The sequence below is a fragment of the Elephas maximus genome, chromosome 20, assembly GCF_024166365.1.
Source record: "Elephas maximus indicus isolate mEleMax1 chromosome 20, mEleMax1 primary haplotype, whole genome shotgun sequence".
In the NCBI taxonomy this organism is placed as follows: domain Eukaryota; kingdom Metazoa; phylum Chordata; class Mammalia; order Proboscidea; family Elephantidae; genus Elephas; species Elephas maximus.
Window position 1 is genome coordinate 70,750,601 of NC_064838.1, and position 1,153,433 is coordinate 71,904,033.

Genomic DNA, 1,153,433 nt, shown 5'->3' on the forward strand with positions numbered 1-1,153,433 from the left:
GTAGCCAATGAAGGGTTAGGTTAAGGTGTCTTATGATCTGCTTTACACTTTTAAAGAATTAACTCTGGAATGCAACTGAGCCAAAATGACAGCAGCTGAGAACGAATCTGGCAGTAAGAGCTTTAAAACTGATTGCTAAGCTCAAAACTAATAGAGATTAACACCTGCTTGAAGAATGAACAAATTAACACGAAGAATTAATAAACAGTGGAACCAAGGATGAGTCAAAACAGGGGGTGAATTATAGCCCATAGAAACTCACCCTATAACCATTTGTGACCTTGCAGACAGAACTCAGGCCCACTGACCACTCCTGTTCTGGATACCAGCCAGCCTGTGCTGGTTATTTCAGAAAGAGTGCACTTTATGATTGATCTTAATCCTCCTACCTTCCGTAGAAGTAAATCATCACAACGTTTTACTCGGAGGAGGAGAGATGGTAAATGATCTCTCTAAACATCCCCTTTAAATGTCTTTTGATGAAGGCAGATTTCCAAGCACACACACTCAAGTGGGAATTAAATGATGGTAAACAAATACCCCACTTCTGCCTGCGAGATCTCTGAGGTATCTGTCGCCACTGAACAAAGGTTGTAACCACAGATAAGATCTCTGCCCTCAGCCCTCCCTCCACATCCAACTAACTATAATCAAAAGTCAGAACTTGACCAGGTTAAAGTATGAGATCGTGTTGGTCTCTTCCAGTTGAGTTTTCATGCACCTTCTTTTCCTTTCTGGGCCTTGCTTTTTCACTCTCGACTTGAGTGGGTTCTCCTGATTTGCAAATTTCCTTACAGATTCTGTCTACATTGCAAGCTTCTTTGATCTATAGCTCAGTCAGAGCCAGGATCTGTATTTCTAATATCTAGTACAGGCTGCCTTCCTGTTGACGTTAATCTTCTGCCTTTGCCAGGTCTAGACAATAGGAGTTGGAGAGTGTTAATCTCAAGATTCACCAGACACCAAGTCATAAATCTGCCTGGGTGTAGAGACTTGTGACATTTTCTATTTGCTCTTAAGAAGACTCTAGGCTCTGTTTGATCCTCCATCGCCTATGCCCTAAAAGATTGAATTACCCACAACGTTGAAATGCAGTTCCTTCAGAATATCTAACACTCAGCAAAGCTGAGAAGGAGAAAAAAAGCACCATCCGTTTACTTCAGAAATGGAGTCAGGAAACCCAAGAGGAGACATTGTGTAGAGACATGGTATTTAGCTGTCTTGAGATGTTTCATTTTCCAATAGAGTAAAACAAGAGAGACATTGCTCATATAGTCATGTTCCCTAGTGGAGCGTCACTGAGATTGCTCTAATTGCAGTGTCCATGGGGGCTTTTTGTTGTGGTGGTTTTGGTATTTGGTTTTTTTAATCTGTTAGGGTGAAAATTTTCAATTAGGACTCAAAACATAAGGTGTTTACAAGAGAATACTATCAATAAGATGGTTATCTGCAGTCCATTTTCACAAAATCTGGTTGTAAAATAGTAAACCCGAAAAGTTTCCTGTGTACAAAATGAAGGATTAGGCCATTGTGCCTGCAAAACCAAAAGCATCATTATATCTCGTCTTGAAGAACAACTGATAAATGATGTCCCTTGCAAAGTAGCTTCATATTTTTCTTTTGACTTTTGTTTCCAGTGAGATTACTGGACTGTCAACGTGTGTGGTCACAGACTTGGAGATCGTTCTCTCTCTCTTTCTTACTCTCTGGCAAAGAAATCCTGGACATAATAAATTACTCTTGTTAACCCTTTCTACTTGTTCTATCTTTAAGAGAATAACTATCTTAGGATGCTGATCCCATGGACATGCTGATTACTTTGAGCTTCCAGTTCTAACGTTTTGTAATTAGCAGGCAATTTTCTCTCAATTAAAGAAATTCTTTCTTGCACCTCTAAAGACAGAACCTGGGCTCCTTTGTACTCCTGGGCTCATCCATATACTGATGTCACTTGAGTGAACACCCCAGTGGGTACAGAAAGCAATGTTTCATGTTCCAAGAATGAATGGGGTGTGGCTTCTTGGAGGTCTGTGTTTAGAAGGATTCTGAATCAATATCCTGCTTTAACAGGAAGCGTGCCAAGATCATCAGGTCTGACTTCCATAGGCACAGAAAGGTACGTAGGGACAAAAGGTACCTGTTTACAATCTATCCACTAGCATGAGTTTTCTAGTGTCAAACTTTTATTGAATGAGTCACTTTGCCCTATCACTTACAAGACTCTCCTAACAAAAGATTTTTCTCCATTTTTTTCAGCTTACCTCCACATCATGGAATAGATCCTGGACAGTCACTTCAACCTCAATTTACCTGATGTGTTTGATGCTTTGTGCTCCAGGTTCCAGGCCAGTTTTGTTAGTAATTTGTGTTAAAGTTAGCCAGAGTGAGAATGTCATAATGAATTATACCTCCAGGATAATAAATTTATATTTTATCTCAAGTTTCAAACTTTAAAGGGCAAGAGGAACAAACTTTCCCACACACGTATGGAAGCACACAGTTTTGTAACTCATAGCATCATACCAAAATGGCCAGTCCCACCTTATTTTATCAGCCCTGAAAATGGATTCTGACTTTTTCTTTGCTCCTGAAAGCAGTGCTTACCAGTCTTTAGCCTTTAGGACCTTTAGATTCAGGTCCTAAAAGGAGAGAGATTTCAACATATGCAGAGAATGGACTACGGCCTTGAAAGCACCCAGAAAAAATCTGGGTTGCAATTTGTACTACAGTGTAATTTGCTGCTGAAGTAAAAGAGCTGAACAGAAGATTTCAAAGGGCAGCTTGAGAAGACAAAGTAAAATATTATAATGAATTGTACAAAGACCTGGAGTTAGAAAGCCAAAAGGGAAGAACACACTTGGCATTTCTCAAGCTGAAAGAACTGAAGAAAAAATTTAAGCCACAAGTTGCAATATTGAAGAATTCTATGGGCAAAATATTGAATGACACAGGAAGCATCAAAAGCAGATGGAAGGAATACACAGTCACTGCACCAAAAAGAATTGGTCGATGTTCAACCATTTCAGGAGGTAGCATATGATCAAGAACTGATGGTATTGAAGGAAGAAGTCCAAGCTGCACTGAAGGCATTGGAGAAAAACAAAGCCCCAGGAATTGGTGGAATACCAATGGAGATGTTTCAACAACAGATGCAGCGCTGGAGGTGCTCATTCGTCTATGCCAAGAGATTTGGAAGACAGCTACCTGGCCAACCAACTGGAAGAGATCCATATTTGTGCCCATTCCCAGGAAAGGTGATCCAACCGAATGTGGAAATTATCCAACAATACCGTTAATATCACATGCAAGTAAAATTTTGCTGAGGATCATTAAAAAGCAGTTGCAGCAGTACATCAACAGGGAACTGCCAGAAATTCAAGCCTGATTCAGAAGAGGGCATGGAAGGGATATCATTGATGATGTCAGATGGATCTTGGCTGAAAGCAGAGAATATCAGAATGATGTTCACCTGTGTTTTACTGGCTATGCAAAGGCATTCGACTGTGTGGATCATAACGAATTATGGATAACATTATGAAGAATGGGAATGCCAGAACACTAAATTGTGGTGGAGCCCGTGGCACAGTAGTTAAGAGCTCCGCTGCTAACAAAAATGTGGGCAGTTGGGATCCATTAGCATCAGCAGCTCCTTGGAAACTCTATGTGACAGTTCTACTCTGTCATATAGGGGTGCTGTGAATCGGAATCGACTCGATGGCAATGGGTTTTTTGCTTGTTTGTTTACTTGTGCTCATGTGAAACCTGTACATAGACCATGAGGCAGTCATTCAAACAGAGCAAAGGGATACTGCACAGTTTAAAATCAAGAAAGGTGTGTGTCAGGGCTGCAGCTTTCCACCACATTTATTTAATCTGTATGCTGAACAAACAACCCAAGAACCTGGACTATATGAAGAAGAATGTAGCATCAGGATTGGTAGAAGATTCATTAACTATCTGCATTACGCAGATGACACAACCTTGCTTGCTGAAAGTGAAGAGGACTTGAAGCACTTACTGACAAGGATCAGGGACTATAGCCTTCAGTAAAGACTACAATTCAATATAAAGAAAACAAAAATCCTCACAACTGGACCAATAAGCAACGTCATGATAAATGGAGTAAAGATTGACCCTGTAAATAATTTCATTTACTTGAATCCACAACCAACATCCACGGACTCAGCAGTCAGGAAATCAAATGACGTATTGCTTTGGGAAAATCTGCTGCAAAAGACATCTTTATAGTGTTAAAAAGTAAAGATGTCAGTTTGAGGACTAAGGTGCGCTTGACCCAAGCCATGATATTTTCAATTGCCTCCTATGCTTATGAAAGCTGGACAATGAATAAGAAAGACCAAAGAAGAATGGATAGCTTTGAATTATGGTGTTGGTGAAGAACATTGAATATATGGTGGTCTGCCAGAAGAACGAACAAGACTGCCTTTGAAGAAATACAGCCAGAGTGCTCCTTGGAAGTGAGGGTAGCAAGACTTCATCTCATATACTTTGGACATGTTATCAGGAGGTACCAGTCCCTGAAGAAGGACATCATGCTTGGTAAAGTAGAGGGTCAATGAAAAAGAGGAAGACCCTTAATGAGATGGATTGACACAGTGGCTGCAACAATGGGCTCAAACATAAAAATGACTGTGAGAATGGCACAGGACCGGGCAGTGTTTCATTCTGTTGTACACAGGGTTGCTATGAGCTGAAACCAACTCTGCGGCACCTAACAACACAACTTGCTGATTAAAACTAGCTCAACATTCCACATTAAATACTCATGTGGATTTCAATTTTTTAAAAAAAAAATTGGTAACCAAGAAACACAGCATTAAAAACAAACATCCTATCCAAAAAAAAAAAAAAACCTGCTGGGAGGAAGGGAAAATAATCACATGCGACAAATACATATTTGAAGTCAGTGCTGTAAATCATGAAACAGATTAATTATCCAGAAACATACAAAATTGTCCTCTAAATTGTTCTCCAAATGTACCAGCTCTCCACTGATTCATTACTAAATTATTTTTCCGGTGAGTGAATTTTCTTCAGACACTTGTTGAGCTGGGAGGCATTGGCACTGATGAAATGCTTTATGAAAGGAGAAAGGTAGTATCTACACAGCCCTGAATCAACTCGATATATAGTTGAAAAATTTTTTTGCATTTTTCTCTTTGTGCAAGCTAATGGTTATCAGCCATTTTGCAACATCTTTTTTATTCTGAAATGAAAATTCACAGAAAATGTAATCTGTTGTTGTTGGGTGCCGTTGAGTTGAGTTCTAGTCATAGTGACCCCACGAGACAGGGTTGAACTGTCCCATAGGGTTTCCTAGGCTGTAATCTTTATAGGACCAGATCTCCAGGTCTTCCTTCCACGGAGCGGCTGAGCAGGTTTGAACTGCCAACCTTTTGGCTAACAGCTTAGTGTTTCACCATTGTACCACCAGGGCTCCTAAGATAACCTACCAACATATAAACAAACAAACCCTAGCTATAATATAAAGGGAGAAAAAAAGACAGTAATTTATTATACTACACCAGGCATTTTAATATTACCATGCTTGGGTGCTACGTTAAAAGTCATAATAAAACAGATGATTTCTTCTGCACACAGGAGCACAAAAAACTACAAATAATCCTTGGAGCAACCAAAATTGCACCACAAGTTTCCACACAACTCCTAGAGGAAAGTGATTTCACTGAGACTTGCTGTTTCCATAACACTAAGAGATTGGTTTGATCGTCTGTTTGTTTGTTTTCTGGTTTGATTCATTATTGCACTGGCCAGTAGTGTAATAGCCATTGATAAGATCTTGAGGCCAAAATCCCATCTCGTTTCTAAGGACAATTCTCTAAAAGTACAATTCTAATGAACAGAGCTCAGAAACTTGGTCAGCCCGACAGCCTGCCACATAATTGTGCCTATAGAGCAAAATGGCAGAACTAAGGAAAAGAGAAAGTCTATACCAGACATTCTGAGATTTGTCTTTTAGCAAGAAATTATGATGTTAAACTCTGATGCTCATAAGTTGGGTCTCTGAAACTCCAAAAGACATCTTCCTTGTGATTCTTAGTCTGGGGAGAGGTTTACCAGTGCCCCAAAAAGGACAGTATCATTCTTGAGTTTCCACAATGATTTTATTCCTCACTAGAGAGAAGAATATTTGAACTTCTCTGTATCTTGCCTGAGAGATGGGGGTTGTGGGGTAGAAATGCTCTCACCTGTTTTGAAAGGGGTTGAGTGAGTTCTGTTCCTGGGCTTTGCTAGACTTAATGCTGAAACAATGGGCTCAAACACAGCAACAATTGTGAGGATGATGCAGGACCCGGCAGTGTTTCGTTCTGTCGTACCTAAGGCCACTATGAGTCCAAACTGACTCAATAGCACCTAACAATACCAGGCTTAATACTACCAAGAGAGAGGGATAAATTACTCTCTCTGGGTTGTTCTTAGTTTAAGCTGCAATAAAAATCATTTTGACTTTCCCTTCAGTGAATCACAAGGATAAAACAAGAAAAGCCAAAGCACTCCAAAATCAACCCTGTGTTCCCTTCTTAGAGTTGTAAACCTGTGATGAGATCTCATAATTGCTAATGGTATCTGTTATGGATTGAATTGTGTCCCCCCAAAATGTGTATTAATTTTGCTAGGCCATGATTCCCAGTATTGAGTGATTGTCCTCCATTTTGTGATCTGAGGTAATTACGCTGTGTGTTGTAAATCCTAAACTCTATGATGTCAATGAGGCAGGATTAGAGGCAGTTATGTTAATGAGGCGGGACTCAATCTACAGGATTAGGTTGTATCTTGAGTCAATCTCTTTTGAGATATAAAAGAGAGAAGGAAGCACAGAGGAAAAAGACCTCCTACCACAAAGAAAGAAGAGCCAAGAGTGAAGCATGTCCTTTGGACCCAGGATTCCTGACCTGAGAAACTCCTAGATTCAGGGGAATATTGACGACAGTGACCTACCTCCAGAGCTGACAGAAAGAGAAAGCCTTCCCCTGAAGCTGGCACCCTGAGTTCGGGCTTCTAGCCTCCCGACCGTAAGAGATTACATTTCTAGTTGTTAAAGCCATTTACTTGTGGCATTCTGTTATAGCAGCAGTAGGTGACTAAGACAGTAACCCAAGTTCTATACTTTCATCACAGGAAGGGCAGGGCATAGACCCACATGTGTGATGCCAGAACCCAAGGATCACATGAAGCATTTGTCTTAGCAGATAGTGTGTATTTTATCCTTCTATGCATATAAATATAAAACACTTAAGTAACACTTCTAAACCCCAGTGTTTTCATGCGTGTCACAAAGTAGTGCATGCGTTCGTTATTACAAAACATTATATTTATCTAAATTTATGTGGCAGTCCATTCTTCAGTGTGACTTGTCCAGTTGTATGTTGATGTTCATAACCCGGGGCTGCCTGTGGGGTCATTTTTCTTCTCTTCTAAACTGTATTCTAAAATGCTCTGTTGCTGGTAGAGGCTTTTCTCTTTAATTTTCTCTTCTCTGGGATGCCGGTTCAAGCTATTCATGTGTTTAAAAGTGTTCATTCAGTTGGTAATCAATATCATTATTAATAGTAAATTTAAAAGCTATGTTGTTCTGAGTATTTACTAGATACCAGACATTGTGTTCCACATGCATGATTTGTCCACCATAGTACTCTCAGAGCAAGATACTATTTTTGATAGATGAAGAAACTGTACCTCAGATAGCTTAAGTGACTTGCTCAAGGTCACACAGCTATAAGTGACAGAACAGGCCCTTGAGCCTGTATTTATCTGTCTCCACAGTCTACACTCTTAACTGCTGTTTAATACTGTCTTTCAGATTAGAAGCTATACTGAATGTGTTGATGCAATGATTGGTCAGCTTCCATGTAACTGAATTACATAAATGAATGGGATTGAATTCCACATGTAATCACTCAGAGCCCCTGTCTTCCTAATAGCTCAGTAAGCATGAACATGCTGCGGATTCCATCCATACAGCATTCCTGAGAAGTAGGGATAGGCTGGGGTCGTTACCACCTTAGCCGAGCGTCACCAGATGACTGGATCATAATAAAAGCTTAGAAGGAAAATAAGTCCTCTGACTCCTGGGCCGGTGCTCCGACCAGTAGGTCAAGAGATATTTATCCAGGGCACAAACCGTTCTTCCATGAAGTTCAGTGGTTCTTGGCATCATTAGCTCAGCAACTTCATGGCTTCCTAGGAATGTTAGGCAATGAAGTTAACCTTGAAAGAAAGAAGCAAATCCTGTAAGGGAAAAGTGTGGCAGTTTTTCCATGGCAATGAATCAAGTCAGAGTTAATGGGTAGGTACCACCATAGTCAGAATGGGTATCCAGTTGTCCCTTTTCAAGTCCTGGTCACAGAGTCCTGGTTCTTGTTGTTTTGGAGAGCAGAGGAATAAAATATTGGGGTTTCATTTTGTCCTCAGGACAGGGTTATTTATCCCACACCTGCTCCCCAGTTATTCAAAAGAGGTTCTTAGTCTGTCACTACCACTGAATCAGGCAAGTGACACGTGGAGCTGGGAACAGCAGACAACAAAGGCAGGAGATGATAATCACATGCACCAACTGCCCTGTAAACAGCCTCTCATCCAATAACAAAGGTCTTAATTTTAGAGTGTTGAGGAAATACTATCTTTGCTGGTGAAGGAAGTATAACTTCTTTGTGGACAAGAGATCCCTGCAAATCACTGCTTTCTCTTTGTAAGAGAAAACCATTGCCGTCAAGTCAATTTCAACTCATAGTGACCCTATAGGACAGAGTAGGACTGCTCCATAGGGTTCTCAAGGAGCGGCTGGTGGATTTGAACTGCTGACTTTCTGGTTAGCAGCCTGAGCTCTTAACCACTGTACCCTCTGGTAGACCTTTTCAAAAAAGGAAATCAGCTTCAACATGGAATAATGTCACTACGCTAAGCTCAGATCTAAGATTTGTAAATGGAGGTTGGCAGGGCAAACCACAAGGTCTGTCATCAAACAAAATACAAACATATTCACTTCTGGTCACCAGTTCAGAATCAAGGCAGTCTGCGCTGATAGTTGGGAGGTTAGAGGATCACCTTGGTAACTGTTATGAGTGTGGGGTGCAGGTATAATGAATCTGGCATCCCCTTGGACATTGATTTGAGATTTATCTTCTGGCATTTGCATGTTAGAGGAAGTCATGTGCAGTTAAGGCAGAGTATGAGAGGACCAATCTCAGAAAACCACCAACAACGGGGCCTTTACCTTCGTCACACCTTTGGCCTGTCCAAAGAGGAGGCTGCCCACCCGTATAACCCAATGGTCATACCTCTGCCAGTGATCTTTCACAGGCAACAATCTGACATGACACAGTTTAAATGTCACTTCTTCAAAAAGGCCTTCTTTAACCATTAATCTGAAACAGCCATTCAGCATTATTTTCTTCATGGTGCTTATCACTAAGTGATCTTTCTTTTCTTCTTGTTTATTACCTTTTTCTCCACAATAGAATGTAAACTCCATGAGAAATGGGATTGGCGTTTGTAGATAACTTGTAGATAGTAGACAACTATTGGACCAGCTAGGGTGAGGTTTATGCGCTTGTCATGGTAAATCCAAACTAAACAGTGGCTTAAAGAAAATAAAAACTTTTTTTCTCTCTCTTGTGAAAGAAGTCGGAGGTAAGCAGTCCAGGGCTGATAAAGTAGCTCCAAGACAGTCAAGGAGACAGGCTTCTTCTGTATTTCTACTCTGCTATCCTCAAAACAAAGGGGTCCTCCTGGTGAAAACACTTAGGAGCTCAGTTGCTAACTGTTAAGGACTGGATTATGTCCCTCCAAAATATGGGTTATAAATCCTAATCTCTACGCCTGTGGTTATAACTCCATTTGGGAATGGGTTGCATGTTAATGATGTAGGATTAGTGTAGGGTGTATCTTGAGTCAATCTTTTTTGAGATATAAAAGAGATTAGTCAAGCAAGCAGAGAAGAGATTGGGTAAGATAGATGCCAAAACACGTGGAGATCTCCAAGGAACCAGGAAGCAGAAGCTCCAGAGCTAACAGAGAGAGAAAGCCTTCCCCTAGAGCTGGCTCTCTGAATTCAGACATCTAGTCTCCTAAACTGTAAGAGAATAAATTTCTGCTTGTTAAAATCCCCACTTGTGGTATTTCTGTTATAGCAGTACTAGATAACTAAGACCCATCCAGACATTTCGCAGGGGAAAGACCTGACAAGCTGCTTCCATAAAGGTTACAGCCAAGAAAACCTTATGGTGCAGTTCTACTTTGTCACATGGGGTCTCTATGAATCGGAACTGACAACAACAACAATCCTCAATATAATGCTTTCGTCTTGTGGCCCAGATGTGGCGTGATTTTCAAAATCAGCATGAAAGAAGATGAAGTGAAAAGACGCAAGGCTTCTTCCTTTAGATATACTTCTATTTACATCTCATTGGCCTAAACCTAGTCACATGGTCGTATCTTCTGCAAGGGAGGCTGAGAAATGTAGTTTCTATTGTTAAGGGAAAGGAGCCTTGGTGGTACAGTGGTTAAGCACTCGGCTGATAACTGAAGGTCAGTAGTTCAAGTCCACCAGCTGCTCCATGGGAGAAAGATGTGGCAGTCTACTTCTGTAAAGGTTACAACCTTGGAAACCCTATGGGGCAGTTCTACTCAGTCCTACAGGGTCACTATAAGTTGGAATCGACTTCACAGCAACTGGTTTGGGTTTTTTTATTGTTAAGGAAAGAGTTCCTGGGCAGTGCAGAAGGCTAAGCACTGGCCTCCTAACCAGAAGTTTGGCAGTTCAAAGCTACCCAGAGGCGCCTCAGAAGAGAGATCTGCCAAACTACTTCTGAAAGGTCACAGCCATGAAAACCCTACGGAACACAGCTCTACTCTGATACACATGGGGTCATCATTAGTCAGAATGGACCTAACAGCAACTGTTTTTGTTGTTGTTGCTAAGAAAGGAAGAGAAAATGGGTACCAAAGTGAAATTAGCAGTCTCAGACATGTCTTTCTTACTTGCTGCTCTATGCCTAGTGCCTGGCCAATGCTTGGCATGTAATACAGTTTCAAGAAATGCCTGCTGAGTGAAAATGAGTGAGTATTTTTTGCAGTCAATGACCTATCATTACTTGTAGGATAAAGACCCAAATCCTTAAGATGGCCTACAAAGATTTTCATAACCTGAATCCTTCCCACTTCCATAGCCTCATTCCGTTCTCCCATGTCCCCTCCCTCTTCCAGTTCCAGCTATGCTGACTTCCCTTGGCTCCTGGAACACTCCAGGATCTCTCCAGGTCAGTACAATGCCACCTCCTCTGCCTGAGATGTTCTCCCTACTGCTTTCATCTAGGTTTCTCTTACTTTTATCTTTTTCCTTTTTTTTTATCAGCAATTCCTAGAAAAGCATCTGGGATATAGGAGATGCTCAGTAACAATTTCTTGACTAATGGACTTAAACATGCACATCCTTGAAATCAGCCATTGAAAACCCTATGGAGCACAGTTCTACTCTGACATGCATGGGGCCATGCGTTAGAATCGACTCAATGGCAACTGGAAAAAAAATTGTTGGCTGTCTGTCATACTCACGGAATAAAGAGCCTGTAGGGCATGGATTTTGTCGGTTTCATTCCCTGCTGTATTCCCAGAGCCCAGCAGAGCATATGGCACATAGTGGGTGCTTCATAGTTATCTCTTGACTATGGATGGGTGCTCACTTTGTGTGAGCTGCTATATCAAGCTTTCAGTGAATCAGTTTAAACCACCATTCCTTGTTCACATGAAGGTAATGTTCTAAGAGAGACACATGGACATCAGTGCACACTCAGGAAAAGACTGTGCAATTGCATTTGACTGAAGTAAACGTATTTAATGAGCACCTACTTTGTGCTAAATGAATAAAAGTCTCAACCCTCATGGAGTTCACAGTGTAATGAGGAATATGGGTTGCTAATCATCTTACAGTATCTATTTTCCACTTTTTCCCTTTAATAATAGAATCCTTCCCAACCCAAAGTGTTAGCAGAGTACATACTTGCCTTGCTAAACCAAAAATTAAACCCACTGCTGTCGAGTTGAACCAACTCATAGCGAGCCCATACAACAGAGTAGAACTGCCCTATAGGATTCCAAAGGCTGTAAATCTTTACAGAAGCAGACTGCCACATCTCTCTCCCACAGAGCAGCAGGTGGGTTCAAACTGCTTAACCTCTGCACCACCAGGGCTCCTTTATCTTATCACAATAATAAGGTGTCAAGATGGAAATTGTTCATCACCTAAATTACCTCTACATCACCAGAAAGCACAGTAATAGTCAAAGTTTCTCGTAGCCTTTCAACGATTCTTTAATTTTTTCCTACGGAATATTGAGGGAGTCTTAACTACCTCCTGAACCAAGTGTCTGACTCCTCTGTTCATTTTGGCAAAACCCTTGGAACATTCACTCATTCTTCCTCTATGTTTTGCCTTCATGCCTGACTTAATTTCATCCACTGCCTATTTACTCTAAGTGAAGCAAGAGGGGTCTCACCAAGTGTGTACTGTTGAATTCCTGTAAGTCACCTGGGCATACAATGGTCTTCCAAGGAGGTGGCCTTGAGGACTTAGTGCTTAACTTTGTGTCTGCAGGGTGGGGCATGGAATACTTCAGAGAATAGCTTTGTACAATTCCACATGAAAGGAAAAAAGGAATCTGTTCATTTCTATAACATGACGTGAGATTCAAGAAATAGATTACTCACTCTGTATGCCCCATCTTTCATGGGATCCTGTTGAGGAGTTGTGCTAAATCTCAGCAACCAAGGATGTGGGGCACCTGCCTTGATGGGGTCCGTGTATATATGACATGTGTGGCATGTTGTGATGCAGGCTGTATTTCACTTTGTCTACAATAAACCATTTACAAGAAGAATCTTCACAAACCACTGATTTGTTGGGCATATAGCAAACTCAACCCTGTAATAATTTTTTAAAACTCTCATGGGAATCTAATTATAATTTAAATGATTATGAGGGAATGAGCTGTTTGTACAAGTTTGGTATGTCTACCTTTAAAAGAAGAGAGATGCCACCTAAATGGTAGGATATTTAATTTCTTAAATTAGCACATCCACTTGGTTTCTAACCAGGGTCACGGCCCGTGACATGCCCAGCTCCTAATCCTCACCATTGTGCATTTCATCTCAAAACAAAATCCCAGGGACTATAACTTCTTATACTTTTCTCGAGATAGCTGGTGAAGTTGTAGGCAGGATTTACTAAATTGATAGGAACTACCTAATTTTTTTTTTTTTTTTTACCTACCTATTTGGAGGGAGCCTGTATCCTCCCTGTAGTAGATTATCTGCAGATTTCCTCCCTCAGACCAGGATTGGCCTGTGACTCACACTGACCAATAAAATCCAGCAGAGGTGATGCTATGTAGCTTCTGGGTCTGCACCTTGAGAGACCTGGAAGTTCCTGGTTTTGCTTTTTGGGGATCCAACCACCATGTAAAGAAGCTTGGGCTATTTTTTTTTTTTTTTTTAATAATTTTATTGTGAAAGTTTACAAATCAGGTCAGTCTCTCACACCAAAACCCATATATACCTTGCTACACACTCCCAATTACTCTCCCCCTAATGAGACAGCCTGCTCTCTCCCTCCACTCCCTCTTTTCGTGTCCTTTTCACCAGCTTCTAACCCCCTCCACCCTCTCATCTCCTCTCCAGGCAGGAGATGCCAACATAGTCTCAAGTAGGGCATGTTTTTGAATGATAAGTAACCACATGGAGAGACACAAAGAGAAGACCAGTCTCCTGGTGTTCTAGCCACCCAAGAGGAGACCCAGACATTCAATTGAGGCCATTTTGGGTCGTCTCGCTCCAGTCAAGCCACCCAGCTAATACCACACAGAGCACAGATGAGCCATCCATGCTGACCCCTTGTCAACTTGCAGAATTTTGAGCAACTAACTGGTTGTCATTGTGGAAGCCACTGAGTTGTTGGGTGGTTTATAATATAAGAATAACCATGGGTAAATAAAACAGATGAGGAAACTGAGGCACAAAAGACCACAGGGCTAGTTCAGAAGGAAAGCTGGGATTTTAATTCAGATAACCTGATATCAGAAGCCACGCCTTGAACCACTACGCTATACTGGACTGTTTGGATATAAACAAAGAACAAAGCGGAATAAGGAGGCAGGTCAAAACCACAGTCTAAGAGAAGAGTACAAATAAAGGAAGGGAAAGAAGGGAAGAAGGACAAAAAACAAAGCCAAAAAAAGATCAGGCCACAGACCTGAGTTAATGGAATCAAGAAAAGTATACAGGAAACAGTATGCTTTTCACATGTATTTTTGTCCTTTAAGTCCTGCCTGAGCCAGGACACATATTTACCTTGATCTTCATAGACGTGTACTGTCCCTTAGGAATCCCTTAGAAAAGGCAGCAGGTAAGAGCTGGAACTCTGAATTAGGAATCTCAAAGCTCAACCCCAGTCCTTTAAGTTGTGTGCTCTTGTCATATCATTAATATTTCTGAGCCTCTGTCCATCATCTGTAAAATGAACACAATAATTTGATCTATCTCCTAATTTTTTGTAAGGATTGTTGTTGTTGTTGTTAGGTGCCATCGAGTTGGTTCCAACTCATAGCAACCCTATGCACAACAGAACGAAACACGGCCCGGTCCTGCGCCATCCTTACAATCGTTGTTATGCTTGAGCCTGTTGTCGCAGCCACTGTGTCGATCCACCTCATTGAGGGTCTTCCTCTTTTCCACTGACCCTCTACTTTGCCAGGCATGAGGTCCTTCTCCAGGGACTGATCCCTCCTGACAACATGCCCTTTGTAAGGATTAAATCAGATAATATAGGCACAGTGCTGGGTTCATAGTCAAATCTCAATAAATGGAAGTTATTATTTTGATAGAAACCTACCTTCTTATGTTTTTAGCAGTGTATTTTGTTTGGATTGGTTTCAAACCATCCCAATTCTATCGCCAAATCCATGTGCAGCGCCAGCCACACCTGATATAGGCTAATCCCTTCTTATACACATACTGCAAAACTGCCATGCTCGTTTGGTCTATAGGTTCGGAAAAGTCTATTTTAAGTCCCCAACTAATTGCCAAATCTGAAACCTCCCTCTCCATCCAAGGAATCTCATTTTGCCTCTCCTGCCATGTTAAACAGTAAATAAATTACTCCCTGATCAAGGCAAAAGCTCTTTCAAAAGATCCTTCCCTTTTCTTTCTTATCATCAATCTTTGTTGCTAGCCAGGTCATTTCTTTTTTTTTTTATGACATGTAAGCGCTCGGCTCCAATGGGCTTCTGATATGGTCTGTTCTCTCTTAGCCTGTTATGCTCCAGTCCTCCCTTTCTTTTCCTGTTATCTCAAATTCCCAGACCACCAGAATGATACCAGCAAGCTGACAACTCACTTGGCTGCCAGACCTCTCGAAAGTGCTCATTAATTCTACTGGATCAAGACGGGTAACAAGGCATACCAGTGGATGCAATTCCTTTCCCTTGCTTTTCATTTTCCAGGCAAGATGCCTGCACCTTGGAGAGGCTGTGATGTATTGGTTTTCACCCTCACTCATTCCAGCACGCATACAGAAAGGACGAGAATCCCAGCTCTCTTGATTAATGTAGCAATCCACTCCAAGACAGCCTTCTTGTTTTGCTCCTCATCACTCCGTCTTAAAGAAACATTTGCCTGTGACATGCAATATTGGTGGCTGCCACATTTCAATCGGGGCCTATTCTTTCCAGGAGTTTCCTCAGACTCAACTTGGAGCTTCAGCCTCTGAGCTGGGGTGTGTTGAAAACCATCTCTCACCTTTAGTTCCACCATAAATTTTACATTTTCACCTTCTCCTTGAGATATCATTGGAAATCCGACTTCTGGAAGAAACACAGAACATAATGTAAGAGAACCTGGTCCAACCCAGCGATGACAACTCACATTTTCAATAAGGAGAAACAACTCCTGCAGCATAAAGAATCAGTGGTTTCTACCAAAACTGCTGGTAGCTACTTTCAGAGCGTTACCATAGAGACAGAACAGACATCAAGATAGGAAAGGGGACTGAAGTCCAATGACATTTGCTCACTCTCCAAAAACTTGAAAAACAACATATGAAAAAGACATATCAAAGGTCTCTTAACAAAGCTATTTTCCTTAAGTAGATGAGAGAGATGGAGCTGCAGATAAAGCTAACCCAACCCTGTCAGCTATTAGGGAAACACAGGGAGCTGAAGGTACCAGAAAGTATGAAGATGAGATTTTTGTTTCAAAGCCATTTTTCCTTTTTTTTCCCACAAAATATACAAAAATTAGAGAGTAGATCATGAGAAGAGGGAGTCAGGAAAAGGTTTTGTTTGTTCACTGAGTATCAGATACAGTCAAGCCATAAAAACGTGAGCTCCTTCCTTTCTTTGGAATCTGAAAGCATAAAGAGTGGGAGGGGCAAAGAGGGGCTAGAAATCTTTTATCGGCAGCTTAATTCTCAAGAGACTCCCCTTGCAGGGATTCTCAGGTCTGCCTCCACTCCCTTTCCACTGGCCAAACCACACGTCAATCCTTCCTCACACATGACGTTTTGTTGCCTTGAGAACATTGTTCATATCCCTCTCTTTCCACTGCTTTCTCTAGCACTGAAAATCCTATTTGTCCTATGTCATTGTTATGGTTAAGTGTTGCCGAGTCGATTCCAGCTTATAGTGACCCCATGAGACAGAGTAGAACTGGCCCACAGGGTTTTCAGAGCTGTAATCTTCAGAGAAGCAGATCGCCAGGCCTTTCTCCTCTGGAGCCACTGGGTGGGTTAGGACTGATGACCTTTCGGTTAACAGCCAGGCACTTAACCGGAGCGCCACCAGGACTCCATTTGTCCTATGTAGCCAGTTCAAATACAATTAGTATCTCCTTGAAGTCTTCTCAGGTGCACCTACCTGCAATTTTTTGCTCCTTCTTTGGGATCTCCTCCTTTTCCTTCTCCTCCTCTTCCTCCGCATCACCATCATCATCTTCATCATAAACAAGCAAACAAAAAACCAACAAACTTGTTGCCATCAAGTCAATTTCAACTCATAGCAACCCTACAGGAAAGAATAGAAATAGCCCATAGAGGTTCCAAGGAATGGCTGGTAGATATGAACTGCCGACCTTTTGGTTAATAGCCAAGCTCTTAACCACGGAGCCACCAGTTATCACTTATTGAATGCAGGTGTTTATTGTTTTCTTTGTGTGCAGTTAATTCGGCAAACATTAAGACGGTATTTGTCATGTGCTAATTACTACCTGCTTGTTTGTGGAGGGGGTGGTGGTTATGAAGGATAAGGAGAAATAAAACTCTTGCTGTCAAAAAACATCTATCAAAATGTCAACATCATCACATAAAAAAAAAAAATGTAACCAGATTTTACTGTGTGCTGGGTCCTATGCTCATGGCCTTACCCGCGATATCTTATTTAATCATCATCAGTCTCAATGGCAGAGATTTACTGACCACTGAAAATCCAGGAATTCTCCCACATTTCTTTGCCCTCTCACAGAAGGGCAGGACTCTGTGACTAGTTCTGACAAATGGGCTGTGAGCAGGAGTGACATGAGCACCTTCCAGGCTGAAGCGTAAACCCTGAATTAAGAGCAGGAGAATAATGACTCCCTCCTTCTCCTCAGCTCTCTCTTCCTCTCCTGGGGGCCATGCATTGAGATGGCAATATCATGAGACTGAGATGAGGCGGTTCACCGCTCAGTCACTGAGGGGGTGGTGGTTGCCCCTGGGAGTCACCTGACTCACAGCCGATTTTGTATAAGTAAAAAATAAACTTTTGTTGTATTAAGTGCCTGAGTTTGGGAGGCTTTTTGTTGTTCTTGTTGTTTTTAGCACAGCATGGCCTATTCAAACCACACATACTTAAGAGCTAGGTGCTCTTATTATTCTCATTTCTAAATTAAAAAACTGACATACGAGGAGTGAACTGATTTGTACAAGGTGAGAAAAGAACCACATTGCCTCATTTGCATGATCTGATCAGAATGAGACCAAAATATCCAGCTGGAAATATGTAAAAATAACCAATAAACTGATTGATTACTGAGAGAAAGTGACATCTAATACGGAGGCTGATTTGACTGTTAAACTAAGTCTAAATGACACCAAAAAAAAAAAAATCATGGTGGAAGGGTGAACTGGAATCTTTCACAGAGACACATTCATTCACTAGGTTTCTCTCTCACCTTTTTTTTTTTTTTTGTCTTTAATTATTGGGCCATTTGCTTGTGTTCTATGCAAATATTATCTAGCTCTATATATTTTTTTATATATTGTATAAGTCTAGTGAAACTATTAAATTCTTGATATAAGGATACACATTACTGATATATTCATTCAATCATTCATTCGGCAAATATTTTTTAATATGCCAATCACTCTGATAGCCAGAGTGTCCTTGATAATAAAAAGAGAGGCATGGGCTCTACTCTCAAGGAGCTTAACGTCTAGTGGGGAAGCGAGAAGGTGACCAGATAAAGATATGAATGGGTAAATAACTGAAGACAGTGAACAATGCACTGAAGAAAAGGAATGTGGTTCCATGAGAATATGTGACCAGAAATCTTACATGGGCTGGCAGTCAGGAGAGAGTTGTTTGCGGCCAGGTTAGGGCAATCTTGTGCAGCAGACCACTCTGGAGGTCAGTTCAGGTCTGTCTGCTCCTCCTTCCAATCAGCACTGAGGTCTGCTGACTGAGACTGTTGTGTGCTAGGAAGCAGGCATCTTGAGTGGAGCCAACATTCTGGGGGGAGGGGGTGCTGATAGCAACAAGGCAGATGTTGCTGATGGTCTGTTCAGAGTGTGACAGCCTGTCAGTAACTAAATTATCTCCCCCCAAAATATATAGCACCTAAAGTAGTTTTTTTTTTTTTAAGTAGTTATAATTCCATTTGGGAATGAATTTTCTTTGTTATGTTAATGAGGCAGTATTAGTATAGGGCGTGTCTTAAGTCAATCTCTTTTGAGATATAAAAGAGCAGATTAAGAGATCAGAGAAGCAGGCAGAGATGAGGGCAGAGAGATGCCGTGTTACATGAAATCACCATGATCACCAAGGAATAGAAGCTGAAAAGAGACAAAGACTTTTCCCCAGAACCAACAGAGAGAAAAAGCCTTCCCCGAGAGCCAGCACCCTGAATTCAGACATCTAGCCTCCTAAACTGTCAGAAAATAAATTCCTGTTTGTTAAAGCTACCCATTTGTGGTATTTCTGTTATAGCAGCATTAGATAACTAAGACAAGCCACTCCTCTGCCTGGTAACTGTCAACTACTGGACTGATACAAACTCCTAAAGAAGGTTCCCTACAGTGGGGCTAGGAGGTGGGTCACCTAAGTGGAGACTGCTCCCCCCCCCACCACAGGGCCACTGGGTCTCTGAAAACAACAAGGCAGAGCTCTTGAAGGTCCTTCTGGGGAGTGCCAGCCCCTCCTCCTCCTGAAACAGCAGAAAGTCTGCCTGTGCTCCCCCTGAATGCCAGCTCGGATATAATCAGCCCCCCCAGAGCAGGGAAGGAAACCTCTGGCAAAATCAGAGGACGACATCCGGCCCTGAAGAAGTCTTGCTATGTGTGAGTTTTCCAGTGTAAAATGTAGTCGCAGAAACAGAGAAGGTAAAAGAGTAATAACCAGAGAGAGAGAGGACTGTGCCCCTTGGTAGACAGATAGATTAGTGTACAATATCTCAGCTGAGTGGCAGTGCCTGCCAGTGGACAGGTTACCCACAGCATGCTCTCTGGTGTGTTTGGGAGACGTTAAATTTGAAAACCGAGATCTGGAACTTTGGAATTCAAATTAAACCAGGAAGAGAGAAGGAGCTAACAAAGCAGGAGAGGAAACAGTAACCAAAGCCCGAAGGCACTGCCCACCTAAGAGTTTTTTTTTTGCAGAAATTAGTACAGGCTAACACCCAAATACTGGGGAGAACTGATAAAGTTATCATCCTCGAAAATTTCAGTGCCCCAACAAAAAGATCACAAGACATGCCAAGAAAAGAGGGATGATAGCCCATTGAAATGAACATGATGAAAGAAGTGAAGACACATCTGAGGAAGACTAAAAAATGAAAAGAATGGAAAACTATGACATAACAATGCTAAACATAATTAAAGACTTAAAGAAAAATGTAGACAAAGATCTAAAAGGAGTAAGGAAAACATGCCAGAACAAAATGAGAATCTAGAAAAAGAGATGAAAAAACAGAATTATTGCAACTGAAAGGGACAATAACTGAAAGGAGAAACAATGTAGATATGTAACAATCCATTTAATCAGGCAGGAGAAAGAATCATCAAATTAGAGCATAAGACAGTTGAAATTACAGAGGCTGAAGAGCAACAAGAGCAGAAGCTCAAGAAAGCTGAGCACAGTTTAATGGAATTATGGGATAACATCAAGATACCTAATATATACATCAAGGGAATTCCAGAAGGAGATGAGAGACAAAAAGGGATAGAAAGAATATTTGAAGAAATAATGACAGAAAGTTTCCCCAGTCCGACAAAGGACATGAATCTACATATCCTAAAAGCTCAAAGAATCCCAAACAGGATAAACCCAGAGAGATCCACACCAAGAAACATCATAGTCAAACTCTCAAAAAGTAAGGATAAAGAGAGAACCCTGTGAGCAGTGAGAGAGAAGCAAATAGTCCATACAAAGGATCCCCAATAAAATTAAGCGTTGACTTCTCCTCAGAAATATTGGAGCCCAGAAGGCAACGGAATGATATATTTAAAATGCTGGGGGTGGAGGAGGAGGGGAAAACTGTCAACCAAGAATACTGTACCCAGTGAAACCGTCCTTCAGGAATGAGGGTAAAATTAAAATACCTGCAGACAAACAGAAGCTGAGAGAATTCATATCCACCAGACTAGCTCTACAGAAAATACTAATTGGTATTCTGCAGATGGGAGGGAAAAGACACTAGAAAGTAATTCAAAGCCATACATAAAAAATTCCTTAAAAAGGGAATTGCATGGATATGTACAAACACCCAAAAAAAAAGTCCATTGCCATTGAGTCAGTTCCAACTCATAGCAACCCTATAGAACAGAGTGGAACTGCCCTATAGGGTTTCCAAGGCTGTAATCTTTACAGAAGCAGACTGACACATCTTTCTCCTGCAGAGTGGCTGGTGGGTTCAAACTGCCAACCTTCAGTTAGAAGCCAAGAGCTTAGCCACTGTGTCGCCAGGGCTCCTGGAGGAAGGAACAGGGTTTTACTTCTTATAGAGTTGTGAGTTTTGATTTATGGTGATGGAAAAATTGCACTGATCAAGGGTAGAGTTACATAGGTGATTAATGTAATTGCTGTCAATAAGTGGTACACCTATAAAAAGTTGAATTGGAAAAAGTTGTCTGATAGATATATTTACAACAACTATAAAAAGAAGGAAAAAAAACAGCTGCTGAGGTTCCTTATGTACAACCAAACACCACCATGGGATTTGGTTCATTGGTTTGGAGGCTTAGGGTCATGGCTTCATGGGACTTGCCAGTTAACTGGCCTAATAACGTGTTTACTGCTACTGTTCAACCTCCTAGTTTGCTGCATAGTGCCCAGGGTCTTAAAAGATGCAAGTGGCTGGCCATCCAAGGCACAACAACTGGTGTCCGCTTGCCTGAAGCAACAGAGGAAGAAGGAGAACCACGAATAGGAGGAAGAGATGAAATGTGTGGCTAATTGCCTCCATGAGCAACTGCTGCCTTTGCCATGAGACCAGAATAACTGGACGGTGCCCAGCAATGTCTGCCTTGAGCATTATGTTCTTTTAAGATCTATCTATATGGAACCAAGTTGACAACAGAAACTAGAAAGATTATATATGAAACTGAGGGGGTAGTGATTTTACATTAATGGGGGAGAAAAAACTCTGAAAAGAGGGCTGAGAATGGTTGCACAACTTGAAGAATATAACCAATGTTACCGAATTATACATGTAGAAATTGTTGAATTGGGGTGTGTTCTGCTGTTTATATTCTCAACAAAAACACAATGTTACACCAATTGACTGGACAGACCTTGGGCATCTTCTTTTGTTGCTGTCTTTTCAGTACCTGAGAAATATTTCAAAAGCCATGCCTGTTTCTGTGTATAGTTTGGGATGTGGCTAATGTAGAATTGAGAATGGGTGTAGCCTCAAATCCTTCTTTATTTGCCTTTTCATGTCCTGTGTTTTCCTAGATGATATGCCACATGCAGGAAAACATAGTGGAAGACTTGGATCAGATGAACCCAGACTCTATCAGAAGAAGACATGGGCAGAAAAGAAGAACCCAAGACACCACTGTGAGAACAATCAGGTAAGAGATGTTTAGAAGGAACCTGACTTTCCTGATACCAGAGGCGTGGGGTGTTTGAGGTTTCAGCCTCTGCAATCCTGGGGAGGAGGTGGACACTGGGAACATGAGCACCATGCAGATGGCAAACATTATTCCCTAACTTGTGAGGAGGTACCAATGTCAAGCTACTGATCTGGAGGTGAGCAAAAGTACATTTTTTCTTTCATACTTCCAAAGAAATAACCAAGTCTGAGAAATCTGGAAATGACTGGAAGTTAAACAAAATATGTTGAAAGTCTCACTGGTCTTTGGCTTAACTCTGAATCAGTCAATAAACGTAAGGGCACAAGAGGGCTCTAAGAACAAAGACTGTAACTCTGCATTGACAGTGGAAAAAACGATGGGGGCATAGAGGGAGTAGGCCAAGTGTCCCATAATCACACAGCTGGAGACTGCAGAGCAGAACCCAGAGCTGGGCATTCTGCTGCTCAGCTCTCTCTCCACACCCCCGCTGTTTCTTTCCCTCTCTCCTGAACCACCCACCCTGCAATACCAGGTTATCTTTGGGAGTCTTAAAAACCAAGGTGAGTGCAAAGTCATGGTGGCTTCTGCTACCACCTTTCCCTGCCTTCTTATGAACTTGCAGGGAGGGCTATGCTCTGCCACCAGCTAAAAGCTTCAGTCTGTGGAGGAAATGGCTTTACCCTGGCCATAGCCTCCATTCTTCCTTTGCTTAGCAAGTTTCCCAGAAAAAGAGGAGAGAAGGGAGGACACCAAACCACTGCTCTTGCTCTCCTCATTTTAGACATGAGAAAACCAAGGTATGGAGGGACTCAAGCATTCTCAGGATTCAAACCCAGATCTCCTTTCCCAATTTCATAAGCTTTCCAATATACTGCTCTGATTCTAGAAAATCTCAGTATTTATCCAAGAATGCAGATAAATCTCTAATCCTTACAAAACAAAATAGTTTCCCATTCAGATAATTCATAAACAAGAGGACCACATAAACAGTTTAGTATATGATTGTTGTCAAGGTTGCCACCAAATCAGGTCTGACTCATGGCAACCGTATATATAATAGAATGAAACACTGCCTAGTCATGTGCCATCTTAGTGATCATTGATCTGTTTGAGTCTGTTGTTGTGCCTATTGTGCCAAGCCATCTCAATGAGAGTTTCCCTCATTTTCTTTGGCCCTTCATTTTACCAAACATGATGCCCTTTTTTAGCTATTGGTTTTTCCTGATGTGTCCCAAGCAAGACAGCAAGATAAAAGCATCCATATGGGTTCCCTTGGCCTCAGGCTGCAACTCCAGCCCCCTGTGTGACCTTGGTAAGTTACTTCCTTCTCTTTGTCTCCATTTTAACAACAACAAAGCAGAGATGACAATAGTAGTCACTCACGGTTTGAGGTCTTGAAGATTAAATAAGGTGATGCACGTAGCACAGACAGCATATAGCACATACTAAGGACTCAAGTAATACTGTCATCACCATTATTATTAATTTTTCAAGGCAGATTTAAACACAAGGAGAGAAAGAACAAGGGAATAATTCACGAACTTTCTAGGAGTCTCAAAAACTGATCTCCTATTTACGAATACTACAACAAAACAGCAGGTGAAATAGCTCTAGATCTGTGCTGCCCAGCAAGGTAGGTACTTGACACATGTGACTATTTAGATTTGAATTAATAAAAATGAAAACTTCAGTCCTCAAGCACACTGGCCACATTTCCAAGGCTCAGTAGGCACACGTGGCTAGTGGCCAAAGTTCTATTACAAAGCAGTGTCACTACTCTTGTTGCTTTAGGGTATAAGGTAGAGACTTTCCTGAGATGGGGCCAAGACGCAAAGGATATGTTATTTTCCTTCCAGCTTACATCAGTAAATGGATAATTTAAAAAACCACTGTATCAGCACTAAACATAAAAGTCAGTTCTTACCAAAATTCCAAATAGAAGGCATGAATTTTTTTTGTCTACAGTTGGAGATAGCATTGTTGTTGTTGTTGTTGGGTGCCTTCAAGTCAGTTTCAACTCATAGTGACCCTATGCACAACAGAACGAAACACTGCCCAGTCCTGTGCCATCTTCACAACCGTTGCTACACTTGAGCCCATTGTTGCAGCCACCGTGTCAATCATCTCATTGAGGGTCTTCCTCTTCTTCTCTGACCCTCTACTTTACCAAGCATGATGTCTTTCTCCAGGGATGGATCCCTGATACTATGTCTGAAGTATGCTTCTCAGGAGCGTTCTGGCTGTACTTCTTCCAAGACAGATTTGTTCATTCTTTTGGCAGTCCATGATCACCAACACCACAATTGAAAGGCATCAATTCTTCTTCAATCTTCCTTATTCACTGTCCCACTTTCACATGCATATGGGCCACTGAAAACACCATTGCTTGGGTCAAGCACACCTCAGTCTTCAAGGTGACATCTTTACTTTCTACCACTTTAAAGAGGTCTTTTGCAGCAGATTTGTCCAATGCAACACATTATTTGAATTCTTGACTGCTGCTTCCAAGGGTATTGTTTGTGGATCCAAGTAAAATGAAATTTGTGACAACTTCAATCTTTTCTCTGTTTATCATGATGTTGCTCATTGGTTCAGTTGTGAGGATTTTTATTTTCTTTATGTTGAGGTGCAATCCATAATGAAGGCTATGGTCTTTGATCTTCATTAGTAAGTGCTTCAAGTCCTCTTCAATTTCAGCAAGCAAGGTTGTGTCATCTGCATAACCCAGGTTGTTAATGAGTCTTCCTCCAATCCTGATGCCCCATTCTTCTTCATATAGTCCAGTTTCTCGGATTATTTGCTCAGCGACGACTGAATAAGTATAGTGAAAGGATACAACCCTGACACACACCTTTCCTGACTTTAAACCATGTGGTATCCCCTTGCTCTGTTCGAAAGGCTGTCTCTTGATCCATGTACAGATTCCTCATGAACGCAATTAAGTGCTCCAGAATTCCCATTCTCTGCAATGTTTTCCATAATTTGTTATGATCCACAAAGCTGAACACCTTTTCATAGTCAATAAAACACAGGTAAACATCTTTCTGGTATTCTCTGCTTACAGCCAGGATTCATCTGACATCAGCAATGATATCCCTGGTTCCACATCCTCTTCTAAATCCAGCTTGAATTTCTGGCAGTTCCCTGTCGATATACTGCTGCAGCCGCTTTTAAACAATCTTCAGCAAAATTTTGCTTACTTATTGTGCTTGCAACAAAGGGTACACCCTCTATGGCTTTACACACTGTGGAGACACAAACGAGTGCAGCATCAACAACGGAGGCTGTCACCAAGTCTGTGTATAGGCAGCTATGAATACCAATGTCACTTTGGGCACAAACTCCACTGGAATAAAAAGGACAGTGTGGAAGTGAAGGGGCTCCTGCCCAACAGGACTCCCCACGTGTCCCTGCATTGCAATAACAGTGGTGGAAGAAAGGAGTGCTTCCTAAGATGTCACTCTGGCATTCACCTCTCTTCAGGACTGCAAGAGGCCTACTCTGTCATCTGCGGGGCTCCCTCTCCTCTCAGGAGCAAACAGCAAAAAGCAAATGACTCTGCTTTCAAGGGATGTCACCACCATCAGGACTAGGGTAACCTTTAAGCTAAATGAAGGCAAGTGTAGTTTGAAAAAGGCTGAGCTGTTTCCTGAGGGTGTGCGACCAGTACTACCAGAGACGCACAGTTCAGTAAAAGAGAGCTTCCACTACACAAACCTTGCATGCAGCTCTGGCAAGCAAGTCCCAGGAGTCCCTGGCTGACCAAGCACCACTAAGGATATATGTATCACTGATGAGTTTGAGCTTGAAACTAACCAAAAGGATGTAACAGCTTCTTGTGATCTAAGCTGCATTGTAAAGTGAACACAGAAGCGACTCTGAAAAGCCATCCGCACACTCCGGAAAGCTGCCCACAGGGAGCAATTTCACCTCCAACTATCAGGCATTTGATAGGGAACATCTGAACGCTGAGCAGAGTCCCATGGAGTGGGTCAGGGCGATGTGGAAAACCAGTGTGTCAGTTGCAGGGCTGGGACATATTATGATGGAGCTCAAGAACACTGGATTTTATGTCCAAATGGAGCTTTCCAAAATGAGAAAGGACGAATCACATGTGAACCATGCCCAAGACCAGAAAATCCTGGGGCCCTGAAGACTCCAGAAACTTGGAACGTGTCTGAATGTGGAGGCCTGTGCCAACCCGGTGAATATTCCATGGATGGATTTGCTCTCTGCCGGCTCTGTCCCCTGGGAACATTCCAGCCTGAAGCTGACCACATTTCCTGCTTCCCCTGTGGAGGAGGCCTCCCTACCGAATACCTAGGAGCTACTTTCTTCCAGGACTGTGCAGCCAGAGTTCAGTGTTCCCCTGGACGTGCCTACAACACCACAACTGACTGGTGTATCTGTTGCCCAGAAGGAACATACCAGCCTGAATTTGGAAAAAATAATTGTGTTTCCTGCCCAGGAAATACTATGACCGACTTCAATGGCTCCACGAACTTAACCCGATGTAAAAACAGAAGATGTGGAGGGGAGCTGAGAGATTTCACTGGCTACGCTGAATCCCCAAACTACCCAGGCAATTTCCTAGCCAACACTGAGTGTATGTGGACCATCAACCCACCCCTCAAGCACCGCTTCTTGATTGTGGTCCCTAAGATCTTCCTGCCCATAAAGGATGACTGTGGAGACTACCTGGTGATGCGGAAAACCTCTTCCTCTAATTGCGTGACAACATATGAAATCTGCCAGACCTATGAGCACCCCATCGCCTTCACCTCCAGGTCAAAGAATCTGTAGATTCGGTTCAAGTCCAACAAAGGGAACAATGCCAGAGGGTTCCAGGTGCCATACGTGATGTACAATGAGGACTACCAGGAACTCACTGAAGACATTGCTCAAGATGGCAGGCTCTATGCATCTGATAATCATCAGGAAATACTTAAGGATAAGAAACTGATCAAGGCTCTGGTTGATGTCCTGGCCCACTCCCAGAACTATTTCAAGTACACAGCCCAAGTGTCTCTAGAGATGTTTCCAAGGTCCTTCATCCGATTGTTAAGTTCCAAAGTGTCCAGGTTTTTGAGGCCTTATAAACAACAGCCACACGCCATTCAGTACAAATATTCCACCAGGGGGCTTGGTGGGACAGCGCTGTCTGCCTCTGCATGCCAGCACACAGTTGGATAGTGCAGCCTCCAGTATTAGTCACTCACTAGAGTTCAATTTTTATAGATAATACAGATTTTTGGTAAATTTTTTTTTAAATTGCTTGCATGTGATATTGATACTGTTCAATAATTTCTGCATTCATTTGGATCACCTTTCTTGAAAACAGGAATAAATATGATTTCTTCTTGTCTTCAGCCAGGTAGCTGTCTTCAAATTCTTGGAGATATTAGAAGTCATGAAATGGAGTGTGTATTAATCACGTGAATGAATACGGTATGAATAGCTTCCTTAGCAATAGCCACAGAAATTAAAAGAGCTTTGAATTTTAGAAACAAGAATTGGTACAAACACATGTAAACTGAACCTCAAACTCACTCCAGTTCAAGAGAGGCCATTCTGGTGTAACAAATTGACCACACAAATACATCTGTAAGGTTTAGCACCTGGGATGGATTAAAAACCACATGGGGGGAGGCGGGGCCAAGATGGCGGACTAGGTGGACGCTACCACGGATCCCTCTTGCAACAAAGACTCGGAAAAACAAGGGAATCGATCACATACATAACAATCCACGAACTCTGAACAACAAGCACAGACTTAGAGATGGAAAACAAACAAATACGGGCAGACAGCGACTGTTCTCAGAACCAGGAGCCAGCGTACCAGCTCTCAGATCCCTCCCCCACCCTCCCCAGGCGGCCCCATTAACATCCGAATACCCGGAGCCAGAGGGAGAATTCAGATAGGGATCTGACTGCATTTTTTTTTAGCCGACTACCTGGAAAATCTAGTTTCCCAGTGATGGCTCGGAGACAGCAGTCCATATCAAACCACTTAAAGAAGCAGACCATGACAGCTTCTCCAACCCCCCAAACAAAAGAATCAAAATCTTTCCCAAATGAAGATACAATCCTGAAATTATCAGATACAGAATATAAAAAACTAATTTACAGAATGCTTAAAGATATCACAAATGAAATTAGGATAAATGCAGAAAAAGCTAAGGAACACACTGATAAAACTGTTGAAGAACTCAAAAAGATTATTCAAGAACATAGTGGAAAAATTAACAAGTTGCAAGAATCCATAGAGAGACAGCATGTAGAAATCCAAAAGATTAACAATAAAATTACAGAATTTGACAACACAATAGAAAGTCAGAGGAGCAGACTCGAGCAATTAGAATGTAGACTGGGACTTCTGGAGGACCAGGGAAACAACACCAACATAGCTGAAAAAAAATCAGATAAAAGAATTTAAAAAAATGAAGAAACCCTAAGAATCATGTGGGACTCTATCAAGAAGGATAACTTGCGAGTGATTGGAGTCCCAGAACAGTGAGGGGGGACAGAAAACACAGAGAAAATAGTTGAAGAAATCCTGACACAAAACTTCCCTGACATCATGAAAGACGAAAGGATATCTATCCAAGATGCTCATCGAACCCCATTTAAGATTGATCCAAAAAGAAAAACACCAAGACATATTATCATCAAACTCGCCAAAACCAAAGACAAACAGAAAATTTTAAAAGCAGCCAGGGAGAAAAGAAAGGTTTCCTTCAAGGGAGAATCAATAAGAATAAGTTCAGATTACTCAGCAGAAACCATGCAGGCAAGAAGGGAATGGGACGACGTATACAGAGCACTGAACGAGAAAAACTGCCAACCAAGGATCATATATCCAGCAAAACTCTCTCTGAAATACGAAGGAGAAATTAAGATATTTACAGATAAACACAAGTTTAGAGAATTTGCAAAAACTAAACCAAGACTGCAAGAAATGCTAAAGGAGATTGTTTGGCCGGATGACCAATAATATCAGGTACCAGCACAATACAAGGTCACAAAACAGAACGTCCTGATATCAACGCAACTCAAATAGGGAAAGCACAAAAACAAACAAATTAAGACTAATTCTAAAAAATAAATAAATAAACAAAATAATACACACAACAGAAAATCATGGAAATCAATAGATAAACGATCACAATAATCAAAAAGAGGGACTAAATATAGGAGGCATTGAACTGCCAGATGGAGAGTGATACAAGGCGATATAGAAGGATACAAGTTAGGTTTTTACTTAGAAAAATAGGGGTAAATAAAAAGGTAACCACAAAAAGGAATATCAATTCCATAACTCAAGAAAAAAGCCAAGAAAAACGTAACGACTCAATAAACACAAAGTTAAACATTATGAAAATGAGGATCTCACAAGCTACTAAGAAAAACGTCTCAGCACAAAAAAGCATGAGGAAAAATGAAATGGCCAACAACACACATGAAAAGGCATCAAAATGACAGCACTAAAAACTTATTTATCTATAATTACGCTGAATGTAAATGGACTAAATGCACCAATAAAGAGACAGAGAGTCACGGACTGGATAAAAAAACACGATCCATCTATATACTGCCTACAAGAGACACACCTTAGACTTAGAGACACAAACAAACTAAAACTCAAAGGATGGAAAAAAAATATATCAAGCAAACAATAAGCAAAAAAGAAGAGGAGTAGCAATATTAATTTCTGACAAAATAGACTTTAGACTTAAATCCACCACGAAGGATAAAGAAGGACACTATATAATGATAAAAGGGACAATTGATCAGGAAGACATAACCATATTAAATATTTACGCACCTAATGACAGGGCTGCAAGATACATAAATCAAATTTTAACAGAATTGAAAAGTGAGATAGACACCTCCACATATATAGTAGGAGACCTCAACACACCACTTTCGGAGAAGGACAGGACATCCAGTAAGAAGCTCAATAGAGACACGGAAGACCTACTTACAACAATCAACCAACTTGACCTCATTGACTTATACAGAACTCTCCACCCAACTGCTGCAAAATATACTTTCTTTTCTAGTGCACATGGAACATTCTCTAGAATAGACCACATATTAGGTCATAAAACAAATCTTTCCAGAATCCAAAACATCGAAATATTACAAAGCATCTTCTCAGACCACAAGGCAATGAAGCTAGAAATCAATAACAGAAAAACTAGGGAAAAGAAATCAAATACTTGGAAAATGAACAATACCCTCCTGAAAAAAGACTGGGTTATAGAAGACATCAAGGAGGGAATAAGGAAATTCTTAGAACACAACGAGAATGAAAATACTTCCTATCAAAACCTCTGGGACACAGCAAAAGCAGTGCTCAGAGGCCAATTTATATCGATAAATGCACACATACAAAAAGAAGAAAGAGCCAAAATCAGAGAACTGTCCCGACAACTTGAACAAATAGAAAATGAGCAACAAAAGAACCCATCAGGCACCAGAAGAAAACAAATAATAAAAATTAGAGCTGAACTAAATGAATTAGAGAACAGAAAAACAATTGAAAGAATTAACAAAGCCAAAAGCTGGTTCTTTGAAAAAATTAACAAAATTGATAAACCACTGGCTAGACTGACTAAAGAAAAACAGGAAAGGAAACAAATAACCCAAATAAGAAATGAGAAGGACCACATCACAACAGAACCAAATGAAATCAAAAGAATCATATCAGATTACTACATAAAATTGTACTCTAACAAATTTGAAAACCTAGAAGAAATGGATAAATTCTTGGAACAATACTACCTACCTAAACTAACACATTCAGAAGTAGAACAACTAAATAGACCCATAACAAAAAAAGAGATTGAAACGGTAATCAAAAAACTTCCAACAAAAAAAAGTCCTGGCCCAGATGGCTTCACTGCACAGTTCTACCAAACTTTCAGAGAAGACTTAACACCATTACTATTGAAGGTATTTCAAAGTATAGAAAAAGACGGAATACTACCCAACTCATTCTATGAAGCTACCATCTCCCTGATACCAAAACCAGGTAAAGACATTACAAAAAAAGAAAATTTTAGACCTATATCCCTCATGAACATAGATGCAAAAATCCTCAACAAAATTCTAGCCAATAGAATCCAACAACACATCAAAAAAATAATTCACCCTGATCAAGTGGGATTTATACCAGGTATGCAAGGCTGGTTTAATATCAGAAAAACCATTAATGTAATCCATCACATAAATAAAACAAAAGATAAAAACCACATGATCTTATCAATAGATGCAGAAAAGGCATTTGACAAAGTTCAACACCCACTTATGATAAAAACTCTAACCAAAATAGGAATTGAAGGAAAATTCCTCAACATAATAAAGGGAATCTATGCAAAGCCGACAGCCAATATCACTCTAAATGGAGAGAACCTGAAAGCATTTCCCTTGAGAACGGGAACCAGACAAGGATGCCCTTTATCACCGCTCTTATTCAACATCGTACTTGAAGTCCTAGCCAGGGCAATTAGGCTAGACAAAGAAATAAAGGGTATCCAGATTGGTAAGGAGGAAGTAAAGCTATCACTATTTGCAGATGACATAATCGTATACATGGAAAACCCTAAGGAATCCTCCAGAAAACTACTGAAACTAATAGAAGAGTTTGGAAGAGTCTCAGGTTATAAAATAAACATACAAAAATCACTTGGATTCCTCTACATCAACAAAAAGAACACCGAACAGGAAATAACCAAATCAATACCATTCGCAGTAGCCCCCAAGAAGATAAAATACTTAGGAATAAATCTTACCAAGGATGTAAAAGACCTATACAAAGAAAACTATAAAACTCTGCTACAAGAAATTCAAAAGGACATACTTAAGTGGAAAAACATACTCTGCTCATGGATAGGAAGACTTAACATAGTAAAAATGTCTATTCTACCAAAAGCCATTTATACATACAATGCACTTCCAATCCAAATACCAATGTCATACTTTAAGGGGATAGAGAAACAAATCACTAATTTCATATGGAAAGGAAAGAACCCCCGGATAAGCAAAACATTACTGAAAAAGAAGAAGAAAGTGGGAGGCCTCACCCTACCTGATTTCAGAACCTATTATATAGCTACAGTAGTCAAAACAGCCTGGTACTGGTACTGGTACAACAACAGGCACATAGACCAATGGAACAGAATTGAGAATCCAGATATAAATCCATCCACGTATGAGCAGCTGATATTTGACAAAGGACCAGTGTCAGTCAATTGGGCAAATAATAGTCTTTTTAACAAATGGTGCTGGCATACCTGGATATCCATTTGCAAAAGAATGAAACAGGACCCATACCTCACACCATGCACAAAAACTAACTCCAAGTGGATCAAAGACCTAAACATAAAGACTAAAACGATAAAAATCATGGAAGAAAAAATAGGATCTACCCTAGGAGCCCTAATACAGGGCATAAACAGAATACAAAACATTACCAAAAATGATGAAGAGAAACCAGATAACTGGGAGCTCCTAAAAATCAAACACCTATGCTCATCTAAAGACTTCACCAAAAGAGTAAAAAGACCACCTACAGACTGGGAAAGAATATTCAGCTATGACATCTCAGACCAGCGCCTGATCTCTAAAATCTACACGGTTCTGTCAAAACTCAGCCACAAAAAGACAAACAACCCAATCAAGAAGTGGGCAAAGGATATGAACACACATTTCACTAAGGAAGATATTCAGGCAGCCAACAGATACATGAGAAAATGCTCTCGATCATTAGCCATTAGAGAAATGCAAATTAAAACTACGATGAGATTCCATCTCACACCAACTAGACTGGCATTAATTCAAAAAACACAAAATAATAAATGTTGGAGAGGCTGCGGAGAGATTGGAACTCTCATACACTGCTGGTGGGATTGTAAAATGGTACTACCACTTTGGAAATCCATCTGGCGTTATCTTAAATGGTTAGAAATAGAACTACCATACAACCCAGAAATCCCACTCCTCGGAATATACCCTAAAGATACAAGAGCCTTCACACAAACAGATATATGCACACCCATGTTTATTGCAGCTCTGTTTACAATAGCAAAAAGCTGGAAGCAACCAAGATGTCCATCAATGGACGAATGGGTAAATAAATTGTGGTATATTCATACAATGGAATACTACGCATCGATAAAGAACAGTGACGAATCTCTGAAACATTTCATAACATGGAGGAATCTGGAAGGCATTATGCTGAGCGAAATGAGTCAGTTGCAAAAGGACAAATATTGTATAAGACCACTATTATAAGATCTTGAGAAATAGAAAAAACGGAAAAGAACACATACTTTTGTGGTTACAAAGGGGGGAGGGAGGGAGGGAGGGAGGGAGGGAGGGAGATGGCTTTTTATTGATCAATCTGTAGATAAGAACTGCTTTGGGTGAAGGGAAAGACAACACTCAAAACAAGGAAGGTCAGCCTAATTGGACTGGATTAAAAGTAAAGAGGTTTTCGGGATAAAATGAAAGCTTCAAAGGTCAGCGGAGCAGGGGCTGGGGTCTGGGGAACTTGGTTTGAGGGGACTTCTAAGTCAATGGGCAAAACAATTCTATTATGAAAACACTCTGCATCCCACTTTGAATTGTGGCGCCTGGGGTCCTAAATGCCGACAGGCGGCCATCTAAAATACATTAATTGGTCTCAACCCACCTGGAGCAAAGGCAAAGGAAGAACACCAAGGTCACACGACAACTAAGAACCCAAGAGACAGAAAGGGCCATATGAACCAGAGACCTACATTATCCTGAGACCAGAAGAACTAGTTGGTGCCCAGCCACAGTCGATGTCTGTCCTGTCGGGGAGCACAACAGACAACTCCTGAGGGAGCAGGAGACCAGTGGGATACAGACCCCAAATTCTCACTAAAAGACCACACCTAATGGTATGATTGCGACTAGAAGAATCCCAGAGACAATGCTCCCCAGAACTTCTGATGGCACAGGACAGGAACCATCCCCGAAGACAAATCATCAGGCATGAAAAGGACTGGTTAGTGGGGGGGAGAGAGATGCTGATGAAGAGTGAGCTAATTAAATCAGGTGGACATGGGAGAGTGTGTAGGCAACTCTTGACTGGAGGGGGGATGGGAAGATAGAGAGAAAGGGAAGATGGCAAAATTGGCACGAAACGAGAGACTGTAAGGGCTGACTCAATAGGGGGAGAGCAAGTGGGAGAAGGGAGTAAGATGTATGTAAACCTACATGTGACAGACTGATTGGAATGGTAAATGTTCACTTGAAGCTTAATAAAAATTAAAAAAAAAAAAAAACCACATGGGGGACTGTAGGCAAAGCAGAGAAAATACAATAATAAGTAAAAGAATAGAAATCAAAATGACTGTCTATTTTACAAGTCTCCAGTTAGATGCCATCTAGAATGCTTTGTTCACTGTAATTGGCCTATCAAGAAGACAGTATGCAGTGAACATCTCCAGAGCCCATGATATCCCTAATTTTGATAAAATTTCTGGAAGAGAGAGAGTATAATAAGCTAGTCACTCCTTTTTCAATCAGGAGGGGGATATCACAGCTCAAGAAAAAGCAAATCAAAACAGAGAAATAAAGCTCAGTTTCCTACTAAGCAAAGATGAAAATCAAAAGGATAATCTGATTTTTGGAAGAGAACCAAAAACTCCAAAAAAACCATCTATCCCCAAGCAAGGTGAGCAGTAGTGTCAGGTGGTGTTGAGCACAGGAGTAGATAAAATGAAACTCAAGTCCCACTAAGCCATATGTCAGTTTGTCATACTGTAGTTGGTTGCATGTTGCCATGATGCTGGAAGTTATGTCACCTGTATTTCAAATACCAGTAGGGTCATACGTGGTAGCAGGTTTCAGACTAGAAGAAAGGCCTGGAGACATACTTTCGAAAATTAGCCAATGAAAACCTATAGATCACAACAGAACACTGTCTGACTTACTTGCTTTGGACACATCATCAAGAGGGATCAATCACTAGGGAAAGACATCACATGTGGTGAAGTAGAGGGCCAACGAGGGCCAGCGAGATCCTTGGTGAGATGGATTGGCATGATAGCCTCAACGATGAACTCAAACATGCTGGTAATTGTAAGGACGACACAGGACCAGGCCAAGTTTTTCTGTTGTACATAAGGTTGCCACGAGTCAAAGTTGACTCGATGGCAGCTAACAGGCCCTTTAGGACAAGACAAAAGCCTGACAAACAGGAGTGATAATGTATATACTTGTATTTGAAGTACAGGCAGTCCCCAGGTTATGAACGAGATCTGTCCCTAAGTCTGTCTTTAAGTGAAGTTTGTAGGTAAGCTAGAACAGATATATGTGGTTCTCACTTAGCATCGGTTACTCAAATGTTTGCCTTAGTATATAGTATATATTTTACCTTTCTATACATATAAAGGGAACACCGGTGGCGTAGTGGTTAAAAGGTTAGCAGCTTGAATTCTCCAGGTGCTCCTTGGAAACCCCATGGGACAGTTCTACTCTGTCTTCTAGGGTCACCCTGAGTCGGAATCAACTCAACGGCCACGGGTTTGGTTTCGGTTTGGTTTCATACATATAAAACACTTAAGAAACACTTCCAAATTGTGCACTGATCTCATGAGCACCACAAAGTAGCCGGTGCATTCGTTATTATGAGCCATTTTATGTATTTCACTCAAATTCTTAATATAATAATCTTTATGGCAGTCTGTTCTTCAGTTTGAGTTGTTCGTAAGTCAGACTTTCATAACCTGGGGACTGACCATAAACCCAAGGGATTAGGAAGGAAGCCCAGTAGCCTCATCCTGTCCATCCAGGCCTTATTTCACAGCACAACCCACCATCAAATGAGTTCTTGCGAACAGATAGAGAGAACCATCTGTGGTGCCTGCAACAGTTATCCCAACAAGACTTCTCTCGCCTCAGGATATGATCACATCTCGTCAGTCATTTGTACATCAATGTTTATGGACTCTCTGGATTATTTTCCTTTTGTCTCGTAAATTTCAGTATGGGAAGTGGGGCAGTCTGGGGAGCATGCCCCAATAAATTTCTTTCTGACACCACCATCTATAGAGTCCTCTCCCTGAATAGGAAAAAAAAAAAAGATTAATGGAAGAGAGAATACACAAAGGGAGAGGTCAGAGAAAGAACACCTGAAGAAAGGCCTTTCTTCAGGAGGAGGAGCCATCTCAATACAAATTCACCGTTGCCTCCAGAAAACTCAGAGAGAAAGCACAGTGATTTCAACATCATGGAAACCCATCCAAGTCTTCACATTTCTTTCCTGTGACGCCTGCCTGACACTTGGGGAGGCACACTCACCCTGTTTGTTGGAAGGGTTTCTGCACATGGCAAGATGGCCCCACGTCAGAGGTCTGGTGCAGGTCAGGATAGTGCAACTCTTTGAAATGTTTGTGAAATCACACCCTGAACTGGTCCTAACCAAACCAAAAAACCAAACTCAGTGCCGTGAGTTGATTCCAACTCAAAGCGACCCTAGAGGACAGAGTAGAACTGCCCCGTAGAGTTTCCAAGGAATGCCTGACGGATTCGAACTGCCGACCCTTTGGTTTGCAGCCATAGCCCTTAACCACTGAGCCACCAGGGTCCTACAACCTTTATATTGCACAGAGTCGTCATACCCTGCCTATTTCCACTTTTAAGACATACAAGCAATGCATTCCGTGACTATTTCTGAATACCCCCTTGCTGTATAAAAAACGGTTTTTTCCTCTGAGTATGAGGTTCCACGCTGTTCAGTCAAGTAGGAAACATATGCTTTAAGATGGCTGTATGAGTGTTGCAAGGTAGTGACCAAGGTTTAGAGGCCAAATTCAATAACGAAGGCTGAGGTTAGCAAAAGGTTAGAATGCCTCCAAAGACAGTAAAACTTCCTAATAGGAATTCTAGGAACACTGAACAGTCCAATAACCAATCAGATAGAGGCTGCTGTTTTCAATGGCATGTTGGTGATAAGATCAGAGGTACCCAGCAGTTTATCATAAGAGAGATCCCAGGTTTCAATCAGCCTGGGCAGGCTGGGAAGACTCTGAACAAAATGGATTGACACAGTGGCTGCAACAATGGACTCAAGCATAACAATGATTTTGAGGATGGCGCAGGACTGTGCAGTGTTTCATTCTGTTGTACATAAGGTCACTATGAGTCAGAAGTGACTTGATGGCACCTAACAACAGCAACAAGATGTGGCTTTGTCCTACAGATGGGGTAAGTCCTCTAGTTTGTCATACTCACCTTTCCATATTGTCTTTACCTGACAATTTCTCTCATTTATATTTCCTATCAGGACTGCAGAAAATATTTGAGTAAGTGGGCCCTGTTTAGAGGAAAGGAAAAATTATAGAAGAAAGGATCCTGAACAGAAGCAAAATAAAGGGATTCTAGTTCTAGCTGTGGGACTGATTTATTTTTTATATTTACATTTATTTTTCAAATGTGAATCCAGGCTAGATAATATCTAAAGTTGTTTAACTTTTTAACTCAGGCAGTGAACTGAAGCAATAGGTTTGATGACACAGCAGTTAGAAATAAGCTTGCCTAGGACCAGTTCTCCATGTCCACTCCACGACAAAGAGAAGAACTGGCTTGCACCATCTTGATGGGGCATCCCACCAGTATTGGAGCATGAGAGGCAGCTCCCAATATTGCTACTCATTGACATATTCAGTGTACTCCTCAGGTGAGAGGGAGTAGCTCTTCTGTTCACTCTGCAATGTTCTAAGTTTCTGTTTCATCTTGGTATTCATAGGTGACCATTCTTTTGCTTTTTATTTACTCATGCATACACATACAAATACATTAACTTATTCAATAAATGTGGATGAAGCTCTGGGTACTCGTGCCAGACACTGAGATATAAATCTGCAAAGGTAGAAGAGGGGGCAAGTAGGGAACTAAAGCATACTTCCTGGGATGGATGCCATCACAGCAAAGGTCACTTGTAATCCTTGAAGGTCACTGGTAGTCAGCCATGGATGACTGATGAATCCCTTTCCTGGGACACCTAGCAACTCTTCAAGAAAATCACTATTGTTTTCGTTGTTAGATGCCACCAAGTTGGTTCTGACCATATGTACGACAGAATGAAACACTGCCTGGTCCTGCGCCATCATCACAATCGTTGTTATGCTTGAGCCTATTGTTGTAGTCACTGTGTCAGTTCATCTCCTTGAGGCTCTTCTTCTTTTTCACTGATCTCCTACTTTACCAGGCATAATGTCCCTCTCCAGGGACTGTTCCTTCCTGACAACATGTCCAAAGTATGTGAGACATAGTCTCCTACCCTTGCTTCTAAGGACCAATCTGGCTATATTTCTCCCAAGAGAGATTTGTTCATTCTTTTGGCAGTCCATGGTATATTCAATATTCTTCACTAACACCATAATTCAAAGGCATCAATTCTGCTTTGGTCCTCCTTATTCATTGTCTAGCTTTCACATGCATATGGGGCGATTGATAACACCATGACTTGGGTCAGGGGCACCTTAGTTTTTAATTGTGGGTCCAAGTAAAATGAAATCCTTGACAATTTCAATAGTTTCTCCATTTATCATGATTTTGCTTATTGGTCCAGTTGTGAGGACTTTTGTTTTCTTTATGTTCAAGTGTAATCCATACTGAAGGCTGTGGTCTTTGATCTTCATTAGTAAGTGCTTCAAGTCCTCTTCACTTTCAGCAAGCAAGGTTGTGTCATCTGCATATCACAGGTTGTTAATGAGTCTTCCTCCAATCCTGTTGCCCCTTTATTCTTCATATAGTTCAGCTTCTCGGATTACTTGCTCGGCATACAGATTGAGCAAGTATGGTGAAAGGATATAACCCTGACACATATTTTTCCTGACTTTTTTTTTAAACCGTACAGTATTCCCTTGTTCTGTTCAAAGAACTGCCCTTGATTTAAGCACAGGTTCCTCATGTTCTGGGATTCCCATTCCTCAAAATGTTATCCATAATTTGTTATGATCCACACAGTCAAATGCCTTTGCATAGTCAATAACATACAGGTAAACATCTTTCTTGTATTCTCTGCTTTCAGCCAGGATCCATCTGACATCAGCAATGATACCCCTCTTTCCACCTCCTCATCTGAATCTGGCTTGAATTTCTGTCAGTTCCTTGTTCATGTACTGCTGCAGCCACTTTTGAATGATCTTCGGCTACATTTTACTTGTATGTGATATTAATGATATTGCTTGATAAACTCTGCATTTGGAGGGATCACCTTTCTTTGGAATGAGCACAAATGTGGAGCTCTTCCGGTCAGTTGGCCAGGTAGCTGTCTTCCAAATTTCTTGGCATAGACAAGTGAGTACCTCCAGCTCTGCTTCCATTTGTTGAAACATCTCATTTGGTATTCTCTTAATTCCTGGAGCCTTATTTTTTGCCAATGCCTTCAGTGCAGCTTGGACCTCTTCCTTCAGTACCATCAGTTCCTGATCACATGTTACCTCCTGAAATGGTTGACCATCAACCAAGTCTTTTTGGCACAGTGATTGTGTGTATTCCTTCTATCTTCTTTCAATGCTTCCTGCGTTGTATAATATTTTCCCCATAGAATCCTTCAATATTGCAACTCCAGTTTTGAATTTTTTCGTCAGTTCTTTCAGCTTGAGAGATGCTGAGCATGTTCTTTCCTTTTGGTATTCTAACTCCAGGTCTTTGCACATGTCATTATAATACTTTACTTTGTCTTCTCAAGCCTCCTTTTGAAATCTTCTGTTCAGCTGTTTTACTTCACCATTTGTTCAGTTTGCTTTAGATATGCAATGTTCAAGAGCAATTTTCAGAGTCTCTTCTAATACCCGTTTTGGTCCTTTCTTTTTTTTGAGTCTTTTTAGTGACCTTTTGCTTTCTTCATGTATGATGTCCTTGATGTTATTCCACATCTTGTCTGGTCTTCGGTCATTAGTGTTCAATGCATCAACTCTATTCTTGAGATGGTCTCTAAATTTGGGTGGGATACACTCAAGGTTGTGCTTTGGCTCTTGTGGACTTGTCTAATTTTCTTCAGCTTCAACTTGAACTTGTACATGAGCAATTAATGGACTGTTCTGCAGCTGGCCCCTGGACTTGTTCTAACTGATGATATTGAACTTTTCCATCATCTCTTTCCACAGATATTGTCGATTTGATTCCTGTGTATACCATCTGGCCAGGTCCATGTGTATAGTCACCATTTATGTTGTTGAAAAAAGGTATTTGCAATGAAGAAGTCGTTGGTCTTGCAAAATTCTATCATGGAATCTCTGGCATCATTTCTATCACCAAGGACATATTTTCCAACTACTGATCCTTCTTCTTTGTTTTCAACTTTTTCATTCCAATCCTCAGTAGTTATCAATACATCCTCACTGCACACTCGATCGATTTCAAACTGGCAGAAGTTTGTAAAAATCTTCAATTTCTTCATCTTTGGCCTTAGTGATTGGTGTGTAAATCTGAATAATAGTCATATTGACTGGTCTTCCTCCTCAAGGTGTTATTCCTGGCATAGTAGACCATATGATTGTCCTATTCAAAATGACGAATAGCAGTCCATTTCAACTCAGCAATGCCTAGTATATGATGTTTATGCATTCCATTTCATTTCTGATGATTTCTAATCTTCCTGGGTTCATATTTTGTACATTCCACATTCCATTTATTAATGGACTTTTGCAGCTGAATTTCTTCTCATTTGGAGTCATGCCACATCAGCAAGAGAAGGTCACAAAACTTGGCTTTATCCACATCATTAAGGTCGACTCTACTTTGAAAAGGCAGCTCTTCCCCGGTTTCTTTTGAGTGCCTTCCAGCCTGAGAGGATCATCTTCTGGCATTGTATTGATAATGTTCCACGGCTATTCTTAAGGTTTTCCCTGGCTAATTCTTTTCAGAAGTAACCACCAGGTCCTTCTTCCTAGTCTGTCTTAGTCTGGAAGCTCAGCTGAAACCTGTCTGCCATGGGTGACCCTGCTGTTATTTGAACACCAGTGACGTAGCTTCCGGAGTCACAGCAACACTCAAGCCCCCACAGTAGGACAAACTGACAGATGCGTGGGGGAAGAAAATGACTAGTGCTTCACTAAATATTGAGGGTCTGAAGTTCCTGATTTTGTGGAAGTGAGCAGTGTGTTGAGCGTTCTCACCCAGTGCTTCTTCGTCTCAGGGCCAGCTCACCAAGCACCTCCTAAGCAGTGCCCAGGCACCACCAAATCCCTGCTTCCCAAAGCCATGGGCTTCAGGCTCTTTTCTCTATGCTTTTCTTCCAAGGATTAGCCTTTCAACTATCAACCATTCCCCAAATTCTATTTTCTCTGTTTGCCCATCAGAAAACCCCCTGGCACAGTTAAGCAGTGGCTACAAACCAAACGTTTGGCAGCTTGGATCCACCCAGAGGCACCTCAGAAAAAATGGCTGGTGATCTACTTCTGAAAGATCTCAGCTGTTGAAAATCCTATGGAGCACCGTTCTACTCTTACATTCATGAGGTTGCCATTAGTCAGAATCTACTTGATGGCAACTGGTAGTTTTTGGTTCAGTTAAAGGAGAATCCAAATTCTTAAAAAAAAAAAAAAAAGTTAGGAAGGAAAAATTTGGTTGCCATTTCCTTGAGGAAGACACCTCCTTCCTAAGCGGACAAGATCACCTCTTCCAAAGCACCACCACCACCACCAACAGACTTTCCATATTAAAACAGGTTGAAAATTTACTTCCAAAAGTACAAATTGTATTTGTACTCTGTATGCAACTCCACACTCTGGCTAAGCTAATTGATGTTGGAGAAAATATTACCTTTTTTTTTTTTTCTTTTTTTAAGTTCTTTATCTTGCCAAAGCCCAGTGAAATGTTTAACATGGGCCAACAAAAACTTCCTCATAGATTAGCCTGAGTTCACAAGCCAGGGACAATCAGAGGGGTAAAGTGATACCTTGAATTCAGATACATCTGAGTCCCAGTTCAGATCCCAATATAGATCTGTGACAGTGGGATATGCTTGGGCAAGTTACTTAGCTTCTGGAAGTCTCCATTACGTAAACCAGAGAACAGGAGTGATAACGCCAGCCTACTCCAAGTAGCCCTCAGCAATTCACCAGAGCTGACGCACAGACAAGCACTCAGCACAGTGCGTAGCCCAGGGCAGTGGCACAATGAATAACGTTAGTGCATTGGCAAGGAAAGGCAGCAGTTAAAACAAGGAGAATGGCTCCCACTTACCGAATCAATTTTTTACCAGAGCACCTCGAGAGAGCAAAGCTTCACATGTTGGCACAAACTATGTTTAAAAAAAAATTGAGGGGAAAAGGGACCAAGAGAATTCTTCAAAAATCTCAGTTGTTAAACAACATTGATTGATTTGGAAAATCTATGTTAAGTAACTACTTCATGAGGCACCTTCCATGTAGGAGACCCAGGTTGATCTCTCAGCCAATGTTCCTCATGAGCAGCTACCTCCTGCCTGTCATTGGAGGCTTGTGTGCTTCTCTGATGCTGAACAGGTTTTGGCAGAGCTTCTAGACTAATGCAGACTAGGAAGAAAGGCCTGGCAATCTAATTTTGACAATCAGCCAATGAAAACCCTATGGATCTCAATGGTGTACTCCACAACTGATCACAGGGATGGCACAGGATGAGGCATTATTTCATCCCATCGTGTATGGGGTCTTCATCTGTCGCGGGCTGACTAATGGCAGCTAACAACAACTAAAACTTTATGTCAGATGAGGCTAAGTACTATGGGTATAATGGTGAAAAGATTTAATTAGTTTCTGCTTTCATGGAGCTATGGAGGAGAGGTAGGTACATAAATGATATTAAATTACGATACCTGCTCAGGAAAGTACAGAATACTCTGGAAGCCTATACCTAGCTAAGCCCCCAATGTGAAAAGAAGTTTTCTCAGAGACAGGGCCATCCTGCTGAGATTACCTCACAAGGAGGAACGGGCAAGGTGAAAGCAGTAGTGGGAAACAACAGGCACAAAGATCTGGAGGTGAAGTGGACAGCGTCCTCTGAAAGAAGTCGATGAGGTCATAGAATGCAAAGGCGAAATGGACAAGGGGCAAGGCTAGGGGCTCAGGCCAGTCTAGCCAAGTGGCACTGGTCAGCCGTTCTCAGGAGTGGAAGGTTGATCCCAAGTACAATGGAAGCTCTTGGGAAGATGTCAGCAGAAGAGAGACTTGTCTTTGGATAATGGGACTATGGAAGATCTTTTTCCCACTAATTTTCTGATTTTTTAAAGCTCTATAATAAGCAAGTACTATTTATATAATTAACAAAAATATAAACCTTTCACTTTCAATAGAAATATTTTTTTTATATATATAATAGGTCCGATTTTCAGGTGAAAGTTTACACAGCAGATTTGTTTCCGGTTTGACGGTCTGTACATGAAGTGTTCCATGACACTGGTAGCATTCCCCTCAACATCTCAGCACTCTCCCCATTTCTGCCCTGTGGTCCCCGTTTCCTTTCATCTGGATTTTCTACCCCTTCCTGCCTTTTCATCTTTGCTTTTGGGCAAATGTTGTCCTTTTGATCTTGCGTAATTAATTGTTCTTAGGAACACCTTCCTCTCGGGTGTTATTGCTTATTTTATGGGCCTGTCTATTGTTTGACTGAAAGATGGTCTTCAGGAATGGTTTCAGTTCCAGGTCAGAAGGGTGTCTTAGGGGCGTAGTCTTGGAGGTTCCTCCACCTTCTGTCAGACCAGTAAGTCTGGCTTTTTTGTGAATTTGATTTCTTCTTCTACATTTTTCTTCCACTCTGTCTGGGACCCTCTATTGTGATTCCAGTCATAGCAGTCAGTAGTGGTAGCCAGGCTAAGGGCCCTTTTTGGGGGAGAAGGGTCAGTGATCTAAACATCCTTAGCATTCTCAAGAAAACAAATCCATAATTAAAAAAAGGGAAAGGGGGAAGTGCCACGCCTCTGACTCAATGCGTCTGTAGGGTCCCAGACTAGAGCCAAGAGGCTCGTTTCAGCTGAGATGCAGCCTAGGCTCTAGAGCCCTCAGCATGATATTCTCAGAGGTCACCACCCTGAAGATGCCAGAGAGAACACCCAGAAGGAGACTTAGTGACTTCCTAAGGGGTTTTCAAATATTTTCAAGGAAAACTTTTTTCCTTTTCCAAATTAAATCTTAAACCTGAAATAGGTAAAAGATAACGTGCAGGTTTCACAGGGAGGGAAGCAGGGTAGGGGAATCCCAACCGTGATGACTTGGCCTCCTCCATTTCCTACAGTGAATCCCTCCCCCAGAAATTGAGGGTTCCTCAGGGGAGTCCGAAATGCACTGACTGAAGAAACAGAGCCAACAGAGGTGTCAGCATTGGAAAGGGTTTGCACATGGAAATGGGTTAGTGCAGAGCAAGGACAAGAACCCAAGTCCCCTAGCAGCCTGTCCTGCACTCCTTCTGGCTTCTCCCACCTACAATAACCACCAGGCGCCATCAAGTCATTCCAACTCGTGACGACCCCATGTGTGTCAGAGTAGAACTGTGCTCCACAGGGTTTTCGATGGTGAGTTTTCCGAAGTAAATCCCCAGGAGTTTCTTCCAAGGCACCACTGGGTGGACTCAGTAGCTGAGTGCATTAAATGTTTGCACCACCTAGGGTCTCTTTTTTAAAAAAAAAAAATGCCAGAAATTGGTTTTTCAAGTCAAAGAACAAGTGACAGCTGGAGCAGGACATGTCTTTATGGCCCTCTCCACCTCTTCTCCCAGAGCCCAGTCAAGTCTGCAGGAGGAGATCATGCTCTATTCTGAAGATGATCTCCCAAGCAGTTCTGCACATTGGTTTGGATTCTGTCATAAATTGAATTGTGTACCCCAAAACTGTGTGTCAACTTGGCCAGGCCATGATTCCCAGTATTGTATGATTGTCCACCATTTTGTCATCTGATGTCATTTTCCCATGTGTTATAAAGCCTACCTCTCTGATGTTAATGAAGCAGGATTAGAGGCAGTTATGTTAATGAGGCAGGACTCAAACTTACAAGATTAGGTTGTATCTTGATCCAGTCTCTTTTGAGATTTAAAAGAGAGAAGCGAGCAGAGAGACAGGGGGCCCACCTACCACCAAGAATGAAGAATCAGAAGGGGAGTGTGGCCTTTGGACTCAGGGTCCCTGTGCTGAGAAGCTCCTAGACCAGGGGTAGATTTTTGACAAAGACCTTCCCCTGGAGCCTACAGAGACAGGAAGCTTTCCCCTGGAGCTTGCACCCTGAATTTGGACTCCTAGCTTTCTAGACTGGGAGAGAATAAATTCCTCTTTGTTAAAGCCATCCATTTGTGGCATTTCTGTTACAGCATCACCAGATAACTAAGACAGATTCCAACACATAGAGCTTAACAGCAACAACAACAAAAGGGGGTCTTACTGGCTCATGTAAGAGGCAAGACAGATCAGTCATTCCTAGCATGGTTAGATCTCAAAGAACTCTCTTTTTCACCATCTCTTGGTTCCACTTTTATCTGAATTGCTTCATTTATACGGCAGATTTTTTCCACCTAGTGTCAAAAGTGGCCACTGACAACTCTAAGTTTTTCAGCATCTAAGATCCCAGTAGACTTAAGAGCAACTCTAACCTGATAATTCTAGCAAAAGTCTTCAGGAAGGTTTTGACTGGCTTGACTTGATTGACAGGTGCCCATCCCAGAACCGATCTCTGTGCTGAGGGGAAAGATCATATCTGGATTTGCCCAACCTCAGTCCTAAATCCACCAAAGTAGAAGCATCCACATCAAAGGAGGGAAAAAAAAAAAAAAAAAAAAAGCAGTGGGAGTGGTTAACAGGTGGGTCTCTAAACAGAGACTTGGGCTGCTGTTCTCTAAGGAAGGGGGAAAGGATGCTTGCCCAGGCAATGAGACAAAGATACAATATTTCATGTCTATATTTTTTATAACATGTTATTTCCTACTTGCTGAAAGTGGGACATTTGTGGAAAAGGGCCCAATAACTAATGGTTGCCACTGAGTCAGTTTCAACTCATAGCGACCCTGTAGGACAGAATAAAACTGCTTCGTACGGTTTCCAAGGCTGTAATCTTTACGGAAGCAGATTGCCACATCTTTCCCCCATGGAGCAGCTGGGGGGGTTGAGCCACCGACCTTTTGGTTAGCAGCTGAGTGCTTAACCATTGCACCACCAGGGCTTCTGTGGAAAAGGGCATCCTCAGAGATACACATGACACGGCTTTTCACTGATGTGAACAAGCGAATATTGCTTACAATCCTAACTGAACCAGGTGCCAACAAACTAGTGATGTCAGCTAGAACTGAAGTGAAATGAAATCAGCTAAATTAAAGGATTTGCATGTTTAACTTACAGTCAGATGGGTCTCAAACCATTTCCGAAAATGCAAACAAGAATCTTGCTACTCTGAGGAGCAGTGGTGGTTTAGTGGTAGAATTCTTGCTTTCCATGTGGGAGACCCGGGCTCAATTCCTGGCCAAGGCATGTCATCTGCAGCCACCACCCTGCTGTCATTGGAGGCTTGCGTGTTGCTGTGATGCTGAACAGGTTTCAGCGAAGCTTGCAGATTGAGGTTGACTATGAAGAAAGGCCTGGTGATCTACATTAGAAAATCAGCCAGTGAAAACTCTCTGGAGCCTAACAGTTTGAGCCACAAGCAATCACAGAGATGATGCAGCACCAGGCAACGCTGGGACGATGTTTCCTTCCTTGTGCGCGAGGCACTATGCGTCAGGGCCTACTTGACAGCAGCGAACAACAACGGCAAAATCCTGATGCTGCATTTATTCCTTTTCTCCACAACATGTAACTGTAGGAAGAAGGAATACATGGATGCATAGTAATATGTTTATTCTACCCACCTTTGTAATAAATAAAAGCGTTCAAAAGTTCCAAACGTGATACAAAATTTTTAACACCGAATTTTAAGGATTTTTACAAAGATTACCAGTGAACAATGTTGCGTATGTCTACGATTAGAACAGAATTAACAGATATTTTTTAGAAAGAGTATCCTAATTTCAAAGAAGAGAAAAATACTCAGCATCTGCCTTCTCCTTCCCTGGCCCAAGGGCATGCAGAATAAGGTCAAATGTATATTTCGGAGCTATAGCCTTTCAAAGTTTCTACTCCTTAGGTTTCCAAAATAGCTCTCAAGTTTCTTCAAAGGTTTATTCACAAAACAGAGCTAAAATGTAATGAGAAAAGGCTGAAAGAAAAGCTCTAACCCAGTGACATCAGGTGGCGTTTGAGAAGCTCTTTAATGACAGAGCTGAAACTGACGTCTGTTAGCACCTTCTTAACGTCCTCTGGAAAATGCACTGAATCCCTTTCGCTCTTGGCATTTGACAAGAATGGATTCTCCAGGTCGAGCAAGTGTTAGATGCCTTAAACATAAGCCATGGAGTGGCTCTAAGACAGGAAAAACAAAACAAAAAAGCCAAAAAGAAGCTCAGTTGTCTTTTCTCTGCTTGTCGTGCCCTGAAGGGAAGGATGACGAAATCCAAGCAGGCTAAATGGCTGCACAAGTGAAACGTGGGTAAGGTCAGCCTAGGACAAGAGAAGGACATCTGTTAATGTTCAGAGATGGTAACATTTAGAAACACTGCTGGTCACTTTTTCCCCCCAGATGTAAACATTATCCTTCCGATTTAACAATAGGAACCAAGCCTCATGCCACATGTAACATGGCAGCACAGCCATCCCACGCCTTTGCTAGGAAGAGTCCATTTTAAATGGTGAGAAAAGCTTCTTTACCATGACGGTGGAATACAGCAGAGTAAAAAGTACATATGGAAAGTAAACTCAGGGACTGGATGGCCTGAGGTGTAAAATTATTAAACCTAGTCACTTGGCAAAAACTTGATTTTCTCTTGGATTACTCCTTCTAGAAAGATCAGTCCAAGATATCCAGTGTGTTTCTTTTACCTATAATAAAACACGTATTCTGAGAGAATATCATGGAATACAGTGGAGGTTTGTATATCCGCCCCGTGTCCTCTAATGTGTGCTTTTTTAGCACACATTTACTGAATGCCTAACGCAAGCCAGACACTGGGAGCACAAAACGTAAGCACAAAAATGAGGAAAATTTCACAGGCAGGTGGCTTAGGGATACAAACCTAGACACACACAAAAAATTATTACAATCCATGTAACTATTGAAAACAGAGAATCAGCCAAGAAAGGGAGGCTAATCTCAGCAGGCAAGAGTGGCGTTATTAGGGAAGGTTTACTGGATAAGGGATCTTTGACCTTTGAGAGCTAAGAACTCTCCAGGTGGAAAGTGGTGTTGAGTGGAGAGGACAGAACAAAGAGCGAGGAGTGTCTTCTAGACTGGAGAAGACAAGTGATCTTCATCTCAAATCCCACCTCTAATTGTCAGGACTATTTGCTTGAAGTGTGGCGATGGAAATGGCTGTGAGGCTGTGTGGCAGACGTTACTGAAATAATCCCTCAGCTCATCCCTGATTCACTTGTGTCCTCAGTGGGCAATTCTTTTACACGCTGACAGCTTCCCATTTCACCTGCCACCTGCCACTTTCTGCTTTTCTGGTTGAGGATTTTCTCTGGTTCTTTGAGAGCCCAAGGGCAAGGCAGCTTGAAAGTATTGAAGACTTAATGCCTCCATGGGCAAACTTCACCCAATGAGGAATGGAAATCAGTGGCTAAATATACAAATTTCCCCAACTCTTTGATGAGACAATTCTGAGGTGCATCTTAAACAGCCCTCGAAGGCTCCCCAGCAGGACTGAGCCCCCATCGCCTACAGTAACCTACGCATGAACCTGCTCTTTATTGGCTTATCTCTTCCCTGGCTCATTTTCCTTACTCCCTCATTTATGTTTCCTGGGATCACCTTCCAGATATAATGTATTAGTTATCAGCTGCTGTGTAACAAATTGTCCCAAACCTCAACAGTTTAAAACAACAATAAACATTAATCATCTCAGGTCAGGAAGTTCAGAGCAATTTCCGTGGGTGGTTCTGGCCCAGGGTTTCTCATGAGATGGCAGTCATTTGAAGGCATAATTGGGGACTAGAAGTTTCACTTTCAACACGGCTCATTAAGATGGCTGTCAAGTTGGTCTGGCTGTTGGCAGGAGGCCTCAGTTCCTCAACTCGGGGCTGCTTGAGCATCCTCATGATATGGCAGCTGGCTTCCCCCAGAGCAAGTGATCCAAGAGAGATCCAGGCAGTGGTTACAATGTCTTCTATGACTTAGTCTCCGAAGTCACACGCTGTCACTTCTGCAGTATTCTACTGGTCAGACAGACCAGTCTCATGTAATATGGGCAGGACTACATGAGGACATGGCCACACAGGGAGGCTAGGATTACTGGGGGCCTTCCTGGATATTGGCTATCACACTCTATCTTAGGGTTTGGTAGGAAAGTTTGACTATTATTAATAAAAAGTTCTATTAGTGATGTCAACCTTGAATGGGACATGGGAGTGCTGTCATGCTTGCATGCTGGGGATCTATTATCCTGCGATTCCTGGCCTTAATCCCCCAAACTTTCAGAGATTAAGTAGATTCTAACCAAAGTCTGAAAACTTAGACATAATTGTTCCAAAACTAAGCGCACCCCAGTTTCCTACCAATTTATTCCTCTTTTGATACTTTCCATGTGATTTGGTAACATTTTCAGATCTTCCAGTTGTTTATGACAATGCTAGACTACTTCAGTCACTATTACATGAACACAATTCTAAAGACAAGGTTGCTTCTAGTTTGTAACTTACATGCATTCTTTGACAAAAACCAGTCACTAGGAAATGGGAACAGAAAATCCAAATTACCCTTCGAGATTACCATATTCATAGCCACATGGGAATTCCACAGTACAAATCAGATCTAAAAAAACAAGTTCTGCCCCAGATTCCTTAAAGTCTGTAAATGATAGCAGATAATTCAGTTTGCAGATGATAGTTCAAAGCCTGCTTCAGTCCTCTAGTGACAAACCTAAGATAAATATGTCGAAGTAGAACAATTGTCAAATGCCTAAAAGAGGTTTGGGGCCAGGGGAGGGGAGAGGCAGGGGTTATGCTTCATCTATGTTTTGTCCTCTCCCTGAAATAGCCTGTCGATCTGTGAAATGAATAATATCCTTTGTTTGCCCCAATGAACATTAAAATTGCGTTCCAGTTTCACAATTATATTTCCTCAGATACTGCCTTGGTTGCATGAACATCATATAAACATATAAGACTTAAGTTAGTAAACACAAATTAAAATCAAACATTTATTTATATGAACACCTAAAAACTAAAATCTTGAAACACAAACTGTCGAGATTTCTTACGAGACCTCTCTTTTTAATGATGCACGTGATTATTTCTAACAGCAATTTAAAGCACCTCGGTGGGAATTATCTACTCATAATATATCTTGTGAGTCCAAGAGGAAGGGAATAGAATAAACATTAAATAAACAGAGATGCTTACAGGGATAGGAACAGACCAGACAAACAAGAAATGTAACAATCGTTCAAGTTTAAAGCCCTCTCCATTACAAAAGGCTCAACTTCTGTGTTGACTATCATCTTTTATTATGACACCAGCTAGAGGAGTTTGAGTTTTTCCTTTTCAAGGAGACACCATAATCCTTTTAATCATTCTCCAACCCAAGAAAAAAAAAAAAAATGCTTAAACTCTGATTGGTATAGGCTTTACTCAGGATGCCAGGAAAAGAGATTTTAATTAATTTAATCACAGTGAAATCTCACAATCTAAAATAAATACCAGTACCAGGCATAAAAACTCTTAACTCTTGAAGGTGATCAGTAGAGAGAGCCAGGCTGAGGGTTAAGGATCTAAGAAAAGCCTTGTTCAAGAGCAGGATCGTCAGGCCTGGATAAGGCCTTCTCTGTGCAAATTCAAGATGGGTGTAAAATGACCAAAGCATGTTGGCTGTACCCATGGGTGTACCCCATCTCCATACGGTGTCTATGTAGAAATCTGTTTTGTTCTTCCAGTTTTTGATGTTGCCTCCATTTTATGTATGCTAATATGTGTTTGCTATGTAGCAAAATAGTTGACTCTTTTTTAAAATATAAGCTATAAAGTACTGAGTTCTGCTGAGTCGTTCATCCACAGAAGGCCTGAGAATATTAATTGGGAACAGCTGGGCCAATGCTGCCTTTTTCTTTTTCATCTTTATTGAGATATAGTTCACATACTATATAATTTGTCCTTTTAAAGTGTTTTTTTAGTATATTCACAAAGTCATCTACCCCTCACCACTATCTAATTGCAGAACACTTTCATGACCCCGAAAAGAAACCCCATACCCATTAGCAGTCACTTCCCACTTCCTCCTCTATGTGTCTAAACTTTGCATATTCTGGACACTTTGTATACATGCAGTGCTATAGTATGTAGCCTTTCGTGTCTGGCTTCTTTCACTTAGCATAATGTTTCAAGTGTCATTCATGTTGTAGCATGTAGCAGTACTTCATTCCTTTTTATGGCTGACTAATTTTTTTTTTTTTTTTTAATATTCCTTCATATGGATATACCACATTGTTTATTCATTCATCAATTGATGGACATTTGGGTTGTTTCCACTTTGGGGCTATTATGAATAATGCTGCTACAAATATTCATTTAAAAGATTTGTGTGGACATGTGTTTTCAATTCTCTAGGGTATATATCTAGTTTTAGAATTGCTGGATTATATAGAAGGATTGATATTTGGAAAATATGGCCTCGGTGATAAAAATGACGTTGAAGATCCCATGGTTGAATTTAGCAAGACCAATGACTTCTTCATTGTAAACACCTTTTTTCACCAACATAAACGGCAACCATACACATGGACCTCACCGGATGAAATACACAGGAATCAAGTTGACTACACCTACGGAAAGAGACAATGGAAAAGCTCAAGGTCATCAATCAGAACAAGGCCAGGGGCTGACCCCAATCAGACCATCAATTACTCATGTGCAACTTCAAGATGAAACTGAAGAAAACTAGAACAAGTCCACGAGAGCCAGTATATCCCACCTGAATTTAGAAACCATCTCAAGAATAGATTTGACGCGTTGTACACTAACGTCCGAAGACAAGACGAGTTGTGGAATGACATCAAGGACATCATACATGAAGAAAGCAAGAGGTCATTAAAAAAACAGGAGAGAAAGAAAAGACCTAAGTGGGTGTCAGAACAGACTCTGAAACTTGCTCTTGAAAATTGAGTAGATAAAGCTAAAGGAAAAATGATGAAGTAAAATAGCTGAACAGAAGGTTTCAAAGGGTGGCTTGAGAAGACAAAGTAAAGTATTATGATGACATGTACAAAAACCTGGAGATAGACAACCAAAAGGAAAGAACACACTCAGCATTTCTCAAGTTGAAAGAACTGAAGAAAAAATTCAAGCCTCAAGTTGCAATACTGAAGGATTCTATGGGAAAAATATTAAACAACACAGGAAGCATCAAAAGAGGATGGAAAGAATACACAGAGTCACTATACCAAAAAGAACCAACGAACATTCAACCATTTCAGGAGGTAACACATGATCAGGAAAGGTACTGAAGGAAGAAGTCCAAGCTGCACTGAAGGCATTGTCAAAAAAAAAAAAAAAAAGCTCCAGGAATTGACGTAATACCAATTGAGATGTTTTAACAATCAAATGCAGCGCTGGAAGTGCTCGCTCATCTACGCCAATAAATTTGGAAGACAGGTACCTGGCCAACCTACTGGAAGAGATCCATATTTATGCCTATTCCCAAGAAAGGTGATTCAACTGAATGTGGAAATTATTGAACAATATCATTAATATCACATGTAAGCAAAACTTTGCTGAAGGTCATTCAGAAAATTGACTGCAGCAGTATATCGACAGGAAACTGCCAGAAAATTCAAGCTGGATTTTAAAAAGGTTGTGGAACCAGGGATATCATTGCTGATGTCAGGTAGGTCCTGGCTGAAAGCAGAGGATACCAGAAAGATGTTTACTTGTGTTTTATTGGCTATGCTAATGCATTTGACTGTGTGAATCATAACAAATTATGGATAACATTGTAGAGAATGGGAATTCTGGAATACTTAATTGTGTTCATGAGGAATCTGTACGTGGATCAAAAGGCAGCTGTTCGAACAGAACAAAGGGATACCACATGGTCAGGAAAAGTGTGTGTCAGGGTTGTATCCTTTTACCATACCTATTCAATCTGTATGCCGAGCAAATAATCCAAGAAGCTGGACAATGTGAAGAAGAATGGGGCATCAGAATTGAAGGAAACTCATTAACAACCTGTGTTATGCAGAGGACACAAACTTGCTTGCTGAAAGTGAAGAGGTCTTGAAGCACTTACTGGTGAAGATCAAAGACCACAGCCTTCAGTAGGGATTACGCCTCAACATAAAGAAAACAAAAATCCTTACAACTGGACCAATAAGCAACGTCATAATAAAATGGAGAAAAGATTGAGATTGTCAAAGATTTCATTTTACTTGGATACACAATCAACACCCATGGAAACAACAGTCAAGAAATCAAAAGACTCATTGCATTGGGCAACTCGGCTGCAAAAAACCTCTTTAAAGTGTTGAAAAGCAAAGATGTCACCTTGAGGACTAAGGTGCGCCTGACCCAAGCTATGGTATTTTCAATCGCCTCATATAATGTGAAAGCTGGACAATGAATAAGGAAAACTGAAGAAGAATTGATGCCTTTGAATGGCAGTGCTGGTGAAGAATATTGAATATACCACGGACTGCCAAAAGAATGAAAAATCTGTCTTGGAGGAAGTACAAACGAAATGCTACTTAGAAGCAAGGATGGCAAGACTACATCTCACATACTTTGGACATGTTTTCAGGAGGGATCAGTCCCTGGAGAAGGATATCATGCTTGGTAAAGCAAAGGGTCAACACAAAAGAGGAAGGCCCTCAACGAGATGGATCGACACCGTGGCTGCAACAAGTGGCTCAAGCATAACAACGATTGTGGAGGTGGCACAGGACCAAGCAGTATTTCGTTTTGTTGTGCATGGGATCATCAAGATCAGGGCAACAGCATCTAACAACAACAACAGAGATATTTAATTTTTGAGGAACTACTGTCATGGATTGAATTATACCCCCCCCCCCAAAATTGTACCAGCTTGGTTAGGCCATGTGTGGTTGTCCTCCATTTTGTGATTTTCCTATGTGCTATAAATCATAATCTTTCCCTATGGTTAAAAGGTTTAGGTTGGGACTATACCACCACCCTTACCCAGGTCACCTCCCTGATCCAAGGCAAAGGGATTTTCCCTGGGGTGTGCCCTGCACCACCTTTTATCTCTCAAGAGATAAAAGGAAAGGGAAGCCAGCAGAGAGTTTAGGACCTCGTACCGCCAAGAAAGCAGCATCAGGAGCAGAATAGGTCCTTTAGACACAGGGTTCCTGTGCCTGAGAAGCTCCTTGACCAAGGAAAGTTTGAGGACAAGAAATCTTCCTCCAGAGAAGACAGAGAGAGAAAGTCTTCCCCGGAGCCAACGCCCTGAATTTGGACTTGTAACCTACTAGACTGTGAGAAAATAAGTTTCTCTTTGTTAAAGCCATCCACCTGTGGTATTTCTGTTATGACAGCACTCGATGACTAAGACAACTGTTTTTCATTCCCACCAGCAATGTATAAGGGTTTTGATTTCTCCACATCCTCATCAACACTTGTTATTGTCTGTCTTTTTTATTATAGCCATCCTAAACTCATTGCCATCGAGTCGATTCTGAATCATGACAACCCTACAGGACAGAGTAGACCTGCCCCACAGGGTTTCCAAGGAGCTGCTGGTGGATTCAAACTGCTGACCTTCTGGTTAGCACTAGAACACTTAACCACTGCGCCACCAGGGCTCCATAGCCATTCTAGTAGATGTGAAATTGTATCTTATGGTTTTGATTTGCATTCCCCTAATGACTAATCATATGAGGATCTTTTCATGTTTACTGGCTATTTCTATATTTTTTCGGAGAACTGTCTATTCAAATCTTTTGCCCATTTTTAAAATTGAGTTGTCTTTTCACAATGGAAAGATTAGTCCAAAGAACTAATGGACCACAGCTACCACAGCCTCCACCAAACTGAGTCCAGCACAACTAGATGGTGCCAGGCTACCACCACCGACTGCCCTGACAGAGATCACAGTAGAGGGCCCCAGACAGAGCTGGAGAAAAATGTAGAACAAAATTCTAACTCACACACACACAAAAAAAGACTTACTGGTCTAACAGAGACTGGAGAAACTTCGAGAGTATAGCCCCGGAATACCCTCCTAACTCAGCACTAAATTCACTCCTGAGGTTCACCCTTCAGCCAAAGATTAGACAGGCCCATAAAACAAAAAGAGACTAAATGGGCACACCAGCACAGGGGCAAGGATGAGAAGAAGCCAGGAGGCGACAGGAAAGCTGGTAATGGGGAACCCAAGATTGAGAAGCGGAGAGTGTTGACATGTGGTGGGGGTCACAACCAATGTCACAAAACAATATGGGTATGAATTATTTAATGAGAAGCTAGTTTGTTCTGTAAACTGTCATCTAAATTATATACATATATATATATAAAAAATACTAAAATTGGGTTGTCTTTTTATTGAGATTGTCAAGGACTTCATTTTACTCGGATCCACGATCAAGAAGAGTTCTTTACCTATTCTGGATCCTGGGCCCTTATCAGATATATGATTTTCAAATATTTTGCCCATTCTCTAGATTTTCTTTTTATATTAATGATGGTGTCCTATGAAGCATAAAATTTTAATTGTGATGATATCCAATTTATTGATTTTTTCTTTTGTTGCTTGTACTTCAGCATCATATCTAAGAAATTATTCCTAATTTGAAATTACAAAGATTTAGTTTTAGTTCTTACATTTCAGTCAATGGTGCATTTTGAGTTAAATTTTGTATACGGTGTGATAAGAATGCAACTTCATTCTATAGCATGTCCCAGCACCATTTATTGAAAAGACTATTCTTTCTTCCAGTGAGTTGTCTTGACATCCTTATCAAAAATTGATTGAACAGCCACAGTAGTCAAAACAGTCTGCTACTGGTACAACAGATACATAGACCAATGGAACAGAATTGAGAATCCAAACATAAATCCATCCCCATATGAGCTTTTTTTTTTTTTATATATATGAGCAGTTGATATTTGACAAAGGCCCCAAAGCAGTTAAATGGGGGAAAAGACAGCATTTTTAACAAATGATGCTGGCATAACTGGATATCCATCTGCAAAAAAAATGAAACAAGATCCATACCTCACTCCATGCACAAAAACGAGCTCAAAATGGATCAAAGACCTAAATATAAAATCTGAAACAATAAAGACCATGGAAGAAAAAATAGGGACAAAGTTAGGAGCCCTAATACATGGCATAAACAGTATACAAAACATTACTAACAATGCAGAAGAGAAACTAGATAACTGGAAGATCCTAAAAATCAAACACCTATGCTCATCCAAAGACTTCACCAAAAGAGTAAAAAGATTACCTACAGACTGGGGAAAAGTTTTTAGCTATGACATTTCTGATCAGTGCCTGGTATCTAAAATCTACATGATACTGCAAAAACTCAACTGCAAAAAGACAAATAACCCAATTAAAAAATGGGCAAAAGATATGAACAGGCACTTTACTAAAGGACACATTCAGGTGGCTAACAAATACATGAGGAAATGCTCATGATCATTAGCCATTAGAGAAACGCAAATCAAAACTAAAATGAGATTTCATCTCACTCCATCAAGGCTGGCATTAATCCAAAAAACACAAAACAATAAATGTTGGAGAGGCTGTGGAGAGACTAGAACACTTCTACACTGCTGGTGGGAATGTCAAATGGTACAACCACTTTGGAAATCAATTTGGCACTTCCTTAAAAAGCTAGAAATAGAACTGCCATATGATCCAGCAATCCCATTCCTTGGAATATACCCTAGAGAAATAATAGCCTTTACACAAACAGATATATGCACAGCCATGTTCATTGCAGCACTATTTACAAAAGCAAAAAGATGGAAGCAACCAAGATGCCCATCAACGGATGAATGGATAAATAAATTATGGTATATTCACACAATGGAATACTACGCATCGATAAAGAACAGTGACGAATCTGTGAAACATTTCATAACATGGAGGAATCTGGAAGGCATTATGCTGAGTGAAATTAGTCAGATGCAAAATATTGTATAAGACCACTATTATAAGAACTCAAGAAATAGTTTAAACAGAGAAGAAAATATTCTTTGATGCTTACGAGAGCGGGGAGGGAGGGAGGGTGGGAAAGGCGTATTCACTAATTAGTTGGTAGATAAGAACTCCTTAGGTGAAGGGAAAGACAACACACAATACAGGAGAGGTCAGCACAACTGGACTAAACCAAAAGCAAAGAAGTTCTGGAATAAACTGAATGCTCTGAAGGCCAGCGTAGCAGGGGCAGGGGTTTGGGGACCATGGTTTCAGGGGACATCTAAGTCTATTGGCATAATAAAATCTATTAAGAAAACATTCTGCATCCCACCTTGGAGAGAGGCATCTGGGGTCTTAAACGCTAGGAGGCGGCCATCTAAGATTCATCAATTGGCCTCAACCCACCTGGATCAAGGGAGAATGAAGAACACCAAGGACTCAAAGTAATTAATGAGCCCAAGAGACAGAAAGGGCCACATAAACCAGAGACTACATCATCCTGAGACCAGAAGAGCTAGATGGTGCCCAGCTACAATTGATGACTCCCCTGCCAGGGAACACAACAGAGAAGTCCTGAGGGAGCAGGAGAGCAGTGGGAGGCAGGCCCCAAATTCTCGTAAAAAGACTAGACTTAATGGTCTGACTGAGGCTAGAAGGATGCTGGTGGTCATGGCCCCCAGACCTTCTGTTGGCCCAGGACAGGAACCATTTCGAAAGCCAACTCTTCAGACATGGATTGGACTGGACAATGGGGTGGAGAGGGATGCTAGTGAGGAGTGAGCTTCTTGGATCAGGTGGACACTTGAGACTATGTTGGCATCTCCTGCCTGGAGGGGAGATGAGAGGGTAGAGGGGGTTAGAAGCTGGCGAAATGGACTCCAACAGAAAGAGTAGAGGGAGGGAGCAGGCTGTGTCATTGGGGGAGAGCAATTGTGAGTATGTAGCAAGGTTAATGGGGTTTTTTAGCAAGGTGTATGGAGCAAGGTGTATATAAGTTTTTGTGTGAGAGACGACTTGATTTGTAAACTTTCACTTAAAAAAAAAATTTAAAGCACAATAAAAATTAAGAAAAAGAAAAAATCAATTGACCGTAAATGTTAGGATTTATTTTGTGGCTCTCATCTATTCATATGTATATCCCTATGTCGGTAACACATTATTTGGATTACTGTAGCTTTGTAGTAAGATTTGAAATCAGGCAGTCTCAGTTCTCCAAATTTGCTCTTCTTTTTCAAGATTGTTTTAGTTATTCTGGGTCCCTCGCATATCCGTATGAATTTCCAAATCAGCTTGTCCATTTCTGCAAAAAAAAAAAAAGAAAGCTGGAGTTTTGAAAGGGTTTACATGGAGTCTGTAGATTAATTTAGGGAGCATTGCCATCTTAACAATATTGTCTTCTAATGAATGAACGTGTGATGTCTTTCTATTTATTTAGGTCTTCTTCAGCTTCAATCAGTGATGTTTTGTAATTTTCAGTGTACAAGTCTTACGCTTCTTTGAATCAACTTATTCCTAAGTATTTTATTCTTTTTTTATGCTATTGTACTATTGTAAATGGAATTGCTTTATCAATTTTATTTTCAATTTTTTTATTGCTGGTGTATACGAATTCAATTGATTTCTGTGTATTGATCTTGTATCCTGCAACGTTACTGAATTTGTTTTTTTGCTCTAATTTTTGTGTGTGTGAATTCCTTAGGATTTTATATACAGAAGATCATGTCATCTGTGAATTGTCTGTAGTTTTATTTCTTTTTTTCGAATTTGGATGCCTTTCATTTATTTTTCTTGCATGGTTGCTCCAACTAGAAATCCACTACAATGTTGAATAGAAGTGACAAGAGTGGATATTCTTGTCTGTTCCAGATCTTAGAGAGGAAGCATTCTGTCTTCCACAATTAACCATGATGTTACCTTTGGGTTGTTTGGAAGATGCCCTTTATAGGGTTAAGGGAGTTTTTTTTCTGTTCCTAGTTTGTTGACTGTTTTTATTATATGAGGGCATTGTATTTTGTCCAACACTTTTTCTGTATCTATGGAGATGGTCATGTCATTTTTGTCCTTTATTTTATTAATTTTGTGCATTACAATGTTGCATTCACAGGATAAATCTCACTTGGTTGTGATGTATAATTCTTTTTGTATGTTGCTAGACTCGGTTTTCTAGTTTTTTTTTTTTTAACTGTGACGGCTTTACCTGCTTTTAGCATCAAGATAATACTGGCCTTATAGGATGAGTTGGAAAGTGTGCCCTCTTTTATTTTTTAGAAGCATTTAAGAAAGATTTGTGCTAACTCTTCTTTAAAAGTTTGATAGACCTCACCACTGAAGCCATCTGATCTACAGTCTTTTTGAGGCAAGGAAGTTTTTGATTATCAATTCCAACTCTTTAGGTGTTACAGGTCTATTTAGATTTTCTATTTATTCTTGAGCCAGTTTGGTGTGTATGTGTGTGCATGTGTGTGTTTCTAGGAATTTTTCCATTTCACTAAGTTATCTAATTTATTGACATACAATTGTTCATAGTTCCTTATAATTCTTTTTATTTCTGTATGGTCAATGGTTTGCCTCCTCTTTCATTCCTGATTTCAGTAATTTGAGTGTTCTGTCTTATTTTTCATGGTCAGTTTGTCAATTCTGATGATCTTTTCAAGGAACCAACTTTTGGTTTTATTGGCACTCTCTATTGTTATTATATATTTCAGTTATTTCCACTCCAGCCTTTATTATTACCTTCCTTCTGCATTCTTTGTGTTCAGTTTGCTCTTGTTTTTCCAGTTCTTTAAAGTATAAGGTTAGCTTACTGATTGGAGACCTTTCTTCTTTTTAAATACAGGTGTTTACAGCTACAAAATTCCCTGTCAGCAATGCTTTAGCTGGATTCCGTAAGTTTGGTACGTGCACTTTCATTTTCATTCATCTCAAAGTATTTTCTAATTTCCTTTGTGATTTCTTTTTTTCAATCATTATTTAGGAATGTGTTATTTGATTTCAAAATTTTTTTATTTCCTAAATTTTCTTCTAGTATGAATTTCAATTCATTATAGTTAGAGGATACATTTTGCGTAATTTCAATCTTTTTAAGTTTATCGAGATTTGTTTTATAGTCTAACATATGGTATACCCTGGCGAATCTTCCATGTATACTTGAGAGGAATGTGTATTATGCTGTTGTGTAAAATGTTCTATAGATGTTTGTTTGGACTATTAATTTACAGTGCTTTTCAAATCTTCTTTTTCCTCGTTGATCTTCTGCCTAGTGGTTCTATTCATTATTGAAAGAGGAGTATCGAAGTCTTTGACAAATTGTTGAATTGTCTGTTTCTTCCTTCAATTCTGTCAGGTTTTGCTCCAGGTATTTTGGGACTCTGTTGTCAGGTGCATATATGATTTACTTATTGATTGACTCTTATCATTAAAAGTGTCCTTTTTGTCTCTAGTAACAATTTATATTTTGTCTTATATAAATATTGCCACCCTAGCTTTTTGAGGGTTGCTGTTTGCATGGTATATCTTTTCCCATACTTTTACATTCTATGTATTTGTGTCTTCGAATCTCTTATGGACAGCATATAGTTGGATCATTTCTTTTATGTACATTCTTCCAATCTTTGCCTTTTGACTTTAGTGTTCAATCTATTTACATTTAATATGATTATTGATAAGTTAGTATTTACATCTATTTTGCTACTTGTTCTCTGTATGTCTTATGTATTTTGTATTCCTCAATACACTCACTACTGCTTTCTTTTATGTTGAATAGGTATTTTCTAGTATATCATTTGGAGTCCCTTGATGTTAGTGCTGCAACTGCTTTCGAATGATCTTCAGTAAAATTTTACTTGTGTATGATATTAATGATATTGTTTGATAATTTTCGCCTTCTGTTGGATCACCTTTCTTTGGAATGGGTACAAATATGGATCTCTTCCATTGAGTTGATCAGGTAGCTGTCTTCCAAATTTCTTGGCATAGATGATTGAGTACTTCCAGTGCTGCATCCGATTATTGAAACATCTCAGTTGGTATTCCATCAATTCCTGGAGCTTTGGTTTTCTCCAATGCCTTCAGCACAGCTTGGACCTCTTCCTTCAGTACCATCAGATCTTGATCCTATGCTACCCCTTGGAATGGTTGAACGTTGACTAATTCTTTTTGGTAAAATGACTCTGTGTATTCTTTCCATCTTCTTTTGATGCTTACTGTGTCATTTAATATTTTCCCCTAGAATCCTTCAATATTGCAATTCCAGGACTGAATTTTTTCTCCATTTCTTTCAGCTTGAGAAATGCCAAGCATGTTCTTCCCTTTTGGTTTTCTAACTCCAAATCTTTGCATATTTCGTTAAAATATTTTACCTTGTCTTCTTGAGCAAGCCTTTGAAATCTTTGTTCAGCTCTTTTACTTCATCATTTCTTCCTTTTGCTTTAGGTACTAGATGTTCAAGAGCAAGCTTCAGAGTCTCTTCTGACATCCATTTTGGTCTTTTCTTTCTTTCCTGTCTTTTTAATGATATCTTGCTTTCCTCATATATGATATCCTTGATGTCATTCCACAACTCATCTGATCTTCAGTCATTAGCGTTCAATGCATCAAATCTATTCTTGAGATCGTCTCTAAACTCAGGTGAGATATACTCAGGGTTGTACATTGGCTCTCATGGATGTGTTCTGATCTTCTTCAACTTCAGTTTGAACTTGCAGAGTAGTAATTGATGGTCTGTTCTGCAGTCAGCCACTGCCCTTGTCCTCTCTGATGATATTGAGTTTTTCTATCATCTCTTTCCACAAATGTAGTCAGTTTGATTCCTGTGTATTCCATCAGGTGAGGGCCACATGTGTGGTCACCATTTATGCTGTTGAAAAAAGGTATTTGCAATGAAGAAGTCGTTGGTCTTGCAAAATTCTGTCATGAGATCTCCGGCATCATTTCTATCACCAAGGCCGTAATTTCCAACTACCAATCCTCCTTTGTTTTCCATTCCAATCACCAGTACTTATTAATGCATCTTGAATGCATGTTTCATCAATTTCAGGCTGCAGAAGTTAGTAAAAATCTTTAATTTCTTCATTTTTGGCCTTAGTGGTTGGTGCACAAATTTGAATAATAGTCATACTAACTGGTCTTCCTTGTAGGTGTATGAATATTATCCTATCACTGACAGCCTTGTACTTCAGGATAGATCTTGAAATGTTCTTTTTGACAATGAATGCAATGCTGTTCCTCTTCAATTTGTCATTCCCAGCGTAATAAACCATGTGATTGTCCTATTCAAAATGGCCAATACCAGTCTATTTCAGCTCACTAATGCCTAGAATATTGGTATTTATGCATTCCATTTCATTTTTGATTACTTCCAGTTTTCCTAAATTCACACTTAGTACATTTCATGTTCTGATTAGTAATGGATGTTTGCAGCTTTTTCTTCTTATTTTGAGTCATGCCACATCAGCAAAGAAAGGTGATCCAACAGAATGCAGAAAGTATTGAGCAACATCATTAATATCACACGCAAGTAAAATTTTGCTGAAGATCATTCAGAAGGGTTGCAGCAGTACATTAACAGGGAACTGCCAGAAATTCAAGCCAGATTCAGAAGAGGATGTGGACCAAGGGATACCAAGGAGTATCATTGCTGATGTTAGACAGATCATGGCTGAAAGCAGAGATTGTTTACTTGTGTGGTTTTTACCCACTGTGCAAAGGCATTCGACTGTGTGGATCATAACAAATTGTGGATAACATTATGAAGAATTAGAATTCTAGAACACTTAATTGTGCTCATGAGGAATCTGTACATAGACCAAGAGGCAGTCATTCAAACAAAACTAGGGGATACTGTGTGGTTTAAAGTCAAGAAAGGTGTCTGTCAGGGTTGTATCCTTTCACCATGCTTTTTCAAACTGTTTTTTTTATGCTGAGTACATAATCCAAGAAGCCGAACTATATGAAGAAGAATGCGGCAATAGGGTTGGAGGAAGACTCATTAATAACCTGCATTATGCAGATGACACAACTTTGCTTGCTGAAAGTGAAGAGGACGTGAAGCACTTACTGATGAAGATCAAAGACAGCAGCCATCGGTATGGATTACACCTCAACATAAATAAAACAAAAATCCTTACAACTGGACCAATAAGCAACATCAACATCATGACAAATGGGGAAAAGATTGAAGTCATCAAGGATTTCATTTTACCTGGATCTAGAGTCAACACCTATTGATGCAGCAGTCAAGAAATCAAAAGACTCATTGCATTAGGCAAACCTGCTGCAAAAGATCTCTTTGAAGTGTGAAAAAGCAAAGATATCACTTTAAGGGCTAAGGTGTACCTGACCCAAGCCAGCCATTTTCAATTGCTTTATATGCATGCAAATGCTAGACAATGAATAAAGAAGACCGAAGAAGAACTGATGCCTTTGAATTATGGTATTGGTGAATTATGTTGAATGTACCATGGACTGCCAGAAGAAGGAACAAATATGTCTTGGAAGAAGTATAATCAGAATGCTCCTCAGAAGCAAGGATTGGGAGAATTCATCTCACGTGCTTCGGACACCGTTATCAGGAGGGGTCAGTCCCTGGAGAAGGACCTCATGCTTGGTAAAAGAGAGGGTCGACAACAAAGAAGAAGACTCTCAAGGAGATGGATTGACACAGTGGCTGCAACAATGGGCTCAAGCATAAGAATGATCATGAGGATGGTGCAGGACCAGGCAGAGTTTCACTCTGTTGCACATAGAGTCACTATCAGTTGGAACTGAGTGGGTGGCATCTAACAACAACAATAAGAGTTCACATTAATACCATTTACTTTCATTAGTTTAAAAATTTTTGCTCCAATATAATTGTTACCTCCTTCCTCTTGTACCATTATTGCCATACAAATTAAACATGTAAACATTATAACCCTTAATACAGTTTTATAATTATTGATTGATTTTTTTAATCAGGTAAGAGAAGAAGAGAGTTACAAAAAATATATATATATACTCCTTTTTATATTTACCTATGTAGTTTTTTCATGTAGTTACATTTACTGGTATTCTTTATTTCTTCATGTGATTTAAGTTACTCTCTAACGTGCTTTCGTTTCAGCCTGAAAGATTCCCTGCTGTATTTATTATAGGGTAGATGTGCTAGCAATGAATTCTCTTTCCTTTCATTTACTTGGGAATATCTTAATTACCCCGTCAATTTTGAAAGACAGTTTTGCTGGATATAGAACTCTTGGTTGATAACTTTTTTCCTTCAACACCTTTAACATGTCATTCCACACCTCTGATCTACATGGTTTTCAGTGAGAAGTCAGCTGTTAATCTTACTGAGGATTAATCTCATCCCTTGTATACGACGAGTCTCTGTTATCCAGCTATTTTCAAGATTCCCTCTTTGCCTTTGCCTTTGTAATTTAACTATTATGTGTCAAGATATAGATCTCTTTGAGTTTATTTTACTTGGTGTTCATTGGTCTTCTTGGATACACAGATTACAGTTTTTCATCAAATTTGGGAACTCCTCAGCCATTATGCCTTCAAATATTTTTTCTGCCCATTTCTCTTTCTTCTTCTGAAACTCCCATTATGCGAATTTTGGTATGCCTTATCATGTTGCACAGGCCTCTGAGGTTCTTTTCATTTTTCTTAAATCTTTTTTCTTTCTGTTCCTTAATCTGAATAATCTTAATTGACCTCTCTTAAAATTTGCTGATTATTTCTTCTGCCAGTTCAAATTTGCTGTTGAGTACCTCTAGTGAATTCTTTATTTCAGGTAATGTACTTTTCAGCAACAAAACTTCTGAATTTTTCAATACAATTTCTACTTAGTTATTGGCAATCTCTATTTGGCCAGAGGTCATTCTCATTTTTTCCTTTAATTGTTTAGACATAATTTTCTTTAATTCTTTAAACATATCTGTAACAGCTGATTTAAAGTCAGTGTCTAGTAAGTGCAATGTCTGGGCTTCTTCAGGAACACTTTTTATTGGCTGCTTTTTTTTTTTTTTTTTCCTGTGTATGAACTGTATTTCCCTGCCTTTGTAGGCCTTGTAATTTTTGTTGAAAACTGGTTATTTTAAATAATATTATGTGGCAAATCTGGAGAGCAGATTTCCTCCCCTCCTCAGGGTTTGTTGTCGATGCTGTTCTTTATTGTTGCGATTGTTTCTATAGGGTCGGGATCGAGCTATGAGTCGGGATCGACTCGACAGCACTGGGTTTTGGTTTTTATTGTTACTAGTACTACCGCTGCTGCTGTTATGTATTACTTAGTGGCTTTCTTGGACTAATTCTATAAAGCCTTTGCTCTTTGTCATGTATGGCCACTGAAATTTCTGCTTAGTCGATCAGCTGATTGGACAGATATTTCTTTCAATGTCTTGAACCAGTATTTCTCCATCCTTTGCCAAGGGACTCTGTTTAAATGCTGAGGTACATCTTCAATGCTCTGACAGACAGTTTACAACTCTGCCTAAGTCTTCACTTCCTTCTTGTGCAGAGGTGAGAGATTAGGGCCTTATCAAGTCTTTCTTGGGCATGCTCACAGCCCTGCAAATGTGCATGACCCTCTGCAAATGTGTGTGATACCCAGAATATGTCCAAGCCTTTCAAAGCTTCCAGTGGACCTCCCATTCCCCAGTTTTTCCTCTTAAGTTTTTTGCCAGCCTCTTCTTAGTCCCTTTCTGGTAATGTCACTTATGGTAGCTCGGATGTTAAAACAATTGCAAATGATTATTTTCAGCAAATATCCTGGGAATAGTACCGTTCACACAAAGCAAGCTTTGGGTGAGGTCAAATCCAAACAAATATTTAGAATGAGGCTTTTCAGAAAGCTGCCAGACGGACCAAATAGTGACAGCTCTTTGAGACTGGGGCTTTTGGAGAACTCCAAGCCTATTTTTCACCTTCCAGTGATTGCAAAGCTGCCGTTTTTCACAGCTATCAAAGTTACTAGGTTTTGGTTTTTACGGCTGGGGGAGGGGATGGAATTAGACCAAGTCAAACTGCCATAAATCTCATTCTTACCAAGATTCAGCCATTTTCTTGAATAAACACTCACCAGAATGTTGCAAGCCTTTAGGTGACTTCCAGAGTTCCAAAAAATTTGATAACCACAGGGTTTTTTTTTCCCCCAGTGTTCTCTTTTATAAAGGAGTGGGTTTTCAGTGGTCCTTACTCCACCATGCCAGAGGATGAATGGGGTTCCTACACCAGAATTCTGAAAAGAGGAATCAAAGATAAGACTTCAGTCAGTTTCCTTGGGGGAAAAAAAAGCGTATTTAATAGGAAATGGAAAGGTGGAGTAGTTGTCAATTCTAAAAAATAATAAAGAAAAATTAATGTTCCAATTAACCTAAGCTATAGGATTTTTGGAAACCCTGGTGGCGTAGTGGTTAAGTGTTACTGCTGCTAACCAAAAGGTCGGCAGTTTGAATCCACCAGGCACTCCTTGGAAACCCTATGGGGCAGTTCTAATCTGTCCTTCAGGATCGCTATGAGTCAGAATCAACTTGACGGTAGTGGGTGGGTACAGGGGTTTTTGTTTGTTTATTGGTTTAAGTGACACAGCAAGCATTTGTACTAATAAGTTTTTTTTTCCTTTGCTTGCTATTAATTCAGAACCAAATAAAATTGTCAAATGACATATTCACTATACTAAGCGTGTGAGTCCCTAGTTATATTTTATCATGGTATACACGGGTCAGAGTGAGGAGAGATGATTCTCTATTTTTGCTACTTTTTCCACCCCCAAAGGATGTCTCAACTGTTGTGGCACCAAAGTGAGCCATGTTGCGGCAGCTACTAAAGAGTAGACAAGGTGCTGAGAAAAATTAAACTCTTTTAAACTTGCCTAAAAGCTTAACCCTTTACTGTGATAGAAACATTTTAGGGTTGCCTCAAAATTTTTTGGCACGAGGCAAAAAAAAAAAAAAAAAAAAAATCCCACTGCTAGTACCTGTATGTATAATATTGCAGACCACATTCTGGATTTTGTAAGGAACAAGACTTTTTTTTTCAAGGATTGTCCTTGATATACAATTTTCGATGTTTGTGTGGAATCTAAACACTTGTGGAAAGAACTATATGCAATAGCAACATTTCAATATAATTACTATATTGCATGATGCATTACACAGCAGCTGATGGCCCCCTTCCCAGGTTGATTGGTGATGTCAGTGGAAAGCAGTAGAAGTTATTCCCCTTCAGATATCTCCAAATGGTAGCACTTTCTCTTTCTGTGTTTATGGTCCAGGCACCCTACCCAACAGCTGCTTCAGTGTGATGCGAGCAAACCAAGATTCTCAACTTAGATGTGGGCTAGCTTTGAGGCTGAATAAAGGTGTCCTACGTTCCTTTTTTGATTCAGCTAATTGCTGAATGACATTTTAATAAGCAACCAAGGTAGGACGGGCCCTCTATTTATGTTAAAATCATCCCCGAGCTGCAGACAAGAATTTTGACTATAGAATCCACCAGGAATGCCCCAATACCAAGGCTGGAGAAAAACAAAACACCCTGATCACTGCATATTTTTAAATCCATAAACACGGGATAGCAAAATTTCCTCACCTTCCTATAAAAAAAAAAAGTCAATTCCAAAAGCTAGAACAAGGGTAATTTCCTACATACTGTTAAATCCTAGTTAGAAATTTCAGTTTGAAGATTCTGACAATTCTTTACTTTCATTTTATCTGCACCAACATTTTAGAGGGTTGTTTGTGATCTTCCAGCAAACCAGTTTCAAGAAAGGCCCTTTCATCTTCCAAATGGCTTTGGGGCATCTTTCTCAGTACCAGGAACATAGCCATCCATTTCATAAATGAGGCCAAATGATGATATTACTTGGCCTTCCTTTCACAAACATCCTTCCTACCCAGGAGAAAGTAGTGAAAGTTTCAGTGGCATCCTAGGCCTACGAATTGTCTCTGTAAATCTTCCCACACAAGGAAATCGAAACATGTTTTCAGGAAGTCAGAGAGTTGCTCTATATACTAATAAGCCGAGTGCAGTCAGGAAAAGTCTTGTCTGAGGAACTACTTGTGTGACAAGTATTTTATTATACTTATTAGTTATTACAGTCCCTTGACCTGCTTTCCTACCAAAAGCTTGAATTCTGAGAGAGGGCAATTTTCCTCCAAGACAGGCAAAGCACTCCTTGGCCAATGTGACCCTAAGCAAACCATCTAAGTTTCATTAGCTTTAATCTCCTTACACACAAATGGGAATAACAGTAGCTATCCCAAGGGACTGTGCTGAGGCATAAGTTATTGATATGAAATGCCTACCCCAGTGCCAGTTTCCACATTAAATGCCTGCTCCAAGTGCCAGGTCCAGTAAATAGTAGCTCTGATCATGACAAGGATTAGATTGATGATGGTGGGGATTGATGATGGTAAGGAAGGTGATTAGCTGAAATTTAGCTCAGAAATCCCCTAGTGTTCTGATCATCTCTCTTCTTTCCACCTTAAAATATTCATTCCTCAGCATGCAAAAAGTTCAGACCCTTCCATAGAGAAAGAGAATATCAACAGTTTAATAAGTTGAAAGGTCTGCAGTTTAAGGAGGACTGGAAGGAAACAACGAATAAACTGCTCAGCAGGGTGAAATCAGGTGCTGGAGCTTCTATCCAGACAAACTTTCTGTGGGTAGCCGGGGAGAAGAGTGAACGAGACAAAGCAAAAAGTGGAAGAGACAGAGCCCAGTTCAAAGTCCACCTGAATAGATGGTCTTTGTGAAGCCGGTTCTTGGAAATCACTACAAGGAGCACTGTGGTTGGAAGAGCTGGGCTGGGTGATTACACAGAACAAGGTAAAGCAGCCTTCCTCCTCCCGCTCATAATTGTGTGGACTGATTTGGTTATTCAGTTTAACTCCTCAGTTAATTAAGGTATTTCTTCCCTGCACTAGGGCTACCCTACTTATCAGATGATAATAAAACTCACTTGAAAACCAAGGAGGAGCATTTAATTCTAATTCAGGTGGAAAAGTACATTCAGAGACATTGTGAGGAAAAGTAAGATCTCAACTTCTAAGATCTAAATCCCAAGGTTTTTGTGATGGAAGAATGGTAGCTTTCCTTTCCGATTGATTTCAAAGATGAAGGTATTGATGCTTAAAATGTTTTCGTTCCGATTAGTTAATATAACCAAAACCAAACCCAAACCCGTTGCCGTCCAGTCAATTTTGACTCATAGTGACCCTACTGGACAGAGTAGAACTGCCCCATAGGGTTTCCAAGGAGAGCCTGGTGGATTCAAACTGCCGACCTTATGGTTAGCAGCTGAGCTCTTAATCACTATGCCACCGTGGTTTCCGTTAGTTAATATAAGGAGGGCTAATCTGGTGTGGAAGCCCTGGCAGCATAGTGGTTAAGAGCTACAGCTGCTCACCAAAAGGTTGAAAGTTTGAATCCACCAGACGCTCCTTGGAAACCTTATGGGGCAGTTCTACTTCGTCCTATAGGGTCGCTATGAGTTGGAATCAACTCATTGGCAGTGGTTAATCGGATGTAGGAGGAATCATACAGAAGTTGAAGTCTGAAGCTTGGATTCAGATTCAACCTCTGCCACCAATGAGCTGTGCTACCTTGAAAAAGTAATTTAAATTCTTCAAGCTCAGTTCTCTCACTTATAAAATGAGTTTGACCAAAAATGCCTAAAAGTAACTTTTAGTTCTAAGTTATTTTCTTTTGTCTATGTTCATGTTTAAATCTTTACACATGCTTATGAAAAAATGCAGGTAGGTCAAGAAGACAGCAGAAGCTCCCACCCACTCCCCACAAGTCCCACAGCTCAGAGATAACTATAACCAGCAGCTTGCATTCGTTCATACGCATGGGATACAGACCTACTTATTCCCCCAAAAACCTGATTCTACTCTACAGGCTGCTGTGCAACCATTTTTTGTTCTCAGTTATACTTCATGAGCTTCTTTTCAAGTAAGTCTGAATAAATCTACTTCATCCTTTTTTAAATACAACATAACATTACATTGCATGAAGTGCCATGGTTTCTTTAATTTTCCATCTACTGAAAATTTAGGTTGTTCCAATCTTTGTTTTTAGCTGGTATAAGTAAGGCAGCAATGAACATTCTTGGACAAATATTCGTACGCCCTTAGGGTCATATGTCTGCTGACAACGTTATTTATAGAATGCGTCCAAGGAACTGATATGGATTCTTCTTTCCAAGATCATATTTTTTGTCTAAAAATATGTAGAGAGCTTTAGTAAGTGATTGCAAACGTCATCTCTCTCTCGCTCTCTCTTTTCTTCAGAAATAAAGATGCAAATATAATGACATTTTAGTAAAAATTTAACAGAAGCCCACACTAAAGCCTGCACAGGCATTTTCAGGAAGGGTTGTTTAATATCATCAATAATGGGATGCAGTTTAACCTGTCAAGTCCCTCAGAATCTTAAAGAAATATTTAGAAATTGATGAATGGGAATAATCACCAAGTAATGGCTTCTTCTTTTTTTTTTTTAATGGCCTAGCAGGGGAAAGGGAGGTGCTAATTATCTGTAGCTCAGCTGAGAAGAAAAATCTCCTTTTTGACTGACACAACTGAGCAAAGAGAATGATTTAACTTCAAAGCCAAATTAAAAAATTAACTACTCACTGTAATTTAGAAGTAAAGATTGACAGTTTGCTACAAAAGTTAATCTCCTGATTCATGTTCTAGGCGTTGACTCAGTGGAATACCACCACCTGTAGTATTACCCACGAGCTAATGAAATTTGCTAGTGAAGAGTTCACAACTTCCTGCATTTAAGAACAAAGGTCCCTAAAAAATGAAATGTAACTTTAGTTGTTTATGCCCCTTTCAACTCGAAAACTGCATGATACATCAAGTCAACAAAATGTGGTCATTCAAACTAAGATAGGACTAGAACAATAGGAAAGATCCGCAGAAATAGCCTTGACAAAAATGATTCCGTATGTAAAGGCCACATCCTGGAAGAAATGCTCAGTGTGTAGAGACAGTCTCACCACAGAGCCATAATCTACGGAAGCAATCTAGAAATTGCTTCACTTGCTTAGCTTAGCTTAACTACAACTTTGTCTCTCAAGAAAACAGGTGCCGAGCACGCGTGCAAAAGGTAGCCACATCTGCCAGATGACCTTCTCTCAGAAGCCACCGTGATATCCAACCCACTGGTGGGATTCGAACAGGCAGAGTTAGGGAACTGTGCAAGTGCCACATCCCATAATGAGTGATGCCAACAGTCCCAGAGCCCTCTGCCACAAACGCCATCTTGGCCGAGGGCTGTGCACACACCGCATTTCCATAGCCACACCAATTCCCTGAAAACCCCCGCCTTTTCTCAGAAAGTGCATGCATGAAGAAAGGCCACTTAACATAACCTAGTACATAAAAGCAGTAACCTCCCTGACTCAAGAGAGTCAGTCTTTTGGAGAGACTTAATCCCTCAGCTGACTCCTTTTGCTTGGCTCAAACGAAATAAAGCTTGCTGAAGATAAAGTTTGTCTTTCGTGTGTATTCTTACTGGGGAAAAGACAAGGCCCTTTTGTGTCAGATTGGCTATTGGCAAAAAACTAGTAAAATTTACTACAAAGAAAAGGGAGACTCTGATGGAGGGCATCACAGGTGGAGTATCAAGTTGAAGACAAGAAAGTAGGCCACCATCTTGTTTTCTTTCAACAACACATTTTTCCATCAATGCTCATTTACCTTACACATGTTCTATTTTTGTGTGTGTGACCACCTTCATCAGAAAATGAGGCCTATTTTTGAGATGTGAGGGAAGATTTTCAAATTAATAATTATTTCTGCATCAAAATTTTGTGAAAGGAAAAAGAAAACTGTGATCAGAAAAATTTCAAACACAAATCTTTGAATCAGCACAATATATACTTCTGTTTTGTTAAGAAAATTCTCTCACATGGGGGCAAAATGTTTCCAAGAACTCTTCTAGCCTAGCCAATTAGTCACCCCAACCAGTGTGTTCTTTCTCTGTAACTGTATCATCGTGAACTTCTAGGATGCGGTGAATCAAAGAACTGCAGGCTGATAATTTTGAAAAAATTGCAGTCTTTATGGCCCTGAAATTACTTACATTAATGTACTCTGAAGGAAATCTATGATGAGGCCGTATAACAAGTAACTGAAACATTTCCTAATATTATATTTAATCCTTACTTTCTCAGTGTTATGCTTGTAAACCAAAAGTATTCTGTAGGTTTCTAAGATACTCAGTGTTTCAGAACTATTTCTGTTAGTGTGAAATTTCCAGCATAGAGAAGCTGGTATATCTTCTACAAACTTCACAGAAATGCTTGTTTTAGACAGTAATATTTCGCTTAGAAATGTGCTGTTGAAGGAGTTGGATTCCACAAAGTGCCTGCGTCAGGGAGAACTCTAGTCTGGAAGTCTGTGGCTACCTCCCTGACTTCCATTTCCTCATATTTTACACCCTAGTTTTCTTTGCCCCTTCCATAACGGCGGTGGGGTAATGTTCACCATCTCCACAGCTCCAGGCGTGGGCGTGTGATTTAGGCCTGACCAATCACACACCTGGAACCATAGTGATTAGTTCAAGGATGAACAAAGAAGCCCAATCCAGGCTGACCAGAGCCAATGAGTCTCAAAGCTAAAATCCTGTTTTGGAAGAAAGAAACTTTGTTTCCATGAGGATTGCTTTTCATTGATCTGTCTTTCCTTATTATGCTTTTTGGTCTCTTTGCCCATTTTCTGAAAGAATTTGCAAAATGAAATCTACCTCAAACTTGAATATAAACACTTCTACCTTTTTGTTTTGTTTAGCTTTGATCATCTCCTCCTTCCCCCCTTGGCCCCCAACCAGTTGCTGGACTTTTGTTGTTGTTGTTGTTGTTGTTGTTGTTATTCTAGTGGCCTCCTCTCCCCATGTCTTATTATTTTAGAACCACAGTATCCAGCAACCACCCAAAGACTAGGAAAAGAATTTACTTCAGAGGGATCAGGATCTCGGCACCATGTGGAACTCAGTTGAAGAGTTTCTCGTGTGTTCTTTACAAAAACAACAAAATGAAAAATTTAAAAACTACAATCAAAAAGCAGTCAACCCGGCACTTCTTACTTTTTTTTCTTGAAGCTTGGCTAGGCATTCTGCAGAACAAAGCCATTTATTGGCAGCGTGAGTACTATCTCTTGCGTGGGACTGAAAACGCAACTTGAACTGACTTAAAGAAATAAAAGCTATTAGCTCTTCTGTCAGAAATGCCCAGGGCGGAGTGGGCTTCAGGTACAACTGGATTCAGAATTCAAATTATGCCATCAGGACTCAGTTTCACCAAGACTCAAGAAAAAGCATATGCAAACTTTTCATTACGCTTTATTGGCATTCATTCATTCATTTATTTATCCGTGTTTCCCTCTACATAGTTGTTTTATGCTTAGAGGTACATTAGTGAGCATGACATCCCTCGGATGGTGGCCTCAAATCCTCAAAGTCTCTATGACTTTCCAACTCATCTCTCCAGTTTAACAAATTTAATCACTATGTCCTAATTCCAAAAAACCAGGAGACAGGTTCTGTCTCTCCCCAGTCCAATCAGTTATGGCTGGAGAGGGAGCCATAAAAGTTGCCTCTTCTGGGCTGTAAAACAGATTCTCTCAGGAGGGAGAGGGGCAGAAAAAGGAATAACGACCCTCTCAAACCATACCATTCCTACCACACACACACGCACATGCACACACACACACTCATACATTTTAAAGCCATTAAAGTCTTCCTACTTGCCAACCTAGTCTCCCAGATGGCATGGAAATGCAGAAGAAACTGGCTAACTCTCTCCAGTCAGGCTGGGAAGAATTCCCACTTCCATCCTCTCCCATGTACTCACAAAGTGCAAATTTCCTCACAGACTCCTGAGGTAGGGTCAGTAAATCTCTCTGAATGCCCTAAATGCAGAGAAGGCAGGTGAAACTCTTAGCCAGCGCTAGCTTAATTTCTGACTGGAGTCAAGTACACCAGATATAATGAGTCAATTCTTGGCTCCACCAATTATTGGTTATGTCACCTTGGGCAAGTCACTCAACTTCTTTTTGCCACATTTTCTTTGACTGTAAATATAACCCTCATGATCTTTGTGGCTCCTCCTCTGTAATATCACATGTCATGATTTTCCCCACTGGGCCTATTTGGTGGTACTCCCTTACACTTAAACCCCTGTTAACACTCTTAAGTTTTCTACTACCCAAAACCCCAACCAAACCCATCACCATCAAGCTGATTTCGACTCATAGCGACCCTATAAGACAGAGTAGAACTGCCCCATAAGTTTCCAATGAGCAGCTGGTAGATTCAAACTGTCAACCTTCTGGTTAGCAGCCGAGCTCTTAACCACTGTGCTGCCAGGGCTCCTGCGGCCCAGTAGCCCCCAAATGATTACATTGTAGTATCCAAAAAACATCAGAGGGAAAACACAAATCCGAGTTCTCAACCCAGCTCTGACCCCAGTCATTGTGTGGCCTTGAGAAGGCACTGAACTCTTGGGTCTCTGGGTTGTCACCTGTAAGAGAGGTGGAATTGTGTCCATCTTTCCTTCCCACTCTATTCTGAGAACACCGTGTAAGTGTAACAGTTGCTTTAAAACTGGGCTTGAGACCACGTAAACGTCACCGTCATGGAAAAACTAAGACGACTTTGTTAATTTAGGGAAGCGCCAGGATGCTGTCAAATATGGAATCCACTTGTATAAATGTGCTAGAGAAGAGAACTTAAAGGGAGCACCTCCTTGCGACTCTCTGAGGTAATATCTTCATTACGATGCCCTGGCCCAGCACAGAAAAAGGGAGACTATGCAAAGCATTTGTCCTTGTGATGTGTTGCTGCTATTCCGTGGGTCTGTATTTTTTTCCCTCCTCTGTTTCTATTTATTGGTTAACAACTAATAGTCTCCTTCACCCAGCAGCAAGGCCCATTTGTGGTTTATAAAATGGATTCCAAAGCAATCTTTGTTTTTTTCAAGGCAGAAAAATTGGCTTGCTGTACCTTATGGCCTTCTGGATTCTGAAGGAGGCTTAACTTGAGCAGAACATAATGTCCTGTGGAAGGAGCAGAGAAGTCCCTGGGTTGCCACAGCGATATAGCCGCAGCACACCAGGAAATATGCTTTCGTTCAACAATCATTTTTAAGTCACTGCCTAGGCTCACCACAGAGGCAAACGCCACCGTCAGCGTTTTCTCTGGCCAGTGCCTGGGTGTAAGTACATTTCCCACAGCATCAAACACAAGTCTACAGAGACTCCATCCTCAAAGCATCCCATCAAAGGAACAAGCGGGAGATGCCTAGCTTCATAATTGAACTAATTTTGAGTATGTGTCCTGTTTTGTGAACCTAATTGTATCTTCCATATAAAAAACAAGAAGCCAGTTTGAGAGGCAAAATTCATATGTGGGTATGAACGGGTATGACATCTGACACTGGAAAAAGAATGGGAAGAGGTGAAAAAGCAATTTGTGAGCACTTACTACTGGTAAAGCTTTAAAGCCAATGTCAAATTAAATCCATACAAGAACCCTAGGGGGTCAGCTTTCCTACTTGTTTTACAGGTTTGGGAAGCAACTTGCCCAAAGTCACTTAGCTAGTAAGTAGCTGAGCTGAGATCCAAACCCATGTCTGTTTGGCTTCAAAACGTTTGCTTTCATCCTTACCCCCTGTTATGGACTGAATTGTGTCCCCCCAAGAAATGTATTGTAAATCCTAACCCCCATACCTACTTGTATTCCCACTTGGGAATGGTTTCTCTTTGTTATGTTAGTGAGGCAGTATTAGTGTAGGGTTTGTTTTAAGTCAATCTCTTTTGAGATATAAAAAGAGCAAGCTGAGCAAGCAACCAAGCGAGATGGGGAAACACAAAGGCCACACCACGTGAAGACCACCCAGGAACCTTGCCCCAGAGGCGGCAGAGAAAGTCTTCTAGAGCCGGCACCCTGAATTCGGACTTCTAGCCTCCTAAACTGTGAGAAAATACGTTTGTTTTTTAAAGCCACCCACGTGTGGCACTTCTCTACCGCAGCACTCTATGACAGAGACACCCCCCAACACTACTGGACGTAACTGGGGAGTCTGTGCCTCATTGTCTACTTTAGATTCCCATCGACCCTGTTACATGACGTTCCCTGCGCGGGGAACAGAGCTTCTTTCTGTAGCATTTCAAATGCCCCGGAAAGAAAAATTCTTCTCTAAAAGGAACTCTTGAGGGAATTTTCACATCTTGATGATTGGAAAGGCAGAATTCGCTCTGCATTCAGAACAAACAGCTCCCCCTACAGGTTTTGCTGTGTCCGCTTCCCCAGCTTTGGCAAAGGACGCGGAGAAGCCCCAGGTCAGGGGCCAGAAGGCGGAGCGCTGCGCAGCCGGCCTCATTGATGGGCATGGTTATTAGTTCATCTGCTTGGGAAGGATCCGCGTGTGCTAGTCGGGGCGAGGGACATCCCTTTAACATCCCGCCCGCCCCCACTTTATTCAGTGACTGCACAACCAACAGAATTCATCCGTAATCGCAGGGAGCTTCGTGCTGATTCTGACTGGGTCAAGGCTGGCGTGAAAGCGTGCTTTCCGGAGGCCCAATTCCCTCCTGACTTGCAGTGCGCAAGCTGGCAAAGGCAGACCCGGTCAGCCTTCCAAGAGCTGAGATTCCTCTGTGACATCACTGGTTCCCGCTGGCCTGCCTTCTCCGGTCTGTCTGGAACCCTGCACAGCTGTGCGTCAGCGGCACCTTGGGGACTCAGCACCAACGTGTTCTCCCATGGGCCTTCAACGAGGGCACGCCACTGATGACGCAAGGACCGGTGGGAACTTTTCCAGCGTGTGAGGGACACCCCGTGAGCCTGGGAACCTCAAGAACTTCAGCTGTCGTTTGCTCTCACCATTGCCCCTTCCAACAACAAGCTGTCTCCACGCCCCCGCCTTCCCATTTGATTCCCTCTCATAGAGAATATCCCAAGGAATTTGAAGGGATGGGCGGGGAGAGAAATCCTTCCTGGAGTCCATGCAAAACAGACCTAAATGGTTAAATGAAGTAAAACCAAACCCACTACCATCCAATCAATTCCGACTCATAGCGACTCTGTCCCCAGCCCTCCAGAACTGACAGACAGTGTCCCCACCCCTCCAGAACTGACAGTGTTAAGGATATCTAAATAAGGTGTGGCTGAAAAGTATTCTGTTTATAGAACACATTTATAGAAATAGTAATCGCTACCATGTACTGCGGTGAGTTCTTTAGGAGGGCTAGCCACTGTGTTAACAATTTTACATGTAATACAGTAAAATCTGGGAAAGCTAGAATCTGTGTAAGGCAGAAACCTGTCAAAGAAGGAAAACTCAAATATTTTCCACTAAAACAAGCGATAGGAGAGTGGTAATACTGTACCCTGTCAAAGACAGAAAAGTTGAGAGACCTGGAAAAACAAGGCAGTCCCGTCCAGTTGCGGCTCTCACAGGTTTCACTGTATCTCATTTAATCCTGAAATCGAGCTTATGAAGTCAGTTCTACTAGTAGATCCGTTTTACAGAGAAGTTAAATAATTTCACCAAGGTCATACAGGCATCGAGGTGTAGAACATAAAATTGAATCCAGTCTGCATGATTCCAAAATCCACGTTTTTTAACAAAATAGCTTTGTCAAACAAAAATGCAAGTTGTTAAGTAGCTATTTACAGTTTTTTAGTGAATAGTATAATCAGATCATAGGGCTGGTCCTGAAAAAACTGAGATTCTAAAACACAAGCATGCTTTCCCAGTAAGGTTGCTCCTTGGGTCCATAAACTGTCACCTCCATGACTGGATGTTTTGGTTAATGCATATAAGATGATTTGTGCATTTTAAGCATCTCGACAAATGCCATTTTATTGGATTCTCCCAGCAAGCCTGTGAGAAACACAGGGAAGGAACCATCATTCCCACTTTCTAAATAAAGCAACTGAGGCTTCAAGAGGTTAAGTACATGGCCAACGTTGCATAATTTAAAAAGACACATCTCCTGACTCTCAGTTCACAGCTTTTTCTATTTCCCTGAGTTGTCTGTCTTAGAGACAGATGATAACTTCAATTGTTTTATCTTCCCCTGTAGCAAAGCCTGCCCTCACAGATGTCCTTTCCTTCAGACCTTCCTCCCTCTATTTGGATTAAAGATATAATTGTCCTTACACTAGGATACATCTGTGCACCCGGGTACAGGTTAAGTGAGCTGTTTGCACAAATCTTCCCTGCTGGCCCATATTTGATGAGTGGCTTCTTCAGATACCAGCACAGTTTTTCCTGACCAGCTCTAAGTGATGACCAATGAGGAGAACCACATTCAGGAAGGAGGAGTGGGAGTCTGGCAGATAAACATTTGGGATGATATTGCCTAAAGTAACAGAAAATTGCTCTCGTCAAGTAGCTTCCTTCAAGCCATGATTAGCTCTCCCTTGTCAATGGTGTCAATGAAAAGCCCTTTAAATTTTTCCTAGGTCTTGTTTGGATTACGACAACCAACCCTTATAGTAATATATGTGACTCTGGCTTACCTGTCCAACCTCTTCTCCGGTCACTCTTCCTCAGTTTTTGTGTTCCAAGTTTTCTGGCCCTTTTTCTGGTTATCGCAGTCCCCATGCTGCCTGTCCCCTCTGTGTCTGCATCCTGTCCTGTTTACCCACTGTACACGATTTCCCTTCACAGGATCTCTGACAGTAACTCTCCAGCCTCGGTCTCCACATACCCAGGAACAGCCTGGCAAGACAGAAATGCCCTCAATACACCCATCGGATTATCATTCACCAGTTGAGTACCAATCAGCTCATGTAACTTGGACCCTGGAGTCACCAAGACCTGGGTCCAAATCCCATTATATTATGTACTAGAGGTGTGAGCTCTATCTCAAAGCCTCAGTTTCCTCATCTGAGAAATGGGAGGTCTCATAGAATTGTAGCAATTAAATGTAAACAAGTATAGAGTGGTTTAAACAGTGCCTTACACATCTTAACTAACCTGTAGCTAACCCATAACCGTCGAGTTAACTCTGATTCATAGCCACTCTATAGGACAGAGGAGAACTGCCCCGTAGAGTTTCCAAGGAGCGCCTGGTGCATCTGAACTGCTGACCTTTTGGTTAGCAGCTATAGCGCTTAACCACCACGCCACCAGGGCTTCTGCCTTACACATAACAAGAGCTTAATAAATATTAGTTACCATCACTGGCACCGTCATAACTTCCATTTCCTTGGTTAAACATCCCTACTTGCTTCAATCAATGCATATTAGTATTACGTATTTAGAAGTTAGCTAACGTTTATCAAGCCTCCGCAGGACGTAAAACCCAGGATCTTCTTATCAAGACAGGAAAGGCCCTAGATCATGGTTAGAGTCCCCAGCCCTGCTGCCAGGTTTGTGGAAAGTTCACTTACCAGGATCCCAAGTTCACAGCTACCCCTCCCACTAAGCCATGCCCGTGCCTTGTGCCCACGCATGCGCACTAAAGAATAAATTCATTTCCCTGGTCAGTTGCCTTTAGAAATAAATGTCTAATCCATGCTTCAGTTTATACTACATTCGTTCTATAGGTATATAGGGAATAGAAGGGAGATGATGGGCTAAGACCAGGAATAGCCGAACAAGGACTTTCTTTTTATCAGAAAGATAAAGGAGAAGGAAAAAAATAAAAACAATAAATAGCAAGAAAAAATCTGTCGTAGTGCTGTCATTTGTGTCTCAGGTTCACAGTAAAAAATCAATATGGTCTTTGTCTTTTCTTTCAAGAATTCAAATACTTCCTACTTCAAAGCATATCATCTGCTTAGTTACTGCCTTTCTCAAAGACACAAAATGAGACATGTTAATTTGTGCAGCATGAACTGAACTTCTGAAAGAAATGTATGAAGAGTGTATTCAAGGAGAAACTATGAATGGTGATGCAGTAAAGCATGCCACCTGCTTTGATGATGGGTGTCGTAAAGCATGCCGCCTGCTTTGATGATGGGTGTCGTAAAGCATGCCGCCTGCTTTGATGATGGGTGCCATCCCACTGGGCTGGGTGCGGGTGGATAGATTCCACGCTATTTCATCATCCTGGTGTTGACAGCCTGCAGACTGTGCCAGATGGATGGTTAAAAAGCATCGTATTTTCTCTGTACACACAGCCTCTTCTAACTATGAAGAAGTGCTTAGAATAAGCAACTGATAAAAACTGGGGACCTGTATTTTTTTTTTTTTTACCCAAATGCTGTATAGTAGCTGCAATGATGAAACAGATAAGAGGGAAAAAAAAGATCAGTCTTTACAGCATAGTTTTAGGCAATTCAAAATCAAATCACTATTCAAAGAACCAATTCATCTTGCCTCATCACCTCAGGAAGGCAGATGACTAATGACAAAAAGTAGAAATTAATTTCTCAGTCCCCACTTGCTTTTTGATTCCCACTTCCTTCTCATACCATCAGGCTCCCCATTGAGTCCTGCACTAAGCAGAGTGGTGCCCGTGGGAAAGTTGACAGCAATGCCTCTCACTCCGTGACCTCCCTCACTCCATGACCTCCCTCACTCCATGACCTCCCTCGCAGCCATCTCCATCTTCCTGCCCCCAGCACTCGGAACATTGCTAGTTAATTCAGCAGGAATTATTTGGTTACAAATTACAGAAACCAAGCTTAAATTACTTAAGCTAACCTGGAATTACTGGCTCAAATAAAGGGGAAATTGAGGGGTGAGCTGGCCTCAGAGAGCTCAGTAACATAGATAACGTTTTACCACCTTCCACCATCTCCTGGCTCTGACTCTGTTGTCCTCCTTCTTTTCTGAAGATTGGCTTCTTCCTTATGTCCAGGTTGGGGGCTGCAGTGGTAAAAAAGTGTGAATTCAGACAACTTCAGGCTTTCACCATCCCTGCTTAGGAACACCAGAGCTTCTCTATTCCATCCTCTCTCTGTACAAAATCACAGGGAAGGCATCTGATTGGCCTGTGTCGGGTCATGTGTTCATCTCTGTGGGCATAGATATGGGTTACTTTAGTCGTCCAGGACTACTTTCTGTGCCCATTCGTGTAGATACAGGGCTGTGACCTGTGATTGGCAGCTCCTCAGAACCACATGGAGTGGAAGAGGAATGGTTCCTAGAATTGGGTGTTTGTTGTTCTGAGAAGGTCAGTAGTAATGCTAGGAAGACAAAAATAACCAGTCTTTATTTCCAGGATACTCACATTCTCTGACTTTTATGGGTTTAATTGTGCCCTTCCAAAATATGTATCAACTTGGCTAGCCATGATGCCCGGTATTGTGTGATTGTCCAGCATTTTGTCATCTGATGTGATTTTCTATGTGTTGTAAATCCTACCTCTATGGTGTTAATGAGGCAGGATTAGAGGCAGTTATGTTAATAAGGCAGGACTCAATCTACAAGATTAGATTGTGTCTTTAGTCAATCTCTTTTGAGATATAAAAGAGAGAAGTGAGCAGGGAGACAGGGGACTTCATTACTACCAAGGAAGAAGAGCCAGGAGTGTGCATCTTTTGGACCCGGGGTTCCTGGGCTGAAAAGAAGCTCCTAGACCGGGGAAGACTGATGACAAGGAGTTTTCCCCAGGGCTGGCAAAAAGAGAAAGCCTTCCCCTGGAGCTGGTGCCCTGAATTCAGACTTCTCATCTACTGGACTGAGAGAACAAACCTGTTTGTCGGAGCCTCGCTTGTACTGTTTCTGGTACAGCAGCACTAGATAACTAAGACACTGACGATCCTTCACTTTGACCCATGACCTCTGCTCCCCATTAATTTTTCCCTGTAATCACCCTTTTTGAGAGGCCTTTTTGATCCCATCTTAAAGTCCCACACTATCTCCTTGTCATATTTAAAGGAATTCAGTCCCGCAGCCACAAATAAATAAAACCTAATGTAAATGGAAAAAAAAATTTTTTTTTAATATAAATGGTTCACACAGTCTAAAGCCTTTGCATAGTCAATAAAACATAGATAAACAGCTTTCTAGTATTCTCTGCTATCAGGCTAGATATTCCTCATTCCATGTTCTCTCCTGAGTCCGGCTTGAATTTCTGGTAGTTTCCTGTCAATGTACTGGCTGCAACTGCTTCTGAGGAATTATATTCAACATAATTTTACTTACGTGTCATATTAATGATATCGCCTGATAATTTCCACATTCTGTTGGATCACCTTTCTTTGGAATAGGCACATATACGGACTATGTAAAGGCATTTGACTGTCTGGATCATAACAAATTATGGATAGCCTTGTGAAGAATGGGGATTCCGGAATATTTAATTGTGCTCATGCAGAATGTACATAGACCAAGACACAGTTGTTTGGACAGAACAAGAGCATACTGCATGGTTTAAAATCAGGAAAGGTAAGTGTCAGGATTATATCCTTTCACCATACTTAATCAATCTGTATTCTGAGCAAATAATCTGAGAAGCTGGACTATATGAAGAAGAATGCGGCATCAGGATTGAAGGAAGACTCATTTAACAACCTACGTTATGCAGATGAAACAACCTTGCTTGCTGAAAGTGAAGAGAACTTGAAGCACTTACTAATGAAGTTCAAAGAGCACAGCCTTCAGTATGGATTACACCTCAACATAAAGAAAACAAAAATCCTCACAACTAGACCAATAAACAACATCATGATAAATGGAGAAAGTATTGAAGTTGTCAAGGATTTTATTTTACTTGGATCCACAATAAACACCTATGGAAGCAGCAGTCAAGAAATCAAACAACGTATTGCTTAGGACAAATCTTCTGCAAAAGACCTCTTTAAAAAGCAAAGATGTCACCTTGAGGACTAAGGTGCACCTAACAAAAGCCATGGTATTTTCAATCAATTCATATGCATGTTAAAGCTGGACAATGACTAAGAGGAAGAATTGATGCCTTTGAATTACGGTGTTGGCGAAGAATACCGACTATACCATGGACTGCCGGAAGAACGAACAGATCTGTCTTGGAAGAAGTACAACCAGAATGCTCCTTAGAAGCGAGCGTGAAGAAACTTCATCACACATACTTTGGACATGTTATCAGGAGGGACCAGTCTCTGGAGAAGGACATCATGCTTGGTAAAGCAGAGGGTCAGTGAAAAAGAGGAAGACGCTCAATGAGATGAATTGACATAGTGGCTGCAAAAACAGGATCAAACGTGGCAGTGATTGTGAGGATGGTGCAGGAATGGGCAGTGTTTCGTTCTGTTGTACATAGGGTCAGAACAGACTTGATGGCACCTAACAACAACTACAACATAAACAGTTACTACGCTCTGATAAGAAAAACTACTAACTTAATAATTACTCTCACGACATTTAAAAAAATTTTCTACTACCCAAGCATTCCCTTTTTCTCAAACTTCAAGATGCATGAAGGCTGCTCCCAAAGTCAATCACCTGCCGTGCTCTATCGCCAGCAGTTGCTCACCAAACCTGTCCCACTTTTTAGTTTCCTGAGTAGTTCTATTATTTTTGTCTTGATATTGGCTTACTAGAGGAATTAAATAGCAACTGTAGAGCTGAGCACTTAACAGTGATTGTAATAAAGACCAAGAAGCTGGTCATCAATGCAGAACTCTCTTTGATGGAGCAGGAGAAAAGATGGAACCAAGCTTGCAAAATCAAGTTTTTCCTTAGCAGTAAGGAGTGAAACGGCCTGTTGATGTATTTTCCCTTCTACACCACTATTCATTTGACAACAGCCATTCAGTTCACAGATTCATTCATAACAAGGCAGAGTTATCCAAAGCATGTAGCATGGACTATGTTCACACGAGATGCTACATAATAAAACGGTTTAGTGATCAAACAAGTTTGGGAAATGCTTCATATCAGATAAACCTCTATTTGTAATTTACAATATGTACATTAAGGACTCTGGAAAGGCCTTTGGTAAATAAATATGGTTGGCTTGTGTTTCCTGGCATTTCAGGAACCAACCTGTTGATAAAACTCTCCAAGTTAACCATGTATTAATAGCATTTGGTAAGTACTTTGAGAATTGTTAATAGTTGATGATAATGCCATCCTGGAAGACTGTTTTATCCTTTCACAAGGGCCACTCAAACAAAAAAAGCTCTAATGGTAGACATTTTTGGCATGCAGCAAGGCAGTGGTAGTGCTAGGAAGCAGGACCTTCCAATATGCAGTCTTCTACTGCCTCTGTTTGGCTTGGAATTGTTCCCCATACACCGCTGCTGAGTTATAAGGCACCATGGGCCCCATTGGAAGGTCTCCTACTACATCCTGTTTAGTGTTTTTGTGGCTCCCATTGTACCTTCAGACTAGGTAGTAGTTTCCCACAAAAGGGACCAGGTGCTATTTATCAGTGTTTCAGGGGCTTTTTACAGGCTCCTCCCCTTATTGATCCTCTTGAATCTGCTTCCTCCTTCTTGTTATTTCTTACTGAGGGCCTTTCGTTCAAGACTGAATTTCCATCTTTCTGCCTAGCCCATTAGATTTGATGTTTTGCTCCAGAGGTCCAGTTCCAACATCACATCTGCCGTCATACCACAAAACTACAGGCCAACCTCACTTTATTAAACTCAGCTCCCAGAATTCCAGCTCAGGGCTGAGTTTCTAACCCACCACTTGTTTACAAGGGAAAAAAAGAAATTCCTCTGCTTTTAAATGTCTCATAAAAATTTACCTCTTTCTTTTATCAAATTTAGTCCTTCCTATTTGCATCATAATTACGAGTATAGGTGACCTAAATCCTGTTCCCATGCCCTCTGATACCCCAAGCTTCTTGAGGACCAAATCTATTTCTGTTTTTCTCTGTATCTTCCACAGTCCCCGGGTAAGTGTTTTGCGTGTAGTAAGCTCTCAACAAAATGTTTAATAAGTCAATGAGTATCAGTTTGTCGTACTGTGGGGGCTTGCGTGTTGCTGTGATGCTGGAAGCTATGCCGCTGGTATTCAGATACCAACAGGGCTACCCATGGAGGACAGGTTTCAGCTGAGCTTCCAGACTAGGACAGACTAGGAAGAAGGACCCAGCAGTCTGCTTCTGAAAAGAATTAGCCAGTGAAAACCTTATAAATAGCAGCGGAACATTGTCTGACATAGTGCTGGAAAATGAGCCCCCCAGGTTGGAAGGCACTGAAGAAACGACTGGGGAAGAGCTGCCTCCTCAAAGTAGAGTCAACTTTTATGACGTGAAAGTGAAGAGGACTTGAAGCACTTAGTAATGAAGATCAACAGCCACAGCCTTCAGTATGGACTGTATCTCAACATAAAGAAAACACAACTGGACCAGTGAGCAACATCATGATAAACGGAGAAAATATTGAAGTTGTCAAGGATTTCATCTTACTTGGATCCACAATCAACACCCATGGAAGCAGCAGTTAAGAAATCAAAAGACGTGTTGCATTGGGTAAATCTGCTGCAAAGGACCTCTTTAAAGTGTTGAAGGGCAAAGATGTCACCTTGAAGACTAAGGTGCGCCTGACCCAAGCCAAGGTATTTTCAATCACATCATATGCGTGTGAAAGCTGGACAATGAATAAGGAAGGCCGAAGAAGAATTGATGTCTTTGAATTGTGGTATTGGCGAAGAATATTGAATATACCATGGACTACCAAAAGAACAAACAAATCTGTCTCAGAAGAAGTACAACCAAAATGCTCCTTAGAAGAAAGGATGGCAAGGCTGGGCCCTACCTACTTTGGACATGTTACCAGGAGAGATCAGTCCCTGGAGAAGGACATCATGCTTGGCAGAGTACAGGGTCAATGGAAAAAGAGGAAGACTCTCAATGAGGTGGATTGACACAGTGGCTGCAACAATGAGCTCAAGCATAACAATGATTCTAAGGATGGCTCAGGACCAGGCAGTGTTTCATTCTGTTGTGCATGGGGTCACTATGAGTCGGAACGGAGTAGACAGCACCTAACAACAACAACAAGCACTCAACGAAATGTTTACTGAGTCAATGAGTGATCTTATATAGAATATAGAGTATGCTTTTGGGAACCAGGAGATAAGACACCGTATTTATAAAGTCAATGTATAAGAGCAAAATAACATGGCATTTTTGTTAATTTAGAATTCCCTAGTTTGGAACCTATGTTTATTCCCAGAGGTCAGTGATTTGCTTCCCTCTCCCCTCACCCTGGGACATCTGACAATGTCTAGAAGCATATTTCTGTCAGTTTGTCACACTGTGGTGGCTTGTGTGCTGCTATAATACCAGATAGTTTTGAGCAAAGCTTCCAGACTAAGACAGACTAGGAAGCTTTCTCTAGTGATTTACTTCTGAATATTAGCCAATGAAAACCCTATGGATCACAGAACATTTTCTGAGACTTTGAATCGCTTACTTTGGACATGTCATCAGGAGAGGCTGATCACAGAAGAAGGGCAGACCAATGATCATAAAGACTACACAGGATATGTATATATATACACACATATATATAGGGTCATCATGAGTCAGGGCCGACTCGGTAATAACTAACGACACCAAAAACAGAAACATATTTGGAAGTCACAACTGGGTGGGGAAGTGGGGAGCTACTAATATCTAGCAGGTAGAAGCCAGGGATGCTGCTAAACATCTTATAATGCACAGGAAAGCCCCCAGAACAAAGGATTATGCAACTTAAAATGTCAACAGTGCAGCTGTTGGGAAACCCTGCCATAAAGGTTGTCCCAAAGTTCACCTTTACACTGCCCAATAAGGAATACTTGGTAAAGAAAACTTTCAAGTGCTTAAATTCACCTGGTTTGCTTTTGCTTTTATCAAAGAATGGTCTTCATATTGTTATTATTCCACTCTATAATCACCTAGAATGTTTTGCTCATGTTATGTGTTCAACCAGTTGGTGAACTGAATTGGATATATGCTTTCTCTTCCTACTGATGCTTTTGCCTATATTACAGGGTAGTAGCTAAATTTAATTCCCTAGTCATAGGAGAAATATTTACCACAAACAATAACATTCCAGCAGTTTGAATCTCTAACTCCCAGAACGGTTTCTATAAAAGAACTGGTAAGCACGAATGTTCAGCTAGTATTTAAAGGCCCAATTGCTCATAAGCCAGACAGCACGTGCAGAAATTACCGTTTTCTTTTTTTTTTTCACTTGACGACTGCTGTTTTTATCTTGACACATCCACTTAAAAATTATTTCTGACAAGAATCTTAACAGCTTTAAATCAGCCTAATTAAGCGCAACACATTTTTGCTAGAAAAGTGCTTGAACTGATACAGTATTGTACAGTTCACTTTTTGAATCAAGTTACAGAGTACATTAGTAAATGCCAAAAACACCTTCACTGACGTAAGTCCTCCTATCAAAGGAAAACATTTCTAGCATTCTTCTGGAAGTTGCTCACTCCAAAGTTATAGTTGGAAAAAAAATGCTTAGAGTTTTTCTGCAGTATGTCTGTACCATGACTTCAAATATTACATTATGTGGAGGTGGTAGACAGCTTCTGACAGGGCCACCAAAGATCTCCACCTCCTGGTATCCCCACCCTTGTGTAATCCCCTTCCCTTGAACATGGCCAGGACCTAGTGACTCGATTCTATCAAAGAGAATACAGCAAAGGTGATGGGAGGTCATTTCTACAATCAGGTTACAGAAGTCTGCAGCTTCTGTCTGCCAGTTCTCTCTCAGTTGCTGGCACTCTCTTGCCCTCTTGCTTGCTTGCTGCCATGTTGGGAGCTGCCCTAAGCAGGAGCTCAGGAATCCACAGAGGGTGGCTCTAGTCAACAGCTCATGAGGAACTGAGACTCATTCCAACAGCCTACCAGGACCTGAATCATGCCAACCATCTTGCAAGTAAACTTGGAAGGGAGTCCTCAGTCAAGCCTTGAGATGGTTGTAATCTTGCAAGAGACCCTGAGCCACAGGACCCAGCTAAGTTGCACCTGGATTCCTGACCCACAGAATCTGTAAGATAATAAATGTGTATTTGTTTTCAGGAGTCCCTGGGTTGTACAGTTAATGTACTCAGCTGCAAACCGAAACGCTAGTGATTCCAGTCCATCCAGAGGCACCTCAGAAGAGAAGCCTGGCTATATACTTCCAAAAAATCAGCCACTGAAAACCCTGTGGAGCACGTTCTACTCTGAAACAAATGAGGTCGCCGTGAATCAGAATTGACTCAATAACAACTAGTTTTAGGTACTCATTTTAAGTGGCTAAATTTCGGGGTAGTTTGTTGTGCAGCAATAAATAATCAAAACAGGGTGTCACTCCAAGTCTTTATCTCTGATTTTATCTCTTCATCATGTGTCAGGTCCAAATTTCTGTTCCTTAACAGAAACCGTTGTGCTCTAAAACTGAACTCCTCATCCCCTCGCCCCCATGCCGGGACTTCTTCTGGACTTCTCTATTTTTCAAAAATGTGAGCCGTTCCGTCTTTTTCCCCTTCCCCAAAGCCTAAATGAATGGAAAGAGAAATGCAATCCCAGCCATCTGGGTCCAGTGCATTGGCGTTAACGTCTCCATTTTCTGCCTTCACAATCCTTCACGTAGGTCTCGTCCCCTCAACTTGTTCCTCCTTCTTTCGCAAAGTTCCTCACATTGTTCCCTTTCTTCTTATTGTTTCCTGATGTCAGAACTCTGTAACTGTCCAAAAACGATTTCTGCTCCAATCCATTTTGTACATACCAAAGTCAGGTTATAGCCAGAAAACCACATTTTCTCATTTTAAATGAAGATTTTGCCTAAAAGCCTATAGAACGCTCATTCGTGTTAGAAAATGACAATTTGACCATGACAATTCAATCTGACACAGTGCATCTGAGTGCCAGTTTCTGTCCCTTTTTGTGAAAACTTGACTTCTAAGTTTCAGTTTTTCCAAGTCTTAGAGCGAAATAAAACAACACAGCCAATTTGATACAGTGCACCTGTCAGCTCTTTTTTGTACTAAGGCTGTTGTTGCAGGTCAAATCTCTGGGCAGTGGACTCTGAGACGGAGATTATGAGCCTGAGAGAAGTTTACTAGGGAGCCATTCAAGATTATCAGCTGTGAGGGGAGGGAAGAATCAGGACTGGGCAGAGGGAGAAGTTGGGTGAAGATGCAATCACAGCAAAGGTCTCGGTCTTACTTGTGATCGCATCCTTATTCATAAGAGCCTAAAACTAGAAACAATCCAAATGTCCGTCAAGACAGTGAATAAATAAATGGTGGTGTACTCAGACAAGGGATAATATGGAGTAATAAAAAAGAACAAACTACTGTGAAGCTCAACAACTTGGATGAATTTCACAGATATAATACTGACCAAAAGAAATGAGACACCAAAAAGCAATTATTGCATGATTCCATTTCTATGAAGTTCAAGAATTGGTAAAACTAATCCACGGTGATGAATGTCAGAATAGCGGTTTCCTCTTAAGGGAAGGGAATAGTGACTGGGAAGGGGCCTGAGGTAACCCTCTGGGGCAGAAAATGTTCCATATCTTGACCTTGGTGGTGGTTATATGGGTGCACATGTATGTTAAAATTCCTCAGACTGTACATTGAATATTTGTTCATGATACTGTAGGCATGTTATCTGTTTTTATAAGAGAGAAAAATAAGGGTCGGCCTAAACAAAACAAGTATTACAAAGGGTAATGTGTCTACCTTCCTCGGCCAACCCGAGAAAACTGTGGTCTATTGTAGAAATAAGTTTTCCCATCGTATAGCTACATGTAAGGAACCCTGGCAACACCGATGGCTAAGCGCTCAGCTGCTAACTGAAGGTTGGCCTTTCGAACTCACCCAGTGGGTCCATGGGAGAAAGACGTGGCAGTCTGCTTGCATAAATATTACGGCCTAGGAAACCCTATGGGGCTGCTCTATTCTGTCATATGGGGTCACTGTGAGTTGAAATCGACACGAGAGCACTCAACAACAGCATGGCTAGATGTTTACATCTACGCAGGAGGTGTTGGATGAATGCGCTAATACAGAGGAACCACACCACTGTATCAACCCTAGTGATCTCTGGCCGTTGTAATTGCAGCTTAATTTTTATTTTATTTTCTCTGTTTTTTGCCTATTTGATTTTCATTGATTTGTGTGTGTGTGTGTAAGAGGAAGAGTGATTTTTCTTTAAAAAATGCACTTCCACTCATCAAAAAATGGGTTAAAAGAGAAAGGCAATGCTGAAGGTGAGGTTCAGCAGCAGTCACTTAGAGTGTTTGCTAAACAGCGTGGTTAAAGAGAGCATCTTTCTCAGGACTGATGTGAGAGTGAAGGTCACCGTAGAAAGCCGATGGAGAAAAGGCGCCACGTTAAAAAAGAGCTGGAAATGTCCCAACATGGAGGCCTGTCTGGCTGATGATAAATTCATATGGGAATGTCCTATTTGAAGGAATGCAGGAAAACTGCTGACAGTCAGATAGGGACTTCTGGCCAGCAGCAGGCAAAGACCGAGGGGCCCTCACAACATGGCTCTAATTTCCCAGGAGGCCAAGAGAGAGCCTGCTGCTCTGACAAAGACAGGCCCTTCCCGTGGTGGCAGCCACTGATGCTGCACAGGGAACAGGCTAGAGAGAGGGGAAGTGAGAGAGCCTTTCTGACACCAGAGTACCGATGTCAGCCATGTTGCCTGGGAATACGGAGAGTAAGCCACACTGACAGGTAAATCAAGAAGGGTGTGAATTCATCAGTTCACACAGACTCCAGCCCCTCTGACTCAGTGTCTGCTGAAATCATCTCACAATCATCAGACTGTCCCCAAGGCCCCAGTGGTGAGGCATCATGTTTTCTGCCAGTGCATTTCGGGATCACGGATCCCCAGGAGCAGCTGGAAGAACACAGACATGCCAATGAAGAGTTTTTACAATAGGAGGAAAAATATTCTCCCTCACACAAAGAATTTTGAAAGCTCACAAAAATAAAAAGTTTAATTTCTTTACCACTGAGCAGAAGTAAAATAATAATAAAAACAATTTACGGATTTATACTTGGAATAGAAAGATATGGTGCTAGTTGTGAGAGATGCCATTTGCTTTCTGGAAGCAAAAATTGCCTTGTGATTTAAAAAAACAAAAAACACCAGTGCCGGCTGTGTGACCTCGAGCTGTTTACCTCTTGGTGCCTTGGCATCCTTGTGTGTAAGTGGGGAGAATGGTAATACCCATCACACAGGCTGCTGTGAGGAGTAAACAGGAACAGCGTATGTTGTGTGCACTCAGTGCAGTGCCTGGCACCTACAGGCACCATGACCAATACGTCACATGATACATACCGATGTCGTCCTCATCAGCAATTCTCACTATAGCCTCTGCCTAGATTTCATTTCAGCTTCATTCCAGGCATAAAGACTTCTTCCCACGCCTCCTGCTATAGGCTTTTCTTTCTGAAACAGAGTCTAGCCTTATAAAAATATATATATTTGACAAGGGCTAGCCCAAGGCAGGAGCCCTAGTGGTCCAGTGATTAAGTGCTATGGCTGCCAACCAAAAGGTTGGCAGCTTGAATCCACCAACCACTCCTTGGAAACCCTATGGGGCAGTTCTACTCTATCCTATAGGGTCTCCATGAGTTGGAATCGACTCAATGGCAACGGGTTTTGGAGCCGAAGATAACTGACACAGGAAGATCACAGTGGTGTAACACACTGCTAACCCAGATAGACAGGAGCCTTGTGAAGACAGAATTACGTAAAGTCTGCTTCTCTGGTCTTCTCACTGTGGTGACATCACAGTCATGACTTGTAAAGTCTAGTGTGATCCACCATATTAAGCACCCACATGTGAGAACACCCAGATGTGTTCTTTAATTACAAACTTGACAGTCTCATAGAAAACGATCGGATCCATCCATATTCTATAAAATCAGTAATAAAAGACATGTAGTCTCTAGTCCCTCCTCACTGAGGAATTGGTGAAAACCTTTAAACAATGAAGTTGAACAAGCAGTTCTCACACTACAACTGGTAAAGAGAAATTTCTTCCTTTCTGTATCATCATAGCTAAAGGGGTAGACTGTGCTGTCAGACCGCCTGGGGTTCTAAACCCAGCTCCAATACCTACCACATGTGTGACTTTGGTGTGTTTTTAACATTTCTTTGCCTAAATTTATCAACAGCAACTAGGATTAATAATAATACCCCTCTCAGAAGGTTGTGGTAAGCATTAAATAAATTTATTATCAGGAGGCACCAGTCTCTGGAGAAGGAGATCATTCTTGGTAAAGTAGAGGGTCAGCAAAAAAGAGCAAGACCCTCAACAAGATGGATTGACACAGCTGGCTACAACCGTGGGTTCAAACATAGCAATGACTGTGAAATGGCACGGGACTGGGCAGCATTTCCTTCTGTTGTGCCCAGGGTGGCTGTAAGTCAGAACTGACTCGACAGTACCTAACAGCAACAACAACACCTATAATAAGGTAAAGCACTTAGTGCCTGGCACGCAGGAGGTAAATCTTCAGTTATTTTTATTAATTAATTTTTGATCAATGGATTTTTTTAATTAATTTTTATTTATATTCACTGTAGAAATTTCAAAAAATACAGATAATTAAAAGGGGGAGAAATTTAAATTTTCTGTTATCTAGTCTCTCAGAAATAATCATGATTTGTTAACATTCTCAGCTGCTAACTGAAAATTTGGAGGTTTGAGTTTACCCAGAGGTGTCTCAAAAGAAAGGCCTGGCAATTTACTGCTGAAAAATAAGCCACTGAAAACCCATGGAGCACAGTTGCACTCTGATGCATAGGGGGTCGCCATGAAGCAGGATAATAGCGACTCGACTGGATGGCAACTGTATTGTTATTTTCTGTAAGAGAAAAGGCTATTACACAACTGGCGTTAGGAAACCAATTGTGAGCAGATTTATAGGTATTGGATGAAAGGAGAGAGGTTAGTCTTTTGAAAGTAGCAGAGAAACTTCTTTCTGACTGTAAAAGAAGGCATGAAGGGAGAGAAGGGAGGAGGAGCTGGACAGGAAGCTGAAGGAAGGGAAGAAGGAGAGGAGAGAGGGAGGGAGACAGTGCTCAGTGCTATGTTAACGTGAAGTGGCATAAAGGTGTGTCCTTCGTTTTATTTGGATGGAATAATAATGGTGTATTAACTTCTCAACAAAAATGTGTGCTAGCAGATCTAGAAGTAGAGAATGTGATGAAAGTAGACATACTTACTGTAGTTAATTCAATTCCATCACAGTCTCCAAGAAGAGTTGTTATCTGCTGTTGTGATATTTTCAGCTGGCCTGACTCACGTACATTTATATACATTTGTCACTTGACAATGTAAAAAGAGAATGACGACAGGCCTGTTACCACTATGGAGATTTATAATCCAGGCTTCATTGCATAGACTGGTATTGATGTGTTTATTCTGACTGTTAACAATGAACATGTAATAGCCCAAAGTGCCAGAAACTATGGAGTGAGGCTATCTGTGTCTTAACACGTTCCGTGGACATCGTGATCCTCCCATAAGTTGGTTTTTTTCTTCCATAAAATATAAGTCATTTCGAACTGTGTTACAATGTTTAATTTCTTTGGGATTTTGAGGTTGCCATTGCCATACCCTAAGAAATTAGTTTGAAATAATTGGAAGTTAATAGGGAAAGAAATTATTCATGCCACATATTGCTTAAAATGTAAAAATCATCAATTTCATGGCATGTGATCTTTCACATGGAGAACAAGTTTTTGCTCTGCCTTTCTAAATGTATGACTTTGAGGATTAAAACAAACAAGAAAAACAGGAAGGAGCTTCCCCCCAAGCATCACTCATCTAGTCCTTATCAGAGCACACTTTTCTACGTATTTGTCACAAGACTTTATCTTTTTCTTTAGGCTTAAGTTTTATTTACCCTCTAAAGGTTCTAATCAGTCCACTCTACCTCATATTGAATTCATTCACTTTCCACCTTCTCTGTGATCACCTTGGTTGCGGCCCTCTGCTTTCCTGCCTGGATGACTGGAGCAGCTGCCACTCTGTCCCTTCACCGATGCTCCTGCTCCCTCCACCCATCCCTACTCAGTACCTGGAGTGTTTACTTCCATTGGAAAGTTGGATCATGCCACTCCCTGTATTAGCCAACGAATGAATTGAATGAAAGAATGACTCATACAGGGAGAAGCAGCAATTGTAATAATAATATCTTCATGTATATATATGAAAGTGCTATATAATAATAATACTTTATATTATATGTAATAATAATATTACTATCACAATTGCAGCTTCACCTCCTATGGGGATATATATATCTATATCAATAGCATTTGTTTATATCCTCAAACCAGCACATTGATGAGGGCGGGTAGGAATTACTATTATTATTTCCTTTTTACACATGAAGACACTGAGACCCAGGCAGTGGGGTAGTCTCTCAGGGTTGTAAGGCTAGTTTAGGGGTAGGTGGAGCCAAGATTCTAACCTGAATTTCTGAATTCCTTGTTGTGTGCTCTTCCCATGGCAGTTGGTTGCCTCTGCCTTTCCCCACCTGAACACACACACACACAAACATACAAACACAAACACATACACACACAGAAACCAATTCAAGTGAAATCTAGGGTGCCTAATTTGTTTTAAACCAAAGCTAAAAGCTACTTACGTTTTTTCATCTTCAGACAGAGAGAAGCTATTGCTTGAACATCTGTGATAGCAGAAATGTATAAGTGGGAGATTATTCCGCTTCCCGAGATACAACCAATCATGCTGTCCCCAGGACCACCCAAAAAGCAACTCCCAGTCTCCCAACATGCACCCAACTCAAATTATCAGGAAAGTCACTGAGATAAGGAATCCATGATCTCCTTCCTGAAAAGACGCCTCAAATTAACGTTCAGTTGAGCGTGTCTGCAAAATGGGAAAGATTACAATGCTCTTGACACTTCTCTTCCTTTCAAGCAAGTTATTGAGTGAGCAGAGCTCTTTATAAGCCGTTTTCCTGCAGCCCTCAGAAGCTTACAGTGTGATGAAAGGGCACCCTGACTAGGCAGGGCAGGGGAGACTACAGCTGAGGAAGGAGGCTGGAGAAAAGTTAACAAAAAATAAGAAGGAAAGAATCATGAATCATCTTCACACGAAAATGCATCAGCAAGACAAGTTCACTGTGGCATCTTATTTCACATGGACCATCTTCATCTCCTTTCTCGCCCAGGACAAGAGAGGCACATCCTCTAGAGAAGGCAGGTAAGTGCCTGAGGCTCCCTCAGTTTACCATGCTGTCTCACGTGGCTCCTCTGTTAACAACCTCTGCTCAGCCTTCAGCTTCCAGCTCAATTGTCCTCCTGAAGCGAGCCTTCTCTAACCATGTTCCCTCCCCAGTCTAGACCTGGTTCTTCCTCTTGGTTGTTGTTTTTTGTTGCCATAGAGTCAATCTCAACTAATGGTGACCCCATGTGAGCAGACTAGAACTGCTTCATAGGGTTTTCAGGGCTGTGACCTTTAGGAAGCAGATCACTAGGCCCGTCTTCAGAGGTGCCTCTGGGTGAGTTCGAACCATCAGACTTTTGACCAGAAATCAAGCATTTACCCTTTTGCACCACCTAGGGACTCCTTTCTTTCCTTTAGAGGGCTTAAATATGTTTCTAAATGTTTCTGAGTATGCAGTCATTCCGTAGGATTCATTGATTGTGCCTGGCTTTTGCATCAGACTCTGAATTCCTGGATGGCAGAGCTTTTGGATATTTTAAAGCTCATCATGACATCCGCAGCATGTAACATAGTACCTAGCATATAAAAGACAAAAAAACTGGTGTTGAATGAGTGGATCAATGAATGAGTGCATGCATGAATGAATGAACGAACAGCTTGGGGTGCCATTTGTCTATTCTCTACAACACAGGCTACAAAATACCAATAGGTCCAAGAAGGTACCATAAACGTGTGAATTATGCTAGGGGTTCGTAAAGAAGTAGTGAAGATAACATTAAACTTTTTAAAACCGCTGCCCACTATTTTGCAGCTTTTAATTTAGGCCTTTGAGGAGATTGTTCCAGGAAGTTCCTCCCCAAATCCCACCTACTTAAAAAGGCTGCCTTCAGAGAGGAAGCAGGTACTGACAGGCCACCATGCTCTCTCCTCCTAAGATCTCTGCTTCCAGAATGCAAGTTCTCTTCACAGGGAAGAGAGAGTACGTATAAACTCCAAGCCCAGCAAGGAGCTGTCTCAAAACCCAGAAGCCCCGTACTGGAATTCCCACAACCACTTGTGATTCTGACTCATTCCAAAAGCTGAAATGACTAAAGGAGGTTTAAAAATTAAACACATGGTATAATCTCAGCAATTCATTTGTTCAATTAAAAAAAAAAAAAACAGTTTAACTTTGTAACAATAGTATGAACACAAAAACATTTCCTGGGAGCAAAAGGAGAATTGTGGCTTTGAATTTCTGCCTTTTATCTTCATGGGAAAAGTTTACAAGCTGAAAAAAATGTTTCTTTTATGGTAAACTCACAGGACCTTGGCTGTTGCTACCTCACAACCTCAACTGTTTTGTGCTGATGTGTGCCTTGGCCACACAGAAATGTTCAAACGAAAAATCAAGGTCAATTTTACTTCTTTCTTGTTTTTTTTTTTTAATCTCTGAAGTGACCTCAATATATTCTAGGTTTCCATGTGATTTTGGTAGATGTTTACCATTACAAATCTCTGCTTTTCTTTAACTGCAGACCACCTGATTCCGATTTTCCCTTGCCATAAATCTGAATTATTACTACATTTTATCTAGGATTCACAACAGATGAGCTCTGAGCCAAGGAAAATACAATGAGAGGAGAGAAAAGACAAAATTATTGGGCCGTAGCTACACAGAAGATGAGACAATTTAGATAGGAAATAAGGGGGAAAGACAGACCCAATCTGGGGTGCAAGTGGGGGGACCTATCTAACTAACTTACATTGGGGGAAATCATTTTCTTGATAAAACTATAGAAACAGCTGCATTCACCTGTAGTATTTTTGTAACTCAGAAAGAAGGAAGATGTCTTCGCATTATGTCAACTATATTTTTATGCCCAGGTATCAAGGATTTTTTTCCCCTGCTGTCTGTATACTTCCTGGTAGCAAAAGACAATAAAATTTTCAATTACCTTTTATTTTCAATGAAAGGTAATAATATTTTCAATGTTAAATCCACTAACTCCTAGATTACTGACTCAAACATTGCATTTTTTTCCCCAGAAATAACCAGACATTTTCTGCTAGCCTTGCAAAAGGATTTCATGAAAACCAATGACCGCTCAAACCTGAACCTAGCCCATTCAAACATTCTAGAGAACGTACAGGTGACATCATTGACGAAGTGACTTCAGTTGTAAAAGGTACACTAAAATTAATGATTAGAAGCAGAAGAGCAATCTATACTACCATACAAAATATGTAAATAGGAAGCTTAATTAATCATGTATGCATAATACCTGGTGGTGTAGTGGTTAAGAGCTACAGCTGCTAAACAAAAGGTTGGCAGTTCGAATCCACCAGGCGCTCCTTGGAAATCCTTTGGGGCAGTTCCACTCTGTCCTACAGGGCTGCTATGAGTCGGAATCGACTTGATGGCAGCAGGTTTTTTGGTTTCGTCATACCTATTGCTTGCCGTCTTGTTGATGTTGACTCATGGCAACCCCACGCGTGTCGGAGTAGACTGTGCTCTGTAAGGTTTTCAGTGGCTGATTTGGGGGAGGAACTTGCCAGGCCTCTCTTTAGAGGTCCTCTGGATGAACTTGAACCTCCAGCCTTTTGGTTAGCAGTCGAGCACATTAACTATTTGCATCACCAAGGGATCCCACGTATTATGCCCACCTGATGTCAAACAATTTACCTAAAAGCCATATTTTAAAGCAGCTGTCTTCGTCTTAGCTGCTTGGTACCTAATTTCTATGGGGTTCTGATACTATAAAACTTTTCAAATATACATTATTGTCTTATTTTCAAAATCTCTTAGTAGAAAGTCAAGCAAGAATGATATTTACTACCTTGTCTTACCTCACCTGTCATGAGAAAAGCAACTGATAAAACTTTCAGCTTTTAATCAAAACCAAAACTTCATTTCCAAAAATCTCTAGAACACAGGTTTCAGAAAACTTAGAAAAACATTCACCTCAACGGTCATTTTTATTTTTGTTGTTGATTTTGCAAATGGTTTGTCCCTTTTGTATTAAATACTCATTTGATCATGAGGAAGAGAAATTCATTGAATCTTGCTTCAAGGGAAGGGGGTATACAAAAACATACCATGATACTCAAGAGCAGGAAATAGTTCAGGAGTGGTGGAACCCAAGAAGTAGAAAACCATTAGGAACCAAGAGAGCCAGTATCTGGATCTCTTGATGTGTCTACATCTCTGTGCTTCCATCTTGGTAGACCAGCTGTCTCTGGCACTCTAGGCAACATGGTACAAACTGTCCACTCCTGCATCTCTCAGAATTGTGTGGCCCCCATTCAAATGATGAGACAGACTACATTTCCTTACTCTGTAGTTCCAGATGGAATTCAGTTGGCTCAACTCAGTGGACTATCAAGTGTCCACTTCCAGGCCCATCAGCTTCGGGCAGAGAGAAAAGTTCTCACAGTAGGGCAATCAGGTACCACTCAAGCAGATTACATATATGTGTTTCCTATGACCTCACAATTCCACTTCAGGGAAAATTTCACAGAGGCTCATAAAGGAACATGTATGCGCATGTTTTTTGTACACTTTTTGTGGTGGCTGTAAGTTGAGAGTTCATTCCTGGGAGAGAAGGTTAGGTACAAGGTAGTGGATGTGCATCACAGAGCCTTAGGCGACAGGTAGAAGCGAACAGGTAGATGCATCTGTAGCCCCATGGGGATGATTATTGAGTGTCTGCCACACACTGTGTGTGATGCTTCATTTTATGCAGAAACTTGGTTAGGCTATGGTGCCCAGTAAGCTGGTCAAACACTAGTTAAGACGCTGGTATGAAGTAGTTACATGTGATTAAATCAGTGGCCTTAACAAAAGTGGATTACCTTCTAAAATGTTGCTGGGCCTCACCCAATCAGGAAGGCCTTAAGAGCAAAATGGGAGTTTTCTCCAGGGAGTATTCTGACTCCAAAGTATAAATAGACACTTGCCAGAATTCCTCCACTCTTCCTGTCACCTGACTATGAATTTAGAGACATAAGCCCGTCAGTGCCTAGAGAACAGATGGTTATTTTCAAACCTGAAGATATAATGGAACTGGCAGTGCTGGACTTAGGACTGGTGCCTGTGACTTCTTTCCTCCAATTTCTCCCATTTGGAATGGGCATGTCTACCCTGTGCCTGTCCCACCATTATACTTTGGAGGCAGATAACTTGTATCCTAGGTTTCACAGGTTCACAGATAGAGAGGAATTTTGTCCCAGGATGGCCCATACACAGAGCCTCACCCACATCTAATTTCAGTGATCCAGAAGGTGAGATTTTGGACTTGGAGTATATGCTGGATTGAGTTAAGACTTTTGGGGATGCTGGGGTGGGGCGAATATATTTTGCATATAAAATATAGGAAGGACATAAATTTTAGTGGGCCAAATGGTGGAATGTTCTGGATTGAGCTGTTTCCACCCCAAAAAAGATGTTGAAGTCCTAACCTCCTATATGTGAATGGGACCCTGTGTGAGAATATAGTTTTTCTGTTGTTGTGTAAACCAGGTCATACCAGAGTAGGGTGGATCTTAAACCTAGTCCCTTCTGAGTAGTCCTTTATAAAAAGGGAAAACAGAGGGACACACACACAGGGGAAGACAGATGCCATGTGATCATGAAAGCAGATGTACCTACAAGCCTAGGAACACCAAGGATTGCTAGCAGCTACTAGAAGGACTGTCCCATAGAACTGATGCCATGAATCTAGACTTCTAGCCCCCGGAAATATGAGAAAATAAATTTCTGTTCTGCAAAGCCACCAACTTGTTTGTTTTGTTTTGTTTCTTCTTGTTGTTGTGGCAGCCCTAGATAACTAAGACACTATGTAAGCCTCATATGGGGCCAACTATAGGGCTGCTATGAGTTGGCATTGACTCGACGGCAACGGGTAATGGGTAGAGGTCCCAGAGAGGAGGGCTACAACAGGATGTGAGACACATGATTGATCCTTGTTCACAACATCCGTTGAAGGAGGTGCTCTTGGACTAGAGTATAGCCAGACATATCAGAGTTGTGCTCCAGGAGAGGGACACAGCCCTTTTTATAGGGCTCATGGGGCAACACAGCAAGTGCTTGTTGCTTTGGTGCCATGCCTCGGTTCCGGCTGTTCAGAGATTAGCATGCCATGCAGATGCAACTCGAGAAACTTTTGGGAAATTGGAGTTGTATGCAGCTTCTTTTGCTGGAGAGGGGACGAACCCCCAATCTCAGTCAGCTCATTATAGTTAACTGGAAGAGAACCATTGCATCATTCAGTTGCCATTCTATTTGTCTTTGTAAATTTTAAAAGCATAGTGCTTAGTGAAAAAAAATGTAGAAAATAGGAAAATGATCTATAAAATCATAAGTAATATCATTGCTATAAATGCGAATGGGGCATGTGTGGATAAAAGGGAGTGAATGGTGAACAAACAGAACAAAAGAGGACTTTGCATGCATGAGACAATGATGATGATGTGGCAGCAACTGAGAAGTACTATTGACTGAAGCCTTTCTGCCACAGCTCCAACAACAACAAAAATAAACACATTTAAAAATTGTAATAATAAAAGAAAATATGGCTGTAGTTTCTGAAGGGCTGGGGGGGAGGTCTCAGTCTGATAAGTCAGCCTCAAAGCTGCAATCCTACTCCTCACTTATCAACTTTCTTGTTATCCAACACTTAGCATTTATGAGAATAGTAAAAAAAAATCTGCTATCTGACTATATTGCACATTAATGACATAATCTGACAGTAACGAATGCTGAGATACAAAGTGAGAGTGACATTGGCTGTGATGGTTACAGGTATGTGTCAACTTGGCTGGGCCATGATTCTCAGTGGTTTGGCAGTTACATAACAATGTAATTTGACAGATATGTAATGATGTATTCATTCTCCATTTTGTAATCTGATGTGGTCATCCTCCATTTTCACATAAAGCCAATTTTCATATAACAACCTGGTCTTTGGAACCTAGCCATGTCAATAGGTGAAGAGCAGGAGTATAGGAAAACTTGTCACTAACCATTTGTATAAACATTACTAATTCTGAACCAGTAATGAAAGTTATTTTACACTGAAACTGGAATGACCTTTAAATAACAGCCCATCTTTGCCATCAGGGCATTTTACACTTCCCAGCGGACCGCTAGGAAAGAAGATTAACTTTTCTTCTTTTCTTCGAAAGCAGTAGTGATGGTGAGATTAAATATCCTCTTGACCTCAAAAATCACATAAATAACAGTTCAGCAACGTAATGCTTCATAGTTGTCAAGGAAAATCTCGTCCACAAGCACTTAAGCATTTGTAGAGAAAGTCTTTGGCAAATGTTTTAATAAATCACTATAGCTTGGAAATGTGTCTGAAAGCACACGGCATAAATTGATTTTTAACCTTATCTGAAAGTCTCGCAAGCATTCAATATCTGTAAGAACATATCTATTTCAATTTTCATCACTTTCTCAGATCAACTTGAAATTAGTCAAATGTGGACTAATATCAAAGAGCGCCTTTGAGTAATGTGGAGCAGAGCAAATTCCTTAAGTCGGAGGACAATTACACGTGGATATTTAAGTATAAGCTTTGAATTATACACCAAGTTATATTTCCAACTTTTGCCCTGTATAAACAAGCCAGGACTGCTAGAAGGAAGGTTTCAGTGAAAAAATAAATGGTGACTGAAGCCAAGCTGGGAATGGAAGAGCAGCTGAAAAGGGCTGTTCTTTTCCCTGGAACTTCTGGAGCTCCCAGGAAAGGAGCTCATTGGGTCTGCAGGCAAGAGGCCCCCAGCCACCAACAGTCAAGAAGAAGGTCACGAGTTTAATAACCCGTAATGTCATCATGACCCCTCACTTGCGTCTCAGGCTCCACATTTATAGTTTGGTTGTTATGTGACCTGTGGGAGTTTATTGAGAGCCATTAATTCTCATTAAAATACTCTTTTTTTTTTTTTTTTAAAGCTCCAAGATTTTTATAGTTCATCTCTAGAATTCCTACAAAGGGCACTATGTTTATAAAACATCTCAACACTCAAAAACATGGCCAAACCAGGCAAGGTTAGGAGTTGGGTAATGCTTGTTTTTGCATCCAAACCCATTAGCCTTTTGTCCAGTGCTGCTGTGGTGTTACACCCAACAAGACAGCCAGTCATACATCCTGCGCTCTCAGTCCCTGAATACTCTCAACTGCTCTCATCTCTCCCTCAGCTTCCTCTTTAGGGTTTTTCTAGGAGACTGCTGGTAATAGGGTGAATTAACAACACATAAGAGGCAGTAAGTGCCATTGTCTTAATGCCAATATTCTCAAAGTCACGGGCATATCAACGAAAAGATCTGGTAATAAATAACATGGCTTCTGATATATCAATGCCCATGACACATTGTTAAATAGTTTGACGTCACCCTGCATGAAGCTCTCATTCAAGCTACGTATACCATCCCTTCTCTGCCCTACCAGTTTCTCTGTCCTCCTATCCCAACCCAAGATTTCATCTCATGAATCAATGCCAAAACAAGTCACTGTGACCGATGAAGGCATGTGATAATCTGCAGGTGTTTCAAAGCAGAAAGCAATATACAAGGACTAGAGCTTAAATTGTGACTGCAATGGTTCTCAACCCTGGTTGCACATTAGAAAATTATGTGGTAAGATTTTTAAAATATATGGATGCCCAGGTCTGATCCCCAGGCCAATTAAACTATATTTCTTGTTGGACATTGCCTGGCATGAATTTTTTTTAAAGTCTCTCCAAGTGATTCTAATATGCGGCCAAGGTTGATACCCACTGTGATACCCTTTCCAGAAAGAATACCACATCTGGGCTTTACTTAGGGTCTACAATGCTTCAAAAATTTTTTCAAAAGAATTTTCAAGTGAAATTTTTATGGAAGAATTTCAGGTACTCTAGCTGAGTTGGCCACCACCCATCTATCAGTTTGTCATATTGTGGTGGTTTGTGTGTTGCTGTGATGCTAGAAGCCATGCCACTGGTATTTCAAACCCATGGTGGACAGGTTTCAGCAGAGCTTCCAGACTAGGAAGAAAGACCTGGCAATCTCCCACCAAAAATCAGCCAATGAAAACCTTCTGGATCACAACAGAATATGGTACAACTGGCTTCAAACATGCCAACAATTGTGAAGATGGCACAGGACCAGTCAATGATTCGTTCTGTTAAACATAGGGTCCCCATGAGTTGCAGCTGACTCGGCAGCAGTTTACAACAACAAGAACTGAGTGGGAGAAATATTTTGGGTCAGTTTGTTCTTCTATCTAGGCATGGGATGCCAGCTTGTGTCTTAAATTCCCTATTTGTTTAACCTACAGGGAAATCAGGCTGAAGACTGGTGAGAGATGCTCTCATGCCTGCCGGTGTAAGTCTGATGAGAACCTTCTCTTGGCGGTCATGTTCATGCGTGAAAAAAGTGAAATCCATGGCACTACTCTGCTGAACACTAGAATCCAAAACACACAAAAAGGCAAAACCTATACCCTTAAGACTCTCTGCCTCTTCATGCTTGATTTACCCAACTTAAGTTTAGTGCATGCTGGCATTTCTATATCAAATGGTTTTTCCTTCCATCTTACATTTTCAAGTCCTCTGAGAAGTCCAACATTAAATTGGCCACACAATAGAAGAGCTGGGAGAAGCAGACTCCCTTCCCCCCTTCTTTTGTTAGCATGATTGTTTTTGATTAAGTCAAGTCCGAAATGAAAACCATGGGGGCCTTACGTCACAGACATCCATCATAAGCCATGTTGAAGGCATTCTCAGAATCCTATTAGAAGCCCTACAACTCCTGTGAATGCACAGAAATTTGCTTGGAAATTTTGACATCCCAGGAATATCTCTGGGGAACCAGGCTGGGGGTGGAGGAACAAGCGAGGGTTATTAGGTGAAATGGCTCAAGATTAATGTTTCCCTAAAATAGCAATTTTTTTAATTAGAATTTTTCCAAAATGATATCACCAGAATAACCAAGTGACTGTTTCATTTGTTATGGGTTCGGCATTTCTCCTCTCAGTTGCTTTTGTTTGTAATTGTATTTTCTGTATTGATTTTTATGGTTCTATGTCAAACATCGTAACCACACATAAAGCCAAAGTTTTAGCCACAGTGGATGGTGGCCAAGGAGATCTTTATTTGACAGAAACTGCTGTATATTTTCCTAACCACCTGCTATAAAAATAATAAATGCCACAATCACTCATTTGGCTTAGCACAGATGCTTACTGACCTTGCCTGTTGAAAGGCTTAGCTTAGGGAGACTAGCTAGCTCGAGCTTCTTCACACAACTATCACTTATTCAGTGCTTTCTATGTGTCAGGCATAGGAGCTCTCGTGGTACAATGGGTAAGCCTTGGCTGCTAACCGAAATGTTGATGGTTCAAACCCACCAACAGTTCTATGGGAGAAAGATGTGGCGGTCTGCTTCCATAAAGATTACAGCCTCGGAAACCTTATGGGACAGTTCTACTCTGTCCTATGGGGTCACTAGAAGCTGAAATCGGCTCGATGACAATGGGTTTGGTGGTTTTGGTATGGGTCAGGCATAGGGCTGTGTGTTTTAAATCCATTTCTTGTTTAACCTCTTCATTTTACAAAGGAAAAAACTGAGTTCAGGGCAGTCAAGCCACTTGTTCAAGGCCACACAGCTACCATGCAGCAGATCCAGAGAACAGAATTCCAGTTCCTTCCTCCAAAGCCTGTTAGCTCTCCATGAACAACTTTATATGACCTAGTGAGGCAAAGGCTATCAAACACCATCCAAAAGCAAATGCATACCATTTTCAGCCCTGAATCCTTGCCAGGCCACCTTGAAGGACACTATTTTGGGGAACAGGGTGGCAGGTCATTACTGTAGAGCAAGGTTTCTCAACCTCAGCACCATTGACATTTGGGCCAGGATAATTCTTTGTTGTAGATGGCCGTGCTGTACATTGTAGGATGTTTAGCAGATCCCTGGTCCCTACCCTCTATGACAGTAGCAACTCCCCTCAAAAAAACAAAAATGTCTGTCAAATGTACCCTGGGGGCTACAAGTCATCCCTGGCTGAGAACCAGTGACACAGGCTACAATGAGAATGAACCGGAAGCAGTTGTCGCCGAGTTGATTCTGACTCATGGCAACCCCGTGTGTGTCAGAGTAGAACTGTGCTCCTCAGGGTTTTCAATGCTGACTTTTCAGGAGCAGATCACCAAGCTTTTCTTCTTAGGTATCTCTGGGTAGGCGCAAACCTCCAGCCTTCAGTTAGCAGCTGAGTGCATTAACATTTGCACCATCCGGGGACTCCGACAAGAATGGAGACCCCCTGAAATTGTGCAAGGGCCATAGCCCTGCTCCATGTCATCCCAAAAGGTCTAAATGCAAATCAGGACCCAAGTAGAGTGAGTCAGACCAGAGATGAGTGGATGGCACAGGGAGAACAGAGGGCTTTGAGACTCCCTAAAGCATCGTGCATCCATTAGATTGATGAAATTGGTGTCTGGGCTGCCCACACGTCAGTGAATCATCACTACTTTACAGACAGCCCAGTTCACATTCCTCTAAGGAGTCACCCAATTGGCGCAATGCCTGGTTTATGTCGCACTCCAAGAGATCCATTATCCGCTCTGTGCCGGGGTCTGCATCTCCCTCCTTTCAAAGGGAGAACAAAAATGGAGGCAGAAATAGAGTTGGCAAAGGTGAAGTTTTGAGATCAATGTGCAAAGTCTCGCTGCTAGTCTGGTTTCCTTCACGGCTGTACGTGAGATAATTTCTGTTCTACAAAATTTTCCTGTATCGTATAGTCCAAGGGCTTTTATGCAAATCATTGGCATCCCCAAGAAAACTAGGTAAAATAAGCCACTAAAGGCAGTTCTTTAAATCTTGGAACATTAAGGCTCAAGTTAGAATTCAGACCCTGAGAAGCTCCTTGTAAGACATTTTAACCTGAGCACCAGGCCACATTAACAAAACACAGTAACCATGACACAGATTACATTTGTTGTTCTTGGCATGATGATTTTCTTATACCCCAAATGTTGGTCCCGGTAGACTTGCAGTTAAGGTGATACCCAGGGTGCATGCAAACCACTTCTTTAACTGTTGATAACAAGTCGAGAGGGAGCGGGGACCGGAGTGTTCTAGGACTCCAAGGAAATTTTCTCCAGAGAGACTCTCTCACAAATCCATCTGTAATTCATTCTTTCTCAAGTAGGCTCAAGGCAGTGGGCCCTTCAGGATTACACACAACATCGAAAAACTTCCTAGTCTGGTCTTTTCAGGGTCTTCCCATCACTGGGTGTCACAGGAGATGCAGACCCTTGTTGTCATGGCAACAAGATGCTACTGAGTAGGCACTGACACCACTGGAGGCTTGGAAATGATATTCATACCACATGGACATTTCCACCTGGGCACTTTGGGGTCCCAAACCAAACCAGTCCTATTGTGTCCTTGATAGAAACAGCTCCAGGGGTTTTCCCTCGTGTGAGCTAGAGCCTGGACACAAGCTTGGCTTGGAAAGCTCTCTCTGTCACTGAGCAGAGTGGACAGAATGAGTTATTTCAGGCAGAAGAGCCTCCTTTGAACTCAGGGCCTCTCTGCCCTGCCAGATGACTCAGAGGATAATCTGATTTTTCCTCCTCCTTGTTAATCTTCTTTCTGATGTGCAGCCATGTGTATGTCTCGCAAACATCTTTACAAGTAGGAAATCAAGGAAAGTAAAAAATAAATCAGTCCATTCTCCTGCCCCTTGAAACATTCTTCTGTTAAGTAAGAGTCATGGAACCAAAAAAAAAAAAAAAACTTTGGCTGAAATAGGCACTTTGGAAACTTGCAGCTCCTCCTTGTTCAGGATCGTGCCATTCTTTTTATTAATAGCTGTGAATGGCAGTGGGTTTGGTTTTTGGTTTGGGTGGACTGGCAAGTCCTCACCCTTGTGCCTAGTGACGTGGCTAGTATATGAGGAGCAATCACTGTACTTGTAAAGCAGAAAAATCCCAGGCCCAGTGTGGACAGTCTTGTCAGAGTGTGGTCGTCAACGGAACACAGCCCAAAAACCCAGAGGGAATTCAGAATGCTCGAACTCTTTACCCGGTCACCCAAAGAAAGACCAAAGGAGGCACCCTCTAAGTGGCCCCTCAGTTTCCTCCCTTTATCCCCCGTAGCCCAACTTCACACAGCAACCAGCATGATGGAATGGAAATTAGGCCAGGTCACCCCTCTGTTTAGAATCCTCCATCTTGCTCAGTAACATCTGAAGTGCTTTCTATCAGGGCTCCATGATCTGGCCCACAGTCTGTTTCATCTACCTTCTCCCTCTTGGTAACTCCAGTCCAGCCCTCTGACTTTCTTGTTTTTCTTTAATGCTCAAAGCCAGCTTCTGCCCTTATCTCCTTCAAATGTCTATTTATCAAGAAGGCCTTTACAGATCAGCCCATAGAACCTTCTCCCAGCCCCCTGAACACAGATTACTCTTCATCTCCCTTACCCTTACTCTGTTGTTGTTGTTAACCTAACTCTCTTTGCCCTTCTGAAAGGTAAGGTCCATCAGAGCATGGACTTCATCAGCCAGCTGGTTCAGGAAGGCTCACTGAGAAGGTGACATGTGAGCAGAGACTTCAGTGACCCCGAGTGACAAGGGATTGAGCGGGAAGAAGAGAGACCCTGTCAGAAGGAGAGAAGTACAAAGGCCCTGAGACAGGACCAGACTTAGCAATTCTGAGAAATAAGTGGGGAAAAAAAAACTTCTACAATTTTATAGTAATTTTAAGATGTTGTTTTGTTTTATTTCCGGGGCGGCGGAAGCGGGGGGAGTCTCTTTCAGATGCTGTTTATTATATTTGGTAGAGTTATACAATGCTTTTGTATTCTCACCGGTTTGCAAATTCTCTGCTCTTGTTCTCTGTAAGAAGATATGTGGGGTCAATAAGTATTTTGTGAAAGATAGTCATCTGGGGAAAAGGAAGCCTAGCCTGCTAATTTACCCTCTTCCAGCCTCCAGGGAGATTCTTATCTGGACTTAAAATGTTTTCTGTCAGTGTAAATCCATTTCTAACCTTTCTTAAGATTGGGGATTATACAAATGACCAATACCAAAAAGACTGGTTGCAGTGGGGTCACTAGTGGGGTGTGGGGGGTACAGACTGCACCGAGTGACACTGTCAGAGGGGGTGACACCAAAATGACTCTCTATAAAATTTCTGTGCAGTGTTTCAGCAGAAATTTATTTTTTTTAACATTCATTAATTTATTCTTTTTTTAATTAATTTTTATAGTGCTTTAAGTGAAAGTTTACCAATCAGGTCAGTCTCTCATACAAAAATTTACATACACCGTCCTAATTGCTCTCTGTCCAATGAGATGCACAGTTATTCCCTCCACTCTCTCTCCTCCTGTCCATTGGGGTAACTTCTGGACCCCTCTGTCCTCTCATCCCCCCTCCAGAAAGGAGATGCCAACATAGTCTTATGTGTCCACTTGCTATGAGTTGGCATCAACTTGACGGCAGTGGGTGGTTTTTGATCCCAAAAGCTCATTCTTCACCAGTATCTTTTTCCATCCCCTATTCCAGTCCAATCCCTGTTTGAAGAGTTGGCTTTGGGAATGGTTGCTGCCCTGGGCTAACAGAAGGTCTGGGGACCATGGCCTCTGAGGTCCCTCCAGACCCAGTCAGACCATTAAGTCTGGTCTTTTTATGAGAATTTGGGGTCTGCATCCCACTGCTCTCCTGCTCCCTCAGGGTTTCTCTGTTGAGTTCCCCCATCAGGGCAGTCATTGGTTGTGGCTGGGCACCACCTAGTTCTTCTGATCTCAGACTGATGTAATCTCTGGTTTATGTGGTCCTTTCTGTCTCTTAGGCTCATAATTACCTTGTATCTTTGGTGAGAAATTTACTATTTTTATAAAAATATCCTTGTAGTTAGTTATAACAACGAAAACATTTTTCGTAAGACCAGCTTACATATATCTATATACTTACAAGGCTAAATATACTTACAAGGCTAAGACTCCATGCTAATTTACTTTTTGAACATTCTAATTCGCTTCAGTCAGAGCTGCCATTATTACCCAATTACAGTGGCATTTGAATCACGTGGTTTCGTCAACACAGGCTACAAGCACGTGCTGTTGCTTTCGTTGCTGCCAATGTTTTTATAGTCACTAATTTTGTCAAGTTTTCTGATGTTTTAGCTATAATACTGTGGTAAGTGGTGTTTATGAGCCTGTATCAATAACTTTTTTGACAATGAGGTAATAGCTAAAGGAAAAGAAGGAGTGATATATGAGAATTACAATTTACAAGAAGCATTAGAACAAAAAACATTACTAAGAATTCTGCATGTTCTGGTATGGGAGGAGGTCCGTGGGAGGCGTGACACCGTGAGTTACCATGCTAGGTGACACCAACCCTGGTGATACCACTGGTTTACAGAGAAAACAGGCTAAGGTCTAATTCTCTGGCTTTCTTGCCAAAACAACAAAAAAAGACAACACAGAGGCCTTTCCTGGAAGAGGCTGAGTGTTAATTCATAGTTACTTTGAGTCTCTGCATTACTGTACTCATTTTCTTTTACTAGGGAAAGATAGGTTTAGAGTTTTTGTGACTGTTTAAAGTACAGTGGAGATACACACACCAAAGCTTAGCTTGGAGCAAGGAATTATCTACCAGGTAAAACCTTTACAGTACATGGGATAATTTAGGCCAGGCATTTGTAATTCCACTATGCCAAAAGATCCAGGTTGGCCTTGTCTTTGAGAAGTTTTGACCTCTCAGTGTACCTCTGAATAAGGAGCCACAGGGGATACCAGGCGCACACGTCCCCCAGCGTATGGGAAAGGGTAACTTAATCCGCTACCTTTCTCACAGATGTTTGTATTGTAATTTCATTTTGCTGAAACCTTATAAAACATCTGCTATGAGCCAGGCTTTCAATTCACTTATTAAACATGTCCTATTTCAGTGATTCTCAATAGGGTGAACACATTAGAGTTAGATTGTAGTATGGGGGTGTAAGCAGCTTGAAAAAATATTTGTAATAATCATTGGTTTCAGGATAGAAACTATAGCTATAAAAGCCCAACCAAAACCATCTTGGCTGGTGTTCATATGCCAGCTGACCCAAGACCCTGAGCTCTGTCAATTCTGTTTCTTCTCTTTGTCCCTCTACCCTAAAAGGTCACAGCCTTGAAAACCCAATGGAGCAGTTCTACTCTGCACACTTGGGGTCGTCATGTGTCAGACTCGACTTTACCTCCATAGCAGCTAACAACAGCAGCAACAATGCTAGGGGTGGTAAGCACATCCTGCCGTCGCTTCTGTGGGGTTCCCTCGGTGACTCCTGTCGGCCCTCAGACTCTCTTCCATTACCTGTGTGACCAATTCTCTGTATTATGGCCCCTCTACTATTTTTTTTTTTACTTTAAATACATAGAGTGACTGATGTTTTTCTGGTTGGATCCTGATTGATACAGAGACCATACATAACATTTCCAAGGTCATGATTAAAAGAATTAGAGCTGGTAGTGAAGCTCAAGTCTGTTCGCATCCACAGGCCACACCCTTTCCACTTTATCTTGCTGCTTGGGTAAGTTAACTCATTCTACTTACATTTATTGAGCTCCCACTGTGTGCCAGGCACCACACTAGCAAGTGGATAAATATGGTTCTGAAAGCAAAGGCTTACTGATGACAAGGACCTCAGAGGTGACCTTAGTTTGGATCCTATGCTTACACATGAAAGATGTTAAGAGGATTTTGTTCCTGAGTCAGCACGGTTCATTGCCCTCCCTGCATTCATGACCACATACATCACAGGGCAGCTCAGACACTGAGGGTATGTCTCCACAGCCTTCAAAGTCCAAGAAATGAATCACAAGAATCATTTAATTTTAGGAATTTACAGTGCCCATTTACTATAACATCAGGAGAGGTGAGTGTGCTAAGAGATGATCAGAAATGTATCTGAACTCCATGGCTCTCACCACCCTAATTCACACATACATCCTGCCTGAGTCCCCCAAGCCATCCACAGCCACTCCTCCTATCTGCAACCCCATGCAGATACACTGCCTGGAGTCTGGCCTGAACACCTAAAGTTTGTCATAAAATCCACGTGTTATTATCTCTTGTTCCTATAGCTAGTGACACCCAAGTGGCACCGTGAAATCCATCTTGCTTTTCCTCTTCTGCCTGTAGTTTACCAATAGGGGAACGAGAGTATCATGAAACCCATCTTATATTCTCCCATCTCTTCCCGTACCTTATCAGCAGGGGAAGAATGGAAGCATATGACAGTGATAAAGAGGCAACAGAAACTTATTGAGAGACTGGGCATGTCTGATTTTAGGATCGTGAGGTTTAGGCACACCTAGAATCTGGTGAGATATACACATATATAATAGGGCTTTTGTTTCAGGTGTGTGGAGCTGAGCATGTCAGATCTTAAGGTTTATGGGTCTTAGGCATGTGCACTTGAATATATCAATCCCTGTGCTTACATAGCCCAACAAAGAAACTGAGGCACAAAGATAAAATATAACTTGTCGGAAGTCATACTCCAAGTTTGTTCCAAATGGAGTTGATGTGACCAGTCACTGAAATTCTTCTCAGGCAGAAAAGGACAGCTGCTTTGCTTGATTTTCGTTACTAAACAATTTCCTTGTCTACATGCACACACACACACAGATACACACACACAACGGTAAATTTAGAAACCCTTGGGAAAGATACTACAAATAATGGCATGAAAGAATATCAGACAAACTCATAAAGCGAAATGAAATTCTACTTCTTGAATATCTTTCTTCAGTAAAAATGCAGATTCACACAAGAAAGAGAATCCGTGAAGATATCCAGAATCCTCTTTATGCAGAGAAAATACACTTTCTCATAACTGAGTAGGTACTATCCCCATTTCACCGTGAGGATCACTGAAGTCAATAAACAAATATGTATATATATATATATAAATTGTGAGCATTAAGTCACATTTCATTGGGATTTGGAGTATGGATTAAAAAGTAAATTAAAAATTTTGTCTATTCTAGAAATTAAAAACCTCAGTCCTCAGGTTTAATGACTTTAGCACCTTCCTCTGTCAAATGCAACTGAGTTTCAGTCAACCCTTGATATCTCTTGGGAATGATTCTCAACTAAATACTGGCTTAGAAATATAAAAAGAATTTCTTTTAATTCTCATGTGATGATCTTAAAATATATCCACAAATTTTTGATGCTCCTCTCATCAAAAGGTGTAATTTCATTTCACTTCCCTTGAGTATGGCTCACTTCCAACAAAGGAAAAGTGGTGGAAGTGATGCTATGCAACTTCTGGTGCTAGGGCCATAAAAAGTGCCTTGCCCTCTCCCTCTCCCTCCCCCTCCCCCTCTAGCTCTATCTCTATCTCGATGTGGACCTCTGGAGTCCTGAGCCACCATGTAAGAAGTCTGGCCACCCTATAACTGCCTTGCTGGTGAGACCATGTGAAGAAACCACATAGAGAGAGAAGCACAGGGAATTCCAGCTGTTTGAGTCTTTCCAGCCCAGGGAAGTCATAACACAGAAGTTACAACCCTCTCGGTGTAAACGAAGACTGGCCTTAGACTCATCCAAGTTATTCAGGTCATTCTCACCTGACCCCCCTGTTTAAGAATATAAGCGCATGTGGATGGGTCTGTAGGAACAACAGCTAGAGTCCAGAGTGAATTTTGTGAAAGGGGAAGAACATCCCAAAGACGGCTGCTTATCAGAAGCCATTGAGTCCCCCTTATTTCAAAAAAAAAAAAAAAAATTGTTCCTGCTTCTTTCTAACCACTAATTATTTCATAAAATCCTGTTTGGCTCTTGTAAACATGCTCCTCCAGCTAAATGAATCCATGAAACAAAATAGGCAGCCTCAGGACAGCTCATGGGTAACCTTTAAGAAAGGTCTATCATCATTTGGATTTGGCACAAGGGAAAGAATGAAATCATCCACATAAAAATTATTGAATGCAGAATTTTAAAAGAAGCTTCAGAATCTACGGTGCTTTATTCTAAAAATGGTTTTGCTTTTTATAAAGCAGTGTCTATAGAAGGAGCTCCTGTTTATCATTTTTTGGTTACTCTTCTCCCCACATACAGGGGCACATTCCAGGTTTTGCATTTTTGCTATTTATTCTTGAGTAAGTGCCTCCATCTTTCCATCTGTGTGAAGGGCAGCATTAGCTTGCCCCTGGAAAACACTAGGCACTAGCCAAAGGCCTGACGATCTCGTGTGTGTGTGCGTGTGTATGCGCGTGTGTGTGTGCGTGTGTGTGTGCGTATGCGTGCAAACAGAAATGCGGCAACATGGTTGCTTCTAGCATTAAGAGAATTTCCGAGCTTCATTCAAGTTGTGTATGTGTCAAATTCACTCAAAAAGAACACAGAAGATTTTCCCTTCCACCCAAAAAATAAAAGCAAGATAGGAAAGAGAAGGGCCTCCTCCCTGTCATCTCATTCAACGTTGTCCATGAAATGTATCTCATATGAGCAGGTGGCTGCACTGGTTACAGCAGCTCTCAGGTCTTATGGTTACAGCAGTGACACCACAGGCACTCTTTTCCAGGAATTACAAGACAGAAATTGTCCTTGAAATGCTTGCTTAAATACAATTAAATGTAGTTATGACAGGGGATACAATAGCCAAAAGCTTCTATTATTGGTCTTAATTGTCAGATCTTCCTTCTCAGACAGGAGGGCCCCCTCTTCTCTGCCTGTCCAGAACATTCCACTCTTCTTTCCTGTACTCTGACCCCCTGCCTTAATAGATGGTTCTTAGTTATGAACTACTGCCAACTTACTGCCTAGATTCAAATTATTCTTAGCAATTTTACCCAAAGCTTCAGAGTAGTCATTGTGGTTATTTCCAAAAATTCATTCTATTCTACCCCTACTAGGAAGTAGACACATGGTTTGGGAAGATGGGCCTACCCCCAGCACCCCCACTTCAGATGAATTGTATTGATACTTTCCAATCTTTTGTTTTTCATGGGGGGCAACTCGGTGGCAAAAAGCACAGGTTTTGGCATCATAAAACCTGAGTTCTAATCCTAGTTCTGCCTCTTACCCATTCTGGACTTCATTTTCTTCACATCTACAGTGGAAATAACAATGGTACCCATCTTAGGCATGTTGCAAAGTTTAAATAAAACAGTCTATGTAAAATGATTTTAACAGTGCATATAGTAGGCATTCAAAATATGGAATAACTTTGGAATACAGTAGGACTCAATACAAGGCAGTAAACATCATTGTCTTGGTTATCTGTTGCTGCCCTAACAGAAATACCATGAGTGAGGGGATTTATCAAACAGAAATTTATTTTCTCACAGTTAGGAAGCTAGAAGTTCAAATTCAGTGCACCGGCTTTAGGAGAAGGCTTTCTTTCCCTGACCTCTCTTGGGGAAGGTCCTTGTCTCTTCAGCTTCTATTCCTTGGCTCCTTGGTGATCTTTACATGGCGTGGCATCTATATCTTCCCTTATCTCATCTTGTTCACTTACTTGTTTAATCTCTCTTACACCCTACACTAGCACTGCCTCATCAACATAACAAAGAAAACCCATTCCCAAATGGGATTATAACCACAAGTTTATGGGTTAGAATTTACAACATATATTTGGGGTGGGGGGGCACAATTCAATCCATAACAATCTTACTATTGGTGTTTCAGAGCAAAGTGGGACCATAGTTGTGGAAAGAGTGAGTCTTTGTGTCCAGAAACCAAAAGAAGAATTCTGAGAGTAACAGGCTTGAGGCTTTCAATGGGAGTGTAGAAGCTGGATGGGAAAGAGAGAGCTTTAATGGATTAAATGGGCAAGAAAGAGACGCCATACAAACAATCAAATAGATGGGCAAGTGGTTTGTGTGGTTGGTGGCTGGAGTGGTACTGAGAAAGGAAAGACCAAGCTTGTGGGCCTATTGAGTTATTCTCCCAACTTCTGGGGATCTGATAAGGCCAAAACAAAGTCCTGTAGTCATAGCAACTTAAAGAGTGGCTAATGCAATGCTCTCATTTTAAAGATGGAGAAATGGAGGTCCAGCAAGGTGAACTGGCCTGCCCAAGGTCACACACTGGTTCATAGTAGGAGTCATGATGTAATAAAGATCTTCTGACAACAAAGACAGCATGTGTTACCCATCAACCATGCATTCAACTAGCTAGATTATAATACTATCAAGGGGCCCTGGTGGTGCAATGGTTAAGTGCTCAGCTGCTAACCAAAAGTTTGTTAGTTTGAACTCACCCAGCAGCTTTGCAGGAGAAAGACCTGGCGATCTGTTCTCATAAAGATTATATCCTAGAAAACTCTATGGGCAGCTCTACTGTATCACATGGGGTCACCATGAGTCAAAATCAACTTGAGAGCACCTAACAACAACAACATAATGCTGTCATAAAAGTGTTCAAGGTACTATGACCAGCAAGTCAACTTTACACGTAAGCAAGCCACAGTTAAGCTTTTTCTATGGAGAAGGTAAAAGTGGTAGGTGCCACAAGTTCCTTTCTGTCAGTGAGAAGGATAGAAAGCAATTATTATTATGTTCAAATTTCCAAACCACTGAATCATCACGTAGAATGTACTTACATTAGGGCATCAGAATACTCATAAAACAGAGTGAAGAATGGAATACAAACTGGATGCAGGCAGAGTGGGAAAGACTGGGACTTTTAAATGGTTAAAACAATGGTCCTAGATAAACCAGAAGAACTAGACTGTGCTTTCACAGTCTCAGTTTTACCCCTTTGACCTTTACAACTGTCACCAGATCTGAGATTCAAAGACTTACATTTCAACTCTTCCACTGATTAGCTGTAGGACTGTGGCTAGTTACTTAAGCTCTCAGGGCTCCAGATTCTGCTTCTATAAACAGGAGATAATAACATCTGACTCACAGCGTTGTTTTTATGAGGCATTAGAGAGAAATTGTTGACAATGTCCAGCATAGTGCCTGGTCTATGGTGCTTGGCACTGTCTCTCTCCCAATCCAGGTATATCCAAAGATACTCATTTTCTGCAAAAGTATAATTTTCTGTTATGAAACGGGTCTTTCCTAATTGAGCTCGTGTTTTGTTTTGTTTTGCTTTGTTTTGTTTTAATGATTTTTCCAAATTAAATAGAGACCAAGGAGCTGGTTTAGATTACCGGGTCACCGCAAAATAGCTCAGACTGTAGATATGACCTACTTTTAAGCTGTCACAGCATAATTGGGAGTATTTTCTTTGTCCTGGGAACGAGACAATGCTCCATGCCTCTTCTCCTCTGCTTTGTGGGTCATATCAACCAAGGGAGCCACTATGACTGTGCTGAGGTATTGGTCTATGCTTGGGAGCTTCCCTCACTCTGGCCTTCCCCAGTTTGCTTAATATACTGTCCAATATTATTGAAATTTCCTGTACTTAAAGTCAGGGCTCCAAACAAGGTCACCATAAGTGCATTTCTGATGCTACTGATACAGCCTCTAATGCCATCTGTTGGTGATGGGTAGAGTTCATATGCTTTTGTTCTAGTGCATACCTTCGTTGAATTCTATAACAGTTTGTGGTATATTGTCTCCAAAGATGGCTGATAACTTGCCTTACAAGAAATACTAGAGGTAGTTCTTTAGGCTGAAAGCAAATAACCTCAGATGATAATTCAAATTCACGCAAATAAACCAAAGAACACTTGTAAAAGTAATTGAGTGATTATGAATGCATACTTCTTCTCCTTTGTAACTGATTTTAAAAGCAATTTCACAAAAAAAGTATTAAATTGTATTTTTAAGCCTATAGTGTATAGAAATGTAATATATTTGACAATAACAGCATAAACGAGGCTGATGGGAGCAAAACTGTATTAGTGTAAGGAAATGACCCAGATGGTAACTCAAATCCATAAGAACAAATGAAGAGAACCAGAAATGGTAAATAAGAAGATTAATATAATGAACTCTGTAAATGTACACATGTTCACTTTTCTTGTCTTGGATTTTTTTAGTAGTCATAAAGTTATATAAAGCAATGATTATAATAATGTATTATAGGGTTTGTGATATATGTCCATGCAGTATGTATAACAATTATACATCAAAAGGGGAAAGAAATAATAGAGCTATCTAGGTACAATGTTTCTATATTTCACTGTCATTGAATTTGTGTAAATCTAGAGCAGATTCTGATGAGTTAAAATGTACGTGGTAAGCCCTAACGCAATCATTAAGAAAATAATTTCAGAAAATACAGAGAAAGGATCATTAAAGGAATTAAAATGCTACTGTAGAAAATATTCAATACAAGATGAAGCAGTAAAGGAGAAATGGAAGAACAAAGAGACGTGACACATACAGACAACAGAAATAAATGGCAGACATAAATCCAACTCTAATAATAATAATAATATTATAATATTAACTATAAATAGATTAAACAATCTGGTAAAAAGAGAAATTATCATGCTGGATAAATAAAATCAAGATCCAACTATATTCTGTCTATAGGAGACACACTCTAGATTCAAAGACACAAATAGGTTGAAAGAAAATGGACGGAGAAAGATATATCATGCAAACATCAACCATAAGAAAGTGGCTATACTAATATTAGACAAAATATACTTTAAAACAAAAAATGTTCCTAGAGATAGAGTCACTTTATAATGACAAAAAGGTCAAGCCATCAGAGAGATGTAACAGTTATAATCATATATGTACGCACCTTACAACAAAGTCCCAAGATACGTAAAGCAAAACTGACAGAATTGAAGAAATATATAATTCAACAACAATAGTTGAAGATTTCAATATTCAAACTTCAATATTCCACTTTCTTTAATGGATAGAACAACCAGGCAGAAGATCAACAATGAAACTGAAGACTTGAACAACACTACAGACCAAATAGACCTAACAGACATCTATAGAACACTCCATCCATAACAGCAGAATGCACAAACTTCTCAAGGGTACATATAATGTTCTCCAGAAAAGACCATATGCCAGATCATAAAACAAGCCTCAACAAATTTAAAAGCACATGTAATCTTACAAAATATATCCATTAGAATTAGAAATCAATAACAGAAATTTTAGAAACTCACAAATATGTGGAAATTAAATAACACAGTCTTAAATAATCAATGAGTCAAAGAAGAAATCACAAGAGAAATTGGAAAAAATTTTGCAACAAATGAAAATGATGACATAACACATCAAAACTTGCATGATGCAGCTAAAGCAGTGCTTAGAGGGAAATTCATAGCCATAAATAACTACACTTAAAAAAAAAAGATTTCAAATGAATAGCCTGTCCTCCTACCTTAAGACACTGGGAAAAGAAGAGTAAACTAAACCCAAAGAAAACAGAAGGAAGTAAATAATAAAGCTTAGAGCACAAATTAATGAAATAGGAAAACAATAGAGAAAATCAACAAAAGATGGATATCAGTAAGTCACCCCTACCCCATACACACATGCGGCTCCTCCCACAAAGAGCTGGAGTTTACTTCCCTTTTCTTTGCATCTGGGCTGTCATTATGACTTGCACTGACCAATCAAATATGGCAGAAATGACACTTAAAGAGGTTGTCATGCAATATAAGTCAGGCTATCCTGCTGTGAGAAAGGTTCTATGGTGAGACCCTGGAGAATGAGAGGACACGATGTGGAGAAAAAAATGCTTCCTAACCATCAGCCAGCACTGAAACTTCAGACATGTGAGACAGGTCTTCATAAGCCCTCCATCCCAGCCCAGCCACCAGCTGAATGTGGCTTCATTAGGGATCTCAGCCTACTCCACCAAAGAACCACTCAGTCAACTCACGGAATTTTAAGAAGTAACACATGGTTGTGTTATAGTTTTAGGTTGAAAGTTCATAAGCAAATTTCTAGTGTAGTAAATGTTGACTGAATCTTAATTCCATTCACCTATAATACTGAAGATGGAAGGTCCCTGGTCTTCTGGTCCAGTAGTCTTCAATCTCCAATAGATGAAAGTAAAGTTTTTGTGATTGAAGTAAAGCTGCTGGCGGAGAGGCACCTAGAAACGCACCTGTTTTGCTTCTTTAATTACCCTCCAGAGGTTTTTGAATACCACCTCTAGAATATTTTAAATAACCAAACCATTCATAATACCATTTGAAGACCCATGATTTAGATCAATACCGTGATTTTGCAGATGAGGCACAGAAGGAGAAAGGGAGCTGCCCAAGTTGTTTAAAAAGATATTGGCTAAGCTGGAATCAAAGTCAGGTCTTCTGACTGTGATGAAATATTTCATCCTCAATACAGTGTTTTTCTCAAAACTGGTTCATTTTCTGCTCTCTACTTAGGCCACTTCTCTTACAGGCCAGATAGAGTATAGCAGTTGAAACACAGACTCTGAAGCAAGACTCCCTTACTAAATTACTAGCTATGATAAATTGGACAAGATACTTAACCTTTCTATAGGGTCTCTATGAGTTGGAATTGACTTGACACCAACGGGCATGTATGTATGTATGCCTCAGAAACATTTTCTGTGAAATACTGTATTTTACGTTAACAGTGCACACCTTCTGCCCTCCCCTGTGATGTATTTTTATAAGCGTGCTATGCTCATTTTTTTTACAGCACTATGTGGAAGAGTACTGGCGTGGTGACACTTGTAAGGATGCCTCATGGGGAAGGGCGCAGCCAGCAAAAAAATGCAGAAGGTGCACATTATTTGTGTAAATGTACAGTAATAGTATTTATCTCATAAGGTTATTTGAAGGTTAAGTGAGTTAAATTATAAAATGTGCTTCAAAAGGACAGAAGCACAGATAGGCATGTACTATTACATATTGCTATTATGCATCTCAGACCAGACCATATTTTAGGTATCTTTATAAGTCATCTCAATTTTTTCTGGAGTATTAAATCAATTCCTTTCCATGAGACCTTTCAAATCACATTATAGGTATCAATCTCCCCCTACTAAAATATGAGACTTAAGGGATAAACTGTGTTTTATTCATCTTATATTCCCAGAGCATACTGTAGGCTTAAGCAAACAGTAGGTATTCAACAAACATTTCCAGATAAATGAATGAATACAAAAAACTGCCTTTTATAGCAGGCACAGAAGCCCACTTGCTCTTAGCTCATGTCACGTTTGTCTGATCAATACTCTGTCAATGTCTGGTGGCTAAACTATAGTTACAAAAAAGGAAAGAAAGATTGAAAGTTAATTACATTAGTGATGAATCACTTATCAAAGCATCCATAACTGCCTTGTCATTCTTTACTTACCACCTGTCAACTTAATTTTCCCAAAATTTTTAATCACACCACAGAAGAATCAATTCAAGTTTCCAAAGCTAGTCACTACAGTATAAGCTGTCTTCAGGCCGAAGGTGCTTAAAAACTATCGTGGCATGTTTTAGAGAAACATGAATAGCTCTTAAGACTCATGCACTCTCAAAACCAAAGAGCCAGAGAGAAGCCAGAGACAAATAACCCTCAGTCATTCTTCCTTAACTTGATGGCTGTGGAATTGGCTTGGTGAGTGCTTGATGTATGTAACTGTGTTACCTATTCTTAGTAGCTTGTACAGTAGTCTTCCAATTTAAGCACATTTGCTGAAATGGTGCAAACCGGAAGACAAGAGGTATATCCAGAATAATCAGCATATATTTCCAGGGGATAATGAGGGTCAATCGCTACAATTTCAGCAGAAATAATCTTTTAATTATTTTAATTAATAACAATAACGATAAGTAATTTTCCAACTAGCAAGAGTAAAATCATTCGACACTTAGAATTGACACATATGCTCAGTCAGGATTACAGGCTCAGTTTTTTAGCTGCTTGAGTATCAAGTAGTTCTCCTGACTCTTCAAGGAAATGAGCCTGAGGATTTTGAAAATTTGGTTCATAATGAGTCACGAATTCTAGAGTCTCAGAAGGGCAGAGCTAAGGAAATCACATAGATTCAATCTTCTTACATGAGATTGATACCCACAGAAATGGCAGTATGTCCAAGATACACTGCCAAGTAGAAAACAACAAGTTGCTAAACAGTAGGTATAATATCAAGTTTCTGTAAAAAAGAATAACCACAAAAATAAAAATAAATATAAAATATATATTCTGGAAAGTATGTATTCTAGAAAATAAATAGGAAATGTGTATTCTGGAAAAATCCAGAAGAGTGTGCATTAGAATAGTAACAGTTATTATTTCTGAGAGAATGTAGTTAGGTAGTAATTATAAAAACAGCACCAATTTTCTCCCTCCCTTTTTTTTTTATACAACTACTACTTGCAATGTAATTTTGCAGCTCCTCCCGCCATGATATGAAGTTAGTTTCTCTTCTCCTTGAATCTGTGCTGGTCTGGTGACTCACTCTGGCCAAAAGAAGCAGCAGGAGTAAATGTATATCAGCTGTACAAACTTGGCCTCAAAAGGCTTCCACTTGCTCTCACGGCGCTGCTCAGTGAACTAAGCGGCTAACCTGGGGGATAAGAGAGCCAAGCCCAGCCACTCCCATCACTCTACATCAGCCAACCACCAACTGGTATGCTGACTGGGGGCTGACTGGTCTAGGGTGGCATCGTTTACAAACCTGCTTAGTTGTCTCTCTCTCTTTAATATTTTATTGCATTTTAGGTGAAAATTAACATAGCAAATTCGGTTCCCACTTAACAGTTTTTATGTAAATTGTTCCGGGACATTGGTTACACTTTTCACAATGTGTCAGCGTTCTCATTACTTCCATTCTGTTTGATCTGTTTCCATTGATCTGTCTTCCCTTTCCCTCCTTGGCTTCTCATCTTTGCTTTTGGGTGAATGTTAACCACTTGGTCTGTGTCATTACTTTAAATAAATTATTTTCAGGGGTTCATTTCTAAACTGAGAAAAAAAAATCCTGAATTTAAAACCAGTCAAGATAAGAGTCTGCTGTGCCTGTGCTATTATGAGAATAAGAGTAATAAGTTATGCCTGCCTATTAAAATGTGATCTAGAAGCAGATTGTACTCTTTTTTAAATGTATTAACTATGCTAAGAATTTACACTAAAGCCATCTAGGTATCTTCCGCTCCCTTCCCCTCACAATTACCTGTAGATTCTCCACATCCCTAAATCCAGGTGAACAGTTGCTGCTCTATCAGCAGAGATCTCCCCACTAACCTTACGGCAGGTAACACATTCGTCACATTTCACCCAGGGAATGTCCCGCAAAAAAGGCCCAGTGGGGATCAGACGGGCGAAAAGAACAGGCAGCAAGAGCTGGAACATTCTGGCAATTATCCAAGGTGTATACAGAGGGACAGAGCTTTAGGAATCCCCTTTGGCTTTTGAAGGATCCCTGGTGGTGCTGCGGTCAAGAATTAGGCTGCTAACCAAAAAATTGGCAGTTCGAATCCACCAGCCACTCCTTGGAAACCATATGGGGCAGTTCCACCCTGTCCTACAGGGTTGCTATGAGTTGGAATTGACTCGACAGCAACAGGTTTGAGTTTTTTTGATTTCGGCTTTTGAAAGGAAAAAAATCACCCTTATTGTTTCATAGAATTAAATATTTAAACCTAATTATTAGTAAAAAAAAAAAAAAAAGGGTAAACAATATTGATTTACATTAGTAGTTCCCAGATTTAACTGTGCATAATAATTACCTGGGGCTTATTAAAAATTCAGATTTCCAGGCCTTTCCCTAAAGAAAAAACTACTAAATCAGGCTCTTGAGGGGCAGGGGAGGAAGCCAGAGAATTTGTATTTGAAAAAGCGCCCCAGGTGATTCTGATGCAACCTGTGGAAAATCACTGTCTCAAAACAGAACTGAAAATCTCAGTTGATACCCTGTTATTTGATCTGTTTGATGGCCAACAAATTATCTTGATGAAATAAAGTGAGTTTCTCCTTCCAAGCCAACTAGAATACATTAAAAATTAACATTGGGTTCAGCTATAACCTAGGCCAATGGTTTGCAGATATCTCCCTATCAAACCATGAGGCTCTGATAACTGATCCTCTATACACATCCCAGAAATCTCTAAAATGTCCTTAGCAGACCATTAGTGCATCTGGTAAACGAGATATAACAGAGTTATCACCCTGATGATATTTTTCCAGCCAAGGGCAAACAAAACTGACATTTTAATTGGTCTAAATAGCTTTAGGATTGGAAGATACACCATGTTGGATTGACATTTTAAAATACTAAAAATAGGTCAAGGAACCTCATCCACTTCTCTCTTCTCATGAATTCCTAGCTGGGTACCTGTCTGCTGGACAAGCAGAAGACTAATTCTTTCCTTAAGAAACTCACAATGTGATGAGGAGGGGAAAAACTATTCCAAAGAAAAAGAAGAGAAGAATACAAGACACTGCATAATCAAGATCTAGATTGGGAGGGAAGGACCGTAAGTACCAAAGGTTTTAGTGAAGAGAAAAGCTATCTGAAATTTGGTTGATATAATTACATTAGCCTTGCAGATAGTGACTTGCCTGCAGTTGAGCATGATTCTCATGATCTCTATTTTAAATGTCTTATTATGATACTATTTCTGGGGGATGGATGGATTAGCCATTTACACTGGCTGATGTATTTGGGAAACTTTTCTGAAAGCCCCATTTAAACCATAAATCAGTCAGAACCCTGAACATAAAATGTATTTAAAGAAGCAATTATGTCCACACTCTCCTTCTGCCTGTAGTAAGAACATTTTTCCATATCAAAAATATTTATCTACAACATTTTTAACAGCATTCTATCATATGAATCTGCCATCATCTATTTGACCAATTCCTCACTGTAAGGCATTTAGATTTTTTCATAGATTGTTATTATATAAAACACTATGATGAACACCAAAAAGATAAATATTTTCCCCAGCATTGAGTACATTCTCAGGATAAGTTTTTCAACGTGATATTTGGGGGCCAAATGTGTGCTTCTGATACATATACTGCCAAGTACTCTCCAGCCCCAGTCCAGACTAGAACCATTTGCCTGAGCTCTTTGCTTGAGAGGAGTAAGTATAAGGCAAATATCTTCTCTAAATAATATGGGTCTTCCGTCCCAACACAAATTACTGTGCTAAAGGCATTATTGAGCTGAAGACCCCCTTCCCATCACAGGTGAGATTGGAGAAGGCCAAAGAAGTGAATGGCAGGGAAAAAACGAGCTGGGCACACTTCCGTCATTGATTCCATGAACATGTATTAAGCACCTAGTGTGTGTCAGGTGAAGTCCATGTTCTGAGTCCACCCAAAAAAACTCAGTTATTGAATACCATCTGGAGCACAGTTCTACTCTGACACATGCGGCGTCTCCATGAGTCAGAACTGACTCGACAGCAAGTGGTGATATATTGTGTCAGACTCGGTGTTTGATGTCACCAATTCAAACTTTACTACCTGGTGTTTTGAACACAGATAATCACGGACCCTGGAAGATAATCCCCAAGGAGTGAGATATGTCCTGTGTGACAGTCATGTGCAGAGTGCCCTGAGAATGCAAAGGGCAGGTGACGGGCTTATCCAGAGGGTCAGAGTCACAGGTCATAGAGAAAGTCACCTACTCTGAGCCGAATGGAACAGTAGAAGTTCACCAGGTAAACAAGTGGGCAGGGCAAGGACATTACAGTCAGAGAGAACAGGTGTGCAATGGCTCAGAGGCCTGTGCAAGAATGGCGTGGTCCAGCGAATGTCAAGTAAATCACAGCTACGAGACAGAGAGCATGGCCCAGCTACAGAGAAGGAAACGTGGCCCAGATCAGACCCCAAAGACACCTAAGTACCATGTTAAGGAACCTAGATTTTATACTGCAGGGCACCAAAGGATTTTTTTTTTTTTTTGAGCTGAGTGTAAGCCCACATCACTCCTAAGCCCATGCTTTCAACCTCTGCAAACATTTTGTTTAAGCAACCCAGATGGACCATGTCTTCAACAAAAAAAGAAAATGCTACATCCTGGCAAAAGCTATCATCAGCTTAAAACAGGGTTTTCCCAGAGCCAATGCTTCAGCAGGAGTCCTAGGATCATTAAGCACAGAGTGACCCTGGCATGTTATGATTCCACCTGTTGGAAAAGAAAAATCTCCGTCTTGAAAGGCTACTTTCGAAAAAGGCTCTTCACTAATGTAATAGGCTTATAGGACCATCTGCAACTGAGTATCACCGCCGGGCAGTGTGTCTAAGGCTGGTGATGAATAGCCTTTCTCACCATGGTCTTGTAACTCCCACCAAATGACTGGATGGGACTATGCAAATGAGGTTCTTGTGGCCCACCAAGGGGATTGGATAGCTTGCTAATAATACAAATAAGGTTCATGGAACTCCTGTAGGGGTGTGACCATACAAATAAGGTGTATGGAACTCTAACAAGGGGATTGGTCAGTTTTGCTATCCTGCTAGGCTTAAAATGAGCTATTCCAGAGGCAAACAGGGGAGGGAGAGGTACCTCATTACCACCAAGAAAGAAGAGCTAGTAGAGCATGTCCTTTGGATCCGGGATCCCTGTGCTGAGAACCTCCTAGACCCAGGAGACCGAGCAAAAGACACCTGTAACACTGGAGATGGTGAGAGACAGAGAGAAGCAGCAGCAGAGAAACAGTGGCAGCAGAGGCACCAGAACCAGGAGACAATGTTGTGGGCATCCAGGCCCATGAAGCAAGATAGCTGAGTGCCTTCAGGCAGGAGGCTTCCTGGCAGGGCGGGGTGCCTCAGAGCACTTGATGGAGCTACGCTTGTCAATCTACAGAGTGAGAGAGCTGAGCACCTTCAGGCCAAGGTTTACTGGCAGAGTGGGGTGCCTCTGGGCACATATTGGTGGAGCTAACACTTGCCCAAGCAGGGCAGAGGCTGAGCCAGCCAAAGTGGCCCAAGAGGCCGAGGACCAGGAAGAGGCCTGCCTGTTGGCATAGCCAAGAAGCTGTCCTGACCAAAGAACTATATCCTGCATCATTTCTGCTCTTGAATTTTAACCCGTACTCCCCTAATAAACCCTATAATCCTGAGTACTGTCTGAGTTCTGTGTGGCCATTCCAACGAATTACTGAAAGCAGCAGAGGAGTAGAGTACCATGGGACAAATGACTGTTGGGTTGGAGAGAGGAGGAACATCTGCCCTCCGCTTCATAGGAATCATCCTTAGGCTGATTCTCCTTCCCCCCTGTGAAGTTAGAAGAGGTCAGACACCCCTGCCATGCCATTTGTGCAGTGACATAACTGAATCAGGTTGTACTGTCCACTCAGAGGAGTATGGTTCACGTAGGCAAGAGTGATTCACTGAACTGACTTTGGCAACCTGTGAAGACTTTATTCCAGGCTCCCAGCTGAGAAAAACATACTTACGTCTTGCCTGCAGAGCTCTCCGGGCATGAAATCAGCTCTGCAATTGTGTGATGCATCCAGCAACCATTCACTGCTGTCAATATTCAGACTTCCCCTGGATGTCAATGAGATGCTATCGGCAATGCCTTTGCATGCAACCCAGTACTGGCCAATAGCCAAGGAGGCTCCACTGGGCAGTTATAGCTTTGACATAGTAAGAAATAGAATCAGTGCCAAGAGGCTTGGTTTTCAAGACTATAATCTTTCAGGAGGAATAAAAGCAGGATTCCAAGAGGAAGAACACATAGCAGCCATCCTCCCTCATGGTCAGCCATATAAGCTATAAGGCCCAGCCTTGTGTATAGTGGGGGTGTATCGAATGTGCAGTGGTATTCTTAGGTTGGAGGAGATGGGATAGTGTTACACATGCCTTACTACCTCCCTCCCTTCTCTAATCTTGTTACTTGTTGTGGAGTTGGCTGACTCACAGCGAAATGTTATCCAGTCCTGTGCCATTTTCATGATCCTCCAACCTAGGGGGCTCATCTATACCAGACAATATTCTGTTGTGATTCACAGGGTTTTCACTGGCTAATTTTGGAGAGTAGATTGCCAGGCCTTTCTCCCTAGTCTGTCTTAGCCTGGAAGCTCCACTGAAACCTGTCTACCATGGGTGACCCTACAGGTATTTGAAATACCAGTGACATAACTTCCAACATCACAGCAACAAACAAGCCACCATAACACAACAAACTCACAGACTCTCTAACCTGATTGCCTAGATAATATTAATGCTAATCACGAGCCCTAACCTTCTTCCCCTCACTACGTGCCAGACACTGTGTGGAATTAGCCTAATTTGTAAAGCCCCCTTCTGAAGTGGGGACTACTATGATTCCTATTTGGCAAGTGAAGTTTTAAGTAACTTGCCCAAGATCACCTAAGTAGTCTGGGGCTGTGCCAAGGTTTATGCAAAGCCCTGTAACCTAAGCAACCAGACTCTCACCTCAAGTGGCTAAACTCAGTTCTGCTCTCGAAGGTCATTGCTGAATTACTATTTGTTCAGAAGGGGTGATATCAAGCCATATTGCCTTCCCAGTTTTTTCCCTCATAGCATTTACCACAATCTGATCATATTTTACTTACTTTGCTCTCTTATTATTGTTCTGTTTTCCCCTATGGCCACCACTATCTCACCAGCACTTAAAACCATGCCTAGAATGTACACATGTTCATCAAATTTACTGAATGAACATTTTGTCATTAGTAACCTGATTTTAATTAGGTATATAGGCCATGAGCTTCTCAGAGGTAGTGACCATTTTTCACTTATTTCCATGCCATAAATGTGCATGCAATTAATGTTGCTGCCCTGTGGTGAAATTTTAATAGCAGCCACCTGGAGAGACAGACCCGAGTACATTCACTCATTGACTATGTGCCTTTGAGAAAGAAGGCCATTTAACCTCTCTGTGCTACAGCTGCTTCATCTGTAAAATGGCACGATTGCCAAAAGGGTTAAATGACAAAACGCCAGGCACGCAGTCGCTTCCTAATAATGCCAATTCCCCCCTTGAATGGACAGATAAATGAATGAATGACTTTGCTGTACATAACATGACTGTGAGGTGAGTTTTTTATGGGACAGGAAAGGAGGTCTAGAGAACGCCAGATGAGTAGGAGAGATGAAGCAGTAATTCTGATGATCAAAAGGGCCACTTACCGAGCTCAACACTTACCTTAGAGGGTTGAGAGTGAGGCAGGCAGTGGTGGGGAAAGGAGTGTAAATAAGGAGGATAGAGTTGCAGTTAGAAATGGAAGTATTGATCCTAAAATGTGCCTGCAACACATCTTCGCCCAAATTAAGTGACGCTACATAAGTAACATGTCTGGCTCATGGCCTAACATCAAGTCAGCACGTAATAAATGGTAACCACCACTAGACCCAAAGACAACATTATTATTACCGTTTTCTATCAAATCAGAGTCTCCGCAGGAACAAATCTCCTCATCCACTGTAATCCCATTATCTTCCTTTTCTAAAGGAAGCTACTTCCAGAAGGAAGCCCACTCAACCCTGCCAAAACGCTATGTTTCAAAGATTATCAAATGCCTCCCTTGCAGTTATTCCCCTAAATTATTTTTATACTGATCTTAATTAATTTTAATGTTGCTTTCTAAAAATATGTATATTTTAATTAAACAATAAATACATATTAGGGAAAGGAGAGAAATAAAACATATAAGCAAAAATATAAAAAAACATAATATGTAATTGCAATCTTTTATTGTTTAATATTTAGGTAACTGGCAATATGTTACCATCATAAACAATACAAATCTTATCATCTTTGTCTATAAACCTTTGTTCATATCCTTTATTATTACATTAGGACATATTTTTGAAGCAGAATCAAGAAGCCCAGTTTTGGTTGTAAGCTTAACCGTGAAGTTCTAGGTGTAAACCCCAGGTTGAAATTTAGTTTGTCCCTGAGGGAAATGGCTTGCTAAATGCTGAAATTTTGCCCTTTCTGACTTACATCTAATGTCCCCTGAGACTTAGTCAGCTCAGGGGCGTCTCAAAGGTAACATTTCAAAACGGTATTTGGGAAACTCGCCTAATGAAAATGCCTGAGGACTGCATTTTCAATACTGCAGATTTTGTCCCCAGGGTTTCCCTGCATAGCTGCCTCTAGGTCTGAGGTCTGAAATGCCAGCGGGAATTGGGATCTCTCTACTGAGTATAAAAGTTTCCTCACTCAAGAGCACTCAAGCTACTATTTTAGGTACCTTTTGCACTGCTTGCATCCTGGAAAATTTTATCACTTTACCATCAACAAAAACAAACTAGTTTAGGTTGCAGTGATTATAGAGAGAGTATCCGTATGGAAAGAAACCAGACCTGAGCCAACCAATCATACTTATTATAACAAAAATATTTTCTCTAAAAGCAAGGTGAAAATTAGAAAGAAAATCAATAATCTTTAGTGGGAAGGAAGAGACATAGAAGAGCATTGTGAGACTTGACGTTGGAAAACCTCACCTCTGTCTACCAAGTCGGCGTGACTGCTGATGGATGAATTCTCTACAAGCTGAAAATAAGATGAGCATTCCAAAGGCCTTAAATCAGTTTTGTTATAAGGGCTCTGAATCATGTGTGCTGCATTCAAATTACTTATGAGAAAGGAGACACGGACAGCCGCCTTGGAACTTGAGTAAAGTGTTTTCAAACTTGGCTCCTGCGAGAAATTGCACAGCGCAATTGCCATGGTATCTCCAGGTTTGTGGCCCAAAATGGACCTTTAGCTCAAGAATTCAACTGCTTTGTGTTATTTCAAGGCTTTTGTCTGTCCCAAAATGGAAAGCAGTTCAACCACATGGCAAAATGAGATTCAAGTTGTTATTTTCTTGTTTAATGCATTTGGTCAGTTAAAATATTTATCAAGTGATTTTTTTAAAGATACTTATGTGGAAAACCTAAAGCTAAAAATATGCTAAAGATGGTAACCTAATTTTTTTTTAATGGGCAGAAGACTTGAGCAGGCATTTCACAAAAGAGGAAAACCAAATGGCCAATAAATATTTGAAAAGATGCACAACATTGCTAATCATCATGGAAATGAAAACTAAAACCACAATGAAACACCACTACAAATCCACCAAAATTGTTAAATAAAGAAGCTCAATTGGAGTGTTTTCAGAATAGACAGGGAAAAGTGGAGGCAGAGGAGGAGGTGGTAGAGGCAGATAAAGGGAGACAGCTTCCAGAGGAGCAAAGGAAGGAATGGCAGTGGGAGAAGAAGAGGAAGGAGCTGTAACAATGGGTATATGGGCAACAAGAACAACAGAAGCAGGGGGGTCATCTGAAGGTTTAGACAGACATTGCAATTTTTCTATTAGTTCACCTTGTCTAGACACTGTATCTCACAGGGAAGCAAAACTATTTTCTTTCTGTCTTTTAGAGCCTTCTTGGTGCCAATCAAGAAAGGCTTGCCAATACCTTTCTCCTAATTCTAGAAACTTTGGATTCCAATTGGCTGCACAGGAAAATAAAGTTTTTATTTCAAAATACCCCATAGAGGCCACCGGTTTTCAAGACTTCCTGCATGAAATCATGCCAATGTTTCAGATATAACGTGCTCCTGGAATCATAACGGACCACCATGAAAGCATCTGTATTTCCAAGGGGAGGATCCCAACACTCTTTGGAACTGGCATTACCATAACACCAAAGACACCTGCACATAAATCAGAGGCGTAGAAGCTGAATGCATCTCCAAAAGGAAAAGAGAAAAACAGACCAGTCTTACAACTTTTTTTCAAAAAATATCCACTGGATGGTACCCACAATTAATTAGTCACTTTACAAATTCAAAACAACACACACCAACAATTAGCAAGGCTGCCACACTATGTTCAAGAAATGAACAGGAAAAAAAAAAAAAAAGCAGAGACCAATTCCTCAGAAAACCTCTGCACGAAAGAGTTCAGGTTCTTTCCAAGAAGCACTTACCTTCAAATTGTGGCATCCAAAGCCTCAGAGAAATGGAAAAATAGCACAAATGGCCTTTAAGTTTGGTGTCAGAAACTCGATTCCATTCCTTTGGTCTGCTGTGGAAGGGCTGTTTTCAGAATCCTGGATGAGCCCCCAAATTTTTGTAAAGAATGAAATCACTCAGTCTTTGAAATAAGAGTAGGAGGGTTTATTCAGTTAAAAAAAAAAAAAAAAAGAAGAAGAAGAAGAAAGATAAGTTACACTTGAATGCAGAGATATACCAGTTCACATAAGCGAAAACTGATGACTACAGCGAGAGCCTCTAACAGGAACAGATACAGTCCAAGGAACAAAGAAATTATAATACATTCTTTTGATTGGTTAATCTTTCATTAAGGTCACAAGAAGGATGGGTTAGGAGATGGGAAATGGACTTCTATTGGATAATTGGGTACAGAGGCTCACAGTGATTGATTTCAGGGACTAATTACACTGGTTTTCAATCATAGTCACATATCCTTCAGTTGGGGTCATAAAAACATCACTGGTTGAAGTTAAGTAGCTCTAACCAGATGTTTCAGGGATTTGTGATAGCCATTCAGTACTAGTACCTCATTTCCCAGAAACAGCTTGTTAAAACAAAACACTTTCAAGTTGTCTGGAAAACTTTAGCTAAGGCTAGTTCCAGGACCCTTTCAAAACAATTTGTTTATTACATCCTTGTCATGAAGAAACATTTCTTAGGCCCACTTTATTAAAAAGACACCTGTGTCAATATTTCCTTCCTTAGAGTATATTTCTTTTACATCTTGGCTTGATCACAGAGTGAAACTCCCTCAGTTCCCATGATTAAAAAAAAAAAAATTACTAGCAATTAAATAGCCAAATTTCAGCCCCCTGTGAAAAGTCTCTGTTGGTTCTGCTGAGAGCAGCTAGGCAAATAAAAACTCCTGGGCACGCATGCAAAAGGATTGGTTTAATTCAACAAAAGCTGAGTTTAATTCAATCATTTCGTCCTGGTCAAAAGGCTTCATGAACTTCTCCTTTACAATTATAATCCCCATTATATAGAGTAGGACACTGAGGCTCAGAGTGTCTAATTATCATACCCAAGTCACACAGTTTTTCCACTGTCGAGTCAAGATTTAAACCCAGGCATGCCAACTCTAAATCATGAGCTTCACCTGTCTGCTCTACTAGCTGCGGCATACACAAGCTTTGATTTACACAAGTAAGTTCAAATATCTGAGTTGTCAATTTCTAACTTGATGGGACCTTTAGCAAGTTACTTACCTACCTGAGTCACCCTTCCCTTATTTATAAAAATGAGTTTACCAATGGTAGCTATTTCATGATTTTATTGTGAGGGTTAAGAGAATAAGACAGTGTGGCAAAAGTTCTTGCACAGAGCCTGGCATATAGATATATTTAATAAATATTATAATAAACTGAAACATTGACCCATCAAAGCAGATTTCTGAAAGAAAAATGTATTAAGTGTCATTTATATTATTTGGAAAGTGTTTAAGAATGAGCCAAGTAACGAAGTCATTTGGTAAGTATTTAAATACAGAGTTACTGATGAGGTCAATTTGTCCCCAGTCATCCTCAAATTATCATTTTATAAATGGCTGATTGAGAGTCTTCTGTTCTGGGAAGTAAGCATCTCCTCTAGTAAATTTTTCTCTGATCTCTCTCTCTCCGAGGTATAATCTTCTGATCTCCTTGAAGCCTCCCGATAAGATTTAAAATGAGAGATGATGTTATCACATCATACTGAAATATTTGGCACAGTGTGTGGAAGAAGAAAGAACTTCCTGAGATCATCCCATCTGGTGCTTTTCAATTTTTAATGTGCACACAAATCATCTGAGGATCTTGGTATAATGCAGCTTCTGATTCAGCCAGTCTGGGGTGAATCCTGAGATTCTACGTTTCTAAAATGCCTCCAGGCAATGTGATGGTGCTACTCTGTGAACCACACTTTGAGTAGCACAGCAATACATCCCTGGTGCTAGGATATCCCTATACATTGGAATCACTTTTAAAAATACTGATTCCTGGTCCTCATCCTGAGAGATTCTGATTTCACAAGTGTATAGTGCAGTTTGATCATTGAGTGTTTTTGTTGTTAGTAGTTATATGTACAAGACTTCCAAGTGCAATGGGAACACATTTTTTATTGGAGTATTTACAGAACATGAGTACACAGCAGTTCTTGCTAGCTCAACAGTTGTTTGGGTGGTGGGACCAGTTCTGGAGCTTCCTACTCCACAGTCTTCTGTGAAATCACCACTCACCAAACAACCAAAACCAAACCAGCTGCCACAGACTCATGGCAACCCACACGTGTTTCACCACTCACATTCTATACTTTTAACACCTACCCAACTTCTTTAAATATACCTTTCCCTCATGTGTGCCAACTATGTGTTAAGCACTTTCCCATGCAATTTCTCATTCGTTCACTTCCGTAATTTTATCATCTAGTTAAGATTACAATCTCCATTTATAGATGGCAGAGTAGGAAGCTCCAGATCAAAATATTTATTATAATAAATACCTTACTAAGTATTTAATATGTACTAAGTACTCTCCTCCTAGGATATCCATATATTTTCATTTGGCTCTTACTACAATCTTTTGTTGTAGGTATTATTATACCCATTTTACATGCGACACTCAAAAACTTTAGTGACCGTCCAAGCTAACACTGATAGTGAAATAATAACACAAAGCTGGAATTCAAATGCAAGTCCATCTGATGGCAAAGTTTGACGAAGTGTGTTTTTTTGTTTTTAACAACATTATTGAGGTATAATGACACAAAATAAACTGCACGTATTTTTATATTTTCATTTTGTTTTGGTAAAATAATAAAAAATTTGCTGTTTTAATAATTTTCAAGTGTATTGGGTTTATACAATATTTGTCCTTCTGTGACTGGCTTATTTCACTGAACACAATGTTCTCAATGTCCATCCTTCATTCCTTTCTATGGCTGAATAATAGTCTATTATATGGATATATGACATTTTCTTTATCCATTCCTCTGTTGATGGACACTTGGGTTGTTTCTACCTTTTGACTATTGTGATTAATGCTGCAGTGAACACTGGTGTACAAGTTTCTGCTTGGATCCCTGCTTTCAAGTCTTTTGAGTACATACCTAGGAACGGAATTGCTGGGTCAGATGATAGTTCTGTGTTTAACTTTTTGAGGAATCATAACTGGCCATATTTAAAGGTTATGCTTCGATAAAATTTGAAATATGTTTAGTTCTGTAAAACTATCACTACGATTTTAAAAAATGACTATATCCATTTCCCCCAAAAGCTTTCTCATGTCCCTTTGTTGTCCCTCCCTCACTCTCTCAAATCCGTCCCCAGGCAACCACTGCTCTGTCCATCACTGTACCTTAGTTTACGTTTTCTAGAGTTTTATAGAAATGGAACTATACAATATGTACGCTTTTTGGCTTCTTTCTTTCACTCATCATATTGAGTTTAGAGGTGCATCCATGTTGCTAGGTGTATCAATGGTCCATATTTTTATTGCTGAGTAATATTCTATCGTATGGATATATCACATTTTGTTTATCCATTTACCTGTTGGTGGACATTTGGATTATTTCCAGTTTGGGTTTATTACAAATACAGCTACAATGAGCACTCATCGTGTGAGCATATTCTTTCATTTTTCTTGGGTGTATAACTAGGACTGAGATTTCTGGGTCATATGGTAATTCTATGTTTAACTTTTTTGAAGAATGGCTAGACCAGTTTCCAAAGTGGCTATACCAACTTACATTCTTACCAGCACTGCACGAGAGTTCTAGTTGCTGCACATCCTCAACAACACTCAGTATGGTCAGTCTCTGTAATGTTAGCAATTCTAATGAATGTGTAGCCATATCTTATTGTGCCTTTAATTTGCATTTCCCTAATGACTAATGAGGAAACCCTGGTGGCATAGTGGTTAAGTGCTACAGCTGCTAACCTAAAGGTTGGCAGTTCAGATCCGCCAGGCACTCCTTGGAAACTCTATGGGGCAGTTCTACTCTGTCCTATAGGGTTGCTGTGAGTCGGAATTGACTCAACGGCACGGGTTAATGACTAGGGCAGTTAAGCATCTTTTTGTGTGTTTATTTGAAATGCACACTTTTATGTTTAACATCACTCTTTCTCAAATATCACGTGATCCTTTTTAGATGAAAAAATGTATAGTCATACCAATCCTCAAAATTTGCTTAAATAACTTTTATAATGATATTTATTTATATTATATTACAAGATGCATACCAACATAAAAGTTGGCAAATATTTCATTTACTTATAAACTTTATATAACTATAAAAAATAAAGAATTGAATCCAAACAAAATTCACACTAATTTAAATGATAACATGAGACAATGATGTTTGCTGACCCTAAGTCACCACTTGCAATTTTGTTTGAGTTGTTCATATAGGGCCTTCCCTTGGCAGAACTTCATAATTTATGAGTAAGATCTGTCTTCACTCTTGAATCTTTAGCTTGTGACAACCAAAGTAGTTCTTCGCTCCACCACAGTCGTAAACACAAATGCAAATGTGGGCCCTGACATTGTGTGGCAGTACTTCATTATAAGGAGAACCAGGTGATCCAGAACATACGTATATATTGTTTGGGTTAGATTTCCATCAAAATGAAAACATAATATTAAAACACCCTCACAGCAAACAAGTAATCCACCAAAGACAGGGCTATGAATTCCAGGCTTTGGCACACACCGTTAGGAAAGCTCTACTCTGTGATATGTTGAGTGCTATCTTTACCTGACCACACACTCCCCCTGTCTCCTACATCCAATACCCTGCACTGTCTCACAGTGCTAATGACTTTTCCAACAATTTACATTTGGTAAAGTCCTTCCAAGTACATTGTATAACTTGATTCATCCCATCAAAACCCTACACAGAAGGTAGAGCCCTAAAATATAGGTGAAGAAATTGACAACCCTAAGTGACCCTACCTATACTCACAGAACAGAGCCTGGTAGAGTCAAGACTCAGACCAGAACGTCCCAGTCCAAGTCAAGCTTCTTTTTCCTACATTACATGACTTCCATGGCATTTTTAAAAGGAAGAAACATTCTGGAAAACATACAAACCTGGGACTTTTTAAATAGCTCTTCTTATGATCAAACAACCGAATGTTTTCCACCCATTTCATTCCCACTAATCCAAAACAGACCCAGTGCCCTTTCCCTATAATTCATGTCTATTTTTCTTTGGTTATCTCTTTGGCCTCTTCAATGGGCATCACAAGGCCCTGGGCACACAATGCATATGACACAAGCCAGCAGCTACTGTCCACCATCTAAAATCAGAAGCCCCTTTCTCCTTCTTTCCCACAGACAAGACTTTTGCCTTTTTATAATCACACTAGCTTTTAGCATCCCCAGCATATTCACAAATGTCTTGAAGGACACCACATTTCTTTTCCAGGTGGAATGTTTCAAATAAAGGTCTAAAAACAACTACAAAAAAACCAAGGCATCTGCCATTCATTCAGCCTTTATTTCAAGCCAGGCACTCTGCTGAGGGCTCACACACGCCTCATCTCCATGCTGCAAGCCTAGGAGGCAGATGCTATCGTGCTCCCACTTTGCAGATAGTAAGAGAAGTTTAGAGAGTTTAAGTAACTTTCCCACTGTCACACAGCTAATGACTAGTGGAACCAAGAGGTCAAACCCTGGTTTTTTCAGTGCCAATTAACTCATGCATTTAATAGTTATGTTACAGTAACTCTGAGAAGTTGTCCCTGATGGCACCACCACCACCACTGTAGGGAATAGCACCTTCCTCTGAAAAATTATAAACTTTTAAGTACGTGTCTTTTACACTTCTTAATACTTGTGACCTTGCACTAACTTTATTTGTGAGTTCTGTGTGCTTCTTAATGGCAAAATTTGCACCCAACTCTCCTTTGGAGTCTCACACACGGCTTAGCACACTGCCTTACCGTGATTAGTTTTCTGTAAATGCCTATCTTTTTTGGGGGCTGGCTATCTGGCTGGAGGATGAATGGATGGATGGATGGGTGGAGGGAGGGAGGGAGTGCTGGATGGATGGATGGATGGATGGATGGATGGATGGATGGATGGATGGATGGATGGATGGATGGATGGATGCATTGATGGGTGGGTGGGTGGGTGGATGAAGATGATCCTGTTGCTTTTGTCTTCCCAGCATCCTTATTTCTGAAACTGACACCCAGCACCCACCACAATACAAAAAAGCAGGTATTATATAAGTGGTTCATTCATGGTATGCCCTCCCTTCCCTGGTCACATGGGTTAGATTAGTCTCTAATTTTCCTGCAACAGCAATTGATCCTGAATGGGTGGGTGATTCAGTCAAACTCTTTTCCCATAATCATATATAGACATTGGTAGAGAGAAGTGCCTCTTACCGCTGGAACAGCTTGACTAGGACAGTGTGACTCTGAAATGATCAGAGCTCTTTTTTTTTTTTTTAACCTTGTGGAGAGAGTCTCCGTGCAGGATGAGGGAAACAGAGGCCTGACAGTATTATTTGAACACCTGGATTCAGCCATGCCTGAAGCATGAACCCCACCATACTTCCCAGTTAAGTGATCCATGTCTGGCTTATAATCGTTTGGATATTGGCCACTTTCAGCTCCAAGTATCCTGAAAAATACAAGAAAACAAAGCCCTAGATGATGGTAATGTTTTTATTATAAAGTATAACTCTTTGTACTGTTGCAAAATTGGTGATGGGGTGAAAGCAGTGTGAGAAGGGTAGACATGATATCTGAGCTTTACGCAATCTGTCATTATCCACATACAAATGTCATTGAACACACCTAAGGCATCATGGAACTCACATGGTTCCTCTTACACATTTAAAAACTATTTTCTCACCTAAACGAAGCTGACTTCAGGAAAGGCTTGATCCACAGACTCAAACAATATCACCAAGGACCGGTTCCTCTCTGTCTCTTCAATCTCCTTCATACATTGCTGTCTTTGGGGGCCCTTGGCACCCCAAGGTTTCTCTTCTTGGGTACAAAATGGCTGCAGCAGTTCCAGAATCACTTCTTCAAACCAAACCATACAGAGAAAGAAGAGTCTCTTTTGGTAGGTCCCACAAGAGAGCTTAGTAATGGTCAGGTTGTCAATTCCCCACTATTACGTGACTGAAAATGGAGAAGCAATTTTCTCCCAAAGCAAAATTCATGTGTTTACCACAAAGAGAGGGCAGGCTATAGAGGGGGAGATAGATATAAATGACAGATACAGAGATACAACGTATATATAGAAGGAGCCTGGGTGGCACAAGCAGTTCGCAAGGGCTGCTAGCCTAAAAATTGGCAGTTCAAGCCCATCCAATGGCTCCCCAGAAGAAAGACCTGGTGAACTGCTTCTGTAAATATTACAGCCAAAAAAACCCTATGGAGCAGTTCCGGTCTGTAACAAACGGGGTTGACGCAAGCTGGGGGTTGACCTGACGGCGGCTAATGACAACAGTGCCTGTAATGGATACACACAGCAATAAGAGGAGGGACGGAGAGGCTGGAGAGCACAAACAATTCGCCGCTGTTGAATCTAGGTACGGAATAACAATGGAATGCTCTGCATCATTTTTCAAAAATTCTGTTTGTGTGTAATTTTCATAATAAAAAATGGGTAGAAATAAAAACATGTGGTCATGGGTCCTGTTCATCAGTATTTTCAGCTCTCTGCCTTCCAGGCACATGATGGGCTTACACTTCCCAGCCTCTTTAATTTAGATGTGGACAACAAACCTTGCTTTGGACTACGAGACACGAGCTAACGTCACTTCCGGAAGAAGCTGTCTAGGCCTACTTGTGATTCTCAGTATTTCCTTCCCACTGCTGCAGTGATCAAGGAAGCACACGTTGAAGAGGAACCTCCCTCAACCTGAGTCTCTGAGAGACTAGTTCAGAAGAGCCCCCAGACTAGCCACGATGGACATGCATATAAACAAGAAATAAGTCTTTCTTGTTATGCACTACTACGATTTTGAGGTTGTTTATTACAGCAGCAAAGCCTAGATCATCCTGACTGATATAGCATAGATGTTGTGCGGAACAAACAGAAAAACAAACAGTCCACTCTCCAAATAAGGTGAAGCTTTAATCATTGAGTTTCAACTTGTAGAGAATTCTCAAATAAGAGCTTCTAAATCACATACTCAGAGCAAGTTAAAAATACTGATTTTTTGTTGTTTCAAATGATTAATTAAATTGTGACCCAGCACCAGGCATAACCTGTGCACTCTTTTAAGACATTTGTGTTGTTAAATATTATTGGGGTAACTATTCCAACTGCTGTGTTTCTTTCTTTCTTAATCGCCAAGAATATATCCCAGAATGGAATTGGAGCAACTGGAAAAAATCTTTTTAAAAACACTAGAATCTGTTCCAGTGGTGTCATTAGGGGGTGCAGAGGTGCAGATTGCTCCCCTTGACACTGTTAGAGGGGGTGACATCAAAACGACCCTCTACTGTCTGCAGCAGCAGCGGTGGGGGGTGAGTTGGAACTTCTGGAGAACGGTCCACCAAGGCAGTGACGTCACTAGGGTTAGTGTTTCCCATCACCCTGTGTGGTAACTCGTCACATGTGCACACACACCCCCGCCCCATCACCCGCCAGCCAGGGTGCAGGCGGAGGGGCTGAGGCACCCGGCATTGGGCGGAAAGGAGGGTCTCTGCCTTGGCCAATGGGAGAGGAAAAGGGAGAAGCTGCGGGGAGCCAGGGTGGTGGGGCCAGGCAGGGCTGAGAGGGCAGGGAGCACAGGGCAGCGCTGGGCCCTGTGGGGGGTGGGGCTGGGCCGTTCTGCCCAATGAGGGACGGGGGGGTGGGTTCGCCAGCCTGCCGGCCCATGGGGTGGGGGATAGTGACACTGTGAGTTACCACACTGGGTGGCACCCCCCCATTAGCCCATTGCCTGGTGATTCTGCAGCTGGCAAGAGCAGTCAGTAGGCTGTAAGGCAGATGGCTGCCATTAAATCTAACTGAGAGGCAAAGAAGGGAAAGTGTATCTGGTCCTTAGTAAGTTTCCACCGAGAAGTTGTAGTAGGTGAGTAGAGTGAGTTCATCAGCAATACAAACCAGAGAAATAAATGACTTCTCCCCACCACTTGGAGGAACTCTTTCTTAGCCACTCAAAGCCCTTTGCATCAACTCCACAAACATGACCTGATGTGGCAAGTGGCACTTGCTAGACCACTACTGGATTTTTTAAAAGTAGCTCAAGTGACCTCTCCAAAGAGGAATCATTTAAAAGTGGGAAAGTCACCTGGAGTCCAAACTCGACCTAGAAAAAATTTTCTCTGAGAACAGAGAAAGAATAGGCAGATAGGGTAGAGGATAGCCTGTATTTTTTGGAAGAAAAGGATTATCGGGGGAATTTTTGGTCAATGATGGCTCCATGTTAGCTATGGCTGTCACCCACCCTTGAGGCCCCACCACCATGTAACCCCTCTGCTAGTGCCTCAGCAGGTCTGCCTGAAACCTTCAACATGTATCTGAACTGACTTAGCAGCTGTAGGATTTGGGCTGTTGTTGTTGTTAGCTGCTGTCAAGTCAGCCCCGGACTCACGGTAACCCCAAGCACATCAGAACAAAATGCCGTCTGGTCCTGTGCCATCCCCATGATCGGTTATAGACTGGACCATTGTGATCAATAGGGTGTTCATTGGCTGAGTCTCAGAAGTAGATCACCAGGCCTTTCTTTCTAGTCCATCACAGTCTAGAAGCTCCACTGAAACCTGTTCAGCATCCCAGCAGCACCCATTCCCCACGGACAGACAGGGGTGGCTGCACGTGAGATGCACAGGCAAGAAGTCGAACCTGGGTCTCCTGTGTAGAAGGCGAGAATTCTGCCAATGAACCATCACTGCCAGTTACCTAAACTCTCTAAACCCCGGTTTCCCCATCTATAAAACAGCAATAAGATTGTTGTAAAAATTAAATGAAATCAAAAGTTACAGTACTTAGCAGGCCTGGCACAATGTTTAGCTGTTATAATAGTGATTTTTACAGCTTCCTTGGAAGGATCTTGTGTGTCTTTATGTGTGCTGGCTGGCTTTCCCTTTATAACTTTTCAAGGGTTCAAGCCATTATTTTCTTTCCCCTTTAATTCAAGGACATTAAGTTATGTGCCAGGCGCTGTCCTTAAGGACCGGTGACAATGACGAATGCAGCAGAGTGCTTGCCCTCAATATCTAATACACAGGGTGTAATGCGATCGATGCTAAAAAGGGCCCTATCCCCACAGAGGAGGGTCTCCTAAGTCCACCTGGGTTTGGGTAGTCCCACCCTGAGCCGGTGATATCTGAGTGGCGTCCTCTCGCCAGGCCCAGCCCAATGCCCAGCAGGACCTGCAAATGCTCTTCTCTAGATGTCAGGAAACCAACGCAAAACTCTACCCAGGTGAACGTGCTGTTAAAAACTGCATAGAACTGATAGGGAAGGGGTACAAAGAATGTACAGTTAATTACTTACAATTGTTGCTACAATTATTTATCTATATCTCCTGCTAGAATACAAGTTTCATGAGGGTAGTAATTGTGTTTGTTTATTGCTGTTTCCCCAATAGTGACCACCATAGACACTCAATAAGTCCTTGCTGAATGAAGGAATGAATATAAATGAACAAAGAACAACAACAACAAAAGCTGGCCTAAAGACAAAATCGCTAGAAGCCAGGGGTCAATCCCAGGCTCTCAGGCATTTGGACTGGAGGCTTGAGATAGGCATGTTTCCATGGTTTTCTTGCTTATGTACGGAATGCATTCATACAAAAAAACAGAAGGATTTTACTCCCGTGGATGTTTTCTCATTTCATGCTTATGTTACAAAGCTTCATTTTTTAGTCCCCCTGCAACTCAAATTGGGATTTTTGCTTCAGTAATACCTGTACATTATATTAGTGTGACCACACATCTTGAGTTGGCTGGGACAGCCCTAGTTTATGCCTGTTATCCCAGCGTGATTATTGATAGCTTTACCTTTTACTCTTAAAAGTATCCCAGTTTGAATGAGAAATTATATTATACAATGCTCTAATTTTAGTAAATCTCTAAAAATTTTTTAAAGTTTTTTTGATGTTGAAAGTACCTTAAATTTTAAGAGAAGTTGAATTCATTTTCAATGTCATTCATATCATAGATTGGCAGTCACAGTGTGTTAAAATTATTTACCATTTACTGAAGAGTAATTATGTACTAGGTATTATGGTAGGGGCTTTCCCCATTTTATTTCCTATATAAACTTTATCGTTTCATTTTGGGCCAGTTTTTACAGAGTTGGGAAAGTGAAACCTAAAACAGGAAGCGGCTTGTTGAGGAATCATTAAGGGGTAAGGGAGAAGTATGGCAGGGAGTGAAGTTAGGGCTTCCAGGAGAGAATGGAGAAGATACCAGAAGAAGAAGGAGAGGTGGGTGAGCAGGGGTAAAGTCAAGTCAATGAAGCTTACTTGATCCAAGGCCAACCATACTCCTTGGTTTGCAGCGTGCAGAAGCTGGAGCACTGATGCTTCCCGCATTTGGAGATTGATTCAAAGGTTCAGCTTCCCAGATGCTTAAGTGAAGCCTTGAAATTTACTGGCCCTAGAGACTGCTGTACAAACCCTCCCTTTTTCTTGGGCCTTGTGCTATCTCCCTAGAGCTGGGAGCAATGTCGAATTACACAGATAAACAAGATTTCTAAAATCCAAGGGTCATTAAAAATGTATTCTATAGTGGTCACACCCTGCAAAATCCCTGATATGGTTCAGTTGCTGAGGACTAATTTTCCATCTCTTCTTGGAGTCTACTGGTTAACATCATGAAGAGTGTTCAGTGAATCTAAGCATTGAGGGATGGGATTCCATGTCTCTTGTATCATTCTTGTTCTCACTGCCACTAGCACAGAAGCTCATTTCCAACATTATGATTAATCTAATCCCTCCAGGTTTCCACAACCAACTATTCACATCTTCCTGAGGTTTAATTTAACGTAACACTGCCCTCTTGTGCCTCACCACACAAGGGGCCTTTTTGGGGAAAGATTTACTTTTAATTAAAAATAAAATTATAATTTCAGCACCCTACTGAACATTAGAAGTCCTGGTGGTGCAGTGGTTAAGAGCTCAGCTGCTAACCAAAAGGTTAGCAGTTCGAATCCACCACCTGCTCCTTGGACAGAGTATAGGGCACTTCTACGCTGTCCTATAGGGTCACTATGAGAGTTGGAATCGACTCCGCACCAATGAGTTTGGTTTTTTGGTTTTATTGAACATCAAGCTTGGGGGAAGGGGTATACTTCGTGTTTCTGTTCCTTCATTATTTATCCAAGTCTTTTCTTACCTTGGCTTCCATCATTGGTAACCACTGGCCAAAGAAATCAACTCTAAGGGCTGACTTCAACGTGAATCCACATGTGAATATTCTAAAGGAGCATATGGACAGAAATAGCAAACAATGAATCCAGGCTGCAGAAGAATGAGGAGTGCAGGAGAAACTGAGTAAGAAATCAGGAAATGAAAAGAAAGTTATGAAGTAGACTGGCTTAGTGATTTCAATAGACTTGGTTAATGGGAAGAATAATCAGAAAGAGCCCCTTAATTGCTTTTCTGCTGAGTTCCTTTTCACATCTCCATGTTTGCAGAGATTAATTAGAAGTTTCAATCACAACCAAAAACTTAATTCAGTAGGACAGGTCAGAGAATTCACAAAAATGGTGGCATGATCTGGAGACTTCTGAGGAGTGGTTCTCATAAAATAAACGGCCAGTGGTTCTGGTTTAGTAACAATTATTTGTAAAAGAATAAGTAATGTAAGGGCAGAACCCAACATCAAATACAAATTGCCTCTGTTTGAGCTTTACACCTAGCTCAAAAATTGGGTTTTAGTATTTTTCTCTTGATTAGCCACTACTCAGCCTTCTAGGACAAAAACGTTAGGTAAAAAATGATCCACAAAACCTTAAGTCACTGAAGCTGAAGTGACCTCTAAGCCAAGCTGACCTCTAAGGTGAGACAATAAAGACAGACTTCATAAGCTACGTCTCTGGAGGCATGATTCTTACTCTCCCAAGGACAGAGCTCCAAGAACTGTTCCATTTCAGTTTGGTTTCCTACATCCAGCATCCACCTCTGTGATTACCTCAGAAGATGGACACTCCAGCCAGTGATGGCTATCTAGGACTGGGTATGAGTATGAGGTGGCTGAAATGGTCAGTGTGCTTTCTTCCTCTCCCTTAGTCATCCCCTCTTAAACCATACCTTGCTTTCTGACGAGATCCTTTTACAAAGTCCAGAAGCTTTAGCTTTGCACAAGGCTCTGGACATTCTGATGTCTTGGACTACCAAGAAGCCCTCTTCACCTTTATCTTCTATTCCCTTTAAAAAAAAAAAAGAAAAGGAGAAGAAAGAATTGTGCCCCCTACTGGCCTGTTTATACAAATCCCTGAAGGTTCCAGTTCCTCTTTGTTCCCTGACAGAGAAGCACAAAGTTCCCAGAAAGGGTACTATAGGTTCATCTTACCTACTCTGACAGGTGAGGACAGATTTCCCCAAGAAGTTTCATTCTCCCTGAGGAAGTGAAACCCAGATGGTGGGTCGAGGAAGAGGAAAGAAGGAGAGGAAAATCATTTCTGACAGAAGGCACAGCATGAGTGAAAATTAGAATGAGGTGGAAGGATTTAAAAGCTAGTTAAGAGCAAATAAGTAAGAGGGGACAATGTCACAGGATGATATTGAGAAGGTCCATTCTGTGCCATTTTTCAGGAGAGACTAAGAACGTCTATCACATTTATGTGATCAGGCTCTTCTTTTTTGATCCTCACTATCTCCTTTTTTTAGGCACACAAAGTTCTGCATACTGCAACTCTCTCCACCATCAAAGCCGCAGCTCAGCCACATAGCTGATAAGCTCGGACTCATGGAGAAGAAGGTGACTGTAAAAGTTTGGGGAGGTGGCAGTCATTTCTGAGGCCTCGGTAGACTGCAGGGCCAGAGCCAGACGTCCTGAGCTCAATCCCCAAGGTCCAGTCTGAGCTTCAGTTTCCTTATTTGTAAAGTGAAAACATTGACAGTACCTTTCTCACAAGGCTTTTGTGAGAGGCAGTAAGACCACAAAAGTAAAGCACTTAGTACAGTGCCTAGGAAACCTTAGCTATTAGAATCAATTTTAAGCTCATTTGCATTTTGATCACGGGGCAAACAAAGGTTTAGGCAGAAGGAATAAATCTTGGTGGCATGCTCTTTGTTCATGTTGGAGTCGTGTGCACATCTCCCACCTTGGCACATTGAAAGGCCAGGTTTACTACCTCACGGAGCAAAGCAGGACACATGGTATAAGCCAAGTAGGCTGCCTCAGACAGAAATGACGGTATTTAGCTTGGAGGAGGCATTGGAAGTGTTTCTTTATTCCTTCTGACTTGGCTTGTATTTTCTGATCTTTTGCTAAAATGCTTTTTGCAGTGAGAAAAGCAGATGTGTTTTTTAATTTTTAAACTAAAAATAAACCCACTTCAGTTCAGTTCAGTTCAGTTCAGTGGCCTTGAACATTCACGATCCTTTAAGATTTTTTTTTTGGGGGGGGGTAAGTTTTGTAAGGCCTTTGGACTTTTATTTTATTTATTTATTTTTTGACTATGAACAGGTAGAACAAGTTTCAGGTCTCACGTTGTGGGGAGGAACAATTTTTTTTTTTAATTTTTATTGTGCTTTAAGTGAAAGTTTACAGATCAAGTCAGTCTCTCACACAAAAACCCATATGCACCTTCCTACACACTCCCAATTACTCTCCCCCTAATGACACAGCCTGATCTCTCCCTCCACTCTCTCTTTTCGTGTCGTTCTCACCAGCTTCTAACCCCCTCCACCCTCTCATCTCCCCTCCAGGCAGGAGATACCAACATAGTCTCAAGAGTCCACCTGATCCAAGAAGCTCACTCCTCACCAGCATCCCTCTCCAACCCATTGCCCAGTCCAATCCATGTCTGAAGAGTTGGCTTCGGGAATCGTTCCTGTCCAGGGCCAACAGAAGGTCTGGGGGGCAAGACCACCGGGTTGCTTCCAGTCTCAGTCAGACCATTAAGTCTGGCCTTCTGAGAATTTGGGGTCTGCATCCCACTGCTCTCCTGCTCCCTCAGGGGTTCTCTGTTGTGTTCCCCGTCAGGGCAGTCATCGGTTGTAGCCAGGCACCATCTAGTTCTTCTGGTCTCAGGATGATGTAGTCTCTGGTTCATGTGGCCCTTTCTGTCTCTTGGGCTCGTAATCACGTTGTGTCCTTGGTGCTCTTCATTCTCCTTTGATCCAGGTGGGTTGAGACCAATTGATGCATCTTGGATGGCTCCTTGCTAGTGTTTAAGACCCCAGATGCCACTTTTCAAAGTGGGATGCAGAATGTTTTGTTAATAGATTTTATTATGCCGATTGACTTAGATGTCCCCTGAAACCATGGTCCCCAGACCCCTGCCCCTGCTACGCTGGCCTTCGAAGCATTTAGTTTATTCAGGAAATTTCTTTGCTTTTGGTTTAGTCCAATTGTGCTGACCTCACCTGTATTGTGTGCAGTCTTCCCCTTCACCTAAAGTAGTTCTTATCTACTAGCTAATTAGTGAATACCCCTCTCCCACCCTCCCTCCCTCTCCCTTCTCGTAACCACAAAAGAATGTTTTCTTCTCAGTTTAAACTATTTCTCAAGTTCTTATAATAGTGGTCTTATATAATATTTGTCCTTTTGCAACTGACTAATTTCACTCAGAGTAATGCCTTCCAGGTTCCTCCATGTTATGAAATGTTTCACAGATTCCTCACTGTTCTTTATCGATGCGTAGTATTCCCTTGTGTGAATATACCATAATTTATTTATCCATTCATCCGATGATGGGCACCTTGGTTGCTTCCATGTTTTTGGTATTGTAAACAGTGCTGCAATAAACATGGGTGTGCATGTATGTTTAAGATTTTTTAAAGCAAATTTTGGATGTTAAAATCATTTTGCTCCTTTTATTATATATTACAGACTTTTTTTTTTGCAGCAGTATCTATTACTATTAAATGTGGGGTGATAATCATATACATCCAATAAATATTTACCTATTATGTGTATAGCGCTGATGTAGACAGCATACAAGTGTTGGGGCGTAAGAGGGGATGGAAGAGGGGGCAGAGACTGATGAGATACAGAGCTTCAAATCCAGGCAAGAAGAGGAGGAAAATCATCACAAGGTGAGAAAGGGTCAGCACCACGAGACAGGCAGGGACCAGTGGCTGCTGGCCTTCATTGTGGGTATAGATGCCTTTATCCTATCCCTGGAGATCCTGATCCCACTGTTCTGGAGTGAGGCCCTGAGTATTTGTGTTCTTTTCAAGGGTCACCAGATGATTCTAATGTGTGGTCAAGGTTAAGAACTACTGGTATAGCTAATCAGGTGTGAGGATTCAGAAAAGTATGAAGGTATTGGAAAGAACGAGAGGGCAGCTTCCTAGAAGAGGTGTCATTTTATATGTGTGTTGTTGTAAAGTTAATGCTAATATGACATATAACACATGTAATGTCATCACATACCCAGAGATGGATAACCACACAATTACTGGTCACTCTTAACTAAAGAACTAGATAGACATGCTAACTATCCAATGTAAGATATTGGAGATACTGAAGAACAATAACTACACTCAAATATACAAACAAGCATTTGATATTCTGTCAAACAAGAGTAAAAGACCACTTGATGGAAAACAGATTCTAGAATCATTGGAATTAGTACAAACATGTAGTTCTAGAACTACAAAATGGTAAAATAAAAAAAAATCACATCCTGTTGTTATTGGGAATGTTACCTTCAGTCTTTCATTAGAGAATAGTAAAAGGGGTAGGTGACTGATGTGACCATAACAACAATACTGACTAAACGCACATTTTCCTCCTTGAATATCCCAAAGTGAACAAAGGAAGAGGGAGCTCTGATTGCTTCTGTAAGGCGTCTGCTTTGCTGAAGGGCACAAGAAACGCTGAAAGAGGCAGTCCTAACTCTGCCATCAAAAAGACTATATTTTCATCAATTGATTGCCTCCTGAATTTCCAAAAAGCAGCATCAACATGAACCTTCTAAAGGTTGCAAGAAAGAATCTAGTTCCTAATCTCGGGAGTGTAAGAAATGCTATGTATCCTTATCTATTTGAATGAAATTCAGTCTTGATCCAAGTGCCCTGCTTTCTATGGGGTCAGGAAATTCTCAAGTCATTATTTGTTCTCCTCCCATCCCAGGGTTGTGCCAAGGTCCCTCTGGTCTTTCAATTCCTTGAGTCTTCTGATGGTGACTTTTATGACTGCAGAGGTGGTGGTGGAGCTCCAGGCTTTGCCATGCAGAACCACAGGGCCAAATTCTCACACCTCACCCTTCATTTTGGTTTTGCCACAGAAAAAGCAAGCATACCTGGCATGCTGATTTCAATTTTCTTTGCCATTTATTTCCATATATATAGAGAGAGAGAGGATGAATGAGTCAAGGGCAGATCAATCTTTCATTCTAGGCCCATGTAGACATTTTACTTAAATTCTTAGGAGTTTTTAAAACAAAGTTTAGCTAAATGCTTGGCAAAGAACCCCAACAAAGTCGCTATGTGCACTCATTAAAGCCTCACAGTGGCATCAATTGGCTCAAACACGGGGCTCTTCCTCCTTCCCGGGAAGGGTACTGAGCCCTCTATAAAAAAAGAAAAGAAAAGAAACCCGATGTCGTCGAGTCGATTCCGACTCATAGCAACCCTATAGAATAGAGTAGAACTGCACCATAAGGTTTCCAAGGAGCAGCTGGTGGATTTGAACTGCTGACCTTTTAGTTAGCAGTAGGCCACTGTGCCACCAGCACTCCTAGCCACCTGTCCTGGCCTCCAAACATCCTAGAAAGGTGACAATATAATCTGCTCTTCAAAAGACTTTTTGAGAGTATTTCTTCCACAGTAGCATGTGCTCTTTTATTCACCTTATTGTCCTTCACAAAGCACATCTCGGTTTCCACCAACACAAACTAAAATTGCAGCAGCAAGAACTGTTAGATTTCATCAAGCACTTTCTATAATCCACGGCTACCACCAATCTGTCAATCTTTCCCACTGTGGTGGCTTCTGTGTTACTACGATGCTGGAAGCTCTGTCACCAGTATTTCAAATACCAGCAGGGTCACTCATGGTAGAAAGGATTCAACATAGCTTCCAGATTAAGACAGGCTAGGAAGAAAAACCTGGTGATATGCTTCCAAAAATTAGCCAATGAAAACCCTATGGATCACAACAGACTACTGTCTGATACTGTGCTGGAAGATGAGCCCCCGAGGTTGGAAGTCACTCAAAATATACCACTGCCCTAGCAACAGACTCAAACATACCGATGGTCACAAAGATGGTGCAGGATCGGGCAATGTTTTGTTCTATTGTACATGGGTCATCATGAATCAGAGTCAACTTGAAGGCAGCTAACAACAATAACCTGATCCCAGGACCCTGCTAATCACTTTTATATTAAATATCTCTTATAAGCTGTACAATGTATGCTATAGATGAGGTTAGATTAGCTAGACAAAGTCAAATAGCTTGAAAGTAGAACGGAACTTGGAATCCAGTACTGCCTGATTCCAGAGACCATGCTCTTAATCTCTACATCACAGTGCCTCTCAGGATGTGTGAGCTGGTAACCCATTGGCACACCACCCAAAGCCTTTGGGAAATTTGTTTGGGTAGGCCTTTGGATTTGTCACCAGAAGGGAAAAAGTCAATACGTGTTTTGTGGTTAGCAAATGGTACATTAAACTAACCAAAGAATTCCACAAATTCTACAGCCTCCCCCAGCCTCAAGGTATTTTTCCTAGTGTGACTCACAATTCCCAGAAGGATAATGTCTTCAGGGTAAAAATCCATTGAAGTCTATGGCTGTTATCTTGTTACCCAAATTGCTGCTGAGGCTCCCCCTCCGTCTGAAATTTAGCTTAACTTGGCTAAAACCCACAATTACACTGCCCTCGCAATGATTCCTGACACTTAGCAGTTTCTTCTCTATTTCCAGTTCTTATATTTGTTCTGTTTCATGCCTCGTCAACCCAAATGAGAAATTCAGCCCTTACCAGTTTCTACAATAACATTCTGAGAGTGAAGAAGAATTTGTTGGAGGACAGAGGATCGAGAGAGGGTCACATCAGAGCACCGGCTGTCCTCACTGACTGGCCCCCAGAATGCCAGCTTCATCTTTCCCAATTATGCAGAAAAACACACCAGACAATGCTGCTTGGATTCCAGGCCACATTTCTCTCTCTTGCTTCCTAATAGAACTCTGATGCATTTAGGGATACATCTGTACAAGCAACTATGTGCTTCAGAAGAGACACTTGCTCTCTAGCTCCAAGGGTAGGCTTGACTGTCACAAAGAGGAATGTCATCCCCCTTCTGTGATTGATACAGAAAGCAGCATGTGATCCAATCCTGGCCAATAAGATATGAGAGAAGGTTTGCTAAGGGTCCTCTGGGAAAATTTCCTCATTCATAGGAGACAGCCAAAAAAAAAAATTGTTTCTTGTCTTTCCTTAGTCATACCTGAAACTACTACCATCTTCTTACTGCCAGAGGAAAGATGGTGACTTTGAGGATGATCAAAAACCAAAACCAAACCCAGTGCCATCGAGTCGATTCCAACTCATAGCAACCATATAGGACAGAGTAGAACTGCCCCATAGAGTTTCCAAAGAGCGCCTGGTGGATTCGAACTGCTGACCCTTTAGTTAGCAGCCGTAGCACTGAACCACTACGCCACCAGGGTTTCCTTGAGGATGACAAAGCAGAAAAAATAAATAAATAAAAACTCGTGAGACAGAAATAATATACTGAGCTCACCAAAAAAAAAAAAAAACCAGTTTCCCATTGAGTCAATTCCAACTCATGGCAACCCCATGTGTGTCAAAGGTGAACTGCACGCCATAGGGTTTTCAATGGCTGCTATCTTTCAGAAGATTGCCAGACCATTCTTCTGAGGCGCCCATGGCTGGACTTGAACCTCCAGCCTTTTTGGTTAATAGCTGAGCACTTAACCATTTGTGCCACCCAGAGCTCTCCAAACCCATTTGAATTCCCTCTTAGGCACACAATAAACCACTGTTAGCAGCCTTCTCTGAAATTAGGTAGTGTCATATAGTTGAGTCCTAACCAATTGTGGATGGAACTGATGTTGATAGCTTCTAGCTCTGGCCTCTGAAATGTCCTATTTGATCTTCCACATTCTTGTTTTTTCTCCCTCTGCTAGCTAGATCATACTAGGGTGACTTTGAAGCCATGTTGAAAATGGCGGGGCTACAGCATGGAAAGAACTGAGGTCCCTGGATGTAGTAGAGGCTGCCATTCCCACTGAATACTTACATGAATAAGCAGTAATGTTGTATTATGTTAAGCCACTGAGATCTCAGGACTAATATGTTAGAGCACAAAGCATTACTTATGCTGATTAATACAACCAAATTCCATGAGTGCTGAATCAACTGACCCTGAAGACCTTATACTTCTAGACTTCCTCTTATGAGATTAACATTTTCTTTAATCTTTAAGCCCATTAGGGGTAGGGTGTTTTGTTACTTTTAGCCCAAAGAAAAACTGGTTGTGGTTGAGTCAATTCCAACTCACGGCGACCCTATAGGTGACACAGTGATTAAGAGCTATGGCTGCTAGCCCAAAGTTTGGCAATTCGAATCCACCAGTTGCTCCTTGGAAACCCTACGGGGCAGTTCTACTCTGTCCTGTAGGGTCACCATGAGTCAGAATCCACTCAATGGCAATGGGCTTGGATTTTATCTTTGTTTTTAGCCCTAATAATAACTCATCTCTCTACAGTTCCTATTTTTTATAAATAAACTCATCAAGATGTTCACAGAACAAAGGCTAGGATCTGTTGAAGAAGTTTATTGATGTATATAAGAATTTTTTAACACTCTTTAAGGATGGTCTGCTTTTTAATCCTCACCATGTAATTTTCTGCCTCTTATTGGCAAGATCTGCTTCTGTACTTATTTCTGCCTGATTGGTCCAATTAGTTCACCTAATCAGCACCTTCTTCCAGCTAGCCAGGAAACACACAGCAATGTGGTTTTAGCACAAGGCATTCTGGAATATCTCTCTAGACTGATCCACTGGTCACAACTCCTTGAGCAGGTCCCTTAGATCTAGCAATAAATTAGGTTTTTTCCTGAGTCTGACCTTTTCTGCCCTTGGTTCAATAGCTTCCTGTTAAGAGGAGGGTCTTTAAGTGATGGTACCCTCCTTTCTTTGTCTCTCACATTTATCCACCCCTAGATGAATTTTTTTTTTTAGATGAATTAGATGAAAGGCCACAGACCCAGCCTTTCTCCCTAATGCAAGTTTTCTTTCTTCTGTTCAGCCTGGTGGCCCCATTATCTCATTTGGAATTGGTGCATCAAGGGACCCAACCCCACCCCAAGGATTGCTAGGCTCCTTAATTGGTCCTCATGTAGCTCCCATGGGGCACTGGGTACACTAGAAAGTTACAGGACATGTAGAAAGGAAACAAAATATTCCCAACAAACAGCATCTACAGCATTATAGCTCTTATGGAAAGCATCTAGATATTCTCCCTCTTTAGGGTAGTTTCCCTTATGAATTATGATTTCTGAGCTCCAAAGCATTTCCTGAAACTCTTCTTCTTTACTCTCTTCCCACATTAGAGCTCACCACTTCCTCTTTTATGAACCTCATGGTACCTATTGTCTTCTGACGTGCTTATTGAGGTAGCAGGGTAGAGAGGTTAGGAGCTTGGACTCTAGAGCCTGACTTGCTCGGCTTGATTCCTAGTCCTACCATTTCAACTAGTGTCTATGTAACCTTGAACAAAGTAACCTCTCTGGGCCTCAGTTTCCTCATCTGTATAAGGGGATAATAATAATAATATCGACTTCATAGGATAATGTGAAAATTAATTGAGGAAATACACTTAATATGATTAGAAAAAAAAAAAATTTTAAAGCCTGCCTGAAACACAGTAAATGCTCACCATATATTCATGTAGCTATTTCTATATCTGTTGTACTTTCCTTTATTTTCATAAGCTCCTTGAGGTCAGAAACAAGGTCTCATCCATCTTTGTATCCCAGTGCTCAGGCCTCAGTAGATGCTTAGTTCATGTTTGATGAATGAATAAATGAATGAATGAAGAATAAGTACTAAATGAATTTCGAGGTGTGTCTAGTGTGTCTGTGGCCAATTAACTAACTATAAAAAAAATTTTTTTTTCTAGTGTGTCTGTGGCCAATTAACTAATTATTTAGAGGCTGTCCCACTGTAAACCACAGCTTTACTGTCATGGATTGAATTATGTCCCCCAAAAAATGTGTGTATCTGCTTGATTTGGCCATGGTTCCCAGTATTGTGTGGTTGTCCTCCATTTTGTGATTGTAATTTTATGTTGAGAGGGTTAGGGTGGGATTGTAACACCACCCTTACTCAGGCCACCTCCCTGATCCAAGGTAAAGGGAGTTTCCCCAGGGTGTGGCCTGTACCGCCTTTTATCTCTCAAGAGATAAAAGGAAAGGGAAGCAAGCAGAGAGTTGGAGACCTCATACCACCAAGAAGAAAGAACCAGGAGCAGAGCACATCCTTTAGACCTGGGGTCCCTGCGTGAAGAAGCTCCTCATCCAGGGGAACATTGATGAGAAGGCCGACAGAGAGAGAAAGCCTTCCCCTGGAGCCGACGTCCTGAATTTGGATTTGTAACCTACTAGACTGTGAGAAAATTAATTTCTCTTTGTTAAAGGCATCCACTTGTGGTATTTCTATTATGGCAGCACTAGATGACTAAGACATTTACATAGAGAATTCCACTCTTTGCCATGTCATAACTCGAACAAAGCTCTGGGTTTTTCTGCATTTTTTTATGAGCTTTCTCGGCTGCTAACCAAAAGGTCAGCAGTTCAAATCCACCAGCTGCTCCTTGGAAACCCTATGAGGGAGTTCTGTTCTATTCTGTAGGGTCACTATAAGCTGGAATTGACTCCCCAGCAATGGTTTTGGTTTTTGGTTTTGTTTAATCCAAACACAAGCAAGTGGTTGCATAAATTACAACCATACTATAAGGCCACTGAAGAGATGAGTTAGCTCTCTCATCCTTATAAGGAAGGATGTTTGAAATAAGCTGTTAAATGATGAAAATCAGATTATAAAACTGTATTATAGTATGCTCATTTTGGTAAAATATACATTTTATATATATAAATATCTAGGCCTGTGGTTTTCACCTGTAGCTGCACATTGGAGCTTAAAAAATGATCCATGCTTAGGTCCACTGCAGATCCCTTGAATCAGAATGTCCAAGGGTGGGATGCAGGCATTGGTATTCCTTAAAAGCTCCCCCCAAGAAATTCTAAAGATATAAACCAATATGTTATCAGTGGCTATCTGCCTGGGGAGACAGCTGGAGTTTTTATTTTCTTCTCTTTTTTTTTTTTTTTTAACTATAAACATGTATTGCTTTTGTGATAAGAGAAAAAAACCTACATAGAGTCATAGCAGAAGGAGGGGGTAGTCTAGGTAATTGTTCACACTGGCTGGCACCATTGTCAGGAGGGAGAGAGGTGCCCTTTCCCACTGCGCTGTTTAAACCATGATTCCATGAGGACTTGCAGGAGGAGGTGGGACAGGAACACACCATTGTACCACAGATCATTGCCAACCAGTGGAGAGATAATTAAAGGATAAGCGGGCCGGCACCAAGACACTGGACTCACTTTTGAAGTTTGTTAACCTTCTTATTAGGCAAAGCCCGAGTTTAACTATCAACTGACATTAGACCTTCACCAAAAGAAGACAAGGTGTTCACACAAGTCCTCTGACAGTCTGGAAAGTTGTCTGCCGATAAGGCAGATGCTGATCTCTACAATTCAGACAAACAAATCCAATCCTACCTGATGCACAAGGAGCCCTAGTGGTGCAATGGTTAACTGCTCAGCTGCTAACCAAAACGTCAGTGATCTGAACTCACCCAGCGACTCAGAGGGAGAAAAGACCTGGTGATCCACTTCTGCAAAGTTCACAGCCTAGGAAACCCTATAGGCAGGTCTACTCCGTCAGGTTGGGTGGCTATGAGTCAGAATTTTGACTCAACAGCACATAACAACATCTGACACACAGAATTTCAAAATAATTTCTAAGCATCTCTAGAGCACAGGATAACGATAGATTTGGGCAGTTACGTAAGTATCATATCTTTACACAAATAATGCACCTTCTCCGTTTGTTTGCCAACTGCCCCCTCACCCCATGAGATATTTTTGTAAGTGTCACTATGCCATTTTCTTTTTACATGTTGCTGTAAAAAAAATTAGCATAGAGTGCTTAGGAAAATACCTCACGGGGGGTGGGGCGCAATTGGAAAACATAGAAGGTATGTGTTATTTTCATAAAAATTCGGTAGTAATGCAGGTAGGAGGATCTGAGAAGGCCCATGAGATCTGCGGGGCCTGGGACAAGGGTAGAAATGGAGGCCTATATACTAGATCTCTATGTAAAAGTTTTAAATCAAGCAAACAAACTGTTAACTAAAACATTTTCTGTCTCCCTTCCCTGATAAATGTCCCTTCCATAAAGACAAAATGGAAAATGTATGTAAATCCATGGTTTGCACATGACCAAAAATCAATGGAATGTCAAAGGTGATTGAATTTAAATATTATGGCACAAGTCTGGTTGTTCTACAGACGGGCCAGCAATCTTTGGATGAATAGTAAAATAAAGACATATACTCATAAGTTATTGTGTATCTCTTCCATAAACTTTATTTTGCTTGCCATCATCTCAGGAGAAACACTAATCCTTTTGTGAAAATCAAGATGTCAGGAAGGATTATTTTCTTTAAATATCTCCTTCAGAAAATGTTCAATGAGAAATGGGGTATTCACACACCCTCAAAGTATCTTACCACCAAAACATTATTTATTACAAAGGGAAAAGAAAGTAACTTAAGTGGAGAAACTTAGAAGACGCTAAAATGGATAAAATGCACCAAACACAATGCCTGGGGAACATGGTGGCCTTACTGACTAGTCTGAGTCAGTGTCAACCACTGACTGAACTGTTTCCTCACAGAGGAAAAAACAAGGTCTGTTTTCAGAAGAAACAGGAGGATGTGGTGCTACGTAAACAAAAATAACAGATGTAGTGGACTTTGCAGAGTGGGTCATGCCTCTCCATTCTGACCCCCTTGTAGCACGCTCTACTGGATCCTAGAGGCTGGAAAGGTAAAAAACTACACATCCCGGCTTCCTTAAGCTCAGGCTCTGCAGGTGAGCCAGCTGCTGCCAGCTAATACACTCATCTCTGCAAAGTTTAGCAGCTTGTGTTGTTCATTCTGGAAAGTGCATTCTTGGAATCACTTGGTGAGCTCCTTATGGATGGCCTCTGGCTTAATCAGCAGCGAGAAATAGCATGTGGGCATCTAATTTGATAAAGGTCATGGCTGAGGCAACGTAGTCTTGGAGCCAACAGTTGTGGTGGCTTTCTGATCGCTGCAGAGGTAGCAGCTCCTTTAAGAAACCAATTCTGCAATGTAGTTTTCGAGCCATTCCACAGAAGCCCAGGTTAGAGCCTGTTCCTCTAGCCCTTAAAATGATTTTTCAAACCCTAAATCCCCCTATATTTAATTCCTTTCTATTTAAATCAAGCAGAATATTTTCTGTTACCTGCAACTGAACCCTGATCAATATGGTTATCCACTATAGTTTCTGAACAACACTCTATAGATAAAAACTTCGTCTAAATTCTTTACATAAATGACCTCTAGCCCATTGCTGTCAAATCTATTTCAACTCATAGCGACCCTATAGGACAGAGTAGGACTGCCCCGTAGGGTTACCAAGGCTGTGATCTTTATAGAAGCAGGCTGTCACGTCTTTCTCCCAAAGGACAAACTGAAGTTTATTCTCTCACAGTCCAGTAAGCTGGAAGTCTGAATTCAGGGCGTCAGCTCAAGGTGAAGGCTTTCTCTCTCTGTCGGCTCTGGAGGAAGGTCCTCATCATCAGTCTTCCCTTGGTCTGGGAGCATCTCAGCTCTGGAACCTCAGGGCCAAAGGACGCGCTCTGTTCTTGAGAGATAAGAGGTGGTTCAGGCCACACCGTAGGGAAACTCCCTTTATATTAGATCAGGGATGTGACCTGGTAAGGGTGTTACAATCCCACCCTAATCCTTTTAACATAAAATTACAATCACAAAATGGAGGACCACCACAGAACACTGGGAATCACGGCCTAACTGAGTTGATACATGCATTTTGGGGAGGACATAATTCGATACATGACAGCAAGGTAGAAAAGAATTATTTGTGGTGAAAACAATTTCCCCTCAATGAATAAAAATAAAAATAAGGAGGAGGTTGAATTCAAACATGTTTTACAAAGAATTTAAAATTTTTAAATATAAGGAATTTTATTATCTTTTGTATTTTTTTTAAATAATTTTTATTGTGCTTTAGGTGAAAGTTGACAAATCAAGTCAGTCTGTCACACAAAAACCCATATATACCCTGCTACACACTCCCAATTACTCTCCCTCTAAAGAGACAGTCCGCTCTCTCCCTCGACTCTCTTATCTCTTGTATTTTTTGCTTTGCCATTTTGCAAGGAATGTTCCTGCAGAGGAATTTACGCCTACTTTTAATACTCATCCTGAGTCAAATCTGGTCTAAGCCTGGATCTCTTAACAGTCGCTTGAGAAATTATTTGTTCCTGTCACAATGCTGAAGGATAACAATCTCAGAGCTTAAAACAATGTGGGTGCTGAGAAATCATAAAAGAGCACTAAGGGAAGCCCCGGAGTTTCTGGTTTTGCTTTATGGACAAGATTTTTCACTCTGTTTTACAAGAAATACAGTCCTTCAAGGCTGTTCCTCTGGGAAGCAGATTCATTACTGCTGAGAAATCAGAGAGTGAGGTTCCCATGAAACGCTAAGGGCTGCCATGTTGATTGTATTTATTAAGCAACCAAGGATAAAATATTAGTTGTGATGTTTCAGAAATCACACAAACTGATACATAGAAGGTAATAACTTTTCACAAGTGAAGGGGGCGCTAGGGAAGCTGGTCATCAGAGTTGCATAGAAAAAAGAGAGTTGTTACTTGTTGTTAATGAGAGGCCCTGTAAATTACTGACAGGGAAGTGATATACACAGCACAAGACATACTCAAAGGACTAGCAAATTAAAAGTCGTATAATATGAACATAAAAATCTAGGACTTTAAGGGCTAGTTGTTCCATATGGATGTCTATAATAGAAAAAATAAATTCCCACAAAAGTGAGATAAAGTGAGTTCTATACCCAGTTTTGTCACCTACTAGTTGTATGAGTTTGGGCACATTTCACAATTTCTCTAAACCACAGTTTAAAAAACCAAACCCATTGCCGTTGAGTAGATTCCATCTCATAGCAACCCTACAGGACAGAGTAGACCTGCCCCCACAGGGTTTCCAAGGCTATAATCTTTCCTGAAGCAGACTGCCACATCTTTCTCCCACAGAGTGGCTGTTGGTTCAAACTACCGACCCTTCAGTTAGCAGCTGAGCACTTAACCACTGCACCACTGTGGCTCCTTAAACCTGAGTTTACTCATTTCTAAAATGAGGTTAATAATGGTTACCGTTCTCACAGGGCAGAGTTGCATATAAAGAGCTTGGCCTAGAGTAACAGATCAGTATTGTGATGGCTGATATCATCAGATTGTTATCAAATTTTGCTTGCTATGAAATCCAAAGTGCAGATGACAAAATGAGATGGTCCCCATAAAAACTATATGTTAGCCAAAGAGAAAGGACATACAGTGTTTTAAGACAGGTTTAGGGCATTATGATAAAACATCTTTAAATCAAAATCCACTGCTTCAGAACAAGTGACGTTAGGGAAAAGGGCTCACTGATGTTTCCCTTTGAACTCTTGATGAAAAGGAGAATTTGCTTAAGCACATAAAATAGTGAGAACCAGATTATAGAGGCTGAACACGACCGACATCAATAGAATTGTGCGTTTGTGTGCCTGGTTTCAGTATGCAAAGGTGAGTCGGCTGTCAGCCTTGTTTAAGAGAATAAGCTATATTCAACAACATGATCGACATCAATAGAATTGTGCATTTGTGTGCCTGGTTTCAGTATGCAAAGGTGAGTTGGCTGTCAGCCTTGTTTAAGAGAATAAGCTATATTCAACAAACTTGCAGGGAGCTCTTTGTATAAGCAACTTTTTGGGTTCTCTCCAGTTTGTCTGATATTTCCTTCTTCGCATCCTTAGTGGAGTCCTCTACATCCACTCACTTCTTAGTTTTTAAGGTTCTTAAGAACCCTAGTGGCTTGCTGTAGTAGATAAGATATACAGGTCAGGTCTCTTTCACTTGCACATGGCAGGACCTCAACTTGATTTGGCTTAAGCAGAAAGAGGTAATATTGGTAATATTGTTCAGGTAACTGAAAAAGCCAAGGGGTACATGGGCTTCAGCACAGTGGAATCCCATGCTTGGATGATATCCATCAAGAATCTGCTTTTTTGTCCTGTCCCAATTCATTTGCCTAGATGCTGGCTGGCTTTCTTCATGGTAGCAAGTTGGCCACCAGACACTGATTTGCTTAGCAGCACCAACAGGGAGAGAGTTTCTTTCCTCGGTACTTCCATCATATGTCTTGGAGCTAACTCTTACTTGACTGACATGGATTCTGTGGCCATCACTACACCAAATACTGGGTCAAGAGGGCAAAGGATACATCTTAGCCAAACCTAGATTCCATGCCCATCCCCAGTAAAGGAAGTGAGCATCAGCCACACTCAAATTATCGGTTTGGGAGTGATAAAGATGTGTTCTGTTAGCAGAGAGATTCTGTGAAGACAAAATAATGGTTATTAAGCACACCACGTCTTCCCTAGTGAGGCCCCAGCCTCTTCTTCCATCCCTCTGGATACTTTCTGCCAGCGAAGCCACCCCTCCACTGCTTCACAAAGATAGTCTCACTCATCCTGTAAGATTCAGCTCAGGAATTACTTCCTCCAGGATTTCCTCCATATCTACTCCCACAGCTAGACTGGATCAGGAGCCCAGGGTCCTACGGTTCCCTCTGTCACTGCACTTACATGTTTATGAGCTAGTCTCCATTCCTAGACTAAAATCCTTAAGCACCAAACCCAAATCCATTGTCATCGAGTCAAATTTCTACTCAAAGTGACTCTATAGGACAAAGTAGAATTGCCCCATGGGGCTTCCAAGGCTGTAGATCTTTACAAAAGCAGACTGCCACATCTTTCTCCCGCAGAGCGGCTGGTGGGTTCTAACCAACAACCTTTGGGTTCACAGCCAAGAGCTTAATCACAGGGACTATCTGACTCAACTTCATACCTACCAAAATTAGCTCAGTGCCTGGCATACAGTAGGCGCTCAGTTAACCTTTGCTAAGTGAATGAACTGATGAAGTGTAAGGTCAGGTTCCAAACATTTGCACATTTGCACACATATATACACGCAAAAAACCAAAAACTTTGCCGTCAAGTAGATTCCAACTCATAACAACCCTATAGGACAGAGTAGAACTGCCCCATAGAGTTTCCAAGGAGTGCCTGGTGAATTCGAACTGCCGGCCTTTTGGTTAGCAGCCATAGCTCTTAAGAACTACACCACCACGTTTTCTACACACACAAAAGTGATATTCAAAGTAGTTAACAACTTGAAAGTTAACAGACCAGTCAGAATGGCCGCAGACTGTAGCATTGGGGCAGGGACCTGGAGGGACTCTCCAAGGGTGAAGTGCTGCCATTTCAGCTGCCACATAAGGGAGGGAGGGGGACTTTGAGATGGCTCAATGATGATGCTAGTCTCAGAGTTGCTTGCTCCTCTTTTAAGCAGTCTAGTCAGGGCCAGATCACTCAGTAAGCAAGGTAAGCACAGGCTTACTTGTGTTTACTCACTAGTCTGTAGTGACCAATTTCCCATGGGAATCTAGAGGATAGCAAGAGGGGTGCTCAGGGTAGCAGCTTTTTACCAAGTGCTATGAAAATATTCCAATAATTCCTCAGCTTATAGAACCCTGGCGGCATAGTGGTTAAGAGCTCGGCAACTAACCAAAATGTCAGCAGTCCGAATAAGCCAAGCTGCTCCTTGGAAACCCTGTAGGGCAGTTCTACTCCTCAGCTGATAGTGGTACTTGTGCATGCTTGGTAATTAACATCTATGTCAGTGCCTGCCTTATGGTGACTCCATGTGCAAAGGAACAAAACGCTGCTCAGTGCTGTGCCGTCCACATGAGCTGTTGCAGATTGGCCAGCTGTGATCCAAATGGTTTTCATTGGCTGATTTTCAGAAGTAGATGACCAGTCCTTTCTCCCTATATATGTGTTTGTGTATACTTTTATGTACAATATATTAAATATACACATGCATGCATGAAATATAAGATTTATATCAATTTGCCTTTTACACATTCTGTAATCCAAAAACTTTCACCACTATCCTGGCAGATTCCCGGGAAATGTACCTTTGCCTGGAAAGATACAGTAACTCCTTTTCCCATTATTCTCTCTGTCAAAGAAGCATCTGCCTGGCTTCAGTTCCCAAAGCTGTAACAGTCTCAGAAAGATCCCTTGGAGGTGGCTCAAAGATGATGCTGGTCTCAGAGATGCTTGCTCCTCTTTTAAGCAGTCTAATAAGGGCCAGATTACCCAGTAAGCAAGGTAAGCACAGATATGGTGAAACCCGTATGAAATTGGTAACTACAGATTACTTAGTAAGCACAAATAAACCCTTGCTTACTGGATCACCTGTCCCCTTTGGAGATTATAAATCTGAAAGGAGGCTTTGATTCTGTAGGAAGGTGCTGTGGAGTTGGGAGAGAGACAGATGCCAGCCATACCTAGAAGCAGAATCTTCGATGTGATGAAATTTTTCATGAGAGAGGACCTGTTAAGCAAGGTAAGCACCGTGATTACCTTGCCTATTGGATAATCTGCCCTTGAGCCTAGTCATACTCATATCCTTCCCCCAAACTCCCATTCATATCCCAAGAGGGGTCAAGACTCTTCACTGAAAAAATGAAGCAAACATGAGCTGTAAGTGATCCCAAGGCAGCCAGAATTGGAGAAATTTTCAGAGAAGCTAATTTTGCATTCACAAAGGAGGCAGCAGTTGTCAGGTCCTGCCAGTGGGTGAATATAAAACATATAATTCTTTCAGAATGGGATATGCAAATTAAATCAATTAAATCCTGGCTGTGCTTGGCCACCCCGACGTGCACACTCACCACTGCAGTTATTGAAATGGCACTAAAGGAGTCTTCAGTTCGGGGTGATAAGCTGGGTCTGAGATAATCAACAGGCAATTCATCCATTAACAGGACTGAGTAGGAAGAGCTGATTCTAAATCATTTGAGAATCCAACATTGCTGGGAGAGAGGCTAGTCATATGGTGCTGATAATCGAAAAGGAACTTCGTTTTTCAGTTCTATTGACAAGAGCAACAACTCCCTCAGGAGCGGAGCAGATTTTTCTCTGAACACCAAGCAACACAAGTGTGAGGAAGAGCAGTACTGAGACCCTGACTAGCAGGAGCAGAAGTGAATGAAATTGCAGAGTAAAACTGGGCCAACAGCTAGAAGTCAAGCCAGAAAATGGCTCTGCCACACACCAGTACCTCAAAACAGAAACCTGAGTGTCACTCTGGATTCATCCCATGCTACCAAAACCTCTCCACTAGCCAATTCATCACTAAGTCCTCTCTTTTTCCTCCTCAATTTACTCTTAATCCATCAGCCTACCTTGACCTCCACTGGCACCATCACCGTATACCAAGCCATTATTACATCTCCTCTGGACTTTTGCAATTGCCTCCATACTGGCTTACCAGATTCCATTTTTGTTCTCACCCGATCCATTCTTGTAGAACTCATAGCAGTCTTTTATAAAAAGAAATCTGATCATGTCACTCTTTGTCTTAAAATCCCTGGATCGCTTTTGTGTCATGATCCAGTTGGCCAAGCAAAACGAGATCCTTCTTGCCTCTCTAACTGTGTCTGGGTACCCACTCCCCCCACTCCTTTCCCACTCACTAATTCTAGGCACATCGGGTGGCTTTTAGTTCCTCAAAGATACCAACCTCTTTCCTCCCTCAGAGTATTTCCAATGCAGTGCCCCTTGCCTGAAACATTCTTCCCTACTCCCTGTAACCTCACCTGTAGCCTCGATGTATGGCTGGCTCCTTATGGTCTTCCTGGTCTCACCCTAAATGTGACCTCCTCAATGATTCATTCTCTGACCGCCCTACCCAAACAGCATCACCTCCCTGTTAAAGAACCCAACTTGTCTACACTGCAACATTATCTCCCCCAAAAGAAAGCTGGATATCTTTTTCTAACATTACCGCATTTTCCTCCTTAGCTTTTTTCAAGAAACCAAGAGAAAGAAACCCAGTTTTTACCCTGGCCATCTCAAGCCTATCAATGCTTCCATGGAAGCAATGAGGGATTAAATACTTGGAGATCTGCTCCTGCTGGGATCCATTTCCTCTATCAGCAGGCATGCTCCAAAAGGGGACCCACTTGAGCTTGTTTGCCTTCAATCCAGTCAACAAGGCGAAGCAATTTAGCCTCACATTTAGTACCACTTGCTTTGCTAAGTACATTCTGACAGAGTTTTAAAGGCCTAACCAAGGGAGCACTCTATCTACATATAAGTTGATTGGTTGAGAACGTCGATTCCCCCACTAGAGACACCTCACTATTATTACACAATTTATTAAGCCATCAAAGGTTTCAACACCCCAAACATGCTGTCACTAATACTTAAGCTACCCTACTGTCTCTCACCCTTCTCTTCCACTTCTTGAAATGAATTCTGGGGGCTGATGCCTCTGGGCATCTTCTCCCAGAGCCACTGGCATCCCCATTTTATCTTATGATTTACACACACTCTTTAGCTTTGACCTCTGGATTATCCAAGGAAGTCTTGATGGAAGTGTCCCCAAGTCTTAAACAACTTCTGTACTTCTGTATTCCCCCATCTTAGCCCTGTGAATGCCTTTATATGTATCAGCTTCCCTTTTTTTCTAAGCTGATTAGCCTAACTGACTTAATCAGATCCATCTCCTGCAAACTCACACATTTTTGCAAATATGGGTGCTGCCTCCCCACCAAATGTAGTCCATCAAGTTGTTAATTTTGTGCAGTTACGCTTAAATGTATTTTTTAAAACAGAAGCTTACCTTTTTTTTTTTCTTTTAAACTTTTCTGGGGTTAAAGAAGCAAAATTTGAGGGAAGGGGGATAATCACCATCCTATTATTAACTCTGTGGTAACCAGCTGAAAAGATACCTTCTTCATACCAATATTAGTATAGATAATAAGCACTATTTTAGAATTTAATTTCTCCTCTTTCCACTTTCTCTTTTGCCTTTTATTCACATTATCAGTACCTGGTTCCAAGGAACCAAAATCAACTCCCAATATCTGGAGATAAATTGAAGTTTCTTGGAAAGAAATCAGAGACTTATACAATCAACCAGAGATTCAAGAAGCAGGACTGGAAAATGTTAAGGACTCATAGGATACTGGGAAGCTGGATTTCGGGAATATTTTGGCCAGTTACTAGTGCAACAACCTCAACAGACAACCATGCTATAAAGCAGAAAGAGTGATATCAGAAACTGTCTAGCTTCAGGGGAAAGAGTGACCAGGATCAGCCCAAAGCTGATCCCTATGAGGGGAGGTGAGACGTATCTCCACTCCAAACTTTTTACCAGTTCTGACACCAGTCGTCCCTCCCACGGCACTCTCTGCTTCTCTGCTGGGTTCAATAATGCATTGCAGTTGCCACACAGAACTCGCAGATCATACTTACAGTTAAGCGGCTTATTAAGGAAGTAACAGGGTACAACTCAGGATCGAGATCAACAGACTGCAACTCAGGATCAGGATCAGGAAGTCTGTAGGCAAAGTTTCTCTTCTTCGGTGCAGGACAGCTCTCTCAGCTCCTCTTGGCCATGCTGGACTTTCTCTCTCTCAGAACAGGCCTCCTCTGGCCCCCTGAGGACAGGCTCTTCTGGGCCACCTCAGGACAGGCTTCTGTTGGCCCTGCCAGCTGTCATCACTGACTCTGCTGCAGGGCCCCTTCTGGGCCTGTCACCATCTTCAGTGTTACAGCCCTAGACCCTGTTACAGCTCTTTTAGGAAGTTCCTTGCCTCCTCTCTCTCTCTCTGTTTTTTCTCTCTTCTTTCTTCCTTCTGCTTCTTCCCGCTACTCCTCTTTCTGCTTCTTTCTGTCTGAAAAAACCTCTGTGGGGCTGGCTGTATATATATATATATATACAGCCAGCCCCATATATACATATACACATACACATACACATACACATACACATACACATACACATACACATACACATACACATACACATACACATACACATACACATACACATACACATACACATACACATACACATACACATACACATACACATACACATACACATACACATACACATACACATACACATACATATACATATACATATACACACATATGTCTGTGTGTATACAAAACACACACACAAAACTCCTTGTCAGTTTCAAGGCATGGCCTCTACCAGTGGGGGCCGCAAACAAACCAATCCCCTTCAGTAGGTCACAGACCCTTCATTTGCATAGTAGGCTCACCTCATTGACCCATCCCTGCAAAGTACATACCAATCACAGAGCAGGCTGCAGCCCAGGACTAGACAAAAAGTATAAAACCAAGTTGTTTACAGCTTACCCAGGAAATGTCGACCAACCTGGACTAAAGTGACAAACCCTCTAGGGTAGAAAACTAGGGCAAAGCTATCTCCTTAGGGCTTAGGGGGGAAATCTCTCAGCTGTTTTTTCCAAAGAACCAAGGCAAGAGGCCACAAAAAGGAACTCATTTCACCGCACATGCCTACTGTTGTTACTGCCATAAATGAATGCTGTTGGCACTTCTTTGTGTCATCTGCTCAAGATTCAAAGTCCTTGGTGAGAGGACACAATGGGCTGAGCCTGGTTCACGTGCACATGCCCTAGGTGCCAGGCAACACAGAGAAGGGAAGCCAGCCCCTGGAGGGGTGCCATGGTGCACCGCCTGGATCCCCTTTTGGGACCCAGGCACTCCTTCCTCCAGCTGCTGGGGGTGCTGCCTGCAGACAGCTCACAGCTGAATTCCCCCAGCTGCTGAGAGTGCTGCCTGCAAGCTGAATTCCTCCCCAGGAATTGCCCTTCATCAAGGCTATGTCCTCTACTGAGGACAGCTTCCTTCCAGGACCTGGTTAACACAGGCATACAAAGCTCTGGCCCCCAACCTGAGACATCTCTGAAGGACTTTCCCAGCCTCAGAGCTCTTTATGGGGTTGGCTGAGGTCTCCTTGAAACTACACCACAGTTCAACTTCTCTTTCTGTTCAATCCTGCTTCCGTCACTCCCTTACAGGTATTGTTCCTAAGGGTACTCCCCAGGGGAACACCTACAGGCAAATGTCTGTCTCAGGGTCTGTTTCCAACCTAGAACAGCCCCCTTCAGTTCCTCAAAAAGAACTACAGGAGAATCTGACCGAATTATGATAGGGCTTGAATATGAAAAAAACAAATAAAATGTAAAAGTGCTTGCATTTCCAAACACTTTCCCATATTAGGGTCAGACATTGACAAATAAATAGCTCTCAATTTATGTTGTTGTTATTTGCTGTCGAGTCAGTTTCAAATCATAGCGACCCTATGCACAACAGAGCTAAACACTACCCAGTCCTGCACCATCCTCACAATGATTGTTATGCTTTTGTACTTTGAGTGCTTCCAACCTGCGGGACTCATCTTCCAGCAATATATCATCCACTGTCCCAATGCTATCCGTAAGGTTTTCACTGGCCAATTTTTTCAGAAGTACACTGCCAGGTCCTTCTTCCTACTCTGTCTTAGTTTGGAAGCTCAGCTGAAACCTGTCCACCAAGGGTGACCCTGCTGGTATTTGAAATACCAGTAGCAAAGCTTCCAGTATCACAGCAACACAGCAAGCCACCACAGTACTACAAACTGACAGTTTCAATTTACAGTTCTATTTCAAAAATTCCTATCATGCCAGGTTAGTTTCCTTATTTCACTTATGCCCTCCCTCCCCTATTATTTCTAACCTAACTCCTTTTTTTTAATAATTTTTATTGTGCCTTAAGTGAAAGTTTACAAATCAAGTCAGTCTCTCACATAAAAACTTATATACACCTTGCTACATACTCCCAATTACTCTCCCCCTTAATGAGACAGCCCGCTCTCTCCCTCCACTCTCTCTTTTCATGTCCATTTTGCCAGCTTCTAACACCCTCCACCCTCTCATCTCCCCTCCAGGCAGGAGATGCCAACATAGTCTCAAGTTTCCACCTGATCCAACAAGCTCACTCCTCACCAGCATCCCTCTCCAACTCATTGTCCACTCCAATCCATGTCTGAAGAGTTGGCTTCAGGAATGGTTCCTGTCCTCGGCCAGCAGAAGGTCTGGGGGCCATGACCACTGGGGTCCTTCCAGTCTCAGTCAGACCATTAAGTTTGGTCTTTTATGAGAATCTGGGGTCTGCATCCCACTGCTCTCCTGCTCCCTCAGGGGTTCTCTATTGTGTTCCCTGTCAGGGCAGTCATCGGTTGTAGTCAGGCACCATCTAGTTCTTCTGGTCTCAGGATGATGTAGTCTCTGGTTCATGTGGCTCTTTCTGTCTCTTGGGCTCATAATTACCTTGTGTCCTTGGTGTTCTTCATTCTCCTTTGATCCACGTGGGTTGAGATCAATTGATGCATCTTAGATGGCTGCTTGCTGGTGTTTTAGACCCCAGATGCCACTCTTCAAAGTGGGATGCAGAATTCTAACCCAATTCCTTTTATTATGCCTGTATTTAAATCTCTCTCTCCCTCTCTTTCCTTCTCTCCCTTATCTATCTAAAGAGCGAGATGCCAGAAGCAATTTTACTTCTGTCTTCATACTGTTCTTCCTTCCTGGAATTCTTTCTCCTTTTCTCTAACTGTATAAATCCTACCTAGTAGGGATTAAAAAAAAAAAAATTTTTTTTTTTTTTTTAGTAGGGATTAGATTACGAAGGATGGGAATTCCAAAACACTAAATGTGCTCGTGGGAAACCTGTACATAAACCAAGAGGCAGCCCGTCCACAGAACAAGGGGATACTGCGTGGTTTAAAATCGGGAAAGGTGTGCATCAGGGTTTTATCTTTTCACTATAATTATTCAATCTGTATGCTGAGCAAATAATCTGAGAAGCTGAACTATATGAAGAAGAATGAGGCATCAGGATTGGAGGAGGGCTCACTAACAACCTGTGATATGCAGATGACACAACCTTGCTCACTGAAAGCAAAGAGGACTTGAAGCACTTACTGATGAAGATCAAAGACTACAGCCTTCAGTATGGGTTATACCTCAGCCTAAAAGCAAACAGACAAAACCTGTTGCCGTCAGTCTATTCTGACTCACAGCGACACTGTAGGACAGAGTAGAGCTTCCCCATACGGTTTCCAAGGAGCAGCTGGTGGATTCGAACTGCTGACCTTTTGATTTGCAGCCGCATCTCTGAACCACTGTGAACAAAAATCCTCACAACGCTACCAATGAGCAACATCGTGATAAGATGAGAAAATATTGACATTATCAAGGATTTCATTTTACTTGGATCAATAATCAACACCCATGGAAGCAGCAGTCAAGAAATCAAATGATGTATTGCGTTAAGCAAATCTGCTGCAAAAGACCTCTTCAAAGTGTTAAAAAGCAAATATGTCACTTTGAGTACTAAGGTGTGCCTGACCCAAGCCATGATATTTTCAATCAATTCTTAAACATTTGAAAGCTGGACAATGAATAAGGAAGACTAAAGAATATTAATGCCTTTGACGAAGAATATTGAATATACCATGGTCTGCCAGAAGAATGAACAAATCTGTCTTGGAAGAAGTACAGCCAGAATGCTCCTTAGAAGCGAGGATGGTAAGACTTCATCTCAAACACTTTGGACAAGTTATCTGGAGGGACATCATACTTGGTAAAGTCGAGGGTCAAAGAAAAAGAGGAAGACCCTTGACAAGATGGATTGACACAGGGGTTTCAACGACTATGAGGATGGAGCAGGACGAGGCAGCGTTCCATTCTGTTGTACATAGGGTCGCTATGGGCCAGCACCAACTCCACAGCACCGAACAACAATAACAACATTCTTATTTATAAAACCAGTCCCTCACATTTGAAAAGCACTTGAATAGTTCAGAGTACTTAAGCATAATGTAATGGATTTGATCTCACAAAATTACCATGAGGAAACATCACAGCTATTATTATTTTCATCTTACAGTTAGGGAGCCCTCTCTTGGAGAGGTTAGATAACTCATCCAGATTCATTCATACCTTCTCCATCATGTCCTTTGAGAATATGCCAAGTGACTTTGACCCTTCTCTAAGCTGCTGGAGCAGTTACAGCTGGAACGCTAAGCTTGGTTCACAGCATCAAGTACTGTTCTCCTCGTATTTCTTGCAAGGGTGTGTTCTGTTTCTGTCCAGCACACCCACCCTCCAATCCACCTCTATTCTGCCCCAGGCTAGATACGCACTCCCTGAGGGTCAGGACCCTACTCATACTCTGGTGTCCAGCATGGTAAAAATTTAGAGACCCAGGACCCAGTCCTGAGTTTGGCACCCCTTTGCTGGTTGACCTTGAACAAGTTATTTAACCTTTCTGAGCCTTTGATTTCTCTAAAAGGAGGAAGGCCTACTTTGCAAAATTATTTTGAGGATTAAATGAAATAAGGCTTTTGGAAAAGCTTCTATTACCTGTCCCCCATTGCTGTCGAGTCAATTCTAACTCACAGAGATAGAGTAGCCACTTAATAGGGTTCCTTTTTCATTGACACAGTGCTAGGCACATCACGGCCATTTTCAGAAACATTTATAAATTTACTATTAAGAGAAATGATGAGCATGCTCATAGTAGGAAGAAGAGGTATGTATTTAGCTTGAAAACAATTGCTAAAATATTTTGTGTGTATCACATGTAAGTCAAAATACAAATGTCAGTCAAGTCATCTTTTACAAAACACTATCTAATCCCTTTGCCTTTCCCCCTAAAATGTATCTAAAAAATGACCCACATTCAGAGCTCTGTTATCGCTACAGTCCATGAATACATATTGCATTTTAGATGTTACGGAAACAGCATTTTCATAGCCAAACGCAATTCTCGTTCTAAGGATGTGATAACTTCAGCCCAGAATAAGTGGCTATACCAAGTCTCACAGCAGAAAAGTAGCAGAGGAGCTAAAATTGAGTTTTGGTGAATTTGGAACCTGTGTCTTTTCCTACAGTGCACAAATGGGCCATGTCACTTCATAACCAGGTTATCTTTCTCTCAGACCCATGTTGAAAACTCTGGGTTATGAATCAAAACAGATGGGATTAGTGTTAATCTCATTTCAGCAAAAGTTTAAAGTCATCTGGCTGACAGAAATAGAAATCTACTCAAGCCAAAAAAACCAAACCCATTGCCAACCAGTCGACTATCGACTCATAGAAACCCTACAGAACAGAGTAGAACTGCCCCACCAGGTTTTCAAGGAGTGGCTGGTGGATTCACACTGCTGACTTTTTGGTCAGCAGCCGAGTTCTCAACCACTGAACCACCAGGGCTGTCTTAAAGAAAAGGAGAGTTGTTTTAAAGAAGCAGGCGTATCTTACGTAATCACAAGGCTCTTGAGAAACTGAGAATGAGAAAGCAGCTATTTTTTCTGCCTCATTCTTTTCTGTTCTTTGGTACCACATTGTCTCCTTGTCTTTCACTTTTGCTTCTCTCCCCACGTGTGCACATTCTGCTTCCACTCTCAAACCCAGCTTTCATCTGTATCTTCATACCCATGATTGAAACACAGCTGCTGAGACTCCTTACACTGCTTCCCGGTTCCAATGCCACCATACCAAACACCATACCCTTATGTCCCGATTCCAAATTCCCAACTGAGAACATCTGACTGGCTGAGCCTAGTCAATGAGGGGTACAATTATGTAAATAAATATGGCTGCAGGGTTTCACTTTGTGTGTGCAGAGGGATCCTTTCTCAGAAAAGGGGCAGCCGAAAAGGTAGCTATTATATGTCAAAATGACTGCCTTGCCTCAATTGTGTATCTTCTATAAACATCTCAATGACGGTGTATTAGTTTCCTAGGTCAGCTGTAACAAAATAACACAAAGTGGGTGGCTTATAAGAATAGAAATGTATTATCTCACATTTATCAAGGCTAGAAGTCCAAATCAACGTGTCAGCTATGCGCGCCATACTCCCTCTGAAGTCTCTATAGGAAAATCCTTTTCTTGTCTCTCCCAGCTTCTGGTAGCCTCAGGCATTCTTTGGTTTGCAGCTGCAGCATCACTCCAAGCTTGCCTCTGTTTTCGTATGACTGTCTTCCCTCTTTTTGTGTCTCTTCTCCTCTTTTAGAAGGACACCACTCAGATTGGATAGAATCCACCTTCCTCCAGTATGACTTCACATTAAGTTAGCTGATAATATCTTCAAAGATCCTATTTCCAAACAAGGTGACAGTCACAGGTACTGGGGGTGAGGGCTTCAATATATCTTTTCGGGGACACAGTTCAATCTGTAACAGATGATCATCTCCATTTATGCATTATGACAATCCATCTAAAGTCGTTGGGATGTGCCACTCAGATTTCCCTTCAAGAGACGCTCTACTGCAGGGAGTAAAGTTAGCCATCCTCTTCAGCTGTGGGTGCCTCAGGATCTACCTCAGTTTTCGAACCAAGGCCACCCCATCCCCAAGCAGACCCCAGCCAGCAACATGTATACAGCTCCCAGCTTTGGACATTGGAGCTCTCTTTGGGTTAACTGTGGCTTTCTCAGAGCTACGATGCAGCCAGAGGCTCTTTCTCCTTCCTTTCTCCTCTTTTTTCACAGGTCTCAGGCCTAATTCATGGTCTGAAACCTTCTCTGCCTACTCCTTCATCTTTCATAGGCATTACTCCCAATAAATATTTTGCACTTCTAACTCCATCCTTGGAACCTACTTCCCAAGGAACCTAATTGACATAAATAGCTAAAACTGTACACAAACAAGTACCCCACACATGTATACAGAAAAAGGTATACATGTGCATGCGTGTTCATGGTTAAGAACACTACATGAAGAAGCCCCTCTGAAAACTGACCTACCTCCCCTGACAGTCTTAGTTCTCTGTTCCCATTTCATTTTGTATTCCTTCGTTACAACACTCAGCATGCTGTGTCACAGTTGTTTACAAGTTCATTGTCCCACTGTGAATATGCTCCTTGGAAGTTAAGGGCATGCCCTTATTTCTGTATCCTCAACACCTGTCAGAGTGCCTGGCAGGTAGGACATGCTAAGTAAATACTTGAAGATGGAAAGAAGAAATGAAAGGTAGGAGGGAGAGAGGTAAGAAGGAAAGGCTAAAGGACAAGAACCATTTTTGGTATATCTCAGTATACAGCCGATGTTCAAAAATGCTCATGCACAGACTGGTTGTCTGTGCCTTCGTGCAAGCTGCCAACAGTTAACAAGTATATATTGAGTTTTTACTGTGTGCCAGATGGGGAGATAATGTCTGACTTGGGCATGTGGTCTCTGTCCTGATTACTAAAACACAGAGGCAATTGATTCTATCTTCATCAGTTGTTGTACATGTTTTCCCGGGCACCATGCAGTCAACGAAGTGTCGTGTGCACAGTGCGGATTCTTACAAATGTGAGGAGAGCGAGGATGACAGCTTGGAAAAGTGGACATTTAAGTTACGACTGTTCTCCCAAGATGGTGCGGGAAAACATTCCCAGTAATGACTCATTAGTCATTTCAGGTACAGCCTGAGCTTTCTCTTCACTAATTATGTTGACCTTTCTAGAGGCAAAGATTTACACTGTGAATATATTATCTGTTTCAAAAATCATCTGTTTGTAAATGAAACGGTGCTCTGGTGCCTAGGGAGGTTTGCAGACCGGTGACACAAGCTTTCCTTCCATTTGGAAGATTTTTCCACATTTAACTGATTTAAGGCTTTAAAAGCAATTGCCCCAACTATTTCAAAACCCTGGGACTTTTCTTCAAGAACAAATACTACTAAATATAAGCTGATTTTAGCTCCATCTTTTTTAAAAATTTTGTTTTGCTGACTCATCCTTGCTTTGGGTAGATTTTCAAGTGCCAGAGTGGAGTGACCAGTAAGCGACGAAGATTGCTTCAGTTCAGTGTCCCTTAGCAACCATAATTTCACTTTCCTGTTGCCATAACAACTATAGCATGAACATCAAGGTCATCAAGCCCACTAAGCCTCTTTCAGGAGGCAGAGTCTCTCATTCTTTCCAAGCTTCTCTTCTCTGTTTGTTCTCATGGGAGGTCTTTTATAGAAAACGAGATTTGCTTCTCCCTTCTTCCACTCCACATTACTTTAGAAAGCAATCTATTTAAATAAACAAGATAATCCATAATAAAGTGGAATCAAAGAGCTTACCTCACAGATTGCTAGAGTTGCCATATTCTGACATTTAAACTGTGCTACATCTTTAAATTGTTCTGTTTTGAAAGAACAGACAGAGAATACAGCAGTAAGGCTTTTGAAATTCTGAGTCTTGGGTTCCAGAATGACATGCGTCATTGTTCTTAGTACTCCCTTTTGTCCTCCAGCTCATAGTTTCTGGAAGAAGAGGGGAAGGCTGAACTTGATGATCTTTAAGGTCCTTTCAGTTTTCCATTCTGTGACTCTACATTTCAACAGATGACATTTTGCAAGTGTTTGCTGTTAAGTGGTAAACTGAAGCTAGTCCCAGCAGAGGAAGGCTTGTCCAGCTCTCAGAAAACAATCATCTTCCCAGAACAAAGGCATCAGACCCTCTCAGCCTGAGATTTTGTGCTCATTCCTATGTGAGCATGGTAGTGTTGGCTCTCCAGAAATGGTGCATCACCATGAATAACTATGAAGCAGGAAAGTTCCCCTATTTTTTGTTCTCTTAGGAATTACAAATAGTTGGCATTAAAAATGGCTCTTTGCCTCCACTCTCGCTCAAGTTCAGAGGAATTAGCTGCATGTCAGCACTTAGAGATAGTATAATTTCATAGTTCTAATTAAGGCACACAAATCTCCCAGTAAAGCTGGCTAATCTTTGGACTGAAAAGAAGGATCTACTTAGGCTGCCTACAAGAATAAGTGATCCTTAGCACATTCTGGAGTGCCTGAGAGGTGCAAATTGTTAACAAGCTTGGCTGCTAACCAAAAGGTTGGAGCTTTGAATCTACTCAGAGGTGCCTTGGAAAAAAGACCTGGTGATCCACTTTCAAAAAATTAGCCATTGATGTCTGGGGTTTAAACGCTAGCAAGCAGCCATCTAAGGTGCATTAATTGGTCTCAACCCACCTGGAGCAAAGGAGAATGAAGGACACCAAAGACTCAAGGTCATCATGAGCCCAAGAGGCAGAAAGGGCCACATAAACCAGCGATTACATTAGCTTGAGACCAGAAGAACTAGACGGTGTCTGGCTACAACTGATGACTACCCTGACAGGGAACACAACAGAGAGCCCCTGACGGAGCAGGAGAGCAGTGGGATGCAGACCCCAAATTCTCATCAAAAGATCAGACTTAATGGTCTGACTGAGACTAGAAGGACCCCGGAGGTCATGGCCCCCAGACCTTCTCTTAGCCCAAGACAGGAACCATTCCCAAAGCCAGCTCTTCAGACAGGGATTGGACTGGACTATGGGATAGTAAATGATACTGGGGAAGAATGAATTTCTTGGATCAAGTAGACACATGAGACTATGTTGGAATCTCCTGTCTGAAGGAGAGATGAGCAGGTAGAGGGGGTTAGAAGCTGGTGAAATGGACATGAAAAGAGATAGTGGAGGGAAGGACTGTGCTGTCTCATTGGGGGAGAGCAATTAGGAGTATATAGCAAGGTGTTTATAAATTTTGTATGAGAGTCTGACTTGATATGAAAACTTTCACTTAAAGCACAGTAAAAAAAAAAAAAAAAGGATTCAAACAACAACAACAAATCAGCCATTGAAAACCCCACAGAGAATAGTTCTACTCTGACACACATGGGGTCACCATGGGTAAGAGTCAAGTAGATGGCAACTGTGTATTTTCTGTTCATTTTTTTAGTATATAAACTCTACTGGTCAAGTTGTCATTAATCTCAACCACCTTCTGAAATTCTGGATTGTTGATAACTGAGAGAAACAAGACTGAGAGATGGAGAAAGGTGGATTTTGACCCTCACAAAGCACCCGTTCCTGAAGCTACTCCTGAATTTTCAGTTATGTGACTCAGTAATTCCCTTTCACAGTTTCAGCCATGTTGATTGAGCTGGATTTTTGTCCACGTTTGTTGATCATAAATATAAGGAAGATAAATCTACACATCTTTTAGCAAATATCTACTGTGCACCTATCATGTGTCTACAATAGGCACTGGGGATACTGTAATGTGTGAAAACAGACGTAGAGTGTGCCATTAATCAAGTAAACACACAAAGAAATAGCACTGAAAAACTAATGGATGCTAAGAAGGAAGGCATACGTGCTATGACGCTGTAAAAAAAGGCCCATCTGACCACTCTCCAGTTGCAAAAGGAGATTGTTAAACTTGTGAATGTAAAGGAGAATTTTGGTATTAGAAAGCAACAAGGGGCTGTTTCCAGGAGAGGCCAAGGGAAGTGAGAAGCGGATCAAAACAGTGAAATAAGGCAGTTTCATCCCAATTTTACTTGAGTATCTCTCTTTTTGGAGCCCTGGTGGCACAGTGGTTAAGAGCTCAGCTGCTAATCAAAAGATCTAGGTTTGAATCCACCAGGAGCTCCTTGGAAGCCCTACGGGGCAGTTCTACTCTGTCCTCTAGGGTCGTTATGAGTTGGTACCAACTCGACAGCAATGGGTTTTTTTTTTTTTTTTCCTTCTGGTATCTCTCTTTTCAAGGTTTATCAGCATAGACCTTAAATATAATTGAGAATAAGAAAATTTTAAAGTCTTACAGAGCAGAGAACACATTCTAAATGCAGAAAGAAGACATCCCAAAGAGAAAACCCTTAGTGAACCCAAACCTGTTCAGCTTGCTTCCAGAGAAGGATTCTGTAAGCATCTGTGTGGCCAGCATTGGGTTGGACCCTGAGGGAGGCCAAAGGAGAGCCACACAATGCCATTACTGCCCTTAAGATGCTCACACCATTTGTCAGAAGAAACAACGAGAGTAGCCAGTCTACCCAAGCAGTCAGTCTAAACAATGAGAGAGTCAGAGGTATGTGAAACAGAAAAATCGTGTTCAAGGACAGTGATTCTCAGAGAGGAAGGAGGTGCATAATATTTGGAAAAGCATTCAGTATCATTCTTTGAAAAAAGAAAAATAAAGCTTTATTAAATAAATTTTAGGCTGGTTCAGATACACAACGGACAGTGAAAAGTACTGAGGGGACCTGGGTTATTAAAAGGAGCAGTTCAGGGGAGGCACACAGTAATAGAAGGGTGCACTGTTAGGTACTAGGGCTTTGGGGTCAGATAGACAAAGGTTCCAATCCTAGCATGGCCACTCACTAGCCAATTCCACTTCTCTGAGCGTCAGACCCGCCTTTTAAACAATACCAAAAAACCAAACCTGTTGCCATCGAGGCCAGCTGTTTGTGTTATCCAGAAACCTCCTTTTAAACAATAGAGATAATAACAACACCTGTTTTAGGGAGTAGTAGTGACAACAAGGAAGTGGTTAACACTCTTGGCTGCTAACCAGAAGGTCAGAGGCTCGAGTGCACCCAGAGGTACCCTGAAAGAAAGGCCTAGTGATCTACTTCTGAAAAATCAGCCATCAAATACCCGATGGAGCACACTTCCACTCTGACACACATGGGACAGCATGAGTCCGAGTCGGCCCGATGGCAACTGGGTTGTGACGGCAGTATGAGATAATAACTGGAAAAAACTTTGTGTTGCGTGGTACACTGTAAACAGTAACTTTTAGCTATTATCATTAGGATCATTGTTCTAGGTTCTGAAGGATTGGCAGGGTATGGATAAGAAAAAAAATTTTTTTTTTTTATGGATAGATTTGACTATTAAGTGATCACGTTGTCATAATTGCTTATAAAAAAAAAAAAAAAAACATTGCTGTCAAGTCCATTCAGACTAACAGAGACATTATAAGACAGAGTAGAACTGCCCCATAGAGTTTCCAAGGAGTGGCTGGTGGATTTGAACTGCCAACCTTTTGGTTAGAAGCTGATCTCTTAAACACTTTGCCATGTATTGATTGCCTGCCAGGCATTATGCTGGGCTCTTCTCATGTTAATCCTTACCCTTAGAGTAGTGGGTAGGAATACTGCTATTAACGCCATTTAACAAATGATAGCACTGAGGTAGAGAGAAGTTAAATTTCATGCAGCTGAGAAGTAGCAAAGCAAAGATTAATGCTAGACAGTCTGACTCAAAGTCACCACACTTTACTGCTATGTTATGCTGCTTGAGACAGGTGGCTCACAGATGGGTACTGTCCCTGGATGTGAGTCCAAGGGGGCAACAGGGGAGGCACAGAATGACATTTCAAGGTGCCACAAATATAAAAGGTGCCTAAGTGAGGCAGATGGACAAGAAGGGGGAAGGTGTTTCTGCTGAAGCATCACCACTATCAAGGTCTATTCACCTTGAAGTTGGGAGGGAGAAGAAATATAAAGATTGCCCCTGGGGGCTTAAATTGGGAGGGAGGTGCAATTTAAAGATTGCCCCTGGGGACTCAAGTTGGGGAGAGGCTCAAATTAGAGGTTGTCGCTGGGCACTTATTACCCTCACTAAGCCCCTGGAACGTTCTCCTTGAGATTCAGGAATGAAAGGTCCAGTCGTGGCTCCTGCCTCTTGTGCAGGCTCAGAGGAGGGGAGCTAACTGCTTAAGTGGTCTTGTTGTATGCTTGGCACAGGTTCACTACAATAAGTAAAAGTTCCATTTGATTTTCTGGGAACATTTAGAATGGACTTTGCTGTCAGCAGGCAGCCTAGCCAAGATGGAAGTTGTTCCCTATAGCCTATGAAAACCCCCAGAGCTGAGGGTCCTATGCTTGGGGCTGTAAGCTCAGTCCAAATTTGAAGCTATGGCTTGCACCATATGATCCCAGCAACTCATTAAAGATGTGTGGTACCCAAACCCATAGATTAATAACTGAGACAGACATACCCAACAGAGTCCTGTGTCAATGGGCACCGAGTAAGTGGTTCACCTGGGTCAGAAATTTATATGCAGTGGAACCACTCAGCTGCTAAATGCTTTCTCCTCCTTTTCTAATGTGATATCCCAGCACTCCTCGCTGCCACCTGCAGCAGCAATAAACCTTGTTTAGACAAGTGTTTGAAGCACGTTGTTCACACAACAATGGAAAGAGAGACACCGAGCAAAAACTCCGTGCTTTGATTGATGTGTGGCACAGCCTAAGGTGACATATCATAAAATATTTAGTTGAAACAATGCACTTAGCTGGTGCTCTTAAGCATATATAAACACTAACATCTTCCCAACAATTTTCTCATTATCCAATAGTGGTTTTTCTATCCTACTGTTTTCACTCCATCTTTCCTGATAGAGTACTTTTTGCGACTGCCTCCCTGACTTCCATATGTTTTTAATATAGATTTTTAACTCTATTCAAGATAGATAGATTTTAGCACTATTCAAGAAGTCTAAGGGCAATGCCCTTTAAAATCTGAAATAACTTATTTTCTCCACAAGGAATGTTTTGAGGGTAAGCAATGCTATTTTGGTGGCAATTTACTTCAATCTGTGAGATAGCCTTTTTTTAAGATGTTTGTGGATGAGAGTCTTCTAGCTCCACCACCCACCCCACTCCCTGTCCTGGAATCCATATTTACAACCAATTCTTAGCATGTTAAATACTCCATCCTTGAATTTCAGATCAAAAACCAAACCATCATAAGCAGCTGAACTGGGGGGAAATCTAAGATTTTTCTATCCATATTTCTGGTTTCTCTCCATAAATGTGTTACATGTAAGTATGTGCTGTTATTCATGTGTTCTAAAACATACTTTTGTGCCATTGGGGAAATATATTCTCTTCTAGCACAAATCCATACAAATCTGTCTTGGAAGAAGTGCGGCCAGAATGCTCTTAGAAGTGAGGAGGGCAAAACTTCAACTCACATGCCTTGAACACGTTAACAGGAGGGACAAATCCCTGGAGAAGGACATCATGCTTGGTAGAGGGTCAGTGAAAAAGAGGAAGACTTTCGATGAGATGGATTGACACAACAGCTACAACAATGGGCTCAAACACGGCAATGATTGTGAGGGTGTCACAGGATGACACCTAACTACAACAACAATATTGTCTTCTAGTAAGTTATTTCCATGCTTTTCCAATCTATTCCTGGCCTCCACTTCTCTTGGTTAATGATGCGTTCAAGGTTCACTTTGCAGAGTCTTTAATTCTCAGTGCCCCAGCGATTAAACACATTTAAGCAACAAACATATATTGAGCATGCCCTTTGTAAGAAGACACAGACCCTACTTACAAAGAGATAAAATCATAGTAAGGCATGCACCTCAGTGTTCCTTCATCCTTGCAACTGGATCAGCGCTCCCTTGATGGGAATCACCAGATCATCACTTTAGTATCCTTGTTTTCCAAGAAGTTGTGGCAACTTCTGGGGGTTTGTTATTGTTTGTTTGTTTGGGTTGTTTAAATCCAACAATGCCTGAGTTGCAAATAAAGTTGGTCACTGGTGTTAAAACTGGAACAACAAAAGGAAAAGAGAGCTTCGCAGATCACTGTTGGAGGTTTCCTGTACTTCCTCCCTCCTCTTTCTCAACATTTGGAGACTTACATCGTTCTGGGAAGCAGACTCCACCCCAATCTCTAGCAGTGGAGCATATGACCTCAGGTGAGCCCATTAGTGCATTCCATGTTGGTCACAGTGACTGGTTCAGGAGTACTGTATTAGAAAGGGGATAGGTTTGGCTATGAATGGCATATAGACCCATTATTAAAATTAACAGTAGCATAAACAAGATCAAAGTTTGCTTCTCTATGACATAAAATGCAAGCTGGTATGATGGCTCTGTTCTGTGGAGTCATCAGGGGCCCAAGCCCTTTCTATCCTGTTGCTCTTCCATTCCAATAGTGCTGTTCTTCTCTGCACAGTTTCAAGATTGCTTACAACTGGGAGAGCTCCTGTGTTCCCTCCTCTTCACTTTAAGGGCAAAACACTAAAATTGTACACAATACTTTTTCTTATCTCTCATTGGCTAACACACAGTCACATGGTACATCTGATAGCAAGGAAAGATGGAAAATACAGCTTTTATTCAGGCATATATGTGTCCAGCTAAAATTCTATTCTATTAAAATTCTATTGCCCCTCCAGTACAAGGGGGGAATAGGTATTAGGGGTCAACCAGCAGCCTCCTCCCAGCATGTGATCTAAACTGCTCTAGAACTTTGTGATTCAATCTGCAGTCCAGGAAAACAGCATGCTCTTCTTCTGGATGCGTGGTTTGCAAAGGAGAACTTGAGTAGCTTTATCCACTTTTGCAATCTTAGGGAAATCTTAGGGTGAAACTCACCCACGGAAGAGGGCAGAACCAAGCAGATCCCAGAGAAAAGTATCTGGATAGTTGATGACATCCTAAGCTTCTCAATCAAACCATGTCTGTAGCTTTCTCTATTTCTGGACTTTGCACTTATGTGAGCCAGTTGATTCTCCTTATTTTCTGAGGCAGTTTGAATTGGGACTTTCTTATTTTCAATCAAAACACCCTAAGATATAGACTGAGAAAGGCACAAAGAAAAAGATGGAGAGACAGAGACAGTGAGATAATACAGAAAGGTACCAGATAGCCAATCACTCAAAATCTAGACAAAGTCATTTTCAGAGACACAAAGAGTGTAAACTATTTAAAACTGAGCATTTGAATATTAATAAAAGTAGGGAATAACCCAAATATCACCAAAAACTCTTAGAACAAAGAAGAGATAGCAAAAAATAGCTTATATTGACCAGCCAAGAAGTGTAATGTTTTAAATAATTCTTTCCGAAGCTGCTAGCTTGGATTGAACTCTGCAACATCACACTCTCCCCTACCTCCTCTCATGGAAAAGAGTTTGCTGGGTGAGATAATGCCCTAAATATAAGAGCCTCATTAGATTAGCAATAATTCAAGATCAAAGCCTTGGTTAGATGTCCCTGGCCTTTATTTTTTCAACAAATTCTACTGTGGTGGTCAAAGTGAGGCCTTGAAACTAGCTTTATAATCTTGCAAGTATGTAGCCTAAGGCTCTATCGACTTTTAGCCCTGAGGACAAGACCAAGCAATTATGACCCTTCTGGCCTTTATTTTTCCTAAGATCATCATCGGGAAGTTATTAAGCAAAATTTACAGGATAAATGCAGATGAAATAGGCATAACTTCTAGGAAACTACAAAAGGAGTTTGTTTTTTCTATAACATAACCCAAAGGTTGAGTAAAAAAGTAGTTTAAGAGATGAGGGAAAAAATGAAGTGGAAGATTGTACTTTGCAGTCACAAGGAAATTATAGGTAAGTTGGAATTAGAATTCAGATCTACTTATCTTAATAGACATCCCACCCAAAATTTCTTCTTCTTTTTTTTTAACTTCCGTACTAAGAAGACATGTACAGTAAAGGTAGGTACTGACTAAAGTATGACTTAAAATTGGTATTCTCCTATTGCAAAATGTCATTCAGATTCAATAACAATGGCTTATTAGGTACCTTTCTCAGGCTAGGCACTCTAGTAGATATTTTCATATATGAGAGAAATAGGGGATGGAAGAAAATTGTTAAAAGTGCATGTTATGGATCAGAATATTCATTCATTCTACAAATATTGATTGTCCGTACTATGTTCTACGATGCCTCAACAGACTTCCCATTACACCTAGTTGGCTAAAACTGCGTCTAAGGCTATCCTAGTGCAAGAGCAGGTGGCAAAGACATGGCTTAAACCAGTAGTGATTCACTCTCAGGCCTAGACATACTACTGCCCAAATAAAACCTGGGTCTGTGTCTTTCCTAGGCAATTGATAGTTTCTGCCAGTCATGGGTTCGCCTGAGGAGAAGTACCCACAGAGCATGGCCTTTTCTTCCATGCTCATCAGGTAAAATTTATCCAAACTAACACACTTTCATAATAACTGGAAAGAATTACCATAATTGACTAGCTTCCAGTTCAGAAATAAAAAATTGCAAAAGAGTCACTGGACAAATGCTCACATTTTCATTGGAAAAATCTAACCTTGCTTATACTATTTCTCAGAGGCAGATGGAGAAATCTGGCTTCATCTTGCTGAAGACTCTTAAGGAACACTAACCAATAAACCACTTGGTAGTTCCACCACAGTGAACCCTCACTCCCCCGACACGCTGCTAACCTTACTTCACTTGCCACAGGTCTGCACTGCCCGGTGCTTTCCTCTGTGTTGATTCAGAATACCACCTCAGGCTCTAGGGGTTAGCACCAAACGTTCTTGCAATTCCAAACCAAGATATCAGGTACATCAACACTTAGCACAGAATTAGTCAATTTTCTTCATTATTTTTCAAATTTTATGTTCTTCTAACAATTTTCCATTCTTCATGGAGCCAGGGAGACTAGTGAAAAATTTTTCAAAAGCTAACAAAAGTGTGAGACAGGCTTGAAAAACAATAAATCTTCTGCTCAGAATGATCCAAATGAAAGCACAGTACAGAGGACACTTTAAGATAATCCAGGGAAAGCAGTTAGACTGAAATATTCCTCCCAGCACCACAGGTTTGGGTGGTAGGCATGGGGTTGACTAAAAAACATGGTATTTTGTCTGGATGTGCTTTCCAAATAGCTCCACTTTATCATGTGATGAGTATGTGAGAGGTGCAACAATGTATACTTCACACTCACCCCAATCTATGTGGTAAGCACTGTTGTCACCATGTCACACTGAGGAAAGTGGAAATCAGAAGCTCTAACGTGACTTTGTCTTGGTCATGTACAGAGAAAACCATAGACCCAGGATTTAAATTTTGGATCTATATGGCTCCTTCCACTAAAGTGTGTGTGTGTGTGTGTGTGTGTGTGTGTGTTTTCCATTCACAACCATACACACACACATACACGCACACACAAACACACACACACACACACAAGAACACAGTGCCTGCATTTATATTCTCCAGTCCTATCCACTTCCCAGAATATTGCACTGTCCTTCAGCTGTGCCCTAAGTAATACTTCAGAGCCTTCAAAACACAGCAACTTACTCCAGCACCTCCACCCTCTCACCAAAAATCTCATTTTTTAGAAACACTCACACACAAACATAGGCTATTTGGGACTTTATAGTATGTAGTAAAACATTAAAAGGTAAAAGAAATGATTGAAACAGACATAAATTGAAAAAAACAAAAAGAATTAAATTGCTGATGCTACAAATGTTTAGAAGCCCACAATCTGGAGACAGAGAAGTTCACTGAAATTTTAGATAGATATGGGAAATCAAAGAGATGGAAATCATAAGGAGAAAATTATTCTGCCTTTTAAAAGTGAGGGAGCAAGAGGGGAAAAGAGCAGCACAAGCAAGGGAAGTCATTATAGTAAGGTACACTTAGTTTCAGAAGAAGTTCTTTGATAACCAGAGCACACCACATTATAAAGTTAGAGATCTAATATTCACGGGTCCATTACAGACAGGATCTTTGCCATGCTGGAAATAATTGAAAAACAGAGGTACACAACTGACCACTTTATGGCTTCTTTGATTTTTCCAGATTGTTTGAAGAGTTGAATTCTGAAAAGGATTTGAAAACAAGGCATACCAACACTGACCAGCTAACTGCCAGTGAAGAAGAATGAATTACTCTGCAATTATATCAAAGGTGAAAGAGGTTCCAGGGAACAATTCTAACAAAAAATGGACTGACGTGGGATAAAAGCTTGATTGGTGACAGCCCTGACTATTAGGATTTTGAGCCTGAGTTCAAAGGGAGGACAAGAGCAACTTTATGTTTGACAATCTGTAGACAAGGTTACCAAGTATATGACAACTTATTTAGATATGACATTTCATTTCATATATATGTTCTTTATACACACACACACACACACACAAATGCTGTCAGATTTGTTTACTGTGATTTTTACCTGAATTTGCCCTTATATTTTGCATCCAAGTCATGATTTTAGCCATAGTCCAATGACAGATAAATTTATGATAAAGCAGCATAGATGGACTCATTCTTCTGGAGTTGAGGCAGTTGGTCACCTTATGGAACTCATTAATCCCAAAAGTTGATAGAGTCTGGAAATAGAGATAGATTGCAAACAGGTTTTGATAATTCTTGGAAGACAGATCATAATGGGTTATTTAAAAAAAGAGGTACAACAATTACCTATTGAGCCTGTGTCAGGGTCGACAGATAAAATACAGAACACCCAATTAAGTTGGAGTTTCAGATAAACAATGAATATTTTATTTTAATTGTATTCCATGCAATATTTGGGATATACTTAGACTAAGAAAAAAGTATGTGTTCTGTATCTGAAATTTAAATTCCATTGGGCGTCTCGGTTTGTTTTTAAGTTTGTTTGTTTGCTTGCTTATTTATTTTTGACAACTCTGGCAACCCTGGTCTCTGTTGGTGTAGAGCCCCAACTCATATGGGCTTAGTTTTTTGTTTGGTAAGGAAGGCAAAAATTCTCTGTCTTAAAAATTACGATGGAATAGGTCTTAAGTCACTCAAAGTTAAATCTACTGGATTTTATTGTACTGTCTCTCAATGCCCCACACATCTCTCAGTATGTAGTACTGTGGGGGCTTGCATGTTACTGTGATACTGGAAGCTATGCCACCGGTATTTCAAATATCAAAAGGGTCACCTATGGTGGACAGATTTCAGCTGAGCTTCCAGAATAAGACAATACAGAGAAGTACCTGGCAGTCCACTTCTGAAAATATTGGCCAACGAAAACCCTATGAATAGCAGTGGAACATTGTCTGACATAGTGCCAGAAGATTAGCCCCTCAGGTTGGAAGGCACTCAAAATATGACTGGGAAAGATGTGCTTCCTCAAAGTAGAGTTGATCTTAATGACATGGATGGAGTCAAGCTTTCAGGGCCTTCATTTGCTGATGTGGCATGACTCGAAGTGAGAAGAAACAGCTGAAAATATGTTAATAATTGGAATGTGGAATGTACTAAGTATGAATCTAGGAAAATTGGAAGTCATCAAAAATGAAATGCAGTATATAAAGATCTATATCCTAGGCATTAGTGAGCGGAAATGGACTGGTATTGGCCATTTTGAATCAGTCAATAATATGGTCTACTATGCCAGAAATGACAAATTGAAGAGGAATGGCATTGCAATCATCATCCAAAAGAGTATTTCAAGATCTATTCTGAAGTACAACGCTGTCAGTAATAGGATAAGATCCATATGGCTAAAAGGAAGACCAGTTAATACGACTATAATTCAAATTTATGCACCAACCACTAAAGCCAAAAGTAAAGAAATTGAAGATTTTTACCAACTTCTGCTGTCTGAAATTGATCAAATATGCGATCAGGATGCATTGATAATTACTGGTGATAGGAATGCAAAAGGTGGAAACAAAGAAGAAGGCGTAGTAATTGGAAAATAATGGACTTGGTGACAGAAATGATGCCAGAGATGGCATGATAGAATTTTGCAAGACCAACAAATTCTTCATTGCAAATACCCTTGTTCGACAACATAAACTGCGACTCTACACATGGACCTTGCCAGATGGAATACACAGGAATCAAATTGACTACATCTGTGGGAAAAGATGACAGAAAGGCTCAATATCATCAATCAGAACAAGCCCAGGGGCCGACTGCAGAACAGACCATCAATTGCACATATGCAAGTTCAAGTTGGAGCTGAAGAAAATTAGAACAAGTTCACGAGAGCCAAAGTATGACTTTGAGTACAGCGCATCTGAAGTTAGAGACCATCTCTACAATATATTTGACACATTGAATGCTAATAACCAAAGACCAGGCGAGTTGTGAAATGACATCAAGGACATCATACATGAAGAAAACGAGAGGTCCTTAAAAAAATAGGAAAGAAAGAAAAAAACCGAAACGAATGTCAGAAGAGACTCTGAAGCTTGTTCTTGAGTGTTGAGTAGCTAAAGCGAAAGGAAGAATTGAAGAAGTAAAAGAGCTAAACAGAAGATTTCAAAGGGCAGCTTAAGAAGACAAACTAAAGTATTATAATGAAATGTGCAAAGACCTGGAGATAGAAAACCAAAAGGGAAGAACATGCTCAGCATTTCTCAAGCTGAAAGAACTGAAGAAAAAATTCAAGCCTCGAGTTGCAATACTGAAGGATTCCATGGGGAAACTATTAAATGACAGAGAAAGCATCAAAACAAGATGGAAGGAATACTCAGTCATTATACCAAAAAGAATTGGTCGACATTCAACCATTCAAGAGGCAGCATATGACTGAGAACTGATGGTACTGAAGGAAGAAGTCCAAGCTGTACTGAAGGCACTGGTGAAAAACAAGCCTCCAGGAATCGATGTAATACAAATTGAGATGTTTCAACAAATGGATGCAGCACTGGAAGTGCTCACCTGTCTATGCCAAGAAATTTGGAAGAGAGTTATCTGGTCAACCGACTGGAAGAGATCCTTATTTATGCCTATTCCCAAGAAAGGTGATCCAACCAAATGCAGAAATTATCGAACAATATCATTAATATCACGTGGAAGCAAAATTTTGCTGAAGGACATTCAGAAGAGGCTGCAGCAGTATATCAGCAGAGAACTGCCAGAAATTCAAGCCAGATTTAGAAGAGTATGTGGACCCAGGGATACCATTGCTGATGTCAGATGCATCCTGGCTGAAAGTAGAGAATGCTTACCTGTGTTTTATTGACTGTGTAAAGGCATTCGGCTGCATTGATCGTAACAAATTATGGATAACATTGTAGAGAATGGCAATTCTGGAACCCTTAATTGTGCTCATAAGGAATCTGTACATGGATCAAGAGGCAGTCGTTCAAAGAGAACAAGGGGATACTACATGGCCTACAGTCACAAAAGGTGTGTGTCAGGGTTGTATCCTTTCACCATACTTATTTAATCTGTGTGCTGAGAAAATAATCTGAGAAGCTGGACTATATGAAGAAGAATGGGGCATCAGGATTGGAAGAAGACTCTTTAACAACCTCTGTTATGCAGATGACACAACCTTGCTTGCTGAAAGTGAAGACAACTTGAAGCACTTAATGCTGAAGTTCAAAGGCCACAACCTTCAGTATGGATTACACCTCAACATAAAGAAAACAAAAATTCTCACAACTAGGCCAATAAACAACATCATGATAAATGGAGAAAGTATTGAAATTGTCAAGGATTTTTTGTCAAGGATCCATTTTACTTGGATCCACAATCAACACTCATGGAAGTAGCAGTCAAGAAGTCAAAAGACGCATTGCATTGGGCAAATCTGCTGCAAAAGACCTCTTTAAAGTGTTGAAAAGCAAAAATGTCACCTTGAAGACTAAGGTGCACCTGATCCAAGCCATGGTGTTTTTAATCACCTCATGTGAATTTGAAAGCTGGACAATGAATAAGGAAGACCAAAGAAGAATTGAAGCCTTTGAATTGAGGCATTGGGGAAGAATATTGAGTATACCAGGGACTGCCAAAAGAATGAACAAATCTGTCTTGGAAGAAGTACAACCAGAATGCTCCTTAGAAGCAGGGATGGAGAGACTGCATCTCACATACGTTGGACAGGTTATCAGGAGGGAGCAGTCTCTGGACATCATGCTTGGTAAAGTAGAGGGTCAGCAAAAAAAGAGGAAGATCCTCACTAAGATGGTTTGACACAGTGGCTACAATAATGGGCTCAAGCATAGCAACAATTGTGAGGACGGCGCAGGACTGGGCGGTGTTTTGTTCTGTTTGTGCATAGGGTCAGTATGAGTTGGAGCTGACTTGATGGCACCTAACAACAACCTATTATTCTCTCTTAACTTACTAATTTTAGATATTATCTACAGGTTTCATGTTACTTCTGAACCAATCCATACACTATGATCATACCTTCTTCTTTGGATAGTCCTTCATTTTTCGTGGAGTCAATCATTGTCCTGCTTTTTGTTCTTTTAATTTTCTCAAGTTTCTAAGTACAAATTGTCAATGTTTTCCAAATGCTGCAATATCACTACCGCACACTTATGAATAATATTTTCCATCTTGTTTTTTTCTTCCTCAACAACCTCCCTTCCAGGGCTTTCCAACCACTTTCCTCCATTCTGGGCTCCTTTCTAGGCCTGCTATTCAAGTCACATTCTGGGTATTTTCCTTTGCAGTTCTATCTTGGAGCATCTGCTCCTGAATTTCACTCTTGCTTTGTTGTTGTTTACTCCATTGTTTATTAGAGCACATCCTCCAGAACCCTCCTAGGGAAAGCTGCCCTGAAAGTAAATATTTTGAGTGCTTGCAAGTATGACGAAGTCGTTTGTCTATTCTTGACTGATAGATTGAGTAGAACCATAGCTTGAAAATCATTCCTATTCAGAATTCTGTTGCCCCATTGGTTCTAGTTTCCAGTATTGCTGATGATGAGAAATTTGATGCCATCTTGAGTCTTGTTACTCTGTACGTGACTTATTTTTTTCTCTCTCAAAACTTTTAGAACTTATGCTTCATCTTTGGGGTTCTGAACGTCATGATGATGTGTTCTGATGTGGGTCTGACCCCATCCATCAGACTGTGTGCTCATGGATCCATTTTGTTCTGGAACTCAACCACCTTCACTTTCAAACAGTTTTCTTTATTAATTCGTATTTTTCTTCCTTGCCTTTTCTCTAGTTTTGCTCTCTGAAACTTCTATTATTTGCATCCTGGATCTCTTGAAATCATTCTTAAATTTTCTCACATTTTCTGTCTTGTCCTTAGTCCATAGTCGTCCTTTCTAAAAAGTGAGGTACACTAAAGTAAAATTGGAGGCTCTGTATGCATGAATGGGATTGACTAATGGGAGAATTTCACTTCACGGTGGTGACACAGTAAGCTGGCATTTTTATTTCATGGTTTACCCAGTATCAAGGGAGCTCTGTTGATGCAATGGTGAAGCACTCATCTGCTAATAAACCCACCAGCCACTCCATGGAAGAAAAGACTTGGCAATTTGCTCCCACAAAGATTACATCCCAGGAAACCCTATGGAGCAGTTCTATTCTGTCCTACGTGGTCGCTATGGGTTGGAATCGACTTGATGGCACACAGCAACAACACCAAATGTCGGACTCGTGTGGTCTTTTTTCCCTATGGTACCCAATGGTTCAGTTTATTCAGGAAAATTCCTCAAGTATTCTGCCTGGGAGGAGTAGGACTAGCTGTTGGAATTGAGAAAGCAGGATGGGGAAGGAGGTAGGGTCCATACTTTCGATCAATTCTCCTAGTTTCATCCCCATACCTCCCACCACACAGCCTTGTTGTCACCCCAGTATGACTGTGCCTGGTGTCCCTAAGTCTGGACCCTTAATGTTCAGTCTTTCCAGAAAATAAATATCTGGTCTTTTGTCAGAGGTGTATGTGGGAGGGTAGTCTACGGGCTAAGCAAGGTGGAGCAGGGAACCTGGGGTCTAATAGCTGTAAATGTATTTTCTTTCAACTAGTTTCCATTTCTTTCACCCCATTTATCACTCCTGCCTTCTGTGGTAACTTGTTGGATGAGTGTAGAATAAATCAAGGAGGCAATTACTTTTTTAGGGCTGAGTGTATACCAGGTACTTTAGCTGACTTAAGAGGGTACAATTTCTGAGGTTTGAGGTTACCTTCAACCATGTCTTCTCCTCAAATGTTGCTTTGTGAATAGATAATAAGAGTGAATCAAAATGTCCTACCATATATACTGTGAAAAGGAAGAGGCAGCATCTTCCAATATTCTATCGTTGCTGCACTGCAATTGTAGAACAGGTATAAGGGTGAAGATGCAGCAATAGGCAGAGTTTGTTGTTGTTGTCAGGTGCCCTCGAGTTGGTTCCCGCTCATACCGACCCTGTGTACCACAGAACAAAACACTGCTTGTTCCCGCACCATCCTCACAATCATTGTTATGCTTGAGCCCATTGTTGCAGCCACTGTGTCAATCCATTTTGTTGACGGTCTTCCTCATTTTCGCTGACCCTCTACTTTACCAAGCATGATGTCCAGGGACTGCTCCCTCCTGATAACCTGTCCAACATATATGAGATGTAGTCTCTCCATCCCTGCTTCTAAGGAGCATCCTGGTTGTACTTCTTCCAAGACAGATTTGTTCATTCTTTTGGCAGTCCCTGGTGTATTCAATATTCTTCCCCAGCTCTGCAATTCAAAGGCTTCAATTCTTCTTTGGTTTTCCTTATTCATTGTCCAGCTTTCAAATGCATGAGGTGATTGAAAACACCATGGCCTAGGTCAGGTGCACCTTAGTTCTCAAGGTGACATCTTTGCTTTGTAACACTTTAAAGAGGTTTTTTGCAGCAGATTTGCCCAATGCAATGCATCTTTTGATTTCTTGACTGCTACTTCCATGAGTGTTGATTGTGGATCCAAGTAAAATGAAATCCTTGACAACATCAATCTTTTCTCCATTTATTATGATGTTGCTTATTGGTCTAGTTGTAAAGATTTTTGTTTTCTTTATGTTGAGGAGTAATCCATACTGAAGCCTGTGGTTTTTGATCTTCATCAGTAAGCGCTTCAAGTTGTCTTCACTTTCAGCAAGCAAGGTTGTGTCATCTGCATAATGAAGGTTGTTAAAGAGTCTTCCTCCAATCCTGATGCCCCATTCTTCTTCATATAGTCCAGCTTCTCAGATTATTTGCTCAGCATACAGATTGAATAAAAACCAAACCCAGTGCTGTCGAGTCAATTCCAACTCATAGCAACCGTATAGGACAGAGTAGAACTGCCCGATAGAGTTTCCAAGGAGCACCTGGTGGATTCGAACTGCCAACTTCTTGGTTAGCATCTGTAGCGCTTAACCTCTATGCCACCAGGGTTTCCACAAATTGAATAAGTGTAGTGAAAGGATACAACCCTGACACACACCTTTCCTGACTTTAAACCATGCAGTATTCCCTTGTTCTATTTGAACAACTGCCTCTTGATCCATGTGCAGATTTCTAATGAGCACAATTCAGTATTCTGGAATTCTCATTCTTCGCAATGTTATCCATAATTTGTTATGATCCCCACAGTCAAATGCCTTTGCATAGTCAATAAAACACAGGTAAACATTCTCTGCTTTCAGCCAGGATCCATCTGACATCAGCAATGATCTCTTTGGTTCCATGTTCTCTTCTGAATATGGCCTGAATTTCTGATAGAGTTTAGAAACCCCTAAATAGGCAGAGATGCAAAACTAGTTGGGAAATTATATTGTTTACTGGACTACAGCTAAGAAGAATGGAGTGGGGTTGGGGGGGGTGGGCAGGAGGAAGGCTACCAGGTTCAAGACTCTGGCAGTTAAGAACATGGGATTTGGTGTGCCAGGGACCTGAGTTTAAGTCTTCTTACCACCTATTGCTCCAGTTTCAATCAAACACTGACTCCTCCACTGTTGTTCTGAATCTCCCTTTTGCTTGTACTTTTCCATATGGTGTCAGGCCATTTGGACACCATCTAATGCCTTCACTCCATGAAGGACCCCAGCCAACAAATAAGATATGAGTTCCTCTACAGATCGTTTAAAAGGAGGTAACGGGTAGTGTGAGAGAGGGTCAGAGTAGAGGGAGGGAAAATACGCTTAAGAGAAATTCACTTCATTTGGATTTTGGCCATCCAAGGATTTTTTTTTTTTTTCTTCTAATTCCTCTGTAACAGCCATTGGTCTTTAGTATGTCTCTAGCCAATTTCCTGGCTAGCTTTCTTTCTTCCAGGGTCGCCTCTGTCCTCTTTTCACAGCTGCTTGTGAGAACTCTATAGTTCTTATTTTATTATAAGCAGATTTTAGTTCTCTTGGTTTCAATTTTCTACCTATGGACCCATGTAAAGTCTATTATTTTATTGGTAAATTTCCTATTAATGCATTTTGCTAAACAAAATGTTAGTGAATTCAGAGAGAAATGTTACCACCTTTTCTAAATGACAGATATGGTTGTACATGTTTTATTAATTTTTGAATGAGATATTAACTTGAGCTGTAAACTTCACCTGAAGCACAATAAATTTTTTTAAAGTGTCATAGCAGATGTGAAAAAGAAAAAATTAAATTTCCATAAATTAAAAATAAAATAACCATATTTAAAAATTAATGTGCATATTGAAAACAGGTCAGATGAAAAGGGGTAAGTGAACTGGAGGACAGAGTAGAAGCAGCTTATACAGGATGCAGCACACAGAACTAATAATTGGAAAAGAAAAAGAGACTTAGAAAAAAAGAGAATAGCGTGATAAAGCCTAAAAGACACTTAAAATTTTTAATAAAGAGGTGAAAAATATAATGGAACAAAGGCAATATTTGAAGAGCAAATAAAGAGTTTCCCAAAACTGGTGAAAGATATGAATCCATAGGTTCAAAAAGCCAAATGACTCCCAAACAGGGCATTTAAAAAGAAATTCTTACCTAGATATATCAGAGTGAAATTGCATGAAGCTAAAAGAAAAATTTGAAAGCAAGCCAGTTTTTTTAAAAAAGAATGAAGTGGTACCTTACAGCAGTTAGACTGCCACCTGACTTCTCAACAGTAACGATCAAAGACAGTGGATGGTGAATTCATATACTCAATGTATTAATTCCAAATAACTGCCTAGAATGCTATACACACACATGCACAAATATTTGAAGAATAAGAGTGAAATAAAGACATTTTTAAACAAAAGCTAAGACACCCCCCAAAAAATCAAAATTTAAAAGATGGACTTCAGGCAAAATACTGGTGACTCCAGATGGAAGATGCCCGAGCAAAAAGGGATAGAGAAAAAAGGATGTGCAAACGAGCAACAACAACAACAAAAAAGCCTGAACTACCTTTCTTGGAAATTCTGAAAACAATTTAAAATTCTTGAAATGAATTCAGAGCAATAACAAAACAATAATTTCAAGCAATGGAGACTTGTGTAGTTTATTTGGGGCTTATAAGGTCCAATGATAGAACTTTTAAGACAGTTTTTTAAAGCTTTGCACGGAAAGAAGGGAAGGGTTAAAATACAAGTTTTGAGAGTTCAAGAAAGGCATCTACACTTTCCTTAACCTTTGCATTCTCTTTAATTTTGTTCTAGCATGTATTGTCCTTTAACCGATAACACCCGTCTTCCACTAGAATACTCTGATTTTGCTGTTGTAATAAGGATTTCAATTCCATCACTGTCGTGTCACTTCCAACACACAGTGACTCTTTAGGACAGAGTGGAACTACCCCATCAGGTTTCCAAGAAGCAGCTGTTGGATTTGAACTGCCGACATTTTGGTTAGCAGCTAAGCTCTTAAGGATTTCAATAGAAACATTACAAATAATTAAAGATGCATAAACCGTTTTCTGCAAATTGGTCATGTTTTCTCAAAGTTTGTTTAGAATTTAAGACTTAACTTTTATAAACCTAAATCAGATCATGTCACTTCCTAGCTCAAAATCCTCCAAAATAAATCCCATGCTTTTAACCACGTCCTATAAGAACATGGTCTGGCTCCTGCCTATGCATATGGCTTCATCCCCCAACCACTGGCCGCTTCCCTCACTATCCAGACACACAGCCCTATCATTTCCGTTGTTCAAACACGCCAAGTGAGTGTGATCCTGCTTGAGGACCTTTGTCCATGATTTTTCTTCAGACAGCACTGTTTGTCTCCTGCTCTCAGTACGACTAGCTTTTCCTCAGCTTTCAGGTCTCATTTTAATGTCATCTCCTCAGAGACACTTTCCCTGGCCATCCCGTCTAAAGCAGCCTCCCCCTCCGGTCACGATCCCATCAGGATGTTCATTTCCTTTATGCAGTCATCGTCATCCCAAAATATCATCATCATTTGTTTACTAGAGTTTTGTTTGTCCCTCTCCCATGGAATGTAAGCTAAGCTACGTGACTAAGGTACTTTTTGTACTTTTAGGTCCTAGCACCATGCCTGGCTCATAATAGGTTTTCAATAAATATTTGTTGGATATTCTTAAAACTGAAAGCGCTCACTAGGATGGCCAAGATTTAAAAAACAAAAAAAAACTGAAAATAACAAGTGTTGGCGAGGATATGGGGAAATTGGAACCCTTACTCATAGATGGTTGGAATGCAAAATTGTACAGTTGTTGTGGCTAAGAGTGTGGCAGTTCCTCAGAAAAGCTAAAAATATAACTACCATAAATATATATATATATATGATCCAGCAATTCCATTTCTAGTTTTCTACCCAAAATATTTGAAAGCAGAGATTCAAACACAGACTTGTACACTGATGTTCATTGCAGCACTATTCACAATAGCCAAAAGGTGGAAACAAATGCCCATCAACAGATGAATAGATAAACAAAATGTGGTACATACATACAGTGGAATACCACTCAGCCAGTAGGAGAACTGAAGTCTTGACACATGCTACAATATGGATGAAGCTGAAAGACATGCTGAGTGAAATAAGTCAATCACAAAAGGGCAGCTATTGTATGACCTCACGTATATAAAAAGACAAGAAAAAGCAAATGTATAGAGGAAAAAATGTCTTGGTGGTTATCAGGAATGGGAAGAAAAGAGAAAGAAGGGGATTTAACAGTGATGGAAAAATCACATTGCTTAAGGATAGGGTTGTACAGCCAATTATTGTAATTGCAGTCAATTTTGTACACTTGTAAAAAATTGAAATGACAGAAGTTTTGTGATAGATACAGTTACAGCAATGACCAAAAAAAAGAGTAGCTACTGAGTCTGCTTATGTAGAACCAAAAATCTCACTGAATTTTGTTCTTTGGTTTGGAGGTTTAGGACCACAATTTCATGGGATACCCCGATTAATTGGCCGAATAACATGTTCATTGCTTCTGTTCTACCTCCACGCTTGCAAGCAGTCATTCAAGAAACAAGAATTGGTCTCTGTTTGCCTGCAATAATAGAGGAAGAAGGAGAATCAGGAATAGAAAAAGGATACAGAATGTGTGGCTAATTGCCTCTATGAACAACCGCCTCCTTTGCTGTGAGACCAGGAGAACGGGATGGATCCTGGCTACCATTACTGAACATTTTGATCAAAGTCCCTATAGAAGAGTGCTGATCAAAAGGGGGAAAATGTAGAACAGAATTTCAAAATCTAATGGACTTCAGACTTCCTGAGCCATGAAGTTTGTATGAACCCCTGAAACTACTGCCCTGAGGTAGTATTTAAACCTTAAACCAAAAACATTCCCTAAATCTTCCTAAAACCAAACAATAGTTTAGCCTAACTAGTTAAAAAAAAAAAAAAAAGTCTGCCTTGAGCTTTATGCTTGTTTAAGAACTGTCTATATGGGATCAAATTGACAACAGAAACTTGAAAGATTAGATAGGTACCTTAGGAGGCAGTGAATTTACGATAATGGGGAAGGAATAACTCAGAAAAAGAGGTGAGAATGGTTGCACAACTCGAAGAGTGTAACCAATGTCACTAAATGGTACATGTAGTAACTATTGAATTGGTGTATTTGTTGCTGTGTATATTCTCACCAACGACAAAATAACAATAAAAAAAAAACTGAAGACACAATTGTGTTACTGATGAGATGATTGTCTGACTTCAGAATTGAGCCTAGCGGACAAGAATCATCTTAGGTGAAGGGAGGGACAACACAAAATACAGGGAAGTCAGCAGCTGGGTCAAAGCAAAAGCTAGCAAGTTTTCTGAATACAACCTAACACTTCTAGGGGCAGAGTAGCAGAGGCAGGGGTCTGGGGACCATGGTTTCAGGGGGCATCTCGGTCAATTGGCACAACAAATTTTATAAAAAAAAATGTTCTGCATCCCACTGTGGTGAATAGTGTCTGAGGTCTTAAAAGTTTGTGAGTGGTCATCTAAGATCCATCAATAGGCCCCAACCCGCTTGGAGCACAGAAGAATGAAGAACATCAAAGACACAAGGAAAATATTAGCCAAAGAGACAAAAGGGTCACATAAACCAGAGATTCTATCAGCATGAGACCAGAAGAACTAGATGGTGCCCAGCTACCACCAATGACCACCCTGACAGGGAACACAACAGACAGCCTGGAACGGAGCAGGAGAAAAGTGCAGGGGAGAACTCAAATTCATGTAAAATACAAGACTAAATGGTCCAATGAAGACTGGAGGAGCCCCTGAAACAATGGCCCCCGGGCCCTCTGTTTATCCAAAACTAAAATCATTCCCTAAGCACACTCTTCAGACAAAGATTAGACTGGACTGTAAAACATAAAATAATACCTGTGAAGAACGTCCTTCTAAGTTCAATCAGATGCACGATCAGCTCCTGTCCAGAGGTGGGATGAGAAGGCAGGAAAAGACAGGAACTGGTTGAATGGACACAAGAAACCCGGGATGGAAAGGGGGAGTGTGCTGTCACATTGTAGGGATTGCAACTAGTGTCACATAACAATGTGTGTATAAATTTTTGTATGAGAAATTGACTTGAGCTGTAAACTTTCATCTACAGCACAATAAAAAAAAAAAAAAAAAGAAAGAGCCAGCTGTCTTGGAATAGGACTTGAAGAGGATCCTGTAAAAGGAGCATCAATTTCAATGGCCTCAAGTAGAAAAACAGACTTGATATACAGATATTTACTGAGAACTTACTAAGTTCTAGTTACTGTGCTAAGCATCAGAGTTACAAAAAATATGTCATCACATGTTGTTGTTAGGAAGGAAGACACAGAGTCATTATGCCAAAAAGAATTAGTCTATATTCAACCATTTCTAGAAGTGGCATGTGATCAGGAACCGATGGTACTGAAGGAGGAAGTCCAAGCTGCTCGCTGTGAAGGCTCCAGGAACTGAAGGAATGTCAATCACAAAATGTTATCACATATAAATTGGTTTTTGTTTTTGTTTTTTTTTAAGAAAAAGAGTTTCAAAAGGGTTTTGAAAGAGCAAGGCAGAACTGAGTTCAATATGAACCCTTTGTCTTAGTCACCTAGTGCTGCTATAACAGAAATACCACAAGTGGATGGTTTTAACAAAGAGAAATTTATTTTTCACAGTAAAGTAGCTAAAAGTCCAAATTCAGGCTGTTAGCTCCAGAGGAAGGCTTTCTCTCTCTGTTGGCTCTGGAGGAAGTTCCTTGTCCCCAGTCTTCCCCTTGGTGAGGAGCATCTCAGGCGCAGGGACCCCAGGTCCAAACGACACATTCTGCTCCTGGTAATGCTTTCCTGTTGGTGCGAGGTCCCCAACTCTCTGCTTACTTCCCTTTCCTTTTATCTCTTGAGAGTTAAAAGGTGATGCAGGCCACACCCCAGGGAAACTCCCTTTGTATTGGATCAGGGATGTGACCTGAACAAGAGTGTTACATCCCACCCTAATCCTTTTAACCACAGGCAGAGATTATGATTTATAACACATAAACCCAAACCCAGTGCTGTCGAGTCGATTCTGACTCATGGCACATAGGAAAATGACAAAATGGAGGATAACCACACATGGCCTAACCAAGTTGACACATATTTTGGGGGGACATAATCCATTATACCCTTTTACCTGGTTGCTATGCAAATGTAGATGATTTAGGAAACCTCTATGAGACTCATTTTCTCTATTTGTAAAAAGGAGGTGATAGACTTCACCGTACAGGGTTATGAGAATCCAGAGGCAATGCATGTAAACCAATAGCAGTGTGTAGGACATATAGTAGATGATCAGTGAATGTAAGTATGCTTGGTTGCCTCATTAACTTGAAACATTTTGGGCACTGGATTTGAGAAACTTTCATATAATATTTAATTTCAAGTTGATTTTGAATCCTCATGTCTAAAGTCAATGACGTCCTAAAACCTATCTTTTGTGTTTGACATAGTTACCTGAGGACTTCGACTTGCTTATTTTAGATGTGTCAGCAGGAAAGACCAATCACAAGACAAGGTGGTAACATAGAGGGACAATGAAAACAAGGAAAACCCTCAAGGAGATGGATAAACACAATAGCCACAGTAATGGTCTCAAACATACCAAAGATCATGAAGACGGCACAAGACCAGGCAACATTTCACGCTGTTATACGTGGGGTCACCATGAGTTGGAGCTAACTTGATGGCAGCTAACAACCACCTAACGATTTGCAGAGAACATTACTAGAGCCTTCCAATATCTACCCATCTATTTAACAGAATGCCAAATTTCCAGCAGTAATATGCTTGATAGTAATATGCTGTGCTTGACCTCTCAGACTCCCAGAAGCCAGGGGTGCCAATGAGGTATAAACCATACCTCTGCCTGAGGCTCCCTAAAAGCCCCTTCTGCCCTTTGCCCTCCCATCTCCTTCCTGCCTGAAACACAGACACAACTTCTAGGTGTACGACAGCTGACTTGTGAGCGTGAGAACTACGCCACACAAAAATGCAACAACAGAGGATAGAGAGAGCCTGGGCCCTTTATGCCACCTCTGGGCTGCCATGCCAGCCATTACTGCCTATGCCCAGACTACTTCTTGCATGAGACAAACAGACTTCTTACTCATTTAAGTTTTGTAGGGAATTTTTGTTGCAGTCAGATATATTCCTGACTGGTCTAGCCCACCTCATGGTCACAGGTAAAAGAAAATTCAAGACTTCCTTTAAGTATAAGCTTTTTTATGAGGGGTCCCTGCCCCCTTCCATTTTACATTTAGACAGTCCACAGTGAAGGTAATGGAACGTGAACATAGTTAAAGGATTTAAGACTCATCATGGGAATTAGACTACTATGGCCTAAAATATTAACTAGCTCTCAAAGAATAGCTATAGCAACAGTTTTGGAAATAGGGGGAGAAAACACTGGCAGGCCCTTCCCCAAGGAATCCTCAGTAATTGCTCCCAAAGGAACTTTGAAAATCTCTGGTGCCCTCACCCAGTAAATGAGACATGAGCCACAGATTCTGCCACTGGCTCTGAGAGACAAACAGAACCATGTACCTCATCAGCATTACAAAGCTTTTATGATGGGAAATTCAGCATTCTTTTTGATCATTTTCCTTGTTCCTTTTGAATTTGTGTATAATGAGCATGTAAAACACAAACTTATTTATACATTAAAAATGGTTCCATGAGCCCAAAGGAAAGGTCTTAGTTTACATATGACTTGCACTCATTCATGTACTTGTTGGATAAATTATTGAATGTGTTCTAAGAGTCAGACTGTGAGGACACAAACCAGGCAATTTTTTTTTTGTTCTAAGGAGCACTTTTCTCATGATTTATAGTTTATTTATAGGCTTATCTATTATTGACTGAAAGGTGATATACTGGAATGGTGTCACTTCCAAGTCAGAAGGGTGTCCAAGGGCCATAGTCTCAGGGATTCCTCCAGTCTCCCTCAGACCAGTAAATCTGGTCTTTTTTATGAATTTGAATTTTGTTCTACATTATTATTGCTTTATTTTTCCAACTCTAGCCGGTACCTTCTATTGTGATCCTGGTCAGGGCAATCGGTAGTGGTAGCTTGGTACCATCTAGTTTTTCTGGCCTCAGGCTGGTAGAGGCTGTGGTTCCTGTGGTCCATTAGTCCTTTGGACTAATTGTGTCCTTGACGCTTTAATTTTCTTCACTCTCCTTTGCTCCAGATGGAAAGAGACCAACAGTTGTATCTCAGATGGCCACGCACAAGCCTTTAAAACCCCAGACACTACTCACCAAAGTAGGAAATAGAACACTTTCTTTATGAACTATGTTATGCTAATTAACGTAGATGTCTCCTCAGTGTGTGATCCTCAGCCTTCAAGCCCTGTAACTCAGTTCCGTGAGGCGTTTAGTTTTGTCTAGGCTGTTTCTGTGACTGTGCCCCCTGTGTGCTCTGCTAGGTATATCAATGCTCATTTGAATATGTATGTAGAAATATCCACAGCCAAATCTACATATGCATGTGGGCGTATTCCCATATGCCCTCCCACACCTGTTCAGCATACATATCTACCTGTGTATCCACTCATAAATTATTGTTTGTTATTACTGTTGTTGCAGGATTGTGTATGTTATAGTATTTATCTTTGTTGCCTTTTACTCTTCTGTATGTCTCGGTATCTTCTCTTGGTCATGTTGTGCTGACTTGCCCCATATTGTGTACTGGCCAGGCACTTTTTAAAGAGGTCTAAGGAGTTGGTCCTGTCCACTAAGAGTTAATAATCTAATATTAACACTGATATTTATGCAAATACTTCATGGAGCAGAATAAAAGAATTAATCCAAATATCCTTGAACAGTGAAGTGTTCATGTCACAAACTACCTTAGCATTGATGTTAATGTTTGCAAATAAGAATAACCAGAAACGTAATGAAATGTGTTCTCACGTATCCATCCCATCCCAGTCAAGCTGAGTGACCCTGGGCAAGTTGCTGAGCCTCTGTGATCCTCACTCTCCACATGAAGAAAGTGGGAATACTAACGTAGGATTCTTTGATGATGAAATGAGGTAATGCTTGTAATGCACATTGCACAGCACCCAGCACAGAGTAAACAGGTTAAGTCTACAATATTTGACAATTGCCCAGACAATATTAACCCCACTGGTAAAGTAAAGGGATTCATACTAAAGGTATTGCCTAAGTCATCTAGTGCTGCCATAACAGAAGTACCACAAGTGGAGAGCTTTAACAAAGAGAAATTTATTTTCTCACAGTCAAGTAGGTTACAAGTCCAAATTCAGGGCACCGGCTCCAGGGGAAGGCTTTCTCTCTCTTTTGGCTCTGGAGGAAGGTCCTTGTCCTCAAACTTCCCCTGGTAGAGGACCTTCTCAGGCACAGGGACCCAGGGTCCAAAGGACATACTCTGCTCCTGGTGCTGCTTTCTTGGTGGTATGAGGTCCCCAAGGCTCTGCTTGCTTCCCTTTCCTTTCATCTCTTGAGAGATAAAAGGTGGTGCAGGCCACACCTCAGGGAAACTCCCTTTACATTGGATCAGGGATGAGACCTGGGTAAGGGCAATGTTACAATCCCACACTAATGCTCTTTAACATAAAATTACAATCACAAAATGGAGGACAACCACAGAATACTGGGAATCACGGCCTAACCAAGTTGATTGATACAGGCCTTTTTGTGGGGACATAATTCAATCCATGACAGGTATGTTTGATTTTCACAGGTTTACCTTTCTTCTACCAAAGAGGGCTCTAAACTGTCACTAGTAGCTCAGCTCATCAAGGCAAAGTGTTTTAAGTAAATAGTATGGGGACTAAATAGAAACCAAATTAAGGACTCGACAGCAATAGGTTTTTTGGTTTTAAGTACTCTTATCAGTAATAAAATTAGGTAGTCTGTTTATGTTATCAATGATTGGTCTTCTGAAATTCCTTGGTCGCTTCACTTTCTCCTTAAGGTGAGCAATTCTATATTGGTAAAGATGTTTTCTAGGTCCTTCTTTTAATGTATTCATATTTCTCTTTAACATAACACTACTTTGGCCCATTTGTTCATTCATTCATTAAAAATATTTATTGAACACTTATTAAGAGCCAGGAGAGACATTGTTCCTAATCGCAGGTGACTTAGTCATGGCTGCTGTCCCACCCAGGGTCCAAAATGTCTCCCCCAATTGTTTCATACCATGCACTTTTCTGCCCATTCATTGTAAAATTTTGTTTCTTAAAGATGACAAATATCATTAGTGCCTACAAAACTCCCACTTCTATTTATAGAAAACACTTCATCAAGATAATTTTGATTTCCATTCCTATTCTTTCATCCACAATTTCTCAAGTTAATGGATCCCAAGATGGACAGAGTGTTGATGTTTAATTTCGGTGGTTAGAAAACTGTTCTTGTCAAGGTTTGATTGAACAATAAGTCATTCCCCCGACACAAATGAGGTCCTGCTGAAATGTAACGATGACACATGAAAAGAAGTCTTTCTAGCAAATTATTTAGAGTTTTCACCAGCTCAGCAGGTTGGAGAACATATGTTTATCAGGGGCATATGCACTAACACCTGTGCTACCATTTTTCCAAGCAAGATTTGAAAGTCCAAGTACCTCAACATTACAAGACAGTAAAAGTACTGAACAGTCTCTGTATGAATTACAGCAATTTACTGCATGGGAACCAGTGGGTATCTTTTCTGCACATCGAAAGATGGTGCCACCAAATTTCCCAGCTCTCTCTTAACATTAATGCCAGCCCTGGCTGCTACCCTGTGAAAGACTATTACCGTCTTCTTACATGACGTTTTCTACCTTATGTATCATTTGAAGAGGAGGCATTCAGAAAAGCCTTAGCAAATTTCTGGGAAGAGTTCAAAGCATGTTTTGTTTTAGATGTTCATTCTCTCATTCACGGAGAGGTGAGGTAAACACATTTCCAAAAGCTCAGCAAAACTTTGTCACAAGTTCAACAAAATCTCAGGGAAAGCTGAGGGTTCTGGGAGAGGTATCAATTCCTTCCTGCCCAGCAGCACTGTCCCTGACAGTTGGGTGACAAGTGGTGTTGCAAGGTCTATACTGACATACTTTCTGGCTGCCTAATTCACATCCAGGAAGCAACTTACCCCCAGGGCCTTGAATCTTTGCTTAATCACCAACCAGCCCCTTCACAGTCCTAGCAGGATGATCAAGCGCATCACTGACTCCCCATGGCAGGTAGGAACGCTCCTGGATGCTTGCTGGCTTGGAAATTCTCTTCCTGTCTCTTACATTTGTCTGTTTGTCTGTCTCCCTAACGATCTGACTGATTGGATCTCGGTCTCTGTGCCTACCTATATCTCCATTTCTTCCTCCCTCCCTGACACTGACCTGGGTCACTATGTTTTAGCCTCTGTCTCTGTCTCTGTCTGTTTGTATGTTTTTCTGTCTCTGCTCCTCCCTATGCATCTCTGCCTGTCTCTCATGTATATACGGGCATGGTCACACAAACTGCCGATGGCATTATTTTACCTTCACTTTTAACACCAGTAGACTGTTAACTTGTTTCCCACACCATTACAATGGAAACTTCTGCATGATAAGCAAATTCCCATGCAGACAAATTACAAACATTTGTAGAAAACAAGATTCTAATAGAAGCAAAAGGCCATTCTTCATTCTTCTCTACACCCAGGATTTGACAAGCAGACCCCATACATGTGAGGAAGGGTCCTTCTCATCACTTAGACCACTGGTTCAAGTATCTCTAGACAGACCCTCAAAGCCATACGCACACCCATAATCGGGTACAGACTGAATAAGTTATAGATTTTATATTTGAATTTACTGGTATTTTAAAATATACATAGTTCAAGGATTTTTTAATCTAGAATCTACAGACGTCCACGAACCCTGTGAATTTTATATAAAAGATTATCTGCATATGGTTATAAGCATTTTCCGGATAAATGTTCTTTCCTCAAGATTCCCAGAGGGATTCCTTACCTCCCTTTCTCTCTCTCTGACACACACACAAACACACACGCACATTTAAAACATTGCACACAGCAATGTGTTTGTCATCTTTAAAAAATGATAAATTCGTTGTAAAGATTTTACTTGCGGTCGGTACATAGCTTAGGAATCAAGGGACACTAATAGTCACACATCTACCATCATATGGAAGTTCAAAAACATTTTGACGATGAAAACAGTGCAAATCACTGCCTTAGAAACTTATAAATTCCACCCACAGGCAACTTTTTCATTTGGCACTGCGGTTATTTTTCAATCTTCTTTAAAATATTTGAGGACTATTTCTGATATAGTCCAAATGAACTCTTTCCTGGTGCATTTTTACTTTCCTGAATATTTCCACAAGAATCTTTTCTATTCTAACATAGCTCTTTAAACAGACACTCATAGAGGAGCACAGACATGATGCATTTAGCAAGCAGTGATTCTGTTCTCTACAGTTAGTCTCACAGAGGAGCTAGAGAAAACAGGGAAAGGTTATCTATTGTCTGGCAGGATGAGTTTGTGTGTTTGGTTTCAACAACACCCAAAATAGCTATAGAAAATGGTCAAGGATACTTCAATATAGATGCTTCATTTTAAATGCAATTCTCATTTCATTTCTAAAATGCTTTCAAAAAGAAACTATTGCTTGGAAAATGAGTGTCTGAACAGAGAGTTGAAAGCAAAAATGGGTTTGTTAGCAGGAATATTGGCTTCAGGAAGTGTTATGGATTGAATCGTGTGCCAACTTGGCTAGGCTGCGATTTCCAGTGTTCTGTGACTGTCCACCATTTTGTCATCTGATGTGATTTTCCTATGTGTTGTAAATCCTACCTCTGTGATGTTAATGAGGCAGCATTAGAGGCAGTTATGTTAATCTGCAAGATTAGGTTGTATCTTGAGTCAATTTCTTTTCAGATATAAAAGAGAGAAGTAGAGATGGGGGAAATGTAGTACAAAATAAAACATTTTGCTAGGAAAATGTATACATAAAATCCGTGTGTCACAGAGAGTTGAATCAGAAAGTACAAACTGGTCATTTGGAGCTCACCCAGACTGGATAGCCCCAAGTTCAAATATGTTGCGAGTCTCTGGGTCAGGGCTCAGTCAATGGCAAAGCCACTGTACCACTCCCATGGGTAGTAATCCCACCGCACAACACAGCACCTCTGTCTCTCAGTAAGTACACACAGATCTGCCATCCTCAAAACACCCTCTCTGTTTCCCTTATGCCCTAAATATCATCCTCTAACCTCTGTGTATTCTTCAAACAAGGTTCCTAGCCTCAGGAACTCAGTCCCCACTTCCCCAACACGTAGTTGGTGAGGGTGATCTATCAGAATGGCTTGGTGCCCAAGCTTTAGAGCCAGACAGTCTGGTTTCAACTCCAGACCGTTAACCAGTTGCCATCAAGTTGATTCTGACTCATGGCAACTCCATATGTGTCAGAGTAGAACTGCACTCCATAGGATATTCAGTGGCTGATTTTTTGGAAGTAGACCATGAGGACTTCCTCCTGAGGTAACTCTGGGTGGAACCTTCTAACCTTTTGGTTAACAACGAAGCATGTTAACCATTTTCACCCCCCAGGCATTTCAGAAGCCTGTATTACCCTTTAAACTGGATGATAATGTCCCAGGATTGGGAATGTGCAGGTTGAGCCTAGTGTTTACACTTTACAAGTCTTTTAAGTTCTCTGAGCCTCCATTCCTTTTGAAGCCTTAGCATCCAGTTAACACACATAAAGAGCTTAGAACAATGTCTACCCATAGAAATGAATCTTTTAGTTATAATGTTGCCTTCAATCCCAATTTTCCTTCTACTCACGGAGAAAAAATAAAATGAAGGACATTCAACATCTTACTCCTGAGGGTAAAATAATCAAAATTTCTAGAGCAAAGCTATCCAATAGCAGCACTTTCTTGTGATGACGGAAACGTTCTCTACCTGAACTTCCAGTATGGTAGCCACTAGCTGGACAATGCATAAGGGAGACTGAAGAATTGATGCCTTTGAATTACGATGTTCGCAAAGAATATTGAATATACTGTGAACTGCCAGAAGAACGATCAAATCTGTCTTGAAAGAAGTACAGCCAGAATGTTCCTTAGAAGTGTGGATGGCAAAACTTCGTCCCATGTATTTTGGACACGTTATCAGGAGTGACCAGTTCCTGGAGAAGGACATCATGCTGGGTAAAGTAGAGGGTCAGCAAAAAAGAGAAAGGTCCTCAAGGAGACGGATTGACACAATGGCTGCAACCGTGGGCCCAAACATAGCAACGATTGTGAAGATGGCACAGGACAGGGCAGCGTTTCCGTCTCTTGTACACAGGGTCGCTGTGAGCCAGGAGCAAGTCAACAGCACCTAACAACAACAACATGCCAACTGTCTGGAACAGAGAGCTCAGACTCTGCAGGCAAAAAGGCCTGGGTTTGGATTCAGGCTCTGTCACTTTTCAGCTGGGTGACTTAGAGCTCATCAGTTTGCTGCTTGTTTACTCAGCTGCAATGTGAGTGCTTACCCCAGAAAGTTCTGTTGAGGATTACCAGTACCGGTCTTCACTGCTACTGAGTCAGTTCTGACTCGTGGTGACCCCATGTATGTCACAGTAGAACCATGCTCCTTAGAGTTTTCAATGGCTGATTTTTGGGAAGTTTGCTAATTTTAACTTGAACAATTCTAACAGGAAGATATTAGGCAGCATACTAGATCTGGCAAGAGAACTCTATTTCCAGAATTATCAGAAAACTAGGCACCGTAGGTGAGAAGTAAGGCCGAGCAGTTTCAGGTATTGAATCAGATAAACACTCCGGGGAGACAGCAACGTCTTCCTCATAAGCCAGAGTTCTGCCACCCTGTATATTGCCGATCATTTCAGTAGCAGATTATATGCATTTCATATATGAATTTAAGTTGAATTTTCCTTATATTTTAAAGTTTCTTACCTTCTTTGGATCAAAGGTAATTCACACTAATGAAATAATTTAAATTAAGCTGTTTAAACAAAGTCAATCCGGCGCGAAGGATGAGACGTGAACTCAACCCACCCCGTGTGTGTCAGGGCAGAGCTGCGCCCCACAGGGTTTTCAGTGGCTGATTTTTTGGAAGTAGATTGCCAGGACTTTCTTCTGAGGATCCTCTGGGTGAACTTGAACCTCCAACCTTTTGGTTAGCAGCTAAGCGTGTTAACTGTTTGCACCACCAAGCGATTCCATTACTAACTAGAAAAAGCTATTTCACCCCTCTGAGTTCCAGTTTTCTCACTTGTAAAATGAGGTAGTAATACCTGTTTCAAATACTGTCGTGTTGATTAGACAAAATGATGTCCGTAATGCTCATACTACCATATTGCAAGAGCTCAAAAAGCCAGCAGCAGTATGAATACCTGTGGCTGTGTCGTTGTTACATAAAGCCTTCCCGTATCCCCACCACAAGGCCTTCCACAACTCTTTCCTGGGTGGAAGGCGCTCTCCCTTTGTCATGAAATGCTCACCCAGAGTCTCTCTTGGGGCTGCTGATGGACGAGGGGAAGACAGTCCTCTAACAATGCAGACAGCACACTAACAAAGCTCAAGGGAAGAGCCACAACAGAACTGAGGGCCACAGAAAACCACGGAGAAAGCTGTTGTGATGAAGTTTAAAGCTTTCTGCAAAAAACGATGCATGGTTTTCTGCTTCTCATTTAAGTTTCACTGTGGCTGGAAGAAACGATGCCACTTTTTCTCAGTTGTCTTTGTAATCAACAAGTCAGATTCACACAGGAAATTCAACAGGGACATGAATAGCATGGTAAACACTTCAAAATATTACTGCAATGGAGTTTGAATGGGAGAAGAAATGTTGATTGTAAACCCACCTTAACAGAATGAGCATGGTATAGTGAAAAAGAAAACTAAACAAAAAAACCTCCCTCTGTAAGAACAGGCTAAGGACTATAACAGACCGTAAAGTATGTAATAGCTCAAACACATTAGAGGTTTATTTCCTGCTTGTATAACAGTTCCAGGTGGGTAAACAGGTGGCCTGTGGTCATTTGGGGACCCAGGCTGGTGGAGGCTCTATTATCTTTAACACACAGCTTCCGAGGTGGCCTGGGGGTGTCTCCATTTGGCCAGATGAGAAGGGCCTGGAGGAATGTATGTGGAGGTTTATGGGCCATGCTGAAATGGTACACATGGCTCTGCCCACATCCTGTTGGCTAGCATCCAGCTCCTGGCGTAGCTTCCTAAGCTGCTATAACAAATTTCCATTAGCTGGGTAGCTTAAAACAACAGAGAGTTATTCTCTCACTGTTCTGGAGGCTAAAAATCTGAAATCAAGGTGTTGGTAGGGCCCTGATCTTGAAGGATGCTCTAGGGAAGGATCCTTCCTTGTCTCTTCCTACCTTCTGGTGGTTACTGGTAATCCTTGGTGCACTTTTGGCTATAGCTGCATCATTCCTATCTTGGCCTCCATCTTCACATAGGCTTCTTCCCTCTGTGTGTCTGCTTTCTGCGTCTAAATCTCCCCCTTCTCTTATAAAGACACCAGTCTTTGGATTTAGGACCCACCCACAGCCAGTACAAAGGGAAGAATATATGAACATTGGTGTGCAGGCAACAATCTCTTTCACAGGACCCTAGATTTTGATTCAAGAGCTATGACTTCTAGACCTAGCTATAGAAAAAATAACTTCTCTAAATCAAAATGAGAGGCGTGTTTCTGTAAAATTCAGGCAGGGAGTATATGAAAGTCTCCTGGAAGAATTTCTCAAACTACACAGACCCCTCTGGCCCTACCCACCCAGGGAGATTCCAGTGTGGCCCACAGGAGTGTAACGCTGGTTGAGAGTGACTGGAGTTGGGCTCCCATCACTGATGGGAGTATATGACATCATAGGTGTATTGAAGCAGAAATAAACTGGTACTAGGAGATCTCTAAGCTTCTCTCTAGCTCTGACTTTCAACAATCAATATCTATACATATAAAAACAACGCTGAAGTCTGCCCCTTAACAAGATACCAGTTCCTGCAGAGAGTGCCAATGCTGTGGTTTTGCTTGTTCAGCACGTTCTTCCTCTGTCTTCCAATGACAGACACAAAATTCTGAAGCCAACACTAAACACAGAACTCAGGTACGGAGAGAGAGATCCCTGCTGGCCTTGTTTAGATCCCGGATTCATAAGCTGCCCAGGCTTCCCAGTGTCAGGCGGCAATAGATGTTCTTACTTGTATTGTATCGAGTAGGATTTCTGTTATTAGAGGACTCCCCAAGACTATTTCCTGATACACCAAGATTCGAAACTAACCCCTGAGGTCACCTTATAGCTAAATAATAAATTGGCTCAAAAAATAATGAATATCACCCGCAAATACTGTGCTCCTTTAAAAAATCACGTACTTGAGACCAAACAGTCAAATATTGCTTTGAAACAAAGATAAGACTTTAAGGAGGCAGGGAAACTGGATTAACAAAAATGGAACAACCAGAATGGAAATAATGAGACAGTTCACACATTGTGAAGAACGTAACCAATGTCACTGAACAACTTGTGTAGAAATTATTGAATGGGAACTGAAACCGCTGTGTAAACCTTCACCAAAAACATGTTGAAAAAAAAATATATATATATATTTTTAAATCTCATTCTGAGGAAAAAATTGAAACCCACAGAGGTTCAGAGATTTAGCCTGGGTTGCACAGTTTGTAAACAGTGAAAACAGAATTTGAAGCCATGTCTTACTCCAAAGTTTGAATTCTTTCCACTGTGTGATCTCCTGCCTCATGTTCAATATATACTACTTCCTTGAAACACTAATTGCTTAGTCACTTTCTTCTGGGCTTGAGTAATTAAAACTTTGCAGCCAACAACCACTGTTCAAATGTGATTCAAGGAGCTCCAGGGCTTCTCTCAAATTGAAGACCTCAGTGGGATTATGGAGAAGGAACAAAAGCAGCCTGTCTCTTAAGAAAAAGGCAGTTCAGGCTCGGAGAAGCTGGAGGCAGGCTAGTCTGCAGGGTAGTTTCCCAGCTGGAGCCAAGGGAAGCCAAGGTTGACAGGAAGTCCCAAATGAGAAACTGAAGTGCTCATCAGCACACCCAGAGGGCTGCCAAGAAATTAATTCATTAAGTAGCAAGCCTCCGTGCAGTGAAACGCACACTTTTGATACAAAGTCAGAAAGGCAAGCTCACAGCCAGAAGTCGGGGAACCTTCTTCAGAGGAGGGAGCGTTTTTCCTCAATTCTGCAATCTTAAGGGTGTCCAGTGGGGGGCTCCCTTTGACAACCAGCCCTCCCCAGTCAAGATCAAGATCCTGGTAATAAAAAAAAAAAAAAAGTAATGCTGACTGTTTATTCAGCAGGAGGAATGAAGAGTGAATGAGTGTGTGTGTGTGTGTGTGTGACAGGGCAGGGGGAGTGGGCGTACAATGGAGGGAAATGTGTGATTCGGCAAAGCTAAATAATGCCTGCTGTTAACATACGAAATGCCAAGTCTTGGAAAAATAAAATTTAAAGTCATTCTTTAAGGTACAAAAAAGTCAAGAAGGAAAATAAATGACTTTTTTTTTTTTAATTAAGCTCATTGCTTTAGTAAGACCAAAGGACCCAGAAATTCGTGCTGTCTTTAAATCAGGATAATCATTTCAAGGCTTTCTCTGTTATTGCCAAGTTGGTGCTGAAGGAGACTAGTATTTTTGTCTGGGCGGGAAAAGCTACAGAGAACTAGAGGTTAAAAAAAACAAAACAAGCAATTAATCCAATACCGACAGCAGGGTTTGCTGATATACTGGCAGCTCGTGTCCGGTAGGGCTTCTGGCTGCCTGGCATCTCCACCTCACTTATATTCACCACGTTTGGATTAGGAAGGGTAGTGAGAGTAGTAGAAGGTATAAGCACTTGTCGAGGGATTAGAAGAGCTGAGCTTTAATGGATCTAAAATTTCTACATAGGAAGGACTTGTGTGTTATGTGGGGGGAGGGGGCAGGGAGGATAGAAAGCTGGAAGAGAAAAGATCAGAAAAATGTCTCCCAGCTGCACTTGCATAACCAGCACAGAGCTTTTACTCAGATTGTGTGCATACTTGCAGTGGCTTGAAGGGGCCGATAGACAAATGGGAGGCATTTCTTCTTACAGGTTGTGTGTGATGTTTGGCAAGTTATTTAACCTCTCCAAGGGTCAAGACCTGTTTAAAGTCTTCCTCCAATCTTGATGCCCTGTTCTTCTTCATACAGTCCAGCTGCTCGGATTATTTGCTTAGCATACAGATTGAATATGTATGGTGAAAGGATACAACCCTGATGCACACCTTTCCTGACTTTAAACCACACAGTATCTCCTTGTTCTGTTCAAATGACTGCCTCTTGATCTATGTTACAGGCTCCTCAGGAGCACAATTAAGTGTTCTGGAATTCCCGTTCTTCGAAATGTTATCCATAATCCGTTATGATCCACAGAGTTGAATGCTTTTGCATAGTCAATAAAACACAGGTAAACATTCTTCTGGTATTCTCTGCTTTCAGCCAGGATCCATCTGATATCAGCAATGATAGCCCTGGTTCCACGTCCTCTTCTGAATTGGGCCTGAATTTCTGGCCATTCCCTGTAGATACACTGCTGCAGCTATTTTTGAATGATCTTCAGCAAAATTTTACTTGCGTGTGATATTAATGATATTATTCAGTAATTTTCTTCAAGGTGAAAGAACTGAAGAAAAAATCAAGTCTTGAGTTGCAATAAAAAAAAAAAGCAATAGTGAAGGAAATATTAAATAACACAGGAAGCATCAAAAGAAGATGGAAGGAATACACAGTCATTATACTAAAAAGAACTGGTCAATGTTCAACCATATCAGGAGGTAGAACATGTATCAGGAACTGATGGTACTAAAGGAAGAAGTCCAAGCTGTACTGAAGGTAATGGTGAAAAACAAGGCTCCAGAAGTTGACAGAAGAGGTGGGGCCAAGATGGCGGAATAGACAGACACTTCCTGCTAGCCCTCTTTACAACGAAGACCAGAAAAAACAAGTGAAATAAGTACATTATGACAAGCTAGGAGCCCTGAACATCAAAGGCAAGCTTAGAAAATGAACAGAGGGGCAGGGGGAGGAAGAGACCATTCACAAGCGGAGAGGAGTTACCAGACCTGAATCACGGGGAGCCCTCAGGCACCACTCCCAGAGCTGTGGCGGCGGCGGGCTGGTACTAGCGTTGGGCTGCAGTTTCCTCAGGGAGAAGCAGCCAGCCACACAGCCTACTCACACTTCCGGATCCAGAGAAGAACGGCGCTCTCGGCAAAAGCTAAGTACTTGAGTATATTTAACCATGTCCCCCCACCCCCAAGCCAGCTTCAGCGGCTGAATTCCCTGGGCCTGAGATAGGCCCTGTTGAGCACCTAGAGCCATCCTCCTGGCCTTGGAGAAGGAATAAAATCGCAATTGGGGGGAAAGATAATTTGCCAGCTCCACTAACTTGGGGAGCTCAGGACAGAAGCGGCTCCTGTCCGGGCATAAACGGTCCGTGGACTTTGAGTACCTTTCCCCTCTGTGTGAATCTGTGTTGGCCTATTTCAGGAGAACAGGCCCTTGCTGGCAGACTCCAACCGTTTCAGCTGTGTGGTGGAGAGGTGGGTGTTTGATGTTTGACACCACTTTGCCTATTAAACAGGGTCCTCATCTATCTACCTCAGGGCCTAATGACTGGTGGCTCCACTCAGGTCACCCACCCACCCGTGACAGGGGTCCAAGGATAACTGATACCTCTCAGTCCTTACAACCAAAAACAATGGGTGCCCATCTGCAGAACCCACCCACCTGTATGCTCTAGGGAAAAGGGACGTGCTTTCCTCAGAGGCACTTCAGGGACGATTCTCAGCCCCCTTCCTTGTTCACAGCGTGACCTCCTGCTGCAACCAGATACCGGTACCTACACCAATCACCCCCACACCTCTAAGACTATAGGACAGGGCCTGTACCACACACTTGATGAGCAGCTACCTGGACACCTGAGCTGAATCCATACAAGAAAAGTGAATGGACTCCTAGACTGATACACCTGATAACAGCTCTAGCCATCTAGTGACAGGACGTCAGAACTTCAAAGGTGAAAAAAATCAAGCTAGCTCACTCAAGCAACCCATTTGGGCAAATCAAAACAAAACAAAGCAAGGAATTGATGGAATATCAATTGAGATGTTTCCACAAATGGGCGCAGCACTGGAAGCACTCACTCCTCTATGCCAAGAAATTTGGAAGAAAGCTTCCTGGCCAACTGACTGGAAGGGATCCATATTTACGCCTATCCCAAGAAAGGTGATCCAACCGAATGTGGAAATTATCAAATAATATCATTAATATCAGGAAACCCTGGTGACGTAGTGGTTAAGTGCTACGGCTGCTAACCAAAGGGTCAGCAGTTTGAATCTGCCAGGTGCTGCTTGGAAACTCTATGTGGCAGTTCTACTCGGTCCTATAGGGTCGCTATGAGTCGGAATCGACTCAACGGCACTGGGTTTGGTTTGGGTTTTTTTTTTTTTTATCACTAATATCACAAGAAGCTTGGGTGGAGGAGCCAATAATGCTTTTGTGGATGTATGGCTTTGATGTGGTTCTCCAACGTTCTGGTGGGGAGTTAGCAAGGCCCAACATATAGCAAGGACCCAATCAAGGAAGGAGGAAAAACTGACACTCCTGGACAATCACAGCTTAAAAATTATTTCCTTTACAAAGCTTGTCAACTGTTCATTTAAATTATGCATTTCTCTCATGGGTTTCAGTTAAAACAACTTGGAGAAGGAAATTTCAGCTATGTCATTCTCCCATCCATACCTCTTTTTTCTCATTGTCATCGGGCTAATATAAGATAGGTGATAAGATGAATCGTCTGAGGGTGTGAGAGCCGTCATTCCTGAGAAGCCTGGTTAATCTTCATGACTCTTCCTGTTTATTTATTAGACAATGAATCACTGGCAGAGTTAATTGGAACCAATCTCTTTACCATATTTTCCTCTACCATTCTTTATGTTCCAAAAAAAAAAGTTGCACTACAGAGAGAAGGATTACAGACTCTGAGCTGTTGACTACAGAGAAAAGTGATTTTCAAGGAGTTTAACGGTGGCATTTATATTTAGAACAAGTTGAGCTCTCTGTTGTTGAGTGGTGGAATTGTCATTGGCCATTAATTAAATAAATCCCTGCTGTTTCTCGCTGTGGGGCACGCTGTATGCATGTATCCACGTGAAAAGCACCTCCATCCCAAATAGGTACCCGCCGCTTGGAGCACCTGCCCCTGGGACTTCAGGTTTTCACTTCTTATTAGAAACCGTTGTTTTCTCTGCCCTTTCAGTCTTAATACATATGGCATATCTCTTCCAATTATAGCATAAAGATTTCTCTGTGAACCTTAGTGTTTGATTCTCTGGGACAATGGTCAGCAAACTTTTTCTGTAAAGGGCAAGGTAGTAAATATTTTAGACTTCGGGGGCCTTTGAAGTGCAAAAAGCAGCCATGTGGTTGTTAGTTGCCATTGCTTCAGTCCCTGACTCATGGCGATCCCATGCCCAGTCCTGTGCCATCCCCATGGTCAGTTGCAGATCAGACCATTGTGATTCGTAGGGTTTTCACGGGCTGATGTTTGGAAGTAGATCGCTAGGACCTTTTCTCCTAGTCTGTCAGCATCATAGCAACATGCAAGCATCCACTGAGAGACAGGTGGTAGCTGTGCATGAGGTGAATTGATTGGGAGTCAAACCAGGCCTCCCACAAAGAAGGCAAGAATTCTACCACTGAGCCACCACTGCCTTCCTTAAAGCAGTCACAGACAATATGGAAACAAATGTGTTCCAATAAAACTTTATTCACAAAAACTAGCTGTGTGTGGAATTTGGCTCGCGGGCCATCGTTTGCCAACCCTTGCTCTGGAGGATTAATCTCTTTCAGATGCCACCTAAGTCCCTGAAGAGTGGCATTCATGTATACAAGATAGCCCATGTTAAGTCAGTCATTTAGAATATGGCTTCCAGATCTGGTGAAAACCTATAGTAACATGTATAGATAGAACTATATTATCTCTTCCTTTAAGTTTTATGTCAGGGACTTAAGCATTTGCAATTCCAATCAAAGAAATATTTGGTAGTGATATCAGCTATATCTACCTATTACTGCAATAATGCCACATAAAAAATCACTCCAAAACATAGTAACTTAAAACAACAACCATTTATCATTTCTCCCAAGTCTATCGGTCAGCTGGGTGGTTCTGCTGATCTGGATCTTGTTTGCTGATCTTGGCTGGGCTTACTCACGTGTCTGTGGTCATCTGACAGGTTGGCCAGGGGCTAGGAAGTCTCAGACGACCTTGAGTAGAATGACTTGGTTCTGCTCCATGTGGTCTCTCATCCCTCAGCCGATTGGCCAGGGCTGGTTCCGCTGGCATGGCTGGGTCGAAGGGTGAAATGTGCAAGGCCTCTTGAGGCCTAGGCTCAGAACTCACACTGTCATTTCCACCACTTTCTATTGGCTAAAGCAAGTCACAAGGCTAGCCCTGCTCAAAGTGAAATGGAACCACCAGGTTTCAGGGCAAAAGGAATGAATACAGGGAGGCTTTTAATCGGAACCATCAATGCAATCAGCCTACCACCATAGTTGCTCCAATAGCAGCTCATTCCTGGTGCACTTCCTCAGGACTGGAACACCCCACAGTGTCACTCACGCAGGGGGAAGGTGGAAGAAACTGATTGGTTCAGATTCTTTGAAAATCTATATCCCAATATATCAAGTTTTTAAAATAGCTGAAAAGATAGCACTGATTATTTTCCTCTATTTAACCGTGCTTAAGAAAAGTGCCTTATAATTTAATGAGTGACAGCCATAGGATATACTTCTCCCCAAAAGTTAACACTTAACAGAGACAAGAAATCTTGTCAAGTAAAATGGTGGCACTGAAATATTTTGATTAGATGAGCCATGAGTTTTTGACAATAGTTAGCCTGTAAGAAAAACAAAAGCAAGCCTGTCAGGAAACAGAATCACAGACCACCGTGCTCCAGTGTTCGCCCAGACGGTCCTCCTGTGGGCGTGTGATGCTTACTGTTTGGCCACTTGAGTGGTTTGTACACCAGGAAAGCACATCAACATGTTTCAGTTCTTTTGTAGCAAGCACCATGGAGATTGTGTTCATTAGAACTCTTGGGTCGCAAGTAACAGAAACCAACTCAAGTTAGCATTAAAAAAAAAATTTACAACGGGGCAGGCTGTCTCTCAGAGCTCATGGACAGTGATGTAGCTGAGCTTCAGAAGGAAGGAAAGAGGCTGGGAAGCTGTCAGGATCAAGACAATACTTTCTTTTTCTCATCTTTGCCTTCTTATTTCTCTCTCTCTCTGAAGACCAGCTTTTTTTGACTACTTAGCCCATGTGGAAAATACATGGTAAAAATGCTCCACTGTTCCTATGCTTTATTTTTCTCAGCTCTGAATCTCTAGGCCATCCTTTGCGGGCAAAAACAAACAAAAAATCAGTTGCCATCCAATCAGTTCCAAATCATACTGACCTCACAGTGTCAGAATAAAACTGCTCCATCGGGCTTTCAGTGCCTCATTCTTTCTGGAAGCAGATCATCCAGGCCTTTCTTCTAAGGTGCTTCTGGGTGGACTTGGACCTCCAACCACTGGGTTAGCAAGCTGAGCATGTTAACCCTTAGCATTACCAGGGACCCATTAGTTATTAAAAAAAAATGCAAATCAAAACTACTAGTGTCTTAGTGGGGGAGCCCCCAGATGCAGACCCAGAGTCAAGAATTTGAGCACATGTGACTTCTCTGGAAGGCCACCCTGGTCCTAGGAAATACTAATACGTAAGTGAGGAATTTAGAGAACGGAAGAACCACTAGTGATACGTTTAATAATCAAATTACCACTGTGGGCAATTGGTGCTTAATTTCTGGTGGGGAACACTGAGAAACAGTGAATATCAGACAACAGGAGGGGTGAAGGAGCTGAGGTGTTCACATGTCAAAGCTTTTCAATCACGGATTGAGGGCTGTGGGTGTTTAATTCCCTGGCACTGCCAGTCTGCCACTTACATGGGCATTGAAGTTCAGATTCTGGCAGCTGGACGTCCTGCTGATGCGCACGGAATTAGTTGCCATAGTCAGCAAGGGTGGGGTGTGATGAGACAGGGAGGGGCTCCCTAGGCAGATAAGTGACAGGCTATGACCTGCTTTTTAAAAGGCTTGCTCTGACAGGGGATCGAATGCCGAGACAGTAAGATCAGTTAGTGGCTGTTATATTAGTCCAGGTGCTGGTGCTGGTGTTCGAAGGAGCATTGGTGGTAGAAATGGAGAGACGTGGCTGGCTGCAAGGAAGAGTCCACAGGAGTTACTGATGGATTAAGCTTGAGAGAAAGTAGTGACAAAGGATGACCACAAGGCGAGTTTGTTTTTGTTAGTTTGCTGTTTTTTTGTTTCGCCTTGAATGGATAGGATTTGGCTAGGAAGGGGGAATGCATTCCAGGACAATGAAATAGCAGAAACCAAGACTCAGGGTGTCCTCTCTTCTAAGACTGGCGGGGCGGATTATCCAATAGCAAGGAAAGCTATTTTTTTTTTTTTTTTAAGGAAAGCTTGGTGCTTACCTTACCTACCAGACCACTACCCACATGAACTGTTCACTACATATCAGTAAGTAAGCACAAGTAAGCTCATGCTTTGTTGACCTACTAGATCATTACCCATGTGAACTGTTCACTATGTATCAGTAAGTAAGCACAAGTAAGCTTGTGCTTACCTTGCTTACTGGATCATCCACCCCTGTCAGTGACTGTGAATTCAAAAAGAGGCTTTGATTCTATGGAGAGGTGCTATGGGTTTGGGAGAGAGAAAGACACCAGACATACCTAGACACAGAATATTTGATGTGGGGAAAAAATGTAAAATTGTTTACCATAGATGATTTGGTAAGCAAGGTAAGCACTGTGCTTACCTTGCCTACTGGATAATTTGCCCCTGATGCCTGGGGGCTCTGGTGATGGAATGTTAGGTTGGGGTCTGATTCTGAGGGACACACATGCCTTTACTTTTTGCAGTAAAAGTGCCATGACTGGATCTGTATTTTGGCAATCTGTAGAAATTGGATAGTCAGAGGAAAGAGTGTAAAGGCAAGGGGGCCCGGTTACAAAGTTAACATAATCTGTCGAGAGTGATCAGGGCCGACTTGGGGCAGGGGCATCAGCGAAGCAGTGAGGAGGAAAGATCTGAGGGGCAGTTTGGGATTGCAGAGGCAGTATCATTGGGACTGGTGATCTATCGGATGTGGAAGTGGAAGAAAAAGAAACAGGTCCAAGAAGGCTCCGAAACGTACCACTGCACTGATGAGGAGGATGCTGAAGCTCTTTGCTGAGCTAAGGGACAAAAGCAGAGAGGAGTCCAAAGAGAGATCACTTTGGTAGGGTTAAAATGCAGGAGGCCAAGTTCATTTGAATTTCAGATAAATGACAATGACGCTTTTGATATAAATATGTCCCATGCAATATCTGGGACATGTTTATACTAAAACAGGAATTATTGCTTTGCTGAGATTCAAATGTAAGTTGGCCTTCTGTTTGTTTGCTAAATATGGCAACCCTAGTCTTTGGACATGCTGAGTGTGAGGTGTTTGTGGGGCACAGGGAGCAGACAGAGATGCAGGTCTTTAACTGAGGGGAAGGCCATCAGTTATCCAGTGCTGCTACAACAGAAATACCACAAGTGAATGTGTTTAACAAACAGAAAGTTATTCTCTCACAGTTCAGGAGGCTAGAAGTTCAAATTCAGGCTCAGGGTCAGAAGGGGTCAGTGTGGAAGCCCAATTGCAGGGGCTGAAGAGTGTATCAGAGGTGGGCACGGTGGTCTCACCAAATGACATGTTGGTTGTTGTCATTGTTGTTGTGTGCCATCGAGTCTATTCTCACACTTCATGACCCCCTGTGACAGAATTTAACTGCCCCCTAGTGTTTCCTAGGCTGTAATCTTTACAGAGCAGATCACCAGGCCTTTTCTCCCACAGAGCCGCTGATGGGTTGAAATCACCAACCTTTCGGTTAGCAGCCGAGCATTTAATCACTGCACCACCAGGGATCCTTGACATGCTATTATCTCTAGGCAAATCCTTTAACTCCTGTCTCTTTTTCTTTACCTAAAAACAGAGAAAATGCCACCTTCCCAACTAGACTCCTCAGATGATGACCATCAGATGGAAAAAACGGGCAGTGAAGTTTCTTTGAGCTTCAGGTTATGGAAAAAATGCAACATGAACTTTGGAATAATCCATCCCACCACCGTCATTTTCCGGCTGTGGTCGTGACAAGGAGTGTCCGTGTACCTCGGTTACCTTTTCTGTAATTGGAGATAATTGTACCTACCTCAATAGGTGTGGTGAAGATTCATGGAGGATGGAGCCCCCAAGACTGCAAGACACAATGTAGGTGCTTCTGGGGGTGAAATCCTTTTCACTTTTTCCAAACTACAAAAAACCAAATGCTTTGATATCAAGTCGCTCCAACTCATGGCAACCCCATGTGTTGTAGAGTAGAACCTCTCCATAGGGTTTTCTTGGCTGTAATCTTTATGGAAGCAGATCACCCGGCCTTTCGTCTGTGGTGCCTCCAGCTGGGTGGGTTTGAACTGCCAACCTTTAGATTGGTAGTTGAGCACAAACCACTTGAGCCACTCGGGGACCCCGAAATACAAAGGGCTGCGCAAATACAAGATGGTGACAGTGATGACCATGGTGATGGTTACAAAGGAAAGAAGAAGCAAACTCCAAAGAAGTTAAAAGATACGGTCTGCACATTTCTGAAAATAAAGATTTCCCTAACGCAGGTTGTGCTTCACTCAGGAGATTTTAGCCAAGTCTCACAATAATACTTCCATCTTTGCAGGAGAAAGAGAGGAGAGGAGAAAATGAATGAATATGAATGAAAGAATACACCATTTCTCTAATTTACTTATGAGTGTTTCAAAGGTAATACCATTGCTACTAAGGGATTTTAATTTCCCTTGGGAATATTTTCCTCCTCACCTCACTATCAAAAGAGAATCTGAAAACAATCATCACAAACGAGGTTTGCATTTTTCTACTTCTGGCCACTGAGGTATATTCCAACATCTTCTTCCCAGCCTACTTCACAGGCAAGTGAGAAGACAGGCAGAACCAAAGCCACCAGAAAGCGCTAAAAAATGCCTGATCTGTCTAATTACAATATTAGCACTCAGAGTGAGCTTTATGTTTTCAAAGCATCTTACAGATGTTAACTCATTAATCTTTGTAACACCTTGTGAGGCATGTATTATTATTTAACTCAAGGTGAAGCTTCAATTGGGAGCTAAAATTTAAATCAAGGTGAATTAATAAATCGAAGTAACCCAACTGAATATATAACTAACTTAGGATGGCTATAGATGTCACAAGCTCCTCTCCAAGAATCCTGCCCAAGACTGAGAAATGTCAGTCTGCTTTAGCACCCACCACAAAAGAATGCAAGGAAATTGTTTGCTTACCAAGATACTCACTGTTTCAAAGAAACATTCAAATCAGCAATTTTGATGGAGTGTGCACTTATCTAAAATTGCATCTTCTGCAAAATTAAGATGTCAATATTCTTTCTAATTATTTCTCCAACAGCAAACAAACCAAAAAAAAGCATTGCTGAAGAGTCAATTCCAACTCTTAGCAACCCTGTGGGACAGAAGAGAACTAACTGCTCCATAGGGTTTCCTAGGCTGTAATCTTCACGGAAGCACACTGCCCTGTCTTTCTCCCTTGGATCCAGGGCTGATAGATTTGAATCACACACCTTTTGGTTAGTGCTTAACAACTGAGCCACCAGGGATCTGACTGCAGGGCCCCAGCAATTCTCCAACACCTGGCTCAGAACTTGGTTTCTCAGCTTCAACACTGTTGACATTTGGCTGGATAATTCTTTGTTGTGGGGGGCACACAGAGGGTTCTTTAAAAAATGCACAGAAGGTGAAGGTTGATCTTTAGCGACTTGATGTAAACCCCCCTGGACACCGCAGTCTGGGAAGAGGCTGGGAATTCAGCTGGGCGTGTCTGCCTGTGGCCTGGAGCTTTTTCAGCTTTCCAAAGTTTCCAACTGGCAATACTAATTTTCAAGGAAGGCCAGCAGCCCACACAGGACATTTCTGGCCTTGCCTGCCTCCTACTTCGCATCTCAAATGCCAGATTCTCCCACTTTCTGGCTTAGCAGGGAGAGAAGCTGAAAACTCCGTGGGCTAGTGAGAATGAGTAATTAGAGATCAGTATTTTAAAAATCAATTTCCTTCCCCATCTCCATTCCTTCTCCTTTGCTCCTCTCCCCCTTTCCCTTCCCCACAGAAGAAATCTTGATCTCTTTTAGATGAAGGCGACAAAGTCATGCTCTACTTACGCTGAAAATAAGCAAACAAAAAACTAAAAAAAATCTGTCCTTGTGCAAAGTTAAAAGCTTTGATATAAAGTGTAGTATATCTGCGATATTGTTGTGTCGATTCCAACTCATTGCGATGCTATAGGGCAGGGTAGAGCTGCCCCATAGGGTTTTCTAGGCTGTAATCTTTATGGGCGCAGATCCCCAGGTCTTTTTTTCCACAGATCTGCTGGGTGGGTTCAAACCTCTGACCTAAACTACTGCACCACCACAGCTCCATAGTATATCTATAAACCAATCCAAACCTGTTGCCGTCGAGTCAATTCTAACTTATAGCAACCCTATAGGACAGAGTAGGGCTGCCTCATAGGGTTTCCAAGAAGCAGTTGGTGAATTGGAACTGCCAACCTTCTGGTTAGCAGCCAAGCTTTTAACCACTGCACAGCCAGTGCTCCAATATATCTATCCTACTGAATAATAATCAGTTTTAAAAAAGAACAAGAATACTCACTGCCCAGATAAGCTCTCTAAGAAGTGTTAAGGGGGAGAAAACAAATAACTATGGCCAACAATACGTATGTTATCATGAGCCTGTGCTTTTGAACCTGATGACAAAAATGATACACGTACATGTCTGCTTTTACGCGTGTGCACAGTGAGAGGGAAATGGCTACGACAAATGAGCTCCACCTTGACAACCAGCTCTAGGAGAAGACTGGGAATTTAGATTGAGGTCAAGAGGAACTTTTCCTTATATGCTATTTGAATTATGTAACAAAGCTAATGTAGCATGTATTACTTGCATAACAAAAACAAATCACAACTTTTTTTTAAGCTTCCCAGGGGATTCCAATGTGTAGTCAAAGAGAGTAGCGGGCATGAGGTGCTGGGTAACTCTTATCTGATGGTAAAAAGGTCCCTTAGCCTGTAAGCACTTTGCTAAAAACAGCTGTTCCCAAGGAAAACATGAGAATTCTCAGTAACATCAGTGTCATCAGAAATCAGAAAGAACTAGGAGTCACAAGTAACATGATTTATCCTTTCAAAATTATGTAAACCGAGTCACTCCAGGGTACAAAATAGTGTGTATAAGGCTGTTCACTGCAGCATGTTTTTGTGATAGCAACTGTGTGTCCACAGTGGACTAGTTCAGAATATGCAGCTACAGAGGCAGCAGAATACTTACTGAGCAGCTACTATGGCCTGTACTATGACTATGTTCCTGTTCTAAAAAGTAGTGGGAATTCATCAGAGTTCAGATCAAAGATTGCTGCCTTCTGGAAGCTTGCATTCTAGACAAAGCCAGCCAATTTCTGAAACCCAGTGCAAAGAGAAAATGTGGGGTTCTTTGTTCAAAATTTACTAAAACTTCAAGATGGTTCATTAAACCAACCATGGTGTCATTCTAAGGTGGGGGGGGTGTCCTGTGTGGCTGTACAGGTTGCGCACTCTGATTCTGGAGAAGGAAGGCCAGCAATAAACAACAAAGAGATAAGTACCTAAATTATACAGCTTGTTAGAAGGTGGTATGCTCTATGGAAGGAAAACAAGTAGAGCAAAGAAGGGAAATCTGGCTGCCACTTTAAATAGGATGCTCTGGGCAGGAGTCCTTGAAGAAGGAGATCTGAGCAAAGACTTGAATGGAGTGAGGAAGTCAGCCACAAGGGCGTCTGGGGACAAGGCATTGCAGGCAGTGGGAACAGCTACTTGGCATGAGATTGGGTGTGTACCTGGGATGGGGAATGGGAAGAATCCGTGAGCAAGGCTGGAGAGAAAAGGAGAGGCTGGATCACATAGGGCCTTAAGCTCATTGTAAGGACTTTGACCTTTAACTTGACATTTCAAAAGGATGGTTCTGGCCGCTGTGTGAAGAAGTCTGCAGGTGGCAAGGGTAAAGTCAGGGAGCAGTGAGGAAGCTACTGCAGTAATCCAGGAGAGGGGAAGAGAGAAGAACAAATGGATAGAGAATGAGAACAAATGTGTATTGGAGTGTATATATATTCTCCCAACATGGAAAAATGTCCACGATATATAAGACAAAGGAGCACTCCATGAAATAGTGTTTTATGGTGTGTTTTTTGTGCATAAAAACAAGCCACTAAACTATAAATACACACACACATATTTAGATCTATGTAGAAAAAGATCAGAAATGTCATGTACCAAGCTAACAATAATTACTTCTGGATATTGGGATTGACAGGTGATAAGGAAGAATTTCACTTCTTATTTCATATTCTCCGGAAATGTCTGAATAGTTTATTATAAGTATGCATTAGTTTTGTAAAAACAACAACAAAAACACCCCAAACAACAAAAAAACACACTGCTTTTCAAGATGGGTCATCACAGGACTGGCTCCTCTTCCAACGTTCAAGCGTGGGGGATGCCTGACAAAGACTGGATGATACTTCACTGAGCGTCTACAGCTTGAGGGAGATGCAGTCAACCACAAAAAGAACACAAAGCAGGATTGCAAGGTTTGAAACCAGTATCTAAAAAAAAGTGTAGTGAGGTGGCAATTTGTAAACCTGGAGAAAACTTCCTCTAACACAAGAAACCAAGTGACAGTGTTCTGCACTCTGATAAAAGGTATGGCTGAGGAAGTAGAAGGGTTTTAGTTGGAAAGAAAATTCATTCTTTAATAAGTGATGGTACACACAGGAGCCCCTGGGCAGCACAAAAGGTTAAGCGCTTGACTACTAGCCAAAAGGGTGGTGGTTTGAACTCATACAGAGATGCCTTGGAAGAAAGGCCTGGAAAACTGCTTCTGCAAGGTCACAGCCTTGGAAACCCTATGGAGCAGTTCTACTCTGCACACATGTGGTTGCCATGAGTCAGAATTAGCCCATGGGAATTAACAGTACACGTGGGCATGGGGACTTTTCAACTAGGAGATAACACTGCCTTATCAGGATGGTTTCTGTAATGATGGCTGCTGCCACCCAGCACTGGTTACCTAGCCAGGGACTCACTCCTGCCTTTCACCAACGTGAACTCCATGTTCCCGTCAGGTGAGTTTTTTCAAGCGTCCAGAGCTGTTCGCTGCCTCCCTCTGCCAGTACACAGGCACAAAGTTCACTAGGTCCCTGTTGAAACCCTTCAGTGGCCTCCTGTTACTCCAAGTCTAAAATCCCCAATGAGGCCACCCCCCTCTGCAGTTCCTTCTGGTTTTGGAACCCCTCCCTGATCACATTCAGGTCTTTGCACTTGCAGTTACCTCAGCCTGTTGTTGTTAGGTGCCCTTGGGTTGATTTTCAACTCATAGTGACCTCATGTGACAGAGTATAACTGCCCCACAGGGTTTTCTAGGCTATAATCTTTACGGGAACAGATTGCCAGGTCTTTCTCCTGCAGAGCCACTGGGTGGCTTGGAATAGTGGGTTAGCAATTAACTCCTCTTTCTTCTGACCTCAGCTTAACTATAACCTTCCCCAACCTGGTTAAATGCCCTACTAATCACGATTCGGACCCCGTGCCTCTGCTTGGTATCTGTGGTTTATGTCTTCCCTCACCAAGTTCTAAACTTTCGAAGCCAGGAATCAAGTATTCCTACCCGCCATGTACCTGGCATAGAGATGGCCTTCATTAACAGGTGTGGAAAGAAAAATTTAGTAAATGGCCTTGCCTATTAGACATGTAGGGATTAGCTGCCTTTCCGAGCTACTCTATGATCCAGTGAGATCAAAGAAGAGAATTTATCCTGAGGATAAATTTACATAAAAGAACAGTGCTTATTGGTGTAGTGTTTAGAGTTCCAGGCTGTGTCTACCATGTCACTGAGGGACGATGACAGTGAAGACTTTTAAGGCAGGTGTGACTGTGATAAAAGGTAAGCAGTAAATGCAATACTTGAGCATTCACTGTGTAATAGATTGGTTGATAAAACCTTGCTTAAACCCATGTGCTCTCAAAGAGATTTTGTTTCTTTGGCTCCAGCGATCACCTAATGAACTGAAACTGGCATTACTCCTGCATCTGACAATGACTGGAATGCATGGACACGGGCTTACCAGACTCTCAAAGTGGAAGTAGCCAAAAATTTTCCATAGAAAGACCCATCCCCGGAAAAACACCCTAAAATATTGTACTCGAAAGAGCCCACTTTTGTTGATTCCCTTCTTGTGAGGACATGTACTCCAAAAGCACTAGGAGCTTACCATGCTGAACACTCACGATGTGGATGGTTGCCTGATTACAAGAAAGATCACTTGGAGGGACCTGAATGGGCTCTTCCTTTCCCAATTAATGCAGATCCTCAAAGGTAGTCTTGGATTGCCCAACAGCAGGACAAATCCTGACCACCATAACTGAGTCTCCTCACGTTCATTTTAGTGTGGCTGTTTATGGCAGGCAAAGAACTCGTGTGATAGAAGGCTTTTGGTTGAACTTCAAGTTTTGGTTGAGCCAGGGACTATTTCTGGATGCCATCTTTTACAAGAGATGCCAGGGGAGTGAGCAGTGCCCATAATCACCATGCTGGTGACAAATAAAGCAAACACCGAAGAGGAAGGCCTAATATTCAACACAATATCTTTTTGAACGTCCAGGAGCTTAGATTCTGTAGGAAAACCCCAACCCCTAAGAAATACTAAAAGAACAATCCAAAAACTATGTAAAGGGAATGTGAATGCCGTAACAGACTACAGGATCAACACAAACACATACTAAATTACTCACTGGTTAACCTTTTATCCAGAATGACTTTGCAGTATGTCTAACTCCACCCACATATCTAGCCTCAAAAGTTATGCTTTGAGACTATTTTTGCCTCAATTTTCATAGCACAGCATTTTGGCTCCATATTTCACAACAATGGTAAAGTATAATTATGAAGAAGTATGGGCCACACTGTTCGCTAATTTTATAATTAAAACAGAAGGCTTTCTTCTCATCTTAATGGACTGAAAAAATATTTATTTTCTTCATATGGATTGGAAAATAAGCCAAGACAATGAAAAATGCAGACTACCCACTGCCACGCAGCTAATCCTCTGTCCACAATGTTGTGTCATTTACTGAACACTTTTCTGATTGCCGGCGGGGGGAGGATGCTGAGCATTTTGCATTTATTCGCGTTAGCTTTATGAGGTAAACCCCTTAAAAGGAAGAAACTGAGGCATAACGAGAGGTTAAGGAAGTTGCCCCCAAGATTAGCGGTAGAAACGATGAAGCACTTGACTTGGCAGAATTTGCTTTTGAGTACCAGGGTTCTATATTATTATTTTCTCAAACTTTCAATGTGCATACGAATTACCTGAGAATCTTCTTAAACGCACATTCTGGTTCAGTAGATCTGGAGTGGGGCCTGAGATTCTGAATTTTTAACAAGCTTCTCAGTGGTGCTGAATCAGCTGTTCCAGAGACTATACTCTGAGTAGGGAGATACCATGCTACTGCAAGGAGCTGTGGTGGTGCAGTGGTTAAGCACTCAGATGCTAACCAAAAGGTTGGCGGTTCAAATCCACCAGCCACTCCACAGGAGAAAGATGTGGCAGACTGCTTCTGTAAAGATTTACAGCCTTGAAAACCCTATGGGGCAGTTCTACTCTGTCCTATAGGGTCGCTGTGAGTCAGAATCGACTCGCCAGAAATGGGATACTCCCGCAAAGCCAAATGCCAAGCTCCTTCTTTTTCAACAGAATGGTGTGATATTTTGAGTTGGAGTCAGGAGCCCTTAATTGATTACTTGACCCTGATACATTTGAGACAATATGGAGACAAGAAAGATATAAATCCAGAAGCAAGAGTGGTTATGGAATGCATACATTTCCATGTATTTTTACAGTAAAAATGCATTAAAAAATCTTTCACAAAAGAAACTTAAAAAATACAAGTAGGGTGTTGAGTTCTCCCCCAACATTCTTTCAGGCATCAACTGTGTCATGGGGGGAGGGGAATCCCTAAATAGTTTGATTGAATCATACAAAATACTCATCCGTCATCTCTCATCAAGACATTTACATGAGGTGGGGGTTAGGGAAAGTCGGCTCACAAGGATCAGTCTCCAATGTAAGGTTACAGTAGTTCTGAGAAAGCTCAATCCTTCTGCTTAATGCAGAGTCCCTGTACAGTACAGTATTTCCAAGACAAAACTTTTAAGTGTGGGATTCAGGTGAAATCACCACACTAAGTCTTCACAGACCGAGACACGCCCAGGTGAGTAGCACATAGATTTTAAAATGTCAGATATCATCTCTCACAACACGTAAGACAGCATGATGTCAGCTTCAGGATGCATTCCAAAATTCACCTTGATTTCCTTTGTTTAAAAGCATGGACCACAGTTGAGCGCATCAGTCAGGTACAGATTTCGCTAGAAACAGAGCGATCCTAGCACTGCTGCCTCAGGAATAAAATCTCCAGGTCGGCTCTTAAGCAGCTGATAGCAAAGGACGCCGTCACCCAGCTGCACTCCTCCTCGGCCTTACCACTCACTACAGCTCAACGTGCGTTTCACATGGAAAACTTTATTTGATGATAAAAATCTCAGCCAGACTTTTTCCTCCTCTTTAGCTACAGAATGTGTATATTGTGTCTGCTCCAGGAAAGGAACTTGTTCTGTGAATGTCCACACAACTATAGTTACTCATTCTAATATTATGGATAAAACCATACGTCAAATAAAGCTATGAGCAATGTAATATTTATATATGCATAGTGTTTTACAAAAAGATTGGCCCACATACCGCTTTTCATCAACACAGAAAGAGCATTAAGTCCATAGCACACTGCAAAAAATGATGAGTAAAGAACAGAGAATGCAAACGAAAGCTTAATAATTCACAAGCAAGCTTACCATGGAGGAAATGATTGCTCAAAGCAACTAAAGCTTTACAGAATTACTTATATAGTCTCCCACTTTAAAACAGCTTTACATACCTGATGTAGTTTACATTACAATAGATCCCCATGAACCAATTTGTTTCATACTCAGAAATATAAACACATATCACATTCCTCACAGCTAAATTTTTATCATAAATTCTCTTTTATACAAGAAAAAAAGGCAACAGTTGATTTTTTTTTTTCTCCAAATAGGCTCTATTAATTGCAATTTTTAAACTGTACACAAGAGTGGCTGGTTTTCTGTTTTTTTTTTTTTTTTTGCCCCCCCCCCCCTTTTTTTTACAGTACCACAGGAACAACAGTGATTGACTTGCAAAGCTTTGTATCTGTGCGGAAAATGCAAAACAGTACTACAGAAATACACAAAGCATGGTAAGCAGCAGTTTGCTGTAGTGGTCCAACAGGTACAAGCAAACGTTTTGGCTCAGCTAGGCAGTAGTCCATTTAAACCACATCCTGGGGCTGCAGCAGACCCAACCATACCTCCTGCGAGATCATAAAAGAGTGGGTCATTGAATGAAAAAGAAAACTCTTTGTGTTTTGCTCTTTTGTCCAAAGTCGCAAAGGACAGGGTCATGAGGGCAGAGGTTTCCCAACCAGATCTAGAATCACTGGGATGGCTTCCTTCCTTCCCCATCAATCATCCTGGATCCTTTTCTTATGATTTCAAAGTGAAATCAGCCTTTCTAAGAATGAGCACTTCCAGCCCTCACTTCTTTAAATATCAACAGAGAGGTTCCTTCCACCAAGGCTCGTTCCCTCATCCCCAGTTTGGCAAAGGACAACCACTGGCTTATGATAAACAGGAGATGCATCCCCTCCATATAGGCATGTTGTCTCCTGTTCCTCTGCTATCCAGCATCAAATCACACAAGACAACACAGAAGGTGATTTTGTTCATTCCTTCTGGTGGCTGAGCAAAGCCATGATGGCACTGCCTTAAGGAGATCTTATCAGACGTTGGTGATGCCAAACAAGCCTGACCATCGGTGCTTGGGCTGTTTGGGTAATGGCGGCCAACCTTTTTGCCTCTGTGTCTTTCTTGGGCCAGGGAGAGTATAAACTGTTTTCTGAACCAACAATAAGTCAAGAAAATAAATTTTCTTTGTGCTGTGTAGCTTTTCTATAAACAGCCTTCGTTTGCAATAGTGGTCTCCTCAAACAGTTTGCTCAACCCTCATCCATCCCACAGAGTCCTAAGCTTTTACCAATATAACTCTGCCTTTTTGATCTTTTAAGAAAAACTTCCTTACTACAGTATAAGCACTAAATCGCTACAGAAGTCTATATCAAATTAAACTTAATCAGTGATTTCCCTTACTAAGAGAAAATTACTAACAGCCCCATTTAACCAGGGGAGAAAAAAAAATTGCCCAAAAAAAGGGAACAATTTGTCAATTCTACAGTTTTGGGTTAGCATTTGGCAAATAATTTCCAAAAAAGTATCCATTTAAAAATACTTTCTTTAATATTATACATCAGGCACAACATTTTTCATATATTTGTTTTTCTTATAATATTTCAAATGCATAAAATGTTGCTATTCATAGGATCCTCAGGTGTCGGGTGCTTTATCAGGTAAGAAACTAAATAATTTCAGGTTTGTGACCTTCCTCTAAAAACCTTTGACACAGTAAAGGTTGGAATGTGACTCAGCATCTTAGATGCTGAGGTCAGTGCTACATTCTTTGTAAGGTCGCCGTCTCTGCTCTGGGGGATGTCTGGAACTCCTGCTGGCATCCTGTTTCAGACTCGCCTCTTCCCTCTCTCGGTGGCTGACTTTGTCCTCTCTGTTCCTCTTCTCCAGTGACCGCTCTCTCCTTCTCTCCGGAGACTGTGCTCGCCTCCGGTCGGTGGACTTCGCTCTCCTTTCAGGGGAGCCGGCTCTCCTTCGCTCTGGAGACCTTCTCTGATCCAAGAGTCTTTCCAGAGACCTTCTCCGACTGCTGGGCGAGCTGTCTCTCTTGCGGGTCGGTGACCGTTCCCGCCTCCTCTCAGGAGAAACCTCTCTTCTCTTCTCATGCTTCTCCCTCCTTTCCAAAGTATTGTCAGCACTCCGGATACCTTCCCGCCGCTTCTCTGGAGACCTCCGCTTGGGTCCATTGGCCACCACCCGCTCTGGCGGTGTTTCTCTTCGTCCCTCTCGTGCCCGGTCCTTGGGTCGGCATGCCCCAGTGTCGGGCTTTTTAGAAGTTCCATTCCACGTGTGGTGTTCACTGGGCTGTCTGCTATGTTCTCTGCTGCCTTTTGGGTCTTTGACGTGTGCCCGCTTTTCCCCAAGTTGTAATGATTGGTGAAGATCAGGTGGATAACTGGACTCCAATGATGGATGCTGCCGGCGGTCGGATGGCCCGGTTCTCATTTCCGGAACACCTTGGGGACCGGTGGGGGGGCCGTGCCGGTCGCTGCTGGGGTCTGCAAGGAGAATAAATGAAAGCCACAGTTTGGTATGAAGGACCTTCAGCTCCTGGCACCAATCCCACACTTGAGATCCCATTAGTCACAACAAACAAACAGCTATTAAAGCAGTCAGAACTGAAGCCGGCTGAATCTTGGTTAATTTAAGAACTGAAACTAGTTAGGGTAATAAACTAGTACTTATGGTTTTCAGCATCTAACCTATTCTCTACACTAGACATAGATCATTAAAGAACTTAAAGCCAGTCATAATTTTAGTCTTTAAAGGCACAACCCAAATAATCTGTCTAGAAGTACCAAAACTTCCCACCTTAACTATCTTTTGTTCTTTCCCCACACCCCAACCCTCTTCCCCTAATGCCCCCATTCCCCAGCCTCACTTAAGAAAATATTCTTCCCTTTAAAGAATATTTGTTTGGATTTGCTTAAAAATAATCTGGGATATCGGGCTGAAGGGGCACAAGTGAACTTTCTGGAGGAATGGAAAAGTCTGTACCTGGATCTTGGAAATACCATATCTATATAACCGGGTATCTATAGAGGTAAGTAATTCTCATTATTCTGTATTCAGGATTTCACTGAATTAAAAAATAATCCAGGGTGGTGAGTAAAGGGGATTACAAAGGTGAGACAAAGCCAGAAGCTGGTGATTCAGTGCCACGTATATGAGGATCCATTGAACAGTCTAAGTTTAGAAATAAAGAACCGCTTTTAAAATTTGGAGTCCCCTAATAGATAAGAATTTTTAATAGATAAAAAGGATCTAATAAATAAAAAAGAGGCTGTCAGGTACACACAGCCTCAGATAAAACCTTTATAGGCACTTTTCTTTATAATGTACAAGTCAGCCATAATTACATGCACAAGCTATGGAGTTAACTGGACTGCTTCTTTTATCATCAAGATACTTAAAGATTTAAAAGCAGGGCAGCCCATGGGCGTTCCCATTTATTATTACTAAACTGTATGAAATGACGCTGAAAATATTTCAGGTGGCATCCTGGGTTTAGTCCTCTTTTCGAAGCAGGACTGCTTTGCTGCAACTAAACCCATCACACACAATATACTATTCCAGGCAAGGGACCAGGACAAGATCACTGCCATGTGGATGGGGCCGGTGTGACAGTCAGAGATCTGTGGGTGCCCTTTAAGGAGCTTTCATGAGACGACAAGGTCAACTTCAAACAATGTTTCATGACTGAACACCTAGTGTGGGTTTTAACCGAAGCAGGGATGTACCCTAGAGTGGGGGCTGGTAAACTTTTGTAAAGGGCCATATAACAAACATTTTAGGCTCTGTGGGACATATAATCTGTCGCAACTACTCAACTCTGCCACTGGAGTGAAAGCTGCCTTGCACAGTGCATGATGAAATGGGCATAGCTGTGTGCCAATAAAACTTGACTTACAAAAACAGGCTGTGAACACAATTTGGCCCATGGGCTGTAGTTTGCAGACCAGCCAGCAGATCTCATCTTCCTATCTGGCAAAGCCCTCTCAACCTAGATGAGAGCTCTGTGATATGAGGGTCTTTCTTTCTAAATACTGGGTAGGCAACTAGAATGAACATAAACAGATTGTTAAAAAGCCATTTTAAGGTTTAAGTGAGGGCGAGTGCTTAGACCACTACCATAAACCTAACCTTGGGATCCTTACACCTACTTTTAAGACACAAGAGAGCAAGACGTTCAGCAGGGCAGCGGTGTACTTACAATTCAAAGAAGGCAGGGCACTCAGAGTGAACTGGCAAACATATCAAAATAGAGCTAAGCAGAAGCAATGAGGACATGAGGCCACAGCACAGAAACACCTAGTATTGATCGAGCTACAAACCGTAGTTTGATTATGGCCCATAAGGTAGAAGCAAGCCTCCCCGAGCTTTTCATTTCGCAAACATGCAGCGATATTAGGAGGTATCATCGCTGTGGAAGGGAGGGCCCAGCACCGAGAACAGTCAGAGAGAGAGAGAAAGAGAGAAAGAGAGAAAGTTGAACGTTTAGATTCCCTATAACAAAGAGGAAAGAAAAAAAAAATCTACATTTGTTAACATAGGGCAAAGAGAGTTTATTTGTCCCGTCAGACAGTCTAAGGCAACACTCAAATAAGGCTGCAGAGACCGCAGTGAGAACAGTGACGTTCAGACAGCCACCAGTGACTTGAGAACCCAGACAACGGATGAACCCATTTTTTTTTTTTTTTCGAACGACTGGAACAATGACAGGCTGGCATAGAGAGCATTAACAATAAACAACAGAAGAACAAAGTTCCCTCCCTCCCTCCCCCAAAAGACCGCGGCAGTTAAATTAAGTACAAAAAACTCGTTACAAAAATAGCCTCACAGAGAAGCAGGTTCCAATCAAGTCAGAAAAATATTGGAACTTAACATGTTATAACCCATTTGTGAACTCTAATCAATAGAATTAGAGAGATTAGTCCAAATGATACATGGAAACTTTACAGCAGCACAACCCTGGCTTGTTCAGCCCTTCTTGGAAAACTGCGTATTTATTAAATGATCTTTATTTTTAGCCCAAAGAACATTTGTTAGTGTTGGATTTCCATCCTCAGTGCAACAGACATAGGTTTTGAGAAGGTACACAGGTTACTGACGATGACTCTCCAATGAAATGTTACGTCCAACAGAAGCATAGGGAAGACAAAAAGAAGACAGCGTTACACAGGCTCAGAGCATCAGCACACCTATCAGTCAGAGGGTTGGACAATACACAGGCTCAGAGCATCAACACACCTATCGGTCGGAGGGTTAGACAATGTTACACAGGCTCAGAGCATCAACACAACTATCGGTCACAGGTTTAGACAATGTTACACAGGCTCAGAGCATTAACACACCCATTGGTCGGAGGTTTAGTACATCTTGTTGTCACAATTATTTCCTCGGTGGTTGTCCATGTCTAAAGGGGCCTCAGCTGATACCCCCATTCCACCTTGGAGCCCTTGTACTTTGCACCTGTATGCATGTCCAACACCTGGGAAGGTTGCCCTTCCAAGGGGCTATCTTTCTCCTTGAGATGCTTCTGAATGAAGCATCCCATCAAGTCCAAAAATGCAACTGGGAATCATGCAGGATGCTTTCAGAAAATAGGGTGATAACAGATAAATCCCTAAGAAAGGGGACCAACATATATGGGGGCCATTCAATCACAGTTTCTATAGAAACTTTCGTAGACCTTTGGTTGGGGAAAAAAAGCCCTACATCTAGGGCATAGCTTTTTTTTTTTTTTTTTTTTTCTGTTTTAAACAAGAATCTCAAATAAATAGGACAGTTATTATACAATATTTTTCCATCAGAACACTAAGCTATGTAAAGATCATTGCCATTTACTCAAATCATGTCTATAGATAGGACAAAGGAATTCTAAGTATATCCTGGCTTTCCTCACAGGAAAGGTATAGTAACATGTTTCCCTCATGATGAGCACTGGGAATCTATTTATTTCATCCTTTATCATTTAAAAACATATGGCTAATATGTCAACAGGTTTGTTGTCTGTCTGTTTTACAGTAGGGCTCAGGTGGTCTGATTTGGGGTAAGGGACCAGTCAGGGGCCATAGACAAGAGTTGTATACAGAGCATAAAGGAGGTGAGCAAAGCCCCAAATCATCTCATAGTTTCACACCTCTTAAGTAATGACATCAAGTAACCAAAAAAGAAATAAAAAATTTGTGCCTCAACATATCACTCAGGAAACCTGCTTTCCTGCTTCTTAAAAGGAGTAGAGTCATTTGTGCTAACAATTGGATCTCAGAAACAGTTTGGCACAGTTCAAACGAACATTCCTTCGCTCCTGGTCGGACTAGACAAAATGTTCTCTCTGATTATCAGAAAGGGGGCTGTAAAGACCTTGTCTTAGGCCATGCCCCAGTCCATGTAAGCAAGCAAAAGGATGAAATGCGTAGAGATTTCAGGGCAAGCGAGGCAAACAGTCACATGGTGTGAAAGGCTGGTAAGACACTGGTGAAAAGGGGAAAAAGAAAGAATCTCCTGCTGCCGTTCTGGAGACAAATTCATGGGGTCATGCCAGGGAAGGAAGGAACATTTTCATAGTTTGACCCACCATATTCTGGCACCGAGCCATCTCCCCGCTTCAGAAGCAGACGTACTCTGCGGCCACCATTCTTAATCAGTTCTATAGCCCGAGAATGCTTCATGTTCTTGGTAGTCTCGCCGTTGATCTCCAGAATTTCATCACCAATCTGCCCGAGTAGGAGTGAACAAAGCAAGAAGGTCACAGAAGGTTTTCACCAGCTCTTAAGGTCCTTTAAGATTTAAATTATTTCATTTATTGAATTAACAAATATTTATTGAGTATCTATTATGTTCCAGAAAAACTTCTATTGTTTAGGATACTCAATCAAAAACAAAAAAAAACAAGAAACACAAAATTCTCTTCCCCCATGGAGACTGAATTCTAATGAGGGAAAGACAATTGACAAGAAAAATACATGTAGGTAGTGATAAAAATAAGGGAAAAAATAAAGCAGTAAGAGGAATATTAATTCTTAAGGGAAGGAGGATGTGATAGGAGCTTCTAAGATGACTCCTGATGATCCCTGACTCCTTGAATTCATGGCCTTGTGAAATCTTATCCCTTTGAATATGAGCCTAGTGACTTGCTTCTAAAACTAGAATATGGTACACATGACGGGATGTCAGTTCAGAAATGAAGTTACAAAATTATGTTGGCTTCTGTCTTACTTGCCCTCTTTTGCTATCTCACTTGTTTGCGCTGATGGAAACCAGTTGTGGACTGCCCTATGGAGGCACAGGATAAGGAAATGAGGGATCCTGCTAACCACCACAGGAGGGAGCTTAGAAGCCAATCCTCCCCAGTTGAACCTTCATATGAGACCACAGCTCCAGCTGACAGATTGACTGTGGCATTTAGCCACTGTTCTAGGCACTAGAGATAAAAGAGTGAGCAAGACAGGCCAGATCTCTGCTCTCAAGGAGCTTATATTCTAGAAGGTAGAAGAGAAAAATCCCTGGCCTTGCAGTCAAAAAGCCTTGAATTTCAGTCCTACCACCACCTGGGCTCCTATTTATATAAGGGGATGATAGAAGTACCCACGCCTTCTGAGACGTGGGGATCAAATCTGATAATACATAAAACATGTAAATTATAAAGTTATTACAAAATATCATGATAATGGTATTTCCTTAAGCCAGAATTTTGTTTTAAGTGATTAAAGGCAAGGGAAAGCATATGCCATGTGTTTGAGATGTAAACAAAAGGAATTTATACTATCATGTATCTTTCTGTGTACAAAAGGAATTTATTCTATCGTATATCTTTCTGTATACAGGCACAAAGTATTTTGGGAAGGATATCCAAGAAAGTGATACACTTATGTACCATTTTTCACTGTTTAATTTCTTAAACTACATTCATGGTCTACTTTCTCAGTTAAAAAAACTAGCTAAAAAAAGTCAGGAGAAACTTAAAAACCAAGACTATGCCTTAAATACAAATACTTAAACTCTCTACACTTTTGATCTTTTTTTATTTTTATTTTTTCCTCTTTCCTCTCAGTCCTAATTTCATTCACTTTTTCCTTTCTTGGCCTGTCCTGATTTTTTTTTAATTTTCTTAATTGTCCTCTATGTCTATGTCTTAATCTACATGACCTATCTATAATGAGTAGATCATTTATTTTTTCCTTAATAATCTAAGCTGCCCATAAGAGAGAAACATTCATATACCACAACGGAGATTAGACATCTGAACAGAGCAGAGTGGATTTTTGGTATTTAAAATCTGCAACTTTAACTGCTATAGAGCAACCCTGACTAACCATGCCATTGGGCTACTGGCCCTTTCCTAAGGCAGAGTCAACTTGCTCTTTCTGAGGCTAGATTAGGATAGCTAGTGACGATCTAGAGAATGGACAGGGCTCACCACCCAGCATCTATGGGGTCATGTGGCTTTCCTGCTTTCTGGGTGGTACAAATGGTTCCACACTTGGTTGCTAACCAAAGGTTAGAGGTTCCACCCAGAGGCGCCTCGGAAGAAAGGCCTGATGATCTACTTGCAAAAAATCACCCAATGAAAACCCTATGGACCATAGTTCTACTCTGACACACATGGGGCTATCATGGGTCAAAATAGATTCAATGGCAACAGGTTTAACTGGTAAGCATCCTGGGGTATACAGGGATTCCTGTGAAGTGACATGTCTGCCTCAGACTAAGCACAAATACCAAGGAAATGGGATGCAGAAAACACCTACTTTAACAAGTTTATAAATGAGTTTAATCCTTCATTCAATCCCAAAGAGGGGAAAGGGCTTACCTAACTTTAGCAGCTACAACTACGGTGTTTTAGGTGAGAAATACATACACTAGGGTGGGAGTCATGCATTGTGAACATCTTGAAAGCTGTAGAAAATGTAATTTTCATGAATACAGAGGCTCTAGCCATGTATGCCAAGAAGTCTTTAAAGATGATTTATTTAATCTACTCCAGACTTGTCTTCCTACTTACCCTCATCTTTCCACACCTTTCCGCAGGACCATCCTCTGCTAACCGCAGAACATAGAGGTCCATGTTATACTCTCGGCCTCCTCGAAGACTAAAGCCAAATCCCTTGGCTCCTCTTTCCAGTTCTACAGTGTAAAAATCTTGCTCCTATTTAAAGAAATTAAATGGAATCACACTGGGAGAAGTCATATCCACACACATTTCTCTCCATCTCTACCCAAACATTCTCTATTATGCTGAGTTGGGAAAATGGCACAATCTCTATCCCTCTCTTGGTGATTCTCAGTGAGGATGCAACAGGCATCTGGGGCAGGACAATTCTTCATTACATGATACCATCCCACACACCCTGAGCGCTCAGCCTCCTGCCTCATGCCTATCATCAGGACACCAACAACCATATCACCTCCACATCTAAGGAGGGCTCCCCTCCTGGTCAAGAATCAGGAACACACTACTAACTGCTCTCAGAACACCGGTAAAAAAAACCTAAACTTTTCCTCACCCAGTATTTCCCATATTTGTTTTACTTGCTATTATTTGAACACCACCCATTACTATCCTGAGGGACAAGTATTTAGCTTAAGGGTCTCACTTGAAATTCATAAGGCTAAGAAACACCTCATCAAAAAGCCATTTTCTTGGCATAAATATACTTATAAATTTTACAAGTAGCTTTGCCCTTTCTCTGATCATCAGTTCTTGCGACAGTTTTTCATTTCGTTTTTTTTTTCCCCCTAGGAAAGGGTATCTAGGAATATTTTTCAATCGTAGTAATATAAAATGTCATTTCCTAGACAACCAAATATGAGCACATATTTGGCAAATCACCTTACAAAAGGTTATTTATTTTAATTGAGGGTGCCTTTAAAAAATATCTCGTAAAAATAACTTCAGAAAGGTGGAAGGAAACTTGTAAGTAAACTGATAAAGAGAAGCAGCCCTCACCTGTGTTGCCTGGGGTGCTTTGAACTCAAACTGACATTCCTGCTTTGGTTTGGTGGTGTTCCTGTCAAAGTGAGAAAAATAAATATAAAGAGCAACCCATGAGGAAACTGAGACCAAAACAAGAATAAGCATCGTCATGCCAGGAGCTGCCTTTTCCCTTGAAACTAAGGAAAGGAACCAGAGCCGTGTCTGACCTTGTGTCCTGGGTCCCTTGCTGAGAAGGCGTGTGTGTGGTGGTGATGGTGGCGATCTTCTCTGCATTGGTCAGCAAGGTAGCATTTGAGGACTCTGCAGGGTGCAACAGAGCATAAAGAAATGAAGGCCCTAGAGAAGATACCGTCAAAGGAAGTAGGCAGAAGCCAGTATCGAATGGCAAATTTAGCAGCCCCGTAACCATCTCAAACTGTTCTGGCTTGAGTTTCGAAGCAATTAGGAATTTAAAGAACCATTCTAAGACCGTCTACAATGTGGGCCATGGCTACCCCCCTACTCTCCTCCCACTCTGACAGCCCCATGGACGAAATAAAGAGTTTGGCAAACAAAATGCTATTCTAATACTGTCACCAAGGTGGGTGTTGCTCACTCTGCCCTTGACACTTAAAAATGACAGCTCTATGAAAACATGGCACTACACCAGAATTATCTTCCAGAATTTTATTAGCTGGTAATAAATGTCTCTGCTAACATTTCCTGCAATTTATCAGCAGTATTTTTTTTTTTTTTTAGTGGGTCTGCTTGATTTCCTCATGTGACTATTAAACCACGAAGTGTACTAACGTCTTGGTGAACACACACAATACCCACTCTTTTCCCCATCGCTTCGCTTTTAATAAAGCACAACTGAAAATGTGGCCCTCGTGGAAGGTCTCATCTAGCATCGTTCATGAAACAGTAATTTAAAACTTGTATCAGTCAGAGCCAGAGTCTGTAAATATAAGCCATATAAATCATAAAGCTGCCCTAATGTAATGAATATGATCATATTCTTATGGAAACTGACTTTCTTCTCCACTAACCACATCCATAAGCAACTTCATTAATCTCTTCAAGTGTGGAGACCCAGAACCTGAGAACACTCATGTGGGTGCCTAAAGGCTGCACACCGACATGCATATATTAAAATTTAATCATGCATATAGCAATGTATATACTATTTTACAAATTACTTCTCCATTAAGATCAAGACAGGTAGTTACCAACTATAAGCAAGTTGCCTTTTAATATTTATTTTTAGGCTGACCGACTTAGGCATGACTTGCCATGCATTTTTCTAGCCAAGAAAACACTAAGTGTGGTGGATAAAAAAAAAAAAATGCCCGTTTAATTCATAGAAGTCTAGAAGTTTCCAGGATTCACAGTAGGTGCTCCAGTGTTTGTCGAATACGTATAACTACTCATGCTATACGACAAGGTTTCTACAGGAAAAGTATGGTATGCCTGGAATATATCTCTCTACACTGTTGTTCGGGGACAGAAGACATCCCTCAAATCCCAACTACTTATGGTCTATCTTACATTTTAATTTCTTAAGGATACTATTCAGCTTGGCTTTGGCCTCCTGCTATTTTGTTTTCATCACACATACTGGTTAAAAGCATGGGCTTGAGATTCAGACCCAGGTTCAAATCCTCTTTTACCCACTTATTAACTACGTGCCTTATTTTCCTCATCTGATAAGAGGGGATGATGACAGTAACTGCCTTCCCATGGGCAAAAGTATCTGACATGGTCAGTACAGTGCCTGACATACAGCAAGCACTCAGTACGCGTTTACTGCTGCTCCTGCCTTTACTGCTACTACAACTTCGTACTTCTCACTGTGGGAACTTAAGTTATACGTAAGCTATCTGCAAAAGGAGCAAGTTGAAATACGATTTTAACAGTTTATATTCCAGCCATAGAAGCCCATGATTCTTACAGCTAAACCCCGAGATTAAATAAAATAATAATGTAACCAGACCAAGTGAATTTTTATGTAAATCTTATTCTTGCTTTAGGGCGATGTTTCTCCAATCTGTCTTACTAAACCTTTCTATGAATTCTGAGGGAAACGAAACCTGTGGTCACTTAAGTTTGGAAAATCATGGGTGGCACAAAGGTAAAGGTTTTTTGTGTGTCTGTGTTTGGTTTTTCCTGAGAGACTTTCCAGCACCTTTAATATTCCACTGTGCTTCGTGACCCTCCAAGTAAAGGTGGTGGTGTTTCTTAAGCTTATTGGGAGGCAGTTTAGCAAAACTGTAATCTTCTGGAGTCAGACCATCTAGCTTTGCATCCCAGGCTAAACTCTCTGTGCCTCAGTTTCCTCATCTGCACACTGGGGATAACAGAAGTATCTAAGAGAATTGTTGCAAGGATCACCTGAGAAGAAAGTACTTGAGGTAGTGCCTGGCACATAAAAACTGCTCAAAAAATGATTAGCATATTTGGAGCCTTGGTGGTGCAGCGATTAAGAGCTCAGCTGCTAACCAAAAGGTCAACAGTCTGAATCCACCATCTGTTCCTTGGAAACCCTATGGGGCAGTTCTACTCTGTCCTCTTGGGTCACTATGAGTTGGAATCAACACAACGGTGACAGGTTAAATTTATTATACTATTCAATACTAAGGAAACCCTGGTGGTGTAGTCATTAAGTGCTATGGCTGCTAACCAAAAGGTTGGCGGTTGGAATCTACTAGGTGCTCCTTGAAAACTCTATGGGGCAGTTCTACTCTGTCCTCTTGGGTCGCTATGAGTCGGAATCAACTCAAAGGCAACAGGTTAGTATATATTTATTACACTATTCAATATTAAAAACACATTATTAGTGAAGTGGTGGTGCAACGGTTAAGGGCTTGGCTAGGAACCCAAAGGTCAGTGCTTTGAACCTACCAGTGGATTCTCGGGGAAAAAAGGATCTGCTGATCCACTCCAGTAACATTTACAGCCTAAGAAACCCTATAGGGCAGTTCTACTCAGTCATACAGGGTCACTCTGAGTCAGAATTGACTTGATGACACCCAACAAAAACAATATAATATTGGGAGGGGGGGAACACCTTTTCAGAGCCTTTGGAAGGATACAAACCCCTTCAAATCACCCCCATTCCAGGGCAGTAAAATGGCAGAGCCAAGGTAATAAATACAAGTGCTGTTTCCTAAAGGATCCCCACTGCATCAGCACAAAGGACAAACTGGCTCATGGCCTGTCGCTGTGACACCAGAGCTTTCACAAACACACGCGTCGGTCCTTTGACACATTTCACATTGCACGCTGTAATTACATTTATGGAGACTCTCTGGGAAATCACAAGATCGTTCAGGCCATGGGGAAATCATAATCAGGATACCAAAAAGGAGGTTTCCTGGTAATTAAAGGTGATTGCAATTACTGAGCTGTGCAGAGGCTCCCTTCAGAGTTCTGGTGTGCTGTTAGCAGCCAGCGTTTTCTAGGCAGATGGGATCCCATTCTCAAACAATTTTTATAATTCTGCAGCTCTCATGATTTATAACAGATAATCACTCAACACACATATAAACAGAATTCCTTTATTAATATTCCTCATACCCTTCATTTGTTATTTCTGCCATTTACATTTCTGTGCAAATCTTTTTTGAGTTGAAGCTCAACTTCAAACACTTTTAGTAACATTCAATGTGAAAATATCTATTTGGGCTCACTGAATTTTCTTCCTTTCATTCTTTTCCTCAATTTACAAGCTGTCACCATGTACTGGTCACTTACAGTGTGCCAAGCACTGCACTAAGTGTATTACTACAGGCATCACCTCATTTATTTCCTATAACTCAATGATCCAGGTGCACTTATTATGCCTATTTTACAGATGGGGACACTGAGGCTATGTAGCATGTGCAGCGTCATGCAGGGAGCAACTGGAGGTGCTGGGAATTAACCCAGGGCCTGTCTGACTCCATAACCTGCACAGTTAACTTTTATTCTATTTATATGGCAATTATGTGATGGTATCAAGGAAATCATACATAATCGGTATATTTCTTTAAAATAAGCAATGCCTTTATTAAACTGCATAAACGCCACTAATTTTATTAAGCAGTATCATAGATGAATTCCCATTGCCACTGAGTCAATTCCAACTCATAGCGACCCTCTAGGGCATTGTGCCACCTGGGCTCCATAGGGTGCGGATACAAATTTACGGTATGGGTTTCATCTCTATTTTTTAAAAAAGTTAGAGAGCATTTCAGCAGATAGAATCTTGGTTTGATTCTAACCGAAGATTTAAAAGTTCATTAAAATCATTATAACTTTATTGGTATTATGAAAGCGTCCTGAAAATCTAGGATGTGCTAAAAATTATTCTGGTGCTCTGAAAATGGCCCATGAAGTCTAGAAGTCAAAGCAGGGGATTTTGGATTTTAATTAATTTATTAGATTTAATCTATTAATTTAATGCTTTCATAATATCAATAAAGTTATACTGATTTTAATGAACTTTTAAGTCTTCAATTAGAATCAAACCTAGACTGTATCTGCTGAAATACTCTGTAGCTTTTTTAAAAATAGAGATGAAACCCATTATCACAAATTTATAGCCTTATCCCAAAGTAAAAATTGCCCATATAATAGAAAAAACATAGAAGGAGGGCCTGAAATAAAATAAGAGCCTGTCCCTGTGCCTTCCAGCAGCAGTATTATTATCTTCAGGGGTTTGGATGTATTTGACTTTTAAAACCCGAGGACATATGGACAGATTGCATATTTTTAGTATAATTCCAGAAATCACCCTACATACTTTTATAAGAGTGTTTATATCTAGTTTAGCACTCCCCAAGGAATCAAGAAGGACATTTTCCACAGCAATTGTGTATCAAGAAGAGCACAGTCTTGCTCTCGAGTCACTGTCACAGTGCTGGTCTAAACTGGGGCACTGACTTCTCTGACCGTAGCTTCGAACATGGGTTTCAATGTATCCCCATGACAAGCGATTATAATTCTAAACTCATTCCTGTGTTAACATCCTTAGCCTCCCTTACAGAATCCACGTTATGAAGCCAAGCAAATCAACAAAGGCTAGAGTCATCATCCCTTTCATAGGTATTTCAACGCGTAAACACATATGTAATAAATATTTGAAGGAAGGCTTTGAAATCTGAATCCATGAATATTTGAAAGGTTTTGGGAGACTTTTAAAATGTGTACGGCTGTGGTCCCGTTTCTTGTGATCAAGTGTAAGCTAGTCATCATGTCTGGAGAGCCGTCTATGAAGATTTTTAAACTTACACTATTCTATGCCTTTGCTAAGGAAACAATCAGCAATATTTGTACTGACAAGCCCTATTTCCTATATAAGAAAAAAAAATACCTTAAATCAGAGTGATGTGCAGTACAACTTAAATATTAATCTAAATAATATATTCTTAAGCTCATAAATATTTTCATTATCTTGAACTTGATTCAACCTGATGGTTCCACATTAGCCTGGCCCAGTCAGGATCTGCCCTGTCTAATCGAATTCTCACTCACGCCCAGTCTTCATAGGGCATTTCTACATAATACAAGGGCAGGAGGCGTGTGTCGTTCGACATGTCAGCTCTTAAGTTCAAGTACATTCTGCTGTTCTCTGGACTTTTCCGGGCTGCCATTGTATATCTACTATGCTTAGCCTTTGTCTCAGAGGAGAAAAAGCTTAGCCTCCCCCACAACCAACCTAGTGAAAACAGAGATGGTAAGGATTCCCCTGACCATGGCTTGTCTCTGATCTATAAGACAAGCCTTCTAAGAACACCATAAGACTAAGTGAAGGGGAGCCATGCTGTGGAGATTTTGCTAGAGGGGGCTGGCAGAGACCAGAGCTGAGAGAGATGGGGGAAGCTGAGTGAGGGAAACCGAAGGCCGCGATAAGTTGGGAGAAAGAACAAGGAGACCCATGACAGGGAATAAAATCAGGCACAATGAGCTAGATAAAGAAGTGGATTCAGAGTGGGTTCTGAGTACTGCCCAAACCGGAGTGCATCTCTGTAAAGCACCTCCCAGGTGTTCGGGGGCCGTAATCCTGGGCAAGATGGCTTTCTGAGAGCTCCACAACCACCCTGAGTTATAAACCTCCATCTCCTCGTGAGTATCATGAAACAAACTTTTGGGCTAGTTGATGAGCTAAATGTTAGACTGAAATATCTGAGGCCAAAGGTCTCCTAACAGTAAGAGTACCTCCCTTTAACCATGTCAAACCCCTTCTCAGGGATGCAGTTGATCCACACTGATTTTCTCTTCATCAAACACCAATGACCACGCTTTGCGCTCTAGGTGTTTGCAAAATCCTCCTGGACCACTTTGGCATCGCTCCAGAAATCTAACTCCCCCATCTCAACTCTCATTTCCAAGTCAGCAATTTTCTGTGTGGTACAAACGGTTACATGCTAGGACACTAACTCCAAGGTCGGAGGTTGGAGTTCATTCAGAGGCACCTCGGAAGAAAGGTCTGGCAATCTACTTCCGAAAAATCAGCCATTGGAAACTCTATGCGGCACAGCTCTACTGTGACACGTGCGGACTGGCCATGAGTCAGAGTCGACTGGACCGCAACTGTGTTTTGTTTTGAAAAGATGAGCATCACACGTTCATCCTCTGCCAGATGGAACTTCCTCCACCTGGCCTCTGAAACGCATCAAGTAACTGGTGAGAAGGTTTTATTATCATGGCAACCAATTCCTGAGATACTTGGAATGAAATCATATCCTCAGCAGACTACGCGCTGCCTTAAAAAATATCAATCTTTAACCATACTGTACCAACTTTAAGGTTCACTTTCTTCTGACCAAGGTAAAAAAAAAAAAACACCGTTGCTGCGGAGTTGATTCTGACTCAGAGCGACCTTATAGGACAGAGTAGAACTGTCCCATAGGGTCTCCTAGGTTGTAATCTTTATGGAAGCAGACTACCACATCTTTCTTCCTCGGAGCAGCTGGTGGGTTAGAACCACTGACCTTTTCGTTAGCAGCTGAGTGCTTAACCACTGTGCCAACAAAGGATATGTCTATCTGAATTTTGCCTTTTTTTAAAAAAGTATTTTAGTTAAAATAAATACGCCTTTTTATTGCCAACTGCCATGGGAATATCTACTCAGCATCATGGTGTAAGTTGCTCCTTTTTATTTTCCTTAATTTCAAATTCTTTTCCTAAGCCTTTCCTTCAAGGAGTTCCCCCCTTCCTCCCTCCCTCCGTCCCTCCCTTCCTTGCTTCATTTTCACATTCCCATTTCCATATTAATACTGACCAATGTTATACTTTCATGTTATAGATCCAGTAAGCAATCCCTGTGCCCAGTTGTTTTGGGTTAGTCCATGGCACGTGGGTAAACGCATCTAAATTTATAAACCACATTTGGCTTTCTTGACTGTATCTCATTTTATTTTTCCGGCTTCCTTCATCTCTTCCATTAGAAACCTATGTTCTATCATCTTGTGATCACTTTCCTAAATTGTTATAGCACTTCAGAGTGGTGAATTGGTGGAATGGACTCCAAGCAGATGGTAAATTACTAACCATGCATTTGACACACGGTGAAGTAGACCACCATGCAAGGAGCTATTTTTTCCTCCACATTTGGAATGGGGTATTTTTAGTACACAGAAAGTGTCTATTTTTGGAACCAACAAATTTCAAATATTTATTGTTTTGGGTTTACTTTTTCCAGAAAGGTACAGATGATACCACTCAAATTTTAAACTATACAGGCCACTTTCTAACGATAAGTATTTAAAGATATTCATTTCTGGTAAATTACTTTCAGATAAAATGACCGATTTACTTAACCTACAGATCTATGGTATGGAACTTTTATCATAGTATAGTCATAAACCACATTTTCCTCTTAAGAAATAGTCACTGTCTTTCAGAAGATGTATTTTATTTTATAACGTGTATGGGAAGGATAAAAAAATCAAAACATTTTGGGACAAGTTTCAATTTCCTTCCAAGGACAAAATCTGCTTAGAATAAAGTCAACGTTCAGGAATTAATCCTCTAAAGAATCTACAGTTACTGACATTAGTGTACCATCCTCATTTTTATTAGATATGGATTATAAAATACGTGATGGTGTTTTGTGCCACACAATTCTTTGCTGTGGGGGATTGTCCTGGCAATGCAGGTGCTTCAGATGCATTCCTGGCCTCTACCCACTAGATGCCAGTAGATTGCCAAATGTCCCCTGGGGGCCAAAAATCACCCCCAGTTGAGAACCAAGGGTGGAATGGAAACAAATATTTGAACTTAACCAATTGAATGAACCAACAAAAAGAACAAAGACAGTTCAGTGTAAATATAACCTATCAAAAATATAGAGATTTAATTCTTTCTTCAACCACGTCTAAAAGTCGGGGGCAAATCAATTCAGCACAAACCCTAAGATTCTTCCTTTAAATTGAAAACAGACAACAAAAACTTTGATACATTCACTTCTTCTGAAACAAACACAGTATCACTTCCATGATGTCATGTGGCTTTTGTGATGTCACCATATCATACAGTTAAATGTCAGTGACTGTTGAGAAAAAAAAAATCATTAATGATATCCAGAGGTCTTTACCACCTGTATGAAAATTATCACAGAGCCTTAAAGGCTCGGGCACCAAAACCAAACTCAATTGGGGAAAAAAATAATAAAAATTATTATTATTTTTTTAGCTGAAGATTTTTTTAAACTTTGCCTTCTGTAGCAAGACAGGGTCACAGATGCAGAGGAAGAAATAAGAGGGTGAGGTGTGGTTTAGCAACAATGGCACACATTTGTTGGATGGGTATGTTCAGTTAGGGATGGATAAGGCTGCCTCTAAATTAACATTATTCAATTACATGAACACTACTGAGAGAGAGAGAGGGGAAGAGAAAGAGGAGGAGAGAGATAAGTGGTATACTTTACCATCCCCAGGAATGATGCGGAGGGTAACTGTGTTTCCCGCTTCCTTGATTAAGTTGACAATGTCTGAATGGGATTTGTTGGTGATGGAACATCCATTTACAGCCAAGATCCGGTCTCCCACTTTCAGCTTGCCACAGCGGTCAGCAGGGCTCCCCTCAATAATCCGACCTATTTTGTGAGGCATAGCTACACATGCATTGCCTGCTTTGGTATTGAGTTTAATTTTTTTTTTTTTTAAGTTATATGGGAGTATAGTGAAGGGAGGAGAAAAAAGGTTGAAAAGGGAAAGAGAAGGTTAAGTGTTAATTAATTAAAGCATTAAGCAAATGTTATTAAAGGAGCGTCTGTGCCGAGGTCAACATTGGCAATATGAGGGATCAGGGTATCCATGTAAGAAGCTATCGCCCTGAAATTGTAGTTCATTGCTGCAGTCCTTTCCTAATTTAAAACCAGGGAAAATCCCAGCTTCCTTCCTTAAATCAATTACAAAATTCAGGATATTTAGCAACTTCAAAGACTCGCAAGAGTCCAAAAATAACTTGCTGTTGGCTTATATGGGGACTGCAAATGAGAAACCAAGAGTTGAGATGGATGCTTTTATGCATTCTGTATTCATGCCATTTCATTTTTGCCAGCTGTTGTTTAAGCTTCTGCCAATGTTTTGCTCTTTCTCCATTTAGAAATATAATCACTGGGCATCTGGTGAGGCGAAGGGTCAGCTAGCACCAAAAATTCAATCTGAAAACAGCTAATGGACAAACACTTAGACTTTCTGCCTTCTACCCAGAATAATGAAAGCTTAAAAAAAAAAAAAAAAAGGCATAATTACAAGAGATGAGCCAAGAAAGCACCCAACCTTGATGCCTATTTTTCCCTTTATGATCTTAGTTCAATCAGCCTATCTTGTGTGCTTTCAGTGTAGGGCCCAACTGGTCCATTAGCTCCGAAATCATCCTCCTTCCTCACAAAAACCCCTCAAAGGAGTGTGAAAATCTAGCGCCTACACAGACTGAGGACACTGATCCAAAGCGAGGTTCAAATCACTCCTCACTCCTTTTCCTTTATCCACCTCCACCTCCTTTCTCATTTTAAAGGCTGCAGATCTACAACACTGAAAACTGGGAGAAGTGCTTTCGAAGAGGAAGGTTTATTGTGCACTTTGAGTTGGTTCATGTCACAACACAAGAGCATTGCTATTTTTAGAGAGAGGTGGAAAACTGGCTTTGAGACCTGACGTGGAGTTTCTAGCTAATTGTATACTGAGTTTCAAAGCTCCTTATGCATATTTTCCTATTTTGAGAATTTGTCTCTCTGGGGACTGTGAAGGTAGTTAAGCAGTTGAGCCTCCTTTTGGAAAAGGTGCCAAAAGTAATAGGGGGGACACTGAAAGTAACTGAGTAGGCTATTCCATCACAATTTGGACTCTGAAGATAAACGCATAGGACAATGCACTGTAATTCCTTTACATTTCAACAGATTTTCACGAGTTTATATCATTGGTTGTAATGCCAAGATCAAAGAAGAGAAAAAAAAAGTGGGAGAATTAGGCAGTCTATTGAAATCCAATAGACAGGTATGGTAGAAAGCTTCCATGCTCAAGTTCAAGGTCTTGAGCAAGTTTATCCCATCTCCAAGGACAACTTGCATGAGAAAACGTAGAGAAGAGCAGGTGTGAGGTAGCTCTGCATAGCTCAGAAGTCTCATGCAAAGTATTAGACAAAGTTGAATGTGTTCAGTGTAAGAGCCAAAGGAAAACAAAGACCAAATTGTGAGTGAAGACATTCAACATTCATCGTATAACACAAGCCTGCCACTTGACACACGGCTATTTTTCTCTAGAAAGTGAAACTCTGAATTCTGGAATTCTGAGAACATCACAGGGGACTTGGGGACAGTCAAACTGTAGTTTTAAAGAAAATATCTTGAGATTTCTTTTCTCCCTCTTCCCCTTTGCTTTTAAATTAAACAGAAAAGCATCAGAAATTAATTAATTAAAAAAAAAAAAAATCTTGGCTCAGAGACAGATCATTCACCCATGACATGCCATGATAACTTTATTCATTAATGTAGCTCACAAAAGCACTGTTAGTAACCGGCATTTGTTACTGCAGCCACACTTGCATAGACCTGGCTGACTCTCCCAACGAACAAAACTTAAGGGGAAATGGCTTTAGGAGGAAGCAACGTACCAAGACTAAACGGAGGCACAGGAGTTCCACTGGATAAGAACGCCAAAGGGATACAGCACCTTGCTGATCCTAGCTTTCCGACCTGGACCACTGGCCATCATGCTCCACGTGGATAAGTCATTTCGGGGTGGAGCTGAGTTAATTTCAAAGCCTACATGGCCTTTCCCCTCTCCCATCATATTGCGTATTAGTTAACATATGTGCTTGGGGGACAGCAAACAACTTCTTATCTAATCAGGGAGGAAGCTCATTTTTGGAGTACATATCTATCCTCCATTCTAACAGAAAATAGATTCACAGATCGCTAGTGGCTGGAATCATCTAGGTTCCTGTTTGTCTTTGCTAGCGCACCAGCAGGGGTTGGTTACCCTTCTGAGACGGTGACCCTTGTCTTTGCCCATACTCTGCTAGAAGCCCCATCACCTGGCTGAAGCGGGAAATCCTCCCCGCTAGAATTTAAGGGCAGCAAAGACAAATGGCTCTTAACTCAGATTTTCACCAAACAATGGTAAAAACGTTATTTAAAATTGGAAAAAAAAAATCAGATGCAAATAGGGCAGAGGAACGACACAGACGAGGTGGGAAGCATTTTGTGTGACATTTTTACTCTGATGCCTCTATTTTCATAGGCATTTTTTTTTTTTACAGCCATAGTCTCCTTTTAAAAACTCTGAGGCCTTCTCAGGCCATGGCTATTAAGGACATCCCACCCTCTGAAAAGTCTTCTTCTGGCAAAAATTTCTGACACTCTTCACAGTCTCGGGGTGACTACTCGAACTCCAAACGCCCAGGTATGTGTGAAGTTGTCTGTTTAACACACATTCCGAATGGTAGTTGACACGTTACATACACACGCACACATCCTCCCAAAAAATCCAAGCTTCAAGAAGGAAGAATCTACCAGGTAAACCCCACCCCAGTTAAGACTTTAATTACCTAGAGCAAAAAGCGTCAAAGCATTTCTGCTAGTGAGGTTTGGCCTCTTTCTCCTGCAATAGAACACTCCCCTGGCATCGCATGGACCGTGGGGAAACCCTTGTCAACACTCACCAAAAGTCGTGCCTGCTTCAGGCCTGCTCACGGAAGACACGATGACGAAGCCGAAGCCCTCGTTCTCCCCACGGCGGATGTCCACGTCATAGGGCTGCACCACGGTGCTCACCAGGCCGCTGCCACCGCCCCCGCCGCTGCCGATGCCACTGGTGCTGCCACTCCCCGAGCTCACGGTGTTGAGAGAATTCTGGCTTCCCTGCGGGGTGCGCTTCTCTTCAATCAGGGAGGCCGGCTGGTTGCTGCTGTGATGAGACGACGCTGGTGACGGCACCTCGTTCTCTGCTTTGGGGGCTGTACGAGAGGAGTTGCATCTACATTAGACCGCTTCACAACACGGTGCTCCTCCACCCCTTCCTTCCTCCCTCAACTTCACAACATGCAAGAAATCAAAGATTAACTGGGTAATCTGGCCTCTCAGAACTAGGGTATAGAAATTTAAAAGAGCTTCTCTTGATAAGTATTTACTATTCAATATCCACTAACACTGATCCTGCATAAACATAAAAAAGGATTCTCAAACCCTGTATAATTTACAGCACGCTGTGTATCAGCATTCACACTCAGATTGAAGTTTGCAGCAGGATCAGCCCACACTGCAATATCTCCCAATGCACAAATCAAAGGATAACTTGTACTAAGTGTAGGTGTGGGGCACACAGATGACAACCACCTCCTTTGCTTCATAGGTAGAAATTTAACTGCACATTCATAGTGTTATTACCCTCAAGCTGTATTTTTGCTTGGCTTCCCAAAAGTTTTGCTTTTACTTTTCCATCAGGCAAGACTGTAAGTTGACTGTACGTTAAGGCCGCCATATTGTAGAATTTGTGACAACAGTGTCTGTCAGAGGTATACTGGGGTTCTCTTCCTAGCTTCCAGACGTCAATAATCTACTCTGATCACACACCTCAATAGTTAGCCTACTTCAGAATTTAGTCACCACACCCGTTTTACTACTTTGTTAGCTGATAGGTTAAAGCACTCCTAAATAACAACAGTAGATGGGACCAACTTATGTTTTCATGCCAAAAGCAAAATATGTCTCCAGGTTTTAGATAAGATTACATTTATTCCTGAGAGCTTTTGCCTTCATAGATTTAACATACCTTGAAAACACTACTAAGAACAAAAATCATTTAACATTTTAAAAATAAATCTGATGGTTATGAGAGTGGGGAGGGAGGAAGGGAGGAGGGGGGAGGGATAGGGATTGTCATTAATTAGATAGTAGATAAGTTTTATTTTAGGTGAAGGGAAAGACAACACACAATACAGGAGAGGTCAACACAACTGGACTAAACCAAAAGCAAAGAACTTTGAATAAACTGAACGCTTCAAAGGCCAGCGAAGCAGGGGTTTGGGGACCATGGTTTCAGGGGACGTCGAAGTCAACTGGCATAATAAAATTTATTAAAAAAACATTCTGCATCCCCCTTTGGAGAGTGGCGTCGGGGGTCTTAAACTCTAGCAAGCGGCCATCTAAGATGCATCAATTGGTCTCAGCCTACCTGTAGCAAGGAAGAATGAAAAATACCAAAGACACAAGGTAATTTATGAGCCTAAGAGACAGAAAGGACCACATAAACCAGAGACTACATCAGCCTGAGACCAGAAGAACTAGATGGTGCCTGGCCACAGCCGATGACTGCCCTGACAGGGAACACAACAGAGAACCCCTGAGGGAGCAGGAGAGCAGTGGGATGCAGACCCCAAATTCTCGTAAAAAGATCAGATTTAATGATCAGACTGGGACTAGAAGAACCCCAGAGGTCATGGTGCCCAGACCTTCTGTTAGCCCAAGACAGTAACCATTCCCGGGGCCAACTCTTCAGATAGGGGTTGGACTGGAATATGGGATAGAAAATGATACTTGTGAAGAACGGGCTTCTTGGCTCAAGTAGACACATGAGACTGTGTTGGCATCTCCTGTCTGGAGGGGAGATGAGAGGGCAGAGGGGGCCAGAAGCTGCCCGAATGGACAAGAGGTGAGAGAGTGGAGGGAAGGAGTATACTGTCTCATTAGGGGGAAAGCAATTAGGAGTGTATAGCAAGGTGTGTATAAATTTTTGTATGAGAGACTGACTTGATTTGTAAACTTTCACTTAAAGCACAATAAAAGTTAATGAGAAAAAAAAAAGAATCTGAAACAAAATCATCACTACCCTACTCTTACTTAGGCCAGGGAAGTGACATGGTTTTCATCTCGTCTGATAAACCAGTTCCAACTGACTGCTATTGGCTGCATGGAATACTATGTTGAGAAGGATTCTGAGGCCATAAATGGGCTAGTCTTCTAGAAGCCTTTGCTGAACATGCATGAATGACACATTAAAGTACTTTTGAACGACGGTAGTTTTGCATGGTTTGAGAGAAGCAAACCATCTGGAAATTCTGAACTTGATCACATTAGCAAACACTTGCTAAAACAGATGCTTGAGGAGGCAGACACGGGAAGGGGGGCCTTTTCTGTGCAGAAACTGACAATGCACCATCTGATGGAATGAATGAAAAACATACCAGCAAACACCACTTTACGCCGTACTGTGAGATTGACGTGGCCTTGCTTGGCAGCCTGTTGCATAAGCTGGACCACAAGCTGGTGTGACTTTCCAATTACTGGTGTCCCATCGACACAGATTAATTCGTCTCCAGACCTCAGGCGGCCGTCCGTGTCAGCAGCACCCAGTGGTACAATGTGACCAATATAAATCTGTTGAGGAATTGGACAATGGATGAAACATCGCCCTCTTGGTTTACTACTACAACCGTGACCTTCGCATCTCCCAGAACAATTCAATTCATTCGTTCATGCCTGCATACATGCCTCAAACATTTACTGAGCGCCCACTGTGTCCCAGGCATTTTGCTGGGTGCCACAGGGTTTATCTGTGGTCTGTCGATGACCCATTCTTTCTGTGACTCCGTTGCCGATATAAATCGCTTTATCAGTTGCTGTTGTCATCTCTGACTCACGGTGACCCTTGTGCGTCAGAAAAGAACTGTGTTCCATCGGGTTCTCAGCAGCTGAGTTTTGGAAGTAGATCAGCAGATCTTTCTTCTCAGGTATCTCAGGTGGACTCAAACCTCCAACCTTCTGGCTAACAGTTTGTGCCACCAGGGGATCCATTAATCACTTTATCAAAAAGACCAAACCCACCGCTGTCAACTTGTCTCTGACTCTTAGTGACCCTATAGTACAGAGTAGAACTGCCCCATAAGGTTTTCAAGGTTGTACGTTTTTACAGAAGCAGACTGTCACATCTTTCCCCTGTGAAGTGGCTGGTGGGTTTGAACCTCTGACCTTTTATGTAGCAGCCAAGTGCTTTAACAACTTTGCCATGAGGGCTCCTTGTCAATCACTTTACTCCCTGTTTTTCACCTTTCCTATCTAAATAAGAACTCTCCTTTCATAAAACTCTGCTAATGAGTAGTAACAGCAATAACTACTTTAAGGGCCCGGCACTATGCCTAAAAAATAGGGAATTCGCAATAAATATTGTTAAATGAATGAATGAACCAAAGTGAAGTCTGGCTTGACTCTGCATTTCTGCAGTCTTCTAGCACTTGTACGTAGAGCAGACTTTAGTATCTTCCTGTTGTATTATTCACCACCCACCGAACTTTACTAAAATATTTGTGCTTTCCTCGCCTTCCCAGTAGATAATAATGATACAGCTACCATTACTTGGCATGTATAATTTACAAAGAACCTCGACAGTGGTTAAGAATAAGGGCTCTGAAGTCAACCAGCTTTCCAGCCCCTCCGTTTACTAGCTCTGCGATCTTGGGCAAGTTAATCAACCTTTCTGTGTCTGTTTTTTCATTTGACACAAGGGGATAAATTCATGAATTTGATGGATAAATGTTAAAAGCTTTTAGTATGGTGTCAGGCATACAATAAGCACTCAATAAATAATATCAGGTGCTGCTGAGCTGATTTTCCACTCACAGTGACCCTATGTGTTACAGAGTAGAACTACCCCATCAGGTCTTCTAGGCTATAATCTTTACGCAGAAGGAACCCTGGTGGCACAGTGGTTAAGCACTCAGCTGCAGTTCAAACCCACCAGCTGCTCTGCAGGAGAAAAATGTGGCAGTCTGCTTCCATAAAGATTACAGCCTTGGAAACCCTATGGGGCAATTTTACTCTGACATATAGGGTTGCTGTGAGTCAGAATCAACTTGACAGCACACAACAACAATACCAGCAACAACCTGTACGGAAGCAGATCACCAGGTCTTTCTCCCTTAGAGCTGCTGGGTGGGTTCAAACTGCTAACCTTTCAGTTAGCAGCTGAGTGCTTCACCATTCCATGGCCAGGGCTACTTCAATAAGTAACAGTTATTATTACGAAGGAATTAGCAATACTTATTTTTAGTTCTCTTTTCTCCTTTCAAAAGAATCCTGCAATGCTATGTTACACTTACTCTAAACCTGAGGAAGCTGAGGCCAGGGAGGTTACACATCTGGGAAGACAACGCATGTCTCCTGACTCCTGTCCAGTGTTCTTTCTCCACTTTTGTAAAGACAGTGTTCCTACTTTATCTGCTCTCTCACAACGTCTTGTAAAGTGTTCTCTGTGTGACAGCTGATCAGTTTAAGAAGCCAACTGAATGCTGCCAGATTTAACAGGAGGATTAGGCCAATGTTTCATTTATTGATGCCTATTCCTTTTTTTTATTCCTCTTTTTAGGAGTCCTTGGGTAGCAGAAATGGTTAAGCGCTCAACTACTAAACAAAAGGCAGTGGTTTGAGTCCACCCAGAGGAGCCTTAGAAGAAAGGCCTGGCAATTTGCTTCTGAAAGGTCACAGTTGTGAGAACCCTACAGAGTGCAGTTCTACTCTGCAAAACAGAGTCACCATGACCATGACTCGAAATCAAGTTGATGGCGACTGGTTATTCCGATTTTCTTCTTTGTTTCCATCTTTCCTTGATGGGGATTCCAGATGCTGCAGCTGCCATTTTTTACAAACACTAATATAAGCTTTTTAGAAAGGATCTAGTCTCTTCCTCCTCAAGACAAAAAGAACTCAACAAAATCTAATGAGCAACCCACACTCTGCTCAAGGTGAAGGACTCAGTGTTGTGCCTCCCCAAAACCAAACCAGTTGCTGTCAAGTCAATTCTGACTCACAGTGACCCTACAGGACACAGCAGAGCAGCCCCACAGGGTTTCTAAGGCTGTAAATCTTTACAGAAGCGGACTGCCACACCTTTCTCCCACAGAGGGCTGGTGGGCTTGAACTGCCGACCTTTCTGTTAGCAGCTGAGTACTTAACCACTGTGACACCAGGGCTCCTTGTGTTGCACTCAGCAGGACTGAAATCTTGGTGATTTGTCACTACTGCCAATTTACTTTGAAATCTCAGAAAACAGCATGGAGGAGAAAGGCAGACAGAAGACTCACAGGCTCCCCTGGTTCATTTCCACCCAGAATCCTAAATCCGAATCCAGTTTCTTTCCTCCATAGGAAGATGTCCTGTTCCTGGTAATCTGGAACTGCAGAGGGGGGACAGGAAGAGAGAGGTTATTTCTCTGATAAAAGGAACCATGCCCCTAAGGTAAAGAGGACCAATACTGATGGTGGCCCAGCAAATGAAAGCTTTCTAAGGTGGGTGAAGTAACGGGTGACACCAGGTGAAAGCAGGCCGTGGGAATAGTCACTGAGCCCTTTCTTTTTTCCAAAGGACTAATCACTGTTTGATAATTCCTAATCAAGCCAAAGCTAGTATCTTCAACTAAGCTGGAAGTCAGCTTTGACCACTCCCCTTAGTATTGTTGAAAGGGGCATTAAGTAAAAACAATACGTGCTGTAACACCAAGGTGTAAGCACTTCCAAGAAGACAGCTCATGCTAAGTCAGAGTAACTTCTGAGGCAGAAGTGGTTCTAAGGATTTAGAAGCCCTATTAAATCACTTTTTCTCCCTAAAGTAATTAAGACCAGTAATGTCAATATTTGAACTGACAGTTTTTGCCAAATAAAGTTACTTTCTACTATCCTAGTATTTTCAAATTTACAAAGCTAAATACGATTTTAGTACTATTACCAAAAAATTGCCTTCCTTATCCTTAAAATCAATGATGATGACAAAAGAGCTCTGTACTGACAGACCCTATCTGATCGTCAGGAACTACTTTACTCCAGAATTTGCCTATAATCTTCCAACACTGCAATTATTAATTTATTATCCAACAACTTGATATATTACTTTTAATACTCAGTAATGTTCCAGGTCTTTAAAATAAAAATCTCATTTTGTTAAAGAAAAGTAATTTTCATAAGAAAACGTTTAATGTACACGAAATTGTTCTACATGCCACTTTAGTACTTAACTAGGGTAATAAAAAAGGGTTATTCCTATTTAATTCTTATTTAATCTTATAATGTATACATAGTGTGCTTTATGGTCTATAAAATGACATAGCTTTTATCTAAAGATAAAAAATAAAATTTTATTGCAGGGAGTCCCAAAGGGGATTTTCAAATTCTTTTCTGCACACTTTCTGGTTTATTTAACTGGGTCCAGTCTGAAGGAGCGTGTAGGTCCGTGAATTACATTCTTCTCCAATTTTGTACAATGGGACAGGGAAAGGGAGGTGGCTGTTTAGACTTCTAGTGAGCAATGTCCTTTTTAGTGACTCACTCATGAGTTTTTTTTTTTTTTTCATGAGTTTAAAGTGCACAGGGAATGAACAGACCAAGAGAGAAGAAAGGACATGAAGATGTGAGTGCTAGTCAGAGATGTCTGAATCTGTTATTTTTCTTGAGCTATCTTAAGACCACGGCTTGAAACGGATTCTTTTTATCCAATGCACCCTTATTATAATTGCTGAGGCTAAGCTGCGAAACGTCATGGAACATGGAGCTAAGCTGTATCAAAGAACTCCCATAAACCCAATTTGAGAATAATATTTTCTTGTGCATGCTAAAGTAACAATATTTTATTTCTGTTCAAGTAGCTTGTTAAAAGGTATTTGCTATAATAACCTCATCGCAACAACAATTAAATCAGGCTATGTCTCCAGCTTTAGTTTACTTGAACAGGAGGGTCAGTACCAAGACAGTCCACGAGTGCTTTCCAGTCATTGCTAGGTTCCTGGCAAAGTCTGCCTTACGTCTTCCTAATGTGTGGCATTTCTGTCAACAACAAAACAGCCTCTATAAAGACCTCCAGTCCAGACCCGTTTTGCTCAGCATCATTTAACACAGCAACATTTGCCCATCCTACAGGGACACAAAATGTAGCAAGTTCCTGCCTAAATTGCTCCTTTAGGTGTAAATTCTCATGGTATGGGTGGCTGTGGCTGAGAAACTTAGGCTTATCACACAGTTTAGTCCGTAAGAAAAAAATATTTGTTTCTGTCTAAGATTCAGTCGAAGAATGCCAATTTATTGAAAGAGCTTGTCTGTTGAAAAGATGCCCAATGACACCAAAGATGTTAAAGACACGAATGACTAGTCACAAACACAGGTACAAACACAATACACCACCACACAGGCACATCACAAAGAAAGCCTTCTGGTTTTAACAATAACACTCTTCTACCAACTAAGTGCCATTTACCCAAATAAATAACTTTGGCCTATTTCAGTACTGGGACATATTATGGGATTAGAGAATTTCTCTCTTCTGTTACCTCTGATACCTCTTCTTCACAGAGGCATTGAGGTTTCTCAACTGCATCCCCCCAAAATGTTTGTTCTCTTCATTTCAGGCAAATTTTATACAGAGTTAAGTTTTTAGGAGGCAGCAGTATAGAGCCACCTTTCTGATTTTTTTTTTTTTTTTTTGAGGCTACATCAAATAAAGCTAAGAAAATCTTGCCCGATTGTCTTCATTTTTAAGCCCTTGTGTAGGGAACAGTCTCAGCAGCTAATCTCCTTTAGGTAACAACAACGCTAACGGACAAGCAGTCAAAAGACTTCCTTTGATGATTAGAAGGAATGGAAACATCATTGTTTGAAGAGAAACCTGGTGACTCCATTACTACAGATGCACAACCCATTTCCAAACTTGGCAAAGATGTGCACAGTACTTCTATTTCATCTTGTCTTTGGTCTACTCTTGGTCAATAAGAGTGCCAAGGCGTTTTTACTCGTGGCACTTGTCTTTCCCTCCTCCCATTCCTGGGTATCTCCCCAGCCCCCCAGACCCGTGGGAACATTGAACAGGAGGAGTGATGATGGATAAATAAAACTTTTCAGTGCATTCTTACTCTGACATTCTCCAAAGTTCGTGGAATTGATTTCTCTCTCTCTCTCACCCTTGCTCAATCCCGATGCAGGCGAAGGTGACATAGCTGGAATATCAATTTCGTAATTTTGCAAAGTGTAATGTATGTGCTTCCTCTTAGTTCACTTTAATCTAGTTTTGACTGATAAGAAACGTGCAGTTTAGTGTTCACAGTAAAGGTCATGGCTGCTGTGGATTCTGAAAGACGATAGTTCGACTTTCTGAAATTTTCTTTTATTCATTTTTTTTTTTTTTTGGTCAAAAGCCTAGAATTTACAACTGTATTGTACCATGAGAATTTCATAAAACTACAATTACCATCTTAGACTCTTAATTTTACCCTAAACTACATATTCTCGTATGACTTTGTTTTAGTCATGTCATGAGCTTTAGAAGGTTTCTCTAAACACTTATTTCCTTTTAAAAAAATTAAATACTTTTGTCAGTGTTACATTACTGCATTTATTGAACAGTATCAAGTTTCAGATGAAATTCACACTTGTACTGAGACTCGTTCTGGTGAATTCTAGGCAGTTCAAACCAGAACAGTTTTATATTTATAGACACACAAATCATCAGATCTGTCCAAAATCTGAACACACAAATAGGAACTGTCATCACAGCCCTTTAAATCTAGATGCACGCCCCAGCTCCTTACACCCGCTGTGATAAAGGAGCAAATACACCAATTCCAAGTTTGTAAGCGTGTCCCTCCCGAAGATGACAGGTTTACAATACTGGTTCATAAGACATCTCTGAATTTTTTTTTTCTCTCCAAACTATTGTGTGAGCAGGCAAAGTTTCAACAGCAAGCTTCATAATTGCTTTTGCAGTAAACACTAGTGGCTACTGGCTGATTTTCTCCAACATCAACGTCCTTTTTAAAGACATGCACAATTGGTATGTTATCCAGAGAAAAGACAGAACAGGCAACATGGCTTTTAGAGAATGTCAACACTTGCCCTTGTTTTTAATCAAACATTTAAGCCCTTCAAAGGGATTCATTAACACATCTGCAATTCAGATTGATTCATTTTGTCACTGCTGTTTTGACAAATGGCCATATCAAGAATATAGTATTTTTCAGACCATGTGGACCATGTGAAAGAATCTGATCAGAGATTGTGTTAATCTTCACATTTCCTTTAACAATAAAATAAAATATAAAAAGAAATACTTTCAATAAAAAGGGGATAACACGGCACAGTTAAGGTGTTGTTGCTGGTTTCAATTCTCCTATTTTACCTGCACTACTCTGCTGATTTTAATATGTCTGGGGGATGGCAGGGGGGGCTATGGTATCAAATTTAACAAGAGTACAACACTATTTTTTTCCAAAACACATGCTACAAACCAACCTAAGGGAATGGCAGAAACTGATCTGCAGATAAAGCAAACTGCTGATTAAAAAACAAGACTGATGTCGGTTCATGTGTAGGTACCATGAAAAACAGAAAATCTGTGACAGACACTGAATAGTTAGCACTGGGAGAAAGTCTCATTATCATCCTCATTTAGTATAGTGAGGAAGAAATCCATGTGAATCTTAAGATCCATTAGGCTGCTACTATCACTCGATGATGGAGCCTCCAATCTCATTTGTGCTGCTACTTCCTATCCCTTAGAAACGGAAGAAAAGTGAAGAACAAAACTGTTACCCTTCCAAAGATGTGGGTCTGGCTGCCACCTGAGCAAGTACAGTGCTTAAAGCAGTTGGCTATGGCAAGTTCACATATTTTTTCTTTTTTTTCTGGTAAAAACCTTTTTTAAAAAATTGGATTAAACACAAAATTCTTAAGAAATTTTGTTTAAATCAGGACGAATATGGCATTTGAGCTGGAGCCTCCTATTGAAAAGATGCGTTAAAATTTTCTGTCCATCCGTGTGCTCCTGCCAGCAGCTCAGAACACCAATTATCTTATCACAAAAAGATCCATCCATGGACAGCTCAGTCATAAGTGTGTACCGTATTGGGAAAGGCAGGGGTGCCATCAATAAAACAGTATCTCAATATCAACCCACGTTGGGCCATTGACTGGAGGACCCACATGGTTGGAGAGAAGTATGAAGTGAGTGTGAAAATATTCCTCTTGGAAAACATTTGTTCAATGAAATCTCTACTATTAGTGAGAAGGCCCAGGGAGGACACGCCCCCAGGTTTACGCTCAACATGTACTACTTAGGAGAGCTGCTCCCCATGGAACTTCATTTCCTGTGGCCTGGCCTCAGGGAGACTCTAGGTGTGTCCTACCCCAGGAACTAAAAAAAGCCGTTCACATATTTGGCTTTTGTCCACATAGTGAACCCTTAGCCAAAATGGCCTATTTAATTCTGCTTACTGTTATAGTAAAAGGACAGTGGTATTTTTCCCCTGAGGAAGAGAAGGACACAGGGACCTTTGAGTATCTTCTAGTATTTGGTAATCAGCTTGCCTCTAGGTTTGCCTCCTGGCTCCTAATTTGCCTTTCACCGAGTAGTATGGCTGACTTTCCTTCTCAGACAGGATATTGTCCTCACTTGCCTGTTTCTTTTGGGTCACAGAGAAGCTGAAGTCTTTCAATGCATGCTTTGGCCAGCAAAGGAATTGTGTCATAGCCAAGACCGAGTGGGTGGGTAAGGGGCTGAAGAGCCTCACACACCTCACACAGCCTCTTACCGTGACTTCTCACGGGGCTTTGCCTGAGGTGTAACTACAGCTGTGACTACAAAGGAAACCTATGCTGAGGGGTGGAGGTGATAGGAAAAAGATTCTTTTCTCTCCTCTAGGTTCTCTCAGGTCCTTCAGCAAACCCGCCCCCTCCCTCACTACACATTCTCTCCTTGACCTTACGCCAAAAAGAGAAAGCGAGGTGAATTACTTCATAGTCACCTCAGCCTCACAAAACACGCTCACGGGAAATAAAAGGCCAGTTTGTATCACCTGAAATTAACGCATTTTAACACCTTCCATTGGTAAGATATTATGGAATATTATGTTATACAAGCCAAGAAGTTACAGACTACAGAGAACACCTTCACTAGCCCTTATTTACAGAAAAGGGAAAGCCAAAGGAACACACTTAACAACTGTATAAATAATTAAAGCACAAACCACTTACTGTTTGTTTTTTCTTTCTCAGGGGGCTGTTAGAAAGGCTGATAATGGTAAAAAAAATTACCACTATTGGTAAAATCAAGAGACCACTAAGAAAGCATGTAAGTCTCTCTCATTACCTCTGCAATCCAAACCAATCATATTTACGTTCTATTGTGTATCAGAGCTGCTCCACAATACATGAAGTCAGAGCGTGTCACAGTCTCCACTTCTTTTAACTGAATGGGAAAATGAATACATTTTTATCCAGGCCATTTATTTGATGACCATCCATTTCTACCCCCACTCCACAATGAAGACATAACAGACCCTCTGTGAATAGCCATGAGACTCTACTGGTGGCTGAGAAGCTTTCGCCATTCACCCTAATTTACCTATACCTAGTTTACAAGCTAGAAATCTTCTATCTTTAATAAACCTGAGAGAAAGTTCAAAGCCTGGGGAGTGATCTGGAGAGGGCAGGAGCCAGAGTGCTACTCACGTCGGTTTTCATACATACTCCTGGACTGGGCCCAGATTTTAAACGGATCTGGTTTTTTCTGCCCAGAGTTGTCGGTCTGATCTGGAGCCGCGGCCTCTGCAGGTGGGTACTCAGTAAGCACCTGTGTGCCGTGGCTTGGGGATGCCGTGTGCAGGCTTCGGTGGCTGCAAACACTGTGCTGAGAACTATTCTGGCTGTCTTTTCTTTCCAGTGGTTGCTGCAATTAAGTGAGTGAAAGGGGCAAAAAGAGACAGTTATTATTGGTTCTCTGAGTGGGTGTTTTCCACCAGCTTGTCTTTGTTCAGCATTTCTGCACACACGTACATAAATACATCAACAACATTTTGGCTTCCATCTTTCTCCAGCTAGTGCTGAATGCAGATAAATCCCCAGGTGATTGGCAGACAGAGCAATGGGCGGGCCAGATGGAAGACAGAATCACAAACCACACAGCTCTCTAAGCTGTGGCAAGAAACATCCAATTTTGTCACAGGTTCTTGGCTAAGCCACTAGACTCATTTATTACAAGATGTATCAGCTTTAACATCTTTTTAAAAAAAATATGTGACACAAAATACCATGAGTGGTTTAAATATAAATTTATAATATCCAGAAGAAATATAATCAGTGCTAAAAATCTCCTTCCTTCTCCATGTCTTGCATCCTTTAATAATATGGCACCCAACACCTCCTTATGGATTTTCCATCAGTTTTTCCAGACTATGAGAACCTCAAGGACAAGGATCAGATTATTTAAAAATCATGCCTTGAACTATATGTTCATTGGCATCTATAAGTATATAAATATTTTATGAATAGCATGTGTAATTCTTACCTAATCAATTTTATAGGCATGAAATTTCATTCTTGAACTCCTGACACTACTCTTGGCCAAAAACCAAGGTCAAACTTTATATATGGGTTGAACAGGTCAAATGTCTTAGATTTTCAGCTTGTCCTAAGTCCAAGTAGTGTTCAAAGAAGAGTTTTGTTTAAATTTCAATAGTGAGCAATTTCATGTTCATTAAAACCTGTCCAACAAGGACCCCTCCTATTTTATGAAATGTTCTTTGCTTGAATGGGGACAGACTGGAGGGCAAAACCTACTGAGAAATAAGATACTTTTAGTTCTTATTTTTTCCAATAACAGACGAATCCCAGGGTTTAGGTTCACCCATTAAAAAAAAAATAACAAAAGCATGCTACTCAATCCTGGGACCCTGCCTCCCGCGTAACAGACGCCATATCATTCTACTTCTCAGCTTTAAAAGCATTGTAAAGGGGTAGGGGGCAGAAAGGGCATCTCTCTCCCCTCTTACGGATCCCTACAGTTTATGTTTTCAAAGTAGTTTATAATTGACCTAGATGGTTCCGTTTCCCCGAAGTTTTTACAGCACCAGAATCTTCCACCAGGCCCTACAATCAATCCTATCAATACAGTTCTTCTTCATTCTCTCCCCATGTATACGCCATCTTCCATCTTGCTGGAAACTCCCAAGGTCTCTTTCATTTAACTTCTCAGGTCTTCTCACTTTCTCTCCATCCAGTCCTTGTTTTGAACTAAGTATCTGAAGAAAGGCCAGGGTGGACAAAAACTTCACTTTCCCTGGACTGTCAGAGGTTACAGTGTGAATACAGGTCTTGGAAGGATTTGAAGTAGAGGAAAATGTTTCATGGGTTTAATGGGGACAGGACAAATATTTAAAATCACACTTGGTGTACCTGTGGGGAAAACTGGAGGATCTGACCCTAAGTCAGCACAGAGGTCTTGGTAAAACTGCACAAGAGGCTTAATTCACTCAGGCTCAAGGGTCAGTATACCCTGGTGAAGATGCTGGGAAAACACACTGATTTTTTTGGCGGGGGGAGGGGTGGTGAGGATAAACATCACCGATAACCTCGTATCATCAGAATTCTTGAAAAACTGTCTTTTGAGGATGGGCTCAGCTAGACCTGGTTGGGTTAGCATTCCAAAGACATGGAACAAAATCTGCTAAGCTACCTTCTAACAGTGTCCTTCCCACAAGACTAAATTCAGCCTTCAGGGCCAGGTTTCTGCCTCCAGAAGGGCAACGGCTGCCCTCTTGCTTCCCCTGGAGATATGCTGAAGATTTTCAGAGCCAGGAAATGTTAATAACAGATACAAACCCCGTTCTCTTTTGCATGTACATGGGAATTTGTTATTCTAGTCCATGTGGTCTTAGAATGGGTCTCAATCATGAAAGAGCATGTACACTATCAGCCTATTCTTGGTGTATACAAGCACACCAAGTAGGATTATAAATTTTTCCTACTCTTATCTTTATACTCCTGATTGCCTACGTTTTATATTTATAATGCACATAGAACGCTATTTTCATTTTGAAATGAACCTTCGTAAATAGAATTAATGGAGACCATTACTCTCTATTTTTGGATTTTGTTAGTGTTTTATTTTTGTTCAACTTTCAAGGGGGAAAAAAGATATCTCAAGTGTAAAAGCAAATAACTCAGTAAATAAAAGACCTCTGAGTTTGCCCTGAGAGTTGCATGCCTGCCTTCAAATGCCCACCCTCTTTTGGTTCCTCAAATGAGTAGCAGATGCCAGGTTCAGAGTCAGCTGGTCAGTTAAAGCAAGAATCCAGCTGTTGGAGCCCAGCTCAGTAATCCTTCATGTTGAGACGACTGTCCACAAAACCTCATCCAGGGACTGTAGTGAGCTGCACCGCAGAATTACCTGAAGGACATGGTCACACTCTTCATCCTTTTGTGAGGTTACACTGCGGCTCCTGTCCCATTGTCCCCAAAGTAGGGAGGGCATGTGTACATGCCTCCTCCTGGGCTGTTGCCCCTGACAACCAACTTCAACCTTTTCCATTCAATTCCTTTTCCTGAACTGGAAAAAAATACCTTTCTGACAACCCTGCCCAACTGAGAGTCTAACCAAAGAGCTGGACCTTTCTCTCACAAAAAATGCACGTGTTTTCCACACACACACACCATGTGTACACCATGCACACACATGAACATACGCGCACACACAGATTCCGCATGTGGTGAAATGAGTTTCTAAGGCCCTTCAGATGTCTTTCCCTTAGAGCCATCTCAAACATGGAGGGTCTGGACTCCTTAGGTTTACTGAGGAGAAGGCTCCACCACAGAGTGTACACACAAAGTCTACTGGGAATGCTTGGGCCACTTTTCAAATTACAACACTCCCCTGCTCCCTGGCCCAAATAAACAACTCATTTAGGTTCAATTTAACACAAAATGATAGACACAATCTGGAATGAGCTTGGCAAAACTGCCTCTCAGTCAAACTGCATCTCTGTTTCCCTTTTAAATGCCATCAAATTTCATCCCTGAATTGTGGAAAATAAAAGTAAAACAGCATTCTGAGAACGTACTCTAAAAACTACACCACCATTGAACTATCACTAAGTGGCATGTTCTAACCCACACTGATGGACTAAACACACAACATCTGGAAGCTTCTTGGATTTCTCGCCTAAGAAGATTTACCCTCACTTTATGTTTCTTCTCAAGTTCAATTGTAAAAACTTCTTAATTTGAAGATACACTCTGTATTTAATATCTTGTTTGCACTCTGGGTTTTTTGAAGCTGCACTGTGTCTGGAAAAGTTCAAAATATGCCTTTTATTTTCTGTAGGCATGCTAATTAGCTATGATGCCCTTTATTTGGTTAGAGCCCACAGCTGTCCAGGAGAAAAGCAGTGTTAATATACCGTTCAAATTAAAGTCAACTTGTCCATATCTTTGGGAGTCTGGTTGACCTCCCAGAAGACTTGGGGCAGGAGAACAAGTTCATTCTGAGCTAGTTACAGCACAGGGTCAGATCTGCAACTAACGTGACTGCCTTTCGCCTCATTTTTCTAGGGGAGAAACTTGCCCAAAGACAAGTATTCACGGGAAAAGATACACTTTCAAGTCTCTTAAAGCTAACCCGATGCAAACTAAGAATATGAAGAGTGAGACACCTACCACACCTATGACAGAATGTCCAGAGTAGGCCCTCCTGAGTGACTACCTGCAATAGATGTATTCACTCATCCAATAAATACTTATTGATCACCTCCTATGTGCCAGCTTCTGAGGGGTACAATGGATATGTATTTATACTTGACTGTGTATCTAGGTGTGTGTGTGCGCATGTTGATAGATAATAACCAAATAATCTTGACAGATGGATCTATTACAATGTTCTCTATAGAGGTGGTAAGGAAAGATCTCTGGAAAAACATTCCATTCACATCACAAAGAAATAGCATCTGCTAAGTCTCCAAGGCCAAGATGAGCTTGGAATGTTTGAAGAACAGAAAGAAGGCTGGTATGGTACAGCAAGGGAGTGGGGAGACCTGTGAGGAACTTGTGGGCCACTGTAAGGAGCTTGAGTTTCCTTCTAAGCTCAGGGTGGGGGTGAGGGTGGAGGGATCCATTAATGGACTTAAAGCAGGGACATGTCATGGTCTTACTTCCAGGGAGTTTCTTTTGGCTACTGGGGGGTGAGTAAATGGGAGGGGAGAGAAGTGAAAGCAGAGAGACCAGTCAGGAAAGAGTCTCTTGGTGCAGTCCAGGTGAGACACCAGAGTGATTTACACCAGGAGGGGTAGTATTGATGATGGAGAGGTACAGTGAAATCAAAAGACATTCTGGTACGAGAGTCAGCAGGGGAGAGGAAGAGAATGAGGACATTAGAGAAACAAGGCTGTCGACCTCCCAGGTTTCCAGCTTCAGCACTGGATGGAAACAGATGCCATATACGAAAATGGACAGTTCCAGTGCTAACTGGTGTCACTACACTGATATTTTTGAAGCAAGCCTTTCACCTCTGAATCTCAAATCAGAGCCAACCAGGGAAGGGAAATGGGCCTGATTTTGAAAATTCCATAAAGGTCCTCGGTCACACTAGCCATGAATGTGTGTCACAAGACCTTTCAAAATAAAAGTATACCATCTTCCCTAGAACGGATGGTTTCCTTACAGCTGCTGGGCCAGGGAGATAGGGGAAATGCAATGGTTTTTCTAAATGAAAATGGGGGAAAAAATCAGCTCATCAGTAATTCACAGAATGTTTTAGAAATGGAGGTACTCATAAAGTGAACTGAAAATATCTGCTCACAAGAGCAAATGAATACAGAGGGTACTTAGGAGCTTAAATGATGAAAAGAATTCATGTGGCCTAAAAATGACAAATTGATCCATTTTAAAGCAAAATTATTTACAGTTCATTTATCTGCCAAGACCGAAGGCTACTGCAGCGATTTACATGGACAACAGAAAAAACTCCAAGTGCTGATGAGGTGTTAGGCCAACGTCATTAAAGGCTGTGTGGAAATTAGGGACTGAACTCCGAGCCAAAGCACCGGACGGTCTCTCTTTTTGTCTCTCTCTTTCATCATTTATGGGTCTAAGTCAAATGATTTCTACCAGAAAGGCAGGCAAGAGGGATTAATGGAGAAGAAAAGGAAAGCATTCACTGGATATGAAAATGAATTTTAGTTCACAGTAAATGTTTTAAAGAAATCTAAAACAATCACAAAGTCTATTTTCTAGAGCCCCAAAGAGTCAAGGACATAAGTTGTGGAGGTGAGAGGCAAGAAGACTTGTTTAACCAGTAACCAACTGCCAACATATCAACTCCAACTCATGGCTAACCCATGTGTGTCACAGTAGAGCTGTTCTCCATAGGGTTTTCACCTATGAGTTTTAGGAGGTAGGTTGCCAGGTTTTTCTTCTGAGGTGCCTCTGGGTGGACTGGAATCACCAAACTTGGGGTTAGCAGCCGAGTGCGTTAACTGTACCGTCCAGAGGTTTGCTCAAGAAGTTCCTGTCTACTTCGCTCACTGCTGCTCCTTATAGCCTGTAGGAACTTTGCCTGGTTCCACTACTGCCCTGGTGGTCATTTGAGCAGCTTAGGGGAAAGGAAGGAATAGGGGCCCTGAAACAACCGGAGAGTATGAGAGAGAGGCAAGGTACACAAAGCCTGATGACTCAGGTCGGGGTCACTTCCTGTGCACACTAGGGCTTTGTGTTTCTCCCTAACTTCTCTTGACAATTGGTTTTGGGCAGTTTCCTCAGCATCTCTTCCAGGGGTGACGGACAGAGACAGGAGAATGGAAACCTGTCATTATCGTTACCTTTTACCTGGCTGCGTTTGCTACAAAGGGGTTGTTAAAGAGAATGCCTTGCACAGCACTTGATGTCCCCTATGTGACAATGCCACATGAGAAGTTCTTTAGCAACTGGGAAAATTTTGTCTCCTTTCTGAATATGGCATGTTTTCTTTGATCTGACAGCATTACTAAGTAAATAATGTGATCTCCTAAATTGCCCAGGCTGCTGGGAAACTCCGAAGAATGCCATAGCTCAATCAGAGCCATCTAACTCAGTCTTGGGTCTTTTTTTTTTTTTTTTTAAATAATTTTTATTGTGCTTTAAGTGAAAGTTTACAATCAAGTCAGTCTTTCACATATAAACTTATATATACCTTACTACATACTCCCATTTACCCTCCCTCTAATGAGTTAGCCCGCTCCCTCCTTCCAGTCTCTCCTTTCGTGACCATTTTGCCAGTTTCTAACCCTCTCTACCCTCCCATCTCCCCTCTAGACAGGAGATGCCAACATAGTCTCAAGTGTCCACCTGATATAAGTAGCTCACTCCTCATCAGCATCTCTCTCCAACCTAATATCCAGTCCAATCCATGTCTGATGAGTTGTCTTCGGGAATGGTTCCTGTCCTGGGCCAACAGAAGGTTTGGGGACCATGACCACCGGGATTCTTCTAGTCTCAGTCAGACCATTAAGTCTGGTCTTTTTATGAGAATTTGGGGTCTGCATCCCACTGTTCTCCTGCTCCCTTGGGGGTTCTCTGCTGTGCTCCCTGTCAGGGCCAGTATTGGGTCTTTTTTATGGCTCTGTATGACTTGGGTTATTGTCATTAAGAGCCAAATGATTTTCATTATGCTTGTACTTGGTTCTATATTATATTTCTGTTTTGTTAACTCTTAAGAGTATATGCTCACCAGACCCATGAGGTGAGGGCCTGTACCGATCTGCCCTCCTTCTGGTTGTTGTCTGTCTCTCCCCATTTCCAGGAGGGCAGGAATGTTTTCTGTTTCAGTTCATGTTGCATGCTGGCACTGGGTCTGGCACATAGAAGGTACTCAATAATACTTGTTGATGGAATTAATGAACATTGTGCTGATCTGTGACAGCTGATACTTTCCCTAAAGGAGCAATCAATAAATTTTTCGTAAGCTCCAAGACGAAAGGCACTGTGACCCTTTTATTTATTATAGTATTTCCAGTACCTCACCCTGAATCTGAAACATAGTAAGTTCTCAGTATCAGTTTGCTGAATAAATGGATGAATAGATAGATAGATGGGTGATTGATGAATGCATGGATGGACAAACGGATGAAGGAATGGATGGATAGACAGATGCATGATGGGTGGATGGACAGATGGATTGATGGATGAAGGAACAGTTGGGAAATGAACTAATAGAAGAACAGGTAGACACTGACTTAAAATGAAGGGTTTGGTATGACATTTAGTATTTTAAATTCTCACACACAAGATACTTGGGTGTGACGTACATTGAGATTCTCAGTTAAATAAGTTTCCAGTCTGGACAATTAAGTCGGGCCATGGAATTAAGTTTCCCAGAGAGGTCTAAAACCTGACGCAAATATGCCTTATTTCTATCTCTGCTGTTTGACAGAAAAATCCCTGACGCTATGGAAGCCCAAGTATTAAACTAATAAGATGTTATTGAGATACTGCTATTGTCCTCAACAAGTATATAAACCACAAATTCAACATTTAAACTAAATCTGCAAGGTGAAATTGCTTATTAAGAGTAAGCTGTGGAGACTATCCAGGAAAGGACACCAGATAAAAGAGATGAGTCCTTCTGTTCTAGTAAAACCCAACTGCTTAATTATTGAAAACGTTACCAAAAAAAAAAAAGGCATGATGACAAAAGGAAGCTGTCAGTCACATAAGCCAACACTGTCAGGAGCCACTAAGAAAGAAAGAAAAGAGCATGGTCCCTGGGTAAAGAGACAGCATACTCACAGGGCTCTTGGTAAATCTAAGCATGTCACATATCACAACCAGGCACAATCCGCGTGCATTTAATTACGCAGACTGTATAACTGACCCCAACTGTCATTATGGGAATGGCTTTCTAGAGCCATGGTATCCAGCTTCCCCATGGAGAGATCCAACCCTACCAGAAAAATCCCATCATCATCTGTTTCTCTGGCAGGAAGTCATCAAAATTCAAATTGAGAAAAGGAAACAGCTTTCAACCCACCTGTACGGAGCTCCCACTGATCACAGATGAAAGAACGCTCTACTGGCAAAGCAGGCTTTGGCTGATATTCCCCAAGTTTTGTACAGCAACTGCCAGGGTGTGCCCGCAATGCTGTGAAAACCATCATCCCTATCCTGGCACGGAATCGAGCAAGGAGAAGCCCCAGGCTGGGTTGGGGGCTTGTTCTTGTCTAACCCAGCCACAACTCTCTCTTAGCTTGTGGTAATTAAGAGCCAGCAGGCTGTGGGCAAAGCAGTTGAGAGAGCTTTTTTCCTAGGAATGCGGCCTGAGTAATTGACCTGCTGCTTGCTAATGACAGGGCTTCTACAAAAATAAACAGTCATGGGGAGTTCTTTGAACCGACTTGGTGAATGCAGGCTCCGTGCCTTTTTGATCCCCCCTTTTTTTTTTAGTTCAGCAGGTAATTCCAAAACACTTTTAGGGCCAAAGAGATGCAAATGAACCTACAGAAATTCTTCTGCACCTTAAGTTTAAGTGGGATGTAAAACAAAAAGAACACCTTGCCACCTGATGTCATGCTACCCTTGCAAAGCTCCTACTTCTCCCCCAGTAGGTTCCTAGTAGACTTTATTCCACATGGGGTGTGTGAAATGAGCGTTAACATGACACATCTGGGGAGGCGAATAGGACAGGAGGGCTCAGACCAATCCAAGCTCAGAAGACACAGCTTCCAGGTTTGCTTCTGTTCTTCTGAAGGCTGAATGGGTTTCTCTGACCCAGGGATGAGTGTGTGTGCACGTGTATTCACACACACACACACACACGTACGTGTCGGCATCTCTGTGGTTCCAGTGTGGGCAGCAACCAGTACTTTTCTGCCTGGACATTAACACACACTGACAAGAGAAGCAGCCCCGAAGTCACACGTCCCAACCACCAGGGTGTTATGACACTGGCATCACATTATTGCCGGCTTTTCTCTTTGGGGAACTTAGGAGTAGGGCTTCGCGATGCAGGGAGCACCCCCTCACATCCCCTTGGTAAAACTTCTGAATCTCACTGCCAGGCTTGGAGACAGGTGGAAGGAAATCAGCTGCGGTGCCATCAGCTGCAAAGTTTTAAGGTTCTCCTTTCCCGGGTGGCAGAAAGCTGCATGTTTTCCCTTCCCCCAAATCTTCTCAGTCCCATGGAAACACTTCCGTTATCCTAATGTTAATGAATTGGCAAGCCCCTTGCACCCGATCGATTTTACAGGCACCCATCCAAGTGCCAGATTTTGAGTTTTTGACTAGCATTTCAATGTGCTGTCAGCGCCCGGGAGCAGAAGCCCACAGTACCTAGCAAAACACCACAACCTCTAAGCTATTAGCTAACACTTCAGCTAGGTAATGCATCTTCAGGGAAACCAGATTAGAAAGGACAGCAAAACATTGATTTTTTTTTTTTTTTTTTAAAGAATCCTATACCTGCAGCATGCTGCTAGAGCCAGCAAAACAACAAAGGACATTTCCACAGCAAGGAAACGTCTTCTTAATGCCGAGGCTATGAACGCTGTTCCACCTTGAGCATGGCCATATATCCGAGGCAGTGAAATTCTTCCTTAAAACCACAGGCTTGTTCTTTTGTAAATAATTCCTCATCCTGTGGCTAAGAACGTTCAGGGAATGGCATTGCTACCCAGGAAGAAGGTGGAGCTGTTTTTTTTTCTTTTCCCTTCCTCCCAAAAGAAACAATGGCATTTGTATCAAGTTAAAACAGCTACGAAACTCATCCCTTACAAGAGTTGAGAAGCGTTTATACAAAGAAGATCTCAACATGCATTTTTTATCCTGACTCCCATAGCCTGCCCACAAATCACTAGACAGTTAAAAAGACAAGCCCAAATATCTTCCATACCAAACAGACTCCTCAGAACTTAATAAAATGAGCCTCCGCTCCTGTCTCCCCATCCACTCTCAAACATATTCAGTGAAGTCGAGCCAGACAGCATCCCCTTCCACCATCCACCCCTGGAAACAAGCCCCAAGAAATGGACAAGTCCTTACCGACTTTGGGCTCTTCTTTGGAACTGGCAGCCCTGGAAAAATGCAACAAGGAGGGGAGGGGGGAAGATATCATTAGCATAGAAATGTTACCTTTTCCTTAAAGAACAATCCCCAGGTGTTTCACAGCCACCTAGCCATCTGCAGAGTTATGTCAGATTTCTCCCCAGCATCGGAGTTACCAGGCTGTTCATATCGAATCAAAGCAGTGGGAGGAGGAGAGGAGAGGCAGGAGTTATCTGCATTAGCTATGCTGACTTGTACTGCAGCAGCCTGGAGGCTGGGAAAAGAAATTCACAGACCTCAGCGGCCTGGGAAATTGAACACTTGGACAGAATCTCAAATGCTCTTCTGGATTAAGAGAGACTTAACTTACAGGGGCACTAGTTTTTTTTTTTTTAACTTACAATTAAAAAAAAAAAAAATTCCAGGATATTTCCTTTCCACACGGTCCACTTGTCAATGCAAGCAGACCAACCAGGACAGTGGAAGGGGTATATATTTAGTTTCAAAGGAGGACATGGTTAAAATTTGTTTTGTTTTGGTTTTTTTTGCCTTCTTTATTTTTTTTATCTGCCTTTCAGGAGAGGAAACACATTCTTTATTCGGATGGGCTGAACACCAAAACAGAGACAGATGCTCTTTTGCCAGCACAGAAAGATAAAACATGAACACAAATCCAAGTTGGTCTGAGATTCCTCTGGCTCACGGCACACCTCTCTATGGCTGTCAGTTATCCAAGCAATCTCCTATCCAGCTGGTTGGGAAGGAATGGAGCTTGGATGAGCCCCACCAGGGAAAAGCATGTAGTACGCCAGTGAAGGAAAGAAATTTCACGGAGCTGAGAAGAAAATGACAATCATGGAGAAAGACAAAGGTGGAGGGAAGAAAGGTGGTCATGGAACCTAGCTGGCTCTTCCAGAACCCTGCATGTGGCGGAGGACTCGATCTGGAAGAGACTCTGATCTCCTCACGCCAGGGGAGTCAGCTGCAATTAGGGGAAGACTTCCAGGAAACCTACGTCCAGAGGAGTGTAGGAAAGGGAGGCTGGAAAGGGAAACAAAACAACACATTTGTGTTTCTAAAGTAATAGTTTCTGCAAGGTGCCTCCCCGCCTTTTTTTTGGTTTGAGAAGGGTTAGAATGCAAACTGCAGATTCCGTCTGTATGAAGCACAAGAGGTACATTTGGGATCTGATCATTTTTGCACTGGAAATGTCAACCTTTTTTAGAAAATGATGCCTGTGTGGCATGATGATAGCAACTCTTTTGGAAGCGACTTGTGAAACTATGAGCCATGCTAAGTTCAGCACCAGTAATCAAGAAAACCTAAGTGAGCGAGGAAGGAGGGGACAGAGGAAGGAGGGAGCCACCAGGATGACCACTGCTAACGTGCCCACTGCAAGTGGCATGATGAGAATTACTCATCCTAAAAGGCATTTGGGGCACTCTTCTGGCAGGGCGCATCATACCACCAAAATGAGGTCACTAAGGTCTGTCAGGGAGGCTCTCAGACTTCAGTGTGCACAAGGAACACTTGGCTGCTTGTTGAGAATGCAGAATCCCAGGCCCCACCCTTGGAGGCCCAGGAATCTGCAGTATTAACAGATATTCCCAGAGATTCCGATGCAGGGGCTCTAATCACCATACTTAAGGAAACTGGCCAACTCTGATAGGCAACCTTTAGCCTGTCACCTCAGAGCCCTCTATGCCTCAGTTGGAGCCCTGGTGGCTCAGTGGCTAAGAGCTTGCCTGTTAACTAAAAGGTTGACAGTTCAAATCTACCAGCTGCTCCTTGGAAACCCTATAGGGCAGTTCTACTCTGTCCTACAGGGTCGCTATGAGTCGGAATCAACTTGACGGCAAGGGGTTTGGTTTGGGGTTTATGCCTCCATTCCTTCATTTATAATATAATAAGGCTCACTTCCTAAAATTGTTAGGACAGTTACTTGAGATAAAATGTTTACAAGCCTCGTACCTGTCACCCGCAGGCACTCAAATGTCTACCCCTTTCACCTTCCTTTGCTAATTCAGATCATTTAGAGAAGGAACAGCTATGGTTATCTTGTTCCACCTAGAGAAAATCGTTTGCTAAGTATATTAAAATATAAAAAAGACTAGGAAATTTTACCTGTGGATAAGAATAAGTGATCCAACTTGGATATGTCATTATTCTTAAGAAATAATTATTAGGTGTTTTTATTTGTTCATTAATAAAATTACCTTAAGGAATTTTATCAAGTTATATTAGCGTGGGTCACTGTACAACACTTGAGAATTATATAATATTACATCTTTAAATTCAGATTTTCCCTAATTAATATTGACCTTCTGAGTTAATTTGAATATATAAGTTTCACTGATTTTAGCTTTATTGGCAATGGCTCTGCCCAAGATTGTGATGACCTTCTACAAAAATTTAGAAAGAATGCCCAACTAGGCAGGAGTCATGGAAAATGGTTTCAATTGGTCTGCTACTAGTCACTTGTATTCTCTGGGCTGGTCTTAAATTTCCTGTCTCTTAGGATTTTTACACATAAGATAAAGGGCACTTTCATTTTCTCTGACAGAGAAAACAGTTGCACGCACGCTCACCGGTGCACAGACAAGGGTGTTCATGGCAGTATTCTCGGCATACAGAAAACTGGAAACCACTGAAAAAAAGCTGTGGGACAGCCAACCTACAGAGCAGTCTGCAGGGGTTAAAAGGAATGAGCTATTCCTACAGAGAACAACATGGATGGTCATGCCATGGCGTGACAGGTACAGTAGGGTACAGGTGTTAAACACGCTCACATACAGACTCTTCCTTCCATGTGTATGTACACACCAAACAGAAAACAGATTATGGGGGTGCAGATGGGGGGTTGAGGCAGGGACCGGACAGACTAGTTTAAGAAGACTTTAGCTTCATCTAGAATTCCTTTTAAAGACCATATTCACATCTCACTAAGGCAAAAAAAAAAAAAAACTAAAAATAAGTATTAATTAACGGTCCTTCCACTGTTAACTATACAAAACTAATCAGTTTGAAGAACACAGGGGTAAGTAATTATGCCATCTATGCTGTTTCCTCTGAGGACGTAGTCCATGGAATATCCCAAAATGGTCCAGCTGAAGCAACATAACAAGTAGCATTTGACAACAAAGAAAATCACACATATATTTTAATTTAAAGAGGAATTTGTTCCTCTTTGTTACCTAGCTGCCTAAAACCTTAGTTTCAAAACCCAAACCAAACCAAACCCGTCACCATCAAGTCGATTCCGACTCATAGCAACCCTAGAGGACAGAGTAGAACTGCCCCGTTGGGTTTCCAAGGGTGTAATCTTTATGGAAGCAGACTGCCACATCTTTCTCCTGAGGAGCAGCTGGTGAGTTTGAATCACCAACATTTTGGTTAGCAGTCGAGCACTTAACCACTGCACCACTAGGACTCCTCTAATTTTAAAAAACCACACCTTTAACAGGAGCAAAAAAATGAGTTATGACCATAACAAATTAATATTTAAATAGTCAAAATCAAGAGATTCCATTTGATTGCTTACAAAAAAAAAAAAAAAAGAAGATTTGCTTTAGGTCCATATGGTCATTAAATCTTAAAATCTAATAAATATGAATGCCAGAACAAACCTCCATTTTACAATTTATAATTTATTTTAGCCAAAACTATTCAGAAGGACTGAAAACAGCTGGGAGACCTAATGGAAAACACTCGAAAGGTCATGGTTTGGCAGAATTCTCCAAGACCTGAAATCACAGGATACGTACAGCTCTTGTCCAGCTAGAGGTGAGGGCAGACCATCTAGTGCCAGATGCGTTACAGGAATCAGCAGTACCCCACACTTCACGGCATGTTGGTGGTTTCTCCATAGCACAAATGCTCACTTTGAGTGCCCTGTGGCGGCAGGAAGCTTGAGTTGTGTAAACTGTGCCACTTACTACATAGAAGGCTCATGGGCGGAATCAGCACCTATCTTTATGGGCTCATTTGATCCATTCAGAGCAAGGAAGGGGACTGATCAGAAGAGGCAGAAGACACTGTCTGCTCCTAGAGCCTAACCCAAAACCCGTTGCCGTTGAGTCAATTCTGACTCATAGCGACCCTATAGGACAGAGTAGGACTGTCCCATATGGTTTCCAAGAAGCACCTGGTAGATTCAAACTGCCAACCTTTTGGTTAGCAGCCGTAGCTCTTAACCACTATGCTACCAGGGTCTCCTCTTAGAGCCTAGAAGGCAGCAAATGCCACTTCAAAGAGGTCTCAGAAAACTTTTATGGGGAAGTGCAGCTTCAAAGTGTAAGCCAAAGTGCAATCAACAGGGGCGAGAGAGGCCTGAGACACGAATCTCTGAAGTTTCCCATGAAAAGAGCGTCCCTTTGGAGGAAACAAATGGCGAATTCTCTTTTACTGGCTGAAACCTAACCAATTAACTTGAGGACAAAGAACCTTTTTCCCTTTAAATATTAAGGCCATAAACTATCCTACTAATATGGTCTCATATAACTAAATGGCAGAATATTATTTTTGGCAAAATTTGCACCAAAATAATTTATATGGGAAAAGTAAAAATATAACAGAACACGTGTACATTTGAAAAGAAAGACTATAAGGTAATATACCAACACAGCGTTTTCTTTGGCTAGTAAGACCAGGGGTGACTCTATTATCTACTTTAGTATCTTCTACAACAAGAAAAGCTTTATTTATTTATAAATACACACACACACATTGTCTTAGTCATCTAGTGCTGCCATAACAGAAATACCACAAGTGGATGGCTTTAATAAAGAGCAATTAATTTTCTCATAGTCTAGTAGGTTGCAAGTCCAAATTCAGGGTGTCAGCTCTGGGCGAAAGCTTTCTCTTTTGGCTCTGGAGGAAGGTCATTGTCTTCAATCTTTCCCTGATCGAGCAACTTCTCAGGCACAGGGACCTCATGTCCAAAGGACACACTCTGTTCCTGGTGCTGCTTTCTTGGTGGTATGAGGTCCCCAACTCTCTGCTTGCTTCCCTTTCCTTTTATCTCTTGAGAGATAAAAAGTGGTGCAGGCCACACCCCAGGGAAACTCCCTTTACCTTGGGGATCAGGGAAGTGACCTGAGTAAAGCTGATGTTACAGTCCCACCCTAATCCTCTCAACAGAAAATTATAATCACAAAATGGAGGACAACCACACAATACTGGGAATCATGGCCTAACCAAGTGGACATATATTTTTGGGGGGACACAATTCAATCCATGACATATATACACACAGAGACCACAATAAAATCTAAACTGCTTTTCCAAGTAAGATGAATGTAGCAAATTTCAGAGCCTTTTATTGCACATTTAAATTTCCAGAGCCCTCACCAACCTCTACATTCTCTAAGAATTGCCTCTTTTTTTTCCAAACTGAATGTATACATGTAAAGTCTCTTTAAGCATCCTGTTGAGATTAAGACTTGTGCTTGTCCTTCTAACTAAACAGAAGCAGAAGGAGTAGGATCTCTCAGCTAGGCTGTCAGGGAAGCCAAACCGAAGCCAAGCACTGCATCTCAGCACTGGGATGAATAAACCCTGAGTTGCCGGGAAACAGACTGGACATGTCTGTACCAAACGTCCCCCAGGTTTAAAGGAAGTGAGAGAGCCAACCAAACTCACTAACTGAAAGAATCAAGAAAAACGCAAAGGGCTTTGAAAGGATAAACCCTAAAGTTATTGTCGTATACAAAGTGGATCTACAAATAAATGTTATGTCATAGGTTTTAATTTTTTTATTATGATAATAGAATATTCTGGATTCCTTCTCAGTATCCTCCCAAATGGTATGTCGCTAATCCACAAGACCTTGAACATAACGGATTCTTTTGAGATTTGTAAAGCAAAATGGTGCATTAAAAACTTTACTGGAGCTGGGTCAAGTAACACAACTTGAGAGAGGCAGGGTACTGTGATAGGTAGGTGGGTAGGCAGATAGGTAATTAGTTAGATAGATAATTAGACTGACAGATACACACAGAGAGAGGGCTAGCTGGTTAGTGGGGATGACTAAAAGGAGATGTCTGTAAGAACTTGGTCAGGGGCTAGTCTTAGATACCAAAAAGAATGCTAGTACTTCTGAACGCATTTCAATCTCAGACCCCATTAACTTTCTCTATTATTCCAAAATATATGAATACATAAACCTAAATGAAGGGCCCTAAAATTTTAGCTAACTTTGATAGGGTAATCACGTTTTTAGGAATTTGTAAAAAAGATAATCAGAAATTGCTGAGAAGATTTATATTAAAAGATGCTCAAGACATTGCTAAAGAGGCTAAAAATTGGAAACAATCTGAACTTCCAGGAACAAAGGACTGAGTAAATAGGTTACAGCAATAAGATGAAACATTACAAAGACATTAAAAGTGAGTGAATGGAAGAATATTTAGTGGTGTGGGGAAAAAAGTAATGATGTGAGACATGAATAGTAGGATACAAACTGCACATAGTATATATTCATACCCACAACTCGTCTGTCAGTTTGTTGTCCTGTGGTGGCTTATGTGTTGCTGTGATGCTGGAAGCTATGCCACAGGTATTTCAAAAACCAGCAGGGTCACCCATGGTGGATAGGTTTCAGTGGAGCTTCTAGACTAAAACTGACTAGGAAAAAGGACCTGGAGGTCTTACTTCTGAAAAAATTGTCCACTGAAAACCTTATGAATAACAGCAGATCATTGTCTGATATAGTGCCAGAAGATAATCCCCCTCAGGTTGGGAAGTCCTCAAAATATAACGAGGAAGAGCTGCCTCCTCAAAGTAGAATTGACCTGAATGATGTGGAAGGAATAAAGCTTTCTGGATCTTCTTTTGCTGATAGGGCATGACTCAAAATGAGAAGAAACAGCTGCAAACATTTATTAATAATTAGAACATGGAATGTACAAAGTATGAATCTGGGAAAATTGGGAGTCGCCAAAAATGAAATGGAATGCATAAAGGCTGATATCCCAGGCATTAATGAGCTGAAATTGACTGATATTGGTCATTTTGAATCAGATAATTATATGGTCTACTATGCTGGGAATGACAAATTGAAGAGGAAAGGTGTGGCATTCATCATCAAAAAGAACATTTCAAGATCTATCCTGAAGTACAACACTGTGATTATGATGATATCTATACACCTACAAGGAAGACAAGTTAATACAACTATTACTCAAATTTACACACTAACCACTAAGGTCAAAGATGAGGAAACTGAAGATTTTTACCAATATCTGTAGTCTGAAACTGATCGAACATGCAATCAAGATGCATTGTTAATTACTGATAATTGGAATGAGAAAGTTGGAAACAAAGAAGAAGGATCTGCAGTTGGAAAATATAGCCTTGGTGATAAAAACGACACCAGAGATAACATGAAAGAATTTTGCAAGACCAACAACTTCTTCATTGCAAATACCTTTTTCAACAACATAAACAGCAACTATACATGGGGACCTCACCAGATAGAAAACGGAGAAATCTAATTGACTACATCTATGGAAAGAGACGAGGGAAAAGCTTAATATTATCAGTCAGAACAAGGTCAGGGGCTGACTTCGGGACAGACCATCAATTGCTCATATGCAAGTTCAAGTTGAAACTGAAGAAAATTAAAACAAGTTCAGGAGAACCAAAATATGAAGTTGAGTATATCACGTACATTGCACCTGGATCTGGAGACCATCTTGAGGACAGATTTGATGCACTGAACACTAATGACTGAAGACCAGAAAAGTTGTGGGATGGCATCAAGGACATCACACTAGAAGAAAGCAAAAGGTCCTTGAAAAGCCAGGAAAGAAAGAAAAGACCAAAATTGATGAAATACCAATTGAGATGTTTCAACAAACAGATGGAATGCTGGAAGCACTCACTCATCTATGCCAAGAATTTTGGAAGACAGCTTCCTGGCCAACCAACTGGAAGAGATCCATATTTGTGCCAGTCCAAAGAAAGATGATCCAGAAAAAAAAAAAAAAAAAATGTGGAAATTATCAAACAATATCATTAACATCGCAAGCAAGTAAAATTTTGTTGAAGATAATTCAAAAGCAGTTACAGCACTATATCGGCAGTGAACTACCAGAAATTCAAACCAGATTTCAGAAGAGGACTGGAAAAAGGGGTATCACTGTTGATGTCAGATGAATCCTGGCTAAAAGCAGAGAATACTAGGAAGATGTTTACCTGTGTTTTATCAACTATGCAAAGACATTTGACTGTGTGGATCATAACAAATTATGGGTAACATTGTGAAGGATGAGAATTCCAGAACGCTTAATTGTGCTCATGTGGAACCTGTACATAGATCAAGAGGCAGCCATTTGAACAAAACAAGGGGATACTGAGTGGTTTAAAATCAGGAAAGATGTATGTGAGGGTTGTATCAATTTACCATACTTATTACACCTGTATACTGAGCAAATAATTCGAGGAGCTGGACTATACGAAGAGGAATGTGGCATCAGGATTGGAGGAAGACTCATTAACAACCTGTGATATGCAGATGACACAACCTTGCTTGCTACAAGTGAAAAGGACTTGAAGCACTTACTGATAAAGATCAAAGATTACAGCCTTTAGCACTAATTACACCTTAACATAAAGAAAACAAAAATCCTCACAAGTGTACCAATAAGCAATACCACGGCAAACGGAGAAGATACTGAAGTTGTCAAGGATTTTATTTTACTTGAATCCACAATCAACACTCATGGAAGCAGCAGTTAAGAAATCAAACGATATATTGCATTGGGCAAATCTGCGGCAAAAGACCTCTTCAAAGTGTTTAAAAGCAAAGGTGTCACCTTGAAAACTAAGGTGCACCTTAGTGCCATGGTACTTTCAATTGCCCCAGACGTATGCTAAAGCTGGGCAATAAATAAGGAAGACTGAAGAATTGACGCCTTTGAATTATGGTGTTGTCAAAGAATATTGAATATACCACAGACTGCCAGAAGAATGAACAAATCTGTGTTGGAAGAAATACAGCCAGAATGCTCCTAAGAAGTGAGGGTGTCAAGACTTTGTCTCACATTGTTGGACATGTTATCAGCAGGGACCAGTCTCTGGAGAAGGACAACATGCTTGGTAAAGCAGAGGGTCAGCAAAAAAGAGCAAGACCCTCAACGAGATGGACTGACACAGTGGCTGCAACAATGGGCTCAAACGTAGCAATGATTTTGAGGATGGGGCAGGAGCAGGCAGTGTTTTGTTCTGATGTACAAAGGGTCACTATGAGTGGAACTGACTCAATGGCACCTAACAACAACATATATTCATATACACATTTTACACCCAAAGACTAGAAGGAAGCATTTTAAAATAGTGTTTCTGAAAATTGGGATTGATGGGTAATTCACATTTTTTTTTCAGTATTATGCAAGTTTTCTACATTTTACAAATAAGCTATACTCACAAAAGTCAGGAAATCCAATGAGGTACTGCATTGGGCAAATCTGCTTCAAAAGACCTCTTTTTTAAAATTTTTATTGTGCTTTAAGTGAAAGCTTACAAATCAAGTCAGTCTCTCATATAAAAATTTATACACACCTTGCTGTATGTTCCTAATTGCTCTCCCCCTAATGAGACAGTACACTCCTTCCCTCCACTCTCTTTGCGTGTCCATTCAGCCAGCTTCTGATCCCCTCTGCCCTCCTATTTCCCCTCCAGACAGGAGGTGTCAACACAGTCTCATGTGTCTACTTGATCCAAGGAGCTCAGTCTTCACCAGCATCATTTTTTATCCCAGTGTCCAGTCCAATACATGTCTGAAGAGTTGGCTTTGAGAATGGTTCCTGTGTTGGGTTAACAGAAGGTCTGGGGACCATCACGGCTGGGGTCCTTCTAGTCTCAGTCAGACCATTAAGTCTGGTCTTTTTACGAGACTTTGGGGTCTGGATCCCGCTGCTCTCCTGCTCGCTCAGGGGTTCTCTGTTGTGTTCCCTGTCAGGGCAGTCATCGGCTGTGGCCAGGCACCATCCAGTTCTTCTGGTCTCAGGCTGATGTAGTCTTCCATTTATGTGGCCCTTTCTGTCTCTTGGGCTCATAATTACCTTGTGTCTTTGGTGTTCTTCATTCTCCTTTGCTCCAGGTGGGTTGAGAACAACTGATGCATCTTAGATGGCCACTTGCTATTGTTTAAGAATCCAGACACCACTCTCCAAAATGGGAAGCAGAACATTATCGTAATAGATTTTATTATGCCAATTGACTTAGATGTCCCCTGAAACCATTGTCCCCAAACCCCGGCCCCTGCTTCGCTGGCCTTTGAAGCATTCAGTTTATTCGGTAAACTTCTTTGCTTTTGGTTTAGTCCAGTTGTGCTAACTTCTCCTGTACTGTGTGTTGTCTTTCCCTTCACCTAAAATAGTTCTTATCTACTACATAATTAATGAAAACTGCTCTCCCTCCCTGCCTCCCTCCCCCCTCTCGTAACCATCAAAGAATATTTTCTTCTCTGTTTAAACTATTTCTCGAGTTCTTATGATAGTGGTCTTATACAATATTTGTCCTTTTACAACTAATTTCACTCAGCATCATACCTTCCAGATTCCTTCATGTTATGAAATGTTTCATGGATTCATCATTGTTCTTCATCTATGTGTAGTATTCCATTGTGTGAATACACCGTAATTTATTTATTTATTCATCCACTGACAGGCACCTTGGTTGCTGCCATCTTTTTGCTATAATAAACAGTGCTGCAATAAACATGGGTGTGCATATATCTTTCATGTAAAGGCTCTTATTTCTCTAGGACATATTCCAAGGAGTGGGATTGCTAGATTGTATGGTAGTTCTAACTCTATGGTGCAGTTCTACTCTGTCCTATAGGGTCACACGAATCAGAATTGACTCGATGGCACTGGGTGGGTATGGTAGTTCTATTTCTAGCTTTTTAAGGAAGCACCAAATCGATTTCCAAAGTGGTTGTACCGTTTTACATTCCCACCCGCAGGAAAAAGTGTTTCAGTCTCTCCATAACCACTCCAACATTTATTACTTTGTGTTTTTTGGATTAATGCCAGCCTTGTTAGAGTGAGATGGAATCTCATGGTAGTTTTGATTTGCATTTCTCTAATGGCTAATGATCGTGAGCATTTCCTCGTGTGTCTGTTCGCTGCCTGAATGTCTTCTTTAGTGAAGTGCCTGTTCATATCTTTTGCCCATTTTTTAATTTGGTTGTTTGTCTTTTTGTAGTTGAGTTTTTCCAGTATCATGTAGATTTTAAAGAGATCAGGCGCTGATTGGAAATGCCAGAGCTAAAAACTTTTTCCCAGTCTGTAGGTAATCTTTTTACTGTTTTGGTGAAGTCTTTGGTTGAGCGTAGGTGTTTGATTTTTAGGAGCTCCCAGTTATCTAGTTTCTCTTCTGCACGTTAGCAATGTTTTGTATACTGTTTATGCCATGTATTAGGGCTCCTAGCATTGTCCCTATTTTTTCTTCCATGATCTTTATCATTTCAGATTTTATATTTAGGTCTTTGATCCATTTTGAGTTAGTTTTTGTGCATGGAGTGAGGTATGGGCCTTGTTTCATTTTTTTGCAGATGGATATCCAGTTATGCCAGCACGATTTGTTAAAAAGACTGTAAAAGACCTCTTTAAAGTGTTAAAAAGCAAAGATGTCACTTTGAGGACTAAGTGCTCCTAACCCAATTGTGATATTTTTCAATTACTTCATATGCATGTGAATGCTGGACAATGAATAAGGAAGATCGAAGAAGAACTGATGCCTTTGAATTATGGTGTTGGTGAAGAATATTGAACATACTATGTCCTGCCAGAACGAACAAGTCTGTCTTGGAAGAAACACAGCCAAAGTGCTCCTTGGAAGCGATGACAGTAAGACTTCATCTCATGTACTTTGGACATGTAATCAGGAGGGCTCAGTCCCTGGAGAAGGACATCATGTTTGGTAAAATTGAGGGTCAGTGAAAAAGAGGAAGACCTTTGACAAGATGGACTGATACAGTGGCTGCAACAATGGGCTCAAGCATAACAATGATCATGAGTATGGCACAGGACTGAGTGGTGTTTCATTCTGTTGTACATAGGGTTGTTGTGAGTAGAATTGACTCAACGGCAGCTAACAACAACAGTAACAAATAGCTAAGCATTATTAAACATTGCAGCCAACATTTAGTGTTTGGACAACGGTATGTACCTACTGGCTTTAATGTAGTACTGGACTGAAAAAACAATTTGTCCTAGCTCCCTCTTGGCTCAATGACTGCCTTTCCTACCTAAGTGCCTGTGCTACTAAATTACTGGGCTATCACCTTGATTGAGGATGGGATAAAACGTGGTTAGAGTCTCTCTCAAGTAAAATTGCACTGAAGCACACAATTTTGAATATAATTTCATTGGGCATCTGAACACTTGAACAGAGACTCTGAGCAGCTTATTCTACTGGGGCCTCTGATCCTCAGGTTCAATCTCCTTTGTCCAGGTACATGGTGCTAGAAGCAATTCCTAGGATGAGATTCTTTCGGCGGAGTTTTTACCTCCGATCAGGGCAGCGTATAAAATCCTGCATCTGCAGACGCAGATAGGTCAGTGGGAAGGATCAAGCAGGTCAGAAAGGGAAAAGTTTACTGCTTGCTTCTCTCTCTTCTTTGTTAGGGCTAAAGGACACATCTAAAAAATAACTATGGGGAGAGGAACTGCATTAAAGAACACACCAAAACACTGATATTTATTAGCAGAAATGTTGCTGCATGAAAAAATAAAACAGCCTGTTAGGTAATGCTTTTGGAGGGCTATTGGGTAGCATAAGGAGCCTTTGTGGTGCAAGGGTTAAGTGCTTGGCTGCTAACCTAAAGGCTGGCAGTTCAAATTCACCCATTGGCTCCATGGAAGAAAGACCTGGCAATCTGTTCCTGTAAAGGTTACAGCCTAGAAAACCCTATGGGGGTAGTTCTACTCTGTCATGTGGGGTTGCTACGAGTCAAAATCAACTCGACAGAACCTAACAACAACAACAATGGGGTAGAAGAGGTCGAATCAAGACAGTAAAAGATTGTGAACTTACAGACGTGGAGAAGTGTAGAAAAGAGAACGTGAGAATAATCTGTGATCTCCCTGGCAAGGCAGAATTGATGGGCTTTTTGGCTATAAACTGGCAGCTCTAAACAATTAACATTGATGGTCAGTAACCCTTCTGAAAACACCTTCTGCACCATTCCCCGCCAACTAATGTTTTGTTCTGCTTACTTAATACAGAATACATAAACCACGAAATCAATTTGCGTGGCCCTCTTCTTAGTGATAAATGCTAAGGACAGTCCAAAGAACAGAAAAAAGGAGGTACCGCCAGCCTTAACATGTTGCACTGAGGGCAGGAAGGAAAAGAGGGAAAACTCTGCTGAAAGCGTGGAGTCCCTGGGTGGTGTGTAAACGGTTATGAGCTCAGCTGCTAACTGAAAGGCTGGTGGTTCAAGTCCACCACAGGCACCTTGGAAGAAAGGCCCGACAATCTATTTCCAAAAAATCACCATTAAAAACCCTATGGAGCACGCTTCTACTCTGACACACCTTGGGTTCACCATGATCAGTTGACGCCATGGCAACCGGCTTTTAAGTGCTGAGGGCCTATTACATGCCCGAAGTGCATGAAATAAAGCAATGAACAAGACCAACAAGGCCCTGCTCTCACGGTGCGCACATTCTATGGGGAAAATGATCATAAACAACTTAATAACTGCAGAGAGCGATGGCTACTGTGATGAAAATGAAGCAGGGCAGTGGAACAGGCTGTGCCTTGGACACACAGCTACTTTATCCCGGGTAGACAAGCAAGTCTTTCTTGAGGAGACGGTATCTGAGTTAAGACATGAATCATGAGAAGGAACCAGCCGTGTCCAGGGGTGTATCTAGGACATGGCAGGTAGGGGCACGAGCCCTGGGTACCGCTTTGGGGGGGAGGGGCACCAATGAGCAGTTTCTATTGGCCATGGTAGTTTCCATCACCAGCTGTGAGAGATCTTTCAGCAATTTAACATTAATTGCCATAGGCCTGTTTTCCGTAGCTAGGTCTCGGCACCTAACTACTCATTCACGCAGACTTACTGAGCACTGCCTTACACCCAGCGAAGCGTCACTGCAGACACAGAGGGAAGATGTGATCCTGCCCTGGAGGAGCTCACAGTCTCTTAGAAGAGAAAGAAGCAAACCAACAGTCACAATTCAGTGTGGTCAGCGCTCAGTGCCACGGCAGAAGGAAGCAACATTGCTTTTGGGAGCATGGAAAAAAGGGACTGGATCCAGTATGAAGAGGGGGCAGAGAGGATGAGCTGAACGCTGAAGGAAGACCAGCATTTAATTATGGGGCTGGGACAGGGGTGGAAACAACATGCAATGATTGAGACTTGGTTGAATAATTATGACTTTTTTTTTAAGGTTTATTTAAATTTTTTAAAGCTACTGCAGTGTGCCAGCATAAGCTCAAGGCCAGCTTTAAACCAGAGTACATTGCCACTTCCAGTGAAGGACCTTACAATCACTATATATCACAAAATTGAATCCATATAACAAAATGAAAAATAGTCCTAGTTTGGACATGTTTGATTTTTTTCCCCCTCCTTCTCTTCTCTGGCCAGGTACCACCTCATCGACCTTGCTGTGTAATTTTTCAATGCAAATACGATACCATCTGCCAAGAGCAGGAGCATCAGACCCAATGTCTCCACAAAGATGAAGATATTCTTCCCTTTGGGGATCTAATAATGGTCATTGTGAAATATTGTGGTCGTCAAAATTTAAAGCAATGGTTGGACTTCAGATGTCTGGAGTAAGTATCTCCCAGTGGTATGTCAGCTGGCATTTTGTTAAGAAGATTAAGAATATAGTTGTGCAAGTTTTACAGCTAGAGAGAAGCCTGCTTTAATTACACAGTACATACAGCCTAATAAATACGCGCTGAGGAGAAACAGACACCTTGCAAGGCTGGTGATTGTTAATGGTTTACAGAGCCTTTCACCTCAAAGTCATAAGCCTTGCACTGGCACAGGTGAGGAGACCTCAAGTTATTAACAGCTGGAGCTGCTCAAAGACCTAGGTAAAATGGATAAATTGTCTTCATCCAATACCTGAAAAATAAATGGTCACTTCAGAAAAGGTGTCCTTGAAACGGCAAGGATGGTCCTATTATTGTTGACTCTCAAAATATGTGAAGTACGTGGAGTTGAAAATTTGGATTCCCTTCTCATTTTTTTTTTAAATGGGAACAAGGCCAAATGTATAAATACCTAACAAGTCTGAGAGTCTCCTGTTGACATATTTATTCCTTATGACTGCTGAATTAAGTATTAGTATCATCCCTATTTACAGAGAAAAAAACTGAGGCATCGATGGTTAAATAACATGGCCAAGGTCACACGGTCAGGTGGGTAGCCAAAAGGAGGCTGACTTGGTCTGATGCCAAAACTGCTTTTAAACCAGGGCTTCAAACTCCTGCTGAGAATCGCATTTCTAAGTTCCCAGGAAGTTATAAGTAAGAATTACCTGGGGATCTCGTTAAAACGTAGATTCGGATTCAGTACATCTGGGGTGGAAATACAAATCTCAGCAGGGATCTTGTTAGAAATGCAAATTCTCAGCAGGGGTTCAAACTGGAATGAACCAGTTCGCAGCCCCCTTTTAAACACGAAACTGTACAATTTCATTCAAAGGTGCTGAATCCATTTTGGATTATAGCCCGTTATGAAGGGATGAAGACTGTAGTTGTTATTACTACAAAATGCATTCACAGAAAAGTTTACACATAGCTTCACGGAGTACACAGGCCTCCGCACCAATAGGTCAACGGGTCCTGGTATCTTGGGCCCATAGCTGTGATGCGATTTTAGGAAAAGGGTTTCCTTTCTACACATAGCAAGGGAGTCTATGCACAGTCATCAAGTTCTTAACATGTTCCCCGATATTTTACTCCAAGTCACACAACCTAAATCTTTTACCATTCAAGGCTACACAGCCAAAAATATAACAAGAATAGTGTCTGATTCGTGGCAATGAAGCGAGTCCTTAAAGTTGTACGACTAACATGTTGGCTGGCTACCAAACCCTGGGGTGTAGTTTCAGGAGTGAGTAAGAGCTTTCTCTAACTTGCAAACGCATTCTGACACTATCTGATAACAGATTTTTTTTTTTTTTAATTGGGTAGGGAAAAGATGGAATGAGTCAGAAGTTGTGTGAGTTACGCTGTCTTCTCTCCCGAGGAGAGAAGAAAAAGAGCTGTCAACTTAAAAAAAGACCACTGATTTGTCATGATGCACCACGAGATTAATCTTTTTTCTCCAGGGAGTATTACAACCTAGACCTACTTTTTAAGAGTGGAATTAAGCCAGGTTCTCAGATGGCTCCAGGAAAGCTTCCTAACTCTATGTGGATCGAAAACATTCATAATTACGGTGTTTAGGCCTAAGATCCCACCCTCAGTCTATAAACGCTTCCACATCTGAGGAAGGCTCCTTACTGCTAAGCTTGACTTTCCTATCACGCGTACTTCAAATTGGAACTGCTTTTTGTACAAATGTTTAAGAGTTGGCTCTCTACCCATTCCTCTTATCAAAAGTTCACAGAGGTCCTCCAGGGACAGAAGTGACTATATATATGGCCTGGAGGCTCCAAGGCAGCTCCTCTAGAGTAGAAACCTTGAGTTCTAACTGCATAGGATATATGGGGTGGGAGTGGGGGTGCTTAAAAGAATAGCTTAAAATAGCTGAAAGAAAAACATTGATAAGGATTCCTTTTCTGGGTTGGAAAAACTCTATGCTGTGTGAGCCCTTACTTCAAGGTCGCTGGCCCCAAAAGAAAACCTATTACTATGACTGGTGCCAAGAAGTTTCTAGGTCAAAAAAATGCATGGATGCCAGGATGCTTTTCTTCAAGATACTGACTTTTAGGTTGATACTTATCCTGGCTGCTTATTTTTAGCAATGTAAGTTAGGCACAGGACCACGAAAGAGAACCAAGTAAGTATTCTGAATTTCATCCTTATGGGATATCAATCTCTTGAAACCCAGGGCCCTTTTGGAGGCTTACTTCTCCTATCACCTATATCTCCACCTATATCCCAAATCCATCCACGTCCATCTCCACTGCCACCACCTTCTCTAGCCTAGATGATTTTAAGAGCCCCAAAACTGGTCTTCTGGCTTCCTCTTTGTCCCCTTTAATCCATTATCCACACAGAGACCAGGAACATCTTTCTATAGCATAAATCAAAACTATAAGGTCTCCTGGCCGAAGGCCGCAGTGGCTTCCCAACATGGTTTCAATGAAATCCAAATTCTTTTCTGGGTGTCACAAAGCCCTCCTTGATCTAACCCTGACAACTCCTGAACCTCATTCTTACTCTTCGTTCCCTCTCTGTCCACTCCAGCCAGGCTGGCGTTCTCTGGTTCTCTACTTTCATTCCTACCGGCATTTTCACTGGCTGGCCCCGCACTGTGCTGCGAACCTATGAGTGGCTGGCTCCTTCTCAGCACTCAGGACTCTCCTCAAATGTCACTTCTTCCAGGAACCCATCCCTGATCAGCAGATCTAAAGTGGCCCTTTTAGTCACACTTGATTCACATTGCTCCGTTTCTTTGTTTCTAGAGTCCCTATCGCTCTCTAAAATTACCTTATTTGTTTACTTTTTTACTGTCTCTTTTCCCAGACCTGGTCTATCTTATCACTCTGTCCTCAGCCCTAGAATGAGATCTGGTCCCCAGTTCAGTAAATGTCTCTGGAGTGAATGTGTGACTGTGCAGAGCTTATGAGGAGTTTATATCGTAAGTGCTGCAGGAAGAGCTGATGAGGTAAAGGGGAGGGCTGTTTGTCCTTTTTTATCACCATCATCGCCAAACGGTGATTATTCAACAGCTCTTGATCCTTGGTCAGCTCCTTGATTTATTGGTGAGCTTCCAGCTTGGCTCAGCTCACAGCTGCCTCCCTTGGAGCAGAGAGCAGGCTCCACCATGCCACCTTGTGTTTCTATTTCCTACACAGCTGATGGGCTCTCATCTCAGAAGGAGCAGAGAGCTCAAAGAGAAACCAAAGCCCTGCAAGCTCTCGGCCCCAGAAAATGAATATGTTCTCAGGGACTCTCTGAGAATCTACCTAATACTCCAGTTAAGGAGATCTTCATACCTTTCCTTATAAAAGCAACGTTTACAACAACACTGAGTTAAAAGGCCCTCCCTGCTTCATCCTTCCTCACAAAAAGCCAACAAACAACGAAGAAAAAGAATATTTCAGGTCATTTTCCTCAGGCAAATCCATGGATCTCTTAAGCAGTTTTAACAGCCATATGAAACCCAAAACCCCATTGCTATCGAGTCGATTCTGACTCATAGTGACCCTATAGGGCAGAGAAGAACTGTCACACAGAGTTTCCAAGGTGTGACAACTGCATTCCTGTCATAATGTACTTTTTGAAAAACGGGGGGGAAACTTCCATCTTGCTCCATAAGGGTGAATATTACTTGGCCATTTCAATTAACTTTATTACTGAACTGCTTAACTGCAACTGAGGCCACCCCTGGCACCATATCAAACTTTACTCCAATATCTTAAATTTAGAGAATCCTAAATTTAGAGGTCATGGTTAACAACGGCAAGGCGGTCCAACTTTGGAGTCCTTTGGCACTGCGTTATTCAAGTGTCTGGCAGTCAGACCTATAAGCCATTTACAGAAGGGTCAGGTTTTTCCAAAGAGCAAAGGATACACACTGAGCGGCCCTATGTATCTCACAGCCCTACATATCTCCCACGGAGATATTAAACGTCTTCACAGCCCTACATATCTCCCACGGAGATATTAAACGTCTTCACAACCCTCTCGGCGAGACAGTATCTGAGCTGGTCTAAGTGATCACATGAATTAACGAGGAAAGAACGCTTTTCCTTGACTCGGTCATTTCCATTGAACTGCTGCCCCCACACAGTGGTGGGAAGCTGAGAAGCTTCTGCTTTGTTCAGCTACTAGATTTCAGGTTTTAGCGAGTCAATATTCATTTGCCACCTGGATTTACTTTAAGCCAAACAGGAATCAGTTTCATTCACACTACCCGAACAGGACAAATCTCAATTAGAAATAACTTTTTTAGGTCAAGGACATTTAAGATGCAAGGGAAAAATTCAAGAACTGAGAAGCCTTTTAATGAAACATTTTAGGTGGGAACAAGATGTATACACTAGGGGCTGTCTTAGAGTACATTGTATTTATGGCATGAGGGAGTGGGTAAAAAAAAAAAATTAACATTGGAAATGAAATACATGCTGACCCAGTAAGAGTTTAAAATGAGGAAGAGACTCAACAAGCTTCTCACTATGGAGATCAAATCCCAGGATCCTTTTAGTGACGCCCTGTTTGAATTTGACTGTTTCCTGTTTTTTTTAATCTCCATAAACGAGGCTTAGAGTCAGCACATATGTAAATCTTAATGCAAGCAAGCACATTAAAAAAAGAAAAATTTTTGGAAATGAATGTTTAAAAGCTGTCATAAAATTTCTGAGACTTCTTTTTGTATAAGAAATCAGCCATGGCTATTTTGGGGTGCCCCCATGCCCAATGAATGTGCATGGTTCACCCAATTTTCCCTTGCTTCTGGATTTAAAATTCCCAATAACTTATAAAGGACAGGAGAATTTCATCAAAGAGTCTGACCAATAAATGCTGTATTGTGCAAGGGCAACATATAGGAAACTGAGGAATCCGTTACAGTCCTTGAATCTGATCTTGGCTTCTCCCTAAATAAGAGACTGTGGAAGTAATGGCAAAAAGAAGGGAGTTCCCCCTGCCCTTCCCATGGTTTGGACTCCAGATTCCCCATTCACACGCAGCAATTCAGGGCGTCCTCTTGATTCCCTGTACTCTCCCAACCTCCTGTGGGCCTCTTCTACTGCAAAGATATCTGGATCTTAGATTTTCCAAAGAAGCAAACTGCCAAAACAGATTTGGGCAATTGATAACAAGTTGCCTATTTCTTATCTTGCAAAGTGAGAACACTGAAAAAGAGGACACACGGGGGTGTCAGGAGTTGAAATACACTAGAAGGCAACTGGTGATGTTTCTCCTTTTTTTTTTTTTTTTAAATCATTTTATAAGCAAAAGGATATTTTAGCACACACACAAAAGAAAAGATAATCTATAAAGGAGAGTCCTTCGTACTGGAAAAATTTCACTCCATGAAAAATTAAGTCTGGCCTGATATTTCTCATTTCAGTGTTAACCAGAAAAACATTACCAGGGACCAACAAGAACTACCTCCTGCTATCTCTTCCCTCGAGGCTCTTCCTTTTGGTTTTCCCTTATCTTTTCTCTACCCTAAACAAACCAAAAGTACTGAACACAATAGGCCAAACTCAGCATCTCCTCTCCCTCCTTTCTCTTAAACTCCATCCAATCCCACAGAGAAGGTGGCTAGAGAGCAAGAAACCCTCCATCAGGACAGAGCAAGCCCTCGTCTCATCCCATCCTCACTGCAGTGCTGAGGTGGGCACAGTTGTACCCATATTCCAGATGAGAACATGGTGGCTCAGAGAGACTGCCCAAGGCTGGCCCCAGGCTGCACTGCAAGAAAAAAAAAAAATTTTTTTTTTTTTTTTCAAACCAGGATTAAAGGGAGATGGTTACAACTGGTCAAGTAGCAACTTCTGTGACTGAGCAGATACGGAAGTGACAACTAAGGAGAAATGGGGAAGTCTCACATTAAATTTCTTCCATTCAAATTCGACAAAAACAATCTATAAACTGATTTCATATGCTCATTAAAAGATTAATAGAACACAGCATTTCCAATTAAAAAAAACAAGATGCCTGTCAAAGGGGTTAAAGTACTGGTTCTCCATCAGGGTGATTTTATTCCCCAGGGGACACCAGGCCATGCCTGAAGATATCATAGCCTGTCTTGTCACAATGGCAGTGGGCCGGGGGGGAAAAGGGTGCTCCTGCATCTAGCCCCTAGAGGCCAGGAACTTAACATCTTACAATGCAAGGGGCAGCTCCCCACAACAAAGAATTACCTGGTCCATAATATCAATAGTGCTATGACAGAGAAGCCCTGGGTTAAGAAATAGACTTCTCCCTCCATTCACCATGATGTGAGTGAAAGCTGCCCAGGTGGCTTCACAGGGGAGCACAAGCTGTATTAACTGTGTCCTGTTAAGTCATGGGCGGCACTATTGTTTTTCTAAAGCAATCTTTTACTACTTTAATAAGTGGTATCTAAGACAAAATTAACTACAGAGAACATGAGCCATTTTTAAATTTAGAAGCAACAAAAATATCTAATAGAGCATAGACCTAATTCTGACAATCTCCAAATGCTTAAAAAAGGCTGGTTTGTCAAAAGCAAAGAGGTTTCCTGAGTAAACTGAATGCTTCGAAGCCCAGCATAGCAGGGGTGGGGATTTGGGGACCATGGTTTCAGGGGACATCTATGTCAATTGGCATAATAAAATCTATTAAGAAAACATTCTGCATCCCACTTTGGAGAGTGGCCTCTGGGGTCTTAAACACTTGCAAGTGGCCATCTATGATGCATCAATTGGTCTCAACCCACCCGGAGCAAAGGAGAATGAACACCAAGGACACAGGGTAATTACGAGCCCAAGAGACAGAAAGGGCCACATAAACCAGAGACTACATCAGCCTGAGACCAGAAGAACTACGTGGTGCCCGGCCATAACCGATGACTGCCCTGACAGGGAACACAACAGAGAACCCCTGAGGGAGCAGGAGAGCAGTGGGATGCAGATTCCAAATTCTTGTAAAAAGACCAGACTTAATGGTCTGACTGAGACTAGAAGGACCCTGGTGGCCATGGCCCCCAGACCTTCTGTTGGCCCAGGACAGGAACCATTCCCAAAGCCAGCTCTTCAGACAGGGATTGGACTGGACAATGGGAGAGAAAAAGATGCTGGTGAAGACTGAGCTCCTTGGATCAAGTAGACACTTGAGACTGTGTTGGCATCTCATATCTGGAGGGGCGATGAGAGGGCAGAGGGGATTGGAGGCTGACAGAATGGACATGAAATGAGAGAATGGAGTGAAGGAGTGGGCTGTCTCACTGGGGGAGAGCAATTAAGAGTACATAAAGAAATATATAGCAAGGTGTATATAAATTTTTGTATGAGAGACTAACTCAATTTGTAATATTTCATTTAAAGCACAATAAAAGTTAAAAAAAAAAAGACTGGTTTTTGTTTATGCAACTACAGGAAAACTTTTTAAACACAGATTTTTTTAACATGGGTTTTCATATGAATTGTCAAATAAAAGTGTAATACAGCTCAGGTTGCTAAATAAGGTGAGTTGGTAGTTGGCACCAGGAAAATAAAGGGGTTCCCTCTATTATGGCAGGAGAGGTTGGCGGTATTAGTGGTTCAGAGGCAGAATTCTTCCCTCCCACGTGGGAGTGACCCTGGCTGGAATCTGGGCCAAAGCCCCTCATGTGCAGCCACCACCCATGTGTCAATGGAGGCCTTCGTGTGGTGTAATTGCCAAACAGATTCTGGCGGAGTGTCTAGACTAAAACAGACTAAGGAGAAAGGCCTACCTATCTACTCGGCCAGTGCAAACCCTATGGATCACAATAGTCTGATCTGCCACCAATCGTGGGAATGGCACAGAACTGGACAGTGTTTGTTCCATTGTGCACGGGGTCTCCATGAGTCAGGGGCCCACTGGATGGCAGCTAACTAAAACATTATTGTGGAGTCTTGTAACTGTCCCATGTTGCAGCTTCCTAGCTATTATGACTATCACTCTATGAACAACTTTGCCTCAAATATTAAAGTCACAAAAATGGTAAATAAGAATTTTTCATGGCAAAGATAATATACTAAACGAGATTTCTAGAAAAAGAATTAAGGACAAGAAAACTGGGAGGATATAATTAATCTCACTGTATTGCAGGTGTTTGCTTGCATGCCATTTGTCTATGAGAGATTAGCACAGCACTGCTGTTCACTGAGTGAACGAAAGAACGAACAGATTTATTACATACGGTGGAGGGAATAAAACGTAGAAAACTTTAGAAATACAGAAAGACTATTAAGAAGGAGCTTGAAATAAATTCAGGTAACGACGTGGCACAAAAAGTATATTCCATGTCGCCAGTGGAAACATAATCCTCCAAGGGACCACGTGCTATTTTTAAAGATGTTAAAGATTCTGCCGTCAAGGTTTCTTAACTGAAAAGATTATGTTCACAAATAGGGGGCCTGATTAACACATGAGCAGGAAGAAAAGCAGCAAATACCAGTCAAGCAGAAGTTGGGGGATGTTTTTAAATCTGTAGGTGACAACACAAAAAAACACAGGCTTCCTAAGCACCATGGCAAATATTTAAGTCCAGGTGGTGATAAAGAACATGTGATTTAATTCGAGGGCAATGAAGGAAGGTGGAAAAATATTAGACAGGGCAAACTCCTTGCCTCAGAGAGCAGTTCTGAAACTGTTCAGCAACAGTTCAGAACTGAGAAACACTCAGAATAGAGGGTAGGAAGGAACCCCTTACAATAAACAGAAACTCAATAGAGAAAGGTCTGAAAACTAGTCTAAGAGGAGGCAGAACTACGGCGATATTCCTCATAGAAGAGGACTTGATATGGGAGGTGCCATCCAAAGATGTGGATAGGAAAGAAATTAATTTTCATATGGAACCAAAGGAAAGGTAGACATCAAACTCCAGAGGTAAGACAAAAATGCCTGAAGATATACCTTTTCTTTAAAAAAAGTATATATAAAATATATGTATATATAGATATTATATATATGCATATATACACATATTTACATATAAATAAATTAAACCCAAAACAAGGAAAAGTAGCCTGTTCCAGGAATTCTGAAATGCTGATGGTGAAAAGAAATGCATAGGAAGCAGGCCTACAGCAAGACTGTACACATCAATGTACTATATGGCTGCCTCCCTTCCTGCCTTCACACATGCAGTGTTGGCTCAAAGACAGCTGCATGCTGGGGACACCAGGCCAGATGTAGGTAAAAGGGAATGGCAGACCCGTGGCAAACTGGAATTACTGTCACCAGCTAAATTCATTCAAATTTAAAAATATTTTAAAAAGAGATTACTAAAATGCGCATGGATGGGCCGATATTGCCCAGGGACCACCAATTTGCAGTTCCAAACACTTCTTGCACTTCAAAGTGAGGCTCTAGTCCAGTGGTCCTAACCTGGGGGTGACCCTGCCCCCTCCTCCCGGGACATTTCGTAATGTCTAGAGATGTTCTGGATTTTCACAATTGGGGCAGTGCTACTGGCATCTAGTGGGCAGAGGCCAAGGATGCTGTTAAATATTCCACCAGGCTAACAAGAGTCTCCTACAACAAAGGACTCTCCAGCCCAACATGTTGACAGTGTTGAGACTAAGAAACCCTACTCTAGCTTCATGTCTTTCAAAAAGGCTCCGTTGTCACCCCTCATCCTCCCTGATCTACCTCTTGTCCAAATCTGTACTGCACAGAGTCAGAGCACATTTTACTGCTGGTATACCTCACGTAGTAGTCTTGCATCTGTAGCTAGGTTCTGCGTATGGTTTCCTCTCTCCTTATCCCACAGCTGTGCACAAAGAATGTCCTCAATCCTTGATTAAGATCAGCAATGGGTCAATGAGGAAGAGGCTATCACAAATATTATTAGAACTGTAAAATTAAATAGAAAAACAAACAAAAATCCTACAGCATAACCTGAATTGATTTTACCAACTACAAACCTCATATATATACTGCAATGGCTTACTTTTAGGAGAAAAAAGACTCTTCAAACCCAGTCCCATTTTCTGGATATTCTACATTTACTGACCCAAAGGTCAACTCCTGCTCTCCTTCATTTGCTGGATTCTCTTTCCTCTCGCCTTTTTGAAGACTTCACTCCTGCAGAGATTTCCCTTTCTACTCCGTATCCTCAGTTCCTGCCTCTCTTCTGAGTCATTCCTATCAGCACATAAGAACACCGCAGTGCTCTCATCTGAAAACAAAACAAACCCTCTCCTGTGATTACACACCCCTCTCCGCTAGGACCTCTTTTCTCGGATCCACTTTAGAGCAAAATCTCTTGACTTGTCTGAATTCCCATCCAACCTCCTCCGCTGACCACCCACTCCAGGTGGACTATGTTTGTAGCACTTCACAGGCCTTGCTCTCAAGGAGGTAACCAGTGCCACACACAATGTTCCTATCCTCTTGGCGGCCCCAGTCTTGCTAGAATCTCCTTGAAATGCCTTCTTCTCTTGGATTCCGTGACACCATATTTTCCTGTGCTTTCTCTATTCACACTGGTTGCTCCATCTTGGTCTTCTTTACGGGCACCTCCTCCCAAGCCCGACCTCTGAAGAGGGGGTCTTGGGTTCTGTCTTGACCCCTTCTCTTCTCTGTCATGCTCTTTCCCTAATGAAGCTCATTCAGCTCCATGGCTCTAAATACCATCTATATCTGTGTCTTACAAACTTTTGTGAATATCGTCTATGGTAAGAAATAGATTTTATACTATTTTCTTACACATACATATGTGTGTGTGTGTAAATATTTCATGAAGTATCTATCTTTACCTAGTAGAACACACTCTGATATTTTCTATTCTATGCCAAGAATAACACTGGTTGAAGTCTATTATGTTGATTTCATGGCCTAGTAATAGTTCATAGCCTACAATGTGTCAGACACTGGTTGGCAGGACAATGACCTGCAATGTTTCTCTCCTGCTCTAACCATGCCACTGGACAGACACTGGACTCCAAACAACTACATTTCTGCTCCACCTAGATGTCAAACAGGCATTTCACAACCATCGTGTTTAAGAAGGAACCCAAGATTCCACAGCCCAAGTTTGACCCACTCCCACTCCAGACTCTAAATCTTAGCAAATGACTCCTGCCTACCCAACTGCCCAGGCCAAAAATCCATGGATCACCTCTGGTGCCTCCCTTTTCTTTTCCCTCTTCAGTAGGCATCAGCAAACCATAGCCCATGGGCAGGCCACGTGAGGCTTTCTTGGAACACAACCCATCCATTTGTTTACATCTTGTTGGCTGGAGTAGTGGTGAGACTGTATGGCTCCTAAAACCTAAAGTATTTACTGTCTGGCCCTTTATAACCCCTGCTCTATAGTCAATCTACCAAGTCCTGTTGATTCAAAAAAAAAAAACACATCTCAAATTCACCTACGTCCTCTCCACCTTCACTGTTACCATTCTGGTACAAACTGCCAACATCCTTGCTCAGACCACTGCAATAGTCCGTAAAAGTCTCCCCCCACCCTCACTCCTGCTCCCCTAAAACATATTCTCCACATATACGCCAGAGGGCTTGTTTAAAACTGTTAATGGGATCTTGTTCCTTCACAGCTTTAAACTGAGTATCACACCCTCCCACTCCCTACCATTCTTCAGTCCATCTCTTTTTGGGGGCCTTTGCACTGTTTCTTCTCCCTAGAATACTTTCCCTTCACACTGTGCTTCCCTTCTCGGGGCTCACTCATGTTTTATTGCCTAATCTAAGCAGCTTTCTCACCCCGATCCTGCTCACTCCTGGCTTTATTTCTTCCTAGCCCTTCTCTCTGGCTGTTATGTTTTCCTTCATCTGTTTATTCCTGCCTTTCTTTTCTTCCTCGAGAATAAAAGCTTCATGAGATCAGGAGTCTTATCTGTTCATTTACATTTGATTCTGCTCAATTTCCAGTGCCCAGACAATGCCTCATGGGAGAAACATGTGGCAATCTGCTTCCGTAAAGATTTACAGCCTTGGAAACCCTATGGGCAGTTCTACTCTGTTCTATAGGCTCACTATAAGAACTGACTTGCTGGCAATGGGTTTGGTTTGTTTTCAGACAACACCTAAGGAGCAATGGTTAAGTGCTCAGTTGCTAATCAAAAGGTTGGTGGTTTGAACTTACCCAGAGGCTGAGTGGGAGAAAGACCTGTTGATCTGGTTCCATGAAGAGTGCAGCTTAGAAAACCCTATGAGGCAGTTTTATACTGTCACACGGGGTTGTTATGAGTTGAAAACCAACTTGATGGCACCTAACAACAATAGACAATGCCTGGCACATGACATTAATTAATGAATTTGTCCCCCAAAATGGGAAAACAAAGCATCTTTTTAACATTCAAATTCAGGGAGGGCTGTAAGTAGAATCCCAGGATAGTAATTCTACAGCTGATAGCCATGTCAATAATTCTAACTATAAATATCTACACTCTTCCAGAAAGGTGAAAGGGATATCACAACTCCTTAACGGGAATTATAAATCGCACACACATTTATAATAAATAACGCACAAAAACAAGTTACTCAGTGTATTTTTTTTCAAAGAGGATGAGACATTGGCTTGCAGAATTAAAGTAGGAGTTTTAGGTGTGCCAACCACTTTGTACTATGAATATAACTTAGGAATAAAACTCAAGTCCTCCGATCAAGTCTAAAACTGCATATAAATGTTAAAATAAATAAGTGAAGTCTGCTTTGGCTTAAAAGTTATAAGACCAAAAATCCATAAAGATGCTGAAAGTGACTAGTAATTTTTATGTGTTACATAACAAAATACAGAATCAAAATAGAGAGACTTTTTTATATTTATCTCATCTCTTGCTGTAACTCATCTCATATATAAGTGGGGTCTAACATTCTATAAAGAACTGTCAAATAAAATCCTTGATAACTTTAAACCATGACAGTAAACCAAAAGAGCAACTTAAACTTGCATTGCATTAGTAATAAAGGCCAGAAGTCTCCTTAATAAGCAAATGCAAATGCCATCCTGTTTTGGCGCCATGGAAGTGCAAGGAAGTTTGCTAATTCTAACTTGAACAGCTTCTAAGAGCTAGGAAGATACGAGGCAGCCATACTAGATCTGGAAGAAGCGCAGCCAGAATGCTCCTTAGAAGAGAGGATGGCAAGACTTTTTCTCACATACTTTGGATGTGTTATCAGGAGAAGGACATCATGCTTGGTAAAGTGGAGGGTCAGCAAAAAAGAGGAAGACCCTCAACGAGATGGACTGACATAGTGGATGCAACAATGGGCTCAAACATGGCAAGGACTGTGAGGATGGCGCAGGACTGGGCAGTGTTTCATTCCGTAGTACACAGGGCAGCTATGAGTTGGAATTGAGCTGAGAGCACCTAACAACAACAAGCCACATGTGGCTAAAGAACACTTGAAATGTGGCCACTTGAACTGAGGAACTAAATTTTACATTTTCTTTAATTTTCACAGCCACATGTGGCTAGTAGCTACTGTACTGGACATTTGAAAACATGCTTAATGGAACCAACGTGATTCACTGACTTGATGGAAAAACTGACGTGCTGATCAATGCGTGTGCTTGGCACCTACACCAGCCTGGAACTGAGAGCTCAGACTCTACAGGCAGAAAGGCCTGGGTTTGGATTCAGGCTCTATCACTTTTTAGTTGTGTAACTTAGAATTCACCAATTCACTGCTTGTTTCCTCAGCTGCAATGTGAGTGCTTACCTCACAAAGTTCTGTTGAGGATTACAGGTACCAGTATCCACTGCTATTAAGTCAATTCTGACTCGTGGTGACCCCGTGTATGTCACAGTGAACTGTGCTCCATAGGCTTTTCAATGGCTGGTTTTTCGGAAGTAGATTGCCAGGACTTTCTTCTGGGGCACTCCTGGGAGAACTCAGGTCTCCAACCGTTCTGTTAGCAGCTAAACACATTAACCACGCGAACCACCTAGGGCTTCCTCTTGAGGATTAGTGTTTATGGAAACAAAAGGCCTGGCAGTGGATAATTCTTTCATTCAATATATATGATTTTTAAAAAAATACTTACAATGTGCCTGGCACTATTTCAGGTGATGGGGACAGTGTAGTGAACAAGAATGGAGATCACACGTATGTGCAAGTTCGAGGGGGAAGAGCGCCGGAGTAGAAAGAGAAAATGCCGGATAGCATCTTACTCTCCGTGGAGCGGTGGGAGCAGGCTTCTGTGCAGAGGCCTGCGGGACGGCAGGGAGGAAGCCTGTGGCTAGCTGGAAAGAAAGATGCAGACAGAGGGAAAGCAAGTGTGTGAGCTGCCACAGGGCTTCGGAGTTTACTCTGAATGACGAGAAGATATTCTGAAGCGAGGAGGGACTTGATCCAATTGACTTGAAATGGTTCCAGCCGCCGTGTGGAGAATGTGCTGTAGGAAGCAGGGGGTCCTGTGGGGAGGCCAGGTGCCACATGATGGATGGCAGAGGCTGTGGGATTAGCCCAACCCTGGGAAATCTTTGAAGGTAGAGCTGATGGTGTTTGCTGACGTAAATATACAGGACTCCACCACTATCTGGACATCACTCTGCAAGCAACCTGAATTCCCATTTAGGAGGCCCTGCAGCTCAGCTGGAGATATTCTGGCAGTCAAACACAAAAGCGGTACAATTTGCAATTCTTTCTCCTGTCTAAGACCAAAGGGCAAAGGGCAGGGAGGCACCTGATTGCTGGCATAATCCTTTGGTGCACAGCTCACTGCAGTTCTAATTATGATGGTTTTGCATCATTTCAGAAGGACACACACACACACACACACACACACAGAAGAGCTAGTCCTAATAAGGAGCTCAGATGGTGAGATTCGACACTCCTTTTCCTGTTTGGATCAATGACCATGTAATGAACTAAATATCAGTAAATTTTGATGAGAATTAAGTGGAATCAATTTGTCCATGGACTTCAGATGTTATTCATTTCTTTAAGTATAAGAATCACCCCTAAACAGAGTATTGGAGCAGTATGTTGTCTATAACGCAAGAGGCTGTTTAGGATACTGGTTAAGAGCGCAGTCTCTGGAGCCAGATCTCCTGGGTTCAAATCCTAGCTTTGCCACTAACAAGCTATGTGATTTTGGGGTAAATCATAGAACCTCTATGTGCCTCAGCTTTCTCTTCTTTAAAATGGATTCAATATTGTACCTACCTCAGAGAGTTCTTATGAATTAGAATATGCAAAATGTTTAGAACCATGCCTGACAAATGTTTCTTTTTACTACAAGTGGTTTAAGTAAGGAGTCTTACACATGCTTCCCCAACCAAACCAGAAGTTTTCTCTTTGTTTTGTAATAACCAAATTTGGCAGTGGAGCTGACATCTAAGACACAAAGTATTCCTTCAATTTTTTTCCCTAATGCAGGAGCCAACCATCACCTCCCTCATTTCACAGAAGATCCCACTCAGAGTCACAGTGTGAACTGGTGGCTTTTCAATGTGGTCACCAGAACGGGGTGCTGAAAAGTTTACTTCACGTATGTGTGGATGTCAGTGCGCCCACATGCATGTTGCTCAGCACCCTGGTAACATGCCCAGCACACAGTAAGTACACAGCAAACGACAGTAGTAACGTTATCACTTCTATCATCATCACCACCATCATTTCCATAACTAATTTTGTTTTTTAGTATCTCTTGATCATCCTTCTAAAGTTATGAAGTATAATCATAAAGCTGTATGACTAATTTCTACCGTGACCTGCGGATTGATTTTCATTTATTCAGCTGGTATTTACTGAGACCTTACCATGTGTCAGGCTTCCTGTGAGGTGCCAGGATGCAAGAGTGGAAGTCAGACCGGTGCCTGCCCTCCAGGGACTCTGACATTCCATTACTTTACATCCAGATCACGTTGCTTAATGACAGGACACAAGCAGTCATATAGCTCGTACAAGCTGGAAAACAAAACATCGCTTCTCCTACTGCTGTGATCGGCAAAAGCTACTGGGAGGCTGTGCTCAAAATGAGCATCTCTGATACAAGTCCTGCTTTCCATCCTCCTCTCCCAAAGGAGAAGAATGTGGTATTTGGGAACTGAAATCTGTTGCTTATAAAGTAGGCTTTAACAGAAGAACATTACTAAGCATTGAGAATGATTTTTTTGTTTTTTAGTTTTATAAGCTTATTTTTCCCCCAACTTACATGCCATAGAATCAAAACTAGAAGAAACCACAGGGGCCAGAGCCTAACTTTGGCTGCAAGTCAAAACTGTACATTGGAATCACCAATGGATCTACTTAAAAAAAACACAATGCCTGGACACAACACACTGAGGTTAAGACTCTCTGTTGGTCCAGGGTTTGGTTCTGTGGTTTGATTTTTTTTTTTTTTTTAATAAAAAGCCATCCACCCAATTGCTTCTGATGTTTGGCAGTAGTAAAAATCCATTCACTTACCGTGTGACTATTCTGTGTCAGGAACAAATGCTACCTTTTCTACATCTCTCTCTCTGTTCCATTCTCTCACACACAGAGAAGTTCAGAATTATTATTCCCCTTTTTTCAGATGCTAGTAAGCAACTTGCCTAAAGTCACAAAGCCAGTACGTAAAGGAAGAAGCTGGGATCCAAACTTGCATGGGTCTGGCTCCAAAATCCTGCGGTCTTTCCTTTACCCAACAATGCAGTCATTCTCCAAATAAAATTAGAGACATAAAGATTATCTAGTTCAAAATACTCTCTCTCTTTTTTTTTTTTTGGATTAAGAAATGAGCCTCAAGGCAGGAGTAGCATCTTGCTCAAGAAAACACAGTAACTAAAGAGGAGACTTTAGGCTAGAGACAGCTCCTGACACCCCAGGCGAGCTCTCTTCTTACGTTCTTTCTCTCAAAGGCAAACACAGACTCTCCACTTCCACAAGGCATCACCAAACTTCTCTGGAAACATGCTTTTCTGACCCAACACAAAGTTACCTCTTAAAGAGTGTCACCCCTCCTAACAACTGTGAATGAGCCAGACATACAAAACATTTTACACAGAGGGTGCAGGTTACTAGAACAGAATCCCCTTTTAAAGTGAAAAATCTTTGTGACAAATCAAATATCTTTTTTAAATTCAAAAACAAAAACTGTGTATTTAGTAATCACTTTCTAGCTTGATTTTTCAAGCACCTCAAAGAAGCCTCTCGGCTTACATTATTGTCAAGTAAAATGCTTTTCAATGCAAATGCTATGTTAAAAAATAAAAACATAAAAAGGTCTCCCCTGACTGGACAGCAGAGGGAGGAGGAGGACAGGACCCATAATGGAAAGACGGGAGCCAGGCTCAGAGGGAAGGTGCTGCCTTTTAGAGAGCTGTGAGTGGTGGACCAGAAGGCAGGAAGATGTTCACAGAGAGGAAGCTTGTAAACAGATCAGTCATGGTCCCAGCTGCCTGGGTGTTTGGATGGACAACCCCAGTAACTCCAAGCCTGACCCAGGAAATTGTTCTATTCCCTGAAATTTACCAATGATACTTCAACCTCTGTTTGGTTTCCAGGTAGGGGGAAAAAAAAAGAGAAAGAGACTAAAAATACTAAAGATGAAATGTCCCAGGTCTAGACAAGAACAAATGTCAAAAATGAGCTCGGGATATTAAGAACGAAAATGGATGCTGCAAACGTAGCCAGTTCTGCCCTAAAGTGGAAAAGACCTCTTTGAAGCAAAAAAAGTCTCATCCTTGAGACATGAATTCCTGAGAATCACCAACGGTGCAGATTTAGTGAGTTTATCAATCTGCTTATGAGGAGTTATGACAGAGATGAGATTCATTAAAAAGAATCAGTGAAATGGCCATTTACTTCCTCATTTAACGTGGCTGCTGTTTTTGTTCCTTCATCAAACCTTCTCATTATACTCCCACCACACAGGAGGGATGATTAAAAGTCAGCCCCAATTTCAATAACTAATGTATGGCAGAAACAAATATATTTATATGCTTTTGAGAAAGACTAATAGTGGCTGGTGCTAGACTACCAACTGCAGACGCACGAACTTTCCATCCTCTACATCAATCAAACACAAGGCATATGGTGTATTATAGAGACTGCCGATGTAGGGTGATTTTAAATTACTCAGGTTCTGGAATAAACTATGTAGATGTTGACTAATATGCCAATATATTCTGGATCGCCCCCTATTAATTCAATGCTATAAAATGTAATGGCATTAACAAAAAGAATTGAGAGAAGACAAACACACTTAAAATCTAGGGGTGTTGTTGTTAGCTGCTGTTGAGTTGGCCCCCAACTCATGGCAACCCCATGCATAAGGGATCACAACACCGCCAGGTTCCGGACCACCACCAGGATCAGTTGCTGATCTGACTACTGTGAACCACAGGGTTTTCACTGGCTGGTTCTCAGAAGTAGATCGCCAGGCCTTTCTTCCTAGTCCATCTTAGTGGAGAAGCCTGTTCCGTATCATAACAACACACAAGTCTCCGCTGACAGCTGGGCGGTGCTGTGCATGGCGCACTGGCTGAGAACCAGATCCGGGTCTCCCGCGTGGAAAGTGAGGGTTCTACCACTGAACCAGCACCGCCTCCGAAAATCAAAGGGTATGTTTCTGTAACTGGCTGTTTGCAAATCCATTACAATACGGTCTCAGTAATTATTTTAAGTCAGGTTGTCATGAGGCTTGCTTTATTTTGTGGTCCCCTTAAAAGTGAAGGCAATGAAATAGAGAAACTCCTCACATTGGTAACAGAAACACAGGAGCAAATATATGAGGGAGGAGAGCAGGGTAACTGTCAGGTAAGACTGAGGCAATCAGAGAAGCCCCTGTTGTACTAAGAACTATTGAAAAGTTTCCAAGATGTTGGCCACAGAAATCAGCAATTATACAAAAACCGGAGCTATTTAGACTTCAGTAGGTAGAGCAGACCACCAGAGTGTATGCCCCATTGTGGGCTGGGGTATCCTGACCTCACAGGAAGTAGTCCAGATCAGGTAAGAGTAGACTGCAGCTGTGAAAGCACTCTGTGTCTGTAAGAACAGGCATCATCATCGCTTTTATGCTCAGGTCACTTCCCACTACATCTCCGTCACTGTTCAAAAAACAATGATCTGTGCAGTCAGGGGTCCAGGGACAAGAACAATTTTCAAAATCCTACTCTTAGAATAACATTTTTAAGAATAAAATCTGCACGATGCCTTTTATAACTGTTCAAGAAGGGTTGAGTGAGAATTTCGCTTCACAATGACTGTTGCTCTGTATTTTGGCTTTCCTTCCAATGGCCCTAACCATTTTGATAGCAGAAGATGTAGCTTCATGAGAGCATGAAAACACGGCTGCCATAACATAAATTAGTTCTTCTGCTGCAATGGAACCAAGAAGACATAAAAGTCTGGTTCCTTATCTCTTTACAGATGGCTAAAATATGCTGTGCATGAAACAAATTATGTTGGTATAAGAACTGGAGATCCAACCTATCTCAGGCCCATTGTGTGAGACGATCAGTCAAGATTAGTCACAAGCATGTATCCAGGTGCAAGACATTTCCACACTGTGGAAAACATTTCTCAGTATGTGACCCTGGGGGTTCCAGTGGGGCAGGAGTTGGGGAGAAGGAAAAAAGCCTAATGTTTTAAGATTTAGAACATCCCCATTCTCTGGAGATCTTTAAGGGCTTCGTTAAAATGTGAGAACGTTGAGGTATGTTTTTAATGTGATTGGTGGGGCTGTTGCTCCTGCAAAGGATAAATAACCACATGCCCATTCATTCATTCATTCACTCATTCATTTGCTCATTCAATACCTCTTCATTCATGAATACCTAGCAGGAGTCAGGTATTGTGCTAGATGCTGGGATACAGCTGTCCACAGGCAGACATGGACTCTGGCTTTATGGAACTTATATTCTAGTGGAAGAGAGAGAGAAAATAAATAAGGGCACAAAAGAATGACTTGCGATAATAATGACTATGATAAAGGCTACAAAGAAATGCAGTGAAGTGGTAGACACAAAATGGAGGTATCAGGGTAGAGACCAAATGGAGGTCTTGGGGGCTACTTTAGATAAAGTGATTTGAGAAGCCCTCTCTCAGAAGGAGACCTAGATGAGACGAGCCAGCCAAGGGACGAGCCAGGGAAAGGGCATTCCAGGCAGAGGGAACAGGAAGTGCAAAGGCACTTAGACAGGGAAAGGCTGGGAGCGTTGAAGGAACAGAAAAGAGGCCCCTGTGGCTACTGCATAATAAGGAGGAAGAGGAGTGTGAAATGAGTTTGCAGAAGTGGCTGGGACTCATTTTGCAGGCCAAGTTCCGGAGACTGAATGTATAAACCAATGCTCCGATCTAAAGAGACTAGCATTTGGAGAAACCAGAAGGCTTCTTAGATGCACTTCTAAGTATTTGCATTAAAAATGATCTCAAAAGAACAGACATAAGATACGCCCTAAGCAGCCACCTGAAATCAGTGAGATAAACAAGGGATTTTGAGTTAAAAACCAAAGAACAAAACCTACATACCTCCTCTTTGCACCAACAGCGTGACCTCACTTCCCTTTGGACATTCGATCAGCATATCCACTACCTGGTTGTGAGTGAGAGCTTGCACGTTCTTCTTATTAACTTCCACTATAAGATCCCCTTCTTTCAGGCCTCGGCACCTTGGACTGTCAACAATCTGTTTCACTCTTTGGCCGCCACCACCAGGACTGTCTGCGATAGTAAAACCAAAGCCCATTGGCCCTTTGACTATATGAACAGTTATAAGTTCCGGCTGAGTGGCTATGGAGGAAGCCAAAGAGACAGTATCATTGGGGTAACCATGGGAACCACTTGAAGCCACATCAGCGGGGCTGCTGGGCCTGGCATCCTTCACACTGTTGACTTTGCCTGTTTTGCTGCTGTGGCTGGCTGGCGAATCATAGGTCTCTTGCCCATTCACAATTATTGGTTCTTTATCCAAAATGGCCACGGAGGTCACCAAACTTGTATTGGGGTCATCTGGGTCAAAAGGCAATGGATAACCTCGGCAGAGCTCAAGGTCCACACTGGCACCAATGGGAATGGACTGGAAGATTTTCACAACTTGAGCGTGCGTGTGTCCCAAAACGCAGGCGTCATTCACACTGACGATGACGTCCCCTGAAAAAGGTAAGAGTTTGGGGTTAAAAAAAACAGCACCCAGCCCAGTTAAATCAATACTATAATGTTGTGTTCTGCCCACACAAAGGTGAACTGAAACTGAATTTGGAGGTGGGCGCAAAGAGACTGCTTCTGTTATTATTTTGACTGCTAATAAGGCATTCTTTTAGCATCTAGTGTCTTCCCTGCTAGTGAGAATACGATAATCACTGAGAGAACACTGAGGCTTTCTTCTAAAAAATTCTCACTGCAGAAACTCAGCTTCAGAATTCATTTATTCAAATGAATCTATATTTTTAGTAAATTACTACTTTACTGTATTCAGTGGCATCCTAACAGCCCCCCAAGGCTCAGGTGGTTTCAAAGACTTTAATCTTTACAAGGGTATGAAAGTATGTAATGGGGGGATCTGGCTCATTCTCAAGATTTTTAAAGGACACGTAGAACCCCATGAAATCACGATGTTATTTGGTCCTGTCTGGGTCCTGAGTATAAATCACACCACTCAGAACATGTTGGGGTTTACTTTACTTGGTCTCTGTACCTGTTTCCATCTTGCCGTCCAATGCGGCAGGCCCATCTAGGACCAAGCTCTTGATCTGGAGAAACTCGTCTGGTTCATCCCCTCCAACAACTGTGAAGCCAAAGCCACGACTGCTTTTCCGCAGTTTCGTGTGAATGAACTTGCCTTTTAACTCAGAACGGTTTCGTGTAAAAAAGGGTTTGCCTAGAGTAAAGCAAAAAAGCAGAAGAAATGTCACCATGAGCGAAAAAGTGAATTAAAAAAGATGCAGAATGCAGATAACTCTTCAGGCTTATACACTAGGGCATCTGGGCATATGCATGTCTTATGGAAGCTCTATTTATTTATTTTTATTCTACTTTAGATGAAGGTGTACAGAACAAACCAGCTTCTCATTTAGTAGTTAGTACACATATTGTTTGATGTTGGTTAACAACACCATGACATGTCAACACTCTCCCTTTTTGACCTTGGGTTCCCCATCACCAGCTTCCCTGTCCCCTCCTGCCTTCTCATCCTTGACCCTGGGCTGGTGTACCTCTTTAGTCTTGTTTTGTTTTATGGGCCTGTCCAATCTTTGGATGAAGGGTGAACCTCAAGGGTGGCTTCATTACTGAGCTAAATAGGGTGCCCAGGGGGCCACACTCTTGGGGTTTCTCTAGTCAGGCCAGTATGTCTGGTCTTTTTTGTGAGTTAGAATTTTGTTCTACATTTTTCTCCAGCTCCGTCCAGAGCTATTGTGATCCCTATCAGAGCAGTCAGTGGTAGCCAGGCACCATCTAGTTGTTCTAGGCTCGGTCTGGTGGAGGCCATGGTAGATGTGGTCCATTAGTCCTCTGACTAATCTTGCCCTTATATCTTTAGTGTTCTTTATCCTCCCTTGCTGCTAAAGGGGTGAGACCAGTGGAGTATCTTAGATGGCCACTCACAGGCTTTTAAGACCCCAGCCGCTACTCACCGAAGTAGAATGTAGAACAATTTCTTTATAAACTATGTTATGCCAACTGACCTAGATGTTCCGCAAGACCATGGTCCCCACAGCCCTCAGCCCAACAATTTGGTCCCTCAGGGAGTTTGAATGTGCCTATGGAGCTTTCATGATAAGAAGTTCTCTTGATTTCACAATAAGGATGTTCCTAGGCCATTCTTGGAGTCCCTGCGTGGTATAAAGGATTAAGTGCTCAGCAGCTGAGTGCCCAGAGGCACCTCAACAGAAAGGTCTGGTGATGTGCTTAGAAAAAAATCAGCCATTGGAAACCCTGTGGAGCACAGGTCAGCTCTGACGAGATCGCCGTGAGTCGGAATCAGCTTGAAGGCGACTGGTGACTGGGAGGTCACTTTGGCAGAGGGGAAGGATACTGTGTATCTGTAGCGTGTCAGATGGAAGGTCCAACAAAAGACACAAGAGAAGGAGGAAATAGGTCTCAACTGCCTGACACACTTCCTTGGTTTCTGTTAACAACAATTGAGCTGCATGGGGTTCTTCACAGAAAACGGACTAGGTCTCCGTGTTTGTTTACAACACGGCTCCTGATGTGCGGCCTTGGGCTTGGCTTCTGCTTGTGAAACCAATGGGTACAAACACTTTTGCTTTAGATCAAACAGAAACTCACTTTAAAAATGCACAGATAATACCAGGAATCCTATTGTGGCAGAATAATTCCATAAAAAATATACAATTGCTACGTTAAAAATTAAAATAATCATTACTTTTTTTTTTTACTAAATCGTGAATTCAACTGATTTTCACTACTAATTTGAGAAAGTCCAGGCATGTCCACTGCTAAAACTTATTGTTTAAGAAAAGCTAAGGACATATGGCTCAGGATATTAGAAAAAAAACAAACTAAACTAAATAATTACTAACAAGAGCCATGCTGCTCCAAATTCAGCTGTATTATTTAAAATAAATTGATAGATATATAGCTAAGTTACTTCCAAACCATGTAACCTAAGGTTTTATTTAGCTTTCTTTGATACATTCACAAAAACTATCTGGACACTGAGCAAAAAGTTTTATTTTGAGCTTGCCATTTCTCTGTAATTGAGATACTCAGTGTAATTTCTCTGGTTATGCCAAACAGTGGACACAATTCCATCTCAGACTCTTTCATTTCTCCTAATTTTACTTCCTCTTACCTGCCCTTGCCACAGTTTTCCCTATCTGCCCCTTTTCTTTGTTACAAAAAATGTTATCAAGAAGAAAAGAAAAGAAAAAATTTAAAAAGCAGAAACAATTCCCAATCCCCACAGTACTAGGAGCCTGGCACCCAGGAAGGAGAGTTATTTTGGGTTAGTTATATCTAAAGGCTTAAAAGGTCTCTGGGCACACATACAATTTTTAATTGCATATTTTAAAAGTTTCCGTCTCCTGAAAAGGCTATTTTAAACTGTCTGCACTCACAGTCTGCTCACTAAAACCTCCAGTGCAATCTGGAAGCTTGTAGGAGGCTTTTCATACCACAGCCCAGTCAGTGTGGCTAACAGAGGCAACACCTAGTGGAGATCCATCAGGAGCTTCCTCCGCCGAGGCACCAGTCAGACAGAAAATGGAGGACAGGGGAGATAACCCCCTAAATTTACTTTCAGGGTGGGGGTGTGAATGGTCTATGCTCTTGAGGCGGAGGTTGGTGAGTAGCTCAGGGAGCTAGAAGGGAAATACGCCCAGTAAAGCAGACACATAAGTGGTTGTCATTGGCTCAGTGAGCCCCACTCTGACAATCTTAATAAAAACTGCAAAACCTACCCCCCCAACATTCCCAGCTCCCACTTCCTGCTACACTCTTCCTACCACTGGTTTGGCTTTCGACTTACTGCCCGCCCCCATTGCATGGAAGGCATGCTCAGGCATGCACACACGCCAGCAGAAGGAAAGCCCTTGAGGTTGGGGATTTTTGCTTGTATATCTAGTGCCGAGAATACTACCAGTCCTTGGTGGTGCAAACGGTTAACACGTTCAGCTGTAATCAAAAGGTTGACAGTTTGAGTCCACCCAGAAGTGCCTTGGAAGACAGGCCTGGAGATCAACTTATGAAAAACCAGCCACTGAAAACCCAACGGAGCACAGCTCTCCTCACACACTTGTGGTTGCCGTGAGTCGGATTCGCCTTGATGGCAACTGGTATGGTATGGTATGGCACAGCACTACCAAGAACACTTATGAGCTCCAAAATTTTTTGTTGAATGAATAAATGAACGAACAAGTACACAAAAATAAAATTTAACATGTCTCTGGGAAGGCTGAAAAGATGGGGTTGGGTGTTTGAGCTTTTTATCCTATTCGTGGGCAAAGCTGCAATATGTGAAAATGTGCCTGGCAGTTTATCTGAATGAGGTGGTTTTTAAAAAAGGTCCATTAGCATATTCTGTACTTAGAATGTTTTCAGCTTAATACAGACATGAGCAGAGCTTTGAAATTACACCACTGATCCCCTTTTTCGACACTTAACTAGGGAAGGAAGATCAAAGGGCTTCACATTTATGCACATTTTATTACTTTTTATATGTGGGTGGGTCAGTAGGTAATATAGCTTTTGGAAAGAAATGTTTTTCTCACCCCAAGAGGTGGAATTTGAAGCTCTCTGCTGCAGCCCTGTGGTACATGTAATTTTTAAAGCAATTCTAAATTCTCTGTTGAACAAGTCACCAATTTTAAGACTTGGTTATATATGAGAATGACTTGGGTAGCTTATTAAAATGTGTGCCTACCCTAGACTCACTGAGTCAGGATTTTCTGGGCCTTGGCTCAAAAACCTGCACTTGAACAAGCCCCCAGGCCCTTTTTCCCTGGAAAGGCAGAACCATTCTTAGCACCAGGGTTTGCATACCTTAGACCTGTGCTGTTCGACAGCATTTTCTGCAATGATAGAAATGCTCCATACCTGTGCTGCCCAACACGGCTGCGCCTAGCCACAGGTGGCTGCCGAGTGCTGAAAGTCAGGTCAGTGTGACTATGGAACTAAATTATTAACTTTATTTCATTTTAACTAATTTAAATTGCCACACACAGCAAATGACTTCTGTATTAAATGGCACAGGCTATGCCATGAGGTGTCTCACCAAAAAAATAAATAAACAGGTTTTAGCCCAAAGCTTAACTATTTCTAATGACAACTGATTGGGGTTCAAATCTGGACTCTGCTACTTGCTTGCTGTGCGGCCTTGGGCAAGGCATTGAGCCTTTCTCTGCTGAGGGTATCATGTGCAAACTGGATGTAATGACGGTACCTACCTCACATGAGAGTTGTAAGGAATAACCATGACAAGTAATATAAGCAAACTTCTTAGGGAAGTGCCTGGCACACACACACACAAAAAAAGCACACAATAGGAACTCAATAAATATGAGTTGTTATTATTTTGTTGATGATGATAGAGTTGTGGAGAAGGGGTGGCTGTGAAGAGTATTCTTCAAGTATAAGCATGAAGCTGGAAAGTTTGTTTTGTTTGTAACTATCCTCATACAAGCACATTTCTTTAAACAATCCCTTGCTGAGACTAGAAACGTGCTCTTGATCAGGGGAGAGCTTGGTTAAGCTGTGAATTTAGCAGAATTAGTATCAGACCATCTAACGAAGTTACCTACACAGCTCCATCCTGATAGTGTTATCAGGAGGCTAAATTATAACACTTAACTAGCAGGCAGGTAACCAAGAGTCGTAACCAATGAAGCTAACATACAAGTTGATACTTTCACAGTTGCAGCTTAGAGTCAGAGGGTATGAATTTAACTGGCTTCTTTGGCGTGAGTTATATCCATCGATTAAAACTGTATCTGAAAGACGAGGACCAGCATGGAGACTATACACTAGAAGGGCTCTAAGAATAAGTGAGTAGACCCCAAGGAAAGTTCAGTGAGTTTAAACTTTCACACTCCAGTATGAGACCCAAGAGGGCTAAAGAAAAAAAACAAATAAAAACGCCTACAAGAAAAGAAAATTAAGACTCTGAGACGAAGTTCCTAATACAGACAAATATCTCTAAACCCTTCAGTCACTTGGTGCACTAAGCATAGGGTGCCCAGAATCTAACTTTTAAAGATTTAATTTATTTCATATCTAAGGCAATTCTTTAAGGGAAGCTTGATGCTAACTATGATGCATGTATGTCTGTATGTAAGTAACACATATATTGTTTCACTCAACAATAATTTCAGCACAAACTAGATATCAAGGGAGGATGAATGGCAGTTAAAAAAACAATCTCCTGCCTCCATGGGATTTAAAGTCTAATGAGGGAAATACTGTTATAAAACCCACCCAGAACCCAGTTCCGTTGAGTCGCTTCCGGCTCATAGAGACCCTATAGGACAGAGTAGAACTGCCCCATAGAGTTTCCAAGGAGCGCCTGGCAGATTTGAACTGCTGACCCTTTGGTTTGCAGCCGTAGCACTTAACCACTACGCCATCAGGGTTTCTGTTACATAACTAAACACACAGATAAACACTAATTGTAAACTGTGCTAAATTCTATAGATGAGAGCTACAGGATGGTAAAAGTGCAGAGAACAGGAGAATCTAGCAACGATGACAGGTAAGGAAAATCCTCTCTGATATTTAAGCTGGGACTTGAGACAAGTTTTTTTGTTAAGTGCCATCCAGCCGATTTTGATTCATAACAACCCCATTTGACAGATCAGAACTGCCCCCATAAGGTGTTCTAGGCTGTAATCTTTACAGGAGCAAACTGCAAGATCTTTCTCTCACGGAGCCACTGGGTAAGTTCGAACTGTTAGCCTTATGTTATCAGCCAAGCACTCAATTGTTGCACCACCAGGACTCCTTTGAGACAAGTAAGAGTTAGCAAAGTAAAGAGTGAGAGAAAGACAGCTGCAGACAGGCAGAGGGAACAGAATATGCTAAGGCTCTGAAGCCGTCCACAGCTTTGCTGGCTCAAGGAACTGAAAAAGGCTGGTGTGGCCAACTTACCATGATCAAGGGGGAAGATGAGATGGGGCTGCAGAGGGAATTTTATATTTAAAAAATCTTGAGGAGGCCATACCATGCTGACATTAACTAGTACGTAATCATCTACTCTGTTCTATCCTTATTAAAACCATTATCGCCATAAAAAGTGTCCCAACTCAGAAGAAACTATTTTACATAAATTGACATTAATACAACTAATCTTATGACAGTATCTGCTAGAGCGATACATTTTTTTCTTTTGAAAATTATAACAGAGGAATAAAAATATAGAACAGAATTATGCTATTTGTCTTTTTATGTCTACTACAACTATACCTCTTAAACACTGTAAGGAGCAAGACAAACTTTAGAGACTTTTCAGTGGTTCTTTACCACAAACATACTCCAACTCTATCAAATCAAACATGATACTCTTGTACTTTTCTTATTAAAAAGAAAAAACCAACACAAAAACAGAACAAAAGCTTTTCTTAACATTTAAGAGTAATGAGGTCTGAAAGTAGCAAGATTCTGGAACTTCCAATTTTCAGAAACAAGTTTCTATAGGGGCTCATACTATTAGGGAATGAAAATAAGTTAGATATACTGAAACATCTTAAAACACATAAATACCAAGATCCGTGTCAAGAAGAGGGAATGAGAAGTTAGAATACAATAATATCAAACCATTTACATTCACAGAGAAATCACCAAAAAACAATCACATTGACTAGAATCTTAAAGTATCTAATTCTGACTTTTATGTTTTTTTTCTTTTTATTACTGTACTTTAGATGAAGGTTTACAGAACAAACCAGCTTCTCATTAAACAACTAGTACATGTATCGTTTTGTGACATTGGTTACCAACCCACAACATGTCAAAAATCTCCCTACTCAGACTTGGGTTCCCTATTACCAGCTTTCTTGTCTCCTCCTGCCTTTTAGTCCTTGCCCCTGGGCTGATGTCTTGTTTTGTTTTATGGGGCTATCTAATATTTGGCTGAAGGTGAACCTCAGGAGTGACTTCATTACTGAGCTAAAAGGGTATCTGGGGGCCATACTCTCGGGGTTTCTCCAGTCTCTGGTCTTTTTTTGTGAGTTAGAATTTTGTTCCACATTTTTTCTCCAGCTCTGTCCAGGACTCTAATTCTGACTTTTAAAAGCATCTTATTTAATACTATGTTAAATATTTTCAGTTTCTAAATCAGTGATTTACAACCCAGGAATGATTTTGCCCCCCAGGGGACATTTGGCAATGTCTGAAGACATGTTTGGTTGCCACAAGTGATGTGGGACTGGGGGAGCGGAGGCCAGAGATGTTACTACCAAAAAAAAAAAAATCCTGTTGCCATTGAATTGGTTCCAACTCATTGGTTCCAATTCATAGCCACCCTATAGGACAGAGTAGAACTGCCCAGCAGGTGGATTTGAATCACCAACCTTCTGGTTAGCAGCCATAGCTCTTAACCACTGCACTACCAGGGCTCCTAAATGCCCTAAAAATGCACAGGACAACCCGCAACAGAGAATGATCCAGTCCAAAATGTCAACAGTGCTGAGGTTAAGAAACACTGGTTGTTAACAAGTAGTTGAAGAAATTTATTCAAAAAAGTTTCTAATTTTTCTTGACAAGTCTGATTAATAATGGATTTATATTTATTTTCATTATTCATATATTTCACTATCAGAGGAATGACTTGGGAGTTACAAGAGTCCACTTTAAAAAAAAAATTAGATTTTTGAAGCTAAAACCATAATGCAATTATAAAAAACACTTTACCCTGAAGTGGAGCTTCTCTGGCTGGCTCCAGATTGCTTGGGGGGTGGCTTGGAATAACAGGAGGCACAAGGGCTGAGTGGTCTTCTGTCCATTCTACAAGAAAGAGGAGAAAGTTTCTGTCAAATGGCTGGTTGACTTACTCAGGATTCACTTTCCTAATAATAAACCCAAACCAATAAAACCTGGGGCAGACAGCTTAGATGAAAAGAAAATTGTTATCTAACCGCACTCTATGTTTAGGAGATCAAGACCTTGATCTCTCTTTCTCTCTCTCTCTTTGGTCCAAGACCTTTGGGAAAAGAAATATGATGGAACCAATAAAAGTCCCAGGTCTCTCTAGCTGGAGAGTCCACAGTGAGACCAAATAAGAAACATCAAGAAAGATAGAAAATCCACTAAGGCCATCCCTAAAAGAGAGAAATGTCTCTAATGCAATGGACTGCTGAAGCCCGTTTGGTTTAGGGAGGATTTCAGCATTTTTCCAAGGTGCTATTTGCTATCATCTCAAGTGAAATCCAAATGGGACCCATTACTGATACTCTTGGGTCCTAAGTGTGGCTGGCCTTATTCATCGCAGAGGCCCATAAATGAATTGCAGTGAGTGACCCTTGAGATTTACCCCCGAATCACTTTCCGTTTCACCTAACTAGACTCAACTGCACACTCCCATTCTCCCAACTGCACTTTCTAACTTTACCAAGTTTCACAAGCTCAGGAAAAATACAAAAAGTTGAAAGAAAAAAATAGAAAAGAGATCAAGGTAGAGAGAACAACTTTCCAAACTTAGGCAAATGTGTGTACACACACACACACACACACTCAAATATACTGTCTACAGTAGTGCTTGGCAAACTAGGGTCCCCTGAGCCAAATCTGTTTCACTGCCTATTTTTATATAACCTATGAGCCAAGAATGGTTTTTTACATTTTTGAAAGATTTAAAAAATTAAAAAGAATAACATTTTGTGACACATGCCAATTACATGAAATTCAAATTTCAGTGTTCATAAAAAAAGTTTTATTGGAAAATGGCCATGCCCATTTTTTTCACATTTTGCCTTTGGCTGCTTCCCGGCTACAAGGAGTAGTTGTGTCAGAGACTATGTTGCCTGCAAAGCCTAAAATATTTATTACCTGTCCCTTCACAGGAAAGGTTTGCTGACCCCTGGTCTAAGATCTAAATTTATGATATCCAGTTCTATAATAATAAAAGGAGAGGTGTCTCATCTGATAGTCACATATTAACCCTGTTTATATTGGGAGTGGAGGGTACTAAGCCTATATTTTAAAAGACCACAATGAAAAACTGGGAAAAACCTAAGCATGTATTAATAAGTGGGTAAATAAAGCTGAGACATTCATAAAATAGAACATCTTGCAGCCATTAAAAATTATAAAGTAAATCTATATTAACCACATGGAAAGATGCATAAGACAGATATTTTAAGTTAGAAAAACAGGTCACAAAACAACATGTATAGTATTATCTTATTTTTGTTGAAATACATGTATTTGTTATCCCTAGGAAATTTCTGCACCTTATCACTGAGAATGGGACGGGACAAACAGGAAGAACGTAACATTCCACAATCCTGAACCGTTCATATTTTTTTATGAAGGGGGTGAATTAATTTGTAAGTCTGAACAAGTGCTCGAAATCACCAGCTCTTCCTGACCCATCATGTAAGGCTCCTAAAGCTGAAATTTGTTTTGAGCCCAGAAACTCCACTTGGAATAAGAGTGCTAAAGGTGGTTTGGACTTACATCCCAGCTGTTGTGCAAATGCTGCTGGGAAGGGGATTCTCTCCTCACCAGAACATTCTCCAGTCTAACCACAGAGACGATATTTAAATCTCCGCTTTCTAAACTGAAGTGGGCTCCCCCACTGTAGCCGTTCTGGGTTTTGGAGGGCTCTAGCAGAGGCTCTGCCTTCCTCCCCTCAATGCCACCCATCAGCCTGTGCATCATCAAGGCTGCTTCTGACCTGACCACATCGGGGTGTCAGCACCCAGGCTTTGCCCTGAGCTCCTCCGCCCAGAGCCCCAGAGAACACCACACCTGGGAGCCGACCTTCTGGCTGCGGCTGCGGCTGCGGTTGCTGCTGCTCAAGCTGTCTCTTCCGTTTGGCTTCCAGCACGGGGTTCTCATATTGTGTCTTCCTGTTGATGTGGCTGGAGGAGAAGGCAAACGGGATTCAGTTAGGAAACACTTCATCCCAGAAGCAAAATGCCAGGCAAGCCAAGTCCTGTGACTAGAAATGAACAAGCAGGTGGTCTCCAATGTTTACCATCTTCTGTCAAATGTGCAGTTGGGGAAAGAAAATTTAAAATTAATAGCTTCCACAGACCCACTGGAGCCTTGGTGGTGCAGTGGTTAAGAGCTGAACTTCTAACCAAAGGGTTGGCAGTTCGAAACCGCCAGCTGCTCCTTGGAAGCCCTGTAGGGTAGTTCTGCTCTGTCCTATGGCGCTTGGTTTTTTGGTATACACTAACTGCTTACTGTAGCAGTCACTGTGCTGTTTTGCATGCATTGTATCTTAAAATCCTCAATAAATGCCATGAGGCAGGTCCTGTTCTGGTTCATGTACTATGGATAAGGAAAGTACATTTCAGTTAGGCAGTAACTCATCAACACATCGCAGCTAGTGAGCAGTGAATGGGCAGTAACTCATCAACATAGCGCAGCTAGTGAGCAGTGAATGGGCAGTAACTCACCAACACATCGCAGCTAGTGACCAGTGAACCTGCAGTAACTCATCAACATAGTGCAACTAGTGAGCAGTGAATGGGCAATAACTCATCAACATAGCACAGCTAGTGAGCAGTGAACCTGCAGTAACTCATCAACACAGTGCAGCTAGTGAGCAGTGAACAGGCAGTAACTCATCAACACAGCACAGCCAGTGAGCAGTGAATGGGCAGTAACTCATCAACACAGCGCAGCTAGTGAGCAGTGAACGGGCAGTAACTCACCAACACATCGCAGCTAGTGAGCAGTGAACAGGCAGTAACTCATCAACATTGTGCAGCTAGTGGGCAGTGAATGGGCCGTAACGCATCAACACACCATAGCTAGTGAGCAGTGAATGGGCAGTAACTCACCAACAAATCGCAGCTAGTGAGCAGTCAACCTGTAGTAACTCACCAACAAATCGCAGCTAGTGAGCAGTGAATGGGCAGTAACTCATCAACACACCGCAGCTAGTGAGCAGTGAACAGGCAGTAACTCATCAACATTGTGCAGCTAGTGGGCAGTGAATGGGCCGTAACTCATCAACACACCGTAGCTAGTGAGCAGTGAATGGGCAGTAACTCACCAACAAATCGCAGCTAGTGAGCAGTCAACCTGTAGTAACTCACCAACAAATCGCAGCTGGTGAGCAGTGAATGGGCAGTAACTCATCAACATTATGCAGCAAGTGGGCAGTGAATGGGCCGTAACTCATCAACACACCGTAGCTAGTGAGCAGTGAATGGGCAGTAACTCATCAAGATTGTACAGCTAGTGAGCACTGAATGGGCAGTAACTCACCAACACAGCGCAGCTAGTGAGCAGTGAACCTGCAGTAACTCACCAACACATTGCAGCTAGTGAGCAGTGAACCTGCAGTAACTCACCAACGTAGTGCAGCTAGTGAGCAGTGAACCTGCAGTAACTCACCAACACATCGCAGCTAGTGAGCAGTGAACCTGCAGTAACTCACCAACATAGTGCAGCTAGTGAGCAGTGAACCTGCAGTAACTCACCAACATAGTGCAGCTAGTGAGAAGTGAACCTGCAGTAACTCACCAACACATCGCAGCTAGTGAGCAGTGAACCTGCAGTAACTCACCAACATAGTGCAGCTAGTGAGCAGTGAACCTGCAGTAACTCATCAACACATCGCAGCTAGTGAGCAGTGAACCTTCAGTAACTCATCAACATAGTGCAGCTAGTGAGCAGTGAACCTGCAGTAACTCACCAACACATCGCAGCTAGTGAGCAATGAACCTGCAGTAACTCATCAACACATCGCAGCTAGTGAGCAGTGAACCTGCAGTAACTCACAAACATAGTGCAGCTAGTGAGCAGTGAACCTGCAGTAACTCACAAACATAGTGCAGCTAGTGAGCAGTGAACCTGCAGTAACTCACCAACACATCGCAGCTAGTGACCAGTGAACCTGCAGTAACTCATCAACACATCGCAGCTAGTGAGCAGTGAACCTGCAGTAACTCATCAACACATCGCAGCTAGTGAGCAGTGAACCTGCAGTAACTCACCAACACATTGCAGCTAGTGAGCAGTGAACGGGCAGTAACTCACCAACATAGCGCAGCTAGTGAGCAGTGAACTGCAGTAACTCATCAACACATCGCAGCTAGTGAGCAGTGAACCTGCAGTAACTCACCAACACATTGCAGCTAGTGAGCAGTGAACGGGCAGTAACTCACCAACATAGCGCAGCTAGTGACCAGTGAACTGCAGTAACTCATCAACATAGTGCAGCTAGTGAGCAGTGAACGGGCAGTAACTCAACAACATTGTGTAGCTAGTGAGCAGTGAACGGGCATGCAAGCTCAGTCTGCCTGCTTTCACATTCCAGGATTTTAGCCACTGGCTTTCTCACAGTGTTCAAGGTTTCACCTGATAGAGGAAGTTTTTAATTTAGTAAAAGTGGATCACAGAATTGTTGAAAAATGAGATGAAAGCAGAGATGTGACACTGTCTGTAACACAGAATTTCAGAACTGAGTAACTTCCTGCGATAGGTCCCCAGAGGCATGAGCATTCACCCAAACAATTAAAGGAGGATCCCACCAACATCCGTCAGCAGTTTTCATCAACAGATGTATAAAACCAAAAACCCACTGCTGTTAAATTGATTCCGACTCATAGCTACCCTATAGGACAGAGTAGAGCTGCCCCGTAGAGTTTCCAAGGAGTGCCTGACGGATTCGAACTGCCGACCGCTTGGTTAACAGCCATAGCACCTAACCACTAAGCCACCAGGGTTTCCCAACAGATGTATAGGCAGAATTAAAATAGAGGCCTTAGGCAGAAAGGCTCCTGACAAAGCTAACTTAAGGAGATGTGATGTGTTCAAAGTGACAAAAATCTAGGTACATTTTTAGATGGCCCCAAAACTAAGTCCATAGTGTAAAAAAACACACATACACAGTAAAACCTGCAAAAGCTGGAATGTGTGTAAGGCAGAAACCTGTCAGAGGAGGAAAACGCAAATATTTTCCACTAACAGAGTGATAGAAAAGCGGCAAGACTGCACCTTGTTAAAGGTGGAAAGCTTGGCAAGACCCGGAGAAACCAGGCGGTCCATTGAGTTCCGGCCTCACAGGTTTCACTGTATATTTTATACCCACACTTTACACAAACATATTGTCATGGATTGAATTGTGTCCCTCCAAAAATATGTTTATCAACTTGGTGAGGCCATGATTCCCAGTATTCTGTGGTTGTCCTCCATTCTGTGATTGCAATTTTATATTGAGAGGATTAGGGTAGGATTGTAACACCAGCCTTACTCAGGTCACCTCCCTGATCCAAGATAAAGGGAGTTTCTCTGGGGTGTGGCCCGCACCACCTTTTATCTCTCAAGAGATAAAAGGAAAGGGAAGCAAGCAGAGAGTTGGGGACCTCATACCACCAAGAAAGCAGCACCAGGAGCAGAGTGCATCCTTGGGACACAGGGTCCCTGTGCCTGAGAAGCTCCTCGACCAGAGGAAGATTGAGGACAAGGACCTTCCTCCAGAGCCGACAGAGAGAGAAAGCCTTCCCCTGGGGCCGATGCCCTGAATTCAGACTTGTAACCTACTAGACTGTGGGAAAATAAATTTCTCTTTGTTAAAGCCATCCACTTATGGTATTTCTGTTATGGCACCACTAGATGACTAAGACACATATGTACACACAAATATACACATACTCATATCTATAATGAATTAAAATAAAATCAAAATTATACTTTGTTAGAAGCTTGGGAATATACTTACTATGTGATTATTTAAAACTTTAAATATTTTTAAAGCCACATGAAAAAATAAAGGCAGGTTTGTAAAACAGCTTGGATAGACTGACTACCCTTACTGCTTATTACAGCCTACTCTTTTATTTCCTAACTCTTGCAGGCAATTCCACTCTAAGAAATAGCCTAACATCAAAAGGTGTGAGGATCTGAAAAGACAAGAGGAAGAAGCAGAAAGTAAGAGAATGGTTCTCCCTCAAACCTCAAACCATGTCTCTTCACCTATCAGAGCTGTCATTCCTTGTTGCTCTTCCCTCCTGATGCACAAACCAGTTGAGGGAGAACCCAAAATGAGTCCCAGATAGGCAGAAACCCCTCTGTGGGCACGCTATGGGAATTTGCTTTATGAAGGTCAGAGAAATGACCAAGCCAGCCTCTCTGATGCCCCAATCACCAATCCTTCTTGTTAGGTAAAGACGAGGCAAGGTCAGTATTGGGCAAGGACCCCTGCTATGTTGAATTCATAATTTTTTGCAATACGATGCTGAGCACTTTATGGGCTGACATTGTCACATCATACATTGATATCACCAGGGTATCAAACAAACGACTTTCCATTGCCAGCAGTGGGGGGCAGAGGAAGCAGGCCAGTTATCTTCATTGTAGCAGGTGTGATTATGACTATAGAACATTTATATGGCACCTGTTTCTTTCAAAGGACATTTTATTGGTTATTTCCCATCTTTCTCACAGGAAATGATATAAAGCATATTTTTCAATGTGTTCTCTCTTGGATTTTTAAATTTTCTTCTAGTATCACTCCATCAATAGATGGTTGCTGCAGTTGGCTGCCGTCGAGTTGGCCCCTGACTCACAGCAACCTCATGAACAATGGAGAGCAAATGGTGAGATCCAGGGTTACCGACGGCTGATTTTCAGATCACTAGGGCTTTCTTGCTGGTTTGTCTTAGTCTGTTCAGCATCATAGCAACACACAAGCCTCCACTGAGAGATGGGTGGTGGCTACACATGAGGCACATTGGCTGGGAATTGAACCCAGGTCTGCCACATGGAAGGTGAGGATTCTACCACGGAACCCCCATAAAATCAATATTACATTATTATTGTTATTTAGTGTTGGTATCTTACAGCGAAGGCAGCATAAATGTACATAATTACAGAGAAGGTTCACACTAAAATGCAGAGTGTCCATAGCTACTTACTCTACATAGTAGATACCATAGACAGGGTCTTCAATCTTTTCCCATCCAGCAGGCAGTTCTGAAAAATAAAAGAATATTTAGAACAAGAAGTATATTTTGTTCAAGGGCCTGTGGATTTTTGACAACCAACTTAGGAAAGAAAGACTCACTAAAAAAAAAAAAAAAAAAAAGCCTTATATCCAAATAAAAGTGTGTATCCTAACAACAACAACAACAGTGTTATTGAGCCAAATAGTGTTTCCCTAAAAAAAAAACCCAGTGCCGTTGAGTCGATTCCGACTCATAGCGACCCTATAGGACAGAGTAGAACTGCCCCATAGTGTTTCCCTAGTGAAAAGCAATTCTTCGTCTACCGATACTTTACGTAAGGAAGTAAAACTTAATGAAGTGCAGCCCAAGATGCTTTCATTCTAAGTCAGCTATTAAACTGTTTTAATGGAAATACAGTCAAAATTTGCCTTGAATGCCTAGTTTCTATTTTAAATATTTACAGTTTCTCATTTTGTTTCTTGATTGCCTTACCAAACAAGCAAAAAGTGGGTGAAATTTAATGTTTCCTTTCATTTTTAATACAATAGTGCTGTTCTGCTCTCCATGGAATAAGTGAAATTTGCATCTTATTTTGCCCTTGCTCCTCGTAAATAAAAACGTCCATGTGCAGGTGGGTTTTGAATTGCATGTGTCCATCACTAGTTGCTGTATCCGGACAGGCCTATCTTCCCCAGCACTTTACCAGGAGAGCAGTGCTCATGCGGGCAGATTGGCTTCCTTTAAATGTGGCGTAAGAATAGCACTGGGGGATGTATGTGCCGTTTTGAAAACTCAGACGTGCTCTATTGAATTTTATTTCATAAGGCTTCTTATCACAGATTGGAGCTTAATTAGCTAGGTAACAGTGAGTTCTGTTACAACAATAACCAGTATCGTAAAGCCCATTGAGCCAGATTACTGTAGCTGGTGAAAGAAGCCAACAGGACATGTTTGGTGTCATTAAGCCCTCCTTTCAGGCACAGCAGCAATTACTTAGCTTAATCTATAAGCCACCCTTACACACCTGGAGTTAAGGCAAACTTGGACAACACCACATTTCAAAGCCAACCATCATTCCTAGAAGAAGCCAGCAAGCCCAGCTCGACTGGGATGCTACAACCACTCACTTACTTTAAAATTAGTTTTGTTTTGTTTTTTTAAATCAAGGAATTACGCGGTCACTATTTTCAAACAGTGACCATTTTATCAGAACACAGAACTTACACCACATGCCACACACAGTTCCAGGATGAAATGGAGGCACGTGCGTGCACACAAACACGCAGACTAATTACTCAAAGTTCATGTTTTGTTCAGATTTGGCTGCACATCAAGAGATGTTAATTTCATGGTTTTTGCTCTACATGTTACTTCTTTACAAACAAAAAGACAGGTTTTCCTCCTTCTAATTTTTTAAACACTTAGCAGGTTTTAAAGAAGTCTTTGAATTCTGGGAAACATAAGGTACTAAAACACAAGACAGGTCCAATCTGTAGATGTTGATACAACTTGACATTTTTATACCCTGAGTCTTGGGGACTGATGCAAATCAAATGCCTGGAAACAGTTTCCCCTTAAAAAGCTGGAAATTACCATTTAAATGAAAACGAACCAAGAAAATATTTCCAAAGAGTAGGAAATCTAATATTGAAAAAATCCAAATTGGTGCACAGCTCTCCATGTGTTCTGGCATGGGGTGAGAGTGGGTGAATTTGCGGGGGCCACCTCATGTTTAATGGAACCTGATCCTCTTCAAAATTTGCAATCTATATATTTAGCCTGATTATCTTTAGATGAAATAGGGGAAATATTGAGAATTCAACTTGCTTAATAAGTAATTTAAAAAAAACAGTTATTGAGCGACACTGGGACATAAGGATAACTTAGGGGTCATCGTCGAAGGAGACGGCTGAGTCACCTCGTGGTCAATGCTTGGATGTGGGAGCATGGAGGGTGCAGGAAGGTTAGACCCCTCTCATCTTTTCTTCTGTTTTGTAGTCAACAAGCTACACTCATGGCGTTGACAAATGGAGCTGGTCACCTGATATTCCTGAAAACATAAACTTAAACACCTCCATCTTCTGAAAGAGATTAGTAAACTCCAGAAATTTTCCAGTTTTTCAAGTTAAAACTCATTTTAAATTGAAAAGATAGATTTCTCACTTCGAATGTGATGATTATCTTAATAATAGGAATTAGTCTCCTAAAGCTTAAAATAGAAATGGGTCATCAATTTAAAAATGGAAGATGTTTGTCCTAGAATTTGCCATTCGTTTGGTTCTAAAATAAGCTGAAAGTGGGAGAAAATATTTAAGCCCAGAAAATAATTACATTAACATTTTGTTTACTAAAAAACTTTGAAGAGCCACCCTCCATGTCTAGACAACAGACAAGAATGTCAGAGAGATCACAGGCGACCAGAACCCTTTTGGGGGCTGCCAGGATTGGGATTGAGCCTTCACTCTACTGCTTCACTGCTCTGTGCCACTGGGTCTCTGAACCACATCTTCCACCTGGGTTTACCTCAAAGGCCGACTGTGGATGAGATGAAGACGCTTGTAAGACACTTAGCACAGCACCCGGCATATAGGAAGTGTTCAAGAAATGGCAACTCTTTTAAGAAAGCAAAAGGAATAGAACAGATTTACATGGCCTGCATGCTTACTATTCCTGCCTCCAAAAATCTTATGCTGTATGATTCTGTCACTACAGAAGCAAAAAGTGAGTAGGCAAATGTTCTCAGTTCTTTTCAAAAGAGATTTGTCAGCACACAAAGCAGTAGTCACTCACAAAATCAGAGATGAATTTCAAAATGGTGACTTAGTTTTGGTTGTGAGGGGAACTCTTTTCCTGTGTCTACCTCCCCTCATTGGTGTCACCACACAAATATTCTATAATTCCAAAAGAAGGCTCTGCAAGTGCTTCTCGATTCCGGATGGTATCTGCAGAGGGTGTGAGAAATTCTGCAAACCAAAAGTGCATAACGGAGCTACTGACCCCGCTCAAACAACAGAGTTCAGGAATGACAGCTCTATAATCAAATGACCTGTGTCCAATGTCCAAGCCAACCGCTCACACCTCTCAGAGGCAGATTATCTGGAATCGCATTGTTCATAGAAAACCTGACAGCTGCTATTGTCTGAAATTAGGACCCTCTTATTAAGGAAACGGGCAGTGAGCGTGTCAATAAGGTCTGGAGCAAATGCAACAGAAAACAGAGTGTGTGTCTGCGGGAGCCACTCTTTCCACAGTGGACGTGTGTAAGCAAAAATCAAGGGTTCTATCTCTACCCTACCTACAAGGGCACATCTGGACTATTTTCATAGCAGAGAACACATTCCTCCCTAGCCTCTATTAGAGGAATAAGGGAGCATAAGGAAGTACTGAAATTCCAAGAAGAGGCAATTAATTAATAAATAATAAAACTGGTAATCACAGTAACATGTACTGATCACAGGAAAGAAAGACACTCATTGAATCTCCTCATAAGCACCATGGGAGACACCGTTTTAGCCCCTCTCTCCGGTGGCGTAGTGGGTAAGTGTTATGGCTGCTAGCCAAAAGGTGGGCAGTTCAAGTCCAGCAGGTGCTACTTGGAAACTCTATGGGGCAGTTCTACTCTGTCCTATAGGGTCGCTATGAGTTGGAATCGACTCGACAGCAGTGGGTTTTTGGTTTGGTTTACAAATAAGGAAAGCGAAGCTAAGAGACGTTGCATAACCTGCCAAAGGGCTAGTAAGTGGGGAAGCCAGGATTTGAACCCAGGCAACCTGATACGACCTCAGAGACAACTCCACCACTCACCAAACCATACCTGGAAAAGTGGCTATGGTATTGAGAAGGGTAGCCATTAAAACTCATTTTTTAGAGCCTTTAACAGCATAGGAATGTTCCGACAGTATAACTGTTGCATGGAAAACAGTACAGATGCTTCTTTCTCTAAAATTTCAACATCTGCACTTCACAAGGCTGTGTCCCTGAGCAGAGCTGTGTTATCTCCACTGTTCACCTACAGCAGCCACAGGGTCACTCGCACATATTATCCAGGTATCAAGAGTGGTTTAAATTGGTTCAACAAAATGATTAACGCACTTATTTTTTTTCTCTGGAAAACCTAATTGTGTTTATTTGAATTACTTACCTAATATCACTGAGTTGATAGATTCTTTTCTGATAAATTAGGTTCAAATTGTGCTATTATAGAGTTAACCGAAGTCATTCTTACCACAATGACCGCAATGAAAACTTATTAAATATCTTTAAAAATGGATAAATCAATAGTTATCGACAATTATGCTGGCATATCCATCAATTTCAATAGGATATGTCCCAAACATTAAGAAAAACAGAGCTAAATTCTGTCATATCCTAACTCTAGTCAACCGTGATTACTTACATAAAAATAAATGAAAACAATAATCTATATTAAAATACATTTACATTTTCAGTTCTTAAGGCAATTTCAAAAATGCGAGGCAGATTCAATAATCTTAGGACAGTTCTGTTCATACAGATGATGTTCTATTTCATGTAAATACTCTGGTCAATTTTCCATTAGCCAAGGCCTTCATCTGCGATTCAACTGAACCTCATGTTTCCCCATCTAGCCCTCAGTGGAAGCATCAGATGGAATGCAAATGAATTTTAATATTGCTCCAAGTTGAACATAAAATGTCTAACTTAGCAGGAAACATAATTCAATATATTCCAGTAGGAGAGATAAGAGAGTTTGGCATTATCTGGTAATATAAATTATTTCTGAGCTACAACAGTCAGAGCGGCCAAGACTTGATTTACATTAATACACACACCCCACCGAAAAGGTGCACACAAACACAGCACCTGATTCTCAAGCCAGTCACAGGGTGGCAAGGTCAACATGTGGTACACGGGACTTAGAAACATCCTACTAAGACTGAGTAACTATTGAACTAATCACTGGAATGATTTTATTGCTGCTACTCCTACAACAATCCTTCATTTAGTCTTGTGAGATTTTGTTTGTTTGTTTTCCTTTGCTTTTCTCGTATGACTCATGTAGATGAGCATCAATACAACAAATAAAAAAATAAGATCTGGATGGGTTATGGGAAAGGTGAAGGGACACAGCAAGCACCTCCTCCACTCTTAGCCAGCCCTCATTTCCTAAGACTGCCTCTCGCCCGTTCACTAACCCTCTTCTAGTCTCAACTCACTTTTTCTTGTAGACACAATTTATTACAACTCTGTGTGGTGCCTGCTGTCAGACACATCGGTTGTACGACTAACCTTTTGTGGACAGGCTGGAATGAAAATCATAATTGGAGAAGTACAAACTACAGAAATAGAAGATTAAACAATTTACGGGAGACAAGTCCATGCAGAGCAGGGCATGCAGCAACTGGGAGGTTTACCTAGTTCACTGTCCAGCTCCTCCGTGTGTACCCCTTCTTCTCCAAAGGAATAGCAGGAATGAGACAGAAAAGAGAGAGACACGTTCAGACACCAGCACCAGGAAAGAAACTTGCCTCAGAAACAAAGCAGCAAACACATCACTTCATTTTGTCCTTACCTGCATTGTGGCTTATTTCACTGGTTTGGCTAGTAAACTTGTGACCTCAGCGTAAATCACAAAACAGTAACAGCTTCTATTGGCAGAATAATTATATGGCTCATTTCCTTGCATGTCAAAAGAGGGTTTGATTGGTTGTAAAAGATGACAAATACCTTTGTGGTTTCAATGTTCTGAAGTGGAAAGTCACTTATTACAGACCTTATTTCAAGCAAACAAAGCTGTTAGGCCTTTCAGTATTAGTCCTTTCAGTCCTTCAATAATCCTCTAGTCAGTGAGGTAGTTACACTCACAATTAAAGTGTTACTTAACTTTTAAGTAATACTGCTGCCTGGAGAATGGAAAACCCACTGCCATCGAGTTGATTTCGGCTCATAGCGACCCTATCGGACAGAGTAGGACTGCCCCACAGGGTTTCCAAGGAGCGGCTGGTAGATTCGAACCGTCGACCTTTTGGTTAGCAGCCAAGCTCTTAACCACTGCACCACCAGGGCTCCTGCTGGAAGCTGCACTTCAACGTCTCAAAAGGAGCTAGAAAGATGAGTTTATGTCATGATGGTATTCATCAAGGCCAAAATTTCAGTGGAGGCTTCCCTGAAGGAGTCATAGAGGAGGAGTTTGCTGACTTTGTGTTTGCATATAAGATTTTTAAGTGAAACAGCTGAGAAATACTAGAACGAGAACGTTCTCAATAATTTTAGTGAGCAAAGCAAGTCAAGATTCTTTCCATTCTCGACCTCCTTCCACTGTCAGTAAGACATTACACTATTACTTAGAAGAGAACACAGGACTGGACACAGTAACTCATTTCATACAGCAAGTTTCCCCACTGCAGAGCAGGTGGCTGTCACCGCCACTGGGAGCTCCACAAACACATGGATCAGGTCTGTCTTCACTGCAGTATATCGAGTGTCCACTGTGTGCCTGGTACGTGGTAAGTACTCACTAAATTTTTCTCAAATGAAGGACAGAATGAATGAATCAGTAAGTTGTTGCTTTCAGTAACCAGCATGGCCGTACACACTCTGTAAATCCTGCATTTAAATATTATCCAATTACAAATAATAAGTTTTGACGCTGGCACTATTTCTTAAAAGGGCAATCTGATTTGCACAAAATCTTTCATGAAAATGCTCATTTCAGTATTATCTAATAATCTTCTGGGGAATTTGTTTATTTCTTCAATAATTATTCATTGAGACCTACTATGTACCAGCATTGTGGTAGGTGACAGATATAAAAACGAGCAAAATCAGACATATCTCTATCCTTTTGGAAAAAGGAAGAAGTCCAAAACTCACATAAATAAACCCAAAATTAAAACTGCAATATATTCACTAGATTAAGATATATAATAAAAGGATCTGATCACATCTGAAGGCAAGGTAGCGGAAAAAGTCCCTGAGCCATGATATGAAGGATATGTAAGATATATCCAAAAGTCTTGGAGAAAAATAAGTAAAATGTAAGCTCTACAAGAGCAGGGCTTTTGTCTGCTGTATTCACTGATGCATGTGAAGTGTGTAGACATGTTCCACACAAAGACGTGATTCAATAACTAATTGTGAAATGTAAGAGTATTCTAACAAGAGGGAACCACGTACCTGTCCTGAAGCAGGAACTAGGGGGGTTGAAGGGCAGAGAGAGAAGGGGAGAAAGTAAGACAGGCCAAACCACACAGGGCTTGGAGAACCAACTTACAGACTTGGCTTTTAGTCTGAGCAGATGAAAGAGCCACTGAACAGGGTTTATGGGGGTGGTCAGTGATAACATAATCATATTTACATTTAAAAACAATTGCTTGGCTGTACTGTAAAAATGACAGTGGGCAAGAGTCCAGGCAGGAGAGAAGTATGATCTGGACTAGGATGATAAAGGTCTTGAGGAAGAGGTGACTGGATTTTGGAGATATTTAGGAGGTAAAATGAACTCAGCTGTTGATGGTTAGAAACGGGTTTGAAGAAAGGTGATGGATCAAAGGGGATTCTTAGTATGCATGAATTTACCCTCAACTGAGATAGGGAACGCTTAGAATCAGATGGGGGCTGGGAATCATTAGTTTGGTATGAGTTAGATTCAGTTGGAGGCATCTTTGAGACAACCAGTTGGTGTTACCAACCAGACATTAAAATATCGGTCTGGAGATCAAAGGCAAGGTTAAAGGCTTCTTATCAAACCAGACACCTAACAATGACAAAGGAGTTCTAAACTGAAGACTCAAATCCAAACTAGCTCCTCACTTTCTTCAGATGGGAAATAGGAAATGGAAAATCTTCACAGTAATTAGGTATGCTGGTTACATTGTCACATTACAAGTGTATATGACATACAAAGAGGAGACAGACACACAAGAGCAATATGGTGACCAATAATGTTATTCTATTTCGTATTATGATATAAAAAATAACAAAAGACAGCTTCGTTTAACTGGCATCATGAAATGGAGGCATGTGAACTGCTACTTGTCACAGAAATATAGACTGGTTTATATTGATATCGCTTACGCATAGGGACACAATACATATGATTTCTCATAGACACAGAATATAGAAATGCTTATGTTAAATGGATAATTACTAAACTAACTGCATTTGGTATGACTGCATACTTGTTCCAAAGGAATAACATTAACACAAATGACAAGAATTCTAAGAATTAAAAATTACTAGATTTGGTAACAAAAACCTCCAGTAATTCTACTCAATACTTTTTCTCCATTCACAGTTTTTCTCAGTAAAAGCTACTGTAGTCTTCTATTATCTATAAAATTATATCAACAGACACTTCCGTACATTCTCAGTATAATAGATATTGACAGTGAAGACCCTACGGTGATAAGAGTGCCTAAATTGCCTTCAAGAATCATTAGGCATCAAATAAAGATTACATTTTATTCTGTGAAGTTTCATGGTTGGCTATATTTTAGCTATGTTCTGATTCTTTGAAAATTGGTCATTTATGTATTACATATTAAACAGAATATTTCAATAATCAGGATAGTCCATTAACACCTGTCATGGATTGAACTGTATCCCCCCGGAATATGTGTAAACTTGGCTAGGCCATGATTCCCAGTATTGTGTGGTTGTCCTCCATTTTGTGATCTGATTATCCTCCATTTTATGATATGTTGTCAATTCTAACCTCTATGCCTGTAGTTATGGTCCATCATGTTAATAAGGCAGGATTAGGTCTTGTTAACGAGGATTAGGGTGGGATGCAACACCCTTACTCAGGTCACAGCCCCAATCCTTTGTAAGGGGAGTTTCCCTGGGATGTAGCCTGCATCACTTTTTATCTTACAAGAGATAAAAGGAGAGAGAACAAGGAAAGAGAGAGAGACAAGAAAGAAGAGCTGGGAGCGGGGTGCATCCTTTGGACCCGGGGCCCTGCACTGAGAACCTCCTAGACCCAGGGGAAGACGGATACCAAGACACATGTAGATCTCCAAGAAATGTCAGGCCCACAGATGTTGAAAGGAGACAAGGACCTTCTCCCAGTCAAAAGAGAGAGAGAAACCCTTCCCCTAGAGCCAGCACCCTGAATTCAGACTTTCAGCCTCCTAAACTGTGAGCGAATAAATTTCTGTTTGCTAAATCCATCCACTTGTGGTACGTCTGTTATAGCAGCACTAGACAACTAAGACACCCCCTAAGAATGCAAAATAACAGAGATGACCACACCCGTTCCATTCCTTCTTGAGAATCAAGACCGAACAACTAAAATAAAACAAGTTTCTCAGTCATGCCTCCTAACTCAGCAGAATTTGTATTTCCACGTAATGTCACTCAGATAAAAATGACCATGCAACTCTATGCTTATTTACTGTAACTTTCAAACCATTTACAATGAAAAGATCTTGGAGCACAGTTTCAACAGTATTACATTTTAAATTACTGCCTTGCATTTTCAAACTAATCTCCAGTTTATATGTGCAACAATTCTGCACCATAGGATAAATTAATAAAGTTTTGTTATCTTGCAGTAAAATATGTATTCAATAATTATACTACTAATTCAAATGCCAGAATTGAATAATGAGCAGGAAAGTAAACCATTTCCCTTTTAATTTGTCTATGTAAAATAAGTAATTTCTGTAGAACTTGGAATAGATTTCACTGCACTGAAAAGGTACTTTTTTTTTTTTCCATTTTGGGGAAGTAATTAGAAACTTCAATGCTTTGAAATAAACTTTTTCAATAGGAACTCTTACAGCCAGTTAAATTTTTTCCAAGATTAAGTGGGGATGGGCTGTGGACAACACCTCAGCCTCTTTCTTGGAAAAATACACATTTCAGATATTTAAGTTATTATTGTTGTGAGGTCCCACTGAGTCCATTTTGATTTATAGCGATTCCATACGACAGAGTAGAATTACCCCATAGGGTTTCCTAGACTGTAATCTTTATGGGAGCAGATTGCCAGGTCTTTCTCCCTTGGAGCCACTGGATGGGTTCAAACCACCAACCTTTCGGGTAGCAGCTGAACAGTTTCTTCACCAGGGCTCCTTAGATGTTTAGGATATACTCTAAATTATACAGAGATTCCCATACAAGTCAGGATCTGTTCCCACTACCCCAGACTGGGAAAATCACAGAGTTATGAAATATGCAGAGTTCAAGAAGAGCTCTTGATTTTTTCCCTAAGATGTACATAACATAGGGTTAGGGTTCCTTAAGTGTAAGTGACCAGAGCTTTTTGGGTTTTTTTAGGGAACTTCTAGAGTCTTCTCCGAATTCCTGAAGAAGGTTTTATCTTCACTGGAACAGTTTCCGACTGTGCTAAAGTTGTTTCTCATGGAGATTTTTATTTGTTCCTGCCTTTACGTACACATGAACTGTTCTTTTGAAAACAATTCTACAGACTTCTTGCCTTCTTCTGTAAACCACAGCATATTTACTAGAAACTGAATTACATTTTTTAAAAACATTGTTAAAACCTGGTCAACCTTGCCACAAACTCTTTAAAATTTGCACATGTGAACAAACCCATACTCATCAAACCCCCGATTTTCCTAGTTTCTTACCATCGTCTTCACACTCCTCCAGAGGCTTCTGCTGCTTGTTCAGGCACCGAGGATCTAGCCAAGATGTTGTTTTAGTGTTATGGCTGCAAACCAAGAACAAAACAAGAAATTTGCTGGGGGGAAAAAAAAAAGCCCAAAGACAGAAGAACTACACACTCTTCCACATTTGCTCCTCAAGCAAAGCCAATATGCTTTCCAACAGCAGACACAAAGCAGAAGGGAACCTGAGCTTGGAATGAGAAAAGCACTTGGGGAGGATCTTAGCTCAGCTCTTGACCTACCTAAGATAGTCATTCAGTTGCTGAAAGCTCAAAACGTAATATTAACTTTATTTTTGTATAGTGAGTTCCAAATGATACCCCTTGTCCATACTGTGGAAAAAAAAGGGTCTTCAAATTTGCTGAGAAACTCCAATTCTAATTTGTCTATGACTTACATCCTGGATGCTGGGATTCACAATGGAGGCTGCTATTACACTCATTATATCATATAAGAATTCTCACGACAGTGTGAAACTACCTCAATTCACGCAAGTGACTCAAAGCTACTAACATATATCATTAATCACAGTGTCCTAAATTAGGCCTTAGACATAGTGCAGACAACCCAAAATTACCTATAGTAAATAGGACCTGGGCCAAGAAAAAGCCTGGAGAAGCAATGTCATTCATCTGCCTTCTGGTAGATGAAATGTTTCAATAGACACTCGGGTCACTGAAGGCTTGAAAGTATACAGAAACATTCCCATGAATATTGCCCTTCAGTCATGTTAGAAATGTCACGAGAATGACTGGAAGAATTCAGCTTCTGTGCTCCCTGAAGTCGGTCAAGGCACTGGGACAAAGTTCTGCTTGAGTCCCCAGTCCGCTCTGCACAAGCTAAGTGGGCGGGGCAAGGAAGTAAGAGTCAAGTAGTTCTGGCTACAAGCCAGAAATGAAAAACCAAGAAATTTGTTTGGGGAAAAAAAAAAAATTTTTTTTTTGAGGTTTAGGTAGTTGTTAGTTACTGTTGAGTTGATTCCAGTTCATGGCAGCCCCATGTGGTGAACCCATGCAAGCAAGGTACGAACTGGCTGACATCAAGCAAGGTACTCAGGGGCTCACCTGTGCTCATTTACTAACTTGTAGCGAACAAAACGGGTGTAACTGTTCACTGCAGATTAGTAAGTACGCACATGTAAGGTGTGAGTGCCTTGCTTACTGGGTAATCCGGCCCTGGCTGTGACCCTTCAGAAGCAGACTGCCAGGCCTGCCTTCAGAGGCAGCTTTGGGTGGGTTTGAACTGCCAACCTTTTGGCTACTGGAGCACTTAACAGTTTGCATCACCCAGGGGCTCCTGAAGTTTAGGGAGTAACCTAGTTTTTTTTTTTTTTTTAAAGTTTTAAGTTTATGTTATAAATATGAGAAAAAAATATATTTATTTTAGATTCAAATCTTATTTACTGTTAATGAAAAATATCACTTAGATGAAAAACAGAATGGGCAAATGTATATACATGTTATCTCAACTGTGTTAAAAGGAAAAAAAGCTAAACAGTAACAACCACCACCACCACTCCTACTTCCTGGTGCCTGTACTTCTACCAAGACCTGTTTTAAGTATTTTATACATAAATTACAATTTATTTAATCCTTATAATAATCTATGAGGGAATTTAGTATTAAAATTATTACTCTCCATTTGCCAGATGAGAACACTGAGGATGGAAAAATTTGCCAAATGACCCTCTCTGATAAATCACAGAACTTGGAATCAAACCAAGGGATTCTATGGTTTGGTCCTACGGTCTGCCCTACTTCTAGTAAAATGGTCCTTGCTGGAAGGGAGAATTATACATAATTAAAAAAACAAAACGTTTTGAGATAATTGTAGATTCACATGCAGTTATAAGAACCAGTACAGCGAGAGTACACACACACCAGTGGTACCCACTGCCACCGAGTTGATCCGGAAAAACAGCAAACCTATTAGGGTTGCTATGAGTCGGAATCGACTTGATGGCACTGGGTTTGGTTTTTCGGTTTTATAAGAAAGAGAAGAACTGCCCCACAGGGTTTCTAAGTCTGTAACCTTTATGGAAGCAGGCTACCACATCTCTCTCCCTCAGAGTGGCTGGTGGGTTCGAACCATCAACCTTTGGGTTAGCACCTGAGTGCTTAATCACTGTGCCACCAGGCCTCCTTCCACCAATGGTAACATCTTATAAAACTTTAGCACACTATTACAACAAGGAAATTGATATCGTAAAGATACAGAGCATTTCCTTCACGAGGATCCCTCACGTTGCCCCTTTATAGCTGCACACAGTGTCCCTTCTAAGCTCCCCCACCTCTCTCCTTAAACCCTGCGGACCACTAATTGGTTCTCCACTTTTATCATTTCACAGTACGTAACCCTTGGGGAATGGCATGAGATTTATCCAGGTTGTTGCATATATCAATAATTAGTTCTTTTTACTGATGAGTAATAGTCCATGGTATGAATGTACCACTGTTTAGTCACTGAAGGACATCTGTGTTGTTTCCAGTTTGGGAGATACTATGAATAAAATCTGTTACAAACATTCAGGTACAGATTTTTGGACCAACATAAGCGTTCACTTCTCTGGAATAAATGATCAAATGTGCAAATACCAGGTTGTGTGATAGCTGAATGTTTAGTTTGTTTTTGTTTAACATTTGCCATTTTAACCATTTACATGTTCAGCTTTTTAAGAAATAGCCAAACTGTTCTCTAGAATGTACCATTTTACATTCCACCAGCAATGCATGAGTGATTCAATTCTTCTGCAGCCTCACCATCAGCTCGTGTTGTCACAATTTTTAGCCCTTCTGATAGGTGTGTAGTAACATCTCATTTTGGTTTTAATCTGCATTTCTCTAATGGCTAATAATGTTGAACATCTTTGCATTTCTGGGACAAAATTCTGCTTCAGTCCCCAATCCGTTCTCGACAAGCTAAGTGGGTGGAGCAAGGAACTACAAGTCAAGTAGCTCTGGCTACAAAACAGGAAAAAAAAATTTGTTTGGAAAAAATTTAGGGGAAGTGAACATAAGTGTTCACTTCTCTGGGATAAATGATTTTACCATCTATATATCCTCTTTAGTGAACTGTTTGTTCATGTCTTTTGTTCATTTTCTAATTGAATGGTTTGGTTTTTAAGCTCTGTTAATTTTCCCCCAATTTTCGCTCTGTTGTTCAGATTGAGTAATTTCTATTTTCTATCTTCAAGTTCATTGATTGTTTTCTCTGTCCCTTCTATTCTGCTGTTGAACCCATCCACTGAGCTTTTTACTTCAATTATTCTATTTCTCAGTTTAAAATTGTCCTCTTTTTTTTTTAATCTTCTATCTCCTTGCTGAGACTTTCTGTTTTTTCCTGAAACTTTCTATTTGTCATGTTTCAAGCATGTTTGTAATTGTTCATTGAGCACTTTTATGATGGCTCCTCTAAAGTCTTTGCCAGAAAATTCTAACATCTCTGTCATCCTGGTGTTGGCATCTATTGTTTTTGTTCATTCACTTGGAAACTTCCCAGTTCTTTGCATTAGGTTATGGGACTCCAGACCTTATTTAAACCTTTCATGTTAGCTGTCCTCCTTGGACATTCCTGTGGCAGGGTAAAGGGGAGTGCTGCCTTATTGCTGCCGGGTGGGGGTAAAGTCCAGGGTCCTCACTCAGCCTCTGTGGAGCTTCTTTGAGGTTCAAACAATCACAGGAACTCTAGGTCATTTATCTCAGTCTTCCTAGGTAGATTCTCAAAGAGGGTGTTCTAAGACCCAAGCCTTTCCCTTATATCCATGTCTTTAGGAAACATACATTTTTAGCTTTTTTTTTTCTCATTATAATATATATGCTTAGTATAAAATATGAAAACTACAAAGAAATGTATAATGTGGTTAGAAAGTAAATTCCTTACTTAACTCAAGCCCAACTGCTAAGATATACTTCCAGATTTTTTCCATATGCAGAACTGTATCTACATAGTCACAGAAACAAACATACACATGTAATACACACCACATGTGTGTATGTTGTTGTTAGGTGCCATAGACTCACATCAACCTTATGTATAAGAGAATGAAAAGTTGCCTGGTCCTGTGCCATCCTCACAATTATTGCTATGCTTGAGCCCACTGTTGCATCCACTGTGTCAATCCATCTCATTGAGGGTCTCCTCTTTCTTTGTTGACCTTCTACTTTACCTAACATGATGTTTTTTTCCAGCAATTGGTCCCTTCTGATGACATGCCCAAAGTAACTGAGACAAAGTCTTGCCATCCTCACCTTTAAGAGGCACTCTAAGCTGTACTTCCTTCAAGATTTGTTCATGCTTCTAGTTAAAAAAAAAAAAAAACCCAGGGCCATCAAGTTGATTCTGACTCATAGCAACCCTATAGGACAGAGTAGAACCGCCCCATAGAGTTTCCAAGGAGCGCCTGGCAGATTCGAACTGCCAGCTTCTAGTAGTCCATGGTATAGTCAATATTCTTCACCAACATCACAATCTGAATGCCTCAGTTCTTCAGTCTTCCACTTTTACTGTCCAGCTTTCACATAAGGCTGTTATGGATTCAATTGTTTCTACCAAAAATGTGTATCAACTTGGGTAGGCCATGATTTCCAGTATTCTGTGGTTGTTCACCATTTTATGATCTGATGTGATGTAAATCCTAACCTTTATGATGTTAATGAGGCAGGATTAGAGGCAGTAATGTTAATGATTTGGTTGTATTTTGAGTCAATCTCTTTTGAGACATAAAAAAGAGAATCAAGCAGAGAGGAGAGGGACCTCATGCCACCAAAAATGAAGAACCAGGAGGGGAGCGTGTCCTTTGGACCCAAGGTCCCTGTGCTGAGAAGCTCCTAGACCAGGGGAAGATTGATGAGCAGGACACTCCCCCAGAGCCAACAAAGACAGAAGCCTTCCCCCGGAGCTGGTACCCTGACTTCGGACTTAGAGCCTCCTAGACTGAGATGATAAATTTCTGTTTGTTAAAGCCATCCACTTGTGGTCTTTCTGTTATAGCAGCACAACATAACTAAGATAGAGGCAATTGAAAATACCATGGATTGGATCAGGTGCACCTTAGTCCTCAAAGTGACATCTTCATTTTTTAACACTTTAAAGAGGTCTTTTGCAGCAGATTTGTCTGTCAAATGCAATACGTCATTTGATTTCTTGAGTGCTGCTTCCATGGGTGTTGATTGTTGATCCAAGAAGAATGAAATCCTTCAGAACTTCAATTTCTTCCTCATTTATCATAAAGTTTTTTACTAGTCCAGTTGTAAGGATTTTAGTTTTCTATATGTTCAGATGTAATCCATACTAAAGGCTGTACTTTCATCGGGAAGTGCTCCAAGCTGTCTTCACACACATGTGTACAATACACATATTTTACAAAATTAAGGTAATATATATTATTCTGCAATGCGCCCCCCCATTTTGTTGTTCACTTAAAAGTACATCTTCAACTTCAATCTACGTCAGTGATAAATTTAACTATACTTTGCTTTTTTTCCCAGCTTAATTGGCCTTGTTCATTTTCTTTTTTAGTGGTGCATAAAATAACTGTTACTCAATGGTGGATAACAGAGCCAAAGTACAGGATTTTGAAAACTGACTATTGTTGGTTAGGAAGATCACACATCTTAGACTTACTGGAATGGATTATATGTATTTTTTCTTTTTCCTTTTCAGTGAAGATTACTTATTAAATGCTCAGCTATAAAGAATTTAAGTTTCATATTTTTGAAAAACTTTTCACATCTCTATAGCCTCTAACTTCAACCCACGTCTCGCACCAGGTACAAAAATTATCTTAAAATGAATCATAGACCTAGGTATAAAACTATAAAACTTGTAAAAGAAAACATAGCATAAAATTTTTATGACCTTGGTTTAGGCAAAATTTCTTAGCTACTATACCAAAATCATAATCAATAAAACAGAAAATTAACAAACTAGACTTCTTCAAAATTAAGCATTTCTGCTCTTCAAAAGACACAGGACAATGAAAAGAAAAGACTTGGAGAAAATGTTTGCAAATCACATATATGATAAAGAATTATATCCAGAGTAGATAAAGAACTCTTAAGTTTCTTCATCATCAGAAAAAGAAAAATGAACACAATTAAAAAAAAAATGAGCAAAGGATTTATTTTCAACGGCTAAATATATTCTGTACATGTTACACCGTAATTTATGCCACAATTTAGCTGTCTAATCCTTTAGCAAAATTATTCATGTTATACTTCTTCACGTTCTTAGATTCAATGATTAGGATGATATGGCTAATTACCTTTTTTTGTGCTAAGCATGTTAAACCATGTGAGAGAATACCCTCAGTGTGTGATCAAACCTTTTGGATTTAATTTGTATCTGTAGCTGCTGGAGGGAGGGATGGAAGGGGAAAGAAGGAAAGGGCAAGATTCAAGTAGAAATAATAGTGTACTTTACTCTATAAAATAGACTTCTCCATTTTCCGTATAGGCCATCTCCCAGTTTTCAGGTAGAGGACCTAAATTATCCTCTGCAGAAAGAGGTAGGTATTGAGGGAACTTCTGAGAAGGGTCCGTGATGGGAGCAGCAACGATGTCACTATTCACAGGCAGTAGTGTTGTCTCTTGGAGCGTGTGCTCGTCTTGGTCACCAGAATCGGCTGTTCAGTCACATGCGGGAGAGGAAGAGAAAGGGGGAAAAAAGTTATTCATTGATCACACTCCAAACTTGGTGAAGTACACTGTTGTTGTTGCTAGGTGCCACAGAGTCGATTTCGACTAATGGCGACCCCCGGTGACAGAGTAACAGTGCCCCATAGGGTTTCGCAGGCTGTAATCTTTATGGGAGCAGATCACCACGTCTTTCCTCCCTCAGAGTCGATGGGTGGGTTTGAACCACCAACCTTTTGGTTAGCAGCTGAGTGCTTGACCACCATGCCACCAGGACTCCCTGGTGAAGTACACCACTGTACCTATAATTCTTAAAAGTCCTCATCCTTTCTTAATTGCCAGCCATTGACTATGACTTCTGTTTCATTTAGATGGATGTTCCTTTGATAGAAAGCCTTAAAATAACTGATCCAATTTATTTTACATAAGAAGAATGAGGAGAGAAACACACTCAAAAATGCATTATTCAATCTAAGATGCATCAGTTGGTCTCAACCCACCTGGAGCAAAGGAAAATGAAGAACACCAAGGTCACCCGACAACTAAGAACCCAAGAGACAGAAAGGGCCACTTGAACCAGAGACCTACATCATCCTGAGACCAGAAGAACTAGTTGGTGCCCGGCCACAACCGATGACTGCCCTGACAGGGAGCACAACAGAGAACTCCTGAGGGAGCAGGAGATCAGTGGGATGCAGACCCCAAATTCTCATAAAAAGACCATACTTAATGGTCTGACTGAGACTAGAGGAATCCCGGCGGCCATGGTCCCCAGACCTTCTGTTGGCACAGGACAGGAACCATCCCTGAAGACAACTCATCAGACATGAAAGGGACTGGTCAGTGGGTGGGAGAGAGATGCTGATGAAGAGTGAGCTAATTATATCAGGTGGACACTTGAGATTGTGTTGGCATCTCTTGTCTGGAGGGGGGATGGGAGGATAGAGAGAGAGGGAAGCTGGCAAAATTGTCACGAAAGGAGAGACTGAAAGGGCTGACTCAATAAGGGGAGAGCAAGCGGGAGTACGGAGAAAGATGTATGTAAACTTATATGTGACAGACTGATCGGATTTGTAAACGTTCACTTGAAGCTTAATAAAAGTTAATAAAAAAAAAGAAAAAAAAATGCATTATTCACACTCTTGGAAATGTCAAAGAAGAAACGATTTCATGACTCAAGCCCTAAAGTCTTTAATTAAGAAGACCATCAAAACACACACCTGAGTGGGACTCTCATTCTGTAGGCTTTGTTTTGTTTTATGACTGAGAAGCCTTCTGGGGGTAAGAAAAAAGTCCATGATGAAAACACAAAGTGGCATTATTTTCCATTTTTGCATATATTATTTAAAATATTTTCAGTAGTAGACACTGACAAAGATCAAAGGCTTACAATTTGTGCTGCAGAGTGTACATAAGTTTAGAATATGGAGACAGCTACCCCAGTGAGTCAGATTCAAGCCTCTTCTGGAAAAGTGAAGAGAATGTTCCTGTGAAAACCAAGACAGTAACCCCAGAACAGTACCGTGTGGGCAAACTGACTTGGCTTGGATTTTAAGAGAGGGCTCTAAGTACCTGAGTCTGTGTGCCTTCTTATTAACTAGAAACATCAAGCGGTGACGTCATCAAAGTATCCACAAATGGCACTGTTGACATTCGGCTGAATTTTTGTAGAGGCCGATGATATTAAATGTCAATCTCCATGGGGCTTTAAAACATAATAATTAGGGGATGTAGTTACTTCCTGTCTCCCTAAGTAATTCTCCTGAAGACATTTCTTATTTACTGAAAGCAAACTGAAGAATAATAAAAGGTCATTTTCAAACCTTTCTCTGATAAGTAGCTCCCAGTGACACACAGAAGACTGAAGGTAATCCAGAAGTTCCTGGAGGGTGTGCTGAGCCGACCAGAAAACCACCTCCACCCAAACCCACTACCTCTGAGGAGGTTCTCCGTGGTCTCTCCTGCCCTGAACTCTTTCCCTCTACTTCTGGTACCACCAACTCAGATGTCCTTCCAGGTCCATGTGGTCCAGAAGCGGACTGACTCAAACCCACTCCTGCCTACTGGATGGGCCCATGTCACACTTGGGAATACTCTATCACTCTTGCCTTTGAGATTCATTCAGGAATGGGCACATGACCGATGCAAATAAATCAATGTCAGTCCTGGAAGTTTTGCTGGAACTATCAAGCAAGAGGAGCCCTGTTGGCGTAGCGGTTAAGAGCTTGGCTCCTAACCAAAAGGTCGGCAGTTCAAATCCACCAGCCATTCCTTGGAAACCCTATGAGGCTGTTCTACTCTGTCCTGTAGGGTCCCTATGAGTCGGAACCGAATTGACAGCACCTAACAACAACGATATGAAGCAAGAGATGACTCCTTAATGCTGGGGTTCCTAAGTCGACAAGTTCTCATGCTATAGGTGCTTGTGGCCATGGTGACACAGCTTGACAAGACCTGTCTGAGAATTAGGCCCACACAAAGGAAAGCAGAGACTAAAGAGGGTGAAAGTTGCCCAATCAGATTGAGCCTCTGGCTTCTTCAGTTGCCTGATCTCCCAAATTTGCTTAATCAATTTGAGTTGGTTTTAGAACTAGTATCCAGGCATCCTGATTAATAAAACAGCTGTAAGTCTGAAGGAAACAAAAGGAAATTAGGCCAACACGAAGGAGAGAAACATTTTGAAATTACTAACCAATAATAAAATAAATCAAAAGTGGGCAATAATTAACAGATTGACCCTAATTCTCTGGGAGCCAACAGGTACTGGTTGTTGGCATATCTTTGGAAGCTACAGCTTTTTACACTGAAGCATATCTAAGAATCGCCAGAAGAGGTTGTTAAATTTTTGCTTCCTACTCCAGAGATGGTTTGCTCCAGAAATTAGATTTGTGGTATAGTTACAAATTATACATTTTTAAAGCAACAGGTGATGGAGATTCAAGTGGTACAAGAACCACACTTTGAGGATGAACACATAAGCAGTTCTCAGAAAAACTCAAAGAAAAAAATAAGGTGGGAAATTATGTTAAAATGTCCTAGTTTCTGTTCGGGTTTACTCTCCTCTGGGCTTGTCTCTGCTATGTGCCAGAATCACTAGAGCCTTTGGCTTTTAAGGAGGGGTGCTGTCTGGCAGCCAAAAGGCCTCTGTGGTACTGCCTCAGAGTAAAAACTCCTAAGTCCACCAACACCAGGCCAGAGACACAAGTGAGGTGTGTGTAGAGGGAGCCCTGAAGGGCGGCACCCAGTCTGAAGGTAGCAGGGTCAGAGCCAGACAATGAGCGTCCTGGAGAAAAGGGGACTCAGGGTTGCCAGATCTCCAATTTTTCAAGAGTGGGTGGGAATCTGTATTTTTATGCAAAAACCTTCCAAGTTTCTGATTTTAATTCCTTTAAAAAAGAATGCAGTGAGGCACAAGCAATAAGCGAAATGTAGGGGTTACAGAAAGCAATGACTCTGGAGCCAGACAGCCTGATTTGGAATCTTGGCTTTACCATTTACTAACTGAGGCAACTTAGGTAGCCTCTGTGCATCTTATTTTCCTCATCTGTAAAGTGGGAGCAGTAACAGCACTGACCTCATAGGACTGTGGGGAAGATTAAATGGGTTACTTTACGCAAAGCACTCCGAACAGTATCTAGCCACAGGAAGCACGATTTAAGTATTAATCCTCATCATTACCATCATCAAAATCAATACTGTTAATATTTGTCTACAGGCCAGATCCAGTTCCCAGGATGCCAATTTGTTTCAAATGAGCAGAAAAAGAATAATTTTTGACATCAGACATCAGATTAAATCATAGTTTTGTCTCTTTCTAACTGTGCGACTTTGGAAGGGACATTACCATTCTGAGCATCAGTTTCCTCATCTGTACAATGGGTACAACGCCATGAAAACTACGTGAGATAGTACACGCAAAGCGTTTAGAAAAGTGCCTGGTAGGTGCTCAATACCAGTATCTGGTCCTGGAATACAACTGCCCAAGGTCAGCAATTGTCTTTATATGATCCCTAAGAGCCAGCAAAGGGCCAGGGCAACAGTAGACATGCAATAGTTTTGTTTTAAAATTTTAGTAAACCATTTTAATAGAAGCTGGGTGTAAAGAAAAAGTGTAGTGGTAATGGTGGGCCACTACAAACGAAATGAGAGACAGCCTCAGTTTAACTTTTAGTGTATACAATTCATGATTTAAAAAAAAAAATCAGTGTACTGAAAGCTTGACTATGTTAAAGGCAGATGAGCTCAGTGGGAAGGTTTCAGAGTAGTTTTAATTTCCTGGAGAAAAAAATCCCTCCAGCAACTGGGCCTCATTTTAAATTATCCAAATACTTGTTTTTATTTTAAGTGCCTTCCATGTTTTCTTTCCAGTCAAGAGAACCTTAGTCAATCCCACTCTATGAAGGGAAACAGAAAGTCTGAAAAGGAAAGGCCGATGTAGACACGGGGCAGCCTCAAGAACTCACAGCCACAGTCCCGGCTTTGGCTCCGACATATGCTCTCAATGTCAGTAACTTTTGCATTTAATTTACTAAACACTTGGGAGCACTGCTGTCCCCTTCTTACTAAAGGCTGCCAGCGAATCCAAGGAAGACAGGTGGTATGGAATCCCAGCAGGCAGACTGGACAGGCGGACGGAAAGCCTGGTTCTGCCATGTCTAATGCTGGACTGCACTGTGCTCTTTTAACCTCCCCGTCCCTCAGTGTGGTCATCTGCAAAATGGAGAAGGTAATATCTACCTTGCTTATCTTTCAAGATTTCCAGAAGATTTAGCAAATACACTGTGAACAGTAGATAAACATGAACAAGTCTATTCGCAGTAAACCAGAAGCTTCCAAGCGTTTACACACACTCTTGGGCATTTTTTTTTTTTCTTAATTTTTATTGTGCTTTAAATGAAAGTTTACAAATCAAGTCAGTCTCTCATACAAAAATTTATATACACCTTGCTATATACTCCTAGGTGCTCTCCCCCCTAATGAAACAGCACACTCCTTCTCTCCACCCTGTATTCTCCATGTCCATTCAGCCAGCTTCTGGCTCCCTCTTCCCTCTCATCTCCCCTCCAGACAGGAGCTGACCACATAGTCTCATGTGTCTACTTGATCCAAGAAGCTCACTCCTCACCAGTATCATTTTCTATCTTATAGTCCAGTCCAATCCCTGTCTGAAGAGTCGGCTTTGGGAATGGTTAGTGTCTTGGCCTAATAGAAGGTCTGGGGACCATGATCTCCTGGGTCCTTCTAGTCTCAGTCAGACCATTAAGTCTGGTCTTTTTACCAGAATTTGAGGTCTGCATCCCACTGCTCTCCTGCTCCCTTTGGGGTTCTCTGCTGTGTTCCCTGTCAGGGCAGTCATCGGTTATAGTCGGGCACCATCTAGTTTCTTGGGAACTTTTGGTGGTGACCTTAAGAACATAAGCTCATGACAAAAAAAAAAAAAATTCCAAAGCTTATTTTAACTTACACATGCTTACAGATTCATGTGTGTCCCTCACCGGTACAGAGCCAGTTAAAATCTTTGAGGTTTCATAGAACTGAAGAACTTGACTTAAAATACAAACAGCATAGCAGATGAACACACAGGTTCTGGAGTCAGACTTTCTGGGTTGAAATTACAGTTTTGAATCACTGGCTTTGTGATATTGGACCACCCTTAGCAAAGTGCCTGCCACATAGTCAGCACGTGAGAAACATCAGCTCTTATAATAATTATCATCTCTTGACATTCCAAAGTAATGCTTTATCACTGTCTACCAACACAAAGATATCTGCAAACCAATGCTCAACAATAGGGGGCTGCTGGAAAAGAAGACTTAAAACCCAATTAAATAACATTTTGGTATCTCTTGGAGGCAGTAATGGGTAAAATGGCTACTTTTCAGGGGTGGGAGTTTGTTATGTATTAACCAAGTTGTCTATAATAAACAAGATGTTTTTACAAAAGCGTTTCGGTAACTGTACTGTGAGTGTTCTTTTTCAAGGGCTCCTCTGAGGTCCAAATTTGGGTGCAATTTGTAGAAGACCGTGTTTTATGTCCAACAGTCAGTCCTATGGTGAGTATCTGGGGTGGCTGCTCATTGCATAGTCTGCCTCAATCATCAGCTGGAGGAAGGACGTATGGGCCACCTCCCCAGGATGTTGCTGGCCATTAGCCCCCTTCTCCCTGGCCTGCAGGCTTTCCCAATGTTACTTAGGCACCTCCTTCAAAGGACCCCATCAAAAGGCAGCTAAGACAGTAGCAACAGCATGTCATTAAAAAAATTCCATTAAATATTTTCAGTGGCTTCATACTATTTCTACATTTGGATGCTCATGCCTTTATCATAAATGGTCCCATTAGGGACCAAGACCTCATTAAGACACTCGGTGCTGAACGTGCCTGGTGGATCTGTACTTAAAGTGATTCAGAGTGCAAAATGCTTTCTTTGACACAGCCAGTTTCACACACATATCAGAGCCCACCTGGGTCAATCATCTGAAAAAGTCAGGATGGGTTAGAGTATGGCAGGTTGTCAGGTGTTACAGCTGCAGTTTTGTAAGTGAAAAAAGTGAGGGGGCGTTTAGTTGGCATACTCCTTACATACTAAGGATGTCCCATCACACGTAGATCTCAAGGACAGTCCTCTCTCAGTGCATCCTATCAGCTTTCTAGGTGGTACGATAGGAGCCTGAAGAAGAACATCAGGTACCTCCTGGCTTTCTGTTTTCTGCAGATACTGTTGATCAGACTGATTTTAGCCAATAGTGGCTGGACCCGTAAGTGTTTCCTTGATGCCAGGATCTAAAGTGGGAACTTCAGGTCTTCTGAGGCATGGCTTGTAGAGACAGAGATTTATAGCAGTTAGAAACAGGAACGGCATCAAGTAACAGTCAACAGCCTCTACTCTGTTCTTGCTTTCCAACAAGAAATCCACTTAATACAGAAGAACAGATAAGGTACATGTGCTTCTTGGGGACCATCCAGTTGGCTTGGCAGAACTCTTCCACCACATGCTGCCCCCAAGGCCTTCTGTTTCTGTGCCCACATCTATGTTCTGGGCCACATTATAATCTGCTATCCTTATTTATTGAAAAGTCTAAACAGTAAAGAATTACCTATTTTTCAAAAGAAATGGTGCACATTTTTTCTTAATCAGCATTCATTTCACCGAGGATGACATGAATGAAATATTCCTAAGTGAATAAAATCAGCTGATTTTTCTAAATAATATGAAAAATAATGGAGAATTTCTTTCAGATATTGCAATTACAGGTCAGCTACTGGCCTAACTAAAAAAAGGAAATTTTTTATGGAATCAAATTCTTAGAGGTGGGAGAGGGAACTCAGAAACAAACCCACCCTGGCCAGTCACTTTACAGATGAGTGAGGTTAGGTATCAAGACAGCTACCAACAACCAGCCAGAAGAACAAATCAGATCTTCTCCTCGCTTACCTTGTGCTTTTTGCAGAAGGTTTGGGGTTACTTCTATGCCAATAAAGTTATCAAAAGAAATTTTTATTGTCATCTTCAAGAATTTTGGGTTTCTGGGTTAACAAAAGAAAGAAAACCTCTAACAGGTCCATAAAAGCCATGGGTGGCATCCAAACAATACAAGCCTTTTCCTAGTTATTTTATTTGACTTCATAGCACAGCGGGAAGGAGCCCTGATGGCACAGTGGTTAAAGGACTCGGCTGCTAACTGAAAGGTTGGCAGTTTGAACCCACCAGCCTCTCCGCAGAAGAAAGACGTGGCATCTGCTTCTGTAAAGATTACAGCCTTGGGAACCCTCCATAGGGTCCTACTCTGTCCTACAGTACAGTTCTACTTTGCCCTATACGGTCTCTGTGAGTTGGAATCGACAGCAATGAGCTTAGCACAGGGGGAAAATACTGAGTCCACTAATCTCCCACTTACTGGGGCCCAGGCTAATGAAGTCCAGATTGAAGTGTGCTGATGTGAGAGAAGGCCAGGAGAACAGAGTAGATCTCATATGCTGAGAATGGCCATAGCTGTAACTTGGTAACATGGGAGGACATGTTTAACCATAGGAATAACAGAAGAAGCAAGATGTTTTTCTAACTCACCACATTACAGACTAGGGTTGTTCATATCTTATGCAGTTGTTACATTTTGAGTGACTACATAAGGTCAGGTGCTCATACAGCGAAAAGCATTCTTGAACAGCAGACCTTCATGGCCCTAACCAGGGAACATACCCTATAGCCCCTGTGAATGGTGCCCCTGGAGGTGTACGACACATGGTTTGTGTGGCATTACCCAGAGGCCTCATCCTTGAGGATCCCTTCATAAAGTGAATATGTTTGGGTAGATAGATAGCACACTCAGTAACATATACTATATATAATACAGAATACCTCTTAAGAGACAGTAACACAGTATTTGTTACTTTCCCATTTCTTCCCACTTTAGGACACACAGTGAAGTGTACCTAAGTTAACTGAACACATGACATATTTCCACTGCATCTCCAATTACAAGGCATGAGATAAAAAGATGCTGCTAACTACCCACATGGTATCAACTGACATTAAGTTGTTAAATTATAATGATTCTCTTTGTAAGAAATCAGTCATAATCACGGAGCTGTTTCAAGGCCAAAAAAAAAAAAAATGAACAAAATGTATCTACATATCTATACCCGTATCTACCTACCTACCTATAAAATCCCATTTTGGAGAGAAATAAATGATGCTGATTATTTTTGACGCCCTTCTGCAAACACACTACCCCTCCCACCCTCTTTAAGATATTTGGATGAAGTTAAAACACGGTTGCGAAGAAGCAAGAAAAATCAGCCAGGGAAAGGACCACCTTGACCCCAAGCATTGTGTGGTCAGAGTACTAGTTTTGGTGAACTGACAGAATTCTCTTGAGAACAGCAGCCATCTCATCCTACCTCTTTATCAAGGCTCACCTCCCCCGCCCCCCCCACACCTGCTGTCCCCAGGTCTGCTGAGAGGACGTGGTCTGCCCTTTACCTGTAAAGCTACTGTTCATTTCAGGAGCGTCATCCTCCTCCTCGTTCTCCACAGGGACTACGCCAGCATTGTGCATGTCATTGTAAGACTTGGTTCGTTTCGGGGCTGACTGCTTGGAGCCAGACTGAAGGCTTTGCGAGGCATCCGTCCTGGTCACTTTCCCACTGACTGGCTGGCTAGGAGGTCTGGGTGTCCCATAATAGTTTCCTAGGTGATGGGGAGACACATTCGCATGTTTCAAAAAAAAAAAAAAAGTGCTTTTTTTTTTTCAAGACTTCAAAACCAGATCTCTTAGCACATTAAAAAAAAAAAAACTAGAAAACCAGAACAAACTGTATTCCATTTCTGGAATGCATTAGAAAACATGTCTTTCTTACCCAGCTAGACAGTGAATTCAGAGGCAGAGGGAAAGCTGTATTGTTTTGCTGCAAGGCCTACTACCAGGGCCAAAAAACAAAGGGTCAGTGCTAAATAGCAACATTTCATCCTCATTACATTTGAATTTCAGTCGGTCACATTTTTACATATACGTACTGGCATAATGCTGAATCTGATTCAGAGAGAGCCCACAGAAAATAAATTCATGACTGCCAGCACCTTTACAGGACTAAAACATTGAGGTCACCTTCCCTCAATAAGGGGTCTTCAAGAGGGAGCCAGGGCAGTACTAAAGAAGGAGGACAGAGAACACCACGTGGCACCACTTCAACTGGATGGCAGGCTTGGCTCCCAGGGTGAGCAGGGGTGACCACAAACCTTTGTCAAGTTTTTTTTTTTTTTTAAGATCTATGTTACCTTTATTTATTTATTTATTTCAATAATTTTTATTGTACTTTAAGTGAAAGTTTACAAATCAAGTCAGTCTCTCACACAAAAAACCATACACTTGCTATGCACTCCCAATTCCTCTCCCCCTAATTGCACTCCCAATTCCTCTCCCCCTAATGAGACAGCCTGCTCTCTCCCTCCACGATCTCTTTTCATGTCCATTTCGTCAGCTTCTAACTCCCTCCACCCTCTCATCTCCCCTCCAGGCAGGAGATGCCAACATAGTCTCAAGTGTCCAGCAGATCCAAGAAGCTCACTCCTCACCAGCATCCCTCTCCAACCCACTGTCCAGTCCAATCCATGTCTGAAGAGCTGGCTTTGGGAATGGTTCCTGTCCTGGGCCAACAGAAGGTCTGGGGGCCATGGCCACCGGGGTCCTTCTAGTCTCAGTCAGACCATTAAGTCTGGTCTTTTTACAAGAATTTGGGGTCTGCATCCCCCTGCTCTCCTGCTCCCTCAGGGGTTCTCTGTTGTGTTTCCTGTCAGGGCAGTCATTGGTTGTAGCAGGGCACCATCTAGTTCTTCTGGTCTCAGGATAATGTAGCCTCTGGTTTATGTGGCCCTTTCTGTCTCTTGGGCTTGTAATTACCTGTGTCCTTGGTGTTCTTCATTCTCCTTTGATCCAGGTGGGTTGAGACCAATTCATGCATCTTAGATGGCTGCTTGTGAGCGTTTAAGACCCCAGATGCCACTCTTCAAAGTGGGATGCAGAATGTTTTCTTAATAGATTTTTTTATGCCAGTTGACTTAGATGTCCCCTGAAACCATGGTCCCCAGACCCCTGCCCCTGCTATGCTGGCCTTCGGAGCATTCAGTTTATTCAGGAAACTTCTTTGCTTTTAGTTTAGTCCAATTGTGTTGACCTCCCTTGTATTGTGTGCTGTCTTTCCCTTCACCTAAAGTAGTTCTCATCTACTATCTAATTAGTGAATACCCTCTCCCACCATCCCTCCCCTCCCCGCCTCGTAACCACAAAAGAATGTTTTCTTCTCCGTTTAAACTATTTCTCAAGTTCTTATAATAGTGGTCTTATATAATATTTATCCTTTTGCAACTGACTAATTTCACTCAGCATAATGCCTTCCAGGTTCCTCCATGTTATGAAATGTTTCACTGATTCCTCACTGTTCTTTATCGATGCGTAGTATTCCATTGTGTGAATATACCATAACTTATTTATCCATTCATCCGTTGAGGGGCACCTTGGTTGCTTCCACCTTTTTGCTGTTGTAAACAGTGCTGCAGTAAACATGGGTGTGCATATATCTGTTCGTGTAAAGGCTCTTAGTTCTCTACGCTATGTTCCAAGGAGTGGGATCATTTGTCAAGTTTTGACGGAAAACTCTGTGTCAGTGGTGGCACCCCTTATGGCTCACTATTTTAGGACTGCCTGCTTTTCACTTGCAGCCACTTTTTCTCCAAGTTTGGTTCCGGTCTCACTACAGCGTGCAAGGTGAGTGTGGATGGTACATGGATGGATATTTGCATTTTAATTTTTTGTTTTAGTAGATATGATGTGTATATTTTTAATGTGCACTAGAAAAATCCATTTAGTAAATTATGGTAACAATAAATTTCCTTTTAAAAATTAAATTACAAAGTAATGCTTTAAAAAATTGACATTTTAAAAAGGAAGCTTTATATCAATAAGAAATCAATCAACTGAATAAATAATAGCGAAAGTAGCGATCAGAGTTTTCTTCTGAAAACTTTAGTAAAAAGGGAGCTATTTTAAAGAAAACATTAAATAATGACATTATATTCAGATCTGAACAAAATCATGAAAATAGTTCATGAATGATCACAGCTCGAAAACAGCTCATAACCAACAATATTCAGTGACTACATAGAAACAAATGAACAAATGCCAACCTTATGACGTAATTGATCCATTCACAATTTGGTCTGTTAGAGTAAGGCCAGGAGCAAAAGAAATGAGCCTAAGCCTGTCAACAAATCTTAAGCAGGTTTGTAAATCTACGCTAAATAAAGCAGAACTTGCAAAGAATAATAAATTCTGTATACGCTATTTCTTCTCAAGGGATCCCACCACACTGTCTAATCTCTGTACACAATTACATAAAATACTCATTTCATTATACAAGCAGAGGAGCAAAGAGAGACAATAATATATTATAAATTCACAGTACTGTATTATCATAAAGTTTAAATAATGCAACTTTTTTGAAAGCCAAAAAAAATCAAACCCATTGCCGTCAACTCGATTCTGACTCACAGTGACCCTACAGCACGGAGTAGAACTGCCCCATAGGGTTTCCAAGGAGTGGCTGGTGGATTTGAACTGCTGACCTTTCGGTTAGTCGCTGAGAGCCTTAACAACTGCACCACCAGGGCTCCTTTAAAGCCTTTAGCCCTCACTAAAGTCTGGCACTACAGTGAGGCTTAGGAAATGTTACTTAATGTTGATGTGGTATGTTTCTAATCTTTAGAATGAGGCTGATGCCACCTTGTTGGGAACAGTAGTGAGATATGTGTCTGAAGTACCTACTACATAGCTGGTAGCTTCTGTTGGTTGGCCCCCAACTCATAGCAACCTCATGTGTTACAGACAGAACTGCCCCACAGGGTTTTTTGGCTGTAATCTTTATGGAAGCAGATCGCCATGAGCCGCTGGGGTGGGTTCAAACTGCCAACCTCACGCACTCCTGTTTGCCAGTCAACCCACCGCCTCCACCCAGCCTGTTTCACCTTCTTAGGCAACCCGCATGGCCCTCACGCATTTGAACTCATGGCTCCTAGCTGTCTGAATGGAGTCCCTGGGTGGTGCAAACAGTTAAAGTCCTTGGCTGGTAAACAAAAGGTAGGAGGTCTAAGTCCACCCAGAGGTGCCTTGGAAGAAAGGCCTGGTGATCTACTTCCAAAAAACCAGCCATTGAAAACCCTAGAGAGCACGGTTCTACTCTGACACCCATGGGGTTGCCATGAGTCAGAGTCAATTCGATGGCAACTAGTTACCTCTGCAGAGTGCTGCGCCCACCTGATCGACAGTTTCGACTACAGTCACAAACAAGCGAAGTCTAGCCACGGCGGAAACACAGCCTTTAGAGAGAGTATGCACTGTGCACTCCAGACTCGACGTGAAGGGTCTCTGTATCACTCAATGGTATTAAATAAAAATCATTTGAAGAATTATAAATGACTGAAAATTAATTTGGGTTATCACTTGGAGGACGGCAGTTTCTATGAGACACAAGCCTGCCTGCTCCACAGGCTCCACGTTCCCTGAGGTGGCTGGGCTCTCTCCCAAGTGGTAATGTGTGTGTCTCTGCTGCTATTTTCAGAACTGGCCCTACAATAAAACTCAACAGGAATGATGGCTAGGGAGCGAAGGGGAGGGCAGAGGAAGACGTCAGAGGAAATCACTGCTGGCTTTAATTAACAGGCATAATCTTTGGCCACTACCAAGCCAAAGAAAATATTTTCTGGCACACATTTAAAAATTAATGGGGACTGCGAATCAATTTTTAGAGCTTTATAAAATATTTGAGGACCATAACCAGAAAAATGTTTACCTGTGTTTTATTAACTACGCAAAGGCATTCAACTGTGTGGATCATAACAAATTATGGATAACATTTTGAAGAACAGGAATTCCAGAACACTTCATAGTGCTCATGAGGAACCTGTACATAGATCAAGAGGCAGTCATTTGAACAGAACAACGGGATAGTGGAGAGTTTAAAATCAGAAAAGGTTTGAGTCAGGGTTGTATCCTTTCACCACACTTATTTACTCTCTATGCTGAGCAAATAATCCAAGAAGCTGGACTGTATGAAGGAGAATGTGGCATCAGGATTGGAGGACGACTTATTAACAGCCTGTGATATGCAGATGATACAACCTTGCTTGCTGAAATTGAAGGGGACTTGAAGCACTTGCTGATGAAGGTCAAAGACGATAGCCTTCAATATGGATTATACCTCAATATAAAGTAAACAGAAATTCTCACAACTGGACCAAGAAGCAACATCATGATAAACGGAGAAACGACTGAAATTGTCAAGATTTCATTTTACTTGGATCCATAATCAACGCCCACGGAAGTAGCAGTTAAGAAACCAAATGACACATTGCATTGGGCAAATCTGCTACAAAAGACCTCTCTAAAGTGTTAAAAAGCAAGGATGTCACTTTGAAGACTAAGGTGTGCCTGCCTCAAGCCATGGTATTTTCAGTCGCATCGTATGTGTGTGAAAGCTGGACAATGAATAAGGAAGACTGAAGAAGAACTGACACCTTTGAATTGTGATGTTGGCAAAGGATATTGAATATACCATGGACTGCCAAAAGCACAAACAAATCTGTCTTAGAGGAAGTACAGCCAGAATACTCATTAGTTGGTGTCGTTCATAAAGCTCCATCACTTTCTTTTCACCCTTCCTTTTCTTACCTGCTCTAGCCTCCAAGAATATGATTTGTATGCAGACAAGGACAATAAGCCAGGGCCCTATAATCAGATGTTTGCCCTTGACAGCGCCATTTGGCTTAGAATATAAGACCAAAAAGGGCAACGCCAGTTAATAATTATGTGACTGTAAGCAAGGTAAGTGAACCTTTCTCTCCAACCTCAGTTCCCACGGGAAAAAGTGAAGATAATAACAGTACGCACTTAAGAGGGTATTTGTGAAGATTAAATTAGATAATGTATATAAAATAGAGTGACCACTGTGCTTGGCACAATGATAACATATAATAAATGCTAACATTCTCAAATCATGCCCGATGTTGTGGGCAGATAGTAGCTCTAAAATGCAAAAGAGTATATCATTATCAGAATACATGTTCAAAGAACAACATCAACAAAAAGCTACCTTTATTGTGTACCTACAATGTGTCAAGACTCGTACATTCACTTACTTTAATCTTTATAACAATCCCATGGAAAAATACATCAATATTCTCATTTTCAGATAAAGAAATACAGACTCATACAATAAGTGATCATTGGGTTGAAAGAGATTTGCATGTCTCCAATATCTATGCTCTTAACTCCAGGAATCTTCAGGGATCCCTGGGTGGGAATTAAGCAAAATTTCCCTCTGCCCAACCTCCTTATCTTCGTAAGTAGAGAATGTTCTGTGGCAGGTTTTGCCAACAGGGCTTATCACAACGGAAGGCTTCCAGGGTCTCATTTTCCTCAGTGACAAACAAGAACTCTCTGCTTTATCTCTGTGTCCCCCAAAAGTATACCCTTGGCAGCTGCTTTTCTGCAGACCTTCTAGGAAGCAAAACAATAACACTGAATGCTGATATTCTCCTTCCTAATTAACACACAGAAATATGCAGCCCATAACTCCACTGCACTGCACTTCCATGCTGGGGGAAACCTTCTCATGCTCAGAGTATATAATCAGCCTCTTCTACCCAGAGGCATCTGTAAAACAGGCATGTCTGAAACCACCCCCACTGGATAGCTCATGGCTTGTAAACTCTCTCCTAGAGAAGTCCCAAGGGCTGGCTGAGGCAGCAACCTATCCTGCTGGGTGAAAATGTCAATAGAAAAAAACAAAAAAGGGAGGTAGATGGTTCAGCTGATTTATTTCAAGCATCATATCAGATAAATTAGCTCAGTACCACTGTTAGGAAATGGGGTCAAGGAGGAAAGATGCCTTATTCTTGTCTTCTTAGTCTTGCTTGCAATGATGTTGATTCTGTCCAGTGACAAGATGAGGAGTTGGTTCAAATGGCCAAGCTGTGATCAGTTACAAGCTCTGCTAACAACTTCTACACATCGTGAAGGAGAAAGTCAGGCTCCTTAAATAGCCAGGAAGGAGTATACAAAACTGTAAGCATCAAACCTGAGGGGGTGGGAAATATCAGGATGAAGCCCCTGTCCCCCTTCAAAACCTGGTCTTACTGGTCCTGTTCCATTGTTTCTTGTCTTAGCAAAAGGTACGAGCATCTATTTGATTATGTAAGGCAAACACCAGGAGTTACCCAAAGAGGATTATCATCATCTGCCTCTTTTACCTTCTCACAATAGTCAATTTGTTGTTGTTAGCTGCAGCTGAAATATTCTGATTCATGGTGACCCCGTGTGTGTCAGAGAAGAACTGTGCTCCACAGGGTTTTCAGTGGCTGATTATTCAGAAGTAGATCACCAGGCCTTTCTTCTGAGGTGCCTCTAGGTAGACTCAAATCTCTGACCTTTCAGTTAGCAGCTGAGCATGTTAACCATTTACACCACCAGCTTTTAAGTTTGCATGCTTTTACAACACCATGCACTGTGCAACAAACTAGGAGGTAGAACAGAAGCACTAAACACATCATTAGGCCAATTAACTGGGATATTCCATGGAACCCTGACCCTGAACCTCCAAACCAAGGAACCAAATCCCATGAGGTATTTGGTTGTGTATAAGCAACCTCAGCAGCTACTCATTTTTTTTGTCATTTTAATAAATATATCTGTCTTAGTTATCTAGTACTGCTATAACAGAAATACTACAAGTAGATGGCTTTAACAAAGAGGAATTTATTTTCTTACAGTCTAGGAGGCTAGAAGTCCAAGCTTGCTCCAGGGCAAGTCTTTCTCTCTCTGTTGGTTCTTGGAGAAGGTTCTTGTCATCTATCTTCCCGTGGTCTAGGAGTTTCTCAGTACAGGGACCCCAGGTCCAAAGAATATGATATTCTCTTGGCTCTTGTTTCTTGGTGGTATGAGGTCCCTGTGTCCCTCTGCTCACTTCTTTTAATCTCAAAAGAGATTGACTTAAAACACAACCTAATCTTGCAGATTGAGTCTTGCCTCATTAACATAACTGCCTCTAACCCCACCTCATTAATATCATAGAGACAGGATTTACAACACAGTATATCACATCAGATGACAAAATGATGGACAACCATACAACACTGGGAGTCATGGACTAGCCAGGTTGACAGATATTTTGGGGGGACACAATTCAATCCAGGACAATATCTATCACACAACTTTGCAATTCGACTTTTTATAGGTGTACAACTTATTGACAGCAATTAAGTTGACTGGCTGTGGGTAAGAGGCATCTTACCAGGCTCTGTTCCTCACTCCTTGTAGCATATCAGACCAGCCTCTCTCTGGAACAGTTCCATCATCTAAAGAAATGAGCTCCACTGCATTTCCAGCTCTAAAATCCTACAATCCTGCACTTCTACTTTCCTAACAAATATAGGGGCTGAAAGAAAATTCTAGTGGGTCTTAAAATTTTATCGGCTCAGTACACTTGTCTGTCTTATCACAACGTCACTGAATATGTGCACAGAAGATCATTACTCCTCAGTAGTAATATCCTCTTTTCGAGGATTTAAAATTATGCATTTTTAAGAGAGCTTGACACTTAAAGATGTGCTTAGCTTTCTAAGTCAAACAGGTCCTCATCTTTAAATTCAGAAGCCTTTATTTTAGAACTGCACTGTAAAAATAGGGCAGCCACCAGCCTTACATGACTATTTAAATTTAATTACATTTTATTAAAATCCACTTTCTAAGTCACAAAAGCCACATGTGGCCGCCATACTGGAAAGCTCAAAACACCAAACATCTGTCACTGAAGAAAGCTCTATTGGACAAAAAGGAAAAAAAAAAAAAAAAACCTATTGCCATGAGTCTCTTCTGACTCATGACAACCTCATGTGTGAAAGAGAAGAAATGTCTCATAGGGTTTTCTAGGCTGTAATCTTAACAGAAGCAAGTCGTCAGGCCTTTCTTCCACTGGCAATTTGAACCAACAACCTTTAGGTTAGTAGCTCAGTGCTGTCATGGATTTTATTGTTGTTGTCGTTAGGTGCCATGGAGTCGGTTCTGACTCATAGCGACCCTATGCACAACAGAATGAAACACTGCCCAGTCCTGAGCCATCCTTACAATCGTTGTTATGCTTGAGCTCATAGTTGCAGCCACTGTGTCAATCCACCTTGTTGAGGGTCTTCCTCTTTTCCGCTGACCCTGTACTCTGCCAAGCACGATGTCCTTCCCCAGGGACTGATCCCTCCTGACAACATGTTCAAAGTATGTAAGACGCAGTCTCGCCATCCTTGCTTCTAAGGAGCATTCTGGTTATACTTCTTCTAAGACAGATGTGTTCATTCTTCTGGCAGTCCATGGTATATTCGATATTCTTCACCAACATCACAATTCAGAGGCGTCAATTCTTCTTCGATCCTCCTTATTCATTGTCCAGCTTTCACATGTATATGATGCGATTGAAAATACCATAGCTTGGGTCAGGCGGACCTTAGTCTTCAAGGTGACATCTTTGCTCTTCAACACTTTGAAGGGTTCCTTTGCAGCAGATTTACCCAATGCATTGGGTCGTTTGATTTCTTGACTGCTGCTTCCATGGCTGTTGATTGTGGATCCAAGTAAAATGAAATGCTGGACAACTTCAATCTTTTCTCCATTTATCATGATGTTGCTCATTGGTCTAGTTGTGAGGATTTTTGTTTCCTTTATGTTGAGGTGCAATCCATACTGAAGGCTGTGGTCTTTGATCTGCACCAGTAAGTGCTTCACATCCTCTTCACTTTCAGCAAGCAAGGTTGTGTCATCTGCATAACGCAGGTTGTTAATGAGTCTTCCTCCAATCCTGATGCCCTGCTCTTGTTCACATGGATGGATTTTATTATGTCCTCCTAAAAAGTGTGTGTCAATTTGGCTGGGCCATGCTTCCTGGTATTATGTGTGATTTTCCTACATGTTGTAAATCCTGCCTCTATGATTTTAATGAGGGAGGGTGGGTGGCAGTTGTATTCGTGAGGCAGGACTCAATCTATAAGATTGGATTGTGTTTTGAGGCAATCTCTTGAGATATAAAAGAGAGAAGCGAGCAGAGAGACAACGAGACCTCATATCACCAAGAAAGTAGTGCTGGGAGCAGAGCACCTCCTTTGGACCCAAGGTCCCTGCTTGAAGGAGCTCCTAGTCTGGGGAAACACTGATGAGAAGGCCAACAGAGAGAGACCCTTTCCCTGGAGCGGATGCCCTGAATTTGGACTTTTAGCCTACTTTAATGTGAGAAAATAAACTTCTCTTTGTTAAAGCCATCCACTTGTGGCATTTCTGTTACAGCAGCACTAGATGACTAAGACAAGTGCAAACCATCTTCGTCACCTAAGGACCTACTGGACAGTGCAGCTCTACAGGAAACAGGACATGGTTCTTTGCCCCTCCCTCTCTACACACCATCCTTCTGACCACCAGTTGGTTCACCACTTTCACTCTCTCTAGATTAAAGCCTCATGGCCTGTGTTGACTTCTAAACTGAAACCCACTCTCCAAGTCTCTCACTTGTCCTGATGTAATCTTCTGAAACCTTCATTTCAGATGTCACCTCCTCAAGGAAGCCTCCCTGATGCTAGGTTAGATGTACCACCCTTGCTACGTGCTTCAGAACATTCTGAATTTCCCCTTTCAGAATACTCATCACTTCCCTTGAAATTGTGTAAATTTAATATGCTTTACAAGGTTGAGGGGCTGCAGAGTGTAGGCTCCTGAGCCAGACAGCCTGGGTTTGTATCCTACTCTTTTTCTGGCTCCCCTCATAAACTTGGGAAAGTCAATTGGCATTTTTGGCCCTAATATTCTTCTTCTGTAAAATGGGGATAAGGATTACCCACCTCACAGGCGATTAAATGAGTTGGTGCGTGTAATGTACTTTGAAGAGTTCTCAGCACAAAATATAGACTGCATAAGTGTTAGCACAAATAAGTAACTAATAAAAGCATAAGCATCTTCAAAGAGACATCTTTCAGTCTTCTGCCCTGTACATTACACCCCATGCCTCAGGACGTCAGACCCAAAGTAAATGCTCTATAGATACTTGTTGAAATGAACTATGTATTCGTAGAAGAGCTTGCTTTAAAATTACCCTATACATATACTTGTAACAGTATCCTGAGATGTTTGTATGAAGATGCTTATTACAACACCACTATTTATAATACCACCAGAAAAGGTAGGTGAGGGACATCTTAAATGTCCATCAACAGGGAATTAGTAAAATAAACTATGTATATTCATACACCAGCATACTGTACAGCATTTATAAAAAATGAGGTAGAACCATACAGGGTGATGTGGAAAGGTCTCCTAGATACCCTAAGTGGGAAGAGGAAGTGTGATGGTTAAGGCTGTGTGTCAACTTGGCTGGGCCATGATTCTCAGTGGTTTGGCAGTTATGTAATGATGGTAAAGTAGAGGGTCAGTGAAAAAGAGGAGGACCCTCAACGAGATGGATTGACACAGTGGCCTCAACAATGGGCTCAAGCATAACAATGATGGTTACGATGGCATAGGACCAGGCAGTGTTTCTGTTCTGCATACATTGGCTAGCAGTCGTCGGAATCGACTCAACAGTACCTAACAACAACAACGATGTAGTCGTCCCCCCTTTTGTGATATAATATAATCACCTCTGGGTTGTGATCTGATGTGATCAGCCAATCAGTTGTAAAGGGAGTTTCCTTGGGGGTGTGGATTGTATCCAATACATATGGAGCATTCTGGCAAAGCTTGTTGGCTTTTGCTCACTCCGGATCCTGTGTTGGCTTGTCATCATCTGACCTCCAGTTCTTGAGAGTTCAGTTAACAGCCTGCTGTACTGCCTGCTGATCTTGGGATTTGTTGGCCTCTGCAGCATGTGAGCCAGCAGCCTGCCATCTTACCTGCCAATCTTGGATTCACTAACTTCTGCAGGCTGTGGGCCAGCAGCATACCGTCTGACCAGCCGATCTCAGATTCATTAGCCCCTGCAGCTATATTAACCAGGAGTAGCCTCCAGCCTGATGCCTGACGGACTTGGGACTTGTGTGAGCCATGTCCTTAAGATAAATCTCTCTCCCTCTATATACACACATATACATACTTCACTGGTTCTGCTTCTTTAGGGAACCCAGGCTAAGACAGCAAGAATAGAGTAAAATAAATAACAATACATTTGTATGTACCATTTATATATAAGTTATCTGAACATTTGCACTAGAACCTTTAACAATGGTTACCTGTGGGGAGGAGGGCAGGTAATGCTTTTTGTTGCTCTCAAATGCGGCTGAGTCGGTTCCAACTCATAGAGACCCTACGGACAACAGAACAAAACACTGCTTGGTCCTGTGCCATCCTCACAATTGTTGCTGTTTCAGCCACTATATCAAACCATCTCATTGAGCGTCTTTCCCTTTTTTGCTGACCCTCTACTGTGCCAAGCATGATGTCCTTCTCCAGGGAATGGTCCTTCCTGATAACATATCCAAAGTATGTGATACAAAGTCTTGCTATCCTCACTTCTAACAAGCATTCTGGCTGTACTTCCTCCAAGACAGATTTGTTCATTCTTCTGGCAGTCCATGGTACACGGCATATTCAATGTCCTCCTCCAACACCATAATTCAAATGCTTCAATTCTTCTTCAGTCTTCCTTACTCATTGTCCAGCTTCGGCAAGCATATGAGGTGATTGAAAATACCATGGGTTGGGTCAGGCACACTTTAGTCCTCAAAGTGATATCTTTGCCTTTTAATACTTTAAAGAGGTCTTTTGCAGCAGACTCCCCCAGTGCTTCACGTTGTTTGGTTTCTTGACTGCTGCTTCCATGGGCATTGCTTGTGGATCCAAGTAAAATGAAATCCTTGATGGCTTCAATCCTTCATGTTTATCATGATGTTGCTCATTGGTCTAGTTGTGAGGATTTTTGTTTTCCTTATGTTGAGATGTGATCCATACTGAAGGCAACTTTCACTTAGCCTTAGCTATTTTTTAGTTCTTTATTATCATAATTATTTCATTATACAGTTATTATTTTTATTTAGAATTTAAAAATGCATCTTGCTTTTAACAGTGTTCTGTGTTGCTATGGTAGACTTTTCCTCTCTGGAACCAGAAGAGGTAGAGATAGAAATTCAAGGAGGAAAAAAGAATCAGTAAGTGGGAAGTAAATAAAGATATTTTGCTGGCAAATCTGCTTCACTGGCTAGTGGAAGGGGGAGGGAATGTACTAGGGTGGCAATTTTCAGAGCAGCCTTGTGTGTAAACATGAGCTAATGCCAATTGAGAGCATACAGGTGTCAGACACTGAGCAAGCCCTTTCTAATTACTGTCTCATCTAATCCTACCTGTGAGGAAGGCACTATTATTATCCTCTTTTCACTGAAGGGAAAATGGAGACATGGAGCATTAAGTAACTTGCCCAAGGGCACACAGCTCAGTAAATGGAGGGGCTGGGATTCCAGCTCTGGCAGGGCTACTGCATACGCTGCTTGATAGGTTAGCATCCCACAAACAGCAGCCACCATAATGGGGCTAATTCAGGGAAGGCAAAGACAGAGGAAGCAGCACTGGTAACACAGGGGTTAAGTGCTTGGCTGCTAACAGAAAGGTTCAGAGGTTCAAACCCACCAGCCACTCTGCAGGAGAAAGATGTGGCAGTTTGCTTAGGAAACCCTATGAGGCAGTTCTACTCTGTCCTATAGGGTTGCTGTAAGTTGGAGTGGAGCCCAAGGCAAGAAGCTTTTTTTAAAGACAGAGGAAGCTCTTGAAAGATCTATTCAGCCTAATTCCTGTGATGGTACGTGGCATTTAATAAAAATTCCATTTTGCCTTCAGGTTATTAGAGTCAACAGAATATCTACTCCAATCGGTTCCAGAAAATTATGAGTGGTCTCATATGGTAGGCAAATTATACCACTGAAAGGTCAAAGGCTGAAGAACATTTATAGTCCAACGGGTGAAAACAGAATGGATGAATCCTGGGCATAAGAAAATTTCAACTCCAGAATAACTAAGCGACATTCACAGCAACAGTTTTTAAATAAGAAAAGCAGACATTTTCTGAAACTGTTTCTCTCTCATTGCACACTGGGAAGCCAGGTTAAAGTACTAAGGGGCCATTTCCCACACCTCACTAGTTATACCCAGGATTTTCTTCTGCAGTTTTCAAGAAAGAGTATGGATATGAAAGTCAAACAGAGGCAGGTAAAACCTTGAAAAAGTCACTTAAATGCTACAGGGCCTCTGCAACCTCACGTAAAAATTGGGTGATAGTAACAGCTACATGTTACGACAATGAAATCAAATGACAAAACTAAGTGACACCACCTATGCCATCTTGCTTGTCGCATAAACAACTCAGTAAAAGAAGTTTATTTTCCTTTTTTCCAGACAAATCATTGTCTAAGTCACATGCTTTTCCTTTTTGATCCAATATTCTTTCCCTTGCACAACCATTTCCACACCTAACTCCTCCAAATCTGTAAGCGGATGGTGTTTCTATTAGGGGACTCAAGCTCCCCAAATGGGCATGATGACTGATTTCTGATAAAGACAGCTCACTTCTGCTAACCGCAGATAATTCTCACTTGCTCTATTCTCTGTCACTTGAATTTTCAATTACCTTCACATCTACAAGATAACATATTGAAGAAGCTCTGGGTACATCCACTCAGTCCCCCTTCCTTTCCTCACCCAACTCCTAGGTATTCTCAGATCCTCTCCCAGCCCACAACCACCCAATGACATCTGAATACTCCCAGGGAACTAAGCCAACTGGTAACTAACAACACACAAAGGAAATATTGCCTCTTGAATTTTATTCAGGAGCTCACAATCAGGAATTTGATTAACATCTAACCACTACTGAGTTTAAATTCACAATCTGTAAACGAGTAATAGGTACAAAGATAACGCTCCTTAAAGAATATCACCCGTGAGTACTGTGCTCCTTTAAAAAAAATCTATGTAAGACCAAATGGTCAACAATTACCTTAAAACAAAGATGAGAATATAAGGGGGGAGGGAAACAAGATTAATGGAAATGGAAAAAACAGAACAGAAATAATGAGAATGTTCACGCATTACAAAGAACGTAACCCGTGTCAATGAACAATTTGTGTAGAAATTGTTGAATAGGAACCTAAACTGCTGATAAACCTTCACGATAAAATACGCAATAAAATATATTTAAAAAAGATAACACTCCTCCTTTTCCCCCTTCCCAGGAATAGCAAAACCAGACACAGTATATTTAAGGTTCACGATCATAACCTGACTATTGGCCACTGCCTGTAACAGGGACTACTATCACATCAAAACTAAAATGCCCCTAATAAAACAATAGTCTATTTTGTATCTACTTTTAATTTTAAGTTTAATCTATAAAATGTCCCTGCGATTGTCCAACGATTCCACATTTTAAGGGTCCACAAAACAGATGTTGTTTTTGTTAGGTGCCATTGCGTCAGTTTTTACTCATAGTGACACAATGTGACAGAATGGAACTGCCCCATAGGATTTCCTAGGCTGGCATCTTTATGGAAGCAGATTGGCAGGTTTTTCTCCCGCTGAGGCCCTGGATGGATTTGAACTGCCAACCTTTTGGTTAGCAGCCACCAGGGCTCCTTCCACAAAACAGATAATGTAGTAATCTGACCAAGTTAATAATCTGAGAGAGAGAGAGAAAGCGAAGGCTCTGAAGACAATGAGAAGCAGTGGCAGAGAAACAATGGCAGGAGAGACCAGCAGGAGACAGTCCACAGACTGAAAAAGCTGAGTGGCTCAGTAGGAGGCTTGCTGGCCGAGGAGGGTGCCTCCAAGCACTTGGTGGAGCTAGGCTTGCGGGAGCTAGAGCTGGGGCTTTCAGGTAGAGGCTTACTAGTCAGGGCACTTACCAGCAGAGCTAAAAGAGCCTTGTAACATCTGCCTAAGCAGGGCAGAGGCCAAGGGGCCAAAGAGAGGCGTGTCTCAAGCACGGCTGAGAAGAAGCTGTCCTGATGGAAGAACCGTATCCTGAGCATTCCTGAACCTAAATTGTAACCTGTTACTTCCCTAATAAACCCCGTAATCTGACTGTGAGTTCTGTGTGGCCATTGCAATGAATTATTGAACTCATCAGAGAAGTAGAGAGTGCCATGGGAAGTATGGCTGGTGTCAGAATTGGTAAAGATGGCCGAGAGAGGAGGCACGTCTGACCTCTGCCTCAAAGGAATCAGCCTTGGGCTGTTGATCTTGATTCTCCTTCCCCCTTGTGAACGTAGGGGAGGTCAGACAATGCTCCCATGCCATTTTTGCACTTAGCCATCACATCTGGGGGAATCTCATCTTATAGATACATTGTCACCCACATGAAATGATGTTTGTCTATGTTATTCAATGCACCAATGTTTTGTAATATCAAAAATTGAGAATGACCCGAATGTTTATCAAGAGAAAACTAGTTAAATAAATATTGGTACATCCATACAAAGGATTATATAACCATTATTTTTTTAAAGAAGGAGCTCTCTATTACTGAAATGTAAAGACCTCTTAGAAAAAAAAAGAGTTAGGCACCAAACAGTGTGTATTGTATACCATTTTTTGTGTACAACAGGGAAGAAATAAGAACACACACACACATATATACACATACACAGTGGTCTTGTCTGCATTTACATAAAGAAATCTCAGAACGGCATATAAGAACCTCCTAAGACTTGTTGTAGTACTGGGGCAAGGAGAATTGGGAAATTGGGCACGTGGGAAACAGGGGTACGAGGAAGGTAAGTTATTGAATACCTTTGAAATATTCATGAACCGTGTGAATGTATATATTAAAAGCCCGATTAGTGGTAAAAATGTCACTCTATTCCTTCATGATTAAAACAACTCTATGAAGTCATATTTTGTGATTAACCATGACTATTTCTTCTCTTCTAACACCATACATGCCTATATTTAAGAACAAAAACATTTAAATCAATAAATTAAAGGAGAAAATTCCTGTAAAATATGTATGTGTATTTAAAGACCTCCACAAAACCTTATTCCATATATTTTGTTATTATTAATCATATTCAGGTTATCTGCAGTCTCCTACAATTGTTTAGGCCTCCCTCGTCCACAAAGCATTCTTGCCTAGGTGGCTCTGGGCCCTCTCAAGCGGCCAGGAGAGAGACACCATCAACACTGCCGAGGGACGAGCTCACCTTCGTAGGTGCCGACTTCCAGGAGAGTTCCGCTCTGTTCCAGGTCCAAGAACTCCTTCACAGTCAGAAAGTTATAATCCACACCAGGCACTTCTCCCTCTCTTGGAGATCGGGTTGTGCCTACAGCAGAAAAGACAAAGGCACAAAACACCATCAGTCAAGGAAAGTGGGAAGTTCACATCCAGGTGTAATTATAATAACCTATTTTTTTTTTTATTCAGTAAGCTGGACCACCCAAGACTCTGTCGGCTCCTCTGTTCAGACAGGGATCCAGTAAAGGCAACTTCTTTCTAACACACAACATTACCCTTTCCACCCTCCACTGTCTGGGATCCCCAAACAGGAAAAAGAGAAAACCTCGCACAACTAGGTAGCCAGGGAATGTTTTTGTCATTTTTGAAAATGTACTGACCAAAAAAGGTGAAATGGATTTTATGCAGACAACAGCCACAATCAGCAGCTTTCAGGACTCCAAACCAAGAAAAAAAAAAACCCAAACCCGTTGCCGTCGAGTCGATTCTGACTCATAGCTACCCTACGGGACAGAGAAGAACTGCCCCATAGAGTTTCCAAGGAGCGCCTGGTAGATTTCAACTGCTGACTTTTTGGTTAGCAGCCATAGCACTTAACCACTGTGCCACCAGGGTTTTAGGACTCTAGTAAACACTAAACACTAAAAGGTAACCCACCTTAAACTCAGAGCCTAAGGGGTTTATAATGTTATCACAGGCCTCAACATTCTTGTGTTCCTCAACACATCAAGCAAGTCCCAATGTAAAAAGCCCTTTGAAGAAAATGACACAAACTGCAGAAACGCATCACTACAGAAAGGCAACTGCCCTGATCTGTGGTTGAACATCTCCCAGGAATGGAAATGCTGCTCTTGTCCATGTAATTAATACGTTTGGGAAAAAGAGCCCACCCCTAAGTTCTCACTAGAGAGAAAATGAATTGCATTTGCTGGAAAATTCTTCCCCTGAATTAATCTGGCCATCTTCCGGACTCCTCTGACCTCTAGAGTATTTAACTCACCCAGCTCAGGTACTCTGGCAAATGGGTTCTGCCATTTATAGAAATGGAGAACACTGGGGGAAATGCTATTGGGAGGAAAAGAAAAAAAAAGAGTTCACTTTTGGGTATGTTAAATTTGAGATGGCTTTAAAAAAAAAAAAAATTTTTTTTTTTTTTTTTTTTATTAGACACCCAGAGCCCTGGTGGCACAGTGGTTAACAGTTCAGCTGCTAATCAAAAGGTCAGCAGTTCGAATCCACCAGGTGCTCCTTGGAAACCCTATAGAGCAGTTCTATTCTATCCTATAGGGTCTCTATAGGGTCACTGTGAGTCAGAATCAACTCGACAGCAACAGGTTTGGTTTTTGGTTTTGGTATTAGACATCTGGTGAAGACTGGGCTACGTGAGTCTGAAGGTCAGAGCAGAGTTTGGGACATAAACTTGAAAGTAATCAGTGACCCACTGGTATTTCAAGGCTGGAGACAAATAATTGAGGTAAGAGTATAGAGAAAGAACCTAGGAGGTCTGATTGAACACTAAACTGCTCCAAATATTAGAAACTGGGAAGAGAAGGAAGATCCTCAAAGAAGACAGGAAGCAGCAGCCCTCCAGGAGCAGAGGAGGGTGTGAGTCCCGGAGCTAAGTAAGAAAAGCTGTTCAGATGGCTCCTTGTAAAACGCAAACAACCTACATCATATTGAGAAATTCCAGTGTGGTGCAAGATCAGAATCTCCTGGAAGCTTGCTGGAAAAGGATCTGTCCTAAATACGTTCTATATGGCATTCCCTCATATTCAGTCTTCATAACAAAACTCCACTAACTTAAGCCATTAGGGAGCCCTGGTGGCACAGTGGGCCCCTGAATCTTGATTTCCTGAGAGGATTCAAGAGAATCGAGAGCTTCAAAAATGCTACATTCGAGAGGGAAAAAAATGGAACCAGGAGATAATATTTTCCTTCAAAATAAATATGCTGAGATTGGCCTTTGAGAGGCAGGGGAAGGGGGTGCATGGGTGGCCAAGTCTCCACCCACAAAACCTTCAGGGTTTATTACCCAGACAAAACCTTTCCATGCTGCAGGCTAGCAGAAGGTTTACTTCTAGTTACCCTCTGAGCAACCCGCCCTGGGTCTGGGCCAACAAGACCAGGCCCCATTCAGCAACACTGGGGAGAAAAGGGTCAGGGGAGGGGACCCCGCCTCCTCTTTTCTTGTTGCAGAATAACGGGCTGCCGGCTGGACACACGCCTGGCAGATGGCATTTCAAAGGGTTTTCAGGAGCCATCTGGGGTGGGTACAATTATTACAAACCACGCTTCTAACAAAGCCAGAAGGGTTACTTCCTGATAGGAGAGGAGTAAAACAAATTCTATCTTGTTTCTCAGGGACAGCATGTTAAAAAAATCACCAGGCTGACAAACTGGGTTTCCTGCAGCCTACAACACTGCCTTCTGCTTGTCTGGCTGGAAATCGGGCCAACAACCTCTTGCAGCTTTAAGCCAATAAACACAGAGCCCCTCCTCCCTGCAAAATAAAGAGACCATCAAACACCAGGAAAAGATAGCAGCTTTCACTTATAGAACGCTTATTTATGTCTCAGACAAGGTGTCACGTGCTTAACCAATACTATTATATTTAATCTTCATACAAAAAAACTTGGAAATAAGGATCATTATTATACTTATTTTATTGATGAGGATGCTAAGACTAAGAGAAGTAAAATAACCTGTCCAGGGTCACATACCAAGTATCTTGGGCAGAGCAATGATTTGAACCCAGACAGTCTGATTTTGGCATCCCGCATTCTAAACTATCTTGTCCAAAAGAACATTACACGACAATGAAAATGCTTCATATATCCATGCTATCCAACATGGTAGCTACTAGCCACATGTGGCTATTGAGCACCGTTCGAAAAGTGGCTAATGTGACTGAAGAATTAAATTTAAAACTTTACTTAATTTTAACTACTTTAAATTTAAATAGTCACAAGTGGCTTTTGGCTACCAGATTGGCTAGTGTAGCTCTAGGCTAGGAGGGTATTTGAATGCCTGTGTTACCCTACATCTCGTAGAGTTTCCCAGAGTACTTCTGGCTCTCAATACAACACCCAGAAACATATTTACATAAAACAGCAAAACATAATTATTCATACAGGAAAATCTTCCTTTTAAAAATTAATATATTTTTGGAAAATGATCTATTTAAACTATATGTTTTGTCATAAAAATTCTGTTTGGTTCTTGTAGGCTGGGGTCTCTTGGATAAAGACTCCTTAGAAATTTGTGGAAGTATGGTTTGTGCGTGTGTGGAGGGGGGGAACACAAGAAAAACCAAGGCCAAACAAAAACCATCTCTCCAAACAAAAAATGAGTGCCTATGAATACAGGAAAGATCAACTACAACATGGCAGATGCATTCTCAAGTCAATTTTTTAACCATGTCAACAACAATCAATTAGATCTACCTTATAGTAGTTTCCAGAAGGAATGCTTGTGATATGAAGTTAAGTGACACAAACAGGTTACGGTAAAATATGTAAAATATCACTGCATTTTATTTAAAAAAATAAAGCTGCCATATATATCCTGCATATTTTATGTGCATATATGTATCCACAGAGTTAAATACGTGGCACAGCACTAAGCCATTAACAGCGGTAATCTCAGAAGTGTGGCCTTGGAAATAGGAAGAGAGAAAATGATTTTTTAAATACCTCTCATGCTCTGAAGAGTACAAAATATTTAAAAAATCCTGAAAGGCCTGATTCTTGGGCATTCTACTCAAATTTTTTCAATATTAACTCAGTCCTCCCCCCAAAATGCAAAAAATCACAAACTCAAACTGAATCACCGAACTAACACATTTAAAGGTTTCTGATCTCATAGAAAGCCAGCATTAACATCAACAGGACTTGCTTTTAGATGTGATGAGGAACATACCACAAACAAAGCTGAGAAGGTGATACTATTTTTCCACCTGATTTTGCTTTTGTAAACCTCAAACTGTTCAAACACTCAGAGTTCTTTTTAAGTGTTAAAGGACCTGCCAGATTTGCACCACAGTAGCAAATACTATCAACCTTTCTGTCACCAGGCCATAACTTAACTAATTAACTCGAGCTCTGTCCCACTAACTGTCTCAGTATGAAATAGTAATGTCCAAAAAGCTCGTCCAGTAATGGCTGAGTGACGACTTGCTTCTTACACACATTCTATGGTTCATAAACTTTTAGTGTGCCTGGCTTGAGTGACCCTTGCTAAAGAAATCACAAAGTGACCTTCCTTATCATCAAACTCTACAAATCACAGACACAGAAAGGAAAATGGACTTGGAGCTCATTTGGTCCCTCTTCTTATTATAGAAATTCTCTTGAAACATCCAGCTGAGGCGGCAAAAAACAAACACAAAAACCTGGTGGTGAAACACTTTTAAGCCGATGCCCACTGTTGTGTGCTCTCAGCGCCACCAGGTTTCGAGACAAGCATCTAAGTTGAGATCTCTCAGCAACTGTCCAAATGATCTCAAAACCCGATTGTTAGTAGGGGAATCATTACAGCACCACGTCTTAAAATTAAATTGTTAAGACCCAATGATATCACCTGCTGTTAAATTAATCTGGAACCCGCATACTGTAATCTAACAATACGACTTCAAAAAATTAGTCACCTCAACTGCCTCCTTGTTAAGGAAAGATTATTATTTTCTGTAATAAAGCAATTGTTTATACTGCTTGAAATTGGTTAGATATACAGAAAAGCCTCACACAGCTCATTCTTCAGTTGATGGAGACGGAGCACAGTAGAATGTGTTGTTTCTCCAAATTCAGTCAGTTACCTACCACTGCCGCAAGTTTTGCCATTGTACAATTTTGCCAGGAGTACTATTTACTCAACATTTTTTTTCAAATCAGCCTGCTTTTAAAAAACAACTGAAACGTTGTTGTTGTTGTTAGGTGCTGTCGAGTCTGTTCAGACTCACAGCAACCCTATGTACAATGGAATGAAACACTGCCCAGTCCTGTGGCGCCATCCTCACAATCATTGTTATGCTCCAGCCCATTGTTTCAGCCACTGTGTCAACCCATCTTGTTGTCAGTCTTCCTCTTTTTCGCTTACCCTCTGTTTTACCCAGCATGATATCCTTCTCCAGTGACTGCTCCCTCCTAATAACATGTCCAAAGTATGTGAGATGTAGTCTCACCATCCTTGCTTCTAAGGAGCATTCTGGCTGTACTTCTTCCAAGACGAATTTCTTCCTTCTTTTGGCAGTCCATGGTATATTCAATATTCTTCATCAACACCACAATTCAAAGGCTTCAATTCTTCTCTGGTCTTCCTTATTCACTGTCCAGGTTTCACATACATATGAGGTGATTGAAAACACCATGGCTTGGGTCAGAAGCACCTTAGACTTCAAGGTGACATCTTTGCTTTTCAGCACTTTAAAGAGGTCTTTTGCAGAAGATTTGCCCAATGCAATGTATCTTTTGATTTCTGGACTGCTGCTTCCATGGGTGTTGATGGTGGATCCAAGAAAAATGAAGCCCTTGACAACTTCAAACTTTTCTCCGTTTATCATGTTTACTGGTCCAGTTGTGAGGATTTTGTTTTCTTTATGTTGAGGTGTAATTCATACTGAAGGCTGTGGTCTTTGATTTTCATCAGTAAGTGCTTCAAGTCCCCTTCACTTTCAGCAAGCAAGGTTGTGTCATCTGCATAACGCAGGTTGTTAATGAGTCTTCCTCCAATCCTGATGCCCCGTTCTTCTTCATACAGTCCAGGTTCTCAGATTATTTGTTCAGCATACAGATTGAATAAGTATGGTGAAAGGATACGACCCTGACGCACACCTTTCCTGACTTTAAACCACACGGCATCCCCTTGTTCTATTCTAACAACTGCCTCTTGATCTATATGTTCAGGTTCCTCATGAGCACAACAAAGTGTTCTGGAGTTCCAGTCTTCAAAATGTCATCCATAAATTGTTATGATCTATACAGTCAAATGTTTTTGCATAGTCAATAAAACACAGGTAAACATCTTTGTGATATTCTCTCTTTCAGCAAGGATCCATCTGACATCAGCAACGATATCCCCAGTTCCATGTACTTTTCTGAATCTGACTTGAATTTCTGGCAGTTTCCTGCCGATATACTACTGCAGCTGCTTTGAATGATCTTTAACAAAATTGTACTTCCGTACGGTATTAATGATATTGTTCAATAATTTCCACATTTAGTTGGATCACCTTTCTTGGGAATAGGCATAAATATGGATCCCTTCCAGTAGGCTGGCCAGGTAGCTATCTTCCAAATTTCTCGGCATAGATGAATGAGCACTTCCAGCGCTGCATACATTTGTTGAAACATCTCAGTTGGTATTCGGCCAATTCCTGGAGCCTTGTTTTTTGCCATTGCCTTCAATGCAGCTCAGATTTCTTCCTTCGGTACCATCAGTTCCCGATCATATGCTACCTACTGAAATGGCTGAACGTCAACCAATTCCTTTTGGTATGGTGACTCTGTGTATTCCTTCCATCATCTTCTAATGCTTCCTGCATCACTGTATATTTTCCCAGTAGAATCCTTCAGTATTACAGGTCGAGGCTTAAATTTTTTCTTGAGTTCTTTCAACTTGAGGAATGCAGAGTGTGTTCTTCCCTTTTGGATTTCCATCTTCAGGTCTTTGCAGGTGTCATTATAATACTTTGTCTTCTAGAACTACTTTTTGGAATCTTTTATTCAGCTCTTTTACTTCAATATTTCTTCCTTTTGCTTTAGCTATTTGACGTTCAAGAGCAAGTTTCAGAATCTCTTCTGACATCCATTTCGGTCTTTTCTTTCTTTCCTGTTTTTTTTAATGACCTCTTGCTTTCTTCACGTATGATGTCCTTGATGTCATTCTACAACTAGTCTAGTCTTCAGTCATTAGTGTTCAAGGCATCAAATCTATTCTTGAGATGGTCTCTAAATTCAGGTAGGGTATGCTCATGGTCATACTTTGGCTGTCACGGACTTGGTCTAATTTTCTTCAGTTTCAACTTGAACTTGCATATGAATAACTGATGGTCTGGTCCACAGTCCTTGGTCTTGTTCTGACTGATGATATTGAGCTTTTCCATAGTCTCTTTCCACAAATGTAGTCGATTTGATTCCTGTGTATCCCATCTAGTGAAGTCTACGTGTACAGACACAGTTTGTGTTGGTGAAAAAAAGATATTTGCAGTGAAGAAGCCATTGGTCTTGCAAACTTCTATCATATGATCTCTGGAATCGTTTCTACCATCAAGGCCGTATTTCCCAACTACCAATCCTTCTTCCCAACTTTTGCATTCCAATCACCAGTAATTATCAATGCATCCTGATTGTGGTGGTGGTTAAACAACTCTATGTATTTGTCAAAACCCATAGAGCTGTATACCACATAGAATGAATTTTCCTGCTTATAAACTTTTCTAGGATGAAGCATTTAGCATTACCTCAAATGGAGAATCAGTTTCATCTGTCATAAATAGAACCCATAACTTTAAAGATAAATGCAACAAAAATAAAACAAAACAATTTCAATTTATACAGAGTCTAAGGCTCAGAGCTTAAGGTTTGCATCCTCTTATTACAAAGAGAAAGTAACAAGCATTAGAAAGGCGTTAGAGACCTATTAGCACCAACTTGAGACTTCCTCCTTAATGTAATTATAATGATTGCTCACATTTGGATCGGAAGCCTAAGCAGCATCTAAAGCTCTGCCTGAATACATCTCATATCTGCCTCAAATCATCTTGAGATCTAGTTCATCTACAAGCACTAGGCCTATCACAACCGGGAAACCTCAGCACAAGTGTTAGGAGCCTGAGTGTCGAAGTCTCCAAAACCTAATCTCAAAGTCCAGCTCTATCACCTTATTCTCTGAAGAATTTAGGTTGTTAAACATCTCTGGGTCTCAGTTTGGCTACCTGTACAATGGAAATAACTAAAAATATCTACATCACAGGGTTCTGTATGAACACTGAACAAGACAATACTTATGAAACACTTTTCACAGAGTCTAGTATGTAATAAGCATCCAAAACAAATAAGTAGTTGATATCGAGCTGAATCTGATTTGGCTAGCTTGAAACTGGGATGTGAATTTCAACAACACGGTTGAAGATATGCTTAAGGAGAATAATCTCAATCTAGACACGTGACACAGTATTTCATATTCATGCAAAATATCATTGAAGCCAAACATGCATCCTTCACTGGATTCCGGCCTTCGATTAAGGCAACTTCCTTTGCCAAGAGTTTACCTGCCTATTTCCTGCGTCAATTCTCTCAGTGCTAGGAGTTTACCTGCCTATTTGCTATTTCAACCCTCTCAGTTTAAAAATAAACATGGAAGGAATGTCTGTCCTACAGCTAAGCAACCTTCCTGTTCTTAACCAGAGGAGAAAGTTCAGACACTTTGCCTCCGATTCTTGAATGCACTTGTCCTGTACTCACCAACCCAGAAATGCAAACCTCACTGCATGAGCCACTGTGATCGTTTTTCTCCCGAGCCAGACCAGTCACCGAGAAGGATGTCAGTCTCCTTATTCTCAAAACTGAGATACAGAAATAATATACCTGCAAATGCTGACCATAGCCTAATGTGTTTTGTAGACTTGAGAAATGCCTGACTTTCACGATGCCTTAACCCCAGCAGCAGGCACCCAAATGTGAGGTCATTAAAATGTATATGTTTATCTTCCTGTTGTGTTTTTTGAAATTAAAAAGCACTCACTTTTTTTTTTTATTGTGGTAAAATATATACATCACAAAACATTTGCTATGTTAACCACTTTTTAAAAAATTTATTGTGCTTTAGGTGAAAGTCTACACCACCAATTAGTTTCTCTTTCAAAAATTTATACACAAATTGTTTTGTGAAATTGGTTGCAATCTCCACAGTGCATCAGCATGCTCCCCCTTTCCCTTTCCACTCCAGTTTTCCTGTCCCTTCCTGTGATCTATCTTTGTTTTTGGGCAGGTGTTGCCTACTTGGTCTCGTATACATGATTGAACTAAGAAGCATGTTCCTCACGTGTGTTTGCTTCATAGGCCTGTCTAATCTTTGGCTAAAAGGTGGACTTGGGAATGGCTTCCGTTCTGAGTTAACAGGGTGTCCAGGGACCATAGTCCCACTGACCGTTTCTATGTGCACAATTCAGTGACATTAATTACACTCACCACGTTCTGCGACCATCTCTGCTATCCATTTCCAAACCTTTTCCATCACCCTAAACAGAAACTCGGCGCTCATTCAGCAACAACTTCCCATCCCGACCCTGCCCCCACACCTGGTAATCACTAACGAGTTTTTTTGTTTCTATGTACATGTATATTCTACATATTTCACGTAAGTGGAATCAGACAATATTTGCCCTTTTGTGACTGACTTATTTCACTCAGCATAATGTTTTCAAGGTTCATCCACATTGTAGCACATGTCAAAATTTCATTTTTCTTTATGGATGAATAATATTTCTTTGTAAGTATATCACATTTTATTTATCCATTCATCTTTTGACGGACGCTTCAGTTGTTTCCACCTTTTAGCCATTGAGAATAATGGCACAATGAACATCGGTGTACAAGTATTTGAGTTTCTGCTTTCATTTCTTTTGGGTAGTGGAATTTTGGGTTATATGGTAATTCTATGTTTAATATTTTGAGGAACCACCAAACTATTTCCCACAGCAGCTGCACCATTTTACAATCCCATCAGTAATGGATGAGGGTTCCAATTTCTCCACATTTTCACCAACACGTGCTATTTTCCATTTTTTGGGGGGGGGGAATAGCCATCCTAGTATGAGTGAAAAGGACACACTGAAGTTTTCGCATAACTAGATAACATTAGCTATCCACAAAGACCTGAGAAGAGAAGATGAAAAGTCCTTTTTTTGGTAAGAGAATATGAATATGTTTAAAACTAGTCCACCTGGCTTCTCGCTTGTGTCCTTACGAACCTATATACCTTGGGAAAGAGGACTTAGGCGGATTTTCTATGACCTTGATATACATCAGAAACAAACAGAAAACATTAAATGGAAGAGAAAGAAGGGCTAGAAACAGAAGAAGCACAAGGCTAAGGTCGTAAGATATGATTTTGCAAGTATGTCCTGATAAGGAACAGAAGGGAAAAACAAAAAAACAACCAAACTCGTTGCTGTGGAGTCAATTCCAATTCATAGCGGCCCTGCAGGACAGAGCAGAACTTCACAGATCACAGCATCCAGACACCTGGCTAAGGCTGAAGGTCTTTGGAACTGCCACTCTGGCCAGTGCTTTCTATTGCATGCGTTCATCCCTCCTGCTTCTAGCGGTTATTCTAAAGTGCCTACTATGTACGTGCCAGACACTGTGTAGGATGATGGGGATGAGCAAGACAGAAATAGGCCCTGCCCTCAGAAAGCTTAGAGTTTTGTGGGGAAGATAAAAACAAGTAATCATAATAATGGACAATAAGTGATAAGGAGGATAAACCAGAGAACACTGTGGGTGCGCCTATCAAAGGGACCTAACTATGAGAAAATCCAGTGGTATGTGAGAGAACCAGACAGTGCAGTTGAGTAGATTCTAACTCATGGTGACCCCATGTATTGAGAAGTACAACTGCCCTCCATGGGGTTTTTAAGGCTGTGGTCTTTTGGAAGCAGATTGCCAGGCCTTTCTTCTGAGGCACACTGGGTGGGACTGAACAGCCAACTTTTCAGTTAGTAGCTGAGGGCTTTACCATTTGCACCACCCAGCACTCCCTAAGTGAGAGAAGAGGGTATTAAAGAAGCAGAAGAAATTCCAACGTGAGGAGAGGTGAGTTGGAGAAGGTGGTCACGGTGCTGTGGAAAGGGGTGAAAGAAATTCTGTGGCTCCGACCACTTGGTGGGGCGGTTAGAAAAAGAGAGAGCAGATGGGGAGTGGTGAAACGCATGATACTGGTGGCCCCAGATGTGACAGCTCTGTGAACTCGGAATGGTCCCAGGAACGAATATGCCTTAAACTATCAATGTCACACACAAAAGACACACATGCACGTCCGTAAACACACACACACCAGATGTGTTGTGCCTCCGCCAGAACAAAGCTGAGAAGGTAAGGTCCTTGTCTTCAAAGAGCCTGGAATCTGAGTGGGCCTGTGTCCAATCTAATTTGATACCTCATTATAAATAGGAAAGCCAGTAAATGGACTTGACTGACATCATCCCTATAGAACATTACAAAATAACCAGGACTAAAGAAAGGCAGCCTCATCCTAGCAGGGACAGAGCCAGTCTTGAAGTTGCTGATGAGTTATTCAATGCCACATGCATGGTGAGGCACAAATTACCATTCATTCTCTCATTCTCTCCACAAAGAAGCCCTCAGAGGGAAGAAGGTCACAGAGGGCATCACAAATCCATGTTCTAGAGGAGCAGACTTTTGACTAATTGGGCATTGCCTCTTTCTGAACCTCCCAACCATGATAACAAAGGTCAGAAACAGGACCCTTATCTTCCTATCCTGAATCCTAACAGAATACTCAGTAATTAATTATAACATGAATGGAATATTGCTGAGCTGCTGAACAGCAGATGTGTGAAGGTGATTATTTCACAGCAGCTAAAACTCGTGTGCTTGGGATCAGAAGACCCTCTCATGTCCCATCTTGTATATAAGAACATTGTGTCATGGAGGCACAAGGATCTCATTAATAGATCACACCTAAGCACTTGAAATAAATAAGGACTTGACATTTATTCCATTTTACTCAAGCTTTGGAGGAGTAGCCTAAATATCAAATGTGGGAAGCATTCCATCTGATATTCATGATCCCATTTCTAGCTCTTCTCTCTATGGCTGCAACTTGGGAGAGAGAGAAAGGAGGAGAAGATTTGAGTGCCAGGTCAAAGAATAAACACAGTTCAACAGAAACTGTCCAAATTACCAACACGTCCTTTTTCTGGAGGTCAGCTAACCTTAGTTATTAGAAGTATGAACACTTTATTTTTCACAGAGATTGACACTTGGGCAAGAAAAAAATGTAAACCCTGCAGACTTCCAAGAGAATAATATTATGATACAAAAAGAGGGTATATTCCCCTATGGAAGCCTTTGGCAATGGGATGGCTACCAACACTAAACAAAGGCAACAGCTCAAAAAGAAGGGGCTGGTGTAAGAAGAATTAGGTTCTAGTTCCAGCTCTGCCACTAAAGTAATTATACAAATGACCCTGGACAATTCCTTTTTATGCACTCAGAGTCCTTATCTGTAAAACTCCAAGGATAACGGCTGCCCTAACTGTATCACAGAATCATTCTGACACACAAGTCAATTCACACAAAGTCCCTGCAAATCTAAAGCATTTAAAAATGTTCGTAAAAAAATATCCGTATTTAGGCCAACATTTATACATTACATGTACTGTTTCATTTAATCCTCGCAACAACCCTACAGACTAGGTTTTATTGTTACCATCACTTAACAGACAAGAACATGTGCACAGAGAGATTGCGTGCAACTTGCCAAAAACTGCACAGCTGGCAAGTGGCAGAGCCAGGATTTGAACCCAGGTTTTTATTGCCACAGAGCAGAGAAAGTTGCTGTCCACAAAAGAGGCACTGGAGTAAGGGTGACGGGTCAAACCAGTTGGTGGGGGAGTTCCTAGGCAGTGCAAACGGTTTATGTGCTCGACTGCCAACCAATAGGTGGGAGGTTCAAGCCCACCCAGAGGCATCTTAGGAGAAAGATCTGGTGATCCACTTCCAAAAAAGCTGCCATTGAAAACCCTATGGCTACTCTGATATACCTGGGGTTGCCACAAATCAGAGTTGACTTGACAGCAACTGGTTTGGTTACTTAAGGTTGAGTAAAACTTAATTGCCCTCATCAAAGAAAGGGAATGGGGCTGGAACTGATGGAATTGGGGGAGGATAAAGAATGCTGATAAAACCTTCTCCCCACCACTTCCCTGATGCAAAACACAAGCTCTTAGGAGCTATACTTTACCGCCTCTTAACCAGAAAAATGAGGCCAGAATCCACTCGGATGGAAAGTCAAGTAATAACTTGAACCTGAATATTAACCATTGTTTCTCATTTTCTTGGGGGGAGGGAACTTTGGCACACATAACTCATGGAAACCCTGAATTCATTAGAAACAGGAAAGTGAAAATTCTCAAGTTGTCATGGTCGATTTCAAAGAACATTAAAAGCATTCAGGAAAGAAAGTATAAGAATCTTCAACACTAGATATACGCTTATCACAAATCAACTTTTAGGGCACAACCAAGATGGCGGAGTAGACAGACGCATCTGTCCAGCCCTCTTTACAACAAAGACCGCAAAAAAAAGTGAAAAGAGTATCTTTGTGACTTAGACAATAAACTGACGGGCAGGGGGAGGAAGAGACCATTCAGAAGCCGAGAGGAGTTGCTGGACCTGAATTGTGGGGAGCCCTCAGGCACCATTCCTGGAGCGGCGGTGGCGACACCGACGGGCTGGTTCTAGTGTTCGGCCACAGTTTCCTCAGAGAGAAGCAGCCAGCCACGCAGCCCACTCACACCTCCGAACCTGAGCAGCCCCACACTCTCCGCAAAAGCTAAGTACTTGCATATATTTTTCCACGCCCCCCCCAACCCAGGTTCAGCAGCTGACTCCCCAGGCCTGAGATAGACCCTGGTGAGCACCTGGAGCCATCCTCCCGGCCTTGGGGAAGGAAAAAAATTCCAACTGGGGGGAAAACATAATTTGCTGCCTCCATTAACTGGGGGAGCTCAGGACAGAAGCTGCTCCTGTCCAGGAATAAACTGTCCATGGACCTTGAGCACATTTCCCTTCTGCATGGACCTGTGTGGGCCTATTTTGGGAGAATAGGCCCTTGTTGGCAAACTCCAAATATTTCAGTGGTGCGGTGGAGTAGTGGGTGTTTGACATTTGACATTGCTTTGCCTATTAAACAAGGTCCTCACCTACCACAACAGGGACCTAAGGACTGGTGGTTCCACGTGGGTCGCCCAGCCACCCACAACAGGAGCCCAGGGATAACTGGTACCTCCCAGTCCTTACAACAAAATCTTTGGGTGCCCATGGTCCCTCTGCAGAGCCCAGCCACAAGCAAGCTCTAGGGAACAGAGACGCGTTTTACTTAGAAACACTTGGGGGTCGGTTCTCAGCCCCCTGCCTTGTTCAGAGCATGACCCCCTGCTGAAATCTGATACCAGTATATACGCCAACCAACCCTGCCCCTGTAAGACTGTAGGGCAGAGCCTGTACCACACACTTGATGATCAGCTACCTGGAAACCTGAGCTGAATTCATACAAGAAAACTGAATAGATTTCTAGACTGATATACCTCATAACAGCTCTAGCCAGCTGGGGGCAGGACACCAGAGCTCCAAAGGTGAACATATAATCAAGCTAGCTCACTCAAGCAACCCATAGGGGTATACCAAAACAAAACAAAGCAAGCAGCTATGAGACAGAAATCAAGCATAAACTAATACAATAACTTATAGGTGGCTCGGAGACAACAGTCAATACCAAGTCACATAAAGAAACAGGCCATGATCACCTCAAAAGGCTCTCAAAACAAAGAATCCAGGGATCTTATAGGTGAAAGTGCATTTCTAGAATTACCAGAGGCAGAATACAAAAGTTTAATACAAAGAACCCTTCAAGACATCAGGAAGGAAATGAGGCAATACGCAGAACAAGCCAAGGAACACACAGATAAAGCAACTGAAGAAATCAGAAAGATTATTCAGGAACATAATGAAAAGTTTAATAAGCTGGAAAAATCCATAGTCAGAGAGCAATCAGAAATTCAGAAGATTAACAATAAAATTACAGAATTAGATAACTCAGTAGAAAGTCAGAGGAGCAGAACTGAGCAAGTAGAAGCTAGAATTTCTGAACTCGAAGATAAATCACTTTGCACTAATATATTGAAGAAAAATCAGATAAAAGAATTAAAAACAATGAAGAAACCTTAAGAATCATGTGGGACTCTATCAAGAGAAATAAGCTACAAGTGATTGGAGTACCAGAACAGGGAGGGATAACAGAAAACAGAGAAAATCGTTGAAGATTTGTTGGCAGAAAACTTCCCTGATATTGTGAAAGATGAGAAGATATCTATCCAAGATGCTCATCGAACTCCACATAAGGTAGATCTTAAAAGAAAGTCATGAAGACATATTATAATCAAGCTTGCCAAAACCAAAGATAAGGAGGCAATTATAAGAGCAGCGAGTGATAAAAGAAAAGTCACCTACAATGGAGATCCAATAAGAATAAGCTCAGACTACTCGGCAGAAAAAATGCAGGTAAGAAGGCAATGGGATGACATATTTAAAAAATTGAAGGAAAAAAATTGCCTGCCAAGAATCATATATCCATCAAAACTGTCTCTGAAATACGAAAGTGAAATTAAGACATTTCCAGATAAACACAAGTTGAGGGAATTCGCAAAAACCAAACCAAAACTACAAGAGATACTAAAAGAAGTTCTTTGGTTAGAAAATCAATAATATCAGGTATCGGCCCAAGCCTAGAACAATGGGCAGAGCAACCAGAAGTCAACCCAGAAAGGGACATCAAAAAAAAAAAAAGCCCAACACAGGGTAACAGAGATGTTATTATATAAGTGAAGACAACATTAAAATAATAAAGAGGGACTAAGAAATGTAATCATTCACCTTCAATATGGAGAGGAAGATATGGCGCTACAAAGAAATAACAGGTAGTTATACATTTTTTTTTTTTTTTGTATACATTTAGAAAAATAAGGGCAAATAACAAGATAACCACAAAGGAGACAACTATCCTGCTCATCAAAATAAAATACAAGGGCAAAACACAGACTCAGCAGAAAGAAAATCAACAACAAGCATGAGGAAAGGACAATATATAAAGAAAATCTACTCAGCACATAAAATCAAGTGGGAAAAAGAAGTAGTCAACACACACAAAAAAAGACATCAAAATCATAGCACTAAATTCATACCTATCCATAATTACCCTGAATGTAAATGGACTAAATGCACCAATAAAGAGACAGAAAGTGGCAGAATGGATTAAAAAACAAGATCCGTCTATATGCTGCCTACAAGAGACTCACCTTAGACTTAGAGACACAGACAAACTAAAACTCAAAGGATGAAAAAAAGTGTATCAAGCAAACAACAATCAAAAAAGAGCAGAAGTGGCAATATTAATTTCTGACAAAATAGACTTTAAAGTTAAATCCATCAGAAAGGATAAGGAAGGACACTATACAATGATTAAAGGGACAATACACCAAGAAGATATAACCATATTAAATATATATGCACCCAATGACAGGGCTGCAGGATACATAAAACAAACTCTATCAGCATTGAAAAGTGAGATAGACAGCTCCACAATAATAGTAGCAAACTTCAACACACCACTTTCGGTGAAGAACAGGACATCCAGAAAGAAGCTCAATAAGGACATGGAAGATCTAAATGCCACAATCAACCACCTTGACCTCGTAGACATATACAGAACACTACACCCAACTATACTTTCTTTTCTAGTGCACGTGGAACATTCTCTAGAATAGACCACATATTAGGTCATAAAGCAAGCCTTAGCAGAATCCAAAACACTGAAATATTACAAAGCATCTTCTCTGACCATAAGGCCATAAAAGTGGAAATCAATAACAGGAAAAGCAGGGAAAAGAAATCAAACACTTGGAAACTGAACAATACCCTGTTCAAAAAAGACTGGATTATAGAAGACGTTAAGGATGGAATAAAGAAATTCATAGAATCCAATCAGAATGAAAACACTTCCTATCAGAACCTTTGGGACACAGCAAAAGTGGTGCTCAGAGGCCAATTTACATCAATAAATGCACACATCCAAAAAGAAGGGCCAAAATCAAAGAACTATCCCTACAACTTGAACGAATAGAAAGAGAGCAATGAAAGAAACCCACAGGCACCAGAAGAAAACAAATAATAAAAATTAGAGCTGAACTAAATGAAAGAGAAAACAGAAAAACAGTTCAAAGAATTAACAAGACCAAAAGCTAGTTTTTTGAAAAACTCAACGAAATTGATAAACCATTGGCCAAACTGACAAAAGAAAAACAGGAGAGGAAGCAAATAACCCAAATAAGAAATGAGATGGGCACTATTACAACAGACCCAACTGAAATTAAAAGAATCTTATCAAAATACTATGAAAAACTATACTCAAACAAATTTGAAAACCTAGAAGAAATGGATGAATTCCTAGAAAAACACTACCTACCTAAACTAACACAAACAGGTAGAACAACTAAATAGACCCATAACAAAAGAAGAGATTGAAAACGTAATCAAAAAACTCCCAACAAAAGAAAGCCCTGGTCTGGAAGGCTTCACTGCAGAGTTCTACCAAACTTTCAGAGAAGAGTTAACACCACTATGACTAAAGGTATTTCAGAGCATAGAAAAGGATGGAATACTACCAAATTCATTCTATGAAGCCACCATATCCCTGATACCAAAACCAGGTAAACACACCACAAAAATGTAGATGCAAAAATCCTCAACAAAATTCTAGCCAATAGAATTCAACAACATATCAAAACAATAGTTCACCATGACCAAGTGGGATTTATACCAGGTATGCACGGATGGTTCAACATTAGAAAAACAATTAATGTAATCCACCACATAAATAAAACAAAAGACAAGAATCACATGTTTTTTATCAAGTGATGCAGAAAAGGCATTTGACAAAGTTCAACATCCATTCATGATAAAAACTTTGGGCAAAATAGGAATAGAAGGGAAATTTCTCAACATAATAAAGAGCATTTATACAAAGCCAATAGCCAACATCACTCTAAAAGGAGAGAGCCTGAAAACATTCCCGTTGAGATCAGGAACCAGACAAGAATGCCCTTTATCACCACTCTTATTCAACACTGTGCTGGAAGTCCTAGTCAGAGCAACTACGCTACATGAAGAAATAAAGGGCATCCAGATTGGCAAGGAAGAAGTAAAAGTATTTCTATTTGCAGATGACATGATCCTATACACAGAAAACCCTAAGGAATCCTCCAGAAAACTACTGAAACTAATAGCAGAGTTCAGCAGAGTATCAGGATACAAGAGAAACATACAAAAATCAGTTGGATTCCTCTATACCAACAAAAAGAACATCGAAGAGGAAATCACCAAATCAATGCCATTTACAGGTGCCCCCAAGAAGATAAAATACTTAGGAATAAATCTTACCAGAGATGTAAAAGACTTATACAAAGAAAACTACAGTACACTTCTGCAAAAAACCAAAAGAGACTTACATAAGTGGAAGAACATACCTTGCTCATGGATAGGAAGATTTAACGTTAAAAAAATGTCTATTCTACCAAAAGCGATCTATACATTTAATCGAATTCCAATACAAATCCCAACGACATTCTTGAATGAGATGGAGAAACAAATCACTAATTTCATATGGAAGGGAAAGAGGCCCCAGATAAATAAGGCATTACTGAAAAAGAAAAACAAAGCGGGAGGCCTTACTTTACCTGATTTTAGAACCTATTATACCACCACAGTAGTCAAAACAGCCTGGTACTGGTACAACAACAGATACATGGACCAATGAAACAGAATTGAGAATCCAGACATAAATCCATCCACATATGAGCAGTTGATATTTGACAAAGGCCCCAAACCAGTTAAATGGGGAAAAGACAGTCTTTTTAACAAATGGTGCTGGCATAACTGAATATCCATCTGCAAAAAAATGAAACAAGACCCATACCTCACTCCATGCACAAAAACTAACTCCAAATGGATCAAAGACCTAAATATAAAATCTAAAACAATAAAGATCATAGAAGAAAAAATAGGGACAACGTTAGGAGCCTGAATACATGGCATAAACCGTATAAAAAACATTACAAAGAACATAGAAGAAAAACTAAATAACTGGGAGCACCTAAAAATCAAACATCTATGCTCATCCAAAGACTTCACCAAAAGAGTAAAAAGACTAACCTACAGACTGGGAGAAAAGTTTTTAGCCATTTCTGATCAGCACCTGATCTCTAAAATCTACATGATACTGCAAAAACTCAATTGCAAAAAGACAAATAACCCAATTAAAAATGGGCAAAAGATATGAACAGACAGTTCACTAAAGAAGACATTCAGCTAGCTAACAGATATATGAGGAAATGTTCACGATCATTAGCCATTAGACAAATGCAGATCAAAACTACAATGAGATTTCATCTCACTCCAACAAGGCTGGCATTAATCCAAAAACCACAAAAGATTAAATGTTGGAGAGGCTGTGGAGAGATTGGAACACTTCTACACTGCTGTTGGGAATGTCAAATGGTACAACCACTTTGGAAATCGATTTGGCACTTCCTTAAAAAGCTGGTAATAGAACTACCATAGGATCCAGCAATCCCACTCCTTGGAATATATCCTAGAGAAATAAGAGCCTTTACACGAACAGATATATGCACATCCATGTTTACTGAAGCACTGTTTACAATAGCAAAAAGATGGAAGCAACCAAGGTGCCCATCTATTTATTTATCCATGAACAGATAAATAAATTATGGTATATTCACACAATGGAATACTACACATCGATAAAGAACAGTGAGGAATCTGTGAAACATTTCATAACATGGAGGAATCTGGAAGGCATTATGCTGAGTGAAATTAGTCAGTTGCAAAAGGACAAATATTGTATAAGATCACTATTATAAGAACTTGAGAAATAGTTTAAACTGAGAATAAAACATTCTTTTGTGGTTAGAAGAGGGGGAGGGAGGAAGGGTGGGAGAGGAGCATTCGCTAATTAGATAGTAGATAAGAACTACTTTAGGTGAAGGGAAAGACAGCACTCAATACAGGGGAGGTCAGTGCAATTGGACTAAACCAGAAGCAAAGAAGTTTCCTGAATAAACTGAATGCTTCGAAGGCCAGTGTAGCAGGGGCTGGGGTCTGGAAACCATGGTTTCAGGGGACATCTAAGTCAACTGGCATAATAAAATCTATTAAGAAAACATTCTGTATCCCACTTTGAAGAGTGGTATCTGGGGTCTTAAACGCTAGCAAACAGCCATCTAAGGTGCATCAGTTGGTCTTAACTCACCGGGATCAAAGGAGAATGAAGAACACCAAGGACACAAGGCGTTTACCAGCTCAAGAGACAGAAGGGGCCACATGAACCAGAGACTACATCATCCTGAGACCAGAAGAACTAGATGGTGCCCAGCTACAACCGATGACTGCTCTGACAGGGAACACAACAGAGAACCCCTGAGGGAGCAGGAGAGCAGTGAGATGCAGACCCCAAATTCTCAGAAGACCAGACTTAATGGTCTGACTGAGACTGGAAGTACCCCGGTGGTCATGGCCCCAGACCTTCTGTTGGCCCAGGACAGGAACCATTCCCGAAGCCAACTCTTCAGACATGGATTGGACTGGACAGTGGGTTGGAGAGGGATGCTGGTGAGGAGTGAGCTTCTTGGATCAGGTGGACACTTGAGACTATGTTGGCATCTCCTGCCTGGAGGGCAGATGAGGGGGGGGCAGTTAGAAGCTGGCGAAAAGGACATGAAAACAGAGAGTGCAGGGAGAGAGCGGGCTGTCCCATTAGGGTGAGAGTAATTGGGAGTGTGTAGCAAGGTGTATATGGGTTTTTGTGTGAGAGACTGACTTGATTTGTAAACTTGCACTTAAAGCACAATAAAAATTATATAAAAAAAAAAACCTTCATTAAAAAAAAAAGCTAACACCTATCCCTAAGAAAATGACTATTTACAATAATACAATGTCGGATTTTGAAGACCTTGGTTCACTAATTCCATGTTACCGTATTATTCTTCACACGATCAATTCCTTCTAATTAAATGAACATAATACTTATTTGGTGAACAAATACTGAATCCACATGGATATAAGAAAAAAGGTGTGTCTGTTGATTAAATAATGGTTTTCAACTGACCTGAAGTCTGATGCTCCTTCAAGTCTTCACAACTGTACTGCCAAATATGCATCAACACGTGAATTTTATTTCAGCGCCCACCAAGTATACACGCTGCCATGTCCCCAGGTGGCACAGATGGTTAATCACTCAACTACTAGACAAAAGTTTGGAGGTTTCAACCCACCCAGAGGCACCTTGGAAGACAGGCCTGGAAATCTGCTTGTGGAAGGTCACAGCCTTTAAAGCATAAAACACAACAGTGGGAACAGTAAAATTTCTACCCAAACATCAGCACGGTGCTGACTGATTACCATGTGAACAGCATAAAAACGAAAAATTTCTTCCCATTTTTTAAAATGTGTTTTTTCCCCCACTTTTTCATACCAGTATGCACCCTGGAGAGGCTTTAGGTTTGGCACCAAATACTTCAGCATTCAAAAAGTGTCTTACGTGCAAAAGACAGAGGAAAGGGCACTTGAACGTCTCTTAAGGGTGGGGTTCCAGGCAACTGAATTTACTCTGGGGGCCCTGCTGCTGTTCATGAGCCACATAGGTTTTTCCCCCCACCAATGATGACATCAGCAGCTTCCCAGGAAACTGAATTACAGCCTTGACTTTTTCTCCCCTGGGACAGTCCATAACCTTATGTAATGCTCACCAATTATCTCTGTAACTACAAGTACAATTCAAAAAAGTATGGACTTGGAGCAACTGTAAAATGAACCAGACCCAGCTGATTAACTGTTATTGCCCTCGTTTAGACAAGTTCATTTCTCGACGAGCAATTATATCCTCACATTATTTACTGCTTCTCCTGCCCCAGCTACACCCCATCTTATTTTACAGACTACATTTTCTAAATAGACGAGCCACATTACTTATTATTTTCAATCTGACTGTTACACCAAATTACGTAGCTTTTAGAGGTAAAATGGAAAAAAAAAACAAAAAACTACCAGTGCTTCTAGACATCTGTTTGGAAAATGTAGACCGTGAGCAAGAGAAGGTTGTACTGACGTGATACACCAAAATTCTGATCTTTACCCACGCTGACGTTTTAAAAAAAGTATTTCATTAGAATAGTATATACAGTATTAAAGGTATTATTAGAAAATTCGTGACTAGTATGGTTTTTTTTTTTTAATTTTATTGTGGTAAAGTATATAACAAAACATTCGCCATCTTAACTATTTTTAAGTGTATAATGCGGTGACGTTAATTACACTCACATTTTGCAACAACACCGTCTATTTCTTAATCTTTTTAATAACTCTGAACAGAAACTGTACCCCTTAAGCTTTAAGTTCCCACTCTCCCCTTCCCTCAGCCCATGGTAACTTTCCATCTACTTTGGTCTCTCTGCATTCGCCCATTCTAGATTATTTCATGTAAGTGGGATCATATACTATCTGCCCTTCTAAAAAAAAAAAAAAAAAATTTTTTAACACCGGCCTTATTTCACTCAGCAAAATGTTTTAGGGTTTATTCATGTCGTAGCATGTATTCTTTTTACGGCTGAATAATACCCCATTGTATGGATAGACCACATCGTATTTATCCTTCATTTGTTGATGAACGTGTGGGTTGTGTCCACTTTTTGGCTATTGTGAATAATGCTGCAATGAACACTGGCGTACATGAGGCCGTTTGAGTTTTTCCTTAGAAGTCTTTTGGGATATAAGTAGACAGTGTTTAAAAAATAAAATCAAGCCAAAATCTTTATCATACGGAAAGAAAGAAAAAAAAAAAACCCAGTGCCGTCGAGTCGATTCCAACTCATAGCGACCCTATAGGACAGAGTAGAACCGCCCCATAGAGTTTCCAAGGAGCGCCTGGTGGATTTGAACTGCCGACCCTTGGGTTAGCAGCTGTAGCACTTAACCACTATGCCACCAGGATTTAAAATCTTTAATATAAGTTATGTTAAATAATTATTACATAAGGACAATAGATTAGTCTATACCTTCTAATAAAAGCTGGTCCTTTTCAAACAAGCCTTATTTCTGAGATGTCGGGTGAGTGCACTGATGTCTTAAACGTCTACACAGCTTTCACCTACAGGATTCTCATAATAACCCTTGCTATCTGTACAAACCAGACCTAATGCACGTCCAGGTAAAGGTTATGTCAATAAGTCTTTATCAGAGGTAGAAACTTTAATATCAGTTCATTGAAAGGTAATGCCATCTTAGTTGTGACATCTGAATAACCTAAAAAACTGACCATTTTTGTTTGGTTTCACATATATAAGTGTCATATCACACAATGCTTACAGGTTCTCACTCTTGGGTGTCATCTAATTTATCATCCCTGTCAACAGCGCCTGCTGATCAAGGGCAGAGAGAGGGTAGTGGGAATCTCTTTTCCCTCCATGTGGCACTGGGGTATGACTGCCATTAGTGTCCTGTCAGCAGGTGAGGATCTGGTGATGTGATGGATGGTCCTGCAGCTTTTACAAGTAGTTTTCAAGAGATACCTGCCTTTTAACCTATTTACCTAGCAGTAACTGGCTCATCTTCTGGGAAACCCATATATTTGCCCAGAGGGGAGCAAAGTATGAAGGTCTTTAACAAATCCAGAAGCTACTGCCACAGCCTTCCACAGGCTTGGCTTTCCAAAGTAGACAAAAGGCATTTATTTACATGAGCCAGCTGGGAATCAGACAGTTTCTCCTAATCTCAACATGAAATACAAGTTACATCCGAAAGGGGAAATAAGGGATTAAAGCTAGTAACTTCACAGTTAGCCACTTACAAAAATTTTTTAACCTAGGGAAATAAGAAATGAGACATCTAAGAGAAAAGAAGTGGTTCTTTAAACCCTTAAATGAACACCAACTAATGGCAATTAATGATATTTAAACCAAAATAAAGATTAATGTCAAATACAAAATTCACAAAATAGGGCTCAATCAAAAGTTTAGTAGAAGTGGCTAACTTTAAAATTAACAGAGTTGATCTCTCATTTCTTTTTTCAGCAAAGGTGTCACCTTGAGGTCTAAGGAATGCCTGACCCAAGCCATGATATTTTCAATCACCTCATATCCATGTGGAAGCTGGACAATGAATAAGGAAGACCAAAGAAGAACTGATGCCTTTGAATTATGGTGTTGGCGAAGAACATTGAATATACCATGGACTTCCAGAAGAACGAACAAATCTGTTTTGGAAGAAGTATAGTCACAATTCTGCCTAGAAGCAAGGACGGTGAGACTCCATCTCACATACTTTGAACATGTTATCAGGAGGGACCAGTCCCTGGAGAAGGATATCATGCTTGGTAAAGCACAGGGTCAGTGAAAAAGAGAAAGACCTTCAACAAGATGGATTGACACAGTGGCTACAACACTGGACTCAAGCTAAAAAGGACTGTGAGAACGGCGCAGGTCTGGGCAGTGTTTTGTTCTGTTGTACACAGGGTCTTTATGAGTTGGAACTGACTCGACAGCACCTAACAACAACAATAATCTCTTATTTCGATCTCCTGGGATCATCAGCTAAATTATCAGCCAGCAGAGTTGTCATTTACCACTGCAGGCTTCAATCAACATTCAATAACCATGGTCAAACAGTTTCCAGGGAAACCACCTATTTTTCACAGCCATATTAGCGTGCCCGGTTATGCAAATACTAAAAATGAGAATGAGAAAACATTGCAAAGTATATGGAAGAAAGCATAACTGGCAACGTACATTTCCAAAATGAGCTCCTGCATGTGGGGTCAAGGGACTGGAATAACAAATTATCAAAAGCAATTTCATGCTTAGGTTTCAAGCCCTGACTCATTGAATATGTAAAATAATAACCATAATAAAGAGCAAAAATAATAGCAGGTTTTGAATGAATACTAGCACTCTACTATTACCACCACTGTCACCACCAAATGTTTATTAAGCACTTACTATATGCCAGCCCTGTGTTACATGGGTGGTTCAATGGTAGAATTCTTGCTTTCCATACAGGAGACCCAGGTTCAGTTCCTGGCCAACATACCTGTTGCACAGCTATGAGGCTGAACAGGTTTCAGTGGAGCTTCCAGACTAAGATGGACTAGGAAAAAAAGCCTAGCAATCTACTTCCGAATATCAGCCAATAAAAACCTTATGCATCGTGATGGAAAAGTGTCTGATCAGTAACTGATCATGGGAAGTCACTGGTGGGTTTTCAGCAGAGGAATGTCATGATCTGATTTAGATTTTAAACAGATCACTCTGTCTACTGGGTTGAGAACAAACTCGATGTTGGGCTACAGTAGAAAGAAGGAGAAGAGTTAGGAGAATATTACAGTAATCAAAGTAACACGTTACACCATAAATTCCTCCCACCAAGACATGGACTCCAGTTCTCTTCCCCTTGAATCTGAATCTATGTTGGCTTTAGTGACTTGCTTGACCAACAAAATATGGCAGAAGGGATGCTGGTGTTACTTCTAAGACTAGGCCAGAGAATTCTTGCAGCTTCTGCTCTAGTCTCTTGGAACACTCACTCTTGGTACTTAACCACCCTACTAGGAGGAAGCTGGAGAGATGCATGTGGAGAGGAACTGAAGCTCCCACCTGTCAGTCCCAGGTAAGCACCCAATCAAGAGCCAGCACCAACACTGCAGTCACAGGAGTCAGTCATGTTAGCGTGCGCTCTTGAGCTCCAGCTGAACCACCCCAGTTTACTTCCTAAGGAATAGACACAAGCCATTCTCACTGACCCCTAGCCAAGCTTCAGATTCATGAACAGAATAAGCGACTGTTGTTTTAAGCCACACAATTTTGGAGTGGTTTGTTACACAGTAAAAGATAACTGAATCAGAATTCATGGTTGCTTGGACCAGCTATGAAGGAGAAGATAAGTTCCAAGGACTTATTTGGGAGACAACATGTTATAATGGTTAAGAACTTAGGCTTCAAAGTCAGAAAATCTGTATCTGAACTCAGCTACAATCCCTTAATGGCGGCAGTGATGGTTTAGTGGTAGAATTCTCGCCTTCCATGTGGGAGACCTGATTTTGACTCCCAGCCAACACACCTCACACGCACAGCCACCATCTGTCTCTCAGTGGAGGCTTGTGTGTTGCTGTGATGTTGAACAGGTTTCAGCAGAGCTTCCAGACTAAGATGGATGAGGAAGACAGGCCTGGCCATCTACTTCTGAAGAATCAACCAATGAAAACCCTATGGATCAAAATGGTCTGATTTCATTGTGTATGGTGTTCACCATGAATCGGGAGCCAACTCAAAGGCATGTAACAACGACATACTACTTAACGGGCAATGCTTAACTGAACTTAACTGATTTTTTCTGGACCTGAGTTCCCTTATCTGTAATGGAAATAAAAATAGAGCCTAGTTCCTTGAGATATCATGAGGTTACATTAAGATAATGTATATAAAATGTTCTGCCCAATATCTGACACATAATGATTGCTCTAAAAAAAGAGGTATTAACATAATTCATTCTTCACCTTTTTAAAGATAGCACCGTACCACGGAACATCCTCAAATGGAAGCTTCCTGATTCCAACTACATTAAGAGCCCAGATGCATAGAGTTAGTCCCAAGAGAATCAAGGGCTACAGTTGACTAGCCATCGTCTAAGCATCAGTAGCATTTTATTAAGATGTCATATTATTTGCCAAACTGCCTTTCAGAAGCCTCTTCTGACTGGTGGAGCATGGCAAAAAGGAGAAAGAGCTAAACAGTACTAACTCTCAGCATAATACCTTTTCAAAATTTCAAAACCATCACTTCGATTTTGGCAAGTATATTAGCCAACTCAGGAGAGATCAAACTCTTATGACACCAAGTCACGAGATTCTGTAAATTCACAAAGGAAGGAGCATGAGTTTACTAACTATTCTTTCTAAAATCTTGCTGCTGATAATTAGTGTTAACCCCATTATAAAACCACATATGTGATATCTACCACAGGGAGTGAAGAAGACTTTAAGCAGAAGGATCATTTTACCACTTATTAACCCGAGCTTAAAAAAAAAAAAAAATTTTTTTTTTTTTTTTGGATAACAGATCACTGCTCGAGATACTCACGTCCCATTTTCCTTTTAGAATGGAGATTACAGTGAATAGAGAGCCAATTTTAAAAGTAAAAGTCTTTCTGTTGCCTTTAGCCAAAAGAAATAAAATTCTGACCTAACAGCTATAGCGAAACAGAGAAACCTACTGCCATATATCTCTATATCAAACAACCAGCCTTCAAGATACATCGCTGGGAAGGCCATCGGAAATGAATGTTGCTAAAAAAAAGTACCAATAGCCCGCAATTTAGGAGCAAGTACAACAGATGTTTAAAGAGTTGGTTTAATAAATATTTAAATATGTCTGCCAACATGCCATTAGTTTGTGAAATATAGACTTCAGAAAATATTGACTTGAGGTCTGTATTACTTAAGGAGTAAATACACAATACAATGAATATTCATGGACAATGAAAATTAACTATTTTAATATAAATATGCATACCCAGTCCCTGAGTGACTTAGCCTCCTATTCGGTGGTTGTTAGATTATGATAAATGCCATAGCCCTTATCATATGTTAATGAGTAATTTAAGGCACAAGAGCTTTATGAGGAGTCAAGTTTTCGACTTAAACCAGAAAATGCCAAAATGCATTAGGAAGTCATTACAGGCTATCAGAAAACTTCTCATTTTACAAAGAAGCCACCACTTATTTGCTGAAGCATAAACCAAAATTGTGTTATTTAAAAAGCTTATAATGTCTTTTAATCTTACCGCTTAATTCGACAGGGCTTAATGTATCTGAGATATGTTCCTCTATCATTTCCATCCATTATTCTTCTTTTAGCAACATAAGCTTAAGGTAGCAATGGGTTCTCAACCATCTTTATTGCTACAGAGAGGCAACATGAAAGAGGTAACTAGGACACGATCACAGAGGAAGAAATAAGCCAAAAGATTTCATCACTCCTTCACTCTCGCAACGGCCTTCACCAACAGCCATGTTTTCTCCATGCACATGGTCTGTGAAATGTTCTCAGCAATAAAGAGATCTGGGTCAAATAATTTTGGAAAGCACTGGGTTCAACCCAATTAAACAGAGCTCTTTACTGCATGACTTCTCAAAAGTCTTCAATGGACCGACACTCACTCAGAGCTGCATTTACCCAACTTGCACCGCGCTGGGATTTTCACAGGGCAAGCGTTCTTCGACACACACTGAGAACCACCGACACGGGCTGGTGAAGCTAGAGTATCACTTTCCTAATCACATAAGTAACTTGCTCATGGTTATAGAAGAATCAGTATCAAGAATTACTTTTCTTATTTTCTCTTCCAAATAAAACCAAGTTTAGGACAAAATTTCACTTAATGATTTACCAAACAGGACATATCTTCTAGACCCAGGGACGGAGGTGGGGACAATAAATACAAATCTAATTACATCATTCACCAGTTTAAAGTCCTTCAATGGCTTTCCAAAGCCTACAAAGTAACACCCAAAGTCTGTAGACATTTTGAGTATTTTCCATGACCTGTTCCTGACTTCCTCTCCATTCATCTCTGACAGCACTTAGAACACCAATTCTGGCACTCCTGGCTCCCCAGCCTTCCTTCCAAGTAAATGCTCCAAAAGCAGAGCAGTCCTGTCTAATTTCCTTGAATGTGGCATGTGGCATGACCGAACCTGCAGACCTTACACCTGTTATCCCTCTACCAGAACACCTACCTGCCACCAATTCCTGCTGCAGCAGCAGTAGGGGTACTTCCGCACATTCTTTTGGCTGTACGCTGAACTTTGACATCAATTCCTCCAGGAAACCTTGCCTGAGACACAGAAGCTGGGCTGAGTTTTCATAGCATCCACTCCTTTCACACATTACATGGACTTACCTCTCTCCACGTGATTACCTGTTTACTTGTCTCCTCAACCAGCATGCATATTAGCTCATAACAGTCACTTAAATTGTTGAATCAATGCATGCTCACCATTTCATCTTGAGAGTATTACACTTTACTTCAGTTGTTAGAAATGTTTGCTGAAACAATGCTCTAGTCAACACCACTATGAAGGTCCAAGAAAGGGTTAGAGTGGAGTCATTACATTGTTGTTAGTTGCTGTCAATTCAACTCTGACTCGCTGTGACCCCATGTACAACAGAATGAAACTTTACACAGTCCTGCACTGTCCTCATGACCATGGTATGCTCAAGTCCATTGTTGTGACCATTGTGTATTTTGAGTATCTTCCAACCTAGGGGCTTCATCCTCAGCCGCTATATCAGACAATGTTCTATAGTGATCTATAGGCTTTTCACTGCCTGAAATCTGTCCACAAGAGGTCGCCCTGCTAGTATTTGTATAGCTTCCAGCCTTACACACAAGCCACAAATTAAGACAGTATCAAGGAAAATCTTAACTTTATACAACTGTTTACCTTATGTACTTGAAAACTGACCCATATGTAAGATAGGACTCAACTGCATAGGCATTCTAAGAAAGAATTCTCAGTGCCAGCAAGAACTGGAAATAGTGGCGAGAACTGAATGAAATGCAACATAAATTAGCCAAAGGGGTTAAAATATCCCTTCCATAATTTTGTATCACTCAAGAAAATAAGCATAAATATTTCTGAAGTACAAGTCCTGGAAGACCACACTATAAAAAATCTACAGTATTCTATTTCTCCTGACCAACAGAAATTCAAATTTAAAGATTATACAAAGCATAGACCTCAAGTCTCTACAACGCCTGTTACATAGCAGATGCTTTTAGAAAGGGAAGAAGGAAATGAGAAAGGGAGGGGAGGCAAGGAAGAAAGAAGGTATAAAAAGGGAGGGAGGAAAGGAAACAGGAAAAGAGGGAGCGAAGGAAGGAAAGTTGGTTCTGGTCTATGGGAAAGATTTGTTATTTCATAGCAACTTTCCACAACTAAATTTTTAACCTATATTCTCAAATCACAAAGCACAGTATACAATGGAAACAGATAATACTGCTCAATGGAAAATATCTGGCATGCTCTCCCTGGAAACAATGGTATCTCTTAAAGGTCCCATAAAGGGGAAAAAAGTGGCACAGGCAAGACATAAATGTTAATTTCTAATGAGAAAACTGTCATGAGAGTCGTAAGCAATAACGCAGAGAGAGCTCCTGTGCACTATGCTCAGCCATCACAGGACTTATTATCAATGGTAGTCTCTCATTCTATTGCTCTATCTTTGCTGACAGAAAAGCCATAGGCTGATAGGATGGATTGTCTTTCATCAGAATCCCAAAGCAAACACTGAGATGTATCAGAGCATCCTTGAAGGCACAGTTATTTATGCCAGAACTGAACGGAACCAGGTAAAACAGGGGTTTATAAAAGCTGGCTACCAAGGCAGAGCCAAGATGGTGGAATAGACAGACGCTTCCAGTGAGCCCTCTTTACAACAAAGACCCGAAAAAAACAAGTGAAATGAGTATATTTGTGACAAGCTGGGAGCCCTGAGCATCAAAGGCAAGCTTAGACAACGAACTGAGGGGCAAGGAGAGGAAGAGATCCTTCAGAAGTGGAGAGGAATTACCGGACCTGAATCACGGGGAGCCCTCAGACACCATTCCTGGAGCGGCCGCGGCAGAGGGAGCCAGCTGGTTCTAGCGATCGGTCGCAGTTTCCTCAGGGAAAAACAGCCAGCCACACAGCCTACTCACACCTCTGGAACCTGAGGAGAACGGCGCTCTGGGCAAAAGCTAAGTACTTGCGTATATTTGACTGTGCCCACCACCCCCACCCCCAAGCCGCTTCAGTGGCTGAATTCCTGGGCCTGAGATAGATCCTGGTGAGCATGTAGAGCCATCCTCCCGGACATAGAGAAGGAAAAAATTTGCAACTGGGGGAAAAAGATAATTTGCTAGCTCCATTAACTGGGGGAGCTCAGGAGAGAAGCGGCTCCTGTCCAGGCATAAACCGTCCGTGAACCTTGAGCACCTTTCCCTTCTGCATGGACATGTGTGGGCCTATTTCATGAGAATAAGCCTTTGTTGGCAAACTCCAACCATTTCAGTGGTGTGGTGGAGAGGTGGGTGTTTGACGTTTGACATTGCTTTGCCTATTAAACAAGGTCCTCACCTACACCCATCAGGGAACTAAGGACTGGTAGCTCCACTCAGATCACCCAGCCACCCGCGACAAGGGTCCAAAGACAACTGGTACCTCCCAGTTCTTATAACCAAAAACTTTGGGTGCCCAGGGTCCCTCTGCAGAACCCACCCACCAGCACGATCTAGGGAACAGAGATGAGTTTTCCTCAGAAACACTTGGGGGTCGGTTCTCAGCCCCCTGCCTTGTTCAGAGCATGACCCCCTGCTGAAATCAGATACTGGTATATACACCAATCACCCCTGCCCCTCTAAGACTGTAAGACAAAGCCTGTACCACACACTTGATGATCAGCTACCTGGAAACCTAAGCTGAATTCATACAAGAAAACTGAATGGACTCCTAGATTGACACACCTGATAACAGCTCTAGCCAGCTGGTGACAGCACACCAGAGCTCCAAAGGCAAAAATAATCAAGCTAGCTCACTCAAGCAACCCATAAGGGTATACCAAAATAAAACAAAGCAAGGAGCTATGACACAGTAAGCAAGCATAAACTAATACAATAACTTATAGATGGCTCGGAGACAACAGTCAATAATAAGTCACATAAAGAAACAGGCCATGATCACCTCAAAAGGCTCTCAAAACAAAGAATCCAGGGATCTTCTAGACGAAAGTGCATTCCTGGAATTACCAGATGCAGAATACAAAAGTTTAATATACAGAACCCTTCAAGACATCAGGAAGGAAATGAGGCAATACGCAGAACAAGCCAAGGAACACACAGATAAAGCAACTGAAGAAATCGGAAAGAGTATTCAGGAATATAATGAAAAGTTTAATAAGCTGGAAAAACCCATAGTCAGAGAGCAATCAGAAATTCAGAAGATTAACAATAAAATTACAGAAGTAGACAACTCAATAGAAAGTCAGAGGAGCAGAACTGAGCAAGTAAAAAAAAAAAATTAGTGGAAGCTAGAATTTCTGAACTCAAAGATAAATCACTTAACACTAATATATTTGGAGAAAAATCAGATAAAAGAATAAAAAAAAATAAATAAGAAACCTTAAGAATCATGTGGGACTCTATCAAGAGAAATAAACTACGAGTGATTGGAGTACCAGAACAGGGAGGGATAACAGCAAATACAGAGAAAATTGTCGAAGATTTGCTGGCAGAAAACTTCCCTGATATTGTGAAAGATGAGAAGATATCTATCCAAGATGCTCATTGAGCTCCACATAAGGTAGATCTTAAAAGAAAGTCACAAAGACATATTATAATCAAGCTTGCCAAAACCAAAGATAAAGACAGAATTATAAGAGCAGTGAAGGATAAAGGAAAAGTCACCTACAACGGAGAGCCAGTAAGAATCAACTCAGACTACTCCGCAGAAACCATGCAGGCAAAAGGCAACGGGATGACATATTTAAAAAATCGAAGGAAAAAAATTGCCTGCCAAGAATCATATATCCATCAAAACTGTCTCTTAAATATGAAGGGGAAATTAAGAAATTTCCATATAAACACAAGTTGAAGGAATTTGTAAAAACCAAACCAAAACTACAAGAAATACTAAAGGGAGTTCTTTGGTTAGGAAATCAATAATATCAGGTATCAGCCCAAGACTAGAACACTGGGCAGAGCTACCAGAAGTCAACCCAGACAGGAAAATCCAAAAAAAAAAAAAAAAACAAAGCAAGATTATACAAAAAAAAAAAAAAGCTCAAAACAGGGTAGCAGTCATGTTATTACATAAAAGAAGACAACATTAAAATAATAAAGAGAGACTAAGAAATGTAATCATACACATTCCATATGGAGAGGAAGATACGGCGATACAAACAAATAAAAGTTAGTTTTAAATTTAGAAAAATAGGGGTAAATAATAAGGTAATCACAAGGAGACAAACTATCCTACTCATAGAAACAAAATACAAGGGAAAAATACAGACTCAGTAGAAACAAAATCAACAACAACAAATATGAGGAAAGGACAATAAATAAAGAAAATCTACTCAGCACATAAAATCAAGTGGGAAAAAGAAACTGTCAACAACACACAAAAAAAGACATCAAAATGACAACACTAAATTCATACCTATCCATAACTACCCTGAATGCAAACGGACTAAATGCACCAATAAAGAGACAGAGCCTAAACTAACACAAACAGAGGCAGAACAAGTACACAGACCCATAACAAAAGAAGAGATTGAAAAGGTAATCAAAAAACTCCTAACAAAAAAAAGCCCTGGTCTGGAAGGCTTCACTGCAGAGTTCTACCAAACTTTCAGAGAAGAGTTAACACCACTACTACTAAAGATATTTCAGAGCACAGAAAAGGACGGAATACTACCAAACTCAGTCTATGTAGCCACCATATCCCTGATACCAAAACCAGGTAAAGACACCACAAGAAAATTATAGGCCTATATCCCTCACGAATGTAGATGCGAAAATCCTCAACAAAATTCTAGCCAATGGAATTCAACAGCATATCAAAAAAAATAACTCACCATGACCAAGTGGGATTCATACCAGGTATGCATGGATGGTTCAACATTAGAAAAACAATGTCATCCACCACATAAATAAAACAAAAGACAAGAATCACATGATTTTATCAAGTGATGCAGAAAAGGCATTTGACAAAGTTCAACATCGATTCATGATAAAAACTCTCAGCAAAATAAGAATAGAAGGAAAATTCCTCAACATAAGAAAATGCATTTATACAAAGCCAACAGCCAACATCATCCTAAATGGAGACAGCCTGAAAGCATTTCCCTTGAGAAGGGGAACCAGACAAGGATCCCCTTTATCAATGCCCTTATTCAACACTGTGCTGGAAGTCCTAGTCAGAGCAATTACGCTACATAAAGAAATAAAGGGCATCCAGATTGGCAAGGAAGAAGTAAAAGTATCTCTATTTGCAGATGACATGATCTTATATACAGAAAACCCTAAGGAATCCTCCAGAAAACTACTGAAACTAATAGAACAGTTGAGCAGAGTATCGGGATACAAGATAAACATACAAAAGTCAGCTGAATTCCTCTATACCAGCAAAAAGAACATCAAAGAGGAAAACACCAAATCAATGCCATTTACAGTAGCCCCCAAGAAGATAAAATACTTAGGAATAAATCTTACCAGAGATGTAAAAGACTTATACAAAGAAAACTGCAGTACACTTCTACAAGAAACCAAATGAGACTTACATAAGTGGAAGAACATACCTTGCTTGTGGATAGGAAGACATAACATTATAAAAATGTCTATTCTACCAAAACCAATCTATACATTTAATGCAATTCCAATCAAAATCCCAAGGATATTCTTTAAAGAGATGGAGAAACAAATCAGCAACTTCATATGGAAGGGAAATATGCCCCAGATGAATAAGACATTACTGAAAAAGAAGAACAAAGTGGGAGGCCTTACTTTACCTGATTTTATTCTACCGCCACAGTAGTCAAAACAGCCTGGTACTGGTACAACAACAGATACACGGACCAACGGAACAAAATTGAGAATCCAGACATAAATCCATCCACATATGAGCGGTTGATATTTGACCAAGTCCCCAAAACAGATAAATGGGGAAAAGATAGTCTTCTTAACAAATGGTGCTGGCATAACTGGATATCCATCTGCAAAAAAATGAAACAAGACCCATACCTCACTCCATGCACAAAAACTAACTCAAAATGGATCAAAGACCTAAATATGAAATCGAAAGCAATAAAGATCATGGAAGAAAAAATAGGGACAACGTTAGGAGTCTGAATACATGGCATAAACAGTATAGAAAACATTATAAGGTATGTAGAAGAAAAAATAGATAACTGGGAGCTCCTAAAAATCAATTTTTTCTATGCTCATCCATAGACTTCACCAAAAGAGTAAAAATACTACCTACAGACTGGGAGAAAAGTTTTTAGCTATGACATTTCCGATCAGCATCTGATCTCTAAAGTCTACATGATACTGCAAAAAATCCACTGCAAAAAGGCAAATAACCCAATTAAAAATGGGCAAAAGATATGAATAGACACTTCACTAAAGAAGACATTCGGGTAGCTAACAGATACATGAGGAAATCATTAGCCATTAGAGAAATGCAGATCAAAACTACAATGAGATTTCATCTCACTCCAACAAGGCTGGCATTAATCCAAAAAAACACAAAAGAATAAATGTTGGAGAGGCTGTGGAGAGATTGGAACACTTATACTCTTCTGTTGGGAATGTCAAATGGTACAACCACTTTGGAAATCGATTTGGCACTTCCTTAAAAAGCTAGAAATAGAACTACCATACGATCCAGCAATCCCACTCCTTGGAATATATCCTAGAGAAATAAGAGCCTTTACACGAACAGATATATGCACATCCATGTTTACTGAAGCACTGTTTACAATAGCAAAAAGATGGAAGCAACCAAGGTGCCCCTCAATGGATGAATGGATAAATAAATTATGGTATATTCACACAATGGAATACTACGCATCGATAAAGAACAGTGAGGAATCTGTGAAACATTTCATAACATGGAGGAACCTGGAAGGCATTATGCTGAGTGAAATTAGTCAGTTGCAAAAGGACAAATATTGTATAAAACCACTATTATAAGAACTTGAGAAATAGTTTCAACTGAGAAGAAAACATTCTTTTGTGGTTATGAGAGGGGGAGGGAGGGAGGGTGGGAGAGGGGCATTCACTAATTAGATAGTAGATAAGAACTACTTTAGGTGAAGGGAAAGACAGCACACAATACAGTGGAGGTCAGCGCAATTGGACTAAGCCAAAAGCAAAGAAGTTTCTGGAATAAACGGAATGCTTCGAAGGCCAGCGTAGCAGGGGCAGGGGTCTGGGAACCATGGTTTCAGGGGACATCTAAGTCAATTGGCATAATAAAATCTATTAAGGAAACCTCTTGAATCCCACTTTGAAGAGTGGCATCTGGGGTCTTAAACGCTATCGAGCAGCCATAGAAGATGCATCAATCAGTTGGCCTCAACCCACCTGGATCAAAGGACAATGAAGAACACTGAGGACACAAGGCGATTATGAGCCCAAGAGACAGAGGGGGCCACATGAACCAGAGACTACATCATCCTGAGACCAAAAGAACTAGATGGTGCCTGGCTACAACCGATGACTGCCCTGACAGGGAACACAACAGAGAACCCGAGGGAGCAGAAGAGCAGTGGCATGCAGACCCCAAATTCTCAGAAGACCAAACTTAATGGTCTGACTGAGACTGGAAGGATCCTGGTGGTCATGGCCCCCAGACCTGTTGGCCCAGGACAGGAACCATTCCCAAAGCCAACTCTTCAGACATGGATTGGACTGGACAATGGGTTGGAGAGGGATGCTGGTGAGGAGTCAGCTTCTTGGATCAGGTGGACACTTGAAACTATGTTGGCATCTCCTGCCTGGAGAGGAGATGAGAGGGTGGAGGGGGTTAGAAGCTGGGGAAATGGACACGAAAAGAGAGTGGAGGGAGAGAGCAGGGTGTCTCATAGAGGGGAGAATAACTGGGAGTGTGCAGCAGGGTGTGCATGGCTTTTTGTGTGAGAGACTGACTTGATTTGTAAACTTTAACTTAAAGCACACAAAAAAATTTTTTTTAATAAAAATAAAAGTAAAAAAAAAAACTGACTACCACCTGCGTGTCAGTTTGTCATATTGTGGTGGCTTGCACGTTACTGTGATACTGAAAGTCATGCCACTGGTATCTCAAATTCCAGCAAGGTCACCCATAGTGGACAGGTTTCGGTGGAGCCTCCAGACTAATATTTTAGTCTATTGACTAGGAAGAAGGGTCTGGCAATTTACTTCTAAAAATTAACCAATGAAAACTCCACAGATCATAACAAAATATTGTCTGATATAGTACTAGAGGATGACACCCTCTAAGTTCAAAGGCACTCAAAATACGCAGCGGTCAAAACAGTGGGCGCGAGCATACCAATGATCATGAAGATGATGCAGAACCCGGCAACGTTCTGCCCTGCTATACATGGAATCGCCGTGAATCAGAGCCAACTAACCAGCATCTAACAACAACAGCAACATAAAAACTAAACAATCACAACCCACTCTACAAAATATCCATACTTCTCAGTCTCCTGCATTGGCATACCAGTGTGGACACAGTAATATCCAGGCGTGTATTCCTTACTGCAGAACCAAGACACTGAGTTAAACGAGATTGTGACAGGTGAATATTTGATAAATTAGGCCACACAGAATTCCTTGTGGTCACTCACATTCTCTCTCTCTCTCTCAGCTCCATGGGGTTATCTCTGGAGGTCAGGGCTCATCTACAATGCTCTGGCCATGATCCAGAAAAATGTAATAGAAAAATTGGCAAAACTCCTATCCCAACCCGCTAATAATCTGCAAACATGCCATTCAGGTCAAGCACTCGAGAGCAACGGTCTTGAAGGAGCAGCCTCACATTGGTCTTCCAAAATGATTACTTTAAAATTTTAAAACAGAGGTCCATTTATGCTGTTTGGTAGAGAGGGTTTTCCTCTCCCCTCAGCTTCACCCCCATCATACTTTTAAATACCTACTTGGAGCTGCAACCCCAGACTCAAATTTAAACATTCTTATCTCCCTATGGAAATCCTAGCAGCGTAGTGGTTAAGTGCTACAGCTGCTAATCAAAGGGTCGGCAGTTCGAATCTGCCAGGTGCTCCTTGGAAACTCTATGGGGGCAGTTCTACTCTGCTCTATAGGGTCCCTGTGAGTCGGAATTGACTGGACAGCACTGGGTTTGGCTTTTGGTTTCATCTCCCTATAATGAGGCTGTGGTCCCTTTTCAGCTGACCACCATCAATCAGCAAGTTCCCCAGATGCTGCCATCCCTCCACCCTGAAGTCAAAGCAGCCTCATGTGTGGAGAACTTTTCTCTGAGGAGTCCACCTTCTCCAAGGGCCAGAATACCTTCATCAAACCTGCAGCTCCACTCTACGCTCTTCTCACAAACTGTATCAACCTTCAGTACTTGTTTTTTCCTTTTCTCCCTTAGAGTATCTATGATCAAGTATAGTATCTGTTGTTCTGAGGCAACTGGCCGAGAAACAAAGGACTAACCTCTGCAATGATTTTTAAATCTCTAGAATTAAGAGAAACTCACAACACCCAAATATTTCAGTTTCACAAAAGGATCAGCAGTACTCAGCGAAATGTAAATGCTATGTTTAGAATACTGACTTTTCAAGTCCACTAAAGCAGATTCCAGAAATGTAAAATAAGATGACATCTTTACTTTCAATGTGTACTACTCTCTGGAAAAAGCCTCTGTGCTGCATTCTATTACATCTGAGATTAATATTATGGGTTATTCCCATTACGGCTACAGAGAGCTCTGCATTGTAAAAAATTATGAAGAAATAAAAGAAGAACAATCAACTTGTCACTAATATAGCTGTTGTTGTCAGGTGCTACTAAGTCAATTCCTAGTCATAGCCATCCTATGTACAACAGAACGAAACTGCCCAGTCCTGTGCCATCCTCACAATACTTGCTATGTTTGAGCCCACTGTTACAGCCACTGCATCAGTCCATCACATTGAGGGTCTTTCTCTTTTTTGCTGACCCTCTACCAAGCATGATATCCTTCTCCAGGGACGAGTCCCTCTTGATAACATGTCCAAAGTACATGAGATGAAGTCTCACCATCCTTGCTTCTAAAGAGCATTCTATTCTGGCTGTACTTCTTCCAAAACAGGCCTGTTTGTTCTTCTGGCAGTCCATAGTATACTTAATATTCTTCGCCAACACCATAACTCAAAGGCATAACTCTTCGGTCTTCCTTATTCATTGTTCAGCTTTCCCATGCATATGAGGTGATTGAAAACACCGTAGTATAGGTCAGGTGCACCTTAGTCCTTAAAGTGGTATCTTTGCTTGTCAATACTTTAAAGAGGTCTTTTGCAGCAGATTTGCCCAATGCGATGCTTCATTTGATTTCTTGACTGCTGCTTCTGTGGGTGTTGATTGTGGATCCAAGTAAAATGAAATCCTTTACAACGTCAATCTTTTCTCTGTTTATCATGATGTTGCTTATTGGTCCAGTTGTAAGGATTTTTGTTCTCTCTCTTTTTTTTTTATGTTGAGGTGTAGTCCACACTGAAGGCTGTAGTCTTTGATCTTTATCAGTAAGTGATTTAAGTCCTCTTCAGTTTCTATAAGCAAGGTTGTGTCATCTGTGTATCGTAGGTTGTTAATGAGTTTTCCTCCATTCCTGATGCCATGTTTTTCCTCATACAGTCCAGATTTTTGGACTGTTTGCTCAGCATACAGATTGAATAAGTATGGTAAAAGGATACAACCATGACATATACCTTTTCTGATTTTAAACCCCTCAGTATCCCCTCACTCTGTTCAAATGACTGCCTGTTGGTATATGTACAGGTTCTACATGAGCACAATTAAATGTTCTGGAATTCCCACTCTTCACAATGTTATTCATAATTTGTTAGGATCCACACAGTGAAATGTCTTTGCATTGTCAATAAAACACAGGTAAACATCTTTGTCATATTCTCTGCTTTTAGCCAAGATCCATCTGACATTAGCAACGATATCTCTTGTTCCATGTCCTCTTCTGAATCTGGCTTGAATTTTTGGCAGTTCCTTGTTGATGTACTGATGCAATCATTTTTGAACTATCTTCAGCTAAATTTTACTTGCATGTGGTATTAATGATATTGCTTGATAATTTCTGCCTTATGTTGGATCACCTTTCTACTAATATGGTAAAATGTATCTAATTCTTAACATCCTCACGCTCAGTGGTGAGAGTCTACTTATTCATTACGTAGATATTTCCTGAGCACATATGCGTTCAATCACCAGGCCCCACATGAGGGATCCAAGCAGATATCGTACCTGACCTTACCACACTTACTTTTCTGAGAAGACAGCGAATCACCAAAAAAAAAAAAAAACCTTGCTGTAGGTTCCAACTCATGGCAACCCCATGTGTGCCAGAGTAGAACTGTGCTCCACAGGGTTTTCAATGGCTGATTTTTTGGAAGTAAATCACCAGGACTTCTTTCTTAGGTGCCTCTGGATGGAATCAAACCTCCAATCTTTCGGCTAACAGCCTAGCGTGTTAACCATTTGCACCACTCAGGGACTCCACACTGAATCCAAGAGGGGGAGAAATTACAGAGTTAGAAAATGTGTACAGGAAAAAGGCTTCCTAATCTTTGCAAAAACAACAAAGAACCTTTCCTTAAATATAATTAGTTTTTAAAATAAGTAGTCTTTCATTCTCCATTTCCATCACAATTTATACTACTTGAATTCAATCTACAAGTGAGTAATATTTATTGTGCTTTTCCACTCCAGTGACAGAATGGGATATTTGATCGTTTCTTTTCATTGTCCTTTTTTCTTCTCTCCTAGAAGTTCAGTTCACTGTGATGGTGTTGTTGACATCTTTGCTATTGTTTGCCACAATGGCTGCTCAAATTAAGGTAACTTGGGAAGCTATTGCCCATAAAACAAATGGGGCATCACTGAAATGGCTACTTCTTGCTTGTACACCATTTCAAATTTCACAAAGTCAGGGAGATGGGTCCCAGGAGCATACCTCTAGTAAAAGCTCCAGCTCTTACTAGCAACGTATGTTATACAATAATTATGCTACCAAGCTGTCCAGAATTCCTTATCCGCATGCAAATTAGTTCATATGTGCTGCAGCTGCCGTTATGACAGTATTAAAACAAGAATTTGATGATGAAACCATAGTCTTTATGGAATTACAGTTCAATTACTCTAATAACACACTGAACATACCTGCAATTGAGGACCAACTAGAAAGCCAAATCCCCCTCATATGCCCAGACCCTGTCTCTTACCTACCTCCTCATCTCTTTAAATAAATACTACAACAACCAAGAGAGAGAATTTCTACACTCCATTTTACAGACCAGACTCTTTGAAATCATCATTGGAGTCTCCCTCAACTGACAGTATGGGTAATTGGGTGATTAAATATTCCCACAATTCTCTAAAGGTTAAAAAATTAAAAGGCCATCAAAACCACAGCTGTTGGCTCCAAACTTGGCCATCAATCACTAACATTAAATCCTGGGACCTTCAAGGGCCACCAGCAGTTAAGAGCGAGAACAGAGGGGAAAAATCAATTCCTTAATTCCAGACCTAAAATATGTGTACAATAAGAACATAGGCTTTAAACAATTTAGAATGGCCGTTATATTTTAGGAAGGCTAGTATTCGCACAAACTCTCCTCTTCCTCTACTGCTTTTCTAGATCTCTCAAACAGCCATCTGAAATAGTTGTTTTTAGGCTAAAATTGCACACCAGCAGCCCCCTTTCTGGATGCTAAGTCTCAGCCACCAGTCCTGACCTTGCCACTGCTGACTGAGCTTGGAATGTCATGCCAAGGACACTCTATGGCTAGATGATATTCCATTGTATGGACAGATCAGAGTTTGTTTGTCTACTAATTGGCTGACAGACATCTGGACTGTTTCTATAAGCTATTGTTGAATACCTGATATGGCTAGACAATATTCCATTGTATGGATAGATCACAATTTGTTTGTCTACTAATTGGTTGACAGGCATCTGGACTGTTTCTATAAGTTATTGTTTGAAAACCTGTTCAATTCTTTTGGGTATATACCCGGGAGTGAAATAATTTTTGAATATTGATAAGCACATACACACACATACATAATACATAAATAGATACATACATAAAACAAATACATATAAACATACACATTACACATACATAATATACACATACATGTAATAGATACAGTAGACATATACATACACACATAAACAAAGGAGCTAAGTTTTAATTTTACTGTTATTGTGGCAAAAATAATGCATATAACAAAAAGTGTGCCATTTTAACAATTTTTAAGTGTATTCAATAACATTAATTACTTTTACCACCAAAAACCAGAAAAAAAACCAAATCCAGTGCCGTCGAGTCAATTCTGACTCATAGCAACCCAATAGGACAGAGTAGAACTGCCCCATAGAGTTTCCAAGGAGCACGTGGTGGACTCGAACTGCCAACCCTTTCATTAGCAGCTGTAGCACTTAACCACTACACTACGTTTTACCACCAGGTTATGGAAATTACAGTCATATGGCCAGTGGGGATTCCAATACTGGGTTACCATTACCAAAATCCATTTCAAAACTTTTACGTCACCCTAAACAGAAACTCAGTGCCCCTTCATCATAACCACCATTCTCTCCTCTCCCGGTACCCACTAACAAACCTTTGTCTCTACGCATTTGCCCCGTCTAGATATTTAATATAAGTGGGGTCATACACTGTTGACCCTTTCGTGTCTGACTTATTTCACTAAAAATAATGTCACGGCACCTGTCATAATTTCATTTCTCCTAATGGCTGGATAATATTTCATTGTCAGGATAGACCATATTTTATCTGTTCAGCTGCTGATAGACAGTTGGATTGTTTCTACCTTTTGGCTATTGTGAATAACACTGCAGTGAACACTGGCGCAAAATCATCTGTTTAAGTCCATGCTTTCAAGTCTCTTGGTTGTATACCTAGGAGTGGAATGGCTGGGTCACGTGGTAACTCTATGTTTAACTTTTTGAGGAACCACAAAACTGTTTTCAACAGTGGCTGCTCCACTTGACGTTCCCACCAGCAACACACCAGTGTTCCAATTTCTCTAAATCCTCATCAACACTTTTTATTTTTTGTTTTTCTGATAACAGCCATGCTAGTGGGCGGAAGTAAGACATGGCAGTACTAAGCCTTTGTTAAGGAGATCTGGTGGTGCAGCAGTTAAAGCACTTGGCTGCTAACTGAAAGGTTAGCCGTTTGAACCCCACCAGCCACTCCACGGGAGAACGATGTGGCAGTCCAGTTCTGTAAAGATCACAGCCTTGGAAACACTATGGGGCCATTCTACCCAGTCCTCTAGGGTCACTGAGTCAGAATCAACTCCATGGCAGTGGGTTTGGTTTGTTTAGAGGCCTCTGCTGTAGTGGTTTGGTTAAGGCTTTTCCTCCTCCGTTTTCCATTACTAGCTGACCTTGGATCCCCTCCCACCTTCACATCTGTCATCTCTTAAATGACTTAAAGAGTTCTTCATACCCCATCAACTTATGTATCATACATACATACATCACAGCGTCTTGCTCATGTTAGATGTTCAGTAAACATTCGCTGAACAAATGAACGAGTGAATGAGTGAAGCAGTATCGTGCATACAGCAAAGACATGGTGAGTACCTGTGGCAGAGTCAGCTCCATAATCACATCCAAGGTCACCCTTTAGTTTTCAGGGTGCTATACTGAACGTTACTTACTAAATGCCTGTCACCAATTTCACCTATGTTACCAAATATTGACCTTGATTTCTCTCTTCCATTACAAAACTCCTTCAGATGGTACAAAACACTGGTTAAAAACACAGGTTCGGAGACACACAGCCTAGTGTTGGAATTCCCACTGGCCAGATGACTATTTGCAATTTCATAAGTATCTATTTGCCCCTCTGAAAAACAAGGACAATAATATCCACCCTCTGGCTTGCTGTGCAAGATGAATGACATAATCCACATGAAGCGCTTAACAACGTGTCTGGCTGATAGGTAGTGCTCAATCAATGGCAGTGCTTACCATTAATTAAATGGGTTCCAAATATGAACTAAATTTCACTTCTTCCATTAAACTCTCTCAGAGCACACAAAAATCTCTGGGAAAATCAATTCAGCTGCTCCAATCCAGATCCATGGCTTTATATCAATATACTGATGAATCTCAAATTTATATTTCCAGCTAGGGTTGCTAGTTGAGCACCAGGCTTGCCTATTATCCAACTGCCTACGTGAAATTTCCACTTAAACATCTGTTTGAATTAATATGGCATATAAGTAAGATACTGTCATTTTGGGAAGCATGGTAAAGGTTACTATTTCTATAATTTCATATCAGATTTTAAAGAAGCCCTGGTGGCACAATGGTTAAGCGCTGGCTGTCAGCCAAGAGATTGGCAGTTCAAACACACCCAGGGGCTTCCTGGGAGAAAGACCTGGCGATCTGCTTCTGTAAAGATTCCAGTATAGAAAACCCTATAGGGCAGTTCTACTCTGTCACATTGGGTTGCTATGAATTGAAAATTGACTCTTCGGCATACAACAACATCGGACTTAAACTATTTAAAATAATAATAATAAAATTATCACGGCCCAAACAGAATGGCTATAGGTTTACTCTCCAGCTCAAAGTTCCCTCCTTATCTCAATAAATGGCATGTCTTTTACCCAATCGGAGCCCTGGTGGTGCAGTGGTTAAAAGCTATAGCTGCTAACCAAAAGGTCAGCAGTTCAAATCCACTAGCCGCTCCTTGGACACCCTCTAGGACCCTCTGTCCTACAGGGTTGCTATGAGTCGCAACCGACTGTACAGCAACAGGTTAGTTTTAGTCAGTCTACCCAATCGCTCAGGCGAATCGCTTAGGCATCACTCTCAGGGGGCACAAGCAGTGTTAAGATCAAAAGCGCTGTAGGCAGATTATCTCGGTTTGAATCATGGTACCTCTAGTTTCCACTTGAATGACTCTGGGCATGTTACTTGAGCAATTTCCTCATCTGTAAGTTGCAAATAATAAATAGCATTTACAACACAGAGTTATTATGAGGACTCAGTCAATGAACTGGAATGCTTCAAATGGTGCTCAGAATATTTCAAGTGCTCAGTAAATATTAGCTATTAGTAGTAGTAGTAATTCTTTGCCTTATACCCACATCCAGTACGTATCTAACACCTGCCCACTTCTCACTCCACCAACTGCCTACAACTCTAGGACAACCCACCATCACCACCTCTTCCCGTAAACTCCCACATCCTCCTATCACATCTGTTTCCACTCTTGCCCCGTCTTTGGAATTTCCATAGTAGCCAGAGTGAGCGTTCTAAAACCTAAATCAAATCACCTCAGTCTCTACTCCAATGGTTTCCATTCAATGATCCAGTGGTTTTCCAATGATAGAAAAAAATAATAATTAGCGATCTAAAAAGTCCTACATGGTCTTGCCCCTCTCTGATCTCACGCCACTCCACTCTCACCTTTCACTGATCTCCATTCACAGTGGCCTTGAACATGTCACGCTACTGTGCTTGTTGTTTGTGGCAGCAACTGCTACTTGATCTTCAACATCCACCCTCTCACTTTTCTCTAGTCAAAGAACTCAGAGTCACGTGGTGTCCTGGAATAGAGGCTACCTTGCAGCTAGAGGGAGTTCCTGGATGGTACAAATGGCTAATGTACTTGGCTGCTAACCCGAAGGTCGGAGGTTGGAGTCAATGGAGAGGTGCCTCAGAAGAAAGGCCTGGTGATCTGCTCCTGAAGAATCAGCTATTAAACCCACGGAGCGCAGTTCTACGGTGACACACGTGGGGTTGCCATGAGTAGGAATCAACTCAGCAACGACTGGTTCACAGCTAGATATAGCCAGGTGACTAAGTCCTGGCCAGTGGGATCAGAGCAGAAACACTGTGCTGTGATTTTCTGGAAAAGACCTTAAATAGAGAAGGCACGTCTCTCTTCGGCTCTTTCTAGGTCAGACTAGCTGCAAGGCAGACATGGTGGCTTGAACAACCACTCTGGAGTATGAAGTTGGAACACACAAAGCGGTAAGACAGCCAAAGCTGTGGAAGGCAGAGAAATAACACAGGAGTCAGGATCCAGCTGATCATTAAACTGAATTATCAGCTCTAAATTACTTACCTTTCAATTGCTAATGAGAGAGAAACACAGAATGCATGCCTATCAGGGTTAAGCTACTCTGAGTCCTCTCCCTGTCTTTACAGCATTCAAGTCTTCCCTCACATGGCGCCATCTTAGGGAACCTTCTCTGAACACCCTGGTTAACTGGACCTTTCTTCTCTCCCCCTTCTCTCTACTACATGGCTCTATGATTTCTTCTTTGTAGTATTGCTAGTACAAGAATCACCTCATCTATTTACTTCTTTAACGCTTGTCACCTTTCACCCAAAAGTAAGCTTTTTGGGGTTCCCTACATCCCCCAGCAGTTGAAACATTGCTTATGTTTCAGAAGGAATGCAATTTATATTTTTTAATGGGCTAAATTTTGATATTTGTGAATGGCCCACTTTTGTGTTTCCTCCAAATACTGGGTGGCTTTCTTTCTTACCAAATATTAGCAGATTTAATTCAGTTCAACATTTACTGAGTACTACTGGGTTTTTTTTTTTTACTGGGTAGAGGAGGAATCCCTGGTGGCATAGTTTGTTAAGTGCTACATCTGCTACCCAAAAGGTCAGCAGTTCAAATCCACCAGGTGCTCCTTGGAAACTCTATAGGGCAGCTCTACTCTGTCCTATAGGGTCACTATGAGTCAGAATTGACTTGATGGCAGTGGGTTTACTGGGTGGAGGTGGTTAATGCACTTGGCCACTAACTAAAAGGTTGGCAGTTCAAGTCTCAGAAGAAAGGCCTGGCAATCTACTTCTGAAAAATCAGCCAGTGAAAACCACACAGAGCATAGTCCTACTCTGACACACATGTGCTGCCATTATTTCAAACCAACTTGAAGAGAACGGGTACTGGGTGGAGACACTGTGGTAGACCCTGGAGATACAAAGATAAATGAGACAGGTCGCTGCCCTCAGAGACTTCCTAGTGTAACAACAGTGCATTCCGTATCTCTCAGCACCGCACTGAACCCTCAAGGGGTAAATAATAGGCTGGTGTTAACTTCTGCTCTGTATATACTTAGAAAAAAGCTCAGACTTCACCCATTATTTTCATTTTTAGAATCAGTTTTGAAACACACTGCAACCATTACTTCAGTGTTTTAACTATCACAAAATATGGACATCTTCCAAAGTACAGTTTCAAAATGTCATTAAACACACAATTATTGAAGAATCCTGTCATTGCACCATCCTTCCCTCAAAATCACTTTCCAGAATTCAAATGCTTTGACTATCTCCTGAGAATAACAATGAGCAGGATTCTACCAACATCACACAGAAAGCGAGATACACAGGCCAAATATCTTCCCCCCCGCCCCCACCCACCAGGAGTCAGCTTTTAAAGGATCTTCTCCATTAAAACATTCTCTGTGCATGTGAATAAAAAATGTGGTTAAGATTCTCCCCTGGTCTAACTCTACTTAAGGTGGAAACCTTGAAAATTACACTTGCAAAGTACAGTGAAATCATTGCATATATTACACCCACCAATGCCAAATTCCACACTCCTACCTAAGCGCACTTGTGAAAGCTTGTGTCACTTGTGTGAACTCTAGACTTGGAGTGTTTTATGAAAAGCACAATCACTAGTATCCCTAATTCCAAACTATGCACGCCAGGGAAGTGAGTTTAAAAGCAGAATCTAGTATTCATGTCAGATGCTATTTCAAAGTTGTAAGGCATTGCTGGATAAGAGTGTAGGATCTGGGAAGAGAAAGACCAGAGTCTGAAACTGGCCTGAGCCAAGGGACTTAGGGCAACTACTCCAAATCTCAGTTTTCTGAGAGCTGAGGTCAAACAAACGAGACCAGGAAATGTGACCGTAGTGCCTGGCATTCAGTAAGCGCTCAGTAAATGCTCACTGTGGTGTCAGTGATGATGAGAATGACTCAGGATTCGAACCTAGATCTCACTGACTCCTTAACTCTGGCTCCTTTTTTTGTCATTCACGCTCATCAATCTAGAACGTCCAGAGGAGGCTTCGCTGCTGATTTTTAAGGTGCAAAGGCTGCACAGCCCCGAGGGGGTGGGTTGGTTAAACCCCATCGCTATGGCAAGTAGGTTGTGCAGTAGAAAAGACAGGGAGTGAATGGAGAGGACGTGCCAATTCTGCATGTGGGGACAAGGCACCATATGGCCCTGCAATTAGGGAGGAAGAAGATTGCTAACGGCAAAAAACAAACAAACAAAAAAAAACTACCCTGCAAAATGCAATCCACTGGTAGGAGAAGTCAGCCCAGGCCAGCTCCTTCTGTGTTGTTCCAGTTCCCCAAGAGGTTTTACTGTCACTCCTCACCATGAATTTGAAAAGGATTTGGAAGATGAAAAGGAAGTCTGATGAGAGTGGATATGTCTGATATCAGGTCATTAAAACAATTTTCCCCTTTCAGAAAAGCCTGGCGCCTGAACACCTCTTCAAAGGGAAGTTCTGCTTCAAGAGAAAATCATTGTTAACTTTGGAGAAGCTTAACAACCTCACCCCCTACTCTGTAAACGGCAGGTGAGTTAGGTGTGATGCCTTGTCTCTTCCAGCTCTGAAATTGGAGGATTCTGAAACGGTAAGCTTCTGACTACAGCCACCCAGCCCAGAGACAGCAATGGGGAGAAGAGGAACTCGGCCATGTAGATTCAATCCTACCAATCCCTACGAGTGAGGTTTGTGTTCAAGGAAAAAGGGGAACACTACTGAAACAGTATCTATAAAGATGTGTTAGAACCCCAGCTGAATTTCTACACGTATACAGGTATGCGTCACTAAAAGGCAGAGAACAGACATGGCAGTCTGTTAAATCCAGAAAGTAACACAAATGTTCAGTTACGTTCTCTTTCAATGGAATGAAACTATCAATGACATTCAGCTACAATCATTCATTCAACTGGAAGCTATTTTTATGCAACTGACTAAGGGGGATGAGTCAAAGAAAAAAGCTAAGGCTTCTATTCGGCAAAATTAAAATTTCTTAAAATAGAGATCAGTTAGGTAATCTCTATCTTAATTTATGACACCTCCACCAAAACCCAGGGCCCTTTTTTTTTTTTTGACAGCTTATAGTCAAAACCACCCTCAACCGCTGCTGCTTTGGTGAAGTGGCAGCTGAGGAAGCTGGCCGTGAACAGACAGTACACATTTAGGACAACACGTCTTTGCTCTCTCAACATGGTCCTCGTTTCTCTGTCTGGCAAACTCTTGTTGCCACTGCAAAGCCTGTTTTCCTGTGGAAGCAATCCCTAATACCTACAGGCAGAAACAGCCACTCCCTCTGGTGTACTCTTTCCATTTTGGCCATGATTCTCTTATGGCATTTGTGGCTCTGGGTTACTGCTGTTTATTCATGTGTCTCTCACCCTGCTGGACAGGCCCTACTCAAAAGCTCTTGTCTTATTCATCTTTGTCTTTTCAGAGCTTAATGTCTAATAAGCATTTACGTGAAGGAGGAAAGGATGAAAAGGAGGCAGGGAAGAAGGATGGGTCCTGGACAAGAGTCTCCAGGGTCTGGAGATACCTTCTACTAAAAGCAAAAATTAGTTTGGGTTTCAAGTATTTCCAAAAGAAACTTCCAACATTTTGCCACTGAAGAATCACTAGATTACTAAGTGAAAGCAAAGAAGCTAAACTAACAGTCAAATTAGGATTCCTTGCTCTCCTCAAAAGGAGCCCCGGTGGTACAGCGGTTAAAGTGCTCAGCAGCGAACTGAAAGGTTGGTGGTACAAACCCACCAGCTGCTCTGTGGGAGGAAAACGTGACAGACAGTCTGCCTCTGTAAAGATTTACAGCCTCAGAAGCCCTATAGGGCAGCTCTGCTCTGTCCTACAGGGTTGCTATGAATCAGAATCTACTACAGGGTAGTGGGTTTGGTTTTGGGGGCTCTCCCTCAAACCTCTGAAAAGTATACATTTAAAGAGACAGAGAAACGTAATGATCTTTTCAATGTAATCATAATTGTGTTCCCCCCTGCCTTTTCCCCTAACATAGTAGGTTCCTGGCTTCTAGCATTTTCTACACAGGGAGTTTTCAGGAAACCTGTATTGGATAATATGAATGCAAAAAGAAATGACTTGTTAGTGAAATATGATTTTTTAAAAAAACCAATTCAATAAAACCAAACCCATTGCCATAGAGTTGATTCTGACTCATAGCGACCCTACAGGACAAAGTAGAATTGCCCCCTAGAGCTTCCAAGGGGCAGCTGGTGGATTCGAACTGCTGACCTTTAGATTAGGAGCCGAGCTCTTAACCACTGCACCACCAGGACGCCTTTAAAAAAAAAAAGAAGTCCTGGAAACACTGCTGCTACTTACTTTCCCTTTGGGATTTCTACAAAAAGGGTAATAAGCTCGTTTGCAAAAGTTTTGGAGGAAAAATGAATAAAAAAGGAAGAAACCTGAAGGCAGCATTACTGGAAATCAGGAAAGCAATAGCTTCCAGGTCTCCAAATTCTCAAAATCCACAGCGAAGAATAATGCTTTAACTATAAGGTACACCCGACACCTTCAGTGTGGTGATGAAACACTGCTGACCTTTCTTTTTTTCTCTCTCTCTTACTAAAAAAATTCCTCTTGTGTAGTAAGCATTTTCAGGGGCGGGGGGTGGGGGGACATATGTCCAGAAAGCCCCTATAGGTAGATTCATACCGAGCTAGGCTAGGTTTAACTGTAATATTGCCAAAGCTCTCAGAAATCTGGAAAATAAAACATTAGGACGATCAAAACAAGGATGTAATTGAGCTGAAAAATCAATTACAGCCTCAATGTAATTCTCTTCTGTCAGTAAGACCTGCCAGACGCTGAGCTATGGTATTACCCTGGGTATACTAAGATTCGTGGAACCCTGGTGGTGTAGTGGTTAACAGCTTGGTTGCTAACTAAAAGGTTGGCAGTTCGAATCTACCAGCCACTCACTGGAAACCCTATGGGGCAGTTCTACTCTGTCCTATAGGGTCACTATGAGTCAGAACCAACTCCACGGCACACAACACCACCAAGATTGCTGTTGGAGCCAGACAGTTGTAAAGAGCAGCAGTCAGAGCCACAGCGGACATTCTCTCTATTTAGTCCTCCATATTTCTTTTTTCCTGATACAGGACGCACAACCGACTACCACCACACAGATAACACTCTTCTCCACAGTATTGCCAACGGGCTATCTGAAACAGATAATCCACTCTTGAGAGAGCAAGAACAAGAAGAAGCACCAAGATGCCTGTGTCCTTTTAACCTGTATCCACATTTGTGATCATGGGCCAAGGCATATGTGCTCCATAATGGGGGTGGAAGGAAACATGTTAAATAACTCTTGGGGCACAAGGCAGATCAAAAGCAGAGCAAGCCTTCTTCCCATGTTATTTCTTACACAAAGGGAGCTGGCTGCCTTTTCACGTTAGCCCACAGAGTACAACTAGTTAGCATATGAAGAGAGGCCGTGCTGTACCCACTTTCTGGAAACAAAAGCAGTCTGTCAGAGTGTACAGTTTACATACCAACGGTTTCTATTTAACCTTTCACCAGTAGTTTTCCCTTAAGTGCTCTTTGCTTCTTAGCCTCAGGGGCCTAGGGAAGGACTGGCCCTAAAAAAACTAGGCTCCTTAAATTTAGTCCTGACCAAAAAGTCTGAAGGGGCAGTGCAGCAAAATAAGGGAGAGGGGAGAGTTGAGGGGCTTTTGAACAAAATCTAGAATTGAGTATCAGCTCTGCCTCTTAGGAACTATTGTGAACTTCACGGAAGTAATACAGCCTTTTTCTTGGTACCCTCACATCCTACCCTAATTAAAAAAGACATAATAGTTATCTCGTAAGATCAGGTAGGAATATTAAATAACCCTGAGATGGGCTCCAAGGGAGTCGCATATCACGCCCAGAGACAGCTTGGTCTTAGAGGTTCGGTAATATCTAAGCAGGGATGATTATTCTGGGTTAACTACCACACGAACAGGAGAAAGACAAATTCTTTATAGTTTCGTTTCTGCACCACTCTTTCCTCTCTATCCCCTCACTTGGCCCTATCTTACCTCACAGCATATATCACTTTCTGACATTTTACGTTTATTTTGTACTTATTTTCTGTCTCTGAGCTCCACAGTGTAAGGCTTGTTTGAGCTTACTTATACCTTTAACGCCTAAAATAAAACCAGTGCTGCTGAGTGGACTCCAACTCATGGCGACCCCATGTGTGCATGTCAGAGAACTGTGCTCCACAGGGTTTTCAGTGGCTGGGTTTTCAGAAGTAGGCTGCTAGGCTTTTCTTCTGAGGTGCCCCGGGTGGACTTGAACCTCCAACTGTGCAGTCAGCAGCCAAGTACACTACCATTTGTACCACCCAAGGACTCCTGTGCTTAAAACAGCACAAATCTTTACTAGACGGCATACTCTACAAAGCTGGGTCCTGAGAAAGGGGTAAAGGATTAACCAGGCTCTTCCCCTGAAGAGGCATCAGCATAATACAGTTCACAGAGTTTGGGCTGCAGCCTCAACGCACAGGAGTTTCCTCTCCTCTGTGACACTAACCCCACTCGTGCTGCATAAGCAGCAATGTTGGTGAGATGTAACAGCCAGTCTGCCCAGCAAGGGAAGAAGAAGGCAGCTGTGCAGACAGCAGCAGCCAGGACTTCAGGGCTCCCTGCGGTGAGCAACCCTGATCCCCAACTGTTACTCAACTGCCACATGGTGGAGTTGCAAAAAACCGTTTGGGAAAAATAATTAGGCAAGGCATACCAAGAACTTTTCAGAAAATATGTATTTTTTCTAGGAAAATCTCTCCTAAGGAAATCAACAGAAATCTGAACATACATTAAAACATGAAAATGTTTATCAATTATTGGAAAATGAAATTTATAATTTTTTTGTTAAGATAAATTTAAGATAATTAATAAACAACTTCCTGTTTCTTAAATATTGAAGATAAAAACATGTATTTGAGGAAAATCTGGTATTCATGGTATGTTAGGTGATAAAAGTAGGATACAAAACTATGCATAAAGGGACATCCCAATTATCTATGCTGTGTGTGTGTAGATACAGATATATACGCACAGAAAATGACCAGAGGAAATATATCAGAATGTTCACACGGTTATTTCAAGATTACAAAATTGCTGGTACTTTTCTAACTTGGCCATTCTTCACAAATCGTTAAATAAAAAAGCTTAACACCCATATCAACATACTGTAACTTAAAAAAACAAACAAACCTCGAGAATTGAGGGAAAAAAATGGGTAAAAGTGAAGTGGGATAATGTTGGCAAGTTATTTTTAATGGTTTAGCCAAAACAGAACATAACAACAGAGATGAATATGGCATAATGCTAACATTTGTGGCATATCTGACACTAAAAAGATGACATTTTAAAAATGTACATACATTGATGAATACATCTTGCTCTTTGGAGACCACCTCCCTAACGGACCTATTTACAAGAGGTAAAAATTCTGAAAGTGTAGAATGCTTCTCAAAGACCAGAAAGTATCCATCTTGAAGCAAAAATTGCTTACTTTGGGACTTGCCTTTATTGCTACAAATTATCATTTCTTAGGTGACTCATACTCGAGACATCCATTCATCCTAAAATGTCTACGGAGTTCCTGAAAAGGACCCAACACTGTGTGAGACGTCAGAGGTCCATGAAGACTGTGCCAATGGATTACCAATGGATTATTGTCTATCTGATGGGTGATTACACAGGCAGGATGACGCACCATTCAACATATAGGGATTTCCACCTAGTAGAGTGCCCTGCCTCAAAGAAAAAAAACATGCTTATCATCCCATGAGAGGGTTACAGGAACTTTACCACAGCATGGAAATCAAACAAATAAAAAATAAGGTCAAACTCAGCGGAACCTGGTCCTCTGAACTTTCTTTGTTTTTAGTTAGTACATGCACACACTGGGATATAGTAGAAAACAAAAACCCAAATAATCCTGCTATCTTTACCTCTCCAGTGTCTCCCCAAAGACAACCAATCTTGTGCATATACACATACACACGCGCATATACACCCTTCTAAAAACAAAGGGCAACTAACTGCAGATGCTGTCAGTACCCTGCTTTATTTTACTTAACATAGCTTCGGGATTCCAACATTCAATTATTGTTCAGCAACTACTATGCAGCAACGAAGCATTGGTGGTCGAATGGCAGAATTCTTGCCTTCCACGTGGGAGGCCTGGATTCCACTCCTGGCCAACATATCTCATGTGCAGCCACCACCCACCTGTCAGTGGAGGCTCACACATTGCTGTGATGCTGAACAGGTTTCAGGGAGTTTCCAGGCTAAAACGGACTAGGAAGAAAGGCCTGCCGATCTACTTCTGAATACCAGCCAATGAAAACCCTATAAATCACAACACTGTGATCCACAACCAATCATGGGATGGCACAGGATCAGACAGCATGTCTTTCCATTGTGCATGAGCTGGGGCTGACTCAAGGCAGCTGACAACAACTACAAGCACTGTCTTAAGAGTGCTGAAGGAAGATGAAAACAGGAAAAATTCCGGCCCTCGTGGGGTTGATATCCCAGGGTTCCTTCCATATCAGCATGTAAGCAGTTTCTTTCAAAAAAACAAAAACTCATTGCTGCCAAGTTGATTCTGACTCATAGCGACCCTACAGGACAGAGTAGAACTGCCCCATAGGGTATCCAAGGAGCGCCTGGTGGATTCAAACTGCCGACCTTTTGGTTAGCAGCCGTAGCTCTTAGCCACTACACCACCGGGGTTTCCATTCTTTCAATAGCTGCATCTTATCCATTCTAGCGTAAGCATACGCTACAATTCATTTAACCAGTCATTTCTTAAAGAACATTTAGGCAGTTTTCTAATTAACATTCTGTTTTCTAATATAAATATTAATCTTACAGCACCACTTTTATTTATAAACAAATATTTTGGTCAAACCCTAAACAGCTATTTTCCATCTGTCAATCTACATCAACAGTGTATTTTGAATATATTTTATTCAATGACATTTTCACTTACCAGCATCTAGAAAACCACATCAAGGAAGATACTCATCCTAGAATTGTTTAACTAAGTTAACATTCCCGTTGATTATTTGTAACAGTTTAGCTGAATATGTTACAGTTTTTAAAAGCCTATGAAAAAAGTCCATGTCATAGACAATCCTTTTTTTTTTTTTTTTTTCCTCCTGCACATGCGACTGTTAGGTGTGGTGCTAATTCTTCCAGCTGGTTTTCAGACAGTTTTAAAATTAACTTTGAAGTTTCCCTAACCCTTAAAAGAGTGATTGCTTTGCCAAGAGAAACAGAGCTGTTTCTGAACAAGCCAGATTTCACTAAATGCTTATAATTTTAAATGTAGACATTTTGCACTCTATGTGTATACACACGGATGTAGACGAATGTGTGTGTGCACACTCTTTAAGCTAACCTTTGTACAGGCACTACAATGGAAAGAAGCCCAGCGGCTAAAGCCAAACCATTATTAAACAAATCCAGATATTAAAGGACAAAAAACACCCAATATAGGGGCCTATGCTGATTCACAAAATAACAATCACAACAGCAACATTTCTTGAGCACTTACTATGTGCCTGGCCCTGTGTTGACTGTTTTAACTGTATCTTATCGTTTAGTTGCTGAACAACCTACTTTACAGATGTGAAAACTGAGGAAGAGAGGTTTAGGTATTTTGCCAGGCTCACTCTGACCCTAAGTGCTAGAACTGGATGCAAACAGACAGCCTGTGCTCTAAAATGCACAACTGTGATAACACTGTGCTACTCTGACTGCAACGGGCATCTGGTCACGCCTGTTTGTAAGCACAGATTATATGCCAGGCATTTCATATCTACTACTCCAGGACATGAGTCCCTAGGTGGTGAACATGGTTAACACGTCTGGCTGTTAAACCCACAGGTGCCCTGGAAGAAAGCCCTGGAGATCAACTTCCAAAAACTCAGCCACTGGAGATCTTACAGAGCACAGCTCTACTCTGACACACACGAGGTCGCTCAAAGTTGGCATTGACTTGACAGCAGCTGGTTTTACCCTATAACATACCATGCAGGATCTAGAGAGGTGACCTGACACATTATGTACTCATAGCTACCTGACTCCACAGCTAGGTGCGCAGGGTATCCCACAATCATGAAGCCATCAAGAAGTTTTACTGCCAATCTTCTGCACAAAGTCAAGGAAGGGTTAAAAGCGCAAGCTCTAGAGTTAAACTGCTTGGATTCAAATCCATGGATGAATTATTTAATCTCCCTGTGCTTTTGTCTGTTTAATCTGTTAACTGGGGATGATAATCTCAGGTGGTTGCGTTCAGGAGGATGAAAGAGCTGGGAACAGTGTCTGGCCCGTGCTTAGGCATGCCCTAAGGCTCACTGTTACCACTGCACTGTCCACTTTAACCCCATATCAAAACTACAACCTCATGTTCCCAGTTCACACACGTATGCCACCACCAAAAGACTGCAGGGCCAGGGCAGGGGCTGAAACACCACAGAAAGGCCAGCCATGAAGCTTCATTGATAGGGGAAAATTAAGAACAGAGTTGAACTGAGGAATAACTGGAATAATGGTGGAACTCCAAAATTCCCCCACGAACTCTTCAAAAAAGGTCTCTAATAAGGTCCCCACCCAGACTGGAATCCATACAGCCCACTAATGTGGCTTCACGGGTCCACTCACGCACTCAGGCATGATTGCCACAAAGTGGCATTTTCTGTGAGTGGGCAGAAAAAAGGAGCTATGGAAACCAGAGCCACAGGCAATTTGGGGGCACCCCAGGTGAAACAACAGCTGGCACAGCCTCCTGACAACCTTCTGCCTACGGATCAGGAATCCCCATCAGGAAGGGGCCTGGATGCAGCTGGCAGAGAGCAGGCCAAGAAGGTCCAGAGTACCCCGCCATCATTGTCCTTGTGTTGGGGGCCTCCAGGGATAGGGCTGGGGGAGAAAGATGGCTCTACAATAGTGTTCTCACAAAAGGGCCTCCCGGGTTCCATTTCCTCTTCACTTTCTCCAGCAGATCCCAGCTTTATGCAAACAGCACTCTTATACAGACTACTGTAAGGGTGGGGAGGGGAGGAAGGGGCGAGCCAACAGTTCATTAGGTGGCAGCAGGCCAGTGAAGTGGGGACAGCGGGAATGGGAGGCAGCTAGGCGGAAGGGAGCTCTTACTCACTGGGGCCAAAGTAAACCTTCCTCTAACGGACCCCGATCGTGAGCGGAGGGAACCTGGTGGACGGTGACTGCTCGAGTCTCCTGCCACCTGCCCCCACGCCGCGGCGAGCCTGGCGGACGGGCCTGCCGCTCAGCTGGGAGGGCCTAGATGCTTGCCCAGAAAACATGGCTGGCTGGAGCATCCGCGATGGGCACGCCGTGCGCGGCAGCATTCGGAGAGGGATGCACCCGCGCCCGCCGGCTGGGGGAGGTCGTAGGTGGGGACCTTGAACGCTTAGGCTGGAGGCAAGTGCAGTGCGATCCAGCTGCTCCCTGGCAGGGCTTCTTCCTTCCTTCCCTCTTTCTTTTCCTCCTCCTTCCCTGCTTTCCTTTTCCCCTCTTCCCCATCTCTGCCCAGCCTCCTTTCTTCTTCCCTGACCCCTCCTCTCCCCTCCTCCCGCTGTCACTTCCAAGCCCAAGGACAAAACCTGCCGGCCCGCCCGCAGTTACCTGCGAGCCCCGGAGCGGCCTCGAGGTCCGCCTTGGTCACTGCCGGAGCCCAGGCGCGCACTCAGCCGCGCGTCTCATCCCCACGCGTCTAAGCGGTCCCAGCGGCAGCTGCTCCTTTTATGGGGCCGGCAGGCAGGAAGATCAGCCCAGGCGTCCCCGGCCCACTCGGCCGGCAGCAGCGTCAATGCGCGCTATTCACTCTCCCCAGCCTCTGCTGGGTACCCCCCAACCCCCGGACTGAGCGGCCTCCTGCCCGCCCACCCACATCCACATGGCCTTGGGCAGGGGTGGGGGTGGGAGGATAAACAGGGCTTTCAGGGCACCCACTGGGGGAAGGGTCACGTGGTCCTGGTCCAGGGTAGCCAGGGAAATACAAGCCCACTAAGAGTTGCCAAAACCTTGGAAATAGCTGTGGCATTCAGTGTGGTGATAGGGGCCGTGGGCTGGTGTCCAAGGCTTGCAAAGCGTCCTCTTAGCAACATGAAGGAATAAGCTGAAATTTCCACCATCATCATTATACTTATTTAAAAAACAAACAAACCTGCTGTCCAGTTGATTCCGACACATAGCGACCCTATAAACCCACTGTCGTCGGGTCAATTCCGACTCATAGCGACCCTATAGGACAGAGTAGAACTGCCCCATAGTTTCCAAGGAGCGCCTGGTGGATTCAAACTGCCAACCTCTTGGTTAGCAGCTGTAGCACTTAACCACTACGCCACCAGGGTTTCCATAGAACAGGGTGGATTCAAACTGCTGACCTTTTAGTGGCTCTTAACCACTGCAGGACAAGGGCTCCACACTTATAACAACAATTAATAAATAGTTTTTTTTTTTTTTTTTACTATTTTGTTACTCGATAGCACTATTTATTTTATCCCACCACCCACCTATCAGTTTGTCTTACTGAGGTGGCTTGCCTGTCGCTACGATGCTGGAAGCTATGCCACCAGTAGTATTTCGAATGTCAGCAGGGCTACCTATAATGGACAGGTTTCAGTGGAGCTTCCAGACTAAGACAGAATAGGAAAAAAGGCCTGGAGATCTACTTCCAAAAATTAGTCAATGAAAACCCTATGAATCACAGCAGAATATTTTCCGCCATAGTGCTGGAAGGTGTGTCCTCTGGGTTAGAAGGCACTCAAAATATACCATGGCCACAACAGTGAACTTGGTATACCAATGACACAGGGCTGGGCAATGTTTTGTTATGTTATACGTAAGGTCACTACGAGTTGGATTCAACTCAATGGTAACTACACCGCCACCACCATTTTACTAAGTGATTATTATTAGCCAAATATATTCTTTCCTGTTACAGATCATTTTAAAAGCACTATGTTATTTCAGTCCACCACCCTCAATTTATTTAATACAAATCTGATATTTTCACTCGTCTTGGTGAAAACCTATATTGGCTCTCATCCATAATATAAAGTCTAACCCCCTTAGCTTCCCACACAAGGCTGGTAAAACTCTATCCTCACCCTACTCTCCAGGCTCAAAACTGATACACCTTACCCTCACTCAGCCCTAGAAAGAGGTAACCACTGTTTTCCCTTTTGAGGATGAGAAAGATGGGGCTCGGAGAGGTTAGGTAACTGCCCAAGGTCACTCAGCTAAGAAATGCTGAAGCTGGATCTATGTCCCAGGTCAGTTCAGGTCCAAAGTTCTGGCCCTTGGTCTCCACATGCTCCTTTGTCAACTTCCAAGGCCAAGGGGGTGTGTCCTTTTGCTCTTTGGAAGGTATTTCACCTCTTCGTTAGCAAGGATAAAACCTGAAAAACACTGGACTCACTAGACCAAGACAAAAAGTCCCAGAAAGCCCCTCCAAACCTGTCCCTTCAGGCTAGCTGTTCCTCTTGTTTCATATACAATATCAGTTCCAATTTCAGGTGGACTACAGCAATAGTGAGTAGAGCATTTCATGGGAAATAATCAGTGTGACTAAGTTGGAACTGGCCCCCAGCCTGCTCACATCACTGCATGTGATAGCAAATTATCTCCCAAAGAGGAAGCCAAAAAGCAATTATTTGATATACTTTACATAATATTAAAATGATTTTTCCATATGAATTACAGAAGCAGGTAACAACAGGATCCACACTATGGGTCTGAAGCAGGCCAAGTGTATTAACCAAAAGAGTGAGTAGCATTAAATCTAGTCACGTCTTTTTTTTTTTTAAACAGCTACAGGGAAGGATTTGACAACATGAGTGTCTCCCAAAGCAAATGTGATACAATCTCCCTAACGGCAGCACATTAGAGAATGAGATAAGCCTGGTTCTGGTAAAATGCAGAAAAGGAATGTCTAAGTTGGTGACTCCAAAAAGGGGGGAGGTGGGAGATAATTTCTGTTGGAGTGAAAGTGGTTTTCAATTTTGAATGATCATATTAGGTCATTCAGGGTGTGGAACGGAGTGTCTGCAGCACACTGCCTTCCTGCAGATAAGCTCCTCAAAGGCTGAGTGACAGGAGGCAGAAAGCCTGTAATTAGAAGCCCTGAAGCACCCACCCTCTCAGAAGAAGAGGACAGGCATGCAGGCTGCCCAGGTGATGGGCGGGGGAGGGGAGAGGGGCAGGGAGAGTGGTGTGTGTGTGTGAGAGTGTGTGAGATAGAATGTGTGTGTGTGCGTGAGAGTGAGAATGTGTGTGTATGTGTGAGAGAATGTGTGTGACAGAATGTGTGTGTGAGAGAATGTGTGTGAGACAGAATGTGTGTGTGTGCGTGAGAGAATGTGTATGTGTGTGTGAGAGAATGTGTGTGACAGAATGTGTGTGTGTATATAAGAGTGTGCATGTGAGAATGTGTGTGAGACAGAATGTGTGTGTGCGTGAGAGAATGTGTGTGTGTGAGACAATGTGTGTGTGTACATAAGTGTGTATGTGAGAATGTGTGTGAGACAGAATGTGTGTGTGTGAGACAGAATGTGTGTGTGTGAGACAGAATGTGTGTGTGAGAGAATGTGTATGTGTGTGTGAGAGAATGTGTGTGTAAGAGAATTGTGTGAGACAGAATGTGTGTGTACATAAGAGTGTGTATGTGAGAGAGAAATGTGTGAGAATGTGTGTGAGACAGAATGTGTGTGTGTACATGAGTGTGTGAGAGAATGTGTGTGAGACAGAGTGTGTGTGAGAATGTGTGTGAGACAGAATGTGTGTATGTGTACATAAGAGGGTGTATGTGAGAGAGAATGTGTGAGACACAATGTGTGTGAGAGAATGTGCGGAGACAGAACGTGTGTGTGAGCGAATGTGTGTGTGAGAGAAAGAATGTGTGTGTGTGTGAGAGTGTGTGTGTGAGACAGAAAATGTTCATGTGTATGAGACAAAGAGAATGTATGTGTGTGAGAGAGATATGATGGGGAATGGGGGGTGTTGTCAGTCTGTGTCTATTTCTCAACGTTACCATCTAACTTCTTGATGGGGGCGGGGGGAAAAGGGGAGAGGAAGAGAGAGAGAGAGAACGTGTGCGAGAGAGAGAGAGATGGTGAGGGTGGGAGGGTGTTCTCTGTCTCTCCCCAGGTCGCCATCTAACTTCTTGGGCACAGACTACGCCAAGCCTTAGGTTGTGCTAAGCTTCAGGGGGTGGGAAACGGAGAATTAAAAGCAAAGGGAAACAAAAAAGCCACTTAACAGGATTCTAAAGAATATGATTTAGAGAAAGAGATATTTGAACCCACATCCAAAAGAAGCTTGTGTGTTTCCCTTTGGGTGGGAGAGTGGCTGATCCTCTGAAGCAGCCAGCAAAATTCCACACCACTCTCAGATCATGAGCTCCACGACGGGTCCGTTTCATTTGCACTTCTGGTGGATTTTCTTAGAAGCCCTCTCAATGCTGTGGGTAAATCCCACCAGGAGCAAGAAAATGAGGACTCTGCGATGATGTCACCATTCTTTTGTCTATCTCCACTCATATATATTAAAATAGGCTTCCTTTGAGCAAGTCTAGCTGTTCTTGGGCCCTGATCCTCTGAATTGCTTACGGTGGGAATAGCCTGTGAAAATAATGAAATTTTCATCTGCGTGAAGGGAAGAACTTGGTAAATCCAACATAATTCTGTAGTCACTCCGATTCTTGATATGTATAACCATATCCAACACATGCCAAGATGTATGTGTTATACCTTGGTAAGGGTTATGAGATGAATCCACACGTTTGTGTAATATACTGGCCAACTTGTATCTCCCGTTCACAAGTGTAAATGGAAAATTTCTTCAGGAGAGGGAACTTGGGGGTTTCCCTGATATGAGCCAGGCAGAATTCACTCAAGGTAGGTTCAGTCTCCACCTCAAACATAAACAGCTGCTCTTGATACTCAGTTTAAATTAAAAAAAAAAAAAAAAAGGAGAGGGGAAGAAAAAAGACGCTTTCATTATATTTCATTCATTTGCATCATCACCGCTGCATTTCGACCAACAGAACTGGGGTTTTATTTGAGCCCCTCAAATGAATGGAAAAATTAAGTCCAATTTAATCCCTCTATCAGCCACACATGGTATAACAATATTAAGTCATTCATTTGGAGTTTGAATAGCTAGAGGCAGCTTCTACAGCAGACTCAACTGGCCACCCAGAACTTACTGTCTCTGTGGTAGGTATGAGTCTTGTCCTACATTTTGGTGATTGGTGTTTATTTTTCTTTTTGTTTAACTGTGCACATTATGGCCCTAACATCAAACAGAATACTTCAGTTTGACTTTGACTTTTTTTTTGTCTTAACATATAACATACTTTCCCCTTTATTCATCTGACACATATTTTTTGAGTGCTTCCTACGGTTGTATTGTTCTAGGCACTGAGGATATAACAGGCGACAAACGGCTCTGCTTTATGGTAATTATATACTTTAGCCTAACTCAAATGCTAATGTCAACATCAGAAAATACACAGAGTTGACCCTCGATTATTAACCCCAATGTTGTTGTTGTTGTTGTTAGCTGCCACTGAGTTGGCCCCTGACTCACAGTCACTCCATACACAGGAAAACGAAACACAGCCCAGCCCTGCGTCATACCCATGTTCAGTTGTGGATTGGACCATTGTGATTGATCTGTAGGGTTTTCACTGGCTGATTTTCAGAAGTAGATTGCCAGGCCTTTTTTCCTAGTCTGTCTTAGTCTGGAAGCTCTGCTGAAACCTATTCTGCATCATAGCAACACACCAGCCTCCACTGATAGACATGTGACAGCTGTGCACGAGGTGCATTGGCCAGGAATTGAACCCAGATCTCTCCCATGGAAGATGGGAGTTCTACCACTAAAACACCAGTGCCTCATGTCCACACTATCATTGTAGAAACAGAGAAATGGGAAGGTTAAACATTTTGTACAGAGTACTCGGCCAGAATAAGGTAGATCTGGGATATTAATGCTGGCAGTATGGCTCCAGAGACCATGATCTTAACCCCAATGCTCTAGGGCCCGAACTAACCCTAATAGTGGGGCAGTATAACAGGAAATTCAAGTGAATGAATAAGTCCACACATTTTTTCCTTGGTTTTTGGATATGCTGTATTTTTTCTATTTACTTCCTAACTGGATTTTAATACGGTTAAGGTTATAAGGGGAAAGAAACCCAGGTGGCACAGTGGTTAAGTGCTATGTCTGCTAACCAAATCGTTGGCAGTTCGAATCCGCCAGGCACTCCTTGGGAACTCTATGGGGCAGTTCTACTCTGTTCTATAGGGTCGCTATGAGTCGGATTCGACTCGACGGCACTGGATTTGTTTTTTTTTTTTGGTTTGGTTTAAGGTTATAAAGAGCCCTAAGAACCCCTGGTTAAGCGCTTGCTTGCTGACCAAAAGGTCGATGATTCAAACTTACCAGCTGCTCCAAAGGAGAAAAGACCTGGCAATCTACCTAGGAAACCACACGGGGCAGTTCTACTTTGTCACATGGGGTTGCTATGAGTCGGAATCGATCTGACAGCACCCAACAAGATTATCAGGGATGAACAATGTTTAGGCCTTGGACTTTGGAGTCTGACTGTCCTGTCCGGAATATATACTCAGTCTTCACTCACTTCCCAACCTTGGGCAAGTTACTCAATTTCACTAATTCTCAGTTTCCTCTGTTTTTTTTTTTTTTTTTTTGCACTTTGTATTCTTTAATAGGGATAATAAAAATATTTCCTTCAAGGTAACCCACTGCCATCAAGTCAATTCTAATTCATAGCAAACCCATAAGGTTTCTAAGGCTATAAATCTCCACAGAAACAGATTGCCACATCTTCCTCCTGAGGAGCCACTGTTGCTTTCAAACTGCCAACTTCTCGGTTAGCAGTCGATCACTTTAACCGATATGCCATCAGGCCTCCTTCAAGGTACTGTTGTAAAATTAAATGACATAATATAGGCAAATCAGCCTATGGCAGTGCTTCTCAACCTTTTCTTCATTATCCCTCCCTCCCCAAGGAGCCCTTTTAGATTTTTTTCCTAATTGACCCCCCCCAATGAAATTTTAATATCATAGGTACCTTTTATGTCTGTTTAGGTATTATATATACTTATCTGTGCTTTATATATACAACCTAGAATGGGTGCACTGAGCTTGCTAAATCTTACTTAGCAAGTGTAACAGTAATAATAAGTAAATAAGATAAAGGTAAGACTGTTGTTCCCAGATTGGAGAAGAGCAGGAGAAATGCAGTAAAAAGACAGCAAGGGGCACATCAGTTCTGACACCCAGGAGTAAAAGCTCAGCTCCACCCACACAGCAGGCAACATCTGGAGTCTGGGGTTCAGCCCAAATCAAGATCTTTGTGCTGATGGAAAAAAGGCAAAATCCTAAGTTGCAGGGCAGCCGGTCAAGGGTGATTACAACCCACCATCATCAGCTAAGGCTATCACTTATGCACGCAAAGAGGAACCAAGCCAGGGACAACACCAGCTGCTCTAGAACAGATACTTTGGGGCACAGATCTTGCTTGAAAAATCCTCTTTCCATCCCTCTCTCTGCCCAAGTTTCACCCCTCCATCGAGCTCACCTAAAGTCCTACACACTTCCTTCATAGAGTCTTTTCCAGTACAAAGAACCCTCAGTCATCAGACAAACCCATATTGAGAGACAGTCTACAAGACAACCAACCCCAACTGACCAGTGCTCTCCAAAACTGTCAAAGTCACGAAAGACAAGAAAAGACTGAGGAACTGTAAAAGACTGGAAGAGACACGATGACTAATTACAACATGAGGTCCTAGATTAGGTCCTGTAAAAGGACATTAGTGGAAACACTGGTGAAATCCAAATAAAGCATATAGTTAATAGTATTGTGTCATTGTTAATTTCCTGGTTTTGATCATTGTACCATGGTTACGTAGGGTACTAATATAAGGAGAAAGTGGTGCAAGGGGTTAAGTGCTCGGCTACTAACCAAAAGGCTGGCAGGTTGAACCCACCAAGCAGCTCCGCAGGAGAAAGACCTGGCAATCTGCTCCCATAAACATTACAGCCTAGAAAACCCTATGGCGCAGTTCCACTCTGCCACATGGGGTCACTAGGAGTCAGAAGAGACTCCGTGGCACCCAACAACATTAGCAAAGCTCAGTGGAGGAAACAGAGGAACTCTCCATACTATTTTTACAATTTTCTTGAAGTCTAAAAGTATTTTGAAATATAAAGTTAGAAAAAACTAAAAAACCCACGGTGATTTGCTTATTCATCCCTTCAACAACTGTGTCCTCAGGGTCTACCCCATGCTAGGTCCTTTCAGCAGCAAAGAAAAAAAGACGAAAATCCCTAACACTATGGGATCATCATATTCTAGGGATTTCTCTCTTCAGAAAAGCTACGAAGGCTTTTTTTTTTTCTCATTCAAAAATGTATACATGTATTGTTTTATGACATTAGTCTGCAATGTCCACAAGGTGACAGCACACTACCCTTTTCCTGTGTCCGTTCAACCAGTTCCTGTCCCTTCCTGCCTTCTCATCCTGCTTTTGGACAGAACCTGCCCATTTGGTCTCATGTATCTGATTGAACTAAGAAGCACATTCCTCACAAGTATTATTTTTTGTTTTATAGTCCTGTCTAATCTCTGTCTGAAGAGTGGGCTTCAGGAATGGTTTCACAGTTCTGGGTTAACAGTGTGTCTGGGGGCCATAGTTCCAGGGTTCCTCCAGTCTCTGTCAGACCATTAAGTCTGGTCTTTTTATATGAATTTGAGTTCAGTTCTACATTTCTCTCCTACTCTGTCTGGGACTCTCTGTTGTGTTTCCTGTCAGGGTGGTCACTGGTGGTAGATGGGCACCATCTAGTTCTTCTGGTCTCAGGCTAGTGGAGTCTCTGGTTCATTTGGTCCTTTAGTCCTTTAGGCTAGTACTTTCCTTGCGCCTTTGGTGTTCTTCATTCTCCTTTGCTCCAAGTGGAATGGGACCAACTGATGCATCTTAGATGGCTGCCTGCAAGCTTTTAAGACCCTAGATGCCACTCACCAAAGTGGTATGTAGAACATTTTCTTTATAAACTATGTTGTACCAATTAACCTAGATGTCCCCCGAAACCACGGTCCCTAGGCTTCATTTTTTTTTTTTAATATCCTGTCAACTATTGCCACATCACATCCATATATCCTTGTCATATCTCCACAAAAGGGGGTATAAATTGCTTATGGGCAGGGTATAGCTCTTGTTTTCTGCCTTTTACTTGGGGGGATCAGTAGGACAGGAGAGCTCCTACGTCCATTGCCTGGCACGTAGCAGTTGTTCTATGTAGAACAGTGCTTGGTACATAGTAGATCTTTCACAGGTGAGGGAAGGTGCCATTTAAGAAAATATGGACACCCTGCACAGTATGGCACAAAGTAGGTATTCAATTAATATGTTTCTTGCCTAGAATGCAAAAACGATCAGTGTTGGTCTCCTTGGGCTTTCCAATCCTGTAATTTTAGGACATGTCATACTTCATTAACAATGAAGAGAGAATAAGAGAGCAAGAGAGTTGGTTAGCTAGTTAATTAGTTACTTAGTTTTGGAAGTAGTGGGAAGGAAGAATAGAGAACTTAACATATCCTAATGAAGCCTAACAGTTCAAAAAATAAATTAAGCTAGAATTTAAAAGATTCCTTCAGCTTGTTTAAAAGACAAGAATGATAATCAAAAGACACACACCAAGAATTACCACTCATACTCTGCCAGATTTTAGCTACTCACATATAAATTAAAACAAAACCTGCCATACGGCTTTTAAAACGCTGGGTGCTTTTACAAATCAGAGTGGAATTACGCTTTTCTTGGCAAACACTTCCCGCTCCTCCCCAGATTTGAACCACCCGATGCATTTACTCACTGCATGCAATGATACCTCTAATTTCGGGGTCACTTCTGTAATAGATTCCATAAACCTGGCCCTCTTCCAGGGTTGTTTATATCAATGAATGTCATCTCCATCCATCCTATTCTAGAAGCCTTAGAAGGTATCCTGGACAACTTCTTAACTCAATTCTGACAAATTTCCCTCTGTGATATATTTAAAGTCCATCCACTACTCTCTCCATCACCAATGCCTTTGTTTACCATGATCTTTTGCCTAGATGAATGTAATAGCTTTCAAGCTGGCTTCCCTATCTATAATCCATTCTGCTAACAGCAGAGAGACCTTAATGAAAAGAAATAAAGAAAAGTAAATCCGATTATGTCATTCCCCAGCTTAAGTCTCCAAAGAACAAAATCCTTAATTTGACCTAAAATGACATGTTTGCTCTGGCCCCTTCCAACCTCTTCAGCAATATCTCTGAGCATATGATTCCAGGTTCCTTTTACTCTATCCAACTGGACTTCAATCCAGTGTTTCAAAACATACCATGCTCTGGTTACCCAAGAAATGATCCCTACCAACATCACCCCTCACTCCACCTATTCATCCTTCATATCTCAGCTTGAACAGCATCTTCTCTGAAAAGCCCTCCATCAATCTCTCAAATTGGTGGAGGTGTGGTGATGACCTCTAAGATGGCCCTTAATGACCCCCAACTCCTGGGTATTTCTGACTATTGTGTAGTGTTCACCCACAGTGTACCAGCGTTGATCTGTGTGACCAATACAATACAGCAGAAGTGATGATATGTCACCTACAAGAGTAAGTTATAAAAGACACTGTCACTTACATCTTGGTCGTGCACATTCTCTCTCCTTCTTGGACCATTTGCTCTGGGAAAGCCAGCTGCCATGTTGTGAGCTGCCCTACAGAGAGGTTCACATAGGGAGGAAGTGAAGCCTCCTACCAACAGCCACCATAGTGAGCTTGGAAGCAGATCTTCAGCCTCGGTTAAGCCTCCAGATGATAGCAGCTCCAACCAGCAGCTTGACTGCATCTTCTCCAGAGACTTTGAGCCAGAACCACTAGCTACATTGCTCCTGGATTCCTGACCCTCAGAAACTGTGTGAGAAGTATGTTTTTTAAGTTGCTAAGTTTGGGGGGAGGAGCCCTGGCGGTACAATAGTTAAGTGCTCAGCTGCTAACAGAAAGTGTGGTGGTTCAAACCTACCCAGTGGCTCTGTGGGAGAAAGACCTGGCGATCTGTTCCTGTGAACATTACAGGCAAGAAAACCCTATGGGGTAGTTCTGCTCTGTTACATGGGGTTACTGTGAGTTGGAATCGACTCAATAGCACGTAACAAGCTTGGGGATAATTTGCTATACAGCAACAGGTAATTAATGCACTTGGCTAGATGCTCTGTTCACCCTCTCACAGAACCTTGTTACTCTCCACCCTTGTGCTTATTTCAACTGGTAATTACGTATTTGTGAACTGAATTGATGAATTTCTGCTTCCTCATCGGTTTTGTTTCACCATAGTATTTCCGAGAACTTTGTGCCCAGCACAGAGTGGGTCCACAAAACATGAGGAGATTGAATTAACTGTCCTAGTCTTACAGCTGGATGACTTTCCTCCAGTAACTGAATCACCTCACTAAATTTCCTTTTGGTAGGGAGTGACCGTATGTACTGAGAGCCCTAAAATTAGTCAGGAAATAATGTGAGATCTCTGTGCAGACAAACCCCCCAACCACAGACTTCTCCACCATTAATGTCACTCTGCAGCACAACTTCAGTGAGGAACACCTGGTGCCAAACTGCCTCCCACCGAAGAGCTGGTTAATAACAATAAATGAGCCTCTGACCCAGGTCTGGCCAGATTGCAGTCTCCTTCCTGTCAGCTTGCAGATCTATGAAGTCCAGGGCACTAACAGGCTCTCTCACCCTTGAAGGATAGTAACCATTTTTTCTCCATGTTAAGTATAGCGTCTTCCTGAGTACTAGATGTGGATGCTATCAATGCCCAAACAGGGGGCCAGATACCCCTATTTGGGTCTAAATGTCTTCATTTTTAACTTGCTGATTTTTGTTCCTCAGAAGTGATGGGCCCTTTGTTAGTCTCCTCTGTAGTGTTATGACGGCTGGTCACAAATGGAATAACTTTTTAAGTAAAATACAGCCAGTAGTACCAGAGAGAGATTTGATAGGCCATCAACACACATGCTTAATCAAAGCTGTTGATAGATACCATTTTCTCTTTGCATCATTCCCTCTTAGCCATTTCCCCAAATTCAAGCCTTGTGATTTAAGAAAGCCTGTGTTTCACTTCCAAGAAACACATGAGTTTGGCTAACCTTTCCAATGGGCTTTCCTGAATATAAATTTTGAACTAGAGTGCCTATTTTAAAAAACACAGATTTAGGACTCCATTGAAGATCTACTGAGTCAGAATTTCTAGAAGGGTAGCCTGGGAATCCTTATTTTAAACAATCCAAGAAACCGACTACATTAACAAGGCATAAAAGCTCATATGTGATCTAAAATCACTTCCACTGTAATGGACTATGATGATTTCTTTTTTCCTCCTATCAACAACATTTCACTATTTGGCAAAGCTCTGAGTTATAGAAAAGAGGCCATTTTATTAAAGTATTTGGAAAGTGGGTTTTTCCCTCCATATTTGCACTCTCTCCCTTATCCTCAGTACCAGAGCACCCAGTTAGATATTATGGATATTCTAGAATATCTATGGCTGGGACAAATGAAGTAAGGACTCTGGCAGGACAAAGGTGGAGGATACCAGCAAAGATTCCAGGCTTCAGGAACAATCCGTAAACTCAGAAAAATAAAAAAGCCCTACAAATCTACATATTTTTACGAAGAAAAAACCACCACCTTGGACACAAGACAATTGTCAAAACCCAAAGGACTGTACAAGACAGAATGAACCCTAATATAAACTATGGGTTTAGTTAATAAAACTGCATCAATATTGGTTCAATTGCAATAAATGTACCAAACTAATGCAAGATGTTAACAAACGAGAAACAGTGTGCAGAGTGGAGAAAGGGTATACGGGAAAAATCTGTACTTTCTGAACAATTTTTCTATACTGCTAATCTATACATCATGAGTGCCAAATGGTTAATGCATTCGGTTACTAACAAAAAGGCTGGAGGTACGAGTCTACACAGAGGTGCCTTAGAAGAAAGGCCTGCCAACCTACTTCCAAAAAATCGGCCATTGAAAACCCTATGGAGCACAGTTCTACTCTGACACATGTGGGATTGCCATGAGTTGAAATCAACTTGATGGCAGTTGGTATGGTACTGGTAAAACTGCCCTAAAAATAAAGTCTATTAAAAACAAAACAAAAATTATCTCACATACACGCAGAAAAATCCAAACTCAAGAAGCAAAATTCAATGAAGTGTGTTTTAACCAGAGGTCAAAGGACCCAGGGGAGTTTGGGAACAAGCTCAAGGATGCTCTTTATCCCCTGAAGTCACAGGCAGACTTGAGAATATGCCCTCATGGGCACTGTTTGGGAGAGGAGGTTGATGGCTTTCATCCCATGATTAAAGACATCTGAGACCCCTGTAAGTTTTGAAATTAAGCTCAAGATTCCTCTAGAAAAGACCCAAGAATCCTAGGATGTTCAAGCTGGAAGGCACTTTAGAAACAATCTAGGCCCTCTCTCTCATTTTATACTTGAGAAAACCAAAACAGAGGTGTGATGTTTGCTACTCCCACTTGAAATCAAATCCCCATTGCTCACGTTTTAAATCAAGCCACTCGTCTTAAACCTTTACTCATAAATTTAGATACATGTACTCAGTTAACCAAACCAAAGCTGTGCAGGTATACCCACTGCAACCCTAACAAACCTACAATTCACATATTTAACATATTTTCTACAAAAATAAAGTCATAAGGAGGGTGGCCCAAGATGGCAGCTTAGTTACACACACCGTAATGGGTCCCTGCACCCAAGACCCAAGAAATCAAGCCAAACAGAAGCAGGTAACAACCCAGGAATCCTGAATATTAAAAAAATAAAAAGAAGGTTTAAGAACTGAACCAAACATGACTGGAAGGAAAAGCGAGTGAGAGCAGCCAAAGAGGAATAACAGAATACAGAGGTTCAGCCAGCTGTCCTGGCCCAAGGTGGTCATCTCAGGACAAGGCCAGCACTGACCCCCATTAAGAAAACAGCAAGGCAACTTCACAACTTTCCCAAAAGGGACAGAAAAACTCTACAGACATACACCGAAAGAAGCAGAGGCAGGGAGGGAGCCAGGATCCAGAGCCAGAGATACTCAGGAGCTGCGGCCCTTGACCTCAGGGGTGAGTGGCACCCATGAGGCGGTGGGCCCCAGAGGGTCAGCAGAAGGTCTCCCGCCCAATGGTTCCAGGCAGCCACCCCTCCTTTCACCTGAGGGGACAGGTCCAGCTCACTGGGTGCTTCAAACGGTTAATGTGCTTGGCCGCTAACCCAAAGGTTGGAGGTTCTACTCAGAGTTGCCTTGGAAGAAAGCCCTGAAGATCCACTTCTGAAAATCAGCCACTGAAAACCCTATTGAGCAGTTCTACACCGTTACACATGGCGCTGCCATGAGTCAAAGTCTACTCAACGGCAACTTGCTATTGAATCCTTACTGGTATCAGACCACTAGGCCGAGCCTTTATATTCACATTCATTATCATGGTGGTAAGCCTCTACAGTCATCATAAACATACACGTGCTAGTTCATTATCTTCTTGCCTACCAAGGCATGTACTAGTTAGGCCTGGCACTCCAGGAGTACTTAATAAATGCAGCTTCCAGCAACAGCATATGTAATAACAAGGAAGCACTCAGGCAGCTGGAAGCTGGCTCCTGGGGAAGAAGACACTGCTCCTCGCCCCACTAGCCAAATGGGCAACCCAACTCCTGCACTAACTCTCTCCACTGCTCCACTCCTATCAAAGCTGCCCTCCTGACTAGGTCAGGAAAAAGCATTTGGAGTGGGGTACAGGGCTGGCAAGTGACGTCAGGAATCCTGGACCAGCTTCCCCACTTCAGATAAGGCTACAAAAATAGATCACAAATCTCTTAAGGGTGGAAGGAAAAAAAAAAAAAGGTAGAACAAATCTATTTTAAAGAGTCTTTCCTTCCTTTTATGATTACAAAACACTTCACCAGTGCCCTAATTTTGACATTTCCAGTGCTATCTTCTGCCCTGCTTTTGGCCTCCTTCCACATCTAATTCTGATTTTTCCTTGTTCGCTGAATAGATCTGGTCAAGGCAAAGAGACAATTAGATGGTAAAAGAATAAATGAGATTTATTAAAAAAAAAAAAAAAACCTTATAAATAACTCCCTGCAGATATCTTGAAATAACTGTGGACAAAGAATTGTCATCCAATTTACAATACTAACAAAAACAACACCACTGAAAAAATAAATAAAAATAGCGAGCATGCAACAGCTATTCCTAAAACCCCTGGGAAATGAAAAATAGGCACTGTATCTTCTCGTGTTCAATAGCAACCTAAAGATTTATTTCCTTAACATTGTAATGGCCTAACAGTATTTTAACCTGTAGCCGGGGTCTCTAGCAGAGGGACTACTTCTCAAAAATGCTTTTAAACGGCACCATTAGTGTTTTATCATTATTCAATACCTGTGAGAGATTAAGTTTGCTGGTTCCTTGTTGCCAACCAGCTCACCAATGGTAGAACACAACATGTCTCCAAAGGCTTTAGACCGGGTAAGACAACTACTTTGACGTAGAGATGAGCCAGCGGTTTCCAAGTCCAGAGTACTGGCACCCCAGAGAAATGTAAAAACAACAGGCCTCAGTCAACGCCAGCTGAACTGCTGAGAAATACTGAGAATGGTCTAGTTTTTCCCAAACCTGGGTACTCAAGCCGGTACCAACACAAGCCTGGGTGCACACATGCACACACATGCAACATACGCTTCAGCAAGTAATTCACTGGAGGGTTAGCACATCTCCAGCAACAAATGATCAAAAGGAAAAAAACATGATGATTAAAGACATCTTTTCCCATTTCTTTTCCTCATTATCTACACCAATGCCTATATTATCAGGCTAACTCCAATAGGGAATACATAAATATTTTTATCAATGGCTTGTCCCTTCCTGTTAATTTTATTTTTTAATTTTTATTGTGCTTTAAGTGGAAGTTTACAAATCAAGTCAGTCTCTCACACAAAAATTTATATACACCTTGCTATATACTCTTAGTGGATCACCCCCTAATGAGACAGCACACTCCTCCTCTCCACTCTCTATTTTCGTGTCCATTCAGCCAGCTTCTGACCCCCTCTACCCTCTCATCTCCCCTCCCCAAGACGGGAGCTCCCCATATAGTCTCATGTGTCTACTTGACCCAAGAAGCTCATTCCTTACCAGTATCATTTTCTACCTCATAGTCCAGCCCAATCCCTGTCTGAAGAGTTGGCTTCGGGAATGGTTCCTGTCTTGGACCAACAGAAAGTCTGGGGACCATGACCTCCAGGGTCCTCCTAGTCTCAGTCAGACATTAAGTCTGTTCTATTTATAAGAACTTGAGGTCTGCATCCCACTGCTCTCCTGTTTCTTCAGGGGTTCTCTGTTGTGTTCCCTGTCAGGACAGTCATCGGTTGTAGCTGGGCACCATCTAGTTCTTCTGGTCTCAGGCTGATGTAGTCTCCGGTTTATGTGGCCCTTTCTGTCTCTTGGGCTCATAACCTCGTGTCTTTGGTGTTCTTCATTCTCCTTTGCTCCAGGTGAGTTGAGACCAATTGATGCATGTTATATGGCCACTTACTAGCATTTAAGACCCCAGACACCACTCTCCACAGTGGGATGCAGAATGTTTTCTTAGTAGATTTTATTATTCTTTCTGTCAATTCTTAATATGTAGCCATATCTAACACTTTATAATTAGAGAACACATAGGAACATTCACGGCCAACAAATTATTTCACAAGAGTTTATGACTAGTGAGAAAATATGGTGCACTGGCTGTTTGCATTCACAGTTGTTAGGGTGGTGTTTGGGTTGGTTTGTTGTCTCAGATCCTCACCTCTCCAGCTCGACGGTGGGGTTCAGTTTGGGCAATGCCAACTTAAGAAACACTTCTGGAACAACCCACATGCCCACAAGGAGGGCAGAATGCAGATGAGTGAATCCCTTTTACACAATAGACTCTGAGGGAGCCCTCACCACCTACGTGGCAGCTAATATTAACTGGCAGAGAAAAAATGCCACAACATTTTAAGTAGAAAAAAAGGATAAAAGGTAAATCTGGTTAATAGAGGTGCACATGTTACATATTCCATCTACTGCATTACTTACTCACAGAAAAGAAGAAAAGACATCAACATCGGAGCAGTGACAGCGACTGAACAGTGGGACTTGAGGTGATATTTATTTCCCCCATTTTACTGTTTGGTATTTTCTTTCCACAATGAACACAAAAATTTACGTGATAGTTACATTAACTGCAAATTATAGCAAAAACAAAAAGCTTACCAATAACCAGCGAAAATTTGTTTCCAAAAGTCACTTAAGGCTTTGGCTGAAAAGACTCAGGTCAGTTTTCCAAGTCAGTGTTATTGGGGTTTTGTTTGTTTTGGTATGCGGACCGTATATGCTTGTGATCAAGAGTTTAGGGGCATGTAGCAAAAAGCAACCCAAAGTATGATGCAGATATTTTTGATTACCAGTGCTTCTTTAAAAGCAGACAAAATTGGCATGGCCTCTGAGGTGTCAGAAGAGGTCCAGGATGCTTACTGGCTTTTGAAGTCCTAGAGTGAAATGTGCAAAAGGGGCAATGCAAAATGTGGCAAAGTTTTAGGAATATTAATGAGAACTTTATGAAGGTTATCTATGAGCTCTATGTCAACTATGAAGGTAATGTCAGAAATTGAGATTTAAGATCACCGTTGCTCCCCACTCCCTCCACACCCACCCCGATCCTATGGCACATACTTAGAAAAAGGGAATCGTACCCCGCAAAGTCAATCAGGCAGGCAAGACTGATGGATAAAGGCCAGGAGATGCCTCTACTATTGAAGTTCCACTAAAAAAAGCACAGGTGGAAACCCACCGCCACTGTGTCCCTACCCATTTCATGAAATTAAGTTATTGATTTAAAAAGGAGGGTGAGGATAGTAGGAGTTGGAGCGTGAGGAGGAGGAAGAAGACAAGGAAAAGCAGGAAGCAGTCTTCATATGTTGCTGTAACACAGCCTACTGGCAAGTTACGTTTACATTTAATTTAGGGTAAACATGACTCTAGCAAATCCTTTTAGCAGGTGAATGTTTCCTTCAAAGGGATGTCGGGATAAAAATCCTCACATCAGCCTCCACGTCAACATAACACAAAGACCTTTAAAAGCATCCTTGTAACGGGATCTACTCACCACAGAAAGGACACAACCAGAGGGGCAACTTACGTGAAAGCCTACCGAAGAAAAGGCCAAACGTCCACCTTCAGACCAGGGTGCTTTTTGGTCATGAAGCAAAAATTGTTTTCCCACCTCATTACCCTAGTTCATATCACAAGCTTTGCAGCAATGAAAATGAAATAATTCTTGACAGGAAAAACACACACTATTTTTTTTCTTTGGGTTGTTCAGGGGAGCTTAGAAAAGCCTTGTTATATCCATCCGAGCCATCTGGGTGATTCCTTGTTAAGGTTTGCCAGGTAAATTCTTAGCCATAATCAAATCAGGACACATAACAGGGTCAATTTTGTGAAGCGCTGAGTCATGGAGTCACTGCACATGAGCAGAGAGCTCTGACTTGATTACACTGGGGCCCAGTTCAGGGTGGCTGAGTTGCAGACAGATTTAATTTCTGTAGCAATGTACTAGATGACAGGGACTATACTCAGCTCTGAAATGTATGCGTTCATTCTGCACCTGGACAGGGCCTGCTTTGGGCAAAGCCTCATGTAAGGCGCTACAGGTTGGCTCCAAGCGGGGAGGACCACTGCCAAGCTTGCTATAGGGTTTTAGCCATGCTGAGTATCAAATACACGTCCAGTCCATGGACTACTACCTCCCTTGCCATGAGACCAGAAGAAATGGATGGTACCCAGCTACCTACCATTACTCAATGGGACCAAAAGATGGATCTTGATCAAAAGGATAAAAATTGTGGAACAGAACTTCAAATTCTTATTGGAAACCAGACTTACTGGACACATTGAGACTGGAAGAACCCCAAATCTATTGCCTGGAAACACCTTTGAACCTTGAGCTGAAACTACCCCATGAAGTCATCTTTAATCAAATTAACAACTTAGCTCAATAAATAATGTCTGCCTTAAGCATTTGTGTGCTATTGAAGAATTACCTATATGTGATTGAAATGACAACAGTAATTCTAAAGCACAAATGAGAACTTTAAAGGGCAGAGAGTAAAAGTTAATGGTGGTGAAACAACAGGGGCACAGATAGGGAGAACGGTGACACAACGTGAAGTATGTAACCGTCAATGAACTGTACGTGTAAAAATTGTTGAATGGGTGTATGTTTGCTGGGTGTAGTTTCAACCCTCCTAAAGAAAGAACATATGTATATACATACACATACACACAAGGTGTTGTGAAAGGTCTCTGATAATGCTCCATAAATTTCACCTACAGAATTAGCTGAGCCTTTAAGTGAGGCCTGTCCCCTGGTGTGATTTCCAGGGTTTTCAACCTCTGTATTCCCAAGGTTACCTTAACCTTTAGCAATGAGTTAATAATAACGTCCAATAGTAATTTTATTAACCATATGGGACAGCCGACAAAAAATGGCAGCCAGTGTGCTAAAAACAACCAATCTAGAAATTTTTAGTTTGGCTTTCAATGAATTAAAATTCTTTTTTTAAATTAGTTTCTGATATTTAAAAATTGAGATACATTACCTGCCCCCACCCAAAAAAAAAAAAAAAAAAATTTCAGATTTCCACCTTGTCTTAAAAATTTGAGAAGATTTGGCACCACTGGGCCTGCACTGCTGCCTGGCAATGGTTGGCTGGATCAGAGTAGCGATGTCCCTTTTATGTGTTCCATTTCTCTGAAGTCCCTAAAACCAAAACCAAATGCCATCAAGTTGATTCTGTCTCATGGAGACCCCACGTGTGTTGGAGTAGAACTAGGCTCCATAGGGTCTTCAGTAGCTGATTTATTGGAATTAGATCATCAGGCCTTTCTTCCGAGGTGCCTCTGGGTAGATTCGAACCTCCAACCTTTTGTACACCCAGAGTCTCCACAAAGTCCCTACCATCTACCAATGTCAATCTGCACAACACTTTCCATTTATTGATACCAGGAGTTCCTAAGAGGGGCTGTGTATGCGCTTATGTGTATGAATTATGACTCTTAGGTCCCAGTTCTAGCCAGAGCACCTTATCAGTACCTGTAAGAGCTGCATGCTCCCAGGGTAGAAAACCACATGCTACTGGGACCAGGGGTGTCTGATTTATGGATACATGAAGCTTAGAACTAGATGGGTGGAATAAGAGATCTAGGTTATGCAATAATGATAACTAAGACAGGATTCACTAAATATGAAAACATTGAGCTTTCATGGACTGATGACACTCATTCTCACTTCAGGGATGAATGCAGCCCTCCACTCTCCTAATGCTGGAAGGCCCATCTCTGAGCACAGGTTCCGGACCTTCCTCTGTCTTGAGCCCTCATACCAGAGCCAGATCATACCGATGGCCTCTATGGCCACTGGCAAAACAGAAATCGCCTTCCTGCAAGGTAACTAACAGGCTGTCACTGACACCCTCTAGAGATGACGTCCCATAGCCTTATACTCTACCACAGGGAATATGTGTGTGGTGAGTATCAGTAGGAAGATTCTGTTTATGCAGATTAATTTTATGCTCGACAATCTTTTCACGTATTGAACAGTTCTATAATATATGGAAATAACTTGAAAAGTCTACCTCTGGTCAGTTTCCATATTATTTTAAATCTAAATTATACTATACCTAATTAATTTTATATCTGCCAGAAGAATGAACAAATCCATCATGGAAGAAGTACAGTCAGAGTACTCACTGAAAGCAAGGATGGCGAGACTTCGTCTCACATACTTTGGACATGTTATCAGGAGGGACCAGTCCCTGGAGAAGAACATCATGCTTGGTAAAGTAGAGGGTCAGTGAAAAAGAGGAAGACCTTCAACAAGATGGACTGACACAGTGTCTCCAAGGGTGACCTCAAGAATAACAATGATCATGAGGATGGCACAGGGCAGGGCAGTGTTTCATTCTGTTGCACACAGGGTCACTATGACTCAGAATGGACTCAACAGCACCTAACAACAACAACAATTAAGGGTAGTAAATGGAAAGTGGTTTGTTGTAGGTCTTAGACTTGACAGGAGAGTGCTTCCTCCCCCCACCGCCAGGAAGCATTAAGAAAATGTGTGGGTACGATTTGGTTATTATGTGATGGGTAGAAGGTGCTACTATCATTTAACATAGGGGCAGAGGTGCTAAATGATCTCTGGTAATGAAAACAGTGTTACACGACAAAGAACTGCCCCATCCAAATGGCCAATATGGCTCTCAATTTACACAAAATAAAACAAAACATTTATGTTGACTACCTGGCACCTGTAGGCCCTTTAGTATGTCTCCTTGGATACAGATCTAGTGCACTGATGTCAAAGTACTTGGTTTGGAGTTCCCAGGGAAGACTGCAAATACGTCCTTCCTGGGTCAGTGTCCACATCTGTAAAGTGAGGCCAGAGACCCGTGCCCACCTTTAAAGTTTTCTGGATGTTTGCGTAAAGCATGGACATCAAAGTGCTTTTCAAACCGTTAAACAGAGTGTACCTTTAAAAGATTACTAAAAAAAAAAAAAAAATCCCATTTACGAAAATTAATATATGTTCATTGTGGAAATCATAAAATGCAGACAAGTAAAAAAAAAAAAATCACTCCACAACTCACAAATAACCATGCTCATTATTTTGGTTTATATTTCCACAGGTTTTGTTTGTTTGTTTGCTTGTTTGTTCAATTCTTTAAGATTAAAAATGGTCAAGAAAACCTTGTCTGGTCAATGCTGGCTCTTAAACTACTTTTACTGAAATACGCAGTTCGGAACAAAGCAAGGTAGCAGTTACACCATTTAAAGGAAGGCAAGAAGCAATACCTTCAACACCTAAGTGAGCTCTTTTCGTTTTGACAATATTTTTTAAAGTATAGAAGTTTAATCAGCTTAGATTCAAGACAGTACATGAAAGAAAAAATTGTGCATTGGTTAAAAATTAAAAAGTTGCTCTAAAAAATATATATGAAACATTAGGACTTTTTTTTTTTTTAATTTTTAAGGCTTATAAACTAAATCAAACATGCTGAAATATTTACAGAGGAAATTACATGATGCCCAGGATTTGGTTCAACATAATCAGTGGCAGGGCAAGGGGGCTGGGATGGAGATACAGATGAAAGAAGACTGGCCAAGAGTTGGTAATTGTTGAAGCTGGGTGATTAGTAAATTTAGATTTGTTATACCACTCTTTCTACTTTTTGTAGAAAAAAAAATCAACTTAAAAACAGAATAATAAACACTTATACACTGCTGGTGGGGATGTAAAATGGTATAACCACTTTGGAAATCAATTTGGCGCTTCCTTAAAAAGCTAGAAATAGAACTACCATACAATCTAGCAATCCCATTCCTTGGAATATATCCTAGAGAAATAAGAGCCTTTACATGAACAGATATATGCACACCCATGTTTACTGCAGCACTGTTTACAATAGCAAAAAGATGGAAGCAACCAAGGTGCCCATCAATGGATGAATGGATAAATTATGGTATATTCACACAATGGAATAGTATGTATCCATAAGGAACAATCATGAGTCTGTGAAACACTTCATAATATGGAGGAATCTGGAAGGCATTATGTTGAGTGAAATTAGTCAGCTGCAAAAGTACAAATATTGCATAAGACCACTATCATAAGAACTAAAGAGTTTAAACAGAGAAGGAAATATTCTTTGATGGTTACGAGAGGGGAGGGAGGAAGGATGGGAAAGAGGTATTCACTAACTAGATAGTAGGTAAGAACTACTTTAGGTGACGGGAAAGACAACACGATACAGGCGAGGTCAGCACAACTGGACTAAACCAAAAGCAAAGGAATTTCTGGAATAAACTGAATGCTTCAAAGCCCAGCATAGCAGGAGTGGGGGTTTGGGGACCATGGTTTCAGGGGTCATCTAAGTCAATTGGCATAATAAAATACACTAAGAAAACATTCTGCATCCCACCTTGGAGGGAGGCTTCTGGGGTCTTAAACGCTAGCAAGCAGCCATCTAAGATGCATCAATTGGTCTCAACCCACGTGGAACAAAGGAGAATGAAGAACACCAAGGACACAAGGTAATTATGAGCCCAAGAGACAGAAAGGGCCACATAAACCAGAGACTACATCAGTCTGAGACCAGAAGAGCTAGATGGTACCCAGCTACAACCGATGACTGCCCTGACAGGGACCACAACAGAGAACCCCTGAGGGAGCAGGAGAACAGTGGGACGCAGACCCCAAATTCTCAGAAGACCAGACTTAATGGTCTGACTGAGACTAGAAGGACCCTGGTGATCATGGCCCCCAGACCTTCTGTTGGCCCAGGACAGGAACCATTCCCAAAGCCAACTCTTCAGACAGGGATTGGACTGGACAATGGGTTGGAGAGGGATGCTGGTAAGGAGTGAGCTTCTTGGATCAGGTGGACGCTTGAGACTATGTTGGCAACTCCTGCCTGGTGGGGAGGTGAGAGGGAAGAGGAGGTTAGAAGCTGGCGAAATGGGCACGAAAAGAGAGAGTGGAGGGAGGGAGAGGATTGTCTCATTGGGGGAGAGCAATTGGAAGTATGTAGCAAGGTGTATATAAGTTTTTGTGTGAGAGACTGACTTAATTTGTAAACTTTCACCTAAAGCACAATAAAAATTAAAAAAAAAAGAATAAGCCAAGAATATAGAGATTAAACAACTAATTTTCCCACTACCCTACCCACTCCATTTCTAGTTGTCTGGTTGTCTGAGGCTTCTCTAAACCCAATGGTTCAAAGAAACTACTAGGGAAAAAAAGAGAAAAAAGAAGAAGCAAGCAAATCAAACCGTCAACTATTTAGTATCACATCCAATTTTGCCAATTTCATCTGTAGAAAAATGGATTTAAATAAGTAAAAAAAACTACGACAAATCAGATGCATTTACTAATTTTATTACCTCGTGAGAACAAAAAGGTCACCTCTTTTTCCAGAAACCAATAAACCAGTTTATTTTTTATTGTTTTCATTAAAATTTTAAACGTGAATATGTTCCGGGGAAATGAAAAACCCAAATGCACCTGCCCACATTAGTGGATTAATTGCTTGCAAAATTTCATTTAAAAAATTCCAGTGGTTGAAACTAATGGTGTTTTCTTCCCCTTTACTCACTGTATGAGAATTATTTCTTGTAACTTCCTATCAAGGAAGTATGAATATATGAGTTTTCCTTAAACTTCATATTATGGAAACTGTAGAAGAAAATAAGTGTTCATTAAAAGGTTTCTAAAATCATGAACACATGGTATAGGGTTACTTATAAGAAAATCCAGTTGATCTCTTAGGCAAAACTTGAGAGAAGTTTACTAAACAGACCTTTCCACATTGACTCATGGCAAACCCATGTGTCAGAACAGAGCTGAGCTCCATAGCGTTTTCTTCAATAGGTGGTTTTTCAGAATTAGATCACCAGGCCTTTGTCTGAGGCCTTTGGTTGGGCTCAACCCTGCAACCTTCCAGTTAGCAGCTGAGCACATTAACTATTACCCAGTAAGTGTACCTTTCAAAAGCAAGTGATAATTATTAAATTTCACCATGGTTTTACCAAGAAAAATAAATAGATAACCAACCAACTTCTTTAAGTAATTCTCAGGGTTCTTTGTTCAAAGAATGTAGCAAATGGTATCTGGATTTCAAAAAAACATTCAGTAGGGTTTCCTATGATATCCTTGGTAAAGGATGAGTCATGGGTACTGATGAACCACACCCAATGGGTCAGCTTTGAGAGATGTCACAAGTCTACATATTTGACTTTGTCCCAGTCAATGATTTTTAAATGCCTGAAATGAAAATACAATGGCATGCTTATCAAAAATAGTTATAAATGAGTGCTAATAATTTGATGCACAAAGGGAAGATTTAAAGTCATTTTGTCAGTTTGGACAAATATTCTCAACTTCACAAGAAAAGGTATATTTTAAAAGTCCTAGAGTCACTATGAGTAGGAATTGACTCAATGGCAATGGGTTTGGTTTGTTTTCTTTTTGATTCTCTGGGTGGGGAAAAGCAAAAATATATGGTGCATATGGACAAATGAAAAAAAAATTGAGAGTAAAAGATAAAAGAGGGTTATCCTTTAACAAAGAAGTAATGTAAAAAACAAGGAAGGTACTATTCCTATTTAATTTCAACTAACAATAAGACTATGGCAGATCAGAGTAGCTTATAAATTGTTAAGCACTTACTATATGCCAGGCACCATCCTCGATACTTTGTAAGTGTTGTCTCATCATGGACACTAGTATTACCTCATTTTTATGGATAAGTAAATTAAGACCTAATCAAGAATCAATTAAGAGTTTAAAGAATGGTCCAAGATCATGTATCTTCAAGTGGCCAGAGATGGATTTGAATCCCAGGCAAAGACAGCAGCTAATACAAAACCCCAGAAGCAGGGAAGAAGCTCAGGGTGCTGAAGGGAGAGAAAGAAAGCCAATCTTACTAGAGCAATGTGTGTGGTACAAAATGAGGGGAAGCAGAGTGACTATCTAGAGAGTGGTTGCTGTCGACTCCAGTGGAAGAAAGAAATTTCTGTCCAACAAAGAGTGCATCACAAAGTCATGGAAATCTATCCTTCAAAGTAGTTAGGCATAGGCAAGCAGTTACTTATCAAACTTGGACACAGGCATTGAGCATAAAGTTGAACTAGAGTCCTGGAAGTTTCTTTGATCCTGTAAGTAGTAACAGTAGCAACAGTGGCAGGAGAAATTCCCATTTATTGAAATGTACTATATGTGACTTTCCTTATATTGTCCATTATACTTATACAATCTTACCCAATAGGTTTTATTATGTCCATTTCTCCATTTTAAACATAATGAACCCAAGAATCCAGAACAAATCAATTACAGCCACCCACCCCCCATCAGAGATAGCACTTGTGTACCTCCCAGCCAATTGTCCCACCCCACCCCCGCTGGGGAGAGCACCTGTGTGCCTCCCAGCTGACCGCCCTGCTCCTCTCGATACAGACAGCACCTCAGCACCCCCCAGATGCCCATCTTGCTCCTTGCCTGTTGACCATCCACCAGGTGAGCAAAAGTGAGCATTCGCATATTACCAAATAGCGCCCACCCAGTATGCTCTCAGCCATCTCACACGTGCCGCAAACGGCGATGAGGGCTTGCCTTGCCTGCTGCTGCCCTGTCCCAATGGGGGCAGGAAGTGAATACCCTTATGCTGCCAGGTGAGTGATCACTGAAGCACGCCTGACCATCCACACTGATAAATCAAAACAAAACAAAAAAATCATAAGTAAATAATACCTTAATAATGAAAACAGCAGACAATATAAAGAAAGAACACAAGGTGGTTCAACCAAAAGACCAAACAGAAGGGGAGGGAAATCCTCCTGAGGAAGAGACGGTAATGGAGCCGCCTGGTGAGGAATTCCAAAGGCTTACACACAGGGTCCTCAAAGAGACCAAGGAAAACACAGACGAAACCCTGGAAGAATTCAGGAAAAAAATACAAGAACAAAATGACAAATTAAATAGACAATTAGAAATCACACAAAAACAGCAACTAGAAATCCAGAGAATCAACAATAAATATCAGAAATAGATTACTCAATGATTACTCGATTAAGGACAGAGAATTAGAACTGAAATAATGGAAGAAAGAATTAGTGAAATAGAGGACAAATCCCTTGATACCAATTTGTTTGAGGAACGATCAGAAAAAAAGAGGATAAAATAAATGAAGGAACCCTAAGTGTTATGTGGGACACTATGAAGAGGGATACTTTATGCAAGATGGAAATCCCAGGACAGGAATCGACCCCCCCGCAAAAAAAAAAAAAACAGAACTTTTTAATATTTGCTGGAAGAAAACTTACCCAATATCATGAAAGAAGAGAATATTTCCATCCAAGTAGCTCAACAAAGTTCATACGGAACAGATCCCAAGAGAGAGTCACCAAGATATATCATAATAAAACATTCCAAGTCCAAAGATAAAGAATTCTGAAAGCAACTTGGGAAAAAGGAAATACCACCTGCAAAGGGATTCCAATAAAACTAAACTCTCTTTTCCTGGAAGAGACCATGCAGGCAAGAAGGAAGTGGGCTGATATATATAACTCCTTGAAATTTAAGAACTGCCAAATGAGAATCACATACCCAGCAAAATTGTCTCTCAAAGAGGATGACAAAATTAGGACATTCCAAGAAAAACAGAAATTAGGAGAATTTGTAAAAATCATACCATCCTTACAAGAAATATTAAAGGGACTCCTTCAGATAGATAACAAATAGCAGAAGACAACAACATGAGTGCAAGCCATATGACTGTATTGCCAAGATGACAACCCAGACAGAGAAGTATCAAAAGTAAAACAAAGCTATATAACTGAAAACAGGAAACCAGAAATGTCAATCTGAAATCAACAACTTCAAAACGAAAAGGGGAAATAAATGGTATAGTAACAGAATTCACATATGGAGATGAAGTCAAGGCAATATCTAAAAATTACAGACTGTTTTATACTTAGGATGACAAAGGTAAACCTCACAATAACCACAAAGAAAATTAACAAACCTATCCACCAAAATAAAGAAGAAAAAAATAAAAAAGACTCAGTAAACAGAAAATTGACAAAAATGAAGGAAACGAAAAGACAATCCATGAACAAATAGAACTCGGCACAAAAAACTAAGCAGAACAAAGAAATTGTCAACACCAAACACACACAAAAGCATAACAAAAGGACAACAGTAAATTCATATCTGTTGATAATCATACTGAATGTAAACAGGTTAAATGCATCAGTCAAGAGACACAGTGGCAGAATGGATTAAAAAAAAATCAGTATGTTGCCTACAAGAGACATGCCTTAGACACAAAGATATAAAGAAGTTAAAAATCAAAGACTGGAAAAAAACATACATATATAACCAAAAACCAAACCAAACCCAGTTCCTTTGAGTTATATATATCTCAAGCAAATAACCAAAAAAGACCAGGAGTGGCAACGTTAATCTCTGATAAAACAGACCTTAAATCAAGCTCTGTCGTAAAAGATGAGGAAGGACAATATATAATGATTAAGGGATCAATTCACCAAGAGGACATAACCTTAATAAATATCTACATACAAAAGTACAGAGCTCTTAAACACATAAAATAAAAGTAGACAGTTCTACAATAATGTTAGGAAACTTTAACATGCCACTTTTGACGATGGACAGAACAATTAGGAAGAAACTCAACAAAGATACATAAGACATAAACAACACAATCAACCAAGGTGACCTTATATACAGAGCACTCCACCCAACGAGTGTAGCACAGTACTCATTCTTCTCCAGTGTGCATGGCTTATTCTCTAGATTAGACCATATCCTAGGCCACAAAGCAGGCCTGAATAAATTTTAAAAATATCAAAATAATACAAAGTATCTTCCCAGATCATAATGATATAGAATTAGAAACCAAAAAGAGAGAGAACAAGGGGAAAAAATCAAATAAGTAGACACTGAACAATGCCATGCATAAAAAAAAAAAACTGGGTAATAGAATAAATTAGAGACAAAATAAAAGAATAGCTAGAATCAAATGAAAATACAATATACCAAAACTTTTGGGACAGAGTATAAGTAGTGCTCAGATGCCAATTCATAGCAATAAACGCACCAATCAAAAAAGAACAAAAGGTCAAAATCAATACAATAACCCTACAACTGTAAAAAATAGAAAAAGAGCAGCAAAAAAAACTCATAGCTGCCAGAAGAAAGGAAATAATAAAGAGTACAACAGAAATAAATGAAACAGAAAACAGAAAAACAACTCAAACAATAAACAAAAAGTAAAGATCGTTCTTTGAAAGGATCAACAAAATCGATAAACTACTGACCAAACTGACAAAAGAAAAGAAGCAAATAAACCAAATAAGAAATGAGACGCCCAACATCACAACAGAAACAACTGAAATAAAAAGGGTCATAACAGGATACTACACAAAGTTATACTTCAACAAATTTGAAAACCTAGAGGTTCCCCCACGTGTCTGCCAATTTCTCATACTGTGGTGGCTTGCGTGTTGCTGTGATGCTGGAAGCTATGCCACCAGTATTCAGATACCAGCAGGGTCACCCATGGAGGGCAGGTTTCAGCTGAGCTTCCAGACTCAGACAGACTAGGAAGAAGGACCCAGCAGTCTACTTCTGGAAAGTATTAGTCAGTGAAAACCTTATGAACAGCAGCAGAACATTGTCTGATATAGTGCTGGAAGATGAGCCTCCCAGGTTGAGAGACACTCAAAAGATGACTGGGGAAGAGCTGCCTCCTCAAAGTAGACCAATAGAGTTGACCTTAATGACATGAACGGACCCAAGCTTTCGGAACATTCATTTGCTAATGTGGCACGACTTCAGATGAGAAGAAACAGCTGCAAACATCCATTAATAATCGGAACCTAGAATGTACAAAGTATGAATCTAGGAAAATTAGAAATTGTCAAAAATGAAATGGAACACATAAACATCAATATCTTAGGCATTAGTGAACTGAAATAGACTGATATTGGCCATTTTGAATTGGACAATCATGTAGTCTACTATGCTGGGAATGACAACTTGAAAAGGAATGATGTTGCACTCATCGTCAAAACAAACTTTTCAAGATCTATCTTGAAGTACAATGCTGTCAGTGATAGGATATTCACACGCATACAAGGAAGACCAGTTAACATGACTATTATTCAAATATACGCACCAACCACTAGGGCCAAAGATGAAGAAATAGAAGATTTTTATCAGTTGCTGCAGTCTGAAATTAATCGAACATGCCATCATGGCGCATTGATAATTACTGCTGATTTTAACGCGAAAGTTGGAAACACAGAAGAAGGATCAGTACTTGGAAAATATGGCCTTGGTGACAGAAACAGTGCTGGAGATCAAATGATAGAAATGTGCAAGACAAATGACTTCTTCATGGCAAATACCTTCTTTCACCAACATAAATTTTTTTTTTTTTTTTTTATACACATGGACCTTGCCAGATGAAGCACATCAAAATCAAATTGACTACATCTGTGGAAAGAGACGATGGAAAAGCTCAATATCATCAGTCAGAACAAGGCCAGGGGCCGACTGTGGAACAGACCATCAATTGCTCATACGCAAATTCAAACTGAAACTGAAGAAAATCAGAGCAAGTCCCTGAGACCCAAAATATGACCTTGAGTATATCCCACCTGAATTTAGAGACCATCTCAAGAACAGATTTGACTCACTGAACACTTGTAACTGAAGACCGGACAAGTTGTGGAATGACACCAAGGACATCATACTTGAAGAAAGCAAGAGGTCATTGAAAAGACAGGAAAGAAAGAAAAGACCAAGATGGATGTCAGAGGAGACTCTGCAACTTGCTCTCGAACGTCCAGCAGCTAAAGCAAAAGGAAGAATTGAGGAAGTAAAAGAACTGAATAGAAAATTTCAAAGGATGGCTCAAGAAGACAAAGGAAAGTATTATAATGATACGTGCAAAGAGCTGGAAATGGAAAACCAAAAGGGAAGAACACGCTCACCATTTCTCGAGCTGAAAGAACTGAATCAAAAATTCAAGCCTCGAGTTGCAATAGTGAAGGATTCTATGGGGAAAATATTAAATGATGCAGGAACGATCAAAAGAAGATGGAAGGAATACACAGAGTCATTATACCAAAAAGAATTAGTCAATGTTCAACCATTTCAAGAGGTAGCATATGATCAGGAACCGATGGCACTGAAGGGAGAAGTCCAAGCTGCTCTGAAGGCATTGCCAAAAAACAAGGCTCCTGGAATTGATGGAATATCAATAGAGATGTTTCAACAAATGGATGCAGTGCTGGAGGTGCTCACTCGTCTATGCCAAGAAATATGGAAGACAGCTTCCTGGCCAACTAACTGGAAGAGATCCATATTTATGCCTATTCCCAAGAAAGGTGATCCAACCGAATGTGTAAATTAAAGAACAATATCGTTAATATCACACACAAGCAAAATTTTGCTGAAGATCATTCAAAAACGGCTGCAGCAGTATATCGACAGGGAACTACCAGAAATTCAGACCAGTTTCAGAAGAGGACGTGGAACCAGGGATATCATTGCTGATGTCAGATGGATCCTGGCTGAAAGCAGAGAATACCAGAAGGATGTTTACCTGTGTTTTATTGACTATGCAAAGGCATTTGACTATGTGCATCATAACAAATTATGAATAACGTTGTAAAGAATGGGAATTCCAGAACACTTAATTGTGCTCATGAGGAACTGGAGAAAACATTGAAGTTGTCAAGGATTTCATTTTACTTGGATCCACAATCAACAGCCATGGAAGCAGCAGTCAAGAAATCAAAAGACTCATTGCATTGGGCAAATCTGCTGCAAAGAACCTCTTTAAAGTGTTGAAGAACAAAGATGTCACCCTGAAGACTAAGGTGCACCTGACCAAAGCCATGGTATTTTCAATCTCATCATATGCATGTGAAAGCTGGACAATGAATAAGGAAGACCGAAGAAGAACTGATGTCTTTGAATTGCGGTGTTGGCAAAGAATATTGAATATACCGTGGACTGCCAGAAGAACGAACAAATCTGTCTTGGAAGAAGTAAAACCAGAATGCTCCTTAGAAGCAAGGATGGCGAGACTGCATCTTATATACTTTGGACACGTTGTTGGGAGGGATCAGTCTCTGAAGAAGGACATCATGCTTGGCAGGGTACAGGGTCAGCGAAAAAGAGGAAGACCCTCAATGAGGTGGATTGACACAGTAGCTGCAACAATGGGCTCAGGCATAACAACGATTGTGAGGATGGTGCAGGACTGGGCAGTGTTTCGTTCTGTTGTGCATAGGTTTGCTAAGAGTCAGAACCGACTTGACAGCACCCAACAACAAGAGGTTCCTGGAAACACACAAATTTCTAGAAACACACTACCTACCTAAACTAACACAAACTGAGGTAGGAAATCTGAACAGACCCATAACAAATGAAGAAATTGAAGAGGTCATAAAAAAAGACTAACAACAACAAAAAGCCCTGGCCTGGACAGTTTCACTGGAGAATTCTACCAAACATTCAGAGAAGAGTTGACACCAATGCTACTCAAAGTATTACAGAACACATAAGAGAAAGGAATATTCCCATATGCATTTTATGAAGCCAGCATAGCCCTGATGCCAAAGCCAGGCAAACACACCACTAACAAAGAAAATATACTAATATCCCTCATTAACACTGACACAAAAATTCTCAACAAAATTCTAGCCAGTAGAATCCAAGAGCATATAGAAATTAATACATCATGGCCAAGTGGAATTCATACCAGCCATGCAAGCATGGTTCAACATTAGAAAATCAATCAGTGTAATCCACCACATAAATAAAACAAAGGAAAAGAATCACATGATCATCTCAATAAATGCAGACAGGCACTTGATAAAGTCCAACACATATTTACAACACACAGGACAATAGCAGATGACAAAATGGTAGACAATCACACAATACTGGGAATCATGGCATAGCCAAGTTGACAGATATTTTGGGGACAAAATTCAATCCATGACACAAACCAAGAGCCAACATTATTCTCAATGGAGAGAGACTGAAAGCATTTCCACCAAGAGTGGGAACCAGATAAGGATGATCTTTATCACCATTCTAATTCAAAATTGTACTGGAAGTCTTAGCTATAGCAATAAGGCAAGAAAGGAAAATTAAAGCTACCCAAATTGGCAAAGAAGTAAAACTTCCCTATTCACACATGATATAATCCTATACATAGAAAATCCCAGAGAAATCACAAGAAAGTTACTGGAACTAATAGAAAGATTCAGCAAAGTGGCAGGGTACAAGATCAACATACAAAAATCAGTTGGATTCCTCTACACTAATAAACAGAGTTCTGAAAAGGAAATCAGGAAAACAATACCATTTATGATAACCCCCCAAAAGATAAAATACTTTGGAAAAAATCTAACTAGGGATGTAAAAGACTTACACAATGAAAACTACAAAAACACTACTCAAGAAACCAAGAAAAACATACCACGCTCATGGATAGAAAGGCTTGACATTGTGAAAATGTCAGTACTATCCAAAGCAATTTATAGATACAATGTAATCCCGATCCAAAATCCAACAATATTTTTTAATGAGATGGAAAAACTAATCACCAACTTTATATGGAAGGGAAAGAGCCCCTGGATAAATAAAATACTACCGAAAAAGAAAAACAAAAATAAGAGGCCTCACACTACCTGATCTCAGAGCCTACGATACAGTTACGGTAGTCAAAACAGCCTAGTACTGATACAATGACACATAGACTAATGGGACAAAATTGGGAATCCAGAAATAAATCCATCCACCTATGGACACTTGATCTTTGACAAAGGGTTTAAGTTCATTAAATGTTCATTCAACAAATAGTGCTAGTAAACATGGACATCCATTTGCAGAAAAATGAAACAGGATCCCTACCTCACCCCATACACAAAAACTCACTCAAAATGAATCAAAGACCCCTGCAAAAATGGCACTGTTCAAAAATTCAGAAAACAATAAATGCTGGCTGAGGTAGTGGGGAGACTGGAACTCTCATACACTGCTGACAGGAATGTAAAATGGTACAGCCACTATGGAAACAATGTGGGCTTCCTCCGAAAGCTGAAAATAGAAACACCGTATGATCCAGCAACCCCACATAGGCGCATTCATGTTCAGTGCAGAGTCATTCATCATAGCAAAAAGATGGTATTGTGGATTGAGTTATGGCCCCCCACAAATGTGTGTATCAACTTGGTTAGGCCACGATTCCCAGTATTGTGTGGTTGTCCTCCATTTTGTGATTGTAATTTTACGTTTAGAGGATTAGGGTGGGATTGTAACACCACCCTTACTCAGGTCACCTCCCTGATCGAAGGTAAAGGCAGTTCCCCTGGGGTGTGGCCTGCACTACCTTTTATCTTTCAAGAGATAAAAGGGAAGCAAACTGAGAGTTGGGGACCTCACACCACCAAGAATGCGGCACCAGGAGCAGAGCACATCCTCAACCATGGGAAGATTGAGGACAAAGACCTCCCTCCAGAGCGGACAGAGTGAGAAAGCCTTCCCCTGGAGCTAATGCCCTGAATTTGGACTTGTAACCTACTAGACTGTGAGATAATACATTTTTCTTTGTTACAACCATCCACTTGTGGTGTTTCTGTTATAGAAGCACTAGATAACTAAGACAGATGGCAACAACCTAAGTGCCCATTAATAGAGGAATGTATAAACTGTAGTACCTACACACAATGAAATAATACACAACGATAAAGAACAACGATGAATATGCAAAACATCGCACAACACAGATGAATCTGGGGGCATTATGCTGTGTGAAATAAGTCAATCACAAAAGCACAAATATTGTATGAGACCACTATTATAAAGTAACAACAAAATAACCTTTCTGACTTGGGTTAGGTGAAAAATTTTTGGATATGACACCAAATGCAAATTGCTAACTTGGACTATATCAAAATTAAAACTTTTCTTTTTCAAACAATACTGTTAAGGGGATGAAAACAAAAGCCATCAATTGAGAGAAAACATTTGCTAATCATGTATCTGATAAAGGACTTACATCCAGAATGTAAAGAATTCTTAATACTCAATAAGAAGGTAAAACACCTCAAAAAAATGTAGTAAAAGATTTGTATAAAGACATCATCAAAGAAGATATATGCATGAAAAGACTCCACATCATCAGTCATTATGGAAATAAAAATTAAAACCTCAATGAGATATCACTATACACTAAAAAGGGCTACAATAAAGACTGGCCAAATCAATCGTCGGTGAAAATGCAGAGGAACTGGAGCTCTCATACGCTGCTAGTGGGAATGTGAAAAAGGATAGCCACTCTGGAAAAGTTTGGATGTTTCTTAGTTGGAATAACCACACGAGTCAGTTGTATTTACCCAAGAGAAATAAAAGCATACGTCCATACAAAGACTTACACACAAATGTTCACAGCAGCTTGCTTTATAACTGCCCAAACTGTAAACAACCCTAATGGCCATCGACAGGTGAATGAATACACAACCGTCTATCCATACAATGAGATACTCAGCAATAAAAAGGAATTATTTCTATACGCTAGAACGTCAATGGATTCCAAAACAATTAGCTACGAAATAAAGCCAGGAGCTTCCTTGTCAAAACAAAAAAAGAGTACATACTGTATTATTCCATTCATGTACAATTCTAGGAAAATTAACCTAATGTATAGCGACAGAAAGCATATAATTCATTGTCTGGGGACTGGAGGGGGGCATGTCTGGAAGGGTGCGAGGAAGCAACTACAAAGGGAACCTTTGGGGGTTAATAACCCACTACCATCGAGTGAATTCAGACTTAGCGCAGAACAACTCCATAGGGTTTCCAAGAAGCAGCTGGTGGATTCGACCTTCTGACCTTTTGGGTAGCAGGCGAGCTCTTAGCCGCTGTGTCCCCAGGTCTCACAGATATATGTTAATTTTCTTGATTGTAGTGATACTTCCATGGGTATACGCATATGTCAAAACTTATCAAATTATATATTTTAAACAACTGGGTGGTGCAAATGGATTGAGCGTGGCTGGTAATCAAAAGGCTGACAATTCGCCAGAAGCGAACCAAGGAAGAAGAGGCCCAGAGATCTGCTTCTGTAAAGAGTACAGCCAAGAAAACCCTATGGAACAGTTAACTCATAACACATGAGGTCACCATGAGTCGGAATCGACTCGATGGCACAAGACAACAATAGTTTACTACGCGTCATAAGATATACATCTAATTCTATTTGTTTTTCTAATTTCTTTTCGTACCTATACGCATATACAGATGATTTTACAAAACTATATTTTCAAATACTGAACATTTTAACAAAATGTTTTTGTTTTATGCTTGCTTCTCCCTCCCCCCAACTCTACCATCTATTAAGTAACAAATATTAATAACCTGGGCAACGACGATTCTTAAGAATCCTAACATTGGCCCTCTGAAATCCAGCTTAGGGCACTAGGACAACTGTGTCACAATGTGTACCAAACTAGCATGAAATTAGTAACAATGCATGGCCAATCCCACGCAGACATTGCTAATCAGCTGCTGCACTCTTACTCCTTGGGCCTGGAAGGGAACTCAGATAAAGGATAATAGCTTGGAGCTAGTTCAAAAGGAGGTCTAGATGATTCAGCTGATTGAGGTAGGTAAATACTTTTCCATCCTCATCTTTTTTGCCTGGCTTTCTCTGTACCATTCTATTCCTTCCGCTAAAATCAAGAAAAAATGGGTTTTGTATTTATGCCTACATTTAGTCTTGCATTTAAATTTGCTTACATAATGCCTTCTGTAAGAACCAATTTAGGACTCATGTTTTCCAGGAAGCCTCCTATTGACTAAGCCAAACTCAAAATAAGCTTGACTTTCTCTGAATCCGTTCAGAATTATATACCACGTTAGACCAGCCACACTTAGTTTACATGTTGTTAGGGTTGTTCTCTAAGCCTCATCTTTCTCACCTATAAAACAGTAAAACTGAATACTTACATTGCAGAGTTGTTGTGAGGATTAGAGATGATGTATGGCTACCACTGGGATATAAGCCCCATGAATACAGGCATTTTGTCTGTTTGGGGTATCACTGTAACCTTAACACCCAGAATAGTGCCTCAAAGGTGTTTAATAAATAGCTATTAAATACACGGATATGTAAATAGCCTTTCACATACTGTCTTGGATTGAATAGTGCCCCCTCAAAAATACGTGTCAATTTAGCTAAGCCGTGATTCCCGGTATTATGTGGTTGTCCTCCATTTTGTGATCTGATATAATTTTCCTATGTGTTGTAAATCCTAATCTCTGCCTGTGGTTAATGAAGCAAGATTAGGTTATGCTAAAGAGGATTAGGGTGGGATACAACACCCTTACTCAGGTCACAGCCCTAATCCAATGTAAGGGGAATTTCCCTGAGATTATGGCCTACATCACCTTTTATCTTTTAAGAGAGAAAAGGAGAGAGAGGCAAGCAGAGAGATTGTGACCTCATATCACCAAGAAAGAAGAGCCGGGAGCACAGCGCATCCTCTGGACCTGAGATCTCTGCACTGAGAAGACTGATGACAAGGAGTTTCCGTCAAAACTGGTGGAGAGAGAAAACCTTCCTCTGGAGCTGGTACACTGAATTTGGACTTCCAGACTCCCAAAATGTGAGAGAATAAATTTCCGGTTCTTAAAGCCATCCACTTGTGGTATTTCTATTATAGCAGCACTAGATAACTAAGAAACACATCTTGGCACATCAAAATGAGCTCGATTCATGCATCCGGAAGACAGGCACTCTACGTGCTACTTTTGTCCTCTGGAACCATATTTTACTCAGGGGTTCCAAATTTACAAGTCAAGGCAAATATCATAAGGAGGGCCAGGACTAGGGTAAGAAGTAGGATACTTCTGCCTTGGTTGCAAAATTTAAGAGGGTACCAAAAAACTCAGTAAAGAAATAATACTTTTATGCAATATTTTTAAAAATCAAAATTAACACAAAAAATTCATGATGAACAAAACATGAAAGTTTTAAATAAAGATAGGATCAGTAACAGTGTCATGCTGAGCCATACTGGAGCCTGAGGCAAAAGGATAAATCAGTAACGCCAACCCTGTCTTTATTAAAAATTAATTTTGTTTTTTAAAAATATTGCTTTGAAGTATTTTTTATCTTGACGACTGAGTTTTTGGCAACCCCTTAAATTCTGTGCCCAAGGCAAGTACCTCATTCACTGCACCTAACCCTGGATATGCATAACAGTCAAAACTGCCCTTGAAAATCTCCTTAAACTGGCCGTGAAATACAGTACTCTAAATAAATCAGCACATGCAGTTTGTCTCCAATGTTGGAACAGCTCACCTTTTCTCCAGATGAGCCCTGGAAGCAGAAGTTGAGCCGTGTTACATACAAAACGTGTTTTTAACAGGGCTTCGAACTGGTTCCTTCAGATTCAAACACCTGCTGAGAAATTATATTTCCACCCCAGATATACTAAATCAGAATGTACGTTTTAACAAGATCCCCAGAAGATTTTTGTGTATAAATTTTGAGAACCACTACTCTACTAGTGGTTCTCAGAATTGTTCCCCAATCAGCAGTATTAGCATCACCAGGGAACTTTCCAGAAATACAAATTTTCAGCAGGGGTTCGAACTGGAATGAACCGGTTGGGAGCCCTGGTTTTTAAACACCAGAGTCGCAGTCAGCTCAGTGAGATGCTGATACTGTGGGAGACTCCTGGGAACTGAAAACAGCAGAATCAAGTCTCCCCTCTCACCCATACTCCAGGACACACCCTTGGCAGGTGAATTTCCCTACGCTACTTCATATGTCCATGTGCATTCTTGGTTCTTGTTTGTACTCTCTCCCTCTTAATCACTCTCTCCCTCTCCTTTCTTCATGTTCTTGTCTCTCTCTCCTCCCCTGGCCCCTTCTATCTCTGTCTGTCTGTCTGTCTGTCTCTCCCTCTCACTCTCACATACACACAAACATTCACATACACATTTGACTTATGTGACTTGAAGGCATAAGTAACGTCCTGTACTGGAAACACATACCACCTGCCCTAGGCCATACCCAACATGCCTGCTTGTTGACCAGATGATTGGTTCTGACTGTTCTCAGGAGACTAGGCTTCCACAAATCGCTAGTGATTTCCAAAGGCCACCAAGACAAAGGCAGCTCTGGCAGCAGGCTATGTATTCCTTTCACTTTCGCTAAGTACTCAGACCATGTTGCTTCCCACAAATTCACAGTTTTATCCTGAGATGAAATCGCACCATTTCTGCCAGGAATCATACACAGAAACATGGTTCTGTTTTGTCTCCGGACATACTATATTTGATAAAATTAGACGGAAGTCACCATACCAACATTTTCTCAGAAGAACCAAGGGGAGAATAAAAAAAAAAAAAATCAACCAGCTACAAGATCCAGTATAAAGAGGGCATGAGAAAACTTTTTTGCAGGTTCCAAGTCTTGAGTCCTATTCCTCTTTGTGCCCAGTGGTGGCATCCAGCCAGTCACTGACTAATGTAAGAGTTGAATGCCAAGACCATTAAACGTATTTATACCTACACGGAGAGGCAGTCATCGGGAGAATGAAACCTCCCTGGTCCAAGTCTCTCAGTGAGAACTCATATTCCCTGAAAGATATCCTAAATCGACTCCATTTTGGGGGTCACTGATACAAAACACGGACTTGGCACTAAGCCCCCATGGCAGAAGGGAGGTTGGGTAATTACATTCACTTGAATATTCACGAGGTGCACATTCCTGAAATTCACATTAGGCATTGTCCAGCCCACCCACCACTGAGCAAACCCTGGCATCACAGAGTGTCAGATTCACCAGTATATCCCAAATATTTTCTAGATGAGGTAACAGAGGCTCAGCAAGGCCAGGTGACATATTGAGGGTCACATTGACAGCAGGTGGCACCCTGAAAAGACGTCCACCCAAGCTTTTGCCCAGGAACCACCATGTGTTCTGCTCCCTGTGGGGGGACCATTTGAGGATCTTGGACAAGGCTGGCACATGTCAGCCTCATGTAGGCCCACCCCATGAGTTCCCACTTCCCATTCCACAGGTATGTCTTCTCATAGAAATGGCTTCAGAAATGCAGCTAGGTGTCCCAGGGGCACAAATGCCCACTCCTAGAACCTCTGAGAACGTACAGAGAGAGACAGGGATGGACAGTGATTCACAGAGTTCACTCAATACCAATATATTAAAAAAAAAAAAAAAAAGCAAAGTAAATTAGACAAGTTCACTTGCATTCTTTCCTCATTAATGAATGTGTCTTTTTTCTGACAATAAAACTAGAGTGATCTTGCAAGACTATTAGCTACTTGAGGGCAAAGGGCTTTTTCTCTTTCACTGCTCTACCCCAGTCTGGGTCTGAATCTAATGCTGAATAAACATTTCCTGAATAAATGGAGAAAAAAGAAAGATATGTAGGTTTATTGAGAAAATCTTGAAAATATGGAAAAATATTTAGAACGAAGAGAAACTCTTCCATCACTCACAACTCAGATAGTGACTTTGCCATTTTAGTACGTTCTTTTCAGACTGTGTTCTGTACACATATACTTTTTCAACATAATTTGAAATCAGAGTGGAGAGAGAATTTTACAGCCTACTTTTTTTTTTTCCAACTAACAACATACCTTGCCTTTAATTTTAACTTCTTCAGTTCTCTCATCTTTAACTCAACTACACTGACAGCTAAAGGTACCAAAAAAAAAAAAAGGTACCAGAAATAAGTAAATCTATACACAGTGACCCAAAATCAAACACTAAAAGTCCTCCCTCAAGTTAAACAACGCTGGTGGTATAAAAGTGAACCTGCTGAACCAGTTCTTCTTACTCCAAACACAGGTCATTTTATCAAAAAGCAACACAAGAAAACTCCAGAATCATTACAGCTATATTGAACTTTGTACTATTCCCAGAAAAGAAATATATCTTTCCACCAAAGTAAGAAAAAATAAATGACCTTGAGGACTATGAAATAGACAGCAGCAGACAACAATCCTGGGTATCAAGTTCCTTAAGCACCTCTGAATCCTAAAGATTGACAAGTGACTCCTATGAAAGTCACAGATTTTGTTTCAAACAGTGTCTTTGACAGTGTATGGTTTCTGTAAATTAACGTATGCCTTTCGATTCAGCAGACTTCCCCATCCATATATCTGTTTGGATATCTAATAGCCACTTAGACTCCACGTGTCCACAAGTAAACGACAGTCTTTCTCCCTTCAAACCTGCTCCACCTGTAACCTGTCCCATCTCAGCAAATGTACGCCATCCTTCCTTTTGGCTCAGGGCAAATCCATGTTAAACTTTTCTCCTCTCTTCCTCTCAGAACTCCCTTCAAATCTCTACCTTCAGACTCTGACCACGGATCCAGAATCTGACCACCTCCTACTCACCCTGCAAGCATCCACCACTGCTAACCTGAATAACTTGCTGAATCTCCTAATTAGTCTTCCCACTTCTAATCTTGTCTCCCTACAATCTAATCTTCAAAGATCATTCAGAATCATCCTTTAAAAATGTTAAGTCAACAAAGGGGCAGCACGAGGGGGGTCTCTGGAGTGATGGAATGACTCTATATCTCGATTATGGTGGTAGTTACATGACTATGCATTTGTTAAAAGTCACAGAATTGTAAACCAAAAAGAGGAAATTTTACTGCATGTAAAAATAAAAGTTAAATCAGCCCACAGGACTCCTCTGCTCAAAAGTCTGTATGTAAACGCTGAAACTCTCACATGACTTGATTACCCATGACGTCTCTGACTTCACCCTCTATACTCCATCCCCTTCTCTCACTTCAGTCCAGCTCACTGCCCCTGTAACAAGGTAGGCATGTTCCTGCCTCAGTGGCTTTGCACTGGCTGTTCCTTCCACCTAGATATTTGCAAGGTTAACACCCTCCCCTCCAACTCCTATTCAATGTCATCTTCCCAGTGACTCCCTACTGAAAGCTGCCACCCATCCCCCGCCCCCCCATCAGTATTCTACTACCCCTAATCTCAACTACTTTTCCGTCTCCTTTCTTAGGATGTATCAGTTTCCAGAACAGCATGTAACTTCCTTATTATGTTTCCTGGTCACTGTCCGATGCCCTCTTCCCACCCACAGCTGGAATCTAAGCTCCTTGAGAACAACAATCTTTCTTCTCTTCTTCCGTCCCCAGCACATAGAAAAGTGCATGGAATATAGTAAGGTGTTTAATAAGTATCTGTTGAGTAAGTAATAAATGAGCATGCACAGATGGTGTCTCCGATACGTGAGGCACTGCACACTAGCCACTACAGAATATTCAAAATGTGAAATGATAATTACCATGTTAAATAAATGGGTTGGACTATATAATCGCCAAGTCCCTTCTAGCTCAGAAATTCACTCCAAGTGAATGTTTTTATTATAGGCTCCTTACCACCAGAAGTAAGCTCAATAAAGGCAGGGATGTTAGGCTATTCTGCCTACTGCTGCATCCTCTGCCTTAGGGCAATGCGCAGCACACAGGGGCTCTCCACACTTAGTGAGTGAGCTCCCTGTTGACAAGGAACAATGCTCTTGTTTGCTTCTGCCTTTCCGATTCTAGCCCGCACAGCATTAGGCACACAGGAGAGGCCCTGCCTCATCTCCTAATAGAGGGCAGTGGAGGCTCAGAGGTAGAACTCTCGTCCCTCATGCAAGAGACCTGAATTCAATTCCCACCCAGGGGACCTCAAGCACAGCCACCACCCATCTGCCAGGGGAGGCTTGCGTGTTGCTATGATGCCAAATAGATTTCGGCAGAGCTCCCAGAATAAAACAGACTAGGAGAAGAGGCCTTGTGATCTCTTCCCGAAAACCAGCCAATGAAAACCCTATGGATCACAGTGGTCCGATCGCATTGTGCATGGGACCCCCATGCGTGAGAGGCCAATGCCACAGAAGCTAACAACAGGAAGTCTCCTAATAGCCAGCTCAAACCTCACAGTTGACTGCAGGACTTACAGGCCTCCTTCAGTATTCTCAGGAATATTAGCAAAAAGGATAATTTTACAGACGCTGCATGAGCACTTAGCTTCAGCTGGTAGCCCTTTGGAATTCCTATTAGGTGCATCACTTCAAAGAGAGGCTCACTGATACTGAGGAACATGCAATTTTGAGCACGAAAACGAGGTCAGATAAGACTCCTGTGGAAAGTAAGCATCTCCAGAGAAATTGCTTGGATTTTCCATTGCATCATGACCTTGTTACCTCATTTCTCTGTCTTGAACTTCACACCAAAAGCTGACGTAAGCCCAAATATCACTGAAAACACTTCAGCCATCATCTACCCCAAATTCCCCTGACCTGCCATGACTCTTGAAAACTTTGCTTCCATAAATATGAGTTTTCCAAAGATGGGTAAGCCCCATCAGAAAATGCACGAGGCCATGAGATGTAACTTAAATTCTAAAACCTTTAGAATTACGGGCACCATTGCCGCACTGTCCAATCAAGGTATAATGTAAACCACATTACATACGCAGCATTTTAAAATACACACATTACCTTAAGGAGAGATAAAAAGAAATAGTGAAATCAACTTAGTAACGTACTTAATTTAACCAGATACATCCAAACTATCATCATTTCGACATGAAATCAATATAAATTATTAGTGAGGCATTTTACTTTCTTTTATCATACTATGCTTTCAATCTCTGGTGTCTATTTCAAACTGGCTGTGTATCTCAATTCAGATTCACCACACTTGGTATGCTCAGTCCCACGTGGCTACTGGCTACCCTCCTAGACAGAGGAGGTCTAAATATTAAGTACCTTCTCTTTGGGGATGCTATTGTTGCTCTCATATTCATACTATTTAAAGATCATGTAAGTGATTTCCAAACATACTCTAACCTGTAATATGTCTTTCACTATCCTCGGCTCCAAAATATGCTTCTGCAAGGCAGTTAAACAGGGCAACATTTCAGTGGGAAAGGGCTGCTAAATATGACACAGCTAGCTTGTCTCTGTTATTCACAGATAACGTGTGTTTTCTCAGGCAACAAACCAGTTCATAACTGAGACTTTCCCTCCCCTCCATATTTACTGAATCAGAATCTACGGTTTAACAAGATCCCCAGGTGATTCTCATGTACAATAAATTTTGAGAACCACTGATCTAGTAGTGGTTCTCATAACTGGTCCCTAACCAACACCGTTAGCATCACCTGGAACTTGTTAGAAATTCAAGTTCTCAGCAGGGGTTCAAATCTAAGGAACTAGTTGGAAGCCCTGCTAAGGATACATTCAGGTTAGGTGGTAATTCACCAGGTTTCACTCTTTTTGAAAATCCATACCAAGAAAAGTTCTGTCATTTTCTCCTTGAAAGTGAGACTATTGCTTCTACTAGCCTCTGAAAGGTGAAATGGATCCCCAGAATATGAAAGGCAGTTCAATCTGGAGAAATTTCCACAGTGACAGTGGTGTGAAGTTTGTAGCTGGATGGAACATAAAATAATTATTACATGGCAGAGCATCTAGACTCTGACATTCTCTATCCCCATTACATTACTCATGGCCTCAAAAAGCTACTTTTGCAAGAGAAAGCAAACTGGCTTAAAGTTAACTTTCTCCTTTTGGTTGGTTCAAGTACTGCTCAGCCTACAGAATGAGGTATTCCGGCCTAGTTCTAACAGTTGACCCAGCAGACACCAGCTGGAGCATGGTTTTCAGGAGGCCGATGCTGAAATTGGTCAGGCTCTGAAAGTACCCTGCCAAGTCAGCAATTTCTCAAAAACTGGGTCAGGTTATATGAACTTGAATACTGTATCTACCAGCTTGGCTTCTGGAAGAAGGGAAAGACCAGCCTACAAAACAGCCACTACCCTAGAAGCAGCCAAGAAACCACTAGCAGCCAATTCGATAGAACTGAATGATAAGCAGTCTTCGGCAGAGTTGGGACACCGTTGATTTACTGTGCAATTACTTGCAGAAACCACACTCATCTGGAAGAGAAACCTAAGAATGAGTCACAGGTCAGGGCCTTCTTGGTCTTTAGAAAAGAAGAGAGAAGAAGGAGAGTACATCACATCCCTCGTCCTCATGCCTTCGCCCTCCCTTAAATAAATGTGAAGTGTGTAGACAAGATATCAATTACTACAACACTAAAATAATGGGAAAATATAACAAAGGTACAACTTAAGAAACGCTCCTAGATTCAGGACGGTGCTCAACAAAACTACGTGATATTCTTGGTGAGGAAGGCATAAGCAGTACTCATTTGTTCATTCATTCATTCAAGTAATTCATTCAATCATTTCTTATGCCAGGTACTATGCTAGACAGTGATACTACAAAGGTAAACTAAACCCATCAAGGACATACCTTCATGGACCTTACATTTCCATTGTGGGGAAGATCCCGTAAACCTAACCAAACCCGTTGCCATCAAGCCAATCCCAACTCATAGCCATCCTACAGGACAGAGTAGAACTGCCCTGTAGGGTTTCCAAGGCTGTGATCTTTAAAGAGGCAGAGTGTCACATCTTTCTCTCACTGAGTGGCTGGTGTGTTCAAACCACTGACCTTTCACTTAGCATCTGAGCACTTTAACCACTGTGCCATTAGAGTTCCTTGTGGGGAAGCCAGACATGGCTAAATAAATTCACTTAAGTTCTGGGGTGGTACAAATAGTTAACACACTTGGCTGCTAACTGAAAGGCTGGAGGTTCAAGTCCGCTCAGAGACATCCTGGAAGAAAGGCCTCATGCTCTACTTTCAAAAAATCAGCCACTGAAATCCCTACGGACTGCAGTTTTGCTCTGACTCACATGCGGTCGCCAGGAGTTGGAGTCACCTCAACAGCAACTGGAACTGGAAGTCAATATTTGCCAGTACAAATATTGATAATAGTTGTACTAACAGCTATCTTTTGGTAGATGTCTACTGTGTGTCAGGCTTTACCAAGGTACCCACTCAGTCCTCACAAATCAGCAATTATGCATTGTTAAAACCATCTCACAGATGAAGTAACGCCTTACAGAGGTCAAATGATCTGCCAAGGTCAAAAGGGCAGTTACATGACTATATGCATTTGTCAAAACTCAAGAGAACTATATGCCAAAAAGAGTGCATTTTAAGTAAATTTAAAAAGTGAATAAAAACAATATTCACTCCAAAAAACTTGCGCTTTTGACATCGGAAATTAAATGCTTCCCAAGAAAACATAAAAATACTTAAAACACACTGATATTAGAGCCATTCCAAACTAAAAGAAATTATCTTAAAGACAAAATGACGGAGCACACGTATTTTCAAACTGGCAAGGTAACAGACTTTGTTTTTTTTAAAAAACACCTTCTCACTGGTTGGCAAGTGGAACAAGTCACTCCAACACCTTCACTCCGAATGCTGGAAAATGCAAACATGGCACAGGGGACCTTCTGGGATTCAGGAGGCAGGTTTTTCCCCAGCCTGTACTAAGCCCCAAAACCTGCTGTAGACAACGTGTGCCTTTACAGAAAGGAAAAACCGCCATGAAGCTGCAATCTTCTAAAGGCTTGCTGGTTTCCCATTAAGGGCGACAAAGCATAAGAAAAACCTGGTCTACTGCCCTAGGAGTTTCCATCTCGCTGGGTAAGTGCTTTGCTATCAAGGTCACGGTTAAAGCCTTTTTGGCATGTCCCCAATACAATACTGCTGGGCCCAAAAATCTTTCCTTTCCTTGCTGCTTTTTTGGCTGTCACTTGAAGACTAATCATGCCCCCCCGCCCCACTTTTGTGCATTACATATGATGACACAAGGAAACTAAACAGAAGCATGCAATACCAGTAGATTGACAAAGTGTATGGCAAGCCCTGGAGGAGCTTACCTTGGCAGTTTTGGGGAGCAATATATCTGGATCTCAATTCTCCAGCACACATTTGGTTCTTTTCCTGGGGCTCTGAGCCTATTCTCTGGCTTTCCTTAGAGGCTCCTTTCCTGAACAGTCCAAAAGCTTTGGCTCATCTGCCTACCAAAGGCTCACTAAAAACCCATATTACAAGCAATTCAAAGCTTGAAATGAAAATTGATGCTTTCAACTCCTGTAACGATAAAAGCAGTAAGCTGCCAGAGACTTCGTGTTCCTTCATTTTCCGTGTCAGTTTTCAAGAACACAGATACCAGTATGTTATATGAGATAAGAACTTGGATTGGGGTGAAACATTCCTCCCTAAACTTGACCCCATTAAGACAGAGCTTTTGCATTAAAGACAAGTCTTAATAATAAAAAGAAAAATGTAACCTTCAGGATCGACACTCACCAAAGTAAAGATGACAAGCAACTCCCCCTTTGCAAAAGGCACATTACTACAATGGCTTACTGTGCTCTTCATTTGAATCAAATCATCGTGCAACCTGGATGGCACAGATGAAAGCTACTGGTGAGACGGGCAGTTCAAATTCCATCTCCATGTAGTTAAAACATTTGTAAAATGAGAAAGTTAAGGAGAATAAAATCTCTGAGTTCTCTTGCAATATTATACACTAGAGTTATAGGAAGTAGACAAGTATAAGGGGCGATGCCTTGTCTTCCTCTACTGAAATGTAAGTTCTATGAGGACAAGAATGGTTAATCATTGCACCCTTGGTTCCTCACAGACTGCCTGGCGTGTACAATGTACTCAACAAATGTTTGTTGAATGAATGGATAGATAAATGATAGTAGAGCAGGACACATTGGCCTTGCTCCCTTCTTTGACTATCAGGTTCTGTAATTAAGAAATAAATATTTATAATCTACAATGTGATCACGGTAGACTTGATAGGCACGCAAAAATGTATAAGGCAGTGAACTTACCCTTGAACATATATATATTCTAGATAGGTAAGTAAGAAACCTTTGCCTGAAAAGACAACCATGCAGGCAGTAAAGAGTTTCTGGTGATGCTATATAAAGTTTCAGGGCAGGAATTGCTCTAATATAGGTGAGTTTTAAGCATTTTTACATTTCTTTGAAAGGTGTTTAATCTCTAATGTTAAAAGCACATATTTTGGACTGAATATTGTTTGTATTCACTTTTTAAATTTACTTACAGTAAGACTGAGTCTTTTTGGCATACAGTTCTCTGAGTTTTGACAAATGCATACAGTCATGTAACTACCACTTCACTCAAGACACGGAAAAGTTCCATCACCCTCCAGTTTTTTATTTTTTTTTCTGCTGCCCCTTTGTAATCAACCTCTTTCCCCACTCTCAGGCAACTACCGATCTGTTTTCTGTTCCTAACAATTTTGCCTTTTCCTGAATGTCATGTGAATGGAATGATACAGTATGAAGTTTTTGGGTTTAGCTTCTTTCACTTAGTAAAGTGGCTTTAAGGTACATCCTTGTTGTTGCATGTATCAGTAGTGTGTTCCACAGTGTTGCTGGGTATTATTTCAGTATTCGAGAGTACACAGCATGGGGTGGGGGTGGTCCCGAAGAAAGTGGGCATGATGCTGAGCCTTCAATGGTCAACAAGGATTATAACTGGGGGAGATGGGAATTCATTTCCCCGTTATTAGGATGGGGCACTGAATACAAGTACCTTAACAAGATACTATGGCAACAGGTCCACACTTAAGCGAACACCCACTTATGCCACTCCTAGGTTCATATATACAACATGCTGCAGGACATCTATACTCAGATGCCCGGTGACATTCCAGTACACCTGGTGACTTTCCAATCTACCTGGTCTCCCTCCCCCAGCATATGAGCATCATCCTGGACTCCTGCCTCTCTCTTACACCTCCTGTCCCATTTCTCGTTAAATCCTTTAAGCTCCCTCTCCTAAATTTTTTTTTTTAAATCTCCCTCTCACCTTTTCTGCCCTAACTTAGGCTTTCCCTTTGGCCATAGCCTCCTTATTGATTCCCCTGCATTAATTTCATCTTCTAAATCAAAGGTTGGAAACTTTTTCTGTAAAGGGCCAGATAGTAAATAGTTTAGGCCTTGGAGGCCATAGGTGTCTGTCACAACTCCTCAATACCAACACTGAAGCAGCCATAGACAAATGAGTGGGCTGTGTTCCAATAAAACTTTATTTACAAAAACAGATGGTGGGCAGAACTTGGCCCAAGGATCTCAGTTTACTGTTCCTGATTTCGATGATTTCCAGAGAGGTTTAAAAAAAAAAAAAAAAGACTAATAGTCTCCTGCCTGAGCTCTTCCAAGATGCTTACTGTTCTCAGGATAAGTTCCAGGGCCCTTGGCAGAGAATACAAGGGCCTTCACATCCCTCCACCCCCATGCCTCACAACTCTTTTGATTGCACATGCTTGGAACCTCTTTCTGAAATGCCTCTATATAGGTCCATCTGGCAAACTCCTATCTCTTCAAAACCCACCACCAGTGTCTCCTCTTCCATGAAATCGTCTCTGACGTGAATTCTACATGAAGTCATGCTAGCCTCCCTAAGCACCTTTACATACGTCTTTGACACTGGTCTGTCACTGGTCATATCGTGTCTCCCACTGCCACCAACTCCTCTGGACCCTCTCTTTGAAGGTAAAGATTGCATCTTATGCATTTTTGTAACCTCAGGACCTAGCATAATATCTGGCAGTTAGCGGAAGCATAGCAAATATTTGATTAACTAGTTAAAAATCCTAAAAAATACAACTTGATCCTCATTCAACCTTGTACAACTTTAAAGAAATCTGAATTCACTCAACATTCAAACTACCTTGGTTGTGCCAACTATTTTAATCCAACACTTGCTACTAAACGTTGTCCAAATGTCAGGATGAGCTGTTCTTTCTGAAGATGATATAACTCAAAATTTCCCCTTTTAAAGGAGATGTACTTTAAAATAGCTAGGTACTTAGCAGTCTCCCCATTAGTCTTTAATTATCTGCTTGAACAATGCTGAATATGTTACATTCTCTTACAGAGAGCTAAGTCCTCAATCAATTAGCTTGCCCTACCTCAAATGACTTGCTTTGCCATTGTGCCCGCAGCAGGCAAACTCTTACACGGAAAATTCCTAAGTCTTCCAGCAGCTAGACAGCCTCTGAGACCAGAGGACATGAACCTGTGGTACGACTACAAAACATGCAAAAAGAACAAGTGTGTCAGAGACATGGCTTTAAGAGACCACTGATATTCAGTTTTGGCAAAGATGTAGGGAAATGAGTTATTTGGTATATATTGATTATACACCTCTTTTAGGAAACCCTGGTGACTTAGTGGTTAAGTGCTACGGATGCTAACCAAAGGGTCAGCAGATTGAATCTGCTGGGCGCTCCTTGGAAACTCTATGGGGCAGTTCTACTCTACCTCTTTTAGAAGGGCAATTTACAACTACTTTGTAATCTTACACTCTTTAACCTAGGAATGCCAATTTTCAGGAGTTTAGCGCTTGGCTGCTAACCAAAAGGTCAGCAGTTCAAATCCACCAGCTGCTCCTAGGAAACCCTGTGGAGCAGTTCTACTCTGTCCTATAGGGTTGCTATGAGTTGAAATTGACTTGACAGCAATGGGTTTGGGGCTGAAACCTATAGAAAGACTCACAATTGGGCCCAAAGCTATAGGTGCAAGGATCTTTTCAGCGTTGTTTCTAACAATCAACAACTGGAGGCAACCTAGATGCCCATCAATGGGGAAATGATGACCTAAAGCATGGCACAGCAATTTTCTCCGTCAACTACATACTCTTCCATCCACTGCCTTCCTCACAACCCACTTGCGTGCCTAATAAAACCAAAAAAGCAAACCTGTTGCCGTTGAGTCAATTCTAACTCATAGTAACGCTATAGGACAGAGACGTGCCCCACAGGGCTTCCAAGGAGCAGCTGGTAGATTAGAACTGCTGACCATTTGGTTAGCAGCCGAGTGCTTAACCGCTGCACCACCAGGGCTCCTGAATGCCTAATAGATATCTCAAACTCAGTATGTTCAAAACTAACGTCCTGTCCTTACACCAAAACAGGATCCAATCCCACCTTTCCTCGTCCAAAAAATGGTAACTCCATCCTTTCAGTGGTTCAGGTAAAAGAACAAAAACCAAAACACGCCCCTGGAGTCACCCCTCATGCCTCTCTTTCTCTTATATCCTTTATCCAGCCCATCAGGAAATCCTGTTAAGTCTATTTTTAAAAAATCCAGCTACTTCCTACACTTCTACTACCACCACTCTGGTCTGCCCACCGTCATCTCACACCAGGATCACAACAGCTTTCTGACCATGCTCTCTTCTTTCTCTTCTTCCACCCCCCCACACCAAAAGCTAAAGTGGGTCTTTTCAAATGTTAACTAAGAGCATTTATTATTCTGCTCAGGCTCTGCAACGGCTCCCATTTCACTCTGAGGAAAGCGGTTAAAATGATCTAAAGCGCTCACATGGTTTGTCTGCTCTCCCTTACACTCTGACCCCTCCTTCCACAGTTCACCCCCCTGAATTCTTTATTCCAGCCACTTTGCCCTCCTTCCTGTTCCTCAGCAAAGTAGTTCACTCCTGCCTGCACTGGATTCACCCAGATACGCATATGGTTCCTTCCCTCTCATCTCCAAGGTTCTGCTTGAATGTTACTTTCCCAGTGAGGTCTACTCTGACAACCCTATTTAAAATTGCAACATGTCCCACCTCTACTCTTAACTCTGTTAGGGACTGAATTGTGTTCTCTAAAAGCTATGTTGAAATGCTAACACCCAATACCTGTGACTGTGACCTTGTTTGGAAATAGGGTTGTTGAAGAATTTATCAGTTAGGTTAACATGAGGTCATACTGGAGTAGAGTGTGTTCTCATCCTATATGGCTGGTATTCTTGTAAGAGAAGGCAGACAGACAGGAGACAAGGGAAGAACACCAAGTGACACTACAGTTGCAAACCGAGGAACACGTGGAACAGCTACCAGAAGATAGGGAGCAGCTACCAGGCAACTGGAGAGAGGCATGGAACAGATTCTCTCTCAGGGCCAACCTCCACAACTGTGAGACAATAAAGTTTCTGTTTTTATGAGCCACATAGTTTGTAGTATTTTGTTATGGTAGTTTTAGAAAATTAATAAAGCCCAGTTGTCATTGAGACAATTCCAACTCATGGTGACCCCATGTGTGTCACAGTAGAACTGTGCTCTATAGGGTTTTCAGTTGTTGATTTTTTGGAAGTAGATCACCAAGCCTTTCTTCCAAAGTGCTCTGGGTGGACTCAAATCTCCAACCTTTCAATTAGCAGTCAAGCATGTTAAACATTTGCACCACTCAGGGACTCCTAGAAAATTAATACAACCCCCCTTACTCTGCCCTGCTTCCCTCTTCCTACACCCCCACACACTTGCAACCTCCTAATATACTAAATAATTTACTGATTTACTACACCTGCAGTTTATTGTCTATCTCGCCTGACTAGAGCACAAACCTTATAAGGGATCTTTATCCGTTTTGGTGGATAATGTATCCTAAGCATCCAGAACAGTTCCTGGCACATAAAAGTTCCTCAATAAATATTTGCTGAATGCATAAATATATTGTTGTGAAGACTAAATGAGCCAGCCCAAGCACAATGCCTGGCACACAGTCATCTAATAAATGTAGGTTCTCAGTGTTATTAGAAAGAATGAAGTAGGCATGTATGCATCAATGGGGAAAGCTGTCCAGCTGTAACGCAAATAAGAAAAAGCAAGCTAAACAAGTGTGCAAAAGACACGTCACTGCAGCATTATTAACGACTAGGAAAAACTAGAAACAACTTTAACCTGATCTTCAGGGATAATGTTAAATAGATTATACCAGTCTTCCTCCTGTACTCTGGGACACCAGGTAGTTGTTTCCAAGAATTAGGTAAGAATATTTTTATTGGCACATTAAGATGTCTACTTCAGGTTAAAAATGACTTACTGACTGTATAGGATATACAGTATGATACCATTTTCCTTGAAAGAAAAAAAAAAAGGATAAAGGGTATGTACGTGATATGTGTGTAAATGCAGAAAGGCTTGGAGGGAAACACCAATCTCCCCCCCTCCCATATTTTATATATATATATTTTTTAACTTTTGTGGTTGAACTGAGGAAAGAGTGAGTACTGTCTAATTGTATCGTTCCATTGTGTTTGACTTTTTTTCAAGCAATCAACTTCAGTTTTGTCAACCACAATAATTTTTAGAAACAAACTTCTTAAAGCTGAAAGATTTCATTTAACTCATAATTTTCTAGCCTTATGCCCCATTCCCTAATCTTAATAGAACTAAATTAACATGGGTTCTAATATGAGTGCCGGGAAGACAGGGCTTTGTTTTGTTCACTATTGTATCCCCAGTGCCTAAAAGTGCTTGACACATAGTAGGTGCTCAAATATTTCCAGTCAGTTAGCAGCAACGGATCAACTCCTGGTGAAAGTGTACGTAATGAACTAAATGGTCTAAAATAAAAAATAGAAAAGGTCTCCACAAATTGGAGTGTTAAGCCAAAGGAGTTAAATATTTTATTATTTTGCTTCCATTGCAGCTCTCTATCTATAATCTTCATATATATTTTTAAAGCAACTCTCTTTGGCTTTGTGCCACAATTTAATCAGAAAATTATGGCACTTACTGTCTTCCAGGCAAGTAATTTCATATAGTTGTTGTCAGATTTGTAGATTCCCACTCATCTAATCTTTACTGCAGCAAAGAAGTACACTCGGCGTGATAATTCAGAGCCAAGGCCCACTAGAGTGTGAAATGTACTGGGAAATGGACAATGTATAACTAGGAGGATGGAAAAAACCTTTAAGGTCAATTAAACACTGAGCAGAGTTCTAAAGGCTTTTTGATTTCTGGTTTGTGGAAAAGAACATATATTGTTAAATACAAGGGAACATATGTTTTCTTTATCTGTTTTGAAAACATTTTTCATGAAGTTGTACTTTTTGCTCCATTTTGGTAAAAGCAACTCCACTTCGTAACAATGACTGGTCAAAGTTCTTGATTCACCCATTCATTCAAGTGCTTACCGAACACATAATATGTGTTAAGCACTGTGTGCAGAACTGGGATACAGAAAGACCTTTGTGAACAACAGTATGAAGCTTTACAAGATACAGTTAAGTGAACTATGCTGTTTTGCTACCCCTTCTGGTCTTTATCTACAAACATTAAAATTTATAAACCTCTACTTTCATGAAGTATTCAATCTAGTGATTCGTTTTCCAACCCAAGTTGTTATTGGTTGCCATCAAGTTCACTCTGACTTATGGCAACCTCATATGTAACAGAAGGAAACACCACCCAGTCAAGCCCAAGACCTTCCCTTTACTCTCATGTTTAAGATCTCCTCAAACATCTCAGAAAAAGTTAGGCAGTATCTTCCCCATTCCATTTTTATTCTTGAATCTGGCAGCCTATTGGAACTTCAAGGAATGTCACTCTCATTGGAGGAAGGAATAAAAATCAGCAACAGCAGCTCAAGGACTGTATTTGAAAAAAGATCCAGACACATAGCTGCCATTCAGTCATCAATTCACTAGAATATCTGGGAACAAACCGTTTAAGTGCCATTTCTATCAATATGGGACCAAATGTCAGATGGGCTTACCAATTAAAATGGCACATCACACTATTCAGAGGCTTCATTTGGGCACAATTTCCCTGGCTGTGGGCACCCCAAATGAATCACACAGATATGCTGGAGGCTGACAACAAGCAGAAACTTGTCACTAGACCTGGAAGGACTTCCTTGCATTCAGTTTTCTAACACGTCAAAAGTCTCAGAGTCATCGCTGAGAGCAGACCGGCTGTCAGACGCAGCCATCAGCAGTTAAGAATTAATGGCTGGCATTGTTGCCTTTTCTTCCCTCCAGACTTCTCAAAAATTGCTCTGACAGTTTTCTGGTGCCAGAGGGTGTCAGTGTGGCTGCAAGGAATGTGCTTACGTTCAAATATTTGGGTTTGATTATCAACAAAAGAAATACTTTATAAAAAAAAAAGACAAAACAAACATGCTGAGAAAATGGTGATTACCAAACAAACAAGATTTTGCCATGAAAAATATAGCTTCAAAGAAAAAAAAATTTGAGGTGTTTTGACAGGGAGGATCTTTTTGATTTAGCTTTGTCTCGTACTATCATCTCTATATTTGGTTTTAACTTTAGAAACCCTTCTACCTGTAGTTTCGGGGGTCTCCCAAATTCTCTTCCCTATAACCCATTAAAAAAAAAAAAAACCCGTTGCCCACCACCAGGGTTTCTCTTCCTATAGCCACTCTAATAAGTCAACATCATCAAAATACAGGGGTCTATACATACTTATTGGAATCATTAAATAGGCAATCTTACTTTGTAGCATACCGCACACTTTATATGACACAGCTTAGGTAGGATCAAACAGAAATTACAATTCAATTTTTCAATAACTGGTGTCAATCATGGTGTTTGGCTTCTTTGTGAATCTGGAGATCTCATTTTCTCTCTCTCCCTTTTCTACCCCCACCCATATGCCCGAGTGAATGGAAAACATGGGGGAGAAGAAGGGGTACCTCCTGGAAATCTCTGCTGAATGTCTTCCTACTATCAGCCATTAGCCATTATTTCCTCGGTGCCTTGAATTCGTAGGCATGGTTTCTGTTCTTATACACAAAAACGCCAAAGATCTACAGTTGTCTGTCACAAAAACTGTCCTAGTACAACAGAAATACATACTAGTTCAAAGAGGTCTTTTCTGTTAATGAAACCCACATGAAACTGTTCTCTGCAAGCTCTTCAATAATGTGGGTTCAATGGATCGGTAGCTCTAGGGGACACACCATGGGCCACATCACAAATTACCTCTTCTGGTATAGGGTCGCTATGAGTCGGAATTGACTGACGGCACTGGGTTTGTTTTTTTTTTTTTTTTTGGCCACAGTTAACTTAAAAGGCATTGAAGCTCTAGTGTCCCCTGGGGGAGGTCCCATAATAAGCACAGCCACCCATGCTTTCGCTCAGCAAGCACCAGCAGGTAAGCCTCAGGTCTAAAGGTAGTAACAGATGGATTTAAGAGACATATTTAAGAAAAAAAGAACAACAGACCAACTCCACATCTCTCTACTACCAACAAAACAAATCTAACACGTCAAAATCCTAACTTTTTTTTAAACAGTGCCAAAGAAATACAACTTGAAACATACAACCTCAGAAACAAGCTGCACAGGGATGCAGCCACACAGGGATACAACCGGCAACCTTCAGGATTTTAACTCAGTGTGGTGGTATGATTAGAGAGCACTGTCCTCAAAGGGGGCCAGTCCTTCTGCCCCATCCCCTTTCCCACAGCTGAGAGGAAAGGCAAGGCAGACTGCTTCTGCTTGCTCAGTTGGGAAATGTAGGAATCAATCTCTGCTGATACCATTAATCTGCTAAAGCTTTCAACAGCACTAAAACTCACTGGTGAGAGATGAGCTGCACCTTGTTGACGAGTTACAGTGCAAGTGAAATCACGAAAAGAATCTGAGAGTACATTCAATCAATACGGGCTTCCAAAGTTATCATAAAACACCAATTTTCAGAAGGTATTATCCTCAGAGATGATGAAGCAAGCTTTATTCAACTTAGAAACCCATTTGTTTTCCCAGAACCAGAAAGACAACATGCTATGTATTATGTGGACTGCCGTGTATATACGTGGGTTTGTATACATTGTCCACAAGCCCATGCTTAAATATTTTTCATATAAAAAGTCACAATGTCCTCATGCAAGAGCTTCCAGTTTTATCTGAATCCGCAACATATGTCTGAGCCTTTGGAAAGAACTGAATACTTGTTCAGCAACAAACAAACAATGACAGCAACAAAACCCAGCAAGGATTACATGACCAGTACACTCATAAATTGTCTCCTAAATGATTCTCAAACCACAGAGACTTGACCATGTAAACTACAGGAGGGGAAAAGGGCACTCACTATACCTCCCATCCCTAAAAATAAGCTACACATACCCTCAAATAATCCGGCTGAGGCAAAATCCCATCCTTTATGTGTGAGGCAAAGTCCATATACCAACACTGTGGACAAGACAGCTTCCTTGCACACTCCACTGCCTTCTGGTACCCAGGCCAGCCAGATTTAGGACTCTGATGGAGGAAGGGAGGAAGAGCCCTACTAACTCTTTAAAAATCCCAGGGCCTTCCTGCTTGGCCCACTCAGGTACAAGCGCCAGAAATACAAGCGCCAGAAAGCGAGAATAGCCACTCAGCTCCCAAGCACTCAACAAGCCAGACTCTAGGTTCCTCTATTTTCAGGATGCCCACAAACATGCATAGCTTACCTAGACAAGACAGTGCTCTGATACATGTATGTTATTTCCCAGGAACCAAACTTAAAAAGCCTTCTGCATTTACATTCTCCTTTTTAAAAATGGGGAAGGGGGCTGGGGGGGGGGGGTGGGAGGGGGGAGAACCACAGCTCTTTCCGTCTTTATTTCCCCGGAGCTCGCAAAGCCCCCCAAAGTGCAAAGGCATTTGCCCACCGCGCCCGGGAGAAGCAGCGTGGCTCTCCCCCGCCTTCCCCAGCCCGGGCGCTGGAATAATGCAGCAGTCGCGGCAGCATACATGTACCAACACCTGCTGGAGCCTATTAATATGCACAGAGACCTACCGATTTCCCCCTCCCTCCCCCTCCCCGGCCCTCCCTCCCCCTCCCCGGCCCTCCCTCCCCCTCCCCGGCCCTCCCTCCGCACTGAGCAGGCTTTCATTCCCTCCAGAACCATCGTCAGGAACTCATTTCCCCGGCCCCCTCCCCCCCCCCGCCCCCGGTCCCCATTCAGCAGAGCCCCCCGCTTCCCGCTCCCCGCTCCCCGCTCCGAAGGCCCGGGCTGACGAGCACGCTTTGGAATGCACTTCATTAAAATGTAGCTGCCCGACTCCAACCTGCAATGCGGAGGAGGCGATCCGAGCGCGCGCCACACTTCCTCCAGCATCCCCTTCAAAAGCCCCATTGTCCGCCAGGCATCTGCTCCCAAGCCGGCCTCTCCCTACCCGCAGACCCCAGCCTTCCTCTCCTCCCCTCCTCCTCCCACCCCGCTCGGCCAAACGGGCCTGCCGGGCGCCTTCGAACGCAGCCCCAGCCATCTGGCCCTCCCGAGCTGGCCCGGTTTCCCCCCGCCCCTCCTCCCCGGTACGCACACCACACACAGCATCTTCACCTCCAGGGATGTTTCCACAACCCAGGCGCAAACCTCCGGCGGCACGGCGCCGCTGCCGCCGCCCGCCTGTCCCCAGGCTTCCTCCAGCGGCGGAAGGTTGGAAGCCAGAGGTGGGCAGGGTGGCGGGGGTGGGGGGTGTGGCAAGGGTTGGATCATGGACCACTGGTACTTGCCTGGAAACCCCAGCCCGATCGCCAAGATTAATCCTTCCCTTTGTGAGTCTCACAGAGCCTCCCACCACGCTGGTTCTCGGCTCTGCAGCGGCTGGAAAGCGAGGCGGGGTCGGGGGGGGGGAGTGGGATCCGAACCCCTTGCTAGGCGAGCTGGGGCCGCCTCGGCCACCTGACCACCGAGCGGTTTTGCGAGGGAAGAAGGCGCTGGCAGCCGGAGCAGCTGACGGTGCGGGAAGGAGAGAAGATGCCCAGGCTTGTGCCTTTTATATTACTGGCGACATTTCTAACACATGACAACAATTTCCATCTGTATTTAAGCCGGGAGTGTGAAAAAAGAGCATTACATCACAGCGCCCGGGTTCCTAGAGGCTGCCGGATATCTAGGCCAGGGGGAGCCGAGCGAGGCGCACGGGGACCGCGTGTCGGGTCGCATCGCCGGCGTGGCCCTGGGGAGAGCCCCTGCCCAGGGAAAGGCGGGAAATCGGGTCCTCCCATTTGTGAGCTGTTGGAAGCTGGGTGGATGGCTGTGTCAGGGAGTGGGCAGGAGGGCGACCCTCGTGTTTTGGTTAGGGGTGTGACGCCGACTTCCCAAAAGCAAGAAGCAGAAGGCTTCCAAGTCCCTTCTGGTAGGACTGACTTCTACCTATTCCCCAACTCTAGTGGAAATTTCAAAGATAATAACTCTTACGTTTGAAGTAATTATTTTTCTTGAAAATAAAGGTGTGATGGAGAGGCTTAGAAGATGAATTTGAAGAATCAGCTCTCAAGGAATGGACACCAGAATTAAGGGCGGAATCCGGTTCAGAATCAGGCCGTTTCTTTAGGGCTTATCTCTGCCATTCAGACTCACTGCTATCTCCATTCTCTCTCTTATGAGTCCTTTTCCCCTCCCATCCCTTTAATGAGAAAACTTTATTAGGGACTTCTCGCTTTGGAAGGTTAAGTGTTCTCTATTGTTGAATGGTCACTCTTGCTATTGACTGAACCCACTCCCTGCAGCAGACAGAGATGCCCCCAGACTGTCTGCCTTTCCCTGTCCCAGGTATTCCACAGGCCTGTGCAAGCTTCCTTCAAGAATTAACTTCAGTAAGTCAAACAGGAGGAGATAAAGAAGCTAGAAGGTGCTCTGAGGTAAAGAAAGGAAGAAAACAGGGGAAGGGAGAAAAGGAAGCAAGGGGTTTTTCTCTTCTTGGGGGTGGAGAAGGGGTGTTGGGAGGGGACGGGCAAGACAGAACCTAGATTCAAAATGGCACAGAGGTCCAGATCTCAAGTGATGGCAAGGCAGTCTTAAGGATAAGGGGGGGGTGCGCAGTGACAGGGCAGCGGCGACACTTAAGTAACACGGTAACAGATCTTATTCCTTCACATTTGCTATTCGGCAAACAGTCACTGTGTGCACATATATCTCACAGTCTATTCCCTGAACAATCCGGGGCGGCAGGAGGACTACAGGCTTAGTCCTTGTTCTTGCGGTCAACTCACATGGTTAAATGACTTGATTCTAGAGTCACACTCACTGGGCTGCAACCCTCTCTCTCCAAATTCCAGTTGTGTGTCTGCAGAGAAAGTAACTTGCCAGGTCTGTACCTGCTTCCTTCCCCATATGTAAAAATGGAACAAAGACTGCCTGTTTGTTGGAGAATAATACATACGAAGTACCTGGCACAGTTCATGACACATAAAAGGTGCTAACTAAATGTCATCTGTTATTCGTATCATTAATATGACTTGACTTCCATGTAAGCAGTCTCAACAATGAAAGCACCCGTCCTCTACTTCTGAGGGGACCTGCAAACTAGAAGAGCACCAAGGGCTTCAACTGGAGAAATGAAGACACCAGGACCCTGAACATCACTTGCCTGTCAGAACAAGATGCCTTGGAAGACAGCCCGCCTACACCAGCCTTTTAAGAGGGCTCTACGTTTGCTTCATTCGTGTTTCACATCTACTTTTAGGAAGGTAAAAAGGCCTTGAGAGCTGAATGCAAATTATAAGCTTACGTTTTTTGGTTTGAGAGAAACAATAAAACTTGAGAATGGTTTCTTTATCAACCAAGTACAGGTGAGCATTTACATCATTTCCTCTCTCATCATCATTAAAAAAAAAAGGCAGATTCTACATAAAACTTTCAGGTCTTTAGCCACAACCTAATGCTGAAATATGGAATATGTATTTTATTAGTTTTCCACAAGAAAATGATTGTACAGTACAAATTAAATTGCTCTTTCACTGCATAGACACTTCACTGAAGGGAGCAAAAATACAAAAGCTATTCTCTTTATGCAAGAAAGAAGGGAACTTTTATTCAATAAGTATTCAAGGGTGTAGCTTTCCAAGCTTCAATACGGGTAGATAAAATAGCCTTCATTTGGTTTGGAAATATCCCTAACAATAACAAATTATTTTCAGAGCTCCAAAAGATCAGGTTTCTTTATGTACAAATGAAGCACAAGGAAGAGTTTCCATGAAAATCTACTCAGTTTTTATCAGAGATTACACACCCATCTCAAAATTCGAAGCTTTTGGAGCATGTGTGGTCCCCAGCATAAAGCACAAAAGGTGCTTAACTGCATTTCTTCTGAAGTTTCTTTTGTTACATACACAAAATTAAAATGAATGGGGTCTGCGCTAGCCTTTCTTCTTGAGCGCCCAGCTTCTAGAACTCAAGGTCAAGCTAAGCAGTGTCTCAAGGGCACAAAGTTCAGGGACAGTTAAGTGTAGGCACTTAATTACTAGCAATTTTTAACAAAAAACAGTGACAAAAGGCCCAAGGATTTCCCTTACTAGACATGTTCAGGACAATTAGAGATGATTAGGAATCAAACCAGTCAAATGTGGAAAAAGGGCTCACCAAGAAGGTAGTGGAGCATAGGGTTAGGAATGTGGGACCTGGGACCAGACTAGCTGGGTTCAAAACCCACTTTCATTCCCGTTATTACTGTTAGCTGCTCTTGAGTAGGCCTCAACTCATGGCCACCCCATGTACAACAGACCAAAATGCTGCCTGGTCCTGCATCATGCTCATGATCTACTGTGGATCAGACCATTGTGAACTATTTCATTGGCTGACTTTCAGAAGTAGGTTACCAGAACTTTCTAGTCCATCTTAGTCTGGAAGCTCCACTGAAACCCATTCGGCAACACAGCAACAAGCAAGCTTCCACTGACAGATGGGTACTGGCTGCTCCTGAGGTGCATGGGCCAGAAATCAAACCTAGGTCTCCCGGAAGGTGAGAATTCCACCACTGACTAAAACGCCGTAAAAAGAGAAATCAACAGTAAAAAAAAGAAAGTAATAATATTTGTGAAATGTACCCAAATCCCTACACAGAGGATACTTTATATTCTTAAATGTATTTATTAAAGAATAAAAGAGAAGAAAGTATAAAAATTAAAATGAAATACACTCATAAAGAGTAGAAAGTTAAAAAAAATGTTGCTGGGAACAACATGCAAAAAAATGAAGTTGGAATGGTACCTCACACTGTGTCCAAAATTAACTCAAAATGGATCATAGATCTAAGTGTAAGAACTAAAATTATATAACTTTTGGAAGAAAATATAAAAATACATCCTTATAACCTTGGTATAGACAATGGCTTCTTAGCCATGACAATCAAAAGCACATAAGCAACAAACAAGAGGGGCCGGGGGGGAGCTAAAGGAGACTACGTTAAACAAGCTTTCCGCTGCTGGGGGTGACGTGTATCTGGATGGTAGACACTTGTCGTTTTGGGTCATGGGAAAGGTAATGCCAAACGTGGGTGAAGTGTGCACAGCTTGACTATAATGTCAGTAAGAAGTACACAAGAATAAGAATACGGGATGTTTCTGGCAAATGCTATAACATATACAATTTTATAACAACAGCAACAACCACCAAAAATATATGTGTGGTTACATATGTAGGTATTTACGCATATATGTAGATAGGCAGGTTTTTTATGTATATATGTGTGCATGTACAGGTGTATCCACATCATGTGTACGTACATGTGTATGTGTACATGCATATATATAATAAAGCACACGGGGCACAGTTACAGGTACTTCTTAGACATAACCAAACACCTCCCAGGAGTGGTTTAATGGGTTTCAAAGGCTTAGGACCATAGTCTTGTGGGACAACTCAGTCAATTGGCACAATTTAGTTCATAAAGTTTATGTTCTACATCCTCGTTTGATGAGACACGTCTGGGGCCTTAAAAGCTTGTGAGTGGGCATCTAAGATACAACTACTGGTCTCTACTTGTCTGGAGTAAAAGAGAAGGAAATCGAAGACACTGGTCTACAGGACTAATAGCCTACATGAACCACAGCCTCATCTACCCTGAGACCAGAAGAACTAGATGGTGACAAGCTACCACTACTGACCATTCTGATCAGGGCCACAAAATTGGATCCTGATAGAATGGGAGAAAAATGTAGACCAGAACTCAAATTCTTAAAAAGTACAGACTTACTGGATCCTTGAGACTATCACCCTGAGATACCCTTTGATTTTTGAAGCAAAAATACTCCTGGAGGTCACCTAAATAACAGATAGGCTCATAAAATAAAGAAAACCACTGTGAGTACTGTGCTCCTTTAAAAAATTATATGAGATCAAATGGGCAACATTACTCTAAAGCAAAGATGAGAAGGTAAGGGGAGCAAGGAAACTAGATTACTGGAAAGGGAACAACTAGAATGGAAATAATAACAATGTTGACAAATTGTGAAAAATGTAACCAATGTTACGGAACAATTTGTATAGAAGTTGTTAAATGAGAACCTAATTTGCTGTGTAAACTTTCATCAAAAACACAATAAAGTATTATTAAAAACTCTTCTGCTCTAAATGATACCACCAAGAAAGTGAAAAGACAACCTACAGGATAAGAAAAAAAAAGAAAAAACCAAACCCACTGCCGTTGAGTCAATTCCAACTCATAGCAACCCTACAGGACAGAGTAGAACTGCCCCATAGAGTTTCCAAGGAGCACCTGGTGGATTTGAACTGCCGACCTGTTGGTTAACAGCCATAGCACTTAACCACTATGCTACCAGGGTTTCCAACCTACAGAATGGGAGAGAATATTTGCAAATCCTGTATATGATAAGGAACTTGTATCTGAAATATATAAATAAACCTTACTACTCAGTAACTTAAAGACAAATGGCAATTAAAAAATGACAAAAGTAAAAAATGGGCAAAGGATCTCAACAGACATTTCTCCAAAGAAGATACACAAGAGGCCAATGGGCATATGAGAAGATGCTCAACATAATTAGGAAATAAAAATCACAACCACAATGAGACACCGCTTCACACCTACCAGGATGGCTGTAATCAAACAGGCAAATGTTGGTGAGAATGTGGAGAAATCAGAATCTTCATACATGGAGATACAGCTATTTTGGTTATACATAGGGCTATCATAGGTCCAGCAATTCTACTCCTAGGTGTATACTCTAAAGAAATGAGAGCATGTATCTACACAAAATCTTGTACACAAATGTTCATAGCAGCATTATTTGCACGAGCCAAAAGGTGGAAACAACTCAAATGTTTATGCATGAATAACTGTGTGTGGCATATCCATTCACTGGAATTTATTATTCTGCAGTAAAAAGGAATAAGGTACTGATACATGCTACAACATAGATGAACCTTGAAAACATTACGCTAGCAAAAAAAGCCAGACACAAAAGGCTATATAGCATACGATCCCATTTACATGAGATGTCCAGCACAGGCAGATTCACAGGAACAGAAAATGGATTAGTGGTTATCTAGAACTGGGAGTGTTGAGGGAGAGGGGCGAATGGCTGCTAACCAGCACGAGGTTTCCTTAGGGCTGAGGCTGTTCTAAAATTAGATTGTGGAGGTGGTTGCACAAACCTGTGAACACACTAAAAACACTGAACCGTACACTTCAAGTAGGTGAATTGTATGGTATGTGAATTATATCTCAATAAAGCTCTCTAAAAAATATAGAAGGAAGGAATAATGAAAATTACAGATTGAAAGCTATTTAACAAAGAGAAAAGGCTCTCTATGAATGGACTAGTAAAAATGCAAACGATATTTTGGTAAATATAACCTGGGGGGTGAGGGGAGGATAAATCATAAATAATCAACTTTAGGAATAAAAGACGAAGCATTACAAATAAAGAGATTTATGTTCATGTATAAGAGAACATCACGTACCAGCTAACTGGAAAGTCTACATAGATAATTTTCTAGGATAATACATTAATGAGGCTGTCTCAAGAAGCAATAGAAAACTTGAGTGGGACAATGACTGTGACTAAAGTGAAATGGAAGTACACCGTCTCTCCCCTTCCCAGCTTCTGCAAGGAAAAATATGCACCAGGTCACCACGTTTTAGGGACCGATTTTCCTGACCCTTCAAAGAAGGGTTTATGCAAACTCAAACACTCACACTCTCTCTACTATATATTTTCTATGAGTTCATATATATTTATGAATGATTAGAAAAATATCTCAAAGAAAAATTTTAAAATGATGATAAAATAAAAAAAATAAAATTAAAAAAAATTTTTTTTTATTTTATGGTTACCTCTGGGGAAGACAGAAAACAGCATAGGTATGGGATAGTAAAAGGGGTCACTGAACTCATTTTTTAATTAAAAATATATATTTTTTTATTTAATAAAAAATTAATTTGACAATTATGTGCAATAAAAAATAAGGTATTTATCAGAAACGGATTACAGTTCCTGTCTGGTTGACTGAGCCACGAAGGGAAGGTAGGAAGAAGGCACCATCGCCATCTAGTGGCAGTTTGTTCTAATTGCAGGCAAAATCTCTAAGGAGCTAACCCCAAAACTACTCACTGCCGCTAAGGAACTACTAAAAAAAAAAAAAAAAAAAAAGGAACTAAAGCCTCCTAAATGCCAGACTCTCGGCTGTAAAAATAAATTCAAAGCAGAAGTAACAGAAAGGAACAGCCTCATTGTTTGTGTAATACCAAAATTTCTTTAGTTCTAAGGTGTCTTTAATTATAAGATAAACCTTTGAATTAACAGCTTTTCAGGAAAAAAACGAGCAAGAAAACCTATGGCATTAAAAATGCACATCGGTTGAAAGGTGCAGCCATTGTTCAAAACACATCCAGATGCAGGAAAAAAGTGTGCATCTGAGAACAAAGAAATAATGGTGTTATGTGACAAAGGGGCCACTGATAAAAATAAGACATGAATACTTCTCCAGTCATAATTGAACCAGTGCTATTTGGATTCTGGAGAAAAGCTGTGTCTGGATAATGGTGTTTAGTCAGTTTTTGACATTAATTTATAATAATTATTAAAATAATAACAAATATTGTTGGGGGAAGGGTCAGGAAACAAAAATGCCTCAATATACCTGGTGTTTTTTAAATTGACAAAGTAGCCTGAATATAAAATCAGCATATACCAGAAAAATGACATTGGTGTTGCTTTTGGGTTTTTCCCTGGGTTACAGAATATGACAACTTTCCTATTATGTCAAAGGCAAATGAGAAGTCACTTCACACTAATTTTATAGACCCAAAGAACCAAAACAAAACAAAATTCCAAACCCACTGCCATTGAGTCAATGTAGGGTTTTCTTCACTGTAGTCTTTATGGAAGCAGATCATCAGGGCTTTCTTCCATGGCACCATTGCATGGGTTTGAGCTTAAAGGGTTTGTGCCACCCAGGGATCTTATATACCCATAAAACAAAACAAAACAAAACCCGCTGCCATCAAGTCAATTCCAACTCATAGTGACCCTATAGGATACAGTAGAACTGCCCCCAAAGAGTTTCCAAAGAGTGCCTGGTGGACTCAAGCTGCAGATTTTTTGATTAACAGCTGTAGCTCTTAACCACTAAGCCACCAGGGTTTCCCTATATTCCCATAAAGATTAGTATTTTCCTTATAATAATCTTTTATTTCCACCATTTAAAAAAATTCCAGCTTGAGATGCTGTTTTCCAGCTGGATTTTAATGTGAATTGCCACAAAAGTGTGAGGAAATGCCCCCCCACACACACACACACTTTGAAGAAACAACTCCATTAATAATACTCTGGCTTTTGTGAGTGAATTGGGAAACCAAAGAGCAAATGGGGAATGAACAGAATTCCCACGACTATAAATTTCAACAAGAAATGGAAACAGAATAGACATGGTACTTTTACTTCAAGTGCCACTATCTAACATTACGTCCCTCCAAGGTGCTAACACAACTACCTTCTTGGATGATGCTCAAATAAGTGTTTAAATAGGTTTTCCAAGAAAATACCGAAGAAACAAGCTTCCAGTTGTTATGTCAGAAAATGGTTTGTGAAATATGCAACTTAAGATACTTAATGAGAGAAGAATCATTCTGCAATGGGTATATCAAAGATCAAAGTTCCAGGAACTTTGAAATTTTATTACACAAGGGATATTGTCAAGACTGCCTCTTTAAATTTGTACGAAAACACCTCACAAATGGCTATTTTATAAGATCACATCCCTCCATCCTTAAAACTGTGCAACCTGCATTGAACTTACACTGTCATCTTGGTGGCTTTGAGCTGTGACTCCCGCTGGCTTCAGCACACACATCAGGACTCCCAACAGCGTGTTCACCACGTGCATGACAGGACATTTTACCTGTGGAACTTTACCCTGCATTCACACACCAGTCAAAAAAAAAGGGGCTCCTAAATAAATCCGTCACAGTGAACAAGTGAAGGGTGCGCGAAATGCAGATTGGACGTTTGCCAGTGAGTGTGACACGAAAAGCAACTGCACTTCCTGGGGACCACACGCCACCATAGAATGTGCCCGTCTTCCCGCAGACACACAGAGACTCAGAGCCTGAGGGTCGGCCTCACAAGAGAAATTAACTCTTACAGGCAGCCCGACCCTTTTAGGGGTGCCTGTTTTTGTCCACCCTTAGGATGTGCTTAAAGGCTGGCAGTGGATCAGAGTTGATGGCAGGGGGAGAACAAATAGGTCTACACTATTAAACGAACCATTTTTATGCTCCAGTTGGGGTAACTCGGGCTCAGTGGCGAGTTAGTTACACAGCGGACTCATCCCAACTGCTCTAGCACACATGGAGCATTTTGGCAGCAGCATTACTGAGGCCCAACACTGAAATAAAGGCCATTTCCACGCACGGCACAGAGGTGAGGCCCAGCAAATCCTACTGCAAAGCAGGGTACCCCCCAAAAAGCAGGGTAGTTACATTTAAAACACTCCTGTCTCCTCCTGACTGCTTCATTCAACCCTGCCCACTAAATAATTATCGCTGAAATTAACAGGGAGTATGCATTTCTGTTATCACGTACATGGGTGTGTTTCGTAATCTGAGCACCTACTATGTGCCAGATCCTCTGCTGGTACTTCCCGTGGGTTATATGGATAATATTATCATCCCGATTTTACACATTAGGAAATCCTAGATCACAAAGCCAGAGGACGGAGGGGTTGTGAGCCAAACACAGATCTGCCCGTATTCAAAGTCTATGTTTGCTCAACAACCTCAACACTGTGCCCCTAACTAACTGCCTTGAAAGCTGAAGGAGGCTGTTTCTCCTGGCAGGTTCCCTTGAAATGCAGACTCTGGCACACAGACGTGGATGTTTAAGTGCTTTCAATAGCTGCCTAAGAGATTATGACTTGTTTTCCGTTATTAGTTTTTTCTACATATTTTGGAAATATATTTATCCATCTCAGTAATATAGCTCATTGTAAGTTGGTTTGGGATGCCCAAGCCACCCTCAACATACACACACCTAGTATACAAATGGAGGCCCCAGAACAGTGCTTCACAGTCAGGTAGGCTGAGACCTACATTGCCTCCTCCCAGGAAAAAGTTTCTTCTATCCTTTCTGACCTTCGTCTTTCCCGCTGCAGGTCCCGTTGCTCCTCGAGATAAGCTGTGACCTCTGCCCCAAAGCAGCTTTCCACTGAGCCTGGCAACGGCAAAGGCAGACAAAGTCTCTGCCAACAGAGGGTGCACCTTCGTCACCTTCAGCGTCATCAACACCATCACTACGGCCTCCATCAATCACAGCAGGCGCCATACACGAAGAGTTTCCAGGAGGCCAGGCACTGCGCTACGTCTCACAGCAACCCTTTCAGGCAGGTCCTGTTACCCCCATTTTGCAAATGAGGAAACTGAGTCTCCAAGAAGCTAACTGACAAGGGGGGAAAAGGAAATAAAAGGCAAACCCCCGGTTCTCTTCCTCCATGCTCCCTACCACTCCACATGGCAGGTCCAATTCCTCCGTGCTCCCTACCACTCCACACGGCAGGTGCAAAAAAACAAAACCCATTGCTGTTGAGTTGATTCTGACCCCTAGCAACCCCGTAGGACACAGCAGAACTGCCCCAGAGGGTTTCCAAGGCTGTACTCTTTACGAAAGTAGGCTGCCACATCTTCCTCCCGTGAAGCAGCTGGTGAGTTCGAACCACGGACCTTACAGTTAGTAGCTGAGTGCTTAACCACTGTGCCTTACACAGGGCAGGCAGATTTCTTTAATTGGATCCTATGTCTCCAGTTTACCCTCTCTTTTTTCTCTTATTCTCTCCTTCACAGAAACTCACTTATGGTTCTCATTTGTCCCAAGTGCAAGGACAAAATTCTTGGAAAAATTGATATGATCTCTCATGTTCCTTTATTAACAGATGAGTCACTTTAGCCTGATGTGAGTGCAAAGAACTGCTAAGTACTATGTGTATGACCACTGAGCTTCCTTTTGTACAAGAATAAAGAAAGAAAGAGGACATAAGGAAAGAGAAGAAAGAAAAACATGCTGGAAAATCTTAACGGGCTGTTTAATTGATACAACAGATTTTTTAAAAATTTAGATATTTACCGGTGCCTTCTTTATGCTTAGGCTTGTGCTTAGTGATCAACTTATCACGCCTCCTTTAATTCCCAATACAACTGATAAAGCAGATATTATTAGCTCATTCTATAGATGAAGCAGAGTCCCTGGGGGGAGGGGAGGGTGTAAACAGTTAAGGTGCTTGGAAGAAATGCCTGGCAATTTAATTCCAAAAAATCAGCCATTGAAAACCCTAAGGAGCACAGTTCTACTCTGAAACACACAGGGTCACCAAGAGTCAGAATCAACTTGACAGCAGCTGGATTTATAGGTCAAGCTCTAAAATGTTAGGCAATCTGCCCAAGCACAGCTAATAAGCAGCAGAGTCAAAATTTAAAACCCCATCCTTTCTAGAAATCAGAAATTCAACCCAATGAAAAAGAAAAATGAGCAAAAGACATAAATAGGCACTTCACAAAGAGGATATCCACACAGACAATAAGCATTTGAAATGATGCTCAATATCATTCTACATCAGGAAAATGTGAATTAATATCATAATGAGATACCATCACACATCCACCAGGATGACTAAAATCAAAGACACTGACAATTCCAACGTTGGTAAGGATGAGGAACAACTGGAGCTCTCGGAGTATTGTTGGGCATGCACAATGGTACCACCACCTTGGAAAACCGTTTGGCAATATCTATTATAGCTAAACATACACTTACACTATGACCCAGCAATGCTGCCCCTATGCAGGAACTGAGTACATGTTTCTACTTGTATGAGAATGTCCTTGGCAATACCCCAAAACCGGAGACAATTCAAATCAACAAAAGAATGGATACACAGATGATGGTATATTCATACAACAAAATACTACACAGTAATAAAAATAAATGAACTATTGTAAACATGTAAACAACATGGATGAGACTCACAGAGTTAATGTTAGCCAAAGAAGTCAGAAAAAAAGAATAAATGCTGTATGATTCGATTTATATGTAATTCAAAATCTGACAAAATTAATCTAGCGAGAAAACAGAATCATGGTTACTTGTGGGAAGGAAGGGAAGTATTCCGTGGGAGAAGATAAAAGGGAGCCCGATGGTACGCTCCAAGTGTTCTATATATTGAACTGGCTAGCGGTTAAACCAACTAATCAGTCCTTTTCTCTCCTTCTTTCCACCACAGATTGGTGCTTTCTTTCTCTTCTTGCAGACTCTGGCAGTATAGATACTGCGGCGGTTATGAACAGTTACTGGAGTTAGGCATACTTTGGGTTCTAACAAAGGCTTTTTTTTTTTTTTTTTCTAAATTAAGGTATAAAATGCATATAGCAAATTATACAAATCTCAAAGGTACAGCTTGATGAATTTATATATACATATATATGTGCATATACATATATACACATGAAGGAAGGAGGGAGGGAGAAGATGGGGGAAGGAAGGAAGGAGGGACAGAGAGGGGAAGGGAGAAGGTTGATGAGCCATGCCAAGTCAGACCCCCGAAGTACACAATGTGAATTCAGAACAAAACAGCAAGTAATATTTCAACAAGCTGTTTTTTCCTCTACTCCATGTTCCTTAAGAGATACTATATTTTTTGTAGTTATATCTGACAGTACATTTTTCAATCTGTAAATTATCTACACCTATAGTGGACTGGGAAACCCTGGTGGCATAGTGGTTAAGAGCTATGGCTGCTAACCAAAAGGTCGGCACTTCGAATCCACCAAGCTCTCCTTGGAAACTCTATGGGGGCAGTTCTACTCTGTTCTATAGGGTCGCTATGAGTTGAATTCAACTAGACGGCCGTGGGTTTGGTTTTTCTGGGTTATAGTGAACTAAGAAGGTACAAAACTCCTTTACAGGATGCCAGACTGCAGTGGATTTGCAGGGTGTGTCTAATCCTATAGTAAAGTAATGCAGAAGCCGAATGTCCTCCTTTGGGGTGGGGGTAGGGGTTAGTACTGAACGGTAAACATGAAACTCAATCAAACCTGTATTGGCCATAACATCCTCTCTACTGTGACAAAAAACATCTGTTCCCAGGGTTAGTGAGGGTCACACAGCCAATGCTGGCAGAACTTGGGCAGAACTTCAGTCAGCCTGATGGCCTCATATCATCTCTCATTTTCAAGTCATATCATGCACATAAAGAACAATTTATCTGCAACTCAGAGGGTGTTATTATATTTTTAATTAAAATTCCAGTGAAAAGGATGTGGCTTTTCCCCTTAAATCATTAACTAAATGAAATTTGAGACTACGTAAAACCATTTAGAGATGAAAATCAGGAAATGTATCAAATCAAAGGATAATGAAAGCTAAGAATACAGAAATTCCATCTCTAAAAATCATGTAATATCTGCTTGTAATGATCTTACGAGACAGGAGAAAAATGCCAAGTTCATTTATGGTCAGCAACTACGATTAGAAAGCCAAAACAATAAATCTTTTACAGGTCAGTAGCTTACTGACCTTCAAAATGATTTCTAGTGTAACCAAGTTTTGTCTCACTTTTCAAAGCAAAGGTCTTAAGACAACAATCATACAGCCCCTACTTCTAGTAGGCTGGTGATAGGAGCAGATAAGCCCTAATGTCAAATGTGGCACCCTCAGAAGAAATGGTCCAAGGAATAAAGAGCTCCCCTTCTGACAAGAGGAGTGATGGGAAATACAATGAGAAGGCTGAGCCCTCGTAACGGACTGGGCTTCTTGCAGGACCCCTCTGGCTTCCTTAGTCCTTGGAGACCTCTTACCCTCTTAGGTGTCTTCCTCTAATAAGCAGCCAAGCCTTGGTCCAAAAGGAGTCATCCCATAGCATCCTACACCTATAAAAGGTGGGCAAGGAAGAGTTGGGGCAGAAGGGCCATGTGTCCTAGGCCTCCTATCCACACAGGGTCTCAAATTTAGGCTTTTATTGTTTTCTGCAAATTAAGTTCTATCCGCAGCTACAGATGACACATTAAAAGGAATGAAAGAGATTCAAATGTGTGGCCTACCACCAGGCTATACTGCTTCTAGTATACTTTGAATTAATGTTTTATACATCCTGCAATCAGTGAATAGCACTATATTGAATTGCTGTGTGTATGTTAAAAGCATTAAGTAAGTACAAACATTAAAAACATGTCTCGACTTTTGTTATACCTTTTCTTTCTTTTTAATATATTGGGAGGCTCAAAAACTCAAGTGGCCCAGGTACATTATCTTGGGCCTGGGTCTGAAAGATTAGAATACTGAATAAGTGGACTATACCCCTAATAAACAGATTCCTTTCTAAAGAGAAAATAGGCCTAGATATGGTAAGTGGAACCACTTGCCCACCGTCACACAACTAGATGTTTCCTGAATTCTCCCTGAAAAAGAAGATTCAATGCTGATCTGTTTTTTGCCTCTTCACGGGTATTTATTTCAATTCCTATGTCATACTGGTAAAGAGCCCTGGTGGCGCAAGGGTTAGTGCTCAACAGCTAACTGAAAGGTTGGTGGTTCAAACATATATAGAACGCTCCACCCAACAGTAGCAAAATATACATTCTTTTCCAATGCACATGGAATGTTCTCCAGAATAGACCACATCTTAGGCCACAAAGAAACCCTTAACAAAATCTAAAACACTGAGATAATGCAAAGCATCTCCTGTGATCATAATGTCACAAAGGTAGAAATTAATAACAAGAAGAGCAAAGAAAAAAAAAAAAAGGAAACTGAATAACACCTTGCTTAAAAAATTTTTTTTTTTTTTTTTAAAAACCACTGGGTAATAGAAGATATCAAAGATGGAATAGAAAATTCCTAGAATCAAATGAGAATGAAAATAAATCACACCAAAACCTTCGGGACACAGCAAATGCAGAGCTCAGAGGTCAATTTATAGTAATACGTGCACGAATTAAAAAAGAAGAAAGGCATAAAATCAAAACATTAGCTACACAACTCAAACAAACAGAAAGAGAACAGCAAAAGAAGCCCATAGCCACTGGAAGAAAGAAAATAATAAAGATCAGAGCAGAAATAAATAGAACAACAATAGAAAGAATCAACAACACCAAAACTAGGTTTTTTGGAAAGGATCAACAAAAGTGACAAACCACTTACCAAAATGATAAAAGAAAAACAGGAGAGGAAGCAAATAACCCAAATAAGAAATTAAATGGAGGACATTACAATAGACCCAACTGAAATAAAAAGGATCATAACAGAGTACTATGAAAAACTGTACTCCATCAAATTTGAAAACCCAGAGGAAATGGACAAATTTCTAGAAACACATTCCTTACTAAACTAACACAAACTGAGGTAGGAAATCTGAACAGGTCCATAACAAGAGATTAAAAAGTTAATTAAAAAAAAAAAAACTCACAACAAAAAAAATTCCTGGCCCAGACAGCTTCACTGGAGAATTCTACCAAACTTCAGAGAAGAGCTCACACTAGTGATACTCAAACTATTTCAGAACATAGAAAAGGAAGGGCTACTTCTGAATTGATTCTATAAAGCCAGCATAACCCTGAAACCAAAACCAGGCAAAGACATCATTAAAAAAGAAAATTACAGAACAATATCTCTCATGAACATAGATGCAAAAATTCTCAACAAAATTCTGCCCAGTAGAATTCAGCATAATTTAAAAAAAAAAAAAAACACAACCAAGTGGGATGCATACCAGATATGCAAAGATGGTTTGATATTAGAAAATCAATCAGTGTAATCCACCACATAAATAAAACAAAAGAATCACATGATCATCTCAATCGCTACAGAAAAGGCATTTGATAAAGTCCAACACTCCTTTCTGAAAAAAACTCTCAATAAAATAGGCATAGAAGGGAAATTCCTCAACATAATAAACGGTATCCATACAAAATCAACAGCCAACATCATTCTCAATGGAGAGAGGCTGAAAACATTTCCCTTGAGAACAGGAAAAAGACAAGGATGCCCTTTATCACCATTCCATTGTGCTGAAAGTCCTAGCTAGAACAATAAGGCAAGAAAAAGAAATAAAGGGCATCCAAATTGGTAAGGAAGAAGTAAAACTATCGCTATTCACAGATGATATGATACCATACACAGAGAACCTGAAAGACTCCACAAGAAAACTACTGGAGCTAATAGAAAGATTCAGCCAAGTAGTAGGATACAAGATAAACACACAAAAATTAGTTGGATTCCAATACACCAAAACAGAGAACTATAAAAAGAGATCAGGAAAGCAATACCATTTATAATAGCCCCTAAAAAAAAAAAATAAAATACTTAGGAATAAATCTAACTAGAGATGTAAAAGATCTACACAAAGAAAACTACAAAACACTACTGCAAGAAAACAAAAGAGACCTAGTCAAGTGGAAAAATACACAAAGCTCATGGATAGGAAGACTCAATGTTGCGAAAACGTCAATTCTACCCAAAGCGATCTACAGAGATACAATGCAATCTTGATCCAAATACCAACAGCATTCTTTAACAAGATGGAAAAACTAATCAATAACTTTATATGGAAAGGAAAGAGGCCCCAGATAAGTAAACCATTACTGAAGAAGAAAAAAGTAGGAGGCCTCACACTACCTGACCTCAGAACCTACTATGTAACTACAGTAGTCAAAACAGCCTGGCACTAGTACAATGACAGATACACTGACCAATGGAACAGAATTGAGAACCCAAATGTAAATCCATCTACCTACAGCCACCTGATCTTTGACAAAGGCCCAAAGCCCATTAAAAATATTAGCTGGGGGAAAAGACAGTCTTTTTAACAAATGGTGCTGGCAAAACTGGATGACCATCTGCAAAAAAATGAAAAAGGACCCATACTTTACATCATACACAAGAAGTAATTCAAAATGGATCAAAGACCTAATATAAAACCAAAAACTGTGAAGATCATGGAAGAAAATATGGGGTCTATGCTAAGGGCCCAAATATACTGTATAAACAGGATATAAACCGTAACTGACAATACACAAACACCAGAAGATAAGCTAGATAACTGGGATCTTCTAAAAATGAAATACTATGCTTATCGAAATACTTCACCAAACAGTAAAAAGAGAACCTACAAACAGGTGGGAAAAAAATTGGCTCTGACATATCTGACAAAGCTCTAATCTCTAAAATCTATAGGGAAATCCAACACCTCTACAATAAAAAGATAAATAATCTAATTAAAAATAGATTTAAAATTAGAAAGCTAGAAATAGAAATAAATACCATACAACCCAGCAACTCCACTCCCAGGAATACATCCTAGAGAATTAAGAGCCATCACATGAATAGACATACGCACGCCCATGTTCAATGCAGCATTATTCAAAATAGCAAAAAGATGGAAGCAGCTTAAGTGCCCATCAACAGATAAATGGATAAACAAACTATGGTACATACACACACTGGAATACTACACAAGGATAAAGAACAATGATGAATCTGTGAAACATCGCAAAACATGGATGAATCTGGAGGGCACTATGCTGAGAGAAATAATTAAAAAAAAAATCAAATACTGTATGAGACCACTATTATAAAAAGTCATGAAAAGGTCTACGTAGATAAAGAAACAGTCTTTGATGGTTAAGAAGGAGGGGAGAGGTGGGGAGGGAAAAGCACTAACTAGACAATAGGTAAGTGGTAACTTTGTTGAAGGGTAAGACAGTACACAATACTGGGGAAGTCAGTACAACTTGACCAAGATAAAGTCATAGAAGCTTCACAGACACAGCCAAATTTCCTAAGGAACCAAGTTACTGAGCTGAGGGCTGGGGATCATGGTCTCGAGGACATTTAACTCAATTGGCATAACATAGTTTATAAAGAAAATGTTCTACATCCTACTTTGATGAGTAGTGTCTGGGGTCTTAAAAGCTTGTGAGCAGCCATCTAAAATATGTCTACTGGTCTCACCCAGACTGGAGCAAGGGAGAATGAAGAAAACCAAAGGCACGAGGAAAAAATTAGTCCAAACGACTAATGGACCACAACTGCCGCAGCCTCCACCAGACTGAGTATGGAACTAGTTGGTGCCTGGTTACCACTGTTGACTGCTCTGTCAGGGATCACAATAGACGGTCTCCAACAGAGTGGGAGAAGAATGTAGAAGAAAATTGAAACTCACAAAAAAAGACCAGACTTCCTGATCTAACAGAAACCGGAGAAACCCCGAGATAATGACCCCAGGACACGCTTTTAACTCAGTACTAAAGTCACTCCTGAGGTTTACCCTTCGGCCAAAGATTAAGCAAGCCTATAGAACAATCAGTAATACCTGTAGTTCAACCATGTATACGAGACTGAATGGGCACACCGGACCAGGAACAAGAACAAGATGGCTGGAGGGAATAGGAAAGCTGGACGAACGGAAATGGGGAAACCGAGGTCGAAAACAGGAGAGTGTTGACACGTTGTGGGGATGGCAACTAATGTTCCAAAAACAATACGTGTATCAATAGCTTAATGAGAAACCAATCTGCTCTGTAAACATTCACATAAAGCCCAATTTAAAAAGGAAAGAAAGCAGAGATCTTGGAGCCACACTGTATTAGACTTCTGGTGATCAAGCATCTTGTTGGCTATCACTCCCACCGGAGCATGGCACCACCTCAACTTCTCTAGAAAGTATGATGTCAGACATGTACCTCCAAAATGAATGGCAATTTGGTTTTCATTCATCTTTCATCTTTATGGCTCTCATCTTCCAAGTTTTATATTTAGCTGATTATCTGCTGCTGGAACTCAGCCACTGCATAAAGGCCATACAGTTCAGGTGCTACCCAGCACCAAGGGCACTCACTGGTCACATAGATTTCAAAGTTAATAGTGTCCCCTGGAGTTGTGAGGCGTAGCAGCCTTGATAGGATCTAACAATAAGAAGTAATTGTATTACAATAACAACAGAGGCCCCCACAAGAAAGAAATAACTTTAATGTCTGATTCTTTTCTATTTTTGTTTGTGTTTATATTCTCTAGAACGATAAATAACAGGCAGTATAAGAGTGAAAGTTGTAGTTTTACACTGCCTAGCTCTACCACTTGTTAGCTGTGAAATCCTAATCAAGTTGTTTAACCTCTCTATTCTTCAGTTTCCTTAAATGTGGAGAATAATCCCATCTGCATTACAGGACCATTGTAAGGGTTAAATAAATTACAATGTTGTTATAGAATAAAATCCAGCATGTGGCAAGTACTCAGTACCTGTTAATAATAATTATTATCTCTATTACACTTTTATATTTATCTGGGATCCTATTTGGAGGGGCCCTGGTGACGTAACAGTTAAGCGCTTGACTGCTAACTGAAAGGTCTGCAGTTAGAGCCCACCAGCTGCTCCAGGGAAGAAAGATGGGACAGTTCTACTCTGTCCTGTAGGGTCACTATGAGTTGGCATCGACATGACGGCAACAGGTTCAGTTTATTTTAGAATCCTATTAGCAGATTCTTAGGAGTTATTTAAAATTGTTCTTCCTAATTTACTTTATAAACAGAGTTATGTATGTGTATCTCCATGAGTCAGAACAGACTCAATGGCAACTAACGACAACGGCAATCAGAATGCAACTTGGTAATAATCCTCACCTGGACCTTAGCCACTCAACGGCACTGGGTTTTTGGCACTGGGTTTGGACCTTAGCATAAATGCACAATCCATTACAGAAGTCAGAAAATTTTTCATACATATTAACACAACTGATATGATTTCTTTAAAAATATATTGCACTACAATCTTGACTTAAATGATTCTTGAGAGACTAAAATATGTTAAACCTTCTCTTAAAATAAATAATAGATGGTAAGGATACTGTGAAAAGTTTCATGTACCTTCATATATCGCTATGAAAATTGCTTTATAATTGCAACAAATCTTGATGGAAAATGTCAGCTAAAATTATAAAGCAATTAAATGAATTAACTTGGCGGCCAGATAGATATATTAGTACCCTACGCCCAGCCAAAGACCCATCCATGTGTTATGAAGAGGAGATTCTTTTTAAAATCCAATATGGTAATTTTAGAAATGGTCTTTAGGGTGACTGTTGTTAGCTTCTGCTGAATCAGCTTCTGACACATGGGATCCCATCCACAACAGGATGGGACCGTTTGGATCCATATGGTTTTCACTGGCTGCTTTTTCAGAAGTAGGTCACCAGGCCTTTCTTCCTACTCCATCTTAGTCTAGAAGCCTTGCTGAAGCCTGTTTAGCACCACAGCAACATGAAAGGCTCCGCTGGCAGACAGGTTGTGGCTGTGCATGAGGTTATTGGTGGGGAATCAAACAGGGTCTCCTGAATCCCTTAAGGTGACTATATCCAGAGATATAAACCAAGAGCTTAGGTTCTGCAGGCAGTCAGAACTGGGTTTGCATCTGGTTTCCATCACTTGTTAGTTGTGTGTCCTTGGACAAGTCACCTGTCTAAGCATCTAAGCTCTCTACACCTCAACTGCTGCATTCATAATAAAGAGGCAATAACGTTACCCGTCTCAAGGTTACCAAAAAAACCAAACCCAGTGCCGTCAAGTCGATTCCGACTCATAGCGACCCTACAAGACAGAGTAGAACTGCCCCATAGAGTTTCCAAAGAGCACCTGGTGGATTCAAACTGCTGACCCTTTGGTTAGCAGCCATAGCACTTAACCACTATTCCACCAGGGTTTCCGTCACAAGGTTAGAGAGAACTAAAAGAGATAAAGCTTGCAAATCACTTAGCATTGTGCCTGAACCAACTTTCTACCTGATTACTGATAGATATTAAGTGGTGAGGTCCAGCCTAATATGTTTTCATAAGAAGATTATAAATTATATAAATTCTAATTAAACTTAATATAAACTCCTATGGCTTTTTCTGTTTCTGCACCAAAAGAATCCTTAGAGTAAGGGACATAAGCCAAACCATGTTTGTTTGAATCTACTAATAGACACACATATAAATCAAGTCCAGTGTTGAGATTTTTAAGTATGTAATTTTTTTTTTCTTTCTTTCTCCAATATGACTCCATCCACTCAGCAAATATACAATGGCAATTAGGGTTAACAACATGTAATAAGAAATACAAAGAAAAAGAACATTGGGGAATTAGCTGATGCTGGAAATATTCAGAGAATGTGCTGTTTCAAGCATGCCTATTATTGGCTAAATCATCTAATTATTAATCTTCACTATGTTCTTGCCTAGCATCTAGTGTTGAGATGTTATTCAGCAAATGCGTGAAAATCTTTTTTTTCAAACTGAGCTTGTTTAAAAAAAAGAATCTTCATATAGATAAGGCTCAAGGCCTGAAGGCAATTTAAAAACAGAAAAGGGAGAATGCTGGGCTTGAGAAATCATGTTAGAAAGGGTAGGAGAAAGGAGTATTAAAGCAAGGAGATTGACTTCAACAGAAGACCTACAGAATCACATGCTTACTGTTGGTGCTTATGTAATTTTCATAGGCCTCCATAAAAGTAATGAGAAAATGGAGGCTCAGAAAGCCTGAGTTACAACCTACTGGCCTCTAAAGCCTATCATACCGGAAAGCCCACCACACCTGAAAGTTCCAGATTCAACTTATCCATGTCAAGCACCTGTGACACAGACATAGACAGGAAATGAGTCCCAGTGCACTTAGCTGAACAGGCTCCTGAATGTGGCATGAGAGTAATATAATGACCTTTCTGACAATGCTCTTTTTTAGTATATATGCCATTTTGCTAAACTAAACTAGCAAAAATACGGTAGCACTAAAATGCTATGGTTTGAGCTAAAGACTTTGGAAAATATCAGACTGGATTCAAACCCACCTCTGTAACTTAAGCACAGGACCTTGACCTTGAAAAAGGTCTCACTTTCTTCATCTGAAAAGTAGATATAATAGTTCACACTTGGAAAAAAAATTATTGAGAAGATTAAAAGGAAATGATGCAAGAAATGTACCTAGCAGAGTTCCTGGCACACTGAGGACACTTTTAAATCATGCAGCCTGATGTCAGGCGAGTGACTCCCCTGTCTGCTCCTCCTCTTCCTCTTGTGTATAACAGAGATGACTATGATGACACCTACCATCAGTACCATCAGGAGAATTAATGAAATGATGCCTGTAAAACACTGAGGCTCTCGACTGGCACAGAGTGAGCATTTATAAAATGACTGTCATGGATTGAATTGTGGGCCCTCCCCCGCAAAGTATCTGTCAACTTGGCTAGGTCATGATTCCCAGTGCTGTATGACTGCCTACCATTTTGTCATCTGATATGATTTCCCTATGTGTCGTAAATCCTATCACTATGATGTAATGAGATGGATTAGTGGCAGTTATACTGATGAGATCTACAAGATTAGATAGAGTCTTAAGCCAATGTCTTTCGAGATATAAAAGAGAGAAGCAAGCAGAGAGACGGGGGACCTCATATCACCAAGAAAGCAGTGCTGTGAACAGAGAGCATCTTTTGGACCCAGGGTTCCTGCATGGTGAAGCTCCTAGTCCAGGGGAAAATCGATGAGAAGGACCTTCCTCCAGAGCTTAAAGAGAAAGAAGGCCTTCCCCTGGAGCTGACACCCTGACTTGGGACTTCTAGCCTACTAAAAAAAAGTGTGAGAAAATGAGTTTCTCTTTGTTAAAGCCATCTACTTGTGGTATCTCTGTTATCACAGAACTAGATGACCAAGACGGAATTTGGTACCAGGAGTGGGGTGCTGCTCCAATAGATACTTAAAACGTGGAAGCGGTTTTGAAACTGTGAATGAACAGAAGACTCTGAAGCAAGTGAGAAAAAACCATTAACACCAGAGATGGTAAGAAACAGCAGCAGAGGACCAGCAGCAGCAGAGGATCGGCAGCAACAGAACCAGGAGACCAGTGTGGCATGGCACTGGAGCCAACCCATGGAGCAAGAGAATTGAGTGCCTTCGTGCAGGAGGCTTCCTGGTGGAGCAGGGTGCCTCTGGATACTTAATCAGTGGAGCCAGGCTTGCAGACCCACGGAGAAAGAGAGTTGAGTGCTTTCAGGCTGAAGTTTACTGGTGGAGTAGGGTGCCTGCAGGCATTTATCAGTAGTGCTACAGAGCTTTGGAACACTTGCCCCAGGAGGGCAGACGCAGGTGTGAGGCCCAAGGGGCCAAGAGGCCAAGGAGCCAGGAAGCAGAAGCTCAAGAGACAAGGAACACAGCAAGCTAAACTGCCTCAGTCTCAAAAGGTATGGCCTCAACCTCTGGGAGTTTCAAAGGGTGGAGCCATGGCCTCTGGTATTTCTAAGGGTGGAGTCACCACTCATATGGACTAGGAGAATGGTGGACTTAAAGCCAAGGGAGCAGAGCAGCTGTGCCAGTGGGCCTGGAAGGCAAAGTTGAAGCCCAGGGCTGAGGGGCCTCCACTCAGAATCCAGAGAATGTGGCCAATACCTAGAGTTTGGAGGGCAGGGCCATTGTGTAAATTGTCTCAGAAAACAGAGGATTATTTTCAAACCCTTGAGGGCTAATGCAATATGTTCTGCTGACTTGCTTGGTGCCTGTTATGCCTTCTTTCCCTCTGATTTCTCCCACTTGTAATAGAAATGTCTAGCTTGTGCCTGTTCTGCCATTGTACTCCTGTAAGCAGATAGCCTGTGTTTTACATTTCACAGATGAAGAGGAATTTTTGGATTTTGGACTTGGAGTTAAGAGTTTTGCTATGATAGGGTGAATATATTTTGCATGTTGCAAGGATATGATTTTGGGGGGACCAAAGGGTGGAATATCATGGATTGAATTGTGCCCCTCCAAACTATTTGTCAACTTGGCTAGGTCATGATTCCCAGTATTGTATGACTGTCTACCATTTTGTCATCTGATGTGATTTCCCGGTGTGTCGTAAATCCTATCACTATGATGTAATGGGATGGATTAGTGGCAGTTATACTGATGAGACCTACAAGATTAGATAGTGTCTTAAGCCAATGTCTTTTGAGATATAAAAGAGAGAAGCAAGCAGAGAGACGGGGGGACCTCGTACTACCAAGAAAGCAGTACCGTGGGCAGAGTGCATCCTTTGAACCCAGGGTTCCTGCATGGAGAAGCTCCTAGTCCAGGGGAAGATTGATGAGAAGGACCTTCCTCCAGAGCCGACAGAGAGAGGAAGCCTTCCCCTGGAGCTGACACCCTGAATTTGGACTTCTAGCTTACTAGAGTGTGAGAAAATAAATTTCTCTTTGTTAAAGCCATATACTTATGGTATTTCTGTTATCGCTGCACTAGATGACCAAGACAATGACCACTGGCCATCTGGTGTAGAACTGAGAATTCCAGAGCAGACTCTGCAGCTTAATAAACAAAACAAAATCAGTCTAACTAACCTCTAAGGAGAAAAAAAAAGATAAAATACACTACATGGAAAACAAAGAGGAAAATAAGAAAGCAGAGTGTCAACAGAAGTCACTGACATGAACTAGAACAAAAAATGCTTTGTAACGAATGGCATCAAAAGGCTTGTTAACAAATCATCTCAAAATTAAACTTATCACCCACTCCCAGGCAGATCTGGAAACTGTAAGTTTTTCCCGTAGGACCTGACCCAAATAAAGCTGACAGCTTGCAGGACCAGTAAAAGCATGCCTCTTTGGGAGTCGGCAGAGGCCCAGGAAGAGGAAGAATTGTCAAAATTCAGAAATGTGCAGGTCCTTCTCACAGACTCACTGATGGCATGATTCTCTTCTCCTCTGGCAAGGAGACGTAAGGTGTTTTGGGTTGTCTAGAAGATGGGGGGTGCTTCTGGCATTTATCAGGTGGTGCCAGAGACTCAGAAATTTCTTCAGTGAGAGGGAAAGTCCAGATTAAAAATCGTCCCACTTTCCTACAATCTTTCAATGGCCCACCAGACATTCATGTGGATAAAAACTCGGTTATGATTACCTGAGCCCAGATTATAACTCTAAATTATACCTGAACTAAAATTATTTTTTTCTAATGTGATGACTTTAATTTTGGCACAAAACTCCATGCTGGACCATTATGTCACTCTGTGAAACACAAATCAATCTCACCCAATACATGGTAAAATAAGAAACCACGTATGAGAAGTGACATGGTGAGCAGAGGAGAAAATCCCTGTGACCCAGGCAATCTTGTGTTTATGGAGTATTTTCTACATGTATAGCACTGTGCTAAGCATTATAAAAACACAAAAGCAAATTAAACCCATAATAAATCGTCTCTACTCATGATCTGCTTTGTTGCCAGAACATTCCATTTTATATATAATATCATATAATATATAAAATATATTATAATAATACAATACAATATAATATAAATAGTATATTAAACTGGAACACATTTAAAATCATTTAGTAAAATATACATATTATGTAGGATGGGGAACTCTATACCACAGTATAAACCATTTACTCTTTTGTCTTAATTCTTGGCTTCCTAGAGGACAGTCCCAACAGGAAGCCAATGCAGAACAAGTAAGGTTGATGGAAAAGAAAGGAAAGGTTAGCTGTAGGTATTAAGGGGTGGGTCAAAGGGTGGGAGGGCTTCTCAGAACACTGAAGTCCCATAGTGGGGAGGTCCTCACCAGCAAGGAACACATGGAAAAATCTAAAAATGATAGGTAGAAGGGAAGGAGAGAAAAAAATTTGAGAACTGATAGAAAAGTAATAAAGACAAATACTGACTGAATTATAAAAAACAGGCAGGGCCTGAATTGAAATGCTCCATAGTCTATGTGAAAAAGCCAGAGTTAGAGATGATATATAAGTATCATGGCAGAGTACCTGGTACATAACAGGAATCCCCAAAAGTGAACACTATTACTATTGTTACTAGTCACAAATTTTGCCACAGGATAGGCCTCATAAAAGGAGCTCTGGAGGCACAGTGGTTAAAGCACTCAGCTGCTAACTGAACGGTTGGCAGTTTGAACCCACCAGCTGCACCACGGGAGAAAGATGTAGCAGTCTGCTTCCATAAAGGTTACAGCCTTGGAAACCCTATGGGGCAGTTCTACTCTGTCCTACAGGGTCATTAGGAATCAGAATCGACTCTACAGCAACGGGTTAGGACTTGTAAAGGGTAAAACAATCCTTTAAACAGCACTTACCTTGGCTTAGAGTACGAGGGCACTCTCAATAGTGAGAAAGTTTCCAGTGACCTTTTTCCTGGTCAGGCCTGCGGATGCTTGTAGAATGGTCTTGTTCATGAATTATAGCTTGAAGCCCTCTACTAGTATACAACACAACCTGAATGCAGGAATGCACACACCAGGAGAGAAGCTATTTTCCAACCAACATCCAGTTCTTTACCCTGGCCTCTCAATGATAAAGAGGTCTAGTTCATGTCACCAGCTCTAATTGTTAAATACCACGGCAGAATGCACTGATTCTAGGCAAGTAGTTCTGGAACTAACTATGCTTCAGAGAAACTAACAGGTTCAAAGACTACCAAGCAATTTATGTCCCTGATGCCACATTTACTTTCAAATAATAAACAATGCCAACTGGTATCAGGTGCTAACTTGCTTGTTTGAATATGGCACCTCTACAGATAAAGACTACAGAATCACTTATGTTTACCAGTCAAAAACTGTCTTAGATCAAATATTTTTAGTCCCTTTATAAACTCCTTTCAGTCAACAATCAATGGTTCTTATACCTGTTACAATGGTCTCAGCATCAGGAAGGGCCTTGATAAACAAAGTGTTAAGCTACGAACAAAACCGACTTACCCTTTCCCTCTTTCAGGTGATCTTTGCTTGAAAAGAAAGGCGAGTTCCTTAGAGTTGAGCCCAGAGAAGTGAGAAGGAGTGGGAGGGGTGCTGTTCAGCATTCTAGAGAACCAGTAGGACTGGATGAGCTGTATCTCATTGTGACAGCAGCAGTATAATAAATGACAAGCCCTGTCAGGTAACACATTTATCTTCACAGGAAAAGCAGCCATTCCAAAGCAAGAATCTCTGATGTTGTCACATCAGCTAGGACAAGAAGTCATAAAGCAGGATGGCTATCAATATAGGAGGTACAGCAATATCTAGATGGCAATTAGGAGGTGCTGTGAATGGGCACTGGAGCTCCAAGCTCACTGGAGCCTTGACTTTTTATCAGGGCTTCTAACTGGTTCAAACTGGTTCAGTCATGGCTGACAAAGCAAAACTGGAAAAGATCTGAATTTTTTAAATTTAGGTGATCTGAAACCACAACTGGGATGGGAAAAATTATGGGTCAAACCCCTGAAATGGGAGATTCAGAAGAGGCATAGTGAGCCCTTTCAGGAGCCTGATCCATGAGATTGGATTATTGCCGCAACTGGGGAGAGTGACACACATTCAAAGTGGCACGGTCGGCCGCCATCTTTGAGCAGGGGGTCCCTGTTTCTGACTGTACAAAATCCGAAGGGCAAGAGATTTGGTTGCTATGCAATGCATACTCTGCCCTTGTTTTCTAATAAGGAGATTAAGTTGCTAGCCGGGCTTTGACCCATAATTTTTCTCATTCAGATTATGGTTCACCAAGTTCTAAAAATTTGGTTTGTTCAGTGTGACTTCCATTGCCATGACTGAATCGGAAAAAACCGGTTTGAAGCCTTTCTTTTTCCCTCTGGGCTTTGGTTACTAGGCAAGTAATCAGTGAAACTTTGTCAGTCATCTATGACCCTTTTCAGAGCTCATTCTTCCCCGCTGCCTTTTATTCTGAGAGCGTTATGGCAAAAGCAGCTCTGCTGCTTCTCCCAAATGCTAAGTAACCAAGAAAAAAATGATAAAAATAAAAAGCATCCTTTACTTCTGTTATTCATTCATTCATTTAAAAAATATTTACCCCATGTTTCTACAGTCCAAGCACGAAGCTAGGGAGGTGCTGTTGCTATCCATAAGGTTTCCATTCAATACTTTGTAGAAGTCATCAGCAAAGACTTGTTGTTGTTAGGTGCCGTTGAGTCGCTTCCAAATCATAGCGACCCTATGCTCAACAGAACAAAACACTGCCTGGTCCTGTGCAAAGACTAGTCCCTACAAAAGGACATCATGTTTGGCAAAGTAGAGGGTCACAGAAAGTGAGGGAAACCCTCAATAAGATGGACTGACACAACAGTCCACAACGATGGATTCAAACATACTAACAATCATGAAGATGGCATAGGAGCAGACAGTGTTTCATTCTGTAGTAAGTAAGATCCCTATAAACTGGTTCCAACTTGAAAGCACCTAACAACAACAAGCTGGGTGTAGGCTGGTAACTAAGGCACCCTACCTCAGAAAACTTCAATTCTAGTAGGATAGACGGACACACAGCATGCAACTACAATCAGGTGTGGTAAGTGCTTGAAGAAGGCTATAGAGGGTGGCTGTGAGGGCAGCAAGAAGCCAACAGGTCCAGTCCATGGAGACATGGTGGGCTTCGTGAAAGAAGTGACAGATAGGCCAACACTTGAAAGAAGTTTGAGAAATGGTCAGATGAAAAGCTAGGGAAATAGGAGGAGGAAATAATGTGCACCCAGTGACAAGAAGGCACGTGTGTGTTTAGGAATGGAATGAAGGTGTATGGCTGAAGCATGGAGGTGGAATGGGGCATGTGAACAGCATTTGAGCTGATGGAGACAGTATTATCCAGATGGTACTCAGGAATGTGGGAAGTGAGCAACACTGATGACCTTCACACACATTTCAAATCTGTTCATTTAAAAGGGGTTTTCCACAGGAACACTAAGAAGAGGTCTAATAAAAAATAAGATAAACTTAGATATCATAAGACAATTGTCTTAGCTATCTAGTACTACTATAACAGAAATACCACAAGTAGGCAGCTTTAATGATCAAAAATTTATTTTCTCACAGTAAACTGATTAGAAGAGGTTAGAAGTCTGAACTCAGGGTGCCAGCTCTAGGGGAAGGCTCTCTCTCTTGTCTCTCTTCTGCTTCTGTTCCTAGTTCCTTGGCGATCATGTGGTGTGTATCTTCCCCTCTGTGCTTGCTTGCTCGCTTAATCTGCTTTTTTATATCTTAAAAGAGATTGACTTAAGATACACCCTACACTAATACTGCCTCATTACTATAACAAAGAAAATCCATTCCCAAATGAGATCATAACCACAGGTGTAGAATTTAGAACTTACAACATATATTTTTGGGGGACACGATTCATTCCATAACAAGAATTATGCATTGATTTAAAAATAATTGAATGATCATTAAGCATTTACTAAGATTCTATTCTGTGTATCAGTGAGTACATACCACTTGTAAGTCAGACGGAAGATACTTTTTTTAAGGTATGATGGCTTACATTGCCCCCACTCTCAGGACATAAAGCGCCATGATTTTAGAGTTAATACCATAAATTCAACAACCACTTCTTTATTACTCCAATCATGATATCATTCATTACATCCAACTGGTTTCACCATGCAGGTGCTACTCATTAGCTGTGTCACCTGAGGGAAGCTATTTAACCTCTCTAGCTTCTGCTTCCTTTCATGAGACCCATCTCATGGGGTTGCTGTGAGTATTTGGTGGGACAATGAGTGAGGTAGAATTACTATTTCCATTTTACTGAACAGTAAACTGAGACCCAGCAAGGTTAAGTGATGCTCCAGGCCATACAGCTCATAGAACGTGCTGACACTTTCAACTAGGGCTTCTGACTCATTCTGCATCTAGTTCTCCTTTCTGTCAGCAATTTTTTGGGGTGGTGATTTCTGATAGTATATATAATTAACTTCTAATGAAAATGACCTTTTTCATACTGTGGAAATAATAAGTTTTTGAATAAAGGAAAAAAAAGGAGAATAATAATAGCTAGCAGAAATAGCAGTGGATGAACACTTTAAATAGGAGAATTGTATAGCATACGGATTTTATCTCAATTATGCTGTTTAAAGAACTTTAAAAATACAAAAAAATTAAAATAGCACTGGATGAGGAGTAATGTGGCATTTAGAAGTGGTATGACTTTGAGGAAGTTTAATTTTATTGCTTCTTATCTATAAAATAGAGATGCTATTACTCGCATTGCCTTTCTCAGGGAATTTGGATACAAGTGAATCTTAAATGATAAAGTCCACTATGAGCCACACAAAGCTCTACCACGTTAATGCTGACACTAAAAAGGGCTTGAGGATAAAGAGGCCTCATTTTTTCATTTCTTTCTAACGGTACACAAAACCAGTGCCATCAAGTTGATTCCGACACATAGAGACCCTATAGGGCAGAGTAGAACTGCCCCATAGAGTTTCCAAGGAGCGCCTGGTGGATTCGAACTGCCGACCCTTTGGTTAGTAGCTGTAGCACTTGACCACTATGCCACCAGAGTTTCCACAGTACACAAGCCTCCGAAAATGTACAGGAAAAAAATCCACCCCCCTTCGCGAGCACCTGCTCATGAGGTCATCCATTCTCAGAATACTGTAGTCACTAAAACGTCAGCAGCAGAAGTTCTGGAACACACGGATGACGCGAGCTTGTCTCCCTGCGGCACCCCTACAACACCGTCAGGAAGATCCGTTCTCCAAATCCAGGACTTCCCAATTCATCAGCACCACAGGCTGGTCCAGAGCTCTGCTTTACCAGGCACATGGGCTGAAGTATCGACATAAACACAAATGTGCCCAGAACAGTCCAGGCTTATAACAGAATCCCAAGTCACCCCTGGTCTACTCACATTCAAAGACATACGTACTACACCAGTCTCGGAAACAGACCGCTGCTGAATTTCCTTCACACTTTATGAAGGAAATGTAAAATGTAATGTTACCTGTTTTCTCTTTCAGAAGGGAGACAATTTCCCCTTTCCAAATTCCTGATTTACTCATTTTACAGAAATGAAATATTAATAGCCAAGAGCTGTATACAAGCAAAGACAAAACATGATTTTCCACTGCTTTTTAAAAAGACTTAGGTCATTTTTGCCCCATTCCTACAGAGTGGTAAGCTTAAAATCAAGCCATTTAGCTCACAGTCAGGTCCAATGAATCAGTGGAAAAATCAGTGGGAACGCATCCTGAAGCGTAACCATGGTAACACCACAGATGCGTCAAGAAATGGTGTGCTCAATGGCTTTTCCCCATTTCTTAAATTGGAATCTAAGTAGGGAAAAAATTACACAGAGAACAATCATGATTCTGCAATTACTGAATTCTGCAAAATTGCATTCGACCTGCTGTACTGTAACTTCAGAGGCAGCTATGGTACAGCTATGGGAACAGCCCTCGGTGGCTTGGGAGTAAAAGACACCTGGATCTGCCACTTACCTGTTGGAACTCGGTCTTCCTAAGACTGTTTCCTCATCTGTACAAGGGATGCTACAAACCCCAACATCAAAGGGTTATTATAAGATTAAAGCGTGGCAGTATGGCAGAGGAAGGGCAATGATGGAATCAGGAGACCTGAAGCCCTGGTCATCTTTAGCTTCATTGTGTGTGTGTGTGTGTTTTCTTTTTCTTTTCTTTCACTTAATTTATTGCCTTGGTTTCTTGCCCTATAAAAACCGAATGATAATCTCTGCCCCGCAAATTGATTAGAATTAGGAATTACTATTAATGTCAATACAAAGAATCATTATTAGGATTATAATTTATAGGCTGAGGGCCATAAATTCACATTAATACATTATCACATCGTTTTATCTGTCAAATGTGGCTCTGCCACTCAGCAGAAAGAGGGAGTCCTGCAATAAAGCTCTTCTCTCTGAGCCTCAGTTTCTTCATCAGTAAAACAGAGGGTAAGGGCTACTGTAGAATCTGATCTCCAGGGGCCTCAGTCTGGACTTAGATTCTAAATCCTCGTAAATCTATGGTATGCCTTAGATTAATTCTGCTTATTAAACTGCAGTAGTATCAGAATACATTAGCACTCTAGCACACCACTTGCAAAATATAATTTTCATAAAGAAAATCATTTGTAGCAAACCAATCATAGGAATAAGCAACGTACCTTGTACTTCAAATTGTTCTTTTTACCTTTTGCTGGTTAAAATATGGAAACCCTGCTGGCGTAGTGGTTAAGTGCTACGACTGCTAACCAAAGGGTCGGCAGTTCGAATCTGCCAGGCGCTCCTTGGAAACTCTATGGGGCAGTTCTACCCTGGCCTATAGGGTCACTATGAGTCAGAATCAACTTGACGGCACCGGGTTTGGTTTTTTGGTTTGGTTGAAATGTATATGTATACATTTCCAAAGAAATATTTCAAACTTTGATGAACTGAGTAATAGAGAGGAGAAAAGAAAACTTCCAAGTAATAAAATTACAGTCACTTTTTCTCCTTATTTTTGAATGAAATTAAATAACTGAATGTCTTTCCCTTCCTCCTCCTCCCCCCATCCTTCCTTCTGCACAAAAACTCTAGGGGGCCATCAGGGACCCACTGGTCCACAGAGAACAGTCTGAAGGCTTCCAGCCTGGTTGTTGTGGTTGTTAGTTGCCGCTGAGTTGATTCCGACTCATGGCAACCCCATGTGTAGAGTAGAACTACTCCACAGGGTTTTCAAGGCTGTGACCTTTCAAAGGCAGATCACCAGGCCTGTCTTCTGAAGTACCTCTGGGTGGGTTTAAACTGCCAACCTTTCAGCTAGTAGTCAAGTGCTTAACTGTGCTACCCAGGGACTCCCTCTGGCCTGGACATTCCATTAATAACAATGACAGCCAGCATTTCTGGAGGACTGCTCCATGCCAAAAACCCACAGCTGTGGAGTTGATTCTGACTCACAGGGACCTACAGGACAGGTAGAACTGCCCCACAGGGTTGCCAAGGCTGTAAATCTTTACAGAAGCAGACCGCCGCATTTAGCTCCAATACCCCATGCCAGCACCTTACGAAATGTCTGTGTCTCATCCCATTTACTCCTCATTACAGTTCTGTGAAGTTAGTATTATGATAGCCTTTTTGTTTATGTGGAAACTGGGTTTTTCAAAGGATAAACAGTCCGCCCAGCATTGCAAACTGGTAAGTGGCAGAGCTGGGTCTGAGCCCTAGGCAGGCTCAAAAGTCCGTGTGATTCACCAGGAAGGTACTGTATGTCCCAGAGTCTATTATGATTCACTAGACTTATCAAGTCGTTAAGTGCTCCCAAACCAGCTGTTGAGCCTCTTCCTTTTTCTGACTTCTCCCACACCCAACCAGCACTGAGATGCCAAAGACGGGCTACTTACAAGGCACAGCATGGCGGTAAAGGTTATCCCTTATGGTCTGCTGGAGCTCATGATCAGGAGATCCTTTCTGGAAGCGTTGATTGAGAAAATGTCGTAGGTCCTTGTTCAGCCTGCCTCCTGCAGGAAACATAAAAGACAACATGTCAACAATAGGGCTTCCTAGATACTGGGCTGCCTGGGAGCAGTGTGCAGGAAGCCACACAAAGCAAATGAAGTCAACCACCCTCAGTCATTTTGAGCACTGACTTTAGGTCTTCCTCTGCAGCGGACGAAGCAAGCAGGGATGTAATAAAGATAAAACAACCTTGAAATGGCATTAACTTGAGGGTCCAATCTCACATAACACTAGATGGCTAAAATAACAAAGAATTTAAACTAGGCTGTTACATTTAAAATATGTGCTATAGACACTCACACACACTATTAGTGAGAGAGGAAATGGCTAGAACCTTAAAGAGGATAGTCTAGCAATAGCTATCAAATTATAAAGTGTTCTAAGACCAGGGATTCGTTGGTAGGAATTTACCCTATTGATATACTTGCCAAAAAAAAAAAAAGAAGTCTGCCAAAATCTCCAGTATTGTTTATTGCAGAATTTTTATAACAAGTGAACAAAAATAAAAACAAAACAAAAAAAAAACCTGGAAACAGCCAAAAGGGATCAATAAAGAAAAGCATAGTTCATCCATAGAATGACCACTCTGCATAAAGCAGATATGATGTGCTGGTATTGTGGGAAATGTATGGACTAGTTCATACTGTCTGATCCTTTGTGGAAAGACCGTGTATTAATGGAAGGAATCATAAGAAAATTTTAACAGTGATTTCCTTTTTAGGGAGAAGGGTTTGGCCTTGGGAAATATGGGAGGAGACTTTACTCTTCATTATGTAGACAGATCGATAGACAGAGATAGAGATTATAGATCTTATTCTGAATCAATTTTCAAACACCAATATAAGTTGCTTTTTATTTATTCTTGTTTTTTAAGCAATCGTAATCTGGGAGGAGGGAGTCCGTGTTTACTTCTTTATAACTCTCTAGGGTCACTATAAGTCAGAATCGACTCGATGGCAACGGGTCTGGTTTTAGTTTTTTAATACTTAATAGAAGGATCCCCAGTGGCGCAATAGTTAAGTGCTCGCTTGCTAACCAACAGGTCGGTGGGTTGTGGTACTCTGCTTCCATAAAGATTACAGCCTTGGAAACCTTATGGGGCAGTTCTACCCTGTCCTATTGGGTCGCTGTGAGTTGAAATTCGACTCGATGGCAATAGGTTTGGTTTTTTGGATACTTAACAGAAGTAAAAACATTATATTCTTATAAAATGTGTATAGAAAGAAGCTAACAAACCTTTTTTCTTCTAAATCATAAACACAAATGACAGTCCACAGGATCCACAGAAGGTTTGTAGATCAACCTAGCTAACATTCACTTTTAATGGAGAAAGTCCCTTCAGCTACAGCTAAGAATAGCAAGGCTAAGACTGTCCTTCCATTTTTAGACAGGGTAAAAATAAGGTAAGAGCATTTCGAGCCTTACAGAAACAATGCAGCAATCCAGCAACCAAATGACTCACAAAATCCATGTTTTTAGATGATGTCATAGGTTGAACTGTCCCCCCAAAATACGTGTCAACTTGGTTAGGTCATGATTTCAAGTATTGTGTGGTAGTCCTCCATTTTGTGATTGATGTAATTTTCCTATATGTTGTAAATCCTCATCTCTGCCTGTGGTTAACCAGGCAAGACTGGATAATGTTGAAGAGGGTTAGGGTGGGATGTAACACCCTTGCTCAGGTCATATCCCTGATTCAATGTACAGAGAGTTTCCCTGGGGTATGGCCTGTACTACCTTTTATCTTACAAGAGATAGAAGGAAAGGGAAGTGAGTAGAGAGTTGGGGACCTCAGACCACCAAGAAAGCAGCACCAGGAACACAGTGCATCCTTTGGACCCGGGGTCTCTGCACCTGAGAAGCTCCTTGACCAGGGTAAGACTGATGACAAGGACCTTCCTCCAGGGCCTACAGAGAGAGAAAGGCTTCCCGTGGAGCTGATGCCCTAGACTTGGACTTCTAGTCTACTAGACTGTGAGAGCATAAACTTCTCTGTTAAAGCCATCCACTTGTGGTATTTCTGTTATAGCAGCACTAGATGACTAAGACAGATGATAACTTCCCCTTGGTCAAAAAGGGTAAATTGTGAGGATGACAGTGATGGTTAAGATGGTGCTGATTCCTACACGGGGCAGGAAACTACTGACCTTTGTTTTAATATCATGTTCAAAATAAGATTTCCTGCTACAGCTGCTCATTACAGAATAGACTAACGAAACCCAGTTTGAACTATCTTAATTCAGTTGTATTACATCTAAGGTCTCAAGTGGCCAGAAGGAAAATACATATATTCAAGTTGGTCTTAAGTCAATCAATAAAAATTCAACTATTTGTCAAATACTTTTTGAATGAAGATAAATACCCACCCACCCCCAGTTAGCCTCCCCCCAAAAAAGTGGGCACAAAGTTTGAATAGACGATTTACAAAAAATATAAATGATTGACTATTACATTAAAAGATGTTCAATATCATTAGTCATCAGAGAAACGCAAATTAAACAATGAGATTCCAGTACATACCACCTAGAATGGCAAAAGTTAAAAAGACCAACAATATCAAGTGTTGGCAAGGTTGTAGAGCAGCATGAAATCTTATAAATTGCTAGTGGCCCTATGAAATGTTTCATCCTTCTGGGAAAACAAACAACAGTATCTTACAGAGTTAAACCTTCACTTACCAAGTGACCAAACAATTGGACTCAACAAACCACTAAGCACAAGACTACTAGCTGAAAAGTTGGCAGTCTGAACACCCAGTGGCACCTCAGAAGACAGGCCTGGTGATCTGCTTCCAAAAGGTCATAGCCTTGAAAACCCTATAGAGCCATTCTCCTCTACACACGTGCAGTCACCATGAGTCTGAATCAACTTGATGGCAACTAACAACAACAACAACAAATGCTTATGTTAAAAAAAAAAAATACGGCCACAAAAAGACTCAAAGATGAATATTCACAGCAACTTTATTCATAATACCCAAAATCTGGAAACAATCCAACAGGTGAATGGGTAAGGGAACTGTGGTATATTGAAACAGTGGGAAGATACACAACAGTGAAAAGGAACCAACTATTAACACACGCAATAATACTGATAAATCTCAAACACATAATGCCGACCAAAAGAAACCAGACACAAAAGAGAACGTACTGTATGGTTTCATTTACATAAAGTTACAAGACAGGCTGTGGTGCAGTGAATTGTGTTAATATGGCCCTTCTAGCCATGGGCTTGTGACTCCCACAAAATGATTGGGTGGCATTATGCAAATAAATTGCTTGTGGCCCACAAAGCGAATTTGACAGTTTTGCTAATGCAATCAAGGTACATGGAACCCTTGCGGGGGTGGGACCATGGAAATAATAACATGGAACCCTCGTAGGGAATTGGTCAGTTTTGCCATCCCACCAGGCTTACAAAAAGCAATACCAGAAAGAGGGTTGGGGGAACCTCACTACCATCAAGTTGAAGAGCTGGGAGTAAGCACATCCTTTGGACCCTGGGTCCCTGCGTTGAGAACCTCCTAGGCTCCCTAGATTCAGGAGACTGAGAGAAGGAGCTGTAACTCTGAAAACAGTGAAAAACAGCGTGGCAGCAGGGAAAAGCGGTGGGAAGCACAGCAGAGTCCGGCAGCAGTGAAACGGTGGCAGCAAAACCAGGAGACCAGCAGGAGACTGCACGAGACTGAGCAGTCCGCTTCCCAGCCCATGGTGGCTACAGTGGGTGTGCTGACACACAGAGCAAGACTTCTGAGTACGTTCAGGCAGGAAGCTTGCTGGTGGGATGGGGTGCCTCCAGGCACCTAGTGGCAGAGCTCAAGAGCTTTGTAACACTTGGCCATGCAGGGCAGAGGGCAGGCCGAGGGCCAAGAGAGAGGCCTCCTTCAGAGCGTGGCTGAGGAAAAAATTGTCCTGAATGAAGAGCTATATCCTGAGCTGTTCCTATTACTTCTAAGTTGATCCTGAACTGTAACCTGTTACTTCTCTAATAAAGTCTATAATCATGAATATGGCCGGTGAGTTCTGTGTGGCCACTGCAATGAATTATCGAACCCTGAAGAGAAGTAAGGAGTGTTGTAGGAAGGATAGCTGGTGTCAGACCTGGTAAAAAGGTTAGAGAATGGAGGTAAGTCTGACCCCCACCGTGTAGGAATCAGCCATGGGCTGATGCTGATCTTGATTTTCTCTCCTTCCCCTGAAGTTAGACCAGGAGGTCTGACACCATGGCACCATTTTTACACAGACTAAACTTACTTATAGTTCAGAAAGCAGATCAGGGTTCTGCTGAGGGCTGAGGGTGAGCAGAGGCCAACTGCAATGGGCCACAAGAAATAAGATCTGTGGATTGTACCAATGTTGATTTCTGGGTTTTGAAATTGGACAATAATTATATAAGGTGTTACCATTGGTGGAAACTGCACTAAGGGAACGTGAGACCTCTCTGTACTATTTTTATAGCTTCCTATGCATCTATAATAACTTCAAAATCAAAAGGCTTTCAAAGGGGCAAGGGGAAAGCACAGGTAAACTTTCTGAGGAAGATGCCAATATACCTTGATTGTGGTAGTGCTAACAGTGTTCAAAGATTTCTCCCAAATATATGGAACTGTCTTCATGAAATAGGTATATGTTCTTATATGCAAACTGTACTGCAGTAAAGTTGATTTCAAAAGTTTATATATTATTGAGAGATTACTATGTTTCAGGCACTGTTCTAGTTGCTTAGTTCTTAATTTTCCACAAAGAATGCTGAAAGAAAAATAAAGTCTTGGTAATTAAGACAGATGGGATCTGTGAACCTCACTTTTCTCATCTGTGAAAAGGGAACACCGATATGATAGCAGCTGTGTCACAGCATTGTCCTGAGGATTAAATGAGATGACACATGTGACATGCTTGGGACAACGCTTGCCAAAGAGAAAGCACTCAATGAAAAATGGACACTATCATTAATATCATTATGTAGAACATACAAATGTTGAAGTGAGTGGGAACAGAACTAAGATCAGTCTAAACATGGTCTTTTACTCTTTTTTAAAATGCACATTTTGAAGAAGAGTAAACACAAAATTTATCCTACTGGCATAGAAATAGTGAGGAGCAAAATACAGGCAGATTAAAGATATACCTAGTACCTACTTGTACGAAAAATGTGTGGAGATACGTAAATTGGAAACAAACATCTAGTGCATGCCTAGTATATAATATTTTCATGGATGAGAAAAGTGCTGACGCTAAAATTTGAAAACGAAACCAACTGGTACATCGTTGATATATGATGCTCAGATCTGCTAACTATACCTCTAAGTACACCCACTCCTCACTTATTGACATGGTCAGGTTCCAAAGACCAGGTTGTTACGTGAAAATCAGTGTTACATGAAAATGGAGAATGACTACATCATTACATAACTGCCAAATCACATCATTATGTAACTGCCAAATCACTGAGAATCATGGCCCAGCCAAGGTGACACATAACCTTAACCATCACAGCCAGTGTTGCTCTTGCCTTGACTTCAGCATTCATTACTGCTAGATGTACAAGGTTACTGTACAAAATAGTCAGATAGTAGATTTTTTACTGTTGTCGTGAATGTGAAATGTCAGATCACAAGATGGTCGATAAATGAGGGGTAGGGTATAAGGTACTCTGGAATTTGACTAAAAAGATAACAATGTTTACCAACAACATTCTCATTGCCTAGAAATGTAGGGTTTTATATTCCTCTTAGGAGACCACAGTTCTAGACATTAAGAAGACACTGACACTTGGAAAACAGCTTGGCAGTTCTTCAAAAAGTTAAACAGAGTTACCATATGATTCAGCAATCCCACTTGTAAGTAGACACCCGAAAGAATTGGAAGTCGGGAGGCAAACAGATACACCACTGTTCCTTGCGGCACTACTCATAATAGCCAAAAGGTAGAAACAACCTAAATGTCCATCAACAGATGAATCAATCAACAAAATGGGATACATACATGCAATGGGATATTACTCAGCCATAGAGAGAAATGAAGTCCTGATGCACGCCACATCATGAAGAACCTAGAAAACATCATGCTGAGTGAAATAAGTTAGTCACAAAAGGACAAATACTGTCTGATTCCACTTATATGAAGTATCTAGAATAGGCAAGGGTACAGAGACCAGCATTTGTTAGTCGTTACCAGGGGCGGGTGGAAGGAAGAGGCAAAGGATGACTCATTCCTTAGGGAATACTAAGCTGCTGAAGGAAAAATCTGGGAACAGACACGGGTGATGGATGAACAACACAATGAACATAAATAATGTCACTAACCTGTACAGGTGAGGGCTGTTAAAATGGCAAATGTTTTCTTACATAGATATATACCACAATAAAAAAAAAAAAAAAAAAGACAGTGACAGTTATTATTTGAGTCACGAGCAGCAAAGTTGTCTGTGGGTCCACAGCAAAAAATCCGAAGAAGATTCTGGACATATAATCTCTTCAGTCCAAAAATGCCATGTTGTCGTTGTTAGGTGCCGTCCAGCCGGTTCTGACTCATAGCAATCCTATGCACAACAGAAGGAAACAGCACTCGGTCTTGCGCCATCCTCACAGTCCTTGTCATGCTTGAGTTCATGGTTGCAGCCATCGTTTAAATATGCCCCAGGCTCACACAGCCTTGTGGATCACATACGGTAACTGTCAAGGTAAACCAGGGCACGCAGATTGCAGAGCATTCTTAAGATACAGACACTCTTTGTCTACTCTTGAGCTTTACGTTAAGTCCAGCCAGGCTAGCTACAGTTTACGACCCTCAAACCAGAAGTCCTCTCTACCGCGGATGTGTAAAAGGGCAGGGTTAACCATACTGCCGCTTAACATTTACTCTGTCTGTGTTGCCAGACACCTGTGAGCGAAATGCCCCAACCTTCGCATTCCATTAAGAATACTGTGATTTTGGGCATCTAATCTCAAATTAATTGCCAATTATCCAGGGAACACTTCTATAAATCTGCTAATTGTCAAGGGCAGTGAGCCAATGAAATACTAAAATTGCAAGAGAGATGGTCTGTTGTATCATCTTCACCTTCTTTGAAATTCAGGACTTGTTTTGTAAATGGGAAAAAGAACATAGGTCAGGATTATGTGGAACTTTTTTCAAGAAGAGTTCGGAGTTTATTTTAAGACAATTTTATAATTCAAATGGGGCATAGAATTTTTCCCAGGATTTGTCTTCATTTTATATATATATATATATATATATTTTTAATTCAACACCGATGCTTCGAACACTTGCTTTTCTAAGGCAGCAGGAACTATTTAGATTGTTCCTTCTTCCTGAGCTCAAAGAAAATCTGGAGCTCCCTGTTTCTACCTATTAAATCTACTGATTTTGTTTTTCCATTTCAATTTTTTACAGGTGTACAACTTATTGACAGCAATTACAATAACTGGCTATATAACCCTACCCTGAATGCAATTTATCCATCACCATTAACCCCCCTTTCCCCTTCCCTCCCACCCCTGGTAACCACTAATAAACCTTGGTCTCTATATATTTGACTTTTCTTGTCTTTTTATATAACTGAAGTCATATAATATTTGTCCTTTTGTGATTGGACCTTTGCCCATTTTATGATTGGGCTATTTGTCTTTTTGTTGTTGTCAAAGTTTTATATATATTTTAGTTATTAGATTCTTATCAGATATATGTCTCTGAAGATAAGTCTCCCAGTCGGTAGCTTGTCTTTTTACTTTTTTGGTAAAGTCTTTTGATGAACAACAGTTTTTAATTTTTACGGGGTCCCATTCATTTATTTTGTCTTTTGTTGTTTGGGTTTTTGTTATTATATTAGATAATCCATTGTTGAAAATTCAGCCTGACAGTGTTGCCCCTGCTTGGTCTTGTAAGAATTTTATGGTTTTAGTTTTCACATTAAGGTCCTTAAAACTGAAACCACAAAATGGTCCTTAATCCATTTTGGGAAACCCTGGTGGTGCAGTGGTTAAGAGCTATGGGTGCTAACCAAAAGGTCAGCAGCTGGAATCCACCAGGTGCTCTTTGGAAGCCCTATGGGGCGGTTCTACTCTGTCCTATAGGGTCGCTATGAGACGGAATCGGCTTGATGGCAACAGGGTAATCCACTTTGAATTTGTTTTTGTGTATGGTGTGAGGCATGGATTCTGTTTCATTTTTCTGCATGTGGAAATCCAATTTTTCCAGCCCCATTTATTGAAGAGGCTCTTCTTTCCCCTTGAATGGACTTAGGACCTTTGTCAAAAATCAGTTGACCATAGATGTGTGGATTTATTTCTGGACTCTCAATTCTATTCTATGGGCTATGTGTCTATTGTTACATAGTACCAGGCTGTTTTGACTACTGTATCTTCAAAGTATGCTTTATAAATCAGGAAGTGAGAGTCCTCCTACTTTGTTTTTCTCTTTCAACACTGTTTTAGCTATTTGGGGCCTCTTGCCATTCCATATAAAGTTGAGGATTAGTTTTTCTATTTTTGTAAAGAAGGCTGTTGGAATTTTGATTGAGATTACATTGAATCTATAGATTGCTTTGGGTAGTATTGACATCTCAGCAATATTAAGTCTTCCAATCTATGAACATGGGACAAATTTCCATTTATTTAAGTCATCTTTAATTTCTTTCAGCAGTATTTTATAGTTTTCTTTGTATAAATCCTTCATATTCCTTAGATGCGATTGTAAATGGGATTGTTTCCCTAATTTCCCTTTCTGATTTTTCATTGCTGGTGTATAGAAGCCCAACTGATTTTTGTTTGTTGACCTTATACCTTGCAACTTTGCTAAATTCTTCTATTAGCTCTAGAAGTTTTCCTGTGGACACACTACATATAGGATCACATCATACGCGAACAGAGTTCAATTTATATTTTTATATTTTATCTCTATATAGAAAGGAGCCCTGGTGGCACAGTGGTTAAAGTGCTCAGCTGCGAACCAAAAGGTCAGTGGTTCAAACCCATCAGCCATTCCGTGGGAGAAAGTTGTGGCAGTCCATTTCCATAAAGATTACAACCTTGGAAACCCTATGGGGCAGCTCTACCCTGTCCTGTTGGGTCCCTATGAGTCAGAATCAGATCAATGGCAATGTGTTTGTTCGTTTTAATCTAGGTATCTGGAATTCTGTATCTTAAATTTACAAAATGTACCCCTCCTTTTTTCATTCATATTATATTATAGAAATTTAACCACGCTTAGAAAATAAGCTATTTCCAGTTTTTTTCCCACTACAAATACTGCTATAAATGTCTTTGTAAGATCCCCTTCCCCCTTTTTACAAGTGTGTGCAATTTTTCCTCTAGACTATTTAAACCTAGAAGTAGACATACGCATCTTCAACTTATATAAAAAAAAAAATAAAAACCCACTGCTGTTGATTCTGACTCCTAAAGACCCTACAGGACAGAGTAGAACTGGCCCACAGGGTTTCCAAGGTTGTAATCTTTACAGAGGCAGATTTCCACATCTTTCTCTTGCAAAGCCGCTGGTGGGTGAGAACCACCGACGTTCTGGTTAGCAGCCAAGTGCTTAACCGCTGTGACACCAGGGCTCCTTCAACTTATCTAAAACCAAAAAACCAAACCTACTGCTGTCGAGTTGATTCTGACTCGTAGCGACCCTATAGGACAGAGTAAAACTGCCCCATAGGGTTTCCAAGCAGCAACTGGTAGATTTGAACTGCTGACCTTTTTCGTTAGCAGCCGAACGCTTAACCACTGAGCCATCAGGGACACTGCAGGACCATCCTCAGGTTTGATGATTCACTGTAAGGGGCTCACGGGACTTGGCACATAGCCTTACTCACAGCTATGATTTATCACAATAAAAGGAAAAATCAGCAAAGGGAAAAGGCACATGGGGTGAAGTCCAGAGAAGACCACGCACAAGCCTCTGAGAGTCTGCCCCACAGGGGTCACAGGAGGAGCTTAGTTTTCCCAGGAAGAAGTTGTAACAAAAAATGGCCCAGGGAAGCTCATCAGACACTCAGGGCCCAGAGTTTGTACGGGTCTGGTCACGTAGGCAGCCTCTTTCTGGCATGCACCGGAACTCCACACTCTCCGAAGAAAAGCATAAAACACACTACTTGCAGTTTGCATAGTGAGCCCCTCTTATCAGTTCTGGGAATGGGGGAAACCCTCCTGGAATCCAAACTCCCTGACGTCAGCCAAGGGCCAATCTTGTGAGCAGGACTTTCAAAGACCGGCAGTCAGGCCCGCTGTGTTAACACTCTTCTGCACAGTCTACCTTTTAAAGCTCTTCCCAACCTAATAAAGATAAAATGGCATACTGGTGTTACATTAATTTATACTTACTGATCACCAATAGCTTGCGCTTTCCATCATATTTTTTTTTAATTGTCTTTTATGTTTTCTTCTTCTATGACTTGCCTCTTTGCTTAAATGGGTTGTCTTGTTATTCTTGATAAGATGATGTTCTTTATATATTCTGGATATAAATACTTTATCAATTATATATGTGGCAAAATTTTCTCATCTTTATGTAAACATGAAATGATTCCCTAAACATAATCAAGTTGTGTGGTTTCTCCACTTTTCCTCTCACATGCCAGATAGTTTTCTGCCGACTCAACCAGAAGCATCATGTTCAAGGTGATGGATTATGCGAGAACTCTGCTTATTCTAATCTGTATCTCCAAGGATATAGATACTAAGGGAGAATGCGAGTCTACAGAAATAAATCTGATGGTCAAAAAACTAGGTGTTCAAAGAGAACACTTCTGAGTACTCAGCTCATTCGTTTCTAAACAAGAAGGCAAAACTCAGCTCCCTGCCTGTGTCAAACGTGCTTCAGAGCACCCACATCCAGGAGGCCACTGAACAGAGCTTCGATACAATCAGAACTCAGAAATCATTGTATTTCAAATTGTCAGTGCTAAGGAAAACTTGCATAAGGATCTTTAATCATACTTTTAAGCGATTCTGTTTTAGTGCACAGTTTCTTCAAGGGATGATTATTGTTGTAGGAAAGGTACATTTATTAAGGCAATAAAAACGGTTTATACTGCAGCAGAGCTATTCCAGCAGAAAAACGTGTGTCAGGTCAGCACTTTAGATTCATAAAGGATAAGTTTTAAACACACACCCCAAATTATAAACTGAAATACAAAACGAACTAGTTTTATAGTTTAACTAGTCTAACTGGTTTAACTAGTCTCTCAAACTTACAATCTGAAATATATTTAAATAAGCTTTATCCAAAAAGATGCTTGCTATTTTTTGCTTTCTAATACATTTTTTCACCTTTTTTTAATCTGGTAAAATACACATAAAAAATATTTGCCTTTAACCATTTTCACAAGTACAACTGGTGACATTAATTGCAGTCACCATGTTTGCAGCCATTACCACCAACTCTTTCCAAATTATTCCACCATCTTTAGCGGAAACTCAGGGTCCCCAAGGACTAACTCTTGCTTCTCTCCTCCCAGCCACTCTGGTAACCACTGATGGACTCTGGTCTCTACACACTTGCCTATTCTAGATAGTTCACGCAAGTGGGATCATAAAATGTTTGTACTTCTGTGTCTGATTTACTTCACTCAGCATAATGTTTTCAAGGTTCATCCATGTCGTAGCATGTGTCAGAACGTCACTTCTCTTTATGGTTGAACATCTAATACATTTTTCCTAACATTTTTCTTATTGTAAAACAAAAATTAAAAATACTCAAAAGTACAATAAAAAAAATTGAAATCACCTATAACTTCACTTTGGCATGATTAAAAAATTTTGGTACTTGTCTTAGTTATCTAGTGCTGCTATAGCAGGAATACCACAAGTGGGTAGCTTTAACAAACAAATTTATTTTCTCACAGTTTAGGAGGCTCAAAATTCCAATTCAGGGTGCCAGCCTAGAGAAAGGCTTTCTCTCTCTGTCAGCTCTGGGGGAAGGTCCTTGTCTCATCTCACCTTCTGTTTCTCGGTTCCTTGGCGATCTTTATGTAGCGTGGCACCTGTCTTCCCCCATCTCTGCTTGCTTGCTTGCTTGCATTTAATCTGCTCTTTTATCTCAAAAGGGATTGATTTAAGATATACCCTACACTAGTACTGCCTCGTTAACATAATAAAACCCATTCCCAAATGGTATTAGGTTAGGATTTACAACCTGTATCTTGGGGGGACAAAATCCAATCCATTGCAGTATTGTGTGACCCGTGTATACACAGACATATATAAATAGATCAACATTTATAATACACTTATATATTTAGGGGGATTCATTCGCTCACTCATTAAATATTTATTAAGTTCCTACAGCCAGATACTCTGTGAGCTCTGAGGATACAGCAATGACTCTACAGAGCCCCAGAGCAGGGAGTGACAGGTGTGTTTTAGGTAGGATGGAGAGGGATAGCCTCTGGGCAGAGGCAATTGTTTAGATGAGAGCTAGAGGGTGACAAGGTGGTAGTCAGCTTTGCAAAGGTTCTGAAATAGAAAAGAGTGAATAAGTTCACATGGGTTTCACCACATCTTTTTATTTTATCTTTGGATGTGGTGAAATCCGTGTGCAATTATTCACTACAGATTAGTAAGTAAGCACCTTGCTGATTGGATAATCTGCCCCTGTCTCACAGGCCATGATAAGGAGTTTGCATTTTCTTTTAAGTGCAGTAGGAATCCACTGAAGGGACTGCAATCATGGGGGTGGAAAGAGCTGGTCTAAATTTTGAGATTAATTTTGCAGCTGTGCTGAGCATGGTTTACAGGGGTCAAGAGTAGAAGCGAGGGGGTTGGGAAGACACCAGTGGAGCTGATCACAGGAGGCCTGAAGTGCCTGCCTGGTAAGAGGGGAAGGAGGGGGAGGATAGGGGATAGAATTTAAAGCTGGAACTGATAGAGTTTGCCAGTGTAATGCAGGAAGACGCCAACTGCAATAAAAAAAAAAAAAAAAAACTGCAAAGGAAGAAAAAAATGGGTTCCAACATTTAGGTTGACGTGATGATGAACAGGTTTCAGCAGAACAGTCTCATGACATACTTACTAAATACGAGGTATGTAGAATCAAATATCTAACTTTTCTCAAGAATAATTCATAAGCATTGGCAATATTTTACTAGTGTTCAGAAACATTTTCAAAAGTAACATATCATTTTATCTCACAACCTATTTAACTATTCCCAACTATTAAGCATAGAAATTGCTTCCACCGTGATTATCCTCATTGTCCAAAATCTATCTGTCTTCCTGGTTATTTTCTTGGGATCCTTGAAGAAGAAAATCTGGGATAAAAATGTTTAAGGCTCTTGAAATAATTTCCCCCCAAAAGATTACATCGGCTTCCCTACATTCAGCTTCATTTTAAATGGTTCGAAAATAGATATATGGGTTCATTACAGTATTATCAGTTTCATGTTAATAGAGACTACCTCCTTAAAAGAAAAAAAAAAAAAACTTACTATTCTAACAGCATTGTAATGAAAACCCTTAAACATAATTTGTTGCTGAAATTTCCTAGAAGTGGAATTACTAGATTAATGAGCACGAGCATTATTTTACAGGTTCTTGATAAGTACTGACAAATTGTTTTCGACAAAGGTTGCAACAGTTTCTACCAAAGTCTGGAAGAAGTTCAACATCACTCATCTGACAATGCATTACAGTGAGAATGATTTTTCCCTCTTAATTTTGTGATTTTTTTTTTCCACCAACAACTCAAACAAATGCAAAAAATGTATTAGAGATGGAAAAAGCAACAGATAGAAATATCATGTTTCTCTTCATTTTGAGAAACTGCTAGTTCCAGTGAGAAAATTCATCAGGGGAATGGTCTGGTGAGGAATAACGACTAGTTTCCATTATCATATGTATTTAGGTGAAAACGAAACAAAACCACATATCTAATAAAAGCACAAATTGGGAACACTCAATTTGCCGATTCCTTACAGAAGTACTTCCAACATCCTCCATTCCCTACAAACGACATTAAGCACTGGCTGAGATAAACTTTTTGTGTAAGGGCCGAGGGCCAGATAGCACATATTTTCAGCTTTGGGAGAACATACAGTCTCCTCCAACTCCTCACCTCTCCCTTGTAGTGGAAAACAGTGGAAACATAGGCAACATGTAAACACGTAAACAAGGTGTATTCCAATAAAATTTTAATTACGAAAACGGGCAGAAGATTGGGCCCAATGGCTGTGTTTTGCTGACCCCTGGTCTAGTTGGCCCTGCACTCCAGGTGAGCAATTCTCCTAAAGCAATTCTTGGGGGTAGAAATGAGGAACTTTCGTTGTCTCCCAGGTTAGTCTAAGCCAGTGCTTCTCAAAGTATGGTCCCTAGACCAACAATGAAATTACCCTCAAACTTGTTTGAATTGTAAATTCTTAGGCTTCACCCTCAGTCCCAATTGCTGTCAAGTCGACTCTGTCTCATGTGACTCCATGTGAGTCAGAGTAGAACTGTGCTCCATAGGGTTTTCAAGGGCTGATTTTTCAGAAGAAGATCGCTAGGTCTTTCTTTGGGTGGACTCAAACCTCCAACCTTTCGGTTAGCAGTCGAACACATTAACCATTTGCAACACCCAGGAGCTCCCATACTTGAAAAGCCTTCCCGTTTTTACTAGACAACTTTCCTAGTCCCCTGACAGTCTTTGTGTCTCTCAAAACACAGGTGATGGTGACTGATTCCCTTGTTAAAGCAAGCTCTGAATAAATGAAAACAAACAAAAAGTCAGATGCCTTCAAGTCAGTTCCAACTCACAGCAATCCCATGTGTGTCAGAATGGAACTGTGCTCCATAAAGTTTCCAATGGCCCATTTTTTTAGAAGTAGATCATAAGGCCTTTCTTCCAAGGCACCTCTGAGTGGACTCCAACTTCGAGCACATTACCTGTTTGCGCCACCCAGCTACTCTAGGCTTCGCCCAGACCTACTGAATTAAAAACTCTGAGGGTGGAGCTCAGCAGTCTGTTTTAATAAGCCCTCCAGGTGATTCTAACACATGAGAGAATCACTGGTCTAAGCCACCCAGTGCCCCCTAGGACAATACACAGGATAGGCACTGAGAATGAGCCCACCTCCCTATTTCTCACAAACGTTCCCCTTTTTCTGCAAACCTCCTGTGCTGCTTCCTCAATACTGAGCTCGTAGCAGTGCACCACTCATGACTCTAGGCAGGTGGGACCTGGTATGACAGGCAAAGACTGAATCCATGACCCAAGCCATGGTGTTTTCAATCACCTTATACTCAGGAGAAAGCTGGACAATGAACATGCAAGACCAAAGAAGAACTGATGCCTTTGAATTATGGTGTTGGCAAAGAATCCTGAAAATTCCATGGACTGCCAAAAGAAGGAAACCCTGGTCGCGTAGTGATTAGATGCTACACCTGCTAACCAAGAGGTCAGCACTTCGAATCCGCCAGGTGCTCCTTGGAAACTCTATGCAGCAGTTCTACTCTGTGCTACAGGGTCACTATGAGTCGGAATCCACTCGGCAGCAGTGGGTTTTTTTTTTTTTTTTTTCCAAAAGAACAAACAAATCTGTCTTGGAAGAAGTACAGCCAGAATGCTCCTTAGAAGCAAGGATGGCGAAGTTATGTCTCACGTACTTTGGATTTGTTATCATGAGGGATCAGTCCCTGGAGAAGCACATCATGCTTGGTAAAACAGAGGATCATCAAAAAAGAAGAAGACCTTCAATGAGATGGATTGACACAGTGGCTGCAACAATGGGCTCCAGCATAACAACGATTGTGAGGATGGCACAGGACTAGGCAGCGTTTCATTCTGTTGTTCATATTGTCGCTATGAGTCGGAACCAACTCAACGGCACCTGACAAAAACAAAGAGCAGCACAGAGACTATTGTTCTCTCAGTCATACTTCTGTAAAACCTTTAAAAAATTTTTTTTAAAGTGAGGTGAGTCTGTGATGTGAACCAGAGGCTGCGGGACAGATTTACTGACGCTCATGCAGCTCTAGAAACTACGATTTAGGTTTAACTCCCCAGATGGACAAGCATGAAACACTTTGCTAGCACTTCAGGAAATCTATTTTACTATTATTTCCTACCTGCTTTTTCCTCTGTTCTTTTTCTCCTGGTGAATCTTCTCAAAACACATTCCATCCCAAAGTGAGAAAAAATTTGAATTAAATATGGAAAGAAAAATAAGCTTAGGTTTCAATTCCATCTCTATTTTTCATTATTTACAGATTTTTGTGTTTCTTGTATTTGTTCCAGTTAAACTAGGATAGTAGAATAACATCTGTACAGAAAAGTGTAAAGGAGAAAGACAACGGTCACCTATCGGCAAATAAAGGAGAAGCAGAAAGCCAACGGTCACCTATTGGCAAATAAAGGAGAAGCAGAAAGCCAACGGTCACCTATCGGCAAATAAAGGAGAAGCAGAAAGCCAACGGCCACCTATTGGCAAAGCAAAACAGCTGAGGTGAGCTTACATCTACCCGAAACCCAGGACTTTCGAGTCGATTCCGACCCGTAGTGACTCTATAGGACAGAGCAGAACTGCCCCATGGTTTTCTCGGAGGGCCTGGTGGATTCAAACTGCCGACCTTTTGGTTAGCAGCTGTAGCTCTTAACCACCGTGCCAGCAGGGTTTCCGAGCTTATATCTAGCCCTAATAAATTAATAACTGTCTGACTTCACCAAAAGCTGAAGTCAGAAGTCTCTACACGCAGAACCTTGAGTGGAATCTGAAGACATGCATGTCTGTGACTGTCAAGAAGACACTAAATTCTTGGAAAGAATCTACTGGAATCTACGAGAACTCTGCTTAGCTGGTCTGCTGTATTCAAGTGAGAAAAGCCAAAATTTACCGAGCACTTTCCATATACTGGGGCCCTGGTGGTGCAGTAGTTAAGTTGCTAACCAAAAGGTTGGCAGTTTGAATCCACCAGCCACTCCTTGGAAACCCAGCGGGGCAGTTCTACTCTGTCCTCTAGGGTCGCTTTGAGTCGGAATTGACTCAATGGCAACAGGTTTCCACATGCCAGGCACAGTGCTAACTAATCACTTAATAGACATCATCTTTTTGAATCCTCTCTCCAACCCAATGAGGTTGATTTTTTTCCAGTCCCATTTTAGAGAATACTAAAGTTCAGATACTGCCCCACTGCCCATTTGGTAAGGGTCGGAGGTGGGACTCATTCCCAGGTCAGTCTAACTACCTGTGTTCTTGAACAGTGAGGGACCCTGTGATAGGTTCATAGTAAGAATGATGATAAGTACAAATTAGGAGTACAGTTTAAAGAAAGACAAAGAAAACATATATTCTTTCTATATTCAAGTTCATATACTTGCAACAGTTTTTAAAACAGTTTCTGCCTTTGGAAAGTCTTCCAAAAGCACAACTGGTATTTGGGGAGCTTATTGATGTGATAAACATCCCTACAGAGTGTACTTCTATCAGTGGCATTGGTTAAGAGCACTGGGTCTCAACACAGATTTTATTTGTTCAGCATTCACCAGCTGTGTGGCCTTGGGCAAGTTGCTGAACCTCTCTGAGCATCAGTTCCCTAATCTAAAATGTGGGGACAATGGTAATATCTGCCCAAAAGGGTTGCTGTGAGTTCAATATGGTCCTGCATTAATACAGTGTCTAGTACATACTAACCCATTGCTGTTGAGTCAATTCCAACTCATAGCAACCCTATAGGACAGGGTAGAACTGCCCCATAGGGTTTCCAAGGAGCAGGTGGTGGACTCGAACGGCCAACCTTATGGTTTGCAGCCGAATGGTTAACCACTGTGCCACCAGGGCTCCAACACATACTAAATGCTCAGTAAATTGTTTTCTCAACAGGTGTTATCACACTGTAATGTCTACGCTTGACTGGATCCTGAATTAAAACAACAGCGACACTATATACAATTTTGGTTCATTTGGGAAAATGCTGAGTACAGACTGGAAGTTTGATGATGTTACTGAGATGTGGTAATGGTATCATGGCATGCAAAAAGTGTCTTTGTTTTGGGGTAATGCTTGCTTATTTGGAATGAAGTGTCATGATAGCTACAGCTTACTTTCAGATAATTTGGCAAAATGGAAATATGTGCAAATATAGAGAGATGGAGTGGTATGTTAAGATATAAACAGCTGGTGACTTGGTGATGGGGGCATATGTTATGGTGTTCTTTCAATTTTACTATGGGTTTGAAATTTTTCAAAATAAAAGAAAGATAAAAAATATTATTTTACTAAAGAAGTTACACTCATCATACCACTAGGAAAACACCTGTGAGTCTGAACACAAAAACAGACGACTTCCCATCTAAACTGCCACATTGTAAGTTGTCCCAGTAGCCCTCTCAATGCCTACCATATGAAGAAACCATGAGCTGAATGGTACTAGCTTCCAGAGAACACTCAGCCTGGGGACAAGCAAGGTTCCCTCCCAGAAACCAGCACCCAGGACTGTGCTGGCAAATAAAATATTTTTAACGTTTTTATGCAAATACAAACTGAGATCCATCGGCATTCCATAGCCTTGAACATCCACAGTAATTAACGCAGCTGTTCCCCTACCCTCCCAGCCCCACCACAATTAATTTTCTCAGACAGCCATGGATAATCTAGGTGGCAAACCCTATTCTTATGTGGTCCGATATCATTTGCACAACAGTAGGCTGGGGCCTGAGCTCTAGAAGCTCTGACCTATGTTGGGAAGTCTCACAGACTTGCATGCCGCTTTAACTTCTGTTAGATTATCGTCTGCAAATAGAAATAATTTTACTTTTTCCTTGCCAATCTGGAAGCCCTTTATTTCTTTGTCTAACCTAATTGCTCTGGCTGGGACCTCCAGCACAATGTTGGATAAGAGCAGTGATAAAGGGCATCCTTGTAACTTCTGTTAGATTGTGAGAACAGAGACCACCAATGATACCCACATCATTTGATGGGTTTGAAATTGGTGAGACCATTTCCCAACAGCAGAGCATCCTTGTGAGTCTGTTCTTGGCACAGCACCTCTCTTTAAATATGTTTCAAAGCCAAACACAAGAGTCACAAGCAATTGCCCTGGTTCCAGACCAATAAGAATGGAAAGAAAAATATCTCAGGTATCAGGGAGAGATTCTAGAGCAGAGGCTGGCAAATATTTTCTATAAGGACAGATGCTAAATATTTTAAACTTTATAGTCCATAAAGATGTAGGCTGCAACTACTTAACTTGGCTTTTTTAAAGCAGGAATGCAGCTATAGACAATATGTAAACAATTGTGTATGACTGTGTTACAATAAACCTTTATTTACAGAAACAGGCAGCTGGCTGGATCTGGCCTGCAGTCTATAGTTTGCTGACCCCTGTTGTAGAGGATTGTGTGTCTCTCAAAAACTTCCTGCATTTTTCTAAAATTGCCAGTGGTAAGCATATCTGTCGGCTCTGAGGGGGCTTTCACAAAAAAAAACACACAAGAAGAAACACAACAGGTTAAAAATACCCTGACCCTACCCCCATAGAAAGCAGAAGAGTTTGACATATTTTAAGCCCTGGGTCATCTTCAGAGAAATTTATTGAATGATCCCCGGGTCTCAATCTCCAGTTTATATCACTATAAAAAAAAAAAAAATTTATGCAGAACAGAAAATCTCTTATCATTATAAATACACATTTCCCTTCAATGATGAAATTCTGATGCTGTGAACATTATCTCATTCAATCCTCAGAAAACCCAGGGAAAAGGAGGCGTTTTTCCCTCTTTAAAACTGATGAAGAAATTCAGGCTTCCAGTGCTGAAGTGATGAGATGCAAGTTTAGAACCCCAGGTCTTCTAACTTCAAAATTCATCTCTCTCTCCCTTCACCTTTGTGCCTCTGAGGAAGGTATCTGACAATGAAGAGTGAAACTTTGTTTTGTTAAAACCATACAGATATTTTTAAAAAATACCAAGGTCCTGGAAATCAAAGGAAAACTTAAGAACCTGTTACAGCCCAGAGGAGGCTAGAGGGAGACAACTATGCAATGTGTACTCTGCGTCGGCTCAAAGAATGGAAAAGGAACACTGGAGGAAAAACTGGCAAAAGCCCAGTTAAAGTTTGGAGTTTCATTAATAATAACGTACAAAAGTTAACTTCTTACTTTTGACAAATGTACCATGGTTATGCAAGATGTTAAGAATAGGAAAAACTGGGTAAAGGATATGTAAGAACTCTCTGTACTATCGGTACAGTTTTTTTTTTTAAATAAAATATTCCAAAATAGACTTTAAAAAACATAAGTAGTTGTTGTGTGCCATCAAATCCATTCCAACTCATAGGACCCTACGGGACAGAGAAGAACTGCCCCATAGGTTTTCTAGGCTGTAATGTTTACAGCAGCAGATGGCTAGGTTCTTCCTCCCTCAGAGCCACTGGTGGGTTTGAACCACTGACCTTTTGGTTAGCAGCCAAGTTCTTAATCATTGTGCCACCAAGGCTCCTCGTAAAATATATAGTGAGACTATATACTAGCTTTATATCTTTATATATGTACTGAGCATCTGTTGTGTGGATGTGGCTGTGTGCGGAGTTTTCGATTTATTTTACACACTGAAGACCCATTAAGTTTAGAATTTTTGTAGAGATTCATTTCTGTGGACTGACCACAGCCTTGTTTTTAGAGAGTGTAGCATATAACACAGATGGCTGAAGAATATTCAGGGAGGGAGTTCTTACTTCATAGGCTGCCTCCCCAGATAATTCCAGGACGGTTACAATTTTCACACTCTGCTATTTTCTTTCCATCCCACTGTAGTCATCCAGCTGCTACTCAAAAGTGATTACAAATAATGGGGCTATAAAAGACATTTAATAATTAGGGCACTCACTGGCCAGATGCCAACCTCGAAAATGGAAGGTGATTTATGCAAAGCAACTACATCACATCTGCCAGCCTGGCTTCCCCTCTGATGGGCTCTTGGGTCACAGACAGAACTGCTCTTAACGGCCATTATTTCCCTAGAGAGTAAACCAGCAAGCCCAAGTGCCATAGCTTTTTGAGTTTCACATACAAGGAGAGGAGAACAAACCCAAGAAACCTGTTTTCTGTCTTGTCATTTCACATAGCAAAGAACAGGAGGAAAAGCACAGAAAGTAATAAACTAGATCAGGTCAAAGTCCTGGCCTTTGTCATAGAATGTGAACGATCAAAATAAAATTTGAAGACAAAAGAATTCAGGCCTTAGCTGAACAAATCTCAGGCCTTCAACACAAGCGACTTCAACAGACACAAGCCTCAGCCTATTGCCTGCAACAGCAAGTGCTGCTCAGCAGGGACATCACTGGCATCTCGGGCAGGGGAATTCCTTGTTGTTGTGTGTTTTCTTCCGAATCTCTGGGCACTGTGCACCCCTATTCTTAGCAGCTCCCTACTAAATGCCCCAAGTTCTCCCCACTCACTGTGATGATGCTTAATGGGGCAGTTCCACCAGGTTGGTAGACAAATGGATCGAATCACAACAAGGAACAGTTGCTCCTTAACTGTTCCTGAACATATACATTGGATTGCCTTTCTTTTATCTTTTACACCCTAGAGTGTGTATATATATATATACACACACACACACACACACATACATATACATATACATATATGTGTCTGTCAGTTTGTCGTACTGTGGGGGCTCGAGTGTTGCTGCGATGCCACCAGTATTCAGATACCAGCAGGGTCACCCATGGAGGACAGGTTTCAGCTGAGCTTCCAGGCTAAGACAGAGTACGAAGAAGGACCCGGCAGTCTACTTGTGAAAAGCATTAGCCCGTGAAAACATTATGAATAGCAGCAGAACATCGTCTGATATAGTGCTGGAAGATGAGCCCCCCAGGTCGGAAGGCACTCAAAAGACAGCTGGAGAAGAGCTGCCTCCTCAAAGTAGAGTCGGCCCTTAATAATGTCGATGGCGTCAATCTTTGGGACCTTCCTTTGCTGATGTGGCATGACTCCAAATGAGAAGAAAGAGCTGCAAACATCGATTAATAATCAGAACCTGGAATATACGAAGTAAATCTAGGAAAATTGGAAATCATCAAAAATGAAATGGAACGCATAAACATTGATATCCTAGACATTAGTGAGCTGAAATGGACTGGTATTGGCCATTTTGAATTGGACAATCATATAGTCTACTATGCTGGGAATGACAACTTGAAGGGGAACAGTGTTGCATTCATCGTCAAAAAGAACATTTCAAGATCTATCCGGAAGTACAATGCTGTCAGTGATAGGATAATATCCATACGCCTACAAGGAAGATCAGTTAATACGACTATTATTCAAATTTAGACAGCAACCACTAGGGCCAAAGGTGAAGAAATAGAAAATTTTTATCACCTGCTGCAGTCTGAAATTGATCGAACATGCAATCAGTATGCACTGATAATTACTGGTGATTGGAATGCAAAAGTTGGAAACAAAGAAGAAGGATCAGTAGTTGGAAAATATGGCCTTGGTGATAGAAATGATGCCGGAGATTGAATGATAGAATTTTGCAAGACCAACGGCTTCTCACTGCAAATGCCTTCTTTCACCAACATAAATGGCAACTATACACATGGACCTCACCAGATGGAACACACAGTAATCAAATTGACTATATCTGTGGAAAGCGACAATGGAAAAGCTCAATATCATCAGTCAGAACAAGGCCAGGCTCCAGCTGTGGAACAGACCATCAACTGCTCCTATGCAAGCTCAAGATAAAACTGAAGAAAATCAGAGCAAGTCCGCGAGACCCAAAATATGACTTTGAGTATATCCCACCTGAATTTAGAGACCATCTCAAGAATAGATTTGACACACAGAACACTAGTGACCGAGGACCAGACGAGTTGTGGAATGACATCAAGGACATCATACATGAAGAAAGCAAGAGCCCACTGAAAAGACAGGAAAGAAAGAAAAGACCAAGATGGATGTCAGAGGAAACTGAAACTTGCCCGTGAACGTCGAGCAGCTAAAGCAAAAGGAAGAAATGATGAAGTAAAAGAATTGAACAGAAGATTTCAAAGGGTAGCTCTCAAAGACAAAATAAAGTATTATAATGACACCTGCAAAGAAGCGGAGATAGAAAATCAAAACAGAAGAACACACTTGACGTTTCTCAAGCTGAAAGAAATGAGAAAAAAATTCAAGCCTCAAGTTGCAATAGTGAAGGATTCCATGGGGAAAATACTAAACAACATAGGAAGTATCAAAAGAAGACGGAAGGAATACACAGAGTCATTATACCAAAAAGAATTAGTTGATGTTCAACCATTTCAAGAGGTAGCATATGATCAGGAATCAACGGTACTAAAGGAAGAACTCCAAGCTGCTCTGAAGGCACTGGCGAAAAACAGAGCTCCAGGAATTGACAGAATATCGATTGAGATGTTTCAACAAACAGATGCAGCACTGGGGGTGCTCACTCGTTTATGCCAAGAAATATGGAAGACAGCTACCTGACCAATTGACTGGAAGAGATCCATGTTTATGCCTATTCCCAAGAAAGGTGATCCAACCAGATGTGGAAATTATAGAACAATATTGTTAATATCACATGCAAGCAAAATTTTGCTGAAGATCATTCAGAAACGAATGGCTGCAGCAGTATATCGACAGGGAACTGCCAGAAATTCAGGCCGGTTTCAGAAGAGGATGTGGAACCAGGGATATCATTGAAGATGTCAGATGGATCCTGGCTGAAAGCAGAGAATACCAGAAGGATGTTTACCTGTGTTTTATTGACTATGCAAAGGCATTCGACTGTGTGCATCATAACAAACTATGGATAACACTGCGAAGAATGGGAATTCCAGAACACTCAATTGTGCTCATGAGGAACCTTTACATAGATCAAGAGGCAGTTGTTCAGACAGAACAAGGGGACACTGATTGCTTTAAAGGCAGGAAAGGTGTGTGTCAGGGTTGTATTCTTTCACCATACCTATTCAATCTGTATGCTGAGCAAATAACCCGAGAAGCTGGACTCTATGAAGAGGAACGGGGCATCAGGATTGGAGGAAGACTCATTAACAACCTGCGTTATGCAGATGATACAATCTTGCTTGCCGAAAGTGAAGAGGATATGAAGCACTTACTAATGAAGATCAAAGACCACAGCCTTCAGTATGGATTGCACCTCAACATAAAGAAAATAAAAATCCTCACAACTGGATCAAAGAGCAACATCATGATAAATGTAGAAAAGATTGAAGTTGTCAAGGATTTCATTTTACTTGGATCCACAATCAACAGCCACAGAAGCAGCAGTCAAGAAATCAAAAGACTCATTGCATTGGGTAAATCTGCTGCAAAGGACCTCTTTAAAGTGTTGAAGAACAAAGATGTCACCTTGAAGACTAATGTGTGCCTGACCCAAGCCATGGTATTTCCAATTGTATTGTATGCATGTGAAAGCTGGACAATGAATAAGGAAGACCGAAGAAGAACTGATGCCTTTGAATTGTGGTGTTGGCAAAGAACATTGAATATCCATGGACTGCCAGAAGAAAGAACAAATCTCTCTTGGAAGAAGTGCAGCGAGAATGCTCCTTAGAAGCAAGGATGGTGAGACTGCATCTTACATATTTTGGACACGTTGTCAGGAGGGATCATTCCCTGGAGAAGGACATCATGCCTGGCAAAGTACAGGGTCAGCAGAAAAGGGGAAGACCCTCAATGAGGTGGTGTGGATTGACACAGTGGCTACAACAATGAGCTCAAGCATAAGAACGATTTTAAGGATGGCGCAGGACCGGGCAGTGTTTCGTTCTGTTTTGCACAGGGTCACTATGAGTTGGAACTGACTCAATAGCACCTAACAACAACAACATATACATATATATATACACACACATACATACATACATACACATGTATGGATATATAGGAGAGGTGGTTCTATTACTGCTGAAATTGTTTTGTATGAATATACATACACATCTTTTATTATAGGGCTACTGACCAAGAAGCTGGAATCATAGGTTTGAGACATTATAGCCATTGGCTCAATAGAGGTCTTCTCTGACAAGTCTATCTAAAGAAGTCCCTCCCCCATCAGTGTCTATCCTGTTGTTTTGGTTCACTGTGTTCATAACCGTTAATCATTCTTTGGAATTACCTTAATTTCCTCGTTCTTGTTTATTATCTGTCATGCTTCATAAGAGCTGAGACCCCAGCGGGCTTATGCACAGCTCTGGTTCCAAGCCTAGAAGAGAGGCTGACATAGACTTAATGACTGAATGAATGAATGAATGAAGTATGACAATATACTACTAATTAAAACAACCCCAGTGGCAGCCAAGCCAGAACAAGGTGGACCTGTTTCTATCCTGACTTTCCATTGCCACCTCTGTGTTCTTGGACAAGTGCTTTAGTTTTTCTGGGTCTCAGGTTCCTCATCAGTAAAATGGGCATGATACTACCTACCTCCCAGGGCTGTCACGAGAAATATATGAGCATACGTAATATAATTCTCCGTAAGTGTTAGTGCCTTCCCTCCCACCATCTGACTTGAAAGTAACACATTTTGAAAGTATCTTCCACTGAAATCTATTTGTTCCACAAGGAAGCAATTTTTTTTTTTTTTTTTTTAAGATTTATGATTAGGACTTAATGTATAAAACAAACATGTTAAACAGGTCAGCCTTTCCATACCGTCAGACTGCAAGCTAATCAAGACCTATGGATTATTACCAGACTGCGTTCACACACCCACTCCTGCTTTTGGTACACTGCATGGCTGAGGGTATGCAAGCAAAGGACAGGATTTCTAGGTTTGTGTGAGCTGTCAGGACAGTGCAGAGTGCCAACGCCACGAGTCAGGGAATCTGGTATTCATTTTTTATTTTATGCACTATATATATATATATATATATATATAATATCGTTTATTTGTTACTTTAACTTACATTCCCCTGATGACTAATGATGTTGAGTACCCTGTCATGTGCTTATGGAAGTATCTAGTCCTTTTGTAACTGGTTGGTGTCTGTCAGGTTGATCCCAACTCATAGCGAGCCCTGGTGACGCAGTGGTTCAGCACTCAGCTGCGAACCAAAAGATCAGCAGCTCAAACCCACCAGCCACTTGGCAGGCAAAAGATGCAGCAGTTCTACTCTGTCTCATAGGGTCAGTCTCTATGAGCTGGAATCAACTCAACAGCAGTGGGTCAGTCTTTTATGAAGTTCCTACTCAAATTGTACTTGCCCATTTTTATTACGTTGTCTTCTTAACATTGACTTGTTAAGTCTGGAAGCTCTGCCGAAACCTGATCAGCATCATGGGAACACACAAACCACCACTGACAGGTGGGTGGTAGCTGTGCTTGAGGTGCATTGGTCAGGAACCGAAACTGTGTTTCCTGCGTGGAAGGTAAGAATTCCACCACTGTATTATCACTGCGCCCTCTATGAAAATACAGAAGGGGTCAAATACTTGTCAGATGAACAGACTGCAACATGTCAACACCTAAACTTCTGGGAACTCATGACATCTTTTTCTTTGCTTGATTTCAGAGCAGTCTTTATAAGAGGGATGCGTATCTTTAAATAATTATACTGACTTTAAATAAGTTTTTTGCAGGGTGGAAACCCCAGGCTGTGAAAAATTCCACCGCCTCAAGCAGCTTGCTTGGTGCTTCCCGTAGCGTTACATTAAAATCATGGTTCCTCCATCCCCGAAGCCAGCTCGTCAGACATGGATTGGACTGGACAATGGGTTGGAGAGGGATGGTGGTGAGGCATGAGCTACTTGGTTCAGGTGGACGCTTGAGACGATGTTGGCATCTCCTGCCTGGAGGGGAGATGGGAGGGTAGAGGGGCTTAGAAGCTGGTGAAATGGACTTGAAAAGAGAGTGGAGGGAGGGAGCACACTGTCTCGTGGGGGGTGGGGAGTAATTGGGAATATGTAGCAAGTTGTGTATAAGTTTTTATGCGAGAGACTGGCCTGATTTGTAAACTTTCACTTAAAGCACAATAAAAATTATTTAAAAAAAAAAATCGTGGTTCCTTTACTTGGCACGCCCCCATAGCTTTACATTAAAATCCTGATGCTCTCTCCTTAACTGCTGCCCAAAACTAGAGGAAATTGGCGGAAATCAGTCTAGGGGCCATGCTGACATTCAGGATAACCTTTTAGCTCATTAAGTACTTCATACATAGTAACTTCTCCATCTCTGAGTGGAGTTTAACCACCATGTTCTGAACAAACAATGTGTGAAGTTATATGTAAACTCCGTTGCGCCTGCATAGTATGATTAAGAATATTCCTGATGTAACTTGTATGAATTTTCTGCTTGTAAACCCTTAAGAGTAACCCCCCCCCCTTGCCCTCTTTGAGCAGTTGGCAGCAGCAGCCCTGACCGTTCCTTTCCTTGCACAACAAAATAAAGATGCCTTTCTACCTCCCACCTCCATCTCTTGTTTATTGGCTGAGATGAGTCCTGCTGAGCAGAATCTTGGGTTTCCACCCAGCAACAAGTTTTACAAGGCATTTGGAGACCAGCCCACACCCTAGGAAGATCCCAACTCACAACTGAGAGTTCCTGCTTTACAATAAGCCTATATTTAAAAGAAAAAAGATTAAGTGACAACAATTGAGAGTTACAGTGAGAACACAAAGGCACTGTTCTTAGGATGTGGAGGGCTCTAATGGCAGGGACCACCAGGCTTACTTAGAAGTTAAGTGATTAACTGGATGTTACATTGAAGGTCTGAACCTTGCTAAACTTAGAATCACCTGGGACATAACTAAAATAATACCAATGCCTGGGTTCCCATCTCAAACCAATTAAATCAGAATGGAGGCAGGGGCAGGGACTAGGAAATGCAAATATTTTTATCTTCCCTGGTGATTCTTATGTGCAATCAGGGTTCTAAGCCTAGCCTACTTCTCAGATCCTGAATTCAGAGTGCTTCAGTAATTGTCAGAATACTTACACAGAACCTTCTGTTTATAGAGTGCCTCACAGGGTCCCCTAAGATAAAGTACCCTTAGCTTCAAAGAAGAAATATAAGACTCTGAGCCAGGCACAGGGTGGGACAGGAGAGGAGAACATCAAGGAAAAAAGGAAGTAAAAAAAAAAAAAAATTCTAAGACCCTCTTAGAATCACAGCCCTGCCAATTGAAATTCGGTTTCTGCCTGCTCTGAACAGGGAAGAGAACTCAAATGAGCTGGGTAGAAAATTCACCTCAAAGGATCTGGGGACTTCAAGTGACCTGGGCTTTGATGTTTCTCACTGTGGTTCAGTCACATTTTTCACTTCACACCAATTCCTGAGAAAAATCATTAAGTCACTTAGATTTGGTTTGAAAAACACACATTAAATGTAAAGAGTGGGATAGGAATTGGGGGACCAAAGTTTCTGCCTGGCTACAATGGATGACAAAGAGCAAGGTGAGAAAGGGCATGTTGAGAGCACCAATGTAGGGTTTTCCCACGCGGAAATAATAATAATGAGGTCTTCAGAGTGGCACAGGCTGACTTGTGAAGCTATGAATAAAGCACCAATACATTTATAGAGAACAAGAGAAGATGAAAGAACCAAGTAATAAAAGGCTCCCCAAAGTCAAACACAACTTAAATGTGGCTGCTGTGAATTGGGTAATTGTTCCGTTGATGTACGCTACTATCCTATACTCTAACAATGAAGCATGTGTTGCCCTAAATGCACAAGATTTCTTCAAGCACCAACACCAAACAATGCTCACAGCAGCTCCCGTATCCTGATCAAGCCCTCCACTGCTCACAGGAACAATCGATTTCCTTTAATGAGCTATTAGTCCGCCAATGGTCAAAGAAACAGGCACTATGACAATTTTGCCCTCTTTCCAAAAGACTCACAGAAAATGAAAAGGCTTCAACCATTTTCCATCCACAAACTAAAAATATTCAAGCTTAGCAGAAAATCGCACTCTTCATCCAGATACCAAAATTTTGCATGACGTGCTTTTATGTTGACTAACCTAGACATTGACATTATCTATAGCCTTAATACGTAGGCTCTGTTCATACATACTGAAGTCACAATCGTATCTGCAAAGTTCAAGGAAAGTCAATTTATGAAAATAAATCAGTTACACTCTCCTTCCTTTTTCTTGATAAAAGAAGACTAGCTTAACATTTGCTTTCTCCCCATACTTAGAAAGATTCTGGAAAGAGAAAACGCAGTGAAACCAGCTTGAGCAGAAAATATCTAAAAAAGAAGTCTCATATAGATAAAAGAATAACAATGAAAAAAATAAAAGCTCCATGTCTCATTGGGTAGGTATTACCTGCCTGGAAATTAAATCACACGTCACACTGTCTCTGGAGGAGGCTTCTGTTCCAAAACCAGGGTCTAATGTTTGAGTAGTGCAAGCCAGATCAGCTTGATGAAGCAGAAGGCTCCGCTAGGCTTTAGCAGAACAAGCCCTAACATAATGCGCCGAGGAACACGTTTGACAAAACAGAAGTAGAAAAATATTTTCAAAATCAGTTCTTGGCTTAAATATAGCATTTGGCACCTCAAGCAAACACAGAGATGAAGAGCTAATTTGCTGGTGCCATGTGACCCTCTTAGCGGCAGGAGGCCAGATGGTGGGGTTTGTCACTCACTTCCCAGCACTTCACCCTCTCTACTCTTCCATTGGTGACCTCCCAGCTCAGGGTCTCTGAGAAGAGCTGGAAAGCAAGGAACTGGATGAATGTATATAGCTAGTTTTCTTAGTAATTATTACATCCTTTAAAACTATTCTACTAAAAAATACCTCATACCAACTCAGCAGCTCTCATTGTGTTCTTGATTATACAGCTGAGTCAATGTCTGGATGGTGTCTATAAAAGGGAAAGGGGCATAACATCCTCTTCCAGGAAAACAGATAATGGATATTTCCCTGTTCCTATTCAAATTTCCCTATTCATTGAGCACAATTAAGACCCTGGATATTTTATGTAAAACAAACGAAAAGACTGAAAAATGGAGAGATGAAGACAGCCAGACCAGCTAGGAACCGTGGGAAGGGCCTCAACATGGAGGTGAGTTGTGCGGATTTTCTTTTTGCCTCATATATTCCAGAGTTGGAGCTGAAGAAATCAGCAACCTACAAATGCCAGTGGATGCAGACTGAAAACCCGCCCAACAAAAGTCAGCTCTCTCTGCCAAAGGACCAGGAAAGGGGCAACTTAGGAACACAGAAAACTTTTAGATAATAACCACTCTAGTCTAGCCAGACACCATGGGGTTGGAGGGGGGTGGGGAGAGACGCCAAAAACCTATGGTTCCACCGCCATACAAGCTTGCAATAGACAAGTGGGGAGCCTAGAATTCCACCTTACTAAACTATAATGGGGTACCCCGACCTTCCCTTCCCCTCACTGGGGTGGTGTCACAGAAGACTGAGTAGGGATCCAGAACTTTCATCCATAGTGGGCTGTAACGAATCCCCTCTAGAAACCACCTGGGAAGCCAAAACTCTTATCCTACCCAATAGTAAATAAGGACTCACTCTTGACATTGAGGGTGAATGGAGGAAGACTGGGTACCTGGACTTCTACGCCCACCTGGCAGTAACAAGGTGGCACTCCCCACTGCCCCCTGCCAGAGCAGTGTCAGAAAAAGCCATCTAAAATAGAAGGTTTAAATAAGATTCAAAGTCTCATAATACCCCAAATGTCCTGATTTTAATTAAAAAATCACTCATCATACCAAGACCCTCCCCAAAATCTCAACTTGAATGACAAAAGACAATCAGTAGATGCCAACGTCAAGATGACAGAGAGGTTAGAATTACCTGACAAGAATTTTAAAGCACTCATTATTAAGATGCTTCAAATGAACAATTATGAACACATTTAAACAAATGAAAAAATAAATCATCAGCAAACAAACAGTAGGTATAAAGAAGAAATGAACAGAAAGTTTAGAAGCGAAACATATAACCAATAAAATAAAAAACTCAATGGATGGACTGAATATCACAATGGAGGAGACAGAGGGATGATTCAACGAGGTTGAAAATAGAACATCAGAAATTACCCAGTCTAAGAAACAGAGAGAAAATAGACTGGAAAACATGAACAAGTTAAAAAATGAAACAACCCAAATGTCCATCAGCAGATGAATGAATAAACAAATTGGGTATATCCATACAATGGAAGATTACTTAGTCTTAAAAAGGAATGAAGTTCTGATAAATGCTAGAACATGGATGAACTTCTAAAACATTACACTAAGTGAAAGAAGCCAGGCACCAAAGGTCACATATATGATTGTCTTTATATAAAGTATCCAGAACAGTTAATTCATAGAAACAGAAAGCAGAGTGGTGGTTGCCAGGGACTGCAAGGAAGGGAAATGGGGAGTAACGGCTTAATGGGCATGGAGTTTTATTTTGGAGTGATAAAAATGGTTTGGAACTGTATATGGGAGGTGGTTGTACAACATTATGATTGTACTAAATGTCACTGAATGGCTTACTTTAAAATGGTTAATTTTATGTTATATGAATTTAACTCCAATTAGATAGATAGGTGATAGACAGACAGATATACACACACAGATAGAGACATAGTCTCAGCAACCTGTGGCACCATAAGGAAAGATCTAATATCGTGTCATTGGAGTCTAGAAGAAGAGGAAAAAAGAGAACAACGTTGAAACCTTACTTGAAGAAATAAATGACTGAAAATTTTCCAAATTTGGCAAAAGATATAAACTTAGAATTCAAGATGAGTGAACCCAGAATAGGATAAATCAAAAACAAATCCATACAAAAACATTAAATTTCTGAAAATTAAAGGAAAAAAAAAAAAGTAATCCTGAAAGCAGTGGGAGAAAGGACATCCTACCTACAGGGGAAAAGAAAATGAATGACAGAGGATTTTTCATCAGAAACCATGGAGCTGAAGGGGGGGAGCATTTTTCAAGTGTTGAAAGAAGAGAACTGTCAACACAGACTTCTATATCCAGTGAAACTATCCTTCAGAAATGAAGATATTCTCAGATGAAGGAAAATTAAGAGAATTTGTCAACAGCTGACATACCCTACAAGACTGGCTAAAGAAGTTCTCATAACAAGAAAGAAATATAAAAGTAGGGATTTTGGAAGGAAGAAATACACTGTGAAGAGTAAAAACTATGGGTAAACACAAATCATTTTCCTTCTTTTCAGCTTTCAAAATTAATTTTGAAGGTCAAATGAAAACACAATGTAACACTGTCTGGTGTATTTCTAAATGTACGTGAAGGAAACATTTAAGACAATCATAAATAGAGGCAAAGGGACATAAAAGAAGGTGAAGTCTCTACATTTCACTTGAACCAATAAATGACAATATCAGTAGACTTTGATGAGATGTATAGTACATTAAACACTTAAACAAGCTATAAAAAGAGATACACTCAAAAACATTAGAAATAAAAATAGAATGCTAAAAATGTTCAAGTAACACACAGGAAGATGGAAAAAAAGAAAGCAAATGAATAAGAAAAAGAAAATAAAAAATAAAATGATGGACTTAAGCACTACCATGTCAATAATTCCATTAAATGTAAATGATCCAAATATATCAATGGCAAAATCGGTTGGCTGAGTGAACTAAAAAACATAACCCAGCTCTATGCTATCTTCATGAACGCACTTCAAATATAACGCTATAGACAAGTTGAAAGCGAAAGTATAAAAAGTGATACATCATGCAAATACGAATCCAAAAGAAAGCAGAAATGCTGTACTAATATCGGATAAAATAAACATCTGAGAAAGAGAGAGACATTATGTAATGATAAACTGGTCAATTCAACAAGAAAACATAGTGATCCTGAACGTGCATCACCAAATAGCAAAGCTAGAAAACATGTGAAGTAAAAATTGACAGAACTGAAAAAAGAACTAGACAAATCCACAATTATAGCTGAAGACTTCAATACCTCTCTCTCGTCAATTGATAAAAACTAGACAGAATCACAACAAGAGGTTTAAAAAAAAAAAAAAAAAAAAAACTCTCAACAACACCATCAACCAACAGGACATAATAGACTTCTATAGAACACTCCACCTAACAACAGCATAATACACATTCAAGTGTCCATAGAACATATACTATACCCTAAGGTCCAATAAGCAACATCATGATAAATGGAGAAAAGACTGAAGTTTTCAAGGATTTCATTTCATCTTACTTGGATCCACAATCAATGCCCACAGAAGCAGCAGTCAAGAAATCAAACAACATACAGCATTGGACAAATATGCTGCAAAAGACCTCTTTAAAGTGGGACAGCCTAAATGCTCCTTAGAAGCATGGATGGCAAGACTACGTCTCACATACTTTGGACATGTTATCAGGAGCGACCAGTCCATGGAGAAGGACATCATGCTCAGTAAAGTGAGAGTCAGCGAAAAAGAGGAAGACCCTTGACAAGATGGACTGACACAGTGGTTGCAACAATGGGCTCAAACACAGCAACAATTGTGAGGATGGTGCAGGACCAGGCTATGTTTCGTTCTGTTGTACACAGGGTCGCTATGAGTAGGAGCTGACTCAGCAGCACCTAACAACAGCAACAACAATATCTTATTTCTCTTTTCAGATGTTAAAACAAAACAAAAAAAGTCTTATATAAGACTTGAGCCTTTGCAAACGAAAATGGTCTTCTTTAAGGAAGTACATCGAAGTGCACAGGACCATGGCCTCTGGAGGCAGATTATAAGAGTCTGAATCCCTGGATGTCACATTACTTCTCTATGCCTCCTTTCCTCATCTCAAATGGGGACAGTTATTGTACCTAGCAAAGATCAAATGAGTCAATATGTAGGTAAAGTGCTTGCAACAGTATCTGGCACATGACATTACGCAAGTACTGGTTGGTATCACAGTTCTTGTTACTATTATTAAAGCATTCCAGAAACTCGACATTGCACTTATGTTTCATTTTGTTCCTGTACCCAGTTCTCTGGCTTTAGAACAGGATCAGCAGACTATTGCTCATGTGCCCAATCCCCCCTGCAGCCCAATTTTGTAAACAAAGTTATACTGAAACACACCATTACCCATTCCTTTTTGTACAGTCTATGTCAGCTTTTGACCTACAGTGGCAGAGTAGAGCCGTACGGAACGAAACACATGGCCCACAAAGCTAAAAACATTCACTATCTGGTCCTATACAGAAAATGTTTAACAATCTCTGCTTTAGGATAAACTGGAGACTACAGAATCTTGAAGATCCCTGCTTAGACTCGTGGTCTGCAAACTTTTTTGTTTGCATACTGTATCAGTTTTTTTTTTAAGACATTTTATATCCATATTTATATATTTATGAATTATGTCACTGTGAGTCAGAATCAAATCTACAGGACACCTCCACCACCACCGTGTAAGCAATGGTAGGACTTTTCATAAAGCCTTCACAAAAGTAAACATTTTGAAAGAATTTTGTAAAAAAATTAACAGAAATCAAAATTCTAATACTATTTTCCTACAACCTAAAAGACATATCTCACTCTAGACACCTTGATCTAAACTCTTACTATTCAACATGTTAGTCATGTAGCAGCCATATCAGCACCCCTGGAAACTTGTTGGGAATGCAGATTCTCAGGTCTTCGTGAATTGGAATCACATTGAAACAATGCTCCTAGGTGATGAGAACGCAGTTAGAGTCTGAGAGGCACTGATACAAACTACAACACAGCTTTTACTACTTATCATAGCAATGACTCTGTACTAACATGGAAAACATTTATGAAATCTAGGTATGTAAAATAAGCAGGATACAAATTTGAATATGCATGTTGTTAGTGTGATTTTGTGTGTGTGTGTGTGTATATAGTCAAAGCCTGGATGGAAACATAAAACATAAAAATAGCTGTTTTAGGGTAGTGGGATTGCAAATTGCTCTCCCCATCTCCTGCCCCACTTTGTTCCCAGTACCTCTTACAATTCTGCTATTTTTTATTCCATGACAATTTTTTAAGGCCAATATAGGCTTACCCAGGGACCATTATCTGCCTTTTTTGCTCACTGCTCTCCTAGAATCACTAGTAATCTGGTGGCATGCAACCCCACACGGTAGGCTTATTCAGGCTCATTAACAACCAGGCAGCCTTGGTTTTAGCCAGTTCAACCACCCGCAAGAACAACAAAGCAAATTAGTAGTCCAGGGGATACTCTTGAAGGACACCCAAAGCAGATCAAACACTCTCTGGAAGTAAGGCCCAAGCAGCCAATTTAGTCAATATTCCTTACAGGTCCAAAGTCCCGGTCTCCATTTGCCTGAGGATGCTGACCCAGCAGCCAGTGCCCCAGGTATATCCAGCACCCTCGTTGTGATGATGGTTGACTTGTGCTGTCAAGTCAATTCTGAGTCATGGCAACCTTGTGTTGTAGAGTAGAGCCGTTCCACAGGGTTTTCTTGGCTGTAATCTTATGGAAGCATGTTGCCAGGTCTTTTCTTCCACAGCACTGCTGGGTGAGTTCAAACTGCCAACTTTTCAGTTACCAATCAAGTGCAAACCATTTGTACCACCTAGGGACCTTGTGATGCTGGTTACCTATCTACATTGAGAGCTTCTCCTGGACATTGGGGCACGTGTGTGTGAATAATAAGCCTACTTTTTCAACCACTAAGAATCCATATCCACCAATGAAACTAAATCACTGCTCATCAGTCAGTCGACTATTAAATTCCTTGCTTCCTTCTCTTTCTCACTGCAGGCAGGCATCCCAGGCATACCGTCCTTGCAAACAGCAAGAAGAAAACACCACCAGATTTTCAGAGAATCCAAGAGATAATCTTTATCACATATGTGAAAGCAACAATATGCTTCAATACGCTTCGTTCGACTCCAAAATCAATTTTTCAAATGATTTTCACTAAATGCCAACTTTTCTCCCCCTTCATCTAAAGTGGCTATATTTTAGACCAAGTTTTCATGTTTAGACAATGTAGCACTCCAGTTCAAACATGTTCCAGGAATATTTATGTGTAAACATCTAGAAACCTACCTTCTTCAGCTACTGAGAGGGGAGGAAAAAAAACTGAATCAAACACTAGTTAGATGAACAGAGCAATATCTACTTTCAAACTTCAATAATTATTTCTATACGTGTCGTCTAAAATGAAAACTAAGCAAGAAGTAATTAAAAGGAGTTTTATTACTATTTCTATACGCAAGTATGAAGTTATTATTTAAATATTTTTAAACTCTGCACACGAAGGGGTAAATAATTCAATGCTCTTTTAAGAAAATCTATTTTCACCCCTAAAGTATGTTGTCACTTGCCTTTATTTAAATGTTTCAAGAGGGAAGTGGGATACATAATCATTCAAAGTGAGTAACAGGGAAATAACTCTACATCACTGGAAAAAAATAAAATATTATTTTAATTCAAGGTTTCTCAACATTGCCACTCTTGGCATTTGGGGCCAGACAATTCTTTGTTACAGGGACCTGTCCTGTGCTTTCCAGGGTGTTTAGCAGCATCCCTGTCCTCCACAAAGTGGGATCCAGTACTCTTCCCCACCCACCAGTAGTGACAACCAAACACATCTCTAGACCTTGTCAAATGTCTCCCGGGGGACAAATCTTCCTCATTTGAGAACCACTGCTTAAAGTTCAGGAATAGGGCAGTCTAGTTGAATCCATAGATGTAACTGAACTCTTTCCTGGCCCTCCATGGGGTTACTATCCCACTACGGTGACTGTTACCCATTCAACTTCCCATGATCACATTTTAGGAATCACTAGAGTATTGGTAGATGTCACGCAAGGCCAAGAAGAGGCCTACAGCTTTGACAGATGGCATTAACTGTCACAAGTTTTCAAGAGACTGAAAGTATAATTCTGACAAGTAAGCCAATGACAGAACTACTAGAGGGAACATCTGAGAAAACATCACAATGCCCAAAACTGAGCAAACAGGTTATAGACCTGGCCTAAAAACCCACTGCCATCAAGTCAGTTCTAACTCACAGAGACCCTATCAGACAGAGTTGAACTGCCCCATAGGGTTTCTAAGGATGTAATCTTTATGGGAGCGGATTGCCAGGTCTTTTCTCCCACAGAGCAATTGATGGGTTCGAACCATTGACCTTCCAATTAGCAGCCAAGCACTTGACCACTGTACCACCAGGGCTCCTGGCCTAGGTAACTATAAAAATATAACCTCCTATTATCCTAAATTGCTGGGCTCCAGGGCATTTGAATAGTCAGGTGACGTCCACCAAGATAGCTTATCAAGTATGCATCTAGAAGTCACTTGTGATTTCAAAAAAACCTCAGTGGGGTAAGCAGCCCTTAGGTTATTTGTCGTTTCTTTCCCAAAGGAAGTCTGCATTAAACTCAAAACTACCTCCTGGAATCTCATGAATGGACCCACTTCTCATCACACCTTTCATTGCTGAACTACTACAGAAGCTTCTGAACCAGTCACCTAGCTTGCAATTTGGGTCTCTTCCACCTGATATCAAAGTAAATTTTTAAAAGCAGAAATATGATTACAGTTCCCCAGCTAGTATTCCTCCATGGGCTTTCCAATGCCCTTAGAAAAAAGTCCAAACACCTGCAAGCTTCTGTGTTATCCAATTTAGTGTAAAAGGGGGTGAGGGGTACACAAGAAACTATGTCACTTTTAACAAAATCACCCCTTACGCAGCGTTTGATGTCAAAGCAGTTTAGGAAGCCAAAATCAAACTTACACCCAAAAATTTCTTAACCTCTCAGGACGTGGACTTTTGGAAGCTCAAAAGCCAAGAATCCAGCTCTCTTGTTTCTCTTTGCATCTTCCTTTCCCTGGGACAGTGAGAAGGAACCACAACAAAGTCTGCTTAAATCTAGCAGTGGTAGGGGTCAGGCAAAGACCAGGTGTGATGAAAGGGATTTCACTTTCTTTTTGTGAAATGTTTTAGTTACATGGATGGAGTCTAAGTGCACTTACGTGTTTCCAGTATATAAAACACAACTCCAACTATGTTCAAACTATGTATACATACACGTTCTATTTCCATGTGGGTGGAGGGGGTGTTTCCCACAGAGATGTATGCAAGGCAAGTGAACCAGAAAAAATACAGCCGTATGTTAACAGGGATCCCTCCGGATGGTGAGAGTAGAGCTGACTAAGGTGACTCTTGATACTTCCATATATTTTCCACTGTTGATAATGGAATGAGAAAAAAAAAAAAAACCTCTAAAAAGTTACTTTTTTCTAAGTCTCTATATATGAGACCTAGAACAGAAGGCAACAGCAGCATCAAACTGTTTCAGAACGGAAGGTTTACCACTCGCCCTTACTCTTCTAAGCTGCAGATGTTTGTGACATGGAATAGAAACATCATTTGGTGCTTTCACAAGTTATCCCCCAAACTAATCATCCTACAGTTGTAACGCACAGAGACACGCACAATAGAGGGCATTGGAAATTCAGCATCATCACTAGTTTCTATTAATATTAAAAGCTTCAAGTCCACATCTTCATTCAACAGAAACTACTGAGTCCTTTCCTTTGTGCTAATGGCACATGAGCAGTGACTGTATTTTTTGCATTGAACAATGTCTTTTTATATCATATATGATTATATACCCACTTACCAAATTTTATTTGCTCTCTCCTAGTTACCCAAAGGGAACCCTGGTGGCACAGTGGTTAAGTGCTATGGCTGCTAATCAAAAAGGCTGGCAGTTTGAATCCACTAGGCACTCCTTAGAAACTCTCCGGGGCAGTTCTACTCTGTCCTGTTGGGTTGCTATGAGTCAGAATCAAGTCGACTGGAACCAGTTTGTATGGTTTTTTTTTTCTGGTTAGTTACCCAATAACCACAGTATAAATATTGGTTATAGGAATAAAGGCCTGGCAATCTACTTCCAAAAAAATCAGCCAGTGAAAACCCTATGGAACACAACTGTTGGGTCCTGTTGTGCATGGGGTGGCCGTGATTTGGGGACTGACTTGAGGCAGCTAACAAGCAAGGGCGTGACATAAATGTGTGTGGGGAACAGGCTGTCTCTTTCTGCCCACTGTATTTCCTTCCGTAGGTTTCCAAGGGCTGGGCCTCAAGTGTAGGAATACCAGGTACACTGACTTCATTACCAGGCTGCTTCAGAAATGCAAAATTTTAAGCATAGATTCCATATGCAGCCATTACATATATGTATTTTGCAACTGTCAAATAATGGAAATTTGAACACAAAAATACCTCTTGCCATCATCTTATTTCATTCGTATCAATTTCAAAAAGTTAAAACAGTCTCCCACCTTAGAACACCAAGCCCAGCTACAATCATCACAGGGGTCTTTATAAAAACCCACCCACTGCCATCAGCCCCTTATTACACACAGTGCATTTTCCTGCCAGTGTGTGTGTTTGCGGGGAGGGGTCTCATTCTATAATTCAGCTCCCCACATTCTAGCAATATGACGGCTGGGAGTACAAACTGGGGGGCGGGGGGGTGGGGAACAAGCATCTCACCACCTGCAGTCCCAGATGGCACTGGAAGACACTTCAATGTAACCCACAAAGGCTTAAAAACAGATAAAGTAAATGCACTAATTAAAAGGAAAAAAAAAACTACATCCAGTCACACACAGTTATGGTACAGATTATTACATAACAGTCAACTGCGACTTCTAAAATATAACTGAATCAAACACAGCAAAACACAGATAAGGAAAAAAAGAGCTGTTCTATTCCTCCTTCCACTGATGGTACAGTGGGATTCATATAGATTTATTAATTCAAATAGTTTTTCCATTTTGCTCACTTTGACACGCAGAGGAGAATTTTCGGGATGTCCTCACCATTACCATTATGGCTACTATTTATTGCTGGACTGTGCTGAGTGCTTCCACACATTATTTAATTCAATCCTCTCCACTCTCTAAAGAGGGAACTATGGTAACCCGTGTCTTAGAAGTGAGAACCTGAACACAGACAAGGGGAGAAACCTGCCCAAATCCATACAGCTTAGTAAAAGGTAGAAACTGAATTTGAACTTAGGCAGTTGAATTCTAGCATCCAGGCTTCCATACTCTGTGTGAAGAGTCATGCTATTTAACAAAGATTTAATCATCTTACATTTTCTTTTGAGCCTCTTCTCAAAGCTTGGCTACCCCTTGAGTTTACTGACAACCCAGAAAGTTCTTGTGCCAAAGATGTAGTGCTGTCTGCCCATGAAGGTGTGGGTTTCCCGTTAACCATTCCAGATTGCAGCTTTCCAACAGAAATATAATCCTCTAATGTCATTAAGTCTCCATCAGGAAAGAGTAATAAAGTTTAAAAAATGCTAAATTTAAGAAAAAAAAAGTTTTCCTCAATCTCACCACGGAAATTCCAGCCCATATGTTGAAAAAATTCATTGTTTTTAAAAGTTGGAAAATGTCCGTCCATTGCTAGGCTCTTTGCACCTGATGCATTTTACATCTCTTAAACCACATGGGACACCGATGTCACAAGCCTCTGCTCAACTTGTGTTTTCCACCTGGCCTCCCTAAAGGCTTAATAGTGGAAATGAGGTGTAGTCTGATGTCAGTTTCCCAAGTGTGGTTCAGATTCAAAGGGAACCAAATCCTTTATTCCAAACCATCATTAACCCCAGGGCAATGTATATCTTTGAAGCACTTTTCAATTTAAAATCTTATATGTTTGAAATATAGGGAATATAAAAGAGGCTGATGGGATTAAGATAACCCTGAAGAACAAAGGACATTTGAATCTCTTAGGACAAACTTCCTTTCCAGAAAACAACAACAAGAAGGAAGGGCCATCTAGGAAAGATGGAAATAAGAGTGTATCTGTCGTGCTCTACAGAAAACATAGATCATCATGAGATATCAAAAAGGGACACACAGTGGCAAACATGATGACAAAGAGAATAAGGATAATGATATCAATTAAAAAAAAAACCCACTGCCATTGAGTCGATTCTGACCCATAGTGACCCCACAGGACAAGCAGAACTGCCGCATAGGGTTTCCAAGGAGCAGCTGGTGGATTTGAACTGCCGACCTTTTCGTTAGCAGCCATAGCTCTTAACCACTGTGCCTCCAGGGCTCCAATGATATCAACAGCTAATACTTACAGAGCACTTACCATGTGTCAAGGATGGGGCTAAGAATTTTATATACATTCCTACATTGAATTTCCACAACATCGTTAGTAAGTACTACTATTAGCCCCAGTTTAAAGATGAGCAAACAGAGACAGGCTCAATATCTTGCCCAAGGTAACACAGTAAACGGTGGAGCTGGGATTCAAACTCCAGAGCCTGTGCTATGCCACTGCCTCCCAGGTAGAACAAACCATGGACTTTGCCACCGATCTCAGAAGAAGAGGTTTAATGATGAAAAGAACGATTTATACTAAGAGGGTGGAATGATATGACAGTTGGTTAAAATTAACTGATTTTGTTTTTTGGTTCAAAATCACCTAAAACGTTTCCTTCAGGCTGTAGAGAATCGTACAGTTCTCTTTACAAATAGCAGTCTTGACTTTTAATAAGAACATGATGGACTACATATCAATATGCCATGGCTGAAAAGAAGGTTCCCGTTCGCTATTCATTTAAAACCCAGTGATCCAGTAAAATGCTTTATTTTAACAATCAAGTTTAACTTTTAAAAGATTTTTGGCTACTCTGTTCACCAACACAGTCTATAAGCACCAATAATGTTGCTTACTAGCAAGCGAATTAAGACACCGAACAAATGAATTTTGTAAGCTAACCCTTCTCAAATATTCACATATATCCACATCACCTAGGAACATGGTTAGAATCCAGATTCTAATTTAGTAAGACTAGGGTGAAGCCAGGAGGCCCTGGGTGGTGGAAATGGTTAAGCACTCAACTACTTAACAGAAGTTAGTGGTTTGAATCCACCCAGCAGCACCTCAGGAGACAGGCCTGGCGATCTGCTTCCAAAAGGTCACAGCCTCGAAAACCCTATAGAGCAGTTCCACTCCGCACACATGGGGTTGCCATGAGTCAGAATCGACGTGAAGGCAATGAATAACAACAACAGAGAGGGGCCCGAGGTCCGCCTTTCTAACAAGCTCCCAGGTGATGCCAACACTGCTGGTCCATGTAAGGGAAGGCACTTTGAGTGGCAAAGCTATCAGGCACAAGTCATCTCTTTTGTTAAAAAAACCCAGTTCTGAATTTTTCATCAGCTCAGAAGCCCCTTTTCGCTCCTCTACTTCAGAGAAGTGTCTGTCCAATGCCCAAACCAAAAGAAAATAAAAATCCACCCTGCAAAGCATACAGTTTTGCTAGGTCTACAACTGAGAGATTCTTCCCTATACTTGGCTACACCCAGTAAACACTAGAACTTGTATCCACACCTCCTGTCCTTAGAGATGCCTGGTAATTGCTTTTTTTTACATGCTACGAGACATCATTTATGTTTTGCTGTTGTTGTGTGCAGTAGAGCTGATTCTGACTCAGAATGACCCCGTGTGACAAAGCAGAACTGCCCCATAGGGTTTCCTAGGCTGTAATCTTTACGGAAACAGACTGCCAGGTCTTTTACCCTACAGAGCCACTGGGTGGGTTCAAACCGCCAAAGTTCTGATTAGCAGCAAGGTGTTTAATGATTACATCACCAGGGTTCCTTATTCTTTACATACATATCTAATCTAATCCCAACAACTGCAAGTAGGTTCCTTTTTTTTTCCCTTATTTTGTAGAAGAGGAAAATGAAGCTCAGCTAGATTAAATAATTGGCCCAAGGTCACCCAGTTAGGAAGTAGAGTCTGTCTGACTCACAAATTCATGCTCTTAACAACCATGTGATGGTGTACAATTACCCTAGATCCTCCAATTCCACCTCTGGAGAAAAGGGCACCACATCAGCCCTGTGTCACAGCGATGGTGGTCCCAGGTTCTACGTTTCTCATCCCCCAAATTCCAGAATGAATGAATGTCGAAGGGACCAGGGTCCCAGGTTTTGGCTGAGCTCTCTCCTTGTTCTGGATGGAGTCTGAGGGTTATAGCCTGCCCAGAATAATACTGAAGAGACCCAAATTATAAGTTGACCACATAGAAATCACTCAACTATTCAATTTAACTTGTATTTACAAAATGACTCCACTATGCCAGTTGTTACATGTGGACAAATATAAAAAAAAAAAAAAGAGAGAGAGAGAAGGCGTAGTTTCAGCCTCTAAGGAAACCTGATATTTTTGGTGAGGTAAGACTTGACTGAGTCACTGATACATTCAGTCCACAAACATTGCCTGAGTGACGGTCTCACGTCCTGAGGGCTCTGAGATCCGAGGGGGAAGATATTGGACACAGGTTTTGTCTTCTCTGAGCTTAGAGCCAAGCACTGGAGACAGACGTTAAGTGCATAATTACGTAAATAATTACAACTGTGGTGAGCACCATGAGGGCCAAGTGCAAGATGTTCTAGGAAACGTGGCCTTGTCCAGGGACATGACCCAGAGCACTCAGACAAGTTGGAATAAATACTCAAACACCCATTCTCACTGCCCTCACCTTTTTATTTTTGGTCTAGCCATACATTTGAAAAGGAACCCTGGTAGTGCAATGGTTAAGTGCTTGACTACTAACTGAAAGGTGGGCACTTCGAACGCGCTGGCCATTCCACAGGAGAAAAGACCTGGCGATCTGCTCCCATAAAGATTACAGCCTAGAAAACCCTATGGGGCAGTCCTACTCTGTCCTATAGGGTTACTGTGAGTCAGCATCGACTTTACAGCACACAGCAACAACACACATTCAAAGTGCCTGTCCCCTGACAACTCTGACATCAATACACCCATTGGGAACAAAGAATATTACTATTTTTTGAAAAAGTTTCCAGATCTTTTTAGGAGAAAATGGGCCAGATTTCTGCCCTAATATGATTTCTTCAGACCACGGTTAAAATTTAGAAAGCTGGAGGGTCAGAAAGTGTTCTGCCATCTATCTTCTAATAATTCTTTTCACCTTCAGATTAAGCAAATTTTGCTACAACGAAACAAGATGAACAGGGAACATCTTCTCCATGGGAGGCCTCAAGGTCTAGCCTTCTATATATAACAAGCTGTTATAACATGCTGGAACCATCTACAGGATGCCAAAGGACCAATTATAACTCGAATCTTAATTCTGGGAATAAGATCAGCAGGGAGGAAAGCACCAGGTCCAAACAAAATACGCTCATCAGACTGTCACCTCACAGATGCATCAAACAAAACCATAAAGCACACCCAGGACTCCAACATAAATACTCATTTTCTGAAGTAAATTAGGCACCCTTCAGGACACAGACCATCCTTCCTGACATCAGTTTCCATAAAACATAAAACAAATTGAAAAGCCCAAATACCTATACTTAGGCATCTTTGCCCACCGGCTAGTTTGCAACTAGGTTAATCATGGGTGTACATCCCCCAGAGGGCAGAACCAGCCTTTTTTGGATCCCCAGTCTAGAAACCAGAATGAGCTGGGAGAAAACAAAATGTCAAACGATACGTCCATTAGCATATGTAAATTACAGAAGAAATTATTTCCTGTCAACAAAATGAATTCTGTATGTTGTTTGGGAAATGGCATCTTACTAAACACACAAGTCATTTTCATAATTAAACAAGGACAAATTCAGAGGAGAAAAGCCAACTAAAATGACATCTTGGTTTTCAGACAAAAGCTTGAAATTAATGTTCAAAAATACATGGTCCAAAATAAACCACAGCAACACACCAATAATCAACAGGCCCTGATGCATAATGGTTAAAACTGGGCTCACGGTCAAGACATCTGAGTCAGAATCCTGGCTCTGCCCCTACCAAGCTGGGAGACCTTGAGCTATTACTTCTCATGGCCCAGCATGAGCTTCCTCATTTGAAAAATGGGGATGAAGGACAGACCTGCACTGATGTGAAGCAGGTAAAGTTCACGGCCTGGGTCCTGGCACTAATACTACCTGTTACTACTATTCTTTTAAACACCATCTTTGTATTTCTTGATTATTGCCATGAGAGGGCAGGTCCACTGATTTAAACGCTAAATTTACCAACAACCCTACTAACAAATTCAGGAGAAAAGCTGGCCAGGAATAAAGCAAAAGTTGAATTAAAGAAAAAAAATCAGAAAACTGGGTACATCCCTCTCCCTGTATGAACACATGACCCATCTGGTACACTGAGACAAAAACCGTTTACATGTAACATGCAAATGAGCAGCCTGCCCGGATTCCTGGGAAAAGAACCCATCTAAATTAAAGATCAGCAAACTTTTTCTGTAAAGGCCAAACAGTAATTATTGTAGGCTTTGTGCACCACACAGGCTCTGTAGCAACTGAGAAACTCAGCAGTGTAGGGTGAGAGCAGCCAGGCAATGTGTAAATGAATGGGCATGGCTGGTGCCAACAAAACTTTATGAAAACAGGTGTATTTTACCAGTCCCTAGTCTAAAAGAAAGGAGTCCCAGTGGCGCAGTGGTTAAAAGCTCAGCGGCTGACTGAAAGGGTGGTTTGAACCCACCGGCGGCTCCTCATGAGAAGGATGTGGCAGTCTGCTCCCATAAAGATTATAAATTTGGAAACTCTATGGGGCAGTTCTACTCTGTAGTGTTGCTATAAGTTGGAATCAACTCTGTGGCCATGGGTTTTGGTAATCTAAAAGAGTCAGAGAGGGTGTCTTAGGCTGGGTTCTCTACAGAAGCAAAACCAGTAAAGCATATAAATTTTTATAGAGAGAGAAAGAGATTTATATCAAGGAAATGCTCTGCAGTTTTCAGAGGCTGCAACATTCCAAGTCTGTGGGGCATGAAAGAGGCTTCTCCAGATTCATGTAGCCAAAAGGGCTGGGGAACCCAAGACCAGCAGGCTGGACGGCAGGGCTATTGCTCACAGGTGGTAAAGATCAACAGATCTCAAGATCAGCAGGCAAGACCGCAGGTAAGCTGCTAGCTCAAGTCCCAAGATCCAGAGATCAGAAGAACAGGAGCCAGCTGGGGGATCCAGAACCAGCAAAAGCGCCGTCAGGAAGCACAGGAAGGACTAGGCCGCCCAGTGGGGAGAGATGAAGGCTGAGGGGGCAGCAAGCTGCCATAGGCTCACCCCCGCTGGTACTACTCAACAGATCCCATCATGGGGGTGATTACGTATCAAATCTCCACAAGGAAGTGATCACAACATCACACGACTGCCAAAACCCTGAGAATCATGGCCTAGCCAAGTTGACACACAATCTTAACCATCACAGAGTGTTAGTACAGGAAATATGCTTTTATTTGTTATCTTTCTAACCATTGGTTCTGTCCACATCCTAAGATTCCACCTGAGCTAAGAGGCAGGGGATGCATAGAGGTGGGCTGCCACGTGGGGCACCACAGAACCCGTTGCAAACGAGGGGCACCCCAGTGCCTAGCACACAATGCAAGCTACATAAGTGTACCCATAACATTTCCTTTCTTTAAGAAAGGATAGGAGGGGACCAAGTGAGACTGAAGCAGAGATACAGCTATGATGTTAAGATAGCAAAATGTAAAACTCTGGGAAGTCTGCAATGTGGGAATTCAAGCATCAGTTACCTGTGCTTTTCCAAAGCCTTGGGGTGAAGGACCAGCATTTAAATTTCCAATCTGCTACAGACCAATGCATTTGTATATATCATGGAAATGGCCTGGCAACACAAATTACTACAAAAGTATCTCATCTCTTATTCTTGCTTTTTGGTACTTAGCACTCTGGCCGACTGGAAGTCTGTAGCTTGGCACCAGTCCATGGGCCATGCTTTGAGCACTGCTTATATTATTTTCTGTTTTTTCCTTGTTTGTAATATGGTGCAATTAACTTTTTAAAATAATAAAAATAACAAAATCAGAAGTGAGGAGATAAGTCAAAAACTGAAACTCCAAAATTGGAGGTCATGAAGCCAGTCTACGGAGATGTCAAATCAAAAGGCTGAGGGTACATTCCTTCATTCAATAGCTATCTATTGAGGGGCCACTAGATAGCCATTCCTGTGTCAGGGTTCAAGACAATGAGCAACTCACAGTGCCGGTCCTCAGGGAGGTTAAGGATTTCTTACTTTCAGCATTATTGACATTTTGGGCCAATAATTCTTCATTGTGGAAAATGTCTTGTACGTTTTTTCTTGTCATTGAGTAGACGCCAACTCATGGCGACTCCATGTGTGTCAGAGTAGAGCTGTTCCCCACAGGGTTTTCAATGGCTGACTTTTTTTTTTTTTTAATAATTTTTATTGTGCTTTAAGTGAAAGTTTACAAATCAAGTCAGTCTCACACAAAAACCCATATACACCTTGCTACGCACTCCCAATTACTCTCCCCCTAGTGACACAGCCTGCTCTCTCCCTCCACTCTCTCTTTTCATGTCCTTTTCACCAGCTTCTAACCCCCTCCACCCTCTCATCTCCCCTCCAGGCAGGAGATGCCAATATAGTCTCAAGTGTTCACCTGATTCAAGAAGCTCACTCCTCACCAGCATCCTTCTCCAACCCATTGTCCAGTCCAATCCATGCCTGAAGAGTTGGCCTCGGGAACGGTTCCTGTCCTGGGGCAACAGAAGGTCTGGGGGCCATAACCACCGGGGTCCTTCCAGTCTCAGTCAGACCATTAAGTCCGGTCTTATAAGAATTTGGGGTCTGCATGCCACTGCTCTCCTGCTCCCTCAGGAGTTCTCTGTTGTGTCCCCTGTCAGGGCAGTCATCGGTTGTAGCTGGGCACCATCTAGTTCTTCTGGTCTCAGGATGATGTAGTTGCTGGTTCATGTGGCCCTTTCTGTCTTTTGGGCTTGTAATTCAATGGCTGATTTTTAAGAACTGATTGCCAGGCCTTTCTTCTGAGGTGCCTCTGGGTAGACTTAAACCTCCAACCTTTCAGTTAGCAGCCAAGTGTGTTAACAGTTTGCACCACCCAGGAACTCCGTCTTGTACACAGTAGAATGTTTAGTCACATACCTAGCCTCTACCCATTAGATACCAGTAGCACTGCCCTCCAGTTCTGACAACCAAAAATATCTGGAGACATTGCCAGCTATCCTTGGTGATAAAGGCAAGGGCTGGGCAAGATCACCCCATTGAGAACCGCCAGCAAAAGAGTATGGGTTTCAAGAATTGCAATATGCCAAGTGCTGCAAAAGGGACCCCAAAATGTTAAAATCTAATAGAAAAATATGTCCATTAGGAAATTCAAATCCATACTAAGTGATAGTTACGATCATTAAACAAATAGCAGGCTACTTTCACACTGTTCCATGACACTGCAACAGCTCCCAACTGCATCAGGCTTAGAGCTGACCAAGTCCCGTATGGTATGTCAGGGAATACTCACAACAGACCGCCAATTTTTACAGCATGCATTGCAGGGAGGAGAAAACAGAGACACAGGGAAATCAGGCCATTTATGTAAGGTGGCCCAGGCGAATGTTATATCCAGGTTTCCTATTCTCAAGTCTAACATCATTACCACCACCAGTAACAGAGTCATGTTTATGGAGCACGTATATGTATAAGCTATTGTTCTAAGACCTTTCTCTCATTTAATGTTCATGACAACACTATGAGGCAGCATCTGTTTTTGCCTCATTTAACGGAAAAGAAAAGTAAAAAAAAGCCTGAGGCACAGAGAAAGTAACTAACTTGTCCAATGCCACCCCACTGTTAATGGTGGTGGGGATCTGAACTGAGCAAAACCAGGGGTTCCCCAGTCTGGCTTCACGAGGAGAAACACCTGGAACACTGTTAGAAAATCCGTATCTCTGGGCTTCACCCCAAAGCTTTTAAATTAAAAGTTCCAGCAGTGGGGTCTAGAAATCCGGAAGTTTTTAAAGCACCACAGACCTGTGCGTATAAAGCACTGTGATCCACCACCCTCTCTAGGGAAGCTTAACTCCATCCTTGCTTTCAGCATCAACCCGCACTTACACTGCAAGGTATACAAAGCGCCTACAATCAGTTATCCAGGGCTCGTGTTGTAAAGATGTCCGCCCCACGTCGTTGCCTCTAGGCAAAGCTTTCCCTAAATCATTAAGAAAAAAAAAAATTCAAACACTGTCCATATGATCATCCAGAAAGGAGCCTCATCCAAAATTTTAGGCAGAGGTCCACACGCCTTTCCGTTCTAACCCTGGTTACACTGACTCTGGTGTTGACAGACACAGAGTGACTGCCAACAATTCTAATTTCCTACCTCTTACAACTTTCCATTTGTGTGTCTGTTTACCTTGTACCGTTAGACTGGACTGGCGCAGTGGTTAAGAGCCTGGCTATTAACCAAAAGGTTGGCAATTTGAATCCACCAGCCACTCCTTGGAAACCCCATGGGGTAGTTCTACTCTGTCCTACAGGGTCTCTATGAGTCAGAATCAACTCAAAGAAACGGGTTTGGTTCCTTATTATGCTGGAACTAGAACCCTGTACAAATAACATTAAAAGACAGAGACACCTTGGTGACTACAGCTAGTGACTTGAAAATGTACTTTCTCAAGAGAAGGAACATCTGCTCCTGCTCAGGGTGGATCTTAGAGCCAGCTCTGAGTATCCAACAATTTTTTCTCTAATACAGGGTTTCCCAGGGGTGGTTTTCTGCTGCACACAAGTCACATAAAATACTTTGAGAGGAAAGGACTCTGTGGCAAACAAGCGTGGAAGTGCTGGCTCTTGTAAAACCTTGTAGACACTCAGTCCAGCGTTAGCGCAGCAAAGGCTCTGAGAAGTCCTGGAGGGAAGAGGGGAAGGAAACCAGACTAAAATATGCTTAAATGAACAGTTCCCAGACTTATTTGATCATGAATTTCTTTTAAACACCTATAAATCTCAAGGAAAAATGTTGAGAAATGTTGTTTCAATATCTTGGTGGCAGAGGCCACAGAGAAAGATGAAACCACCCACCTCAAATGGCCCTGTCAAAGCTCTGATGCTGGTCTTGGTCCTCGGTTCTTCCTTGCCCTCAGTTACAGGAAGGTCCATCACATTCAGTCACACAGACAGCTTAGGCCCCCCAGAAACTCAACAGCTGCACCTTGTGCTGTGTGGCCACAGCCAAAGTCCACCAGTAAGAGACAAGTAGTGGGCTTCCCTACCCTTTCTCCTGGACAATATCCATCTGCACTAGAAGACAGGACCCAGATTAGCCATTTAGGGAGGCCCTGAATGATGCAGTCAATGTGCTTGGCTGCCATTATGGATTGAATTGTGCCCCCCACCCCCCGCCAAATATGTGTTGGAATCCTAACCCCTATACTTGTGGATGTAATCCTATTTGGGAATAGGGTTTTTTGCTGCTGTTGTTGTTAGGTTAATGAGGCCATATTAGTGGAGGATGTGTCTTAAAATCATTTTTGGGGTATAAAAAAGATTAGGCACAGAAGCGAGCACAGTGGAGAAAGAGACGTCACACCACATGAAGAGCCCCAAGAAACCGAGGAAGAGAAGCTGAAAAGAGACAAGGACTCTTCCAGAGCCAACAAGACAAAGGCTTCCCCTAGAGCCGGTGCTCCGAATTCTGACTTCTAGCCCCTAACTCTGAGAAAATAAACTTCTGTTCATTTAAAGCTACCTACTTGTGGTATTTCTGTTATAGCAGAACTAAGAAACTAAGACAGCTGCTAACCAGAAGGTTGGAGGTTGGAGTCCCCTCAGAGGCTTCTCAGGAGAAAGGCCTGGTGATCTGCTTCCCCCCAAAATCAGCCACTGAAAACCCTGGGGAACACGGTTCTACTCTGGCACACATGGGGCTGCCAGGTCAGAATGGACTTGACAGCCACAGGTAAGCCTTTTAAAAATACCTGCAATTACCCAGTGGGAAAAACGAGCATGAAACAAGAACATTCTCACATAAGAAAACAGCAGTGTCCTGTCCTCCGCAGGGACTGAAAATGGCATTTATCTACCTAGAATCAGAGCAGGGGGAAAATCTTCAAATTAAGACATTTTCATTTTCAAAATGCCTTTATTTTTATTGTCTGGTGACATTCGGAAGCCTTCGTGGAGAAAGCAGCAACAGGAAAAGCCTTGACGGGTGACACAAAGATGGCTAAGTGAGGCTGGGGTGTGTGGGTGTGTGATGCGTGGGCTAGGATGGAGGGCAAGGTTTGAGGAACGTAGTTTAAACAGAAGGAGCAAACACAATGCCGTGAAGAGTCTGGGTCATCAGAATTCCACAGTGGCCAATTCCTGGGAGAAAAGTAGCCAGAAGTAAAACTTAATTACATTTCCCGAGGCCATCGGAGGCATTTGTGTCAGGAGTGTGCCGTGTGCTGGGCGCAGGAAGGGGAGAGACGGGCTGCATGTGTGGGAGAAAAGAGACAGAGCCAGGAGGAACCACTGCCCTCTCTGGAATATGCTGGACTGTTAAAGAGTTTCTTCAATTCTGCCATCTGCATTTGGCATCGCAATGAGATAGTAAAGGAGATTTTAATCAAGTTTAGCAATGCACCAAGAGCTTTTTCCCTCTGTGACTTCTTAGGGGAAAAAAGTTGGATTTTGCTGAGAGACAATAGTATAACAATACTGAAATGCATGAACTTTGAACCCAAGCTGCATGAGGTCCCCATCCCAACTCTGGCACTTACCAGAGTCTGACCGTGGGTTTGCTGCTTACATTCTGTGCCTCAATTTTCTCATCTGTAAAATGCGGATGGTACATCTACCTCAAAAGGGCTGATGAGAGGTTTAAATGAGATACTACACCTAAGGCACTAAGCACAGTGCCTGGCACACAAGTGCTATGAGACAGTGGTATACTGGAGCCAGCCTGGACTAGTTCATGAGAGTCAAATACTAGCATCCCTTCCCAACTCCAGGTGCAGCTACACCAGTCATCCCCCTGCCTCCGCCCGGAGCCAGAGTCAGTTGATTTTCACCCGCACAGCACCTTCTATGTGTTTGCCTTTGCTATTATTATTGTCATTATCAGGATGCTTGGATGTGACTCAAGCAGAGACTGGGTCATGGGCATTCCTGGCTTTTATACAGGTTACATGAAAGCTTAGACGTTGCCCACAAAACCATCGACCCCTCAGCAAATGTTTATGGAGTGTCAACACTGTGTCTGGCACCAGCCTGGTAATATGGGCTACAAGAGAAGGGTAACAGAGGTCCTTGCCTGGAAGGAGTTTACAATCTAAGTACCATTTTTATAAAGGTAATGCTGTGAGTAAGTTCCACAGTCGCTCCACATCTCCTTCCCCACCACCACTTACTCACTTTTCATGGGGTTAAAGAAGGAGCAAGTGACGAGCACTTTCTTTGAGACCATTTTTAGGACCACTGGAGCCTACCTGGAGTCAGTACGTGGTGTAAGTGGTTAACACGCTCATTGCTAACAAAAGGCTGGAAGTTCGAGTCCACCCAGAGACACCTCAGAAGAAAGACCTGGAAATCTATTCCCCCAAAAATCAGCCATTGAAAACCCTACAGAGCACAGTTCTACTCTGACACACATGGGGTTGCCATGAGTTGAAGTCAACTCTCCAGGAACTGGTTTTCTGGAGCTTTTCTACCTTTACTTCTTCCCGAGAAATCTCAACTACATCTGCAGTTAGTGTGGATGAACAGGGCCAGTGGGCCCAGGGCCTGAATACTTGCTACTCGTCACTCCTAAGAGACAGACGTGGAAAACAGGGGCTGCAGAGGGTGCACACGCAACACACACACAACCACATCCACGTTTTAGGCCAATAAAAATCAACAGGCGTGTTCAACACCTCGAATGTGCCAAATTGCTTTTTGTTGCTGACTATCTTTGGAGGCTATATTTTACTGTTTTTAGCTATGTCTCATCCTGTTGTATCATCACTAAAAGTCATGCAGTGTGATGATAATGAACTATAAGACCTAATGATTATTGGAAATTTATTACGTGCATTTTTCTGGGCACTTTAAATATCTCTACCTAATTCCTCCTCATCACGACCTTGTGAGGTACCTTGTTATATCCCCATTCTACAGAGCGGAAAACCGAATTTAGAGAAATGAAGTAACTTGCCCAAGGTCACAGAGCTGGTAAGTGGTGGAGTTAAGACTCGACCCCAGGTTTGGCAGAGTCTGGAGCCTGCGTTACTGATCACCATAAACCAGGTGTTTCCCAACTTCAGCACTAATGGTGTTTTGGGCTGGATAATTCTTTGCTGTTCATTGCTATGCAATGTAGGATGCTCAGCAGCATCCCTGGTTTTGTCACACTAGATGACAGTAGCGACCTTGGCTTGTGACTATCAAAAATATCTCCAGACAATCCAAATGTCCCCTGGGGGCCAGAATCACAACTGGTTTCAGAACCACTTCTGTAAATTAAGAGAAACAGAGTAGAAGAACTGCTATATCTGGCAAAATATTAGAGGAGGGGGGATTTTAAAAAAATAGGATTAAAAATGCATAAACCTGGCCCTACCACTGACCCAGAGAATTAGAATTTCTAAAGGAACAGCCCAGAAGAAACTATTAGTGTTGGCATCTGCTACCAATTAGTGATGTCATCGCAGGAAAGGTACTTGCCCTCTCCGTGCCTCAATTAACAAAGAGAGTGAGCAGAACTGGACTGCGTTAGACCTTCCACAGCTAACGATCCAACGCTGGGGAAATCACCCAGTTCCCCACTGTTTCACTCCTTGACAGATTTCCTTCCCACACTGCACACAGTGGTCCAAAGTCCCAAAAGTAAAAGTTTTGTACAATTTCACTCTTCAGATAACTATAAGGAATCTGGCTGAACCCAGACTCCTTTGACAGGAATACAATCTATTTGTGGTAGACGTAAAAACAGTGCAGAATCGTTGGTAGAAAAAAACTGGTTTCCGCATCACATCTGAGGGAGTTAAAAATTTAATCCCAAATTAGATATGCATTTTCCATTATGCAAAGTGGTTTCTATATCCCCAAGAAGGGGGAAAAAATTCCCCAAACCAGTATTACGATAAACTGTGTTCACTTGAAATCTTTGACTCCAGACGACACTGGGGAATTTTTCACACTTTGAGATTTACAGAATGTTTTCATGTCATTTGTGTGGTAAAAGGCAAAAGAAAAAAGCAGAGATTACCTACATCATAGATGTATAGGGTTTAGTCTGAAAATCTGGGCTCCTGTCCTCAGCCCCACAGAATTCATTCCATAGCAAGAAAGTATTTTAGAGAATCAGTCATTGCTCTACCTGTGTGTGCTAGTTCAGCCCAGAGTGGGAAAATTCCTGATCTACCAAGAGCATAAAAGAAGCTGTTCTCCTTTGCATTTACCCATTTATGGATAATCTGTAGGTTATGTTCCCATGTTCAGAGACAGAATGAAAATGGTTACATGTAAAAGTGCCTGGAGCTGTCACAGTAAAATGAGAATAACCATTCTTCAGCTAAGAGGGAGGAAATCCCTACCATAATGTTGAATGGATGGGTGTCCGTGAACACCCACGGGAAAGGGTGAGATTTCCTGGACTGTGATACCATGATACAGCCAGTCATCTTCTACCCAGAAAATGCATGTTGTCAGCCCATCAAGAGATGTCAGAGGCCGCTAAGTCAATTACCAGGCACTGATCTCACAGGAAACATACTTGTCACTGTAATGTGAATCCATTCTTTTAAAACATATACTACCAGCACACTCTATCAAGGGCAAGCCCTTCCCAGTACTAAAGTGTGAACAAAGAATTATTCTAATTCTTTACTGAGTATGGAATATGGAAAAAGAATCAATCTTAAATGATGCCATCAGGTCATGATCAAGCATAATATACTGCTCTCTTCTATCTCGGCTTCTCAATTTATGCGTTGGATAGGTTCTTCAAAGGTGAATGTTAAAGAATATTGTTCCCAAAACCCAGAAGGGCGGCACATAAACAACCACGCCCGCCACCTGCTGGTTGAAGGCGAGCTGACGCACTTCTGCTCTGGCTTACACATTTCTTTGCTCACCTGTGTCTTAAGTTCCTTGACTGAGGTTTTATGCATGGTGGAGAATCCTTACACTATTCCAAAGGGAGTAACCCAGAAGCTCTAAACATTTCTCCTAATGTGCCCCTTACGTCACCGTACAGTGAATGAAGTCCCTCCAGCGATCTGAAGAGAAAGCCCAAATTTCCTGATCTCTCATATTTTTTCTTAAAATTCCATGAGAATTTTGTGCTGTGCACACACCAGCATAATCCAAGTCCACTTTTTTACAAAAATACTTAAAATTATTTACAGCTCAAATGCTTAGGTTTTATCACCAAATATTCAGGTTAAGCTGATGACTCTTTTCAGTGTACCACACAGTCCCTGGTTTCATGTATGTACCCATGGACAACCTCCAGAGATACTCTTGCCCCAGTTCAAGAAAAACAAGCTTGAATTCAAGCCCAGCTCTGCTGTGGTCTTCTGTGTGCGCATGCTGAGCCTCAGTTTCCTTACCTGTAAGGTAAAGACTGCAAGATGGCACTTTGGCCACACCAACACAGAGAAGCCCATCACATCTTGATCGGCATGAAGTCCTCTCAGTTAGGGTTCTTGCAGACATGAAAAGAATTCAAACCCTCAAATATGTTTTGAAGTACAAAACCAGTCCTAGCTACAAACAGCCATTCTGTGATCATGGACAGCCCCAATGCCAAGAGAAGCCTATGAAACTCCACATGTGAGGATCGTATTTTCAGGCAAGGGCCCAGGTGTTAGAGTCCGTGCATCTTTCTCTCTTTCTCACACAATTCAGCTTTTTTGAGTTTCCAGCACCAATTTCCAAGGCTTTACTTTCTCAGACAATTGCAACACAGCCTTTCCCGTAGAGTCACCACCAAAAATGTTCAGTGCCTCCTTCTCCTTTTCAGTATTCCCACGTCAGCTGGGCTCCAGGTGCTCTGGGTTTGAAGGTTGCCCACCACACAGCCTGCTGTGTGATTCAGCTCCTGCTACACCTCCCAGTCGCATCAGTAGTCTAAATCTGTACTACAGCAAAAGCTTCAGGCAATTAATCAGTTACAAATCAAATATTAAAAACGAGGATTAATCTCATCAGTGTTTAATGTTAATAAATAAACTTCCAGCTTCCTGAAGACACTGTAAAGTGCATTCCAAATTTGCTTTTGGTCCTGGTTCGTGATACAGAGAGGAGAAGGGAAAGCTCCACTGATATTCTAAGGCCGCGCTACCCAAGTATTCAAGCAGCTGGCGTTACTGTATCTCGTAAGATGAAAGAATCCAAAAATAAAGGGGAGAGACATTCAGACCTGATGCTCTCTGGTCTCTCTAATGAAACTTCCACTACACATTTGGTCTCAATCACAGCGTGTGGGCATCGAGAATCACAAGGCCAAATAAAGACAAAATCACAGCATTCATTTACACGTGCCACGAAAGGATGAACGAAAACTCCATATGTTTGGAGTGTGAAGTATAATTTAAAAGAGCAATATATGGGCCTTAAAAACAGAACCCCCGTGGCCTCTAAACTTCAAGGAATGTAGAAGACATTTGCTTAGAATAAATCAATTTGGAAAACTGCCGTCATCAGTTTGGAAGTAATTTCTGCCAATGTGTTAAGGGCTATTTAAAAAGAGGAGTGAAAAGTGTCGGAAAAATATGACTTAAGAGTTTTCTTAGCAGTACATTACAGAACACGCGTAAAGTTACTTATTAAGGGGCTTATAAAAAGTGTGCAAAGATAAACTCATATGAACTCTTACATAAAATGGCAGCACATTGAATTCAACAGTACATTAAAAACAAAAATAAATAAATAAAAACGCACCACTGACCAAGTAGGGCTTAATCATAAAATTCAAGAAGTGTCCAACAGGACAATCTACTAAGGTAGTTCATTACAATGGTCCCGTAACCAGAGCCGTCGAGTCGATTCCGACTCACAGCGACCCTACAGGACAGGGTAGAACCGCCCCACAGAGTTTCCAAAGAGCACCTGGCGGATTCGAGCTGCAGGCCCTTTGGTTAGCAGCCATTGCACTTAACCACCACGCCACCAGGGTTTCCATTACAATGGTAGAGCATCACTTAAAAAAAAAAGCTGCCATCAAGTTGATCCTGGCTCGTGGTGGCTCCATGTATGTCGGAGAAGAACTGCGTTCCATAGGGTTTTTGGTGGCTGATTTTTCAGAAGTACACTGCCAGCCCTTTCTTCTGAGGCACCTCTGGGTGGATTCGAATTAACCATTTGCACCAACCAGGGACTCTACAGCATCAAACACATCTCTGTCTTATAAATTTCAACTACAAAAGGTGAGTTAAAAACAAAACAAAAGAAAATAACAACAATAAAAAAACAGAGAACAAGTATCTTTGATAAAAGATGGCTCCATAACATAAGTCAACCACTTCTTTTGGGTTCAACCAAAGAAACAATGATCTATTCCAATGCTGGAGGGGACTCTGGCTGAGCTGAACTCACTGAAAATGTGAAAGCAGAAATGGGATGACTTAATGGATTTTCAAAAGTGATTATGGCGGTGCTCAATTTTCGCTTTATTTGATGACTTTAAACTTAAATACCCTCTGCATAGCAAGAGTTGGAGGAGAAGGCAGCATGGTTACCTCAGCATATAGCATAAAAACACTTCATCAAACTGAGTACATGTTCTTGACAAGCTTTTAGGAAGGCCCGAGAATGTCTGCAGCGTTGTTTTTAACAGTGAGAAGTTTAAAACAGCCCAAATGTACATCTACACGAGAACAGTTACAAAACTGCAGTGTAACCATTCAGAGAAAATTCTACATAGTCCTTACAAAGAATGAGACTTATACAATCATGCCCAATAATGACAAGGAAAGATACAAACTAAAGCACAAAATGGAAATTCTAATTGCATTTTTATAAAAGCCATGACATTTCACCTAAAGCACAACAGTAAACAAATAAAAGCCATGACATTTCGCCTAAAGCACAATAGTAAATATGACCTTGAGTATATCGCACCTGAACTTAGAGACCATCTCAAGAATAGATTTGATGCATTGAACACCAGTGACCGAAGACCAGACAACTTGTGGAATGACATCAAGGACATCATACATGAAGAAAGCAAGAGGTCATTGAAAAGACAGGAAAGAAAGAAAAGACCAAGATGGATGTCAGAGGGGACTCTGAAACTTGCTCTTGAGCATCGAGCAGCTAAAGCAAAAGGAAGAATTGAGGAAGTAAAAGAACTGAACAGAAGATTTCAAAGGGCCTCTGGAGAAAACAAAGTATTATAATGATATGTGCAAAGAGCTGGAAATGGAAAACCAAAAGGGAAGAACACACTCAGTATTTCTCAAGCTGAAAGAACTAAAGAAAAAATTCAAGCCTCGAGTTGCAAAAGTGAAGGATTCCATGGGGAAAATATGAAACATGGCAGGAAGCATCAAAAGACGATGGAAGAAATACATAGAGTCATACCAAAAAGAATTACTCGATATTCAACCATTTCAGGAGGTGGCATATGATCAGGAACCAATGGTACTGAAGGAAGAAGTCCAAGCTGCTCTGAAGGCATTGGTGAAAAACAAGGCTCCAGGAATCGATGGAATATCAATTGAGATGTTTCAACAAACAGATGCAGCACTGGAGGTGCTCGCTTGTCTATGCCGAGAAATATGGAAGACAGCTTCCTGGCCAACTGACTGGAAGAGATCCATATTTATGCCTATTCCCAAGAAAGGTGATCCAACCAGATGTGGAAATTACAGAACAATATCATTAATATCACACGCAAGCAAAATTTTGCTGAAGATCATTCAAAAACGGCTGCAGCAGTATTTCGACAAGGAACTGCCAGAAATTCAGGCTGGTTTCAGAAGAGGATATGGAACCAGGGATATTGTTGCTCATGTCAGATGGATCCTGGCTGAAAGCAGAGAATACCAGAAGGATGTTTACCTGTGTTTTATTGACTATGCAAAGGCATTCGACTGTGTGCATCATAACAAACTATGGATAACACTGCGAAGAATGGGAATTCCAGAACACTTAATTGTGCTCTTGAGGAACCTGTACATAGATCAAGAGGCAGTTGTTCAGACAGAACAAGGGGATACTGATTGGTTTAAAGTCAGGAAAGGTGTGCATCAGGGTTGTATTCTTTCACCATACCTATTTAATCTGTATGCTGAACAAATAATACGAGAAGCTGGACTATATGAAGAAGAATGCGGCATCAGGATTGGAGGAAGACTCATTAACAACCTGCACTATGCAGATGACACAACCTTGCTTGCTGAAAGTGAAGAGGACTTGAAGCACTTACTAATAAAGATCAAAGACCACAGCCTTCAGTACGGATTACACCTCAACATAAAGAAAACAAAAATCCTCACAAATGGACTAATGAGCTACATCGTGATAAACGTAGAACAGACTGAAGTTGCCAAGGATTTCATTTTACTTGGATCCACAATCAACAGCCGTGGAAGCAGCAGTCAAGAAATCAAAAGACGCATTGCACTGGGCAAATCTGCTGCAAAGTACCTCTTTGAAGTGTTGAAGAGCAAAGATGTCACCCTGAAGAATAAGCTGCGCCTGATCCAAGCCATGGTATTTTCAATCACATCATATGCATGTCCAAGCTGGACAATGAATAAGGAAGACAGAAGAAGAGTCGACGCCTTTGAACCGTGGTGTTGGCGAAGAATATTGAATATACCATGGACTGCCAAAAGAACGAACAAACCTGTCTTGGAAGTGCAGCCAGGATGCTCCTCAGAGGCAAGGATGGCGAGACTGTGTCTTATATACTTTGGACATGTTGTCAGGAGGGATCAGTCCCTGGAGAAGGACATCATGCTTGGCAGAGTACAGCGTCAGCAGAAAAGAGGAAGACTCTTAACAAGGTGGAATGACACAGTGGCTGCAACAATGAGCTCAAGCATAACAACGATTGTACGGAAGGCACAGGACCGGGCAGTGTTTCGTTCTGTTGTGCATAGGGTCGCCATGAGTCAGAACCAACTCGACAGCACCTAACAACAACAACATGACATTTCACCTAAAGCACAATAGTAAATAAATAAAAGCCATGACATTTCACCTAAAGCACAATAAAACCAACCAAACCCAGTGCCGTTGAGTCGATTCCGACTCATAGCGACCCTATAGGACAGAGCAGAACTGCCCCATAGAGTTTCCAAGGAGCGCCTGGCGGATTCGAACTGCCAACCTTTTGGTTAGCAGCTATAGTGCTTAATCACTATGCCACCAGGGTTTCCTAAAGCACAATAGTAAATACATAAAAGCCATGACATTTCACCTACAGCACAATAACTCAGCCTGGGACCCTATGGGGCAGTTCTTCCCGGTCCTATAGAGTTGCAATGAGTCTGAATCAACTCGATGGCAGTGGGTTTGGTTTTGGTTTAAGAGAAAAAAGAAAGATAGGATTTCCTGGGAAAAGGAAAACTATTCCTTCATTAAAACAATATATCCTCTGGGGAGAAAACTGGAAAATGAGACCACCATGGGTGGGCATGAGGAACTGGAAAAAGGAACCAGTCACAACAAGTGGCCTGGCCCTAGAATGGCTAAAACAATCTTAACAAAAAAGAATAAAGTGAAAGAATCACTCAACCCAACACTAAAAAAAAAAAAAAAAAACCATTAATGTTGAGTCAGTTCTGACTCGTGATGACTCCTTTTGTTACAGAGCAGACCTGCTCCACACGGTCTTCATGGCTGCAATCTTTATGGAAGCAGATCACCAGGCCTTTCTTCCTTTAGATTAGGAGTTGAAGGCAAACCATTGGCACCAATGAGTGGATCTCTTATCCAATATCAAGGCTAGTTATATGGGAGCCCTGGAGGGACAGTGGTTAAGAGCTCAGCTGCTAACCACAAGGTCAGCAGTTTGCATCCAACAGCCACTTCTTGGAAATCCTATGGGGCAATTCTACTCTGTCCTATAGGGTCACTATGAGTTGGAACTGACTTGACAGCAAAGGGTTCGGTTTTGTTTTATGGTATACAGCTATAGTATTCAAGACAGTGGGTCATGGTAGAGAGACAGGTACATAAATCACTGGAACAGAACACAGAAATCAAAAATAGACCCGACAAATATGCTAAACTGATTTTCGACAAAAGTGTACAAGTAATTCAATGGACAAGAGATACTCTTTTCAACAACTGGTTCTGGAAAAATTCCATAGCCCACCCCTCCCCCCCCAAAAATGAACCTCAACCTAAACTTCACATAAAAACTTACTCCAAATAAATAAAAAATTTACTCAAATAAATCACAGGCTTAAATGTAAAATGCAAAACTATAAAACTTTTAAAAAAACAAAAACAAGAGAAAATCTTCAGGGTCTAGGGCTAGAAAAGAGTTCTTAGGCTTGACATCAAACGCATTATCCATAAAAGGAAAAAAAAATGATAAATTAGGCCTAATCAAAATGTAAACTCTTTGCTCTGTGAAAGGAGCCCTGGCGGCACAGTGGTTAAGAGCTCGACTGCTAATCCGAAGATCGGCAGTTTGAATTCACCAGCTGCTCCTTGGAAACCTTAAGGGGTAGTTCTACTCCGTCCTAAACGTTCACTGTGAGTCAGAATCAACTCGACAGCAACAGGTTTGTTGCGAAACCCATGCGAAGAGGATAAAAAGACAAGCTACAGAGTGGAAGAAGACATTTGCACAGCCCACAGTCAACGAAGAACTATTATTTAGAACATATAAAGAGCTCTCAAATTTAAATATTAAAAACAAAGAACCCAAGTAGAAAATGGGCAAAAGACATGAACAGACATTGACTAAGGAGAATCTGCTGGTGGCAGATAAGCACCTGAAAAGATGTTCATCATCATCAACCATTAGGAAAAGGCAAATTTAAACCACAATGAGATAGCACTACACACTCATCAGAATGGCTAAAATAAAAATGGTAACAACAACAAATGCTGACGAGGATGCCTAAAAACTGGGTCCATTTTACACAGCTGGTGGGAATGTACCACAGGACAGCCACTCAGGAAACAAGTTTGGCAGTTTCTAATAAAACTATACATGCAATTACTATGCCATCCAGCAATTGTACTTTTGTGCATTTATCTCAAAGGAATAAAACCTTACGTTAAAAAAGAAATGCTGTATATGAATGTTCATAGCAGATTTATTTATAATAGCCCAAAACTAGAATCAGCCAAGGTGTCCTGAATTCAGCAGGTGAGTGGTTAAACAAACTGAGGTATATACATATCCATAAAAAGGAACATATTACCGATACTTGCAACAAATTGGCTAAATCTCCAGAAAATTAACCAAAACCGAAAACCAAACCCCTTGTTGTCATGTCAATTCTGACTTGCAGTGACTCTATAGAACAGAGTAGAACCCCCATATGGTTTCCAAGGCTGTAATCTTTGCAGAAGCAGACTGCCACATCCTCCTCCCATGGAGCGGCTGGTGGGGTCGAACTACCACCCTTTCGATTAGCAGCCGAGCTCTTAACCACTGTGCCACCAAGGATCCTTATATTATGCTACAGTTTTGCAAAATGTTACCACATAGCAAAGTGCACAAAGGATCTCACTGCGTTTTTTCTTAAAACTGCATGTATCTAAGTGAAGATTTCAATTAATAAAAAAATAAGTGCTAAAAAATGACCATCATTATGATGCGTATTTTATAACAAGTGAAAATGGAAGCATATAAAACTAATGGAACTATTACAATTTTTAAAAAATGTGTGTATTCCTGTTTTTAAAAAAAAGATAGGAAATATTTGCTAAGTGGTTGTCATTTCTGGTGGTGGTAGTATGCGTATTCTTATTTGCATTATTTATTTCTCAATTTTTTCTTTATTTTTCAGCTTTCTATAATGAATTATTGCTTTTATACTATAGTGTTATTAAAAATGCTTAATAAGAAAAAAATTGTACATATTTCATATCAAGCACAATGTCAGAGAACATAGCTTGTCTACAGGTTAAAATATTATTTTAGTTAAGAAACCATTTGAAGCAACAATGTTGCATTTAGAAGTGGTAATCTCTTGAATGTACGTAAATACATTTTATGATGCTACTAATAAAACTCACTCTACATAGTCTAGTTTCGTGCAGTCAATCCCATATTTTCCATTTTACAAACGATAAGGCTTTCAGTAGAAATAGAAGGTGCAGACACAGAACCTGAGAGGACTGTGCACCTCTGAGGAATTGCTCTCCAGGCTTTCCAGTGTTGGAAGCATGCCAACGGCATCGGGAACGCAGAGGTACTGGCAAGGGTGGAAGCTGAACTGGAAAATCATAATTCAGTCTGTGGTTACTAGGAAGTTACACTCATTTTTCCCCCAAATTATCTCCATTTGCTTCAGATTGTTCACAGACCTCCATTTAACACTCTCTTGCAACATGGTGTAAAACAAATCTGTCAGCTGCAAATCTGGCCATAGCAACTTTTCCCCAATTAGTAGGCTAACAAAGTGAACAGCAGAGGGAACACCTCCAAAAAGCACGTGCACTTCTGCTGCCACGCACTGTGCTGCGCCGCACTGCTGCCGAGGAGGTCTCCTTCTTTCGGATCAACTGGATTTTCTCTGAGCCCCGGCTGGTGGGACAATTTGCCTAAAAACACTATGGGAGTCCCTGGGTGGTACAAATGACTAATGTGCTCGACTGATAACCAACAGGCTGGAGGTTCAAGTCTACTCAGAGGCGCCTTAGAGGAAAGAGCTAGTGATCTGCTTCCAAAAACACCAGCCAGTGGCGCAGTCCTGCTTTGACACACGTGGGGTCACCATGAGTGCCATCATGCCTGTGACCCTCTCTGTGGCCCCTCCCAGCTATTGGCCTCTGGGTCCGGGAGTTCTTAGCAGACAGTACCGCCCCCTGTGGGCATCTGGAGATCTGTGGAGGCGCGTTCTGAATGCAGAGAGGGAGTGAGTTGTCACGGCAACTGGACAGCAAAGCTGGGACTTGGAGGGCAGGGGCAACTGGACAGCAAAGCTGGGACTTGGAGGGCAGGGTCTCTCGAGGTCTAGTGCGGCATCACAGTCATGCTCTGACGGACATGTAAGTTAAATACAAGTATCTGAGCCTAGAGCCCTGGTGGTGCAGTGGTTAAGAGTTCAGGCTGCTAACCAAAAGGCTGGGAGTTCAAATCCGCCAGCTGTTCCTTGGACACCCTATGGTGCAGTTTCCTAGGGGATCCTCAGTTTCAATGGGTTTGGTTATTTGGTTTATCTGAGCCTGGAACCTTCCTTCCTTTCACATATAAATGTGATTTTTTTTTCCAATTTTTCTAAGGTACACCACATGCAAATGTGTAAATTGAGGGGAAAGTGTTACTTTGGTTTGTATGGAAATCTACCAAGTATTGTTTCCCACTTCAAAAAAAATCATATCACCAACAGTAAAGTTGCTTAAAGTTTTCAGTAGCTAACTCAAAGCACCTACCACAGTCCGTTTTATAGCTGATGTATTACACACATGGGGTCGCCGTGTGTTAGAGCCAACTTGATGGCAACTGGTTAGTTGGTCCTAACAGAAGGCCTGAGAGTTTAAATTTCAACTAGTAACAATGTTGCTCTTTGGCTTGTAAATTCAAAACATGATTCTTCATAAGTCAGCACTTAAATAATAAACAGTGAATTTCCTACTATCTTAGTAATGGTCATTTGGTTAGCAATTGCATACAAATACATCTAATGTTTTAAATATTTTTTAAGTCAAACTTTATATTCCATGGATCTACTTATAAATATACCTGAACGGCCACATCTAATCTCATCGTAACGTTGTGATTCTTTCAGGTAGCAGCTCCGATAATTAGGAGGAATTCACAAATTAACAAATGACTGTAAAACGTGGTATAAGAAACCCTCTAAGGATAGACATGAATGTCTAACAGCCCCTCATCCAGAAATTTCACAAAATATCTTTACCTGCAGCTGTTTCTTTAATTGCTTCTAATGAAGACGATGCATGTGTTAATTGAATATTAAGTGTAAATGTGAGTGCTTATAATACACAGCACAGCTCTTCAGATCAACAAAGCGCTCTTGTCGCCCCAGCCCCAGAGAACCAGGAAGGCTAGGATTCCACAATCGCTCAGTCAACACCCTGGGGCGACAAACATTATGCCCACAATAAGGCTTAAGAACAGTTTACATATCAGCTGCCATGGAGTTGATTCCAATTCATGGTGACTCTGTGTCAGAGTAGAACTCTGCTCTACAGGGTTTTCAACGGCTGTTTAGAAGATCACCAGCCCTTTCTTCCAAGGCACTTTTGGGTGGACTTGAACCTCCAACCTTTCAGTTAGCAGCCGACAGTATTAACCATTTGCAGCACTCAGGGACTCCTTACGTAAATGGAGTAACTGCACTGACTGCTAGCCTTGGACTCAGCAGTATACGTAGTTTTAACAACAGCCCCCAGTTACTTATAAACGAAGAAACTGAGGTTCAGATAGATAAAGAAACTAATCTAAAATTGTACAATTCACAAGAACAAAGTCAGAACTTGAATCCACGTAGCTTTGAAGCAAAGCTCATTTTTTTTTCTATCACACATATGGCTCCCTTGACTTTCCAAGACAGCCCCAAAATAAAGGCACTTTTACTTTATGGTTGAGAAAGACGTGACGAGGAAGGGCTTGAATAAAAGCTTCATTTGCCAAGGAGTGGTCTCTGGTGGACCCAGACTTTTACCTTTTTTCTTCATTGATGCTCTGATTCACGGCTGTAAATTTATAACAAAAAGATACATGAACCACAGACAGCCAATGTGAGCAAAAGAATAAAATACAGGGGGGAACATTAAGAACTAGCTGCACTGGTAGCTGTGATAAAATTTTAATTTGAATATTTTCTAAGACTAGATTTCTGCTTATCAAGCACTATGCAAATCATATGCAAATCCCACACAAGGCTTGCATATATTCCCCAGGTCCTTTTTTTTTCCTCCCTTTCCCCAGGATGTGGCCCTTGGGAAAATGCGTGTAGAAACAATGGGGCTCTGATTGGCCTCCTGGCTCAGGGCTCCGGAAGGAACACTTGCCCTAGGGGAGACGACAGATCTGAGGGAGGTTTGGATCAGTCAGTATTCGGTACTTATGTTCACCAGCCCGCTGGCCTCCTGAAATGGTACCGCTAAATCCAAATGTCGAGAAGAATTTATATGCATATATTTTTAACGTGTCAGCTTAAAAGGCCCCAGCCTAGTTACAGGCAGACCTTTGCTACTCTGCTTCTTTAAAGATCAATGCACAAACCCAATAAGCCACCTCTTAGATGTTTTTTTTTTTTTTTTTAGACGTAGTCTTTAGCAGAAAGTGTTTCTATAGGTGAACCCAGTGCCTCTGAAATGAGGGCGATGATGGAAGCTAAGGGAGTCAATCCAACAGGCCTTTGGGCACTGCTGTAATTTGTCACAGGCAATGTACAGGCTACCTGGGAGTCTGACATGGCACAGGTGAGACACACAGCAGCAAGGTGCCAATTTTAGAACAGGCATGCAGAACTGGGGACAGAAGTTGTAACCGGTCTTATTAGCTTCCTCTGGCTTCCTAGGATCACCAGGCCCTCTCCCACCCTGGCCTTCCCACTCTCTGACTGTGACCCTTGGTGGAGCAGATGATCTGCACCAAATGGTGGTTCACACCAACCCAGCTTCACCATGGAAGAAAGGCCTGGCAATCTGCTTCCAAAAAGATTACATCCAAGAAAACCTGATGGAGTCCAAATCTGTAACACATGGGGTCGCTATGAGTTGGAATGGGCTCCACGGCAACAGGTGTGGTAATCTTTTTTCCTCACCTCTTTGCATCCTTCAGAGCTCATCTTAAACGTCGCTTCCTCTGAGAGAACTTCCCTCGCTAAGGAAGGTGACCCGGTTATTTTCTCTCAGAGTGCTTCCACCGTCAGTACTGGCTTGATTCATTTTACTTATTTATCTCTTCCAGAACCTAAACTCCTGGAACGCAGCGGCCTTGTGGGTCTTGGCAATCACGGTATCTCTGAAGCCTAACCTCAGTGCTTAATGAATGTGTGTTAAAGAAAGAAAGACAGAAACAGCTCTTGCACATTTTGTTTTTGCTCCTAAAGCTTAGGCGCAACATATGGTGGTGAGAATCTTTCTTCTTTAGATCTCTGAGATCCAAGACTGCTTCCCTGCTGAGAGTGATGGAAAGTACCTGCCTTTGCGGGATGCTTTCCAGCAGAATCTGGAGCAGATCCATTGAGGGGACTGGCCAGGAGAGGCGGTCGGGCCTCCAAGTTCAGGAGCGCCACACTTCACTGGACGATCTGCTGGTGTCACGGGGTGATGAGTCTCTGCAAAGTGCACTGGCAGGAGGTGGCTAGCTTTCAGCCCTTGCTGCTCTACATGTCGCACGGCTAACTACTGAACCAGAAGATGAGCAATCTGACAACTGCTCCGATGTGGGGTGAGCGTAACTACAGCAACAAACACCACCGGGACATTCACTGGGCCCAGGGGTGGGGAGCAAGTGAGGACCCTTAATGGGTGATTCAATTATATTCAAATGCTAGCAAGACTATCCTGGACAATTTTTCTCACTGATTAGAACAGAGACACAATTAGAAGCTGGCTAAGAAAATTTAAATACACTCTGCACCCTCTCTCATTTCCTTGGATGCAGAGCCCTTGGGTGACCAGGCTTCAATCACCATCTCCATGCTGATGAGTCTCCCCTGAAACCCTACTCCTGATCTCCCCCATAAACCCCACTACCTCCTGGACACTGCCACTTGGGTATCTTGCAGGCGGCTCAAACTCAAAATGTGCAAACTTTGCCTGAGGTCATACCAACAGAAAACAACACCCAGATAAAAAAAAAAAAACAGTTGCCATAGAGTGTATTCAGGCTCCTGGCGGCTCTATGCATTGCTAGTGGAGTGCTTAAATGTTTATGCCACCCAGGGACTCTATTTCAGGTGTAGACAGCACCAGGTGTAGACCGCAGTGTCTGCCTCCTCCCTCCTCTCTGGTGGGGAGCCTGTGGGGAAGGGGGAGGAGCGTGGGCCTGCACTGATTTGCTTGGTAAATGAACCTCTAGGAAATGAGTTCTAGATCCGAAATGGCAGTGCAGACTGTCAATAAAATGCTACCCAATCTCCCATTAACCCAGGGAATTGTTAACATCAGTGTTAGATGGGGATTTCTTGACACAGATGGGCTTAAAGTTGTGCCTGGAATTTAGTGTCTGTTTTTTGGTGGGGCGGGGGGGGGGGAGCTGGTACCATCTGAACAGTCGTTTATTGCTTACTTTACATTTTAACGGTTTCAGTTAATGAAGTATCTTCCAGCACAGGGGACAAGGGGGGTAGAAAGGAGAGGAGGGGTCACGGCTCCACTGTTCTCTTGATAACCCTCACAGGAAAAGACGATGTCTTGAGCAGTCCAGTTGGCTCTTGGCTTTCCTCATCTCTTCAGTGTTTCAGTTCACCAACATGAACAGGCTGAGTTGACCCCATCCCCACCACCCCCGAACAGAGCTGTGTTGTCTTAGGAGACACCTCATTTGCAGTTTGTTTCCAAGCTTCAACTCTTTCCAATTTTCTGAGACACAGTTGCTAGCAAGTGAGCACCAGTCCCAGGTACCAACACAGTAGACTTGCCAGGGGACAACCCTCCACTCTTCCCAACATGAGCTCAAATCAAACCGGCTGTCCTATACGGCCTAATTTCTCCTGCCCTTGGTTTTCTCTGATTCTGATGATCTCTCTGCAGAGAGATTACTTTGAATTGGATTTTTTTTTTTTTCTCTCATTTGCCTTGGCACTAGGGACTTGCACATTTTACTTGAGCAAGTGGGGCTTCTGTGGTTTTTAAAGTTGGGAACTCTACCGTGGGTCACTTCAGTGTCCTTTTTCAACATTTTAACCAGTTCTTGAGGATTTCTGTGCATCTGAGTGCGTGGCCATGGAAGGATGCATTGTTTTACAAAATGGCACAGGCAGCCCTCCAACGCCAGTGCCTGTAGAAACGCCCCTGCAGTCAGCCAGGCCCTGGGTGCACACATGGTTTACGCTCGGCTACTAACCAAATGGTCGGTGGTTTGAATCCACCCAGTGGGGCTGCAGAAGAAAGCCCTATCCATTTGCTTCTGCAAAAGTACTGCCAAGAAAACCCTATGGAGCAGTTCTACTCTATAACATGGGGTCACCACCACGAGTCAGAATCGAATGGACAGAGCTGATTTTCTTAAGGGCAGCTAGGAATTCCCAGAGGGTACAAGTGGTTAACTTGCTCACAGCTAACTGAAAGGCCAGAGGTTTGAGTCCACCCAGGGGCACCTCAGAAGAAAGGCTTGGTGACGGACTTCTGAAAAAATCAGCACCGAAAACCCTACAGAGCACAGTTCTGATACACATGGGGTCGCCATGACTTGGAATTAACAGCAAACAGTGCTGATACGGTCAGCTGAACCTTCCTCCTTCCTGGTCACTCACTGAGACTATCTCACCCCATTTTGGGTGGTTGTACACAGTGAGCTGTTTCTTATATCTATCTCCTGCTAATCCCTATTTTCCTGCCAAAGTCAAAACACGGCTTCCTACCGCTGCACGAACTCCTCGGTGGCTCCCCAAATCCCTAATCAATTAAAAATGGCTCTGCCTGGCTGAAATTTAGAAGACCTTTGCAGAAGTTAAGGATCAGTCACAATTCATCTTATATTACTTTTACACAGAGGGTAAGCACGACTCTGATGCAAAGAACATCAGGAGATTTTATGAAAATTTTCATTTTTGTCATTTTAAGTCAAGCTATTTTCTTATCAAGTCTATTTGAAATAAGTAAAAACTATTTCTAAGCCTATATATGGATAATAAAGTATTATTTTAAGTAATTTAATGCTTTCAGAATGGGTTAGCTTAACTGGATATTTTTTCTGCCTTCTATAGCGCTGGGTTTAGTTTTTTTTTTTTTTTTTGGTATATCTCACAAAGCAGTTAGTATTCAGTGGCAGATAGAAGCCGGCTATGAGATGCTTTTGATATGTACCAGAGAGTGTCTTAGTAAGCCCTAAAAGGAGTAATATTTGAGAAAAATGAATACCATCAATACACCTAATCCCTTAAAAAGTAACTGTACAAGGTACAAAGCCAGTCTAAATAACCTTTGATGATGATGCTTCTTCATCACATAGGGGGCAGCTTACAACTGCAGCCGACAATTGTAGAAACCCCAGTTTATGGCCTTGGGTAATTACCAAAAGCTAAATTATAACAGATCTTAGACATCGTCACACTCTCCTAGATGATGAGACCTTAATTCACCCTCCCAGTGTGGAAAGGAATTTCTAAAACAAGTGATTTTACTGAATGTTGAGCTCACAGATAGGTGGCAAAAACAAAAACAAAACCGGTTGTCCTCAACTCAATTCCAGCTCATGGTGACCCCATGGGGGGCAAAACATCAAAGTTATACATCAGACAGGGCTGATGTATAGGTTTGGAACTATCTGACTTCTCAAAAGAGAATCTAATGGGATATTGGCATTCATATTCTTATTTATTAACAAAGGAAAATTCTTTTTTTTTATTGTTGTAAATAATATACATAACGTTTTTTGCCAATCCAAAGTCTTTCGCATGGACAATTTAGTGATACCAATTATATTAATTGTGCTGTGTAACCATCACTAATAACTGTTGCCAAATTTTTTATCACCACAAGCAGAAACTCACTGCTTAACAAAGGACAATTCTTTTGGTGAAGAGACAGCTCCTTTTCTGTAATATATTTCTGTGATTAAAATATAGTTTAGTATAAAGCCCTACCTTGAACCCACAAGTAACAAATCCTTCTCTAAAAGCTCACGTTTTTCCAAATTTTGCATCTATATGCCTTTCAAGCATTTTCTATTCAACAGTTCAGCAAGTCCAAACTAGATTCCCTAATTAATTTGTTTCTAATAAAATCAATTCAGTGAAAATATTAGCACTTTTGTTGTTTTATTGGGAAAGCCATTCATAGATGGTACACAAACCAGTTTGAATTTCATTTTGCTTTGCAGATGGGATTTAAAACAAAACAATCTTAACTTTATCAAATCAATGCTTCTGAATGAAAGGACCAAAATTTATATTTTCCAAAAAATACTCTCAAATAGCAAACTGTGGCAACTGTTGATATCAATAATCAAAATCTGGGCAGAACTTTTAAAGACCTCATTGGAATAGTTAACATCTGTTCCAGAAAGAACAGGGAATCACACCACAGTTCCTGATTCCCTGAAATCAACCCAGCTCCATTCACAGATTCGACAAATGCACACTGTCCATCTCTCAGGTGCCAAGTACAGTGCCGCCAATGGGGATGCCAGCAAACATGAGCCAAGATTAGATGGATACCAAGGTCCAATGCAGCGCTGTTCACTACAGCCAGGGCTGGTGGCGGGGGGGCGGTCCATTACTGATGAATGGATGAACCTAGTGGTATACGCATATGGCGGAATATTACTTGGCCATAAGAGAAATGAATGCTGAAAACCTCATGCTGAGTCAAACACATCCGTCACAAAAGGACAAACACGGTACACTCTCGCTTATATGAAATTATCTAGAAAAGGCAAAAGCATGGAGGCCAAAGTCCATCAGTGGCTACCAAAGGTGGGAGACAGGATAAAGGAGGAGTCGTGGTTTAGGAAGCACCGAGTGTCTGTTTATGGTGATGGGAAATCTGGCACCAAATATTGGCTGTACTGAAAACACAATTAATGTAATTGGCGTCACTGAATTGTACACAACAGTCACCAGCTCAACATTTTCTGTTATATATATATTTACAACAAAGAAGGAGCCAAGGTCCCCTTTCTAAATAAGCTCCCAATCTGGTGGAAGAACCAGGACTACAACAGAATCTGCCAGTGATAATGACAGAGGAGGATTTGGGATGTCAGGAGGGAATATTCTGGGATAGTCTGGGGTGGAGGGAAAGGTGAGGAGGACCCAGCACATGAGGGGAAGGGACAGGGATTCAGGGAGGGAGGAGAAACGCAGAGGTACAGAGGCAGAGAGAGTGTGACGTGTACGAGGCCTTTCTGTTGGCTACACTGAAGTGAGTGGTGGAGTGGAGAGGTGTGAGACAGAAATAAAGAAGCAGGCAGGAGCCAGATACCACAGGGCCCAATACCATAGGGCCATGGTAACAAGTTTCTGCATCATATGTTAACTGCAACGGGAAGACGCTGAAGGCATTTATTCAGGATGTTCAATTTGCTTTAAATCCACTCCTATAATTCTATTTTTGCAAGGCATAAACAAAAAATTTCCATACCATAACCACATGTGGATTTCATTTATCATTTCAAGTGAACCACCGTCTCAGCACGGCAGCAGGAGCAACTAAACACTTGGCAGAGGATTTGGGGGATGACAGCTCATTGATCAAACATGAATGAATTTGCTGCAGTTACTGTAGATGGGACAGAACTTCTATCCCCAAAGTCTGACCAAACCTCAGTCACAGGCAACTTTTCTTCAGTGCTAACCGACAGGGCTCCTAGGCATAACTTACAAACTAAATCTGCCATTTCACACTTCCCAAATTATTTCATTACTCTTATGCTTCAGGGTTGATGGTATGCCACATGGATAATTTTGTTAATAATCAAAATATGCAATCAAGATGGCAAAGTCATCCCTGGGGAGGGGGGCGGTTATTAGGCCACAAAGATAAAAGACATTTTACCAGTCACGGATTTCAAACTTTCCTCTCAAGTTTCTTTCTCAGTAAAGCCTTTCAACTACATCGATAGCTGAACCAGAGGAAAGCAAACCAATAAAATATTGACAATTAGGAAGCCTTTAAAAACCCCAAAGTCATGGCCATGCTATTTTAACCTGGACTGTGACTGAGTGAAGAATATAGAATTGAATAGATACAGAAGAGTTAAGCATCATTTGATAGAGCATCAGTGTATACAAAGAAAAAAAACGCATTTCATCCTCAGAAAGTATGGAATTGGGCATAGTTCTTCATATGATCATTTTACCAAAATAATCAACACTACAAATGTAACCTACTTTCTCTAAGTCAAAAAATAATTTTTAGAAGCAGCCTAACAAAACAAATGCCTCCTTCACAATTAAACTTTTTCCAACCTGAGATTTAAGATTGCTCCCAAAATTTACAGCTGAGAGCCGACTTGCTTTTTACTCCTTTAAAAAAAATCGATGGTAAAGTTTGGCAACAGATATGGGTGATAGTGGCACAACACGATTAATGTAATCAATGTCACTGAATTGTACACGTAAAAAAAAATGCTGAATTTGCAAATGTTGTGTTACATATATTTTACTGAAATAATAAAAAAAAAAATCCTATTTAAATATAGAAATGGTTTGAAAAACAAAAAAGGAAACTCAATAAAAAGAAGACAGCGAGGGCCAGGAGATGAGGAAAGTCAGCTTTCCGTGGGATAAGTGTCCTCTGCCCAAAAGAAATGGTTAAAAAAAAAAAAACAAGGAATGAAAGTCAATAAAAAGACAGTGAGGGCCAGGAGACGAAGAAAGCTGGCTTTCTGTGAGATAAGCATCCTTTGCCCACTTGCAATTGAAAGTGAAGAGCCTGGGAAAAGCCCTTCTGTCTATATGGAGAGATGATGCTCTCAGGCTCACAACATGATTGTTCTCTGATGGAGACGAGGCCTTACCACAGATGGAGCAGAGACTAGATGAAAAGGTTTATCTTCTTAAAACTGACTTTGTGAAGGAAGTGTTCAATCAATTTTTTTTTTCATTAGGGCCTAGGTAAACAGTAAGATGGACAAGTGGGTTATTGGTAGCGGGAAGTGCAGGGGAGGTAGGAAGAAAAGAAGATAGAGTGAGAAAAGAGGAAGGCAGGGAACAAAGATGGAAGGCAGAAGAAAATGGAGAAGAGAGAAAGAGGAAAAATGGAAAGAAGCCACCATTTCATTTCTTCTTGCAGCTTCCAAAGAGACCTGATCATTCTTCTCAATTAGCCCCTTCCTAACTGTTTCTTCTTCCCCAACAAGTTTCAGGGTATCTGGGTGGGTGAAGGACATGAGGAGCAAGGAGGAAGGATAAACCCAGCCCAGTAGGGAAGAATAATCGCCAACTCTATCTCCCAGAAAGATGTTTACCTGTGTTTTATTGACTATGCAAAGGCATTTGACTTTGTGGATCATAACAAATTATGACTAAAACTGCGGACACTTAATTGTGCTCATGCAGAACCTGAACACAGATCAAGAGGCAGTCATTTGAACAAAACAAGGGGATACCGTGTGGTTTAAAATCAGGAAACATGTGCATCGGGGTTGTATCCTTTCATCATATTTATTCACTCTGTATGCTGAGTAAATAATCCAAGAAGCTGGAAGAAGAACAGGGCACAGGATTGGAGGAAGACTCATTAAAAACCTGTGTTATGCAGGTGACACAACCTTGCTTGCTCAAAGTGAAGATGACTTGAAGCACTTACTGATGAAGATCAAAGACCACAGGATTCTGTACGGATTACGTCTCAACAAAAACAAAACAAAAATCCTCACAACTAGGCCAATAAGCAATATCATGATAAACAGAGAAAAGACTGAAGTTGTCAAGGATTTCATTTTATTTGGATCCATAACCAACACCTATGGAAGCAGCAGTCAAGGAATCAAAAGACGTGTGACATTGGGCAGATCTGCGGCGAAAGGCCTATTTAGAGCGTTGAAAAGCAAAAAACGTCACCTCGAAGACTAAGGTGTGCCTGACCTAAGCCACATTGCCTCATACGCATGTGAAAGCTGGGTGATGAATAAGGAAAACTGAAGAATATTTGATGCCTTTGATTTGTGGTGTTGGTGAAGAATACTGAATATACAATGGACTGCCAAAAGAACGAACAAATCTGTCTTGGAAGAAGTACAGTCAGAATGCTCTTTAGAAGCAAGGATGGCAAGACTATATCTCACACACTTTGGACATGTTATCAGGAGGGATCAGTCCCTGGAGAAGGACATCATGCTTGGTAAAACAGCAGGTCAGCAAAAAAGAGGATGGCTTTCAATGAGATGGACTGATACAGTGGCTGCAACCATGGGCTCAGGCATAACAATTTTGCGGATGGCCCAGGACTGGGCAGTGTCCTATTCTGTTGTACATAGGGTCCCTATGGGTTAGAGCTAATTCGATGGCACCTAACAACAACATCTCCCAATGTTCTAGAGGTTCTGCGGCCTGGGAGGGGGAAATCTGAGGTTTCATCAAGGTTAACAAATAGTTCTACTTTTACTAGGCCCCAAATGATGGGACAGACCCTCACATTTCAGCTTTGGCATGATAGACACTAAACTTGAAACTAATTGGACATTTTCAAATAAAGATAGGTAGATAGACAGACAGAAAAAATATGGAAGGAGACCTAGTGGGGCAACAGTTAAGCACTCAGCTGCTAATGAAACGTTGGCAGTTTGAGCTCATCCAGAAGCTCCACGAGAGAAAAGACCTAGCCATCTGCTTCCATAAAGATTACAGCCCAGGAAACCCTATGGGGCAGTTCTGCTGTGTCACACGGGGTCGCTATCAGTTGGAATGACTTGACAGCATCTAACGACAACAACAATTATATGTCTGGGTGTGTATGTGTGTGTCGACTGTCAGACATGTTGGAAGCCTTCAGTTATATATACAACTTATCCTGGTCCCTTTTTGGTGACAGAAATGTGCTCTACGTTCACATCACTACCTCCTTTTTTTTTTTCCAAGTATGAAAAGGACAAAAACACATGCAGCCTGACACATTCCTTAAATGAATCTCCGAAGAACAGTTAGTGATGTGCCAGAAATGAAAACCCTCTGTCTCTTTTCTTCCAGTCCAATGCTTAGCACACTGGATTACAGAGCCCTCAAAAGTTTTAAGAAAACTTATTTTTGAAACCAAGTCTTTTGTCATGTCTCTGTCTTTGAATGTGTGTGGATTCACCCACCTCTACGGAGACTTCTCTCTCCATCTTTAAGGGTCACTGATCCAGGTTGAAGGATAAAATATATAAACCTCTTTTAGAAACATCAGAAATGAGTTTTAGGGAAAACAAAAGATGAAAAATTAGAGACAGAGGAAAAGCATCGGCAATCTTGTGCCATTCTTTTGCCAGCATGAGCTTTTAGCAAAACCAGCCTTAATATCTGCCATTCAGTGGAGATGTGTTTAAACACACCGATGCCAATTTTGCCACTTTAATCAGTAGTTAAGAAAGACTGCTCATCCCACATGTTCCATTTGACAGGTTAGAAATTCAAAGATGGGCGTTTGTCAAGCAATTTGAACAGACTCTGAATAACTCTACTTTACTTATGGTACATGTTTCTATGTTAATTGAAACATAAACCATAACTGATGTAAATCAGGTCAGACTTGATATATTCCTGAGTATCTCCTATGATAAATTATGAGGAATAACTGTGTCCCCAACCAGGGACAATCGATGTTCACCCCAAAAGCCCAATTGAGAAAATACTGAACTCTGCCACATAAATGTCAAGGTCTTTGACTTTTGAAAATGCTCTTTTGTACAATACTTTGTCATTAGAGAAAATGATAAGAGGCTTACTCCTCAAGACTTCACAAGCCTTTTGATGCTTGGTTTGGAAAAGTAAGATGCCACAGGGTGGCAGAATGGAAGGGAATCCATTAAGGCATAATTTAAAAGACTTAGGCTTAAATTGGGTAAACTTGAAAGATTCTTGATTTTGGATATCATACTGAAGAGCCCTTCACAAGTGCAAAGAAGTAGTTGGTTGAGATTTTTCCCCTTATAGTTTTAGAGCACTTATTAAAAAAAAACTAAACCATTTGCCATCAAGTCAATTTTGACTCATGGCAGGCCCATGTGTGTCAGAGTAGAGCTATGCTGATTTTTCAAAAGTAGATCACCAGTCCTACCTTTCAAGGTATCTCTGGGTGGACTCAAACTGCCAACTTTTTGGTCAGTAGTCAAGAGCTTAAGTGTTTGTTTCACCCAGACTCTTAGAGGGCTTAAAGTTTCCTACATTTTTTCTTAACACTATTATCTCTTTTAAAGCTCCCACAACCATTAGGTAGAAAAGTAGATACAGGCAATTATTCTCATCTCACTTACAAAGAAACTGATTTTCAGAAAGACTAATTTGCTCAAAATCACTCAACTCATCAATGGTAGAAGCAAAGCTTGGGCCAATGTCTTCTAATTTCCAGTTCAGTGATTTTCAGCCATGTACCTCCTAACAGTTCCATCTTGAAAATGTTCTTCCACAGTATCAATGGACACAGACTTTCTTGGGGTCCCACCTTCCTGCCATCTAAATGTTCCTTTTTTCTCTTTGCTCACTTTTCATGCTCTATCCCCCCCAACTATGGATCTTTGCCTACTGCCCTTTCCTTTTTCTACTCATTCGCTAGATGTTCCCATTCATTTTCATGCCCTCCTTATGGGTGATTCCCAAATCTATTGGTCCCAATCTATATCCTAAACTCTAGTGCCACATGTTCATATGACAAATATTTACCAAATGCCAACTACATTCTACGTACAGTGTTAGGTTTCAGGGATGAAGCTATGAACAAGAGAATAAAAGTTACTGCTTGCTTCCTAGCAGTCTAGCAGGGCAAGAACAATTATTACTGAGAAATGATTACTATGAACTCTATAATGTCATGATAATTGAAAGTAACAGGTGCTTTATGAACGTATGAAAACCTGTTGCCATCAAGTTGATTCAAATATGAGTGATTGTATTAGGCTTGGTTCTCTAGAGAAGCAAAACCAGCTAAGGAAGGAAAAATGGGAGGGAGGGAGGGAGGGAGGAGAGGGAGCAACAATTACGAAGTCATACTTGCACCTAACATGATACAACTAACACAGATGCAACTAAAAATGCACTAGCCCCATTTACATCTTATATAAGTGAAGAAAACAAAAATATTTGATGCACACAAAGAAGAAATGCTGACAACAATTACAGTCTTTGTTTCTGTAACTGGTCACATGGTTGTAACTGGTATTTAGAACTACCTTCTTCTACTACCCATTCTGTATTCCCTTCACCCTCAGCAAGCAGCTCAGCTGCTTGTGGTTCTTTGCCTAGTAGGATGACCCAAACCTTCATTCCTGAAGGGTCTGGGCCATTAGTAGTCATGTTGGAATTGGGTTGCTGTAGTCTCCTATTAACTTTAATCACAGGGCACAGCAATACTAAGAGATACCCTAAGGGATCTCCTGTATTCCAGACATACTCTTTAGCCTCCATTATGCAACAACAATCCAATTACTCCTTGGCAGGCAGGGTCAATCACATCAGCCAATATGGGAACTTCCTTCTTTGCCCGTTGATCCAGAGGCATGAAGAGCCCGAAGTGGCAGGGTGGCATCCTTAGCTCCCAGTTCAATGGAATCATTGTTGTGTCTCCTATTGGAAGCACTTCTCCCTTTGGAACTAAGACGTCTAGACCTGCAGAGCATAGGGTCACAGGGAAAGGAAGCAAACACTTTGGGAGTGGGTCACACAGTATAATAGTGAGTGGTGCCACTCCCATCTCCACCCCTTGATTCCTAGAACCCTGAATCATGGCTATGGGAGAAACAGCGCCATATACTGGACACTCATTTGGAGCATATACAGCCTCCTGGAGAACACTGCCCCAACCCTGCCAAGTGTTGCCACCTAGCTGGTATTGTAACTGTGCTGCTTCAGGATAATGGGAAACATGGTAATACCAGTGAATTTCATGAGCACAGGCCCACTGTCGTACCCCATTTGCTGTGAGGATCCAAGGTGATGCTGTGTGGGATACCATGACGGTGGATAAAGCATTGTGTGAGTCCATGGGTGGTAGTTTTGGCAAAGGCACTGGGTACGGGGAAGGCAAATCTGTATTCAGAGTAAGTGTCTATCCTAGTAAGAACGAAACACTGCCTTCTCCCTAATGGAAGTGGTCTAATACAATCAGCCTGCCACCAGGTTGCTGGTTCATTGTCTTAAGGAAAGGACTCGTGTTGATCTCTGCTGCTGGTACACTGGGACTCAGCACCGGTGGTAGCCAAGCTGGCCTTGGTGAGTGGAAATCTGTGCTGCTGACCCCACGCATTGTCTCCAAGGCCACTTTGTTCCCGGGCCCTTGGGTCAATGATGGAAGTGGCTTAAGAAAGCGGATAACTGGTTTCCACAGAATGCATCATCCCGACCACTTTGTTAAATCATTCTCTGCTAAGGTCACCCTTTAGCGAGCATTCACATGAGACTCAAATATCTTCCCTCTCTGACCCATTCAGAGAGGTCTATCCACAAACTCCTTCCCATACATCCTTGTCACCAATTTTCCAGTCAAGTTTCTTCCAATTTCCTGAACCATCCAGCCAAACCACTGGCCACAGTCTATGCATCAGAATATATAATACCACATCTAGCCATTTCTCTTTCCAAGCAAAGAGAAGAACCAGGTGCACAGCTCAAAGCTCTCTGCCCACTGGGAGGATTTTCCTTCACCATTGTCACTCAGGGAGGTCCCAAAAAGGGGCTGCAGTGCTGCTGCTGTCCACTTTCAAGTGGTGCCTGCATATCGTGTGGAACCATCTGTAAAGCAGGCACGAGTTTTCTTTTCCTCGGTCAACTGATCATCAAGGTCCCTGTGGACTAAATTATGGCATAGGGCTGGAGAGCTGCTATACCTCTGAGGTAGGACAGTGAAGGTGTATTCCTGGCATTGCCAGCTGAAGGCAAACTGCTTCTGGTGGTCCTTCAAAACCAAAATTGAGAAGAAGGCACTGGCCAGATCGATAGCTACATACCAGGTACCAGGACATATATTAATTTCCTCAAGCAATGAAACCACATCTGGAACAGCAGCTGCAATTGAACTCACCATCTGGTTAAGTTTATGATAATTCACTGTCATTCTCCAAAATCCATCTTTTTTTTGTACAGGCCAAATAGGCAAGCTGAATAGGGATGTGGTAGGAATCACCACCCCTGCATCCTTCAAGTCCTTGATGTTAGCAGTAATCTCTGCAGTCCCTCCAGGAATGCGGTATTGCTTCTGGTTTACTACTGGCCTAGGTAGGGGCAGTTCTAATGGCTCCCCACTTGGCTTTTCTTACCATAACAGCCTTTACCACTAGTCAGGGATCCAAAGTGGGGGTTCTGCCAGTTGCTATCTGTGCATTCTGGAACTGGAGAAATAACTACAGGATGGGTACAGGGACCCACCGGATCCATGTGAGATGAACCTGAACTAAGACTCCATTAATAATTTGACCTCCATACAACCCTACGTGGGTCACAGCCACATTTCAGGTCTCCCGGAATAGTGTCAGTTCAGAGCCAGTATCCAGTAATTCAATACTGCCATCTCACATCATGGATTAGGACCATGAGGCTAATCCTACTGGAAACAGAGTCATCAGCACCTTTAAGACTAATCAGACTTGAGAGCCAAACATGAGACTCTTGGGTCAGAGGCAAAGGGCTTTATTACTCACAGCAGCAACCAGTATGAGCGTCATGTTTGAGTCAGTTCCCCAATACCTCCCCCAAGTCCAAGGAGTGATGTGAAGGGGGCCAGGTAGATGCTGCACACACTGGGTTTCTATTACAGCCGAAGAGCCCTGAGCCTGGGAAATCTGCCTCTTTAATGGCAGACCCGTGGCTGGCAGTTGCGCCAATGATGTAGTTTGGCAGTTATGTAAAGAACATATACCAAACGAAACTAAACCCGTTACTGTTGAATCGATTCAGACTCATAGCAACCCTTTAGGACAGAGTAGAACTGTCCCAAAGGGTTTCTAAGGATTGGTTTGCGGATATGAACTGCTGTATAGCCAGGATCAAAAAGATAATGACTTCCAGAGAAAGTGAAGTTAAAGTTTAGAAACTAGACTTCTTTGGCTATATTTTTTAGATTTTGCTTTGAATGCTTTTAAATATTTTATTTAAACATAAAATTAAATTTTAAAAGCAATCCCTAAAAACAGTCTATTCCAAATGATTTAACACTCAGTTAAATCCCCTATTCTAGACTGTCAAAGCACGTACTTACTCTTCATGGTCCTTATCATATTGAAATTTCCTTTTATTTGTATGGCTTCAGATTGAAGTCTATCCCCAGGCTATAAACTACATGAGGACAAAAAGAAGATGTGTGTCTCCAAAGTACCCAGCACACAGTAAGTACCTGTGGTGATCTAGAAACATGGTGTGATAATTCTTCAGTCCTCGTCCTACTGAAACGTGGGGCCTATGTCCCATTCTCTTAAATCTGAGCTCTTTGACAACTTGACCAATAGAACATGGTGGAAGTGATGCTGTGCCAGTTTTCAGGCCTTAAGAGAATGGCAACTTCCACTTCCTCTGTCCTGGACACTCAGTCTTGGCACTCAGCCACTAAGCTGTGAGGAAGGCCGGGCCACATGGAGAGGCTGACAGTCCCAGCTGAGGTCCCAGCCAAAGGCCGCCATCAACTGCAAGGCATGATGGAAGCCTTCAGAACGAATGCAGCTACAGCTACCATCTGACTGCAACCACACGAGACCCCAAACAAGAACAACCCTCTGAACCATGAGAGATAATACTGAAAATGCTTTCTGAAATATTTCTGTAAATTTCGTCCACAGGAGCTTTGGGATGGCTTTTGGGACCTTAGCAGGTGAGCATCTACCTTCATTCTCTCACTAGGAAGCTCTAAACTAAATCTGCATTCAGAAAAGTTACAGAAGCAGTCCTGCTGTTAACTCTTGGAGGCAAATCTCTCAAAAATGCAATTAGGAAAGAAAGCCCTCCACACAAGATGGTTTTTCAGGACCCATTTCTCCCAGTTACAGGTCAGTTTTGGTCCACCGTCATTTGCAACAGACTCTACTGCTCGTGGTCGTAGAGGATTCTGGGTGCCCCACTGATGCAACATCACCCTGTCTTCTGTTTCCTTTCCCTGCCACACAGGCCCCATCAAAGCTGCTCCCATCACCATGGAAACAAGCCAGTGAAGAAACTCACCATTCTTGGTCAAATGCTTTGTGCTGTCACCCACAGGGAGCTCTAGAAAGAAAACCTTGTATTTTAGTTTAAAAAAAAAAAAGGTTATTTCAGACTTGAGGAGCACTCACTGTTTTCTCCTTATCAAGCTGCAGCAGAGATTAAAAAAAATAAAATAAATGAAACTCCAAAATGATACCAAGTGCCTACCTTGTGAGACCTACCAAAACAAGTCAGATAGAATCCAAATCTCCAAGGGTCTGTGAGCAGTGGGCTGATTCTACCACTAAGAAGAGCAAGGATTAACAATATAGTTAAGTACAAGGCTTACGAGCCAGAGAGACCTCAGTTCAAGTTCTGGCTCCACCACTTAGTGTCTGGGCATTCATTTATTTATTCATTCAGCAAATACTTCTTCCAGCACCTACTAGGTCACACATAGGCACTTTGATAAGTAAGCACTGAAAAAGCTTCTGGGTGTAAAACAGACACTCCATTGTCGTCAAGTCGATTTAACTGCCCCATAGGGTTTCCAAGACTGTAATCTTTACAGATGCAGACCACCACATCTTCCTCCTGCAGGACAGCTGGGGGGGGGGGTGGCGGTGAACCACTGACATTTTGGTTAGCAGCCAAATGCTTAACAACTGCACCACTAGGGCTCCTTCAAAATAGATACAGCCCCCAAACACTTATCCCATGCCTACCATACATCATCAGGCACTAATCTAATTGCTGGGAAAACAAAGGTGAACAAAATAAAGTCTCTAACTTTAAAGAGCATTCATTCTCATGCTAAAGACAGAGAAAAAAATTAAAACTAAATGACATATTGTTGGAAGGTCCTTGAAAGATACACAGAGGAGGATGAGACAGAAAATAAGGGAAGGAGCCTCACTCCAGGAGAGCGGTCAGAGACCGCAATATTGTTTAAAACTCTTTACGTCTCAGTTTTCCCATCGATAAAACAGGCATCCTGCTCAACGGGGTTGTCGGCAATGGAAAATAACACATGTAAAAGCACGCGTGCAGTGTGTGGCCTGCAGTGACATTCAGTGAACGTAGCAAGAGTTATTATTAGTATAACACAGGATGTTACCTTGGGTGACCTCTGGGAGAGGGAATCTGCCCTGGCCGGAGCCCTGGTTGTCCCTGCACTTTCTTACTAAGTATGCAAAAAATGCCAGGCCCTGACTACTTGCAGTGAGCAAGCAGGAAGGTGACATAAGTCTCCCTCCAGGGCAAAGAGCAGGTCTGCCATTAAAGAGGCAGATTTCCCAGGCTCAGGGTTTCTCAGCGGTAATGCAAACCCACTGTGTGTGCAGCACCCACCTGGGCCCCTTCACATCACTCCTTGGACTGGGGGAGGTAACGGAGAACTGACCAAACATGATGCTCACACTGCTTGTAATAAAGCCCTCTGCCTCTGACCCAAGAGTCTTACATTTGTCTTCTATCAACCTCTATGAAACAGCAATAGGCTAATTTACTAGCTTGTGTTGCTGTTCTCAGATGCTGTTCAGGTGGCCCCTGATTCATGGCAACCCCACAACAATAGGAAGAACACTGCCTGATCCTCACCATCCCCAAGCTCGCTCGTGGAGCAGACCATCTGCTTCATAGGGTGTTGACTGGCTAATTTTCAGACGTAGGTCATCACCCTTTCTTCCTAATCCATCTTAGTCTGAAAGCCCCACTGAAGTCTGCTCAGGATCGTGACAACACACGAGCCTCCACTGAGGTGCGCTGGCTGGGAATTGAACCAGGTCTGCTGCAGTGAAGGCAAGAATTCCCCCACTCACCCAAGTAGGGTAAAACGCCAGATACTGACAATATCCCTCAAGAATCACCACGGATCCTTACCTTAGTCTTCTATAAATAAATCAAGTCTTCAGTCACTTCCTCCTAGACAGTTGTCTCTTCTAATGATAGCTCCTAGGCACACACATACACACACCCCTAAAACATCCCAAGTTTCTGTTTACCATTGCCACTGAGTCTTGCAGTTTTTTCTGTTCCTCACCACTGGAGAAATATTACAGGTATTTATAATTATGTTCTGCTCTCCCAGAAACTCAGGAAGTGCAGAGGCCAGGGAGCCAGCTTTAGAACCAGCACACAGGATAGTGACAGAACAGTAAGATGGCGAGAGACAGAGGGAGACACAGCCAAAGAATCACCAGAACAAAGAAGGTGGCGTCTGAAATAAGGTATAGTCCATAGATTACCTTTCAAAACGGAGACCAAACTAGAAGAAAAATGATCTCAGACAGTTAAGTTTTAGTCAGCAATGCTTTGCAAAAAGGCGTTTAGTCAAGGGCATACCACTTTTATCAGATAACAAAAACGGTGTGCAGCACAGCCATCTTCTGTATCCCAAGTAAAAAAAAAAAAAAACACAGGCAGCAGTAATAATTCTTGCAGGGTTACAAAGGTTTTCTTGGTTCCCTTATAGCATTTTCTTACTTCTCCCAAGGCCTTTTTTTTTTTTTTAAAGAGCAAAGGTGTAAGTTGAATTTGCTAACTCTTGTTATGTAAGCCGAAAGCTCACAACTTGAAATACATTTTTAATTAAGTATACTGCTGGGAGTTTGGGAATCCCAATTGGCCTGGCTCCATCTATCTCATCTGGACGGCAAAGCAACACTACTTTCCTCTTTGACTTCCCCTTACTTCTAGGGATCATGTGTACATTACAGGGAATGAAATGGCAGGTACAAACACACACACACAAACCAAATTCCCACACACACTTTGTTTGTTTAAAAAAGAAAAAACTTGGGGGAGAGGAAGATTTATCACTTCTCTCAGGCACTAGCCATGCGGTTAAATTATTTCACGTCAAAGATAATTGCATCAATGAAATATTTATGTGCGCTCATTATAGGAAAACACTCGGTTTTATAACCAAGACTTTGTGCTGCTATTTAAGTTGAGCTGATAGAATTCGCTGTGTTTTAGATTTGTGAATTTGGTCAGCTGAAGCCGGGGCCACTGCCCATCCCATGAGATGCCCCTCTGAGCTCCCAGAAGTGCTAGAAGCATCTTTGTCAAGTAGAGCTTTCAAGACGTTCCATGTTCCAACTGAACATATGTAAGATTCAGGTCTCTTGTTCACTAAGACCTCTGAAAACAAAAAATTGGATTCCAGAAGTGCATTTACTGAATTAAATCATCAGGCCTCCCTTGGACTGTTTTAAAGGTTTCCTCTCATCTTCATCTTTGGGGCCGACATATCAGTCACTCTGTACCTAGAAGTGAGGGCCTCCATCAGACAAAGCACTCTAGCCTGAGAATCTGGGGTAATTTCTGCAGAGCCAAGAGAAGTCATAAGGACAGCAGGATAGGCTATGGGCCAGCGAACCATAAATCCCAAAAGGGTTTGTGTAATCCTCCTGTTAGAAAACCTACAGGACCCAGAACACACTGAGCTGAGATCATGAATGCATTTCATGTAGAATAACTCCTCTGAGAAGGAACATAATAATCAATTCTTCTCCACCAGGACTGATTTATCAGTCACTTATCTCAATGTGTAATGCACAAAAAAATGAAGACAAGGGGAGAGCAGCAATTAGGCCAGCGAAAAACAGACCATCTTATTTCACAGAGTGGTAGGAACAGCGGGAAACTGCAATTCGTTCCTTGTTACCTGACTCTGAAATCCAAGCTCTTTAAAATCGCTTAATTGCTTATCTTTGCAGGAGATGTTTGCTTGTTTCTCTTCATTCTCTCCCCAGAGCCCTACTTAGCAATTTAGTGGTAGAATTTCTAATAACGCTGCTTCTTCTTCTTGGGACCCAAGATGAAGGGGAAGAATAAATCCTGCATCCAGTGAGCACGTGCCAGGTGCCCACTGTGTGCCAGGATTTCTGTTAGGGACTGGGGGTTCGAAAAAACCTGATTCTATGAACTGTAGGAAGGTGTAGAAAGAGGTTTCCCACACTATGTCTCAAACATTTTACTGTTAACTCTCGTCTGCAGTAACTGAAAGTCAAGTCAAGCTTATTGTTTTCTGCCTTCAAGTTGGTTCCAACTCATTGAGACCCCATGTGACTAAGTAATACTGCCCCATAGTGTTTTCTTGGCTGCAACCTTTATGACCGAGATGGCCACTTCTTTCTCCCATGGAGCCACTGGGTGGGTTCAAGCTGCTAATCTTTTGGTTAGTGGCAAAGTGCTTAACCACTGTGCTACCGGGACTCCTTCCAAGTCAAGCTAGCTCAAGCCAAAAAAAAAAAAAAAAAGAACGAAATTTATTGGTGCATGCCGTAAGCAGAATAATGGCTCCTCAAAGGTGCCCACATCTTAATCCTTGGAACTTATCAATATGTTACTTTTCATGGTGTGATGGTTAATTTTATATAACACCTGGGCTAGGCTACGGTGCCCAGTGTTTGGTCAAACACTAGTCTAGATGTTGCTGTGAAGGTACTTTGTAGAAGTGATTAACATTTGCAATCAGCTGACTTGAAGTAGTTTATCCTCAATAATGAGGGTGGGCCTCATTCAATCAGTTGAAGGCCTTAACAGAAAAAACTGAAGCTTCACAGACAGAAGGAATTCTGCCCCAAGACTGTACACAGATATCCTGGCGGAGTTTCTAGCCAGCTACCTGGCCTGCTGATTTGGGGTTGCCAGCTCCCATAATCACACGAGCCAATTCAGTAAAATCACTTTTTCTCTTAGTCTTTGTGTGTGTCTGTGCCTGTCATTTGTTAGCTGCTGTCAATTCCGACTCACGGTGATCTCATTTGGTATAGAACAGCTCCACAGGATTTTCTTGGTTTTTTAATCTTAACAGAGGCAGATTCCCAGGCCTTTTCTTCCACGATTCCATGGGGGGGCAGGGAGCAGGGAACTCGAACTGATAATCTTTAGGTTAGCAGTCAAGTGCAAACTATTTGCGCCACCTAGGGACCAAATATGTATGTACGTGTGTGTATCTGGATATACGTGTGTATACGTATGTGTGTGTATGTATATGCATGTATGTGTGTATACATATATATGTGTGCACGTGTGTGTGTATATAGTTCTGTTCTGTTTCTCTGGAGAACCCCAACTAATACACATGGCCAAAGGGTACTTCACAGAGGTGATTAAGTAAAACAAAAAAACCAAACCCACTGGCATCGAGTCAATCCCACATCACAACCAGGACAGTCTCCCCAGGGCTCCTCATGATTAAGGGAAGGACCTTAAAATGGGGAGACTATCCTAGATCACCTGGATGGATCCTATCTAATCGCATCATCCTTAGAAGAAGAGAACCTTTCCTGGCGTCAGACAAGTCATGTGGAGACAGAAACAGAGCCGTGAAGACAGCAATGACAGAACCCTGCTACAGTACAAATAACTGCAGAGTCAAGGGGTTGTCTTTAAGCCCAGTTAGACCCGGTTGCTTCACCAATGCTTCTCAACTGGGGGCAATTTTGCCCCTTGGGGGACATTTGGCGATGTCTGGAGACATTTTTGGTTGTCACAACTGGGGAGATACTGCTGGCATCTGGTGGGTTGGGGCCAGGGATGCTCCTGAACCTTCTATAAGGCACATGACAGCCCCCACAACAAAGAACTGCCCAGCCTAAAATGGCTATAGAACTGTCTTGAACAATATAATCAGGAAATTGGCCCTATTCTCTCTCAGACAAGATGTCTTCACATGGCACCAATATGGCTGCAAGTGGCTTCAAGCCCACAATTTTTAATCCCAGAAATCTCTTTTGGAAACTCTATGGTGCAGTTCTACTCTGTTCTGTAGGGTCGCTATGAGTCGGAATTGACTCGATAGCTATGGGTTTTTGGTTTTTTGGGTGGTCCAGTCACAGTGGCTATAAGAACAGAGTGCTATCATGATTGGTCAAGGCTGGTCACATGCCCTCCCCTTGGGCCAAAAGCTGCAGGCCATACAAACCATAATGAAATAACAGAGGGTAAAAAAGGACACAATCTAAGAAAGATTTTTTTTTAAGTGCCAGCCACTCTAGTAGATTCTGTCTAACCAAGTGGATAAAGAGTTATTTTTGAGGAGTTTTCTGAACATTGCATACCAGTACCTTCCATGATCAAGTCTCTGAACCTCCAAGCCACACTCAGGATTCTGAATTGGTCTGTGAACCTAACTCCTGAGCAAGGTACATTCCAAGAGGTCACAACAACATACAATTCACAGTCTCTGCTGCCTGTGGTTAACATGACACCACAATGGTCAATGCAGACTTGATTTTAAGAAAGTCAGTACGCAGGAAGCTTTACAGTACTGCCAGGAGCATTCTGGCTTGCTCCAAGCGACAGCTTCCTGTCTCAGATGATAACTTGATGCAGTTCTCTTCACAGTGCATGTTTCTAGAACAAGATGGAGATGGACTATTCTTTGATCAATCATTTCAATTGACAGGAAAAAGAGAAATGACCTCAATGCTCCAGTCCAAAGCCTGCAATGTTGTGTCTTTGCTTTATCTTTTCAAATCTCCTTTTCCTATAGCACTTTTTTCTCTGCAAAACACAGACACTACTCACCCAAGTAGAATGTAAAACATTTTCTTTATAAACTATGTTATGCCAATTGAGCTACATGTTCCCAGAGACTATGGGCCTCACAGCCCTCAGCCCAGCAATTCAGTTCCTCATGGAGTTTGGATGTTATCTTTGGAGCTTCCATGACTTTGCGTTGCACAAGTTGCGCTGGGTTCCCTGGTATTGTGTACTGTCTTACCCTTCACCAAAGTTATCACTTATCTATTGTCTAGTTAGTGTTTTTCCAACTCCATCCCTCCCATCCCTTGTAACCATCAAAGGTTATTTATCTGTGTAAACCTTTTCATGAGTTTTTATAGTAGTTTTTATATTTGTCCTTTTGTGATTGACTTATTTCACTCAGCATAATGCCCTCCAGATTCACCCATGTTATGAGATGCTTCACAGATTCATCATTTTTCTATATCATTGCATAGTACTCCATTGTGTGTAGGTACTGGAGTTTGTGTATCCACTCATCTGCTGATGGGCATCTAGGTTGTTTCCATCTTTTTGCTATTGTGAATAATGCTACAACGAACATAGGTGTGCATGTGTCTGTGTCAGGGCTCTTATTTCTCTAGGACATATTCCTAGGAGCGGGATTGCTGGATCATATGGTATTTCAATCTCCAGCTTTCTCAGGAAGCACCATAACATTTTCCAAAATGGTTGTATCATTTTGCATTCCCACCAGCAGCGCATAAGAGCTCTGGTCTCCCCACGGCCTCTCCAACCTTTGTTATTTCCTGCTTTTTTGATTTGTGCCAGTAATGCTGCGGTGGGATGGGATCTTATTGTGTTTTGGTTTGCATTTCTCTAATGGCTAGTGCTCGAGAGCATTTCCTCGTGTGTCTGTTGGCTGCTCAAATGTCTTCTTTGGTGAAATGCCTGTTCACTTCTTTTGCCCATTTTTTAAATTAGGTCATTTGTCTCTTTGTTGTAGAGGTGTTGGATTTTCTTGTTGATTTTAGAGATTAGACCTTGTTTGATTTGTAATAGCCAAAAATTGTTTCCAGTCTGTAGGTTCTCTTTTTACTCTTTTAGTGAAATCTTTTGATGAACTTAAGTGTTTAATTTTTAGAAGATCCTAATTAGTTCATCTTCTGGAGTTTCTGTGTTGGTGGTTATGGTTTATACCCTGTTAATGTCATGTATTAGGGCCTCTAGTGTTGATCCTATTTTTTCTTCTCTGAACGTTATAGTTTTGGATTTTATACTTAGGTCTTTGGTCCATTTTGAATTAGTTTTTGTATATGATGTGAGGTAAGGGTCCTGTTTAATTTTTTTTTAGATGGACATTCAGTTTTGCCAGTACCATTTGTTAAAAAGGCTGTCTTTTCCCCTTTTGATGGACTTTGGGCCCTTGTCAAAGATCAGGTGACCGTAAGTGGATGGATTTACATCTGGGTTCTCAATTCTGTTCCATTGGTCAACGTATCTGTCGTTGTACCAGTACTAGGCTGTTTTGACTACTGGAGCTGTATAGTAGGTTCTGAGGTCAGGTAGTGCAAATCCACCTACTTTATTCTTCTTCTTCAATAGTGTTCTACTTATCCAGGGCTTCTTGCCTTTCCATATAAAGTTAATGATTAGTTTTTCCATTTCTTTAAAGAACGTTGTTGGTATTTGGATTGAGATTGCATTGTGTTATGTAAATTGCTTTGGGTAAAATTGCCATTTTTACAATATTGATTCTGCCTATCCATGAGCATGGTGTATTTTTCCATTTATGTAGATCTCTTTTGGTTTCTTGCAATAGTGTTTTGTAGTTTTCTTTGTATAGGTATTTTACATCTCTGGTTAGATTTATTCCTAAGTTTTTTTTTTTTAGGGGCTATTATAAATGGTATTGTTTTCCTGATTTCCTTTTCATCGTTCTTTTTACTAGTACACAGGATTCAAACTGATTTTTGTAAGTTTATTTTGTCCCGCTACTCTGCTGAATCTTCCTATTAGTTCCAGTAGTTTTCTTGTGGAGTCTTCTGGGTTTTTTACGTACAGTATCATATCATCTGTAAATAGGGAAAGTTTAACTTCTTCATTACCAATTTGGATGCCCCTTATTTGTTTCTTGCCTTATTGCTCTAGCTAGGACTTCCAGCACAATGTTAAACAGAAGTGATGATAAAGGGCATCCTTGCCTTGTTCCTGTTCTCAAGAAACAAATCAAAACATTTATTTTCAGCCTCTCTCCATTAAGAATGATGTTGGCTGTTGCTTTTGCATAGACGCCCTTTATTATGTTGAGAAATTTCCCTTCTATATCTATTTTATTGAGAGTTTTTATCAGGAATGGGTGTTGGACTTTGTCAAAAGCCCTTTCTGCATCAATTGAGATGATCATGTGATTCTTTTCTTTCATTTTATTTATGTGGTGGTTACACTGATTTTCTAATGTCGAACCATCTTTGCATACCTGGTATGAATCCCACTTGGTTGTGGTGAATTTTTTTTTTTAATATATGATTCTGAATTCTATTGGCTACAGTTTTGTTGACAATTTTTTCATCTATATTCATAAATGATATTGGTCTGTAATTTTCTTTTTTTGTGATGTCTTTGCCTGGTTTTGATATCAGGGTTATGCTGGCTTCGTAGAATTAATTTGGAAGTATTCCTTCCCTTTCCGTGTTCTGAAATAGTTTGAGTAGTGCTCGTGTAAACTCTTTGAACATTTGGTAGAATTCTCCAGTGAAGCAGTCTGGATCAAGGCTTTTTTTTTTTTTTTTTTTTAACTTTTCAATCTCTTTTCTTGTTATGGGTATGTTCAGATTTTCAACATCATTTTGTGTTAGTCTGGGTAGACAGTGTGTTTCTAGGACTTTGTCCATTTCCTATAGGTTTTCAAATTTGTTGCAGTATAGTTTTTCATAATACTCTGTTATGATCCTTTTTATTTCAGTTGAGTCTGTTGTAATGTCCTCCACCTCATTTCTTATTTGGGTTATTTGAGTCCTCTCCTGTTTTTTCTTTTGTCTGTTTGGCCAGTGGTTTGACCATTTGGTTAATCCTTTCAAAGAACCAACTTTTGGTTTTGGTGATTCTTTCTCTTGGTTTTCTATTCTCTATTTCTGCTCTGATCTTTATTATTTCCTTTCTTCTGGTGGCTGTGGGCTTTTTTTGCTGTTCTCTATTTTGTTGAGCTGTGTAGCTAATGTTTTGATTTTGTCCCTTTCTTCTTTTTTGATATGTGCATCTATTGCTATAAATTGACTTCTGAGGACTGTTTTTGCTGTGTCCCAAAAGTTTTGGTATGATGTGATTTCATTCTTATTTGATTCTAGGAATTTTTTTTTTATTCCATCTCAGATTTCTTCTATTACCCAGTGGTTTTTAAGCAGGGTGTTATTCAGTTTCCATGAAATCGCTTTTTTTTTTCCCCTTGCTCTTCCTGTCGTTAATTTCTACCTTGATGGTTTTGTGGTCAGAGAAGATGCTTTGTATTATCTCAATGTTTTGGATTTTTTGAGGGGTGCTCGGTGGCCTAAGATGTGGTCTATTCTGGAGAACGTTCCATGTGCATTGGAAAAGAATGTGTACTTTGCAGCTGTTGGGTGGAGTGTTCTATATATGTCTGTGAGGTCAGGTTGGCTGATTGTGCCCTTTAGCTCTTCTGTATCTTTGCTGAGTTTCTTTCGAGATGTTCTGTCCTTTACCAAGAGTGGTGTGTTGAAGTCTCCTACTATTATTGTGGAACTGTCAATTTCTCTTTTCAGTGCTGTTAGAGTTTGCTTTATGTATTTTGGAGCCGTGTCATTGGGTGCATAGATGTTTATTATGATTACGTCTTCATGATGGATTGTCCCTTTAATAATTACATAGTGCCCTTCTTTGTCAAAAAGGCATTTTATAAATATATATTTTTAACCAATATGTTATATATTTTTAAGGAGTGCTGGTGGCACAATAGTGAACTGCTGGGCTGCTATAACTGAAAGGTCAAGGGTTGGAACCTACCCAGAGACTCCATGGGAGAAAAGACCTGGCAATCTGCAATGTCAAGTTACTATTCTGATAGGCAAAACTAAATGCAGCCTCCTAATTTTCTACACTTTACTTGATCTTTGTTAAGAGTTCTCAATCCTACCCTCAGCTGAGTATATTAATTTATGGTGAATAGTATCTCAGTCTCTTTCGGTTTCAAAGAGGTTGAAGGTTTCACCCCTGGGTAAATATCTCAGTCTCTTCTGGTTTCAAAGAGTTGAAGGTTTCATCCCTGGGTGAAGCTATCACAACGGAAGTTCCACAAAAGCAGGAATTTGTTAGTTTTGTTCAGTGCTGTACCCCAATATCTAAAGCAATTCCTGGCTCAGGGTAAGTGCTCAATAAATACGTTTTAAAATGAAAAAATCCACCTCTTTCATGTGAATGCAAGTCCTTCAAATTCACCCCCCACCCGAGCTTTTCCTCCTATCCCTGCCTATCCCCCAAAAGATATCCAGGTATTCAGAAGATTTGGGTTATCTTGTGAAAGTGGTGAGAGGGGGATCCATGCTGGTCACTGGATCTTCTGCTCTCGGCTGCAAAGCACCTTCTCTGCCAGGGTACCCAGTATTCCACTGGCATCTGACACTAAGTCTGCACTTGATGAGTTGGCTCTGTTCTCAGGCTCACATTGAGCCCCACATCCTCTTTTCCCAACTTAGCCCTACCTTCTTCTTCTTGTTGTTAGTTGCCATCGAATCAGCTCCAACTCATGGTGACTCAGCATACAACACAACAAAATGTTGCCCATAGTTGTGCCATCCTCATGATTGTTGGTATGCTTAAGTCCATTGTTGCAGCCACTGTGTACTCTAAGTACCTTCCAACCTGGGGGGCTCATCTTCCAGCACTACATCAGACAATATTCTATTGTGATCCACAGGGTTTTCATTGGCAAATTTTCAAAAGTAGAATGCCAGGCCTTTCTTCCTAGTCTGTCTTAGGCTGGAAGTGCCACTGAAATCTCTCCACCATGGGTGACCCTGCTAGTATTTGAATTACTGGTGGCATAGCTTCCAGCATCACAGCAACACACAAGCCACCACAGTATGACAAATTGGCAGGTGGTGAAGTCTTACCTTACCCATTGCTGTCAAGTCAATTCCAACTCATAGCAACCCTATAGGACAGAGTAGAACTGCCCCATAGAGTCTCCAAGGCTGTAATCTTTATAGGAGCAGATTGCCATATCTTTCTCCCATGGAATAGCTGGTGGATTCAAATGGCTAGTCTTTCAGTTAGCAGCTTGGGCACTTAACTACTGCACCACCAGGGCTCCTTTAAGTCCTACCTTAACTCCTTCAATTTCTGATGAACCAATCCAAGCCTTAGTCTCATCCTTCATCCAGCCCCTAATGGAGACTATCTAGCCTGCATTACTGAAGTGTTGCCTCTCACTCACCAAGGTGTTCCCCATCGCAAGCCCACTGGCTCTCTGCACATCCCCCCAAGGGACACACAAAGATTCCCTTTCACATCAGGTAGGAGCCAGGGGAGCTCCAGGCAGGGTAACTCTCTCCCTAAGCCAGCAAGCTGCTAGTCTTATTGTGTTACGGCCAACCTGTACTGGCATGGGGCTACTCAGAATGGTCGCCTTCCTACAGTTCCAGGGGGTAGTGAGACCAAGACCCTATTGCTTTTAGTTATTAGGTCCACAAGCCCCCCTTCCCTCCTAGCACACACGTAGGAACTCTGGTTTTAGGGAGAGGCCAGCACACACAGACATACGGACTCACTTCCCTCCCCTTCCATCTTCCTCCTCCTCCTTCCCACACTCCACTAGGCCAGATGAGTTGGGCTCTACCTCATTTCTCCTCTTACCATATAATTTATCATCCAAACAGGGATGCTTTTGAGAGTGAAAGGGGCACTACTGAAAATAAGGCCAGGACAATATGTGTGAAGGGGGGGCAGGGAGGGGCTGTCCCAGGCAGGCTGGTAAGCATGGCCACCCTAGTGAGACGAACCCTGACATTGAAGTCCACTGGGCCTGGTTCTTGATATGCTGATGGCAGCTTAAGAAATTTAGAAAATCTTATTTTGGTAGATGAAAGTTGAGCACTGATTCTTTCCTTGCTGGCCTTCCTGCTTCAAGAATCCTAATTCTTTGAGGCAAAGGGAGGCCTCTGGATGATCAGAAGAAGGTCACATAGTCAGAAATATAAAAAAGTATATTAACATATCTTAAAAGTACTACCCATCCTTCTTGTTATGCTAAACAACATAGCAATGAACAGCCATGGAATTAAATCATTGCACATTTTCTGAGTTATCTCCTTATGACTTTCCTTAGCGGTGGAGGGACAAAAGTCTTAAAAATTACTGAAGAGGCATCCTTCTTGCTTTCCAAAGCTTGTGATGAAAACATTATGCTCGACTTCTACTACACAACTCGTAATTCCCTACTCATCCAATGTTTCGAACTCTGAACTTTTTGCCTATGCTGCTGCTTCCTCCTGGAATGCCCTTCTACCTTCTCACTCTTCCTTTAAAACTCTTGCCCTCCACAGGGAAGCCTTCCCTGACTTCACCTTACCCTCAACCTCCTACTTATGTCAGGTGCTCCCTCCATGGTACTCCCATAAGTTATAACATATTGGGAGTTAACGTTGCCACAAAGCCCAGAGTTCTGCCCATGGGTTAGGAACTGAATCAACCAATTTGTTCAACGATCTTGTGATGCAGACAGAGTGAGCCATTTTGCAGATCAGGAAACTTAACCTAGTAAGTCATGATACGACTGACTATTCTAACCAAGATTTACTCGTTATTGTCTACCTTTCACAACCATCACTTGTTACTCTGAGTGAATTCCAACTCATGGTGACCTCATGCGTGTCACAGTAGAACTGTGCTCCACAGGGTTTCCTTCTCTTTTTTTTTCTTTTGAACATTTTATCATGTTTTAGGTAAAGCTTACACAAGTTAGTTTCCCATTCAACAATTCATAGACAAATTGTTCTGTGACATTGGTTGCTACCCCCACAATGTGTCAGCACTCTCTGTCTCCATTCTGCCTGCCCTGTTTCCATCCATCTAATCTCCCTGCCCCTCCTTGCCTTCTCATCTTTGCTTTTGGGCAAATGTTGCCTATTTGGTCTCATATAGTTGATTGTTGTAAAGAGCACATTCCTCACAAGTGTTACCGTGTATTTTATAGGCTAATTTCTTACTTGGCTAAAAGGTGGCCTCCTGAAGTAGCTTCAGTTTCACGTTAAAAGGGTGTCTTAGGGTGACAGTCTCGGGGGTTCCTCTAGTCTCCATCTGGTATTTTTCATGAATTTGAGTTTTGCTCTACATTTTTCTCCCATTCTAACCAGGACCTTCTATTCTGTCCCTGGTCAGAGTGGTCAGAAGTGGTAGCCAGGCACCATCTAGTTCTTCTGGTCTCAGGCTAGAGAAGGCTGTGGCCGGTGTGGGCCAATAGTCCTGTGGACTAGTTGTTTCCTTGAGTCTTTGGTTTCCTTCATTCTCTTTTGCTCCAGATAGGAAAAAACCAATAGTTGTATCTTAGATGGCCTTTATGACCCCAGATGCTACTCACCAAACTAGCATGTAGAATACTATCTTTATAAACTCTGTTATGCCAACTGACCTAAATGTCCCCCCAAGACTATGGTCCTGAGTCTTCAAACCCAGTAACTCAGTCCTACGAGGTATCTGGATACATACAGGAAGTTTGCCTAACTGTAGCCCCTGTGTGCTCTATTATATATATGAACACAAATGCAGGATATACACATATGTATATACAAACACCCACAACCATTCCTGTATATGCACGTGTGTGCTCCCATACACTTTCCCACGCCTCTATAGCAGACATATCTACCTATGTAACCACTCACAAAAGTTTGGTTATTACTGTTGTTGCAGAATTGCATTACCTTATTATAGCACTTACTGTAGTTGTCCTTTATTCTTTTGTATCTCTCCGTGTCTTCATTTACCTTGGTCACGTTGTGCTGACTTCCCCCATATTGTGTGTTGCCCTTCCCTTCACCAAAATTAACACACGTCTATTATCTAGCAAGTGATTCTTCCTCCCTGCCCCTCCCATCCCTGGTAACCATCAAAGTACGTTGCTTCCTGTGTGTAAACCTATTCTGAATTTTTTATAAACGTGGTATCACGTAATATTTGTCCTCTTCTGATTGACTTATTTCACTCAGCATAATGTCCTCCAGGTTCATCCATGTTATGTTTCGTAGACTCATCATTATTCTTTATTTTGGGGTAGTATTCCGCTGTATGTATGTACCGCGTTTTGTTTATCTGCTCATCCACTGACAAACATTTAGGTTGTCTCCATCTTTTTGCTATTGTAAATAACGCTGCAATGAACACGGGTGTGCATATCTCTATTTGTGTCACAGCTCTTGTTTCTCTAGGATATATACCTAAGAGTGGGATTGCTGGATCATATGGTATTTCTATTTCCAGCTTTTTAAGGAAGCACCATACCATTTTCCCATAGTGGTTGTACCATTTTACACAGTGTGTGGTTGGAACCAAAACTCACTGTGGCACCATATATATACCATTGGGAGGAAACGTCCCCATATGTGTGTGTGTGTGTGCTGTGTGTGTGGTGTGTGTGGGCGGCATGTGACGTGTGTGTGGTGTGTGTGTGCGTGTGCACGTGTGGTGTGTGTGTGGTGTGGTGAGTATGGTATGTATGCATGTGTGCGTATGTGGTGTGTGGTGTATGTATGTATGTGGTGTGTGTGGTGTTTGGTGTATGTATGTATGTGGTGTGTGTGCGCGCGTGTGTGTGTGTGTGTATATAAAACAAAGAGCTACGTCACCAAAAAGCTTTCATACTGGGCCTTTCATTCAGAACACCCAGAATCTGGAAGGTGTGAAGAGTTCTCTACCTGAAGATGGCTCCAAAAGAGAGATGGGCATCTCCAGATGGTAGAAACAATAGCAGGGGGCATATCTTGGCATCCTCGGCATCCAGGAGTAGCTCTCAAATCTCTTTGAGGAACAGTTCTCAAGGTTTCAGGATCCCTTTACCAAAAAACCAAACCCGTTGCCATTGAATGAACTCCAACTCATGGCGACCCCAAGTGTGTCAGTGTAGAACTGTGCTCCACAGGGTTTTCAACTTCTGAAGTGCCTCTGGGTGAATCAGAACAGCCAATCTTTCAGTTAGTAGTCTAGCACAAATATTTGTGCCACCCAGGGACCTTCAGGACCCCTTTATACTCTTGAGAATTATTTTTTTCAGGGCTCTTCTCTGCTCAGTGTTTTTCATGAAGGTACCTGGGTTCTACAGAGATTACATTTATAACGTGCACAGTAACTACAGCAAGATAGATAGCAGCCTGTGATCTGTGGCTCTTCAGCTCACACATCCTCTGTAAACTGTACTTTTTCATTAACGTTAGGAAGTTAGCCACAGCAAAAAAGAAGACAACAAAATTAGTAATTCTGACACGTAAAATACGCATCATAATCACAGTTTTGGTGGAGAACCTAAGCTAAAGTGAGAGCGATGGAATCGTAATCACAAAGGAGGGCCTCATTACAGCCTCGAGTATTTACTCTCTGGTGCCAGAAACTTGGTGTGAAAATTAGTGTGATTTTGGATTAGAAAAAGAGAATTTGTGAGGTGTTCCTGTAAACATACATATGTGAAAGAAAAAAAAAAAAATCCCATCACTTCCAGCTTCATTTTACACCACTTTTTCTTTTACTGCTTCAGTTTCCAAGGAACACCTGGTAGATTTGAACTGCTGACCTTTTGGTTAGCAGCTGTAGCTCTTAACCATTACACCACAAGGTAGTGACATTTATTTTGTCTAGGACACTCATTCTTAACAACCTTCTTTTGTACCTTAACTTAAAGGAAAAAAAAAAAGAACTTCAGGATAAAACTTTTTAACTAAACACTATTCTTCTAGTAGAACTCAAGTGAATTGGAACTAATCATTTCTAAAACAGTAAGGCTTTACCTTGATTCCGAATCAATACCCTAAGATATCTCCTCATAAAATGAAAACTAACTATTTAATAACTGTTGAGATTAAAAACAAATGAGGTGGAGTAAACCCTGATTAACTCTGACCCTACTAAATCATATTTCGTAAAAATTTAGACCTGGGATAACATAAACTTGTGTTCTTTGTCCATTAAAAAAAATTCTGTTCCACAAACTAGCAATTAAAGAATAAGATGGGAGGAGGGCAGTCTTCACTGGAAGAAAACAAGCTACATAGAAATAAATTTCTACAGAACCAACACACTAATTACAGACTGCTTATCTACTCATCGTAGCAGGCCGCCTAAAGATCTCTATTATACTACGTTAGCCTACTTTGACGTTGCCTGAACCTGTGTATTAGTAAACAAACTGTATTTACTTGAAAGTATTTCCTAGTTGGAGAGTTTCAATGATTCTAATTGGTCTTACAATACACTTAGTATAAAAGTTTGAGGATGGCCCATATTACATGAAATAAGCATCTATTAACATTCTGGGGTACCACTGCACAACAGACAACATAAAACAAACATTTTATACAGTCACTTGTAGATTTAGTTTTATCTGGATTGATAAGTGGATTAACCTCCAGCCAAAGGGTTTAGAAATGATGCTGGATCTCAGCGAGGAGTGGTCAGTAACCTTGCTTCACCTAAATACTACAGTCACTGCCCAGCAAGGCCAGATTCCTTGAGCAAAGCTGTGCTTGCCCTCTCTGGAGCCCATCTTTAAGCTTCCCCACCACTAACAAGAGGGAACTCTGCCTCCTGACCTTCTCAGCTGCTCTGGGAATCCAGCCATCACCACTGCCTCCTGAGAGAGCCTCTGAACCAGTCTACCGTAAATACAGTCCTGCAGTCTAAGCAGCAGACTGGACTAGACCTTCAAACAAGTGGTTAACAATAAAGACGACAACACAGAAATCTCAACGTAACGAAACCCTACCACCTCTGATCTACACTTACCCAGTGGCACACAATGATGTGATTCAACAAGGAGTGCCGGATTATTTTCTCTGTTCCCAGACCCCTTTGGGTATCATGTTCAATTAAAAATTAAAACTTGGCCTCATATACCAAGGGTCTAATTACATTTCTCACTATTTGTCTTTCTTTGCAGGCCAAATGAAAATAGTATTTATAGAAGAGCAGATTGAGACAAAACATACTGCTGTCTTTTCATCTAGTTGAATATCTCCACTATATAACTTGCCTTTTGGTGGTGTATCACTTAGGAATGCTCTTGGCTGCATGTAAGAGAACCCTGAATAACAGTGGCTTGAGTAATTAGAGCTTTATTTTTCTCCAGACATCTGGAGGAAGGTGGACCCTGGGGTTGATTCAGCTATTCAACAATGCTCTCAAGATTACAGCTCCATCCATCTATGCCACACTCCTCAGCATGTTACTTTTCTTCTTCAAGCCTGTCCCCTCACTGTTACAAAACGGCTGCTGTGTTTCCAAGGACCAGACCCTAACTCAAAGCAAGAGACAGAAGCAAAAGGATTTATCTTCATCGATGTCTGTCATTTTTATTCAGGAAGGAAATCCACTCATTTCCTTCTCCTCGCGTCTCATCGGCCAGGCTGGGTCACCTCTAGACTGGGAGTGTGGGGCCAACCTTGTTTTTCCCTCTCAAAAATGGGAGCTAGTTATGTGCCCTGAGACATGTCTTGTGCCTGATCTGGTTGGCCATGGGCTTTCAGTTCCTCCTCTGAGCCCGGACTGCACTCTGGCAGAAAGGAGACCTGGCTACGATCAATTACTGCTGAAGCAAAATGGGCTGACTGTGACTGGCTTAGACCAACCATGACTCATCAAGTATGACTGGGGACTGGCTGCTTTCCCTGAAATCAAGTAGTTTTGCTGGCTAAACACAAAACCAGGATTCTGTGAGAAGGCAGAAGGGGAGGACAGTTGCTGGGTAGGCAATGGGCAGTACTGTCTACCCCAAGTATTATATAGAGTTGAAGGATCTGTGAATAAACAAACCAATGGGCAGTACTGTCTACCCCAAGTATTATACAGAGTGGAAGGGCCACTGAGAGAGAGAAGTAACAGCATGGCTTCTGTCTCCTGTAAAGCTCGAGGGACGCTGAAATGTCAGGGGTCTAGAGCACGCAAACCTCCTCTACTCGGATTTGTTTACGGGATGAATCAAGTCACCTCTGGAAATACATTCCTGCCCTAAAATTAAGTAAGTGAATCAAAGGTAACTAAAGTGAAACAAGGCATTTTTACTGGTTCCCTTGGAGGACGATTTAAATGTCCATTTTAAACTTCCAATCTATAACTCCTGGTAATTTAATGAGAAGTGATGTAAAAAAAAAAAAAAAAGTATGACTTAGAAATACTCTTATGGAGAAAACTCTCCACACAGAGTCTTACAGATCTAGAGCAACTATGGGGATGTTTGTTTGCCAATCAGACCCACATAAAATCATTTCCACGTTATGGCTAAATACAGCCCACCTGGTAACATCTGGCTACAGTCTAGCGAAAACTGAATTCTGTTGTTGTTGTTAGCTGCCCTCAGTAGAACTGCCCCATAGGGTTTCCAAGGAGCAGTTGGTGGATTTGAATTCTAGCAACATATAAAGAAATTTACACTACCATGCATAAATTAGCAATTTTTAGTGTTTAAATAGTAAATAGTGCCTCTTGAAATTCAGCCAATAAACAAATTGCATATTTATGCTCAGGATTCAAGAACTGATGTCAAGGTGAGCATTGAATGTTGAGAGTAGCCAGAACCGAACGTAAGGTGCAGACTCCATTCGTGGCGGTTATTCTAAGCACAGGGCAGAATAAGTCTTTAATTTTAGAACCTGTCAAATGTAATACTACTGTTGTTGGTGATTACTTGGATTTCAGGTATAATATTAAGTTGATGTAAAAATGTCACAATTAAACAATTCCACAATTTAAGTATTGTAAAAAAATCTTCCCCTTTAAATAAGATTGCTTCCTGGTAGAAAAGATTCATGTAAATCAGTTAAGGAAATCAGCTCTTGCTAACCTGTTCGGAGGAGCCCTGATAGCCCGATGGTTAAGCGCTCGGCTGCTAACGAAAAGGTTGGGACCTAGGACTCACCAGCTGCCTTGCAGGAGAAAGACAGTCCCACCCTGTCCTGAGTCAGAATCGACTCGACGGCAACAGGTTTTTTGGTAACCTGTTCAGGGAGTCGCTGGTGGTACAAATGATTAACGAGCTTGGCTGCTAACTGAAAGGCTGAAGATTGGAGTCCACCCAGAGGTGTCTCAGAGATCAACTTCTGAAAAATCGGCCACTGAAGACCCTACGGAGCACAGTTCCGCTCTGATACACGTGGAGTCACCATGAGTCAGTCAGCTCAAAGGCAACTGGTCTGTAACCTGTTCAGGAATCAAATGAATTCAGTCTTGGCCAAAAAAAGAAGAGGCCACAAACCTAGGAAAGACAAGAGACTCCAGGGAAGAGGAAAAGCTCCTGCCTCTCTTTTTCATGTTTCCTGCTAGATTTACAAGCCAGTTGTTTGGCACTTAGTAGCCAAACAGAACACACAGGCAGGCTGGGTTTGGCCAGCTGCTACCTCTGATTTAAAAGACAGATAAACATGAGGGTACTTTGTGTACACACACACACACACACACACACACACACACACGTGTCCAGGTGATTGTGGGATTCCCAAAGATACTGATAAGCACGACCAACCTTCCTCCCGCACCTTCCAAGAGCTCCTTGTACTCTGAGGACCTGTGAGGAAGAAGCAGTTTCCGGACTTAGACGAGCCAGCATTCCTGCTCTTACAGACCCTCCAACAGCAAGTTGCTCTCTACTGCCCTCTAGAGGATCTCCATATTACAGCAGGAAAAGAAGAAATCAGACTGCTAAGGCTTTCACACCACCTCCTACTTATTATCCACTTATTTCCAATGATATAGAAAACAAGAATGAAAACTTTATTTAAAATGACAGAGGGTTTGCATATAATACATAGAAGTCTTTTGAGGCCATGCGAAAACCTTACCACAGATTGTATATCACAATTAAGCAATTAACCCACACCTGCATCCCCCCACCGCCAGGTCTGGCCCACTTTGGGAGTTTACACGCCCACAACCTGAAGGTGTTAGATTCTCTAAGAGCATGTGTTCTCTAAGAAGTCTCTTTAAGTTCTAAAATGCTATGACTCAGTGATTCTCGAACTCCCTGATCAGAAACTCACATGAGAGAAATCAGCCAGGTTTAAGTGGAAGGTGTGGTGAGGACTGTGCAAAACTGCAGGTCTCACCTCATTAAAGGTAGGGCATCTACTTAGTTCTGCTGATTACACGTGCCTAGAGCTCCAGATGGCCTGGTTTCTTTTAAAGAAAAGCTAGAAAAATAATTTTATGTAAAATCTCCTACTTTAGATGCTAAAATTACTTCCAAACACAATATTGAGGGGAAAAAAAGATCCCATGACAATAGATTGGATCTCGCCACCAGAACAGACATCTTTGCTTTGCTAGGATCATCTGGGGACAGCAACTGCAAATAGAAAAACCGGAGAAGGAAGCTCATCCATCTCTCCTACAATGAGATTCATCCTATCAAAAAACATCTGCTTCATAGGAACAGATGTAGCCGATGTAGTCATTTGAAAACTGCTTAAATCTTTAGCCAGTCCCTTCCTTGGGTGTTTCATCTTCATTTTGAAACAAAGTGGCTTTATATGGCATATTACGGCATACATACATACATACAATAGCCAACAGTCTGGGCTATTTCTTCTCCTGTCTGCTCAGAGCAAAAGCTCAGAAGCCACATAGTCGGACGGACATGCCCAGGGGGCAGATGGAGGCAGTGAAGCAGTCTGGAGGAGACCACGCTGCTACAGCTGTTACTAGTGCTCTCCCAGCCAGGGGCGATACAGGGCTGTGGTTTAATATAGACGTTCCTGCCTTAATTCCACGTGTTACTTGTCTCCACCGTGGGGCTGATGTAAACTCCAATCTGCTTCTCCTGTCGGCACAATGGCCCTCCCTTACATCCACTTATTTTTTTCAAAAAGAAGTGCATACTCTCCATCCATTTTCTCTGTGGCTGATAGACCAAAGGCTGGAGAATAGATTTAGCAAATGAGAACAAACTGGCAGGGTGACAACTCGTTTTCATTTGTAGGTTGAATACATTGTCCTATCTATATAACCTTTGCAGCAGATTTGCCCAATGCAAATCTTGAAGAGATTTGTTGTTGAAGAGCAAGGATGTCACCCTGAGGACTAAGGTGCGTCTGACCCAAGCTATGGTATTTTCAGTCGCATCATATGCATGTGAAAGCTGGACAATGAATAAGGAAGACTGAAGAAGAGTTGATGCCTTTGACTTGTGGCGCTGGCGAAGAATATTGAATATACCATGGACTGCCAGAAGGACAAACACATCTGTCTCAGAAGAAGTGCGGCCAGAATGCTCCTTAGAGGCAAGGATGGCGAGACTGCGTCTTACATACTTTGGACATGTTGTCAGGAGGGATCAGTCCCTGGAGAAGGACATCATGCTTGGCAGAGTACAGGGTCAGCGGAAAACAGGAAGACCCTCAATGAGGTGGATTGACACAGTGGCTGCAACAATGAGCTCAAGCATAACAACGATTGTGAAGATGGCGCAGGACCGGGCAGTGTTTCGTTCTGTTGTGCATAGGGTCGCTATGAGTCGGAAGTGACTCGGCGGCACCTAACAACAACAACAACAACAATCTCTATAACCTTTATTATCATCGGTCAAATCTCTATCTCATCAGCATTGAAAATTCCTTAGTGACGGTTCCTAACTCAAACAGAGCTAGTCCCTGGGCTACCAACGTTAGACTTACGTACAGCCCATACTTCCGAACCAACCCCAGTAAAATCTATTATATTAAAAATTTAATGGTTCATATTAACAAATAGTGCTACTTTGCAACACACATCAAAACATCATTATTACTGTATTATGTTAAAGATGGTTTAGTGTATCTGAAGTGTTTCTTTAATGTTTTTTTATGCACAGAAAGGTACACTATATATTATATACTAAGACAAACATCTGACTAACTGACATTAGATATGAACCATACTTAACTGTTCCGACTTATATATAAATTTGGTTTAAAGACTGATTTAGGGACAAAACTTGTTCTTAATCCAGGGACTGCCTACATGACCGTTGAAGATTCCTGGAGGAAGCAGAATTCCTAAAATGTAATAAAAGGATCCAATACACTTGAATGTATTTATGCATTCATTAGAAATTCTAAATCCCCAAGGGGGTTGGCTATCATATGGATCAACAGTGCTATTAAAGAAAGGAGAAAAAACAAATTCTAAAATCATCCTACTGATCATTGCAATTCATATGAATGCTTTCTCTATATGTTAAAAATGTATGTATCGGACAAATATTGTATAAGACCACTATTATGAGAACTTGAGAAATAGTTCAAACTGAAAAGAAAACATTCTTTTGTGGTTACAAGGGGGGGGAGGGAAGGGGTGGAAGGGCGTATTCACTAGATAGTAGATAAAAACTACTTTAGGTGAAGGGAAAGACAGCACACAATACAGGGGAGGTCAGCACAATTGGACTAGACTAAAAGTAAAGAAGTTTCCTGAATAAACTGAATGCTTCGAAGGCCAGTGTAGCAGGGGTCCGGGGACCATGGTTTCAGGGGACATCTAAGTCAACTGGAATAATAAAATCTATTAACAAAACATTCTGCATCCCACTTTGAAGAGTGGTGTCTGGGGTCTTAAACGCTAGCAAGCAGCCATCTAAGATGCATCAATTGGTCTCAACCCACCTGGATCAAAGGAGAATGAAGAACACCCAGGACACAAGGTGATTACGAGCCCGAGAGACAGAAAGGGCCACATGAACCAGTGACTACATCATCCTGAGGCCAGAAGAACTAGATGGTGCCCGGCTACAACCGATGACTGCCCTGACAGGGAACACAACAGAGAACTCCTGAGGGAGCAGGAGAGCAGTGGCATGCAGACCCCAAATTCTCAGAACACCAGACTTAATGGTCTGACTGAGGCTGGAAGGACCCGGGTGGTCATGGCCCCTAGACCTTCTGTTGCCCCAGGACAGGAACCATTCCCAAAGCCCACTCTTCAGACATGGATTGGACTGGACAATGGGTTGGAGAAGGATGCTGGTGAGGAGCGAGCTTCTTGGATCAGGTGGACACTTGAGACTATGTTGGCATCTCCTACCTGGAGGGGAGATGAGAGCGTGGAGGGGGTTAGAAGCTGGTGAAAAGGACACGAAAACAGAGAGTGGAGGGAGAGAGCAGACTAGGGGGAGAGTAATTGGGAGTGTGTAGCAAGGTGTATATGGGTTTTTGTGTGAGAGACTGACTTGATTTGTAAACCTTCACTTAAAGCAAAATAAAAATTATTTTTAAAAAATGTATGTATCTGTACATATAAGTTATTTTAAAATCTGGCAAATCCCTTATTGATTATTTAGTAATAAATGATTCCTGAAAGACATAAAAATCTAACTATCTATGGATGTCACTTACCCTCCAAGGATTTCTTCAGATATCGATCGGAATTGTGCTATACTCCTAGCATTTAATTTTTTCCATGAAAATGAGAGAATGAGAGCCACACAGACTACTTTGTTTAAAATTTCACTTTATCGATTGCTGCCTGCAAGTGTTCTAAGAATAGGCAAATAGAAGCAGAATGTATGTATTATTTTGGTCTCTCATTTTAAACACGGATAAAGCCCAATTTAAAAAATAAAATAAGAACAGCAGGCCAGTAGAAAATATAAATGTCAGAAATTATTCCAAAGTGTCTGCAATGTAGTGAGAGCAAGGTAGGGCCATTAGGAAGTTTGGGATCAGGGAGATTCCCTGAGGACAGCATAAATCACAGTAATCAGTAATATTGTCAAGGGGTCATGGGTAATCTCTGAAGAGCCCCCTGATGGTCATTGAGTTTGGTATCCACAGCTGTTGCTGGTATAAAAATGCAACCTCCAAACTTTAGGATAGCAGATGAGTGGTGATTACTGTCAACAGCCTACTGAAGAAAAAAGCAAGCAACATGTGCTGACCAATGAGGCTCACAATTAAAGATCCCTCCTCTGCTAGTTCTTGTTTACACCAAAAGGAATGAGACATTTCAATATAATTATTTTAACAATGATAGCTGCTGTGATCCAATACACGTTTAGAATGTGCCAGGCACTGTGCCAAGCATTTTACAGGCGGCATGACAACAGTCATATCGCAAGGATGGCGAAGACTGCGTCTTACATACTTTGGACACACTGTCAGGAGGGATTAGTCCCTGGAGAAAGACTTTGTGTGGTAAAATACAGGGTCAGTGGAAAAGAGGAAGGCCCTCAACAAGATGGATTCACACAGTGGGTGCAACAAAGGACTCAAGCGTAACAACAATTGCAAGCATGGCACAGGACCAGGCACTGTTTTGCTCTGTGGTACATAGGGTTGCTATGAGTTGGAACCGACTCAATGGTACCTAACAACAACATGACAATAAATGCTCAAAAGGCCTTTGTTAAGACTGTTCTCAACTCCAGTCAGATTTCGTGGCGGTCCATGAAGATCAGATGAACTGACCCAGGTTACACCTCCAGTAAGTGGCCGAGCTACAACCTGAGCCTGCATCTTTACTTCCAAAGCCATTCTTCTTACTTAAGGAACTCCAACGATTTAAAACCTCCAGACCAAGAATTTTCAGGAATAACATTGATATATATATACATTTAAATATTTTATTGTGATTTAGGTGAGAGTTTACATAGCAAGTTAGGTCCCCACTTAACAATTTTTATACAACCTGTTCCATGACTTGGTTACACTTTTCACACGTGTCAACATTCTCATTATTTCCATTCTGTTTGTTCTGTTTCCATTAATCTTCCTTCCTTGTCCCTCCTTAGCTTCTCATCTTTTGGGGTAAATGTTGACTGTTTGGTCTTATATAGTTGATTACTTATGGGAGCACATTATTCATGAGTGATATTGTTTATTTTATAAGCCAACCCATTATTTTTTTATTATTATTATTGTGATTTCGGTGAAAGTTTACAGCTCAAATTAGTTTCCTATTCAAATATTTATACACAAATTGTTGTGACACTGGTTGCAATCCCCACAATGTGTCAGCACTCTCCCTTTTCCACCCCGGGTTTCCTGTGTCCATTCTTACAGTCTTCCTGTCCCTTCCTGCCTTCTCGTCTTTGCTTTTGGCAGCTGTTGCCCATTTGGTCTCATATACTTTATTGATCTAAGAAGCATATTCCTCACATGGGTTGTTTGTTTTATAGATCTGTCTAGTCTTCGGCTGAAAGGTAAACTTCAGGAGTGGCTTCAGTTCTAAGTTAGAAGGGTGTCTGGGGGCCATAGTCTCAAGAGTTCCTCCAGTCTCTGTCAGATCAGGAAGCCTGGCCTTTTCTTTATGAATTTGAATTTGTTCTACGTTTTTCTCCCACTCTGTCTGGAACCATCTATTGTGATCCCTGTCACAGCAGTCTGTAGTGGTATCCGGGCACCATCTAGTTCTTCTGGGCTCAGGCTGGTGGAGGCTGTGGTTCATGTGCTTCATTAGTTCTTTGAATTAATATTGTCCTTATATCTTTGGTTTTCTTCATTCTCCTTTGTTCCATTACAGGATAGAACCAATAGATGTATCTTAGATGGCCGTTCACAAGCTTTAAGACCCTAGATGCTACTCACAAAAGCAGGATGTAGAACATTTTCTTTGTGAACTATGTTATCCCAATTGACCTAAATGTCCCCCCAGACTATGGTCCTCAGACCCAGTAACTTAGTCCCTTTAAGGTGTTCAAATGTGTCTAGGAAGCTTCTATGGCTTTGCCTTGGTCAAGTTGTGCTGACTTTTCCTATATTGTGTGTTGTCCTTCCCTTCACCAAAGTTAACACTTGTTTACTATCTAGTTAGTGATTTCCCCTCTCCACCCTGCCCCTCTCTCGTAACCATCAAAGATTGTTTCTGTCTGTGTGTAAAGCTTTTCTTGAGTGTTTATAATAGTGGCCTCATACAATATTTGTCCTCTTCTGATTGGCTTATTTCACTAAGCATAATCAATCTATTATTTTGATGAAAAGTGACCAATGGAAACGGTTTCAGTTCCAAGTTCAAAGGGTATCTCGAGGCAATAGTCTCCGGGGTTTCTCTAGTCTCTATTGGTCCGGAAAGTCTGGCCATTTTTAGGAATTTGAGCTTTGTTCTACATTTGTCTCCCATTCTAACTGGGACCTTCTATTGAGTCTCTGGTCATACCAGTCAGTAGTGGTAGCTGAGCACCATCTAGTTCTTCTGGTCTCAGGCTAGAAGAGGCTACGATTCTCACCGACCATGAGACTATTTTCTCCATTCCATGGACTAATTTCTTCCTTGAGTCTTTGGTTTCCTTCTGCCTCCTTTGTTCCTGACAGGAAGAGACTCATAGTTGTAACTCAGAAGGCTGCTTGAAAGCTTTTAAGACCCCAGATGCTACTCACCAATCTAGGATGTAGAACATTATCTTTATTAACTATATTATGCCAATTGACCTAGGTGTCACCCAAGACTAAGGTCCTGAGCCTTCAAAGCCAATTACTTAGTCCCACAACATGGCTGGATATGTCTAGAAAATTTCCTTAACTGTGCCCCCATGTGCTCTATTATATATATGGATGTATATGCAGCACACATAACCATGTATGTATGTACGCCTGCCAAGTACACTTGTACGTGCAAACTCCTATACTCATATATGCACACTTGTCTACCTGTGTATATATACCATATATATTTTTTATTGTTGTTGCAAAATTGTCTCCTATAGTATTTACTGAAATTGTTTCTTATTTTCATGTACTTCTTAGTGTCTTCAATACTGATATTACTTAAAATGAATTCAGAGAGGACATGGTTCGCCACCCATCCCCCATTCTCTACTCCTATCATTCGTCTCTCCTATGATTTTAAATGGATCTCACCGCAAGAGGACTTCAAGTAGTTCATTCAATCTCAAATCCTTACGAAAAGTTCCTAGGAAGAGCAGAAGCTCACCTGTCTGTAATCTGCCTGTGGTGGTTTTTTAGATCAATGGAGCTCCAGATGACAAAAACAGAGCTTCAGTTTAATAGAAGACTATTGATTTCAATGACAATTTCATTCACCAAATGTTCCAGACACTTATGTGCCCGCCATCCAGAACTGATAATGATCGCTAAGAGTGTCACACTTGCTTCAAGCCTTTTGCAATGAACACATGTATGAATTAATAAATTAATAAATGAATGAATGAATTAGTAAATAGATCCGTGTCTTCCTCCATCCCCTCCCCCCCCAAAATAAAAGCAGCTTAGTTGGGTAAGGAAAAAGTGAATCTTTGACAAGAATTCATCTATGCACCAAGTATGCTTTGTTGTTGTTTTTAGGTGCTGTAGAATCTATTCCAATTCATAGCGACCCTATAGGGCAGAGCAGAACTGCCCATAGTGTTTCCTAGGATGCAAACTTTATGGAAGCAGATCACCAGGCCTTTTCTCCCAAAGATCCGCTGGGTGGGTTCAAATCACCGACCTTTTGGTTAGCTGTCAAGTGCTTAACCACTGTACCTCCAGGACTCCTGGTAGTATGTTTTGAGAACCCAACAATATGCCAGCCACTGACAACCCAACAGGGAACAAGTCAACTGTACAACAACTGCTCCCATATGCGTAAGCAGAGAGTATTACAGGAACACGTCAAAGGGGCGTATAACCTTATTCAGAAGCACCAAAGTACCTGCCTTCAGAGACCCCAACATGAAATGCCTACAAGGCCAGCAGGTCACATCACTGAGCCAAGGGTCCTGAACACCTCATTTAAGGGCTTCAGCCTTGCCTCACTCCCAATCACTCACCGTCATGTGTCACCAAGCCTAACGCTTCTGAGAGGCCAGGAATGAAGATTCTACTTGGGTAGGTGGTCACGTTAGCTCACAAAGGCCCTGGTAAGTCAGGTTAAATCAGAACCAATAAAAGGTTTTAAATAAGGAATGAGATCATCAGATTCCATGTCACTAACACCACTGTGGCTACATGTGGCAAATGGGTTGGAAGGGCTGAAGGTAGAAGCTTGAAGATTCACTTAACCAGTTACTGAGAACCCACTCCCCCACACGTAACATTAGCCCGTGAAACCAGCCTCATTGGGCCTCCAAAAAATAGATTCTGCATTTCCTTACAATTTTCTAACTTAAAAAGAAAAGATCACTCTAAGTGACTAGTGTTTTCAAAAGTTCTCCAGTTTTCTTTCCCCCTTGTGCCAATGGCTTTAGGCCACATCTTCTCACCACTCTATCAAAGTGTTTAAACCACAGATTTGCAGGGAAACCAGCACTCACCACATCGATACTCTCCAAGAAGACTTATAACTGCTTTCATGAATGAGCATATCCAAAGCCTTTGATAGGGATGTACACTCAGTACACACAGGTACTCCCACATGCATGCACATGCACACACACACATAGAGACAGAGAGAGAAAACCAGCAACCCATATTCATATTTCAGCCAGGAGGAACCATGGATCACTAGGAGTGTCTTTCAGGTTTTTATGACAAACAACTGGACTGATAATATTTTCTAAATTTCAGACATTGTGTAAGTACCTTACATTCATTCCACTATTTAATTCTTCCATGAAGCTCAGGAGACAAGTACAATCATTATTCCTATCTTACAGATGCAGGGACCAATGTTTAGAGAGGTTAAAGAACTTGCCAATAATAAAATCTGTTAAAAAAACATACTGCATCCCACTTTGGAGAGTGGCATCTGGGGTCTTAAACACTAGCAAGTGGCCATCTAAGATACATCAATGGGTCTCAACCTACCTGGAGCAAAGGAGAATGAAGAACACCAAGGACACAAGGTAATTATGAGCCGAAGAGACAGAAAGGACCACATAAACCAGAGACTGCGTCAGTCTGAGACCAGAAGAGCTGGGTGGTGTCTGGCTACAACCAATGACTGCCCTGACGGGGGCGCAACGGAGAGCCTCTGAGGGAGCAGGAGAGCAGTGGGATGCAGACCCCAAATTCTCGTAAAGAGACCAGACTTAATGGTTTGACTGAGACTAGAAGGACCTGGGAGGTTATGGCCCCCAGACCTTCTGTTAGCCCAAGACAGGAACCATTCCAAAGCCAACTCTTCAGACAGGGATTGGACTGGACTGTGGGATAGAAGATGATACTGGTGAAGAATGTGCTTCTTGGATCAAGTAGACACATGAGGCTATGTGGGCAGCTCCTGTCTGAAGGGGAGATGAGAGGGCAGAGGGGGTCAGAAGCTGGCTGAATGGACACAAAAATAGAGAAGACAGAAGGAGTGTGCCATCTCATTAGGGGGAGAGCAACTAGGAGTATATAAAAACCCACTGCTGTTGAGTCGATTCCAACTCATAGCGACCCTATAGGACAGAGTGGAGCTGCCCCATAGAGTTTCCAAGGAGTGCCTGGCGGATTCAAACTGCCGATCCTTTGGTTAGCAGCTGTAGCACTTAACCACTACGCCACCAGTGTTTCCAGGAGTAAGTGTAAAAAAAAAAAAAAAGTGTATAGCCAGGTGTATTTAAATTTTTGTATGAGAGACTGACTTGATTTGTAAACTTTCACTTAAAGCACACACACAAAAAAATTACTTAAATAGGTTGATGAATCCACTTAAAAACATAAAAAAAAGAACTTGCCAAAGGTCACACACCCAGTGAATTAAGATGGTGGGATCTGAACCTAGAAAGCTGGGATCCAAGCTATTTTGGTCATCTAGTGCTTTCATAACAGAAACACCACAAGTGGATGGCTTTAGCAAAGTGAAATTTATTTTCCCACAGTCTAGTAGGTTACAAGTCCAAATTCAGGGTGTCGGCTCCAGGGGAAGGCTTTCTCTCTCTGTTGGCCTTCTCATCAGTCTTCCCCTGGCCAAGGAGCTTCTCAGGTACAGGGACCCCGGGTCCAAAGGACACACTCTGCTGCTATTGCTGCTTTCCTGGTGGTATGAGGTCCCCCAATCTCTGCTTGCTTCCCTTTCATCTCCTGAGAGATAAAAGATGGTGTAGGCCACACCCCAGGGAAACTGCCTTTACCTGGGACCAGGGAGGTGACCTAAGTAAGAGTGGTATTACAATCCCACCCTAATCCTCTCAACATAAAATTACAATCACAAAATGGAGGACAACCACACAATACGGGGAATTATGGCCTAACCAAGCTGATACACAAATTTTTGGGGGAACATAATTCAATCCATGACACAAGCCCTGTGTTTCAACCTGCCACATTCCCTGCCTCTTCCACGGAAGGTGTGATGAAGGGAGGTGTGATGGCAGTGACAAGGCAGACGTGTGGGAATGCAATCTAGTTGTAGGACCAAGCACTCGCTTCCTGTTGACTGTCACTACAGCAACGTATGTTCAGGGACTCAGGAGAGCCTCAGAGGCAGTGAGGGGAAGGGATGGAAACCTTAATAATGTTAATTACTTAGCAGCAATTAAGAAACCATCTACTCTCAGCTATTACCAACATACATTCTGAAAACTTCAGTAAACCTGTACTTCTGAAAAACCTCTGCTTTGAGTCACTAAAAGTCAGGGTGTGAAGGAATCTTTAATGGCATAGGAAAATGTTAGGAATATATTGATAAGAAAAAAAAAATCAGTTACAAAGTATGTGATCCTATTTTGGGGTGCACAGATCCACATACGCTAGAAAGAATACACAAATATGCTCGAAGCCGTTATCTCTGAGTTACTTTCTTCCTTTCTTCATGCTTTTCTGTCTTTTCTAAGTGTTCTACAGTTACTGCTTTTGTAATAGGGGAAAAAAGTTTTAATGGCAGCTCTAGGTGCATACTGATGAGTTTGAGACCATCTGGGGTGCTTCTGAAATGCAAATTTTGAGCTCCTTCAGTAAGGATGCAAACAAAATCAAAAACTGTGATTACAACCAGACAAATCTTATACTCCTGATCAACCTTGGAGCCCACAGGTGTACCAAAATAAAAGAGGTCACTACCTTTGCTTTATTTATTAAGCTACATTTGATGAGTTGAAGTAAAAAGCACTTGTCATGGGCATCTTTGGTCACTGTGCTGATATTTAAAATTTGCAAAAGAACTTAAAAGCATACTATCTTCCTTGCAGCTGCAATTTGAAGAGGCTTAAATACGTGCTGGGAAGGCTCTTTTCCCACTGTCTCCGGACTCAGCCAAAGCTGACGGTGTTATTGCTGAGAACACACCTAAGAATCACTCCATGTCACAGAAATCAAAGGACATGTTTCATTTATGAATGATATTTATTACCCATAGGCAGAAAGATCTTCCCAAGGAGCTTCACTCTAGAAAAACCAACACACATAGAAACCTCATCCAAGCCGCAGGCAGTTAAGTCCCATGACCTACTTCAAGCACATTCTCATTCAACAGATATTTATTAAGTGCCAGACCCTGTACTAGGCATAGAACAATAGACACAGGCTAGAGGAGGTGCCACCTTGACAGAGTGGGACATTCACAATCTACTGAGATAAAGTCTGGAAAACAGATTACCAGATCACATTACATGGCTTCTGATATCCTTTGCTCATTATGTATCATGAAGCCCAGAAGTGTTGTCATTTAAATAAACACATATTTAAAGCAAGATGCCTTAAAATTCCCAATATGTACACTTTACCAAGTGCAAACAGAACAGAGCCTACTTCCGTTGTTAAAAATTCCGTTGTTGCATATAAAAATCAGAAACAGCAGCAGCAGGGGCATTACTTATAGAGCACTTGTACCAGGTACCACGTCAAATATTTTATATCATTATCTGACTGAATTTTAAGAGATGATTCTCACAATTCCTGTGCTCGTGTTCTGAGACACTGCATTCATTTTTTCCTTTTACAAAAATTCAAGAATCACTGTTGTTGGAAGCCATATGCCTACACTCCAGAGCAGGCTTCTCATTTCAATAAATCCTTTTATACAGAACAAGTAAGGCCTTGGGAGACTGATGCATCAGGGTGTGACTTGTGGGTCCACCATGGATTTGTCATGTGGGCTTTGGCAAGTTCCATGGTCTCTTAGCCTCTATGTCCTCATCCATGAAATGAAGACCCCAGTCTCTTTATCCAGAGCTCCACAGAGATTTAAATAAGATGTGTGTGTGTGCCTGTCTATGTGTGTGTGGGTGGAGGGGGAGAGGTGAATACGAGTGTGCATGTGTGTGTGTGCGTGTCCACTGCACAATACCTGAACACGGTCTTACTCAAGACATCACCTACGACCACAGGTTTCTTGCACTCTCAACCTTTTACTAAATTCCATTTAATCAAATGTATCCTAAGACTCATTATTTGAGTTCACTGGATTCTGCTGAATTGGTAAATTTCTCTATCCCTGAGTCTGTGAAAATCTATAGCTTTTGTCACACAGTCAATCAGAATGTAGAAAACAGGCTTAAGAAGCTGCTATTAATTGAAGAAACCTGCTGATTGGCAATATGTTTGGGAAATCATTATAAACAAATTCTGAAACATCTGCCCACATATAAGTTTGAAAACAGATCTGAAAATTAGCTTTTGAGGAAAGGGGAAGATGGGAGGCTGGGTAAAGTAAGTCCTATTTTATAAATCAATGTAAAAAAGATCCTATATGCTTTCTATATGTACAGTCAATCGTGCATACTCCTGGATATACGCAGGCATACAAACATTATTCCCATCCTATCATTGTTGTTGTCAGTTGCCACCAAGTCAATTCCATCTCATAGAGACCCCATGTGTGCAGAGTAGAACCGCTCCATATGGTTTTTAAGGCCATGCCCTTTCGGAAACAGATCACCAGGCTTGTCTTTCAAGGTGTCTCTGGTGGGTTTGAACCACCAACCTTTTGGCTAGTAAATGAGCATTTAACCATTTGCAGCACCATGGACTCCAACCTGTTGTTCCCACTCTGTTTTTCTCAAAGTCACACTTTAAAATAAACAAGGGTATCTTACCCCCAGGGTGATAATATTTATTTCAATATTCATTCATTCACTCAACTCATTATCAAGCTTCTACTATGTGCATGTCCCTGTTGTTACTATGTTGTTGTCAGGTGCCATCGAGTCAGTTCCAACTCACAGTGACCCTATGTACCAAAGAAGGAAACACTGCCTGGTCCTGTGCCATCCTCACAATCGTTGTTATGCTTCAGCCCATTGTTGCAGCCACTGAGTCAATCCATCTCGTTGAGGGCCTTCCCCTTTTTTGGTGACCTCCAGCTTTACCAAGCATGATATCCTTCTCCAGGAACTGATCCCTCCTGATAACATGTCCAAAGTATGTGAGATGCAGTCTTGCCATTCTTGCCTCTAAGGAGCATTCTGGTTGTACTTCCTCCAAGACAGGTCTGTTTCTTCTTTTGGCAATCTATGGTATATTCAATATTCTTCGCCAACACCACAATTCAAAGGCATCAATTCTTCTTTGGTCTTCCTTATTCATTGTCCAGCTTTCAAATGCACATGAGGTGATGGAAAACACCATGGCTTGGGTCAGACACACCTTAGTCTTCAAGGTGACATCTTTGCTTTTCAACACTTCAAAGAGGTATTCTGCAGCACATTTGCCCAATGCAACGTGTCTTTTGATTTCTTGACTGCTGCTTCCATGGGTGTGGATTGTGGATCCAACTAAAATGAAATCCTTGACAACTTGAGTCTTTTCTCAGTTGATCATGATGTTTATTGGCCCAGCTGTGATCATTTTTGTTTTCTTCATGTTGAGGTGCAATCCATACTGAAGGCTGTGGTCTTTGATCTTCATCAGTAAGTGCTTCAAGTCCTCTTCACTTTCAGCAGGCAAGATTGCGTCATCTGTGTAACACAGGTTGTTAATGTATCTTCCTCCAATCTTGATGCCACGTTCTTCACGTAGTCCGGCATCTCAGATTATTTGCTCAGCATACAGATTGAATAAGTATAGTGAAAGGATACAACCCTGATGCATACCTTTCCTGACTTTAAACCACATAATATTCCCTGGTTCTGTCTGAACGACTGCCTCTGGATTTGTGTACAGGTTCCTCATGAGAACAATTAAGTGTTCTGGAATTCCCATTCTTCGCAAGGTTATCCATAATTTGTTATGATCCACACAGTCGAACACCTTTGTACAGTCAATAAAACACAGGTAAACATCCTTCCGGTATTCTCTGCTTTCAGACAGGATCCATCTAACATCAGCAATGATATCCCTGGTTCCACATTCTCTTCTGAATCTAGCTTGAGTTTCTGGCAGTTTCCCGTTGATATACTGCTGCAGCTGCTTTTGAATGATTTTTAGCAAAATTTTACTTGCGTGAGATATTAATGATATTGTTCGATAATTTCCGCATTCAGCTGGATCGCCTTTCTCGGAAATAGGCACAAATATGGGTCTCTTCCAGTTGGTTGGCCAGGTAGCTGTCTTCCAAATTTATTGGCATAGATGAGTAAACATCTCCAGTGTTGTATTCACTTGTTGAAACATCTCAATTGATATTTAGTCAATTCCTGGAGCCTTGTTTTCTGCCAGTGCCTTCAGTGCAGCTTGGACTTCTTTCTTCAGTACCATCAATTTCTGATCATATGCTACCTCCTGAAATGGTTGAACATCGACCAATTCTTTTTGGCATAATGACTCAGTATATTCCTTCCATCTTCTATTGATGCTTTCTGTGTGGTTTAATATTTTCCCCATAGGATCCTTCACTATTGCAGCTCGAGGCTTGAATTTTTTCTTCAGTTCTTACAGCCTGAAAAATGCTGAGTGTGTACTTCCCTTTTGGTTTTCTATCTTTAGCTCTTTGCACATGTCATAATACTTTGTCTTCTCGAGCCAGCCTCTGAAATCTTCTGTTCAACTCTTTTAGTTCATCATTTCTTCCTTTTCCTTTAGCTACTTGACGTTCAAGAGCAAGTTTCAGAGTCTCCTCTGACATCCACCTTGGTCTTTTCTTTCTTTCCTGTCTTTTCAGTGACCTCTTGCTTTCTTCATGGATGATGTCCTTGATGTCATTCCACAACTCATCTGGTCTTCGGTCATTAGTGTTCAATGCGTCATATCTATTCTTCAGGTGGTCTCTAAATTCAGGTGGGATATACTCAAGGTCACACTTTGGCTCTTGTGGACTTGTTCTTCTTTTCTTCAGCTTCAACTTGAACTTGCTTATGAGCAATTGATGGTCTGATCCGTAATCGGCCCCTGGCCTAGTTCTGGCTGATGATTTTGAGCTTGTCCCTTGTCTCTTTCCATAGATGCTGTAGATTTGATTCCTGTGTATTCCATCTGGTGAGGTCCACGTGTATAGTCGTCATTTACGTTGGTGAAAAAAGGTATCTGCAATGAAGTTGTTGATCTTGCAAAATTCTATCATTTGATCTCCGGCATTGTTTCTATCACGAAGGCCATTATTTTCCAACTACTGATCCTTCTTCTTTGTTTCCAACTTTCACATTTCAATCACCAGTAATTATCAATGCATCCTGATCGCATGTTCAATCAATTTCAGAGTGTGGAAGTTGGTAAAAATCTTCCATTTTTTTCATCTTTGGCCTTTGAGGTTGGTCATAAATTTGAACAATAGTCATATTAACTGGTCTTCCCTGTGAGCATATGATTATTATCCAATCACAGAGAGCACTGTACTTCAGGACAGATCTTGAAATGTTCTTTTTGATGATGAATGCAACGCCATTCCTCTTCAAGTTGTCATTTCCAGCATGTCCCTAGGTGGTGCAAACGGTTAATGCACTCTGCTGCTGATCAAAAAGTCGGAGGCTGGATTCCATCCAGAGGTATCTTGGAACAAAGTCCTGGCAATCTCCTTCTGAAAAATCAGCCACTGAAAATCTTATGGAGCACAATTATACTCTGAGACTGACGGGGTTGCCAGGAGTTGAAATCAGCTGAATGGCTGGTAACTGGTTTTGGTACTAGGTGCCTGGTATTGTACAAGGAGGGCATCATCTAGAAGATTCCTAAGAGTTAGTCCACCCACTTCTTCATATTTTACCATCCTCCTACTAAATCACCTAAGAAAAATGTCTCTCAAGCATTCCAGTCTCTTCCAATCTTAAAAGACTAAAAACACTCCTACTAGTCTTATTAACGCCTTTGTTAAATGTTTGCTATGTTTTTTGTATATTAATTTTCTTGTGTTGGTTCTCTTATCTTGAATGGGATACATTTTACCTCAGGAGAAAAACATCTGGGGAGAAATAATTTACACGTAAGGAAGATGCATATTCACTAAGACACTGTCATTGTGCATGGGCTTTGTCCTATTTAAAAAAAAAAATGAAATTTCACACTCCTTCAGGAGAATTCTAACAAGGGGTTGCACTTAAGGTTTTTTTTTTTTCAATGACTCTTCCAAATTCTGGAAACTGTTCATTTTCTTACAAATCAGTTTTCAGGAGAGGCACAAAACATCTTGGGTGTCCACTGACAGAGAAAGGAGAGTTAACTTTGCAAAATGCTTGCAATAGTCTGTTCATGACTAGATTATACTCAGACAGTTTTCAGGTATAAGGAGTACAGCCCCCTGTTCCAAGAAAAAGTAGAGGCCCTATATTTAGAATTTTAGGCCTAGAAGAACTTGTTAGAATCTACAGGCCATCTGGTCCCATGGCTTCCAATATACCCCTCATAGAACAGTTTGCACATGTCAGATCAGGAGACTCTTCTGTTGATGATGGTCCCACCTCACTCAGAGGGCCCAGAAGAGTGGCTGACAGGTAGTAAGTACCTGAATGAATGAAACGGAAAGGCCAGCATAAATAGGAATTGGCTGAGAAAGATCATGGTGGCACTTAGTCTTTAATGAATGTGAACAGAATGAAATCTTGTGCAGCTGACAGGTTTCAAAGGTATTGAAAATGCTTATGAAAGAATGTTGAATTACAGAAAGTAAGATGTAGAATTTATTGTACTATATGATCTTAACTTCTTTAATAAAAAAGACTGTCAAAAATATGTTACAAAAATGTAAGGAAAATGTGACAGTGTTAATAGTGAAATCTCTGAGATGTGGGATTACAGGTGGATGACATTTATAAAAAAATATTTTTGTATATTTGCTAATTTTTTACAATGGAAGTATTATAGAGTTGACCCTCATTATTCACAGGTTCCATATTGGCCAATTTGCTCCCTCACTACAATTTATTTCTAGTCCTCTCGTGGTCATTCATGGACTTGCTCAAAGAGGCAAAAAATTTGAGACACCTGATGAGCACATTCTCAGCTGAGGTCAAACAAGGTGACACTCTACTATCTTGACTCAGCTCTCATACTGTAAGCAAGTGTCCTTTTCATGGTCTAGTTAGTGCACATTTTTAGTAATTTTGTGCTTTTTGTTGGTGACTTCACTGTTTAAAACGGCCCCACACGTGTGCTGAAGTGCTGTCTGATGTCCCTAAGTGCAAGAAGGCTGCGATGTGCCTTACAGAGAAAATATGTATGTTAGATAAGCTTCATTCAGGCATGAGTTATGGTGCTGTGGGCCATGAGCTCAATGTTAATGAATCAACACTATATATTAAATAAGGTGTCTTTAAACAGAACATGCATAAAACAAGGCTATGATTTAATCGGCTGATGAAAATGTGACCAGAATCTCACTGGAACCTAACCCTGTATTTCCCCTAATTCAGTGTTTGCAGCAGGTTTATAGAACACAAAAAACACAAAGATAAGAATTGACTGTACATAGGAAATCAGAAGGCTTTGTGTTTTAAATAATGAGTAAGATGCAGTTAAGCAGAAGAGAGAAGAGAGGGTACCCTAAGCAGGAGGAATGGCACAGGCAATGGTCAGCGTGTGGACTGTAACAGGTACAGTGTTTCCAGAATGCCATTGGGAGTGGTACTAGTGGTCAGGGCAGTACGTAATAAGCTTAACAGAGGACATGTTTAAATATAAGTCTGAGAAAAATGTAGAACACAACTACAAATTCTTAAGGATTCCAAACTTACTGAACTCACTGACACTGGAGGAACCCATAAAACTACTGCTCTGAGATATTCTTTAAAACTTTAACCAAAACTATCCCCTGAAGACATCTTTCAACTAAACAACAGTTTAGCTCGATTGGTAAGGAACATATACCTTGAGTACCACACTGCCTTAAAAGATGACATATATGAGATCAAGCTGACCACAGTAAATCTACAGTCTAAATGAGAAGACTAGGGGAGCAGTGAGTATAAGTTAACAGTGATGAAACAATTATAGAAATAACGAGATTGTGGACACAAAGTGAAGAAGGTAACCAATGTCCCTGAACTGTAGGCACAGAAATTGCAAATGGATGCATTTTTGCTCTGAATATTTTCAACAAAATAAGTACTATTAATTAAAATAAACAAATAAATAAAAATCCAAACATCTTGCAAAACTCTTACCTCAAAAATCCAGTCCACTGACAAAAACACAGAGTATATTACTCACAATTGGAAGCCCTAATTTTGCAGGCAAGCACATTTTGTATGATTTGGCAGGTTACAAACAAACACGAGAAGACAGCATCTGTCCAGCCCCTTAGGAAGGGAACAGGCAGAACCAAACGTAATTCCTTACCTGAAAGACATAAACACAGAATACATATTAAAATTCAACTGGCATAATTTTATGTCTTTCTTAATAGTTTAAGCCACATGTTTAATCAATTTTTTCTTCTTCTCATGGCAGGCTGGCAATGCCAGGTGGATACTGAATTCTTAATTCAATGCACATTTTTCCCTGATTCAAGATCATTTTTGACGTAGATGTTCTTATTTAGGGTGTACACGTGATAAACACTCCTAATGCAAATGGATGACTCAGTATTGACAGCAATTATTAACAGTGCAATTACACAATTCCAGGACAACACTATCACATAATCAAATGAACCCTCAATTTCCACTCAAAATCCTATCCAATCCCTGAAGCCAGGATCACCAGTTGAATATCCATCCACTCATTCAGCACAACACCTGTTGAGCACAAACTACATCTACAGATGATACACAGGGAAGAAAAAAAAAAAAAGTGATTCCAGCCACGGAGGACTTTAGAATCCAGCACAGAATTAAACTATGCTCCTGTTTCCTCCTTCTTTTATGGTCTATTGCCCAGTAAATAATTATATTCATTCCCACTTCTTCTGCCTAGTCAATCATGAATTCAATAAATATTTTCAGAGCACTTCTCTTTCCTAGGAATGCGTAATACAGCATTGAGCAGAGTCCAAACCCCTACACTTGGGGAATTTACAGGCTAGCAGCGAATACAGATATTCCAGTACAATCAATGCTGATGGGTAGGTAGAAAAGGGGGATCTAACCTAGTCCGGGGAACCCCTGGGTGACACAAATGGTTATGCACTCAGACTCTAATTGAAAAGTTAGCAGTTCGAATCCACCTAGAGGCACCTTGGGAGAAAGGTCTGGCAGTCTACTTACAAAAGATCACAGCCATTGAAAACTCTAAGGAACGCAGTTCTACTCTGAAATACATGCGGTCACCATGAGGGGGAAACAACTCAACGGCAACTGCTTTAGTTTTTTTGGCAACCTAGTGTGAAGTCAAAGAAGGTCTTCTTGTCTAGACACACCTAAACTGAGACCTAAAGCATAAACAGGAGTTAAAGGAAGTCTCATTTAAGTATATGGAAGTGATTCTCAAAGTATGGCCAGGGGGCCTCTGAGGATGCCCAGAAGGATCCACAAAGTCAAAACTATTTTCATAATATTACTAAGATGTTACATGGTCTTTTTGCTCTCATTTTTTCATGAGTATACAGTGGCATTTTCCAGAGGCTACATGACTGATGATATCACAACAGACTGAAGGCAGAAGCAGTTACGGGAATCCACCTGCCTTCTGTTAAGACAGAACTCAGAGAGACTGGCAAAAATGTACAGCAATGCCACTCACTCTCCTCATTTAATATTTTGTTTTTGAAAATATTTCATAAAAGTATTATATACGTTAACATGTATCGAGTATGTTGTTATTTTAAAATAAATTAATTTTCCTCTAATTCCACAGAGGTTGCAACAATGGACATCAAGGATTCTGAAGATGGCACAGGACTGGGCAACATTTCATTCTGTTGCACATGGGGTCGCCAAGAGTCAGAGCCAACTCAACAATGTCCAGTAACAACTTAAATTCAAATTGGTGACACAATGAGAGACAGGGTCAGAAAGGCTGCAGTGCCACAAATGAGGGAAGCCCAGCCTCCATGGAGGCAAAGGCTATGGGCTAAGGGCTGGCAGAGCAGGGGCTGGTGGGCTGGGACACATGCCACGAATTACAACCAGAGGCCAGCAGGCGAACACTAGAACAAGAAGGGCAGGTAAAGGTGAAAATGATGGCTGGGGACCACAAAGCCACCACCCTGTCATTCTGCTCAGTGTGCTGATGGAGGAGGAAACAGGAATCGGGAGAACGTGAAGGAGTTCAAAATGGAGGTACATGTGTAATGAAGGGGCTAGGAAAAGAGGCTCTTAAAAAGGTGATGGAGGAACTGGGGCTCATAGATATGGAGATGAGAGAGAGATATTTAATACTGTTGTTTAAGTAGAGGCCCATTCCTCGCTAAGAAAAAAATCTGCCATTAATCATATTGACAAAGTAAAGACTAACAAATTCACCAATTAGAGAATGATTTTATAAAGTTTATAACAGACCTCACAACATGGTTCCTCTAAATTATGATGGATTTATTTAATAAATATGGTTTCTACACATTTTAGAAATGTATGCAATGTAATTAGTGACTTTGAGAATCAGAATTCATTCAAAATGTGCTGTGTCAAGCAGAATTTCCCCAAAGGTGGTCAATGACTAGCCTGCGTCCCTCTCACTTGAGGGTCTTGTGAAAATGCTCATTCCGAGGCCCAGTCCCAAACTTTCACCTCAGAATCTTCAGATGCAAGGAGTCTGCGTTTTTCATGAGCTCCCCAAAGTCACTTTATGTACACTGAAGTTTGGAAACCACCAAAGAAAACCAAGCAGACCTTGAAGGAAGATAGAAGGGTTCTTACGTATCCAACTGCTTTCAACCAACACAAGAAATAAAGTACTGCTTCATGTTTTTGTAGCAAAAGAAAGCATTTTACAATGATAAGGATCATTAGATACTGAAATGAGTTACAAAAGAGGCTTGTAAAAACCTCTGAATCTTCTGTTGTATAAGATGCAGTGGGCAAGTTATTTATCCTCTCTAGCCTCAGTTTCCTCATCTTCAAAATGGGGATTAAAAACCATTTCCTAAATTTGTTTTGAAGACTGATCCAGCTAATATACTTGCTGTGTACACAGTGGCTGGCACACAGAAACTGCCCAGTGGGTATAAGTTGTAATTATTCACAAATATACCCGTTTCACTTGTTTTTTCAGGTCTTTGTTATAAAGAGGGCTCCACGGAAGTGCCTGTCTATTCTGCCACCTTGGCTCCGCCTGAGTTGTAATTATTCAGATAGAACATCTGGTCATAACGGCATAACCAGCTTTGCCATCAGAAGAGGAGATCAGAGCCAAAGTCTTTTCGTGCCCTTAAAATTCATTACTCTAGCTCAGAGACTGAAATAAATGTAAGTGTCCATCAGATGACAGCTTCAAACGAAGGAAGAAACAAACTGCCCTGCCCACTGCCAGGCAGCGGAGCATTGAGAGAGAGAGGGAGAGAGAGAGAAAAGACAGATGTTTGGGGCATCCGAACCAGGCTGAAGCGTTGGTTCTGTGCACAGGCAGCTTCAAAGAGCAAATAGTGTCTCCCTTTATCTACACTGAAGTCTCTTCAGTCTAAGATTATGATGTCACACTGACCTTCAGAGAAAAGGGCACAGTTCCACACGGCTGTGATAAACTGCTTTCCGAAAAACACTTCCCAGACGCTGGCAGTGCTCCTTACGGAAAGGACAAGATGATGATCATGTCATTTTAGTAGTGGCCTTAGGAAAGGGAGAGATGACAAACGCAGTTTCCAAATGTCACTGAAAAAGGGCCTTTGCAGGAATCACTGAGTCAAACACAGATGGTGTGTGTGCAAGGATCTATGTGTGTTTATGCGGCATATTGATATACATATGGTGTATCTGTGTGTGCATGTGTGTGAGCGTATTTGTTGTTGTTGGTTGCCATTAAGTCGGTTCCAACTCATGGCAACCCCATGTGTGCAGAGCAGAATGGCTCTGTAGGGTTTTTCAAGGGTGTGACTTTCTGGCAGCAGATCACCAGACCTGTCTTCTGAGGTGCCCCTGGGTGGGTTCAAATCATCAAACTTTTGGCTAGTAGTTGAACGCTTAAACATTTGTGTCATCCAAGGATGTATATATCGGTACATAAATTATACACATATATTCATTAATATATAAATGAAAATACATAAAAATTCTATACTCAAGACCATGTAACATTTTTATAGTTACAAAAAAGATCAGCAATATTTAAAATCAAAAGACCTTGTTTTTTACCAATCTTTAATAATTTTCTTTTTAATTCTGTTTAGTCTTTTACAAATACAGAATTCCTTCTGGAAAAATTTTAAAATGTATTTCCATCTTTAAGACCTGAATTCAAAACTGGTTCTTTCATTTACTTGAGTATGATCTTATGCAACTCTCACTCTCCCGGAGCTTTCATTTTCTCCGTCCACAGAATGTATGAAGTGCTGATCTAAGTCTGTTGTGAGGAGTAAATGAAATAATGTATAGGAAAGTGCTCAGAGATGGAAATAAGTCACATAAATGTAATGGTTTATTTTTTATGTGGTTTATTACAGTCAAAATTAGTAACAATACAAAATGCTTGCTCTCCAATTTTTTTTTAATTTCTCCACAAATTTTTAGAAATGATCTTGTCAAGTTACAACTGAAACCCCACAGGTACAATTCCTAAGCACGCACAACTAAGTTATGGAGGCATAGTGTCATGCAGGCATCTGTCTATTTCGGGTTGAGGACAAGGCCTTGATGTGTGCCAGTGTCTACAAAAGAGAAGTGAGGAGAAAAAGTACAAGCTTGTACGATAGCAATTAGAACAAAAATGGTAGAAACTGATGCAAGAAAATCAGCAGAATTCAATATATCCTAAATTAAAAGGGAAAGATTATAAAAAAGCACTTGCAAATACACAGATGCTCAACTGAGTTCGTGAGGCCTAATCTGGACCACGTGTCTAAGCTGTAATTCATCGGAATCTGTGACATCACAGTTACATTGCCACCGTCACCTGACAAGTAAAACCAAAGGAAAATACTAATATGAAGCACTGTCACATGTTATTAACCCACTGAATCTTCATAAAAACCCTAGGAACTAGGCATGATTACTATCCCCATTTTATTGTCTTAACTTTCCTCAATTTTTTTTATTATCCCCACTTTATTTTTGAAATAACTAATAAACTAGAAAAATAGAGTAATTTATACAAAGCTATACAGCTGGCAAGTCTCAGAGACCAAGCAGATAGTCTCCTAAGGCCATTCTTTTAACCACCACACAAAAATCCATGGGAGTAATATCCAGGAGAGGGGAAGAAAAGAAAAATTTAAATTCCAGGAAAAGCCCAGGAGCCCAGAATTTGAGAACCACCCAAGCCCAATCTCACAGACCTGGGAAATGCCAATTTGGAATACAGGCATTGGATGCAGACAATTTCTGAATAGACATAAAGTCTAACTGAATGGTTAATTAATTTGCCCATCACATCAGTTATTACCACACAATATTTTTCATTGATTTTAGGAATATTCCTCCCATAGAATTTTCTTTCCTCCTACCCTTTTTACTATTTACTTGAAATCTATCACATGTTGGATATTGCTATAATACAAAAGCTATTTACCAATTACTTTAAAGCATAAAAAGTAAAAGTCACAAAGAAATCCAAGCTGCATTGAAGGCACTGGAGAAAAACAAGGCTCCAGAAATTGACAGAATAACAACTGAGATGTTTCGACAAATGGATGCAATGCTAGAAGCGCTCACTCATCTATCCCAAGAAATTTGGAAGACAGCTATCTGGCCAACCGACTGGAAGAGATCCATATTTGTGTCCATTCCAAAGAAAGGTGATCAAAAAAAATGTGGAAATTCTTGAACAATACCATTAATATCAGACACAAGTAAAATATTGCTGACAATAACTCAAAAAATGGTTGCAGCAGTACACAGACAGGGAACTACCAGAAATTCAGGCCAGACTGAAAAGGGGACATGGGACCAGGAATATCATTGCTGATGTGAGATGGATCCTGTGTGCTGAGCAAATAATCCAAGATGCTGAACTATATGAAGGACACGGCACAAGGATTGGGGGAAAACTCAAAACAACCTGCACCACGCTGATGACACAACCTTGCTTGTTGAAAGTGAGGAGGACTCAAAGCACTTACTAATAAAGATCAAAGACTACAGCCTTCAGTATGCATTACATCTCAACATAAAGAAAACAAAAATCCTCACACCTAGGTCAATAAGCAACATCATAATAAACAGAGAAAATACTGAAGTTGCCAAGATTTGATTTCATTTTACTTGGATCCATAATCAACCCCCATGGAAGCAGCAGTCAAGAAATCAGATGACGTACTGCATTGGGCAAATCTGCCACAAAAGACCTCTGTAAAGCGTTGAGAAGCAGAGACGTCACCTTGAAGACTAAGGTGCACCTGACCCAAGCCATGGTATTTTCAATCGCCTCATATACATGCAAAATGTGGACAATGAATAAGGAAGATCGAAGAAGAAATGATGCCTCTGAATTATGGTGCTGGTGAATGCTGAATGCACCATCGACTGCCAAAAGAATGAACAAATCTGTCTGGAAGAAGTACAGCCAGAATGCTCCTTAAAAGCAAGGATGGCGAGACTATATCTCACCTACTTTGGACATGTTATTGGGAGCAATCGACACCCTGAATAAGGACATCATGCTTGGTAGAGGGTCAGGGAAAAAGAGGAAGACTCTCAGTGAGACGGAATGACACAGCGGCTTCAACAATGGGCTCAAACACACCAACAATTGTGAGGATGGCGCAGGAATGGGCACTGCTTCGTTCTATTGTAAATAGGGTCACTGTGAGTCGGAATCAGCTTGACAGCGCCTAACAACAACTCGCTGTTAAGAGACCGATGTTGATAACCACCACAGAGAGTAAATCAACCAAATATACCAGGATCTGATGTAAAAACAATGGTGCATTAAAAATTAATTTCCACCCTCACTGACCCACAACAGGGAACTGAGTGCTGAAGCTCCCCCCAGACCACCTAGCCTCCTGCCTTTGGGGTCTAAGGAGGGTGACACCTACCAATCTGTAGAGGTACTTGCATTGGGGGCCTAAGGTACAGCTGCAGAGCCCACCCACCAAGGTGCTTTAGGAATAGAGACACGCCTACCTCACTCACACTTGGGGGAAGCCTGTCAGCATCCTGCCCCACCCTGGAGTGTGAACCCCAGCTGCTACTAGAATCTAGTGCACACAACTATCACCACTACCTCTCTAGGTGGATAGGTGACAGTCTGCATCACACACTTGATGACCCAAAATCAGATTCTACTCAAGAATAGTGAATGGACTCAGGCATATATATCTGGTAACATCCCAAACCAGCTGGTAATAGGTCATAAGTGAGTCAAGGGCTACAACAATCAAGACAGCGCAATCTAGTAGCCTATCTACGTATATTGAAGGAAAAAAAAAAGATAAGACTCAGTGAGCAAATATAGAATAAATCACTACAATATCTTAGTGATGGCTTGGAGACAGCAGTCGATATCAAACCACATAAAGAAGCAGACCATGACTGTTTCCACAACCCCCCAAACTAAAGAATCAAAATCTTTCCCAAATGAAGATACAATCCTGGAATTGCCAGGTACAGAATACAAAAAACTAATTTACAGAATGCTTCAAGACATCAGGGATGACCTCAGAAATGAAATAAGGCAAACTACACAAAAAGCCAAGGAGCACACTGATGAAGCAGTTGAAGAACTCAAAAAGATTATTCAAGAACATAGTGGAAAAATTAATAAGTTGCAAGAATCCATAGAGAGACAGCATTCAGAAATCCAAAAGATTAACAATAAAATTACAGAATTAGACAACGCAATAGGAAGTCAGAGGAGCAGACTCAAGCAATTAGAATGCAGAGTGGGGGATCTGGAGGATCAGGGAATTAACACCAATATAGCTGAAAAAAAATCAGATAAAAGAATTTTAAAAAATGAAGAAACCCTAAGAATCATGTGGGACTCTATCAAGAAGGATAACTTGCGTGTGATTGGAGTCCCAGAACAGGGAGGGATAACAGAAAACACAGAGAGAATAGTTCAAGATCTGCTGGCAGAAAACTTCCCTGACATCATGAAAGACGAAAGGATATCTATCCAAGATGCTCATCGAACCCCATTTAAGATTGATCCAAAAAGAAAAACACCAAGACATATTATCATCAAACTTGCCAAAACCAAAGATAAAGAGAAAATTTTAAAAGCAGCCAGGGATAAAAGAAAGGTCTCCTACAAGGGAGAATCAATAAGAATAAGTTCAGACTGCTCAGCAGAAACCATGCAGGCAAGAAGGCAATGGGATGACATATACAGAGCACTGAAGGAGAAAAACTGCCAGCCAAGGATCATTTATGCAGCAAAACTCTCTCTGAAACACGAAGGCGAAATTAAGATCTTTACAGATAAACACAAGCCTAGAGAATTTGCAAAAACCAAACCAAAGCTACAAGAAATACTAAAGGATATTGTTTGGTCAGGAAACCAATAATATCAGATACCAGCACAACACAAGGTCACGGAACAGAGCGGCCTGATATCAACGCAAATAGGGAAATCACAAAAACAAATTAAGATTAATTTTTTTAAAAAATGCTCAAAACGGGGAATCATTGAAGTCAATATGTAAAAGATCACAATAATGAAAAAGAGGGACTAAATACAGGTGGTACAGAACTGCCATATGGAGAGGGATACAAGGCGATATAGGACAATACAAGTTAGGTTTTTACTTAGAAAAATAGGGGTAAATAATAAGGTAACCACAAAGAGGTATAACAACTCCATAACTCAAAATAAAAACCAAGAAAAACGTAACGACTCAGCAAACATAAAGTCAAATACTATGAAAATGAGGAACACACAATTTACAAAGAAAAATGTCTCAGCACAAAAAAGTAAGTGGAAAAATGAAACTGTCAACACATATAAAAAGGCATCAAAATGACAACACTTAACACATACGTATCTATAATTACGCTGAATGTAAATGGACTAAACGCACCTATAAAGAAACAGAGAGTCTCAGACTGGATAAAGAAACACGATCCATCTATATGCTGCCTACAAGAGACACCTTAGACTTAGAGACACAAACAAACTAAAACTCAAAGGATGGAAAAAAATATATCAAGCAAACAATAAGCAAAAAAGAAGAGGAGTAGCAATATTAATTTCTGACAAAATAGACTTTAAACTTAAATCCACCACAAAGGATAAAGAAGGACACTACATAATGATAAAAGGGACAATTGACCAGGAAGATATAACCATATTAAATATTTATGCACCCAATGACGGGGCTGCAAGGAACATAAAACAAATTTTAACAGAACTGAAAAGTGAGATAGACACCTCCACAATTATATTAGAAGACTTCAACACACCACTTTTGGAGGACAGGACATCTAGTAAGAAGCTCAATAGAGACACGGAAGACCTAATTACTACAATCAACCAACTTGACCTCAATGACTTATGCAGAACTCTCCACCCAACTGCTGCAAAGTATACTTTTTTATAGCACACATGAGACATTCTCTAGAATAGACCACATATTAGGTCATAAAACAAACCTTTGCAGAATCCAAAACATCAAAATGTTACAAAGCATCTTCTCAGACCATAAGGCCATACAAGTGGAAATCAATAACAGAAAAAGTAGGGAAAAGAAATCCAATACTTGGAAACTGAACAATACCCTGCTGAAAAATGACTGGGTTATAGAAGGCATTAAGGATGGAATAAAGAAATTCATAGAATGCAATGAGAATGAAAATACTTCCTATCAAAACCTCTGGAACACAGCAAAAGCAGAGCTCAGAGGCCAATTCGTATCGATAAATGCACACATACAAAAAGAAGAAAGAGCCAAAATCACAGAACTCTCCCTACAACTTGAACAAATACAAAGTGAGCAACAAAAGAATTCATCAGGCAGCAGAAGAAAACAAATAATAAAATTAGAGCAGAACTAAATGAATTAGAGAACAGAAAAAAAATTGAAAGAATTAACAAAGCCAAAAGCCGGTGCTTTGAAAAAATTAACAAAATTGATAAACCATTGGCCAGACTAAAGAAATACAGGAAAGGAAACAAATAACCCGAATAAAAAACGAGATGGGCCACATCACAACAGACCCAACTGAAATTAAAACAATCATATCCTGAGACCAGAAGAACTAGTTGTCCGGATCCATTTCATACTCTCTGCCTTATATCTGTGGTGTCCAATATTGGCATAATCATCCAAGTACGTGGGAGCTTTTTTGAAATAAAAATCACAATTTTGCATAGAGTGGCGAGGAAGCAAGAAACAGGTGTAGGCAGTATTAGAATTTGTTTCTTCTAGATGGTCTGTGATGGATTCCAGTGCCAGGTTGTACGGCTTTACATATAAACATATAAACCAAAAAAAAAAAAAACCCAGTTGCATCGAGTCGATTTTAACTCATAGCGACCCTACAGAACAGAGTGGAACTGTCCCATAGGGTTTCCAAGAAGTGCCCGGTGGATTCGAACTGTGGACCCTTTGGTTAGCAGCTGTAGCCTTTAACTACTACACCACCAGGGTTTCCCTATAAACACATAAAATAAATAACTCTTCTAAGAAAATGTAAGTAAGGCCCAATGACACAACTAAAAAATATTTACGATCTATAGGAAGGCTAGCACAATGCTTTAACGGTCTCTCATGTGAATAATGAAATTAACTTACCTAGAATCAAGTAACAGCAAAGCTATTATGCAGAGTTATCATAATTTTTCAAATGAAATCTCATTAACCTGATGCCAACTCATTTCAGATAGTACCAAGTCGAGAGAACTATAATCCCTGAGGCAACTATATGCATTATTATGCTGTAATGCAAACACTGAATAATCTGAACCAGGATAATTCAAAATCTGTCATTTCTGATATTTGCATTTCAAGTTGATATGGTTTTACAATTATCACTTTTCCACTAAACTTGTGAATAAGCTCTCCCATTGAATCTTCGTAAGAATTTCAATTTTCATAATGAAAGATTCCAAAGATACTATAAATCTGGGAACAACTATACGATGTTGATGAAGTTAAAATAGTTCATGTGTGGTGGTTCATGTATTCTTTCTTTTTCCCAACTTAGTTTCTTCCCTGATCCCTCTACTCCACTTGCTGAAAAGAAAAGAGATAATCTGATGTGGTTTTCCACTAGTGGACCCTTGAGAGAAAAGGGGTTCAAATGCAGGCTGCATTCCACTGGGGGAATAGGACTTACTGGGAAGAAATTGTGTGCATTTTGTGCAGCATGCATAAAGAACTTAAGTGGTGGTGCATGATGGTGGGATGAAGGCAAAGGAGCTAAAGATAAGCCAGAAATCTGTAGTAAGAATTGTCAAATATTCAGTAAATTTGAACTCCCTTAAAAAGTTCTCAAGAACGAGAGTAGTTCTTAAGCCAAGACAGTGGGTTAGTCACACACACCATAACATTCCCCTGCACTAAAAACCAAAAAAAAGCAAGCAAAACAGAAGTAGGTAACAATCCTGGAACCCTAAAAATCAAAATAGAAAGTCTAAGAACCAAATACGACACCAAATGAAAGGAAAAAATAAGTGAAAACAGTGAAAGAGGAGTAACAAAATGGAGAAGCTCAGCCAACTGTCCTGGCCTGACACAGACATCTTAGGACAAAGCCAGCAGAAACCCTGGATGAAGTAAACAGGAACAGACATTCATAACTTTCACAAAAGGGGCAGAGAAACTCTACACACGCACACACAAAAAGTAGCAGAGGCAGGGAGGGAGCCAGGATCCAGAGCTGGTGACACTCAGGAGCTGTGGCCCCTGATCTCAGGGGTAAGTGGCATGCATGATGTGGTGGACCTGCAGAGTGCTGGTGGGAGGTCTCTCACCCAACCAGTCCCCAGGCAGCCTCCCGCCTTGCACTCGAGAAGGCAAAGGTCCCATTCGCTGGCTGCAGCAGATGCAAGATGCCCCAACACATGCGTATCCCCCACTCTGCCACACATACCACCCCCAACTGGCAAGAGGTGATGACCATGCCCCCACCCGCCTGCCACACCCACCACACTGGCCATTCTACCTGCAAAGAGAGCACCACTTTCTTCCTGCACCACCAAACCAAAGACAAATGGAGACCAAAGCCCAACCAACCCATCTTCAGCTGCCCCGCAAGACCAATAAACAGAGACCTTAGCTCCCAAACCTACCAGCAGCCCTACTCACACGAAGACAAGAGCACCTCAGCACAGTCAATCCAGCAACCAGAGCACCCCACCAGCCACACCTGCCTTGAATCATCAAAAGAAAACAAAAAAGCAGGACCCAGCAAACAATTATACAATTAAAAAATAAATACGATAATCCCTTAATGCCCAGAAGACAACTGACAATAGCAAACCACCTAAAGATGCAGGGCAACATGGCTCCAATAAGCGACCAAAATAAAGAACCAGAATCCTCCCTGAGGAAGAAAAGCTAATGGATCTTCCTGATAAGGAATTAAAAAGGCTTATGTATGGGGCCCTTAAATGAATCAAGGAAAATATAGACAGAACTATGGAAAACACAGACAAAATCAAGTAAAACACAACCAAACACTAGCAGAATTCAGGAAAATAATACAAGAACAAATGACAAAACAGACAACTGGAAACCATACAAAACCAGCAGCTAGAAATCCAGAAGCTTAACAATAAAATTTCTGAAATAGACAACTCATGGAAAGACATAAAAGTAAAACTGAAACAATGGAAGACAGGATCAGAGAAATAGAAGACAAGTCCCTTGACAGTAATCTGTTCAAGGAACAATTAAAAAAAAAAAAAATGAATAAAGTCTAAGAGTTACGTGGGACACCACAAAGATGACTTATGCATGATCGGAATTCTAGAAAGGGAGGAGTTGAACAACAACAACAACAAAAACTAGAGAATTGTTGAAGATTTGCTGGCAGAAACACTCCCTAATATCATGAAAGACTAGACGATAACGGTCTTAGTCATCTAGTGCTGCTATAACAGAAATACCACAAGTGGGTGACTTTAACAAAGAGAATTTTATTCTCTCACAGTTGAGTAGGCTACAAGTCCAAATTCAGGGCACCAACTCCAGGGGAAGGCTTTCTCTGTCTGTGGGCTCTGGAGGAAGGTCCTTGTGATGCATCAGTCTTCCCTTGGTCTGGGAGCATCTCAGCGCAGGAACCTCAGGTTCCAAAGGATGCTCTCTGCTCCTGGCACTGCTTTTTTGGTGGTATGAGGTTCCCAACTCTCTGCTTGCCTCCTTTTCCTTTTATCTCTTGAGAGATAAAAGGTAGTGCAAGCCATATCCCAGGGAAACTCCCTTTATACTGGATCAGGGAGGTGACCTGATTAAGGCTGGTGCTACAATCCCACCTTAATCCTCTCAACATAAAATTACAATCACAAAATGGAGGAGAGTCACACAATACTGACAATCATGGCCCAGCCAAATTGATACACACATTTTTGGGGGGACATGATTCAATCCATGACAATAACCATCCAAGAAACACAGAGAACCCCATACAGGACAGATCCCAAAAGAAGAACACTGAGACATATCACAAGCAAACTTTCCAAAACTAAGGACAAAAAAAATAATTCTGAAAGCAGCTCAGGAAAAACAAAAGATCACCTACAAAGGGGCATCAGTAAGACTAAGCTCTGATTACTTGGCAGAAACCTTGCAGGCAAGAAGGCAACAGGAAAACATATATAAAATCTTGAAAGAAAAAAAAAAAAACTGCCAACCAAGAAATATATATCCAGAAAAATTATCCTTCGAATGTGATGGCAAAATGAGGAAATATGGAGATAAACAGAAAATAAGGGAACTTGTAAAAAGCAGATCAATTTTACAAGAAATGTTACAGGGAGTCTTTTGGACAGAAAACTAACAGCACCAGACAACAACCTGAAATTAAAACACACAACAATATCAGCAAGGTATCAATCCAGATAAAGAGCTCTCAAAAATAAAGCTAAAAAATGGAAAACAGAGAATGAGAGATTTCAATCAGTAACCGACAACCTCTTCAAAACATAAAGGGGGGTTTAAAGGGTATAGGTTTAGAACTTCCATATGGAGAAGAAGTCAAGATGATATCAAGAAAGAAATTACTGCTTTAAACTTAGGAAGATAAAAGTAAATTTCAGGGAAACCACAAAGAAAGTTAACAAACGTACTTATTGAAATATAAAAAAAGAAAACCATAAAGACTCAGTACACACAAAACCAACAACAATGAAGGAAATGAAAACACAAGCCACAATCCCCCCCCCCCAAAAAAAACTTGGCACTGAAAATTAAGTGAAGCAAAGAACCGTCAACACCATGAAAAAAAAAAAGGCATAACAAAATGACAGCAATAAACTTATACCTATCGATAATCACACAAAATATAAATGGCCTAAATTTATACCAGCAGAGACAATCAGTGGTCGAAAAGATAAAAAAAACAGGACCCATCAATACGCTGTCTGCAAGAGACACAACTTAGACACAAAGATATAAATAAACTAAAATTTAAAAGATGTATCAAGCAAACAAACAAAAGAGCAGTAGCTCAAAATTAATCTCTGATAAAACAGACTTTAAGGCAAAATACACAATAAAAGACAAAGAAGGACATTATATAATGATTAAAGGGTCAGTCCACCAAGAGGACATAACCATAATAAATACATACACACCCAATGACAGAGCTCCAAAATACATAAAACAAACTCTGATGGCACTGAAAAGAGAAATAGACACTTCCTCAATAATACTAGGAGACTTTAACACACCACGCTTGATGAAAGACAGAATAAATAGAAACTCAACAGAGACACAGAAAATTTAAACACCACAATCAACCAACTAGGCCTCATGGAGGTTGTGGGGAGATTGGAACTCTCATACACTGCTGATGGGAATGTAAAATGGTACAACAACTACTGAAAACAGTACAGTGCTTCCTCAAAAAGCCAGAAATAAATATACTACATGATCCAGCAATCCCAGTCCTAGGTATATACCCTAAAGAAAGAAATGCCATGACACAAAGGGACACATGCACATCACTGCAGCATTATTCACAGTAACAAAAAGATGGGAACAACCTAAGTGCCCATCAACAGATGAATGGATTAGCAGACTATGGTCCATACACACAATGGAATACTACGCAAAGAATAACCATGAATCCTTGACACATCTCACAACATGGATGAACTGGGAGGACATTATGCTGGGTGAAATACATCAATCACAAAAGGACAAACACTGTATGAGATCGCTATTATAAAGCAACAACAAAAGATTACACACAGGAAAAAAAAAAATTCTTTGATGGTTACCAGGGATGGGGTAGGGGAGCGAAAATTACCAGATGGATAGTAGATGCATGTTAATATTGGTGACGAGAAAGGCATTACACAATATGGGGGAAGTCAGCACAACATGACCAAGGCAAGACAGGACACAGAGAGGAATGCAAGAATAAAGGGCAACTACGGGTTTTTTTTTTTTTTTTTCGGTAACCTCTATAGCATAGACAATCCCGCAACAATAGTATTAACAAACAAGTTACGAACGGACACATAGAAATATATGCCAAGAGGTGCAGAAGGGTGTGAGGGAGCATACCCACCAGCAGAGACAGGTTTGGTGGTGGATATTTCTAAATACATGACTGCAGATGCTCCTCACAGATTAAGACAGACAACAGAGCAGACAAGTGGTGCAGTCAGGGAAACCTCTTAGACAGAACCAAACACCTAGAGGAGTGAAGTCCCTAGGTTCAACTGCAAAGGAACATTAACTTTTGAGGGACATCTAGGTCAACTGGCACAACAGAGTTCATAAAGACAATGTTCTACATCCTACCTTGGCGAGTAGCGTCTGGGGTCTTAAAAGCTATCTAAGACGCAACTATTGGCCTCTTTCAGTTCACAGCAAAGGTGAGTGAAAAAAAACCAAAGATTCAAGGGAGTAATTAATGCAAAGGACTAACGGAACACAAAAACCACAGCCTACATGACCCCAAGACCAGAAGAACTGGATGGTGCCTAGTTACCATTACTCACTGCTCTGAACTGGGATCACAACAGCAGGTCCTGGGCACAGTGAGAGAAAAATGTGGGAAAAAAAAATTAAATTCATAAAAAAAAAAAAAAAGACCAGACTTACTGCTCTGACAGAGACTAGAGGAACCCTGAAGACTATGGCCCTAAGACACTCTTCTGACCGGGAACTGAACCCATTTCTGGAGACCACCTTCCAGCCAAACAACAGACAGGCCCATAAAATAAACAATACCACCCAAGAAAAATGTGCTCCTTAGAACAATTAATTATATGAGATCAAAAGGGCAATATTTTCCCAAAATCAAATATGAAAAGGCAGGAAGGGGTAGAAAATCAGGACAAAAAGAAACGAAGGACCCAGGGCAGAAATGGGGAGAGTGCCAACACATTGTGGGAAATGAAGCCGAGGCCATGAAATACTTTATGTACAAACTATCAAATGGAAATTTAATTTGCTCTATAAACGTTCATCTAACGTGCAATAATAATAATAATAAAAGAACACGACTAAAGACCAAAGTTCTTGTGGGCTGCATGCTTCTTTAAATGCAACACTACCACAGGACTAGACAACAGAAGTGCGGCTTTATGAACATGACACACTCATCCAACACCTGCTGTCAGCTGAGGACTCAAAGAACAAAATTTGCATAAGCATCTCTGAATATCCTCAGATATGTAGTATGTTCTTGGTCCAAGGGTCCCTGTACACTCAACTGCTGTTGTCATTGCCATCAAGTCGGTTCCAACTCAGCAACCCTATGCACAATAGAACAAAACACTGCCCAGTCCTGCACCACCCTTACAATCCTTATGCTTGAGCCCATTGTTGCAGCCACTGTGTCAATCCACCTCACTGAGGGTCCTCCTCTTTCCACTGACCCTGTACTTTACCAAGCATGATGCCCTTCTCCAGGGACTGATCCCTCCTGACATGTCCAAAGTATGTGAGACACAGTCTCGCCATCCTTGCTTCCAAAGAGCATTCTGGTTGTACTTCTTCCAAGACAGATTTGTTCGTTCTTTTGGCAGTCCATGGTATATTCAATATTCTTCATCAGACCACAATTCAAAGGCATCAATTCTTCTTCAGTCTTCCTTATTCATTGTCTAGCTTTCACATGCATATGAGGCGACTGAAAACACCATGGCTTGGGTCAGGCGCACCTTAGTCCTCAAGGTGATATCTTTGCTTTTTAACACTTTACAGAGATATCTTGCAGCTGATTTGCCCAGGGCAGTGTGTCTTTTGATTTGATGACTGCTGCTTCCACGGCTGTTGACTGTAGGTCCAAGTAAAATGAAACCCTTGACAACCTCAATCTTCTGTTTGCTAAAATGTCTGCAGTTTGAATCTACTCAGTGATGCTGCTTAAGAAAGGCCTGGCAGTCTGTTTCCATAAGTATTATAGCCTAGAAAATCTCACGGAGCAGTTCTATAACACATAGGGTCACCATGAGCCAAAAACAACTTGATGGTAATAGGTTTGCTTCTTGGCTTAGGTATTCTGCACACTGTACATGCTCCGAAGTAAATTACAATAGCATGGTTCATTCTTATAAACCATGTTTTTATAAAAAATCATGGTCATATTTTCAGGTGACACATTTTGAGGTCATCGTTAGATATTCTTATCTTCAATACAAAGTGTTCAGAGAATAGAGATAAAATGAAAGCTATAGAATACATAGCATCTACACCTCAGAATTAACTAAAATGAAATAATACCTAGGTACCTAGACATATCATCACACAAGTGAGACACTTAACCCTGTTAAGCATCCTTGATGGAAAGGAGAATTCATCTGGTACCGAGGAGTTTATATCTAACACCCAAATCCTAAAACATTTTCATTCAAGAAAATAAACAACTCTAAAACCATACTGAAATCATTCTATTTCAGACACTTAAGAAGACAGACTTCAGAATCTCATAAGGTTTCAGAGCTTCAGGTCGTTACTCTTCTGAGTGCAAAGTTCGTGAAATCATTTATGAGCCTTCTCAAGGTTATGTAGCTTTCCACTGGCTACTTTTTCACAGTAACTTGGACAGGAAAAAAGTTATTATCTATGTTGCTTCTTTAATCTTCACTGAGTTTGAGCTCACAACAAGCATTTGTTTATAACCATTACTGAGAACCAAGGAGTCGCTGGGTGGTGTAAACAGTTAACACACTCAGCTGCTAACAGAAAGGTTAGAGGTTCGAGTTCACCCAGAGGAGCCTAGGAAGAAGGGCCTGATGATCTATGTCCAAAAAATCGGCCATTAAAAACCCTATAGAAGTGGGACTGAGTTACTGAGTTTGAAGTCTGAGGACCACAGTCTCAGGGGACATGTCAACTGGCATAACATAGTTCATATAGATAATGTTCTACATTCTGGTTTGGTAAGAAGTGTCTAGGGTCTTAAAAGCTCATGAGCAGCCATCTAAGATATAGCTACTGGTCTCCTGTTCAGAGCAAAGGAGAGTGAAGGAAACGAAAGACTCAAGGAAGCAATCAGTCCACAGGACTACTGGCCCACACAAAGCACAGCCTCCTTTAGCCTGAGACCAGAAGAACTAGACGGTGCCCAGCTTCCACTACCTACACCACTCTGACCAGGGACATGATAGAAGGTCCCAGCTAGAATGGTAACAAAATATAGAGCAAAACTCAAATTCACGGAAAAGATCAGACTTACTGGACCAATAAATACTGGATGACCCCCAAGGCTATCGCTCTAAGACGCCCTTTTAATCTGGAACTGAAGCCATTCCCAGTGGTCACCTTTCAGGCAAATAATAGATTGGCCTATAAAATAAACAATAACATCTGTGAGGAATGTGCTCCTTAGAAGAACCAACTATTTGAGACCGAACGGGCAACATCTGCCCAAAAGCAAAGAGGAGGTCGCAAGGAGGGGCAGGGAGGCTGGAGGGATGGAAACCAGGAAGGCAGGGTAGAAACGAGGAGAGTGCTGACACATTGCAGGGATAGCCACCAACATCACAGAACAATTTTGTATGAATTGTTGAATGGGAAACTAATTTGCTGTGTAAACTTTCACCTAAAACACAACAAAATGTTCAAAAAAACCCATAAAACCCTGTTAAGCATGGTTCTGCTTTGATGCACATGGAGTCACCATGAACTGGAATTGACTAGATGGCAACTGTTTTGTGTTTGTTTACAGAAGTTCAAAGGTGAGGGTAGGGGAGAGGGCTTTAATGGAAAGGAGATTTTTCTGAAATTTGAAAACAAAAAGACCCCACCGTAGCTACGTAACCAATTGGTTTTTTGGAAAATATAGTATAAATTAAATTTCTATTAAAAAAAGCTAAACTTTGCTATTGACTTAAGCCATTTATGCAGAAGTATTTCATGGCTGCAGGGACAACTAACTGCTTCAAGTTTCAGGGTCCCCTGCCAGTGTCTGCCACCTGATCCAAATAACAGGAAGCCTAAAGTGAACTATTTCAGAAATTAAAAAGAGGAAGAAAAGAATCAAATACTCACTTCAGCTTTCTCTGATTTTCAACTTTTGATATAGAAAGCCTGACATACTTGAATTTTAACTCAATGAATCACCTAATTTCCCTTAAAACACAAAAATAAACATTCTGCTCCAGGGAGATACTTCAGAGCATTTCTTCTCTTGTCAGGAGCTTCTCTCAGGATGGGCCAACTTGAGAGCCCGTCTCTGTGATGTCTCATCACCTTACACCCAGCACTCCGAGGCACCTGAAATCCAGCAGCCTAATTAAGTGGGTTCCAACTGAAAAAAATGACACTTGCTGACTTCAAGAGTTTATTGACTCTTGAGGAGATAAATCTCCTAGTCCTAGTTGAGTTTTCCAGAGAGGCACAGAAAGGACTGCCTAAAGCAGAATTGTTAAACCATCACCTTCCTTCCCATGGCAAGAAAATAAAGCAGAGTATCTGGGGGTAGGAACAGAAGCTTAGAAAGGAAAACTAGGGGAAGGGAGAGACAATGACTATTAGTCCTTTTCGAAGATGCTTACTGCTTTTGATTTTATTCTATTCAAAACTTTCTAAATACTAGATGTCTACTCTGTCTCACTGTTTTTTCTCTTTATCAGTTGGAGCTCATTTCTGAGAAAGGAACTCTTTAAATACCTGGAAAGACATCCTCTATTGTCTGCAGCGGTCCAGAGTTTGCAAACCATCTACAGTCTATGTGACCTGCAGTATATTTATTTTTAAGTGAATTGACAATACATAGTCCCAAAGCATTGGTTCTCAACTGAGGGCGCTATCGCTCTCCAGGAGACATTGGCAATGTCTGGAGACATTCTTAATTGTCACAATTGGGGCAGGGGCAGGGGGATGCTACTGGCATTTAATGGGTAGAGACCAAGGATGCTGCTAAACATGCTACATACACAGGACAGCCCCCAGGACAAGAAGTGTCAGCCTAAAATGTCTATAGTGACTAGGTTGAGAAACCTTGTGCTATAGAAACCAATTCTAGCAATTCTTGTTGTCTTCACTCATTAAGAATAGTGTTTCTCAAAAAAGCCAGCTTCTTGACTAAAGCTCTTCATCAGCTCAAACATACACCTGTAAGAAGTCTGAACAATACATTTACCTATTTCCACGTTTTAAAAATGAGACAGCCAATGAACATATATGTTTGTGAATGTTGGTAGAATACAATTTTTCAATCCCTCTAATACCTGAGAATTTTTTTAATACCTGAGAATTTTCTTATACATGCCTCCTTGATACCTTAACAGCATCCCACGAGGGAAAACTGTTAGCCCCTTGTAGAAGTAAAGGAAGTACAGCGACTTGTCTGCATTTCCTCAACCGGTGAACATGGGAGCAGCGATCTGCAGCAAGTTCCTAATTTTGTGTTCTTCCTCTTCCCGCATGATGCTCCCTTCCAGGACAGTTTTCTAAAAATATGGAACTGAGCCGCTACCATTGTGATGATCCTCAACGCCAAATGCTCACAGGCATGACTTCATCTCAGTTTCCTGGCTTGTAAAACGAGGATTTGCTGTGAACAGTTATTGAGATGGTGCTTCTAGGGCACTTAGGTCTGTGTTTGGCACAAAATAACTCTCAACAAGAACAGATTACTGCTGTTGCTGCTCGTCTTACTAGCAGCTTTCCAGGTCAATGCAGGTAGTTATAACAGAGTAACATTTGAGAGCAAGCAACCAAAAGGCTGGGATAGCAAACCCAACCAAGAAGAAACAACTGCAAAACGCTCTCAGAGCAAGCAGCAGGAAGGAGAACAGAGAACAGGCTGCTCTCAGGTTATATGACGCACAAGGTCAAACAAACAGAAGTCCTGAACGTTCACCTCTATTTCCTTTTCTGCTATTGAAGTCACAAAAGGCAAAAAGGTCTTGATTTCAAAGTCAAGGGGCAAAATTATAGCTAATAAGAGTGTAGAGGTCTTTGTTCCAGTAAAATTGTTCAAGTCTGAAATTCCTCGTTTAAAGGGATTCTGAATAGGTGAAACAGACTAAAAAATGGAATCCATTTTTATAAGTGACATGGCACAGAAATCAAAAGGGAGGGCTAGACCTAGAATTCTGCAGCCGAGGTTCAAACCTTGGCTCCACCTAGCTCTGACTTGCTTTTACCAGTGCTGACCACTGGAAAGCGGCATAACCTTTCTAACTCGCAGTTTCCTGGGCAAGAACGGAGATTACAATAGTAGCTCCTTCACAGAATTGTTTTGCGCCTCAGATGAGATAATGCATGTCAGCCTCTGAACACAGCCTGGCACACTGCACACGCAGAAGAAATGTTAACTGTTGCCTTTGTTGGTGCTGCTGTATCATCCGCATTCCTATCATCCATGCCACCCAGCTCCATGCCTGGGTCACGGCAGGCTCACAATAAATGTCAGCTAATTAACAGTAATTATTAACGTTTAAAATTTTTTATTATGTGCCAGACACTGTTCTTGGGAATGGTTACTATTATTATTCCTTTTTTACAGAGGAAGAAGCTGAGGCTCAGAGAAGTTAGGAAACTTGCCCAAGGTCACACAGCTAGGAAGTGGCAGAGCTGGAATTTAAACCCAGGCTGTTTGGCCCCAGAACCTGTGCTCCTAACTATTACACAGCACTGTCTTAAATGGTGAAAAAAGAGAAGGAGGTTAAGAAATTTCTCGTAAATGTAAAACCTCAAGATGTAAGATCCACCACAAAATTAAGGAAAGAAACCTCATGTTTGAGCTTATCTGTCAGAAGCGCCTTATAAACAGTTGTTTGAAACAAGGGGTTGAGGTTTGTAAGAAATTGTCTTTGAGTACAGTGGGCTTCCTTGTCACTTTAAACATATTTTGTGTACACAGGAAGGCTAAGTACTCGGCTGCTGATCAAAAGATCAGCAGTTCAAACCCACCTGCCATTCTTCAGGAGAAAGATGTGGCAGTCTGCTTCTGTAAACATTACTACAGCTTTGGAAGCCCCATGGGGCAGTTCTACTCTGTACTATAGGGTCATTACGAGTTGTAATCGGTAATGGGTTTCGGGAGTCTATATAGGAAGGATCCCTGGTAGCACAATGGTTAAGCACTTGGCTGCTAACGGAAAGGTTGGTGGTTCTAACTCACCAGTGGCTCTACAGGAGAAAAGACCTAGCAATCTGCTCTCGTAATGACTGCAGGCTAGAAAATCCTATGGGGCAGTTCTACTCTATCCTATAGGGTCGCTATGAGTCAGAATCAACTCAGCAGCAAACAACAGGGTGTACAGACAGATGACCTGAAGACAGACTCACGGACCAAGCATTGAAATAAGCAGAAATTCGAGGATAAAAGGACCGCATCTTTCCACACGACAGATGAAGCTACTTATGAAAATAACCTATGTGATTTGAAACCCTCAACTTAGGCTGACTCTCACTGGGAAAGTCTAGTTTTCAGTGCGTTCCTGGGCTGTTGGAGGCAAACATTCCTGGGCTGTTGGAGGCAAACATTCCTGGGCTGTTGGAGGCAAACATTCCTGGGCTGTTGGAGGCAAAAAATGGTATGTTTTTGGAAAAGCAGCTTTTAGACATCACAACTCGACCATCTAATCACAAACTATGTTACAGAGGAAGAATTATCGGAAACGAGATAGAAACAGTACAGCCCTAAACAGCTAGAGAAGGCAGAGGGAGCCAAATGAAGAACACTGTTAGACGCTTTTATGAAGAATAAATGCTATTTCCAGTAGACCTAGGAGTGACCCTGTCAAGCAAGGACTCTTTAAAACTAGAGCAAAATACCACATTCCAACACTGTTAAGCCATTTCCCATAGTTATGACATGAAGTTTCATTTCTAACCTCTCAAAATGCTGTTAGTCGGTCTCTCCTCTGATGGCAAAGGCAGGGAGGTTAAGAGGGAGAGCCATTCTGTTTGAAACAGGCCACAAACCAAATGCACAATGCCGCAAATGCAGCCTTTATTCTGTCAGCCAGCCTGCTCCTCGTTAGCCAGCCTCAAATAAGCCTGGAGCGCACAGTTTAGTGGTGCTCACAGAGAAGGGATGCCCACACTGGCTGCAGGTAGAACTGGCTGTTTCTGCCTCTCAGCACTACCTGGTAGTGAATGTGATTTGTTTCCCCACCACTCCTTCCTTCAAGGCCTCCAAGCTCCCAAGTGCTCGTGAAAACAAGTCAGGTGTGGAGACAGAGCTGCAAGAAATGAAAACTGGTCTGGACATGACAAAGAGCTGCGTTCTCCATCTTGGTCCTAAGTGGGCCTAGACAAACACAAAATGAGGGCTGCTTAACCCACCAGGACCCACGCCTCAAGAGAACAGATTGGAACATGAACCCAGATGGCCACACAGTTTCCAGAAGGTCAACAGGGCAGCTGTGGGAAGTGCCCGCTTTTTTCTTTCCAGTAACTCACTATTATTTATCAAGCACTCACGATACCCCAAAATGACTGCATTTCAACAGGTAAGAGCCACTTCAAACTCCCAGGTCCTTTTAGGCAGACAATCCGTGAACAATCACAGCTCAAGTGGCTCCTTTTTCCCTCACCAACAAGAATCATGAACACGTCCTGGGAGGGTGTTCCACCGGCAGCTGCCTGTGCGTCCATTTCTCCCTTCTCGGAATCTGAAATTCTGAGCAGTGGTTGGAGATCTTTGATGATGGGGGAGAGACACACAGCAGAGGTGACTCCCAGTGCATCTTTCCATTCTCCCAAAACAGGCCTCTCTTAGGAATCTCATTACTGCACAGCAAATGTGCAAGTGAAATACAGAGACAGCGAGGAAAGTGGGAAAAAACCCAAAAAGCAAAGAGGCAAAAAAGCTCAGAGGGATACCAGCATTGTATCACTTTATAGTGGTTTCAGCAAACGAGTAAACCACTCAGTGCTCACACACTCATTCACTGGAGAATGAGAAGCAGGGCTCTGGGGAAGCAAGAGTTGTCAGTAATAATAATGGCTTTGTTTCTATGTGTTTCTTCAGTTACATCATGTCCTGTGTGTTTATGTTACGTGCCAGGCACCATGCTAAGCACGTTACATGCTTTTCTGATTTAACCCAAACACCCATGAAGTAGGTGTTCTTATTTCCCCGTTTTATAGATAAGGATACTGAGGCTCAGAGAGAGTATGTCACCGAGGTCACACAGCTAGTAAGTGGCTGAGAAGGGACTGAAACTCTGGTTCTCCACATACGGCGATTAATGTAGGTGCTCTAGACGCAGGCTTCGCTGTACATACAAGAACATCCACAGCAGTACTACCTGGGACAAAAACACGGGACAGCCTCAGCTCCCTAACACTGGGGTGGTTCAGTGAATGACAGCACGCCCTACAGTGGGACAGACGCAGTCATCACATGGAAACTGCAGAGCTCGGTGAGACGGGCACAGGAGCAATGTTTCCACAGCACTCGCTACTTGCCGGGCATTTTTCACGTATTAGCACATTTAAATCTCACAAGGATCCCCAGAAACCTAGGGCACACTGGGACAAAGTACCTCGCCCAAGTCACTCAGCTCGTAAGTGTAAGAGCTGGGATTCTGTACAGGCTATGTGGCTTCAGAGCCTACCTTCTTAGGTATGACCATTATGACTGATAACAAAATGGCATGATCTCTGTAAGTGTATACATATTCATATCATATACATGCCTTACAAAAAACCTGGGAAAACAATAAAAAAAAAAAAAGTTAACAGGGTTGTAGTTGGGTATTAAGATGGTTTTTCTTTTTTATGATGAACATGAAATAATTTTTAAAAACACAGCTCAATTTCTAGCCTCTCTCCAATAAAATATATGTGAAATGGCATGGTACTGAATTGTCAAGAGATTCTCAGGTGAAATATTAACGCAAGCCAGTATAACGTAACTTAATCACTTCCTGCTGTGGTTCTTGTTCACCCTCTCTCCCTCTCTCTTCAAAAAGGAAAGTCTGAAAGTCTGGGTCTAACATGCCAAGCACTGTTGATGTTGTCTTGTACTATGTTTTCGAAACAAGTAACATTTTAAAAGAAGAAAAGGAACATCAGTTTTATTTAATTTGGCTCTTTACATTTATTTGAAAAAAAAAATTCGATTTACTTTAAAGTTTTAAAGAAGGTCTGACAACTGAGCTTTTTGGATAGATCACCTAACCTGACAGAATGCTTAGGGGAAAATGGTCATCAAAAGCCCTGTATTTTGCAAAAAGCAGACATCCACCATAAATCAGCTATTTTTTTTTCTTTTCCTCCTTAAGATAGGGTGAGAAAACAGTATCACTTAACATGAGTTTTTTAAAGGAATTTTTAATGTAAGTTTCTGGGTTAAGCACATAGGTGCCCATGAAGATTCTGTACATGCCTGGGGCCTGCCGATGCTCCTAGGTATTTACAAACAGCATCTGTTGTTCTGTCCATTTTCACATCTTTTTACTTGGCTCACCTCACCAAGTGACATGGTAACAGACTGAGTTGGGGTTTCAGTACTAGCCAAGGATATATAAAAAAAAAATCAAAAAATGAAAAAAGGACACATAATTATCGAAGAAATTACAGGTACAAAATTAAGTCAGCCAGGAAGCTAGGCTGGTTTTCATAAAGTGGCTGTGTGCCTAGTAGGCAATGTGTACTTTCCACCACGGAGATCAATGAAAGCCCTCAATGTGGATGTCATACTATAGAGCTTGTAGTTGTCATTAGGTGCCATCAAGTCAGGTCTGAGTCATAGCAACCCCATGTACCACAGAACCAAACACTCCCCGGTCCTGCGCCATGCTCAAAATCGTTGTTATGCTTGAGCCCATTGTTGCAGCCACTGTGTCAATACATCTCCTCAAGGGTCTTCCTCTTTTCTGCTGACCCTGTACCTCACCGAGCATGATGTCCTTCCCCAGGGACTGATAACCTCCTGACAACATGTCCAAAGTATGTGAGACACAGTTTTGCCTTCCTTGTTTCTAAGGAGCATTCTGGTTGTACTATAGAACTTAGTAACACATTATCTAATTTATCTGTTCCCTTTAAAAAGTATAGTTCATGTGGATCCATTCTGTAAAAGGAAAATCCCCCGCATATACAATGAATTCCATTCATAGCTCTGGATTTGGGGGATGGACTACACAAAAATGAAAGGCTACCCAACCCATCACAGGATTGCTATTAGAAGGAACTGGTTTTTACTGAAGATGGAGCTTGACTCTATCTCAACAACTGGCGATGAAGGAGGTGGTGGCGGCAGTGATCCTGCTGCAAAAAATACAAACATACCCATGTCTGAGTGCTTGCTAAGTTCCAGACTCATAAATGCTCTTAACAACCTTAGGAGTTGTGCATTATTAATCTATTTTCTACAGTAATAATAACGTTGAGTTTAAAAAATTGAAGTAATTTACCCAAAGTCATTCCGCTAGAGAATAGGAAAGTCAGGATTCAAGCCCAGGACAACCTAACACTGAATCCATTGAGCTGTAATGCCTTTTCTCCAACCTTAAATTGCGGGGGAAAGTAGCCTTGAGAAGTTTTGAGCTCCTGGTCTTTAGAAATATTTATCCAGCTTTGGGAATTAATTCTGTAGACAGAATTCAATCGCTGGCTGGGGAGTACCAGTCCTTCCTTCCCTATGAAATCAATTCACTTCTTCCATTATTACACAAGTCAGTGGACAACCTTCACCATGGGTTGACATTTTTGGAGTTACCTGTTCTTCCCAAACTTGTTTCTAAGCCAGGCAATGATTCTCCCTATACAACGTTCACTTTCTACAATATCCACCTAAATTGTTGATACATGTGTGAACTCTACCACGATATTTGCTGCCCTTAACTAAATCATTTGATTTGACCACCCAACCCTCAGTCCTATCTGTGACTTTAGATTTCACTACTTATTAAATGGAGATGAATAAGCAGGGCTGAGCTATACTAACATTTTCCTCTTTGTTTAATTAACAGCTATGGATATTTGCATTTGTCATAGTACTAATTAAAGCTCACAGACTCAAAAGCAAAGAGAAAATCTGATAAAAGAAAAGGCTTAAGAGATTTAATTCTTTTTTCATTCAGTAAGATTGCCATAGTTTTACTCTACTTCATCTGATCTTGGTGTAATCAGCATCCTCTCCCCCATTTGACACGTGAGGAAAACTACAGCAGAGCATGGTTAAAAGGTCCCTTCAACTTCAGGTTTCAGGGGCAGATGCATCACTTTCCTAATAAACTACGTAGCCTGAGCATCACTAATGAGGTGGCTTCTTCTGTCACAGCCTCTTAATCTGTTGCATCCACGGGCCCTTGGGCAAAGATGTTTATTTCCAAAGTTCACCATCAAAGGCTCAACTTGCAGATATATGTGCCACCTGGAAGGTTGCTATCTTGGGTCCTTGACACTATTATAGCTCTCAGGCACCTAATTATTGCGGGTGCAGGGAAGGTGAGGGAGACAGGAGGAAATATACCATGCCACAAAACTGCTCTCTCTGCTTACTGTGCGTTTGATATAAATTTCTACCTGCAGAAATGCAACCACTGGGACAAGGCCTTTTATAGCCACTTATCTTTTCCCAGTGACTCTATACCTTCCTCCAGCTTCAAAAAAAGACTATTTCCTGGAAAACTGAAACCAGGATTCCCAATCCTTACATCAAAATTGGTCAAGCACCTTTTTAGAAGTTTGACCTTACAGGCATTCATTTTTGCCCTTTCGATTACCGTAGGATAAAAGAAAAAAATAAAAAAAAAGGATACCACTTGGTAAATGTAATCTCTGAGCCGTCTTGCCAGATGCAGAGAGAAAGAGTTGGGAGGAAGCCTGCTGATCTGTCCTTGTTCTGATCATATTAGCAACCCTTAACAGGGTAAGTCCCTCCACGTAACTCAATGTGCTCCTGTGTAAATGATACCTGTTTGCCTTGGGGGTTTCTCAAAGAGTGGTTCACTTTTCACGGTGGGTATGCCAGGTGATTTTAAGAGGTACATTACAACTTTCTAAAGGTCTATGGAATTATTCTGAGGATTAGAAATTATTGGGTTTTCACATGCAGAAAAGTATTCTTTTTATAGTAAATGCTTTCATTTTTTAAGGGAGTCTATTTAAAAAAAATCATTAAGCAAATATCAGTTCATATAGTCTGTAAATGTGGAAAAAGTCCTAAAAGTGGTTATCAAACTTTTCTTGTAGCAGAGCATTTGAAGATGGACACTTTTTTTTTTTTTTTTGCAGATCATGGGGAAATATTGATATATTTCATCTTATCTTAATATAAGGAACAATTTTACAACAATACAAAATAAAACCATAACTATCAGTTTATATGCCTGCAAATTTCTTTTAAACTAGTTATCAAAATAAGGCATCATCAGTCATCTTCAGATATGTTGATTAATGTTATTTGCTATTTGCTCATATTGTTTTATTTTCTACTAGCATTCTAAAGCAAACAAGCTATTGTAAGCATTAAAATATAAGAAATTTTGATGAGAAAAAGCTTAGCTGATTTAATTTTTTATCAAACAAGACTACCACTATTTTATTCTACCTCAGCCTAAGTCACATGTCCCCAGGACTACTTGCAGCACGCTGTGAGAACCAGGGGCCAGATGGCATCTGTATTCCTTTTTACAATTCTACATTACATAAGATCTTAATTTATGGCTCTGAATATTTAAAGAGAATATAACATGGTAGGCCCAGTCCCTTCCTTGTAGGGGTCTATTTTCTTTCTCCTTATCAAAATAGAGACTTCATGATTTTACACTCAAGGGTCTACCATTAGCATGTCAGACTGTAGGGAAAACCCATTCCTTCCTTTTCTCTTCCGCCATAAATCCATGGAACTCTCCTGGAGCTGTCCATCACAGTGTCCTGTCATTCCTGCCTTGGAGGCAGGCATGTGACCTTGTCTGGTCAATCAACCCTGACACAAGCATGTGACCCAACAGAGCTGAGCTCTATTCAAGAGAAAGATAATGATGCCAGAAAAGGAAGCCTGTCTCCTTCCATGGTGTCACTACCAGTTGCTGTCACGTTGACCCTACACATGTCGACCCCAGGTGTGTCAGAGCAGAACTGTAGAACTGCTCTCCACAGGGTTTTCAATGGCTGATTTATCAGAAGTAGGTTGCCAGGCCTTTCTTCCCAGGTACCTGTGGGTGGACTCAAACTGCCAACCTCTTGGTTAGCAGCTGAGCACATACCATTTGCACCACAGGAAGACTCCTTGTGATCATGAGCTGAGAGGAAGAAGGGAGCCTGGATCTGGCATATAGACAAGACTTTCCTGATAGTGAAGCAAACAAAGGGAAGGGAACAAAGAGAACAGGGGCAGTATGCTAATGATCCTGGAGAAAGCTTTGCAAACCAAAAAGCCAAAGAGCAACTGTATCTGTCAACAAGTCTATGTTCTAGACAGGACATGTTTCCAGCACCCTGGTTTTGTGATCCAGTTCCTGATGATGGAGCATGCTGATAACCACGTCTGGCCATCAGGATGACAGAAAAGATGCACAGAAAGCAGGTAATAACATGAAAATTTAAGGAGGGAAAATGTGAGGAGGTGGGAAGAGGAAGACCAGAGCAAAGGGGGAAGGATATGAGGAAGGGAGTCTGCGGAAGCAGGTAAAGATCCAGACTCTGCCTCGTACCAGCCACTGCCTCCTCACTTTGAAAAAGTTATTTGATCTCTTAAGGCCCAGTGTTTTCATCTGTTAAATGGGGACAACTTCACCTGCCCTGCCTGGCAAGACTGCTGCAAGAAAACATGTGTATGAAGAATTTAGAAACGTATCTGTCACAGAGTTCTCAATAAATTTTAACTATTATCACTTTTTCCCTTATAAAATGGAAGGTTAAAAAAAGAAATCCCCAGCTCCCACCAACTCCGAGTCACTATGATCAAGGAATAATATATTAAAACAACAACCAACATCTCAAAATTAGTGACCTAAAGGGGGAAGGAGGGAAGGATCATTGCCAGACACAGAATATTCTGGCACCAAGTCTATCCACATCGTTCTGATTGTACAAAGACAGCCACCAGCTTGGAAAGCTCCATGGGTATGGGGCTAGTGGACAGGCCTTGGAATTCTAAGTCACAACCACCCTCAAATTTGCTATATGATGCAGAAGTTCACAAGGCTGTCTTCTGGAAAATATGATTTCAGAAGGAAAATACAAGTGTGTTTTAATTTGCATTTCTCAGGTCTCAGACTGCCTTGACTACACTAGTTATGCCTTAATTACACTTAAGTCATAAATTTTAATGATTTTTTAATTAGATACAAAGATCAGAATTTTTATATCCCATTGTACTTTCTTTTTAATATAAATTACTGTGGTTGCTGAATGATTTCCAAATTAGAATAATTTCTTCCAAAGAACAAATCTGAAGAAGAATTCACAGAGAGAGAATTCCAAAGGATAAACAGCTTCTGTTGTAGAAATTATATGCTACATAGTCCCAAAATGTTAGCTCACCTAAAAATTAAGTAACTGGTGGATATTTTTTTACATAGCCCCAGATTCTCTAGCTAATACAGGAAAATGAATTAATAAATAGACATACAAGGAAGTATTGTTCTATTTCCAACATAAATTGCATCTGGACCAAAATTCTGTTTGAGACAAGCATGAAGTCCTGGGCAGGGTGACACAGTGGTTAGCGTCTTTGAGGCTGATCTCGAAGACATGGAAGACAGTTTTCACAGGAGCACTGCTGTCTCTATAACTTCCCTGTATTTGTTTTACCCACGAATTTATTGAAATGTAACTGAAATGACAGCAATTTTTGTCCTGCAATGCCAGTGTGGTAATAGGCTTCTGAAGTCCAAACATGCCCTACATTTTAAATCTTCTTCACGCAAACAATTTCTTCTTAATTTGAGCCCTCAGGTTTTGGTGGAAAAGACTTGTATGTAAGAAGTGCTGTTACGCTTTCCTCACAGCCTCACTGACATTTGTCCCCTGAAATCTCATAGTCTGTTAAGCCTTTGTTCACTGTAGGCCCATTCTTTGACATTCACCTGCTCTGCTAAGATAAACAGCATGCTCAAAACGTTTTCCCGTTCAGTGATGAATAAGTAGATAGAACATAAAGATCACAAGTAATTTTAAAAAACAGCCAAGAAATTCAACCAAAAGCCAGCTGGTACTAGGCATACGTTATACCCTAATAAGAGGTACAAGGCACACTACTTGCCTTGAGCAGTAGGGGGACCTCATTAAGAATTCAGCCTCCGGGGCCAGGTAGGTCTGGGTCTGAATTTTGGCTGTTATTTATTAGAAGTAAGAGTCAATTACTTAGCCTTCCTTAGCTTCAGTTCCTTTATCTGTAATGTCAGGGTAAAAACAGTGCCAACTTTACGAGACAGTAAGAACAATTTAATGACATAATGTATATGAACTTCACAGCCTGCCACATAATATGGGCTCGGTAAATATTAGCAATAGTTTTTATTATCATTCTTATTATCACCCCAAAGAGCTTCATTGATGTAACAAAGCTATAGATTTATTGATCCCAAAGGCATTATGTTTTCACTCTAAAATTTCTAAAATCACTGTGTGTCTTGTAATCTATATACGTATTTTATATGATAATGTTTTTGTCCAAAAAAAAAAAAAAAACCTGCTGTTTACTTTGGTGAATAATGATATACATTGCAATAGACAGTATCTTATAAGACAGAAAACAGTGTGTGTATGTGAATGGATGCACCCAGAGAAAAGCCGCAATCACAGACACCAAAGAGCTAACTGTGGTTATAAGAGGTAGAACCACAGGCTTTTTAAATGGTATTTTCTAGTTTTTCTTTAATGAACACACATTACTTGTAAAATAAAGAAATTAAACAAAATTTGTTTCCCTAAAAGAATAAAAGAACATAAAACCCCAACTTAGAGTAAATCCGAAATCTAGTCAAGCAAATCATGGGAATGCATTTTTTGCCACCCTTACTACGGAGTCTTCGGTTTTTACCAATTCCCTTGAAATGAAAATAATTATCCCCCATCTTCCCACAGGCGGTACAGAGTCAAACAAATCAACTCAGAATCCTTCACCAATGGCTACAGGAAACACTACTGGCATGAGACATCTGGCTTTTTTTAATGGATTCTTACTGTTTTACTTCTATTAATTAAATTCCCTTTCAATTAAAAATAAACCACACAAACATTAATATCAAAAAGCGATGAGATAAGAAAGGTGAAGATAATGTATTTCCGAGAATTTTTTTCATGGTCTCTGAGTCTCAGAAAACACAATATTTAAAAGTGGTGGACCTTATTTAAAAACAAAAATTAAAAGAGATCTCCTTGTCAAACATTAATTATAAATTGTGAATCACTTCTGCAAAGGTTGGTTTCTAAACTGTAACAACACATCGGGGCAATGTCCTGACTCTCCTTGAATATCTGGTTTTCTTGGCAGCTGCAGGAATTCTCTGGGCAGACACACCACTACAATAATTAATGCCAGCTTTCAAGCATCATAATGAAAGAAGAAAACAAAAGACAGTAACAAAAAATTAAAAAAAAATTTTTTTTTTATAATAGTGCCCCCCAAAATAACCATGAATTTAATGTAAAACATGCGTCCACAGGGCCTCCAGCCTGGAGCAGCTGGAAGATATTTGTGTGATTCATGAACAAAGAGTCATTCGATCCCTTCCATCAGGCCTTCTCTGCATTTCAGCGGCTTTGGTTTACACCCACTGTTGGTCAGCTTCATTCATACCCCAGTTATGTCTGTGCTACGCTGCAGAGTGGCAGTGAATTCTACTGCGGCCTCCAATGAGGCCTTCTATCTTCTTGTTTTTAATCTACCTAAAAAAAAGAAAGAAACTCATTGCCTTCAAGTCGATTCCAACTCATAATGACACGGTAGGACAGAGCAGAACTGCCCCACAGAGTTTCCAAGGAGTGGCTGGTGGATTTGAACTGCCGACCTTTCGATCAGCAGCCGCGATCTTAACCACTGCACCCCTGAATCAGGAGCACTGGTGGTACAGTGGTTAAGCGCTGGGCTACTAATAGAAAGGTAGGCGGTTGGAATCCACCAGCCACTCCATGGAGGAAAGATGTAGTGGCAGTCTGCTTCTGTAAAGATTTACAGCCTTGGAAACCCTACAGGGCAGTTATACTCCATCCTTTAGGGTCACTGTGAGCTGGAATCGCCACGGCAGCACACAACAACAACAGCCCCTGTAGGGGGCAGTGGTGGTTCAGTGGCGAATTCTCCCAGGGGACTTGTGCTCATTTCCCAGCCAGAAGACCTCAGGCACAGCCACCACCTATCTGTCACTGGAGGCTCCCACGTTGCTATGATGCTGAAGAGCTTTCAGCAGAGCTTTGACTAAGATGGACTAAGAAGAAAGGCCTAGCAATCTGCATCCCAAAAAGACCTAATAAAAACCCCGTGGATCACTACAGACCCATCCATAACCTATCATGTTTGCAGGACCAGACAGTGTTCGGTTCTGTTGTGCATGGGGGTCATCATGTGTTGGGAGCCAACCTGACAGCAGCTAACAACACAGTCCCCGAAGGGCACTCAGGGCCTAGCATAGTGTCTGAAACCCAGTTGTTGTTGTTGTTGTTGTTGTTGTTGCTGTTGTTGTTGTTGTTGTTAGGTGCCGTCCAGTCGGTTCCGACTCATAGCTACCCCATGCACAACAGAACGAAACACTGCCCGGTCCTGCGCCATCCTCACAATCGTTGTTATGCTTGAGCTCGTTGTTGCAGCCACTGTGTCACTCCACCTCATTGAGGGTCTTCCTCTTTTCCACTGACCCTGTACCCTGCCAAGCATGACGTCCTTCTCCAGGGACTGATCCCTCCTGACAACATGTCCAAAGTATGTAAGACGCAGTCTCGCCATCCTTGCTTCTAAGGAGCATTCTGGTTGCTCTTTTTCCAAGACAGATTTGTTCGTTCTTTTGGCAGTCCATAGGATATTCAGCATCCTTCGCCAGCACCACAATTCAAAGGCGTCAACTCTTCTTCGGTCTTCCTTATTCATTGTCCAGCTCTACGTGCATATGATGCGACTGAAAATACCATGGCTTGGGTCAGGCGCACCTTAGTCTTCAGGGTGACATCTTTGCTCTTCAACACTTCAAAGAGATCCTTTGCAGCAGATTTACCCAATGCAATGCGTCTTTTGATTTCTTGACTACTGCTTCCATGGCTGTTGATTGTGGATCCAAGTAAAATGAAATCCTTGACAACTTCAATCTTTTCTCCGTGTATCATGATGTTGCTCACTGGTCCAGTTGTGAGGATTTTTGTTTTCTTTATGTTGAGGTGCAATCATACTGAAGGCTGTGGTCTCTGATCTTCATTAGTAAATGCTTCAAGTCCTCTTCACTTTCAGCAAGCAAGGTTCTGTCATCTGCATAACCCAGGTTGTTAATGAGTTTTCCTCCAATCCTGATACCCCGTTCTTCTTCATATAGGCCAGCTTCTCATATTATTTGCTCAGCATACAGGTTGAATAGGTATGGTGAAAGGATATAACCCTAACGCACACCTTTCCTGACATTAAACCAATCAGTAACCCCTTGTTCCGTCCGAACAACTGCCTCTTGATCTATGTAAAGGTTCCTCGATTCTACAGGGAAACCCAGTAGATGCACAAAAAAAGGCCATGGGTAGATGGGCTGGAGGGTGAATAAGTGTGAGGATGGATGCAAAAATATATGAACAAAAAGCAAACACAGAAAACCACAAGACTTTCTCGATCAAAAATTACTTAATTTGTAAAAACAGATATTCTATTTTTAAGGCTCAAATATATACATAATATGCTTATCTTAGGGAAGTTCCTAGTCTCTCTGCCTTAGTTTCCTCACATGTAAAACAGGCATAGTAACAGTACCTCCCCTAAGGGAGCTGTCATGAGGGTTAAATTAGTTGCTGTCTGTAAAGTACTTAGAAAAGTAACTGGCACAGATTAAATGCTGCTGGTCAAGAAAGAGTTAAATATAGGCAAATAAACTACATGTTCCTTATTGCTATTTTATTAAAACACAGGACCCACACTTGGCATAAATACCAAAGGGACTTTAAAAATACGTTCATTCTCCTAAAAAGTTGCACACAAATAAACATAGCTGAAAACTGGATGAATGGAAATGGAACCTGGGGTGCAGGTGGGGAGAGTGTTGACACATCGAGGGGCTGCAACCAATGACGCAGAACAATTTGTATATTTACTATTTAATGAGAAACTATTTTTTTTCTGTAAAGTTTCACCTAAATCACAATTTCAAAAAATCATAAAAAAGAAATAAAAATAATCACAGCTGGCTTCACATCTTGCCTGTGAGACAGGGAGGCTGCGTAGTCTCTGGGCTTCCATGCAATCAGTTTGTAAATGGAAATGATAATAATATCCCCATCTCAACTGGGTTTTGTGAAGATTAAATTAAGTAATATATGGAGACAATTTAGCAAGATGCTTGGCATAGAGGAAACAATCAATACATTTTAGCTAACATTATCATGTGTTACTTGGGAATCTAGCAACACTGTGATTAAATAGGCATGCATGATAATTGATACACTGGGCATCATTTGTTCATGCATCTAGTACTTACTGAGCTTTGCAACATATTAGATAATCTTAGACAAAATATTCTTTAAAACCTCACAGCAGCTACGTGAGACACAGTTTATAGGACTAACTTCATAAAAAAAAAAAAAAAAGAAACCCTTAATTTACAAAGAAACCCCTTTAGAGAAATGTAGGAAGGGATAAAAGAAAAATAACATTTATTGACTACCAGCCACGTTCTCGGCTCCAAAGAGGGCACTTTATTTATGCAATCTCACTGAATACCCTCTTTCCTCCACATAAAAGGAGAAAAAAAAAAAACCCCGTTACCTTTGAGTCAATTCCGACTCATAGCGACCCTATAGGACAGAGTAGAACTGCCCTATAGAGTTTCCAAGGGGCGCCTGGTGGATTCAAACCTCCGACCTTTTGGTTAGCAGCTATAGCTCTTAACCACAGTGCCACCAGGGTTTCCTTTTTCCATGTAGATGTGAACAAATGGACCAATGCTGGTTTCGAGCTGATACAAGAAGGTCCCAATAAGCTTCCAGAAGAGCTCAACCCCAGGCAAAGGTCAGGAGGAGGCACTTTCTGATGCCATGTATTAAAAAGCAGTCGTCATTTTTTCAAATGTAATATTTTGACTGTCTACTTTGACTGTGTTTTCTGGCACTGGGAACTGTGAGATCATTTAAAATTAAACTTTGGAAAGGTAAAATTGAATCTGCTCTCCAAGAGCAGGGACTGCATTGTCATTTGAGAGCTTTACCCCCTAATTTGACAGTCTTCGTCCCTTCCCAGAAAAATTTTAACTTAAGATCTATGGGTCTACTGGGCTCAACAGTTCTCTTGCAGAAACACAAGCCTTTTTTAAAGTCACAGTCTAATGAATTTTATTCACACTATGGGAGAAAAAATCTTGATTCCTTAAGGTCTCCAAAAGAGATCTATTTTTTCAAAGTGACAAGTATGCTGTTAAGCCAAGGCAGCAGCAAGCAACTCTAAACTTGTTTTTTACCATGTGAAAGGGAACAAGAATTATCATAAAAGTCAGCGCACTCAGAGGGGGAAAATGACGGCTGTAACTCAGTCCCTGGTTTCCTACCACATTTGACAAATCTGCAGAAGGGGAGGCACTGACGTTTGAAGTGACGCTGTCATCCTAATGTGTCACTTAAAAGAGGCCTGAAGGAGGAAAGGGTGTTTAACCAGGGCCGTCGCCACCAATGAGCCCGTGGGTGATACAAATCATTACTATAATCATCTGCTAACTAAAAGGTTGAAGGTTCGAGTCCACCCAGAGGTGCCTCAAAACAAAGGCCTGGTTATCTACTCCTGAAACATCAGCCATTGAAACCATACGGAGCATGGTCCTACCCTGACACACACGGGCTTGTCATGAGTCGGAATTAACTCGTTGGCAACTGGAACAGCCACCAAATATGCAAGCAGGAAGGCAGAAATGTTTCCCTGTCAGACATACACTATTTTACACTGATGCTTAATTCTAAAACACTTGTAAACTCACAAAAGGAAATTTAAAGCATAAATTTTATAACTGCAATACTAGAGAGATTCAAAGGGTTAACAATCAGATCTAAAACTATTGAAAAAAGGGACTTGTAGGGCTGATTTGCACATTTACTCAGAAAAGTTTAATACTTACGCTCAAGTTTACACAGGATCAGAATGTGGTTACACCTTTATTAAAGCTTTTCATTTGAGGAAAGTATCCATTTTTGAAAAAAAAAAACCCGTAACAAAAACAAATCCATTCCACTAAAAAAAATAATAATCGTTTTGATCAACTGGATGAATAAGCCCAATGTACCTTTTTTTAACACATTTTAAGACTATGTGCAGACTTGTCTCTAAAAACTTAGAAAACTTAAGGAAGGATGGGTACCAAATTACTACCAGTGTTTTTCAGTAGGGGGCTGGTCAGAGAACAATCCAGCCCAGAAGGACCAGGAGAGGGGCTTGGTTTATACTTCTTAAGGGCTGTGACTATGAGTGGTTTTACTTTTTCACTTTCTCAGTATTTATGTTTTCCCCCTTTTCATACTTCGTTTTTTTTAATATGGAAGGAAAACAGCAACAACAAGCCAGACGCTGGTACATGATAAAACACGTCACAGCCTCTGCTGAGCACTGCTATGTACCAGGCACTACACTAGAAGCTTCACTTGATCATCTGAGCATTTGGTCATCTCCACAACCGCCTTAACTACCCTGATCAGGGAATGGAATGGATTTTTTTTTTTTTTTAACTAAATAGTTTGTTTCACAGAAATAGATTTGTTAAAAGAATTATTATACAAATTATATAGCAATTGCCACTTTTCAAAGACCAGGGCTATAATGAAATTGACTTGACATTAAACTCATATTAAAGGTAATTCCATTTTCATCTCATGACTGAGAAGCTGTTACAGATCATAAACAGCTTCAGGGACAAAATTGGTGACATTCATATTAATAACAACTACCATGGAAGGACTTGCTAGAGATTTTAGTTTAGTTTTCTCATTAACCTGCATCACTCTAGCCATCTGAGGCTACAGAAACCCAGAGAGCTTAAACAGATTTCCTGAAGGCACAGCGTAAGTGAGAGGCTGAGCCGACTGGAGAGCCCTTACCTGTAAACGTAAGACTGTCCCGTGGAAACACAGCCCGCTGCCATTAAGCTGATTCCAGCTCATGACGACCCCATGTGTTACAGAGCAGAACTGTGCTCCATCGGGTTTTCTTGGTTGTAATCTTTAGGGAAGCAGGTTGCCAGGCCTTTCTTCTGTGGCATCGCTGGGTGAGTTTGAACCTCTAAGCTTTAGGCTGTTAGACAAGCCCAGCCATTTGCCCCACCCAGTGACCTTGTAGAAACAGAGACACTGGCAAACTCCTGGTCAGACTGGTAGACTTCATTTTTATAGGGTTTAGCAGTGGGATGCAGTTCACATCAGTACAACACATCTCCCAAATCTAGAGCCCCTGGCTAGTACGGAGAAACACTTCTCAGTCATAACTGGCAGAGGTTAGGATGTGTAGGAAGGCAATAATCCAGCCCCTCATCCCCAAAGATGTCCACACCCTAATCTTCAGAGCCTGTGGATATTCCATCGCAAAGGGAAAATAAGGTTGCAGACGGGATTAAGGCTGCCCATCAGGTGACTTTCAGTTAGGGAGATTATCCTAGACTATTGAGACTGGCCCAATGTGATTGCAAGAGTCTTTCAAAGCACAAGAAGGAGGAAGAAGTGGAAAGCCAGAGGAAAACGTGACATTGAAAACAACGACACAGAAAGATACAATGTTGCTGGCTTTGAACATAGAGGGAAGGGGCCTCTAGAAGTTGGAAGAGTCAAGGAAATAGATTTGCCCATAAACCCTCCAGAAAGGAACAGAGCCTTGCCGACCCTTTGATTTCAGCCCTGTGAGACCCACTTCAGACTTCTATCTCACCGGCAGGACTATTAGATAATAAATTTGTGTTGTTTTAAGCCACTAAATTTGTGGTAATATGTTCTAACAGCAAATAGGAAATTAATTCAGGAAGAAACTATTGAGCTTCTTCCCAAACCTTTTAGAAAAAGAGAAAACACAAACCATTAAAAAATGATAATATAGATTTTTTATCTTAAAAAAATCATGTTAGATGAAAATTTGACTTTATTATGACTGTTTTTCTCAAAACCTCTGCCTTCTAAAGTTATTGATCTTTGTAAGGATAGAATTTTAACAAATTGAAAAGCCTATTTTAGTCAAGTTGATTTTTTCCAAGTTCACTAACCACAATAAACATTTCCTACATATTTACTATATCCTAGGCATTATGTATTATCTCGTCAAATTCTCACAACGACCCTATAATGCAGATACTATTATTACAAGGCCGCTGGTAAAAGTGATTTAATAGATCATATACCTAAATTTAGAAACTCTGGTGGCGTAGTGGTTAAAGTGCTGCGGCTGCTAACAATAGGTCGGCAGTTCGAATCCGCCGGGCGCTCCTTGGAAACTCTATGGGGCAGTTCTACTCTGTCCTACAGGGTCGCTATGAGTCGGAATCGACTCAACGGCAGTGGGTCTTGGTCATGCCTAAATTTAGGTGCAAAACTATAAAACCATTAAAATAAAACCCAGAAATAAATCTTTGTGATCTTGAGTTAGGCAACAGTTTCTTAGATATGAGACCAAAAGCACAGCAACTAAAAAAATAGAGAAATTAGACTGCACCAAATTTTTCTAAACTTTTGTTGTTCACGAAGTTAAAAACAGAACTACCGTATGACTCAGAAATTCCGCTCCTAGGTATACACTGAAATGAAATGAAAGCAGAGACTCCAAGATATTTGTACCTAGTGTTCAGTGCAGAACTGTTTACAGCAGTCAAAAGGCAGAAACCACCCAAGTGTGCATCAGCAGATGAATGCATAAATAAAGTGTGGTATAACCATAAATGGAATATTATTCAACCATAAAAAGGAATAAAATTCTAACCCATGGTACAACATGGACAAAAATAAGCCAATCGCAAAAGGACAAATATTGTATAATCTCACGTATATGAAATACCTAGAGTGAGCAAATGCATAGAGGCAGAAAGTAGAACGATGGTTACCAGGGACTAGAGGGAAGGAGAGAGAAGAAACTGAGTCTCTCTCTGGGGTGATGGAAAAGTCTGGAAATGGATGGTGGTGATTGTCGCACGACATTGTGAACGTCATGAATGCCACCAAATTGTGCCCTTAAAAACAGATAAAATGACAAATTTCGTAAATATTTACAACGTAAAAACATTTTTTTGCTGCAAACGATACTTTCAAGCAAGTAGAAAGACAACCCACCAGAATGGCTAAAATAAAAAATACACACAGTAACCAATTTTGGTGAGGATGTGGAGAAACTGGAATCCTCTTACATGGCTGGTGGGAACATAAAACGCTGCAGCCACCTTGGAAAACAAAGCGCCTCAAAACATTAAACGCGGAGTTATCACACAACCCAGTAATTACACTCCCAGGTTTACACCCAAAAGAAATGAAAACAAACATCCACACAAAAACTTGTACAAAAATGTCGTTACCAGAATTATTCATCATAGCCAAAGAGTGAAAACAGCCCAGATGACCAACAACTGACGAATGGATAAATAAAATGTGCTATATCCATACAATGAAATAGTATTTGACAATAAAAAGGAACAAAGTGCTGATAAAAGAGTGAGCCCTGGAAACATGATAAATGAAAGAAACCAGTCACAAAGGACCATGTATTGTCTTGTTCCATTTATATGAAATGCCCAGGATAGGCCAACCTAGAGACAGAGAGTAGATGTGTGACTACCTAAGGCTTGGAGGCACGGGGTGAGGAGTGAGCGCGAAGACACACAAGGTTCCGCCCGGAGGGGACGAAATGCCGTAAACTGTGGTGATGATAGTGCAATCCTGCAAATCTACTAAAAACACTGACCTGGACACTTGAAACAGGTGAACTGTATGGTCTGTTAATTTATATCAATAAAGCTGTTAAAAACATGATTTACCTTCTGTACTTCACATATATTCATTAATTACTGTATAATTTTTTATTTAAGGAGCAGGCATTTTGAGCAAATAATTGTAAAACAACCACAAGAGGGCGCTTTCTTCAAACCACAGAAACAAGAGAGTCTAAATGACCTGAGTAGTAAATAACTATCATTTGATTTGATTTCCATTCCGTTTTTTTGTTTAAGTGTGTTGTGTCCAATGCATGTAAGCCAACAAGTGGGACAAAAGTTGGTGACGGGTTGAGAAAATCATAACTTAAAACAAGACAAAGAAATGTTTAAGTCAAGCTTCAATAATAGGTGCAGAAACTAAGAAAAAGGCTGGATTGCACTCCTTTCCTTCCTTTCCAGTCACGCACCGGAGTACACAAAGTCATTTATTTAGCATAAAAATCACTGAGCTAATACAAATCATTACAATAAATGAAACATGTTATAAACACTTGGTCTTCGGTTTTCTGTTCTATCCCCAACCTCTGGAACGATGCCAGGTATAACTAACTGGCCTGCAATAAACATTCGTTAAATAAGTGAAATTCACATATCTTAAATTTCAGAGAAAATTTTACCTACTATACCTTGGAGGCCAAATTGAAATACTTCCCTTCACCCAAACCACAAATGAATAAAACATCACGGTCATTTCGAACAAGTTCACAAAGACATCCTGTGGTGTTACATATAATTCCTTTTACCAAGGAAACCGTTAAAATTGACTATTTTCCCTTTCATTGCCTTATCTTTGGTTTTCCTACTTCAAGTTCTTCAGTCCATGCGTCTCCTAATAAACCACAAAGTGTTTCATTAGAGGAAACCAGGTCCCTCTCCATCCAGCTCCTGTCTCAAAGATTCTGACATCAGAGCAGTGTCTGGGGCAATACTAATACTGGTCCACTTTCCTCCTCAGAAGCCATGTTCAGATGCAAAAACGATCCCACTCTAAGCTCAGTCACAACAAGAGGTCGGCATAGACAGTCAATCCAGACAGATTTTTCATTTGGAATGTAACATATGGTTAAAGGACAGGGTATGGTCAGGGTGAGCTGCTGCAGGCACAGACCCAGACATCCTTTAAGGCACTCTTGAGTTTATCAGCCACTGGAGCACAGCAACACACTCCGCAAGAAACCGGATCACCTAACTATAAACTCAACTTGAAAAGTCTTCCTCTGCCATTTTTAAGAGTCTACTGTCAAAACAAAGATGTTATGTTTAGTCAGTTCTAGGCAGCCCAGAAACTTTAAATAGAACACCAAAACACGTATTGGAGCGAAGAGGGAGCTCTCACACATCATTCATCTATCCACCTGTTTGGGTGAATATTCCACATAACTAAGGACTTTATCAGGTGCTGGAGATATGACAGCAAACAGGCACATTCTCTACCCCCTAGGAGCGCAGGGACTGGTAGACAAGATGGACAAATAAACAGGCAATCGCAAAATAAAGTGGGATGTGATGGGTAAGCACAAGATGTTGTGAGAACATAGACACAGAGCATCTAACTTAGCCTTGGGTGGTTAATAAGCATTTGACTGCTAAACAAAAGGCCAGCAGTTCGAGTTCACCAGCCACTCCTTGAAAACCCTGTGGGGCAGTTCTACTCTGTCCTGTAGGGTTGCTATGAGTCAGAATCAACTCAATGGCAATGGGTTGGTTTTGTTTTTTATACAAGGATTTGATAATATAGGTGAAAGTTATGGGCAGGAGTATGCCATGAAAATTTGAGTGGGAAGACCACCCCACGCAGAAGGAACAGCGTGTGCAAAGGCAGGAAAACTTGGCAAATTCAAGAAATGAGAATTTCATATGGTTGGAACGGAGTGCAGAGCAGAAACTGCAGTGGGGTTAAGAAGGTGTTATATAAATAAGTCAAAAATGGCCTCAGATTGTCTACCTCTTCCTAGCAAGCTGGGGACCAAAAAGCCTACTGGTGCCATACTCAAATTTACACACATCCAACTGTTTTTAAAGTAGCCCAAATAAGCAGATTTTTAACCACTTAGAGCCTGCCCATTTTGCATACTCTGCAAAACTGTACCCAACACCTGCTACCTCTGTGACTCTGAGTGGATTCGAAATGCCCACCTTTCAGTTAGCAGAGCTTAACCATTTGTACCACCCAGAGACTCCCTGCTAGCTCTGGACAAGTTACAAGGACCCCCAGGCTGTATGTCCTTTAGAGTTCTCTGACCCAAAGGCTCCCCACTTTCTACGGGTCTGAAGGTTATATTTTTCTTTTCCCTCACATTTGGAGCCCTGGCAGCAGAGTGGTTAAGAGTTCAGCTGCTAAACGCAGGGTGGGCAGTTCAAATCCACTAGCCACTCCTTGGAAACCCTACGGGGCAGTTCTACTTTGTCCTGTAGGGTCACTATGAGATCAGAACTGACTCCATGGCAATGGGTTTCATTGGTTGGTCTGGAAGCACCCTGTTAGTATAAGCTACAGGCACTTTCCCCATGCATTTTAGGGAGCCCCCTTTTCAGCTGCTATGCCTATGTTCAACCCTGATAGGCCCTATCACAGGCTGCGTCACAGAGATCTATGGACTGCTAAGATGGATTGCTAAGTTTGGTTTGTACTCAAGACCCCCTGCTGCAATAAAATCTAAGGTCGGTCTCTCTAAATCACTCCCGGTTTGTGTTTTTCCTTGTATTGCTATTCACACCAAACTAATACATCTCAAAAGGAAATCACTGCTCAGAGAAATGGGGCATCCACAAAGGGAAATAATATTAGCCCAAGACAGCTTCTACTAATAACTGTGTGTAGGGATTGCTCAGTGAGAATAACGTGGAAATGCAGAAAACTTTATTTATCCACAAGGCACAACACGAAGTGAGAAACAGACGAAAGTAAACAGCCACCACCAAAAACTACTGTCAGTGGGGGAGGAAGGAAAGCACGTGGATGAGCTACTGCGACTGCACTTGGTCCTGTGGTGATCCTCCCTCCCTGAATTCCCTAAAGACACTTAACCTTACAGGAGCAGGTTGTTTAACAGGGGCTCTTAAAAGCCATATCAGGTGACCAAGAGATTAGCACAGGTGCTGAAATTCATTCCTATATTCCATAGGTACCTAACATTTTACTTGGCCATTGCGGAGTCAGTTGTGCCTCATAGTGACCGCATGTATAACAAAACAGAATTTTGCCCAGCCCTGTACCAGTCGGTATGTTTGAGCTCATTATTCCGGCTACTGTATCAGTTTATCTCACTGAGTGTTTCCCTCGCCTTCGCTGGCCCTGTACTTCACCAAACATGATGTCCTTCTCCAGCAACTGGTCCCTCCTGATGGTGTGTCCAGCAAGTCAAGGTCCTGGACAATTGCCTATGATCCAGAGGGTTCCCACTGTCTAATTTTCAGAAGTAGATCACCAGGCCTTTTTTCCTAGTCTGTCTTGGTCTGAAAGCATCACTGAAACCTGTCCACCGTAACTGGCCCTGCCGGTGTCTGACACCCCAGCAGCATGGCTTTCAGCGTCACAGCAACACACACGCCACAACAATGCAACAAACTGACACATGGGGGATGTCGGCTAAAAGGCCCCTCAGTTCTGCAAACGACTGCGTATCATTTAGTCCTTCAGCCAAACCGGTGAGGTTTAAGTAATCCCACTTTTCAGGTGAAACAGATGATTGCCATAGAGGTTAGACAAGTCAAGGTCAACCAGCCAGTCTGAGGAAAACCCAGGACTAAAACCAAGCCCCAAGTTCAAACTTGCCAAGCCACTTCGGACGTTTTTAATAAAGCGCACCTCCTCTCTCACCACTCTCAGGCCACTAGAGAAAACCTCTTTTCTTATATGGCCCCTTAAAATGAGAGAACAGAGGAAAACGAAGAGGCTCATTTTTCCAGAATCTCCTTCCCCAATGATGCAATTAAAGGCCCAAAACTGGTCAGAACTACGTGGCACTTACGGACTACTTTCAAAATGACAAAAAAAAAAAAAAAAAAAAACAGAAAGCTTGCTTTTACAAACCCCTTGCTTTTAGAAAGCCTTCATCCTTTTTAAAAAGGAATGAACACCACCACCCATAATCTGGACAAATGTTGCTGTCTTTGTTCTGTTTTCCACAAAAAGGAAGCATCTTGCCATAAACAAAAATCTTCAAGTCCTTGAGGTGATGTTACTGCCCAGAGTGCTGGGAACAAGAAACATTATTATAAGCATAACCATAAACAATAATTATTTAAGTAATAAATCTATCACATGCCTTTCATTTTAAAGCTTGCAACCTAAAACATGAACAGCAAAAAGATTATTGTTCTTAAAAAGCAAAGAATTATTTGGGAAGAAATCTAGTTCTCTGCCTTCCTAACTGCCACAGTGAGCTTATGCTTCCTCCAATTTCACAGAGTAAACCCAACTTTTTAAAAACCAAAATGAAATATTCAAAATTAAGAACAACTATAAGACCAAACCACCAAACCTGCTGCCATCAAGTCAATTCCAACTCATAATGACCCTACAGGACAGAGTAGAATTGCCCCATAGGATTTCCAAGGCTGCAATCTTTACAGAAGCAGGCTGCCACATCCTTCTCCCTTGGAGCAGGTGGTGGATTCGAATCATTGACCTTTCAGTTAGCAGCCGAACACTTAACCACTGTACCACCAGGGAACCTTACTGTAAGACCAGTGGACCATAATAAGAAAAAATAAAAAGTACAATGAAGTCCACTGAGATTTCCTTGCAAAATATTTGCCCAGCACAGCTCAGACTAAATCTTTTATGAACCCAGATTCAGCAAATTCTTAATCCAACTCATTGGTATAGTAATGGTTCTTTTAACTGAAAGCTGAATTGGATGCTCCTTTTAAGGGTTAACGCTCCTCAGTGGCTAGGCGGGAGATGCGAATGTCAGACAAAAATACAGCCAATTTTCCCCACAACATATAGCTAGATCGAAAAACAGCATTTAATTATCCTGTTATGTCAGCTATAAGACTGTTAAGCTTAAACTAAGAAAACGGAAAAATTGTAGCTTAGCCTCAAGGCGAGGCATCGGTGGGTCAGTGCTAGGATTCTCTCCTTCCACGCACGAAACCCAGGTTTCACTCCCCGCCCACGCACCTAATGTGAGGCCACCACGTTTGTCACTGGAGGCTTGCAAGTTGCTATGATGTTGAACAGGTTTTAACAGAGCTTCCAGACTAAGACGGACTAGGAAGATGGGCCTGGCGATCGACTTCGAATATCAGTCAAAAAAAAAAACCCCGTGGATCACAACAGACTGATTTACAACTGATCACAGGGATGGCACAGGACCAGGCAGCATTTCTTTCCATTGTGCGTGGGGTCCCCATGAGTTGGGGGTCGACTTGACAGCAGCTAACAACAGCATTCATGACAGTAAGATATTCCATCCCAGCAACCTCAGCCTCCTCAAGTTAGTCTTTCAATCCTACATGGTAGCCTCTCAGTCCTGCAGGTGTTAAGAGACAGACACAATAAAGAAAGTTCAAGTAAACAAGCTTTCCACGTGCACTCCCTTTGCAATGGACACCCCTCAAAGTGCTTACTGTCCATGCCTCCATTACTGTCTACTTCTCACTCCAAGCCCTGCTGACAGGTGTAGATGGAGCCTCCAGGTGAGGAACATACGGTATCCTGTACAAAGCTGATTGACCCAAGCTGGGCCCATCACAGACTCTCTCCCAAGTACATAGAGTTGACACGTGGAGTCTAGGCTTGGCTGCTGAAACACCCCTATAAAGCCAGGGTGGGCTGCAGTGGCCATTTATCACCATCTACATGTGACAGTGAAGGAGCCCTTGCTGGCACAGTGGTTAAATGCTCAGCTGCTAACCAAAAGGTCAGTAGATCAAATCTAACAGCTGCTCCACAGAAGAAGCTGTGGCAGCCTGCTTCTGTAAAGATTTACAGCCTTGGAAACCCTATGGGGCAGCTCTCCTCTGTTCTATAGGGTTCCTATGAGTCAGAATCAACTTGACAGCAATGGATACACGTGACAACAGAGAAAGCCGATTTGCAAGGGGAGAAAAGTGGAATAGAAGCAAAGAGATGAAAGGAAATGGGAAAACTAAGTGGGAATCTGGTTACTGAATTTCTACCAACCAGCTGCTAGAGGCCCTTACCTGTATGGAAGAGATAGCATCTCCAGGAGAGCCTGTTTCCTGGTCCCTCCCCTCAATCTGCTTTCACTAACCTCTGAAGGATAATCCAGAAGTTAAGCAAACAATAAAGCAGATTACATAATTACATTTCTGCACAGATAGCATGTAGACAAGAACACCACCATTTTCTGTATTTGATGCTGCTCCTTTCTGGACTCTGATGTAGCTTCAAGTTTCCACTGGCTGAGAGGTTATCCAGCCTTCTCCTCAGGCTAATGACTCATCACCGTGAACCTGCTGACTGCCCTCAGTTAAACCCATTCTCTTTCTTTCTCTCTGGTGCAAAATGGCCACAGTGTCTGTGATTTAGCGTACTTCCACAATAGGAAACACAATTTGGGTCCAAACTCCTCCCCCTCCTGGACCACACCCTAAAGCTAGGTGATAACAATAACAGTAAAAGGATGAGGTGAAAGCCATGGCCAGGAGATCTAGAATGGCCTTCTCTCCAACCTCTTCAAGGAGATCTAATAAAAATACTGAGTGTAACCCAGCATTCTCAAATTTCCAGTGCCCCTGGTGGCATAATGGTTAAGAGCTCAAGCTGCTAACCAAAAGGTCGGCAGTTTGAATCCATCAGCCGTTCCTTGGAAACCCTATGGGGCAGTTCTACTCTGACCTTTAGGGTCGCTATGAGTCAGAATGGACTCAAAGGCAACCGGTTTGGTTTTTTGGTTTTGACTAGAGTCACTTAGAATAACAATACCATCCCAGAAGTGGGCACTGAGCAACCATGAGGTCTAATGTCTTCTTTTTATAAAAGGAAAACTGACACTCAGAGAAGATGTCACTCACATCAGTCAGTTCAAGGAGTGGGCCAGGATTTCAGCTTTTCCATTCCACATTTAGTGTGAAGTTTTGTCTTGTTTACATTGGCGGATTTTTTACATTTCTTTGGTCGTTTCTCTTCTTACTAATACTTTCAAATGCTTTTTTCAAGTCAACCTTTATTCTCAGTTGGAACTTACAGGTGTGAGTGTTGAAATCTCCCATGAGGCCAGAACTCATAACGCATCGCTACCAATGTACATATCTTCAAACATTCTGCAGGCAGCCATGGAACACTGAGTCACATCTAACAAATAATCCAGTTTCCGAATGAAAAGAAGGACCATAAACATAAAGCACACCACTGAACGTCCAGATTAATGTTTTTTGAAAGGCAAGGAACAACCTACATTTATTTTATGTTGCGGTATAATCCATACTTACTGATCTTCATCAATAAGGGTTTCAAGTCCTCTTCACTTTTAGCAAGCAAGGTTGTGTCATCTGCATATTGCAGGATGTTAATGAGTCTTCCTCCAATCCTGATGCTTCTTTATACAGTTCAGCTTCTTGGATTATTTGCTCAAGCATAGAGAGTGAGTAAGTATGGTGAAACGATACAACCTTGACACACATTTTTCCTGATTTTAAACCACACAGTTATCTCCTAGCAGTTGGCCAGGTAGCTGTCTTCCAAATTTCTTTGCATAGATGACTGAGTACCTGCAGCACTCCATGCATTTGTTGAAATGTATAAGTTGGTATTCCGTCAATTCCTGGAGTCTTATCTTTTGCCAATTTCTTCAGTGCACCTTGGACTTCTTTCTTCAATACCATCAGTTCTTGATCATATGCTACCTCCTGAAATCGTTGAACATTGACCAATTCTTTTGGTACAGTGGCTCTGTGTATTCCTTCCATCTTCTTTTGATGCTTCCTGCATTGTTCAATATTTTGCTTAAAGAATCCTTCAATATTGCAAACCGGGCTTGAATTTTCCCTTCAGTTCTTTCAGCTTGAAAAATGTGAAGCATGTTCTTCCCTGCTGGTTGTCAAACACCAGTTCTTTGTACATTTCATTATAATACTTTGTCTTCTCAGGCCATCCTTTGAAATCTTCTCTTGATCCCTTTTAGTTCATAATTTCTTCCCTTCACTTTAGCTACTCTATGTTCGAAAGCAAGTTTCAGAGTCTCTTCTGACATCCATTTTGGTCTCTTGTTTCTCTTGTCTTTTTAACGGCCCATCAAGTATGATGTCTTTGATGTCATCCCACAACTTCTCTGGTCTTCAGTCATCTGTGTTCAATGTGTCAAATCTATTCTTAAGATGGTCTCTAAATTTAGATGGGATATACTCACAGTTGCATTTTGGTTCTCATGGACTTGTTATAATTTTCTTCAGCTTCAACTTGAACTTGCCTATGAGCAACTGATGGTCTGTTCCACAGTCATCCCCTGGCCTTGTTCTGATGATATTGACCTTTTCCATCATCTCTTTCCTCAGATGTAGACGGCTTGATTCCTGTGTTTTCCATCCAATAAGGTCCATGTGTATAGTTGCCATTTATGTTGTTGAAAAAAGATATTTGCAGTGAAGTTGCTGGTCTTCAAAATTCTATTATGTGATCTCTGGCATTGTTTCTATCACCAAGGCCATATTTTCCAACTACAGATTCTTATTTTTTATTTTCAACTTCTAAATTCCAATCACCAGTAATTATCAATGCATCCTGACTGCATGTTTGATCAATTTCAGACTGCAGAAATTGGTAAAAATCTCAAATTCCTCATCTTTGGCATTAGCAGTTGGTGTGTAAAATTGAATAATAGTCATATTAAGTGTTCTTCCTTGTAGGCATATGGATATTATCCTATCACTGACAGTGTTGTACTTCAGGATAGATCTTGAAATGTTCTTTTTGACGATGAACACAATGCCATTCCTCTTCAACTTGTCATTCCCAGCATAGAAGATCATATGATCGTCTGATTCAAAATTGCTAAGACCAGTCCATTTCAGCTCACTAATGCCTAGGATATCGATCTTTATGTAGTCCATTTAATTTTTGATGACTTCCAATTTTCCTAGATTCATACTTCGTACATTCCACGTTCCAGTTATTAATGGATGTTTGCAGCTGTTTCTTCTCATTTTGAGTTGTTCCACATCAGCAACTGAAGGTCCCAAAAACTTGACTCCATCCATGTCATTAAGATTGACTCTACCTTGTGGAAGTAGTTCTTCCTCAGTCATATTTCGAGTACCTTCCAACCTGAGGGGTTCATCTTTCTGCACTATATCAGACAATGTTCCAGTGATGTTTGTAAGGGTTTTCACTGGCCAATTTTTTGAAAGTAGACTACCACTTCCTTCTTCGTAGTCTGTCTTAGTCTGAAAGTTCTGTTCAACCCTGTCCTCCACGGGTGACCCTGCTGGTATTTGAAATACTGGTGACATAGCTTCCAGCATCTCAGCAACATGCAAGCCAACACAGTATAACAAACTGACAGATGTGTGGTGGTTCTTGAACTTTAGGGGAAAAAAAAATCTCAGTCTCTGAGATACAAGCCAAGCCTAATTAGTGTGGACAATACCACCCATTACCCAACTCCAATGGTCTCTTAAGTTTCAAAAGAAAGGATGGAGACATATAAACACTGCTGCACAGTAAATACTAAGGAAGTTTCCAGGGAGGCCCTAATAGGGACAAGGTGCCTTTAGAGAGTCTATGACTAACTGCGTTATTCTAGAAAAGCATTTCAATTACTCTGATACATGTGTGGCAACTGCTGCTTCTGATTAAACAAACCTAAAGCTAAACAGAAGAACAAAGAGAAACTCAGTTTCTGTGAAGATTTACATTTCAACCAATTTTAACCAGTATTAACATTTAGCAACTCCAAAGAATCCAGAGCAGAGACAGGAAGAAGAGCACAGATTTCTAATGGAAATAATTAAGTTTGTTAGGAAGTATTGTCAGCACCACCATGCTAAGGACAAGTGTATATAGCCTGATTCAGCTGTAACATTTATGGACAGTACACCTATTGAGGAGTCCCTGGATGGTGCAAAAGGTTAATGTGCTTGGCTGCTAACAAAAAGGTTGGAGGTCTGAGTTCACCCAAAGGCACCTCGGGTGAAAGGCCTGGCAATCTATTTCTGAAAAATCAGCCATTAAAAACCCCATGAAGATTAGAGGCGGAGCCAAGATGGCAGAATAGACAGACGCTTCCGTCGAACCCTCTTTACAATAAACGCCAGAGAAAACAAGTGAAACGAGTATATTTGTGACAAGCTGGGAGCCCTGAGCATCAAAGGCAAGCTTAGACAATGAACTGAGGGCAAGGGGAGGAAGAGTGCATTCAGAAGTGGAGAGGAGTTACCGAACCTGAATCACAGGAAGCCCTCAGGCACCATTCCCGGAGCGGCGGCAGTAGACTAGTACTACCATTCGGCTGCAGTTTCCTCAGGGAGAAGCAGCCAGCCACACAGCCCACTCACACCTCTGGACCCTGAGGAGAACGGCGCCCTGGGCAAAAGCTAAGTACTTATGTATATTTTACGGCGCCCCTCCCCACCCCCGAGCTGGCTTCTGCAGCAAAATCCCTGCACCTGTGATAGACCCTGGTGAGCACCTAGAGCCATCCTTCCCGCCTTGGGGAAGGAAAAAATTTGCAACTACGGAAAAAGTTAATTTCCTAGCTCCATTAACTGGGGGAGCTCAGGACAGAAGTGGCTCCTGTCCAGGCATAAACCGTCCATGGACCTTGAGCACCTTTCCCTTCTGCATGGACCTGTGTGGGCCTATTTTGGGAGAATAGGCCCTTGTTGGCAAACTCCCACCATTTCAGCTGTGCGGTGGACAGGTGCGTGTTTGATGTTTGACTTTGCTTTCTCTATTAAACAAAGTCCTCACCTACCCACAACAGGGACCTAAGGACTGGTAGATCCACTCAGGTCACCCAGCCACCCGCAAGGGGGGTCCAAAGATAGCTGGTACCTCCCAGTCTTTACAACCAAAAACTCTGCGTGCTCATGATCCCTCTGAAGAACCCATCCACCAGCACACTCTAGGGAACAGAGACGCATTTTCCTCAGAGACAGTTGGGGGTCGGTTCTCAGCCTCCTGCCTTGTTCAGAGCATGACCCCCTGCTGCAATCAGATACCGGTATATAAGCCAATCGCCCCTGTCCCTCTAAAACTGTAAGACAGAGCCTGCACCATACACTTGATGATCAGCTACCTGGAAACCTGAACTGAATTCATACAAGAAAACTGAATGGACTCCTACACTGATATGCCTGATAACAGCTCTAGTCAGCTGGGGACAGGACACCAGAGCTCCAAAGGCAAAAATAATCAAGCTAGCTCAGTCAAGCAACCCACAGGGGTATACCAAAACAAAACAAAGCAAGCAGCTACAACACAGTAAGCAAGCATAAACTAATACAATAACTTATAGATGGCTCGGAGACAACAGTCAATACCAAGTCACATAAAGAAACACGCCATGATCACCTCAACAGGCTCTCAAAACAAAGAATCCAGGGATCTTCTAGATGAAAGTGCATTCCTAGAATTACCAGATGCAGAATACAAAAGTTTAATATACAGAACCTTTCAAGACATCAGGAAGGAAATGAGGCAATACGCAGAACAAGGCAAGGAACACACAGATAGAGCAACTAAAAGAATTAGAAAGATTATTCAGGAACATAATGAAAAGTTTAATAAGCTGAAAAAATCCATAGACAGACAGCAATCAGAAATTCAGAAGATTAACGATAAAATTACAGAATTAGATAACTCAGTAGAAAGTCAGAGGAGCAGATTTTGGGCAAGTAAAAGCTAGAATTTCTGAACTCGAAGATAAATCACTCAGCACTAATATATTATTTAAAGAAAAATCAGATAAAACAAATTAAAAAACTGAAGAGACATTAACAATCATGTGGGACTCTATCAAGAGAAATAACCTACGAGTGATTGGAGTACCAGAACAGGGAGGAATAACAGCAAATACAGAGAAAATTGTTGAAGATTTGTTGGCAGAAAACCTCCCTGATATTGTGAAAGATGAGAAGATATCTATCCAAGATGCTCATCGAATTCCACATAAGGTAGATCTTAAAAGAAAGTCACCAAGACATATTATAATCAAGCTTGCCAAAACCAAAGATAAAAAAAAAAAAAGAGAGAGAGAATTATAAGAGGAGCGGGGGACTAAACGATAAGTCACCTACAAAGGAAAGCCAATAAGAATAAGCTTGGATTACTCCGCAGAAACCATGCAGGCAAGAAGGCAATGGGATGACATATTTAAAAAATTGAGGCAAAAAAAATTGCCTGCCAAGAGTCATATATCCAGCAAAACTGTCTCTTAAATATGAAGCTGAAATTAAGACATTTCCAGATAAACACAAGTTGAGGGAGTTCGTAAAAACCAAACCAGAACTAAAAGAAATACTAAAGGGAGTTCTTTGGTTAGAAAATCAATAATATAATGTATCAACCCAAGAGTAGAATACTGGGCAGAGCAACCAGAAGTCAACCCAGACAGGGAAATCCAAAACAACAAAGCAAGATTTAAAAAAAAAAAAAAGACCAAAACAGGGTAACTGTGATGTTATTATATAAAACTGGACAACATTAAAATAATAAAGAGGGACTAAGAAATGTAATCATGCACCTTCCATATGGAGAGGAAGATATGGCGATACAAAGAAATAAAAGTTAGTTTTAAATTTAGAAAAATGGGGTAAATAATAAGGTAACCACAAAGGAGACAAACTATCCTACTCATCAAAATAATACACAAGGGAAGAATAGGCTCAGCAGAAACAAAATCAATGACAACAAATCTGAGAAAAGGGCAATATATAAAGAAAATCTACTCAGCACATAAAATCAAGTGGGAAAAAGAAACTGTCAACAACACGCAAAAAAAGACATCAAAATGATAGCACTAAATTCATACCTATCCATAATTACCCTGAATGTAAATGGACTCAATGCACCAATAAAGAGACAGAGAGTGGCAGAATGGATTAAAAAACAAGATCCATCTATATGCTGTCTACAAGAGAAACACCTTATACTTACAGACACAAACAAACTAAAACTCAAAGGATGGAAAAAATATATCAAGCAAACAACAATCAAAAAAGAGCAGGAGTGGCAATATTAATTTCTAAGAAAATAGACTTTAAAGTTAAATCCATCAGAAAGGATAATGAAGGACACTATATAATGATTAAAGGGAAAATACACCAAGAAGATATAACCATATTAAATATTTATGCACCCAATGACAGGGCTGCAAGATACATAAAAAAAAACTCTATCAGCATTGAAAAGTAAGATAGACAGCACAACAGTAATAGTAGGAGACTTCAACACACCACTTTTGGTGAAGGACAGGACATCCAGAAAGAAGCTCAATAAAGACACAGAAAATCTAAATGCCACAATCAACCAACTTGACCTCGTAGACATATACAGAACACTCCACCCAACAGCAACCAACTATACTTTCTTTTCTAGTGCACGTGGAACATTCTCTAGAATAGACCACATATTAGGTCATAAAGCAAGCTTAGCAGAATCCAAAACACTGAAATATTACAAAGCATCTTCTCTGACCATAAGGCCATACAAGTGGAAATCAATAGGAGGAAAAGCAGGAAAAAGAAATGAAACACTTGGAAACTGAACAATAAGCTGCTCAAAAAGACTGGATGAGAGAAGACATTAAGGATGGAATAAAGAAATTCAGAGAATCCAATGAGAATGAAAACACTTCCTATCAGAACCTTTGGGACACAGCAAAGGCGGTGCTCAGAGGCCAATTTACATCAATAAGTGCACACATCCAAAAAGAAGAAAGGGTCAGAATGAAAGAATTATCCCTATAACTTGAACAAATAGAAAGAGAGCAACAAAAGAAACCCACAGGCACCAGAAGAAAACAAATAATAAAAATTAGAGCTGAACTAAACGAAATAGAAAACAGAAAAACAATTGAAAAAATTAACAACACCAAATGCTGGTTTTTGGAAAAAAATCAACAAAATTGATAAATCACTGGCCAAACTGACAAAAGAAAAACAGGAGAGGAAGCAAATAACCCGAATAAGAAATGAGATGGGTGATATTACAACAGACCCAACTGAATTTAAAAGAATCATATCAGATTAATATGAAAAACTATACTCAAACAAATTTGAAAACCTAGGAAAAAAATGGATGAATTCCTAGAAACACACTACCTACCTAAACTAACACAAACAGAGGCAGAACAACTAAACAGACCCATAACAAAAGAAGAGATTGAAAAGATAATCAAAAACTTCCCAACAAAAAAAAGCCCTGGTCCAGATGGCTTCACTGCAGAGTTCTACCAAACATTCACAGAAGAGTTAACACCACTACTACTAAAGGTATTTCAGAGCATAGAAAAGGATGGAATACTACCAAACTCATTCTATGAAGCCATCATATCCCCAATACCAAAACCAGGTAAAGACACCACAAGAAAAGAAAATTATAGACCTATATCCCTCATGAATGTAGATGCAAAAATCCTCAACAAAATTCTAGCCAATAGAATTCAACAACATATCAAAAAATAAATAAATAAATCACCATGACCAAGTGGGATTCATACCACGTATGCAGGGATGGTTCAACATTAGAAAAACAATTAATGTAATCCACCACATAAATAAAACAAAAGACAAGAATCACATGATTTTATCAATTGATGCAGAAAAGGCATTTGACAAACTTCAACACTCATTCATGATAAAAACTCTCAGCAAAATAGGAATAGAAGGAAAATTGCTCAATATAATAAAGGGCATTTATACAAAGCCAACAGGCAACATCACCTTAAATGGAAAGAGCCTGAAAACATTCCCACTGAGATTGGAAACCAGACAAGGATGTCCTTTACCACCACTCTTATTCAACATCGTGCTGGAAGCCCTAGCCAGAGCAATTAGGCTAGATAAAGAAATAAAGGGCATCCAGATTGGCAAGGCAGAAGTAAAAATATCTCTATTTGCAGATGACATGATCTCATACACAGACAAACCTAAGGAATCCTCCAGAAAACTACTGAAACTAATAGAAGAGTTCAGCAGAGTATCGGGATACAAGAGAAACACACAAATATCAGTTGGATTCCTCTACACCAACAAAAAGAACATCGAAGAGGAAATCACCAAATCAAAGCCATTTACAGTAGCCCCCAAGAAGATAAAATACTTAGGAATAAATCTTACCAGAGATGTAAAAGACATATATAAAGAAAACTACAGTACACTTCGGCAAGAAACCAAAAGAGACTTACATAAGTGGAAGAACATACCTTGCTCGTGGATAGGAAGACTTAATATTATAAAAATGTCTATTCTACCAAAAGCGATCTATACATTTAATGCAATTCCGATCCAAATCCCAACGACATTCTTTAATGAAATGGAAAAACAAATAACCAATTTCATATGGAAGGGAAAGAGGCCCTGGATAAATAAGGCATTGCTGAAAAAGAAGAACAAAGTGGGAGGCCTTACTTTACCTGATTTTAGAACCTATTATACCGCCACAGTAGTCAAAACAGCCTGGTACTGGTACAACAACAGATACATGGACCAATGGAACAGAATTGAGAATCCAGACATAAATCCATCCACATATGAGCAGCTGATATTTGACAAAGGCCCCAAAACAGTTAAATGGGGAAAAGACAGTCTTTTTAACAAATGGTGCTGGCGTAACTGGATATCCATTTGCAAAAAAATGAAACAAGACCCATACCTCACTCCATGCACAAAAACTAACTCCAAATGGATCAAAGACCTAAATATAAAATCTAAAATGATAAAGATCATGGAAGAAAAAATAGGGACAACCCTAGGAGCCCTAATACATGGTACAAACAGTATACAAAACATTATTAAGAATGCAGAAGAAAAACTAGATAACTGGGAGCTCCTAAAAATCAAACACCTATGCTCATCCAAAGACTTCACCAAAAGAGTAAAAAGATTACCTACAGACTGGGAAAAAGTTTTTAGCTATGACATTTCCGATCAGTGCCTGATCTCTAAAATCTACACGATACTGCAAAAACTCAACTGCAAAAAGACCAATAACCCAATTAAAAAATGGGCAAAAGATATGAATAGACACTTCACTAAAGAAGACATTCAGGAAGCTAACAGATACATGACGAAATGTTCACAATCATTAGCCATTAGAGAAATGCAGATCAAAACTACAATGAGATTTCATCTCACTCCAACAAGGCTGGCATTAATCCAAAAAAACACAAATGAATAAATGTTGGAGAGGCTGTGGACAGACTGGAACTCTTATACACTGCTGGTGGGAATGTCAAATGGTACAACCGCTTTGGAAATCAATTTGGCGCTTCCTTAAAAAGCTAGAAATAGAACTACCATACGATCCAGCAATCCCACTCCTTGGAATATATCCTAGAGAAATAAGAGCCTTTAGACAAACAGATATATGCACACCCATGTTTATTGCAGCACTGTTTACAATAGCAAAAACATGGAAGCAACCAAGGTGCCCATCAATGGGTGAATGGATAAATAAATTATGGTAAATTCACACAATGGAATACTACCTATAGATAAAGAACAGTCAGGAATCTGTGAAACATTTCATAACATGGAGAAACCTGGAAAGCATTATGCTGAGTGAAATTAGTTGCAAAAGGACAAATATTGTATAAGACCACTATTATTAGAACTTGAGAAATAGTTTAAACTGAGAAGAAAACATTCTTTTGTGGTTACGAGATGGGGGAGGGACAGAGGGTGGGAGAGGGGCATTCACTAATTAGATAGTAGTTAAGAACTACTTTAGGTGAAGGGAAAGTCAGCACACAAAACAGGGGAGGTCAGCACAATTGGACTAAACCAAAAGCAAAGAAGTTTCCTGAATAAACTGAATGCTTCGAAGGCCAGTGTAGCAGGGGCAGGGGTCTGGGGACCATGGTTTCAGGGGACATCTAAGTCAATTGGCATAATAAAATCTATTAACAAAACATTCTGCATCCCACTTTGAAGAGTGGCATCTGGGGTCTTAAACACTAGCAAGCAGGCATCTAAGATGCATCAATTGGTCTCAACCCACCTGGAGCAAAGGAGAATGAAGAACACCAAGGACACAAGGCGATTACAAGCCCAAGAGACAGAAAGGGCCACATGAACCAGAGACTACATCATCCTGAGACCAGAAGAACTTGATGGTTCCCAGCTACAACCGATGACTGCCCTGACAGGGAACACAACAGAGAACCCCTGAGGGAGCAGGAGAGCAGTGGGATGCAGACCCCAAATTCTCATAAAAAGACCAGACTGAACAGTCTGACTGAGACTAGAAGGACCCCGGTGGTCATGGCCCCCAGACCTTCTGTTGTCCCAGGACATGAACCATTCCCGAAGCCAACTCTCAGACATGGATTGGACTGGACAGTGGTTTGGAGAGGGATGCTGGTGAGGAGTGAGCTTCTTGGATCAGGTGGACACTTGAGACTATGTTGGCATCTCCTGCCTGGAGGGGAGGTGGGGGGGGGGGGTGGTTAGAAGCTGGCGAAAAGGACCCGAAAAGAGAGAGTGGAGGGAGAGAGCGGGCTGTCCCAGTAGGGGGAGAGTAATTGGGAGTGTGTAGCAAGGTGTATATGGGCTTTTGTGTGAGAGACTGACTTGATTTGTAAACTTTCACTTAAAGCACAATAAAAATTATTAAAAAAAAAAATCCCTATGAAGCACAGCTCTACTCTGACACACATGGGTTGCCATGCGCAAAACTGACTTGACAGCAACTGGTTTTTGGTTTATAGCTATTGAGCTACAGCTCTTGAAATGGATATGTACTGCATCCCTCATTTTCTAAAACACATTTTCAATTCTTCTCCTTGAAAACACAGGCACAGAAGCTTTGGAGAATGTCCTGTCCCCTGTCATCACACCACTTTCATTCCATACTCATCTTCTTCAGGTGAAGCATATGCCATCAGAACCCACGAGCAGGTATCGTTCTGAAACATGTATCAAAGGTGCCAATCTGAGCTTCCAAAGAAAGACTTCAGCGGTAGAACTCACATCAAGACGGGTGTAGAACCGCTGCAGTTTCAGCCTCTTTATCATGGCTTTGGAAGGATGTCTTGGGTTTCTTTAAACTCTACAGACTCATGCTGATTGCAGTCAAAATAAATATTCCCAGGATCTAAGGCAATCTTCATTGTGAAATGAGGTTTCCTCTAATTAAATGAATTTGTAGAAAACTACAGCTATGCTATACAAGGATAATGACAAGTCTTTTTGTACTTTTAAATAGATAAAAAGCTCATACTTTATATTTTTTAAAGTATAATGTTCTTTGACCAGTGCTTCCAGAATTTTTAGAAATTGTGGTATATTATTGTACTTATATTTCCAGATTAAGAATTGTACCCAGTGCTTTATATTTAAAGGTTCTTCAGCTGAAAAGATGACTGTTAGATGAAGAAAAATAATGAGCATATTACTTAAATACACAACTAACATACAGCTTGAAAGTAAGTTTATACTATGTTTCCCAGACCACAGGCAAATCTCTCTGGAAGTTCTTACTTAGCTCTTCTTCTCGGTCACATTTGTATTTATTTGCAAACTGCCAAGCACCACTGGTTTACAGTTTAGATGTTCATAAAAATAAAAGAAAAAGAACAACTCTAGGTTAAGCTCTTGTGGGGTAACATCATAGACCTAATGCTTCCAATAGGATATTCCTTTTTGAAATGGCAACCCATAACCATAGAAAGTCAGGGGAAGAAAACAGACTTGAAAAACAGCAGGTGTATAGCTTCTAGTTAAACAAAAACACCAACGAAGATATTCAATGGCTTGAGCATTTCCAGATTAATAAAGTACATCCAAAGATCGGGCAGGGGGCGGGGCGGGGAATCAAGGCTTTGAACTGGTAAAAGTAGCTAGGTCTTGAGATCAGTTGGAGAGACACAACATTCTTGAAAAAATACCAAGTCGCTTACATCTTTCAGATTCCATCAGGATGACCAGCAAATTTGGAGTAAAATCTTTGCTCTTGGATCACTTAGCTGATACAGCACCACAAGAAAATTTGGCTTTGGGTATTATCAAGGTTTGAGGAAGATCATACGAACCTGGGTGTCTAGCCAGCTGGGCACCCATCTCACTGGACGCTGACTCGCCCACATACTACTTAGCCTACTCTCCAGCCCAGGGGAGCCCAACTTTCCAAATATGCAGAAATGTTTTAAAGATTGTCGTTGTGTGCCGTTAAGAACTCCCCCATAGGGTTGCCAAGCTTGTAATCTTGTAATCTTTATAGAACCAGACTGCCACATCTTTTTCCCACAGAGCAGCTGGTGGGTTCGAACTGTTGACCTTTCGGTTAACAGCTGAGCACTTAACTACTGTGCCACCAGGCTCCTTCTTTTTAAGATTAGTGGGACCAAACATGACAGTAATTATATTTTTAATATGAATTGGTTAAGAAAATACATATAAACAAAAACCTCCAAGAAATTTACAGAGTTCCCAGTTGATTAATCTCAATAGCATCTGCATTCACTTAATAATAAAGTCATTAAAAAATATTGACTTATTCAATTAAAATTGATTTGAGTTTATACTATGCGCCAGGCATTGATCTCAGGATTTGGGGTACAAATTCCGTGCTGGAAAGCTCTCCCTCCCCTCCTCCCAATGTCTTTCTCTGTTTCTCAGAAAAGGTCTCAACAAAATAGCTACCTCTGATTGGGAAATTCTAAATTTTATTTGGCTGTGGGAAGGAAAAGCAGAATACCAAGGAAATTTTCTCATCTTTAGAGTTTTGATTTTCAGTGTATAAATCAGAAATTCATGGACTGCTCATGTAATTTAAAATAAAGGGGAGGGGACAGGAAAGTATTTATGTGAGAAATGTCTATAAAGTAAGGACATTTTTTGCAGTTGTTTTAGGGCCCTTTAGAATCTGGTACCCCCCAAGCCCAACCGCCTCCTGGGGTTGAAAACCAGTGCTCTGAGCAATTGCTGGTATCAATGTGAATCAGAGAAGCTGGTGGCAATGTTCACACAGGGACCGCCTTTTCTTTGTTCATTCCTGTATCCTCCAGCAGGTACACAATTTCTAGAACATAACAGAAGCTAAATTTGGGTATTACTGAATGGCTGATTGAAAGAACCAAGGACTGAAGAAACCTTAGTCTCGTGCCTCCAGTGTTGAATGCCTGGCCATTTTTTCTTCTTGGTAACTCCAACATACCCTCCAAGATACAACTCAGAGGATCAGCCTGTGTGTATGTATGTGTGTGCGTGTGTATGTGTGTGTGTGTTCGTCCTTTTTGTTGACAGCTAACCTTCCGACACTGAAGAATACAAATCTCACATTTACAGCTCAGTGTTTTCTGCTAGTTGCACATCTAGGTAACCACCATGCAGGTCAAGATACAGAGACCATTTCCAGTACCTTCAGCCAACTCCCTCAAGATTACCTCCTCTCATCCTTTTAAATCCTTGCTCACTTTTTTGTTTGTTTGTGTTGCTTTCTGCTACTTTCAAACTGAAACATGTTTTGAATAAGACAATGGCTAAATAAACTAATTTTTCTTTTTTTAATCAGAAAGAGTCAACATCTCTGATCTAGTTAAGTGATATACACTAAAAATAACATTGGGTGGTCTAGCAGTATTTATCAGGAGATGATCAACACTGTCTGGAATACAATTATGTAGTAACATCTATTGTAACGGACATTAAGCATATGAAAATGTATTAAAGGTTTCCAATTTTTATATATTTTGTCTCAGTGCTGAGGGCTTAAATAATTTTTCTTTATACGTTTATTGATTTAAATAAAAATATACTAAGGAAATAGTCCCATGTGACATGATGTGCCCCCTCAAAATTCTCATTCAAAGTTGTTTCCTTTATGAAACTTTGCTCAATCCATCGCTTGAGAACGTCAGCATGAAAAATAAGTTGTTGAATGAATTTCACAAAGGATAAAGCAACTCACACCTTCTCTCACACAGGAACAAGAACATGAGTGCTTCAGCCAAAATCCTACCTAAAGTCCACAAAGTCTTTAGACCTTTAAGATGATAATAATACATTAACAAAAACCTAGCACAGACTGTTTGAGGCATCCCTATCGGCCACTCTCCTTCTCTCCCTGGGAGAATTCCAGGACAGTTAAGTCCTATTTATAACATTCAGAAAGTCTGAAAAGCAAACATTTCATCTTATTTATGAGGAAGCCCAGAAAAGCATCACACAATCGGCTCCTCAACACAGCCTGGCACAGACTGCTTGGCACAGGGTACAAATTGGAAAGGCAGAAAGCTTGAAAGAGTCCATTATTTTGCAAGACACAGAGCATTTCACAGACGGCTTAGTAAAGGGGACACAGAGCTGCCAGAACATCAAGGGAGAGGAGATACTTCCAACTGTTATCACTGATTGGTGTGGGCAGTTTATTCATGTCAGGGTTTCTCAATTGACACGTGGGGCTGAGTAATTATTTGTTGTGAAGGCTGTCCTGTGCATTGGAGGATGTTTAGCAGCATACCTGGCCTCTACCTACCAGATGCCAGTAGCACCTACCTCCAAGGCATGACAAACAAATATGTCTCTAGACATTGCAAAACTGCCCTCAGTTGAGAACCTCTGATTTATACTGATGATACAAATGATAGCGATGGCGATGACAGTAACAAGGCAATAATAATAAAAAGAACAATTTCCATTAACTCAGTTTTCTATGGGAGATACTTTGCTGACTATATACACTGCACTCTATAAAACAACCCTATGAGATCGGTACTATAAATTTCCACATTTTACAGATGAGGAAACTGAGGTTCAAGGAAGTCAAATGCCCCATCCAAGGTCACACAGTCAGGGCGACCAAAGGTTACCTCTAGCTCTAACTTGGAAGTCCGTAATGTTAACCACTGTGCTACACTGGCATACCCACCACTTAGAGAACTATGAGAGTGCTCTTTGAACCCAGTGCCAGGCTATTCCAAACAGAGACAAATATGGAACATGGGACCCAAAGAATACACAGGATGATTTCTGGTTGTAGCTGAAGCACATGAACTCTTATGTGGTTTCTATTAATAACATATGCTGTACCTATGATCTTGATAGCCCTCAGAGCAACCTCTCAAGGTAGATCCTGGTATTCTCATTCTACAGGTAAGAAGCGAAGAGAGAGATCAAGTAAATTGTTCAAGGTCAATAGCTAGTTTTCCTAATGAAGCCAACGTTTAAAATGAGGTTGGTCTGACTGCTGAGCTTCAACTACTTGGAACACAATTATTTTATGACTTGAGGAGCAATAATAATTTAAGTGGCTCAAATAATACTGGCCCTGACTGGCACAGGTTAAATACCTGGGGTTCCATGCCACCATGAGCCCTTTATAAGGCCAAAAGACTCTAACCACCTTACAAGGTGAGGACCATTCTGCTCCTCTGTCACTCAAGATGACCTGCTCTGGACTCACTCAGGCACTACGAGGTCTCTGTGTTTCACATCCATTTAAGTAGAACCAGATTTTTCTTTCTGTAAGTGCACTCTCCCCTTACAAGAACATTAATTAAGTTCACAGCTGAAACTCAGCCGGGAAACGTGAGGTACAACAACAATACATCCCTTGGATAATCCAAAAGGGAAGGGAAAGAAACACAGGGAGATTAATGCTGGAAAATGAGAGCAATACACAAGGTGGGAATAATCTAAAGTACAGATGTTTAAATGAAAGAAATATTCAGATACTGGGAATTCCAAGGGAGACCTGAGCCCATGATCATGGCCAGCAAAGCCTCATGGGGGGGTTATTAAAAAATGCATTTACGTTGAAATACAGTGCGAAACATGAACCAGACCAGTGTAAAAACATTGTTTGGGGTTTCACACAGCATTCTCCTCACAGGCAGTGACAACATGCTCTAATAGCTGGGGATAACTGACCAGCTGGGACCCTAAGCTTGTTTTGAGACACTGTAGCAGCTCAGATGTAAAAGATAAATGTAAGGCTATTAGAGTACAGAAATAATTGTCACCATTTCCAAGCGGGGCTGAAATGAGCAGGTGAGAGAGCTTTCTGTAAACCTTTACCAGGATCACAGAAACTTAGTTCTTGGACATCATCCATCATAAGTTCCCTTGCAATGTGCAGCTTATGGAAGCCAGCCAACTGGAGGCAATAATGGTGGCAGAGAACAGGCATCAATGGGGTGGGAAAGGACCATTTAAATTATCAGTCTTCCAGAAACACTCTGCACTGGGCTTCTGCTCAGTCCTGGCATCCTACAGAAATCGTGGACAATCGAGAACCTTTCATTTGTGATGGGAAACCCAACTCAAACTGAGGGTGGGAGGCTCTCATCGGTGGGCCCAGTCACATGCCCAGCCTTGAAGCCAAAGGAGAGGCTAGACGAAGGGAAGGGAGTTGGATGTCCCGAGGAGAAGTGGAACTCTGCTACCAAATAAGGGAGAGTGGATGCTACACAGGCAAAGATAGATGGGCTAGACATTCAATCAGTCTTGTCATGTGAATGTAACAGTGAATACTACACAACCCCTTTCTAGAAGAACCCAGTCTTCAAAGCTCACCTGTGCTCCCTTCCTCTCTACTATTCCTCTCCACACCCCCATTTTGAAAGCTCCTTCTCAAACTTCTCTCGTCACTTTCTCCCCCTTCACATGCACGTGTGCACACACATGAATGCACGCACACACACATAGAGTCCTCTCTACATCATCTGCCTTACATTCCAAGATCTGGTCTTTTTCCAAATATCTTACAATTTCATCTACGGCAGAAACATGAGCCAGTACATGAATGCGTTCATCACACAGTACTAGCAACATCATCCTTGCTGGTAATTTCACATTTTAGGTAAAGTCACTTTAACTCAAAGGAATGCATACTTTGGGGAGACCACGAGGACCTTTCTTCCCAGTAGCCTTCAAATCATACCACAGAAATAAACTGCCTTTGGAGTCTAGTCAGCAGGAGGGCTCTCTCTTCTATCCAGTCCCCTACCCCATACACCTAAAAAGCCAATTAGTGTGGTGGCAGGAAAAGCAATATTTCCAAAGGTTATTTCAAAACAGACTGTTTAATGAAACACGAGTAATTCCATCACAGTGTTGATTAGTAACACAAGTCAGAAACTAGTAACAACAACAACAAATGGAAAATGAACTCCAACTTGGCTCCCTGGAGAGAATCGAATGGAATGATGGTTATTTTCCTTCTCCAATTTCCAAGAATACAGCAAAGGTTCCATCTCTGTCGGTGATAGTTAGGGAGTCAGTCTCTGGGGAAGATGAAGGCAGCCCTCTATATGGAAGCTGTTACATTTCTGCAATCCGCCCACGGGGGTCCACCTCAAGCTCAATATAACTCAAGGAGTGAATTTTACTTCCAGCAAATATGGGCAATACAAATACAAATCCCACAATTCTGCTACTCACACAATGTGTGTGTGTGTGTGTATGTGTATGTACATACAGACACACACATACAGTAACACAAAACAATAGGGTTCGTCAAATTGCAGAATAACTCACAGACAGCACGGAAGGACCTATTTGACTTCTGAGTAATTTCACTAAATATTGGATAAATTTATGTCTTAAGACATACAGATTCAAGAAAAAAAATAACTACCTTGGGTTCTCTCAGTTTCATTGGTATTTCCTGTGCAGGGGCTTCTCGACCTACACCTCTAAATGTAGCTCAGACACCACTAGTCATATGATTTAAATGAAGCGCAAATCTTTGGCATCAACACCTAATATTGATACACACCTATCCACAAGTCTTTTCTGCTTTGCTCCCCCTTCCAGAGAAAGTTAGATGCTACCTTTTCTGTGATCCCACCAGCCCCTCAGGGCATATCCCTGTACCTCTCATGCCAAGTTGTATCTATTTATGGCCATAACTGTCTTGTCTTCTACAATGAACTACGAATATAGTGGGCTTTAGAAAAAAAATTAAAATTCAACATATATAAAGCACTCATGACCCATGCTTCTTTCGCTACAATCTGCCTTGGTCATTATTCCCAAGGATACAACTGCCCTTCCCTCTACCTGTAAAGTTCTTTGCCCATTTCTAGCCATCCTTCTAGCCTTAATCTCATGGCAGCCCTGGGTGGCACAAACGGTCAGGCATTCAGCTGTTAATGAAAAGATTGGTCATTTGAGTCCATCCAGAGATGTCTTAGAGGAAAGGCCTGACGATCTACCTTCAAAAAATCAGCCACTCGTCTGGGGTCTTAAATGCTAACAAGCAGCCATCTAAGATGCATCAATTGGTCTCAACCCACCTGGATCAAAGGAGAATGAAGAACACCAAGGTCACACGATAACTATGAGCACAAGAGACAGAAAAGGTCACATGAACCAGAGACTTACATCATCCTGAAACCAGAAGAACTAGTTGGTGCCCGGCCACAATCGATGACTGCCCCGACAGGGAGCACAACAGAGAACCCCTGGGGGAGCAGGAGATCAGTGGGATGCAGACCCCAAATTCTCATAAAAAGACCATACTTAATGGTCTGACTGAGACTAGAGGAATCCCGGCAGTCATGGTCCCCAAACCTTCTGTTGGCCCAGGACAGGAACCACTCCTGAAGACAACTCATCAGACATGGAAGGGACTGGACAGTGGGTTGGAGAGAGATGCTGATGAAGAGTGAGCTACTTTTATCAGGTGGACACTTGAGGCTGTGCTGGCATCTCCTGTCTGGAGGGGGGATGGGAGGATAGAGAGAGTCGGAAGCTGGCAAAATTGTCACGAAAGGAGAGACTGGAAGGGCTGACTCATTAGGGGGAGAGCAAGTGGGAGTATGGAGTAAGATGTATATAAACTTATATGTGACAGTTTGACTTGATTTGTAAACGTTCACTTGAAGCTCAATAAAAGTTAATAAATAAAAATAATAAAAAATAAAAAAGTGACAGAGAGATGGACACTTTGAAACTACTCTTGTAGAAAATGATTAGTTTTGTAATCACGCATTTGACAGATGTAGAACAGTGTGTCAACATCAAAGAGGGAGAAATTAATCCAAAATAAATGAAGCTGAGTTTCTAAAAAATTTTTTTTTAAATCAGCCACTGAAAATCCTATGGAGCACAGTTCTACTCTGACATACATGAGGTCACCATGAGTAAGAGTCAAATTGAGAGCAACCAGTTACTGGTTTTAGTCTTAGTCTCAAGTGTCACATTTCGGAGAAGTCTTTTTTATGACAGTGGTGTGGAAAACAGCTGCACTCGCTCCCGAGGCCCACTGACTCTCAGCCCCATACTTGTGGGCACGTTTATTCTCTCCTCCTTTTCTCCTCCACCAGACAGGACGTTGCAGGAGGGCTTCGGGCAGTATCTTCATCACCCTGCAAGTACCTGGCTTGTTTTTTGTTGTTTCTAGTTGCCATGGAGCCTACTCCGACTCATGGCAACCCCATGTTTTAGAGCAGAACTGTATTCCACAGGGTTTTCAAGGCACTTCATACATTATTTGTTAGAATAATTGATCCATCTGTCTTATCAAAGGGCTGATGAATGAATGAATGGTTATATGTGGACAAAGGAAAGAAACCTCTTTTTCCCAACAGCTAATTTATTTTTAGCTTCTGGAAGTTAATTATAAAGAATGTTCAACAAAGTCTATACACAGGAAAACAAAAAAAAGGACCATATACCTTTCATTTTTTTTTTTTTCTCTCCATACAGTATCATAGAATAACCTTTGCATCTTGGCTCCTCAACTTTGACTGAGCATATGTTGTTAAAGTTTTCCCTCTGTCTAATCATTCAGTGCCATTGACATGAACAGCTAACAAAGACTACATTTGCTAACATTTCCTAGTAAGAAGCTGGGAGATTAGTATCCAAAACATGGACTGCTTTTTGCTTATTATATTGGACATCTTTTGGATTGTCTGCCAAGCCCAGAAGCCAAACCTCTTCTTCTGAAGCTTCCCGCCAGATCCCCATGGGAGGCCTTAGGCTGTCATGCTTAGACTGGGAATCCCATCTCCACTGTTGCCCAAGGGCAGTCATCTGACTCTAGCTTGGCTAAGCAGAATCTCTTTCCAGGGAACGTGGAAGTGTGACTGAGAGCCAGCTAGTCAGTCTCTGTGGGTGGCTGGAATGACAGAAGGAGCTAAGGGTTACTCATGGTTTCTTCCACATGAGAGCTGGGCTGCAAAGAAGGAGAGAATGTAGCTAAAACAAAAACGCAGAGACAAGAGAGGGAGATGTAGACCTGGGGGCTTTCCAGGTCCAGACTGCAGTCCATTCCCAAGAGCCAGCCTGAACAGCCCTGAGCGCTGAGACACCTCTGAATCCTTACAACAAAAACTCCCCCTTTTTCTTCTTTCACTTAAGCTAGCTTTGTTGGTTTCTCTTGCTTGTAACCTAATATATTTATTTTAATTTCCTGAGAATATGAAAGTCCTTTGAATATTTACATGCACATACACACTCACAGGTCTAAACATAAAACTATTATTTTGTATGTAAATTCCCACAGAAACTCTGGGGAAGGCGAGTAATTTCACAAACTGAATAAATTCAGCCTGTAACTGATTTGTGTATTTCTGTAACTCAAAGCCAAGCCACCTCAACAGTTTTCATAAACAACATGCAAACCATACACATTTTTTAAACGGGGGGGTGGGGGGAAATAATGCATCATCAACCTGGCCCATTTCATTGCATTCCTGACCCAGAGAAGGTGCAACATAAAATTTGGCATACAGCAGGTGCTCTATAAATGTTAAATATTGTTATGATGATTATTACCATTCATCCGCCCCAACCTGGAAACCCTGTTGGCATTAAGAGCTACGGCTGCTAATTAAAAGGTTGGCAGTTCAAATCCACCAGGCACTCCTTGGAAACTCTATGGGGCAGTTCTACTCTGTCCTATAGGGTCGCTATGAGTCAGTAATCAACTCAACAGCAGTGGGTTCGGGTTTTTTTTTTTTTTTTTTTGGCCCTGACCCAATGCAGGGCTGGTGAGCGCCATGAGTATTGACTTGGGGGTTAAAATAAATTTTAGCGAGTAGGTGAATTCTCAAACATGGAATCCATAAATAATTGAGGGCTCACTTACTGTAGAGTGATGGTGGGGTGCAGAAAAAGAGCACGCTCAGAGTTGACAGGTGGGGGTGGAACCTGTTTCAACCTTTCTGAGGGGAGTTTCGGCAATGTGCATGTCTGTAAAATATCCATCCAATCTCTGCAGGGGTGACCAGAGAATTTCAGTGGGACAGTCTCTGTCCATTTCATCCCCAACTTAACCTGCATTATATTGAGTCATCCTCCTAAAACTATGTTTAATGAAATGGTTCTACTATTTAAGAAACAAGCAAAAAACATTTAGACATGGAATATTATGAAATTGTTTCAAATCATATTATAGAAAATATATACAGGCTAAAAATGGTGGTTAGCTCAAAGTATCTAGTAACCACCAGTGGAAGGTGAGTGTTCAGTACATACTAATTAAAGGTACAGGTTTTTTGCCAGGCACCAGGGTTCTTGTTCCTGGTAAGCTTTTAATAATGATATAACCTTCCTTTAATTTCATCTGTACAAAGCAATAATGATAACATACCCCTTTTAGGATGGTGATGAAAATTAATTGAGATAATGCATGGAAAACTATTTACCCCAATGCTTGGTACAGACTACTCCATCATGGAAGCTCTTCTGGTATACAGCAACACAATTAGCCACTAATTATCCCTCACCTCCGCATTCATCCAACACTTGAAACCATCATCAGCTCATATCTCCTAGAAGACATTCATAACACAAGTATTTTATCAGAGTTTAGTCAGAAATTACCTCTCTCACCCAAATTCCAACTCTAGTATTTTAGGCTTTCTTAAAACAAAGCCTATCTTTCTATCTAAACAAACCTTATAAAGTCCACATAAAGGGCTCCAGTCTTTGGATTGTACAGTTTTTCTGCAGCTAAGGAGGCAAGCACTTCATTTCTTAAGCAACTGCGTACCCTCCCGAACAATCCCAACAGGCCAGCTCTCCCACAACCTCAGGACTACTCAAGGGCACTCAGAGCATCAGAGAAAGTTATAGGATCCTTTTATGGAGGAAAATATGGCTGTCATATTTTTATGTGCTTGAGAAATGATGATAATTTGGACTTCATTTCTATAATAATTTGATTTGATCACTTTAAAACACACATAAAATGGTTCATTTATTATAACCAGTTTCTAAGATTCTTGGCATTTTAACATGTGGTTTATGAAAATATACCTTTTGAAAGAAAATACTAATGTCTACAGAGATGAAAAGGATGGATGAACCTCATAAAACTTAACTGCACTTTAGTTTTCATTTGAGAAAGCTGCAAGATCCCCGCTTAGGAAACTCAATCCATAGATCCACTGATACATTTCTGGGTCTTGCCTGGTACAGTTCCCAGCCAGCTGCTGCCATGAGAAACCCTATTTGTGGGTTCCAGGAGTAATTAGCTTAATACTAGAGCTCATATGTGTCCCTCCACCACAATCTGTCCTTCCAGCCTCATAGAAGTCTCAAGATTCACAGAATTGGAAAGCACCTTCTCTCTTTAAAAAGTCTGTCAATTCCAGGGCTGGTAGTCTGGGAATGAAATGGTTTGGCCTAATCCAGGCCTATGGCCTACAACTGGCTGATGATTCTCTACAGAATGGAGGTACTGCCACCCCCGCCTATTTCAGAAAGTTTCTAAGGGGAAAACACCTGCTAAGGGCATTCAAAGTCATTTCTGCTGAGCAATTTTAAGGTGTTAACCAAGAAGGCAGAGCGAGCAACTTCCAGCAGAGATAGCCAACTATATAGAAGCACATTTCAGTATAACATTTCATTACAGCAGTTTGTCTTCTTGAGCTACCTTTTCAAATCTTCTGTTCAGCTGTTTTACCTCATCATTTCTTCCATTCCCTTTAGCTATTCTACGTTCAAGAGCAAGTTTCAGAGTCTCTTCTGACATCCATTTTGATCTTTTCCTTTTTTCCCATCTTTTTAATCACCTTTTGCTTTTTTCATGTATGACATCCTTGATGTCATCCCACAACTTGTCTGGTCTTCAGTCATTAGCATCCAGCACATCAAATCTATTCTTTTTTTTCTGGTTTTTGTCTTTCTAATTGTACTTTAGATGAAGGTTATAGTATAAACTAGCTTCTTATTAAACAGCTAGTACACATATTGCTTTATGACATTGACTACCGACCCCACAGCATGTCAACACTCTCCTTTCTTGACCTTGTGTTCCCTATTACCAGCTTTCCTGTGCCCTCTTGCCTTCTGGTCCTTGCCCCTGGGCCAGTATGTGTGCCCATTTAGTCTTGTTTTGTTTTATGCGCCTGTCTAATCTTTGGCTGAAGGGTGAACCTCAGGAGTGACTTCATTACTGAGCTAAAGGAGTGTCTGGGGGCACATCAAATCTATTCTTGAGATGGTCTCTAAACTCAGGTGGCATATACTCAAGGTCCTAATTTAGCTTTCACGGACTTGTTTTAATTTTCTTCGGCTTCAACTTGAATTTGCATATGAGTAATTGATGGTCTATTCCTCAGTCAGCCTCTGGCCTTGCTCTGACTGAAGATATTGAGCTTCTCTATCATCTCTTTCCACGGATATAGTCAATTTGATTTCTGTGTATTTCATCATGTAATTTCTGGGGTCCTTTGTATCACACAGGCCATGTTTTCCAACTACTGAACCTTCTTTGGAGCCCTGGCGGCACCGTGGTTAAGAGCTCAGCTCCTAACCGAAAGTCGGCAGTTCGAATCCACCAGCTGCTCCTTGGAAACCCTATGGGGCAGTTCTCTTCTGTCCTGTAGGGCCACCATGAATCGGAATCAACTTGACGGCAAGGGGTTTTAAACCTTTGTTGTTTCCAACTTTCACATACCAATCACCAATAATTATCAATGCATCTTGATTGCGTGCTCGATAAATTTCAGACTGCAAACGTTGGTAAAAATCTTCAATTTCTTCATCTTTGGCATTAGTGATCGGTGTGTAAATTTGAATAACGGTCGTATTAACTGGTCTTCCTTACAGGCATATGGATATTATCCTATCACTACAGCACTGTACTTCAGGATAGATCTTGAAATGTTTTTTGATAATGAATGCAATGCCATTGATCTTTAATTTGTCATTCCCAACATAGTAGGCCATATGATCATCCAATTCAAAATGGCCAGTATCAGTCCATTTCAGCTCACTAATGCCTAGGATATTGATCTTCAAGTGTTGCATTTCATTTCTGGCAATTTCCAACCCTCCCAGATTCCTACTTCGTACATTCCATGTTTCAACTACTGATGGATGTTTTCAGCCTTTTCTTCTTACTTTGAGCTGTGCAACATCAGCAAATTAAAGTCCTGAAAGCTTAACTTCATCCAGGTCATTAAAGTCGACTCTACTTTGAGGAGACAGCTCTTCCCCAGTCACATTTTGAGTGCCTACCAACCTGAGGGGCTCATTTTCCAGCACTATATCAGACAATGCTCCGCTGCTATTCATAAGGTTTTCACGGGCTAATTTGTTTAGAAGTAAATCAACACGTCCTTCTTCCTAGTCTGCCTTAGCCTGGAAGCACCACTGAAACCTGTCCACCATGGGTGAACCTGCTGGTATTTGCAGTGGCACAGCTTCCCGCATTACGACAACAAGCAAGCCACCACAGTATGACAAACTGACAGACAAGACCTACTGATTACAGTTTTAATTTAGAGTTGTGGCTCTCAATTTTTGGGAGTGGTTGCCCTCCAAGGGTTATTTGGCAATGTCTGGAGACATTTCTGGTTGTCACAACATAGTGGGGAAGGTGCTACTGGCATCTAGTGGGTAGAGGCCTAGGATGCTGCTAAACATTCTACCATGCACAGGACAGCCTCCAAAACAAAGGATTATCAGGCCCCAAAAATGTGAATCGTGCTGAGGTTGAGAAACTCGGCTCTCATGCCAAACAGGTGTGTCCTCTGAAAGTCTTAGCTATTTGCTTTCTGTTAAACTCCAATCCTTGATTAGAGCAGGAGAGAGTAAAAGCTTTGGAGTCCTGCTTCTGTTACTCATTGGCTAGTGACTCTGGAAAAAGTCATTTAGCTTCTCCAAGGTTTAATGTTCTCATGTGTAAAATGGGCATAGTGTTACTGATTAAGGTTGTGGTAAGGATCAAATGGGGTAATAGGTACAAAACTGCCGTGTATACAAAAATGTGCTAATAAAATGTCAGTGCTGACAATGTTGATGATGTCGGGGAGTGAAGAGCTGGGCCCACAGGTGTTCTTTCTGGCCAGGAAAGAGCCAGAGGACTATAGGTAAAAATGACCTTGGGACAGAGTGGCTGCTCTAAGGTTACTGAGGTGATCTCTCAGATCTGATTAGAAACCTCTCTGCTTAAAATCCTCCAGTAGATTTCCACTGCAGTGAAAAGAACGTCAAGCTCTTTGCTGTGGACCACAAGGCCAAAGCTGGTCTAGCCACAGTCCCCACTGACCACACCCTCTCCTCCTCTCATACCCATGGCTCCTGTGGTGCATCTGCCTGGAATGCTCTGCCCCCATGAACTCACTTTTCCCCTACTTGACTCCTACCGATGAGCCTTCTGATCTCAACTAAAATATCACTTCCTCAGGAAGCCTTCTGGGTACTTCCCAGGATTGGGTCACCTCACACTCACTCAGGTACTGACGCTTCTGTACTCTGGCCACAGTGAATATATATTCATATAATTGGAGCCCCCCTCCCCACTGTAAGCTATACATGGGCAAAGCTCATGTCTGTACTACACCCACTGACACAAAAGAAGATGGAAGAAATACACAGAGTCACTATACCAAAAATAAATTGGTCAAAGTCCAACCATTTCAGGAGGTAGCATTTAGTCAAGAACTGATAGTACTGAATGAAGAAGTCCAAGCTGCACTGAAGGCACTGGTGAAAAACAAGGCTTCATGAATTGACAGAGTACCAGCTGAGATGTTTCAACAAACGGATAGAGCGCTGGAGGTGTTCGTTCATCTATGCCAAGAAATATGGAAGGCAGCTACCTGACCAATCAACCAGATTCATATTTTGTGCCCTTTCAAACAAAGGTGATTCAACAGGATGTGGAGCTTATCAAATAATATCATTAATATTACACACAAGTAAACTACACTGAAGATCATTCAAAAATGATTGCAGCAGTATATTGACAGGCATGTTTACCTGTGTTTTATTAACTATGCAAAAGCATTCCACTGTGTGGATCATAACAAATTATGGACAACATTGCAAAGAATGGGAACTCCAGAACACTTAAATATGCTTCTGTGGAACTTGAACATAGAACAAGGGGCAGTCGTGTGAACAGAACAAGAGGATACCGCATGGTCTAAGTCAGGAGAGGTGTGCGTCTGGGTTGTTTCCTCTTACTATATTCAATCTATATGCTGAGCAAACAATCTGAGAAGTTGGACTATACAAAAAAGAAAGAGGCATCGGAATTGGAGGAAGGCTCATTAACAACCTGCAATATGCAGATGATACAACCTTGCTTGCTGAAAAGTGAAAAGGACTTAAAGTACGTACTGACGAAGATCAAAGACCACAGCTCGTGCCATGATATTTTTAATGGCCTCATATGCATACAAAAGCTGGACAAAGGCATCAAAGAAGAAGAATTGATGCCTTTGAATTATGGTTCTGGCAAAGAATATTGAATATACCATGGACTGCCAGAAGAACTCAATAAGTCCAGCTTAGAAGAAATATAGCCAGAGTGTTCCTTGGGAGTGAGGATGGCGAGACTTCCTCTCATGGACTTTGGACATGTTATCAGAAGGGACCAGTCCCTGGAGAAGACCATCATCCTTGGTAAAATAAAAGATCAGCAAAAAAGAGGATGACCCTCAACGAGATGGACTGACACAGTGGCTGCGACAATGAGCTCAAGCAAAGCAACAACTGTGACGATGGGGCAGAACTGAGCAGTTTCATTCTGTTGTACACAGGGTCACTACGGGTCGGAACTGGCTCAATGGAACCTAACAACAAAAACAACATACAAAAAAATCCAAAGTAGTAAAAACGCATTATCAACGATAAGTAGACTAATGAGTGATTCTAATTCCTTCATTTTACTTTTGTTTCCAAAGTTTATTTATTTATTTCAAAATGGGTAGCAGACCGCAATCAGATGTAAATAAAAAGAAATTGATGTTATTATACTATCATAAGCATATGAGTTCCAATGCTAGCATTAAACTACAAAGAGCTATTTATGTGCGATCACGATTGAGGTAAAAAATGGAGGGGAGTAGGTATTACTTTGAAAACTTGTGCTGAAAAGGATTAGACATCAGAGCTCTGTCTAAATCCCCAGCAGTGGTTTTTGCCTAAATGAGCCTTCATGTGCTTCCTGCCTACTTAAGCATGGCTACTCAGTCTGACAAAACTTTGAGAAAAAAAAAAATAATACTATATAACCGAGAAGAATATTTTCCTTAGTGGCCTTTTCTATGGTTACACACACCGGTCTACATCATTCAACACTTGGTACATCCTGTACCCAACTGGAAAGCCCAGGCCAACCTGACATTTGTCAGCTTGGATTTGTTTTAAATCCTACTCTCTGTAATTGCATTAAGGGCATTCTATTGAGACTTCAACAGTTTTGCCATTAAGATGTTCTAAGAATGCAGCCCCCCCAGAGGCCCTCTGCCGTAGGTGTTGACGACAGAAAGGATGAGCAACTTCAGATTTCAAATATGAGTTCTCTTCCCAAGTACTTTAAAAAATCTTACCAATAATAACATTAATGAGAGGAATACGGAAGTCTTTAAAAATTAGTAAGAGGGAATTGATCCATTTTGTTAGCACTGCCCTGGCATTCTTCAGTTAATCTTCACTGTACCTGACGTGACCTACTGTGAATTTGCACCCAAACTCCCAGCATTCCACTCCCACAACAACGGGCTACTTCATACTTCCCAAGGAGGTTCAGCATCCCGCTCGGTGGTTTATTTTCTACGATCCAAGACAATCAATGGATTAGAAGATTTTCAAAGCAATGATTTGCTCTGTCCAGTCCCACAAAACCCAGGAAGCTGACCATAAACATAAATCTTTACCACTAACTTTCTGGGTAGCTCTCGTTTCTCTCCTCCTATTTTCTGTTAGTCTCCCCGATATAAGGAGAAAGCAGCAAAATTCCTGACCAAGGGCCTAAGGGATTTCTCACACTTTAAAAAGTTAATGTGGAATTGGGGGGCAAGGGAGCAAGTGGGGAAGAGAGATGAAAACAACCACCTCCGTTAATTAAGCACTTGCTATATGCCAGGAGGAGCCCTGGTGGCACAGTGGTTAAACGCTTGACGGCTAACCAGAAGGTCAGTGGCAAGAACCCATCAGCTGCTCCACAGGAGAAAGATAAGGCCGTCCACTTGTATAAAGACTACAGCCTTGGAAGCCCTATGGGGCAGTTATATTCTGTCCTATAGGGTCACTATGAGTCAGAATTGACTTGACAGCAACAGATTTAGATTGGGTTTTTATATGCCAGGAACAGAGTCTCTGGGTGGTACAAACGATTACCGAGCATGGCCACTAGCAGAAAGGTTGAAGGTTTGAGTTCACCCACAGATGCATTCTGAACAAAGTCCTGGCAATCTACTCCCAAAAAAATCATCCACAGAAAACCCTGCAAACACAGTTCTAATCCGACACGCACGAGGCCGTCATTAGTCAGAGCTGACTCGGCAGCACCTGGTCACACGCCAGGCGCTGTGCAAATAACATTAACACCCAAAAACTCGCAGTGTTCAAAAATGCCTTCAACAAAACAAACAAAAAAATCCCTTCAGAGGCAATATTATCATCTGGAACTTACTCAGCAGAACAAGATAATAACAAAGTCATACATCTTAGTTAACAACAGAGCCAAATCGTTATTGCTCCAAAGCCCTTTCTCTTACCAAAACCAAACCCGCTGCCGTCCAGTTGGTTCCGACTCACAGCGACCCTACAGGACACAGTCCAACTGCCCAACAGGGTTTCTAAGGAGCAGCTGGCTGGTTCAAATTTTTGGTTGGCAGCCAATCTCTTAACCATTGTGCCAGCAGGGCTCTGCCCTTTCTCTAAAGCACTATTAAACAAAAAAAAAAGAAAGAAAAACCCGTTGCTCTAGAGTCCAGTCCTTAAGCACTATAACTGGGGTCTAAACCTTAAAATAAGGAGCCCTGGTGGCACAGCAGTTAAGCATTTGGCTGCTAACTGGCGATTCAAATCCACCCAGCCACTCTGCGGGATCAAGCCCCGGTGATCTGCTTCCATAAAGATCACGGCCAAGAAAACCTTACAGGTCAATTCTACTCTTACCACATGGGGTCGCAATGAGTTGAAAATCTACTTGACAGCACCCAACAACAACAAACCTTAATATGGTTTTGACCTAGGATGGCTGAGTCAAGGGAGTCATAGACAGACATGCAACGCTCCCCTTCCCTTCCACCCCTACTCACCTGCATCCCCTCCACCCCACACTGAACTTCTAATCCCCAAGGGATGTGCTCCTGGCATGGGGAAAGTGGCACCAGATTGCTGAGATAATTGTTACAGACAGGGCTAACTTTGCTCCTGTCTTATTTCAACAGTCAGAAGTACAGTTTTATTTGCATTTATATAACATTTAAGTTATTTTCCCATCAAATCCTTCTAATTGCAAGCAGTGCAATTTAAAAAAAAAAAAAAAGTTATGTGCAAAAATAAACAGCATCCTTATGCCTACCAGGACAATTGTGAGGCTTAAATCCATCTGGAAAACTCCCTGAACACCTCCTTCCAGATAAACTGATAACCAGTTGCTCACAACAAGTGCATGTTTAACTAGAATTAGCTTCCTCATGTATTAATTAACAGACAGTGACAAGTGCCCACCCGCTTCCTTGGCACTGAAGAAGAGAAGGATTTGACATCAGCTCAGGGGAGGCCGGAGCCTGGAATGGTCTCTGTCTGCAGAGTAAGCCCAAAGTTCTTCTGCGCGTCTTACACCCAGTTCTACTTTTCACTGTTAACTCAGTACTTCTGATCAGACTTCTTCAACTGGACAGAACCATTGCTGCTGAGTGGATTCTGACTCATAGTGACCCCATAGGACAGAGTAGAACTGCCCCACAGAGTTTCCAAGGAGCGCCTGGTGAATTCAAACTGCTGACCTTTTGGTTAGCAGCTGCAGCACTTAACCACTACGCCACCAAGGGTTTCCCAGCTGGACAGAGGGGGCCCATTTATTCATCCAGTCCTGCCCTAAGCCAGGTGAACATCAAATACTAGTATCACAGGTTAACCCCAGAGCTGAACTTCCACACCAGGAGGGAGAAGTCAAATCACACAAGGGTAAGATTTTTCACCACCAACACTAAAAGCACATATTTCTCTGCAGCCAAACCCAGGTCTCTGCATTGTTGTGCTTCTTCGGTGTAGTGCAATCTCAAACTGAAGGCTGGATTTCTTTTCCACAACCTTTCTGAGTTAGCACTAACATGCGAGAACTGGAAGAAAGGGAGCAAGCACTACTGATGCTGCTGTGCCATTAACAATTAATGTCGTACTCTCCAAATCCCAAAGGCAGAAATCTAAGCAAAATAACATGGCTTTATGTTTTAAAGTCAAGTAACGCGTAGGCTGGAGTCCCCAGGTGGTGCAAACAGTTAAGTGAGTAGCTGCTAACCAAAAGGCTGTCAGTTCAAACCCACCTAGAGGCTCCTCGAAAGAAAGGCCTGGTGATCTGCTTCTGAAAGATCACAGCCATGAAAACCCTGTGGAGCAGTTCTACTCTGAAACATATGGGGTCACAGGGGCCGGGATCGACTCAGTGGCAACTGGTTTTGTTTTGTTTTGTTTTTTTAATGGGTAGGCTGCAGTAGGCAGAATAACGGTCCCCCAAAGATGCCTATATCCTAATCCCCAGAACCTGTGAATACATTATGTGACCTGACATAAAGGGCACAGCCTTGAGATGGAGAGATTATCCTGGATTACTGGGGTGGGCCAACATAAGCACCAAAAAAAAAAAAAAAACCACATGAGTGCTTAAAAAAAGAGAACCTTTCTCAGCTGAGTCAGAGAGATGAAATGTAAGAAAAAGAAGGAAAGATTCAAAGAATGAGAGGGACTTGACCTCTCTCCTGGCTTTGAAGACAGAGGAAGGTGGCCATGAGTCAAAGAATGTGGGAGGCCTCTAGCAGCTGGGAACGGTCCTCAGTTTACAGCCAGCAAAGGAACAGAGATCTCAGTTCCCACAAGGAACTAATACTGCCAACAACCCAAATGAGCAAGTAAGTCTACCTTCCCTAGCACCTCCAAAGAGGAATGCAGCCCTGTCAACACCCTGAATTCAGCCCAGCAAGGCTTATGTCAGACTTCTGACCTTCAGAACTGTAAAATAATACATCTACGTTGTTTTAAACTACTAAATTTGTGGTAATTTGTTACAGCAGTAATAGAAAACATATAGAGGTTTAAGTGAAATGAACCACATTTCCTGAACATCTTCACAGAGTCTCAGTCTTTAAAATCAAAAGAAACCAGTTGCACACTACACTGTTTACTAACACTCTTTACTAAGTGGAAGAGGTGCCCCAGAATACTACCTGCAATGCCAGAATCTTTGAGAGATTACTACCACCAGAGATATTTAATTCTTTCAGACTCTTCTGGAAGGCAAAGATAATTTACTTTGATTAGTACTCCGAAGCTTTTTCAAATATGTGGCAGTTTTTTATAACGATTTTTTTTTTTAAAGATAGGGACCTCTGTGCGCACAAACGTGCTTTGGGCATGTGCTGGCTGATGAGATGCGTGGCCTCCCCTCGTCCACATCTACTCTGATGTCAGGAAGTCACTGCTGTCAGGTTGGTTCCACCTCAACGGCAACGCGATGTGTTAAAGGGCAGCACCACTCCACTGGGTTTTCTTGGGTATAATCTTTACAGAAGCAGATTGCCCAGCCTTTCTTCTGCAGCACTGCTGGGTGTCAACCTTAAGGTCAGGAGACGAGCGCAGACCATTTGCGTTGCCCAGGGACCTACAGAATTCATGGAGGTTTGTAAACGAAACTGGTGTTTTATTCATCACAACGGCATCTACATACATGTGACAAATCGTATTCCCTAAGCACATCAGATATAAATTATCTATGCAGAAACAAGCCTGGTACACAGATGTACGCTGTCCTGGATTGAACTGTGTCCCCCGGAAATACCTGTCAGCTTGGCTAGGTCATGATTCCCCTGTATGACTGTATTATTGTGTACCATTTTCTCGTCTGATGTGATTTCCTTACGTGTTGTAAATCCCATCACGATGATGTAATAAAATGGATTAGCGGCAATTATACTGATGAGCTCTAAAAGATTGAATAGTATCTTAAGCCAATCTCTTTTGTGATATAAAAGAGAGACGTAAGAAGAGAAACATGGGAGCCTCATAGCACCAACAAGGCAGGGCTGCGAGCAGAGAGCGTCCTTTGGACCTGACGTTCCTGCGCTGAGATGCTCCCAGACCAACGAAGACTGATGCATCACGAGGACCTTCCTCCAGAGCTGACAGAGACGGAAAGCCTTCCCCTAGAGCTGATGCCCTGAATTTGGACTTGTAGCCTACTCAACTGCGAAACAATAAATTTCTCTTTGTTAAAGCCACCCACGTGTGGTATTTCTGTTATAGCAGCACTAGATGACTAAGACAGATGCAAAGACCCTCTGGGTTCCGACCACCACCAATGCCCAGATCCATAAGATGGAAACTAGTGTCATGGACTAAACATCAACATGAAGGTCTTGGCACATACTGTCAGAGGCGATCTCTGTTTACAGCATTGCAGCTTTTCTAATTTCCATTTTAAGAATGAGTCTGATTTTTTAATAACTATACATTATATTGAAGTTATCTGTGTACTGTGAAAGCTACAACTGGAAAAAATATCAAAAAGAACGACTGAAAAAAAAACATTTACTTCAAATAAAGCCCTAGCGTAGCGGTAGCTGGCAAGCTTCAGATTATCATCAACCCATCAACAGTTCAACCATGGTCCCAGTGAAAGCTCTCGTGGAAAACAAACTAAGTTTTAAAAAATAAAATTTATTCAATTATGTTTCTGAATATTAAGCCACAGAGAAACCAGTACTTAGGAGCCCTGGCGGCGCAGTGGTTAAGTGCTCAGCTGCCAACCAAAAGGTCAGTGGTTGGAACCCACCAGTGGCTCCGCGGGAGAAGGTGTGGCAGTCTGCTTCCGTAAAGATCAGCCTTAGAAACCCACTGTCCTACAGGGCCGCTGAGTCAGAATCGGATCGATGCCAACTGGTTTGTTTTTTGTTGTTGTTTTTTACCTGTACTTGGTTCTGTGCTACTAGGACACATTTTCTCTGAGCAGACATTACTTTCCCACCAAACTCACACCTAGACTGTATATCAGATTCCTGACCCATGGGTGCTCCTAGCAGCCACCACCAAATGGCTGAACAAGGCTTACTCACACTTACAATCAATTTTCAATATGGTTTAGGGTGAATAGTATTATATTACACAATCTGTTAGAAATAATCAGATGTGTCCGTGTCATTAAACACTGGAATGCTTGCACAAAGCTTATCAAGGTTACAATATCCCCAGTTCAATACTACAGTGATGCTTCCCCTGTTTATCAGGAGTCCCACTTCTCACATCTGGGAACACAAATTAAAAGGTTTACAGTACTACATTAAAGCAAACAAGCAATCAAAGCCGTAGAGGTATGGTACAGGGCAGTTTTAGGAAGGTTACATTGGATTTTTAAAAGGTAACACTAGTCTGGTATTTACAATCTGCGGAGAGTGAGCTGTGCACCTTTGGGAAAGTCATTGGACCTCTCTGAGCTTAAGGGATTTTCCCTCTCGTTTGTGAAATGAGGGGATTGGACTGCATTTGATTCTGCAGTCTAACTTCACGAATGCTACGCGTACTAGAAGTACCCCTGATTCCTGATCCTGGAAGTCAGCTTACTGCCCTGAAGCCTGCCCCAACTTAATCAACAAACCCAACAAGTATCACTGTGCCAACCTGCCTCAGTTTCTCCTTTGCTAAAAGTTTCCTCTTCTAATTGTGTGGAATACGAATATGGCTACTAGGGGAGAAAACTTTTGAGTCCTTCAGAAGGAAATTCCTATATAATCCAAGTAGCTCTGCCATTGACAAAAGCTAAAACAAATTTGGACTAAAACTCAAGGCAATTCTAACTCATGGAGACCCCATGTGTGCAGAGTAGAACTCTACTCCATACAGTTTTCCAGTCTGTAAATTTTCGGATGAAAGAAGCACTCGGCTGGTAGCCAAAAGGTCAGCAGTTCGAACCCGTCAGCCACTGCATCAGAGAAAATTTGGCAGTCTGCTTCCCTAAAGATTTACAGCCTTGGAAACCCTAAGGGGCAGTTCTACTCTGTCCTATATGGTTGTATGAGTCAGAATTGGCTCCATGGCAATGAATGTGTTTTTTTGTTTGTTTGTTTTAACCTTTTCGAAGATTTCCACGCCTTTCTTCCACAGCACCTGTGGGTGGGTTCAAATCACCAACTTTTTAGCAGTCTGGCACTTTAATCATTGCGCCACCAGGGCTCCATTTGCATCATGCAGAGACTAACCCCCCCCCTAAAAAAAACCCTCTGCCGACAAATCACTTCTGACTTATAGCAACCCTATAGGACTGAGTAGAACTGCCCCATAGTGTTTCCAAGGCTTTATGGAAACAGACTGCCACATCATTCTCCCAATGGGCCACTGGTGCTTTCAAACCACTGACCTTTCGGTGAGCAGCTGAGCACTTTAACCACTGCACTACCAGGGCTCCTTAACCAGGGACTAAAGAGTTCTAATTCCTTTAGACTTTCAAAGAGGGGGATGGTGAAAAGAGAAGCAGAAAGATAAAGCACCTCACTGTACCCAAGTACACTATGGGACTTGACCATTCTTCTTCCAAAGCACACAAAACAGAACACTTAAACCATAAAGGAGATTTGAAGATTGGCCTCTAACCCTTGACATCTGGCATGTAACCACAATACAAAATACCAAATTTTTTAACAAAAACAAAAAACCAAGAACTAATGACTCCTTATCTTAAGATTTAGGCAGGAAACAAATAAATTCAATTTTTTGCAAGGTAAAATTTGAAAAGAACCTACTGGAAAAACCTTCTTGCATGAATGAGAGTTTTAGATTAAAAGTTCATTTAAATTACACTGACATTAAAAAGGGGGAGGGGTGCAAGGGGTAGCACGTATTCAAAGTTTTTGCTGCAGATTCCAAAAAGGCAAACTTGAAATCTGGCACTATGTATGTGAGAACACCATCAGAGCTGCAATGTACACTGTTTACCCACTCCAGGACTGGGGGAAGGTTGAGTAATACTTGTGGGTGTTACATTTAATATTGTGACAATACTTGCTTGATTGAGAGCCCTCACACCACCATTCATCAACAATTCCTCACCATTTTGCTGACATCCTTCCAGAGTGCCTTTTGGTGTCTGATTTTTTCAACCATCGCTCTTTTTCAAAGCACATTTCCCTTGTCTCCCCATGTTGTTGTTGTTAGGTGCCGTTGAGTTGGTTCCGATTCATAGCAACCCTATGTACCACAGAACAAAACACTGCCCAGTCCTGCGCCATCCTCACAATCATTGTTATGCTTGAGCCCATTGTTGCAGCCACTGTGTCAACTGATCTCATTGAGGGTCTTCCTCTTTTTCACTGACCCTCTAGTTTACCAAGCATGATGTCCTTTTCCAGAGACTGATCCCTCCTGACAACATGACCAAAGTATGTAAGACACAATTTCACCAGCCTTATTTTTTTTATTTCTAAGGAGCATTCTGGCTGTACTTCTTCCAAGACAGATTTGTTTGTTCTGGCAGCCCATGATATATTCAATATTCTTCACCACAGACAATGTTTAACGGTGGCTGGCTGGAAAGAAAGGGAAGAACGGCACAGCCATCAATGTTAATTACACTACAAATCCACTAACCACAAGATTTAACTGGCACAATTGATCTCCCCTAAATCAGTGCCTGCAAATGCAGCTGGTTCTGTATAGTCTTTGAGCCTTATAATGTGGGTAATCACATTAAAAATTAACCCAAGCGGCGCAGCCAAGATGGCGGACTAGGCAGACGCTACCTCGGAGCCCTCTTACAACAAAGACACGGAAAAACAAGTGAATCAATCACATACATAACAATCTACGAACCCAGAACAACAAACACAGATTTAGAGACGGAGAACGAACTAATACGGGGAAGCGGCTATTGTTTTCAGAGCCTGGAGCCAGAGTACCAGTCAGGTACGGCACAAGCACAGAGAGCTGCTCCACCCCCCTGAACTAACCCCAGGAGGGGGACCAGCCGGTTCCGTGGGCGGCGTGGGACGCAGCCAGTAGAAGAAGTCCCCGGGAGGCAGTGACTGGTCTTCCAACGGGGAGAGCAGCGTCCCAGCCAGGGAACCATCCCGCCGGGATTTGGACTGGACGCAGGCGGCTTCATTAACATCCGAATAGCCTGAGCCAGAGGGAGAACTCTGATAGGGATCTGACTGCATTTTTTTTTTTAGCGGATTTTCTGGAAAAACTACTTTCCCAGTGATGGCTCGGAGACAACAATCCATATCAAACCACTTAAAGAAGCAGACCATGACAGCTTCTCCAACCTCGCAAACAAAAGAATCAAGATCTTTCCCAAATGAAGATACAATCCTGGAATTATCAGATACAGAATATAAAAAACTAATTTACAGAATGCTTCAAGACATCACAAATGAAATAAGGCAAACTGCAGAAAAAGCCAAGGAACACACTGATAAAACTGTTGAAGAACTCAAAAAGATTATTCAAGAACATAGTGGAAAAATTAATAAGTTGCAAGAATCCATAGAGAGACAGCATGTAGAAATCCAAAAGATTAACAATAAAATTACAGAATTAGACAACGCAATAGGAAGTCAGAGGAGCAGACTCGAGCAATTAGAATGCAGACTGGGACATCTGGAGGACCAGGGAATCAACACCAACATAGCTGAAAAAAAATCAGATAAAAGAATTGAAAAAAATGAAGAAACCCTAAGAATCATGTGGGACTCTATCAAGAAGGATAACCTGCAGGTGATTGGAGTCCCAGAACAGGGAGGGGGGACAGAAAACACAGAGAAAATAGTTGAAGAACTCCTGACACAAAACTTCCCTGACATCATGAAAGACAAAAGGATATCTATCCAAGATGCTCATCGAACCCCATTTAAGATTGATCCAAAAAGAAAAACACCAAGACATATTATCATCAAACTCACCAAAACCAAAGATAAAAAGAAAATTTTAAAAGCAGCCAGGGAGAAAAGAAAGGTTTCCTTTAAGGGAGAATCAGTAAGAATAAGTTCAGACTACTCAGCAGAAACCATGCAGGCAAGAAGGGAACAGGACGACATATACAGAACACTGAAGGAGAAAAACTGCCAGCCAAGGATCATATATCCAGCAAAACTCTCTCTGAAATATGAAGGAGAAATTAAGATATTTACAGATAAACACAAGTTTAGAGAATTTGCAAAAACCAAACCAAAGCTACAAGAAATACTAAAGGATATTGTTTGGTCAGAGAACCAATAATATCAGATATCAGCACAACAAAAGGTCACAAAACAGAACGTCCTGATATCAACTCAAATAGGGAAATCACAAAAACAAACAAATTAAGACTAATTAAAAAAAAAAATACACATAACAGGGAATCATGGAAGTCAATAAGTAAAAGATCAAAATAATCAAAAAGAGGGACTAAATACAGGAGGCATTGAGCTGCCACATGGAGAGTGATACAAGGCGATATAGAACAATACAAGCTAGGTTTTTACTTAGAAAAATAGGGGTAAATAATAAGGTAACCACAAAAAGGTATAACAACTCTATAACTCAAGATAAAAGTCAAGAAAAACATAACGACTCAACTAACATAAAGTCAAACACTATGAAAATGAGGATCTCACAATTTACTAAGAAAAATGCCTCAGCACAAAAAAGTATGTGGAAAAATGAAATTGTCAACAACACATAAAAAGGCATCAAAATGACAGCACTAAAAACTTATTTATCTATAATTACGCTCAATGTAAATGGACTAAATGCACCAATAAAGAGACAGAGAGTCACGGACTGGATAAAGAAACACGATCCATCTATATGCTGCCTACAAGAGACACACCTTAGACTTAGAGACACAAACAAACTAAAACTCAAAGGATGGAAAAAAGTATATCAAGCAAACAATAAGCAAAAAAGAAGAGGAGTAGCAATATTAATTTCTGACAAAATAGACTTTAGACTTAAATCCACCACAAAGGATAAAGAAGGACACTATATAATGATAAAAGGGACAATTGATCAGGAAAACATAACCATATTAAATATTTATGCACCCAATGACAGGGCTGCAAGATACATAAATCAAATTTTAACAGAATTGAAAAGTGAGATAGATACCTCCACAATTATAGTAGGAGACTTCAACACACCACTTTCGGAGAAGGACAGGACATCCAGTAAGAAGCTCAATAGAGACACGGAAGATCTAACTACAACAACCAACCAAATTGACCTCATTGACTTATACAGAACTCTCCACCCAACTGCTGCAAAATATACTTTTTTTTCTAGCGCACATGGAACATTCTCTAGAATAGACCACATATTAGGGCATAAAACAAACCTTTGCAGAGTCCAAAACATCGAAATATTACAAAGCATCTTCTCAGACCACAAGGCAATAAAACTAGAGATCAATAACAGAAAAACTACGGAAAAGAAATCAAATACTTGGAAAATGAACAATACCCTCCTGAAAAAAGACTAGGTTATAGAAGACATCAAGGAGGAAATAAGGAAATTCCTAGAAAGCAACGAGAATGAAAATACTTCCTATCAAAACCTCTGGGACACAGCAAAAGCAGTGCTCAGAGGCCAATTTATATCGATAAATGCACACATACAAAAAGAAGAAAGTGCCAAAAGCACAGAACTGTCCCTACAACCTGAACAAATAGAAAGTGAGCAACAAAAGAACCCATCAGGCACCAGAAGAAAACAAATAATAAAAATTAGAGCTGAACTAAATGAATTAGAGAACAGAAAAACAATTGAAAGAATTAACAAAGCCAAAAGCTGGTTCTTTGAAAAAATTAACAAAATTGATAAACCATTGGCTAGACTGACTAAAGAAATACAGGAAAGGAAACAAATAACCCGAATAAGAAACGAGAAGGACCACATCACAACAGAACCCAATGAAATTAAAAGAATCATTTCAGATTATTATGAAAAATTGTACTCTAACAAATTTGAAAACCTAGAAGAAATGGATGAATCCTTGGAAAAACACTACCTACCTAAACTAACACATTCAGAAGTAGAACAACTAAATAGACCCATAACAAAAAAAGAGATTGAAACGGTAATCAAAAAACTCCCAACAAAAAAAAAGCCCTGGCCCGGACGGCTTCACTGCAGAGTTCTACAAAACTTTCAGAGAAGAGTTAACACCACTACTTCTGAAGGTATTCCAAAGCATAGAAAATGACGGAATACTACCCAACTCATTCTATGAAGCCACCATCTCCCTGATACCAAAACCAGGTAAAGACATTACAAAAAAAGAAAATTATAGACCTATATCCCTCATGAACATAGATGCAAAAATCCTCAACAAAATTCTAGCCAATAGAATCCAACAACACATAAAAAAATAATTCACCATGATCAAGTGGGATTTATACCAGGTATGCAAGGCTGGTTTAATATCAGAAAAACCATTAATGTAATCCATCACATAAATAAAACAAAAGACAAAAACCACATGATCTTATCAATTGATGCAGAAAAGGCATTTGACAAAGTCCAACACCCATTTATGATAAAAACTCTTACCAAAATGGGAATTGAAGGAAAATTCCTCAACATAATAAAGGGCATCTATTTTTTTATGCAAAGCCAACAGCCAATATCACTCTAAATGGAGAGAACCTGAAAGCATTTCCCTTGAGAACGGGAACCAGACAAGGATGCCCTTTATCACCGCCCTTATTCAACATCGTGCTGGAAGTCCTAGCCAGGGCAATTAGGCTAGACAAAGAAATAAAGGGTATCTGGATTGGCAAGGAAGAAGTAAAGTTACCGCTATTTGCAGATGACATGATTATATACACAGAAAACCCTAAGGAATCCTCCAGAAAACTACTGAAACTAATAGAAGAATTTGGCAGAGTCTCAGGTTATAAAATAAACATACAAAAATCACTTGGATTCCTCTACATCAACAAAAAGAACACCGAAGAGGAAATCACCAAATCAATACCATTCACAGTAGCCCCCAAGAAGATAAGATACTTAGGAATAGATCTTACCAAGGACGTAAAAGACCTATACAAAGAAAACTACAAAGCTCTACTACAAGAAATTCAAAAGGACATACTTAAGTGGAAAAACATACCTTGCTCATGGATAGGAAGACTTAACATAGTAAAAATGTCTATTCTACCAAAAGCCATCTATACATTTAACGCACTTCCGATCCAAATTTCAATGTCATATTTTAAGGGGATAGAGAAACAAATCACCAATTTCATATGGAAGGGAAAGAAGCCCCGATAAGCAGAGCACTACTGAAAAAGAAGAAGAAAGTGGGAGGCCTCACTCTACCTGATTTCAGAACCTATTATACAGCCACAGTAGTCAAAACAGCCTGGTACTGGTACAACAACAGGCACATAGACCAATGGAACAGAATTGAGAACCCAGACATAGATCCATCCACATATGAGCAGCTGATATTTGACAAAGGACCAGTGTCAATTAATTGGGGAAAAGAAAGCCTTTTTAACAAATGGTGCTGGCATAACTGGATATTCATTTGCAAAAAAATGAAACAGGACCCATACCTTACACCATGCACAAAAACTAACTCCAAGTGGATCAAAGACCTAAACATAAAGACTAAAGCAATAAAGATCATGGAAGAAAAAATTGGGACAACCCTAGGAGCCCTAATACAAGGCATAAACAGAATACAAAACATTACCAAAAATGATGAAGAGAAACCAGATAACTGGGAGCTCCTAAAAATCAAACACCTATGCTCATCTAAAGACTTCACCAAAAGAGTAAAAAGACCACCTACAGACTGGGAAAGAATTTTCAGCTATGACATCTCAGACCAGCGCCTGATCTCTAAAATCTACATGATTCTGTCAAAACTCAACCACAAAAAGACAAACAACCCAATCAAAAAGTGGGCAAAGGATATGAACACACACTTCACTAAAGAAGATATTCAGGCAGCCAACAGATACATGAGAAAATGCTCACGATCATTAGCCATTAGAGAAATGCAAATTAAAACTACGATGAGATTCCATCTCACACCGGCAAGGCTGGCATTAATCCAAAAAACACAAAATAATAAATGTTGGAGAGGCTGCGGAGAGATTGGAACTCTTATACACTGCTGGTGGGAATGTAAAATGGTACAACCACTTTAGAAATCTATCTGGCGTTATCTTAAACAGTTAGAAATAGAACTACCATACAACCCAGAAATCCCACTCCTGGGAATATACCCTAGAGATACAAGAGCCTTCATACAAACAGATATATGCACACCCATGTTTATTGCAGCTCTGTTTACAATAGCAAAAAGTTGGAAGCAACCAAGGTGTCCATCTATTTATTTATCCATGAACGGATAAATAAATTATGGTATATTCACACAATGGAATACTACGCATCGATAAAGAACAGTGACGAATCTGTGAAACATTTCATAACGTGGAGGAACCTGGAAGGCATTATGCTGAGCGAAATTAGTCAGAGGGAAAAGGACAAATATTGTATAAGACCACTATTGTAAGATCTTGAGTAATAGTAAACCTGAGAAGAACACATACTTTTGTGGTTACGAGGTGGGGAGGGAGGGAGGGTGGGAGAGGGTTTTTTATTGATTAATCAGTAGATAAGAAATGCTTTAGGTGAAGGGAAAGACAACACTCAATACATGGAAGGTCAGCTCAATTGGACTGGACCAAAAGCAAAGAAGTTTCCGGGATAAAATGAATGCTTCAAAGGTCAGCGGAGCAAGGGCGGGGGTCTGGGGAACATGGTTTGCGGGGACTTTAAGTCAATCGGCAAAATAATTCTATTATGAAATCATTCTGCATCCCACTTTGAAATGTGGCATCTGGGGTCTTAAATGCTAACAAGCGGCCATCTAAGATGCATCAATTGGTCTCAACCCACCTGGAGCAAAGGAAAATGAAGAACACCAAGGTCACACGACAACTAAGAGCCCAAGAGACAGAAAGGGCCACGTGAACCAGAGACCTACATCATCCTGAGACCAGAAGAACTAGTTGGTGCCCGGCCACAATCGATGACTGCCCTGACAGGGAGCACAGCAGAGGACCCCTGAGGGAGCAGAAGATTAGTGGGATACAGACCCCAAATTCTCATAAAAAGACCAAACTTAATGGTCTGACTGAGACTAAAGGAATCCCAGCAGCCATGGTCCCCAGACCTTCTGTTGGCACAGGACAGGAACCATCCCCGAAGACAACTCATCAGACATGAAAGGGACTGGTCAGCGGGTGGGAGAGAGACGCTGATGAAGAGTGAGCTAATTATATCAAGTGGACACTTGAGATTGTGTTGGCAACTCTTGTCTGGAGGGGGATGGGAGAATAGAGAGACAGAGAAGCCGGCAAAATTGTCACGAAAGGAGAGACTGAAAGGGCTGACTTAAGAAGGGAAGAGCAAGTGGGAGTAGGGAGTGAGATGTATGTAAACTTATATGTGACAGACTGATTGGATTTGTAAATGTTCACTTGAAGCTTAATAAAAGTTAATTAAAAAAAAAAAAATTAACCCAAGGGAGGAGCTAAGAGAGATTCTTCAACGCAATAGTGGAAGACATGCGGCGCGCTAAATAGCACACAAAACAGAACCCTTCAGGACGACCGACTGTGATGGCTAATGTTGTGTCAACTTGACTATAGTCTCAGTGGTTTCACAGACACTTCATATCACCTCCCATTTTGTGATCTGATACGAGCAGCCAATCAGCTGGAAAAGGAGTTTCCTAGGGGGTGTGGCCTGCATTCATGATATAAACAGATGGTCTAGCAAACCTCACTCTCTGTTGATCCAGTATTTGTCTCGTCATTCTCTAACCTCGAGTTCTTGGGATGTGAGAAGCCTTCATCCTGCTGCCTGACCTGCAGATTTTGGGTTCAACCAGTTCCCAGGACCCCGTGAGCCAACAGCCTGCTGCTGGAACTTCAAATTTTTGTTTCATCAGCCCCTGCAATCATGTGAGTCAGCAGAAGCCTCCAGCTTTCTGCCTGACCCACGGATTTGGGACTTGCTAGGATTTTACTGGGTTTTAGCCTTCACAAATGCGTGAGCCATTTCCTTGAAATAAGTCTCTCCCTTTTGCTCTCTCTCTCGTTGCTGTTGTTGTTAGGTGCGACCGAGTTGATACCAACTCATAACAATCCTATGTACAACAGAACAGAACACTGTCCAGTTCTAAGCCATCCCTCACAATCATTGCTATGTTTGAGCCCACTGATGCAGCCGCTGTGTGAATCCATCTAATCCAGGGTCTTCATTTTTTTTCACTGACCCTCTACTTTACCAAGCATGATGTCCTTCTCCAGGAACTGGTCCCCACTATAACATGTCCAAAGTACTTGAGACTAAGTCTCACCATCCTTACTTCTAAGGAGCATTCTGGCTGTACTTCTTCCAAGACAGATTTGTTTGTTCTGGCAGTCCATGATATATTCAATATTCTTCACCAACACCATAATTCAAAGGCGTCAGTTGTTCTTTGGTCTTCCTTATACACTGTCCAGCTTTCAAATGAATATTATGCGATTGAAAATAGTATGCTTGGGTCAGCAGCAAGCATCAAAAGCACACATCCTTGTTTTTAACACTTTAAAGACATCTTTTGCAGCAGGTCTGCCCAGTGCAATACATCGTTTGATTTCTTGACTGCTGCTTCCATGGGCGGAAACCCTGGTGGTGTAATGGTTAAGTGCTCCGGCTGCTAACCAAAGGGTCGGCAGTTCGAATCCGCTAGACGCTCCTTGGAAACTCTATGGGGCAGTTCTACTCTGTCCTATAGGGTCGCTATGAGTCTGAATACACTCGACAGCACTGTGTTCAGTTGGGGTGGTTCCATGGGCGCTGATTGTGGATCCAAGTAAAATGAAATCCTTCTCTCTCATATATGTACACACACATATATATATATAACCAAACCCATTGCCATTGAGTCAATTCCAACTCATGGCAACCCTATAGGACAACAGAGAACTGTTCCATAGGGTTTCCAAGAAGCAGCTGTTGGATTCGAGCTGCCAACTTTCTGGTTAGCAGCTGAGTTCTTAACCACTGCTCTTAACCACTGTACACACACACACACACTTCACTGGTTTTGCTCCTCCAGAAATCCAGCCTAAGACAGGACTAAACACATTGAAAATAAAATTTCTAGGGATGGGAAATTAAAAAAACCTTACAGTAATTCTCCATAACCAAACTGCATTCTCCTAACGAGATATACTCTTTCATTCCTATCCACTTTGCAAGGATATTCTGCCCAGAATCCCTCCACTCATATCAGGTGAACATTCATTCATTCTTCAAGACTCCTGGATGACACTAGGTGCTCCCTTCTCTCTGCCCCAAAAGCACCCAGCGTAAAGCTTCTATTCCAGCAATTATCATGTTTTTTGCTGTTCATTTTTCTTACTATCTCTCTCAGAAGACCTGAGCTTCTTGTGCATTTCTATACCTCCACAGCTTACCCAAGCCAAAGACATACAAGAGATACTTAATATTTACTGAAAGGGCTCTCAATCAGGCAAAGCATCTACCTTGAGCTGAAGCATCTTGGCCTCTATCCACTTTGATGAAAAGACCACACACCATTATAGATACTGTTGGTTTTCAAGTCAGATTACTGTTACAAAATTTGAACCCTACTCAGCGTATGATTGTGTCAAGGGAGATGAGCGAATATTCATTACTGTTATTTTTCTTTAACATCCTCGCAGCAACTCTATAGTGGCGTTATTATCAACTCCCACTCTTATGGATGAGGTGACTAGGGCTTGAGTGGATAAATGACTTTTCCAGAATCTCCCTACAGGTAAATCAGTGATACAACCAGGACTGGAACCTCAATCATCCAGCTTCTAACACCCACATTCTGAATAACCACCTCTGTGACTTACCCAACTGCATATGTACAACTCCAATTCAAAACAGAAAGACTAAAAAACTTGCAGATGACCTTTTACTAAATAGGCATATATATGTCCAAATGTCTATTTAACAGGGTAACCACTGATCACTTACCTATTTGCATGTCTTTGCTGAACATTTAAAAAAAGAGAAAATTAATTTTAAGATTTCAGATTTAATGAGATTTTTATTTCATTATTACAACCAACTTAAGGGAATTATCAGCATTTCTTCCATGGGTTAGGTTGGCAGCCTTCTGAATGCTTTTAAATATATTCAACCTGTTTCAATCTAGGCTCTCCTAAGATTTTCCTTAGCTGAGTAAACAAATACAGGGAACCATAGGTTAGCTGAAAAGACGGGATCTGGTTCTCTTTATTTCATTTGTATGCAGGAAGAGTTTGTTTACTAACTTTCCAAAGATCTCCAGTGGCTTTCTGTGGCAGTGGGAACAACTTTGGATTACCAGTATAAATGGTTACCCAGGTGGTAGAAATCTGCAGTCCGTTCAACAGATAATTACTCAGTGCTTACTGCCCTAGTGCTGGGGATACTGTGGTAAAGATGGCAGATAAAAGTCCTATTCTTCTCGAGCTAGTATTTTTTTGCGTGGTGCAGATAGGCTGGAGGGAAGGGAGAGGACGTGATGTTTGGAGCGAGTGCTCTGTCTCCTGTTGGGAGCTCCGTGAAGTCGCGTGCCTGTACTCCCTGCTCGCCGTTCTTTGTGGCTGGGCTCCAAGAAGGCCAATCTGTGGTGCATTAGCTAGTAGGGGACCTCCACTCGGTAGCTTTCCTCACTCTCGGTCTTCTGTCAGTTTATTCCATTCAGTACTTGATCGAGTTCTTTATCCCTTCATTTGACGTTTAGGGTTCCAGGAGCAACGTTTGTACCTGTTATACTGTTTTTCGGGTCTTTGCTGTAGAAGTACAGCGTGGTGCTTCTGTCTATAGTGCCATGTTGGCTCCACCTCTCAGGTTACGTTTTTTAATCCACACTAACAATCTGTCTTTTAATCTATATACTCAGGCTATTAACACTTAATGTAATTATTAATGTTTTAGGGTTTAAGTCTACCATTTTTTTTTTCTGTTTGTTCTCTGCTTTGCTTTTCTGTGTTCTTTTTCCTTCCCTCCTGCGAGTTACTTGAACATTTTTCAGGACTTCATTTTGATTAATCTATAGTGCTTTTGTGGGTATCTCTTTATACAATATTTTACTTTATTCTATTTTATTTGAGGGTTTATTATGAGTTAGATATTATGTGACTCATTCATTCATATCAAGGAAACGAGACTATAGGTATAACACAAGGATATAAAAAAATTTACTGATTCAGACCCGTTAGGCAGGAAGAGAAACCCATTTCAAAAGGGTGTCTTATAGCAATGACAAACATGCCAGCAAGCTACTTCACATCAAGCAATTAGAGAAAAGATCCATGTCACCCCAAAGCCAGTGCTTGTCTATTTTCCCGAATCTGCATTTCCTGGGTATTTTATTCTTGCCACTTTAACAAATAGAATTCATAAAAATGATAACGCCATTCATGGTAAGCCAGTATTTGAAAATAGATAACTGTGTATAAGAGATTAATAACTCTGCTGTGTTTACCAAATAATACTTGCATTAATATTACATTTTTAGAGTGAAATCTAAGAAATCCAAACTATTTAAATGTAAATGAGGACATTCCTATTTTACACTAAGTATTTATAGATCATTATTTGGCAGATTTAAGAACTCATAGTTACAATTTTAGCACCCATTGCACCATATATAGACCCTCCTGCCCTTGCGCTTGCAACCAGAACACAGCCCTTCTGTTCAACCACTGTGTTCCTCCCCGACAGATTACATTAAGCCTCTTGTTTATTCCTGCTTTAATTACAGAATTCAGATCATGAAGAAGAGATGACAGCAAGCCAAGTCTACGTCACTGCAGGTGATCTAGGTACTGACTGGATCTTGACTCTACTGGCTTCTGACATGCCAGCCACATCACCTCAGTACACACTGCTGTGGTGTCATTTGTCAGCCCAATACTGCACTAAGCAGGTGTGGGACCCAGGACAGAAGTGAGTGCTAAGAGGGAAAAAGTACAGCTAACATCCCAAAGCCAAAGAAAGATGATATCTTCACTGGAAAATCTGAAAATTTTTCTCCTTGAATACATCAGCGATTACAGTCAGGAGAATAAACTGCTCTATTCAGTAATAGGCTGGATTGTAACAAAGTAAGTAATCTAATTCTGTAGGCAAAATGAAAATGTTCCTTCAGTTTTTCTAGTTTCTTAAAGGGTCTTAAAACACAAAGGGAGTCCTGGGTGGTACCAACAATTAATGCGCTCAACTGCTAACTGAAAAGTTGGAGGATCAGGTCCACCCAGAGGCACCTCACAATAAAATCCTGGTAATCTGCTTCCAAAAAATCAGCCATTGAAAACCCTACGGCACACGGTTCTACTCTGACAGAAATGGGGTCACCATGAGTCAGAATCGACTGGATGGCAACTGGTTTAGTGGGTGATTGGTGGTTCTATGGGAGAATTACCAACTTCCATGTGAAAGTTGTTCTTAATTGCTGTAGAGTCGATTCTAACTCATGGTGACCCCATGTATGAAGAGTAGATCTGCTCCATAGGGTTTTCAAGGCTGCGACCTTTTAGAACCAGATTGTGCCAGGCTCGTCTTCTGAGGCACCTCTGGGTGGGTTCATACCACCAACATTTCAGCCAATAGTCAAGCACTTAACGGTTTGTGCCACTCAGGAACTCCCCATGTAGGAGACCCATGTGGGAGACCCAGTTCCAAGCCAATGCACCTCATGTACAGCTACCACCCATTTGTCAGCGGACACTTACGCGTTCTTATGATGCTGAACAGATTTCAGCAGAGCTTCCAGACTAAGACAGACTAGGAAGAAAGGTTCTGGTCATCTACTTCTGAAGACCCATCTGATTCACAACCAATCATGGGAATAGCACAGGACCTGGCATCATTTTCTTCAGTTGTACGTGGGGATGTCATGAGTCAGGGGCCAAACTGACAGTACATAAAACAAAACAACAGAACACAACAAAGTTGAGGACCACTGGCTTTGTGACAGGGATGGTGAAGAAGGTAAAAGAAAAGGAAATTCAAACCAAACACAGAATCAGATATGTATCAAGAGGTAAACAGGAAGGTGACAGCTGTCTGGAGAAGAAGAAAGACTTGTTCTTTCCAGGGAGCCATCATCTTTTTAAGTGTCAGTTGCCACAAACACCCACCTATGGTCTTCTCTCCAGCTTATTCTCATTGAAAGTAATACATTATAATATGGGTATGAGGTGTTAAAATGACAAAACAATGCTACTTCCTTTTATTAATACAGTGATTGACAGTTTGTCTAACTTTGTTCCCAGATGGATCCTAAACGTGCCACCTCTTAGAAAAAGTTCCTAAGAAACGACTATCTACACCATCAACAAAGGAAAAAAGGAAGGTTTCCTTCAATCAAAAATAAATAAATCAGAAACAGAGGGCCTGCTTCCCCATGCACAGCATGATATCTCAGCTCCAAGGAAAGACAGGTAGGATCTGGGAGCCACCACGTGCTAGAAATAATCTGAAGCAAACTAGTTTCCAAGTAGGATGTGGGCCTCCCTGCCCTGCCCACCTCCATCCTGTGCCCCGTCTGGTGGCGTCTCGGCAGCAGCTAGCTGGACAGCCCACAGGTCAGTATCAGTCGGAGAAGCAATGCCTCTCACACACCGACTGCTGGGGGAAGACAGGGCACAAAATTACAACAAGAGGGAAAAAAGAAAAAACAACCTCCCAGAGGTTGGAAGGGCTCCTGAAATTCTCCCAGCCACTTTCTCCAACCTCCACATACCTGCAGCTCACCGCAGGGGGATACACCAACCACTAGGTACGTTCATCCTTCACTTGAATAAAATAGGCACCCACTGCAACCAGCTGTTTACCCAGAAATGGAGCCAACCTCCTGTTACTTTGGTAGCAGCAAACATCTTCAAAACCAAATTGGTTGTCGAGTCAGTTCTGACTCATGGCGGCCTCACAGTGTCAAAGTAGAACTATGCACCATAGGGTTTTCTTGGCTGTAACGACTACAGAACTAGTCTGCCAGGCCTTTCTTCCACAGTGCCACTGGGTGGACTCAAACCTCCAGCCTCTCAGTTAGCACCCGAGTGCGTTAACTGCACCATCCAGGGACTCCTGTGTAACACACGACCCACATTAAACTGGGCTGGAAAAAGACAAGGCAAAATGCCTGAGGGCCACCTGAGACTCACGTCAGAAACAGGATCATTATGTGGTTCAAGAACATAGACACAAAGGAAGTCAAGCCCAATACTGAAGTATTTAAATGGTTAGATATTTAAATATCAGTGAGAGCATTTTTATCATCACCTTTCCAGCCCCTGCCCTGGAGCTCCCCTGTACAAATGTTTCACCAGTTAAGTTTCTATTGCCATATCCCTCTAACATCAGAGCAGATGTCACAGCCCAGAGTTATGGAGCTGTTTCCTAGAGAGCAGGAGGCAGTTGATTTTCCCTCCTGGGTGTCTTAAGAGATGGCAAATGAACAATATCACCTTTTATAAAACTACAATGTACACTCTAGTGAGGGGAGGCATTTTAAAAAGGCATTTAATCAACTAACAAATTTACACCTGTTTTCTTCTCTTTTTCTTTTTAGGTCTGTCTCCTTTGCATTTTATAAATGCTCAGTTTTAACTTAAAATTGTTTCCTGATTAAAAAAAAACATATTTGGACCACAGCAAAATACTTCTCATAATTCCTTCCTTCCTTCTAGCGAGCTTCAGAAGCCACAGGATTTCCAGGGGCGAAGTCACGGAGACCAACTCTTCCTTATTTAGTTCCATATGCACCTTACTTTGCTCTGCTCACTCTTGAACTGTAAAATATGACACTCACAATTGGAAATAATAACCTTTTATGTTTGTTTGTTAAAATGTTCTGTATCTTCTTCTCTACCGAAAACACTCTGTTCCTCTTTACCTTCTCTGACAGTTAGACTCTAAAGTGGCCTCGATGATTCCCAAGCTCCTACTGTTCATGTCCTTGTGTAATCCCCTCCCCAGGAGTGTGGGCTAGAGCAATGAGATGTCACTTTCGAGATCAGATTATAAAAAGACTCTGTCTTCTATCTTGGGTGCCCTCTCTCACTCTCTCCCGAATCCTTCACCCTGGGAGAAGCCAGGTGCCCTGCTGTGAAGCAGCCCTGCAGAGATGTCCACATGGGGAAGGACCAGGGCCTGCCAACCACATGGGGGACCTTGGAAGGAGACCCCCCACCACCACCCCAATCGTGCCTTTAGATAATACTGCAGCCCCAGCCCACAGTCTGACTGTAACCTCATAAGAACCGTTGATCCAGGGAAAACCGTTAAGCCACGCTCAGATTCCTGAGCAGCAGACACTGTGAAATATTAACTGTTGCTTTAAACAACTAAGTTTGGAATAATTTGTTCCACAGCAATACTCATTGCCATCGAGTGGAGTCGAGTCCGACTCATAGTGATCCTATAGGACAGAGCAGAACTGCCCCATAAGGTTTCCTAGGCTGTAATCTTTACAGAAGCAGACTTTTCTCCTAAGGAGCAGCCAGCGGGCTTGAACCGCCAACCTTTCAGTTAGCAGCTAACCACTAAACCACTGAGCCACCAGGGCTCCTACACAGCAATAGATAACTAATATACCTTCCCTACTAAAGACCTCGGAGCCTGGTGGCACAGTGGTTAAGAGCTAGACTACTAACCAAAAGGTCAGCAGTTTGAATCCACCAGCTGCTCCTTGGAAACCTCGTGGGGCAGTTCTACTCTGTCCTATAGGGCTTCTATGAGGGCAAATGGGTTTTTTCTTTTTTTGTTTTTTTTTTTAGTACTAGAGGCCTCAATGGTCAAAACAAGGCACAGTTATCAATCATTTCACTCACTCATGTCCAAAAAGCCCCTGCTTCTGGAAGACCCTTTCTTTCCAAGTTTCCTCACTGGGTTTCTGGTATAGGGAAATAAGTCATCACCATAACCTTAAATTGTATGGATTTTTCTTTCTTTTTTTACTCGGAAACCAGAGTAGAGTGGAAGCAAGGTAAGGCGAAGTTCAAAATTTTGGCCTGTTTTCAACACAAGTCTCCGAGGAGCTCCAAGAAAGAAGTGTTTTATAATCAAAAACATGTGATGAACACTGCAGTTAAGCCCTCTTCGCGGAGATCCCTGAGGTTTCCTAGCAGACTGAAAGTGTTCAGAGGTCCTATGTAATTTTAACATATCTTCTAGCTACACTAAAAAAAAAAACACTACTACCTCCTAAAAATAGCATACTGAGCTGGCATTCTGAATAATATACTTTGGGGAACAGAAGTTCTGAAGGACAATTCTCAAAGTATAGCTTTGAAAAGTAAATGGGAATGCAATTCACATTATCTGTGTGTCTTGTTTTACAGTGTTTTCTTATGCAGATCAGATCCTACCCTAAAAGCAAGAAAATTAAGTTTTGAATCAAGTAATTCTGATTGATCATTTACCAATCCTCTTCTAAAGGATGGCCCGAGGGGCCATGAGCCTATGCTGACTTCACATTTAAAGGTCAGGTAGATGCTGGCCCTCTCTGCGGCCATTCATTAATTTGCTCAACTCTTTCTTTTATCTAAGTATTTCTTCTCTCATTTCAATTCCTTTGGGAGCACACAGTATACTGGTTAAATGATGGGCCCTAGAGTAACTCTGATTCTAGCTCCGTCACTTACTATACTCAATGACCTTCACCATCTCCATTTGGAGAACAGGGATGAAAATAATAACGACGACCACATTGGCTTAAATGAGATCATCGTTACTGTTGGTACAGTGCCTGGCACAGGGCAGACACTCAACAATTGCCACCCATTCCTACTGCTATTGTTACCTCATTCAATACACGAGATCTCAAAACAACTATTTTGAGTTTCTAACAGTCCCAACATCTCAACATGCGTCAGTCACAAGTGCACAGATTTCAGGTCCTTGCTGTGCCTCTGCATGGCCAGGCTAAAAATTCCAATGTTTTAAATCCACTCTCATGTGACAGCTCTTGGCTTCCCCTCCATCCTCCACCATGTGCTCTGGACACATCTGTCTGCATCTTCTCTAGTTCTAAAACGCAGACAGCATCATATTCACAACCTCCATTTTAAAAGTTTCAGTATTTTACAAACGTAAGCTTTGCTGTTTTATTTCCAATATCCTTCATGATGCCACCAAATATTTTACTGGCCTTATGGTATAGCAGACAGGTTAACCTACAAAGCCTATCAGATCCTTAGCCCTTCTTAACTAGTTCAAAGACCAAAAGCACATTGACAGCCAGGCTAAAAAAGCTTAAGTGTTCCTTCCATAAAACTTGGGGAGCAGAGCTGGAAACCAGTAGTAGCACAGCCACACTCAACACCTTGGGGTTCTTCATTTGGCAAGTTCAGTGTCCATGGAAACTTCCAGGTGTGCACAGACACACAGGACCAAAGGAACAGGGAACCTGGCAGCTATAAATGTGACATCCGCCAGCCCCATCCTAACACAGATGGAAGGCAGTGGCTATGTAAAAGTTTTATTTTCAAGATGCTCACTAGTATCTGTAAAGAAAGCCCCTTGACTTGACGAGAGTGTCTTAAGAAACGTAAATCTACTGTTTCACAGTTTAGGAGGCTGGAAGTCCAAATTCAGGGTGCTGGCTATAGGGGAAGGCTTTCTCTGTGGATTCTGGGGGAAGGTCCTTGCTCCTTAGTTCCTTGGTGATCTTCATGTGGTGTGGCATCTGTCTTTCCCCATCTCTGCTCTCTCACTTGCTTGTTCAATCTCTTTTATATCTCAACAGAGATCGACTTAAGACACACCCTATACTAAACCTGTCTCTAAACAAAGAAGACTCATTTCCAAATGGGATTATAACCACTATAGGGGTTGGGATTTACAACGCATTTTGGGGGGGGACACAATTTAATCTATATCAGAGGATCTATCTGAAAACTAGTCTTATCCTGAGATGTAAGACCTGAAGTAATGGGATCTCAAGTGAATAACAGCTGCAAAAGACAATTTCACCCAAGACCCTACAACATCGCAAATTGAGGGCAGGGTTGTGAGGCTAGATCTTTCAGCAATCTTAACAAGTTACTTAAACACTCGAAGCAACACTCTCCTCCACTGTAAAATGGGGGTTATGGACTATGTCTTACAGGTGATTAGAATTAAATAATGCAAGGGGATGTGGTAGAATGACTGAATTGTTGTTGGTTGTTGCTTGGTGGTTGTTTGGTGGTTGTTGCTTGGTGGTTGGTGATGGTTGGGGGTTGGGGGTTGGGGGTTGGGGGTTGGTGGTGGGTAGTGGTGGGTGGTGGTGGATGGTGGTAGGTGGTGGTAGGTGGTGGTGGTGATGGTGGTTGTTGTTGTTGTTGTTGGGTGCCATCCAGTTGGTTCCTATTCACAGTGACCCTATGTACAACAGAACGAAACATTGACCGGTCCTACACCATCCTTACAATCGTTGTTATGTTTGAGCTCATTGTTGAAGCCACTGTGTCAATCTACTTTGTTGAGGGTCTTCCTCTTTTCCTCTGACCCTGTACTCTGGCAAGCATGATGTCCTTCTCCAGGGACTGATCCCTCTTGGCAACATGTCCAAAGCATGTAAGACCCAGTCTCACCATCCTTGCTTCTAAGGAGCATTCTGGCTGTACTTCTTCCAAGACAGATTTGTTCATTCTTTTGGTACTCCATGGTATATTCGATATTCTTTGCTAACACCAAAATTCAAAGCCATCGATTTTCTTCAGTCTTCCTTATTCACTGTCCAGCTTTCACATGCATATGATGTGACTGAAAATACAATAGCTTGGGTCAGGTGTACGTTAGTCTTCAAGGTGACATCTTTGCTTTTTAACACTTTAAAGAGGTCCTTTGCAGCAGATTTGCCAATGCGACACATCTTTTGATTTCTTGACTGCTGCTGCCATGGGTATTGATTGTGGGTCCAAGTAAAATGAAATCCTTGCCAGCTTCAATCTTTTCTCCATTTATCGTGATGTTGCTCATTGGTCCAGTTGTGAGGATTTTTGTTTTATTTTTCTTTTTTTTTATGCTGAGGTGCAATCCATACCGAACACTGTGGTCCCTAATCTTCATTAGTAAGTGCTTCAAGTCCTCTTTACTTTTAGCAAGCAAGGTTGTGTCATCTGCATAACACAGGCTGTTAATGAGCCTTCCTCCAATCCTGATGCCTCGTTCTTCTTCATATAGTCCAGCTTCTCGGGTTATGTGCTCAGCATACAGAATGAATAGGTATGGTGAAAGGATACAACCCTGACACACACCTTTCCTGACTTTAAACCAATCAATACCCCTTGTTCTGCCCGAACAACTGCCTCTTGATCTATGTAAAGGTTCCTCATGAGCACAATTAGGTGTTCTGGAATTCCCATTCTTCACAATGTTATCCATAATTTTTTATGATCCACACAGTCAAATGCCTTCACATACTCAATAAAACACAGGTAAACATCCTTCTGGTATTCTCTGCTTTCAGCCAGGATCCATCTGACATCAGCAATGATATCCCTGGTTCCACGTTTTCTTCTGAAGCCAGCCTGAATTTTTCGCAGTTCCCTGTTGATATACTGCTGCAGCCATTTTGGAATGATCTTCAGCAAAATTTTGCTTGCATGCGATATTAATGATATTGTTCTATAATTTCCACGTTTGGTTGGATCATCTTTCTTGGGAATAGGCATAAATATGGATCTCTTCCAGTCAGTTGGCCAGGAAGCTGTCTTCCATATTTCTTGGCATAGACGAGTGAGCACCTCCAGCACAGCATCCATTTGTTGAAACATGTCAATTGATATTCCCTCAATTCCTGGAGCCCTGTTTTTTGCTAATTTCTTTAGTGCAGCTTAGAACTCTTCCTTCAGCACCATTGCTTCCTGATTGTATGCTACCTCTTGAAATGGTGGAACATCGACTAATTCTTTTCGGTAAAATGACTCTGTATATTCCTTCCATCTTCTTTTGATGCTTCCTGTGTCATTTAATATTTTCCCCATAGACTCCTTCACTATTGCAACTCGAGGCTTGAATTTTTTCTTCAGTTCTCTCAGCTTGAGAAACACCGAGCATGTTCTTCCCTTTTGGTTTTCTAGCTCCAGCTCTTTGCGCATATCATTACAATAGTTTACTGTGTCGTTTTCAACTGCCCTTTGAAATCTTCTGTTCAGCTCCTTTACTTCATCATTTCTTCCTTTTGCTTTAGCCGCTCGATGTTCATGAGCAAGTTTCAGAGTCTCCTCTGACATCCATCTTGGTCTTTTCTTTCTTTCGTGTCTTTTCAATGGCCTCTTGCTTTCTTCATGTATGATGTCCTTGATGTCATTCCACAACTCGTCCAGTCTTCGGTCACAAGTGTTCAATGCGTCAAATCTGGTCTCTAAATTCAGGTGGGATATACTCAAGATCATATTTTGGCTCTCGTGGACTTGCTCAGATTTTCTTAAGTTTCATCTTGAACTTGCGTATGAGCAATTGATGGTCTGTTCCACAGTTGGCCCCTGGCCTTGCTCTGACTGATGACATTGAGCTTTTCCATTGTCTTTTTCCACAGATGTAGTCAATTTGATTCCTGTGTGTTCCATCTGGCAAGGTCCAAGTGTATAGTCACCGTTCATGTTGGTGAAAGAAGGTATTTGCAATGAAGAAGTCGTTGGTCTTGCAAAATTCTGCCATTCGATCTCCGGCATTGTTTCTCTCACCAAGACCATATTTTCCAGCTACTGATCCATCTTCTTTGTTTCCAGCTCTCTCATTCCAATCACCAGTAATTATCAATGCATCCTGATTGCATGTTTGATCAATTTCAGACTGCAGCAGCTGATAAAAATCTCCTATTTCTTCATCTTTGCCCTTAGTGATTGGTGTGTAAATTTGAATAACAGTCGTGTTAACTGGTCTTCCTTGTAGGCGTATGGATATTATCCTATCACTGACAGCGTTGTACTTCAGGATAGGTCTTGAAATGTTCTTTTTGACAATAAATGCAACACCATTCCTCTTCGAGTTGTCATTCCCAGCATAGTAGACCATATGATTGTCCGATTCAAAATGGCCAACACTAGTCCATTTTAGCTTAGGATATCAATGACTGAATTAATGGCCCCAAAGATTCACACACACACACACACACCTCCATCTGTGCTCTTCATCATTCAGCCTGGCAGTACCTTCTCACTGTGGCCTTGGCCATGTGATTTGTTCTGGCCAAGAGAATGTTGGTTGACTTGATTAAACAGATGCTTGGAAAAGTGTCTGCATATCTCTGCTCTTAATCTTTGTGCCTCACCTTTGCCATAAGAACATGCCTGGGTTAGCCTGCTGGAAGATGAACCCTCAATTGTCCCAGCCAAGGGCAGTCAGCAGCCCCAAATCTGTGAGCAAGCTCAGGCAAGAACAGCAGAGCATACAGCCAACCACCCCAGTTATGTGACTAGCAATTGCTTGTTGTTATATGCAAGGGAGGTTTTGTGATTGTGACACAGCATTACTGTGGCAACTGGCAGCTGATACAGGGAGTACATATCTCATTACAGATAATCTGTTCACCTCACTATGGATAACCAGGTAACAGTCTTCACCTCCCTCTAGTCTGTGACCACTTGTCAACTTTCCAATGGCGTCCTACCCTCACCATCTCGTTTACAGTTGCAACTAACACATACTTTCAATCCCTTGAAGCTTCTCAACTTTTTACAAAAGCACTAATCGCATACTGCCCAACATGGTATTTAAGTTAATTATTATGTTTATTCTTTATAGTCGATCTCCCAACCCACCACCCCACTAGAATGTAAACTCCATGAAGACAGGAAGTCCTGGTTGTTCTATTCACTCAAATAAGTGCTGTAATGGAGCACTTAACCCTCTGTGCCACCCACAGTCTCCTTTTAGGCCCACAACGCTAAAGTCGTTTCTATTAGTATTCACATCACAGGTGAGGTAACTGCAGTTGTGAGCAGCTAAGTCACTTACCCAAGGCAGCTGGGAAATGGTGGAGCTAGAAGTCAAATTCAGGCGGTTGAATTCCAGGGACTAAGCTCTTGGCCATTATACCACACTGCCTCGTGGAGGAAACATTTAGCGCATATTTCAATGGATGGATGAATAGACAAAAAAGAATTATCTAGTGTTTTCATTTTCTGCTCCCCACCCACCCCCCACCGCAGCTTCTTCAAAGGGGGAAAATACCAATTTGTTCTCTTTGCCAGTCACAAGGAGCAGCAGCATCTTGCTAAAATCCAAACCACATTTGTTTATACGGATTTTAAGACAATTACTTCCTGGATCAAATTTTGACTACTCTGAGGGCAGGTACTTAAACACTGCTACAAAATGAAATGACTGGGCAAAAAAGCAACAGCTGATCACTACAGGCAATTTTTTTCTTTGTAAATACTAAAATCCTATCAGCTAAAAAAGAGTAGCATGACAAATCACAAATCCGAGACAGTCTTTTATGTGCAGACTTAAAGCTCAGGAATCACAGTGTACTTGATAACATTAAATCTGAGACAGATGGCTGAATGCTTTAAGAAACCCCAAATTGTAAGGATATCCCAGATGGAAATTCCTTAGCTGTTTTTGTATTTCTTCTCCGGATAAGAAAATGGCTGGCACCACCTGGTGGTTCTTTTTCCTCTAAAATCTTAGTTCACATGAGCCAAAAAACTAAGATCTGGACAACATTCTTGCTGTCAGAGTTACCCACGTAAAGAAGCTGGCAGGCTTTAATTTACATTTTATTCATATAATTTTAACCAAAATGTTCCAAAAATTTACTTCTGCCTATATAGACATATATTCTCATTTCTAGAACATTTTCTTAAACATAGAAGTTAGGTCAAAAGGTAAGTGTTCATAATCCCAAGACTCACACTCAGCACAGTGTGAACAGTCCTGAATTTATGCACTATGGGGTCACCCACGTAATTTAACCGTTATATCACCCATGCACACACTCACACCGAGTACACAGAGATGACTCTGCATAAGTGAAATGTGTTTTCGATGATTTCACCCTTCTGGGTACTGGACTATGCACCATTTTACAGGTAAGAACACTGAGGGGACTGATTAAGGAACCTGTCTAAGGTGACGGAACTAGCGAATTGCAGGGTTACAGTTTAAATGAAGTTTTGCCTAATCCCAGAGCCCCCACTGTTGTTGTTGTTGTTGTTGTTGTTGTTTGGTGCCGCTGAGTCAATTCCAACTCACAGGGACTCCAGGTGACAGAGTACAACTTCCCCATAGGGTATTCTTGGCTGTAATCTATATGGAAGCGGACTGCCAAGTCTTTCTCCCACAGAGCCACTGGGTGGGTTTGAACCATCAACCTTTCAGTTAGCAAACTGTTTAACCACTGCACCGCCAGGGCTCCCTATTTAAAAAAAAAAAAAAAAATTGCTGTTGAGTCAATTCCGACTCACAGTGACCCTATAGGACTGGGTAGAACTGCTCCACAGGGTTTCCAAGGAGCACCTTGTGTATTCAAACTGCCGACCTTTTGGTCGGCAGCTGTAGCTCTTAACCACTAAGCCAGGAGAGTTTCCGGGGCTCCCTACACTACCCTATAATTTGCTTTAGCAAGATGACCAAGATGCTGATTAATCCTAACATTTGCATGAAAATAGAACAGGAAATAAGCTTATATTAACTGATAACATCTTCAAGACCCTATTTCCAAACAAGGCCACATGCACTGTTACCAGGGGTTCGCGTTTCAATATATCTTTCGGGGGGACATAATTCGATCCATAACATGCACTAAAACCCTGTCCATGCAAGTACAAAAGAGATCAACAGAAGATAAAAATTACCCAAAGGCTAGGAATTACATTTGTCAAATTTCTAGCCAGCGTTAAGAAAGGGAAACAAGCCAGAAGAATCCACTTTCTCAGACGATGTGTCTCTGTGTGGCTGGAAATATGATGAACTTGGGAGCTGCATGTTACCCTGAATGAAATTTCAAACAAAAGATAACAAAAGGGAAACAGATGGAAGAGTTAAAGGTGGGATAAGCAAGGCGAAACAAAGTGACCTAAAATGTTTCATACCCCATGTTGGTTCACAAGGTCTTAGAAGATGCTTAGATTGACCTCCCACGGACTGGGAGCCTACTTCAGCACTTAAGTACATTTATTCCTCACCCCCGTGGACCCATTAGTGCTCAGCTTATGCCAACAGGACACTTCCAGAAAGCTGATGGGCCATCTTTTATTAAAATGAATTGAAAATAATTTTAGACACAATTTGCACAAAGAAAATTACTGTTTTCTTAGTAAAGTTACCCACCTTAAGTTGTGTTTTATCTTTTGTGTTTTCTAAGCTGAGAGTTTTCATTGAGAAGAAGAAAACAAACTTATAATTAATCAAGAGTTGAAAAATCTATATTGAGGGTGGGGTGTAGTGTAGTGGTTGAAAGCTTGGCGCTGGGCCCACATAGTCCTGGTCTGAGACCAGCCACCTGCAAGCTGAATGCTCTTGGTCAAGTTACACAAATTCTTTCAGTCTCAGGCTCCCCATCTTCAAATGGAGAAGACTTACTGTTGTCGAAGCTCACTGAATATTTCTGGCTGTCCGGGGACTTAGGAGGGCTATGCTTTCTGGCCTCTTTGCTAGTAGGTGGTAGGTGGAGCCAAGTGATTATTTTTGGGTCAATGAGTTATGTTCAGAAGCAGAAAAGAAGGAAAGGAGGAAATATTTACTGACTTGACTTACATTTCCATTCATTTAAGCTCCTTGTTCATTAGGGATGAAGAAAAATCTACAATCCAACTCTTTACAGAGGTACATTCTCTAGAAGAAATACTTGTCCCCGTATTTTTTAAAAAGCCATTTATTAAGCACTTACAAGCATTTAACAGGCATTATTTCATTACTGGAGTCCTGGTGGTGCAGTGGTTAAGAACTATGGCTGCCAACCAAAAGGCCGGCAGTTTGAATCCACCAGCCAGCTACTCCTTGGAGACACTATGGGGCAGTTCTACGCTGTCTTATACGGTCGTTATGAGTCAGAATCAACTCGACAGTAACGGGTTTTTCATTTCATTATTAGGTCCTTAGGTGGCCCAAATGGTTTGTGCTCAACTACTAACCTAAAGGTTGATGGTTCAAAGCCACCCAGAGATACTTGGACGAAAAGGTCTGGTGATCTGCTTCCATGAAGATTACAACTAAGAAAACCCTATGGAACACAAGTCTGGGGGTCACAATGAGTCAGAACTGACTCAAAGGCAACAGATCTGGATTTTGGTATTATTTCACTTAGACCGCACAATAAATTCCGTTGTTGTAAAAGGAAAATGAAGGTTTGTGTCTAGCTCGGAATACATGTCCATCAATGGGGTCTGCAGGTGGGGAGGAGAATTCTGCTCAGTGTAATCACTCTGGGACTCATGTTGCTGTTGGTAACCAACACTGTCAGTTACCGTGCGAAAGGAAAGGCAGCTCTGGATGGTGTTGAGCCCTGCCCAACACAGACCCAGTAAACAGTTCAGTGGAAAAGGCAAACATTACCTTGCTTGGGAGATATGAATAGCTCCAAAAGTACATGCCTGATGCATTGATAAGTGAGCTCCTGCCAGGGGCAGGATCTTAGCTCATCCTTCTATACACACGCTGTATTAATAAAATTTTCAGCACAAACTCCACCCCTCAAATGCTTCAACACCAAAGGTCTAAAACACACACTATGCTTTTCTCAGCTATTAGATGAGTTTCAATGTGTCCAAACCCTAGTTCATTTCTCTGCTCTGCCAACTCTGTCCTCACCACCAGCTGAATATGAGAGAAACACAAGCCTTAAGACGTGTCCAAAAAGGTCAGATGGGTGCCCAGAAAACAAAAGCAGTCTCTACCCACCCAGGACCACATTTTATTCAACAGTTTTAAAACGTGTTCCCTGCCTGATGCATTTTGTTGCTAACACAGAAAGCAGAAACTATCCTGGGAGAAAACGGTCTTCTGAATCAAGAACCCTAACAAAAATAGGTTGATTGTGTGAAAATTCTGACCTTCTATTTTAAAAAAAGTTTGTTCATTTGTTTTTAAGCAGGAAGAAATAAGGAAACAAACTAATCTCCTTTTCACGCAAGTATTTTGCTCTCCTAGTAACTTTTTTTTTTAGTAACTTAGACAATGCTTTGTATACAGGACATCTGATCCATGAACGAATGAAGGAATGTGTGAGTGAGTGAAGCCATGACGTGCATCCATCTCCACACTCTCTAAACAGCTCAGGAATTCCTTTGACAGCATTTCTACAATCACTATCATCTCTACTTGATTCTGTTAACAGCCTACCAGATCAAAGTTGTTCCAAAGACCAGACTTAGAAGAACCACCCTTTTTTGCAAAACAGGTAACTTCCAGTATATTCATGAAGTAACTCAAAGTTGGCCTTACAAACACCACTGTTTGGGGGGGATTAGCATAAAAAGTCCTACTGGACGGAGGGTGCTCAGCTAGCGGGTTTCGCAAATGAGGCATGCGCCTAAGAACAAAGCGCATCTCTGCCAACTACGCGCGCTGCTGTGCCTCCTGGCTTGTCTGGTCCTGCCACAACCCACAGTTCCTCCATGCCTCCCCGAGTGCCAAGCCATGACAGATGGTCACACTGCTGAGAAGGGAAGTACCTACCAATAGCCCGCAACCAGAGAGAGAAATGTGGCACCTCAGAAACGGGAACAGCACCCTCTCTCTGATCAGGCGCTGCAAGCTCAAATGCCTCCAAGAGCCAAGAATGTAACACAAATAAGAACATCTGCTGGGTATCATACAGGAGGGGATGGTGGTGACTTCAGCTACAGAGGGTATGCTAGACCAGAAGGCTAAAAATAATTATTTACTCCTGGGCTGATAAAACAAAATTTGTCTGTAGGTTTGACCCACTGGGTGTGAGTTTATAAACAGTAAAATGAAATATAAACCTGAGGTTGTGGCGGACTTAAGTTGCCTACCATTATTCAATTGGGATTCAACTGTGGATCAGACCCCAGTTTCCTTAGGAGACCGTGGGCTAGGCTAAAAGACAGCACGTATGTCCTCGTCTTCCTTGGAGCAGAGGGTAGCCACCTGTGGCTACTGTGGCTGAGGGACTGAAGTCTTAAGTATATTTCCTTTTAACTAATTTCTTTTTTAAATTTAAATAGCCACATGTGGCTAATGGCTGCCATATCGGAGAGTGTAGGTCTAGGAAAAGTATCCAGGATGCAGCCCTCAAATTGGAAAGATGAAAAGGAAAGCAAGGGCAATGCTTACCCCTGGAGGAATATAGGTTTTACACAAACACTTTCCCATACACCCATGAATTTCAATGCCAAAGAAATACCTGATGTGCTCAGCTTTTCTGTTCCTACCTCCCCCAACCCTGGAACATGCTCTCCTAGGTGGCAGAAGTTAAAAATGAATGGCAGATGGTGACAAATATTCAAGGTCCTGTTCAAAAAATGCACTCGATGAACTCAGGAGCCGAATCCAATTTAGTCCAAACTACATGTTGACAAAGCTGTGTCCCTCCCACACATCCTGCACAGAGAAAGACAAGGTCGCCTCCACACCAGGTGACAGATGCTGAAATACTGTAGAAAACAAGGACTCTGAGACACACAGGATTTGACCCCCTCTTCGTTCTGACATATTTAGGATAAACAAGTGAGGACATCATGTGCCAAACCTCAATGTCAACAGCACTTTTTAAGATCTAGCAAGAAAGCCTGAATTTGAGGGCAGAGTCAACCCTCCTCACTATAGGAGTCCCTGGATGGCACAGTTAATGCACTCAGTTGCTAACCAAAAGGTTGGAGGTTCGAGTCCACCCAAAGGTGCCTGGAAAGAAAAGCCTAATGATCTACTTCATAAAAATCGGCCACTCTAAACCCTATGGTGCACAGTTCTACTCTGATGCCCATGGGTCAGTACGAGTCAGATTCAACTCGACAGCAAGTGGCTACTGGTCTCCATTATACTGACGCCTGGGACACAGAAGTGGGGAGCTGCCAGTGCAAAGCTGGAATGGCTCTCCTCACTCTCCACCCCAGCCAGCAGTAGGAGTTTCCATGCCTGCTCATATTTATGGGATGCCCAACTCAAGGGGAACTCAAATCATCTACAGACCCAGACATCCTTTTTTCTTAATCCAGTGACATATTAAAAATTGCTAACAAGCCTACCCAAAACCCAAGAATCCCATGAAAACCAATATACCTTGAGTGCTGTATTCACTTGACAGTAATCGCCCAGCCCAAACAGAAGTAACCAGGCTTAACAGCACTCACAACTACTGCACACACACAAGCTACACCTGGCAGGAAGACAGCCTTACTTCTCAATAGGTGTTGGCCTTTGGTCATAGGGTCAGTTGCCAGAGTCATGGTCAGCAGCACTCCGAACAGGAAACAGAGCTAGTGTTTATGAGGAATGGCAAGCAGCTTCCTGAGGGGAGGAAATACAATCATATTGCATAAAATCTAAGATGGCTTCAGATTTTTATGAACCATCAAGAAACAAAATCCTGCAGGTAAGCTTTATTTCAGATGCGTCCTACTTTTCACTTTCACGTTGTGATTATGTAAAATTCAGGAAATGTAGTAATTATCACCCTATGACTGCAAATCAGACCATTTTCATGGCTCCTCTCTAATTTACGCCTGTTAACCCTTTTTTTTGGTGGGTTAACCCTCACATTAATCTGGCCAAAGCAGCTGTTATTGTTACCAATTCACATATGAGAAGAGAGTCCATGGGCCTACCCAGGGTCACACAGTTCAGAGTGGAATGGCTCTAACTTACGGAGCAGAGAGCTTTTTATTGTATCATACTGTAGGGAGTTAGTAAGGCTGTGATTTTGAGCTCTTTTGCCCAGTATTTCCCTCAAGAAAGACTCTAAAAAGGTATAACCCTGAGATGCCGCCTTTTGAGAAATCCTGAAACACTGCTATGCACTAGGAAGCCAGTTAGGTGGTGCTAAAGCCTACCACCCTGAATAAATACAGGTAAGTTCTGTTTTACCTGTACTGTATTTTGTTTTTTTTTTGTTTGTTTTTTTCATCTAGGATACATTGAAAATATCCCTCAGGCATTGAAAAGGAGGCAGGAAGGGAACGAGGAGGGAACAAATTGGCCTAGCTACGAAATATTTGGGTGATTAAGAAGAGGTTCAGAAAGGCCTAGTATTTTCAACAGTATTAATTCTAAAATAGCAATAAGAAGTACAATATTTTAATAATGGCTTCGGCATAAATGTAATCATGACCATCAGACAAAAACTCATGACAAACAGAAGCTTCCACATGAATTCAGAAAGAACCCAATGCTCCGTGGTGATATAATATAAAGTGATGTGATAATTTACAGAGCCAAACAGGATGCTTAGGAAGAAGTGCTGAGATTCACATCCATGACATCAGCCAGTTGTTACGGCGACAATACATCAATGGTCCCTGCTGCATTCAACTCATTTTTATCCTGTCGATTTGTGGCTCTGCCTGGCTGCATAATGCTATTAATAAATGTGAACAGGTGAGAAGTACAATTTTCAAAGTTGTAATAAAATAAGGGATAAATAAATCACTGCCTTCTTTCCAGCAGGAATTAAAAATTCCTTCATCTTTAACTCTATCACAGTCTTTCATCTCTTTATGGGATATAATTGTGATTATCTCTAATTTGGGGGAAAAGAGGAGTGCATAGCACTGTGACTCCAAAATTTAGTTTTTAAAAATAACCCAGGTCTCAATCTTGTCATCTCTGTAAGAAACTCCTCATTTTTGACAACATGAGTCAAACAGCACTGTAACTTTCAAGAATTATTTTATGCAATTTATATATTCTGCAACTGCATTTAAACAGAAAGGGCCATAAGTCAAACAGTATTTCCTCATTGACATATACTATTACCTTGGAGTTAAATCCCCCTTCGTCTCTGAATGAGCTCACACAGGGCTTCTCTGTACTCACCACAAATCACAGCACCTTGGGTTTAAAGAGGCCTTAGAAACCCACCTTCCCTTTTAAAGTAATAATTTCTTATTTTGAGAGACAGGGTTTTTTGTGAGCGACACCTGCCTGCCCTCCAGCTTTACCCTCTACTCCTCCATTCAGACCATCAGGCCTTGGCACTTGCTGCTAGCTATGCCCAGAGCGCCCTTTGCCACTTGTACTACCAGGACCAAACCAAACATCTGTTGCTGTCAAGTCGATTCCGACTAATAGTGACCCTAAAGAACAGAGTAGAACTACCCCATAGCGTTTCCAAGGAGTGCCTGGTAGATTTGAACCACTGACCTTTTGGTTAGCAACCATACCACTTAACTACTATGCCACCTGGGTTTCCACTACCAGGACAGCTCCTCTCATTCACTGCACTGAGTCATCACCAGTGGTTAACGGTGTACCTGGCGCTCAACTAGACAGTGAGCTTTTTGAGGGCAGGGGCTGAGATTGTTTTTATCTTTGAAGTCTTCACCACCTAGCATAGTCACAGTACATAGCTCACAAGCGTGTGCGCGCACACACGCGCACACACACACATACCCTCACTTGTATTTGAGCATAATAAATGCTCCTAGTATTACTGTACTGAATGAGCTAAGTAGGCTACAGTGCTCTGTAAAATTCTAAAGAGAATTACATACACATCATGATCCCATGTGCTCTTGGGTTCTTCCAAAGTAAGGCCCATGTACAATCCGACAAACTCACATGATTTCAATGTACATACAGCTCCAGTGGTGGTTGGTGAGAACGTTCTACTATAAAGGAGACTCTAAGACAACCGGAGCATCAAACTTACAGAGCAAGCAATTCTTTCTACAAGCAGGGAAGGATGAGAAGGAAGAGACCAATTACATGTCCAATGTCTGCTGTTTGCCAACTATTGTGCTGTGTGCTATAAATATATATTTTTATTTAGTCCTCAACTAGGCAGTAACTAACAATGACCACAACATGTACACAAGTGTATTCATAGAGCCATCCTTACAGATGAAGACGCTGAGGGTCAGAGTGGATCAGGAACTTCTGGGAAGTCACAGAGCTCATCTCACTCTATAGCCCATGGGCTTCCCCTCCCTCCACCTAGGGACTGCTGGGTACATTTCTAGCAGGAGCTGTGGGGAATACCATGGCGATAGCGTCCTCAGTCAGGTGCTATGGGGAAGATCCCCTTAGGACTGTGTTGTGAACCTGCCCCTCCCTAAGGCTGCCAGCCCCATTGACAGGAATCCTTAGGGGAGAAAGCAGGATGTGTTTGGTAGGCTTACCAAAAACCAAACCAAACCCGGTGCCATCGAATCGATTCCGACTCATAGCGACCCTATAGGACAGAGTATTGGTAGGTTTACGGTGAGTAATTTCCCCTCTTCTCCCACTTCCATCAGCTCCTTCGAGACAGAAGACTCTCCTTTGTGGAATTAAATTGGTTTTAATATTACAAATACATACTTTGAGCCATTGCAAAGCCAAAAACTATAACTGTCACTTTCCTCTCTCGTTTCCATTACTTCTAAAATGACATGCAGCTCAAAGAAGAGGGGAGTAGATTGCTCTTCAATGGGAGTCCTTATTTCAGCAGCATTTCAGCGGATGTGAGATTGCCAACCAGCCACAGCACACTCTGAGACCAGGAGGCCAGGATCACCCTCAAGGGTAAGGCAACAAAAAATAAGCTCTCCTTGCTCTGGCGTCTCAGCTGGGGGAGACAGTGAGCCTGCCCATGCCCTCTTTATGCCTCCCCTTGTTTTCCGAGTCTTTTCCAATGCTGCATTCCTTCCAAGAAGTCACAAAGTGGAAACACAGGGGCCGAATAGGGCCCTTGGAAGTATTTTGCTTACCAAGACATGATGTATTTTTTTAAATGTGGTTGCTGTTTCTTAAGCCAGGTGTGCATTCTCTCATTCAGCCATCACCCCACAAATTCTGTCTCACCCAGGCTAGCGTCACTCTTATGGCACCTCCAGTTATACATATTCAGGGAAAACATAAGAAAACACCTCATATTTGCAAAAATGACCTCCACCCCCACCCCAAGTTAAACACTCTTGTGTATGAATCCCTGAAACAAGGATGTTAATACCCTGAGAGGAAAGAGACTCCAAAGTAGGTAACTATAAATAAAGAGAAGTAACACTACAGCGTGAGCAGAGACTAAGGAAAATCATCTTTGCACAAGACAGTTATGGAAGCATTCACAGTGAGGGTCCATTTGAACTTGGTCTTGATGGCCAGTGGGAGCTTGCGAGGGGAGGGCACCAGGAGCCGAAGCCATCCATACAATGAAGAGCAGATGACTCAACAGCCTAGTCCTCAACATTGCCCCATCTGAAATATGGCTTCAACTTTCCTTTAACAACCAATACAGAGCAACCAATAAAAACCCTTATAAAGCAACAGGCCAAGATGTTAGAATGCTTACGCAGTTCACTGTGCCAAATTCAGGCCAGGCACTGGGGATGGCAGATGTGGAACATCTAGTAAAGCCTCTTGCACAAAAAGTCACACTAACGGGCACCACCAGGCTCCCAAACTTGACATCTTCAATTTCCCACTTTTCCCTACGTCTAATGAGGCACTGTCCACCACATCTCAGACTCTGTTTTTTTGTTCTCCTTCTCTACCCTTCTGAAAGACAATATGGGATAGCAAGAGGCAGTAAATAGCAGTTAAGAGTTCAGGTGCTGGACTAAGAGCAGCCTGGGTCTGGATCCTGGTTCTTCTGCTTCTTGGCAAGTTACCTCCTATGCTCAGTTTTCCCTTCTGTAAAGTGGGGAAACAGCAGTGTTGACACTTATGACAGCTCCAGCCACACAGTGAACACTCAGTAAATGTTGGCCTTAATGAACCTAGTAACAGCATGCCTTCACAGTGTTCCGCCTGAGCCCTTTCTCTCCGTCTCTATGTTTCCCTTCTCCAGATCAATCTCATACCACCACCCCAACTAACTTGTCAAAAACAACAATGTAGCGAGGCTGCTACTCTATTCCTCTTCAATCTGTGCAACACACCTAGACTCCACTCCCCAGCCACTGGGCGGTTGGGGGAGGGGGAATGTCATGAGCTCAAGTCAATGAAAATGTAAGCAGAAGTGACATGACGCCATTTCCAGGCTTGACCTGGAAAAACGCCTACATTATATTCCATGTTCTTTCCTCTTCCATCAGCTTGTTGTAGATAAGTATACTGACATGGAAGCCACATGTTGAAAATGGCAGAGCCACAGAATGGCAGATCCTGGGTCCCTGAATCACCATGTAGAAGGGAGTCACTTGCCGATCAAAAGCATCCGTTTTGGACATATCTGAAGAAGAAATAAACTTCTATCATGTTCAGCCACAGAGGTGCTGGAGTTTATCTGTTACAGCAACTAACATTATCCTAACATAACCGACTTGATATAATTACTCTCTCTATTCTTAAACATTGGATATATATTCCCAGTACCTAAAAAACACAACCTGACCTCCCTAGCCTGGCAGCTGAAACCTAGTTTCAACTGCTCTCCAAGCCCACTTCCCACAATGAAGCCAGGAACATACACTATAACATTCCATAGTCCCAGGCATCACCAAGCCTCCTCAATCCTTGAAGTCTTCACTCTTAGAGTTCTTTCTGTCCGAAGGTCCCAATCCCCTGCATGTCTGGCAAAATTCTGATCAGCGCTCAAGGACTAGTTCACGTACTACCACCTCCACTCCTGTGGAGTTGTCTCCATGTTCTCAGGCTCCCAGAATAAACAGAACATACTGTTTACTAGAAGAATACTACTTATGATATAATATAACTAATTGTTTCTGTGTTTTCACACCACTGTGTTCTTTTGGCTGGCAGAGGCTAAGAACTGTTCAACCTCCCATTCTCAACCGGTAACACTTTGGCTGGCTGAGGAGGGACATGGGAAATGCAGTATGAGTAAATTAATAAATCGATATGCCAGCTACCAATAGATAGCAGGCTCAGGAGTGGCTGCTGGCCTCAACACCCAACTGGAGTGAGACCATTTCGTCAGTGCAGTTCCTCTGCCAAGCCAACTCCCTTTGTCTACAGCCCAGTCAGAGATCTGCAAGTTTGGATCACTGAACACCAGGGAGCCAGGGAAGAACGTCGGGAAATTCAGGCAAATCCACTCCACTGCTAGACCAAAGGCTCAAAGCCTTTAATGCACCCATCAAAGCACTGAGATTAAAAAAAGCAGTAACCTAAATGACCCCCAAAATGACCTGTGACATAAATTATGGCATGTCTATACATGGAATGTCACACACCTATGAAAATGGACACAGGGCCCTCTTCCCCACCCAATTCCACCCCCACATTTTCGTCTTCAGGTTGCAGCTGAAGCGTCAGTTCTTACACACACTCAGGGTAAATTGCCTTCAGAGGCTTTTCACATTCACTTGTATGATTATTTGATTGTTATCTGTCTCTCCCACTCTCATTAACTGAGTGACAGTGGGAAGAAAGTGTCTTTTTTGTTCTTTAAATAGTTCAATGAAATATTTTGTCATGATAAAATAATACCCTTAAAAATGAGGAAAAAATTAGGTTACATAATAGCACGCACAGCATAATTGTACTAACCCAACCCGGTGCCGTCGAGTCGATTCCGACTCATATCGACCCTACAGCACAGGGTAGAACTGCCCCATAGAGTTTCCAAGGAGCGCCTAATTGTACTAGGTGAAGGAAAAATACTACACCCGCCTACCAGCTTAAACACACACACACACACCCCACAGAGGAACATCTGAAAGGTTCTTCACCAAAATGTTACCAGTGAATTTTTATAGCCAAGGTTAAATGAATCTGTGTGGGGTGATCGTGACTACATTCAGAAGATTCCAGGCTTTCCCTCTAGTGCAGTTCAGAGCAGTTTCCTACCAAGGGATGGATGGATGGATATGGACAACTTCCGTGAGCAGGTGGAGGAGGTGGGCTGGTTGCCTGCTTTGCTCACCAACTACAAAAAAGCAGCTGTGATGGGAAAGTGTAGACTACTGGGCCACCCAACAAGGGCTGCCACGTATTTAGCCATAGTGAGACAGCAGAGTCCACAGCAGCTGCTGAGTGACTAGACCGGCCACATCCAGCACTGCAGAGAGGCACATCACAACTGGGAAATACAGCACTTTCCACTGAGTTTCCCAGCTGGAACTGGTGCACTACAGACAGCAGATGAAGAATGGCGAGAGCAACAATACTTTGTTTCTACCTTTACCATGCCAGGTCTCCAGGCTGTTTGTGGAAAAAGCAGCTGGCTTTTCAGACCTTATTGTTAAGCGTGGTGGAGTTGGTTCCAACTCCTAACAACCCTATACGCAACAGAACAAAACACTGCCTGGTCCTGTATGGACCTCATAATCGTTGCTACATTTGAGCCTACTGTTGCAGCCACTGTGTCAATTCATTTTATTGAGGGTCTTCCTCTTTTGCACCAACCCTCCATGTTACCAAGCACGATGTCCTTCTCCAGGGACTGGTCCCTCCTGGTAACGTCCAAAATATGCGAGGCGAAGTCTCACTATCCTCCCTTCCAAGTAGCATTCTGGGTGTACTTCAAGACACATTTGATTGTTCTTCTGGTAGTCCACAATATAAACAATATTTTCTCCAATACCCTAATTCAAATGCATCAATTCTTCTGCATTATATACTGTCCAGCTTTCCCATGTATGCTAAACCATTAAAAATACCATGGCTTGGGTCAGGTGCACCTTAGTCCTCAAAGTGGCATCTTTGCTCTTTAGCACTTTAAAGAAGTCTTTTGCAGCAGATTTCTCCAATGCAGTATGTCATTCGATCTCTTGATTGGTGCTTCCATGGGCAATGACTGTGAATCCAAGTAAAATGAAATCCTTGACAATTTCAAACCTTTTCTCAGTTTATCATGATGTTGCTTAACGGTCCAGTTGTGAAGATTTTTGTTTTCTTTATGTTGAGGTGTAATCCATACTGAAGGCTGTGGTCTTTGATCTCCAACAGTAAGTGCTTCAAGCCCTCTTCACTTTCAGCAAGCAAGGCTGTGTCATCTGCGTATCACAGATTGTTAATGAGTCTTCCTCCAATCCTGATGCCCCGTTCTTCTTCATATAGTCCAGCTTCTCGTAATATCTGCTCAGCATACAGATTGAGTAAGTATGGTGAAAGGATACAACCATGATGCACACCTTTCCTGATTTTACACCATGCAGTATCCTCTTGTTCTGTTCGCATGGCTGCCCCTTGGTCTATATACAGGTTCTGCATAAGCACAATTAAGTGTTCTAGAATTCCAATTCTTTGCAATGTTATCCATAATTTGTTATGATCCACACAGTCGAATGCCTTTTGTGTGGTCAATAAAACACAGGTAAACATCGTTCAGACACCAGGCAGCACGTCCATTCCATGTTTTAGATATTGACATCCATAATTTTGCCACGCACACACATACAGATCTATAGGGTATACGTAATACGTGGTAATGTTAATAAGAAAATCAGAAGCAGGAGTAATTGAGCCATAGAGTCTCATGTTCTTTGGCCTTTGACAACACTATTTTCTCCTGGAAATTTCCAAAAGAAATAACCTAGGATGTATATCAATGTGAAAATATGTTGACATCCCAAATGGCAATGGTTAAAGAAATTATGGGACATACACACACATACACACAGCCATACACACACAGACCCTGAACACTTCACAAACTTTTAAAACCGCAAACACAGCTGCTGGCATGAAATGTTGCTGATGATACATTATTGAGAGAAAAACAGGTTACAAAACACTATATGTTATTTGGCTCAATTGCTGTAAATACATATTTTATATGTACAAAATAAACATACTGTATATAAATATAAGCAATATAAACACACATAAAACAGAGACATACTACATAGAGTAGCTGTGTTAGGGAGAGACTGATGACATTTGCTATCTTTAATTTTTTTCCTTCATTTTCTATAAAAATGAGATGTGCCTTTTTTAATTTTATTTTAAAAATGTAAGGAAGATAGAACTCTAGGCCTGGATTCAGAAGAGCAGCAGTTGAGTCTAAGAGCTCAGCAGGAGGCCTTGACCAACTGTTAACAACCTCCCCAACCCCCACGAGACCAGGTAATGAGAGAACGGCGCTTGTATGTTGGGCTTTTTCTTCAGTAATCAAGAAACCCAGCATCTCATGTATGTGTGCACAGAGCCAAGATTCTAGTCCCATCACAGGCACTGCCCACTAACCCGTTTCCACCTTCCCCTTCCCTGTCCACTCCCGAGCGGTCCAGACTTTACTGTTTTCTAAGGTGACTGATTACTAAGACAGAAGTGGTGCCATGTTTGTCAGAAACATAACTCACGGCTGCACGCTCACATACAGAAGAGGCCAGGTCGTCACCATAAACACACGTGAGCATTACCAACAGTCTGTGGAGGGACTGTGGCCAGTCAGCAGGTCCAGGCTCCTTACCAAGGAGGCAGCTGTGCTCAACCACTGCTGGCTGTCGCCAGGCAGGACTCAAGCCCGGCAGCGTCACATTCATCTTCAGATCTTTCCAAAGAGAAGCTGAAAACCCAGATGTCCTGGTTTGTAAATTACTGTATGAGTGTGCCCTTGGGTGAGTTATTTAACTTCTCTGCCTTAGTTTCTTCATCTGTAAATTAGGGATAATTATAATACCTACCTCACAGAGTTTTTGTGAAAGTGCTTAGAAAGTGACCTGGTCCTAGGTAAGAACCCAACATTTATCATCATCCAACCACCACCACCCACAGGCCACCAGTTTGTAGTCCCTACCTGAAGGCTGGAAGTTCCCTGATGACAGGATCTGTGCCTCAGCTATCTGTGTACACCCAACACCAGGCATGGTAGCTGGCACACAGGCGGCAGCAGTGTTTTCTGAGTACATGAATGAATCGTGAAATAATTCCTAAACAGTTATGGTTCACAAAGCCCTTCTTACGTGCATAGCCCAGACCTCCACCTACTCTCAGAGAGGCTGAGTAGGCTGCACAGTGAGCGATCTCCCTTGTAAGGCTGCCCCTCAGCCTGGTCCCCAAGGTACTTTTTGTGTTTTCTGAATTCTACTCTGTGGCAGAGACTGGGAAGGATGGGACCAGATGGCATTCCCAGGAGTAACTCCTTGTAACTGCTGATCTATCAGGAATCCACAGCTACTTCTCTCAGCGCTGTCATTTGCTTACAAGTCCACCTGCTGAGATAAAACCCAGAGCGTTCTTTTGGACCATATGCTGTTCAGAAAGTTGGCCCTGTGTGAGGACGAGGAAGTAAGAAAAGCCAGTGCCTTCCCACCAGGTGCTCACTGCACCTAGGCTGTGGATGCCTTTGAGAGACTGTTTTCACAATTATCTTGCCAGCAAGTCCTATCTGTGGCAAAACCTCCAATGATCCTTCAAACCAAGGATGGATAATAATAATCACTGCTGCACAGTAAATACTCAAACATGTGTCAGTCCCCAGGCTAAATGCTGTCATCTGCATTACTACATTAATGCTTACAGCAGCCCTTTAAGCCAAGTGTTGATATCCCCATTTTGCAGAGGAGGAAAACATGTCTTAGAGAAGTGAAGTAACATGCCCAGCATCAGCTGGTAGAGCCTGATTCAAAGGAAGGCCTGCCTGACTCTGAAGACAAGGCACATAAGAATTTCACCACGAAACCTCTCAGAGAAGACAAAAAGGTCTCAGCCTCTCTGTGTCACTCACAGAGCCTCGCACGCAGCATGGTCAGTGTATGTCTCTGGGAAAACGATTACTGATATCTAGACTTGCCTACTCAACTCCATCAGAAACCTTTGGGTACTACACCCTTGAGCATCTAATTATTTCTTGGGGACTAACTGATTTCCCTCAGAAAACTACAAGCCTTGAGGGGACAAGGATTTGTTAATTAACTTCTTAAACCCTTTTAGCTAGATTATAGGACAGGTAGTCTCTTAGAACATTCAGCACATTTTACTGAATTCCCAATTTCTCAATAAAGCCCACTCTGACTACCCCATTTAATACTATAATCAGCTACAACCCTGAGCATATTTAACACTGACCCCACTCTATTTCTTTTATCCATAACCCTTATCAGCTTCTAACATACTTCATGATTTTCTAATTTATTATGTTTTTACTTTATCATCTGTCCTACCCCATCTGCCTAGCCTGGCTAGACTGTACATGATAGGGCAAGAATGCTTGTCTGTTTTTGAACTGATGTATATCATGTGCTACAACCGAGTCTGGCACCCAGCAGGTGTTCAATAAGTATTTCTAACTGAAGTAAACTGGTGCCTCACCCTCCTGGTCTACAATGAAGCAGTTCTGGTATTGTCCACTTCACAGGCTGTCATGAGGATGAGAGGACTGGTACAGACCAAGTACTACACATCTTCCCTGTTCTTCAACCCAGAAAATGAAATCTGCACCCTCTACTGCTACCTGGCATCATGGCTTGAGCCACTGACTGCTACCCTTACAATGGATCAAGTTGTTTCTGAAGCTGGGAAAGTCACACTCTTCATTAAATTCAATTCCCCTTAAAAGAGCTATTTATTCTACCAAGGATGCTGAGCATTTATTTCTACCATGGACAGGAGCCTACGATGTTAACAAATGTCTGCAATGATCAGCAGACAAACATGGAAGAGTAGGGACTCAATTTAACAGGCTCCCTGAGCACTGGGGCACATTTTTTTTTTTAATTCCCAGGACACAAGATCAACTCAATACTAGGGAGGCAGGCCTGGGTGGCTGATGACCCTTCCATTTCATTCTAAGTGAATGAGGAGGACTGTCCAAATATTATAGAAATCTTTGCAGCAACCAGCTATTCGCATTCTCATCTTCCCCACAGGACTCTGATCTGCTTGAGGGCAAGGGCAATGTCTTAAGCATCTTCATAGCCCCAAGCTCTAGCACAACACTGGATCAAGTTAGCAACTCAATGAAACAAAGAAGGGAGAGGAGTGAAGGAAAGGAACCAGAGAGGGAGACGGTAAGGGAGAGTGAGGGAGGGAAGGAAGGTTGAAAGGCAAGGAGAGAAAGAACGTGAAGAGAAGACAAGGGAGAAGGGGGGTGGGGGAGGAATAGGACTATATGCTTGACTACCATTTTAATAGAAAATGAAAAAGGAAGTAAAAGGACAGAATAGTATAGTCTTCATATTTTCTCTATTTTCCTAAAAGTGTGAAAGAAAATTCATCAAACTGATAACACTGGACACTTGGGTAGGGGCGTGGGCTGAGACTGCCCCTTTGTAATGCTTCACCAGCTCCAGCTCTGGGATTGTACAGAGTGGATTTGCCTGTCAGCAGGATTGCAGGGATCAGCCAGCTGAGAGCACTGCATTTAGGGGAGAAAACTGCTGAGGGGTAGGGGGTGGGAGTAATTATGGAATTCTGGGTACCTCCCAGGAAAGAAGGTCTAGATAATAGGGGGAAGAAGCATTTGACAGACAAGAGGTGGTGTGAGACCAGAACAGTTGGACACATGGAAGGCAGATTGAGGAAGAGAGAAAGGAACAAAGAAGGCACTTTTACCTGTGACCAAAGTCAGGGATCAGGTTTTGGAAGAACAGGCTGGAGGACTTATGGCAGAATGCATTGCCGTCGAGTCGTTTCCAACTCATAGCGACCCTACAGGACAGAGCAGAACTGCCCCATAAGGTTTCCAAGGAGCCGCTGGTAGATTCAAACTGCTGACCTTTTGGTTAGCGGCCGAGCTCTTAACCACTGCTCCACCAGGGCTCCTTAAGGCAGATGAGGGGGTAAAATTACAAATTATCTAGATGCCTATGAATAGAAGAATGAATAAATACATTATGGTATGTTCATACAATGGAATATTACATAAGCAATAAAAAATGAACTGCTGACACACAAAATGAATGTGTCTCACAGACATTATATTGAATAAATTAAGCCAGACATAAAATTGTACCTACTATAGTTTTCATGGAAACCCTGGTGGCGTAGCGGTTAAGTGCTACGGCTGCTAACCAAAGGGTTGGCAATTCGAATCCTCCAGGCGCTCCTTGGAAACTCTATGGGGCAGTTCTACCCTGTCCTCTAGGGTTGATATGAGTTGGAATTGACTTGATGGCACTGGGTATAGTTTTCATACATTTGAAATGCAAGAGCCAGTAAAACAACTGTATGGTAACAGAAGTTACAAGAGTAGTGACCTCTTAGAGAAAGGAGCATTGGGTAAGAAGAGGCACAGAGATACCTTCAGGAGTGACTGCAATACTCCATAGCATATTCTGAGAGACGGTTACATGAGTGAATAAAAAACAAAAACAGAATAGTTGCCGTTGAGCCCACTGGGATTCAAGGAGTCCCCACATGTGTCAGAGTAGAACTGTGCTCCATAAGGTTTTCAATGGATGGTTTTTTGGAAGTAGATCACTAGGCCTTTCTTCCAAGGCACCTCTGGGTAGTCCTGAACCTCCAAGCTTTTGGTTAGCAGCCGAGTACATCAGCCATTTGCACCACCCAAGGACTCTACACAAATGGATGCACAGGTTAAAAAGCCATTAAGCTGTTCTTACGATTGGTGTGCTTCATGTACTTAATATAATCTAGACCTCAATACAAAAAAACAAAGAGAATTAAAAAAAAAAAAAAAAATCAGAACCCACTGCACTGCAGAGGTCTCCAAGGTTCTGGGGCAGTGGCCAAGATGGCAGGCTATGGTGCTGTCCATAGGAAAAGTGCTGACTGCTGTCTTGGCTGAGCTCTGAGACAACCTTTTGTGTGGGAACAAGAAGGGGGACGATCAGGACACAGCCAGTGGAGTCACAGCCAAATGCCTCTGCTGTTCTCTGCAAGTTCTGCCTGAAAGCAAGCTCTCAGGCCAGCAGACGTCTACAGCAAAATTTAAAGCTCAGCTTGTTCACAGCTGGGCTGCTTGCACTTGTTCTACAAGCTGATCTTGTGCTAACCCTCAAACTGAACTCCTAGTTCATGTTTTCTGACAGTTTTTTTTTTTTTTTAACTTGGTACATTGTGATACTTTGGTACTCTTCTTTTTGTGATCTCCTGGAATGCATCCCTCCAAGATGTTTATTTCCTTCAGTAATAAATGTTTCTGACAATGGGGATTAGCAGAACCCATTCATTTTATTATCAGTCATATTATTACACTAGCCATTCATACTTTTTAAGAGAGCAGGATAGTGTATGCTGAAATTCGACAACAAGAATCTGCCAAAACCTCTGCAGGGTTGATTTCAACAAGGGTGCTGAGAAAATTCAGTGGGAAGAGCACAGTCTTTTTAACAAATGGTGCCGGGACAACTAGCTAGTTTCATGCAAAAGAATGAAGTTAGAACACCTACCTCACACCATACACAAAAATTACCTCAAAGTGGATCATACACCTAAATGTAGGAGCTAAAACTATAAAACTCTTGGAAGAAAACATAGGAGCAAAACTTGACAGCCTTGGGTTAGGCAAAGCCTTCTCAGATATAAACCAAAAGTGCAAGTAACAAAAGAAAAAACTATTTAAGTGGCACTTCATGAAAGCACTACAAACAATATCATAAAGAAATCGAGAAGATAACCTACAGAATGGAAGAAAATGCTTTCAAATCATACAACTGATAGGGGACTTGTATTCATAATATATAAAGAAACCTTACAACTCAATAATAAGAGACAAATGACACAAGTAAGAATGGGCAAAGGGTCTAAACAGACATTTCCCAAAGAAGATATACAAATGGTCAATAAGAACTCTCCCAAGGACTGCTATTAAATAAAAGAAAAACAATAAAAAGTGTTGGTAAAGGACGCGGAGAACCTGGATTCCTCATGCACTGCTGACAGAAACATAAAACAGTACAGCCACTTTGGAAACAGTCTTGCAGTTCTGCAAAAGGTTAAACATTGTGTTTCTGTATGACCTAGCAATTCCACTCCTAGGTATATACCAAGAGAAGTGAAAACATGTCTGCACAAAAACTTGTACACAACCTTGCAAAAATTATACTAAGTGAAATAAGTCAGACGCAAAAGGACAAATACTGCATGGTCCCACTTACATGAAATACCATGACTAGGCAAATGCATAGAGACAAAAGTTTATTCATGCTTCAAAAAAAACCCGCTGCCGTCAAGTCGAATCCAACTCATAACGACCCTACAGGACAGAGTAGAACTGCCCCATAGAGTTTCCAAAGAGCGCCTGGCGGATTCGAACTGCCAACCTCTTCATTAGCAGCTGTAGCACTTAACCACTACACCACCAGGGTTTCCTATGCATGCTTATCAGGGTTTATATCTAAGAAGGCTTTGCCTAACCCAACCAGGATGCTCCTTAGAAGCAAGGATGGCAAAGCTATGTCTTACATACTTTGGATGTGTTATCAGAAGGGATCAGTCCTGGAGAAGGACATCATGCTTGGTAAAATAGAGGGTCAGTGGAAAAGTGGAAGATCCTCGACGAGATGGAATGACAAAGTGGCTGCAACAATGGGCTCAAGTATAACAACAATTGCGAGCATGCTGCAGGACTGGGCAGTGTTCTGTTCTGTAGTATGTACGGTCACTGTAAGTCTGAACCGACTCGACGGCACCTAACAACAACAACATCAGGGGCTGCAGGAGAGACAGGAATGGGAGTTACTGCTTAAGACACACTGTTTGGGGTGATGAAAAACTTGGAAGTAAATGGTGGTGTTGACTGCACAACATGGTGAATGTAAGCCATGCCACTGAATTGAACACTCAAAAATGGTTAAAATGGCACATTTCTCATTATGTATATATTTTACCAAAATAAAACTAACAACTTGTATACAAATGCTCACAGCAACATTACCCATAACAGCTAAAAACTGGAAACAATCCAAATATTCACCAATTGATGAATGGATAAATAGTGATACATTCATACAATGGAATATTAACCAAAGACCAAACCCAGTGCCGTCGAGTCAATTCTGATTCATAGCAACCCTACAGGACAGAGTAGAACTGCCCCATAGAGTTTCCAAGGAGCGCCTGGTGGATTCGAACTGCCAATCCTTTGGTTAGCAGCCATAGCTCTTAACCACTACGCCACCAGGGTTACTCACCCATAAAAAAGGATGAAGTACTTACACACGCTACCACGTGGATGAACCCTGAAAGCATTATGCTAAGTAAAAGAAGCAGTCCCAAAAGACCATATATGGTATGATTCCATTTGTATGAAGTGTCCAGACTAGGCAAATCTATAGAAACACAGAGTATGTAAGCTGCTGCCAAGGCCAGGTGGGGAGGGCAAGGGGAGGGCTGGGGAAGAATATGGAGTGACTGCTAACAGACGTGAGTTTTCTTTGTGGGATGATAAAAGTGTGCTGAAATTGACTGTGGTGACCTTTGCACAACTGTGTATATACTAAAAACCACTGAACTCTATACTTTAAATGAGCCCATCGTATGTTTTGAATTATATCTTAATTACATATTAATAATTATATATAATAAATTATATCTTAATAAAGCTGTGATATATATCCATCTATGTCTTTTTTTTATATATCTTTTCATTAGGAAAGTAGAGAGAAAAATAACTATAAATTATTTGGAAAAAAAAAAACCCTGCAAGCTACTGAGTTGCATGAGGGAGTGAAGAACGCATGATTATAACTAAAGTCAGAGGTGCAGGGTCTAGTTCTGACTCTGCTTCTCTGCACCGACTAGCACCACAACCTTGGGAAAGACACGTATCTCCTCTGGACCTCACTGTAAAAGGAAGGTCTAGGATGGATTAGGTCTCAGTTCTCTTCGAGCTCTAATACCTTCTGACTTTACAGATTCATGATAATGGTATAAATAATAATGAAGAGCAGGAAGGAAATGTGCAAGAACAGCTAATGCTGACTGAGCTCTTATTATATGCCAGGTGGTGCTTTACATGTACCCACTAAATCCTCACAACACCTTGAAAGAGATAAAATTATTCCCATTACACAAATGAAGCCCTATGCCTGAGATAGGTTAAGAAACTTGCCCTTTCAAGGATATTATGAAGAGAAATTGCAGGATGACAGCTGTGGGATGGGCATACAAAGCAACCAGTCCAGATCAGAGCAGGAAAATGGAAAATAACATGAAGGAGGACTCCAAGAATTTTTAAAAAGGAAAAAAAAAAGTGAACTGATGGATTCTGTGATTGGTTTAGGTATCACAGGAAAGTTATTCTCAGTTTTGGTGGAGAGTTTAGGGAAGAATTAGAGGTAGGCATACAGAAAAGCAAGCAAAAGAAAAAGCAAAGCAATTTTTGTTAATTTTAAAAAGCAATATAATTATAGTATACTATGTGGCTCAGCTGTGGATATTTACTCAAAAAAGCTGATATACTGATATATGAGGAACAGAGAGGAAGGAAAGTGTGGGTGTTAGAAAGTGTAAGAAAATGAATTCTCAACTTTCTACCAGGAAGTCAACAGATAATACTGAAAATTAAAACTGTATAAAATAGAAAAACATATGATATAAATACAGAAGAAAATACCCAAAGAAACAGCTTAGAAAGTAAAAGGTCGTATCCTCTGAGGAATCACATTGAAAGATGAGGAGAGGCAGTATTGGAGACTGATATTTTTCATTACAAATCTTAGTTTTTTAATTTCTTAAAATTTTCTATATATATTACTTTGACTTTTTTAATAAACATTAAATAAACACACACACACACAAAAAAGTACCCAAGTTTGAGCTGAGACTTAAATGCAGAACTGAGTCCAAAACCCATGCCATGATCAACATACTCAGGCGTAACCTGTGGGACCTTTGCCCATATGTGATTTACATAAAATGCTCTTGGAGATGTCCTAGAAAACATCCTTATACAAATTAAGTATTTTTTGGCATCATCAATGATATGAGTCAATTCATTCCACTGGAGAGAGGACACTCTTCAAGGCCCAACTCCCTCTCTACCAACACCCAACTGGGGTGAGTAACACTGGTTATTAAGGCAAGGCCATACACACTGGCAGCTGCCTATACATATGAGTAGCTCTCAAACACCCACAGACATTTGAATGTGTTTTTCTCCACCTCCACGTATGGGGACAAAGCCTCAAGAGGTGACTTCAGTTTGAATCCAGCTGCAGAGAGCAGGCCTTATCCTTGGATAAAGTATCTTAGCTCTCATATACAGAGTCAAGGGGAGGAGGATATGAAGAAATATTTTCCTACCAAAAGAGTAATGTGGATTTTTTTTTTTTGTTGTAGAAATATACATAACACAATATTTGCCAATTCAACACTGTTCACATACACAATTTGGTGACATCAATTACATGAGTCATTTTGGGTAATGCTTGCCAGTCACCACTGCCAAGTTTTCCGCCCCCATAAAGAGTAACTCAGTGCTCCTCCCCCTAAAAAACACTGGCCTTTACACACTGCCTGTTCTCAGCACCTCATACAAGTAAGATCACATGACATCTGTTCTTTTGTGACTGACAAGCTTCATCCACGTTGTAGTTAGTTTGTGTCAGGACTAGTAATCTGTAGAAGCTTTCAGGTCATCAGAAAAGAACTTGATCACCTACAAGAACAGAACAGTCTATAACAAAACAAGAAAACAGAACATCATAAAACCACTCTGGCTTTTGATGAAATCATCACCAAACAGGGTGCTCAGGCTTCAATTCAAAAGTTTGGAAGTAAGAATCCAGGTCCATTCCTTGTTTGTCCAAATAAAGAAAAAGAAGAAAGAAAGACACTGTCATCCTCTCTGCTCCTCAAATAAATGTTTATTACACCCTGAGATCAGAAGGAAGAAATAAAGGTAAAAGACGAAGCACACCAGAGACAAAAGTGGATGGGCCTCCCACCGTGATTGCTTATTACTTTGTGACAGTTTGAATATTACACTTTGCTTCAATGCTGTCAGCCTGCTTACAAATAGCCCAGAGCCCTGCTCCTGATCACAGCCCAAAGGAAGGCTACGGGGACTGATTGCATGACCAGCTCCAACCAGGCTCTCCCTCCGGTTTATCCATGAAACACATGTGGGTGGGGAGAAGAGCCAAAGGTGGGGACTGTTGTGCAAGGCCTCCCATCAGTTACCCTTCCCATCTCCTCTCACCTCCCCGCACCCTTTACCTACTCACAGGGACCAGGGCTCCAGCTGGGAGTGGAAGTGATCAAGGTCACTACAGGCCTTCAATAAATAGATAGTGGAACAAACCTCCTCAGTAAACAAGAGTATCTCCACCAGGCAGGCCTGCAGCTGAATTAGGGGTGAGTCAGCTCATCAATGCACAGAAACTTTGACTGAAACACTTCTTGAACAATTCTCAACTTGTTGGTGCAAAGCCAGAAATTAAGGTGGAAGCAGAGAGCGAACAGCAGGAATTTAAGTTCACAGGGAGTCTAAGGCTCGGCTCAACAGTTCCCCAAAAAGCAATCATTCTGCATTTGCTTCAAGGACAGAGGAATACTACCAGGCAGAATTTCACAATGTAGTAAAGGCTCCATGTAGAGAAGTCAGGGTTACCTCCATAAGAGGCATATGTCTTTGACATTGAAAGCCTGGCTTGTGATAGTGGTATTGCCCTTTAAACGAATGTTACAACTTACTAAGTGGCATCATGCTCAAAGTGTCATGTTGCAACAATCTTGGGCAACTAGATAGTTTGTATTCCAATCCCAGCTCACTTACATGCTGGCTGTGTGTCCCTAGACAAAGTTCTGATCCTCTCTGTGTTCAGAATCATCTGTAAATTGGGAATAATAATGATCCCCACCACTAATAGGGGTGTTGTAAGATTTGAAGTAGATTGTTGTTGTTGGTAGGTGCCCTCCAGTCGCTTCCGACTCGTAGCGACCTTATGTACAACAGAGCGAAACACTGCCCGGTTCTGCACCATGCTCACAATTGTTGTTATGCTTGAGCCCACTGCTGCAGCCACTGTGTCAACCCATCTCATTGAGGGTCTTCCTCTTTTCCTCTGATCCTCTACTTTACCAAACAGGATGTCCTTTTCCAGGGACTGATCCCTCCGGATAACATGTCCAAAGTATGTGAGACGTAGTCTCACCATCTTTGTTTCTACAAACGCACTAGCTGTATTTCTTCCAAGACATATTTGTTTGTTCCTTTGGCAGTCCATACTATATTCAATATTCTTCGCCAACACCACAATTTAAAGCATCAATTCTTCTTCAGGCCTCCTTATTTGTCATCCCGCTTTCACATCCATATGAAGTAACTAAAAACACCATGGCTTGGGTCAGGTGCACCTTATTCTTTAAGGCGACATCTTTGCTTTTCAACACTTTAAGGAGGTCTTTCACAGATCTGCCCAATGCAATGTGTCCTTTGATTTTCTGACTGCTGCTTCCATGGGTGCTGATTGTGGATCCAAGTAAAATGAAATCCTTGACAACTTCAATCTTTTCGCTATCTATCATTATGCTGCTTATTGGTCTTGCTGTGAGAATTTTTGTTTTCTTTATGTTGAGATGTACTACATACTGAAGGCTGTGGTTGTGATCTTCATCAATAAGTGCTTCAAGTCCTCTTCACTTTCAGCAAGTGAGGCTGTGTCATCTGCATATCATGGGTTGTTAATGAGTCTTTCTTCAATCCTGATACCCTATTCCTCTTCATATAGTCCAGCTTCTCGGATTATTTGCTCAGCAGACAGGCTGAATAGGTATGGTGAAAGGATATAACTCTTATGCACACCTTTCCTTACTTTAAACCACGCAGTATCCCCTTGTCGTGTTCGAATGACTACCTCTTGGTCTATGTTTGATGTAGATAAAAACCAAGATAGTCTAAGTAAAACACCTTGTACATACTAAGGAGTCAAATGGCAGCATCGTCATTTTATAGCTGCTATTTTTTTTTATCGTTATTTTCAATGAGTCCTAGTGGTGCAAATGGTTAAGTGTTTAGCTGCTAACTGAAAAGTCAGCGGTTCAAATCTACCACTGCTCCAAGGGAGAAAAGACCTGGCAATCTGCTCACGTCACAATTACACCTCAGGAAATCCTATGAGGCAGTTCTACTCTGTTCTATAGGGTCACTACGAGTTGGAATCAGTGGCATACAGCAACAATTATTTTTATTATTCCCATTTTACAGATAAGGAAACCAGACTCAGAAAGGATCTCAAATCTGTCTGAAAGTCTCAGAGATGATAAGTGCAGAAATGGGTCTGATGGGCTCCAAAGCTCACAGTCATTACTTATTACTATGTCTCTTCTCCCTTATACTCCTCCCCTTGTAATCCCTAATAGATAAATGACATCAGCTACTGCTTGCCTATATAGCAAAAAACGTCTCAGAACTGGAGAAACCCTGAGAGCATAGTCCCCAGACACCCCTTTAACTCAGTGATGAAGTCACTCCTGATGTTCACCCTTCAGGCAAAAATTAGACACGCCCATAAAACAAAACGAGACTAAACGGGCACACCAGCCAGGGGCAGGGATGAGAAGGCAGGAGGGGACAGGAAAGTTGGTAACGGGGAACCCAAGGTTGAGAAGGGGAGAGTGTTGATCTGTTGTGGGGTTGGCAACCAATGTCGCCAAACAATATGTGTACTAATTGTTTAATGAGAAACTAATTTGTCCTGTAAACCTTCATCTAAAGTAGAATAAAAATAAATAAAATATTCTGTTATTATTAAATTGCCTAATTAATACTGTTCTAAAAAAAGGTCTCAGAAGAAAATTCCGTTAAAAAAATCCATTTAGTAGTATTAACACTAACAAAAATAAAGCTAGTTGTAGCAGTTGCTGTCATTACTGTCATCACAGTTGTAGCAACAGCAGTCACTGACCTCTGGTGTGCAGCTGTGGGCCAAGGTGCACATACAGCAGTCACCGGCCACCGGTGTGCAGCTGTGGGCCAAGGTGCACATACAGCAGTCACCGGCCACCGGTGTGCAGCTGTGGGCCAAGGTGCACATACAGCAGTCACCGGCCACTGGTGTGCTGCTTGGGCCAAGGTGCATGTACAGCAGCTCATCTCCCCCGTCAGGACCGGCTCCATGTGTCACATTTCAGCTAAAACCCGGGGATTTGGAAGTGGTGGCAGAGAGGGAGAACTATGTGTTGGCAGGACAGTTATGAACAGGAAATACGGCTGAATTCTCCCCAGACAGATACCTTTATAACAGATAGGGTGGGAAGATCTGCATATCAAATGCCCACATCATAAAAAAATAAGCACTATACACCTCACATCTGAGCAGCTGATGAATGGCTTACAACTCAGATCACAGGGAGCTGTTCCTTACTAAGCCATCACATCAGCTAAGACAGGGAAGAAATGGCCTTATTTTCTATCCACTAGAGAAAAACACAGCAAAGTCCCTGCACTGAGGGTGAGATTCAAGAAAGAGTTGTAACCTTTAAAGTTAAAAAAAAGATTAAGATAATGCTATTGGCCTGGGACACTTGTCAACAATGCCTCATCACTCTTACCCTCTTCAACCACTTTCATGGAATATGAAACAACTCTGGCTTCTCTTCTACAATTAAGTTCTTACAAGGGCAAGAGCAGGTTCTTGTTGACTACTACACACCCACTATCTAGAACAGTACCTGGCACAGAGTAGACAGATATTTGCTGAATGCATAAACGATGAATAAAATCTTTTAACAAGCATGTACTAAACACTCAGCAAGTAAATGGTAGCTGGTTATCATTATTTACTATCTTCCTTTAGGGAAGGGTGAAGGAGCTCTGGTGGTGCAATGGTTAAGTGCTTGGCTGCTAACTGAAAGGTTGGCAGTTCAAACCCACACAGTGGCTCCACAGGAGAAAGATCTTGTGATCTGCTTCTGTAAAGATTACAGTCTAGGAAACCCCGTGCAGCAGTTCTACTCTGTCACATCGGGTCTCCAGGAGTTAGAACCTACTCAACGGCACCAACAACAATAACAAAGGGAAGGGTGAGTCCCATTCTTTGCATCCCCCACAATGCTAAGCAAGCCCTGAATGCAGTCAGTACTCAGCATTTGGGTTGACTGGTGTGCCCAAAATGATATGCCCATGTTCAAATGCCTGGTACCTGTGAATATTACCTTATTTGGAAAAAGGGTCTTTGCAGATGTAAATAAGATTTTTATATGAGGTCATCCTGGATTACATGGGTGAGCCCAAAATCCAACAACAAGTGTCTATATAAGAGACAGATGAAGACACAGAGAAAGAGGAGGCGGCAATATGAAAACAAAGGCGGAGACTGGAGTGATGTGGCTACAAGCCAAGGAACATCAAAGGACGTCAAAGCCACATGAACCTGGAAAACACAAAGAAGCATGGCCCTGCCAACGCTTTAATTTTGGGCTGCTGCTCTTCAGAACTGTGAAAGAATAAATTTATGTGGTTTTAAGCAACCCAGTCTGTGGTAGTTTGCTGTGGCAGCCATTAGAAACTAATACAATGAATAAACAAAGAAAAAGATGCACAAGAGAACATATGCCACTGTTTCACAAACAGATCCCTGCTGTCATAAATGAAGAAAGACTTAAACAAAACACACACACATACACACACACACTGAAATTTACTCTTTGTACGTCAAAACTGAGGAATAACCAGCATACTAAAGGCGTTCGACAGACGCTAAAAGAAACCACTTTGTGGGTTCTTTCATCTTTTCTTCTTCCACCACTATATCCACATAAAGGGGTCTAATGCCACCTGACAGCTGTGCCAATTCCTTCCAGACACTATTTCAAATGGATTTCATTTCCCGGGAAGCATCACACAAATTTAAAAACCACTTTCTTGTCTTAAAAGACAAGATAGTCTTGGGGTAGAAGTTGCACAGAAGGTGTCAGAAAACTTGAGTTTTAATGCCAGTTTTGTTGTTAATTTACCAGATGGCCTTTGGCAAGGCAATAAACAACCTTCTGTCTTCAATTCTCTATCTATAAAATGATTATCCAGAACTACCCTGTTATTTTTTTTTTTAATGCTGAAAAATTGTTTACAAGAAATGCCAGTATGAACCACCAAATCTGTTTTAAAAATGATTCAGTACCATTGTTCTTAAAAAAAAAAAAAACTTTAAAAAGTGTTTAAAAGCTGGTCGATCTTTGGTTGCAGATGAATTTTATTTCAAAAAATTATGTGTTTTATATAATTCATGAGTAGTATACACCTTTAAAAAATCATCTATATATGACCAAATGGTCAACAACGATGAGAGAGGATAACGGGACAGGGAAACCAGATTACTAGAAACAGAACAATCAGAATGGAAATGAGAGTGCCGACACATTGTGAAGAATGTAACCAATGTCACTGAACAATCTGCGTAGAAATTGTTGAATGGGAGCCTAATTCACCGTGTAAACGTTCACCAAAATCACAATAAAACATTATTTGTAAAAAGTGTCATTTTTTAAGTTTATAAGTAAGTTAAAATAGTTGCTGGAGCATTAAAAAATAGTTTGAAAAATACTACATGGCCCAGTTCTCAAGACAAGCAACACTGGAAACTCTAAAGTAGACACCAAACCCACTGCCGTCAAGTCAATTCCAGTTCACAGCCCAACAACCACAGCCCACGTGTTAGAACAGTGCGAGGGTTTCAAAAGGAGCACTGACTTGGAGATGGCAGACCTGTTTGAAATCTTCCTCCCCCACCTCACCAGCTAAGTAGTATGGCATCAAGCAAGTCCTTTAACCTCTGCGAGACTCATTTTCCCCAAGTGAAAATGGAGCTCAATATGGCCTTAGCTGACAGGCTGCTGCACAGTCGGTGACAATATATTGACAGAAGTTAGCTCAATACATGGCACACAGTAGATTAGCACCCTAATCATCCTTTGTTGTTAGGCTCTGTTGAGTCGGTTCCGATTCATAGCGACTCTACATACAACAGAAGGAAACACTGCCTGGTCCTGTACCATACTCACAATCCTTGCTATGTTTGAGCCCATTGTTGTGGCCACTGGGTCAATCCATCTCATTGAGGGTCTTCCTCTTTTTCACTAACCCTGTACTTTACAAGTATGATATCTTTCTCTAGGAACTGGTCCCTCCTGATAACATATCCAAAGTACTTGAGATGAATTTATGCCATTCTCCCTTCTAAGGAGCAACTTTGAATCATTACTAGTCTTTGAAATTAGAAAGAGTAAGACCACTTTGATCAATCTATGACTATTGATTAAATACCCACCACGTGACAGCACTCTGTGCGAGGTGCAATGGTTGACACAAAGAATAGTATTCAAGGACCTTAACGTGTATTAACACATTCAATTCTCCCAACAGCCCTAGGAGTACTATTATGATTCCACCTTTTACAGATGGGGAAATTATGGCATGGGGAGCATAAGTAATTTACTTGAGAGAACTACTGGTCAAACCGGTGCAGTTGAGCTCCAGAGCCTCTACTCCTGACAATTATGCTATACTGCCCCTCTATAGAAACAGGAAGCCACTCTATATTCTTGAGCTTGGGAACACTATGATCAAGGTAATTTCTTAGGAAGATTGTTCTGATCATATTAACAACATAAAAGGAGATGACCAAAAGCAAAACTGTTGCTGTTGTTGTTAGGTGCCATCAAGTCGGTTCCGATTCATAGTGACCCTATGCACAACAGAACAAAACACTGCCCAGTCCTGTGCCATCCTTACAATCATTGTTATGCTTGAGCTCATCGTTGCAGCCACTGTGTCAATCCACCTTGTTGAGGGTCTTCCTCTTTTCGGTTGACCCTGTACTTTGCCAAACATGATGTCCTTCTCCAGGGATTGATCCCTCCTGACAACATGTCCAAAGTATGGAAGACACAGTCTTGCCATCCTTGCTTCTAAAAAGAGCATTCTGTTTGTACTTCTTCTAAGACAGATTTGTTCCTTCTTTTGGCAGTCCATGGTGTATTCAATATTCTTTGCCAACACCACAACTCAAAGGCGTCAATTCTTCAGTCTTCCTTATTCATTATACAGCTTTCACACGCATATATGATGCAAGTGAAAATACCATGGCTTAGGTCAGGCACACCTTAGTCTTCAAGGTGACATCTTCGATCTTCAACATTTTAAAGAGGTCCTTTGCAGCAGATTTAGCCATTGCAATGCATCTCTTGATTTCCTGACTGCTGCTTCCATGGCTGTTGATTATGGATCCAAGTAACATGAAATCCTTGACAACTTCAATCTTTTCTCCATTTATCATGATGTTGCTCGTCGGTCCAGTTGTGAGGATTTTTCTTTTCTTTATGTTGAGGTGCAATCCATACTGAAGGCTGTGGTCTTTGATCTTCATTAGTAAGTGCTTCAAGTCCTTTTCACTTTCAGCAAGCAAGCTTCTGTCATCTGCATAATGCAGGTTGTTAATGAGTCTTTCTCCAATCCTGGTACCCCGTTCTTCTTCATATAGTCCAGCTTACTGGACTATTGGAAACCCTGGTGGCATAGCGGCTAAGTGCTATGGCTGCTAACCAAATGGTCGGCTATTTGCTCAGCATACAAATTGAATAGGTATGGTGAAAGAATACAATCCTGATGCACACCTGACTTTAAGCCAGTCAATATCCCCTTGTTCTGTCCGAACAACTGCCTCTTGATCTATGTAAAGGTTCCTCATGGGCACAATTAAGTGTTCTGGAATTCCCATTCTTTGCAATGTCATCCACAATTTGTTACAATCCACACAGTCGAATGCCTTTGCATAGTCAATAAAACACAGGTAAACGTCCTTCTGGTATTCTCTGCTTTCGGCCAGGATCCATCTGACATCAGCAATGATATCCCTGGTTCCATGTCCTCTTCTGAAACCAGCCTGAATTTCTGACAGTTCCCTGTCGATATACTGCTGCAGCTGTTTTTGAAAGATCTTCAGCAAAATTTTGCTTGCATGTGATACTACTGACATTGTTCTATAATTTCCACCTTCGGTTGGATCATCTTTCTTGGGAATAGGCATAAATATGGATCTCTTCCAGTCAGTTGGCCAGGAAGCTGTCTTCCATATTTCTTGGCATAGATGAGTGAGCACCTCCAGTGCTGCATCTGTTTGTTGAAACATCTCAATTGATATTCCATCAATTCCTGGAGCCTTGTTTTTTGCCAGTGCCTTCAGAGCAGCGTGGACTTCTTCCTTCAGTACTAGGCTAGAGTAATCCATAGGAAGGGGAAAGTGCTAGCAAAGAAAATAAATGCCAGTGGTACCAACTTTCCTAAGACACACCAGACTCAACCAAATGATGCAAAACTTTTGGGGAAATCAAGTCTGGCTATCTTTCTGGGAAAGCTGAGTCCTTTGACCAACCTGTAGTCTGGAGAGTTCTATTATCAGGTTTCCTCCAAGATCTTGGGGGAAAAAATTAGAAGGTGTGGAGAAAAATGTCATCCCTCTCAGCCAATGCCTGTGAATAGCCATTTTTAGGGTCTGAATAACAGAATGTCTCGAACGTGCAACAGCATTTGGAAACACCCGAAGTCCAATCTAGGTGGTCTAGCTGTGATCCCAGGAAGTTAGAGCCAACATGTGGAGGTAAGTTCATCAAATGATTAGTATGTAGTCTTAAGAAAGTCTAGATATATAGGAGAATGTGCTCTCAAGTTTATGGTAAAGGGCCTCACCTCCTAGCATCTTTCTTAATTCATCCAAGTACTTTTTCTAGCAATTGTGTTGGGTGGAAAAGGAGACCCAGAATTCTTAATCCTTACCCAAATAGATGTGGTCAAAAAGGCACAAGAACTTCATAGAGTTGCTCACCTCAAGGTGTGTCCCTATGCCATCGAGCATGCGGCTTACTGTATCCCTGGCATCTTTGATATTCTCATGCTTCAGAATGATCATTGCCTTCTATTGGCTGACACATTCCTCTTGGGGTGGGGGGGAGGAGGTTGTTTTCCAGTATATGTTCTTGTTCTTGTGTGCCATCGAGTTGACTCTGACTCATAGCAACCCTATGAGTTTCCAGTATACAGTTCCATATTAATCAATTTTTTCAGAGCATATCTACTACCATCCAGAAATAGGCTCTATACATTTATTCTTCCTAAAGCACAGAATAAAAATGGAATCAATGGGGGGTAAGAGGAGAAGGCATGAGAATTTCTGGCTATCTGAAGGCATGAGAATTTCTGGCTATCTAGGACAGAAAATGGCCAGGTTGGCAGCAATCATCCAATCACTGCCAAGAGGAGATCAGGCTTCTATTGTGGACCATATAACTAACTCATCTTATTCACCAGACAGCATTTTCTTTGGGAGCTCCTGACTTTCCATGTGGTTTACCAACATGGAGAAAATGCATTAAAGTGCTAGCATAAGCATTCTATCCCAATGGCTGATTTTCTTTTTATAAACTCATAGATGATCACTCTGATTTATCATCCTCTGTGAGGTGGGTTAATGTGAGTTTCCTCCTGGCAGATGGGTAAATACCCATTGTGGCCCCTGGCCACAGCACAAACTTCCCCTGAACCGTGATGAGACACATCATACAAGACAGGTTTCTTGAGTTTGAGTTAACAACTCAAACCAACTCTGGCTAGCTTAAAAGAGAAAAAGGGTAATTAGAAATTTATGATGTGGCCCCCAAAATAAAATAAAAAGTGGAAGAAACATCTTTATGAAGGACAGGAACCAAAACAACTCTAAGGATCGAGGTAGCAGAAACTACCAATCTCTTCTGCTCATGTCTGGGTGAAAAATTTTTCATCACTTAGTTCCATATTAATGTTCAGGGAAAGTATGTCTGGTGGCCCAGTGGTTAAGTCCTTACCAGCTAACCAAAAGCTGGGCAGTTCAAACCCACCAGCCATACCATGGGAGAAAGACATGGCAGTCTGCTTCTATAAAGATTATAGCCTTGGTTTGTAAGCAGCCATTTAAGATACTCTACTGGTCCCACCCTGTCTGGAGCAAGGGAGAATGAAGAAAACCAAAGCTACAAGTGAAAGATCAGTCCAAAGGACTAATGGACAGCAACTGCCACAGCCTCCACCAAACTCAGTCCAGCACAACTGGATGGTGCCCAGCTACTACCACCAACAGCTCTGACAAGGACCGCAATAGAGGGTCCCGAACAGAGCAGAAAAAAAAAGAACAAAATTCTAACTCACAAAAAAAGGCCAGACTTACTGGTCTGACAGAGACTGGAGAAACCTCGAGAGCATGGGCCCTGGACACCCTTTTAATGCAGTACTGAAGTGACTCCTGAAGTTTACCCTTCAAAGATTGGACAGGCCTGTTAAACAAAGAATAGTACACATAGCTCAACCATGTATATGAAACAAAATGGGCACATCAGTCCAGAGGCAAGGACAAGAAGGCAAGAGGGGACAGGAAAGCTGGACAAATGGAACTGGGAAACCCAAGATCCAGAAAGGGAAAGTGTTGACACATTGCGGGGTTGGCAATCACTATCACAAAACAACATGTATTAATTGTTTAATGAGAAACTAATTTGCTCTGTAAACCTTCATCTAAAGTACAATAAAAATTTTAAATAAAAAAGATTACAGCCCTGCAAACCCTATGGGGCAATTCTATCCTGTCCTATAGGGTTGCTATGAGTCACAATTGACTCAACAGCAATGGGCTTGTTGTTGTTGGGTTTTTTGTTTTGTTTTTAATGTCTGATTAGCTCAGTTTAAGTTACATGTCATCTGGTCCAAGGGAGGGCAGGGAGCCTTGGTTGACCATTGCATTAAGACTGCCAATTGGAGAAGACACTCCCCAATGGAAAAGAGAGGGGAGGGGAGGGGAGGGGAGGGGAGGGGAGGGGAGGGGAGGGGAGGGGAGGGGAGGGGAGGGGAGGGGAGGGGAGGGGAGGGGAGGGGAGGGGAGGGGAGGGGAGGGGAGGGGAGGGGAGGGGAGGGGAGGGGAGGGGAGGGGAGGGGAGGGGAGGGGAGGGGAGGGGAGGGGAGGGGAGGGGAGGGGAGGGGAGGGGAGGGGAGGGGAGGGGAACTTGATTGACCATTTCATTAAGACTGCCAATTGGAGAAGGAAACATACCACAGGGAAATAAAAAGAAGAGGAGGAGGAAGTGGAGGGGGTTGGGGGGAATGCAGTGGAGAGGGAAAACATCCAGTTGAGTCTTCCATGCAGAAAATGCAGAGATTTGTGGACTCAGTGCTCTGGTATCTAGTGCTTCATAAGCCCACAATTCATGCCACCGTTAATCTTCCCAATTTAACATTCCAGCTATTCCATGAGTTGGAATCAAATCCATGGCAGTGGGTTTGGGTTTTTTGTTTTTTTTTTAAGCCACACTGAAAAGCTTCAAGCTATAGGTCTAGAAGAATCCCCCAGTAGTGTAAACAGTTAAGTGCTTGACTGCTAACTGAAAGGTTGGCAGTTCCAATCCACTCAGAGACAGTTTGGACGAAAGTCCTGGTAATCTGTTTCTGAAAGGTCACAGCTTTGAAACCCTATGGAGCACAATTCTACTCTGCACACACTGGGTCAGCATGAATCAGAATCAATTCAATGGCAACTGGTTTGATATTTGGTTGTATAGGTCTAGAAGAGCAATCAATTCTCCTGAGAAGTGCACAGTTTAGAGGCATATATGAAAAAAGGAACCAAAAAGTCAGCAAAAGTCATAAAATAAATTCAGGTATTTCACTATGCAACAAAGTTACTGAAGTTAGATTTTATGTTATCTAAACACACTGGAAATAATGCTGCAGAAAATCTACCCACGCAGAATTCACTAGCAACTTCTAGTCTAAAAAGAAGAAAAATCAAAGAGTTCTGGAATGTGACCCTCAAGAATGCCAAAGAGTATTTTTAAACTGGGATGGTTCATAGTAGGGAAGAATTTAATACTTGTTAAACAAATAATTCTTTGCAAAAATTATAACAAAAGCTTATTCTGGAATTCCACTGAATGTTTGACAATTTGCTGTAAGACTCCACTTCTGAAGACCACCCAGTTTAAATGGAATGCATCAATTACTGAGTTACTAATATTTATAGTTTTCAAAAAAATATTCCTTGAAAGAAGTTTGCTGCTTTAAACACTATCATCAGAATATCTAGTTGGAGACAAATGATATGTTCCTGAATTGCCAGCAGGTCTCCCACTGCTCTAACCCCATCCACAGCCTTATTTTCCCTGTTTCCTGACCTGGGACAGAGGCGAAAGGACGGCTGCAACAATAACTGTTTATCTTGGTTTTTATAGATACATAAATTGCCTATGGACATGTGATACAATGTAACTTCTCGAATAAGCTAGTAGGGCCAGGACATTTCCTGTTCATCAGGAAGAAATAACCTTTCCTGTTTTAATTCCCCACGCTTCAAAAAAAAAAAAAGGAATTCTTTCAGAATCATTCCCTAAACGGGAGAAAAAAAACAAAAAGATAGAAAATGAGATTCTAATAGAAAAGAGAGATAAATGCACCTAGAGTGAGGGAAAAAACAAGAATGAAGAAAGCAATAGAGAGAAGAAACCAACCAGAAGTTACATTTAAGGGATCGAAAGGTCAACTAATCAGACTCCTGAATTCACAAGATAACAGAAAGAGCTACACGTCAGAATAAGGCCACAGCTCCCTTCCCTACCACCACTGCCCTTTGCTGCCTCTCCTGGGATACTACAGGGAGCTGTGTAATGACAGTGCGTACAGAACGTGAGGTATCCAAGTGCAGACTCATTGTGAGGGTATTACCAATATATGAGGATAAACAGAGCCACAGAGAGTGGAAGAATGAAGGGAGGCTTGACTACACTACAATCTAGAAACACACAAAATGGGTGAACAATGGGAAAAAAGTACTTGTCCCAAATATGAAAGGACGTAGCTTCAAAATTAAGATTAAGAGATAAATTAAAATAATAAAATTAAAGAAGAGAAAATTTAAGACAGCTTGAATCAATTTCCTTACTACTAAAACACTGAACTGTCAAACGACTGTTTTTGCTATCAGATCGATATAGATTTAAGCAAAAGATTAAAAACTCAAGGTTGAGAAGAAGATAAGGAAATTTGTACTAGTTACAATGTGTATCAAAAACCTTAAAAGGTGTAAATCCCATCGCCAAGCAATTCGACATGTAGTGTTTGTCTCAAGGAAATATTCAGGCAGATACATAGAACTGCACGTACAAAGATGTTCATAACAGCACTGTTTACGGAAGTAGAAGTTCAGAAACAACCTAAACGTTCAACAATGAAAACAGACAAAATAAAATATGAAGCATCCATAAAATGGATACCTGAACAGTCATACAAAATGGTGTTTTACATATATTGTGAACATCATTCCCTATCAAATATATACCATGTAGGGGAAAACTCAGACTATGAAATAGTTTTAAAACTATGGGACAAATGGTCTTGTATTTGTAGGTAGTGAACATACGTGTGTATAAACACAAATACACATACACATTCATCTATATATATATGAAATGCTATTTAAAAAATCAAATGTATGATGGCTACCTCTGAGTGGAGATATTGTAGTCTTGTTTATATTTCCTAACAATAACAAGTTTAATAAAGTAAGGCAAAAATATCTTTACAAAGAAATAGTGTGTTATACTTAAGTAAAAGAATTGTAACGGGCAAACTTTCAATTAGTTTGAGAAACACACATTACAAATCCCCCTATTTTACATAGTTTTATTGCCTAAGAGAATCTTGTTCACACATAGTCTGCAGAGAATATTCAATGCAAACGTCTTACCGGAAAATTTATATATAATATTTTTGAGAGTCAAACTACATAAATGGACGAAAACAAGGCAAAAAAAAATTTAAATAGCAAATTACTTAAATTTACATTTGGTACATAAATGGAATTTTTCATTTAGTCTCAAATAAGTGTTTATTTCTCAAGATTCACATTAACCAAAATGATAAAGTCATACTCCTCAGCAAAGATTGTGTGTTGCCTCCCAAAACGCATTCTCCCCTTCCTCCAGACTCCCAGTTGAGCGTACGGCTGCCCAGATCAAAGGCTTCCCTTGCAGCTCGTTACGGCCGTATGAGCGAGGTCTGCTTTGTAAGATGTGAGGATGGGAAATGTGTAATACGCAAATCATGCTATAAAAAGATGAGCCTTCCTTCGACCCTTTCCCCTTCCCAGTAGCTGAAATGCAGACCGCGCAACATGCTGGAAATGGCAAAGCAATAAGTAAGACGGAATCTGAGCCCCAACCCCTCGGAACCACTGGACCAGCCACTACGCTAGCCCTGGGCTATCACGTGGCTGGTCCATCACGTGGCTGGTCCATCACGTGGCTGGTCCATCACGTGGCTGGTCCATCACGTGGCTGGTCCATCACGTGGCTGGTCCATCACGTGGCTGGTCCATCACGTGGCTGGTCCATCACGTGGCTGGTCCATCACGTGGCTGCTCCATCACGTGGCTGGTCCATCACGTGGCTGGTCCATCACGTGGCTGCTCCATCACGTGGCTGGTCCATCACGTGGCTGGTCCATCACGTGGCTGGTCCATCACGTGGCTGGTCCATCACGTGGCTGCTCCATCACATGGCTGGTCCATCACGTGGCTGGTCCATCACGTGGCTGGTCCATCACGTGGCTGGTCCATCACATGGCTGGTCTATCACATGCAGCAGAAACGAATTCCTATCGTATTGAAGGAACTACAATTTGGCGGTATCTGTTGGTGGCAGCCAAACTTTCGGCTGGATTGAAACACAGAAAACTTGAATACAACGGAACCAGTGAACCATTTAATTTCCCCAACCTGATTCCTACGTAACGCTTCTTCAAAAAACATTTCAGAATGGGTATATACCACTTGTTACTGCTTAATCATTTAAGAAAATGGAATATCTCGTTAATGTCAGGGGGCCTTGGGTGGCACAAAGGGTTAACAAGCTCAGTTGCCAACCAAAAGGTCATTGGTTCAAGTCCATCCACAGGCACCTCAGAAGAAAGGCCTGGGGATCTACTTCTGAAAATCAGCCATTAAGACCCTGTAAAGCACAGTTCTGCTCGGGCACACACAGGGTCGCCATGAGTTGCAATCAACTCAACGGCAACTGGTTTGCCTTCTTGGTTTTATTAATAACAAAAGGTTTCTGTGCAAACCATGAAATACAAGGTCTTAAAATAACATACTAATTAAGAATAATTTAAATTGAAACCAAGAATTTTCAAACATGAGTAAAATAAGTATACTCACCATCTAGCTAAAAGGCTCTAAGAATCATATACGAGTTTTCATATCTATAAAAAAAAAAATTTTTTTTTTTTATCTATAGGGCTGTATAAATGGCTTGGGGATGGTGTCTGACTTTCTCCAACTTCACAAGGGGGAAGAAGAACCAAGACTAACAGCCAAGGCTGAATCCCATGACACAGGGTCAGACACGCCTCCTCTCTCCACCCTCTTCGCCAGTTCTGACACCAGCCACCCCTCCCACAGCACTCTCTACTTTGCTGCCGGGTTCGAGCATTCATTGCAATGGGCACACGGAACTCCCAGACCACACTCGTGATTGTGGAGTGTATTAGGGAAGTAACTGGTTATAATTCAGGCTCAAGAACACTCAGGATACAGTTCTCCCATCAGGGCAGCCTCTTCCCGGCCATGCTCACAGGTACGCCCTTCCCTGGCCCTCAGTCTCTGCCCAGAGGCACTCAGCTTTCTCTGCGGGACGCGAAGCCCACCGCACCATCTCCTGCTGCTGGGTCTCCCCTTCCTTGCTGGTAGCGGGCTTCTCCCCCCTGCTCTGCAATTGGCTTTCTTTTAAGGAAAAGCTGATCAATCCCCTTTGTAGGAGACAATTACCCTATCACACAGTAACGCCCAGTCACCTGGGTGGGGGCTACAAGACCATGGTTAGAAGGCCACACACGAAAGTAATTAACGCATCATAAGGGGAAAAAATACTAAAAAGTGTATCTCAGAACAAAACCAAAGACACAAGGGAAAGATCAGTCCAAAGGCCTAATGGACCACAACTACCACAGCCTCCACCAGGCTGAGTCCAGCACAACTAGATGGTGCCCAGCTACCACCATTGACTGCTCTGACAGGGATCACAATAGACAGTCCCGGGCAGAACTGGAGAAAAATGTAGAACAAAATTCTAACTCACAAAAAAAGACCAGGCTTGCTGATCTGACAGAGACTGGAGAAATCCCAAGAGTATGGCCCCTGAACATCCTTTTAACTCAGTACTGAAGTCACTCCTGAGATTCACCCTTCAGCAAAGCTTATACGGGCCTATAAAACAAACAATCATACACGTAGCTCAACCATGTATATGAGACTAAACGTGCACACCACCCCAGGGCAGGGACAAGAAGGCAGGAGGGGGCAGAAAAGCTAGACAAATGGAACTGGGGAAGCCAAGATCGTGACACACTGAGGGACTGGCAACCAATATCACAAAACAGTATGTGTATCCATTGTTTACAAGAAACTAATTTGCTCTGTAAACCTTCACCTAAGGCACAGTTAAAAAAGAATAAAAAGTGTATCTCAAATGGGTTACCTCTGGAGGACTGGATTTTGGGTTGGAGACAGAAGGAGGTAACAGAGAAAATTTAATTTTCTTTATATGCTTACATTTTACTTGAATTTTTACAATAAGCATGTATTACTTTAATAATACACAGAACCCACAAAATAAACCATATATTAGAACTCTGCAAGGTACATTAGTACCCAAAAACAGGTAGAAGGCAGAAGAGGCAACGAAATTTTGACCTACAAATAAAATCACAGTCTTCTGGATTCAACAAAGTACATAAACCTATACCTTCTATTGTACATAAAAAATGATAACATGCCATAAGTTTTGAATCTATTTCTTTACCTTTCTTGCTTTTAATGGATACCACAATTTCTCTCAGAGACAATAAACAGAAAAATAGAAACCTCAGGAAACATAAAGGCACAGAAAAATAAACATTCTATGTCTGGTTAAGACATTAATAAACTCACAATTGCAGGACACCGCTGTCATCCAAAGCACAGTTTTCAATGTTGAGCCAGTTCATCTCTGAGCCTCAATCAATACCTCAAGGCTGTCAAGGCCTTACGAGGCTGTACCAGGCTGCCCACTACCAAGCTTACACGTTGACGTAATATTCACAGCAAAATACATAGTCCCACATTAGAACACCGTGCACGCCCTACACCAAATGGTAGTGTTCACCACGCACATGAAGGTCCTGTACACTGAATGCCAGCAACTATTCCCAGTTAAAACCCAGTTGCCATCAAGTCAACTCCGACCCATGGCAACCTGATGTACGTCGGAGTAGAACTGCGCTCCACAGGGTTTTCAATGGCTGGTTTTTTTTTTTTTCTTTTTTTTGAAAAAGATCACCAGACCTTTCTTCCAAGGTGCTTCTGGCCTTGAACCTACAATCTTTCAGTTAGCAGCCAAGCGCGTTAGCAGTTTACACCTCCCAAGGACTCCCAGCACTATTACCTGTTGTCATCGAGTTGATTCACATCGACTCACAGCAGCCCTACAGGACAGAGAACTGCCCCATGGGGTTTCCAAGGAGTAGCTGGTGGACATTTTGGTTAGCAGCTGAGCTCTTAACCATTGCACCACCAGGGATCCTCCAGCAGCTACCTCTATAATACAGTATCAACAACTGACTATATCATACAGGCTACTATTGGTTCAATATCATGTACTGTATTTCAGGAAGAACTTAGCATCAAACTAACATTTCCTGAGACTTGATATGCTAAAATTCCATTCTCTTTATTGAAAACAGTTCCCAGTACCTAACATCAGGGTAAAGGAGGAGTCACATAACTGTGTGTGAAGGCCATCACCAAGCCTAGAAAAGACGACCACTAATCATTATGGGACTTAAAACCTAAGGAGTCATATTAAGAACCTAGACCCCCACCTCAATAACTATAAAAGCACAAGGGTATTCAAAAAGGGATTGAGACATGGATGAATCTGAAAGGCACATGCTGAGTGAAATAAGTCAATCACAAAAGGACAAATACTATATTAGACCATGATTATAAAAACTCAATAAAAGGTTTACACACAGAAAAAAACAATCTTTGATGGTTACGAGGGAGGGGAGCGGCGGGAAGGGAAAAACACTAATTAGATAGTAGATAGGTGGTAACTTTCGTGAAGGGTAAGACAGTACACAATACTGGGGAAGTCAGCACAACTTGACCAGGGCAAAGTCATAGAAGCTTCACAGGCACATTCCAACTCCCTTGAGGGACCAAGTTACCGGGCTGAGGGCTGGGGACCATGGTCTCAGGGGACATCTAGTTCAATTGGCATAACATAGCTTATAAAGAAAATGTTCTACATCCAACTGTGGTGAGTAGTCTTTGGGGTCTTAAATGGCAAGCAGCCATCTAAGATACATCTACTGGTTGCATCCCGGCTGGAGCAAAGGAAAATGAAGAAAACCAAAGATACAAGGGAAAGTTTAGTCCAAAGGACTAATGGACCACAACTACCACAGCCTCCACCAGACTGAGCCCAGAACAACTAGATGGTGCCCAGCTACCACCAGTGACTGCTCTGACAGGGATCACAATAGAGTGTCCTAGACAGGGTGAGAGAAAAGTGTAGAACAAAACTGAAATTCACACCAAAAAAAAAAAAACTAGACTTGCTGGTCTGATGGTGACTGAAGAAACCCCAAAAGTATGGCCCCTCTGATGCCCTTTTAACTCAGTACTGAAGTCATTCCTAAGGTTCACCCTTCAGGCAAAGATTAGGTCTACAGGGCAAAGAATAAAGCATGTGAACGAACGTGCTTCGTGGTCCTAACATGTACACAAGACTCAATGGGCACACCAGCACAAAAGCAAAGGCAAGGAGGCAAGAAGGGTCAGGAAAATGGGACGAATGGAAACAGGGAACCCAGAGTGGAGAAGCCGAGAGTGCTGGCACATCACCGGGTTGGCAACAATGTCACAAAACAATTTGTATATTAATTATTTAACGAGAAACTGATTTGCTCTGTAAACTTTCACCTAACGCACACACACAAAGCAGTTGAGTAGAGAAGGACTCTTTCTTTCTTCTCCAGGCCAGAACAATGGACGGTGACAGCACACAGCAGGGGCTTACTATATGTCGAGTGCAGGCAACCAAGCCAGTGTATTCAGAGGCTCATGATAAGCATCAATGTCCCAATGAACTATTAAGAGGTTAAGGAAAGAAGACAAGAAATTGTGGGGGTACATTGCAGCTGCCAGTAGCAGAGACTTAAAAAAAAAATTTTTTTCAAGAAGTAAATGACAAAATTTCTACTATCGGTATAAGTAGTTTCAGAACCTACCAAAACTGGAAACTTAGAAAATTTTTAAATGCCAAGAGAATATTCTTTAAGATTTTTTAAACAGCATTCAAAGTAAAATACTGATTAATTCCCTCTTTCTAAAAGAAACAAGAAAGCATGAAGATCACCCAGGATTCTCAAGACATTCTAACCCAACGTTCCTGACAACTGGGGGCCATAAAATCTTGCAAGTGGAAAATAGTTATTCCAAGGGGTTTGGGATTCTGTATGGATGTCAAGAATTGTCTACATCCTAATTAAATAATGTGACTTAAATATATGTATGCTTCCATATACACATAGATAACATATGTGTGTGGTACTTGCATGTGTGTGCATGTGTGTAATAGATAACACACAAATAAATGTAGTAATATATGGGGATACATCACATAACAGCCTATGGAAATGTAATATATAATAGTTTATATAGACTTATTAATAGGCATTACTGGATTCATAAGAAATTTCCAAAACTAACAGATCTTGAAATTACAACTAATATTAAGTGTCTGTGAAATATTTTGAAATACAGACTATGAAAGACAGGAAACCATCACCCTAATCCATAGTAAGGTGTTTCAGTGACCTGGACAATATAATGTCTGATAGCTGGCAAGAATAACTAAATTACCCCTGAATCAGAGTGAGATGGCTAATTAACTATGCAAAGAAAGCAATGATCTGATATACAGTGAAAACTGTGTGAAAAGACAATCAGTTATTAATTTTAAAAAGACAAGAATTCCCTCTTGTATCTAGGAGTCTTTTTAGCAGTCCAGCTGCTGAAAAAATATTTTGGAAAATACTTAAAAAGAATAAAACTTATCACACGGCCTATTCTAATGTGTTTGTAACTGAGACACTGACTTGTTCTTTACAGGATGAGGCAGATAATTATAATGGCAACAAATAATTTATTGAGCACCTGCTGTGATCTAGCAATATCCTAAACCCCGGCATCCACCACTGGCCAACCATGAACTTGGCTTCAGGCAAACACCATCTGTAACACCATTACAGCACACATTTGAAAGCCATACAGAAGAAGTAAACATCAGGGGACTCTAGACTCTGAAGTACTAAGAAGCAATGAATTAAAATGCAGGGCTTCAAGCTGGTTGGTTCGAAAAAGAATCTATATTTTAACAGGATCCGCTGGTGATTCTTAGGTATAAATTCCTGGGAACTTGTTAGAAATACAAATTCTCAGCAGGGATTAAAACCAAGCCATTTGGAAGCTCTGTTAATGCTTGATTAAGGGACAGAATTATTAATTGCTTTATAAATTATGCAATACCAGGGTTACTTTTCTCCATTATGTACAGGAGACAACGTGAAACACAATGTAACCAAGGACTACAAAAGCAACCAAAAATAAAACTAAAACCAAATTCATTGCCCTGAAGCCGATACTGACTCACAGTGACCCCACAGGACAACTTACAGAATGCCCCATCTTTCTCGTGTGAAGAAGCTGGTGGGTTGGAAATACCAACCTTTCAGTTAACTGCAGAAGGCTTAACTACCAAGCCACCACGGCTCCTTAAAGCAACCATCCTTCAAAGTATTCAGCAAGATACTTAACAAACAACCTTTCAGGACAACAGCCCTGGAAGACTTTGATATAAACTGACTTGCTCCAATTCAAATCTGTGAAAAAGTAACCAGCTAAAATAGAATTTATAGAACCAGCTATAATAGGATTATGTCAGACAATGAAATCTACAAACACGCACAAATTTTTCTAAATAGATACTTCAGCATCGTTATCTAGAAAACACAGTTTTTAGAGTCACCAATGTAGATATTCTCAATCCCTAATTATGTAACACACAACACAAAGACTTCCAGTCTCAGCCAGATGGGCAGCCAGTGGGTAAACTCCCTCCGAGTTCAGTGACCCTAACTACGTAGCTAATTTTTCTTTAATTACATTATAGAAAACAGTGTCTTGAATCATGGTCCCCCTAAGCCTCCAGAGGTTTGGTTGTTGGCAAGAAACTCCTTAACTTGATTATGACAATCAGTATACCAGCAAGGAAAGAAAAAGCAAAGAGCATGCATAACTTCTGGATAAAATAATAGTTTAAACCTTTTATTTAACTGTTTTGCCAACATTTGTAGGCACTCTCTGATTCACTTTTCAGGAACTGTCAAAAACCATAGAAGTCAACTTAAAGAACATAGCAATTTAAAAGAACTTGCCTAAAATATTAAATTAATAAGTATAATTACAAGAGCAGCTAGCACTTATCAAATCTTGATTCATGGGCTTTACGTGCATCTTTTTCATGCCTCATACCCCTAAGACTTTTAGGGATACTTTTTCTTAAAAAAACACAGATTCCCTGGTGATTCCGATGCAGCACCACTGGGATGGGTCCCAGTAGTTTTACAAATGCTTAAGGGTGATTGTTATGATCAGGCAAGATTAGGAAGTTGTGTGTTATCTTGAAAAATCCTCCTAACAACCCTAGGAAGTAAAAGCCACTGTTAGACCCATTTGGCAGCTGAGGAAACTGAGGCTTAGAGAAGTCACAAAGTTACTCAAGGGTCAGAGGCAGAAACAAACCCAGATGTGTGAGCTCAGATGAGTAGCTTTTAGCCTGGAAGCAATACTGCAATTGCTAAATTCCTTTCCCCACATAACACACCAGAGAAGGACACAAACTCAATTTCACCAACCACAAAAATTTGGTAGCAAGCCATTCTTACCATCTACCTGAGAGTATCTAAGAAGACTACACTGGCAGAAAACCTGTACCCCAGTTCCTGGTACGTAATATGCATAATGTAAGATTTCCTTCCTATCTCCCGTCCTTCCACCCTTCTTTTATTGAGGTCACAGGCTCAATTTATTATGCCTCTTTTCACCCAGGTGAAGCCAAATGTTCCCAGGCAATATAGACAACTTTAACAATATATATAAAATACATGCTTGGCGGATACCACTAAAAGAGTTATTTTTTTCTTTTCATGAAAATTATATTCGAGCTTTGAGAATTCAAAAGCTCCACTGGTTTCCTGCCTACAGAAAGACAATTAAGCAAAATTTGCATAACTGTCTTAAAAATCATAACACAATTAACATAAATCTCTATTCTCAAATCCCAATAACACATTTTCATAAGAAATAATGACAACTAACATGCATTAAGCATCTCACAAGTAGCCAATCACTAATTCTCAAATAAATCCAGAGAGAGGTACTCCTAGCCCGGTTCACAGTTAAGGAAACAAACGCAAAGTTAAATATTTTGCCCAAGGACACACAGCTACCAAGTGGTGAAGACAGTATTCAAACCTAGAATGAAAATTATTGTTTCATTCAAATCTCACAATATCCTCATTCCAGTTATCTATTGCTACACAAATCATCTCAAAACACAGTGACTTAATACAACAACAATAATTTTATCACCTCTCACAGCTTACCTGGGATTAGTACAGAGCACGGGGAGGGTGGCTTGTCTTTGCTACTTATGTGCAGGGTTTGGAAGACTAGGAATGACTCAACAGCAAGCAATTGGAATCACCAGGAACCTCAGCTGGGGCTCTCCACCTGAACATCTAGACGGGGCTTCTCCATGTGGGCATCCTTACGGTCTGCTGGCTGGATTCCAAATCAAGTGTCCCAGGGGAATCAGGTAGAAGCTGTACCTCCTTTCAGAAGTTTCCGTGGGAAGTCTCACAGCACACTTCTACCGTAATCACAAGCCCACCTTGATTCAAGGAAAAAGAACAGAGACACTGCCACCTCCCACCTCCCCAAAGGAGGAGAATCAAAATTGCATTTGTCAGTTTCTGCCACATTCCATCAATCAGCTTCTTAAAGAAATTGAGTATTACTATCCCTAATAGAAAGCTGAGCTTCAGAGAGACTATGTGACTCACCCAAGGTCACACAATTAATAAATGATGGTATTAACATGCTAAAGCAGGCCTGTCTACTCCAAATCCTGAGCAATTTCCATGACACCATACTTCTGAAACATTCCATTAAAACTAAGCTGTTTAGGAAAATAGAGGGTGGAGAGAGGGAGTGTGCTGTCATTAGGGGGAACTAGGAGTACACAGCAAGGTGTATATAAATTTTTGTATGAGAGACTGGCTTGATTTGTAAACTTCCACTTAAAGCACAATTTAAAAAAAAAAACCCATTGTTTATTGGATGCTCGAAAGTGATCACGCACTAGGACATGTTTGTGTTTAAAAAGAAGAAAAGTAAATCATCCCACCAAAAGTATTTTAAAAGGATATCAAAATCTGACTTGTCAGATTTTGGCAAGGTAACTGGAACCCCTATTATAAAGTATTTTTAGCCTTATCAATAATGTTGAATGTTTCTTTATAGTTGGATTATGTTGAATGCTAGTTTTGCTTTGTTTTGATTGAAGATTAGTTTATAAAAAGAGAAATAAAATACCAAGAGTATTCTGAAAGGAGAGTTCTTGAGAAGAACAGGAACTGCACCTAGGACAGTGGTGAAACCATCCAATTAAGCCTAAATAGGACACAACCAGGCAACACAACGAACTCCAGGGGCCACAAACTCCATCTGAGGCCACGTGGGAAAGGGAAGTTTTCGGGCCTACATCGAGGCCTAGAAAGTGCCAGTCCTAGCTATGTGTGTCTCTTCTGGCATCGGAAATGTCACGACACATCTTTATTGCAGGCCAACGCCACTTGCATCATCCAGATTTACAGCCTTGTGAAAATCTGCACTATGTTTATTGTTGTCATGGAACCCTCACATGAGGTCAAAATAACACACACCCACCACTGTGGCATTTCCAAATAGGACTGAACAATAACAAGAGCCAGATACGGAAGCACTAAATAATGTTATTTATTAAAACAAGACAACAGTTTTTTTAATTTCTACAATTTTCATGGGAACTTGGCAATATTTACATGATCTTTCATAACTTGATAATAAATCCACCAGTTCTTTATTTCACCACTGGGTTGAGCAAAATGCCAGGCATAAAAGTGACTCTATCTCTCCAACAAATGGGTCTTATTACAAGTGCTGACACTTGCTCCCTAGATGTATTCATAGTAATTTCAATAAGCAGAACGCCTCGCTGTAAATTCAGCCCTCTTTTTCAACTCCTTTTCTCTCCACCCAATGCCTTGACTGTTATTAAAGAACGCAACACAGGTCATTGGCTGGTCTGAGTCATTGGGTGGTTTGTGTAAGTGACATTCTGAGGTTTCAGAATCAAACTGTCACCAAAGAACCTGAGGCCAGAATGCTCAGAATTCCTGTAATTCATTCCAGAAGGCAAGGCATAGCCGACATTGCCTTTGTCTTCACAGAGAAATCAATTTTTTTTTCCTTTGCAAATCTCTATGAAGAATCTTAATATGACTGATTAAGGACCATCTATCCTGCAGCTTTCTTTATCGAAGGGAATAACGTAACCCAAATCCATTATTGTTTTAAGTGCCAAGCATATAGTTAACAGCTAAAATCAAAACAAAGTCATTTAGATAGTGAATTCTCATCCAAACTTATGCCAAATATTGAAAAACAATGCCCAACTGCGCATTTAATACACTTCTAAACACTTTATCCTCTGAAATGGTTCTCCAGTAATCAAACTATGATTGGCATTAAGCCCAAAAGAATATACAACCATAGCAATTAAGATCTCCTTGGAAATCTATTAATTTTTTGGCATCTATGCTGTCTCAAAGAAGCCCTGGTGGCAAAGTGGTTAAGAGCTGGGTGCTAACCAACAGGTTGGCAGTTGGAATCCACCAACTGCTCTGTGGAAACCCTAGGGCCAGTTCTACTCTGTCCTACAGGGTCGCTAGGAGTTGGGATCAACTCAACACTATTTTTTTTTTTTTTCTTTTTTTTTTAATGGCTGTCTCTAAGCCCATGGATACCCTGGTTATTCTGCATTGGAAACACTTGCTCAGGGCTCCTCCAGCTTGGAGAAGAGGGAGACCCATTACACTGCATCCCATCAACATTCACGAAGGGATGCTCTAAGAGGTTCACACCAACAATACCCAATAGCCTGGCTGATGTGAGGAAGCGCCAGAAAGATCTTATCTCCACCAGTGCTGGTGTTTTTCTCCCTGAAGGTAGTGGCCAAAGAAAAATATTGCAAAGGAGCTCTAAGTCAGGCACAAGTAGCAAACTTGGACAAGGAAAAAGACTGAGGTCCCACTCAAGATTCAAACCACCAGAAAAGTAAATAATTGTAGTAATAACAGCAGTTATTATTACTGCTAGTATTTATTATTATTATTACCAACAAAAGCAGTTACAACAACAGCACAACCATGCCCAGCGCTCAGAGTCCCTGGGTAGCACAAACGGGTAAGCACTGGGCAGTTGGAGCCCACCTAGAAACGCTTCAGAAGACAGGCCTGACGATCTACTTTCAAATATCAGCCACTAAGACCCCCAAGGAGCATAGTTCTACACTGACACACGTGGGGTTGCCACGAGTCAGAAACAACTCAACAGCCACTGGTTTGGGGTTTTTCTGTTTGTTTGTTTTGCCCAGTGCTCAGGAGACGGTTATCAATACAGGACAATTTGGTGACATGTGATTAAAAAAAAAAGCTTTATAAACATCAAAACCTTGGACTCAGCAATTCCACATCAAGGAAGCTCTTCCAAGGAAATCTACCAATCACACGAACAAAGATTCAGCTATGAGGATGTGCATCACAGAGGTGTTTAAAACTGGAATACCTGGAAGCAACCTAGATACCCAACAATACGGAAATAGCTTTATATTTATTAAGCAAACTTTTAAAATGACAGTACAAAATCATGTGGGATTATTTTTAATATAATCTAAAATTCATGTTCACGATTTATTAGGGAGTGAACATGTAAGTAACATAATGTATACACTTCAACATAAATTATAATTTTAAAATCGTACGCACAATAGAAAAATGACACTGGTATAACTGCTAGTGGGATTACAAATGATGTTTTTTTTTTTTTTGGCCTGTTCTTTCTAATGTTTTTATAATAAACGTTGTACCACTCTTCTGAAGAATAACATCAATGGAAAACATTTCAGCATTTCACCAACATTCTACCATTTATGCCTGTTTTAAAGGCATACTGTTTTCAGAGAAAACAGATATTTGCTTCCTAAAATGAATTTAAGTCACACAAATCCAAATATTTGACTCATGATATAACCATAGAGTAGCTTCTTTCAGTGGAACACTTATGATAAATGCTTGAGATAAGACTGGCTACCAGCTAGAGAGTTCGATACCCCGGACAATCTAATGATTCTTTCTACAGGATCCCTGCTTACAAAACTCTTCTCAATGTACCTGTTTCTTCCAGGCAGTTTCCCCCGTAAATCCAAATTTACCTGTGACATAACTTCAAGGGTCCAACTTTTATTATGCTCAAATAATAGTACGTTGAAACCTAAAAAGAAGGGGGTGGATGGAAAATAAACACTATTTTACAACGCCCTAGGGACAAGCAGTAATATAAAAGAATTTAGTGTGACATCATGTAAATTAGGGATTTACTTGTAGAAATTAAATACACAGATGTGTGTACTTGCATACGTATACACAATGTGTACGTATGAATAATTATTCACACACAATAAAAACTTAAATATAACCCGAAATTCAAATAGTTGGTAAGTACAGAAAACAGGAGTAAGTTAATGGTTCATTCCTTAATTACAATTCGTGTAAGCAACAGTTTCTATTCTTTTGAAAAATTTACTATTCAAAGTCCTTCAAATATACCAACATAAAATAACGAATAAAAATAGCAGCAACCTGTGAGAATACGAAGAAACTGGAAACCTCATTCATTGCTGCTGGGATTGTAAAATGGTACAGCCACAATGGAACACAGTTTGGCAGTTCCTCAATAACTTAAACACAGAATTATCTAAGATCTAGCAATTCCACACCTAAGTATATACCGAAGAGATAGGAAAACAGGGATTCAAACAGATACTTGAACACCAATGTTCACTGCAGCACTATTCACAATAGTTAAAAAACCCACTGCTGTCAAGTTGATTCTGACTCATAGCAACCCTATAGAACAAAGGACAACTACCTCATAGGGTTTCCAAGGAGCAGCTGGTAGGTTCAAACTGCCAACCTTTTGGTTAGGAGCCGAACGCTTAATCGCTGCACCACCGTCACTCATTCGAAAAGTAAAAACAACCCACATACGGTACAGGCAGTCCCTGGGTTGAGAACATGACCCTCTCCTGTGTCTTTAAGATGAATCTGTAGGTAAGTCAAAACAGGCGCATACAGTTCTTATTTGGCCTTACTTTAGTACAAGAAGAAAGAGCCCTGGCTGAGCAGTGGCTAAAAGCTCGGCTGCTGAACAAGAGGCTGACAGTTTCGAATTCACGAGCTGCTCCTTGGGAAGCCTACTGGGCAGTTCTACTCTGTCCTATAGGGTCGCTATGAGTTGGAACGGACTTTGATGGCAACTTTTTTTTTTTTTTTTTAAGGGGAAGAAGAAGGAGCACTGGTGGCACAGTGGTTAAAAGCAATTGACTGCTTACCAAAAGGTCGGCGGTTCAAAACCACCAGTGGCTCCATGGGTGAAAGACAGGGCAGTCTGCTTCTGTAGAGTTTTACGGCCTGGGAAACCCTATGGGGAAACCCTGGTGGCGTAATGGTTAAGTGCTACAGCTGCTAGCCAAAGGGTCAGCAGTTCGAATCCGCCAGGCGCTCCTTGGAAACTCTATGGGGCAAGTTCTACTCTGTCCTATAGGGTCGCTATGAGTGGAAATCGACTCGACAGCACTGGGTTTGGTTTGGGTTTTTGGTAAACCCTATGTTTTTATGGGGTAGCTATGAATAAGAATCCACTAGATGGCAGTGGGTTTGGTTTAGTGCAAGAAAAGGCTTGAAGCCTTTTCAGTGATTTAAAAGTTACACGTGCTACAAAAAAAAGGTTAATTGTGATGAATTTGTTGCCAGCAGGGATTGGTTCAATCATTTCAAAGTGAGGGCAAGTTTCTCTAACATTAAAGGCAAGCTGTCTGTCAGAAGGGCATTCTTAACCTGGAGGCTGCCTGCTGCCTGCTTATCTGTACAAGAGAATAGTATTCAGCCATGAAGATAACTGAAATTCCCATACATTCTGTGACATAGGTGAAGCTTGAAAACATGACACCGAGTGAAATAAATCAGACACGAAGGGACAAATATGGTATGATCTCACTTAAGAAATATCTAGAATAGGCAAATGCATAAAGATCAAAGGTTATTAGCGGTTACCAAGGCGAGGTGGGAGGGGGAGTGGGGTGTTACTGATTAGGCGGTACTGAGTCTGTATTTGAAAAAGCCAAACTCAAACCCATTGCCACTGAGTGGATTCCAACTCATGGCGACCCTATATGTCAGAGCAGAACTGCCCCATAGGGTTTCCAAGGAGTGGCTGGTAGATTCGAACTGCCGACCTTTTGGTGAGCAGCTGTAGCTCTTCACTGTGCCACCAGGTCTCCAAGTTTATATCAAGGGTGATAAAAAAAAATTGGAAATGGATAGCGGTGACAGTTGCACAAACACAGTGAACATGATTAACGTCACTGAATTGTAAGCGTAAAAATGGTTGAAAAACAATAGCAAACGCAATGACAAAGTAACACACTTTAAACGGATGTCTTTCAAAAACAGAAAATGCATTTGCACCATAAAACCTAAATCATGAGGATTTTGTTCCAGGAAAGCAGGAAGCTCACAATCAGGTCCACCTTCTCTCTAAAATTCCTACTAACAATATGCACACTTATGATCACTTATCTAAAGAAATGAGGCCTATCATGAAATGAAAACAGATCACGATGATAGAAGAGGAAGAAAATGAGAGCCTTTCAGAGGTGCTGACCGAGGAGAAACGTCAGCCACGCAGAAACACGCTTCCCTTCCTGATACAACTGGGTTAAACCTCCTACAGGCAACAAACCAGAGGAAAAAGGTTAAGAGGGCTGGAAGCAGAAAGAACAACTACAAGCTCTCCTCATTTTTTATGCTGGAAAATTTATAGAAAGGACCTTGACATCATTAATTCTCCACACATATGGCAAAGACCCCACAGAGATTTTTAATTCAGTTTCTAGCACACTTCAGCTAACTTCCTTACATTTTGAATTAAACTTGCAAACTGGATTAATGTCAAAACTGGATTAAGAAACACAAATTAAACAAACCCTCCCTAATGCATCAATTTTCCATATACCATAGAAACCTTGGTCAAGGCCAAAGTGAGAGGGTTAAATTGGCCTTTAAACCATGGAAATCCACAACTCGCTTCCAAAGAGGGGAAAGGGGTGTCCTTTCACATCTTGCCATTAATCACTTGTATGCTTAGATCAAAAGAAATCATTAAATAAAGTTCCAAAAGAATTCCAGATTAGCTTTCATATTATCATGAGTCCCCTGATTACAATACCCTGGATCAAAAATATAATGAGCTTTTTTTATCCTCCTGGGAAATTACCCTTCTTTGTGTGTCTCTGGGACAGGTGATGGGCACTCTAGACCATGCTTTGGGCATTACTGCAAAGAAACATGCAGTTTCTCATATCTCTGGTCTGTCTTCTATCATGTCTCCTGGAATTCATTAATTTTTTAAAATCCCAGCCACCACCCAGAACACGAAAGCTATCTAGGAATAAATCACAACATCGCTAACCAACCTTCAAATAACTTCTCACTCGCTACAATGAACATGATGGGTAAGAGGCAGGCAGAAAACAAACCAAAAAAACTGTTGCCATCGAGTCAATTCCAACTCACAGCAACCCTAAAGGACGAGTAGAAAAAAAAAACTGCCCCATAAAGTCTCCAAAGAGGGCCTGGTGGATCTGAACTGCCGACCTTTTGGTTAGCAGCTGTAGCTCTTAACCACCACGCCAGCAGGGGCAGAAAATACAGGGCTATAAACAGGAAGTGGTAATAAAGGTGTAGTCAGGTATTAGGCTTGAAACAGGGTTTGGCGAACAGTAGAACTCAGTACATATTCACTTGGTAATGCTATACGAGCATGCAGTGACTTTGCCACATCTACCTCCAGGCATATAAATAATCAGCACTGACTAGATTTTTATGAGCTTGGAATTGGGGTAGGGGTGGGGGCAGTTAAAAAGAGGTAAGAGAAACAAGCATTAAAAAAAAAAAAGAAAAAAAACCTGGAACACATACTATCGAGCTCCCAGGCAAATACTCCGGCCCCCAGTTTCTAGCAATCATCGCACTCCCAGCTACCAGTTGCAATGGACAGGCTTCCAGTCACCATATTTGTACAGAACTTCACTGTATCGGTCACCGTTCATTAGTCTGGAGTAGGCACCCGACCCACTGTTGACCAATCACTGCTCCTCTTCCTGGAATTTACAACAAGAACTAAAAGATTCCAGCCTCACTCTTGCTGAGCCTTGGAGAGGAATAACGTATGTCTGGGATCTGTGGGCAGCCAGGTTCGGGTCTGGGAAGCAAATGAGTCTACTGTGAGAGAAGAAAAGAAGAATGAAGCAAGAGCACATTAAAGGGGGAATGACAGATACCTACAGAAAACCCTAATACTGTTGGAAGTCCATAATCCTGGGGTGTTTCTATGGGCTGACTGCATCCCTTGCCTTGAGTATCCCTCAGATAGCCTATAAAACCCAAAACCAAAATCACTGAGTCAATTCCAACTCATGGCAACCCCATGTGCTTCAGAGTAGAACTCCACAGGGTTTTCATGGCTGTGACCTTTAGAAAGTCAATGAAGAGGCCTTTCTTCTGAAGCACCTTTGGGTGGATTCGAATCTCCAACGTTTCAGTTAGTAGGTGAATGCTTAACTGTTTGTGCCACCCAGCGTTGCCCAGATAGCCTATACCCTTAAAATAAACACGTCCTTTTTATTTTTGCTCAAGAGCATTCTACTACCTGCAATTCTGAGTCCTTCGCTGAGACCACTCCTCTCTAACTGAAATAATCAACAGACAAGAATGAAAACTACAAGGCAGTGCGAGGGGAAGGACAGATAGCCCAGCATGGCCCTTGAAAAGATGAGAGTCCATGCAAGCCCAGAACAAAGATGTGGGCACCTAGAAAGTGTCTGAGTTACATTTCTGTTGGTTTTACGCAGAATGGCTTGAGTAACATGGTGACTAAATTGGCTAGAGATATCAGCATTGTTTTTACAATGCTGTAGTATCTGTGAATACCACGCTCTTTTCCTTTCTTGTATAGTCTTGTTTGAAACTCTGGCAAAACGCTGTTCAGGGGAAGCAACTGAAAGCTGGCTGAGGTAAAGTTCTGCGGTTTCAACTAAAAATGTTCTCTCACTCGCGGCTTGCTACCACGGTGGAACAGACAGAACTGCAATGGCAAGGTTTTTATTTTTCCTACTGAAAAACATTTCTGTTAAGCTTTAAAATGGTGAAAATCGTTAATCTGTATACACAAGTAACTTCTGTTCAAGCTATATATATACCAGGGCTCTGGTCCAATCACTATTTTCTGGGAAAACAGCAAATTTTGTATACTTTTTCTACTTCTTTCATTCCCTAACCAACCACCATGATTTTACATTTATACGTCCAAGAACACTTAAAAACTCTCACAAATGCCTTCCATCCCACGGGATTCCAACAATTATCACAGGACACACTCATTCTGTCTGCTCAGAAACTACCTACCAGGTTTAAAAATTATTTTATTGAAAAATACCACTTTTGACATACAAAAAGAATTACCAAGACCATTTTCCCCAAAAGGACAACACATACTTCTTAATTTTCCCCAGTGGATTTGCTTCTGTCTACTGAACAATAGTGGTTAAGTGCTATGGCTGCTAACCAAAGGGTCAGCAGTTCGAATCCGCCAGGCGCTCCTTGGAAACTCTATGGGGCAATTCTACTCCATCCTATAGGGTTGCTGTGAGTCGGAATCGACTCGAAGGCACTGGGTGGCTGGGTACTGAACAATAGTCTTCGGCTTGGTACTTAAAAACAACTTAGTACAATCCAAATAGAAGGAAGGGTTAGCAAGGCTAGAGTAGAGAAAACCCGGACACAGCTCCATGTTCTGTCTTCCCAGAGAACCGGTTTCTGGAATTCTGCTCCTACCTCCAGGGTATCTGACAAGAAGAGAAATCACAGACTGTCAGCCCAACTTCAAATAATAGAAGAATAAAAAGAGCAAATATGGCTCCTTAACAATGAAATTCCAAGGGACTGGGGAGTGCAGCAGCCCACAGACAGACTTCAGAAGGCAGACAGTGCCAGCCCCTTAAATAAGTGATAGTAAGAAAACCTCCACGTGGAGTCATTCCTTCCTGCACAAAGCAGCCAAGATCCTCCTGGAGTCCCAAGCAGAAGGGCTGAGATTTAGCTGTGAAGAGACAGAGGAGATCAGTTCTCTTACCTGTACCAGCCTGCGGCTCCCTCCCCCTTGTTCTGTTTTGGGATCTGCTCTTCCAGAGACAATGTGAAAGGGGTGGGACCACAGGAGTTCCTGCTCTCACCGGAGTGCAATCAACTGAGCAAGCTCCCCCTTCTGAGTAAGACCAGACTAGCAACAATGACCTTCCAAGCTTACCATTAACCTTAGGAAACATGAGATAAAACTTAAATTATCTTAAAGAAGTTAAACAAGACCAGAAATTAAGGATCAAAAGGAAGAGAGAGAAAGGGGTCATGAGTGTCACTAAATGGCTGGAATGAGACCACCCATGGGGTGGGGAGCTTGTCTACATTCAGCCAAATGTCCTAAGCTTGAAGTGTAGGAACAGTGGGTACGAAAAGAACTTGGGCTGTGGAGCTGGGTTTGTTTTTATTCTGATTCTGCCCTTTTGTAGTTGGGTGTGACCTTGGACAAGTCACTTCTCTCTAGGGCTCAGTTTTCTCGTCTACAAAATAGGGGTAACGGCAGTGTCTACCTCACAGGGTCGTGTGAGAATTAAGTTCCTGGCACAAAAAATACACTCATGAAATATCATTAACACACACACACACACCGCTTCCCCAATTCACTTAAGAGAAATAGAACAAAGGAATCTCCTAAAAGGCTTTGGTTTTTATTCCTTGTCACCTTGTTTGTTTTAATTAACATTCCTGATTGCTTCTTACAGATGGCCCTATCTTTGTCATCTAGTGCTGCTATAACAGAAATACCACAAGTGGATGGCTTTAACAAAGAGAAATTTATATTCTCTCAAAGTCGAGTTGGCTACAAGTCCAAATTCAGGGCGCCGGCTCCAGGAGAAGGCTTTCTGTCTCTGTCAGCTCTGGAGGAAGGTGCTTCTCTTCACTCTTCCCTTGGTCTGGGATCATCTCAACACAGGAACCTCAGGACCAAAGAACACACTCTGCTCCCGGAAGTGCTTTCTGGGTGGTATGAGGTCTCCATGTCTCTCTGCTCACTTTTCTCTTTTATATCGCAAAAGAGACTGGCTTAAGACACTATCTAATCTTGTATATCTCGTCAATATAACTGCTACTTTTTTAATCCATCGCATTACATCACAGTGATAGGATTTACAACAACATACAGATGATAAAATGATAGACAATTATATTAGCGAATCATGACCTAGCCAAGTTGACAGGTATTTTAGGGGGACACAATTCAATCCATGACAGGCCCAGTTTTTAATTTGCCTAAAATCAGGCAGGGAAACCCTGGTGGCATAGTGGTTAAGTGCTATAGCTGCTAACAAAAGGGTCAGCAGTTCAAATCCACCAGGCGCTCCTTGGAAACTCTATGGGGCAGTTCCACCCTTTCCTATCGGGTCATTATGAGTCGGAATTGACTCGGAAGCAATGGGCAATATCAGCCAGAGAACTAGAAAAGGAAACCGTGGCATAGTGGTTAAGAGCTACAGCTGTTAACCAAAAGGTCGGCAGTTCAAATCCACGAGGCACTCCCTGGAAACTCTATGGGGCAGTTCTACTCTGTCCTATAGGGTTGCTATAAGTCACAATCGACTAGATGGCAATAGGCTTTTAAACTAGAAAAGGGAAACTCATGGCCTAAGGTAAATTAACAGGTGGGAGGGATCAAGATCAGCTAGAATAGCAAGTGAAGGCTTCATGAAGAATGAAGCAGGAGGGCTGGAGCTTAAAGAGTTGTTAGGATTTGACAAGCTGATTGAAGGAAGAAAGGATTTTCCACCCAGTCTGAAGACTTACCTAGTTACAGCACAGAGAGGGCCATACCAGGGAAGAGATATGGTGGGTAGGCTTCTTTTCCCAGAGAGGACTATTTCCCCAGGGTCAGGGCTGATTCCAGCCCTCCCCAACATCAGCAAAAGCCTATGCTCTCATTAAACTCTCAAGGGAAATGTAGGTAGTCCCTGACTTATGACAGGTTCTGTTCCGATAACTCCATCGTAAATTGGTCCTGACATAAGTCAAATACCTGTTTTGTTTTAGTTTTTAGTATCATTGCCTTTCATTATCAGTATCTTTATAAATCTGATCTTTATGTGTCTTTGGCGGGCTTCAGATCAGTTCTTCCTGGTTTAATCATGGCCGAGGAAGCAATACCAGAACAGACCCATATTTTTAAAATTTGGGTGAACCAGAACCATAACTGGAACAGGACAAATACAGGTCAAAGCCCTGACAGAAACTTAATCTTCCTCTTAGAAAACAAGGGCAGCGTACACATTGCATAGTAACCAAATCTCTTGCCCATCAGATTCTGTGCAGTTGCAAACAGCAGTGTCCCATGCCCCACTCAAGGATGGCAGCCGACGGTGCAGCTCTGAATGTGCATGGCTCTCCACAGTCCTGGCAATAATCCAATTTCATGCATCAGGCTCCAAAAAAAGCTCACTACACTCTTCCAAGTCTGCCATTCCAGGGCTTTGACCCATAATTTTTCCCATTCTGTTTATGGTTCTGGGTCACCCAAATTTTAAAAATTCAGGTCTGCTCTGGTTTCACTTCATCAGCCGTGACTGAATCAATGTGAACCAGTTTGAAGCCCTGGACTTTGAGGGTTGGGAACATTACATATAAACTTACAGATATATTTTAATACATACATATTACTAATGATAAGATGTAAAAAACTCAAATACAACTTAAGCTGGGGACTACCTTATCAAAGACAAAGGAAAGTAAATACAGGCAGTTCCCCGGTTACAAACGTCCGATTACATACAACCCGTAGTTATGAACCAACCCCTGTAAAGCCTACTATATAAAAAATTTGAGGTACATACAATGGTTCATAGTAACAAATTGGAGCTACTGTGCAAGAGTATCAAAACATAGTTATTATTATTGTTAGTGTATTACGGTAAAGATGTTTTAGTGTATCTGAGAGTGTTTCTTCAATTTTTTTTTTATGCATAGAAAGGTACACTATATGCTATATTCTAGGACAAACACTTGACTAACTGATGTTAGATACGAACCATACCTAAGTGTTCCAACTTAACTTGCAAATTCGACAAAGACAGATTTAGGAACAGAACTCGTTCGTAATCTGGGGACTGCTGGTATAATCCAAGCCAAAGCCCATAGTCATACCAGCAGTTTCAAAAAAAGAACTTGATAATGTACTTTTCCATCTAAACAGTGTTGAGAGAAATGATATTTCCTTACTGACTATAACACTGATTCCGAAATTCAGTGAAAGAGCCTTGCCTCTTGTCTACTTTAAACACTCACACTCAATAAAACAAAACACTGGCGTTTGCTCCACTTGGTAAAGGTTAACGATTTTTAAAAAGAAATGTCTCTATTATAATAATGACATCAGTTCTACTCTACTGCCTGAGGAAAACTTTAATTAGATTTGTCAAATTGCTGAGAACATTGCTGCTTAGCTCCCTCTGACTTCAACTGCGACATGATACACAATATTAATAACACTATTTATGTTATTCCCATTGATCCTTCCAGTAACCTAGTAGGTGGCTGTAACTATCTTTTTACAGAATGTGCCTGGTGAGGTTAAGTCATTTGCACAAAGTCCTACATCTCATCAGCTCAAGCCCATGTGTTTTTGCCTCCACTGCCTTCCTTGATCTTCAATCATGAGCTGGTCAAACTTTGGCAACTTAAATACAAGCAAATTTGAAAGGAAAGAGGAAGCATTAAAAGCAAACACACAGACTGATTTCAAATCTAGGGACAAACTGCTCTCCAGAAATGGCAGACCAAAAGGGCATTAACACACATCCCACACAAACATACCAGAAGAAATATTTCTCATAAATAAAATCAAAACAACAGAAGAGACCAAATACTGAATATTCTGCTACCTTACATACAGTACACAATAAGAAACACTCAAATGCGATAAACACAGAAATTTTCAACCAAAAAACAAACACCGGCCCTTTTCTCCCTGCTGCTCAACACTCCTCCCTCCATCAATATTGCTCACACAATTCTTAGTGTTTCTAAGATGCACAACTTTTAATTGTGGCGGGAAGTTATCTCCTGTATTCCTCCCTCTATGAAATAGGTTAGGTTGCAAAAAGCATCCAAGAAAAATCTGAAATCTAAGCTGTTCAATGTGAAGTACACTGGAACTCCCTGGCCAACTTTCCCCTCTGGAAAACCTGAATCAGTCTTTCCAGCACACTCCTTAGGGCAACCTTCCAGATTTCCTTGTCATTAGAGGATTCTCTTGGTCATTAACCATAATGACCATTCATAGGGCCCTCATTTCCGCCTACAACACAGTGGGGCTGAAACTCAGAAGTCTGCTCATTCTCAGCGTGATGCTGACGTAAATCAATTTTTTAAATAAAAGTGGTAAGTTTATGGCTTTAAAATATAGAGGATGATTTCCAGCTACGATAAAATAACCCATTTCCTAGGGATGGCCTTTTAAAATGTCAACCCCATGCACAACTGGGAATCAAGTTAACGAGTGACTATTTCCAAGTACAGTATGTGAATTCTCATTACACAAAGCTTTCCGCTTGCAATGCTTCCTTATAAGACTACTCTCAAATTGTTATTCACACATACAAAATGTGTCTTCCTGTACTGACACCATCAAGGAAGTGCTGATACCAAAATTATTTTCTCTAGCCCAACTCTTCTGAAAGTAGCAAGAATGGTGCTGCCCCAGTAAATTGCAAACATCTTTGATTTTCTGTTGTCAGCTTCATTTCAAGGATTCAGGGATTCCGAACAAAGTAAGCAAACCCAAATAATATCAATATAATGCTAGTCCAGAACCATATATATGCCTATGTTTGTTTAACATTACACTGAATGACTAAATAAAAAAAAGAAACAATAAATATTTTTAAGTAGTTTTGACTGTCGAAGATTTAACGATATCTTTGTTAATACACAGAATGTCAAATTTGGGTGAAAAGAATACACCAGTTCTAGGCAAATATGTAGAAAAGACAATAAATACAATGCCATATGCAAACAAGAGGCCAGTCTCTCAAACGCACATTCCAGACGAAACGCAAGCAAACACCTGTGATAAACACTCAGCAGAGACAACCAGTAAGTCTTGCTACCCCTGTAAGTGCCTCTCTGGTTTATGTACTAATCACAGTGGTTGCTGGGCAGCTGATGCCAAAAAAAATATGATGGAAAAGTAGCTCGGGAAAATGATACACCTATCTGAGAAATGAGTCTGTACTGCTTCTTAAGGAATCATTATTTAAAATATTTTGCTGGAAAAACAAGAAGTGACCCTCCAGCTCCAGCGCAAAAACCGCATGGCGGGGTCACATGACCTCCCCTAACTTCAGATGGGAAAGAGAATGATCAACATCAGCCCAAGGCTGATTCCCGTGAGGGGAGGTCAGGCATGCCTCTACCCTCCAGCCTTTTCACCAATTCTGACACCAGCCATTCCTTCCAGGACACTATTTCTCTGCTGGACTCAATAATTTGTTGCAAAATCCGCACAAAACTCACAGACCGTACCTACAGTTATAATGTTTATTAGGGAAGTAATAGGTTATAAATTCAGGATCAGGAACAACTCAGGACAGTTCTTCCATCAGGACAGCCTCTTCTCAGCCGTGCCCGCAGGCAGGCCTCTCTCTAGCCCTTGGCCCCTCAGCCTGGCTTCTGCACTGCTCAGGCTGGTGTGAGCTCTTTAGCTCTGGCAGTAAGTGACTGGAGACACCCCACTCTACCAGTAAGCCTCGGCCCGAAGACGGTCCGCTCTCTTGCTCGTTGGGCCGGCACACCCACTGTAACTGCCTTGCTCCCTTGTTCTGAGGGCCAGGGAGCCCGCTGCACCATCTCACACCAACCCCTTGATGCCACCGTATCTCTGCCACCACTTCTCCTCATCTTTTGCCGTCTCCAGTGATACTGTACTCTGTCTCCGTCTCTGTCTCCTGGGTCTAGGAGGTTCTCAGGGCAGGGATCCAGGGTCCAAAAGACATGCTCCACTTGTAGTTTTTCTTTCCTGATGACAGTCAGGTCCCCCTCCTCATTTGCCTCTGGGATGGCACATTTTAAGCCAAGCAGGATAGCAAAACTGACCAATCCCCTCAGTGGGGTTCCACACACCTTATTTGCATGACCCCACTCCCACCTTATCTGTATTATTCGTAAACTATCCAAACCCCTTGGTGGGCAAAACAGAACACAGTTTGCACACAGTCCCACCCAGTTATTTGGTGGCAGTTACAAGATCAAGGCTAGAAAGACCATATAAAAATGATTCAGTGCCCTGCATCCATCAAAACCCTCCAGTGGCTTCCTATTCCCTCAGAACATAATTTCAAACTACCTGTCAGTTTATTCTCCAACATCTTCTCAACTCAAAGGTCCTGATCTAGTCAACTCTTTCTTTTCATCACCTATCCAACATCACTGACTTATTTCTACCTACAGGCCTCTGCCGTCCATGGTAGACTACTCAGCATTCATTCCTCCTTCTCCTTGGTAGAAAGAATTACATTTGGCTGTAGGAAACCACCCTTTCTCCACTAAACATGGCTTAGTGGGGCCACCAGGCAAGGTGCTCAGCATCAGCATCATACCCAGGCTGGACCACTTGGAGATCCCATCCATGGAATTTGAATCCTGAACAGAACATGATGAAAATGGTTGGAGTTGACTCATCCTCCAAGGGGCACCCTACAGAGATGGTGAATCAGCTCCCTCCACCACAGCCCTGGAGCTGCCCAGTTTCTCCCTTTCTCATCCCAGCTGTTCATCAGGTTCTATCAGCTGCTACTGTTTGTTTTTTACAAATGTAGTTTCTGCTTAAGGGATTCAGGGTAGATTTTTTTGCTGCTTGCAATCAATGAATCCTAACTCACGTACTTAGAAAGGTCATTCTTGTACCTTGGAACCAAAACCCAATCTCTGATTATTTCAAATTCCCTGAAAGCCATCATACAACACCAGGACCATTCACTCCTCAAAACTTTTATAAATTCTATTATTTTTTTCATTTAATCTGCTTCTCCAAGAAAGTTAAAAAAACATACTTTTATAACCCACTGAACTGTTTATTTCCCAGCCACAAACTTGGAACCTACGAGGTAATAAAACATTTTATTTACAATTACTGAGTGTTTGCTATGTGTAAAAGCAGCTCTGGATGGCAAAAACAGTTAAGCATTCAACTACTAACCAAGAGGTTGGCAGTTCAAACCAACCCAGAGGCACCTCAGAAGAAAGGCCTGGCAATCTGCTTCTGCAACACCTGGGGTCACCATGAGTCAGAATCAACAACAACTGGTTTGATCATGGTTTCTATGTGCAAGGCACTGTGCCAAGTGTCTTCCCATTTATCACCGCATTTAATCCCCACAAGACAGGTAGTGTTAGCCCATTCCACAGATGAGTACACCAAAGTTGAAAACCATAAACTCGCCCACAGCATAAAGACGTAGTAAATGAACAAACTAAAATTTAAATTCAAGCCTGTCCTCAAAAGCCTAAATTCTCAATCACTGATTATAATAATACTTGAAAGAAAAAGAATTTTAAAAGGTAAACATGAAAGTGATTATATCTTGAGAATTTTTATTGACTAGTTTATTTTCTTCACTGGTTACTGGTAACCAAACACACATCTTTCTCTCGAGCTTGTGTATGAAACTGCCCATGTGAATGTTCATGAGCTCAATATCGAGAGCTACTTAGGCTAACCAGAAGAAAATCCTGTGGTCTTTAAAAGCAGTCATGTTGCCTAAGTCCCACACAACAGTCCCCAAACGTTTCTAAACTGCTCTGACAAGCCAGGGGGGAGCAGGGGACTGAGTAGGAGGCTAAGCGGCTGGGAGGAACCCAGCCAGGGATTAAAAATTACCCACAAGTGGATAAATCATACATGCGTCTTTAAGATTTGGGGATGGTTAGAAACACCTCACGTCTGGGTTTATTTAGGATCCTTGTTTTGTCCAAAAAACAAGCACCAAAAAGTAAGAAATTCTGATTTTTCGTTAAGAAAAATAGGTAACAAAAAGGTATTTTTCAAGTCATACACAAAGTAGGGTTAGTTTTGGAAATGGCGCCTCGCACTTTAAAAATCATATTCACTTAACTAACTTACGATGGGAACCTGGGTAAGTGACTTAATCTCTTAGGACCAGTTTCCTTAAAAAAACAATTTTGTGTTTACCTCACAGGATTATTCTGAAAACCAAAAGAAAGTATTTGAGAGAGAGAGTGATAAAGACTTACCACTATGGCAAGATACTAACAAATATGCCCAGATGAGTAGCGCAGACCCATCCAAGTCTACATTTAGACAAATTTGCCCAACATACTATAATTGCAACATCAGCTACAAGTCACCAAAAAAAAAAAAGAAGGAGGAGACACGGTCCCTACACCACCAAGCAATCTACCAGATATTGCAGAAAATGACTTATGCTTTTATTTAAGCTGATTATGTGACATACTACCATGCCATAAAGTCCAGTTCTTTAATAGTTGTTTTCACATTTGACAAACTTGCATTTCACAAAATAAATGTATTTAAAGGGAATGAAGACTGTCAAAAACAAGCAAACCAAAGGCAAGACAGGGTTACGGTGCTTTTACAGGCACTGTCTGCAAAGAGGCATTTTCCATAGCACGTCCTTAAGGAATGTGGGGAGGTGTGCAGAAGGAACAAGTTCTGGAAACGTTCCGTGGTCAAAGGAGTTTGAGAAATGTCGTTAGGCCAAACAAAATTTGTTCCTTTTATTTAGTTATCGCTCAGAGCTTTGACGTGTTACGCGTTTCAAACCCCTAAGTATGTGATAAAATAAACATTTCCCAAATTTATTTGCACACATCATCTTGCAGGTAAGTGTTCCATGGGAAACACACAGAAAACTGTAGCAGAAGACAGTTAAAGAAGGGAGTACACGGAACAGAAACTCCATTAGAATATAATGGACATAAACAGTGGAGCGGGAACAGTCCCACCACGGGCAGGACATCCCAGGCTCTCTTGTTTTATTCAAATGGTTCTATAATGCTCCTGAATAGTCTTGCTTCTTTAGAAGACATTCAAAAGGAGCCAGAAAGCAATTTGGCTCAAGCTGGAAAATCAATTAAAAAAAAAAAAAAAAGAATCACATACCTTCCTTTTTCTCCTAAAGCTTATTAACAACTAACTTGCTTTCATATGATTCTTCCTTAGATCAAGCCTTATGAGAAAAATCACCTCAGGGCACATTATAATCAAGAGACACACCAAAGGATACATCCACAGGTCAGCAGACAATATGCAGCAAGCGTGAATAAGGCAGGAAATCCTTCCAACAGAGGGCCTTCTAAGAAAAATGCTAAAAGCGAGCTGGTAATAAAATCAACTCATTGTTTTTATATTTGGTAATGTAAACGACCAGTAATGCTCATTTTGGAGCAAAGACAGGCTTGACAACATTAACTGAACTCAACTCACAAATGAACACCTTCTAACTGGGATACTTCCTGGTTTAAGGATTTCTGCAAACAGAAATTCAAATACCATCTCAGAGGCCATGCAGATAACCTGAGTAAAGTGGGCAGGGCCAGAGAAAACGGAATTGCAAGCACTAAGAGGGGAAATTGAGAGCACAAACCAAGCCTCAAGGCAATCCTCTTCAATTTAATTATAACAGACTGCTGGACAAAAAAAAAAAACCAGGTGCAGTCCAAATTCAGCCTTTGGGCTGCCAGTTTGAAACCTCTGGGAGAGCCACCATCCTTAAGAGGATTTGAGCTTAATGTTCTACAAATGCCTAATAAGCACATTAAATTTACAAATCACCAGTTTGAGAATAGAGTATCTATCCAGATATGTCAAATAAATTTGCTTATCCTTGATGGATATTTACAGCAGGTATTATACAAATATAACACAAGCTTTTAACATTATACACCTGAGTTCAATGACTTAACAGCAACCCACTGGGCAACCTTGGGCAAGATACATGGCATTCTCTGAACCTCAGTTTCCCCATCTGGAGCACAAAGGTGACAATACCAGCCCCTGGGGTGACTATATTTGCAAAGCTCTTAGCATATAGCAGCCACTTAATAAATGGCAGTTGATAATTTTTATTACAAAGTATATTTATTTTTACAATCCATATTCACAATAATTTACATGAGAACAGAGTGGATTTCACAGGCAAATAGGCGGATGATACATCAGTCCACTGAGCATTTGTGACCAGGCCCAGTCACTCCCCGAAGCTTGAATGGAGAAACCTGCTCCCGTTGAGTCAATACCGACTCACAGCTACCCCGTAGGACACAGCAGAACTGCCCTATAGGGTTTCCAAGGTGCGACTGGTGGATTCCAACCACCAGTGTTTTTGGTTACCAGCTGAGCCCTTCAACAGTGTGCCCTCAGGGCCCCAGCCACTCCCCAGAGGTCAAGAAAAAGGACTGGGGCCATCTCTGAACCGCTCAGAGCTCAGAGGAGAAAAAGATACCAGTACCGCCCAAATCTAAATAACCTGCACACGTGTAGCATGAATTCTGTTAAACAGTTTTAAGCACTCAATTCAAAAGAGCAAATCCAAACACACAACACAGGATGCTAACACACAGCTCTCTGCCAAACACCTTGCAGTGTGCAGTCATCTGCCCTCCACAATTCACACCCGTTACTGTTATAGGGAAAGCCTGGTGGCGTAGCGGTGAGGTGCTACAGCTGTTAGTTAACCAAGAGGTTGGCAGTTCAAATCCACCAGGTGCTTCCTGGAAACTCGATGAGGCAGTTCTACTCTATTCTACTCTGTTCTACGGGGTCGCTATGAGTCAGAATCAACTCGACAGCAGTAGGTTTAGGTTTTTTACTGTTACAGGCTCACTATGAATCAGAATCGACTTGCGGGCAATGGGTTTGTTTTTTATTTTTTTGGTTAATGTTACTATACTCGCAACGTCTTCCAGCAGATGACTGGTACGCTGGACTTTTTAAAACATTGAATGCGATTCTCTGCAGAAAATTTAAATTCCAACTTGTTGAGTCTATTAGTTTTTAATCCCTGAAGAGACTGGACTGAGAAGAGGAAAAATGATGAAGTAATAACACACAGGTGCTTCCTATCTAATTAAAAGAGAAGTTCACAGCTGCGCTGGCAGTGAATCATCCCTTTGGGTTAGCCACGGGCACCCTTCAAGAGGCACGTAGCTCTGTCAAGAGCCACATTCCATATGCTTTCCCGAAAACTGCCTCTCAGCTTAGTAAAAACAATGCCTACCAGGTAGCGAGTGGTATTTTCTGCTTCCCGGCTTTCCTCCCTTTGGGCGTCCCAGTTCATTTGTGTTTCCTTAATTCTAAAAATAATTAAGTAACCCCGAAACAAGTGGCTCAGAGCATAGTAGATCAAGCTTTGATTTACAATGAGTCAAAGTTCACCGTCAGAGAAAAACAAAGCAAGATGCAAAATGATGTGTAATACATTACCATCTGTATAAGACAAAATATGTGTATTTTACACATACTCCCAGGGAAGGTGACTGGTACAGGGTGAGGGTGGAGGGTGAACAGGAATGGAATGATATCTCCTCTTCATTGTATCCTTTTGTATCTTTTCAGAATTGTACATCCGATGACTAAATTACAAAAAACCCAACCAAACCCATTGCCATCAAGTCAATTCTGACTCATACAGGACCCTATACGACAGGGTAGAAGGCCCCATAGGGTTTCCAAGGCTGTAATCTTTGTGGAGACAGCTTGCCACAACTTCTTCCCACATCGCGGCTCACAGGTTCGAACCACTGGCCTTGTGGTTAGCAGCTGAGCGCTTTAACACTGCATGGCCAGGGCTTTGGGTATTAGCACAGCTGCACTAAAAACTACCTTCAGCTTTTCTTTTCTTTTTTTAATTTATCTAGACCACTGGGTATTTTCTTATATTTTAACTTCATACTGTCAAAGTGTTTAAAGCAATCTTCTTATTTTTTAAACTTAGCATCCATAGGCATTTTTTTTCTTTTTGATATATAAATACAAAAACATCTAGAAAGATACACACCAGACCATTAACTCTAAAGATGAGCAGTTACCTGAGGCTAGAGTTTTGCTTTTTCCTCTACCTTTCTGCATTATTTGTATCACTTTTGAAATTAAAATATAAAATAAAAAACTACACATAAAAACTAAGGAATGAGACTGAGTTAATTTTATGTTTACAAAGACAATGGCTGATACTACCGAGGTATGGTCATAATCATTACAAATAAATCCCTATCATTCAGCATTTTTATTATATCCCCAAAAGGACACCTGTAAATATGGAAACCATCTAATTTAAACAGGAACATAATTGTATCAGGTTAATTTCCTGCACTCCCTAATTCTGTTTATCTTGATTAAACGTCAGGGGTTGAAAACATTCATCTGTGCATTGTACTCTTTTAAAGATCTATAGTAATGTCTAGTTCCACAATATCCTTAAACCGATTTTTTAGCAACAAATGGTTTTCATCCTACTGATTGATGGCTAAACATGTCAGATTAAAATTATTGTTTGCTGGATTTCACAGAATTTTCTCCTCTTAAGAGTCCCTAGGTGGTACAAATGGTTAAGCACTCGAATGCTAACCAAAAGGTTGGAGATTCAAGTCCACCTAGAGAAGCCTCAAAGCCTTGGTGATCCACTTCAGAAGAAAATCAGTCACTGAAAACCCTATGGAGCACAGTTTACTCTGACATACGTGGAGTTGCCACGAGTCACAATCGATGTAATACCAACTGGTTTTGGTTCTTCTCCGCTTCAAATTACCCCACCAAAGAAATGTAAGCTGAGGATGGTTACAAAAAGTAGAGTTAAACTGTATCACAGAGAGCTCTGTTTTACTCAAAGAAGAAGGGTGTTGTTTGGTGCCGTCAAGTTGGTTCTGACTCATATCAACCCTATGTACAATAGAACGAAACACTGCCCAGTCTTGTGCCATCTTCAACCGTCGTTGCTATGTTTGAGCCCATTGTTGCAGCCATGGTGGATAATAATCCTCATTTTCAAAAAAAAAAGTAAAACAAAACTAAGTAAAAACTAGTTGAAAGGGCATAAAACTTGAGTTCCATATTATTCTGGCAGACAATAATGGTGTGTCCACTGGGGCACCCATTGCACATGGAACCAGATAATATGGTAAACATTGATTTGAGAAGACTTTCAGTTTTCATGATCCTTACTCAACAACTTTCATCAGCTTTTCTTTTGGAGAAAAGTGAATTAATTTCATTGCATTTGTGTGAGTTTTTTTTTTTTTTTTAATCCCTCAGGAGATGAAATGCTGACTTCTCATTCTGAAATTACAAATGTAAGAACAACTTAATTTTCCATTTCTTAACCCCAAATATTCTTACACAAAAGTCTCTGGGAGTAACTTGGATATATTCTCTCCCTCTCTCATTGCTCCAACATAGAAAAAGGCAATTTCCCCCATCCCGGGTGACCATTAAATGCTTCTGGAATGATTTTCCTCATACAGGCTCTTACCTTCCTTCCCACTATCCGGCTACTGCTTTGTGTATCAAAACCCTAAGCTGCAGCCATCTCAGCCCTTCAATTACTAGTCCCTTCTAACCTCTTTCAGTCTTATCTCATTGTTCATCAACTTATGAATCCCAGAAACTCAAGAATGACAGGAATCTAAGTGGTCACCTGGTCCAACTTCTCACCCAATATTTGCCTTCCCTCAACACTCCTGAGTGAAGTGGCCCAGGCCGGACTCAGTCAGTGAACGAACCACATTTCCAGGCAGCTGTGTCTCATTTTAGGGAGCTTTACTTGTCACAAATTACTCCCATAGTCCAGGTCACATTCCTTAAGGCCACACAGAACTGATCCATACAGACATTACCTCTCCACCCATTTAAAGTATTTGTCTCCACCTCCACTCTGCTATATTATTTTCTTCCAACTTCCCTGGGTGATGCAAACAGTTAATATGCTCAGCTGTTAACAAAAAGGTTGGAGGTTCATCCACCCAGAGGCACCTCAGAAGAAAGGCCTGGCAATCTACTTCTGAAAAAATGAGCCATTGAAAATCCTATGGCGCACAGTTCTACTCTGACACATATGGGGTTGCCATGAGTCGAAGCCGACTTGATGGCAACGGTTTTTTTTAACCTCCTCTGACTGCTCCCTCTCCGGTAATCAAAGTCCATCAGTGAGGCTCACTGCACTGACCTGCTAATTCTCATCCTCACTAATTCACCTTTGCTTATGCATTCTCCTCACCAGGAAGATGCTTTCCCTTCTAACATTCTCTACTGCCAACCCACTAAAAAGCTGGTGATAAAATTCAGGGGTCCCTTTTCTATGAATTGAGGAAACAATCAGAGAAATATGGTATTAAGCAAGGCTGTCCAGAGGACATGAACTAATGAGGCCCTTTCTTCCTTTTTTGTTTTTGTATTTCCACCATCATGGTGGAGTCTGGGGGTAGAGCAAGTGGTTAATGCACTTGGCTGCTAACCAAAGTTTGAAGGTTTGAGTCCACCCAGAGGTGCCTCAGAAGAAAAGCCTGGAGATCTACTTCTGAAAAATCAGCCACTGAAAGCCCTACGGAGCACAGTTCTACTCTGACACACATAGATGGCCACGAGTTGGAACGGACTCCACGGTAACTGGTTTACTGGCCCTCATGGTGGCATTCTGTGGGACAAAATCAATGATAAGGGCTTCCATTATTCAGGCACTGCGCTAAGCATTATCTCATCTAATCCTTTAGACACCCTCACAGGCTGGTGCGTTCATTCCTACTTTCCTGAAGAGAAAAGTGAGACTCAGAAAGGTTAGATGGCTTGCACACAGGGTCCAAGGTCAGCAAGCAGCAGTGCTCAAGGGATGTAAGCCCAACAAACTTTACGGTCTACTGCTTCCACGGCTGGGTCAACCTCAGATGTCGCCTTCTCTGTAAGGCCTTAAACAACAACAACAAAAAAAACCCGTTACCGACCGAATCGAAGTCTTATGAATTTGTCTGGTTGAAGAGCAGTGAGTAATAGCACTCAGGTAACCAGTGTTTGAATGAAGGGCCCAGAACAGCACTTACGGTCACATATAGTAAACGGAGGGAAGGGAGGGAAGGAAGGGAGTCAGCAGAAAAAAGGGAGGAGGCTGGTACAGACACTGACAAAGCATACCTGCAGCACTGGAGAGGGGGTCTGGGGAGAGAGGAAGAACAACATAACCTTAGCTGCCCATGGTGCCCACCCTGCATGTCCCATGATGCTTTGCTTCTGTTCAATTCCATTCATTGGATTTCTCTTTTAGTTGAGCTAGTTAGAGTGTGTTTCTACTCCCAGTAGCCAAAGGAGCCTTAAGATTTGCCCACTAGCCTTTCATGCCCAAGATGCTTTCAGCTTTTCCCTGAGTGATTTCACCAATGAAATGCATCAGCTCATTCCATCACTCTAAAACACATGTTGGTAAATGTAAAACAACTTTCAGCGTGGCCACTGCCCCCCTCCTTTTTTTTAAAGTAACGTTTAGCTAAAACTACTTAATTTTTCAAGAGTCATTAAAAACACAGTGATATTCAAGAACAAGAGGTTCTAAAACAACCTTCTTTTCAGTTTTAAGCAGTGCAGAATAAAATATATTGGATCTTCAATCACTTTCTGACAGTCACATACAAACACCGTATGAGTTTCTAATCCTGGACCACATCTTTTTAAGGTTATAATACATGTGTTCAGGTGAAAACTTAATCATTCTTCTCCTAGCTTCAATCACCTCAAGATACCCCATATTTATAAGATTCACTCTCTCCAGGGACTTAAGAAATATTTTAAACATTACCATATAATTAAATTTAGCCCACTTTCCCCTTCTCAAAGACATTCTTATGAACATTTACTCAATTTCATATTTCAGAAGAAAATGAAAATTAATATAAAATTATCCCATATGATTATTTATCCATAGATTTTAATTTATATTACAATATTTACATTTGCTTAGTACAAAATGGAAACCCTGGTAGCGTAGTGGTTAAGTGCCACGGCTGCTAACCAAAGGGTTGGCAGTTCGAATCCGCCAGGCACTCCTTGGAAACTCTATGGGGCAGTTCTACTCTGTCCTGTAGGGTCGCTGTGAGTCAGAATTGACTCAACGGCACTGGGTTTGGTTTTTTGTTTTGGTTTAGTACAAAATAGAATCGGGCTACAATTTTACAGTTCTAATGGACTTCATTGCCAAAATAAGTTCCACTCAGATTATAGTTGCACTGAAAATGCCCATAGTAGTGCAATCAGAAACAGTGGATTGAAAAGACAATTTTCTTAAGTCAGTCTGTATTTTAGCATTGACTTATAATTTTCTTCAACACATTACCACCATATCAAAATAATCTCCAATCACAACAGGCTCTTACCATTTAGGTTCAAATAAATATTCCCAAAAGTTGTCTAAGATACACACACACACACACACACACACACACACTTGGTAAGAGGCCAATATCTTTGATAAGCACAGCTGAATCAATGATCTTTACGTCTTCCCAAGGGCCCATCACAGTGCCTGCTGGGCATGGGCCAGGAAGGAAATAAATGTTCTCTGACTGAATTACTTAATTTGAGATACTGTATTACTCTGATGCCTATTTGCCAAGTACCAAAACTTCATCACAAAGCCTGAAGTCAGATGGTTCAAATCTTAGCCCATCACTTATATGTCTGTGACTCAGGGATGTTACTTATTTTCTCTATTCCTCACTTTCGCATTCACAAAAAGGTATAGTCACAGTAGCTATTTCAAAGGGCTGTTCTGAGGATGAAGACCATTCAACTTAGCACAGTGCCTGGCACACACAGTAAGAACACAGTAAAAATTACTATTATTGCTTACAAAAAAGGCAAGAATATGGAGCACAATCCAGAGTTATCCCAAGTGTTCAACCACAAGCTAATGTCATACCTGAACCAAAGGAATTGGATAACGTTCAGCATACATCAAAATATGAAAACACTAGAAAGCCTCTTTTTGTAATCCATTCCTCCTCAAGGAGTGACCATTCTGCCAAATTCATTAAAATGACTGGTAATTTGGCTCCAGCCTTCTAATAAAAGTTAAAGGAGCACAGAAGATCATCAGAATTAATTTGGAAAGTCAGGAAAAAGAAATTTGGAAAATGCCTTTAGATTTGGACTAGGTATGAAAGAAAGATAATAATTAAGAGTGAATTAAATGTTACCACGTGCCACCTAAGATAAAGCCACTCTTATCTGTTCCCTTTTAAAGAAATGGAGGCTGCATGAGACAAAATGACAGGCACAAGTTCCCCCAAAGAGCAGTGGATCCAAGACCTAAACGCGTGGACCAGCAGCCAAAGAAGGAGTTGAAAACTGGTACACTGGGGTAAATAGTGTTCCCGCAAAATTTATGTCCACTTGGAACCTTAGAACGTGACTTTATTTGGAAATAGAGTCTAAGCAGATATAATTAATTAGTTAAGATGAGGTCATACCAGAGTTGGGTGAGCCCTAAATCCAATGGCTGGTGTCCCTTATAAGAAGAAAAAGAGAGTATAAAGCATTGAAGGAAAAAAACTGCCAGCCAAGAATCATATATCCAGCAAAACGGTCTCTCAAGTACGAAGGTGAAATTAGGACATTTCCAGATAAACAGAAGTTTAGGGAATTCATAAAAAGCAAACCAAAACTACAAGAAATACTGAAGGGAGTTCTCTGGTTAGAAAATCAATAATATCAGATATCAACCCAAGACTAGAACACTGGACAGAGCAATCAGATGTCAACCCAGATAGGGAAATCACAAAAATAAATCAAGGAAAAAAAAAAAAAAGCTCAAAACAGGGAAAGAGCGATATCATTACGTAAAAGAAGACAATATTAAAACAATAAAGAAGAGCTAAGAAATATAGTCATAGATCTTTCATACGGAAAAAGAGATAACGCAATATAAAGAAATAAAATCAGGTTTAAACTTAGAAAAATAGGGGTAAATATTAAGGTAGCCACAAAGGAGACTAACAATCCTACTCGTCAAAATAAAATACAGGAAAAAAATAGAGACTCAGCAGAATCAAAATCAACAACAATGAATCAGAGGAAAAGACAATATATAAACTACTCAGCACGAAAGAATCAGAGAGGACACACAGACACCCAGAAACACAGAGTGAACACAGAAGCTAAAATTGCAGGTATACAGCCATAGAACACCAAGGATTGTAAGCAAACAGACAAGATCCTTCCCTCGAGCCTTCTGAGGGAGTGTGGCCCCACCAACCCATTAATGTCAAATTTCTAGCCCCCGGAACTGTGAGAGAATAAATTTCTGTTGCTTTAAGCCACTCAGACTGTGGTACTTTGTATAGCCTTAGGAAATTTCATACAACTGGGACAGAATGCAATGAGTCAATGTAGGATCGCAATACTGGCAACCTATTCCTACAGAAAATCGATGAACAGAAAGGAGAGACAGTATTTGGAACCAGTCAGTCAGAAGACGGCCAGGTTAGTGTCAAACCACTTGTGTGTTTCCAGCACCTTCCAACAGCCACTGGCAGCCCCAGCTTGCAACTCCGTCTCTGCTGAGCTTTGGTAGCACTGCACACAACAGGGAAACATAACACTTGCCTTGATAACAGGAACATCTGGTTATGCTGTGCACAAGAGATTCACAACAGAAGAGATCTGCAAATTATAGCCTCCCTAAGGGCTGAAAAGTGCTTAAATAAAATTTGATTATTCCATACCAGCCTGAAAGTTTGATTCCAAGACCCCAGGGTCGTATGCCCCAATCAAAAGATTTCTGATTCGCCCGTGTAAGGACCATGCTTGCTTTATTCATTCCATATGTATCTCTCCATCCACCCATTCATGGAATGTCAAGGCTACATTCAATAAACATTTATGATGAGCCTACTAGGTGCCCACCATTGTGCTCGTACAGTGAAAAACATGACAAATACCCGCCAACACCTTAGAGAATTTACCCTCCAGCAACAATGGGATATACTGAACAAGTAATGTTAAATGTGATGAGAATTACTAAGGAGACGTGAAGGGTGCTGTGAAGGACATCAGAACGAGATGAGGCTGGCCAGAGCAGATATGTGCAGCTACACAGGCTGTGTACTGCACATGGGTACCTGGCCAAGGAACACATGGGAACTAAAATGCAGTCCTTTCCGTGTGTACAGCCTGCCCAGAGGGGCACTGTTTTCTAATTAACACAAAGAAGCCGTTTGGACTAGCATCAGCCCTGAAGCCGTAAAGAACAGACGCAGAATCTTGCAGGCCACATCAATGAATTTGGATTTTATATTAAGAGTAATGAGAAATAATTGAAGAGTTTAGGTTCAGCTGTCTATGGGAGCAGAGAACAGTAATTTACCCAACATTATTTCCTCACTTGTGTAATACCGAAATAATCCAAGGAGACTGTAAATAATTGAAGTTGAGACCATCTGTAAAAATGCCGTTTTGGCTCTTTACCAATTGACGTGCACTTAAAACCTTGAAGAAGTGTGTAGCTTTTTTCATTCTTTCAATGGTTTATTAATCAGGTGCTTTTTTTCCCTGAGCTAAGGTAGGATCACACGCCCCACTCAAACCTATCTTCCCTTTCCACGTTTCAAGCTCTTGCCTGTAAGAGAAGTGACTAAAACGCCCACATTAAGAAGGGTCGGTCTGCAGAAACAGGACGGGTTCTCCCATGCAGGAGACTGTAAACTGGGAAAATTAAACCTGTCACTTTAAGATATATGACTCCTGCTTCAAGAATTTCTAACATCAAATCAGGCAAGAACATCACTGGGAGACAAAGCTACACAACATTAAGATTCTAAGCGAAGCCATCATTTCCTGGACCAGGAAGTTCAGTGACACAGGTCAGAGAGGGGCCAGCCTGCATCCAAGCTGATCTGTATGTGTCAGCCAGGTTGCTCAGACCATTAGAGAACATTTCCCAGGGTGGCAGGTTGGAGCCCTAGTCCCATAGAATGCATCACAAAACCTACCTCTGGCTCAGATAAATTTAGGAAACCCCACATCCTACATCCCCTGTCCCTGTTCCCATACTTCAGTTTGCTCATATATCCAATGGAATTAAACAGATGGACCTAATTCATAGGGTAAGGAGCCCTGGTTGCACAATGGTTAAGCACTTCACTGCTAACTGGAAGGCTGACGGTTGAACCCACCAGGAGAAAAGACCTGAAGATCTGTTCCTGTAAAGATTACAGCCTAGAAAACCTTATGCAGCAGTTCTACTCTGTCACATGGAGTCACTACGAGTCGGAATCAACTTGAGGGCACCCAACAATAACAACAACTCATAGGGTAGTTTTAGGAGTTAATATGTGTAAAGGGCTTAGAACTGTGCCTTAGCACATAGTAAGTGCTAAGGAAGCACTATTATTATTTTCACTTCTAAAGCACCGAGATAAATTTCCATAGGTGCAGATAAGTAAGCCTGTTGTGTTTCCCCAAGATTGTCTGTCCACAGTATCCTTTTCTCCCCCCACAGAACACTTCCTGTCCCCGGGGAGGAGCATGCTCTGTGGACTCACCGCAGGACAAGCTGCCCCAGGCATCTATGTTTACTTCCACTGTTAACCCAGAAGGAGATTTTATTTATAATTTAAACCATGAAATGGCAGAAGAAGAAAAACCAGATCATGGTTAAGCCATCTTTAAATTCCATTTCCTCGTCTACTGAACCGTCCTTGATATTTCCTCTGGAATTTAGTTCCAGGGTAATAAGAGGCTTCAGTCCAGGTGGTGTTTTTACGTATTATTTACACGTAAAAAATTGGCTGAAAGGTCAAATGAAATGACAATAAACGGCACCTTGCCCAGACTTGGTGAAAAAAGTCCACCCCAGCCAACAAGGACAACTATAAACAACCCAGGGCCAGTAAGAACACAATTCCCCAATGTGGAACCAGAGAAAAACAAGGAAAACTTTGTTCACAATATTAACACAATTTGGGTTATTCCTTTTTCTATTTACATAATCTACAGCACTAACAACTACTCCCCACCAATGAGAACATGTTGGTTAGAGTGGTAAAACTGAAGAACCGTCTTCTCTTGAAATAATAATAATAGCTCATACTTACATAGCCCTAATTACCCACAATGTATTTACTCATTTAACTTTAATAACTACCCTTCGGGGTAAGTACTTTTATCCCCAATTCACAGATGAGTGAGCCAGGACACCAAACATTAAGTAACTCAGCCAAGATCACATAACTAGTGAAAGAGGAATGCAAATCAAGAGAATGCGGCTCCAGAGCTCATGCTCTTAACCACTATTCTACATATATAATCAGATATTTTTAATTTTTTAAATGTTACGTATTTTACAACCTAAGTCCGTAAAAGATTTATGTCCACTTCTGACCATGCAGCATTATTTAGGTAAGTGTTAACCAAACTTCAGACATTCAAGAACCACCTTCATAATCTGTCATATCCGAAAACCACCTTTGTTATTTACTTATTAACTGCTGCTGGTAGGTGCCGTCGAGCTGACTTCAACTCATAGCAACCTCATGTGACAGAGTAGATCTGCCCCAATAGAGTTTTCTAGGCTGTAATATTGATGAAAACAGACTGCCAGGTCTTTCTCAAGAGGAGCCGCTGGGTGGGTTCGAACCACCGACCTTTCGGTTACCAGCTGTTTTACCATTTGCATCACGAGGGCTCCTTAATGATTCCTTTATTAACAGTTCCTTAAATAAATTCATTTTTAACTAGTATAAATTTAATTTGAAAGGTAATTTTATTTCATTATTGAAAAGGAAAATCCCTACCATCTACAGGTAGTCCCTGAGATTTGACTAAACACACTTAGGACCCTCTGGTGGTTTTTGTTTGTTTGACATCTTATCATTAGTAATATGCACTACCTACAATGTTGCTGATGTTATCATTCTCAGATGTTCACTCAAAGATGTTCAAAGATCAGATTTATAAAGATGCTGATAATAAAAGGCAATAATAATGAAAACTTAAAAAAAAAAAAGGTATTTGACTTAGGTCAGAACCAACTTACAAAGGAATCATCGGAACGGAACATAGTTGTAAGTCAGGGATTACCTGTACTCTAAACAGAAGGTATCCCTGAAGATAAACATAACGCAAATAAAAGAATGCTATTTATTTCCAGCTAAAAACTGTCATCTGCAAAGGGTCTGTGCTCGCGTTCTCTCTTTCTCTCTCTCATTCACTCACTCTCTGCTGAAAAAGTCAATCAGCAAGTGCTAGAAGATATTAAAGACTCCCTGGCACCACCATGAGATTTTCTCCTCAATATCATCATACCCACTGAAACAGAACTGCAACGGGCGTGGGCGTCTCAAGGATTCAGTGCTATTTAACGACACTGGTGGGGGCCGCTTCCATTAGTCGGAATCGACTCGATGGCAACAGGTTTGGTTTTGGTTTATCACGGGTGGTCCTACACGTTGGAAAACACTCCTTCAAAGAATATTAAAAACTAGGGATGTCAAGAATGCAGAATCATTTGCCAATAAATCAAGTTCCTACAGGTATTTTACATAATGAGAACCACAGGGATAAATGTAAAGTACTGCTCCTAGGTTCAATCAATCGGTGGTAAAATGATAGGATGAGGGAAACCTGGCTTGGCTGGCAGGTGTCCCTGTGGAAAGGACTTGTGGTTTTAGCTGACCACAATATCAACACCAGCCAGGAGTGTGACAAATCCTAGAAGACAGAAGAGACTTAGGCTCTATTCCTGTTAGGGACCAAATCAAGAGATGAAAGGGAGACCCCACCGGGATTGTGAGCCAGGGCAGGCCATTTCTGGCGTGTCGGGAAACACTTAACACAGCACATCCTTTTCCAAAAAAGGCCAGAAGGGATGGTGAGAGCCCTGAAAATAAAGCCATTTAAGGAATATGATCACCCTACTTAAAATTATATGGGGCCACTGGTGGTTCAGTGGTAGAATTCTTGTCTTCCATGTGGGAGACCTGGGTTCAATGCACCTTTGTGCACCCACCACCCCTGGCAGTGGAGGTTTGCATGTTGCTATGACGCTGAACAGATTTCAGCAGAGCTTCCCAAGACGGACTAGTAAAAAAGGCCTGATGATCTACTTCAGAAAATCAGTCAGGGAAAACCCTATGGATTACAATGGTCCAGTCCACAACTGACCATGGGGATGGTGCAGGGCCAGGCAGTATTTCACACCATTGTACGGGTGGTTGCCCTGAGCTGGAGGCCAATTTAACAGCAGCTAACAACGACGACATTTAAAATTGCAATCAGAGTTCCTCCACTATACCCAATCCTCCTTACTTTGTTCTTTTCTTCATAACATATTCACCTCCTAACACGCAAAATAATTAGCTTTCACATGAATTTATTATCTGTCTCCCTCTATGAGGAGGTGTTTTTACTGTTTTGTTCACTCCCAGTGCATTATCTGTCTCCCTCTATGAGGAGGTATTTTTACTGTTTTGTTCACTCCCAGTGCCTAGAACAAGACCTGACACATAACAGATGCCCAGTAAACTGAATGAATGAATAAACTGTTTTAAAAGATTGTGGATGTTTATTTCCAATTGTAATTGGAAAGAAAACGATTAGGTGAGATGCAATTAATGTTTTAAATATCTGGAAAACTATTTATATTTTGCAGTGATGACAAGTACAGGCTCTGGAATCAGAAAGATGAGGGTTTCAATCTCCTTTCTGCTGTGTATGAGCAACTGCACCCTCAGCAAGCATATCAGAATAGAAAAAGACATATTAAAATGGAGACAGGAACTGCACTTGTTTTCCTGTTGTTGTGGTGCTTAAATAAGATCATGTGTGTAGAGGAGCTTTTAAAATCCAGTGAACCATTATCCATCTTCAATTATGGTTATTACATTATCAGTCACGATAATTTACTGTATATGGCACTCATGGTTGGCAGGAGCTGGCTCACCCAGGCACCAGAGACTCAACTGAGTGCGATTCTTCCCAACACCGTGTTAAGTGACATCATATTGGTCACATGAAATTGGTGACACTAGGAGTATTTACACAATGGAAATTGGCAAACGTTACAAATCAGGGCTCTCCACCCAAAGCCAGTTGTTAACCATTAACCAGCACACCACTGATTACAAATGAGAGAACTAGGGGCAATAGTAACATAAGGATGAACTTAAAACAGAGAGTTGTTCAGACTGGGACCAGAAGCATTAAGTGCTTAAATAGAAATCAGCCAATACGAGTCGTCAGGAGCACCTGAGATGTAATCACTGCACCGTGTTCCCACTGAACTCACACACTCTGTGAGAGCAGGAATTTGTCCACATCTCTGTACCTCCCAACATGGCCACAGCGCTGGTACGCAGCAATGCGGCTGTATTCAATTGCTTCCTTCCAATATTCTAAAATCCTACAAGTCCAACTGTATTATGTCTCATTTCCATGTTCTCATCTCTAGAGAAAATGGATAAATGACTTTTTTTAAATATGAATGGTGTGGTTTCTCCCTTTAAAAATCTACCTTTTCAAATAGAAGTGTGACAACAGGAAGTACTACATAAGGAAAACCACCCTTGCTTGCAGTGTGCCTATCATTCTAGCCTCCAGGCAAAACAAGGAAATCTCTGCTCTTCAAACAAACCCTGGAATGACTGAAGCAGTTTTAATTAAAGATGCAGTGAGTTTTCTGAGATGGGATGATAAATGGGTAGGTAGGACAAAAGAGGCCATCAAGTTGACCCCTTTCAACCACTGAATGAAAAAGCCAGTGACAATGAACCTGTTTGTAGAGTATCTGTCATTCAACCTATACTTCATTCATGCTTTCCCCTCAATTAAACTCAAAATTCACTTCAAACAGTACCTTCTCCCAAACCAACCAAAGCCCAGCCATCACACAGGCAGAGAACAAAGGTGGAATCAAAACATTTTTATGTCAAGAATTCGATGCAATCCACATAAGGGATTTAAAATATACTGGATAATTCTATCTCAACTAACGCGATCCTTTCATGCTACAAAATCTGTGAAACTGAAAAACTATATCAAATCACCACAAACAATATACCACAAACCACTAACAAGGGGTCCTCATGGAGCAATCAACTTAGGATAAGAAGCTGAGGGGTACCAAAGAGCTGCCGAATGGGGGAGCGGGGTAGGTCAGAAATCCTGGGTTCTAGTCCTTTCTTTAGGAGTCCCTGGGTGGCACAAAAGGTTAAGTGCTCAACCACTGGCTGAAGGGTTGGCAGTTCAAACCCGCTGAAAGGCACCTCAGAAAACAGGCCCGGCAATTTGCTCCCAAAAGTCACAGCCTTGACAACCCAAGGGAGCAGTTCTGCTCTGCACACATGGGGTCATTATGAGTTGGAAATGACCAGATGGCAACTAACAACAACAGTCTCTTTTTTTTTGCCCTGGCAATCTACTGCTGAAAAATCAGCCAACGAAAACCCTATGGATCACAACAGCCCGATCCCACTGTGCACGGGGTCCCCATGAGTCAGGGGCCGACTCTGTGGCAGCTCACAACAAGTCCTTTCTTTGACTTACTAAGAATAACGTGACCTTGGGCAATTCACTTAAACCAACGTAAAGTTGCGGTTTCCTTTATCAACACAGGAGAAATTACCTCCCTGTGAACCTCACATCTCTGCTAGAAAATCACATAATTCATGTCAAAGTGAGTTGTTTTCAAACAAAATGAATAACAAAATATAGTATTTGTTTTTAAAGTAAAAATCAGGTTCTTCCAATTTGTGTTTGAGCCTTTACAGCTAGCTTCTGCAACTCAAAACTGGGCATAAAACAGGGACCGGACCCCCAAAAATCTGCAATTCACATAAACAAATTAAAGTACCAAAGTAACAGGAAATGGGCCAGGGCACAGAAACAAAGCCTTTTCCCAGAACAATGGGGTAGGGTATCAGAAAACAGCTGCAAACTTCTTTGAAGTTGTCTTTCAGAAGCAGCTGGATGAAACCAGCCCCAGGGACATGTGCAGAACATCCACCTGGGACTGCTATGTGACCTTCCACCTGGGGCAGTGAGGGGCTGCAGCCGCAGCTGGGGAATCGAACTCGGGGAGCGAGAGACTGTGCAGGCATGACACCCCATGATACGTCCTGCTACGAATCCCAGAGGCCTCCAGGACAGAAGCCATCTTAGAAAGCAGCTGTGCACGCACCATAGTTAACAGATCCCGGCCCAAAACAGGCTACTTGCCGGAAAATCCCACCTATGCCTCTGAATAAACATGAATCTTCCCCCCCACACTCCCCTCAAGAATTTTTAAAAGCCCAGGCAAGTCCTTTGTTCTGTGAGACTGGGATAAACTTTGCTTAGGCCCTTCTTGTCTCTGGTTGCAAGCCTCTTTAATAAAGCTTTGCTCGTGTGGAAAACTCTGCATGCCTTACCTGTTCATTCTTGACCAGTAAGAGGCAAGAACCTTACTTCCAGCAACAGATATGCACTTATCCAGAAGACCATGTGTGCTCTTGTGTTCTCCTCACGTTCTCTTGAAGTTACTCTACAGAGTACAACGCAAGCCATGCATTATTCTCCCAGGGCACAGAAAAACCTGCCATTCTGTGTGGATTCGAGCCCAATTCTGGGTACGGTGCAGTGAGGTTATACACCTATATTTTTTTAGAGCTAACTCACCTTCATATTATAATTAGAGCAGAGTAAGGGTACACATTCACTAACAGAAATGCCTTACAGCACTAAGTGATGTTTTAAAATATGCCCTCCCCGTTGGAAACATCATCACATTTAAAAATACTTCACAGCAACCTGGCACTGCCAAGTATTCCAGCAAAGAAGCCAGAGAAAACTCAAGAGACTGAAAATTCAATCAAATGTGGAAGACAAAAAAACCTTAGTAAATTAACTACCTTTTTGTGGACACAAATGCTTACAAACGTTTCAAAAGATTTCACTGAACTAATGCTTTTAAATGAAGAAAGCCTCAAACTTACACATTTCTGATCTGTTACCATTTTCTTACTTATTTTCTCTTCTGCTTGAAATAATGTGAAGAAAGCCCAGTAGGAGGCCTGTGGATTGTACCCTATTCAAATTACTCATTATATTGTTCACAGAGACAGGATTTCAGACACTCTGACCCTAAGTTGTATGTGGCCAATATCAGAATTCCCCTGCTTATTCAGTTCCAAGACAGTGCTTGAGTTCACAATGATCCTAAGAAAGACCCTTGTTCATACTTCCTCTACTTTTTCTAAATTTACGTTTGTTGTGTGCTGTTGAGTCCACTCTGACTCATAGTGACCCCATATGACAAGAGTAGAACTGCCCCATAGGGTTCTCTTGGCTGTAATCTTTACAGAAGCAAATCGCCAAGTCTTCCTTCCATGGAGCCACTGGGTGGGTTCAAACTGCCAACCTTTCAGTTAGAGGGCTCCTTAATTTGTGCTTACAAGTAATGACCTCAAACAGTCAGAACATAGTTTCCTTATACAAGATGTCATAAAAGTATATTACTGGTATCTTTGATTTTGTTTTTCCAGATGTGTAATAAGCTATTGTGGGGCCCTGGTGGTGCAGTGGTTAAGAGCCCAGGCTGCTAATCAAAGGGTCAGCAGTTTGAATCCACGAGCCACTCCTTGGAAACCCTATGGGGCAGTTCTACTCTGTCCTATAAGGTCGCTATGAGTTGGAATCAACTCAGTGGCAATGGGTTTGGTATGGAATAAGCTATTATTTTACCGCAGAATACTAAAGCTGCTGATGATAAAAGATACAAGCCAGGATCTAAGTGCGAATGAAGGGGAGGGAAGAGATTACACTCAGGGGCATTATTACCTATTGCTGCTTTACAGAACAACAGGTTGAGAAACTACTGCCTCATAAAGCTTGATAGTATGTTACAATTTCTACAACTGGCTCTCTCCTAAGGTAGCAGATACCTTTTAGGTATCTATCTATACCATAGACCTCTTCTTTGGAACCTACTTCCTTCCCTTCAATGCCCCACCACCACCACCATTACTACATATATGAGTCACAGGAATGTGCTCCTGACAGCCCTGTGGCCCCAAACCCCTGGCAATATGGCTGAGTGGCCTAGTGGTGAACACCTGATCAAAGCTGCACCAATCAAATTCTTTCTATGGAGGAAACTAGAACATAGAGCCTCTGCGTGGCTAAAACACTAAAACTCTGTGGACACTGGGCTTCCAAGTTCCACCTAGTGGATGGAAAATCAGAGAAAGTCCATCTGGAGAGACAGTTATCCAGAGAAAACGAGAGATGAAGTAAGGGTCCTCGCAACTTTCTATTCCCAAATTCAGACGCTTCATGAGGCCACTCCAACCTGCCGCTGGAGCGAGACATTCTTTTCTGTACATAATAAATTCTCTTTCCTGCCTAAGCTAACTGTTACTTGCAGCCAAAGATGATTTGTAGTTAAGTCTAGGTAAAGCATTATCCTACACTATACTGCTTTTACTTATCCATTCTATCTTTCCCAAGTTTTAATCTTATGAGAAATGAATGCTATGAAAGACAAGCCAATCCCACCAGCTTCTAGGAAGTACCTACCCAAATGCTTCACTGAAAATTAGGCATCCAGGAGAGGTTATAGTTACACTTCTCTCAATAAACAGCTATGTTGTGTAAAAATATACATGGCTCAGAGAACCTTCCCAAGGCAAAACTCAGTCAATCCAGTTGCAAAGACCACATTCCAGGAGTCCAGGGGGAATGAAAAATGATTGATGTAATAATCTATAGCTATGAACAAATTGGAAACCCTGGTGGCGTAGCGGTTAAGTGCTACGGCTGCTAATCAAAGGGTCGGCAGTTCAAATCCACCAGGTGCTCCTTGTAAACTCTATGGGGCAGTTCTCTCTGTCCTATAGGGTCGCTATGAGTCAGAATCGACTCGAGAGCACTGGGTTCTGGGATGAACAAATTATTCCAAAGCATAATAGCCTAAAACAATAAAAAAAAAGTAAACACAGTGTCTGTAGGTCAGGTATTCAGGACCAGCTTAGCCAAATGGTTCTGGCTCAGGGTGTCTCATGTAGCTGCCATCAAGGTGTTGGCCAGGGCTACAGTCATCTGAAGCTAGTTCAAGGCTGGGGATGTGCCTAAGATGGCTCACTCACATGGCTGTTGGTGTAAGGCCTCAGTTCCTTGCCACATGGACCTTTCCAAAGGGCTGCTTTATGTCCTCACAATATGGCAGCTGGCTTCCCCTAAGCAAGTGATTCAAGAGAGCAAGGCAGAAGCCACAATGTCTCTTGGAAGCTGGTTACCATGGATGGACTGGCTTAGAATACATACTCATTGAGAGTCTTAAATTAACACTGGCAATGTGGATTAAAAGAAGGAAGAAAAGTATCTTAGATGAAGCTAGTGTTTATTAGTTGCTTATGATAATATGTGCTGTGGAGAAAATAATTTGGGTATAAAACACTCCTGTTCCTTCAAGGGGTTGAATCTAGGTGAGAAGCGGGGACTTGCACATTGAATAATTAGGGAGCAATTTGTATAACAAACTGACTCTAAATAAACAGAGGTTCAGAACAGGAAGAAATAATAGGTTGCATTAGTTTGCGGAAAGCACCAATTTTAAAAAATGACCACACCTCATCCTAGGTCTCTGTCTCGTTCATCCAAGGGCTTACTTAAGGTAGCATCTTTAACCACCTATTTTATAGGCTACAGGTCGGACTTTTTCCAAGTACTCATTTGAGTTTTGAAGTAAGTAAACAGGGTGAATGGCCCAGTGAGTCTAAGAAAAAGGCTTCCAACCTAATTAAGAAACCAAGTCCCTCTTTTTGGGGCTATTCCCTTTATGCCAGGTTGCTGGGTGGAGCAAAAAAAATGGCAAAAAAAAGGGGGGGGGCGCCGATTTCAAAGGCAAAACATCTAAATCATCTTGTGGGTGAACACTAACAGGGACCGGCACTGACTGATGCACAGCCCACGTGTATTCACCTGTCACAGGCTACTGTGGGCCAGGCACTGTGCTGGGCCATGAAGACACAGTAGAACAAGTCAGACACGATTCCTGCCCTCTGAGAGGTTTCAGTTTATCAGGAAAAAACAAAGAATAAAAAATACTAATAAAGAGATAATGACCTTGGTAGTAAAACTCAGTCTGTATCTTTTTTTTTAATAAGGTTTATACATTTTACTCTATTGGTCTTCCTGCCTATAATAATCAAAACTCACTGCCATTAAGCTGATTCCGACTCATACGACAGAGTAGAACTATAAATCCTTACAGAAGCAGACTGCCACATCTTTCTCCCACAGAGTAGCTGGCGGGTTCAAACTGCCAACCTTTCAGTTAGCAGCCGAGCGCTTTAACCACTGACCACCAGGACTCCTTCCCTTAATAACAGAAATGTGGAAACCTGCAGGGCTTGTAAAAGTCATGAGAAATAACAAATCATTGTTTTTGTAAGCCACTCAACTTTAGCGGTTTTGTTAGGCAGGCAAGGGAAAGAGGCCACATCACAGAGGACCAGGTTAGGACTTTGACCTTCAGCTGAAATCAATGGAAAGCCATGAGAGGTTCTAAGAAGGGAGCAATATAATCCTCTAACACCACAGAACACTGCCTAGGCCAACAAGCTTTCCAAGGGCCTGAAAACCATTACAGACCCGGTAGAAAGCAGGGGACTGACTAGAAAATACATAAAGAATGTGGCAAAATAAAATTTCATAAATATTTCATCAGATATCTTTAATCCATAACATGGCAACTGCAATTCAATTCTTACATAGTTATATATATATTGGTTTTCATCTGGGAGGTAGGAACATTTTAATTTATTTTCTGTGTTGTAGAGTGATACCCTTGAAGCTTGTACCTTGACCACTTTAAAATGGTAAAGATGAGAATAAAGAGATGAGCTCAGAAGTGAAGGTAGCAAGCAGAGTCCAAAAAAAAAAAAGCTTACTGCACCAAGGTGCTGATCCACCAACACAGCAAAGAAAAAATTACATTTGTCTTGCCAGTCAAAACTAAAATTAACATGTGTTAAAAAATCAAGTCTTCACCTAGCTTTCTCTATAGAGCACCTTTCCCCGAATGATGATAAGCAAGTTTGTGCAACTTTCCAAAAGCAAAGGCAGCCAAGTGGTTCCACCAGAGAAAGAATCTCATCAGGAGATGCAACTAACAAATGAGAGTGGGGCCTGCATTCTGGAATCTAAATTCCCATAGCGCGTGATTTCTGTTTGTGATTTCAAAGAGCTGTCAAGAGAATGGCAGCCTTCAAGTACCCTGAAAATGCTTCCAACCTATTTGCAGACCTCAGCCTCTCCTCGTCACTTCTTGCTTGCCCTTTTCCCTCGCACTTCCAAGGCTTGAAGGCTGTGTCTGTTTTGAATGGCAGTACACAAGGATCAGGGAACCCCACGGCGCAATGGTTAAGGGTTCAGCTGCTAGCCGAAAGGTCGGCGGTTTGAACCTACCAGCCACTCCGCGGGAGAAAGATGTGGCAACGGGTTTGGGTTTTTTGGTTTACACAGTGGTCAGCTCAGGAAACCCGCCTTTCCCCAGCTGGCTCACCAGGAAACCGTTAGGAAGTCAGCCTTTGTTCCTGGAGGCGGCCACCTGCCCACAGGGAGAGAAGGAAGCTTGTCTCTGGGCTAAGATCACTCCTCTTGCTAAATTACTGGATGATGGTCTGACCACATGGCCACAGGAAGCTTCTGTGGGTGTAGGTGCGTTTGCTATGTGGCTTGCTTTGTTTGGAGAAGCCACAATTCATACTGTATTCTCCTAATAGAGTTTTTAAGCCATACCTTGTATTTCATTTTGTTTGGTTTTTTTTTTTTACTTCTAACTTAATCCACTCCTGACAAACAGGAGAGTCACAGCAAAGAATGATGTTTTATACAGAGAAGAGGGAAGAGACACACAATGAAAATTACACCAAAATAAAATAAGATTCTTACCTAAAGGACGTAGAGGGTCTGTGAAAGACAGGAAGACCCTCAGTGAGACAGACTGACAGTGGCTGCAACACGGGCTCAAGAATAACAACTGTGAGGACGGGGCAGGACCCAGCAGTGCTTCGTTCTATTGTACGTGGGGTCGCTATGAGTCAGAACCAACTCAACGGCACCAACAGCAACAAAAACCTACAGGACATTCTTCTGTTAGAAGATTAGTTCAGCCCAGAAGAGTTACAAACACATAAAGAAGTTAGGCTATCATTCAATTTATTGGAAAACAAAACTTTTCATTATGAGGTAATTCTTTTATTTTTAAATTTATTTGCTTTATATTTATTTTTTAGAAAAGAACAGTTGTCAGAATCAAGAGAGTAGAGTCAAAATAATGCTCAATTAAGGAGGAAATGTTTGACCAGATACCTGGCTCCAAAAAATATATACTTCCCCCCCAAAATCTCAAAAATATACCCAAAAAATTATATATATATATACACACTCACTCCATATTATACATCGATACGATCATCATTCCCAGCCAGTGCAAACACATATGAGGCAGCCAAACTTCAAGCTACTGAGAGCTTTCTTCAATTATCCAAGCTACAATTAAAAATACAGTTGCCTTCTCTGTTTCTCCACTACTGCGATCTGTGCGGCTGATTTCCATCCCCACTATGTCTTCTCACAAGACTTTCATAATCTGACCAAGAAACAAAAGCAGAATTGTCCCATTCCCCAATGGATTCGAATGAAAACTGGTAATGAAATGAGGTACCACTCCAAGAGGAGACACTGGAGAAGAACGAGCTGGGTCTATAAGGAGTCCCACGTGTGATGGCACATGTACTGATGATGCCCTAACAAGTTCACTAGCTTCTTACCGTATCAAGTTAAAAATTTTGCCACTCTCCGTCTGGGGTCTTAAACGCTAGCAAGCAGCCATCTAAGATGCATCAATTGGTCTCAACCCACCTGGATCAAAGGAGAATGAAGAACACCAAGGACACAAGGTAATTATCAACCCAAGAGACAGAAAGGACCACATGAACCAGAGACTACATCAGCCTGAGACCAGAAGAACTAGATGGTGCCCAGCTACAACCGACAACTACTCTGACAGCGAACACAACAGAGAACCCCCGAGGGAGCAGGAGAGCAGTGGCATGCAGACCTCAATTCTCACAAAAAGACCAGACTGAATGGTCTGACTGAGGCTGGAAGGACCCCGGTGGTCATGGCCCCCAGACCTTCTGTTGTCCCAGGACACGAACCATTCCCGAAGCCCCCTCTTCAGACATGGATTGGACTGGACAATGGGTTGGAGAGGGATGCTGGTGAGGAGTGAGCTTCTTGGATCAGTTGGACACTTGAGACTATGTTGGTATCTCCTGCCTGGACAATAGATGAGAGGGTGGAGGGGGTTAGAAGCTGGAGAAATGGACATGAAAAGAGAGAGTGGAGGGAGAGAGCAGGCTGTCCCATTAGGGGGAGAGTAATTGGGTTATGTGAGAGGCTGACTTGATTTGTAAACTTTCACTTAAAGCACAATAAAAATTATTTTAAAAAATTTTTTTGCCACTCTCTGAACAACTGAACATGTTTTATTGGGAAAATTCTGGTTTCTTCCTTTGTTTTTATGCTTTCGCATTAACGGGTTGGTTCAGTAACAAATATGTGTGACCTTTTGTTTTTGGGGAGAGGAAAAAAAAAAAGCTGCCATAAAAATAAAGAATTTGATCAATAAGGAAAAAACTTTTTTTTTTTTTTTTCCACTTTAGAGTAGTCAACTAAAGTGCTAATCAGGGAAAATTCCTGAAGCGTTCTTCTTTAAAGACCTTTAAGAGCAGGCTGTGTTCTCACTTATCAGCCCAAGGTGACTCAAGTGCTGTCCAGAAGCTGGGGTGGGCAAGATGAGCTGGGAGTGTCCCCATCAGTCTTATGAAGACACTGTTAAAAAATGACAACCTCCCCACTAGTCACATATGGGACTTGATACTTTTCCCTCTTCTTCATTTAAACAATTTAAAGTCAAAATAAAAAAATGTATAATGTGTCACACGTCCACCCTCTGAATGCAGACTTCTTGTAATGAACATAGGTGGGATACCCTAATAATCAAAGATCTGAGACATACTTGTTCTTTGGTGCAACACTGACAGATTTACTTATAGTGTTCCCAAGACTCATTCAACATTTTCTGAAATGAGGTCATATCACTGACATCATTTGATTTGTGACACGCTGGCAGAGCACAAGGGGAAACCGTTCCTCAAAGACAAAAGAATCAGGGTCTGTCTGCTGTCTTCGTAGCAGAGGATGAGGACATACCTTTACCGAGGATGCGACCACTCTAGGTAAACAGCAGGAACTCTCTCCTGATGCCACATCCTGTCCTGTTTAACTCATTAGTCTTGTAGACACTTAGATACTGGAGTAAACACTAGCACTAGTAATTCTTTTGTGATCCCCCCACCCAAAACATTATGACTGTATAGCTAGAGAAAAAAAAACAACCAGTCTACTTTTACCTTAACACAGATCGCACATCAAATGGGCTGTTTAAATCGTTAATGAAGTACACTCGTGTCAATGAAATGCACTTATTGTGGCCCCACGGCTGTATATGAAGAGTCTTTTTATATCCACTTTTTTAATTGCCTTTTACAAGCTTATTATTACAGGCAGACAGACCAATATAGCAAAATGTATAAGGCTTATTTTAAAAAGATACAAACTATACTTTACTACCAAGATCATTATTTCATAAAGCCTTTCATGTTTACACTGTGGGAGAAAAAAAAATCAATAACCAGACAGATCACCAACGCTAATCCTGGACAAATTACAAACAGCTAAATGTAGACAACTACAGCTGATCCTGAATTACTCATGGGTAGACTGAACAATGTAAGAGCATCCCAAAGAAATACTGCCAAAGGGTCTTAAACATAGTTCATTTCCTAACTTCAGAGAAAATACTTCAATGGTGAGTGTTAAATTACGAGTCCATCTAAAATATTAAGTAGGAGAGACATGGCTGTATAAAATACTAACTCCTACCTACTTCACCATCACTCAGACCAGCCCCTCTGATTTCTCTGGAACGTGTCATCCATATCTGAGACGCCACAAGAAAGGAAAGGGTGATGTGACCTGGGGGGTAAAGGTCGGAAGCAGTGTGCCGTGGTATCAGATAGTGTGGGTGTGAGGAGGGTCTGGAAGCAGAGCTGACATTCCCCATATTCTCGAACATTCATAAGCGCCTCGTGCTCACTTGATAAATGGTCGTTTATAATATTACTAAGAGTCTGGGTCATTTTATAGTCTCTGCAGATGAAGGAAGACTAAAATAAGAAAGAAGAATCTTAAGTAACCAAAACAAAAAATCAAATAAGAATCCCAAAATATCGGTGTGGCCAAGGCTGCCGAGTTGCCTACCTACTCTCCATCCTGCCTCTTGTCCCCTAATAACAAAGCCTCTATATCATTGGCAACTATGTGCCAGGAGCTTGGCTAAGGAAGAAAAATCCTTAAAATGCCAGCATGGCACTCAGGAGGAAGCGCTACAATCCCCAGTCCTTATCCAAGCAAAGCAGCGCTCACAAGGTAAGCCACACGAGGAATGGCCATCCAAAGAGCTGGCATACAGGTGGTGACCCCCATCCCTAGGGAATCACTACTATACTGTCTGTCTTTATAGGTTTGCCAATAAACATGTTTTTGAAAATGTGTATAGCTTCTATACATTACTTATGGGATTATTTCTAGATAGTTTATGTTTTTTGTTATTTTTAATGGAATTTGTTGTTTTGGAGGCATACTATCCAATATGGCAGCCACTTGCTACATGTGACTACTGAGCACTTGTAATGTGGCTTGTCTAAACTGAGACGTGCTGTGAGGGCAAAGGAGTCCCTGGGTGGTACAAACTGTTAACATGCTCAGCTGCTACCTGAAAGGTTGGAGGCTCAAGTTCACCAAGAGGAGCCTTGAAAGAAAGGCCTGGCATTCCACTTCCAAAAAACCAGTGATTGAAAACCCTATGGAGCATAGTTTTCCTCTGACACACATGGAGCTGCTCTGAGTTGGAATAACTCAATGGCATTTGGAAAACGAAATCCCTATTTTAGGAGAAGAAGTACTGTGAGAGACATATTCAATAAATTTACAAGTACATAAGACTTGAATCCCCTAATACTTGCGATCAATATTTAGAAACTCTAAAGCCCCACCCAATAATCTTGTTTTATTCTAAAATAAAACAATGCTTTCTCAAATGTTTTCCTCTCAATTTTTTCTATAATTGTTATTCTGATTACAATTAAAGTTATACCAGTTTTTAACTGGCTTTAACAAAGAATCAGGAAGTCTTGCTACTTTTTCTCTGAGATTGTTTAGCTTTTAAATGGCTGTCATTTTGCATTTTATTGGACCCTTGTGAGAAGGTACACAAAATAATATATGCAAAGCGCCTACCACACTACCCGGTCCAGCAGCAATCTGCAATATATGAACCATGGTTTATTTTGTTCATGGCACGTTTCAGCTCTCAGATCCCCACAGACCCCAAGCCTAAAACAACCCTCACTTATTCCAAAGTTCAATGATGAGAGGAACTCGAAAAGGTGCTGTGATGTTCCTGACACCAACATCACCTTTCACCTTTTCTCTCCACCACGCCCCCCAAAATTTGTAATTGGACATGAACTGGAATCCAAGAAAAAAATTTAATGGACTCAATGTGCAAAGAATTAGACCTACACCACCCTTAGCTAGAACCAAGACATTTGACAAAGGCAAACGTGCATCCAGCTGCTCCAAAGCAGAGTTTCTCAACCTCAGTGCTATTAACATTTAGGGCCAAATAACTGTTGTGGATGACTGTCCTGTGCATTACCAGATATTTAGCAGTATCCCTGGCCTCTACCCACATCTACCCACTAGATGTCCCACTTGTGACAACCAAAGTATCTCCAGAAATTGCCAAAGGTGCCCTGGGGCTACGTCACACCCCCCCACCCACCCACCCACTGAGAACCGCTGCACTACTCCTTGTTGTTGGGTCAGTTTTCCACTCAGAGCCACCCACACGACAGAGCAGCTGCCCCATAGTGCTTCCCGGGCTGAATCTTTGTAGAAGCAGACTGCCAGGTCTTCCTCCTGCTGAGCTGCTGGGTAGGTTCAAACCACCAAACTTTCGGTTACCAGCCCAATGTCTAACCACCCTGCCACCTTAAACAAGCATTAGGTTGGTATTTTTTTTTTAATTCTTTAATACTAGAATAGTATTTCTCCAATGCTTCGGAGACGCTGATCTCCTGTCATGGAGATAGAAACCTTCAGGAAGAGTTTAACGGTGCAGCTGAACAACACGGTGAACACGTTTGCTGTCCCTGAATTGTACATGTGAACACTGCTGAAATGGCAAGTTTTTTGTTGCCTGTATATTCACAACTTTTTTAAAAAGTAATTTTAAAAAATAGTGTATTTCTCGATTTTTTTTTTTTTATTAAAAGCCAAAATTTCCATGCTGTCTGCCTTATTTTTGTACCAAGGGGGAAAAGCATGGGAGAGCTCTCTGAGCCTGGCCCTAAGGTCAGCCTTCAACACAACCACTAGGAGTGGAATGAGCTGACCAGTGAGGGACAGCAGCCACTGGAGAGGGTTCACAAAACAGGCACTAGCATTTCCTGCTCTTCCTGTGTGCCCTCCCAGCCTGGTCCTCCCAGGGGATATAAGAGGACTACTGGGAATCAGAAAGGGTGGTGACGGAGAGGCAATAAAAAACATACTACTCTACTCCCCAAGAAACACAAATTAGGGAACTTTCAGAAATTGTAAGTCCCACACCTCTTGCTAGGTGTTGACACTGAGCCTTGAGCTCTGTGCCTGGGAGAATTTTGCCCTTTTTTTTTTCCTGCATTTCTTCACTTATTTCCTGATTTGGAATATTAAAAATTTACTACATCCTGTTTTGGTCCTTTTTTCTTTGGGTACAAATTTCAACAAACTTCTCCAGGTTAGAGGAAAGCAGAGCCAAGGGTGCAATAAAGTTCAGCATGGGAAGGAGGGAGTGGCCACCAATAGGGAACAACTCAACCCTATTTGTCTTGGCAAGGCGCTCAGAAAGGAGTTGGTTATGTCATCTGTCCACAAGTAGGCAGGCCTCACTGTTTTGCAGTCAACCATTTCCAAGATGGTATCATGACACACACAGATGCAAACACACGCACACACACTCACACACACAGACGCAAAAACACACGCACACGTACACACCCACCTTTGAGTCCAGAGGAGGCAGGGCCAGAGAACAGAGAATAAAAAACAGAAAGGATGCAATCCACATGGAACACAAAACGTAGACATGAAACTGTAGTACGGAGAAAAAGTGAATAGCTGGGGAATTTTATCCAGCTAATGAGTTTATACAGCACAGAGCAAAACAATGAAAGCACGGCAGTACCCAAAATTCCATTGCTAAAGTGTTTCATCTCAGGCATTTTATATGAATTAATTTCAGTTTACAGCTAAATGTTAGGGAAAATTGGTTCACTTTCTTTACTGTTATATTTGGTGCTCTAATTTTAAGGCCGTTAGATCCTGAGTAACTTATGAATAAATAACATTTATAACATTTTATCCTTATTGTTACGCAAAGTAATTCCCCAATTGTGCTTCCTGTAGCCCTAAAGGACACAGCACCCTATAGGCCATAACAAACAGTTCTTGAAAACAAACAAACAAGGTAACAGGCCTCTGTCTTCTTATATCTAATTCCGATATTAGCATTGATAAAAGCTTAAACAGAACATGCAAGATATAAATCCCCTAATTACAATTAAGAACCTGGAAAATCATATACAACCTAAGACAGGTGAATGAGGAAAATAAACAGCAGCAGTTCTCAAAGTTCTGGCACAAAATAAACTTTAAGGATTAAAAACCCGGTATTTACGTCTTAAACCATCAAATGAATAAAAAAAAACCTGAGATAATATAATGAAATTATTATGTTCAAATTACACTAATTATAAATTGCACGTCTCTGATTAACTATTGAGCCTTTCAAGTCAAAGCTTTAATCAGTAATATCTTCTTAAAAATAATTTGCAACGTTTTACTCTGACAATAGGAAACCCTGGTGGCGTAATGGTTAAGTGCTACGGCTGCTAACCAAAGGGTCGGCAGTTCAAATCCACCAGGCGCTCCCTGGAAGCTCTATGGGGCAGTTCTACTCTGTCCTATAGGGTCGCTTTCAGTCGGAATGGACTTGACAGCAATGGGTTTGGTACTCCGACAATGTTGCGCTTTATCTGAGCCCTGTGCTCCCAGAAAGCAAGGATGGTGGCGACGTCCTTCCCCTCTCTGTGAAGCTTTCACATTCAGAGAGAGGGCTAACAGCAAAGAACCACTTTGCCTCACAATATTCTGAGATAACACCCACTTCCAGCTTTCCTCAACGATGTTCTTGTTATAAAACCCCAACTTTTCTCCCTCTTCTTTAAGACTTTTCTCATCAATAAACATTCTCCCTATTGCAATTAAAAAAAAAAAACCCACTGCTGTCAATTCCAACTCATGGTGACAACATGCGTTACACACTAGAACTGCTCCACAGTGTTTTCTGGAGCAGTGGTTAAAGTGCTAGGCTACTAACCAGAAGGTTGGTGGCTCGAACCCCCTGGCCACTCCTTGGAAGAAAGATAAGGCAATCTGCTCCTGTAAACATTTACAGCTTTGGGAACCCTATGATTCTACTCTGTCTTATAGGGTCACTACGAGTTGAAATTGACTCGACGGCAACGGGTTTGGTTTTTTCGTGGAATCTTTATGGAAGCAGATTGCCGTGACTTTCTTCCTTGGTGCTACTGGGTAGTTTTGATCCACCAATCTCTAGGTTAGCAGACAAGTACAATTTGCTCCACCCTGAGACCTTCCCTATTGCAATAAACCAGAAAAACTCTGCTGCCCTCAAGCCGATTCCAACTCATAGCAACCCTACAGGACAGAGTAGAACTGCCCCGTAGGGTTTCCAAGGAGTGTCTGCTGGATTTGAACTGCTAACCTTTTGGTTAACAGCTGAGCTCTTAACCACTGCACCACCAACAGCCTGAATAAAATCATCTTCTTAATTGTCTGGTGTATTCTGTGCTTTCATTATAGTAGAGCCAAACTGCCCAAGTAAGGCTTATGGTACTTCCCCAGTGGGATGAAAACTCACTTGGCCAGCTTCACTCAGTCACAGTTTGTGTTAGGCCTGGGAGCCTGAAAATTCTTGCAGAGTTCAGTGGAGAAAAACCTAAAAATCATCTAATTCCACGTTTAAACTTTGGAAATCTTCCTTTTAAAAGATAAGGACACACATTCAAATTGACTCATCTTATTAAATATATTTGTAAAATAGATCACCACGTCACAGGAAGCCATATAAACCAAAAAAAAACCAAACCCACTGCCGTCGAGTCAATTCTGACTCATAGCGACCCTTTAGGACAGAATAGAACTGCCCCACAGAGTTTCCAAGGAGTGCCTGGCGGATTCGAACTGCCAACCTTTTGGTTAGCAGCCATAGCACTTAACCACTTTGCCACCACGGTTTCCAAGAAGCTATATATACAAGAAATAATATTTAAATAACTGTTAGAATCTGTTTTGATTTTAGCAGCACATAATCTCTTAACAGTTATTTAAAAAACAAAATTCTATAGAGCAAGATGATGGTACAGATACACTCTCCACGAATCACAGCGCTCGATTTTATGTTCCACAGCAAAATGAATGAGCTGAATCATCCACGGTTCTGAGTCTCCTCCAACTGCCCAGTGTCCAACGTGAAAAGACGCCAAGAGGAGAGTGAATGAAGCACAGATAAGGGACACAGAGAAGGCAACTGTCACCCCTCCAAGTTTGTCCTCATCAGACATGTCCCTCTATATTCTCCAAAGCATTTATCACTTCCTGAGCATATTTCCATTACAGCGATGATGACAATCAGCTGTGCATTCTTATTCACTCAAGTCTTTAAAATTCAAGTGCCTTGGTACAGAGCATGTGCCGTATCAGACACATCCCCAGAGCCTGCAAGCTAAGCAAGCTCTGGGTTCACTGTTTGTCTGTATTCTAGAGCCGTACCCACATAGTAACTGCCCACTCAACGTTGGCAGAATAAATAAATAAATGTCAACTGCTGTTTCCAGTATTACTACTTCTTGGATGGAAACTACTATGGTTTGGCTCAGTGTAGACTGTAAAAACAAAACAGAATCCACTGATAAATGTTCCTTCGTCTCAATCATCCTTTGGACTTGTCTGAGTTCACTGCTTCATTTTACCAAGACTCCTCATGAGCAGGAACTGTGCCTTTTAGTCTCTTTCAGAAGCCCTACCGCGGTATTGGAAACCCTGTGGTAAAGTGGTTGAGAGTTTGGCCGCTAACCAAAAGGTCAGCAATTCAGATCTACCAAGTGCTCCTTGGAAACCCCATGGGGCAGTTCTACTCTGTCCTACAGGATCATTATTAGTCGGAATTGACTCAACAGTATTGGGTTAGCACAGTATTAAACTCAAACAGTTCCAAAGTTTAGCTGAGGTATACACGCTTCCAGATTTCTAAGGTCCAAAAGAGTTCAACATTCTTACCAAAGTACCAAGATGTTGCAGCTGTTAGTTGCTGTTGAGCAGGCTCATGTAGCAGAATGAAATGTCACTAAGATAACCAGGAGTAATGCACTGGAAGAGTCCACTTACTGACAGTCTCTGAACACCCTCCATATCTACCTAAACTCCCAAGTTTCTAAACTTTTAAATCCAGGAAACTGTAAATGAGATCTAAATTAGCAACATTATTGGCTCATCACTATTTCGCACCTTGTCAATTTTAATCAAAAGAAATGAAAAAGCAACATCCAATATTACAGTGAAAAACAAGTTAGGAGATAAAAGCAGAGCTGGACCACCCAAGTGGACAATAGGATTTGTGGAAATTGCCTTCCTAACTTCCGAGGTCCTTTTCTGGAAGAGAAAAGACATTGTAACAACTTTCAGCAGTGGTTGGGAGCATGGAACCTTGATGAATGTTCTTGGTTAAGGTCCTTCACTCTTCTCCCAGACTAAAACACTAAAAGGTGTCTTCAGTCTGCTCCGGCGTTGAATGATAATCAAGAAGGTAAACTGTAAAACTGTAAATCCATGAAGGAAGAAGTAAATTAAAAGATTAAATTGAGTCCTACAGCTCACTCCTTCTAAAAGACAAACAAAAAATACCAGTAAAGTATTAAAATTCCATACATAAATTCTTATTTTGCCAAAAGTTTGCACAAGGGAAAAAAATTGGGATCTTTCCTTTCCAAGAATTTGCAAATCCCTCTTCAACCAGTTGGAATGGAAGTTACAAAATTTCTCTCTCTTCTCTCTCTCTCACATACACACACACACACACACACAATACAGAAAAGCCACCACTTAAATGGAAATGCTTCCCACTGAGTCACACAAAGGCAGCTCAGCATTGTCACTACATAACCTAAACTCCTACTCAATCAGGCAGAGTGCTGGAGGGACCTTAAAAGGAGGATCTAAACAAGCACTTGTTTCACAAAACACATGGAACTAACAAAAGAGCACATGCTCACAATAGCAAAAAGATGGAAACAACCTAGATGCCCATCAATAGATGAATAGATAAACAAACTGTGGTACATACACACAACGGAGTATTACACAATGCTAAAGAACAATTAAGAATCTGTGAAGCATCTCATAACATGGATGCATCTGGAGGACATTATGCTGAGTGAAATAAGTCAGTCACAAAAGGATGAGACCACTACTGTAAAAACTCATGAAAAGGTTTACATACAAAAAGAAACAATATTTGATGGTTACAAGGGAGGGGACGGGTGGGGATGGAAAAACTTAATAGACAAAAGATAAGTGGTAACTTTGGTGAAGGGTAAGACAATACACAACACTGGGGAAGCCAGCACAACCTGTACAAGGCAAGGCCATGGTAGCTCCATAGACACATCCAAACTCCCTGAAGGACCAAATTGCTGGGCTGAGGGCTGTGGGGACCATGGTCTCAGGGAACATCTAGCTCAATTGGCATAACACAATTTATAAAGAAAATGTTCTACATTCTACTTTGGCAAGTAGTGTCTGGGGTCTTAAAAGCCTGTCAGTGGCCATCCAGGATACTCCACTGGTCTCACCCCTTCAGGAGCACAGAAGAATGAAGAAAATTAAAGACACAAGGGAAAGATTAGTCCAAAGGACTAAAGGACCACATCTACCACGGCCTCCACTAGACTGAAGCCAGTACAATGACTGCTCTGACAGGGATCAAAATAAAGGGTCCCATACAGAGCTGGAGAAAAACGTAGAACAAAATTCTAACTCAAAAAGAAAGATTAGACTTGCTGGCCTGACAGAGACTGGAGAAACCCTGAGAATATGGCCCCCGATACCCTTCCAGCTCAGTAATGAGGCCACTCTTGAGGTTCACCCTTCAGCCAAAGATTGAACAGTCCCATGGAACAAAACAAGACTAAAGGGACATACCACCCCTGGGGCAGGGACTAGAAGGTAGGAGGGAACAGGACAGCTGGTAATAGGGAACCCAGGGTTAAGAAGGGAGAGTGTTGACATGTCGTGGGGTTGTTAACTAATGTCATACAACAATGCGTGTACTGTTTGATAAGAAGCTAGTTTGTTCTGTAAACCTTCATCTAAAGATCAATAAAAAAAAAAATAAAGAGCACTTGCTAAGTCTTAACGTCCAGTTCTAAGGAGAGTCAGGCTCTAGGCCTGTCCCGTCCAATATGGTAGCCATGAGCTCATGTGACTACTGGGCATTTGTAATGTGACTAGTACAACTGAGAGACTGAGTTTCTAGTTTGATTTAATCTTTATTGATTTAAATTTACTCAATGCAGTTACTGGAAAACTAATCACCTGAATCTACTTTTTGAACTAAATGCTGTTAAATGGAGATACAGATGGAGCATTTCCAATGGAACTGTGACGTGCGCATTGAGATACCTTCTAAGAGTAGAATACACACCTAATTTCAAAGACAATATAAAAAAGTAAAATATTCCATTAGCAACTTACGTATTGATAACCTGTTGAAATATTTTGAATATATTCAAATAAATAAGACATCTTATTAAAAACTAATTTTACCTGAGGATACTTTTTAAAAGTAGCTTCTAGAAAATTTAGGATTGTATGTGGTTTCACATACCTCTGTTGGAAAGCATAGCTCTAGAGAATCAAATCAGCTTAAACTTTCCACTTTTAAAAATTTCGATTCCTTCAGCAGTCTGGTGAAGCCTATGAGCCCCTTCTCAGAATAATGTTTATAAATGCATAAAACAAAATGTGTTAAGCATACAGAAGAAACCAATTACGATGAATTGAAAATATTTTTTAAATAAATTTGTAATATAATTATGCTTTTTCTCAATTAAGGCACTGAAAAAGAATTAAGGCATTAAACAGTGCTGAGTGTAATAACTACTGCAATTTCTAAGTAATGATAAGCATAAATGAAACTGTCATACAATATTAAAATACCCGAGATTTCTACTGATGTCAAAGCCACAGGTATTGTTTCCACCACTGTGGTTTGTTGCCTACATTCATAATTGAAGGAAATGCTCAAGTTCAGTTACGGGTTAGTGAAAACGCAGATGTAATTTTTACCCCACAAGTTGATGGGCCCCTCGATTCTATCCACAGAGCCCTGGGAACCCACGGCCCCTAGGTTAAATGTGCTGCTTTAACACTTGGTGAATTCACGCTTATCTGCTTTTCAAGGATGACCTTCTTCTGTAGGATGTCCTTTTACCTTGGCTCATTCCCATTAATTTGGAGTTCATGACTCATAATTCCTGTTTTTGATCACAAGCAAACCAGTATGATGAGGAAGTGCTTGCACTTGTTTTTTTCCCTATATTTTTGCTCTGCAAATGGAAAAGGAAGGGCAGTAAGGAATGTGTATTTCAAAGAAAAAAGTCTCAGCTAAGTATCAAATATAACTCTTGACCTAATGATTAATTTTTGTGTGCCAGAATATTCAACAACCAGAAAGACCACACAAATACCAGTGGCACTAATAGCACCAATTATTTCCCATAGCTCGTTTTCCTCTTCAAACACTTCTGTAACACAAATCACGTGCCTGGTACTACTATTCTAAGGGCTACAAATATTAGCTCCTTAAACTTTATTACAACCCTGTGATCTGAGTACTATCAGTATCATCTACTTTTTACAGATACAAGAACTGAGACTCGGAAAGGTTGAGTAATCTGCCCAAGGTCACAACACCGTGTCTGTGACAGAGATGGACTATCTGTGCCATTTTCAAGGAGGGAGCAATACCTCAAGGCTCTACTCAGTACAATGGAGCAAAGTTTATTAGCGCCTTCATTCCTGCTTCTAAATAACTTACTGAAAACTGAAATTAGAAGAGAAGGCCACCTTTATACCGTCTGGCCTACAGGGTCACTATGAGTCTGAATCAACTCGAAGGCAAGGGGTTTGGTGGGTTTTATTCACAAGCAGGATTCAAAATTAAACCAAACACTTTTCTTTGTGAGGAAAAATAAAGCTTCTCTGTATCATACAACAGGTAAAGCTCAGCCTGGCATTTTTTCCGCTCTTATCTAAAATATGCTCCAGGAGAATCTAGGCCCAGTGATAAGCCAAGTTTCGATCTGGCACTAGCTTAAAAGAGATTACACACAAACTCAGGACTTCACCAGCAAAAAAAGGACACAGAAACCTGTTCTTCAGAGGCCAGTTGCTGTTTACAGTCTGTTGCCAAGGCTGAGCAGGTTTCATCAGCAAAACCAGCTCTACAGGTGTATCCAGGGAGGCCGGTGTACAAGGCCACATTCCTTCCTTCTTTGGACAAATGAAGGTTTGTCTCACTCCTGTGCTGGGCTGACAGGGCCAGATAAGCTACACTCAGACAATAACCTCAGCACAGAAACATTTTAGCTTGCTGCCACTTTATAATACCGAAAGTAAAGCGGTCTTTCAGATGCCAATCACTAAAGAAAAAGCAGATAATGTTACAATAACATTTATCTAAAAAGACAATGCTCATTAGGTACAATTTATCAAAAGCAAGAATCTTTAGGGCAGATACAACTCAATAAATGTTTGCGGCCCTAAAAACCTAATACTACCTTTTAAAAGGTCTCTTGCACTAAATTAAAAAGCTTCGTCTTGGCTGTATGAACTGGCATCCCCTTTCTGAAATGATGGAGTCCCAGTGGTAGCTATAATATTAAATAAAGTGACTTCATTTCCTCCAGAGAAATATTTTTGCCTCAACCCCCACATTCCAGCACTCGCATTCGCAACTCCAACACGGGGGCAAAAAGTCAGCCCTAATAGGCCTGGATCTCTCTCAGATTAACAACCTTGAGGGAATAATCCTATAAAAAATATTTTCAAGATTTGGGGTAATAACATTTTTGGGCCAGATGAAATTTGTTAGAGTTTGCACTTTTGTTTCTAAAAACCTCTGAAGTCATTTGTTTCCCACAGTTTTTCTTAGAAGCTACTTTGTGGGAAAGAAAGCCAGTTCTTTGGCAGCAAGCCCGCTAGAACTGCATTGCCCTGAGAGAAAGCCAGCCCCTGCCAAGATGGGCCAAATGGCCATCTCTTGGCAAAGGTGGTTAATTTTTTACCTGGGTAGAGGTGTATGCACTGACATGGAAAAACATTCGTGATGTATCAAGAAACAAGAAAGATGCACAATATAATGGGCTGTATGATCTCAGTTTCCTTGCTTCAAATTACATAGAAGGAGTTATGCCGAACTGTTCAAAGACCATCTCTAGAGAGAATGAGGGATGGGATGTGTTATCAGGGGTAGTGGGGACAATGGCAGTCTTGCGATTAAGGGCACAGACTCTGGATACTAGATTGGCTCACTCAAATCCAAGCTCTGCCATTTATTACCGGGGTGCTCCTAGTCAAGTTACTTAAATGCTCTGTGCCTCAGTTTCTTCTTCTGTAAAACAGAGCACACGACCTCAAGTGTTATTGCGAGGATCAACTGAATTGATATATGTCAGGTGCTTAGAACAGTGCCTGACGCCAAGTGCTAGGTAAGTGGAAGTGTTATTATTTTCATAATTCTCACATTTTATTTAATGACATCTGTCGTTTTTACCATAAGCTTCATAGCAAATGGGTACAACTACTGTCTCCACTGAGAGATGAACTGACACTCAGAGAAATTAAGGCACTTATTTAAATAAGATGCTAATAAGACACTAAGTGGAGGGATCCATATCTGTTGTGTGAATTCAAGATCCAGCAGTTTTAACCTTTCTCTTATCTCATTCAGCTTTTCTTTCCTTACTTAATTTCTCTTAAAAAGAAAGGGAATAAGGGAGGGAGGGAGCAAGATTTAAAAAAAAAAAAAAAAAGGCATTACATACATAACTTTTTAAAACCTACCAAAAAAAAAAACCTTAACATGTTAAAAACAAAATTCCACCAGGTCAGGCTCTCCAGGCTACGTGATAAGGGGCCACTCCTTTCCTAGCCTCCTGGTCTGGCTGCATCTCAATTCTGGTTTTGCTGGGCAGGACAAATGTCGAAGAATGGGCGGTGTTCAGGGGAAAGGCACCACATTAAAAAAAAAAACCCACATAACCCACCTAAAATGAAAATTCAGCTGTCTGAAGAGTTTACTCGAAGACTCAGGAGCAGTGGCGTGACAAACATGGTGCTTGAGAGAGGGAACGCAAACAACCAACTCTCTTCTTGCTCTCCCTCCTTGAAATACCTCACAACTGCCCTCAAAAGAAAAAGTCCGTCGTGTGGTCCTTATTTTTCTTTACATCGCTTTTTCATTTCTGGATTTGCTATGGTTCTCTTTCACATATCAGACTGACCAATCACTGATCTTTTAAAATGTCACCCTTGGAGACTGTGCCAATGTAGAAAAGGAAAGAAGAAGAAAGCGCGGGACTGCCACTCCCAGTGTTTACCGGTGCTGAGGTGTTTTGTTTTGGGTGGAGGATGCAGAGTTGACAAAGGAAAAGCAAAAATCCTGTGTCAAAACACAATGATTTCTTCCTCACTGCCCTGGTGTCAAACGCACACAAATCCAGAGAGGTTCTGGGCTCGCGGGTGTTTATAATTCTGCTGAACGATAAACATGCCATCCTTCAAACAACACAGAGCCACCCGCACATCAAACAAACAAGGTGGCTCCCGAAAGGGTATACTGGGTTTTGACATCTAATGCTCTGAATGAAATGACTGTTTCCCCTAAAAATAGAAGAAATAAAAATAAATATAAGAGTGTTTCAAAGCAATGCACTGGTCACTTCTTCCTGTGACTCAGAGCAACTTCATAACTTCTTTTGTATGATGACCATGGGCCAGGCACTAAGTGCTTTTTTTGTGGACTGACTCATATGCTCTTTATACCAACTTTGTGAGGAACTTAAAATCATTCCCGTTTTACAGGTGAGCAGACTGGGAATCACGGAAGATAAATAACTTGTCACTGGCTTTTGGACCTTGGTCTGCCAGATGGTAGAGGTTAAGGTCTAAAAACAGGGCCCCATATTCAGTTAAGACCTTAACCAGTGACCCAATGGCCCCTCAACCAGGGTTTGAGCTAAGCTCATTTAGGGTTTCTGGGCTCCAAACCTCAGCCTTTCTTTTCAACAACACACCTAGACACCATAATGATCAGTTACAATTTTTTTTACGTAGGCATACTTTTAAATGGAATGATTTACAATACCAAGAGCTGGTTACGATGTTGAGCAATAGAAACTGCTGATGGGAATATAATCTGGCACAACCACCTTAGGCCACTGTCTAGAATTACCTAATCAGATAAAAGCATACTCTACGATCCAGTCCTACAATTCCACTCTGGGGTATACCGTAGAGAAATGAAGGTACACATGTATCAAAAGACAAGCACAGCCATAATCGTAGTGCCATTATTCAGAATAGCCCAGAGCAACAAGCCACACCAATGCCATCAGCAGTACAACAGATGAGTAAAAGCAGACATATCCACGCTATTACACTATGTTGCTATTGGTCGCTGTCCCGTTGGTTCTGACTCACGGTGACCTCCTGCGTTACAGAGTAGAACTTCCCCAGTGTTCTCTTGGCGGTAATCTTAAGGGAAGCAGATTACCAGGACTTTCTTCCACGGTGCTGCTAGATGGGTTTGAACCACCGTTAGGCTAGCAGTCAAGCGTAAACTGTTTGTGCCACCTAGGGACCTATTACACACGAATGAAAATGAATGAACGACAGCTATAGGTGACAACATTAGCAAATCTCAAGCATAACGTTGAAAAAATAATGCCAGGGGCAAAAGAATACATACTGCGTGACTCCATTTATACTGAGTCCAAAAGCAAGCAAAATTAGTCAGTGGGCACAGAGGCCAGGAGAGTGGCTGCCTTTGAGGAGGGACAAGCCAACCCCAGAGGGGCTTCCTGGTGATTGTCATGTGCTAGCTCTTGATCCAGCTGGTGTTATTTAGGGGTGATGACTGTGATAACTCAACCAGCTATACGCTTGTGATGTGTGTAATTCTCTATCAGGTTACCCACCCCCTCAAAAAAAATCCCAGGAAATTCATACCACCGTGCCATATAAACCAAGCTTTTGAAACTAGCGCAGGGTAAACAGGCACAAAATAAGACACCTTAAACCCAGCTCCATATTCTTAGCATGCAGAAACAGCTCTGTGGAAAGATCCCTTCAGGCTCCAAAGTTCAGCTCAGCAGCATTTTAAACTATGCTTGTATTCAATAAAGACCTGCTTGTTGTGGCATCAAAGAGGCACATGAGCAAACCATCTCAAGAAGAGGCTTACACTACGCACAGTGCCTAGGGTTTGAAAGTATAATTCTCTTGTTGCAATGGCAAAACCATTTAGTGTTTTGGTAAAAAATGCCCTAACCCTGGGTAAAAAATACTGTTCTCTCAGTGGCTACTAAGAGAAGCCCGGGTTAGCCTAGTCTTAAATGTATCAGTGAGGGCAGCCTTACTTCCTACAGAAGATGACAGGGTTCTGGATGATATTGTCCATGTATCTGAGGTAAGAAGCTGATGCCCATAGCACTAGTGAGGAGAAGTACATACTTTGTCTTTTGCTAGTGTAGAAAGAATCCTAGTGCTTCTTACAACTGCCAAAGTACAACTCTACAGAAGTCTCCATGGGGCATGAGAGCTCCAAAAGATACGGGCCCAGTGACTCTGAACTAGCTTGGTTCCTTCCCCACTCTCCAGTCCCTCCATTTTGTTGATGTTCAAAAAATATCTCAGACCCACCTCAAGCTCATAGCTCTTGAGACTTCGTTGACTTCCCTGTCTCCTCTCCTGAGTGCCTTGCTCTTCTGCTTCCATAGAGCTTTAACCCTCTCCTACTAGGCCTTTACTCAAATGGTCATTATACCCTTATCCACACAAGGATCTGATTCACCACAAAGACCACCACTTTTCTGCCCATCATTGATTCCCCAAGACAAAGCACAATGTCTGTACATGTTGTTGTTGCTAGTTGCCATCAAGTTGGCTCCAACTCACGAATATCCCATGGACAACAAAATGAAATGCTGCCTGGTCCTGCACCATCTTCATGATTGTTGGTATGTTTGAGTCCATTGTTGCAGTCACTGTGTATTTTGAGTGTCTTCCAACCTAGTGGGCTCATCTTTCAGCACTATACCAGGCAACATTCTATTGTGACCCATAGGGTCTTCACTGGCTAATTTTCAGAAGTAGATTACCAGGCCTTTTTTCCTAGTCTTAGTATGGAAGCTCCACTGAAACCTATCATGGCCCTGCTGGTAGCTGAAATACCAGTGGCATGGCTGACAGCATTATAGCAACATGCAAGCCACCACAGTATGACTAACTGATAGATGGGTACACAAAGTAGGTGCTTAATAAAGTCTCAATGAATAAATTCCTTTTTAATATCAACAATAACAACAAAGAGAAATATCCTTCTGTTTTTCTAGAACCAACAGCCACAGCCTTGTACATTTCAGGAGTGATCTCACCTCACCCCAGATGGGTTTTAGCCAGTGAAGTGAATTTTTCTTTGAGCCTGGATCTACCATGTGGAAAAGTCCCAGTTAGACTTGCCTAGATAAGGAGAAAGTGATGTCTAGACAATTTTGCTTTAGCCTTCTTCTGGGAAAAACTCCAGCTATTTCACTGAACCACATATAACCAAGTCATAGTTCACATTTCACAGATTCCTCACTAGGCTTTTAACATCTTTAGAGAAAAGAGCTGGGGGAAGGGTAGGCAGCCATCTGTCTCTAGAGTGGTTTCTAACAAACCAATAAGTACAAACAATTCCAAGAAGACTAGGCTGTCACTGGTTGCTGTGGTCACCGAGCTTTTTAAAAATGAGATCTGTCCTATGGAATCTCTCCACAGCGGTGGAAAAGTACCTAATCATAATTTGATTACAATATTTCATCCTGGAATCAAACAGGAGATACCCAGGCTAGAGGCTGGAAATAGTTTTCGTTGTCCATACAAATATACACAAAATTGCCCTTAAGCAGAGCTGGTACCCTTCACCCATTTCAGTTCTCTCACTTCTCCATGGAATTTTTCTACCCTTGCTTCCATATGGAGTCCCTGGGTGGTACAGTTAACCAAAAGGTTGGAGGGTCAAGTCCAGCCAGAGGCACCTTGGAAGAAAGTCCTGGGGATCTATGCCTAAAAAATGAGCTACTGAAAACCCTACAGAGCACAGTTCTACCTGACACAGTCATGAGGGGACCATGAATCAGAACTGACTCAACGCCAACTGGTTTTAACTAGTTGGTTTCCATATAATTTTTCCATCCTTGCTCCTATGTCGCCACAAGGGAAAAATAATCATGAGAAATAGCTTAGGTGCCCCAAACCCAAAAAACCAAACCCAGGGCCGTCGAGTCAATTCCGACGCAAGGCGACCCTATACATGCCCCAATTACATGCAATCCTTACTTGTCTTTTAATGAGACACCACCCTTATTGACGTTCTCATCTCTAAGCTATAAGTTCTTGGTGGGCAGGCACTTACCAATATTTGTCTTTTTAATGCTGTAAGAAGCACAGAGCATAGGCCAGCCTAATGTGGTAGGTGTGCAAATATTGATAGGCTAAATGGATGCATAAGTAAATTAGGTTCCATTTCTGCTTTAAAATGACAGGCAATCCCAGAATAACCTTTTGAATTTCCATGACACCACAATTCCAGGGACAGGAGGATCACCCGTTTGCATCTGGTATATCCCTGTGTCAGGCTTCCATTTGCTGAAATGCATTAAAAAACAGGACAAACAGACAGGAAACTAATTGGTCTCTGTCCAGTCAAAGAATTTTTCAAAACAAGTCTGCAGAAATAAAAGTCACTTTGAACCTGCTACAACTTACCCAGGATGTATTTCCCCTTACCGCTTTCCTCCCAAGGCTTTGAATTCATTCAGTTTTCCACCCCATCCCTTCTGGGGCAGTAGCTGCTATTGTTATTTTCAACTCAATTTCCTTACACAACACTGAACATGTGTAAGTGAGCTATAATCAGCAATATTCAATAACTGTACACAGTTACTGAATAAATAATTCGGACCCTGAATAGTCCTTATATAAATTAGGGGAAAAAATGTAAAACTCAAAAAAACCCCTGAAAAAAATGATTTGAGTATGCAACATGGCTGGCTCTAACACCTGAATACATTTGAACACACTGCTATGCTGAGCATCTTGGGAAATAATATTAAAATGGAGCCCTTTTGAGACACCAATGAGAGAACAACAGTCAAGTGTTTAGATAGTGTCTCACAAAGGCAGTCTATGGAAACAGGTAGCTACTATCCTCACTTTCAATACAGTCAGGAGCTGAACTGATAAAACTACATCCATTCGTGTGGTTTTACAAGTTTCGAAAAACAAGCTCTCCAATAAAGACTACATTCCTCTTCCTCCTGAGCTTCCTGTCAGGCTTCCTTTAATAAAGTTTCTGCCTGATAAACATCAGGAATGTTCCATTGTACTGAGAAGAAAGAAAGCTTACGCCAAATTGCTTAGTAGGGCTAACAGCTTAGGAACCACGTTAGCACTGAGTTATTTGGAAAAAGTTCTTTCTCCAGTTGGGACAGCTTCCATGATTTGACTTGGCATAATATCCATCAAGTGGTTGTTTTCTTCCCACTAGCTTTCTTACATCAGTAGTTTCTGGATTAGAAGTAGGCATATTTAGCTTGTTTGTTCTCAGAGACATTACTCTAAGCTGTACTCTTAAACGTATTCAAGTTCTTCTAGGAGCTACACACACCCCTAACATAATTTCCAACTCAGTTATTGAGGAGGATGAGATTTGTTATATTGAAATGTTCACTGAGAGAGTCTCGACAAAACAGGCAGGTAAATTCCATTTCATGTAATGAGCATTATACTGAGTGAAATTAGTCAGTTGCAAAAGTACAAATATTGTATAAGACCACTATTATAGGAACTCAAGAAATAGTTTAAACACAGAAGAAAAAAAAATTTGATGGTTACAAGACGGGGCAGGGAGGGAGGGAGGGAAAGGGGTCTTCACTAATTAGATGGTAGATAAGAATTATTTTAGGGGATGGGAAAGACAACACAATAAATGCAAGGTCAGCACAATTGGACTAAACTAAAAGCAGTTTCCTGAATAAACTGAACGCTTCCAAGGCCAGCGTAGCAGGGCGGGGGGTTGGGGACCATGGTTTCAGGGCACATCTAAGTCAACTGGCAATAAAATCTATTAAGAAAACATTCTGCATCCCACCTTGGAGACTGGCTTCTGGGGTCTTAAACGCTAGCAAAAGGCTCTCTAAGATGCATCAATGGGTCTCAAAACACCTGGAGCAAAGGAGAATGAAGAACACCAAAGATACAAGGTAATTATGAGCCCAGGAGACAGAAAGGACCACATAAACCAGAGACCACTTCAGCCTGAGACCAGAAGAAATAGATGGTGCCCGGCTACAACTGATGACTGTCCTGACAGGGAACACAACAGAGAACCCCTGAGGGAGCAGGAAAGCAGTGGGATGCAAAGCCCAAATTCTCGTAAAAAGACCAGATTTAATGGTCTGACTGAAACTAGAAGGACCCCGGAGGTCATGAGCCCCAGACCTTCTGTTATCCCAAGACAAGAACCATTCCCAAAGCCAACTCTTCAGACAGGGATCGGACTGGACTATGGGATAGGAAATGATACCGATGAAGAGGGAGCTTCTTGGATCAAGTAGAACATGAGACTACATTGGCAACTCTTGTCTGGAGGGGAGATGAGAGGGCAGAGGGATCCAGAAGCTGGCCGAATGGACATGAAAACAGAGAGTGGAGGGAAGGAGTATGCTGTCTCATTAGGGTGAGAGCAATTAGGAGTATACAGCAAGGTATACATAAATTTTTGTATGAGAGACTGACTAGATTTGTAAACTTTCACTTAAAGCACAAAAATAAAAACAAAAAAAGAAGCTTAATGCTCATCAGCAGAGGATTGGTTAACCAAGTCATTTAAAACGATGAAATGAATCTCAGTGGTAATAGAAAAAGGCCTCCAAAATATAGTTGTAAATATCAAGGGAGGGAAAAAAGGAGCAGAAACTAATGCAGATAGAAAGATGAGATGGAGATTCCTTTTACACATCTATTTTAAAGGAAGGAGGGAAAGGGGAAAATGGAAGGAGGAAGAGAAAAGAAAAAGAATGTGTTTGTATATCTATAAACAATTTCTAGAACAAAAAATTATTCAAACTTTCTCTCCATCTGACGAAAACTGGAGAAACAGGATTAGAGACTTTCCACTGTACAGCGTTTATACTGTTTGATTTTTTTTTTTTTTAGTCCACACAGATATCCCTCTTTCAGTTTAAAAGAGAAGTAGTTAACTTACATATGGCTATTTTAAATCAGAAGGAGTCCCGGTGGCACAATGGTTAAGTGCTGGGCTGCTAACCAAAAAGTCAGCGGTTCCAATCCACCAGTAGCTCTGCAGGAGCAAAGATCTGGCCATCTGCTCCCTTCAAGATTACAGTCTAGGAAACCCTATGGGGCAGCTCTGTTCTTTTATATACGGTCACTATGAGTCATAATCAACACAGAACAACAACATTCTAAATCAGAGCACATAAAATAATATTTAATTCATAGGGAATGTAATGATTTATTTGGAATTTAGCCATACTGTCCCTGAGGTTGCTGCAATTAAATGTTACTATTTTTTTTTTGATGGGTTAGACCTGAAAATGAACCAAAAAACCAACTCCATGGCCATGAAGTTGAATCTGATCCATAGACTTTAAACTAGAAGTAGTAAATCTGCCCATGGCTATTCTAGATCAGCAGGAGTCCCAACTGCTAACCAAATGGTTGGCAGTTAGAAACCACCAGTGGTTCCGTGGGAGAAAGATGTGGCAGTCTGCTTCCGTAGAAGTTTATAGCGTTAGAAACCCTGTGGGGTTGCCCTGAGTCAGAATCAACCCAAAGCCAACAGGGGTTTAGTTTTTGGGTTTATGGATGAGACACCTTATAGGACTTATCTCGTTCACGGTTGTTGATATGTGCCATTGAGTTGCTTCCGACACATAGGGACCCAATAGGACAGAGTAGAGCTGCCCCCGTAGGGCTTCCAAGGAGTGGCTGGTGGAATGGAACTGCCTACCTTTTTGTTAGCACCTGAGCTCTTAACCACTGCGCCACAAGAGCTCCTCATTTAAGGTAGGCGGGCATATATCTGTATACACTTTTTACACAGAATACAATTAAGTAATTGCTAAATAATTTTCTGTGTTAGGAACATTTTGGGTGTGAAAGGCTAAAACCCAATTTAAAATATTCTACTGAAAGAGTAACGTTATTATAATATTGGGGCCCTTCACAGAGCCCAAGTAAAGGGATAACTGGTCTTTGGAACACGGGACCTTACGACTGGAACCGAGTCAGGATTTCCACCCTATTATGGATTTTTTCTTTTATGGATTAAATGGTGTCCCCCAAAAATGTGTGTCAACTTGGCTAGGCCATGATTCCCAGTATTGTGTGACTGTCCACCATTTTGTCATCTGATGTGATTTTCCTGTGTGTTCTAAATCCTACCTGTATGATGTTAAACGGTAGGATTAGAGGCAGTTACATTCATGAGGCAGGACTCAATCTTCAAGATTAGGCTTAAGTCAATCTATTGAGATATAAAAGAGAGGAGTGAGCAGAGAGACAGGGGGACCTCATACCATCAAGAAAGCAGTGCCAGGAGCAGAGTATGTTCTTTGGACCCGGGGGCCCTGAGCTGAGAAGCTCCTAGACCGGGGGAAGATTGATGACAGGGACCTTCCCCCAGAGCCAACAGAGAGAGAAAGCCTTCCCCTGGAGCTGGCACCCTGAATTGGGACTTCTAGCCTACTAGACTGTGAGAGAACAGATTTCTCTTTGTTAAAGCCATCCACCTGCAGTGTTTCTGTTACAGGCAGCACAAGATAAATAAGACACACTCCTACCCTACTCTGTGGTTTCATTCTTCTCTCACTGCATACCAGCTTTTAACATGTGGTAGAAAACAGTTCCCCACCCTTACCTGTAAGCATTTTACCTGGAGCAAGGTTTCTCAACCTTAGAATTCTTGACATTTTGGACCAGAAAATTTTTTGTTGTGGGGACTGGCCTGTGCAGTGTAAAATGTTTGGCAGGATCTCTGGCCTCCACCCACTAGATGCCAGTAGAACCTCCTTCCCCAACTGTGACAACTAAAAATGTCTCTAGGTATTGCCAAATGATCCCTCAGCTGAGAATCATTGACCTAGAGAGACTGAATCACTTGATCAGTTTCTCTTTCTAAGTGCTGAAAAGGTCTCTGATTGGCTGGCTTGTTCCTCAAACCTAGACAGTAAACTATGACAAATTTATACTGGTAAGGTGATACCTATGATAGGCTGTAGATGAAGAGGGCAACTCCCAGGAGAGAAGTGCTGCTCTTCACCACTTCTGTTTTGCTTTCTCCAAACCCTCTAAGTTAGCACTGTTTGATGGAACTTTCTCCAACGATGGAAATGTCCTATGTCTGCACTGTCGACTTACGGACATTAAGTACTGGAAATGTGGCTACTACGAGTGAGGAACTGCATTTTTTTTTTAATTGATTTGACTTTAATTAATTTAAATTTATGGGCAACTAGTCTCTGGAATCCCTAGGTGGGACAAAAGGGTTAATGCACTTGGCTGCTAACTGAAAGGCTGGAGGTTTGAGTCCACCCAGTGGTGCCTCAGAAGAAAAGCCTGGCCATCTACTTCCAAAAAATCAGTTATTGAAAATCCTACGGACCACAGTTCTACTCTGACACATATGGGGTCACCATGAGTAGGAATCAGCTGGATGGCAACTGATTTTTAACTAGGCACTATCAAACGAGACAGCACAGCTCTAAGTATTGAAAGAATCCAGGTTTTTAGTAAATATTTGTTGAATGAACTAGTAAATGAACAGGCAGTGTTGGTTCCAGGGTCTGAGGTGAAAAAGATCTTAAAGTCAGATGGCTCTAACCATAGAGAAAAGGGAAACTCAGAGGCCAAAAATTAGGGAAACCTAATATGGTCCTGGACACTGAATCACTGTTCATGATTCTCTGAACTATTCCTCTATTAAAATTATACATCAATATCCTCAGCAGTGTATCTTTGCAGTTCTCTCCATTATTAATACTCCCCTGCCCTGTTACTGTTGGGTTTTGCCGTGTGATTTGCCTTGGCCACTGGACTGTTACCAGACACGACATGAACAAGCAGAGGCCTTAAAAATGTGCATGTGCAGTCTGGCTTGCCCTCTTACACTCTGGGGATTCACCACAAGAAGAACATATCAGAGAAGAACATGCTGGTCACAGGGAAAAGAGGAAATAAATGTAACAGACTCAAACCCAACCCACACTCTGGAGCTAAGACGAGTCAACCCACAGCCTGAGGCCTGTGACTGAGAAATATATGCTTGATGTTGTAGGCCATGAGTTTTTGAGGATGTTTGTTACACAGCATGATTACAGCAATAGCTACCTGTTACAATAAGTCTCAAAGGTCATGGCTTTGCAACCCAGAGAATCATCAAAGAATAATGAATATGTACTCGCTGAAGGATCACCGGCTAGCATCACAGATATATCAGTTCTTTCAAAAATAAAAGGCCTTCAACAATGAATTTTTATGAATCATTACTTAAAAGGTCTTCTAGACATCAGAACCTTGAAGCAGGGTGGTCCAATGTGGAATTTTCTTTCTCCATTAAGGACCTGTACCTTATGGTTGTAAGTAGTGTTGAACCTGAGAAAAACCATCCTGCCACTTCTCATAACTCATTATCACGCCTGGAGATCAGCTGATTTAAAAAGAACCCAATCTGAAATGATCTCTGAAGAACTTCAGAACTCTGCATTCTCATTTTAAAATTTCTCCATTCAGCTGTCTCTGGCAGCCACTCCGAGCTGGTAGCCAGCAGACTCTAGTATCTGAGGCCCTTTCACCCAAAACCAAAAACCAAATCCGCTGCTGTCGAGTTGATTCCAACTCATAGGAACCCTAGAGGACAGGGTAGGACTGCCCAACAGAGTTTCCAAGGAGCACCTGGTGGATTCGAACTGCCGACCTCTTGGTTAGCAGCCGTAGTACTTAACCACTATGCCACTTTCACCCAGGGAGGAGATAAAATCTACATCCCAGTGAGATAGGTGTTTATGCAATTCAAAGACACCAAACCCTGAAGAAGCTGAGGGCTCCCTCTGCCATCATTACAAATATCCACGAAGGGGACTCAGCCTCTTCACCACTTCCTCAGCAGACCAATGCCTTCCTGCTTCCTGCCAGGAGGAAGAATCCAGCTTCCTGACTGATGTGCTATCCTGGGCTTAACCAGCTCCATTCCCTATTACCACTTCCCTTTGCCTTTGCACCAAGCAACCAAGAAGGCAGAAAGGTTGGAATTTTTTCCCTGGGGCAAACAGCTTACCCTGTATATTAGGTTCCTATGGCTGTTGTAACAAAATACCTCAAACTGGGCAGCTTTCAAGAACAGAAATTTATTGTCTCACAGTTCTGGAGGCTAGAAGCCCAAATTCAGGGTTTTGGCAAGGCCGTGTTCTCCACTAAGGCTCTAGGGAAAGAGCCCCTCTTGCCTCTCAGCTTCTAGTAGCCCCAAACTTTCCTTGGTTTGTAGCTGCATGTCTGTATGTCCTCTGTGTGTCATTCTGTGTCTCTTCTCTTTTGTAAGGACACCAAGTCAGACAAGATTAGGGCCCACCCTACTCTGGTATAATCTTATCAATTTAACTGGTAGTATCTTTTTTTTTTCTTTTTCTTATCTTCAAAGACCCTATTTCCAGGTACTAGGGGTTAGGACTTCAACTTATCTTTTTGAGGGACACAATTCAATCCATAACACCCTACTACCAAACCCAAACCAAACCCAGTGCCGTTGAGTCGATTCCGACTCATAGTGACCCTGGTGGCACAGTGGTTAAGTGCTATGGTTGCTAACCAAAGGGTCGACAGTCTGAATCCACTAGGCGCTCCTTGGAAACTCTATGGGGCAGTTCTACTCTGTCCTATAGGTTCGCTATGAGTCGGAATGAACACCCTGCTAGCTATGCCCAAATTCACCATAGCTTCCCCTCGGCACACTCTACAACCATGTTACACCTAGCAAGAAGGGCCTGAGAAAAATTCATGGGCAAATGGGACAAGCTCTTAGCCAGGGGATGAGAGGGATGCAGATGGAAACAAGACTGTATCTAGGGGTGAAGGGGGAGGCCCTCAGTTTAAGCTTTCTCAGGTTCCCTCACTCCCTTTAGCCTTCCAGCCTAAAAACCAGTTGCCATCAAGTCGACTTCAATTCATGGCGACCCCACGTGTGTCAAAGTAGAACTGTGCTCCAGAGCTTTCAGTGCTTGATTTTTTCAAAAGTGGATTGCCAGGCCTTTCTTTTGAGGTGCCACTCAGTTCGTGGTATCTTGTTATAATAACCCTTGGAAACGAATGTAATGTAACGAATGTAAATGAATTTTCTACTCTTTTTTTTTTTTTTTTCATTTGCAGCATCTTTGTAAGAAAAAGTTTCAATGTTCCCTTGGGTTTAACAGGATTCAGTAAAATACCACATTTAAAGTTCTGATATTACACCCCCCATAATATTCTGATATAAATTTGGCCAAACCGTGCTGTAAGGACTCTGTTTACACACAGCAAAAAGTAAAAGGAATGTCTTCTAGAAAACTATAAAGCCCATGAAGAAGGTAGCACAGTATTATATATTGGTATATGCACACACATGCCGTACAGTAGCTGAGAGCCTGAAGGTGTGGGTTCAAAACTCACCTCCAACTCTTAATGATTTTTGGGCTTTGGGCTAATTATCTGTTCTAAATCTTAGTTTCACCATCCATAAACTAAGAATAATAATAATACCTTGACAAGCCTATTGTGAGAATTAACAGAAAAAAATCTACATAAATTGCTTAGCCCAGAATGTGGCATAGAGAAAGCATGCAATCAATATTAGCAATTATTATATATTGATCTGGCTCAGTGTCATTTTCTTTCTAAAACTCATTAAGACCTTTTCATTTTCAGAACAATCCATACAATCAGGAAAAAAATGTAAACAATAAAGAGACCACTTAAAGCATAACACAACTTAAAAATTACTGATGCAATACAATACATTCTGCATTAACTTCATCTAAGATTCATTTTTATAGTGTAAACCAAATGTGGTTTAAATTGATGTTTATTGTTCCCTTTTCTGAACTGGAAACCCAGGTGGTGTAGTGGTTAAATGCTACAGCTGCTAACCAAAGGGTCAGCAGTTCGAACCCACCAGGCGCTTCTTGGAAACTCTATGGGGCAGTTCTACTCTGTCCTATAGGGTGGCTATTAGTCAGAATCGACGGCACTGGTTTTGGTTTGGTTTTTTTTTTTTTTCCTGAATTAGCACAAATAATAGAAAAAAGGAAAGACACAGAAATATAAGAACTTTCCTTAAATATTTATTTTTAAAATTTCAATTTAATTGTAGGAGAGTGAAAAGTTAGGACTCAACTATGGTTTTGCTGGAGAAAGCTATTCTGCTCCTTGAGAACATGGTTGTGGCATTTATCTTAGCATCCCAGGCACCACACACAGTTCCTACAACAGTGCTGGCCTTCAAACAGTTGCTGAAAGCATGAGAGATGAATGGGTGGTGGGTGGGTAGATGAGCAGATGGATGGATAAATTAACTGATACAAACTCGTAACACAAGGTTAGTTATCTATTGCTGTATAAAAACTACCCCAACTTTCGTGGTTTAAAACAACATTTATTATCTCAGTTTCTATGGATCTGGAATCCAGGAATGACTTAGTTGGATGGTTCTGGCTTAGCATCTCTCAAACCTTTGCAATCAAAATTTCAGTGAGTTGCAGTTATCTGCAGCTTCACTAGGTCTTCAGGATAACCTGCTGTCGTAGTTATCTAACCCAGTGCCACCAAGTCGACTCCAACTAATAGCGACCCTATAGGACAGAGTAGAACTGCCCCATAGAGTTTCCAAGGAGCACCTGGAGGATTCAAACTGCAGACTCTTTGGTTAGCAGCTGTAGCACTTAACCACTATGCCACCAGGGCTTCCTTAGTTATCTAGAGTTGCTATAACAGAAATAGCACAAATGGATGGCTTTAACAAACAGAAATTTATTTTCTCACAATTTAGATGGCTGCAAGTCTGAATTCAGAATGCTGGCTCTAGGGGAAGGCTTTCTCTCTCTTGTGGCCTCCTGTCTCCTGGTTCCTTGGAGATCTCCACATGTTTTGGCATCTATCTTACCTCATCTCTCCTTTGCTCACTTGTTTAACCTCTTTTATATCTCAAAAGAGAATGACTCAAAACGTACCTTACACCAATCCTGCCTCATTAGCATAACAAAGACAACACACTCCCAAATGGAATCATAACCACAGGCATAAACTCAAAAAAAAAAAAAAAAATCATTGCCATGGAGTCAATTCCATCTCATAGCAACCCTACAGGACAGAAAAGAACTGCCCTATGCAGTGGGTTAGTGGGTGGGTATAGGGTTTCCAGGGAGCGCCTGGTGGATTTGAACTGCTGACATTTTGATTAGCAGCCATAGCTCTTAACCACTCACCATCAGGGTTCCCAAGGACATGCCATACATCCTAAAACACAGCCTCTAGTCAGACCCTGGAGTTCCGTTTCTCAAGGTTGGCTGCACATAGGTTATTTTCCAAAAGAACCTAATGCCTAAGGCGAAACCATCTCCACTAAGCTGCTTCCTAGGCTGAGGCTTACTAGACTTCAGGGAAAAGGTTCCTTAAAGGCTCAAGGTTCAAAAGGACACCTAAGGGCGGATGGCCTGGGTAAAAAAAAGGTGGGTCGCTCCAATTCCATGAACCCAGAAATCTGGATTTCAAGAAAATCAAAACAATTTTGTCACTGTAAAGAAGAAATCCACTTGGATTTTCCTCCTGACCCAAAAATGACTGCAATGCTCCCCGCTGCTGACCTTTCAATTCATGGCAATAGTGATTTTCACTCAAAAAAGTCAGGACTGGGCTTACCAAACGCATCACTGCCCAGAAGGCAAATTTTCAGAATAACACCGCTCTTTCAGGAGCACAGGCTAGGCCAAAATGAAAAGAGTTTTGACTGCGAAATGGTATGTCCTTTCCATTCCTCATAGAGGCATACTAGAATGACAGGGCCTTCCACATTTCATATAAGGCATAAAATCACAGGCAAGGCTTCTCTGGAATGCCCTGTTATTCAAGTCTGAATTAGAAGACGGCTTTATGTCACCAAAAGCTTCGCACTTTCTCCGTGCTTCCTCATCTGTAATCGGATGCCACTCAGACTTGGACTAAAAATAAGCCGCAACTCACAAATGTTGACTCTCCTGAGTTTGAGCTTTACTCTGAATGGATCAAGTCCTTGGGTAACCTTATTTTGCACATTCTTCCTCATTTTAAATGATGTTTCTAGAGGATGGTGGCCAGCAGTTATTAATGCAAAGTTCTTGAAATTATATTTTTGAGCTGGGGATTAAGGGAAAAAAAATGCCAAGCTGAAGTCAGTTTTCACTGAACGATGGAGATGGCGTCCATGGCAAGGGCAGTCTTTATTTACGGCTGCTTCCTATCCCAGTACCTGCCCTTCGCAAGCATTTTATCATGGTTCCTCTCGGAGTGCGAAGAAGCCAGAAGCATTTGGTGAAGTGGATGTGTCTCCCCGTGTGGGTTTTTCCCCTCAGGTGATGTGGTAAAAAATGCTGAGTCACAAGTTATCCACAAATAAGGCAAACCATCACCAACATCTTCAAATAGGGAATTTATTGTACACAACTATGTTTTATAAGGGGCCCTGGTGGTACAGTAGTTAAAGCTCTCAGCTGCTAACTGAAAGGTTAGCGGTTTAAACCCACCAGCTGCTCCACCAGAGAAAGACGTGTCAGTCTCCTTCCATAAAGATTTACAGCCTTGGAAACCTTATGGAACAGTTCTACTCTGTCCTATAGCGTTACCATGACTTGGAATCGGCTTGACAGCAGTGCATTTGTTTGTTTGTTTGGGTTGGGGGGAGCTATGTTTTAAACAGAATGGGTGGAGGGTGTTAAAATGTAGGCCATGCAAAATTTACTTCAAAAACCTTTCTCACTGATGAGTTTATTGATGGTAAGTTTTTCTGATCATGTTCTAGAGTTAATTGTTAAAAATCTCACGCATTTTTGTTACTCTTTTGAACCAAACTCAATTGCAGACATGAATTAATCAAAACGTACTTTTTTTTTTTTTTACTTTGCTTAAAGCACAGGCGGACCATGAAGGGGCATTAGAAATTGTGCCGTGAAAACTTGAATTAGTAGAAGCTTTATTACCTGCTTTAATTCAAATTACACACTTCCATACTTGCTTTGTTCAAAAGCACAACCAGCAGAAAGTGTCCTCAAATAACACCTCCGTTCTCAGCGGGTATCCTCTTACAGGTATTTTCAAGCAGAAATCTTGGGAATATTTCAAGTTAACAAGAAGCGGAAACCACCCTGGCAGGCAATCTTTCAAATTCTAATTCCAGGAATCAAAATGTCAATTAAAGCACTTAACCCTGAGCAATGTTTAGTGAGGCTCAATACCTATTTACGGATGATGGTGGTGGCATTATGGGGTTCCCTTCCACTTGTGCTTTAGGCATCTCAGGGTTGGAAAGGGGACCAGAGGTCGCCATAGACTCTAACCTTGTGGTCCCCTCTCCTCCCTCACTCTAAATGGCATCCCCTAAATGCCATCACTTCAGGGTTACTGTCACCCTGAGCCTGCGGGCATCTCCACTTGACTTCCTCCTCAGGACATACCTGATACAGCTTCCAGAGTGGCCTTATCAAAACCAGACCATGATGCTCCTCAGCTTCAAACCTACTGTCCTTCAACCGCATAGAGACCAAAGTTTATTAGCAGTAACCAGGGGCTGTGAGAGGGGGAAAGAGAGGTTGCTGCTTGAGGCGCACTGAGTCCCTGTTGTTGCTGTTAGTTGCCATAGATTCAACTGCAACTCATGGCAACCCCATGTGTGCAGAGTAGAATTGCTTCATAGTGTTTTCAAGGCCAAGACTTTTCAGAAGCAAACTGCGAGGCCTGTTTTCCAAAGTGCCTCAGGGTGGGTTCGAACCGCCAAACTTTCAGCTAGTAGTGGAGCGCTTAACAATTTGTGCCAACCGGGGTTATGAAAAAAACTGAAAATGGTTAGTGGCGATGGGTGCACAGTGTGGTAAACCTGATTAACGTCACTGAATCATACACGTAAAAACTGCTGAAATGGCAAATGTGTACCACAAACAAAAAAACCCACTGCTTTATTTCTTTATCACTATCTTGTTATTTTTATCTACACTTATTCATTAGCAGTCTACTGTCTGTCACATAGGTACATGTAAGAAAGTAAATTCTATAATAGCAATAATAAAAACTAAGCCTCACATACAGGCAATCCTCAGATTACAAAGGAGTCCTGCTCCTAAGTCTGTCTTTAAATCAAATTTTACGTAAGTCGAAACAGTTTAGATATGGTTCATATCCAGTGTCAGTCAAATGTTTGTCTTAGTATAGAGTGTACAGTGTACCTTTCTATGCATAAAAAACATTAAACACCGCCAGATACACTAAAATATCTTTAACATAATGCACTAATAATAATAATGTTTTGATACGCATCACAAAGTAGTACCCATTTGCTATTACAAACCACTGTACCTACCTCAAATTTTTAATACAATAAGCTTTACAGGGGTTGGTTCATAACTAAAGGTTGTACATAAGTCAGACCTTCATAACCCGGGAACTGCCTGTATAGCACTTACAGGCATCAGGCACAGTTCTAGGCACTTTAATTCTCACGACAACCTATAAGGTAGGTATAGTATTGTAACATGAGGATCTTACAAATGGGAAAAATAAAGTGCAGAGAGGTAAAGCACTTTGTTCAGGAAACACAACTATTAAGTGGTGATGCTGAGGTTCAAACTCAGAAATATGGCTCCAGGATCTGTGCCCTTAACCAATACATCACGCTGCCTGCCCATCAGAGCAGCAACCTTCCCTATCCTACCCACTGCTGATTCTCCCAGAACCTAAAACCCTTGGGAGAAAAGTGGGGGAGGGAGCTAGGGAACTCACCTCCTACCTAGGTGGACTCCCTTCTCTCCTATCACCCTCAGATACTTCTAACTCAGAGAGGCTATTCCCCTACAGCTACCATCATATTCAATGGAAACATAATTTAAAATCACATAACAGGAGCAACACATCTCTAAGTTTCTTTATTAATAGAACAATGATTTTAAGGCAGCCAGAAAGCATAGCGTCCTTCATTCAACAAGCCCAAATATCCATCCCACTCTTTTTTTTTTTTTTTAATTCCAGGAAAAGGAGTCAAGTTAGAACAGCCAGTTTTTGCCATAGTTACACAGGTATCAAGATCTCTGGAATAATAAATAAAAATTGAACATAAATCCCAGCCCAATTTTCTTGGAGTAATTTATCAAATAAGGCACAACCTCTCTGCCTACAAGCCCTTCCTGCTACTCCCATTTCTATCTGGGCCACAATATTTCTATCTTCAAGCAATCACATTCCCAGGACTGGGAAGGAGCCTGTTGCTTAACCAAAAAGCTATCCAACAAAAACCATTCCAGCAGTTAAATTCCGTTTCCATCGGGAGCAGTTGGCTGAAAGCTCACTGGGGCATGTGGTTTTAGCTATTCTTACTCTTCAGGGTAGTGTTATTTTTCCTCAAAGCAACATAGCCCCCCAACTCCAAGGAAACTCAGTTAACTTCTTTGAGGATGTGGTTATAAAACTCACAGTTCTCTTTGCTCTACGGGATTTTTATGCAGGCAACTGTGTTTCACATCAACCATATAACACTTGATAAGTAGAAACAAAAATTGATGCCGGAAAATTTTTCTCAAATATTCTTTCTTGGTTCCCTATTTTGTTTTTAAAATGCAGATCAGGATTAGGAACCGGGAACTATGCCTCACCTCTCCAAAGAACAGCTATGCTGACAAAGGTGATGGCTTGGGATCCAAGGGGGTTCTTACAAGTGAATAGCTTAAGTGTACACAGGATATACTGATCGCTCCATGTCTAGGGTTGTAGAGTCGAGATGGTTCTAGCCCCAAGATCAAGAATACAGAATCCGTGTTTTTACAAACTGTCAGCTCAGCAAAATTTCAACGTAAAGCTGTACCCTTGACCCTAGAAAGTCATCCTGAAAGTATGTGCGGGCGACTCAAAAGAATCTGGACCAAAAAGTGGGTCAGTACAAACCGATCCTTGTACCTGGAAAAGGTGCTGAGCCCTTGGTCCTCACTTAGAGCATCACTGAACATTCACTGGGCCTGGATTAGGGTAAAGCGAGCAAGACAGGGGTGTCCGAGTGCATGGTCAGACCCCATCATTATTTAAATGTTTAATACTTTGTTCATCATGGATTTTTTCATTAATTTAGACTTTTAAAAATACTTCATTTTTTTATTTTTTAGTGGGGAAGCTAGCACCACTTGTACAAGGCAAGGTCATGGAAGCTCTATAGACACACCCAAACTCCCTCAGGGACTAAATTGCTGGGCTGAGAGCTATGGGGACCATGGTCTCAGAGAACATCTAGTTCAATTTGCATAATATAGTTCATAAAGAAAATGTTCTACATTCTACTTTGGTGAGTAGCGTCTGGGGTCTTAAAAGCCTGTGAGCAGCCATCTAGGATACTCCACTGGTCTCACCCCTTCGGGAGCAAGAAAGAATGAAGAAAACTAAAGATACAAGGGAAAAATTAGTCCAAAGGACTAACGGACCACATCTACCACAGCCTCCACCAGACTGAGTCCAGTACAATGAGATGGTGCCCAGCTACCACCACTGACTGCTCTGACAGGGATCACAATCGAAGGTCCCAGACAGAAATGGAGAAAAATGCAGAATAAAATTCTAACTCAAAAAGAAAGACCACACTTGCTGGCCTGACAGAGACTAGAGAAACCCTGAGAGTATGGCCCCCGGATACCCTTTCAGTAATGAGGCCACTCCTGAGGTTCACCCTTCAGCCAAAGACTGGACAGGCCCATAAACCAAAACAAGACTAAAGAGGCAGATCAGCCCAGGGACAAGTACTAAAAGGCAGGAGAGAACAGGAAAGCTGGTAAGAGGGAACCTAAGGTTGAGAAGGGGAGAGTGTTGACATGTCATGGGGGTTGTTAACCAATGTCATAAAATAATACGTGTACTGTTTAATGAGAAACTACTTTGTTCTGTAAACCTTCATCTAAAGTACAATAAAAAAAAATATGTATTATTTACCTTTATTACTGAGGTATTTGGCACTCTTAAATTTTGCACTCCAGGCAAATGCCTCACCCTAATCCTTGCCCCAGCATCCCTTTGCTACTGAACAATTGCTTGTATCTCTTAAGCTTCATGTGCCACGCACTGTGCCAGTTGATTTGGACATGTCTGTTACATCAGGCTATTCAATCCTTATAACAATCCTATTTTATTCAGGATTCTAAAGCACAACATGGGTTTACATAACTTGCCCAAGGTTGCACACTAGTAAGAGCAGAGAAACCAAGTTCTTCACCCCACGGCAGCCTGCGTGGCATCTGTGCCTATACAGATATTCAATGGCAGGTAGGCTTAAACCCCTTCTTTAATTGCATTGCTTATCTTTTCTTTAAATGAAAAGACAGCTGCTAAATACAACATAATTCTCAAAGCACCAGCCCAAAAACAGCTTGGAAAAAGGCTGTTAGGCTATGACAGGCAAAACATATGTAACATCTATCCTTAAGAAAATATTTAAACAAAATAAGCTTCTGAGGTTCTAATCAACATTCCAAGTATGATTAATTTTCCACAAGAGAAAATAATCTCGGCTCCCCAACCTGAGCCAGAATCAAACTCGATAAAATCCTGGTCAGGCATGCACACACCCTACAAAAAGAAATCAAGCGCATTAGGGTGAAGGGACAAGAGGTGTGTGTATTTGCACCTGGACACATCAAAGCAAGAGCTGATTTTAGGACTGGCTGGCCTATCCAAACTCTTTGACTTAACTGCATACTTCTGCTAACAGAGCTTAGAGATTGGCCTTGATTCAGACGCAAAAGACAAATTCAGGTGCACACTGCTACCCACCTACAGATAAAATTAGTTCAGGTCATAAAGGTATTTATAGAATTTATTTCTTCAACCAAGCTTAAGAATTTCTGCAAATGCTAACTTTTTGACCATTAAGATAAGGCTTTTTTTTTTTTTTTTAAGTTAATATGAGTAAAATCTAGACAACAACAACAAAAACGTCCTATGGGAGGATCGGCATACACGTTTCATTTCTTGTTCCAATTCCAATAAACTGTAAGTGATATCACAGCCACGTCCACATTTAACAGGAAAGAGCGCCATGATCAATCAGCCATGTCTGCTGTGGGCCTGGGGAGGAAATGACCGCATATACCTAGTCTATTTGTTCCCCCATCCTATACCCTGACCCTTGAGTTAGCTATCCAAAAGCCAATGAAGGGGTAGGAAATCTATCACAAAGGTAGAGGTCTTTTCAAATATCTGCAACATTTCATACACTCTTCTTGACTACTAGTTCTAAATAAGACATTGAGCGTGTTCAAAATGGGTACTATTTTAATTGTAAACACTTTTCCTGTTTAAATTTTTCATTTCCAGTCCTCTTGGGTTTTCTGCAATGTGACTATCCTTTTCACCCGAACTGAGAGATGCAAAATATTTGACTCAAAAATGGGTCTATCTCAACTCACTGTCTGAACCTTGGGTCCTCCTGTGACCCATTCCCATTGATCTGAGAAAACGTGATATTTCTTCCAAACAGGTAGCTAATTAATAAACAATCAAATACTGGAAATGAAGTTTACTTTAGCTTCTCATAATACCAGGGGAAAAACAGACAGGGACTGCTACTTGAGAAGGACTATTAGTCTTTAAGTTAAAACTTGTACTGATTTCAATAAACTCCAATTCAACGTAGCTGACTAAAACGTGGTATCTAGAGGAATTTTCAATGAGACTTGAAATAGATATAAATTTCTAACTTTTCCCAAGTGCTTGTTATGCACATTCCAACAGGGAAGAGCTGGTATACCAACCAACTCCAACTAGCCATTGAAAATATCTCTGCATTTGACCAAAACAATCAGGCTACCAAATTGGCTACTGTGCTCATTCTGGCCATTGTTAATTTAAAGAAAAAAAAAAAACCAACAGTTGACTCTGACTCATGGTGACCCCATGTGAGTCAGAGTAGAACTGCGCTCCATAGGATTTTCAACAGCTGAGTTTTTGGAAACAGATCGCCAGGCCTTTCTTTCAAGGTGCCCCTTGGACTCCAACCTCCAACCTTTCAATTAGCAGCCGAGCGATTTAACCGTTTTAACCACTCAGGATCTCCATTTTTAATAGAGATGACATTAAATTTACAAACAAGGTCTCAGCTAAAATGCTATCTTTTGCAGGAAGCCACCCCTGACCTGTAAACCTCCATTTTGGTGATGTTGAAAATAACCTGGTCATGTGCTCCTGACACATTCTAAACCTCACCACCCAACCTCAGCATGCTTCTGGTTACGCACTCAGGGTAACAGAACTCAGCAGGCTCACAGAGCCTTTCAGTAAATCGGAAACATGGGGATTGCCGTAAGGACCAAAGGGGACTGGAAGGGCTGTTGTAGAGTATTTTAACTATCTGAGGAAACCTTGGGGGCATAGGTTTTAAGAGCTAAGGCTGCTAACTAAAAGATTGGCAGTTCAAATCCACCAGGGACTCCTTGGAAACCCTATGGGGCAGTTCTACCCTCTCCTATACAGTTGCTATGCGTCAGAATTGACTAGATGGCAATGGGGTTTTAACTATCTGAAGTCACTTCATCTGCAAAACAAAGGTAAAACCTCCCTTCCTCTCATCTCAGGATAAAACGGTATTTTTTTTTTAATTATATAAAAATTGTTTTTAACTCCCAACAACAACAACAACAAAAAAACCTGGCCCGGATGGCCTCACTGGAGAGTTCTACCAAAGGTTCAGAGAAGAGTTAACACCACTACTACTAAAAGTATTTCAGAGCATAGAAAAGGATGGAATACTCCCAAACTCATTCTATGAAGCCACCACATCCCTGATACCAAAACCAGGTAAAGATACCACAAAAAAAGAAAATTACAGACCTATATCCCTCATGAACTTATATGCAAAAATGCTCAACAAAATTCTAGCCAATAGAATTCTACAACATATCAAAAAAATAATCACCATGACCAAGTGGGATTCATACCAGGTATGCAGGGATGGTTCAACATTAGAAAAACAATTAATGGAATCCATCACATAAATAAAACAAAAGACAAGAATCACATGATTTTATCAATTGATACAGAAAAGGTATTTGACAAAGTTCAACACTCATTCACGATAAAAACTCTCAGCAAAATAGGAATAGAAGGAAAATTCCTTGACATAATAAAGGGCATTTATACAAAGCCAACAGCCAACATCATCCTAAATGGAGAGAGCCTGAATGCATTCCCCTTGAAATCAGGAACCAGACAAGGATGCCCTTTATCACCACTCTTATTCAACGTTGTGCTGGAGGTCCTAGCCAGAGCAATTAGGCTAGATAAAGAAATAAAGGGCATCCAGATTGGCAAGGAAGAAGTAAAAGTATCTCTATGTGCAGACAACATGATCCTATACACAGAAAAACCTACGGAATCATCAAAAAAAAAAAAAACTGCTGAAACTAATAGTTCAGCAGAGTATTGGGATACAAGATAAAGATACAAAAATCGGCTGGATTCCTCTACACCAACAAAAAGAACATCAAAGAGGAAATCGCCAAATCAATACCATTTACAGCAGTCCCCAAGAAGATAAAATACTTAGGAAAAAATCTTACCAGAGATGTAAAAGACTTATACAAAGAAAACTACAATACACTTCTGCAAGAAACCAAAAGAGACCTACATAAGTGGAAAAACATACCTTGCTCATGGATAGGAAGACTTAACATTATGAAAATGTCTACTCTACCAAAAGCGATCTATATATTTAATGCAATTCCGATCTAAATTCCAATGACATTCCTTAATGAGATGGAGAAACAAATCACCAACTTCATATGGAAGGGAAAGAGGCCCCGGATAAATAAGGCATTACAGAATAAGAAGAACAAAGTGGGAGGTCTTACTTTACCTGATTTTAGAACCTATTATACCGCCACAGTAGTCAAAAAAACCTGGTACTGATACAACAACAGATACATAGACCAATGGAACAGAATTGAGAATCCAGACAAAAATCAATCCACATATGAGCAGCTGATATTTGACAAAGGCCCCAAAACAGTTAAATGGGAAAAAGACAGTCTTTTTAACAAATGGTGCTGGCATAACTGGATATCCATCTGCAAAAAAATGAAACAAGATCCATACCTCACTCCATGCACAAAAACTAACTCAAAATGGATCAAAGACCTAAATATAAAATCTAAAACGATAAAGATCATGGAAGATAAAATAGGGACAAAGTTAGGAGCCCTAATACATGGCATAACCAGTATACAAAACATTACTAACAATGCAGAAGAGAAACTAGATAAATGGGAGCTCCTAAAAATCAAACACCTATGCTCATCCAAAGACTTCACCAAAAGAATAAAAAGACTACCTACAGACTGGGAAAACGTTTTTAGCTATGACATTTCTGATCAGCGCCTGATCTCTAAAACCTACATGATACTGCAAAAAGTCAATAACAAAAAGACAACACAATTAAAAAACGTGCAAAAGATATGAACACACACTTCACTAAAGAAGACATTCATGTAACTAACAGATACATGAGAAAATGCTCACGATCACTAGCCTTTAGAGAAATGGAAATCAAAACTACAATGAGATTTCATCTCACTCCAACAAGGCTGGCATTAATTCAAAAAACACAAAATAATAAATGTTGGAAAGGCTGTGGAGAGACTGGAACACTTATACACTGCTGCTGGGAATGTAAAATGGTACAAACACTTTGGAAATCAATTAGGCACTTCCTTAAAAAGCTAGAAATAGAACTACCGTACGATCCAGCAATCCCACTCCTTGGAATAAATCCTAGAGAAATAAGAGCCTTTACACAAACAAATATATGCACACCCATGTTCACTGCTGCACTGTTTACAATAACAAAAAGATGGAAGCAACCAAGGTGCCCATCAATGGATAAATGGATAAATAAATTATGGTATATACACACAATGGAATACTACGCATCAATAAAGAACAGTGATGAATCTGTGAAACATTTCATAACGTGGAGGGATCCAGAAGGCAACACGCTGAGTGAAAACAGTCAGTTGCAAAAGGACAAATATTGTATAAGACCACTATTATAAGAACTCAAGAAATAGTTTAAACAGAGAAGAAAATATTCTTTGATGGTTACGAGAAAGGGAGGGTGGGAGGGGGTATTCACTAATTAGGTAGTAGGTAAGAATTACTTCAGATGACGAGAAAGACAACATACAATACACAAGAGGTCAGCACAAGTGGGCTATACCAAAAGCAAAGAAGTTTCCTGAATAAGCTGAATGCTTTGAAGCCCAGCGTAGTAGGGGCGGGGGTTTGGGGACCATGGTTTCAGGGGATATCTAAGTGAACTGGCATAATAAAATCCATTAAAACATTCTGCATCCCACCTTGGAGAGAGGCGTCTGGGGTCTTAAATGCTAGCAAGCGGCCACCTAAAATGCATCAATTGTTCTCAACCCACCTGGATCAAAGGAGAATGAAGAACACCAAGGACACAAGGTAATTACGAGCCCAAGAGACAGAAAGGGCCACATGAACCAGAGACTACATCAGCCTGAGACCAGAAGAACTAGATGGTGCCTGGCTACAACCGACAACTACTCTGACAGGGAACACAACAGAGAACCCCTGAGGGAGCAGGAGAGCAGTGGCTTGCAGACCCCAAATTCTCATAAAAAGACCAGACTTAATGGTCAGAGACTAGAAGGACCCTGGTGGTCATGGCCCCCAGACCTTCTGTTGTCCCAGGACAGGAACCATTCCCGAAGCCAACTCTTCAGACATGGATTGGACTGGACAATGGGTTGGAGAGGGATGCTGATGAGGAGTGAGCTTCTTGGATCAGGTGGATACTTGAGGCTATGTTGGCACTTCCTCCCTGGAAGGGAGATGAGAGGGTGGAGGGGGTTAGAACCTGGTGAAAGGGACACGAAAAGAGAGAGTGGAGAGAGGGAGCGGGCTGTCTTATTACAGGGAGAGCAATTGGGAGTATGTAGCAAGATGTATATATATATTTGTGTGAGACACTGACTCGATTTGTAAACTTTCACTTAAAGCACAATAAAAATTAAAAAAGAAAAATGCAGAAGCTGAAAAAAAAAACTGTTTTTAAAAATCCTAACTCAAAAAGAAAGACCAGGCTTGCTGCCCTGACAGAGACTGGAGAAACCCTGAAAATACAAACCACAGACACCTTTTTGAGCTCAGTAATGACATCACTCCTGAGGTTCACCCTTCATCCAAAGATTGGATAGGCCCATAAAACAAAACAAGACTAAGGCAGCATACCAGCCCAGAGGCAAGGACCAGAAGCCAGGAGGGGACAGGAAAGCTGGTAATAGGGAACCCAAATTTGAGTAGGGAGAGTGTCGGCATGTTGTGGGGTTGTTAACCAATGTCATAAAACAATATGTATACTGTTTAATGAGAAACTAGTTTGTTCTGTAAAACCTTACCTGAAGTACAATAAAATAAATAAATAAAATAAGACATGAAAATTCATATTTAAAAAAAAACTTTTTAAAAAAGGAATAAACATGCTGACTGGCCATCAAAATTCCATTAAGCACTTGTATCCCTGCATAAACGGAATTTTTTAAAAAATAAATAAACGCCAGGTTCTAGGCTCTAGGAATGCAAAGCCGCATCTTTCAATTAAGCACACTTATCTCTGGAGAAGGCATTCAGTGAACATCTGATGTCTGGGGGAGCACGTGAGTAAAAGAATGAAGATGACGATGACAGCAAGCCACTCCTAGGTGGCAGGTCCTACTCTAAGTAATTTATAGCATCAACTCATTTAAATCTCCCACCAACCTTATTACCTTATGGCGTTAGTGCCATGACCACTCCCATTTACAAATCCAGAACACGGAGACAGAGAAAGGTTAAGTAATCTGGCAAAGTTTCCCACCTAGAAGTGGCTGCTCCCAGCTAACGTTGCCGTCCATGCCAGGAGTGCCCAGTAACTACGTGAGTGAGGCCATGAGTAACCGAGTGAACAGAGGAGTGGGGCAGGAGGGGCAACAAAGAAAGACAGAAAATGTCTTTATAAAGACTGCTCACCAAACTCTTCAATTTGATTTTAAAAAAACATGTTTATCTAAAAGAATATGTATTTAGGGAACAGCATTCAAATTCATAATCTTGTTATCTAAATCTCATTGTCTGTTCAAAGCCTTTAATCCAAACTAGGTGGGCAAATTTTAAAAGACCAAAAAGCCCAGAGTTGAAGCCTTCACCAGTGGTTTTGTCATTTCACAGAGAGGCCTGGCCTGGAGAACCTCATTGTATTCTACGTTATTTGGATAAAGGACTTGGCTTGATTTTCACAACTTCAAAGTGGAGCAGAAGTAAACAGTGGTCCATAAATCAGTAACTACTGAACTAGAAAGCAAGAGGAGAGAAATAAATAGCTAAACATAATAAAGAAAAGAGAAGCAAACATTTATGTCAGAAAGCAAACAAGTTTTACTATATGATTTATCCTGGATTTTTCCTCCTCTCTAAGAAATGCCATGCATTAAAATATCCACGCTGCTTACAGCAAAAAAAAAAAAGGTTAATTTTTTTTTTAAATATGTCCGATCCCTCGCTTCTGACTTGTCCTATCAGAATTTGTCATGGGGGCTTCTGGAAGCTTTTAGCACTGGGGTCTCTCAACCACAGAAGCTTCTACTGTAATATCCTGACACTGTCTCACACTGAGCTTAGATAGACCGTCCCCGTCCGCCCCTCCAAAAAAAAACCTGTTGCCATCGAGTTGACTCCAACTCAGAAACAGATCACCAGGCCCTTCTTTCAAGGTGACTATGGGTAAACTTGAACCTCCAACCTTTCAGTTAGCAGCTGAGCATATGAACCATTCGTATGCCCCAGAACTCTGAGCTTAGTTAACACAGTCACTATAATCTACTGATCGGATTGAAATTACACTAAAATCCCTACAACTTTATGCATACCCCATTGCCAGACCACACACACTGCAGGACAATGATAATAGTTTTTATGGAACTATAATAACCTCACAAAAGCATTTACTCTACACAGCATATTATATGTGCACTAAAAGCACTAATTTATTAAGTATAAGTATGTAGCGTCGCGATGAGTCAGAACTGACTCAATGGCAACAGGTCTGGTTTTGGGATTATTTAAGATATACCATAACCTGTGCTGCCTTGTTTTGGCACTTCTTGCCTTTTTTAATGTGCCATGGGAGTTGCCCAAGTTTTCCTGGACCTCCGGCCATGACTCAGGATGGAGCATCTTCCTGGAAAGAAGAAAATAGGACAGGGATCTGTCTTTCTCTTCAATCAAGGTCCAATTATTTTCTGCCTTGAATTTTTTTTTTTTTTTTTTTGACGCCATGTGTTTTCATTAATAGAAGTATGCTGAGTTATGGAGTGTGTTTAAATTTTGGGTTGGTAATATGGATTTTGAGAAATATCATCTGGTACTACATGGTTACCACAAAACCTTTAATGTCCTCCAACACCATACTTAGTCATTGTCCCTCTGTTCCACAGGACCTTGGTTAATAATGTTTTTTGTGGTGCCTTCCATTAGGTTACAAGAGGAACTTCCGGTTTTCCAAATATGACACAAAATACCAAAACCAAACCCACCAGGACTCCCTAACTATCACACAAAATCAAAAAAAAAAAAAAAAAACCAAGCCCGTTGCTGTGGAGTCAATTCCAACTCATAATGACCCTACAGCACAGAATAGAACTGCCCCACAGGGAATCATAAACATGCCTGCAAGGCTTATCTAGGGGTACAAAAGCCAAAAGAGACAAAATTTTCACCCAATCACACTTCCTGGCTGCACTACCTTACTTGTAAGCCTCATACCCCAGCTATTTCATTTCAAGTAACGTTTCTTTCACCTTTCACTGTTATGCAAGCCCCCACTGGAAGGCAGGAAATGCTTTCAGTGGTAAAAGAATACTACCAAAGAACCCGAGAGCCAGAAAAAGTGGGCGGTATACTGTATATGGAAACCCTTGTGGCGTAGTGGTTAAGTGCTACGGCTGTTAACCAAGAGGTCGGCAGTTCGAATCCACCAGGCACTCCTTGGAAACTCTATGGGGCAGTTCTACTCTGTCCTATAGGTCACTACGAGTCAGAATCGACTTGATGGCAATGGGTTTGGGTTTGGGTTTGGGTTTTGGTACACTGTATATATCACAGACCATGAAAGAGTTTAAGCTATACCTTGCAGATAAAAATCTAGCACAAAAGAAGGGACACATGGCTTGCCCAAGTTTAACCCTAAGGATGGGCATAGGGTGGGAATGCAAATCCCAGGCCAGTCTGATGGAGCACTTGCTGAGTCCTCAGCCCACTAAAGTGGGCGGGCTGATGTGGTCACTGAAGACCTCTTCTAGGGAAGGGCCAGATGCCCAGAGAACAGGGCCAAGAGGGGCAGACATTTGTCTTCAGATTAAATCCAGCTCCATTCAAAATGGCACTGCAGGAGAAAGCTCCTTCACTGTTTCATTTTACATAATTAAGGTCTCCACCACTGCAAGAGCAGGAGTAGAAGGCAAGCTGCACCGCAGTGGGATTGTTTTTTTGTTTTAAGAGCTTTGGCTCTATGTAAAATACATACATGCCACCTTTTGAGACTTTGTACTAATCACTCTGCATATATCTCATACAACAGCTCATACAGTATCTACAGCAAGTCTGTGAGGGGGGCTGTTATTATTCGGATATTACAGATAAGAGAGGCTCAAAGAGGCTAAGGTGTTTGCCCTATGTCTTCAGTCAGCTAATTGGTGGAGAATCCAGGATTAAAAGCCAAAGTTAACATGAATCCAAAATCCATGCTTTTAAGGGCTATATTATACCTCCACCCAAAAAGAAGAACGGAGGCCAAAAGGTTCACCTACCTGTTAGAGCAGCACTATCCAATAAAACTTTCAGCAATGATGAAAATGTTCTATTGCTGAGCTGTCCAATATTACAGTGACCATTAGTCACGTGTGGCTATGAGCACTTGAGACATGGCTAGTGTAACTGAGGAATTAAACTTATAATTTTATTCCATTTTAACTCATTGAATATCCATTATTTAACAGCATAAACATCAGACATCTTAAGCTCTAGAGCATATAGATGATCCACGGCAAGTCCAGCCCCACAACACAGTCATCACAACTCTCAGACCAGTGGTCTTTCCACAACATCATGTATTAGGAGTCCTGTGTGGTAACTAGTTCTCTGACCTACACCCATCATTTAACCAGTCTGAACCTCAGCTACTAATTAGCAACATTGTGCTAAATTACAAGGGCTTCTGTGTATTATCTATTTACTCTTCATACAACCATGCACTGTATTCTTACAGTCTATGAAAGTGTGGCTCAGAGAGCTAAGTAATTTCCCCAATGTCACACTGCTAGTAAGTGACAGGAGTCCGGATTCAAGGCACCTACCTTCTGACTTCAGCTTGTTTACAAACTGGACCTTAGCTGCGTGTGTCAAATGATGATCATCCCTTTCCCAATTACCTCATAGTATTTTTAATAATAACTTATTGTGTCTTTGGTGAAGTTTACACAGTAGTTTAGGTTTCCATTCAACAACTTCTATACAAGTTGTTTGATGACATTGGTTACATTCTTCACAACACGTGGACATTCTCATTATTTCCTCTCTGATTGTTTCATTTCCATTAATCTAGCTTCCCTGCCCCCTTAAATTCTCATCCTTGTTTTATAAAGTAATTGTTGACTGGTCTCATATAGATGATTTTCAAAGTAGCACAGTACTTACCTGTGATATTCATTATTTTGGGGGCCAATTTGTTATTTAGCTACAAAGTAACCTCGGGTTAGTTTCAGTACAAGGTTTCAAGAGTATCTCAGGGCAACAGACTCAGGGAGTCCTCTAGTCTCAATCAGTCCAGTAAGTCTGGTTTTTTATTTTTTGTTTTCTTTTTTAGGAATTTGAGTTTCTGTTCTATATTTTTCTCCCATTTTATCAGGGTCCACCTATTGTGGCTCTGACTATAATGGTCGGGTGGTGGATAGCCAGGCACCATCCAGTTCTTTTGGGTCTCAGGGTAGATGAGGTCCATGTGAATACCTCACAGTATCATAAGGATAAAATGAGATCATGGATATGAAAATGTACTGGAGCTACATACCAGGTGTAAGTTATTATCTGGATGTTCTTTAAAAAGTTTAAAATATAATATAAAGAACCTATTAGCTTTTCAGAGTCCATTAAAAGCCAGTTGCCATTAAGTTGATTCCAAATCGTGGCAACCCCATGTGTGTCAGAGTGAACTGTGCTTAACAGGGTTTGCAATGGCTGATTTTTTGAGAAGCAGATCGCCGGGCCTTTCTTCCAAGGTAACTCTGGGTGGACTCGAACCTCAAACCTTTCAGTTAGCAGCAGAGCATTAACCATTTGTACTACCCAGGGACTCCTCAGCACCTATTAGTAAGGGCTTATGATGTTCCAATCAAATAAGAAACCCAAGTCAGTAAGGTAACTAGAAATCTTCATGAGCCTCTGTAGGTAACCACTGAAGTCTGTAAGATCCTTTTTTTTTTTCCCTACAGTTTGCAGAAGCCAGAATGGCCATCTATTTTTGAGTTGAAGGTTAAAGGAGGCATAATTGTGTTTTTGACAATGTTGGCAACTGGCGCTAGGAAAGGGGGAAGTCCACATAGTACTGCTGAGTCCAGCGGCAGAGTGGGAGGGTGGGTGTCTCTCTTCACGGACTTCACTCCATCTGAGCCAAATTCCGCTGCACAGCAAGACTCCTACCAGTAATGGGGGCATGGAACTTCTAGGGTCCCACCCACAACGGAAGGCAGGTTCAGAACTAGCCCACTAAGGCAAAAGCAAAGACAACCCGCACTGACACAAGTGAAAGGGAGCCTAACCTTGAGACATTAAAGTCAGGCCAGGCTGCATTTGTTGTTTTAGTTGTAATTAGCAGCTGCTGTTTAGTTCAAGCATGACGACGAGCCCAGCTGTCCCATTCGAGATCAGCCGTCCAACGGTGGAAATATAGGGTAGTTTCTATAATTAACAAGAAGTCATTTTTTAAAATCATCATCACTGATGTAAAATGTTTTCTCTTCAAATTCGTCCTGCCTCATTTTCTATCCTTCCCCAAACTTATAAATTAACCATGATTATATGCCCTGATAACCTCAAGACAGTGGATAGAGCATCTTTAGAAATACATACTCATCTCTGGGAGATCTGGCCACTGGGAAACTGACTAAGGCTTAGGAAGAGGTGATCATCTGCCTGCAAGCCCCAAATTAATAAGTAGCAGAACTAAGCCTAGAACCTAAACTCACTCACTTTCATTCCAAAATTATACGTTTAAAATGTTTCTTATGCTGACATTAGCGGAACTCTTTTGTTTCTTAACCAATAAGACTGTAAAATGGCAATTTTTAGAGAATCTAGAAATAAGGAGCCCTGGTGGCACAATGGTTAAATGTTCCACTGCTAATTGAAAGGTCAGTGGTTCAAACCCACCCAGCAGCTCCCTGGAACAAAGAACTGGTGATTTGCTCCCGTAGGAAAGACTGTAGCCAAGAAAGCCCCATGGGGCAGTTCTACTCTGTCACATGGGGTCTGAGTCAAAACTGACAAAGAAGCTCATTCTGTGAATAATTTAGTACAGTGTCTGCTCTCCCTACCTAGGACCTGGAGTACTATCCGCCAGTCTCTGTAAGGAAATAACATGGATTGAGTGCCGTTTGCACTGATAAAAATCTGAGCAAAATTAGTGAATGCTTTGCAGTGGTTCTGTCTTGTTTACCTGAAAGTAGTACTTTTCTCTCTATCTCCCATCACTGCCTTCCCTGAATACCTGCACCACCTAACCAAAACTTGCCAGCAAGCCTCTCAAACACGAGTTTAACATGTCAATAAATCACCCGGGGATCTTGCTGATATGCAGATTCTCATCTAATAGGTCTGGGTTGGGGACTGAGCTTCTGCATTTAATAAGCTCTCCAGGGATGCTGATGCTGCTAGTCTGTCACGGACCACATTTTTTCAGTTGCAAGGCCCTAAACCACGTCTTCAGATCCAGGGAAAGGAAAAAGGAAAGGGGCAGCATAGACCTTATCAGGTTTTCACAAATCCCCTTCTCTTTCCAAGAGTCTGAGTATCATTTCAGCTTTTCATTCCGGGTACCCTAGATGGGGACTGAAATGTCCAGCTGAACATTCCACTTAACTGAGAGCCACTGCAGCAGGGCTCACGACATGTTACTAACGCGCTTACCTCCCATGAAACAGACTGCCATCTGATGCGTTTTCCCCACCTGCGCTTCAAACTGACCGCTCTGCCTCAGTTATTCCAGAGGGTGTGGATCTGTGTGGGCAGAGCAAGAATTCCTGGGGCTAGAGGCTGGTGAGTGGCTATAGGAACCCACAAGCAATTAAAAGAAGCAGCAAGGCCTTATTAAACACCTACTGAACAAGAATAATTTACATCCAAATAAACTTCACACATCAGTCATTCAACAAATATTTGCGGGGCACCAACTGTGTGTCATACACCATTCTAGATTCTGTGGACTGAACCTAAAAACTTGTTCACCCTTGTAGCCTTCAGATCTTTGTAGACACTTAAATTTTCTTTGTATTGAATTGAATGCAATTTGATCACAACAACCATGTGAATGAGTTAAAATATCGCTTCACCAGATACTCTGCTACATAACCTTATATAATTTTCAGAAAACTCCGTGCGATAAGCATTATCTGTACTTAGGAGATGACCCCCCCTCCCAAAAAAAAATCCTTGGTGTAGTTAAATAAACTTCTCCTAGATAACCCAACCAGCTGCCATCGAGTCAGCTCTGACTCATGACAACCCATGTGTGTCAGAGGAGAACTCTGCTCCATAGGGTTTTCAGCGGTTGGTTTTCTGGAAGTAGATTATCAGGCCTTTCTTCCAAGGTGCCTCTGGGTGAACTCAAACCTACAACCTTTTGGTTAGTGGTAGCCAAGCCTGTTAACCATTTGCACCACCCAGGGGCTAACCTGCTGTCATAGAGTCGATGCTGACTCATAGTGACCCTACAGGACAGAGTAGAACTGCTGCACAGGGTCACCAAGGCTGCAAATCTTTATGGAAGCAGACTGCCACATCTTTCTTCCCCAGAGCACCTTTCAGTTAGCACCCAAATGCTTCACCACTGTGCCCCAAGGGATCTCTACCCAGGGACTAAAAGCCAATAAATGCCAAAACTCTAGAAACAGAACAAAGTCCTGCAGATTGTGAGATCCATTAGTCTGTGCTCCTTCCTCAGAAGAGAAAAGCGGTTCCCTGCCTGCCCTAACAAACTTTATCATTTAATAAAGGAATGAACAACCCACAGCCAGGAGGCAGTTAAATATCTAAAATGATTAAACGACAAAGTGAATGGCTCTAACACCAACTGCTCTAGAATTCATAGTATCCAGTGAGAAACTAACTGCCCTTTTCAAAATATCTTTAACTTGGAAATACTCATTAAATGCCTTTCTTCCTACCCATACTCTCAGCTTCCTGAGGTAGGGATCAGCCCAGTGATGGGCCGCCATCCTAGGTGTTGACTAAATGCTTCTTGAGTACATTTCATTATCCATTGCTTTATACCAAACTACCCAAAACTTCTTGGCTGAGAACCAGCGCCATTTTATTATTTCTCACAGTTCTGTCAGGTCAGAATTTGGACAGGGAACAGCAGGATGTCCTGTCTCAGCTACTAGTGATGTCTTTGGGGCTGCAGCACCTAAGATGGCTTCCACACTGTCGGCTGGAGCCCAGCAAGAAGCTGGAATGGCTCACAAGGCTGGGGGCTGGCCAGAAGAGCTTAATTGGGGTAATCACCTGGGGCCTGAGGTGTGCTGGCACTGGGTTCCTCAGGAGTCTCAGGGCCTCATTCTTTCCAGTAGTCTCTCCCAGCAGGGCAGCCAGACTCCTTACAGGCTGGCTCAGACCTCCCCAAAGGCACAGAAGTGGAAACAGGCAGACCTTCTTAAGGCACGGGTCCTGAACAGCCACAGCATCGCGCCTGCCTCGTTGCCCTGCTTAAAACAACCCACCAGGCCTGCCTGAGTTCAAGGCTGTGAATACCCAGAGTTCACTGGGGACCACCAAGGCAACAGCCTACCGTAGCTCACACACGGGAGTGAACGAACAGCTTCAAGTGCTTGATCCCTCATCTTTCATCCATCCTCCACAAGGATGAATCATTTGCACAGAAAGGAAAGTAACTTGACATTTCCCTTGACTTTCTTGTGATATCACGGAAAAACAAAGGGTTAAACAAAGGGTACTAAATGAGAGAAACACAGTCCCTGAACAGGAAACTCCTCCACTAATGCATAAGCTTCTGGGGGGCAGAAACGCTGTCTTGCTCCCCACTGATCCTAAACTCCCAGCATACTGCAGGCCCTGGACAAACAAGGAAGGAACTGTAATCTTGGATGAGGCACTTGGCCCTGGCTTCTCCCTGATGCAGACAGATGACAAGGAATACACTTCTATAAAGTGCTGAGATAAGCAGCAAAATAAATAAATGCAGTATGATCTGGGGATGGATTTGCTACCTGAGGGTGCCCAGAGGGTTTTGGAGATAGCCAATAATTAGAATGAGTCATTAGTAGATAAGTGGCTCACACTGTCCCAACACAGGGGAGCAGAGAAATAATAAGAGACAGACAGATTTGGTCCCACCGAAGGCTCCTGTTATTTAGAAATTTAAAATGTTTTTAAGCAGTACAGCTGATAGAGACAACAGAACACATTCTTTTCACTTGCTTTCCCTACAAGGATTTGCAGCTCCCTTAAAGGTTTTCTCGAGATTAGGGGCAGATCCAAACTGTGCCGTCAGACCCCAACCAATGAATTCAAATCATCCTCAAGCTACTGTCACAGGGAGGAGGGGAAATGAAGGAACCAGCGAGCACATTCCGGAGGCAGCAAATTTAACAAGCTCCCATAATATTCTCCAGCGGAATGCCACTGCTCAGCTGGGCCCTTCTAGTCCCATTTGTAATTACTCAGGTGTGTTTGTTTCCATAGTACTGGTTCCTACCTAGTCAGTGCTCTGAGACTCCTGCCAATAGATACTTTGAGATAAAAGTTTGTGCACCAGTTAAAAAGGATCTTTTCCTGCTCTCCAAAAAAAAAAGAAGAAGAAGAACCCACGTTCTTAGAACTTAGGTACCAGATGTGGAATCTAGGACTCATTAACTAGGTAACCTTGGGCAATCTACTGAGCCTCTGTGAACCTGTTTCCCCATTTATGAAATGGGAACAATTATAGCATCTACCTCACAAAGTGATTAGGAGGATAAAATGGCTTCATTTATGTTTTTGTTTTGTTTTGTTTTTACGTTATGAGCTTTGCCCAGGACACAGCCCACAGTAAGCACTCAATAATTGCTAGGCACTATTATAACTTGTCTTTTTATACCACACCTAACCCTAAATTAAGTGAGACACTTCCTTTTTTTTTTTAAGTTTCATAATTCCACCCATTCAAGCCTCAGTGAATTTAAAATATACAGCAAAAACTCAAAAAGAGACACAGGAACAGCTGCCAAATGGCAAGTAAAAAAGTCGTAATTTTCCATCACTAGAATATATTTAGTGATAACTATAAATGAAAACCTAGGGGAAAAAAATCTCCAACTTAAAATCACCCTCCCAGTCTGACAGTCTGAGGAACCAAAAATGACACCAGGCTTCCACCAGCTCTGCTCCTCTCCACCCCGGCCTGTTTGGGCTGGGTGGAGAACTCCCACGTTTCCTGTTCTGTGCCGGCAGCTCTCTGCCAGGTAAAGCAAGAGACACTCCAGATTGTGCTGGACAGCTGGGAAAGTCAGCGAGCTGGGAACTCAGGAAGATTTCTACCATTCTTTCTAGGTTATTTCTGATGGTAACAGCACCTTGAGGTGTGGGAGGGCTCCAGCCAGCCAGGGGTTAAAACTCTTATGTTTTCATGTTGTTGTTGGCTGCCCTCAAGTGGCCCCAGCTCTTGGCGACCCCATGCACAATGGAACAGGATGCTTACTGGTCCTGCACCATGCCCATGATTAGTTTCAGATGAGACCATTGTGATCCATAGGGTTTTCACTGGCTGATTTTTTAAAGTAGATTGCCAAGTCGTTCTTCCTAGTCTGGCTTAGTCTAGAAGCTCCAGCTCCACTAAAACTTGTTCTGCATCATAGCAACACACAGGCCTCCTCTGACGACTTGTGGGGTTGTGGCTACACATGGGGTGCATTGGCCGGGAATTAAACCAGGGTGTCTCCCATCAAAGGCAAGGGTCCCACCACTGAACCACCACTGCCTGTTTGTCAAACACAGCATCAAATGATGTCATCTCCAACACACACCTTGTTAGGGGCTCTACTCCCAGTTTCTTCAGGAGGCTGAAAAGAAACTAACCTGCTGGTGCCTCAATTTAGGTAGGATATACACGGTTCGCTAGGAGTCGGAATCGACTCAACGGCACTGGGTGGGGTTGGGATACATGGTTCTTTGATTTTCTTTTGCAGGTCATGTGGTTACACTCCCTAGGGAATAGTTTTTGTTGTAGGGGGTACTTAAAAATGTGTATGTGTACACAGCCCCCCTTGATGCCTGTGGTCTGTTGGCACGTCTTCACTCACATAGGCCAGCACCCACCGTGTGAAACTTTACACAAGATCCAAACCACTAAAACCTCTACCAACCTATCCACAGACCAAAGTTCAGATTTGCCAAATTTACAAAACTAGCAATGTCATACTAGAAAGAAAAGAATGACAGTCTCAAAGAATTCAGTACAAATGAGAATTTTAACTACATATGACTAAATTTCACCAGGTGGTCTTCTACCACGTCACCCTGCCCACTATCTGAAATTGCCACGTTCAACTACTGGCGTCTGTGTTTACTACCTTTTCCTACAACCACCTCCCTCCCCCAAGAAGAATGTAAGATCCTTGAGAGCAAGGGCTTTACTAATTTCAATCACCACTGGATTAGATTTTTTTTTTTTTTTTTTTTTTTTGGCGAATATCTCCTCCTTCTGCCTCCCCCTGCCTCCATGGGAACATACTTCATTGACTTACTCTGGCCAACGGACATGGGCTAAAATGACAGTGTGTCACTACAGTTCCAAGACTAGGCTTAAGAATTGTCACCTGTTTCTTCTTGCCCCTCTGGGCGCTTTGAGAAGAACCTGCCCCAGACACCCACTGCCCCTCCAGTCTGGGCCCCAGAATGAGACACTAAAAGTAGAGCCCCCTTCCAACCTTGAGATCTGTAAACATGAGAATAAACAATGTTTAATGTCACAGAGTTGAGGGTGACTTGTTACATGGCATTTTTATGCCAAAAGATGGCTGATACAGCAGGCTCTCAAACATTCGCTGGATTAACAAAAAAAAATTCACTACAGTTTAGTACTTCTCAAAACTCAATAATTACGACAATTCAGCAGCACATTAAGTATCAAGCACAGTTTTTCCTTTGGAATATGCTCCTTTGTGGAACAAAATATACACATTTAAAAACTGAGATTTAAGAAACCAAGAGCGGTCTGTTAGGCCTTCCTTATTTAACAAGTGGAGCCAAAAGAAATGACCATTTCTCCCATTTGTAGATTACAGTCTGAACCCATTTGATGCCCCCTCTCCAAAAAAAATTTTTTTTTCTCCAAGCAAAAGCGTCAAGCTCCCAAGATACCAATTTTTATAAGGTAGTATCCTTTTCATCTAGCGCAAAAAGTCTTGAAGCTCATAAAATAGGGGCTGTAAACTTTTAATCCAGATAGCTTCATAGGGTTACTGCTGATGTATTTCCATTAATTGAAACATTTAACATAAGTAGTTTTACAGTTCACTTACATACTGTATTTACAATTACTTCATGTCTTAGCAGAGGACAGAGTCACATCTCAGGGCAAAACCACATGTTGCATTTTACAAGCACCTTTTCATTCTGACCCCTCATCACCCTAAAGGCAATGGCTATAAAAGGATCCCTTCTCAATAACATCAAATCTTTTGCGGGAGGGAACAGACAGAAAGACAGGCGCTAGGACCAATAAAATCTGAGACCAATGTGTTTTCCACCCAAATTACTAATATGCTTAATTTGAACGTACCAACATAAAAAATACTAAAATTTCATATGAGCTATAATTTATCAATGCCTTTTTTCTCCCAAGAGTGAAAAAATATGGGAGAAGCATCTAACGGAGCGTCTGGGCCTTATGATGAATTTATGGTGAAATGCTCAGTGCATAAAACAAGTCTATTTTAATATATATTTTAATGGCCTAAAATTCAGATGAATTCCAAGTGCTTCCGGGGCCACCCTGGGAAGTCCATTGTTTTATCTATGACAGAAAGCTCACATCACTTTTTCATACGAGGTATCAGTGTTGGTGCACTCCCTTCTTTACTATCATGTTTCTAAGTTCCCTTTTTAAGCCATGATAAGATATATACCAGTGGTCCACAATCTTTTTGCCATCAAGAACCAACTGCACCACATTTCACAAATACAGTGTTGGGATAATTCCAGCTAAAAGTAAGAAACTTGACATTTTAGTTAATTTAGGTAACATGTCTTTAGAAAATGTATTCTTGTCTACTAGGCTTTTGTTCCCTTTTTAATAATGGAAATAGCTTGAGATACTGTCTCCAAATGCCATTTAAGGACTCTAAGAGGCTCAGGAAGCCAGACTGGGAACCAGTGTTCAGTTTTAGTGCCTATTTCCCCTTCTTTTTCCTCCTATCACAATTAAATTTTCTTACTGAAATAAGAGTAGGTTAAAAATAAAAACACACCAAGGCAAAAATGATTCCACTACACATATCCTGATTTTTCTATCCAAGTTATTTATGAACAGCGAATGATGTTTCATGGTGGGCCTTGTGGGAAATAAGCCTAAAACCACCCAGTGATGCGGGACAAGAGGAAACGTGCTGCAGACTGGGGTATTCCAGTTAAGGAAGAAGGAGAACTGAGAACTCTGCTTAATCCCCGTGCCTCCTCTGGCAAGCAGGGCAGGACTCAGAGCAAGAGCTTGGCCCACACTGGGCTCTATGTTTATTCTCTGCTCAACAACAGGGCAATCCTGCATCATAGGCTAAAACTTCTATATTGGACTTTTAAATAAGGACAAACCAGTTGCTATCTGCCCTCAAGTCAGTTCTAATTCATGGTGACCCCATGTGTGTCAGAGTAGTGCTGTGCTCCACAGAGTTTTCAATGGCTGATTTTTTGGAAGCAGATAGCCAGGTCTTTCTTTTGAGGCACCTTTGGGTGGACCTGAACCACCAACCTTTCAGTTAGCAGCCAAGAGTATTAAATAAGGTCCAAAACTGAAAAAACCTAACCCGTTGCAGTGGAGTCAATTCCAGCTCACACGGACAGTGTAGCACAGAGTAGAACTACCCCACAGGGCTTACAAGGAGCAGCTGGTGGATCTGAACTGCCAACCTTTTGGTTAGCAGTCGCGCTCTTTAACCACTGTGCAACCAGGGCTCCTAAATAAGGGCAGCAGCCATATATTCTCTCAGTCCACCAACCTTAATGAGAATCCTGGGCTTGCCAAGCCCTGTCTAAGGTGCTTCGCACCCATTATTTCATTTAATCATCACAATGACCCAGCAAATAAAGAGGAAACTGAGGTGCGAAGAGTTGCAAGCAGCATGTATTAAGATTATAATACATGATTATATATTATTTATATAATATATAAAATTAAGATACTGTGTTTTGGTTCTGGACATAGAGAAATGAAGAAGGTGGAATTATTTGCCTCAAGGAACCCATGATCTCATGGAGGAGACAGGAAAATTTTCAGACAATAATGAAGTGTAGTAAGAACTAAGACAGAAGCAGGTACAGGGGGCCCAGAGGAGGCTCTCAAGCTGGTATTTGGGGGTAGAAGTTCCCGGTCTTAAAAGACAAGCAGGGGCTGGTTTGATTGAGATGGAGGAGTAAAGAAACCACCTCAATGGGACTTTGAAAAATAAAATTTTGAAACAAACTTCAATTACTTAAAAAAAAATTAGAAAGCGTAATATCTAAAAATGATATTGTTCTTATTATGTGTCAGGCATTGTCATAAGCACTTGACAGGCATGATCGCTCTTAATCCATACAACAAGTAGAAGAGGTAAATCCTATAATCATCCCTATTTTCCAGGGGAGGGGGACGGAGGCTCAGAGATTTTAAGTAACAAGGCTCCAAGTCACATGGCCAGTGAGTGGTCTGACTCCAGATTTCATTCCGATACAACACAGAAACTTACGCCAACAGTGTCCTTAGAGATGGCTCCTACTGCCCTTCCGACTCTGATGCCTGCCCAGTTCATAATGATGTGTCTGCCTAATCAGAACAAGTAGTCTGAAGAGCAACGGAAAACTCCAATCGTCTGTACCAATTTTAATAAAATAATTGCTTGGCCAACAGGCCACACCGTAAAAGCCCTTGGAAAAAGATGGAAGTTGAAAGGTTGCATGTATAGAAAGCAAAAAGCCACCCCACGCAATGATCATCTTGGTTCAAGGCTTCCCCCAGCCTCTGGACTTGTTCCCAACAGCAAGCCCAGGTTTGATAAACCACTTTCTGCCTCAACTCCTGTGTATGCCCCAGCACAGCTCTGCAGCCACCTGAACTGACTTGCTGCTCCTATCTCACAGAGCGGATCTCATAAATAAGAACAAATGCCCCACACAGAGAGAGATCTCCTCTTGCCAGTAAAGGGACTCATATTCATTCTCCTCAGACAAAACACTGACTTCAATTCTTAGCCTACAAATAAAGTACTTCTAATTAGCATTTTTTGAAAAGACAAATTTTAAGAAAAGAAAAAATATGTTTGGACAAAGAGTAACATAATTTTAATTCTTGACTAACAGACAGTAAATGAAAACCCTGTGTCAAGCACAATGCCTGGCTTACAGTAGGCCCAAAATATTTTGTAAATGACAAAGAGTAACAGAATTTTAATTCTAGTCTAACAGGAGGTAAATGAAAACCCTGCATCAAGCACAATGCCTTGTGCACAGTAGGCCCACAATAAATATTTCTGTGATAAATAAACAAACAATAAAATGAGTAGCAAAAATTCTAGTCTTTTAATTACCAAAAAAAAATTTTTTTTTCAATTGTTTGTAAAAATCATCTATGTATCAGAGAACATTTAATCAACCACCTGGAATTTCAAAAAGTACCAGAATAACAGAAGGTGTGCCTATCTGAAACCATTGTTGAAATACTAGATATATGACTCTAGATGAAAAACTATTTCATCTGACATCTCAGGGCTATGGAAAAAACTCTCTTTGTGATGTGCTAGCTTTGAAAAATCACTACAACATATTAATGAAATGTTTCAAGTACAAAAAACATGACAAATTTCAAAGTATTTGGTTCTGACAGAATGACAAAAGAGATTAAAAGAAACTGCATGAACTATGAGATTTTTTTTTTTACCTTATTTTTTATTGGGGCCACTTAGACACATGTTGAACTAACTTAAAATACCCCTTTTTTGAAGAAAACTAAAGACACGAGGCAAAGGTTAGTCCAAAGGACTAATGGACCACATCTGCCACGGCCTCCACCAGACTGAGGCCAGTATAACTAGATGGTGCCCAGCTACCAGCACTGACTGCTCTGACAAGGATCACAATCGAGGGTCCCAGACACAGCTGGAGAAAAAATGTTGAACAAAATTCTAACTCAAAAATAAAGACCAGACCTGCTGGCCTGACAGAGACTGGAGAAACCCTGAGAGTATGGCCCCTGGACACCTCATCAGCTCAGTAATGAAGTCACTCCTGAAGCTCACCCTTCGGCCAAAGATTGAAGAGGTCCATGGAACAAAACAAGACTAAAGGGGTGCACCAGCCCTGAAGCAGGGACTGGAAGGCGGGGCGGGGGGGCAGGGGGGGGACAGGAAAGCTGGTAATAGGGAACCCAGGGTTGAGAAGGGAGAGTGTTGACATGTCGTAGGGTTGATAACCAGTGTCATACAACAATATGTGTACTAACCGTTTGATAAGAAACTAGTTTGTTCCATAAACCTTCATCTAAAGTTCAATTAAAAAAAAAAGTCCCTTTTGAGATGGCTGAGAAAAAAACTTTAAGTACTTGAGACATATCTGAAAAAAGTCTGGAAGAATGCACACGAAACTGTTTATAACAGGAACTCCAGAGAATAGTACCATTTTTTTCTTTATATCATTTTTTTAAACAGGCTGAGCATGTGTTCTTTTTGTTAATAAACATATATTTTTAGACTCTGCATACAAAAAATGTCTTGTGTCTTTCATCATCAACATTTTCAAGCTTTTAATTTAGAAAATGACTGGCGCAAAGCAATTAATCAAAATTCCTTGGCATATCCCAGCAGATCTTTCAGGCCAATCATCATCTTAACTAATGTATTTTTAAAAAGCAGGTTGCTCAGTTTTGGGTTGTTTTTTATTTGTTTGTTTGTTTTACTAATAGTTTGGGCTAGTAGAAAACACAGAGAGATTTCTATTAAATGTCTCTACCACAAAGAAATCCCTAGGTACCAATTTTAATCACTTGACATTTTGCTTCCTTTTAATACAAATACACAGATGACAACTCTCCAAAACCAAACCCACTGCCATTGAGTAGATTCTGCCCCATAGGGTTTCCAAGGCTGTAAATCTTTATGGAAGCAGACTGTGACATCTTTCTCCCGCAAAGTGGCTAGTGGGTTCAAACTGTCCACCATTCAGTTAGCAGCCGAGCACCAGGGCTCCTTAAAACAACACTACAAGCTCTAATTTTAAGTATATTGCTCTTAGGCAGGAATTAGAGTCTGTTTTTTCAAAATTTTAAAGGGAAGGGGAAAAAAAAGAAGTGTCTTTTCTGAAATGATTCAATACTGAGACTCACCTGGACTATTTTCAAAAGTGGTGCTCTTTATTCATTGCACTTTGAAGTTGGCCACCCTGATATTTTCAGGTAAAACGTCATGGAATGGGCCATGTGCCCAGGTAGGTAAATTGCATCTAATTTTAGTACTAATAGGATATTAGTACTGGGTTGGAATTAACAATAAAACACACGCATGTGCGAAGAAAAACCCCAGGGAGTACTAGATCTATACTCATATATTTTTTGACCTGTCTGCTATGAATATAGTAAAAAGAAAGAAATGATAACTTTGATATTTGCAAAACTGTGATGATGAACAGGACACTTGGTGGTAAACAACAAGATCATTTTTCTCCTTGACCAGTAAAGTCACTGCACTGGCCATCAACTCTAATCCAAGCTCCTATTTCTTCCTTCCACTCCCTCTCCATCCTCACCAGCCATTCCTCACACCCTGCCCAACACGCATGATGCGTTCAATGAAACGCAATCTAGCCCCATTGTAATGGAAAACGCAGATTGGTCTTGTTGATTCCTATGTTTGAAAAACAGCAGGCATGAAGAACTATTACACTGCAGAGAAGGGAAACTCTACTGTCATACGTGTTTCTCACACTCACAAACACAATTTCTTTAGCGTATTTACTGATATATGTTCTAGGAAAGAAAGGAATGTACAGTAAAAACCTGCAAAAGCCAGAACCTGTGTAAGGCAGAAATCTGTCAGAGAAGGAAAACAAATATTTTTCACTAAAATGAGCAATAGAAAAGTTGTAAGACTGCACCCTGTCAAAGGTGGAAAACTTGCAAGACCTGGAAAAACAAGACAGACCCATGGAGTTTCAGCTTTCACAGTTTTCACTGTATTAGTTTCCAGAGAATCACTTATGAATGCAAAGAACCTTTACTGACACAAAGTCCAGCTTTAGGCTGGCTCCTGCATGAAGGCACTGTGGTGGTTCCAGAAAAGTGCCAGCCTGAGAGCCAGAGGGCCAGAATCCCAGTCTTAGCTCTACCACCTTTTAGCTGTTTGACCTCAGGTAAGTCACTTCTCTCTGGGATGGGTGTCTGTAAAATGAAGGCTATAGACGAGGTGACCCCCAGGCTCCCTTCTAGCACCCAGACTCTTTACAAGAAAACATTCTTCTACCAAGTACTCATCAAATCTGGTACAGAAAAACCATCATAGGTAGGAAGCTATGAGGGAAGACAGTAACTCAAAATCAGGAACACAACAGGTCCTAAGAGATGTCTAGGGACCAAAATGTCTTCAAGTTTTAAGTTAGAAAAAAGGTTTCACTTTTTTAAGGCTAACCTGGTAACTGCTTGAAGCAAATTCTTACTTTTTTTGTTTGTTTTTTCTAGTTTTATTTATTTTGTTGTTGTTGAGAATATACAGCAAAACGTACACCAACTGAATAGTTTCTATATGCACAGTTCAATGACACTGGTCACATTCCTCGACTTGTGCAGCCATTCTCACCCTCCTTTTCTCAGTAGTTCCTCCTCCATTAACATAAACTCACTGCCCCCTAAGCTTCCTATCTAATCTTTGGAGCTGCTATTGTCAATTTGATCCCATATAGTTCCTAAACGAGTATAATGCTCAAGGCAGGCTGTTTGTTTTTAATAATGGAACAGTAGCAAGAAAAGGTGAGCCTATCACAAATAATCCACTAATTCACCCCCACACACTTTTTGAAGCCCTGGTGGCATAGTGGTTAAGAGCTTGGCTGCTAACCAAAAGTTCCGCAGCTCAAATCCACCATCTGCTCCTTGGAAACCCTATGGGGCAGTTCTACTCTGTCCTTTAAGGTCACTATGAGTCAGAACCGGCTTGATGACACCTAACAATAACGACAACAACCACCTTTTTAAGATCCTAGCTAACAATGCTACTTCCTTTATATTTGGGAGGCTTCCTAAAACAATTAATATGGTGATGCATTCTGTTCCCAAAACACAAACAGAAAAAAATCCCGATGGAATTTATTTGAAGGTAAGACTGTTCACCAGTCTTTCTCTCCAGTTACTAAAGCTCCTGAATGAACCATCCCAGAAGTTCATGGTATAAAACACCCATTTTATTATGCTCACAGGTTCAATGGTTCAAGAATTCAGAAAGAGCATAGTAGAGATGGTTTGACTTTGCTCCACAGTGCCTGGCACTTTAACTAGGGCATGACTTTGGCAGCTGGGGGCTAGAAGATACGGAGGCATCTTCACTCACGTCTCTAGAGGTTGACACTAGCTGTTGGCCAGAACACCTACACACGGCCTCTCCATGTGGTCTCTCTACATGGGCTAGCTTGGGCTTCTTCACAACATGGTGGCTGGGTTCTAAGAGCAAGAGTACCATGAGTGCAAGTCAGAAGTGCAGGGCATTTTTATAGTCTAGCCTCAAAAGTTACATAGTGTCACTTCTGTCACACTCTGTTGGTGTGACAGTCCCAAAGGTCAGCCCAGGCTCCAAAGGAGGGGATACAGACCCCCCGCCACCCCTTTACAGGAGGAGAGTCAAGATCACGCTCTAAGAAGAGCATGTAGGATGGGAGATATTTTGGGGTCCATCTTTGGAAAATGCAGCCTGCCACAGTGACAGAAGAATCCCACCAACAAGATAAGTACAAAAATTCCGGGTTTCAGGCAACCTTGACCATTGCCGATTAAAGCTAACACTTTGACAAGCAAAAGATCACAGCCGAGATCTACAGAGATGGGGATTTTAGCCACAGAATCCCACCAAGTTGCCTCTGAAGCTGTGATTACAAACACTGGTCCTGGTAACAATTAAAAGGGTCCTCGACATACATACCTTTGCTGTTTTATTGCAGCATGGTTCCTTCTGTATCCCACTCACATTTGATTTAAATGTATAAGGGTATTAAAACATCTGCTGAATTATAATTCCAAAGTTCAGATGACATTAAGGTGAAATCTATGAACTATGAACTCACCATGTTAAATAGCTTTTTTATTTTTAATGGAACACAAAAAGCAGGTGTTTATAAAGCAGCCCCATATGCAAAGCCATGGGTTAGGTTTAATTCAGAGCCGATGTGACCCACAGATCTTTGTGCATGTTACCAATGCAGACCTCAGTCTTCAGTAATGCACTTACAACAGCCTTGCTCTCAGGGATATCAGGGGAAGGGGAGGCAGAGGACATGATCTCTATTGAGTATCCCAAACCCTGATTTTCAGCATCTTTTTTCCAGTTCTTTTTAAAGGCCAATCTCCAGGATCTTCCTGATTGAAGGGTGTTAACAGACCCACCTTTCAAGCTTCTGGTTACATCATTAACGAGGACCACAATCACCATCAGGTTTAGGTGAATATCCTTATTGTATGCATAACAGCCCCACCCCCAATTGTCGAGTATTCACAGCCTCTTTGCTCTCCTCCCCTAAGAAAATCTTTGGCATTTCTCAGTCAGCACTAACCCCATTCCTAAATTCCCAGCCCCTTCCCCTTGGGTCTTACTATACACGTTGAGATTATCAGTGAGTGTGAGTGGAGGGGACGAGGAAACTTAAGAGAGATTAGAAAATAGCACCTGAAAGGGGAAAGAAAAAGAAAAGAAGAGATGAAGAGGGAGGCGAGTCCAGGGAGAGATTTGGTGGAGAATAAAAAGCATACCATGAGAACCCCTGAGGGAGCAGGAGATCAGTGGGATACAGACCCCAAATTCGCATAAAAAGACCATACTTAATGGTCTGACTGAGACTAGAGGAATCCCGGCGGTCATGGTCCCCAAACCTTCTGTTGGCACAGGACAGGAACCATCCCCGAAGACAACTCATCAGACATGAAAGCGACTGGACAGTGGGTAGGTGAGAGATGCTGATGAAGAATGAGCTAATTATATCAAGTGGTCACTTGAGACTGTGTTGGCATCTCCTGTCTGGAGGGGGGATGGGAGGATAGAGAGAGTTGGAAGCTGGCAAAATTGTCACGAAAGGAGAGACTGGAAGGGCTGACTCATTAGGGGGGGAGCAAGTGGGAGTACGGAGTAAGGTGTATATAAACTTATATGTGACAGTCTGACTTGATTTGTAAACGTTCACTTGAAGCTCAATAAAAGTTAATAAAAAAAAAAAGAATGTAAAAAAAAAAAAAATACCATGAGACCTCAAGGCATCTACCAGGTACACAGATTTGGATTAAAGACAAACAGAAGAAAAGAAGATTTACGAAGTATTACAGAAGGCAATCAACTGAGTTCTTTTAAATGTTCTTCAAGACACACAAGACTGGAATCACTTCTACCATTGGCTCCTGAGCTGCATTTCTTGAAATGAGAAATTGTTACAAGAATCAATCACTTAGGATTGATGGATTTACTTGGGTTACACACAGCTGATAAGACTTCAAGAGGTCGGTAACTTGTAAGGTGACAATTCTGTCACTAAAGTTTGTGACTTTTATCACTACACTGCGCACCCCCCACCCCCCCAGTGCCGAAGAGTCGATTCTGACCCTACTACCGGGTAAATAGAACCCTACGCAGATTCATTTAGCCCTTATCCTAAATTGTTCATGAGGATTAGGTACTCACCGGGCTAGAAACAGCAACCAGTTCTAAAGCATTTGTGTCGTCAATATAATCTCAAGAAATGAGAATTAACTCGTTAGAGATCAAAAAATGATTACTGCCAGTGGTGGATGGGAAAGAAAATTAATTCCTACCTCCTAAGATAGAAGAAAATTGCAAAGGATTCTATTTGAAGTCTTAAAGTCTTAAGCTCTCATAACAACAAAGGGGAAATCACCAAATCAATACTACTTACAGTAGCCCCCAAAAAATAAATTCCTTAGGAATAAATCTAACCAGAAATGTAAAAGACCTATACAGAGAAAACTACAAGACACTACTGCAAGAAACCAAAACAGACCCACATAAGTGGAAAAACATACCTTCCGCACACATAAGAATACTCAACGTTGCAAAAATGTCTATTCTACTAAAAGCCATCTATACATACAATGCAATTCTGATCCAAATTCCAACGATATTTTTTAACAAGATGGAGAAACAAATCACCAACTTCATATGGAACAGAAAGAGGCCCCGGATAAGTAAAGCATCACTGAAAAAGAAGAACAAAGTGAGAGGCCTCACACTACCTAATTTTAGAACATATTATATGGCCACAGTAGTCAAAACAACTTGGTACTGGTACAACAACAGATACATAGACCAATGGAACAGAATTGAGAATCCAGACATAAACCCATCTACATACGAGCAGCTGATACTTGACAAAGGCCCAAGGTCAGTTAAATGGGGAAAAGACAGTCTATTTAACAAACGGTGTTGGCGTAACTGGATATCCATCTGCAAAAAAAAAAAAAAAAAAAACAAGACCCATACCTCACACCATGCACAAAAACAAACAAAAAATGGATCAAAGACCTAAATATAAAATCCAAAATGATAAAGACCATGGAAGAAAAATTAGGGACAATACTAGGAGCTCTAATACATGGCATAAACAGTACATAAAACATTACTAACAATGCAGAACCCCCACGTCTGTCAGTTTGTCGTACTGTGCGGGCTTGTGTGTTGCTGTGATGCTAGAAGCTATGCCACCGGTATTCAGATACCAGCAGGGTCACCATGGAGGACAGGTTTCAGCTGAGCTTCCAGACTAAGAAAAACCAGGAAGAAGGACCTGGCAGTCTACTTCTGAAAAGTATTAGCCAGTGAAAACCTTATGAATAACAGCAGAACACTGTCTGATATAGTGCTGGAAGATAAGCCCCCAGGTTGGAAGGCACTCAAAAGATGTCTGGGAAAGAGCTGTCTCCTCAAAGCAGAGTCTACCTGAATGACGTGGATGGAATAATGCTTTCGGGACCTTCATCTGCTAATGTGGTACGACTCAAAATGAGAAGAAACAGCTGTAAACATCCATTAATAATAGGAACCTGGAATGTACCAAGTATGAATCTAGGAAAATTAGATATCGTCAAAAATGAAATGGAATGCATAAACATCAATATCCTAGGCATTAGTGAACTGAAATTGACTGGTATTGGCCGTTTCGAATCGGACAATCACATAGTCTACTATGCTGGGAATGACAATTTGAAGAGGAATGGTGTTGCATTCATCATCAAAAAGAACATTTCAAGATCTATCCTGAAGTACAGTGCTATCAGTGATAGGATAATATCCATATGCCTACAAGGAAGAACAGTTAATATGACCAACCACTAGGACCAAAGATGAAGAAACAGAAGATTTTTATCAGCTGCTGCAGTCTGAAACTGACCAAACATGCAATCAAGCTGCATTAATAACTACTGCTGATTTTAATGTGAAAGTTGGAAACAAAGAAGAAGGATCAGTAGTTGGAAAATATGGCCTTGGTGACAGTAACAACACTGGAGATCGAATGATAGAATTTTGCAAGACCAACGACTTCTTCATCGCAAATACCTTCTTTCACCAACGTAAACGGCGACTTTACACATGGATCTCGCCAGATGAAACACACAGATATCAAATCTACTACACCTGTGGAAAGAGACGATGGAAAAGTTCAATATCATCAGTCAGAGCAATGCCAGATGCCAGCTGTGGAACAGACCATCAATTGCTCACATGCAAGTTCAAGCTGAAACTGAAGGAAATCAGAGCAAGTCCATGAGAGCCAAAATATGACCCTGAGTATATCCCACCTGAATTTAGAGACCATCTGAAGAATAGATTTGATGCATTAAACACTTGTGACTGAACACCGGGCAACTTGTGGAATGACATCAAGGACATCATACATGAAGCAAGAGGTCACTGAAAAGAAAGAAAAGACCAAGATGGATGTCGGAGGAGACTCTGAAACTTGCTCTTGAGCGTCGAGCAGCTAAAGCAAAAGGAAGAATTGATGAAGTAAAAGAACCAAACAGAAGATTTCAAAGGGCCTCTCAAGAAGACAAAGTAAAGTATTATAATGACATGTGCAAAGAGCTGGAGATGGAAAACCAAAAGGGAAGAACACGCTCGGCATTTCTCAAGCTAAAAGAACTAAAGAAAAAATTCAAGCCTCGAGTTGTAATGGTGAAGGATTCCATGGGGAAAATATTAAAAATGGCAGGAAGCATCAAAGGAGATGGAAGGAATACACAGAGTCATTACACCAAAAAGAATTAGTTGATATTCAACCATTTCAAGAGATGGCATATGATCAGGAACCGATGGTACTGAAGGAAGAAGTTCAAGCTGCTCTGAAGGCACTGGCAAAAAACAAGGGTCCAGGAATTGACAGAATATCAATTGAGATGTTTCAACAAACAGATGCAGCACTGGAGGTGCTCACTCATCTATGCCAAGAAATATGGAAGACAGCTTCCTGGCCAACTGACTGGAAGAGATCCATATTTATGCCTATTCCCAAGAAAGGTGATCCAACTGAATGTGGATATTATAGAAGAATGTCATTAATATCACACGCAAGCAAAATTTTGCTGAAGATTATTCAAAAACAGTTGCAGCAGTATATCAACAGGGAACAGCCAGAAATTCAGGCTGGTTTCAGAAGAGGACGTGGAACCAGGAATATCATTGCTGATGTCAGATGGATCCCGGCTGATACCAGAAGGGTGTTTACCTGTGTTTTATTGACTATACAAAGGCATTCGACTGTGTGGATCATACCAAATTATGGATAACGTTGGAAAGAACGGGAATTCTGGAACACTTAATTGTGCTCATGAGGAACCTTTACATAGATCAAGAGGCAGTTGTTTGGACAGAACAAGGGGATACTACATGGTTTAAAGTCAGGAAAGGTGTGCGCCAGAGTTGTATTCTTTCACTATACCTATTCAATCTGTATGTTGAGCAAATAGTCCAATAAGCTGGACTATATGAAGAAGAACGGGGCATAGGGATTGGAGGAAGACTCATTAACAACCTCCATTATGCAGCTGACACAACCTTGCTTGCCGAAAGTGAAGAGGGCTTGAAGCACTCACTAATGAAGATCAAAGACCACAGCCTTCAGTATGGATTGCACCTCAACATAAAGAAAACAAAAGTCTTCACAACTGGGCCAGTGAGTAACATCATGATAAACGGAGAAAAGACTGAAGTTGTCAAGGATCTCATTTTACTTGGATCCACAATCAGCACCCATGGAAGCAGCAGTCAAGAAATCAAAAGGCGCGTTGCATTGGGCAGATCCACTGTAAAGGACCACCTTAAAGTGTTGAAGAGCAAAGACGTCACCTTGAAGACTAATGTGCGCCTGACCCAAGCCATGGTATTTTCAATCTCATCATATGCATGTGAAAGCTGGACGGTGAATAAGAATGACCAAAGAAGAACTAACGCCTTTGAATCGTGGTGTTGGCAAAGAATATCTGAAGAAGAACTAAGGCCTTTGAATCGTGGTGTTGGCAAAGAATATTGAACATACCATGCACTGCCAGAAGAACAAACAAATCTGTCTTAGAAGAAGTACAGCCAGAATGCTCCTTAGAAGCAAGGATGGCGAGACTGCGTCTTACATACTTTGGACATGTTGTCAGGAGGGATCAGTCTCTGGAGAAGGATATCATGCTTGGCAAAGTACAGGGTCAGCGGAAAAGAGGAAGACCCTCAATGAGGTGGACTGACACAGTGGCTACAACAACAGGCTCAAGCATAACAACAATTTTAAGGATAGCACAGGACCGGGCACTGTCTCGTTCTGTTGTGCACAGGATTGCTATGAGTCGGAACAGGCTCGACAGCACCCAACAACAACAACGCAGAAACACCAGGAGAGAAACTAGATAACCGGGAGCTCCTAAAAGTCAAATAAATTACGGTATATTCACACAATGGAATACTACGCATCAATAAAGAACAGTGATGATTCTGTGAAACATTTCATAACACGGAGGAATCTGGAAGGTATTATGCTGAGTGAAATTAGTCAGTTACAAAAAGACAAATATTGTATGCTTATCCAAAGATTTTACCAAAAGGGTAAAAAGATTACCTACAGACTGGGAAAAGTTTTTAGCTATGACATTTCCGATTAGCGTCTCAGCTCTAAAATCTACAAGATACTCCAAAAACTCAACAACAAAAAGACAACCCAATTAAAAAATGGGCTGACGCTTCACCAAAAAAGACATTCAGGAAGGTAACAGATACATGAGGAAATGTTCAAGATCATTAACCATTACAGAAATGCAAATCAAAACTGCAATAAGATATCATTTCACTCCAACAAGGCTGGCGTTAATCCAAAAAACACAAAATAATAAATGTTGGAGAGGTTGCAGAGAGATTGGAACACTTATACACTGCTGGTGGGAATGTAATATGGTACAACCACTCTGGAAATCAATTTGGCACTTCCTTAAAAAGCTAGAAATAGAACTACCATAGGATCTAGCAACCCCACTCCTTGGAATATATCCTAGAGAAATAAGGCCTTTACATGAACAAAGAGATGCACACCCATGTTCATTGCAGCACTGTTTACAACAGCAAAAAGATGGAAGCAACCAAGGTGCCCATCAACAGATAAACGGATAAATAAATTACGGTATATTCACACAATGGAATACTACACATCAATAAAGAACAGTGATGATTCTGTGAAACATTTCATAACATGGAGGAATCTGGAAGGTATTATGCTGAGTGAAATTAGTCAGTTACAAAAAGACAAATATTGTATGAGACCACTATTATAAGGACTCAAGAAACAGTTTACATAGAGAAGAAAATATTCTTTGATGGTCACGAGCGGGGGGAGGGACGGAAGGAGAAGAGGGGGGCTCACTAGTTAGACAGTAGACAAGAACTCTAAGGTGAAGGGAAAGACAACACACAATACAGAGGAGGTCAGCACAACTGGACTAAACCAAAAGCAAAGCAGTTTCCTGAATAAACCAAACACTTTGAAGGCCAACACAGCAGGGGCAGGGGTTTGGGGACCATGGTTTCAGGGGATATCTAGGTCAACTGGCATAATAAAATCTATTAAGAAACATTCTGCATCCCAGTTTGGAGAGTGGTGTCTGGGGTCTTAAATGGTAACGCACGGCCATCTAAGATGCATCAATGGGTCTCAAACCACCTGGAGCAAAGGAGAATGAAGAACACCAAGGACACAAGATAATTATCAGCCCAAGAGACAAGAAGAGCCGCATAAATCAGAAAATACATCAGCCTGAGACCAGAAGAACTAGATGGTGCCCAGCTACAACTGATGACTGCCGGGAGGGAACACAACAGAGAACCCCTGATGGAGCAGAAGAACAGTTGGATGTAGACCTCAAATTCTCATAAGAAGACCAGACTTAATGGTCTGACTGAGACTAGAAGGACTCTGGAGGTCATTATCCCCAGACCTTCTGTTAGCCCAGGATTGGAACCATTCCCAAAGCCAACTCTTCAGACAGGGGTTGGACTATAAGATAGAAATGATACTGGTGAGGAGTGAGCTTCTTGGCTCAAGTAGACAAATGAGACTCTGTGGGCAGCTCCTGTCTGGAGGGGAGATGAGAGGGCAGAGGGGGACAGAAGCTGGCTGAATAGACACGAGGAATACACGGTGGAGAGAAGCGTGCTGTCTCATTAGGCGGAGAGCAACTGGGAGTACACAGCAAGGTGTATATATAAAGTTTTGTTATGAGAGACTGACTTGTAAACTTTCAGTAAACTTTCAGTTAATGCACAAGAAAAAGAAAAAAAGAAAAAAAAATTGAGACCCACCAAAAAAATAAAAGTTCTCATAAAGTCAGAGGAGTAATTTTTCACTTGCTACTGCGATATATAAAATTTGTTGTTGTTAGGTATCACTGAGTCAGTTCCGACTCATAGCAACTCTATGCACAACAGGAAAAACTGCCCGGTCCTGCACCATCCTCACAATCGTTGCTGTTTGAGCCCATTGTCGCAGCTACTCTGTCAATATATATCTACATAAATAAATAAACATATGCATATGCTGATCTGCATATACTACTGATACAGAGATATATATGCTCCTAAGAGATATGCGTATTTTTTTTTTATATATATATATGTTGTTGTGTGCCATCTAGTCGATTCTGACTCACAGTAACCCTATATGACAGAGTACAACTGCCCCATAGGGTTTCCTAGGCTGTAGTCTTCATGGTAGCAGATCAGCAGATCTTTCCCCCTGAGGAGCCGTTGGTAGGTTTCAATGGCAGACATTTCAGTTAGCAGCTAAGCAGTTTAACCACTGTGCAATCAAGGTTCCATATAGATACACACAGAGAAAGAATGTGTGTGAACATCCCTGGATAGAACAAAGTGAAGCGCTCAGCTACTAGCTGAAATGTTGGTGGTTCCAATCTACCCACGGGCGCCTCGGAGGACAGGTCTGGCGATCTGTTTCCAAAACGGTCACAGCCTTGAAAATCCTCTGGAGCAGTTCTAGTCTACACACATGGAGTTGATATCAACTTGATGATAACTAACTATATATATGTATGCCTAAGACAAACTAGAATGTTTTATTTTCAACAAATGCTAAACCCTAGGCAATGCTGAAAGAAAGATTTTTTTTTCAGACTCTGGCCATCCTATTGTAACTTAATCTAAGGAAGTTTCTAATGCTATGACAATTATATATTGCTGTTTAAAAGGAGTATGACATAAAAACATCTGAACATATAGACACATAGGTATTATTACTGGGGAACAGGACTATGAGTTTTAAATTTTACTGTGGTTTGTTTTTAACTTAGCAGTTTTCAACGACATGGACTGGCACAGTGGCTTGAACAATGGGCTCAAACACAGCAACAATTGTAAGGATAATGCAGGACCAGGCAATTGTTTTTTCTGTTGTGCATGGGGTCACTATGAATTGGAATTGACTCAATGGTACCTAACAACGCCACCTAAGGGTCTTATCTTTAAAAGAGCAGGAGTTCTATGTAAATTAACTGTATGGAACTCCAACCAAGCAAATGGCAGGGTTTCACTGCAGGGTCTCAGGGTGCTGCAGAAACTGTGTCTGTGGCTGCCCTGTAGACATTATCACTTCTGATTATCTCTTTCAAGCCGAGGTCACCACACTACCATCTTCCCAATGATACACTGTCTATTTTACCATATCATTAATTAACCGGAAAGAATCAAGTGGCAAATAATACAATCAGGAAAACAGGAAGCAGAAAAGCTGGGCAACACACTCCAAACCTAAGCGGTGCCTGAGAAATGAGGCATTGGACTGCAAGCCCTCTGACATAGTGTACCACCAACTCCAGGGGAAAAGAGAACACCGGATAGCATAAATGGGCCAAGACAAGGGAAATGGTGTGAGTGCTGAACACTCATTCCTTGCTTGCATCCTAAGCAGCTGCCTTCAGTAAGGCCTGTCCGTGCGGGTAGTGTTGTTGGAGGAAACATTTCAGGACCATTTATCCAGGACTCTGCAACAGTAACACGGACGGGCTTGATACAAATGAGAAGATACACTGCAGACAAGAAGGAAAATAAGGAACTCCTAAATGTGACAAGTCTTAGTGTAGCAGGAACCACACCACTGTATTTGTTACAATTTCCTCAGGGGCAGAAGAGAAGAAAGGCACAAAACGGGGAAGAGGGGGTGTTGTTACATGTGGCAGCCACAGTGCTCTCTGGATCTCACTGGGCTCCACAAACTCTTAAGATTCAGAGTGGTCCTAGCACCAGCACCAACATCACCTGGGACCCACTGCATCAGAACCTGCATTTTAACAAGATCCCCAGGTGATTCACTTGCACACTAAAGCTGTGGACTTAACGTGTTGGGCCCTACCCTATCTGGTGAACGCAGACGTGTTGAGTCTTGACTTTGTCTCCGCCTTCATTTAGGCTCCATGGTGACCACCACTCTGCACAGGTAACATACCGGCAGGCACTCAGGACACAGTGCTGAGTTAACAACAGTGATGCTCCCACCCTCCTGCAGCTCAGGCACAGACACAGCCACACGGATACCCATAAAAGCACACACAGCGATGAGGGTTTCAGAAAAGAAACACATGGTCTTATGATAGCACAAAACAAGGAGATGAGACTGCCAGGGAAGGCTTCCTGGAGAAACCGATGACAGAACTTAGACCTCCAAGATGAAAAAAAAAAGGAGGACCTGTTAACTATGCAGAGGCACCCCCCAGCCCAGCATCCAGGCACAGAGGAAAGGTGTGTGGGAAGGCCCTGAGGCATGAAGGAGCACATTACAGGAACTACATGGGAATTGTTAGTTGCCATCCAGTCCGACCCATGTACAACAGAACGAAATGTTACCTGGTCCTGCACCATCTTCAGTAACATTGGTATGTCCCTTGTTGCAGCTGCTGTGTATTTTAAAAGTGCCTTCTAACCTAGGGGGGCCGTCTTCCAGCACTATATCAAACAATGTTCTGTTGTGATTCATAAGGTTTTCATTGGCTAATTTTCAAAGTAGATAGCCAGGCCTTTCTTCCTAGTCTCTTAGTCTGGAAGCTCTGCTGAAACCTATTCACCATGGGCAGCCCTGCTGGTATTTGATATATGGGTGTGATGGCTTCCAGCACCACGGCAACACACAAGCTGCCACAGTTCAACAAACTGACAGATGGATGATGGTACAAGGGAACAGCAGTGCAAAATGAGACTGCTGAGGGACCACGCAGGCTCTTGTAGATCCAGTGAGGATTTGTGGTCAGTGCCCTAAGAACAGAGAGAAGCCGTCAACAGTCACACAGCACAGAAGTATAGATTTGGGGACTAGTCAAACATGAGTTCAACTCACCCTTGAAATGCTTAGAGCCTGAGATAGCATGCTATTCAGTAACACGCAGTAAGGCCTGGCACATAGCAGGTATTCAAATTCCATGGAGTGAATGGATGAAGGAAGGAAGTTACCCCCTAAAAGAATCCAACCCTTTGACTAGAGGTGGAGGTAAGACAAGACTGAAAACAACTATATGCACGTCCTTGGAGTCCACCCAAGTGGAAATCACCCACCCAGTTGCTGTAGAGTTGATTCCAACTCACGGTGACCTCAAGTGCTTCCACAGGATTTTCAACAGCTGATTTTTCAGAAGTAGATGGTCAGGTGGCCTGGCCATTCACAGTCTACCTCTGGGTGCTCTCGGTGGACTCAAACATCTAACCTTTAGGTTAGCAGCTAAAGCATGTTAACCATTTCTACCAGTAAATCCCCCATTTACACCACAGTTGAGAGAGGCTTTTCTTTAGCCTGACTGGATTCCAGGGACATTAGGAGGTTAGCTATCTGAAAATTCCTAAATACTACATTTTGGTAAAATATAAGTCCCTTTATTTACATAAAGTCCTGTTTGGGATACTAGGAGGAGCTGCATAAGCCCTGCTTTATTTCAGCCATGAACTGAACTGCCTTTATTTTCAAATATTTTGCACACCACAGAAACCAACAGCTTGATGTTTACAAAACACCTTTGCCCTCAGGATTTCCAGGTAGTGATAAAAGCACTGAGCAAATATTTTTTTATGGTTTGTCTTATTCTAGTGCTGTAGGGGGTGTGCAGACTGCCAGGCAGCTGTACGCAAAGGATTCCGACTTGAAAGCTTTCTCAGTGGAAGCAAAGTGTTACCTGTGGTTTTTACATGGTAGGAAGCCTGTAGTGCTTTCCCAGGGAAACTGGAGGGACACTAATTTGCTCAAAGTCACCCCGGCTGGGGAACATAACAGAGGGTTACAGTTCAGACTTCTCTTCTAGCTGCTGATTCACTTAAGACAAATGATTTTACCTTTCTTCTCAGCCCCAGTGACAGAAGGTGCATTGGAGAATGCCAACTCAGCAAACGTCAAGGGTGTCCCCATACTCTATCTGACATAAAACCACTGGAAACATGATAGGGACTACCATAGCATATGAGACATTGGTGGTTCCATGATAGGATTCTCACCTTCTGTGCAGAGACCCGGGTTTGATTCTTGGCCAGTGCATCTTGTGTACAACTCGTCTGTCAGTGGAGGCTTGTACGTTGCTATGATGCTGAACAGGTTTCAGCAGAGCTTCCGGACTAAGACAAGGAAGTAAAGGCTAATGAAAACACTACGGATCACGGCAGTCCAATCCACAACCAAGCACGGGGATGGTACAGAACCGGGCAGTGTTTCATTCCATTGTGCACGGGGTCGCTAAGAGTCAGGGGCCAACCTGACAGCAGGTGACAACAAGACAACCCTACGCATTCCTTTTTGTGGCAACTTACATTTCCTCAACAGTCATACCGCACAGCAAAAGAACAGGTTTGGGCACTGGTCAAAGATGAGTTCAAATCCAAGCTTATTCACTTCCTGGATGTGTGTCCTTGCTCAAGTCACTAAATAAAATGGTACTCAGTAATTCTCTCTCCCCCTTCCCTGCCCCCCACATCACATCACGTCATATCACATGCTTATATGCAGTGAACGCTGTGCTGTGCCTACCTCTCCCATCCCCCTTCAGGACTGTCTTGACTGCAGAAGGTCCGCCTTCCCTCGGGACAACTCTGACAGACCATCTCAACTTCAGAACTTCCCACAGCCTCCACTGAGACTACCTCACAACCCAAGTTCTCCTCCGGCCCAATCTTTCCGCAGGGATTAATCCCAGAACATTCCCAAAGAAAAAGTCCTGCATGGTAATCCTCTCTGAGTTTACTTTCCAGGGAGTCCCACGATACACTCTACCCAGTTAACAGTATTATATAATATTTGATTTGTCATTTTTCCAGTCAATTATAGTGCAAATGTGAAGAAAACTGAGTTACCTTTTTTAATGGATTGTGATACCCATTAAAGGCATGATACTTCCTTTTTCCTTATCTTTATTTCTTCCTATATCACACAAACTTGTCCACAGCAGAGGTTTGCTTTTATTTCAATGAGGATGAGCAGCAAAGTGGGTATTTGAAATTTATATTGTTTACAGAGTGACAAGGTACAGAAATGCTCTGTAGTCCACGTCTTCAGCTACCCTGAAACACTCAACTTTAAAATGCATATAGATCTTAATGTGGCAAATATTTAAGAGAAATTTTTCTTAGACAATTAACTAATATATTAGGAATTATTTTTTAGCAGATGGTAAAGAAAAATACCATGATCCACTGAATTTGAATAATGCAAACTATTTTATTCAATAAACGTTCATTCCAAGTTTTTTATGAATATAAGTATCAGAAAAATCAGTGTTTAAATTTTCATATCACTAACTTTAACTTGAAACACAAAGATATTAAGATTCGGTAATAACCAGTTAATCACACAACGCAGAAGTGGGAATGGATGACAGGCAAAAGCAGATGGTTAGACTTTGTTAATACACTTAAAGGTAGTTTCCCAGAACAAGCCATTAACTGGCTGAGCAATAGACTTGTGCATGGTCTTTAAGGCAAAATGCACAGCACTGAATAATTTCACCAAGTGCTGGAAGCCTCCTGCTACTCTGGAGTCATGTGGAATCAGTAATATGAGCCTGCACAGTTACAGTCACCCCTGATTGTCCAGGGCAAAGAAGAATAGAAGATAAACAAGATTAATAAGCTAAAAAATGTCTTCTTAGGCCAACATTTTCAACCTCTTCAATCCACCTCCTTGAGGGTCTTCCTCTTTTTCGCTGACCCTCTACCAAGCGTGATGTCCTTCTCCAGAGACTGGTCCCTCCTGATAACATATCCAAAGTATGTGAGACAAAGTCTTGCTATCCTCGCTTCTAAGGAACATTTTGGCTGTACTTCTTCCAAGGAAAAACTGTTTGTTCTTTTGGCAGTCTATGGTATATTCGATATTCAACACTATAATTCAAAGGCATGGATTCTTTTTAAGTCTTCCTTATTCACTGTCCAGCTTTTGCATCCATATGAAGCCACTGAAAATACCACCGCTTGAGTCAGGTATACCTTAGTCCTCAAAGCAGCATCTTTGCTTTTTAACACTTCAGTCTTTTGCAGCAGATTTGCCCAATGCAATACATCATTCGATTTCTTGACCGCTGCATCCATGGGCTCTGATCGTGGTTCCAAGTAAAATGAAATCCTTGATAACGTCAATATTTTCTCTATTCATCATGATGTTGCTTATTGGTCCACTGTGAGGATTTTTGTTTTCTTTATGTTGAGGTGTAATCCATGCTGAAGGCTGTGGTCTTTGATCTTTATCAGTAACAAGTTCACCTCACTTTCAGCAAGCAAAGCTGTGCCATCTGCATATCACAGGTTGTTAGTCTTCCTCCAATCCTGATGTCACGTCATATAGTCCAGCACAAAGTAGATGCTCATGTATCTGACAAAGTGAAAACAGATAACTTCTCCCTTAGTAATGACCACGTACTAGGGGCTCAGCAGTGAACAACTACATAATGTATCAGGGCCATAATCCTCAAATTTGCCTTATAAAAATAATACTTGCCTATTTGGCATAGTGGTTAAGAGCTCAGGCTGCTAACCAAAAGGTCAGCAGTTCGAATTCACCAGCTGCTCCTTGGAAACCCTATGCGGGCAGTTCTACTCTGTCTTATAGGGTCACTATGAGTTGGAATCGACTTGATGGCAATGGGTCATTGTAAACTACACCAATAAGTCACATGTGTTAATAGGCAGTTTCCCATTACTCCTGCAGCAATTCCAGTCCTCAGAGGAAGGCAGAATTCACTTTCCAAACCAGGACACTGAAGACTGAAAGGAGGCACGATTAATAATTAGACCAGGACAACAAGTGTAAACCTGGTATTTCCCAAGCAAACTGGGACATAAAGTCACCCTAGTCAGAGATGACCATGGTTAACACTTTCACATTATTCCAGACTTTATTTTTAGAGCACAGAACCCAATATGTTGCCAATGTGTTACACAAATGGCATCGCCCTATGGCTTATGTTCTGTCACTTGGTTTTCTCAATCATGGACATATCTATATGTCTGGATGCAGACACCCAACTCATTCTTTATTTCTTTTTAAAAAATAATTTTATTGTTTTTAAGACTATACAGAGCAGAACATATACCAATTCAACAGTTTCTGGTATACAATTCAGTGATGCTGATCACAGTCTTTGTGTTGTGCAACCGCCCTCACCCTTCTCCTCTGAGTTGTTCCTCCCCCATTAACATAAACTCACTGCCACTAAGGTTCCTATCTAATCTCTCAAGTTGCTGTTGTCATTTTGATCCCATATAGTTTTTTAAAAAGGCATAATGCTCAAGGCAGACATGTTTTTACTAGTTAAACTATTGTTTGGTTTTAAGAAGATTTTAGGGGGTATTTCTGGTTTAATGTTTAAAAATTATCTCAGAGCAATAGTTTCAGGGGTTCTTCTAGCCTCCATGGCTCCAGAGAGTCTGAAATCCATGAGAATTTTAAATTCTTTTCTGTATTTTCCCCTTTTTGATCAGGACTCTTCTATGGAATCTTTGATCAAAATGTTAAGTAATGGTAGCCAGGCACCATCCAGTTCTTCTGGTCTCGTGGAAAAGGAGGCAACTGCTCATGGAAGGCGTTTCATTCCTTTTAATTGACTGGAGAATATGCCATTGTAGAAGGTGCCACTATTTTTGTTATCATCCACGACACATATAAGTCAATTTCAAATTTCTGTCATTATAAACAACGCTACAGAGCTATATTTATATACATATATATATATATCTTTCATTAGTTTGAAAAATTTCAAGAGAAAAGGCTTCTAGTGGTAGAAATGCTACCTTTTTTGGTAAGTGCTTTCAAGTATTCTCCAAAACAACTTTATCAAATCATATCAAGACCAAGAGCCAATGAACATTTTGGAATTTCTGCCAGAGTAGGAGAAGGACTATGCGGTTTCATTCCATTATTTCTTTACCTGTTCCCTCAACTCCAAACACACTGGGCTTTGGGTACACTTGGAATTTTCCTGCCTCTAGGTGTCTGCTTCAAGACATCTTCATTTTTGGCAAAAAGACTATGTCGTCTGCATATGGCAGGTTTTTAATAAACCATCCTCCAATCTTGATGCAGTATTCTTCTTCATACACTGCACCTTCAGCATACAGATTGAAAGTTGAAAGGGTCAGTGAAAGCAAGGGAAACCCTCAATGAGGTAGAGTGACGTAATAGCCTGAACAATGGACTCGAGCATACCAACGATCATGAAGATGGCACAAACCAGGCAACATTTCACTATGCTACACATGGGTCGCCATGATTAGGAGCTAATTCTTCGGTACCTAACAACAACAACAGACCTTTGCTCCTGCTGTTCCCCCCATTTAGGAAAACGTTCCACCCCAATGTACAAAAATCCTCCCAATGACAAATACAGCCTCTTCGCTGAGGTCTGTCCTGAACCGGACTGACTACAAACCATCTTCACAGGAAGGCCCATATCATTGTTTATTCCCTTTTCCCCCCATATTGAATCAAGAGTCCACAGTGAACCCTAAATTACGGTGACTCTGGGACAAGTGGTTGCACCTGTGCATGGGGTCTGAGTCAGACCAAACTTGAGTTCCCAGCTCCACCATCTACCTTGGTTCAAACCACCTGCCCCCAGACCCAGGTTTCAGTTTTTTTATCTGTAAAATGGGAATCAAAAATAGTGCCTCCTCCAAGATTTATATAGATGGTTATATGAGCAAATATAAGGAAAGCATAAGAGGATATCAGGAAATGCTACCAATGCAATTTATGACCGTTTAATAATAGATTGATCCCTGGAGGTCGTATTTCATTCAACTGCAAGTCCTATGGAACTGAACACATTAATCTACACACAGAAATTACATAATATGTGTTTGCTGGACAGAGTAATTAATCACTGCTGCTCACCAGATTAAATAATAATAATAGCAGCTAATGTTTACTGTGCGCTTACTATGTGCCCAGCATTCTAATAAGTATTTCTCATTGCATTACCTCATTTAATCCTCATGACAATTCAATGAGGTAGATACAGTACAGGTAAGAAAACTGAGGCTTTAGGCAGTTATAAATCTCACCCAAGGTCAGGGATGGACAGAAGATTCAGACTCAGAACTACCTGACTGGAGTCTGTGTCCCTGTTAGCCCATGCTGTGTCAAACATCACAGCAGAGAAAGATGTAGTCATCTCCTAGCTCTAGCCCCACACAAACTCATTCACAGAACATATAGATGCTTGTATATCTGTGGGGTCTGGATGGATTCTCAGAGGGGAAAAAACTACTCCTCAGGACAATCACTACGCAGCCATTCTTATTCCTTACTCACCTCCCCCACCCCACCAAATCTCCTCCTCCAATAACTAAAAAAAGAACTTAGCTAAAAGTAAAATGGGAACGGGGGCAGGAATAGGTGAAAGAATCATGTAGAGGGGAATGCTCTGTCTTCAACCGAGGCGTCTTCCTGCCCAGTGGATCCTGGACCTGACCTTTGCTGCAACCTTCAGGTCCAAGTGCATGTTTATACAACTCTAGTGTAATATGCTTTGCCTGAGACAGAAGCTTCACTGGCCAGTTTTTGGAACAATCCAAAGGTTAGTCTTGCACACGACCACCGTATCAGGGACGTCTAGCCCCGCAGTGGAGCACGACAAACCTTCAGCCCACAGAGACCTCCCTGGCACTTCACTGGCACAGGCTCACCTAGGGAGCAGACAGGATGTCCCTGTTACAGCCACTTGGACTCAAGTGCTGTGTGATCACTATTCACTGAATGCCAAAGGTTTGTTTTCTCATCTATGAACACGGCACTCTTTCTCCAGACGAAGAAACAAGCCACAGGCATTATTAAGTGGCAGGTCCTGGGTCACTTTGAAAAGTAGAAATAAAGGACAGCCATAAGTACAAGGCTTTCCCCACAACAGCCATGCTGCCTGTCACACCATTTTCAGGGCTCTCGGAAGTGCCCTCGTCAAGTGTCTGTAGTCTTCCTGGACTTGGAAAAATATTAAGTGGAATGACAGAATGCACGTGTATGAACTGATAAATTATGACAGTGTGGTAAATAAAAAACAGCTCAGGATATAGCACCAAAGATCTGGATTTAAGGCCCTGGCTCTGCTTGCCCCAGAAGAGCTCCCTAAACACTTTCAGTTTCTCAGCAGCGTCTGCAGACAGTCACCCACCTCCCAAGGCTGGTAAAAGCATCCACCATTCCTGGACCAAAGAGCCTGGCTTGTATCCCAGCTGTGCCATTAACAGCAGTGGCAGAAAATATCTCAACTTCTCTAGGCCTCAATTTCCTCTCCTTGAAAATGGGAATAATTACAGTACCTACACTTCATAAAGTTGTTGACGCACAAATTAGTCAAGAGAGATCACTTACAACAAAGTGTGGAACAAAGCAAGGGCTACATAAATGTTAGATAGTCTAGTGCTATTACTCTTAACAAGGACTAAACGAGATGAAAGTAAACAAAATTTTTTAAAGCTATAAATGTCTAGTGTCTTAATTTTGAACCATTCACAGCTACAATCATCCACAGCAAGCAGGACTGTCCAAACCTGGCAAGAGCCCTGGCGTGAAGTTTACTGAAAAGCGCCTCTATGCACAACAGTAACTCCTGCACATCTATCACTCCAGAATACTGGAGATTTAGGAATTTAATTTAACTGTTCTGTAATCATTTGTAGCTTTCCACGTAGAGTGGCGACTAAAATCGGACTTCAGGTAAGAGATCTAAGGGAAATAACATAAACACAGAATGATAGTATAATTGGAATATGTTTCTATCAAATCTGCTCCTTATAATTTGGTCCAATAAATTCAGCTCAATAAAATCTAAGCTGAGGTAGTAGTGCCGGGAAAGAAGATAGAAAGCCAGTGTGTCACCCAGAATTGTTCTGAGTTAATTACACAGTCAATTCAGTGCCCCCACAAACCTAAAATCAAAAGTATCAGATTCGAAGGAGGAAAACTAACAAACAATATAATAACTACTAGAATTTATTCAATGTTGGGTTTGTTCTAGGTTTCATACTGAGAGATCACTGCATCATTTCATTTAGTAGCCATCAGAACAAGGTATGTGTTCTTACTGTACTGTTTGTTATGTATTGAACTGTGTCCCTTAAAAGAAACGTGGAAGCTCTACTACAATACCTATAAATGTTGCCCTGTTTGGAAACAAGGCTTTTCTTTTGTTATATCAGTAAGGTCACACCGAAGTAGGGTGAGTCATAATCACTTCTGAGGGATGTCTTATGAAAAAAGCATAATAGACACAGAGACACACACATGCAGGTGGAAGACAGACGCCATGTGAGGACCCACCTACCAGCAAATGAAGGCCAAGAATGCAGAAACCAGGAGAGATGGAATTAACATGACTGAGACCCCGATTTAGACTTTCAGCCTCCAGGGCTGTGAGAAAATTAATTTCTGTCCTTTAAAGCCACCACTTGTGGTAACTTTTTGTTACAGCAGCACTAGGAAACTAAGAACGACCCCTACTTGACAGATGTAAAATCACGCACCAAGGTCACAGAGCAAGTAAGCAGTGGGATTCTCTGAAATCCAAAGCCTGGGAGTATAACTACTGAACATACACCCTCCACACCAGAAAGGTCGACCGTTGACCAGGTCAGAGCCGATGGTGGGATTAAAGCCCATGAGACCAGGTGACCCGCAAAGGCACTTCTGGCAAACTGCTCTAAGTACCAAAGAATCGAAAAGGTAACACTGCTGGCAAAGCTCCCCTCGAGATGTATTCCCCAGGTTCAGAGCTGGAGACTGTAGGCAAGTGATGCTCCTGACAGAGCTGGGAGGGTGAGGCAAAGATGTGAGAAGAAGAAACGCAGAAGGGAGAGGCCAAACCATCAAGACAACCTAACTAACTACAGCTGTCTTCTGAGGAGGGTGGGAGGACAAAAACCAGGCAGAATTCTGCCGCCAAGGGCTAGTTCCATTGCCTGAAACCCTGAGTTGACCCCATTCCTGGACTATCCATGTCTGAGGATGCCAGTGGGTGTTACTCGATGCTGGAAGGTGCAGGCACTTGTTTCTGACCATGTGCGGGGCACAGATGTGGACAGACATGGAGGGGCTCCGTGCAGCTCTGAGCCAGGCTTGCTGCAAACCCACTTCACTAGGCACAGACACCCTCCCCATAGAAAACACAAGGACGCAGCCTGGCAGAGCAAAATGGAAGCTGCCCATCACCCAGCCTTCCTCAGGCTACGCTGCAGGAAGTTCCCTATCCTGACGTCACACAAGGGTGCAGGCTGTGTGACGCAGATTCCTCCAGGTGCCACAAGGCAATAATGCAGCATCATGGAGAACATCAGAAGGCTTTCCAGTCGAAGGAAACCCATCAGTGTCACCCATTTAGCTGTGTCACCCTGGACAAGTGACAACTTCTCAAGCCTCAGTGCCCTGACCTCTACAGGGTTAGGGATTATGCACAGGTGACCTCAGAAGGAAGGCTGACCTGACAAATGCTAAATCAGGCTCTCCTGTTGTCATCACCATCGTCATCGTCACCATCATCACTGCTCTTCTCTACTCTATTTTCACACTCACACTGTAGGCTGGATAGGTACTGTGACGAGACAAAGTGTGGAGGTGGGATCACACTGTAGGCCAGACAGGCGGTGTGATGAGACAAGGTGTGGAGGTGGGATCACACTGTAAGCCAGAAAGGCGGTGTGATGAGACAAGGTGTGGAGGTGGGATCACACTGTAAGCCAGAAAGGCAGTGTAACAGAACGAGGTGTGGAGGTGGGATCACACTGTAAGCCAGACAGGCGGTGTGATGAGACAAGGTGTGGAGGTGGGATCACAGTATAAGCTGGACAGGGAGTGGTGTGATGGGACAAGGTGTAGTGGTGGGATCACACTGTAGGCCAGACAGGCAGTGTAACAGAACAAGGTGTGGAGGTGGGATCACACTGTAAGCCAGACAGACAGTGTGATGAGACAAGGTGTGGAGATGGGATCACAGTATATGCTGGACAGGGAGTGGTGTGATGGGACAAGGTATGAAGGTAGGATCACGCTGTAAGCCGGACAGGCAGTGGTGTGATGGGACAAGGTGTGGTGGTAGGATCACACTGTAACCTGGACAGGCACTGTGACAGTACAAGGTGTGGAGGTGGGAGGTGGAGCACTCCCCAACTTTACAAAGAAAGAAAGGCTGTTAGGCAAACACAATAAAGGAGGAGAAAGTCCTTAGAGCAGTCAAAGAGTGACAATGCCAGGAAATCAACATGATAAAAGAAAAACAAAAGTCTTTACTCTTTGAGAGTTACTACAAAAAAAAAAATTTTTTTTTTTTTATATTTACTCTTTGAGAGTTAATATCTGTAAATTGCTTTATTATTTTGGATTCATTTATTTTTCCCTCCTTGGTCAGAGGCAGGGTCCCCAATTATTGTTGGCTGTACTACACACACACACACCCATGAGACAAAGATAAGGAAACTTAAAATGTGTGCAACTTTGATGTTGCTATTTGATTTTAAAAGCCTGGGACCAAACACCTTTAACTACCACCACCCCTTACACACACACACCCACACACACAAGCAGCACCTTGCATATTTTCACAGAAGCAACTTTCTGGTACCACTGCTCCAGGGATTTAAAAGCAGGCTATATTCCTCCAAAGACTGTGTGCCTGGTTAACAGCATTTGGCCATGGTCTCCTTCCCCAACCAGGATGTTCAGAGCCAGGATTTGAACCCGATCTGCCATTCCAAAACTCTTAAGCATTGCGCTTATGTGGCCTCCAGCCAGGCACTGAGTGAGGCCAATACAAGGAAGAAGTCCTGGGTCCCAAGATGCTTATCAGCTCACGGAAAAGCTCAAATAGTAATAACAATGGAAGCAGCTGGCACCCTTCTAACAAGCTCTTCACATATTTGACTTATTTAAAGTTCAAGACAACCTTGTGAGGTGGATAAGATTCCCTTTCTGATGAGGAAGCTGTGGCATAAAGGAGTTAAGTATCCAAGGTCACACAGCTGGCGAGGGAAGGAGCTGCAACCGAAACCAGGACAGCCCCATCAGAACCACTATGTAATCCTGGCTGCCTTGAGTGGATAACTGTCCTTTTTGGTGGTTTCTGATGGGGTTGGAGGAGCCCTGGTGGTGCACTGGTTAAAGCACTCAGCTGCTAACTGAAAGGTGGGTGGTTCAAACCCACCAGCAGCTCTATAGGAGAAAGATGTGGCAGTCTGCTTCAATAAAGATTACAGCCTTGGAAATTCTATGGTGCAGTTCTACTCTGTCGTATACGGTCGCTGTAAGTTGGAATCAGCTTGACACAATGCGGGTTTGGGATGGGGCTGGTGACCCTCTCTGCATCCCCCTGGGTTCTGTGCTCAGCATCTTATGCAGCCACCCCCATCTGGTCTCTCAATAGGGTTGTCTCCTGGGGAGGTCAAATTACCCCCGGTTAAAAACCACTCATCTTGACCAATGAGGTTACTTCTCGTCTATTCTCCTCTTTCAAATTACTGCTTGTTGAGCTTTGCCATCAGACCGAAAACATGTTGTCTGTTTACCTCTAGTCCTGACCTTTGGGAATCCACAACGTGTCTCTGTAGCTCCCAACACTAAAAAAAACACTAAAGCTTCTGGTTAATTCTCCTACCTTCCCTTGGCCATTTGCATATCTAAAAGCACATACCTACCCCAAGATGGTAGCCACTGAGGTGGTTCATTCATTCTTTCTTTCAACAATTTCTTATACTTCACGCCTGCCAGGCACCAGGCACTGCCTAACCATAAGGATAATGGAGTATACAGATCAGTTGCCTGCCCTCAAGCAGTGGACAAATAATACAAGAGCTAGCTGCAGATGGTAAAGAGTGCTAACAGGAAAATAAGATAGGGTAATAAAGCGGGGAAGAAGGAGCCCTGGTGGTGCAGTGGCTAAGTGCTGGGCTGCTAACCAAAAAGTCGGCTCCACAGAAGAAAAGACCTGGCGATCTGCTCCTGTAAAGATTATAGCCTAGAAAACCCTATGGGGCAGTTCTACTCTGTCATGTAGGGTCACTATGAGTCAAAATCAACTCAATGGCATGCAACAACAACAAAGTGGGGAGTGACTGCTGGGTGGTCTCTGAGACAGGAACATTTGAGTCTAAACCAGGGAGGGTTTCTCAACCTCAGCACTACTGACAATTGGGGCCAGATAATCCTTTGTTATAGGGGCTATGCTGTGCATTGTAGGATGTTTTCTATCCACTAGATGCTCGTAAGGAGCCATGGCTGCACAGTGGTTAAGCACTCAGCTGCTAATCAGGAGGTAGGTGGTTGGAATCTACCAGCCAGCCCAGTGGAGAAAGAACTGGCAGTTTGCTTCTATAAAGATTTACAGCCTTGGAAACCCTATAGGACAGTTCTACCTATAGGGTCACTATGAGTCAGAACTGACTGGACAACAGCAGGTTTGGTTTGGGAGTTTAGATCCCAGCAGCACGTCCCCAGTTTTAACAAGCAAAACTATCTTCAGGCATAAATGTCCCCTAGGGAGGCCAAATCACCCCCACCGAAAACCACTAGTCTTGAATAATATTTAACAGCACAGTCTCTGGAGTTAGAACCAGGTTAGAATTGTTGCTTGTTAGACGTTGAGTTCAGGCAAATTACTTACTTAACTGCTATAAGACTCAGTTTTCTCACCAATAAAATGAGTAAAATAAAACCTAACTCAAAAAGTTCTTGTGAAGAAAAACAAGACAATGTCTGTACATAGCTGGACATAGGGCTACGATACGGAAGGGTTAATACATGGAAGCGGTTATAGTTTTTTAACCCAATAGGTACAAACCGATATCCAGTGAGTATGCACTTGTCTCACCTGTACTCAGTTACAAGTGAGTGTCCCATGGTACCTGTCCACTCTGTCATCACGTTGGAGGTAGGTATGACAAGTGGACATTGGTTGGCCAGTCTTCCCAGCATCTATCCCATGGCTTCTCCCTTCTTAACAGCACCTACACGTTCCTTAGGGGACTCAACCTGCCCCAATATGCAGTCATGTTCCAAGTGGCCTGAATGAGCACTGGCCCCACCTCCACTGCAAGGCAGGCACAAACTCCCATAAGCCTCAATAACTGGTTTAAGAATTGCAGACCTAAGCCACTCAGCAAAGGGCATTGCTCTGGGCCTCTCTCTCCCTGACTGTGATGTTTGGCTATGGCCACCCATCTGCAAGCAAACAAGAAAAGCCATCCTGAACCCAAGTAAAGTAGGTTGCACTGAGAGTACCAAGTCTGTCCCTTACCGATATCTAGACTGTATCCTTACAGGTGGTGAGTATGAGCAGAAATCCAACCCACACTCTGTTCTACAGGCCATGCTGGGCTATGTCTGAAGCAAATCACAGAGAAATGACCTGTGCCCTGTTTGAACCCTACCTGAAGTTCCCCCTTTCTGAAATTCTTAGTTAGATCCATCAACTAATTCCCTTTTTTGTTTAGCCATTTTAATTTTTTATTACTTGTAATCAAAACATCAAGGTGATACAGTGGTTTAACTATGCAACCCCAAGGTACAGGGTCTTCCTCTTGCATTAAATACTCCAGTTGAAATTACTTAGGCAACCATCTATTGTGTTCGGTGCTGGAGACAGAGTAGTCAACGGGGAAGCATCATCTCTACCCCCATGGAACATTATCTGTTTTGTATAAACTACTGTGGGAGAACAGGCACATTGCCATACAAAGAACTTCTTTAAGAAAATGGTCATCAGTAATGCATCAATTTTTTTTTAAAAAAGCCCCAAAGAACACTAAAACACAACCTATCCCAAGCTTTTTCACATTTAACAAAGGTCATTCTAGTTTCTTCTTGATGGAGCAGCTGAATTTGACACCAAAGGTTTGTAACTGTCCTCACCTTCAGCAACGGCATTGCCCTCTGCTTTGCTCTATAAGGTAGACACTAGCCACATGTGGCCACTGAGATTTCAATGCAAATTAATTGTATCTAAATAAAACTAAAAATTCACTTCCTCCACCACACTAGCCCCATTTCAAAATACACATTCACCGTATGTGGAGAAAATACAGCACAATATAGATTATAGAACATTTCTGAGACCCCAGCCTCCGGGCACCATTACCAACCCACAACTTGTAAGGAGAGCAGCATGAGCCAACTCCCTTCTAACTGGCTTCTCCAGATGTTTTTTAGGCAATCAGCCAACTTCCTGCCCAAGATAAGAAAAACAAGAGGCTGGGGTCTGCAGACCACAGAACCAGTTAAGACCAAATCTGGCCCACCTGACATGTGCAAAACCATCAACCCCTGTCCTCTGGGTGACCCTGGAACTTTTCTCCTGCCAGAATGAACCAAGCTTTAGCAGCCCAAGATTGAGGGAAGATTTTCAGTAGCAAGGGGTCCAAGCCTAAGATCCGGTTTGAGAGACACCCCCCTCTTTTGGACTGAGCAAGTGCAGATGACAGAACTGCCCTGGGAACGTCTTTTTCAGGCCAGACCAATCAACGGCCTTGCTCCTTTCCCCAGGACCCCTCCCCTAATAAATACTCCTTTGGCCGTTATTCAGGGAATCACCTTGGCAACACAAGTCCCCAGTATGTTCCTTTGCTTGGCCAACCAAATAAAGCTGCTTCTTTCACTTTTACCCATTTCGTGTCTGTATGGCCAGGCCAAGCAGACCTGGAAGAGTTCCGTTACATCTTCATCATCACAGAAAGTTCTATAGGACAGCACTGTCTTGAAGATAAAGTTCCCTCCTACAGAGTTCCCTTTCAATTTTAAAAAGCCAAGTGCAGTGCCGTGGGAAGGCCCTTCTAAAACTACCAGACTAATGGTAGGACTCTGAAGAAAGTAACTGCCCTTCCATGGACCCGCAGGCACGCACCCAGCATCTGCCCCGAGAAGAGCTACTAGCTCAAATAACTCAAATTGTCCTCTTTCCATTCATTGTCAGCCCCTCCCCACAATCAATGTTCGCTCATGTGTAGAGGGTATTTGTTGTCACCATTTATGAGACAGCTGGAATTAAAAAGGCCAGTATATTGAAGCCTGGATAGACTCCCCTAAACCAACCAAGTGGATTCACAGGGCCTGACCCCCAGGATCCTAATTCCAAAGGTCTGGGAAGGGGTCCACTGTTCTTGTTGTTAGCTGCCATCCAGTTGATTTTCAACCCATGGAAACCCCATGTGATCAAGTAGAGCTGCCCCATAAGGTCTTCTAGGCCATAATCTTTACGGAAGCAGATTGCCAAATCTTCCTCACACAGAGCTGCTATGTGGGCTTGAACCACCAACCGAGCACTTAAGTGTTGTGCCACCAGGACTCCTGGGAAGGGGCCTGGTACTTCCGTATTTAAGGATCCCTTGTGGTACAATGGTTAAGCACTTGGCTGCTAACCAAAAGGCTGGCAGTTCAAACTCACTCAGCAGTACTATGAATGTGGCTGCCATAAAGAAAAAAAAGTACTGGCACTCAGTTTCCATAAAGATTACAGTTAAGAAAATCCTGTGGAATACAGCTCTTTTCTGTACACATGGGGTTGTTACGAATCAGAATCAATGTGACGGCAACTAACAACAACAATAACGATGATTCAGAGTCACTGGCTGTCCCACAGTCTGTTCTCCGGAGTTAGGACACAGGGTTCCACTGGGCAGGGAAGCAGGAGACATGAGGCAGAATCACTAATGAAGCCACCCCTGCCCGATGCTGACACTACTGCTCCAGAACCCCATAGCCTGAAAATGCTCCTAGGTAATTCTGATGCACCTTCCATTCACCCAAACCCAATTTTGGGGCCACTGTTTTCAAAGTCGGTCATTTTCTCCAAGTATCTCTGCCTGCAATCTGTTAGCAGCCACCAGGTGAATCTACGTGCCTGGGAACAGGTGCACAGGGCTGCAAATCTCTCCTGCAGGCTTTTCAGAACGTCTCTCTTCCCTCAGGAATTCAGGCAACTGGGTGACTCACCATGTTTCATTAGACCCTATGGATAGGCTCCTTCCACCAAAGACTCCAATAGTAACAACCAGCTATGTTATTCCCAATAATGCCTTCCTCTCAAAATCATCTTTCTCAGAGGTAATACATTCCAGTAGAATAGCTTGAGCTTACAGTTTTAGCTGAGTCTTATTGGACCAGAGTCACATTGCTGAAGAACACCAGGGCCTTTCTTCCCTATGAAGAAATTTTCCCACAGAGGTACAGAGACATAAATACGCAATAGCTACGTGAATTTTTCCTTTGCTTGGCATCTTAATTCCCCCGCTTTTTTTTTTCCTCTTATAAATAATGATATATTTGTAATATATCAATATTGAGATAATTCCTTATGCTTAAAAAAGAGTTTTTATATATGCCGTGAGGATGCTTAACTGTGGGTTTACACTACGGAACAGCTAGCTAGACCCTTTAAACAAGAAAATCCAAAGCACAGGAATTTTATGAAGGATGTCCTGGCCTAAAACACTATGGTACATAAACTTTTCCTACTACATCTTATCCTTGAGCATTTTAAAGTAGTGGACAGAAGCCAAATCTCAAGCTAAGCTGGGTGACTTCTAAGGACCCCAAAAGTGGTTACCATAATGAAGTGGATTAGAGCATACAGTAGTCTAAACTTGAAAACTCTCTTTAGTTTTGTCTCAGATCTGCAGCACTGGATTACATACGGAATACTCAATCTAAAATTTGAATTCCTAGACAGCTTTCCATAATGTTCTTATTCTGATATGGGTGTGCGACAAAGAGAGGGGAGTAAGGAAGCACACGACAGAAACAACACAATTCCAAACCTAGCAAAAATTAGGATCCACGTTGGGCTTTTGCTGCCAGCTTTATAAAAAAAAAGAAACTTGATGCCATCAAATTCCGACTCATAGCAACCCTACAGGACAGAGCAGAACTGCCCCATAGAGTTTCCAAGGAGCACATGGTGGATCTGAACTGCCAACCTTTTGGTTAGCAGCCGTAGCACTTAACTGCTGTGCCACCAGGTTTTCTGCCAGCTTTATAGAGCTCATTTTATAAAGGCCTTCCCTTGCTTTACAGGAGCCCTGGTGGCGCAGTGGTTAAAACACTTGGCTGCTAACTGAAAGGTCGGCTGTTCGAACCCACCAGCTGCTCTACAGAAGAAAGATGTGGCAGTCTGCTCCCATAAAGATTTACAGCCTTGGAAACCCTACGGGGCAGTTCTACTCTGTCCTACAGGGTTGCTATGTTTTGGAATCAACTTGATGGCAGTGGGTTTGGTTTTGGTTTGGGTCCCTTGCTTTGCTCCTTGACAGAAGAACTGCATTGACTAAACTTTTCATCCGAACCACCCGAGTCCCCTTCCTCATGCCTAGTGCAGCAAACCTGGTGCTGGACGTGAATTACGTAATGCAGAACCATCCACTATGCAGGCAGGAAAGCAAGACAAGACGCACTGGTTTTCAAAGAACAGAATCCTACCATTTAATGTCAGCACTAAAAAACAGGTGCCCATGGTCTTACAGGTGGGTCGTGTTCTGACAGCCTTCACTCTTGGGAGTCCAGCTTTGGGTCCTGATTTATGTATACAATGGCCAAACAAATGGGGTTATGAGGGACTTTCTTGTCATACTTAAAACCTCTTGAAGAGGTATATACAAAAGTTCATTCATTCTTTTATTTGTAAGGCCACACATTTCACAGTAAAATCACCTTTGTTGCTGTTGTTAGGTGTCCCAAGTCAATTTTCAACTCAACAGCAATCCCATGTGACAGCGCAGCCCGAGAGGGCTTCCTAGGCTGTAATCTTTAATCTTTAGAGATGCAGATTCCAGGTCTTTCTTCAGAGGAGCCGCTGGGTGGGTTCAAACCCCTGGCCTTTTGGTTGGTAGTTGAGCACTTAATCACTGCACCACCAGGGCACCTTAAAATCACCTTCCCCCCAAAAAAAAATCCGTTGCTGCACAGCAGATTCCAACTCAGGGCAACACTACAGGAGAGATTAGAACTGCCCCATAGGGTTTCCAAGGCTGTAAATCTTTACAGAAGCAGACTGCCACATCTCTCTCCCACAGAGAGGCTTGTGGGTTCGAAACGCCAACCTTTCAGTTAGCAGCCAAGCACTTAACCACTACACCAGCAGGACTCCTTTAAAAGCACCTGAGAGCTGAGAATTTACACTATTCCCAGCACCTATTCATATACACCTCAATTTCAAGATGCCATTTTACACCTAGTTCTAAGACTCAGCCAGGGCTCTAAGACACACTATTCCAAGAATAGTGATCTGCTGTCAAAATATACCCTGTCCCAAGCTCATCACCACTAGAACTGGGGAGCTTTCACAAGCTAGGCCTCAAATGAACTTACGCAGACTTGAGAGCCAACCCGGACCACTTCTGGAACTTATTATTCACCTCAACAAACATTTATTGACCCTTACTAAGGTCACTGTCTTAAGCCCTGAGGATACAGACATGAGTTAGATACGTGGTTACTGCTCTTGACGAGGTAAAGTGTGAGAGACGTTAAGTGAAAGCGACAAAAACATAAATAAAGAGGTTGCAAGCTCACGGCCTGAAAACCAGATATGGCTCCCAGATGTGTTCTGTTTGGTTCATCCATGTTTTTAAAAGGAACTTTGAATTCACTTTTTTAAAGTGGAAAAGTTCACCTAAAAAAAAAAAATCCAAGCTTCTGGATTGTCTTGAAAACCTGGAAGATCTGGCAACACTGGGCCAACGTTCCCACATGGCAGAAACAGGCTGAAGCTGAACAGCAACTGCCCCTTAGGATAGGGCAAGCCCTTCCAGTTTACCCCAGTCCCCAACACTCCCAAAAATAAAAAAAACAAAATGATGGCCATCGAATCAATTCCAACTCATAGCGACCCTATACAACAAAGTAGAAATGCCCCATAGGGTTTCCAAGGAGCCGCTGGTGGATTTGAACTGCCGACCTTTTGGTTAGCAGCTGAGCTCTTAACCACTGTGTCAGTATTTGAGTTTGAGATGCCCACTCTAAATAAACAATTCTTGTACTAGGTAGTATCTGCTAAAAGTGAGCTAAGTGAACAACTACAGGACTCTCATACATAGGCAGCAAAGACAGAAGACAGAGCCAACAGCTCTACTTCTGAACATCCATCCAAAGAAAATATCTGAAAAAGTTCATCAAACTCTATGTATGAGAATATTCATCAGTATGTTGTATAAAATAAGGAACAACTTAAAACAATGTAAATGTTCACGCTCAGAGAATGGTTTAATATATCACAACAAAAAAATAGGCTCCACAGCCATTGAAAATGCTAAAGTAGGTCTATACGCAGTGTAGAAAAAGGCACAAAAAAAATTCTATCAAAACAGCATATAGTGTACAATCTCATTTTTATAAGAAAAAGATCCTTCACCCCTCCCCCCCCAAAAAATCTGCAATGCATATATATATATGCATTGAAAAAGGTCTGGAGAAAAATGCAGTATCATCAAATGAATTTCTCTAGGGGTAGGATATAAGCAATGCGGATAAATTTTCCTTTTATATTCATATCTTTGTCTATTGTTTAAACGTTTTAAATGAGAAAAAAAAATTCAATTCCACCAGGAAAAAATCAAAGCAGGGAAAGCACAGACCAACTCTAGGTAGTGTTTCACAGTCATACTAGGTCACGTTATTTTTTTTTTTTTTTAAGATTAGGAACCAAAATCTGGATATCTATGCTTTAAAAAAAAAACACACATGCTCCACCATCAGAGAAGTTATTTTTTCACGACCTGATCTTGAGTTTTGAATTCTTAACCAAGTCACACAGACTTAAACAAGCTGGTAGCTGGAGGAGGAAATGAACATGCTCGCCCTATCAAACGTAAATTCTAACACTTAGTCAAGAATCCAGATGGCAAAATATTTAAAATGAAGCCCAAGTGATGCCTTCCCCAGTCACATTACCTAAGCAATAGGCTCAGCCACTGCACACATCTGGCCAGAATAAGGCCTTCTCAGACCTTCAGCACAATTAATTCAATAGTTTCTCTACAGTTCAAAATGCTACAAAACTGGCAGACAACCATCTTAAATCATCACGGATAAGTCAGACATATGGCTAAGTATATTTAATATGCCTTAAAAATAAGCCACGAATATTCTAGCGAAAAAGATGTTAAGCAAGACTTTTTCTTATTTAAAAATTATGCCTATATGTAATCCCCAAAGGAATTCAATTCAGTAGATATTTCCTGAGCACCTATAGTGGGCAGGGGTTACAAACAAACAGAAGACAGGGATGCTGCCTTCAAAAAACATATAATCCAGTATGGACAGACAGGCAGATTTACAATTACAAGACACTATTGTGCGCTTGGACACCTGGTGGTGTAGTGGTTAAGTGCTACGGCTGCTAACCAAAAGGTGTGCAGTTCAACTCCACCAGGCGCTCCTCGGAAGCTCTATGGGGCAGTTCTACTCTGTCCTACAGAGTCGCTACGAGTCAGAATCGACTTGATGGCAACAGGTTTGGTTTTTCAGGGTAGGGTAAGGGAGTTTGTTGTGTACTTATTCTCATCAAAAGGCTTTACCAAAAGAGCAAAAATACAACCTACAGACCGGGGAAAAAATTTTGGCTATGACAAATCCAATCAGCGTCTAATCTCTAAAATCTACAAGATGACTACAAAACCTCAACAACAAAAAGACAAATAACCCAATTAAAAAACTGGCAAAGGATATGAACAGGCACTTCACCAAAGAAGACATTCAGGTGGCTAACAGATACATGAGGAAATGCTCATGATCATTAGCCATTAGAGAAATGCAAATCAAAACTACAATGAGATTCTATCTCATTCCAACAAGGCTAGCATTAATCCAAAAAACACAAAATAATAAATGTTGGAGAGGTTGTGGAGAGACTGAACACTTACACACTCGCTGGTGGGAATATAAAATGGTACAACCACTTCGGAAATCGATTAGGCGCTTCCTTAAAAAGATAGAAATAGAACTACCACATGATTCCAGCAATCCCACTCCTTGGAATATATCCTAGAGAAATAAAAGCCCTCACACGAATAGACATATGCACACCCATGTTCATCATGGCACTGTTCGTAATAGCAAAAAGATGGTAACAACCTGACCGAGACTGGAGAGACCCCAGAGGACATGGCCCCCAGACTCTCTGTTAGCCCAAAACTGAAACCATTCCCAAAGTCAACTCTTCAGACAAAGATTAGAATGGACTATAAAACATAAAATTACATTCATGAAGAGTGTGCTTCGTAGCTCAAGTAGATACACAAGACTAAATGGGCAGCTCCTGTCTGGAGGGGAGATGAGAAGGCAGAGGGGGACAGGAGCTGGCTGAATGGACACGGGAAATCTGAGGTGAAAAGGAGGAGTATGCTGTCACATTACAGGGAGAGCAGCCAGGGTGACATAACAATGTGTGTATAAATTTTTGTATGAGAAACTAACTTGAAATGTAAAGTTTCACTGAAAGCACAATAAAAAAGACATAACTGTGACTCTTAGTGGGTTCTTTTGGTTTTATTCTGACTCTTGAAATAATGATGTGCATGCAAAATAGAGAGACAGCAGAGAAGAGGAAGGAATTAACGATGTAGGTGAGGGAAATCAGGCAAAACAGAAGCAAATATGCAGAACCGCTTGAAAATACGTAGCAGCATGGTCTAATTTCTGGCCCTTAAACACTTTGATAATCCATTTTTTTTATGTCTAAGACTATCTTCAGTGGGGCTATGTTCTGGTCAATTTTAAATGTCAACTTGGCCAGGCTATGGTTCCCTGTGGTTTAGCCAAACACTAGGCTAGGTGCCATTCCATAGTATAATATAATGTAATCACCTTCCACAACATAAGCTAGTGTAATGGGATCAGTTGGAAAGGGTGTGTTCTGCCTCCACACTATAAATACATATTTTGGCATAAGTCTCTCCACTCCGCACCTTTTTTGTTGCCTAGCATATGGATCTTGGAATGGAGCAAGCCTGCAGGAATCTCCAGCCTGCCACCTTACCATGGATTTTGGACTCGTCAGCTCCATAATCATGTGAGCCAATTTATTGAAGTTATCCTCTCCCTCTCTCATTCCCCCTCTATCTATATATCTGTGTATGTATATATATTTATGTATGTATGTATGTATGTATGCACCTGTGTTGTTCTTAGGTGCCATCGAGTCAGTTCTGACTCATAGTGACCCTAAGCACAACAACGAAACACTGCCCAGTTCTGCACCATGCTCACAATCGTTGCTATGCTTGAGCCCACTGTTGCAGCCACTGTGTCAATCCATCTCGTTGAGGGTCTTCCTCTTTTTCACTGACCCTGTATTTTGCCAATCATGATGTCCTTCTCCAGGGACTGATTCCTCCTGATAACATGTTCGAAGTACATGAGACGAAATCTTGCCATCCTCGCTTCTGACGAGCATCCTTGCTATACTTCTTTCAAGACAGATCTGTCCGTTCTTTTGGCAGTCCATGGTATATTCAATATTTTTTGCCAACACCATAATTCAAAAGCATCGATTCTTTTTCAGTCTTCTTTATTCATTGTCCAGTTTTCACATGTATGTGAGGTGGCGGAAAACACCATGGCTTGAGTCAAGCACATCTCAGTCCTTAAAGCGACATCTTTGCTTAACACTTTAAAGAAGCCTTTTGAAGCAGATTTGCCCAATGCAATGCGTGCTTTGAGTTCTTAATTGCTGCTTCCATGGGCATTGATTGTGGATCCAAGTAAAACAAAATCTTTGACATCTTTAACCTTTTCTGTTTACCATGATGTTTCTTATTGGTCCAGTTCTGGGGATCTTTGCTTTCTTTATGTTGAGGAGTAATCTATACTGAAGGCTGTAGTCTTTGATCTTCATCAGTAAGTGCTTCAAGTCCTCTTCACTTGCAGCAAGCAAGGTTGCGTCCCCTGCATATTGCAGAGTCTTCCTCTAATCCTGATGGCGCACTCTTCATATAGCCCAGATTCTTAGATTATTTGCTCAGCATACAGTTTGAATAAATATGGTGAACGGATACAACCCTGACACACATCTTTCTTGACTTTAAATCACCTAGTACTCCCTTGTAATGTTTGAATGACTGCCTCCTGGTCTACATACAGGTTCTGTATAACCACGATAAAGTGTTTGAGAATTCCCATTCTTTGCAATGTTATCCATAATTTGTTTTGATCCACACAGTGGAATGCCTTTGTATAGTCAATAAAACACAGGTAAACATCTTTCTGGTATCCTCTGCTTTCAGCCAGGGTCCATCTGACATCAGCAATGATATCCCTCGTTTCATGTTCTCTTCTGAACCAGGCTTGAATTTCTGGCAGTTCCCTGTTGATGTACTGCTGCGACTGCTTTTGAAAGATCTTCAGTAAAATTTTACTTGTGTGTGATATTAATGATATTGTTCAATAGTTCCCACATTCTGTTGAATGGCCTTTCTTTGGAATGGGTACAAATATGGATCTCTTCCAGACGGTTAACCAGGCAGCTGTCTTCCAAATTTCTTGGCATAGACAAGTCAGCACTTCTAGTACTGCATCTGTTTCTTTAAACATCTCAATTGGTATTTCATCAGTTCCTGGAGCCTTGTTTTTCATCAATGCCTTCAATGCAGCTTGGACCTCTTCCTTCAGTACCATCAGTTCTTGATCATATATATACATGTATACATATACATATATATATACATATACATATATATATATATATATATATATATATATATATATATATATAACCTGTTGCTGTCGAATCAATTCTGACTCATAGCGGTCCTATAGGACAGAGTAGAACTGCCTCATAGGATTTCCAAGGGGCAGCTGATAGATTTGAACTCCCAACCTTTCATTTAGCAGCCAAGCTTTTAACCACTGCGCCACCAGGGATCAATACATCTATCAGTCTATCAATCTATCTGTCTATCCATATTTCACCTAAGACATTCCACCTCTTTGTGCCTGGGCTTTCCACTCTGAAAATGGGGATTAATAATACCTACTTCCTAGGGTTGACAGGAGAATCAAACGAGGTGATTTAAGTAAACCATATCGCATGTGTATCTCTCACTGGTTCTGTTTCTCTAGAGAACCCAAAGACAACCTACCATGCAGGTTTTGTGGTCTCTGACAGCAGTGGGTACAACCTAAAAGAGTCATGTCCACATTGACCTCCACAGTAAAAGGACATGGGGTTCCAGGCTATGGAATGAAGACATTTCTAACTTGGAAACCCATGGATGGGATCTGGGAAACAAGCAGATCTTAGTTTGAATCTCACCTGTGTCGGCTGCCTGGGCGCCCGGGTGAGTTACTTGACTTCTCAAGCTTATTTTCTCATCTACAAAATGGGAATAAGATCACCTACAAAGGCAAAACCTTAACCTAGGTCTCAGTGACATGTAAAAGGACCAATAAATAAAAGATATTATTAATAGTCTGTCACCCCTAATTCTGGCTCCCAGTCTCACCTGTGAAGTTAAACTTTAGAGTGAGGTTTTTCAAGCTCAGCACTACTGACATTTGGGGTTGCATAATCCTTTACTGCAGGGCCTGTCCTGTGCATTGTAGGACATTTAGCAACATCCATTGTCTCTAGATGCCATTAGCACCCCCATCCCCAGTAGTGACAGCCAAAAATGTCTCCAGGAATTGCCAAATATCCCCTTGGGGGCAAAATCACCCCCAGTTGAGAACCACTGCTTCAGAGGAACACACTGATTTGTCTCCGCTTCTCAAGTGAAAAATCATCACAGCCGCTATTATATGGGTATGTCAGTGAGCACCACTTGTCTGCCATTTTCTCATTTAACCCTAACAACCACCCTATGAGGTAGGTATTCTCCTTTTCAACTGGGAAGTTAACTTGACCACAACCACTCAGGAAGGAAGTGATGAAGCCTGGATTTGAACCCAACCAGTCTGACTCCAAACCTTTATAGCCACTAAGCTCCACTGCCTCCCCTGCCATTTCTGATGTGGGAGCCCAGGAATTTGTGCCAAGATGATCAGAGGACATTGGTGTCAAGTTCTCCAGGATCATCCTTGCTGAAATGGGGAGAGAAAAGGCGTTCCCTCCATGCCTTACCACCACCTGGGGCCTGATGACAAGCATTAGAATCGATGCATCACCATGACAGTGTGAGGCAAGTTTAGGAGGTGCACGATGACGTGTAAGATGCAGAGGTTTCCTTTCTACTTGCCTGAACTAATCCAGCCTTTACCTTTTAAAAAGGCAGCATGTTTTTAAAAGCAGCATCATGCAGAAAAATGAGAGTTTCTCAACTTGGAAAGTTTCCCAGGGAACTGTGTCCCACAATCTCCATCTCTCAGCAGTTCTTTCTTCTCTTTCAAGTGCTTTCAAAAGGGGAAGTCAGCATTTATTGAGCACTCACTATATGCCAGGCCCTGTACCACATGGTCTACTTAAATCGTCTATTTGATTTCCCCCATAGGCTCTAGTTTTTTTTTTTTTTTATATAGGCTCTAAAAGATAGGTATCGTTATTACCCTTCTTTTTCATTGGGGAAAACCCAGGCACAAAAAGACGAAGTGTCTTGCCCAAGGTAACCCAGCTAGTAAGCGAGAAAGCCTGGCTTCTAACCCTGGCCAGTCTGGATCTAAAACCTGCAAACCTACAACACATCAATAAATTGGTATTTGTAGATTATCTTATGGGCAGCATTACAGCCCTGTTAACATTGCATATAGCAATAATTGTGAAACGTGGCTTATACTCAGGGTATAATAGCCTTTTAATTGCACCATCATGCTACTGCCCATAAAGAGGGCCTGGAATTTTGTCTTCTAATGGGCTAAAAGATTAACCTTATTGTGGGAAACATAACCATGGCCCATTAAAGGCATACACATATTCCTCCATCTGCAATAATGGTGGGGTTGATACCTCAGCTGTGAGAATGTAATTTTCTTATGTAACTCATTGTCATGACACTGGAGATGACAAGAGAAAAAGTCTCTACACGCAGGAGACAGTGCCAGAGGCCCATTCACAATGCAGCTGAGGGTGCGAGTTTGCACAGTTTCCTTACACACTCAGCATTATGCTAGTCTAAACCTGTAATACCAAGACCTACTGAAGCAGGCCAACAGTGCTCACTGTCTTCAAGAATATTCCTGGATCAATCAATCAGCTCTACTTGGCCCTATCAAGTTTAATGTGATCCATACCTACATTTTCAGAGACTTTCAAATATCAGAATTTTCAGAGAGGCAACTGAGCCCAAGACAGATTTATTCTAGTTCTAAATTCCACAGCGGACATTCAAATAGTTGCTCAAATGCCTGAGCAGCTACCAAGTGCAAAGCACTGCTCCTGGTACTGGGGATACAGTGAGGCAACAAAACAAACAACGTCCCTGCCCTCTTGGAGCTTATATTCTCAGGGGCGAGGGAGGAGACAAAATCAGTAACTTATTTACTTTGAAATGATTTACATACTATGGAGAAAAATAAAGCAGGGAAGGGGAACAAGGAATGATGGAGTGGTGGTGGAGTTATAAGTTTAAATAAAGTGGTCGGGGAGGGCCTCGCTGAGAAAGTGGTCGGGGAGGGCCTCGCTGAGAAAGTGGTCGGGGAGGGCCTCGCTGAGAAAGTGGCAATAGACAGGGAAAGGAAAATAATGTCATGGGCCAGATCATCACTCTAAGATGAGGACTACGGAAATGGTTACAAATAAGATCACTCCATTCTTTAATTACTTAGCTATAAAAAGAAAAGATTATTATTTAATCATAAAAGACATTCCTCAAATTACATTTTCTAATTTTGTTACATGCCTGCAGAGAAGAAAGTCTAAGCAAAGTTGACATCCAGAATGCCTTGGACCCTATAAAGCAGGAGTCGGTACGACAGGTCTGTCCTTGTCATCTGTGGAGATTTTTAGCTATAGAAATACCAAAACAACCTCAGCAGAAACACTATATTAATTCAGACATCCATAGGGGCACATTATAGCAAAGCTCCAGTGTTTATTAGGGGTTTTCCAAGGTCATGAATCTCATATAGGAACTGCATAAAGACAGGCAGGAACGCAGTAACCTACTTTTTTAGGACATGAATGTCAGCCCATAAAAAATTTGACAGCCTTTATTCCCAGTGTATACAAAATCAGTATATCCTGTTACACATATATACAAACTCAAGGAAAGAACCACTAACATCATAGACTGATGTTTTGCATTAAATAACCATAGTTTATAAAGCAACACCCTTCAATATAAACCCTTGTGGTAAGGAGATGTCAGAATGTTTTCTCTTATAAACCACTTAATTCTCCTCGGTGGATATCATCGATTCTGCCATCCAAAACTAGCTGGGTAATGAATGCCAGCATATGCAGTGAGCGAACTGTATGCCATTGCATCATAAGGTCAGGTTAATCTATTTTTAAATAACACAGCCAATGCAAAGGGTAGACACCGGAAACAATGGACAAGTTGGGTTGCCCATCCTTGCATTATTTTTTGTAAAAGCAGTGGAGTGTTCTACAGCGTAACCTAAAAATATCCCTTGGAGAGTGGTCTTCTGACACTAAAAACAAAGAGATTAATTTTTAAAAGATTTAAGCTAAAAAAAAAAAAGACATATAAACACAAAGCATAATTTAAGAGAAACAGAGAACTGAAATCAAACTGTTTTCTCTAGCAAAGATCTGATTTGCTACTGGCCAGAAAAAAAAATTGTACACTGGGACAATGCTGTAAGAATGTGGAGGGAAAATGCCATTCTTGGTGATATTGACACAGAGCAGGTCCCACATCAATATAAAACAGAAAAGTCCCTCATCATCTTGCCTGCCAAACATCTGAAATTTCACATTTAGAGACTCACTTCTTAAACTTTATTTGGAGTCAACAGCAGAAATACTTGAATATAACTCATTAAGCCTTGTGAGGCATTTATACCTTTTTTTTTATCAAGACTATTAGTCATAGGGTGTCAGCTGAGTGGAAAGCCTGGTGATGAGAAAGTGAACACATTAGGATCCCAAATAAGAAGTAAAAAGTGAACAGAGGGAAAAGCAGAAAGATGTTACATATGGCCTAGTCTGTACTTATCATCTGAATAAGGAGGAACAGCAGAATATAAATGACATATGTCCCAAAATTCATTTACCCATCCCACAAATTTTGGTGAGCACTTTGCCAGGTACTATTTTTACCAAAAAGGAGTCCTGGTGTCACAAGTGGTTAAGCATTGGACTGCTAACCAAAAGGTCAGGCCTTTGAACCCACTAGCCGCTGTGATGTAGCAGTCTGCTTCCTAAAGATTACAGCCGCAGAAGTGGGGCGGTTCTACTATGTGGATAGTGTTGCTATGAGTCACAATGGACTGCACAGCAATGGGTTTATTTTACCAAACACTCATTGCCCTGGAGTCGATTCCAACTCATAGTGAACCTATAGGACAGAGTAGAACTGCCCCACAAGGATTCCAGGAATGTAATTTTTTTTTTTTTAATTGTGCTTTAGAAGAAAGTTTACAGAGCAAACTAGTCTCATTAAACAATTAATACATACATTGTTCTGTGACATTGGTTGCCAACCCTGTGAGGTGTCAACAGTCTCCCCTTCTCAATAAATTTCCATTTGTCCAGTTTTCTTGTCCCTTCCTGTCTTCTCGTCTTTGCTTTTGGGCTGGTGTGCCCATTTGGTCTTGTATACATGGTAGAACTTTTTTTACATGGTAGAACTATGAAGCATGTCCCTCATGTGTTATTGTTAGCCCTATAGATCTGCCTAATCTTTGGCTGAAGGGTGAACCTCAGAAGTGACTTTGGTGCTAAGTTAAAAGGGTATCTGGGGGCCATACTCTTGGGGTTTCTCCAGACTCCGTCAGATCAGTAAGTCTGGTATTTTTTGTGAGTTTGAATTTTGTTCTACATTTTTCTCCCACTCTGTGCAGGACCGGCTATTGTGATCCCTGTCAGAGCAGTGGGTGGTGGAAAGGGAGTGAGACAATACAGAAGAAACAGAAGACCATAAGGTGAGATTGTACTGAGGCTATGAAGACACAAAACAGGGTGATACGATCACATGCAACTCAGGGAACTATTTTGATGGGATCAGTTATGTGGTGGGACTGGTCCATACAGGTCCTTACTGGCTCGGGAAAAACAATTATATGCATCTCTTCCCAACTCCAGTTATGCTACAAATGAGGGCCCTCCCACCCCCCAGAACTGGATGTTAAGCATTTAGTAACAAGCCACAGATGAGGTTATCAGTGAGGGTCTCTCTGACGAAACAGAAGAGTCAACCTCATGATTGTGGGGGTATGAGGAAAGGTAGGGGATGCAGGGAAGGGAGGAGGGAGGGAGAGCGGGGGAGGGAGGGAGAGGTGGGGGATGTGGGGAGAGGTGGGGGATGTGGGGAGAGGCGGGGGATGTGGGGAGAGGGAGGACGTGTGGGGGGTGTCAGGAGGGGGGTGTGGGCAGAGGGAGGAACTATGGGGGTGTGACTGGGGAGAGGGGGGTGTGGGGACAGGGAAGGGTGTGGGGAGAGGGAAGAGGTACCCCCGGTATAGGAAGGTGGGTGCGGGGAGAGGTGGGGGATGTGGGAAGAAGCAGGGAGTGGGTGGGGTATAGGGAGAGGGGAGGTATGGGGAGGTGGGTGTGGGTGGTGTGGGGAGAGGAGGGTGTGGTGAGAGGTGGGGGATGTGGATGGGGTATAGGGAGAGGGGACGTGTGGGGAAGGAGGGTGTGGGGAGAGGGGGGTGTGGGGAGAGGTGGGGGATGTGGGGAGAGGTGGGGTGTGGGTGTGGTGTAGGGAGAGGGGGTGTGACGAGAGATGAGGGTGGGAAGAGTGAGGCGGGAAGGAGTGGAGGTGGGGGAGGTGAGAACAGAATTATTTCGTTGCAGAGTTGTCATATATTTCAATTGGTCAAAACAAACACACACCAGCAAAACAAGTGACAAAGAACTATATGTATATATATATATATATATATACACACACACATATATATTCAGTTTTATGCAGTCACAATTCCCTCTTTAGGATGAGGGGAAAGTTTGGTGGCGGGGTTTGGGTTTTTAAATTGTCTTCTTTACTGTCTTCACTCTGTCTGAAAAAGTAGAGGGTCAGCTTTAGTTCCTGGGTAATATGCAAAACCACAAAATTCACCTACAAAAGTATGTAAGCACCACCTATATATACGAGTTTGGGAAACTGCAATCACATCATTTTAAAACTCTGGAGTCTGGGTTGTTGATGGCATCACAAAGTCTCAGGAGCGCTAAGGCCTTGAAGGACACACCCCTTATCTTCGGCAGGAGTAACCAAGGCCCAGGAGGGCGTCCTGCCGAGGAGACAGCACGATTCGGCGCAGCTTGCTCTGGGGCTCAGGTCACTTGCCTCATCTGATGGCATATTCAAAATCTCAGTCGATTTGCTAGGGCAGGAGGTCTCAAAACTGAGCACACATCAGAATCTCCGAAGGGTTTGTTAAAACACCCCCTAGTCTCCACCCCTGTTTCTGGATCAGTAGGGCTGCGGCAGGCTCAGGAATAGGCTCAGGAATTTCCGTTCCTGACAAGTTTCCAGGTACTGTTAACGCCACTGGTCTGGGGACCACACTCTGTGACCCATTGTCTAAGGAACTGAGAACATGGGCTTTGGAATCAGACACAACTAGGTTCCAGCAGGACTCTGCCACCTCTTGTATGACCCTTGGGAAAGTTACCCCAACTCTCTGAACCTCAATATCTGAGTCCTATTGTGAGGACCTAAGAACTCAGCCCTGGTGGTGCAAGGGCTAAGTGCTTTTCCGCTGCTAACCAAAAGGTCGGCAGTTCACACACACCCAGCAGCTCCACGGGAGAAAGACCTGGCAGTCTGCTTCCACAAGGATTACAGCAGAGAAAAATCTGAGACAGTTCTCCTCTGTCACTTGGGGTCCCTATGAGTCAAAATCTACTCAACGGTATTCAACAACAACAGACTAGACATAAAACACTTGCTCTGAGAAGGGGCTGGCACATTCCAAGGCAAGTGCTTAATAAATACTGCATACCTCCTACATCAGTTTTCTTACTTTTTTTTTCCTTTCCCCATATACCTCTATTAAATTTTTTTTTTTTTTTTTAATAGAGAACGGCTAAAATTCAGAAAACAGACAGCATCAAAGGTTGGCAAAGGCGTGGGGCAACGGCAGCATCTGGAGCAGCTTTATCGGTAACAGCCAAAGCCAAATGCTCATCGATAAGCAAATGGATGAAGAAGCTGCTGTCTATACACTGGACTAGGACTCAGTAGTTTAAGGAAAGAACAAAAACAACATGAAAAAATCTCCATAACATTTTGTTGAGCAACAAGAGCAGACACAAAAGAGTACATTCTGCACTATTTCATTGATATTGTTAGGAACCAAATCACAACAACATTTGCCTCTGGAGGGGTTGGGGGAAACTGACGGGAAAGAGACCTGAGGGAAATTTCCGGGGTGATGAAAATGTTCTATATCTTAACTGGAGTGATGATAGCATGAGCGTATACATTTGTCAAAACTCAAACTATACACTTAAGATCTGTGCATTTTACTGTAAGTTAATGATACTTCAATAAAGTATATAAAAACATATATATATTTTTTCTTTTTTTCCTAGTTTAGGCACCTTCTGAAACACAACAATCTTCTCCATTTAAAATGAACCAACTCCAACCCTGCAGATCCACTTAGCTGGATTCCTTCACAATCCAGTCCTGCGTCTAATACCATTTGCTAGACTATTTTGGCGCGTGCATCTTTCCAGGGAGATGCCATAAGGTGGAAACAGCAGAATCTTCTCCCACAATAAGACTGTGACATTTCCATACAGATAGCACGCAGAGTGACCCGCATCACTGGCAGTGGTTAACTCAAGGTGTAGACAATACAGAAATAACACTTTTCTTTGCCACATACCAAATATGGACCTGCCTGATATTAGGACACAGTAACGAAGACACAGTAAGTGCAGTTCTGTCATGTCACTTAAATTACATTCTCGGTATAAAAAAGGGAACAACAGCCTGATGAAGTGGCTTCTAGTGCCATCTTTACTAGCAATGAAGACATAAGAAGAGCTAACTGTTGTCTGTGTAATTATTATGAGAAGTAATAGCTTTCACACTGTAGTGGATTCCAGGCCATTCGGGATTCCTCATCAACATTTTTATTCTACTCCATTACAAGTAATTTTATATACACACACAGCTGCTGTGAACATTATGTGCACACAGAATAGTTCTAAGAGACTATACTTCCCTTTGAACCCACTTCTAAACCCACCTGATTAACTCCCCAACCCTTCCAAAGCTCCATAATGACGCAGCCCTGGGACAATGCCTCCTGTCTCTTTTGATGGCCAGTGAAGAGAGGAAGCCCAGCTATATGCAGCATCGGGCACACTGAAAACACGTCCCCATGGGCCCATCGGACACCACCAGACACCCCACTAGGTTGGCCTATCCTTTCTCCACCCCTTTCTCCAAAATGCCTGCATCCATTCCCATCAAATGTCCTGACACAGTATTTTCCCTACAACTCTATCAAATCCTGATAATTCAGGTCCCTGACATCAAAAGTTAACCTTACAAAGAAGTAAGTACTCAATTCAATTCAAACATAACAATAACTCACCTTTACTGAACACTCAGTACATGCCAGGCACTGTTTTGTGCACTTCCTGTACTAGTTTACATAACACCCAGAAGAAAGCCATTTTATAGATAAGGGAACACCCTCAGAGGTGGGTCTCAAGCAAAGGCTGGGGAGAAGGGCTAGGAATGAGGCACAGTCTCTCCCTGCAGTAAGCTTACTACCTGGGACAAGAGGAGTAGGACCCAACTTGTAGCTCTAAGTTAAAAACCACAAGGTACACATCAAGGGAGCCCAGAGGAAGAAGGATTTGTTCATCCTGGCAGGAACCTGGAAGGCTTCTTGGAGGAAGTGTCCAAGTGGAGATGAGGACATAAATGGCCAAAGATTTTCATAGCTCAGTGTCCACCCCTCAGCTCCCAAAGCTACCAAAGACTTAGCTATCCCCTGCCCCCTCTTCCCTTTCCTGGAACAAGCCTGTTTCCAAGAGAAGCCCAGCCCAGGCCTTCTTTCCTTTGACACATTCCTCCAGCTGCTGTCCACCGACAGACACATGTGGGACCTCTTTACCATGCTCAACTATGTCACCTCCTTTGGTGTTTTCAGGGAGAGAACTGCATCATGGTGTTTGGTCACACAAGGGATGCCTTTTAGAGACTCCAGTCTTCTCTGCTGGACTGATGTAGGAACAGCCCCTTGCTGTCCCAAACCAAGATGTAAGACACCCCTCTTCCTCCTCCCCCAACCAACTGCATCTTCCATCCTCTAAGAGGTAGACCCCTCCAGGCTTCTCAGGGGAAAATCTAGTCTACTTCCTGACACAAGTTAGCCCCTCCAGTCCCTAAGGGTCATCCCCCAACCCCTACCTCCTACCTCCTCAGTGCTTAAGGCTCTGCAACTCAAACCAGGCTTTTGGTAGGGGTGTGACCTTGGGCAAGTCACTTAACCAATGTCAGTCCCGGTTTCCGTATCTGTTAAATGGGGTTTATAAAAACAACTCTTTCTTAGGATTGTGAACCAGAGTGAAATCATACAAGTAAGGCAGCACCCAGAGCCTAGCACGGAACACAAATCAATGAATGGTAGCTATCGTTATTATAGAGGATGATGATAATAATGACAGCGTAAATTGGGTCTAGATTTGCGCTAAGAGTAATACCCCCTCGCCCCGCCCGGTGCTGGGCCAAACGGTGGAGACACATGCGTCATTCGGCTGTGGGGTGAATGCAGAATCTTCAGGCAGCGGGCTTAGGAACCGCCAGGCGAGGGGTTGTGGGGTGAAGCCGATTTTAGGGTGGAGGGGATCCAGTAAACTGAGGACCCTTCCTTCCTTCATACCCACTTTCCAGGTCTGGAAACAGAAAAATGGCAGAAGAAAGTCAGCAGCTGCGCCCGCAGCACTTCTTCCCCCAAGGAGCTGCTGGAGCGTCCACCTTTGCTCCAGCCTCAGTTCCCCAACTCGCCTCCAGGTGCAGGCGAGGCTGCGCTGCGTTTGGTGGCTGAGATAACAGGCTGGCAACCAGGCCCGCGACACGTCTCCCCGGTTCCCTGTTCAAACCCAGACGCCTCTTCCAAAGCAGGTGGGCAAACAACCTACAGTCTCGCAACAACTTTGTGTATGTCTCTACTGCAGGGCACACAGCCTCAACGTCCCCTCTCGGGTTCGCTGCGAGGAGGAACGCGGGAAATCACGGTTAGGGAGACACCCCACAGGCCGTGCAGTTTTCCAGGGGCGCCCCCAGAGGCGCGCCCGGTCTTACCTTGTCTGACGGCTTTGAAGGTGACGGCCTCCTTGCAGCTGTCGACGACTCCCAACACGTCATAGCGGGGCAAGCCGGACACCCGGATCCCCTGCACCTCCAGCAACAGCTCCCCCTCGCCCAGCCTCGGACCCTCTCCTCCGCCAGGAAGCCCCGCCACCTCGGCCGCGGCCACCGCTCCGACGTACGGAAACTCCCCGTTCTCCGCGCCCCCCAGCACCGTCACCCCCAGCTCGCCCTGGGGCCCCCGCTTCACGGTGCATTCGTGAACCCTGCTGGTCCAGTGATTCTTCTTCTGGATCACTTTCGACATGACGAGGTACACCCCTCCTCCAAAAAATAAAATAAAATGAGAGACAGGTGCCCCCCCAGCGCAAGCCTCCAAGCCGCCGGTGGTTCATAGGAGAGCCACCTCCTCCCAGTAACGCCCCTGGAGAGGAACTTGGCGGCCTCGCTCGCCTGCACACACTCGCGCACTCAGGCCATCGTCAAACAAACTTTCTGGGCTTCCCCACCGAGCCTGCACGGGCGCCCGCGCGCTTTGTTTGCGTTCCGGTGCCTCTCGGTCCACGTCCGGGCGCCCGATCGCGCTCGCTCGGACCAGAGTCCACTCTACGCCGCTCCGGGTTTTTTTTTGGTTTTTTTTTTTTTTCCTTCCTTCCTTTCTTTCTTGCCTTTTAGAAATGCGGAGCCTCCTCCTTGCCTCCCGCCCGGCTCGTCCTTCCTCGCTGGCCGGCTGCTCCCGAGGTGGGGCAAGCCCTGCCAGCCCAGTTGCAGGGAGCCCTGGAGACGCGGCGGCGCAGCGGCGCTGAGGGGGAGGACAGCAGGGAAGTGCCCGCGGCCCCTTTAAGCAGATACAAAGGCTCGGCTTGTTTTGTTACATTTCATTCTATTCCGCGCCGCCGAGCGCAGCGAAGCGGCCGGCGGGAGGAGACGCGCGCGCATGCGCCCCGCGGCCGCCTGCCATCCGGCCCGCCCCGCCTCTCCTTCCCTGAGCGAAAGAGTCCAACGGGCTTCCCGTTGGGTCCTAAAGCCGAGCCTGAGAGCAGCCGACTGCCGCCCTCCTCCCCTTCGCACACCGCTGAGCGTCCTCCTCCTTTTCTTTCCGAGGCGTAGACCCAGCAGCTCCTTTTAGGGTTCAGGTTAAAGGATGGTAATTCGCCTCCTACTTTCCAGAACTTAAAAAATATATAGGAAGAGCGCATGTATTTCACTTAAACTGAAACTTTTGAAACATAAAGAATCTGACTTCGGGATTTTAAAACCGCTTCAAACAGGTGGGGGTTGGGGAGGCTCACACACTCCCCCCCGCGTTCACCCTCACCCCCGCGCTCACACACTCACCCCCGCGTTCACCCTCACCCCCGCGCTCACACACTCACCCCCGCGCTCACCCTCACCCCCGCGTTCACCCTCGCGCTCACGCTCACCCCCGCGCTCACCCTCACCCCCCCCGCGCTCACACACTCACCCTCGTGTTCACACTCACCCCCGCGCTCACCTTCACCCCCCCCGCGCTCACACACACACCCTCGCGCTCACACTCACCCCCGCGCTCACCCTCACCCCCCGCGCTCACACACTCACCCCCGCGCTCACCCTCACCCCCGCGTTCACCCTCGCGCTCACGCTCACCCCCGCGCTCACCCTCACCCCCCCGCGCTCACACACTCACCCTCGCGCTCACACTCACCCCCGCGCTCACCCTCACCCCCCCGCGCTCACACACTCACCCTCGCGCTCACACTCACCCCCGCGCTAACCCTCACCCCCCCCGCGCTCACACACTCACCCCCGCGCTCACCCTCACCCCCGCGTTCACCCTCGCGCTCACACTCACCCCCGCGCTAACCCTCACCCCCCCGCGCTCACACACACACCCTCGCACTCACACTCACCCCCAAGTTCACGCTCACCCTCACCGCCGCGCTCACCCTCATCCCAGCTCCCACCCTCACCCCAGCTCCCACCCTCACCCCCGCGCTCACCCTCACCCCGGCGCTCACCCTCGCGCTCACTCACCCCCGCGCTCACACATTCCCCCCCGGGCTCACACTCACCCCCGCGCTCACACACTCACCCTCGCGCTCACACTCACCCCCGCGCTCACACTCACCCCCGCTTTCACACACCCTCGCGCTCACACTCACCCCCGCTCTCACACTCACCCCCGCGTTCACTTTCACCCTCACCGCCGCGCTCACCCCCGCGTTCACACTCTCCCCCCGCGCTCACACACTCACCCTTGCGCTCACACTCACGCACTCACGCTGGCCCTAAGCCTCCTGCCGCCCTCGCCTGTGGCTGTGGATCACCTAGCCCGCTGTGTCCGCCCCCGACACTCCCAGCCAATTTCCCTCTAAACCCCTGAGACCCCCGGGAGGCGCGCCCTTGCTCCCCGCCGCCGTGTGCCCGCGGTTTCGCGTTCTGGCGGGGGATCTGCCAGGATCCCGGGAGCTACCAATCTGGGATCCCTGTGAGCCTCGCACGCCCCCATACGCCGTTAAACTTTGGAGCCAACGTCATAGGACACAGGGAAAAATACAGGCGAGGGAGAGAAGCCCAGGGGCTGGAGGGGTTCGGACCTCCAACCCTCGTTTAAATGGCATCTAGCTTTTTAACTGTCCTTCCAGAAGAGACTTCTGGAGTCTGTCATTTGCCCTGGACTCAAGGTACTGGCGGAGCCGGGAAGCCTGGGGACCCGCCCCGAGGCCAGGAGATAAGGATCGCCACGGAGTCTGGGGCATAGGCGCGCAGCCGCCACCTCTCAGAATTCGAGGCCCCAGGTCGCTCCACCTCGGGAGCCGCCCAGAGGCGGGGAGAGCGTGTGTCTGTCCGGTGAGGTTACAGAACCAGCTCGGCCGCAGGCAGGAGAAACACAGTCGCCACGAAGGCTGCCCTATCCAAATACTCCCTTGATGGGCCTGGGCGGTTAAGGACTTTCCCAAGCGGTTTCTTTTTCCTTTTAATGATTTATAACTTGATTATTCATCTTTAGTCACAGGAGAGAGTCCAAATGCTAAATAAGGGAGGTGAGTTGAGGGGACTGAGAGAGTGGTATGCCCCAGGGGTCAGGTTGAGAGCTGGGCTCCGGAGTGTTGTTTCCCGTGGTCCACTCTGTGCGACCTTGGGCAAGTTCCGTGGTCTCTCAGAGCCTTCATTTTCTGCCCTGTAAGAAGACTGTAACAGTACCTCACGGGGTCCTTGGGAGCGTTACATGGGAGAATACTTGTAAAGCAAATACTCGTCAAGTGGCATATAATAAAAGTATATTATTAGTAGTATTAATACTCAATTTGGAAAGGGAAAGGAATTCATTTGAGGTTTCAGGTTAAATGATGATAATTCATTTACTTTCTAGAACTTAAAAAATGTGTAAACATATATTTAAATATCTTAAAGCACTTTTTTAGGATTCTATTTTATTATAGGGAGCCCTGGTGGCACAGGGGTTAAGAGATTTGCTGCTGACCAAAAGGTCAAATACACCAGCTGCTCCTTCGAAGCCCTATGGGGCAGTTCTGTTCTGTCCTATAGGGTCGCTATGAGTTGGGATTGACTTGAAGGCAATGGGTTTTATTCTTGCTAGAAGTCCCTGGGCGATGCAAAGGGTAATGCACTAGGCTGCTACCCTTAAGGGTTGGGGGTTTGAGTCCACCCCAAAAGCACCTCAGAAGAAAGGGTTGGAGATCTTTTTTCCGAAAAATCGGTCATTGAAAACCCCATGGAGCATACATAGTTCTACTCTGACACACGTGAAGTTGCCGTGAGTAGGAACTGACTCGACAGCAACTGGTTTGGTTTATCCAAGAAAAGAATGTTGATGCTTCTCTCTTGGAATATCCAGAACTTAAAATCTTATTGCCTCCTTGTGTTTCTGAAAGGAGGTGGCCAATTTCCCGTGGCCCTCCTTGGTGAGGGGCGCGTCCTTCATCTCCAGCCTCTTTTCTCAGAAGGAGGTCCCCAGGTGGCACAAATGATTTGTGCTTGACTGCTAATCCACTAGCCGCTTTCTGGAAACCCTACAGGGCAATTCCAGTCTGTCCTGTAGGGTGGCTGTGAGTCGGAATTGACTTGACGCCAACAGACTTGGTTTTTGGTTTGGTACTAACATAAAGGTTAGTGGTTCGAACTCACCCAGGGGTGCGGTGGAGGAAAGGCCTGGAACCTGCTTGCGTAAAGACTACCGTCAAGAAACCCCAATGAGGCAGTTCCACTCTCTAACACATATGGCCGCCACGAGTCCAAGACGATGGGTTGGTTGGTTGATTGTCTCAGAAACAACTGGTTTGTTCCAAACCTGTGGAACAGAATCTTATGGGGAGCTTCAGTAGGATCCTAAACTCAACCCCAGGTCCAGCCATCCCGAATGTCAGGGAGAGGGTCTCTCATCTGGATTTTTAAGGTGCCCCCAAGTGGTGCTGTTACACAATGTTGAGGACCACGGCTCTAGCACCATAATTCCTAAACAATTTTTTTAGTATAAAGCTGTGTATGGTTCATCTTCCTCTGGAGTGTACGCTCTGGGAGAGCAGGAAATTTGGCGGTTGTGTTTACTGATGTATTCCCAGTTCCTAAAACAGTGCCTCACTCAAGCAGCTTCTGTCTCATGGTTACCCCATTGTATTTCAGAGTAGAACTGTGCTCCACAGGATTTTCATGGCTGTGACCTTTTGGAAGCAGGTCACCAGGCCTTTCTTCTGAGGTGCCTCTAGGTGAGTTCAAACCACCAATCTTTAAGTTAGTACCCGAGCACTTAACTGTTAGCACCATGCAGAGGCTCCTAGAACAGTACTTGGTACCTAGTAAATGCTCATGTATTGGTTGAATGAATATTCCCAGAAAAATGCACATTTTCACCTCCCATGTTAGAGGGGAATCCCAGATTACCTTACAAATTACTAGTAAGCTTGATCCTGCGGGTTCCGCCCACCCCCTCCCCCACTCCATAGTCCAGTAAAGACTGATTGCTAGCTAGGAATTCCTCCACCTCCCTAGAATCAGCACCTCTGGACTCCCGCCCCTGCATGGGTAGTCTAGGGGCTGTGCAGGGCCATCTGGACTCCCGCCCCTGCATGGGTAGTCTAGGGGCTGTGCAGGGCCATCTGGACTCCCGCCCCTGCATGGGTAGTCTAGGGGCTGTGCAGGGCCAGGTGCTTCTGGACTCCTCCCACTGTGGTGCTGCCATCTTCCTTCTCCAGGATTCCAGGTGTCCCTGCACCTAAGAGGGAAATGGATGTGGCCTTTAGCACACTTCAGGATTTAAATGTGGAGTAACCCCAGGAGAAGAAGTACATTGGAGTACAGAGTGCAGGATGGAGAAAGGAATAGGGAGACAGGAAATAATTCAAGCCTCCGAAGCAGCCAAAGCTGCCGGTTTTGAAGCATTAGTTATATGTTTGCAAACTCTCTTGCCCTTTTCTCACTTCTGCTGTTTTTTCTGTTTCAGCTGATCTGGTTCCTACGTCCCAGACCGGAAACCCCTTCAGAGCAGAAATCGTATCTGCCCTACCCAACTTATGAATCCTCAGAACCTAAAACAACCCTTGATGGAGACTGTGCTCCATACGCACTTACTGAATAATTGAATGAATGGATGAAATTTGATGTTAAACTGTTTAACTTGTGGCCTTTGACGCAAAGCCAATTTTTATATTTAGTGGCTAGAACCGAGGTATTTGTAGGTTATTTTCTTGGAAGAGTTTGAAGTGAATTTTTCTTGAATAGGTATAAGGTGGGACCCTGGTGTCCAGGTATCTCTCATTTATGCCATGACTTTGGCAGTACATTCCGATGGGGAGAATAATACCGTGAAGTTCATAACTTTGACGTTTACCTGTGTACCAGGATCATTATGGGTATCATTTAATCCTCACAGCAGCCACATAAGGTAGATGTTATAACTGACCAAGAGTGTTATGAACTGAACTGTGTCTCCCCAAAATATGTGTTGAATTCCTGGTCCTTGTACCTGTGGATGTTTGGAAATGGATTTTTCTTTTGTTATGTTAATGAGGTCATACCAGAATACGGTGGATCCTAAACCTAATCACTTCTGAATTAGAAAAAGACCCAGACACACGCAGGGAAGGCAGACACCAAGGAACTCCAAGGAACACCAAGAATCCCCAACAGACACCAGAAACTAGGAGAGAGGCTCACAGAAGGAATTAATATCGTCAAGACCCTAATTTGGACTTTTCGTCACCAGAACTGTGGGAAAATAAATTTCTGTTCTTTTAAAGCCACTCACGTGTGGTATTTCTGTTACAGCAGCAACTAAGACACTGACTTTGCAGTTAAGGGAGGGAAGTGAAGAAATACCCAAGGTCACAGAGCTTGGACATGACAAAGCCAGGATATGAACCCAGAAGCATGACCCAAAGCCCCTGCTCTGAGCCACTTCACTATGAGATGTAGGATATGGGCACCTACTTTTAGCACATTTGGTAAGAGTATATTTTGGCTCTTGAGTCTGCCACATAGTGTATGCACAGTAATTAATCACCCTCTTTGTCTCTTCCCTTTAATCTGAAGGAATACAGTATTCCACTCAGGAACCCAATTTCCTGTTCCCCATCTGTGGGCTCTGAAGATGGAATAATTTCCTGGAATGTAAAGAGGATTAATTTGCAAACATGTCTAACGTGTTTGGAAATCTGTGGGCTGTGGCACAGGTGAAGAGGCAAACGTTCTTAGACCGTTATTGAGGAGGTATTTCAACAACACTCTTAATAAACAGTGGATGCAGATGAAAAATAAACTGTGACACCCAACAAACTCTCAACAGATAAAGATCTTGTTTTCATTCAGTAGTTCTACTTGGAGGGTTGAAAAATAAAAAACACAAATATGAAATGTGTATTTCTCCTCCTTGTGCCAAATTTGTTTCTTTCCAAAGTTTTCCAGTTGTGATTAAAGAAGTATATAACTGGTATTTAAGATGGTATTTTACCTCATTTTTCTGAAAATATGAGGATGGAAATAAATTGTTCAGCTGTAGGGCAAAGAAAGAAATAGGTTATATTTCTGTGTTTGAAGAATGCTAGCAAGAGGCATTAATCAGAGATAGGGAATTTAAATACTTCGTATACAATAAGGTAACTGACTCCAAACTGGTGGTTTAAAACAGAAGACAGGTCGGGGAGGCTTAACCCAGTAGTTCAGGTAGAAGGTAGATAGCAAAGCAACATTTTCATAATTATTTCCTGGAAGCATTTTTATGTTTCACTTGATAACTTGTTCCTTTCCTCATCAGGGAGGCAGATAGGTGGTTTCCTCTGCCCACGGTATTCCTCCCGTTAATACTTCCAACTAAAAAAAAAAAAAAAATTTTTTTTTTTTTTTTAACTACGCAAGAGTAAATACAATGTTAGTGTTTGTGACCTTTCAAGACATCACATGTGAACTATTATTTTTATACCCCAGAGAAGGAACTCCAGAAAGAGGGTTTAAATCCTACCTCATATTCTGATTCATTTACATGGGAAACGTGGATACTGATAACTTTTGGAATTAGATGTCAGATCTGAGGTACGATGTAGGAACCAAGAGACCCACGGATTTTATAATGGGAATCGCTCCTAGAATTTCCCAAGTGGTGGAGCTGTCTAAAATACTGAGTGTCTCAAATATGCACATCCTCCTGCATAATTCCATGGAAAGTACACCTGATGATGTTGCTGATTTCCTCGAGAGCAGGAAATTTGCATTTCTGAGGCTAGACATTGCACTTCTCTTATTCGATCTTCCATCAACTCTGTAACAATAATTTGAATATGGTAGATGCGTAAGAAATACAGGGTTTTATTATGGAAGGTGTTTGCCATTTGATATTTCTTCCTCTTGCTTGTTTTACATCTTTATCACACGAAACAGAACTGAACAGGAGAGGAGGGAAATGCATGTTGACACCAAGGGCGGAATGACTGTATTTTTAAAAATACAATAACAGGATTTTTTGTGAGACAGTAAAAAAATAGATAAGTAAAAGGCAGTATTAATTTAATTAAGCCATCCAAAATTCTATTACCAAGAGATAACTGCTTTAAACATTTGTGTGTATTTCCTCCTGGACTTTTGCCAGTGCAAACACGCACACACAGACACACACACACTCTACCCCTAAGTTCTTCTCCCTCATTATCTTTCCATTTGAGATATACAGTTAATTTATAGAATGATTTTTTTTTTTACTCACCAATGTCATCAATTTCCTATTTGGTAGTATAGATCTACGCTTATCACTTTCAATAGCTAAAATTCCATGTTTGAATGTTCCAGAATGTTTTTAACCAATGCCCTATTAATGACCATTCCAGGATTCAAAATAGGGTTTAATTAAAAATTAGTAGTACAGCGTTTTTGGTTGCCAGTGACAGAAAGCCAGTTCAGCTAGCTTAAAAAAAAAAGAAAATTTGTTACACCATATAACTGGCAAGATCAATGGAGAAACTAAGTTTTCAACATGGCTGGAATAAGAGGTTCAAGCGATGCTGTTAGTTTTCTCTCTCCATCCCTTGGTTCTACTTTATTCTGTATGTTACCCTCGTTCTCTCCGTTCAGCCAGGAGGAGTCCCTGGCTAGCGCAGCAGTTAATGCACTTGACTGCTAACCTAAAGGATGGAAGTTGGAGTCCACCCAGAGGCACCTCAGAAGAAAAGCCTGGCTATCTACTTCTGAAAAATCAGCCATTGGGAACCCTGTGGAGCACAGGACCACTGTGACACACACGGGGTCAGTTTACATTGTCCAGGTTTAGTATTCCCAGCACAGTAGATGGGAAAAGCATCCAGAGAAACTTAGTAAAGCAATTTAATTATTGAAGTCGAGGTAGAGTCTGCCTACTGTTTTGGGCTTTGACATTAACACAAGTGAGTCAAAAGCATCATCATCTACCTCATCTAGCCTCAATAAGTGTATTCAGGTTTGAGATTATTCAGCGAAACCTCATCAAGGCGAATTCCTCTGCCCCCTCATATCAGGGCTGCCTTCTCTGCAGTTAACTAAAAAAAAAAGTTCCAAGAATTCAAAGGCAGTAGAAGTTTGATTTCAATCAAAGCTGCAGTGGTCGGCCCACATCTTTGTAGATATTTTGAAGATACTCTGAAGCTGGCAACAGTGCAGGATGAACGTTTACGATAGAAGCCAGTCAAGTACTATATTTGTTTAATACAAATGGTTTGTTTAATCACATAATATCCATTCAAATGTTCTAAAATGAGTCTTAAGTTTCTTTGAGGCTAAGCTGAAAATGAGAAATATTCTCTTTCATTTAGGCACATTGACAGTGGGTAGATTGTTTTCATTTATTCATTCAACAAATACTGATTAAATATTTATTTTGTCAATCCTTCTGTCTTAGTTTCCTAGTGCTGATGTAAGAGAAACAACACAAGTGGGTGGCTTTAAAGAACAACAGTTTATTTTCTCATAGTTATGGAGGCAAAGTCCAAATCAGGTTCTCGGTTGTGGGTAGCCTCCGGTTCCTTGGTTGCCTGGCTAATAGACAGTCCTCACGTGTGTGCTTGTCTCTGTGTCTAATCTGCTCTTTTTGTAACTCAGAAGTGATTAGATTTAGGACCCGACCTACTTGGGTTGGTAATTAACATAACAAAGTTTGGTTTCCACACAGGATGTGTGACACACAGGATTACATCCACAGATACAATGGTTAGGATTCCAATACGTATTTTGTGGGGAACACGATTTAATCCATAACACCCTTTGGGTACTGATGGTACAGAACTAAAGGACAGACATTCTTTGCTTGTGGGAGGAAGCTTTCCTTCCAATTGGATACTGGGACAAGAAAACAGACCATCTCAATGATGTTTGATAAGTTCAAGGGCAGGGAAGCTGAGGGTGACCCTGGAGGACACCTCATTAGGGTGGATAGTAACTGTAAACGTGGCTTCAGAAATTAAAGATGTTATTGTTAGCAGAAAGTCTTGCCTCCTCCTTCTCTAATTTATTCAACAATATTTTGAGCAGTGAGAGACTAAGCCTGGTTTTATGATCACGTTATGGTATTCAAAGGTGTGTTTTATGAAGCCGTTCATAGAGTTTCGGGTGGTTAAAGTCACCCACAGTGTGAACACATGGTTCCATAAAGCACAACTTTGTCTTGCCACAGAACTAATCCAGCAAGCACCAGGCGGAGTTCTGACACATGACTCCGGAGAGCGAAGCAATCTTGGATCTGAGCAACCTTGCTGCTCGAACTGTGACATCTTTGGAAAATTGTCCCCCACCAAATCTTGCAGCTAGATAAATGATGCCCATTAAAAAAAAAAAAAAGTATTATTCACTTTCCAGATTTATCGCATTCCTAGAATTTTAAATTCTTTTTATGAACTGTTGCCCAGGTGAGAGAGTCCTTGTATCCTGGACATTGCTGGCACTCCTGGCTGAGAAATTCAGCGTGCACGAGTTTGGGTGCAGCGAGGATGTTAGACGCAACAGAGAACTGCTGATGAAGCTAAGTGTTGGAAGACACTGCAGTTTTGACAAAGTTAGGCCTCTGCTTTAGTAAGTGCACAAGTTGGCATACGCTTGGGAATATTTCTGCTTCCAAGCTCTCAGCATCTGCATTTTTCAGATGTTTGACCTTGATCTTGTGACTTTGGCCCTAGAACTCGGAGAGCGCTGGGAACGCTCAGAGCTGAGTGATGCGAGCAAAAACTAGACAGATAGCAATCCTTTCGTTTTATTTTTCTTCTTCACTTAAATTTTGGGTTATCCTGTTTTAAACTAGACCCAGCTTCCCCTTTAGTTGTTAATTTTTTTTAACTTACAGTATCTGTATAACTTTACTTTTAGAACAGATACCATTAAAGCCTGAAACTATTAAAGGTATGCAGTCCACTTGCAAAGGCAAACTGGCATTTCCTGACACCACATGCCAGATAGCTGGGGCCCTTCTCTAGGTTAGTGCTTTTTAAACTTTTTGATTGCTCTTCACAGTAAAAAGTACATTTGTATTGCTACCAAGCACATGCACGCATCCATACACAGGAATGCATATGACTGAAGCAAAAATTTTATGAGACAGTGTGTGTCCCTACTGTGTTTGAAAGGAGCACTGGTAACACAATGGTCCAAGTGCTCAACTGCTAACCAAAAAGTCAGTGGTTCAAACCCACCAGGGGCTCTGCAGGAGAAAAGACCTGGCAACCTGCTCCCATGAAGATTACAGCCTTGGAAACTCTGTGGAGTGTAGTTCCACTCTGTCCTATGGGGTCGCGATGAGTCAGGACAGACTTGATGGCACACAACTGTGTGTGATGTACCAAGCTGGGCCAAATTCAACCTGCTCCCTCTGTTCCTTTGTGTACTAAACAGTTGAAAAACAAACCAAAAGAAGAATAATATTTATTTTGAGACATTTTTACGCCATGCCACACAGTGCTCTAAACTCTAGTGCTTGCTACATCAGCTCTGTGGATGTATTAGCTCATTTAATCTTCACGATAGTTTATCTCTGTCTTGATCAAAATCTTGATTATAATAGCAATGATGACCGATATGTTTTGAGCGGGTGCTCACAGTGCTGGGCACTTTTGTAGATGTTTTATGTGGTGCATTGATTTAATCCTCTCCACTCTACAAGGCAGAGTGTATTAATATTCCTATTTTACAGGTGAGGAAACAGAGGCTTGACAAGGCTATGTAACTTGCTTAGGATCACACAGCTAGGAAATGGCAGTTGGGATTTGATCCTAGTTTTTTTGTTTCCAGAATCTACTCTTTTTATCTTTGCAGCTCCTTGCCTACAACTTTGACACATAGCATGTCCTTCTGGCATTTTGTAGAATGAACGAATACATGCATGAATGAATAAAGGAGCCTGTGATGGAATGATGGTCTCACATGAATCCTGTCCAACTATGGGAACACAGACAAATTAAGTGATTGCTCTGTACCTTAAAAGCAAGCAAGGAAACAAACAAAATAAATGTTTCATGCTAAGTTCTTACTATGTGTTTTTAAAACATTTTCTCATTTGATCTTCATAATGACACTCTGAGGTAGTTGTTATCCCTAATTTACAGATAAAGAGACTGAGGATCAGAGAGGTTAAGTATCTTGCCTAATACGATATAACTAGTATTCAGAGCTGGTGTGACAAGAGACTAACACCATGCTCTTAACCACTGTGCTAGGCGATTCCAATTACTGATTTCTAACATCACAATAATATTATCTATCCCATGGTTTTATAGGCAAAATAAATAATATTGCAGACTCCTCATTAATAGCTGTAATTCCTCAAATGACATAATTCTCTATCAAAAAATTCAAAACCCAAGGTGGAAGAAGTAGAAGAGGCATAGAGATGTGTTCTAATACATTTGACAGGGGAAATAAAAATTTTTTATACAATTTTGCAAGTTTTCTCTAAGTCTAAAACTATTATAAAATAAAAAGTTTGTTAAAAACAAACTCTGAAGCACATTAAAAGATACTCAACATCATTAGTCAGGGAAATGCAAATCCAAACCACAATATGATACAACCGTGCACCCACTAAGATGGTGTCTTAGTCATCTAGTGCTGCTATAACAGAAATACCACAAGTGGATAGCTTTAAGAAACAGAGATTTATTCTCTCACAGTCTAGGAGGCTAAAAGTCTCAATTCAAGATGATAGCTCCAGGGGAAGGTTTTCTTTCTTTGTCGGCTCTGGGGGAAGGTCCTTGTCATCGTCCCCTGGTCTAGGAGCTTCTCAGCATAAGGACCCTGGGTCCAAAGGACACGCTCTGCTCCTGCCTCTGCTTTCCTGGTAGTAGGAGGTCCCACTCTCTCTCTGCTAGCTTCTCTCTTTTATATCTCAAAAGAGATTGGCTCAAGATATAGTCTAATCCTGTAGATAGAGTCCAGTCTCATTAACATAACTGCCTCTAATCCTACCTCATTAACATCACAGAGGTAGGATTTACAACACATAGGAAAATCACATCAGATGACAAAATGGTGGATGATCACTCAATACTGGGAATCATGGCCTAACCAAGTTGACACACATTTTGGGGGGACACAATTCAATCTGTGACAGATGGCTGTAATCAAAAAGATACAAGGTAAGTATTAGTGAAGATGTGGAGAAACTGGAACCTCTATACATTGTTGTTGGTAACGTAAAATGGTGTAATCACTGTGGAAAATCATCTGATGTTTCCTCAATAAGTTAGACATAGAATCACCATACCCAGTGCCATCGAGATGATTCCGACTTATAGCGACCTTATGACCCATACCCATTGCAATAGCGACCCTATAAAAAAAAAAAAAAATTTTTTTTTTTGACCCTATAGGATCCAACAATTCCACTCCTAGGTATAAACCCAAAAGAATGAGAAACCCCTGTACAAACAAAATCTTATATACAAACATTTATAACAGGACAATTCAGAATAGCCAAGGGTGGAAACAACTCAAGCGTCCCTCAACTGGTGAATGGATAAACAAAATGTGGCATATTCATACAATGGAATATTATTTGGATATAAAAAGGAATAAAGTGCTGGTATGTGCTACCACAAGAAAAAACCTTGAAAACATCATGCTAAGTGAAAGAAGCAAAAGGCCACATATTGTATAATTCCATTTATAAGAAATATCTAGAACAGGCAAACCCACAGAGATAGAAAAGGGACATAGGGAGTAACTGCTTAACAGATAGTGAATTTCTTTTTGGGGTGATGAAAATGTTCTGAAACTAGGTAGTGGTGATGGTCGCACAACATTGGGAATCCACTAAACGTCATTGAATTTACCCATTAAAATGGTTAAAATGGAGAATTTTATATTCTGTGAATTTTACCTCAATTAAAGAAAAACACTGAATCCATTAAAAAATTATGATATACTAAAATCACGTAGAATGTATTGAGGCATACGATATAATTTACAAACGAAATTACTTAAATATTACAAGAAATACTGTGCTCAGTACGGCATCTTGATTTAGAACATTGGCTTTTGTAAACTGGTAGCTCTGTATACAAGGCCCTGCACTGTCACATAACAGCTGTATGTCCTCAGGCGAGTTTTGTAACCTGTCTGAGCCTCACTGTCCTCAACCATAAAAGGTATATGATTGCTATTAGTTATAATGAAATACTTTTTACATATGTTGTCACGTAGCCAAGAGTCCCTGGGTAGTGCAGATGGTTAATGGACTCGGCTACTAACCAAAAGGTTGGCAGTTTGCTCCACCCAGAAGCACCTCAGAAGACAGGCCTGGTAATCTACTTCCGAAAAAGCAGTTATTGAAAACCCTATGGAGCCCAGTCTACTGCGACACACTCGAGGTTGCCAGAAGTCAGAATTGACTTGACCGCAACCGATTATATACCCACCCACTGATTATACAGCTTAATAAAATGATGATGATGATTAACGTACACTTCTGTTCTTTTTTTCTTTGTATATGAATTTGGTGTTGCAAAAAAAAAACTTTTTTTTTTTTTAATCTTTATAGTGAACATTACATTAAAATTATAGTGATCTGGGTTTAAGAAGGTCACAATCACATTTTGAATGGCTTTTTTTTTTTGTATGAGGTTTCCCAGATTTTAGAAAAAGTATCCTGTGAATAGGTCATTAGTTTCCAAAGAAATATAGCAGCCAATATGTGTGATTATGTTGAAATTTAGGTCTAATTGCTATTACTAAAATTCCTAGTTTAATCCCAACCTGTTACCATGTAAGAACAGCCTTGGAATCTAGGCATTGATAGGAAAGACTCAATTAAGAAAAAAATACCTACTTCTCCTTCCTTTCCCCTTGATAACAACTAAGCTGTCATCATGAATATCTAGACTGCTATTTCTTCTTGTGTTTGAGTATGGCATTCTCCCAGTTAATTTATGGAGCAAATCCTGACACAGCTCCTGAAGAAACATTGCTCCTTTATTATCTGAAATACCAAAACATTTAAAGGGGAAAAAGAAATTTACTTCCAAAAGGTTCAACGCGAGACCTTCTGCACTCTACCACATACAGCTCCTCCACTCAGACGACTCAGCCATCATAAGAGAAGGACATTTCTAGAACCTTGCTTTCCAGCCTCTGCTTCTTTTCCTCTGTGGCTCTCCAGGGAGTTGAGGAATGCTGGAAAATCACTGCAGGATTTGGCTTCCAGTTGGTCAATCCTGCTGCTAATTTCTCTGAGGGACATTTTTAAACTCCATTCTTGGCAAGAAACTGCAGAACTACAAAAGCTGTCAACTGAGTGAATCTATGGCGAAGAGCAGGGGGTGGGTCAGAAAGATATCTGTGGGGAGTAAGGCATATAAGAGAATGTCCATCCTTTCCCATATCTTATCAACAACTGTAAGAAACTTTGAATGACATTGGACCTAGTGGATTACACCATCAAAAGAAGTGAAAGCCTCTTTCTTATTCTATAAACTTATGTGACTCCTCCAGCTAGGTTAAATGCCCTGTATTTGTTTTAGCATCACCTGTTCTTCATTCAGGCATCATTCATTCAAAAATACTTACTGAATGCCTACTAACTATGACAATTTGCTCAGTTCAAGGTACTGATTCATGCCCTTTCAGTCAACAAATGCTTATTGAGTGCCCACTACATATCAGGCACTCTTTGAGTTACTGGGTCAACAGCAATCAACTAAGTGGGCAAAGTCCATGCTCTCCTGGAGTTTACATTCCAGTGAGTCAATAAACAAATGAATAAGTAGAGAGTCTTTAAAGATAAGTGCTATGAAGGAAAAAAAGAAGGTTGCAATGCCCACGTGGGGATTGCTACTGTACACAAGGTGGTCAGGGAAGGCCTCACTGCTAAGTTCATTTTTGAGCAGAGACACATGAAGGAAGTGACAGAGTGGACCAAAAAGCTGTCTAGGAGATAGTACTCCAGGCATAGGAACAGCAAAGACAAAGACACTGAGGTGGGAGTGTACTTGGTATGGCAGGGATACACAAAGGTGAAAACAGACAAGGCTATCACCCTCATGGCGTGTAGAGTCTGTCTGGGGAGACAGAGAGCTATCAAGCGTTTCCCAAATGGATGTCTGATTCTCAGTGATCTATGTGCCAAGATTCCAGGGAGGAATGTGAGAGAAAGATTCCCTTAGGGAATGTAATTTAAGCTGAAATCCAAAGAAGGCATAGAGGTTAACCAGGTAAAGGGGAATGAGTTTGGGTGGTTTAGGGAAAATGTTTCCTACAAAGAGATCAGGGTGTAAATGAATAACTTCTTTTATGAGAATTAGCACAAAGTTGGTGCCTAGGGATGGAGGTTAAAAATGTCCCAAACGTCCAACTTTTCCAGACTGCGGCATTGCCCCATCATCTCTAACATCAACTGCTCCTCCTCCCCTCAGTACTCTCCCTCTCATCTTTTGGATGTAGTAATTCGCTGCAACGTCTCACAGAACTCATGAACCATATTTACAGTTAAGTGGCTTATTAGGGAAGTAATAGGGTACAACTGGGGATCGGGGGACCAACTTGGAAGTAACAGGAGAAACAACTCAGGTTGCAGTTCCTCCATCAGGACAACTTTTCTCGCCCTCTGCTTCTGGGCGCTACTGTCGTCTTGTGGCTGCCTGGCTCTGCTAGGGGCCTTCTGGAGCAAGTGTTACATCTCTTAGCTCCATGGGCCACGGGCTATTGGCCAGCAAGCCCCACCAAAGCCACTGTGCCTGTCTCCTGATTCCCACCATCTTGCACCACAGTCTCTTGCTGTCTTCAGTGTTACAGCTCTCTGTCTCCTGGGTCCAGGAGGTTCTCAGTGCAGGGATCCCAGGTCCAAGGGACAAGTTTCTCTTCTAGTTCTTCTTTCTTGGTGGTAGTAGGTCCCCTTTCTGCTCTGAAATTGGCTCTTTTTTAAGCCTAGCAGGACAGCAAAACTGACCATTCATCTTTTTAGGGTTCCATACACTGTATTTGCATGGTTACCCCCCCCCCACCAAGGGTGCCATGCACCTTATTTACATTATTGGCAAGATATCCGATCCCCTTGGTGGGTCACAAGCACCTCATTTGCAGAGTCCTACCCAGTCATTTTGTGGGAGTTACGGAAACTAAGGGCCATATTAAGTAATTCACAGCACCACATGGTGCATTCAAAACAGTAGAACAGGGCTAGTTTAGGGGAAAAAAAGATGCAGGTGTCTGGATTGCAGAGAATGAGGGGGAAAGCATCCTAGATAAGCTGGAGAACATTCCAAAAACCCATTCCTGTCCAGTTGATTCCAACTCCTAATGGCCCTATAGGACAGAGTAGAACTGCCCCATATGGCTTCCAAGGAGTGTTTAGCAGCCAAGTTCTTAACCACTTTGCCACCAGGGCTCCTGGAGGACAACAGTAGGGGACAAATCAAATGAGGTCTTTGTGGCTTATATTTACTTAACTATTTGAATAAAAGTGTTTATTACTGCCTTCACTGATGGACCAAGGTTTGGGGGGCTGGGACCCTGCCTTGATCACTGCTGTGTCCCCAGCACCTACCTTGCATGTGACACACTGTCAGGGCACAGTTTGTATTTGCTGATGGCTGAAGGGATGTCTAACATCTCAGGTAACCTGACATAATCATCTGCAAGCCTTGAGAGTGAAACTGCAGCTTAAATTTGTGAGTGGTTGGCTCTGCCAGACGCTGGGTTTGGAAAAGGCCGGCAAACACGGCAGTTTTCAGAAATGTGATTTCTGTTTCATAAAAGCTGGCTATGACCATGAAGTACCCCTCCTTCTCAGGAGCAGAATGCAAATGACATCTTTCTAAACTTAGAGATGCTGAGGTGGGGCAGCGTTCTCCCCTCAACTTGGCAGTAGTGTGCTTCTTGGATGGCTGCTCATTTGCACTGTTGTAAAGAATAAAGGTGTCAGCTACAAAAAGAAAACTGTTCTTTTATTTCAAGTACATAGACCGAAAAACAATGGGTAATGTTTTCTAAGATACCTGTTGCCCAGCCAGTAAACTGATTGTCAAGGAATGTTCACTGTGAGAAGAACGTGTAACGTAATGCTTTGGAAGAAGTGTAGAGATATAGCCAAGGACCTCATATTGGTAAGCCTCAAGATGAGATTTTTGGAGGCAATTCCTCCCTTGTCTTTTGAGACTGGTGTAATATGTTCAATGCTTGCCTTGCCCTTTCCTCTTTCCCAACAGCCCTCATTTTCTTTTGAGGATACCTGTGGTCCTGGGAGGTGTCCCTGGGTGGCAGTTAACACACTCTGGACTCTAACAGAAGGGTTGGAGCTTTGAACCTACCCAGAGATGCCTGGGAAGAAAGCCTGATGATCTACCTCCAATAAATCAGCCGCTGAAAGCCCTGTCGAGCACAGTTCTCCTCTGACACACCTGGGGTCACCATGAGTCAGAATTGACTCTGCAGCAAGTGGCTGTGGTTGTGTATGTGACAAGGAGTTCCTGGGTCGTGCACATAGCTAACGTCCTCCATGCTAACCAACAGGTTGGTGGCTGGAGTCCACCTAGAGGTGCCTGGGAGGGAAGCCCTCGCAATCTATTTCTGAAAAATCAACCATGGTGAATTCTACGGAGCACAGTTCTACTTTGACATATGTGGGACCGCCAGGAGTTGAAAGGAACTTCACAGCAGCTGGTGACTGTGGAGGGGAGTGCTCTTCTCACCAGACGGGGGTGCATTATCCATAGGCTGCTTACTGGATCATCTGTAGTGAATAATTCCACTATAGATTAGGAAGTAAGCACAAATAAGCCCATGCTTATCTTGCTTACTGGCTCATCAGCCCCTTTTAGGGCCTGGAAATTTAAAAAGAGGCTTTGATTATACAGGAAGGTGCTGTGGGATTGGGAGAGAGAGAGATGACAGCCACACCTAGAAGCAGAATCTTTGATGTGGTGAAATTGGTCACTACAGATGATCTGGTAAACAAGGTAAGCACCGTGCTTACCTTACTTATTGGATAATCTGCCCCGTCCTCAGGGCAAGTGGTTACAGTGATCAGCTGCTAACCGAAAGGTCAATGGTTTGAAACCACCATCGGCTCCAAAAGAGAAAGATGTGACAGTCTCTTTCTGTAGAGATTTACACCCTTGGCAACCCTATGGGGCTGCTAAGAGTCAGAATCTACTTCACAGCAATTTTTTTTTTTTTGCCCCAGGGCACGAGGCAACCCAGGTGAAGCCAATAGGCATGTTCTAGCTACCTGGCTACAGTCACTGATTCAGGTGTGCATGTGTGGCCTGGGCTGGTTCCAGCAGAGTGAATCACGGGCCTTGCGCTTGGAATACTGGAACAAATGCTCACTTCTAGGCAGTACAGTTTGTGGATACAAGGCTTGGAATGGTAGTGGCCATTTTTGTTACCAAGAGTGGACACCAGCCTGGGGCCAGTGCTAACTCAGAAGAGGCCAGAGTTGAGAGAATTGCAGGAAACAGCAACAGAGCCCTGAAAACATCGTGAACCTCCGATACCAATCGCCCTGCTTCTGCACTAATCCAGTGAGTAAGTCCATACATTTCCTTTATTGTTTAAATTAGGGCTTCTGTCATCGGTGGCCAAACGGTTCTATCTGGTAAGCGTAAGGAAACCCTGGTGGCACAGTGGCTAAGAGCTATATCTGCTAACCAAAAGGTCAGCAGTTCAAATCCACCAGGCGCTCCTTGGAAGCCCTATGGGGCAGTTCTACTCTGTCCTTTAGGGTCGCTATGAGTCGGAATCAACTTGATATCAATGGGTTTGATTTGGTTTTTTGGTTTGGTTAGGGTGATGAAATTTCAGAAACAATGTTCTGCCCTCTACCAATATGCTTCCTGCCGGAAGCATAGGAAATCAGAATGAGGGTGGAATTGTGAAATTGCTCCAAGATCCATTTTCTCTTAAGTTTTATTTTTTAAATGTGAAATCTTCTAATTCAAAATAAATTAGTGCCTTAAATGTTTTAGTGAAAATTTGAATATGTAATACACATTTTTTAAATGTAGGCAATACAAAGGGTTATACAGTAAAAAGAAGGTCTCCAGCCTACTCTTCTCCTTTCTCCTCACCAAAGGCAACATTTAAATTGTTATGTGCCATGGAGTTGACTCCAACTCATAGATCCTATAGGACAGACTAGAACTACTCCGTAGGGTTTCCAGGAAAGCAGATTGCCACATCTTTCTTCCTCTGAGTGGCTAGTGGGTTCGAACTGCCAACCTTTCAGTTAGCAGCCCAGCCCTTAACCATTGTGCCATTTTTGGGTATCCCTCTGGAGATATTTTGTGCATAGATCTCCCTTTTAACTTACACAAGTTGTTTTATACACTGTAAAGCCATTGTTTTCTTCACTTAGAAATATGTCTTAGTGGTAGTTCCATATCAGAGCATACATAAGCTGCCACTTAAATATGGCGACATGGCTCAAAATTTTTCCTTATTTTATTGCTACTAGCCCTATGTACAACCTAGGACAAGTACATTAGTTTGTTAAATCTGTGAAATATGGACAGTAGCAAGCACCTTCACAGGCTTCTGAGGAAATACAGTTAAAATAATTAAACAGCTGCAAACAATTCAAATTTTTGGTTCTGTAAATTATTTTACTAGACTTCTGTAGAGAAATCATTTAGGTTGTAACATTGTACAAAGCAGTGATACCTGTATGTTGCTGTGTGTGTTACTTTGCTTGAAAGTTGTATAAAATGTTCTAAGCAACAACTTACGGAAATATAGGCTGTTAGACCAAAAGTTTTAAATTTGGGACCCTGAGTAAAAGAATTTGAAATTTTTTGTTTTTTGGCATCTAACCTTTTTTCTTTTTACAAAATAGGTGGATTTTTCTTTTCTTTTTTTCATTCATTGATCTATCCATTAATTCACTCAACAAATTTTTATTGGGCAGTCACTATGGGCTAGGTACTATTTTGGATGGTAATGCTTACTTCAAGGGCCTAGCATTGCATATTCATTCATTTGATATGCAGGCAAAAAAAAAAAAAAAAAACCCCACTGCTGTCCATTCGATTCCGACTCATAGCGACCCTATAGGACAGAGTAGAGCTGCCGGGTAGAGTTTTCAAGGAGCGCCTGGCGGTAGGTCCAACAAATGTCCCATCCTCTGTGGTTATTTAGACACACTAATACTTCAGGGATTTTGGTTGTAACAGTGTTATGGTTATTTAAGTACAGATTAACTCAGTCTCACCTGTCCTCGATCAGTCTTAGCGCCTGCCCTTTTCTAGAGAGAGCCTGCTCCAAGAAACAGCTCCAGGCGGTGGAGGGGGACCTGAGCAGAGCCACCTTATAAGTTGGCTCATGGCCAATGACCTAGCTTGGCTTCAGAGCTTTGCCCAATAGGAATGAAGGTGCCAGCATGGCAGCAATCAGACCCTTTCCTGGGAGGAGTTTGGCTTAAGATACAGAGAAAAGGAAATAAATGTTAGCTGAGGAAATAAAGCACAAAGATAGTAGTAGCTGAGTCATGTAACTGTGGAAGTGTTGGAGTCAAGGTTTTCAAACCAAGTGGCTACCCAGGGTAACCAGGTCAGAGCGCTGCCTTAATTCCAGGCCAATGAGAGCACGTCGACTTGAACGCATCAGATCACCCAGAGGGCCTGTTAAAAGCAGAAGCTGGTCCCAATCTTCAGTTTCGGATTCAGTAAGTCTGGGTGGGGCCTGAGAGAATTTGCGTTTCTGGCTAGTCCCCAGGTGATGCTGCTGGTCCCAGCACTGCCCTTTAAGAGCTGCTGCTTTAGGTCCATCTCCCATCCGTTCTAGTCTCTGTGAAGCACTATGGCCCTTGTTCTTATCACAAGGGCTGAGTGTTCATTTCCTGAGTCCCTGTGAGGTTACCACATAGCTGAGATTCCCAATTGCCTTATTTTTCTGCATTTTGTAAGGACATCTCCACATTATTTGAGCTGATCTGAATGAGCCCTTACCGGAATATGAGCACAACAAATAGAACTTAGTAATAAATTTCATTTATTGAGTCTTTTGGAGCCCTGGTAGCCCAGTGGGTAAGCATTTGGCTGCTAACCAAAAGGCTGGCAGTTCAAATCCACCAGCCACTTCTTGGAAACACTGTGGGGCAGCTCTACTCTGCCCCATAGAGTCGCTATGAGTCAGGATCGACTTCATGGCAACAGGTTTGGTTTTTTTGTGTTTGGTCATTGAGTCCTTACTATGTACAGATAGAAAGAATTCAATAAATTGTAACTAAATGTTATGTCAGAAACTACAAAGAGCTTTATATTTTGTCTCTAAATTCATTACTGCAATGTTGCTTATTTCATACTTTCCTTTTTAAAAATATTCGATTTCCTCTTGATTTTCGGCATCAAATGTAAAAGAACCAATTTTGACTCAGCATTTGCAATTTTTTCCACAGTTGCAATTTTCCAATCCATCATGTAATTCTCAAAAATATTAAAACTGAAAAAATAAGAAATATTGCTAACAAAATAATGTTTAACTCTTCCTGTGGCTTGGATACACTGTTCCTGACAAATCAGTGTGTTATTAAAACAGTTTTAACTATGAGGAAATCTGGTTCACATTCATTATGGACAGAGCCGGAAAGGTCTATAGCTAATTTATATCCTAATAATCTCAGGCCTCATTCTTTACTGTCTGTTCACATTGCTTGTCAAACTTTAAAATGAAATATTTATTACATGATTATTTCTTGTGTTTTTACTCCACTAGACTCTGAGCTTCACGAGATCAGTGACTGGATCTGTTTGTCCATCAACTTTCTCTCAGAGCCAGGCACACAATAGCTGCTCAGTAAATATTGGTGGGATTTAATTTATTTGGCCACGCATTTATTACAAAAATGTGTAAAGGCAAGAGTAGTTTGTATAATGAAGTTAAAATAACACATTAAAATGTTATAATAAATTAAGAATAAAATTTAGTAAACCAGTGAAAAGGAAAGAGGAGCAACAGGCCTAGAAATTTCTTTATTCTCCGTTCCAGTGAGAGGAACCTACCTGTGACCAGAGCAAGTCAGTTAGTTTAATCTGTAAAATGAGGCAACAGGGACAACCACCCTCACAGGCTTCTGAGGACACAACTCAGACACACCATCAAAGAAATGCAGCAGATTCCATAATAAAAATCCAAGTTCGATACACTAACATGACTCCTTTCATCTAGAGACCTTGAGACATTTCGGAAATGTTAATTATCTCTTACATCATCCCGTCTGAGGCAAGAATAATTTCCTCCATGTGTAACTGAGCCTACATAAAATTATTTCTCCCAAAGTCCCAAGTCACAGCTGCTATTTGAATCCCTCATCTCCTCAGATATGTCTAAGTTAGCACGTAAATCACATTTTTAAACAAGAAAAACTTTAGTCAGGGCAAAGTCACGTTTGGACTATCAAGAGACTAAACTCGTTAGGGATTTCAGATTTCAAGTAAAAATTCCCCAGTAATGCGAGTAAATGGGAGTGAACTGGAAGAATTTCAAGACAAAATCTGTTTAATTCTACTTTTTATTTTAATGACATTTTCAATATTTGGATGGCCTAAAAAGATGAATTGACTTCAAAACACATTCTGAAATTGCAGGTGACCTGGAGCCAAAATAAAGAATATTTGACTAAGTATGCATTCTCAGATGAATGATAATAAAATCCTAGACTAGGAGAATGTTTCATTTCATTGCTTAAATCCATGGACATTCACCATGGCAGATCAAACTTTTAATATCTGATCACAACAGGACATTATTCTTAATGACAGCCAGCTGTGGAATGTGTGTGCCTGAAATTTTCACCCCTACCTTTGTGCTGTTACAGATCCTGCATTTTAGACCTACTAACACTTTAAACTTTTATTTGCAAATAATCACCAATGTAAAGAAAAATTACAAGATTCAGTACAAAAAACTCCCATATACCTTTACCCAGATTCATCGATTCTTAAGAGTTAGCCCCATTCACTTTGTCATTTGTTATTTTTTTCCTGAACCATCTGCTGTTAAGTTGCATTCATCATGTTCTTTGCCCTTAAATTCTTCTGTGTGTATTTCTGAAGAACAAGGACTTCTTCCTCCATAACTGCACTAAAGTTATCTGCTTCACATAATGAAACATGGATCAATACTTTTATTTAATCTACTGTTTATATTTCAGCTTTGTCCATTAATCCATTAAGGACCTTTATTGCATTTTTTTTTTCTTTAGTATGGGATCCAGACCAGGACCACATATTATATTTCATTTTATGTCTCCTTTAATCTTTTTTTTTTAAATAATATTTTATTGTGCTTTTTTGGTAAAAGTTTACACAGCAAATAAGGTTCCCATTTGACAATTTCTATACAAATTGTCCAGTGACATTAGTCACATTTTTCATAATGTGTCAACATTGTCTTTAATTGCCTTCTTGTGGTTCCGTTTCCAGTACTCTACTTTCCCTGCCTCCTTATCTTCTCATCTTTGCCCTAGAGTAATTGTTGACCTTATGGTCTCATATAGATGATTTTTTAATGGAGTACTGAACTCATGGTTAATACCCTTTATTTTGTATGCCAATCTGTTATTTTGCTAAAAAGTGACCTCAGGGGATAGTTTCAGTTCAAGGTTTAAAGAGTATCTCAGGGCAAAAAAAAAAAAAAAAAAATTTTTTTTTTTTTTCTTCAGGGCAATAGTCTCAGGGAGTCCTCTAGTCTCAACTGGTCCAGCAAGTCTGGAATGTCTCCTTTAGGCCTTCCTTTGCTTTTCATGATAATGAATTTTTTTAAACACGGGCCCATTTTTTCATAGATCACATAAAATTTTTTAAGAAATACAGGTTTTGTTGCATCCTTTGTTTTTCAATTAACTTCCAGTAAAGTAATTGCAAAAAAGGGGACGATGAGATTAGGCTTTCAATCAGTACTGTCGGCAAAGTTTGTAACTCATCACCGAATGTCGTCTCAGTTTCCTGTGGCTACAGTAACAAAGTGCCAGGAACCAGGTGGTGTATAAGAACAGAAATTGTCCCACAGTTCTGGAGGCTAGGAGTCCAAAACCAGGGCGTTGCCTCTTTCGTAATTTCTGGTGACAGCTAGCCATCCTGGGCATTTCTTGGCTTATAGATCACTCCAATCTCTGTTTCTTTCTTTCATGGACATCTTGTCTCTGTGTCTTTTCTCCTCTTTTATAAGGATACAACTCATATAGGATTAGGACCCACCCTACTCAAGTATGACTTCATCCTACCTGAACTGATAACACCTTTAAAGACCCTATTTCCAAACAAGATCACTTTCACAGGTACTAGAGGTACTTCACCAAGTCTTTTTGGTGGACAAATTCAATCCGTAACACATGTAATACACTAATGCAGTGCCTGGCACATAGTGGTTGTTCAATAAATGTTCTCAGGGTACCTTTTCTTCTCCCCCTTCCAAACACCCTATGTGCCATGTGAGTCTGGGCCTTGTGTGAGTTTTATGGGTCTTTTTTTCTTCATTATCTAACACAGTGGCTGGCATTTAGTAGACCCAGTAAATAGCTTATTGAATCAATGACTACCACAGGGGAGTGAGAGGATGGAAGGTACCCAGATGTCTTAAATGGCAGCATCTCCTTTACTTTGTAACCACCCTCGATGTAGTGACATGACACAAAATGGTTGAGCTAGTATTGAAGGCCTTAATAATCTCAGGAACACAGGTTTTCACAGCAGGCATCAAATATACCCCTGCAAAGGACATTTTGTTTATCCCCTGTTAGGGATTGAATTGTGTCCCACTAAAATATGTGTTGAATTCCTGGCCCTCGTACCTGTGGATGTGATCCTGTTTGGAAACAGAATTTTTATTTTATGTTAATGAGGCTATATTAGGTAGGGTAGATCCTAACCTTACTCACTTCTGAATTTTAAAAAGACCAGAATAGACACAAAGACACACACACAGAGGAAGATACATGAAGACTAGTTACAAAACAAGGAACCAAAGAACCCAGGGCCAACAATGACAAAGGAATCCACACAGGCAAGACCCTGGTTTGGACTTTAGCTTCCAGAACAGTGAGAAAATAAATTTCTGTTTTAAGGCCACCCACTTGTGGTATTTGTGTCACAGCAGCACTAGGTAACTAAGACACTCCCTGTGGAGTTAACTTTACCCAAAGAATTTGGTCTTTGCCCTTGGTTCCTGAGAGATAACCTCTATAACCTTGGAAATTCTCCAGTAATTGAAATAATTAATTTAAGTTCCCCTGTAATTGAATTGATGAGACCTCCAGGCCACACCTGAGGGTTTATGCTAACAAGATTACTCAGGTGTGGCTGGCTTAGCCAGATATCAGCCTACCTCTGGGAAGGGAGGACATGATTCAGTCAATCTTGCCTACGTAAGGAGGCCCCAGTAATGGCTCTGGACACAAAAGCTCATGGGCTTCCTGGTTGGTTAAAGGCACTGATGCACACTGGAGGGTAGTGTGTCCCTTTTGGGGCATGAAAGCTCTACATGGGAGCCCTCCCAGACCTTGCCCTATGTGTCTCTTCATTTATATTCTCTCTGTTCGACGACACTAGGTTTTTTTTATAATAAAACAGTAACAGTGCTTTCTGTGAGTTCTGTGAGTCACTATAGCAAATTATGGAACCCAAGGGAGTAGTGCGAGCCAGTAAGTTAGAAGTGAGAGGGGCTGAGGACCCCTGGCTTTATGGCTGGTATTCTGAGAGGGTAGAGAGAACCCCTGAAACTTGTAGTCAGCAGTCAGAAGTGGGGGAGGAGGGCCCTGGTGACTGCTGAACTTACAGGGCATCCTGAAGGGGCAGTGGGAAAATCTGAAATTTGTAGCCAGCAGGTCAGAAGCGAGGGGCTCGTGGGGACACACGAGTCTGTGCCTGGCTTCTGAAGTCTTGGGCAGATTTGGCGGCCTGGAGGACTGTGTCCTTTAACTTAAGAGGTCTGACGTAGTTGCAGGTGGTTAGGGTCAGAGGAAGAAAGGCTGAGTGTGCAGCTGGTGTCAGAACAGAGGGGAACAGGAGTGATAATGGATTGATTTGGATTAATCACAACACTTCTCAAATGTTTAAGATCCACTGACAGGTTGTTCTGTTATCTTTTTCCTTAGGTCTTCACGCATAATTTTCTTCCCTTCTTCATTCCTTCTCTCCTGACATTTTGATACCAAAAACTCATTACCTTAGATTCTGCTCAATTGTAATTTATGGAGTTTTCTGAAAAATTCTCTGTCATCAGGTATGCTAAGCAAAATTTAAAAAGTAAACAGCTCTTAGGCTACTGGAGATTCTCAATAGTGCATTGTTTAGGAAACATTTACATACAAGTGATCAGTTAATTGCAAATGGATGTATATTAAAACTAAACCCAACCAGTTGCTGTCCAGTCGATTCCCACTCATGGCGACCTCACAAGTGCAGAGTAGAATTGCGCCCCATAGGATTTTCAGCTGTGCTCCAGAGTAGAACATGCAACCTTTGGGAAGCTGATCACCAGGCTTTTCCTCCAAGGCGCCAATGGGTGGGTATGAACCACCAACATTTTGGTTAGTAGTCAAGCGCTTTAACCTTTGCACCACGCAGGCATTCCACCTGTATAATAGTATATATTGTTCTTGTTAGGTGCTGTTGAGTTGGTTCTAACTCATCGTGATCCTATGTATAACAGAACAAAACACTGCCCGGTCCTGTGCCATCCTCACAATCATTGCTATGTTTGAGACCATTGTTGCAGAAACTGTGTCAGTCCATCTTGTTGAGGGTCTTCTTCTTTTTCACTGATTGTCTACTTTACCAAGCATGATGTCCTTCTCAAAGGACTGGTCCCTCCTAACAATATATCCAAAGTGTGTGGGATGAAGCCTTGCCATCTCTGCTTCTAAGGAGCATCCTGGCTGTACTTCTTCCAGTAGTATATAGTTACCACTTACTGTGTTTTTGTTTACTTGCTCTAATCCCACACAACCATATTTCAATCAACATCAAGATATTGAGGCTGGACTAGGTCCAAAGTCACACAGCTAGTAGGTGGCCCAACTGAGACTTGAATCCAGGTCTCTGAATTTCCCCTGTCAGACCACCCTGTGCTGCATTAGTGTGAGTTGTGCAGGTCCTTACAACATTAGCTGTCTAGTAGGTGGACTAAATATGTACTCTGCAACAGCAAAACAAGGCCACCAAAAAAGATTTTTAAATCAAGTATTAAATATATACTATTTCAAGAAAATCACCAATGTGGTATTTGGGGACATTAAAACTTTGGCCTTCTTTTCACTTATTTTAAGGTTGTTTCTATTTTGAAATACAAAGTAGAGGGGTGTGGGGGGTGAGGTAGTATCATCTCTTCAGTCCTTAGAGGCTTTTAAAGTTCTAACTCCAACCCTGGGTCCTTTGAAAGTAATAAAATGGTGTTTCATTTAAAAATATTCTTTTCATTACTTTAGAGAAACCTTCTCTCACATTGCGTTAATGAGTTTTTCCTACAAAACATGGCTGAGAGAGTCTTTGCCTTTGATTTACCCAACTCCAAGCAAATTTTGAGTGGTTAGAACGGTTTTTGAGATAAAAGAAATCTCCTGATGGAAAACATGCACATTTATGCTTAGGGTGTTACTCTAGAGATTTCAGGGGCTGCATTACCTTCTGACTTCTCGTTGTTTAGTCAGCCAAGGACTAAATTCCTCATATTCTGATAAACGCCCTTCTGAATACTTAGTCACCCTCTATGCTTAAGATGATTTTTATTTCTTTTTTCCTGGAGGCTATAGGGAGATTGGAGCCCTGGTGATGTAGTGGCTAAGTGCTCGGCTGCTAACCGAAAGATTGGTGGTTGGAATCCACCAACAGCTGTGCAGGAGAAAGATATGGCAGTCTGTTTCCATAAAGATTACAGCTGGGAAACCCTATGGGGCAGTTCTACCCCGTCCTATAGGGCCGCTATGAGTCAGAATTGATTTGAGGGCAGTGGCTTTGGGTTTTGAGTAGGGAGATTAGTCGAGGGATAAGGCTGGCAGGAACAAGAAAGAAATTGCATTGAAACATTTAAAGAAAGAATCATGAAATTGTCCATCTACTTGTATTTTAAATTTTCCTCCTGGATCTATGATTTAGACTGTTTATGACTGGTTGCGTTTAAGCTATACACATTTTCTCCTAATTGTGCTGGCCTAGAAAATTGTGGAAAATAAAAGAAGATCTAAATCACCTTTTATACTTCACCTATGTAAACAGGTGAGTGAGTATTGCATAATAATGTGTGTGTATAATAACTGATTGTCCTAACTGGTTGGCCAGGTGACCAAGCTAACTGGGATTAATAACAGCACCTAATATTTACTGAGCAGTTACTTTTTACCAGGCAGCATGGGAAGCTCTTCACTTTAATTCACCCTCACCTCAAATACCGTGTTTTTATACAAATAATGCAGCCTTCTATGTTTGTTTGCCAACCGTGCCCACCCCCCATGAGGTATTTTCATAAGCACTGATTATGCCAATTTTTTTTTACATGTTGTTGTGAAAAAATGAGCATAGTGCACTTACGAAAATACCTCACAGGGGGAGGGCACAGTTGGTAAACAAACGTAGAAGGTACACATTATTTGTGTAAAAATACAGTGCTAGAGGCAAGGGCTGTTATTATTCGGTTTGTAGATGAGGATAATGAAGTTCAGAAAAGTTACGTGATGAGCTAAAGCCCCCACAGCTAATACCAAAACCAAACCAGTTGCCACTGAAGCGATTCCAACTCATAGTGACTCCATGTGTTGAAGAGTAGAACTGCTCTCTGTAGAGTTTTTGAGGCTATGACCATTCGGAATCAGATTGCCAGGACTCTGAACTGCCAACTTTTCAGTTAGCAGTTAAATGCTTAACCATTTGTACCACCCGGGGACTCACCCACAACTAATAATCCCAGAGCCACACTTAGTTTTGAATAGATCTCACTGGCTGTTTTTATAAAAGTGAATTGAAAGGGCATCAGAATGGATTCAAGAAACTAAAGAAGAGTTGTTGCAGCAGTTCAGGTAAGACATGATGGTAGATAGGGCTAACCCAACCAACTCAACCCATTGCCATCGAGTCAATTCCAACTCATAGGGACCCTATAGGACAGAGTAGAACTGCCACATAGAGTTTCCAAGGAACGCCTGGTAGATTCGAACTGCCAACCTTTTGGTTAGCAGCTGTAGCTCTTAACCATTATGCCACCAGGGTTTCTAGATAGGACTAGCTTTGATTATTTGTTTGTTTAGTTTTAATTGTGGTGAAAATATACACACAAAAACATTCGCCAATACAATTTGTCTTTACAATGCAATGACATTGATTACATTATTCATGTTGTACAACCATTATTAATATCTTTTTCCAAAGTATTCTACCACCATTAATATAATATCAATGCCCTCTAAGCAAAAACTCCCAAACTCTCCCCTTCCCCCCTCCCTCCCACACCTGGTGACCATAACCACACATAAAATAACACACATACAACAAAACATAAAACACATACCATGACAACACATAACACATAAAACATTTCATCAATTTCTATTCTTTTTATCTTTTTTACTCTTTAGTGACATTAATTACATTCTTCAAGTTGTGCAACCATTTTCACTCTCTTTTTCCAAATAATCCTGTCACTATTGACATACCTTCAATGTACTCTGAGCAAACCCCCTTCCCTCCCACACCTGATAACTGTTAATGATCTTTGATTTCTATATATTTTCTTACTTCATATAAGTGAGGTCATCCATTATTTGTCCTTTTGTAGCTGACTTATTTTCCTCAGCATAATGTTTTCAAGGTTCAGCCATGTTGTGGCATGTATTGGGGCTTCAATTCTTTTTACAGCTGAGCAATATTCCATTTTATGTATATACCACATTTTGTTTGTCCGTCCATCTGCTGATGGACATTTCATTTGTTTCCACCTTTGGACTATTGTGAAAAGTGCTACAGTGAACATTGGTATACAAGTTTCTGTTTGTGTTCTTGCTTTCATGTCTTCTTGGTATATAACTAGAATGGCATTGCTGGGTCATATGGTAGTTCTCTGTTCAACATTTTGAGGAATTGCCAAACTGTTTTCCACGTGGCTATAATATTTTACATCCCCACAGGACTAGCTTTTTGAGAATGGAAATGGAGGAAAGTAGACAGAGATGTTCAAGGTTTGAGGATAGATTTGTTTGGGAGATGTGGGAGAAGATGCTGTTGAGGATCAGCCCTGGGATTTTGCCTGACATAACAAGGACAGCTGGTGGTGGAGGAGCAGATTTGGAGGAAAAGATCAATCAAACCTAAGTCATTTAAACTACTTTTAGAGAAAAGCCTTTCAGAATTAGTGGAAGGTCAGAATGATCTTAAAGGAAACAGTTTCATTATTTTCAGGAAATAGAACGAAGCTATAAAATTATTCCCTGGTCTGTTCCATGTGCCGTGATTAATAAAGAGTTAGAAATGTTTTTGCAATTCACATATGGTTGGACAGCAAATGGTGCCTCTCAAGTGTTTGAAGATGATTAAAAGCAGTTTGTTTTTCTAAGCAGTTTAAATATTCCCTTTGGAAATCTTGTTAAGCCATTCATTTGCTTCCCAAACTCTTTCTCTTTAAAAAAGAGGAAAAGATAAACTTCAGTAGAGCCTCTGTCTGAATTAATGAGGCTCTACTCAATTAGAAAATACTGACCAGCTGCGTTAGTCTTGTCTTCCTCTGCTGTCACCATAGGCACTTGTCACCAGGCACTGAATCTGCAGTCCACTAGTGATTATTTTCATGACTGTCCCAGATTAGCATTTTGCATTCTGCCAAATAGATTGATGGTGGGGGTGGGGTAAGGGGCGCAGTCTTATAACATGCCTTGCCTGGGAAACAAATTAAAATAATGGAAATTCAAGGTAATTGAGCGATTTCTTCTAACATTTGTTGAATACTTACACTTGCCAGGCTTTCATATATATTGTCTTCTTTAGTTCTCACAGGAGCCCTGGAGGCACAGTGGTTAAGAGCTTGGCTGCCAATCAAAAAGGTCAGCAGTTTTAATCCACCAGCTGCTCCTTGGAAACCCTATGGGGCAGTTCTGCTCTGTCCTATAGGGTCACTGTGAGTTGAATCAACTCAGCAGTAATAGGTTTGGTTTTTTGTTTTAATTCTCACACCCTCCAGACATGGGATATTTCACTCTGCCCATTTTGCAAAGGATAGAACCTCAGTTTCAGACCTGCATATCCAACTGCCTGCTGGCCATCTTGACCTGAATATCCCACCAGCAACACAGCCTAAACTCCACCCGTCATATTCCTTAACTTCTCCTTTCATTGGTGTCATTAGCATCCACCCAGGACTAGAAATCTGGGTTCGTCTTTTTCTCCTTTTTAATTTTATTTTGGCAAAACATGTACACCTACTCCTCACTTATCGACTATCTTGTTATCTAACAATTCTTATTTACGACAATAGTAAAAAATTTACTATCTGACTATTTTGCACGTTAACGACATACATCTGGCAGTAACAGAGGCTGAGGTGTGAAGCAAGAGTTAAGCTGTCTATGATAGTTAAGTTTGTGTGTCAGGTTGGCTGGACCATGATTCTCAGTGGTTTGGCAGCTATATAATGATGTCATTTGGCAGTTTTGTAATGATGTCATTTGGCAGATATGTAATGATTTAATCATCCTCCATTTTGTGATCTGATGTGGTCAGCCTCCATTCTGGCATAATGCCAATTTTTGTGTACCAACCTGGTCTTTGGAACCTAACCATGTAGATAAGTGATGAGTGGATGTATAACACAAAATTTGTCATTTTAACCATGTCCAATTCAGCGGCATTAATATATTCAGAGTGTTGTGCAACTGTCACTACTATTGCCAAAGCTTTTTCATCACTCCAAGCACAAACTCTGTACCCCTTAAGAAATAACTTCTCATTTCCCCTCCCCAGCTTCTGGTAACCTTTGATCTACTTTCCATCTCTATGAATTTCCTTATTCTAGATATTTCACATAAATGGAATTATATGATATTTGTCCTTTTGTGTCTGGTTTATTTTACTCAGCATAATGTTTCAAGGTTCACCTATGTCGTAGCGGGTATCAGAATTTCATATCTCTTTATGGCTGAGTAATGTTTCATTGTATATTTGTACCACGTTTTGTTTATTCATCTGTTGATGGACCCTTGGGTTGTTTCCACCTTTTGTCTATTTTGAATAATGCTTACTGTGAACACTGGTTACAAGTATATGTTCAAGTTTCTGCTTTCAACTCTTTTGGGAATACATCTAGAAGTAGAATTGCGGGGTCATGTGGTAGTTCTGGCACTGAACAATGATAATTCTATGTTTGACTTTTCAAGGAAAGGCCAGACTGTTTTCCACAGTGGCTGAGCCATTTTACATTCCTACCAGCAATAGATGAGGGTTCCAATTTCTCTACATCCTCACCAACATTTCTTTTTTTTTTTTCCAATAATAGCCATGCTAATAGACTCATTCTTGATTCTACCTTCTCTCTCACGCACACTTTTTTTATTTTACCTGAGATATCCAGTCAGTTGACTAATTCTAGTGGCTTCACTTCTAAATATTTTTGTCCCCTTGTTACCCTCTGTATTTGTTTCCTGTGACTGCAGTAACAAATAACCACAAACTTAGTGACTTAAAACAGCACAGTTGTGCTGGCATTCTCTTACAGTTCTGGAGTCTAGAAGTCTGAAGTGAGTCTTCTGAGGTTAAAATCAAAGTGTAGGCAGGCACAGCTGATTCCTTCTGGAGGCTCTAGGGGAGAACGCGTTTCCTTGCCTCTTCTAGCTTTTGGAAGTCATCTGCTTTCCTTGGTTTATGACCCTTTCTCCACAACACATCACTCTTTCTCTCTCTGCTTCACGTCTTCTTCTGTAGTCAAATCTCCCTCTGCCTCCCTCTTTAAGGACCCTGTGATTACATTTAGGGTCCACAAGGATAATCCAGGATAATCTTGCTATCTCAAGAACCTTAACTTAATCCTATCTGCAAACTCCAGTTTAGCCGTATAAAGTAACATTCACAGGTTCCAGGGATGAGGGTGTGGATATCACTGTAGGTCAGTTTCAGCTTACCTCACCCTCCTAGCCTGATCCCCCTGCCTTTAGTTTAATCTATCCTTCCTCTGTAGGGTCGCTATAAGTCAGAATCGACTCAACGGCAGTGGGTTTGGTTTGGTTTTGGATCCTTCCTCTGTTGTTGTTGTTAGGTGCCGTCAAGTGGGTTCCAACTCATAGCGACCGAATGCACAACAGATGAAACACTGCCTGGTCCTGCGCCATCCGCACAATTGCTGCTGCGCTTGAGCTCATTGTTGCAGCCACTGTGTCAATCCACCCACTGAGGGTCTTCCTCTTTTCTGCTGACCCTGTACTTGGCCAAGCACGATGTCCATCTCCAGGGACTGATCCCTCCTGACAACATGTCCAAGTATGTGAGATGCAATCTAGCCATCCTTGCTTCTAAAGGAACTTTCTGGTTGTACTTCCTCCAAGAAAGATTTGTTCATTCTTTTGGCAGTCCACGGTATATTCAATATTCTTCGCCAACACCAAAATTCAAAAGTGTCAGTTCTTCTTTGGTCTTCCTTATTCATTATCCAGCTTTCACATGCATATGATGCGATTGAAAACACCATGGCTTAGGTCAGGTGTACCTTAGTCTTCAAGGTGACATCTTTGCTTTTCAACACTTTAAAGAGGTCCTTTGCAGCAGATTTGCCCAGTGCAATGCGTCTTTTGATTTCTTGACTGCTGCTTCCGTGGCTGTTGATTGTGGATCCAAGTAAAATGAAAAATCCTTAACAACCTCAATCTTTTCTCTGTTTGTCATGATGTTGCTCATTGGTCTGGTTGTGAGGATTTTTGTTTTCTTTATGTTGAGGTGCAATCCATACCGAAGGCTATGGTCTTTGATCTTCGTTAGTAAGTGCTTCAAGTCCTTTTCAGTTTCAGCAAGCAAGCTTCTGTCATCTGGATAATGCCGGTTGTTAATGAGTTTTCCTCCAATCCTGATGCCCCGTTCTTCTTCATATAGTTCAGCTTCTCGGATTATTTGCTCAGCATACAGATTGAATAGGTATGGTGAAAGGATACAACCCTGACACACACCTTTCCTGACTTTAAACCAATCAGCATCCCCTTGTTCTGTCCGGTCAACTGCCTTTTGATCTATGTAAAGGTTCCTCATGAGCACAATTAAATGTTCTGGAATTCCCATTCTTTGCAATGTTATCCATAATTTGTTATGATCCACACAGTCGAATGCCTTTGCATAGTCAATAAAACACAGGTAAACATCCTTCTGGTATTCTCTGCTTTTAGCCAGGATCCATCTGACATCAGTAATGATATACCTGGTTCCACATCCTCTTCTGAAACCGGCCTGAATTTCTGGCAGTTCCCTGTCGATATACTGCTGTAGCCATTTTGGAATGATCTTCAGCAAAATTTTGCTTGCATGTGATGTTAATGATATTGTTGGATAATTTCCTCATTCGGACGGATCACCTTTCTTGGGAATATGCATAAATATGGATCTCTTCCAGTCAGTTGGCCAGGAAGCTGTCTTCCATACTTCTTGGCATAGATGAGTGAGCACCTCCAGCACTGCATCTGTTTGTTGAAACATCTCAATTGATTTTCCATCAATTCCTGGAGCCTTGTTTTTCGCCAATGCCTTCAGAGCAGCTTGCACTTCTTCCTTCAGTACCATCAGTTCCTGATCATATGCCACCTCTTGAAATGGTTGAACATTGACTAATTCTTTTTGGTATAATGTCTCTGTATATTTCCTCCATCTTCTTTTGATGTTTCCTGCATCGTTTAATATTTTCCCCATGGAATCCTTCACTATTGCAACTCGAGGCTTGAATTTTTTCTTCAGTTCTTTCAGCTTGAGAAATGCCGAGCGTGTTCTTCCCTTTTGGTTTTCCATATCCAGCTCTTTGCACATGTCGTTATGATACTTTCCTTTGTCTTCTTGAGCCGCCCTTTGAAATTTTCTGTTCAGTTCTTTTACTTCATCAATTCTTCCTTTTGCTTTAGCTGCTCGATGCTCAAATGCAAGTTTCAGAGTCTCCTCTGACATCCGTCTTGGTCTTTTCTTTCTTTCCTGTCTTTTCAATGACCTCTTGCTTTCTTCATGTATGAAGTCCTTGATATCATTCCACAACTCGTCTGGTCTTCGGTCAGTAACGTTCAATGCATCAAGACTATTCTTGAGATGGTTTCTAAATTCAGGTGGGATGTACTCAAGGTTACATTTTGGCTCCCGTGGACTTCTTCCTCTAGCTACTAGCAATTTAGAGAAGTGGTTCTCAAAAGCAGGTCCATAAACTGAGCCCCCTAGGAAGGTTGTGAAGAACACAGATGCCTGGAATCTACCCCTGCCAATTCTAATTCAGAAAGTCTAATGGATCTAATTTTACAAATCTACCACCATACTGACTTAAATACATGGTAGAAATAAAACTTTCTACCATAGTATAGATCCAAACTTTCTAGGAAACTTAGGGTAGGAGTTTGGTTTGGAGAGTGGACCCCTAGGGGATTTACCTTGAAACTATGTTGGTATAGCAAGTGTGCTGCTTTTACTTTGTGTTTTACAGATCAATGAAAATAATGATAAACTCTAAAGATGTTTTTATTCATGTATTACATTAGGCTTTTTAAAATTGTTTTTAAATAGAAGTAGTTTTATAGGGTTGATAGAGGTTATGGAGGGGGCATTAAAATCTTTGTTTCTCATACCTCAGCTTATTATTATTCTTTTCTCCAGGTCATTCTAGAAGCCTAATGAGGTTTGTGAATCTCTCTATCTGACTGTAAACTTCCTGAGGACAGTGATTGTATCCTGTTCTGTATTTAATCCTTAGTACGTAGGATACTGTCTGGTACATCATTGCTGATGTGGATTGAATTGTGCCCCCCTAAACTTTTTAAACTATGTGTTAACTTGGTTTGGCCATGTTTCCCAGTGTTGCATGGTTGTCCTCCATTTGGTGACAGCTCTAGGGGAAGGTTTACTTTCTCTGTCAGCTCTGGGGGAAGGTCCTTATCATTAATTTTCCCCTGGTCTAGGAGCTTCTCAAAAGAGATTGACTCAAGATACAATCTAATCCTGTAGATTGTGTCCTGCTTCATTAACATCATAGAAGTTAGGATTTACAACACATAGGAAAATTACATCAGATCACAAAAATGGAGGACAATAACGCAACACTGGATAATTGTGGCCTAGACAAGTTGACAAACATTTTTGGGGGACACAATTCAATCCATAACAACCACCAAAAAGATTACAACTTGATGAATGCTCGGATGTTGGTTAGCATGTTTCAGCAATAAAATATTTTTTAATTAAGGCATATACATTGTTATTTTAGACAAATGCTATTGCGCACTTACTAGACTACAGTATAGTGTAAACATAAGTTTTATATACACTGGGAAACCAAAAAATTTGTGTGACTTGCTTTATTGTGATTTTCGTTTTATTGTGGTGGTCTGGAGCTGAACTCTCAATATCTCCTAGGTATGCCTGTATAAGTTAATCCCATTCCCACCTTCAGCCCTAGGCAACCATTCTTGAATTTCATATAAATGGAATCATAAAACATATGGAATTTTATGCCTGGATTCTTTCACTTAGCATAATGTTTTTGAGGTTCGTCCGTGTTGTAGCATACATAAGTACTTCATTCCTTTTTATGATTGAATAATATTCCCTTGTGTGGATATACCAAGCTTTTTTTTACCTGTTCATCTGTTGATGGATACTTGGGTTGTTTCCAATTTCTGGCTATTATGAATAATGGTTTAATGAACATTCTTGTCAACTTTGTGTGGACATGTTTTCATTTCTCTTGGGTAGATATCTAGTAACAGAATTGCTTGGTTTTATGGTAAGTTTGTTTACTCTTGTTTATGTTTAACTTTTTAAGAAACTTAGGTCTGATATTTAAGCCCAGCTCTGAAGGCAGAGAGAGGAAAAAGCCAAGGAAATGAGAAGGTAAGTGTAGGCAGTGTGACAAACACTATTCCTTCATTGCATATGTGACACCTATTAATAACCATTGTTATGAATCATTGTTTTCTATTATGCAGAAAAGTGTTATCAAGCAAAATCTGTCAATTTCTTGAAGGTGATAAATGTGCCTGTATCACAACAAGCGTGATTTTTTCTAGCCTGAATTGAATTATTCTATGAGAAATCGCTTTTAAAAAACCTAAAACATTACTAGCTGAGAAAAAAAAACTCTGGTCCTGACAATCTGGTATGAAAGAAGTATATGTCCAAAGAGTCCACAGTGACTCCTTATTTTCGGTCATTTTCTGTGTCAGCAAGTTAATCACCTCACACGCATAGCAGTAATATTTGCAGAGTTTGAACGCAACAGCTCTGTTTGCAAGCCTCCCCAGAAGACAAATAGTGTGCAGCAAAGCGCAGGCTCTCTCCAATATGCCTTCTTCCTTTTTGTCAGACTTAGTCAAGACGTGTGTGTGTGTTTTCCCCCTCTGTGCTTTTCAGAACAAGTATTCACGATTCCAGCAGTTCAGCGGAACAGTTGAGCACAACACATTGGTTAATTCAAGGTGACCTACAGATTTCAACTTTGTTCACAAAGGCAGCTGCAGTACAACCATGAGGCAATTACAACGTTACAAACCGTAGGCATGAAGTTAGGGAGGTGATTTCTAAAAGGCCCAGAGAGGGATTTTACTTCTTAGTCTTATGACCAGAAGTTCATGGCACATTAAGTTTTCCATTTGAAAGCTAGGTAAATCCCTTGCCATAACTTCTAATTTTTTAAAAGTGATTGGAAAGAGAAAATGTCAGTATTGCTCTTTATGAGAAGCATTCTTCAAGTACAGTGAAAGACCTCCAGCTTTGTGCCTGAACTTTAAAATAGAGTGTTGTTGTGTGCTGTCAAATCTATTTGGACTCATAGAGATCCCCCACGTGACAGTAGAACTGCTCCACAGGGTTTTCTAGCTGTCATTTATCTTTAGGAGCAGATCTCCAGGTTTTCTCTTGCCGAGCCACTGGCCACCCAAACAGCCTACCTTTCTGTTAGCAGCCGAGTGCTTAACTGTTGTGTCACCAGGGCTCCTTAAGATAGAGTAGAAGATAGGAATTGGTGGTATATCTGGCTAGAGGTCAGTAGTGGCCATCTATTTATATTATCTACTAAAAATGTTGCCCTTTCCTTTTGGAAATGGCCCTTGATTTTCCTTTGTGATATAATGCCATTCTGAAATTCATGTGGTTTGGTTTGTCTGGCCCCATTACACTCCAGGGGTAGCCACGTGATATACACCTACGCAATTGGAGCAACACACATCCCTGGTCACAGGATTGGTCCAGAAATGGGCGTGTGGCCCCAGCTGGGGTAAAGAGCAGCCTAGGGCTTTGCTGAAACAATCAGGAGAAAGGTGCCTCTTTCCTGTGGGTAGAATTTAAGCCTAGAGCTGCTGATGAATATCTTCTCTGGCTGCAAGGGGGAATCCTGTCTATAAGAGGAGAGAATGAAGCCAAACGTAGAGGATAGTAGAACCCAGAGATAAAGACAGGTCACCATGGCGTTATCTCAGCACCTGGATCCGGTTGTGCTGAAACCTAACTCTTTTGTTATTTGAAGCGATAATTTTGTGTGTGTGTGTGTGTATACTGTTATATGCAACCAAAGAAATTCTGACTGATTCAGGGCCTGCACAAAGCTATGTTTACTGCTGGAGGAAAATGGGCTTTCTCCCTGCCTCCAACCCCCAACTCTATAATCATAGGAATTCCAAAAAGTCTCCACACAAGAAGATGGTTTCAGCATGTTTTTGCTTTATCTGTATACAGATGCCATACATAAAATCTCAGCATGTTAAAAGCTGGGAGGATCCCAGAAGGGTTGAGACCTAGGAAAGCAAAATGGCTGTCCAGAGCCATGTTGTGGTACAATTGAAGTGATGTGGTGGTGTTGCAGTCATCCACACTTTTTCACTATCTCTTAGTGAAATGGGTTTCCACAGTTAAGATCCTGCACACAAATGGGTTGTGAAATCAATTCAGTGGGTAGTGACCAGAAAAAAAAAAAGTGTAATAGAGTCAATAGCATCAGATACATATAATAAGGGTATTATTTTGTGAAGTTTTAATTCAGCCATATGTAAAAATAATTAAGTATATTATACACATAAATATATATAATTTATAATATATATTTTATATATAACTGAAATAAAATGCAAAATAATATAATATATAAATATATATATAATATACAAAAGTAAATATATATCGACATACACATAGATAACGTTGTGAGCTTGAAACATGTATGTATGTATTCAAGGTCAAAGTTAAAAACCTCTTTACAACATGCTTATATTTCTTTTACAGGCCTTTTTTATCTGAAAGGGTGTATTTTTTTTATACCGGCAAAGGGTCGCCTGGCTCCCACTCACAGTAGGCCATCCTGAAGGGAGTAGATTCTAACAAAGGTTCTGTGCCTGAGTTATGAACATAGTTCCCTGTTTGCCTTCCACATCACTGAGCTACCAGTAAGGAACACGTTCTTTTGGAACACTTCAGGGATTCTTCGGGGGAAGAAAAGTGCTACATAAAATCAAGTCCAGTCTGTTTATGGATGTAATTCCCTATGCCCAGAGATCAGGATGTGCGTTACGGTCTGAACAACACTGCATCTGATCCTTATTAGCAGCGCGTGATTTCCCCCGGATCTGTTTCTCTGCCCTTGCTGAATTACTGTGCACATGGCTGGCTTCCGCAGATTGCTTGGCCCCAGACATCCGCAATCGAGTCTGCTGCTCCGTTATAACCCCCTCTGCAATCTGAGTGGACCTATGTCAGGAGTCTTTTAGACATAAAAACTCTCCCTAATGATTAAAGAAATTCCCTGAGCTAAATGCTGCTGACGTGAGAGAGTTTATTACCAAACATTATGGGCAAGGGGTAGATTGGTTTCTTAGCCAAATGCTTATTACTGAAACATACACAGCAAGGAAGGCCATCTCAATCTTTTTTAGTACTAGAAAAGCGTTGCAGATATTTTTAACCCAATAAATCTTACATAGTCCTTACTATGGAAACATGGAAACACTGGTGGCGTAGTAGTTAAGTGCTACGGCTGCTAACCTAAAGGTCGGCCGTTCAAATCCGCCAGGCGCTCCCTGGAAACTCTATAGGGCAGTTCTACTCTGTCCCATAGGGTCGCTTTACCTTAGGGGGATGAAAAAGTGCAATTTTACCAGCTTCCTGGAAGAAGGAGAACCAGACAGATTTGGTGAACAGCAAAAATGACTACTACTACAACCCTTCTGTGAAGAATATGATTTTATTATTCCTGTTTTACAGATGAGAAAATAGAAACAGGGAGTTTAGATAGCTTGCCCTAGGTCACAAAACTAGTAAATGAAGAAGGATTGCCAGATTTAGCAAGTAAAAATATAGGATACCAAATTAAATTTGAATTTCAGATAAACAACTAATTTTTTTAGTATACATACGTGCCATGCAATATTTGGGACATATTTATGCTAAAAAATTATCTGTTGTTTATCTGAACTTCACATTTAACTAATAATCCTGTATTTTATCTGGCAACCCTAAAATGGAGCAGTCAGGATTTGAACACAAGTAGTCTTTCTCCCCACCACCTGTCTTTTTTTTTTTTTTATTGTACTTTAAGTGAAAGTTTATAAATCAAGTCAGCCTCTCATACAAAAATTTATGTACACCTTGCTATATACTCCCATGGGGCAGTTCTACTTTGTCCTGTAGGGTCGCTACGAGCCGGAATCAACTTGATGGCACTGGGTTTGGTTTTTGGTTTATATACTCCCAAATGCTCTTCTCCCCATGAGACAGCCCACTCCTTCCCTCCACTCTCTCTTTTTGTATCCATTCCACTAGCTTCTAAACCCCTCCGCCCTCTCATCCCCCCTCCAGACAGGAGATGCCAACATAGTCTCAAGTGTCTACTTGATCCAAGAAGCTCATTCCTCATCAGCATCATTTTCTATCCCATTGTCCAGTCCAGTCCCTGTCTGAAGAGTTGGCTTTTGGAATGGTTCTTCTCCTGGGCTAACAGAAGGTCTGGGGGCCATAACCACCGGGGTCCTTCTAGTCTCAGTCAGACCATTAAGTCTGGTCTTTTTATGAGAATTTGGGGTCTGCATCCCACTGCTCTCCTGCTCCCTCAGGGGTTCTCTGTTGTGTTCCCTGTCAGGGCAGTCATCGGTTGTAGCCGGGTACCATCTATTTCTTCTGGTCTCAGGCTGATGTAGTCTCTGGTTTATGTGGCCCTTTGCTCTAGCTGGGTTGAGACCAATTGATGCATCTTAGATGGCCACTTCCTAGCGTTTAAGACCACAGACGCCGCTCTCCAAAGTGGGATGCAGAATGTTTTCTTAATAGATTTTGTTATGCCAATTGACCTAGATGTCACCTGAAACCATGGTCCCCAAACCCCCACCCCTGCTTCACTGGCCTTCGAAGCATTCAGTTTACTCAGGAAACTTCTTTGCTTTTGGTTTGGTCCAGTTGTGCAGACCTCGTCTGTATTGTGTGTTGTTTTCCTGTCATCTAAAGTAGTTCTTTTCTACTATATAATTAGTGAATACCCTTCTCCCTCCCCACTTTCGTAAACATCAAAAATATTTTCTTCTCTGTTTAAACAATTTCTCGAGTTCTTATAATAGTGGCCTTATACAATATTTCTCCTTTTGCAACTGCCTAATTTAACTCAGCATAATGCTTTCCAGATTCCTCCATGTTATGAAATGTTTCACAGATTCATCACTGTTCTTTATCGATGTGTAGTATTCCCTTGTGTGAATACACCATAATTTATTTATCCATTCATCTGTTGATGGTCACCTTGGTTGCTTCCATCTTTTTGCTTTTGTAAACAGTGCTGCAGTGAACATGGGTGTGCATATATCAGTTTGCGGAAAGGCTCTTATTTCTCTAGGGTATATTCCAAGGAAGGGGATTGCTGGATCCTATGGTAGTTCTATTTCTAGCTTTTTAAGGAAGCGCCAAATTGATTTCCAAAGTGGTTGTACTGTTTTACATTCCCACCAGCAGCGTGTAAGTGTTTCAGTCTCTCCACAACCTCCCCAACATTAATTAGTTTGTGTTTTTTGGATTAATGCCAGCCTTTTTGGAGTGAGATGAAATCTCATTGTAGTTTTGATTTCCATTTCTCTAATGGCTAATGATTGTGAGCGTTTCCTCATGTATCTGTTAGCTACCTGAATGTCTTCTTTAGTGAAGTATCTGTTTACATCTTTTGCCCATTTTTTAATTGGGTTATTTGACTTTTTGCAGTTGAGTTTTTGCAGTATCCTGTAGATTTTAGAGATCAGATGCTGATCAGAAGTGTCATAGCTAAAAACGTTTTCCCAGTCTGTAGGTAGTCTTTTTACTCTTTTGGTGAAGTCTTAGGATGAGCATAGGTGTTTGATTTTTAGGAGCTGCCAGTTATCTAGTTTTTCTTCTGCATTGTTAGTAATGTTTTGTATACTGTTTTTTTTTCATTAGGGCTCAAAACATTGTCCCTATTTTTTCTTCCATGATCTTTATCGTTTTAGATTTTATATTTAGGTCTTTGATCCATTTTGAGTTAGTTTTTGTGCATGGAGTGAGGTATGGGTCTTGTTTCATTTTTTTGCAGATGGATATCCAGTTATGCCAGCACCATTTGTTAAAAAGACTGTCTTTTCGCCATTTAACTGTTTTGGGGCCTTTGTCAAATATCAACTGCTCATGCATGGATGGATTTATGTCTGGATTCTCAATTCCGTTCCATTGGTCCATGTATCTGTTGTTGTACCAGTACCAGGCTGTTTTGACTACTGTGGTTGCAAATAGGTTCTAAAATCAGGTAAAGTAAGGCCTCCCACTTTGTTCTTCTTTTTCAGTAACGCCTTATTTATCCGGGGCCTCTTTCCCTTCCATATGAAGTTGGTGATTTGTTTCTCCATCTCATTAAAGAATGCCCTTGGGATTTGGATCGGAATTGCATTAAATGTATAGATCGCTTTTGGTAGAATAGACATTTTTATAATGTTAAGTCTTCCTATTCATGAGCAAGGTATGTTCTTCCACTTATGTAAGTCTCTTTTGGTTTCTTGCAGAAGTGTACTACAGTTTTCTTTGTGTATGTCTTTTATATCTCTGGTAAGATTTATTCCTAAGTATTTTATCTTCTTGGGGGCTACTGTAAATGGCATTGATTTGGTGATTTCCTCTTCAATGTTCTTTTTGTTGGTGTAGAGGAATCCAACTGATTTTTGTGTGTTTAGAGGAATCCAACTGATTTTTGTATGTTCATCTTGTATCCCGATACTCTGTTCAACTCTTCTATTAGTTTCAGTAGTTTTCCAGAGGATTCCTTAGGGTTTTCTGTGTATAAGATCATGTCATCTGCAAATAGAGATACTTTTACTTCTTCCATGCCAATCTGGATGCCCTTTATTTCTTTATCTAGCCTAATTGCTCTGGCTAGGACTTCCAGCACTATGTTGAAAAAGAGTGGTGATAAAGGGCATCCTTGTCTGGTTCCCGATCTCAGTGGGAATGTTTTCAGGCTCTCTCCATTTAGGGTGATGTTGCCTGTTGGCTTTGTATAAATGCCCTTTCTTATGTTGAGAAATTTTCCTTCTATTCCTATTTTGCTGAGAGTTTTTATCATGAATGAGTGTTGAACTTTGTCAAATGCCTTTTCTGCATCAATTGATAAAATCATGTGATTCTTGTCTTTCGTTTTCTTTGTATGATGGATTACATTAATTGTTTTTCTAATGTTGAACCATCCCTGCATACCTCGTATGAATCCCACTTGGTCATGGTGAATTATTTTTTTGATATGTTGTTGAATTCTATTGGATAGAATTTTGTTGAGGATTTTTGCGTCTAAGTTCATGAGGGATATAGGTCTATAATTTTCTTGTGGTGCCTTTACCTGGTTTTGGAATCAGGGATATGGTGGCTTCATAGAATGAGTTTGGTAGTATTCCATCCTTTTCTATGCTCTGAAATATCTTTAGTAGTAGTGGTGTTAACTCTTCTCTGAAAGTTTGGTAGAACTCTGCAGCAAAGCCTTCAGGACCAGGGCTTTTTTTTGCTGGAATTTTTTGATTACCTTTTCAATCTCTTCTTTTGTTATGGGTCTGTTTACTTGTTCTACCTTTCTGTTAGTTTAGGTAGGTAGTGTTTTTCTAGGGATTCATCCATTTCTTCTAGGTTTTCAAATTTGTTTGAGTATAGTTTTTCATAGTAATCTGATATGATTCTTTTAATTTCGGTTGGGCCTGTTGTAATATTGCCCCTCTCATTTCTTATTCGGGTTATTTGCTTCCTCTCCTGTTTTTCTTTTGTCAGTTAGGCCAATGGTTTATCAATTTTGTTGATTTTTTCAAAAAACCAGCTTTTGGTCTTGTTAATTCTTTCCGTTGTTTTTCTGTTTTCTATTTCATTTAGTTCAGCTCTAATTTTTATTATTTGTTTTCTTCTGGTGCCAGTGGGTTTCTTTTGTTGGTCTTTTTCTATTTGTTCAGGTTGTAGGGATAGTTCTTTGATTTTGGCCCTTTCTTCTTTTTGGATGTGTGCATTTATTGATATAAATTGGCCTCTGAGCACCACTTTTGCTGTGTCCCAAAGGTTCTGATAGGAAGTGTATTCATTCTCGTTGGATTCTATGAATTTCTTTATTCCGTCCTTAATGTCTTCTATAATCCAGTCTTTTTTGAACAGGGTGTTGTTCACTTTCCAAGTGTTTGTTTTCTTTTCCCTGCTTTTCCTGTTATTGATTTCCACTTTTTTGGCCTTATAGTCAGAGAAGATGCTTTGTAATATTTCAGTGTTTTGGATTCTGCTAAGACTTGTTTTATGACCTAGTGTGTGGTCTATTCTAGAGAGTGTTCCACGTGCACTAGAAAAGAAAGTATACTTGGTTGCTGTTGGGTGGAGTGTTCTGTATATGTCTACGAGGTCAAGTTGGTTGACTGTGGCATTTAGATCTTCCATGTCTTTATTGAGCTTCTTTCTGGATGTCCTGTCCTTCACCAAAAGTGGTGTGTTGAAGTCTCCTACTATTATTGTGGAGCTGTCTATCTCACTTTTTCAATGCTGATAGAGGTTTTTTAATGGATCTCGCAGCCCTGTCATTGGGTGCATAAATATTTAATATGTTTATATCTTCTTGGTGTATTGTCCCTTTAATCATTATATAGTGTCCTTCCTTATCCTTTCTAATGGATTTAACTTTAAAGTCTATTTTGTCAGAAATTAATATTGCCACTCCTGTCTTTTTTTGATTGTTGTTTCCTTGATATATTTTTTTCCATCCTTTGAGTTTTAGTTTGTGTCTCTAAGATGTGTCTCTTGTAGGCAGCATATAGACAGATCTTGTTTTTAATCCATTCTGCAACTGTCTGTCTCTTTATTGGTGCATTTAGTCCATTTACATTCAGGGTAATTATGGATAGGTATGAATTTAGTGCTATCATTTTGATGTCTTGTTTTTGTGTGTTGACAGCTTCTTTTTCCCACTTGATTTTATGTGCTGAGTAGATTTTCTTTGTATATTGTCCTTTCCTCATATTTGTTGTTGTTGATTTTGTTTCTGCTGAGTCTCTATTTTTCCTTTGTATTTTATTTTGATGAGTAGGATAGTTTGTCTCCTTTGTGGTTACCTTATTATTTACCCCTATATTTCTAAATTTATAACTAACTTTTATTTCTTTTTATTGCTGTATCTTCCTCTCCATATGGAAGGTGTATGATTACATTTCTTAATTGCTCTTTATTATTTTAATGTTGTCTTCTTTTACATAATAACATCGCCGTTATCCTGTGTTGGGCTTTTTTTTTTTATTTCCCTGTCTGGGTTGACTTCTGGTTGCTCTGCCCGGTGTTCTAGTCTTGGGACGATACCTGATATTACTGATTTTTCTAACCAAAGCACTCCCTTTAGCATTTCTTGTAGTTCTGGTTTGGTTTTTACGAACTCCCTCAACTTGTGTTTATCTGGAAATGTCTTAATTTCCCCTCCATATTTAAGAGACAGTTTTGATGGATATATGATTCATGGCAGGCAATTTTTTTCTTTCATTTTTTTAAATATGTCATCCCATTGCCTTCTTGCCTGCATGGTTTCTGCCGAGTAGTCCAAGCTTATTCTTTTTTTTTTTTTAAATAATTTTTATTGTGCTTTAAGTGAAAGTTTACAAATCAAGTCAGTCTGTCAAATATAAACTTATATACACCTTACTACATACTGCCATTTACTCTCCCCCTAGTGAGTCAGCCCGCTCCCTCCTTCCAGTGTCTCCTTTTGTGACCGTTTTGCCAGTCTCTAACCCTCTCTATCCTCCCCTCTCCCCTCTAGACAGGAGATGCCAACACAGTCTCAAGTGTCCACCTGATACAAGTACGAGCTTATTCTTATTGACTCTTCCTTGTAGGTGACTTTTCTTTGATCCCTCGCTGCTCTTATAATTCTCTCTTTATCTTTGGTTTTGGCAAGCTTGATTATAATATGTCTTGGTGACTTTCTTTTAAGATGCACCTTATATGGAGTTCGATAAGTATCTTGGATAGATATCTTCTCATCTTTCACAATATCAGGGAAGTTTTCTGCCAACAAATCCTCAACAATTTTCTCTGTGTTTTCTGTTATCCCTCCCTGTTCTGGTACTCCAATCATTCGTAGGTTATTTCTCTTGATAGAGTCCCACATGATTCGTAAGCTTTCTTCATTTTTTAGAATTCTTTTATCTGATTTTTCTTCAAATATATTAGCACCAAGTGATTTATCTTTGAGTTCAGAAATTCTAGCTTCTACTTGCTCAATTCTGGTCCTCTGACTTTCTATTATCTAATTCTGTAATTTTATTGTTAATCTTCTGAATTTCTGATTGCTGTCTGTCTATGGATTTTTCTAGCTTATTAAACTTTTCTTTATGTTCCTGAATAATCTTTCTGATTTCTTCAGTTGCTTTATCTGTGTGTTCCTTGGCTTGTTCTGCATATCACTTCATTTCCTTCCTGATGTCTTGAAGAGTCCTGTATATTAAACTTTTGTATTCTGCTTCTGGTAATTCCAGGAATGCACTTTCATCTAGAAGATCCCTGGATTCTTTGTTTTGAGAGCCTGTTGAAGTGATCATGGCGTGTTTCTTTATGTAACTTGATATTGACTGTTGTCTCCAAGCCATCTATAAGTTATTGTATTAGTTTATGCTTGCTTACTGTGTCATAGCTGCTTGCTTTGTTTTGTTTTGTTATACCTCTATGGGTTGCTTGAGTGAGCTAGCTTGATTATTTTCACCCTTGGAGCTCTGGTGTCCTGTCCCCAGCTGGCTAGAGCTGTTATCAGGTATACCAGTCTAGGAGTCCATTCAGTTTTCTTGTACGAATTCAGCTCAGGTTTCCAGGTAGCAGATCATCAAGTGTGTGTTACAGGCTCTGTCCTACAGTCTTAGAGAGACAGGGGTGATTGGCATATATACTGGTATCTGATTGCAGCAGGGGGTCATGCTCTGAACAAGGCAAGGGGCTGAAAACCGACCCCCAAGTGTCTCTGTGGAAAACATGTCTCTGTTCCCTAGAGTGTGCTGGTGGGTGGGTTCTGCAGAGGGACCATGGGCACCCAAAGTTTTTGTTGTAAGGACTGGGAGGTACCAGTTATCCCTGGACCCTTGTTGTGGGTGGCTGGGCAACCCAAGTGGAGCCACCAGTCCTTAGGTCCCTGTTGTGGGTAGGTGAGGACCTTGTTTAATAGGCAAAGCAATGTCAAATGTCAAATACCCACCTCTCCACCGAACCGCTGAAATGGTTGGAGTTTGCCAACAAGGGCCTATTCTCCCAAAATAGGCCCACATAGGTCCATGCAGAAGGGAAAGGTGCTCAAGGTCCACGGACATTCTATGCCTAGACAGGAGCCGCTTCTGTCCTGAGCTCCTCCAGTTAATCGAGCTAGCAAATTATCTTTTCCCCCCAGTTGCAAATTTTTTCCTTTCCCAAGGCTGGGAGAACAGCTCCAGGTGCTCGCCAGGGTCTATCTCAGGCTTAGGGATTCAGCCGCTGAAACTGCCTTGGGGGTGGGGGGGCGTGGTAAAATATACGCAAGTACTTAGCTTTTGCCGAGAGCGCCCTTCTCCTCAGGTTCCGGAGGTGTGAGTGGGCTGTGTGGCTGGCTGCTTTTTCCTGAGGAAACTGCGGCCAACCCGCCGCCGCTGCTGCCGCTCCAGGAATGATGTCTGAGGGCTCCCCGTGATTCATGTCTGGTAACTGCTCTCCACTTCTGAACGGTCCCTCCCTTCGTCTGCCCCTCAGTTCCTTGTCTTAGCTTGCCTTTGATGCTCAGGGCTCCCAGCTTGTCAGAAATGTACTTGTTTCACTTGTTTTTTCGGGTCTTTGTTGTAAAGAGGGCTCGACGGAACTGCTGCTTCTGTGGACATTGATTGTGGATCCAAGTAAAATGAAATCCTTGACCACTTCAATCTTTATCATGATGTTGCTTATTTGTCCAGATGTGAGTATTTTTGTTTTCTTTATGTTGAGATGTAATCCGTACTGAAGGCTGTAGTCTTTGATTTTCATCAGTAAGTGCTTCATTAAGATTATAGCTAAGAAAATCCTGTGGAGCAGTTCTACTCTTTGACACATGGGGCCACCATGAGCTGGAATCAACTTTATGACAATGGGTTTTATCACTCAAGAGGAGTCCCTGGGTGGTGCAAATGGTTAACATGCTTGGCTGCTAACCAAAAGGTTAGAGGTTTGAGTCTAACCCAGAGGCATCTAGAAAGAAAGGGATGGTGATCTTCTTCTGAAAAATCAACCATTGGAAACCCTGTGGAACACAGTTCTGTGTGACACACATTGGGTAGCCATGAGTCAGAGTTGATTCAAGGGCATCTGGTTGTAATCACCCAGGAGATTATCCAGGTTGGATCTGACCTAATCGGGTGGGCCCTTAAAAGAGGGTTTAGAGGTCAGAAATGGAAGAACTCAGAGAACCGTGCTCCTGCTGGCCTGGAAGAAAGCATCAGTAGTAAACTGCTCTTGGGAAAAGAAAATGGGACCCCCAGTTACCTAGCTACAAGGAACCGAATTCTGGCAACAACTTGCACGAGTTCCAGACCTAGATAAGAACCACTGCACTGGCTGATACCTCGATTGTAGCCTTGTGAGACCAAAACCAATGATTTAGCTAAGTAGTGCCCAGACCCTCGACAAATGGAAGCTGTGAGATAATAAATTTGTGTGGTTTTAAGCTGCTAAGTTTGTGACCATTTGTTACATAGCAGTAGAAAACTAATACAGATGGTAGAGACTGGGAGGGAAGGGATGAAGTTCTGACAGCATTGTTTCTTAAGCTAGCTAGGTGATGGATGGGTCCATGAGTGTATTTAATTTGTGAAGATTCATGGTGCTCTACACTTAGGATGCATGCACTTTTCTTTATATGTAGTATACTTGATGCAAAGTTATTTTAAAAACCAACTTAAGCTCAGAGATACCCCAGGCTACTCAGCCAGGCTACGCAGCCTCAGAGTGGCAGGTTGAGTTTCAAGCACAGGCCCATTTGGTTATACTCTTCTCTGCTGTCCCTAATGCAGCCTATCCTCCTTGTTGATGTTCAGACAATAAAAATAATCCCCTTGGTAATGCTGTTTTTGTTATGTTGTTAGGTGCCATTGAGTCGGGTTCTAACTCATAGCGACCCTACGTTCAGCAGAATGAAACACTGCCTGGTCCTGCCCCATCCTTACAGTCGTTATTATGTTTGAGCCCATTGTTGCAGCCACTGTGTCAAAGCATCTTGTTGAGGTTCTTCCTCTTCTTCGTTGACCCTCTACTTTACCAAGCATGATGTCCTTTTCCAGGGACTGATCCCTCCTGATAACATGTCCAAAGTACATGAGACATAGTCTCGCCATTCTTGCTTCTAATAAGTACTCTGGCTATACTTCTTCCAAGACGGATTTGTTCATTCTGACAGACTGTGATATATTCAATATTCACTATCACCATAATTCAAAGACATCAATTCTTCTTCAGTCTTCCTTATTCATTGTCCAGCTTTCACATGATATGAGACAACTGAAACACCATGGCTTGGGTCAGGTGCACCTTAGTCCTTAGAGTGACATCTTTGCTTTTTAACACTTTAAAGAGGTCCTTTGCTGCAGATTTGCCTAATGCAATGTGTCTTTTGATTTCTTGCCTGCTCCTTCCATGGATGTTGATTGTGGATCTAAGTAAAATGAAATCCTTGGCAACTTCAATCATTTTTCCATTGATCATGATGTTGCTTATTGGTCCAGTTGTAAGGATTTTTATTTTCTTTATGTAGAGGTGCAATCCTTACTGAAGGCTGTGGTCTATGATCTTCATTAGTAAGTGTTTCAAGTCCTCTTCACTTTCAGCAAGCAAGGTTGTGTTATCTGCATAATGCAGGTTGTTAATGCAGCCTCCTCCAATCCTGATGCCCCATTCTTCTTCATACAGTCCAGTTTCTCAGATTATTTGCTCAGCATACAGATTGGTTAAGTGTGATGAAAGGATACAATGCTGACATACACCTTTCTTTTCTTTAAACCATGCAATATCCCTTTATTCTGTTTGAATGGCTGCCTCTTGGTCTGTGTACAGGTTTTTCATGAGCACAGTTAAGTGTTCTGGGGTTCCCATTCTTCACAATGTTATCCATAATTTGTTATGATCCCCATAGTCAATGCCTTTGCATAGTCAATAAAACATAGGTAAGCATCTTTCTGGTATCTTCTATTTTCAGCCAAGATCCATCTGACATCAGCAATGATATCCCTGGTTCTACATCCTCTTCTGGCAGTTCCCTGTTGATGTACTGCTGCAACTGCTTTTGAATGATCTTCAGCAAATTTTTACTTGTGTGTGATATTAATGATATTATTTGATAATTTCTTCATTCTGTTGGTAATGCTACTATTGGCAAAACAGTGCTCTCCCTGCCCCCCCCCCAAAGAAGTAACTCTTTAGAATGAATCTGACCTTTGTTTAGATTTGTTATTTTGATTAGTCAGGGAACCCTGATAATAATTCCAACCATTCTCTAGTGGTGCACTAGTGACTTCTGATAAGTGTGACATTTTATTGCTACCCACTGCCACTCCTTCTTCCAGGGACCAACAAAAACTGTAGCTACTGAAGATCCTGACTTTTGACCTCCGTGTCAACACCCGAGAATGAAAGTAGAGATAAGGGAGAGAGGTAAGAGTTCACCCACGTTGTATTTGTTCTGGGAAAGGCATCCATTTAGACCACCAGTTTCTTGAAGCCAACACACAGACACAAAATATAACAACTAACTGTCTCTTCAAGATTATTGATATAATACAAAATCATTTTAACAGAATCAAAACTTTTCAGAAATTAAAAGCACTAAAGTGAAAGACTCATCTCTCTAAAAGGAACCCCTGTTCACTCTAGGGCATGTCTTATCTTTCTCCCCACTCCCTTTTTCAAATGATTTGTTGTTCTACTCATGTTTGAACTAAAAAACTAGTGGAAATTTATCAAAACCAAAACAGAATTTGTTATTCTGTTATTGTGCAGAATGATAGTGCATGTCATTTATATCTAAACATGCTATTCAATACAGTAGCACTAGCTACGCTTGGCTATGGAGCACTTGAAACGTGGACAGTCCAAATTGAGATGTGCTGTGTAAAATACACACACTGGAATTCAAAGATTTAGGAGACAAAGTAAGAATGTAACTATTGCAGTAATATTATGTTGATAACATGTTAAAATGATTTTTTAAATAGAATTAAATAAAATGTAGTATTGAAATTAGTAGAATAAAGTTCTACCCATGGCTCACATTATATTTCCATTGAACAGGCTAATCTAGCACATTGCAGGTTCTTCACAAAAGACATGAAAAATATCCGTAGAGCCACATATGCCAAAGAATTCATCAGCCTGAAACCAGAAGAGCTAGAGGGTGCTCAGCTACCACCAATGACCTCCCTGACAGGGAACACAACATAGAGTCCCTGATGGAGCAGGAGAAAAGTGGGATGCAGAACTCAAATTCTAGTAAAAAGACTAGACTTAATGGTCTGACTGGGACTGAAGGAACCCCAGAAGACATGGCCCTCAGACCCTCTGTTAGCCCAAAACTAGGAAAATTCCTGAAGCCAACTCTTCAGGCAAAGGTTAGACTGGACTATAAGACATTAAATGACACTTGTGAAGAGTGTGTTTTTTGGCTCAAGTAGATGCCCAAGACTAAATGGGCAGCTCATATCTGGAGGTGAGATGAGAAGGCAGAAAGGGACGGGAGCTGATTGAATGGACACAGGAAATACAGGGTGGAAAGGAGGAGTGCGCTGTCAGATTATAGGGAGAGCAGCTAGGGTCACATAACAATGTATGTATAAATTTTTGTATGAGAAACTAATGTGAACTGTAAACTTTCACTTAAAGCACAATAAAAAAAAATCCAGCGAAAAATTCATTTTTTTAATCTAACAATTTATTTTGAACACCTTTCTATCACAATGTATAGAGAATAGATCTCATTTTTTTTAATGGTTGTGTGCATGTTCTGATTTTTTTTAAACTATTCTGTTATTGATAAATATTTCTGTTGATTTTTTTTGATATCACAAAGTACTGCAATGAACATCCTCATATATTATTCTTTGTACACTCGTGCTAGAAATAGTTAATTCACTATTGAGCATTTGCTCTGTGTCCAGGTACTGTTTTGCACTTGATCTCAATCAATAATCTCATTCAATTTTCTCTAGCTTTGTGTGGCAGGTTATATTATCTCCATTGTACAGGTGGGAAGGTTTTGAGATGGGGAGGTGTCCTAGTTATCTAGCACTGCTATAACAGAAATACCACATGTGGATGGCATTAACAAAGAGAAATTTATTCTCTCACAGTTTGGGAGGCTAGAAGTCCGAATTCAGGGTGCCATCTCCAGAGGAGGGCTTTCTCTCTCTGTTGGCTCTGAAGGAAGGTCCTTGTCATCAATCTTTCCCTGGTCTAGGAGCTTCTCAGCAGAGGGCTCCTCCATCCAAAGGACAAGTTCTACTTTTGGCTCTTCTTGCTTAATTGTAATGAGGTCCAGTGCCTCTCTGCTCACTTCTCTCTTTTATGTCTCAAAAGAGATTGACTCAAGATGCAACCTAATCCTGTAGATTATGTCTTGCCTCATTAACATAAATGCCTCTAATCCTCCCTCATTAATGTCATAGAGGTTAGAATTTACAACACACTGGACAATTATATCAGATCACAAAATGGAGGACTACCACAAAATACCGGGAATCATGGCCTAGCCAAGTTGACTCATATTTTGGGGGGACAGAATTCAATCCATAACAGGAGGTATCAAAAACAAATCAAGACACTATTTCAGAAGAAGGGGACCACCTACTGGGCAGATGGGATCTGCATCAGTCCTTACTCAAAGGTCCTTACTCAAAGGTTCTTAATCAAAGGTTTACCGTGGGCAGTCAGGGAGTTAGCACATGAGGAGACCTCAGCATGGGGCGTGCAACACAGTGGGTTTTCATCATTCTTGCTGTTATAATAAGCAAGGTAAGCATGGCTTACTTGTGTTTACTTAGTAATCTGTAGCGACCAATTTCACATTTTTTCACCACTTCAAAGATTCTGCTTCTAGGCATGGCTGGCATCTGTCTTTCTCCCCACAGCACCTTTCTGCGGAACAGAATCTTCTTTTCAAATTTATAATCCCCTGGGGGCAGATAACCCAGTAAGTAAGGTACGCCTGGGCTTACTTGTGCTTACTTACTAATCTGTAGTGAACACTTTCATTTTGATGTAGTGTAGTGAAACCCATGTGAAATTGTTCAGTATGGATTAGTAAGTAAGTACAAAGAAGCCCATGCCTACCTTGCCTATTGGATAATCTGTCCTAGAATAATTGCTGTGGTAGGAACCAGGTCTTGGTAGATTATATTATTGTTCAACAAAGATCTATTCTTCCCCTTCCCACTCCCCACCTCCATGGGAAGAGTTTATTTCCCTGGACTTGGCCATTTGACTTACTTGGGCCAATGAGATGTTAGCACACGGGATAGGAGCAAAGGAACAGGGTTGGACTTGTTCTCTGGTACTTCTCCCGTTGCCAGAAGAAGAAAACACCCGGGATAGTCTACTGGGATGGTCAGTCATTTCATGGCCATCATTGAAGAATATAGTCATCTGGTATATCATTGACTCCAAAGCATGTATTTAAAAGGTCTATATATGTATTTTTTTTTATATATGTATCTATCTAGAAGAATAGATATGCTAAAATGTAGTAGTTATTATAGCTGTTGTATTTTAGGTGATTTCAATTATATAAACTATTTTTTTACCTTATCTCCTATTTTTTCTGTAATGATCATGGAATGGAGTCACCCTCCATTGTGTTTGTGTTTTGAGTTGCCATGGAGTCGATTCCAACTAATGACGACCCCATGTGCAGAGTAGAACTGCTCCGTAGAGTTTTCAAGCCTGTGACCTTTTGTAAGCAGATTGCCTGGCCTATCTTCTGAGGCACTTGGGGGTGGGTTCCAACTGCCAATCTTTCAGCTGGTAGTCAAGGACTTAAACATTTCTGCCACTCAGAGGTCCCAGAGGATTTATATTACAGTAATGACTTATTCCCTGCCTCCACTTACTAAGAGAAAAACCAGCCATTGAAGAGTGGGGCATGCCATTAAAAAAAAAAAATTGCTATCAAGTCAATTCCAAGGAACGGCTGGTGGATTCGAACTGCTGACCTTTTGGTTAGCAACCGCGCTCTTAACCATTGCACCACCAGGGCTCTAGGGTATGTCATAAAAAAAAAAAAAAGTCATAGTGGTAGATAAAAAAAACAAATTTGTATTGGTTTCTCACACAAAAGAAAAAAAAAACTAAGGTTTTAATTTTATGGCATCCTTATTTTTAATAATCTTTCTTATGGTTATGCATATATCAAAGCAAAAAACCTCAAACACAGAAAAGCATAATTGAGAAGTAGACGCTCTCCCACAATCTGAATCTCACCCACACCTTCATCATTTTTTTGTTAACATTATGGCTTTTACCCTTACAAACTATATGTAAATAGTCTGTTCTACAAACATTTTTTCACTAAATGTATCATGGACTTCTTTCCATAGCAATATACGGATGAATATTTCATTTATGAATATATTTAGCCACTCTCTTATTTAGTTGGGTTTTTTCCTTGACAAAACTGCCCTTGCTATTAATGACCCCATACTTACATCTTATGGCACTTGTCCAATTATTTCCTTAGGAAAAATTCCTAGCAAGTAGCATTCTTGAGTCAAAAAGCAGAGTCGATAAATTTTAGATTCAGGTTGTTCTTTGTTAGGTTTTTGTTCTACTCTTGATTATAAGCTTCTAGATTTAGGGGCCATTTCTTTTTGGTGTAAGCCACCCTGCATGATTATGAGCAAGGACCATCTTTTATGGTCTCACTGCCCACTCCCCACACACATACAACTTTTTCAGCTCTTTAATAAGTTTAGACTGCAGGGTAATTTAGGTTTTGCTTCTCTAGAAAACAAAGGGAATCCTTGGTAAAAATAAAAAAATAAATGTAACTGAAATAATCAGTCACTCCTATAATCCCTGTACTAGGTCGTCACATAGGGCACTGTCCAGGTCACAGATGGTTGCTGTGGGCTCAAGTGCTGCTGTCTGCTCCAATTAGCTTTGTGCAGAGCTGTGGAGTCCCACATGGTTCAAGACTGCCACCTTACCCAGGACTATGCAAAGCGAAATTAGTAGTGGGATCCTGTAATAATTTTCACTGTAGTTGAATCTGTGAATGTTAAAGACTTGTTAGCATAAGAGACGCCTCATTGTGTCACATAACTGATAGTTTCAACCTCCTTGGTAAGTGCTTGGGGCTTGGTGTATATTCAAGAAATGTTATTGTATTGAATTTAATTGGAAGGGATAATAAATGTCAACTAGTGCAACCATTGCATTGGTACTTTCAAGACCAGCATGTAAGAAATCTAGTCATATTACATGCAGGAAATGGGCTTCGGTCCTACCAATGAACAACCCTGTGATTAAAAACCATGAGATTAATGTTTTTTATGATCTGTTTTTTGTGGGGGAAAGAAGATAATAGCCCTACCAGGATTCTAATAGTACTTTTATCTTCAATTCATAGCAATTTTATGGTGTTAAATCTTCAAGGAGTGCCTGGAAATTAGTAGGACTTCAATTGCTGTAATTAACTGAATAAGAATAAACATTTAATGTTATCTACCCAACCATTATGCTGGTAGGATTAGCACCAGTATATTAGAAATAATAAAACTATTCTGTATTCTGGAACCCTGCTTTTCTCCAACAAATATACACCTTTAGGAGTTTAACCCATAGATTAACATTCTCTATTGTTCATCATGTGATAAAAATAATGACAAAATATCACCTACTGGACCATAATAGAAATGTTTTGAGAAGGACTTGACTAGTTTCCCCTGAAGTCTGGAGGACCAGAACCTGATTTACATGGTGCAACAGTTTAAGTTATGGGTTTTTTTGGCTAGGCTATGAGTCTCGGTGGTTTGACAGGTGCTTTTCCATGACGTAATCATCTTCCATTTTGTAATCTGATATGTGAGTAGCCAACCTGTTGAAATGGGGTTTTCCTGGAAGTGTGGCCTATCTCTGGTATATAAATCAATGTTCTGGCAAAGCTTGATCTCTCTCTTGACCTTGCATTCTTCTTGTCACCTGACCTCCAGTTCTTGGGATGTAAGCCTGCAGAAATCTCCAGCCTGCCACCTGACTTGCAGTTTTTGGGTTTGCCAGCCCCCATAATCTCATGAGCCAACAAAGGTCCCCAGCCTGCTGCCAGACCCACAGATGTGGGACTTGGCAGCCCCCAAAACTGCATGAGCCATTTCCTTGAAGTAAATCTCTCTATGTATTTATGTTTCTGGTTCACTAGTTTTGCTCCTCTAGAGAGCCCAGACTAAGACATGTGGAAAAGTCTAAAGGTAAGAGGTTGATGAGACCATCCTTCATGGCAAAGAACATACAGCAGGCTGTGCGCCAAGACTGCAGATACCCCATTGGTCAGAGTGAACACTGCAAGCAAACACTGATACTAGCCTGTGCCATTTTGAATCTCATTAAAGAACCAGTCTCTGAAGAGGAGTGCAGCAGAATGAGGTGTACTACCAGAACAGGCCAGGAGGGGGCTTCTGGCCAGTCAGCTAGAGAGTGCATTACCTAAGGAAATAGGACACTTAGAAGTCCCTAGTTTTGGGGTGGGAAGGGGAGCAGTGAGGCTCCAAAGAACCCATAAAACCTCTCCTAGAGAGAAGGAGTCAGTGTTTGAGATTTTATGTCACCACTTCCGTAAGGCAGTAATATAACCTTAAGGAAGCTCTTCTCTCTCTCCACAACCCAACACTACAGAGTCCAGAAGCAACAGAGTTTGGAGGAGGAGGAAGTAGGACAAAAAGAAAGAACAAATCACTCCTGCTTTCCCACCTGGGGTTAGGTCTGAGCTTTGGGGAGAAAAGCTTGAATTGAATGAAATACTCAAGTTTAGCTGTTACACTGGACATTTTAATACATATTACATTGGCTGTTTTAATAATTGAAAATGAGATTGTTAATACTTTGATGTCCTTGGACAAGCCGTGAAATCTGCCTTAGATATTAACCTGGGGCAGGTGAGGAAAACACAGTAGAGAACTGAAGATAGTGATGCAGAAAGTAAATTAGCCCTGGTGGTGTAGTAGATAAGAGCCCAGCTGCTAACCAAAGGTTGGCAGTTCAAATCCAGCAGCTTCTTATTGAAAATTCTAAGGGGCAGTTCTACTCTGTCCTATAGGGTTGCTATGAGTTGGAGTCAACTGGATGGCGATGGGTTTGTTTTTTTTGGTTATATCTTACCAGGGAGCCCTGGAGGCACAGTGATTAAAGCGCTCGGCTGCTAGCTGAAAAGTCGGCAGTTCAAACCCACCAGCCACTCTGTGGAGGAAGTTGTGGCAGTCTGCTTCCATAAATACTTACAGCCTTGGAAACTATGGGGCAGTTCTATTCTGTCCTATTGGGTTGCTATGAGTTGGAATTGACAGCAGTGGGTATAGCTTACCAAGTTCAACTCATTTAACAATCCAGTTTATCCCAATAAACCTTCAATGCTGTGTAAGGGTCCTTATAACCTGAGAACCACCTAACTGACACCGTGACCAAAAATGACTTGGTAATTAGGGATCCTTTGAAGATTCTGTACTAGAGCCAGATGGGTCTCTTATGATTAAAGAGACCACTGGTCCATGGATCAGTTGCATCAATATCACCTGAAAGCTGCTAGCAATATAGAATCTCAGGCTCTATCCCAGACCCACGGAATGAAAATCTATGTTTTAACAAATCCCTCAGATGATTCATATGTACATTACAGTTTGAGAAGCATTGATTAAAGAACTCAGTGTGTATTGGATTATCTGCTAGGTGGGGAATTCCTCATTTTGATCTCAGGCTTGTGAAATGCTGAATTAGAAAGAGGTTGGAATCATGAGACCTGGGCCCTAGCTACGTGACTCTGAACCAATCATTTTTAGAACTGTCTCTGCTTTCTTAGACAGGTTTAATCAGATGAATTGTAAGGTCCCATCTGGTTCAGCCATTCCATAATTCTAAGAAATTTCAGTTGAAGCAAAAGGAAAAAAGAAAGCTTGGTTGAAACTTAATAAACACAGTAGCAAAATCATTAAAGAGCCACTGCAGGCTTTACCGCATCACTGTGCATCTGTGATGGAGGGTATTGTCCGTGCATCCAAGCTCACCGGTGGGTTCTTTGTGTTAGCCCAAATGAAAAGTAATTTCCTGCTTAATAACAGTTATCTCTTCTGTATTGAGGAAAAAGCATATTTGATGACAAAAGAGGATTATTGCTAAAAACAAAATGATATTTAGAGTGGCAGGCTGCCAAGAGGTTCCAAATCATTTGTATTGGAATGATTAGTAAACTCTTAAGAAACAGCGAATCGGGATCACTTTGGTTTGTAAGGATTTGCTTTTGAAGAAAAGAAGGAATAGCTGTTTCAAAACAAAAAACAAAACAAATCCTCCCACTCTCCTGCCTCATACACAAAACAAACTCATACCTAACTTTCTGAAGTAAATCTCCTGTTGGTGTGGATAAAGGACAATACTGAGATCTAAGCAGTTACTATCAACTTGATTCTGATTCATGGTGATCCCATGTGAGTCAGAGAAGAACTCTGCTCTACAGGGTTTTCAATGTAGACATTTTCGAAAGTAGATCTCCAGCTGTTCTTCCAGATTTACCTGCAGGTGGACTTGAACCTCCAAGCTTTTGATTGGGACCCAAGCACATTAACCATAACCATTTCCCCACTCAGGGACTCCTATTGAGATCTAGCACTTAGGAATCCATGTTTCAGGCTTATCACTGACTCACTATGTAACCTTGGCAAAGTCACTTACCCTTTCTGGGCTTCCGTTCTGTTATCTTGAAAGATGCTGGTTTCCATAATTCAACCCTGTATGTTAATTGCAGCTCCTTAGTAGAGGTTTGGAAACCCTGGTGGCATAATGGTTAAGAGCTAAGGCCGCTAACCAAAAAAGTTGCCAGTTCAAATCCACCAGGCATTCCTTGGAAACCCTATGGGGCAGTTTTGCTCTGTCCTTTAGGGTCACAACGAGTCTATTCTGTCACATGAGGTTGAGTGGTAAATCAGCTCAATGGGCCTCTGGGTTGAGAAGTACAACAGGGCCTCAAGCAAGCTCAGTGTTAAAGAGTAGATCAGTTAATACTGTCCTTCTTCGGACAAGGGAATTATTGTTACGTGCTTTGAGTTGAATCCGCCTCATAGAGACCCTGTGGGGCAGAGTGGAACCATAGGGTTTCCTAGGCTGCAGTCTTTGGGGAGTAAATCACCAGGTCTTTTCTCCCACAAAGCAGCTGGTAGGTTCAAACTGACGACCATTTTGGTTAGCAGCTGGGCTCTTAACCATTGCACCAACAAGGCTCTTTGGACAAGGGAATAATAGGGAGTGACAAAGTAAGTCCCATTTATTTGCAGATTTCTGGACTAGAGGCTCTCTGAGGATATTTACTATTTTAAATATCTCATCCTCAAAACCTTTTTAAAAGAGTCTTATTATAGGATAAAACTAAGGAGAAATAGACTGATTTTTAGGTTCGAAATTGCTATTTTGGAGTCTTTTTTAAAGGCTTGAAGCATATATGTGATTTTCTATTCTTGATAACAAATGCAGGACAAGCTCTGAGAAAAAGAAAAATGTGCCTGGATTTGAAAGAAATTCATTGTGAGATACAGGATAGGTTGAAGGGTTTTATGAAATGAGTCCTCTGTTCTGTTACCACATAGATTGTTGTTCCATTCGGGGCACTTTATGTAAAAGACGCCCAATCTATAAATCAGACACCCAGCAATAAGGGAGGTGGCATTTTTGTATAAATTATTGTAAATCCAGGAAGTAGAAGTGTGGATGAACAAATTTTTATGGGCTTCTTGGCATACAAGTCATTTCATCAGTCATCTGTCTGGGATGATCTGTCCCCACATTCCTGTGAAGGGGACTGGTTACGAGGAAAGAATTGAGAGTCCTGTCAAGAGCCTTGTTCCTTGACCTAAGGAGCCTCTCCTCAGGTCTCTCGTGCTCAGGAGTAGGTGTGGGAGTCTTTACTTGCCCTGTGGAGAGAGTGTTGCTGTTGTGTGTGGGTTTCAGTTTCAAATGTAAATTCCCAAAAGGAAGCTGGATTAAAGTACTGAAGAGAGTTCACAGAAGGAATACATTTATAAGTTTTTTTTTTTTTCTTTTAGGTCATTGAGCTCCTGCTTTAGTGGTCTACTTTCTACCTCTTATTTTAAAAACAAAAATTTCATTGTTTTCCTGTCATTCCCTGATTCTTTGACAGTTCCAAAGAGTCAGCTAATGACGGTTCCCTTCGTGCTTAGAAGCAGCAGGCTTGTTTGTTTATTCGGTGTCAGTAAAAAGTATGCCTTTAACCCCCTGATAGAAAGTAAAACACACAGCTGTCCACCAAGGTGACAGTGCAGCATAAGACGTGCCCTGAATTCAAGGTTTACAACCCAGCAGGCATTTATAAAAAAAAAAAAAAGTAAGTCTAAAATGACAGATAATCCAAATGGGGGCCCTAACGGATTTTGGAAGTTCTTACTCGGTTAGAAATGGTTAATAAATCTCTTTATCTTGATCTTATTATCTGTATTGGTAATAAATTCATGTGCTTCAAAAATAAAAATGAAATCAAAAGAAGTCTTATTCTAACCCCTGGTTCTATCTACCTATTTACCTATCCTTCAGCTCCCTACAGGCAACCACTCTTATTAGTAGCCTTCTGGTATTTATTTTTGTGCAGATATATAAAAAAAAAAAGATATAAGGCAAATATAAAAATATATTCTTATTTTCCCCCTTTTTACATAGAAATTAGGGTACTTTATAGATTGTTCTGAGTCTTGCCTTTTTCACATAATAATTTTTCTGGATATCTGTCCACAGGGCATAGAGAACTTGATTCTTTTTTTTTTACAGCTGTGTACGTTGTATAGGAGTAAAAAAAAAAATGGTTTATTTACCCAGTTCCTTCTAGGTGGACATTTGGGTTATTTCCAGCCTCTTGCTCACGCACACAACTCTGCAATAAGTGACAGTGTATCTGTCACTTTTCTTCATGCTGATCTGTGTATAGTTATAAAACAAATTCTCAGGAATGAAATTCCTGAATAAAAGAGTGAATGCATTTGTAATTTTGATAGAAATTGCCGGTTTGCACCCCAAAGAGGTGTACCATTTTGTACACCGACCAGCAACGTGTAAGTGCCTGATTCTGCTGTTAATTACAGGATGCACTGCAAAATTTTCGGCTTGGACTTTTGCCAATTTGATAAGTGAGAAATAATACTCCTGTATAGTTTTTTTTTTTTTGCATTTTTATTAAATATGGAAGGTTAAACATCTTTTCAAGGAGCCCTGGTGGCACAATGGTTAAAGTGCTCAGCCACAAACTGAAAGGTCGGTGGTTCTTACCAACTAGCCACTTGGCAGGAGAAAGCCCTTGCCAGGCCTTTCTCTTCCGGCTCCAGTAGAAAGTATTGCCTAGTAACTCCACGGGGCAGTTGTACTCTGTCCTATAGGTTCGCTACGAGTCGGAATGGACTCCACAGCACTCAACGACAACAGCATCTTTTCATATAGTTAACAGTCGTCTACAGTTCTTTGTCTGTGACCTGTTAATGTTCATATTTCTGTTCCTTTGTTAATATTTTTTTCTTCACCATTTCTAGGAGGAAACTTTATTCTTATTCACAAACATTTATTCTAAGGATCTAAACTAAATCCTCTTTATATGTACACTCTCTTAACCCTTCAGGAAGCCTGGCAGTTGGGTATCACCACCAGTTTTAAAGATGAGGAAACTGAGGCACAGAGCAATTAAGTAATTGACTGAAGACCACTCACCCAGGAGGAGGCAAAACTGATGGTTAGATTCAGGCTCGTTTTATTCCTAAATTCTACACTTTTAATCACTCAGTATTACTCTTTTTCTTAGGCAAAGACCAAAGTTAATGAGTTCAAACTGCTTTTCATTTCCCAGGCACAAAAGAGATGACAGAAGAGGGTGTTGCTGAGATCATGCTGGGTGGCATGTGGGAGCCCAGCTGAGATTAAAAACATGCCATGCATAATCCACCAAGTGAATAATCCCCAGAGAGAGTGATTGTACACCCCCTAGGAAAGCCTTTGGGCTGAAGCCAAGAGGAAACAGAAATGACAATGGTTGTAATTACACAGGAAAAGGATCACACGGAGTCAGGCATCAGAGTGTGTGAGCCCACTTCGAACCAAGCACAAAAGAAACTTCACCAAGAATGGCTTCCCAAAAACCAGTCGCCATCTAGTTCATTTTGACTCATGGTGACACCATGTGTTTCAGAGCAGAACTGTGCTCCAGAGAGTTTTCAGTGGCTGATTTTTTGGAAGTAGATTGACAGGACTTTCTTCTGAGGTGCCTCGGGGTGGATTTGAACCACCAATCTTTTCATTAGTAGCCAAGCACTTAACCGTTTGCAGCAACCAGGGACTCCCTGGTTTTCCATTAAACAAAAAAAAAGCACCAAACCATTGCCATTGAGTCGATTCCAACCCATAGTGACCCTGTAGAACAAGGTAGAACTGCTGCATACGGTTTCCAAGGAGCAGCTAGTGTATTTGAACCGCTGACCTTTCGATTAGCAGCCGTAGCTCTTAGCCATTGCACCACCAGGGCTCTGGTTTTCTGTTAGGAGCCCAGAAATCTTTAGAATGTTGAAGCTTGTTGTGCCCCTGTTGCTTTAAAGGAACTTGCAGGGAAACCTGGGCTATAGGGAGAAGCACTTCACAGGGTCTTTCTCCAACAACTTGGTCCTGCGCCAAGATGCTCAGGAGCTCTTCCTAAGTATTCTCTCTGTTTAAAGTCACTTGTGCTGTGGATGAAAAATAGAGTTAGCTCCAAAAAAGAAAAGTATATAAAACTGTGGCTCATCTGTGGCATTTGACAAACCTGCGAGAGTCCACGCAAGTGCATTACCAAGTGATTGAAACCCTGGGTTCTCCCCTCTGGGAATAAGTGTTTGAGAACATTACATTATGCACTGAATAGTGGAATCACTGCCGTTTTCTGCTAGTTCAAAAATATAGCCAAAATGCCCCTTTTCACTCTACCAATTGCATTCTAAAAGCTATCTTCCTTAAGGCAAATTCCCTCATTTTCTTTCACTTTTAGTTTATTGTGACTCAATAAAACATGAAATCTGGTAGATTTAAACTTAATTAAAACTACAGTCACGTTTTCAAGCAAGGTAGCAGGTGTGTACAAGGGCGTATGCTAACAAGATTCAAGAATGTCTCCTGGTATGCAGACTCGGAGGTGAGGGAATGAGACCAACTGCTCACACACAAGAGGAGAGCCAGAACAGAGATCTTTCTTTCTTTCTTTTTTGTCCTATTGTGGTTAATACATAGGGAACAAAACATTTGCCATTTCAACAATCCAGAAAGGATCTGGCGTTGCCGAATATTTAAAGTTTTCATTAGCAGACAGAGGCTTAGCATTACTGCTGGCTGTGTATGTTCGGCAATGGAGCTAAGTTCTGGAAATGGATTCGTAGCGTTGTTCCTTGTGCTTCAGTCAGATGTGATAGAACTGGTGTAGTATAACCAGGAAGATCTTGGATTGTAGCCACGTCACAGAGCAAGGATCAGCAAGCTCTTTCAATAAAGGGCCGAAGAGTAAATATGCAAGGCTTTGCGGACCATAGGGTCTCTGTTGTAATTACTCATATCTGCTTTTGCAGCATGAAATAAATGGGCATGGCTTTGTGCCAATAAAACTTTATTTGAAAACATAGGCAGTGGGCAGGATTTGGTCTGAGAGCCATACAACCTTGCCATAGAGCAAAGCTTGAGTGCTTTCTTCCCTACTAGGGACTCCTGCACTGAGGCAGTATTCTCAGGTTATAAAGAGAAGTTTTCATTTTCAAAGGTCCCTGGTGGGTGCAAATAATTTGCACTCTACTACTAATTGAAAAGTAAAGTAGAGGGTCATCGAAAAAGAGGAAGACCCTTAATGAGGTGGATTGACACAATGGCTGCAACTATGGGCTTAAACATAAAGATTGTGAGGATGGTACAGGACTGGGCAGTGTTTTGTTCTGTTGTACATAGGGTCACTATGAGTCAGAACCAACTCAATGGCACTACCAACAACAACTAACTGAATGGTTGGTAGCTTGAATCCACCCAGCATCACAGCAAAGAAAAGGCCTGGCCATCTACTTCCGTAAGATTAAAACCAAAAAAACCCAATGCTATTGAGTCGATTCCAACTCATGGCGATCCCATATGTTACAGGGTAGAACTGTCTCATAGGGTTTTCTTAGCTATAATTTTTTTCTAAATGAAGTTTATTTATTTTTTTAAATTTCTCATTCAAAAATTTATACATGTATTGTTTTGTGACATTGGTTTCAATCCCCACAATATGACAGCCCACTTCCGCTTTCTACCCCAGGTTCCCTGTATCCATTCCACCAGTTCCTGTCCCTTCCTGCATTCTCATCCTCCTTTTGAACAGGAGCTGCCCGTTTGGTCTTGTGTATCTGATTGAACTAAGAGCACATTCCTCACGAGTATTATTTTTTGTTTTATAAGCCTGTCTAATCTTTGTCTGAAAAGTGGGCTTTGGGAATGATTTCAGTTCTGGGTTAACAGAGCATTTGGGGGCCATAGCTTCAGGGGTCCCTCCAGTATCTGTCAGACCATTAAGTCTGGCCTTTTTATGTGAATTTGAGTTCTATTCTATATTTTTCACCTGCTCTCTCTGGGACTCTGTTGTGTTCCCTGTCAGGGTGGTTCTTGGTGGTAGCTGGGCACCGTCTAGTTCTTCTGGTCTCAGACTGCTAGAGTCTTTGGTTCATTTGGTCCTTTATTTCTCTGGGCTAGTATTTTCCTTGTGTCCTTGGTTTTCTTCACTCTCTTTTGCTCCAAGTGGGATAGAACCAATACATGTATCTTAGATGGCTGCTCGCAAGCTTTTAAGACCCCAGGCACTATTCACCAAAGTGGGATGTAGAACATTTTCTTTATAAACTATGTTATGCCAATTGACCTAGATATCTCCTAAAACTATGGTCCCTGGGTCCCAGCCCCAGCTATTCTATCCCTCAAAGTGTTTGGATATGTCTAACCCAGTACCCAGTGCCCTCGAGTCGACTCCAACTTTATGTCTAGGAAATTTTTTTGCTTTTGCTTTGGTCCAGTTGTGCTGACTTCCCCTGTATTGTGTGTTGTCGTTCCATTCACTGAAGTTGACCCTTGTCTACACTCTAGTTAGTGATTTCCCCTCCCCTTTTATAATCATCAAACAATGCATTTTTCTGTGTTTAAACCTTTTCTTGAGTTCTTTAATAATAGTGGTCTCATACAATATTTGTCCTACTGTGACTGACGTACTTCACTCAAAATAATGCCCTCCAGATTCATCCATGTTGTGAGATGTTTCACAGATTCATCATTGTTGTTTATTGTTGTATAGTATCCCATTGTGTGTATGTACCATAATTTGTATATCCATTCATCTGTTGATGGGCGTTTGGGTTGTTTCCATCTTTTGCTATTATGAATAGTGCTACAATGAACATGGGTGTGCATATGTCTGTTTGTATGACTGCTCTTATTTCTCTCAGGTATATTCCTAGAAGTGGAATCACTGGGTTATGGTATTTCTATTTCTAGCTTTTTAAGGAAGTGCCATATTGTTTTTCAAAGTCGTTGTGCCATTTTACATTCCCTCCAGCAGTGCATAAGAGTTCCAATCTCCCCACAACCTCTCCAACATTTGTTAGTGTTTTTTTTTTTTTTTTAATAATTGTGGTTTAAGTGAGTTCACAAATCAAATCAGTCTCTCACACAAAAACCTATATACACCTTGCTACACACTCCCAATTACTCTCCCCCTAATGGGACAGCCCGCTCTCTCCCTCCACTCTCTCTTTTCATGTCCATTTCACCAACTTCTACCCCCCTCCACCCTCTCATCTCCCCTCCAGGCAGGAGATGCCAACATAGTCTCAAGTGTCCACCTGATCCAAGAAGCTCACTCCTCACAGGCATCCCTCTCCAACCCATTGTCCAGTCCAATCCATGTCTGAAGAGTTGGCTTCGGGAATGGTTCCTGTCCTGGGGCAACAGAAGGTCTGGGGGCCATGACCACCGGGGTCCTTCCAGTCTTAGTCAGACCATTCAGTCTGGTCTTTTTGTGAGAATTTGGGGTCTGCATGCCACTGCTCTCCTGCTCCCTCAGGGGTTCTCTGTTGTGTTCCCTGTCGGGGCAGTCATCACATGTAGCCAGGCACCATCTAGTTCTTCTGGTCTCAGGCTGATGTAGTCTCTGGTTCATGTGGCCGTTTCTGTCTCTTGGGCCCGTAATCGTCTTGTATCCTTGGTGTTCTTCATTCTCCTTTGCTCCAGGTGGGTTGAGACGAATTGATGCATCTTAGATAGCTGCTTGCTTGCATTTAAGGCCCCAGACGCCACGCTTCAAAGTGGGATGCAGAATGTTTTCTTAATAGATTTTATTATTCCAATTGACTTAGATGTCTCCTGAAACCATGGTCCCAGGCCTAAAGTAGTTCTTATCTACAATCTAATTAATGAATACCGCTCTCCCACCCTTCCTCCCTCCTCCCTCTGGTACCCACAAAAGAATGTTTTCTTCTCAGTTTAAACTATTTCTCAAGTTCTAATAATAGTGGTCTTATACAATATTTGTCCTTTTGCAACTGACTAATTTCACTCAGCATAATGTCTTCCAGGTTCCTCCATGTTATGAAATGTTTCACAGATTCATCACTGTTCTTTATCGATGTGTAGTATTCCATTGTGTGAACATACCATAATTTATTTATCCATTCATCTGCCGATGGGCACCTTGGTTGCTTCCATCTTTTTGCTGTTGTAAACAGTGCTGCAATAAACATGGGTGTGCATATAACTGTTCGTGTAAAGGCTCTTATTTCTCTAGGATATATTCCAAGGAGTGGGATTGCTGGATCGTTTGGTAGTTCTATTTCTAGCTTTTTAAGGAAGCACCTAATTGATTTCCAAAGTGGTTGTAGCATTTGACATTCCCACCAGCAGTGTAGATGTGTTCCAGTCTCTCCACAGCCTCTCCAACATTTATTCTTTTGTGTTTTTTGGATTAATGCCAGGCTTGTTGGAGTGAAATGAAATCTCATTGTAGTTTTGATCTGCATTTCTGTAATGGCTAATGATCGTGAACATTTCCTCATATATCTGTTAGCTACCTGAATGTCTTCTTTAGTGAAATGTCTATTCATATCTTTCGCTCATTTTTTATTTGGGTTATTTGACTTTTTGCAGTTGAGTTTTTGTAATATCATGTAGATTTTAGAGGTCAGATGCTGATCCGAAGTGTCATAGCTAAAAACTTTTTCCCAGTCTGTAGGTAGTCTTTTTGCTCTTTTGGTGAAGTCTTAGGATGAGCATAGGTATTTGATTTTTAGGAGCTGCCAGTTATCTACGTTTTCTTCTACATTAGTTATAATGTTTTATATTCTGTTTATGCCATGTATTAGGGCTCCTAACATTGTCCCTATTTTTTCTTCCATGATCTTTATCATTTTAGATTTTATATTTAGGTCTTTGACCCATTTTGAGTTAGTTTTTGTGCATGGTGTGAGGTATGGGTCTCGTTTCATTTTTTTGCAGATGGATATCCAGTTTGCCAGCACCGTTTGTTAAAAAGACTGTCTTTTCCCCCATGTAACTGTTTTGGGGCCTTTGTCAGATATCAACTGCTCATACGTGGATGGATTTATGTCTGGATTCTCAATTCTGTTCCATTGGTCCATGTATCTGTTGTTGTACCCGTACCAGGCCATTTTGACTACTGTGGCGGTATAATAGGTTCTAAAATCAGGTAAAGTAAGGCCTCCCACTTTGTTCTTCTTTTTCAGTAACGCCTTATTTATCCGGGGTCTCTTTCCCTTCCATATGAAGTTGGTGATTTGTTTCTCCATCTCATTAAAGAATGCCCTTGGGATTTGGATCGGAATTGCATTAAATGTATAGATCGCTTTTGGTAGAATAGACATTTTTATAATGTTAAGTCTTCCTATCCATGAGCAAGGTATGTTCTTCCACTTATGTAAGTCTCTTTTGGTTTCTTGCAGAAGTGTACTGTAGTTTTCTTTGTACATGTCTTCACATCTCTGGTAAGATTTATTCCTAAGTATTTTATCTTCTTGGGGGCTACTGTAAATGGCATTGATTTGGTGATTTCCTCTTCAATGTTCTTTTTGTTGGTGTAGAGGAATCCAACTGATTTTTGTGTGTTTAGAGGAATCCAACTGATTTTTGTATGTTCATCTTGTATCCCAATACTCTGTTCAACTCTTCTATTAGTTTCAGTAGTTTTCCAGAGGATTCCTTAGGGTTTTCTGTGTATAAGATCATGTCATCTGCAAATAGAGATACTTTTACTTCTTCCATGCCAATCTGGATGCCCTTTATTTCTTTATCTAGCCTAATTGCTCTGGCTAGGACTTCCAGCACTATGTTGAAAAAGAGTGGTGATAAAGGGCATCCTTGTCTGGTTCCCGATCTCAATGGGAATGTTTTCAGGCTCTCTCCATTTAGGGTGATGTTGCCTGTTGGCTTTGTATAAATGCCGTTTCTTATGTTGAGAAATTTTCCTTCTATTCCTATTTTGCTGAGAGTTTTTATCATGAATGAGTGTTGAACTTTGTCAAATGCCTTTCCTGCATCAATCGATAAAATCATGTGATTCTTGTCTTTCGTTTTCTTTGTATGATGGATTACATTAATTGTTTTTCTAATGTTGAACCATCCCTGCATACCTCGTATGAATCCCACTTGGTCATGGTGAATTTTTTTTTGATATGTTGTTGAATTCTATTGGATAGAATTTTGTTGAGGATTTTTGCGTCTAAGTTCATGAGGGATATAGGTCTATAATTTTCTTGTGGTGCCTTTACCTGGTTTTGGAATCAGGGATATGGTGGCTTCATAGAATGAGTTTGGTAGTATTCCATCCTTTTCTGTGCTCTGAAATATCTTTAGTAGTAGTGGTGTTAACTCTTCTCTGAAAGTTTGGTAGAACTCTGCAGTGAAGCCATCAGGACCAGGGCTTTTTTTTTGTTGGGTGTGTTTTGATTATCTTTTCAATCTCTTTTGTTATGGGTCTATTTCACTGTTCTACCTCTGTTTATGTTAGTTTAGGTAGGTAGTGTCTTTCTAGGGATTCATCCATTTCTTCTAGGTTTTCAACTTTGCTTGAGTATAGTTTTTCATAGTAATCTGATATGACTCTTTTAATTTCAGTTGGGTCTGTTGTAATAGTGCCCCTCTCATTTCTTATTCGGGTTATTTGCTTCCTCTCCTGTTTTTCTTTTGTCAGTTAGGCCAATGGTTTATCAATTTTGTTGATGTTTTCAAAAAACCAGCTTTTGGTCTTGTTAATTCTTTCAATTGTTTTTCTGTTTTCTATTTCATTTAGTTCAGCTCTAATTTTTATTATTTGTTTTCTTCTGGTGCCTGTGGGTTTCTTTTGTTGCTCTCTTTCTATTTGTTCAAGCTGTAGGGATTAAAAAAAAAAATTTTTTTTTTTTTTTGTAGGGATAATTCTTTCATTTTGGCCCTTTCTTTTTGGATGCGTGCATTTATTGATATAAATTGGCCTCTGAGCACTGCTTTTGCTGTGTCCCAAAGGTTCTGATAGGAAGTGTTTTCATTCTCATTGAATTCTATGAATTTCTTTATTCCATCCTTAATGTCTTCTGTAATCCAGTCTTTTTTGAGCAGGGTATTGTTCAGTTTCCAGGTGTTTGTTTTCTTTTCCCTGCTTTTCCTGTTATTGATTTCCACTTTTATGGCCTTATAGTCAGAGAAGATGCTTTGTAATATTTCAACGTTTTGGGTTCTGCTAAGGCTTGCTTTATGACCTAATATGTGGTCTATTCCAGAGAATGTTCCATGTGCACTAGAAAAGAAAGTATAGTTGGTTGCTGTTGGGTGGAGTGTTCTGTATATGTGTACGAGGTCAAGTTGGTTGATTGTGGCATTTAGATTTTCTGTGTCTTTATTGAGCTTCTTTCTGGATGTCCTGTCCTTCACCAAAAGTGGTGTGTTGAAGTCTCCTACTATTACTGTTGTGCTGTCTATCTTAGTTTTCAATGCTGATAGAGTTTTTTTTTTAGGTATCTTGCAGTCCTGTCATTGGGTGCATAAATATTTAATATGTTTATATCTTCTTGGTGTATTGTCCCTTTAATCATTATATAGTGTCCTTTCTTATCCTTTCTGATGGATTTAACTTTCAAGTCTATTCTGTCAGAAATTAATATTGCCATTCCTGCTCCTTTGTGATTGTCGTTTGCTTGATATATTTTTTCCATCCTTTGAGTTTTAGTTTGTTTGTGTCTCTAAGTCTAAGGTGTGTCTCTTGTAGGCAGTATATAGACGGATCTTGTTTTTTAATTCATTCTGCCACTCTCTGACTCTTTATTGGTGCATTTAGTCCATTTACATTCAGGGTAATTATGGATAGGTATGAATTTAGTGCTATCATTTTGATGTCTTTTTTTGTGTGTTGTTGACAGTTTCTTTTTCCCACTTGATTTTATGTGCTGAGTAGATTTTCTTTATATATTGTCCTTTCCTCATATTTGTTGTCGTTGATTTTGTTTCTGCTGAGTCTCTATTTTTCCTTCGTATTTTATTTTGATGAGTAGGATAGTTTGTGTCCTTTGTGATTACCTTGTTCTTTACCCCCATTTTCCTGAATTTAAAACTAACTTTTATTTCTTTGTATTGCCGTATCTTCCTCTCCGTATGGAAGGTGTATGATTACATTTCTTAGTCGCTCTTTATTATTTTAATGTTGTCTTCTTTTATATAATAACATCGCTGTTACCCTGTTTTGAGCTTTTTTTTTTTTTTTTTCATAATCTTGCTTTGTTTTTTTGGATTTCCCTGTCTGGTTTGACTTCTGGTTGCTCTGCCCAGTGTTCTAGACTTGGGTCGATACCTGATATTATTGATTTTCTAACCAAAGAACTCCCTTTAGTATTTCTTGTAGTTTTGGTTTTGTTTTTACGAACTCCCTCAACTTGTGTTTATCTGGAAATGTCTTAATTTCACCTTCACATTTAAGAGACAGTTTTGATGGATATATGATTCTTGGAGGCAGTTTTTTTCCTTCAATTTTTTAAATATGTCATCCCATTGCCTTCTTGCCTGCATGGTTTCTGCCGAGTAGTCCGAGCTTATTCTTATTGGCTCTTCCTTGTAGGTGACTTTTCTTTTATCCCTCGCTGCTCTTATAATTCTCTCTTTATCTTTGGTTTTGGCAAGCTTGATTATAATATGTCTTGGTGACTTTCTTTTAAGACTTATCTTATGTGGAGTTCGATGAGTATCTTGGATAGATATCCTCTCATCTTTCACAATATCAGGGAAGTTTTCTGCCAACAAATCCTCAACAATTTTCTCTGTGTTTTCTGTTATCCCTCCCTGTTCTGGTACTCCAATCATTCGTAGGTTATTTCTCTTGATATAGTCCCACATGATTCTTAAGGTTTCTTCATTTTTTTTAATTGTTTTATCTGATTTTTCTTCAAATATATTAGCACCAAGTGATTTATCTTTGAGTTCAGAAATTCTAGCTTCTACTTGCTCAATTCTGCTCCTCTGACTTTCTACTGAGTTATCTAATTCTGTAATTTTATTGAATTTCTGATTGCTGTCTGTCTATGGATTTTTCTAGCTTATTAAACTTTTCTTTATGTTCCTGAATAATCTTTCTGATTTCTTCAGTTGCTTTATCTGTGTGTTCCTTAGCTTGTTCTGCGTATTGCCTCATTTCCTTCCTGATGTCTTGAAGAGTCCTATATATTAAACTTTTGTATTCTGCTTCTGGTAATTCCAGGAATGTACTTTCATCTAGAAGATCCCTGGATTCTTTGTTTTGAGAGCCTGTTGAAGTGATCATGGCGTGTTTCTTTATGTGACTTGATATTGACTGTTGTCTCCAAGCCATCTATGTTATTGTGTTAGTTTATGCTTGCTTACTGTGTCATAGCTGCTTGCTTTGTTTTGTTTTGGTATACCTCTATGGGTTGCTTGAGTGAGCTAGCTTGATTATTTTCACCCTTGGAGCTCTGGTGTCCTGTCCCCAGCTGGCTAGAGCTGTTATCAGGTATATCAGTCTAGGAGTCCATTCAGTTTTCTTGTATGAATTCAGCTCAGGTTTCCAGGTAGCAGATCATCAAGTGTGTGTTACAGGCTCTGTCCTACAGTCTTAGAAGGGCAGGGGTGATTGGCATATATACTGGTATCTGATTGCAGCAGGGGGTCATGCTCTGAACAAAGGCAGGGGGCTGAGAACAGACCCCCAAGTGTCTCTGAGGAAAACACGTCTCTGTTCCCTAGAGTGTGCTGGTGGGTAGGTTCTGCAGAGGGACCATGGGCACCCAAAGTTTTTGGTTGTAAGGACTGCGAGGTACCAGTTATCTTTGAGCCCCTGTCGCGGGTGGCTGGGTGACCTGAGTGGAGCTACCAGTCCTTAGGTCCCTGATGAGGGTAGGTGAGGACCTTGTTTAACAGGTAAAGCAATGTCATACATCAAACACCCATCTCTCCTCCGCACTGCTGAAATGGTTGGAGTTTGCCAACAAGGGCGTATTCTCCCAAAATAGACCCACACAGGTCCATGGGGGAAGGGAAAGGTGCTCAAGGTCCATGGACGGTTTATGCCTGGATAGGAGCCACTTCTGTCCTGAGCTCCCCCAGTTAATGGAGCTAGCAAATTATCTTTTCCCCCCAGTTGCAAATTTTTTCCTTCCCCAAGGCCGGGAGGATGGCTCTACATGCTCACCAGGGTCTATCTCAGGCCCAGGAATTCAGCCACTGAAGCCGACTTGGGGGTTGGGAGGGGACGCGGTAAAATATATGCAAGTACTTAGCTTTTGCTGGGAGTACCTTTCTCCTCAGGTTCTGGAGGTGTGAGTGTGCTGTGTGGCTGGCTGCTTCTCCCTGAGGAAACTGCGGCCGAATGCTAGGACTAGCCCGCCACCGCCACCACAGCTCCAGGAATGGTGCCTGAGGGCTCCCCATGATTCAGGTCTGGTAACTCCTCTCCACTTCTGAACGGTCTCTTCCTTCCCCTACCCCTCAGTTCATTGTCTAAGCTTGCCTTTGATGCTCAGCGCTCCCAGTTTGTCACATATATACTTGTTTTACTTGTTTTTTCAGGTCTTTGTTGTAAAGAGGGCTCCCCAGAACCGTCTGTCTATTCTGCCATCTTGGCTCTACTTCCTTGTTAGTTTGTGTTTTTTGGATTAATGCCAGCATTGTCAGGATAAGACGGTATCTCATTTTAGTTTTGATTTGCATTTCTCTAAAGGCTAATGATCATGAGCATTTCCTCATGTGTCTGTTAGCTGCCAGAATGTCTTCTTTGGTGAAGTGTCTGTTTATATCCTTTGCCCATTTTTAAATTGGATTGTCTTTTTGTTATTGAGGTGTTGCAGTACCTTGTAAATATTAGAGATTAGACCCTTATCAGATCCATCATAGCCAAAGTTTTTTTTCCTAGTTCATAGGTTTTCTTTTTACTCTTTTGGTGAAGTCTTTTGATGAGCGTAAGTGTTTGATTTTTACAAACTCCCAGTTACCTAGTTTATCTTCTGGTGTTTGTACATTGTTAATTATGGCTTGTATACTATATATTTTTTTCAACTCAACGGCAGTGGGTTTTTTAGTGGGATACCATATATGCCATGTATTAGGGCCCCTAGCATTGTCTCTGTTTTTTTTTCATGATCTTTATTGTTCTAGATTTTATATTTAGGTCTTTGATCCATTTTCAGTTAGTTTTTGTGTATGGTATGAGGTGTGGGTCCTGTTTCACAACTGAATATCCAGTTATGCCAGCACCATTTGTTAGAGACTGTCTTTTTCCCATTTAATGGACTTTAGGCCTTTGTCAAATATCAGCTCCTCATAGGTGGATAAATTTATGTCTGGATTCTCAATTCTTTTCCACTGGTTTATGTATCTGTTGTTACACCAGTACCAGGCTGTTTTGACTACTGTGGCGGTTGTAATAGGTTCTAAAATCAGGTAGTGTGAGACCTCCCACTTTGTTCTTCTTCTTTAGTAATGCTTTACTTATTCAGGGCCTCTTTCCTTTCCCTATGAAGTTGGTGCTCTGTTTCTCCATCTTATTAAAAAATGTGGTTGGGATTGTACTGTATCTCTATATCGCTTTGGGTAGAATTGAACATTTTCACAAGGTTGAGTCTTCCTGTCCATGAGCATGGCATGTTTTTCCACTTATGAAGGGCTCTTTTGGTTTCTTGCAACAGTGTTTTGTAGTTTTCTTTGTACAGGTCTTTTACATACCTGGTTAGATTACTCCTAAGTATTTTATTTTCTTGGGGGGTATTGTGAATGGTATTGATTTGGTGATTTCCTTTTCAAAGTTCTCTTTGTTGGTGTAGATTGGCTATAATCTTTACAGAAGCAAATTGCCAGGCCTTTCTTCCATTGCGTTACTGAGTGGGTTAGAACCACCGAACTTTTAGTTGGTAGCTGAGTGCAAACTGCGTCCCCCAGGTATCTCTTCCATAAGATTATAGCCATCGAAAATCCTATGGAGTGAAGTTCTACTCTGAAACCTGTGGGGTCACCATGAGTCAGAATCAACTTGATGATAACAGGTTTGGCTTTTTATTTCATTGGCAAATCCTCCATCCACAAAATTAGAACAAGATACCACCAAAAGGACCATGGTGGTAGGCTTTCCACCAGTTCTTTATTTCCATCATTCTTCTGGCTCCTGCTTCCTTTTATTCAGTAAGCCATTTATTCAGTACTTCCTTTGTCCCTGTCATGCAACTCTATCCTTTTTTTTAATTTACTTTTTTTAATAGACATTTTTTTTAGAGTAGTTTTAGGTTTAGAGAAAAATTGTGCAGAAAGTACAGAGAGTTTTCATATACCCCTGCCTCCTGCACCTTGTTTTCCTATTAATATCTTGCATTCCTGTGGTACATTTATTATAACTGTTGAACCAATATGAGTACATTACTATTACCTAAAGTTCATAGTTTACTTTAGGACTCATTCTTTGTGTTGTACAGTCCTATGTGCTTTGACAAATGCTTAATGTCACAGGCCCACCATTAGAGTCTCAAACACAATAGTTTCCCTGCCTTAAAAATGCCCTGCGCTCCACCTATCTGTCCTCACCCCTACCTATGACCCCCTGGCAACCACTGATCTTTTCACTGTCTCTATAGTTTTGTAAGAATGTTATATAATTGGAACCATATCAAAAACTCGTTGCCATTGAGTCACTTCTGAGTCATAGCAACCCTAGAGGGCAGAGTAGAACTGCCCCATAGGGTTTCCAGGGAACAGCTGGTCTATTTGTTGAGCTCTTAACCACTGTGCCACCAGGGCTTCTGAAATCATATAGTATGTAGCTTTTTTAGACTGGCTTCTTTCACTTAGCAATATGCATTCTTTCTTCATAGCACATTTCTTTTTATTGCTGAGTAATATTCCATTGTATGGATGTACCACAATTTGTTTATCCCTTCACCTTTTGAAGGACACCTCTGTTGCTTCCAATTTTTGGCAATTATGAGTTAAGCTGCTGCTATATACATTCTTTTATACATTCTTGCGCACGTTTTTATGTGAAAATACATTTTCATCTCTTTTGAGCAAATACCAGGTGCATGATTGCTGAATCATGACTCTGTATTTTCAGTTCACTGTCTCTACCTTCCTGCTAACTTGAGAGACAGTGCGGAGGAAGTGTTGGAAGTCTGGACTCTAGACTCAGTCATACCTGGGTTTAAATCTTGGCTCAGTCACTTATTTGATCATGTTTGCTCATCTTTCAAATGGGACTAGAGGTAGATAATTCATAAAGTTGTGATGCTTAAATGTACTACTCAGATATACTCACAAAAGTACTAATAAATAAGTACTCAATAAGTGCTAATTAAATACGCTCACACAAATGTATAAATTGTTATTAGTTTGTTGTCTCTGGCATTTGCTCCACTTTTATGAAGCAAATTCTCTTTCTTCCACATTTCCCAATTTGATAAGGTTGGAGGCAGAACTGTCCTCATAAGAGAATAAGTAATTGCTTTGGTTACTATTAGGCTTGGCTGTGAGTGACAGAAAACAGAAAACACCAGTGGCTTTGATGTCAGAAGCTGACGCAGCACAGTGCCAGGGATCCAGGCCTTCCCACCTTGCCTCTCCCTCTGTTTAGCCAGTGGTTTGCGTGTTATGACCCAATACTGCTTCTTCAGCTGCATCAGCCATTAAGCAATCAACAAGGCCAGAGTAGAATGGGCAACAAGCAGGACTCATTCCATGATCAAGCGGCTTGACATGGCTCCCTCAGTTACCCTCTAGCACATAAACCTGCTTTAAGTTCTCCACTGATAGAAATCATCTTGTTTCTTTACTTGTTCGTTGCCTGGTGCCTCCCAACAGAATATAAGCTTCAGGAGTTTTAGGACTTTGTTTTGTCACTGCTTCCCTGTACCTTATACAATGTTTGGTACATTGTTGTTGTTAACTGCCATGGAGTAGGCCCCCAACTCAGAGAGACACCAAGCATGATGGAACAAAGTGCTGCCCCATCCCGTGCCGTTCCCATGATCAGTTACAATTCGGACCATTGTGATCCATAGCATTTAGATTTGCTGATTACCCAAAGTAGATCACCAAGCCTTTCTTCCTAGTCTGTCTTAATTTAGAAACTTCTCTGAAGCTTGTTCAGCACTAGAGCAACACATAAGCCTCCACTGGCGTACGGTGGTGGCAGCACGTTGTGGCACATTAAATACCTTTAGGATGATTTCCAGAATAAAATGACTTCACTCAGTCACACTGAGAGGATTAACTGTTGTGTCCCTCAGAGTGCTTTACACACAGTAAAAAAAAAAAAAAAAAAAACACAGTAGGTCCTCAATAAAAACACTTGGAACAAATACTTAAACAATGCACAGAATATCAATGAGCATGATGTTGCTGTTGTTGTGTACTATCTAGTTGATTCTGATTCATAGCATGGATTAGTGCCAGAAAATAATAAGGGATAGGCAAAGTGTTTTACATGCTTTATTTCATTTACTTTTCTGACATCCCAGTGCCAACGGATGGTAATATTATTGCTCTCATGTTAATGATAAGGAACCTAGGCTTCAGGGTGGTTAAATAATTTGCACAAGGTTATGCCACTTAAAAGGGTAGAGCCGGGACTTGAACCAGGTATATCAGATTTAAAGCTCATGGTCTTAAGCACCAGACAGTACTGCTCACAGAAGAGCCTGCTAATCTATGTGGATAGGTTGAGATGATTGCAGGATTCTCAGACAAATTAGAATAAGAGATGTTTGAGGTAGAATAGACCAATCTCTAATATGTATGGTAAAGAGATTACAAAGAAGCATTTTGCCAAGGAATTACTTAGCCATTGTCCACTGAATTGACAATGTGCCTGTCTGAACTTTTTCTATTATTTTATTATGATTAGCGATAGGCGTTCAACTTAAATTCAAGGAAAGTTAATGAAGCCCAAAAATTAGCAAGGGGGGAAAAAAACTCAAGATGATTCTTAAAAATCTAAAGATATTTTCCCCAACTTTTGAAGTCACATTTCTTTGTAAAGGTAAGTGTCAAAACTTCTCTTTCATAGGCTTTTTTTTTTTTTCTAAATAGAGTACAGCCAAAAATTGGCATCATAATATATGTTTTAGGAACTACAACTACAAAATTACCTGGAATTCATTTTTAAAAATGTGAATAAAAATCTTCCTGTTTGAAGCAATATGGGATAGCAAGAGATATCCCAGACTTACAAGTCAGACACAGCGGGGCTTGAACCCTTGCATGGGTGGCCCAATGTCTCCTCACTTCTTGATTTTCTCATCTTTAAGGAAAAAAAAAAATAAGGTATTAAACTCTCCCTCTCTATTCTGTGATGAAGTATCAATGAAATTAAAATCACCTTGCACAGTGTCTGCCTTATTATAAAAAAAAAATAAAATAATTCAAATGCTGAATTAGACTGTGAATTTGACATTTGATGTCTCCTCTAGGGATTGGTTACACTCACTGATAGCATCATGTTGTTAAATAGTATATTTCTGGACTTTTATCAGAAGCCTAGTCCAGTGCAAATTGCTGGGCTTATTTTTTAGTTGTATTTGACCATAGCATCTATCTTAGTTAACTACTGTTGTCGTAACAGAAATACCACAAGTCAGTGGCTTTAAAGAACAGATATCTATTTTCTCAAAATTCTGAAGTCTAAAAGTCCAAAGCAGGGTCTCAAGGAATGTCAATTCCTTCTGTGAGCCTCTCTCCTGGTTCTCATGTCTGCTGGTGATCTTTGGCGTGTCTTTGCTTATAGATGTTCCTCATGTGTCCTTTGTCTTCCCCTGCGTGGATATGTGTGTGTCTGTGTCTATTCTGGTCTTTTTATAACTCAGGAGTGATTAGGTTTGGGACCACTGTACACTGGCATGACTTCCACTGATTGATTGCATTACATTACATTAGATCACATTATGGTAGGTTATTACATTATATTATGTTACATTACATTATAGAAGATGATTGCATTTCATTATGCTATACAAAAGCTAAGAAGTTTCCTGAATACAGCCAAACACCTTGAAGGACAGAGTAGCAGGGTGGGGGTCTGGGGGCCATGGTTTCAGGGAACACCTAGGTCAATTGGCATAACAAAGTTTGTTAAGAAAATATTCTGCATCCCACTTTGGTGAGTGGTGTCTGGGGTCTTAAAAGCTAACAAGTGGTCATCTTAGATGCATCAATTGATCTCAACTCACCTGGAGCAAAGGAGAATGAAGAACATCAAAGACACAAGGAAAATATGAGCCCAAGAGACAGAAAGGGCTACATAAACCAGAGACTCTATCAGCCTGAGACTGGAAGAACCAGATGGTGCCTAGCTACCACCAATGACTACCCAGACAAGGAACACAACAGAGAATCCCTGATGGAGCAGGAGAAAAGTGGGATGTAGAACTCAAATTCTAGTAAAAAGATCAGACTTAATGGTCTGACTGAGACTGGAGGGACCCCAGAGGACATGGCCCCTGGACTCTCTGTTAGCCTAAAAGTGAAACCATTCCCGAAGCTATTCCTGAAGCCAACTCTTCAGGCAAAGATTAAACTGGACTATAAGACATAAAATGATACTGGTGAGGAGTGTGCTTCTTAGCTCAAGTAGACACATGAGACTAAGTGGGCAGATCCTGTCTGGAGGTGAGATGAGAAGGCAGAGGGGGACAGGAGCTGGTTGAATGGACACGGGAAGTACAGGGTGGAGAGGAAGAGTGTGCTGTCACATTATAGGGAGAGCAACTAGGGTCACATAATAATGTGCGTATAAGTTTTTGTATGAGAAACTGACTTGAATTGTAAACTTTCACTTAAATCACAAAAAGAAAGAAAATAGATAAAAAATATTCCTTGCTGCTTGGATTCACCCTGCCCACACTGGCCGGCTCCTTCAGTGCTGTTTCTTTGTTGCCGGTGTTCCTTTTTCAGCTTCCTTTGGTTTCTTTCCTGTCTCTCACCTCCTCCCCATCCTTTCTTTCGAACACTTGGTTCTGTGAACTATCTTTGCTTCTTCTTGGCAGGCTGAGAAGCACTGTTTGGCTGAGGAACTGCTTTCCCAGTCTACACCACAACGCTGGTGGGATCCCTGGGCCCTTTGTTTGTTTCTTGGTTTTTCTTCATTTCTCGGTTTCTTGTCTCTGTCTACTTACCTTCTTTTCCTGCCTCCTGAATACCTGGCACTGTGTGCCATCTCCACTCCTTCTAGCTGGACTATACTATGCAGCTTGGGAGCCACTTCCCTGGTCTGTGCAGCAGCACCAGTGAGATCCCTGGGGGCATTTCTTTTTTTAATATTATTTTTTCTTTTTCTTTTTGTCTTTCTTCATTTCTCAGTTTCTCATCTCTCTCTACTTTCCTGTTTCTTGAATACCTGGTGCTGTGTGCCATCTCTGCCCCTTCTAGAGGGGCTGTGCCCCAAAGTGTGGGAGCCACTTTCTCAGTTATTGGTGGGATCCCTGGGGGCATTTATTTTTTAATACTATTTTTTCTTTTTATTTTTCTTCATTTCTCAGTTTCTCATCTCTCTCTACTTTCCTTCTTTTTCCTGTCTCCTGAATACCTGGCACTGTGTGCCATCTCCGTCCCTTCTAGACAGGTTGTGTCTCGAGGCCTGGGAGCCATTTTTCCAGTTGCTGGTGGGATCCCTGGGGGCATTCCTTTCTCTTTTTTTAATTTTTATTTTTTCCCTCTTTTTCTATTTTTCTTTTTGTTTTTCTCAATTTCTTAGTTTCTTGTATCTCCACTTAAAGGGCAGTCTCCCTCAACACTTTTTTTTTTTTTTTTTAGGCTCCCGTTTCTCTCTCTTCTTTCCCATACCCAACTTAGCTGCACACACCACAACCTTCCAGCTCCCTCCTGCCTATCTTCATCATGTGCTGAACATCACACCCCTGAGCAGCACAGGCATGGCCTACCGGAACCTGCCCTGCACTGAACTGCAGCACACCCTGTTGGCACCAGTAAACGCCACACACAACTCTCCCCTTCACCTGGAACTGCCATGCTGCACTGTAGCTGAGCAACTGGCCCTGCCCATTGGACAAGGAGGTGAAAAGTACTGTGCCCTCAGACAAGCAAACAACAAAGAATGTACAGTCTGCCTGCTCAGACATAACCAAATAAAACAAAATAGCAGGACAAAACAAACAAACCTACAATGAAAATAGCTACCAAATGTTCCAGAGCAGCAGAAAATATCAAAACATATTTAAAAGAATGGGACAGGATGGTACCAGTAGACATCAAAAATAAAACACCAGATAACTTTCCAGTAGAAGAAAAGGCACTGGAATTACCTGATAGGGAATCTCTAATATTCAGAGCTACCCAAGAATTGAAGCAAAAAGCAGACAAAAATGAGGAAAAATAGATAAAGTCATAGAAAAGGCAGACAAAGTTATGGAAAATACAGACAAAACAATGGAAGAATTCAGGAAACTAATGTAAGAACAAAATGTCAAAATCAATTCACAACTAGAAATACTACAAAAACAACACTTAGAAATCCAAAAGATAAACAGCAAGATTTCAGTAATGGACAGTGCCATAGAAGGTCTGAGGAGTAGGTTTGAAACAATGAAAGACAGGACCAGCAAAATTGAAGACAAATGATTTGATACCACTTTGTTTGAGGAAAAATCAGAAAAAAAGAACAAAAAATGAAGAAACCCTGAGAATGAAGTGGGATACAATCAAAACCAAAAATTTGTGAGTGATCAGAGCTCCAGAACAGGAGGAGAAAATGGAAAACACAGAGAGGATCATTGAAGAATTGCTGATGGAAAACTTCCCTAATATGAAAGATGAAAAGGTGACCATCCAAGAAGCTCAACAAACCCCATATAGGATAGACCCCAGAAGAAAATCACCAAGGTATATCATACTGAATATCATACTGAGACTTGCTAAAACCAAAGACAAAGAAAGAACCCTGAGAGCAGGTTGAGAAAAACGAAGAGTCTTATGCAGAGGGGAAACAATAAAACTAAGCTCTAATTACTCGGCAGAAACCATGCAGGCAAGAAGGCAATGGGAAGACATATACAAAACCTTGAAGGAAAAATATTGCCAACCAAGAATAATACATCCTGCAAAACTCTCTTTAAAATACGATGGTGAAATTAGGACATTTCCAGATAAACAGAAACTAAGGAACTATGTAAAAATCAAACCAAACTTACAAGAATTATTAAAGGGAGTTCTTCAGTTTGAGAACAAACAACATCAGACCACAGCCTGAATCTAGGACACAAGATCATACCAGCCAGATACCAACCTAGGAAATGAACTCTCAAGGTCTATTCAAAACTAAAAGGTTTACAACAGAGAACTAGAGTGGTTAATCTGTAAATGGTAACAATGTCAGAACAGTAAAAAGGAATAAACAGTGTAGGTATAGAACTTTCTAATGAAGAAGCCCACAGCCACCAGAAGTAATAGAGAATAGAAAACAATAGAATCACAAAACCAGAAGTTCTTTCAAAGGATCAACTAAATTGACAAACCATTGGCCAAACTGACAAAAGAAGAACAGGAGAGGATGCAAATGACCCAAATAAGTAATGGAATGGAGGACATTACAGCAGACCCAATTGAAATAAAAAGGATCGTAACAGAGTATTATGAAAAACTATATTCCAACAAACTTAAAAACCTAGAAGAAATGGACAAATTTCTAGAAACATACTACCTACCCAAACTAATACAAAATGATTTTGAAAATCTGAACAGACCCATAACAAGAGGTTGAAAATGTAATTAAAAAAAAAAAACAAACTCCGCCCTCCCCCCCCCCAAAAAAAACCCTGGCCCAGATGTCTTCACTCATTGGTGGAATTCAATCATTTGGAGAACATCTTACAGCAGTACTATTCAAACTATTTCAGAACATAGAAAAGGAAGCGATACTTCCGAATTCATTCTATGAAGCCAGCATAACCCTCATACTAAAACCAGGCAAACACACCACAAAAAAGGAAAATTACAGACCAATATCTGTCATGAATATAGATGCAAAGATTCTCAACAAAATTCTAGCCAATAGCACTCAGCATCATAAAAATAAAATACACCACGACCAGGTAGGATTCATACCAGGTATGCAAGGATGGTTCAACATTAGGAAATCAATCAATGTAATTCACCACATAAATAAAAGAATCACATGATCATCTCAATCAACACAGAAAAGGCATTTGACAAAGTCCAACACCCATTCCTGATAAAAACTCTCAGTAAAATAGGTATAGAGGGAAATTCCTCAACGTAATAAAGGGCATCTATACAAAACCAGGAAACCCTGGTGGCATAGTGGTTAAGTGCTACAGCTGCTAACCAAAGGGTCTGCAGTTCAAATCTGCCAGGCGCTCCTTGGAAACTCTATGGGGCAGTTCTACTCTGTCCTATAGGGTCACTATGAGTTGGAATTGACTCAACAGCAGTGGTTTATACAAAACCAAAGCCAACATCATTCTTAATAGAAAGAGAGGTTGAAAATCTTCCCCTTGAGAACAGGAACAAGAAAGGATGCCCTTTATCACCATTCCTATTTAACATTGTATTGGAAATCCTAATTAGAGCAATAAGGCAAGAAAAAGAAATAAATGGCATCCAAATGAATAATGAAGAAGTAAAATTGTCCCTATTTGTGCATGATATGATTCTATACATAGATAATCCAAAAGACTCCACAAGAAAACTATTGGAACTAATAAAAAGATTCAGCAGAGTGGCAGGATACAAGATAAACATACAAAAATCAGTTGGATTCCTATACACCAATAAAGAGAACAACAAAAAGGAAATCAGGAACACAATACCATTTATAAAAGCCCCTAAAAACAAAAAACAAAAAAAAACTTACGAATAAATCTAACCAGGGATATGGAAGACCTACACAAAGAAAACTACAAAACACTACTGCAAGAAACCAAAAGAGATCTACATAAAAGGAAAAACATGCCATTCTCATGGATAGGTAGACTCAACATTGTGAAAGTGACAATTCTACTCAAAGCAATGTACAAATACAATGCAATCCCCATCCAAATACCAACAATATTCTTTAAAGAGATGGAAAAACTAGTCGTTAACTTCATATGCAAAGGGAAGGGGGCCGAATAAGTAAAGCACTATTGAAGAAGAAGAATAAAGTAGGAGGACTCGCACTGCAGTCAAAACAGCCTGGTACTGGTACAACGACAGATGGATTGACCAATGGAACAAATCGAGAACCCAGATGTAAATCCATCCGCCTATGGTCATCTCATCTTCAACAAGGGCCTAAAGTCCATCGAATGGGGAAAAGACAATCTTTTTAACAAATGGTGCTGGGAAAATTGGATGTCCATCTGTAAAAAAATGAAACAGGACCCATACCTCACACCATATACAAAAACTAATTCAAAATGGATTGAAGACCTAAATATAAAACTAAAAACTGTAAAGATCATAGATGAAAAAATAGGATCAACACCAGAGGCCCTAAAACATGGCATTAATAGGACACAAACCATTACTACAACTTACAAACTCCAGAAGATAAGCTAGATACTAGAATCTTCTCAAAATTAAACACACTCATCAAAAGACTTCACTAAAAGGGTAAAAGGAGAACCTACAGACTGGGAAAAAATTTTTGGCTATTAAAAATCTGATAAAGGTCTAATCTCTAAAACTACAGGAAAATCCAACACCTCTACAAAAAAAGACAAAAAATCCGATTCAAAAAATGGGCGAAGGTAACGAATAGACACTTCACCAAAGAAGACATTTAGCAGCTAACAGACACATGAGGAAATGCTTGTGATCACTAGCCAGCAAAGAAATGCAAACCAAAAACACAGTGAGACACCATCTCACCCTTCCATTACCGGCATGAATCAAAAAAACAAAACAAATGTTGGAGAGGCTGTGGGGAGATTGGAACTATTTTGCGCTGCTGGTGGGAATGCAAAATGGTACAACCATTTTGGAAAATGATATGGGGCTTCCTTAGAAAGCTAGAAATAGAAATACCATATGACCCAGCAACCCCATCACACAAATAGACCTATGCACACCTATGTTCATTGCAGCATTGTTCACAATAGCAAAAAGATGGAAACAACCTAGATGCTCATCAACAGATGAATGGTAAATAAACTATGGTACATACACACAATGGAGTACTACACAACGATAAAGAGCAATGATGAATCTGCAAAGCATCTCACAACATGGATGAGTCTGAGGACATTATGCTGAGTGAAATAAGCCGATCACCAAAGGACAAATACTGTATGAGACCAACACTATAAAAACTCATGAAAAGGTTTACACACAAAAGAAAAACTCTTTAATGGTGACAAGGGAGGGAGCGTGGGGATGGAAAAACACTAAATAGACAATAGGTAAGTGGTAAATTTGGTGAAGGGTAAGATAGTATACAATGCTGGGGGAAACCAGCATAACTTCTACAAGGCAAGATAATGGAAGCTCCATAGACACAGACTCCAAGAGGGACTGAATTACTGGCCTGGGGGCTGTGGGGACCATGGTCTTGGGGAACATCTAGCTCAATTGGCATAACATAGTTTATAATGAATGTGTTTTACATTCTACTTTGGTGAGTAGCGTCTGGGAATCTTAAAAGCCTGTGAGTGGCAATTTAAGATACTCCACTGGTCTCACCCCTATGGGAGCAAGGGAGAATGAAGCAAAGTAAATACAGGCGAGAAAGATTAGTCCAAAGGACTAATGGACCACAACTACCAAGGCCTCCACTAAACTGAATCCAGCACAGCTAGATGGTGCCTGGCTACCACTACTGACTGCCCTGACAGGGATCACAATAGAGGTTTCTGGACAGAGCTGAGGGAAAATGTAGAACAAAATTCTAACTCATAAAAAAAGATCAGACTTGATGGCCTGACAGAGACTGGAGAAACCCCAAGAGTATGGTCCCCGGACACCCTTTTAGCTCAGTAATGCTGTCACTCCCGAGGCTTCACCTTTCAGCCAAAGATTTAAAAAAAAAAGATTAGACAGGCTCATAAAACAAAATGATACTTAAGGGCCACACTAGCCCAGGGGCAAGGACTAGAAGGCAGGAGGGGACAGGAAAGCTGGTAATAGGGAACCCAAGATTGAGAAGGGAGAGTGTTGACACGTTGTGGGTTTGTTAACGAATGTTATAAAGCAATGTGTGTACTAACTTTAACGAGAAGGTAGATTTTTCTGTAAACCTTCATCTAAAGTACAATTTAAAGAAAATGCGCAAAGTACTTGAATAGACTTTTTTCCAGAAAAGATATACAAATGGCCAATAAGCACATGAAAAGATAACCATCATTAGTCATTAGGGAAATAACAAATCAAAACCACAATGAGATGTTATCTCTATGATGGTTAATTAGAAAAATGGAAAATAATCAGTGTTGGAGAGGATGTTGAGAAATTGCAGCCTTGTCCATTGCTGATAGGAATGCAAAATTGTGCAGCCACTGTGGAAAACAGTCTGGAAGTTCCTCAAAATGTTAAATATAGAATTACCATATGGCTCAGCAATTCTACTCCTAGGTATGTACCCAAAAGAACTGAAAGCAGAGACTCAAACAGATAATTGTACAACGTTTATAGCAGCATTATTCACAATAGCCAAAAGATGGAAGTAACCTGTGTCTTAAAAAAAAAAAAGAACATTTCAAGATCTATACTGACTTACAATGCTGTGAATAATAGGATAATATCCATACACCTACAAGGAAGACCAGTTAATACTGCTATTATTCAAATTTTTGTACCAACCTCTAAATCCATATACCTACAAGGAAGACCAGTTAATACCACTATTATTCAAATTTTTGTACCAACCTCTAAATCCAAAGATGAAGAAATTATAGATTTTTTACAAACTTCTGCAATCTGAAATTGATCAAATATGCAATCAAGATGCATTGATAATTGCCAGTGATTGGAATGTGAAAGTTGGAAACAAAGAAGGATCAGCAGTTGGAAAATATGGCCTTGGTGATAGAAACGATCCCGGTGATCACATGATAGAATTTTACAAGACCAATGACTTCTTCAATGCAAATACCTTTTTTCACCAACATATATGGCGACTATACACAGGTACCTCACCAGATTAAAAACACAGAAATCAAATTGACTACATCTGTGAAAAGAGACAGTAGAAAACCTCAATATCATCAGTCAGAACAAGACCTGGTACTAACTGTGGAACAGACAATCAATTGCTCATATGCAAGTTCAAAATGAAGCTGAAGAAAATTATAGCAAATCCATGACAGCAAAAATACAAACTTGACTATATCCCACCTGAATTTAGAGAGCATCTCAGAAATAGATTTGACATGTTGAACACTAATGATCGAAGACCAGATGAGTTGTGGAATGACATCAAGTCAAGGATATCATACATGAAGAAAGCAACAAGGTCTTTAAAAAGACAAGAAAGAAAAGACCAAAATGAATGTCAGGAAAGACTGAAACTTGCTCTTGAACATTGAGTAGCTAAAGCAAAAGGAAAAAATGGTGAAGTAAAAGAGTTGAACAGAAGATTTTAAAGGGTGGCTGGAGAAGACAAAGAATTACAATGACATGTACAAAGACCTGGAGTTAGAAAACCAAAAGGGAAGAACATGCTCAGTATTTCTCTACCTGAAAGAATTGAAGAAAAAATTCAAGCCTCAATTTGCAATACTGAAGGATTCTATAGGGAACATATTAAATGACACAGGAGCAGAAGATGCAAGGAATAAACAGAGTTACTATCCCAAAAAGAATTGGTCAACGTTCAACCATTTTAGGAGGTAGCATGTGATCAAGAACCAATGATACTGAAAGAAGTCCAAGCTGCACTGAAGGCATTGGCTGAAAACAAGTCTCCAGGAATTGACAGAACACAAATTGTGATGTTTCAACCAATGGATGCAGTGCTGGAAGTGCACATTCATCTATGCCAAGAAATTTGGAAGACAGTTGCCTGGCCAACTGCCTGGAAGAGATCCATATTTATGCCTATTCCCAAGAAAGGGATCCAACTGAATGTGGAAATGTCATTAAAACCACGTTCAAGTAAATTTTGCTGAAGATCATTCAAAAGTGGCTGCAGCAGTATATTGACAGGGAACTGCCAGAATTTCAAGCCAGTTTCAGAAGAGAACGTGGAATCAAGGGTATGATTGCTGATGTCAGATGGATCCTGGCTGAAAGTGGAGAATATCAGAAAAATGTTTACCTGTGTTTTGTTGACTATGCAAAGACATTCAACTGTGTGGATCATAACAAATTATGGGTAACACTGTGAAGAATGTGAATTTCAGAACACTTAATTGTGCTCATGAGGAGCCTGTACATAGATCAAGAGGCAGTCGTTTGAACAGAACAAGAGGATATTGCCCGGTTTAAGGTCAGGAAATGTGTGTGTCAGGGTTGTATCCTTTCGCCATACCTATTCAATCTGTATGCTGAGCAAATAATCCCAGAAGCTAGACCATATGAAGAAGAGTGGGGCATCAGGATTGGGGGAAGACTCATTAACAGTCTGTGATATGCAGATGACACAACCTTGCTTGCTGAAAGTGAAGAGGACTTGAAGCACTTACTGATGAAGCTCAAAGACCACAGCCTTCAGTATGTAGTACACCTCAACATAAAGAAAACAAAAATTCTCACAACTAAAACAATAAGCAACATCATGATAGAGAAAAGAATGAAGTTGTCAAGGATTTCATTTTACTTGGATCCACAAACCATACCCATGGAAGCAACAGTCAAGAATTCAAATAATGTGTTACATTGAACAAATCTGTTGCAAAAGACCTCTTTAAAGTGGTCAAAAGCAAAGATGTCATCTTGAAGACTAAGGTGTGCCTGACCCAAGCCATGGTGTTTTCAGCGGCCTCATATGCATGCAAAAGCGAGACCATTTATAAGGAAGGCTGAAGAAGAATTGACGCCTTCGAAATGTGGTGTTGGCAAAGAATATTGATTATACCATGGACTGCCAAAAGAATGAACGAAACTGCCTTGCAATTAGTACATCCAGAATGCTCCTTAGAAGCAAGGATGACATACTTTGGGCATGTCATCAGGAGAGACCAGTCCCTGGGGAAGGACATCATGCTTGGTAAAGTAGAGGGTCATCGGAAAAGAGGAAGACCCTCAAGGAGATGGATTGACCCAGTGGCTGCAACAATGGGCTCACGCATAACAGTGATTGTGAGGATGGCACAGAGCCAGGCAGTGTTTTGTTCTATTGTATATAAGGTCACTATGAGTTGGAACCAACTCAACAGCACCTAACAACAACATTAGTAGAATCGTACATTATGTATTAGTTTTTCTCTTACTTCTTTCATTTTATCTTATATCTCTGAGATACATCTATGCTGTTGTGAATATCAATAGCTTATTTATTTTCATTGCTGTACAGTATTCCTTGGAAACACTGATGGTATAGTAGTTAAGAGCTACAGCTGCTAACTAAAAGGATGGCAGTTCAAATCCACCAGACCTTCCTTGGAAACCCTATGGGGCATTTCTACTCTGTCCTATACGGTCGCTATGAGTTGGAATTGACTCGATGGTAATGGGTTTTTTTTTTTCTTTGGTCTTTATAGTATTCCTTCCTATACTGATACCACAGTTTATCTATTCTTCTGTGGGTGGACTTATGGGTTGTTTCTAGTTTGGGGTTTTTGTGTTTGGGACTTATCCAAGTCCATGTACACATCTCTTCTGAAATTCTCAGGAGCAGAACTGCTAGGTCATAGGATAAGTGTATATTTAGTTTTAGGAGATGCTACCAAACATCCACTTTGTGAAAGTATATGGGCCAGCTTATCCTCCCACCAGCAATATATGAGATTTTCAGTCAACACTTGGCTTTGACAGTCTTTTAACTTGCCATAAAAGGAAAAAAAAAGGAAACCTTGCATGACACATGTCTTCTTCCTCTTGAGACTCAATAGTGATTTCCAGAGCAAGGATCAGCCTAAAAAGAAAAAACAGCAGGCTCCATTTTCCAACACACCTAACAAGTTACTCTTGGCAATGGTGAATAATTTAGTTTTATAGACAAGCATAAAAGGCAAAAATTATCCTAAGATTGCACGTAGCAGACAGTTTGTTGCCTACCTAAAAGCTATTTTCCCCTTTACTACTTATTAACCAGTTGCCATTGAGTCAATTTCAACTCATGGCAACCCCATGTATGTCAAAGTGGAACTGTCCTCCATAGGGCTTTTGTGGCTGATTTTTTTAAGAGGTAGATCTCTAGGTCTTTGTTCTGAAGTATCTCTGGATGGACTCAATCCTCCAACCTTTTGTTTAGCAGCCGAGTGTGTCAACCCTTTTCACTTCCTAGGGACTCCTTCCTCCTTATGAACAGGACCTAAAATTTGTTCAGCAACCATCCCTCATGGAAGGTGACTATCTCTAGCTAAAGTATCAATTCTGATTACTGTAAGCCAATCATGATATTCTTCTCTTCAGTAATTGGTTTAGGATTGAGCATATGACCCAGTTCTGGCCAAGTAATTGGATATGAGGAAAAGGCTGGTGGACTGGGGAAGGAGTTGGGAGTTGGGGAGTCAGGGGATCCTTAGGAGGGTTTTTTGTTTGTTTTTGCTGTTAAGAAGGAAACACCAAAGGGATGATCCTTTTTTTCTCTGGTTATAATGATGCCTGGAATTGCAACAGCCATCTGGCTGCCAGCCTGAAAAAAAGAAACAAATACAAGCAAACAAAGATGGAAGAATCACAAGAAATGGAAATGGACATTTAAATACAGGAACTTGAGCCCATCTTACCAAGTTTATATGAAATAATAAACTTTCTTATTGTTTAAGACCCTTTGGGCTGGACTTTTGTATTACTAGCCACTGTAACTAAACCTGCCAGTATTGGGCTTTGTCGGAATAACAAAGAGGAAGCAGGGCTTTAACTCATCCCTTATACATGCGTATAGTACCTCTCTTTGTTCTAGACCAGCGTGGTTCTCAGTCTCTACTGTGCACCAGAATCACCTGGAAGACTTATTAAACCAGCTTGTTAGGCCCCACTATAAAAGCTTCTAATTCAGTGGGCCTTGAGTGGTACCAAGAATTTAATTTTTAATAAGTTCCCAAGTAATGCTGATACTGCTGGTCTGGAGACCATACTTTGGGAAATGCCATTCTAGAAAAGAGACATCATCTTTCTCTAAGTTTTTCTTGAAGGATTTTCATTACTTTGGGAGAATGAGAGAGAACAACAACAAAAACCTCTGAGTTGTTACAAGTGTTATAGAGTCTTTGAAAGAAAGTTGCACGTTGGGCAGGGTTAGGAGAAATGAGTTATCTCATACAAAGCTGCTGATGGGAATATAAATTGATACAGTAATTTTTAGAATAAAAAGTTGTTAGTTCCTATTAATATTTTAAAAGGGCAAATGTTATGACCTGTCAAGTGTGTGTCTCCAAACGTACCGTAAAGAAATGCCATGTACAGTGTGCACCAGTCAGCATGTGCAAAGATGTTCCTTGCAACATTGTTTAGGATAATGAAAAATAATAAGGAAATACAATTAGGAAAATAAACCTTGGTACAGTCATACCCAAGAATATTATTCGACAGTTAAAAAGGATAAAGTATAACTACATGTATTGACATGGAAATTTGTAAGACACATCAAAGGCAAAAAAAAAAAGTAAGTTGCAGAACAAAACTTAGAAATAGGTTTATATGAAAAACATATTTCTAAGCTCATTTATTTCTGTGGATATGTGTGTGTATGTGTAAGTGAATATATGTTGTTCATAGTTGTCCTTGAGCGATTTGGACTCATGGTGACACCATGTGTGCAGAGTAGATCTGTTCCATAGGGTTTTCAAGGCTGTGGCCTTTGAGAAGCAGATCGCTAGGCCAGGGGCAACATTAGGGAGAATGTAAGGGGTAAGGATCACACCCTCTGACACTGTCAGAAGGGATGATACCAAAATGACCCCAGGGCCTGTAGCAGCAGCAGTGGCCTGGCACTGCCGGGGAGGGGTCACCAAGGCTATAGCATCACCCAGTTGGTGCCACCCAGTGAGGTAACTCATGGTGTCACCACCCCGCAATGAGACCCTGGGGTGGGTGGGGCCGGTGGCAAACCCCACCACCCGTGGGTGGAGTGGCCGGCCTCCCCTGCACATGGCCAAGGCAGAGGCCACCTGCACCTGACTGGCAGATGTTGGAGGGGGATGGAGTAACGAGTTACTGCACAAGGTGACATCAATGCTAGTGACACCACTGTGCTGGGCATGTCTTTCAAGGAGCCTTTGGGTGGGTTCAGACCACCAACATTTTGGCTAGTAGTTGAGAATTTAGCTGTGCCTCCCAGGGACTCTGGTGAATATATAAAACAAAAACAAAAACAAAATCAAAAACCAAACCTGTTGCCATCGAGTCGATTCCGACTCATAGTGACCCTATAGGACAGCGTAGAACTGCTCCATAGGGTTTCCAAGGAGCACCTGGTGGATTCGAACTGCTGACCTTTTGGTTAGCAGCCGTAACTCTCAACCACTATGCCACCAGGGTTTCCCGGTGAATATATAGTGGTCTGGAAATAACACTAAATTATTGGCTGTGGTCACTGCTTTGAAGGGACTAGGTTTTCAGGGACACTAGATTTAGCTCTACATTTTAAAAGATAATATTTTGTTTCATGTATAAATTGTGGAGTTAAACAAAATCTTCTTAAAAGATTGCAAAGAGTTTGATGACAAAATTATAGCTGACCTTTAGTGAGTGCTTCCTGTGTCCCATGTAGTAAGCACTTCATATGCAATTTTTCATTTAATACCACATTAACAGTTAATCCTGCAACACAAATATAATTATTTTCCTGTTTTACAGATGAAGAAACTGACAGATTAAATAATTTCCCAAGTCCATAGAGCTAACAAGCAGCCAAGCTCAAATTCAAACCCAGGCTGACTGATTTCAAAATCTGTGTTCCCAACCACTATTCTCTAAGCAGAGAGGGAAAGCAGAAAAGAGTTTGGAAAACGGGTTATCAAAAACCATGATTATTTTAGCCTTTCTTAAGATACACACACACACACAAAAAACTTATTAACCTTCATTAATGACTTGTTTAAGTGCTTTCCAGTTCACCCCCTTTAATTTTATTTCAAAAGAGAGAGTTGGAAGAAACTGTAGAAGACAGTCTGGATGAGTTTCCTGCCATTACACAGAGGACATGTTTAAAGAATCCGGGAAAGATGGTTTCATCATTTATCTCTTCCTATGAGTTGGAATCTACTTGACGGCAATAGGAATTTTTTTTTTTAATCCTACCGCAGCACTCTGTGTTTATATCACAGAACATTTCTAAGGCTCTGTACTGCGTTGGGGTTATTTATTATCTTTGCCATGAAATAGTGTGGCCCCAGGGGCAGGTAGACTGCAAACTCTCTAAGGGCGTGTACCATGTCTATTGCATTCTCTACCATATCCCCACTACCTACCCGACATGTGGTAAGCCCTCAATAAATATTTTTGAATGAAAGAATGTATAAAAAATAAACAGATGTAAAGTAAGTTCTGAATTACTCAGATTACTGGTTAGAGGCTGCTCAATTAATGCTTAAATTGCATCTTTCAAGGCAGCTAACATTTTTATCTTCCTGATAAACCTCTACCCCTTGACCTGTTGCTGTCGAGATGATTCTAACTCATAGCAACCCTATAGGGTGGAGTACAACTGCACCACACTTTCTAAGGCTGTAAATCTTTACCAAAGCTCCCTGCCACATCTTTCTGCCGTGGAGTGTCTAGTAGGTTAGGAGCCAAGTGCTTAACCACTACACCACTAGCACTCCTTATTGATAACCCCTAGATGTAGACAATAATCTCAGTAGCACATGTCCATGTGTACCTTTGTGCTGTCATTTTTAACTTTTTAAAAATTTTCCTTGTAGGAATTATGCCCAAATGCCCTGTCTTGGAGGTTCACCCAAATAAATTGAGGATACTCATGTCCTATTTTCTGGGTTATAACACCAAAGTCTACATTTAGAGTATGTGGCAGACTCTTTCAACATCTATTCCCTTCTAGTTTGCCTCCTGTATTATAGAAGATACAAGAAGATACTCAGGAACTACATTTCCCAGACTTCCTTACAGCTAATACCCAAGCATATGGCCCTGGTTCAATCAGTCAGAATCACTCACTTGAGACTTGGTGGGGGAGGGAAGCAACAAGAAATGGCAACCATGTGTTGAATGAACCAGGGTTCTTGAAAACTTCATGATGGAGACATCTGATTCTTCTTAAGCACCTGAGTGTTTGACATCTAATCTTCTGTGTCATAGGTACTAAACAGTGGGTGGCTGCACCAGTGGTTTCCATTAGACTAGTCCTGCATGACATTTGAGCACTTTTTCTAAATACATTGTGCATGTTTGTATTTTCCCTAGTAATGTGGCCTCCAAACCTGGTTCATTGTGCCTCTTGCCCTACCCTGATAAGGTTGTAATCTATCTAAAACTCTTTAATCTCATTTTGCTTAAACTAGCACTGGTGGATCTTTTTGCAGGCAAGAATCCTCACTGATAAAGAGCATCTGCAAGTACTATACATGTCACCTGCTCTGATAGTCTCTTCCACATGGGGTCTGTATCAGTCAAAATCCATGAGTGCAAACAACAGAAGCACCCTCTAGCTAGTTTAAGTAGAAAAGGAGCGTGTTAAAATTTACATATTGCACAGACCATACAGGAGGGCTGGAGAAACAAGAGAAGATGCTATACACCTTGAAACAGTGACCAAAATCACTTGGTAGACCTACTCCTGTGGAAACGTATTGGGCACAGTGACTCTGGCTCTGGTTGACACCAACAGAACTTCTCCCACAGCTGCCTCTTATTAGAAAACTGTTCCCTCACCATGCAGAGCACACTTCCTAGCATCCCTGATTTCTAGTTTCAAGTCTAATGTGGGTGTACATGATTTGTTACGGTCATGTACCTAGCTGTAAGGAAGGCTGGAAAACAAGTATCTGCCTTTCTAATTGAGGCAGGAACTGAGAAGTTAGGACATACCCCAATATGAAAGCTGTTCAGAGAGCTGAGAAACCAAATAGAATGATGAATGTCCACTACAAAGTTGGAAATCTTCAGACAGAACCATGCCATCTCTACATTCATTTACTCTCTTAAGAGTTGAGTGGCAAGAGAAGAATGGAGAGTAGTTAGAGGCAAGTATGGGCCATGTTTGAACTGAGAGTTTGCCAAAACATCTAAATATAACCTCATAGTCAGAAATGCATTAGAGAATGATTCCTTAGATCCATTGCTCTCTGAGCAGTGAGTGAGCAGATTTATAAGTAGACTCACTGTATTCCCCATCCCCTGATACACACACACATGCACACACTTCTCTCTTCACCTCTCAGGCTATCTTTATGCTAGAAAATATTTTCTATTGCGTTTGGCTTATGTCATCTGATCTATACATATGAAATTAACAGGAAGAATTTGAGCTAGGCCATGTAACCAATAAATATGCCACACCTTCAGAAATACTCACGTAATTGAGGCAAAAATATATATTTTTTAATTCTGTTAACTTTTTTCTGACAATAAATGTACTAAATATTTGTTCCAACAACAGCTGAAAAAAATCATTAATTTATTAATTTAGCAATGTATATTTTAAAAAGCAAACATCAGAGGTTCACCCTTCTGAATCAAAAACAAATTATCACACACATACTTATATACATTTTCATACAAATGACAGTATACTATATTTATTTACATGCATTCTAAAATTTGAATATATTATGGTCTTCTTTACATGTCAATAAATGTAAATCTTCATCATTATTTTCAATGGCTATATAGCATTCCATTCTGTGAATATACCAGAATTTATATAGCCATGTTACTAGTCACTTTAAGGACTAAGTTGCACCTGACCCAAGCCATGATGTTTTCAATTGCTTCATATGCCTGTGAAAGCTGGACAATGAGTAAGGAAAACCAAAGAAGAGTTGATGCCTTTGAATTATGGTGTTGGCAAAGAATATTGAATATACCATGGACTGCCAGAAGAACAAACAAATCTGTCTTGGAAGAAGCACAGCCAGCATGCTTCTTAGAAGCAATGATGGCGAGATCTCGTCTCACATACTTTGGACATGTTATCAGGAGTGAACGGTCCCTGGAGAGGGACATCATTTTTGGTTAAGTAAAGTGTGAACAAAAAAGAGGAAGACCTTCATTGAGATGGACTGACACAGTGGCTGCAACAATGGGCTCAAACATACCAACAATTGTGAGGATGGCACAGGACTGGACAGTGTTTTGTTCTTTTGTACATAGGGTCACTATGGTCGGAACTGACTTAATGGCACCTAATAACAGCAACAATAATGGACATTTCTCTTTTTTTTGTATTATTAATATAAATAATCCAGCCATAAATATGTTTTTATATTAATCCTGACTAACTGTTTAGTCATTTCTTTAAGATAAATTCCTAGAAGAGGAGTTGTTGGATCAAAGGGAGCTGTATTATTTTCTTCTCATATCATCTTCATAATCCCTCTGTCTCTTCCAAATACATTGTTCTGAGGGTTTAAGGTTTTTGCCAGGGGTCTTTTGGTTGACCCCGCTTCAGTGGGCCAAGACCTTAGCCATTTGCCTTGTAGCAGTCCTTCTTTTATGTTAAAAGAGTTGAGGACAAAACACATAGCACTGCAAGGGGTAGGCTATTCTTTTTAAGAGTTAATTCAGTAAGTTATACCAGGGTAAGTGAATGGAAGCCTGAAAGTTCCCTGAGTCTTTCTATCTTGAGTATTTGTGCGTGCTTTCTATCTTTGTAATATTTCTATTTGAGAATAAAGGAAACCACATTTCTTCTCAGTGCTCCAAAGGAAAAAAAAAAGTTTCATTTGGATGCCATCTGTCAATCATCTCAGACATAAAAGAAGGTTACTCTGCAGGGGCAAAGCTGGGTCCAAGTTATGTCATGACACATGACCATGGAAGAATTTATTTTCAGATGTATCTGCCCTCCTAAATCAGAGTAGGAACTCTGGTTCAACTAGGACTTTTAATATAATTGGAGCAGAGAGTCCTCACCAGAAGAAAGCTGGCAAACCAATGCAGGTAATATCTGATTATTATTAACTGTCTTAGCTTGAGTTCTTCAGAAGGTAGAGCATGAGGTAATGACTGAGGCACCTAATATACTTATTATTATTTTTAATATGGAGATTTATTTCTCTATCACTTAAAAACTGGCGATGAAAAATCCAGTACTAGCATGGTGGCTCAGCCATCATTGATTGTAGCCTCCAAGATTGTTCCAGTCGCTGCTACATCCCAGCTAGTGCGGTGGGGGTTTAGGGGACAGGGGAGAAGCAAGGAGTATATACTCAATTTTTTTTTAATATTTTATTGTGTTTTAGGTGAAAGTTTACACAGCAAATTATATTCCTGTTCAGCGATTTATACACAAATTGTTCTGCGACATTGGTTATAATTCCCAAAATGTGTGCCAGCACTCTTACTGTTTCCACCCCACCTGTCCCATTCCCATCCATCCAGTTTTCCTGCCCCTACTTGCCTTCTTATTTTTGCTTTTGGGTAAATGTTGACCGTTTGTATAGTTGATTATGTAAAGGAGCATGTCTTAGGCTGGGTTCTCCAGAGAAGCAAAACCAGTAAAGCATACAAATATCTTTATAAAGAGATTTATATCACAGAAATGGCTCATGCAATCGTAGAGGCTGGGACATTCTAAGTTTGTAGGTCAGGCTGGAGGCTTCTCCTGATTCACATAGCTGCAGGGGCTGGCAAACCCAAGGTCGGTAGGTCAGAGAGCAGGGCTTTTGGTCACAGCCTGCAAAGGTCAACAAATCTCAAGATCAGCAGGCAAGACTGCAGGTAATCTGCTTTCTCAAGTCCCAAGAACTGGAGGTCAGATGTACAGGAGCCATCTGCAGGATCCAGAGCTAGCAAACCCTGAGAGCTTTCCCGGAGAGTCCACTTATATTTGATGCAGGCCACACCCCCAAGGAAGCTCTCTTTCAACTGACTGGCTACTCACAGCAGATCCCATCATGGAGGTGACCACATTATATCAAATCTCATCATGGAAGTGATCATGTCATCATACGACTGTCAAACTACATCATAACTACCAAACCACTGAGAATCATGACCCAGCCAAGTTGACACACAACCATAATGATCACAGAGCACATTCCTCAGGGGTGTTGTTGTTTATTTTTTTAGGCCAGTCTATTATTTGGCTGAAAGGTGACCTCTGGAAGTGGCTTCAGTTCCAGGTTAAAAGAGTATCTTAGGTTGATAGTCTTGAGGGTTCCTCTAGCCTCCATCAGTCCAGCAAGTCTGTCTTTTTTATGACTTTGAGTTTTGTTCTACATTTTTCTCCCATTCCAGCCAGGACCTTCTACTGTGTCCCTGATCAGAGTAGTTGATAGTGGTAGCCACGCACCATCTAGTTCTTTTGGTCTCAGGCTAGAAGGGGCTGTGGTTCCTGTGGGCCAATAGTCCTGTAGACTAATTTCTTCTTTGAGTCTTTGGTTTCCTTCACTCTCCTTTGCTCCAGATGGGAAGAGACCAATAGTTGTATCTTAGATGGCCCCTTGCAAGCTTTTAAGACCCCAGATGATACTCACCAAATTACGATGTAGAACATTATCTTTATGAACTGAATTATGCCAGTTGACCTAGTTGTCCCACGAGAGTATGGTCCTGAGCCTTCAAACCCAGTAAATCAATCACATGAGATGTTTGGATTTGTCTAGTAAGTATCCATAATTGTGCCCTTATGTGCTTTACTGTATATATGAATACATATGCAGCACATACAAACATGTATATACATATGCCCACAAATATACCTATATATGTATGTGTGTGTACTCCTATAGGCCAGCCCACAGCATACCCAGTCAACCAGAGCCTACACCATAAAAAAATAATGTAACCACTCACTTATTTTTTGCTTGTTATTACTACTGCAAAATTGTATATGTTATAGCATTTACTCTCAGTGTCTTCATTTACTTTGGTCATGCTGTGCTGATTTCCCCCACATTGCGTATTGCCTTTCCCATAACCAGAATTAACATTTCTCTACCTTCGAGTAGTTTGTCATACTGGGGGGGCTTGTGTGTTGCTGTGATGCTGGAAGATATGCTGCCAGTATTCAGATATCAGCAGGGTCACCCATGGTGGACAAGTTTCAGCTGAGCTTCCAGACTAAGACAGACTAGGAAGAAGGACCTGGCAGTCTACTTCTGCAAAGCATTAGCCAGTGAAAACCTTATGAATAGCAGCAGAACATTGTCTGATATAGTGCTGGAAGATGAGCCCCCCAGGTTGGAAGGCACTCGAAAGATGACTGAGGAAGAGCTGCCTCCTCAAAGTAGAGTCGACCTTAATGACATGGATGGAGTCAAGCTTTCGGGACCTTCATCTGCTGATGTAGCACGCAAAATGAGAAGAAACAGCTGCAAACATCCTTTAATAATTGGAACTTGGAATGTATGAAGTATGAATCTAGGAAAATTGGAAATGGTCAAAAATGAAATGGAACCATAAACCCTGATATCCTAGCCATTAATGACCTGAAACGGACTGGTATTGGCCATTTTGAATCGGGCAATCATACAGTCTACTATGTTGGGAATGACAACCTGAAGAGGAATGGTGTTGCATTCATCATCAAAAAGAACATTTCAAGATCTATCCTGAAGTACAACACTGTCAGTGACAGAATAATATCCACATGCCTACAAGGAAGACCAGTTAATACAACTATTATTCAAATTTACACACCAACCACTAGGGCCAAAGACGAAGAAATGGAAGATTTTTATCAAGTACTGCAGCCTGAAATTGATCGAACATGTGATCAAGATGCATTGATAATTACTAGCGTTTATAATGCAAAAGTTGGTAATGAAGAATAAGGATCAGTAGTTGGAAATTATGGCCTTGGTGACAGAAACAATGCAGGAGATCAAATAATAGAATTTTGCAAGACCAACGACTTCTTCATTGTAAATACCTTCTTTCACCAACATAAACGGTTTTTTATACACATGGACCTCGCCAGATGGAACACACAGAAATCAAATTGACTATATCTGTGGAAAGAGGCGATGGAAAAGCTCAATATCATCAGTCAGGACAAGGCCAGGGGCCTACTGTGGAAGAGACCATCAATTGCTCATATGCAAGTTCAAGCTGAAATTGAAGAAAATCAGAGCCAAGTCCACGAGACCCAAAATATGACCTTGAGTATATTCCACCTGAATTTAGAGACCATCTGAAGAATAGATTTGACGCATTGAACACTAGTGACTGAAGACCAGACAAGTTGTGGAATGACATCAAGGACATCATACATGAAGAAAGCAAGAGGTCATTGAAAAGACAGGAAAGAAAGAAAAGACCAAGATGGATGTCAGAGGAGACTCTGAAATTTGCTCTCAAACATCCAGCAGCTAAAGCAAAAGGAAGAATTGATGAAGTGAAAGAACTAAACAGAAGATTTCAAAGGGCGGCTCGAGAAGACAAAGCAAAGTATTATAATGGTATGTGCAAAAACCTGGAGATGAAAAACCAAAAGGGAAGAAGACGCTCAGCGTTTCTCAAGCTGAAAGAACTGAAGAAAAAATTCAAGCCTCGAGTTGCAATAGTGAAGAATTCTATGGGGAAAATATTAAACAATTCAGGAAACATCAAAAGAAAATGGAAGGAATACACACAGTCATTATACCAAAAAGAATTAGTCTATGTTCAAACATTTCAAGAGGTGGCATATGATCAGGAACCAATGGTACTAAAGGAAGATGTCCAAGCTGCTCTGAAGGCATTGGCGAAAACAAGGCTCCAGGAATTGATGGAATATCAATTGAGATGTTTCAACAAACAGATGCAGTGCTGGAGGTGCTCACTCACCTATGCCAAGAAATATGGAAGACGGCTTCCTGGCCAACTGACTGGAAGAGATCCATATTTATGCCTATTCCCAAGAAAGGTGATCCAACCGAATGTGGAAATTATAGAACAATATCATTAATATCACATGCAAGCAAAATTTTGCTGAAGATCATTCAAAAATGGCTGGAGCAGTATATCGACAGGGAACTGTCAGAAATTCAGGCCGGTTTCAGAAGAGGACGTGGAACCAAGGATATCATTGCTAATGTCAGATGGATCCTGGCTGAAAGCAGAGAATACCAGAAGGATGTTTACTTGTGTTTTATTGACTATGCAAAGGCATTCGACTGTGTGGATCATAAAGAATTATGGATAACACTGGGAAGAATAGGAGTTCCAGAACACTTAATTGTGCTTATGAGGAACCTGTACATAGATTAAGAGGCAGTTGTTCGGGCAGAACATGGGGATACTGATTGGTTTAAGGTCAGGAAAGGTGTGCATCAGGGTTGTATCCTTTCACCATACCTATTCAATCTGTATGCTGAGCAAAATAATTCGAGAAGCTGGACTATATGAAGAAGAATGGGGCATCAGGATTGGAGAAAGACTCGTTAACAACCTGCATTATGCACATGACACAACCTTGCTTGCTGAAAGTGAAAAGGACTTGAAGCACTTACTAATGAATATCAAAGACCACAGCCTTCAGTATGGACTGTACCTCAACATAAAGAAAACAAAAATCCTCACAACTGGGCCAATGAGCAACATCATGATAAACGGAGAAAAGATTGAAGTTGTCAAGGATTTCATTTTACTTGGATCCACAATCAACAGCCATGCAAGCAGCAGTCAAGAAATCAAAAGTCGGATTGCGTTGGGTAAATCTGCTGCCGTGGACCTCTTTAAAGTGTTGAAAAGCAAAGATGTCACCCTGAAGACTAAGGTGCGCCTGACCCAAGCCATGGTATTTTCAATTGCATCATAAGCTTGTGAAAGCTGGACAATGAATAAGGAAGACTGAAGAAGAGTTGATGCCTTTGAATCGTGGTGTTGGCGAAGAATATTGAATATACCATAGACTGCCATAAGCACAGAGAAATCTGTCTTAGAAGTACAGCCAGAATGCTCCTTAGAGACAAGGATGGCGAGACTGCGTCTGACATACTTTGGACATGTGGTCAGGAGAGATCAATCCCTGGAGAAGGACATTATGCTTGGTAGAGTACAGGGTCAGCAGAAAAGAGGAAGACCCTCAATGAGGTAGATTGACACAGTGGCTGCAACAATGAGCTCAAGGATAACAACGATTGTGAAGGTGGCTCAGGACCAGGCAGTGTTTCGTTCTGTTGTGCATAGGGTCGCTATGAGTAGGAGCTGACTCAGCAGCACCAAACGACAACAACAATGAGCATCTTGTAAGTGATTCCCACCTCTTGTCTTCCCGTCCCTGGTAACCATCAAAGGATGTTGCTTCTGTGTGTATATGTATCATTGACTATTTATAAAAGTGGTATCATGCAGTATTGTCCTTTTGTGTTTGACTTATTTACCTCAGCGCAATGCCCTCCAGATTCATCCATATTAAGATGTTTCATGGACTCATCATTATTCTTTGTTGTTGCATAGTATTCCATTGTATGCATGTACCACAATTTGTTTATCCATTCATGTATCAGTGGGCACTTGGGTTGTTTCCATCTATTTGCGATTATGAGTAACGCTGCAATGCATATGGGTGTGCATATGTCTATTTGTAACACTGCTCTTTTATCTCTAGATTATGTATCTAGGAATGGTATTGTTAGATCAGAAGGTATAGATTGTTTTTAAGAGCAAGACCTATAATTTGCATATAGAACTTCTGCTTATGTCCCACTGGCAAGAAATTAGACAAATAGCCACACCAAGCTGCAAGGCTGTGATCTCTAGCCGTGGAGCCATGCTGTATAAAGCACTAAAACTTTGATTTGGGAGTTGCAAACCCAGGCTGGAAATGGTGAACAAAAAAATGAAATTAGGCAAGGAGAGATGTGAAGCAATGTGATGCGTCACATTACAAGCAGGTCATGAAGTGTTGTAGTCTACTCAGCAGGCTTGTTTGCTTTGCATAAGAGTTGTATGGAGGAACTGTGCCTCTGAAGAGGAAAAGGACAGTTGTGGGGAGCAGAGGAGGGTGGTTTAATCTGCCTGTCTCCCTCCTATCCCCCAATTCTCACTAGTCAAAGGCTAATTCTCCTCTACTCCTGTTGTATAATCTGACCCCTTGGCAGCTGCTCAGGAAGCCAGGTCTGATGCCTTGAAAGTGGAAGATTGAATTGATGTCAGCCAGGCACTTACCAGGAGACAGTGAGGGCTGGTTAGAATCTGAGAAAGTGTCGAATGTCTGTGTCCCAAAACATTACTTGGTATCATTTTAAGTGGAAAATAAAAGGGACTTTGTTGAAAACTTTTCTAAATGATGTCTATTTCTTGCAGTTCTGAACCTGTTGCTCAGTATCTTACAATGAAATAATTGATCAGGGCCTGGTGGGGAGAAAGGAGTCTCCCTTTATCTTTGGCCAAGAATTTCACCAAAACAGGAATGTTTTTGTCAGGCATCTCAGAAACTTTAACACTTGAAAGGATTTCCTCTCCCGGCCCCTCCCACAACCACCCCATGCATGCATTTCTGTTGTCAAATAGGATGCTATGAGAGACCTTCCTTCTGCCCTTCCATTTTTCTACCCTTCTTTCCTTCCTTCTTTCCTTCTTCCCTCTCCCCTCCCTCCCTTCCTTCCCTCCTCCCTCCCTCCCTCTTTCCCTTCTTTCCTTCCTCCGTCTTCCCTCCCTCCCTCTTTTTCTTCCTTGGCCCTCCTTCCTTCCCTGTTTTCCTTCCTTCCTTCTATTCACCCATCCATCCAAAAGGAAATTCTGTATGTGATTGTTTTGTTAAAAAGTGTGAACTCCTTCATAATATTTTTTTCTGGAAAGCAAGCGAGGTGCAAATTGATCATTTCAAAAGGCATAGAACCTGAACTGCTACCCAGCCAAATTAGAATACCCTCTAGGTTGTCTTTGAGCCAGACACGGTGGTTTCCTGTGAACTTAGAAATCACATCAAACATGACCAAAAGACCCTAGCAAAATAAAAACCAGCTTTGGTGGATATCGAGGCATCCAAACTTGCTGTCAAAGATGTTTTAAAATGGAAATCGCATCATGTTGGCACAAAACCTGTTTGAGAGGCAGAATGCTTAGTGGTTAAACTCACTTTTCTAAAATCAGAAGGCCTGGAATCAAATTCTTGCTTTTCCTCTAAGTATATCAGTGACCTTGGGCATATTACTAAATACCTTGGACTCTTAGTTTTATTTATAATGGGGAATATAATAATATCTGCTATTATAATAGTACCTACCTCACAGGGATGTTTGAGGGCTAAATGAGATAAAAACTGTGAAGCTCCTGGCACATATGCTTTCAATAAATGACAGCAGCTATCATCATCATCATCATCTTGGTTGTCTAAACCAAATCAAACCCATTACCATCAAGTCGATTCTGATTCATAGCAACCCTATAGGAGAGAGTGGAATTGCCCCACAGGGTTTCCAAGAAGTGACTGGTGGATTTGAACTGCCAACCTTTTGGTTAGCAGTAATATCTCTTAACCACTGCACCACCAGGGCTCACTTAGTTACCTCATGCTGCTATAAGAGAAATACCACAAGTGAGTGGGTTTAAAGAACAGAACTTTTTTTCTCACAGTTTAGGAGGCTAGAGGTCTGAATTCAGGGCACCAGTTCTAGGAGAAGGCTCTCTCTCTGTTGGTCCTAGCATCTATAACCCAGCATTCCTCTGTTCCTTGGCGATCCTCACCTGTGTTTCTGTCTTCCCCAGTTTTTGCTAGCTTGTCTCTGTGCCTAATCTGCTTTTTTCACATCTCAAAAGCAATTAGGTTTAAGAAACACCATACACTGATATGACCTCATTAACATAACACTATTCCCAAGTGAGAGCCCTGGTGATGCAGTGGTTAAGAGCTCAGCTGCTAACCAAAATGTCAGCAGTTTAAATCTACCAGCCACTCCTTGGAAACCCTCTGGGGCAGTTCTCCTCTATTCTATAGGGTCACTATGAGCCGGAATCGACTCAATGGCAACGGGTTTGGATAACATCCATAGATACAGAGGCTAGGATTCAACACATATTTTGTGGAGACACAGTTCAGTCTATAATGGCCATCATCATCATCGCCATTGTCATAATCATCATCATCTTTTTATTTTATGGCTCACTATAGTTCCATTGAGAATTCCAGAATAAAGTATTGACTCTGGCCAAGGAATTTGACACTTAACGGGTTTTTTGAGATCTTTCAATCACCATAAGGTGTAAGGAACATATAAGGGTGATTCTTGCACTGTGTAAATCCTTCAATCCTTGGCTTGTTAAAGGCTATACTATACTACCATCATGCTTAACTTCCCTTGAAAGTTGTCTTAGTTCTCACATCAAAGGGCAAGTGTGGTTACCTCGTTTATTTTCCATTGCCTTGTTAAGTCTTGTAAGTGGTGCTTGGGAATTGTGGTAAGTCCTGTAGGGATTTCAGGTCTCACCTACACACTGAAAGATTCCCCGTGTCCACTGGGGAGCTTTCTGATACTCTGGCTCAAAAGGAACACATGCAACTTTCTAACTCTAGTTTTTATCTTACTTAAATAAGAAAAAAAAAAAAAAGAAAAAAACACCTCACATTAATAGAGTTTGTTAGGGTAATAATCCTTGTGGAATTACTAATTGCTGGCAGGTGTCATTAATCAATTTGTTTATACTTAGCCTAGGGTGATTTCGCACTTATAAAGTCTGTTCATTGGTTTCTAAAAGAAACCAAGGGCTTATTCTGTAAATTCTGCAGCTGTGGAACTAAGAACATTAGGGTTCTCCTTTTATATTTTGAAGCATGTATCTCTGCAATAGCTCTCCAACCCTCCACCCAAGGACAGATGTATTATGGATGGAGTGTAGGTCCCATAAAATAAAGCATCAATTTTCTTGACTCAGCAATTCTTAGCTACAAAGACAATGATTCATCTGGCCAGTGCTGCTTTCAAAGGAGAAAGGAGAATCAGACTGTCAGGAAGATTTGTCCATACCAAAACCAAACGCACTGCCGTTGAGTCAATTCCGACTCAAAGCGACCCTATAGGACATGGTAGAATTGCTGCATAGGATTTTCCAGGAGCACCTGGTGGATTCGAACAGCTGACCTTTTGGTTAACAGCCATAGCTCTTAACCACTACCTCACCAGGGTTTCAGATTTGTGGTAGGCTCACCATTTTCTCCTCCAAGCCTATTTTGATTTTTCGCTTGTATAAAACCACTGGGTCCAAGAATCAGCAGCTTCAGGCCTGACATTTCTAATCCTTGCCCCTCCAAGAATATTCAAGTGAAACGAGAGAATTCTGATGAAAAGGATCGGGGGGGGAAGGTAAGGTTTGAAAAGAGGCCAGTTGTGAATCTGTGAACAAGTTGGTTTCTGCTCACCTCTCTGATCACCTCTCTTTACTCTGTTTTCTTCCCACTCTCCAGTCCACCCACGCAGACCTCCTTACAATTCCTCAAATATGCAAGTTCTTCCTGGGAACCTAGAACTCTTCCTCCCAGATCTTCTCGTGGCTGGCACTTTCTCAGCTCCAATGACCACTTCCTCAGAGAGGCTTCTTCCCAAATCACCCAGCAAAGAGTAGACCCCTCCCTCAACCTAGCAATACTCTTTTAAGATGTCATCCTGTTTTACTGTTTGCTTAACACATTGCACTATCTGAAATTATGGATTTATCTGTTTACTGGTTTGTTTATTTTATGTCTTTTTCTATCTAGAATATAAGTGCCATGAGAGCAAGAGCCTCACTTGACTTGTTCACCACTGTGTTCCTAGCTCTTGGAAGAGACCCTTGAACTTGGTAAGTGCAAAGAGCACTTGACATGGAGTCAGATGATTTGGGTGGCAGTTCCAGCATTGTGTTACCTTGTCTCATTTACCTATCTTCCTGAACCGCATTCCCTTATCTATAAAATGGGGATAATAATACCTTACGGAGTAGTTGTGAATATCATGAGAAAAATGATCCTGAAAATATCTTTTAATGTGTTATTGATAATTACATTTGGGAGAACTATCAGTGTTTCCTAAAGGAACTTCATGAATCAATGAACAAATGAATGAATGGAAACTTATAATACTAGGAAACAGGATTCTTATGCAATTTGAAATGGATAAAATTTAAGATGCTTATTCCACCCCCTCAAAAAAAAAAAAAAAAAAAGGAACTCAATACCCCAAGAACTTACATCAATTGACTGTATGGATTCTAGAATGTTAGAACAAGAAGAGATGGTCAACAAATAATCAAGTGATTTTTAGAATTAGTTTTTTGGAGTCCTGGGGTTTTCTTGGAGGCCTTCCTAGGATCTCACTGTTACAGAGAGGAATAGTGAGGAAATGGGAGACTGAGCTGACAGAACTCTATGCCCCTCCTTCTCTAATTCAGACAGATCAGCTAAATTTTAGTGCTTTTTGTATTATTTCAAAAGCTATTTATTGGTCAATACCCATTTCCCAAAACACACAAGCCCCCACAGTACAACAAACTGACAGACACATCATACTGTGGGGGCTTGCGTGTTGCTGTGATGCTGGAAGCTATGCCACTAGTATTCAGATACCAGCAGGGTCACCCATGGCACACAGGTTTCAGCTGAGCTTCCAGACTAAGAAAGACTAGGAAGAAGGACCTGGCAGTCTAGTTCTGAAAAGGATTAGCTAGTGAAAACTTTATGAATAACAGTGGAACGTTGTCTGATACAATGCCAGAAGATAAGCCCCCAAGGTTGGAAGGCACTCAAAAGATGACTGGGAAAGAGCTGCCTCCTCAAAGTAGAGTTGGCTTTAATGACGTGGATGAAGTCAAGCTTTCAGGGCCTTCATTTGCTGATGTGGTATGACTCAAAATGAGAAGAAACAGCTGTAAACATCCATTAATAATCAGAACCTGGAATGTATGAAGTATGAATCTAGAAAAAAATGGAAATTGTCCGAAATGAAATGGAATGCATAAACTTCCATATCCCAGGCGTTAGTGAGCCGAAATGGACTGGTATTGGCCATTTTGAATCAGACAATCATATAGTCTACTATGCCGAGAATGACAGCTTGAAGAGCAATGGTGTTGCATTCATCATCAAAAAGAACATTTCAAGATCTATCCTGAAGTACAACACTGTCAGTGATAGGATAATATCCATACGCCTACAAGGAAGACCAGTTAATACGACTATTATTCAAATTTACCTACCAACCACTAAGGGCAAAGATGAAGAAATTGAAGATTTTTATCAGCTTCTGCAGTCTGAAATTGATCGAACATGAAATCAGGATGCATTGATAATTACTGGTGATTGGAATGCAAAAGTAGGAAACGAAGAAGGATTGGTAGTTTGAAAACATGGCCTTCATGATGGAAACAATGCTGGAGATCGAATGATAGAATTTTGCAAGACCAGTGACTTCTTCATTGCAAAACCTTTTTTCACCAACATAAATGGCGACTATATACTTTTTTTTTTTTATATATACAGGGACCTCACCAGATGGAACACACAGGAATCAAATTACTTTATCTGTGGAAAGAGATGATGGAAAAGCTCAATATCATTAGTTAGAACAAGGCCAGGGGCCAACTGTGGAACAGACCATCAATTGCTCATATGCAAGTTCAAGCTGAAACTGAAGAAAATCAGAGCAAGTCCACGAGAGCCAAAATATGACCTTGAGTATATCCCACCTGAATTTAGAGGGCATCTCAAGAATAGATTTGATGCATTGAATACTAATGATTGAAGACCAGACGAATTGTGGAATGACATCATACACGAAGAAAGCAAGAGGTCATGGAAAAGACAGGAAAGAAAGAAAAGACCAAGATGGATGTCAGAGGAGACTCTAAAACTTGCTCACTATCATTGAGCAGCTAAAGCAAAAGGAAGAAATGATGAAGTAAAATAACTGAACAGAAGATTTCAAAGGGCAGCTTGAAAAGACAAAGCAAAGTATTACAATGACATGTGCAAAGAGCTGGAGAGCCCTGAATATCAGACTTTTGAATTCCCCATCAGGTAGTTCCAGTGCCTTTTCTTCTGCTGGATGATCAACTGGTGCTTTATCCTGGTTGCTTACTGGAGCCTTCTTGTCCTGTATTTTTTAATATGTTTTGATATTGTTTGCTGTGTCCAAGACATTCAGGTATTATTTTCTTTATTTATTGATTGTAGATGTGCTTGTTTTGGCCTGCCTTTTTTTTTTTTTTTGGTTATGTCTGGGCAAGTGGGCTGGGCATGATTTATTATGTACTTGTCTGTTTGTCTGTGGGCACAATTGTTCTCACCACCTTTTCCTGGTGTGCAAGGCCAGTTGCTCAGCCATGGTGAAGCAGGGCATGTCCAGCAGGAAGGGAAGGGGCAGAGTTGTGTCATTTGTCTGCATTGTGAACAGGGCTGGGGGCTGGAGCAGGGCTGCTATGGTCTGTTGCGGGGGGATCCAGAGCCAACAGGGAAGGACCTGAGACCCTGGCTGTGTCCACTTGGGGCCATGCCAGGTGGCAGGAAGGATCTAAGGCTGGCAGAAAGGGGTCTGAGGTTCAGGCCAAGTCCCCTGGGTACCACAGCAGATGATGGGAGGGTTCCGGAACCAGCAGATAGGGGACTGGGATCTAGGTGGGGTCCCCTTGGGGCCATGGACAGTGATGGAAGGGGTCCAGAGCCAGCAGGAAGGAGCTTGGGGTCTGGGCTAGGTGCCCTGGGTGCTGTGGTGGGTGGCAGGAGGTGGGAAGGGTCTGGAGCCTGCAGGAAGGGACCTGGGGTCCAAGTCATGTCCCCTCAGGGCCATTGGCAGTGACGGGAAGTGTCCAAAGCCAGCAAGAAGGGGCCTGGGGTCTAGGCCTGGTCCTCTGGTTTCTGCAGCAGTAGGGGTTCGGAGCCAGTGGGAACTGGTCTGGGGTATGGGTCAGGTCATTGGGGCTGCAGGCAGTGGCGAGAGGGGTTCAGAGCCGGCAGAAAGGGGTCTGGGGCCCGGGCTTGGTCACCTGGGTTCTGTGGCGGGTGGCAGGAGGGGTCTGGAGCTGGCAAGAAAGGGCCTGGGGTCTGGGCTGGGTCCCCTTGGGGCCATGGGCAGTGGTGGTGGGAGGGTCCGGCATAATTTGTTGAAGAGGCTATTCTTTCTGCATTGCATGGACTTAGCATTCTTGTTAAAAACCGATCAGCCATAGATGTATGGGTTTATTTCTGGATTCTCAATTCTGTGTCAATGGTCTGTATGTCTATCCTTATACCAGTACCAGAATTATTTGATTACTGTAGCTTTATTTTTAGAAAAGCAAAAACTGCCATTGAGTAGATTCCAACCTGTAGCGACCCTATAGGACACAGTAGAACTGTCCCATAGGGTTTCCAAGGAGAAGTGGCTGGTGGATTTGAACTGCCAACTTTTTGGCTAGCAACCAAACTCTTAACCATTGTGCCACCAGGGCTCCAAAATAGTACATTCCAAAACTGGGAGGCATTAGTTCTCCTGTTTTGTTCTTATTTTTCCAGATTATTTTTGCTATTTGGGGTCCCTTGCAATTCCATATGAATTTGAGGATTGGTTTTTCCATTTCTATAAAAAATTTCCTGCTGAAATTTTGGTAGGGATTGAGTTGATTGCTTTTTGTAGATTGCTTTGGATAGTATTGACATCTTAACAATATTAAGTCTTCTAATCCATGAACCTGGGATGCCTTTCCATTTGTTTAGGTCTCCTTTAACTTCTTTCAGCGATTTTTATTGTTTTCACCTCCTTGGTTAAATTTTTTCATAGGTATTTTTTTTTTCTTTTTGATGCTATTATAAATGGAATTGTTTTCTTAATTTCCTTTTGAGATCATTCATTGCCGGTGTGTAGAAACACAAATGATTTTTGTGAGCTCATCTTGTATCCTACAGCTTTAATAAATTCATTTATTAGCTCTAGTAGCTTGTTGTGAATTCTTTGGGCCAGTAATTTCTTTAGTTCATTGCACAATCTTAAATTTTTTCTTACACTCATGTCAAGATCTGATCTGTAGACGTTAATACCATTTTTAGAAATAGCAGATTAATAATACAAAATAGATCAAGTGGAAAACTTGTTGCATTTAAAATATCATTAATGTTAATGATTTTGCAGTAATCTAACTAATAGAAAAGATGGAATGGATGAACTTTATGGCCCCTTCCAATTCTAAATTTGTAAGATTCTATATCTATCATAGTACAATGTTTATTTATATTTTAGACTAATATTAAAAAATATTAGGAGCAAATTGAAAATCAACCTGAATCAAAGAATTAAATTAAAATGTAAGTTAAAAAAGAGTTGATACAAGAAAGAGAAGTCAAAACAATTTCTCAGTAAAATTTGAATTATATAAAGCAAGTATTTTTCTTATTTAAAAAGAACTGACACAAAAATGACAGTTTTCAAAGATGAAATATGACTAAAACTCTAACTTAGCATCTTGATCAATACAGAACTATATGGTAAAGCAGTTTCTAAGACTTTCATGAAAATGTTCTGTATAACGATTTTAACTCATTCCTTTTCAAGTTCTTAAACCTTTTTTAATAACAAAAATGCAATTTTATACAGTTTAAAAAAAGACAACTTGAAGGCCCATTTTCTAAGCACTTGAAGCAGCCTGAGGGTGTTTGGAAGATGACTTCTTAATTTCATGGTGACCCAAATTCAGAATTCCAGTGAAGCCCTGTAAGTTTCTAACATTTCATCACTGGTCCCAAATTGGCTATTATTTGTGTGTGGGTGTTCTCAGGACAGATCAACAACTCAATGATTCACTCTTAGCCATTTAAACCACCCAGACCCTCAAATAAATTTAGCAAAGAAAAGAAATTCAAATAACATTTCCTTTTATTCACAAAAACCTCAACTTTTATGTTCCGTAATTAATGGCACTATTGAACCAGCCATGACATTACAAAATGAGGGCAGTTGTTATTCACCAAGGCCGTGTAATAAAGTGTCAAAGGTTATCACAACAGGATATCTGTGTTTAAATGGCAAGAGATAAAGCGGCAAAGTCAAGCTTGTTATGTTTTGTTTCCCAACTGAAGAGAAGTCTGCTAAAATAGACTTCTAAATATATAAAACTGCAATCTCAGAACCACAACCTCTACCAGCCTGAGCCCAGAAGAAATATATGGTGTCTGGATACAACATCCAAACGTTCTTACAGGGAACACAATGACACAATAGAGGGTCACTATGAGTTTTTTTTTTTTATGAGTCAGAATTGACTCAATGGCAATGGGTTAGACAGGGCAGGAGAAAAAATGTAGAACAAACTTCAAATTTCACAAAAAAAAAAGTCCAGACTTACTGGTCTGACAGAGACTGGAGGAACCCCCGAGACTGTGGTCCCTGGACACCCTGATAACTCAGAACTGTAGCTACTCCCGAAGTCCACCTTTCAGCCAAAGACTGTGAGTTGGAATTGAGTCAACAGCAACGAGTTTGGTTTCAGTATAAAGCAGACAATGACACATGTGAGGAAAGTGTTTCTTAGTTCAATCAAGCATACGAGACCAAATGTGCAACATCTGCCCCAAAGCAAAAGAGGAGAAGGTAGGAAGAGACAGGAAAACTGGACAAATGGGCATGGTGAATCCAGAATGGAAAGCGGGAGAATGCTGACATGTTGCGGGGATTGCGACCAATGGCACAAAACAGTTTGTGTGTAAATTTTTGTGTGTGTGTATGTTTACAAATTTTTGAATGAGAAACTAATTTGTGCTGTAAAGATTCACCTAGAGTACAAAAAAAAAAAAAAAAATGCACAGCTCGAGCAGAGGAAAAGGATCTGCAGGTAGCTGTGGTTAGGAAGGAGAGGCCAAGCCCTGCAAAAAGTGACTAAAAATAGCTGTTGTAAGTGTGAAAATGACTGGCCGATACGTGTCTTTTGGGCTATGTAGTAATAACCCATTGATGCCAGGTTCATATATTAAGTACGCTATACTTACACATTTCTCAGATGAACTGAGCATAATAAGATTCTATTCCTGTTTTTTCATAAAATTGTTTTTTTTAAAACACCCTCTTTTCTCTATAAACCAGGTGCCATGGCCTTTGAAAATACAGATAGCTCTAACCTTAAGCGATGTTTTATAATTCAACTTCAAGTTGAATTGCTTGAAGCCTTTCCCTAAACACACAGCATATGAACATCTTAAATATATACCACATCATCAAAAAAAAAAAAAAGACTTCCACAAAAGATTCAAATATACACATCTCACAAAAGAGAAAATCAAAAGGGCCAATTAGTGTGCGTGAGCAGCTAGAAAAAAAGAAATTGAAATATGCCCTAAGTCTGGCAAAATTTTAATGTTTGGCAACACTAAGTATGAGGTCATGTGGACCTACAAGGACGGTGGTTATTGTTAGATTGTTAGGTGCCATTGAGTCAATTCTGACTCATAGGAGCCCTACGCACAACAGAACGAAAGACTGCCCGGTCTTGCATCATCCTCACAATTGTTGTTATGTTTGTGCCCATCGTTGCAGCCACTGTGTCAATCCATCTCACTGAGAGTCTTCCTCTTTTTCCCTGACCGTCTACTTTACCAAGCATTATGTCCTTCTCCAGTGACTGATCCCTCCTGATAACATGTCCAAATTGTGTGACACCAAGTCTCACCATTCTAGCTTCTAATGAGCACTCTGGCTGTACTTCCAAGACAGATTTGTTTGTTCTTCTGGAAGTCCATGGTATATTCACTATCCTTCCCAGCACCACAACTCTTAGGCATAAATTCTTCTTTGGTCTTCCTCATTCATTGTCCAGATTTCACATGCATATGAAGTGATTGAAAACACCATGGTTCGGATCAGGCGCACTTTAGTCCTTAAAGTGGCATCTTCGTGTTTTTGCATTTTAAAGAGGTCTTTTGCAGCAGATTTGCCCAATGCGATGGGTCTTTTGATCTCTTGACTGCTGCTTCCATGGGTGTTGTTTGTGGATCCAAGTAAAATGAAATCCTTGACAACTTTAATCTTTTCTGTTTATCATGATGTTGCTTATTTGCCCAGTTGTGAGGATTTTTGTTTTCTTTATGTTGAGGTGCAATCCATACTGAAGGCTGTGGTCTTTGATCTTCATCAGTAAGTGCTTCAAGTCCTCTACACTTTCAGCAAGCAAGGTTGTATTATCTGCGTAACGCAGGTTGTTAATGAGTTTTCCTTTAATCCTGGTGACCCATCCTTCCTCATATAGTCCAGCTTCTCAGATTATGTGCTCAGCATACATATTGAATAAGTTTGGTGAAAGGATACAACCCTGACACAAATCTTTCCTGAGTGTAAACCATGCAGTATCCCCTTGTTCCATTCAAACGGCTGCCTCTTGGTCTAAGCACAGGTTCCTCATAAGCACAATTAAGTGTTCTGGAATTCCCATTCTTTGCAATGTTATCCATAATTTGTTATGATCACACAGCAGAATGCCTTTGCATAGTCAATAAAACACAGGTAAACATCCTTCTGATATTCTCTGCTTTCAACCAGGATCCATCTGACATCAGCGAACACACCCTTTATTCCACGTCCTCTTCTGAATCCAGCCTGAATTTCTGGCAGTTCCCTGTTGATACACTGCTCCAGCCATTTTTGAATGATCTTCAGCAAAATTTTGCTTGCATGTGATATTAATAATATTGTTCTATAATTTCCACATTCAGTCGGATCACCTTTCTTGGGAGTAGGCATAAACATGGATCTCTTCCAGTCAGTTGGCCAGGAAGCTGTCTTCCATATTTCTCGGCATAGATGAGTGAGCACCTCAAGCGCTGCATCTGTTTGTTGAAACATCTCAACTGATATTCCATCAATTCCTGGAGCTCTGTTTTTCGCCAATGCCTTCAGCACAGCTTGGACTTCTTCCTTTAGTACCATCGGTTTCTGATCATATCCTACCTCTTGAAATGGCTGACCATCAACTAATTCTTTTTGGTATAATGACTCTGTGTATTCCTTCCATCTTCTTTTGATGATTCCTGCATCGTTTAATATTTTCCCGATAGAATTCTTCACTATTGCAACTTGCAGCTTGAATTTTTTCCTCAGCTCTTTCAGCTTGAGAAACACCGAGCGTGTTCTTCCCTTTTGGCTTTCTATCTCCAGCTCTTTGCACATGTCATTATAGTACTTTGTCTTCTTGAACTGCCCTTTGAAATCTTCTGTTCAGTTATTTTTCTTCATCATTTCTTCCTTTTGCTTTAGCTGCTTGACTTTCATGAGCAAGTTTCAGAGTCTCCTCTGACATCCATCTTGGTCTTTTCTTTCTTTCCTGTCTTTTCAATGACCTCATGCTTTCTTCATGTATGATGTCCTTGATGTCATTGCACAACTTTTCTGGTCTTTGGTCACTAGTGTTCAATGTGTCAAATCTATTCTTCAGATGGTCTCTAAATTCAGGTGGGATATACTCAAGGTCATATGTTGGCTCTCGTGGACTTGCTCTGATTTTCTTCAGTTTCAGCTTGAACTTGCATATGAGCAATTGATGGTCTGTTCCACAGTCAGCCCCTGGCCTTGTTCTGACTGATCATATTGAGCTTTTCCATCGTCTTTTTGCATAGATGTAGTCAATTTAATTCCTGTGTGTTCTATCTGGAGAGGTCCATGTGTATAGTCTCCGATTATGCCGGTGAAAGAAGGTATTTACAATGAAGAAGTCATTGGTCTTGCAAAATTCTATCATCTGATCTCCAGCATTGTTTCTATCACCAAGGCCATATTTTCCAACTACTGATCCTTCTTCTTTGTTTCCAACTTTCACGCTCCAATGATCAGTAATCCTGATAGCATGTTCGATCAATCTCAGACTGCAGTAGTTGATAAAAATCTTCTATTTCTTCATCTTTGGCCTTAGTGGTTGGTGCATAAATTTGAATAATAGTTGTATTAACTGGTCTTCCTTGTAGGCATATGGATATTATCCTATCACTGACAGTGCTGTACTTCCAGTTACATCTTGAAATGTTCTTTTTGACGATGAATGTAACACCATTCCTCTTCAAGTTGTCATTCCCAGCATAGTAGACTATATGATTTTCTGATTCAAAATGGCCAGTATCAGTCTATTTCAGCTCACTAATGCCTAGGATATCGATGTCTATGTGTTCCATTTCATTTTTGACCATTTCTAATTTTCCTAGATTCATACATCATACATTCCAGGTTCCGATTATTAATGGATGTTTGTAGCTATTTCTTCTCATTTTGAGTTATGACACATCAGCAAATGAAGGTCCTGAAAGCTTGACTCCATCCACATCATTAAGGTTGACTTTACTTTGAGGAAGGAGCTCTTCCCCAGTTGCATTTTGAGTGCTTCCAACCTGAGGGGCTCATCTTCCCACACTGTATCAGACAATGTTCTGCTGCTATTCATAAGGTTTTCACTGGCTAATTCTTTTCTGAAGTAGACTGCCAGGTCCTTCTTCCTAGTCTTTCTTAGTCTGGAAGCCCAGCTGAAACCTGTGTGCCATGGATGACACTGCTGGTATTTGAGTATCAGTGGCATAGCTTCCAGCATCACAGCAACACGCATGCCCCCACAGTACAATAAACTGACTTATACGTGAGGGCACACCGGGACACTGGAGATAGTGTAAATAAGTACAGCCACTCTGGAATCAACATGTAAAGTTTGAAATCAACGTGTAAAGTTGAAATAGTATAGCCTCTAAGACTCAACTCTTCCACTTCCAGTTATACTTCCTGGAAAATTAGGACACATGAAACTTAAGAGACATTTATAAGAATGTCTATAGGGATACTATCTATAACAGTTGAAAAATGGAAGCAACTCATGGGTCCATCAACAGTAAAATTGACAAATTTTGGTATATTTGTTTATTTAAAAAACAAATCCATTGCCACTGAGTCAAATTTATACTTATAACAACCCTATAGGGTGGAGTAGGACTGCCTGATAGGGTTTCCAAGGCTGTAATCTTTGCAGAGGTAGACCGCCACATCTTTCTCCTGCAGAGCTGCTGGTGGGTTCAAACCGCTGATCTCTTGGTTAGCAGCTGAGTGATTCACCACTGCATTACCAGGGCTCCTATGAAACATTATAATGCAGAAAAATAAATAAACTACAGCTATCAGCCAATGAAAACTCTGCAGATCACAAGGTCAAATCCCACTGCACATGGTGTTGTCATGAGTCAGGAACCAACTCGATGGCAGCCAACAACAATGTACCATAAAGTAGATGAATTCTCACAAACACAATACTGAACAAAAAAGTAAGTATGTGTTCACTAAAGTAAACACACTGCATACTTTTACTTATATAAAAGTCAAATACAGTATTAAACCATATATTCTAGGGAATCTACAGAGATGGCAAAATTACACATAAAATCGAGGAAGCAAGGATGACAAAAGTCTGGAGAGGGTTACTCTGGGATGGAGAGGGATGTAGTTGAGGATAGGAACATGGGGGCCTCACAGGTACTGGAAACAATCTGTTTCTTAACTGGGGGCATGGTTACATGGTTATCTATTTTATCATTATTCTTTAAATTATATCTATGCTTTATATGTTTCTCTGTTGTTAGGTGCCATTGAGTTGGTTCTGACTCATAGCAAACCTACATATAACAAAACACTGCCCTATCCAGCACCATCCTCACAGTCTTTGTTATGCTTGAGCCCATTAATGCAGCCACTGTGTCAATTCATTTCATTCTTGAAGGTCCTCCTTTTTTTTTTTTTTTTTTTTGCTTACCCTCTATCTACCAAGCATGATGTCCTTCTCTAGGGACTGGTCCCTCCTGATAACATGTCCAAAGTATGTGAGACGAAGTTTTTTTTTTTTAATGGATAAACAAATTATGATATATACACGCAATGGAAAAGTATGCAACAATGAAGAACAATGATGAATCCGTGAAACATCCCACAACATGGATGAATCTGGAGGGCACCACGCTGAGTGAAACACATTAATCACAAGACACATATTGCATGAGACCCTATTATAAAAACCCAAGAAAAGGCTTACACACAGAAAAAAAAAAAAAAATCTTTGATGGTTATAAGTGAGGGGAGGGATGGGGAGGAGAGAAATCACTAACTAGATTGTTGACAAGTTTTAATTTTGATGAAGGGAAAGACAACACACAATATAGGGGAAGCCAGCACAACTTGACCAAGGAAAAATTATAGCTTCCCAGACACATCAAAACACCCTCAGGGACTGTGTCACTGGGGCTCAGGGTTAGGGATCCCGGTCTCAGGGACATCTAGGGCAACCGGCACAACATAGTTTATAAAGACAATGTTCCACATCCCACCCTGGTGAGCAGAGTCTCGGTCCCGAAACCCTGCAAGAAGTCCTCCAAGATGCTTCCACTGGTCCCATCAAGTTTGGTCTCAAAGAGTCTTAAGGAGTCCCAGAGAATATGGCTCCAGACAGCGTGCTAAGTGAGTACAGAAGCCACTCCTGAAGTCAGTCTTGCAGCCAAAGGTTAGGTAGGCCTCCCCGCTTCCTGGTTTACAGCGGTGGTTCAGCTGGCCAGGAAGTGCAGCGTCCTTGCTGCTTGGATTCGCCCCACCCATATCGCAAAAAGGCAACTTCGCAAAGTTCCCAGCAAGACAGAGCACCCAGTAAGGAGTGATGTATGCTTTCCTTAGCTTTTTGCCAATGCCTTTAGTACAGCTTGGACCTCTTACTTCAGTACCATCGGTTTTGGGGTGACCTAGGGTGACCCTGCTGGTATTTGAAATACCGGTTGCAAAGCTTCCAGTGTCATAGCAACATGCAAGCCATCACGGTAGGAGAAACAGACACGTGGTGGATACATTTCTCTATATTTATATTATAGCCCAGTAAAACAATTTTAGATAAAGGCATACTTTCTAAAATAAATAAAATAAAGCTGCAATCTCAGCACAAATGGTGACTTTAATATTGTAGCCCTTCTGTCCCTCCAATTGTGGGTGATTGACGGCAAATACTAGAATTTATATGTACATATATAATTTATTTAATTGAATATCTGCAGTATGCTAGGTACTGTAGTACTTTACTACATCTTCTCATGACCTGTATGGATCATGCATTGTCATTCCCATCTTAAAGGAAGAAGGTTATTAATTTCTAGAAGCAATCTGAAAACAGGGATGGTGAACCTGTGTTGAGGATTAGTTGAGGAGCATGGACCTCATTGAGACTCCACTTTGAACAACGTCTCTTTGTGTCTCATTTCATAATCTTGCTTTCTCAAAGATTCCTATCATATCTTTTCATGATGATTCTAACAACTGTCATTTCAACCATTCATCTTTAAATTTATGGGAAATGGCACTGCTTTTGGGAACCTACTCATCCCTCTTCCCAAGCTTATAGATGAAGGCACTGAAGCTCAGGAAGTTTCAGGTTTTGCATGTAATAAGTGGTCAGTTAAATTTGACCCCTCATCTAGTTAGCTCCCAAGCCAATGTTCTTTCTCTCTTACGCACTGCCTCCTCATTGAAAAATAAATTTCTGTTCTTTTTAAAATTGCTTTCATATGCTTGTTATGAAAATAATTCAAACTGTACAGGAAAATTTAAAATAAGAAAGTAAAAAAAATCACTCAAATTCTCACCTTATGGCAGTTATTATTTGGATATATTGTTTCCCAGCTTTTTTATGCATCTTACAGAATTGGAGCCATCCAGTAATTACATCATTCTGTATAGGGTTGCTATGAGTCAGAATCAATTCGACAGCAATGGTTTTTTTTCTTTTTTTTTGATATTGTCCTTATTTTCACTCAACATGATAGCAATACCATATTCTCATTAGGTATTTTAAGAACATGATTGCTAATTGTTGTAAATAATCCCTTCATGCTAGTATAATAGTTTAATACATTAAACTATTTAAGAAAGATTAAAATAAATTTTTTTTTGGTTATCAAAATCTTTCATCTTAGATATTCTGTAAGGGAATTACTGCATGAACAAGTCACATGGAAAGCAGAAACTAAGAATGTAGGGTTTTATCAGCAGTTACAAGCACAGCAGAATAAAAAGCAGAGATTACTTATACTGAAAAGGTCAGTACAATTAAAAAGTTGTTAGTTGCTGTAGAATTGGTTCTGAATCATGGCAACCCCATGTGTGCAGAGTAGAACCACTCCATAGGGTTTTCAAGGCTATGACCTTTCAGAAGCAGATTGCCAGGAGTGTCTTCTGAGGCACCTTTTGGGTTCAAACAGCCAATCTTTCAGCTAGTAGTCGAGCACTTAACCATTGGCACCACCGAGGGACTCCTACAGTAGAAAAGAGTTATGTGTAATAAAGATGTCAACATGTCTGGACCCATTATAATACAGATTTCTTAAACACACACACACACACACACACACAATCTTTCCTTTTATACACAACAACAAAATATCCAGATAAAGAATGAAAATTGCAGTCACTCATCTGAATTTGGCAGTTTTGCATTGTTGTTGTTGCTGTTAGCCACTGTCAGGCCGCTTCCAACTCACAGTGACCCTACATACAACAGAATGAAGCCCTGCCTGGTCCTTCACCATCCTCACGATTGTTGCTATTGTTTGAGCCCATTTCGCAGCCACTGTGTCAGTCCATCCTTTGAGGGTCTTCCTCTTTTTTGCTGACCCTCTACTTTACCAAGCATGATGTCCTTCTCCAGGGAGTGGTCCCTCATGATAACATGGCGGTTTTACAGAGATACTGAATCAACTGTGTGATTTCAGTAGTATCTGGGGTGAAAGAGTAGTTAATCTTTAAAGTAAAAGGGAAAAAGAGTATGACAACACTGCAACCTAAGCATAAAAATGCAATGGGAAATGCTTTAAACATTTCTATGTGAACCATAAACGTCACCAACAAATTTAACCTGAGATAGCATATATCCGCAATGTTCACTGACATTTTTCCACCCTCTTCCCTGTTGATTCTCTTGAAAGCGGACTTACATGCACCTGCTGATTTTGCTCTAGCTGGGATCTTTGGGAGATCTATAGGGTCGTGTAGCAGTTAAGTGCTATGGCTGCTAACCAAAAGGTCGGCAGTTCAAATCCACCAGGCGCTCCTTGGAAACTCTGGGGCAGTTCTGCTCTGTCCTGTAGGGTTGCTGTGAGTCGGAATCGACTTTTTGGCAATGAGTTTTGGTTTAGTACTCAACTTAGGAGTCCTGGTGGCACAATGGTTAAGTGCTTGGATGCTAAGTGAAATGTTGGCAGTCTGAACCCACCAGTCGCTTCACAGGAGTTAGATGTGGCAGTCTGCTTCCATAAAGATCACAGCCTTGGAAACCCTATGGCGCAGTTCTGTGTCCTGTAGGGTCATGATGAGTTGGAATTGACTCAACAGCAACAGGTTTGGTTTTTGGGGTTAGTAATTTTAGTCAACTTGTGGCACTGGTTTTTTTGGGTTAGTCAACTTGCAGAAACCCTGGTGGTATAGTGGTTAAGAGCTATGGCTGCTAACCAAAAGGTCAGAAGTTTGAATCTACTACGTGCTCCTTGGGAACTCTGGGGCAGTTCTACTCTGTCCTATAGGGTCGCTATGGGTTGGAACCGACTCGACGGCAACAGGTTTGGTTTTTTTAGTGAGTCAACTTGCATCAAAGGTGTTTCTGTAACTGTAGCACTTATTAGATGAAGGGTAACTAATTACAGCATTAAAATACTGAGAGAAAAGAATTGGCAGCAAGAAACCACGTATCAGTAGAGTCTCATGAAAAAAATAAATCCAATAATATTTTTTTATTAACTTTTATTGAGCTTCAAGTGAATGTTTATAAATCAAGTCAGTCTGTCACATATAAGTTTATATACATCTTACTCCATACTCCCACTTGCTCTCCCCCTAATGAGTCAACCCTTCCAGTTTCTCCTTTCGTGACAATTTTGCCAGCTTCCAACTCTCTCTATCCTCCCATCCCCCCTCCAGAGAGGAGATGCCAACACAGTCTCAAGTGTCCACCTGATACAAGTAGCTCACTCTTCATCAGCATCTCTCTCCTACCCACTGTCCAGTCCCTTTCATGTCTGATGAGTTGTCTTCGGGAATGGTTCCTGTCCTGTGCCAACAGAAGGTTTGGGGACCATGACCGCCGGGATTCCTCTAGTCTCAGTCAGACCATTAAGTATGGTCTTTTTATGCGAATTTGGGGTCTGCATCCCACTGATCTCCTGCTCCCTCAGGGATCCTCTGCTGTGCTCCCTGTCAGGGCAGTCATCGATTGTGGCCGGGCACCAACTAGTTCTTCTGGTCTCAGGATGATGTAGGTCTCTGGTTCATGTAGCCCTTTCTGTCTCTTGGGCTCTTAGTTGTTGTGTGACCTTGGTGTTCTTCATTTTCCTTTGCTCCAGGTGGGTTGAGACCAACTGATGCATCTTAGATGGCCACTTGTTAGCATTTAAGACCCCAGACGCCACATTTCAAAGTGGGATGCAGAATGTTTTCATAATAGAATTATTTTGCCAATTGACTTAGAAGTCCCCTTAAACCATGGTTCCCAAACCCCCACCCTTGCTCCGCTGGCCTTTGAAGCATTCATTTTATCCCGGAAACTTCTTTGCTTTTGGTCCAGTCCAATTGAGCTGACCTTCCATGTATTGAGTGTTGTCCTTCCCTTCACCTAAAGCAGTTCTTATCTACTAATTAATCAGTAAAAAACCCTCACCCTCCCTCCCTCCCTCCCCCGCCTCGTAACCACAAAAGTATGTGTTCTTCTCAGTTTATACTATTTCTCAAGATCTTATAATAGTGGTCTTATACAATAATTGTCCTTTTGCCTCTGACTAATTTCGCTGAGCATAATGCCTTCCAGGTTCCTCCATGTTATGAAATGTTTCGCAGATTCGTCACTGTTCTTTATCGATGCGTAGTATTCCATTGTGTGAATATACCACAATTTATTTACCCATTCATCCGTTGACGGACATCTTGGTTGCTTCCAGCTTTTTGCTATTGTAAACAGAGCTGCAATAAACACGGGTGTGCATATATCTGTTTGTGTGAAGGCTCTTGTATCTCTCGGGTATATTCCGAGGAGTGGGATTTCTGGGTTGTATGGTAGTTCTATTTCTAACTGTTTAAGATAACGCCAGATAGATTTCCAAAGTGGTTGTACCATTTTACATTCCCACCAGCAGTGTATAAGAGTTCCAATCTCTCCGTAGCCTCTCCAACATTTATTATTTTGTGTTTTTTGGATTAATGCCAGCCTTGCTGGTGTGAGATGGAATCTCATCGTAGTTTTAATTTGCATTTCTCTAATGGCTAATGATCGAGAGCATTTTCTCATGTATCTGTTAGTTGCCTGAATATCTTCTTTAGTGAAGTGTGTGTTCATATCCTTTGCCCACTTCTTGATTGGGTTGTTTGTCTTTTTGTGGTTGAGTTTTGACAGAATCATGTAGATAATCCAATAATATTTGAATACCTTTTTTGTGACCAGCAAATCTTCCCAATCTAATAACACATTTCTCCATAACAACTGACTTATATATATAATACATGAGTGCTTTAGAGCCTCTTCTAAGACTATGTGCAAATTAGAATTTAACATACAGCTGGAGCTCCATTCAATGTCACAATAGGCTCTTTAAGCCAAAACATTTAGTTTGCATAATGCTTCTTCTTTAACGATACTTTTTTTTTGTATATTTTTTATATATATTTTTAATGCTTCTTCTTTAATAATATCTATATTTACTGAACTGGCTTATGGGTTGAACAGAATTTCGCTAGAATTACTCCCTCTCTTATAAATTGTCCACATTTGACTGATTTCTCTGAAATATGTTTTCTGGCATTAGGCTTTACCAGACTTAACAACAACAAACTTCCTGTTACCCCTCCACTTCGTGATTATTCACCTTTATTGTGAAGGAACAACCGCACATTTTGCTCTGTACGTGAGGGAGAGGAGAATAGAGAAAAAGAGTCGGAAGAGGAAAAGTCTTCATCACAACTTCAGAAAACGTTTAAGAAAAATGAGAATGATTTATTCTACGTCTCGAAGGCTGGATTTTACAACACTAGGCAGACATGATTATACTACTTTCTTGTTCCAGATTGAATTATAACCAAAAAAGGATTCGTAAAATCGTACATAATCTTGGCAAGATCACTTCCATTTCATCATTTAGAATTCAGTTCCAATGTCACTTCTTTGGAGAGCTGCTTCCTTGACTTCCGGAGCCACTCTCTAACTCCTCACCTTATTTTAATACTCTGCACAGCTCAGTCTGATATCTGACCAATAAATAAACGCGACTGATTTTTTTTTTTGTGGGCAAGTTGGCGATTTGAACCACCCAGAGGTGCCTTGGAAGTCAGGCCTAGTCATCTACTTCTGAAATGTCACAGCCTTGAAAACCGTATGGAGCAGTTCCACTCTGCACACGGGTTGCCATGAATTGGAATTGACTCCACGGCAACCAACAAAAACGAGTTACCTATAAATGGGTGTTTGCGTTCTTGTTTTCTGTTTGCCTGTACTACAATGGCAGCTCTAAGGCGGCATGGGTCTTATTCGTCCTACGGTGGGTATTGCTAGTTGCCTACTCAAAATACACTTGATTGTGCCCTTTTTCCCAATTTTATTCAGAGAAGCAATGAGCCCACCAAAGAAAATAAAAAAAATCAACCAACAAAAGCCATATTTCCTAGCTCCCCTGCTGCTAGAGTTGGCCACGAGATGGGCAAAGAGATATAAGAAAGAGCTGCTGGGTGGAGCTTTTTGGCAAAGTGTCATCATGGAGTGAGAAGTCCTCTGGAACACACATTTTCCCTGTTCAGTCCCCTCCTTCCCACCTGGAGTGCAGACACTGCTGGAGTTGGAAAAGCCATCTTGGGACCACAACAAGAAAGTAGAAGCAGACAAGGTCCCTGGTGACCACTGGAGCCACTGTGCAAGCATTGGTCTGCCTACCTCTGAATTTCTGATTACAAGAGAAAAAACCCTTAGTTGGTTGGAAACATTGCTTTTGGTGTTTTTGTCACTTTCTGGCAAAAATCATTCATAGTTGATATACCATGGTATTCCTAGTACTTTGAATAGTAACCAGCACGTGGTAGACAATGAATATTTGCACAAGAGAGGGAGGGAGGAGCATTTAAGGTCAAGCCCTAATAAAAATAATAGGTTTATGTTTGGGTTTGAAGATGTCAATGAATCATATTCATCATCCCCTGAAATTATAAGTCAATTGACAGATACAGAAGTCAAATAGAGATTTTTTTTTTAAATGACCATTCATTCATTCAGTATTTATTGAACTCCTACTATGTAGCAGGCATCATGCTAGATACTGGGGATAAAACTGTGAATAAAATAGACCACAGTTCCCTCATAGTGCATATATTTAGTGAGGGAAGAAAGACAATACATAAGATAGGTGTATGTTAGGCATCGTAGGGCAATTTTAAAAAGGTGATCAGGAAAGGCCTTCCTGAGAAGGAATCGTTAGAGCATAGACCTGAAGGTACAGTCTGTGAATATCTGAGGGAAGAATGTTCGAGACCAAGGGAACAGCAAATGTATGAGCCTGTAGGTTGCATTTTCAGGGTGGGTCTGACCGATTTCCCTCAAGCTTTACTATTTTATTTCCAGCCAGGTGTCAAATTACCAGCATCTGCATCCATTTAACCTGAGGGTGTTCTTTGGGCACTGGAGCTGGCAGTGCTAAGAAGTTTTTTTTTTTTTTTAGGGGGCAGGTGAGAGTTGAGGTATAAATACCTCAACCGCCTTTCTCCCCAGGAGGGCTAACGCTACAATCATGTTTTACAACGGCTCTCAGGCATTGTCAGTGTACTTGAAATCAGTTTCCCCCAGTGGTAGCTGGTTTACCAGCACACCCTTTATTAGCAGCCTTCCCTTGCCTGTCTCCCTTCTCAGTCTCCTACTGGTTTTCTTTACTTTCCAAATAAACAGTTTGCACTCAAATCTTTTTCTTCAAGTCTGCTCCTGGGGAAACACAAACAGAAAGGCCTCAAGGTGGGGCATGTAAGGAGACTGGTACTGCTGTAACAGGAAAGTTGGGGAGTAATAAGAGAAGTCAGAGAGTAATGCAGGGTCACATGGTTCAAGGCCTGGTGGGACCCTGTAGATTTCAGCTTTTACACCAAGTGAGATGCGAGGCTGTTGGAGGGTATGAGGTAGAGAAGCAACAAGTTCCAACTTATGTTTAAATGCTCGCTCTAGCTGCTGTGTTGAGTACAGATTATCGGAGGGGTAAGGTTGAAAGTGAGGAGCCCTGGTGGCACAATGGTTAAGTGTTCGCCTGCTAATTGAAAGGTTAGCAGTTCAAAACCATCTACTGCTCCTCAGCAGAAAAGACAGGCAATCTGCTCCCAAGCACTTAACTATTATGCCACCAGAGCTCCTTCTGTAAAGATGACAGCCTAGGAACCTCTATGGGGCACTTCTGCTCTGTTACATGGGGTTGGTCTGAGTCAGAATTGGCTTGACAGCACACAGCAACGGCAATGTTGGAAACAGGGAGACTGGTAAGGAAGCTGTTATACATAATGCAAGTATGATGATGAGAGCTTGAACCAGGGTGGTAGCTTTACGGCTGTCAAAGTCAAAGCTGGAGTAAAGACTGCCTGGACAGGATGCCAAAAGGATCTTCCTGCCCCTCCTTAAAAAAAAACAAAACCTCAGTTGAATTTCTCCACCCAGCAGAGCAGCTGAAAAACCTCAGCTCTCACCACACTGGGCAAAGTCAGCATTCAATAAGTCACACATACCTGGATTTGAGTCTTACCTCCACCACTTATTACCTTACTAATTTCTCCAGGGTTAAAAATATTACCCACCACACTGAGCTGCTGTAAAGACTGAATTAAATGAGAGAGTATAAATTGCTGAGCACAATGCTTGACTAATAAATTATAGTTTTAATATTATCATTCTAATTACCATATTTCATCAAATATGAGGCACTGATGTTAGATGCATTGTTATTTATCTACCTATAAGGAAGAAGAAAAATGATGCCAATTAAGCTGTGACACAAGGCCTTAATGACAGTCCTGCACGACACGCATATCAGACACGTCAGTTTCTCACTGCTCTGAAATTTCTCTCATCTGCTCCGTGTCTCCTGCCTTCAGCTGCACGTATCTCAGGAACAGCTTTGGCTTTAACTGGCACCTTCATCTTCTTGAGGGTTCCTGTCTGTCTGAGTTTCCTTCTGCAAAACGTTTAGAGGAATCGTAGTCATTCCTGCTGTGATGGATATTTGCCTGAATAACGTCATTTGCACCCTGCTACTCATTTTTACTCAGTGGTGTAGTGGTTAAGCGCTACGGCTGCTAATCAAAAGCTCGGCAGTTCAAATTCACCTTAGAAACTCTATAGGGCAGTTCTGCTCTGTCCTATAGGGTCGCTATGAGTTGGAATAGACTTGACGGCAACAGGTTTGGTTTGACTCTGTATCTATGTCCATAAAAACTGTAGATACAGTAGCTTTTCATTTCAATGCTGAATCGTTCTGTATTAATTTGGACAGTCTATCAAACATCAGTGAAGCTCAACATGCATAGATCCAACAATGTGCAAAATGCAGTTGAAGCAACAATGTGAACAGATGTGACCAAGTTAACAGGTTAATCAGCAAGAACAGCTACACTGTGACAACAGAAAAGCATTCACATACATACCAAAACTCATGTACTAAAGTGTTCATAGTACCACTATTCCTAAGACCCCCAAACCAGCAACTTCCCAAATACCTATCAATGGTGGAATGTATAAATTGTGGTGTATGCACACAATGGAATACTACACAGCAGTAAGAACGAATAAACAACTATAAGCAATAACATGTAAATATCACAGATATATTGTTAAGAAAAAGAAGCTGATACAAAACGTAATCCATTTTCATAAAGTTCAAAAAACAAGCAAAACACCTCTATGTTGTTAGGAGCCAGGAGAGTTATTACTCAAGGGTTGGAAGATTTGGATAACGACTGGAGGTTGGCAAGAGAGGAATAGCCAGGGTGCTGGTAGTGTTCTGTTTCTGGAGCTAGGTGAATACATGGTTAGTGAAAATTCATTGAGCTGTGTACTTATGAGTTGTGCACTTTTCTGTAAGCATATTAGAGATTAAAAAGTTAAAACTATTGAAGCCCTAGAATAAATACATGTAGGGTTGTGTGTGTATGTGTATAAATGCTAAACTGATCTTTTTTATTAGGCTAAAAATGCGAACTTGAATGAGGGATCACTTGTCATGCCATTTTGTCATAGAATTTTATTTATTAAAACTTCGTGCCCTTTGGACCCCTATGTCATACCATATACAAACATTAACTCTATCTAAATATAAGAGCTAAAGCCATAAAACTCTTAGAAGAAAACACAAGGGTAAATCTTCATGACCTTGAATTTGGCCATGAATTTTTAGCTATGACACCAAAAGCACAAGCAACAAAAGAAAAAGTAGATAAATTGGACATCATCAAAATTAAAAACTTTTCTGCATCAAAGGACATTACCAAGAAACTGAAAGACAACCTACAGAATGGAAAAAAATATTTGCAAATCATAAATCTGGTTTAATATTCAGGATGAATAACAGACTTCTATAACTTAACAACAAAAAGACAAACAGCACAATTAAAAACTGGGCAAAGGACTTGAATCGAATTTCACCAAAGAAGATACACAAATGGCTAATAAGGATATGAGAAGATGCTCAACATTATTAGTAATTAAAAAAAAAAATCCATTGCTGTCAAGTCAATTCCAACTCACAGCGACTCTATAGCGCATGGTAGAACTGCCCCATAGGGTTTCCGAGGCTGTGATCTTTACAGAAGCAGACTACCACATCTTTCTCCCGTGGAGTGGCTGGTGCGTTCGAACTGCTGAACTTTCAGTTAGCTGTCAAATGCTTAACCACTGTGCCACAAGAACTCCTTTTCATTAGTCATTAGGGAACTGCAAATCAAACCACAGTGAAATAGCTCTTCACACTGACTTAGATGGCTATTATCAAAACCATGGAAGATAACAAGTATTGGTGAGGATAAGGAGAAATTGAAACCCTGGTACATTGCTGTTAGAAATGCAAAATGGTGCAGACTCTGAGGAAAACAATTTGGTGGTTCCTTAAAAAAGTTAAACACAGAATTACCATATGACCCTGCAATTCTACTCCTAGGTACATGCCCAGAATTAAAAATGGACTCAAGCAGATACTTGTACACCAATGTGCACTGCAGTGTTATTCACAATAGCCAAAAGCTGGGAACAACCCAAGTGTCCATCGACAGTTGAGTAGGTAAATAAAATGTGGTCTATCCAAACAATGTAATAGTGTTCAGCCACAAAAAAGAAGTTCTCATACATGCTGCAACATAGGTGAGCCTTAAAAACATTATGCTGAGTGAAATAAGCTGGACACAAAAGGACAATTATTGTATGATCCCACTTATATGAAATATCTAGAATAGACAAATTCATAGAGAAATAAAGTGATGAAAGGTTATCAGGCGTTGGGATAGTCACAAACAGGGAATTATTGCTTAATGGCTATGGGGTTTTAGTTAGGAGTGATGTAAAAGTTTTGGAAATAAGTAGTGGTGATGGTTATACAACATGGTGACTATAATTAATGTTACTAAATTGTACACTCAAAAATGGCAAAAATTTTTGTTATATAAATGTGTGTATGTATATATATATTACTACAATAAAATAAAAAGAACATGAGATTACTGAATATCTTTTCAATGGAATACTGACGTCTCTCAGGATTACCTAATCCTCCACAGATAGGGGCCTTTTTCTTTAACTAGGCTGTTTTACAACTCTGTTGAGATAAAAGTGAACTTGAAAACAGTTTTATTACAAATTTTTGTATTGATGAGAACAATATAGAAATTGGTCAAAAAACTGATGTTGTTGTTGTGTGTTGACAAGTCGATTCCTACTCATAACGACCCGATAGGACAGAGCAGAACTGCTGCACCGGGTTTTCTAAGACTGTAATCTTTAAGGAAGCAAGTAGATTGCCACGTCTTACTTCCACAGAGGGGCTGGTGAGTTCAAACTGCCGACCTTTCAGTTAGCAGTTGAGTGCTTAATCACCGTACAACCAGGGCTCCTTAGAAAACTGATAGTAATGCATACAATACTTGTTTATAGATATGCAAAGAAATTTTGTCCTGTGGATGTTCAATTGACTTCCCTCTCCCCTAGTGGAAAACAATCATGTCAATTTGCAAATTCATTTCAACATTTCATCTATATATGTCTCTGCTCTTTGACTTCCCCTTTCAATGAGTTGTGATATTTCACTTGTCTCATTAATAGTGAGCTAAATAAAATGCTTAACAGGTGTTCCTTTTGTATCTGTATGCGAATCATGATTTTACTTTTTTTTTTGAAAATTATCTTTAGCCTAAGATATGAGCATACCTCATTTTATTGAGCTTTGCAGACGTTGCGTTTTTTTACAAATTGAAAGTTTGTGGCAACTCTGTGTACAGCAAGTCTATTGGCACTATTCTTCCAACAGCATGTGCCCCACATGTCTGTCAGTTTGTCATACTGTGGGCGCTTGCGTGTTGCTGTGATGCTGGAAGCTATGCCACTGGTATTCAGACACCAGCAGGGTCACCTAAGGAGGACAGGTTTCACCCGAGCTTCCAGACTAAGAAAGACCAGGAAGAACGACCCAGTAGTCTACTTCTGAAAAGAATTAGCCAGTGAAAGCTTATGAATAGCAACAGAACATTATCTGATGTAGTGCCGGAAATTGAGCCCCCCAGGTCGGAAGGCACTCAAAAGACGACTGAGGAAGAGCAACCTCCTCAAAGTAGAGTCAACCTTAATGACATGGATGGAGTCAAGCTTTCGGGACCTTCATTTGCTGATGCGGCACGACTCAAAATGAGAAGAAATAGCTGAAAACATCTGTTAATAATCAGAACCTGGAATGTACGAAGTATGAATCTAGGAAAATTGGAAATCATCAAAAATGAAATAGAACACATAAACATAGATATCCTAGGCATTAGTGAGCTGAAATGGACTGATATTGGCTATTTTGAATCGGACAATCATATAGTCTAATATGCTGGGAATGACAACTTGAAGAGGAATGGCGTTGCATTCATCATCAAAAAGAGCATTTCAAGATCTATCCTGAAGTACTATGCTGTCAGTGATAGGATAATATCCATACGCCTACAGGGAAGACCAGTTACAACTATTATTCAAATTTACACACCAACCAGTAAGGCCAAAGTTGAAGAAATTAAAGATTTTATCAACTTCTGCCGTCTGAAATTGATCGAACGTGCAATCAGGATGCATTGATAATTACTAGTGATTGGAATGCAAAAAGTTGGAAACAAAGAAAAAGGATTGGTAGTTGGAAAATATGGCCTTGGTGATAGAAAAAATGTCAGAGATTGAATGATAGATTTTTTAAGACCAACGACTTCTTCATTGCAAATACATTTTTTCACCAACATAAATGGCGACTACACACATGGACCTTGCCAGGTGGAAAACACAGGAATCAAACTGACTACATCTGTGGAAAGAGATGATGGAAAAGCTTAATATCATCAGTCAGAACAAGGCCAGGGGCCAACTGTGGAACAGACCATCAATTGCTCATATGCAAGGTCAAGCTGAAACTGAAGAAAATCAGAGCAAGTCCACAAGAGCCAAAATATGACCTTGAGTATATCCCACCTGAATTTAGAGACCATCTCGAGAATAAATAGATTTGATGCGCTGAACACTAATGACTGAAGACCAGGCGAGTTGTGAAATGACATCAAGGACATCATACATGAAGAAAGCAAGAGGTCATTGAAAAGACAGGAAAGAAAGAAAAAAACAAGAGGGATGTCAGAGGAGACTCTGAAATTTGCTCTCATACGTTGAGCATCTAAAGCAAAAAGAAGAAATGATGAAGTAAAAGAACCAAAAAAAAAGATTTCAAAGAGCAACTTGAAAACACAAAGTAAAGTATTATAATGACAAGTGTAAAGATCTGGAGATAGAAAACCAAAAGGGAAGAACACGCTCAGCGTTTCTCAAGTTGAAAGAACTGAGGAAAAAATTTAAGCCTCAGGTTGCAATAGTGAAAAATTCTATGGGGAAATATTAAATGATGCAGGAAGCATCAAAAGATGACAGAAGGAATACACAGAGTCATTATACCAAAAAGAATTAGTTGATGTTAAACCATTTCAATACGTAGCATATCATCAGGAACCAATGGTACTGAAGGAAGAAGTCCAAGCTGCACTGAAGGCATTGGTGAAAAACAGGACTCCAGGAATAGGTGGAATATCAATCGAGATGTTTCAGCAAACAGATGCAGGGCTGGAAGTGCTCACTTTTCTATGCCAAGAAATATGGAAGACAGCTTCCTGGCCAACTGACTGGAAGACATCCATATTTATGCCTATTCCGAAGAAAGGTGATACAACTGAATGTGGAAATTATCAGACAATATCATTAATATCACACACAAGCAAAATTTTGCTGAAGATTATTCAAAAGCGGTTGCAGCGGTATATCAACAGGGAACTGCCAGAGATTCAAGCCGGATTCAGAAGAGGACATGGAACCAGGGATGTCATTGCTGATATCAGATGGATCCTGGCTGAAAGCAGAGAATACCAGAAGGATGTTTACTTGTGTTTTATTGACTATGCAAAGACATTCGACTGTGTGGATCATAACAAACTATGGATAATATGGCAAAGAATGGGAATGCCAGAATACTTAATTGTGCTGTAACCGAACGCCACTCAGGTTCTTGTCCTGTCTAACTAGCCGATTGAAATAAGACGGACACTGATTTCAACGGAAACAGAAAGTGGAAAGTTTATTGTCTGTGCATAGGAGGAGTGCGTGGGGTCTAGTGACCTTAAGGCCACGTGCTCGCTGACTAAGGGGGCTGGGGAGCTTTTTGTTTCCAAAGGCGTCAGGGTGTTGGGTTTGGCACCCGAAATTTTCTGCCTTTAGCCCTCCCATGCCTATATTGGGGGTGGGGGGGGGCCAGTTGAAGGATGTGATTTCAATCTGTGCATGCTTCGAGGTGTAACTAGGGCTAGTCAGTGGATGGAGCCACTACCTGCTGCGACTTCCTGCTCAAAACAACCTTGTGGTTAGCAAGACAAAGAGGGGGGAAGGGGTGTTGATTGGGGTTTTCAATATGGCTGAGCAGCCTGTTTCAGTGCTTATGAGGATCCTGTACATAGATCAAGAGGCAGTCGTTCAAAAAGAACAAGGGAATACTGAGTGGTTTAAAGTCAGGAAAGGTGTGCGTCAGGGTTGCAACCTTTCACCATACCTATTCAATCTGTATGCTGACCAAATATTCTGAGAAGCTGGACTATATGAAGAAGAACGGGCATCAGGCTTGGAGGAAGACTCATTAACAACCTGCGTTATGCAGATGACACAATCTTGCTTGCTAAAAGCGAAGAGGATGTGAAGCACTTACTAATGAAGATCAAAGACCACAGCCTTCAGTATGGGTTGCACCTCAACATAAAGAAAACAAAAATCCTCACAACTGGACCAATAAGCAACATCATGGTAAACGGAGAAAAGATTGAGGTTGTCAAGGATTTCATTTTACTTGGATCCACAATCAACTGCCATGGAAGCAGCAGTCAAGAAATCAAAAGACGCATTGCATTGGGCAATCTGCTGCAAAGGACCTTTTTAAAGTGTTGAAAAGCAAAGATATCACCTTGAAGACTAAGGTGTGCCTGACCCAAGCCATGGTATTTTCAATCGCATCATATGCATGTGAAAGCTGGACAATGAATAAGGAAGACCGAAGAAGAATTGACGCCTTTAAATTGTGGTGTTGGCGAATATATTGAATATACCATGGACTGCCAAAAGAACGAACAAATCTGTCTTAGAAGAAGTACAACCAGAGTGATCTTTAGAAGCGAGGATGGCGAGACTGCGTCTTACATACTTTGGACATGTTGTAAGGAGGGATCAGTCCCTGGAGAAGGATCATGCTTGGTAAAGTATAGGGTCAGTGGAAAAGAGGAAGACCCTCAACAAGGTGGACTGACACAGCGGCTGCAACAATGGGTTCAAGCATAACAGTGATTGCAAGGATGGCTCAGGACTGGGCAGTGTTTCATTCTGTTGTACATAGGGTTGCTATGAGTCGGAACCGACTGGATGGCACCTAACAACAACGATAAAAACAATGTGCTCACTTCATGTCTCTGTGTCACATGTTGGTAATTCTCACAATATTTCAAATTTTTTATTGTTGTTATATCTGTTATGGTGATCTGCGATCAATGATCATTCATGTTACTATTGTAATTTGGGGGAGCACCACCAACCATGTCCATCCAAGATAACTGACTTAATTGGTAAATATTATGTGTGTTCTGACTGCTCCATCAATCCGCTATTCCCCAACTCCCTCCCTTTCCAAGGGCCTTCCTATTCCCTGAGACACGACAGTATTGAAATTAGGCAAATTAATAACCCTACAATGGCCTGTAAGTGTTCAAGTGAAAAGAAGAGTCACAGATCTCTCACTTTAAATCAAAAGTTAGAAATGATTAAGCTAAGGCATGTCAAAAGCTGAGATAGGCTGGAAGCTAGGCCTCATGCACCAAATAGCCAAATAGTGAGTGCAAAGGAAAAGTTCTTGTAAGTTAACAGTGCTCCTCCAGTGAACGGAAGCCCTGGTGGAGTAGTGGTTTAGTGCTATGGCCGCTAACCAAAAGGTCAGCAGTTTGAATCTGCCAGGTGCTCCTTGGAAACTCTATGGGACGGTTCTACTCTGTCCTATAGGGTCGCTATGAGTCAGAATTGACTCGACGGCACTGGGCTTGGTTTTTTGGCTCCAGTGAACACAAAAATGATAAGAAAGCAAAACAACCTCATCCTGATAGGGAGAAAAATTTAGTGGTTTAGATAGAAGATCAAATCAGCCACTACATTCCCTTAAGCCGAAGCCTAATCCAGAGCAAGGCTCTAACTCTCTTCAATTCTATGAAGGCTGAGAGAGGCGAGGAAGCTGCAGAAGAAAAGTTTGAAGCTAGCAGAAATTGGTTCCTGAGGTTTAAGGAATGAAGCCATCTCCATAACATAAAAGTGACAGGTAAAGCAGCCAGTGCTGCTGTAGAATCCGTGGTAAGCTGTCCGGAAGATCCAGCTTAGCAAAGATGATTGATGAAGGTGGCTACACTAAACAACAGATTTCCAACGTAGACGAAAAAGCCTTACTTATATTGGAAGAAGATGCCACGTAAGACTTTTAGAGGTAGAGAGAAGTCAATGCCTGGCTTCAAAGCTTCAAAGGACAAGCTGACTTTCTTGTTAAGAGTTAATGCAGCACGTGACTTTACGTTGAAGCCAGTGCTCATTTACCATGCTGAAAATTCTAGGGCCCTCAAGAATTATGCTAAATCCACTCTGCCTGTGCTCTGCCTGTGCTCTATAAATGGAACAACAAGGCCTGGATGACAGCACATCTGTTTACAACATGGTTTATTGAATATCTTTAGCCCCCTGTTGAGACCTACTGCCCAGAAAAAGATTCCTTTCAAAATATTACTGCCCATTGACAATGTACCTGGTCACCCAAGAGCTCTGATGGAGATACACAAGGAGATTAGTGTTGTTTTCATGCCTGCTAACACACCAACCATTTTCAGCCCTTGGATCAAGGAGAAATTTTGAATTTCAAGTCTTATTATTTAAGAAATACATTTCATAAGGGCTATAGCTGCCATAGACAGTGATTCCTCTGATGAACCTGAGCAAGTAAATTGAAAACCTTCTGGAAAGGATTCACCAATCTAGATGCCATTAAGAACATTCGTGATTCATGGGAGGAGGTCAAAATATCAATATTAACAGCAGTTTGGAAGAAGTTGATTCTAACCCTCATTGATTAGATTGAAGGGTTCAAGACTTCAGTGGAGGAAGTAGCTGCAGATGTGTTGGAAACAGCAAGAGAACTACAGTTAGAAGCGAAGCCTGAAGATGGGACTGAATTGCCGCAATCTCATGATAAAGGTTTAACAGATGAGGAGCTGCTTCTTATGAGCAAAGAAAATGGTTTCTTGAGATGGAATCTACTCCTAGTAATGAAGCTGTGAACATTGTTGAAATAATACCAAAGGATTTAGAATATTACATAAACTTAGTTGATAAAGCAGTGGCAGGGTTTGAGAGGATGGACTTCAATTTTGAAAGAAGTTCTACTGTGGGTAAAATAGCATCAGATGCTACATAGAAATCTTTCATGAAAGGAAAAGCCAATCAGTGTGACAAACTTCATTGTTGTCTTATTTTAAGAAATTGTCACAGCCACCCCAACCTTCAGAAACCACCACCCTGATCAGTCAGCAGCCATCAACATCGAGGCAAGACCCTCCAACAAAAAGATTATGACTCACTGAAGACTCAGATTATGGTTAGCGTTCCTTAGCAATGAAGTATGTTTTAATTAAAGTATGGATAGTTTTTAAAACATAATGCTATTGCACACTGAGTAGACTACAGCATAGTGTAAACAACTTTTATATGTACTGGGAAACAAAAATTTGTGTGTCTCACTTTATTGTGATATTCACTTCATTGCGGTCGTGTGGAACTGAACCTACAATATCTCTGAGGTATGCTTGTATTATACAAAAGACCATTGCATAATAGAAAATAACTCTTCCTAGGCTTATTGATGAAGACTTTGAAGCTCAGGGAAATTCAGGGCACATATATAATAAATGGTGCCCTAGTGACACAGTGGTTAAGAGCTCAGCTGCTAACCAGATAGTTGGCAGTTCAAATCCACCAGCTGTTCCTCGGAAACCCTATGGGGCAGTTCTACTCTGTCCTATAGGGTTGCTATGAGTCGGAATCGACTCGACGGCAATGGGGAAAAAAATGTAATATATGGCTGAGATGCTTTTGAATCCATGTCTATTCACTTTCCAAACTATATTCTTCCCAAATCATTGCACTGCCTCCTCACTGAACGATAAATTTTTATTCTTTAAAAAATTGCTTTTCATTTATGTTTCAGTTGATCATGTTTCCTGAGTAATTACTTATAAAAAAAAAAATGGATACTCCTATAATCTTGAAATTCCTGGTAGTAAAATTTGATTTATATACCCTTTGGTCTATGCTTTGTTTTTCTAGTTTCCAGGTTTCTCTATTCTGCTTTGGCTGGGATATTTCTCTTGGTTTTGCATTATATGGTACCAGATTTCTCAAAGCCTGGGTGGGTCTCACTTAACTTACTCATTTTATTGCCTCTGCGGCCACTCCGCTTTCAGTGCTCTTTTGAACTTTCAGATTATATCAAGAAGAAAGCCTCAGGTGATAGTGTGCCTTTAACATCCCTCCAATACTTGCTATTCTCCCTTTTATAACAAGGACTTTCACAGTCTTTTGGCAATAGTATGTCATTTTTTTCTTATTACGCTTATTTAATGGTTATTTATGGGAAATAATTCTGTTTTGCATTTATGATAGTAACATACAATGTATTTTAAAATAAATTTCAGTTAAAAATGAGTTGAGATAAATAAAATGATTAATTAAAGAGCTCAGGTAATAGTTGGAAATGGTAAAAGTGTGACTGTTATGAATGACTCAAATTTAGCAAGTAGGAGAAGCTTTAAAGGTGAAAACCCGGTTTATCCTCTAGTCAACCATGTAATAGTTGCGTGGTCCTAAGTCAGTTACTTAACCTTTCTGTAAAACTGAGGATAGTACTGTTATCTACCTCATAGAGTCATTGTGACAGGAAATAAGATGAACTATTTGGAAGTCCACCAGACTATTATAAGCTTTCTGAGGTCACAGAGTCTATCTAACTTATCTTTTTATCCCCAGCTCCAGAGGCATAACTAAGGAAACATGGCAGACAGCACCTGAGAAGAGGCACTGATGAGCAGTTTCTATTGGCCAGTGCCATCTCCATCACCAGCGGTGAGACCACCTCCTGTCTGTCATTTTGTCATAATGTGGTGCTGCTTGTATTGCTGGAAGCTATGGCATGGGTATTTCAAATACCAACAAGGTCACCTTTCATGGGCAGGTTTCAGTAGACCTTCCAGACTAAGATGGATGAGGAAGAAAGGCCTGGTGATATACTTCTGAGAGATCATTCAGCAATTTAAAACTAATTGCCATAGGTGCTATTTTGCATAGACAGGACCCTGCCAACTCCTAATACCATCTCTAACACATAGGTTTCAATAAGAGCTCGTTTCCTTTTTTCTTTCTGTGGCATTAATTAGTATGGTCAAGTGGACATTTTCTATGGTATGGTAAGGAAGAGAGCATTCATATAAACACATAAAATATACAGAGTCATTTATAATTTTATATTTTTCTCTGTGAGTATATGTCCAATGTATAAAATTTTAGTGTACAGAAATATAAAGAAGCAAGGAAAAAAAAATCATCCCCAAATGCCAACACTCTCCATAAACACATATCACACCCCAGAGGAAACCACTCCTAATTTGGCAAATTTCTATTCTTTTTTTCTATGATTTTTTTCTGTCTTTATGTGCTTGTTAGCTGCCATCAACTTGGCTCCAACTCGTGATGACCCCATATACCACAGAATGAAACGGGGTTCATCTCCCAGTTCTATATCAGGCAACATTTTGTTGTGATCCATAGTGTTCTCACTGGCTAATTTTCAGAAGTATATCAACAGGCCCTTCTTCCTAGTCCGTCTAGTTCTGGAAGCTCTGCTGAAATCCACCCACGACAGGTGACCCTGTTGGTATTTGGAATACCCATGGCATAGCTTCCAGCAATACAAAGAGCACCACGGTATGACAGACTGACAGGAGGTGGTTATATACTTGAGATCCTATTATATTCACAGGTTTGCAGCATGTTTGTTATTCTCACTTGATGTTAAATCATAAGCCTTTTCATTTGGCATTTAAAATTCTTTCTTTAGCATGATTGTTTTTTTAATCTATTTTTTGGTGGCAATATATGCACAACCAAACATATATCCATTCAGCAATTTCTATATGTATAGTTCAATGATGTTGTTGTTAGGTGCTGTCAAGTCACTTCAGACTCATAGTGACCATATGTACAACAGAAAGAAACACTGCCTGGTCCCGTGCTATCCTAATAATCACTGCTATATTTGAGCCTATTCTTGCAGCCACTGTACCGGTCCATCTCATTGATGGTCTTCCTCTCTTTCGCTGACCCTCTGCCCTACCAAGCATGGTGTCCTTCTCCAGGGACTGGTCCCTAGTGATAACATGTCCAAAGTACGTGAGACAAAGTTGTGTCATCCTTGCTTCTAAGGAGCATTCTGGCTGTACTTTTTCAAAGACAAACTTGTTCATTCTTCTGGCAGTCGATGGTTTATTCAACATTCTTGGCCAACACCATAATTCAAAGGCATCAAATCTTCTTCAGTCTTTCTTATTCATTGTCCAGCTGTCACATGCATATGAGGTGTTTGAAAAGACCATGGCTTGGGTCAGGCACACCTTAGTCCTCAAAGTGATATCTTTATTTTTTTTAACATTTTAAAGAGGTCTTTTGCAGCAGATCTGCCCAATGCAGTACATCGTTTGAGTTCTTGGCTGCTGCTTGCATGGGCGTTGATTGCGGATCCAAGTAAAATAAAATCCTTGACAACTTCAATCATTTTTCCATTTATCGTGATGTTGCTTATTGATCCAGTTGTGAGGATTTTTGTTTTCTTTATGTTGAGGTGTAATCCGTACTAAAAGCTGTGGTCTTTGATCTTCATCAGTAAGTGCTTCAAGTCCTCTTCACTTTCAGCAAACAAGCATATCTGCATATCTCAGGTTGCTAATGAGTCTTCTTCCAATTCTGATACTCTGTTCTTCTTCATATAGTCCAGCTTCTCAGATTATTTGTTCAGCATACGGATTGAATAAGTATGGTGAAAGGATACAACCCTGACGCACACCTTTCCTGATTTTAGGCCATACAGCATGCCCTTGTTGTGTTCGAACAACTACCTCTTGATCTATGTAAAGGTCCCTCGTGAGCACAATTAAGTGTTCCGGAATTTCTGTTCTTCGCAATGTTATCCATAATCTGTTATGATCCACACAATCGAATGTCTTTGCATAGTCAATGAAACACAGGTAAACATCTTTCTGGTATTCTCTGCTTTCACCCAAGATACATCTGACATCAAATTGTGTCACCATTCTCGCTGTTTCTACCCATATTGTTTCATCACTATTAATCTAGACTCTCGGCCACCTAAAATTTTCATCTGTACTTTAGATTAACAGTTGTCAATTTGAACTTATATAGGTAATTCTTTATAAGATCACCATGCTCAAGGGAAACATTCTCTATTAATTGAGCTCAGCTGTTGTTTAGCTTAACAATGGCTTCATGGGATAGTTTTGGTTCAAGGCTTAAAGATTACTTCTGGGCAAGAGATCTAGGGGTTCCCTAGTCTCAATGGGTCCAATAAGTTCTGTTTCCATATGAATTCGAAGTTCTATTCCCCAATTTTTCTGCTTCTAATCAGGATCCATCTATTGAGTCCTTGATTAAAACATTCAGTGACACTAGCTGGGCACCGTTAATTTCTTTTGGTCTCATGATGAAGGAGGTAGTAGTTCATGGAGGCAATTGGTTCTGCAGTCCATCTACTTCTCCAGTTCCAGGTCTCTTCTGCTGCAGGCAAAGAGACCAATTGTTGAATCTTGGGTGGCTTTTTGCAGTCTTCAGCATGATTCTTAATGCTTGACCCACATTGGAAACTTCCTCTCCCATACATTATAGGTTCTCCCAACAAAATGGCAACCTGTCAACTCTTTGGTAAAATATTCCCAAATTACCAGGCAATTTGGGTGGGGGGGTGGATATGTGCGTTGGGGTGTTTTAGGGGCAAGGTAGGGAAAGAGAGACATAGAGAAAGGTGAGTAGGGAAGGAAGCATGGGAGAAAGAGGAAGATTTGCCTCTACAAATTAGATTAGGAGGTCCTGAATAAGGGAGATGGTTGCTTTGGTAAAACTTGGAACCCTCTCATTACTCTTGTGTGTCTCTAGTGGTTTTGCCGAGTAGCTCTTCTGCGTGATTAATGTGAACAGTGACTACAGTATTTGAGTCCATAGAAATTGCCTCTGTTAGACAGGAAAGAGAAACAGCCATCCTTTAAGGGATTTTTATAAGATCAAAGTTGCCATCAACATCGGTGAATTTATTGGTTGTATTTATTCAGTTGAAAGAAATTGGAGTGTGCCCCATACCCTCCCCAGCCCATACAGTCTTCTTGGTCCCAGGAGGAAGAAATTCTAAAGGTCTCAGCTTCTTTCAAGATTCTCACTACTCTTTAGCTGGGTCATCAGTGATCTTTTTGGTTGTTTCTCTTTGTTGTATTTTTGTGCTGCTTTTCTCCCCCTACACCCTGGTGGCGTAGTGGTGAAAAGTGCTACGGCTGTTTACCAAAGGGTCAGCAGTTCAAATTCACCAGACACTCCTTGGAAACTCTATGGGGCAGTTCTACTCTGTCTTATAGGGTCACTATGAGTCGGAATCGACTCAAGGGCACTGGGTTTGGTTGGTTTTTGGTTTCTCCCCATGCTCACCCTCTACCACAGCCCCCTCCCTCCACTCCTGCCGGTGCCATTTGTGCATAAAAAGGTTATGGTAAAACCCTGCCTTTACTTTGCAAAGCAGAGCCCAGTTAGCTTCTCTAATTATGCAGCCTCTTATTTCTCCATTTGTGCTTAATTCAAAGCTGTAAAAAGCTTTTCAAAATACATAGGTGCTCTACTTGACAGTTGTGATAAAACAATGCCTTCAATACAGAGATAGCAGGGCACATTTGCAGTTTCCTTTTCCATAATTTATAGTGATTTAGCTCCCCCCATCAAGAGATAAGAATTTCTTTGAGAACAATTTTCTTTTAATAGCACCATCTGAAACAGCAAACATTTCCTTTGCAGTCATTAGAGCTCCTAGCCTAGGAAACAGTGACAGAAGATTGAATTAGTAGGATTTAGAGGGAGGCCGCTTGCATCACATAAATAAACAATGAGAGCCCCAGCCGTTTCATTACAGAACTTAAATAAGGAGTACAGATGGTCGGCTGCATCATTACACATGCATAACCTATTTAAAAGATGACATTATAGGGTCAGAAGCATTAATGTACTCACAGTGCCGTTCATTTATTCTACCTGAGTTACTTTTACACTAAACGCAAAAGCTGTAGGTCAGGCAAATTATTGCAGGCAGTAATATAGACAGATGATAAGATGAGGGTATTATTGAATGATGAGAGGACAAATACTAAATTAGCTAAGGATTTATGGCCCTGAGCTTAACCTAATAAATGTTATTTGCTTTGCACTGATCCAATCTTTCTCACTGAGTTGCAAGTGACCAAAAAAAAAAAAAAACCTAAAATTCATTTAATCACATGTAAAAATGGTAATTAATTAGTTTATTGGCCCAAGTAACTGACATGTTCAGAGCTTCAGGAGTAGCTGGTTCTAGATGCTCAAATAGGGTTGTTGTTGTTGTTGTTAGGTGTCACCTAGTCAATTGCAATATTGCAACTTGAGGCTTGAATTTTTCTTCAGTTATTTCAATTTGACAAATGCCGAGCCTGTTCTTCCCTTTCGGTTTTCTATCTCCAGGTCTTTGCACGTGTCATCATGATACTTCATCTTCTCAAGCTGCCTTTAGAAATCTTCTGTTTAACTCTTTTACTTCATCATTTTTTCCTTTTGCTTTAGCTACTCTACGTTCAAGAGCAAGTTTCAGAGTGTCTTCTGACATGTGTTTAGGTCTTTTCTTTCTCTCCCGTCTTTTTACGACCTGTTGCTTTCTTCATGTATGATGTCCTTGATGTCATTCCGCAACTCATCTGGTCTTTGGTCATTAGTGCTCAACAGGTCAAATCTACTCTTGATATGGTCTCTAAATTCAGGCGGGATATACTCAAGGTCATGCTTTGGCTCTCGTAGACTTGTTCTAATTTTCTTCAGTTTCATCTTGAACTTGCATGTGAGTGATTGATGGTCTGTTCCACAGTTAGCCCCTGGCCTTACTCTGATGATATTGAACTTTTCCATTGTCTTTTCCACAGATGTAGTCGATTTGATTCCTGTGTATTCCATCTGGCGAGGTCCACGTGTATAGTCACTGTTTATGTTAGTGAAAAAAGGTATTTGGTGTGAGGAAGTTGTTGGTCTTGCAAAATTCTATCATGTGATCTCCAGCATTGTTTCTATCACCAATCATCTGTTCCATGTTGGCTTAATTTACAGCATGCTGTCACTGCTGGTGTTCACTGATGCTCAATGACTACGTATTCACACTTTCAAGTCCAATGAAAAGAGGTTCTTTGTGATAATCATTCTAGCAAAACATCAGGATTACATCTCTTTTGACCAGTTTTGGACTTGTGCATTTTCTGAACCAATCATTATGTCCAGGGGAATTAAATGTGCAATAAAGCCATATGCCCGTCCCAGAAGCCATCAGTGTGTGTGTGGAGGGAGCAGAAGTTTGTGGATGGCACCCCTAAAACTAGCTAGGAGAGGGGATGAGTGGCTCCCCAAAAGAAAATCCATGTTCAAGATGTAAGGGGAATGGATGCTAAGTGGGCAAAACGAGATGTCCAATAGGGTAACCAATGTGATTTAGAAAGGAACATTCACCGGAGCTGTCTAATGAATTCACCTAACACACGGGGTAGACATAGTAGAAAACACAGGAAATAATCCCAAGTCTGTTCACTTTTTTGAAATCCCATGTACAAGTTAAATTTATTAGCTAGCTGAACTAGAAACTGTTCTTCATAAATAATGATTTTACCAGCACCTTTTTCCTGCTCAGCTTCTACAACACAATGTTTGTCAACTTTTAAGTTTCCTATTTTCTCAAGTAACGTAAAAAAATCTTACTGTTTAACTTCCTACAACCTGGTGAATTAAACTGTTTGCGGCAGCCTGTCTAAGAATCATGATGCTGAAAATGTCAAGTGAGTGCAAAAGTCATGGTTTAACTCACATGTTACCCCTTTAGAAATGTTCCTTTCTGTTAGCTTGTGCTTCTAGCAATTGACTTACGGTTACTCTGGTGGTACCCCAAACTCTCTGGAAGTTCTTACTAGTCAACAGACTATAAAAGGATCTGTTGTTGCACTTCATCACAGAAGTAGGACACACACACACAAATGAGTGCACATAAAACAGTGAGATCTGAATCAGATGGAGGGATTGCATCAATGGTAATCTCCTAGTTGTGATATTGTACTAAAGTTTTGTAAGATATTACCACTGGGCAAAAGGGCATGAAGGGTACACGGAATCTCTCTGTATTATTTTTACAACTGCATGTGAATCTATAATTATCTCAAAATAAAATTTTTTAAATAGCTTAAGACAAACGAACAAGCAAAAAAAAAAACAACAAAATGATAATAGGTTGGTATTACAATGATTTCTATAGGGTTGCTATGAGTCAGAATCAACTCGACGGCACTGGTTTTTATTACAATGATAGCAATGTGTATGCCTTCTTTTATTTATTTATTTATGATGTTGTAGAGAATATACACAACAGAACATACCGTGCCATCTTGATGGAAACAAGTATTTGAAATGTTCTTCAAATAATGGTGTGAATATATTCTTATCCTCATGCAGACTCAGAATCTCTGGTCTAAAGTTGTTGAAGCCCTAGGCTGAGTTAAGGATACTCTGGCTTAGTTATGACAAAGACTTTGAAACACTTTCTATAAGCATGTATTCATTCAACAAATATTTAGTGAGCACCTATAATATCCCTGTAGTGTTCTAAGTGCTATAGAAACAATATTGAACCAAAGAAATAGGATCCCTGTTATCCTGAGGCTTATACTCTAATAGTGAAGAGGTAAACAATAAACAAAGAGGACCACATGCATAATTTGCAGGGCTGAGTACAAAATAAAAATGCAGAGCCCCTTGTTTAGAAATTATTAAGAATTTCAAGATCACAACAGCAGAGTATTAAACCAAGTGCAAGGCCTTCAAAGAAAGACTGTACATGTCATTCACCATGAAGTTGGCCCTCACAATACAAAAATAAATAATGTCAGATGGTGCTGAGTGCCCACAGGTAAAACAAGGTAACACTATAACATGGTAAGAACAATTGGGAGAGGGTAAGTTACTTTTCTGTTTTGTTTCAGGTATATAATTTTTTTTTTTTTTACTTTTTGTTTATTTGTTTTAATGATTTTATTTATGTTGTTGCTGAGAATTACACAGTAAAACATACACCAATTCCACAGTTTCACGTGTATAATTTACTGACATTGCTTACATTCTTTGAATTGTGCAACCGTTCTCACCCGCCTGTTCTGAGTTGTTCCTTCTCCATTATCATACACTCACTGCCCTCTAAGTTTCCCACCTAATCTTTTGAGTTTCTGTTGTTAATTTGATTCATACAGATAGATAGTTTTTAAAAGAGCATAATGCTCAAAGTGAGTGAGCTACGTTTGATAAGTGATTGGGAAAGCCCTCTCTGAGAAGCTCACAGTCAAGCTGAGACCTGAACAAAGAAAAGGAACCAGCCATATGAAGATCCAGGGGCAGAGCATCCAAACAGAGGAAACAGAGAGCAAAGACCCTAAGGTGTAAATGTGCTTGATATATTTAAGGAACCAAAACAAAGCCAGTGTGGCTGGAGCCTTGTTAACTCTGCCTATGTCCAAGTATGTTTTCTAACCCTACATTCCTTGAAGAAGGCACCCAAATTTTTACATTTCTAGTCAATAAAAAAATTGAGCCTTTCTTTGGGATGAAACCAGTGAAACTCTGCAGTGTGATTGATTATATTTGTGTGGCCTTTCTAGCCACGGTCTTGTAACTCCCACCCAGGAGACTGACGGGACTGCATGATAAGGTAATTGTGGCCCACCAAGGGGATTGGTCAGTTTTGCCTTAAAAGAGAGTCAATTCCAGAGCAGAGAGGAAGATCCTACCACCACCAAGGAGGAAAAGCCAGGAGCGGAGGGCTGTCCTTTGGACCCAGGATCCCCACACTGAGAAGCTCCTAGAAGCAGGGAACCAGGAGAGAGAGAGTAAGCTGTAACCTTGAAGATGGTAAGAAGCTGTGGCAGCATAGACCCGGCAGCAGGAGATGGTGTGGTGGGCTTCCCGGCCCATAGGGAGAGAAAGCTGAGTGCTTTTGGGCAGAGGCCCAGGGCTAGAGAGAGGCATTCCTGCAAGCACAGCTGGGGAGAGGCTGTCCTGATGAAAGAACTGTAGTGTGAGTGTTCCTGAGCCCAAATTGTAATTGTTATTTCCCTTATAATAAACCTCATAATTATAAATATGGTCTTTCAGTTCTGTGTGACCACTGCAGTGAATTATCAAACCCAGCGGGGAAGTAGAGAGTGTTGTGTGAGGAACAGTTGTTGTCAGAATTAGTTAAATGGCAGAGAGAGGAGGCTTGTCTGGCCTGCACCTCATGGGAGTCAGCCTTGCACTGTTGATCTTGGTTCTCTGTCCCCCTTGTGGGGTTGGAGGGGGTCAGACACCACCCCCATGCTGTTTTTACACTCTGTCGCAGTAACATCAACCTCTAGACCCGTGGTTCTAAGTGAACATGACATGACATGCTAGTGTTCTCCAAGCATTTTCCAGGGGGGGTCTCCAGATGTTGCTTAGTGAGTAAAATTTATTTTGCTTCAACTGAGAAAACATAGTATCTGTTGGGATGCTAAGTTGAGGGCTAGCTGGATGTGGAATGCGTAGAGTACAGTTTAATGCTAATAAATACTAAGAAGCATAAAATAATGGCAACACAATTCCAAAGACTATTTATTGAGATGTAAGGAGAATGTGGATTTCTGAGAGCTGAGTACCGAAAGTAAAGGATCCTGAGAACAGAGTGATAATCGAGCATGTGCTTATAAAGACCAGCAGACATTGCTATTTTCAAGTAGACATTGCATTGTAATCATTGATGACTGGTTTAGTCTTTTCATCTCTGTAAGCACGCATTCAGAATTTCTAGAATTCATAAAGCTCTGAGACCAAGAAAAATGTGGAGAACATTAACAAGAGCTGTGCAGGTGAAAGAGTCAGACTTTCTGGCTGATTGAGTAGTTCTCTTTGCAACTTGGAAACGTCAAGAAAAGAAGTAGAGTTACATCCTAGCCAAGACATTTTTGTGGCCCTGAAGGCAGGGGTGGGTGAGTCAGAGAAATGATGCAACCCAGACAAAATCTCTTGGAAAATACTGTCAAATCAGTGGCTTAGAAACGGAATTAATGGGTCTTGAGACTATTAGCAAGGGCAAAAAAATCCATCTATTCCATGCCTTCCCTCAGAAGTATCAGAGATCACAAGAAAGGAGCAAGTCATACAATCTGAGAGAAGAAAGTAAAAACATTATTAGGTCACATAAATGGTTGAGCAGGGGTCTGAATGCTCCGTAAGGTTTGAGTAAATGTTCCCCATTTCTTTTTAGTGAATAAACACTTTGTTGTCTTAAAGCTCACTGAATAACTTGGGTCTGTAAATGAGGTCATACTCATTTTAAAGACACTATCAGATTCTGAAAGGACTTTCGTATTTATTGCACTTGTAGAACCACAGATTGGTGAGAACAACATTTGTGAGAAGTTTCAGCCATGAGAGGTGGTTCAATTACAAGATGATTCTTGGTAGGAAACAGTATTTCAAATCCTTTTGCCTCTTGTTTAACAGGCATTGCAAATCAGCATTCCATTCAGATTTTACAATACATAACTTTTGTATTCTTTTAAATACTCGTCATCGCTTGGCACAGTTTTCTATTCTTTCAAAGTGAGGTACCTAGAGGAAATGTTATATTCCCATTTAGAGCAGTATAACGCCTATAGATGGAAATAGAAATTAAAGAATGCTCAGTCTCATTTCTCTTCTCTACTATGATAGTCAAAGAAATTCAATGAAAACCAGTTAAATCCAAAAATATCCCCCACATTATTTTTTTCCTGGCCTTGTTTACAAGCGAAAAGTCTGAAAATAATTACTTTTTAATTGTTTTAGAGAAAGTAATGATTGCGATAATATTATTCTACAAATAAAAAGCTATTTTTTAAAAATATGATTGAAGTTTAATCTGAAAACATTAGCTTCCTGTTAACTGTTTAAACAATAGAAATAGACTATTTTTACGTATTTTTTACTCTTGGGGAACTTTCCATTTAAAAACCTAAAAATTACTCCATTTTTATTAAAAAATAAAACAACCCTAAGTATATGTGTATTTACATACAGAGAAGAAAACCTGGAAGGATAGATCCTAAAATGTATGCAATGGTCTATCTAGGAGTAAGATTAAGCATGACTTTTTTGGTATTTTAATATATTTTTTTTCTGTAATGAATATGTATTATTTGTATAATAAGGGGGAAATAGAAAGCTATTGTAGGCAAACTATGGGTCAGGGTCTTGGCAATAAACAGATGGCACACTCAAGAAGGCGCAAGCAAGGAAAGCCTAGTCAAGTTTCATCACTTTGTGGAGAGATGTGGGTAGGGTTATGGAATCAACAATGCATGATGATGCAGCCAAGCACTAGCAGAGCTACCACTCCAAGGTCCTAATGCATCGTAAGGAATGGGAACATGTTTTCAGAGCCTGGAGACACCTGGAGGCTGGAAGGACCTCCCCTCCCACAACAGAAGCTGCAACCATAGAATGTAGACCCAGCAAGGCAGGAACTGTGTGTGGGGGTGGGGTTAGGGTGTTGGGGGGTGGGGGGGAAAATTACCCCGGCCTCACTTACTTTCCCTTGATCTGAATCCGCTGGAACCCAGAGTAGACACTCCACCAAGGTTAGCCTAAGGCAGAGAGCAGAGAATAATAAATGTGCCGGAGCAAATGGAGAATAAATAGCATGGGCAACCTCATTGTAAGGATACATTATCTGCTATGGGCACACCTCTTGTATGTTTCTACCAGTGTGGGAAAATTTGTTTTTCTGTTATTATTTGTTATTCTTCATGTTCTCCTTCCTTGACCCTTCATAAAATTGAAATAAAGTCAATGTGTTTACCAGAGACCACTTTCTCAACATAGGAGTAATAGGGATTGAGTGCAATTTAACAACTATTTTGTGGAGGATTGACATAGTGGACATCTGTTAGGTTTTTGTTTTTGTGTGTGTGTGTGTTTTGTCTATTGTTTATTCTTTCTGGGGAAGTTTCTTCCCTAATTCTATGGGATGGAGGTTTTAATCAAGGGTGTCTGTTTCCTTTCCCATAGCGGTGGTCATATGACCCAGGCTGGCCAATCAGCCCATTTCATCTCCCTGAATTTGGGGATAAGTGGGTACATGGCCCCATTAGGGCCACTCAGAGTCCTTTTCCAAGAATGGACATGGACTCTGGAAAATCAGAAACCGTAAAAACTGTGTAAATCTAGAACTGCCATTGACCACCTTTTTTTTTTTAACCATAGAGAGGGCCTTTTGTTTTTGTTTTTGTTTTTTTTAGAGAGGGCCTTTTGGTAAATGCTGCCAACATGGAGAGAAAGAATTGAAAGAAGGAAGAAGCACAGATTCCTGATGATGTTATTTAAGCACCTGAACCCTGCAGTGCCTGAGCTAGCAAAGCCCCTGGACATCTCAATTTTGTATGCAGCTATATTTCCTTTTTTGCTTAAGTTACTTTGAGGTGTATTTCTCACTCTTGAACCTGAAAAAGTCCTGACTAAAAGAACCTTGAATGAAGATGATGAGGAGATAGCAGCTACTCTAAACTGTGCTCTTACCTACATGGTTTTTATTTATTCTTATACTAACTCTTTGAAGAAAATATTATTATTGCCGTTTTTCAGGTAAACTGAAGTACAGAGAAGTTAAGCAACTTGCTAATGACAACTAAGTGATTAAGTTGTTATTTAACTCCTGGTGGGCTCAACCGTAAAACCCATGCTCTTAATTTAAAAATGAAACAACACAAATGCACAAAAACTAATTTATTATTTGGACTGGGACACTTTATAATGACACTGGAATTATAGGCACAAACCAGACTGTCCCAAACAAACTGGTGGGTAACCTAGCTCTTTACCATTTCATTATGTGAGTACGGACTGTTATGATTCCCATTTTGCTGATGAAAAACTGAGATACAGACAGGTTAAAAAGTTTATCACATGCTGGCACGTGTTAGAGCTCCATGGCTGGGGAGAAGCATTAGGAAAGATGATGATTACCACAGGGTGTATTCCATGACAAAACATGAGGCTTTTCAAGGCTTTTCTCCTAATTTATAGATCAATACAAAAACCACAGGACATTGAAGTTTAGGCTATGTCAACATCTTGTCTCAAAGCTACCAAACCAGAGGAACTTGAAATACAAAGGTGACTTTATAAAGTGATCATTATTGAGCTTATGTAATAACAAAAGTATGAACTTAAAAAACAAGTTAATATGGTACCTAGAAGTGTAGCAATTAAAGTGAATTTGAGAATGTGTCAAAACTATGAGATAGTAGTAAACAAGGGCTTCTCTTTTTCTCTACCCACTCACAAAACCATTGTCATGGATTGAATTGTGTCCCCCCAAAAATATGTGTCAGCTTGATTAGGCCATGATTCCCAGTATTGTGTGGTTGTCCTCTATTTTGTGATTGTAATTTTATGTTGAGAGGATTAGGGTGGGGTTGTAACACCACCCTTACTCAGGTCACCTCCCTGATCCAAGGTAAAGGAAGTTTCCCTGGAGTGGGGCCTGTACCACTTTTTATCTCTCAAGAGATAAAAGGAAAGGGAAGCAAGCAGAGAGTGGTGGACCTCATACCACCAAGAAAGCAGCACCAGGAACAGAGCACTTCCTTTGGACACGGGCTCCCTGTGCCCGAGAGGCTTCTTGACCAGGGAAAGATTGAGGACAAGGACCTTCCTCCAGAGTTGGCACAGAGAGAAAGCCTTCCCCTGGAGCCCTGAATTTGGACTTGTAACCTACTAGACTGTGAGAAAATAAATCTCTCTTTGTTAAAGCCACCCACTTGTGGTATTTCTGTTATAGCAGCACTAGATAACCACGACAACCCTCTAGAATATTTACTAGTTATTTGGACAATATTTGATAGGTCCTCCATTTTGGATTGCAGTAGACAGTGGCGGGAACCAGCTGCTCACACTATCTTTCCTTCAGAAACCCTTTTGTCTTGGGGGGGGCGGGTGGGTGTATACTGCAGGGTGAGGTATTTGGTCTGTGCCCAGCACTGTGCTATGTACCTTACATGTATTATCTTACACAGTCTCATGTGTAACACAGCCCTAGGAAGCAGGTACTATTATTATTACAATTTTCTGATTCAGAAGATCTGAGGAGGGGATTGAGGTGCTGCATTTCTTTTTTTTTCCTCTATGTGAACTTTAATTTTTTTTTTTTTTTATCATGCATTAGGTTAAAGCTCATAGTGCAAATTAGATTCCCATTTGATAGTTTCTGCATAAAATATTTCATGGCCTTGATTTCATTCAACTCAATGTGTCAGCACTCTTCTGGTGGTTTTTTTCTTCCCTGGGTTTCCCATTTCTTTCATCCTGATTTTCTACCCCTTCCTGCCTTCTCATTTTTGCTTTTGGGCAAATATTAATGTCTTAGGCTGGGTTCTCTAGAGAAGCAAAACCAGCAAAGTGTTGTTCTCATTCTCTCAGTTGTGCTGACTTCCCCAGTACTGTGTACTGTTTTACCCTTCACCTAAGTTATCACATATCTATCTAGTCAGTGTTTTTCCCACCTCACCCTCCCTCTTAACCATCAATGATTCCTTTCTGTGTGAAAACCTTTTTGTGTGTTTTTATAATAGTGGTCTCATATAGTATTTGTCCCTTTATGATTAACTTATTTCACTTAGCATAATGCCCTCCAGATTCATCCATGTCATGAGATGTTTCATAGGTTCATCCTTGTTCTTTATCGTTACATAGTGTTATATTGTGTGTATGTACCATAGTTTGTTTATCGATTCATCTGTTGATAGGCACTTAGATTATGTCCATCTTTTTGCTATTGTGAATAATGCTGCAATGAACATGGGTATGCATATGTCTGTTCGTGTGATGGCTCTTATTTCTCTAGGATATATTCCTAGGAGTGGGATTACTGGATTATATGGTATTTCTATTTCTAGCTTTTTAAAGGAAGCATGATATGTTTTCCAAAATGGTAGTGCCATTTTGCATTCCCAGCAGGAATGCATAAGGGTTTCAATCTCCCTGCAACCTCTCCAACATTTGTTATTTTCTGTTTTTTTGATTTGTGCGAGTAATATTGGGGTGAGATGGTATCTCTTTGTAGTTTTGATTTGCATTTCTCTAAAGGCTAGTGATCCAAGCATTTCTCATGTATCTGTTAGCTGCCTTAATGTCTTCTTTGGTGAAGTGTCTGTTTAAATCCTTGCCCATTTTCTAATTGGATTGTTTGTCTTTTTATTGTTGAGGTGTTGAAGTTTTCTAAAAATTTTAGAGATTAGACTCTTGTCAGACACGTTGTAGCCAAAAATTTTTTCCCAATCTGTGGTGTCTCTTTTCACTCTTTTAGAGAAGTCTTTTACTGAGCATAAGCGTTTAACTTTTAGGAGGTCCCATTTATCTAGTTCATTTTCTCCTGTGTGTACATTTTTAGTTATGTTTGGTATTCTATTTAGGCCATATATTAGGGCCCTTAGCATTGTCCTTATTTTTTCTTCTACGATTTTTATAGTTTTAGGTTTTGTATTTATGTCTTGGATCCATTTTGAGTTAGTTTTTGTGTATGGCGTGAGGTATAGTTCCTGTTTAATTTTTTAGATACTCTGTTTTGCCAGCACCATTTGTTGAATCAACTGTCTCTTCCCTATTTAATGGTCTTTTGTCCTTTGTCAAAGATCAGCTGTCCATAGGTGATTGGAATTACGTCTGGGTTCTCAATTCTATTCCATTGGTCTATGTGTCTGTCATTGTACCAGTACAAGGCTGTTTTGACTCCTTTGGCTGTATAGCAGGTTCTGAGATCATGTAGTATGAAGCCTTCTACTTTGGTCTTCTTTAATATTGCTTTACTTATTTGGGGCCTCTTTCCCTTCCATATAAATTTAGAGATTAGTTTTTAGAGCTTGTCGAAGAATGCTTTTGGGATTTAGATAGGGATTACATTATATCTATATGTTGCTTTGGGTAATATTTGACATTTTTACAATGTTAAGTCTTCCTATCCAAGAGCATGGTGTGTTTTTCCATTTACGTAGATCTCTTTCAGTTTCTTGCTGTAGCTTTTTGTAGTTTTCTTTGTATAAGTCTTTATGACCATGGTTAGATTTATTCCTAAATATTTTATCTTTTGGGGGGGTTATGGATTGAACTGTGTCCCCTCAAATATGTGTTAACTTGACTAGGCCATGATTCCCAGTATTGTGTGGTTGTCCACCGTCTTAGGTTGGGTTCTCTAGAGAAGCAAAACCAGTAAAGTGAATAAATATATATAGAGAGAGAGATTTATATCAAGGAAATGGCTCACATGATTGCAGAGGCTGAAACGTCCCAAGTCCATGTATCAGGATAGAGGCTTCTCTCAACTCACATAGCTGCAGGGGCTGGCGATCCCAAGATTGGCAGGTCGGAAAGCGGGGCTCCCACTCTCAGGCTGTGAAGATCAATGAAACCCAAGATCTGCAGATAAGCTGACAGCTCAAGTCCCAAGAGCCAGAGGTCAGATGAACAGGAAGCAGTGCAGGATCCAGAAGAACATCTATTTATATTTGGATATAGGCCACACCACCAAGGAAACTCTCTTTCAACTGATTGTCTACTCACAGCAGATTCAATCATGGGAGTGATTACATATAAACACTGAGAATCGTGGCCCAGCCAAGTTGACACACAGTCTTAACCATCACATCCACTATTTTGTGATCTGATGTGATTATCCTACGTGTTGTAAATCCTAACCTCCACGATGTTAATGAGGCAGGATTACAGGCAGTTAAGTTAACTAGGTTATTGAAAAGACAGGAAAGAAAGAAAAGACCAAGACCGATGTCAAAGGAGACTCTGAAACTCAGTCTTGAATGTCGAGCAGCTAAGGCAAAAGGAAGAAATGATGAAGTAAAAGAACTGAACAGAAGATTTCAAAGGGTAGCTCGAGAAGACAAAGTATTATAATGACATGCGCAAAGAGCTGGAGATAGAAAACCAAAAGGGAAGAACAGGCTCGGCATTTCCCAAGCTGGAAGAACTGAGGAAAAAACTCAAGCCTCTAGTGGCAATAGAGAAGGATTCTATGGGGAAAATATTAAATGACACAGGAAGCATCAAAAGAAGATGGAAGGAATACACAGAGTCATTATACCAAAAAGAATTAGTCGATGTTCAAACGTTTCAAGAGGTAGCATATGATCAGGAACTGATGGTACTAAAGGTAAAAGTCCAAGCTTCTCTGAAGGCATTGGCAAAAAAACAAGGCTCCAGGAATTGACGGAATATCAATTGAGATGTTTCAACAAACAGATGCAGTGCTACAGATGTTCACTGGTCTATGCCAAGAAATATGGAAGACAACTGACTGAAAGAGATCCATATTTATGCCTATTCCCAAGAAAGGTGATCCAAATGAATGCAGAAATTAGAGAACAATATCATTAATATCACACACAAGCAAAATTTTGCTGAAAATTGTTCAAAAATGACTGCAGTACTGTATCGACAGGGAGCTGGCAGAAATTCAGGCTGGTTTCAGAAGAGGATGTGGAACCAGGGATATCATTGCTGATGTCAGATGGATCCTGGCTGGAAGCAGAGAATACAAGAAGGATGTTTACCTGTGTTTTATTGACTATACAAAGTATCCTACTGTGTAGATCATAACAAATTATGGATAACATTGTGAAGAATGGGAATTCCAGAACACTTAATTATGCTCATGAGGAAATTTTACATAGATCAAAAGGCAGAACAAGGGGATACTGATTGGTTTAAAGTCAGGAGAGGTGTGCCTCAGTGTTGTATTCTTTCACCATACCTATTCAACCTGTATGCTAAGCAAATAATCCGAGAAGCTGGACTATATGAAGAAGAGCGGGGCATCAGGATTGGAGGAAGACTCATTAACAACCTCTGTTATGCAGAAGACACAACCTTGCTTGCTGAAAGTGAAGAGGACTTGAAGCACTTATTAATGAAGATCAGAGACCACAGCCTTCGGTATGGATTGCACCTCAACATAAAGCAAACAAAAATCCTCACAACTGGACCAATGAGCAACATCGTGATAAACGGAGAAGAGATTGAAGTTGTCAAGGATTTCATTTTACTTGGATCCACAATCAATAGCCATGGAAGCAGGAGTCAAGAAATCAAAAGATGCATTGCATTGGGCAAATCTGCTACAAAAGACCACTTTAAAGTGTCAAAAAGCAAAGAAGTCACCTTGAAAACCAAGGTGCGCCTGACCCAAGCCACGGTGTTTTCAATTGCATCATATGCATGTGAAAGCTGGACAATGAATAAGGAAGACCGAAGAAGAATTGGTGCCTTTGAATTGTGATGCTGGCAAAGAATATGGAATATACCACGGACTGCCAAAAGAACAAAAAAATCTATCTTGGAAGAAGTACAGCCAGAATGCTCCTTAGAAGCAAGGATGGCGAGACTGGGTCTTTCATACTTTGGACTTGTTGTCAGGAGGGATCAGTCCCTGGAGAAGGACACCATGCTTGGCAAAGTACAGTGTCAGCAGAAAAGAGGAAGACCCTCAACGAGGTGGATTGACACAGTGCTGCAACAATGAGCTCAAGCATAACAATGATTGTAAAGGTGGTGCAGGACCAGGCAGAGTTTAGTTCTGTTGTGCATAAGGTCGCTATGAGTAGGAACCAACTGGACGACATGTAACAACAACAACAACACGTTAACAAGGCAGGACTCAATCTACACAGGATTAAGTTGTATCTTGAGTCAATCTCTTTTGATATAAAAGAGAGAACTGAGCAGAAAAGATAGAGACCTCATTACCACCAAGCACATAGCCAAGAGCAGAGCGTGTCCTTTGGACCCAGGAGCTCTGAGAAGCTCCTAGACCAGGAGAAGACTGATGACAAGGACATTTTCCCAGAGCTGCAGAGAGAAAAAGCCTTCCCCTGGGGCTGGCACCCTGAATTTTGACTTCTAGTCTCCTGGACTGTGATGGAATAAATTTCTGTTTGTTAAAGCCATCCACTTGTGGTATTTCTGTTGTAGCAGCACCAGAATAATTAAGACAGGGGGCTATTGTAAATAATATTGTTTTCCTGGTTTCCTTTTCAAAGTTCTCTTTGTTGATATAGAGGCATCCAACTGATTTTTGTACATTGATCTTGTATCCTGCTACTTTACTGAATCCTTCTATTGGTTTCAGTAGCTTTCTTGTGCAATCTTTGGGATGTTCTATGTATAGGATTATATCCTCTGTAAATAAGGATAGTTATACTTCTTCCTTATCGATATTGATGCCCTGTATTTATTTTTCTTGCCTTATTGCTCTGGCTAGGACTTCCAATACAATGTTGAATAACACTGGTGATAAAGAGCATCCTTGTCTAGTTCCTGTCTCAAGGGGCAGGGGCAGGGGATGATTTCAGACTCTCTCCTTTTAGGATAAGGTTGGCTGTTGGTTTTGTATAAATGCCCTTTATTATGCTGAGGAATTTACCTTCTATTCCTATTTTGCTGAGAATTTTTATCAGGAATTGGACTTTATCAAATGCCTTTTCTGTTTTGATTGAGATGATCGTATAATTCTTTTTCTCTGTTTTATCTATGTGGTGGATTACATTGATTGATTTTCTAATGTTGAACCATTGTTGCATTCCTGGATAAAGCCCACTTAGTCACGATGTGTAATTATTATTTTTTATATGCTGTTGAATTCTATTGACTAGGATTTTATTGCAAATTTTTTGCATCTATATACATGAGGGATACAGGTCTGTATTTTTCTTTTTTTGTGATATCTTTGCCTGGTTTTGGTATCAGGGTTATGCTGGCTTCATAAAATGAATTTGGTAGCATTCCATCCTTTTCTATGTTCTGGAATAGTCTGACTAGAATTGGTGTCAACTGTCCTCTGAATGTTTGGTAGAATTCTCCAGTGAAGCTATTTGGGCCAGAGGTTTTTTTTTTTTATTTATTAACTTTTATTAAGCTTCAAGTGAACGTTTACAAATCCAATCAGTCTGTCACATATAAGTTTACATACATCTTACTCCGTACTCCCACCTGCTCTTCCCCTATTGAGTCAGCCCTTTCAGTCTCTCCTTCTCGTGAAATTTTGCCAGCTTCCCTCTCTCTCTATCCTCCCATCCCCCCTCCAGACAAGAGCTGCCAACACACTCTCAAGTGTCCACCTGATATAATTAGCTCACTCTTCATCAGCATCTCTCTCCCACCCGCTGACCAGTCCCTTTCATGTCTGATGAGTTGTCTTCGGGGATGGTTCCTGTCCTGTGCCCACAGAAGGTCTGGGGAGCATGGCCACCGGGATTCCTCCAATCTCAGTCAGACCATTAAGTATGGTCTTTTTATGAGAATTTGGGGTCTGCATCCCACTGATCTTCTGTTCCCTCAGGCGTTCTCTGTTGTGCTCCCTGTCAGGGCAGTCATCGGTTGTGGCCGGGCACCAACTAGTTCTTCTGGTCTCAGGATAATGTAGGTCTCTGGTTCATGTGGCCCTTTCTGTCTCTTGGGCTCTTAGTTGTCGTGTGACCTTGGTGTTCTTCATTTTCCTTTGCTCCAGGTGGGTTGAGACCAATTGATGCATCTTAGATGGCCGCTTGTTAGCATTTAAGACCCCAGATGCCACATTTCAAAGTGGGATGCAGAATGATTTCATAATAGAATTATTTTGCCAATTGACTTAGAAGTCCCCTCAAACCATGTTCCCCAGACCCCTGCCCCTGCTCCGCTGACCTTTGAAGCATTCATTTTATCCCGGAAACTTCTTTGCTTTTGGTCCAGTCCAATTAAGCTGACCTTCCATGTATTGAGTGTTGTCTTTCCCTTCGCCCAAAGCAGTTCTTATCTACTGATTAATCAATAAGAAACCCTCTCCCTCCCTCCCTCCCTCCCTCCCCCCTTCGTAACCACAAAAGTATGTGTTCTTCTCAGTTTTTACTATTTCTCAAGATCTTATAATAGTGGTCTTATACAATATTTGTCCTTTTGCCTCTGACTAATTTCGCTGAGCATAATGCCTTCCAGTTTCCTCCATGTTATGAAATGTTTCACAGATTCATCACTGTTCTTTATCGATGCGTAGTATTCCACAATTTATTTACCCATTCATCCGTTGATGGACACCTTGGTTGCTTCCAGCTTTTTGCTATTGTAAACAGAGCTGCAATAAACATGGGTGTGCATATATCTGTTTGTGTGAAGGCTCTTGTATCTCTAGGGTATATTCCGAGGAGTGGGATTTCTGGGTTGTATGGTAGTTCTATTTCTAACTGTTTAAGATAACGCCAGATGGATTTCCAAAGTGGTTGTACCATTTTACATTCCCACCAGCAGTGTATAAGAGTTCCAATCTCTCCGCAGCCTCGCCAACATTTATTATTTTGGTTTTTTTGGATTAATGCCAGCCTTGTTGGTGTGAGATGGAATCTCATCGTAGTTTTAATTTGCATTTCTCTAATGGCTAATGATCGAGAGCATTTTCTCATGTGTCTGTTGGCTGCCTGAATATCTTCTTTAGTGAAATGTGTGTTCATATCCTTTGCCCACTTCTTGATTGGGTTGTTTGTCTTTTTGTGGTTGAGTTTTGACAGAATCATATAGATTTTAGAGATCAGGCGCTGGTCTGAGATGTCATAGCTGAAAATTCTTTCCCAGTCTGTAGGTGGTCTTTTTACTCTTTTGGTGAAGTCTTCAGATGAGCATAGGTGTTTGATTTTTAGGAGCTCCCAGTTATCGGGTTTCTCTTCATCGTTTTTGGTAATGTTTTGTATTCTGTTTATGCCCTGTATTAGGGCTCCTAGGGTTGTCCCTATTTTTTCTTCCATGATCTTCATCGTTTTAGTCTTTATGTTTAGGTCTTTGATCCACTTGGAGTTAGTTTTTGTGCATGGTGTGAGGTATGGGTCCTGTTTCATTCTTTTGCAAATGGATATCCAGTTATGCCAGCACCATTTGTTAAAAAGACTATCTTTTCCCCAATTAACTGACACTGGTCCTTTGTAAAATATCAGCTGCTCATACGTGGATGGATTTATATCTGGGTTCTCAATTCTGTTCCATTGGTCTATGTGCCTGTTGTTGTACCAGAACCAGGCTGTTTTGACTACTGTGGCTGTATAATAGGTTCTGAAATCAGGTAGAGTGAGGCCTCCCACTTTCTTCTTCTTTTTCAGTAATGCTTTGCTTATCCGGGGTTTCTTTCCCTTCCATATGAAATTGGTGATTTGTTTCTCTATCCCCTTAAAATATGACATTGGAATTTGGATCGGAAGTGCATTGTATGTATAGATGGCTTTTGGTAGAATAGACATTTTTACTATGTTAAGTCTTCCTATCCATGAGCAAGGTATGTTTTTCCACTTAAGTATGTTCTTTTGAATTTCTTGTACCAGAGCTTTGTAGTTTTCTTTGTATAGGTCTTTTAAATCCTTGGTAAGATTTATTCCTAAGTATTTTATCTTCTTGGGGGCTACTGTGAATGGTATTGATTTGGTGATTTCCTCTTCGGTGTTCTTTTTGTTAATGTAGAGGAATCCAAGTGATTTTTGTATGTTTATTTTATAACCTGAGACTCTGCCAAACTCTTCTATTAGTTTCAGTAGTTTTATGGAGGATTCCTTAGGGTTTTCTGTGTATAAGATCATGTCATCTGCAAATAGTGATAACTTTACTTCCTCCTTGCCAATCCAGATACCCTTTATTTCTTTGTCTAGCCTAATTGCCCTGGCGAGGACTTCAAGTACGATGTTGAATAAGAACAGTGATAAAGGGCATCCTTGTCTGGTTCCCGTTCTCAAGGGAAATGCTTTCAGGTTCTCTCCATTTAGAGTGATATCGGCTGTTGGCTTTGCATAGATGCCCTTTATTATGTTGAGGAATTTTCCTTCAATTCCTATTTTGGTAAGAGTTTTTATCATAAATGGGTGTTGGACTTTGTCAAATGCCTTTTCTGCATCAATTGATAAGATCATGTGGTTTTTGTCTTTTGTTTTATTTATGTGATGGATTACATTAATGTGATATTAAACCAGCCTTGCATACCTGGTATAAATCCCACTTGATCAGGGTGAATTATTTTTTTGATGTGTTGTTGGATTCTATTGGCTAGAATTTTGTTGAGGATTTTTGCATCAATGTTCATGAGGGATATAGGTCTATAATTTTCTTTTTTTGTAATGTCTTTACCTGGTTTTGGGATCAGGGAGATGGTGGCTTCATAGAATGAGTTGGGTAGTATTCCGTCCTTTTCTATGCTTTGAAATACCTTCAGTAGTAGTGGGGTTAACTCTTCTCTGAAAGTTTGGTAGAACTCTGCAGTGAAGCCGTCTGGGCCAGGGATTTTTTTTTGTTGGAAGTTTTTTGATTACTGTTTCAATCTCTTTTTTTGTTATGGGTCTATTTAGTTGTTCTACTTCTGAATGTGTTAGTTTAGGTAGGTAGTGTTTTTCCAAGAATTCATCCATTTCTTCTAGGTTTTCAAATTTGTTAGAGGACAATTTTTCGTAGTAATCTGAAATGATTCTTTTAATTTCATTTGGTTCTGTTGTGATGTGGCCCTTCTCGTTTCTTATTCGGGTTATTTGTTTCCTTTCCTGTATTTCTTTAGTCAGTCTGGCCAATGGTTTATCAATTTTGTTAATTTTTTCAAAGAACCAGCTTTTGGCTTTGTTAATTCTTTCAATTGTTTTTCTGTTCTCTAATTCATTTAGTTCAGCTCTAATTTTTATTATTTGTTTTCTTCTGGTGCCTGATGGATTCTTTTGTTGCTCACTTTCTATTTGTTCAAGTTGTCGGGACAGTTCTCTGATTTTGGCTCTTTCTTCTTTTTGTATGTGTGCATTTATCAATATAAATTGACCTCTGATCACTGCTTTTGCTGTGTCCCAGAGGTTTTGATAGGAAGTATTTTCATTCTCGTTGCATTCTATGAATTTCCTTATTCCCTCCTTGATGTCTTCTATAACCCAGTCCTTTTTCAGGAGGGTATTGTTCATTTTCCAAGTATTTGATTTCTTTTCCCTAGTTGTTCTGTTATTGATTTCTAGTTTTATTGCCTTGTGGTCTGAGAAGATGCTTTGTAATATTTCGATGTTTTGGACTCTGCAAAGATTTGTTTTATGACCTAATATGTGGTCTATTCTAGAGAATGTTCCATGTGCGCTAGAAAAAAAAGTATCCTTTGCAGCAGTTGGGTGGAGAGTTCTGTATAAGTCAATGAGGTCAAGTTGGTTGATTGTTGTAAGTAGGTCTTCCGTGTCTCTATTGAGCTTCTTACTGGATGTCCTGTCCTTCTCCAAAAGTGGTGTGTTGAAGTCTCCTACTATAATTGTGGAGGTGTCTATCTCACTTTTCAATTCTGTTAAAATTTGATTTATGTATCTTGCAGCCCTGTCATTGGGTGCATAAATATTTAATATGGTTATGTCTTCCTGATCAATTGTCCCTTTTATCATTATATAGTGTCCTTCTTTATCCTTTGTGGTGAATTTAAGTCTAAAGTCTATTTTGTCAGAAATTAATATTGCTACTCCTCTTCTTTTTTGCTTATTGTTTGCTTGATATATTTTTTTCCATCCTTTGAGTTTTAGTTTGTTTGTGTCTCTAAGTCTAAGGTGTGTCTCTTGTAGGCAGCATATAGATGGATCGTGTTTCTTTATCCAGTCCGTGACTCTCTGTCTCTTTATTGGTGCATTTAGTCCATTTACATTGAGCATAGTTATAGATAAATAAGTTTTTAGTGTTGTCATTTTGATGCCTTTTCATGTGTGTTGTTCGCAATTTCATTTTTCCACATACTTTTTTGTGCTGAGACATTTTTCTTAGTAAATTGTGAGATCTTCATTTTCATAGTGTTTGATTTTATGTTTGTTGAGTCGTTACGTTTTTCTTGGCTTTTATCTTGAGTTATGGAGTTGTTTTACCTTTTTGTGGTTACCTTTTTATTTACCCCTATTTTTCTAAGTAAAAACCTAACTTGTATCGTTCTATATCACCTTGTATCACTCTCCATGTGGCAGTTCAATGCCTCCTGTATTTAGTCCCTCTTTTTGATTATTGTGATCTTTTACCTATTGACTTCCATGATTCCCTGTTATGTGTATTGTTATTTTTTTAATTAATCTTAATTTGTTTGTTTTTGTGATTTCCCTATTTGAGTTGATATCAGGACATTCTGTTTTGTGACCTTGTATTGTGCTGGTATCTGATATTATTGGTTTTCTGACCAAACAATATCCTTTAGTATTTCTTCTAGCTTTGGTTTGGTTTTTGCAAATTCTCTAAACTTGTGTTTATGTGTAAATATCTTAATTTCGTCTTCATATTTCAGGGAGAGTTTTGCTGGATATATGATCCTTGGCTGGCAATTTTTCTCCTTCAGTGCTCTGTATATGTCGTCCCATTCCCTTCTTGCCTGCATGGTTTCTGCTGAGTAGTCTGAACTTATTCTTATTGATTCTCCCTTGAAGGAAACCTTTCTTTTCTCCCTGGCTGTTTTTAAAATTTTCTGTTTGTCTTTGGTTTTGGCGAGTTTGATGATAATATGTCTTGGTGTTTTTCTTTTTGGATCAATCTTAAATGGGGTTCGATGAGCATCTTGGATAGATATCCTTTCATCTTTCATGATGTCAGGGAAGTTGTGTGTCAGGAGTTCTTCAACTATTTTCTCTGTGTTTTCTGTCCCCCCTCCCTGTTCTGGGACTCCAATCACCCTCAAGTTATCCTTCTTGATAGAGTCCCACATGATTCTTAGGGTTTCTTCATTTTTTTTAATTCTTTTATCTGATTTTTTTTCAGCTATGTTGGTGTTGATTCCCTGGTCCTCCAGATGTCCCAGTCTGCATTCTAATTCCTCGAGTCTGCTCCTCTGACTTCCTATTGCGTTGTCTAATTCTGTAATTTTATTGTTAATCTTTTGGATTTCTACATGCTGTCTCTCTATGGATTCTTGCAACTTATTGATTTTTCCACTATGTTCTTGAATAATCTTTTTGAGTTCTTCAACAGTTTTATCAGTGTGTTCCTTGGCTTTTTCTGCAGTTTGCCTTATTTCTTTTGTGATGTCTTGAAGCATTCTGTAAATTAGTTTTTTATATTCTGTATCTGATAATTCCAGGATTGTATCTTCATTTGGGAAAGATTTTGATTCTTTTGTTTGAGGGGTTGGAGAAGCTGTCATGGTCTGCTTCTTTATGTGGTTTGATATGGACTGCTGTCTCCGAGCCATCACTGGGAAACTAGTTTTTCCAGAAAATCCCCTGACTGGTACGCTGGCTCCAGGCTCTGAAAACAATGGCTGCCTCCCCGTATTTGTTCGTTCTCCGTCTCTAAATCTGTGTTTGTTGTTCAGGGTTCATAGATTGTTAACGTATGTGATCGATTCACTTGTTTTTTCGAGTCTTTGTTGCATGAGGGATCCGCGGTAGCTTCCACCTAGTCCTCCATCTTGGCCCCGCCTCCCGAGTTTTTTTTTTTTTAATGATTCCTTCAATTTCTTCTTTTGGTATGGATCTGTTTAAATTTTCTACCTCACTTTGTGTTAGTTAAGGTAGATAGAGTGTTTCTAGAAATTTGTCCATTTCTTCTAGATTTTCAAATTTTTTGGAGTATACTTTCTGGTAGCATTCTATTATGATCCTTTTTATTTAAGTTGGTTCCGTTGTAATGTCATCCAACTCATTTCTTATTAGGGTTATTTGCATATCCTCCTATTTTTCTTTTGTCACTTTTGCCAGTGGTTTGTCAATTTTATTGATCCTTTCAAAGAACCAGCTTTTAGTCTTGTTGATTTTTTCTCTTGTTTTTCTGTTCTCTGCTTCATTTATTCTGCTCTAGTTCTTATTATTCCATTTCTTCTGGCCTCTGTGGGCTCCTTTTGCTGCTCTCTTTTTAATTGTTTGAGTTGTAAGGTTAATGTTTTTACTTTCACCCTTTCTTCTTTTTTGATGTGTGCATTTATTGCTATAAGTTGACCTCTGAGTACTGCTTTTGCTGTGTTCCACAAGTTTCGTATATTGTGTTTTCATTCTTATTTGAATACAGGAATTTTTTAAATTACATCTTTGATTTCTTGTTAGCCACCAGTTTTTAAGCAGGGTGTTATTCAGTTTCCATGTATTAGATATTTTTCCCTTGTTCTTCTTGTTACTGATTTATACTTTTGCATTGTTGTGATCAGAGAAGGTGCCAGAGAAGATGCTTTGCATTATTTCAGTGTTTTTGAATCTGTTGAGGCTTGCTTCGTGTCCTAAAATATGGAGAGTGTTCCATGAGCATTGCAGAAGAATGTGTACTTTGCTGTTTGGGGGTGAAATGTTCTGCATATGTCTATGAGGTCTAGTTGGTTGATTGTAGTATTCAGATCTTCTGTGTCTTTGTTGAGTTTTTTTCTAGTTGTTCTGTTCTTCACCAGGAGTGATGTGTTAAAGTCTTCCAGTATTATTGTGGAAGTTTCTCTTTCTGTTTTCAGTGCTGTTAGAGTTTGTTTTATGTACTTTGGAACTCTGTTATTGGGTGCATATATATTTACTATGGTTATACCCTCTTCCTGGATTGACCCTTTAATCATTACATAATGTCCTTTTTTGTCTTTTGTGGTGGATTTTGCCTTAAAGTCTATTTTATCAGAGATTAATATTGCCACTCCTGCTCTTTTCTGGTTATTGTTTTTTTGATATATCTTTTTCCATCCTTTACATTTTAGCTTATTCGTATGTTTGTGTTTAAGGTGTGTCTCCTTCAGACAGCATATCAATGGGTTGTGCTTTTTTTTTTTTTAATCCATTCTGCCACTCTCCATCTCTTTACTGGTGCATTTAAGCCATTTACGTTCAGTGTGATTATCAATAGGTATGAGTTTATTGCTATCATTTTGTTATTCTTTTTTTTTTTTTTTGATGGTTTCTTCATTCTGCTTAATTTTCTGTGCTGAGTTTTTCGTTGTGGATTTGCTTTTCATTTTCTTCGTTGTTGATTTTATGTACTGAGTATGATTTTCTTCTTTTATATTTTGATGAGTAGTTTTGATAACTTTGCGGTTACTCTGAAATTGACCTTTATCTTCCCAAGTTTAAAGCAGTAATTTATTTCTTGATATTACCTTGATTTCCTCTCAATATGGATATTCTAATCCTATACCATTTGTTTCCCCTTTATGTTATGAAGCATTCATTGGTTGCAGATTGACTTCTCTGGTTTCTTGTTTTCCATCTCATAGCTTTATTTTATTTTTGAGAGTTCTTTATCTGGGTTGATATCTGGAAGAAATTGTCATGTGTTTTAAACTCAAGTTGTTGTCTGGTGTTCTTGGTTTTCTGTTCAAAGGACTCCCTGTAGTGTTTCTTGTAAAGTTGGCCTGGTTTTTACAAATTCCGTTAATTTCTTTTTTTCTTGAAATGTCCTAATTTTGCCATCATATTTGAAGGATAATTTTGCTGGATACATAATTCTTGGTTGGCAGTTCTTTTTTTTTTTTTTTTTTCTTTCATAGTTCTATATATGTCATCCTGTTGGCTTCTTGCCTGCGTGGTTTCTGCCAAGTAATCAGAACTTTGCCTTACTGATACCCATTTGTGGGTGCTCTTTAGTTTTTCCCAAGCTGCTTTCAGAATTCTTTGTCTCTGGTTTTAAAAAGTTTGATTATGCTAACTGTGCTATGCTGTGCTAATGATGTTCTTCTTTTGGGATCTATCCTGAATAGGGTTCTTTGTGCTTCTTGGATGGTTAGCTTCTCATCTTTCATGATATTAGGGACGTTTTCTATCAGCAAATCAGCAATTCTCTCTGTGCTTTTTGTTGTCTCCTCTCCTTCTGGGATTCCGATCACGTGCAAGTTATTCCTCTTGATAGTGTCCCACATAACTCTTAGACTTTCATTTTTCTTCATTCTTTTTCAATTGTTTCTCTAACAGATTAGTTTCAATGGATTTGTCTTCTATTATGCTGATCCCACCCACCATTGTTTTGATCCTACTCCTGCGACATTCCATTGAGTTGTCTTTCTCAAATTTTATTGTTAAGCTTCTGGATGTCTAGCTGCTGTTTTTGTATGATTTCCAGCTGTCCGTTTATTTAGTCACTTTGTTCTTGTATTGTTTTCCTGAATTCTTCTAGCATTTTACCTGTGCTTTCCTTTGTTTTGTCTGTTTTTTCCTTATTTTTGACTGTGTGTTCCTTGATTCCTTTGAGGACCCTATATATAAGTCTTTTGTATTCTTGTGAAGTAGTTCCATTACCTTTTTTCCTCAGAGAGGTTTTCTGGTTCTTTATTTTGATCACTTACTGGGGCCATCATGCCCTGTCTCTGGGACATAAGGGTTACTGTATTTTTTTTTTAATTGTTTGCTGGTCCCTTTTTTTTTTCATGATTCCTGGCAGGCCTGGCTGGTGTGGTGCTCTAGTAGCTGGCCTGGCCATGCTGGAGTGATCCCTACATGTTTCTGGGTGAGTGGGGGTGGTATGTGTGGGAACTTGGGTCTCTGTTTACTGGTTTTGTAAGGCAGCTGTGGATGGTTTTTTCAGGCTTTGGCACCTGTCTGATTTCAGTTCACTGGTGCAGGAGTGGGGAGTAGTGCTCTCCATGCAGGTAATGTGGCTGGTGTGGTTGGCGTGGTGGGTGATTGTTGGTGTGGTCATCACCTCTCACCAGTTGTGGGAGGAGGTATGGGTGGTACAGAAAGGTGGTTGGTGGATGCACACGCAGTCATTCTACCTTCATCTCTTCCTGGGAGGGGGGAGAGAGGAAGGCATGGATGGCGAAAACTCACTCAGTCATGCTGCATCTGTCTGTCAGTGGGTGGGGAGAGGGAGAAATGTTTAGCAGGCATATGTGCATGCAGTCATGCCACTTCCATCTCACACTGGGTGGTGGGGGGGAATGTGTGCATAGTCACAGAGTCTACCACTCACCGAGCAGTGTTAGGGATGGAGGTGTACCAGGCAGACGCAGTCGCAGTTGTGCCACTTCCTCCTCACATTGAGTGGAGAGAGGGAGGAAAGGATGGTGGGAGAACATGTGCACAGTCACAGCACCTCTGCCTCTCATTAGGTGGGGGAAAGGAGGAAGGGGTGATGAGGGGATATGTGGGCAGTTTCAGCACCTTCATTTCTCATTGGTAGGGGGTGGGAGGAAGGTGCGGCAGATGGAGGAAGGTGCAGTTGCACTGCTTCTGCCTCATGCTGGGTGAGGGAAGGGAGGAAAGGGCAGTGGGAGTGTGTGTGTGTGTAGTTGGGATGCCTCTGCCATCGCAGGACACATTGAGGGAGGGAGTCATGCTGGGTAGATGTGCCTGTAGTAGAGCTGCTTCCAACTCAGTCTGGGTGGGGGGAGGGAGGAAGGGGCAGCAAAAGGATGTGCACACAGTCATGTCTCCTTTGCCCCTCACTCAGGGAAGGAAGAGGGGCACATCAGGTGGGCACACTCACCTTGCCACTGCTGCCCCCACCAGCCCCTTGGGGTTGTGTAGGTGGTCAGCGGGTGCACGCACAGGGTGTGCCTAATTCCACTCATTGGATGGGCAAAGGTGGGGAGCTAGTGGATGGGGTTGGGTGGGGTAGGGAAGAAGAGGAGAGGCTTATGTCATGGCCCCCCCCATCAGGCAAGGCAGTCAGGGTGTGGGGCCATCTGTTGCCGATCAAAAGGATGGGGTGATGGGGGCTGTTCCTCCAGCTAGGATACATAAGTGTCAAGGAACCCTGAGTCTGCTGTAGCCAGCAAGCAAAAATTTTCCCCACTTGATTGTGAGGAGGCATGTCACCCGGGGTTTGGTTGGGTGGGAGACCTCCTACTGATACTCCATGGGTCCACTACCTCGTGTGCACCATTCACCCCTGAGGTCAGGGGCCACCACTCCTAAGTATCACTGGCTCTGGATCTTGGCTCTCTCCCTGCTTCTGCTTCCCTCTGTGTGTGTCTATACAGTCTTTCTGTCCCTTTTGGAGAATTGTGACATTGCCTTCATGTGTTCTTCAGCCAAGTTTGTTGTTGGCTTTGTCCTAAGATGGCTGCATTAGGCCAGGATGGCTGAGCTCCTCTGTTCCGTGTTACTCCTCGTTAGCTGCACTCACTCACTTTTTCCTTCCAATCAGTGTTCAGTTCAGTTATTAGACCTTCTTTTTGATGTTCAGGGTTCCCAATTTTTTATCTGCTCCTGTTTCACTTGTTTTTTGGTCTTTTGTGCAGGTGGACATTAAAGTGCATATGACTAAGCCAACATCTTGGCTCAACTTCCTTAAGATTCAGCATTTCTAATAAGCTTCCAGATGATATTAAGTTTGCTGGCCCAAGGACCACACTTTGAATTGCAAAGTTCTAAGAAATATAATAAGGAGCCCTGATGGCACAATGGTTAAGCCCTCAACTGCTAACTGAAAGGTTGATGGTTCAAATCTACCCAGTGTCTCTGTGAGAGAAAAGACCTGGTGATCTGCTTGCATAAAAATTACAGCCTAGGAAACTCTATGGGGTAGTTCTACTCTGTTACATTGGGTTGCTGTTAGTTGAAAATCAACTTGATGGCACCTAACGAATAAAATAAATATAATGTAGCAAGACTCTAAGAAATATAATGTAGCCAGTATCCAAGAGGATATTGGTTTAGGATGCACAATAGTTAGGATGGAACAGAAGTAACAGAAAATTCAGCACAAACTGGATTACTTAAAAAATAAAAATGATTTATCTTGTCATATAATTGGAGAGGCTAGTGACGGGGTGAAATTCAGGCACAATTTGGCCAGGGCTCCAGTTCTCTCTCTCTCTGACTCTCTTGGCACTGCCCTCCTCTGAGTGCCCTTTTCATCTTCGGGTTGACTTTTTGCTGGTGGCAAAATTACTACAGTTTCTTCAGTTGTCACATCTCCATATTGCACAAGTACATAGAAAAGAGGTCACTTGTTACCCCAGACATAAAGAAAGGCTCTATCCTTAATTCTGATTTGATCAATTTAAGCCATATGTGGGGCATGTTGGAAGGGAATTTATAACATATTTGGCTGAAGTTGTCCATTTGCTAGCCAGAGCGGTGGCTCATGTTGTCCTACTTGGAAGTCTGGTACATAGAGGTCTTTGGCTGAGTTCTTTAGAGAAGCAAAACCAGTTAAGTGTATAAATATCTATATAGAGAGATTTATATAAAGGAAATGGCTCATGTGGTTGTGGGGGCTGGAATGTCCCAAATCCATGCTCAGACTGGAGACTTCTCCTGATTCACACAGCCACAGGGACTGGCACATTCAAGACTGGCAGGTCAGACAGCAGAGCTCTTGCTCATAGGCTGCAAAGATCAATGAATCCCAAGATTGGCGGGTAAGACTACAGGTAAACTGCTATCTCAAGTCCCAAGAACCAGAAGCCAGACGAACAGGAGCCAGCTATCCCCCCAAAATATCTGTCAACTTGGTTAGGCCATCATTCCCAGTATTGTGTGATTATCCACCACCTTGTCATCAGATGTGATTTTCCTATGTGTTGTAAATACTACCTCTATAATGTTTATGAGGCAGGATTAGAGGCAGTTATGTTAATGAGGTAGGACTCCATCTGTAAGATTAGGCTGTGTCTTAGGTCAATCTCTTTCGAGATATAAAAGAGAGATGCAAGTAGAGATATAACCTGATAGGAATGGGTGCTGCCCAGTGTGATGCCTCGAGTCAGTTGGGAGACCCCAGGCCTTTGAGAAAGAGAAAGTGGACTTTATTGCAAGCCAGTCAAGCAAGGAGCTCAGAGACTAAGTCTCAAATCAAACTCCCTGAAGTTGGAGATTCTAGGTCAGTTATAGGGTTTAGGACAGGGAACTTACGCATAATTTATGAAGTTTCTGGGAATAGGCAGACAATTTCGGGAAATAATTAACACGTATGGGGATGTAATGGGGGTACAATATGATGACTAGGGGGTATGACACATGAAGTTTATCCAAGGCCAGCTTTGCAGCTTATTGCTCATGTCCGAATGGAGGCGGGCAGTGGTTGGTGAGTACAGAGAAGCAGTAACATGACCTTGTGTTGTTACACAGAAATGTCTTATCAGGAACTCACAGGTTGGGGGAGGGTTGGTGATGGGAGGAGGGGGAACAGCTTAATCCTGTAGGTTACATTCCAGGAGGGGGAATAGTTTAATGTTGTTGGTTACATTCACTTCTCTGGTTTTCAGGGTCTTCAATCTTGAAAATAGATCTTTATATAGGTGGTGGCCTAGACCTTTGGAACTTTTAAGCTTGCTAACTGGTGTAAGCATTTGCATTGTAAGATCTGAGTTTAAGTCCTGCACAAGCTTTCAGGTCCAGATGTTTTGCTGAGGTTGTTCTTGTTGCACAGGATCTTCTGAGGGTGGCACAGGTTTGAGGTGAGTGTGATGCAACCAAGCTTTGATGTTTTCAAGTTTAGCTGTCGATTGGGTGATTAAAAGAACAGTGTATGGTCCAGTCCACTGGGGTTCAAGGGTCTCCACTTTCCAGGTTTTCAGCAGAACTTGGTTACCAGGCTGGAACAGGTGAAGCGGGGCATCAACAGGATATTTCAGATAGGAGACAGAATACCAGACAAAGACACCAAATGTTTTCAGATGATGAGCTCCTGGGTGACTGAAACCTGAGTATTGTTTAAAGGTAAGCTGTTTTTAAGAAATGGTTTTCAGTACATAATTTTGAAAGGGCTCAATCTGAGCCCACTTTTGGAGGTGACCCATACCTGCAAGAGGGCTAAGGGCAAAGCTCGAGGCCAGGTTCTCTTTGTTTCTCGACAGATTTTGGCAATTTGTTTTTTTAGTATGACTGGTTTTTTAGCTTTTCTGCTTGACTGTGGTCTCCAGGCTGAGTGTAAGTTCCAGTTGATTTCTAACAGTTTAGAGACTTTTTGTGTAATTTGTGAGGTGAAGTGAAAACTGTTGTCACTTCCAATTGTTGTAGGCAGGCTGAACTTGGGGATGATTTTATTAAGAAGCCTTGTTGTAGCTTCTGATGTTTTGTCTGTTTTACAAAGGCCATTTATGAAAATCTATTGTTCTCCATTCAGCTTTTTTTTTTTTTTTTTTTTTTTTTTGGAGATCTCTAATAGTGTAATTTGGTGCTGTTTTTGGAAGTTGTAGAGGGTTAAGTATGGATTTGAAATGGGCTGGTCAGACAAGTCTGCTGACTGGAGTAGACTTCTTCCATAGTTTGGAGGCAGTCATGAACCGGCTTACCTGCAGGGTTTGTTGGTAACAGGCTGGCTGGGTCTAGGGTAGAAATTACCTTGAGCGTGACCTCTGGATTGTCCAGGAGCTGGGCTTGTAGTGGGCTATTCGTCCTGCTGTGAGACAGAACTTGCCTTTCTGCTCCAGTATGGTGAGGCACAAACACAGTCACAGGCTGACCTAAGGTAAACTTTTCAGCTTCAGCTAAAAGGAGGCAAGTCGCTGCGACCACCTTAAGACAGGCCAGCCATTCCTGAGGGACTGGATCCAGAAGTTTAGAAAAATATGCTACTGGTCTTTTTCAGTAGCATATTTTTCTAAACTTCTGGATATGAGTCGGAATCGACTCGACAGCACTGGGTCTGGTCTGGTCTTTTTCAAGGACCCAGTTGTTGAGTTAAGATGCTTGCTGTGACTCCCCTCGTTTCGTGTACGTACAGTCTGAAGGGCTTTCTGAGGTCTAGAAGTCCGAGTGCTGGAGCAGAGGCTAGCTTTTTCTTGATTTTCAAGAAGGATTGTCGACATTCATCTGTCCATTCAAAAGGATCAGAGTCTTTTCCTTGGGTGGCTTTGTAGAGAGGCTTTGTTATTAACCTAAAGTTTGGGATCTAAATCCTGCAAAAACCAGCCATACCTAGAAAGCCTTGAAGTTGTCTCCAGGTGGTAGGGATGGGGATCTGGAGGATCACTTGTTTGTGATCTGGCAACAGGGCCTGCCCACCTTGAGAAATCCGGAAACCTAGGTAAGTTACCTTTTGTTGTGAGATCTGAGCCTTGGCAGTAGATACTCGATAACCAGCCTGGGCTAGAAAGTTCATAGTTGGAATAGTGTGTGTGTTTTTTTAAAATTTTTATCATGCTTTTTAAGTGAAAGTTTACAGATCAAGTAAGTCTCTTATACAAAAATTTATATACACCTTGCTATATACTCCTAATTGCTCTCCCCCTAATGAGGCAGCACACTCCTTCCTTCCATAGAATTGTGTTTGTATCTGAGTCCTCTTTGGTAGGACTAGCGACAAGGAGGTCATCTACATATTGAAGAAGGAGACCCCAAACCATCTGTAGACCCTGGAGATCTTTTGCTAAGGTTGTTCCAAAAAGCGTGGGGCTATTTTTGAAACCCTGAGGGAGAAAAGTCCAGCAGCATTGTTGTTTTTCTCTTGAATAGGGTTCCTCCCATTCGAAGGTAAATATTTCCTGAGATTCAGGGGCTAAAGGAATGCAAAGGAAGGCATCCTTCAGGTCTAGGACAGTAAACAAGGCATAGGCTGGAGACAGGGAGGTTAGAGTAGCGTAAGGGTTTGGAACTATAGGGTGCAAGTCTTCAGTTACCTGATTTTCTGCATGTAAGTCCTGCACAAACCAATACTCTCCTGTTTTTGACTCCTTTGCCAGGAACACTGGAGTGTTGAAAGTGAATTTACACTGACAGATAAGCCCTGCTTTTTCATTATTCCAGTTACTTGTGTAGTACTGGGAGAAAGTGATCCTTTCAGGTGATTCAAAACAGAATAGGTTGTTTCTGTATCAAGAAAATCTACAAGGTTATTTTCCACCTTTAATGTAATCAGGGGCTTAGTGGGTGAATTTTGGAGGTGGGTGTATGCCCCCAGTCCTAGTCAGTCTGAATCTCTGGGCTGGGCAGATTGAAGCGTATCAGGGGCAGCTGGGCTTTGGCTGGGTTTCTGGTTCAGACATTCCTTCTTCCAGTGCCCCTCCTGTTTACAATAAGCACGCTGATTTCGACCTAGTCAGGGGAAACTTTTTGACAATGTCTGTGGCAGCTGTTCCTTCAGATGGTTATGTTGGCCTGTTTCAAAAGGCCCCCAAACCAGAGTGACCTCGGGGAAAACAGCTTGCTGTTTGAATTTCTTGGTTTCTTTCTTTTCCTGGACCAGGTTTCTGTTGGTGTACACTTTAAAGGTATCTCAACTAACTGCTAGGCTCACACCTAGATTCCTCTCAGCTTTTTGCAACTTTTTTTCTAGTGTCTGGTACACTTTGCCCAATAAATACCATATTTATCATTTTTTGCATTCTCTGGGTTTTCTGGGTCTACATCTGTATGTCGTCAGAATGCAGCAAAAATTCTTTCAAGGAAGGTAGATACATCCTCAGTTGGTCCTTGACAGACCTCATAGACCTTATTTAAATTTGTTTTGGAGTGCCTAATTTTAACCCTATAATGAAACAAGTCCAAAAATGGTTGAGCCTTCCATTTTCCAGAGGATTATTAGGGTCTCAGTTAGGCTTAGAAGAAGGTATTGCCAAATCAGAAGCTTGTTGAATAGGGTTGTTGGTCTGATAGAAGTGTTCCACTTCTTCCCTAGTTTTTCCTAAGACTAATATCTTCTCCTCCAGCCTGGAAAGAATATCAAAGACTACCTGACAATCAGCCCAGGTAGGACGATGGGTGGCAAAGATGGAAGTAAAAAGATTTGCCATATGTTTCGGGTCCTCTTGATAAGGAGGGAGATTGTTTTACCAATTGAACCCATCAGATGTAGAGAATGCACTGTGTACCTAGACTAATCCAGAGGTTCTATTTTCCTCCTGCCCAGTAGAAACATAAACAACAACAACAAACAAACCCATTGCTGTCGAGTTGATTCCCACTCATAGTGACCCTATAGGACAGGGTAGAACTGCCCCATAGAGTTTCCAAGGGGAGCCTGGTGGATTCAAACTGCTGACTTTTGGTTAGCAGCCATAGCTCTTAACCACTACACCACCGGGTTTTCTTATCTAAGTGGATGTTTCCTGTTGTCCTGTTTCAGGTAGGAAAGGCCCCTGTACGAAATTCATACCACTTCTCGTGTGTGGCAAGAAAACCATTTCTGAGGTTAGCTCAGCCGGCCCAGATGGTTCCAGCAGATACGAGGGTGGGGCTGACAGCAGAGGAAGAGGGGAAAAATCATCTTCCCCTGGGGAATCAAAGACCTTTTGTCTCTTTACCTCAGTTTGAACCATAATTTTACGTTGCTTTTGAATGTTTTCGTGTTATACAAGGTCATAAAGGCATCAACATACATTTTCTCATCCCATTTACTTTCCTGAGTACAAAACAAATCTAACTGGAGAATGGTATTACAATTTAGGGAACAACTTTGAGTAGTCTGAACTTATTGATTCTCTTATGTAGGAGACCTTTCTTTTATCCCTGGCTGCTTTTAAAATTTTCTCTTTATCTTTGGTTTTGTCCAGTTTGATGATAATATGCCTTGGTGATTTTCTTTTTGGACCAATCATATATGGGGTTCGATGAGCATCTTGGATAGATATCCTTTCATCTTTCATGATGTCAGGGAAGTTTTCTGCCAACAGATCTTCAACTATTCTCTCTGTATTTTCTGTTATCCCTCCCTGTTCTGGGACTCCAATCACACGCAAATTATTCTTCTTGATAGAGTCCCACATGATTCTTAGGGTTTCTTCATTTTTTAAAATTCTTTTATCTGATTTTTTTCCAGCTATATTGGTGTCAATTCCCTTGTCCTCCAGATCTCCGACTCTGCATTCCAATCGCTCAAGTCTGCTCCTCTGACTTCCTATTGAGTTGTCTAATTCTGTAATTTTACTGTTAATCTTTTGGATCTCTGAATGCTGTCTCTCTATGGATTCTTGCAGCTTATTAATTTTTCCACTATGTTCTTGAATAATCTTTTTGATTCCTTCAACTGCTTTATCAGTGTGTTCCTTGGCTTTTTCTGCAGATTGCCTTATTTCATTTCTGAGGTCATCCCTGATGTCTTGAAGCATTCTGTAAATTAGTTTTTTATATTCTGCATCTGGCAATTCCAGGATTGTATCTTCATTTGGGAAAGATTTTGATCCTTTAGTTTGGGGAGTTGTAGAAGCAATCATGGTCTGCTTCTTTATGTGGTTTGATATCGACTGCTGTCTCCAAGCCATCTCTAAGATATTGTAGTGATTTATTTTATATTTGCTCACTGAGTTTCATCTTGTTTTGTTTTCTTTCAGTATACGTGGATGGGCTACCAGATTGTGCTGTCTTGATTGTTGTAGCCCTTGAATCACTTATGTCCTATTACCAGCTGGTTTGGGCTGTTACCAGATATATGAGCCTAAGAGTTCATTCACTATTCTTGAGTAGAATCTGATTTTGGGTCATCAAGTGTGTGATGCAGACTGTCACCTATCCACCTAGAGAAGTAGTGGTGATAGTTGTGTGCACCAGATTCTAGTAGCAGCAGAGGTTCACACGCCGGGGGGGCAGGATGCTGACAGGCTTCCCCCAAGTGCCAGTGAGGTAGGTGTGTCTCTATTCCTAAAGCATTTTGGTGGGTGGGCTCTGCAGCTGTACCTTAGGCCCCCAATGCAAGTACCTCTACAGATTGGTAGGTGTCACCCTCCTTAGACCCCTAAGGCAGGAGGCTAGGTGGTCTGGGGGGAACTTCAGCCCTCAGTTCCCTTTTGTGGGTCTGTGAGGGTTCTGTTGAATATGCTGAGATATCAGACCTGGGAAACTTGTCTTTCCAGTAATCCACTAAGACAATTATAGTCAGATCCCTATCAGAATTGCCTTTGCATTATAATAGCCACGTTGTTCCATGTAGGGATGAAAGCCCAAGACTGTAGATCACATATGCTTGGCTGGAGCTTGTTCTGTATTTTTAGTCCAATTAGGGAAGGATTTTTGGTCCCTGGGTTTTTTGTGGCTGCTTCTCTCAGGCCAGGAGAATGGGTTAGGAAAAGATCCCCCAAAAAGAAAAACCCCAGTGTAGTTCACTCTCTGGCTCAGGAAATTCCAATGTTAATGAAGCCACCTGGGAAGGGGAGGGGAGGGATCAGATAAATAGGGGAGAGTAGCACCCCAGAATATAGACAAAGTTACTTATCTCGTTTGGTGATGACTGTTTTATCTGAGATTCCCGAGGGGTGTGTAGCCTGTGTGTGTTGGCTGGGCCGAGATTGCCCCCGAGGGTCAGGCCCATGTCCCGTGCTTGTGCTGTCTCAGAAGCCATGGTCAGTTCCTCCATTCCCAGTCCAAAGCCCAGCGCCAAGGTTCCCCGGCTGGGACACCACACTCCAGGCTCCAAAACCAGTCGCTGCCTCCTGGTGACTTCTCCTCCTGTCAGCCGCATCACTGCGCTGCCTGTGTGCACTGGCTGGGCTTCCTCCAAGGTCAGTTCTGGGGGCTAGGGCTGCGTCCCATGTTTGTGCCCTCTCAGGATGCCGTACTCAGCTCCCCTGCACCCAGTCCAAAGCCTGGCGCCAAGGTTTCCTGTCTGGGGCGCTGGCTCCAGGCTCTGAAAGCAGTCGTTTCTTCCCCATGGTTGTTCGTTCTCAGTCTCTGTCACTCAGGTCAACTCTTTAGATCTGTGTTTGATGGTCAGCGTTCGTAGATTGTCATGTATGTGATCGATTCACTTGTTTTTCCAAGTCTTTGTTGCAAGGGGGATCCGAGGTAGCTTCTACCTAGTCAGCCATCTTGGCCCCCAATACCAGGGAACAACTTTGAGACTAAGGTTCCCCATAAGCCAATTAATATCGTGGCCATGCAACACTGCAAAAAAACTTTATCCTGTCTTTTTTTTTTTTTTTTTTTTTACAGGATCATAACTAAAAAACAAAAGAAAAAAATCTCAATTAGTTAGGATGCATCCTAGGAGACTGTACTTTGGTATATCTTGTACATTCCCCATACCTGAGCCTAGGCCAAAACCAGAAAAACCAGGAGTACTAGAACTACAATGACCAAGGTGCAACAGGGGTTTCTTATAACCAGAGCAGTATAACCCTCAACTACCCAGATTCTGACAGAAATAGCAGTTCTTTTGGGCTGGACCCTGGCTGTTAAGTCACTCGACCCCTCAGAAGCCCTTAGGTACTTGTGACACCATTTGCACAGTACTCACCAGACTAGGATCCTTACCCAGAGCCCATTTCTCAGTCTCAAAAAAGTGAGTTGCCATGGGTCCAGGCACAAGTCTGGCTGGGAAGATTGGTTCTGCTGTTGCCTTCTGGAGAAGCTAATCAGTGCACACTGAGGTGAGGCGGTCGTACCTCGTGGCTGGAGATGCTCCCAGGAGCATGGCAGCCTAAGTTAGAAGCAGAATAAAGGTCCCATCTGGGGTGCCAGAATTTGTAACCCAATGGTAATGGGTTCTGTCTGGTGTGACCCCTTGGGTCAATTGAGAGACACTAGGCCCTTGAACCTAGAGGATGTGGAACCAGGGATATCATAGCTGATGTCAGATGGATCCTGGCTGAAAGCAGAAAATACCAGAAAGATGTTTACCTGTCTTTTATTGACTATGCAAAGGTATTCGACTGTGTGGATCATAACATATTATGGATACCATTGCAAAGAATGAAGATTCCAGAACACTTAATTGTGCTTATGAGGAACCTGTTCATAGACCAAGAGGCAGTTGTTCAAATAGAAGAAGAGGATACTGCATGGTTTAAGTCAGGAAAGGTGTGTGTCAGGGTTGTATCCTTTCACCATATCTATTTAATCTGTATGCTGAGCAAATAATCTGAGAAGCTGGACTATATGAGGAAGAATGGGGCATCAGGATTAGAGGAAGACTCATTAACAACCTTCGTTATGCAGATGTCACAACATCGCTTGCTGAAAGTGGAGAGGACTTGATGTACTTACTGAGGAAGATCAAAGACCACAGTCTTCAGTATGGATTACACGTCCACATAAAGAAAACAAAAAATCCTTACAACTGGACCAATAAGTGACATCCTGATAAAAGGAGAAAAGATTGAAGTTGTCAAGGATTTTATCTTGCTTGGATCCACAATCAACACCCATGGAAGCAGCAGTCAAGAAATCCAAAAATGCATTGCATTGGGCAAATCTACTGCAAAAGACCTCTTTAAAGTATTGAAAAGCAAAGATGTCACCTTGAAGACTAAGGTGCACCTGGCCCAAGCCATGGTGTTTTCAATCACCTCGTATGCATGTGAAAGCTGGACAGTGAATAAGGAAGACTGAAGAAGAATTGATGCCTTTGAATTATGGTGTCAGCAAAGAATATTGAATATACTATGGGCTGCCAAAAGAATGAACAAATCTGTCTTGGAAGAAGTACAACCAGAATGCTCCTTAAAAGCAAGGGTGGCAAGACTACGTCTCACATAATTTGGACATGTTATCAGGAGAGACAAGTCCCTGGAGAAGGACATCACGCTTGGTAAAGCTGAAGGTCAGTGAAAAAGAGGAAGACCCTCAATGAGATGGACTGATACAGTGGCTGTAACAGTGGGCTCAAGCATAACAATTGCGGGGATGGCACAGGACCAGACAGCATTTCATTCTGTTGTACATAGGGTCGCTATGAATCAGAACCAACTCAACGGCACTCAACGGCACCTAACAACAACAACAAGGCCTTTGAGAAAGAGAAAGTAGATTTTATCTCAAGCTGGTCAGGCAAGGAGCTCGGAGACTAAGTCTCAAATCAAGCTCCCCATGGTTGGAGATTCTAGGGCAGTTACAAGGTTTAGGATTGGGAGTTTATGCATAATTCACGAAGTTTCTGGGAATAGGTGGGCAATTTCAGGAACTAATTAACATGTATGAGGGTGCAGTGGGGATGCAATATGATGACTGTGGGGTATGACACATGAAGTTTATCCAAGGCCAGCTTTGCAGCTTATTGCTCATGTCCAAATGGAGGGGGCCAGTGGTTGGTGAGTAGTAAAGCAGGCTTGAGCAGAGAAGCAGTAAGACAACCTTGTGTTTTACACAGAAATATCTTATCAGGAACTCACAGGTCTGGGGTGGGGGGGGGATGGTGCATGGGGGCGTGATGGGAGGAGGGGGAACCGTTTAACCCTGTTGGTTACACAGAGATGAGAGGACATTATACCACCAAGAAAGCAGCTCAAGGAGCAGAGCTTGTCCATTGGACCCGAGGTTTCTGTGCTGAGAAGCTCCTAGACCAGGGAAAGATTGATGACAAGGACATTTTCCTAGAGCCAACAGAGAGAGATAGCCTTCCCCTAGAGCTAACACCATGAATTCAGACTTCTAGCTTCCTAAACTGTGAGAGAATAAAATTCTCTTTGTTAAAGCCATCCACGTGTGGTATTTCTGTTATACCAGCCCTAGATGCCTAAGACAGAATTTGGTACCAGGAATTGGGTGCTGCTCTAACAGATACCTAAAATGTGGAAGCAGTTTTAAAACTGGGAATGGATAGAGGCTGGAAGACTTTTAAAGTGCCTACTATTAAAAGCCTAGACTGCCTTGAAAAGACTGTTGGTGGAATTACAGACATCAAAAACAATTCTGCTGAGAACTCAGAAGGAAGTGGGGAAGGCTGTTACACTGGAGACAGCACAGATGACAAGAAGCAGCAGCAGAGAAATGGCAGCAGCTGAACTAGGAGACCAATGAGAGATAGCTCTGGAGCTGACCCATGGAGCAAGAGAGCTGAGTGTCTTCTGGATGAAATTTACTGGGAGAGTGGGGTACCTCCAGGCACTTTTCGGGGGAGCCACAGGGCTTTGGAACACTTGCCCCAGCAGGACAGACAGAGGCAGTGAGTCCCGAGGAGTCAAGAGGCCAAGGAACCAGGAAGCAGAACCTGAAGAGACAAAGAACGTAGGAAGCAGAGCTGCCTCAGTCTCAAAGGGTAGGGCCATGAACTCCAGGGTCTCAAAAGGTGGAGTCACCACTCAGGTGGACTAGCAGAATGGTACTGTTCAAATTCAAGGGAGCAGAGTTGCCATTCCAGTAGGCCTGGAAGGTGGAGCTGAAGCCCAGGGCCAAGAGGCCTCCACTCAGAATCTGGAGAGTGTGACCAGTGCCTATTGCCTTGGGCAGGGCCAATGCCTAAATGATCTCAGAGAACAGAGGATTATTTTCAAGTCTCGAGAGCTAATGTAATGTAATGTAAAGCTGATTTGCTTGGTGCCCATTATCCTTTCTTTCCTTCCAATTTCTCCCATTTGTAATGGCAATGTCTACCTTGTGCCTGCTCCACCGTTATACTTTGGAAGTAGAAAACTTGTATTCTAGATTTCATAGATGAAGGGGAATTTTGTCCTAGGATGAAATTCTCACTTGGAGTTGATTTGACTTTTGCTATGACATGATGGAGTGAATGTGTTTTACATGTGGCAGTGACATGAATTTTAGGGGGGCAAAGGGTGGAATGTCATGGATCAAACTGTGTCCCTCCTAAATATCTGCCAACTTGGCTAGACCATGATTCCCAGTATATTGTGTGATTGCCCACCGTTTTGTCATCTGATACGATTTGCCTATGAGTTGCAATTCCTACCTTTGTAATGTTAATGAGGCAGAATAGAAGCAGTTATATTAATGAGGTAGGACTCCATCTAGAAGATTAGGCTGTGTCTTAAGTTAATCTCTTTTGAGATACAAAAGAGAGAAGCAAGCAGAGAGTTGGGGGACATCATACCACCAAGAAAGCAGCTCCAGGAGCAGAGCTCATCCTTTGGACCCGAGGTTTCTGCTCTGAGAAGCTTCTAGACCAGGGGAAGATTGATAACAAGGACCTTCCCGCAGAGCTGACAGAGAAAGGCTTCCCCTGGGGCCGATGCCCTGAATTCAGACTTTTAGCTTCCTAAACTGTGAGAGAAGAAAATTCTCTTTGTTAAAGCCATCCACTTGTGTATTTCTGTTATTTTTAGCAGCCCTAGATGCCTAAGACAATAGGTTCTCAAATAATCCCATCCATGTGGCTTGACTGTACCTTCCGTGAAGTCATAAGCATATACATTGACTTTTACCTCCAAGAGCCTACCTAGAGCTGTGGTTCTCAACACTAGAATTACCTGGGAAACTTTTTAAAATATTGGTACCTGGTTTCCACCCCAGACCAAACAAATAAGAATTTCTTAGGTTAGGACTAAATAATCGAAGTTTTAGAAAGACTCCCAACTGATTCTAATGTCCAGCCAGGGTTGGGAACCACTAACCAAAAGCAGTGCTCTCAACCGGGGGGTGGGGGAGAGAGAGACTTTGGCCCCCAGAGGACATTTAGCAATGTCTGAAGGCATTTTGTAGAAGGAAGGTGATACTGGCATCTAGTACATAGATGCCAGAGATGCTGCTTAACATCCTACAGTGCTCAGGACAGCCCCCACAACAAAGAATTATCTGGTCCAAAATGCCGATACGAGGTTGAAGACTACTGAGCCAATGATTCGTTTGCAGTATATTCTGTCATGCTGTAGAATAGCATAGAATAGTGGTTGGTTCACACTTTATTGTACTTAGGGATTAATAGGGGCGCTTGTTTAAAATTCAGTTTCCTGGGTCACTCATCCTGAAGTATTGATTCATCCAGGCTGGGGTAGGGCCCAGTCATCTGCATGTATAAGTTGATCCTGATATAAGTGGTCTACAGACCTCTCTTTTAGGAACACAGTACAGAATACACCAACTTAACATTTAGCTTTGTGCTTTCAGGTATGAATACAATCTGAGCCCAGAAATACCCTCATGAAAGACAACATCTTGAGCCAAGAATGCAAGCCTCCTGGTAGAATTTCAAGCCCCAGCAGTGGGTGGGAAGATATTTTGGGCTACCAAGGCTCTGGCAGCTTCTCTCCTTGCTCCTTGCTGGGTTTAGTCTTGTAAAGCCAGATGAAAACCCAGCTAGCTCATGATCTTGTCTTCCTCTCAGGAAAGATTGTCTGAAGATGGGGTTACTGCTTCCAAAACACTGAGGGAGCTCTGGGGATTTTATTGACATGCATTTTTATAGCTCTGAGGAGGTTATTTTTATCCTTTCTGTCAGTAATGTGAGATAAGTAGACAGGAAAATGAGATTCCCCCAAGAGCACACAGTTTAGCTGAGCCCTTTAAAGTAATTGTGAGTTGTGATGAGCCTGGTCAAGTCTGGTCTGAACCTCTTAGAAGCTCTGTGATCAGGGTGTTTATCTTCTCCTGGCAGTGCCTGAATATGAAACCAGGCACCAGAGCCTGGAGATTAGGGACTGCCTCACAAACTTCAGCATCCACCTTGCTCCCAAGGAGAGACTCTGGGCCTCCATCAGATAAAGACTGCAAATAGACCTGCTGAGACCCATCTTGTAGCAGCTTGAGAGAGCTACCTAAATGCCTCTTCCCTTTCTGCTTGCATTGTTTTGGCAGAGTTTATCCTAAAAATAGTCCAGCCGACTCTCCCTTGGGCACCTTCTGCCTTAAGTTTCTGCAGGGTTATACAGTATATATGGTTCTTTCACACTTGCCTTCTCTCAGAAGGGGAAATATTTTGTAGAAGGATGAAAAAGACAACACTAGGCTTTAGAGAGAGAAGACAGACTTCTGGTTCTGTGTCTCACCAGCCATTTTGACTTCAGATAAGTCACGTAACCCCTGTGAGACTCGGTTTTACAAACTTATCTATAAAACGGGCATATTTTAAGACAAATCTTGTGGAATTAATTTGAGGGTAAGATGAGATAAAAATACACATCAGTTCCTTTGTAAAGTACCATTTGAGACTTCCCTATTCTGAGCAGACTGGGGTCTCCTTGACACCAGGCAGTGTGTGATGCAAGTTCATATTTCTCTTCTTTTATTTATTTGATTAATGCATATCTGCTCTGTTAAGCTGTAAGCTCACAAGAGAAGGGGCAGTGTCTACTTCTTGCATACCTTTGTGCCTCCATCTTCTAGCCCAGTGCCTGGCAACATAGTAGACATTCAATAAATAATAATTGAGTAAGTGAACAAATAGATGAATGAAAAATAAATTCAAGTCAACAAAGGTTTTGGCGATGGCTTCTATGTGCTGGAGCCCTGGTGGTGCAGTGTTTAAAAGCTTGGCTGCTCACCAATAGGTCAGCAGTTCAAATCCACCAGCAGCTCCTTGGAAACCCTATGAGGCAGTTCTACTCTGCCCTACAGGGTCGCTATGAGTCAAAATCGACTCAACGGCAACGGGTTTGGTTGGTTTTGTTGATTTGGTAAAGAACCTTAGATTTCAGGTCAAATGCAGAATATTATTATTATTTTAGCAATCCTGAGGAGGGAAAGTTTTGTGCTATACTTGTCTTCATTCACAGATAGGTCACAGAGTTACCTCATCAATGTGTAGGGTGAGAGCAAAGTATTAAGACAAGAATGAGACTCCATCAGTAGAATTTAAGGCATCAGCAAGTAGGTGGAGAGGTATTTGGGGCCAGGGCAGACTTTACCTCAGTCCTTGCTAGGTGTGGTGGAATGTGTCGGCTGAGGCCAAACTTGGTTTTGCTACAAGGAACTGAAGAGCTCCTGATTCTTTTTTTTTTTTCCTTCATTGTTCACTTTTTTTTTAAATTGAGATATAATTCACATACTATAAAACTGGCACCTTTAAAGTGTACAATTTAGTGGTTCTTAGTCTATTTACAGATTTGTGGAACCATTACCGCTATCTAATTTCAGGACATTTTCATCACCCCACAAAGAAATCTCAGGCACATGAGCAATCACTCCCTTTTCCCCAGCCCCTAGTCCCTGGTGACCACTAATCCACTTTCAGTCTCTATGGATTTGCCTGTTTGGGGCATTTCATATAAATTAAATCATACACTATACGGTGGCCTTTTTGTCTGGCTTCTTTCACTTTGCAAAATGTTTAAGGTTCATCCATGTTGTAGCATACATCAACACTCCATTTTCTTTTGATAGCTGATAATATTCCATTATATGGATATACCGTATTTTTTTAATCCATTTCTCAGTTGATGGATATTTGGTTGTTTCCACATTTTGGCTATTATGAATAATGCTGCTATGAACATTCATGTACAAATTTTTGTGCAGACATGTTTTCAGTTCTCTTGGGTATATATACCCAAAAGTGTAATTGCTGGGTCAATTACAAATGTATGTTTAATATTTTGAGGAATGGCTAAGCCATTCTCCAAAAATGGTTGCACCATTTTATATTCCCACCAACAACGTACAAGGGTTCCAATTTCACCACATCCTTGCCAACATTTGCTTTTGTCTCTCTTTTTTATTATGAGCTGGTGATTCTTGCGGATATCACAGGTCAGAAGATGATACACAGGTGACTTTTGTTTTATTGGATGAAGGAAAATAAGGACTTATTTTATTGGCTGAAGGAAAATAGGACTTATTTATTGTTTTATTTGTGGAGAGACAGACGGTAGCAAGGAGAGATGCGGATAATAGAGAGCTTTGTTGCCCAACCTTTTGTTGCCCAGTGGATTGGTCTTGAGTGTTATTTAGGAGAGAGGAAATACACTCAAGAAGCTTCTGAAAGATATGCTGTGATCTTTAAGGTTATGTGTCAACTTAGCTGGGCCATGATTCTCAGGGGTTTGGCAGTTATGATATAGTTCAGCAGTCGTATGATGATGTGATCACTTCCATGATAAGATTTGATACTATGTGATCACCTCGATGATGAGATCTGCTGTGAGTAGCCAATCAGTCGAAAGGAAGTTTCTTTAGGGGTGTGGCCTACATCAAATACAAGTAGACTCTTTGGCAAGTCTCGTGGGCTTTTGCTTGCTCTTGATCCTGCAGCTGTCTCCTGTTTGTCTGACTTCTAGCTCTTAGGGCTTGAGCGAAGCAGCTTACCTGCTGTCTTGCTTGCGGATCTTGGGATTTATCGATCTTCACAGCCTGTGAGCAAGAGCTCTGCTGACTGACCTGCTGATCTTGGGTTAATCAGCCCCTGCAGCTGCAATCAGAAGAAGCCTCTATCCTGACTCGTGGACTTGGGACATTCCAGCCTCTACAATCATCTGAGCCATTTCCTTAATATAAATCTATATATTTATATGCTTTACTGGTTTTGCCTCTCCAGAGAGCCCAGCTTAAGATGTATGCTAAGACTCTGTACACCAGCAGATGCTTTGGAGCCCAAGTGACCAGATTCAACAGCATGGGGAAGGGGACCTTCTCCCCATGTTCATGCTGGAATGTGGGACAACATGCAGGAGAGACTGAGGGGCATCAACACAGCAGTGGCAGAGCTGTCACATGCTTATAGAGAGCACTAGGGAGGAAGCAGAGCCTGGGAGCCTTCCTGAATACCTGGTGGGCAGTGGGCTTCTACAAGGATGCAGGACACAAGAATATATCATGAGGTCTGCTTTTAGGAGGCAAGAGTCATCACAATTTGGGAGTAAAGCTTTGACCCACAGGCTGGCAAATGCTGGGACCATGTGCACATGGCCCTACCTCAAAGCCTGTGTATAAACTGGTCCTTTTTTTTTTGTGTGTGCCTTTTTGAGAGTTCTGACAATTATAAGTAGCTTTGCTTCTAATAGAGAAAAGGAAGATATAAGTACCCATGACCTTTTAAAATTTTTTATCTTCATTTTTCTACCAAGCCTGGTGCTTCTCATTACTGCTTTAGAGACTGGAAGAAAATAGGTTTCATACCGTGTAAATCATTTTGAGTTCATGATCTCCAGTGGGAAAGCCAGGGCTGATTCCTCAGAGATGTATTATACCAGTCCATTAGCATTAGGTCTTTATTGATGAACCAATAAAGCACACCCTGCCAGAGCCTTGTAATGGAATCTCCTAATTCATAATTAATATTCAGGTAAAGCACCACTACATTAATCTGATTCCCCTCCTATGGTAATTGGTGTTAAATTTCTATTTTATTAGATGAGGTTGGTAAATCTTGAGAAATTTTGGTTCCAGGCCTCTAAGTTGCTGCTGTGTCCTTCAGTGTTTGTTAGTTAATGATACCTTTCCATAAACAAGGAAGCCTGTAATACCTTAACTTTCCTTATGCTTTAAGCTTTAAGAAGCTCTTCTACTGTCTCATTTGGGCCTCATGCCAAACTTGAAAGGTAGGATAAAGCAGGTATCACAAAGCACCATTTTAACCGATGAGGAAACTGAGGCTTGAAAAGGTTGGGAAGTCGCAAAAAATAGATCTTGATCCTGAGTCTGAATTCTAGGCAAGTCCTGTGCTGCATTTATAAAATATTAGTAATGAGACTTCACTGCTATTCATAAGGTTTTCACTGGCTAATGCTTTTCAGAAGTAGACTGCTGGGTCCTTCTTCCTAGTCTGCCTTAGTCTGGAAGCTCAGCTGAAACCTGTCCTCCGCGGGTGACCCTGCTGGTATCTGAATACCGGTGGCATAGCTTCCAGCATCACAGCAACACGCAAGCCCCCACAGCACGACAAACTGACAGACACGTGAACATGGAACCAAGGATATCCTTGTTGATGTCAAATGGATCCTGGCTGAAAGCTGAGAATACAAGAAGGACGTTTACCTGTGTTTTATTGACTAAGCAAAGGCATTCAACTGCGTGGATCATAACAAATTATGGATAATATTGCAAAGAATGGGAATTCCAGAACACTTAATTATGCTCATGAGGAACTTTTACATAGATCAAGAGGCAGTTGTTCAGACAGAACAAGGGATACTGATTGGTTTAAAGTCAGGAAAGGTGTGCATCAGGGTTGTATTCTTTCAACATACCCATTCAATCTGTATGCTGAGGAAATAATCCAAGAAGCTGGACTATATGAAGAAGAATGGGGCACCAGAATTGGAGGAAGACTCATTAACAACCTCCATTATGCAGATGACACAACCTTGCTTGCTGAAAGTGAAGAGGACCTGAAGCACTTACTAATGAAGATCAAAGACCACAGCCTTCAGTATGGATTGCACCTCAACATAAAGAAAACAAAAATCCTCACAACTGAACCAATGAGCAACATCATGATAAATGGAGAAAAGATTGAGGTTGTCAAGGATTTCATTTTACTTGGATCCACAATCAACTGCCATGGAAGCAGCAGTCAAGAAATCAAAAGACGCATTGCATTGGGCAAATCTGCTGCAAAGGTCTTTTTTAAGTGCTGAAAAGCAAAGATGTCACCTTGAAGACTAAGCTGCGCCTGATCCAAGCCATGGTATTTTCAATCGCATCATATGCGTGTGAAAGCTGGACAATGAATAAGGAAGACTGAAGAAGAATTGACGCCTTTGAATTGTGGTGTTGGCGAAGAATATTGAATATACCATGGACTGCCAAAAGAACGAACAAATCTGTCTTAGAAGAAGTACAACCAGAGTGCTTTTTAGAAGCAAGGATGGCGAGACTGCGTCTTACGTAATTTGGACATGTTCTCAGGAGGGATCAGTCCCTGGAGAAGGACATCATGCTTGGCAGAGTACAGCGTCAGCGGAAAAGAAGAAGACCCTTAATGAGGTAAATTGACACAGTGGCTGCAACAATGAGTTCAAGCATAACAACGATTTTGAGGATGGCTCAGGACCAGGCAGTGTTTTGTTCGGTTGTGCATAGGGTCGCTTTGAGTTGGTACTGACTTGATGGCACCTAACAACAACAACAATAATGAGACTTGTAAGATGGTTTTATTGACTTAGCTGGTCAAATCAGTTATTTCCTCCGCTTCTCCACTACCCCAAAATGCCAATGGGCAAAAATACTGCTTCAGAAGCTTGTGGTTGGAGCCAAAATGCTTTCAGAATAACTGATGAATTAAGTTAAAAGAAAATAAGTTGTGTACAAGCAAAATAATTTTAAAAAAACCAGCCATATATGTGTAAGGGGATACATTTATTCTCAGTATACTTGGCCTTCTCTTCAATTTTGAAAATGAATTATTCTATATGCAAACTAATCTGAGACAAAACTTCAATTGACATATTGCATTAATAAAGTATTATGAAAATCAATAGTAATTAAGGGGAATACTTAGCTGGCAAAGTTGACAGAACTGAATGTATTCTCGAGATCTTCATTTCCCTCCCCCCTAATTGCTCCCTCTGGCTGTCACAGCTTTCAATTCTTTGTTATCTGGATATCAAATAATCTGATCTAGTCTTGGTATTTTTGGATGATTTCAATTACTCAAAGGGTAGATTGTGATTCCATTTATTAAAGAACTTCTCCAATCTTATACTTATTCCTTTAATATCTGTCAATTTGCACTATGAGTAATGGTTACATGGAAAAGGGTGAGCAACTCCTTTCCTATGGAATCAGCATAAAAGATTTGAACTGTAGTAGACAGGACCAAGGTTAGATATTTGAAATTTTCTGATTGTGCATTGCTAAACATGGAAAGAACCTTCTTTTTCTTCTCTTCCCACTTTCCATCCCACCATCATTGACCCTGACTCCTGTTGGAAGTTGGATATAAAAATGGCAAGAACCAGTAGAAATACTGAGGAATGCTGATGACTATCAGAAAAAATTTTGGCCACAAATACCCTAGGGCCAAGTGGGGAAACGTTTGAAATCTCTGACTGCATAGGTCTAACGTGGTGTGGATACTTCTATTAGACGTTAGAGGATTTAGGAAAACTAAGATCAGCTGAAACCTGAAATTGCTGCTCCAAATCTGTGTCATTTCTTCAGTGAGAGTTTTTGTTTGCCTAAATTATCTGAATAACTAACAGACATTTTTCCACTCATATTCATCAATAAAAAAATGAATGCATACTTTTTTCATGCCATCCATTCAGGTAGAAATTGATGATGCAGATAGACAGTCCCTGATGTCGAGACCTTCAACTGTCTACCTCTCAGGCCATCCCCCCAGCTCATATACAGCCACACACTGAGGAGACAGAATGTAAAAAGGGGATAATTCTGTATGACAAGTATTTGGAAAAGAAATCTACAGGATGATGTGATAAGGTTACAGTCAGTGTTGGGGAATTCATAGGAGGCTTCCCCACAGGAGTTAACTTCTAAGCTAGTAGTTGAAGAAAAAGCAGGACTTACTCAGGTCAAGAGTTGGGGAAGAGGGAGAATATTCTGTGCAGAAGGGACCCCATGTCAAGGGTTGGAAGAGCAAGCAAGTGGTATGTGCTGCAAACTGCAAGTACTTTGGGATATGACATGAAAGGCAACAAGATTTGAGGCTGGAGCCATGAGAGGAACTGGATTGTGGAGGTCCTTGTCATCCAGGGTAAGAATGGGACAACGGGGCACATGGAAGAAAGTTAAGCAAGAGAGTGAGAATCAAATTTGCATTAATCTGTATCTGAAGAGCTCGTAGAGTGAGCCTTGCCTAAGTAGTCAGTTGGCTGTTCATTTTTTATAGAAGGAAATAAGTTGTGCAGGTGTGAGGATAACACTCCTTACCGGTGTAGGTGTAGTTATGAAACCTCTTTCATGTAGATGTTCTTATTTAATCCTCACAAATTAACGCCAATTCACATCTGAGAATACCAAGGCTGGAAGAGATGGAGGGATTTGCTTAACTAAGGTCACAAAGCTGACAAGTGGTGAGACTGGATTGGAACTCCAGCCTCTCACCTTTCAGCCCAGGTTTCTTTCCAGGAAAAAAAGTCTCCTTTCTGGATGGAGAACGGCTTGCTGCAGCTTCTCTTTCAGGAAGCTCGCGACACATATTTCTTTGTGGTCTATTTGACATCCTTGTTAAAATGCTCACTCTTTTGAGGAAAAAAGCTGTCATTTGAGAGGCATTTACTGCCATAATTATAGCCACCATTTGGTGAAATTGAGTGAGAAAACCCCAATGACTTAAAAGACAAACCACATTCCATATGCCACAATCTGTCAGGGGCCAGCATTTGACAGAAAGCAGTTCGATGGAAACTTTCTGTTGCCATTTCAGAAGAGATAGGCGCGTTGCAGGGAACCACTCTGGTACATTGATGTATTGTTCTCATTATTGGGTTGTGGTTTTCCAACCACTTTTATGTGCTATCTTCTAATCTTTTCCCCCTGTCCTTTATCATAACCTTTCCCCTGAAGGGCTACAGGCTCCCTGGACTCTCTGGATACAATTAACAAGATCACATTTCTTCCTTTTCATTCTTTTTGTCTGGCATGTGGTCTCCAGGACTGTTTAATGTAAGACACAGACTGAGAAACCTTTCCTAAGTTATGCTTCAATAACTTCCACACATCAAAATGACCAGAAGAGATGGCAGTGGTTATCTCTGAGCACGGCCAGCCAGAGACAGAGTTAAAATTTCTATAGTGCCTGCCTCCTTCCTCTTCATTGTCCCATCTCAACCTACCTATTGTTTTCTAGGCCTCTCTGCTTTGACGAAAGTTTGACAGAACCCTATGTTTAATTTGAAATTTGCATAAGTAATTTACTTTAAAAGTTAATATTCTAATAATCATTCATTTAGACCAGAGGTTACTAACCAGGGGTCATTCTGCCTCCCAGGGTACATTTGCAAATGTATGGAAACATTTTTGATTTTCATGACCAACAGGAGGTGCTACTAGCATGTAGTGGATAGAGGCCAGGGATGTTGCTAAGTATCCTACAATGCAGAGAACAACCTCCCACAACAAAGAATTATCCGCCCAAAATGTCAGTAGTGCTAAGGTTGAGAAACTTTAATTTAGACGACTAATATTTAAGAGTTTATTCTATGCTAGACCTTATTGTAGAAATAAGAACCCTATAAAGAACAGGACATTTTTGACCTCTAAAAGCTCACTGTCTTGAGGCAGTGTGTGCTTGGGGGTGGGGGGGCGGTGTTAGAAATAATTAAGGATGTTATCATGTTTGTAGGTAATGAAATACCCGAAGAATAAAGATGTAAAGGTACTTTTAATGTTCTTATGTAATAAAAATCTAGAAGATGTTTGTTTTAGGGTTGGTAAATTCAGCAGCTTTTCTAGAATATTTTTTATTTTCCCCTCATGGCTGCAAAATATCTGCCACAGCTCCATTCTCACCAGAAAACCCCCGAGGTAGGATGGATGAGAGGCATAAATGATGTCTTAGTCATCTAGTGCTGCTATAACAGAAATACCACAAGTGGATGGCTTTAACAAAGAGAAGTTTATTCTCTCACAGTCTAGTAGGCTGCAAGTCCAAATTCAGGACATCAGCTCCAGGGGAAGGGTTTCTCTCTCTGTTGGATCTGGGGGAAGGTTCTTGTGATGCGTCAGCCTTCCCTTGGTCTGAGAGCATCTCAGCTCAGGAACCTCAAGTCCAAAGCACACGGTCTGCTCTGGGCACTGCTTTCTTGGTGGTATGAGGTCCCCAGCTCTCTACTTACTTCCCTTTCCTTTTATCTCTTGAGAGATAAAAGGTGGCACAGGCCACACCCCAGGTAAACTCCCTTTACATTGGATCAGGGATGTGACCTGGTAAGGGTGTTACAATCCCACCCTAATCCTCTTTAACATAAAATTACAATCACAAAATGGAGGACAACCACAGAATACTGAGACTCATGGGCTAACCAAGTTGATATACACATTTTGGGGGGGACATAATCCAATCCATGACAAGGGATCTCCTCTGATGCATGCATTTTTTTTCTTGTGAAGGAGAAAAGTCTTTTCTAGAAGCTCTCCAATATCTAGTGAGCTTTCTCGTATATCCCACAGGCCAGATATGGGACACTTGCTCATACTAAGCCCTTCAGGGAGAGTTGGGAATGTGATTATCATCAGTGACTTAGACTTGGGGCCAGAAAACTTTTTCTCAGAAAGAATTCATAGCAAATACTTTAGGCTTTGAATGTAACATATGGTCACTATTGCACCACCTTCTCCTCCTCCCCCTTCTTTTTGCAACTTTTAAAAATGTAAAAACCATTCTTCGGTCACGGACAGTATAAAAACAGTCCACAGGCCAGATGTGGCCCACCAGTCATAGTTTGCTGACCCCTGGAAACAGTGCTGTCTGATACCTGAACAAATCAGAGTACTGTTAGCAAGGAGAATGGGGATAATGATTGTAGGTAGGCAGACAACTGGGTCTTCAATAGAAGAGTGCACAAGTAAAAGGTAATACTATGTTATAAGTGCTATAATAAGGAAGTATAAAAGAAGCTGTGGTAGCCAGCCTCCAAGACAGACTCCATAGATCCATGCCTGCTAGTATTCATGCCTTTGTATAATCCCTTCCCACACTGTATCAGGTTGAACCAATAAAACTGACAGTGTGGGATTTCAGAGACTACATCTTAAAAGACATTGCCACTTCAGCTTGATCTCTTGGATTGCCCATTCTGGGGGAATGTAACTACCATGTTATGAGGACACTCAAGTAGCCTGCTGAGAGACCACTGTAGTGAGGAATTGCAGCCTCCCACCCACAACCAGCACCAACTTGCTAGCCATGTGAGTGAGCCACCTTGGAACCAGATCATCTAGCCCCAAACAAGCCTTCAGTTGACTGTGGCTCTAGCAACTTCATGAGTGACTCTAGCAACTTCATGAGCGACTCTGAGCCAGAACTGCTCACCTAAGCTGCTTCTGAATTCCTAACCCACAGGAGCTGTAATACTATGCAAGTTTATTGTTATAAGCCCTTAAGTTTTAGGATGATTTGTTATGTATTCATAGATAACTAATACAGAGGTATCTAAGAGGGGGATCAGGGTGGCAATGCCTTAGTCTCAAGGAACAAAACTCTTGGTAAAGAATTTTCAGATACCAATGAGGGAGTGAGGTATGGTGGGAAAAACTCAACAGACTTGACTTCAAGAGACCTGATGTCTTATTTATCTAGTGCTGCTTTAACAGAAATACTACAAGTGGATGGCTTTAACAAAGAGGAGTTTATTTCCTCATAGCAGAGTAGGCTAAAAGTAAAAATTCAGGGTGTCAGCTCCAGGGGAAGGCTTTCTCTCTCTGTTGGCCTTCTCATCAATCTTCCCACAGACTAGGAGCTTCTCTGAGCAGGGACCTGGCTCCAAAGGATACACTCTGCTCCCGGCACTGCTTTCTTGGTGGTATGAGGTCCCCCTGTCTCTCTGCTTGCTTCTCTCTTTTATATCTCAAGAGATTGCCTCAAGACACAATCCAATCTTGTAGGTTGAGTCCTGCCTCACTAACACAACTGCCACCCATCCTCCCTCATTAATATCATAGAGACAGGATTTATAACATGTATGGGAAAATCACACAATACCGGGAATCATGACACAGCCCAATTGACACACACATTTTTGGGGGGACATAATTCAATCCGTGACACCTGGGTCACAGACCTCTTATACACTTTGAACCCTGGAGCAAGTTGATTCACTTGTTTTAGGTGGCATAGGCAAATCCTGGGATGGAGAAGGTAATGTCATAAAAATAAGAGAACTATCAAAGACATGTGGAATAACCTATATATCATGATATAAGTTACAGTGATACAGTTCTATTTTCTTGGAGGTAGTATATAATTTACCTCCCTCCCTCCCATCAACTTGAAAATCAAAATACCAAAAAATCCATAGTGCCTGGAAAGGAGTACTGGTGTCTAACATTAGGAAAAGCAACTATGCATGGAGCAGTGGTTTAGGATCAAGGATAGTAGTCTACATGTGCCTACCACTGCCTCCCATAGAAAATTTTGGGCTTGATATGGAATCCCCATGTGGTCCAAACAGTTAATGTGCTCGGCCGCTAACTGAAAGGTTGGAGATTTGAATCTACCCAGAGGTACCTTGGAAGAAAGACCTGGCAATCTACCTGGCAATCACAATTTTACTCTGACACACTTTGAGTCACCATGAGTCAGAATCAGCTTGAAGGCAATTGGTTGGTTATGTATTTTCTGGCTTCTATTTTTTTTTTTTTTTAATATATAAAATTAGAGGAGAAGAATCATATGCTATTTAAGATTCAGCTTTAATTTTTTTTTTAATATTCTGTACATTTATAATTCTAGGTTATTTAGACTACTCCTGAACCCCTGTCAAACACCTTAAGTTTCTGAAAATGCTTAAGGTCATTCCTGTGTATCAGAGGGACATGTGTTGAAGGTGATACACTGAACCCACATCAATTCAGCAGGGGAAAGAAGACAAGCAAAGTGTGTTAATTTATCTCTCTTTATTCAGCTCACATTTACTGCAGTGTGCTATCATTTGCCAAGCCCTGCTGGGGATAAAGGAGAGAAAGTCACAGATTCTTCCTTCTAAAATTTGCTGTCTAGAAGGGAATGACAAGGACCCAAATAACTCTCCTGACTTCATTTCTCCTTTCAGATACACACTGTTCTTGTTCCCGCTCTTGTCCCTCTACATAAGACTGACTCTCAGAGAAGGATCTTATAACAGACATTTTAACTCTGATGTGAGTTTAATTCATTGGGTTGCTGAGCATTTTAAACCTTATCTATCTTATGTAATGGAAGGCTTAATCCTATGGTAAAGAAATTTACAGCCATCACTAACAGATATTTTTTAATTTGGTCAAGTCCACCTTTAAAGCTTCTTCCTTTGTAGAACGGGGCTAACAATATCGGCACTGCCTATTTGCGTCTTTTGTCATCTGTTGTTATTGTTGTTACTTTTGATTGAGTTGGCTTCAACTCATGGCAACCTTATGAAATTTTACTTACATTTACGCAAGTTTTTGCTAGGTGCCGTCAAGCTGATTTTAACTCATAGCAACCCCATGTGACAGAGTAGAACAGCCCATAGAGTTTTAATGTTTTGAGCATTGTCTGAGTCATCTAGTGCTGCTGTAACGGAAATACCACAAGTGGTTAGCTTTAACAAAGTTTGTTTTCTCACAATAAAGTAGGCTAAAAGTTCAAATTCAGGGCATCAGCTCCAGGGGAAGCCTTTCTCCCTCTATTGGCCTTCTCGTCAATCTTCTCTCGGACAAGGAGCTTCTCCACACAGGAACCCCAGGTCCAAAGGATGCGCTCTGCTCCCGCCACTGCTTTCTTGGTGGTATGAGGTCCCCAACTCTCTGCTTGCTTCTCTTTCCTTTTATTGTAAGATAAAAGGTAGTACAGGCCACAACCCAGGGAAACTCCCTTTACGTTGGATCAAAGATGTGACCTGAGCAAGGGTGTTACATCCCACCCTAGTCCTCTTTAACCACAAGTAGAGATTAGGATTTATAACACAAAGGAAAATCACAAAATGGAGGACAGCCACACAATAGTGAGGATCATGGCCTAACCAAGTTGACAAGTATTTTGGGGGGACACAGTTCAATCCATGACAAGGATCGAGTAAAATAAGATACACCTACTCCTCACTTAACTTGCATATGAGCAACTGATGGTCTGTTCCACAGTCGGCCCCTGTCCTTGTTCTAATGATATTGAGCTTTTCCATAGCCTCTTTCCATAGGTGTAGTCGATTTGATTCCTGTGTATTCCATCTGGCGAGGTCCACATGTATAGTTGCCTTTTATGTTGTTGAAAAAAGGTATTTGCTAAATTCTGTCATGCCTTATCTGGCATCGTTTCTATCACCAAGACCATATTTTTCAACCACCAATCCTTTGTTTCCAACTTATGCATTCCAATCACCAGTAATTATCAGTGCATCTTCATTGCATGTTCGATCAATTTCAGACTGCAGAAATTGGTAAAAATCTCCAATTTCTTCATCTTTTGTCTTAGTGGTTGGTGTGTAAATTTGAATAATAGTTATATTAACTACTCTTCCTTGTAGGCCTATGGGTATTATCCTATCACTGACAGTGTTGTACTTCAGGATGCATCTTGAAATGTTCTTTTTGACGATGAGTGCAACACCTTTCCTCTTCAGGTTGTCATTCCTGGCATAGTAGACAATATGATTGTCCAATTCAAAATGGCCAATACCAGTCCATTTCAGCTCATTAATCCCTAGGATATCGATGTTTGTGTGTTCCATTTCATTTTTGATGATTTCTAATTTTTCTAGATTCATACTTAGTACATTCCACATTACAATTATTAATGGATGTTTGCAGCTGTTCCTTTTCATTTTGAGTCGTGCCACATCAGCAAACGAAGGTCCCATAAGCTTGACACCGTCTGAATCACTAAGGTCGATTCTACTTTGAGGAGACAACTCTTCCCCAGTCATCTTTTGAGTGCCTTCCAATCTGAGGGGCCCATCTTCTGGCACTGTATCAGACAATGTTCAATGCTATTCATAAGGTTTTCACTGGCTAATTTTTTTAAGAAGTAGACCAATAGGTCCTTCTTCCTAGTCTGTCTTAATCTTAGCCTGAATTTAAAGATCATCTCAAGAATAGACTTGATGTATTGCATGCTAATAACTGAAGACCAGATGAGTTGTGGAATGACATCAAGGATGTCATACATGAAGAAAACAAGAGGTCATTAAAAAGTCAGAAAAGAAAGAAAAGACCAAAATAGATGTCAGAAAAGACTCTGAAAACTTGTTCTTGAACGTTGAGTAACTAAAGTGGATGGAGGAAATGATGAAATAAAACAGCTGAACAGAAGATGTCAAAGGGAGGCTTGAGAAGACAAAGCAAAGTATTATAACGATACATGCAAAGACCTGGAGTTAGAAAACCAAAAGGCAAGAACATGCTCAGCAATCTTCAAGTTGAAAGAACTGAAGAAAAAAACCCAAGCCTTGAGTTGCAATATTGAAGGATTCTATGGGCAAAATGCTGAACAATGCAGGAATCATCAGATGAAGATGGGAGGAATACACAGAGTCACTGTACCAAAAAGAATGAGTCAATGTCCAGCCTTTTCAGGAGGTAGCATATGATCAAGAACTGATGGTACTGAAGGAAGAAGTCCAAGCTGCACTGAAGACATCGGTGAAAAACAAGACTCCAGAAATTGACAGAGTACCAACTGAGATGTTTCAACAAACAGATGCAGTGCTGGAAGTGCTCACTCATCTATGCAAAGAATTTTTTAAGACAGCTACCTGGCCAATTGACTAGAAGAGTATGTATTTATTTATGCCTATTACAAAGAAAAGTGATCCAACTGAATGGAGAAATTATCGAACAATATCATTAATATCACACACAAGCAAAATTTTGCTGAAGAGCATTCAAAAGCAGCTGCAGCACTACATTGACAGGGAACTACCATAAATGCAAGCTGGATTCAGAAGAGAACATGGAAATAGGGATATCATTGCTGATGTCAGATGGATTCTGGCTGAAAGCAGAGGATACCATGAAGATGTTTACCTGTGTTTTATTGACTATGCAAAGGCATTTTACTATGTGGATCATAGCAAATTATGGATAACATTGGGAAGAATAGGAATTCCATAACACTTAATTGTACTCATGAGGATCATGTACCTAGACCAAGAGGTAGTCTTTTGAACAGAACGAGGGGATACTGCTGGGTTAAAGTCAGAAAAGGTGTGTATCAGGGATATATCCTTTCACCATACTTATTCAACTGGTATGCTGAACAAATAATCTGAGAAGCTGGACTATATGAGAAAGAATGGGGCATCAGGATTGGAGAAAGACCCATTAACAACCTGTGATATGCAGATGACTCAACCTTGCTTGCTGAAAGTGAAGAGGACTTGATCCACTTACTGATGAAGATCATAGACCACACCCTTCAGTATGGATTACACCTCAACGTAAAGGAAACAAAAATCCTCACAAATAGACCAATAAGCAACATCATAATAAATGGAGAAAAGATTGAAGTTGTCAAGGATTTTTTACTTGGATTCACAATCAACACCTGTGGAAGCAGCAGTCAAGAAATCAAAGGATGCTTTTCGTTGGACAAATCTGCTGCGAAGGACTTCTTTAAAGTGTTAAAAAAGTGAAGATGTCACTTTAAGGACTAAGGTGTACCTGGTTCAAGCCATGATAATTTCAGTCATCTCCTATGGATGTGAAAGCTGGACAGTGAATAAGGAAGATTGAAGAAGAATTGATACCTTTGAGTTGTGGTGTTGGTGAAGAATATTGACTATACCCTGGGTTGCCAAAAGAACGAACAAACCTGTCTTTGAAGAAGTACATCCAGAATGCTCCTTAGAAGTGAGGATGACAAGACTTCATCTCACATACCTTGGGCATGTTATCAGGAAGGATCAGCCCTGGAGGAGAACATCATGTTCGGTAAAGTTGAGGGTCAGCAAAAAAGAGGAAGACACTCAACAAGATGGATTGACACAGTGGCTGCAACAGTGGGTTCAAGCATAACAGTGATCGTGAGAATGGCAGAGGACCCAGACATGTTTCATTTCGTTGTACTTAGGGTCACTATGAGTCGGAACTGACTAGACAGCACCTAACAACAATGGCGTTCCTCACTTATTGACTACCTCATTATCTGATATTTGGCATTTATGACTATAGTAAAAAATCTGCTATCTGACTATTTTGTGCATTAGCAACATGTCTGACAGTAACAAATGCTGAGTTCCAAGGCCAGAGTCATCCTGCCTGTGGTAGTATAAGTGATGGTGGCATTATAGTTGGTGCTGGCAGTATATGTTATGGTGGTAATACATGTGTTGGTGGCAGTATACGTGGTGGTAATATAAGTGGTGGCGGCCATGTAGGTGGTGGTGATAGTATAGGTGATGGTGGCAGGATAGGTGACTGTGATATTATAGATTGTGGCGGCAGTATAGGTGGTGGTATTAGTATAGGTGGTTGTAATATACATGGTGGTGATAGTATAGGTTGTGGTGGCAGGGTAGATGGTGATGGCTATATAGGAGGTGGTGGCAGTATAAGTGTTAGAGGCAGTATAGGTAATGGTGACAGTAGAGATGGTGCTGGTAGTATAGGTGGTGATGATAGTATACATGGTGGTGGCAGTATAGGTGGAAGTTGTAGTGGTGGTGGTGGTAGCAGTATAGGTGGTGGTGGTGGTAGCAAAGGTGGTAGTGATAGAACAGGTGGAGGCAGTATAGGCAGTGGTGGCAGTATAGGTAGCGGTAGTTTAGGTGGTGGCGGCAGTTTAGGTAGTGCTGGCCATATACGTTGTGATGGTAGTACAGGTGTTGGTGGTAGTACAATTGGTAATGGTAGAAGTGGTGATGACAGTATAGGTGACAGTGTTAGTATAAATGATGGCTGGCCTACCTCTTTCACAAATAAGATTTCATCTTCTTCCTTATCCTCCTTCTCCTCTTCTTTAACCATCACATTTTCCTGGATCAGAATGGTTTTAAGGAGCTTTCTGTTTGAATCTGCATTTCCTCTAGACCTTGAAAATGACTTCCCCACCCAAGCTCTATGAGAAAACAAACACAGGACACTGATGGAACAGAGGTACTTTTGTCCAGAAGGCTACTTCCAAGGGTTTCTCTTTTCTCTTAAGTAGAGAGACTCACTCCTCTTCTGTTATTTTTTAATGGCATAAAACCTCTTTCTGATATATTTTTGGTATTGATCTGAGGCAAAGAGCAAGCAAATATAAATGGCAGGGTGCCTCTTACGAACGTGAACAGACATAACAGACATTAATTACATGATCCTGGAGCCTCCTTGTTCACCCTACAAATTCCCTAGGGTCACAGGCTCTGGGTGAAGTTCTGGATGTATCATGTGATGGATCACAATGTGGGCTCTGGGGTCTGAAGGTCTCCTTATGAGCTGGGTGACCTAGGGCAGGTCCATTAAGCTGTATAGGGTCAGTGTTTTCTCCTGTGAGATGGGCATAAAATAGCTCCTCTATCCTGGGGACCAGAATGATCTCAAAGAACAGACAATGAGCTCCCTTCTCACCCTGCTGTAGTGCTAGCCCCCACCCCAACCCAGAAAATGTCATAGGAAGCATTGATTAACCATTGGAACAAGCATTTCTGCTGAGTACAGGGGGTCCCTGAGAAGGAGCCTGGTGTCCGCTTACATTGGAAACTCATGGCCACTTGGGGCCAAGCACAAGCATTTTCAGCTCTCTGTCTATGCCACATTCTAGCTGGGTCTGTGGGGAAAAACAAGCACTCAGAGAATCAAGCTGCACCGTGGGAGCACAGACAAGACCCAGGCGCTGGACGGCAATGGCCACTTGGGGTGGTGGCGCTGGGCCTGGGGCAGCCTTCTAGATATTCCTGCATCCAACTGTCTGGAGGCAGCAGGAGCCCCAGGACGCCAGGACCAGGCACTTTCCCCACACCTGGGAAACCTCCTAACCCTCCTACCTCCTTACGCACTACACCTGTGCCTTCTATTGCCCCCCATCTACTGCCTTTTTTTTTTTTTTTTTTACTGCCTTACACTTGGTGTCTTCCTGGTCCTTTGTACCTCCTCTTTAGGCACACCCGTGCATTTACTGAACCCCTCACTTCTACTTCCGCCCACACCTGTGCCTTCTTGTGGTCTTTCCCTCCTTCTCACTCTCTGCACCATCTTCACTTACCATGACTGGGCTGCCTCCTGGCCCTTCCCACCTCATTCTTACCCACACCTGGTGGTATTGTTCTGGCCCTGCCTATCTTCTCGGTTCTTCTACAAGGTCTGCTCACTTATTCCTCCCATCTCCTCAGTCACCACACAAGTGCTGTCTCCTGACCCCTCCTGTTTCTTTTTCACCAACATCTGGGAGTTCTCTGGGCTTTCCCCATGTCCTCATCTCCCATAACTTATCTGTCTCTTGATCTCTCCAAACTCTCACACCCCACACCTGGGCTGTCTCCTCACCCTCCCCTCCTCCTTCTTACCTACCCCTGGCATTTATCATGAAGTCAGGCACTCGAGAAGATACTTGGGCATGGATGCTCACAACAGCACTACTCACATTGGTCAAAAGGTGAAATAAACACAAATGTCCATCAACAAATAGATGGATAAACAAAATGTGTTAAATACATACGATGGGATAACATTCAGCCATAAAAAGGAACTAGATACTGACACATGGTATGCCTTGGATGAACCTAGAAAGCATTGGGAACAAAAGGCCATGTATTGCATGGTTCCATTTATATGAAAAATCCAAAGTAGGTAAATTCACAGACACAGAAAGCAAATCTGTGAATGCCAGGGGCTATGGGCAGAGGGTACTGGAGAGTGACTGCTTCACAGTTACACGGTTTCTGTTTGGGGTAATGAAAATGCTCTGGAACCAGATAGTGATGGCTGAACAGCATTGTGAAAGCATATAAAGCCACTGAATTATACACTTTCAAATGATCAAACGCAAAACTTTATTTTTGGTCAAACCTAAAGCTTAAAATTAACTAAATGATAAAGTAACTGTTGAATAAGGGAAAAAAAGAGAAAGAGATGCCCTCCCAGGTAAGGGGCAGGAAGGCTTTGGAGCAGAGCTAATGCCTGCTTGGCTCAGGACCTGATGCTGGAGCAGGTGCTGAGGCTGGCTGTGCCTTGAGAGTGGGTTCCAGAGGCAATGTTCGAGGGGGATCTGCAGCAGATTCCAAAGGTGACACTTGATGTGGACCTGGAGAGAGTTCTGGAGGTGAATCTTCATGTGGACCTAGTGTGGGTTCTGGAGGTGATGATGGATGTAGATCTGGAGTGAGATCCTGAGGCGATACTCAAAGTGGGTATGGCGTAGGTTCTGGAGGTGAATCTTCATGTGGATCTGGAGTGGGTTCTGGAGGCAATGCTCAACATGGATTTGGAGTGGGTTCCAAAAGTGAATCATCACATGGATTTGAAGCAGGTTCTAGGGGTGATGATGCTCAAGGTGTATCTGGAGTGGGTTCCAGAGGTGAATCTTAATGTCAGTCTGGAGCGTGTTCTGTAGGTGGTATTCAACATGGATCTGGAGCATGTTCCAGAGGTGACATTCGATGTGCATCTAGAGTGGGGTCTGGAGTAGATGTTTGATGTGGACCTGCAGCAGGTTTCAGAAGGGGATGCTCGAGGTAGATCTAGAGTTGTTTCTGGAGGTGGTGCTTAACCTGGACCAGGTTTCAGATGTGATGCTCGGTGTGGATGTGGAGTGGTTTCCAGAGTGAATCTTCATGTGGACTTGAAGTGGGTTCTGCAGGTTAATCTTTATGTGGTTCTGGAGTAGGTTCTGGTCGCAATGCTAGATGTGGATCTGGAGTGGGTTCTGTGGGTGAATTTTTGCAAGTTCCCTAAGCTTCTGTTTATCTGTAAATGTCTTAATTTTGCCTTCATATTTGAGAGAAAATTTTGCTGGATGTGTGATTCTTGGCTGGCAATTTTTCTCCTTCAATGCTTTATATATGTCATCCCATTGCCTTCTTGCCGGCATGGTTTCTGCTGAATAAAAAATTTCAAGCTTATTCTTATTGATTCTCCTTTGTAGGTGACTTTTCGCTTATCCTTGGCCACTCTTAAAATTTTGTCTTTATCTTTGGTTTTGGCCAGTTTGATTTTAATATGTCTTGGTGACTTTCTTTTGGGATCTATCTTGTATGGGGTACAATGAGCATCTTGGATAGATATCCTTTAATCTTTCATGATGTCAAGGAAAATTTCTGCCAATAAATCTCCCAACAATTCTCTCTGTATTTTATGTTATCCCTCCCTGTTCTGGTATTCCAATTACTTGCAAGTTATTCTTCTTGATAGAGTCCCACACGATTCTTAGAGTTTCTTCAGGTTTTAAAATTCTTTTTCTGATTTTTCTTTGAATATATTGTTGCCAAGTGTTTTACCTTCAGTCTCACTAATTTTGCCTTCCACTTCCTCAATTCTGCTCCTCTGACTTTCTACTGAGTTGTCTAATTCTGTAATTTTATTGTTAATCTTCTGAATTTCTGATTGCTGTCTCTATGGATTCTTACAGTTTATTAGATTTTTCATTATGTTCTTGAATAATCTTTTTAATTTCTTCAACTGCTTTATCTGTGTGTTCCTTGGCTTTTTCTGTGTGTTGCCTGATCTCATTCCTGATGTCCTGAAGACTTCTGTATATTAATCTTTTGTATTCTACATCTGGTAATTCCAGGAATATATCTTCATCCAGGAGAGTGCTTGATTGTTTTGGGAGTTCGTTGAAGCAATCATGGTCTGCTTCTTTATGTGATTTGATATCGACTGTTGTCTCTGAGCCAACTATAAATTATTGTATTAATTTATTTATGTTTGCTCACTGTGTCCTAGTTTCTTGCCTTGTTTCATTTTGATATACCCAAATAGGCTACTAGAGTGAGCTAACTTGATTATTGGAGTTTTTAAACACTAATGTCCTATTACGAGATGGCTAGAGCTGTTATCAGGTATATGAGCCTAGGAGTCCATTCACTCTTCTTGTATAGATTCAGCTCAGGTGTTCTGATAGTCGTTCACCTAGTGTGTACTGTAGGCTCTCACATACTATCTTAGAGGAGCAGCGGTGATGGGTAGATCCACAGGTTTCATGTAGTGGCAGGAGGTCACACTCTGAGGAAGGCAGGGGGCTGACAGCCTTCCCCCAAGTGTCAGTGAGGGAGGAGCATCCCTGTTTTCTAGAGTGCTGTGGTGGGTGGGCTCTGCAGCTGTACCTTAGGCACCCAATGCTTACACCTGTAAGGACTGGTAGGCACCATTATCCTTGGGCCCCTTTCGCGGGTGGCTATGTGGCATACATGTAGCCTCCAGTCTTCAGGCCCCTGCTGCGGGTAGGTGATTGTTGTCGTTGTGGGGTGCCGTCGAGTCGGTTCCAGTTTATAGCAACCCTATGCACAACAGAACTAAACTCTGCCCGGTCCTGCACCATCCTTACAATCATTGTTATGCTTGAGCTCATTGTTGCAGCCACCATGTCAATCCACCTCTTTGGGGGTCTTCCTCTTTTCTGCTGACCCTGCAGCCTGCCAAGCATGATGTCCTTCTCCAGGGACTGATCCCTCCTGCAACATGTCCAAAGTATATAAGACGCAGTCTCACCATCCTTGCCTCTAAGGAGCATTCTGGCCGCACTTCTTCCAAGACAGATTTGTTCATTCTTTTGGAAGTCCATGGTATATTCAATATTCTTCACCTACACCACAATTCAAAGGCGTCAATTCTTCTTCAGTCTTCCTTATTCATTGTCCAGCTTTCACATGCATATGATGCGATTGAAAATACCATGGCTTGGGTCAGGCACACCTTTGTCTTCAGGGTGACATCTTTGCTCTTCAGCACTTTGAAGAGGTCCTTTGTAGCAGATTTGCCCAGTGCAATGCGTCTTTTGATTTCTTGACTGCTGCTTCCATGGGTGTTGATTGTGGGTCCAAGTAAAATGAAATTCTTGACAACTTCAATCTTTTCTCCATTTATCATGATGTTGCTCATTGGTTCAGTTGTGAGGATTTTTGTTTTCTTTATGTTGAGGTGTAATCCATACTGAAGGCTGTGGTCTTTGATCTTCATTAGTAAGTGTTTCAAGTCCTCTTCACTTTCAGCAAGCAAGGTTGAGTCATCTGCATAATGCAGGTTGTTAATGAGTCTTCTTCCAATCCTGATGCCCCGTTCTTCTTCATATAGTCCAGCTTCTTGTATTATTTGTTCAGCATACAGATTAATAGGTATGGTGAAAGAATACAACCCTGACACACACCTTTTCTGACTTTAAACCAATCAGTATCCCCTTGTTCTGTCTGAACAACTGCATCTTGATCTATGTAAAGGCTCCTCATGAGCACAATTAAGTGTTCTGGAATTCCCATTCTTTGCAGTGTTATCCATAGTTTGTTATGACGCACACAGTCGAATGCCTTTGCATAGTCAAAAAAACACAGGTAAACATCCTTCTGGTATTCTCTGCTTTTAGCCAAGATCCATCTGACATCAGCAGTGATATCCCTGGTTCCATGTCCTCTTCTGAAACCAGCCTGAATTTCTGGCAGTTCCCTGTTGATATACTGCTGCAGCCATTTTGGAATGATCTTCAGCAAAATTTTGCTTGTGTGTGATTTTAATGATATTGTTCTATAATTTCCACATTCGGTTGGATCACCTTTCTTGGGAATAGGCATAAATACGGATCTCTTCCAGTCAGTTGGCGAGGAAGCTTTCTTCCATATATCTTGGCATAGATGAGTGAGCACCTCCAGCACTGCATCTGTTTGTTGAAACATCTCAGTTGATATTCCATCAATTCCTGGAGCCTTGTTTTTCACCAATGCCTTCAGAGCAGCTTGGACTTCTTTCTTCAGTACCATCGGTTCCTGATCTTATGCCACCTCTTGAAACAGTTGAACATTGACTAATTCTTTTTGGTATAATGACTCTGTGTATTCCTTCAATCTTCTTTTTTTTTTCAGTGTCCACCTGATTTAATTAGCTCACTCTTCATCAGCATCTCTCTCCCCGCTACTGACCAGTCCTTTTCATGCCTGATGAGTTGTCTTCGGGGATGGTTCCTGTCCTGTGCCATCAGAAGTTCTGGGGAGCATTGTCTCTGGGATTCCTCTAGTCGCTGGCATACCATTAGGTATGGTCTTTTTATGAGAATTTGGGGTCTATATCCCATTGGTCTCCTGCTCCCTCAGGAGTTGTCTGTTGTGCTCCCTGACAGGGCAGACATCGATTGTGGCTGGCACCAACTAGTTCTTCTGGTCTCAGGATAACGTAGGTCTCTGGTTCATGTGGCCCTTTCTGTCTCTTGGGTTCTTAGTTGTTGTGTGACCTTGGTGTTCTTCTTTTGCCTTTGCTCCAGGTGGGTTGAGACCAATTGATGTATCTTAGATGGCCGCTTGTTGGCATTTAGGACCCCAGACGCCACATTTCAAAGTGGGATGCAGAATGTTTTCATAATAGAATTATTTTGCCCATTGACTTAGAAGTCCCCTCAAACCAAGTTCCCCAGACTCCAGCCCCTGCTCCGCTGACCTTTGAAGCTTTCATTTTATCCCGGAAACCTCTTTGCTTTTAGTCCAGTCCAATTAGGCTGACCTTCCTTGTATTGAGTGTTGTCTTTCCCTTCACCCAAAGCAGTTCTTATCTACTGATTGATCAATAAAAAGCCCTCTCCCTCCCTCCCTCCCTCCCCCCTTTGTAACCACAAAAGTATGTGTTCTTTTCCGTTTTTTCTATTTCTCAAGATCTTATAATAGTGGTCTTATACAATATTTGTCCTTTTGCCTCTGACTCATTTCGCTCAGCATAATGCCTTCCAGTTTCCTCCATGTTATGAAATGTTTCAGAGATTCGTCACTGTTCTTTACTGATGCGTAGTATTCCATTGTGTGAATATACCACAATTTATTTACCCATTCGTCCGTTGATGGACATCTTGGTTGCTTCCAGCTTTTTGCTATTGTAAACAGAGCTGCAATAAACATGGGTGTGCATATATCTGTTTGTGTGAAGGCTCTTGTATCTCTAGGGTATATTCCGAGGAGTGGGATTTCTGGGTTGGATGGTAGTTCTATTTCTAACTGTTTAAGATAATGCCAGATGGATTTCCAAAGTGGTTGTACCATTTTACAATCCCACCAGCAGTGTATGAGAGTTCCAATCTCTCCGCAGCCTCTCCAACATTTATTATTTTGTGTTTTTTGGATTAATGCCAGTCTAGTTGGTGTGAGATGAAATCTCATCGTAGTTTTAATTTTTCAATCTTCTTTTGATGCTTTCTGCATCATTTAATATTTTCCCCATGGAATCCTTTACTATTGCAACTCGAGGCTTGAATTTTTTTCTTCAGCTCTTTCAGCTTGAGAAATGCCGAGCGTGTTCTTCCCTTTCGGTTTTCCATATCCAGCTCTTTGCACATGTCATTATAATACTTTACTTTGTCTTCTCGAGAGACCCTTTGAAATCTTCTTGGTAGGTGAAGACTCTCTTTAATAGGCAGAGTGGTATCAAACCCCCATAACCTGGCTCTCAATTGAATAATTGAAACAGTTACAGTCAGGCCTCAAACAGATTCGCCCTTGCAATATAATAGCCACCTGGATCCATGAAGGGGTGAAAGACAAGGTCTGTGGATCATTTGTGTCTGGACTGGAGCCACCTCTGCTCTGAGCTTCCAGATTAGGGGATTTGGCGGAGTATTTTTCACTCATTTGTTAATTTGTTCCTTCTCCAAGGCCAGGAAAAGGCTCAGGGAGTGTAGCAGGGCCTCCCTCAGGCCCAGGGAAATCAACTGTTTATGAAGCCAGCTGGGGCAGATAGATAGGAGAGTTCTTTCAAAACAAGGAGCTATTAGATCTGCATGAAGTAAATTAGAAAAAATCAAAATCACTTATCTTGTGCAAAATCACTTATTTCAGATTCCAGAGCCATGTGTAGCCTGTGTGCGCTGGCTGGGTCCCCGGAGAGATCGCCCCAGGGAGTTAGGGCTGCATCTCACACTTGCCTTCTTTCGCTGAGCGAAAGCCCTGCTGTAGACACACCACAGGGTCAGGGGTGCACCACTCTGCTTGTCTTCTTTTGCTGAAGCTGCAGTGTCCCAGGAAACTACTATCAGTCCCACCACAGTCGCACCAAGGAATGCTCCAAAATCAGAGCTGAGGCACTGCTGCAGGCTTGGCAACTCCTCGGTGCTTCTGCACTGTCTTTCTCTCCCGCATCACTCAGTCCGATTCCTTTACTTTGCCTTTGATGCTCAGGATTCCTAGCTTGTCATGCATGTAATTGATTCACTTGTTTTTTTGAGTCTTTGTTGTAAGAGGGATCATCAGAAACATCTGACTGCTTTGCCATCTTGGCCCCGCCTTGGGGGTAAATTTTCATGTGGATCTGGAATGTCTTCTAGAGGCAACACTCAGCATGAATCTGGAGTGAGTCCCGGAGGTGAATCTTCATGTGAATCTGGAGCACACTCTGGAGGGGAAGCTTGAGGTAGATCTGGAGCACCTTAAGGGGGTGACACCTGATATGGGTTAGGGGCAGTTTCCAGAAGGGACACTCAAGGTGGATCTGGAGAGGGTTTCAGAGATGATGCTCAACATAGATCTGGAGTGGGTTCTGGAGAAAATGCTCAAGGTTGATCTGGAGCAGGTTCCAGGGGTGACACTTGTGCTGGAGATGCAAGAAGGAAAAAGTTCACCAACATGACAGCCTTTACTTGTGCCTTTCCAAAGATGAAAAATTTTCACTTCCATTACAAGGAGCCCAATCCCAAGAGCTCCTCTCCAGGAAGTTTTCCCAGATTGCAGTCTACCAGATGAGTGGTCTGAGATTACTCTGAGTTCTGGCCCAACACCAGCCTCTGGACATAGCTACTTGTGTAGCCCAGACCCACTCCCCTGCACACATACTCACATGCACCCACCCCTGTCCTCCTCACCCTCTGGCTCTGTCTCAGTGGGTTCTAGGTTCCCTACCTGGGCAAGGAGCTTGCAGGCACAGCACTTTTGTTCTAAGCCCAGCATATTCAGTGGGGTGTAGACCTTCAGCACCTTGAAGGGGAGAAAATCTGGAGACTAATAGAAATCCTCCAAGTCCCCTTCCAGTCAGGTGCCCAGGATGAAGGCAGTGGCATTGAGGGTGGGCAGGAGAACAGCAGGGTCAGGGACCTGGCCTTCCTTCCGCAGTGCTGTCCTATAGCACCTCTGCAGGGGCTGGACCTCTGTGCCATCTCCTGACCTATCAGAGGCCAGCCCCACTTCACTGACCCACCCTACTCTGGCTGTCCTGGTAATGGCAGGCCCAGTCACCCAGCAGGGGGCTAGCAAAGAGCCTTGAACCCAGTAACTCTCCTTCAGTGGTCTGACCAATTCTCTCCATTACCAGGAAGCCTGATACACTTCCCTGTTTTTCTCCCCCACCCCCTCTGCGCTGGAAAGAAAACTCCCTGAGGGTAGGGAGGGGCTGCATGAGTGTGTTCACTGTGGGGCCTGGCACAGGGTAGTTACTCTGACTATTTACAGCTGAGGGAGAAACAAAGTTGATCCTCCTGTCTCAGCCTGCCCAGGGCCCTAATGCCTCCTCAACCTGGAGCTTTCGTGCCAGCCTACTGCCTTATTTTCTATGTGCATGTGAGTTTCTTCTTCCTGCAGACACTATTCTCCCAAAGGGCAGGGTCCCAGCCACCACAGCCCCATAGGCAGCTGAGCCCCCATGACTGGTGGTCAGGAGATTCGAGATCTCAGATCCAGGAGAAGGTTAAGTAAAGGAAGACGGGACTGTGGTGGGGAAGGATTCTCTTAGGCACTGACTCTGAGCACCCAGCCTCCGGTCTGCTCCCCAGGATACCCGGGCTCCATTCCCAGCTCTGTGTCTTCTTTCTTCTTGCGGGGAGAAGCCCCTGAATCTATTCCTCTAGAGGGAATATAAATGTGTGAGAACCCAGGGCTCTGCCCAGCCTCTCCCCAACCGCAGCCCCCCCCCCACAGCTCCCCACCCTTCTGTGGAGGCAGAAGCCCCTCCTTCTCAACCCAAAGTCCATTCAGCTGATCCTGAGGTCCGCTGTCCCGTCAGACTAGGGAAGGATGCATCTGTACCTAGAGGAGGCATGCGCTGTGGACATTACCTGCTTACGATGTCTGGTATTCCTGTCTGACTCTCCAACTAGATGGAGGCCCAGGAGGGCAGGGACTATTGTCTGCTGTGTTCATTGAATGATACTAAGTGCCTAGAAAAGCATCTGCCCTGATTAGGTGCTTCCTATATATTTGTTAAGGAGCTGTGATGGCACAATGGCTAAGCCCTCAGCTGATAATGGAAAGGTTGGTGGTACAAATGTATCCAATGGCTCTGCAGGAGAAAGACCAGGTAAGCTGCTTCCATAACAATTATAGCCAAGAAAACCCTATGGGGCAGTTCTACTCTGTAGTATAGGGTCACTATAAGTTGAAATTGACTCACACAGGTCTCATCCAGTCCAGGGACGAATCATGCTCACACTGGAGGTGGGAAAAAGGAGGGTCACACAGTCAGAGGTAGCACCATGAGGACCATGCAGCCCCAGGAAGGTTGGGGGCTGGAGCTCAGACCAGGAACCACCAGGCCCTCAGTGACTTGTGCCAGAAGGTGAGACACAAGTGTCTCCAGCAGAAAGTGGTTCTCAGCTTTTAAAGTAGTATTTAAGGTGGGGTAGAAAAGGAGCCCTGCTGGCACAGCGGTTAAAGTGATCAACTGCTAACTGAAAGGTCATTGGTTCAAAACTACCAGCAGCTTCTTGGGAGAAAGATGTGACAGTCTGCTTCTGTGATGGTAAAGATTGTGTGTCAACTTGGCTGGGCCATGATTCTCAGTGTTTATATGTGATCACTCCCATGATAGAATCTGCTGTGAGTAGACAATCAGTTGAAAGGGAGTTTCCTTGGGAGTGTGGCCTGCATCCAAATATAGGCAGATGTTGTGGTTTTTTTGCTCACTCTGGATCCTGTGGCTGTCTCCTGTTCTCCTGACCTCCGGTTCTTGGGACTTGAGCTATAAGCTTATCTGCCAATCTCGGGATTTCTCGATTTTCACAGCCTGTGAGCAAGAGCGCTGCTCTCTGATCTACCAATCTGGGGTTTGCCAGTCCCTGAGGCTGTGTGAATCAAGAGAAGCCTCTATTCTGATCCACGGACTTGGGACGTTCCAGTCTTTACAATCGTGTGAGCCATTTCTTTGGTATAAATCTCTCTCTCTATGTATTTATACACTTTACTGGTTTTGCTTCTCTAGAGAGCCCAGCCTACGACAGCTTCCCTAGAGATTCACAACCTTGGAAACCCTGTGGGTTCACTATGAGTCGGAATTGACTTAACAGCAGTGGGTTTTTGGTTTATGATTAAAAATATCAGAAACTTCAGGTCATTTTGTTAACCAAGTAATCGTATTTCCCTGTATTAAGAGCATAATCCTCCCAGTGAGTTCTCCCAAGACATCCCCATTTTAGAGTGAGAAAATAGAGGCTTAACAATGTCAAGCGCCTACTCAGTCATAAGGTCAGAGCCCAGAACCCTCCACTGCTAGGACTGTATGATATTCTCTCTGTGCTGTGTGAGACTTAGTCTGCTCCTGCCATGGGGAAGAAGGTCTGGTGCAACCTTATTTCCTCCCCAGTTTGGAGACAGTGTACAGAGCAGACACGCCCCCATGACATCTCCTTTGATTGCAAAACAAGACATGCATTTTTCTTTCTTTGCATTAAAAGGGGTTTTGAGAACCTGAAGCTGTGCTGGTCCCAGATCCAGCCACAGGTGAATGCCTGGAGATCCTGGAGTGGGAGAAAGACCCCCACAGGGTCAAGGATCTGAAAAGGGAGAGCAAATCCAAACGGCTGTAAACTACTTAAAGGAGACTCAGCTTCTCACAGGGCAATTTTAAATCAAAGTAACACTGATTCCTTGGCCACCCTGACACCAGATTGGCAGGGATTAAAGAGAACAATTATGCCTAGGGCCAGGCTCAATGCAGGGATGCAGCCACCATCACAGACTGCTGGTGACCACATAACAGACACAGCTGTTTTAGAAGTGAGTCTGGCTCCAGGGACCCTAACTTTAACATTTCTTTGATCCCAGCAAACCCATTCCTGGGAGTCTCTCCTCCGTGGAGGATCTGTACATTAGGACACAGTTAAGATGTTTCCTGCAGCACTACCGAAAGGGCAGCAGAAAGGAGTCATATCCAGGCCCACCAGCAATGAGAGGCTCAGTTGCTGTGGTAACCAGTCACCCTTCTGGAATAATCAGCTGCTGAGTCAGGACACAGCTCCTGACATGGAGGGGTCATGGTGGTGTGTTCCATGGGATTGCAAGTTGCAGAAAAAGATACACCATAGTGTGAACCCTGCTCTTTTTGGGTAAAGAGTCTACTAAGTGTGAGGATGTGTGAAGCTGGGAAGTGTGGAAGGACAATAGAACCAACTGCTCCACAGGATACCTGGTGTCATGAGTGAAAACACAAAAATACTACTTTTGCAATATGTCTATTGGCTTTTACCCCATGGCTGTCCTTAAAGAAATATGGTGTGTGTGTGTGTGTGTGTGTGTGTGTACTCAGGAGTGTGAAAGGTGTGTTCAAGTAGGCAGACGCCATGAAACCCATAGGGCTACACAACAAAAGACACACACATTTATTAGGAATGACACTCGAGGCCGCCACCCATTCCAAGTTCAGCACAATTGCAACCAAACCTTTTTACAGATGTTCCTATGTGAAGGCACAACATCTGAAACTTTGACAATAGCAGTATATTTCATTTCAATAGGATACAACTAAGTAGGGCTCAGACTTGCATGTTATCTCCTGCTCATACTGCAGAGTAGAAGGATGTGTGTTTTGATGCTGACTTACTGCCTCCCCCCCTCCTCCCCATGTTGTCTTGGCCATTGAACGTAATTACTCTGTACAGAACCACAGCCCCTTTCCCAGGCAGTGTTGGGTGAGACCCACACAGCCTCATGGACTTGTCTGGATCTGGCAGGATATCAGAATTGGCAAAACCACAAGGAGAAAGAAAGAGGAGATGCTAGGTCTGTTTCCCTGACTTTGGGTCTTGTCGATGTCTCTTTTGGAGCTACCATGTTTCCCCTGAAATCCCAGAGTGAGTTGCCAAATTTGAAATGCATCAACCAGTTCTCTGTGTCTGGAATCTGTCAAGCAGCAGCTGTCATTCAAGCCAGTTCTGTTGGCATGTAAAATATATACATACATGTGCATGAAAATGTGTATCTTTGTCCTTCTGATACCATGTATTCCTTATTTTTTAGTTTTAATTATATTTGATATAAATCGAATGTTGCAAAACTTTTATATTTAAGCACAGTGAAATCCCAACTATGCAACACAACTGGGACTTATTTTTTTTTTTAAATTCCGTGATTGACTCATTTGCTGCCTGAGTAATACTTATCAGCCAAATTATGGATTCTGTTATTGTTTCTACAATGACATTTTGTATGAAGCAACGTTCTTGGGTCAAAATAAAAACTTCACAAAAAAATAAAAATCAAAACCTCACCAGGCTGCTAGATGCTATGCGTCAGGGGGAAATCATTCTTGAGGTGGGTAACAATGACTATAGGGACAGCACCATCTTGGTGAGTGTCTTAGTTACCTAGTGCTGCTATAACAGAAATTCTACAAGCAGGTGGCTTTATCAAACAGAAGTTTATCCTTTCACAGTTTAGGAGGCTAGATGTCCGAATTCAGGATGCCAGCTTCAGGGGAAGGCTTTCTGTCT

The 1,153,433-nt window shown here is 41.3% G+C and overlaps 2 protein-coding genes and 1 long non-coding RNA gene across 14 annotated transcripts; 2 read left to right on the top strand and 1 right to left on the bottom strand.

Annotated features, from left to right (window-relative positions):
- The first annotated feature begins 24,540 nt into the window (after nt 1-24,540).
- On the top strand, nt 24,541-27,506 carry LOC126064123 (signal peptide, CUB and EGF-like domain-containing protein 2). Its single transcript, XM_049862794.1, has one exon. The coding sequence runs from the start codon at nt 26,573-26,575 to the stop codon at nt 27,158-27,160; it is 588 nt and encodes a 195-aa protein (XP_049718751.1). The 5' UTR covers nt 24,541-26,572; the 3' UTR covers nt 27,161-27,506.
- Nucleotides 27,507-227,096: 199,590 nt separating this feature from the next.
- On the bottom strand, nt 227,097-940,176 carry MAGI1 (membrane associated guanylate kinase, WW and PDZ domain containing 1). Of its 12 annotated transcripts, XM_049862790.1 has the most exons (25): nt 938,992-940,175; nt 514,462-514,578; nt 366,638-366,757; nt 349,859-350,065; nt 340,666-340,867; nt 334,207-334,289; nt 329,023-329,058; nt 323,600-323,657; nt 318,486-318,586; nt 316,416-316,508; nt 308,749-308,931; nt 307,584-308,204; nt 272,343-272,374; nt 262,014-262,230; nt 258,422-258,505; nt 255,612-255,703; nt 252,720-252,912; nt 250,200-250,493; nt 246,961-247,164; nt 238,277-238,370; nt 238,083-238,143; nt 237,138-237,281; nt 234,711-234,849; nt 232,465-232,553; nt 230,572-230,628 (listed from the first exon to the last, which is right to left on the bottom strand). In XM_049862790.1, exons 1-25 carry the CDS (start codon nt 939,302-939,304, stop codon nt 230,572-230,574), a joined length of 3,834 nt encoding a protein of 1,277 aa, XP_049718747.1. In that variant the 5' UTR covers nt 939,305-940,175. The 12 variants fall into 12 exon arrangements, with proteins under 12 accessions (XP_049718738.1, XP_049718746.1, XP_049718743.1 ...); XM_049862781.1 differs by lacking the exon at nt 232,465-232,553 and having other exon boundaries at nt 227,097-230,628; nt 938,992-940,174; XM_049862785.1 differs by lacking the exon at nt 232,465-232,553 and having other exon boundaries at nt 227,098-230,628; nt 246,961-247,128; nt 938,992-940,174.
- A 3,353-nt stretch (nt 940,177-943,529) lies between these two features.
- On the top strand, nt 943,530-945,812 carry LOC126064043 (uncharacterized). The gene is made up of 3 exons (XR_007514438.1): nt 943,530-943,706; nt 944,441-945,440; nt 945,529-945,812. It is a non-coding gene; the product is annotated as an uncharacterized LOC126064043 (long non-coding RNA).
- The last annotated feature ends 207,621 nt before the right edge of the window (nt 945,813-1,153,433 follow it).

What these genes read in the sequence shown, in the direction of transcription:
- MAGI1 (XM_049862779.1), bottom strand. Translation starts at nt 939,304, where the DNA reads ATGTCGAAAGTGATCCAGAAGAAGAATCACTGGACCAGCAGGGTTCAC. An exon ending in GCGTAAAGTGGTGTTTGCTG is followed by an intron (nt 250,494 to 252,719) that starts GTATGTTTTTCA and finishes CCTCTCGTACAG; the next exon opens with CCCCCAAAGCAGAGAACGAG. An exon ending in AAGCACCCCAGGCAACACAG is followed by an intron (nt 237,282 to 238,082) that starts GTGAGGGCTGCT and finishes TTCTTTAAATAG; the next exon opens with GAGCAAGATTTTTACACTGT.
- LOC126064123 (XM_049862794.1), top strand. Translation starts at nt 26,573, where the DNA reads ATGGATGGATTTGCTCTCTGCCGGCTCTGTCCCCTGGGAACATTCCAG.